The 943,003-nt window shown below is 43.3% G+C and overlaps 2 protein-coding genes across 7 annotated transcripts; both read left to right on the top strand.

The window, feature by feature from the left end:
• Positions 1 to 70,241: 70,241 nt before the first annotated feature.
• On the top strand, positions 70,242 to 652,934 carry LOC137380600 (adhesion G protein-coupled receptor A3). Of its 6 annotated transcripts, XM_068052666.1 has the most exons (19): positions 70,242 to 71,114; positions 142,938 to 143,009; positions 308,030 to 308,101; positions 324,036 to 324,107; positions 329,652 to 329,723; positions 342,748 to 342,911; positions 354,592 to 354,805; positions 413,379 to 413,543; positions 423,485 to 423,683; positions 439,337 to 439,486; positions 452,876 to 453,037; positions 457,742 to 457,963; positions 550,154 to 550,361; positions 551,243 to 551,451; positions 588,959 to 589,086; positions 596,213 to 596,336; positions 624,414 to 624,559; positions 648,080 to 648,175; positions 650,532 to 652,934. In XM_068052666.1, the coding sequence occupies exons 1-19, from the start codon at positions 70,894 to 70,896 to the stop codon at positions 651,766 to 651,768; spliced, it is 3,933 nt and encodes a 1,310-aa protein (XP_067908767.1). In that variant the 5' UTR covers positions 70,242 to 70,893; the 3' UTR covers positions 651,769 to 652,934. The 6 variants fall into 6 exon arrangements, with proteins under 6 accessions (XP_067908767.1, XP_067908768.1, XP_067908769.1 ...); XM_068052667.1 differs by lacking the exon at positions 142,938 to 143,009; XM_068052668.1 differs by lacking the exons at positions 70,242 to 71,114; positions 142,938 to 143,009 and adding an exon at positions 237,310 to 237,542.
• Positions 652,935 to 695,138: 42,204 nt separating this feature from the next.
• LOC137380927 (kinase non-catalytic C-lobe domain-containing protein 1) lies at positions 695,139 to 942,056 on the top strand. Its single transcript, XM_068053335.1, has 30 exons — positions 695,139 to 695,818; positions 759,899 to 760,097; positions 775,379 to 775,437; positions 797,329 to 797,475; positions 801,767 to 801,884; positions 803,591 to 804,744; positions 813,893 to 814,007; positions 816,750 to 816,821; positions 816,950 to 817,011; positions 817,098 to 817,256; positions 819,196 to 819,273; positions 842,829 to 842,943; positions 843,037 to 843,202; positions 844,183 to 845,111; positions 847,639 to 847,786; positions 859,785 to 860,014; positions 862,513 to 862,940; positions 867,749 to 867,842; positions 873,066 to 873,163; positions 879,930 to 880,144; positions 889,294 to 889,410; positions 890,478 to 890,625; positions 891,523 to 891,705; positions 892,383 to 892,598; positions 916,896 to 916,978; positions 922,638 to 922,773; positions 928,819 to 928,941; positions 933,626 to 933,685; positions 939,698 to 939,855; positions 941,765 to 942,056. The coding sequence occupies exons 1-30, from the start codon at positions 695,741 to 695,743 to the stop codon at positions 941,994 to 941,996; spliced, it is 6,120 nt and encodes a 2,039-aa protein (XP_067909436.1). The 5' UTR covers positions 695,139 to 695,740; the 3' UTR covers positions 941,997 to 942,056.
• Positions 942,057 to 943,003: the final 947 nt, after the last annotated feature.

Raw genomic sequence — 943,003 nt, 5'->3', positions numbered from 1 at the left:
TAACTGAAATTACTGGTCAAGTTAAGAGGCAAGTTAAGTTTCTTACAGTTTTAAACAGGGGCATTCAAGCTCTCTTAATTAGGTAGCGAGCTTAAACTGGTTTCTGAGCTCTAGCAAAGCAGACACATCATTCTTTTCAGAGAGTATAAATTCAGGGGACTCTCAGTGCTGCTTCTCTGGACTGAGGGGCTGCTGGAGGGCACAGAAGGTGAAGAAGCGAGTTTGGTACATGAGGGAAGGGAACCATAAATTAATGAAGAAAAAACAAATTAAATTAACACAACAAAGATGGTAGAACAGGTAATGTGTTAAGGCTGCAGTATGTGGGAGCTGGATGCCACAGCAATCCATGGCAACCACATCTGTAGTAAGTGTCTGCAGTTTGAGGAGCTTCGGCTCAGAGTCATTGAGCTGGAGGCTGAGCTGCATACACTGCAATGCATCAGGGAGGGGGAAAATTACATGGACAACTTTGTTCCAGAAGGCAGTCACACCCCTTAGGATAGGGTTGTCTGGTTTGGGTAGTGGTCAGGGACAGGAGGGTGTGACTGCGAATCAGACAGGTAAGGGGATCAAGAAGGTGGGAGTGGAGGAGCCTCAGCCCTTGCAAATGAGAAACAAGTCTGAGGTTCTTGCAGCTTGTATGGACAAGAGTGAGGTCTGTAGTGTGGATGAGCAGACTGACCATGGCACCAAGGTACAGGAAGCCGTTTAAGCAGGGAGAGCAAAAAGGAAAGTAGTGGTAGTAGGGGACAGTATAGTGAGGGGGATTGACACTGTTCTCTGCAGCAAAGAGCAAGAGTCCAGAAGGCTGTGTTGCCTGCCTGGTGCCGGAGTTCAGGACATCTGCTCAGGGCTGAAGAAGAATTTGCAGTGGGAGGGAGGGGATGCAGTCGTCGTGGTCCATGTAGGTACCAACGACATAGGCAGGACAAGGAACGAGGTTCTGCATAGTCAGTATTAGGAGTTCGGCACCAAATTAAGAAAGAACCTCAAAGGTAATAATCGTTGAGCCATGTGAAAATTAGAGTAGGGCAAATAAGATTAGAGAAATGAACGCATGGCTCAAAGACTGGTGTGGTAGACGTGGAATTCAATCCAGAGAAGTGGGAGGTATTGCATTTGGGGAGGGCAAATAAAGCAAGGGAATACACAATAAACGGGAGGAAATTGAGAGGGGTAGAAGAAGTGAGAGACCTTGGAGTGCATGTCCACAGGTCCCTGAAGGTGGCAGGACAGGTGGATAGAATGGTGAAGAAGGCATAGGGATTGCTTTCCTTGATTGGCTGAGGTATAGAATACAAAAGCGGGGATCTGATGCTGAAACTGTATTTTTTTTTATTCATTCATGGGATGTGGGTGACGCTGGCCAGGCCAGCATTTATTGCCCATCCCTAATTGCCGTTGAGAAGGTGGTGGTTAGCTGCCTTCTTGAATCGCTGCAGTCCATTTGGGGTAGGTATACCCACAGTGCTGTTAGGAAGGGAGTTCCAGGATTTTGACCCAGCGACAGTGAAGGAACGGAGATATAGTTCCAAATCAGGATGCTGTGTGACTTGGAAGGGAACGTGCAGGTGGTGGTGTTCCCATGTATTTGCTGCCCTTGTCCTTCCAGCTGGTAGAGGTCGCGGGTTTGGAAGGTGCTGTCTAAGGAGCCTTGGTGCATTGCTGCAGTGCATCTTGTTGATGGTACACACTGCTGCCACTGTGCGTCAGTGGTGGAGGGAGTGAATGTTTGTAGATGGGGTGCCAATCAAGCAGGCTGCTTTGTCCTTGATGGTGTCGAGCTTCTTGAGTGTTGTTGGAGCTGCACCCATCCAGGCAAGTGGAGAGTATTCCATCACACTCCTGACGTGTGCCTTGTAGATGGTAGACAGGCTTTGGGGAGTCAGGTAGTGAGTTACTCGCCTCAGGATTCCTAGCCTCTGATCTGCTCTTGTAGCCACAGTATTTATATGGCTACACCGGTTCAGTTTCTCGTCAATGGTAGCCCCTAGGATGTTGATAGTGGGGGCTTCAGCGATGGTAATGCTGTTGAATGTCAAGGGGAGATGGTTAGATTCTCTCTTGTTGGAGATGGTCATTGCCTGGCACTTGTGTGGCGCAAATGTTAATTACCACTTATCAGCCCAAGCCTGGATATTGTCCAGGTCTTGCTGCATTTCTACACAGACTACTTCAGTATCTGAGGAGTCACGAATGGTGCTGAACATTGTGCAATCGTCAGCGAACATCCCTACTTCTGACCTTATGATTGAAGGAAGGTCATTGATGAAGCAGCTGAAGATGGTTGGGCCTAGGACACTACCCTGAGGAACTCCTGCAGTGATGTCCTGGAGCTCAGATGATTGACCTCCAACAACCAGGTTCAATTCTGGGTACTAAAATAAAAGCAAAATACTGCGGATGCTGGAAATCTGAAACAAAAACAAGAAATGCTGGATTCACTCAGCAGGTCTGGCAGCATCTGTGGAAAGAGAAGCAGAGTTAACATTTCGGGTCAGTGACCCTTCTTCGGAACTGACAAATATTAGAAAACGCACAGATTATAAACAAGTGAGGTGGGTCCCGCTCAGTCCGCAAGCAGGACCCTGAGCTTCCGGTTGCTTGCCATTTCAACACTCCCCCCTGCTCTCATGCTCACATCTCTGTCCTGGGATTGCTGCAGTGTTCCAGTGAACATCAACGCAAGCCCGAGGAACAGCATCTCATCTACCGATTAGGCACACTACAGCCTGCCGGACTGAACATTGAGTTCAATAATTTCAGAGCATGACAGCCCCCCACTTTACTTTCATTTTTAGTTATTTTTTCTTCCTTTTTTTTTTACATTCCTTTTTACATTTTTTACAATCTTTTTTTGCATTTATTTCATTTCATCTTAGTTTGTTCAGTTTGCTTACCCACTGTTTTTTTCAGGTTGTTTTTCTTCAGGTTTGCACTTGCTGCTGTTCAATATTCAGTATATTCACACCTAATCTGTACTAATGCTTTGTCTTTCAACACACCATTAACATATTGTTTGCCTTTGCTCCGTGACCTTTTGGTCAGCTATGTGGCCTGGTCCAATCTGCACCTTCTCCTTTGCCCAACCCCCACCTCACTTGTTTATAATCTGTGACTTTTCTAATATTTGTCAGTTCCGAAGAAGGGTCACTGACCCGAAACGTTAACTCTGCTTCTCTTTCCACAGATGCTGCCAGACCTGCTGAGTGAATCCAGCATTTCTTGTTTTTGTTTCAATTCTGGGTACTGCCTGTGTGGAGTTTGCAAGTTCTCCCTGTGTCTGCGTGGGTTTCCTCCGGTTGCTCCGGTTTCCTCTCACATGCCAAAGACTTGCAGGTTGATAGGTTAATTGGCCATTATAAATTGCCCCTAGTATAGGTAGGTGGTAGGGAAATATAGGGACAGGTGGGGATGTGGTAGGAATATGGGATTAGTGTAGGATTAGTATAAAATGGGTGGTTGATGGTCGGCACAGACTCGGTGGGCCAAAGGGCCTGTTTCAGTGCTGTATCTCTAAACTAAACTAAACTAAAACCACAACCATCTTCCTTTGCGCTAGGTATGACTCCAGCCAGCGGAGGGTTTTCCCCCTGATTCCCATTGACTTCAGTTTTGCTCAGGCTCCTTGATGCCATCCTTGGTCAAATGCTGCCTTGATGTCAAGGGCAGTCACTGTCACCTCACCTCTTGAGTTCAGCTCTTTTGTCCATGTTTGAACCAAGGCTGTAATGAGGTCAGGAGCTGAGTGACCCTGGCGGATCCCAAACTGAGCGTCACTGAGCAGGTTATTGCTAAGCAAGTGCCGCTTGATGGCACTGTTGATGACAGCTCCCATCACTTTACTGATGATTGAGAGTAGACTGATGGGGTGGTAATTGGCCGGGTTGGACTTGTCCTGCTTTTTGTGTACAGGACATACCTGGGCAATTTTCCACATTGCAGGGTAGATGCCAGTGTTGTAGCTGTACTGGAACAGCTTGGCTTGGGGCGCGGCAAGTTCTGGAGCACAGGTCTTCAGTACTTCTTTCTTTTGGGCCTCCTTATCTCGAGAGACAATGGATACGCGCCTGGAGGTGGTCAGTGGTTTGTGAAGCAGCGCCTGGAGTGGCTATAAAGGCCAATTCTGGAGTGACAGGCTCTTCCACAGGTGCTGCAGAGAAATTTGTTTGTTGGGGCTGTTGCACAGTTGGCTCTCCCCTTGCGCCTCTGTCTTTTTTCCTGCCAACTACTAAGTCTCTTCGACTCGCCACAATTTAGCCCTGTCTTTATGGCTGCCCGCCAGCTCTGGCGAATGCTGGCAACTGACTCCCACGACTTGTGATCAATGTCACACGATTTCATGTCGCGTTTGCAGACGTCTTTATAACGGAGACATGGACGGCCGGTGGGTCTGATACCAGTGGCGAGCTCGCTGTACAATGTGTCTTTGGGGATCCTGCCATCTTCCATGCGGCTCACATGGCCAAGCCATCTCAAGCGCCGCTGACTCAGTAGTGTGTATAAGCTGGGGATGTTGGCCGCTTCAAGGACTCCTGTGTTGGAGATATAGTCCTGCCACCTGATGCCAAGTATTCTCCGAAGGCAGCGAAGATGGAATGAATTGAGACGTCGCTCTTGGCTGGCATACGTTGTCCAGGCCTCGCTGCCGTAGAGCAAGGTACTGAGGACACAGGCCTGATACACTCGGACTTTTGTGTTCCGTGTCAGTGCGCCATTTTCCCACACTCTCTTGGCCAGTCTGGACATAGCAGTGGAAGCCTTACCCATGCGCTTGTTGATTTCTGCATCTAGAGACAGGTTACTGGTGATAGTTGAGCCTAGGTAGGTGAACTCTTGAACCACTTCCAGTGCGTGGTCGCCAATATTGATGGATGGAGCATTTCTGACATCCTGCCCCATGATGTTCGTTTTCTTGAGGCTGATGGTTAGGCCAAATTCATTGCAAGCAGACGCAAACCTGTCGATGAGACTCTGCAGCCATTCTTCAGTGTGAGATGTTAAAGCAGCATCGTCAGCAAAGAGGAGTTCTCTGATGAGGACTTTCCGTACTTTGGACTTCGCTCTTAGACGGGCAAGGTTGAACAACCTGCCCCCTGATCTTGTGTGGAGGAAAATTCCTTCTTCAGAGGATTTGAACGCATGTGAAAGCAGCAGGGAGAAGAAAATCCCAAAAAGTGTGGGTGCGAGAACACAGCCCTGTTTCACACCACTCAGGATAGGAAAGGGCTCTGATGAGGAGCCACCATGTTGAATTGTGCCTTTCATATTGTCATGGAATGAGGTGATGATACTTAGTAGCTTTGGTGGACATCCGATCTTTTCTAGTAGTCTGAAGAGACCACGTCTGCTGACGAGGTCAAAGGCTTTGGTGAGATCAATGAAAGCAATGTAGAGGGGCATCTGTTGTTCACGGCATTTCTCCTGTATCTGACGAAGGGAGAACAGCATGTCAATAGTCGATCTCTCTGCACGAAAGCCACACTGTGCCTCAGGGTAGACGCGCTCGGCCAGCTTCTGGAGCCTGTTCAGAGCGACTTCAGTACTATTGCCGGAATATTGTCAGGGCCCATAGCTTTTGCTGTATCCAGTGCCTTCAGTCGTTTCTTGATATCACGCAGAATGAATCGAATTGGCTAAAATTCTGGTTAGGCCGCAGCTGGAGTATTGGGTGCAGTTTTGGTCACCACATTGCAGAAAGGACATAATTGCTCTGGAGAGAGTACAGGGGAGATTTACGAGAATGTTGCCAGGGCGTGAGGGTTGCAGCTATGAGGAAAGGTTGGATGGGCTAGGGTTGTTTTTCCTGGAACTGAGGAAGCTGGGGGATGACTTGATTGAGGCATACAAAATTATGAGGGGCCTAGATAGAGTGGACATGAAGGCAGAGAGGTCAGTTACCAGGGGACACAGATTTAAGGTGATTGGTGGAAGGATTAGGGGGCACATGAGGGGAAACCTTTTCACCCAGAGGAAGGTGGGTGTCTGGAATTCACTGCCAGGAATAGTGGCGGAGGCAGAGACCCTCAATTCTTTTAAAAGGTACCTGGACATGTACCTGAAATGCTGTAACCTGCAGGGCTATGGACCAGGTGCTGGAAGGTGGGATTAGTTTGGGCGGCTAGTTTTTATTTCGGCCGGTGTGGACACAATGGGTTGAATAACTATTAAAGATTCTGAGTATAAAGATCTTGGCCTCAGAGCTTGGGTGAATTGCAATTGGAGTTCAATTTTCGGCTCCACGGTTTAGGAAGGACATAAAGGGAAAGGGCACAGAAGAGAGTTCTAGAATGGTTCCAGGAATGAAGGATTACAGTTACATAGATAGACTGGAGAAACTGAGATTGTTCACCTCAGAGGTAAAAAGGCTAAGAGGAGATTTGATAAAAGTTTTGAAAACCATGAAGGGATTTGATAGAATAAGTAAAGAGAAACTCTTTCCAATGGGTGGATATCCAGAGGGCACAGATTTAAAGTGGTTGGCAAAAGAACCAGCGGCGACACGAGGAAGAAAACATTTTTACATAATGAATGGTTAGGATTTGGAATGCATTGCCTGACAGGATGGTGAATACAGATTCAATAGGTGCCTTCAAAATGGAATTGGAGCAATATTTCAAGGGGAAATAAATTGCCAGGATATGGGGGAGTGCAACTAACTGGATTGTTCTTGGAAAGAGCTGGTGCTGACCCGATGGGCTGAATTGCCTCCTTCTGTGCTGTACCATTCTATGATTCTATCTTATATATATTGGGAAGCTTTTTTTCAGAAATATTTTGATGAATTTCAAGTCCTATTCGGATACAGGAAATAAATGGTGATGTTCATTCAAATGGTCTCTCTCTCACACACACACATAAAGGGCTAAATTTTACTAGCTCGCCGCCAATCCCAGCAATGAGCTTCTAAGATGGCGGCGCACATGCACGGCTTTTACACTGCGGAGCCGCCACGATATTAGACGCGGCAACTCATTTACATGGACGGGACAGACCGCTCCACCCCACTCCCCCCCCCCCCCGCCCCACAATGGCGTAGAGAATGTGAGCACACCACCCCAGCAATGGCATCTGGCGCCACTGCGCAGATGCCAGAACCATTTTTCAAGGGCTTAGAGCCCTTACTGACAGTTTCAATTTTTAAACTTTAAAAATTGAAACTATCAAGAATAATTGGAGAAAATCTCTCCAGCACCTCTACCAACCTCCCAATAGCCTTACATAGCATGCCTGCCCTCCCCCACCCCCGCCCCACCTGGCCGGGTTCATTACCCAGTACCAAATCCAATGTGGCATCGCCCCTGGTTGGCCTGTCTACATACTGTGTCAGAAAACCCTCCTGCACACACTGGACAAAAACTGACCCATCTAAAGTACTCGAACTATAGTATTTCCAGTCAATATTTGGAAAGTTAAAGTCCCCCATAACAACTACCCTGTTACTCTCGCCCCTCTCGAAAATCATCTTCGCTATCCTTTCCTCTACATCTCTGGAACTATTCGGAGGTCTATAGAAGACTCCCAACAGGGTGACCTCTCCTCTCCTGTTTCTAACCTCGGCCCATACTACCTCAGTAGACAAGTCCTCAAACGTCCTTTCTGCTGCTGTAATACTCTCCTTGATTAACAATGCCACACCCCCCCCCCCTCTTTTACCATCTTCTCTGTTCTTACTGAAACATCTAAATCCCGGAACCTGCAACATCCATTCCTGCCCCTGCTCTACCCATGTCTCCGAAATGGCCACTACATCGAGATCCCAGGTACCAACCCATGCTGCAAGCTCACCCACCTTATTCCGGATGCTCCTGGCGTTGAAGTAGACACACTTTAAACCAAGTTCTTGCTTTCCAGTGCCCTCTTGCGTCCTTGTAACCTTATCCCTGACCTCACTACTCTCAACATCCTGTACACTGGAACTACAATTTAGGTTCCCATTCCCCTGCTGAATTAGTTTAAACCCCCCCCGAAGAGCACTAGCAAATCTCCCCCCCAGGATATTGGTACCCTTCTGGTTCAGGTGAAGACCATCCTGTTTGTAGAGGTCCCACCTACCCCAGAAAGAGCCCCAATTATCCAGGAAACCAAAACCCTCCCTCCTACACCATCCCTTATGTGGAACATAAACATTGGCATAGATCAGTTGGTTTGAATGATCTGTTTCTGTGCTGCAAATTCTATGTAAACTCATTCTTTTATTTTTTTCAGGGATCAGAATGTTTCCAGAGACTGTATGTGCTAAAAAATATATAGAGCATGTTCAAAATCTGGATTCAGTGTAATCACTCCACAAATGCATTATGGCCAATATCATAAGTTGAAATAATTCTGTGAATGGAAAGGAACTTAGCATTTTATTGATATATTTTGTAGAATTTTGAGGGTTTTATAAATTCATTATTTTACAGATCTATCCAGATAATTAAAAGTTCTGAATGTGTGGTCAAGGAGATTGCAAACCTCAAAATGTCATAAGTCTATCGAGCAAAAATTGGTGATTGGCTGAAAGCAATTATCTGCTAAGTTACCAATCAAATATCTGATTGACTAATAAACATCAACAAAGCAAACAGCTTGCGGCTAAAATGTTAGGACACAGGGAACCTGAGTGTGATTCAGATATGCATTGCTGAACTGTGGCACAAGAACAAAATTACTGAAGTGCCTAAATTTGCAGGCTGACTTTAAATTAACACAGCTATCAAAACACAGCATGGTTATAACTAACATCTAGTTTTTATGGGGGCAGCTTGCGCCTGGCCTGCAATTAGTGAAAATGGAACAGCATGGGTCACAGACACGGATTGCGCCATTTGACATCCATTTAAATCAAATTTAAATAATAAGGCCATTTTGAGGTGCATTGTAATACAAACTACTCAAACCCCAAGAGGAGGTCAGCACAAGGAAAAGGCCTATCATAACAGGTGTTTACTGATTTTATTCTAAAATAGGTGCGACTGGGGCACACATCAGAGGAAAATCCAACCATCTTATGAAATGTCATAGCTGCAATGAGGAAGCACTTTCTATGAAAGGCAACTGAACAGTGTTAACCCAATATTAAAGCAAAATATTGTGGATGCTGGAAATCTGAAATAAAAATAGAAAATGCTGAAAATACTTAACAGATCAGGCAGCACCTGTAGAGAAAGAAACAGAGTTAACATTTCAAGTCAATAAGCTTTCATCATCATCAGCCGACTGGAAGCTGGACCTCATGCAAACAAGAGGTGTTCCACAAAGCAGTTACCCAATCTGTCTTTGGTCTCCCCTGTGTACAGGAGACCACATCATTAGCAGTGACTACTGTATACTAAATTGAAAGAAATACAAGTAAATCACAATTTTGCCTGGGCCTGGAAGGACTGTTTGGGGCCTTGGATCATGGGAGGAAAGGAGGTAAAAGGATAGGTGTTGCATCTCCTGTGCATGCATGGAAAGGTGATGTGAGAAGAGGATGGGCTGTTGGGGGTAATTGAGCAGTTATCCGTGGTGTTGCAGAGGGAATGGTCCCCTTGGAATGCTGAAAGACGAGAGGCGGGGAAGATGTGTTTGCTTCTGGCATCATGCTGGAGGAGGCAGAAATGGCTGATAAGGATTCGTTAAATGTGGAGGCTGCTGGGATGGAAGGTGCGAACAAGGGGAACCCTATCATGGTTCTGGGAAGAAGTGGAAGGGTGAGAGCAGAAATGCGGAAAATGAAACAGGCATGGTCAAAGGCCCAGTCAACCACAGTTGAGAGGAATCTTAAAGGGATAGGCTAACAGTTTTTCTCTTATCCTAAAATTTCCTATGCATTTTCCTGCCTTTTAGACACATTTTCTTAAGAAATTCCAGATGGAGTGTCTATTTTTGCATCTTCCCCCATTTTCCATGATACAAGAGTAGATTAATGCATGATCTTACAGAGCCGGTAATGAGGAACTTCTTCCAAATGTGGGAACCCTGTGGCTACCATCCAATGGAGGCACAGTCAACATCATATGCATCTACGCACCACCTCTGAACGCCAGCATCACAGATAGAGAGTATTTCTATGATGCTCTAGGTGATGTTCTAAGGAACATCCCAAATGGCGATGGGCGACTTCAACGCACATGTTGGGGCAGACAGTGATTCCTGGCCAACGTGCCTCAGTCGTCATGGGGTGGGCAAGATCAACGATAATGGACAACATCTTCTTGAGTTTTGTGCCCTGAATGAAATCTGCATTACCAACACCACCTTCCAGGCAGACATCACACCCAGCAAGAACGGGATCCCAGCCAAACTGTTCAAGCACAGAAATTCCCAACTATTGCCATACCTTTATCACCTTCTCTGCTGGAAAGCAGGCTCTCTTCCACAGGAGATGCATGATGCCAAAATCAGCACAAAACAAAGGTGACAGAGGAGATTGCAACAACTGCAGGGGAATCTCATTCCTTAGCGTCATAGGGAAGGCCTTTGCTCAGGCCATACTTAAAAGACTCCATTTACTTGCAGACCGTGTGTACCTGGAAGCACAGTGTGGTTTCTGTGCCAGCAGATTTACTGGGGATATGATCTTCTCCATTCACCAGCTACAACAGAATTGTAGGAAACAGAGTATACCCTTTTACCTTACTATCATAGATCTCACTAAGGCATTCAACACCGTCAGCAGAGCAGGGCTCTACAAGATCATGGCAAAAATTGGCTGTCCACCGAAGCTCTTCAGTCTCATCTGCTCCTTCCATGACAACATGCACTGCACTGTACAATTTCATGGCTCTACTATTGACAGTTCCAGGATGAAGAATGGAGTGAAACAGGGTTGTGTCCTAGCTCCCAATTTGTTTGGCATATTCTTTTCCATGCTCCTGACTTTCGCCTTCCCTGCAGATATGGAAGGAGTCTACTTGCACACTAGGTCAGACAGCAAGCTCTACAGTCTATCAAGGCTGAAAGTAAAGATAAAAACAAATCCTGATCAGAGAACTCCTCCATGCTTATGATGTTGAGCTAGTCACTCACACGGAAACTCAGTTACAAATACTCGTGGACTGTCTCTCCCATGCCTGTACCTTGTTCTCCTTGACTATAAGCGTCAAGAAGACCTTGGTCATGGGTCAAGATGTTGCATCTCCTCCCCGATCGTACTAAATAACACCCCACTGGAAGTGATTTGTAAATTCTGCCTCCTTAGGTCCACTAACACACAATCTGTCCCTTGATGCAGAGCTCGATACACTCATACGGGAAGCAAATGCTACCTTTGGCCAACTTGCGAAACGGGCATGGAATAACACCAAGCTGACCCTTAGGACCAAGCTGATGGTTTATAAGGCCTGGTTCTCAGCACTTTGCTGTATGGCTGTGAAACATGGGCAACTTACAGCTACCAGGAAAAGAAGCTCAATAATTTCCATCTTTGGTGTCTGTGGCGAATTATGCATATATGCTGGCAGGACAAAATCACAAATGCAGCAGTCCTCTCAAAGGGAGAGGTCATAAGCACGAATCAAACAAAGGCGGCTTTGGTGGATCGGACATGCCCGCAGGATGGAAGACAGTCACATACCCAAGGACATTTTGTATGGTATGGTAGCCGGGGCCAGACAACCAGTAGGGTGCCCAAAGGTTTGGTTCAAGGATGCTTGCAAGCGTGACATGAAGGCCCTAAATGTCGACTATCACACCCAGGAGTCACTAGCTGGCGAAAGAGAGCAATGACGACATATCCTATGGACTGGTGTGCACTACAGTCAGTTGCTACAACAACTTGGCAACAGGTGCCAACATCAAAAATAACTCACAGCATCACTTGGCAACTTCATGTGGAGCACTTGTAACAGAACCTGCCTCTCAAGGATTAGCCTTCAAAGCCATCAGCACAGGTATACCAAGAGAAGACACCCCACCTAAATGGATTGTTTACTGCGTGTCCATCATCTTTCATAGATAAAAGGGTGTCAACCCCAGTAAAACTTACCACAATGCAGAAAAACTGCATACTACTTTTGGATCAGTTCCATTTAAGCCTAGTATATTGTGATATGTTTTTCTCTATTACTAATACAGTGTGTAAATATTCTTGATGTATTTTACAATATGATTGTGTTTTCATGTGAGTCGAACAAATCAACATTCCCCTTAACATAGTGGGCATTATTTTCTAATGGACATTTAACAAGGCCATGCTAAACAAGATATTTTCTTATAACTAGATCAACACATCTTTATTTACAGTATCCAATTCTTCAGTATTTTTGCATTGTTTTATGACTGCTGGACTTTGTAACATGATTATGTTTTAAAAACTGTTATTTTTGAAAATTTAAGATGGAGTCTGAGAAGTAAGTTGACCTCACATCCACTCTGTAAGGACAAGACAGAAATCCTGGTTACCAGGACAACAGAGAACACATATTAAAGACTTTTTTTTGAAAATTAGAGACTGCAGGGTATAAACCTGAAGAACAATAGGTTTCACCCTCCCAGACTTCCAGATCATAAACAAGGTGTCAGTGATTCTGAGGATGTAAATCTCCATGGCAGCTGTTAACACCTGGAAACAATGGAAGGCCCAGGTGGCTCTGCTGAAACCAGACTTCTGGACTTTGCATATTGGAAAAGGACAATGAGCTATTGACTTTTGAGTCCAGATAAATTTAACAGATTTTCTGAAGGCAGACAGGCTGTAAGACAGAAAACCAGCAGTGGCAGCCTCAGAGCAGGTTGAAAGAAAGGAAGACAACCAGCAGTGACAGCTGAGAGAGAGAGAGAGAGAGGGAACACCTGCTCTCTGACATCTGACACAATGAAAGGCTGTGAAGACTTGAACCTGTTCTGAAAGTTGATGTGTGCGGAGAAGTATAAGCCCACTAGGATCACCAGGAAACGCCTTGTTTATGACGTCCAGGTCAAAAGTGCTCAGAGAAGTGAGTGAAGAGGACATTGACTTTGAGAAATATGTGGGAGATCCAACCCATTGGAATTAGGAGGAGGTTACAACTTTTAACCACAAAGGATTTGACCATCAAAAAGAACTGTAACTTATAAGTGTGGTGTGAAATTTTCAAGTATTCCGATAAGTAAAGAAAATAACCTTTCTTTGCTATTTGGGGTATCAGCTACTTACAAAGAACTATTTAGTTAATTGGGGATTTCTTTTAGTTTAGTTATAATAAAAGTCTTAAAATGTGAAATCTTCTCGTAATTCTTTAAATTGGTCTGGGGGTTCATTTCCCATATGCTGAATGTCAACAGTTTCATTGAGGTAGTAACAACTACATTTGCGAGCAATGAATTCTTTGATTTGCAATGTTCTCATTTCTGTTAATGGAGATTGAATTTACCTACTCGGTGAATGGAGTGAAGATGAAGAGATTTGAAAAAGTGCATAAATCAGCACCAAAGATCAAGCAATGTAGCTGCCCAAGAGAAGTAAATGGGATAAGTCAGTGATTCCTTCATCCAGTAAAGTAAAACTATGGTATCATTAAAATTAACTTGTGGAGATTAAGCACTGAGTTAATACTCAGAGGATTTAACTATTCACATCTAGTTTTGAGTGTGCATTTCTGAGTTAGAAATCCTTTGGCAGTGTCTCTGGAGTGTTGTCACTAAGTGCAGAAGAAATGCACACAGATACAATGAGACAGAGTAATAGAATATGAAAAAAAAACTACTTACTAAGAGAAAAAGTTTAAGCAAATAACTACTTATTTTCAGAAGGTCTGGCAGCATCCATGGACAGAGAAACAAAGTTAACAGTCGGGATGTTCTCAGGGCTTTGAGAAGTGGGAGAGGTGGTAAAAAGGTGGTGAAAGGCATCGGGAGGAAAGCCTGAAGTGTTTCTGTCATGAGGGGATATTTCCAGCGGCAGGAACAGTAGCAGCATGGTGGCCCGCCTACTGGATACGGACATCCAATTAATTGGGCTAATGGCAGCTATTTTACCAGGTGGCTGGCATTTTGCCAGTGTCAGAATGGACCCCCGCCACATGAGGCCGCCAGCTGCATGGAGGGTGTTAGAGAAATCTCCAAGCCTATTTGTGAAAAGACATTAGGACTAGGATGCTTTGGTGTAGATTGTTTATTGTTTGTCACAGAGCTTACGTCTGGTCTCCAAACAACACCACTAGCCAGTGCTGGCTGGCTCTTCTTTATATACACTTAAAAATACAATTAACTAATTAACACCCAACACCTGTTCACCCCATTATCTTGAACTACCAAGTATTTATCATCCATTCACAGAACTTCAGACCCTAACAGAAGGGACCTCCCAGTGGCTTCCTGGGTGATGCCTTGGTTTCCTAAGGCACCATGCCCTGAAGAGGGGGTCCCCAGTGGCAAAGCCTGCCCCTTTGGTCCTGACGCCACCGCTGAAGGGGTTACCCCTCTAATCACTGGGGCCTGCCTTCCGAGCCCAGACACAGAAATAAATCTCTCGCCGGCCCATCAAGAGTACCCTAAGATGGAAGTACCCTCCTCGTCTCCTTGCAGCCTCAGCAGCAGCCATCTCTATTAGTGGCACTGCCAAGGCTGCAGATCTGCTGACCCTCTGATTGGGCTGGCAGCTCAGAGAGGCAGGCTGCCATCCTAAATTGAATGTCTGTCCCAGCAGCGGCCTCTTAATTGGCCACTGCCAGTAAAATTGCCACCACAATCCTGCTGCCCTCCAGCACGGGCTCAGGACCCACATTAGGTCCCAAGGTTGGGACTTCCATCATGAAGGCAAAATCTCAGCCAACATTTCAAGTCGATGACCTTTCATCAGAACGGTTCTAATGAAAGGTCGGTGACCTGACGTGTTAACTCTGTTTCTCGCTCCATAGATGCTGCCAGACCTGCTGAACATTTCCAACATTTTCTGTTTTTAATTCTGATTTCTAGCTTTTGCTTTTGTAACTCTATATTTCCTGTCGATTTTCGTATGAAATATTACTCTGATCCACTACTAATAATTGCATGATGCTCTGAAGAAAATTATATTTCTTTAACACACGAATACCACATTATTTATTAAATGCCTCAGTACAATGAGTGTATTTTCTGTTTACCCTGACCAAAATTCTCAGCATGTCATGAACAGCAACTGGCTGAATGGAGAAATGGAGACGTGGGTGGAATTTGTATCATCTGCCAGCTAATATCAGATTTCTGCTTCTTATACAAGGTCTGTTAGCTCCAGCTGCTGTGTGAAGCTGGAAACAGTTGTGGATTTCATAACATAAACAAATCTTCCGTACTTTTCCAAATAAAGTTTCTGGCATTCTGTTATCAAAAAGAAAACTACAGTTAATTACAATGGTCTGACACATGTTTAAGGCTATTTTACTCTGTTTTCATTTAAATTTCCTCTGCATTTCTGATCTGCACTTTTCTTTCATCTTTCTTTTTGCCTTTTGTACAAAGTACAAAAAGAACAACAGTAGTAAAAAGGAGGCACACTTATCTCATGCTAGACCCCCACCTGCCAAGAATGAGGCATATTAATTTCGCCACATGGACATTAAATTTCAAATTGTTGCTGGGAAGAAGAGAAGGCCTGTTACAAGGGCTGACAGATGCTTGGTTGGAAGACATTTCATACCAACAGGGACAAGAAAGGTTACTCCCCTTATCCATTTAACCTACAATGGACTTTGAGCACCAGACATTGAAGGCAAGGAAGCACATTCCAGTCCCTGCTAAGATGATACAATCCACAGAGTCAAGACATGGTCAGGCCAGTTAGTCACCCGACTAGCCTACTTGGCAACCTGGGTTTTTCTGAATGGTACAAACTTTTTGAACTGAGAGTGAAAAAACCTCTCCTGGTGGGCTCGCCACAGCCTCTCCTGTCTGCTCCCATCTCTCTCTCACAAGCCTCTGAATCCACTGAAGACATATGAACCCCGAGAGAGAAAAGTCTCCTAAAGTGAACAAGGTTTAAGAAGAATACTGGGCCTCAACGAAAACCAAGATCTACCTACAATCAAGGACTGTATAGTGAGCTCGAAGAACCGTAACAATAACCTTCTTCAGATATTGCCTCAAACTTTTCCATTTTATTTCTTCTGCTCTGTTCTGTCTCTATTTGCATGTATGTATCATGTATGCATGCTAGCATGGGTGCATCGTGTATCCGTAGGCGTTAACTGAATTAGTGTTTAAGTTTAATAAATTTCAACGTTTCTTCTTTAAACCTCAGAAAGCCTGTTTGTGCTGGTTTCTTTGCCTTATAACTAGAAAGTGGTGAACAAAGATTTACCAAGGGGGGAGCTAAAAACACAGAGTGTTTAAAAATACAATCCTGTTACAGTAAGACCAGGTGAAGATTGAAAGGGAACCCTGGACCCCTTTCTCACCTGGTCGTAACACTTACAAACAATGCATAAAAGCATCTTAAATACCAATTATTTGAGTCCATCATTTTCTTTCAACATCAGTTTATAAATGAAAGAAAAATCTAAGTGGAAATTTGGAGTGTAAATTAATATTTCATTTCCAGGGACGAACAAGAAAAACAAATCTTAAAAAAGCAAAATACTGACATATTTGCTCATCTGGGGCCATGAACCCTGTTGAGTTATGGTAATGTGAAGTGTCATGCTAGGTCTCCACCTGCCAAGAATGAGACACATTCATTTTGAAATGAACATTGATTTTAAACTGTTACTAGAGTGAAGAAAGGACTTGCTTTTGAAAAAAAGTTGCCAGATCTTGGCTGGAAAGACATTTACATATTAACAGACAGTGTTTGGAAGGACAAAGCAGCCATTCCCTGACACATTCAACCCACAATGAACCCCTGGCTGGGAAGGCATTTGCATATTAACAGACAGGGCTTGGAAAGGACAAAGGACCATTCCCTGACACATTCAACCCACAATGGACTTTGGATCACCAGACGTTGAAGGTGGGTGGGGGAGCTCGCATTCCAGGTTGACTGCTAAGATGGTTGAATACACAAACGGACATAATCAAACCAGCTAGTCACATGACCAACCTGCCAGGCAACCTGAGTTTTTTGAATTTGTACAAACTGTTTGGACAGAATGCTCCTGGACTGAGAAGATCTCTTCTGGCTGGCTTGCCACAGCCTCTCCTGTCTGCCTGCTCCCATCTCCTTCTCACAAGCCTCTGAATCCACTGAAGACACATGAACCCCAAGAGAGAAAAGTCTCCAACAGTGAACAAGATTTAAGAAGAATACTGGGCCCCAACAAAAAGCAAGATCTCCCTACAATCAAGGAATCTACAATGAGCACGAAGACCCGTAACAAAAACTCTTCAGATATTGCCTCAAACTTTTCCAATTTATTTCTTCTGCTCTTTTTGGTCTCTATTTGCATGTATGTATCGCGTATGCATGCTAGCGTGGGTGCATCGTGTATCCGTAGGCATTAACCGAATTAGAGTTTAAGTTCAAGTTTAATAAACTTCAACTTTTCTTCTTTAAACCTCAGAAAGTCTGTTTGTGCTGGTTTCTTTGCCTTATAATTGGAAAGCGGTGAACAAGGATTCACCAAAGGGGATCTAAAAACACAGCGTGTTTAAAATTAAACCCTGTTACAGTAAGACCAGGTGAAAGCTGAAAGGGAACCTTAGACCTCTTTCTCACGTGGTCGTAACAAAAGTTAAAGGACTAAGGGGCTATTTATCCATATTTAGTGTTGCTCTGAAAATGGCTTTAATGCAAAAATGGACCTCTGAACATTAGTAAAGATGAGAGACAATTGTGAGTGTTCAGTTGGGAGATTTACGGTGGGAACCATCCATGCCCCTTTTCACCTGTGCTTAACAGGGGCTTTACAATATATCCGTCAAAATGCACATAATGACATTGCTACACTGCAATACTGAACCAAGTTCTTCATCCTGGACTTAAATGATGAGCCACTGAGAGCTACTGAAGAACCAGAGGAAGAAAGTGTTCAGCATCCATCAACAGCAGACCTTTTGCTACAGTGTATGAGGATCTCATTGCTCAAATATTCTGCAGTTGGTCAGGTGGCTTTTACTTTCTATTGGACTTATTTACAATGATGAGCCTGCTCAGTTTTACTTGTATATTTATTGCACATATTAGGGTGTTTCTCCTGGGTCTGTACCTGTGGACACTGGACTGAAATTTATGTTGCTGCTGCTGTAATCGGTAGCCGTCGTAAACAATGGTGGCCCGCATGTGTGGGCTATGCTTTGCAGAGCCGCCACGATATTAAACGCAGCGGCTCATTTAAATGGCTGGGGCAGACTGCCCCCTCCCAATGACCTGGAGGGGGCGGGCGGTCCATCCCCGGAAATGGTGTCAGGTGCCGACTCATTTTTAAAGGGCTTTGATCCTTTCCAATTAATCTAAATGTTTACAGAGATAGAGAGTTAAAATTTCTTGAAAAAAATTAATGTTTCTAACTCCTCTCACAACCCCCAAGAACCATACAATTCATTCCTTACCCTCTCCCCTACCAAAATACCTTGTATACCTGACCTTTCCCCCGCCCCCCACAGTTCATAAAATATGCACTTTACCCCTTCCCACCATCCCCTTATAAGATTTGATAAGATAAGGGTGTTTTCGAAGGTAGGAACAGACTTGGCAGCACAACAGTTTGTTGTAAATCGAGTTTATTGAGATAAAAGTAAGGACAAGTTTGTTAAGTTTTCAGATAAACCATAGTCACAAACTCAGGCGGTAATTAACAGTCTAACACAAATACTACCCGTATTAGAGACTGGACGGCAGAGCGCAGAACTCTTTCTCTTGCAGCTTTTGGTCTTCAAGTTTTCAGTTGGTCTCTGTCTCTCTTGGCTCTTGTTGTTGTTCAAAGTTCTCTGCTGCACAATAGCAAGGACAGGACTTCATTTATTCTGGCAGCTTTTCAGTTAACCCTCTCCTCTCCCAATCAGTGATTAGTCTTGTATTAAAGGACGCCTTTCTCAACCAACCAAGGATCATTTTGTGATGGTTGCTAACGTTTCGGATTTGCGCGAGTAGTACCCCTTTGTGTTGACTACATTATCTCAATGCTTTTACATTTTGAGGGTGCCTTTCTCACAGTGAGACAAATCTATGCAGAAGCTGTTTTCACTCTCTGTTCTCAAGGTGTCACCCTTTTGCTGCAAGTAAACATTCTAAAACTTGACATAATCCCTCTGCCTTGACATCTTGTCCATACTGTGCCTTATGTCCTAAGTTTATCCACTTTAACCATACTACAAAGAAGGGTTCTAATAAAGGTAAATGTTAGTTTATGATAAATTAGTTGTTAGTTTATAATAGCTGGATTTTAATAATTAGTATGCTGGTGAGTAACTTTTAGATTAGAGATACAGCACTGAAACAGGCCCTTCGGCCCACCGAGTCTGTGCCGAACATCAACCACCCATTTATACTAATCCTACACTAATCCCATATTCCTACCAAACATCCCCACCTGTCCCTATATTTCCCTACCACCTACCTATACTAGTGATAATTTATAATGGCCAATTTACCTATCAACCTGCAAGTCTTTTGGCTTGTGGGAGGAAACCGGAGCACCCGGAGAAAACCCACGCAGACACAGGGAGAACTTGCAAACTCTACACAGGCAGTACCCGGAATCGAACCCGGGTCCCTGGAGCTGTGAGGCTGCGGTGCTAACCACTGCGCCACTGTGCCGCCTTTTAGTAATCTAATAATCTTACACCCTACACAAATCGAATGGGTTTGACCCTGCTCCCCACCCTTCCACACTGAAATACTTATCTGCTGCCCCCTCCCCACTAGTGTCCCACATCGGAAACCCGGACAGGTATCTGAAGGTGCCGGAGTGCCGGCACCAATATCGTCCCGGAACGGACAACGGGAGTGGGTAATTTATGGATTAGTTTATTTAAATAAATTTACGTTTGTAAATTTTGGTCCCACTGCCAGCAATATTGGGCCAGGCCTTCCTGGCATCAAGGCCCATGGCGCCCTCTCCCAGAGGCATTTTCCTGCCCCCCACCGCCATGACCCATGACATGGGCTGGGGGGGGTGGGGAGGTGCTGTAAAATCCATCCCACTAGATTGCCTGGGTATAGAAAATTTCAGAGTCATTTATGGCAGAGAAGGAGGCCATTTGGCCCAATAAGTCCATGCCAGCTCTCCATGGAGCTGTGCAGTCAGTCCCACACTCCACCACAAACCCTGTAGCCCTGCAAGTCCATTTCTCTCAGGTGGCCATCCAACTTCCTTGAAGTCATTGATTTTCTCCACTTCCACCACCCTTGTGGGCAGCAAGTTCTAGGTCATTACCACCAGTTGCGTAAAAAAGTGCCTCCTCATATTCCCCCTGCATCTTTTGCCCAAAGGGAACAGTTTTTCCTTATCTAACTCTGTCATAATCTTATACACTTCTATTAAATCTCCCTTCAATCTCCTTTATCCTAAGGAGAACAAACCCAGTTTTTTCCAACCTGACCTTGTAACGGAAATTCACCAAGCCTGAAACCATTCTGGTAAATCTCCTCTGCACCCTCTCAAGGACTCTCACACCCTTCCTGCAGTGTGGTGACCAGAACTGGATACATTACTTCAGCTGGGGCCTAAGCAGAGCTTTATAAAGGTTCAACATAACTTCCCTGCTTTTGAACTCAATGCCTCTATTTATAAAGCCCAAGATCCCATATGCTTTACTAACCACTCTCAATATGTCCTGGTACCTTCAAAAATTGATGCACATTCACCCCCAGGTCCCTTTGTTCCTGCACATTCTTTAGAACTGTGTATAAGTATATATTGCCTCTCCCTATTCCATCTGCCGAAATGCATCACCTCAACTTACTATCGGTGAGGTTATGACCACTATTGGCAATGTTTCAGCACTGACAGGGTACATCAACAGTGGCAAGAATATTGGAATGAATAAACATGGAGGAAAATCGGGTCAATTCCTTTATAGACATACATTGAGCCCCACTCGATTTTCTGCTATTTGTGACACCCAGGCAATCCAATGCACTTAGGAATAGACTAGGTAATCCATAATGTCGGGTGGGGGGTGGGGGTAGACCCAGGAAATCTCCCCGATTCTGTTAGGTTTACATTTGGATACTGAAATTATAATTTCTACATAGTGAGAGGATGACAGACTGCTAAGGATACTAAAAATGAGTACATCAGTCTGGATTTTATGGTCAATGCTGAAGTGACAACATTTACTGTTGACCTGGAAGAGAGCTGCGCCCAAAGATCTAGCGATTTTTGTGGTGTGGATTTCATCTTTTCCGATGTTAAGATCATAAAATCACAAGAAATAAGAGCAGGAGGTGCAAAAATTATAGGGTAGTTATAATGGGGGACTTGAATTACCCCAGTGTAGACTGGGATAGTAGTAGTGTAAAGGGTGGTTAGGAGCAAGAGTTCCTCGAGTGTGTTCAGGAAAATTTTCTGCAGCAGGATGTTGCTAGTCCAACGAGAAAGTAGGCACTGCTAGATCTGGTTCTTGGGAATGAGGTGGGCCAAGTCGATCAAGTATCAGTAGGAGAGCATTTAGGGGATAGTGATCATTGTATCATAAGGCTTAGGCTGACTATGGAAAAGGACAAAGAACAATCCAGAATAAGAACCATTAACTGGGGGAAGGCCAACTTCAAAGGGTCAGAATGGAGCTGAGGCAAATAAATTGGAGTTATAAGTTGGCATGAAAACCAGTAGCTGAACAATGGGCTACCTTCAAAGAGATAGTTCGGGCACAGTCAAGGTATGTTCCCGCGAAGGGGAAAGGTAGGGCAAACAAATCCAGAGCTCTCTGGATGACAAAAGAGGGAGTGATTAAGATAAAGAAGTAAAAGTGTGCTTATGACAGATGCCAGGTCGAAAATATTATTGAGAACCAGGCTGAAGATAGAAGGTCCAGAGGGGAAGCTAAAAAGCTCAAATAAGAGAAGCAAAGAGAAAGCATGACAAGAGACTGGCAGCTAGCATTAAAGGAAATCCCAAAGTTTTCTGTAGACATATAAATTGTAAAAGGGTGATAAAAGGAGGAGTAGAGCTGATTAGGGACCAGAAAGGGGATTTACACATGGAGGCAAAGGGGATAGCTGAGGTATTAAATGAATATTTTGCATCTGTCTTTACCAAAGAAGAGGATGCAACCCAGGAAATGGTGAAAGAGGAGGTAATACAGACACTAGAAGGGTTTAAAATTGATAAAGAGGACTTATTAGATAGGCTGTCCGTTTCATCTTAATGTTGTTTCTGACTCCCAGATGTTGGAAAGGATCACACTTTAAACTTCGAAAAGGCTGGAGTCAGTCTTGTTTATTACAGCACTATGCTCTGTGCCGTGGAGCCTGATTCAACTGGTTCTTGTGTTACATATAAAATGACTCCCCAGTGCAGCCATGAATGTGGCCCCCCCAACTGGAACACTTACACATAACAACTAGTTCCTAGCTAATTAGTTCCTAACACTTTACGCATAGTATAACAATATATAACATATATAACATCCCTCTTTCTTTAAAACATAATGCCCCTATATCAATATAACTGTCAATATAAATAAAGATTATCATCCGACTTGTGGAAATAATCTGAACCCCTTTTTAGAGTCTTTTATAGCATGTATTCTTTTTTTAATATTATTCACGGTATCGCTTGGGTGGTAAGATGTTGTGCCTCCATCTTGCAAATTTGGCATTTGTTGCTCTCGGTGGTGAATTGGCACACTGTACAGGTGATGTTGTGTCACTTGCTGGTGATGTTGTTAATGTTGTCTCGCTGGATAGTAATGTTTCCAGTGTTGTTGATGGTCTTTTCTGTTGTTCCAGCTCGGGTGTAGGTCGAATATGGATTCTGTTCCTTCTCATTTGGTTATCAGTTTCAGTCTCAATGATATATGACCTCAGAGTCTCAGCTTCACGAACAACTTTTGCTGGGCTCCAGGTTTTCATGATTGGATCCTGTACATGTACAGTTTGTCCTTTCAACAGCTCAGGTAGGGATTTAGCATATTTGTTGAAGTGTTGCTCCCCTCTTACCTGTGCTGCAGTGAGTTGTTGTCTCACTTCCTCCTGGTCACCTGAAGGGTGTATTTTGGTTGGCAGAGTTGTCTTATATTTTCTTCCATTTAGCAGCTCTGCAGGTGATTTCATGTCAGCCTTGAGAGGTGTGGATTGGTGTGACGATAAGGCCAGGTTTGGGTCTTTCTTCATCTCTTAGCATTTCACAAGTGTTCTTTTGACTATCTGGACGTGTCTTTCTATAAATCCGTGACCCCGTGGATAGTGTGGTGATGAGGTGATGGTGTTGAACCCATACCGGTCAGCGAATTCCTTAAATTCTCGATGTAAATTGGGTGCCATTGTCACATATTAACCTTTCAGGAATCCCTTGCTCAGAAAATAGAACTCGTACTGCTGAGATTATTGTTGTGGCTCTCAAGTCTTTCATCTTACAGATGAAAGGGAATTTTGAGTAGTAGTCTGCGACTATGAAATACCATTCTTGGTTATGTTTGAATAAATCGACTCCTACAGTATGCCATGGTCTGGATGGTACTTCAGTAGCTATCATCTCCTCTTTCTGTTGTGAATTTCTGTACTTCTGGCATACATTGCATGTAGACACCATATTTTCGATATCTTTGTATATGCCTATCCAGTACACAGCTGATTTGGCTCTGAGCTTACACTTCTCCATTCCCATTTGGCCTTCGTGTATCTTTTGAAGAAGTTCTTCCTGCATTGTTTTGGATACGATTATCAGCTTCCCAATTCATGATGGGCTGTAGCTATGCATTCATTCCTCTCCCGGCTGACATTTAGTTTTTTTTAAGAGTTTACACACGAGTAACTCAGTTTGTCTTTCTCTCTCTCTGGCACTAATTTGGGTCACTTTTCTCAATCTGATGCTTTTAAAAATGTTCTAGGTTTACTCACAGATACTCGCTGTCACCATGTTTCATCTTTATGTTGTTTCAGGTTCCCAGATGTTGGAAAGAATCGCACTTTAAACTTGGAAAAGTCTGGAGTCAGTCTTGTTTATTACAGCACCATGCTCTGTGCCATAGAGCCTGATTCAACTGGTTCTTGTGTTACATATAACATGACTCTCCAGTGCAGCCGTGAATGTGGCCTCCCACTGGAACACTTACACATAACAACTAGTTCCTGGCTAATTCGTTCCTAACACTTTACAGATAGTATAACAATATATAACATATATAACACTGTCTATGTTTAAAGTGGATAAATCACCAGGACCGGATGAAATGCATCCAAGGATACTTAGGGAAGTGAGGGTGGAAATCGCAGAGGCAACGGCCATAATTTTTCAGAGTCCTTAGACTCGGGGATGATGCCAGAGGATTGGAGAATTGCAAATGTCACACCCTTGTTCAAAAAAGGGTGTAAAGGTAAGCCCAGCAACTACAGGCCAGTCAGTTTAACTTCGGTGGTGGGGAAACTGCTAGAAAAAGTAATTCAGGACAAAATTAATAGCCTCATGGACAAATGCGGGTTAATTAAGGAAAGCCCGCATGGATTTCTTAAGGGAAAATCATGTTTAACTAACTTGCTGGAGTTTTTTGAGGAGGTAACAGAGACGGTTGATGAGGACAATGCTGTTGATGTGGTGTACTCAGTATTGTAACTGTGCAGAAGGAGGCCATTCAGTCTATCATGTCTGTACCGGCTCTCTGAAAGAGCAATTCACTCAGTTCCATTGCCCTGCCTTCTCCCCGTAACCTTGCACATTCATTTGTTTCATATAACAGTCTAATTTCCTTTTGAATGCTTCAATTGAACCTGTCTCTACCACATTCTCAGGCAGTGCATTCTAGATCCTAACCATTCTTTGCGTAAAAGGCGCTTGTGCCACAAAACAGACTTGTGAGCAAACTTATAGCTCATAGAATAAAAGGGATGGTAACAACATGGATACAGAATTGGCTGAGTGACAGGAAACAAAGAGTAGTGGTCAATGGATGTTTTTTGGGCTTGAGGAAGGTTTGTAGTGAAGTTCCCCAGGGGTCAGTGTTGGGACTCTTGCTTTTCCTGATATATATTAATGATCTAGACTTTGGTGTACAGGACACAATTTCAAAGTCTGTAGGTGATATGAAATTTGGCAGCATTGTGAACTGTGAGAAGAATAGTGTAGAACTTCAAAAGGACAGATAAGTTGGTGGAATGACCAGATAGGTGACCGATGAAGTTCAATGCAGAGAAATGTGAAGTGATTCATTTTTGGTAGCAAGAACATGGAGAGACAATATAAAATAAAAGGTACAATTCTAAAGGGGGTGCAGATGCAGAGGGACCTGGGTGCATATGTGCATAAGTCATTGAATGTGGCAGGAGAGGTTGAGAGAGTGGTTGATGAAGCATACAGTATCCGGTGCTTTATTAATAGGGGCAATGAGTACAAGAGGAAGGAAGTTATGTAGAACTTGTGTAAGACACCAGTTCAGCCTCAGCTGGAGTATTGCATCCAGTTCTGCGCGCCGCACTTTAGGAAAGACGCAAGGGCATTGGAGAGAATACAGAAAAGATTTATGAGAATGGTTCCAGGGATTAAGGAACTTCAGTTATGAAGATAGATTGGAGAAGTTAGGACTGTTTTCCTTGGAAAAGAGAAGGCTGAGACATGATTTGATAGAGATATTCAAAATCATGAGGAGTCTGGACAGAGTGGATAGAGAGAAACTGTTCCCATTCGTGAAACGATCGAGAATGACAGGGAACAGATGGGAAGTATTTGGTAAGAGAAGCAAAAGTGACATGAAGAAAAACGTTTTTACGCAAAGAATGGTTAGGATCTGGAATGCACTGCCTGAGAATGTGGTGGAGACAGGTTCAATTGAAGCATTCAAAAGGAAATTAGACTGTTTTATGAAACAAACGAATGTGTACGTTTACGGAGAGAAGGCAGGGAAATGGAACTAAGTGAATTGCTCTTTCAGAGAGCCGGTATGGACATGATGGGCCAAATGGCCTCCTTCTGCACAGTTACAATTCTGAGTAGGCTATTCAACCCCTCAAGTCTGCTCTGCCATTCAGTAAGGTCAGAGCTGATCTGATTGTGGCCTTAAATTCACTTTCTTGCCTGCCCCCCATAACACATGACTCCTTTGTCAATCAAAAATCTGTCAGCGTTGAATATATTCAATAAATCATCCTCCACTGCTTTCTGGGGAAGAGAATTCCAATGATTAATGACCCCCTGAGAGAGGAAATTCCTCCTCATCTCTATTTTGAAAGGGGTCCCCTTATTTTGAAATGGTGCCCTCTAGTTCTAGATTCCCCCATGAGGAGAAACATCCTCTCAGCAACTACCCTGTCAATCCCCTTAGAATGTTATATGTTTCAATAAGATTATCGCTCATTCTAGTTGATCCTGGCACCAACATCTGGCATTCAGCAACAGGTATGTCATCAAGCAAGCTGAGCAGTCAATCACACTGAAGATTTCTCAGAGATGACAAACCAGGAAGTAAAATGCATTAATTATCCTTCACTTATTAATAATTTTTACAAGTGTGAAATAAAGATTGGGACATACACATTAGATTAAAGAAGAAGCTGAACTAACAAAAACAAACTTTAAAAAAGTATATTAAAAAAATCTATGGAATATTTGTCATAATAGAGAAATTTAGCATTAACAAATATAAAATTAGTTTTTCAGGGCCAAAGAGGTTGTTCAACAGTAATTATGACTTTGTACGCTGTTACAAGTACAATTACACCTCATTGAACAAGTCATAACTTTTTCAAGGGTTGTTAGAGCAAATTAGAGCATTAAAAAGTGGAAGTTCAATTCATGTGATTTCTAAATTTTCATCTGCAGAGACTTCAACATACATCCTGTGGCAGAGCAGTGAATCACTGAAAGCAGCTTTTGGATTTCCACACTTAACTGCACACGTGCAGGTGTCAAGAATTGCTGGCAGTTTCACAATTGTAAAGATGGCAAAGGCTAACAGTTTTACACTCCTTACAACTGCAAAATCAGGGCCATTATATTTTGTGTTTCAGTACTGATGGTGTATATGTAAATGTATTTCACGGGATATTTGCCGTGAACTAATGTGATTTGATTGCTGATGGGCTTTGCTACTATCTGCTGTTTTAGTCTAATGAATGTACCTAATGAGTCAAGGTACCTGATGTGCCTGGTTTAGTGCCAGTGATCCCTTTATGTTTTCCCCATTGCTGTAGTCTGCTTCTTCAAATGGACATAAAAGATCAATGAAGAGCAGGGGAATTTTTCTTGAGTCTTCACCAATGCTCTGTCCTCATCCAAGACAACCAAAACAGATTAACTGATTGCTTATCTTAGTTGCTGTTTGTGACACCTTGCAGTATATGAATTAGCTGCCACACTTGCCTACATAACAGTGAAGGCACTTCAAAACGTAATCCATTGGTAGTTCACTTAAGCACTTTGTGGCAATTTGAAGATATGAAAAGCACTATATGTGCTAGTTTCTTTTTCTTTTATTTATAGCCTACATTGCTGTAATCACCACCACTGTTTCCATAACACCTTTATTGCGATGGATATGGAGGCAAGTTGCTGCTAAACATGAAAAATAGTTTCTGACTTCCTCGATTGGAAAGGAGACCTAGGAAACATGCAACATAGGAGGAGCACTTAGCACGCTGGATCTCTGGGGTCTACGAGCATTCTCGCCTGTCAACCCCACCACATCATCATGAATGCTTAATGTGATATGTCCTACAGCAATTCTCTCTCCCATCATTGTATTCATAATGTAAATTGCAGATCTCTGTAATATCCACTGGTAGACATGCATTGCTGTATCCATACTAACACGTACCTGCGCAAGCACAACATTTTTGCAGATAATTTTAATAACTACATCCTGTGCTACTACTTTTGTTTCATTTTATAACTTTGTCTGTACCCTGCCTGTAAGGCCTTCACATCTTACACAGGCAGTTGGTGGGGGGGGGTGGGGGAGGGGTTTGCGATTTGTGACCTGCCCACAACGTTTCTGTTGGAAATAGACAGCACACAAATTTGGTGCTGCCACCTGAATTCATCTGACTGTAGATTAGGACTGAGGGTCTGCATGCTGCTGGCTGCCTCGGCACTCTGCAGGGAGCTGAACAGAGTGTGGAAATAGCCCACGGCGCATCCAGTCTTCTTTCCTAAAGGAAGTCTGTCCTTCTTAAAGGGAAGTTGCACTGAATTACAGGTGGCAGCTGCTGAAAACTATTGCTGCAATTCTAAACTCGGAAAATGGAACACCAGAGCAGACAGGGGGCTCCAGGATCATAGATGCAGCACTGGTAGCCTTTGTGGTGGGAGTGTACAGGAGAGACATGCCATGCTTTCACAGGGGTGGGGGTGGGGGGGGGGGAGCGAGTGGTCAGGAGGCCCTCAAGGATGACCATCGAAAGGGACAAGTGGCCATGGAGGTCAATTCCCAGCATCTGAACCTGAGGATCTGGCAGCAGTACCACAAGAAATCTAATCACCTCACATGGGTAGTCAAGGTCAGTGATTGAATCTTCACATGTCATCTCCTGCCCACCACATCACCAAGCTCTCACGCTGTTCAATGCACCACACCCCGCTATCACCACTCCCTGGCACTCAGGACTCACGCATAACATCCAGATATTCCACATCACCCTAAAACACCTACCAATGCAGCCTGCCTCATACAAACCTTTCGCTGCTTCCACATACCTCCAGCTATTCAGCTATGGCAGGTACATCACCCAAACACAGTGCTACACAGCCACCTACATTCTGCCCTCACCCTTGCAAGACAGTGTTACATACAATAGAGGGCAGCAGAGCAGAGATGGCAGGGGACAAGATCGCCTGCATCTCCTGAGCCCTGTGGAGGAAATGGTTCTCTGCATCATGCAGCCAGCTGTGACGCAACCTGTGGCATCAGACTTTGCTGAGAACACGGAGGATGATGCTATGCTTATACCCCTTCTTAACTCCCAGCTCCCGCTTGTCCTGCTATCTGGCATGTAAGCAAGCTGCAGGTGGTCATAGAATTATAGAAAATCATTGAAATTTGCAATCCGGAAGGAGGCCATTTGGCCTATCGTGTCCAAGCCAACCAGCAAGTAACCAACTAGCCTAATCCCAATATCCAGCCCTTGATCCGTAGCCTTGTAGGCTACTGCATTTCAAGTGCATATCCAAGAACTTTTTAAATGTTTTGAGGGTTTCTTCCTCTACCACTCTTTCAGGCAGTGAGTTCCAGATCGCCACCATCCTCTGGGTGAAAGAATTCTCCCTTGAATCCCCTCCAAACCACCTACCTCTTACCCTAAATCTATGCCCCCTGGTTATGGACTCCTCAACCAAGGGAATGGGGCCTACCCATACACTATATCTGGACCTCTCATAATTTTTTATACTTCAATCTTCCCTCAGCCTCCTCTGTTCCAAAGAAAACTATCCTAGCCTATCCAATCTTTCCCCATAACTAAAATTCTCCAGTCCAGACAACATCTTCATAAATCTCCTCTGTACCATCTCTAGTGCAATCATATCTTTCCTATTGTGCGGTGACCAGAACTGCACGCAGTACTCCGGTTGTGACCTAACCAGTGTTTTGTAAAGCTCCAGCATAATGTCCCAGCTGTTATATTCTATGCCATGTCTAAAAAAGGCAAGTATCCAGTATGCTTTCTTGACCACCTTATTTACATGTCCAGCCACCTTCAGGGATCTGTGGACATGTACTCCAAGGTCCCCCTGTTCCTCTACACTTCTCAGTATCCTAAAATTTATTGTATATTCCCTTGCCTTATTTGTACTCCCCTAAATGCATGACATCACACTTCTCTGGACTGAACTCCATTTGCCACTATTCTACCTACCTGACTAGTCCATTGATATCTTCCTGCAATCTTCTTCTTCATTATCAACCACACAGCCAATTTTTGCATCATCTGCAAACTTCTTAATCATACCCCCGACATTCAAGTCCAAATCACTGATATATACCACAAAAAGCAATGGACCTACTTCTGAGCCCTGCAGGGCCCCACTGGGAACAGCCTTCTAGTCACAAAAAAAACCCATCGACCATTACCCTTTGCTTCCTTCCTCTGAGCCAATTTTGAATCCAACATGCCCCTTGCCTTGGATCACATGGGCTTTTACTTTCATGATCAGTCTGCCATGTGGAACCTTATCAAAAGCCTTGCTAAAATTCCTATAGACCACACCACCACCTTCTCAAGGGCAATTAGGGATAGGCAATAAATGCTGGCCTCGCCAGTGACACCCACATCCCATGAATGAATTAAAAAAAAATGCAATACCCTCATTGACCCTCCTTGTTAACCTCCTCAAAAAATTCAATCATGGTAGTCAGACCTGACCTTCCTTTAACAAATCCATGCTGACTGTCTGATTAATTTGTGTCTATCTAAATGAAGATATATCCTGTCCCTCAGAATATTTTCCTGTAATCTTCCCACCACTGAGATTAGGCTGACAGGCCTGTAATTACTTGGTCTACCTCTTTCTCCCTTTTTAAATGATGGTACAACATTAACTGATTTGCAATCTTTTAAAGAAAACTGAGCAACCATCTGCTGAGCGTTCCCGTTCTCTGCAACTGTCAGAGAGAGGGGGGACAGAAAGAGAGAGGGGGACAGAGAGAGAGAGGGGCAGAGAGAAAGGGGGACAGAGAGGCAGAGAAAGGGGAGCACAGAGAGAAAGAGAATGGGGAACAGAGACAGAGAGAAAGGGAGAGAGATCCCTTTTGCAGCAGAACGCTTGTTGTTTAGTGAGCGACAAGCAAATTTACCCAATGGTCCTCCCTGGTCCAAATTTAGCATTTGGGCATTACATTAGCCATAGGGCTTGGAGACCTCATGATAGGATGATTTCAGAAGCTTCCTGCACATGCAGGGGACATTCACCCTTCTTAAGATCACGGGCTGTGCCAAAAGCAGCTGGTAATGCAGCACACAGCTGCCAGAAGGGCAATTGGCTTCCATACTGCCATCTCCAGCAGCTTTGCAAATCTAAATTTCGCACTCTCTTTCTTTAGTGTTTTGGAAATCATCCCATTGCAAAACAACCAGACATTTCTGCATGATGTAGTTGATGTGGGGATTGCAGGGTATTGTTGGAAAATAAAAGGCTTTTACAAACCTTTAGCACAGCCAATTTACGTAAGTGTATTCTTCTCTATCACTGGATTTTTAAAAATAATTTCATGGGATGTGAGCATCACTGGCAAGGCCAGAATTTGTTGCCCACCCCAAATGCCCTTGAGAAGTTGGCGGGGAGCTGCCTGTCTTCCTTTTTAAATACTTATAAAATGTCTTACAATCTGTTTTCATATTATGGGCTAGTTTACTCTCATGTTCTATTTTTTCCTTTTTTTATTAACATTTTGATGGCGCGTTGCTGGTTTCTTAAACACTCTCAATCCTCAGAATTGCTATTCTTTTTTGGAATGTTGTAGGCCTCTTCTTTTAATCTAATACTGTCTTTAACGTCCTGAGTGAGCCAATGCAAGTTTTAAAAAAATTCATTCATGGGATGTGGGCATCGCTGGCTAGGCCAGTATTTATTGCCCATCCCTAATTGCCCTTGAAAAGTTGGTGGTGAGCTTCCTTCTTGAACCACTGCTGTCCATGTGAGGTAGGTACACCCACAGTGCTTTTAGGAAGGGATTTCCAGGATTTTGACCCAGCAACGGTGAAGGAACGGTGATATCGGTCCAAATCAGGATGGAGAGAGACTTGGAGGGGAACTTGCAGGTGGTGGTGTTCCCATGCATTTGCTGCCCTTGTCCTTCCAGTTGGTAGAGGTCGCAGGTTTGGAAGGTGCTGCCTGAGTAGCCTTGGTGCGTTGCTGCAGTGCATCTTGCAGATAGTACACACTGCAGCCACTGAGTGTCGGTGTTGGAGGGAGTGAATGTTTGTAGACGGGGTGCCAATCAAGCAGCTGGTATCGAGCTTCTTGAGTGTTTTTGGAGCTGCACCCATCCAGGCAAGTGGAGAGTATTCCATCACACTCCTGACTTGTGCCTTGTAAATGGTGGACAGGCTTTGGGGAGTCAGGAGGTGAGTTACTCACCTCAGGATTCCTAGCCTCTGACCTGCTCTTGTAGCCATGTATTTATATAGCTACTCCAGTTCAGTTTCTGGTCAATGGTAGCCCCTAGGATGTTGATGGTCGGGGATTCAGCGATGGTAATGCCGTTGAATGTCAAGGGGAGATGGTTGGATTCTCTCTTGTTGAAGATGGTCATTGCCCGGTACTTGTGTGGCGCTAATGTTACTTGCCACTTATCAGCCCAAGCCTGGATATTGTCCAGGTCTTGCTGCATTTCTGCACGGACTGCTTCAGTATTTGAGGAGTCACGCATGGTGCAGAACATTGTGTAATCATCAGCGAACATCTCCACTTCTGACCTTATGATTGAAGGAAGGTCATTGATGAAGCAGCTTAAGATGGTTGGGCCTTGGACACTACCCTGAGGAACTCCTGCAGTGATGTCCTGGAGCTCAGATCATTGACCTCCAACAACCACAACCATCTTCCTTTGTGCTAGGTATGACTCCAACCAGCGAAGAGTTTTTCCCCTGATTCCCATTGACTTCAGTTTTTCTAGGGCTCCTTGATGCCATACTTGGTCACGTGCTGCCTTAATATCAAGGGCAGTCACTTTCACCTCACCTCTTGATCTCAGCTCTTTTGTCCATGTTTGAACCAAGGCTGTAATGAGGTCAGGAGCTGAGTGGCCCTGGTGGAACCAAAACTGAGCATCACTGAACAGGGGTTATTGCTATCCACAACACTCTATTCTTGAACCACTGTTGTCCATGTGAGGTAGGTACACCCACAACGCTTTTAGGAAGGGATTTCCAGGATTTTGACCCAGCGACGGTGAAGGAACGGTGATATCGGTCCAAATCAGGATGGAGAGAGACTTGGAGGGGAACTTGCAGGTGGTGGTGTTCCCATGCATTTGTTGCCCTTGTCCTTCTAGTTGGTAGAGGTTGCAGGTTTGGAAGGTGCTGCCTGAGTAGCCTTGGTGCGTTGCTGCAGTGCATCTTGCAGATGGTACACACTGCAACCACTGTGCGTCAGTGTTGGAGGGAGTGAATGTTTGTAGACGGGGTGCCAATCAAGCTGCTGGTGTCGATGCCTTGACCTTTCTCTTTGGATTTCTAAATCTCCCTTCACCCGAACCCTCCACCCCACAACCTCTATCCTTATCTGCTGGCACACTCTTAAGTTTGTATGCTCTGTCCCTTCCTGCTACTCTCTGATTATCATTACCCTTATTGCTATCTTGCTCACTTGACTTCTCCTCTCTCTTTAAATTATCACATCTTCCCTCACTTGATCCCTTGCCCTCAATATTTAGTTTAAAGCCCTCTCTACTGTCCTAGTGATATGACTCACCAGAACTCTGGTCCCAGCACGGTTTAGGTGACGACTGTCCCAATGGTACAGCTCCCACTTTCCCCAGTACTGGTACCAGGGTCCCGTGAATTGAAACCCATTTCGCTTACACCAATCTTTGAGCCACACATTTAATTCTCTAATCTTATTTACCTTTAGTTGCTCATGACTCAGGTAATAACGCAGAGATTGGTGGGCTGAAATTTATACTCCCGCTGCCAATTTGATGAAAACAATGGCGGCTCGCCCATGCGGGCCGCACATCGTGGAGCTGTCGTGATATTAAGCGCGGTGGCTCATTTAAATAGCTGACGCCATTTTTAAAGGGCTTCGAGCCCTACCTTTCCATTTAAATATTTCAAGAGACATTTACTAAAAAAAAATTAAAAACATGACCACACTCTTTGCCTTTGTCCCATGACCTCCTGTCAGTTAATCTCTCTGGCTCCTATCAATACCTCCCCTTTTATTCTCTTTTCCCCCACCCCTGCTTTATTCGCTTAAAACCTGTGACATTTCATACCTTTGCCAGTTCTGATGAAAGGACACTGACCTGAAACGTTAACTCTGCTTCACTCTCCACAGATGCTGCCAGACCTGCTGAGTATTTTCAGCACTTTCTGTTTTTATTTCAGATTTCCAGCACCTGCAGTAATTTGCTTTTATTGTAGTGTCAAATAAAGTTGTGCTTTATTAAAAGTGGCTTGTTATCAAAGTGCATATTATAGGGTGGATTTTTATGAATGTGCACTCCTAACAAGGGGCCTCAACAATCAGGATGCATATTGAAAACCACAGGTACACTTCCCACAATTTTAATGAACAGAACATTGTGGGGAACACTGCTGGTAGTGCAGGCAACCGACCACAATGCACAATGGTAGCATTGGTCCGTGTATGTTCAGTATGCTTACCTGTGGTGTACTTTATAAAAATAATTACAGTAAACTGATACCACATGTATCGTGAGGCAGAGCGCCTAATCCTCGTGAGATCCTCTACATTTTGAAATGTGATTTATTTTATTTTATCAGTTGTCCTAGAGTGGTACTGATGGCAAACATAAAGTAGCATTTACGTGTTTATGTATAGTGATAAATAAAATATTAACCTGAAATTTTATTTCCAAAGTGATCTATTTAAAAATAAGAAAAAGTATTGATGTAATCTTCAAAATTAAAATGCACAGAAATGTTTCACAAATGAAATGAATATTTCATTAGTGAAGGTGCAGCTTAATTTAAATTTTCAGCCAAAGTATGTTGCAGAAGGGCAGATTGAAAAGTGCTGCGAGTGTGGACAGCGTGTGCTCACAAAAGCATGAAATTGTCAGATGTTCTGCCATCAGTGCTCTGATGTACTAAGAAATCATTCCTTTTAATTTGATAGAGCACTGCACAGCCTTTCTGAATAATTTATTATTTTTCTGCAGTGGAAAAACGTTAAGCAGAAACATCATTAAAGAAGAATAACTTTTCTCAGCTCCTAACTTAATGAATCCTTTATATCCAGTCCATAAATATCTTCATGCTAGTTTTATAAATTAAATTATTTCTTTTCCTTGCCAAATATAAAATATACGATTAAATGTCAGTAATATGGATATAGACCGTGGGCAATCAACAAATCTCTTGTTTGTCTCCGTCAGTGAAAAACAGGAATACAAAGCACAAAGAGCAGGAATAAAAGAGAGCAATACAAAAGCATAGGAGAAAAAATATTTTTTAAAAAGCAGGAAAAACAGGATCAAGTACAGCTAAAACTTAGTATTCCCCCGTCCATTTACTGTTGAGTTTAGAATCAAAGAGCAGTACTGATGATATCAACCAGACTGGGAAGGGAGTCTTGACCACATGATTGAAATCCAGGTATTGCCCCTGCTATTACATATTAAATAATAGCAATGCAGACATTATAGAACTAAGCTAATAAATGAAATATCCTACTAAAATTAAGTGTATGCATTTTCCTTGTCAATCTACCTTATTCCTTAATTTTCATAATAAGACAGCAGTTTAATAAAATTTATCTGAATCTATCAAAGGGTTGTTAATATGTATTTCGAGATGTGCTCTGCTTAGGATATTTAAAGCATTACGAGACCACGGATATGCTGCCATCAATGAAATTGGAACTGGATATTTTGAAGATCTCATTGGCTTGAATAAGATATACTGCTTAAAAAGCCACTTAATGTACCATCTCAGTTGGAGCATTGTCACATCTAAGTCAGAAGGTTGTGGGTTCAAGGCCCACTCCAGGAACTTGAGCACATAATCTAGATTGCTACCTCAGTGCCCTACTGTCAGAGGTGCAATCGTTCAGACTGGATCAAATATCAGATAGGAACTATGATGTTAATTTAATAATATAAATTATAACTATGATTTTAAATTAGTCACAGTTAATTACCTCACTGCATTCTACATAGAATATTTATATTACAAAGTTACCAAAGTAATGCTTACAGTGTTTTCAAACAGCCCAGATATCTGAAAAATGAATGGAATTGGGTTGAAGCTAGCTGTCTTTTCTTAATCTGTGCCTTTCATACATGGCTTGAGGTCATAATTTTAAGACAATAGCTTCACATAAACGTGCAACATAATTTTCAAGAAAGCAAATCCTCTCCAGCAATGTACCTTAACTTCAACCTGAAAAGAACACTCTTAATTGCATCATTGGGATCTTTTCCACACTAACCAATCCTATGATTGAGGTTGCAACATATTATGGGCTGTTCTATGCATTGGATCCTTGCCATCCATAACTAGATTGAGACTCATTTCAGATAGGACTGCCAGCCATGAGAAAGGATTGAGTGTTGTAACAGGGATCTGGGTTGAATCTAAACTAGTCCCTTGGGTGAAAGGGCATGCTGTTAACATCATTTTGTCACTGATAGCATTCACTTTTAACTTATTTGTTTTTGGAGATTTAGAACTTTCACCTGCTCCCTAAACTTTTTAGTTTCACCTGATGACATTTTGTAACAAAATCCTATTCTTGAAGGGAAAGACATGACCCAAACCTGTGTGCCTTGGAACTGGGAATTGAAAAACATTTTGCACCTGTGAACATAACTAGGAACAGGAGTAGGCCATACAGCCACTCAAGCCTGCTCTGCCACTCAATAAGATCATGGCTGATCTTTGATCTCAACCCCACTTTCTCACCTGATCCACATATCCTTTAATTCCCTTAGAGTTCAAAAATCTATCGAACTGAGCCTTGAATATACTCAATGATTGTGCATCCACAGTATCTAGGGTCGAGGATTCCAAAGATTCACAAACCTCTGAGTGATGAAATTTCTCCTCAACTCAGTCCTAAAATTAGGGAAACATGTTTATTCATCATGGAGAAGGAGCATTGAGGCCACTTAATGTGACTGGGAACATAGGTATATGAGGCGCAATGTAAAATGTCTGTTTAGCATGAGTAAATGTCCTAAATGGAGTGTAAGCACCAATATTTCTAAATTTGTTGTCTCCACAAAGTAATCTATTGCATTTTCAATAGAAAGTGACTCATCTAATTCATGTTTAGCTTAAATCTAACCAATATGAATGCAGTCACAAATATTAAAACTATCTGAGAACAAACTTCTCCACATTATATTAAGGTCAATGTCAGTGAAAGATTCTGTCATTTTAATTAGAAGCCTTTGATTCAATATTATCCCAACTAAGTGCTTTCTCAGGAAATAAAAAAATGCAGGCAAGGACTTGCCAAGTCTCATTTCATAAAAATTTCAGCTTTCAATGGCTTTGCAGATGAATACCTGTGCTATGAAACATACTAAGTGGCAAGTGGAAGAAATACAAATTCATAAGTGTCAACAAAAAAGTAGCAGGCTGTCATGATGTACCACAACAATATCTTTGTTATGCTTCTGAAGCAGCCAAAGAGCCACTTAACCACTATAAATTGTGAAAAGTGCAAGAATCCAGCAATGGAGTTCAGAATAGCTATGTTGATCAGCTGAATAACAGCCAAACAAAGCCAGTTTCAGCAAGGAGGCTCTGCAACCATATTTTTGGTTGACGATAGAACGCGAACAGTCAAAGAAGATGCCAAGTATGACAATATGTCAAGTGGCATCAATATTGTCTTCTACCCTGAATAGATCTATCAGGAGGCATGATAGTATAAAAAAAACAACAAAGACAAGACATGAACACCACTATTAGATAGGAGCACAGGATAATCTATACACATTAAGGAAAACTGTAGTTGCAAAGGATCTCATGGTTAAACAACCATGTCTCAAACCCACTGCTATTAAAGTTAAAGGTCAGATTAGGATAGTTAGGCAAAGAGTGAAACAGGTGGTTCAAGAAGCTTGCATCATACAAGTAAAATTGTGAATTTGTTTGGGAGTAACGTCTGGAAGAGTTTGTGTCGTGGAGATTGCAATAAAGCGAAAGCAAACGGCAGTACAATATTATTCAGGCATTGTGGTCGGATTTTAACTGTGCAAGTGGATGAGTTTTGAGTGAGTTAAAATCTTGCCCACATGATTCACACAAAGAATTAATTAACCACGTCCATGCACACTGATTCTGAGCAAGCAAATAACATAATGACCAGGAAACCTAAATGGATAAGTGTGCATTCATAAAGACAGTTCCACCTCTGTTACATTTCTGCCTCAGTACCAACTCAGCCTATCTGCTGAAATCCTCATTCACACCTATGCCACCTCGAGACACAACCAATCTAATGCTGTCCTAGTTCACCTCCTATCCTTCACTCTCCCTACATTTCATACAAACATACGAATTAGGAGCAGGAGTAAACCACTCAGCCCTCAAGCCTGCTCCATCATTCACTAAGATCATGGCTGATCTGATTGTAACCTCAACTCCACATTCCCACCTATCCCCAATAACCTTTCACCTTCTTGATTGTCAAGAATCTATCTAACTCTGCCTTAAAAAATATTTAAAGACTCTGCTTCCACCACCTTTTGAGGAAGAGAGTTCCAAAGCCTCAGAACCCTCTGAGAGAAAAAATTTCTCCTCCTCTCTGTCTTAAATGGGTGACCTCTTATTTTTAAACAGTGACCCCCTAGTTCCCCCACAAGGGAAAACATCCTTTACACATCCACCATTAAGACCCCTCAGAATCTTATATGAATGAATCAAGTTGCCTCTTACTCTTCTAAACTCCAGCAGATACAAGCCTAGCCTGTCCAACCTTTCCTCATAAATCAACCCGCCCATTCCAGGTCTAGTAAACCTTCTCTGAACTGCTTCCAATGCATTTACATCCTTCCTCAAATAAGGAGACCAATACTGTAAAAAGTACTCCAGATGTGGTCTCACCAGTGCCCTGTATAGCTGAAGCATAACCTCTCTACTTTTGGATTCAATTCCTCTAGCAATAAATGATGGGCTGAATTTTACAGCCCCCCTGACATTGGGGGCCTTGGTGGGGTGGGGTGGGGTGGGGGGCCGGAAAATGCATCCGGCAGAGGCCCACCATGGGCCTCGAAACCGGGAAGGCCAAGCCCGATATTGCCGGTGGCGGTGAGGCCCATGGCGGCCCCCCACCCCCACCCACTGCTCCGTAACGGGAGCAACATTTGAAGATGTTAATTTATTAAAATAAATGAATTGATTACTTACCCGCTCCTGCCGCCCATCCTGGCATGATATTGGTGCCGGTGGCCATCACTCTCGCGCCTACGGTTCCCCGTCTGGGAATGTGAGCCGGAACACTGGTGGGGAGGGGGAAGCAGTTATGTTGTCAGTGCAGGATGTGGGGAGCAGAGTCAAACTAATCTGATTGGTGTAGCGGATGATGAGATGGTGGGAAGGGGTGCAGTTAAAAGTTTATGAACTTTGGGGGCGAAGGTCAGGTGAGTAGGGGAGGTATTTTGGGGGGGGAGAGGGCAAGTAATGCAGCGCATGGTTAATGGGGGAGGTGGGGCAGGAGAGGCGCTAATTAAATTATTTTTTATTCTTCTTTGGCCTCCTTATCTCGAGAGACAATGGGTAAGCACCTGGAGGTGGTCAGTGGTATGTGGAGCAGCGCCTGGAGTGGCTATAAAGGCCAATTCGAGAGTGACAGGCTCTTCCACAGGTGCTGCATAAAAATTTGTTTGTCGGAGTTGTTACACAGTTGGCTCTCCCCTTGCGCCTCTGTCTTTTTTCCTGCCAACTGCTAAGTCTTTTCGACTCGCCACACTTTAGCCCCGCCTTTATGGCTGCCTGCCAGCTCTGGCGAACACTAGCAACTGACTCCCACGACTTGTGATCAATGTCACAGGACTTCATGTCACATTTGCAGACGTCTTTAAAGTGGAGACATGGACGGCCGGTGGGTCTGATACCAGTGGCGAGCTCGCTGTACAATGTGTCTTTGGGGATCCTGCCATTATTCCATGCGGCTCACAGGCCAAGCCATCTCAAGCGCCACTGACTCAGTAGTGGGTATAAGCTGGGGATGTTGGCCGCCTAGAGGACTTCTGTGTTGGAGATACGGTCCTGCCACCTGATGCCAAGTATTCTCCGGAGGTAGCGAAGATGGAATGAATTGAGACGTCACTCTTGGCTGACATATGTTGTCCAGGCCTCGCTGCCATAGAGCAAGGTACTGAGGACACAGGCTTGATACACTTGGACTTTTGTGTTCCGTGTCAGTGCGCCATTTTCCCACACTCTCTAGGCCAGTCTGGACATAGCAGTGGAAGACTTTTCCATGCGCTTGTTGATTTCTGCATCGAGATACAGGTTACTGGTGATAGTTGAGCCTAGGTAGGTGAATTCTTGAACCACTTCCAGAGCGTGTCTCCGATATTGATGGATGGAGCATTTCTGACGTCCTGCCCCATGATGTTCGTTTTCTTGAGGCTGATGGTTAGGCCAAATTCATTGCAGGCAGCCGCAAACCTGTCGATGAGACTCTGCAGCCACTCTTCAGTGTGAGATGTTAAAGCAGCATTCTTACTGCCAAAATAGACAATTTCACATTTTCCCACATTATACTCCATTTGCCAGGTCTTTGTCCACTGGCTTAAACTATCTATCTCCCTTGTAGTCTCCTTATGTCCTCTTCACAACTTACTTTCCTACCTATCTTTGTGTCATCAGCAAATTTAGCAACAATACCTTCGGTCCCTTCATCCAAGTCATTTATATCAATAGTGAAAAGTTGAGGCCCCAGCACTGATCCCAGTGGCACAGCACTCGTTACATCTTGCCAACTAGAAGATTACCAATTTATGCCCACTCACTATTTCCTGTTAGCTAGCTAATCTTCTATCCATGCCAAAATGTTACCCCCCTACACCAAGAGCTTTTATTTTCCACAGTAACCATTAATGTGGCACCTTATCAAATGCCTTTTGGAAATGCAAGTACAGTACATCCACCAGTTCCCCTTTATCCACAGCACATTTTAGTTCTTCAAAGAACTCCAATCAATTAGTTAAACATGATTTCCCTTTCACAAAACCATGTTGACTCTGCCTGATTACCTTGAATTTTTCTAAGTGGTCTGTGTCATGCAGGCCCCCACCGGCCAAGGATGAGGCATTATTAATTTCACCACATGGACATTAAATTTCAAATTGTTGCTGGGAAGAAGACAAGGCCTGTTACAAGGACTGCCAGACCTCGACTGGAAAAAAAACAAATGCATATTAACAAACAGTACTCGGAAAGGATAAAGGACCATTCCCTGACATACACTACACAGAGCCAAGACATGGTCAGACCAGTTAGTCACATGACTAACCTGCTTGGCAACCTGGGGGTTTCTGAATTGTACAGTTTGAACTGAGAGCCTGCAAAAAGCTCTTGGCTCCTAGATTCAAAAGACCTCTCCTGGCTAGCTGGCCATAGCATCTCCTGTCTGCTCCCATCTCTTTAGACAGAACTCCAAAACCCACTGAAGGCACATGAACCCCAAGAGAGTAATGTCTCCTACAGTGAACAAGGTTTAAGAAGAATACTGGGCCCCAACAAAAAGCAAGATCTACCCTCAATCATGGACTCTACAGCAAGCTTGAAGCATAGTAACAACAAACCCTCTTCAGAGATTGCCTCAAACCTTTCCACTTTATTTTTCTCCTGCTCTTTCTGTACCTATCTGCATGTGTGTATCGCATATGCATGCTAGTGTGGGCACATCGTGTATCTGTAGGCATTAACCTAGAGTTAGAGTTTAAGTTTAATAAATTTCACCTTTACAGTCATACAGCACTGAAACAGGCCCTTCGGCCCACCGAGTCTGTGCCGACCATCAACCACCCATTTATACTAATCCTATATTAATCCCATATTCCATACCACATCCCCACCTTCTCTCAATTCTCCTACCACCTACCTACACTAGGGGCAATTTACAATGGCCAATTTACCTATCAACCTGCAAGTCTTTGGCTGTGGGAGGAAACCGGAGCACCCGGCGGAAACCCACGCAGTCACAGGGAGAACTTGCAAACTCCACACAGGCAGTACCCAGAACCAAACCCGGGTCGCTGGAGCTGTGACGCTGCGGTGCTAACCACTGTGCTGCCCTTCTTTGCCGTTTTCTACTTTAAACCTGAGAAAACCTGTTGTGCTGCCTTATAATTGGAAAGCAATGAACAAAGATTTACCAAGGGGGAGCTAAAAACAGTGTGTTTAAAATTAAACCCCGTTACAGTAAGACCAGGTGAACACTGAAAGGGAACCCTGGACCTCTTTCTCATCTGCTTGTAACACCCTGCTATAACATCTTTAAGAATAGCTTCTAACATTTTCCCTATGACAGTTGTAAAGCTAACTGGCCTGTAGTTTCTTGCTTTCTGTCTCCCTCCCTTTTTGATAAAAGGAATTACCTTGGCTATTTTCCAACCTCACGGAACTTTCCCTTAACCTAGGGAATTTTGGAAAATTAAAACCAACGCATCAACTATTTAATTAGCCATTTCTTTTAAGATGCTAGGATGAAGTCCATCAGGAACTGGGGATTTGTCAGCCCGCAGCTCCAACAATTTGCTCAGTACCACTTTCCTGGTGATTGTAATTTTCTTGAGTTTCTCCCTCCCTTCCATTTCCTAATTTACAGCTATTTCTGGGATGTTACTGGTATCCTCTATAGTGAAAACCAATGTAAAATACCTGTTCAATTCATCTGCCATTTCTTTAGTTTCCTTTATTAATTCCCCAGACTCACTTTCTGTAGGACCAACGCTCACTTTGCTAACTCTTTCCTTTTTTAAGTATCTGTAAAAACTCTCACTATCTGTTTTTATATTTCTAGCTAGCTTTCTCTTGTACTCTAATTTTTCCCTCCTTATTAATCTCTTACTTATTATTTGCTGTTTTTATATTCTGTCCAATCTTCTGACCTGCCACTCATCTTTGTGCTATTTTATGCTTTTTCTTTAAGTTTGATACTATCTTTAACTTTTTTAGTTAACCACGGATGGTGGATTCTCCCCTTGGAATTTTTTTTTCTCGTTGGAATGTATCTATTCTGTGTATTCTGAAATATCCCCTTAAATATCTGCCACTGCATCTCTATTGACCTATCCCTTAACCTAATTTACCTGTTCACTTTAGCTCGCTCTGCTTTCATGCCCTCATAATTGCCCTTATTTAAGTTTAAAATAGTACTCTTAGACCCACTCTTCTCTCCCTCAAACTGAATGTAAAATTCAATCATATTATGATCGCTGCTGCCTGGGGGCGCCTTCACAATGAGGTCATTAATTAATCCTATCTCATTGCGCAATACCAGGTTTCCTTATACAACCTCAAGAATGAGCATCAGCAACCTGAGATTGTAACTATGATGCATAAAACACACCACTCTGAGAAAAACTGACACTTGGCTGTTGCAGAAAATCTCCAGATCTAAACAAGAATCTCTCAGCATATCTGTAACTAATTAAATTTGTTTCTAGCATAATATGATTATTAGTGCACCTAATCTCTGCAATTATTAGTAAATATAAATTAAATTTCAGTCCATACAATGCTCTATCTGTGATCTCCACTGACCCCAATGTAACCCAATGATTCTGTGAAGGGAGAAATAAAAGAGTGAATAAATCAGGAAGACGTGTTGAGCAAATGTAAACATGTAATGGTATAGATGTTATGAATTCATTGAACATAACAGTCTTTAATTAAACAATTTAATTTATTAAAGGAGCTTTATCACATGTAAAATTGGCCCAAAAACCCAATTATGTGACAGAACTGTCTCTTTGTTTGCTCGAGAATAGGACAGCAGACAATAATAACCTAAAATAAAAGCAAAATACTGCAGATGCTGAAAATCTGACATAAAAACAAGAAATGCTGGAAATACTCAGCAGGTCTGGCAGCATCTGTGGAGAGAGAAGCAGAGTTAACACTTCAGGTCAGTGACTCTTCTTCAGAACTCAACTCCTTCTCACTCCCTGGCAATTGTCTGAGACTGAACCAGACTGTTTTCCACCTTGGTATATTTGACCCCAAGATGAGCTTCCGATCACATATCCCATGCCATCACTAAGGCCACCTATTTACATCTCCATAACATAGCCTGACTCCATCCCTGCCTCAGCTCATCTGCTGGTGAAATACTCATCCATGGGCCGAAATTTATGGTCCTGCCACCGAAATTGGCAGTGGCGAAAACAATAGCAGCCCGCCCATGCGGGCCGCACGTCGCGGAACTGCCGCCATTAAGTGTGGCGGCTCATTTTAATAGCCAGGACGCTGACGTGGAGGGGGCAGGCTGCCCATCCCTGGTAATGGCATCAGCTGCCTGTGTACAGGTGCTGATGCCATTTTTAAAGTGTTTTGAGCCCTACCATTACATTTAAATATTTAAAGAAACATTGATTTTTAAAAATTAAATAAATTTATCTTGCCCCTCTCCCAACCCCCCAATAACCATAGAATTAATTACTTGCCTTATCCCCCTCCAAAACACTTACCTTGTCCACCTGACCTTTGCCCCCCAAAATTCCATAAACATTACACTATAACCCTTCCCACTATCCTCTACACAAATGAGATGACTTTGACCCCGCCCCCTCCCCCACACTGAGAAACTTACCTGCTCCCCCCTCCCCACCAGTGTTCCGCCTCCGTTCTTCGGACGGGGTCCGAAGGCACGGGAGTGCCGGCCACCGGCAAAAAGATCGCACCAGGACAGACGGCGGGAGTGTAAAGGTAATCAATTTGTTTACTTAAATATTTAAATAGAGCTCCCGTTGCCGAGCAGTAGGGGGACGCCACGATGCCTTGCCGCCACCAGCAATATTGGGCCAGGCCTTCCCAGCATCAGGGTGCGTGACGGCCCTCTCCCGGAGACATTTTCGGGTGACCCCGTCGCCATGAACCCCGATGTCGGGGGTCTGTAAGCTTCAGCCCCATGTCTTTGTTATCACTAGACTTGATTATTCCAATGCACTTCTGGCTGGCCTCCCACCTCCTACCCTCCGTAAACATGAGGTCATCCAAAACTCCGCTGCTCATGTCCTAACTCGCACCAAGTCCCTTTCAGTCATTATCCCCGTGCTTGCTGACCTACATTGACTCCCCGTTAAGCAGTGCCTTGATTTTAAAATTGTCATCCTTGTTTTCAAATCTCTCCATGACCTCACCCCTCCCTATCTCTGTAATCCCTTCTGGCCCTACAACCCTCTGAGATATCTGGCAGTTTTTAATTGTTCCACTATTGATGGCCGTGCCTTCAGCTGCCAAGGCCCTAAGCTCTGGAATTCCCTCCCCAACCCTTTCCTCCTCTCTACCTCACTTTCCTCCTTTAAGATGTTCCTTAAAAGCTACCTCTTTAACCATGTTTTTGTTCATCTGCTCTAATATGTCATTACATAGCTCAGTGTCAAATTTTGCTTGTTAATGCTCCTGTGAAGCACCTTGGGAGATTTTACTATGTTAAAGGCACTATATAATTGGAATTTGCAGTTGTTGTTGTTGATTGCATTTTTGTGAACAACATTTTTGGCCAAAATTTTAAGTAAAAACAAAAAAGTGTTGTTCATTACCAATAGGAATTTAATTGGAACACACGTGTTCCTGAATTCAGAGGCAAATCTCTCATTTTACCATTGCCAAAACTATATTTTTTTAATTCACAAAGGCAATTCCTGAAGTAATTGTCTTTTCTTTGTGGCCATTTGACCATTTTCATGGGTATTTGGTCGGGTTGTGTTATATTTGCATTTGCAAAATGAAACCAACACCAAATTACATGTGCATTTAAATGTTTAGTATATTTCATGTTGAAAACATTCCAAAGTGCTTCATGGGAGCAAGATGAACACTGAGCATCAGTCGCAAAGATGACCGGATGCAAGATAGGAAAATGGGTTTTGAGGAGATTTTTATAGATGCCAAGAGAATATCAACATTTTTGACACTTAACCAACTTTGCTTGTTATTTAACTGAATTAACTGGCCTTGGTGAACACCTTCATGAGATTTATTTTCAATTGTAATAGATGCATGCATGATTCATCGAGTAATGCAAATAAAAAAGCTATTGATTTTGATTTTACTTTTTGTTTTTCAAAATCCTAACCAAAAGAAAATGTTCAGAGTACCAGGATTTCTGTTTGTGAAATGAAAAGTAAGCTAAGGCCTATTTATGGAATGACCTGGAATGGTCACCAAATTGAAACATTGAAAAAGGAAATAACACATTCTGAATTTAATCGGATGCAAAAGGGTGAAAGGAAGAAGAAACTGGTCCAAATGGTGATTTATTATTTCTATCACATGATGTGCTTAGAAAACTTGATAAAAACATACCAAAACCAGGTTTTTCTATGAAATAGAACCTGCTGAAATGGTTATTACTAAATAACTACTTAATTAGGCATACTGAATTTGATAGGATATTGAGAATTAAGGGTGCCAGAATTTAAATCTATTCTTGAAATGAAGCTTCATTGCAGTTTCTTTGAATTGATTCAAAAGTTCAATGCATAATGGCAAGCAATACAATAAGAGACGAGAATAAAGAATAGCTAACATCATGGATTCTGTTGAACTCACAGCGGAATAAAACATTTGTTCTCAGATAAGATCATCCCTAAAGTTCCTGGAGAAATTAAGTTACTGCTGGGAAAGCACTAGATAAGCACATCCACTTGGCAAGGTGACTCCGCAATGACTCACGTAATTTTCCTCGAGTCCTTAATGAAATCATTAATCTGGCTCCCATGACCGTGCATCTTCTATTGCGAGCTCCCCTCTAAAGTGAGTCTGGTATCGTTGCAGTAGTTAAAGTGGCTGCTGCAGAAATAAGGAACTGGAAGCCATTTTGTGAATTCAGCTACAGGAAACAGAAGATTAACATTTGAGGCTGGTCTCCAAATTTGCAGTCTTGGTTGTTGAGGTGTTACTTCATGAAATTGGACAAAGAAAGCCAAACATCGCTGGGACCGAGGGAAAGACAGCCACTAAGGCAATATGGTCCAGGTTAAGAAGAAGAATGTGACAACGCAGTGCTACCTTCAGCAACCCTTGGAGAACAACTAAATATAGGAAGAACTACAATGGCTTCAGCTGGTCAGCCAAGGTAAGAGGTGGTTGTGGGCCTGAGGGGCCTTATAAAAATTATTTTTATAACCATATGGCCTGTCATGGCATTTGGACATTCAGCCAACCATGTACAGAATGATTAGAGACACATGACTTGGTGGTGATAGCAAGAACCTTTCATTGAAGGACATTTGTGAATAGGCTGGGTTTTTACAACAACCTGGCTGATTTCATGATCAATTGTTTTCTGCTATTAGCCCACAAGCGACCAAATTTATTGAATTCAATTTCAAAATTCGGCATGATGGGATTTGAACTCATAACTTCTGGATTGCTAGTTCAGTACCATAACCAATACACGACTGCCCCATAAAAATTACTGAGTTACAATTGAAAAGAGAAATCATGAAAGCAGTGGTGAATACAGCAATGATTTGACTGAAAATGTCCCTTATAGGTTCTGCCTGCATCTGTCAAAGGTTCCACCTGTTCAATGCTTCATCCCCAGCAAAGCCTCAGCTGCTTGCTAGCCTTGCTTACCTTTTTCATCCTCTCAATAACAGAGTAAAGCGCATTGCCCATTAGAAAGTCGATAGTCTCTTGGAGGAAATAGTTGCAGAGATACAATTCCAGGAGCAATGCTGAAACTGTCAGACAGGTAGAAGTGCAAAAATCAATAAAAGGAACAAGGGGCCAGATCTTGTTGGAAAAATAATGGTGTGTTAACAAGTCACACCATTATTTATGTGCAATCAGCCGGAAGATTCTGGGGATTAAGAGATACGTTGCAAGTTGCAAATCTCCAACATTTGCTGGTCAATTTACACTGCTCTGCCATTTACTTTGCACAAATGACATTGCAGCCTTAGTGTTACTGTTATTTTTAAAAACACCCTGGATTTGCACATTAATTACCCATTGAACTCATCACAGCAAGTTAGGTCTGGTAAATTTACTACTGTTAATGATGGGCCACCCCACCAACCTCCACATCAGAGGATCATCCTCCGCCATTTCGGCCACCTCCAGCGTGATGCCACCACAAAACTTCCCCTCCCCTCCCGTCAGCGTTCCGAAGGGATCGTTCCCTCCGCGACACCCTGGTCCACACCTCCATTATTACACCCGACACCTCGTCCCTTTCCCACGACACCTTCCCCTGCAATCGCAGGAGGTGTAATACCTGCCCTTTTACCTCCTCTCTCCTCACTATCTAAGGCCCCAAACACTCCTTTCAGATGAAGCAGCGACTTACTTGTACTCCTTTCAATTTCATACACTGTATTCGCTGCTCAGGGTAGACACGCTCGGCCAGCTTCTGGCTGAGCGTGTCTACCCTGAGGCACAGTGTGGCTTTCGTGCAGAGAGATCGACCATTGACATGCTGTTCTCCCTTTGTCAGCTACAGGAGAAAGGCCGCGAACAACAGATGCCCCTCTACGTTGCTTTCATTGATCTCACCAAAGCCTTTGACCTCGTCAGCAGACATGGTCTCTTCAGACTACTAGAAAAGATCGGATGTCCACCAAAGCTACTAAGTATCGTCACCACATTCCATGACAATATGAAAGGCACAATTCTGCATAGCGGCGCCTCATCGGACCCCTTTCCTATCCTGAGTGGCGTGAAACAGGGCTGTGTTCTCGCACCCACACTGTTTGGGATTTTCTTCTCCCTGCTGCTCTCACATGCGTTCAAGTCTTCAGAAGAAGGAATTTTCCTCCACGCAAGATCAGGTGGCAGGTTGTTCAAACTTGCCCGTCTAAGAGCGAAGACCAAAGTACGGAAAGTCCTCATCAGGGAGCTCCTCTTTGCTGACGATGCTGCATTAACATCTCACACTGAAGAGTGTCTGCAGAGTCTCAGCGACAGGTTTGCGGCTGCCTGCAACGAATTTGGCCTAACCATCAGCCTCAAAAAAACGAACATCATGGGACAGGATGTCAGAAATGCTCCATCCATCAATATGGCTAATTAAATAGTTGATGCGTTGGTTTTAATTTTCCAAAATTCCCTAGGTTAAGGGAAAGTTCCATTAGGTTGGAAAATAGCCAAGGTAATTCCTTTTATCAAAAAGGGAGGGAGACAGAAAGCAAGAAACTACAGGCCAGTTAGCTTAACAACTGTCATAGGGAAAATGTTAGAAGCTATTCTTAAAGATGTTATAGCAGGGTGTTACAAGCAGATGAGAAAGAGGTCCAGGGTTCCCTTTCAGTCTTCACCTGGTCTTACTGTAACGGGGTTTAATTTTAAACACACTGTGTTTTTAGCTCCCCCTTGGTAACTCTTTGTTCATTGCTTTCCAATTATAAGGCAGCACAACAGGTTTTCTCAGGTTTAAAGTAGAAAACGGCAAAGAAGGGCAGCACAGTGGTTAGCACCGCTGCATCACAGCTCCAGCGACCCGGGTTTGGTTCTGGGTACTGCCTGTGTGGAGTTTGCAAGTTCTCCCTGTGACTGCGTGGGTTTCCGCCGGGTGCTCCGGTTTCCTCCCACAGCCAAAGACTTGCAGGTTGATAGGTAAGTTGGCCATTGTAAATTGCCCCTAGTGTAGGTAGGTGGTAGGAGAATTGAGAGAAGGTGGGGATGTGGTAGGGAATATGGGATTAATATAGGATTAGTATAAATGGGTGGTTGATGGTCGGCACAGACTCGGTGGGCTGAAGGGCCTGTTTCAGTGCTGTATGACTGTAAAGGTGAAATTTATTAAACTTAAACTCTAATTCGGTTAATGCCTACAGATACACGATGTGCCCACACTAGCATGCATATGCAATACACACATGCAGATAGGTACAGAAAGAGCAGGAGAAAAATAAAGTGGAAAGGTTTGAGGCAATCTCTGAAGAGGGTTTGTTGTTACTATGCTTCAAGCTTGCTGTAGAGTCCATGATTCCAGGTAGATCTTGCTTTTCGTTGGGGCCCAGTATTCTTCTTAAACCTTGTTCACTGTAGGAGACATTACTCTCTTGGGGTTCATGTGTCTTCATTGGGTTTTGGAGTTCTGTCCAAAGAGATGGGAGCAGACAGAAGATGCTATGGCCAGCTAGCCAGGAGAGGTCTTTTGAATCCAGGAGCCAAGAGCTTTTTGCAGGCTCTCAGTTCAAACTGTACAATTCAGAAACCCCCAGGTTGCCAAGCAGGTTAGTCATGTGACTAACTGGTCTGACCATGTCTTGGCTCTGTGTAGTGTATGTCAGGGAATGGTCCTTTATCCTTTCCGAGTACTGTTTGTTAATATGCACTTGTTTTTTTTCCAGTCGAGGTCTGGCAGTCCTTGTAACAGGCCTTGTCTTCTTCCCAGCAACAATTTGAAATTTAATGTCCATGTGGTGAAATTAATAATGCCTCATCCTTGGCCGGTGGGGGCCTGCATGACACAGGCCACTTAGAAAAATTCAAGGTAATCAGGCAGAGTCAACATGGTTTTGTGAAAGGGAAATCATGTTTAACTAATTGATTGGAGTTCTTTGAAGAACTAAAATGTGTTGTGGATAAAGGGGAACTGGTGGATGTACTGTACTTACATTTCCAAAAGGCATTTGATAAGGTGCCACATTAATGGTTACTGTGGAAATAAAAGCTCTTGGTGTAGGGGGGTAACATTTTGGCATGGATAGAAGATTAGCTAGCTAACAGGAAATAGTGAGTGGGCATAAATTGGTAATCTTCTAGTTGGCAAGATGTAACGAGTGCTGTGCCACAGGGATCAGTGCTGGGGCCTCAACTTTTCACTATTGATATAAATGACTTGGATGAAGGAACCGAAGGTATTGTTGCTAAATTTGCTGATGACACAAAGATAGGTAGGAAAGTAAGTTGTGAAGAGGACATAAGGAGACTACAAGGGAGATAGATAGTTTACGCCAGTGGACAAAGACCTGGCAAATGGAGTATAATGTGGGAAAATGTGAAATTGTCCATTTTGGCAGTAAGAATGCTGCTTTAACATCTCACACTGAAGAGTGGCTGCAGAGTCTCATCGACAGGTTTGCGGCTGCCTGCAATGAATTTGGCCTAACCATCAGCCTCAAGAAAACGAACATCACGGGGCAGGACGTCAGAAATGCTCCATCCATCAATATCGGAGACCACGCTCTGGAAGTGGTTCAAGAATTCACCTACCTAGGCTCAACTATCACCAGTAACCTGTATCTCGATGCAGAAATCAACAAGCGCATGGGAAAGTCTTCCACTGCTATGTCCAGACTGGCCTAGAGAGTGTGGGAAAATGGCGCACTGACACGGAACACAAAAGTCCAAGTGTATCAAGCCTGTGTCCTCAGTACCTTGCTCTATGGCAGCGAGGCCTGGACAACGTATGTCAGCCAAGAGCGACGTCTCAATTCATTCCATCTTCGCTACCTCCGGAGAATCCTTGGCATCAGGTGGCAGGAGCATATCTCCAACACAGAAGTCCTCTTGGCGGCCAACATCCCCAGCTTATACGCCCTACTGAGCCAGTGGCACTTGTGATGGCTTGGCCATGTGAGCCGCATGGATGATGGCAGGATCCCCAAAGGCACATTGTACAGCGAGCTCGCCACTGGTATCAGACCCACCGGCCGTCCATGTCTCCACTTTAAAGACGTCTGCAAACGCAACATGAAGTCCTGTGACATTGATCGCAAGTCGTGGGAGTCAGGTGCCAGTGATCGCCAGAGCTGGCGGGCAGCCGTAAAGGCTGGGCTAAAGTGTGGCGAGTCGAAAAGACTTAGCAGTTGGCAGGAAAAAAGACAGAAGCACAAGCGGAGAGCCAACTGTGTAACAGCCCTGACAACCAATTTTATCTGTAGCACCTGTGAAAGAGTCTGTCACTCTAGTATTGGCCTTTATAGCCACTCCAGGCGCTGCTCCACAAACCACTGACCACCTCCAGGCGCTTACCCATTGTCTCCCGAGACAAGGAGGCCAAAGAAGAAGATTCGCTGCTCACAATGCAGTCTCCTCTACAGTGGGGCGACCAAACACAGATTGGGTGCACGTTTTGCTGAACACTGCTGCTCAGTTCAAAAGCATGACCCCGAGCTTCCGGTTGCTGACCATTTCAACACCCCCCCCTGCTCTCATGTCAACATTTCTGTCGTTGGCCTGCTCCAGTGTTCCAGTGAACATCAACACAAGCTTGAGGAGCAGCACCTGATCTTTCGATTAGGCACGCTCCAGCCTTGCGGAGTGAACACTGAGTTCATTAATTTCAGTGCTCTTGGCCTGCAAAGGAACCTTGGCATCTCTCCTCTTGTCCACCTCCACCGGTAAGGCATTTTTAATACTTTATTTTTAAATATGTGCCTGCTTTTCATGCAGTCCAAGCTGCTCATTATTCCACTCTTAACACTCTCTCTGGACTGATACTTTGTCTTTCACCACAAGCATTAACATACACTTTGCCTTTGACCCAGGACAGCTTTGTTATTTAATCTCCCTCTGCCCTATCAAACACCTTCCCCTTTGTTCTCTCCCCCACCTCCCTCCCCTTCACTTGATTAAAACCTAATTCTTTTCTAACCTTTGCCAGTTCTGATGAAAGGTCACAGACCTTTGCTTCTCTCTCCACAGATGCTGCCAGTCCTGCTGAGTATTTCCAGCACTTTTGTTTTGTTTTTGGAGACAAACCTGATTGACTCGGCCTAACCAGAACAATGGGGTGCTCTCTGATTCAATTATCTGAGATAACCTTGTCAATATGTGGTCGTCAAAAGCCATTGACGCCCGTTGACTTTGAAAGAGCGAGCACCAATTTCAACTAAAGGCACTGAGACTACTGAACTGTATTTCAGTTCCATTTATTACAGACTCTATTCCAACCTCTCACCTCTGTTTTAGCCTCTGTAAACTATTTGCACGTGTGCGTGGCTCTTGTGTGCATGTGGGCGAGGATACATAGCGTATTTTAGTAATTTTAACCAGTTTAGAGTGCTCAGGATAATAACATCTTTCTTGTTAAAACTCAAGAAAAGCTGTCTGATTGGTTCATTTGCAATTATGTTAGAGGAACAGGAGCAAGAGCTCATTGAGGTGTTAAGTTAAATCACTGTGTTAAAAAAAGATAAATCCCGTTGTGGTCAAACTAGAGAAGGGGCGAAAGGTAAGCCTGAGACCCCTTCCTCACCTGGTTGTTATAAGTGCCACAAGAAGTCTAATGATCTCTTGTGAGTGCTCAAGATAATGCATCTGCACATGAAATCTCCTATCCACCAAACCACCAGCTTCTCATACTGTTGAAAGCACCACACCCCCGTCACTCATCCAGCAGTACTCCCTGGCACTCAGGACTTACACGAACAACCAGATATTCCACCTTACCCACAGCATTCCAATGCTGCTAGACTCACATGCAGCTCCTGCTGCCTCCACATACCTCCAACTATTCAGCTATGGCAGGCACATCACACAAACATAGTGCAACACAATCACTGACATTCTTCCCTCTCTCTTGCAGTACAAGATGGCACACAATAGAAGAGAGTAGAGCAGAACCAGGAAGGGACAAGGATGCCTGCATCTCCTGAGGCTCTAAGGAGGAGATGGTTCACTGCATCATGGGGCTGGCTATGACAGAGCCTGTGACATCAAGCATTGATGAGAATATTGAGGATGATGGCATATTTCTACCAGTTTCCCCTTCTCAATTCCCAGCTTACCTTCATCCTGCTATTTGGCATGATAAGCAAGCTGTAGATGGTATGAACTTGGACCTCTTGCTTTCACCCCACACCCCTTGCCTCACCCCAACTTCCTCCATCTGATTTTTTGTTTTTAGGCACCCTAGATCTGCCGTCTGCCCAGCCAGAAAGAGAGCAACACCACACCACTGATGAAGAAGCAATCTTACTTAATCAGACACTCGCAGCCACCTGCTCAGATATTGGCACTGCACATACCTTATAGGTTGGTATCGAGTTAGGATCAGCACGTGGTGAGTCACTGGACATGAGTGGGCAGCAGCCAGGCCAGGGGTAAAGGATGGTTTGTGTGCCAGCTCACTGGCGGGAAAGGTCACAGACGAGTTCTGCTGCAGGGGACTCAGATGAGAACCTTGATGGGGCAGCATACAGAAGAATGTTAATAGGCATGCACACTGAGATACAAGGTCCATTGGCTGCCTGCCAGACAACCTTGTCACTGTCCTTTGCCAAGTTGGCAGAGTGTATTGTGCAGAACATTCCCTCTCTGCAGCCTCTGTTCCATCTCGCTGTCATTCTTCAGACCCAGAGACACTGCAAGTGCAGCCCCCAATCCCTTGTGTCGACAGGTCACCTACTCTCTGCCCTCCAACTGAGGATTCAGAAACACTCCCCACTAAATCTAAGAACTCACCACAAGACTTCCAAAAACACTTCAGAGTACTTCCAGACAATTTGCAATAGCAGAAGTTCTTCGACAATATCTTACCTGCAAGTTGGGTGCCTGGCATTTTAAGTAATCCTAGTGCAGGGCCCATCGAGCAGCTGAATGCTTGTTCTTCGGTGAGAACCATACAGGATCTGTATCATCCAAATTTGGTAAATGTGCGTCACATCAGCTTGTGTGATGTCACACAAGGGACACCTGCATGAGTAGCCTTCTCAAGGTGCAGATGCGATTGGCAGTGCAGTGCACACCCTCAGTTGGGTGATCAGCATCAGTAATGCCACATCCATCAGTGCTGCTAATCTGAAGTTCATGCCCTTAAAATTTAATATTTACATTTTTTCTGACTTTCCTCTCTGTCTCTCAATCTAATCTTTCTTTCCCTCTCTTAAATTCTCTTTCTGTACCTGATTAGACTCCAATTCACCCTCCTTCTCTGTCCTTTTTTAAATTTTGCAATCTTAAATGTCAGTGGTTAAGGAGATATACTGTTTTGTCCTGTTGTTCACTACAGTCCCAGATGTCCTCGCCATGCCGTTATCAGATTGCACTGCCTGTAATTTACCACACAAAAAATTTATTGAGCTGAAGGGTGCAGGAATAATTCTAACTATCAGTGTGCATCACAAGATGCCCCGCTCCAGCTAGATCCAACCCCTTAAGGTTTCAAGAAACAAGTGAAAAGAAAGTTTTATTAAAACCGTATTTTTGACATCAGAGGGCTTGTAGAATATTGTCATAGCTGAGCATTTTGCGATACTTCCCTCTCTGCTGCCCTCTCTATTGGGGCGATGTAATTGCTGCTGCCTTCTCTGGGGAGGTGTAAATAAATTTTGTTCAATAATGGCTGCTTGCTGTGAGTCCACATGTTAGCCGAACACAGTGCAATACACAACAGAAAGATGACGACACGAAGGGATTTAATTGTTTTTTTAGAGATGCATTGAGCTGAAGCTAATGACACAAACCTGGAAGCACAGGTGAGGCAGAGGTGCACTTCAGGTGTGCTCTGTCTGATTAGCCCCCAAGCATGGGACCGCAAGAAAATTTCAGTTACTGAGATAGAAATGGCAAGCAAAACAATTATTTCAAAATCTTATTTGATGGATTCAGTTGGCACAACAACAATATGTGGTGGTGAAATGTTGACAAGTTGACAGAGGGTTTTTCTATTTTACATAGCTTTATCCCTTTTGGCATGTCGAGATCAGGCAGTTGAATTATATAAGCATGCAACAGAAATAATGCTAATGTGGACTGGGCGTGAAAGCAGCTGCAAGACTTTTAAGGAAAAGATTTAGAAAAAGGTATGCACAAACTATTACCTTTTTAATTTTATGAACAGAAGTAAGCACTATTGAGAGCATGTGTATTGATAATCGGCAATTGTTTTAATTGTGCCTAAGAACTAATGTGTTTAATCTTTTATACAGTAGGTTTTCAGTGAAAGTTAAAAGAGTGCAAAATGGTCTCGCTTGAATGCCACATAACTAGGATTAATGTATTTCAGTACAAAGAGATTATGAAAGGTCTATCCAAAGACTCAAGCTATCTTTGTTTTATTTGATTTTTCAAAGCTAAGCAATGCTCATTGCAGACAATGATTTGATTAACATAAGTTTTTTTATCATTTATTCTTGGGATGTAGGAGCCATTTAGCAAGGCTGACATTTAAAACCTATCCCTATTTCCTCGAGAAGATGGTAGTGGGTCACTTTCTTGAGCTGCTGCATTCCATGTGGTGAAGGTGGCACCATATTGTTTTTAGGGACAGAATTCCAGGACTTTGGAACAGCAATGGTGAAAGAATGCTGATATATGTCCATGTAAGAATTGTAAGAATATAAGAACATAAGAAATAAATGGGTGGGAATCAGAAAGTTTCCCGATCCAATCTGGAGTCAGACAGGGCTGTCCTCTCAACACTGTCTTGTTTGTTTCCTATATCGAACCTTTTGCTGAGTCCATTAGGAAGGATGTAGGCAAAAGAGGGGTGACAATCCCAGGCAGTGGAGACACTCAGGTAAAAACCTCCCTGTACATGGACGACGTCACTGTCTTCTGCTTGGATCCGTTGTCTCTTCACAGACTGATGAGCATCTGCGACCAGTTCTAACTGGCCTCGGGAGCCAAAATTAACCAAGGCAAGAGTGAGGCCATGTTCTTTGGGAACTGGGCTGACCGATCCTTTGTCCCCTTCACCGTCAGGTCAGACTACCTGAAGGTGCTGGGGATATGGTTCGGAAGGGCTGGGGCGTGCACCAAAACCTGGAAGGAGTGAGTAGCCAGGGTACACCATAAACTGAGCATGTGGGAGCAGCGATCTCTCTCCATTGTGGGTAAGAACCTGGTCATCAGGTGCGAGGCGTTCATGTTGTTGCTGTATGTGGCGCAGGTCTGGCCCATACCCCACTCCTGCGATGTGGCGGTCACCCGAGCCATTTTCCGCTTTATCTGGAGATCCAAAATGGACTGAGTCCGGAGGGACACGATGTTCAAACTTCTGGATAAGGGCGGAAAAATGTACCCAACGTCGCCCTCAGCCTGATGACCACCTCTGTGTGTGGCTGCATCAAGCTGTGCGTAGAGCCCCAGTATGCAAACACCAAGTGTCACTACGTGCTAAGGTTCTCTGTCCCCGGTGTTGCGAAGGATGGGTCTGGTTACATTGCCGCGGAACTCTCCATCCAGTTGGACTGTGCAGTACCACATATCCTTCGTGGGAAAGTTTCTGCGGGAAAACACCTTTGTCAACCAATCCATCAGGCAGTGGTCTGCAAGGAATGTCCTCAGGGTCCTACAGGAATAGGAGATGGTGGATCCTGTTGGATGGTTCCCCGAGCAGACTGCCAAAGTCATTTGGCAGAATGCCTCATCACCAGAACTTTCAAACAAGCACTAAGACATAGCTTGGCTGGTGGTAAGAAGGGCCCTCCCCGTCAGATCCTTCCTGCACACCCGGGGTCTCGCGCCCTCCACACGCTGCCCTCGAGGTGGTTGCAGTGCGGAAGAGACAGTTGCCCACATCCTTTTGGAATGTGTCTTTGCAAAGCAGGTGTGGAAAGAGATGCAGTGATTTTTGTCGAGGTTCATCCCAAGCAGCTCTGCAACACAGGTGCTCTATGGGCTGTTCCCAGGGCTGCACACAGAGATAAACATCAACTGCTGCTGGAGGACCATTAATTCGGTGAAAGACACTCTTTTGGTCTGCCCGAAACTTGCTGGTCTTCCAGCGCAAAGAGTTGTCCACGACCGAGTGTTGCAGACTGGCACATTCCAAGGTCCAGGACTACGTGCTGAGGGATGCACTAAAGCTTAGGGCAGCTGCTGCAAAGGCTCAATGGGGAAAGACCACTGTGTAAGGTCCTCCCACCATAGTGAACTGAGGGGCTGGACCCATGGGAAACCCCTCGGGCTGTATACACAAAATATGTTTTTGCTGTAAAATGTACATGGGAGGTAAAATGGAATGGAAGGGTTGTGAGGCAACTTACTCCTGTATTGAAGAAAACTGATTTCCTTTGCACTTTTTGGAATGTCAACTTGGTGCTGTTTTGAACTGTTTTGTAATGTATTTTTTTTTTACAGATTTTTATGAATAAAGTATATTTTGGGAAAATAAGAACATGAGAAATAGAAGCAGGAGTAGGCTATATGGCCGATTGCGCCTGCTCCATCATTCAATAAGATCATGGGTGATCTTTGATCTCAACTCCACTTTCCTGCACGATCCACGCATCCCTTGAGTTCCTTTAGAGTCCAAAAATCTATTGATCTCAGCCTCGAATGTCCCTCTGAGGTAGAAAATTCCAATGATTCACAAACCTCAGAGTGAAGAAATTTCTCCTCATCTCACTCCTAAATTATCCTGAGATTATGAACCCGAGTTCTGGACTCTCCAGCCAGGGGAAATAACAGGGGAAATTTTCCCAGGCTGGTGGAGGCCAGTGGGAGGGGCCATGAAAATTGAAAAATATTCTGTTGGCTGAAATCCTGACATGCTCCCTCCTCCTTCCATCTTGCCCTGGGACAGGTAGGGAGTGAAGTCGGGAACCCTCGCGGATAAGGCGGGAAGGCAATTAAAGTTGTTAAGGAGGCAATTAAGAGAAAGTTTGCACATCGATTCTCTCTTTCACAACAGAGGAGCAGTCCCATGCTGTGTCTCCTACCCAGCAGGTTCGAGAAGGTGAGAGCACAATAGGATGAACTGCCTCAATGAAAATGACAAGCTGCGAAGGCTTTGATCAGTTACATTGAAGGCTCCAAACATAGTCAGGTGAGAGGCTGCTGTTCAAAGCGCTCCTTCTGAAAGAGAGTGCATCACTGTGTGAGAGGTAATTGCTAGCTCCTTGGAAGGCACTTCACTGACCAGCACCTCACCCACCTTCAGCTGCACTTTACTGCAGCCAGCCTTCAGAGCAACAAGGAGCAGCTTATGCACTTCCACCATCTACTTCTGCTGAGAGTTAGAACAGGGGAATTACTGTTGCTACATGATCCAGCTGCAGCAGGAATAACAGCAGCAGCTGCTTTCTCCTGAGCCACATGCCCCTCCACAGGGCAGAAGAGATGGCCACTGACATCTATCTGGATGGAGGCCAGACCTCCACCTGAGAATCTCCAGGTTGTTCTTTTTCACCTTGCTGCAACCCCTCAGCTGGACCTCCAGTTAAGAGTGAGATACCCATGGAGCAGCCTTCCCAGATCTCCTCTCCATTCCTGTGGTTGCTGCAGCCTAAAAAAAACTTCTAGTGAGCTTCTCTGAAAGATGACATAGTGCCTTTTTAAGCAGAAATCACTCCTCTGACAAAATGGTTCCATCATCCTGCGCACCCTCCCTAATTGGTTGAGGAGTTCCGAGGCAGGCTCGAAATTTGTCACCTTCTGGAAAGAGCAACTGGAAGGCTCACTATTCTTAGTTCAGGCTCCCTACCTGAAAATGGTCTGCTCCACCAAAAACTATGGCAGCAATGTAATGAGTTCTTTATGTTGTCTGATGCAACATAAATGAGATGCATGAAATCCAGTTTGCTGAAGATCTTAAACAGGTTTATTAACAGCTAACAAGTATAAACAGTATAGAGCAAACTATTTACAGAACCTTCATCAGGGTGTTACAGTTGCAAAGTGACTCTGGCTTGTAGTAACAAGACTATATCCTGGTGCTTAACTCATTAGCACACTGATATCTTAAAGGGGCATCACTCTTAAGGAGAATATACAACAGTAAGGTTCCGCCCAGCCTCTCAGCATCCACCCTGTCATGCCCTGTCAGAATGTTATATGTTTAAGTGAGATCAACCCTCATTTTTCTAAATTCCAGGGAATTTACTCTACTCAATCTCTTCTCATAGGATAATCCTCTCATTTCAGGAACATCTAGTGAACCGTCATTGCACCACTTCTCAGGCAAGTGTATCCTTTCTCTGGTATGGAGACTAAAATAGTATTCCCAGTACAGTCTCCCCAAAGCCCAATACAATTGCATAAAGACTTCCTTACTCTTGTACTCCAAGCCCCTTGCAATAAAGGCCAATATACCATTTGTCTTCCTAATTGTTTGCTGTACTGCGTGTTAATTTTCGTGCTTCTTGCACAAGGACACCCAAGTCCCTCTTAACACCAACATTTCATAGTTTTTTACCATATATAAAATATTCTATTCTTCCTACCAAAGTGAAAAACCTCACATTTCCTCACATTATACTCCATCTGACACCTTCTAGTTCATTCACTTAATCTGTCTATATCCCTTTACAGATGCTTTGTGTCCTCCTCACAGCTAACATTTCCACCTAGCTTTGTATCATCAGCAAACTTGGATACATTACACTTGGACCCTTCTTCTAAGTCATTAATATAGATTGTAAGTTGCTCAGGCCCCAGCAGCAATGCAGTGATCCTTGTGGCACACCACTTGTTACAGCCTGTCAACCTGAAACTGATCTATTTATTCCAACCCTCTGTTTTCTGTCCTTTAACCAATCCTCTATCCATGCTAATATATTACCCCCCAACCTCCATGAGCTCTATCTTGTGCAACAACCTTTGGTTTGGCACCTTGTTGAATGCCTTTGACAATCCAAATATACTACATCCATCGGTTCCCCTTTATCTATCCTGCTCATGACATCCTCAAAAGACTCTATTAGAATTGTCAAACATGATTTCCCTTTCATAAAACCCTGGTGTGTGATTTTGAGGGAAATTTGGAGATGATGGTGTTCCCATGCACCTGCTGCCCTTGTCCTTCTAGGTGGTAGAGGTCACAGGTTTGAGACGTGTTCTCGAAGAAGCCATGTGAATTTCTGAAGTGCTTCCTGTAGACAGTATACATGGCAGCCATGATGATGGCTAGCACTGTATGCTGCAAAAGTTACTTTCCACTTACAAGCCCAAGCCTGGATTTTGGCAAGGTCTTGCTGCAAAAGTGCATAGACTGCTTCATTATCTGCAAAATTGTGACTGGAGCTGGACACTGCAATCATTAGCAAATAGCCCAATTTATAACTGGTTATTTTGTTTAAATTGTTTACAACTGAATGGTGTTGAACAGTTAAGTATGATATCACTTCACGTGATATCAAGAAACAATCGAAGGCACTGGATACTGCAAAGGCTACAGGCCCTGACAACATTCCGGCAATAGTACTGAAGACCTGTGCTCCAGAACTTGCCGCGCCCCTAGTCATGCTGTTCCAGTACAGCTACAACACTGGCAATGTGGAAAATTGCCCAGGTATGTCCTGTACACAAAAATCAGGACAAATCCAACTCGGCCAATTACCACCCCATCAGGCTACTCTCGATCATCAGTAAAGTGATGGAAGGTGTCATCAACAGTGCCATCAAGTGGCACTTGCTTTGCAATAACCTGCTCAGTGACTCTCAGTTTGGGTTCCGCCAGGGCCACTCAGCTCCTGACCTCATTACAGACTTGGTTCAAACATGGACAAAAGAGCTGAACTCAAGAGGTGAGGTGACAGTGACTGCCCTTGACATCAAGGCAGCATTTGACCAAGTATGGCATCAAAGAGCCCTAGTAAAACTGGAGTCAGTGGGAATCAGGGGAAAAACTCTCCACTGGTTGGAATCATACTTAGTGCAAAGGAAGATGGTTATGATTGTTGGAGGTCAATCACCTGAGCTCCAGGACATCACTGCAGGCGTTCCTCAGGGTAGTGTCCTAGGCCCAACCATCTTCAGCTGCTTCATCAATGACCTTCAATCAATCATAAGGTCAGGAGTGGGGATGTTCGCTGATGATTGCACAATGTTCAGCACCATTCAAAACTCCTCAGATACTGAAGCAGTCCGGACAGAAATGCAACAAGAGCTGGACAATATCCAGGATTGGGCTGGTAAGTGGCAAGTAACAAGTAACATTCACGCCACACAAGTGCCAGGCAATGACCATCGCCAACAAGAGAGAATCTAACCATCTCCCCTTGACATTCAACGGCATTACGATCGCTGAAGCCCCCACTATCAACATCCTGGGGGTTACCATTGACCAGAAACTGAACTGGAGTAGCCATATAAATACCATGGCTACAAGAGCAGGTCAGAGGCTAGGAATCCTGAGGTGAGTAACTCACCTCCTGACTCCCAAAAGCCTGTCCACCATCTACGAGGCACAAGTCAGGAGTGTGATGGAATACTCTCCACTTGCCTGGATGGGTGCAGCTCCAACAACACTCAAGAAGTTCGACACCATCCAGGACAAAGCAGCCCGCTTGATTGGCACCCCATCTACAAAGATTCACTTCCTCCACCACCGACGCACAGTGGCAACAGTGTGTACCATCTGCAAGATGCACTGCAGCAACGCACCAAGGCTACCTTCCAAACCCGTGACCTCTACCACCTAGAAAGCCAAGGGCAGCGGATGTGTGGGAACACCACCACCTGCAAGTTCCCCTCCAAGTCACACACCATCCTGACTTGGAACTATATCGCCATTCCTTCACTATCGCTGGTTCAACATTCTGGAACTCCCTTCATAACAGTACTGTGGGTGTACCTACCCCACATGGACTGCAGTAGTTCAAGAAAGCAGCTCACCATCGCCTTCTCATGGGCAATTTGGGATGGGCAATAAATGCTGGCCTGGCCAGCGAAGTCCACATCCCATGAAACAAATAAAAACGAAATCCAGTGAACCTGTTAATCTGGCCATGGATACATAACTGTTTATTGGCTGTTACCTAAACCCCATCTTAACTTCATCTATAAAGTGAGAGTACTTTCATGTAACGACTGAACCTATGTCCAAGAAAGCATTCCCTTGCATTAAACATGATCACTAATAAAGTGTCTACTGGCTAAATTAGGGAAGAGCTATCTTTAAATTTGTGAACAAACAAACTAAGTGAAAACTCCCCTTTTCCCAGAATGCAAACACTTCTGTACGTGATATTACATATTCTGTATGTAATTTTTAAAATTTTAAAGATACAGCACAAGAGTTCCACAGAACTGTATCCATCTATCTGCAGCTGCTCAGAGCTTTCTCATGTCACTGACATGGATCCCTTTCTTGTCTTGTCTCTTGCCCTTCCGAGTGTTTGAATTATAGCTACAGCTGCTGTTAGTTATTATTACTGTTTCAGCCATCTTTATATCCTTACACCCGTTTCCCTGCTCTGAATCAATAAAAGTGATTTATTCAAAGTTCCAGGATGCTTTCCTTTGTTTTAGTCTCAGTGAGAACTAAGCTTTAAAGGTGCAAGAAATAAAGTCTATCTGTTTTACTGAAGGTTGAAAGGGGCTATTTTGATTCTGATTTGCCAATTATAAAATTAACAAATTCAGAGGCATGTGAACATTAGGCTCAATTTTTTCACTTGAAACGTGGATTTGTCCAAGTTGTCTTAAAGAGGTTCACAAGTTCAATTCAAAGTGTCTTGTGTTTTTGGAACTATGCATAACCATTGTTCATAGTGAGTCTCCCAGAACAGTTAGAATCATCCACAGTGATGAAAAATGCTTTGAGTTGGCTGCAATCCCTTTAAGCAAAATCCATTAGTATTTTTCAGCCTGACGGATAATATGTTTATATCCTATAGACCAGATAGTTCCTTCCCCAATATAAATACTTGAAATATTGAATAAGTTGAATGAAAGTCTCTCCAATATAAATTTATGGTGTAATATTTAAATTTGATTCAATTTTTTTAAATGTTGTTAGTTGCCCAACACTGCTTTGCTCTTGCAGCATCTGTGAAGACAGAAACAGATTTAAATTTTCAGGTCAGTGACCTTTCAGCAGAACTGACAAATAGTCATTGACCTGAAACGTTAACTCTTTCTCTCTCTCTCCACAGTTGCTGCCAGACTTGCTGAGAATTTCCAGAATTTCTGTCTTGACTTCAGATTTCCAGCATCCACAGTGTTTTGCTCTTGTATTATTGCTTTGCACTATATTGTACAACATAGGTGGATTTTGGAAAAGATTTGTTTCAAATTGCTAATATCTTTGATTTTTAAAATTCTTATCTGGTACCTTTTGCCAGCATCAACGTAATTGGATTTTTAGCACAGAAAAGTCAATTTACATATCATGTTCCTCAAGTTGTTGAACACCAGGTGGCGATAACACTCTTAACTGTTGTGGCAGTGAACTGCACAACTGCTCATGTAGAATGACTTAACAAAAAGTGAACTTAGAAAATACAAGAAACCATTTAATATAGAAAAAACAGCAATATGTCGTTGTAAATTACATAATGCAAAATACTTACAATAAAAAGAAATTAGAATGGCATATTTTTCAACAAACCACTACTCATAGCAGCGAACAAATTGAAACAGCAGCAATATAGTTGCATGTACAATTTAGTTGTGCCAGTTACCATTAATAAATATTTCACCTGATGAAATTAGATAATTTTGCATCATAAATCCTTTTAATTTGATTTGAAACAGATATGGAAAGAAATGCTTAAAAGGCAGGTAAAAAATGTTGAGATTTGTGTTATACTACAACATGCTCAAAAGGATGTGATGAAATTCTTCCCTAACCCCTTGTTTCCTCACCTCCTTCCCTGAGATTGGCAACTCATACTGGGGTGTAGTTCCATTGGCACCGACTGCTTTCTGGAACTTAAATAATTATTCTTCATTCTGCACAGTGGTGCAGTGGTTAGCACCGCAGCCTCACAGCTCCAGCGACCCAGGTTCGATTCTGGGTACTGCCTGTGCGGAGTTTGCAAGTTCTCCCTGTGACCGTGTGGGTTTTCGCCGGGTGCTCCGGTTTCCTCCCACAACCAAAGACTTGCAGGTTGATAGGTAAATTGGCCATTCTAAATTGCCCCTAGTATTGGTAGGGGAATTGTGGGGATGTGAGAGGGTAATGGGACTAATGTAGGATTAGTATAAATGGGTGGTTGATGGTCGGCACAGACTCGGTGGGCCGAAGGGCCTGTTTCAGTGCTGTATCTCAAAATAAAAATAAATTATGAGTCTGCACAGAAAGCCTAAATCTGTTCTCATTTAGTATCCACAGAAGTCATGAGATAACAGATATGAACTGAAACCCTTGCAGATGTTATTCCTGTCAGTCTAGGGACATGGAGGCTAGTTGTAGTGTTCCACACTTTCCCTATCTGTGATCAGCTTACTCAAACTTGAGGATCAAACTTGATACTAGGCTCAAAATCATACAATGCTGTGAACTTACCAATTAAGCCATTTAGAGAATCGAGATACATTTTTGACAAAAATTAGATTATCACATTGCAAGTTACACAGCATTGGAAAAAATGCTGCTTAATTTCAGTGCAAGCTGTCACAAACTGGGTATACTTGATGTGTAGTTAAAGAGCAGAAAACAGAGTTGAAACAAATGGGTCATTTTCAAGTTGGCATGCTGTAATTCGCGGGTTACGCCAAGGATAAGGCCATGTGCCTCAGCTATTTACAATCTATACCAATCAGTTAGATGAGGGGACTGAGTGTAATGTATCCAAGTTTGCTGAAAATACAAAGTTGGGGGGAAATAAGCTGTGAGGAGGACACAAAGAGGCTACAATCATATATAGATAGTTTAAGTGAATATAATGTAGGGAAGTATGAAGTTGTCCACTTTGGAAAGAAAAATAGAAAATATATCAAGAAAAAATAGAAAAGCAGGATTTTTTTTAAATGATAAAAAATTGGAAAATTTTGTGCTTCGGCAGGACCCAGGACAGGGGTGGGGGACGGGATCCTTATACACAAATCATAAAAAGTTAACATACAGGTACAGCAAGCAATGAGGAAAGCAAATGATATGTTAACCTTTATTACCAAGGGTTTGAAGTACAAGAGTGAAGAAGTCTTACTGCAATTCTATAGAGCCATAGTGAGGCCACCGATGGAGTACCGTGTACAGTTTTGGTCTCTTGACCTCAGGAAAGATACACTTGACTTAGAGGGAGTGTAACAAAGGTTCAATAGACTCATTCCTGGGGTGGAGGGATTGTCCTGTAAGAAGAGATTGAGTAGAATTTAGAAGAATAAGAGGTGATTGCATTGAAACATATAGCATTCGTAGGGGCTTGACAGGGTAGATGCTGAGAAGATGTATCTCCGGGCTGGACAGCCTAGAACCAGGGGTCACAGTGTCAGAATAAGGGTTCGGCCATTTAGAATTGACACAAGAAGAAATTTCTTCACTCAAAGAGTTGTGAATGTTTGGACTTTTCTACCCCCGAAGGTTATGGATGAATATATTTAAGTATTTGACTATATTTAAGACACAGAATGATAGATTTTTGGATGCTAAGGGGATTGAAGATTATGGGGATACTAAGGGAAGTGCTCTGGGTTGAAGATCAGCCATGATTGCATCAAAATGGGGAACAGGCTCGAAGGGCTGAATGGCCTACCCCTGCTCCTATTTCTTATGTTCTTATGAAAGAGACTGAAAGAGTCTGGATAGTATACTAAATAGTTATCATGTCCTGTCACTGAAGCATAGCAATTGACAAAGCAAAAAGGATACAGAGCTATATTGCAAAATCAGTAGAGTTTAAGTCTAAGACTATCATGCTGAAATGACATAGTGCTCTAGTCAATTTATGTATGGCTGCAGAACCATAGAATATAAGTAAAATCTGGTAATAGGCAAGTTCATAACAAATGTCAGAGAGCGCTTCAATATGCAGAGTTAATGGAGCACCAAAAAGGGTAGTGGAGACAACGACTCTGGAATCATGGGAAACCCCATGTTTTTATGGAAGGATAAACTGGATGGGCTAAACTTTGTGGCAATTATGTACCCTTTAAGATACCAAAAATGATGTAAATTACTATTATTTAAACTCACTGAGCAATTATTTTGATTGCATTCAAAATACAAATGTGTACTGTGATCATTACTTGGCAATACTCCAATACATTGTACCCAAGGCATTTTAATGAGGGGGATAGCAGATCATTGCTAAAATAATTACCAGTAATTCTTCAACTATGCTTTTTAAATCATACTCAATGTAGTGCTATTAATTTGGAACCGTTTATAAAGAAGTAGTTTAGTTGTGATATTATTAGAATGATGCAGCATCAGTAAGACGACAATAAGGTCATAGTTTTCTTTTATTCTATTCTGCCAACGTCATCTTGTCATGTCATCAAGTAATCAATCTAAACAGTGTTGATGAAGAAACACAAAAAACATGAATATTTGAGAGGGAAGATGAATTATGAATTGCCTGTTTTTTTTTTTAGGTGGGTCACTTAAGGCAAGTAGAAAACTGGTAACAGGTCCCCTCTCCTCCCAGTCATGTGCAATTCCCAGTGGGTGAAAAAGAACTTGCCTTGACATCAGTCACAAAGAAGTCTTCAGGCTAACTTATGCTGCCTTCCTGATATGGAGCGAGTTTTCAAAATGGAAGGGAAATGGGAAAAGATTACAAAAAACACGGAACCTATTAATAAAAGTATTATTTGTAAGATTGGGGAATTTTTTGTTTTAGATTTTAGTTGCTATCACCATTATAGCATAAATATTATTTGTATGTTGGAGAGTATTCCAATCTTCCACTGTCATTAGTAAATTAGTTTATGTCCTTTTAGGACTGACTCAAAGCAATCCCACAAAACACTTTAAAAAAAAAAGTTCAAGGCTTTTTTCTGGCAATTCACTCTGCACATGATATATAACTTATCCTTTCTTTCTCCTTTTATAGTAGTTGACATGACTTGCTTTTTTTTAAAAAAAGGTCATTGCAACAAAAGTAATTGAGTAGTAATATACATGTAGGAATGTAATAGGTTATAATGAAAGACAGACAGTTTAGTTGATATACATACTACACTCAGAAGCTTACTATAGTGCTTTTATTTGACAAAAAATGATAAAATATTCTGAAAAGACTTACATTTATAAAGCACTGCATCGCATAAAACTATCTTGAGACATTTCACATCCAATGAATTGAAGTGCACTAACTACTGTTATGTTGGCAAACCTAGTAGATATTTTGTATATAGCAAACGGTGATGAGGCGAGTGACCAGTTCACCTGCCTTTTTTTGTGGTATTGGTTAAGGGGGTAATGTTGGCTGAGGGGGGGAATGCTGGCCAGGACATGGGGAGAATTCATTGTTCTTCTTCAGATAATTCCTTGTGATCTTTTACATCCACTTGAGCAGTGAAACAGGGGGCGGAAACTTCCCACACCCGAGGAGGTGGGACCGAGAACAAAATTTGAGAATTGCCTTGGCATGTTCCTGCCTCTGAGCACTCTAGCTGGAGGCGGACTCAACGCGGCAGCAGCTACCCACTTAGACTAATTAAGGGACCAATTAGGGGCTAGTTGCTGATGCTGCCAGGATCTTCCCGACATTGGACCAGACCCCGGTGAGTTGGAGATGGCAGGCAGGAGGACCATTGTGGTCTCACGACACTGGCCCCATGAATGCATCACAAATGTACAAAACCCAAAGCCTCAGCCATAACCCTTCTGTGAAGGGGTTTCTTCTCTACTCTGATGGCTCTACAATCTGTGGACCACCTGTTTTTTGAATTATTCTTCAGACTTCAGAGGGCACCTCCCACTAGCTATCCAGTGCTGCGGTCCCTCCTATTGGGTCTCCCACCTCAGGAACCTGCCCACCATCCTTAATTGGACAGTGATTGCGGAGATGGCCAATCCCCACGAGATTCCAACTGTTGCCACACCACTGACTTGTGTGGGGTTGGGACCTGGAAACTGTTCTGATACCTGAAATTTTTCAAAGGGCATAAGATTTCATCCACTCAGAAGCTTACTATAGTGCTTTTATTTGACAAAAAATGATAAAATATTCTGAAAAGACTTACATTTATAAAGCCTTATCCAAAACATGGACTTCTGCATTGCTACAGGTTCCCTCAATACTAGATTCAAGTCATAGCCTAGATTCTGGAAATAAACAGCAAGTCAGGCAACATTTGTGGGACAGAAACAGAGGCAATGTTTCAGGTTGATGAAAGTACAGTTCTGATGAAAGGTCATTGCCCTGAAACATTAACACTATTTCTCACTCTACAGATGCTGCCAGACCTGCTGAGTATTTCCAGCATTTTCTGTTTTTATTTCAGACTTCCAGCATCCACATTATTTTGCTTTTGTGTTGTTGCAGCCTAGATTCTATTGGATATTTCTAAGTAAAAAAAAAACATTTTTCTTTCAAAGGAAAAAAGAAATACTTGCATTGAAATAGCATCTTTCACAACCTCAGGATGTCCCATTGCATTTTAGAGCCAATGAAGTACTTTTGAAGTGTTGTTAGTTGTAATGTCGGAAACATTGCAGCCAATTTGAGCACAGCACAAATTGAGAGCAGTTTGTAAAGGGTGTTTGGCTTCATAAAGAGAGATATTGTGTACAAAACCAGGGAGTTATGCTGAACCTTTAATTGTTATGCAGCGGGTAGTAATGACTTGGAACTTGCTGGCCACAAGGGTGGTGGAACAGGAGACAATCAATGATTTCAAAAGGAAATTGGATGGGCTGTTGAGGGAAATAAACTTGCAGGACTATAGAGATAAAGCAGGGGAATGGAACTGACTTTGCTCTACAGAGAACTGGCATGGACTCGATGGGCTGAATGGCCTCCTTCAGTGCCTTCATGGCTGACTCTCTGACAGCGAGGACCAAATGAAATAATGACCAGATCATCTATTTTAATGATGCTGGTTGAGGGATAAATGTCTGTTAGTTGCTCCTGTGACTGAATTATTCAACAGGATCGATTCCAAGCCCAGGAAAGAATAAATGGTTGTCTGCAAAATTCCAGTACACAGAAAACACAAAGTATTCTGCAGATTGCGTTAAGATGGAATTTAGAGGGTCCTTGGGCAATGTGTTAAAATGCTTGCATTTTTATGACCAGAATGTAATCACAAAATAATCGGTTAATGTCAAAAGCTGTTAAAGATAATGAGAGTTGTCACTCGTATTAGTGCAATTCAAATTTCATGGACCTTTGCTGCATCAGATCCAACTGCATAGCAGTGAATGAAGCCCAAGGAGGAAAGGCGCATACCTGGTGGAATGGAATATAAAAAGAGGCTATCTATATTATGAAAATACTAGGCATCATTATAAGCACAGAAAATTTCAAGCCTGTTTAAACATGTGGAGCTATATTTTTAAACACGAATAAGCGAGCGCCACTCCCAGTGAATTAGATTTGACAGATCGATAAAGTAACGGTGCAAACACAAACGGACACAAGTCATTTAAACTTGGGTTGTATCCTTTCTCATTTAGTCACGTGAATCACAGCAGATCACCCGGCGTACACACACAAAAGTTTTCTTTTGTACACTGGGCGCTTTCTGTTCTAGTTGCTGAACTATGCTGGCTGAGCATTACTGAAGTCAAATCTAAACAACACCGAAGGATACGTGGTCCCCTCAGTGAAGCAGAACAAACTCCAGCCCAGTTGCCTTCCTTTCCCCCACAAGTAGCGGCAGAAAGGTGCCCTGTAACTTTAAGGCTGGGTGATTGGGGGCTGGGCCAGTGGGGAAGACTGACGGCCACTGCTCTCACACTGCCTCCACTGACAGCTCCACTCATGGGAAGGGCTGAGCGCATCTGGATCCGCTGCATCGCGGAGCTCCTAGGACCTGTTGAGCTGCAAACTCCGGGTGTATTGGCGAGCTTCTATCGTGCAGGCAGTGAGCCGTGTCTCCACACCGGCCGTCAGGAATAAACATAGCGCCGTCTCTAAGATCAATCGGCCTGCAGTGATTGGAGAAATGTAAAACGTGTGGCGTGAAGCAAACCCATTTCAGGGAGAAGCTGCGGCTAGCCAGCGGCGCGCCAGCTGGAAGAAGCCGGGCATAGACTTGAAGGCAAATGCAGTTCTGTCATTTCTGGTCCGCGGCTGTGCGTGAACCGTATGACATTCTATCAATCGAGTGACACACAGCAAACGACATCAGCGCCAATAATGTGAGCCGCATTGCATTTCCAGAGACAATTGCCAGCAATTGGGAATCAACAGTTGGCAAGAAACAAAATGCTGGCAAAGAAAAGTCATTAGATGAGATTCGTCACTTTTGGAAGTTTTGTAGACTGTCAGAGAGATAGGCTGCACTGGTCACTAACCTGTTAGTCTCAGGAATACTTGTGAAATGAGCAGTTCACAAAACGTTAGACTAGGAATAAAGAAATCAATCGGAAGGTTTGGTTCACGATGAAACTCTTGTATTTGGTGCATTTAGTCGCCGGATTAATTGGAGGCATAGCCGGGAATAGAAGTTGTCCTGACTTGATCATAGATAGTTGCAGCTGTACCAGTGAGCGCTCAAAGGGACCCAGCAGGCAGATTAAAATCCGAATCAAAGTGACATGCAGTCATGGAGAGTTGTTAGAAACTTTGCAATCCAGCCTCCTGCCTAACCAAACTGTAACGCTGTAAGTATTTCAATTTCGTTTCTGCATGAGCATCGCATCGACATGGATGCCGTTTATGTCATAGACACCTAGAAAACACAATCGAGAACTCTTAAAACTGAATTAGCTGAACAGCACGCTGTAATTGCAAATGTCCTGTCGGCGCAATGTATAATGTATCAATTGGGACTTTCGACACTACTACCTTCGGACTATCAGCAAGTACCTCGTGAATAGAAGTGGTTAAACCATTCTATAAATTTGGTATGTTGTCGATATAAATTAGGATTTATTTAACCAAATTATCGCAATCTCTGTGGCAAGAAATGCATTGTGCCAACAGTGCTGCCATATCCTGGTCACATTATCCGATTGATAACCTTTCCCCATCGCTTTCCATTGTCGATATATACACAGTACTATCAATCCACCAAAAACGTTGAGTTCTTTCCATACTTCGTGTTTTCACGAGGTATTTTAACAACTAAAATTATCCTATAATGTTTATGAATTATTTACAGCTTATTACTGCTTTCCTGGCTGGTATTTACATTCGTTTGTCTGCAACAAAGTCCCTGAACGTTATCCGTAGAATGCAATGTTGGCAGACCGAAGTTATCACGACTCTGTGGCACTGAGGCCGGCGATGAAGTAGCTCTACACGGGTGTGCTTAAATACAGCTGAAGAGCTCCAGTCCCCAGGCAGCTGGTGGACTTTTCACTAATATCAAAAATAAGTTTTTGAAATAGTCACGTGATTCAACCAGGAGCATCTTGAAATATAACTTCATACTAGCTGGAGTTAACATTTACTGGGTGCAAACAGGTGTGAGATGACCTCCTGGTAAGGGTCTTAAACCACTTTGCTTTCGTGCTTAAAAGTGATTCATTATACTATAATAAAACGGTTTTTTACTGACACAGTAGTATTGTTATTGCAGCATTTTTATGTTTTCTGTTTTTTTAAAAAACTTTCTTTGCTTCTTCCAATTCGGACTCTCTGCTGCCCTGAACCTCCAGACACTCCTTTGGTCGGGGTGTTATTACCTCTTACTCAATAATTATGATGCTAAATGTTTCTTGCCTCTTGTTCCCTTTATGATCCTCACATGGCTCTTATATTCCTCTTAACTGCTAGATTTGCCTCCGACGTATTGCCTAATCAAACTGCTGTTAATTTTGGAGTAGATTCTAGCTGGCAAGTCAGAGCAACTTCTTGTGACACTTGTGGATAATGTTTCCTTTAAGGTGAAATTAACTTTAATAGAAGCACCTGCTGCTTTAATCTGTGTTAAATAATTAACCCTGGAATTCTCTTCCTAAACCTCTCTGCCTCTCTCTCGTTTAAGGTACCCCTTAAAACATATCTTTATGACCGAGCTTTTGGTCACCTGTTCCAATACCTCTTTAATGGTGCTCGGGGTCAAATTTTGTCTGATAGCGCTTTCTTGAAACAGTTTAGGATGTTCTATTATGTTAAAGGCATTGGATAAATGCTAGTTATTATATTATAAGAACAAGTTGCACTTTGAAGGAACAGAAGCAAGGGTTCCATCCTGAATAACAACTTAACACAATAGCATTGGTTTATAAATAAAACCAAAAACAGCAAGATTGTTCAGTTTGAAATTGAGTGGTGGTGCTGCATCCTTGGTCTTCCAGAACAGGATAGTAATAGTTAACATTACAAGTAAAATAACAAACTGAAAATCATGATTTTCAAATTATTGAAGGCCTTTCTGCACTGTGAATTTATATAACAAATGTCTCTATTTCATTCAAATACATTAGTGGGTTTTGCATGTTCTGCATGTTTTATTTAAAAGTTAGATTTTTGCACCTTTTAATAAAATTCTCCTAGTTTCTCCCGCTCCACCACCCCCAGCAAATACACTGAGAGGATGGGCAATGACTGAATACCATGTGTCTGCTTATGTTACTCAGTCGTTAGTCACTGGGAGATTTGTTTGTGATCCAGGGCAACTGGCATGTTGATCTTTTCTTCTCTTGCTATGTAAATGTGAATAGCTTTAACCTAGTGCTTATCCCAGTAGCACAGTGATCAGGAACCCATCCTGTGGTGAATGCTTGTATCCTTTCATTCCATGATGCCATATATAAGAGAACCATCATTTCATTGAAGTATCATCCCCCATTGTGTACTCTTTAATGCTTTCATATTTTGGAACAAATGTCTACATTTTTTGAAGAGTAATTTGCCTATTAAAGCAATGCTAGCTCCTGCTTCTTGTACTTTGAGGAACACGTATGAAGCATTAAGAATGACTATGGGAAACCCAAGTATTTCTTCTAACTGTAACAGGCTTTCTGTAAAGTTGTCTTTGGCATCTTAATGGGAGTGTGTTTCTTACAGTATGTACTGTCTATTATTCCCTAGTAATCTGCTGAAGAAACTAATCTTACTGTACCATGAGGTCCTTTACCTGTTTATTTATTTAGAGATACAGCACTGAAACAGGCCCTTCAGCCCACCGAGTCTGTGCCGACCAACAACCACCCATTTATACTAATCCTACATTAATCCCATATTCTCTACCACATCCCCACCATTCTCCTACCACCTACCTACACTAGGGGCAATTTACAATGGCCAATTTACCTATCAACCTGCAAGTCTTTGGCTGTGGGAGGAAACCGGAGCACCCGGCGGAAACCCACGCGGTCACAGGGACAACTTGCAAACTCCGCACAGATAGTACCCAGATCTGAACCCGGGTCGCTGGAGCTGTGAGGCTGCATCTACGTTATTTGTAAAATTGTTCATGCCACACAATTTGCTTGCAGACTCTAATAGATATTTTGTTTCCATTTCTAAATCATTATTTTCCCAAATGCATGAACAAGCAGCAAAAATTATTGAGATTTGTCCTTACACTGAAATCTCTTCCAGCCCCAAGTAGCAACATACTCATACACGAGAAATAAATAAAATTTGGTTAAGTATTGCATACTACATATAAAGTATAGAAAACAGTACATACACTATATAGATATTAAAATATCATTTGTGATGGATTTCAGAGCTGTAATTCTGAGTCAGTCTGCATGATCATACACTGCTTCCATTGTTCATGGTCAGCTGAACAACTTGACCAAAAATTTGTCTTCTAACGCATACCAAAGCATCTACTCTTCTATATAATAAGAGTGTTTTGTATGGCCTATCTGTGAGGGAATTATGAACATTGGACTTAATTAAGGGTTGTGATATATGTGATTATACCAGCAATGATTCATTACAGTTGTGTGTGTGCCATGAGTTACTGGTAGTCACTGTTTTGTTAGTCGTTTCTGGTTTCCTTCTCAGGTTCAGGGCCAACACTTTGTCCCGATTACTCATCTTTATGTCTTCTTTTTACATACTGCATTGATATATCTCTCTTACCAAACTCCCCAGAACTTCTTTATTTGTTCCAGTATTTTTGCCTCTCCTACTTGTGCTGTTGCTCTCTCTTCCTTCTCGCTATTTATATATAATGTTAGATCTAGTACACGTTTGGTCTGTTGCTCTCCAACCAATTAATTTAGAATAAAAGCTTGGCATCTGGACTCTGGGCAGTCAATGCTGTAAAACCATCTCAATTTTCAGTTTATTGCAAAAGTACTGGGAAAAATATTCCAAAAAGTGGTACAAAATACTTTATCTGTTTGATGCAAGATGATATAATAATAATAACAATAATCACTGTTATGCAGTTATCTATTTTGAATTAACATTAAAAAGATTAATTAAAAATTCACTGTTTTCTGGACTACATTATACTTTGTATGTCAACTCCTATGGAAAAGTAGATGTGTAGGCATAACGAAGTAATGTAATACTCAGATTTTTTATGGTTATGCTGAATAGTGCTCCCCTCCTAAATGGTTTTACATAATAAGGAGAAAAAAATTTACTCAGAAGGTCAGTCGTGAGAAATGGTTAGTATTATGCAGGTCTGGAAAGAGGTAATAATGAAAAGTAGTTGTCGTGCTACAGGTCAGTCAGTGGTGTGGCTGTTGCAGTATTTCTCCTTGTAGAAGAGGCCAAACAGGATATATGCAGTTCATGAAACTAAATTGTTAACTCAATTAGTAATTGTCTAATTGTAAATATGTGTCCATTTTTTCTTTCATTTTTGTGCTTATGAATTTGAGGAATAGTAGTGCACTTTAGGTCCACATGTACAGTAACTACACCCCAGCTCTAACTCGCCACCACCTCTCTCGATCTCACCACTGTCTCTAATTTATTATATTAGTAATCTCAGGATTGCTACCAGTGCCACGTGATAGTCAGAGTAGAAATGAAAGAATAGTCAGGATGAATGCGTGGCTTGAGAGATGATGCAGGAGGGAGGGGTTCAGATTTTTGGGACATTGGGACCGGTTCTGGGGGAGGTGGGATTATTACAAATTGGACGGTCTACACCTGGGCCGGACTGGAACCAATGTCCTTGGGGGTGCTTTTGCTAACGCTGTTGGGGAGGGTTTAAACTAATGTGGCAGGGGGTTGGGAACCAAATGAGGAGGTCAGTGGACAGTAAGGAGGTAGTAACTAAAGCCTGTAAGGAACTAGATAATGAAGTCAGCGTGACTAAGGTAAAGAGTAGGCAGGGAGCAGATGATGAAAGCAAAGGGACTGGTGGTCTGAGGTGCATTTGTTTTAATGCAAGAAGTGTAGTAGGTAAGGCAGATGAACTTAGGGCTTGGATTAGTACCTGGGAGTATGATGTTATTGCTATTACTGAGACTTGGTTAAGGGAAGGGCATGATTGGCAACTAAATATCCCAGGATATCGATGCTTCAGGCGGGATAGAGAGGGAGGTAAAAGGGGTGGAGGAGTTGCATTACTGGTCAAAGAGGATATCACAGCTGTGCTGAAGGAAGGCACTTTGGAGGACTCGAGCTGTGAGGCAATATGGGCAGAACTCAGAAATAGGAAGGGTGCGGTAACAATGTTGGGGCTGTACTACAGGCCTCCCAACAGCGAGCGTGAGATAGAGGTACAAATATGTAAACAGATTATGGAAAGATGTAGGAGCAACAGGGTGGTGGTGATAGGAGATTTTAATTTTCCCAACATTGACTGGGATTCACTTAGTGTTAGAGGTCTAGATGGAGCAGAATTTGTAAGGAGCATCCAGGAGGGTTTTCAAGAGCAGTATGTAAATAGTCCAACTCGGGAAGGGGCCATACTGGACCTGGTGTTGGGGAATGAGCCCGGCCAGGTGGTTGAAGTTTCAGTAGGGGACTACTTTGGGAATAGTGATCACAATTCCGTAAGTTTTAGAATACTCATGGACAAAGACGAGAGTGGTCCTAAAGGAAGAGTGCTAAATTGGGGGAAGGCCAACTATACCAAAATTCGGCAGGAGCTGGGGAATGTAGATTGGGAGCAACTGTTTGAAGGTAAATCCACATTTGATATGTGGGAGGCTTTTAAAGAGAGGTTGATTAGCATGCAGGAGAGACATGTTCCTGTGAAAATGAGGGATAGAAATGGCAAGATTAGGGAACCATGGATGACAGGTGAAATTGTGAGACTAGCTAAGAGGAAAAAGGAAGCATACACAAGGTCTAGGCGGCTGAAGAAAGACGAAGCTTTGGAAGAATATCGGGAATGTAGGACCAATCTGAAACGAGGAATTAAGAGGGCTAAAAGGGGTCATGAAATATCTTGAGCAAACAGGGTTAAGGAAAATCCCAAAGCCTTTTATTCATATATAAGGAGCAAGAGGGTAACTAGAGAAAGGATTGGCCCACTCAAGGACAAAGGAGGAAAGTTATCCGTGGAGTCAGAGAAAATGGGTGAGATTCTAAACGAGTACTTTGCATCGGTATTCACCGAGGAGAGGGACATGACGGATGTTGAGGTTAGGGACAGATGTTTGATTACTCTAGGTCAAGTCAGCATAAGGAGGGAGGAAGTGTTGGGTATTCTAAAAGGCATTAAGGTGGACAAGTCCCCAGGTCCGGATGGGATCTATCCCAGGTTACTGAGGGAAGCGAGAGAGGAAATAGCTGGGGCCTTAACAGATATCTTTGCAGCATCCTTAAACACGGGTGAGGTCCCGGAGGACTGGAGAATTGCTAATGTTGTCCCCTTGTTTAAGAAGGGTAGCAGGGATAATCCAGGTAATTATAGACCGGTGAGCCTGACGTCAGTGGTAGGGAAGCTGCTGGAGAAGATACTGAGGGATAGGATCTATTCCCATTTGGATGAAAATGGGCTTATCAGTGATAGGCAACATGGTTTTGTGCAGGGAAGGTCATGTCTTACCAACTTAATAGAATTCTTTGAGGAAGTGACAAAGTTGATTGATGAGGGAAGGGCTGTAGATGTCGTATACATGGACTTCAGTAAGGCGTTTGATAAGGTTCCCCATGGTAGGCTGATGGAGAAAGTGAAGGCGCATGGGGTCCAAGGTGTACTAGCTAGATGGATAAAGAACTGGCTGGGCAACAGGAGACAGAGAGTAGCAGTGGAAGGGAGTTTCTCAAAATGGAGACGTGTGACCAGTGGTGTTCCACAGGGATCCGTGCTGGGACCACTGTTGTTTGTGATATACATAAATGATTTGGAGGAAAGTATAGGTGGTCTGGTTAGCAGGTTTGCAGACGACAATAAGATTGGTGGAGTAGCAGATAGTGAAGGAGACTGTCAGAGAATACAGCAGAATATAGATAGATTGGAGAGTTGGGCAGAGAAATGGCAGATGGAGTTCAATCAGGGTAAATGCGAGGTGATGCATTTTGGAAGGTCCAACTCAAGAGTGAACTATACAGTAAATGGAAAAGTCCTGGGGAAAATTGATGTACAGAGAGATTTGGGTGTTCAGGTCCATTGTTCCCTGAAGGTGGCAACGCAGGTCAATAGAGTGGTCAAGAAGGCATACGGCATGCTTTCCTTCATTGGACGGGGTATTGAGTACAAGAGTTGGCAGGTCATGTTATAGTTGTATAGGACTTTGGTTCGGCCACATTTGGAATACTGCGTGCAGTTCTGGTCGCCACATTACCATAAGGATGTGGATGCTTTGGAGAGGGTGCAGAGGAGGTTCACCAGGATGTTGCCTGGTATGGAGGGTGCTAGCTATGAAGAGAGGTTGAGTAGATTAGGATTATTTTCATTAGAAAGGCGGAGGTTGAGGGGGGACCTGATTGAGGTGTATAAAATCATGAGAGGTATAGACAGGGTGGATAGCAAGAAGCTTTTTCCCAGAGTGGGGGATTCAAATACTAGGGGTCACGAGTTCAAAGTGAGAGGGGAAAAGTTTAGGGGGGATATGCGTGGAAAGTTCTTTACGCAGAGGGTGGTGGGTGCCTGGAACGCGTTGCCAGCGGAGGTGGTAGATGCGAACACGATAGCGTCTTTTAAGATGTATCTAGACAGATACATGAATGGGCAGGAAGCAAAGAGATACAGACCCTTAGAAAATAGGCGACATGTTTAGGTAGAGGATCTGGATCGGCGCAGGCTTGGAGGGCCGAAGGGCCTGTTCCTGTGCTGTAATTTTCTTTGTTATTCTTTGTTATATCTTTGTTATATTGCTTGTCCAACATCCAGTACTGGATGAGCAGAAATTTCCTCCAACTAAATATTGGGAAGAAGGAAGTCATCATCTTCAGTCTTTACCACAAATTCCATTCCCTAGCCAGTGACTCCATCCCTCTCCCTGGCACTCCCTGAGGCTGAACCAGAATGTTTGCAACCATGGTGTCATCCTCGGACTTCCGACTATATATCCGCTTCATCACCAAGACCGCCGATTACAACCTCCATACTATCGCATGACTGTGCCCTGCCTCAAGTTCATCTGCTGCTGAAACTCTCATTTATGTCTTTGTTAGCTCTTTATCTGACTATTCCAATGGACTCCTGGCCACCCGCCCATCTTCCATTCTCCATAAACTTCAGCTTATCCAAACCCTGCTGCCCATATCCAAACTTGCACCAAGTCCTGTTCACCCATCATCACTGTGCTTGCTGATCTACAATGGCTCTCGGTTGAGTAATGCCTCGATCTTAAAATTATCATCCTCATTTTCAAATCTCTCCATGGCTTTGTCTCTCCCTATCTCTGTAACCTCCTCCAGCCCTACAATGTTCTGAGATCTATCTGTTTCTTCAAATCTGGCCTGTTGTGCATCCCTGATTTTAATTGTTCCACTATTGCCAGCTATGCCTTCAGCTGCCTCTGGAATTCCTTCCTTAAACCTTTTCACCTTTCTACTTCTCTATCCTCCTTTTAGATGCTGTTCAAAACCTACCTCTTTGACCAAGCTTTTTGGTCATCTGCCCTAATATCTCTTTCTGTGTCAAATTTTGTTTGATAATCACTTCTGTGAAGCACTTTGAGATTCTTTGCTTCATTAAAACCACTATATAAATGTAAGGTGGTTTTGTTGCTGGAGAATGGATCTCTTCCTATTTCAGGCACCAGCATCAAGCATACAGGCAGGATAGCTCAGTGAGATGCAGAGGAAAGTGCCTTCTCCCCTGTCCCACTAATATGCTGCAGCTCAATATTAGAAGAGTGCCCTCCGCTATAGCAGTGTGACATTTTTTCCATTTCTCACACCTGCCATTCTTTGACCTGTTTGAGTGACATTACCAATTAAGGACAGTTTTATGCTGAAGAACTGGATTGCGATTGAAACTTGTTTCATGTAACAATTTTATCATTGGTCTAAGTTGGGTATGAATTCAAATCCTCGCCCATTGTCTAATCCACTTCACCACACAATTTCTCAAAAGTGTCTAAGATAATTATGGTTAATTGGAGAACTTACTGGAAGAACCAGGCAAGAATATCCTTGTGCACCTGTCTCCTCGTGAAGCAAAAAGTTATTCCCTTTCTTTATTATACAGTCCACAGAGATCTGCAAGCTCTTGTCAGTAAAATAACTCTTATAAATTTGCTGAAAGTACTGCATACCCCACTACTAGATTGATGAATGTTTTGCTTCCCCCCCACCTCGCGTTAAGTAGCTTGTTAGCTGTTTGAAATACTCAGGATAACTATTAGAGGTTCAATCAATTTGGTGTTTCATTGTTGTTCTCACCAGTGAAATCATGTATGAATTATGAACTGCAAAATTATGCTCAGAAACTATTTTGTTTGTAGGTCAAAAACATTTATTAAAGAAGAAAATTTGACAATTATAAAAAAGACATTTAGAAAAAAGCATAAAATATGGTCCTATGATTTTTTTTTAATGCTCTGTGCACCATATTTGAAGAAAATTTTACTACTAACTGGGCTTGCAGTCACCTTTGGAAGGTTAATATTGTGGTAGGAACTAGCATATGGCCAGCAAATTAAACGTGGTAGACTTTGACAAGTTATCACATTCTTTTATTTTTATCATACTAGTGGCTGATTTTGAGTCCAAACATTTATTTCTTTTGGTGGGATAGTTTTCTCCTCTGTTGGCAAGCTGCATCCTCTGCAGTTTATGCAACATTTAACAAATTCCTGATGTGATTCATGTAAAACAAAATACCCTCTAGATCCATTTGCATCAAGCTTTCATTTGAAAAATTAGGTGCCTGTATTGTAATCATACAGTTCACGGATAGCGGAGTACCATTCTTTCCATCCTTATTACCAAAACGATGGCGAGATCACTACTTAAATTAGGCTTCCTTATTTGAGTACATAACTATACAACAGAAGGAGAGTCAATTGGATCATAATTAAAATGCAGTATTTCAATATTTTACAGGGGCATTCTTAAAGATTTTAGAATGCGGATCATATACAGTGGTGCAAGCAGTGCTATGAAGTGTAGCATTAACTGTAGGGATGACAGTGTAGTGGTACTGGACTAGTAACAAGAGGCCCAGACTAATGCTCCAGAGACCCGAGTTCAAATCCTACCATGGAAGCTGGTGGTATTTAAATTCCATTAATGAATAATTCTGGAATAAAAAGCACATCTCAGGAATGGTGACCATGAAACTACCAGCTTGTCATAAAAACCCATCTGGTTCACTATTGTCCTTTTAGGGAGAGGAATCTGCCGTCCTTACCTGTTCTGGTCTACATGTGACCCACTCACTAACACCTGGGAACTTGTGCCAAAATTGGAAGCGCTGGCCCACAGACTAGTCAAGCAACAGCCAAACCATACATTACAGCCAATGCCCCAAATTCCTCCATCACCATCCCTGGGTATGTCCTACCCCACCAACAAGACAGACCCAGCAGAGGTGATGACACAATGGTGTACAGTCAGGAGGGAGTGACCTTGGGAGTCCTCAATATTGACTCTGGACCCCATGAAGTCTCATGACATCAGGTCAAACATTAGCAAGGAAACCTCCTGCAGATTACCACCTTATGCCCTCCCTCAGCTGATGGATTTGTGCTCCTTCATGTTGAACACCACTTGGAAGAAGCACTGAGGGTAGAAAGGGCACAGAATGGACTCTGGGTGAGGGACTTCAATGTCAGCAAGAGTGGCTCAGTAGCACCACAACTGACTGAGCTGACAGAGTCCTGAAGGACAGAGCTGCCAATCTGGGCCCATGACAGATGGCGAGAGAACCAACAAGAGGGAAAAACCTACTTGACCTCACCCTCACCAATCTACCTTTCGCAGCTGCCTCTGTCCATGACAACATTGGTAGGAGTGACCACCGCACAGTCCTTGTGGAAATGAAGTCCCATCTTCACGCTGAGCATACCCTTCATTGTGTTGTGTGGCACTACCACTGTGCTAAATGGGATATATTCAGAAGAGATGTAGCAGCTCAAAACTGGGCATCCATGAGGTGCTGTGGACCATCAGCAGCAGCAGAATTGTATTCAACCACCATCTGTAACCTCATGGCCCAGTATATCCCTCACTCTACCATTACCTTCAAGTCAGGGAATCAAACCTGGTTCAATGAGGAATTCAGGAGAGCATGCTGGAAGCAGCACCAAGCATACCTACAAATGAGGTGCCAACCTGCTGAAGCTACACACAGGACTAAGTGCATACTAAAGGAATCCCATAACCAACAGATCAGATCAAAGTTCTGCAGTCCTGCCCACATCCAGTCATGAATGGTGGTGGACAATTAAAGAACTAATAGGAGGAGAAAGCTCCATAGACATCCCCATCCTCAATGATGGGGGAGCCCAGCATGCCAGTGCAAAAGACAAAGCTGAAGCATTTGCAACCATATTCAGCCAGAAGTGTCAAGTGGATGATCCATCGCGGCTTCCTCCTGACGACCCCAGCATCACAGATGCCAGTCTTCAGCCAATTCGATTCACTCATGTAATATCAAAAAACGGCTGAAAGCACTGGATACTGCAAACTCTATGGGCTCTGACAACATCCTGGCTGTAGTACTGAAGATTTATGCTCCAAAACTAGGTGCGCCCTAGCCAAGCAGTTCCATCCAGTACAGTTACAACACTGGCCTCTACCCGACAATATGGAAAATTGCCCAGGTATGTCCTGTGCACAAGCAGCAGTACAAATCCATTCTGACCAATTACTGCCACATCAGTCTACTCTCAATCATCAGCAAAGTGATGGAAGGTGTTGTTGACAGTGCTTTCAAGTGGCACATGTTGACCAATAACCTGCTTAGCAATGCCCAGTTTGGGCTATGCCGGGGCACTCTGCACCTGACCTCTTTAGCGACTTGGTCCAAATATGGACAAAAGAGCTGAACTCCAGAGGTGAAGTGAGAATGACTGCCCTTGACATCAAGGCAGCATTTGACCAAGTATGGCATCAAGGAATCCTTGCAAAGTTGAAGTCATGGGACTCAGTGGGAAAACTCTTCACTGGTTGGAGTCATTCCAACCGCAAAGGAATATGGTTGTGGCTGTTTGAGGTCAATCATCTCAGTCCCAGGACATCACTGCAGGAGTTCCTCAGGGTAGTGTCCGAGGCCCAACAATCTTCCACTACTTCATCAATGACCTTCCTTTAATCATAAGATCAGAAATGGGAAGTTTGCTGAATATTGTACGATGTGCAGTACCATTCGTGACTCCACAGCTACTGAAGCAGTCATTGCCTGCATGCAGCAAGACCTGGACAACATTCAGGCTTGGGCTGATAAGTAACATTTGCGCCACACAAGTGCCAGGCAATGACCCTCTGCAACAAGCGAGAATCTAACCATCTCCCTTTGACGTTCACCGGCATTACTGTCGCTGAATTTTCCACCATCAACATCCTGGGGGTTACCATTGACCAGAAAGTTAACAAGATAAGCAATATAAATACTGTGGCTACAAGAGCAGTAACTCACCTCCTGATTCCCCAAAGTGCAGCTTCAATAACACCCAAGAAGCTCGACAGCATCCAGGACAAAGCCACCCATTTGATTGGCACTCCATCCAACACCTTAAACATTCACTCCCTCCAGCACTGACTCACAGTGGTAGCAGTGTGTACCATCTACAATTTGCACTGCAGAAACTTGCCAAGCCTCCTTCAACAGCACCTTCCAAACCCATGACCTGAACCACCTGGAAGAACAAGGGCAGCAGGCACATGGGAGCACCACCACCTGCAAGTTCCCCTCCAAGTCACACACCATCCTGACTTAACTCTATCACCATTCCTTTACTGTCACTGGGTCAAAATCCTGGAAGTCCCTCCTTAACTGCACTGTGGGTGTACTTACACCTCATGGACTGCAGCGGTTCAAGAAGGCAGCTCATTACCAACTTCTCAAGGGCAGTTAGGTATGGGCAATAAATGCCGCCCTTGCTAGCAATACTCACATTCCATGAAAGAATATAAAAAAACTATCTCCCAAAACTGTTCTCACCAATGATATTTTAATTTAAAACATACATAACACAATAGTCTTTAAGCATCATCAGTATTTTCATTATCTTAATTCAGCATGGGCCAGGAGAAATGATATGGACATTTAATGAAGCTGATTTGCAAGAATGTTAGCCTAGAATACAACACTTCAACATTTTTATGATGGAAAAGACTATCTTGCCAGCTATTTTCAATCTTACAAATCACCATAGCTTTATAAAGGAAATCACGCATGTTTTTAGAAAATCTACAGGTAATCATTACGTTAGTACTTCACAAAGTGATATATTTTTGGTATATTTAAAATTAAATGGAAATGGAAATCAGGAAAATGGACAAGAGTGAGGAAGGAGTAAAAAGAAAGAGATAAAAAAGCAATAAAAGCATTAATGCTGTGTATCCTGTCTATTTCATAGCAGTACAAGTGGTAGACATATTTTCGTTTCCTGCTCACATTGTGAATGTGAAAAAAACTGAGTACCGTTCATATACTTGAGCATACACGAGATGCTCACTGCAGTGTATCAATGGAAAATAAGTTCTTTTGAGAAAATTAAAAAGTATGAATAATGGCACAACAGGCTTCACTGTCAGAGATGTTGAGAAATTCCAAATCTTAGTGCAGAATGGAATATTCCTGATTTATTTGAATGTATACAGCTTGCCTTTTCTGGCAGAGATTTGCATCAGCTAATTTTACACTGCGGAGAATGTTCACACTTCCCAGTGAGAGACCACGTTCCCAATTTTAACTTTATTCAATTGGATGGGTTTTGAGTGAGTTAAAATCTACCCCACCTCTCTGATGGTAATTGGTTGAAAATGCTTGTCCACGTTAACAACAGAATATGACTTGGTTACTCAAATAATAACTGGAAAAAAAAATCAGCGACCTAAAATATATGCTTAAATAGTCATAGGATAGTGAACTTGAATTAAAGTATCTGACCAAGATGATAGAAAATGTAAACTGCATCCAACATTATATATATATATATATATTTGATGCAGATAAAATTTTAACTATGCTGTTGACTCATAGCTGAAGGTCTCAAATTTCAGCATTTCTTAAATATAGACAGATCTTTTCATAGTGGTAGAATGAAGGGAGGACCAATGGAGGGCAGCTTTTTGCCAAGATCATCAAAATTCAAGTAAGATAAACAAAAGCATAAAAAGATCATCTTTCTCTTTAGTAGTGCTACAAACTGAACCATTAGAACAGCAGAAGAATGGAACAGAGAACTCACAGAATTATTTGAAAGGTCGTTTAGACAATGAACCAGAAGGAATGGCTGCTGCAAGGGGACTAAGACAGCAATTGACACTTGCAATAAAGCTGTGTTTAGAAGCTCTATTTGTCACCTTAAGGACATTGTGGGAAGATATAAAGTTGGGATGCTTTGGACTATTAAAATGCCAGGTGCAAATAGCAGAATTTCTAAGCATAATTGAACTAAAATGTTGTACGTGGTGCACTTCTCAATACAAAATGGGAGTTTCTTCATGTTTTCAGTATATTTTCAGAAATTAACTTAACGCAAAATTGCTTCTGGTCGCGTCTGACTATAATGAAGTTGAAACATCCATCAATAAATTTATAGAATAACTTCTGCACCTTAAAAGAAAAATAATCGGTTTGAATTTGGACGTTGAAATGTGCTTTTTTTTTAAAAATAGCGTACATTGCCGCCATACATTGCAAACTACATTCGGGAATTTGTCTTTTGCTGATCTTCACAAGTTGGTGATATGTAAAAGAAAAACAAACTGTAAATGTCTGCCATTCAGTGACTGTCAGAGTTTCTGAAACCATCCAAAAGAATAATTATTTTTGTTTTTCAATTTTCTTACTCTTATTTTCTCCCCCTACTCCCCCCTGCCATAAATGTGCTAATTCCTATTGGGTATGATTATATGGCACTGGCAACTCTTGCAGCAAGAGCTTATTATGCATGTGTGGGCAAGGCAGTGAGTGCAAGCATGCATTTCTATCATGAAAGGCAACTTAGGAAGTTTAATCCTGTCCACAACTGATTGCCACAAACATACACTTCCCAGTAGGGATCACTGGATCATGATCAGGAGCCCTGCTTGAGTTCTTTTGATATCCTTAGACCTGGGATGTTTAGACCAACTGTCGTACTGCCATTGTCTTCTTGCACAATCAGCCAACTCTGTGGAGATTGCACCCAAGACGAAACTGTCCTGCATGACGCAGTGCCACAAGATTTACCTGCTAAAAATATGGAATTCTGTGGAAAGTTATTTCTAATTTTGTACGAGAAGTGCATAACTTGGTAACACTTCAAAGTAACGGTTTCCTGGATGCAGTATTTCATTATTTGCAGCAACAGTGCCAGGTATTATTACTGAGGTGCTCAGTTTGATAAAGCAGCTGGCATAAAGAATTCAGTCTTATCCTCTTTACTGCACATACAAAAGAGACATTTATTATTTTGAAACAGCGATGGTATATAAGTAAAATCTGTAATACGTTTTGCTCTTGCTCCTGTTCAGTCTTACTTTTAATAAACTTGATTTGCAGTTGTTGTCTGAGATGTACAATCTGTCACAATGTTATTTGCCCATCGTTTGGAGAGTGTACAGTGGTAGTCTATACAGTGTGTACTTCATTGGTAAAAGGGTTCTTTGTTCACTCTGCTGTACCAGATTACTTTGCACGTAGAGTGATGTTTCAACTCATAGCAAGTGAGAGCTTGCCTGTGGATGCGGATCTTTTGTATTTGGCATGAGAAGAAGCATCTGGAACCAGTTTAAATCCTAACAGCATCCTTAAAGTGTGCCTGTTCCTTCAAATAGCCCACAAGAGAAGATTATCTTAAAATTAAGGCATCATAATTGCTGTTTAGGATGTTGGCTTTAATTTGTATGATGCTGTGTTGGTTATCACTGACAACCTGCACATTGGGACTGACCCAGTAAATACTTGACCTATAAACAGAGACAAAAGATCGAATTCAATGCATTTACAGTAATGATTAATGTAAGTAGAGCTGCCTGTGGGATATGAGGTTTATTATAACGCCACAGCGCTAAAGTGGAATGGAAAGGCTCCAGCAAGGGACATCGCAGTTGCTCATGTTATTTTTGGTGCTGTATTATTCTAGGTTTTATTGTAGTACCATGTATCTGATCACATTATGTTGACATAATTATGTGAGATATAATTGTAACTAAGAATGGCTAAGAAATGTGTGTTCTAATTCTTGACATTTGATGTATTTTAAAACTTGCTCTTGCAATAGATGGACTCTAATGTGTGGATTTTAGACTAACTACAAAGAATTTTTTGGCCATTTACTTTTTCGTATTTTTAAAAATAACGAAAAATGAATTTGCATTGTAGTGCCTTCCAGAGCAGTTCACAGCCAAATAGTTGTTTCTGAAATACAATTAATGTTGTTTTGTAGACAAACGCAACAGACAATTTGTGCACAACAAGATCCCATGACATTAAGTGAGAAATGACTAGTTAATCTTTTTCTATTTATTATTTAGAACATATCTAAAATTATGAATAGATTTGTTCTTTCTATAAAAAGAGTTCATACTAACTCTCTTATTTTCATATCTCTTAAAACAAGAGGATTGTTTTCAGATTGTGAGGTGTGAATGTATTTCAGATGGTTATATGATAGAAAGTATAAGTGCCCATTTTTCAATCTACATGACTTCAATAACACTAGTCGTAAGGTATCCTCAGTTATCCTCATTCATATTCAGTGTTGTAGTACAAGGATGTAAAGGGTAAATACCAAAGACAGTTAGAGACCCCTCCCACTGTACAAGCGATGATGTAACAGTCACATGAGATACATATGAGATAGGTTTGAGAAGAAGAAGGGATAGCAGCACGAAGGATGCTAGCTTAGCTGGCTTGCGGACAGCATATATAGTAACTGTAAATAATAAAGAGTTAGTTAACTGTTACCGGAATCTAAGACTTTCTTTAGAACTCCTCACAATGCTACAAATACAAACCCAAAAATAAAACATGGTGGCAATGGTGAAAGTGACCAGGAAAATTTGAAGGTCTTACCTTTGGAAGAAACACCAGGGGAACTTCAGAGACGTTTAAAGATAAATACAGTAAGGAAACAACTTACCAGCAGAAGAGGCTGTGAAGAGCTGTGCAGCCTCTCAGACCACAGCAGCATGGAGCTCTGCATTGGTACTTCCAGCACATCCAGTGGTCGGGTCCAAGTCTTCATGCCAAACAAGACCCAGGATGAGTGAGACAGTGAAACTGGCCATTCATTTATACGGTGCACTGGGGAAAAAAAAATTGGGTGTAGAGCATGACCTCGGTCGAGTTGGCGACTAGGGAGGTGAGTACAGTTGGTAGCCATTGCTCAGTCTAGCCCGGGAGAAAAAGCACAGTAATCGTTGGAAAGCATGGGAAAAGTTGGGAAGCGTGGGAAAGCCCTGACCAGAATGAGAACACTTCAAGCCAAGCCTGAAAAATTTAAAATTAAAGCAAAGCCTAGCAAACAAAAGGAAGCAATATGGATCCAAAATTGGGAATGCCGGAGAGTTTCCAGAATCAAGATGGTTAGGTCCAAATTAGGTCCAAAATTGGCTTGTATGGAGAAAAAAGTTCTTAAGGTTCAGAATTGCTTCTCAACTCCAGACCAAATCTGAAATGGAGCAGGTGAACACACTCCTGTATTCAGTCGGAGCGATAGTAGAGGATGTAATTGTCTGACAAGGGCTCAATGAGGCTACCGATAAATCCAAAGAGGTATTCCAAATCTTTGATAAATATTCTATTCCCCGTACTAATAAAATCATGAAAAGAGCCAAATTGAATAAGGGGGTGCAGATGTTTGGCGAATCTGTAGACTCTGATATTAATTACCTCTATAGATCGGCAGAAAGTTGCGAATATGGCGAATTAAAGGCAGAACTAATGAGAGACAGGATAGTTGTCGGCCAAGCGGATGAATCCTTGTCAGGCCTGTTGCAATCCAAGGAAGACCTTACACAGGAAAAGGCCATTCAAATTGTAAGACAGGCTAAAGTTCGCAAACAGAATCGAGACATCCTATGAGCTGAAGACAAGCCGTGGATGAGAAGGAATCCAATGCCCATCCAACTGGTTAAGCCAAAGCCAGGGAAACAATTTGAGGACCAGAAAAGACATACAGATGAGAAGGTGCGTGACGTAGGAAAACCTTGCCAATGTTGTGGAGCCAAGAAGACCCACAGACGAGAGCACTACCCAGCAAGTAAAGCCGAGTGTTTTAAGTGTGGAAAAGCTGGACACTATGGGAAGATGTAACACAGCAAAATTTTTGCGCTGTACAAAGCAGAAGACCTTCACAAAATGAGCAGTGAATCAAATACAGCAGTATCCACAAGAGAAAGAACCAGGAGATTTCTTGGGAGAAATCAGTAATCCAGACTAAGCTATCTGGACAGCAAACTAAAGGTCTGCTACCCGACCTGAACCCGATGGGACCCGACGACAAACGTTTGGTTTGGGTCGGGTCGGGTTGCACTTCCGGGTCTGGCATTCGAGTTCAGGTCGGGCCGGGTCAGACACGTTCTATCACAGTGGCTTCAATGTTAATTTAATTTTTGGACGAGAAAGGTGGTGTTGTTACAGTTATTTTAAGCTTGTGCGGATCAGCAACAAAGTGAAAAATGGAAGGTAAGTTAATTGATGTCAGGTCGGGCACGGGAAAAAAATGGAAGGACTCTGGCTGGGTCGGGCTCGGGTCGAATGTGGTTCTGTCGGGCTCGGGATGGGTTTTTTATTTTTTGCAGACCCAAGCAGGCCTTTACAGCAGACATCTACGTGAATGGACATCTCACAAATTTTAAGCTTGACACTGAGGGTAGTGTCACAGTATTGTCTGACCTTGGGTGAAGACACGTTACCTGCAACCAACATATATGCAGTTGCGTGGTCCGGGGGGACACAACAGCGAGTAAAAGGCAAACTCCAAGCAACTCTTCAGCATAGAGGCAGAAAACTGGTAGAGACCTTATATGTCTTCAATAATTAAGAATTTCTTTACTGAGCAGGAATGCATGCTTGGAACCGCAGTTGATTAAAAAGGTAGACAAAGTCGAGCAAACAAAGGTAAACAATTCCTTCCAATCATCAACCGATGCAGTATTGAGGGCAACCATGGATCATCCATCACATGAAGACCTGAATTTCGTAGGTGACATAGAGTCATACTCACGACACGCAACACACAGTTGGCCAGCAAGCACAAAGAAGTTGCGAGAAATACAACCAGCACAGAAGAATGACAAAGAGTGCATTCACTGTAGACAATATTGTACACATGGGTGGCCACAAGAAAGTCCAGGAGGGAGAGCAATGGAGATATTCCATGAGTAGAGTAGAGTAGGGGAAAAGTTTAGGGGGGATATGCGTGGAAAGTTCTTTACGCAGAGGGTGGTGGGTGCCTGGAACGCGTTGCCAGTGGAGGTGGTAGATGCGAACACGATAGCGCCTTTTAAGATGTATCTAGACAGATACATGAATGGGCAGGAAGCAAAGAGATACAGACCCTTAGAAAATAGGCGACATGTTTAGGTAGAGGATCTGAATCGGCGCAGGCTTGGAGGGCCGAAGGGCCTGTTCCTGTGCTGTAATTTTCTTTGTTCTTTGTTCATAATTGATGACTTATTAGCATCGTACGAGCTCACCAAGGTATCCACAGTCCAATGGCGTGGCTGAACGAGGTGGGAGTCAAATAAAATCTTTACTCAAGAAAAATGAGATCTTCCTATCTCACTCCTAGCTTATCATTCGACGCCAGTACTATGAGGATTATCACCAGCTTCATTACTAATGGGAAGAAAATTAAGAACACAGTTTCCAGTATTGCCTCAATAATTCATGCCAGGATTGCAGACTCAAGACTACGATAGTTTGAGAAAGAGAAACAAACCAGGGATTATAATAGGAGATTTCAAGCAAGAAGCTTACCCAAATTAAACAATGGCCAAAAAGTTTGGATACGTGCCGTAGATCGGGAAGGTACTATAATCCATAAACATGAGGACTATCAGCAATCGTATGTTATACGAACGAATGAAGGGAACATACGAAGGAATCGGAGGAATATCTTTCCTATTCCGCAAAAGCAACAACCAATAATGCATCTGCAAGATCCAGATGAAGATGAACAAACCCAAACTGAATGGAATACTACTACCTGTGGAAATGAAAAACCAAGTCAGCAACCCAGATTTCCTCCAAAGAATAGTGATCATCCAGACGGATTACAGCCAGATCAGGGAGAGTTGTCAAACCTCCGATGACACTGAGGCCGGAATTTTACACCCCCTGCGGGAGCAGGTTGGTGCCGGGGAGGGAGGGGGGGGGGGTGGTGTAAAATGGAGTTGGAGGTGGGGTGTACCGTTCCTGTCGCCTTTCCGACCCGCATCGATGGCGGTGACAGGTGACCTGCCCGCCCCAGGAAAATTAGGGCCCTTAAATGGCCAGTTAATTGCTATTTAAGGGCCATCTCCCACTGCCACTGGTATATTACCAACAGCAGGCTCGGCACCTCAGGAGGCTGTATGTAAAATCTAACAGCCTGCTTGTGGGCTGGGGGTCCCTCCTGCTCAGGCACCCTGTGCCCCATGGAGGGTCCCCTCTATGGCACAAGCCACCCCAATTGCAGCACATTTCCCGCTCCCCCCTCCCCCACTCCCCCATCTTGCCTCGCCGGGGCCTGGCCGATTATCCCCGAAGAGGCCCCATAGACTTACTTCTATTCCAGGTCTCCCCCCATTGTTGCTCCTCATGCTGGTTGCAGTCCCAGCAGTGACCACCGCTCCCAGTGGCATTGCTGAGACTGAGAGCTGCCGGCCCGCTGATTGGCCAGCAGCTCTTGGAGGTGGGGACTTCTTGCCTCAGAGGGACGGAAGACCCACCCGAGGCCGATTAATGGCCTGGGCCACATAAAATCGCCACGTGGCTTCCAGGCCCGGCTCACACCTGACTTTTTGGCCAGTGGGTGGGGCCTCTGCTACCACGTAAAATTCCGGCCTAAATTTAAAGTCAGAGACTTGGGGAGAGAGAGATAGTTGAGAAGTTATAAATGTATATATGTTTGGAAAAATGTTGGTACAGACTTGAGGGGGGATTATAGTATAAGGATGTATAGGGTTAATACCGGTCAGTGAGACTCATCATCACTGTACGAGCTTAGGTGGCTTGCAGAGAGTGTATATAGTACTATAAATAATAAAGAGTTGTAGTTAACCTTTACCAGCATCTAAGACTTTCTCTAGAACGCCCTACACTGCTACTAATACAAACCCAACAAAGCAACAAGTGTCTCAATTTGGGTGCAGAGATGATAGTTGATTTATGTTGTTTGTCAAATTAAAAGCTGGAAAATTGAAAGAAAAGTTAATGATTTCAAGTCAGGATTTATATCAAAGTATAAATATTCAGAAAGGGTTGTCAAAAATGGAAATTAGTCATGACAAAGAACACTCCATATTGCAACAAAAAGGTCATCAAGATTAAAAAATAAGACTTAATTGGACTGAGCAAAACATTTCTGCATTCTGGACAAAGTAGACAGCATATTCTCACAATCAGTACTGTGCGATGTGTTAATTGTTTTCTTTAAAAATATATTTTATTTATTTCATGCAGTAGAATTAATGTGAATGCACAGTTCATATTGTCATTCATAATCTGCATATGAAATAGACATCTTGGTGGATTGGGAAAATACCCTAAAAGATTTGACTGTAGACAGGCAATGGCGAGTATTGAAAGAAGTATTACGTGGTCTACAACAAATATACATTCCTCTAAGACACAAACAGTCAACAGGAAAGATGAATCAACCGTGGCTAACAAAGGAAGTTAAAGATTACATTAGAGCAAAGGAAGTGGTTTATAAGGTTGCCAGAAAAAGTGGGAAGCCTGAGGATTGGGAGCAATTTAGAATCCAGCAAAGGATGACCAAGAAACTGATAAAGGGAAAAAAGAATATGAATGCAAGCTTGCGAGAAATATAAAGGCGGACTGTAAAAGCTTCTTTAGGTATGTGAAAAGGAAAAGGTTAACAAGGACAAATGTGGGTCCATTACAGGCAGAGACAGGAGAATTTATGGTGGAAAACAGGGAAATGGTGGAGAAACTAAACAATTACTTGGTATCTGTCTTCACGGAGGAAAATACAGAAAATCTCCCAGAAATACTAGGAAACCAAGGGACTTGTGAAAATGAGGAACTGAAAGAAATTAATATTAATAAAGAGGTAGTACTTCAAAAATTCACTGGATTGCAGGTTGATAAATCTCCTGGACCAGATGAGCTACATCCCAGAATGTTGAAGGAAGTGGCAAAAGAGATCGTGGATGCATTGGTGGTTATCTTTCAAAATTCTCTAGATTCTGGAAAGGTTCCTGTAGCCTGGAAAGTAGCAAATGTAACCCCACTATTTAAGAAAGGAGGGAGAGAGAAAATGGGGAACTACAGACCTGTTAGTTTGATGTCAGTGGTAGGGAAAATGTTAGAATCTGTTATAAAGGATGTAATAACTAGACACTTAGAATTTATGAAAGGGAAATCATGTTTGACAAACCTGTTGGAGTTTTTTGAGGATGTTGCCTGTAACATAGATAAAGGAGAACCAGTGGAATGTGGTGTATTTGGATTTTCAGAAGGCTATTGATAAGGTCACACATGGGAGGTTAGTAAGCAAAAATTAGAGCACATGGGATTGGGGGTAATATACTGGTGTGGATTGAGAATTGGTTAACAGACAGAAAACACAGAGTAGGAATAAATGGGTCATGCTCAGGATGGCAGGTTGTTACTAATGGGGTACTGCAAGGATCAGTGCTCGGGCTATAGCTGTTCACAATCTATATAAATGATTTGTATGTGAGGACCAAATGTAATATTTCCACATTTGCTGATGACACAAATCTAGGTGGGAATGTAAGTTGTGAGGAGGATGCAAGGAGTCTTCAAGAGGACTTGGACAGGCTAAGTGAATGGGCAAGAACATGGCAGAACGAGAGGGGGCGCAATTCTAGATTTAGTCTTTGGTAAGGAAGCTGGTCAAGTGGATGAAGTAACAGTGGGTGACCATTTTGGAGATAGTGACGATAATACAGTTAGTTTTAGTATAATCATAGAAAAGGACAAAGATAAAATAGGAGCAAAGGTTCTAAATTGGGGGAAGGCAAATTTTATGAAACTGAGAAGTGACCTGGTGAAACTGAATACAGCTACTTGAAGGAAAATCAGTGGCAAGCCAGTGGGAGGCATTCAAAAGTTAGATTCTACAGGCGCAGTGTAGGCATGTCCCCACAAAGGTTAAAGGTGATACTGCCAAGTCTAGAGCCCTCTGGTTATCTAGAAGCTTACAGGGTAAGTTAAAGCAGAAAAAGAAATCTTAAAACAATCACAAATATCTTTAGAAAGCCTAGAGGAGTACAGAAAGTGCAGGGGTGAAGTAAAAAAGGAAATTAGAAAAGCAAAGAGAGAACACGAAAAATTATTGGCAAGTAAAATCAAATAAAACCCAAAGATGTTTTATCTGTACATTAAGAGCAAGAGGATAACTAAGGAAAGGGTAGGGCCTATCAAAGATGTACAAGGGAAAATTTGTGCGTGGATGCAGTAGATGTGGGCAGGGTTCTTAATGAGTTTTTTGTCTCTGTCTTCACAAAGGAGAGGGTTGATGTAGACTGTCGACATTGTAGTTAAAGAGGAGGAGTGTGAAATATTAGATACGATAAGCATAATGAGAGAGGAAGTACTAGAGGGTCTGACATCCTTGAAAGTGGATAAATCGCCAGGACCAGATGGATTGCATCCCAGCTTGTTAAAGGAAGCCAGGGAGAAAATAGAGGATGTGCTGAGGATCATCTTCAAATCCTCACTAGATACAGGCGAGGTACCAGACAATTGGAAGTCTGTGAATGTTGTACCATTGTTTAAAAAGGGTGTGAGGGATAGGCCAAATAATTATAGGCCAGTCAGTCTGACCTTGGTGGTGGGTAAATTGTTAGAATCAGTTCTGAGGGACAGGATAAACTGCCACTTAGAAAGGCATGGATTAATCAGGGATAGTCAGCATGGATTTGTTAGGGGAAGGTCGTGTCTTGCTAACTTAATTGAGTTTTTTTGAGGAAGTGACAGGGAGGATTGATGAGGGCAGTGCAGTGGATGTGGTCTACATGGATTTTAGTAAGGCATTTGACAAAGTCCCACATGGCAGACTGGTCAGTAAAATGAAAGCCCATGGGATACAGGGGAATGTGGCAGTTTGGATCCAGAATTGGCCCACGGACAGGAAACAAAGGGTAGTAGTCGACAGATGTTTGTGTGGATGGAAAGCTGTTTCCAGTGGCGTTCCACAGGGCTCAGTGTTGGGTCCCTTGCTGTTTGTGGGATATATTAATGATTTGGACTTAAATGTGGGAGGCATGATTGGGAAATTTGCAGGTGACACAAAAATTGGCCGTCTAGTTAATAGTGAAGAGGATAGCTGTAGACTTCAGAAAGATATCAATGGTTTGGTTGAGTGGGCAGGAAAATGGTAAATGGAATTCAATCCAGATTAAGTGTGAGGTAATGCATTTGGGGAGGGCAAATAAAGTGAGGGAATACACAATAGACGGGAGGATATTGAGACGGGTAGAAGAAGTGAGAGACCTTGGAGTGCATGTCCACAGGTTTCTGAAGGTGGCAGGACAGGTAGATAGAGTGGTGAAGAAGGCATGTGGATTGCTTTCCTTTATTGGCCGAGGTATAGCATACAAAAGCAGGGATGTGATGCTGGAACTGTATAAAACGCTGGTTAGGCCACAGTTGGAGTGTTGCAGACAGTTCTGGTCACCACATTACTGGACGTAATTGCTCTGGAGAGAGTACAGAGGAGATTTACAAGAATGTTGCCAGGCCTTGGAAGTTGCAGCTATGAGGAAAGGTTGGATAGACTAGGGTTGTTTTCCCTGGAACAGAGGAGGCTGAGGGGAGACTTAATTGAGGTGTACAAAATTATGAGGGGCCGAGATAGAGTGGACAGGCAGGACCTGTTTTCCCTGGCAGGGAGGTCAGTTACCAGTGGACACAGATTTAAGGTGATTGGTAGAAGGATTAGAGGGGACATGAGGAAAAACTTTTTCACCCAAAGGGTGGTGGGTGTCTGGAATTTGCTGCCAGGAATGGTGGTGGAGGCAGAAACCCTCAATTCTTTCTAAAGGTACCTGGACATGTACATTAAGTGCTGAACCTGCAAGGCTATGGGTCAGGTGCTGGAAGGTGGGATTAAACTGGGCAGCAAGTTTTTTCAGCCGGCATGGGCTGAATGGCCTCCTTCTGTGCCATAATTGTTCGATGATTCTATGGCAGATAGAATATAATGTGAATAAGTGTGAAGTTATCACTTTGGTAGAAAAAACAGAAAGACAGAGTCTTTCTTAACTGGTGAGAGGTTTGGATGTGTTGATGTCCAAAGGGACCTGGGTGTCCTTGTTCATGAGTCAGTAAAAGGTGCATCAAGCAATTAGGAAGGTAAATGGTATGTTGGCCTTCATTGCAAGGGGTTTTGAGTACAGGAGCAAAGAAGTCTTGCTGCAATTGCATAGAGTCTTGGTGAGACTGCACCTGGAATGTTGTGTACAGTTGTGGTCTCCTCACCTAAGGAAGGATATACTTGCCATAAAGGGAGTGCAATGGAGGTTCACTAGATTAATCCCTGGTATGGCGGGATTGTCATATGAGGAGAGATTGAGGAAACTGGGCCTGTATTCTCTAGAGTTTCGAAGAATGAGAGGTGATCTCATTGAAACTTACAAAATTCTTACCGGGCATGACAAGGTGGATGTAGATAGGATGTTTCCCCTGGCTGGTGAGTCTAGAACCAGGGGATATAGTCACAGAATAAGAGGGAGGCCATTTAAGACTGAGATGAGGAGGAATTTCTTCACTCAGAGGGTGGTGAATCTTTGGAATTCTCTACCCCAGAGGGCTGTGGAAGCTCAATCATTGAGCATGTTCAAGACAGAAATCATTGGATACCTAGATAATAATGACATCAAGGGATCTGGGAATGGTGCGGGAAAGTTGTGTTGAGGTAGATGATCAGCCATGATCTAGTTGAATGGCGGAGCAGACTTGATGGGCTGAATGGCCTACTTCTGCTCCTATGTTCCTAGGGCTGCATAACTCCTTGTGCTTCTCTCATATCAACAGTATTTCTTCTTCATTTCTATCAGGTATAATGTAAAAAAATTAAAAGGAGAACATCTTTCTCATCTTCAAAAGTTTTATGTAGATCTACTAATTCCTAAACACAGGCATTGTTCCAGGTCACTGTGGAAGCATACAGAATGCTGAACTTAATAGCAAGAAGTAATCAATGTTATAACCCAGTAGGCAGAGCTCACATTGTGCTTCGAAGCAGCAAGAAGACCCCTCACCTGTTGCATTTTCTTTAGAGCATTGTACAAGTCATAGAGTTTGCAACAACAGGCCAACCACAGAAAATGGATTCTTGCCCTACAAACCACCACCAGCAACCCATTTAGTTGGGCCGTTACAAGTGACCATGCTAATGTGCCATCTAGATGTATACTGATGTGGTTATAGTGTCCAGTATTATACAGCTGCTGTGGTCCAGCTAGTGGAGCATATTGCCTCTCCAATTAATCTGCTCATCATCTTTGTATGAAACGAGAGATTATTTCTCATCATTTTCCAGGATCTTTACTTGCAGTCCCAGTAGTAACTGTAACTACTGCATGAGTGCAAATGTTGCATTAAAATCATATTTTCTTAGATTAATAAATATTTCAATTCTAATGAAAGCAAGTATACTGATAAGTATATTGATCTAAAAGTATCGATGAAATTTACTTCATTTTTATTATTTACCTGATTTTTGAAGTAAAGAGCTTTTATTCTCCTCATTTCCATTGTATATCATTTTCCATCACCCGTGCTCTTTTTTCAATTTCATTTCACCCTGCACACTCCTAACTAACCCTTCTGACACATGTGGTGTTCTTTTATTTTGTGAACCCTGTTCTCATTAATACATACAATAAAAGTATGTTTTAATTTGTGCCAGTGGCAACAAAGAAGACCTTGCTTGTAAATATTGCATGTGTTTTCATTTCCAAGATGTTCATTCAGAAAAGTACACTATGATGGCTTGTTGTACACCTAGCATTTAACAGGCGGATAGTTGAGCATTTCCTTGGAGCTGCTGCCACCCTAACTTAGCCTGAAGTGCGGTGGAAATCCCATTGTTGAGAATGGGCCTGAATGTAACTTCTAGTGGTGTGCCATGTAGTTCATTTGGATATTAACTTGAGTTACTTACAGGGTGGCACTCCTTCCAATTGATTTATTTGTGTGTTCAGTCCACCAACACAAAATAGTTGCTGCTCTGTTAAAACTGCATCAATGTTTGTGAATAAAAGCAAATCTGTTCCTTGTGAATTTGTTTTGATACTGCTCAAAGTCACCTAAATGCTTGGAAAATCATTTTCCATAAAGTAAGAAATGGGCATAACAATAACTGGCAGTCTGAGTTTAGGGCTGCTATTGTTAATATATGCATTCTAGAACCAATTATTTTGGAATAGCTGCAGGAAAAGCACATTCACCCTAAATTATTTTTGTTTTCTAATAATTTTTAGGTCTGCTGCACATGTTGTTATCTTACATTTTTCCTTCTGTGTACTTCCATTGTTTCCGGAACTATTGTTCCCTGCAAACTAAATTTTAGATATTTTCTCAGGAAATAAGATGATTATATCCAGAATAGCTGAGTTGTGAATCTTGTGATGCTCAGTTGCAAAGGTGTCTCTTTTGTGTAACATTATTCATTGCTAAAATGTAAAAATCTGTTAGTTACTTTATTTTCTGTTATTTTCCTTACTCGTTGCTTTCATGCAATTTTGCATCAGATTCCAAATAATATAAATGTTTCATTAGTTTTAAACCTTTTACATTCAACATACAACAGCAGTCTGTTGTAGTATTGCATTTTGCATTAATTGGGAATATGTTTAAGTAAATGAAAGGTGCATTTGAAAGTATTAGCAATTTGAGCAGAAGGACGCTGCCAAGTGAGCAATTCTGAATTTATTCTTACATTCACAAATCTTTGCTGAGAAAAAATGCATCAAATTAAAAAGACATTAACTGCTGCTTTATGAATAATGTAATTATGTGGATAAAAGCACAAGTTCATAATACTCTGAGTAATATGACTGGCAAAGTGTCCTTCAGGTCTATATCAGGTACTACCTGGTGTTGCAATTAAGAAAAATGTACCGGATACAAATATAAGAGAGGTCCAAAGGACTTGTCAGAAGAAGAAGAATTATCATTTAAAAGTGGGGATTGTTTTCAGTGAATGAAAAATAGGCACAAATAAATTGTCATGCAGTACAAATATTCTGTTTTGTACGCTCCTGTGAAATGCCTTGAGAGATTTTACTACATCTGAAGGTGCTATATAAATGCAAATTGTTCTTGTTTTAATATAATTTTCATGTATTTAATTAGCAATATTTATAAAATTATGGAAGAAAATGTAGTGACTGGTCTAGAAGAAGAAAAAATAGTAAATGCCGAGAGTGGAATAAAATACATTCTTTACAAGATACTTGAAATAAGGCCACTACTTAGAAATAATCAGAAATATTTGGTGGAATAGGTGCCAAACTCGTTGCCTTGGGGGGTGGTACAAACTGGGCACTGTCGGATCGGCTGCATGTTATACACAGTGCCTGATATTCAGTTCCATTGCAGTCAATGGACTTAATTATCAGGCACTTTGTAAAATGGGCTACCAATCTAATAACCCAGTTTGCTAAGGGAAGTGTCATGGAGATAGTGGAGGGGCTTGCCATAATCTTCCAAATTTCCCTAGGTACAGAGAGGTGCCAGAGGATTGGAAAGTGGTGTGACAGCGGCACAGTGGCGCAGTGGTTAGCACCGCAGCCTCACAGCTCCAGCGACCCGGGTTCAATTCTGGGTACTGCCTGTGTGGAGTTTGCAAGTTCTCCCTGTGTCTGCGTGGGTTTCCACCGGGTGCTCCGGTTTCCTCCCACATGCCAAAGACTTGCCGGTTGATAGGTTAATTGGCCATTATAAATCGCCCCTAGTATAGGTAGTTGGTAGAGAAATATAGGGACAGGTGGGGATGTGGTAGGAATATGGGATTAGTGTAGGATTAGTATAAATGGGTGGTTGATGGTCGGCACAGACTCGGTGGGCCGAAGGGCCTGTTTCAGTGCTGTATCTCTAAACTAAACTAAACTAAACTAAACCTTTGTTGGAGAAAGGGTGTAAGGACATCCTAATAACTACAGACTGGTCCATTTAACATCTGTGTTGGATAAGGTTTTAGAAACAATAATCAAGGAAAGAATTAACAGGCACTTGGAAAGGCTTAAGTTAATGAAGACTGCATAACAAATTTGAGGGCCATGAAATAGGAAGGCAGTGTCATCTTGGATTTAAAACATTGGCTTAGGGGCAGAAAACACTGAATCATGGTAAATGGCTGTTATTCAGCCTGGAGAATGGTAGCTAGTGTATTCCGCAAGGGTCAGTGCTAGGATGATATATATAAATGACTTGGATGTTGGAATACAGAGTAAAATTTCAAAATTTGCTGATGAGACCAAACTTGGAGGTGTGGCAAACAGGGATGAGGAATTTTAGTTACAAGGCTAGGTTGGAGCAGCTGGGGTTGTCTTTGGAGCAAAGGAGGTTGAGGGGAGATTTGATAGAGGTGTGGAAGATTTGACAGGTTTAAGTATGGTGGACAAAGAAAAGCTGCTGCCATTAGCTGATGATACAAAGACTAGGGGCACAGATTTAAGGTTTTGGGCAAGAGATAAAGGGGGGTGGAGTGAGGTAGAACTTTTTGATACAGCAATTGGTAATGACCTGGAACGCTGCCTATGAGTGTGGTCAAAGTGGAGATGATCAATGAGGGAAATTGGATGGGCATTTGCGGGAAATAAACATGCAGGACTATGGGGATAGAGTGGGGAATGTGACTAACTGAATTTCTCAGAGAGCTGGAATGGACTCGATGGACTGAATGGTTTCCCTCTGTACCGTTATGACTCTATGACCTCTGTAACCTCACCTGCCTCCATTACTGCCTCACTCCATTTACCATTCAAATCCTCATTCATGCCTTTTTCTTAAGCTCAAAGCTCAATTACTCCAATGCCTTACCAACTAGTCTCCCATCCTCCATACGCTTCAGTTCATTCAAAACATCGCTGTCCATATCCCAAGAGGCATACAAGACAGTTAAGGAAAGGGGAAAAGGCAAATCAGAAATATTACTTTAAGTTAAATAGTGAGATAGCATAAGGGAACATTGATTCAAACTAGTTAAAGATAAAGTTAGGACTGATGTCAGGAAGTTCATCTTTATACAAAGAGTGATCGCAGTGGAATAGACTTCCAGGAAGAGCAGTGAAAGCAAAATCCTATCATCTTTTAAGAGACAACTGGAACACTGAAAGGGATTCTTTAGGATCTCACTGGTTGAATGAACTAAGATGGGCCAAATGGCCTCCTCATCCATGACCTTGTGAATGGTGGGGGAGTGGGATTAGCCGGCAGGTGGCACAGACATGATGGGCTGAATGGCCTCTTGTGCTGTAACCATTCTATGATTCTTTGAAAAGTTTGGATAGAGTGGATACAGAGTGAATGTTTCCTCTCATGGGGAAAAGCATAACTGGAAACCATCAATATAAGTTAGTCATTAAGAAATCCAATAGGGAATTCAGAAGAAACTTCTTTACCCAAAGAGTGGCGAGAATATGGAACTTGCTACCACAGGGAGTGATTGAAGCGATTAATATAGGTATATTTAAGGGGAGGCTCAATAAGCATATGAGTGAGAAGGGAATATATGATTAGGCTGATAGATTTTGATGAGGAAAGACAGGAGAAGGCTCGGGTGGAACACAAATGCCAGCATAGCCTGGTTGGGCCGAATGACCTGTTTCTGTGCTGTATATCCTCTGTAATCTTATAAAACACATTTGGAACCATCTCATTAAAGTTGAGACATCTAAGATCAGTTTGGATTCAGATAGCACCTCAAAGCTCAACCCCGATCAGGCCCAGATCACAAGTTACTCTTTAGGTAGATAGCGACAATTTACATCTGACCATGTACAAAAATACATTGAAAATGTGATTAACTGAACATCTAAACTCTATTTTGTATGAAATACTACTAAAACCACAGTTAATTATTTTCACATCGGAGGTATATCCAAGATGGTTATGGTTAATGTGTTTTACCTGCAGGTCAGGAAACAATAAACAGAATAAAAGCAGTATCCACACCCCATTAACCAGCCTTTCATTCTGATGAAAGGGCATCTGGTATTTTACTTCATACCTAAGGAGGAACAGGACTGTTGAGAAGATAAAACATTTCTTTGGAGAACCTGCATGAAAAGATATGTACATTGATAATGTCCTGAAGGAGTGCTCTAATTTAGTGCAAAGTGCAATTCTGAGTGCAGCGTTTATTTACAAATGCCTGCAGCTCTGAAAGGATTGAAAAATGTGCCATAACCTATCGGCTGGTTTCTGCTCTTGAGAATTTTGAGGTTGTCTTTAGTCCTGGCTGCTGCAAAGGGTGCTACGTATAACCAAACATGAAATATAATAGGTACTAAATAAACATGAAAGACTAAATAATTCTTATGAGGGCAGACATCATTACGATTTATAGGTTAGGAACGGCTTGCAACTTTAAGCATCAGACAAAACGTTCCATTTTTCTATGATTCATCACTGTTGGGCCATGATTTTACTTTTATGATTGATCTCCAGAGGAATGGCACTTTGGCATCTCACCAAAAAAAAAATCTTTTAAAAGTAACTGTCATGCTTTAATTCAAGTTCATATCTATTGCTGGAAATTGTGCAATATTTCACGGCTGCATTGCAAACACATTTATACTTTCTTATGAGTGCAGTGCATGGTATTTTAAACTCTCAGCAGTCGACACAGTACTGAACTGATCTAATGTGACAATTCCAGCCATTGCAAATTCACAGGTCCAGTCAGTATTGCACTGCTGCCAAGTAAAGTGTAGATTTTCCAAATTGACATTTCGAGCAAAGGCACAAAGCCAAATCAAATATATACAGGTTGGGTTAAAAGTGTGAATCCTGATGCAAAGTGCTTTTGTGCCACTGAAAAGGTGGGAAATCCAGTTTAGCTGCAGTAGTTAAAAGTATGCAGGATTAAACGGATTATAATGGTCGGTCCAATTTAAAATTCTTTAAAGTGTTCATCTTAATATGTTTGGTTCTTAAAATATTAAAGTGTTGCAGTTAATTATTTTAAAGGATTACAGTGCTAGTTTAAACTCATGCTATGCATGCTACTTTTTCAAAAATCACATCAGGGCATTGTTACCTGCACATCACTTTAATTCATTCCAAAATAACCACCACATTGCCGAAGTCCCTGATATATATCCATTATCTCTTTCCCGATTGAAGTATTGGGCTCTGGAACCTTAGCATAAATTTTGGGGCCTCACAAAATTTATCATCATATCTGAAAATACAAAACAAAATGTTGTAAATTGGGATGTTTAGCTGGGTTAAATTACGATACTTATTAAAGTGAGTGTGCTAATAGGGAATATCAAGAAGTCATCAGTAAAATAAAAGGATTGTACCTGTGAGAATCATGCAATGTAAAATCAAGTCTACATAGTATGTAGTTATCTAAAGATACACCACTTTGTTTCATTAATTTGGAATAATTACACAAAAGGTGCAATCTCAGAACAATAAGAGGAACAGTTTTTCTACAAAATGGCCAGAGAATAGATCCATTTTACTGATTAGGTTTAGTCAATCAGTCGGTATTGGCAATAAATCTTCGGCATAATCTGACAATGCATTGCAGTATCTTTGGTTATAAAGTTTGAAGTGTAAAACAAATCCCACCTATTCAATAGCGTGTATCATGTATTCATTAATTTCCTAGCACATAATGTTAATTGGTCATGATATATTTTGATGGTACCTGTTGAGGTCGGCACTGTCAGGCCTCACTTCGCAGCAGCAGCTATCCACTGCGCAGATATACAGAATATGCAACAGGAACACTGCTAAGGGAATGCATTAAGAAATCATCACATCATCATCTGTGTCTCATTTTTGTTCACTTGCTCTCCAAAAGAACAAGTTTTAGAAAGGAAAAAATAGTCCTACAGCACATCTCTCAGAAACATCTCAAAGCTCTTCACATGAATGTTTTTTGGTAGGCAAATATAGTAAACATTTGGTAAGTAGAAAGATCCCAGAAACAACATTGAGAAAAATCATCAATTAATCTGTTTTTGCTGGAGTTGGTTGAGGGGATTGTTGACCAGTGCACCAGGCTGCTGTTCTTAATTCGTACTTCAGTTTAAAATCTCATCCATGGGATATTACCACAAACAATGTCGCTCTCTCCATTCAGGGTTTATGAAAAACTGGAGGCTTTGATGATTATTTGCCTGGGGACTGGCCCAGAAATTACCAGGTTTGACTAGTAACCTAGAGGTTGAGGGAACTCGGTTGAATACTCTTTAAAAAAAAAACTACACTACTGTACTATATGAAAACAGAAAGTGCTGGAAAAACTGAGCAGATCTGGCAGCATCTGTGGAGAGAGAAGCAGAGCTAATGCTTCAGGTCAGTGACCTTTCATCAGAACTACTGTACTATATGTTACTGTATCCACTCTATAGTTTCAGTGCAAAGACTGAACCTATTTTTCTTTCTGGATGCTGACAGACTGTATTTCCAGCATTATTTGCTTTTCTTTCAAATCTTTGGTATTAGCCATTTTTCCCCGTTTAAACTATATATTACATTCCCTATATATGACAGTGTAATTTTTTTTGTTCCCAACATTTACACTCTTGAGACCAGTTATAAGGTTTCATGTGCACAAGTTTGAAAAATTAGTGTAATTGTTTCATGATTTGAGGCATATATATTTTTTGCTGGGGATAAGTCAGAAGAAAATAGTTCCATCACCACAAATAATTGTTTCAACAAATCTTTCAAATTTTTATTGTTAAAAAGCAGAATGGGTGCCATGATTACTATGAGTCATTGCAGGGACTTCCTGATACTTACATGACTGAGTTTAAATAAAAAGCACGAGAGGCATGCATTCTATACAGGATGATCAACTAACTTCGCCAGGTTCTATCTGTTTAAATGCATAGTTAGAAACTAAACAAGTTGCTTACCAATGCATGCATGTTTTGATTGGCTCTTCAGATGTTTACCAGCTTCAAAATAAAGGTGGAAGAACCAGTGAACATATCTTTTTCAAAAGAAGGTGAGACAAGGTTGCCCACTGAATTCAATGTCTTCCTCAGTGATGCATTGGGCAACATTGTAAGGAATTATCTCAGAGTGTCTGGTCAGTCACCGAGCATCCTGGAGAGGAAGTCAGCCCCACTGTGGTTCCATCGCTTTGCCAAAGGCCCTCACGTTAGCACCTGTCATTGATGACAAGTAAGCCTGTCATTCATCACTGCTACATCGACTTGGCCAGCTTGGTCAGTAGTGGTGCTACCGAGACACTGTTGCTGATGGACATTGAAGTCCCCCACCCAGAGTACATTTTCTGCCCTTGCAGTCCTTGGTGTTTCTTCCAATTGGTTTTCAACATGGTGAAGCACTGATTCATCAGCTGAGGTGGGCAGCGGGGTGCTGTAGGTGGTGTATATCAAAGGTTGATAGCGTGGAATGATCTAACTGAAGTAGTTTTGAAAAAGGAAGTGAATTATTACTTTAAAATGAATATTTAAAAGGAATAGGAAACAGGTAGGAGAATGAGAGTAAGTGGACAATTCTTTCAGATCACTCTCTCAGGCTCAATGACCCAAATGGCCACCTACCGTGTTGTAAAATCCTATGATTCTTGTGATGACATTGAGCAAATGGGAAGCTATAGGTCTTCAAGGTTTTCATGTGGAAAGCTCCTTAACAAACCATTATTCCAGTGTACAGGCTGTTGAGAGTAGTGAGGTAGGGGATAAGGTTACAGGGACGCAAGAGGGCACTGGCAAGCAAGAACTTGGTTTAAAGTGTGTCTACTTCAACGCCAGGAGCATCCGGAATAAGGTGGGTGAGCTTGCAGCATGGGTTGGTACCTGGGATCCTGATGTTGTGGCCATTTCGGAGACATGGGTAGAGCAGGGGCAGGAATGGATGTTGCAGGTTCCGGGATTTAGATGTTTCAGAAAGAACAGAGAAGAGGGTAAAAGAGGGGGGGGTGTGGCATTGTTAATCAAGGAAAGTATTACAGCGGCAGAAAGGACGTTTGAGGACTCGTCTACTGAGGTAGTATGGGCCGAGGTTAGAAACAGGAGAGGAGAGGTCACCCTGTTGGGAGTTTTCTATAGACCTCCGAATAGTTCCAGAGATGTAGAGGAAAGGATAGCGAAGATGATTCTCGACAGGAGCAAGAGTAACAGGGTAGTGGTTATGGGGGACTTTAACTTTCCAAATATTGACTGGAAATACTATAGTTCGAGTACTTTAGATGGGTCTGTTTTTGTCCAGTGTGTGCAGGAGGGTTTTCTGACACAGTATGTGGACAGGCCAACCAGGGGCGATGCCACATTGGATTTGGTACTGGGTAATGAACCCGGCCAGGTGTTCGATTTAGATGTAGGTGAGCACTTTGGCGATAGTGATCACAATTCGGTTAGGTTTACCTTAGCGATGGGCAGGGACAGGTATATACCGCAGGGCAAGAATTATAGCTGGGGGAAAGGAAATTATGACGCGATTAGGCAAGATTTAGGATGTGTAGGATGGGGAAGGAAACTGCAGGGGATGGGCACAAACGAAATGTGGAGCTTATTCAAGGAGCAGCTAATGCGTGTCCTTGATAAGTATGTACCTGTCAGGCAGGGAGGAAGTTGTCGAGCGAGGGAGCCGTGGTTTACTCAAGAAGTTGAAGCGCTTGTCAAGAGGAAGAGGGCGGCTTATGTTAGGATGAGACGTGAAGGCTCAGTTAGGGCGCTTGAGAGTTACAAGCTAGCCAGGAAGGATCTAAAGGGAGGGCTAAGAAGAGCAAGGAGAGGACACGAGAAGTCATTGGCGGATAGGATCAAAGAAAACCCTAAGGCTTTCTATAGGTATATCAGGAATAAACGAATGATAAGAGTTAGAACAGGGCCAATCAAGGATAGTAGTGGAAAGTTGTGTGCGGAATCAGAGGAGATAGGGGAAGCGTTAAATGAATATTTTTCGTCAGTATTTACAGTAGAGAAAGAAAATGTTGTCGAGGAGAATACTGAGATACAGACTACTAGGCTAGATGGGATTGAGGTTCACAAGGAGGAGGTGTTAGCAATTTTGGAAAGAGTGAAAATAGATAAGTCCCCTGGGCCAGATGGGATTTATCCTAGGATTCTCTGGGAAGCCAGGGAGGAGATTGCAGAGCCGTTGTTGTTGATCTTTAAGTCGTCATTGTCGACAGGAGTAGTGCCGGAGGACTGGAGGATAGCAAATGTTGTCCCCTTGTTCAAGAAGGGGAGTAGAGACAGCCCTGGTAATTATAGACCTGTGAGCCTTACTTCGGTTGTGGGTAAAATGTTGGAAAAGGTTATAAGAGACAGGATTTATAATCATCTTGAAAAGAATAAGTTCATTTGCGATAGTCAGCACGGTTTTGTGAAAGGTAGGTCGTGCCTCACAAACCTTATTGAGTTTTTCTAGAAGGTGACCAAACAGGTGGATGAGGGTAAAGCCGTGGATGTGGTGTATATGGATTTCAGTAAGGCGTTTGATAAGGTTCCCCACGGTAGGCTATTGCAGAAAATACGGAAGTATGGGGTTGAAGGTGATTTAGAGCTTTGGATCAGAAATTGGCTAGCTGAAAGAAGACAGAGGGTGGTGGTTGATGGCAAATGTTCATCCTGGAGTTTAGTTACTAGTGGTGTACCGCAAGGTTCTGTTTTGGGGCCACTGCTGTTTGTCATTTTTATAAACGACCTGGATGAGGGTGTAGAAGGGTGGGTTAGTAAATTTGCGGATGACACGAAGGTCGGTGGAGTTGTGGATAGTGTCGAAGGGTGTTGTAGGGTACAGAGGGACATAGATAGGCTGCAGAGCTGGGCTGAGAGATGGCAAATGGAGTTTAATGCGGAGAAGTGTGAGGTGATTCACTTTGGAAGGAGTAACAGCAATGCAGAGTACTGGGCTAATGGGAAGATTCTTGGTAGTGTAGATGAGCAGAGAGATCTTGGTATCCAGGTACATAAATCCCTGAAAGTTAAGAAGGCATATGGTGTGTTAGCCTTTATTAGTAGGGGGATCGAGTTTCAGAGCCACGGGGTCATGATGCAGCTGTACAAAACTCTGGTGAGGCCGCACCTGGAGTATTGCGTGCAGTTCTGGTCACCGCATTATAGGAAGGATGTCGAAGCTTTGGAAAGGGTGCAGAGGAGATTTACTAGGATGTTGCCTGGTATGGAAGGAAGGTCTTACGAGGAAAGGCTGAGGGACTTGGGGTTGTTTTCGTTAGAGAGAAGGAGGAGGAGAGGTGACTTAATAGAGACATACAAGATAATCAGAGGGTTAGATAGGGTGGATAGTGAGAGTCTTTTTCCTCGGATGAGGATGGCAAACACGAGGGGACATAGCTTTAAGTTGAGGGGTGAAAGATATAGGACAGATGTCAGAGGTAGTTTCTTTACGCAGAGAGTAGTAGGGGCGTGGAACGCCCTGCCTGCAACAGTAGTAGACTCGCCAACTTTAAGGGCATTTAAGTGGTCATTGGATAGACATATGGATGAAAATGGAATAGTGTAGGTCAGATGATCGGCGCAACATCGAGGGCCGAAGGGCCTGTACTGCGCTGTAATATTCTAATTCTAATTCTAATTCTTTCATCAGGGCTGTGTCATGGCAGCTTATCTTCCATATCATTAGCAAACATGAGTCCTGGGGGTGTTGTCTAGGTTGCTCCCATATAGGAGGGAGATAGGAAAGCACTCATTCTTACCCACTCACAATTCAAAATAACACAGCTATCATGCTGTACACCAGACAAGTCCCACCATTTCCAGTCATAGATCGGAGCTGAAATTTGTAGGGGCACACTGATGCATATATTCTGGTCTTGCTGATGTTGTTAGTCCTTCTACATGGAGATTCTACTATGTAGAATTTACAGCACAGAAACATATCAGTCAGCCCATGTGATCTATGCCAGTATTTATGCTTCATATTTTTTGTGATCCTAGAAGCCAAAAAGGTCATGCAGATCTAATTTAACCAGGATTCTGCCCCCTATCTATTCAGGCTCCTAACCAGGGACTCAGGATCTGCTGCAGAACAGAGGCTAGAAAAATTGCTGTTACTTGCAGTAAAAAGTACAAACATGAACAAGGGGCATGATTACTTGTGTACATGCTAATCTATAAAAGGAAGCCTCAAAGGAAAAACTCAACCTGCCCCTAATATAGGCCTCTGCAATTACTCTGAAAGGAACACCCAACAATTAATCAAGCATTTGTAAATCTTTAGTTGTGACAGAGATTTCTAGTGGCAAGATTGTATTCTTTGTTGGATATGTATTGGTTGTCTCTGTAACTAAATCTGATTGTTGAGTTATTTTAACATTTAGATATAATTGTGACACAGAGGTAATCATCTTCTTCACCCCCACCCTCCCAGTTCATACTGTCACTGATCACCCCTTTTCCCTCAGTTCATACTGGCAGTCTTCATTCATTTCTCTCCAAATTCACAGCACCATTCTTTACCCTTTAGTTATCATTTGTGCTACTCAACCATAACACTAAAACCTATATTATAGATTCTTAAAATCATGCAGCACAGAAAGAGGCCATTCAGTCTATCGTACCTGGCCTGACTCTTTGAAAGAGTTATCCAATTAGTCCCATTCCCCTGCTCTTTTCTCATTGACTGACATTTTTTTCTTTTTCAAGTATATAACTAATTCCTTTTTGAAAGTAATTTTCTTCCACCACCCTTTCAAGCAGTGCATTCCAGGCCAGGACAACTCACTGCATAAAAAAAATTCTTTTCACATCATGTCTGGGTGTTTTGCTAGTTAACTTAAATCTGTGCCCTCAAACTATTGACCCTCCTGCCAATGGAAGCAGTTTCCTTTTATTTCTCAAAATTTCTCAAAATTTTGAACGTCTCTATTAAATTTCCCCTTACCCTTTTCTGCTCGTAAGAGTACAATCCCAGCTTCTCTAGTCTCTCCACTAATCTGAAGTCCCTCATCCCTTGTACCATTTGAGTAAATTTTGTCTGAATTCATGACATACTACCTTCCTTCCCGATCAGAGTTAGCTTTCAAACCAAGATTTAAAAATCTAATTAAATCATGAGTAAAAATGGAGCCTCGGGTAGCAATGAACTTGTGTTAATTTATTTTAAATTCAGCATGGTAAAGTACCTGCTGATCTTCAATATTGGAAATTGAAGATAGAAAAGTTGACTGGAAAATGAAGCCAATAAATCTTTGCCTTTCGATTGTGGTTCCTGTTCTCTTTTTACAGTATAGAAAACATCCATGTATGGATTCTGTTTGATCACACCTTGGGTACACTGGGAAAACATTTGAGGAGGAGTATTTGACTATCCTTTTTTGAAGCAATATCAAAGCTACAACATGGCATCTTTGTGAAGAAGTTCTGATTGGTATCAAGATATTTTAGTTAAGAATAAACTTGAATGCAGAATTTGTTTAGTAATATAGTGTGCAACAATAACATTGGCAGCAGAGTGGAGTGAATTTTTGTGTTCATGAAAATGAGAGAGTGCATTTTATGGGAAAGCACTGTTTTGCAATTTGCGCACCCAATATCATCCTTAAGTACAAATCGATCAGCTCATAGATTAAACATAGGAATAAGAAGCTTCCATACTGCCTCTTAACTCCAGCCTCTGAAGGCTGCTCCTACATTGGTTGTGCTTGTAGCCATTATTCAGCAAGTTTACCGATTTAGTGCTGAATTATTGGTGGTATATGCCATGGACTAATGCTTGCCTGGCACTGAATCAAGACTGCTTTAACTTATTTCACTTGAAAGCTTTACAGTCATCAGAGATGATTTTCACACAGTGGTAAAAGGACAGAGCTGTAACAGTCCATGGCACCATATAAGAGCACTTTCTTTGTAAACAAACAGTAAGTCTTTTCACTGTGTCATTTGATGGTTGGTAGTAATGAATCAATTGTGGAGAAAAACAAAATCCCAATGGCTGTAAGTGTACATATAAAAGATATAACAATATATTAGTTTATTTTTGTGTCTGGACTTTAATTCTTGGATACCGAGTCAGGACTCTCAGTTTCAGTAAAGGACAACAAAAGATAATGTTCTCAGTACGCAACTAATTGCCTGCTTTCCATTTTAGCTGAAAGCAACTGTCTTACTAATAAATGTTACTATGATGGAGAGGAGGATTTCTTTCTACCTCTGTTTGCACCACTTCAGGCAGGTCAAGTTTCCATTTTGTTGCATCAACACTGCTTTAGGGTGCAGTGAATGCATAATAAATCAGAACCACAAAAGCAAAATAAAAAGGACAAATCAACTAATCATATCTATGAATTTGTCTTACATTTAAGATCCCTGTATGATTATTTATCCAGGATGTTATGGATAATGATGACTAGATTGTCATATTTCATGGAAAAGAATGGAGAGGCATCTCTTCTCACAGTGCGTGATTGTTTATGGAATTGTTATAGACGCCAGAGCTGTGCAGCCGTTTACTATGGGCATCTGTGTTTTCAGTTTGGAATGTCCCCTAACTTTTAACATTGTGACAATAGCATTGGATTTGGAAACAGACATTCATTTTACTAAGTTTAATACAATTTCTAAAATTTGTCAGAATGAGGTTTTGTCACTGGGTGCAAACTTTATCTTTAACAGCTGATTAGACTAATAATGTTTTATATTGGGTAGGTAGACAAAAACTTTAGTAAACTAAACAAAATGTTAAAGCATGAAATAAAGGTGAGTTAACACAAATATTTTTGTTAAAGTTTCAAACCTAAATGCAGTGTGCCACTATATAGGCATTATTAGTTAATGATAAATTAGATTAAGTCAAATGACAATATTAATATTTCATGCTTGCTTTGACACAGCAAGCAGCATTGTTTAATTTTCAGCAGGATTTTCACAGGAAATGTTTTGGATTTAGTTTATGTTAAGTCCAAAAGAACTTCAATTTGTTTGAGTTTACTATCCGTTGTAAGAATCAACATCAGGGCTCTTGTAACTTGAAAAAAATAAGGTCACTCAGTTTACCTAAATACTCCTTACATTTTCAAGTCAGTAGCAAGTATTCTGTTCAGGGTAGGAGCTCAGCCATATTATTAAGCAAGTAGTAAACAGTATTTCCAAATCATCCAAACCATGGTGCATGGCAGGGATATGACTGTAATTTATCAGTAGACAATTTAAGTGCCTTTTTGGTAGCCTGAGGCAAGTGTGAATTTGAACAGCAAACTCAAATTTGCTGTTATATACTTATAATCACCATAGAAGTGTGAATGTCCTCTAAACTGCTTTGAGTACTTCATTGGACTACATCTCTGTAATGTGATGTGAAACAAAGCCTCTTTGGTTTAAATGACATGCTTCTAGTGTGGGAGCTTGAATTTAGTGTTGAGTGATATTACACACATATAGCTATAAAAAGCATTAATTTGAATTTACATATACCAATTTTTCATAGTGTTTCAATGGGCAAATCTGTTGTACGGTGTGGTATTGAGTCATACATATCATGAAAATTCCTGCTGCTGAGTTTGCAAGTCTTGATTGGGCTGGTGGTGAGAGTACCACAATTGGTCTCAGCGTCACTCTCAGTTCCAGTCCTGATTGTTGTCTAGTGATCTCTGCTTGGAAGTATGTATAGGTGATAATTATGTTCCATTGTATTCGACTTGGCTGCAATGACTTTCACAGTTGCATTGCCTGATAAAACTTGAGGTCTGAAGGTTGCTGGGATACCCCAGAATGGAACATTATCTTCAGGAGGATAAGAGAGAAAATGGGAAATTGAAAACAAATATTGTGAGCAAGAAGCTAACTTTATAAGTGTTCAATAAGTCAAGTGAGACAGAGCTAAATATCCTGCAGGTCTGAATAAGTACCATCATTTTTCATAGCTGTGACAATGAAGAAAAAAATTAATTGCTCATCTTTACGTGGGCCTGGAGTTTGCAGTCAGCAGTGAAGTGACAGCGCTCCCCATTCATTACCCTTACTGCAGCCCAGATGCTCTGTGGGCTTTTGAGCAGCAACTTACAGTTTTTAAAGATCCTTTTCGGCAAGACACCCTCTTAAGGGGATGTGTGGTATGTGTGAGCAGGGCAAATAACAGTGTGTCTCTTCAACCAGTCAAATTGAAGAATCCTCACTGAGACACACAGGATACTAGGTTCAGATGTGTAGCACCTGCATTTTCAGCACTATAAGTGCTGTTACAGGATCAAAATGACATTGGCAGCATGTGCACACACTTCTGGTGTGGCTGTGCCGCATACTATTTTGGGTAGTTTGGTAGCGCGGGTGCTGGGAGCCTGCACCAGAAGAATGCAGAGTTGACAGATCATAATGTCAGTCAGCCTGTAATGTTGATTTGACTGTAGTGTTGCAATTTTCAACCTCAATGCTCCAGTTAATGCCCTCTCTTAACCTCACACAGCTGAACATGCATTCAGCAGCAGGAAGACCCCCCCCACCCCCACCACACTGCTATTTAAAGGGATCATCAACAACTTACAGCTTAGTAACTGATTGATTTCTACTGGCTGTTGCAAAGTTAATAGAAGCGTTTGATAGTTTGAACTGTTTTTAAGTTCGTGAAGTCTAAACGTTCTGCTCAGATCACTTGCTCCCATTCATGGGTGCTATAGTTGCTATTCCCCCTTGGCCTGCAGCATGACGAGGAGAATGAGCAGAGGTGACACAGAGGAGGACAAGCTGCTAGAAGAAGGAGGAAGAGGCAGAGAGGAAGGATTCTCAGCAGAAAGCCTTGTCACCCACGGTCTTCAGGGAGCAATTCTCCTATCTCAACTGAAGCGAGGAACAGTGTGTGCAATGCCTCTGCTTCACGTAAAGAGGTGCTCACAGAAATCTGCCACCTCTTGCAGGAAAACCTACATCTTCTGAGCAGGGTGGCATTGCCAGTGGCCAAGAGCTTCTTCATGTCGTGCCTCAGAGCAGGGTGAGAATGGCATTGCCAGTGGCCATGAACTTTTTCGAGTTGAGCTGCTTCCAGGCTGGAACAGGGGACAGTTACAATATTTTGCTGTTCGCCATCCATTATTGAATAAGGGAAGTGACTGACGTGGTGTATATGAAGAGAGGGGAATATATTGCATTCTCTCTTTCCAGAGAAAAGCAAGTGAAGCGAGCATGTATAGCTGAGTTGTCCATGTTGTCGGGTGCCATTTACTGCACACATGGTTTTGCAGGCACTGTAAATCAGAGATGTACTGCAACTGGAAAGGGTTCCACTCTCAATGTGCAACTGGTGTGCAGACTGACTCAATGCATCATGCAGGTTAATACCCGCTGTCCTGGCAGCAAAACTGAGTTCTGATGAAGGGTCATTGACCTGAAATGTTAACTCTCTTTCTCTCTCCATAGGTGCTGTCAGACCTGCTGAGTATTTACTGTTTTTATTTCAGATTTCCAATATCCACAATACTTAGCTCTTGTTGTAATGGTATTTATTTGCTATTTATAAAAAATAATGCAACACTTTAATAGATTTCTTGATGAGTTTTCATTTTGATGGACGCACACCATTAAAGAAATACAGATAAAACTATATGGGATAACAGCCAGGAAAAGTGATTTTGCAGCACTAGAAATACTGACTGGCAACAACGTACATATCAAAAATAATGTGAGATCCAAGGACAGCTTTATACATTAAAGAATCCAAAGGATATGCCCCAGTTTCTCATACAGCATAAATTGCTAAATAAAATGCACTAAAATCAGCCAGTGACTTAATATCTTAATGGGCTGCCCCTGCAGTGATAAGAACGTGGATTTGCATCCTTAGTTTCATACATGGCAAACTCCTGATTTCACTTGTGCTGTCTGTGAAAGTATGCTGGAGAAAAATCATTATATGGCACTCCTGTGGTCCTCCTGGCAGCTGGGTTACATTTGCAGGGCCTATCCTCTGAACCAACTGGTGTGGAGAAGCAGAAAATAATTACAATTTTGACGTAGAATAGCTTATTTTAGCATCAGCTAATTGCTTTCTTGCACTCTCATCCAACATTCTATTCACTTCCATTTAGAATGAGAGGAGTATGTTTTGATTTTGAACGAAAATCTATAAAAACATAAGGATGAGATTTCCTTTGAGCAGTGTGTGTATTGTAATCATAAATATGTTCTTTGTAAATGGGTTTACAGTTCTGTTACAAATAGCATACAGAATAAATCATCCCCGTAGTTTCTAACTCTTGCTGACCAAATATTAGACCTTAACTGCTGGTGTCAAGTGAGAATGATTACATCTTGATTGGTCAAAAGAATGCCAATTGTTCTCTTTAGGTTAATCGACTGTAAAATAGAGTACAGTGTTCTTTTAACAACACTTGTAGATTTTTGATCTGCTGCTGCTGTCAATTGAAGGAGTTCTCTTAGCTGTCTTAAAATTCAATGATGAAGTGATCTTTTAAGCTTACTTCATATACTACGGCTGGAAGTTTACGTTGAGCTGGAGGCCCCGCCCACCAACCATAAAGTTGGTGTTGAGCCCGCCTCTGCCGGGCCTGGAAGCCACGCAGTCATTTTATGTAGTCCAGGCCCTTAGTTGGCCTCGGGCAGGACTTCCACCCCTCTGAGGCAAAAAGCCCCACCTCCAAGAGCTGCCGGCCAATCAACAGCCAGCAGCTCTTCAGTTCCAGCAGTGCCACTGGGAACCACTGCTGGGACTGCACCCAGCAAGAGGAGCAGCAATGGTGGAGGCCCTGGATTTAAGGTAAGTGTGTGAGGCCTCACTGGGGACAATTGGCCAGGCCCCCACGAGGTGGGGGTTGGGAGTGGGGAATTTTGCTGCAGTGGGGATGGCTTGTGCCCTGGGGGTGCCCTCTATATGGCACAGGGTGCCTGATCTGGAGGGCACCCCCTCCCCCCAACCAGCCTGCAAGGAGGCTGCCAGGTTTTACTGGGCAGCATCCTGAGGTGCTGGTAATATAGCAGCAGCAGCGGGAGGAGGCCCTTAACTAGCAATTAATTGGTCACTGAAGGGCCTTAATTGGGCTGGGGCAAGCGGGCCGTTTTTCACTGCTTGTAAAATCGCAGTGGGGATAGGAAGGTGACTGGAAAGGCACCCACTGCCTCCCACTCAATATCCCCCCAGCCTGCTTCTGCGGGATGCGTAAAATTCCCGCCGATGTTGAACTGGCAAGTTAATCCTGAAGGGCTTAGTAATATTTCTTGCAAGTGATGGAAAATGTTGATTTCTTCTAATCAGTTAACCTCCTCAATAACAAGGCTCAGAATGGAACAGCACGTAAATTTAGTGCTGCCATTGAACTCTGAATAGTTCAATCTCTAATGCATTTTTCCTTACAATCAGTCTGTTTTATTACAAATAAAAGCATTATATTACGATTCAATTGACTGACGTATATGTAGAAGAATAATAAATAATTGGCAGCGAATCATAAGGTTGTAATTCAATCAAGGCATACTGATGATCTAAATTGTGAAGCGTGAGCAGATCATAAATTTCAGCAGGCCATGAGACTGATTTCTGGCTGTAAACTCACTGCCAGTGATTTGCTCTTAACATTAAAGCTGATTTTAAAATCTATTTTCAGTTACTGGAATTTATTGAGTTTGATTGACACAATATGACACATCCAAAAAAATAATAAAATAATAGTGAATGCAGGAAAGTGTAGAATTCTTCAGTGCTGCTGTTTTCTAGTATTGATTCCTTACAAATAATGCATGAAATAATCCTGGTTAATATGGTATAGAATAACAGGTAGGGGTGTAATCTTTCAGTAAACAGTATTACATGCTTATTTACATTGTGGGCATCTAACAGTGGTATACAGATACATGTGTTCCAACTCAGCAAGCCACATACAGACCAATAGTTATTTCAGTGCCTTAAGTGATGTGGACATTGACTGCTATCATCTCAAACAATCTGCTGGAAATCCTTGCATTCTTGAAATGTGCATACTGCTCTTTCAAATTTCGGCAGAAATGTTTGAGATGAAGATTCCAGGATACTTTACTATTTTAGTTTACTATTTCTTGCAAGTTTTTTCTTTCTTATTTACTCCCAGGTCATTTATCACCCCCAGTTTGAAAGGTTGGGTAGATGCCTTGGATTCTGCCATTGCTGCCTTACTGCTGGCAACTAAAAACCTCAGCGTGAGGTCCAGGACATTAACTCCCAGGCCTGATCTGCATGGAAGCCATCAGTTCCCCAACCAGGGGAGAAGCATTAGCTGGTTGGTGGGCAGAAGAGGGATTTCAGTCAGCAGGACGCCAGTGCTGGGGACTGAATGGAATGGTCTCCGACCAGTCAGACAAGTGGTTAACCTGGTGGGGGGTTTGTGAGGGGCGCTTTGTGGTTAGGGGAGGATGAGAGGAGGGGAGTTCCAAGAATTTCTTGTGGGGTCTGGAGCACTCCTACTCCTCCTGGCTCACAAGGAAACAACAACAAATGAAAATTAACCTAGCTGGGCCTCTTCTGGTCACAATTCCACGTGCTGCCAGGGCCTGATGGGAAAGCAACAGTAGCTCCCCACGCTGGCTTTGGGCTATAATTTCAGTTCTTGAAAAGGCTTAGGTAACCCATTTGAATTAATTTATTGCTAACAATTTAACTATTTTGCAGTCAACAGTGAAAATGATTTATAAATTAATAGAATTTCAACTTAAAAATTATGCAGATCCTACTGTGCATTTTTACCAATCGGTCCTGATGCGGGTTCCTTATGTTCAGATTGTTAACACTGAAAGAAATCTGAACTAATGAAATGTGAGGGCTAGGGAATATCATAGATTCTTTACGGTATAGAATGAGGACATTTGGCCCATCGAGTCCATGCCGGCTCTCTGTAGAGCAATCCAGTCAGTCCCATTTCCTCTCACTATCCCTATAGCCCTGCAAGTTTATTTCCCTCAAGCGCTCATCCAATTTTCTTTTGAAATCCTTGATCGTCTCCGCTTCCACCACCCCAACCTTGTGGACAGCGGGTACTACGTCATTACCATTCACTGTGCAAAAAGGCTCTTCCTCACATCCCTCCTGCATCTCTTGCCTCAAACCATAAATCTGTGAGCCCTGGTCCTTGTACCATCAGCTAATGGAAACAGCTTTTCTTTTTCTACCTTATTTAAACCCATTTCCACCTCTGTAATATCACCTGACTTTGCCCTCCTGTTGAAACCCTCATTCGTGCCTTTGTTACAGCTAGACTTGACTATTCCAATTCACTCCTGGCCTGTCTCCCACATTCTATCCTCTGTAAACTTAAGGTCATCCAAAACTCTGCTACCCATGTCTTAACTCACACCAAGTCCCATTCACCTATTATCCCTGTGCTCGCTGACCTACATTGCCTCCTGGTCAAGCAATGCATTGATTTTAAAATTTTCATCCTTGTTTTCAAATCCCTCTATGGCCTTGGCCCTTCTTATCTCTGTAATCTCCTCCAGCCCCCCTCCAAGATAGCTGCTCTCCTTGAATTCTGGCATCTTGAGCATCCCCCGAGTTTTAATCGTTCCACCATTGGTGGCTGCTCCTTCAGTTGCCTAGGCCCTGAACATCTAGAATAGCCTCCCTAAACTTCTGTGCCTCTCTCCCTTGCTTTCCTCCTTTAAGACGCTCTTTGAAATCTACCTCTTTGACCAAGCTTTTGGTCATTTGACCTTATATCTCCTTGTGTGGCTCGGTGTCATACTTTGTTTTATAATTATGTTACAGGTGCTATATAATATAAGTTGTTGTTGTCATAATCTTGTACACCTTTATCAAATCTCCCTGAATCTCCTTTATTCCAAAGAGAACAGCCCCATCTTTACCAACCTAACTTTGTAGCTAAAATCCCTCATCCCTGGAACCATTCTGGTAAATCTCCTCAGCATCCCCTCAAGGGCCTTCACATCCTTCTGAAAGTATGGTGACCAGAATTGGGTGCAATATTCCTAGTTGTGGCCTAACCAGAGCTTTATAAAGATTCAGAATAACTCTTCTGCATTTGTACTCAATACCTCTATTTATGAAGCTCAAGATCCCATATGATTTGTTAATTGCTCTCTCAATATGTCTTGCCACCTTCAAAGATCGATGCACATGACCCCCAGGTCCCTCTGTTCCTGCACACTCTTTAGAACTGTGCCATTAAGTATATATTGCCTCTCCCTATCCCTTCTTGCTAAAAATGCATCAACTCACACTTCTCGGTATTAAATTCCATCTGCAATTTGGCTGCCCATTCTGCTACCCAGTCGATGTCCTGTTGCAGTAAATTGGTATCATTCTCGTTGTCAGCCACACTTCCAAGTTTGGTATCATCAGCAAGTTTTGAAATGTTATTCCGTATTCCAATATCCAAGTCATTTACATATATCTACAAAAGTAGTGGTCCCAGCACTGAACACCGCAGTCCACCATCCTCCAGTCTGAATAACAACCATTTACCACAACTCTGTTTTCTGGCCTTAAGTCAATTTTTATCCAAGCTGACACTGACTCACCTATTCCACGAGCCTCAATTTTAGTAAACAGCCTTTTGTGTGGTACTTTGTACTTATCAGCTGGATTTTATTGCAGATTAATGTAATGTCATACATTTAACATCTGTACACAAACAGCTGGAAGTCAGTTGGGTGAAATGGGCTTTTTGTCATTGATGCTTTCGGATGACCTTTTGGAAAAAACCTGTGCACAATTGCAGAGTAGGATCTTGTATCCCATTGATGTTATTAAAACAAACTGCATACATGCCAACCACTGTATTTTTGTTGCACATCTTCCAAGAGCTGTGGCAATAACATAATACTAGAACAAGTTTAAGTTTAAAAACTACTGAAAAAGCAGTACCAGATGAGTGGCATGATTTGGGGCAGATGGCACATGTGGCATCTCCAGCTTTCAGAAACCCAGGGGAGTTTAGAAGAATGAAAGGGGATCTCATTGAAATATACAAGATTCTGAAGGGGCTGGATAGGGTAGAGACAGAGAGATTGTTTCCACTGGTCGGGGAATCTAAAACATGGGGGCACAGCCTCAGGATAAGGAGCCAATCATTTAGGACTGAGATGAGGAGAAATTACTTCACTCAAAGGGTTGTGAATCTTTGGAATTCTCTACTCCAGAGGGTTGTGGATGCTCCATCGTTGAATACATTTAAGGCTAGGATAGACAGATTTTTAGTCTCTCAGGGAATCTAGGGATATGGTAAGCAGGTGGGAACGTGGAGTTGAAGCCTAAGATCAGCCATGATCATATTGAATGGCGGAGTAGGCTTGATGGGCCATATGTCTACTGCTCCTATTTCTTGTGTTCTTGTTGAATTTTTACAAATCACCAGACTTGCAGTGGTATCAGAGCTATTCAATTAAATGCTGTCATGTAGACCCTGCCAGTATTTTATTAGCCCATATCTGTAATTACTTACAGAATGTTACTTTGATCGGGCCAACTAAAACAACACATATATTTATCCCCTCATGTGTTTTAAAGGGTGAAAAGAGAATTGCATGCCTAGAATATGAATGGAACATTTATATTAAACAATTCTACATTCTGTAACTTGCTGGCAGACATTTTCTTTGCACAGAAGAATTGTTGTTTTGGAAAGTTAGTCCATGAGAATGTCATTAAACTGTACATAATAGTATTGTCGAGAAATGGCATCAGATGATGTGAGGCTTGAGCAAGGAAAAAATACAAAATGCTTTTCAAAAATCAGTTTAGTTTCAGCTGGTGCTAATCGGAAAGTGTCATTGTTTCTACATGTCTTGCTAAATGTATTATTGTAATTTGAATATTGTTGGTTAACTGCTGGAAGACAACATCAGCACTTGTACATCAAGACGAAATAACATTTAGTCATTCTGTGTGGTTGATTTGATCATTTGTAAGCCCACAGAAATGATATTCCAAATGTACGAAAACCAAAAAAGATAATTCACACATTTTGGTCATTAGTTCCAGCTGTGTAATAGTCCACATTAATTTGCAGAAGTGCTTAATGCTTCACCAGGAGTCATGTTCCTGTAAACATTGCACTTGTGATGAAGTTCTATGGCTGTGTGGATTTCTGGAATTCTATTCAGCATTAATGGATAGATTATTGAAATGTAATTGGATGTTGAGCAGAAATTAATCTGTTGAATCTTAGAGTTTAAAAATAGTAAAATTTTCAGAAAATATTAGGGGTTTTAAAAACAGGTTCTGCAGCTGGTTAGTTAGAAATGTTTCTAGTGTGAATGTGCACTTTCTATTGGGTATTAAAAATCCTAGACTACTTAATTGTAATACTTTGCTATTCGATGTTTGATTTGTTCAATCCCCTATTATGGCATAAATCCCTATCCATTGATGCATTGCAACTACATTAAAAATTATAGAATATAATTTTTGTTGAAATTAACTGACATAAAACACACTTTTAATCAGAACTGCAGAGAATGGTATTCTTGAATAATAAAGTATCACTTTATAAAGGCACTCTTTATGCATAGATTCCTTTTATTTTACATTTAATTTTGAAAAATGACATTACCTTGTTGTTTTCACTCACCACATGTTTATCCAGCTCACCCCAGCTCCCCTGGAATGGCTACACCTTTTACAGCCCCTTTTTTTCTCTCCCCTTTTCCTACAGCACCATTGCCCTGTCACCTTCCCTCTCCCACCTTCACCCGGCCCCATTATTAACAATTGGTTCAGCAAAAACAAAATGAGGAGTTTGTTTCAGTTTCTCTTTGATACTGCAGGCAGCATTGCTATATATCAGATCAAGCACAATGTTGGGGACTACATATGAGATTTAGTTTTATAGACTAAAGCAATGGGCTGAATTTTGCGGCTAGGCCCCAGGTCCTGCTGGCAGGACTGGAAGCGGGCACCCCTGAGATTTTCTGGCAACAGCCAACTAAGAGTCAGCAGGCACGGGGATCAACCACTAAAGCAGTGGAAGTGGGCAGAGAGGCAGCGCGAGGTCACGTCGCAGCAGTTGCTGGTGCCATATTTAAAGGGCTATCAGTACTCAGTATCATGGGCACTACCAGGACATCTGCAGAAGGAAAGAAAATTGGCAGAGACAATGGCAGAAGGAAGACCTTGGGTGGGCCCATTGGTTCAGTGATGCCTCTCTGCAGGCTCTCCTCCAAGCACCAAGGGCGAGGTAGGAGGTCCTCTTAGTAAGGGTCGGGAGGAGGAGACCAGCCCAACAAACCTAGATGGAGGTCAGCAGTCGCAGGGTCACCTCCAGAACCTGGATCCAGTGCCGCAAGGGCGTCAGTGACCTTATTCGTTCTGCCAAGGTGAGTACTACATGACTCTTTTTCCTTTTGGGGATTGATTAGGCAACATGCGAGGGTGAGTTTGGTGGAGGGGGAGTGACCAACCAGTTGGTGGCAATGGGGTCAGGAAGCAGCATATCCTGTCAAAGGCATAGCTGCATCTCGGTGAGAGGCCCCCATCTGTGATTGCTGACTGCATCAAGGTCCCTCGTGAGTGACCACATGCAGGAGGCATTTGTGTGCCCCCCTCATGGACAGCTGTGCTGCCACCAGCATAAGCCTTGTGCTTGTCTTCGTGGGGCATCTAATAGTGTTGATCTTTGTGCTTGCAGGAAAGGACAGCCTATAATATTAAGGAACAGGCCAAGACTGGTGGAAGGGTTCCATACATGGCCATCCAAACTCCGACGGAGGAGGACGCATTGGAATTGACAAGGCAGCATAGGGACCGCTCCATTGCAGATAGCGAGACAGGAGTGCAGGAACAAGAGAGTGAGTGGCCGTGCATAGGCACAAGGGAGCCTTTGGCATATGTGAGGCATAGTGTTCATGTGTCCACCACTGGACACATGGAGCTCCACTCTAGGAGTATTTGGAAGGAAGTAATGGGAGGCACATAACCCCTTAATCTATCTTTTCTCTCATGCAGGTCAGGCAGGAGAACAGTACACTGTATTGACCGGGAGACAGCAGCCATCTCTGAGGCAGAGAAGGGGACCTCAGAGGATGCATCGTCATATTATTCCCCTGCACCCTTCACTAGTTCAGATACTTGAATGTCGGCGGGTGTCACGGTTACAGCCTGGTGAACACATCACAGATGCGCCCAAGCAGCTGATGGAGGCTGTGGCATCCACTTGGAAGAGTGTCGGAGGCCAGTGTGATGCTGAGCCCCAGGCTAATGATGTGCCTCTGCGGTCGTCGCAAGGTAGCAAATGTTGAGGTGGCAATGTGAGGTAAGGGAACATCTGGCGGATCTTCCAGAGGGTATGTGGACCCTGGCATGGACAGTGGAGGAGTCCATCCAGGCCTTGAGTGCTGCTTCCAACAGGTGCACACGGCTTCCTTGATCAAGCAGGGGGAATGTGAGGAAGAGCTTTTTTTACGCAGCGATTGGTGATGACCTAGAACTTGCTGCCCACAAGGTGGAAGCAGAAACAATCAATGATTTCAAAAGGAAATTGGATGATCACTTGAAGCAAATAAACGTGCAGGGCTGTGGGGATTGAGTGGGAGGACTGGGAATGACTGGATTGCTTTGCAGAGAGCTGGCATGGACTCGATGCACCGAATGGCCTCCTATGCCGTAAATGACTCTATGACTCTCTGAGAGATTGGCAACCCTCATAGAGAGCCAGATCCAGCAGACCACTCAGTGGATGCTGGAGATGCTTGTGGACCTGCAATGCCATCAGCTCATCCATAAGCTCTATGCAGCAGCGGCAAGGCAAGCGGAGGACGCACACCAGGTCTTCATACTTCTCAGGTTAGCAGGGAGGCACGTGTGTTTTCCAAGGGAGGAGGAGTAGCTAATCTCTGCATTTGGGGGCTCCTCTCAGGACTTTTCTGGTGTTGGTAGCTGCACCTCAAATAGTTACGACGACAGAGGAGGGTCCTGTATCCATCCAGGAACCGCTCAGCATGCCAGGGACTCTCCTGCCCTCAGGCAGCCAGAGGATGGCCGTCAATGTCATCCCAAGCCAGGGGCAGCAAGATCAGCAGCCTGCCTCCACCTCAGCTGATAGCGCAGGAGGAGCACCACATTGGAGCACATGTAAGAGATTTAAGAAGAGCACCAAGCTGCACTTGAGGTTCCCAGGTGAAGAACGTGTTAAAGTGTGAATCCTCATCTTTCTTGTTCTGTTTAAAAAAAGGTTTACTGTGATTGCGCAACATCTCCTTCCATGCTTTGCAGGCCTCTGGGACTTCTAATATGCCCTGGCTCCCTCAAGGGGCTGGATGCAAGGGACTATGCCATGTGCAGTTGATGCTTCACTATTACCACTGTGCGATCTGCAAGTGGGTGCAAGGCAATGGAATGGTAAATGAAGGAGGTGACAGCAGGGCTCCAAAATATGTGGATTTATTGGTGTGGATCCAACAGATAATAAGGGTCATCTGAAACATCTGTGTAGGAGTACGTCTTGAGCCTTTCTTACAAGTATCTCATTGCGCTTTGCCTGTAGCCTCTGGGGTCCTTCATTTTGCATCGCCTAGTCTGGAGCCTCCTCCACATATTCATTGTTGGAGGAGGCATCACGATCTATGAGATCCTCACTATTCAACAGCTCCCCGCTCTGCAGCACCAGGTTGTGCAGAGCACAACAGACTATGACGAAACGAGACCCTTGTCGGGGCATATTAGAGATACAGCACTGAAACAGGCCCTTCGGCCCACCGAGTCTGTGCCGAACATCAACCACCCATTTATACTAATCCTACACTAATCCCATATTCCTACCAAACATCCCCACCTGTCCCTATATTGCCCTACCACCTACCTATACTAGTGACAATTTATAATGGCCAATTTACCTATCAACCTGCAAGTCTTTTGGCTTGTGGGAGGAAACCGGAGCACCCGGAGAAAACCCACGCAGACACAGGGAGAACTTGCAAACTCCACACAGGCAGTACCCGGAATCGAACCCGGGTCCCTGGAGCTGTGAGGCTGCGGTGCTAACCACTGCGCCACTGTGCCACTGTGGAAGGACTCTACCAGATCAACCTGAATCGTATCTTCAAGTCACTTGTGTTGACCTGTGGCAGCTGTTGCATCTCTCCTCTGCATCTATGCATGGGTTCCCCACAGGCGTTTGTGCCTGAGGCCTGGAGGATAGCCCTTGTCAGCCAGTATCCATCCCTGAAGGCCTGCAGAGGGACCAGAAAAGCTGTGGCACCTGGGACTGCCGAAGCATGTATGCATTGTGGCTGCTTCCCGGAAACCGTGCACACACCTGAAGGATTCGTTTGCGGTGATTGCAGACCAGTCATACATTAAGCAAGTGGAAGCTATTCAAAAAAATGTTATAACAGAGCACTTAGTAAAATTCAAGGTAATTAGCTAGAGTCAACATGGTTTTTTGAAAGGGAAATCATGTTTAACCAATTTATTGGAGTTCTTTGAAGAAGTAACCTGTGCTGTGGATAAAGAGGAACCGATGGATGTACTGTACTTAGATTTCCAGGAGGCATTTGATAATGTGCCAAATTAAAGATTATTGTGAAAAATAAAAGCTCATGATGTAGGGAATGACATATTGGATCAGTGCTAAGACCCCAGCTATTCACAATATACATTAATGATTAGATGAGGGAACTAAATGTAATATCTCCAAATTTGCAGATGACACAAAACTGGGTGGGAGGGTGAGTTGTGAGGAGGATGCAGAGAGGCTTCAGGGTGATTTGGACAAGTTGAGTGAGTGGGCTAATGCACAGCAGATGCAGTATAATGTGGATAAATGTGAGGTTATCCACTTTGGTAGCAAAAACAAGAAGGTAGATTATTATCTGAATGGCTATAAATTGAGAGAGGGGAATATGCAGCGAGACCTGGGTGTTGTCGTACACCAGTCGCTGAAGGTAAGCATGCAGGTGCAACAGGCGGTAAAAAAGGCAAATGGTATGTTGGCCTTCATAGTGAGAAGATTCGAGTACAGGAGCAGGAATGTCTTACTGTAATTATACAGGGCCTTGGTGAGGCCACACCTGGAATATTGTGTGCAGTTTTGGTCTCCTTATCTGAGGAAGGATGTTCTTGCTATAGAGGGAGTGCAGCAAAGGTTTACCAGACTGATTCCTGGGATGGCGGGACTGGCGTATGAGGAGAGATCGAGTCGGTTGGCATTATATTCGCTGGAGTTCAGAAGAGTGAGGGGGGGATCTGATAGAAACCTATAAAATTCTAACAGGACTTGACATGGTCAATGCAGGAAGGATGTTCCCGATGATGGGGGAGTCCAGAACCAGGGGTCATAGTCTAAGGACACGGGGTAAACCTTTCAGGACAGAGATGAAGAGAAATTTCTTCACCCAGAGAGTGGTGAGCCTGTGGAATTCGCTACCACAGAAAGCAGTTGAAGCCAAAACATTGTTTTCAAGAAGGAGTTAGATATAGCTCTTGGGTCCAAAAGGATCAAAGGGTATGGGGCGAAAGCGGGAACAGGCTACTGAGTTAGATGATCAGCCATGATCATAATGAATGGCGGAGCATGCTCAAAGGGCCGAATGGCCTACTCCCACTCCTTTTTTCTATGTTTCTATTGGCATCGATAGAAGATTGGCTAGCTAACAGGAAACAGAGAGTTGGCATAAAGGGGCCATTTTCTGGTTGGCAAGATGTAATGAGTGGTGTGCCGCAGGGATCAGTGCTGGACCCTCATCTTTTTACAATTTATATAAATGACTTGGATGAAGGGACTGAAGGTGTGGTTGCTAAATTTTCTGATAAAACAAAGATAGATAGGAAAGTAAGTTGTGAAGAGGACATAAGGAGACTACAGAGGGATATAGATTGGTTAAGTGAGTTGGCAAAGATCTGGCAAATGGAGTATAATATGGGAAAATGTGAAATTGTCCATTTTGGCAGGAAGAATAAAAAATAAGCCCTTCCTGTTGATGAAGGCTTGGTTTGTGGGAGCCTTGATGGCCACATACGTGCATTCGATGACACCCTGCACCTGGGGGAATCCAGCAATGGCCCCAAACCCAATGGCTTTTGCAGCCTGACTGTCCAGATCGGTGCGAAAATGCACATATTCACTGATCCTCTTGAACAGGGCACCGGTCACCACCGTGATGCAGCGTTGAGCCGCAGACAGCGAAATCCCACACACCTTTCCAGTGGATCCCTGGAAAGATCCAGAGGTGTAGAAGTTCAATGCCTCGGTGACCTTCAGTGCCACTGGCATTGGGTGACCACCACCTCCCATGGGGCTCAGCTCATCTCCATCACGGCACACAGATCAGTGACAGCCTCCCTGGAGAGGGGCAATCTTCAGGGATGCTGCTGCTCAGACATTTGAAGATACTTGAGCCTCTGACAGTACACCCTCTCTGGAAGGTACTCTCTTCTGCGCGCAGGAGGATGGTTGCTTGTCCCTCTGCCCCCTACCCCCTCCCCCCCCATGCCTGCGATTGCCAATGCCCATGCTGCTCCACCCTGTCTTGCACACCACACTGACTCTCAAGTCATCTACCAGATGAAGCCAGCACTGAGCTCCCGTTTGCTTGCCACCTCCCTTATACCAGGGGAGGCTCTGCAGCCCTATGTTTCCCGTGCACCCTTTGCAAAATCCAAAACCCCTGTAAAATTGTTGTCAATTGGCTAATTAATTGGCTTAGTTATCTTCCTGCCATATTCAGGTGCGGTGTCCTCCCGCCATGCCTGCTGTCGTTCTCCATATCCAGTTATGAAGTGAAGACGTTGGGCTTTCATCCCAATATCTTCCATCAAAATAATCGCCCCCTCCCGCCTTTGAGCCCATCCCCAAAGGGCCTGGGAAATTCAGTGCAACAAGTCAATAAGAAACTGTCTCTTATTTTGCTATTAGAACTCACTATAGTACTTCAAGATTTCTGTTGTATATTTCTCTGTTTTGCCTTAATTTTATGTGCAAAGGACAATGCTGAAGCACCTAATTAAAGGAATTCTATTGATATTGTATATGTTTTGAATGTATTGATCTAAAAATCTATTCAAGACAGAAATAAGTGTTCAAGGCCTTGGCTTCTGTGGGTCTGAATTGTAGCTTCAGAAAATCAGACTTGTTAAGAATCCTGGAAATTTGGTTCAGACCAGCTAAATTTGGTAAAATCAAATTTGAATGTTTCTTCCCTGTTATAGTGGCAGATACAGCTGGATAAATGATATACATTTTTATTTTAAGATTGCCTAATAATTATTTATTTTACATTGAGTTCTGCTCTTCAGTATTGTTCCCAGATTGTCACAAGATCAAAATGCTACTTTCAATCAGAAATGTTGACCTTTCCAAGAGCCAAAGCTAATAAAAATACATAAATGCACTCAGCAGCTTTCTCTTCCAGTGTGCTCTCTTTCTGAACAATTCTTTTTTGGATTTTACCAATGGAAGAATTTACACAATTTGCTTCAGGTCTTCAGCATGAATTCAACCTTAAATCTTTTAGGTCCATGCATCTGTTTCAGAGCAGGTTGTCGCGTTTGTGTAACCTTCTGCAGTTGTCTTTTGGTAGCCAAGAACTATTAAATTGATAGGTATTTTTGTTTAAATTGAGCATCCAGTGACTTAATTTCTGTTTTTTAGTCTTCTCACCAGATGATCAAAGATATTTTATGTCAAGGATGTGTCACACTGGTGTAAGCCTCAAAGGAAATATATGAATGGAAGGGTATGAATGGAAAAGAATGTTCAATGAAATGCAAAAGCTTCAAATAAGTGCAACTTATGTTTTTGGGTTTGTCATTTCAGAAAGAAGGGTTGTAAGATGGCACATTGCATATGGTCTAAGTGGTTTTCTTTTACTTCACGTCAGTTGAATATCCACCATCCATTTCATGCCTGAATGAAAAAACCCTTTTGCTTAGTACTACAGTTCCTTCCATTATGATGCTCAAGCCAGAGGAACTCAGTGACCAAACTGCACCGTACTCTGGCCAGACTACACTTGTACCGTGTCCCGTTCCAGTTGTTTAGAAACAAGGGAGGCACTCAGGTATTGGAGGCAGTGCAGAAAAGAGCCATAATATTGATTTCTAGTATCAAGAATCTGAAGTAAGAGAAAAAAATGAGATTTGGGCTATTCAGCCTGGTAAAAGAAGCGTCTAACAGGTTACGTAGTGTGAGTGGAACAGGGGATGCAGGTTAAAACTAGTAAAAGGTAAATTTAGGACTGATGTTGGGAGGTTCTGCACAGAGTGATCAACATGTACAATGGTGGAGGCATAAACCCTGGAGTCCTATAAGAAAGAATTATATGGCAGCAATGGAAGAAGTATAGGATTGCTCTTGATGGATGTATTAAGATGGGTTGAATGTCCTTCCTGATCCTTAATTATCTTGTTATCATAGATGTGACAAGACGAATCTCAGATATGATTTAAACCTTCAAATAGAGGTTGACGGTTGCAAGTTGAATAATCTGATCTGCAGCACTGACATGCCATCTCAGCTGGATGAGTTAACTTATTTATGGAGCAGGAATAGACATTCATCTTTTGCTACCTTCAACAAAACTGTAAGGTCTACTTTAGCAAAGCAGTGCCAACTAATTATTTCTTGTTATTTTCTTTTCCATCGATCACCTACCATTTTGTTACCAGCGACCACCCTTTTTTTGGTGAATTCTTGTCTGTAGCCTTTTTTTATTCGTTCATGAGATGTGGGCATCACTGGCAAGGCCAGCATTTATTGTCCATTCCTAATTGCCCTTTAGAAGGTGGTGAGCTACCTTCTGGAACAGCTGCAGTCCATGTGGGGTAGGTACACCCACTGTGCTGTTAGGTAGCGAGTTCCAGGTTTCTGACCCTGTGACAGTTCCAAGTCAGGATGCTGTGTGACTTGGAGAGGAACTTGCAGGTGGTGTTCGCATGTGCCTGCTACCCTTGTTCTTTTAGGTGGTAGAGGTCGCGGGTTTTGAATGTGCTGTCAAAGATGCCTTCTTGAGTTGCTGCAGTGCATCTTGTAGATGGTACACACTGCTGCCACTGTGCAACAATGGTGGTGGTTGATAAGTGTTTGACAAGTGTTTGATGTTTCTGTTCATGAGTCACACATACTTACTTGTAAATGGTCACTTGGCAACTTTGGAAAAGTGTCGCAAGACCTACTACATAAAGTCACTAGCTTATTTTTATTATGGCTGCAGCTACAGGATTAATGGTATCATCACAAGCTTTCATAATCCTGCTTTCCTGTTCCAAAATAGACTACACAGGGAAAGTGGAACAGGACTGTGTTATGTCAATTGTATTAGTACCCACCAAAGAATTTTATAATACTGGTTTCTTATTAAATATTACAAATGAAGAATGATTCAAGTGACTGATTTTCTAAGAAATGAATAAGACACTAACACCGAACTAAACATTGCCAACCCATAGCATTTCTTTTGAGCCAGAAAACAAAATGAGGAAAGCAGAAATCTGCTATACTAGTTATGTGAAAGTGCTAAAAGGTAGGATTGAAGAACAATCAGTTAAGATATCCAGCTTGCACCATCAGTTAAATCCATTTTTAGAACTCATTAACTATCTATCTTTGTCCTGCCTTACACAAAGGTTTTATACGTTAGCCCATTGAGCAAAATTTGCATTCACTGTAGTATATGGCACTATTCAACAAATTGAATCCGATTAGAAGTGCTCCACTATTTATTTTCCCTTCTTGTCCTATTTGTTCTGTGAGTGTTGGCAGGCTGTTTGACTGTGGAGAGCATGATTCTATTTAGAAAAGTGCACTTTCTAGCAGTGGTCACTGAATAATGAGAATAGTTTCCCAAATCCTAAAGGCACTGAGACCAATTATATCACTCCGCCTGCCATCTACTGAGATCAACTAACCATGTACAGTCTGGACACTGAACTGAGCAATAGGAGTTATTACTAAGTTTTAAACCACTGCATTGCAGAAGTGTTCCAATCTAATTAGAAGATAAGAACATAAGAATTAGGAGCAGGAGTAGGCAATTCAGCCCCTCAAGCCTGCTCCGCCATTCAATACGATCATGGCTGATCTCATCTCGGCCTCAACTCCACTTTCCTGCCCATTCTCCATAACCCTTCATCCCATTACTAATTAAAAATCTGTCTATCTCCACCTTAAATTTACTCAATGTCGCGGCATCCACCGCACTCTGGGGTAGTGAATTCCACAGACTCACGACCCTTTGAGAGAAGTAATTTCTCCTCATCTCTGTTTTAAATCTGCTACCCCTTATCCTAAAACTACGACTTCTCATTCTAGATTGCCCCACCAGAGGAAACATCCTCTCTCCGTCTACTTTGTCAATCCCCTTAATCATCTTATATACCTTAATTAGATCTCCTCTCATTCTTCTAAACTTTAGAGAGTAAAGGCCTAAACTGCTAAATCTCTCTTCATAAGACAAACCCCTCAACTCTGGAATCAATCTAGTAAACCTCCTCTGAACTGCCTCCAATGCAACTACATCCCTCCTCAAGTAAGGGGACCAAAACTGTACGTAATACTCCAGGTGCGGTCTCACTAATGCCTTGTACAGTTGCAGCAACACTTCTCAACTTTTATACTCTATTACTTTAGCAATAAATGCCAAAATACCATTTGCCTTCCTTATTACCTGCTGCACCTGCATACTAATTTTCTGTGATTCATGCACGAGGACACCCAGATCCCTCTGCACTGAAGCACTCTGAAGTTTTTCTCCATTTCGATAATAATTTGCCTTTCTATTCTTCCGACCAAAATGGATAACCTCACACTTATCCACGTTAAACTCCATCTGCCAAATTTTGTCCCATTCACCTAACCTATCCATATCCATTTGTAAATTTCTTATTTCTTATCCCACCTATTTTAGCGTCATCTGCAAATTTTGCTATGGTACCTTCTATCCCTGCATCCAAGTCATTAATATAGATTGTAAATAGTTGGGGCCCGAGGACCGAACCCTGTGGCACTCCACCAGTTACATCCTGCCAACGAGAAAAGGACCCATTTATCCCGACTCTCTGTTTTCTGTTCGTTAGCCAATCCTCCATCCAAGCTAATAAATTGCCCCTCACCCCTGTCATCTTACCTTGTATATTAACCTTTTATGTAGCACCTTATCAAATGCCTTCTGGAAGTCTAGATATACTACATCTACAGGATCCCCATTATTCACATTACTTGTTACTCCTTCGAAGAATTCTAGCAAATTAGTCAAACACGATTTACCCCTCATAATACCATGCTGACTCTGATGGATTGCGTTTGACTTTCTAAATGTCCTGTTATTACTTCCTTAATAATAGATTCTAACAATTTCCCAATGACAGATGTTAAACTAACTGGTCTGTCGTTTCCTACTTTCTGCCCCCCTCCTGTTTTGAATAAGGGCGTTATATTAGTATTTTTCAAATCCGCTGGAACATTTCCCGCATCCAGGGAATTTTGGAATATTATAACCAATGGATCCATTATCTCTGCTGCCACTTCCTTTAAGACCCTAGGATGTAGGTCATCAGGCCATGGGGACTTGTCTGCCTTCAATTACTTACCTACTGCTAACAGATGTCCTATAATTAAATGTTTCACATTTGCTATTGAAACCCATCTCAGAAAGGCTACTTGACAATGCTATATATACTGCCTGCACAATAGAAAACCTGCATGGTATAGAAATAAAGACTCCTTCATTGGTGCTGCCAGTTTATTTTAACTGCTACCTGGAAAAATAAGCAAGAAACTTTGTTTTTAATATGACGAGACCCTTTTGGTAAGGGAATAAAGGGAACAAAAATTGTGGCATCATTCACTACTGGCTATGTGACTTTAAATAATTTATGCATGATGACTATAATTTTTAGTGATGTCAGTAACCTTTTGGCTATTTACTTTTGTTGGTGCTCAATACCTGAAGGGTGATTAGTTTCTCCAATATATCCAATTGAAATGTTATCATCTATGTAAATTTTCCATATTTAATTTACTTCAAAAAAAAGTGTTGTCCATCACGCATTGTCTTGTTCTCCACAGAAATCCATTAAACTAAAATATGTTTTCTGTATACTTTTCATTCTAAATATTGAGCTAGATTACACAAAATGTACATTTAGTCACTGTAAAAGTAGAAGAAAATATTACGGAAATGATGACTGTTTTGTGTATTCCATTTGGTACTGAATTGCTGCTGTATTTAGCCCATGTTGGATGGTGGAAGATTGAATAACTGGGACATTGCTGTTATTTGTCTTAGACCAGGTCACATCAAGATATATATTTTCCCACGCATGTCCTAAATAAACACATGTAACACCTTACAGTGAAGAACAAACAGATTTCGTAAAGCTACCTAATTCAAAGATCTGGAGATTCAAAGCAATGCGCATAACATAGTGCAGTGTTGCAACTTCTTTATTTCAGTTATGCAAGTAACATTTTTTTGAATGGGAAATTCGACTGTCAGCAGCCATTCTTTGGGCAGTACAAGTGCTATTTGGTGTTCAAAATGTCATCCACACTGCGCATGCACTCTTCTGTGGTGAGTCACATGGCTGCCATATTGGTGAGGACATTAGCACACTGCAGTGAATGGCCACTGGAAGTTTGAAGAGCAAGCAGATCATAACATCAGTCAGCTTGCAATGCTGATTTGATGCCAGCAGTGTCAATCTGGAGCTAAGCACTCCAACTATCACCCTCTCTTAACCTTACACAACTGAACATGCATTCAGCGCAGGAAGCTATTTAAAGAGATCATCAGCTACTTTGAGTACAGTTGCTGGTTGATTTCTTCTGGCTGCTTCAATTGTACAAGTGTTTGGTGCTTTCGATCATTATATCAGGTTGTCAAAGTCTAAAGGGAATTGTGTGGCAGGTACAGATGAAGTGTTTGCTGACTTCAAGAATTCTGCACAAACCATTTTCTCAATGACATGAGTGCATGAGCGGCCTTTCCCCCAGAAGACAAGATGACTTGGAGAATGAACAGAGACAATGGAGAGCAGGACAAGCAGCTAGAAGAGGGAGGAGGAGGAGGAGGATGGAGGGAAGAGCTCTCAGCAGGAAGCCATACCCACCCAGGGTGTTAAGGAAGCAATTCTGCAACCTGAACCTCAGTGAGGAACAATGTGTGTGATGTCTGTTCTTCAGTAAGAATGTCCCCACTGAAACCTGCCACCAGTTGCAGCTACAACTGCAACCTCTGAGCAGGGCAAGGGCTGCACTGCTAGTGGCTGTAAGGTGAATGTGGCTATGAACTTTTATGTGTCTGGCTCCTTCCAGGCCAGAGCTGGAGATATTTGCAGCATCTCAGTTTGCCATCCACTGTTGCCTGTGGGATGTCAATGTTGCTCTCTATTCATTGAGAGTTAACTGCATTACATTCCCCTTTGCCAGAGAGAAACAGGTTGATCAAGCACATGACTTCGCTGGGATTGCAAACCGTCCCATTTTGTAGGATGTCATTGACTGCACACATGTTGCTTTGCAGACTCCACATGTAAACTTTGTCCAATGCTGCAAATGAAAGGGATTCCGCTCCCTAAATGTCTGACTGGTGTGCGACCATAGGCAAAGAATCATGCAGGTTAATGTCAGGTATCCTGGCAACAGTCAGAATGCTTTCATCCTGTGGCAGTCACTATGCCAGCTGCATTTGAGCTGCCATAGCAAAACAAATGGGTGGCTACTGGGCGGCAGGGGCTATCTGCTGACCACTTGGCTGATGACTCCAGTACGCAATTCATGCACACTTGCGCAGCATGCATACAATGAAAGCTATGCTGCCACATGAAATGTGATGGAGCAGACCATTGACATGCTGAAATAATGCTTCCGCTGCCTGGACCACTCTGGACAAGCCCTGAGCTGGAACATGAGGAAGAGAAACAGGAACAGAAGCAAGAGAGGAGGCAACCTGGACAGTCCCTTTACGGACAGGCTGTCTGTGAGGAATTCAACTGAGTGCGATACCAGTAACTGTAACCCCAATTCCCATTCATCACACCTTACAAAAGCAAAATACTGCAGAGCTAGAAATCTGAAATAAAAACAGAAAATGCTGCAAATACTTAGCAAATCAGGCAGCATCTATGGAGAAAGATGCAGAGTTCATATTTCAGGTCAATGACCTTTCATCAGAGCTGGGTAAAGTCAGAGATGTAACAAGTTTTAAGCAAATACAGAGACAGGGAAAGGATGGGGGAAGAACAAAAGAGAAGAGAACTCAAAAGAGATTGGGTGGAAAGCAGGATAAATTAAATGACAAAAGGAATGATGGCACAAGGCAAAAGGAGATGTTAATGGGACAAGTGTGCTGATGGAGTTGGCCACCACTCCCATACTTGAAAGGATGGGCTCCAAGCTCTGCTAAAAGCCCTGTACCAAGTTGGTGCTGGACGCTTCCATGCTCCTTGACAATGGCCACACGCTTTCTCACAGGCCTGCCAATGCAACAAAGATTTTGTTGTGCTTATTCAGCAGCCTTCTTCTGGTGGCTACCCTATTGAAATTCTCAGCTGAATTCTCTGCAGCAGAATTCATGTGCAACCTCGCTCTTCGCTGAGCTAGCACCTGCGTTGTCCTTGCCCCTTGGTCTGCCTGAAGGCCAGTTGTGCTGGGTGTCTCACCACATGCAGACCCCACTTCTATGGTATCCTCTAAATTATGTGCAGTGTCAGTATCTCAGTCTATGCTGTGAGTGTGAAATCAAGTGACAGTGCTGTGTCTTCATCATCACTCACTTCTTGCTCCTCCACTACCTGTCCAGGTTGTACCTCTTGGGTATCTGAAAGGAGAAAGGCTCAAGGGTAATGTCGTGGTGCAGGAAGTGGAGGGAAGCATGAGGTGCACACTTACACCATCTGCAGCTTGTAAATCAGAAGAGAGTGTGGGATAAGAGAGAGGTAGGATGTGAGAAGGAGAATTAGGTATGAGAATGCAGTCATCTTTGATGGTTTCAGCCCTTCCACTGGCCATGACTCAGGATTGGATGTCCCTATAATGACGGGCACTGTCTCCTCCATGGGGGTCAGGACATGCAAGCACACCTGTCCCCCTCTGGTTAGCTGCCTCTGGTTGGGCTCTACCTCATCTTGCCAGAGAGAGGGAAGTATGTCAGTGTCCTGCAACAGCGTATCAAGGAACAGAACTTCATCTTTTGACTGGGCACTTTACAGCATTCTGAATTCAACATTGAGCACAATCATTTTGGATAGATATCACCACCCCCATTTTCTTTCATTTTTCTTAGATTTTTTTTCTCTCTCGTTTCTCTCTTATTTCCTTGACTTTGCTTTCACACGGCAGCTATGCAAGATCGTGCTAGTCACACCTCATCTAGACTTGTCCCATTACCACTGCCTTTGACCTTGCACCATGTAACCTTTGGTCATTTAATCTCTCCTGCCTTCCACCCTATCCGAGCTCTTCCCTTTTGTTCTTCTTGCCACCCTCCCCCCTTTTACTTGCTCAACTTTACCCAGTTCTGCTGAAAGGTCATCAACCTGCAACATTAACTTTGTTTCTGTCTCCACGGATTCAGTCAGACATGCTCAGTATGACCAGATTTTCAGATTTCCAGCATCCACAGTATTTTGCTTTTTGCTTTTGTATTAGTGTTGTGCAATCTGTTTGGGTGATGTGGCTGTCTTGGATGAATAGCTGGCAGTGTGTTTGAGCTGTGAGATGTGGGTGTGAGGCTTACAGCAGTGCTAAGTGTGGAGCATATGAATGTCAGATATTAATCCCGACTGATAGAGATTGTTGGTAGGTGCATTGAACAAAGACAGAGGTTACTGGTGAAGTTGGTGGGATATAGCACTTGAAGATGAATTCACTGACTCAACCGTGCGAGGTCATTGAACTTCTTTCAGCACAGCGTCCAGCTCCTTGTGCTTGACTCCTGGTATTGACCTCTGTGACCGCATGGAGGTCATGTGGCCACAAATGAGACTCCAGGATGGTATGTTGCCTCCCTGGTGCTAGGGTGAAGGATGTTTCGGAGTGGCTGCAGGACATTCTGAAGGGGGAGGGTGAACAGCCAGTGGTCGTGGTACATGTCGGTACCAACGACATAGGTAGAAAAATGGATGAGGTCCTCCAAGATGAATTTAAGGAGTTAGGAGCTAAATTAAAAAGCAGGACCTCAAAGGTAGTAATCTAAGGATTACTTCCTGTGCCACATGTTAGTGAGGATAGGAACAGGAGAATAGACCAGATGAATGCGTGGCTGGAGAAATGGTGCAGGAGCGAGGGATTTAGAGTCCTGGGACATTGGGACTGGTTCTGGGGAAGGTGGGACCTGTACAGGCAGGACTGGAACCTATGTCCTCGTGGGGGCGTTTGCGAGTGCTGTTGGGGAGGATTTAAACTAGAATGGCAGGGGGATGGGAACCTGAGCAGGGAGACTGAGGAGGAGGAAACAATGATAGAAATGAAAGACAGGAAACAAAAAGGCAAGAGTGGAAGGCATAGAAATCAAGGGCAAGAAACAAATATGGCCATAGTGCGCAATAATGCTAAAATGACTAAGAATGTTAAAAAGACAAGCCTAAAGGCATTGTGTCTCAACGCACAGAGTATTCGCAATAAGGTAGGCGAATTAACCGCACAAATAGATATAAATGGATATGATATAGTTGCGATTATGGAGACATGGCTGTAGGGTGACCAAGGATGGGAACTGAACATCCAAAGGTATTCAATATATAGGAAGGACAGGCAAAAAGGGAAAGGAGGTGGAGTAGCATTGTTAGTAACAGAGGAAATCAATACAATAGTGAGGAAGGATATTAGCACAGAGCATCCTGATGTGGAATCTGTATGGGTGGAGCTAAGAAACAGCAAGGGGCAAAAAAAGTTGCTGGTGGTTATATATAGACCCCCAAACAGCAGTGTTGATGTAGAGGATGGCATTAAACAGGAATTAGAGATGCATGCAATAAGGGTGCAACTGTAATTATGGGTGAGTTTAATCTATATGTAGATTAGGCAAACCAAATTAGCAATAATACTATAGAGAAGGAATTCCTGGAGTGCATACGTGATGGTTCTTTGGATCAATACATTGAGGAACCAACTAGAGAACAGGCCATTCTAGAGTGGGTAGTGTGTAATGAGAAAGGATTAGTTAACAATCTTGTTGTGTGGGGTCCCTTGGGGAAGAGCGACCATAATATGATAGAATTCTTCATTAAGATGGAGAGTGAGAGAGTTGATTCCGAGACTAGGGTCCTGAATCTGAATAAAAGAAACTATGAAGGTATGAGGTGCGAGTTGGCCATAATAGATTGGGGAACATTACTTAAAGGGTTGACAGTGGGTAGGCAATGGCTAGCATTTAAAGAGTGCATGGATGAATTACAACAATTGTTCATTCCTGTCCGGTGCAAAAATAAAACGGGAAGGGTGGCTCAACCGTGGCTTACAAAAGAAATTAGGGATAGTATTCGATCCAAGGAGGAGAAATATGAAATGGCCAGAACAAGCAGCAAACCTGAGGATTGGGAGTAGTTTAGAATTCAGCAAAGGAGGACAAAGGGATTGATTAAGAAGGGGAAAATAGAGTACGAGAGTAAACTTGCAGAGAACATAAAAACTGATTGTAAAAGCTTCTATAGATATGTGAAGAGAAAAAGATGAGTGAAGACAAATGTGGGTCACTTACAGTCAGAAACGGGGGAATTTATGGGGAACGAAGAAATGGCAGACCAATTAAATACATACTCTGGTTCTGTCTTCACAAAGAAGGACACAAATTACCTCCCACAAATGTTGGGGAACATAGGGTCTAGTGAGAAGGAGGAACTGTATGAAATCAGTATTAGTAGGGAAATGATGTTAGGGAAATTGATGGGATTGAAGGCCGATAAATCCCTAGGGCCTGATAATCTACATCCCAGAGCCCTAGAAATAGTAGATGCATTGCTGGTCATTTTGCAAAATTCTATAGACTCTGGAACAGTTCCAACGGATTGGAGGGTAGCTGATGTAATCCTGCTATTTAAAAAAGGAGGTAGAGAGAAAACAGGGAATTATAGACCTGTTAACCTGACATCAGTGGTGGGGAAAATGCTAGAGTCCATTATAAAAGATGTAACAGCAGAGCACTTGGAAAACAAGGATTGGACAAAGTCAACATGGATTTACGAAAGGGAAATCATGCTTGACAAATCTACTGGAATTTTTTGAGAAGTTAACTGGTAGAATAGATAAGGGAGAACCAGTGGATGTGGTGTATTTGGACTTTCAGAAGGCTTATGACAAGATCCCACATAAGAGATTAGTGTGCAAAATTAAAGCACATGGGATTGGGGGTAAGGTACTGACATGGATAGAGAACTGGTTGGCAGACAGGAAACAAAGAGTAGGAATAAATGGGTCTTTTTCCGAGTGGCAGGCAGTGACTAGTGGGGTACCGCAGGGATCAGTGCTAGGACCCCAGCTATTCACAATATATGTATATAAATGATATAGATGAGGGAATTAAATGGTTATCTCCGAGTCTGCAGATGACACAAAGCTGTGTGGAAGTGTGAGCTGTGAGGAGGATGCAGAGAAGCTCCAGTGTGATTTGGATAGGTTGAGTGAGTGGGCGAATACATGACAGATGCAGTATAATGTGGATAAATGCAAGCTTATCCACTTTGGTGGCAAAAACAGAAAGGTAGATTATTATCTGAACGGCAATAGATTGGGAAAGAGGTAGGTGCAGCAAGACCTGGGTTTACTTGTGCACCAGTGGATGAAAGTAAGCATGCAGGTGCAGCTGGCAGTTAAGAAGGCAAATGATACGTTGGCCTTCATAGCGAGAGGATTCGAGTACAGGAGCAAGGATGTATTGCTGCAATTAAAAAAGGCCTTGGTGAGACCACATCTGGAGTATTGTGTGCTGTTTTAGTCTCCTTATCTGAGGAAGGACATTCTTGCTATGGAGGGAGTGCAGTGAAGGTTCACCAGACTGATTCCTGGGATGGCAGGACTGATGTATGAAGAGAGGTTGGGTTGATTAGGCTTGTATGCACTGGAGTTTAGAAGAATGAGAGGGGATCTCATAGAAACCTACAAAATTCTAACAGGACTGGACAGACTAGATGCAGGAAGGATGTTCCCGATGGCAGGGGAGTCCAGGACCAGCGGTCACAGTCTAAGGATAAGGGGTAAGCCATTTAGGACTGAGATGAGGAGAGATTTCTTCACCCAGAGAGTGGTGAACCTGTGGAATTCTCTACCACGGAAAGCAGTTGAGGCCAAATCATTAAATATATTCAAGAAAGAGTTCGATATTGTTCTTGGGGCTAATGGGATCAAGGGATACGGAGAGAAAGCGGGACCAGGTTACTGAGTTTGGATAATCTGCCATGATCGTATTGAATGGTGGAGCAGGCTTGAAGGGCTGAATGGCCTACTCCTGCCTCTATTTTTCTATGTTTCTATGACTATCTGCTCTCTCTGCTTTCTAAGCATGTGTCTGGAGGGCCCCCTACAAATACGGGACATCTCTCTTCCTTTCCACTTTCTCCACCAAGGCCTCCAGAGCAGCATCTGAAAATGTTGGAATCTGCTCTCTCCAATGTTGTGACACTATTCAGTGTTTCCCAGGTCAGATTCAACTCACAAAGAACTCCTAGCACCTGCTCCAGCCAAAATGCCTCGCACCTTTAAGAGGTGCAGGTTAGTTTTAAGTAGCACAGGCAAGCTTTAAGTGGCACAAGCCACACATGATCTTCCACCCCTGCTCAGGCATCTTGGCAATCAACAGCATGCTTAGTGTTGGTTGGATACTGAAATCATTTCAAACAGCAGGTGGCATGAAGTTGGCATGCTGCCTGCATTGCCGTCAATGGGCGCAGGTTAATCAAGCAGTGTGATCACTGCGCTCGGTTTCAGGGGCTATCAATTTCGCCCCCGATTCTTTTCCAAAATTAAGGCAGTTGTGGGTCTTATTATATGCTCATCGTTATAAATAAGGAAGGAATTTTAATGTGATAGTGGAAAATCAATAACTGAAGCAAAAGGAGAACTTTTCCTATCCAGGACCGATTTATATGTTGGAGAGAACTGAGCAGCATCAATAAACTCTGCAGAAAACTTGTACATAGGCAAAAACTTAATGCACTTTCTTGTCCTGCCACAATATGTTGCTGAAAAATTTGGACAACTTCATCACAACCATCTGTGGAAGGTTCAAAGATTGAAACAAATGGACCATTTAGCAAATCTAGAAGTGAATCAGTGGGCTGGACTTTTTTCTATCTTGCATATTTTACAGGGTGATATATTACATAATAAGTCCCAGTCTACAGCCTTCACTCTATTGTTGGTAACTATGTTCCTTGGAACTCTCTCAAACCATTTCAGCTTATCATCTCTCCTTTCTTTAAAAATCTCTTTAAAACCCATCTCTTGAATCGCTTTTTCTTGATGTTATCCTGTACTCATTGCAGCATGTGCTGCATCATTCTTCCACATGAGTAGTGCTACATAACTGTACGTTTTTAGACTTGTAGAGTCATTACTGCACAAAAGGAAGCCATTCAGCCCATCAAATCCATGCCCGTTCTCCATCGAGCAATCCAGTCAATTCCACTCCCCCACTCTATCCCTGTAGCCCTACAAGTTTATTTCCCTCAAGTGCATATTCAATTTTCTTTTGAAATCATTGGTCATCTCCACTTCCAACACCCTCGCAGGCAGCAAGTTCCAGGCCATTACCACTCGCAGCGTAAGAATCACATCCCCTGTGTCTCCTGCCCAAAATATTAAATCTATGTCCCCTAGTCCTTGTACCATCAGCTAATAGGAACAACTTTTCTTTGTCTACCTTGTCTAAACCTGTCATAATCTTGTACACTTCTGTCAAATCACCCCTCAATCTCCTTTTTTTATATCCTCAGTCCGTCTCAAATTACTTTTTTTAATTCATTAATGAGATATGGGTGGCACTGGCAAGGCTAACATTTATTGTCCATCCTATTTGCCCTTGAGAAGGTGGTGAGTCACCTTCTTGAACCGCTGCAGTACTCCACAATGCTGTTCAGTAGGGAGTTACAGGATTTTAACCCAGCAATGATGAAGGAACAGTGATATGTTTTCAAGTCAGGATGGTGTTTGACGTGGAGAAGACCTGGGAGGTAGTGGTGTTCCCATGTCCCTACTATCCTTTACTTTTAGGTGGTAGAAGTCGCGGGTTTGAGGGGTGCTGTTGATGAGCTTTAGCGAGTTGCTGCAGTGCATCTTGTAGATGGTACGCACTGCCGCCCTGTTGCACCAATGGTGGAGGGAGTGAATGGTTAAGCCTTTGTGGCCAATGAACTCTTCTGAAGTATAGTCACTGTTACTATGCAGGCAACTTCATGCACAGTATAGTACCACAAACAGAAAATGGTATAAATGACCAGTTAAATTATTTTAATGGTTTGGTTAAACAATTATGTCCCAAAAATGTTACATATTTATTTCTACATTGAAGATTAATACAATAGTTCCTGTTCCTACATCTGATTGAACCAAATCAAGTATTCAAACTGAAGCTGATTTCTTTATTATTATAAAGTACAGTTAAATGTAGTATATAAAGTTTATATTGTGTAACCACGTAAAACTTCGTGCTATTATGTGCAACCCAATGCGCATTCAATAGATTTTTGGACTCTAAATCTTGCATTTAGTAAAAGCTCAACTTAATCATTCTAATAGTGACACAGAAAACAATCTTCAGTGCAGCAGCTCATTTATCATTCTGCACTAACTATATCCTCTACTGACTTTTCACAGGATTCTGAGTAACAACAAGATCTCCCTGTTGAAGAATGGCTCATTCTTTGGCCTGCGTTCTTTAGAGAGACTGTGAGTAACTGATCACCATACCTTGTTCTGTTACACTTAATGGGTGCAACTTTTTTTAAGCTGTCTAATGATTGATAAGCAATCAAAATGAAGACATTTTAAAAGTTGTTTTTCTTTGTGTGCGAGGGAGCATGACTGGCAACTGGCCAACGAATAGCATGGCAAGTGATTGGTGGATAGAGTCTTCAAGAAAAATACGCAGGAAATTACTGGTAATTTTAAGCAAAATAAACTCCAATTCATGAGGTGAATAGATGTCGTGCACTCTACTGTTTTTCTTTCAAAAGTGAAATTCTATTGGTATTTTAACTCTTCAGGGATTAATGTTTGTATGTTTGTTCTCAGTGCCATTGCCATAAGGCATTGTTAAGATATAAGTGGGTGTAAATTTGATAGCCCCTGAAAACAGGCTTGGGAATCATGAAGCATTATTAACCCATGCCGTTCAATGTAGCACAGGCAGCATGCCAACTACGTGCTGCCTGCTAATTGACATAATTTCAGCATGCAACCAGCACTAACTGCACTGTTAAGTGGCTACATACCACAGCGGGGGGCCCAAAATCATGAGAGGCTAGCACCGGTTAAAGTAGCCTGCACTCTTAAAGCCAGCCTGCGCCTCTGAAAGGGGAGGTGCAGTGTGCCTGGGGTAGGTGCTATAAGTGGTTCCTACCAACTGCACCACTAGCCTCAGCGACTGCTCAATTCACCAGACTCACATCACTCACTTAACATCAATCGCCATCAATCAAGATTCATACCTAACATTCATCTGCTCCACTGCACCGTCACAAACGTAGCACTGCTGCAAGCCTCACATGCGTATTTCGCAGCTTGAATCTAACCTGGCAAGGCAGAAGAATGGCATAACATGGGAGAGAGCAGGCTCTAAGATTCTCAGATACTGTACTGGAGACCTTGATGGAGGAGATGGAAAAGCGGAGAGATGTCCTGTATCAGCAGCAACTCAGGAGGCTCTGCAGGCACATGCTCACAAGGCAGTGGGAGCAGATAACGATGGAGGTTAATGCCAGGAGTCAAACCCCAAGCACTTGATGGAATGTCACAAGAAGTTTGTTGACTGCACATAAGTGGTCAAGGTCAGAACTTAAAAACATACGAAATAGGAGCAGAAGGCCATTCGGCCTCTCAAGCCTGCTCCACCATTCAATAAGAACTTGGCTGATTTGATTGTGTCCTCAACTCCACTTTCCTGCCTGCCCCCATAACTCTTGAATGTATCTGCAAATGCCATACCCTAACAACTGCACCAGTATCCTCAGCCACTGCTCAATTCACCACACACATCAATCAGGATTTATATCTAACATTCATATGTCCCAACACACCATCACAAACTGTTGCAAACCTCACAGCCACATTTCACAGCTTTCACACACTATCAGCTATTCAACTATGACAGCCATATCAGCCAAACATATTGCATGACACTCACTGACACACTCCCTTCTCCCTTGCAGGACAAGATGGCACACAACCAAAGGCAGCAGGAGCTAACCAGAGGGGGACAGGCATGCCTGCATGTTCTGAATCCCACGGAGGAGACAGTGCTGGCCATTATTGGGATGACCATTGTTGAGGTCGTGACCAGCAAAGGCACTGAAATGAACGAAGGTGATATATCCTCATATCGAATCCTCCTCCTCACATTCCACCTCCCCCTCATGCCACAATATCTTCTGATTGCAAGCTGCAGATGATGTAACCACACACCTCTTACTTTTCCTCCCTCGTTTCACCACAACCCTACTCTTGTGTCTTTCTTCTTTCAGATACCCACTTCCTGGGTATCTGTATTCTCAGATCAATTTCTACCTGTCTCACAGCATGCTGATGCCCTGGTCCAAGTCGGGAGATCACATGGTTTTGGGCAGAGAGTCTATATATTGTGCTACAGAAGATATCACAATTGTGTGGGACAGGCTGGAAGGACCCAAACAGTCTTAACCTGTCTGTCATTGTTCATATGTTTGTAAAGTCAGGAACACCATTCTCTGTGATGTTGACCACATTGCAGTATCACTCCTCAATCTCTTAGTCCTCAATGATCAACCATAATATCCCCCTCCAACAGCTCTCCTCTATTTTCCTGTTGGTGGGACTGCCCTTGCTTGATTCCATTCTTCTCTATCTTAACCTTTCTTCCCATGACTTTTCACTCCCATAACATAACCTTGGGAGTCCGTCCCCCCCCCCCCCCCCCACCCCACCCCACCATCCCGGATCTATCCTCAGCCCCCTTATCTGCCACATCTGTATGATGCCCTTTGTAAACATTGCCCACATAGGGTGAGCTTCCACATGTATGCTGATGCCACCCAGCTCAACCTTTCCATCACCTCACTCAATCGTTCCATTTTCTTTGCGCTGTCCGACTGCTTGTCCCATAGTCAATCTTGGATGGGCTGCAATTTCCTCCAGCTAAGCATTAAGAGGACCAAAGCCATAGTCTTTGGCTCCAACACAAATTTCATACCCTTGCTACGTTCTCTGTTGCCTTCCATGGCTACAATTTTGGGTTGAACCAGACTGTTTGCTGTTTGTATCTTAGCACCCTTTTTGATGCTAAGCTGAGCTTCTGACTCCATATCCTCTCCATCACAAAGACTACCTACTTCCACCTTCGTGTCATTTCATGCTTCCACCCGACTTCCACTGAAACCTTCATCTGTGCCTTGGTCACCATAAACTGTGCCATTGCAATGCTCTCTTGTCTAGCCTCCCATTCTTCACGCTGCAAGCTTCAGCTCTTCCAAAGCTCTGCTTCCTGGATCTTATTCTGTACAGTTCCATTCGCCAATGACCCCTGTCCTGAGTGACCTGCCCCAGTCATCCAACATCTCAAATTTAAAATGGTCATCCAATTTAAACTCCATCCATAGCCTCATCCTTCTCTACTTCTGTTCTCTCCACCAGTCCTACAATCCCTCTCAAATGGTGTGCCTTGAACCATCTAGGCACTTTGGAATTCCCTCCCTAAACTCTCACACCTCTCTTTTTAAAGACCCTCCTTAAAACTCACATCTTTGATAGTTTTTTTTTTTAGTTTGCCCGTCCTAATATCTGCTTCTTTAGCTCAGCATCTATATTTTTCCTTACATCTCTGTGAAATATCTTGGATTTTCTTTTTAACGTTAAAAGCATTTATACAAGTGTAAGTTGTTGATGTCATCATTCCCATGACCTAATATGCTGTCTGGATGTTAGGCTTTTCAAAGTGCTTGGTAAGTTGTGGAAGATACACCTGACTGATATCAAGAAGTTACATTTCTAAGTGTCTTAATGACTCGCTGGATACAACAGAAAGAAATCCTCCCAGAGCTAGACTCTCAGGCTGACAGCACACCAGCACCCTTGCCAAGCTCTCAATCATGTTGATATAAAACAGCCAGGTGGGACAGATAGCCTGGACTAAAGCTGAGTTCCAATAATCTGCAGCTGGATCCCTCAGCCAGAACTCTTAGAAGTTGCCTGTCACAGTCACCTCAAGTACTCTCAGTGGAATTTCAGTAGCTTTCCACTTCCCAAGCTCTAGCCATTAGGGAACCATCCCATGGGAGCATTAGAATAGATGAGCAAGCACATAAGACAGGTGGTAGGGTTTTCCACAATGGTGGTGTTTAGTTCTGTCTGTTCTATATAAGTATTTGTCAGATGAAGAATACTAAAGTATGATGGAGTAGTAAACCTTATTTTGGAATACTGTTGGTCTTATTATTCACAGTGAAGCAAGCGCAACACCCATAAAGTTGTACCAATTGAAGAAATTCAGATGGTGACTGTAAAGACTGGGTGAGATGATGGGACTACTGGTGTATTGGGGGGAGATTCTTCAAGAGAAGCTCTTTTCAATATTTGCTACCTAAGAGCTCTGGATGCACTGCTGGGCCTTCCTCTTCCTTTGGAGCTTCTCCCTCCTCGTCTCCTTCTTCTTGTCCCTATTCAAATTCCTCCTCCCCTGGTGGCTTCAAGGCTTCCCTCTTTTGTAGTGTGAAGTTGTGCAACAATCAACAGACAAACACAGAGGATGAACCTCACTCTGGGCTGTAATGAAGGAGTGCTTCAGAGCTTTTATTTTAAGAGCCTTATGGTCTGCTTTATCAGGACTCTGGTTGTTGTGTGGCTGTCATTGCAGCGATGCTACATATCTGTTCTCTGGTTCCTCACTGGAGTCATGAAGCAGCTGTTGAGGGGATTACCTTGTTTCCAAGCACCCAGCCTCTGTCCTGACAGTCTGAGTGGAATAGAGGTGATATTGAGGACTGGCGCAGTAGGAAAGCATCATGACTATTGCAAGGCAACAGGACACAGAGCTACATTATTTTCTGCCTTTGATCACAGCCTTTGGAAATTCAACAAATGGAAGCTCTTCCTGTTATAAAAAAAATCCTAGTTCATGGCTAGGAGCACAAAGGGCTATGTGGGTACAATCTACTGCTCCTTGCACCTTTTAGAAATCCAACAATTCTGAAAAACCCCAAAGCAGTTTCCTGTTGCCAGCCTTCATGTGCATGGCAAAATTACTAATGTTATTCATGTCCCCTGATGGAGTGTGGAATGATCCAGAAGCATAAAAGATTAGAGCTACAGTTACCTTCACCATTCCAGTAAATGTTCTACATTGTCCTGGTACTGGGTTCCAATTCTTTCAGTAGCATGTGACACAGCTGTTTGCCACACTGCTCCTCTTGTCATGTGTAGGTATGATGGTCCCTTCCTGCAGACCTGCATCTTGTAACACATCCTGAAATGGGCCTCCTGCACCTTCCAACTCTATGCTGCTTTCCTTGCTGCTGCTGTCCATCTCATTTTGTAGTCGCAAAGGCAGCATGTACATATTGAATGATTGCGCTGCGGCCAAAGCTGAAAAGGACTGTAGCACTTCCCAGAAAAACAAATGGAAAGTCAAACAACAGTCAAGATAGCCAAAAGAACCTTAGCAGCCTATAATGCCTAAACAGAGATTTACCTTAATGGAGCTGAGGAAACCTTGAAATAATTACTTTTCCCAACTGTCAGTCCTGTTTTGTGGGCGGGGTCAGAAACAGACTCCGTAAGGTACCAATTTCACAAAAGGATCCTGATTTAGGTGCAGGGAATTATTAGCATATTTTAATGCACCAAATGTTTATTTTGGGCAGCTGCAAGGAAGTCCAAGGAAAGCTGGAAGCAATGTGGTGTTGGGTATACTACCAATGGTGTTCAAGTGTGGAAATGTGGGACATTGTGCTGCCAAATTGGCCACTTTTGCCCCCATTTTTGCATAAAAAACAGCAAAATAGGATCAAAATTGTCCCGCCTACCCCATTACATGTAATAAAGTTTAAGTGTAATTGAATATGAATATGTGAAACCCATGTTTGAGGATATCAGTTCCGTTCATTGAAGCAGAATGATCTAATATGGTAGTTTATGTGAGGAGTATGTGATCTTAATATCATTACTTACCTATGGCTGTTAAGCAAGAAAAAGTACAGCGAGGCCTGGACAACATATGTCAGCCAAGAGCGACATCTCAATTCATTCCATCTTCGTTGCCTCTGGAGAATCTTTGGCATCAGGTGGCAGGACCGTATCTCCAACACAGAAGTCCTCAAGATGGCCAACATCCCCAGCATATACACCCTACTGAGTCAGCGGCGCTTGAGAGGGCTTGGCCATGTGAGCCGCATGGAAGATGGCAGGATCCCCAAGGACATATTGTACAGCGAGCTCGCCACTGGTATCAGACCCACCGGCATCCATGCCTCCGCTTTAAGGATGTCTGCAAACGCGACATGAAGTCCTGCGACATTGATCACAAGTCGTGGGAGTCAGTTGCCAGCGATTCCCAGAGCTGGCGGGCAGCCATAAAGGCGGGACTAAAGAGTGGCGAGTCGAAGAGACTTAGCAGTTGGCAGGAAAAAAGACAGAAGCGCAAGGGGAGAGCCAACTGTGTAACAGCCCAGACAACCAATTTTATCTGTAGCACCTGTGGAAGAGTCTGTCACTCTAGAATTGGCCTTTATAGCCACTCCAGGCATTGCTTCGCAAACCACTGGCCACCTCCAGGTGCTTACCCATTGTCTCTCGTGACAGGGAGGCCAAAGAATGTGATCTTAATATCATTACTTACCTATGGCTCTTAAGCAAGAAAATGTACCTCACCTAAATAAGAAAGCACAGGTTGCTTGACTTAGAGATAGTTAAGAGCTTGAATCTGTTTTCTGGTAGTCTGCTACTAATGAGAAAAGTATTCATCGGAGTCCTGCTAGTCTCTTGATATGTTATGTCCCCTGATGGTCTAATGATTTAATTCGGAAAATCCAGCTGAACCTGTTTGAGTTCTGTATTGGGAGAGGGAGATTCCTGACTGGAGCGCATCTTTTGCTTCACATAGAGTTACATTTCCACTCCAAACCTGCTCTCAAATAAAAATATTGATTGCCAGCACTACTATAGATTTCCAAAACATCATTTGAGTTGGTTGAACCAGTAGTTTCCTTATTCTCAGCATATGCAGTGAGATGCCTTTCTCTCATAGTTCATTTTTAAAATCAAAAGGCACAATAGAGTCTACATGCATTTTCTCATAACAGATTTATGAAGAATAAATAAAGGCAGCTGGCGACAAACTGATAAAATGGCACGCAAAAACTAGTGATCCATTCTCCTCCTCGCTGCAGAGATCCGAGTCCACCTTTTAGTTGATCCTTTACAGAACTAATTGCTTACAGGTTTAAAGAAATTCAAGAGCCTAATTAAGGAGGAAAGAGCTGACATTTTTCATCATTAAATCCCCTTTCTGTCTGTTATTGTGTCTGTGCAATTAATGTTTATTGGAATATTACTTCTTTTCATATTTGAATCCTCGAGGGATGTTTTATCAGAGGGTTTCACAGAAACTTTTGTGTCCAGCTAAAGATTTCTTTGGTTGCTACATTTTAACACAATTATTGATTTCCAGCACTGTTATGACATATTGCCCTTCCTAAATCTTGTTGTTTAAAATCCATCCTAATGTCAAAAGTGTATGGAGGAAATTCTCATATTGAATTGGTGTATGGATTTTTTTCTTTAGTAATTACAAAATCTGGTTGTCATTGGCAAAAGCATTAGCTCAGAGGAGGCATTATAAAAGGGAGGAGTGTATCAACACTTTAAAAGCACCTCAGGGAAGGAAGCAAGCAGAAAACCAATATAAATGCAAAGGTCACACTGAATGAATAATTAGTTTGTGTGACCTTGAATTCGAATATCTTGTATTATTTGTAGAATTTCAGTTATATTGAATTTAATGAATGGAGAGGGTTATTTATACTGTTAAAAAAAATCTGCTATGCACCTTTACAACTATAGTAGACTATTAAACTGAATTGACTGCTGTATTTGTCATAATTAGTCAAAAGCTGTGTGAATAGATTTAGTCTGCCACAAGAACTGAAAAGTTTGATTGTACCAATACAGTTTCTATTTAATTCTTGATTGAGTTTTTAATACACAACTGTATCTTGAAATCTAAGTTTTCTTGAGGGATCAGCTGTAGATTTTAAACTTGTGTTCAGGCAATTGTTTACTCAAGTGGATTATGCTATGTATCCTGCCCTGGGATTCCAGTGAATTAGACTGTGTCAGGAGGGCAAGAAATTGTTGGAAAAATGTCATGCTTTCCAAAACTAGACTCGTGAACATGCCCTAACACATGTAACAAAATGTGATTTTATTTTAAAATGTGAGTGTAATACATGGTTCAAAGTTTAAAGTGTGGAATTTTAAAGCACTATATTTTGCATGTTACTTCTTACACTTTTTGAATAGCTTTCTTGGAAATAAAATGTTGATTTTGTTTAAATTTGTGTAAATATTTAGAAACCAATATTGTTTACTTAATCCTGAATATTTTGGCTTTCGAAGTTTTACTGCAGACATGCATTATTCATAATTCTGTTTTAAAAACAGTTTTCAACAATACCAACTTTATTTCTATAGCTCATTTCTTTAACAGAATAAAACTTGCGATGGCACTCCACAAGTGCCAAGGGCCTTATTAAAGAAAATATGACACCGAGCTACAAAAGGAAATAATAGGGCAGATGACCAAAAGCTTGGTCACAGAGGTAGGTCTTAAGGAGTGTCTTGAAGGAGGAAAGGTAGAGAGGTGCAGGGAGGCACTCCCAGAGCTACGGGCCCAGGTAGCAGAAGGCACAACTACCAATGGTGGAGCAATTAAAATTGGAGACGCTCAAGAACAGCACAGTTATCTCAGAGCATTGTGAGGCTAGGAAGATAGGAAGGAGCGACGCCATGGAGCGATCTGGCAACAAGGAACAGAATTTCAAAATCAAGGCATTGCTTAACCAGGAGCCACTGTAGGTTAGCGAGCCCAGGGGTGATGGGCGAACCATGTTTGGTGCGAGTTAGGCCACGTGCAACAGAGTTTTGGACGACCTCAAGTTTACGAAGGGTAGAACATGAGAGACCAGCCTGGAGAGCATTGGAATAGTCAAGTCTCGAGGTACCAAAGGCATGGATGAGGGTTTCAGCAGCAGATGAGCTGAGGCAGGGCTGGGGTTGGGCCATATTACAGAGGTGGTCTTAGTGATGGCGTGGATGTGCTGTTGGAAGCTCATCTCAGGGTCAAAACTGGCACCAATGTTGTAAGCAGTCTGGCTCAGCCTCAGACAGTTGCCCCAGAGAGGGGTGGAGTCAGTGATTTAGGAGCAGAGTTTGTGGAGGGGGCCGAAGACAAAGGTTTCAGTCTTCCCAATAATTAATTGGAGGAAATTTCTGTTCATCCAGTGCTGGATGTCAGACAAACAGTTCGATATGTTAGGGACAGGGGAGGGGTCAAGCGAGGTGGTGGTGAGGTAGAGCTGGGTGTCGTCAGCGAACATGTGGAAACTGATGTGATTTTGGATGATGTTGCCAAGGAGCAGCATGTAGATGAGAAATAGGAGGGGGCCAAGGATAGATCCTTGTGGGAACACCAGAGATAACAGTGTGGGAGCAGATAGAGAAGGTTTTGAAAGTGCTACTCTAGATATTATTAGATGGATCACAATGGAACCAGGTGACTGCAGTCCAACCCAGCTGGATGACGACGGAAGCATTGGAGGAGGATGGCGTGGTTAACTGTGTCAAAGGCTGCAGACAGCTTGAGAAGTACGAGGAGGGATAGTTTACCTTTGTCACAGTCACATTGGATGTCATTTGTGACTTTGATAAGAGTCACTTCAGTACTTTGACAAGGGCAGAAACCTAATGGAGGGATTCAATTATGGAGTTCCGGGAAAGATGGGCATGAATTTGGGAGGCGTCAACACACTCAAGGACTTTGGAGAGGATAAATTTGTAACTAGCTGGTTATATCTGAATTTGAAAAATTAGCGAATTTAATGACTACTTCATAAATTATATTCAAACACAAAAGCCCTATAAAGTTGCAGATCCTGTGTAAATTTGCACAAGCGTGAAAAATTGCTTAGATTTTCCCTCGTGTTTGTGACCAACAAGGTAGAAATCATCGACAATAAGCAGATTGAACCTCACAACAAGACTTCCAAAAGTGCAATTCTTTCATACCACTGCCTCAGGATGCTAAATGCAACTTGCCGGCCTTAGGCTATGCTCAAAACTAAAATGAGTAAGCTGAAAGCTCTGCCAACTAAATCTTAGTAACAGACAAAATGTGTACAACAGGATTAAAGTAAACAGTTTTGTTTGGTGAACCTGTAAGTGGAGGTTGTCTGGAAGCATGTATTACAAACACAAGACTTTCTGTCTTTATTTTGTATGCTTTTTTAAAACTAGCTAAGATCAAAATGGAAGTTGCATTCTTCACTATGTTTCAATATTTAACATAGGCGATCGTCAGGATGTCACATAGAACAAATACATAAGAACAAAAAAACCTATTGTAATACATCTGGTTTGCCCCAAATTTCTAAGTACCATATCCTGTGGCACTCATCACATTCCTTTATCAAATTTTCTCCACATAACTATTCAGTTGAATTTTCTGATCCGATCAGTCTCTGTCACCTCCTTTGGCAGTCCGTTCCATATATTCACCACCATTAGTTAAATCTAAACTGCCTTTTCACCCTCCCTTTTTTACATCTAATGCTATGCCCTCTAGTTGTGGAATCTATGATTATGTTAAACATTGAGATGTTTATCTTGTCCATTTCATTTACGATCTTGGCGAGTTTTATAACGATCACTCCTAAGCCTTCTCTTTTCCAGGTTACACATTGCCAGCACCTGCAGTCTTTATTCATAACTCAGGTGCCTAATCCCAGCAATCAACAGTTGTCCTTTGCTGCACTCTCACATATGCCGAGATGTCTGTCTTGTAGGAAAGTGACCATAAAATATGTTAATGTATACAGGTTGACAGATAGAGATGTAATTTCTGTGCTACTTCAGTCCTTGTGAGTTAACTGCCGAATGCAGATGACTGCTAAGCAATTAGAAAGCCAGCCTACAGTATAGTTTAGGATCAAAGTCATTGTTACAAGGCAAGACACAACTGCTGCTTTGATTACTAGTTCAATCATTGCTGACAAGTGATGCTGTTCTCAATTTGTGCTTGATCTTCAAAGGAAAGGCACCTTGGGAACTTAAGGATCCCTTCAAATTTTAGTTTTGTATTTGCTTCTATACATAACCATAGCCAAACATGTTTGACAAGTTTGATTTTTGGACTGAATTGCACGCTGTCTTCTTTTAAATGTAACTTTATCCATAAGTAAATGGAGGTAAGTAAATTTAGCCTACATACAGTGGTCTATAGTGCAATATTTTTCTGCCCTCTGAAGTCATAGAGTCAAAGAGAGATACAGTACTCAAATAGGCCCTTCGGCCCACCGAGTCTGTGCCGACACATTGGATATCCCATTTATTTTCAGTAAGTCATTATTTCATGGTTAATAGTTAGGCCTGGCCGATTTCTCCCAGTAATCAATTGTGTGACCCATTTGTCCTTACTACCATATTTTCAGCTCCACCTTGTTTTTGTCACCAAATATTAAAAAGCCAATCATAATGCTCTTGTACATCTTCAAGAGGTGAGATTAAGAAGAGCACTAAATGGTGTGTGATGGAAAACGGCCTAAAAATGTGAATATAGAATATGAATTAATTATTACAAACTGTGATGAAAGTAGAGCTTCTTCCAAGTCCGAGGTTCTGGAATTAGGGGAGCTGTCCCACAGACTAGTAAAGCAAGAGCCTGATATAGTCATATTCACAGAATCATACCTTTCAGTCAATGTCACAGACTCCTCCAACCACTATCCCTGGGAATGTCATGTCCCACTGGCAGGGCAGACCCACTGGAGGTGGTGACACAATGGTATACAGTTGGGAGGAAGTGGCCCAGCTAGTCCTCAACATTGACTGCAGACCCCATGAACTCTCATAGTATCAAGTCAAGCATGGGCAAGGAAACCTGCTGATTACCGCCTACCGTCTTCCCTCAGCTGATGAATTAGTACTGTTTTGTATTAAACATAACTTGGAAGAAGCACTGAGGGTAGCAAGGGCACAGAATATATTCTAGGTGGGGAACTTCAATGTCTATCACCAAGAGTGTCTCGGTAGAATCACTACTGACTAAGCTGGCCGAATTCTGAAGGACATAATCTGTCAGACTGGGTCTGTGACAGATGATGAGAGAAACAACATGAGGGAAAAACCTACTTGTCCTCATCATCATCAATCTACCTGTTGTAGATGCATCTATCCATGACAGTATTGGTAGGAACGACCACCGCAAAGTCCTGTGGAGATGAAGTCCAGTCTTCACATTGAGGATACCCACCATCGTGTTGTGTGGTGCTACCACTGTGCTAAATGGGATAGATTGAACAGATGCAGCAGATCAAAACTGGGCATCCATGAGGTGTCATGGGCCATTAGCAACAGCAGCAGAATTATATTCCACCACATGGCCCAGCATATCCTTCATTCTACAATTACCATCAATCCACAATATCAACCCTGGTTCAATGAGGAGTATAGGAGAGTATACCAGGAGCAACACGAAGCATACCTAAAAATGAGGTGCCAATCTGGTGAAGCTACAACACAGGACTACAAGCTGTGGAAGCAGCATGCGATAGACAGGGTTAAGAAATTGGATCAGATCAAAGTTCTGCAGTCCTGCCACATATCAGTCATGAATAGTGATGGACAATTAAACAACTCATAGTGGAGGAGACTCCATGAATACCCCCATACTCAGTATTGGGGAGGCCCACCACATGAGTGCAAAAGACAAGGCTGAAGCATTTGCAATCATCTTCATCCAGAAGTGCCAAGTAGACAATCCATCTCTGCTTCCGCCAGACGTATTCACATTACAGAAGCCAGTCTTCAGTCAATTCAGTTCATTCCATGTGATATCAAAAAACAGCTGAAGACACTGGATACAGCAAAGGCTTTGATAACATCCTGATTGCTGTGTTGAAGATTTGTGCTCCAGAACTAGTCACACCCCTAGCCAAGCTGTTTCAGTACATTTACAACACTGGCATCTACCCAACAATGTGGAAAATTGCCCAAGTATGTCCTGTCCACAAAGCGCAGGACAAATCCAATCTGACCAATTACCACCCCAGTGGTCTACTCTCAATTATCAGCAAAGTGATGGAAGATGTCATTGACAGTGCTCTCAAGCGGCAATTACTCAGCAATACCCTGCTCACCGATACTCAGTTTGGGTCTACCAGGGCCACTCAGCATGACCTCATTACAGCCTTGGTCCAAACATGGACAAAAGAGCTGAATTCCAGAGGTGAGATGAGAGTGACTGCCCTTGACATCAAAGCGGCATTTGACCGAGTGTGGCATCAAGGAGCTCTAATAAAATTGAAGTCAATGGGAACAGGGGAAAACTGTCCAATGGCTGAAGTCATATCGAGCGCAAAGGAAGATGGTTGTAGTTGTGGAGGCCAATCTTCTCAGCCCCAGGACATCGCTGCAGGAGTTCCTCAGCATAGTGTCGGAGACCCGTCATCCTCAGCTGCTTCAACATGCAGCAAGATCGAGACAACATTCAGGCTTGGTCTGGTAAGTGGCAAGTAACATTTGTGCCACAGAAGTGCCAGGCAATGATCATCTCCAACAAGAAGGAATCTAACCACCTCCCCAGGACATTCAATGGCATTACCATTGCTGAATCCTGCGCCATGAACTTCCTGGGGTGGGGTCACCATTGACTAGAAACTTAATTAGACCAGCCACATAAATGCTATGGCTACAAGAACAGGTCAGAGTCTCAGTATTCTGCAATGAGTTACTCACCTCCTGACTTCCCAAAGACTTTCCACCATTTACAAGGTACAAGTCAGGAGTGTGATGGAACAGTGTTCACTTGCCCGGATGAGTGCGGCTCCAACAACACTCAAGAAGCTCGACACCATCGAGGAAAATGCAGCCTGCTTAATTGGCACCCCACCCACCATCTTAAACATTCACTCCCTGCACCACTGGCATACTGTGGCTGCAATGTGCACCATCTACAAAATGCACTGCAGCAACTCACCGTGCCTTGTTCGACAGCATCTTCCAAATCTGCGACCTCTACCACCTAGAAAAACAAGGACAGCAGGCACATGGGAACACCACCGCCTGCAAGTTGCCCTCCAAATCACACACCATCCTGACTTGGAACTATATCACCATTCTTTCACTGTGGTTGGGTCAAAATCCTGGAACTCTCTTCCTAACAGCACTGTGGGTGTACCAACACCACATGAACTGTAGCGGTTCAAGAAGACAGCATACTACCGTCTTCTCGAGGACAATTAGGGATGGGCAGCAATACTCATTCCAAGAATGAATTAGAAAGACACTGCTTTCTGTTAAGAAAGGAGTTGGTCTGCTAATGCCAACCACTGTCTAGAATCATAGAATCACAGAAAGTTTATGGTACAGAAAGAGGCCACTTGGCCCATCATGTCTGTGCCGGCCAAAAAATTGACCCTCCTATTCTAATCCCACCTTCCAACATTTCGTCCATAGCCCTGTAGATTACGGCACTTGAGGTGCATTTCCAGACTCCTTTGAATGAGTTGAGGGTTTCTACCTCAACTACCCTTTCAGGCAATGGGTTCCAGACCCCCACCACCCTCTGGGTGAAAAGGTTTTTCCTCATCTGCCCTCTAATATTTCTCCCAATCACTTTAAATCTATGCCCCCTCGTCACTCTGCTAAGGTGAACAGGCCCTTCATCCCCACTCTATCCAGGCACCTCAAAATTTTGTACATTTCAATCAGATCTCCACTCAGCCTTTTCTGTTCCAAGGAGAACAGCCCCAGTCTATCCAAACTTGCTTCATAGCCGCATTTTTCCAGTCCTGGCAACATCCTCAAAAATCTCCTCTGTACCCTCTCTAGTGCAATTACATCCTTTCTGTAATGAGGTGACCAGAACTGCATACAGTATTCAAATTGTGGCCTAACCAATGAGTTATACTGTTCCAGCATAAACTTCCTGCTCTGCCCAGCTGACCACACCATCAATATCTTCCTGCAGCCTACAGCTATCCTCCTCACTATCTACCACACGGCGAATCTTTGTGTCATCTACAAATCTCTTGATCATGCCCCCAGCATTTGCATCCAAATCGTTAATACATACCACAAAAAGCAGGGGACCCAGTAGTGAGCCCTGCAGAATGTTACTGGAAACAGCCCTTCAATTGCAAAAACACCTGTCAACAATTACACTTTTGTTTCCTGTCACTGAGCCAATTTTGCATCCACCTTCATGTATTTCCCTGGATCCCATAGAATTTTATTTTTTTAAACCGTCTGCCATGTGGGACCTTGTCAAAAGCCTTTCTAAAATCTAAGTCGACCATATCAACTGCACTACCCTCATCTATCTTCCTTGTTACTTCTTCAAAAAATTCAATAAACTTGGTTACACAAGATCTTCCCTTAACAAATCCATGCTGACTATCCTTGATTAACCTTTGCCTTTCTAAGTGACAGTTTATCCTGTCTCTCAGAATAGATTCCAATAATACTGAGGTTGGACTAACTGGCCTGTATTTATTCGGTCTATCCTTTGCCCCCTTCTTAAACACAGATACAACATTAGCAGTTCTCCAGTCCTCTGGCACCACACCCGTATCCAGGGAGGACTGGAAAATGATGGTCAGACCTCCTGCTATTTCCTCTCTTGCTTCTTTTAACAGCCAAGGGTATATTCATCCGGCCCTGGTGATTTATCAACTTTCAAGGATTGTAATCCCATTAATACTTACACTCTTCCTATGTTTATCATATCCAATACTTCACACTCCTCCTGTTTAACTACAATATCTGCATCATCCCCCTCTTTTGTGAAGACAGACGCAAAGTATTCGTTAAGAACCATACCAACATCTTCCGCCCCTACACATAAGTTACCTTTTTGGTCTTCTGTGGGCCCTACTGTCTCCTTCGTTATCCTCTTACTCTTAATGTATTGATAAAACATCTTTGGGTTCACCTTGATTTTGCTTGCCAATATTCTTTCATGCCCTCTCTTTGCTTTCCTTATTTCCTTTTTGATTTCACCCCTCCACTTTCTATACTCCTCTCGGCTTTCTGTAGTATTGAGTTCTCGGTGTTGGACATAAGCTTTCCTTTTCTGCCTTATCCTACCCTGTAGGATCCTTGACATCCATGGGGCTCTAGATTTGGCCATCTCACCCTTTTTCTTTGTGGGAACATGTTTATTCTGAACACCTTTGAATGACTCCCACTGCTCTGACACTGATTTACCTTCAAGTAGCTGTTTACAGTCTACTTTTGTTAAATCACTCCTCAGTTTAGTCAAATTGGCCTTTTCCCAATTGAAAACTCTCACTCCTGTTCTATCTCTGTCCTTTTCCATAATTATGTTAAAACTAACTGAATTATGATCACTACCACCACAATGCTCTCCCACTGCCACTCCTTCCACTTGCCCATCGCCATTTCCTAAAATAAGTCCAGAACTGCACTGTTAGCGGGAATGAATCGAGAAGAATCACTCGACACTCAGGTCTGCTCCAATGTCAAACAGTTTATTTAGTTACGCCAGCGGGGAGCAGGTCACTGGGCTGTCCAGATGCCTCTCCACCGAACAAAGGAAAATCATCAATACTTATACATTTTCAAACAGTTACTCAGCCCATCCTGGCTGGACATGGTCCAATCACAACGATTATAGATCATATAGATTGATTATTAGAGCCAATAGAAGTGTTTACTAGGCATGGAGGGACTGCACAACCGGCCCATAGACAGATAGGGGATTACTCATGATGTTTTCCATTCCCTCTTATCTATTATCCTTGGTTCTCATGTACGCGTACCATCTTATCTTGACCTCGTTACAGGCTGGTACCTTTGTCAGCATTCCACAAGGACATCTGCTTTCCATTTAATGAGTCTTTCTTTGAATTTATGTTACTCAGCTCCTGTGTGGAATGTGGTCAAGTTGGCTAAGCCCCATGATGCCTTGCAACCTCTTCATTGTTCACTAAGATTATACGTTACTGGTTACTCAAATAACATTTAAACAGTATGATATTTACTGCAGGTGCCTCTGCGCTTGGTAATACCCTACAACAATCCCCCCTTTCGGTAGGGAGACTAACCCCAGTCTCCTTAACCGACACCATTTATTGTTTTTTTTTAACCCTTTAAACTCGCCCGGTATTCCCTGTCTCGGACATGCTGGCCAGTCACGTGATTTCAGGAATTCCGGTCGTACTATAGCACATTAATGTGATTCAAATGACTTATTCCCCTAGATAGACGAATTGTCTCCCTTGCCTTTACTCTAGGTTTTATCTTCCTTCGCTGCACATATCGCCTGCATGATCGGCAGGCCAGTATGCCCCACGTTATAGCCAGTATCAGCTGTACCCCACCTAGCACATGAGAAATTATCCGAATCCAGGGGTGGATGTTCACATTCATTCCCCAATCCCAAATCTTCTTCCACCAGCTCTGGTTCTGCAGTTCTGTGTCCATATCGTTCTCTAGCTATTTGATTTTTGTCTGTAGTTGGTGGTAGAGTTTTACGGATTGGCCCACCCTGAGCCTTAATTCCCTTAGTACCTCGGCCAGGTGTGGGATGGGGACTGGTTCTGGTTCCTCATAATCCTGTAGGTGGTCATGGAGGTAATCAGTGACGTTGATGGTTTCGGTACCTCTACGCCGAACTTGAATGATTCGGGCGTTGCCCTATCGTGACAGGTCGTAGAGGCATAAAACAGAAATTAGGATATTGTAGAGGTAGGAACTTTCTGTAGTGGAGACGCAATATTTCCCTTTACCTCCGTATCCTGTTCTTGCGAAATGCATGGGGGCAGGTATGATTTCTATGACACAACCGTTCGATTAAACTCACATTCATCCAATTCTCCCTGTCCCAGTGGGTGTGGACATACTGTAATGTCTCCCCTCTGCTTGCGTCCCGTAAGGGAAATTCCATATAGTGTATTGTTCCTGAGTATGGCAGAGGTTTCAGTTAAATAGTAACGGAGGGAGGTGTTACCCCGTACGACCCCAATATTTTCCAATTGGTAGTGGGGAAATGGCCCTGAGTCCCATGTTACTGTGGGGATCATCAGAACTACCCCCACTCCGGTGTCTTTGCCCAATTCGCAGTCTGGGATCACTGGATATACTCTGGTGAGTCCTTTCAGTGTACAATTGTCCAGTGTCCCTTTCCTCTCTGCTAATCGAGCTAAATGTGGGCTGTCGATCCAATCGGGCACCTCCCCCCTTTGGATCTGATTGAGATTGTGTTGTATCTGTCCCACCATCCATAAGCCATAAGCGTGGCAGAATTGTCCCTGCCTTAGCTTTCCTGTATCTTCCTTTTCTCTATCTATGAGGTGATTGAAGGTCTTGGCATGGGCTTCTAATATCGTAATTCCATCTAATTGTATTCCCATGCCCTCTTCTCCTAGATTGGCCTGATCGGCCTGATTTTCCTCGGCTCTCTCTAAGAGTTCCTTCATTACTCCTTTAAGTCGTTCTACCTTTTCATTTAGACCTTGTACGTCCAGTGAGTTTATGACGGAAGTACCAGTATTGAATCCGGTAGCAACATCGTTAACTACCCCCCTTTTTGTTCTATAAAGCTGATCCTGGCCTCGAAATCTAATGGCACCCATGGCATCGGCAGCCTGCTGCATTACAACCTTACTTAATACACTATACATATTTCTCACCTGTTCTGTACAATATTCCGGCATCTGTATTCCTGAGATATTGATCAGGACAGGCACAATTTCATGTTTAACATTATCATGTAATATTTCACCTTCGTTAAAAAGCACAATTCCATTCTCTGGTCCTTTAGTGATTGTAGGACATGGCAATTTCTCGGGTTGGGTGGTGGTTAATACGGGGCGTGGTGTCGGATGGAGAGGAAAACATCACCCACCTCCTCATAATACCCTCATAATCCCACCCCCTTTCTATAGATAGTCATGGGCTGAGGTCCGACAGGTGGTGCACACAATATTCCAAACGTGCACCCATCAAGTTTTTTTTTGTTTCACTTCGTCGGATGCAGCTGACTCTTGTTGCATCAGTGGAGCACTGTATGCATACTTTATCTTTTCCCGAGTGGACTTGTAACCATGCATTAAAATAAGCTTTATCTCTACTCCAGTCCTTGGCTGTTGGGATACATATACCATCAGTGAAATAATACAAAGCCCCATAGTTCATGTAGTTATGTTCCTCCTGTGTTTGTTGTAGCTCCAGTGGTGCATTAGCATTCACTTGTGCTTGTATTAATCTCAGAGTTCCCAGTATCACGAGTTCCCAGAGTCGAAGTGCCCCCTGTGGTTTCAACACTTCAGGTGTTTTAATCTGGGGATTTAAACAAAATGACCTGGTCGTCACCAGGTGTTAGTTCCTGGTCTACTCATTTCCTCACCTGTGTGGGCTGAAAACGTTCTATTGTTTATGGGCTAATAGCTGTGTCTTTTATAATCGTACCATTTCTATCTCATCAAGTCCATGTCTGTACTGCTGTCGGATTTGCATCTGAGCACGCTGCGCTCGTGCCTGAGTGTTGATCCATTTTAATACCACCCAGACTCCGGTTAACATCATCACCACTCCCAGTCCCCCGATCAATCCATTCTCTAATGTGTTTCGCCACTCCTGGTATCATATGGCATACCAGGTGGTCTCCATGATAGGCACTATCTCAGGCTCAGCCATCATTCCCTTGATTATATATTTTTTTCAGTTGGGACCATGTATTTCCATCGGCCCTTCCCTTTACCATTAGTCTCCCACAACAGGCACCTTTGTCTGTTCCTCTTTCATGTTTCTAGAGAACCTCCTGCCTCACCTTGTGCAGTTGTCTGCACAACTCCTTCAAAAATCTTTTAACCCTTTCTCTTGCGGGTCCTATTTCCTCACTACCTGCTACCTGCCCTTCCTGTCATTATTAAGGTGTTTAATTTATCCTGATTATTATAAAGTCATTTTCTCTGTGAGTTGTCTCACTGCACTGGCTGCATTAAACATTTCATGCCATGTTGTTTCTCAAGTCAGTAAACATGTTTGAGACCCGTTCAAAAAGATCAAAAATGGCCAGACTTTCAAATGTAGCCCTCTTAAAAATTCATATCTCCAAGAGAAAACTATCAATTGCCAGTCTTATCTATACTTTCCTGACTTTCACTGGAAAATTCTAGACTTCTTGGAAATTTCACATGATATTAATTTAGCTGTTTGAATTCTAATTTCATCATTTGTTTATCCCCAGAATTCCTTTATTGGCTCTTGCATCAGCCAGATCTAATTGCCAATTCCTATTAATTATAATTCTATTTCAATCAATATTCATAATTCCTTAAAACAGAAATCAAACATTTCCATTTGATTCCAGGCATTACTATATATTGTTTTTTTTTCCTTAGATGACATTATAATTCCTTAAATAACTTGCCAAATTAAACCTGAATAACTTGCCAAATTAAACCTGGATTTTCGACATCTCAGATTATTCCAAATTCAAATAATAGTAAATTTCCCTTTGAATACTTTAAATAGCCACGCATATCAATTTAATTTTGTTTATCGATTCCAATTTCTTATGCCCAGACTTGGTGATATTGCATTTTTTTTTATTAAAGACAGAAGTGCTTGCAACTATCTCTCCTTCTCAAGCACTTTGTCTCATTGATAAAGATAGCTGCAGCAAGGTTAATTTCTTTGCTTGTCTCCAAGGGGGCGGAGCAAAGCATTCTCAGCTGTGTCGCTTTACGTGACCTTTTTTTCCTTTTTGAAAAGAACTAAACTCCATTTTAAAACTTTTGTTTGGTATCCTTAGGATTTTTAAACAACAAAATCTTTAGTAACATTATCAACTTCATTGGAAACCATCTCCATCAGGAAAGACAGCATTTTAGATTAAACTCCAATTGTTTCCAAACTTTTAGCATCTTTTGTAAGAGGTTTCTAATCCAAGGATTTTTTTTATATAACAAAGATGATTCCAAATTCCAATTCATCGCAATAAATGTTTAAAAATCAAAACTGCCGATGTTATATGAGTGAGTCCTATGTCCGGAATTTAAGACTCCCCCAAAACTCGACATGCTAAACTTGAAAGTTCATTGTGGTTGCATATGACATTTCCAGTTTTTTTTTCCAACTTAACAGGTCAATTAACCTTAACAGTATTAATTTAATTCAGACTTATTAACTTATAATACTTATTAACTACACACAGAACAGAATAGCACGTGCTTTTTTTTAAAGTTAGGTAAATTACGTCATTTTTCTTGTTCTTTCTTCAGGCGCCTTTTCAAATGACTGCAATAAAAACAAAAACTAAAGAAAAAGTTATTTAACATTCTTATAACAAAAGATTTAACACCAGCTTTTTAAACAGACAGAATCTTTCCTATATCTCATTTGTTTATCTATCGCTCTCTTAAACCAATATCCAATTCCTGATATTTGCTACTTAAAACAGTCAGTAAAACATGTCTTTAATTTAGACTCCAAAAAACTCGAACAGATTTTAAACTGGAACTCCAATTAAAGCAGGAGTTATAAACTTCAAATTGAATTTCTGCCAAACATCTTCAGACCTTCAAGGCTGAAGCTTATCTCTTAGAAAATTGATCATTGCCTTTTCACAGTTGCAAAACCAACTTTTAAAATCAAAATAAAATTTTAACTTAAAATATAATTCAATTTTATATCCCATTCCTGGGTGCACAATCTTAAATCGAAATGAACACACTCAACAATCACTTTTCACACTCATTCAATTCCAAACAACTTAATAGACTCATGCTGTCAACATTAAAGCCAGACAACAAAGAGTTAACGACAGTCAGTTCTACAGAACACAAGCTGTACATCCCAGGGACATACAATTCATTCGTGGACACTTCCAACGTTCACACATTCGAATCAAAGACACAGTAACTTGTTTTTACTCTAAAACATCGTCTCTTATGTCACTCTGCCATAAACTTAGTAAATGCTTTTCTTCTTTTTGTCACCACTCCCTTTGTTTTGCGGCAGGGTCGTGAGGATTCCAAACTGAGTCAATCATCTTTCCTATTAACTTTTGTGTTTCTCTGCCAGTTGGCAGATAATGGACCCCTCCGGTCCCCGCTCGAGCTCTATCTTTTCACTGGCCATACTTGGGTAGGATTAGAACCGTTAGAATCTACTCTGAGGTCCGCTTTTAACCTAATGCAACTTGTAGTAGACCGTCTCCTGGCTAACTGTCGGGTCACAAGTCTGTCCGTATTTCATACAACAAGCTTATGATATATATACGCATACATATATTCCAAACCCTCCTTGACAGTGCCTACGTCTCTTAACGAACTACCTTCCACCGTTTGACCATTGTTCAGATCCTGTTCACAAACTTGGCATTCGTTGGTCGCGAAACACCACCCGGCCCCGGGATAAGCTTTAAAGATACTCACCCAGTATTCCTGATGGCATTAACGACCGCCGAATCCTGTTCTCAAGTTCGGGATCAGGCTGCAGCCAACTCCCCCTTGGCCCCTTCGGGGTTACAGGAGAGCTGACTTATACCTGATCCTGCTGACTACGCCAATTGTTAGCGGGAATGAATCTAGAAGAATCACTCGACACTCAGGTCTGCTCCAATGTCAAACAGTTTATTTAGTTACGCCAGCGGGGAGCAGGTCACTGGGCTGTCCAGATGCCTCTCCACCGAACAAAGGAAAATCATCAATACTTATACATTTTCAAACAGTTATTCAGCCCATCCTGGCTGGACATGGTCCAATCACAACAATTATAGATCATATAGATTGATTATTAGAGCCAATAGAAGTGTTTACTAGGCATGGAGGGACTGCACAACCGGCCCATAGACAGATAGGGGATTACTCATGATGTTTTCCATTCCCTCTTATCTATTATCCTTGGTTCTCATGTACGCGTACCATCTTATCTTGACCTCGTTACAGGCTGGTACCTTTGTCAGCATTCCACAAGGACATCTGCTTTCCATTTAATGAGTCTTTCTTTGAATTTATGTTACTCAGCTCCTGTGTGGAATGTGGTCAAGTTGGCTAAGCCCCATGATGCCTTGCAACCTCTTCATTGTTCACTAAGATTATACGTTACTGGTTACTCAAATAACATTTAAACAGTATGATATTTACTGCATGTGCCTCTGCGCTTGGGAATACCCTACAACATGCACCCTCTCTTGTTGGACTTGCTCCATACTGGGCAAAACAGTTCTCCTGAATGCACCTCAAGAATTCTGCTCCCTCAATTCCTTTCACACTAAAACTATCCTAATTAACATTGGGGTAGTTAAAATCCCCTACTATTACTTCCCTAATGTTCTTGCACTTCTCAGAGATTTCCCCACATATCTGCTCTTCTATTTCCCTCTGACTGTTTGGGGGTCTATAGTACAGTCCCAGCAGTGTGATTTCCCCTTTTTTGTTCCTTAGCTCAATCCATATGGCTTCATTTGATGAACCTTGCAACATATCATCCCTCCTCACAGCTGTAATAGTTCCCTTGACCAAAATTGCCACTCCCCCTCCTTTCATATCCCTGTCCCTATCGTGTCTGAAAACCTTGTAACCAGGAATATTGAACTGCCATTCCTGTCTCTCCTTAAGCCATGTTTCTGTATTGGCTATGATATCATACTGCCACATGTCTATCTGTGCCCTCAGCTCAAAGAAACATGGAAACATCGAAATTAGGAGCAGGAGTAAGCCATTCGGCGCTTCGGCCTGTTCCACCATTCAAAAAGATCATGACTAATTGTCTAATTCAGTACCCTGTTCCCGCTTTCATCCCCTTACCCCAATATCCCTTTGGCATTCAGAAATATATATGTCTCCTTCTTGAATATATTTAATAACTTGGCCTCCATTTCCTTCTGTGGGAGAGAATTCCACAGGTTCACCACCCTCTGAGTGAGGAAATTTCTCCTCAGCTCAGTTCTAAATGGCATACCCCGTATCCTGAGACTGTGACCTCTGGTTCTGGACTCTCCAGCCATTGGGAACATCCTCCTTGCATCTAGCCTGTCTAGTCCTGTTAGAATTTTATTGGTTTCTATGAGATCCCATCTTATTCTTCTAAACTCTAGTGAATATAGGCCTAGTTGACCCAATATCTCCTCATGCGTCAATCCTGCCATCCCAGGAATTAGCCTAGGAAATCTTCTTTGCACTCCCTCCATGGCAAGAACATCCTTCTTCAGATAAGGAGACCAAAACTGCACACAATACGCCAGATGTGGTCTCACCAAGGCCCTGTATAACTGCAGTAAGACATCCTTGCTCCTGTACTCAAATTCTCTTGCAATGAAGGCCAACATACCATTCGTCTTCCTAACTGCCTGCTGCACCTGACTGCTTGCTTTCAGTCACTGGTGTATACGGGCACCCAAGTCTCGTTGCACCTCCCCCTTTCCCCCTATCACCATTCGGATAATCTGCCTTTCTGTTTTTACAACCAAAGTGGATAAACTCACATTTATCCATGTTATACTGCATCTGCTGTGCATTTGCCCACTCACCCAACTTGTCCAAATCAAATTGGAGCCTCTTTGCATCCTCCTCACAGCTCACATTCCCCCCCAGCTTTGTGTCGTCTGCAAACTTGGAAATGTTACTTTTAGTTCCCTCACCCAAGTCATTAATTGTGAATATATATATATTGTGAATAGCTGGGGCCCATGCACTGATCCCTGCGGTACCCCACTAGTCACTGCCTGCCACCCGGAAAAAGACCCATCTATTCCTACTCTCTTTTCTGTCTGTCAAACAATTCTCAATCCATGCCGGTATATTACCCCCAATCCCATGTGCTGTATTTTTGCACACTAACCTCTTATGTGGAACCTTTTCAAAAGCCTTCTGAAAATCCAAATACACCACATCCACTGGTTCTCCCTTATCTATTCTATTAGTTACATCCTCAAGAAACTCCAGTAGATTTGTTAAGCATGATTTCCCTTTCGTAAACCCATGCTGACTTTGTCCAATCCCATTTATGCTTTCCAGGTGTTCTGCTATCACATCCTTTATAATAGACTCTAGCATCTTCCCCACTACTGATGTAAGGCTAACTAGTCTGTAATTCCCTGTTTTTTCTCTTCCTCCTTTTTTAAATAGTGGGGTTACATTTACTGCCCTCCAATCTGTAGGAACTGCTTCAGAGACTATAGAATTTTGAAAGATGAACACCTATTTCCAGTACTTCCTTTAGTACTCTGGGATGTAGATTATAAGGCCCTGGGGATTTGTCAGCCTTTAACCCCATTAATTTCCTTAGCAGTATTTTTTTTACTGATACTGATTTCCTTCAGTCCCTCCCACTCATTAGACCTTTGGTTCCCTAACATTTCTGTGAGGTTATTTGTGTCCTCCTTTGTGAAGACAGAACCAAAGTATGTGCTTAATTGTTCTGCCATTTCTTTGTTCCTCATTATAATTTCCCCCATTTCTTACTGTAAGGGACCTACATATGTCTTCACTAATCTTTTCATCTTCACATATTTATAGAAGCTTTTACAGTCAGTTTTTATGCTCCCTGCACTCTCATACTCTATTTTCCCCCGCTTAATCAACCTCTTTCTCCTCCTTTGCTGAATTATAAACTGCTGCCAATCCTCAGACTTGCGACTTTTTCTGGCAATTTTCCAGGGTTTCTGTTTTTATTTCAGATTTCCAGCATCTGCAGCATTTCGCTTTTGTATTCCTTCTGTCCATTGATCTTTTACCTTGAGTTCTGGTCCTTTGCAACTTAAATGTAATCTTCCTCCCCTCCACCACCCCATACTCATGTTTAATTCCCTATCTCTACCAAAGATGTACTTTATGTCTTGGGATTAATGTTTTCAAGTTTCAGTTAGAAAACAAAACCTAGTTCGGTGAGCAGATGGAGCTTTCCACCAGTTTAGAAAAACGGAAAAGGAGCATTTGAGTCTCTGAAGAATGACTGACAAACCTTCTCACTGAGCTTTATAACCATATGGCAACTGCAGTGAGACTGTTTCCTTTGCTGGGCATGTTTCTGCAAAAAATAAAACGGTATTTTTAAAAGAATTTTTAACCAAGAATTCTCTACAAAACTACGTAGCAGAAGATCATTCTGTGGCTACAGTACTGGCAGCCAATGTAACCAGTTGAAACTACTGCTTGAAAGGTGGACATATTTAGCCTCTGCAGGATCTGAGCATGCTCAGAGATCTCTGAGAATATTTCACTTTTTAAAAGAAAAAGCTTTGTTTCTGAAAGGTTGTTTGATTTCAGTGCTTGCATAGCCAGGGACCCAGTTATTCTAGTGCTCCCTTCCTCCTTAAAGTGTATGGTGCATTTCCAGGCAACAGGTAGAAAAAGACAATGATGTGACAATGTCACTTCACTAACATCCTTGCCCACTTTAGACATTCTTGTGATGTTTGATTAGTTTCTTTATTTGCTTTGTCTGCAAAGAACCTAGACCCAGCAGAGAAAATACACTTGGCGGAACTCACTTGCTTTATTCAAAAGGGTTTCTTTCTGACATTTATTTTTGTAACCAGTTCCCTAAATGATTAGGCTGTGATGACAATTTAGGAATAATAATGTTTAATTTTTGGATTTTTACAGCAACCTTTATAATTGTCCGATAAAATAGATCTTTGACGGTTGGTGGATGTGTTATAACTGCACTTTTTAAAATTTCATATTCCCCAGTCATGATTTGCGCCAAAGTATTTTCATAAATATTTCCGCAAGTTCCTTTCTTAAAATATTGAAGGATCATTACATTTTCCAATTTGTGTCATAATGGAACTCTATTACTTACCAGTGGAGATTAGCATTTCATGGAAATAGACTGTACATTTCATCTGGAAAATCAGTTTAACTGGAACAGGCTTTGCATGTGTGCATCCTCTGACTGTGGTAAAGATCAGCGTGACACCACATTATAATGTACTATACCAGTTGGAGTTGTTGGCAGACAAGTTAATCCAGCCATCAAACTGAGATAGTGGTGAACAGTGGCAGCAACAGCAGCATTGAATTATGCAGCTGTTGCTGACTAAGCCTTGTTACAATGTTTGTCTGCCACCTCTATGTTAAAGTGATATAATTTTTTTGTTGTTTGCTTCAATAGCATAATTTTTATGTTTGCAATATATTGAGGAATCTGAGAGAATATATATACTTGATCCAAACTCTGACCCAGGCACAGAATTCCATTCCTATCCTTTCCTATTATATTCTATATATAAAAGTCATAATCCAAGCATAACATTTCTAGATAAATTCCGGATTCAACTGTTCAGAAGACCTTGTCTGATAATGTTTTATCCTGCATCTACATTTTGTGTGTTGGGGTATCGCATTCATACAGACACAGTGGGGTAGAGCTTCTGCTGATTTCTCCAGTGCTATTTGCTCATAATTGGCCAAGTCAGCACAAAAGGTCGAGGAACTTCAAATGCAAGTTTCATTCACTGCAAGTCCAGTTTCCGTGAACTTTTGTGCTGGTTTGAAAAACACCATACTGGAAGCCCCACAAAACTGGCCACGCCCCACATCAAATTAATCAGCAATCACTAATTGCCCCTGTTTATGGGCCTTCAAGGAGACTCGACCTTTTTTTTTGGTGAAAGGCCATTTGGTGCAAGGCCACCACCCTCCCCCACCCCAATCCCTCCAGTCCGGGTATCTTGGTTTTTGGGCTCTCCTTGCCTTCAGCTATTTTCCTACTCCACCAAGCCTCCCCCACCCTGCTGCCGCTGCCACCAACCAACCCTCCCATGCCATTCCACCACCCCCGCCCCCCCCACCACACCCCCAATCTTTCTAACCAGGGTAACTCTGTTGTTTGGCTGCCCTTAAACTCTGTTCTTTTTCTCCACCAATCCCTCCAGCCCACTACTGCCACCCCCAACACTTACAGCCACATGTGCATCACATGCTCTAGTCTTCTGCATGCCCCATGTGCCCCAGCCCACCAACTCAACCCACCAGCCAATCAGAATAGTGCGGACAGGCAAAAACTGCATATTATTATTGTAGATGCTTATTTGTTGCGATAAACCCATTTTCATCTGTATTAATGAAACTGCTCTTAAATATTTCAAAGAATACTTTTTAATGCAAGAAACAAAAGTAAACAATTACTTCCGAAAACGCTGCCCAACTATGCTGGTTCATGAAAGATTTTATATTCCGCAATATACAAATGAGTTTGAGCAGAAGCTTAAGCAAAAATTCAATGTGGACAACTAACGCAATTTGTGTCCGGATCTCTGATTGTGCCCAACATGGAAACTCTACCCCAGTATCTGTAGGCAAACCAAAGGAAAACCCTGCAGTGTTAAATGTTTACAAGAAGCTTGTGAATTTGGTGTGTAACTACTTTATAATGAAAATATTTATTGTTTGTAAAAGCTGTGAGACTCCGGTTGTAAAATGTAGATGTTAACAGATGTGTTGTCTATTTGATTTGAGTCTCCAAATGTGGTGTAATTGTCATGACAGTATGTAACCATTTTGTCTTTTCAAAGGCTACACAACATAGGTAGTAAGATAGAAGTAGGAACACTTCCAATTTTATATACATTTTGTTAATAACAATGGTCTGGAATTTTCTTTTGTGCAATATTGGCGACAGCAGCTCTAAGTTATACTGTTGGGCTCCTCAATCCTCCACTGGCAAATTCACACCATATTTGCTGAATAAATAATTAGAATATGTTGAAGCTTGTCTGATACACATCCAAGGTACTGGATCCTGATGCAATAGCAACTTGTAATTATATAGCACCTTTAATGCAGTAAATGTCCCAAGGTGTTTCATAGGAGTGTTATCAAGCAAATTTCACATTGAGCCATAGGGAATATGAAGGAGGTTTTAAGGAGCGTGTTACAGGTGGAAAGTGAAGTAGAGAGGCAGAGAGGTTGATTTAGAGAGTGAATCCCAGAGCTTAGAGCCTCAACAGCTGAAGGCACGGGCTGCCGATAGTGGAGCACTTAAAATCGGGGACTTGCAAGAGACCAGAATTGGAGGAGCACAGAAATCTTGGAGGGTTGTAGGGCTGGAGGAGGTCACAGAGATAAGGAGTGGCAAGGCCATGGAAGGATTTGTAAACAAGGGTGAGAATTATAAAATTGAGGCATTGCTTAACCTGGAGACACTATAGGTTAGCGAGAACAGATGTGATGGGTGAAATAGGTTTGGTGCAAGTTAGGACATGGGCAGCAAAGTTTTGGATGATCTCAGGTTTACAGAGGCCAGCCAGGATTGTGTTGGAATAGTCAATTCTAGAGGTAACAAATGTTTGGATGGGAGTTTCAGCAGCAGATGAGCTGAGGTGGGGGCAATGTCATGCATGATATGGAGGTGGCAATAAGTGGCCTTAATGATGGCATGGGTATATGGTTGGAAGCTCGTCTCAGGGTCAAATACAACATCAAGGTTATGAACAGACTGGTAAGTTACCAGGGAGAGGGATGGAGTCAGTGACTAGGGAATGAATGAGTTTGTGGCAGGGACTGAAGACAATATTTAGTTGGAGAAAATTTCTGCTCATCCAATACTGGATGTCGGAAAAGCATACTGACAAGTCAGGGATCAAGACATGTGGTGGTGAGGTACAGCTGGGCGTTGTCAGCATGCATATGGAAACTGATACTGCATTTTCAAATGATGTCGCTGCAGGTGAGAGATAGGAGGGGGCCAAGGATAGATACTTGGGGGACACCAGAGGTAACCGTGCAGGAGTGGAAAGAGAAGCCGTTGAATGTGATTTTCTGACTACGACTGATAGATAAGAATGGAACCAGTTAAGTGCAGTCCCACCCAGCTGAATGAAGCTGGAGTGGTGTGGAGAAACAGAACAACAGGATCAGGATATTTATCAGGGATGCATTCAAGAGCTCTGATTTTGATGTCCAGCATGGATTTAATCTGATTGACAAGTTTGTTTTGACGCCATAGTATAAATATATGAAATAATGTGCAAATATAGGCATTAAGAAGAGTCCCATGTGCATGGGATTGCCCCCTGAACTGCAAGCGATCCCGAGCCATGTGCCATTATTAATTGCAATCCATGCTGAGTACACAAGCTCAATAAATATTAATTTATTTTGATACTTACTTGAAGTTTAAGATTTAAATGAAGTTCCCAGAACAAGTACTACAAGTGTTATCATGAGGTAACCTGCTGTGCAATTCAATACTTACTTCACTGATTCTAAGCGTTTCAATGCCAATCTGTAATGGTCTAAGTGGCTGTGATGATTACAGTCGCGCTAATTCTGCAAACTCAATTTCCCCATCGATTTCAATAGGGGAAGGAGCTATGATGATAAGCTGTTCAATATTTTCGCTGAGGGTCTTTGTGGAGCAGCGCAAAAATCCTAGGAAACTACGACACTGCATAAGTAATGGCATAAGCCAGTCAGTAAATTTCCTGGAGTTTTTGCACCATAACAATGGCATTCACTGTAGAAGCACCATTACTATGGCGCAAGCCTTCAGCCAATTTAGGCCCAATTATTTTACAGATGAAGTAAAAAAAAAAGGACTTTATTTACTCTAATCTAGGCATACTGCCAAAAGTGGGTATGCTACTGACTGTTGAATTATGTGAGAGCACTCAAAAACTGACTGCAAAAGGAGTTCATAATTTCCTTTGAAAAACAAAATTCTGCTTGTGATTTGTGTGCTGTGAGCTTGTAATTCTGAACAGGCATTCGGTGTGCTGCTGTTACTTTCTTCAGTGGAAAACAAGCTAAAAAAATTGTTGACCTTTTTCAGAAATAGAATTGAAAAGTTGTCATTTTAAAAACGACATGTAAATCTATTCTTACATTAAACAGGTTTATTGCAGTGTTTCTTATTTTATTGGAACATGGCATTCTTTGTTGTCTTCTATAGCTGGGTGTTCATGATTCACATTTCATTTGTGTGATGCCAAGGAAAATCAATCTGCTATTTGAGCAGCCTCCATTCTAGGTTATATTGCTTTGTAAAGCCCATATTCAAGCTACCTGATGTGTCATATTTAATATATCCTCTCTTGCAGAAATTCAATTATAGGTGAATAGACTGTTAACCCATAATTAAATTTTCATCAGGAAAGTTTTGAATAATATTTGAGATGTGAGTGGACTATGTTAATTGGCTAAAATATATGTGGTGACCTAAACTAGTCACCAAGGTAATACCAATGTGACCAGATGCTGTTAATCTAAGCACAATAAATAAGATTACTCAGCCAAAAAAAGCATCCCCCACTAATTGTTAGCTAGTAATTATAATATATACAAATTATACAGTGGCAGCAAAAGAAAAATTGACAGTTTATAAAAGTTGTGTCATAATATTCATCGAAGGTTTGGCTACTTTTTTTTAAAAAGATCTCCTTGGACTTCCAATATGTAGAGAAATTGACTTATTTTGAGATGTTTTGAAATTGTACCATATTGGAATTGTATTATAACAGAAGCTTGCATCTCGCATTATTTACAGTAAATATTTTGCCCAGTTTTGTTATCACCTTGAAGATTTTGGTGTCAAAAAAGTCTCAAAAGGAAGCTTTTAAGAAAATCTTATGCTTTTTACACACTTTTGAAGAAGTTATCGACTTAGTGCCATTAAGCACCACAGGAATAGATTTAAATTGGCTCCTCAACATTTGTTTGACAATGACAAATAGAATGTACAAAGTAATGGGTCCACCTTCTCGAAGGCAAAATACAATGCATGTGGGTCTGGAATCGATTTCAAGCTAATAATTTCTGACTGTAGCTTTGCACAGTTTTACAGGTCCATGTAAACATTAATCATTTCATTTTGTGCAAAAGATATCAAGATACTAAACAAGCACAAGCAAACCACTTCACCACAGGTATGGAGGGAGAGCCAACCCAGTCAGCCATTGCACATGAAAACAGAAAATGCTGGAAATACTCAACAGGTTGGGCAGCATCTGTGGAGAGAGAAACAGAGTTAACATTTTATGTTAATCACACATCCTTTTGCACAGCCCTAGCAATTTGTGGTTTGTTTGCCTTTTCAATCAGGAAATAACACATCGTGCAAAAAGTTCTGAAGTGAATTTTTTTTCAAAATTCAGAAGTGATAAATTGAAGATTTCTGCAGCTTGGTGATGAGGTGTAAGCTCCATGCAGGTAGTAATTATGATGTACACTTTAAAGTTTAGGTAATTCCATACAGATGTTAAAAAAACGTGTTTTACAACAGAGAACTTGCAAAAATTGCAAGTAGGCTTTGAAAATAATACTGTTGTAGATTTCCATTGGAATGAACCCAAGAGAATGTTCCACTTGCATATGTTTCAAAATCTGACATATTGAAAGCCTGTCATATCCATTTGTTAGCAAAGTGAAAGTCTATGGGATTAATGGGATAGTGGCAACATGTTACAAAATTTGCTAAGGGATAGAAAGCTTATAGTAGTAGTGAACAGTTGTTTTTCAGACTGGAGAGAAGTATAGAGTGGTTTTCCCCAGGGGTCGGTGTTCAGATTGCTGCTATTTTTGATAGCTATTAACCTGGACTTGGATGCGCAAGGCATAATTTCAAAGTTTGCAGATGATACCAAACTCGGAAATGTAGCAAACATTGAGCAGTATAATCGCTGACATCAGGAAAATATAGAGAGACTGGTAAAATGGGTGGAAATTATACATTTTTATAGGAAGAATGAGATTGAATATAAACTATGTGGTACAATTTTGAAGGGTGTTCAGGAACAGAGATCTGGGGGCATATGTGCACAAGTATTTGAAGGTAGGAGGACAAGTTGAAAAGGTTGTTAAAAAAGCAGATGAGATCCTTGACTTTATTATTAGAGGCAGAGAGTACAAAAGCAACAAAGTCATGCTAAACCTTTTATAGAACACTGGTTAGGCCTCAGCTGGAGTATTGTGTTCAATTCTGGACACCACACTTTAGGAAGGATGTCAAGGCATTGGAGGGGTTGCAGAAGAGATTTATTAGAATGGTGCCAGGGATGAGGGACTTCACTTATGTGGACAGACTAGAAAAACCAGGGTGTTTTCCTCATAGTAGAGAAGGTTAAGAGGGGATTTGATAGAGATGTTCAAAATCATGAAGGGTTTTGATAGAGCAAATAAGGCAAAACTGTTTCCAGTGGCAGAAAGGTCAGTAACCAAGGGACATAAATTTGTGATTGGCAAATGAACCAGAGGCGACATGAGGAAACTTTTTTTCAACACATTTAGTTGTTTTGAACTGGAGGGCACTGCCTAGATGGGTGGTGGAAGCAGTTTCAATAGTACATTCAAAAGAGATTTGAATAAATACTTGGAGAGAAAAAGTTTACAAGGCAATGGAGAAAGAGCAGGGGAGTGGGATTAATTAGAGCCTGCACAGGCATGATGGGCCAAATGGCTGACTTCTGCACTATTATTCTATGATACCTATGCTGTTAAAGACTATATTTTGTTGTTATTGTCACTGTTTTCTTCTTTGGCTTTAGGATGACATTAGGACTGCAAGTTTAAGCTTCACTTGTGAACTTGACTCAGTCGTATTATTCTTACCTGTAAATCAAAAGATTGTGAGTTTAAACTGCACTCTGTGACTTGAGGATATAACACATTTAGGACGGAAGGGGAAGGAAGGAAAGGAAGTGGAGTATTTGTGCTAGTTTTTTTTTATTCACTCATGGGATGTGTGCGACGCTGGCCAGGCCAGAATTTATTGCCCATCCCTAATTGCCCTTGAGAAGGTGGTGGTGAGCAGCCTTCTTGACCCACTGCAGTCCATGTGGGGTAGGTACACCCATAGTGCTGTTAGGAAGGGAGTTCCAGGACGTTGACCCAGCGACAGTGAAGGAACGGCGATATAGTTTCAAGTCAGGATGGTGTGTGACTTGAAGAGGAACTTGCAGGTGGTGGTGTTCCCATGCATTTGCTGCCCTTGTCCTTCTAGTTGGTAAAGGTCAAGGGTTTGGAAGGTGCTGTCTAAGGAGCCTTGGTGCATTACTGCAGTGCATCTTGGTGCATTACTGAAGAAGGAATTTTCCTCCACACAAGATCAGGGGGCAGGTTGTTCAACCTTGCCCGTCTAAGAACGAAGTCCAAAGTACGGAAAGTCCTCATCAGAGAACTCCTCTTTGCTGACGATGCTGCTTTAACATCTCACACTGAAGAATGCCTGCAGAGTCTCATCGACAGGTTTGCGTCTGCCTGCAATGAATTTGGCCTAACCATCAGCCTCAAGAAAACGAACATCATGGGGCAGGATGTCAGAAATGCTCCATCCATCAATATTGGCGACCACGCTCTGGAAGTGGTTCAAGAGTTCACCTACCTAGGCTCAACTATCACCAGTAACCTGTCTCTAGATGCAGAAATCAACAAGCGCATGGGTAAGGCTTCCACTGCTATGTCCAGACTGGCCAAGAGAGTGTGGGAAAATGGCGCACTGACACGGAACACAAAAGTCCGAGTGTATCAGGCCTGTGTCCTCAGTACCTTGCTCTACGGCAGCGAGGCCTGGACAACGTATGCCAGCCAAGAGCGACGTCTCAATTCATTCCATCTTCGCTGCCTTCGGAGAATACTTGGCATCAGGTGGCAGGACTATATCTCCAACACAGAAGTCCTTGAAGCGGCCAACACCCCCAGCTTATACACACTACTGAGTCAGCGGCGCTTGAGATGGCTCGGCCATGTGAGCCGCATGGAAGATGGCGGGATCCCCAAAGACACATTGTACAGCGAGCTCGCCACTGGTATCAGACCCACCGGCCGTCCATGTCTCCGTTATAAAGACGTCTGCAAACGCGACATGAAATCGTGTGACATTGATCACAAGTCGTGGGAGTCAGTTGCCAGCATTCGCCAGAGCTGGCGGGCAGCCATAAAGACAGGGCTAAATTGTGGCGAGTCGAAGAGACTTAGTAGTTGGCAGGAAAAAAGACAGAGGCGCAAGGGGAGAGCCAACTGTGCAACAGCCCCGACAAACAAATTTCTCTGCAGCACCTGTGGAAGAGCCTGTCACTCCAGAATTGGCCTTTATAGCCACTCCAGGCGCTGCTTCACAAACCACTGACCACCTCCAGGCGCGTATCCATTGTCTCTCGAGATAAGGAGGCCCAAAAGAAAAGAATCTTGTAGATGGTACACGCTGCTGCCACTGTGCGTCGGTGGTGAAGGGAGTGAATGTTTGTAGATGGGGTGTCAATCAAGTGGGCTGCTTTGTCCTGGATGGTGTCGAGCTTCTTGAGTATTGTTGGAGCTGCACCCATCCAGTCAAGTGGAGAGTATTCCATCACACTCCTGACTTGTGCCTTGTGGACAGGCTTTGGGGAGTCAGGAGGTGAGTTACTCGTCGCAGGATTCCTAGCCTCTGACCTGCTCTTGTAGCCAAGGTATTTATATGGCTACTCCAGTTCAGTTTCTGGTCAATGGTAGCCCCTAGGATGTTGATGGTGGGGGATTCAGCGATGGCAATGCCATTGAATGTCAAGGGGAGATGGTTAGATTCTCTCTTGTTGGAGATGGTCATTGCCTGGCACTTGTGTGGCGCAAATGTTACTTGCCACTTATCAGCCCAAGCCTGGATATTATCCAGGTCTTGCTGCAATTCTACACGGACTGCTTCAGTATCTGAGGAGTCACGAATGGTGCTGAACATTGTGCAATCATCAGCAAACATTCCCACTTCTGACCTTATGGTTGAAGGAAGGTCATTGATGAAGCAGCTGAAGATGGTTGAGCCCAGGACAGTACCCTTAGGAACTCCTGCAATAATGTCCTGGAGCTCAGGTGATTGAGTTCCAACAACCACAACAATCTTCCTTTGCGCTAGGTATGACTCCAGCCAGCGGACGGTTTTCCCCCTGATTCCCATTGACCTCAATTTTGTGAGGGATCCTTGATGCCATACTCGGTCAAATGCTGCCTTGATGTCAAGGGCAGTCACTCTCACCTCATCTCTTGAGTTCAGCTCTTTTGTCCATATTTGAATCAAGGCTGTAATGAGGTCAGGAGCTGAGTGGCCCTGGCGGAACCCAAACTGAGCATCACTGAGCAGGTTATTGCTAAGCAAGTGCTGCTTGATAGCATTACCAATGACACCTTCTATCACTTTACTGATGATGGAGAGTAGACTGATGGCCGGGTTGGATTTGTCCTGCTTTCTGTGTACAGGATATACCTGGGGAATTTTCCATATTTCCAGGTAGATGCCAGATTTGTAGCTGTACTGGAACAGCTTGGCTAGGGGAGCGACAAGTTCTGGAGTCTAGGTCTTCAGTACTATTGCCGGAATATTGTCAGAGCCCATAGCCTTTGCAGTATCCAGTGCCTTCAGTTGTTTCTTGATATCACGCAGAGTGAATTGGCTGAAGTCTGGCATCTGTAATGCTGGGGACTTCAGGAGGAGGCCGAGATGGATTATCAACTCGGCACTTCTGGCTGAAGATTGTTGCAAATGTTTCAGCTTTATCTTTTGCTCTGGTGTGCTGGGCTCCCCCATCATTGAGGATGAGGATATTTGTGGAGCACCCTCCTCCAGTTAGTTGTTTCATTGTCCACCACCATTCACAGCTGGATGTGGCAGGACTGCAGAGCTTAGATCTGATCCGTTGGTTATGGGATCGCTTAGCTCAATCTATCGCATGCTGCTTATGCAGTTTGGCACGCAGATAGTCCTGTGTTGTAGCTTCACCAGGTTGGCACCTCATTTTGAGGTATGCCTGGTGCTGCTCCTGGCATGCCCTCCTGCACTCTTCATTGAACCAGGGTTGGTTTCCTGGCTTGATGATAATGGTAGAGTGGGGGATATGCCGGTCCATGAGGTTACAGATTGTGTTTGAGTACAATTCTGCTGCTGCTGATGGCCCACAGTGCCTCATGGATGCCCAGTTTTGCATTGCTAGATCTGTTCGAAATCTATCCCATTTCGCACGGTGGTAGTGCCACACAACACAAAAGAGGGTATCCTCAATGTGAAGGCGGGATTTCGTCTCTACAACGACTGTGCGGTGGTCACTCCTACCAATGCTTTTTTTTTAGAGATACAGCCCTGAAACAGGCCCTTCGGCCCACCGAGTCTGTGCCGACCATGTACCACCCATTTATACTAATGCTACACTAATCCCATATTCCTACCACATCCCCACCTGTCCCTATATTTCCCTACCACCTACCTACACTAGGGGCAATTGCTAATGGCCAATTTACCTATCAACCTGCAAGTCTTTGGCATGTGGGAGGAAACCGGAGCACCCGGAGGAAACCCACGCAAACACAGGGAGAACTTGCAAACTCCACACAGGCAGTACCCAGAATTGAACCTGAGTCGCTGGAGCTGTGAGGCTGCAGTGCTAACCACTGCGCCACTGTGCCGCCCACTGTCATGGACAGATGCATCTGCGGCAGGCAGATTGGTGAGGATGAGGTCAAGTAAGTTTTCCCCTCTTGTTGGGTCCCTCACCACCTGCCGCATACCCAGTCTAGCACCTATGTCCTTTAGGACTCGGCCAGTAGTGGTGCTACCGAGCCACTCTTGGTGATGGACATTGAAGTCCCCCACCCAGAGTACATTCTGTGCCCTTGCCACCCTCAGTGCTTTCTCCAAGTCGTGTTCAACATGGAGGAGTACTGACTCATCAGCTGAGGGAGGGCAGTCGGTGGTAATCAGCAGGAGGTTTCCTTGTCCATGTTTGATCTGTTGCCATGAGACTTCATGGGGTCCAAAGTCGATGTTGAGGACTCCCAGGGCAACTCCCTCCCTCCTGTATACCACTGTGCTGCCACCTCTGTTGGGTCTGTCCTGCCGGTGGGACAGGACATACCCGGGGATGGTGATAGCAGTGTCTGGGACATTGTCAGATATGATTCCGTGAGTATGACTATGTCAGGCTGTTGCTTGACTAGTCTGTGGAACAGCTCTCCCAACTTTTGCACAAGCCCCCAGATGCTTGGAAGGAGGACTTTGCAGGGTCGACAGGGCTGGGTTTGCCGTTGTCGTTTCCGGTGCCTAGGTCGATGCCGGGTGGTCCGTCCGGCTTCATTCCTTTTTATTGACTTCATAGCGGTTAGATAGATTTGAGTGGCTTGCTAGGCCATTTCAGAGGGCATGTAAGACTCAACCACATTGCTGTGGGTCTGGAGTCCCATGTAGGCCAGACCAGGTAAGGACAGCAGATTTCCTTCTCTAAAGGACATTCGTGAACCAGATGGGTTTTTACAACAATCGACAATGGTTTCATGGCCATCATTAGACTAGCTTTTAATTCCAGATTTATTAATTGAATTCAAATTCCACCTTCTGCTGTGGTGGGATTTGAACCCATGTCCCCAGAGGAATACCCTGGGTCTCTGGGTCACTAGTCCAGTGACAATACCACTACGCCACTGCCTCCCCAATACCACTACGCCACTGCCTCCCCAAAGTTAACATAATGGCAGTAGAAACAGGGGTAAAACTAGCAGCAAGATCGAAACAGAATCCATATGGATTGAGTTAAAAGATAAAAAGGGATCTATAAGTGAATACTATAGGCCACCAGATAGTGGAAGGGAATTGAAGGAAGAAATATCCACCAAATTTGAGCTGAGTAGGAGACATAAAATAATAATCATGGGAGATTTCAACCACCCCCAAATAAACTTGGAGGAAGAAGTAGTGAAAGTAGAAAAGGAAATCAAGTTTTTAAAGTGTATACAGGACTACTTTCTCATTCAGTACATAAAAGTCCAACAAGAAAAGAATCATTGCTGGATCTTGTACTGGATAATGGACCAGAATAGACAGGAGAAGTAAATGTAGGAGAATATCTTAGAAGCAGTGATCACAACATAATAAGTTTCAAGATTAGGATCGAGAGTGAATAAACAGGACAAAGACTAAGGTAATAGATTGGACAAGAGAAAATTGTGAGGAAATGAGGTGCAAAGGCAAAGACAGAAGAACACTGGGAAATCTTTAAAAGAGCAATTAATAGAGTTCAAGAGAAATGTATTCCACTCAAAGCCAAAAACCAGCAAGTAAATTATGGAACACCATGGATGAATAAAGAACAAAAGGGAAAATTGAATCTAATTAAAAGATATGTAAGAAGTGCTTAGATACCAAAGGAAAGGGCAAAGAACTTGGGAGAGGAGTTTTAAAAAATTCCGGATGGCAAAGAGAAATTACAAAAATCAGTTTGTCAAGGAATATGAGAAGAAATAATTGTGTTCTATAGACACATAAAAAACAAAAGGAAAATTGAAGTTATTATAAAAGGATGAGCAAGGTTAACTCGCAGGTAATGAAAGGAAAATGACAGTAATATTGAATAACTGCTTCGCCTCAGTTTTTGCTGGACTGGATTTTACATCAGGCGGACGGGAGCTGGCTACCGCCCTAAAATTCAGTGGCGAACCCACATCCGCCTAGCCTGGGGATCCGTCCCATATTTTACGTTCCCAGGCTTTAATTGTTCCAAGGCAGGACTCCTACCCGCTTGAAGGAGGAAGCCCTGCCTCATTGAGCTGCTGGCCAATCATCGGAACAGCAGCTCTTAGTCCCAGCAGCGTCACTGGGAGCGGTGGCCACTGCTGGGACTGCAACCCAGTCGAGAACATTGAGCCAAGACTGCAGGTAAGTTTGGGTCGCCTCGCCGAGGGTAATCGGTCATGCCCTGGCGAGGCAAGGGTGGTCGTTTGGGGGGAAGGGAGTGGTTAGGGAAGTGGGGGCGACTGTCAATCGGGCACCCTATGCCTGATTGTCAGAGCAGCCCCCCCCCCCCCCGTCTCACCTCCTGGATGCGGAGAGGACGACAGCTTTCACTGGGCGGCCTTTCCTGGCTCTAGGATGCCTTTTGCCAAGGGTAAAATACCCGTGGAGGTGGGTGAAGGCTCTTAAGTGGCCATTAATTGGCAATTGATGGGCCTTGATTGGCCTGGGGTGGGCAGCCCGTTTTCTGCCCCCCCCCCCCCAACCCTCCGTAACGTGAGGCGGAGGCAGGAGCGGGTCGGAAAGGCATCCTGGAGCCTCCCGCTCCATATTACGCCACCCCCGCCCAACCCTCGCCACCATCCGGCTCACTGGGGTGGTGTAAAATTCCAGCCAATGTATGGTGTGAATGCACCATTATTGGCCCACTTTTTCTTCCACTATAGGAGCTTCCCTGGCAGTTTTTTTCTGAAACTCCTTTTCAGAACTGGTATGGAGGTTGGAAATACTCAATTCTTCAGCAGTGAAGTTGGTGCTATGATTTTTAAAAGGTTAAGTATCAGAAATCGACTCACGCCCAAAGACTCCCTTTGGTTTCACTCCTATTATTGAACAATTTATTTTATAATTTTTTATGGTTTTAATAGAATCCTTGAAATTTTTTTAAAATAATTGTCATGCTAGGCCCCCACCTGCCAAGAATGAGGCACATTAATTTTGTCATGAACATTGATTTTAAACTGTTACTGGAGTGAAGAAAGGACTTGTTAAACAGATCAGCCGTGGCTGGAAAAGACATTTGCATATTAACAGACAGTATTTGGAAGGACAAAGCAGTCATTCCCTGACACATTCAACCCACAATGGACTTTTGATTACAAGATGTTGAAGGTGGGGGAGCTCGCATTCCAGGTTGACTGCTAAGATGGCCGAATACACAAACGGACATGCTCAAACCAGCTAGTCACATGAGTAACCCGCTTGGCGACCTGAGTTTTTTGCATTTGTACAAACAGTTTTGAACAAAATGCCTGTTTGTTCCTGGACTTCTCCTGTCTGCTCCCATCTCTTTCTCACAAGCCTCTGAATCCACTGAAGACACATGAACCCCAAGAGAGAAAAGTCTCCTACAGTGAACAAGGTTTAACAAGAATACTGGGCCCCAATGAAAAACAATATCTACCTACAATCAAGGACTCTACAGTCAGCTTGAAGACCCCTAACAAAAACTCTTCAGATATTGCCTCAAACCTTTCTTTATTTCTTCTGCTCTTTGCTGTCTCTATTTGCACATGTGTATCGTGTATGCATGCTAGCATGGGGCGCGTTGTGTATCTGAATTAGAGTTTAAGTTTAATAAATTTCAACTTTTCTTCTTTAAACCTAAGAAAGTCTGTTTGTGCTATTTTCTTTGCCTTCTAATTGGAAAGTGGTGAACAAGGATTCACCAAGGGGGAGCTAAAAACAGTGTGTTTAAAATTAAATCCTGTTAAGATAAGACCAGGTGAAGGCTGAAAGGGACCCCGAGACACCTTTCTCACCTGGTCGTAACATAACCAACTTTTACCAGAATGACTTAAACTGGAACTAGGTTAATGTTGAACAAATGTGGAGCTGAGCATACAGCGGTATCATTAAGCATGCAGTGATGTTAAATATACTGCATCTACTGATGCAGCAAGTTGTCTCGACAGATCTGTTTAGAGTTTCGAACAGACTGCATTGTGTGCTCCATAAGGTAGGTCATGTTTCTGCTATAATTTTAATTTTCTAGATCTTGTTCTGATTTAATTTAATGCTGAAAATTTTCTTTTTTTTCTCTCTAGGCTATGAAATCCACTAAGCTTTATTTCAATCCCTCTTGCTTTTTGTAATATTATTCTTACGTCACTAAGAAAACAACTGTATCTTATGTGTCAGATCCATGAAGCCAACAGTTAGTCTCACTGATGAAGGTTCACTGTGTGTTCTGATGAAGGGTCACTGATTTGAAACGTTAACTCTGCTTCTCTCTCCACAGATGCTGCCAGACCTGTCGAGTATTTCCAGCATTTCATGTTTTTATTTCAGATTTCTAGCATCTGCAGTATTTTGCTTTTAATTAAGGTAGCTCACTGCTTGTAATTCAAACACGGTACAATATAGCTTTAGCTTAATGTGATTCTAAGTTGTAAAAGTCCTACAGCAGTTTTTAGCATTTGTATTTTTATTACTAGTGGAGAAATGATGCTCCATTTGGCTATATCCTAATATTAACAGGCTAGCATTCACAAAAGCAGAGTTCACTGTCCAGCAAACAGCAGGAAAATTCAAGTCTGCCAATGGCACATTGTGCTTTGCAGGTATTCATGATAGTTCAGTATCTGTGGTATAATATCACCCATGGTCTGGCTGTCAAGCACATCATGATACTGGCTAGAAGGGCAGGTGACAGACTTGGTCCTAGGTCCTTGCCAATGCTGCCTTTCTCAGTTGGGTATGAAGAAGCATGCACACAAGTTGTGGAGACAATTCTCTCTCTGATGCTTTCTGCCTCTTTGCAAGGCTGAAATTGGAGTCTAGTAAAGTCTGAAAGACTTTTTTTTAAAAGTTATTTCATTGGTTTACTTGTACATTCAGCAGCATTATAGTTGATTTAAAAAAGATCTGTTTTACACTAAAGTTCATTGGAAAGTTGTGAAGAACAAGTACTTTATGGACAGAATACACTGTAGGAAGAAGGAATAGCATCAAGCTGGTTTATGAAAAATTAAATGGTGGGCTGGAATTTGCTGCAAATATTAGGCATAACCATGGCATGAGAGATGCATTATGCATTTTTTCATAAATGGCACTTAATAGATTTTTGCTGGTTTAAGTTGAAACATTGAATTTCCTCGAACATTAGTGCCACTTTTGAGATATGTCTGTGAAAAACTCTGCCACTCATTGGCATAACTCGGCCCCATGTAAAAGACCAGCTCACACGGGTTTTCTGAATTCACATCAATATTTTGGTTTGGATTCATGGCCAATTTGTGGCAGCACATTCGATAGCCATCTTGATATTGGGTATAACTAACACTTAAGGAGCTGGGTAACAATTCTCTCCAGTTTTTTTTTAATTCTTACTGAAAGCTACACTTCATCAAAGCACTTTTACTATCAGTGCACCCGAAATTTTATGGACAGTGCCTCCACGTGTTCGGAAGACGTAAGCAGCTGGAATGGCCTTCCCATTGGCTATACCTCTATTCTATAATACTGTGAACAATCATGAGCTCAAACGCAGATTTAATGTAGAGACGTTCACTTATTATGCAAGCTTTGGTGGTTATTGTCAGATCCTGAATGATGCAGCACTGCTGCACTAAAGCATACTGCTCTATTTCACATGCCACACATGCAAGTTTCCTGATTTTACAGAAGAACTCCACTACACAACGACATAGATAGAGGCAATCTTTAATTTCTAAAGGCAATGCACCAGTTTAATAATAGTTCATCATGTTGCAACACAGATGGGGAGCAATTGACAGTGCATTTGTATATGTTTTATGTTGGTTTTTCCACTTCGGAATAGACAGGTAAGTTCTGCAAAGTTTGGTATAAGTTCCCAGCTACGTGATCTGTACATAAACTGGCGTAGATTTTGGTGTGATTTCTGCATAAGTGCTATCCTGGAAATTCGGAGCAATTATGAGCAATGTTCCCTCAAAGCCGCAAGGGTGCGCGGCCAGGTAACAATCGAGAATGTGCCACATAGGGAACAAACGGGCCGTGCACAAGCAGCGGCCTTCTTAAGATGCGTGTGCATGCATGGCCACACATCAATCTTAAAGGGACTGTGCAGTGCAACAAATGGACTGCACAGAGTGAAGAGAAATTAGAGGGAAGATTGGTTATGAGCTGGATTTTTCAGCTCTCAGCAGTGCTTTATTCAGGATACTTAGCAGAGGAGTGTGTTTGTAAGTTTGTTACCATTTTAATTAGGGTATGGTTCTCTTTAAGATGAGAATGTATTCAAAGTTGCTGCTGGTACTAATGTTTACAAAAAATGGAAAGTGGTGTTAAATGTCATCTGGTTGTATTTATTATTTTAGTGCACTGAATTTCTTGGCAGCCAGCCAATTCTCTGCTTCTGTTTATAGCTTGTATTTTCTCTGTAACTTTCACTTTACTGTGACTTTCTGGCTTCATCTTTAAATTCTTGCACTTTGCTGTTTTCTTTCTGAAATGGGGTACAGTTCTTTGCTTACAGCATGAGATCAGTGCACGTACAATAAGAGTGACCAGTTCCAAATGAATCAGGATGATATTTTATCATGAGAATTTTTGAAGCAAATCCATGGGACAATCAGAGGCCAAGTTGTAAAATTCCATGGGTGGACTCATCCTGTGGCCAATCATCAAGATTGTGCTCCACAGTATACTCCCAGTAGTGTCTGGAGAAAGTTTCAGCCAAAGCATAAATAATCTAAGGCAAACATTAGGATGTTTGGGATTTCATCCAATTAGATGGTTTGTGGGGATGCAGAACTGGTGCTAGTTTGATATCAGAAAAATGCCACCTGAAGAAGTTCCTATCCATGTCTCAATGGGAAAGGTAGCAAATCACAATGGAATTTATTGCCAACAGTAAGCTAGACCATCCAATGGAAAATTAGCTAATCATGTAAATGAAACAGTTTAACAACAGGAAATGAACCACTTGACCTTGAGTAATGAGTTAGATTTTACTTCTGCTGGTGGTAACAGAAACACAATCGTGCATACAAACATTTCGGGAGTTTTAGTTGTAACTTCTTGAAAACACAAAGCAAATGAGATTGACATCCTTTAAAATGTCTGGACAAAAGTTACCCCAAATAAATAAATACATTTATTGGCAAAGGGAAGGTGGCCACAAAACATAAGTTGTTACACAAAGCCAAAGACGAGCTGCAACAATCAAAAATAACTTTAACTAATAGTAAGAAAAATGACGCTACTGTTTCATCTATGGAATAAACACCCATTTAGTCTCTTAAATCAGGTAACTTTAAAGTAAATACACTGCAAACCTATTTCCAGCAACACTGCTTGCTGAAGGCGCCACACGAGATAAAAGTAAACCTTGGGCTGGATTTTATGTCGGGCAGACAGAAGCCGGCCACCAACATAAAATTCGATGACGAACCCGCTTTCGCCTAGCCTGAGGATCCGTCCCGTATTTTACGTGTCCCCAGGCTTTAATTGTTCTGAGGCGGACTTCCATCCCCTTGAGGGAGGAAGTCCTGTCACGTTGAGCTGCCGGCCTATCGTTGGCCCAGCAGCTGTTAAGTCCCAGCTGTGCCATCGGGAGCGGTGGCCACTGATGGGACTACAGCCCAGCTGAGGACATGGAACCAGGACTGTAGGTAAGTTTGGGTTGCCTCGCCGGGGGTAATTGGTCATGCCCCGGCGAGGCAAGGGTTGTCTTTTGGGGGGAAGGGGGGCGTCTTGGGTCCTGGGGGTTGTTGGGTAAGTGGGGGCGGCCCTCAATCGGGCACCCGATTGTCAGAGCCTCCCCCCACCGCACCCCCCCCCAGGGCGGAGAGGCCGCCAACTTTCACCGGGTGTCCTTTCCGTGCTCCGCAGACGCGGGAGTGGGTCGGGAAGGCCTCCTGGAGCCTCCCGCTCCATTTTACACCACTACCACCACCACCTCCACCCACCACCATCCGGCTCACTGGTGTGGCGTAAAATTCCAGCCCTTGTGTTATAATACAAACTGGGATTTAAAAATAAGTAAAAAGGGCTTACCTGCTCCACTACTTCCTGTCCTAATAAAAAACCGTACGGCCCAAAATTTTGAAATGAATTACGAACTAATATATTTCAAAGCTTCATCAAAACTACATTTTGGAAGATCTCAAATGCGTCATGCAGGTGCTGTGCAGACACTCAGGTGTAGTTGGCTGTAAGCTTCCTGCTCCAGTCTGAAGGAATGTATGTGCACAGCACCCTTTAGCCCTGAAGGATGCACAGCACCCCTTAACCCTGGAGGAATGCAAGTGCACACGGCCCCTGGTTGGAAAGTTGCACATGTGCAATTTGGAGGCCGTTGACTCCACAGTTCAAAATGAGGATGATCGGATGGACAGGGTGGGAAAGATGCTTTAATAGAGGGAGAAACTGAACCCAAAGATCTTAATAGACAACCAGGCTTCTGGTATAACAAGCATGAAAAAAGCCAGCCAAGAGCAAAAGAAAAAGTGAATTCTCTAGGTAAGTTAGAATCATAGAATGGTTCCAGCCTCGAAGGAGGACATTCAGCCCATCATGTCCATGCTGTCTCTTCATAACAGCTACTTAGCTAATCCCACTCCCCCACCTTTTACCCATAGTCCAGCAAATTTTCTCTCTTTAGATAAATATCAAATTCCCTTTTGAAAGCCAAGTTTGAATCTGCCTCCACCATTCTATCAGGCAGTGCATTCCAAATCCTAACCACTTTCTGTTGTCAGGCTAGGCCCCTATCTGCCAAGAATGAGGCACATTAATTTTGTCATGAACATTGATTTTTAAACTGTTACTGGAGTTAAGAGAGGAGTAGTTGAACAGATCAGCCGTGGCTGGAAAAGACATTTGCATATTAACAGACTGTGTTTGGAAGGACAAAGCAGCCATTCCCTGACATTCAACCCACAATGGACTTTTGATCACCAGACGTTGAAGGTGGGGGCGCTCGCATTCTGGGTTGAATGCTAAGATGGCCGAATACGCAGATGGACATGGTCAAACCAACTAGTCACATGACTAACCTGCTGGGCAACCTGCATTTTTGAATTTGTACAAACAGTTTGGGCAGAAAGTCTGTTTGCTCCTGGACTAAGTAGATCTCTCTCCTGTCTGCTCCCATCTCTTTCTCACAAGCCTCTGAATCCACTGAAGACACATGAACCCCAAGAGAGAAAAGTCTCCTACAGTGGACAAGGTTTAAGAAGAATACTGGGCCCCAACGAAAAGCAAGTCTACCTACAATCAAGGACTCTACAGTCAGTTCGAAGAATCATAACAACAACTTTTCAGATATTGCCTCAAACCTTTCCACTTTATATTTCTTCTGTTGTTTTCTGTCTCTATTTGCATATGTCTATCACATATGCATGCTAGCGTGGGGTGCATCGTGTATCCATAGGTGTCAACCAAATTAGAGTTTAAGTTTAAGAAAATTTCAATCTTCTTTAAATCTAAGAAAGCCTGTTTGTGCTGGTTTCTTTCCCTGACAATTGGAAAGCGGTGAACAAGGATTCACCAAGGGGGAGCTAAAAACACGGTGTGTTTAAAATTAAACCCTGTTACAGTAAGGTGAAGGCTAAAAGGGAACTCTAGACCTCTTTATCACCTGTTCGTAACACTGTGTAACAAAAAAACATTTTTCATCATGTCGTCTCTGGTTCTTTTGCCAGTCACCTCAAATTGGTGTCCTCTGGTTCTGTTTCCATTGAGATGGGTCAAGTTTCTCTCTAGCTACTCTGTCCAGACCCCTCATGATTTTGAACACATCTATAAAATCTCCTCGAAACCTTCTCCTCTAAAGAGAACAGCCTCAACTTTGCCAGGCTATCCTCGCAACTGAAGTCTCTCATCCTCAGAGCCTTTCTTGTAAATGTTTACTGCACCCTCTCTAATGCCTTCACATCCTTCCTAAAGTTTGGTGCCCAGAATTGGACACAATAATCCAGTTGAAGTTGAACCAATGATTTATAAAGGTGTACCCTAACTTCTTTGCTTTTGAACTCTGTGCCTCTGTTTAGAAAGCTCAGAATCCTGCATACCCTATAATTGCTTTCTCAACCTGCCCTGTCGTCTTCAACATTTTGTGCTTGTTTGCCATTCTGAAGAATGTCATTTTGTTTAATGCTTTTATTCCATTTAAAATCTTATTTTGGACTGAAGATAGTGATGGAAAAAAATTAGCTGAAAGGGTTTGATTTTTTTTTGGATAACTTGGTTCAGTTGGCAAACCTGCTCTTATTATGAGAGAATTTTGATTGAAAAGTTTACCTGTCACCTAATCAGCTGTAGGAAATTTATGCATTTGTATATCATATACTGTCAGCTGCAAGGTATACATAAAGCCATTACAGAGAAATGTGTTCTGGCATGAGCTTCATGCAATTTTTTAACATGATATCCAGATAGCTATGATGTCATTCCCTGTTTTGAAATTGTAACCATATGTATGGTTATGTAAACATGATGTAAATGAGGAAAACACATTACAGAGCACACCAAAGCACACATGATAGCCATTGTCCACTTTTATCTGTATTACATATAGATTCACGTGTTACAGTAGTCTTTCAGAAAACCTTCCACAGATTGTTGAAAAACTCATGTTATAAATCATGTTTTTATATCTACACAGATCATTCACCCATATTGAAAACCACATATGATTTTTATTAAAAAACCACCATCACATGGTTGGAAGAAGCAGATGAAAATAAGCACTGTGGAATATTCTCCAGTATCTGGATGCATAAAACATCAGACAAAAGGAAAATTCTGGAGGGCTCAAACCTAATTTATAGGGTTCCCCACAGAGCCACTTCACAAATGGGTCAGATTACATCCACTTGAAAGAGGTGGAGGGACATAGCAGCCACAAGGATCATGGCTTCTCAACCCTCCACACCCTCCACTTCATAACTTATAACCATAGAAGATAGGGAGGGCCATGACTTGCAAGGACACTAAAAAAAAAATTAATGCTGTGCAGACTGAGTTCAGCCAACGGCAGAGGATATCATAAGATTGCTTGTTCTACAGTATAGACCAGCATGATCCCTGCCAAGAAAGTTTGCACTCTTGTCATCAGTCTTCTGACAACATGATGTGCTGTATTATTCCATGCAGCTTGGAGATGCCACTATGTCACTGAACTCTTAGAGTCAACGTATCTGCATTTTTAGACAGCCTGAATTGCCAATGTGCCGAATGTGTCAATTGAGGATATTGCACTGATGGCTTTTACCGGAGCTCTGTCTCAATGAATATGAAAACTTAGTCAGGAATACTGTTAGCTATTAAACTTTTTTTTGTAAATAAGTAATGCCTTTGACACTGGTAATGTGGTTTCAGTGAAAGTAACAAGTGCTACAAGGTGGGCCTGTGGCCTACACTCTCAGGGCTAGATTTTATGGGCCCCTCTGAGGTGAAGTCGGAGGAGGTGGGGGTCCATAGAATCGTGGCAGGGGGCGGAGGGCCCGTTGGTAAGTGATCTTGCCGGGGGCAGGATAGGCCAGTGATGACCTTCCGGCCCGGAGGTCAATTGAGGCCGTTAAGTGGCCTATTAACAGTCACTTAAGGATCTCTTCCCGCAAACTCTGGGATTTAACCAGCGGCGGGGGTTGCCTCTGCCACTTGGGGAGGACGCCTAATTTTACAAGGCTTGTGGGCAATCTATGGCGCATAGAGGGCCCTGGCTGGGAAACAATGCACCTCCCAGGAGCCCCCTCCCCCTGGGCTTTACGACCACACCCTCCCCCCCCTCCACCTCGCCAGGGCCTTCCAGACTAGCCCCAGTGGCCTCGCCTCAATTCCCTGAGATGCAGGGTTCCGGCGCTGGGCCTGGATCCAAGGCCTCCGCAATACTGGCAGTGACCACCACTCGCCGTGGTGCTGCCGATACTACAGAGCTGTCAGTCCTGTGATTGGCTGGCATCTCTTGGAGGCGGGATCCCCCTCTTTAAGGGGATGGGGATACCAGCACGGGAAACACTGGAAGATCACTCTATGGTGGGGAAGCCGGGGGGGCGGGGCTTCCCCACCATTTCGGCCTGGTGCCAGGAACCCCACCTCCTCCACAAAATCCAGCCCTCAGTATATGGATTATTTTTGCTTAAATGCCACCCTTTATCTGCTTTCTCATTTGCACAATGCAAGCATGCATGTTGAAAATGCTATCCTTGTGCCAGGTAATTCAGTCAGAACTGCTCAAATACCAACTCTTAAAATTCTAAATCCTAAAAATTATAGCCTTTGTTAATAAATGCCAAGAGTTCTATAAATCATTTGTGTATCATAGACGGTGTGCAGCAGAATTATGTACATATTGGGAAGGCTGAAGCTGCTTCAAATTTCTCTTAATTACACATATGCTAATACTCACAAAAGTGCTGCAAGATCATTTCCTGGATTTACTTAACTGCATTCCATTCCTTAGCTAGTAGTTTATTTTGGTGATTATTTACTTGGTTGATAATCCAATGATGAATTCAGAGCATAAACTGCAGTTTTTAAGTAATATTGCTCAAAGTAGACTTAATGGCCACCAAATCAATTTTCTGTTGCATGCAAATAGTACAGAAATAATACCACAGATAAATTAATTTCATTTATTGTTTCCCGGCATCTCGGGTAGGATTTTCACTGCAGGCTTCTGGACCCCACCGTCAGGCTCAAGTGGGGGGCTGAAGCCCGTACTGAGATTTTCGCCGAATTGGCCAATTAGGGACCAGAGGGCAGGCTCGCCATCCAATTAAGGATGGTGGGTGGGCTGTCGAAGTTGGAGGGCAATAGGAGACCCTCCAGCTCAGAAGCAGCAGTAGGATGCCATTCATTGTAATTGAGCGAGAGGGTGCCCCAACATGGAGGCGCCCTCTGCATTTTTCAATTTCAAATTTTAAAAAAGGCCTTTGCAGCTGGGCCACCATTGTGAGGTGGTGGGGGGGTTTGGCGAGGAGTGGGGGGGGGGGTGGTGACTGTGGGGAAGGTGAACCCCTCCACAGGACGGCCTGCGGCTGCAGCTGAACCCAAGCAGGCAGGGAGGGCCTCCAAGCCTGTCTGGAGTTTTGGACCCTTGGTCTGCCACCAGGAGGCCGCCTCCATCCAGCTGCACAATCCCTTGCTGTCTGCGATGACTCAGAGACTGACTGGAAAATCCCAGTCAGCCTCCAGCAACAAGCTTAATAGGCCTTTAAGCCCCCCACCCCCATCCTGTTTCCGGGAAGGTGGCCGGGGGGCGGGATGGAGCCGGGGAACTGGCATGCCAACTAGTGACGCAAAATTCCACACCCACCTTCCTCTGTGGCTGCCTTCATTGGGGGCTAATAATTCAGCCCCTAGTGTCCATTTAGAACTTTTTTCTCATATTATTCTCTGGTTTCTTGTTCATCAGTAAATATGGCAGCAAACTGCACTGATCATGTGTATATACAATGCACTGGGTAAGTACATGCTACTGATGCCAGTAGTACATTTCTTTTGCTTTGCTCCTGTCGTTCACAGAACTATGTGAATTACTTGACTAGATTATCACCTCCTAACTTGCTGAAATGGCCACCATTTACTCTTTTAATTCAAGTCTGTTACAGTTGCTTTTAAATGAATTATAGCACAGAATACAGTCTGCAGAAGACAAAGTAACAAATTGCTCAGTCAACCTGGGAAATACAATGGTGTCATTTTGTAACTTCTGTCACTTTATAAAATTGAATTTATGGAGAACACTTAACAGTCCCGCAATGTTGCAATTTTACATAAATTTCAACTTCATCATTAATCCTCTAATGCTGTCAAACAATATTTTGGACTTTCTAAATGTTTTGCTTCCTTTTAAAAGAAAAATGTTTTCGAATTGATATTTACATATATACTGAAATATGAAATATGTTTTGCTGTGTTATTTTTCCATTCCACATCTGCAGCAGTAATTTCTATCAGTTTAGCCCTGAGGGAAAAACCCCCCCAAAAAAATACAATTTATGGGAACTGTGATATTCCTCAAGACCCCTGTGATCTGTGACAGAATTGCATTCTTTCTTACTTGCTATAATGAAGGTCATTACTGTATGTTCCACTAACTTATGTAGGGTTTTTTTTAAGGCTCTAATTTTTTTGAATTTCAGAAGCTGAACGAATAAATCAATTACTCAGGATGGACTTTTTTGATTCATTATGTAATAAAAGGATTATTTCCCCTGGGTGTTAAGTTTAACCAAAATGTACTCCTGAGAAAACAGATGAGCAATAATGGCAGAAAAAGGTAGCAGACTTTCTGTCTGTTTTTGAGTCTTGTTCCCATCATAAAGCGCACGACAGAAATTAAAGGAAAACACTTCACATTAAGGCCTTGTTAAATGGTGATCAAGAGAAGCTTGGAAATTTGGAGACCAGGAGTTGAGAAGGGCCAAGGTGATATAAATTTTCCTGAACTTCAGCTCAGACCTATTATTATATACAGAAAGGAATGTCAGAATTTAGAAGCATCAGCACAGCTGGCACTTACATTGTTTAACATAATCTAAATATTCTTTCTTTTCTTTCTTTTGGGCCTCCTTATCTCGAGAGACAATGGATACGCGCCTGGAGGTGGTCAGTGGTTTGTGAAGCAGTGCCTGGAGTGGCTATAAAGGCCAATCTAAATATAGTACTGTCCAATACCAATACAACTCTGTAGCTGATTCACATGTATTGCAGAACATTGTCCTTATATTATTAACAACAACAAATTATGTTTATATAGCAACATTAACGCAATAAAAAGTCCCATGGTGTTTCACAGGAGCATTATTTAAAAAAATGACACCGACCCACAGTTGGAGATATTAGGTGAAATGCTTGGTCAAAGAGGTAGGTCTTAAGGAGTGTTAAAGGAGGAAAGTGAGATAGAGAGGTGTAGAGAGGGTATTCCAGAGCTTAGGACCGAGGCAACTGAAGGCACAGCCACCAAAAGTGGAGCGATTAAAATGAGGATGCTCAAGAGGCCAGAATCAAAGGATTACAGATATCTCCGAGTGGTGTGGTGGTGGTTGTGGGGGTGCAAGGCCATGGAGGGATTTGAAAGCAAAAATGAGAATTTTTAAATCAAGATGTTGCTTGACCGGGAGCCAGTGTAAGTTAGCGAGCACAGGAGTGATAGGTGAATGGGACTTGGTGCAAGTTAAGACATGGGCAGAAAAGTTTTGGATGACCTCAAGTTTACAGAGCCTCTAAAATTTGGGAGACGGTCAGGAGTGCATTGGAATAGTCAAGTATAGTGTTAATGAAGGCATGAATGAGGGTTTCAACAGCAGTTGAGGTGAGATGGGCGAAGTCGGGTGATGTTGCCGAGGTGGAAATAGGGGGTCTTAGTGATGGCATGAATATGAGGTTGGGAGCTTATCTCAGATTCAAATGTGACACCAATGTTGCAAACAGACTGGTTTAATCTCAGACTGTTGCCAGGGAGAGGGTTGGAATCAGTAGCTGGGGAATGGAGCTTGGAGCAGGCACTGAAACAATGGTTCTATCTTCCCAATATTTAATTGGAGGAAATTTCTGAAATTTAGCAACAGAGGCAGACTCGAGAGGTGGTGGTGAGGTAGAGCTGAGTGGCATCAGCGTACGTGTGAAAATTAATGCTGTGCGTTTGGATGATGTTACTGAGGGGCAGCATGTAGATGAGAAATAGGAGGGGGTCATGGATAGATACCTGAAGGCCACCAGAGGTAACAGTGCGGGAGTGGGAAGAGAAGCCATTGTAAGTGATTCTCTGGCCATGATTAGATAGGTAAGAATGAAACCAGGTGAGAGTAGTCCCACCCAGCTGAACGACAGTGAAGAGGCTTTGGCGGAGGTTGGTGTGATCAACCGTGTCAAAGGCTGCAGATAGGTTGAGAAAGATGAAGAGGGAAAATTTATCTTTATCAAAGTCACATAGGATGTAATTTGTGACTTTGATAAGAGCTGTTTCGGTACTCTGGCAGGGACAGAAACCTGATTGGAGGGATTCAAACATGGAGTTCCAGGAAAGATAGGAACGTATTTTGGAGGCGCCAGCATGTTCAGGGACTTTGGAGAGGAAAGGGAGCTTGGAGATGGGATGGTAGTTTGCAAGGACAGTGGGGTCAAAGATTGGTTTTTGAGGAGAGGGGTGATGGCGACAGATTTAAAGGAGAGAGGGACAACATCTGAAGAGAGGGAACTGTTTACAATATTGGCTGATAAAATAACCCAATGGCACTATCTTATTAAGCATGTATGACAGTTCATTTATGAGCCTAATACATTGTAAAACTTCAGTTATACTTTCTTTGAAGAAAATATATAAATGAATCAAATGCACTAATGTATCACACTGATAACAAAATCTTGTAATATGCACTAGACTGAGTATGCCAAATATGATGGAAGCTTTAAACATTTCAAAACCATTTTTTTCCACAATGTGAAGACAGCCACCATAATTGAAGAAATTGTAAGTGCTTCACTAAGATCTATTATAAGGTCTTGCAAAGGAAACAAACTAGTGATTCACAGTTATGGAAAATACATATTGGACTTTTTGTGCACCTTTCAGTGTTACAAATATAGTATGCATGTTGTTATTCATGCTTTTCTTAATACATTTTTAGAAGCCAACTCCCCTCGAAAACCCTCATTTCCCATGGACTGAAGTGAGACCTTGTATGCAAAGTAATTTGGGATAGCATGCCCTGGGAAACAATAAACCCATTTATTTTCCAGATTGTATTAAGGATTCCTCTATATGTCCATGTCACTTTAGAAAATAATTAACATTAATCACCTCAGAAACTTTGTACTAGACAACCAAATAGTTTCATTCATAGATAGTCATTTACAGAAACAGGTAGTAACAGGGAGTTAATGAAGTCAGTCGAAGCTAATGCAATAGCTTGGAAAGAAGTCATGGAAGAGTTAAATGAGTATACCCATCAGTTGAGTTCTTTTGATTGACATTCTTCAATGAAGATTGGAGAAATGCTTTTTAAAGAGTTTATTCCCAAATTTACCCATTGTTCTCCTTTTCTGGAAGGCAGTAACTCACTGCTGAGGTTACAGAATTTGTGAAATTCTTTTCATGTCACATCCAAATGGACATTCTTCATGTGTGAGTATACCATTTGACAATGGAGGGCATGATTCTATCCTTATACCACACTATCCTCACAGTTACAACTGTCTTAGCTATTCTGTTGGGTTCATCGATATTGGTCACCTCTGTACAGTGTCTCCATTGTGCTTGTACTGCCCAATATCTAATCACATAATAGTGTGACACAAAAGTACCCTCGAATTCAATGTCATGTCTTTCACATGTGTTGTTCTCCATTCCTTAAGTAGGCAGAATGAAAATATTTTATTAAGCTAGGCCAGATACAAATTGTTAAATAATTGCATTTTAGGTACAGAAAATGAATATACAGCATAACAGTTGTAATGAAAACTCACCATTTCACTTAACTTCAAATCATTCCTTATGAATGAGAAAAATAATAAACCATGCAGCCTTGTCCCGGTTTAGTGGGCTGGCATGCACACTTTCAATTAAAATGTCAAAAAATAAACAGACCTACAATCTGATATAGTTTAATGCTTAAACCATTGTTGTGATTAAATAAATGGAAACTGTATACAGTTGAGATAAGAAATGCTTTATGAGTTAATCAGCAATGGCATAATTTTGTTCACCCTTTATTGTCACCAATGCCCTGAGTTGTTCCTGAAAGAATGTGGTGAGCATCACAGGGCTGTTAATAACAATGACTCCTTTTTCTACTTCCGTGTCTGACATTTGTAAGTTGTCAAACTCCTCCATGGGAGTGAATGGCGTTTTACTGGGCTTGGTCCATGCCTTGCATGTAGGGCTCTCATTAGCTAAATATGAGTATGTGATGTCCTTTGAATAAATTATTAATTATGGAATTATTGCTGTTTATGCCTGGGCCAAACCTTCATTCAACAATCTAGATTAATGATAATTTATTAATTCTATGAACTTTGTACTAATATTTGGCATGGAAATGAAAGGCTTTTTTTGGTTTTCTCTGAAACTGTTTTACTTTTTTTGAGAATTGCAAACATCTGGTACAAATATTTAGTTTAGACAGTTAATGTTTACATATTGTGATTTACTGGCAAACTCTGGGCATTTATGATTCATTTTTGGGATGAATGTTCTATTTAAAATGTCCAGTGTTTAAATCAGTTAAAATAATGAAATGGTACAGAGCACTGATAATTTACAGTTTTTAATCAGAGTAGCAAATCATTTCCAAGTTCTGCTTCAAAAGAAGAAAATAAATTTGCTTTATGGACTTTGTGTGGCATTGTGGCATATCATAAGATGATACCAGTATCTCACTGCACCTCTAGTGCTAGACTTTTTCGACAGCACCTCTCAAGGACAAGGGCAGCAGGCGCATGGGAACACCTTACAAGTAACACAGCATCCTGACTTGGAACTATATTGCTGTTCCTTCATTGTTGCTGGGTCAAAATCCTAGAACTCCCTACCTAACAGCACTGTGGGAGTACCTTCACCACAAGGACTGAAGCAGTCAAGAAAGCTGACGCACCACCTTCTCAAGGGCAATTAGAGATGGGCAATAAGTGCTGGCCTTGCCAGCGACGCCCACATCCCATGAATAAATTAAAAACAACGATTGGTAGAACTGAAACTACTGCCTAATTACTATGGAATAGATGAATAAGGTTCATGTCGCACGTTTGACTTGAGTCTCAAAACTGTAAATAATATCCAATTGAGAGACCTGCAATAGGAAGTAATATTGTCTGATGCCTAAAAACAACTGTAAGGACAGTTACACCCTTTTCCTGTCTCATTTGCATGGTTGTCCCTTCTTAAAATGCAATTCATCTGCTCCCAGCCTCCTCCACTTCTGTGGATTCACCAGGAAATTTCTAGGGTTGTAAAAAGGGCAGACCTGGCATAACAGGCAGCCCCTTTTCCCTCTGCTTTTCATCCCGAAGCTGAATACTCTGTACGCAAAGGAGAATATAGAATTACATTAACAGGCCATTTGGCCCATCTGGTCTGTACCAATGTATATGCTGCACACCCGACTTCATCTGACATATTCTTCTATTCATTTTCCCTCATTTACTTAACTAGCTTCCCTAGCATCTAAACAAAATTGGTCTTCATATTAATTTGAAAGTGGGGTCAATGATTGTTCAGTGCTGTCAATACAACTTGGCCTGAACACAGCTGTGAACCAAAATAATAATTTATTCCAGGTCAAGAGAATTTCCCTTCAAAAGCTGCTGTTGTGTAACGACTACTAGAAGAGAACAAGCAGAGTTCTGCAGTGATGTTGAGAAAAGCACTAGTTTTAGATTCTTTAGGAAACAAGTACTCCTCTCTCAGAAATGATTTGAGAGGGAAGATTTGGTAACTCCAATAATTGATCTCAGGGTGGAAATCCCCACAAGTCATTTAAAGCTTTCATTCTGTAATGATGTTGCTAAATAAATTTAGCACACGTTGTATCTGTTTTCTTTTTGCTTGGTGTATATGCACCAATACTCCTTATAGTTGCATTTTGTACTAATAAATTCTTGTGTATTTAACACTGATACCATAGATTCCCATCTTCATTTTGTTTAATCTGTGTGACAGCATACTCTGTTATTAGCAGTAGTCAGTTGCCTCCAGCATAAGGAATCTTTTTATAGTAAAGCAGTTGCCGTCCGTGTCACTGGCAATCCTTTCACTATGTTACTTGCTATCCAAAACTACCTCCTCATGCTGGGTTACTATGCCTCCTTGGCTTTGTATTCAAAAGGTTGTACATTAATTCTGACTCTCTTAATTGTTTTTGTTGTAGAAAATGTTTACACAGTTCAGTGAACTGGATTTAAGATCATTGAATGCATAAACTTAGTTTATTGATTGGCAAGCAAAAATATATGCAACTTAAGATTTGTATGAATAATTGGAAGCTGATTTGGTCTTATAGAAAAGGAATATGTATTTGAATAATTTTTTGTTCAATGCTGTGCGTCAGCCATAAACTTTCCACTTATGTCAGCTGGATTTTGTTCTGGCCAAGGCATCGGAAAAAAAACTAATAACATTCTGAGAACTTAGGGAAATACATTTTCAGGGCCATACAAGGCCATAGCAAAAACAGCGTGGCTAAAATATTCAAGGGTTTTGCTTCCAATTTTGCATTAAGTGAACCATTCTTTGCCCTTGTCTGTTTATTCAGTTGTCTAGCAATGCTAATGAGCTATGTCAGTACAAATGGAACAAACAAGCAGTGGCAATTACAAACCTAAATACAAAAGTTGTATTAAGAGCAATTAACAAAATTGTACATGTTACTCCACTTTCATTCTTGTTAAGTGTACAAATTTCCTTTTAGCAATGGGTGGCTGGAGTTCATTTTATAACAGGAAAAGAAAATGCTCGACTAAAATATTGATGCTTAAGACATTTTGACCATTTTTACTTCACTATTAAAACCATGAGCACAAACTAATTAGAAAATAAGGTGCAGGAGAAAAGCAGATTTATAATTGTGCTGTACACCAGTTCAGCCAGCTAATATTAACAAAGAAGTTATCACAATTATTTTGAATATTGTTTACAGTTGACCACTTTTTACTGTTTATTTCTTTTTGTAAAAGACTGCCTGAATATATTTATTTTGTAATTGTAGACAGTTATGAAATATTTCTGAAGAAGTGTGTTCCATGTGCTGACTGCTGTTGATCATTTTGGGTTGTAAAGTCACAAAATAACAATATTACAGGCTTCCAGCTAAACAGTAGAAGGGTAATTCTGAACTTTGCCCAATGGATAGAAAATCAGGAAGGTTTATAAAGGAAAAGTGATTCACTCCACCATTTTACTGCCCGAGCAACAAGTTGCAAATTCTCTTTCCCCACCACCACCAAACCACGCCCCCCACCCCCCCACCACAACAACTCCTACACTGATGTCAGGGCTGATAAGATGGGCGGAGCAGTGGCAAATGGAATTTAATCCTGAGAAGTGTGAGGTGATGCATTTTGGAAGGACTAACAAGACAAGGGAATATACAATGGATGGTAGGACCCTAGGCAGTACAGAGGGTCAGAGGGGCCTTGGTGTACTCGTCCTTAGATCACTGAAGGCAGTAGCATAGATAGATAAAGTGGTTAGGAAGGCATATGGGATCCTTGCCTTTATTAGCCGAGGCATAGAATATAAGAGCAGGGAGGTTATGATGGAGCTGTATAAAACACTAGTTAGGCCGCAGCTGGAGTACTGTGTACAGTTCTGGTCACCACACTAGGAAGGATGTGATTGCACTGGAGAGGGTGCTGAGGAGATTCACCAGGATGTTGCCTGGGCTGGAGCATTTCAGCTATGAAGAGAGACTGAAAAGCCTAGGGTTGTTTTCCTTAGAGCAGAGAAGACTGAGGGGGGGCCTTAATTGAGGTATACAAAATTATGAGGGGCATTGATAGGATAGATAGGAAGAAACTTTTTCCCTTAGCGAAGAGGTCAATAAGCAGGAAGCATAGATTTAAGATAAGGGGCAGGAGGTGTGGAGGGGATTTGAGGAAAAAAGTTTTCACCCAGAGGGTGGTTGGAATCTGGAACACATTGCCTGAAGAGGTGGTAGAGGCAGGAACCCGCATAACATTTAAGAAATATTTAGATGAGCACTTGAAACGTCATAGCATACAAGGCTATGGGTCAAGTGCTGGAAAATGGGATTAGAATAGGTTGGTGCTTGATGGTCAGCACAGACATGATGGGCCGAAGGGCCTGTTACTGTGCTGTATGAATCTATGACCCATGTCCACAACATAGAGCAAAACTGGTGGATGAGCTAGATGGGATGAAAGGCCTTTTTTAACTCTTGTGTTCTGTTGCTTCTTTCCCCAGTCCTCTACCCATTCCTTTCTGTGCCCCTACTGCACAATAGATTTTTGAGCCCTCACACATGATGAAGTACCCTGTATGCTACAATTGGAAAATTGCAGGCTTGTGATTTTCCATTGTGTGCTCACAACAATGTTCAAAATATATATCCTTTGATATCTGCAAAATATTTCAAGAGACAAACAGATGATCCTAACCTAATTGGAGGCTGTTTTTCTGTGATGAAAAATCATGAGCAGTATTATTTCTCTGATATTGGACCAAGTGATAACAATACATAGGACATGATTACTGAATTTGAGGCTCCTCCATTACACCAGAAATGCATCACAGGGATAAAACTTCAATCTTCTTCATGAGCCAGTTGACTCTGCGCCGTATGTCAAAAGTTAGACCTTTTTATTTTTATTCTGGTGCATCATAGTCATCTCGGGTGACCTTGTCTCCTTTTTTCCAGCTGTCTACACAATTAGCCACCCATTAATCACCCATTGTCCCATAATAAAAGTTGTTGAAAGAATGTGTAAGCTGATGGTCCATCTTATTTAAGTAATACACAGAGGCATGCCTTAGATTACTCCTTATTTGGTTTTAAATAAGTGAGGAAAGAAAGAACTTGCATTTATATAATAAAAGCAATTTTTGATTTTTTTTTTAAAGTACTTTCTATAAAGTTTCAGTTTATATTTAAGGGGAATTACTTTGGATGAATTGTCATCCATGTACTAGGTTTGGCTTCAATTAGCTATAGTGGAAAGGTGAATTCCTTAAGATAGTATATGGGGAAGAGCACTATTCTTATTTGAAAAGCCTGCTTTCTGTAGCGAGCAACCGATTATTTTAATTAATTCGTACACAATAATGTAGACAATTATTGACATATAATTTTATATTCAATGATCAGTTTACTGCCGTATGTGTCTTAGAAAATGCTAACACCTGTGAAATTATTTATTTTGATATATGAAAGGGGAAGGATCTGTTGCAGTTATTCAGTCGTCTTATAACAGTTTGTATAGGCATAGGTGCATTCAAGTGCTGTTGTACCTAAACAACAGAGGGAACCATTAAGTTTCAATATCTGTGGTTAAATGTATTCTAAGTACATAACCAAAATTCAAAATATCATTTAAAAGTTGACACAGTAATTGCTTTCTTTGTTCTGGATGAGATGTTAATATGTGACCCCATCTGTTCACTGAGGTGCACATGAAAGATCCAATGGCGCTATTCAAACAAAGGTAAGGTAGTTCCTGGTGTCTTGACCAATATGTATCCTTCAACCATCATCACTACAGCAAACTATCTGGTTGTTATCTTATTGTTGTTGTGGGACCTTGCTGTGCATAAATTATAACAGTAACATTTGAAAAGTACTCAATTGGTTGTAAAGTGCTTTGAGATATGTTGAGGTCAAGAAAAATGCTACATAAAAACAAGTCTTTCTTAGGCTTTTTGTCTTTTAAGATTGAAAGGCTCAATTGCACTGGATGTTCAGGATATAAAGCTGAATCATTAATATCAATGCTCATTGATGCAGGCCCACCTTTCACTGTAATGGTGGCAGCGACAGTTAACAAAGAGTAAATCAATTAAACAGTGTCCACTAACTGATTTTGTTTAGTTGACAAATGTTAGAGAAGAGGAATGCTAGCAAAATGAATCCACTGAAAGAATCTACTGTTGTGAATTTTGTAAGGTAAAAGGTGGAATAACTAGGAATGGAAAGCCAGAAGAAGCAAAGGTTAATCTGAAAGACAGGAGAAGCAAAGGTTTAAAATGTGTGCAGCACAGGAATTTGGCAGTGTTAAAGGATATTTATTTAAATGCAAGGAGTATAGTAAGTAAAGCCGATGAGCTGAGGGCACAGATAGCTACATGGCAACATGTTATTGTTGTTATAATGGAAACATGGCTTAAGGAGGGGCAAGAATGGCAACTCAACATCCTTGGATATAGAGTTTTCAGGCAGGATAGAGAGGGAGATAAAAAAGGAGGGGGTGTAGCATTATTAGTTAAGGAATCAACAACAGTTTTGAGGAGGGATGATATGCTAAATGAATTATCAAATGAGGCCAAATGGGTGGAGCTCAGAAATAAAAAAAGGGCAGCCACACTACTAGGAGTGTACTATAGACGCCCAAATAGTGAGAGGGAGGTAGAAGAACAAATATGTAGGCAAATTTCTGAGTGCAAAAACTATAGGTCAATAATAGTTGGAGATTTCAACTACCCCATTATGAACTGGGATACAGTGTGAAGGGCACTTAGGGGACAAAATTCTTGAACTGTGTTCAAGCCAGCACATAACAAGCCCAACGAGAGGGGGCACAATTCTAGATTTAGTCTTCTGTAATGAAGCTGGGCGAGTGGAGGAAGTAACAGTGGGTGACCATTTGGAGATAGTGACCATTATACACAGTTTTAGCATAATCATGGAAAAGGACAAAGATAAAACAGGAGTAAAAGTTCTAAATTGGGGGAAGGCAGATTTTAAGAAACTGAGAGGTGACCTGGCGAAAGTGGACTGGATACAGCTACTTGAAGGAAAATCAGTTGCAAACCAGTGGGAGGCATTCAAAAGCGAGATTCTACAGGCACAGTGGTAGGCATCTCCCCACAAAGATACATGGTGGTTCTGCCAAATCTAGAGCACCCTGGTTATCTAGAAACTTACAGGGTAAGTTAAAGCAGAAAAAGAAAGCTTATGATGATCACAAAAATTTTAATACTTTAGAAAGCCTAGAGGGGTATAGGAAGTGCAGGGATGAAGTAAAAAAGGAAATTAGAAAAGTAAAGAAAGGACATGAAAAATTATTGGCTGGTAAAATCAAGGAAAACCCAAAGATGTTTTATCTGTACATTAAGAGCAAGAGGATAACTAAGGAAAGGGTAGGGACTATCAAAGATGTCCAAGGGAATTTATGCGTGGATGCAGAAGATGTGGGAAGGGTTCTTAATGCGTTTTTTGTCTCTGTCTTCACAAAGGAGAGGGTTGATGTAGACATTGTAGTTAAAGAGGAGGAGTGTGAAATATTAGATACGATAAGCATAATGAGAGAGGAAGTACTAGAGGGTCTGACATTCTTGAAAGTGGATAAATTGCCAGGGCCGAATAGATTGCATCCCAGGTTGTTAAAGGAAGCCAAGGAGGAAATAGTGGATGCGCTGAGGATCATCTTCAAATTCTCACTAGATACAGGAGAGGTACCAGATGATTGGAGGTCTGCGAACATTGTACCATTGTTTAAAAAGGGTGTGAGGGATAGGCTAAATAATTATAGGCCAGTCAGTCTGACCTCGGTGGTGGGTAAATTGTTAGAATCAATTCTGCGGGACAGGATAAACTGCCACTTAGAAAGGCATGGATTAATCAGGGATAGTCTCATGGATTTGTTAAGGGAAGGTCATGTGTTACTAACTTAATTAAGCTTTTTGAGGAAGTAACAAGAAGGATGGATGAGGGTAGTGCAGTGGATGTGATCTTCATGGATTTTAGTAAGGCATCTAACAAGGTCCTACATGGCAGACTGGTCAGTAAAATGAAAGCCCATGGGATACAGGGGAATGTGGCAGGTTGGATCCAGAATTGGCTCAGGGCCAGGAAACAAAGTGTGGTAGTCGGTCGATGTTTTTGTGAATGGAAAACTGTTTCCAGTGGTGTTCCACAGGGGTCAGTGTTGGGTCCCTTGATGTTTGTGGTATATATTAATGATTTGGATTTTATTCTGGGAGGCATGATTGGGAAATATGCTGATGACACAAAAATTGGCCGTCTAGTTAATAGTGAAGAGGATAGCCGTAAACTCCAGAAAGATATCAATGGTTTGGTTGAGTGGGCGGGAAAGTGGCAAATGGAATTCAATCCAGATAAGTGTGAGGTATTGCATTTGGAGAGGGCAAATAAGGTGAGGGAATACACAATAAACGGGAGGATATCGAGAGGGGTAGAAGAAGTGAGAGACCTTGGAGTGCATGACCACAGGCCCTTGAAGGTGGCAGGACAGGTAGATAGAGTGGTGAAGAAGGCATATGGAATGCTTTCCTTTATTGGCTGAGGTATAGAATTCAAAAGCAGTGATGTAATGCTGGTTGGGTCACAGCTGGAGTATTGCGTACAGTTCTGGTCACCACATTACAGAAAGGACATAATTGCTCTGGAGAGAGTACAGAGGAAATTGACAAGAATGCTGCCAGGGCTTGAAAGTTGCAGCTATGAGGAAAGATTGAATAGGCCAGGGTTGTTTTCCTTAGAACAGAGGAGGCTGAGGGGTGACTTAATGGAGTTGTACAAAACGATGAGGGGCCTAGATAGAGTAGACAGGAAGGACCTGTTTCCCCTAGCGGAGAGGTTAATTACCAGGGGGCACAGATTTAAGGTGATTGGTAGAAGGATTAGAGGGGACATGAGGAAAAGCTTTTTCACCCAAAGGGTGGTGGGTGTCTGGAAGTCACTGCCAGGAATGGTGGTAGAGGCAGAAACCCTCAATTCTTTTAAAAGGTATCTGGACATGCACTTGAAATGCTTTAACTGGCAAGGCTATGGACCAGATGATGGAACGTGGGATTATATTGGGCAGCTAGTTTTTCAGCTCGCACAGACAAGATGAGCTGAATGGCCTCCTTCTGTGCCATAATTTTTCTATGGGTCTATGGAAATATGCCAAAGATGAATCTACTCATAATATTTATGATAATACAAAAGTTAGCAACATATGTGCTTAGAAAAGCCTTGTGAAGGATAAACATTTTTAGTCAATTACAGCTCATCTTTAAATCAGGCAAAAAACATTTAAATATGGCATCTCAATAACCTGAAAATAAAAGACAAAAACAGCCTCTTTCGTTCACACAATTACTGTATTAAAGCAAATTTGTTGAAGCGATGCATCACCTTTCAGACAGAAAGTAAAAATATGACATGATTCTGATAGAAGGCCTCACAGGTATAATGGGCTGGATATTATGCCAGGCAGACGGGAGCTGGCTACCAACAGGTGGCGAACCCACTTCCGCCCAGCCCGGGGATCCGACCTGCATTTTATGGATTCCGGGCTTTAATTGTTCCGAGGTGGGACTTCCACCCACTTGAGGGAGAAAGTTCTGCCTCATTGAGCTGCCGGCCAATCATCGGGCCAGCAGCTCTTAGTTCCAGCAGCGCCACCGGGAGTGTTGGCCACTACTGGGACTGTGGCCCAGCTGTGGACATGGAGCCAGGAGTCCAGGTAAGTTAGGGTTGCCTCTTGCCAGGCTAATCGGTCGGTCCCCAGAGAGGCAAGGATGATCTTTTGGGGGGAAGGGATGCGTCTCGGGTCCTGGGGTGGTTGGGGAAGCGAGGGTGGCCCTCAATTGGCACTCTGTGCCATTTGTCAGGGCTGCCCCCCCCCCCCCAAGTGCGTTGATTGGCCGCCAAGTATCATCACGTCTCCCAGATGCCTGCTTACCATGGGTAAAGTACCCGTGGAGGCGGGCGAAGGCCCTTAAGTGGCCGTTAAGTGGCCACTTAAGGGCCTTGATTGGCCTGGGATGGGTGGCCTGTTTCTCGCCCTCCCCGGCCCATGTAAAGTGGGGCAGAGGCGGGAGCTGGTTGGGAAGGTCTCCCGGAGCCTCCTGCTCAATTTTATGCCCCCCCACCGCCACCATCAACTCGCTGGGGTGGCGTAAAATTCTGACCAATGTTTACTTCCTTATTTCCCTTCTTGCTGTAGCTAATAACATTAAATGACTAATTATTTTGGTAAGTTCGATTCTTTTGTTGGTTCCAAATTGTTGCATTTTGAAAGAAAAATTTGTGGTTTTGTGGTGCATGTATATTTCTAATTGGATGTTCGATTTTACCTGTTGTGTGAATGTTAGTTGATTTTGATTGGTTAGACAATAGGATATTTCAGCAAGCAATAATATTAAATATTTATTTCAAACAATCACAATTGATTTCCCAGTTGAATATTTTGAGGTGTGGCACCCTTTAGATATGTGCTACTTACAAGGCTTTTTATGCATTGCTTAGTTTCAAAGTAACAGCTATCCAAGAATATATTGGAAGATATTAATTTGGTTTAATTGGAAATTACTTTTCTAGTCTCCCAATTTCTATAAATCGCAGTCATTGTTTGACGTTAAAGACATTTACTTCTGAAAGCAATTGGGGTCGTTTTGGCATGGTGTGTTAATTGAGTGGTTGGTGGGCAGAGCATACACAATAACCACCCACAGGAGTGAAAGTGGTAGAGTGGTCTTGGACACTCCATTATAATATGAGCAGCAAACTACCAATGGAAAGCACACTACCCAATAGTGGAGACCAAAACTGCACACACGACTCCAGATGTAGTCTCACCAAAATCCTGTACAACTGAAGTAATACTTCCTTATTCCTGTGCTCCAATCCCCTTGCAATAAAGGCCAACATGCCATTTGCCTTCCTAATTGCTTGCTGTACCTGCCTGCTAACTTTCTGTGTTCCTTGTACAAGCACCCACAAATCTCTCTAAACATCTACACTTACAAGTTGCACACCTTTTAAAAAAAATATTCTGCTTTTCTATTATGACCGAAGTGCATAACTTCACATTTCCTCACGTTATACTCCATCTGCCATCTTGTTGCCCACTCACTTAATCTGTCCATATCTCTTTGCAGCCTTTCTGTGTCCTCCCCACAGCTTGCTTTTCCACCTACCTTTGTATTATCAGCAAACTTAGATAGTTTACTCTCTGTCACTTCATGTAAGTCATTAATATAGATTGTAAATAGCTGAAGCCCCAGCACTGATCCTTGTGGCCCTCCACTATTCACTACCTGCCAACTTGAAAATGCCCTGTTTATGCCCACTCTTTGCTTCCTGTCCATTAAGCAATCTTCTATCCATGCTAAAATGTTATCCCCAACTCCATGAGCCCTTATCTTGCCTATTAACCTTTTGTGTAGCACCTTATTGAATGCCTTTTGGAAATCCAGGTATTCTACATTTACTGTTTCCCCTTTATCTACCCTACTATTTACATCCTCAAAACACTCTAATAAATTTGTCAAACAGGATTTCTCTTTCGTAAACCATGTTGACTTGTTCTAATCTATTGTGCTTTTCTAAGTGCATTGTTAAGACTTCCTTAATAGTAGATTCCAGCATTTTCCCACCTGCTGATGTTAGGCGAACTGGCCTGTAGTTCCCTGTTTTCTCTCTCCCTCCTTTCTTGAAAAGTGGCGTAACATTTGCCAACTTCCAATCTGGTAGGACTGTTGCTAAATCTAAGGAATTTTGGAAAATCAGAGGTAGCGCGTCCACTATCTCTGCAGCTGTCTCTTTTAGAGCCCTAGCTGTAGGTCATCAGGTCCCAGGGATTTATTGGATTTTAGTCACTTAAGTTTCTCTAATACTTTTTCTCTGCTGATATTCATTTCCTTAATTTTCTCATTGTTTTAGCCCCTAGGTTACATTCTATTTCTGGTATGAAACTTGTGGCTTCTACTGTGAAGACAGACACAAAATATTTGTTCAATGCCTCTGCCATTTCCTCATTCCCCATGATAATTTCTCCTGTCTCTGCTTCTATGTAAACAACAGTTACTTTAGCTACTGTTCTCCTTGTAATATACCTATAAAGCTCTTGCAATCTGTTTTTATATTACTGGCTAGTTTACTCTCATATTCTATGTTTTCCTTTTTTTAATCAACTTTTTGGTGGCCCTTTGCTGGTTTCTTAAACACTCCCAATCCTCAGACTTACTACTCTTTTTTCCAACATTGTAAGCCTCTTCTTTTAATCTAATGCTATCTGTAACTTCCTGAGTGAGCCAGGGATCGGCCTTTACTGCTGAGTTTTTGTTTTTCAATGGCATGTATTTTTATTGAACATTTTGAATTGTTTCTTTAAACGTTTCTCACTGTTCATTTACCACCATGCCTTTTAGTCTTGTTATGCCAATGTGCTTTGTTGAATGATAAATTTCTTTAAGCCACTGACTGAAGATCTGAATTTATATATATATTTTTAAGACATTTAAAAAAGTAAAGCTACAAGGATGACTTTGCTGGCAGCTTAAGATGGTTACCTAATTTTCAACATTGTATCCTACACTGCAATGCTATGAGGAAGGAGACAAAATGTCTGCTCATATCCCAGCAAGAACTAAGATCCACGAAGTTTAAGGGAACTGCTTCTTGTTCTTTTTAGCAAGAGAGAAATACTTCTAACTGCTATGCTTGAATAACTGAGTGACAGTCATGTGTTAAGCCACTCCCCATCTGTAGTTTTAAGCTGTGTCTTTCTGCAGCAGAGAGAGGAGAAGCAACTAGGCTCTAACATGTGCAGACCCAAGTGGGGGTCTCTCTCGCTCTTTCTCTCTCCCTCTCCTCTATCTCTCTCTCTCTCTCTGTGCTTGTAAACCTCTAGTGTGTGTGTGTATGAGTGAAAGTTGGCACATTGTCTGTTATTTTTATTAGTTTGGTTTAGGTACAATAAAGTTAATCTCTTTCTTTGTTAACTCAAGAAAACCTCTCCGATTGGATCTTGTTATGATCGTGGCAAGTAAATAATCAAACACCTACTGAATTGGCCAGTACATCCACTTTAAGAAAGAATTAAACCCGTTGTAGTCAAACAAGGAGAGGGAAAAGAGGGAAGCCCTTCGACCCCTCCTCATTTGACTGTAACAGTCTATTTACCCAATTAACCTCAGCCAGTTTTCCCCTCATAATTGGCATTGTTTAAGATTCCTATTTGTGATTGTAGTATGACACTTTCAAACTTAACATGGAATTCAATGGTATTATGACCACTATTTCCCAGTGGATCTTTTACTATGACATTACTAGTTAACCTGCTTCATTACACAATACTAGATCTAAGATAGCTTTATCCCTAGTTGATTCCACAACATATTGCTCCACTAAACTATTCTGAAAACATTCTACAAACTCATCTTCTAGACTACTCTTTCCAATTTCATTTGTCCCAGTCTATATGAAGATTAAAGTATCCTACAATTATTGCATTGCCTTTGTTGCAAGCAGTAATAATTTCTTGTTTAAAGCCCTCTCCATTGGTATAACTAATGTTAGGGGATTTGTAAACTACTCCCACCAGTGTTTTCTGATTCTTGCTATTCCTAATTTCCACCCATACTGATTCTATTTCATGATCTTCTGAGGCCATATCCTTTCTCACTAATGTCCTTATGTCATCCTTCACTATCAGGTCTACCCCTCCTCCTTGGCCATTTTGTCTGTCTTTCCAAAATATTGTGTATCCCGGAATATTTATTTCCCAACCTTAATCACCATGTAACCATGTCTCTGTAATGACGATTGGATCTATATCATTTATCTCTATAGTTCATCTATATTATTGTAGATGCTGCACACATTCAGATAAAGAACCTTTAATTTAATTTTTTACTTCTAGTCCCTGCAATTAGTGTTGAGAATGAAAAGAAGCAGGACTTTAGAGCAGCAGGCACCATGTTTGCGGAACCTACAGTGGCAGCTATATTAAATTTGAGTGCATTTATGGTACAAAACCCACAAGGGACTGCCATAAAAATGTCTCCCAAAGGTCCATCTAGTGTTCTCATTACAGTTGTATCCCTGGATATTTTTATGGAAAAGGCTGCCTTCTGACTTGTGCTGTACATGGCAAATTAACAAATACTTATTCGCTTCCCACCTGTTCCCTATGGAAGCTCCAGGCACCAGGGTGGAGGTCTGCTCAAAGGTTAGGACAGATGCTAAGTTGCTAACTCCACCAGTTGTGTAATTATAGTGAATACACGGCAAGGGGTCAGATCAGAAGGGGTGGGGTCAGAGGGAAGTGAAGCGGAAGGAGGATCTGGAGGGGCATTAGACCCCATCAGCTGCTGGAGCTTGCGTTCCTTAACACCTGAAAGGAAGAAAAAAAGTTTTTTGTTAATGCGTCGGATGAGACGTAAGATGAGATGAAACTGCGGAGTAGAACAGATTTGAGATAAGGTGAGACGGTGCTGCTGGAGAGAGAGGTCCAGTGTGTGCATATGGCGGCGCACAGCACTGAGTGTAGATCTCAGGATGCGGCGAGAGTAGCAGTCCGAGGAACGTTGTATTTCTCGGAGATACCTGTGATCCTGGGTGGTTTCAAAGCATGATGGGTGAAACTGCAGTTGGAATCCACGTGGAATCAGTCGGAGCCGGAGACAGTCACTGAGGAAGGAGATGTGGCTGTGAAACTTCCCTTCCCTTCCTCGACTTCTCTGTCTCCATCTCTGGGGATAGGTTGTCTACCAATATCCATTATAAGCCCACTGACTCCCACAGCTACCTCGACTACACTTCTTCACACCCTACCTCCTGTAAAGACTCCATTCCATTCTCCCAGTTTCTCCGTCTCCGACGCATCTGCTCTGATGATGCTACCTTCCATGACGGTGCTTCTGATATGACCTCCTTTTTCCTCAACCGAGGATTTCCCCCCACTGTGGTTGACAGGGCCCTCAACCGTGTCCGACCCATTCCCCGCACCTCTACCCTCACCCCTTCCCCTCCCTCCCAGAACCGTGACAGGGTTCCCCTTGTCCTCACTTTTCATCCCACCAGCCTCCATATCCAAAGGATCATCCTCCGCCATTTTCGCCACCTCCAGCGTGATGCCACTACCAGTCGCATCTTCCCCTCCCTTCCCCTGTCAGCATTCCGAAGGGATCGTTCCCTCCGCGACACCCTGGTCCACTCCTCCATTACCCCCACCACCTCGTCCCCGTCCCAGGGCACCTTCCCTTGCAATCGCAGGAGGTGTAATACCTGCCCATTTACCTCCTCTCTCCTCACTATCCCAGGCCCCAAACACTCCTTTCAGGTGAAGCAGCGATTTACTTGTACTTCTTTCAATGTAGTATACTGTATTCGCTGCTCACAGTGTGGTCTCCTCTACATTGGGGAGACCAAGCGCAGACTGGGTGACCGCTTTGCGGAACATCTCCGCTCAATCCGCAAGCAGGACCCTGAGCTTCCGGTTGCTTGCCATTTCAACACTCCCCCCTGCTCTCATGCTCACATCTCTGTCCTGGGATTGCTGCAGTGTTCCAGTGAACATCAACGCAAGCTCGAGGAACAGCATCTCATCTACCGATTAGGCACACTACAGCCTGCCGGACTGAACATTGAGTTCAATAATTTCAGAGCATGACAGCCCCCCACTTTACTTTCATTTTTAGTCATTTTTAGTTATTTTTTCTTCCTTTTTTTTGCATTCCTTTTTACATTTTTTGCATTTATTTCATTTCATCTTAGTTTGTTCAGTTTGCTTACCCACTGTTTTTTTCAGGTTGTTTTTCTTCAGGTTTGCACTTGCTGATGTTCTATATTCAGTATATTCACACCTAATCTGTACTAATGCTTTGTCTTTCAAAACACCATTAACATATTGTTTGCCTTTGCTCTGTGACCTTTTGGTCAGCTATGTGGCCTGGTCCAATCTGCACCTTCTCCTTTGTTATCTCTTGCCCAACCCCCACCTCACTTGTTTATAATCTGTGACTTTTCTAATATTTGTCAGTTCCGAAGAAGGGTCACTGACCCGAAACGTTAACTCTGCTTCTCTTTCTACAGATGCTGCCAGACCTGCTGAGTGAATCCAGCATTTCTTGTTTTTGTTTCAGATTTCCAGCATCCGCAGTATTTTGCTTTTATTTTAGGGTCTACCAGGACAGTCCTGTTGTGGATTTTGGGAAGGAGGTAGGAGCGGGTCTATGAGGTAGAAAGCTGCAGAGGGAAGACCTCCAGAGGAGATGAGGTCAGTGACAGCACTGGAGACAGTGGTGGGGTCATGGTCCAGGGGGAGGTAGGAAGAAGTGTCTGTGAGTTGGCGCTCAGCCTTTGCAAGATAGAGGTCGGTACGCCTGACAGCATTGGCACCACCCTTGTCAGCAGGTTTGATCACAATGTCGGGGTTAGACCTGAGAGAACAGAGTGCAGCAAGTTCAGAGGGAGACAGGTTAGAGTGAGTGCAGGGAGCAGAGAAATTGAGATGGTTGATGTCACGCCGACAGTTCTCAATGAAAAGATCAGGAGTGGATTAGAGGCCAGAGGTCCAGATGGAGGGAGAATACTGGAGACGGGTGAATGGTTGGAGGACTCCTGGCCAAAGAAGTGAGCCCAGAGGCGAAAGCGATGGAAGAAGAGCTGAACGTCATGCCAACCACGAAATTCATTGAGGTGTGGGTGTAAGGAGATGAAGCTGAGACCTTTGTTAGGTACAGATCGTTAAGATCAGAGAGGAGAGCTTTTTGATCCTTCGATGTCGGCTCTTCCTATCATTGTGAAGCAGAATTCACCAAGCGTTGGATTGTTCACCCACGAATAGGGAACGTGAACTGGGTTTAGACAGTCGTGAGACAGGCTAGTTTTACCCTACTGATGATGTGTTTTTGCAATAGTAATCCTGCTCAGTACGAGAGGGACCGCAGGTTCAGACATTTGGTATATGCCCTTGGCTGAGGAGCCAATGGTGCAAAGCTACCATCAGTGGGATTATGACTGAATGCCTGTAAGTCGGAATCCCCCCTCAACTTAACTTTAAATTGCTTCACTGAAGTTTTCACTTCAAGGCTTTGCCTATCCTATCTCCTCAACCTCTCAGCCCCCTTCCCCTCCACTGATCCCCCCTCCCCACCCCATCCTCTGGTTCCTTATTCACCCTTTCCCTTATTGGTAGCTGTGAATACACGGCAAGGGGTGAGATTAGAAGATCTGGAGGGGCGTTGGTACCCATGAGTTGTTAGAGCTTGCATTCCTTAATACCTGAAAGGAAGGGGAAAAGTTTCTTGTTAAATAAACTATCTTCCCCTTTGTTTTGAAAATCATCTCCTGTATTTTTTAAATCGGTATATGTGAACACAAGTCAGTCTTTCCTTAACTGGAATAGAGATTGTCAAAACTGATACTAACTATGAACAGTCAGTTCATAATGGTAAGAGAAGAAATGAGATACAAGAAAATGCAATTCATGCAAATAAATGTAATTCTCTTATCCTAATACGAACTTGTGCTTCAAATATGACAGAACTTTTATCATATGCCAATTTGCTCCGCCAGTCAGCAGACATATCAGAGAATTTCCCATAAAGATGAAGATTTAGTTTAAACACAAATCCAAAGCAGCTCAGAATGCGTGAATGGAAAAGGGACACTGATCCAGGAAAGGAAACACTAAAAAGGGTAACCAAAAGCTTTGTTGAAGAGTTGAATATTGAGCAACTGCTTTTTAAAGGAGGGGCAGCAGCTTAAACCGGGACTTTCAGAGACTAGGACCCAGATGGCCAACACCATGCTACCAATAAGGGAAAGGGTGAAGCAATTAAAAGACATAAAGTTCAATGGATTAATTTAATCATGTTATTTTAAATGCAATTTTTAAATTAAAGATATGTTAAATCTTATTTTGGGTGTTGGAAATTCCAGTTTCTAAGGAATGGCAGACAAGAATTGTTACGGAAAGTATTTGGAATAATTTGATTGGTTCATCAATAAATGGCGGCAGTAAAATGTTAATATATAGTTCTGATTGTAGGATGTTGCTATGCTTAGATTAGATTTTTCCATTCTAAGTGTTGACTTTGGCAGCTTCCATTGAAAATTTTGACATAAAAAGCATTTCAGGAAGTATAGTCCATTTTTCTGTAATGTAATAAAGAAAAGGTATAGCCTTCTGGTAAAGCACTTTGAGGATTGGGAATAAATGGATCGGGTTGCACAGATGCAGATCAGTCCTTGCAAAATTATACATTCTGTGTTTATTTTTATATTTTCATTATAATTCCCAATCAATATTTACAGTGGAAACTATGCATACTTGCCATACTGTAATTACACTCTTCTGCTGGTTGTGCTCCTGGCGCTCTAAAACTGCTGGGAAGGTGCAGTCACAATGTGACAAGTTTACATAAACAATTTTCATTATAAATGTGGACAGAGGATTTTATAATGGAAAGAAATGATGAACATTATGCACAGATTTTTAAACTATTACTTCTGGTGAGTCAGAGGTTTGGCAATTTGATAACAATAGCAGCATTTATGCCATATAAGGGACAACATCAGAGCTATTGATTTATAGTGACTGAATAAGGCAGATTCAGTCTGTGATTAAATGTATTCTAGGATATTAACTGGTACATTGGGGATTGAATTCCACAATTCTGTTATTCTGTGAAAATGCTAAATGAATAGCTTTCATTTTTTTTACTTGTGTCTATATCTTCATTTAACTACATCATTTTAAATGTAGAAGTACTGTGAGCAGTGACTCGCAATTGAATTTGGAACTTGTTGGGTGTAAAATGGGATTGATTGCGGTTATTTTTGTTGCTATGTGTACCTTTGAGTTCCAAACAGGCATCTACAGTGGCACGCACACTTTTGGGGTGAATCATGCTAGATGCCATACTGGTGAGGGCATTAGCACATGCACAGTAAACAGCTGCTGGAAGTATGCAGAGCATTCAGATCATGATGTTGCATGCTGATTTGATGCCCGTGGTGCCATTCTGAAGCTCAACACTCCAGCTAATGCCCTCTCTTAATCTCGCACAGCTGGACATGGGTTCAGCTGCAGGAAGAACCCCCACCAGTGCTACTTAAAGGGATCATCAACTACTTTACAGGTTAGTTGCTACTTGATTTCTTCTGGCTGTTGCTTTGATTGTACAAGTTTTTGGTGCTTTGTACAGTTGTTTACAGTTGGAAAAATCTACAAGGTGTAGTGTGACAGGTGCTGAAAGAGAGTTTGCTGACCTTCGAGGCTTCTGCACAAACCAGTTGTTCCCAAACATGGGTGCACTAATAGACATTCCCGTTGCAACACAGCATGACTGGGAAAATGAGCAGATGGCATGCAGAGCTGCTGGAAGAAGCAGGAGAAGGATCGAGAGAATGGTACTCAGCAGCAAGCCATATCCGTTCAGGGTGTTCAAGGAGCAATTCTCCTACTTGAACCTCAGTGAGAAATAGTGTGTTAGATGTCATGGAGGAGCCCTACAGAATTCAGTAGAATGCATGTCAAGATTTTTTGTGATCATCTGCATGCTGCATGATCTGGCCATCAGGAGGGGACAGTCCTTCTCATTTATATGGTGAGCAGCTCAGGAGCAGGGGTAGAAGGAGGAGGAGCAGGAACACGATGAAGAGGAAGGAAGGAGGTAACTATGACAGTTCGTTTCTAGCCGGTCTGTCTGTGAACACCGGTGCAATGCTAGTAACTGCAACACCAATTTCCCCATTCAGCAACAGTCCAACAACTTATCTTCCCTCTGTCGCTGACCACAATGTCTGCTTGGCCCCAATACAGAAATAAAAGCCACCACAAAGTAAACATTCCAAACCAAACTTATAAATCAAACATGGCACGTTGCATACAAAAGTCAACTAATCAGCTTTGTGCATTTCCATAGTGCCGGTTGTCCATGTGCCTTTGCGTGTCCTAGTCCTCCTATGCAGTGCTAACCCAGTGACTACTGCAGGACAGGTGGAAGGCTGCTGACTTTCTACAGAGGAGACTGCAGGTGGCCTATCAGGATGACTTTGAGCAGCTCTGGATCTAGAAGACCAGACTGTGGACGGCACCATCTTGGCTTGGATGGTAGCAATTTGGGCTGGTTGACAGGCACTAGCAAGGGCACTGGGGGTGGACTGGCAGGAGGATGAATGTTGCCAAACATCCTGAGAAAGGACAGCAGTTTTGTCCTCCATAGCACCACTACCACAGCCCTGTGGAGGCACATCAGCAATCTTAGTAATCTGTTGGAGGACAGATTGCTCAACTGCTGTGATACCCTGCAAGGCCTTTTGCACAATGTAATCCACAGCCATAATGACATCAGTCTGAGCTTCCACTGCAGCACTCAAATGTTAGATGGTAGGTGAGTAATAGGAATGTGATGAATTGAGTACTGTCTGAGGCTAATAGTGCAATTGGTAGGATATGGCAGTTGAAGAAGCATTCACTGACCTTGATCACTCATGTGAGGTCATTGAACACCTTGCAGCATTGCATCCAGGTCCTTGGGGCTTGGCTCCTGGAATTGACCTCCACAGCTGTTTGCTTCCAATGCCTTCAGAGCATGTGTCTGGAGAGCCTCCTGGTCCCCTGCAGATACAGGACATCTCTCCTCCTTTCCACCTCCATAACCAAGACCTCTAGTGCCATATCTATAAACCTTGGAGCCTGCTATCTCCCATGTTGTGCCATTTTTCCACATTTCCCAAGTCAGAATTGCTTCCTGAATGACTGCCAGCACCTTCTGTACCCACAGTGCCTCTCACCTTTAAGAGGTTCAGGCTAGCTTTAAGTGATGCTAGCCAGTCACGATATTGGCCCCTACTGATGCATCCAGCCGATCAACAGCACAGTTAGCACTGGCTGGAAACTGAAATCATTAAAATGAGCAGACAGGCATGCTGTTTGCATCACTGTCAATGGGCACAAGTTAATCATGCATCTTTTCAGATATTATCAAATGATCAGACAAAGTCACATGGTTTTACGAAAGGAAAATCATGTTTGACAAATTTATTAAGAGTTTTTTGAGATGTAACTCGTAGGATAGATAAAAGGGAACCAGTAGATGTAGTATACTTTATTAGATATAGTATAAAGGCATTTGACACGAAAGGTTAATACACAAGATAAGGGTGCATGGAGTTGGGGGTAATATATTAGCATAGATGGAGGATTGGTTGATGGACAGGAAGCAAAGAATAAGGATAAACGGGGCATTTTCAAGTTGACAGGCTGTAACTAGTGGAGTGTCGCAAGGATCAGTGCTGAGGCCTCAACTATTTACAATCTTTCTTAATGACTTAGATGAAGAGAGCGAGAGTGATGTAGTTATGTTTACTGATGATACAAAGCTAGGTGGGATAGTAAGCTGTGTGGAGGACACAAAGAGGTTGCAAAGAGATATAGACATGGTAAGTGAGTGGGCAACATGATGGCAGATGGAGTATAATATGGGCAAGTGTGAAGTTATTCACTTCAGTAGTAAGAATAGAAAAGCAGAATATTTTTTAAAATGCGTGAAACTTGTAAATGTTGATGTTCAGAGGGAACTCGTACGAGGAACATCGAAAGTTAGCATACAGGCACGGCAAACAATTAGGAAGGCAAATGGTATGTTGGCTTTTATTGCAAGTTGACTAGAGTACAAAAATAAGAAAGTCTTGCTACAGTTGTACAGAGCCTTGGTGAGACCACACCTGGAGTATTGTGTGCAGTTTTGGTCTCCATAGCTAAGGAAGGGTATATTTGCCTTGGAGGTGGTACGATAAAGGTTCACTAGATTGGTTCCTGGGATGAGAGGGTTGCCCTATGATCAGAGGCTGAGTAAATTGGGCCTAAACTCTCTGGGGTTTAGAAGAATGAGAGAGAGTCTCAATGAAACATATAAGATTCTGAAGGGGCTTGACAGTATAGACATTGAAAGGTTGATTTCCCCGGCTGGGAAATCCAGAACATGGGGGCATAGTCTCAGCATATGGGGTCGATCATTTAGGACTGAGATGAGGAGACATTTCTTCATTCAGAGGGTTGTGAATCTTTGGAATTATCTACCCCAGAGGGTTGTGGATGTTCCATCATTGAATCCATTTAAGGCTGGGATAGACAGATTTTTGGTCATTCAGTGAATCAAGGGTTATGAGGAGAGGATGGGAAATGGAGTTGAGGCAGAAGATCAGTCTTAAGCATATTGAATGGTGGAACAGACTCAATGGGCCGTATAGTCTACTCCTGCTCTTATTTCTTATGTTCTAATGTTCTGATGAATTTAGCCCCTGTAGTCAAATGAGTAAAAGGATTTTGGAAGCTCACCGTTGACCTAGTTCAGACCATACTAGGTTCAAATGTGCTTTTTCCTTCAGGGTGGCACAGTGGCACAGTGGTTAGCACCGCAGCCTCACAGCTCCAGCGACCCGGGTTCAATTCTGGGTACTGCCTGTGTGGAGTTTGCAAGTTCTCCCTGTGTCTGCGTGGGTTTCCTCCGGGTGCTCCGGTTTCCTCCCACATGCCAAAGACTTGCAGGTTGCTAGGTTAATTGGCCATTATAAATTGCCCCTAGTATAGGTAGGTGGTAGGGAAATATAGGGACAGGTGGGGATGTGGTAGGAATATGGGATTAGTGTAGGATTAGTATAGATGGGTAGTTGATGGTCGGCACAGACTCGGTGGGCCGAAGGGCCTGTTTCAGTGCTGTATCTCTAAAAAAAAAATGATGTGCAAATATATCTTGTGTACCTCTGCATCAGCAGCTTTCTGGAGTTTCATCAAAAGTTACCCATTGTTTGGTGGCTAATGGCTGGAAACTTTGGCTACAGATGCAGAACCAAATGTATATTGCTGTACATCTGTTTTAAATTCTGGTAGCCCCAAGACAGCAAATGCTGTATATGTTGCCGGTAGTGTATGATCTCAGTTTTGTAAAAGACAGAATCATGGATTTCCTAAATCCTGAATTAACTTATCTGTTAATCCCTACTAACTCAAATGTCATAAAAAGCCAATTAATCATGAAGATTGTTCCCATTAAAGCACATTGAGTTCCAACATTGGCCAGGAGCGTGTTTGTACATTGGGTGGGCTATTTCATCTCCAATGACATTGGCCATCTCAGTATGCTGCACTGAAATAAAAATTGGTGTTGAAATTATGAAGGAGCCTGCGAAACACATGCTTCTGCCTTCCTTACTGGTTCAATTGAATATATACGGAAAGTGGATTATTTCAGGAAGAGGAAATGTAGTCAATACAAACTTTTTAAAGAAAAAAACAAGTTTGGTTTGGTGTGCAGAATTGATATTTTTGATGTGATTTTGCCTGAATAAGTGAACAAAAATATAATGGAATCTCTTTTTAAGCTGTTTATCATAATTTATACAGTAGTAGTAGTACAAAACCCAGATAACAAAAGATCCTTTTACCATGAGGGAACAATCAACTGAGAAAGCCTGTAGGCAATAGACAAGCTATTTTTCCAAAATAGAGAATGGTGGTTTCCTTATTCCTTATAATTCGTGACCCACCCTCATAATGAATAGTGGTTTTAGAATTTAAGTACTCAAGTGACCCTGGACAATGTAAGATAAAATGTCTGCAATAACAAATCGCAGCACTTTACCTTGACAGTTTGACCAGAATTCATTTCTGAAAGTTTGTCTAACACAGCTTGGGTTGATTTTTGCTTTCCACATGGGAATTGTGATTAGAAGGCATTGTCTTTTTTACTTCAGTTGTGCTTGAATTTGGCAGAATGTGCTGCTTTTAGTTTAAATTTGGAAGACTGCCTGTCTGAATTGCTGACATGTTTGTAATTGTGGATTGTAGAAAGGCTTCTGTTTCAGGTTTCAGTCCATAAAATTGCACTTTATGGATAAATGGGCATAGAGAAATTGTAAGCAAAACATGAGAAGAACAGTGCACCTTAAAATAAATAAAACCACAGGAAAGAGAATGTAAAAGTTACAACATGATTTTAATTTGAAGAATGTGGAGTAGCCAATTCATGTCACTTGGAAAAATGTATGATTTATTAACCATACTTTATATCCTGTACTGGATGTACACTGTGACAAATGGATCTTCATGCTGTTGCTAATGTGTCACAGCAGGGTGCTACGCCTTGCCTCTGCTCTTATTTTTCAAAGATTCCTTGCCTTTTTCAACACACCCTGCTTTGAACACAACATGAAGCGCTAATTTGTCTTGCTGTTTCAACTATTTGCAGCTGTTGTGCAGCGGGGATTGCAGGTGCCAAATCTTGTACTTGCCCACCTCCCGGCCACCACCCTGCTCTTTACAGTTGCTGCAAGAACACTTTGAAAGGCACCCTTCAGGACACACTGTCGTGCAGCCAAATCACAGGTTCCAGAGGCATGATCCATTATACAGGCTTACTGCAGCTGTTTGGTAGGCAGGGTTAAAACCTGGCATGTCTTAATAAACAAAACATTGTGATTACATAAACAAAACATTGTGATTCCCAAAACAACATGGGTCAGATGTTAGATTTCAGCCAGTTTTAAGAATGCTGCAAATTGAACCTGGTGCAAAAAGCTCTAGGGAGATATGAATTGGAAATTTCCTTCAAATAAGTTTAAGATTCTTTTTTTTAAAATTAATTTGTAAAAGGAAATGTTTTGGGCTTCTGCAGTAATAGTATAGCAGTCCTGTTGGTGCTCCAACTCCTGCAAGTCTTAGCATGAGGCCACTCTGATAATTATGAATGGGCCCAGTTTCATTAGAATTTGACACTAATGAGTTTTTAACATTGTGTGATGTGTGAATTTCTTTTAATAGCACAATATCTTTTGAATAGTACTTATTTGCATTGTGATAAAAATAGAGAAAAATACCATTCTGGGTTATACATAAAACTGATTTATTGGTAACCTTTAGGGTCTTTTGAGGGTTGGGACTGTACTGTCTAGACACATTTCCCAAATGTGATGAGGTAAATCCACAGCAATGATTTTGTTTTCAGTTAATCATACATATTTTGAAGGCAGTTTTCCTTGCTTGTTTCCTGTGAGAGACTTGTGTATTGGTATGAGTTTGGTACTTCATGTTGAGAGGATCCTGCTTTGATGATTAGGAAAGATAAAAATACTTCTCTGCAGAATGCTTGCAATTAAATAAACTGAAGTAGAGAAAACTCTTGGTGCTAAATGCAAATGTTTTCAAAATAAATTTCTATGATTGCAAAAGTTTTGCTACAGTATCATTTCAATCATTTTTACAGAAGATAAAAATTAGGTAGAAAAATAACTATTGATAGACCGCTTAGTGTAAATATGTCCAAAGATTCTAAGAGTGAACAATTACAGTGCTAAAACTTTTAGACAGAGTGGGCAAAATTGGATAGCCCCCAAAGACGGGCATGGGAATTGTGATGTGCAATTAACCTGTGCCCATTCATTCTGATGCGGGCAACACAGAAGCTTGCTCATTTACATGATTGCAGTGTGCAGCTGGCGCTCAGCCTGCTGTTGAGTGACTGCACGCCTCATCAAAGGGGCTCAAAATCACGAGGCGAGCACAGGATCAAGTTAGCCTGCACTACTAAAACTAGCCTGCAGCTCTTAAAGGGGATGTGCATTTTGATTGGAGCAGGTTTTTGAAGTCACTCTAAGGGCTGGATTTAATGCCCCCCCCCCCCCCCGTCCCCCCGGTGATGGGCTAGGAGGCAGGGGACCCATAGAATTGCAGTGGGAGGCAGGGGCAGAAGGCCTGATGCCTTCCCATCACACGGCAATTAAGCAGGGGACAGGATAGGCCAACGACAGCCTTCCTGCCCAGAGGCCAATTGAAGCCCTTAAGGGGCCTATTATCAGCCACTTAAGGGCCTCATCTCTTGGGTGGGGAGGTTTTGTGGGGGTGGGCCTCAGCCATTCAGGGGGTGGTCGCCCAGTAAAACAGTGACCTCCCTGCAGACTTGGTGGGGTTGTGCTTCTCCCATGGGCAATCCGTGATTCACAGAGGGCCCCCAGCAGAAAACAACTCAGCTCCCTGAACCCCCGCTCCTATTGCACTTAACGCCCACCCTCTGTTCCCCTATCTTGGGTCTTGGTCTCCAGAGCTGGACCTGTTTCCAAGGCCTCCTGCAGTACCGGTAGTGGCCACTGCTCCTGGAGGCACTGCCGATACTACAGAGCTGCAGGTCCTCTGATTGGCCGGCAGCTCTTGTAGGTAGGATCTTTAAAGGGATGTTAATTGCCTGAGCGCCATTAAATGGAGTCGTGGGGCAGGAGGGAGGGTGTGGCTCTGAATAGCTGAGCAGGTTTCCCACCGCCTTTTCGGCCTAGTGCCGGGAGCCCCACCAGTTCCACTAAATCCAGCTCCAAGAGTGCATTTACCCTGGAAAAAACAGAAGAGTGCACAACATGGCAGAGAATGAGCTTCAAGGTTTCCTGACATGGCAGTGAGACCTTGGTACAAGAGGACAGGGGTCATTTGCCACTATTGAACCAGTAGGTTATCCAGCCAGACACTGCAAAAGCAGCAAATAGTCATCATGGTCAATGCCAGCAGTGTAGCTCAGAGGACCTGGATGTAGTGCTGCAAGAGGTTCAATGTCCTCGCACGAGTGGCCAAAGTTAGTGAATGCATCTTCAAATGCCATGTCCTTACAAATGAACCACGAGCCTCACACACTGCTCAATTCACCACATCCCCCTTGCTCACCTATCAATAATCTCTAACAACCACAACTCTTACTTCTCATTTATAGGTTCACCTCCTCCTCACAGACTTTGCACTTCTGTGACCCTCACATTCACATTTCACAGTTTTCACACATTGCCAGCTATTCAACCATGGCAGTCACATCAGCCAAAGACATTGTACCACACTCACTGACACACTTCCCTCTCTCTTGCAGGATAAGGTAGTGCATAACCGGAAGCAGCAGGAGCTAACTGGTGGGGGACAGACACAGATGCAACTGTGTGAAGCTAAACTAGACCATTTGCAATCTTGGTGTTATGTTTGACCCCAAGATGAGCTTCTGACCGCCTATCCGCTCCATCATCAAGAAATCCTACTTCCAAAACTCTGCTGCCCATATCTTAACTCACACCAACTCTTGTTCATCTATCATCCCTGTGCTTGCAAGCTGTCTGACAACACCTCAATTTTGAAATCCTCATCCTTGTTTACAAATCCCTTCATGGCGTCTCCTGTCCCTACCTCTGTAACCTCTTCCAGCCCTATAAACCATCGAAATCACTGGACTTCTCCAATTCTGGCATCTTACACATCCCCAATTTTAATTGCTGCACCCATTAGTCGCCATTCTTTAAGCAGACTTGGTCTAAGCTCTGAAATTCCCTCCTTAAAACTCTCTCCCTTTTAAAATGCTGCTCAAAACCTACTTCTTTGATCAAGCTTTCAATCATCCATTCTGATATCTCCTTCTGTGGCTCAGTGTCATTTTTTTTTTCATTAATAGCGCTCTTGTTAAGCACTTTGAGCTATTTTGCTACGCTAAAGATATTTTACAAGTGCAAGTTGTTGTTTTTGTGATGTATTTATGTGACAATTGGATATAATTCATTTAACAAATCTTGGTCTCAAAAACTCAGGAGGAATAATTTTATCTTAACCCACCTTGCGTGACACCAATGGGATCAGGTTGATCATGGTTTTGCACTCAGCCCCATTTTACTCTCCATTGACTTCAGTTTCCCACCAGACAGGTTAAGTTAAAATGCCCCCAATAGAAGAAAAATATTTTCCTGTTGGCTAAATATAGACAAGCATCACCTGAAAATTTATATGTGAACTTTGGAATGTCTGATTTCACTCAAAATATGTGATGGTTGATGGTTTCTGTCTGCTGCTATTTAGTAATGACACAGAAATTGTTCTGCCAATATTTGCCTGAAATTAGACATCCCACATCTGTACTCAAGTTTCTTTCAAGCAGCTGATATTCACTGAATGCATGGGAAAGGGGAATGGAGGGCAAAAAAAAGAGCAATTAAGTTTAAGAGATGAACAGAGTTTAAAAGGTCATAGTAGAGTCCCTTGGAATAAAGGTTGGAATATTTGCCAATGTCATTGTGATAGTTGTTACTCTGATGATAGTAGGTACTAACTTCAAAGTACAGATGGAACTAAGACAAACTACTCATTGCAACCTTTTGGACAATTCACTTGATCCAGTTAATATCAAGAGTTGAAAGTACTTCAGTACTCCTACACAATGAATTCTGTCATCCTGTAAAAATAGATACCAGAGATCACAGCAGTGCTACTTGATTGCATATAGCAGGCCACACTAATGACTTTTAATATTTGTAGGTTCAGGCCCTATCCCTTGGCTTGAGCATATAATCTAGGCTGCTATTGTGCATCACTGACTGAAAGTTACTATCCTTATAATGAAATATTAAAATGAACCCTTGCTGTTCAGTTTCCCTTTTTCAGATGAACGTTAAGATAGAGTGGCATGCTTCAGGAGAAGAATCTAGGGCTGAATTTTGTTGAGCTCCTGACGTCGGGCTCTCTGGCTGGGGTGGGAGTGGGGGCCGGAAGATCGTACCGGCAGCAGCTCGCCACAGAGCCCGACACCGGAATTGCCAGACCCGATCTTCCTGGCGGTGGCCAGGCTTTCTGGCGGCCCACTCCCGCTCAGCAACAGAACCCAACTTTAAATATTTAAATAAAGGACATGAATACATTAACATATCTTTCACTGCGATCTTGCTGGCTGTCCGTGATCTTGTGTGCGGTGGCCGGCACTCACACACCTTCACTTTCCCGTCAAGGGAAAGCTGGTGCCACTGAAGTGGGGAAGGGGGGATCTTAGGATTTTTAGTGTAGTCGTGGGGATGGCGGTGGGGGGGGGCGAGGAATGATGTCAAATCTGAATGTGTGGTATAGGGGAGGGGGGGTGGGGAAGAGGTGACCTCTGCACTTTGTGCAGTTGGGGTGGGGGGGGGGGGAAAGGTCGCATATTAAATACGTGTTTTTGAAAGGCAGGACGGGCAGCCATTTATTTTCTTTGCATTGCGCCAGGTGTGAGGGTGGGGGGTGTTCCTGGGTACAAGCCAAAAATCAATTCATTGTTTTTTTGGCAGGGGGGGCGCGGGGTATGGGCCTCAACAGTGCAGGTCTGGCAGTGCTTTAAAAATAGCACCACCGCCCGCGCAGAGGCAGCTACCGCCATTGTCGGCGTTACAGCATCTGCCCCCGCCACATGATTGGGGGGTGTGGACCGTCCAGCCTATGCAGACGAGCTGCTATGTGCTAGCTTGCGGCAGGATGGCAGCACAAGGGCCACCGTTTTTTTCACCCACCGCTGTTCCTGGCGGCGGGAGAATAAAATTCAGCCCATTAGAGTGCTGCTGTTATTTTTGCCAAAATTCTTCTTTCACCCAACACCACCAAATATCGACTAATTGATCGAACATTTCTTTGTGAGGTCTTGCTGTGTGCAAGATGGCTGCCATATTTGCTGCATTTGAAAAAGTAGTTAAGTGCACAGGTGGTGCTGTGGGATGTTTCTATGGGACTTGGTGAGGCAGCATAAAAATGCAAGACTTTATTCAATGTATTATTGAATGATGTATTTCACTTGGCTCCACATCATTACATCATAAAACATAAGGCAAATCTAAGTAACATCATTGAACATGATCTCACACCTCTTTTCCAGTGGGGTGTCTGCTATTTTCTTTTATATGCATCACCTGAACCTCTTATCGAGTTCAACCCCTTTTGAACATTCACATGTGCTCGGAAGAGCTTGAAGTAAATCAAACAGGAAAACATTTTAGTGCATTCCCTTTATCCCTATTCTATCTCATACCTCCCAACCAATTACCAACTCATGTCACAAGGTTACCTCCAATTCCATGCACTTTTATTTGCTAATAATCTCTTGTGCACAGAACCTTGTCAGGTGCATTCTGGAAGTTCATCCTGACAACATCCATAGACACTCCCATGTATACCATGCCAGTGACCTCAAAAATTCAATTTGGTTGGTCAGACATGACCTACCATTCACAAATTGGAGTACGACTGACTGAAAAGAGAACTTTATATGTCTTCAGGTTGATGGAGATGAATTAGTAGATTTCATGTGGTGAACTATGAGGTGGTACATTTTGGGAGGATACATAAGGAGATGAAATATTTACTAATTCATAAAACTTTTACAGGATTAGAGGAGAAAAGAATCTTAGGGGTTCAGATATGCAAATCTTTAAAAATAAGGGGACAAGGTAACAAACCTGAGGTAGGGGGAGTGCCTATAAGATTTAGGTTTTATAAATTGGAGCATTCAGTGCAAAAGCAAAGAGGTAATGTTAAACCTATAGAAATCATTGATTAGAACACGGTTAGAATACTGTGTACGATTTTGGCTGCCTTAATTTGGGAAAGATGTCAAGGCCGTGGCAAGAGAGCAGAAAAGATTCATTAAATATGTTCAAACAGAAAGCGATGGATACTAATGACATCAAGGGAAAGTGGCTTTGAGGTACATGATCAGCCATGAACTAATTGAATGATGGAGACAGCTTGATGGGCTGAATGGCCTACTCCTGCTCCTGTGCTCCATGAATGAGAGGCTTTACTTAACACAGAACATCTGGGACACTTTTTATTAGAACAAACAAGGGGAAATATGATAGAAGTGTTCAAAGTTTTAATGGTATAAGGTATATTTAATCATATAAATTTATAAGGAATATGGGAGGATCTATTTGCACTGTTTCATAATTAGAGGAAATGCATTTAAGAAGAACAAAAGGAGAGATTAGGAGAAATAAAAACAGAAAGTGTTAGAAATACTCAGCAGGTCTGATAGCATCTGTGGAGAAAGAAGCAGAGTTAACATTTCAGGTCATTGACCTTTCATCAGAACTGATTTTATTTCAGATTTTCAGCATCTGCAGTATTTTGCTTTTATATGAGAGGTTCGGATATTTCATTTTTGCACAGAAGGTTGTTAAGACAGGGCATGCTGTACCAGAAGGAGAGTCCACAATATTAGCTTTTAAAAAAGTTGATAAATATTTGAAAAAGGATACATGGAAAGGGCAGAGGAATAACACTGCAAGTGGCTCTTTCAAACAACAACCACTTGTATTTGTATACTGCCTTTAAAATAATAAAATGACCCAATGCACTTCAACAGAACATTATCAAACAAAATTTAACATTGAGCCACATAAGGAGATACTGGGACAAAAAAGGTAGGTTTTACGATGCATCTTAAAAGAGAGGAAACGAGGCAAATAGATTTAGGGAGGGAATTCCAGAGTTTAGGGCTTAGGCCACTGAAGGCATGGCTGCCAATGGTGGAGCGATTAAAATCGGAAATGTGCAAAAGACCAGAATTGGAGAAGCACAGATATCTCAGACGGCTGGAAGAGATTACAGAGATAGGGAGGGGCAAGACCAAGGAGGGATTTGAAAACAAGGCTGAGAATTTTAAAATCGAGGCGTTGCTTAACTGGGAGCTAACGTAGGTCAGTGAGCACAGGGGTGATGGGTGAATGAGATTTGGTGCATGTTAGAACACACGCAGCAGAGTTTTGAATGATCTCAAGTTTATAGAGGGTAGAATGTAGGAGGCTGATTAGGAATGCATGGAGTCTAGAGCTAACAAAGACATAAATGAGGGTTTTAGAAGTGTTGAGCTGAGGCAAAGGTGGAATCAGGTAATATGCAGAGGTGGAAATAGGTGGTCTTATGAATGGTACGGATATGCAGTCAGAAGCTCATCTCTGGGTCAAATATGACATGAAGGCTGTGAACAGTCTGGTTCAGCCTCAGACGTTTGCCAAGTAAAGGGAGTGTCTTTGGCAAGGGGATGAAATTTATGGCAGGGACCAAAGGTAATCGGCTGCATATTACAAGCTAACCGCCGATCTTGGCGTGAGCTTCCAAGATGGCAGTGCACACGTACGGGATTTACTCCGCGGGGCCGCCGCGATATTAAATGCGGCAACTTATTTGCATGGCCGGGCGGACTGTCCCTCCCTCCACCCCCGATGACGTGGGAGGGGCTGGGCGGTCCGTCCCTGGCAATGGTGTCCGGCGCCATTGTGCAGTCGCCGACGTCATTTTTACAGGGCTTCCAGCACTTACATTTAATTTAAATTTTTAAAGTTACATGAGTGGTAAAAATTAAATAATTATCCCCACCCTCTCCCACCTATCCCCAATTACCATCAAATTTATTACTTGCCCTCTTACCCCCGCAAAAAAAACTTATCTTGTTCTCCCCACCTCCCCCACAACGTTAATAAACTATGACCTTTACCCCTTCCCACCACCCCCAGACCAATTGAAAACATTTAATCCCGCTCTGTCCCCCTGCCCTGAAAACATACCTGCTCCCCCCTTTTGACCAGTATTCCACCTTGGATCTCTGAATGGAGATCCAAAGGCATGGGAGTACTGGCTGCCGTCACAATTTTGGCACTGGGACCGATGGCGGGAGTATAGATACATTAGCCTATTCAAATTGTGATGTAGCCATTGGGCAGCGGGGTGGGGGGGCGAGGGGGGGGGGGTTATGCCACGAAGACTCGCTGCTGCGGCAATATGGGCGGGGCCTTCCTGCCGTAGAGGCCCGGGACGGGCCTCTCCCGGAGGCATTTTACGGGCCCCCTGCCATGAACCCCGATGTTGGGGGGCTGGTAAAATCGAGCCCAATGGCTTTGATCTTCCCAATATTTGGTTGGAGGAAATTTCTGCTCATCCAGTGCTGGATGTCAGACAAGTCGTCTGGCAATTTAGAAATGGGAGGGGCGGAGACAGTTGGTGGTGAGCTAGAGTTGCTGTCTTCAGCATACATGTGGAAACTCTCTGTTTTTGAACAAAGAACAGTACAGCACAGGAACAGGCCATTCGGCCCTCCAAGCCTGCGCCGATCTTGATGCCTGCCTAAACTAAAACCTTCTGCACTTCCGGGGTTTATATCCCTCTATTCCCATCCTATTCATGTATTTGTCAAGATGCCTCTTAAATGTCTCTATGGTACCTGCTTCCACCACCTTCCCCGGCAACAGGTTCCATGCACTCACCACCCTCTTTGTAAAGAACTTGCCTCGTACATCCCCTCTAAACTTTGCCCCTCTCACCTTAAACCTATGTCCCCTAGTAACTGACTCTTCCACCCTGGGAAAAAGCTTCTGACTATCCACTCTGTCCATGCCACTCATAACTTTGTAAACCTTTATCATGTCGCCCCTCCACCTCCGTCTTTCCAGTGAAAACAATCCGAGTTTATTCAACCTCTCCTCATAGCTAATGCCCTCCAGACCATGCAATATCCTGGTAAACCTCCTCTGTACCCTCTCCAAAGCCTCCACGTCCTTCTGGTAGTGTGGCGACTAGAATTGCACGCAATATTCTAAGTGTGGCCTAACTAAAGTTCTGTACAGCTGCAGCATAACTTGCCTATTTTTATACTCTATGCCCCGACCAATGAAGGCAAGCATGCCGTATGCCTTCTTGACTACCTTATCCACCTGCGTTGCCACTTTCAGTGACCTGTGGACCTGTACGCCCAGATCTCTCTGCCTGTCAATACTCCTAAGGGTTCTGCCATTTACTATATACTTCCCACCTGCATTAGACCTTCCAAAATGCATTACCTCACATTTGTCCGAATTAAACTCCATCTGCCATTTCTCCGCCCAAGTCTCCAACCGATCTATATCCTGCTGTATCCTCTGACAATCCTCATCACTCTCCGTAACTCCACCAACCTTGAATGATGTCACAGAGGAGCAGCATGTAATTGAGAAATAGTAGAGGGCCAAGGTTAAATTCTTTAGGGACACCTGAGGTAACGGTGCGGAACAGGAAGAAAAGTCGTTGCAGGTAATTCTCTGGCTACGATTAGATCGATAAGAATGGAATCAGGTGAGTGCATTCTCACTCAGCTGGCAGATGGTGGAGAGGTGCTTGAGGAGAATGGTGTGGTCAATCATGTCAAAGGCTTCAGATGGGTCAAGAAGGACAAGGAGGGCTAGTTTACTTTGTCACAGCCGCAAAGGATGTAATTTGTGACTTTGAAAGAGGTATTTCAGTACTGTTGTAGGGGTGGAAACCTGATTAGAGGGATTCAAGCATGAAGTGTTGGAAAAGAGGGGCACGGATTTGGGAGGTGACAGCATGGTCAAGGACTTTGGAGAGGAAAGGGAGGATGGAGATGGGCGGTAGTTTGCAAGAATGGAGGGGCAAAGGGTTTTTTTTTTTGAGGAGAGCGCAGGTGCAATGAGCCCCAAATGGCTTTCTTCTGTCCTGTAAAGTTCTATCGGTAAAGAATGATACCAACTGACAGAAGACGTTGATGGACTACCTATCAAGTGTTTAGTGCCGCTGTAAGGAGTGTTTCAGCTGAAATTCGGATTTTCAAAAATGCATGAAAAATTCAGTCTCTGCTAACTGAAAGTCTCAATTACCAAGTGCTCAGCTGCATAAACATGACCATCAGCCACCAATGGCAGCAGAGGTAGCAGCTGTTTCACTAAATTGGTCACTTCACCAAGCATGGTATGCATATAATATTCATGCACCCACTTTCCGCTAAATCGGAAGACCTGTTATTCCATCAATGTGCATGTGTTGTGTCCTAACAAAAAATATATCATACATGGTTCCTAGTGGTTATGCATGATGCATTCATTCTGAAGCAGTTGAGAATGCTGCAACTTTTTGATGGAGACAGAAAGATGTCTCTAAAGAGATCTTGTAAAAGCTGTAACTGTTGTTGAAGACATTACCCTACAGCACTCAAACCCCAGCTACAATGGGTCACACGAGGACTCTTTTTGAGCAGAAAAACAGCACATAACATTCATTGTGCAAGATGACTGGGAAGCTTACAACATTCTCAGGGAAGATTTGGAAAATTATAGCAATATGCTGCTGATTGCAAAATACTGCTGCTGACAAAGTTTTCATTCTGGACAGCAGCTGACCAGCCACTCCATGCAAGCAGGCAGGTACATCGAGAGCTGTTTGCTCATTTGTACCAGCATGCTCTGTGACTGAACACTATTGCCTATTGAATATATTTATATTGACCCAACTGCCATTTGATTTACATGCTTTATTTCTTGTAAGGAACAGGTATATGTTCAATTAGATTTAGTTATGGATACTAGCACGATATTTTTCTGTCTAACGAAATAACAGTCTGCAAGGTGTATTTTAAAAAAAGACATGTCCCAGCTTAAACTCAATACAAATGTTACAAATACAGTATTGCCTAGTTTTCTAACTGAAAAGTTGGAGTGAGGAGCCAAGCTACATTCCAAGGAACATGTACTGCTTTAGTCAGTTGCATGTATGGCTTTCAATTACTTTTTGATGTATCTGACACTTATTCAAATCCATGAAGCCCCCACAACTTTTAAGCTTTATTTAATGAGGTAATGAAATTCAAAAGCTGAGTTGCGTTTTATCTAGTCATTTGGCACTTCGAGTTAGACCAGCTAGCTACTGGGGCGGCACAGTGGCGCAGTGGTTAGCATTGCGGCCTCACAGCTCCAGGAACCCGGGTTCAACTCTGGGTACTGCCTGTGCGGAGTTTGCAAGTTTTCCCTGTGACCGTGTGGGTTTTTGCCGGGTGCTCCGGTATCCTCCCACAGCCGAAGACTTGCAGGTGATAGGTACGTTGGCCATTGTAAATTGCCCCTAGTGGTGGTAGGGAATATGGGATTACTGTAGGGTTAGTATAAATGGGTGGTTGTTGTTCGGCACAGACTCGGTGGGCCGAAGGGCCTGTTTCAGTGCTGTATCTCTAAATAAATAAAAATCAAAGACCAGGGACAAAAGGTTTTTATGCAAAACTTGTTTACGAAAGAATAACTTCGGGCTGGACTTTCTGCAGGTAGCTGGGCTCCCAGCACTGGGCTGAAAAGTCAGGGGGAACCCTGCCTCAGATCCCAGAGCGATCCTCTGATCTTTTTAGGTCATAATTTAAGGAGGTGGGATCCCCATCCCTTTAAGGACATTATTATGACAGTGATCCTGCCTCCAAGAGTTGCTGGCCAATCAGAGGGCTGGCAGCTCAGCAGTATCGGCAGCACCACCAGGAGTGGTGGCCACTGCCAGTACTGCAGGGGCTTCGAACCCAGGCCCAGTGCTGGAACCCAGGACAAGAGGTAGGTGAGGCGGGGTCATCAGGGCCAGTCCGGAAGGCCCGGAGAGGGGTAGTGGGGTGGGGGGGGGGGATGGGGTGCGGCAGTGGGGTGGATGTTCGGTCCAGGGGGAGGGGGTCCCGGAGGGTACAATGGTTCCTGGTGGGGTCCTCCCCCCACAAAGCCCACAGGGAGGGCACCTCATTTCCCAAGGCATCCTCCCCGCACAGTAGAGGTTCCACCCCACCACTGGTAACATCCCAGCAGAGGCGGGAAGAGGCCCTTTTTTGGCCTCTGGGCAGGAAAGTCGTCGTCGGCCTATCTCGCCCTCGGGAGAATTGGAACCGGGATTCCTGGCGTCCGGTTCCATTGCGGGTGATTCTGCCCCGATTCTCCACCCCACGCCCCCATCACTGCCATGAAACCCGCCATCTTGATGGAAACCAAATCTGGCCCTTACTGTGTAAATTGTGCCTTTTCATTGTTCCTTTTTGTTTGAGGAGTTGGTTATTATATCTACTGTCAGCATATGTGAATTATATTACTTTGTATATTCATATTTCAATAAATTCGTTGATAGTTAAAAAAGCCATGAATGAAGTCTAATGTTGGAAACTTCTGATTTTCAAAGACAGAAGCAAATTCTTGTGGAGCAGGGGGTAAATTCAGTGGCTCAAGGAATTAATGGACAGGTTTTCTGTTTGTTGTTCTGGACGTGCATTCAGAAAGTTTTGTAGATATCTGGGGCAGTGAAGATATTCTCAAGATCGTAGAGAGCTTAGGCTCAACTTTACGAAAATCTAAATATACAGAAGTCAGATGACTAGAGTAAACACATTAATAGGGAGTGCTTATGTTTCCAGTCACTGAATACTGACATATTAACCAGAAACCTTGGAGGAGTAACAAGAAACATGACAACTTCTAGTCATACAGCTTTTAAAAGATAGCCACTGCCTACTGGATTAGTGTTAGTTCTTTCCTCCCTTTTTCTCATTTTGATATGAAAGTGAGTTCATAGCAAAAGACTAGTAACATGTCTCTGTCCAAGCAAAAATCCCAATTTTCTGAATTTTATAATCAAAATGGAGTATATAAACTGACTAAAGGAAACACAACAAACCCACCTTTACCATATTTGAATTCACATTCTTTAAGTGTCAGATTAAGCAGAGATTTATGACTGCATGGCATCAGATGGGCAGTCTTGTCTAACCTGGGCATTGCTGACAGGCCCAACACTAGAAGTAGTGTGTTATCCTCCATGAAATTAAAATTGGAATTAAAGGTACCGTTGATATAATGCATGAGACATTTGCGTAAACATATCAAAAATATGTTCTGCATCATTTTACTTTACTGTCTAATTAGGGCTTTAGTATTGCTATCGGCCAAACATGAATGGGGTCCATAAAAGCATACCTGAGGTATTTATATTCAACAGCATATGTTATCTTAAATACTTACTTGGAAATATAACATTGTGGATCAGATTGGTTAGGCCTGCTGCATTATTTTATAGTTCTAAGACTTTATAGAGACACAGTCTGAAGCTGTAAGAGTAGCATTTGAAGTTTATCACAGATTTAACATTTGTTAACGAAATAAAGTTAATTTAGTATCTCTTTTTCTATTTAACGAGAAACACATTTAAAAAATTTGCCTTTTAAAACAGAATGTCAGTAACAGCAAGGCGATCACTCCCGTATGGCCTAATTCTGTGCCGTGGGCTCACAGTTGCTAACAACAGTACATACAGTGTTTAAGTTGGAAAAACATTTTCCACATAGCTCTGTTCTCATCCTCCAACTGCATTTAATGAGCTACATTTTAGGAGCTCTGAGAGAACAGGGAGAATGGTGCTAGTGTGTGTGGAGCTGGAGCCAGCCTTGGAAGGACATTGTTTCTGGGCTGCCCTTTCCCACCACTTAGCAGCAGAGGAGGGGTTGGGAGGAATCTTTATAGTACACACTGGACAGCTGGAGAACACTGAGACCTGAAACTGTACTGTAAAACAAAAAGCTCCCAAAGGCTTTAAGAAAGCTATCCCTTCATTAAGCTTAATTGTTAAGGATTAATGAATGTTAGTAATAGAGTAGGTATACTTTGAATAGGTTTATGATTAGTATCTCTATTAAAAGACAGTGAGATTCTAGGACAAAAGTAATGACTCATTGAGATGAAAATAAAGGAAAATATGGTTAATAGAAGGGCTCCAATTTAAATTCCAGGCCCGTTTTCAACAGGTGAGCGGTGGTGTAAGTTAGAGACTCAATCTGCTGTTCAAGATATATGAGCTCCCACGTCTCATTTAAATCTTGCCGGCTGACATCCTGAGATGGGTGAACTAAGCTTTAATAATAAACGATAAAAGAAATGCTGGAAATACTCAACACCTGTTGCTGTTCTGTTTCTCTCTTCACAGATGCTGCCTGAGCTGTTGAGTATTTGCAGCATTTTCTGTTTTTATTTCAGATTTCCAGCATCTGCAGTATTTTGCTTTTGTGACCTAAGCTTTCCTTGTGTGGCCTGGAGGAGCTGCTGCTCCTCTTAGCCCCAGAAGCAAATTAAAAAAAAAAAAATTACAGATGTTTTGGGGCTTGATCAGGTCCTGATGCTTTTCACTATTGGATTGGCCTGTCGAGATTCTTATTGCCATTTTTCGTTCAGGCTGCCTAGTAAAAATGATAATAATTGGATCCCAATATGCACATGTCAAAAATGACCCACTGGCTTTAGGTGGGTATCCTTGCCTAGGAGCAGGTTAAAATCCCGAAAGATCGCTCCTGGTGGCTCCAGGGCTAGTGAATGATCTGATTATAACTGTCCACTTTAGGGTTAAAATCACCCCCAATGTGTGCTTTTCAGATGCAATAATTGTTAAATATGTTACTTCAAATAATTAGGCTCTATTTTCTTGGGGCTGATGGCTGTCAATTTTCTGTAACAAATTTAATGCAGATGGCTAAGAACATTCCAAATACTCTAATTCCTTGAATTGTATTGCGGTATAATTATTTAATTAGTGATAATTTGAATGTTTTTCAGAAATGAGATAATGTGTATGCAGATTATCACAATGCTCATATTTCTGCTTGATTGCACACATCATTGGCATGAAAGAAGAAAAGTGCAACAGAAGCATTTTATTTAAAAATGTGAAATGTGCACGCTTATTGCAAAGTGGAAGGTGGCATTTCAGTAAACTGCTCTATGAATTGGAGATAAATAAACATTTTGCAATGCTATGCTTTTTTCTTTAATGCTTTTAGTTCAAAACAGTACACCTCCGGCTGAGAGAAATAGCAACACTGGTAGTTTGAATATAATGAAATCCCTTTGAGTATTCTTTTCATTTTATCACATTCATTTTTTTTTTAAGGTTATAATATTTGAAAGGTTTACAAAAGTGCATTACTGTGCTTTGTGCAAGAGCTGCAAAGCATTAATTAGATTTTCAGAGAAACCTCATGTTTTAATTGAAAATAATTCTATAATATCAATTTCATTTGGGGCATTTAACTAAAGTAGTATTGCATCATTTAATATTTCTTATTATTTTATCTTGCCAGTGTTCTGCATGAGGTTTCTCCTTACAATTCTGTGTGGACATGTTTGAAAGATTTGTGATGCTGCTTTTTCATGGCTTGTCTAAGGATCAATGCACTTACTAACCATCCTGAACAAAGGTCTAACCAGTGAGGTGTGGTGGTGCGTGCTCCAAAGTGCTGTATTAATGCGCAGCTGAAGAGCATTCTGAAGTTGTTGGTTGTAGATGCAAGGCTAACCTGTCAATTCATATGAGTATCTTGAGGCCCAGGTGGATGCCAGCTTTAGCCTAAATACAGTCCTTTGGGAAAATGCTGTGAAGAAGGAAAACATGCTGGATCTTTCTCCTCTTCAACGACAGCAAAGTCCCAACATAGGTTAGGTTTGTTACATGTAAGATGTGCCCAAACAGTTCTCTGTTTTACTTTAGAATGGCTAGGGATGCAGCAGAAAAGCTTTGTTTGACGCATGTACAAGACCAAGCTGTGAGGTGAGTTTGTGACAAAGAAGGAAAATTGTTACAAGAAGGGCTCCAGTTCTGAGCAATCTGGAAAGAGATTCAGCCTCACAGTGGGCATCTTTTGGGACCAAAGCCTGCTGCATGAGAATCTGATTTATGCAGTTGACAATGACCAAATCTGCTACATAACATTGGACCTTAAATATTCAGAACATCAAGATGGGTGACATAATGCACACGATCCTGCATAGGTTTATCCACCATGTTGAAAATGGGTGTCCATCATAGAACTAATGAACAAACTCATATGTCTTGGAACTACAGCTGCTAAAAGAATTCACCTACAGGTTGGTTATAGAATATATCCAGTGCTCAGTGCCTACTGTGATTGGAATTTCGAGAAATGCTTTTGAAATTCCACATCTCCAACTGGTGGACTATGCGGTAGTGAAGATGTGGGTCGCAATAAACTCACATTGTACAGGGACTGATGTTACTTACAAAGTTGTTTAAGAGGAGTGTATGCTACCTATTATCTGTGTAGTGAAAGCTCAAACCTGCACTTCAGGTGCCTAATAACCAAGTAGTGACTATTCTTCTTGGTGATGATAGGTGGGGTTAGAGTTAAGTGGGGTAAAGTTAGCTCTGGAAAATTGGAACTTGGTCAGTTCTATATGGCAGTGTCGGTAATTTCTTATGTGATTCAGGCTACTCTTTAATAATCTACTGCTGCTGCTAATTAATAAACAGCTAGATTTGCTTATTATTTGGATGTACAGGGATAGATCCATCATTGGGTTTGGAATTCTTCTCAACTCCATATGACTTGGCCAACTAATATCCTAGTTGATAGGGTAGTCTTGGCAGTTCAAAGAGCAAGAGGCTTACCGTTGCCCTGTGCATAAGCTGCATGGCTTTGTTTGGTTAAACTCCAGCATTACCTCAATGCATATTTAGGATCCTAAATCAACCTAAACTCTCGGAATGTAGGTATGTGGGGTGCGTTTTGATGTAAAACAATGGACTGGATTTTCCTGGTCCCAAGGAGATGGGGGTGGAGGCAAGGCATGCTGGGAAAATAAGGGGGAGCTGGATCGGGATGGCTCCCTGATGTATTCCCGCCACAGGGGAATTTTCCCAGAGGTGGGCTGCGATTAGGATCAGCTGCCTGCACCATGGAGGCAGGTAGCCAATTAAGATGATTAGGTCCCAATTAGGGATGGTTTGCCAGCGGTGGAGTGACCCCCCACGCCCACCACCGCCACTGCATGTGGAGGCTGCCAGCTCAATTGAGTCAGCCTTCCAGCGGCAGGCTGAGGATCCATTGGAGTCAGAGGCCCAAACAATTTGTCCGGAGGGGTTTCCTCTCCGTTCCAAAGGGCCTACCGGCTTCATCCCTCACCACTTTTGAACTTCACAAATGCTTCCGAGGGCACCTCTATGTTGAGGTGCCCTCATAGTCCCCGACCTGCCTCAGCAGAGTCCACCTGCCCTGGTGAAACTGCTGATGCTCCAGAGCTACCAGCCCTCTGGGCCTAAGGCATTGGAAGTCCACAATTAGGAAGGTGCCTCCAGGAAGATTGTGCCACTGGGCACACAGCTGACAAGTGCGGGTTTGAGACCCCCCCATTTGGTCCAAACATCAAGGTCCTAAAGACCGCAGGAAAATCCAGCCCATTACGTTCTTCATATTGGACAAATAGAAGTTCTTCACCTGTGTTGATTTTAAGAAAGCTTGGTTTGGACGATTTGAACATGGTGAAGGGCAAAAATCTGGCTAACCAGAAAAGAAAATGTTTTCCCTCCCACAAATCATTCAAATTGCAAGAAAACTGCAGTAAAGACTCTGATTAAATCTTTAAACATTCCCAAGTGCTAGTGTTCTACGTGGTTATTCAGCATTCTGCAATGCCAGTGATTGAGAAAGAGATACATTGATTTCCATGAATCTACCAGGCTTTTTTAAATATAGTTCAGAATATTATGCTGCACTACGAGGGGAGGAAGGGATATATTCCAGAATCATTGCTAGCTCTTTCATGTGTGCCTTGCAACCACTGGCTCTGAGCAGCTTTGGCAGAGGCTGCGGAGTAGATTGGTTGCAGGTGCTGTTTTTTAGCAACCAAGCTCAGACCAGCAGAAATGGGGAGAACTGAGATTTCATTGCCTCTCAAAAATTATAAAAGAAAACTGACCATAGTAACTTAAGTGTCTTCTATTGTTTGTGGCACTCCATATTTGTATCATTCATTAATAAGGTTGTGCGCATTTCAAATTGTCAGGCCAAACTCACAATGTGAAATATGGTTTCTTCCCCTTCTCGAGGTCATTACATTTGCCTAGTACATAAATGTGCATTCTGTTCTTGTTACTGTGCAATAAAGGTTCTTCACTTTCCCAGTCATCACCACGTAAATGGCTGAATAATTTGGACTTTTTTTGATTCTAATGAACTGCCGTGGGACTTTGAGCTGTGCACATAAAGGAGCGCTTGTTATCACATCACTGTGGACTGTGCTCCCCCATTGTGACAGTATAGTTTGAGCTTCAACCACCTGTGAAGCGTACCACGTGCCACTGTCCTTGCTGGACAGCACTGAGAATGCTTTAATGAGACTACTACTGCGAATTGCAAACTGCCAGTAAATGTTCGTTCAGTCATGCCCCAAGCAAGTCGTAGGACAAAGGTCCTTGTTGATATGAATGTGGCATTCAATTAAGATTGGCAGTTAATGAAGTGAGTGCTGATTTTGTTCTTTTTATTATGATGTCATGAATTACTGATTTGAGTTTATGCCTTTTATTCGGTTGATTTATAAAGTACTGTGAAGGGTATGGTCAATTGCTGCTCACTTGACAGAGAACATTTTTGTTCTTTCATGGCTTGATGTTCGAGCTCTTCAGAGACCTGGCTGTTTAACACACTGTGCCCTTTATGTTGGACTGGTCACAGAAGAGAGTGGTGCTTTCATTTACATTTAAGATTTATTCAACATGTCATCATAGAGCTCCAGTTCTTCAATCTGAGGGACACATGTTCAGAACTGTAGTAAGAAAATGCCACAAGTCTGTCAAATCCCTATTCAAAAATGTACTGTTCATTGTTTGTATGGTAATTGTGACATTATTTTTTGACAACATATTGGATAGATAGGTGATAAGTCCTTAAAAGAAGGGTTGCTATTGAAGAAAAATGAATGGCTCCGTTTCTGCATATGAATACATTTTATAGTACGCAGGAACAGCTTTTAAAAGCCCTTCCACTTTCCATTATTTATTTATATTTTTTATTGGTGGAATTTTAAAATAAAGTATTTATCAAAATGCACCTGAATACAAGTTTCAAATAAAAATGATTGAGGGGAATCAATCTTCTCTACTTTTCCAGCACTCGATTGTAGCCTGTGCCTGCTTTTGAGTAAACTCATGCTTTTTTTTTAAGAGAGATAACAAAAACACTGCAAGTCAGTTTGAATTAGAAATAAATATCTTTTAGGCACAGTGTTGATCCCTATTTCCTCGACCACATAGCAGGACTTTGTAGACAAGTATTGCAAAAATCTCGTAAACAAAATGCATGCTCTCCTGCTTTCTTCTCATAGTCTAAGATATGGTACTCCTTGTATCCACCCAAGAATGGAAAGCATTTTGCTCTACTCCACAAGTGGAAACTCTCTCTCTCTGTTTCTGCTCTGTCAAAACCTTTCATAATTTTAAACGCCTCTATTCAGTCACCCCTTGGCCTTCTCTTCAAGAGAAAAGAGACCCAGCCTATTCATTCTTCCCTGATGGGTATAATCTCGTGGGTCTGGTATCATCTTTGAAAATCTTTTTTGAGTCCTCTGCGGTGCCTGTCCATCCATTTTATCATATGGAGACCAGAACTGTACACAAGGCTACTCGTGTGGTCTAAACAAGCTTTGATACAAGTATAGCATAACTTCTACTTTTCAATTCTGTCTCTCTACAAATAAACCTGAATGCTTGGTTTGCTTTTACTAAAATGTCCTTATTAACCTGCCTTGGTACTTTTATTGGTTTGTGTATTTTTACTCCCAGATCACTTTGTTTTCCTACCCCATTGAGATTCTTATTTTCCAAGTAGTACGTGACCTCCTTATTTTTCTTACCAAAATGTAATACTTCACACTTATCTATGTTGAAATTCATTTGCCTATTATATTCCCATTCTGCAAGTTTATTAATGTCTTGTAATTTTTTACAGTCCTCCCCACCACCCCCCCAAATTTGATATCATCTGCAAATTTAGCAATTGTGGTATTAATTCTAAAGTCTAAAGCATTAATATAAATTGTAAACAGCCGTAGTTCCAGCATTGATCCTTGTGGGACCTCACTTTCTGTTGCTCTGAATAGCTACCCTTCTACCCCTCCTCTCTACTTTCGGTCTCGCAAACAGCTAGCCATCCATCCTGCTACCTGTCCCCTGACTGCATTTTCTGACCTTATTCCTTTGTCTATTATGTGACACCTTTACAAAGGCCTTTTGGAAATCTAGGTAAGCTACATCTACTACATTACCCATGTCTACTCTCTCTCTTACCTATTCAAAGAATTTAATAAGGTTGGTCAAGCAAGACTTTTCCTTTTGAAATCCATCCTGATTATTCATTACTATATTGTTTGTTTCTAGATGTTTTTCTTTTTTTTCCTTTAGTTGGGATTCCATTTTTTTTTCCAGTTCTGATATTAAGATGTTTGGTCTATACTTCCCTGGTTATATCCTATCTCTCTCCTTAAATATAGGTATAATGTTAGCAATCTGGTAGTCCTCTGGCCCTGCACCTTTTTCTGATAAATTATTAAATGTGTGTAATGGTGCCTCTACCATCTCTTCTCTAGATTATTTTAAAATACATGGACACAATCCATCTGGACTAGGGATTTTATCCTGTTTGAGTTTGATTAGTTTATTTAATATTTTTCCTCATTTTATTTTATATGTGGTTATATCATTTCTAATCTCACCTTTCAATGTTATGTCCACCTGTCTGCCATTTCTTTATACTGCCTGTGATTTTATCCTGCCCATCCTTAAAGGTCCTATGCCCATCCCAACTTTCCTTTTTTTGTTTATGTGCCTGTAGAATATTTTACTGCTTTCCCAAAGTTACTGTCTTTGATCATAAATTCTGTTCCCTGGCCAACAGCAGCTGTCTCGCCGACAACTGTCTGAGGCTGAACCAGACTCTTCACAACCTTGGTGCCATATTTCACCCTGAGGAAGGCTTCCAACTACATATACACACCATCACTAAGGCTGCCATAGCATTGCCTGACTCATCTCTTGCCTCTCCAAACTGCTACTAAAACCTTCAACCATGCCTTTGTTACCTCTAGACTTGACTATTCCAATGCTCTCCCAGATGACCTCCTACCTTCTACCCTCCGCAAACTTGAGGTTATCCAAAACTCAGCTACCCATGTCCTAACTTGCACCAAGTCTCATTCCCCCATTATCTCTGTCTCCACATTGGCTCCTTGTTAAGAAACGCCTCAATTTTTTAAATTCTCGTCCTTGTTTTCAAATCCCTCCATGTCCTCACTCCTCCCTATCTCTGAGAGGTCCTTCTGCTCCAGAACCCTCCTTGAGACCTGCGCTCCTCTTATTCTGGTCTCTTGAGCATCCCTAATTTTAATCACTCTACCATTGGTGGCCATGACTTCTGTTTCCAAGACCCTAAGCTCTGGCATTCCCTCCCTTAAGCTCACTGCCTCTCTACCTCCCTTCCCTCCTTTAAGACCTCCTTAAAACCTACCTCTTTGACTAAGCTTTTAGTCATCTGGTCATCAGTTAGAGGGGAGATGAGGAAAAACTTTTTCACTCAGAGGGTGGTGGGGGTCTGGAACTCACTGCCTGAAAGGGTAGTTGAGGCAGAGACCCTCAACTCATTCAAAAGGAGTCTGGATATGCACCTCAAGTGCCGTAATCTGCAGGGCTGCGGACCAAATGCTGGAAGGTGGGATTAGAATAGGTGGATCGTTTTTCGGTCGGCACAGACACGATGGGCCAAGTGGCCTCTTTCTGTGCCTTAAGCTGTCTATGATTCCATGATTCTATCTGCCTTGATATCTCCTCACATGGCTCAGTGTCAGATTTTGTTTTATAATGCCCCTGTGAAGCACCTGGGCCTCATTTGTATCCCCAACTCTGCCTCCTACCAGAAGCCAATGGGAATGACGTCACTGGCAGTAGACAGTAGTCAAAATTGGTGAGGGGTCAGGCTGCCACTACGCACAGATGGAAACCATTGCCTGCAGAGTAAACTGATTGGTGGGGGATCAATACGTCCACAATCTGGGGAAGGGGTGCCCTAGCCAGGGGAAGCCCAGTGGTACCCCTTTAGAACAAAGAGGAGCACTCCTGCTTCTCCTAGCCCATAAGGAATCTTTTGAAAAATGTTTCATGAAACCATTGGGCCTGAACCCTTGTTGCAGTCCATAGACTGTGGGAGCAGTAGTCAAGCTCGTGACTCAAATAGTGTGTACGTGCAGATGACATCTTCCAAAATGCTATTTAGATTAGGTTCTAGTTCCTTTGAGGCAGGAAGCCTTCCCAGGCCTGAAATCAGGCAAGTAAAATGTTGGCGAACAGACTCACCATCTTACACCCCACCCAGCCACACAGTGTGGTGTGTTCAAATTAGACTTTCAGTTCCAGTTTATTAATTATGCGTTTTTCCTGTTTTTCTCTGTGTTTGTGGCTCAAGTTGAGTGATCTGCTCATATATACATTATATATCCTTTACGGTTCCTGTGCTTTTCCTTAAAAACAGCTGTTTGTCACTTTATGTAATTTTCATGGGTCCTAGTTCACTATCAGATGCTGTGCAAGTGCTGTATTATCTTTCGGGACAGTGAGATGGCAGACACGATTCAACAATGGCACCACCAATGTGAATTCATTTCCATAAAGCCGCAGATTGCTATGTTCTCGACCATCTTGCTGTAGAAAGCTATGAATAGAATGATAGTGTCCTGCAGGCTACTGTCATTTATTTGTGAGTGACCAGTTTCAAAGATGGAGGCCAGGTAGCACACCATCTTCTCAGTTACAAGGGTTGGGGAGACAAAGCCAATGAAAGGGAAAAAAATTTTTTTGAATAAATATTAAAACAAATTTATATTAAAAAATGACTGAGTCCTCTAACTAAACAAATCCTGTCTGTCTTCAGCTTATCTCTAAGTTAACGAACAGACTAAACTAACATATTGGCACACTAGTTTAGATTAGAGATACAGCACTGAAACAGGCCCTTCGGCCCACCGAGTCTGTGCCGAACATCAACCACCCATTTATACTAATCCTACACTAATCCCATATTCCTACCAAACATCCCCACCTGTCCCTATATTTCCCTACCACCTACCTATACTAGTGACAATTTATAATGGCCAATTTACCTATCAACCTGCAAGTCTTTTGGCTTGTGGGAGGAAACCGGAGCACCCGGAGAAAACCCACGCAGACACAGGGAGAACTTGCAAACTCCACACAGGCAGTACCCGGAATCGAACCCGGGTCCCTGGAGCTGTAAGACAAAAATTGTAATCTGGCCCCCAACACAGGTTGGACACCCCTGCTCCAAGCCTTTAACTTGGGTTTTAAAATAACTTAGCAGCTAGGTTATTCTCCTGATTTGGAGATCATGCCCTTTTGTTGGCCGCCCTGTCTTCAGACACATATTACAAGTGTTATGACCGACTGCTCCAGTCAAAGTCCCCAAACAAAATATACACACTGTTAATTCAATCTGTCCCTCCACAGATCGCCTAACATATCATTTTAAATATCCCAAATTATAGAAAGACCCAGCCAAATTGTACCATCTATTAACCCCCAAATGAGGCTAACCAAACCAGGTGTTTTTAAATCATCAAATTAACTGTTTAATTTTAAAAAAATTCTTAAACACTATGAAGATATAAACAACATTTAAAATAGAAAAAAATTAGAGCCTTGCAAATTTACAATCCAATGTTGCTTGAAGTCCTCACAGGGAAAAATGGTTCTTCCACAGTAGAACAGTCCTTAGTCTAATTCCAGCAGTAAGTGATGCTTTCGTTCCTTCAGTGAATTTCAACAATTAACGACTTGCAAACACTTTTTAAATGAATCAATTTGACTTTAGAGTTTTTGAGGGATGAAAGATTGTCACAGTCTAACTTCCCTTCCCTCAGTTTAAATTACCAAAGATCTCTGTTTTGGTTTTACTTTTTTTTTAGAATTTTGAGCGATAATAATAATTAAACAGACTAAAATTCTCTTCCTTTAGTTTAAATGGCTGAGAGCTCTTTTTTCAGGTGCTAACACCAGCTGTCTATCTATGTTCTCTGTTAGAACAGACTGTCTTCAACTAAAAGCCAGTTCAAAATTAAATTGTAACATATGCATGGCATGATGCTCAATCCAAGTGGCCGTATCCATGGTAACGAGAATGCGCCCTTTGAATTGCAGCCTTTGAATGGCCGTATCCAAGGCAATGAAAATGCACCTTCTCAGTAACTCTGGAGACCTTCTGGTTCTTAAAGCAGTACTGATCCTTTGCAAGCCTTAAAGGTATACCGCATATTCCCGGAAAAAAATACTACAGGACCATAACACAAGCAGGTGGAGAAGTTGCACAAATATTGACCAGGTTACATTGCCTTGTGGCAACAGCAGTGTGAGAAATGGTCCATCTTCTTATTGCTGATTTTTCTATTGCCACACCTCAATAACCACAATAACAGTCCTCTCCTTGAGTTTTATGGTTTATTGGATGAATTTGCACTCCTATAACACACTGTGGATCCATAGAGGTCATCCGATAAGTGTCATCTACCACCCTGTGACATGGTGCAGCTCGCTCTATTAATTCAACAATTCGCATTGGCATTGCATACTATTTTGCTTGCTAGCTAGCTAATACAGTTGTGCTACTCTCCATTGATGTTTGTAAGCTCAGCTATTTTATTTATAGGGTGAAATGTGTTTTAAATCGGACTGTGTTTTGTCATGATGCTGCTTTTTTGGCGAAATATGCGGTGTATCTTTAAGACAGCAAAGGATCAGTACTGCTTTAAGAAAAAGCAAGCCTCAGGAGTTACCAAGAAGGTACATTTGGGTTGCCATACAGAGAGGGAAGCAACCAGTTTCAGAAGGTGCATCCTGGTTGCCTTGGATACAGCCACTCAGAGACTCCGGATCGATATACAATGTTGCGATTAACTTTTAAACTGGCTTTTTATCTGAGACAGACTGTGCTAACAGACAGACAGCTGGGCCAGCATGAACTGAACAGAGATCTCTGTTGATTTAAACTGAAGGAACCAAATTTAAGTTGACATTTTCTAAATTATCCCTCAAAATTCTAAAATCAGATTGATTCTATTGAAAGTGGTTGCGAATTTTTGATCTGCTGTGGTCATCGCTGGAAAAAAGAGAAGTTTGAAGCTTCAGATGTCAGACTGTTTTCTTCATCGGAGCTTGGAAGATTGCGAGTGGACTTCAATCAGAGGATTGTTCTTCGGGAAGTGTAAATCTGCAAGGACACTAATATTTCGATTTTCAAAGTTGTTTTTATTTTAGTAGTGTTTAAGAATTTAGTTTTTTTGAATAAACAGTTAATTTGTTAATCTAAAGACACCTGGTTTGGTTCCCCTGATTCGGGGTTTAATAGATGGTTCACTTCGGCTGTGGTTTTCTTTAATTTGGAAAGTTTAAAGTGATATGTTAGGCGATCTGTGGAGTGATGAGACTGAATTGACTGCGTTGCTCCCACCGCAATCAGAATCATATATTTTAATTGGGGGCTTTGTCCTGAGTGGTTATGTTGTAACATATTAATTGGGGGCTCATCTGGGATTGAATCAATTGCAGCAGTGTTTTTGGGAAAGCAGAATTTTATCCTGAGTGACTTGATAACTTTAACTAAGAACAAATTAAAAGAATTGGCAATGAAATTGGGGTTAGAATTGATATTAGATGTCAAAAAAGCAGAGATAATTAACATCGTAGCTGAACATCTGGAATTAGTAGAAGATGATGCTGATGATGATGAAGGGGAATACGAGGAACAAGAAAGTAGTAGGTCTGAGAGTGATGCAGTGCTATTGGCTAGGATTCAGTTAGAAACAAAAAAAAACTTGAAGCAGTAAAAGAATTAAGAAAACTTAAATTGGAAAAAGAGGAAAGGGAAAAAGAAAAAGCAATAACAATAAGAAAGCTTGAACTTCAGAGAGAAAGTGAAAGAGAAGAGATGGAATTTAAGTTTAAAGAGATGAAACTAAGAAAAAAGGGAAAATTCAAGTCAGGAAAAATCTGAATTCAGCTCAGGACCCAGAGAAAAGTTATTTAAGTTTATGCAGGCTCTTTCTAAGTTCGAGGAAAGGGATGTAGAGCCATTTTTCATATCTTTTGAAAAAATAGCCAAACAGATGAAATGGCCGAAAGAAAGCCAGACACAGCTTATGCAGGGCAGGTTGGTAGGCAGAGCTCTTGAAGCTTATGTCATGCTTCCCGAAGAGGCTTCTGCAGATTGAGATGGCAAAAAAAGGTATTCTCACTGCATACGAGTTAGTCCCTGAAGCTTACCATCAGATATTTAGGCATTTATGGAGATTGGCTGGGCAAACATATTTAGAATTTGAGAGGGTGAAGCAAATTACTTTTGACCGTTGGATATGGGCATTAAAGATAGAAACCACATATGAGAACCTTCGAGAATTGATTCGCTTAGAAGAGTTTAAAAACTCCATTCCTTCAGTAGTGAGAACTCATATAGATAATCTGAAAGTTTTGAAATCTAGGCAAGCAGCGGAAATTGCTGATGATTCTCTGGTGAATAAGCCAACCTATTTTGTCCGTCATTCCCATAAACCTGAGAAGGATAGAAAGTGGCAGAGTGAAAAGAAGGCAAGTAACCAGGGACAAGAAGGAACAGCTGGGAATGTCCCAGGATCACCTCCTCAGGTCAGAAAGAAAGGTGCTGTGGGTAGAAGTGAGGTTCGCAAGCCAAAGTGTTATCATTGCCACAAAACGGGTCATCTGCATTCAGAGTGCTGGAAATTGCGAGGTAAACCCATAGGACTTGTTGAGGTATGTAAAGCTGGTGCAGAGGAAAAGATTCTGACTGAGAGTATAGCAGATCAGGCTATAGCTTTAACGACAGCTCTGAAACCAGATATTAAAACTGAAAGGAGTGTAAAGGTTAAGAATAAAATACCTGAGAGTTATAATGAATTTCTGTCAAAGGGGAGAGTAACTCCCTATCCTGTAAGTGAGGCAGGAAAACCTATCATTATACTCCAGGACACAGTAGCAACCCAAACACTCTTGCTGGGGAAAGATGTAAGGTTTCCACCAGAGAGCACCTTGAATGCTAAAGTTTTAGTTAATAGAATTGGTGGGGAGTATATACCTGTACCTTTGTATAAAGTATGCCGAGAGAGTGACTTAATATCTGGGATAGTAACTGTAGGTGTTGTCCACAGTTTACCAGTAGAGGGAATTGATCTACTCCTAGGAAATGATTTGGCTGGATCAAAAGTATCAGTTTCATCTATAATTACAGAGGAACCAAGTAAAATTGTGGAAATGGAGCAATTACAGGAACAAGTTCCCGGAATATTTCCTGCATGTGTAATTACCTGAGCAATGGCGAAACAGGATCCATTATCGGAGGTAAAAGGGGCACCATGAACAGATAGCCAAGGATCTGAAACTTTATTTGGAGATTTAGATAATCCAAATGAAATGTTTAACAAATCATCTATCATTGCAACACAGCAAGCTGATCCAGAGATCCACCAAATAGCACAGTCAGCTGTGTCAGAAGCTGAGGCGAAAGGAGTGCCGACAGGCTATTATATGGCAAATGGGATTTGAGGACGAAATGGAGACTGCCTTATAGCCCTGCCGATGAAGACTGGACAGTTGTTGAACAGATAGTGGTACCTCCTAAATATTGCCAAGGATTATTACGGTTAGCACATTCCTTTTGCAGGACATTGGGGAATTCGGACGACCAAATCACACATAAGCCAACATTATTACTGGCCAGGTCTTACAAAGGATGTGAGACAATTTTGGTGTCAAATGGTGGCAAAACCACAACCTACCATAAAACCAGAATATGAAGTATTAGAGTTGTTACGATTACAGGGAGAACCATTAAAAGCACGGTTCAGTGGCCCATATAGAGTGATCAAAAGAGTGGGTAAGGTAGATTACCTGACTGACACCCTTGATTGCCAGAAGAAGAACTGGTTGTGTCAAATCAATATGCTAAAGCAATATTACGGCAGGGAGGAGGATAAGCCAGTACAGGTATGTCAGGTAGAGTCAGAGAGTGATAAAGCACTGAAACCGGCCCTTCGGCCCATCATGTCTGTGCCGACCAACAACCACCCATTTATACTAATCCTACATAAATCCAATATTCCCTACCACATCCCCACAATTCTCTTACCACCTACCTACACTAGGGGCAATTTACCATGGCCAATTTACCTATCAACCTGCAAGGGGGGTGTGGCATTGTTAATCAAGGAGAGTATTACAGCGACAGAAAGGACCTTTGAGGACTCGTCTACTGAGGTAGTATGGGCCGAGGTTAGAAACAGGAGAGGAGAGGTCACCCTGTTGGGAGTCTTTTATAGACCTCCGAATAGTTCCAGAGATGTAGAGGAAAGGATAGCGAAGATGATTCTCGACAAGGGCGAGAGTAACAGGGTAGTTGTTATGGGGGACTTTAACTTTCCAAATATTGACTGGAAATACTATAGTTCGAGTACTTTAGATGGGTCAGTTTTTGTCCAGTGTGTGCAGGAGGGTTTTCTGACACAGTATGTAGACAGACCAACCAGGGGCGATGCCACATTGGATTTGGTACTGGGAAATGAACCCGGCCAGGTGTTAGATTTAGATGTAGGTGAGCACTTTGGTGATAGTGATCACAATTCGGTTAGGTTTACCTTAGCGATGGGCAGGGACAGGTATATACCGCAGGGCAAGAATTATAACTGGGGGAAAGGAAATTATGATGCGATTAGGCAAGATTTAGGATGCGTAGGATGGGGAAGGAAACTGCAGGGGATGGGCACAATCAAAATGTGGAGCTTATTCAAGGAGCAGCTACTGCGTGTCCTTGATAAGTATGTACCTGTCAGGCAGGGAGGAAGTTGTCGAGCGAGGGAGCCGTGGTTTACTAAAGAAGTTGAAGCGCTTGTCAAGAGGAAGAAGAAGGCTTATGTTAGGATGAGACGTGAAGGCTCAGTTAGGGCGCTTGAGAGTTACAAGCTAGCCAGGAAGGATCTAAAGGGAGAGCTAAGAAGAGCAAGGAGAGGACACGAGAAGTCATTGGCGGATAGGATCAGGGAAAACCCTAAGGCTTTCTATAGGTATGTCAGGAATAAAAGAATGACTAGAGTTAGATTAGGGCCAATCAAGAATAGTAGTGGGAAGTTGTGTGTGGAATCAGAGGAGATAGGGGAAGCGTTAAATGAATATTTTTCGTCAGTATTTACAGTAGAGAAAGAAAATGTTGTCGAGGAGAATACTGAGATTCAGGCTACTAGGCTAGATGGGATTGAGGTTCACAAGGAGGAAGTGTTAGCAATTTTGGAAAGTGTGAAAATAGATAAGTCCCCTGGGCCAGATGGGATTTATCCTAGGATTCTCTGGGAAGCAAGGGAGGAGATTGCAGAGCCTCTGTCCTTGATCTTTATGTCGTCATTGTCGACCGGAATAGTGCCAGAAGACTGGAGGATAGCAAATGTTGTCCCCTTGTTCAAGGAGGGGAGTAGAGACAGCCCTGGTAATTATAGACCTGTGAGCCTTACTTCGGTTGTGGGTAAAATGTTGGAAAAGGTTATAAGAGACAGGATTTATAATCATCTGGAGAAGAATAAGTTCATTAGCGATAGTCAGCACGGTTTTGTGAAGGGTAGGTCGTGCCTCACAAACCTTATTGAGTTTTTCGAGAAGGTGACCAAACAGATGGATGAGGGTAAAGCAGTGGATGTGGTGTATATGGATTTCAGTAAGGCGTTTGATAAGGTTCCCCACGGTAGGCTATTGCAGAAAATACGGAAGTATGGGGTTGAAGGTGATTTAGAGCTTTGGATCAGAAATTGGCTAGCTGAAAGAAGACAGAGGGTGGTGATTGATGGCAAATGTTCATCCTGGAGTTTAGTTACTAGTGGTGTACCGCAAGGATCTGTTTTGGGGCCACTGCTGTTTGTCATTTTTATAAATGACCTGGAAGAGGGTGTAGAAGGGTGGGTTAGTAAATTTGCGGATGACACGAAGGTCGGTGGAGTTGTGGATAGTGCCGAAGGATGTTGTAGGGTACAGAGGGACATAGATAGGCTGCAGAGCTGGGCTGAGAGATGGCAAATGGAGTTTAATGCGGAGAAGTGTGAGGTGATTCACTTTGGAAGGAGTAACAGGAATGCAGAGTACTGGGCTAATGGGAAGATTCTTGGTAGTGTAGATGAACAGAGAGATCTTGGTGTCCAGGTACATAAATCCCTGAAGGTTGCTACCCAGGTTAATAGGGCTGTTAAGAAGGCATATGGTGTGTTAGCTTTTATTAGTAGGGGGATCGAGTTTCGGAGCCACGAGGTCATGCTGCAGCTGTACAAAACTCTGGTGAGACCGCACCTGGAGTATTGCGTGCAGTTCTGGTCACCGCATTATAGGAAGGATGTGGAAGCTTTGGAAAGGGTGCAGAGGAAATTTACTAGGATGTTGCCTGGTATGGAGGGAAGGTCTTACGAGGAAAGGCTGAGGGACTTGAGGTTGTTTTCGTTGGAGAGAAGGAGGAGGAGGAGAGGTGACTTAATAGAGACATATAAGATAATCAGAGGGTTAGGTAGGGTGGATAGTAAGAGTCTTTTTCCTCGGATGGTGATGGCAAACACGAGGGAACATAGCTTTAAGTTGAGGGGTGAAAGATATAGAACAGATGTCAGAGGTAGTTTCTTTACTCAGAGAGTAGTAGGGGCGTGGAACGCCCTTCCTGCAGCAGTAGTAGACTTGCCAACTTTAAGGGCATTTAAGTGGTCATTGGATAGACATATGGATGAAAATGGAATAGTGTAGGTCAGATGGTTTCACAGGTCGGCGCAACATCAAGGGCCGAAGGGCCTGTACTGCGCTGTAATATTCTAATTCTAATTCTAAGTCTTTGGCAGTGGGAGGAAGCTGGAGCACCCAGTGGAAACCCACGCAGTCACAGGGAGAACTTGCAAACTCCGCACAGGCAGTACCCAGAACTGAAGCCGGGTCGCTGGAACTGTGAGGCTGCGGTGCTAACCATTGCGCCGCCCATTCCTTAGTCGGGTAATCAGGGACATTTGAGAAGGAAAATGATAGTGAGAATGAGGCAGAAGCAGGCCTAGGAAATTCTCAGATTGAACCTCCAATTATCAGATTAGCAAATACAGAATGGCTTGGAAAATTAGACAATATGCTTTTGCACTTAGAGGCAAAACAGCATGAAGACCTAAGCAGGCTTTGAAACGTTGTTAAAAGAGTTTGTAGGGATAAATTGAGATGTACAACCTTAGCCACACATGATATGGATATAGGGGGAACCATTCCTTTAAAACAACATCTTTACTGCTTAGGTCCAGACAGACAGGCCCAAGTGGAAGTAAAAGTACAATGCATGCTGAAGGGCAGCTTAGTTGAACCTAGTCAGGATAGCTGAAATTTGCAGATGGTCTTGATGCCTAAACCTGGTGGGTCGGCTCAAACTGGCATAGACTATAGAAAAGTCACTGCGGTAAAGAAGGCAGACTCCTACCCAGATTCTCCTTTCGAAAACTGTAAGTGGGCAACACCATGTGTCTTAAAGAGACAAATGTGTTGGAGGGATACTGTCAAGTACCTTGGACCCCTCAGGACAAGATAAAGTCAGTTTCTGTTACACCGGACAGGGTTTTCCAGTATCATGTGATGCCACATCGGCTAAGGGGTACTCAAGAAACTTCTCTGAGAATAATGAACCCAGCAGTGGTCAGTGCTCCTAGCTGTGCAGTTCATCTGGCTGAGGTGATGGACAATAGGGACACTTGGAAGGAAAACACGAAACAATTGGAAGACTATCCTTCGAAATTTAAAATTGGTTAATTGGGATAACCTTTTGAAAATTTAAAGCTGAAAATGTTCTGGTGGACCTTGTTGCTAACATTTTTGAAAATTGTATATCTGTAAATGAGGGAAAAAATGTGAGTGTTTTTTCAATTACAATTTTTTGCATTGTAATGAACCGCATTTCGGGAATGGCATTTCATTCCATCAGGGGAGGACGTGTCATGATGCTGTTTTTTGGGGGAGAATATGCAGTGTGTCTTTAAGACAGCAAAGGATCAGTACTGCTTTAAGGACTAGCAGGCCTCAGGAGTTACCGCAAACGTGCATTTGGGTTGCCGTTGGATACAACCATACAGAGAGGGAGGAAACCAGTTTCAGAAGGTGCATCCTGGTTGCCTTGGATACAGCCACTCAGAGACTCAGGATCAATATACAATGTTGCGATTAATTTTTAAACTGGCTATTTTTAATCTGTGTTACAACCCAGTGAGAAAGTGGTCCAGGGTTCCCTTTCAGCCTTCACCTGGTCTTACTGTTTAATTTTCAACACACAGTGTTTTTAGCTCCCCCTTGCTGAATCCTTGTTCACTGCTTTCCAATTATAATGCAAAGAAACCAGCACTAACAGGCTTTCTTAGGTTTAAAGAAGAATAGTTGAAATTTATGAAACTTGAACATAAACTCTAATTCAGTTAATGCCTACTGATACACGGCATGCCCACACTAGCATGCATATGCGATACACACATGCAAATAGTGACAGAAAAGAGCAGAAGAAAAAAATAAAGTGGAAAACTTTGAGGCAATATCTGAAGAGTGTTTGTTATGGTTCTTCGAGCTCACTGTAGAGTCATTGATTGTAGGTAGTTCTTGCTTTTCGTTGGGGCCCAATATTCTTTTTAAACTTTGTTCGCTGTAGGAGATTTTTCTCTCTTGGGGTTCATATGTCTTCAGTGGATTCAGAGGCTTGTGCGAAAGAGATGGGAGCAGACAGGAGAGATCTTCTCAGTCCAGGAGCAAACAGTCTTTCTCAGTTCAAGTTCTGTGTGGCTAGTTCAAAAGACCCTGGAATAGCCAGTTAGTCATGTGACCAGCTGGTCCAACCAGTTCGGGTCCCTGTGCATTGCAGCACCCCAGCAGGCCCTGGAATGCGCTTCCCCACCCCCTTACTGTCTGGTGATCAATATCCATTGTGAGTTGAATGTGCCAGGAAATGGACCTTTGTCGACACAAGCACATTCTGTTAATATGCAGATGTTTTCCTTCCAAGTCTGGCAACCCTTATAACAGGCCTTCTCTTCCCAGCAGCAATTTGAAATTTAATGTCCATAGGGCAAAATTAACATGCCTCATTCTTGGCAGGTGAAGGCCCAGGATGACACTGAGACAGACTGTTCTAACAAACAGACAGCTGGGCCAGCATGAACTGACCAGAGATCTCTGTTAATTTAAACTGAAGGAAGAGAAATTAAACTGTGAAATTTTTTTAATTATCCCTCAAAATTCTAAAGCCAGATTGATTCTATTGAAAGTGGTTGTGAGTTGTGGCTCTGCTGCGGTCATCGCTGGAAGAAAGAGAAGTTTCCTTTCCTCATCAGACCCTGGAAGATTGCGAGTGGACTTTAATCAGAGGATTGTTCTTTGGGAAGTGTAAATCTGCAACGACACTACTTTACTATTTTAAATGTTGTTTTTAACTTAGTAATGCTTAAGAATTTAGTTTTTTCTAATAAACAGTTAACTTGTTGATCTAAAAGACACCTGGTTTGGTTCGCCTCATTTGGTGTTTAATAGTTTAGTTTGGCTATGGTTTTCTTTAATTTGGAAAGTTTAAAATTATGTTTTAGGCGATCTGTGGAATGACGGGACTGAATTGACAGTGTGTTGCTCCCACCGCAATCAGAATCATATATTTTGATTGGGGGCTTTGTCTTGAGCAGTCGTGTCATAACAGTTTTGATGGCATTGGATTGGCTGTACACTTTATACTTAGATTAATTGCCCCCATGTCCATGGCCGAGTCAATAATTTTGTCAGATGTCTGTGGAGCAACATTTTTTTTATTCATTTGTGGGATATGGGCGTTGCTGACAAGGTGAGCATTTATTGCCCATCCCTAATTGCCCTTGGGATATTGGTGGTTAGCTGCCTGCTTGAACCGCTGCAGTCCATATGAGGTAGGTACACCCACAGTGCTGTTAGAAAGGGATTTCCAGGATTTTGACCCAGTGACATCGAAGAAACGGAGATGTAGTTCCAAGTCAGGATGGTGTGTGGTTTGGAGGGGAACTTGCAGGTGGTGGTGTTCCCATGCAACTGCTGCCCTTTGTCCTTCTAGTTGGTGGAGGCCGCAGGTTTGGAAGGTGCTGTCGAAGGAACCTTGATGCGTTGCTGCAGTGTATCTTGTAGGTGGTGCACACAGTTGCCACCATGCGTCGGTGGTGAAGGGAGTGAATGTTTGTGGATGGGGTGCCAATCAAGCAGGCTGCTTTGTCCTGGATGGTGTTGAGCTTCTTGAGTGTTGTTGGAGCCTCACCCATCTAGGCAAGTGGAGAGTATTCCATCACACTCGTGACTTGTGCCTTGTAGATGGTGGACAGACTTTGGGGAGTCAGAAGGTGAGTTACTCGCCTCAGGATTCCTAGCCTCTGACCTGCTCTTGTAGCCATGGTATTTATATGGCTACTCCAGTTCAGTTTCTGGTCAATGGCAACCCCCAGGATGTTGACATGTCAATGCCTAGGCCTCCAAGTGACCCTGGCAGAACTCAAACTGAGCATCGGTGAGCAGGTTGTATCTGAGTAAGTGCTGCTTGATAGCATCCTTGACGACAACTTCAAGCACTTTGCTGATGATTGAGAGTATTCCAAAAGATTTGCAGCCCTTACATTCTGAAGCAATGCTTTGTTGCTGCCTGTTAAGATCATCTGACTTTATCTGTCATAGGGTTAATTTGGGCTCCAACTAATAACACTTAGGAATTTCCCAAATCTTAATAGTCTATGAAAGAATATTTCCAAATTTCTAATCAATTTCATGGGTATTCTCAACAAGGTTGACTGCAGAACTGTCCAAGCAAACAGAGAAGCATTCACTTAATGAAATTTGTGTCTGAATTCGGTCAGTAGTTTGAGATACTGATGTAGAATAGTGAGTTGGGTTGTGTTCTCACTAACACTGCTCTCACATGTTTTTATAACCAATTCCATTTACACATACAGCATTATGTGCAATACTGCTTTCTCCAAAGCTGGATTGGAAACAAAGGTTTTCAAAATGGCTTATCAAGTATTTATTTGAGTTCTATGTGACATCAAATGGGCTAAGAAACATTATAACTGAAACAATTGCTTACAATCCTTATAGCTCACATGTTCCAGCAGTAGATCGGGGTTTTTAGCAATTTTGCAGATCATATTTTAAAGAATTAAATTTGAAATTGGCCACACAAAAATGCATAGCCTGGCCGCTTGGAGCCCTGATTCCAACCAGACATAGTGATGATGTTAAGCAGTGTAGACATACCTAACTGCCTTTTAAAAGCAGGGTCCAGACATCAAATTAGTACAATTTTAAAGGAAGTAGGTTTGCAATTTGTTGTAATTCAGGATCAGCAGCTTGATTGAATCAATGAACGTAGCCTTCTTTGGTTATAACCTACTGTACCCTTGCATGTCCATTATTGGTTAAATGTGTCAGAGTTAGTGAAGTATTCAGCAATATTGATTTAATTTTCTGCATCTCCTCTTACTGTAGATATATTGTGCCAAAATGAATTTCACTGGGTGGTTGGGTTCCCTCTGTTGCAGTTGAGCATGTGGTTGCATGTGTTTTGGCTTGGGATTATGCCACCCAACCAGTGAAGCAGTTGCAGGATCACTTTCATTCAATCCATCCTCAGGCAGTGTGTGATGCCAGAGCCACAATTATCAATGTGGTGGCTAAATTCCACACACAGCTGCTGTGGTTGAATTGCTTTTACCAATCGTGCCATTGGTGAACAATTCAAGCAAATAGTTCACAATTCAGTTCAGATCACATGATATTTACAGATGAGAAAGGGCATTTGGCCCCTTTTAGTTCATGCACCCTGAAAGTCAACTATTGTTTCTTGAATTAATCTAATAGGATGTTTGTCTCCACTATGCTATGTGGAAGTCTATTTCATGTATTAATCAATGAATAACTGCGCGATATCAGTCTTGATTTTTCATTTACTAAGTTGAACCTATAGCCCCTTCTTCTACTCTTGCAATTTAAAGTAATTTGCTTCTTCATACCATTTACTAACATATATACCTCTATAAGAACACCTATCAGTGCCTCCTATTAAGGTTGAAAAGCTCAAGATCCTCTAATCATTTCATAATTCAATATTGACACTGGGAATTATCCATATGGCTCTGCTCTACACTGTCTTCTTGGCTTGAATGTCTCCTCCGTTGTGTTTTGGTGACCACAACAGGACACAAAGCACTTGAGTTTGATTATGAATTTGTTTGATTTGTATTCTACTACAAAGTTCAACTTTCTTATTGGCTCTGTTGATTGCTGCTCCACATTACGTGTATATATTGAACATGGAGTATACCAAGATGCATTGATCTCTTACAGCTTCAACCCTGGCTATTTCAACACCATTCATGGAGCACCTGAGTTACCCATTTTGTCTTCCTATGTGCAGTACTTTACACTTGTCCATCATAAATTTCACTTTCTATTGTTCTGCCCACTTACATACATGGTCCAACCCATTTTGGAATTTCTGAGGTGCTCCTTTAGCAACCACTGCCTTTACTAGTTTGGTGCTATCTGCAATTTTGAGGAATTTGCATTAAGTTTTGGAATCCAAGTCCAATTAAATGCACATTCCCAGTAATGCCAGGAACAGAATCGCCTCAGTGACAACTATATGCTGCTGCAATTCTTACACTCCAACTGCTCTGCCTTGGCTGGATATTTCCAGCAAGAATTTTTTTTGTAGTTATGTGGTTTATCACAATGTTTTTTAGTATTATATATTATTGTTTACTTTCAGCCACACATTGACCTTTTTCACCTTCCTGGTCATACTGGCTATGGATGATAGAATAGAGTTGCTTAATTGTACTATTATTCAAATATGCTGATGTTTATGGTTAGTAATTGTTGGATCACCAGCTGATTTGTTTTGACCCATTGTCATTAGCAAATTGTTGAAACATGGTTAATGTTGACATTCGCTCTGTTCTGTGCTGGATTCTGAGCTATGGTTGAGCATGCATTTTACTGTGACTTACACATCAATGCACGGATTTCCAGGAGACAGCCCATCACCTTCTATTACTTACTTAGACCAAACTTAATGGCACAATTTTGTTTTCTTTGGAACTCCATGTATCTCCTTCAGCATGGAGGAGCCCTGTATATTTTTTCTTCTGATATTATGCTCAGTCTTCTGGCCGGGCAGAGAGCATTTGTTTTGGATGGTCTGAGAAGATCAGTTATTCTATTTGATGAGCATCCCCAGGTGGATTTTATCTGCTTTGTTGCATTGCTTTCTGGTATAATTTTGATAGCCACAAACCACAAGGGATTGTATGTGTTTGCATTCAATTTTACTTTCAAGGCTAAACCAATACATTTGGATATAGATTGTGACCAGCTATGCAATTTGTACAAGCGTACACTCACTGAAATACAAAATCTAATATGGACTCCCTGCAGCAGAATGTACCACAAGCATTCAAAAAAATAATTTTGCAAAACAGAACCAAAATGACCTCCTTTTGTGCTGTTGAGCTGGCATCCTTCCATCTACGAAAGATGATGGACATGCAGCAAACAATTCATTTAGGTGGGGTGTCGTCTCTTGGTGCATCTTTGCTAATGGCGGTGAAGGCCAATCCTCGAGAGACAGGTTTTGCCACAAGTGCTGCACATGAAGCTGCCAAGTGATGCTGTGAATTGTTGTTTTTGACGTTGGCACCTGCTGCCAAGCTACTGTAGCAACTGGTCGTCATGTGGTGCACACTAGTCCACAGGATGTGCCGCCATTTTCCTTTTTCACCAGCTAGTGACTCCCAGGTGCGACAGTCGACACTTAGGGACTTCAGGTCATGCTTGCAAGCATTCTTGAAGTGGAGGTTTGGGCACCCCACTGGTCATCTTGCCTCGTCTACCTCACCATACAGAAGGTCCTTACGTATGTGACCGTCTTCCATCCTGTGAATGTGTCCGATCCACCAAAGCTACTTCTGTTTGATTAGTGCCGACACTCTTGGGAGCTCTGCCTTTGAGAGGACTGCCACATCTGTGATTTTGTCCTGCCAGGATATACCCATAATGTGCCACAGACAGTTCAGAGTAAAAGAGTAAATTTGGGGAAAACCTAATAAGGATTTGCAGTAGAATTCAAAGGGAATGGTTAAAGGAGGTTTGTCCCAACTGTTGCTAAATTGATTGAGCAGTCTGAGCATATGAAATATATAAAATTTTTCAGGATGCATCAGTCCAGTTTAGACATCTGTACTGATGGAATATTTTCCAAAGTTTCAGGCAGTTTGTACTCAGTTGTTTTTCAAAATTACTGTTGTTCTGCTTCCATACATATCAGCAGGATTGACTGCAGCTGATTAGAAAAATAAGGACAACAATTTAAAAGTTAAAGCTACTTGTGCTCAAGATTACTTAATTTTTGCCTTGCTTCTATGCTGAAACTTCTTATCTTAAATGTAATTATATATCTGTTTGCACAGCGGCATCTTAGCAGTTGAAAAATTTCATATGTAAAGTTTTTCATCAAATTTAAATAGCAGAAAGTCTTGTCACGAATGAAAATTAGAAGATACCTCTTGAAGAAATTATAGGGTGCTGTCACTGAGATGAAGCTTGAGTACCAGTGCTGTAAACATATGGGCACAACACATAGGAGGCCTGGGAACTGCTTTGGACCATTGAAACGACAGGATATTTACGGAAAATGTAGGCCAGGCTTAGCATTTTTTGGATGCAGTGCCAAGCAAAATAACTAAACTGAATTACTGGTGAAAGTAATTCAACATTTCAAAGTTATATGACCCACATACTTTTTGTATGGTCTTATGTCAGGTAATCAATATTTCATGAAATATCTGTCAGTACATATTTTTTGTTGTCTTTTTCCATTAAAAGTTCCTATTTTCACAATAACATAGAAATTTTATATATAAATTAATCGCCTTGGAACTGTAAAATGAAGCTACAGATAGCTCAGAACATGTTCTAAAATGTTTCATCTGCTAGTTCCCCCCCCTCCCCCCTCCCAAGTAAGTGAAGATTTCAATGTTCAAATTAAGAGTTTAAACAAAATATGAAAACAAAAAAATTACACACTTCAAAGTAACATCATTGCATTCATCCGTTGAATGATCTTTTGTGTGTTTTCATTAAAGTTTTTACCTGATGGCCTCAGCCTGTGACAAAAGTCTGAGCTTAGACTTGATATTTTTGCCGAGAGCTAAATTGATTGAACAGTCTGAGCATATGAAATATATCCAGTTTGTCAGGATGCATCAGTCCGATTTAGACATCTGTACTGATGGAATATTTTCCAAAGTTTCAGGCAGTTTGTACTCAGTTGTTTTTCAAAATTACTTGACGAAAAGTTAGAGGACAAATTTCAAAAACTTTTACTTTTTAAAAGTTCAGGAAAAAAAGACTGACTACTAATTACACAACTTAGACATTTTTGTTTTGTGTACCATAACCTTCAGAAAGTGCATTCCACTAAGAGAGAGATTGTTTTCCTTATCTTAATTTTATTTTTTTTTAAATTAAATGCATATTTTTCAGCAACACCCAATTATCCCTGATTATCACCTGTGCGATGTAGACTGAACAACAACAACCTCTGATTATCATCTAATTATCTACTGAATGTTGAATACTCTAACTATAACCTGTGTTTGTTCTTTGGTGATTAGAATGGTTCCACTCTCTCCCAACTGTGAGGCAGAAAGAGACTGACTTAGAAAAACATGGAGCTGCACATCCAGAAGCCAAAAACCAATCATCAAATACCAAATTTGAGGTTCACTGAGATCCCTTAGAAAATTACAAACTGCAGCTTTCAGACATGGAATCTGCCCCACCCAGTGCCATCAGATTCATGCCCTATTCCTCCCTTCACTCCTGACAGTCATCAGCAGTCCACTAGAGAGCCAAATATTACATTTCCACCCCTAGTTATACCAAACCCCAGTATCTCCTTTTGTAGCAGTGCCATAATCAAAACCCCCCTTCCCTTCCCACCAACAGCACCTCACCATGCTGCCACACCTCAGGACTATTCCCCAGTTACCAAAGCCGAGTACTGCTCTCAAGTGCATCTAAACTTTACTCACTCTCCCTTGTAGTGCCAGATATCACATATCTGTCTCCAACTGATGCATCTACCCTGCTCTTGAGCTGTGAATTCTCCAAAACTGGCATGGTATAAATATTAAATACTGGTAACTTATGGCATTCAATCCCCAAATCACCAGCAAAAATCCTAGAATGCCAGTTTATAAAAACAGAATCTAACTTGTGCTGTTGCTGTAAATCAGTGGCCACTATTCTTGTTATGAAACAGCAAACCCTTTCTCTTGCTGTGAGCAAAACCATGGGTGATCTACGATGTGATTAGTTTCTTATGGAACAGTTTACTTTTAAAAAATATGTTCCTGCTTTTTGTGCCTCATTCCCCAGCTGCACGAATGGGAACTCACTCTGCTTCTTAGTCTTTGCCAATGCTGGCTGCTAATTTGCAGTTTGATGGTGTGTAGGAGCTGCCAGGAATGTCTCACTTTAGAACTTGCCCATCCTCTGTGGCAATGCACATGGCCTCTTCCTAACACCTTGGCCTGACTGACCAAACTTATGGAATTAAAGATGCAAAATCAGTTCACAGTCACTGAAAGTTGATGTTTGCAGATGGTTCTGATTTGGTAAATATCTCATTGCACTGCCAAACGTTTCTACCTTAAAAAAACCTATGGTTAACTTGATCAAAACATACTGAAGGATATCGCTGCAGTAGATCTGTCATCTGCTCAGTTGCCAACATGGCAAGCATTTAGTTATGCTTTCAGAACTGGATGTTGAAGAATTTAAAGATGCGTGAACAATTCTCTGGTATGGCTGTATCCGCAGAGCTTCGGTTTAATCTTGGTGACATATGTGCATTTAAAACTGGGGCTCAATTACAGTCATGGCATCGTGATCATCATTCTGGCACAATATTATTTGGCTGCACCTGGTACTGTAAGTAATTTAATCCACTGAACACTTTAATGTTATACTGTTTGGAAAAAGTTGTTTATCCTTGAAACAGATACACTGGCCTCAATCCTCAGTCATCTGGTTTCCTCTAAATCATTGTTGCTGCCAACCCAAAAAAGGATTTGCCATGTTGTCAAAAATGCTACTAAATATGGTATAGTTTTGTGATTTTATTTTGTAGAATCTCTCAAGAAGTATTTAATATTGTTTTAAAACTCACATGAACACTGTATATATTGGCCCCAAGTAGACTGGTGATTTATTTAACTCTAATTTTTGATGGACCAAATCACATCTTTGTTTTGTGAAACTCTTGATCCAAACATAACAATTGAATAGAAATTCCTGATCCAAGCATAAAATGATCCTCAGTTCCTGGGTTTTAATGTTCGTCACAAGAAATTCAGTCCAACCACTGCCAAGGTGTAATCACATTTGTGTTTCTGTTCTTTTGTGTAAGTTAATTTGCTGACTGAATCATTAAATGGGCTGTGGTACAATAATGATTAAATTAGCTATTTTTATCCAGTTTACAGAGATCTTGATCCAAGCATAACATTTCTTGGCAAACCGGTAATGCATTTATCAAGATTCAACTATGCATAATCACTTCAATTTATGGGAAGACCTGCCCACACTTACAGCATATGTAGTAATTCAACCTTTACATAGTGGGCTGCATTGATCAGCCTATGAGATAAAGCTATCACCAATGATTTTCACAAAACTATTTTCATTATTTTTATGACATCAAAGAAGACATCAGTTTTTAAACCACGAGCAGCTGTTTCCCTTTTTAACCGCACGTCACTGCAAATCATGCAGACATAATATACGCTTAGCAACTACACCAAACCCATTAAAGAGGAGAACCAAACCTAATCAATAAAAGCAGTCTCTGCTTTCAACCATTGACAACTGCATGATGTCACCATTCACTACCTCACCTAGTAAACCCTCTTTCAGTTTGACTAATTTTTCCTCCTAAGATAGAATCAGTGGTTTCTGTTTATGGTGAGAATTTGAAATACATCAGGATCCATTGAATATGGTATTGATTCATTTGGCAAACACAGCATTAAATCAAAGATCAGACTGTGCATGATTGTAGTAAGTGTGCTGAAAATAATATAATAAAAATGAGCTAAGTGAATTCTTCATGCTGATGCATAGGATAGGATTATTGGTAGCCCAGTCGAGGGGATGTGGAATCTGTCCTCACTCTTTTGTGGCCTACTAATGTCCATGCATCGTTTCCTTGGTGTTCTGATCCCTTGTAGTCCGGTGACAGTTGAGGCCTTATCTCAGTTTTAGGTTTTCTAACTACCTTGTTGAAGCCAAAATGCAGACATTCATGATAATTACAAAGTGCTTAGTTACTCTATTTTTTTCTATGAAGTTTATAAATCAAAATTGGAAGCTTCATGATGGTGCAACATATTGGGAATATTCAAGTGCTGTGATGTGGGATTAAGTTTGAATCTAAAATATGCTGATGGATGTAAGCACCAGACAGAAGCTAATCGCTTCCCTAAGGGAGGGAGGGAGGGTGCATCATTCCTGGGCTGTCCTCTTGCTTTAACTTGCAGCAAGTTTCAGACTGGCATTGGCAAACTCTTGGGAATTGGCCAGTCATCTACCCTCTCTCCAGCGAATAGTGAATGATAGCAGACATAAGAGGCAAAAGAGAAGATATGTTCATAAAAACATGCCATTTATATAGCATATCTCTGGAAAGATCTCAAAGCACTTCACCCAAAAGTACTTTTTGAACCACAGTCATTTTCATGTAGCTCAATAGGCCAATTTGCACATAGCAAGATCCCACTGTCAGAGATGAATGATCAATTAATCTGTTTTTGATCGTTGGACAGTGGAACAGTGCTCCATTCATCTTTGAAAAGTCATGGACTGGGATTTTACGGGCCACCCACCCCCCCAAGGTGGGATCAGAGGCAGGGTGCATGGAGTATTGCGACAGGTGGCAGGAGCGAGGCAAGGAGGAGGGCCCATCGCCCAGCAATTTTCCCGGGCGCGGGATAGGCCAACTTAAGCCTTTAAGTGGCCTATGAACAGTCAATTAAGGGTCTCGCTGCTGCCACTGGGATCTTACCAGTGATGGGGATACCTCCGCCATGTGGGGAGGATGCCTTGAAAAATGACCTGCCCTCCCTGTGGGCTTGCGGGGTGTCCCTCCTCCGTGGGCAATCTGTGGATCACGGAGGACCCCCACTGAGAACTACTTGAGCTCCCTCCCCCCGCTCCCCCCCCCCACCTCCCCCTGGCCAGGAACCCCATCCCCTGGCCCAGGAACCCCACACCCCCACCCCCTTGCCGGGGCCTTCCGGACTGGCCCCGGCGATACTGCCTCATCTACCTCTGTTGCGGTGTTCAACTGCTGGGCCTGGATCCAAGGCCTTTGCAGTACCGGCAGTGGCTACTGCTTCCGGTGGTGCTGCCGATACTGCTGAGCTGCCTGCCCTCTGACTGGTCGGCAGCTGTTGGAGGGAGGATCCCCATCCCTTTAACGTCTTTAAAGGAACGGGGATCCTGCCTCCTAAAATTTTGAATCAAAAAGATGGAGGATCACTCTGGGGTGGGGTGGAGGGGGGATGTTGGTGGGGGGGGTTTGTGGGGGGCTCACGAAAAGGCTGAGGCAGCATTCCCCCTGCTTTTTTGGCCCAGCATCAGGAGCCCCACCTCCAGCACAAAATCCAGCCCATGGTCTTGGCTTTCTAATGCAGGTATAGAAGTTTACCAACTGAGTCGAACTGCTACCTCAAGACAAAAATAATTTAAACTGTGTTGATGTATGATTTGGGTTTGAAATACTCAATTCTAATATTCTGTTAGATATTGTTAGGTACAGGACCCCAATGAGATGCTCTCTTCTGTTGGGCCTGCTGTGCATTTCTATCATTATCTGTTTTTATTTGGAGTTCATTAACATGGACTATCATGTTAAGGTAAAACACAGGGGTCTGAATCTTTGGGCCACTCTAAGGTAGGGAACGGAGGCGGGGGTGGTGGGGGTCTCGGCAGCATGTCAGTTTCAAGACGCCATTCCTGTAGCCAGCAATGTCCACCAGGGCGGGAGAAGGGAGGGCAGCGATCCCACTTGCCTCCCCATTGAGGCCAATCAAAGTACTTAAAAATCTTGTAAAGAGCTTGTTGGAGGGGGAGGGTGGATTTTTGAAAGGTGCGCATGGGTTTCAGGGGCTCTCCATCTCTGATCAGCTGAAGAGAGGTGGGAAACCAGTCATGGCTACCCCAGAGCATCACCCCAGCCCCATAAGAGGGACAGTGGGACAGAATGGGACTCAGCATTTGCAAAGGAGGTGCCCTTGGCACTGCGCAGGTGGTGGGAAGAGTGGACACTCACCATTGGGCATTGAACAGGGTTGTCACCCCCACCCCCCGACATCGCAGGGGCAGAAGAGCAGGGAGCAAGGCTGCCGATCACAATAGGGTGGCCACCTGTCCAAAGGGAAGGCTGCAGCTGGCAATGGGGGCACAACTGTCAGATTTTGGGCCCAATGGCAATGAGGGGCAACACCCTCCGTAGGAAGGACGGAATCCCGAGCAGCAGGAGGCCACAGGAGAGGAAAGAGAGGCAGGAAGGACAGTGACCATACCCTCCACACAGGATCTGCCCCCCAAAGATGGAGCTACCTGGAGATGACCGAGGCCCGGTGCCACAGAAGACTGCTACTGTCCAGGCAGATGATCACTAATATCTCTGCCCTTGTCGCCAAAGACTTCATACTTCACAGCATTGATAGTCATGCCCTGCCAGTAGTCGTCAAAAGTCACTGTGGCCTTGATCTTCTTCGCTTCTGGCTCTTTCCAAGGATCAGATGCGGACCTTAGTGGCATCTTGTTAAATGCCGCACACTACTGCATTTCGCTGGTCACTGATACCCTCTTTGCCAGAGCTGGATAGTACATTAATTTCACGACTGATGTGGCCTCGCAGGGACAGAGCTCTTTGGGTTTCACTGCCATCACTGGATTCCCCCAGGTGCAGAACATCATTGGTTGCACTCATGTGGCCATCAAGGCTCCAAGGCAGGAAGGGCTTCCACTGCCTCAACATCCAACTGGTCTGCGACTACAACAAGAGCTTCTTCCATGTATGTGCTCACTTTCCTGGCAGTTGTCATGACTCCTTCATCCTGTGGCAGTCCAGGCTCCCTCAGATCTTTACTCCAACTCTCAAAGTGTGTGGATGGATACTAGGAGACAAGGGATATCCCTTGAAGACATGGCTACACACCCATCTATAGGAATCCCAGACAGAGGCACTGAGGCGACACAACCAATGCCAGTTGGACAACCATTGAACAGGCCATCGGACTTCTGAAGATGCGATTCCGGTGCCTGGACCAGTCAGGTGGTACTCTCCAATACCCTTCTGCAAGGGTCTCTGTCATTGTGGTGGTCTCCTGTGCTCTCCATAACTTCCAAAGAAGTATTGACCTTGAGGAAAGTGCGACCCTGGAAGGAGACAGCTCACTGGGGGAAGAGGAGTAACAGGAGGTGAGAGAGGAGGAGGAAGTGGATGTGGAGGGAGATGACGCTGAACATAGAGGTGCCCTGGCTGCACAACGAGGTGGCTGGGCACAGTTCATGCACAAAGAGCTTGTGAGGATGCTGTGAATGTCAGGGATCTCCTGATTCAAGAACATTTCACCTGAATGTTGTGTTGTGCTGTGTTCTTAAGTTTTCTTTAAATGACAATCGCAAGCTTTAAATTCAGATTCAACACAAACAGTATTTATTGTCTTTCTTATTTACACAGCATGATTTTAGGTGCAGGTCTTTTCCTCGCTGGTATGTGTCTTCTCTGTAAAGCCATGTGCTGAATGAGTGTCTCAAAATGGTGTTTCCTCCTTGTATATGCCTGGTGATGTCATCAGTTGCATCAGTGGCCTGATCTCTTAAAGGTATGGTTTCTTAAAGGCAAAGTCACCACTGCAGTAGAATACACTGAGTCCGTCTGACCCAGGTTGATGGGCAGGGCATTGAAATGAGTCTGAGGTACCTGTGCTAACACATCCACGGAAGATGCAGCCTGGGACATCTAATCACTTACCACCAATGAAGGAAACACATCTGCCCAGAGGCTTTGCCCTCACTGTGGAGGATCCTGTGATCTCTTTCACCACCTCATACCCTTATCCTTTCACAGCAGCAGTAAAAGGAGTCCCAGGCATGTGGCTTAAAGTGTCATCATTTATACAGTCCAAATAGAGCAAAGCAGTAGACGGAAACAGTAAGAAGACACCCCAGTGACCTACTTAGTGCTCCATGCGACACAGTGTTCACCTCCTGCTGCCCCCCAGGAAGAAAACCTCCCTTCTCTCCCTCAAGGCTTCCAATATTAGTTCGAGGTCGGCATCAATGAAGCAAGGGGCAGCGCAGGTGCCAGACCTCCAGCTCTCCTGTGACATCTCATTTCCCTTTGGTGCTGTGGAAGGCTTTGGCACAATCAGCAGATTCCTCCCTTAAGACATCCAGCAGCCTCAGTGATGGCTGCTGTCGGGGATCTGAATCTGACCCTCCTCTGTTCTCACCCCCACTGGCTCAAATTGGACAGGAAATCTGTCTCTCTATCAATTAAGGGCTCACTCACTTAAAAATCTTAACTTTAATCTGTTTCCCACTGGAGGTGGGTTTCTGACCCAAAAAACAAACATGGCTCCTGTTTCCTGTCCTGGGAGTTCTTGCTTGATACATTTAGTCAACAGTTAGGAATTTCAGCCTCTCATCTTCTGGGAGTTTTACCTGTTTGAGTCACATCTCAGGAACGGTTAAATAACTTGAGGAAATTCTATGACTGTGCAAGTTATATATCTTCTTCTTTGGCCTCCTTATCTCGAGAGACAATGGGTAAGCACCTGGAGGTGGTCAGTGTGTGTGGAGCAGCGCCTGGAGTGGCTATAAAGGCCAATTCTAGAGTGACAGGCTCTTCCACAGGTGCTGCAGAAAAATTTGTTTGTCAGGGCTGTTACACAGTTGGCTCTCCCCTTGCGCCTCTGTCTTTTTTCCTGCCAACTGCTAAGTCTCTTCGACTCGCCACACTTTAGCCCCGCCTTTATGGCTGCCCGCCAGCTCTGGCAAACGCTGGCAACTGACTCCCACGACTTGTGATCAATGTCACAACACTTCATGTCACGTTTACAGACGTCTTTAAAGTAGAGACATGGACGGCCGGTGGGTCTGATACCAGTGGCGAGCTCGCTGTACAATGAGTCTTTGGGGATTCTGCCATCTTCCATGCAGCTCACATGTCCAAGCCATCTCAAGCGCCGCTGACTCAGTAGTGCGTATAAGCTGGGGATGCTGGCCGCCTCGAGGACTTCTGTGTTGGAGATACGGTCCTGCCACCTGATGCCAAGTATTCTCCGGAGGCAGCGAAGATGGAATGAATTGAGACGTCGCTCTTGACTGACATACGTTGTCCAGGCCTCGCTGCCATAGAGCAAGGTACTGAGGACACAGGCTTGATACACTCGGACTTTTGTGTTCCGTGTCAGTGCGCCATTTTCCCACACTCTCTTGGCCAGTCTGGACATAGCAGTGGAAGCCTTTCCCATGAGCTTGTTGATTTCTGCATAGAGAGACAGGTTACTGGTGATAGTTGAGCCTAGGTAGGTGAACTCTTGAACCACTTCCAGAGCGTGGTCGCCAATATTGATGGATGGAGCATTTCTGACGTCCTGCCCCATGATGTTCGTTTTCTTGAGGCTGATGGTTAGGCCAAATTCATTGCAGGCAGCCGCAAACCTGTCTGAGACTCTGCAGGCACTCTTCAGTGTGAGGTGTTAAAGCAGCATCGTCTGCATAGAGGAGTTCCCTGATGAGGACTTTCCGTACTTTGGACTTTGCTCTTAGACGGGCAAGGTTGAACAACCTGCCCCCTGATCTTGTGTGGAGGAAAATTCCTTCTTCAGAGGATTTGAACGCATGTGAAAGCAGCAGGGAGAAGAAAATCCCAAAAAGTGTGGGTGCGAGAACACAGCCCTGTTTCACACCACTCAGGATAGAAAAGGGGTCTGATGAGGAGCCACCATGTTGAATTGTGCCTTTCATATTGTCATGGAATGAGGTGATGATACTTAGTAGCTTTGGTGGACATCCAATCTTTTCTAGTAGTCTGAAGAGACCACGTCTGCTGACGAGGTCAAAGGCTTTGGTGAGATCAATGAAAGCAATGTAGAGGGGCATCTGTTGTTCACGGCATTTCTCCTGTATCTGACGAAGGGAGAACAGCATGTCAACGGTCGAACTCTCTGCACGAAAGCCACACTGTGCCTCAGGGTAGACGCGCTCGGGCAGCTTCTGGAGCCTGTTTAGAGCGACTCGAGCAAAGACTTTCCCCACTATGCTGAGCAGGGAGATTCCACGGTAGTTGTTGCAGTCACCGCGGTCACCTTTGTTTTTATAGAGGGTGATGATATTGGCATCGCGCATGTCCTGAGGTACTGCTCCCTCTTCCCAGCACAGGCATAGCAGTTCATGTAGTGCTGAGAGTATAGCAGGCTTGGCACTCTTGATTATTTCAGGGGTAATGCTGTCCTTCCCAGCGGCTTTTCCGCTGACTAGAGAATCAATGGCATCACTGAGTTCCGATTTGGTTGGCTGTACGTCCAGCTCATCCATGACTGGTAGAGGCTGGGCTGCATTGAGGGCAGTCTCAGTGACAACATTCTCCCTGGAGTACAGTTCTAGGTAGTGCTCAACCCAGCGGTCCATTTGTTTGCGTTGGTCAGTGATTATGTCCCCCGATTTAGATTTGAGGGGGGCGATCTTCTTGATGGTTGGCCCAAGAGCTCTCTTAATACCATCATACATTCCTCTGATGTTTCCGGTGTCTGAGGCCAGCTGAATATGACTGCATAGGTGTTGCCAGTAGTCGTTTGCGCAGCGCCTGGCTGTTCTTTGTGCAGTGCTTCTGGCTGCTTTAAGTGCTACCGATGTTAACTCGCTGGGGGCTTTCTTGTAGTTCAACAGTGCAATGCGCTTAGCAGCTATGACAGGTTCCAGCTCTTCATTATGAGATTGAAACCAGTCTGCATTTCTCTTCGCACTTTTGCCATGGGTGGTCAAAGCTGACTCATAGATGGCATCTCTGATGTGGGCCCACTTGGTCTCAGCATCCCCTGTCGGAGTGTTTTGAAGGGCTGTTGCAAGTGAATTTAGAAATTTTTGTAACAGCTGTGGGTGAGAAATTCTATTCGTGTTGATGCGCGGGTGGCCCTTTTGCTTGGAATGATGCAACTTCTTTGGTCTGAGACTAACCTTGCTGCACAGTCTACCTGCTTCAATGGGTGCTTGGAGCTCAGGGTCATTGCCCGAAAGGTGGACTGAAACACCGCACCAAACAACACGAAAAAAGGAAAGAAGGTACCAGCCCTTTGCTTTGCAAGCTGGAACGTCAGAACTATGTGTCCTGGCCTGTCGGAAGACCTTACACAAATCAACGATTCTCGGAAGACCGCCATCATTAACAACGTGCTCACGAGACTCAATGTAGACATTGCAGCACTTCAGGAGACACGCCTCCCCGCGAGTGGATCTCTAGCAGAGCAAGACTACACCTTCTTCTGGCAGGGCAGGGATCCTGAAGAACCAAGACAGCATGGAGTGGGCTTCGCCATCAGAAACTCCTTGCTCAGCATGATAGAGCCTCCCTCAAATGGCTCGGAACGCATACTGTCCATCTGACTGCTCACCACCTCTGGTCCAGTACACCTACTCAGCATCTATGCTCCAACACTCTGCTCCCCACCTGAAGCTAAAGATCAGTTCTACGAGGAACTCCATAACATTATTAGCAGCATCCCCAACACCGAACACCTATTCCTGCTGGGGGACTTTAATGCCAGGGTTGGGGCCGACCATGACTCGTGGCCCTCCTGCCTTGGGCGCTATGGCGTTGGAAGGATGAATGAGAACGGGCAGAGACTGCTTGAGTTGTGTACCTATCATAACCTCTGCATCACCAACTCGTTCTTTCACACTAAACCCTGTCACCAGGTTTCATGGAGGCACCCAAGATCGCGTCGTTGGCACCAGCTAGACCTCATTGTCACAAGGCGAGCCGCCTTAAACAGTGTTCAAATCACACGCAGCTTCCACAGTGCGGACTGCGACACCGACCACTCCCTGGTGTAAGTTATATATGGAACTCCAGAAAGGAGAAGTTTAATTGACTGACTCCTTTTTGCAGATCTAAACAGCCAGATTTTTTTAGCATTGGTTCTAGCTAAGGGGATTGTTGAAATTTGCTGCTGTGCTGAAGCTTCTTTCCAGCCTCTAAAAACACAATGTGAAGAATTTAATAATCTCACTACTGCAGTTGCTACTGTACCTGATCTTGGATGAGCACAGAGATTCTTAGAACCAGCTGAATTGAGGGTGAGCTGCTGTACTCTATGTTAATAAATTAATTGCATTTAAAACAGCTTTTCAGAGGAACGAGGTTTAATATTATGTTTATGTTTCAAAGAAAGTTGGAAAGAGCTCCTCTTAAATAAACCAAAGCAATGAGATTTGAATAAGGTTTACTGTTTCTGGAGTCCTGGAAAAAGCAGTTTGAAGATTAGAGACTATTATGCATAGTGAACGATTGCCACATAGACTCCATGGAGTCTGCATATAAATCACCCTGAAAGGGGAGAGATATTGTATGGTTCAAAAGGAATTTTGATTGAAAAAACTTTAATAATGAAAATTGTGGAGCATTTTCTGCCAAGTTCATATCATGGAAAATTCTGGCTCCAATCCTGTAGTCCAGAGTCACTCCCTAAACTAAAATCAAGTCTAAAGAACAAGATGGAACTGTTTGGATTTAGAAAAGGGCGTTCAGTCCATTTACTCCTGCTCTATCCTGTAGTCCCTTGTATTATTTACACTGATGTAAGAGTTCCCCCAATTTATTTAACAAATGTGACTAAAACAAGTAAGACTTCCAATCGGTGGATATATGAAATTTCTCACTGACCACCGAATCCATCAAGCAAAACCCCCCCAGAACTTCCATTTAACACAACGATCCATGTTAATGAGTCCCAATGGTAAAAATTCACAGCTAGCCCACCAGAAGTGACCTCCTCATTGGATTCAGATATCTGACAACCTCTACACAAAATAATAATCATTTTTCTTTCAGGTGTTGCATTTTTGTATATGCATTTTGTGTTTTATTTTCAGACTTTCAGCATTTGCAGTTTATTTTTCCTCATTCAATCCTAATAGTTACATTCCATAAATAACATTCTAGTGCTCCCAACAGGACTGAAACCATACTATTCCATGATGAACTTGGCAGAGGAGTAGGAAATGCTTCACAACTTTCATTATTAAAAGTTTTTTCCCTTGTTGCAAATTAAAAGTAAATGATCCCACACTTCATAAAATCCAAATAACTTCCCAAATGGAAGTTGCTCCTTTATATTCAGCTGGCTGGAGCAAATCTGCTACCATTAACACATTATCTATGTAAGACCAGTTATTGTGTAAGGTACACAACTTAAGCTGATACCCTTTGCATATGGACATCATCACAATGCTGCACTACAGAATGGTCTGGGCCTCAAGTTCTATTTTTGTATTTCTGCACCATCCTATCCTAGTGGTTAAAAAGACTGAGAATGGATTTCTTATCTTGCTTTTGATTGAAAGTTTTCCGAATTGATAAAACTGAGGGATCTTGAAGTTTTATTTGTTGTTACCAAGAGGACCCAGTTGAAAGAACTCCTTTAATTTTGTGGAAAACCAATGTGTGAAACAAAATGAAGTGTAGGTTAGAAATGTGAAAGGAAATGCAATCATTACTTCTGTTCCGTTTCTTTGTGTTTTGAATTCCCAATTGCAACTCTGTTCAGGAGCAACTCATTCTGTTGATTGGGGGAGGGAGTGAGTGGAATAAAGGTGTGAGCTGCAATTATGACTTCATGAGCCATAAATTTCAAAGCAGATTTCATCCGTTGGCAAATAAAGGAGTGAACCCCTCTCAGAATGAGCCTGGTCACTAATTCGGCTTAGGCACACATGCATTTGAACTGATCATGAAAAGGATCAATTGTGTCTTTTTACTTACAGATCCAGCTTTAGACAATGAATTGAACTGGAGAGAAAGTACCACTGATGTCTAAAACAGTAACTTACACTATACAGCTGTAGCATGTTTAGGATCAAGTCTTTGCAGTTTATAATTCCTGTTTTAGCTAACATATTGGGCAGAATTTTACCAGCCGCTGGGTGGCATGAACAGAGGTTTGGGGGGGGTGGGGGGCGCGGGTAGGGGTTGGTGCCAGTAAAATGCCAGGGAGCTGCGTTGGGAGGGCTCCCGCACAATCCCGCTGTCAGCAAAATTTCCCAGAGGTGGTAACGTTAGAGGCATGACTACCTCCCGAATGGAGGTGGGCAGCCAATTTGAATGATTAATGACCCAATTCAGGGTGATTTTTCAGGACTGCTGGCATTTTGCCAGTGACAGAGCGGCCCCTGTCAGCGTGGGAAGGCCACCGGCTGCATGGAGGCCTCCTCGCAGTGGCTTCCTGGAGGGACCATTGGAAGCAGAAGCACTATGGCACAGGAAGGGGACGTCCAGCAGCAAATGAAGCCCTTATGGCCCCATGTCTGCCGCTGAAGGGGTTCCCATCCGTTCTTCAGGCCCTACCAGCTTGGTCTACGTAAAAACTTATTTAATTCTCACCCTTCCTAGGCCTCCTCAAATTGGAGGCGCTCTTGCATTCTCCTTGTTGCCTCAGCAGTGGTTACCTCTCTCGGTGGCACTGCTGAGGCTGAAGATCTGCCAGCCCTCTGATTGGGCTGGCAATGTGGAAAGCCTACCCGTCTTCCTTAATTGGCTGCCTTCATGCCTGCCGGCTCTTAATTGTCTCCTTCTGGCAGTATCGTGGGGCAAGTCCCACCTCCCACCTGAGCATGCTGGGACGACAGGACCTCCAAAATCTCACCCATTGTTTTTGAGTTTAAGAAAGAGGCTGCAAATCTGTGCTGAAGACTATGGGTTTAGTTAAAGGCAAGACATTTAGACATCTCACATTTTTGTTATATAAACAGTTTTGAACAGCAGCTACCCAGACTCCTCTTTAACACATTCAGTTCAGTTTGTGTACATGTTGCAGTTGTACTCTAATGATTGGCTTCATATGATCTCATGCATGTGTGATTTGGGGACGTTGAAATGTATTTCAGACAGGCTGTTGGCTTGACAAGAGTTCACAGTTCTGTTTTCCATTAAAACTTTGCAAGTGGCCAAGTCTCTGGCATTATTCCAATTAAGATATCTGCTTACAAATTGTCTTTTACTTATTTTTCTTTTTTAAAAAAACAATGATGTCATTGAATATATTTGTATATTTTGGGCCAATTGCCATTAATTCTCACAAAGGGTCTTGTTTGCACAGTTAGAAACAGAAATTGTGTATGCTGTCTATATTTACCATTGGGATCTGAATGTTCGGTCCAGCACTGGTTTAGTTGGGTTAAACCATGATATGTTTCAGTCGTCAACTCGGATTTGTGCACACCCCGAGTTGGATCATTCACAGCCAAAAACAATCCTAATTCTATATCACTGAAATGCAGTGACTGTTGCAATAGAACTTGAGGGCAGAACCTTTTTATGATCCTCAGTGCTTAGAGTTTGTCCAGCTGTAGTCTCATTGCCCTAGGGCCATGAGATTTCTCTATTAAACAAGATGAGGAACTGATTTATATTTCCAGCTAGTTCTGCCTAAACTCAGAAACAAAGTAATTGTAATCAGGAAATCAGGAGACAAATATTCTCTCCTATAAACAAATTGCCATTCCTTGAGAACTTCCAGATTATTTTTGGAGTTTAACTGATTGCATCCTGTTAGGAAATTGATAATCTGGATTCATGTGAACTGAGGCACTTACAAACTGGTGATTTCTTTTTTTGATGCTACAGGTTTGTAGAGATTTTTCTCCTGAACCTCAAGATTTTGACACTGGTAAAAATTGCGAGAACAATAATAATTTTATTTGTTGGTCGACTGAATTATTCATAAATGTTAAGCTTTCACATGGTAACAGTTTAGTGCTAAATAAAATCTTTTAAAACCTATCCTATAGGCAAAATAAATCTTAAAACATTTTCTAATAGAATTGATACACATAAGGTTCCATTGAGTATCTTCATGTGTGTAGAATTGGTAGTCAATTTTCAAAAGAATCGTAGCCCAGCAGGGACATTTGTGTATTCTATTTGTTCTGCAAGTACTTTAGGAGGAGCATTTCTAAATGCTGTCAGAAATGTCTGTAAATTGGGAGGAGGTATGATGCAATGGAATTGTCCAATCAGCTCAAGAGAGAGAAGTGAACTGACCATGGTCTCTGTGAAAAGCCCATTCTGTTCTCGTAATTAATGTAAGAAATTCTGGGCTGATACAGTTCAAAAAATTTAAAAAAGGATCCAGGTGCTGAAGAATGTCAAATATCTGAATGATCAGTAAAGGGCCACAAGTTAAAATATGCCTCATTATAGAAGTCTAAGGAGACAGACCAGGGTTGAAGAGCTGCAAGCCAAATAAAAAGTGGCTTAAAGTAACAAAATAGTTTGGTCCCTTTTGTGTTTATAAACGTTTACATTAAAAATGTTAAGTTTACATTGATACAGTTGATTCATCCTTATCCAGAAGCATGGTTTAGTCTTTAAAAGAGGAATTTATTTTCATACTGCGGAAGTAAAGGAATTCATTGTTATCCTCTTCTTCCTCAGTATGATTGGAATATTTGGAAGGAGAGGAGAGATCAGAAACTTAAAGCATCAGGGATTCAACATTCAAATGATGTAGACAGCTGGGAAACATAACTGTAAGGATATCTTACTAAATTGCAGAATCCTCCACAACCACCTCATAAAAGATTAACAACATATGAAAAGGCATCTAATTCACTATTGTGAAAATTTCTCTTACCAACTTCCCATTACACACCTTGAGCCAATAGGTCATTTGGGAATTTTATGCTGTCCCTTGCGGCAGGTTTGGAGACGGGAGAGTATAAAATTGGGTGAAATGGTGGTGGTGGGGTTATCACCACCATCCCGCCTCCACCCAAATTTAGTAAACGGCCTTCCTGCCCCGTTGCCAATTGAGGCCTTTAGCTGGGCAATTAACCCCAATTAAGGGCCTTTTCCTGTCACAGCTGCAATTAGGCATGCAGTGGGCAGCCCTGTTGCCACATGGGATTGGGGGGTGTGAAAGGTGGTGGCCTTCGTTAAAAGACACAGTGCCTGAACGAGGGACCCGGCATCAGGACGGGGGAACACTGATGAGAGCCACCCACCTGCCCTTGCTACCGACCCCCACCTTGCAAGACCTCTTCCACCCTGATCTACCTGTGGCCTGGGTCCAGCGACGCTCCTGAGCTTCCGGTAGGTGCTCCTCCAGCAGCAGCCACCACCTCCATGACAACAGGGTCCTTGATCCTGTGGAGGGCCTGCCACTGTCCACTTAAGTGCCTGTGTGGCACTAGATTCGGCAGGCCTTCCATGGAAGAGGCGACGCTGAGACCCCCACCGCCAGAATAAAATCCCGGCCAGGGAATGCCACAAGGCCTCAGAACGCTGAAAATTATATAGATGCTGCATAGTGTGCCTTTCAGACTTCAATGATATTACAAGCTTGTATTTTTTTAGAAAGAGATTGTTCAGCTACAGCTCTTCTTTAATGGAAAACTTTGAAAGGTGTGCTGACGGCTCATAATAAATGTGTAGTACAGGGAACACAGCTGCAGTGTTTGACCTAATTGATTTCTTATTCCACGTACTACCTGAAAGTCCTTCTTTGTAATATTCACCCAGATTGGTCAGGATGCTGCTATTAGACCTTTGAAAACAATAGTGCCCATTGATTGCCTTCCTTCATTTCCATTTTTGTATCGCACCAGGAAGTAAATAGGAAAATAATCTATCTCAAAATAAATTTGCTGAGCACTGCTTAAAAGACAGGATGATTGTTTAGTGATTTCAGTCTGTAAATGCGTATTCGGTTATATTGTGCAATTGGGACTGTCTGCAGTAGGCACTTCATTCTTAGTTGAACTTCGGAGGGAAAGCTTTGCTATTTTCCACTCCTACCCCCTTACTGCTGGTTAAGGTCCTTGAATGATTCCAAATAAAAACAAAGTACCAATTTCACATTTTTACTATTTATGCACTTTGCAAGAACTGCCAACTATATTTGGAGCTGATGTGCAGACTCCAGTCCCTGAGATTGTTTTTTCTGGATGCCTTATTGTAATGCAAAACTATTAGACCATTTCACAGACTAATCGTCAATATAACCCAATATTTCTTTTTAATTTGGTAAATTTGCTAAGTAGCCATAAATCTATAATAACTTGGGAAACTCAATAAACATTATGGTCTGAAAATCACCACAATATTCTTCGAGTTGTTAATGCCAGAAATAATTGTGCAAATGGAGTGTAATTCAAGAGATTCATTAATGCATGACTTATGTCAGGATTTGCATTTCCATGGGCTCATAGACTTGCTTATCCAGAAGAGTAGCATTCAGGGACTCAATTATTGATAACAAGGAATGCTGGAAATACTCAGCAGGTCTGGCAGCATCTGTGGAGAGAGAAGCAGAGTTAACGTTAACTCTGCTTCTCACTCCACAGATGCTGCCAGACCTGCAGAGTATTTCCAGCATGTGTTGTTTTTATTTCAGATTTCCAGCATCTGCAGTATTTTGCTTTTACTCAATTATTGATGTGATCCACGAAAACACTATCATGCCCAGAGTGGTCATTCAGGAGATTCAATAGCTGACTTGGTTTGTCTGGGATATAGTATTCAAGTAGGAGACTCAGGAAGTGACTGATATCCTGTATGTTTCCTTATAGGCTATGCTCACTGACTCAGAGGCAAGAGTACTACTGCTGAGCTACAGCTGACACCTTATAGCTGCTTTAAAACTTGTATCATCTTGTTTATTTGTTGCTCTGTATCTTTTTGTAAGTATGGTGGCCATAACTGTATAGAACAGTTATGCTTGGTCACACTAATGGTGAGTGTTCAATCACTTTCTGATCATATATACCCCAACACTGTACTTGCCTTTGTAAGTGCTGCAGTGTTTGGTCAGCTATTCCACTTTTTCCTATCTTGGAGAACTTAACACAATATCTATACCTTTTTAATTTGTGTCATTTTGCTACTTTCAGTAGCAACAAAGGCTTACACTTTGCCATATTACATTAAATTTGCTGTCTACCAACTTGCAAAGTTGCTAGATCTCTTTGAATGGTATTTCTTTCTACTTTTATTATCTTCACCTTTATTACTAAAAGCAACAAAAATCCTACAACTGATCCTTTTAGAATTCTTACCATTGATCTCTATCCTCTGGTTCTGGTTATTTATCCAATTTATAAGCCGGTTTAGAACAGTTTATTCCAAATGTTTCCATCTTAGCCAGACTTCTATTGTGAGGTACCTTGCAAAATATCTAAAGGCCCAAAAATATAGCATCTATCACACAAATTCTGAGTATTCTGATGAATTTGCTTTGTGTGACCTACCTTTCATAAGTCCAAATTTGTTTGGAATTATTGCTTGTGTTCTTGTTAATTCTGCTTTATGATATAGCTTTTAGCTATTGACAGACTTACAGGCCTCAAAATTGGGCTTCATAGCATCGCTTCTGGCCACTTCTGACACAGCACACACAGCACCTCATGCTTGTAAGGGCACTAATGCGGGTGTGCTGTGCGTGCACTGGAAGCATGCAGAGTGAGCCGATCAAATAGCCTCTCAGGTTCATTTGATACACGTGCTGCAAATTTGGACTGCGCAGGTTCAGGTAACGCCTTCTCATAATCACAGGAGGAACCCCCCAACTAGTGTTATTTCAATGGCCAGCCATTCAACTCACCAATGAGGTGTTTTTGACTTACATTTGCTGTTGCAAAGTTTGTGGAAGTACTGTATTGTGTTCTTGAAGGAGTTTTGGTGACTTGCTGGATTTCGAAGGAAGTGTTGCTGCATCCTGACTGAGAGGTCAGAGGAGATTTCTGCCCTGTCGGCAGAAAGTCTGCTAGAGCTATGGGGTTATAGTTGCAGTCCCTCTTAGGCTGTAACACAACAGGAACATCAACACAACAGGAACATGAACACAGGCAGCAGAGAAGGGAAGCTGTGTGCAGAGGGACAAGGAGTAAGGCTCACAACAGAAGGCCATACCCAGCAAGCACTTCTCCTACTTCCTCCTCAGCCAGGAGCAGTGTCTGAGGCACCTAAGATTCAGCAAGGAGGTGGTCACTGAACTGTGCCACCTCCTTCAACAGGACCTACAGACGCACAGCAGGGTGAGGATGGCGCTGCAAGTGGCTGTCAAGTTCCCCATCTGCCTCAATTTCTACACATGTGAATCCTTCCATTTCACAGTTTGCTACCCATCACTGCATCAGGAAGGTGACAGAGGCCCAGTACAACAGGAGAGGGGACTTCATCATCATCTCTCTTACCAAAGAGAAACAGGAGGAGTGAGCATGTGGCTTTGTCAGGCTAGCCAGATTCCCAATGGTAAAGGGAGCCATCAACTGAATGCACGTGGTTCTGTGGACGCCACATGCGGAAAAAAAAAGCTTGTACTGGAACTGCAAGGGCTACCACTTGATCAATGTGCACCTGGTGTGAGAATATAAACACGACATCATGTCGGTGAATGGCCCCTGTCCTGGCAGGAGCCAGGATGCCTTCATCCTGAGGCAGTCAACTGTACTCTCCATCTTTGGTCCCCACGACAAACCAGAGGCTTGCTGCTTTCCAGCATTTTCTGCTTTTAATTTGATCACTACTTCCTCTGACATGTATTCTACTGCTTTGTGTATACAGTTCAACATTCTATCAGCAATGTTAATTGCTGTCCTATATTTGTTTCATGGGATGTGGACATCACTGGCAAGGACAGCATTTGTTGCCCATCCCTAATTGCCCTTGGCAATTGAAAATACACCAACCAGGTTTCTTCAATAAACAACAAAACTATCAGTTTATTATAAGACAAGACTTCACCAGTAACAAAGCAAAGCATCAACACACAGATTGAACTATGAAAATTCCCTTTTTAAATACACCCTCACACACACACACACACACACACACGTTAACTGAAAAATAAAGAGACTTTCCCTGTCGAGCTCTTTTACAAAAAAGCAACAGAAAAAGGAATACTTTAGCCAAATACTTGATAATTTGTGAAGACACGATGACCTAAACGGCTTCCTTCTGTGCTAAGGCGTGGCACAATAGCGCAGTGGTTAGCACCGCAGCCTCACAGCTCTAGGGACCCGGGTTCGATTCTGGGTACTGCCTGTGCGGAGTTTGCAAGTTCTCCCTGTGACCGCGTGGGTTTTCACCGGGTGCTCCGGTTTCCTCCCACAGCCAAAGACTTGCCCGTGATAGGTAAATTGGCCGTTGTAAATTGCCCCTAGTGTAGGTAGGTGATAGGGAATATGGGATTACTGCAGGGTTAGTATAAATGGGTGGTTGTTGGTCGGCACAGACTCGGTGGGCTGAAGGGCCTGTTTCAGTGCTAAATCTCTTTAAAAAAAAATTAAAAAAAAAAACAATGAGCAGGGCAGGCAGCATCCATGAAGAGCAAAATCTCTGTTCTTTCTCTGCACAGGTGTTGCTTGACCTGCTGATGTCTCCAGCATTTCCTGTTTTTATTGCAGATTTCCAACATCCACAATATTTTGCTTATGTTTTAGTGATCAAACTATATAGTACTCTGGTCACGGAGACATAAGGGAGGCATTCTGGTGCTGTGAGCTGTACAAGGGAGAGCCACAAGGCTGATCCCTGGTATCAATGATCTGAATTATGAGGAAAGGCAGGAGAGACATGGCTTTTCACCTTTCAAAGGAGGTGTGCAAGAGGTGATCTTGCAGAGTATATAACATAATAAGCTCTATGGGAAAGATTAATCTGGAAAATTCCTTGAAACTAAATTGTGATACTAGGGCAAGTACACAGGGTTAAGCCGATCATAGTAAAATATGAGACTTTTATTAGTAAGTTCTTCACACAAACTATGATCAATACATAGAATGGATGGTGGAAAAGAATTCCAGGAAGAGTAGTAGAGGTCAGAACCATGGAATCATTTACAAAATAATTGGATGCTACAGTGGGGGATCTGAGGGATCCTCTGGATGGTGATGCTAAAATGGTCCAAATATTTTTTTCTCATCTGTAATTATCTTGTGATTTCCTCACCACACAGCATCCTTTAATCAGGAAGAAGGAATGGTCTGGCCACAGACGCCTGTCAGTGCTGCTCATATATAACTATATATTATATAAAAGAGGAAACATATGCGTTCATTGCACTGAGTTATCAGTTTTTCCTTTTTCCTAAAATGTTGTATCCACCCACACGGGGGTGTTCTAAGAACTGATGTAATTTGGTTTTAATTGTCATTGCTAGGGTCTGATGTCAGGAAGCTCCAAGATTCAAACCTGCTTCCTTCTGTTTTGGGGACAAATGTCTCTAAATTATCAGACGGCTGGTCCAGTAGTGGATGAGCAGAAATTTCCTTCAAATATTAGGAAGACCGAAGCTATTGTCTTTGGTCCCTGCCACAAACTCCGTTTCCTGGTCAGAAGCTCCATCCCACTTTGTGGCAATTGTCTGAGGTTGAGCCAGATGATTTGCAGTCTTGGTGTCGTATTTGAGCTTGAGATGAGCTTCTGACCACATACCCGTGCCATCACTAAGACTGCCTACTTCTACCTCCGCCCCTGACTCAGTTCCTTTGGCTATTCCAATGCACACCTGGCTGACTTCCCATCGTATATTCTCCATACACTTGAGCTCATCCAGACCTTGGTTGACCGTATCTTAACTTGCATCAAGTCCCTCACCCTTGTACTTTGTTATGAAAGTGCTTCTATTTTTAAAAATCTTTTTAGAATTGTAGGCATTGGTTTAGTTGAGAAAACTGAAAAGACTCCATGGATGTTTTTTACAACGATCACCGAGAGGTCTTGTTTGAAAACAACCTCTACTGCAAATCATATACCTTAAGCTCAATAAACAACAGAAATCTTGGTGACTTGGGGAGATGTTTATGGAGAAGTGACATGTCGATTTATGAAGGTCAGGAGTTGGTTTTGCTTCTGAGATATTGTTTTGGTTCAGATGGGATGTGGACTGTGTTTAAAGGCAGTTGGAGTTCAACCTGCCAAGGGAAAAACATCCAGCTCATCATTCCTGCACCTCTCTAAGCAACCCAGAGAAATCCAGTGTGTCAGCTCCTCTTTCCCAACCTCTTTGAAAAACCTGTGAATCCAGAGTGGGATAACTGAAACCCTGATGCCACATTTCTCTTGGAAAGCCTGCCAGACTATTTCTCGACATCTCCAGAACGAACTGCTCCAGAAAAGATCCCAGTGATCCATCACCATATACCCGGACGCCAGACCAAAAAGGACAACTGACATCCTTCCATATCTTCTCTTTTTTTCTTCACAAATTATCAAGTATTTGGCTAGAGTGTTCCTTTTTTTGTTGCTTTTTTGTAAAAGAGCTCTCCAGGGAAAGTCTCTTTATTTTTCAGTTAACGCGTGTGTGTGGTGTGTGTGGTGTGTGTGGTGTGTGTGTGTGTGTGTGTGTGTGTGTGTGTGTATTTGAAAAGGGAATTTTCATAGTTCAATCTGTGTGTTGATGCTTTGCTTTGTTACTGGAGAAGTCTTGTCTTGTGATAAACTGACAGTTTTGTTGTTTATTGAAGAAACCTGGTTGGTGTATTTTATTCTGGAATAAAGAGTAGAATATATGATTGACCCTTTCGGTAACTTGGTAAACACTTAACTATATGTTGTGATCTGTGGAGAAATGGAACTGGAAAAGACAGTGCACTCCTCACACCTCGATTGTAACAGCTTGCTGACCTGTACTGGCTCCTGGTTGAGCAACATCTCAATTTTAAAATTCTTATCCTCGTTTTCAAATCACTCTATGGTCTCTCCCCTCCCAATCCCCAATCTTTTGAGTGTCCTCCAGCCCTACAACCCTCTGAAATATCTGCACTCCTCCAATTCTGGCCTCTTGCGCATCCCTATTTTAATTGCTTCAGTATTGGTGGTTGTGCCTTCAGATGTCTAGGCACTAGGCTCTGGAATTTCCTCCCTTAATCTCTCCACCTCTGTAGCTCTCTTTCCTCCTTTAAGATGCTCCTGATAACCTCAAGCTTTTGGTCATCTTCCCTCATAACTCCTTATGAGGCTCAGTGTCAAATCTTGTTTGATTACTGCCCTGTGAAGTGCCTTGTGCATTTTAATATATTAAAGGTGCAATATAAATACGGGGGGGGGGGGATTTTTATGCTGTTGCCCACAGCGGGTTTGGTGGTGGGGTGACCCTACCACCATCCTGCCTCTGCTGAAATTAAGTCTGGGGTGGGAAGGCCTGTGAACAGCTTTCCCACCCCATTGCTAATCGAGGCCCTCAATTAGATGTGCAGCGGGCAGGCCTGTTGCTGCCTGGGAAGTGCAGCACGCAGGTCCTTGTGGGCTGCTTGTCAGCTCCGGTGAGGTTGGAGTCCCTCGTTTACAGGCACTGAACAAGGGACCAGGCATTGAGAAGGGGGGCCCACTGACAGCTATCCATTACTCTTGCTGCTGATCCCCCTACACACTCTACCCCCACGACCCCCACCCCACGAGATTCCTCCAGCCCTGGCCTACCTGTGGCCTGGTCACATGTCAAAATTAATTTGCATTTTAAGCATCTCATTTTGCCTGTCTTGCATTTTAGTCCAAGAAATCCTTTACAGAAACACCTGTCTCAGTCTATCACACAATTACAAAACGCTTATAAAGATGAGTAAAAATAGGTGAATAGACTACAGGTCTATTCCTGATTGGCTGGCAGCTCTCAGAGGGTGGGACTTCCGTCGCCGGGGTCCTTGATCCTCTGGAAGGTCTGCAGCTGTCCACTTAAATGCCTAATTAGCACTAGATTAGGAGGGCCTCCTGTAGAAGAGGCGACGCGGGGTTCTCAGTGTCACTTTTTCCAGACATCAGTTGAGACCCCAGTCGCCAGGATCAAATCCCGGCCAAGGTGCGCTTTATGTTGTTGACAGGCATTCTCCTATCAGAGTGGTTGGGTCATTTTCTAACAGATTTCTTAACCTGTGAACCGCTAGCATTTGGGGCATAAAATTTACTTAATTTTTTCTGTTACTCGACAAATAATAAGGATTTCGTTAATGTGATTATTGAAAAATTATAAAGTTTACAGGAGGGACAGGGAAAATGGCAGAGGGGGTGGAGTAGCCTTACTGATTAGAAATAATATCACCTCATTGGTGAGGGAGGATATAATGAGGGGAAAGCATCCAGTGGAGAGCTTATGGGTGGAATTGAGGAACAGAAAAGGATCTAAAACTGTAATAGGTGTTGTGTATAGACACCCTGGGACCAGTTCTGAGGTGTTAAATTGTATAAATGCACAAATTAGGCAACTGTGTAACAAAGGCAGAGTAGTATTAATGGGGGATTTTAACTTACACATAGATTGGGAGAGGCAAACTAGCACCTGTCAGAAAGGTAGTGAATTTCTAGAATGTGTCCGGGATAGTTTCTTACAGCAATATGTCCTAGATGTAACAAGGGGACAGGCAATATTAGATTTAATTATGAGTAACGAGCCAAATTTAATTAGTAGCCTAACTTTGCATGAACATTTATCAAATAATGATCATAACATGATCGAATTCAAGGTAGTGTTTGAAAGTGAAAAGCACGAATCAGCTACTAGAATTTTAGACTTGGGCAAGGCTGACTTTACCAGGATGAGACAGAGACTGTCCACGGTAAACTGGGTAGATCTGTTAATGGGTCAAACGACTGAAGAACAATGGAAAATATTTAAAGAAACATTTAACGAAATATAGAGCAAGTACTGAGAGGAAAAAGCTCCATGTCACAGAAAAAAACAGCCATGGACAACTTAAGAGATTAGGGATAGCATAAAACAAAAAAAAAAGGGCTTACAAAAATGCAAAACGCAGCACAGATCCGGCCAAATGGGATCGATACAAAGACCAGCAAAGGGTCACAAAGCAGCTTATAAGAGCTACTAAAAGAGATTATGAAAGGAAACTTGCAAGGGACATCAAAATCAATAAGAAGAAATGTTATAGTTACATAAAGAGAAAACAGGTGGTCAAGAGCAATGTAGGCCCACTAAAAGCTGAAACTGGAGATATTGTCATTGATAATGGGGAATTGGCAGACATGTTGACAATTACTTTGCCTCAGTATTTACAGTTGAAAAGGAGAATAACTTGCTGGAAGTCCCGAAAAAATTAATAGCCGATAGGGGACAGGGGCTTAATACAACTAACGTAAGTAAAACATCATAACAAGGAAATTAATGGAACTAAAGAGTGAGAATTCCGCAGGACCTGACTGTTTCCATCCGAGGGTGTGAAAGGAAGTAGGGGAGCACATTGTAGATGCCCTAACTATAGTCTTTCAGAGTTCCCTAGATTTAGGAGTGGTCCGTCTGGATTGGAAAGTTACGCATGTCACTCCACTTTTTAAGAAGGGTGAAAGGGGAACCAAGGAAATTACAGACCAGTTAACCTGACATCTGTGGTGGGCAAGTTGCTGGAGTCGATAGTCAAGGATAGGGTGACTGAATACCTCGAAAAATTTCAGTTAATCAGGGACAGCCAGCATGGATTCATGACGGGAAGGTCATGCTTGACAAATCTCATTGAATGTTTTAAAGCGGTGCCTAAGGTAGTGGACAGGGGAGTGTCCATGGATGTTATTTATATGGACTTCCAGAAGGCATTTGATAAGGTCCCACATAAGAGACTGTTAACTAAGGTAGAAGCCCATGGAGTTGAGGGCAATTATTGACATGGTTAGGAAGTTGATTGAGTGGTAGGTGACAGAGATAATGAGTAAGTACTCCGATTGGCAGGATGTAACTAGTGGTGTCCTGCAGGGATCTGTGTTGGGGCCTCAATTATTCACATTATTCATTAACGACTTGGATGATGGCATAGTAAGTCATCTATCCAAATTTGCTGATGATACAAAGTTAGGTGGCATTGTAGACAGTCTAGATGATAGCATAAAATTGCAAAGAGATATTGACAGACTAGGTGAGTGGGCAAAACTGTGGCAGATGGATTTCAATGCGGGCAAGTGTGAGGTTATCCATTTTGGACCAAAAAAGGGTACTTTCTAAATGGGAAGAGGTTAAGTACAGTGGATGTCCAAAGAGACTTGGGGGTTCAGATGCATAGTTCTTTAAAATGCCACGAGCAAGTGCAGAAAATAATCAAAAAGGCTAATGGAATACTCGCCTTTATATCTAGAGGATTGGAGTATATAAACATAGAGGTTATACTGCAACTGTACAAAACCCTGGTTAGACCCCACTTGGAGTACTGTGAGTAGTTCTGGGCACCACACCTTAGGAAGGATATATTGGCCTTGGAGGGAGTGCAACGTAGGTTTACAAGAATGATACCTGGACTACAGGGGTTAAGTTACGAGGAGAGATTACACAAATTAGGCCTGGTTTCACTAGAATTTAGAAGGTTAAGGGGTGATCTGATCGAAGTCTTCAAGATATTAACAGGAAAAGACAGGCTAGATAAAGATCAACTATTTCCATTGGTTGGAGATTCTAAAACTAGGGGGCATAGTCTAAAAATTAGGACCAGACTGTTCAGGAGAGATGTTAGGAAACACTTCTTCACGCAAAGGGTGGTAGAGGTTTGGAACTCTCTCCCACGAACAGCAGTTGAAGCTAGAACAGTTGTTAATTTTAAATCTGAGATAACTAGATTATTGTTAAGCAAAGATATAAAAGGATATGGGCCAAAGGCAGGTATATGGAGTTAGGCTGTGGATCAGCCATGATCTCATTGAATGGCGGGACGGGCTCAAGGGGCTGAATGGCCTACTCCTGTTCCTATCTTCCTATGTTTCATATGAAAAAGTGATCAAATTAAAAGCAATCAAATTCAACAAGCTTCATAATATTCCCTCTTCATATTTCAGTGTTATAGTTAAAGTGAAAAATATGCCACAACTTTAATGATTTTACATGTATGTTAAATTATAGTTCAATAGATGACTGGGTGAATTATGGACAATATGCACAAGAATCTGCCTCCTATATTTTTCATAAAGAAGACACATATAACTATATGATGTGATCCCCTGTTGCACAGATCACTGCACCAGTTTCGCCATTGGCAACAAAAGTGAATTTATTTAGATCAAAAGTCTTGACAATTTGTTGACCACATGAACGTTATTATTGTATTTGAGCTAGCGCAATTTGATTCTGCCTCACTCAAAGCCAAGATTAAGGATAAAGGGGACCTGTAGTCTATTCACTTCTTTTTACTGATCTTTATAACCATTTTGCAATTGTGTGATAGACTGAGGCAGGTGCTTCTGTAAAAGATTTCATGGACTAAAATGCAAGAGAGGCAAAATGAGATGCTTAAAATGCAAATTAATTTTGACAGGTGACCTGTGAAATACTTATCCCTTTATATAGCTATGAACAACAATGACTGCCTGACAAGAGACCAGTTGTTGTTTCAAAGACTGAAGTTCAAAAAGGTGCTTAAAATGGACAAAATATCTCAATTGCGATAATTTAGTCCTTTTTTTCTTTTATGTAAACTTTGTTGTGCCTTAGTGGAATATTGCAAGCAACTATTAATATACAGGCTATCTGTGTAAGCAACTAAACTATGAATGCTGAATGGAAACAGGAACAATTCCTCCTTTCATTGCTACAGACCTGTTTAAATTTGAGAAACTCTTCAGTCTGGGAGAAACGATATCTGACTACTTTTGTGTGTTTCGTGAAATGCAAAACAATAGCCTTTAAAGGGGAACTCAACTATGTTTAAAATAATGGTTATTTCAGTAGCTTGTTTGCAGATATTCTCGCCAGTGTTCTGTGTCACAAACTTATCCTGGGAAGGAATTAATTTTCTAACATTGCATATTTTCACCACTAGGGACCACCACTGCTTCTCCTTTCTAGAGTGCAGTTTATGTTATGACTTAAGTCACTGTGGTTTAGTCTATAAGCCGTGCGATATATGTTTAGCAGAAACTTGGCTCATTAGTAAAATACATGTTTGGAATCTTGATAGGTTAAATTGCTTGTGCTATGTAACCCAAAATATACTGTAGGACGGAAAAGGAACAGACTGTACCAGTGATTAAAATATGTTGTTGTACACCAGTTTTCTGATAACATAGTAACATGATTTAAATATCTGATAAAGGGGTATATTCGTAAGCAAAATGAAATACATATTTTTTTAAATAGTAGAGAGTAGAACTTTCACAAGGTTATAAACAGTTATGGAAAACCTCCTAACAATTAAAGAAAGTTGTTTTGGGGGCACGGGGTTCTTAGCTATTTATAATTTCAAACCTCTGACATAACACAGCAAGGCAGAAGAATAACTGGATTAACAAGTATAAGCCTCCACATCCGTACATGGATGTTCCAGATTTTATGCAACCTGCAGCAAGATTGTGAAAGATTTCTCGGACAGAATGCGAGAGGAGCAAAATGAGAAGATTAAAATGCAAACTAATTTTGACATATGACTTATGACATACTTATCACTTTATATAGCTCAGAACAACAATGATTGCCTGACAAGAAACCAGTTGTTGTTTTGCAGACTGAAGTTCAAAAAGGTGCTTAAAATGAACAAAATCTCAACTGTGATAATTTAGTCCTTTTTTTCTTTCACATGAACTTTGTTGCAACTTAGTGGAATATTGCAAGCATGAATTACTCTTTCATATTTTAACAAAGCCATTAACTCCCTTATTTTAATTTAGTGAAGTCCTTTGTTAAAATGCAGAGAGTTACATTGGATATGTGCACATTAAGCATTTGTACAATAGTACTGCCAACAGTAACTTCTGGCTTATTAGTCCCAAAATTTTCGAACAAAATGCTATTTAACTTGTACACCTTATCAAACCTCTGCTAACAGTGTTCAAATTCTAAATTAGTAGGGAGGTCATCTATTTTAAGTGACTAAGATACATAAGTGCCTCTCTTCCTTGTTTATGTTAGGTGCGCAAAGCACTATATAGTGATTAAGGAGCAGATGAATTGCAGGTCCCCAAACTTCTTGTATATTTCTGCATCGATGTAAATGCTGGGAAATGAACCTGAAATGCTGATATGGGAAGGATACAATGGGTATAGAATGATAGCAATGCGGCTCTAAATATTTACCAGGCAGGTCAAAAATCTGCAGCGAGAGATAGGGAAATTTAGAATTTGAACTCTGTTAGCAGAGGTTTGATAAGGTGCGCAAGTTAAATAGCATTTTGTTCGAAAATTTTGGGACTAATAAGCCAGAAGTTACTGTTGGCAGTACTATTGTACAAATGCTGAATGTGCACATATCCAATGTATCTCTCTGCATTTTAACGAAGGACTTAACTAAGTTAAAACAAGGGAGTTAATGGCTTTGTTAAAATATGAGAGAGTAATTCATGTGATGTCGTTGTCGTCAATGATTTCCAGGCCATGGCTGTACCATTTATTTCTTTCCAAATTTTCATAGAGATTTTCACAGAGATTTATGTGTGGTTAATATAAGAAAATTAAAATCCAAATCCACCCACTCATGTGTGATGTCTTCTTTTTGTAAAGCTGGGGTTCTTTTCACTGGACCATTAGAACATAAGAAATAGGAGAATAGGATGCATAGGGTCCCTTTAGCCTGCTCCACCATTCAGTAGGATCATGGCTGTTCTTCAACTTCAAATTCACTTTCTTGTCTGAACCTGATATCCCTTGATTTCCTTAGAGTTCAAAAATCTATCAATCTTAGACCAAGGCTATTTTAAGTTTTAAAAATTCTTTCAGGAGATGTGGGCATCACTGGCAAGGCCAGAATTTGTTGCCTATCCCTATTTGCCCTTGAGAAGGTAGTGGTGAGCCATGTTCTTGAACCACTGCAGGCCATCTGGTATAGATTCACCCGCAGCGCTGTTATGAAGAGAGTTCCAGGTTTTTGACCCAGCGACAGTGAAGGATCGGTGATGTAGTTCCAAGTCAGGATGGTTTGTGGCTTGGAGGGGAACTTGCAGGTGGTGGTTTTTCCCATGCGTCTGCTGCCCTTGGTCTTCTAGGTGGTAGAGGTTGCAGGTTTTGAAGGTGCTGTTGAAGGAGACTTGGCGTGTTGCTGCAGTGCATCTTGTATATGGTTGAAAATGCTTCAGCCATGTCTTTTGCACTGATGTGCTTGGCTCCCCCATCAATGAGGATGGGGATATTTGTGGAGCCTCTTCTTCCTGTTAGTTGTTTAATTGTCCACCAGCATTCACGATTGGATGTGGCAGGACTACAGAGCTTTGACCTGATCCGTTGGTATTGAGATTGCTTATCTCTATCGCGTGTTGCTTCCACGGGTTAGCATGCATGTAATTCTGTGCTGTAGCTTCACCAGGGTGGCACCTTATTTTTGGGTATGCCTGGTGCTGCTCCTGGCATGCTCTCCTGCACTCCTCAATCAGCCAGGGTTGATCCCCTGGCTTGATGGCAATGGCAGAGTGTGGGATATGCCCAGTCATGAGTTTACAGATTGTGGTTGAATACAATTCTGCTGCTGCTGATGGCCAGTTGTGCCTCTTGGATACCCAGTTTTGAGCTGCTAGATCTGTTCTGAATCTATCCCATTTAGCACAGTGGTAGTGCCACACAACACAATGGACAGTATCCTCAGTGTGGAGATGGGACTTCGTCTCCATAAGGACTGGTGGAGGACTGGAATATGATTTGGTAGCCATTACGGAGACATGGTTACAGGTTGGTCACGACTGGGAGTTACATATCCAGGGGTACCAGACTATTCGGAAGGACAGACAGGAAGGTAAGGGAGGTGGTGTAGCTCTGATATTCAAGGACGACATCAGGGTGGTGCTGAGAGATGATATAGGTTCTATGGAGAATGAGGTTGAATCCATTTGGGTGGAAATTAGAAACTCTAAGAAGAAAAAGTCATTGATAGGCGTAGTCTATAGGCCACCAAATAATAACATCACATTGGGGCGGGCAATAAACAAAGAAATAACTAATGCCTGTAAAAATGGTACGGCAATTATCATGGGGGATTTTAATCTACATGTAGATTGGTTGAACCAGCTCAGTCAGGGTAGCCTTGAGGAGGACTTCGTTGAGTGTATCCGTGATAGTTTTCTTGAACAGTCTGTAATGGAACTGACGAGGGAGCAAGCTATCCTTGATCTAGTCCTGTGTAATGTGACAGGAATAATTAATGACCTCATGGTTAGGGATCCTCTTGGAAGGAGTGATCACAGTATGGTTGAATTTAGAATACAGATGGAGAGTGTGAAGATAAAATCCAATACCAGGGTCCTGCGCTTGAACAAGGGGGACTACAATAGAATGAGGGAGGACTTGGCTAAAGTAGACTGGAAACAAAGATTTTATGGTGGGACAGTTGACGAGCAGTGGAGGACTTTCAAAGCAATTTTTCAAAGTGCTCAGCAAAAGTATATTCCAGTGAAAAGGAAGGACTGGAAGAAAAGGGGTAATCTGCCAAGGGTGTCTAAGGAAATAAGGGAGGCTATCAAATTGAAAGAGAAGGCATACAAAGTGGCCAAAAACAGCATAAAACTGTAAGATTGGGAAAACTTTAAAGGGCAACAGAAAGCCACAAAAAGAGTTATAAAGAAAAGTAAGATAGAACATGAGAAGAAACTAGCACGGAATATAAAAACAGATAGCAAAAGTTTCTATAAATATATAAAACGAAAAAGAGTGGCTAAAGTAAACGTTGGTCCTTTAGAGGATGAGAAGGGGAATTTAGTTATAGGATATGATGAAATGGCCGAGGCATTGAACAGGTATTTTGTATCGGTCTTCACAGTGGAGGACATTAATAACATGCCAGTAATTGACAAAGAGACGAACGTAGGTGAGGACCTGGAAACAATCATTATTACGGAAGAGGTAGTGTTGGGCAAGCTAATGGAGCTAAGGATTGATAAGTCTCCTGGCCCTGATGGAATGCATCCCAGGGTACTAAAAGAGATGGCGGGAGAAATAGCAGGTGCACTGGCGGTAATTTTCCAAAATTCACTAGACTCTGGGGTAGTCCCAGCAGATTGTAAAACAGCAGATGTGACGCCACTGCTTAAAAAGGGAGGTAGACAAAAGATGTGGAATTATAGACCGGTTAGCTTAACCTCTGTAGTGGGGAAGATGCTTGAGTCTATTATCAAGGAAGAAATAGCAGGGCATCTCGATAGAAATTGTCCCATTGGGCAGACGCAGCATGGGTTAATGAAGGGCAGGTCATGCTTGACAAATCTTTTGGAATTCTATGATGACATTACGAGCAAGGTGGACAATGGGGACCCAGTGGATGTGGTGTACCTAGATTTCCAAAAGGCCTTCGACAAGGTGCCGCACAAGAGGCTGCTGCATAAGATAAGGATGCATGGCGTCAGGGGCAAAGTATTAGTATGGATAGAGGATTGGTTGACGAACAGGAAGCAGAGAGTGGGGATAAATGAGTGCTATTCTGGTTGGCAATCAGTCACTAGTGGTGTGCCTCAGGGATCAGTGTTGGGACCGCAATTATTTACAATTTATATGGATGATTTGGAGTTAGGTTGTCAAAGTTTGCAGATGACTCTAAGATGAGTGGCAGAGCAAAGTGTGCAGATGACTGTGAAACTTTGCAGAGGAACATAGATACATTGAGTGAGTGGGCAAAGGTCTGGCAGATGGAATACAATGTTAGTAAATGTGAAGTCATTCATTTCGGTAGGAGTAACAGTAAAAAGGATTATTACTTGAATGGTAAAAAGTTGCAGCATGCTGCTATGCAGAGGGACCTGGGTGTCCTTGTGCATGAATCGCAGAAGGTTGGTCTGCAGGTACAGCAAGTAATTAGGAAGGCAAATGGAATTTTTTCCTTCATTGCTAAAGGGATTGAGTTTAAAAGCAGAGAGGTTATGTTGCAGCTGTATAAGGTACTGGTGAGGCCGCACCTGGAGTACTGTGGGCAGTTTTGGTCTCCTTACTTGAGAAAGGATATACTGGCACTGGAGAGGGTGCAGAGGAGGTTCACTAGGTTGATTCCGGAGTTGAGGGGGTCGGCTTATGAGGAGAGACTGAGTAGATTGGGATTATATTCATTGGAATTCAGAAGAATGAGGGGGGATCTTATAGAAACATATAAAATCATGAAGGGAATAGATAAGATACAAGTAGAGAGGATGTTTCCACTGGCAGGTGAAGCTAGGACAAGAGGGCATAGCCTCAAGACTAGAGGGAGCAGATTTAGGACTGAATTAAGAAGGAACTTCTTCACCCAGAGGGTTGTTAATCTATGGAATTCCTTGCCCGGTGAAGTAGTTGACGCTTCTTCAGTAAACGTTTTTAAAGCTAAGGTAGATATCTTTTTGAACAATAAAGGAATTAAGGGATACGGTGAGAGTCCACGAAAAGATCAGCCATGATCTTATTGAATGGCGGAGCAGGCTCGAGGGGCCGGACGGCCTACTCCTGCTCCTAGTTCTTATGATCTTATGATCCTACCAATACTGTATTGACAGAAGCATCTGCAACAGGTCCGGTAGTTTCATGGTCACCATTTCTGTGACTAGCTTTTAATTCCAGATTTTCATTAATTAATTTAATTTAAATTCCAACAGCAGCCATGGTGAGATTTGAACTCGTGTCCCTGGAGCATTAGTCGGGGCATCTGGTTTACTCGACCAGTAACATTACCACCGTTTCCCCATGATGATCTGATAACAGATGTTCAAAATTGTGGACGGTCTTGACTCAGTGAATAGGGAAAAGCTATTCCCACTAGTCAGTGAGTTAGTAACTGGAGGCATACATCTAAGATCATCATCAAATGAGCAAAGGAGAGGTTAGTTTTTTTTCATCAAATAGTGGTGCAAGCAGAATGCACAAAATATTTTAAAAGGCAAATGGATAAATATTTGAAAATGAATAGGAGTGAAAGGGTATGGGGGAAGAGAAGGAGAATAGAGACAACACAAATATGATGGTCTGAATAGCCTCCATCAAGGGTTTAACAGAGTGGAGATGAAGCTTAAAATTTATATAAGAGTCTATTTGACTGTTATAGGAAGATAAGACTTTTATTTTGGGTGTATAAACTAAGAAGCGCCAAATGATCTCTTTAATTTTAATCCATCTTGTAAGTTTTATACCTCATAAGATAGCTTCTGAAATGTCTCTTTTTGATATTGAACTAACACCGCTTGGTCTCTTTCAGATTTTCACTTGGTATCTTCTATCTGACCCATGGTGTACATGTGTCTCTTATTTTTATTTCCAATATGCATCTGTCCATATTGAACTCTGTTAGTCACTGATCAACCAAGGTCGCTCTCAGTGTGCAGATTTTAAACTTCCCTATCTTTCTGTGGAGATTTTTGACCTGCTTGATAAATATTCAAAACTGCATTGCTATCATTCTATACCCATTATATCCTTCACATCACACCATTTCCCATAAATTACACTGAGCACTTTGTGAAATCTTGTCTGTCCCTTCTGAATCTGCAATTCTCTCCAGCTGAAATCAGCTCCATATTAAACTACTTTGAATTGAGATGGTGATTCCAGGTAACCGGTACATATTGGGAACAGGAGGACTTCCTGCATGGAATTCTGAGGCTTCCTACAGAACACCTCATCCACACCTACCACCCTGTACCCCTACCACCAATTGAAATCTTCTTAGGGCTGTCTCTTTCTTCTTTTCCTTTCACCAGTTATGAATCAATGTTCATGTCTTACTCTTTGTACTCACTAATTGTAACTTGTAACAGATCTTTATCAATAACCTATTGGAAGTCAAGGTTGTGATGAAACCACACCTGCCAAATGGAAACATATCAATTTCGTCATATTGAACACTATTTGAACTTTTACTGGACATTGAATATAACTTGTTTAAAAAGACCACAGAGCTGAATGGCTGAAAACATGGCTGTAAATTTGCATGCTGAGAGACAGTTGAATAAAGAGACAGTGGAAGTGCTCCCTGATTCAATTAGCAAGATTGGGCTGAGCAACAGTGATCAAAAGACATTGAGAGCCATTGTCTGTGTAAGAGCCAGAGCTGAACCTCTCCCCCCCCCACCCCCCCGTCCCCCTGCAACTGAGTGTGTCTAGTAAGCTTTGAAGAATCAACAACACTCGCAGGCGATACTGTTTCAAACAAAGAGCTGGTCACATGACTAACCTGCTGGCCAACCTGGGAATTGATTGAATTGTGCCTCACAGAAAGGTTTGGGGCAGACTGCAATTGAACTGCAAGAAGAAAGCACTCCTCTCTGTCTCTCCAGCAAAATTCCAGGGACCCACAAAAGCAGCTTAAGAGGACTACTTCAGCCTTCTGGTACCTGCAAAACAGGTTTGAAAGAGTGCACTGGGCCCCAACGAGAACTGCAAGACTTAACTCCAATCAAGGCATTTACTTCCAAACCAAAGACAGTAACTGAATATTCCATTTACTACTCCAAATCCTCCCCTTTAATTCTTTCTCCTCCTCTGCATCTATTTGTGTGTGTGTTTATTGCATGTATGCTAGCATGGTTGTGTTGTGTATTTTTAGTAACTTTAACTGAGTTAGAGTGTTAGGTTTAAACAGGAAAGATGTAAGTTTATTAACCTTAAGAAAGCCTGTCTGATTGCTTCGTTTACAATTACAATTAGAAAGCAGTGAGCAAAGATTCACTGAGGTGAAGCTAAAGACACTGTGTTTTAAAAAGTTAAACCCTGTTACGGCCAAGCCAGGACAGGGGTAAGAGGGGAGCCTGAGACCCCTTCCTCACCCGGTCGTAACAAGGTGCACTACATCATATGTCTTCCAGCTGTTAGTTTGGGATGTCACCTTCTCTAAAAATGGTCTGAGGTTGGCCAAGACTAGATTGACCTTTTCCAGAGCTGTGTTGAGTTATTTTTATTGGGTTACTTTCATATAGATCCTTTTGCATTTTATTATTGATGCTATTAATTTTCTGATTATTGAAGTCAGGCTAATTTTTTTAATGTGTTAACGTTTGTCACCCTTTATGAATATGGAAACCATATTTGCCTATTTCTGGTCCATTGGCATATTCCTGGTGTATATTGATTCCCTGAAAATGACAATCAGTGCTTTACAAATCTCCCCAAGTTCCTTGTGGCATAATTACATCCATTTCAGGGGATTTATTGCTTTTAAGCCCATTAGGCCCATTTAGAATTTATACTTCACCAATGTTTAAGTCCCAGAGCATACACAATGTGGGCTGGATTTCATGCTCTCCCCCATGGTGGGTTTGAAGGCAGGGCACTCAATCGGTGGAAAGGTGGCAGGTGGGAACCCCACCACATTCCCACCTGCACCCAGATTAAGTCCGTGGTGGGGAGTCCCTCGTCCAAAGGCACTCAGTGCCTGAACGAGGAACCTAGCACTGGAAAGGGGTGGGGGGGTGGGTGCTGCTGAGAGTCACCCACCTGCCTTTGTTGCCAACCCTCCTACACCTCCCCCTCCCCCGTGACCCCCACCCCGCGAAACACCTCCCGTCATGACTCACAGATGGCCTGGGTTCCTTGACGATCCTAGGCCTTGGGTGGATGCTTTACCGGCAGCATAGTGTCATAGAGTTATACAGCACGGAAACAGGCCCTTCGGCCAATCGGGTCTGTGCCGGCCATCAAGCACCTATCTATTCTAATCCCATTTTCCAGCACTTGGCCCGTAGCCTTGTATGCTATAGCGTTTCAAGTGCTCATCTAAATACTTCTTAAATGTTGTGAGGATTCCTGCCTCTACCACCCCTTCAGGTTGTGTGTTCCAGATTCCAAACACCCTCTGGGTGAAAATTGTTTTCCTCAAATCCCCTCTAAACCTCCTGCCCCATTACCTTAAATCTATGCCCCCTGGTTATTGACCCCCATTAAGGGAAAATATTTCTGCCTATCTATCCTATCATTGCCCCTCATAATTTTGTATACCTCAATCATGTCCCCCCCTTAGCCGTCTCTGTTCTAAGGAAAACAACCCTAGCCTATCCAGTCTCTCTTCATAGCTGAAATGCTCCAGCCCAGGCAACATCCTGGTGAATCTCCTCTGCACCCTCTCCAGTGCAATCACATCCTTCCTATACTGTGGTACCCAGAACTGTACACAGTACTCCAGCAGTGGCCTAACTAGCGTTTTATACAGCTCCATCATAACCTCCCTGCTCTTATATTCTGTACCTCAGCTAATAAAGGCAAGTATCCCATATGCCTTCCTAACCACCTTATCTACCTGTGCTGCTGCCTTCAGTGATCTATGGACAAGTACACCAAGGTCCCTCTACCCTCTGTAGTTCCTAGGGTGCTACCATCCATTATATATTCCCTTGCCTTGTTAGCCCTCCCAAAATGCACCACCTCACACTTCTCAGGATTAAATGCCATTTGCCACTGCTCCACCCATCTTACTAGCCCATCTATATTGTCCTGTAATCGAAAGCTTTCCTCCTCACTATTTACGACACCACCAATTTTCGTGTCATCTGCGAACTTACTGATCATATCTGCTATATTCACGTCTAAATCATTAATGTACACTACAAACAGCAAGGGTTCCAGCACCAATCCCTGCAGTATACCACTGGTCACAGGCTTCCAATCGCAAAAATAACCCTCGACCATCCTCTCTGCCTCCTGCCACTAAGCCAATTTTCAATCCAATTTGCCAAACTGCCCTGGTTCCTATGGGCTCTTACCTTCTTAACCAATCTCCCATGCGGGACATTATCAAAAGCCTTACTGAAGTCCAAGACTACATTAACTGCATTACCCTCATCTACACATCTAGTCACATCCTCGTAAAATTCAATCAAGTTTCTTAGACACGATCTCCCCCTGACAAAGCCATGCTGACTAGCCCTGATTAATCCCTGCCTCTCCAAGTGGACATTAATCCTGTCCCTCAGAATTTTTTCCAATAGTTTCCCTATCACTAATGTTAAACTCACTGGCCTGTAATTACCTGGTTTGTCCCTGCTACCCTTCTTGAATAATGGTGCCACATTCGCTGTCCTCCAGTCCTCTGGTACCTCTCCTGTGGCCAGAGAGGATTTGAAAATTTGTGTCAGAGCCCCTGCTATCTCCTCCCTTGCCTCACATAGCAGCCTGGGATACATCTCATCTGGCCTGGGGATTTATCCACTTTTAAGCCCACTAAAACAGCCATTACTTCCTCCCTTTCAATGCTAATTTGTTCAAGTACATCACAATCCCCCTCCTCTGCCTCTGCGGTGGCACTGCTCAGTATAAGAGTTGCCGGCCTCTGATTGGGTCACCGGGGTCCTTAATGCCGGGGAAGGCCCACTGCTGCCCAGTTAAGTGTCTGATTGGCCCGTGATGCAGTGGGCCTTCCCGAAAAGAGGCAACACAGGGCTCTTGCTGGCTCTTCCAGTGGCTGATGTAGTATAAAGGTATCAAAGGGTTAATCTTGAGAGAATGTGAAGATTACCACCCACCATGATGAGATAAGAGATGATGTGGGAGAGATTCGAGAACAGTTACAGCGTGGCTTTTGAAGGAGAGACGCAGGCTAGTGTGGAGTATATACAGTTACTATACAATAAACATTAATGTTTAACCAATACTGTCTAAGAACCTCTCTGGCTAGACTCTATACGGTGGTAGCATAAAGAACCAAATATATAATATAGTGAACAGCACTGGGATCGATGTCCATTGCCCAGAAGAGAAAATTTGAAGCAACAATCAACCTTCAGCCAGAAGAGAAGAAACTTTCAAAACAAGTAGATGAAGAGATAAACACAAACTACATACTGTAGAAGGTGGAGAAAAGCTCCATAGAACAGAAGCGTAGCTGAAAAGTAAGTGATCGGGTGAGTCATTGTGCCAACGATTGAGAAATTCCAGTTTAAAATAAAGCCTTTGAAGAGCTTAAGAAAATTAATTTTCTAAAGGCTCTGTGTGAGCAAGCGAGAGAGCATAAAAGGGAAAACCCTGAAAAGTGCACGAGCTGAAAAAAAGTCTGATAGTGAAGAGAAAAAAAAAGTGCGAGAAACCTTTGAACACAGCAGAGTCTCCATTAATTGAGCAAAGCTGAAGAAAAAGAAATTATTAAAGCAGTCAAGCTTGAAGGTAAATAAATAATCTCTTACTCTCAAAAAGCAAAGGGGGAAAACCCTTGAACCATCTATCGAACAGCTCCGTCAATTCCAATAGGCAGCTCTTTAAACATTTCAATGAACTACTTAAGCAAAGGGAAAACCCCCAGAGAACCTATAAAAACAGGGAACACTCTCCAGCACCTGCTACACTCCATCAAAACAAGCTAGCCTGAAAAAAATAATTTCTTAAAGGGGAACATTCTAAAAGTCTTTAAATTTTTAAAAAATGGATCAAAATTTGCGAGTGCCAGGGAGTTTCAAAAGTCACGAGAGATTCAATCAGACTCAAAACTGGGTACTATGGAGGGAAAGGTTCCTCGGATACAGAATTGCATTAAAATTGGACAGCAAGTCCGAACCAGGGCAAGTGAATACATTATTATATTTAATTGGTGCTGTTGCTGATGATATCAAGACAATGTATTGACAAAACATCAGCCAAGTTCGACAAAGTCTTAAACGCTTGCGATTCCGACTTCAATTTGCACAGTAATGACAGACCAATCCTGCGAGGTGAAAAAAGACCTTGGTTCAGGAAACCTCCTGTAACTGTTCAGTTCCTTTACCAGAGGGCTGAACAAGAGGCACCTGGTAAAATGGTACACTGTGTGTGTTGTGGGGGGTGGGTGGGGGAGAGCGAAAGATGCCTTGAAACCCTGCCAGTGATGTGGTGCAAAAATTTCCCATGGGTGTGAACAATGTCCTGCCAATATAGCAGAATGCTTTAATTGCAGAAAAATAAGGCATTTCAGTAAGATGTGCAGAAATAAAATCTTGACTACCTCAACCTCTAAAGGAAAAGTACTAAAGAATAGAGAGGTAAATGAAGTTAAGCAACCTCCTGCAGCAGACCAATCAAAATATTTTCTGGGCAAAATCAATGATCCGAAACAAGCATATTGGTCAGCAGATGTATATGTCAGCGGATGTATCACTAATTTCAAACTCAACACCGGAGCATGTGTGACGGTCTTGTAAGATAAAGAGCCATGGCTATCCACACACGTTCTACAATCAAAAGAAACACAGTTACATGGCCCAGGAGATGTTGTAATTGAAGTAAAGGGGAAGTTACAAGTGATGCTTCAATATAAGTGAAAGCAGACATTAGAAACACTGTATGTCCTAAGCAATCTGGAGTTCTCACTCTTAAGTAGAAGAGCTTGTATTGACCTTCGTCTTACAAAGAAAGTTGAAGAACATAAACAAGAAGAATCCAGGAGTGAGCACAGAGGGAGAGCCCCCCAATCTGACCTGAACACTGCAGAGAGTCTGGATTCTGCCAGAGAGCCCCACACAATGCAGAGAACCCGCACAACACAGCAGAGCCCACCATGCCGCTCAAAAACTACAAGAGCGTGAAAGAGAAATGCAGCAAGTTCCTACAGGAGCGCTACCTGGACAGAAAACTTGGGAAGAAGCAAGCTCAACAAAATTGTCAGGTACACAGACAAGATCAAAGAGAACCACTAATTGCGACCCAATTCCCAACTAGACTCTGAGAATGGTTGGTGATGGAAATATTCTTCTTTGAGGGAAGATCCTATCTAATTTTAGTTGATTACTTCTCAAGATGGATTGAAGTTAAGCAAATGCACACAACAACTGAAGCAGTCATCGGAGTTTTAGAAGAAGTTTTTGCCACACATGGTATACCTGATCAGATAGTATTTGATAATGGTTCACAATTTGCAAGTCATTGCTTCATGCACTTTGCAGAAGATTGTGGATTTGTTCACCTAACAAGCTTTCCGAAGTATCCACAATCAAATGGAGAAGCTGAGTGAGCAGTCAGAACCATTAAAGCTATGTTGATGAAATATCAAGATTTCCAATTAGCACTATTATCATACAGAACTACTCCATTATTGTGTGGATTAGCGCCATTAGAACTCTTAATGGGAAGAAAACTTCAAACGCAACTTCCAATTCTACCCAAGAAATCATTTTCAGGACTGCAAAGCAAGGATTATCAGAAAGTACCAGACAAAGTAAAGTCGTATCAAAACAAACAGACCCATAATTATACCAGAAGATACAGTACAAAGTTGTCAGAAGACCAAAATAGAGAAGGGGTAATTCTCCAGAATGAGGAGAATCAACAGCAATCTTATCTAATACGAACTCAAGAAGGTTCTATACGGAGAAATAGAAGGAATCTTATTCCTTTACATCAAACACGCCAATTGGTCATACATTTGGACAACTCAGATGATGAACTGAAAATTAAAAAGCACTGAATACTACAAACCTCAACAATGTCTGTCCCAGTCAAGAAACAAGGGATCAGAGAAAGACTACCAATCTTCCACATCTGATAACAACAAGATCAGGGAGAGTTGTGAAGCCTCCTGATAGGTTGAATCTATGAAGTCAGAGACTGGCCAGGGGTGGGGGTGGGGGGGGAGGTGGTGGTGGCAGGAAGATGGGGTAGCATGTAAATAAAAAACTGAATGTATGGAAATATATATTGGGATAAAGACTTGGGGCGGTGGGGGGGGGGGGGGGGGGGGGTGGTGCTGGTGGAGATGTAGTATAAAGGTATCAAAGGGTTAATCTTGAGAGAAATTAAAGATTACCCTCCACCATGATGAGGTAAGAGATCATGTGGGAGAGACTCGAGAACAGTTACAGCATGGCTTTTGAAGGAAACACACAGGCTAGTGTAGAGTGTATATAGTTATTATACAATAAAGATTAATGTTTAAACAATACAGTCTAAGAACCTCTCTGGCTGGACTCCATACGGCGGCAGCATAAAGAACCAAATTTATAATAGCTGAGACCCCCATCGCCTAAATAAAATATCACCCTGTGTGTTTGATATTGCTAGGTATGTTGGTAGTATCCAGCCTGGTTTCAAAAAACCCTCCAAGAAATATTTATTTAGCACATTAACTTTTTCCTGTTCATCCATAAGATCAATTTTATTTGGATTCTTTAGATTTTTAATTTCCTCCCCAGCTACCCTCTTGTAATATTAGAAAACGTTTTGGTCGTTATGTGTCTCCTGCTGAATTTCTTTCCAGTTTTCTCTTGGCATTGTGTGCTGATAGCCTAGTCTTAGAACTACCAATGGAATGATATCATCTTACTTCAGTAACCTGCATGCTTTTTGTAGGTGCATTTGCAGCTGTATAAAAGTTCTTTTTTTAGTGCTATACTCAGTTTTGCAGCTTACATGTGCAACAAACCTCAAATCAATTTAGTGCTCCAGATTGAGTTTGGATCAATTATCAAAAGTGGAAGGGTGGTTTCCTGTTGAGAATTTTCAGTCAGTATTTGGGTGCAAAAGACACAACATGTATTGGATACGAGTTCCAAAGCGTAAACTTTTCTTTCTTTCTGTTTTTTTATCCTCTCAACAATTTTTTCTTCCTATTTCTCCTCTCCTCTCCTGAATGTTGACTCTTGGCTAGAGTATAGTTCATGGACTGATTCCTAGCCCATGTGGCCATTATTTGATGTTGTTTGTTGGCGGGCCATTTGATATCATGCAGCCTTACGGACAAGCTTAATCTCGTGCTCACCCAAAATCCATATACATGCACTTCCCTCCAGAGAGCAAACAGGAGCAGCAGCTCCAACCAGAGGTTGTGTGACCAGTTATAGCACTTCTACCATCACTCCAAGATAAGCTAACTCACTTCAGATTGGGGATTGACCTGACCTTCCTGATCATTATGGTTCTGCCACTTACTAAATTAATTCACAGAGTCATTTAGCAGTTTTTAAATGCTTGATAAACACCACCCATCTCCAAAAGATCAGATAATTTGCAAATGGACATTTTAAAATGGGAAATAATTTAGTTCCATTTGCAGTAAAGAAAGCTTGCTTGTGCTAAAGCATGTTTTGATGCTGTGGTTGCCCTTTCACTGAAAACGTACCCAGCTGTAAAGGATCAAGTCTTTCAAAGATAAACAGAGTCTACAATTACAGGTAAACAAAGGCTAACTCCATGATTCAAATTTAATTTCAAATGGATTATTCTCATTTTATTGCTTTAGTTGTGAAAATCCTAGCTACTGAGTTTCAGTTCATATCCCCAATACAAAACCCCAAGGGCAGGTTCTTCATTTGAAGAACTTCAGACTTGATTGCACATTTAACTCCTTTTTAAGGTTGTAATACTAATACAAAACTGCACCTTTGCACATATATTACTAAGACAGGCAAATGTATTGAAGAAAAACTACAAAGGGAAATGTTATGTGTACTATTTATAATGCAGTACAAGCATTTCTTGAGTATCAATTATTCATCTTGATATACACAGTTGAAAACAGATGTAGTTTATTCAATATTTTGTGTTTTCCTAATTATTTTACTCAATTTTATAACCACATAAAATGTTATTTCAGATCAGTTTTCTGAAAAAAATTAAATTAATAGTCAGAACACCTTAAATAAATATAGCACCAAAACCGTTTGCTTTAGTTGCCGAGTCTGTGATTGGGGTTTCAAGGCTGCAATTCTACTGATTGGAATCCAAAAACATCATAAACTACAGGAGCACAGCTCCCAAGGGTTATAAATGTTAGCACAACTCCAACATAAAATTACAACCTTCAACTCAATCCACAGTCCTTTTTAGTTAATATAATACCTAACAAGATTTTAAATAGAAAAAAATGTAATTGGTAACTCATGCCATCAGAGGTTACACTGCTGTACTTACTAAGGAGATGAGCATTGTTGGAATATTAGTGACTGAGGCAGTGATACAAAGTCAGTCATAAAGAGTATAAGCAAGTTTTTTAAAGATAGTTGTTCACACTGATCAGTATGCATTATATTGTCATGTGACTATTCCTCAGATAAATAGGGCAAAGCGTTTTTTAATGCAGCGATCCACTGTACGCTTTTGATGTTCTATGACCTTCAAAGAAGTGTTTCATTTGATGCTACAAAACATTGTTCTGCACTGATAAATAAAATTGCATCATTTCAGTGGTATGCAAGTTCACGGTTCTTGCTTTGTATATTGGAGTTTCACTCAGGAGTTGGGAGATAAATGGCTCTTATAGCACAGGAGCTACTTTCCTCCTTCCATTAGTAAAGCAGTAGCTTAAAAATCCACAAACACACAAATGCCACTAAAACCTTGACTGATTTCAATTGGCCTGTGTAAGTGGAATTTTTAAATTTAAGATAAATTGTACAGCAATATGGTGCGAAAAGTATTGGGAAGAATCTCTCAAATGTATCCAAATTCCAGTGGCACCAACTCGGGCATTGCATTGATAATTTCCCTACCCTGTTGTTAGCAATAAACTGCGCATATTGCATGGCACTACTTAAGGGAAAGAAGAGGGACAACCTTTGGGGTCTTTGAGAGTTTCATAGTTGCATCTGTGTCATGAAGTGTGATGTACAAAATTGAGTGATTTCATGAACCAGGATTGGTTACAGTCAAACAAAATGTCAAAAGTAGCCATTTTTTTAAAAGGACAAAACGTGCCACATGGTATTTAACTGAGAGAAATTGGCTACATTGCAGTAATGTCTGCTTGTGTCAATGGAATGACAAAATATATCACATGGCAATCATACACTGCACTAGCTGAACTTGCAGAAGAGCTCATTTCTTCATTTGTTAATTAATTAAACTGTTCTATCCAATTGTACAGATGGAACAAACTGCTGGAATTTCTTGATTCTAAACGAGAAGTCCTGTGCGGTCTTTTTTTTTTATTCATTCATGGGATGTAGGCATCGCTGGCAAACCCAGTGTGGTGTGAGCACAATCACAGTGCTGTTAGGTAGGGATTTCCATGATTTTGACCCAGCGACAGTGAAGGATCAGCAATATATTTCTAATTCTCAAAAAGTTGTTTCAGATGTTACAGACAAGTTTGTCAGAGAAGTGGGACACGTAAGATAATAATATGCATATGAAGGTATACAGATATACAAATTACCACATTACATAGATGGCTTAAAATTAAGGAATCAAGGTTACACTGTGGAATAATAGGTGCCAACAACTCATATCTTATTTTATATCCTTCTCTGTTATTTTAGTGGAAGTATTAACTATTTCAAAGTAAGTGGATTATCAGTTCTGTTAAAATAGCAGAGAGCAATTTAAATTGAATTAATTGTTCATACATATTATTTTACAATATAATTTCATGGCTATTGAGTACTTCAATTATTAAAATGCATATTTTCCATTTGCAAAATACACTTTATAATCTTTTTAATGTGTTGTCATCAAACAGGCCATCCAACAAATATGAATCCTTTTAAAAGTTAATAGCTTTTTTTGTAAGGAAATCCAGTGGAGTTGATATGTAATAAATGGCGTAGAATGGGGGAAGTGGAGAGAGTTTATTTGTGAATAGGGAAACTTTCATCAATGATAACCGACAAAAACATGAGTACATTGTAAAAGTGATCCTTAAGAGTGGAGTAAACTATCAGGCAATTTTGAAGGTGTATCATTACCCCTGTAAAATTTTAAGCAAATGTCTGGTTTACAAACATGCAATGTAGTGATGTCATAAGTAGAATCACAAAATTCTTATTAGAGTTATAAAAAAAAGTCACCTTTGTGTGCCACCATGACACCAATAACTGAAATGATACGTAGCTGTTTCAAAACCAAATGATTTAATCCCCCTCCCCAAAGGAACAAGTTATTTTGTGTGATTTATTTTTCCAGTTTTCAGAGTTAAACATTGTGAAGCTTGTTGGGCTGTTTCATGATGCTGTGAGGAAGCATCACACTTAAGTGGCATACTTCCAATCTCTGAGTGTCTAGTGACAGATGGACTTGCCACTCCTCAGTGAAGAGGATGTGCCTGATTCAAAACAGCCTACTGTGCTGCATGGTAACAACAAATTACATTTATATAGCGCCTTTAGTGTTTGAAACTGCCCCTGGGTGCGTTAATCCATCCAAACTCCACATATAGTTTGTGGCGGTCTGGACGTGAGCCCCATTCAATCCCAGCTTGGCCAGCATTATTATTCCATATTAGGTGATTGAATACTGGTGTTGCCATGGCTTTGATATTATTGCATTGCCTTTGGTCTTAATTCTTTGCCTGCCGTAGCTGAATCCCAAACTCAAATGCATTTCAGCTATGAAGAGAGACTGGATAGGCTAGGGTTGTTTTCCTTAGAGCTGAGAAAGCTGAGTGGGGACCTGATTGAGGTATACAAAATTATGAGGGGCATAGATAGGAAGAAACGTTTTCCCTTAGCGGAGGTGTCAATAACTAGGGGGCATAGATTTAACGTAAGGGGCAGGAGGTTTAGAGGGGATTTGAGGAAAGAATTTTTCACCCTGAGGGTGGTTAGAAACTGGAACACACTGCCTGAAGGGTTGGTAGAGGCAGGAACCCTCACAACAGTTAGGAAGTATTTAGATGAGCACTTGAAATGCCATAGCACACAAGACGACAGGCCAAGTGACGGAAAAAGGGATTAGAATAGATGGGTGCTTGTAGTCAATCCTAGGGATAGAGTCATAGAGTTAAACAGCACAAAAACACAATAGGCCGAAGGGCCTGTTTCTGTGCTGTTTAACTCCATGACTGTATCCCTAGGATTGACTACACTGCATCAAACTGGCTGCTGCACTGTAAATTTATAATACAAGATACATTGAAGACTTTTAAATTGTCTAAGAAAGCATTTTTTTTCTTCGCTCTCTGAATTTGTAAGGATAGCACAAAACAAATTCTTTGTTGCTACTGTGAAAACAAACACACAGCATTTAATTTAAACCACCATATTTCACTCATTAGTTTAAGAAAACAGCTCATCAACGTATAATTAATTTTTCATTCTCCTTTGGTTTCTCTAGGGATTTGAAGAATAACTTGATTAGCAACATTGAACCTGGGGCTCTCTATGGGCTTCCAGAACTGAAGCGACTGTGAGTATTCATTCTATTTGAATTGCCTAGGCCCTGTCACATTAGTTAATTTTCAACCTTGTCCTGTTCGGGGACATAAGGTAAAGCATTAAGAAAATACTGAGTTACTGAGAAGGAATATTGCATTATTACTCTTAAAATAATTGTTATGTTTTGACACCGTTCACTGCAAAAATGTCCAGTGTTATTTTTATTTGGTGTATTCACAGTGAACCAGGCAAAACAAAATGTTCTCTTTCATATCAAAAAATGTCTGACAGTGTTTCGAGATCAAATCTGAAAGAACACACATCTTTCAGTTTTATAAGGTTCATATTAAATTTTCCAGAGCAAATGAAATATTTTAGTTTGCTAACATATTGGGGAAAGAAGCCATTAATGTGGAATCTTCAGATGTTCCTATCCTTGTTGCAGCAAATAACCTGCTGGTGGTGGGTATTGAAAGCAATCCCGAGTGTGAAAGCATAAAAACTGTCTTCAGTTTCACAGCTTAAGAGATTCAATTCTTTTTCTTTTTTTAGTTGAAAGGCTGTAGCACCTGTTTAGAAATCTGTTTTCTTTTTGTATCTTTTAAAATGAATTTCATCTGAGGGATTTAGGCTTCAAGGTCAGAAGTAATTTTGTAAGTTTGACTTGGACATGTTTCAACAGTTAGACTTTACGAAGAGTTCCCTTCAGCAATATGGACTGAGAATGGGCAAAGGAAGAGAGCAAAAGAGAAAAAAAATCTTGCAACAGTCTGAAATTTCAGTTTGCTTTCTTCTGCTGTGCAGTCTTCTAAACGTTTCTGACATTGAGTGATTGCATGCTGCAAAGATTACCTATGTGAGACGTTTTTACACCTATTTACTTTCTAATACATTCTTGTAGCGAGAGGACTGACTAAACCATAGAGTAGGTGGTCTTCTGCTGTGTATGTGAAAGTCAGAATGTAAATTGTGTATGCATTCTTCCTGCACTGTGGTTGTGTGTTCACCCTTCTCGGTGAGTAAAATGTTTTAGTTGTACCATTTGTTACACATTAAAAAAAAAACTTTTCAAAGCCTTATTGGCCTGAAAGTTAATTTCTTATTAATTTTTGTTATACCTTAAAGAGAATTTTCTATATCTTATGGTAACAGTGCTATCAGACTCAAACTGACTCAGGCATACATGGATACACAAATGGACAGACATAGCACCAACTCTTTTTATGGTCACTATAAGAAGAAGAAATGGAGAGAAGAAAGCCAAATATTTTCATTGAGCCTTTCTTAAAAGTTATTGCACACTAACCTGTCTGCAGTGACCTATCTATAGAATTAAAAGAAGTTGTATTCATACTGCACAGAATTTCAGGATTTTAAAAATAATCGGGACATTCCCCATAGACTACTTGTAGTTCCAAGAACAGAACATGTGTGATGGTAATGTGGGGGTTGTACTGTCAGCAACTTGGCAACAGCTACTAGCAACAGGAGAATTGGTACAAATTCCTGCATTGTGCAGCTTGGTGAATTTGAATCCTACTGAGTGATGTTTGCATCAAGATTTGCCCTGGGGTCCAGTTTGCTCAACTCATCAAGCTTGTTTGCAGGAATGAAGAAAACTGTCTGGGAATGGATTACATTCTGCATTGTTCAACTAACATTCCCAGTGGATCAGTCAAGAAGTGTCATTAATGCAATGTGTGGAGCTGTCCGTGGCACATTTCAAGTATTCAAGTATTGGGCGGCACAGTGGCGCAGTGGTTAGCACCGCAGCCTCACAGCTCCAGCGACCCGGGTTCAATTCTGGGAACTGCCTGTGTGGAGTTTGCAAGTTCTCCCTGTGTCTGCGTGGGTTTTCTCCGGGTACTCCGGTTTCCTCCCACAAGCCAAAAGACTTGCAGGTTGGTAGGTAAATTGGCCATTATAAATTGTCCCTAGTATAGGTAGGTGGTAGGGAAATATAGGGACAGGTGGGGATGTGGTAGGAATATGGGATTAGTGTAGGATTAGTATAAATGGGTGGTTGATGGTCAGCACAGACTCGGTGGGCCGAAGGGCCTGTTTCAGTGCTGTATCTCTAAAACTAAAACTAAAAACTAAAACTATTCAAAGTAATAGTCTTCCCATCCTGTTGCCTCTTTCACTGTCCTGATCCTTGATCCCACTGGTGAATCATAGACAGCATCATACACTGTGGCTGGAATTTTACCTTCTCAAATCGGCGGCGTCGGAGGTGGCTGCAATGAAAAATGGCAGGCGATGATGTCGGAACGGGTCCTCAATGTCATGATGCCAGATTGCCATTTTATGTTTGTCGGACAGCAGGCGAGATGGGGACGCTGCTTGCCATCTGACTTAAGGCACTTGACGGCCAACTGAAGTGATTAAAAAGCCAATTGATGGCCATTTTACGTCCCCTGTGCCATTTTACGTTCTGCGCACGGGAGGGCGGGGGATTAGTGGTCACAGACCCGGCAGCTTTACTTGAGCGACAATAGCTCTCTCACTAAAGGAGTTTGAGTTACTGGAGTTTTCTGTTTTGTGTGTTTTATTCAGCAGCAAGTTCCAAAGTCGGGGCTGATATTGCTGGCTCACCAGGGCTCTCTTGAGTGAGTAATACCCCTGGTAGGGTCACAGCTTCTGTGATTTATCCCGGCTATGGGAGGGAGGTTGTTAGTGTCTCACCTTGCAGCAGGCAGCAAACAGCTGTCCCCAGTACATCTTTGGGAAGCTGCTGCCATGGGCGTTGTCCATTCTGGAGGCAGGTCCTCCTGTGAGGAAGAGAATGGCACAGGAGGGACAGGGGACCAAGTGGCTAAGGAAATCAGTGACCTTCTGGCCAGCTGCAGCTTGGTAATGGGGCAGGGGCAGAAGGCCATAGAGTGTGGCAGGAGCAAACACCTGTGAGGAGACAAGTCTACCCAGTAGGCGGGGTGCACTAGCAGCAGTTGAGCTTCTTGCAGTTGTCAACGCACCAGTGCCTTAGAAGACTGCGCTTGTCCTGAGAGACTGTGACATCTCTGTGTGAGATGATGGCAGCAGAGGTCAGTTCCAACTGTGTGGGTGGCCATCCAATGCTGGTGGCAGTAAAGGTCACAGTCGCTCTGAACTTCTATGTATCAGACTCATTCCAGGCTTCTAAAAGAGCCATGTGCAGAATCGCACAGTCATCTGCATAGCGCTGCATAAGGGTGGTAACTGATGCCATATTCAGACGGGCCAACCAGTTCATCAAGTTCTAGACTGATTCTGCCAGTCAGGCCGAGAGAGCCAGAGGCTTCAGTGTCATCACTGGGCTCCCCATGGTCCAAGGAGTGATTGACTGTACACATGTGACCATCAGAGCTCCTGCAGGTCAGCCAGGGGCCCTCATTAATGGAAAGGGATTTCACTCGATGAATGTGCAACTTGTCTGTGATCACTATAAAAGTATATTGCAGCTGTGTGCTTGTTATCCAGGAAGCAGTCACGACGTATTCATTCTCTGGAACACTCAGGTGCCAATGCTTTTCAACCCCCGAGTGCCTACAAGGATGGATAGTTGGTAACAGGGATTACCTGCTGAAGATATGGCTGATGACACCTGTGAAGACCCAGAATGAAGCAGAGGAACGGTACAATGCGAGCCATGTGACGATCGTAGTCACCATTGAACAGACTATCAGCCTTCTGAAGATGAGATTTAGGTACCTGGATCGCTCAGGTAGTGCCCTTCAATATTTGCCAGCAAAGGTATTTCACATTGTGATTGTCTGCTGCACCTCACATAACCTGGCACTGCAGAGGGAGGAGGCCTGGATGCTAAGGAAATTGTTCAGCACGAGGCATCCTCAGATGAGGAGGGTGAAGCGTTTGAGTAGGAGGAGGGGGCGCAGCCACCTGGACATCTGGGGGAAGCAGTTGGAGGTTTGTGGGTGCTGGGGAGACTATAATACTCAGGCATTTCTCCTGACCAGAGGTTCATGCACCATGCAATCTGCCAGCGACTGACATGTCAATCTAACTTCAGGCATTCACATCTGCTGGAACCCCAAAAGCACTCACCTGCAAGTGCTAATCGCAGCTGATATGGTCCACCTTTCCCTCTAACACACCATGGTCCATTGGTGCACCTTCCCCAAATCTCCATCTCATGCAGAAGAAAAAGTCCACCTCATACATCATCAGTTACTTGAGATATAAGTAAGCAAAAGGAGAACTTGAATAAAGTTTGCAGAAAGTTGCACAAAAATTAACATGTATCAAAATCACACCAATGAAACCTAAGTGTAGTTACTGTGATTTCTTAAATCGTTTCCGAGTGCTCACGCATGTCGATCCCCCTTTGCTGCCAGCTACGGCAGAGGCAGGTGGCTGATCAGGCTGCCCATAGCTTGGGATGACCTTGGCGGACGTCCTGTGGCAGCCTGAGGCCATGAGGGCCCCGGCATGTTGAGGTGATCCTGAGCAGTCTCAGGACCATCCTCTGTCACCCTGGCATTCTGAAGTGCTCGTGTCACTGGCAGAGGGGCTAAGAAGCTGCTGTCCACATCAGAAGCGCCCTGAGATAAGCCCCCAAATGCAGACTCCTGCTGCTCCTCTGTCATCACGTGGTTCATTTGGGCCTCCCTGCTGACCTGAGGGGGATGGTCACCTGGAGGAGACCCCTCTCGCATTGCCATTGATACATTGAGTTCACTGACACTGCGATGGTGTACAAGTCTCTGTGCATCTCTGGCAGGAACCGGGTGGCCATGGAGGAAGCCAGTCGCTCAGATAACAGGGACTGTACAGAGCTCCTGGCCTGGAAGGACTCCTCCAAAGGCCGAGCCAGAGCACGCATAGTCTCGGGTAACTCCACCAGATCTTCATGCATTTCACACTGCACCTGCAGCATTTGCCGCCGAATGGATGACCTCAGAGGCTCATCATCAGCATGGTCCTCAGCACTGGCCTGGCCTCCCACAGTCCTCTGAGTGTCAGAGGCATTGGCCAAAACTGCTTATGGAAGCTGGTCCGGCACTTGTGCGGTGCGAGCACCAGGTTATGACCACGAATCTGAATGCGCTATTAGCCCAACTGAGGTGACTGTATTTGAGCTGGTGCTTGATGCGGAGAAAGGATGTGTCGCTGCACCCTCTGAGGTCCCCTCCTCCTCCTCAGAGATGGTCGGATGTCCCCTGGATACATCGCCTGACAGCAGTTGTGATTCATCTGCAGTAGAAAATGGAATGATCAGGTTTGTGCGACACTCTAGATTGAAGGACCTACGAACATACGAATTAGGAGCAGAAGTAGGCCACTCAGCCCCTCAAACCTGCTCCGCCATTCAATAAGATCATGGCTGATCTGTTTGTGGTTCAAATTCCACACTCCCATCTACCCTCGATAACTTTTGATTCCCTTGCCTAACAAGAATCTATCTACCTCCACCTTAAAAATATTCAATGACCCTGCCTCCACCACTTCTGAGGCAGAGAGTTCCAAAGTCGCACAACACTCAGAGAAAAAAATTCTCCTCATCTCATTTCTATCCTTAAAGGGCGACCCCTAATTTTAAAACAGTGCCCCTTAGTTCTGGACTGACCCCCACAACAGGAAACATCCTTTCCACATCCACCTTGTCAAGACCGTTCAGGATCTTATATACTTCAACAACAAAAACAAGAAATGCTGGATTCACTCAGCAGGTCTGGCAGCATCTGTGGAAAGAGAAGCAGAGTTAACGTTTCGGGTCAGCAACCCTTCTTCGGAACTGACAAATATTTGAAAAGTCACAGATTAAAAAAGAGACAAACGAAAATCCCGTCAGAGAGAAGAGCAGAACTTCTTCAAGGTAGGCATTCCTGGAAGAGAAGTGGCAGTGAATTAAACACTAAAATAAAAGCAAAATACTGCGGATGCTGGAAATCTGAAACAAAAACAAGAAATGCTGGATTCACTCAGCAGGTCTGGCAGCATCTGTGGAAAGAGAAGCAGAATTAACGTTTCGGGTCAGTGACCCTTCTTCGGAACTGACAAATATTAGAAAAGTCACAGATTATAAAAGAGACAAACGAAAATCCCGTCGGAGAGAAGAGCAGAACTTCTTCAAGGTAGGCATTCCTGGAAGAGAAGTGGCAGTGAATTAAACACTAAAATAAAAGCAAAATACTGCGGATGCAGTATACTTCAATCAAGTTTCCCCTCACTCTTCTAAACCCCAGTGAAAACAAGTCCAGTCTGTCCAACCTTTCCTCATAAGACAACCCGCTCATTCCTGGTATCAATCTAGTAAACCTGCTCTGAACTGCCTCCAATGCATTCACATCCTTCCTTAAATAAGGAAACCAAAACTGCACATAGTATTCAAGATGTGGTCTCACCAATGCCCTGTATAACTGAAGCATAACATCCTTTCTTTTATTTTCAATTCCTCTCGTAATAAAGGATAGCATTCCATTAGCCTTCTTTATTACTTGCTGTACCTGCATACTAACTTTTTGTGACTCCTGCACTAGAACACCTAGATCCCTCTGCACCTCAGTGTTCTGCAGTCATTCTCCGTTTAAGTAACACTCTGCTATTTTATTCTTCCTGCCAAAGTGAACAACTTCACATTTTCCCACATTATACTCCATCTGTCAGATCTTTGCCCACTCACTCAACCTATCTATAATAGTCTGCAAGCTCCTTATGTCCTCTTCACAACATACTTTCCTACCTACCTTTGTGCCATCTGCAAATTTAGCTACCATGCCATCGCTCTCTTCATCTAAGTCATTGCTATAAATTGTAAAAAGTTGAGGCTCCAGCACAGACCGCTACAAACCTGCTCTGAACTGCCTCCAATGCATTCACATCCTTTCTTAAATAAGGAAACCAAAACTGCACACAGTATTCGAGATGTTGTCTCACTAATACCCTTTATAACTGAAGTCTCAAATCCTTACTTTTATTTTCAATACCTCTCGTAATAAAGGATAGCATTCCATTAGCCTTCTTTATTACCTGCTGTACCTGCATACTAACTTTTTGTGACTCCTGCACGAGAATACCTAGATCCATCTGCACTTCAGAATTCTGCAGTCATTCTCCGTTTAAGTAATACTCTTTTTAATTCTTCCTGCCAAAGTGAACAACTTCACATTTTCCCACATTGTACTCCATCTGCCAGATTTTTGCCCACTCACCCTATCTATATTGGTCTGCAACCTCCTTATGCCCTCTTCACAACTCACTTTCCTACCTATCTTTGTGTCATCTGCAAATTTAGCTACCATGCCATTGCTCTCCTCATCTAAGTCATTGATATAAATTTTAAAAAGTTGAGGTCCCAGCTTAGACCCCTGTGGGACGCCTCATATCCTGCCAATCAGAAAAGGATCCATTTATGCATACTTTCTGCTTTTTGCCAAACAATCTTCTATACATGCTAATATGTTACCCCCTACACAAAGAGCTCCAACTTTGCGCAATAACCCTTTTATGTGGCACCTTGTCAAATGCCTTTTGGAAATCCAAGTACAGTACGTCAACGGGCTCCCCTTTATCTACAGCACATGTCACTCCTTCAAAGAACTCGAACAAACTGGTTAAACATGATCTCCCTTTCACACAATCATGTTGATTATTCCCAATACCTTGAGTTTTTTGAAGTCCCCAGCTACAACCTCCTTAATGATCGATTCAAACACCTTCCCCATGATAGAAGTCAAGCTAAATAGCCTATTGTTACCTATTTACTGAGTCCACCACCCCCCCCATCCCCCCGCCCCCATTCTTGAATAGAGAGGTTATAGTTATTACTTTCCAGTCTGATGGAACTTTACCAGAATCTAGTGAATTTTGAAAAATTAACACCAATGCATCTACTACCTCATTAGTCACCTCTTTTAAGACCCTAGGATGAGGTCCATCAGGACCCGGGGACTTGTCAGCCCACAGTTCCATCAGTTTGCTCAGTACCACTTCCCTGGTGATTGTAATTTCACCAAGTTCCTCTCTTCCTTTCACCTCCTGATTTACAGCTATTACTGGAATGTTTTTTGTATCCTCTGTAGTGAAGACAGAAGCAAAATATTTGTTAATTGCATCTGCCATTTCCTTATTATCTACTATTAACTCCCCATTTTCACTCTCTAGAGGACCAACACTCACTTTACATACTCTTTTCCTTTTTAAATACCTGTAGAAACTTTTGCTATCCATTTTTACATTTCTAGCTAGCTTCCTCTCATACTCTAATTTCTTTCTCCTGATTAACCTTTTAGTCAGTCTCTGCCATTCTTTATATTCTGACCAATCATTGAACTGCCACTCATCTTTGCGCAATTATATGCCTTTTCCTTAAGATGGATGCTTTCCTTAACTTATTTAGTTAACCACGGATGGTGGGCCCTCCCCTTAGAATTGTTCTTTATAGTAGGAATATACTTATTCTGAGTATCCTGAAATAGCCCCTTGAATGTTTGCAACTGCTTCTCTATTGATCTATCTCCTAGCCTAGTGATCGAGTTCACTTCAGCTAGCTCAGCTTTCATGTCCACGTAGATGCCCTTATTCGAGTTTAAAATACTAGTTTTAGACTCACTCTTTGCTCTTTCAAACTGGATGTAAAATTCAATCATGTTGTGGTCGCTGCTACCTAGAGGTGCCTTTACTGTGAGGTCATTAATTAATCCTGTCACATTACACAATACCAAGTCTTATATAACTTGCTTTCTGGCAGGTTCCAGAATGTGCTGCTGTAAGAAATTATCTTGAAAGCATCCTATGAACTCCTCATTTAGGCTACTATTGCCAATCTGATTTTTCCAGTCTCTGTAGATTAAAATTACCCATGATTATTGCCATCCCTTTATCACAAGCACCCAATATTTCTTCTTGTATACTTCGTCCTACATTGTGATTACTGTTTGGGGGCTTGTAGACCACTTTCACTAGTCACTTCTTTCCCCTACTATTCCTCATCTCCACCCAAACAGATTCTACATCCTGATCTCCTGAACCAAGGTCATCTCTAACTATTGCATCAATGCCATCTTTGCTTAACAGTGCTACCCCTCCTCCTTTACCTAGCTTCCTATTCTTCTTGAATGTCATATGCCCATCAATATTCAGGACCCAATCCTTGTCGTTCTGGAGCCACGTCCCCGTAATGGCTATCAGATCATATTTATTTACTTCAATCTGCGCTATCAGTTCGTCTACATTGTTATGAATGCAGACTGCAGTCTGGCCACATGTCTGTGAATTTGAACGCGCAAACAACCTTCATTGTTTGAAGTCCCCCACCCCCCTGCCCTGTGTCCGCACTCTGGGGAACTCACCCTCCTGGCCAGATGCTCCAGCCTCTCCATCAGCAACTGACTTGCCTCCTTCCTCACCAGCAAGTAGCAATGCCTCCTCCTTCACAGTAGTGAGAAGGACAATGGTTGGCACACTGCCACCGGCATTCTGGGCCTTCTTCTCCTGTGGAGACACATGACAATCATTTCAGTTACTTGACTTGAAGGAGCACCCACTCATCCCTCTTGCTGAATGCTGCCTGTGGGACCATGGCCATTCAAATGTAAGGTTGGTACGCTTCTGGACCCTCGTGCGGGTCAGATGTGCCCAGCATATGCCCTGTGACAGAGCTGCAGCCATTCGCTCCAGATGGAGGGCTTCCACTTAGCAGCATCAAAACCTGCTACTCACCCATCTGTGTACAAAGCAGCGAGGACTGAGACATGCCACTCACCTTGACAGAGCGGAGATGGTCATTGACCCACTTGCGGCTCTGGATCTATGTCCTCCTCATAATCTCATGGCTGCTGACCTCCTCTGCAACTCCAGGCCTTCCTGCTGATCTGGGGAGGTCTCCTCCTGCTGTCTGGTGGGAAGAGGATCTCCTGCCTTGCCTCAGCCACCTGGAGGTGGACATACAGGGAGTCATCAGTGAACTGTAGGGCCATCCGATTGGTTCTCTCTGTCATTGCCGCAAGCAGGTACTGGTCCTCCAAGGTCTCAGGTTGGTATCTGTGAAGGTCTGGTGGGTCACCCTTTACGGTCAGAGGACAGCTCCTGTTCCCCTCAGCCTGCTATATATGTCAGCAATGTCTTTCCTGCTCCTCTCACTGTACTCTGAGAAGCATGCAGCATTCTCAGAGCCACTAAAGGTGCTGACAGCCCTTTTAAATGACTGTCAGCACCTTCTTCCGGCTCTTGTCTCACTACCGCCAACGCAGACCTTCCTGCCCACGTGCGCCTTTTCTGTTCAAAGGTCCGCCAGCGAGACGCTAATTGGATACCTAGCACTCGATCATGGTGGCAGTTGAACCCAGAACAGGAGTGCCTTCAGCACTGCTTCCGATTCCTGGACCATGTCCCTGCCTTGTCATGTTAAATTCTGGCCTGGGAGTCCCCACCTGCCGTGGGTATCGTCCACTCAAAGGCTTGGCCCTCCAGCAGGCCTGCACTGTTGACTGCATCTTCAGGAAAGGCTGGCTTCACTCAAGGAGGGCCTTAGCTGTATTCCAGTGCTGTATTCCTTCAAAGATGGTACCAGCACATCCATCAGTGTCAGCTGACGCCACAGCCGCTGTAAAAATGCCCACCTCCAACCCCAGAATGGTTCCCTCCTTTTTCTTCTAGGTGGTAGAGGTCGCGGGTTTGGAAGGTACTGTCGAAGGAGCCTTGGTGAGTTGCTGCAGCGCCTCTTTGTAAATGGTTTACACTGCTGCCACTGTGCGTCGGTGGTGGAGGGCGTGAATGTTGAAAGTGGTGGATGGGGTGCCAATCAAGCGGGCTGCTTTTTCCTGGATGGTGTTGAGTTTCTTGAGTGCTGTTGGACCTGCAACCATCCAGGCAAGTGGAGAGTAGTCCATCACACTCCTGACCTGTGCCTTATAGATGGTGGACAGGCATTGGGGAGACAGGAGATGAGTTACTCGCTGCAGAATTCCCAGCCTTTGACCTGCTCTTGTAATCACAGCATTTATGTGGCTGGTCCAGTTCAGTTTCTGGTCAATGGTAACCCCCAGGATGTTTAATGTGGGGGATTCAGCGAAGGTAATGCCATTGAACGTCAAGGGGAGATGGTTAGATTCTCTCTTGTGTGGCGTGAATGTTACTGCAGCAATAACCTGACCTGCCGCCTCGTTGCTGCCCTGATATACCTGCAAAGGCTTTGACACCCCATGGCCCCGTGCACTTTATGGAAAATTAGAATGGGCCTGGAAAGTATCGGTTAATTGCTACTTTAATTGCCTTAAGTACCTTTATTTCGGAACTGCGCACTATTCCCACTAGATTTACCATCCACCCCTCATAGAATCTGGATCTGGCATGATGATGTCAGAACCCATGTGATTTTACCCACCAACAACATCCCCCCCCCCACTTCGACCCACCCCGCCTCCAAGGCCATCCGCAAAGGGGCTAGAAAATCCCAGCCCATAGAAGTTATGTTCAACTTGTATGGAACTTTGGTTAGCCCACATTTGGAATACTGTGAATAGTTCTGGTCTCCATATTATTTCAAGGATATCGAGGCACTGGAGATAAAACTCTGATAATGCCAGAACTGAGAGTTTATACCCACCAGAAAAGATTCAACAGGCTGGGCTCTTTTCTCCAGAAGACTGAGGAGGGATCTGGTGGAGGTCTTCAAGATTATTAATGGGTTTGATATGATAGATGTAAAGAAGATGACCACAAAACTGGGGTCCATATTTCCTGTAGCTTTGGTGCTATGGGTTATGTTTTGGTATCAAACTGGTGTCCACATGGCATGCACACACTTTTCGTGCGACTTGTGCAGAACACCATCATGGTGAAGGTATTGGTGTGTGCGTTAGAAGCGTGCACTGGAATTATGCAGAGTCAGTCAGCGTGTGACACTGATTTGACACCAGTGCTGCCGTTTTCACCCTCGTCGCTCCAGCTAATGCATTCTCTTAACCTCACACAGCTGAACATGCGTTCAACAGCAGGAAGAACCCTCCATGAATGCTATTTAAAGGGGTCATCAACAACTTGCAGGTTAATTGCTGATTAATTTTTACTGGCTCTGCCTGAGTTTGTGGAAGTGCTTGGCAGTTTTGAAGAGTTGGTTAAGTTGGTGAAGTCTGTTGGGAGGTCATTCCATGACCCCTTTAAATAGCATTCATGGAGGGTTCTTCCTGCTGTTGAACGCATGTTCAGCTGTGTGAGGTTAAGAGAATGCTGCTTCAAGTGGAGTCAGTTGTGGTTGTGATTGCAGGGGCTCTGGTCAGACCACTTGCTCCCAGTCATGGGTGCTATAGTTGCAATTCCCCATGGGCTGCAGCATGAGAGGGTGATGGAACAGAGGCAGAAAAGAAGAAGACAAGCTGCTCACAGAAGGAGGAGGGGGAGAAGGGCTCTCAGCTGGAGGCTTTATCCACCTAGGGCATTCTGGGAGCACTTCTCTTACCTCAAGCTAAGCCAAAAACAGTCTATGCTTCATCTGTGCTTTACCTATCTCTCTGTTACAGGTCATCACAGTGTCCTCTTGACTATAATATTGAGGAAAAAGCTACCATAAAACAACCATTCCATACCAACTTATCCAACATGCCATGGAAAAGTCAACAATTCACACCTGTGCATTCCCTTAGTGCCTGTCTTGTGGATGTCTTAGTGCTCCTATGCAGTGCTACCCCAGTGGCTGCAGCATGGCTGGAGGAGGGCTGCTGACTTTCAGTGGGGAGACTGCAGATGGCCTTGAAGGATACCCTGAAGCAGCTCTGGTCGTCAAAGGCTTGGCTTTGGACTGCACCAACTTGGCATGGGCGGCAGTAGTCTGGACTGGCTGGCTGAGAATGCAACAGTAGGGGCACTGGCAGAGTGGCAGTGGTGGTAGCACAAATTCTGTCATCTTGAGAGAGGACAGCAGGTTGGCGCTCCACTGTGTCATTGCCACTCCACTGGGGTAGTGCATCAGCTAATGTAGTCATCTGCTGGAGCACAGATTGCTGGACTACTGGGAGACCATGAAAGCCCCTTTGAGCACTGGTATCCGCAGCCATGATGGCAGCAGTCTGAACCTGGCACGGCACCAAGCTAAGATTTCATGCCCTTAGTCTGAGCTTCCATTGCATCACTCAGACATTGGGTGGTTTCTGCGTGTGCTGCAATGGAAGTCGAGATATTGATCATCTGGTGCTGCATCATGGTTGGATCCGTAAGTGTTCTCTTGGATTGGCTACCATTTGCATGCTGTAAAGGATGGGCTCCAAGTTCTGTGCAAAGCCCTGTGCCAAGTTTGCGCCGGACTGCTCCACGTTCCTTGACAGTGACATCAGGCTTTCTAGCAGGCCTCCCAATGCTCTGAGTACTTCTGTATGCATGTCCATCAGTCTTTTTCTGTATGTCACCCCATCAAAGTCCACATCTGAGGCCTCCATAGCAGAACTCGTGTGCAAGCTCGACCTCGGGAGCAGGTACATACTCTGTCCTGTCCCTCTTGCCTGATTGCAGCCCACTCAAGCTCGGTGACTCACCACTTGCAAACCCCATCTCTGTGCTACCCTCCAAAGTTTGTCCAATGCCAGTATCTGAGTTGGCGGCTGCAAGCGTGAGATTGAGTGACTGTTTCTTCTTCAGTCGCTTGTTCCTTTTGCACTTCAGGCTCCTGCACCCGTTCTTGACCAGGTGGCTGTTCTTGCGTATCTGAAAGGATAAAGGGTTGAAGGGTAGGGTTAGGGTCAGAGAAGGGGCGCAAGAGGCGCATGATTAGATCATCTGCAGCTTATAAATCACAAGAGATTGGAGGATGAGGGAAGGTGGGCTGTGAGAAGGTGGAGTAGTAAAATTAGGAGAAAAATAACAACATAAATAAATCCCTACTCATCATTGCATGAAGAACAGAAACTGTCCCAATGGTTTTGTGCATGTGTCCTAGTTCAATGTTGTGTCACTACACTACTGATTAAATATGTGTATGAGTGCATATGTGCACCTAAACTGATCGAGTGCCCTAACTTTGTTCATTTTTTGTAAATCCATCTCTTTATCTTTTTCATGTTACCTCTTCTAAGACACCTTTGCCTTTTTCTCCACCAACCCTGCACCTTGTTACCATTTAATTTTGGTTCCCGTCATGGTGGCAGCTGATAGCTCAAACTTGCTCCACACGGCCCCCTCTAGTTTCCAGAGCGGCAGATTGCAAAATTGGCTTCAGCTACTTGTGGTCAGGATTGACTCAACCATCCCTGGTGTTGGTTGTTGAGGGCATACACTCCACAACTGGCCACTGAAAAATGCTGAGGGATATAATCCTTGGCTGACTTTCCACTTTGCTTAGCCAGGGACACAGAAGCGAGGTATTGTACCTTCATTACAAACTGTCTGAAATCAAACAAATTGGATTAGACCAAGGATGTTGCCTCAGATCTTCCTGATTTATAATGCTCAGTATCACATCATTTGTTTCATTCAGCCTCTGACTCATTTCAGCCCATAGTTAAATTTTACAATGGAATTATTTTGCATTCTCTGGGAAGCCAGGGAGGAGATTGCAGAGCCGTTGTTGTTGATCTTTATGTCGTCATTGTCGACAGGAGTAGTGCCGGAGGACTGGAGGATAGCAAATGTTGTCCCCTTGTTCAAGAAGGGGAGTAGAGACAGCCCTGGTAATTATAGACCTGTGAGCCTTACTTCGGTTGTGGGTAAAATGTTGGAAAGGGTTATAAGAGATAGGATTTATAATCATCTTGAAAAGAATAAGTTCATTTGCGATAGTCAGCACGGTTTTGTGAAAGGTAGGTCGTGCCTCACAAACCTTATTGAGTTTTACGAGAAGGTGACCAAACAGGTGGATGAGGGTAAAGCCGTGGATGTGGTGTATATGGATTTCAGTAAGGCGTTTGATAAGGTTCCCCACGGTAGGCTATTGCTGAAAATACGGAAGTATGGGGTTGAAGGTGATTTAGAGCTTTGGATCAGAAATTGGCTAGCTGAAAGAAGACAGAGGGTGGTGGTTGATGGCAAATGTTCATCCTGGAGTTTAGTTACTAGTGGTGTACCGCAAGGTTCTGTTTTGGGGCCACTGCTGTTTGTCATTTTTATAAATGACCTGGATGAGGGTGTAGAAGGGTGGGTTAGTAAATTTGCGGATGACACGAAGGTCGGTGGAGTTGTGGATAGTGTCGAAGGGTGTTGTAGGGTACAGAGGGACATAGATAGGCTGCAGAGCTGGGCTGTGAGATGGCAAATGGAGTTTAATGCGGAGAAGTGTGAGGTGATTCACTTTGGAAGGAGTAACAGCAATGCAGAGTACTGGGCTAATGGGAAGATTCTTGGTAGTGTAGATGAGCAGAGAGATCTTGGTGTCCAGGTACATAAATCCCTGAAAGTTGCTACCCAGGTTAATAGGGCTGTTAAGAAGGCATATGGTGTGCTAGCTTTTATTAGTAGGGGGATCGAGTTTCGGAGCCACGAGGTCATGATGCAGCTGTACAAAACTCTGGTGAGGCCGCACCTTGAGTATTGCGTGCAGTTCTGGTCACCGCATTATAGGAAGGATGTGGAAGCTTTGGAAAGGGTGCAGAGGAGATTTACTAGGATGTTGCCTGGTATGGAAGGAAGGTCTTACGAGGAAAGGCTGAGGGACTTGGGGTTGTTTTCGTTAGAGAGAAGGAGGAGGAGAGGTGACTTAATAGAGACATACAAGATAATCAGAGGGTTAGATAGGGTGGATAGTGAGAGTCTTTTTCCTCGGATGATGATGGCAAACACGAGGGGACATAGCTTTAAGTTGAGGGGTGAAAGATATAGGACAGATGTCAGAGGTAGTTTCTTTACGCAGAGAGTAGTAGGGGCGTGGAACGCCCTGCCTGCAACAGTAGTAGACTCGCCAACTTTAAGGGCATTTAAGTGGTCATTGGATAGACATATGGATGAAAATGGAATAGTGTAGGTCAGATGGTCGGCGCAACATCGAGGGCCGAAGGGCCTGTACTGCGCTGTAATGTTCTAATGTTCTAAAATTCTATTTATAGGGATCTGTCAAACAACAGGATTGGATGTCTGAGTCCTGAGATATTTGTGGGCCTCACCAGTTTGGCTAAGCTGTAAGTACATAACCTTTAGTTGCTTTTAGTCACCTAATTCGGATACTCTTAATAATATATTTTTTTGAATTTGTATTATCAGCCTCGTGAGAATTTAAAGGCAGGCTTCGTTTTAAACAATAATGCTAATAAAAATTATAAGAGAACAGTAGAGAATTGGAAATGATTGGAAATCCTGGGTGGTTTGTAATTATTGACAACACTCCAAGATGTGATTAGTGAATTGTAATAACTTGTGTCACACTCATGCAAGGAGAAATTATGAACTATAAAATGAACGGATGAATTGAACTCAAAACGGACACCTTTTGTTGCAAAACAAGATGGAGTAGGAGGTCAGGTGACCTCTCCTGTACTGCAAATACACATGGTAACTGCTGGAACCCTGAACCAATTGTCATGTCTGGTCAAGTGTTGAAGAAAGCATTGGAAATGTAAATGGCCCATTCAATGTTCAACAAGTTCGGCTAACAATGACTTTACAGACATGCAGTCTCCAGACCCAAACTCAGAATAAAGGGTGTGAAAAAACACCACTTTATCAAGATGGCATAGAGATGGGCAACATCCAAACCAATTGTCTAACAATGGCCACACCATCAAACACCATTTATGAAAACACAATGGGAAAGAAACTTGCGGCACCTGACAAGTTTCTGATAAGGAGTTTTTAATAAGAGACATTTTCTATGCAGAAAGCCAAAAAAGCCAGAAGGAAGAGAGATCTATCTCAGCAAGAAGGACCCTGCCAGGATATCATCTTTAAACTACCTAGAGACAGAGACAAAAGGTGACCTTGAAACTCCCTACCTGAGAAATGATAACAGGATTTTTTGCCATTGAACTGTGACTGAGATTTAACTAAAGAAGTCTGCAGCAAAGCATTTGTCCACCTGAAACCTTCCAAAGTCTGACTTCAGTGAACCAGAATAAAGGAAAAACGGGCCTATGCTGCTTTTAAATCTTCTTCCTGGGGAAACAAGCAAGCTTTCACAATGAACTGTTTTTAAAACCATCAAACCTAAGAGCATGTTATCTTTTAATTTTTATCTTTTCTTGTGTGTGCGTGTGTGTGTGAGAGAGAGTGGGTAATGTTGCAAACATTTCCGTGTTTTGTTTCATAAACATTTATCTATCTTTAAACCTACAAGAAAATCTATCATTTTTCTGTTTATTGACTATTAAAATGCTCAACGGTTAAAAAACAAATCTAATTCAAATACTCTGGGTGGAATTTTGTGCTGGTGGCAGGGGTCTCGATGTCAGGGGAAACTGATTCTGAGTCGGCCAAACTTAGTGACATTCAGGCACTGACCTGGACAGTGGTGGGCCTTCCGTACGATTTAGGACCCCGCCGCTATAAGTCCCAGCCTTGCAGAGCTGCCGGCCAATCAGAGGCCGGCAGCTGCAGCGCCACCGCGGAGGCAGTGGCTGCTGCTGTAGCTGCAGCCACCAGTCACAGAGGAGTGGCGTTGGAATCGGGCACAAGGTAGGCCAGGGCGGGAGGGGTCTGTGGTGGTGGCGGGGGAGGGGGGTGTCAGCAGCAAGAGCAGGGGTGGGGTAGCTCTCAGCGGGCCCCCCATTCCCGATGTCAGGTCCCTCATTCAGGCACTAAGTGCCTTTGAATGAGGGACCGCCAGCCCCACCCACTTCTCCTCCTCCCCCCGCAGCCGGGAAGCAGCCCACACAGTTTTCATGCTGTGCTTCCCGTGCAACGACTGGGCCGCTGCCACACGGGTAATTGTGGCTGCGGTGGGAAGAAGCCCTTAATTAGGGGTTAATTACCCAGATAAGTGCCTCAATTGATGGCAGGGCAGGGGGCCTTCCTGCCCTGGACTAAATTTTGGTGGTGGTGGGGTCCCACCCGATTTCATGCTGTCCCTGGCTCCAAACACAATGCAGGAGAGAGCATAAAATTCTACCCACTGTCTTCAGTCAGTTGAGAGGTAAAAAGTGGAAATCATCCCTGCCATTTCCTACCTGTCCATAACATTTGGAAGTAACTTTATTATCTATATGCTACTTAAAGTTGGAAATACATATGTCATTAATACACGATGATTTGATGATGACAATGAAAGATTAATAGTGTCTCATCAGGCTCCGCTTCCCATGCGAAAAATCCCCAAATCACTCTTGCTCCACATTTCCCCACCTTATCATCCTTCCATCACAGACCATCACAATGTCCTCTTGGCCACAATCCTGAAATAAAAGACACCACAAATCAACCATTCCATACCAACTTTATCCAATAACACCTCCATTAATCCATACAATGCTCAGATAATCACGGTTTTGCTTTCCCTTAGTGACTGTCTTGCAGGTGCCTTTGCCTGTCCTCGTGCTCCGACACAGTGCTACCCTAGTTGCTGCAGAATGGCTGGTGGAAGGCTGCTAATTTTCACCAGGGGAGACTATAAATGACCTTGGAGGATACCCTTGAGCAGAACTGGGTCTTTAGGGCCCGGCTTCCGACTACACCACCTCAGCATGAGCGACAGCAATCTGAGTTGGTTCACTGAGAGGCAGCAGCAAGGGCACTGGCATATTGGCAGTGGTGGGAGCATGGTTGCCATCCTGAGAGAGGCTAGCAGGCTCTTTCTCCACAAAGCCACTGCCCTACACTGGGGTGGTGCCTCAGCAAACTTAGTAATCTGCTGGAGCACAGATTGCAGGACTATTGTGACACCCTGAAAGCCTCTTTGAGGCTGGTAGCCACAGCCATGATGGCAACAGTCTGAGCCTGCTTGTCACCAAGCTGTGCTTGCACGGCAATAGATCTCATAACCTTGGAGCTTTCACTGAGCAGTCAGACATTCAGTGGCATCTGCTTGTTCTGCAATGGAAGCTGAGATAGCAGCCATCAGATGCTGATTCACAGTTGGGCCTGCAAGTGTTGTCAATGAGTTGACCACCATTTCCATTCTGGAAATGATAGACTCCAAGCTCTGCACAAAGTCCTAAGCCAAATTGGAACTGGACTCCTCCATGCTCCTTGACATTGACAATGGCAGGCCTGCCAGGCAGCCCAATGCACCAAGCATCTCTTTGTGCATGCCCATCAGCGTTTTTCTGTAGGCTACCCAATCTAAGTCCTCATCTGAGTCCTCCGCAGCAGAACCCATGTGTGATCACGCCGTCCAAGGAACTGGCACCTGCGCTATCCTTTCTCCCTACTCTGACTGTAGCCCATTCATGTGTGGTGACTCACCACATGCAGATTTCGCCCCTATACTGCAATTAAAACTATGCATGGTGCCAGTATCTGAGCTGGCAGTTGTGAATGTCAGGTCAAGTGACGTGCTTCTTCCTCAGACATGTACTCTTCTGTTGTTTTCTGTCGTCAGGCTGCACTGGCTGGCCAGGAGACAGTTCTTGGGTATCTGAAAGCATAAATGCAGAAGGGGATGGTTGGGGTGAAGGAAGTGCGGGGTGTGGAGTAGAAAGCAAGAGGGGCATGTTTACGCCATCTGCAGACTGCAGGATGAGGGTGAAGTAGGATTTGAGAAATTACATAAGGCAAGAACAGATCATCATCCTGGATGGTTTCAGCAATGCCAGTTGCAAAGGCCTCAGTGACTGCCATGCCAATAATTCAGAGCACCCCTCTCCTCCAAGGTGGTGAGGACATGCAGCCATGCCAGTCCCCAGCCAATTCTTCGCTGCTTCCTCCTGTTATATGCCACCTTGACCTGCAAGAAAGAGGAAAGAGTGTCAGTGAGTGTGCCTGTCATGGTTGAATAGCTGGAAGTATGTGGAAGCTGCAAGATGTGCCTGATTGCGAGGCTTGCAGCAATGGTAAGTGCGTGAGGATGAGTTGGAGCATATGAATGCTAGGCATGAGTCCTAATTGCTAGAGACTGTTGATGAGTAAGTGTTGAAAGTGTGGTGCTTTGAGCAGTGTGTGAGATTTGTTGTGCAGTGGGTACAATATAGCATTTGAAGATACATTCACTGACCTCTGACTACACACGATGATAGTTTCATGGCACCATGACTGAGACTACCTTTCAATTCCAGATTTAAAAAAATAAATTAATTGAATTTAAATTCCACCAGCTGCCGTGGTGGGATTTGAACCTATGTTTCCATGGTATTATCATGGACCTCTGGACTACTAGTCCAGTGATATTGCCACAATCTCACTGTCTCCCCGTCTCCTGGCCGCCTGTGGAAATATGACCTCTCTCCTTCTTTCCACCTCCTGCACGAAGGCCACCAGCGCTGCATCAGCGAACCTCTCTCTGGCCTGTGGATCCATTTCTTCTCTCTCTTCCTTCTGAGAAATTCTTTCACAGCCACTTCCAGTACCTGCTACAGCCAGTATGCACCTCCCCTTTAAGAGGTGTAGTCTGGCTTTAAGAACTGCAGGCTAGCTTTGATTAATGCTAGCCTCACATGAACCTGAGACCCCTGCTAAGCAGTGCATTTATTGTTAGTCTGCATGCCACAAGCAATGCAGCTGAGCAGGTAGCACAACGTTTTCTTGCTGCCTGCATTACTTCAATTGGGTGGAGGTAATTGCGCATCACAATCGCTGCCCACTAATGGGCCTTATCCAATTTTTTGCTCATAGATTCCAATTCATTGTTAGCAAGTTCTAATACCTGTGCATTATACTAAAAAAAATCGATAAATTGGGAGAAGTAAAATGGGATTTTGTAGATGACTCTTTTTGTATAACATCAGCCTGTCCTGCAGCATTAGAGTATAAAAAATATAGAATGATCAGCATGATTTATTCCATTAAAATTGCCTATTGTATTGACATCACCATTGTACTTGACTTGCAATGATTAAATAATTTAATAATATAGAATTGTATGTACTCTTATGCTACAAACCAAGTTGCTTAATTTAAACCTAGTTTAGTTTAGTTTAGAGATACAGCACTGAAACAGGCCCTCCGGCCCACCGAGTCTGTGCCGACCATCAACCACCCATTTATACTAATCCTACACTGATCCCATATTCCTACCACATCCTCACCTGTCCCTATATTCCCCTACCACCCAATTTATAATGGCCAATTTACCTATCAACCTGCAAGTCTTTTGGCTGTGGGAGGAAACCGGAGCACCCGGAGGAAACCCACGCAGACACAGGGAGAACTTGCAAACTCCACACAGGCAGTACCCAGAATTGAACCCGGGTCGCTGGAGCTGTGAGGCTGCGGTGCTAACCACTGCGCCACTGTGCCGCCCATATATACCTAGTGGGCATAGAAACACTTTGAGAAGCCTTCCTGATCAATAGATTGGTTGGAGTCCACAGTGGAGTAGATTCCTCATCCCCTGCAGAAGTTAGAGGTTTAATGAGCTGAATCTCCCTGTTTCATTCCATAAGTCATCTTCTTTCTCCCATGGAACAATAATGAGCAGCAAAATTCCAATGTTCACATTGAATGATATTAATTATACAAATTTATTACCATTTCTGCCCGTGCTCGCTCCCCCCCCCCCCCATCTTTGCCTTTTCACTCCCCATTCCCAATGTTTTGCAACACCAGTGTTGATCAGTAAATGTTGTTTTGTTTTGTAGGAATTTGTCGGGGAACATCTTTTCAACACTTCCTCTCGGGCTATTTGTTGAGCTTGGTGCATTGAAGGTCTTGTGAGTATACCATAGCATCTGGAACTCGAGGTTACTAGGGGTCAATTCTGTTGTACTGGACCAAGTTGCTTTTTTGTACTGCTCAAGATTATTGAGATATCAATTTTTTGATTATTACAATGAATTAATCTATCCCACCAAGGCTATGTTCCAAAAGGCTCAACCTCAGCCTTCCAACCACATGGAATATTACTGTCATGAATCACAACTGCCCCATTAACACCTAGGTGCAATTTTTAGGTGGGTCCATAAAAGGGTGGAAGGATGCTTAAATATGCAAATCAGGATCCCACAATGGTTGTAATACCTTGCTTACAATTTTCATATAGAAATAGCTGAGTGTGAACTGCTCACTCTCCATTCAACCATATCAGGTGTTGAGCAGTGTTATGACCCAGTGAGAAAGAGGTCCAGGGTTTCCTTTCAGCCTTTACCAGGTCTTACTGTAACAGGGTTTAATTTTAAACACATCGTATTTTTAGCTCCCCCTTGGTGAATTCTTGTTCACCGCTTTCCAATTATACTGCAAAGAAACCAGCACAAACAGGCTTTCTTAAGTTTAAAGAAGAAAATTGAAATTTATTAAACTTAAACTCTAATTCGGTTAACACCTATGGATACATGACGTGCCCACGCTAGCATGCATACACAATGCACACATGCAAATAGAGACAGAAAAGAGCAGAAGAAAAATAAAGTGGAAAGGTTTGAGGCAATATCTGAAGAGTTTTTGTTATGGTTCTTCGAGCTGACTGTAGAGTCCTTGATTGTAGGTAGATCTTGCTTTTTGTTGGGGCCCAGTATTCGTCTTAAACCTTGTTCACTGTAGGAGACTTTTCTTTCTTGGGATTCATGTGTCTTCTGTGGATTTGGAGTTCCGTGAGAAAAAGATGGGAGTAGACAGGAGAGATCTTCTCAGTCCAGGAGCAAACAGACGTTCTCAGTTCAAACTGTTTGTACAATTCAGAAAACACCAGGTTGCCAAGCAGGTTAGTTATGTGACGAACTGGTCTGACCATATCTTGGATTGTATCACCTTAGCAGTCTCTGGAATTCTCCTCTTACACACAATACCTGGTGATCAAGGTCCATTGTGGGTTGAATGTGTCAAGGGAATGGTCCTTTGTCCTTCCAATCACCATCTGTTTATATGCAAATGTATTTTCCAGCCACGGTTGATCTGTTTAACAAGTCCTTTCTTCACTCCAGTAACAGTTTAAAATCAATGTTCATGAACAAATTAATGTGCCTAATTTTGGCAGGCGGTGGCCTAGCATGACAGTAGCCTAACCAGCTTCAACTGTTGGCGGGAAGTGGGGAGTGGGGGAGGGTGGGTGTTCAGAAAAATGGTCCAGGAGTATTTTCATTTTTTTTTTAAATGGGATCATGAGGAGTGTGCAACTCACGGAATTTAGGGACTCCTTATTTTAATATATTATAATGAGCTCCCAGCAACATTTTTGAGTGTATGCATGGAAAGTTCCACGTCGTGATGGAAACTATGGCACTATCATTACAGAACAGAAAAGATCCCAAACCAGAATCCATCTCCAAAAGTGCTGGTATGTTCATTATATGTGTCAAAAGAAATGAATAATTTCAGAGCCCGTATGCTATTTGATGTACATTGTTTGGTGGGTTGTATGGTTTGTAATGTGAAGTACCTATTTTCCATCACAGAATAAACATAACTGAACAATTAAAAATAACACTCTCTAATAACACATCGCCTGTCAGGTTGTCTTCCAGCCCCCGGAGGATCCCTTGACCATCTGTTGTACAAAATACATTCAATATGAGAAAGTAGAATCATGTAAATAAGAGCTCTGTTGAAGTATAAAAATGAGAAAAACAAAGTATTGGGCTCACTGACATTTTCTGCTTGGTGAACAGATGCTGTTGGTTCTGGTGTGTGTCCAAACTCTGCTTTCACTACATAGAGAGAAGCTCTCTCAATAAATAGCTGGGTCACTTAAAATTTTGGATAATTAGAAACAGCTTTTTTTTTTAAAAAATCTATTAATTTAGACATATTTAGATGTCAGGTAGAAGATGGATGGGCTGTCTGAGTAAATGATGATTTCTTCCTGAAAATTTGTGTAATGTTATGTTCTGATAGAGTCAAAAATCCAAGTTGAAAATATTGTTTTGACCTGATATTGTTTAGGGTTCAAAATTTAACAATCACTGATGCAAAAGCCTCGCTTTTTCTATTGTTTTTTTCTGCTACCACATATAGCCTTTGCACTCCGCAACTTGGAAAGTTATATTTTAAAAGCTACGTGTTGCAAGAATAGTTTGTTCGATCTTACAAATGTGCTGTTAAATCTAGTTAAAAATAACAAAGCTTTATGACAGATGACTATTAATACAAAAACATTGACTTGTGTGATGCAGCACTTTTTAAAAAAAACACTTTATAAAAAACACACTAAAGAAACATAAATCCAAAAACTGTAGACCCTTAAAATAATAAATCCTTCATTACATTTTAAAACAATGCAGAATGATTTGTAAGGAATTGTGATTTTAAGTCTATGAATAAACAAAACTGCTAACTGAGAAGCAGATTCTTCCCAGGCTGTACGTTTCACAGTTGTGATTTTTCTAGTCGTTTGCGGTCTTGGAACATTGACCACGTATATAAATTGAATTTATACGCATCTTGAACCTTTATATTCTAATTTCTCGACCATTAATGATCCAGAATCCATTTTTTTTAAAGTTATCTTCTGAGGGTCATGGGCTGAGGTATCCAACTCTACAAGAAGGATTGATCTATTCTATATTGGAGGATATCATAACCTTAGAAGCTGCAGGTAGCACCTCACAAACTGATTGGATTTACTCTAAGGCAGGAACTAGATGTGGAATATGCAGTGCTTATGGTAAATAGGGATTTTCAGAACATTTTTGATAAGATTCCGCATCTGGTATTTTTAAAGATGATGAAAACTCATAAATTTAATAGGAATTGGTAAGCTGGATTGAAAGTTTTTTTTTATTCATTCACAGGATGTGGACGTCGCTGGCTAGGCCAGCATTTATTGCCCATCCCTAATTGCCCTTGAGAAGGTGGTGGTGAGCTGCCTTCTTGAACCAGTGCAGTACATGTGGGGTAAGTACACCCACAGTGCTGTTAGGAAGGGAGTACCAGGATTTTGACCCAGCGACAGTGAAGGAACGGCAATATAGTTCCAAGTCAGGATGATGTGTGGCTTGGAGGGGAACTTGCAGGTGGTGGTGTTTCCATGCATTTGCTGCCCTTGTCCTTCTAGGTGGTAGAAGTCATGGGTTTGAAAGGTGCTGTCTAAAGAGCCTTGGTGCATTGCTGCTGTGCATTTTGTAAATAGTACACACTGCTGCCACTGTGTGACAGTGGTGGAGGGAGTGAATGTTTATGGATGGGGTGACAAATCAAGTGGGCTGCTTTGTCCTGAATGATGTCGAGCTTCTTGAGTGTTGTTGGAGCTGCACCCATCCAGGCATGTGGAGAGTATTCCATCACACTCCTGACTTGTGGCGTGTAGATGGTGGACAGGCTTTGGGGAGTCAGGAGGTGAGTTACTCGTCGCAGGATTCCTAGCCTCTGACCTGCTCTTGGAGCCACGGTATTTATATGGCTACACCAGTTCAGTTTCTGGTCAATGGTAACCCCTAGGATGTTGATGGTGGGGGATTCAGCAATGTTAATGCCATTGAATGTCAAGGACAGATGGTTAGATTCTCTCTTTTTGGAGATGGTCATTGCCTGGCACTTGTGTGGCACAAATGTTACTTGCCACTTATCAGCCAAGCCTGGGTATTGTCCAGGTCTTGCTTCATTTCTGCACGGACTGCTTCACTATCTGAGGAGTCACGAATTGTGCTGAACATTGTGCAGTCATCAGCAAACATCCCCACTTCTGACCTTATAATTGACGGAATGTCATTAATGAAGCAGCTGAAGATGGTTCGGCCTCGGACACTACCCTGAGGAACTCCTGCAGTGATGTCCTGGAGCTCAAATGACTGACCTCCAGCAACGACAACCATCTTCCTTTGTGCTAGGTATGACTCCAACCAGCGAAGAGTTTTCCCCCTGATTCCCATTGACTTCAGTTTTGCTCGGGCTCCTTGATGCCATACTCGGTCAAATGCTGCCTTGATGTCAAGGGCAGTCACTCTCACCTCATCTCTTGAGTTCAGCTCTTTTGTCCATATTTGAATCAAGGCTGTAATGAGGTCAGGAGCTGAGTGGCCCTGGCGGAAACCAAACTGAGCGTCACTGAGCAGGTTATTGCTAAGCAAGTGTCACTTGATGGCACTGTTGATGACACCTTTCATCACTTTACTGATGATTGAGAGTACAAAGAACAAAGAACAGTACAGCACAGGAACAGGCCATTCGGCCCTCCAAGCCTGCACCGATCTTGATGCCTGCCTAAACTAAAACCTTCTGCACTTCCGGGGACAGTATCCCTCTATTCCCATCTTATTCATGTATTTGTCAAGATGCCGCTTAAACGTCGCTATCGTACCTGCTTCCACCACCTCCCCCGGCAGCAGGTTCCAGGCACTCACCACCCTCTGTGTAAAGAACTTGCCTCGCACATCCCCTCTAAACTTTGCCCCTCTCACCTTCAACCTATGTCCCCTAGTAACTGACTCTTCCACCCTGGGAAAAAGCTTCTGACTATTCACTCTGTCCATGCCGCTCATAACTTTGTAAACCTCTATCATGTCGCCACTCCACCTCCGTCGTTCCAGTGAAAACAATCCGAGTTTATCCAACCTCTCCTTATAGCTATTGCCCTCCAGACCAGGCAACATCCTGGTAAACCTCCTCTGTACCCTCTCCAAAGCCTCCACTTCCTTCTGGTAGTGTGGCGACCAGAATTGCACGCAATATTCTAAGTGTGGCCTAACTAAAGTAGACTGATGGGGCGGTAATTGGCCAGATTGGACTTGTCCTGCTTCTTGTGTACAGGACATACCTGGGCAATTTTCCACATTGCCGGTTAGATGCCAGTGTTGTAGCTGTACTGGAACAGCTTGGCTAGGGGCATAGCAAGTTCTGGAGCACAGTTCTTCAGCACTATTGCCGGAATATTGTCAGGACCCATAGACTTTGCAGTATCCAGTGCCTTCAGTCATTTCTTGATATCATGTGGAGTGAATTGAATTGGCTGAAGTCTGGCATCTGTGATGCTGGGGACTTCAGGAGGAGGCCGAAATGGATCATAAACTTGGCATTTCTGGCTGAAGATTGTTAGAAATGCTTCAGCCTTATCTTTCGCACTGATGTGCTGGGCTCCCCCATCATTGAGGATGAGGATATTTGTGGAGCCATCTCCTCCAGTTAGTTGTTTAATTGTCCACCACCATTCACGGCTGGATGTGGCAGGACTTGCAGAGCTTAGATCTGATCCGTTGCTTATGGAATCGCTTAGCTCTGTCTATCGTATTCTGCTTATGCAGTTTAGCACGCATGTAGTCCTCTGTTGTAGCTTCACCAGGTTGACACCTCATTTTGAGGTATGCCTGGTGCTGCTCCTGGCATGCCCTCCTGCACTCTTCATTGAACCAGGGTTGGTCTCCTGGCTTGATGGTAATGGTAGAGTGGGGAATGTGCCGGGCCATGAGGTTACAGATTATGGTTGAATACAATTCTGCTGCTGCTGCTGATGGCCTGCAGCGCCTCATGGATGCTCAGTTTTGCATTGCTAGATCTGTTCGAAATTTATTCTATTTAGCACGGTGGTAGTGCCACACAATATGATGGAGGGTATCCTCAATGTGAGGACGGGACTTCGTCTCCACAAGGACTGTGCGGTGGTCACTCCCACCAATACTGTCATGGACAGAAGCATCTGTGGCAGGCAGATTGCTGAGGACGAGGTGAAGTATGTTTTTCCCTCACCACCTGCTGCAGACCCAGTCTAGCAGCTATGTTCTTTAGGACACGGCCAGTAGTGGTGCTACCAAGCCACTCTTGGTGATGGACATTGAAGTCCCCCACCCAGAGTACATTCTGTGCCCTTGCCACCCTCAGTGCTTCCTCCAAGTGGTGTTCAACATGGAGGAGTACTGATTCATCAGCTGAGGGAGGGCAGTAGGTGGTGATCAGCAAGAGGTTTCCTTGTCCATGTTTGACCTGATGCCATGAGACTTCATGGGGTCCGGTGTCGATGTTGAGGACTCCCAAGGCAACTCCCTCCTGACTGTATACTACTGTGCTGCCACCTCTGCTGGGTCTGCCCTGCCAGTGGAACAGGCCATACTCAGGGATGGAGATGGCAGTGTTTGGGACATTGTCTGTAAGGTATGATTCCTTGAGTATGACTATGTCAGCCTGTTGCTTGACTAGTCTGTGGGACAGCTCTCCCAACTTTGGCACAAGTCCCCAGATGTTAGTAAGGAGGGCTTTGCAGGGTCGACAGGGCTGGGTTTGCCATTGTCGTTTCCAGTGCCCAGGTCGATGCTGCTTGGTCTGTCCGGTTTCATTCTTTTTTACGGACTTCATAGCAGTTAGATACAACTGAGTGGCTTGCTAGGACATTTCAGAGGGTATTTAAGAATCAACCACATTGCTATGGGTCTGGAGTCACATGACAGCAGATTTCCTTCCCTAAAGGACATTAGTGAACCATTACAACAGTTTTTACAACAGTGGTTTCATGGCTATCATTAGACTAGCTTTTTTAATTCCAGATGTGTTAATTGAATTCAAATTCCACCATCTGCCACAGTGGGATTTAAACCCATGTCCCTACAGCAATATTCTGGGTTTTTGGGTTATTCGTCCAGTGACAGTACCACTACGCCACCATCTCCCCCAAGTTGACTTAGTACCAGAAAGCTGCAGGTAAAGAAAAATGATGTGTGTGGACGTTTCTAACCAGCGAGGTTTCATCAGAGTATGTTCGGCTTACACTGGTTTTAAATCCATTATGTAGAACAATGATCAATATAAAATTTGCAGATGCTGTGGCTGTACCAGCTTATTTTCTTGTTCTGTTTTGTTGCACTCTGACTCGATGCCTGATCTGGCTGGCCAAGTTATGGGAGATTGATAGCATTCAGAGGGATTTAGATAAAGTAAGTGGATTATCTTAAAGAATAATTAGGAAAATGTACGATAATGTATGTGAAATATAAAGTATATCCAAATTGATGGGTGTGATTTAAACAAAATTGAAAACAGAAAAAGATCTGAAATAAAAACAGAATGCTGGAAATACTCACCAGATCTGGCAGCATCTGTAGAGATAGAAACAGAGTTAACGGGCTTGATTTTCAGATGCTGTGGGGACAAGGTTGGTTGCATTGCACTTTGTAAATAACGCTCCCAGAGAGTTGATCTGTCTTCCAAAGCTTCCAGAACGCACTGCTATTTTCAAAGCGAGGGAGGTGGGGTTGTGGGAAGACAGCAACCCACTTGCCTGCAATTAATGGCCTCTTAGGCTCTTTGAAGAGCTCGTTAATGGGCTGGGGAGGGCTAGAAGGAGATTTTCAAAGTGGAGACCGGGAAAAGCAAATGATGTGGTGCATGTAAGTGCTCAGCTGTCAGGAGCAATATGGGGAGCTGTTATGTAATGTAGTCAATGAATAAAAGTAGTGGAAAAATAGGGCTGTTTAAACTGAGCGGGTCAAGGACCTTCCAGTTGACTGTTTGGCCACATACTTGCACCATGATGCTGCTTGCTGTCTGGTCTCCTGCCTCCTCCATTCTGCAAGGCAACAGCAAGCCCTGTCATTGTTGCCGTCTGCCTTTGAGCAATATGGAGCCGGTTCCCATCTCCATGCGGCACCCTCCGCGACTAACTGGGCACCAAACCTGATTAGTGACCTTCCATTTCAAAATAGTGTCGCGTTAGCGATGCAGACGTAGCGCAGGATCAGGACCCAGAAATGATCCGGGCATCGGGTTCCCAATCCCAGATTGTAAATCAGGTCCAACATTTCAGCTTGACAATCTTTGAGTCTAGTTATCAATTATCAATTAAAAATGTTAACTTGGGCTTTTCTAATGGATCAGCTGGTTAAAACAATGAGTAGCTGAGACATATTCCCCATGAAGGATTTCCCCCTAAGCTGAATGAGCTGATCTCATCTCCGGTGGTGATATCGCCTCCAATACTGGTCACAACATAAATTGGACCTAGCTGACACAGCATTCAGAAATCCAATAGGGAATTCAGAAGAAGCTTCTTTGCACAAAGAGTGGTGAGAATATGGAACTTGCTACCACAGGGAGTGGTTGAAGCAAATAGTATAGATGCATTTAAGGGGAAGCTAAACAAGCATATGAGGGAGAAGGGAATAGAGGGTTACGATGATAGATTTAGATGAGGAAGGAGGAGGCTCGAGTGGAGTTTAAATGCTGGCATGGATTGGTTGGGCCAAATGACTGGTTTCTGTGCCACATATCCAATGCAATCCTATGTAGCTGTGATCTTTCTATGGTTAAATAGGTTGCTAACCCACCCTTGTTAGGCTTCCCATGTGAACAATGGCCATTTGATACGTACTGAAGGCTGACCAGTGCTCCCCGCTCCGACCTGTGATTTTTGGTAAAGGAAATGGGCGGATAAAAATCTAAATGTTGCAAGCTTTTTGCTAAAACTGCAAAATAATTCTTGAAATTCACATTATTAGCACATAATGACTATTTTAACTCGATGTAAAGGCAACTTGGCAGAGGCATTTGTTTAGTTTGATTGTAGGAGAGTGTTCACGATCTGCTGACCTCAAACTTGCATTGTTAAATTACATTCCCATATCCCAACAGAAATTTCTTTTTAAATTAGTCTCTGTGCAGCCAACACAAGTGATCTGGTTGTTTCAATATAAACATGTGGAGCCGACATACTGACGATGCCCTCTGAAAACTAAACTACACAAGTGTTTATTAAAAACAACACAACTCTGGCCATTATTAATGTTTATAATCATAAGAAACTGATTACAGCTAGATCTATGATTAAATCTACAAAGCTTGCTCTATGGAGAATATCTGAACAACTAACATGAAGCTTTTCAGGCACTAGGCCAAAATGTTTTCTTTACTATTGTAATGCAATGTATAGAAATCCTGGCTCAGAAATTCCTCAGGGCGCAAGTTACACTGGGATTACACCTGCAGGTGACCTCTGCCACTGATTGCATTGGAGTATGCAGGGCCAATGAGAGGTCACTTGATTTAAATATGGGCGGCAGGCAGCTGACTGCATAGCCTAGGATGCCGCAAAATGTGGCCTTTATGCCCAGCCTTGGGGAGGGGTTCATGAAACAAAGATCGGCAACTTTGTAAGTAAGCAGTGTAGATGGAAACGTAAAATTACAACAAGATATTGATATATTAAGTGAATGGGCAAAACTGTGGAAAATGTATTTCAATGTTGGCAATTGTGATGTCATCCACTTTGAAACTAAAAAGGATAGAACGGCTACTTTCTAAATCATGAAAAGCCAGAAACAGTGGAAGTTCAAAGAGACTTCGGGGTCCAGGTATATAGGTCATTAAAATGTCATGAACAGCTCAAGAAAGTAGTTTAAAAAGCTAATGGAATGCTGGCCTTTATATCTAGAGGACTAGAATACAAGGGTGTAGAGGTCATGCTTCAGCTGTAGAAAGCCCTAGTTAGACCACACCTGGAGTACTGTGAGCAGTTCTAAGAATCATACTTTAAGAAGGATATATTGGCCTTGGAGAGAGTGCAGCATAGATTTCCCAGAATGATACCTAGACGCCAAGGTTTAAATTACAAGAAGAGATTACACAAACTAGGGCTGTATGCCCTGGAATTTAGAAGGTTAAGGGGTGATTTGATCGAAGTTTTCAAGCTCTTTAGGGATAACGATAGAATAGATGGGGAAAAACTATTTCTGCTGACTGTGGAGTCTAGGACTAGGGGGCATACAATAAAAATTAGAGCCTAACCTTTTAGGAGTGAAATTAGGAAACATGAGAAGTGTGCTAAAGTTTGTGGAAGAGAGTTGCAAACAGCAATTGGTGTTAGATCAGTTGTTCAATTTAAAATTGAGATTGATAGATTTTCGTTAGCCAAAGGTATTAAGGGATATGGGGAAAAGGCGGGTGTGTGGAGTTAGATCACAGATCAGCCATGATCTCATTGGGGCTAAATGGCCTACTCCTGTTCCTATGTTTGCTCCACCCAACCACCTGACCTCTCTTTGGGAAACAGTCAGAATTGGCGCCCTAGTGACTTCGTTTGTAAAGGGGTTGTATTAAATAGTTTTTGTTAAATTACTAACATCAGATGTTTAGGGGTCCTAGGACACAACACCAACCTCAAGCCCCAAATTGAGGCCCAAAACCATAACTGAGGTCACACCTCTCCTCGCTGGGCACATCAAACCACCAAAGATGCGGCATTCTTCTGCATGACCAAGATCATGGGGAATCCTGGCCTTGTAAGAAGAAAGTGGATTCTACCAGTATAGAGCCAAACTCCTTCCACTAGATTGCACTGGAAAGGCAGTGTCAGGCAAACACCCACCTGCCAAGATCGAGGCATACATTATTTGGCCACATGAACATTAAAACTTTAAAAATTGCAATCGCTGACTGGAAGGAAATTTCTATGGTAACAGACAATGTTGAAACAATGGGGATCCAGCAGTATTCCTCCAATCCACAGTAGTCAGACCTGTTTAAGTCACATGGCCGACTGCCTGTGACAGAGAAATTTGAACCTCCAAGCAAGGATATGAAGAGGCTGTTCCACATAAGGAACTAGTCACATGACTAACCTGCAGGGCAACCTGGGAATTTTTTTTAAAATTTGAACTCTGAAACAAAGGAATTGCCAGACAGAATGCTGTGTGCTCCTGAGACTGAAGCAAGAACATCTGCCTACCTGCCTGTTCATCTCTCAGGGAACTGAAACCATTGAAAACACGTGAAACTCAAAGAGAGAAGGATTTGTCACGTGAACAAAGTTTTAAGAAGTTTACTGGGCCCCAACAAATCGCAAGACCATATCTTCAATCAAGGACAACAGCGAGCTCGAGAAACAGTAACAAGATATTGCCTCAAACTGTTCTACTTATCTTTTCTTCTGCTCTTTTCTGTCCCTATTTTGCATGTTTATATCGCATGTTCATGCTAGTGTGAGCACATCATATAAATGTAGGCATGCACCGTATTAAAGTTTGAGTTTAAATTTTTAAGGTTTTAATAAATTTCCCCTTTCTGCTTTAAACCAAAGAAAGCCTGTTTGTGCTCAGTTATTTGCCTGATAATTGGAATCTGCGAACACGAATTCACAAAAAAGGGAGCTCAAAACACAGTGTGTTTAAAATCAAACCCTGTTACAATTAGACCAGATGAAGACAGCAAGAGACCCCTAGACACATTGCTCACCTGGTCGTAACAACAGGAATTGTTTTTTTAGCACTGAGATCGTCAGTTAAAAGAATGCAGCAGTTAACGGGTAGAATCTTAGCTAAAGATCTTGGAAATGTAAAAATAGGAAAATTAGGTTCAATAAGGGAAAATAGCACTGGTGTGGTATTGTGCAGGTGAAAATATCTTCTGACGTGATGTATTTTAGAGTGTCCTTTACAGCAAATTACACAAAGCTAAATGTCTTTCTGTTAGAGGAACAAACTTTGATCACTGTCTTATTCTATCTGGCTCCATCAATACTAATCAAAAATTAAATAATTTTATTTGTTGAAATTCACACTTCTGTATTTCATAAAGAACACTTTCAGTTGAACAGGGTTGAAGAACTATTTCTACATTAATTCTGAAAGTGCACATAGTGTAGCACTACAACTAACCCAAATTGTAAATGTTACATGGCATGAAACAAAGTCCTTGACCTCAACTTATGCATGAGTCTTAATATATATAATGCAATCGCACATTCTCCAATCCACACTCTGCAATATTGACCAGGGACTGTGAGCACTGTCAAGATTTCTGCATTGCAATTTCAAGAGCATGATTAACTAAATATTTTCAAACTGATATAATGGTCTAGACTTTGGCTGGGGCAGTGTGCTCCTTTAAAGGGCAACAGCAATATGTGCATAATTTGATATTTTTGTTGGAATTCATGAAACCAAATATATTTATTATTGTAATCAGGCAGCATTGTTCTTTGATGTTGGGCAAAACTTTTCTGTGTGAAGATAGCTAGCTCCCAATAAAGAAAAAGGGCAGGGGTAAAGTCATTTATCTTTTTTGCTGTTTGTGAAACCTTGCTGTCGACAAGCATTTGCCTATGCTTCAAAAAGTAATTTGTTGCCTTTGAAGTACTTTGGTGTATCCTGGAGACTGAAAGATGCATTTTAATCTTTTTTTCTTTTCTTAGTTTAACTTTTTTTCTCAACTTTACTTTCATTGGTCAAATTGCTTAGACAGGAATCTGATCTTATTATGATTAATGGATTAGCATACGTTTTAAAGTTATTTTAATTTAATGTGAAATGATCTCTAAACTCTCTGGAAGTTGTGTTAGTTTTATTTTTGAAGTTACTCTAGTGTATTCCTAACATACCAGTCCTGCTTTTTTCCAGATCAATTTTTGCTTTGGAAACAAGGTCAAACTGCTAGTGGACTGACTGGTCACATTAACTCCATATAACTAATTCCCCTGGGATATTCCTTATTTCAGTTAGGTCTTTTCTGTTTAATATCTAGCAATGCTTGAGACTGCTGTATGTGTAATCTATGTAATAATGATTTTATATTTCACTTACTTGGATGCCACATAGAGCATCAGAAGCCATTTATGAATTATTAAATTAGCTACATGAGCAAAACATAAATTATTACTATACAAATCGGCATTGCAATACCTTCTATATTTTCAAATAAGAATAGTGTTAGTTTGCCACAAAAAGTAGCTGGAAAATCAAGAACTAAGACAGTATTATCAAAACATTACTGTTACTGAGACATTGTGATGAGAGTCGTATGTGTGTGCTTTTTATCTTTACTATTTGTACCTCATATCTGTTATTAAAAAAAAATCCTGATGCGCAAATTCATTTATGCTTCTTACAGGCACTTTAGCACTGAATCGCTAATGTGTGACTGCAACCTTAGATGGGTCTTGCAATGGGCCAAAAACTCTTCAGTTCGAATAGCAGATGAAACTTTGTGTGCCTACCCAAGTGCTTTGCAGGGACGGCCATTCAAAACTTTGAAAGAGAACCAGTTGTCATGTGGTGAGTGGAACTTGCATTTTAAAATTGTCATGATTGTGCAGCTTATGCTGGAAAAGTATCAGCTGCTTTAAAATACACTCAGAATGAATGACTTGTCAGTTGATTGGGTTAGAAATTTTTTAGTTTAAATATAATAGAATGATTTCATTTTTTTTGTATTGTGCAATACGACACTAAGAATATGGATGTTTAGCTGAGAATTCTCCCATTTCTGCTGGCCTTTAAGTTGGATTGCACAGAATAAAATCATAGAATGGTTACAGCACAGAAGGAGGGGCCATTCAGCTCATTGCGTCCATGCTGGCTCTCTGCAAGAGCAACTCACCTCGTCCCACTCCTCCGCCTTTTCCCCGCAGGCCTACAAATTTTTTCTCTTCAGATAATTATCCATTTCTCTTTTGAAAGCATCGATTGAAGCTGCCTCCGCCACACTCTCAGGCAATGCATTGCAGATCCTGATCACTTGCTGCGTAAAAAAGTTTGTCATGTTACCGTTGCTTCTTTTGTCAAACATCTTAAATCGGTGTCCTCTGGTTCTGGATACTTTGGCCAATGGGAACAGTTTCTCCCTGTCTATTCTGTCCAGACCCCCTCATGATTTTGGACACCTCAACAAATCTCCTCTTAATCTTCTCTTCTGCAAGGAGAACAGACCCAGCTTCTCCAATCTATCCACGTAACTAAAGTTCCTCAATCTTGGAACCATTCTCGTGAATTTTTTCTGCATCCTCTCTAATGCCTTAACATCCTTCCGAAAGTGTGGTGCCCAGAACAGGACACAATACTCCAGTTGAGGCCGAACCAGTGTTTTATATAGGTTGATTCTAACTTCCTTGTTTTTGTATTCTGTGCCCTTATTTATAAAGCTTGGTGAAGCCTAAATTTTTGTCTGCAGGGCTCTGTGATAGTGTGGCTTTTTTTTGATCAAAATGGAAGTGTAAGGAATTTAGATTATACCAGGTCAAATGAATTGTTTTTGGGGATTGACAATAATTAATCAATCTCACCTCTGGACCTTGAGGGTATTTGAAGCCTGAATCCATGCGGTGTCCTCGATCTGAATCATCTTTCTCTCCCTGACTGAGAAGGAATTAATTAAGATTAAAAAATGATCCACTGCTCCTTTCACAAACTGTACCAACTCATTTCCCAACGACTCTATCTGTGGCCATCCTGAACAACAGTCAGGGAGATGTTCATTTCCTTGAAAATTCTGACCACAAAGAAATTTTTATGGATATGTTTGGCTAACTGAAAGGAGCTTTGACACCATTGAGTCTTGACCTTAGCAGGAGAAAATATTAAGATCTCTGGAGCCTTCATAAGCTTCATCTGTCATAATCCTCAGGATACCTTTCTGTGCATACAGAATTTCAAAATGGCATTCCGTCCCAAATCCTTAACATTGCTCAGAAAGTCTATCTTTATTGTGTGGAGCTGCTGCACTTTTACCCACAAATGTTTGCTTTCATTTCCCACATACTTTAACTGTTAGGATATGTGTCATATTTCACTCATTAAGTTGCAAAGTTAATGTGGCTACTCAAAGCTGAAGTCCAGGAATATATTTTTAAACAGTCATTTATTCAATTATTAATGAGCAGTAGCTCATTTTACACTTTTGTTTTCTCTGCCTCAACATGTCATTACATTCACACATGATTCTGCCTCATTCATATTGGCAAAATTGACAGTTATGCAGAGTTGATATATTAGCTGAGAACTTACTGCTGGTATTAGCAAATAGATGCTTAACATATTCATATGACATTCCTTTAACTGTCAATAAGACAGAGAAGGTAATGCATTAAAAAATGGGTTATGTTGCATGAGCATACTAAATATTTATCTGCTATTTTGTTCTTGGCTATTGTTCTGCAAAGTTCTGAAACTGAAGCTATTCTGTCAATTTGCAAAATATAGATCCAAAATAAAGCTGTGAGGCCCGATTTTAACCTGGGTTGTTAAAACTAGGGTAGTGACTTACTCCCTTCAATCTTGTTGCCTCCATGCGGAGTGTAACTTTAACCTGCTGTTTTTAACAGGCAAGCAGGACACCCACCAGAAGGCAGCAGGGTCCTTCTTCAAATATGCAGATCTAGTCCCAATTATGTAATCGAGGCCTGACTGCAATTTAAATCCCAGGCCTGGAAACCATCCTGGCTTCTCTGCCAGGAAAACCTGGTGGTGTGGGCCCAGAACCAGAAGAGGCCCACAACTGCATGCTACATACATTTTTCTTCATTTCCTTCTGTGCCAAGAGAAGCAGCCCTGCTCCTCTGGGCCCTACAAGTAAACCCCTTCTTCCTATTGCAATTCCCTCCTGCCGTTCCCACCCCCCTCCCCCCAACCCTACACAACTGCTTATCTAACTGCGAGGCATTGTTCCTGCTGCCCACCAACCAACTTCTACTTCCTGTGGGAGACTGAAGGCTGGCATGCAGGTGAGGACTGGGAGTTAAAATCTTCCATGCCTCATGGTGCACAGAGTTTCACTGCTTACCATGTATCTCAGCCCTCACCTACATGCCTCACACTGGGAGGTAAAATTTTGCAGGTAACTTCTGAAGAAAATATCTTATTGCACATAACTTACATCCTCTGGAGGTTAGCTTTCATTAACTTGCAGTGTTTTATGCTTGGAAGCAGTAGATCTGTGTGAAAGAAACCAAAAGAATGCAAAACAGATATAGATTTGATCAGATGTGAACTAAAAGTCGTGTTGCTGACTCTGTGGTTTGTTGTCATGCATATATCATTAAGTGGCTTTTGGATAAATACAGAGTTTGGTGGACTATTGTTTACTTGGCCAGAATATTGAAATCTTTCACATTGGGGTGGCAAGGGAGGGAATTTTCTATACTGTAACTATGTTGTGCACACATACTGGATAAATCATAAAGCTATGAATGATTAAATGCTGCTGTATAGTAAGATTCAGTCCAGCATATTTCCTAATAATTGGAAAATACTTTTTGGCCGGAATTTTATGCCCCCCACAGGAGCGGGCTGGAAGTGAGAGGGGAGTGGGGGGCCGCGGGGGCGTAAAATTGAATGGGAGGCGGGGGTTGCCCTACCTGCGTGGCGGCGGCAAGGAGCCACCAGCCTGCCCCAGGCCAATTAAGGCTCTGAAGTGGCCAATTAACTGCCACAAAGGCCTCCTCCTGCCACTGTTGATATATTACCAGCAGCCGGCAGCTCAGGACCCCCAGGAGGCCACCCAGTAAAACCTGGCGGCTTCCTTACGGGCTGGGGCAGCGCCCTCCTGATCGGGCACCCTGTTTGATGCAACATAAATGAAATGCATGGAGTCCAGTTTGTTGAAGATCTCAAGAAGGTTTTTTAACAGCTAACAAATATATACAGTACAGAACTTAACTATTTACAGAACTTTACTCTGGGTGTTATAGTTGCTGAGTGACTCTGGTTCTGAGTCACATGACTGCATCCTGGTACTTAGCTCATTATCATACTCAGATCTGAAAGGGAAATCACTCTTAAAGGCAATCATACAACACCCCCCTTTTTTCCAAAGATAAGTCTTGTATGTTAAAAGTAAAAAAACACATAAAATTAGATAGCATCAGAATTAGTTATACAGGATATAGACTAAAACATTTACAGGAATAATGATAGGAATTGTGAAATTTACAAGTATAGAGGCTCTAAAGTCCATATATCGTCTTAGTGGTTTGACAGCTCTTGCTCGGGGAGTTTGTGTCTCATCTGTTGCTGTTCTTTCTGAAGTTTCTCACTCTGCATTCAGTTTCTGTTGCTCTGCCTTCTGCCTGCTAACATACTCTGTTGCTTTTCTCAGGATGACCACTTTTGAGGCCTTGTCGTTGTTGGAAGATTCTGGCACCTCATCTCAAAAATCCAACTGACAATGCTTCAACAGATTCCTTCTCTGCCTCTTCCAGACACGATGTGTCCTATGCCTCTCCTCATCCTCTACGTCTGAAGGCTTGGGGCTCAAGGTCGAGAACTTGTTGGGGGAAGAGTACTTGGCCTCATTGAGATACCTGTCCATTCTGGTTCGTTGTGGTGTTGGCAGTTCTCTGGAGAGCAGAAGTGAAGGTGCAGAATAGTTGTGCTGTTGCTGGATTTCCAGACTGCACCCTTTGATGCTGGTCAGAGTCTGCGAGCAAATTCCGGTCTTTGGAGATTTCCCCTTGGCAATGCTCTCGTGGATAGTTATGATGTTGAGGTCCTTAAATGCTGGTAGTCCTGCCACTGTTGCTCCGCTCGTGTCTACTAGGTAGAACATTTGCGGTTTCCATGCTGACTTGCCATAGCTGCATTGCATTGTCAGTGTGTCACTGCACGGAATGGGTGACCCATTGTCTGCAGATAACTTGGCACTTGTCGGTTCTATCATTGATTTCCAACGATTCCGGTACATATCCTTCGGGATTCAGACTGGTAGGATATTTGCACTAGCCCCAGTGTCAGTCTTAACCCTGAGTGTGTGTTTGCCAGCTTTCATTGGGCACGTGATATTAATTGTGGCGAAAGCTTCCAGTTGTTTGATTGTCAGATTCACAATGTGGAATGCCTATTCATCTTCTAGCTGAGAAGTACTCCTCATTGAGTCTTGTCTTAGGTCTATTTCGCTGTGGACTTTGTGTATCGGATTGCGTTTACGCTTGTCTCTGGCGCTTTCCTGGCTATTGTTGCCCTGTTGCTGCGCCTGTCTTCTGTTTGTTTGTGTCCTGTGGCGGCTCTGGCTGTGTCTTTGGAGCAAGACTTCTTGCACAGGTGGGCCCAGTGTCCTTTTGCACCGCATGCCTTGCATAGGTCACAAAATGCAGGGCAAGTTCGCCGTGCATGGGACAGATCGCACTTACCACACAGCTTGCTTGCTCTTTTCGACCTGGTTACGGTGCCAATACAGTTGGTTGCACCTAGTGCTTGCAGGTGCTGTTGTCCAACTACAGTGGCTTTATACTTCCTACCATCTGCCAGCAGCGCATCAATGCTGTGACCTTTCATTTTCCCCAAGAGGTCTTTCTGAAAATGGATGTCGATACAATCACTAGCTCCAATATTCGGTCAGACAGCACAGTTTCTGAGAAGTCGCATTCATTGCCCTTAATAAGGCATCTACTAACAAACTGGTCTATTGATTCCTGTGGCTGTTGACTGTAGGACATCACTTCCAGGTGGTGAATTCTGAAATTCATTCCTAATCGGAGTTGACCTTTTAACAATTTCTGTATCTTTGTGGGATCTTTCTGGTCCTTGTCAGATAGTCCAGAGGTGTTGGTTCTGTGTAATCCCTCATTTCCAACTGCTATTATTTTTACAGCCTGTTTTTCTGGTTCTACAATTATTTGTTATGTGAAGAATAACTCCATTCTTTGTTTGAACAGCTGGAACTCGAATAGGATATCCAAGGTCTTCCAGTTCATGCTGGGTAATTTGGTATCCATATTTCTGCTGTTCGTTTATGTTAAAACTTGCTTTAAGACTTGTTCTATGACTCTGCACTGTTTCCCCTTTAAAATACTTCCTGTTATTTAGACTAGCTGCTTTGATTGACAGGTGCAGATGTTTTGCTAGTGCTATGTGTTTATCTTGCTTCCAGCACTTAATCCTGTTCTGTTTACACAGCTGTTCAATAGGCAGTTCAATGGTTTTTTTTTAAGTTTTTTTATGTTCTTCACACTCGAGTGGTTTTAATGTTTTTTTGACTGTGGCTTTGTAAATGGAAGCTCTTATTCATGCTCAAGTAGTTTAATTTTTTTTCTTAAACTTTGGCTGTGTGGATGAAGGCTCTGCAGTGATCTGGGTTTTCCCATGTTTTTTCTAATGGATGCCTCCTGTAATGGTGCCAACCTCGATCAGCTCGGGAAAGGAATTGGGTCTTTCCTTTTTGTTTTAGATGGAGCTTTTGGAGAAAAAAATTATCTTTTGAAGGACCTCAAAACTTTTTTTTTTAAAACAGTATCCCTCACCCATTGGCACAATTACTCACCTGATTTACTTGCAGCCTGTCATTCTGTGCTCTTCTACAGGTTGAGGTAAGTTTTTCTTTTTTCACTGTTTGAGCCAATATTTTTCTTGCGTTTTCTCTCCAGTGGCTGCAGGAAAGATCATTTTCAGAGCTGTTTTAACTGTGGTCTTCAATGCCAGACTTTGTCTTCTCACCACAGCTGCCACCATATAATGAGTTGTTTTTGTTGTCTGATGCAACATAAATGAGAGGCGTGGAGTCCAGTTTGTTGAAGATCTCGAACAGATTTATTAACAGCTAACAAGTATATACAGTACAGAGCTAATTATTTACAGCACCTTACTCTGCGTGTTACAGTTACAGAGTGACTCTGGTTTCGAGTCACATGACTACATCCTGGTACTTGGCTCATTAGCATACTAAGATCTAAAAGGAACATCACTCTTAAAGGCAATCATACAACATCCCTCTGCGGCACAAGCCACCCCCACTGCACTACATTCCACCCCACAACTGACCACCCCACCCCTTGCCTCAGTGGGGCCTGGCAGATTGTCCCCGGTGAGGCCACACACACTTACCTTCATTCCAAGGCCAGCATCCCTCTTGCTCTTCTGGTTGGCTGCCGTCCCAGCAGTGGCCACCGCTCCTGGTGACACTGCTGAGACTGAAGAGCTGCTGGCCCGCTGATTGGCCTGCAGCTCTTGGAGGCGGGACCTCTTGCCTCAGAGGGGTGGAAGTCCCGCCTGAGGCCAATTAAGGGCCTGGGCCATATAAAATCATAGCATGGCTTCCAGGCCCAGTGGAGGCGGGCTCACTCCTGACTTTTTGGTAAAAGTCTGGCCTTTGTGTGTCTCACTATCTTTTTATAGAGGCCATGCTTGCAAAAGCCTTTTCCAAGTAATGTTATTATTGCTGAAATAATAATTGAAAGTGTCAGAAAATTTAACATGAAGAAATCTAAACTACAATGCTGAAAAGTTGATTGCATGTAATTCACATGTGCACATTGGTAATTTGAAACCATGCATCCGGCTGTACTGTGACAAAATACAATTGTACTAGTCTAAAGTATCATGCCTGGAAACAGCAAAGTACAGATTAAAAAAAACATTTTGCAAATGTGTTATTGTAATGAAGCAGTTACTGGCTGCATGACAAGAGGGTCTGTTGATCGCAGAGTATTCTACAGCTTGCAGTATGTTGACAGGTTTCGGTTGGTACGTAAGTTTATCTTCAGCTGTGCTGTAAATAATTTTCGGCTTAGATTTTTTAATCAGTGCAATTCGGCAGGCAAGAGCTAGGAAATGACTCGTTGCAATATTATAGCTTCTCCCGAAGGCAGTAGTACATTGTGCCTTTTCCTGTGGAATTTCCTGCTGGAGGATAGTAATCTCATACAGAATATCCTCCTCAGAATGTGTGCGAACTTCATTAATGTATACAATTTTGTGCAAGTGAAGTCTCTGGCAATATTCCCTTCTCAGTGCCAGATATGCACAATAGCCTGCTCATATAACATGGTCTTTAAAGACCATAAAGTATTCTGTTAAAGGTTGCTTGCTACAATTGAGAGTGCTGCTGCCAACCTTGACAAAATGTATAGATCCTCTTCTCTTTTTGAGGCATATGAAAAGGCTGGACATAGGGAAATCAAGGAGGTTTGTGTGCACTGGAGGCGCATTCATTCCACATTCATTCTCATCCATTGACTTCTGCATGCAGGTCCAAACCCATTTGGAGGTTCTGTTGCCATGCAGAGGTTCACCTGGGAGGCAATGATGAAGCTGTGCTATCTGCTGTGAACTAACCTTTGAAAAACCTCAACTCCAGGAACTGTGAATAGTAGGGATGGTGACTAATGTCATCAGTGTCTATGCATCTGGCTCCTTCCAGACTTCCACAATCTGTAACAGTCAACGCACAAATGCATCAGGCATGTCACTGATGTTTTCTTCAGCAGGACAAACAACTTCATCAGTTTTTCTCACTATTCCCTGTGCACGCAACCATAGAATGAAAGAACACGGAAATGATTTTAGCTCAAAGGATTCTCCATGGTCCAGGAGATAGCTGAAGGCACCATGTGGCTCAGGCAACATATTGCTGCTCATCCTCTGGTATCACTGTATGCTGCTTCTGACCTTTGCACCCTGACTGATTCAATGCAACTTCATAGAATCATCAAATGACACAGAACAGTAGGAGGCCATTTGGTATATCATGCCTTAGCTGACTCTTTGGTAGATTATCCAATTAATCTGACTCCCCTGCCCTTGCCCCATAGCCCTGTAGTTTTTGTTTTCCCTTCGGGTATTTATTCCATTATCTTTTGAATGTTACTGTTGAATCAGCTCTCTCCATCTTTTCAGGCAATACATTCCAGATCACGACAACTCTCTCTGTGAAAAATCCCATTTGCTTTTTTAACAGCCTTCTCAACTTGTCCTGCCACCTTCAAAGATTCATGTACATACACCCCATGGTCTGTCTGCTCCTGGTTTAAAATTGTACCCTTTATTTTATATTGCCTCTCCTCATTCTTTCTACCAAAATGTATCACTTCACACTCCTCTGCATTAAATAGCATCTGCTATATGTCCACCCATTTCACCATCTTTCCTGAGTCCTCCTGACGTCTGTTATTATCCTCCTCATTATTTATTACATTTCTGAGTTTCGTAGCATGCAAAAATATACTATATATATATATATATATATATCTCTAGGTCCTGGTTTTAAATATATATCAAAAAGAGCAATGGTCCTAACACCGACCCCTGGGAGCACCACTGTATACTTCCCTCTCGTCTGCAAAAACTACCATTCACCACTACTGTCTGCTTTCTGCCCTTAGCTTTGTATCCACATGCTGCCACCATCCCTTTAATCCCATGGGCTTTAATTTTGCAAAAAATACTTCCTAAAACACTCTAACTGCATCCACCAGGTTGTATGTGTAATTGTGCTGGTGCTTGCAAATTTTGAAGAGACATGTACAATGATATCAGGGGCTGTTTTACCCTGAGCACCTAGCAATGCTGGTAGGCTACTAGAACACCACTTGGAAGAAGCACTGAGGGGAGCACAATGTACTCTGGAAGGGAGACTTCATTGCCCGTCACCAGGAGTGATTTGGTAGTCTGATTACTGACCAAACTGGCCGTGCGCTTAAGGACGCAGATGTGAAACTGGGCCTGCGGCAGGTGGTGAGGGAACCAACACGAGGGAAAAAACTACCAGACTTTGTCCACACCAATCTACCTGTCACAGGTGCATCTGTCCACCTCTCCTACCTATAATGTTGTGGACAGTGGCACATGTGATAGGTAGATTGGTGTGGACAAGTTCTAGTAGATTTTCCCCCTCTTGTTAATTCTCTCACCACCTGCTACAGGCCCAGTTTCACATACCTAAAAATGAAGTGCCAACCTGGTGAAGCTACAACACAGGACTACATGCACAGTAAATAGTGGAAGCAGCATGCAATAGACAAAGCTAAGCGATCTTGCAACCAACAGATCAGATCAAAGCTCTGCAGTCCTGCCACATCCAGTTGTGACTAGTGGTGGACAATTAAATAACTAGCAGGAGGAGGAGGCTGCATGAACATCCCCAATCTCAACGACTGGGAGCTCAGCACATGAGTGCACATGACAAGGCTGAAGCATTCGCAACCATCTTCAGCAAAAGTGCTAGGTGGATAATCCTTTTTTGTCTGTTGCTAAGGTCCCCACCTTTACAGATGCCAGTCTTCAGCCAAATCGATTCATTTCAGATGATATCAAGAAATGGCTGAGTATACTGCAAACAGCAAAGACTATGGGCGCTGACAACATCTTGGCTGTAGTGCTAAAGACTTAGGCTCCAATACTAGCTGTACCTCCAGCCAAGCTGTTCCAGTACAGATGTAACACTGGCATCTACCTGACAAAGTGAAAAATTGCCCTGGTACTTCCTATCTCCGAAAGCAGGACATTCGATCTAGCCAGTTATCACCTCATTACCTGCTCACAATCATCATCCAAGAGATGGAAATTGTCGTCAACAGTGCCATTAAAAGACACTTACTCAGAAAAATCCTGCTCATCTATGCTCAGTTTGGGTTCTGCCAGGACTATTCTGCTCCAGACTTCAGTATAGCTTTGGTCCAAACATGGACAAAAGAGCTGAATTTCAGAGGTGAGGTGAGAGTGACTGCCCTTGACTGAGTGTGGCACCAAGGAGCCCTAATAAAGTTGAAGTCAATGGGAATCAAGTGGAAACTCTGCACAGGCTGACAGCATACCTTGCACAGAGAAAGAAGTTTGTGGCTGTTGGAAGCCAGTCATCCCATTTCAGGACATGGCTGCATGAGTTCCTCAGAGTAGTGTCGTAGGCCTAACCATCTTCAGTTGCTTCATCAATGACCTTCCCTTCATCATAAGGTCAGAAGTCATGACTGCACAGTGTTCAGTTCAATTCGCAATTCCTCAAATAATGAAGTAGTCTGTGTCCGAATGCAGCAAGACCTGGGCAACCTTCAGGCTTGGGCTGATTAGTGGCAAGTTACATTCACGCCACACATGTGCCAGGCAATGGCCATCTCCAGCAAGAAAGAGTCTAATCATCTCCCTTTGACATTCAATGGCATTACTATCATCAAATTCCCCACCATCAGCATCCTGGGAGTCACCATTGACCAGAAACTGAACTGCACCCACCACATAAATACTGTTGCTATAAGAACAGGACGGGGGCTGGGAATTCTGTGACGAGTAACTCACCTCCTGACTCCCCAAAACCTTTCCACGATCTACAAGGCACAAGTCAGGAGTGTGATGGAATACTCTCCACTTGCCTGGATGTGTGCAACTTCAACAATACTCAAGAAGTTCAATATCATCCAGGACAAAGCAGCCCGATTGATTGGCACCCCATCTACAAACTTAAACATTCACTCCATTCAGCACCAGTGCACAGTGGCAGCAGTGTTTACCATCTACAAGATGCACTGCTGCAACTCTCCAAGGTTACTTCGGCAGCACCTTCCAAATCCGCGACCTCTCCCACTTAGAAGAAGAAGGGCAGCAGGTGCATGGGAACACCACCACCTGCAAGTTCCTTCCAAGTAACACAGCATCCTGACTTGGAACTATATCGCCGTTCCTTCATCACTGCTGGGTCAAAATCCTGGAACACCCTCTCTAGCAGCACTGTGGGGGACCTACATCCCAAGGACTGCAGCGGTTCACGAAGGCAGCTCACCACCCACTTCTCAAGGGCAATTAGGAATGAGGAATAAATGCTGCCCTCGCCAGCAACATCTAACATCCCATGCAATAATAAATTTTACAGAGCAAAACAGTAATTGATGAGATTAAACAAGAATTTTTAGCGTATCTGATGAGAAAATGTATATGATATAAGGCGCTGTTGCTTAAGCAATGATCAAAAGGTTTTGTGATTGGGAGATAGCAGCACAGGAAATATGATAAGTATGCATAGAAAAACTCAATCCAATTGGAATTAGGAAATGACATACTTAACATACTGTAACTTAGTTTAGGACTAACAATTGTGAAATAATTCCTATGAATATTATGAAGAAACATTAATATAAGGAAGTATACAATGATTTCGACAGAAATTAATATTTTTTGTGCTGATATTGTTTATCTGAAACCTATTTTGTTCTTATGAAAAAGTTTGTCAATGTGTTTATTTACAATTGTTAATTTTCAGATGGTCCTCTGGAGCTTCCTTTGTTTCAGATGATTCCATCTCGCCGACAAATAGTATTCGATGGTGATCGTTTGCCTTTTCTGTGCACTGCAACATATGTGGATAAAACAACACAAATCCAATGGCGCCATGTTGGGAAAATAATGGTGACGGATGAAGATAATGAAATATTTGTAGAACCAGTTATCATTCATGACTGTTGTTTAATATCCAGGTATGAACTTCCTTTTCACTTGCTGTGGAAGTTTAATTCAAATGTTTGTTATTTAATCATTCTAGCTTGCTGGTTTCTTTTTTTGTTATATTGTAGCTCAGAATATATATTTTTCACAGCAGATAAACTCTAGATCGCTCTGCATTGTTGTATACTACCAATGATATGTTGCAGAGTGTCTAGCACTGGCATGGAATATATATTAATGGCTGCAGTCGAAGGAATATTACACAACATTGCATTGTCCTCAGTAGTGAGTGCCACCTTCTGGAGTGAAAAATAATTACAGATACTTTCAGCTTTTTAGCATCATTTGGTGCACTCTGGCCGGAAGTTTACGCCTCCCATGGGAACGGACTGGAGGCGGGGGAGTGGGTGCATAAAGTTGAGTGGGAGGCGGTGAATGTCGTTCCCGTTGCCTTCCCGCCCCGCACCAGGCCATTTAAGGCCCTTAAGTGGCCAATTAACGGCCACTTAAGGACCTTCTCCCGCCGCTGCTGGTATATTACCAGTGGTGGGTGGGCGGCTCAAGACCTCAGGAGACCACTCAGTAAAACCTGGCGGCTTTCTTGCGGGCTGGGGAGGCTCCTGCTGATCGGGCACCCTGTGCCCCATGGAGGACCCCCCACCATGGCACAAGTCACCCTCATTACACTCCATTCTCCTACCCCCCAACTGTTTGTCCCCGGCGAGGCCCCACACATTTACCGTCATCCCAGGCCGACATCTCTCTCGCTCCTCTCCCTGGCTGCAGTCCCAGCAATGACCACCACTCCCTGTGGCGCTGCTGGGACTGAGAGCTATCAGCCTGCTGATTGGCTGGCAGCTCTTGGAGGCGGGACTTCCTGCCTCAGAAGGGTGGAAGTCTCGCCCAAGGCCAATTCAGGACCTGGGCCACGTAAAATCATTGCGTGGCTCCCAGGCCCGGCAGAGGTGGGCTCGCCACCGACTTTTTTGGCCAGTGGGCGAGGCCTCCAGCCCAATGTAAAATTCCGGCTTCTGTATTGCATATTAGGTTAGCCAAAGAATTTAGGACCCAAATTTCAATATCATGAGTAACTTGCAAAGATGATACAAATGAGCTTTTCAAATGATTTTTTGTAACTCTTGTTTGTTTTAATATTAAGTTTGAAGACTTATTCATTGGCACAAAGCAAAAAATGAATACCTGATAAATTTATGCAACAAGCACCAATCTATAGGATGGCCATCATGATCCAAGCCAGGTGTATTGTGCTAATATGCTAATTCTGTTACAAGTGTTTGCTACATCTGGCATTACAAGTGATCAAGAATTAGTTATTAATGCTTTGGACATTGAATGATGCAGATATCCAAATTCCCAAGCCAAATTCACTCTTACCACTTAGCTGGATTATTTAATGCTTTATATGGAAAGCTTAGTTTTGTAGTTTTAAAATTAAATAGCACAGTAATGATGGCCTGAATCTACCAGAATGTCAGGAAAATCCTGGAATCTATTATTAAAGAAGTTTTAAATGCACTTGGAAAATCATAGTATGATCAGTCAAAGTCAAAATAGTTTTACGAAAGGGAAATTGTATTTGACAAATTTATTTGAGTTTTTGAGGATGTAACTAGGAGAGTAGATAAAGGGGAACCAGTAGATGTAGTATACTTTGATTTCCAAAAGGCATTTTATAAGGTGCCACACAAATGGCGTATCGATTTGGGGGTAATATATTAGAGCATGGATAAAGGATTGGTTAACGAACAGGAAGCAGAGAGTAGGGATATTTTCAAGTTGGCAGGCTGTAACTAGTGCTGCAAGGATCAGTGCTGGGTCCTCAGCTATTTACAATCAATAGCAATGACTTAGACAAAGAGACTGAGAATAATGTATCTAAGTTTGCTGACAATAGAAAGCTAAGTGGGAATATAAGCTGTGAGGCTGCAAAGAGATATAGACAGGTTAAGTGAATGGGCAGATAGAATATAATGCGGGAAGTGTGAGGATATTCACTTTGGTAGTAAGAACAGAAAAGCAGAATATTTGTTAAAAGGCGTGAAACTTCTACATGTTGATGTTCAGAGAGACTTGGGTGTACTCATACAAGCACCGCAGAAAGTTAACATGTAGGTACAGCAAACAATTAGGAAGGCAAATGGAATGTTGGTCTTTAATGCAAGGGGATTGGAGTACAAGAATCAGGAAGGCTTGCTACAATTGTACAGGGCTTTGGTGAGACCACACCTGAAGTACTGTGTGCAGTTTGGGTCTTCATATTTGAGGAAGGATATATTTGCATTAGAGGTGGTACAGCGAAGGTTCAATAGATTAGTTCCTGGAATGAGAGGGCTGTCCTATGATGAGAGGCTGACTAAATTGGGACTATTTGCTCTGGAGTTTAGAAGAATGAGAGGTGATCTCATTGAAACATTCAGGATTCTGAAGGAGCTGGACAGGGTGGACACTGAGATGTTGTTTCCCCTGGCTGAGGAATCTAGAGCACAGGGGCCACAGTCTCAAGATAAGGCGTCAATCATTTAGGACTGAGATGAAGAGAAACTTCTTCACTCATAGAGTTGTGAATCTTTGGAATTCTCTACTTAGAGGGTTGTGGATGCTGCAGCGTTGAGTATATTTACAGCTGAGAAAGATCTTTGGTCTCTCAGGGAAACAAGGGATATGGGAAACGGGCAGGAAAGTGGGGTTGAGGCAGAAGATCTACCATGATCATATTGAAAGGCATATTGAGGGGCCATATAGTCTACTGCTGCTTCTATTTCTTATTTTCTTTTGTCTCTTCCTGAGACCAAATTTTCAAGTGTGTACTTGGTTATTTGGAGAGGAAATGATATTGTCAACTATAAAGGTGGCAGCACATCAAATTATCCAAGACTTTGTACCAAAGAAAAATTTCTAAAAGACAGCAAATTAAATTGAAATCAAGCACTTGCCAGTCCTCTGATCTTTAAAAAAAATTCCATGTTTCAAATGACAATCATAGTGGAAGTGCTAGATATAAATTTCCCAATCTCTCTCCTTGAATTACTATGAGTTTATTATTTTATGAGTAATGGCATCTCCTAGTGAAGTATTTCAGGTGGGCATTTGTGCTCTTGGCTCCAACTTAATGTCAGCAATAGCAACAGTATAGTTTGTTTGAAATAACCTTGCTTTAATTCACAGTTGGAGTGGGAAATTAGTGATAATTCATGCTTTTTATGAAATGTTTGAGCTGCCCAGAGTATCAAACAGGAGAAAAGAGCAGTTTAGCATGGATACCTCTTTGGCACCACAGTAATTGTAGGCTGTAGCCCTGCTGCTAATCGACACTTTAACCCACCACTCATGCATGCAGGGAGTTTTAACACAGTCAGTGTCAGACTGGTTGATAAAACTAATTTTTTTCCCGGCAAGAAGGACACTGTCTGGATCAGCATGGAGCAGTATTTCTGCCAGGCTTTGTGAAATTCAGTAGTCTAATTCTTCCCTCTTACAGTAGCTGAGCTATATCATGTACAAATGGCCATATTGGGTTAAGGTAAATGGGGGGAAAATTAGGTAATATAAATTTATGGAGAAAGGTATGAAGCATGCAGTGTTTTAAAATGATAAATGCAATAAAATGCATAGCGAACATATGTGGGTCTAGAACTATTATAAATGTTTTATGAGTATCTCCAACAAAACCTCAGATGTGCATTTTACTCATTGACAGCTGCCTGATAGATTCAAAGCTTCTGCTATTAATTTTTCCCAGCTATTTATAGTACTGTCATAATTCTGTCTTACCTTAAAAGTGAATGCTTGCATGCTTGCAAATTTTTATAACGAATTCAAGCAAAAATCTTGGCAGTGAGCTACAAAAAGTGCGCGGCACACACGCGAGATGTACACTGCGGAACCGCCGTGATATTTCGCATGGCGGCTCATTAGTATGGAGGGGGCGGACCACCCACCCCCAATGACGTGGGTGGGGCTGGCGCACCAACCCCGGCAACAGCATTCGGCGCCACTGCACAGGCATTGGTGCCATTTTTAAAAGGCTTCAAGCCCTTCAGGGCCATTTAAATGTTTAAAGGGATGGGTCTATCAAAAGATTGAAATAAAATTTTATTAACATTTCCAATCCCCTCTCCCACTCCCACCCCAAAGAATAATCCGTTTATTATTTGTCCTATCCCCCCAAAGGAAGTAAGTTTTTGAACATGACCTTTCCCCCTGAACTTTCTTTCCTTTAACCTTCTACTCCTTCTCGCCATTCCCTTAACCAATTGCATTCGTTTTTGCTGCTCCACCCATCCCCACCCTGAAAAATTCACTCCTCCCCTTTCCCCACCAGTGTCACACCTCAGATCTCCAAATGGAGATCCGAAGGCATGGGAGTTCCAGCCACCAGCTGGAATATCGGCATTGGACAGCTGTCGGGACAAGGTAAGTGTTTATGCATTGTTTTACCTTTATTTAAATATTTAAATGAAAGCTCCGCTGCCAGTGGCAGGGGTTTGCGGGGGGTGGGGGGTGCCCCAAGGTCTGGCCGTCACCAGTAAAATGGGGTGGGACCTTCTTGGCATCGAGGCCCACGGCGGGCCTCTCCCAGAAGAATTTTCCCGGCCTCCCCCCAGCCCCCGCCAAAGGCCCCGACATCGGGGGGGTTTATAAAATTCAGCCCATATGTAGCTTGTAGGTGTGCACAGATACTGGCATTTCAAAGCTGATGTCTTCGGCCTTTTTAAATTTAATTTTGTAGAATTTAAAGTTAAGCTGTAGCAAAGCATTGTGACTCAAAGGCTCATCCTTGTGGGACAGTGAAGCTTTGAGGTTTTAGACATTTTAGATCAAAAATTGCATTTTAGAATCATGAATTGAGGTTATAGAGGGTAAACGGTGTATCACGTGATTGACAGATGTAGGGTGGGAGGTTTGGGCATCAGTACCAAGGCAAATAGAACTGGATTGAATGGAGCTTTAAAGCTGTGACTAAGCTGCAAGGTCAGTGAAACATTAAATATTGCAGGCTTGAGGTAGTCAGGGTTTGCTTCAGTGTTGATTTGTTTTTTTTGATTCTAAGTTTTTAAAAAAGCAAATATTTTGTATGTTTACTATCACAGTCAAATTACAAACTGTTAGTTAATTGCCAGAAATAATTTTGTCCAAACCTCGAAGTTTTTATTGAAACAAACCGGCAGCTGTTTGTCATTGTTTGTGTAGCTTTGCTTGAGAGGTGTATCAACCGTGCGATTTGTGAATTAATTTGTCCTTCACAGTTAGTGTTATCATCTTCATCTCACACAGCATGTTGTTGCTTCAGGAGACTTTCCATTAATATTTACCGAGGAAGGCTTTACAAAATCTACACTCTATTTAAAGGAACATTGTTGGCATGCTTGAACACGGCAGTGTAGAAAATAAAGTGATGGATAACACAATGTTGTGTTTGCTTTTATCAAAATTAAAGAGTCCAGCTCAAAACTTGATGCTGCAATGGGTATAGCATCTGCTATAGTGAGAATTTTCAGTGGCCAGTTTGGTGGCATAGCAATGGCGCATGCTTATAACATACTGCTTCAACAACATACCTTAAGTAAATACTCTTCAATAGTGCCCCTTATACGTGCAGAATTTCAGAACAATTGAGAACTTGTGCATGTTGTATAAATGTCAAGGTCACATTCCAAGGCAATTAATTAGAGTGAGCAAGTCAGTTTTTCCTGTGACCTTTACTTTAGCTCTTATGGTATTTAAACATAGAATAATGTGATTCTGTTTTAAACATCTGCATCCTAGACTACTTCTAGCAAAGGCACAAAATCTCTTACTCTCCCCTCATCCCACCAAATAAATACACGTTGCAGACAATACCAGAAGCGATCCACATCAGGTAACAGATGTGTGGCTGAAAAGCAGCACAGTATGGCTGTCAATGTATTATTAAAACACAGTTGCTGTCTGTTTCCTGCTATGAATTTGTTGAACTAATGCAACAAAATAAACTGATATGATCTCATTACAAAATGAATAAATAAAGCAATTATTGTGCAGGAAAAGGGTTAGCATACAGATTCATTTGAATGTCTGAGCTACAGTAGTTAAAAGCTACAAAGCATAAATGCCATCTGCCTGTGCTTTTTGGTTTCTGCTTTGTGCTTGTTGATAATCTGAGAGTAAGATCCCACTTTTCCCGGTTTAAATTACAAGTAACTGTGTGAGCAGAAATATATTTTGTGCAATCAATATTTAGAAAGTCTATTCACACGAGAAGAAACAAATATCCACAATGAATTATCTTTAATAGTGCTAAAACACTTTGCTAGCTCAGTGAAGAGTGACATGTTTACTTGGTAGATGATTTCATCATTTGACAGTCAGTTTGCTTTTTATTTGTATTCATTTATGACGCAGTGGATTCTCCAGTTTGTGTTGAATTCTATCAAATATCTTGTTCATATCAATATATATTTTATATAAAATGCCAAGTAATGTTCTTATTGTAGACACAAAACAATAATTTTATAGATTCATCCTTCTGATGTGAAGCCTCTCCTACCAGTAGTGTATGTGAGAAATTTGGACATGAAACCAAAAGGTCTGAAAATCATGGGAATATTGACATTTCCAATATGTGCTGCTGGAGGATAAAGCTTGTTGCTGAAAGTGCAAATGTTGATCATATGAAGATTCATAGCTTGATGGGCTGTCCCATCACTGTACTAACCTGTCACTGAAACAAAGCCATTCACCTGCGATCTTCATGAAGCAATTTTGTGACTTTTATCTATCAAAAATGGAAATTCAAACATCGACCCACTGGTGCAAGAGCAGGAAACTCTAGGATCTGAGAAGAGCAGGCTACTTAAGGGTGATTTTCTATTTTTAATCTGACATTTTAATTAATATGCTTGATTTAGCTCATTTCACACTAACTCTGCCTGTCTCCCCATTTTCATTTTCGACTTGGAAACTAATGATATAATTCTAGAAACTATTGACTCTACAGAACACTGGGACTTCCATTTGGGATGCACGGATCTTGGAATGACAGAGTCCCGTTACCAGACTTTGGCAACAGCTGCTGCTTCCCAACAAGAGAAACAACTGCCTGTGTGGAGTTTGCAAGTTCTCCCTGTGTCTGCGTGGGTTTCCTCCGGGTGCTCCGGTTTCCTCCCACAGCCAAAAGACTTGCAGGTTGATAGGTAAATTGGCCATTATAAATTGCCCCTAGTATAGGTAGGTGGTAGGGGAATATAAGGACGGGTGAGGATGTGGTAGAAATATGGGATTTGTGTAGGATTAGTATAAATGGGTGGTTAATGGTCGGCACAGACTCGGTGGGCCGAAGGGCCTGTTTCAGTGCTGTATATCTAAATCCAAATCAAAAAAATCTAAAGTTCTAAAATAAAAGCAATAAAAATTTTAAAAATTATCATATGCCCTTAAAGTTCATTTGTTTATTTTGGCAAGACCAAATAACACTTGTTTTCCTTCCTATGTTTTCCAGGGTTTACAAAATTGTTTATAACTGTTAAGAATTAACAGTTATTCAGTAAGATTAGATTGTTTCTTAAAGGCAAGATCAGTCTTAAGATTTCTTCATTTAAGGAAGGCCTTTTAGGCAATTAAATTCTATTAAGTACTATATTATTGAGGGGCATTTATGTTTGTGTTTCTATAGATGGTAAATTAGTTTACCGGGTATGTTTCTATTTCCTTTGGAGCAGCATATTCCTCACCTACCATTGTCTTGGCATCAGCTGTACATATTCATAACTCAGACCAGTTCCTCTGACAGCTATACCCCTTCCTGGCAGGGTGCCCCTTGCTTGGAACAGAACATCCTCACAAAAGACACAAGAGCAGCAAGAACTTTAGCTGTCCCAACATAGGGAATAACAAGTGGTAGATGATGGAGCAACAGCAGAAAATCCTGCAGTAGAGAAGCTTTACAGCCTTGCTATTGCTCACTGGACATTAGGCACTGCTGAAGCAGTTTGGGAAACTTTGTCATACCTTCTACTGATGTTCTGTTATATATCTCATCCCATGGAATCTATAGATCAGAGGTTCATGAAAACTAACAGGTGCAAGAAAGAGCTCTATAACCCCATGACGTCTCAAGGCATCAGGTCAAACATGAACAAGGAAACCTCCTGCTGATTACCACCTACCACCCTCCCTGAGCTGATGAATCACTACTCCTCCATGCACTTAAACAAATCGGCTGTACACTACAAAAATATATTAGAGAGTACATTGATAGCAAGGCCACAGGATGTACTCTGCATGGAGGACTTGAATGTCCATCACTAAAAGTGCCTTGGGAGCATCCTTACTGACTGAGCTAGCCAAGTCCTGAAGTTGCTTAGCTGCCAGACTAGCACTGCAGCAGGTGGTGAGAGAACCAACATGAGGATAAAACCTATTTGACCTCGTCCACACCAATCTAGCTGCATCTTTCCATGACAGTATTGATACAAGTCATGGAGAGACCACATCCAACCAACCCAGATCAAAACTCTGCAGTTCTACCACATCCAGTTGTGAATGGTGGTGGACATTTAAACAATGAGTGGGAAGAGCAGGGTCCATGAGCATCCCCATCTTCAGTGATGGGGAGCCCAGCAAGTCAGTACGGATGATAAGGCTGAAACGTTTGCAACCACTTCAGCCAGAAGTACCGAGTGGCTGATCCATCTCGGCCTCCTCCTGAGGTCTTCATCACAAATGCCAGTCTTCAGCCAATTCAATTCACTCCACATGAATGGCTGAGCACACTGGACACAGTAAAGGCTATGGGCACTGACAATATCCCAGCCGTAATGCTGAAAATCTGTGCTTCAGAACTATCCACACCTCTAGCCAAGCTCTTCCAGAACAGCTACGATACTGGCATCTACCTGACAGAGGAAAGTTGCCCATGTAGGTCCTGTCCACAACAAGGACAAATACAATCCAACCGATTACCATCCTGTCAGTCTTAATCATCAGCAAAGTGATGGAAGGTGTTGCCAACCGTGCAATCGAGCAGTTACCAGTAACCTGCTCACCAATGCTCATTTTGGGTTCTGCCAGGACCAGTCAGCTCCAGACCTTATTAAATATGGACAAGAGGGCTGAATTCTAGAGGTGAGATGAGAATGATAGCTCTTGACATCAAGGAAGCATTTGACCAAGTGTGGCATCAAGTAGCCCTAGTAAAATTGAAGTCAATGAGAATCAGGGGGAAAACCCTCCTTTGGCTGGAGACATACCTAGCATAAAGGAAGGTTGTGGTTGTTGGAGACCAACTAGGACATTGTTGCAGGAGTTCCTCAGGGTTGTGTCTTAGGCCCAACCTTCTTCAGCTGCTTCATCAATGACCTTCATTCCATCATAAGGTCAGTAGAGGGGATGTTCGCTGATTGCACAGTGTTCAGTGTCCGTGAACACATGTAGTACGACCTGGACAACATTCAAGTTTGGGCTGATGAGTGGCAAGTAACATTCATGCCACACAAGTGCCAGGCAATGATCATCTCCAACAAAAGAGTCTAAATATAATAAAAACAAAAAATGCTGGAAATACTCAGCAGGTCTGGCAGCATCTGTGGAGAGAGAAGCAAAGTTAACGTTTCAGGTCTGTGAGCTTTCATCAGAACTGACAAAGGTTAGAAATGTAATAGGTTTTAAGCAAATAAAGTGAGGGTGGGGCAAGAGGTAACAAAAGGGAAGGTGTTGATAGGACAGAGAGTCACAGAGAATAACTGACAAGAAGGTCATGGAGCAAAGGCAAAGGGTGTGTTAATGGTATGCTGAAAGTCAAAGCGTTAGTGCAGAGAGGGTGTTAATGGACAGAAAAATGAAGAGCCCTGGCCAAAAGCACAAACATGAAAAAAAAAGTGGGCAGGCACATGGTAAAAAAAAACTACCAACTTTTATTATTCTCTGTGACCCTCTGTCCTAGCAACACCTTCCCTTTTGTTATTGCCCCACCCCGTTGGGGGGACGGGACCTGGATTAACATATGGTAATTAATTAAATGCATACATTTAAATACACTTACCTGCGATCTAACGGTCGGGCCGCGATCTGTTGAGCAGCAGCCAGCATTCCTGCACTTTCACTTGCCCCTCTGGGGAAAGCAGGTGCCGCAGTGGTGGGGGAGGCGGGGGGATGTGAGATGTTTAGTGTGGGGGCAGGGTTACTATCCACACTTCACACAGACTTTTATTTTTCACTTCAAATCAAATCAAACTCAAAGGGCTGAATTTTATTAGTGTGCCGCAAGTCGCGGTGGTGCACTTTGAACATGGCGGACTACCGACACGGAAGCGCCGCCGCTGAGGCCCCACAATATTTCGCGCTGGCGTTCATTTAAATGGAGGGGTCAGAGCGGGCGACCCAATGACGTAGAGGGGGCGGCCGCAGCATCCCCGGCAATGGCGTCCGGAGCCACTGTGCTGGCGCCATTCTTAAAGGTCTTCAAGCCCTTAGAAGCAATTTAAATGTTTATAGGGACAGACTCATTCAAAAATTGAAATAAAAATCTGCTTACACCTGCAATCCCTTCTCCCACCCACACCCCCGCCAATGAATAAACAGTTAATTTCTTGCCCTTACTGCCCCAAAAAAGTGAGTTCTCACTTCCCCCAGAACTTTATTCCCTTTGACCCTAAACCCCTTCCCACCATCCCCGCAACCAATCAGAATGGTTTTCACTGCTTCCGCACCCCTCCAGCCCTGATGATATCAGTCCTTCCCCCTCCTCACCAGTGTCTCGCCTCAGAGCTCCATATGGAGCTCCGAAGGCGCGCGATTTGGGGCCGACACCCATAATATTGCCGTGGAACGGCCGCCTGGTCCATTTAAGTTCATTAACATTTATTTGCATGAATTTTAGTAGGGAAATTAAGGTCCCGCCGCTTGATGGCGGGGGCCGCACTGAGACCTCACCGGCGCTGGTAATATGTCAGCATCATGGGTCGTGGCAGTCCTCACCCTCAAACATTTTACAGGCCCCCCCCGCCATGACCCACAATATTGAGGGGCTGGTAAAATCCAGCCCAAAGCATCAATTTATGTAGTCAGTGTATACTGAGACACAAGATTAAATTCTCTAATCTCATAGCCCCAGTGAAGAATTGAGGTTAAATGGAACATGGGTTAGAGAATTGGCCTTTTGGTGTTACAGCCATATTATGATGCACTGCTACCCTTTGGAACTGTGGGATCCGTGAACTTACTCTGCAATACTATAATCCAGTGATGGTGGCATAGTGGTAACGTCAGTGAATTAGTAATTGAGGGACCCAGGCTAATGCCCTGGGGACAGGAGTTCAAATCCCAGTGCAAGTGGTGGAATTTAAATTTAATTACTTAATTAAAAAAAACCTGGAATTGAAAGCTAGTCTCAATAATGGTGCCATGAAACTGTCATTGATTGTTGTAAAAACCCATCTGGTTCACTAATGTCCTTTAGGGAAGGAAATCTTCTGTCCTTTCCTTATATGGCCTACATGTGACGCCAGACCCACAGCTATGAGATTGACTCTGCCCTCTGAAATGGCCTAGCAAGCCACTCAGTTGTCAAGGGCAATTAGGGATGGGCAACAAATGCTGGCCTTGCCAGCAATGCCCACATACCGTGAAAGAATAAAAAAAAGCTATTTGAAATAGTTTAGAGGAATACTGTGGAGAGATTTTTCATTCAGTTCCACACTTTTTCTAGCCTGAAGTTTTTTTAAAAATGGTGCTTATACAAATTTGGTGGTGGCCATAGATTTCAATAAAACAGCAACAGGAATAGAGAAAACAGCAACTGGTGTGGTTTTCGGAAAAGTTAATTTAGTTTTGAGAATCCATTCTGTTGAGGGACCCAATCAGCATCTACAATATAAATGATCTATATTGCTAAATGGAAGTTGGGTTTAGGAATAGGGCATTACTAAGTTTTTTTTTTCATGTTATAAACGAGGTATGATGCTCTAACCTCAATATGTAACTGTATTGGGTGAGAGGCTGGCCAACAAGAGAAAACTGTAGTAGCATAACTCTTACTCTAACTACTATAAGTATTGGCAATACTTTGGAGGACAACAACATCAATATGCATTTAGAAGTATTTTACAATGGGGAGGGATGACATGAATGGGGAGAAGAGGGGGAAGAATCAGCTGCAGGAAACCAAAGGTGCAGATGAAGGGATAGCAAGGCAAAGTAATTTGAAGAAAAATGAAGGATCATTTCAAATACATTTCAATTTGGATTGTGTTGCTGTCCTGGCAATAGAATTTCCTTACAGTCAGCTGTAGGTTATTTCTGGCTAAACTTACAGGAATTACTTCAGAAGTAAATTGTATAACAATAAACTGGAAACACAAAACTAGATTCTTTCCCAAAAGCACACCAGTTGGAATCCAATAAAACAGTAAAATTACAAAAGTAGTTTAATGATGGAGAAACCTCATATCAATATTCAAATCTCAAGGTGCCTGTCACATTTATAAACTGCCTGCAGTTTGTTTGATCAGAATCACAGACCCCTACCCCTTTTTTTATAATTTATTCCATGCTGTTATTCAGTACTAAGGTGATACTTTTTCCCCGCGGGTTTCATGGCCCCAAAGTCAGAGTAAAATGGGGGTCAGAGGCCCGCACTGTGATTTTCCCCGAATTGGCCAATATGTGGCCAGAGGCTGTCTCCCTGTCCAGGTAGGAGAGAGCAAGGGTGCTTCAAGATAAAAGGCACCCATTCTCCAAATATTTAAAGGCTTAAATAAAAAATAGACTGAGTGGCTGGGCCGCCATTGTGGAGGGGGGAATCGCAGCTGTGGGCAGGCAGGTAGGGGTGGGGTGGTAGTGGTAGGTAGTGTGGGGTTGGGGTGACTGCCTCAAAGCCTGTTTGGAGCACTGGTGCCCCAGTCTGCCACTGGGAGGCCACCTCAGGTACTGGCCTAAAATAAAAACAGAGAGTGCTGGAAATACTCAGCAGGTCTGGCAGCATCTGTGGAGAGAGAAGCAGAGTTAACATTTCAGGTCTGTGACCTTTCATCAGAACTGGCAAAGGTTAGAAATGTAATAGGTTTTAAGCAAGTGAAGTGGGGGTGGGGGGGTGGTGTACAAGAGAACAAAAGGGAAGGTGTGTGATATGCAGAGGGCAGGAGAGATTAACTGTCAAGGAGGTCATGGGGCCAAGGCAAAGGGAGGGTGCTAATGGTGTGGTGAAAGACAAAGCATTAATGCAGGGAGAGTGTTAATGACAGAACGAACAGCTCTGTCCAAAAGCATAAACATGAAAACCCAAGTTAAAGGCAGGCACAGGGTAAAAAAAATGCTCAAAGAAAATAAAATAAACGAAGAATAAAAAAGGGCCAGTCATGCTCGGAAATTGTTGAACTCAAATGTTCAGTCCGGAAGGCTTTAGAGTGCCTAATCGGAAAATGAGGTGCTGTTACTTGAGCTTGCGTTGATGTTCACTGGAACTCTACAGCAGGCTAAGGACAGAAATGTGAGCATGGAAGTAGGGTGATGAATTGAAATGACAAGCAAATGGCAGCGCCTTGGGAGGCCTGGAGGAAAACTGGAACATTCCAGTCAGCCTCTGACAAAGGCCTGTATTGGCCTTTAAATACCCTGAATACCGCCTTCGGGAAAATAGCCCGGGAAATCAATGGAGCTGACAAACAGGCACGCTGGTCAGCAGCGCAAATTTTTTTCCCTGCCCACTTCCGTACTCGCCCCGATGGGGGGCTAAAAATCCTGCCCCTTGATGTGAATTTTAGAAACAGCAAATTCAGTGGAGGAAAAATTAGTTCTTGTAGTGCTGCTTCAAGTGGCGTTTCACACACTGTCAATTCCCCAGAGCCAGTCAACACCATGATATCGGTGATATGATATCATCGGAAAAACCTGCACAGGCTGGGCAGGTAACAGCCGGTAGTACTGTGTGCCCCTAGGGAATTGAGCTAGTCTGCACAGCACTACACAAACAAACTTTTCCTACAGTGTCTTTACTGTTTAACAAAAGACTACAAAAATAAAACCGGCAACTCTCATTCTAAAACCAAGCACAGTAAGTTTTGAGCTTTCAAAGTAAACATAGATGCTGATGTCAGTGGTAACAGCACTCACCAACAAATGTGTGAAATGTTATCATCTCCTTTGAAAGAGAAAAAACTCATTCATATTGAGCCATCCATGTCCTCAGGATGTCTCTCAAAATGCTTTTTGAAGTGTACTCACTGTTGTACTGCAGGAAAATATGACAGCCAAGTTACAAACAGCAGATTTCCACAATGAGATAAATGGCCAGATAAACTGTTTTAGTAATCTTAGTTGAGAGATAAATGTTGGCCAGAACATCAGACGACGTCAGTAAAATCTGCCACAAGAAACCATAAATCTAATTTTATGACTGCAGCCAATCACCTTATTTATGTGTACCAAAAGCAAAATACTAGAAATCTGAAACAAAAACAGAAAATGTTGATGATGTTCAGTAATTCCAGGAGCATGTGTTGAGAGAACAAAAATAAGCTGATGTTTTAGGCATTGAAGCCTTCCTTAGAACTGTTTCCCAATAGTATCTGTGTTTAACAATAGTAGAGTTCCAAATTATCCGTAATCCAGATTTTGGCAGACAAAACAGGACCAGAGCTCCCCTATGCTGCCTTGTGAAACTAAAAAGTCTACAGCTTAAAAATATTATCCACCCAACAATAAACAAATATATTGAGCAACACCCCCACTGCTCAGGAAAAGGTGAATGCTTCTGGTGATATTAGCTGGGAGTGGGAAGACTTAAACAGTGCAGAGACTAGGTTATCTGCACAAATTCGATGCCTGGAAGCAGTGCAGATGATGAGACTTAATACTGCAAGCACAGATTGTATTTAGTATGGTGCCAGGGTATGAGGGAAATGTGCTTTTTATTCACCTAAATAAGTACAGTAAGGAGTTTCTTCTCATGCTATCTTGTGTCCTTGCTTGCCTATTTTGAAAGCTAGTAAGTTATCAGTCAATTTGATCTGCCTCTGCATGTGATTATTTACAGGGCGCAAACACAGGTAACACTTTGGTTTCCCTTATAATGAACTTGAAGTTATAGAGATTGCCTTTTACACAGGAATTGCTATTTATTAGCAGATAGGTTCCAATTGGCCAGGTTCACATATGAATATTTAGTGTGCACCTGTGTGCACTATTTTTACACCAGTTTGAAAGTTCTACCCTATGATATTGGACATTGCTAATTTGAAGTATCTGATCAAAACAGGAAAACACCATGGGCCGGATTTTTAAAGCCTGCTGGGTGCGGGAGCAGGTGCGAGCGTGATTTGATGATTGCGTTCTCAGCAGTTGGCATGAGGTCCCTCTGCCTCTGGAACACAACACCATTTTTTAAGGGACGCCAGGAGGGAGAGAACACCTCCAATTAACTGCCTGTTGAGCTCATTGCGGAGCTCATTAACAGGTCCAGCAGCAGTTTAAAATTTTTAAAGGAAGGGAATGGGGCAAATTCCATGTCTGGAACACGCCAGGGTGTACAACTCCTGAACACTGGTGGGGGGGGGGGGGGGCCATGAGGGCTATGGGAAAGGCTGATTAAAATAACGCAGAAGCACAAAATAAAGCTCAGCTACTCCAAAAGTGCCATAGTGTGGCCATTGCTGAAGCTGTAAGACTTGCTTTTCTTAGTGAATGGCAGAGAAGGCTCGTAGGGCTGAATGGCCTATTCCTGCTCCTATTTTCTATGTTTCTATGTTTCCAGTGAGTGGCAGGAATCCAGAGAGGGACATGAGGCCACTGGCATCATTGGGGCAGTTGGGGTTGGCAGGGGAAGGCCTGGCGAATGCACAAAGCCCAGCTGAAGTGGGTCGAATGGGAACAGGCTACTCTGACATTGGACAGAGCAGCCAGGATGAGCTGTGGCAGATGCAACCTCCTGGACAGCAGGAGGCCAGAGGAGCACCACAGGGGGAGCTGCAAGGGGAGGAAGGTGCTACCCAAGACATCAGGTATATCACCCAAGAGTCAGCTACCTGCAAATGACAGAGCATCAATGCCATAGGAGGCTATGCCTATCCAGGCAGGTGATCTCCAATATGTGTGCTCTGATCCACAATGACCTGAGGCCTTGTAGCCCCCATGCAGTCCCATACCTGCAACTGTTAAGGTCACCATCATCCTAAACTTCTTGGAAGCTGGGTTGTTCCAGGAATCAGCTGCAGACCTAGGCAGTAGTTCATCAGGCCATCAGACAGGTCATGGATGCCATATTCCGGAGGGCAGCTGACCACATCCACTTTGACACAGATGGGCCTGTGCAGGCACAGAGGGCTTTGGGCTTTGCTGCCATCAATAGATTTCCTCAGGTCCAAGGGTCATCGATTGCACCCATGTAGTTGCCGACAGACCAACCAGCCAGTTTCCTAACAGAAAGGGCTACCGCTCATTGAATGTCCTGCTAATTTGTGACCACAGGAAGCGAATCTTACAGGTATGTCCCAGGCAGCTGTCATGACTCCTTCATCTTGCAAGAGTCCCAGATGCTGCACCTCTTCAGGCCCACATCCAGACTCCATGGGTGGCTGATGGGGGATAAGGATCATCTTCTAAGGAGGTGACTCCTGATGTCCATTTGAAACCTAGACACAGATGGGGAGAGGCATGACAACCAGAGCCATCTTCTAACATGGACCTGCATTGAACAGACCATTGGCCTCTTGAAGATGTGGTTCCATTTCCTTGACTAGGCTCGTGGTGCCCTCCAGTACGAGCCAGCCAGAGTCTCCCATATTGTGGTCATCTACTGTGCCCTGCACAATATGACACTGGGAAGATGCCTGGAGAGGAGGAGCTGAAATGCCACTCCAACTCGAATGAGGACTGGAAGAGGAGAAGAAAGGGATCACTCCAGAGGTGACTGGCGCTAAGGCAGCAGAGGATGCCCAGCCATGCCGTTCCAGACATCCGAGTGAACTGCATGCTGGTATGGCAGTCAGGGCTACGCTAATTCACCAGCACTTCACCTGATCTCCCCATAGCCCTTGAGGCTGATAATCCCACAATTCACCTCCATCCTCGTCTTGGAGGTTCCCGTGGGTCTTTTCCACAGGCTGACGCGCCTGCGTCATGGCAGGGGCTGCCTCTGTCACAGGGCCCTGGCACACAGATGGTTCCTGATTCGGAGGGGGAGAGGGGCCAAAGGGCCGAAGGGTGATGCTGGTGCCCCCTGAGGGGTGGTCATTTCATCTGCAGTTAGGACCATCTCACCCCTTTCCTGACACCAATTGGGACACAGCTAGCTGGAAATAACCACCGACTGGCACACAGCTAACATTCACTCTGAGCACCTTTGTGCCATTAGTGACACTGAGCAGCCAATGCTACAGAAAGTTTCATTGCTTTGGCTGGTTGCGCTCCTGACACCAGGCAGAAAAGGCAAGGGAAACTCTGCCTCTGCCCTTTGGAGTCCCCCCCCCCCCCACCCCCCGGTGTGATTTACTGGCATTCAGGCACTTACATGCCCATGCCAGCATCCAGGAAAACAGCACGTGTGAAGCTAATAAAGAGAAATTACTAGACTAAATCCTCCAGCAATGTTCCTAGTTTCGGGTTCCCGACCCCATAATGAAAATTCAGCTCTATGTATTTGTACCTTGCCTAACTAATCATCTTGGGATACCGTGACTCCTGCTTTAAATTAGAACGTGCATATCTTGCTCATTTATTTAATATCTAAAAGGGTAAACATGTAAATATTGTAAGTATTCAATGGCATAGCTACTTAGCTTGCTCAATGCACTTTCAATATATTCATCCCCGTTTGTATTGATTGTTAAGATCTAATTGGTACAGATACATTTACAGGATTAATGTTGTATCATCTACTAAGTTTATACTTTGAATGCCAGGCTTTTGGATCTCATTAGGTGAGGCAGTTTCTGTGGATATGCCTGTATAGGTAATGAATCTGTGAAAAAGACTAATGGAGCCAGAACAAAAATGCAGTGAATAGAGCGACACATTGAAATGTAATGCAAATAAAAGATTCAGTCTAGTAATTTTTCCCTATTAGCTTCACACGTGCTGCTTTCTTTGCACAAGAAAAAGGCATAATAATGTTCACCTAGCATGTTCTTGCATGCACCAAATCACTGTTAACAAAACAAGATAATCTGGAATTAAAAACAGAAAGTGTTGGAAATACTCAACATGTCAGACAGCATCAGTGGGGAGAGAAGCAGAGTTAATGTTTCAGGTCAGTGACCTTTTGTCAGAACTGGAAAAGGTTAGAAAAGAATTGTTTCCAGCAAGTGAAGAGTGGGTGGGGGCGGGGGGGAGAAAGAGAACAAAAGGGAAGTTATGTGGTCGGGCAGAGGACAGGAGAGATTAAGTAACAAAGCCGTCATGGGATAAAGGCAAAGAGCGTGTTGATGCTTCTGGTGAAAGACAAAGCATTCGTCCAGAGAGAGTGTTAATGGCAGAATAATGAGCAGCTCTGTCCACATGAGAAACAGGCGCATGGTTCAAAAATAAACAAATAAAATATTTGAAAAAAATTGATAGACAAGCTCGATTTGAAAGCGCAGCGCCGAGGACCGCGGCGTGCAATTAAAATTCTGCCCATAGAGTTGTTTGCAGCATAGAGGAGGCCATTTTTGCCCATCAAGTCCATGTCAGCTCTCCATGGAGCAATCCAGTCAGTCCCACACCCCAGCTCTGTCCCTGTAGCCCTACAAGTTTATTTCCTTCAAGTGTCTATCCAATTTCCTTTTTCAGTCATTGATTGTCTCTGCTTTCACCACCCTCATTGGCAGCAAGTTCCAGGTCATTACCACTTGCTGTGTAAAAAAGTTCTTCCTCACATTCGCCCTGGATCTCTTGCCTTAAACCTTATATCTGTGACCCCTACTCCTGGTACCATCAGTTAATGGGAACAGTTTTTCCTTATCCAATTTATCTAAGCCTGGCATAGTCTTGTACACTTCGATTAAATCTTCCCTCAATCTCCTTTGCTTTAAGTAAATTAACCCCAGCTTTTCCAACCTAACCTTGTAACTAAAATCCCCCATTCCTGGAACCATTCTGGTAAATCTCCTCTGCACCCACTCAAGGACCCTCACATCCCTGCTAAAGTGTGGTGACCAAAACTGGATGCAATACTCAAGTTGGGGCCTCACCAGAGCTTTGTAAAGGTTCAGCATAACTTTCCTGCTTTTGTACTCTATGCCTTTATTTATGAAGCCCAAGATCCCATATGCTTAGCTAACCACTTTTGCAATATGTCCTGTTGCTTTCCAAGATCCATCCACATGAACCCCCAGGTCCTTCTGTTCCTGTACACTCTTTAGAACTGTGCCATCTTGTCTATATTGCCTCTCCCTATCTCTTCTACCAAAATGCATCACCTCACACTTGTCTGTATTAAATTCCCAGCCTGCCCATTCTGCTAGCCTATCTACATCCTGTTGCAAGCGGTTTGTATCATCCTCACTGTTTGCCACTCCTCCACCTTTGGTATCATCGGCAAATTTTGAAATTCTACTCTATATTCCAAGATCCAAGTCATTTATATACAGCAAAAAAAGCAGTGACCCCAGCACTAACCCTTGGGGAACACCACTGTCTACCATCCTGCAGTCTCAAAAACAACTATTTACCATGACTCGCTGTTTTTTGTCCTTGATCCATTTTTAAAAAAAATCAAATTGGACAGTGACCCTCCGACTCCATGTGTCTCATTTTTGTTAACCAGCCTCTTATGTGGTACTTTGTCAAACACTTTCTTAAAATCCATTTGGACAACATCCACCACTTTCCCTTCATTAACCTTCTCCGTTACTTCATCAATAAAATCAATTAGATTAGTTGAGCATTATCTGCCTTTTACAAATCCACGCTGGCTATCGTAATTAACTCAGACCTCTCCAAGCGTCTGTTGATTTTTTTTTCCCTGATTGTTTCTACAACCTTACCCACCACTGATTTTAAACTAACTGGCCTGTAGTTGCTAGGACTATCCTTACACCCTTTTTTGAATAAGGGTGTCACATTTGTCACTCTCCAATCCTCTGGCACCTCCCCCATCTCTGGGGAAAATTGGAAGATTGTGGCAAGCCCTTCCATTATCTCCACCCCCACTTCCTTCAGCAACTTGGGATGCAAGCCATCTGGACCAAGAGACTTATCAACTCTAAGCACAGCCAGCCTTTTCACTAGCTCCTCACTCAATTTTTACCCTATCCATTGCCTTTACTCTCTCCGCTTCTATCATTATTTTGTCATTCTTTTTTCTTAGCAAACACCGAGACAAAGTACTCATTAAGTATTCTAGCCTTGCTCTGCACCTCTAAGCATATATTACCCTCTTTGTCCCTAATAGGCCTCACTCCACCTCTTACTACCTGTTTACTATTTACATACCAGATGATGATTTTTGGGTTCCCTTTTATGTTTGCTGCCATTCGATTTTCATATTTTCTCTTTGCCAGTCATATTTTCCTCTTCACCACCCCTCTCAACTTCTTGTATTTGGCCTGGTTCTCACTTGAGGAATTCACCTGGCATGCATCATACACCCTCTTTTTATTTCATCATAATTTATATCTCCCTGGTCAACTAAGGAGGCCTGTTTTTGGTTCTCCTACCTTCCATCCTTGTTGGAATGTACCTAACCTGTACCTGAAGCATCTTCTCCTGAAAGATAACCCATTGTTCCATTGCAGTTTTGCCTGTCAGGTCATGGACCTGAAACGTTAACTCTGTTTCTCTCTCCACAGATGCTGCCAGATCTGCTGACTATTTCCAGTATTTCCTGTTTTTATTTCAGATTTCCAGCATCTGCAGTATTTTGCTTTTATTTTGGTTCCATTTTATCCTGGCTAGACCCTTCTCATCACATTGAAATTACCCCTCTTCCAATCTAGCCATTGTACCTTATATCATTCCTTGCTTTTCTGCATTATGTGTCTAAACCTTGTGATGTGGTGATCACTCTTACCCAAGTGCTCCCCCACAGTCACTTGGTCCACTTGGCCCACCTTATTTCTGAGCACCAGATCCAGAAATGCCTCCTCTCTAGTTGAAAACATACTGATCAAGGACGTTCTTCTGAACACAATCCAGAAATTCCTCCCCATCCTTTCCCTTTCCTCTAAAGTTATCCCAATATATTTGGGTAACTAAAGTCCCCCAATATCACCACTCGATAGTTCTTACACATCTGATTTCCCTGAAGATTTGCTCCTCCATCTCACTATTTAGAGGCTGACTGAATACCCCTAGGCTTTTTGCTTCTCAACTCTAACCAAATGGATTCTGTCCTCCCTGTCCCCACGCCCCCCACCCCCGCCTTTAAGGACATCCTTTCTTTCCAACACTACAATATTTTCCCTAATCAGTACTGCCATCTCACTTCCCTTTTTTCCTTCTCTATCTTTTCTGATAACTTTAGATCCCAGTATATTAAGCACCCAGCCCTCACCATTTTAAGCCATATTTCTGTTCTGGCCATGACATCATACTCCCAAAATGCTCTTTGTGCTTGTAGCTCACCAACCTTATTCATGACACATTGTGTGTTTACATACATGTACTGTAATCCTGTCTTTGCATTCCTCGTAGTCCTTCTCAGTCTGATCCTATCTTATATGGAATTACTTCCTTCTCTAGTACTGTCCAACACTCACATTATGCACCTTATTCCTATTTTCTACTTCTATATGCTGGTGTCCATCCCCCTGTCAATTTAGTTTAAACCCACCCTAACCACACCAGTGAACCTCCTCACAAGGACATTGGTCCCAATCCTGTTGAGGTCCCTTTTGAATAGGTGCCTTTTGCCCCAGAACTGCTCCCAATGCCCCAGGAATCTGAAGCCCTCCCTCCTGTACCATTCTTCAAGCCACACATTGACCCTTCCTATCTTCCTATTTCTACTTATTCCATTGGCTTAGTGGCAGGAGGCAGAGGGTGATGGTCGAGGGTTGTTTTTGCGAGTGGAAGCCTGTGACCAGTGGTGTACTGCAGGGATCGGTGCTGGGACCCTTGCTGTTTGTCGTGTACATTAATGATTTAGACATGAATATAGGAGGTATGATCAGTAAGTTCGCAGAGGACATGAAAATTGGTGGTGTCATAAATAATGAGGTGAAAATCCTTAGATTGCAGGATGATATAGATGGGCTAGTAAGATGGGCGGAGCAGTGGCAAATGGAATTTAATCCTGAGAAGTATGAGGTGATGCATTTTGGGAGGACTAACAAGGCAAGGGAATATACAATGGATGGTAGGACCCGAGGAAGTACAGAGGGTCAGAGGGACCTTAGTGTACTTGTCCATAGATCACTGAAGGCAGCAGCACAGATAGATAAGGTGGTTCGGAAGGCATATGGGATACTTACCTTTATTAGCCGAGGCATAGAATATAAGAGCAGGGAGGTTATGATGGAGGTGTATAAAATGCCAGTTAGGCCACAGCTGGAGTACTGTGTACAGTTCTGGTCACCACACTATAGGAAGAATGTGGTTGCACTGGAGAGGGTGCAGAGGAGATTCATCAAGATGTTGCCTGGGCTGAAGCATTTCAGCTATGAAGAGAGACTGGATAGGCTAGGGTTGTTTTCCTTAGAGCAGAGAAGGCTGAGGGGGGACCTGACTGAGGTATATAAAATTATGAGGGGCATTGATAGGATAGATAGGAAGAAACTTTTTTCCCTTAGCGCAGGGGTCAATAACCAGGGGGCATAGATTTAAGGTAAGGGGTAGGAGATTTAGAGGGGATTTGAGGAAAAAAAATTTCACCCAGAGGTTGTTTGGAATCTGGAACACACTGCCTGAAAGGATGGTAGAGGCAGGAACCCTCACAACATTTAAGAAGTATTTAGATGAGCACCTGAAAAACCATAGCATACAAGGCTACGGGCCAAGTGCTGGAAAATAGGATTAGAATAGATAGGTGCTTGATGGCCAGCACAGACATGATGGGCCGAAGGGCCTCTTTCTGTGCTGTATAACTATGACTCTATAACTCTCCTCTTGCTCCTCTGGAAGTGATGCAGAGATTAGTACTTTCGAGGTCCTACTCTTTAACTTCCTTCCTAGCTCCTGGAAATCTGACTGTAGGAACTCGATACCTGCCCTCTTTATGTCGTTGGTACCAACATGTACCACAATTTCTGGCTCACTCCCTTTACCCTGCAGAATATTCTGCACCCTTTCCATGATGTCCTTTACCCTGGCACCAGGGAGGCAACACACTATCCGGGACTCACAATGACTATTACAGAAATGCCTGTCTGTCCCATGGAATCTCCGATAACAATTGCATTTCTACACTTTGCTACTCTCTCCTGTACAGTCCCTTGCCCATTGGTGCCAGGGTCTGGCCTACTCTCCTTCAGGGTATCATTCCCAGCAGCCCCAATGCTGTGTACCTGTTTGAGAGTGGCACACTCCCCAAAGACTCCTGCACCTCCTGCCTCTTCCTAGATTTCCGGATGGCTACCCACCTCGTATCCTGAACTCAAACTGCCTATGGGGTGACCGCTCCTGGAAAGTATGATCCAGGAAATTCTCCTGCTCCCTGATGCACCATAGTAACTGCAGCTGCTTGGAAATCCTGCGCTCGAGCTAAAGCAGCTGGAGACTCTTCCTACACACGTGGTCACCCAAGACATGTGGGATGTCTTGGAGTTCTCACATGGCACAGGCATTACCAGCTACAGGTCACAACTGCTCATCCATGATCTAAAAAAACTCTATTCCCTCTTAGAATCTATTTGGTATCTTGGTTAAACTATTAATTTTTAATTAATGCCTCTAGACCTGCTCTGTGCTACTCTTATTAATTCACTCACACAAATACTCACCTTGCTTTCCCAGCTCCTAATTTGAAAAACTGCCCTAGTTTAGAGAGAAAAAGAGAAATACTCACCAACCACTTACCGCTTTCCTATGATGCCACTCCTTATTTTTTTCTTGGTTTCCTCTTGCAGTGCTCTCTCTCCCCCTTCCGCTGTTCCCACAGTGCTCTCACTCTGCTGCTGATTTATTCCTGCTCTGTTCTCGAACCATCCACTGTTCTTGCGGTGCTCTCCCACTCTCTCAGCCGCTGCTTTATCCTCGCTCACTGATCCATGCTCTGCTTTGATTTTCTTTCATCAAAAGCAATAGGAATAGTGTGTAAAGGTAAATAAAAGATGTATAAACTGTCGGCATAGTTGTCAATAGTATTGAACTATCGTTTAAAGAATGGGATAGAGTAATTATTTCAGGGGTTTGTGGTAAGGAGTGATGAATTGTTGATCAAAATAAGCCAATTTTTTGATGATGCACGAACAGTGCACCCACTTGCATTGGTCACAGTATATGCAACGATTGTAATGTTTCTCTAGCTGGATTGATTTTAATATATAAATGAATAGCACATTTAAAAATCATTTCAAAATATTCTAAAACAGCTGTTATTTTAATCTAGAATGTTCTAGAATTAGTTATTTTAAAGTTGGTTAAAAACTAGGCTATTCCACAAAAGTCATGCTTGAAGCAAAAAAAAACCTGGAGAGTTTTTTGTTTACAGTCAAGATCCTCGAATGAGTGCTTTGTTTATAAATTGTACTGACATCCAGTCTGTCCAACCAGTTCCTAAAAATTACTGAGCCAAGAACTAGAAACAGTATGGATGTCAATTGAATTTGTAAACATGTTGCATTTAAGGATTTCAATCACATTTAGAAAAACTAAGCTGCCCAATACAGATCGATAGAGTTGAAATATTGCTTCAAAAAACAAATTTAATTTGTGGGAGTGTTAACTTATTAAAGTTCCAATTTTATATTTTTGTCTTGTTTTTGTTTGAAGATACTATATGGGTTAATATTTCCGCATCATTATTGTGCATTTGAAGGGATACACTGTCCTGACACTGAAAGTGCTAAAAAAATAACCATAGGAAAGAAATGTTTGCAATTTAGATCAACAAAGATACAGATAGTATCTCACTTCTTCTCTGCTCAACAGTTTTATAAAGTATTTGACCAAAAAAATCATGAACTCTACTAAAGCTTCTATGAGAAAGAGCATTCTCCACTCAGCTGTGTTCTGGGAAGGTCCTAGATTTAATTTCTGGTGAGTTAAGATGATTTCAGTTGGCACAGCAGTGGGGCATATTCGGTGGCCTTGGCAAAGAAGGAGCTATATTACACTTTTATTCTATATTTCATTTATATGCATGATATTTATAATGGTTTTCAGGCAGGGACTATATCCAAATAGATATGATAGCCTAGTAGTTATGGTACTGGACTAGCAACCTAGAGGTCGGAGAGTTTAAACCCCAACATTGCAGATTGTGAGCTGACAGTAGGAAAAATTACCATGAAAACTGTAGGATTGTCATGGAAACCTAACTGGGTCACTAATGTCCTTCAGGGAAGGAAACTTGCCACTTTTATCTGATCATGTAACACTGGTCTTAGTGTCTTCAGGACAGCTATGGATAGGTAATTGTTGGTGTTGCCAAAGGTTTACAAACCACATGAAACTAGAGACAGATTAGAGGAAAACTACACTGGCATCTTGAGACTTTAAGCATTTGCTAAATCTAAAAATTCAATGCAAATATTCAGGAACCTATTTTTTGCCTCATTTATCTGATTGTCAGGAAACCAGCATTTATATAACCTGTGAAAGAGAATATAGTGATAAAACCCAGAGCATTGCGTGTTCTTGTACTTGTGTAAAAACAAGTGTAACTACTAATAGAGTGCTGCATGTTTGGCGCTGCCTTCTTTCAGATGAGGTGTTAAACTGAGACTCCTACTGCTGCATAAACAGAAAAATACACCAATTTTACATCAGATGATGTGAATATTCCATGTAGCGACTTACAATATCACAGTGAAGCAACAGCTTGGGATTATGTGCTCAACTCTCTGAAGTGGCGTTTCAAAACATGACTTTGTTACTAAGATGAGACCGTAACTCCAAGCCAAGGAGGACAGCTACAGGAGGAGAGGCCTTTGATATCTAAAAAAAGAAAGGCTTGATATACTCATTCTCAGAATGTGGACGATGCTGATAAGGCTGCATTTATTGTCCATCCATAGTTGCCCTGAGAAGGTGGTGATGGGCATTTTTTCTTGAACTTCTTCAGTCCTTGTTGTGATAGTGGTGCAGCAACAATAGTTTGGGTAAACAATTCCAGGGTAATGATCTCGTGATGAACGAATCATGATGTGTTCAGTTCAGGATTGTGTGTGATTTGGAGGGGAATTTTGAAGTAAAAGTGTTCTGCAAAAGTGTTGTTCTTTGTCCTGCACTGGTAGAGTTCACAGAGGAGGGCGATGCTTTTGACCTAACCTTGGTGCATTGGTACACTATTTTGTAGATTGTACATACTAGTGCCCTGGTGACGGAAGTTGGGAATATTGAGTCCATTAGCAGATGTGCAAATCAAACAAGCTGCTCTGTCCCAGATGTTGCCAAGCTTCTAGAGCATGGTTGTTAGTAGTGAGTATTCTTGACTACTTTTATCTATTTTAGAGGGCCTATAAAGCCTGCTGTTCTTCAATATAATTGAAGATGCTGTTAAATCTAGGATTGAATTATCCAATTCTGTTAGTCTTATGTTGCTGCGAATGTAATCTTGCTTAAATCTGTGAATGGAAGCTTTTAGTGATGGTCAAAATATAGAACGCCTCCTGATGTGGTTATCAGCTTTCCACTGTTTTATACAGGACATAGTTTACACATTTATCAGGTAACTGGGTTGACCAATGTGTATGGAACTGGTTTTAAATAGATTGAAGAGCAATACAACAGCAATCACTCCTTTTTATAAGATGTCCGTGTGTGTGTGTCTGTCTGTCTTTATTCAACACAGAAACATTCATCTTGCAGAAGCAATTGCTCTTCAATATTTAAGCCTAGTCTATACTCACAACATTGGCAATGAATGAGGATTACAAAAAACAGATGAGAAAAAGGAAGTATCGGAGCAGGGAGAAAAGAAATCTGTATTTGCATGTGGTCTGTGAGTTTATCATCAAAGTTGCCACGACATTGCTTAGCTTGCCTGTATTTGATACATATTCTGACGCATCCTCAGGTAAAAATTCCCTGCCTGGAATTTCAGGAGTCAGTTATTGGATTTAAGGTTACTGCATATGAGTAGAAAGGGGTACTAATAAAGGGGACAGTGATGATTACACCAGCACCAAACACCACAAATGAATACTTTTACACCTGAGAAATAACCGGTTTTGCATCACATTGCGGGTAAGAACCTGGTCATCAGGTGCGAGGCACTCACATTGTTACTGTACATGGCGCAAGTCTGGCTCATACCCCCACCTGCACTGTGGCGGTCACCCGAGCCATCTTCCGCTTTATCTGGAGGTTGAAAATTAACCATGTCTGCAGGGACACGATGTTTAAACCTCTGGATAAAGGAGGAAAAACATACCGCCCTCATCCTGATGGCCACCTTTGTATACGGCTGCATCAAGCTGTGCATAGAATCCCAGTACGCAAACACCAAGTGTCACTGCATGCTGAGGTTCTATATGTCCCTAGTGTTGCGAAGGATGGGTTTGGCCACATTGCCGTGGAATGCCCCATTCAGTTGGACTGTGCCGTACCACCTATCATTCGTGGAAAAATTTGTGCAGAAAAACACCTTTGACCACAAATCCATCAAGCAGTGGTCTGCACGGAATGTCCTCAGGGCCCTACAGGAAAAGGAGATGGTGGATCCTGTCGGATGGTTGCCAGAGCAGACTGCCTCATCGCCAGAACTTTCAAACAAGCACCAAGGCGTAGTTTGGCTGGTAGTGAGAAAGGCCCTCCCCATCAGATCCTTCCTGCGTGCCCGGAGTCTCACTGCCTCAACATACTGCCTTCGAGGTGGCTGCAGTGGGGAAGAGACCATCGTCCACCTTCTTCTGGAATGTACCTTTGCAAAGCAGGTGTGGAAAGAGATGGAGTGGTTTTTGTCGAGGTTCATCCTGAGCAGCTCTGTAACACAGGATCTGTGCTCCATGGGCTGTTACCAGGGACACACAGAGATAAACATCAACTGCTGCTGGAGGACCATCGACTCAGTGAAAGACGCTCTTTGTTCTGCCCAAAACCTGATGGTCTGCCAGTGCAAAGAGTTGTCCACGACCGAGTGTTGCAGACTGGCACAATCCAAGGTCCAGGACTACGTGCTGTGCGACGCACTAAAGCTTGGGGCAGCCGCCGCAAAGGCTCAATGGGGAAAGACCACTGTGTAAGGTCCTCCCGCCATATTATACCGAGGGGCTGGAACCCGTGCAAAACCCCTCGGGCTGTATGCACCAAATATGTTTTTGTTGTGTAATGCAAATGTACATTGCATATAAAATGGAATGGAAAGAGTTGAGGAAACTCGCATTCTGTTTCGAAGGAATCTGATCTCTATTGCACTTTCTAAAATGTCAAATTTGAACTGTTCTGTAATTTTTTTTTTACAGATTTTTATGAATAAAGTATATATTTGGAAAAAAAAAGTTTTGCATCACAGAAGAACTTGGGAAACCTTAGATGTATTCCCTTAAGTAATTACTCTCTCTAGTAATTGTTGCTTTTGAATAAGTAGCAGTTTCCCAAAGTGAGGTCTACCCTGATAATATGTGAGAAAGTCTGTGAGTTAATTGAAGTCCAAGTATTTCAATCATTCAGCTCTATGCTAATAGGAACTTCTGCAGATCCAAAGTACAGTACTTTCTGTAGTTGGGCTCAAGCTTGTGTGCTATTTCTGTGGTGGTAAATATTTGCATGAGCATGAGTCTTTAGTCAAAGGAAAATTATGTCAATTTTGTGAGAAATTAACCATTCTTCACACTTATTGCTTGCAAACAAAATGTGTGGCAGAGGCAATTAAACAGTTTAGAACATGACCAAGTAATGAAATGGGTTTCAAAGTGTAGATCATGAGCTCCATACACAGATCATTGATACTAGTATTTTTCTTAAATATGTTGACATGCTTTAGAGAACGGATGTAATTTGAATAACCTGTGAAAACTAGTGCATTCAATTAAGCAATCAGAAAAGCAGAGATGTGCAAGTGAATCAAAGGTCAGAGTCATGAAGTTAAACATTAAGCATGGAAAGCCAAAACAAAAAGGCATATAAAGCTCAAGGCAAGAATGGTATTTCTGTAATGGTGCACATTCAAATGAGCATGAGTGTCAAGTAAAAAGAAAACTGTGTCAGTGTTGTGGGAAAATCACTTTTTTTTTTGCATATTCTTGTCACTCAAAAAAATATGACACAAACTTGAAAGCTGATATGAAACAAGAAAAGCAGAATGGCATCTTTGGTAAACATGACATAGCTGATTGTCTCCTGAATTACAGTATTGGGCTGGATTCGGCGATGGCCGTAAACAATGGCGGAGCCACCGCGATATTAAACGCAGCGGCTCATTTAAATGGCTGGGGCGGATCACCCACCCCCCCCCCCCCCGCCCCCCCCACAATGACGTGGAGGGGGCGAGCAATCCAACCCCAGCAATGGTGTCAGGTGCCATTGCGCAGGCGCTGACTTTTTTTAAAGGGCTTTGAGCCCTTCCATTTAATTAACATTTTTAAACAGATAGTGAGTTAAAATTTATTGAAAAAAATTAATGTTTCTAGCTCCTCTCCCGACCACCCCCCCCACAAAAAACAAACCATACAATTCATTCTTTGCCCTCTTCCCCCACAAAATACTTACTTTGTGCACCTGACCTCACCCCTCCCCCCCCCTCCCCCACAGTTTATAAAATATGCACTTTACCCCTTCCCACCATACCCTACGGATGACTTTGACCCTGCGCCCCCCTTCCCGCACTGAAATACTTATCTGCTGCACCCTCCACACCAGTGTCCTGCATCAGATCCCTGGACGGGTATCTGAAGGCGCGGGACTGCCGGCCACCAGCACCAATATCGCCCCGGAATGGATGGCGGGGAGCAGTTAAGTCATGAATTCATTTATTTAAATAGATCTGTGTATGTAAATTGTGGTCCTGTCGCTGAATGGTGGGGGTGGGGGGGGGCGGGTTGTGGCCATGAGGCCTCGTCACCGCTGGCAATATCAGGTCGGGCCTTCCTGGCGCTGAGACCCGTGGCGGGCCTCTTCTAGAGGCATTTTCCGCATACACCCCCCACTCCACCATGACCACCGTCGGTGGGGGGGTGGCTATAAAATCCAGCCCATTGATTATGCGTAAAAGTGAAAACAGGAGAAAGGCTGAACTCTAGGTCAAATAAAGGTGTTTGAAGATGTACTGGTGAAAGTAGTGGCTAAATCTTGATGTATTAGAAAAATTATGATCTACACAGCTTTGAGGAAATTGAATATGTGCTCAAAGCTGAGACTATGAAATGCATCAGCACAGTTGTTTCTGCATAGTTCTGACACCAGTATCAGTGCTCAGTAAATTCAATGCAAAGAGGAAAGGCTAAAAAGAGAGTCATAATTGGTGACAGAAATTTCAGGTCTCTTCTAGAACATAAGAACATAAGAACTAGGAGCAGGAGTAGGCAATTCAGCCCCTCGAGCCTGCTCTGCCATTTAATACAATCATGGCTGATCTCATCTCGGCCTCAACTCCACTTTCCTGCCAGTTCTGCACAACCCTTCAACCCGTTACTAATTAAAAATCTGTCAATTTCCTCCTTAAATTTACTCAATGTCGCAGCATCCACCACATTCTGGGGTAGTGCATTCCATAGACTCATGACCCTTTGAGAGAAGCAATTTCTCCTCATTTCTGTTTTAAATCTGTTACCCCTTATCCTGAAATTACGACCTCTCATTCCCGATTGCCCCACAAGAGGAAACATCCTCTCTACGTCTATTTTGTCAATCCCCTTAATCGAGACTCAGCCCACCGAGTCTGTGCCGACCATCAACCACCCATTTATGCTAATCCTACATTAATCCCATTACCCTCTCACATCCCCACCTTCTCTCAATTCCCCTACCACCTACCTATACAAGGGGCAATTTATAATGGCCAATTTACCTATCAACCTGCAAGTCTTTGGCTGTGGGAGGAAACTGGAGCACCCAGCGAAAACCTACGCGGTCACAGGGAGAACTTGCAAACTCCACACAGGCAGTACCCTTGTACAGTTGCAGCAACACTTCCCTACTTTTATACTCTATTCCTTTAGTAATAAATGCCAAAATTTCATTTGCCTTCCTTATTACCTGCTGCACCTGCACACGCATACTAGTTTTCTGCGATTCGTGCACAAGGGCATCCAGATCCCTCTGCACCGAAGCACTCTGAAGTTTCTCTCCATTTAGATAATAATTTGCCTTTCTATTCTTCCGACCAAAATGGATAATCTCACACTTATCCACATTAAACTCCATCTGCCAAATTTTGGCCCATTCACCTAACCTAACCTATCCATATCCATTTGTAAATTTCTTATTTCTTTATTGCAACTTACCATCCCACCTATTTTAGCGTCATCTGCAAATTTTGCTATAGTACCTTCTATCCCTGCATCCAAGTCATTAATATAGATTGTAAATATTTGGGGCCCAAGGACAGAACCCTGTGGCACCCCACTAGTTACATCTTGCCAACCAGAAAAGGACCCATTTATCCTGACCTTGTTGTGTTGGTTAGCCAATCCTCTATCCAAGCTAATAAATTGCCCTTAACCCCATATGATTTTACCTTGTGTATTAACCTTTTGTGCAGCACCTTATCAAATGCCTTCTGGATGTCCAGATATACTACATCTACAGGATCCCCATTATCCACTTTACTTGTTACAGCTTCAAAGAACTCTCGCAAATTAATCAAACATGATTTACCCTTCATAAAACCATGCTGACTCTGATGGATTGCGTTTTGACTTTCTAAATGTCCTGTTATTACTTCCTTAATAATGGATTCTAACAATTTCCCAATGACAGATGTTAAACTAACTGGCCTGTAGTTTCTTACTTTCTGCCTCCCTCCCTTTTTGAATAAGGGCGTTGTATTAGCATTTTTCTAATCTACTGGAACCTTTCCTGCATCCAGGGAATTTTGGAATATTATAACCAATGGATCCACTATCTCCACTGCCACTTCCTTTAAGACCCTAGGATGTAGGCCATCAGGCCCTGGGGACTTGTCTGCGTTCAATCCCAATAGTTTGCTCAGTACTTTCCCCCCTAGTGATGATGATTGTTCTAAGTTTCTCCCTTTCTATAACCTCTGTATAAAGCAGAGGAAATTAGCATTGTTGAAGTATGGAAGCAATTTCCAAAAGTCTTCAAAAGCCTCAGTAAATTAAAGGAAGCAGAAGCAAACAAAAAAAGCACACATTGATAAATCCATGCCGCTTGTTGCATAATATCATAGGAAATCCATTAACATTTTTTTTTTAAATGAGATAAATGATCTAATGGAAAATGGTAACTTAAGTCACAGATGACCCTCTTGGGTTGATAAAGATATAAAACCTAGAAATCCTCAATGTTTGATTTTCTGTGGACATAGATTGCTGTAAATAAAGTAACATGGTCCACTGCATGAGATGAATTATTTTCTAAAATCAAGAAATCTTCAGATCGAAATCTTTCCAAAGAACTGGGCCTTATGCTTACTTATGGAAAGTGTAAATTCAGTAAGTTTTTTTTAATGTTACTAAGTCCAAGGAAAGCAGAAACTATCCAGAAGACAGTAATACTGGAAAATGGTGCTGAAATGGAAAGTTTAATAAAGATGTCTAAACACAACTCATATTACATTTGTAACCTGGCAACTTTAACTGAAAGTTAAAGGTGCAAAATCCATGTGGGAAGTTAAACATGACAGAAGATTACAATTGGAAGACTTGCTTTCTAGTGATACTGTTATGTTTATCTCAACACTGAGAAAATTACAAAACTGAGTAGCTGCAAGGTCAGTTGAAATTTAAAGAATAAAAAATAACTTGCCGTTATATAGCTCCTTTCATGTCCACCAGACATCCCAAAGCGTTTTACAACCAATGAAGTATTTTTGAAGCATAGTCATGGTTATAATGTAGGAAATGCTGCAGCTTGTTTGCTCACAGCAAACTCCCACAAACAGCAATGTGATAATGACTAGATAATCTGTTTATTTTGTGATGTTGCTTGAGGGATAAATATTAGCCTGGGCATCAGGGACAACTCCCCTGCTCTTCTTTGAAATGGTGCCATGGGATCATTTACGTCCACCTGAGCGCGCAGACTGGGCCTCGGTTTAATGTCTCACTTAAAAGGTGACACCTCTGACAGTGCAGCGCTCCCTCAGTTCTGCAGTGGAATGGCAGCCTAGATTGTTATGCTCACGTCCTGGAGTGGGACTTGAACCTACAACCTTCTGACTCCAAGGCAAGCAGTGCTAATTTCAATTGATTAGGCTGAGAAGAAAACGGCCATGCTAATTATTTGCTGTCACTGTCCAATCATGTAAATTGACTGTAGGAATAGAAAACCTGGAAGATTATGGGATGCTTTGCCTTTTGATCACTGGAAGTGTGGCAGGACAGGACTTCCACTTGTTCATTGATACTGCTGGAAACCTATAGCATTTTGGGTTGCTTTTCTATGCGCATGGAAAAGCTTTATTTGATATGCATGGTGATTTTTAACAGTTTTCCTGCTTGTGAATGATTTACTGCCAATGAGAGGGAGGGAAATGCAATGTCACTGGCACGTTTAAGAGGCTGCAGCTAGCTGAAGGACCAGAAGAAGTTGAAATTAAGGAAGACTGAAAATACACCATTCAACATTACAATAATATGAGTTTTGTCATAGAGGATAGGAGGCTAACATCGTATTTGCTACAAGTCAATGGAGAATCCTACCCCGCCCCCCCCAAAAAATCGTGTCACCTAAAAAGACAGTCCGCATAGCCCAGGTTGAAAGAAATTCATCAGAAATGGCTATGCCACTCCTTACTGAAACACCGATGAAACACCTTCTACAACCTTATCCAGGCATTAAATGAAAATCACTTTACAACATAAAAGCTAAGCAAAGCAGAATGATCTCATCAAAAAGGAAGACAGTCAAAGAGCAGGATAAAGAAAAAGCACATACTGCAGATTGGAAATATGAAATAAAAAGAGAAAATGCTGGAATTACGCAGGTCAGGCAGCATCTGTGGAGAGCGAAACAGAGTTAATAGCAGACTTGGGACGGACTCAGACTGGAAAGCTGGCAAAATGGCATGGGAAGGAATTAGGCGGTGTGCCTTCCAGCCACATGCCATTTTGCCAACAGCAGGAAAAGTGGCACACTGTCCACCCACCTGGAGCCCAATTGAGCCACTTTAATGGCTAATTAAGGGCCTCTTCCCACCTCAACTGGCATTTTATCAGCAGCGGGAATGCTCGCCGGCACGTGTGGAGACTGCCAGGTAAACGCTGGTGGCCTCCCAGCGGGCTCCTGAGGAGGGGCTTCACTTTCAAACACTTTGGCCTACGAAGCCCCCTCCCCCACCCCCACCTCTGCAGCAAAGGCTGCCCCCGCAGCATCAGCGCCGCCTGCCCTCAGCAACCCACACCCCCACCATGCTGGGGTCTGCCTGACCCCACTTACCTTACTTTGAGGGTGCATGTCTATTGATGTGCAGCCCCAGCAGTGGGCACCAGTCCCGGTGGTGCTGCTAAGCTGCCAGCCCTCTAATCGGGCCGGCAGTTCCAAGAAGTGGGCCGCCATCCTGGTGGCAGCCACTTAATTGGCTGCCGGCTGTAAAATGCAGTCCCGGGTCCTGTTGCCCGCCAAAGCAGAGTCATCCCCAGCTTTCGGCCCCGGCGGCAGGACACCCGCCACCTTTGAAAAACCATTGCCAATGTTTTAGATAGATAAAGAAATAGACTGGTGAGCGAAAGAAGATGCCAAGGAATGAGACACATTCCTGGTAGCAAAAAGAATTGGGAAAACTCTTCTACCCCGCAGCCCTGAAGACACACGCACACTGATGTTCAAAATGGAGTGATTTCTCCTCAGAATTATTTGCATCTGGGTCCACCAACACAATAGTTATTCGGTTATAGTTCAGTGAAAATGCTATGTGCTGTTATGCCCATGGGATTATACAGAGGTAGTTTCACTCTGTTGTGCCTGATTTAAATAGTGAAAGTGTATAGAAATGTCACTTTGTTTGGGTAAATATTTATTTGTGTCTACATTCTGTTGGTTATATTAATAAAGATTTGTGTTGGTTCTTGCTTCTACAGAGGTTGCTATGCTATGTTGCTAAGGTTGGCCATTATACAAGAGACAAGTTGTCACATCTGGGAATGATCAAGCTCTGGGAGCCACAATAAGATACTAATCTGCCAGAAGCCATTCCTCCTTTAACATTCTTTCGACCATCATAGAATGTTTGTGTAAAATGTATTATGTAATTAAGAAAATCATGGTACATTTGATTAGCCTTTTGAGCTCATTTTCAACTAATAACAGAACAATTGTTTTAGAATGTGTTGTCACTATGCAAAATTTATGGTAAGAATCAGAGGAAGAAGAAAATGGTAAAAAGTATTTTAAAAAGCATTTTTCTCAAGGATAAAAGAAAATAGGTTACAATGAGTGAGTGCACAAGGTGCACAAATAATTGGGAGAGACAGATAGCCCTAAAGGAAGAAATAGTAAGGTATTAGCTGGGGTCGGAGTAAGAGGGAGTGCATGTATATGAATGCATGGAATGTGGGAAATAAGGTTGATGAACTGCAGGCACAGGTAGCCACATGGGAATATGATGTCGTGGCGATAACAGAAAAATGGGCAGGACTGGGTATTAAGTATTCCTGGAAACAAGGTGTTCAGGAAAGATATGGAAGGAAGGAAAGGAGGAGGGTTGGCAGCATTGATTAAGAATAATATACAGTGCTGTAGAGAGAGGATGTCCTAAAGCAGTCAAGGACAGAATCTATTTGATTAGAGCTAAGAAACAATAGAGGTACCGTTACATTACTGGGTGTATTACTGGGATAGAGAGGAACAAATTTGCAAGGAAATTGCAGAGAGGTGTTAAAGCTGTAGAATAGCTATAATGGGGGACATTAATTATCCTGATATAAACTGGAAAAGTAATAGTGTAAAGGGCAGGGGGGTGGTGGGGAGTGGTTCGGAAGTGTGTTCAGGAGAATTTTCTAGATCAGTATGTTTCTGGTCCAATGAGGATGGAGGCTTTGCTGGATATGGGTCTGGGAAATGAGGTTGATCATGAACGAAAAGCAATCCAGAGTAACAATAATTAATTGGGGAAGGGCCAATTTGTGGGATGACAACAGATCTGACCCAGATAATTGGAATCAAAGATTGGCAGGAAAAACTGTAATTGAACAATGGGCTGCCTTTCAAGAGGAGATAATTCAGGTACAGTCGACGGACATTCCCACAAGGGTAAAAGGTAGGACAAACAATGCCGGAGCTCCCTGCATGATAGAGATAGGGAGTAAGATAAAGCAGCAAAAGGGGGAATATGACAGATATCAGGTGGATAATACGAGTGCGAACCAGGCTAAATATAGAATGTGCACAGTGGAAGAGAAAAAGGAAATAACAGCAACAGAGAGAAAGTATAACGGACTGGCAGCTAATATAAAAGGGAATCCAAAAATCTTCTATCGTCATCTCAATAGTAAAAGGGTGGTAAAAGGACGAGTAGGGCTGATTAGGGACAAAAAAAAGGATTTATGCATTGAGGCAAAGGGCATGGCTGAGGTACTAATTGAGTACTTTGCATTTGTCTTTACCAAGGAAGGTGATGCTGCCAAAGTTGTAGTGAAAGAGGAGGTAGTGGAGACACTAGATGGGCTGAAAATTGATAAAGAGGAGGTATTAGAAAGGTTGGCTATATTTAAAATGGATAAGTCATCAGGACTGGATGCATCCGAGGATACTGAGGGAAGCAAGGGTGGAAATTGCGGAAGCTCTGGCTATAATCTTCCAATCCTCCTTAGATTGGGTGGTGCCAGAGGACTGGAGAATTGCAAATATCCCACCCTTGTTCAAAAAAAGGGTGTAAGGATAAACCCAGAAACTACAGGGCAGTTTAACCTCAGTGATGGGAAATGTTTGAGAAACGATGTTTCAGGACAAAGTTAACAGTCACTTGGACAAATGTGGATTAATTAAGAAAAGCCAGCACGGATATTTTAAGGGCAAGTCATGTTTAACTAATTTGATTGTTTTTTGATGAGGGAAAGGCAGTTGATGCAGTGCATGTCAAAAATTGTCTGATAACATGCCACATAACAGGCTGGTCAGCAAAATTGAAGCTCATTGAATAAAAGGGTCAGTTGCAGCATGGATTTGAAGTTGGCTGAGTGACAGGAAGCAGAGAGTATTGGGGAACAGTTGTTTTTTTGGACTGGAGAATGGTATATAGTTGTGTTCCCCAGGGGTCAGTATTAGGATCACTGCTTTTCTTGATCTATATGAATGACCTAGACTTGGTTGTGCAGGGCCACAGTTTCAAAATTTGCACATGTTACACAACTTGGAAGTATTGTTAACTGTGAGGAGGATCGTAATAGACATCAGGAGGACATAGACAGGCTGGTGGAATGGGTGGACAGGTGGCAAATGAAATTTAATGCAGAGAAATATGAAGTGAAACATTTTGGTAGTAAGAACAAGGGAAGGCAATATAAAATAAAGGGTACAATTTCAAAGGGGTTGCAGGAGCAGAGGGACCTGGGAGTTTCCATGCACAGATCGTTGAAGGTGGCAGGGCAGATTGAAAAAGCAGTTAATAGGCATACAGATTGTCCTGGGGTTTATAAATAGAGGCACAGAGTACAAAAGCAAGGAAGTTAAGGTGAATCTTTAGAAAACACTGGTTTGGTCTCAACTGGAGTATTGAATCCAATTCTGGGTGCTGCGTTTTAGGAAGGCATTGGAAAGGGTCCAGAAAAGATTTATGCGAATGCTTCTGGTGATAAGGGGCTTCAGATAAGTGGATAGATTGGAGATGTTGGGGTTGTACTCCTTAGAGAAAAGAAATTTAGAGGAGATTTGATAGAGATGTTCAAAATTATGAAAGGTCTGGACAGAGTAGATAGGGAGAAACTGTTCCCATTGCTGGAATGATGAAGAACCAGAGGACACCAATTTAAAGTGATTGGCAAAGGAACCAGAGGTGACTTGAGGAACAACCTTTTTATGCAGCGAGTGGTTAGGACCTGGAATGCACTGCCTGAGAGTGGAGGCAGATGCAATTGTGGCTTCCAAAATGGAATTGGATAATTATCTGAAGAGAAAAAGTTTGCAGGGCTATGGGGGAAAAGATAGGGGAGTGGGATAGCTGAATTGTTCTCGCAGAGAGCTGGCATGGACACGATGGGCCAAATGGTCTCCTTCTGTGCTGTAACCATTCTATGATTCTAAATTATATAAAGGAAAAATTATAAAAGGATTTGGAGTGCAAGTATAATATTACATTAAATATGTTCCCCTTTACAACTAAAGAGCTTTATTACTGTGTCATGGAACCATATTTATTTTCTCCTCTGATTAAAATAGTGTGCCTTTAAGACTCTTAAAAACAGTGCACCTTTAAGACAAAGAGAGAAGCTTCTGGATTTCTGAGGCACAGTGTGCCAGCTGCATTTGTTACCTAGACAATAGCAGGAGAGAGAGGTCACATGGTATAATGTTTCGATTTGACGGTGTGTAAAACTGGCAAAAACCAGTCTGAACCAGTTTGGAGAAATTCTCCAGCAAAACGTGTTACTAAAGAAAATAGCTGTCTATTCTCTCAGCAGAAATTCTACAAGGAGCTACAGGCCAAAATTAATTGTCTAAGGAGAAAAAAAGCCTTTTGTTTTTAAGAGACCATTTGTATTGCTGAAGGTAGCAAAACTCCTTTTCTTTACCCAGGAAGCCAGGAAGTATTTGCTTCAAGATTGAATCTCTCTTGACTGATTCTATTTTCTGGAATTCGCTGGAGGTCTTGATGCCTGCTGCAGCCGAAATGTTTTGAATGCCTATCTATTGAAGGACTATTCATCAAATCCATGTGAAGACTTCGAGAGGCATTTATTATTTTCACATTAGAATACCTCACCCATTAGGAACTTAACCCACAAAGACTGACTTATTTATTCTTAAGAAACAGCCAATTTTTAAAAACGCTACTTTTAAAACCAGTTAACTACTGTTAGTTTTGAGTGTATGTATGTGAATGGGGAAGTTAAATTAAAATAAGAATTTAAGGTCTTTAGACATAGGTTTATCTTAGTGTTTAAGATCCAGTTTTTTAAATAAATAGTTAATTTGTTGTTGTCTAAAGATACCTGGTTTGGTCTGTTTTATTCTGGGAGTTACTAGAGTGTTTAATTTGGCTGTTTTCCAGTTGGGTGGGAAAACTTTAATAATATGCTGCGACCTGTGGAGTCATGGGACTGAATTGACGGTGTGTTGCTACTGCCTCGGTCGTAACAACTGTAACATTCAGCTTCACATTGTGTGTGCTGAAATTTTTTTTTAAATGACCAGCCCAGGGCATCTGTAATTGCTTAGGACCTGTGGTTAATTGTGGCCTCATGATGTGTATCATGGTGGCAGGGAAACTTTCTACAGCGCATAATTTATTATCCTTAAAATATGCCCCTCCTAAACAAAAAAGCTTTAGTTGTTATTTTGAAATTGACATGTACACCATGAGCAGATAGAATGCCATGTGGGATGGTGTAAGGCACAGACATTGAAAAAGCTTATGTATGTTCTTGCTGCCAACACAATTAGCAGCACTGGAAATAAAAGCTGTGCAGTCGCTGAAAACCACTTTGAATTTAAAGCTTAGAATTTGTGTACATTTGCTGCAATGTGTACTTTGATCTTAACCCAGTGAGGGAGGTTTTTATTGTATACTGTGTGGGTTAATAATTGGTAAAGTGAAGTCTATATCTTCCTTAACTCAACTGATGCAACGAATAATTTAATATTTGTGAAACAAAAATTGTATGGCTCGGATTTGTGGTAAGTATAACAGTGAGGCTATCAGCACTAGAGTAAATCAGAGAGCAAATTCCGTCAAATGCACATGCGCAGTTAAATGGGGAAATCAGGAAGTTTACTCTGAGTTCCCCTGTTGCTGCAGAAGCTTTGCTAGAACAGTATCTTGCTGAGATTCGACATTAAAATACATGGAAGGGTGGGAAGTTGGGGTGCTTATGTGATAAATATCTACGATACGTGCCAGGAGAGGTTAGGGCTTGTCCATTTATTTGTGAGTGAATTTTTAATGGTGTGATTAATCTTCGTTGCTGCCCAAAAAAAACTCACTGAAAATTAACTGAAGTCTCATTCCTTCAGATTTTAATTATTGTTACAGATTTAATTTTTTAAAATGTTTTCTTTGTCTCTTTCTTTCTTAATCCCATCTGTCTTTCCCTCACTTTATTTTGCTTTGTATACCTGATTTTACATTGAATTAAATATTATAATTGACACTTTTTGGTTCAGACTCTGTGGGGGCTAATTTGGGTGTGGGGATTGCAACTCACAGACTCTAATATTTTTTGGAGTGTGTGGTCCCTTTAAGTGTTTTTGTGGGGCCACATATGCTCAGTATCATAAAGGGGCTGACTTGTGTGGGAACTTTTGGGTGGCCACACAGCTTAGCGGAAACATTGAGTGCAATGTGCCCTGCGCCCGATCAAGGTGATACAGCCAGGACGCAAACATTATGCTGCCTGCTCATTTTCCATGATTGTGGTGTGCAACCCTGCACTGAATGCGTTTGAGTGGCTGCACACCTCAGCAGGAAGCCCAAATTTGTACAAGTGTAGCACCACATAAAGCCAAACTGCACCTCTTAAAGGCTGCAGCAGGGCTGGAATCGCTTGGAGAACATTTTGAAGAGCTGGAGGAAGGACCTAAAACAGGCAGGAGAGTGTGTCCCAGGTTTTCAGATGCCATGCTGCAACCACTAGTGCATGAGGTGGATCAGAGAATAGAGGTTCTCTTCCCTCAGAGGGTCAGGAGGCCTTCCGGATAAATGCTGAGAAGGCAGAGAGAGCAGGTGACCGTGGCAGTCAATGTAACCAGTCTGACAACAAGGATCTGGATGCAGTGCCACAAGAAGTTTAGTGACCTCGCATGAGTGATCACAGTCAGTGAATGTATCCTTAGATGCTAAATCCTATCAACTGCACCACTAGCCTCTCTGACTGTTCCGTTCACCACAGCCCCTTCTCTCATCTACCAATCTTTATCAATCACTCAGAACTCACATTCAAATGCTTCACCTCACCCTCATACACTTAACACTGCTTCAAGCCGCATACTCACATCTCACAGCTTGCACCTACTGCCGCTGTTCAACTCTGACAAGCACATCAACCAAAGGCATTGCAACACACTCACTGACACACCACCCTCTCTTTTGCAGGACAAAGTGGCCCATTGTAGATGGCAGCAGCAGCAAACCAGCAGGGGGCAGACCACGGATGCATGTGCTTACTCCAATGGAGGAGATAATGCTGAGGATAATTGGAGTTGCCGTCACTGTGTCCATGGCCAGCAATGTCACTGAAGCCATCGAGGATGATGGTATGTTCCTACCTAATGCACCTCCTCAAATCCTGCTTCACCCTTATCCCACGATCTGCTATAATGTAAAAGCTGCAGATGGTGTAACCATGCACCTCCTGCTTGCCCTCCCACCACCCCACCCTTCCCTCACCCCAACCTTCCCCTTGTGCCTTTATGCTTTCAAATGCCCAGGAACTGCCGCCTGCCCAGATAGTGCTGCCTGATACTGAAGGCCTAGAGGGAGAGTAGACAGAGCAGGAAGAAACACCGTCACTCAATTTCACACTGGCAGCTCATTTACTGGCACTGCACATACTTTAGAGGGTAGTATATAGAGGCAGGATCTGCATGCGGTGAGTTACCGAGCACGAGTTGGTCTGCAGCCAGGGCAGGCTGAAAGGGTAGCGCAAGTGTCAGCTTGATGGAGTGAGGTCATACATGAGCTCTGCTGCAGGTGAGGACATTGATGGGGGCAGTATATAGATAAAGGCTGATGGACATGCACATTGAAATGCCTGGTGCACTGGTAAGCCTGTCAGAAAGCAGTCACTGTCAAGGATCATGGAGGAGTCCAGCAACAGCTTTGCACAGGGGTTTACAGAGCTTAGACACCCACTCTGGCAAGTACTGGAGGACTCTTCCTGAGTGGTCCAGGCAGCAGAACAGTTATGTCTGTTCGATGAGGTTTCTCATGGCAGCAGGGCTCCCATTATATGGGTGCTGGCCACGAATAATGGGGTTGCAGAGGAGAGGCAGCAGCCAGATGTAGAACAGATAGTTCTTGCCCTCGGGTTCAATGTGGTGGCTGGAAGAGTGCTGGCACAGCAGACTGGCACAGGATGAACGAATCCTGACTGTTGCCAGGATAGCAGGCATTTACCATGATGCGTGGTCTCATACTAACTGCACATAAGTGAGTTAGTACCCTTTGCAGTTTCAATACTTCTACTTCTCACCATTGAGATGCAGCATCCACAAAGCCACATGTGTGCAGTCAATGGTACTCTACACCTTGGGGAAGCCCCTATCTTAGTGAAGCCATGTGTGCACCTTCTGCTTCTCTGTTTCGAGGGAAGCCAATGCAGTCCTGGTGTTCAGAGACTGTGACCTCCCAGATGCAGCGATGGAAGGTGAAATGCAAGACATTTGCCATGTCACCTGTTCCAGCCTGGAAGGATCGGATGGTGAAAACACAGGGCCACGATCACTTTGAAGGCCATTGGCAGTGCCGTCCTAGCCTTGTTCCAAGACTGCAGGTCTAGTACCAAGAGGTGGCACAGTTTAGTGACCGCCTTCTTGAAGTGCAGCTGCAAAACACACTGCTCCTGGCTTAGGTGCAGCTAGGAGAAATGCTTCCTGAAGATCCTATGTGGGTAAGGCCTCCTACAGAGATCCCCCTTCCTCCTCCCTCTGCAAACAGCTTGTCTTCTTTGCTGCCTCTGTTCCATATCCCTCTGATCCTGCAGCACAAGTGGGACTGGGAGAAAGTGGTATACTCCGAGGCCTTCCAGTAGCAGCCAACACCTTCCCAAAGGGAAGCCCAGTCCCGCAGGCTTTAACAACTTTCAGACCTCATCCAACAATCCAGTACTCTGCAAGAGCCAGTACATAGTAACAAGCAACTAACCTGCAAGTTGGATGGATGCCTTTAAATAGCACTAGTGAGGGGCTCCTTCAGTCTGCTGCTCATATTTAAGAGAGGATGTTAACTTGAACGATGAGGTCAAAAATGGCAGGTGATGTGTCATTAGTCAGCGTCCAAAGCTGATTTGTTACGATCTTCCTATTTTGCATACTTTCAGTGCACGTAATTAACGCCCTCGTACTCAATGACATGGTGATCAGTGTGGGCTATGCCGGAAGTGATTGAGAGCGGAACACCACCCCCGTCATTTTTCACCTCAATCAGCACTGGTAGCACTGAACTTCCAATGCTAGCTTGTCGAATATTGTGGTCCACATTCCTCAGTAAGGATTCTTCACTCTGATTGGGGGGGTTATGGAGTACACAGTTCCTTGCCCTGTGCGCATAGTTCTCAGATCCCCTGTAGAAGATTTCTAATCACTGCAAATTCCAGTGCAGAAGCTCATAGAACATCTGAGCAAGTGTTACTTTGTGCCTTACACTTGCCACTGACTGCAAAATCTTGGCCCAACTTAAAATACCTTTCAATACTTTAGCTGCAGCTTGTTATGTCACCTAATGTACAAAAAAGCTTGAGTATGGGCAGTTCTGAAGAAGGGTCACTGACCTGAAACATTAACTCTGCTTCTCTCTCCACAGATGCTGCCAGACCTGCTGAGTATTTCCAGCATTTCTTGTTTTTATTTGAGTATGGGGAACTGCCTTACAGTGCTTGCACATTATTGTTTTCAGTAAACACTCAATAATTTATCACAAGGCATCTAGTGGATCAAAAGATGCCTGGAGCAAGGGAATCTTGATTTTATGCATAGTTAAATCAACTGGGCTCAGGAAGAAAAATTTAAATACTCAAGTTTATTTTGTCTGTTTTATACAAAATGTCATTGTGTAAGGTGTGTACATAAGATCTAAGCTGGTTTCTAGGGGAAGTTGGACTGGAGAACCATTTCAACACCATATCTTGTTGTAGCATTTTATCCAATTTTTATATTATAACCAGATTAGGTTCTATAACAAATAGCATTTTAGATTTCATAAGAACTTTACTAAAATTCTGTAACTAGCAGTTTGTGCTAGGAACATTGTTTTCGATTTCATAATTGTTTATTGGCATTTGAGTATCATAAGGTAACATATTTGAGGTATATACTAGAATATTTAGTATGATCTTTGGGACATAACATGAGGTTTGCAATTTCTCAGCCTTACTTAGAGTGTTGGATTATAGTTAATAATAAAACTCATAGAATTCAAGAAATTTGACTCTTTTTAGTGGCAGCCCTGAAATAAAAGAATGTGACTGAACAATTTATGTAAACTTTAGGAGACACAGCAAGCCAGCTCTGCTCAATGTCAGGTTGAAAACAAATCAATCATTTGACATAGACGGGAAATGAGGCATGGAAAATAGTTCGACAGGTGCTGCTACATACACACAACATTCAAAGGTTAGAAGAGAGAATTATGCGGAACTTGTCAATTGTTTTGGAAAGGAAAAATTACTGGTTATAACCATTTCCAATGAAACAATCAGCTTGGCTGTTTATTTTGTGACACAATTTAAGTTGTAAGATGATTACGTGTAAGCTTGTTTCAGGAAATTTTTGTTTAGTCTGGTGTTCCAGCCTAGTATAGCATTTAGTGACTATTCAGTTAGAGGTAAAGAGTTTCCTTCAGCTTTAAAAAGGGCTATTAAATGAATTAACTAAATGATTTAACTGTTCAGTTTAGCATGAAAACATCACCATTTTGGAGTCCAGCAACTTCCACTAAAAGCACCCAGGTCTGTCAATCAGGTGGTGGAAGATCCCAAGGTTGTATGACAGTACATCAGTTTGAATGATTTGTGTTGAGTTGGCAGAGGACTTATCTGTGGTGATGCTGCCAAATTCCACAGGCTCATTGGAAGTGCTCTTTAAGTTGTCATCTTGTGAAACGAATAAACAGCTGGAGCTTTTGTGCTGTCATCAAAAGGGCTGAAGACATTCACCAGTGGAGTTTCTTTTATATTTTGACAACGTTTCTATGAGTTGAAAGATTGACTCAATATTAGTATCAATAAAAAGGATAACCATCAATACTTCCAGAATATGATGCCATACCCATCAAGCTGGTCACGATACTGATGATATGAGTTCAACCTATTAAAGCCACAGCTAGGATTTTACGGGTCCTGAGGCAGGGTTGTGGGCAGGGGGTGCATGGAGGATCACGACGGGTGGCAGTGGGCCCAGCGATCTTCCTGGGGTCGAGATAGGGCAATGACCACCTTCCCGCACAGAGTCCAATTGAGGCATTTAAGTGGCCTATTAAGGGCCTCTTCCTGCCGCTGTTGGGATACCAGTGGGGGGCCTCCACCGCATGGGGAGGTCGCCTTGTAAAATCATCTGCCCTCTCTGTGGGCTTGCAGCAGGGGTGGGAGCGGGGGCTCCCTCCTTTGTGAGCAATTTATGGCTCACAGAAGACCCCCACTGAGGACCAATGCACCCCCCCCCCCCCGAGAACCCCCCCCAACTGGAATAAACGACCACCTTCTAGATTGGCCCCAGCGACCCCACCTCACCTACCTCTGTTCTGGGGTTCTATCGCTGCTCCTGGGTCCAAGTCCTCTGCAGTACCGGCAGTGGCTACCGCTCCCTTGGCCCTGCCGATACTGTTGAGCTGCCGGCCAAGATCGGAGGATCGCTGAGGGGGCACAAAGGGGCGGAAACGGGATTCCCCCTGCCTTTTCAGTCCAGCGCTGGGAACCTCACATCCAGCACAAAATCCAGCCCCACATTACCGAAACAATAATCATACTGAAAAATCAAAAGTTTGTTCCAAGAATAGGCAGTAAATATGATCAGTTCAGTGAATATTTTTAGTTTTACTTGATTATATTCATTATAAGTGCTGTCATGCAGGCCCCTACTTGCCAAGCATGAGGCATATTAATTTTGCCACATGGACATTGAATTTCAAATTGTTGTTGAAGTGAAGAAAGGGCTTGCTTTAAAAAATTGCCAGATCTTGGCTGGAAAGACATTTGCATATTAACAGACAGTGTTTGGAAAGGACAAAGGATCATTCCCTGACACATTCAACCCACAAAGGACTTTTGATCACTGGATGTTGAAGGTGGGGGAGCTCGCATTCCAGGCTGACTGCTAAGATGGCTGAATACACAAATGGACATAGTCAAGCCAGCTAGTCACATGAATAAACTGCTGGGCAACCTGAGTTTTTTGAATTAATACCAACAATTTGGGCAGAAAGCAAAATTCTCCTGGACTGAGAAGATCTCTCCTGGCTGGCTCACTGCAGCCTCTCCTGTCTGCCTGTCTGCTCCCATCGCCTTCTCACGGAGCTCCAAATCCACTGAAGACACATGAACCCCAAGAGAGAAAAGTCTCCTACAGCGAACAAGGTTTAAGAAGAATACTGGGGCCTAACGAAAAGCAAGATCTACCTACAATAAAGAACACTTCAGTGAGCTTGAAGAACCATAACAGAAAAAACCTCCTCAGATATTGCCTCAAACTTTTCCACTTTATTTTTCTTCTGCTCTTTTCTGTCTCTATTTGCATGTGTGTATTGCATATGCATGCTAGCATAGGCACGTTGTGTATCCGTAGGCTTTAACCGAATTAGAGTTTAAGTTTAATAAATTTCAACTTTTCATCTAAACCTAAGAAAGCCTATTTGTGCTGGTTTCTTTGCCTTATAATTGGAAAGTGGTGAACAAGTGTGTTTAAAATTAAACCCTGTTACAGTAAAGCCAGATGAAGGCTGAAAGGGAACCCTAGACCTCTTTCTCACCTCATCATAACAGTGCACAAAATTAATTTTTAATTCCCTATGTAGCTATTTTTCTGTGTGCTTTAACTTGCCCCAATCATAACACAAAATGTTTATTTAGGTTTTAACCACACTTTATCTTCTCTTTAAATACTGAATAACTTTTAAAAATGAGGAGCATATACATGTATGATTTATGCTTCTCTAAGAATCAGCATGTGACCTCACAATTTTAATCATCTTGCATATTTGTCTTAGGTCCTCTTGAAAATATGGCCACTTGGAACTGACTCTATGATGTCTCAATAGCTTTAAAAAAAAACTCATTTGAAAAGTCACTCAGATTGCTTAACCGCTGATCACAGATTGATATCTGGGTTGGCTGTGAAGAGTTCAGCAACTTGGACTACTGAATCCTTCGGGCTGAAGCAGGCTCTGCGAGTGAAGCCACATAAAAAAGACTGCATTTCACATTATGGTTCGAAAGTCATTTACATGTGATCTGTAAGACAAAATTTTAAGTGCCTATGACTCCAATTACCTCCTTCCATTGATTATATTTTACGTAGTTCTCAGCTAGTATCCAAAATAGCTTGCTTGTGGAGGAAGGGTCTGGTGAGTAGAGTCCTCTAAGTCAAGGGAATATATCATGACAACTTTAGAAACAATAAAAACTTTTAATATAGGTAACCGTAAAATACAAAATGCATAGGAAAGACCAAAGTACTAAGAGTTGGAAAATAAGAGTATTTATTAAACGATGCAATCTAGGGTTGTGGCCACTTGTAAAGTTCTGAAGGTTTACATTTAAGCTCTGGTATTATGAGGCTTAGTTGGCATATATTTGGATGTCCTTGCCCAAGCTGGATCTTATATTTACTCAGTTTCACATTTATTGTGCAGAGTAAAAAGGATTACAAACATGTAGTCCTCACTCAAACACTCCACCAGTCTGTGTGTCTGCTTATAAAAGTGTTCAGCTAACCTGCATATAATCAAACCCTAGACACAATTAACAGATTCCCATCTTTCTTTTATAAGAGAACTTGGATTAACATGCTGAAACAACATTTCTAAATAAATTCCATACTATGCGCAAAGTATTAACATGCTCAAAGAACATTTAAAAATCAAAATAAAATTTGATATCAGGTACAAAGTATTACATTGTGTGACACTCCTCCTCTAGCACCTCTAACAATTTCTTTGTTCTAGCTTTTCAATGTGTATCCGATCTTCAGGATGTCCCTTGTTCAGAATTTCACCCAAAATAATTGACAAATAGAACCCCATTTCCACTGCCTCCACAAGACCCAGTGTTTCCACAGCTAACATGCTTTTACCAGCCAGTTTTATTTTCTTAGCCTCCCAAGCTAAAGGACAACATTTCCCATTTTCACCCATCAGAAATATTATGAAGCCAGCTGCACCTGAATACCCATCAGCAATATTAGTATGTGAAGCATCAATAAAAATTAGCTTCATGTTTTTTGGGTCACCCAAGGATGGGAACTTCAGAACTCTCCAGATTTAGTTTTTTCAACTTTCTATTTGCCCTTAAAAAAACATTTTCAACTTATGGATGTTTCATCATTGTGCTTAACTCCAGCACAGCAAAACTAACATCAGGCCTAGCCTGAGAGTCCAACCAGTTTAATTGACCCACCAGGCAATTGCTCAATCTCTGCTTTAGATAGATCATCTTTGTGATGACCCAAAATGACTAACAGGGATGGGAGTAACACTCTCTAAAGAGGATTGTTGATTTAAAGTTATTCCAGACTTAGTCTGCTTAATATCTAAACCAATAGATTTAAAGGCCCTACAAGCCTTACTCCCAATCTTAACTTCTTCCCAATTTTATTCATAACATATTTCTCAAAATCTGAAGTACCATCCAAAAGAAATCATCAACATGTATCATGAAGATGCCTGAAAGTTTCTCTTTATGATACCAATAAAACATTGCAGGATCTGCTTTTAGTTGAACACAACCAATTTTCAGCAAAACAGATCTCACCAAGAAATACCACACCCTGGAAGCATCATTAAGGCCATAGATGCATTTGTTCAGTTTCCATAACTTTCCTTCTGCATCTGCTGCCTCTTTAGGTGGTTTCAGATACTTTTCAGAGAGAAGTGTATCACCATGCAGAAATGCAGCTCTTATATCAATGGATCTACACTCCCATGAATATGTGACCAAAAGAATGCAAAACGTTTTCAAGATTACTTTTCCAACTGTGGGAGAGTCCACTCTCATCAGTATCAACCAGTCGCTCTTCAAAACCCCTCGCCACTAGCCTCGCTTTAGCCTTATAAGTTCTGTCGGGAAGGACCTTTTCAGTACAAATCCATCTATGTGACAAGGCTGGCCGTCCCCTATCTGGTACCTCAGAACAAACTCCAAACTCTAATTCCTTATGTTTTGCTTCTCTTATGAGTTTATCTTCAAGTTTATTGGCAGCCACTGAAACTTCACGATTCTAGTTCTATTCCGAGACTGCTCACTAGCTGTCGTTTCATTGTGGAATCTGTTCCAATTATGGCCTCTATCAGCTCGTTGATGTCTTTTGGAACCACTGCTAGAAGTTCTCCCTCGCACTTTATCAGAGGCTCTTTCTCCAGTACATGATCACTTCCTTACACAAGAGTCACTTCCAGACCCACTATCAAAACTTGCACTGCGCTTTCTTACCCTACACTCTTTCATCCCATTTTGCCAGTCCATGGACCTTGCTTCTTTGCCATCATCTTGAACATTTAATCAATATTTAAACTTGCTTGTAGATTTTCGTGCACGCCCCTCAATTGTCACATCCCTCCATTTATTAGACCCCTGTGGAATATAGGTCACCTGAGTACTGACTCGGGGCAATTGGCCTTTGGATGCAATAGCTCTTTCCTGAGCATCATGATCGGTTACATTACTATCCAACTCCTGATCTACCTGTGCCTCAGGACCTTCATCACAAAACACATGAGTATTTGAGGTACAACGTGACTTTTCCCTCTAGCAGCTGCTCAGATTATGAGATTTTGTAATCTACCCCAATTAATCGTGAGGAATTAACCTTAACAGTTTGATTACTACTGTCTTACCATCATGACCGATTACCTTACCAGGGCCCTTCCATTCCTTATGGCCCTCTCTTTTATAATAGACCAATTTTTTGGACCAAATTCCACCTCAGATGGCCATATATGATGCCATGGAGCTCTGTGGATTTTCTGAGACCTCAGCCTTGATGAAAGCCTATCTCCCTGCATGTAAAGCATTGAAACGTGTAGAAAAAAAATGGAACTAATTGTAGTACCTTCTAGAGCAGGAGTGTCACACAGTACAGAAGGCAATTTGGGAATCTGCCCATAGACCAATTAATAGGGACTATATCCTCCAACCATCTGGAGTGAATTCTTTGCATGAACTGCCCATGCCAGGGCAGTTGCCAACTTGCAATTTGGCTGGTCAGCGAAGATTTTATTGAACATTTCATCAACCACTGTGATTCCTTTCACAAAGCCCATTGTTGAAAGGACTTTCAGCTGCAGTATTCACAACTGTAATGTTCATGTTTACACACATCCCTGAACTCATCATTGGCAAATTCCCCATCATTATCAGTCAGAAACTTAGCTGGAGCCCCAAGCTTAGTCCCTATCCATTTCTCCATAATTTTGTCTATCACCCTTTTGTCCTTACTATTTATTATTGTAGAAAGACTAAATCTAGTTGCTAGATCTATAAAATGTAGAATAGAAATATTCCTGACGTTAACAAGGTAGTTGCCATGGATTTAAAAGTATGGAACAAAGACATGCGCCAACGGAAGACTGACAATAGGACGTGATGGTGTCCTCCGATACTTTTTCCAGATTTCACACATCTCTTCTATTATCCTCATATACTCTTCATCAATCAGACCTGCATCTTTTAGTTGGGTTTTTCATCTCTGACAAGAAGGGTGAGCAAATTGTTTGTGTAACATTAGGACAATTTGCCTTTTATCTCTGATTTGTTACACCTGATGCCATCAATACTTCTCTAACACTGACTAGAAATATCAGGTTTTGTTAAGGGGTTACAATAATGCCCTGACAGGGTAAATTGCAAATTCACTGGCTTCCCAAAAACAAATTGCCTGATCATACTCGATTTTATATTTCATCTGTGCCTTTTTCATTGAAGACTTACTCAACAGTAAAGGTATCTCAATGGAGACTACATCAGTACTGATCAAGTGGCTTACCCCAGCTACTTTACATGGGATTACTACTCTCTTCTGTGACTTCAATGTGTTGTCATCACCAGACCTAAAGCTGGTGGTACTTTTATACTCCTAAACCTTGCATCGATCCTCATTACTGAGTGAATCCAGATAACACTGTAACCAATCAGAGTTCTGATGAAGGATCACTGACCTGAAACGTTAACTCTGCTTCTCTCTCCACAGATGCTGGCAGGCCTGCTGAGTATTTCCAGCATTTCTTGTTTTTATTTCTGATTTCCAGCATCTGCAGTATTTTGCTTTTATTATATTACTGTAACCAATCAGTTCCACATACTGTCGACATACAAGCACTATCCAGTACTGCACAGTTGAACAAATCCGCAACTAACAGGACTAAAACTCCTTGTGACGAGTACAATTCGTTCACATCCATCAGTATCTTCCTCTTCTGCCTCAGAATTCTCTGCATCTGGTGTTATTTCAAAGACTGTGCCCCTCCACTTAGGGCCGTTCATTGCATAAATGATACTTTGAGTCACATCTAAAGCACCTATTAACTGTTCCTTGGGCATTCCTGGAATTCATTCACCTATGATTGCTGTTTCAATTCTGTCTTCCACTGTAATTTTCAGACCTGCTAAAGGTGCTTTCATAGTCATTCCTCCTATCTTTAACTCTTCCATTGTGCTTAGGTCTGCTTCCAGTATCTGGATTATTTCTAAATCGAGTAAACATTGAGTCCTCCATTCTTTGTGTCAACGCAGAATTCTCTGCTTGTTCTACCAGGACTGCAGGAAATGACTGTTTCCCTAGGAATTTTTTTTTAAGGCTGCAGACATTTGGTCCAACAGGGAGTCTTTGTCCAAGAACCGTACCCCAGTTAGAACCAGGAGCCTGTCCATATGTGACACCCTAGCACAATCTAGCAATTTAAAAGCTAGCACTGAACCAGGGATCTCCAAGTTGAATTTCCTCAATCTTTTATACAATCTGTTGAAGTCCATGATATATTCCTCCATTGAATAACCATCTGTTTTCCAAAATCTATCCAAGTCTGACCATGCCTCATACACATTCAATAGGTCATCTTTCTTGTAAATTTCATTCAAGAATTCTAACAGAAGATCCAACCTTTCATCAGTATCCAATTGACAAGCATCCAGTTCAGAAAACACTTTACTTCTGATTTTACTTTTGGTAGAAAGTGACAACACCAAAGCCATACCTTGCTTCCTCTTGAGTAGAAATGTATCCCGTGTCCACTTCATTCTTCCACTGGTCATATTGTAAGCACATATTCCAAGCACATTGGAGGGTATTCACATGTTAACAATTTGCACTTTCAGCAAACAATATGCTTTCTGCCATATTTTCCACTATAGCCATTGAGATTTTAGTTTCCTATCCAAAAAAAATCAAAAATTCTTATTTTCCAACCTTTAGGCAACCTTTGCTACCATGTTAAGTTCCAGAAAGCTTGTTATGGAAGGATAATGCTGGAGCCTATATTTACTCAGTTTCACATTTATTGTGCAGGAAAAAAAGGATTACAAGCATGTAGCTTCTCACTCAAACCCACCACCAGTCTCAGTGCGTATCTTCTTATAAATGCTCAACTAATTAATACCCTTCACCTGCATGCAATCAAACCATTGACATACAATTAACAGATTAACAATCCATGTGAGATATTCTGGAGGTAGCCATGATGCGTTCATTTTGCACAAGTGTGCCATTCCTAGATTCTTTGAAGATGTAAAGAGTCTAGATGATAACTGCTAAGAAATCAGGGTTACCTTCTTCAGCTCCGAGTGATGATTTACCCACAGAAACCTCAGAGCAGCAGCTGACAGGAAATATGCAGTACATGCCTCAAATAGTGCTATAATGCTCATGTGCAGATTCTGCTGCATGGATCAACAGAGAATGGGTCCTGCTGTATGCGTGAGCTAAGGTATCCAGAATAACCACATCTGCAATGTGTTATACAATGTTTGTGTTCAAAGAGGAGTAAGGGTGTAAAGGATCTTAATGTGGCCATTCTTAAAAAAGCTGTTTGGACCAAGGTGAAATCAAGTGCACCAAATTAATTTACCTACAAATGAAATGTGATTGTGTCACAAATGATAATGATATTGCTTCCCTTTGGTAATCCTATATTAAGTATGTTTAGTATTTACTAGCCTTTTGCTGCATTACAGTCTTACCTTAGAGGGAGAAGCACAATGTTGCTGTTTAATGGAGCCTCAAAAATGGAAGTGAGCCATGAGATGGCCTTGCAATAGCTGATACTATGTTGAAGTATGCAGTGACTGCTGTGACTGCCTGGCACTACTACAATCCTTTAAGCAGGGGATTGTACAAATGTGCTGTCATACCGAGAGGAGCTGCCTTCTCTTCCCTCCGTTTATAAAAAATCTTTGGTGTGAAATAGCTCAATAACTATTTCCATTCAGGGCACGCATAAAGCTGCAGGCTCTGGATCATAACACTGATAGTGACTATGAACACAGAATTCAGCTGTGACCATGAGTGAAGAGGGTTTGGAGAAAGTCTGATTGTAACAATGGCTTTTGTGTAAAGATAAGCCTTCACCATCTTCATTTAATGATAATATCGCAATGAAAACTAAAATAGAAATATTGTGAACAGTGGGTAGTTTGTGGGGACTGAGGAGTGTAGTGTTTGCCAGGGAGTTGTGAATGCTCATCTGAAGGGAGGCAGCTGTTGTGTACATGGAAATGCAATGCCGTTGGATTTTTCCAATTTAGTGCAAAATTGTGCATTCCACAGGGTTCTGTCCATGAGGAACATTAAAGGATAATTATTATAAATTCATCGTGATTTTTTATATTCATTCATGGGGATGTGGGGGTCACAGGCTAGGCAGCATTTATTGCCCATCCCAAATTGCCCTTGAGAAGCTGCCTTCTTGAACTGCAGCAGCCCATGTAGGGTAGGTACACCCACAGTGCTGTTAGGAAGGGACTTCCAGGATTTTGACTCAGCGACAGTGAAGGAACGATGATATAGTTCCATGTCAGGATGGTGTGTGGCTTGGAGGGGAACTTGCAGGTGGTGGTGTTCCCATGCATTTGCTGCCCTTGTCTTCTTATTGGTAGAGGTCGCGGGTTTGAAAGGTGCTGTTTAAGGAGCCTTGGTGCGTTGCTGCAGTGCATCTTCTAGATGGTACACAATGCTGCCAGTGTGTGTCGGTGGCGGAGGGAGTGAATGTTTGTCAATGGGGTGCCAATCAAGCAGGTTGCTTTGTCCTGGATGGTGTCGAGCTTCTTGAGTGTTGTTGGATCTGCACCTATCCAGGCAAGTGGAGAATATTCCATCACGCTCCTGACTTGTGCCTTGCAGGTGGTGGACAGGCTTTGGGGAGTCAGGAGGTGAGTTGCTTGCCGCAGGATTCCTAGCCTCTGACCTGCTCTTGTAGCCATGGTAATTGTATGGCTACTCCAGTTCAGTTTCTGGTCAATGGTAACCACCAGGATGTTGATTGTGGGGGCTTCAGTGATGGTAATGCCATTGAATGTCAAGAGGAGATGGTTAGATTCTCTCTTGTTGGAGATGGTCATTGCCTGGCATTTGTGTGGTGTGAATGTTACTTGCCACTTATCAGCCCAGTGTTGTAGCCAGTGTTGTAGCTGTGCTGGAACAGCTTGGCTAGGGGCGCGGCAAGTTCTGGAGCACAAGTCTTCAGTACTATTGGCGGAATATTGACAGAGCCCATAGTCTTTGCAGTATCCAGTGCCTTCAGTCGTTTCTTGATATCACGCGGAGTGAATTGAATTGGCTGAAGACTGGCATCTGTGTTGCTGGGGACTTCAGGAGGAGGCCGAGATAGATCATCAACTCGACACTTCTGGCTGAAGATTGTTGCAAATGCTTCAGCTTTATCTTTCGCACTGATGTGCTGGGTTCCCCCATCATTGAGGATGGGGATATTTGTGGAGCCACCTCCTCCAGTTAGTTGTTTAATTGTCCACCACCATTCACAGCTGGATGTGGCAGGACTGCAGAGCTTAGATCTGATCCATTGGTTATGGGATCGCTTAACTCTGTTTATGGCATGCTGCTTATGCAGTTTGGCACGCAAATAGTCCTGTGTTGTAGCTTCACCAGGTGGACAGCTCATTTTGAGGTATGTCTGGTGCTGCTCCTGGCATGCCCTCTGGCACTCTTCATTGAACCAGGGTTGGTCTCCTGGCTTGGTGGTATTGGTAGAGTGGGGGATATGCCAGGCCGTGAGGTTACAGATTGTGTTTGAGTACAATTCTACTGCTGCTGATGGCCCACAGCGCCTCATGGATGCCCAGTTTTGCATTGCGAGATCTATTCGAAATCTGATCCATTTAGCACAGTGTTAGTGCCACACAACATGGTGGAGGGTATCCTCAATTTGAAGGCAGGACTTCGTCTCCACATGGACTGTGCGGTGGTCACTCCTACCAATACTGTCGTGGACAGATGCATCTGCGGCAGGCAGATTGGTGAGGATGAGGTCAAATATGTTTTTCCCTCTTGTTGGTTCCCTCACCATCTGCCGCATACCCTGTCTAGCAGCGATGTCCTTTAGGACTCTGCCAGCTCTGTCAGTAGTGGTGTTACCGAGCCACTCTTGGTGATGGACATTGAAATCCCCTACCCAGAGTAATTCTGCACCCTTGCCTCCCTCAGTGCTTCCTCCAAGTGATCTTCAACATGGAGGAGGACTGATTCATCAGCTGAGGGAGAGCAGTAGGTGGTAATCAGCAGGAGGTTTCCTTGCCCATGTTTGACCTGATGCCATGAGACTTCATAGGGTTCCGAGTCAATGTTGAGGACTCCCAGGACAACTCCTTCCTGACTGTATACCACCATACCACCACCTCTGGTGGGTCGGTGCTGCCGGTGGGACAGGATATACCCGGGGATGGTGATGACGGTGTTTGGGACATTGTCTGTAAGATTATGTTTCCGTGACCATGACTATGTCAGGCTGTTGCTTGACTAGTCTGTGGGACGGCTCTCCCAATTTTGGTACAAGCCCCAAGATGTTAGTATGGAGGACTTTGCAGGGTCGACAGGGCTGGGCTTACCGTTGTCGTTTCCGGTGCCTAGGTCGATGCTGCGTGGTCCGTCCAGTTTCATTATTGACTTTGTAGCGGTTAGATACAGCTGAGTGGCTTGTTAGGCCACTTCAGCGGGCGTGTAAGAGTCAACCACATTGCTGTGGGTCTGGAGTCACATGTAGGCCAGATCAGGTAAGGACAGCAGATTTCCTTCTCCAAAGGACATTCGTAAACCAGATGGGTTTTTACAACAATCGACAATGGTTTCAGGGACATCATTAGACTAGCTTTTAATTCTAGATTGTTTTTTAAATTGAACTCAAATTCCACCTTCTGCTGTGGTGGGGTTTGAACCCATGTCCCCAGAACAGTACACTGGGTCTCTGGGTTACTAGTCCAGTGATAATACCACTACACCACTGCCTTGACTATTTAATTGATTGACTATTTAAAAAGGAAATAATTATCAACGAAACTGAATTCTCAAAGAAATCAATTCAAAATGGCATGTTCTCTTAATTTTGTCCCCAACTTTTCATTGCTTCATTTAGACAAACTTTTTTTCTAATTTGTTTTCCTTGGTGGTAATATTGAGTAGTTAAGAGGATCCTCCTCTTAGACACAAGACAAAATTTTATCACCAGACTTGCCTCACTGAGGCTTTATTCTTGTTGGCACTCTGAGCTTTTCTTGTCCAGACTGACCCACATTGGTATTTGGCCATGATTTTAATAGTCTCATCCTTAGGAAGATGGTTGTGGTTGTTGGAGGTCAATCATCTCAGTCCCAGGACATCATTGCAGGAGTTCCTGGCTACAAGAGCAGGTCAGAAGCTAGGAATCCTGAGGAACTCACCTGCTCACTCCCTCATGCCTGCCTACCAGCTACAAGGCAAAAGCCAGGAGTGTGATGGAATACTCTCCACTTGCCTGGACGAATGTAGATCCAACAACACGCAAGAAGCTCAATACCATCCAGGATAAAGCAGCCCACTTGATTGGCACACCATCCACCACCTCAACATTCACTCCCTCCATCACTGACGCACAGTGACAGCAGTATGTACCATCTACAAGATGCACGCAGCAACTCATCAAGGCTTCTTCAACAGCACCTTCCAAATCCTCGACCTCTACCACCTAGAAGGACAAGAGCAGCAGTTGTATGGGAACACCACCACTGGCAAGCTCCCCTCCAAGCCACACACCATCCTGACTTGGAACTATATCGTCATTCCTTCACTGTCGCTGGGTCAAATTCCTGGAACTCCCTTCCTAACAGCACTGTGGGTATACCTACACCACATGGACTGCAGCGGTTCAAGGAGGTGGCTCACCACCACCTTCTCAAGGGCAATAAATGCTGGCCTAGCCTGCGACACCCACGTCCTATGAAGGAATAAAAAAAAAAATGTCTTTGTTCCACAGTTCACGGTTGTGCCTTCACCTGCCAAGGCCCTAAGCTCTGGAATTCCCTCTTTAAACTTCTTCATCTCTCTCCTCTTTTAAGATGCTGCTTAAAACCTAGCTCTTTGATCACGCTTTTGGTCATGTGTCCTAATATCTTCTTATATGACTCAGTGTCAAAGTTTGTTTGATAATTGCTCCTGAGAAGTGCCTTTGGGCATTTTACTATGTTAAAGTTACTATATAAATGCAAGTAGTTGTTGGCTAATTATGTACACACACTCAAGAAAGTTGTGAAGTAATAGATTCTCTAACTGAATATGGTGTGGAAGGAAACAAATTGTGGGAGGAATTTAGGGTGCTGCTGTATTCCATAAGATGCAGTCAAATAAATATATTGAATTATACTTCTTTCTATGTCATCCTATCTAGATGATGAAAATTTAGTCCAAAAAATTATATGCCATATTTTGAAATGATAATGTTATCGTAAATCTGTTTTGTGGTAGCTGGAGTGAAATAGCGCCAGAATTATTCCTCAATCTGAATTTGATTCATAGGTATGTTTAAATGGTGCTTCTGTATATAGTTCCAGTTTAACTTAGCCCCTAATGCAGTCTTTAAAAATTGCAGTGGCATTTCTTCACCAGACTAAAAACAGCAAGACTGTGGTGTATAATGCACAACAGCATGACATAAATAAAGCAGTGCTCAATGATTCTATGCATTTATCTGTGTTTACTTTATAAACTAAACATTGAGAAGGCACAGAAAATATTTGAAGTTCTGATATGATGGATAGCACATGTGTTTTAAAAGCTCTGAGGACACTAAAGTGAATGCTAATGGTTAATATACATTCCAAAAAGCACATAGGCGCCCCCCACCCGAATTGTCAAAAGCAACCTAAAATCTCCAAATGAGCAGTACATCAAGATATCTTATCTTTTTTATATGCACAGTGAGTTGATCCTATCCAACATCGATGTTGATGCAACAGGAGAGTGGGAGTGCCTAATCACGACCTCCCGTGGAAACAGCAGCAAGAAGGTAGAGATTACGGTGCTAGAAACTGCTGCACCATACTGTTCTGCAGAGCGGATCACCAACAATAAAGGGGACTTCAGGTATGTAATACATATAACCATAAGTGTGCAACAGTTATAATATGGAATGGTGTCCAGCTTTGGGAATGAAACCTACTTTACTTTCCAAAAATGGAAACAAAAATGCCCAGCTAGATTGCCACAAAATAACGTTCTCAATTGAAAGTTGTGGTTATAAAATATTGTGTTCCAAAAATATTGCTCATTGCTTATTGAATTCAGTGGTTATGGGGTCTAGTGATGTAGTGGGTTCAGCACTTCAGGACTTGGGATCACAGCCACCCTGGTGGGATGAAAGTCTCTTCTATCTACTTAATATATGATGCAATAAGTTTGGAAAGTGTCAAAAGCAAAATACTGGGATGCTGGAAATCTGAAGTAAAAGCAGAAAATGCTGGGTCTGGCAGCACCTGTGGAGAGAGAAACAAAGTTAATGGGATAGATTTTTAACCCCGCCTGGGGCAGGAACAGAGGTGGGCGGGCACAGAATTTCACGCTGCCAGCAACCATGCCTGTTCCCCAGCTACCCAAACGGTGGGTAGCCAATTAAGCTGTTCAGGGTCTATTAAGGCCTGTTGTCGGAGGCCAACTGGGATTTTCCAGTCAGCCTCCAGGTCCCTGGAGGTGTCAGAGAATAGGCCAGTTGCCTGGAGATAGTGTCCCAGCGGCAGACCAGGAAACAAGTGCTCCAGGCAGGCTAAGAGGCCCTCCCTGCCTGCCAAGGTTCAGCAGCAGCTGAAGGCCGCCCTGTGGAGGGCCCTCCCTCCCTCTCCAACCATGGTAGACTGGCTGCAAAGGCCTTTTTTTATTTTAAATTTGCAAAAGTTGGAGAGAGGGCACCTCCATTTTGGGGTGCCCGCTCCCTCACTCACCTAGCGTGGCATCCTGCTACTGCTTTCAAGAGCACAGACAGCAAGCCCACTCTCAGGCCATTGATTGGCCAATTCATGGAAAATCACATTTCAGTGACAGTTTTCTACACAGTGCGGGCTTCTGACTCACATTTGAGGTTCCTGATGCCGCAGGGAAGATCCTGCCCAATATTTCAGGTCGATGACCCTTCGTCAGAACTCAAAAATCAAAAACAGTGTTGGAAAGACATAGAGTAATTTATGGCATAGAAGGAGGCCATTCTGCCCATCGAGTCCATACCTTTCTCCACGGAACTATGCAGTCAGTCTCACTCCCTGACTCAATCCCCATAGCCCGGCAAGTCTATTTCTCTCAGGTGACCATGCAACCTCCTTTTGAAGTCATTGATTGTCTTCACTTCCACCATCCTTGTGGGCAGTGAGTTCCAGGTCATTACCACCCACTGCATATAAAAGTTCTTCCTCATATTCCCCCTGCATCTTTTGCCCAAAACCTTCAATATGTGTTCCCTAGTCCTCGTACCGTTTGATAATGGGAACAGATTTTCCTTGTGTAACTTACCAAAGCCTGATGTCAAGTGTCAACCCTCTTCTTAGTGGGTGTGATCTCACAGCATAAAACTAATCCTAATATGACACAGAATTGGTGATGTTGCAAAGAGTGGTCAAACTCTAGCACTAATCTTTTAACCTGTGCTCCTTTGGAACATGGCTCCCTGATGGCATCATGGGATTGGTTAAATGTTACCTTTGGGTACCTGAAGTGGAAGATGTTCCATTTCCCACCACTAACCCTGCCCACCTTTAAATTAAAGACTGGAAGTCAAAGCAAATTAAGTTATATTGATTTTTGCCAGCTCTTCAAAGAAGGAATTCAGGAACAACATCACTGCGTATGCTCATATGTCATGTGCGAAGAAGCCATGTGCTCTCCTTCACTGTAAATGTCTGTGTTCAGCACAGTAATATATGGCAAGTACCCTTTCTGTATACATTATGGTTGTGATGATGAGATAAAGATACAAATGAGGAATGTTATAGGCCCATCTTACCTCATCTATCCGGAAAGATATTACAGTTGTCCCCTCCTCCACCATTATGATATCCAACTGTTTCTCCAAATAGAGCATGGAATCTTTTGTAGGAACATAGGAAGATAGGAACAGGAGTAGGCCATTCAGCCTCTTGAGCTTGTCCCGCCATTCAATGAGATCATGGCTGATCCGCGGCCTAACTCCATATACCTTGTCTTTGGCCCGTATCCCTTTATATCTTTTCTTAACAATAATCTATCTCAGATTTAAAATTAACAACTGTTCTAGCTTCAACTGCTATTTGTGGGAGAGAGTTCCAAACCTCTACCACCCTTTGCGTGAAGAAGTGCTTCCTAACATCTCTCCTGAACGGTCTGGTCCTAATTTTTAGACTATGCACCCTAGTTTTAGAATCTCCAACCAGTGGAAATAGTTTATCTTTTTCTAGCCTGTCTTTTCCAGTTAATATCGTGAAGACTTCGATCAGATCAACCCTTAGCCTTCTAAATTCCAGCAAAAACAGGCCTAATTTGTGTAATCTCTCCTCGTAACTTAACCCCTGTAGTCCAGGTATCATTCTTGTGAACCTACGTTGCACTCCCTCCAAGGCCAATATATCCTTCCTAAGATGTGGTGCCCAGAACTGCTCACAGTACTCCAAGTGGGGTCCAACCAGGGTTTTCTACAGCTGCAGCATAACCTCTCTGTCTTTATACTCCAATCCTCCAGATATTAAGGCTAGCATTCCATTAGCCTTTTTGAATATTTTCTGCACTTGCTCGTGGCATTTTAAAGATCTATGCACCTGAAACCCCAAGTCTCTTTGGACATCCACTGTATTTAACCTCTTCCCATTTAGAAAGTATCCTGCTCTATCCTTTCTTGGTCCAAAATGGATAATCTCACACTTGCCTGCATTGAAATCCATCTGCCACAGTTTTGCCCACTCAGCTAGTCTGTCAATATCTCTTTGCAATTTTATGCTATCATCTAGACTGTCTACAATGCTGCCTTTGTATCATCAGCAAATTTGGATATATAACTTACTATGCCATCATCCAAGTTGTTAATGAATAATTGAGGCCCCAACACAGATCCCTGCAGGACACCACTAGTCACATCCTGCCAATCGGAGTACTTACCCATTATCCCCACTCTCTGTTGCTTACCACTCAACCAACTTCCTAACCATGTCAATAATTTGCCCTCAACTCCATGGGGTTCTGCCTTAGTTAACAGTCTCTTATGTGGGACTTTATCAAATGCCTTCTGGAAGTCCATATAAATAACATCCATAGACATTCCCCTGTCTACTACCTCAGTCACCTCTTCAAAAAATTCAGTGAGATTTGTTAGGCATGACCTTCCCTTCATGAATCCATGCTGGCTGTCCCTGATTAACTGAAATTTTTCTAGATGTTCAGTCACCCTATCCTTGATTATAGACTCCAACAACTTGCCCACCACAGATGTCAGGCTAACTAGTCTGTAATTTCCTTGGTTCTCCCTTTCACCCTTCTTAAAAAGTGGAGTGACATATGCAACTTTCCAATCCAGAGGGACCACTCTTGAATCTAGGGAACTCTGAAAGACTATAGTTAGGACATCTACAATGTGCTCCCCTGCTTCCTTTAACACCCTCGGATGGAAACCATCAGGTCTTGGGGATTTCTCACTCTTTAGTTCCATTAATTTCCTTGTTACTGATGTTTTACTTACGTTAATTGTATTAAGTCCCTGTCCCCTATCGGCTATTAATTTTTTTGGGACTTCCAGCAAGTTATCCTCCTTTTCAACTGTAAATACTGAGGCAAAGTAATTGTTCAACATGTTTGCCATTTCCCCATTATCAATGACAATTTCTCCAGTTTCAGCTTTTAGTGGGCCTACATTGCTCTTGACCACCCGTTTTCCCTTTATGTAACTATAACATTTCTTCTTATTGATTTTGATGTCCCTTGCAAGTTTCCTTTCATAATCTCTTTTAGTAGCTCTTATAAGCTGCTTTGTGACCCTTTGCTGGTCTTTGTATCGATCCCATTCGGCCAGATCTGTGCTGCGTTTTGCATTTTTGTAAGCCCTTTTTGTTTTATGCTATTCCTAATCTCTTTAGTTGTCCATGGCTGTTTTTTCTGTGATGTGGAGCTTTTTCCTCTCTGGTATATACTCGCTCTGTATTTTGTTCAATGTTTCTTTAAATATTCTCCACTGTTCTTCAGTCGTTTGACCCATTAACAGATCTACCTAGTTTACCATGGACAGTCTCTGTCTCATCCCGGTAAAGTCAGCCTTGCCCAAGTCTAAAATTCTAGTAGCTGATTCGTGCTTTTCACTTTCAAACGCTACCTTGAATTCGATCATGTGATCACTATTTGATAAATGTTCACGCACAGTTAGGTTACTAATTAAATTTGGCTCATTACTCATAACTAAATCTAATATTGCCTGTCCCCTTATTACATCTAGGACATATTGCTGTGGGAAACTATCTCGGACACATTCCTGAAATTCACTACCTTTCTGACAGGTGCTAGTTTACCTCTCCCAATCTATGTGTAAGTTAAAATCCCCCATTAATACTACTCTGCCTTTGTTACACACTTGCCTAATTTGTGCATTTATACAATCTAACACCTCAGAACTACTACCAGGGTGTCTATACACAACACCCATTACAGTTTTAGATCCTTTTCTGTTCCTCAATTCCACCCATTAGCTCTCCACTGGATGCTTTCCCTTCATTATATCCTCCCTCACCAATGAGGTGATATTATTTCTAATCAGTAAGGCTACTCCACCCCCTCTGCCATTTTCCCTGTCCCTCCTATAAACTTTATAACCAGGTATATTTAGTTCCCAGTCCCGACCATCCTGCAGCCACGTCTCCGCAATGGCCACATCATAATCTTCCATTTGAATTTCCGCCTGCAGCTTATCTAGTTTATTCCTTACACTCCGTGCATTTATATATAGAACTCTAATTTGGGCTATACCCCCTAACCTGTCCCTCAGCACTGATGCTTTATTCGCCTGTTTATTATTTCTCTCTTCTGGTTTAACCAGTATACTTCTTGCAGTTTGGTAATAATCAGCCTCACCACTAACCTGCACTCCTACCTTCTCCTTTAACTTCCTGTTTTTCCATGCAACTGAACCCTACCCCCACTATTTAGTTTAAAGCCCTGTGCAGCCCTAGTTATGTGATTCTCCAGGACTCTAGCCCCAGCATGATTCAGGTGGAGCCTGTCCCATCGGAACAGCTCCCTCCTTCTCCAGTACTGGTGCCAATATCCCATGAATTCGAACCTATTTCTTCCACACCAATCTTTGAGCCACACATTTACCTCTTTAATCTTATTGACCCTTTGCCAATTTGCTTGTGGCTCAGGTAGTAATCCAGAGATTATTACCTTTTTGGTTCTGCTTTTTAATTTAGCCCCTAGCTGCTCATATTCCCTCAGCAGAACCTCTAACTTCATTCTGCCTATATCGTTGGTACCTACGTGGACCACGACAACTGGATCTTTCCCCTCCCACTCCAGCTTCCTCTGCAGCCCAGATGAGATATCCCAAACCCTGGCACCAGGTAGGCAACAGAGCCTTCGGGACTCTCGATCCTGGCCACAGAGAACAGTGTCTATGCCCCTAACTGTACTATCCCCAATTACGACTACATTTCCCCACTTGAATGGCTCCCTGTACCACGGTTCTGTGGTCAGTTTGCTCATCCTCCCTACAGTCTCTGCTCTCGTCCACACAGGGAGCAAGAATCTCAAACCTGTTGGACAAAGAGAATGGCTGAGACTCCTGCAGCACTACCTCCTGGATCCCTCTACCTGCCTCACTCATAGTCACACCCTCCTGTCCCTGCCCACTGGCCGAATTCAAGGTAGTTAATCTAAGGGGTGTGACTGTCTCCTGAAACACAATGTCCAGGTAACTCTCCCATTCCCTGATGTGCCGCAGTGTCTGAAGCTCAGACTCCAGCTCAACAACTCTGAGCCGGAGTTCCTCGAGCAGCCAACACTTGCTACAGATGTGTTCACCAGGAACCACGATGAGGTCCACCAGCTCCCACATCATGCAATACAACAACACATCACCTGGCCCTGCATCCCTATTTTATATAATTACATTTTAATGTGTTATTTAAATTTCCGACTGGTCTTTAGTTATTTTTTAAACTGCTTTAGTCTTTAGTTTATATATTTATGAATTAATCAAGTCTTACTCTATGTTGATTCAATTAAATTAAATTAAAAACTTACCTGAAGACTGACCCCAACTGCTCTCTGTTTTCCTGCTCTCACTGTTCAATGTGACATCACTCTGATGTCACTTTTCCATTCTTTTTTTTCCCTGCTCCTCAAGCTCCACTCCTCTCTGTCTCTCTCCCACACAAACCTCTGGTCCTGCTGCTCCTCAAGCTCCACTCCTCTCTGTCTCTCTCCCACACAAACCTCTGGTCCTGCTGCTCCTCAAGCTCCACTCCTCTCTGTCTCTCTCCCACACAAACCTCTGGTCCTGATGCTCCTCAGGCTCCACTCCTCTCTGTCTCTCTGTCCCACACAAACCTCTGGTCCTGCTGCTCCTCGGGCTTCGCTCCTCTCTGCCTCTCTCCCACACAGGTTTTTGGCACGCATTTTTATACCTCCGGTCCTGCTGCTCCTCGGGCTCCGCTCCTCCCTGCCTCCATATGAAAGAGCAGATGGGGCTTCATGTTAATGTGCCTCACCAAAAAGACAGCACTTCCAACAATACAGCACTCCTTCAGTACTGAATTGAAGTGTAAGCCTAGATTATGTGTTCGTTTCTGGAGTGGGACTTGAAGCAATGAGCTTCTGAATAAGAGGTGAGGCTGCTACCACTGAGCCAAGGCTGCTGCCTAAACATGTGCTTTCTTGTCCTACTGAGTTCAGTTTGGGGACATATTGTGGATCCACATTTTCTATGTTGTTTACTCTCTTTTCTAGCTGTAAAAGATTACTTCACAGTTGCCTCCTCTCAAAGCTGAAAAGGCCAAGTTTCTGTCGTCTCCTGTAGATTAGTGTCCTGGCTTTTTTGTGAAGTGCTTCCAAGGAGTGTTTCGCCTTACGCCGTACTGACTAGAACTGGACACAGTATTCAAGATGTGGTCTGACTAGCGCACTGCTCTTAAAAGAATGCCCATAGTGCAGAACTGTAGATTGTCAGCTATAGCATCATAGATGTTGACCCATTCTGTTTATTTTAACCCAGATCACTCCTCTGCTCCACAGCCTTGACTTTTCTATTACTGCTTTTTAATTTATCCTTTCCCGAATCCTCCCACCCACCTTCATTAGTTTAAAGCCCCATCTACTGGCTTAGTTATTTGATTCACCAGGACACTGATCCTATCCTGGTTCAAGTGGAGCCTGTCTCAGTGGAAGAATTCCCTGTTTCCCCAGTACAAGTGCCAGTGCCCCATCAATTGAAACTCCTGCCTCCCACACCACTCGTTCAGCTACACATTTAACCATCTATTCAGTTTGTCCCTATGCCAATTTGCTTGTGGCTCAGTTAACAATCCAGAGGTTATTACCTGTGAAGTCCTGCCTTTTAATTTGGACACTAGCTTCTCAGACTCTCTCAGCAGAACCTCATTCCTATTTCTACCTATGTCATTGGTTCCTTCATGGACCACAACAACTGGATCCTCCCCCTCCCACACCAAGTTGTTCTCCAGCCGCATGGAGATGTCCTTCACCCTGGCATTGGGCAGGCAACACAACCTTCGGAGCTCCATCATGACTGCAGAAAACAGTATCCATCCCCTGACTATACTCTCCCTTAATAGCACACTTCTTCCCCCCTTGCCCCACCACTTGAATAATCTCCTGTATCACAGTGCCATGTTCAGTTTGTTCATCCATTGCCCTCTTCCATACAGGCAGCAAAAACCTCGTACATGTAGGATAAGGAAAAAGCCAAGGCACCTCTAGCTCTGCACCTGGGGTACCCTTACCTGCCTGACTTGCAATCATGCCCTCCCGTACCTGACCATTAACCAGCCCTGGACCACTACTTCACCACTCTCAGCCCCTGTCTTTTATCTCCCACTCCAGTCTCATCCTTTATCCTTTTTCTCCTGCTCCGCTCTCATCCCCTGTCCTTTTTCTCCTGCTCCGCTCTCATCCCCTGTCTTCTTTCTCCCGCTCCGCTCTCGTCCCCTGTCCTTTTTCTCCTGCTCCGCTCTCACCCCCTGTCCTTTCTCTCCCGCTCCGCTCTCGTCCCCTGTCCTTTTACTCCTGCTTCGTTCTTATCCCCTGTCCTTTTTCTCCCGCTCCGCTCTCGTCCCCTGTCCTTTTTCTCCCACTCCGCTCTCGTCCCCTGCCCTTTTTCTCCCGCTCCGCTCTCGTCCCCTGTCTTTTTTCTCCCGCTCCGCTCTCATCCACTGCCCTTTTTCTCCTGCTCCGCTCTCGTCCCCTGTCCTTTTTCTCCCGCTCCGCTCTCATCCCCTGTCCTTTTTCTCCCGATCCACTCTCATCCCCTGTCCTTTTTCTCCTGTTCCGCTCTCATCCCCTGTCCTTTTTCTCCCGCTCTGCTTTCGTCCCCTGTCCTTTTTCTCCTGCTCCGCTCTCATTCCCTGTCCTTTTTCTCCCACTCTGCTCTCATTCCCTGTCCTTTTTCTCCTGATCCGTTCTCGTCCCCTGTCCTTTTTCTCCCGCTCCGCTCTCATCCACTGTCCGTTTACTCCCACTCCGCTCTCATCCCCTGTCCTTTTTCTCCCGCTCCGCTCTCATCCCCTGTCCTTTTTCTCCTGCTCTGCTTTCGTCCCCTGTTCTTTTTCTCCCGCTCCGCTCTCGTCCCCTGTCATTTTTCTCCCGCTCCGCTCTCGTCCCCTGTCATTTTTCTCCCACTCCGCTCTCATCCCCTGTCCTTCCTTTCCCGCTCCGCTCTCGTCCCCTGTCCTTTTTCTCCCGCTCCGCTCTCGTGCCCTGTCCTTTTTCTCCCACTCTGTTCTCGGCCTCGCCTTTTGTCCCTCTCTGCTCCTGACCTCACCCTGTTCTAGTGCTTCCCTCTCGGACTCGCTCTTTTCTCCTGCTCCACTTTTGATCTTGCACTTTTCTATCAAGGTCACCTGTTCTGACTTTCAGTTGTGAAGCTGAAACTGAGCGAGAGTGAAAGACCAAAATTCTCTGGATTCTTAACAGATCTGATGTGAGGTGAGGGTGGGGGAGGAAGTGGCTTTAGGCCATGGCTTTGTCAATCTGCTGACCCCATCTGCAATCAAACTGAGAAACCTGTTGCTGTGATCGGGAATCAAAATCCTAGAAGTGGCTGAAGAAAAATGGCAGACATATTTTTAGGAACCTTCCTTAGGTAGCAAAGGGACAACTTTTTGAAGGTAATCAATCATTCTGGGTTGATTACCATCCTTTCTGCAATTGACTACCATTCTTTCATGTATTCTTGCAACTGCCTTAAAGCCCAGTATAGGATCTCTACCTGCCCTCAACAGGTGTAGATTTTCCTGGGACTACAAGGTATTGATCTGAGTGGAATTCCTGGAGTAGTCTGGAAATACCTTCAGACAAGCTTAAATTGCAGACCTTCCTTCTGAGATATCCTGTTTCACCTTCATAGCTCTGACAAACCCCAGGTATTCATTTCATGGTCACCTGTCACTTCTCTCTCCACAGATGCTGCCAGACCTGCTGAGTATTTCCAGCATTTCTTGTTTTTATTTCAGATTTCCAGCATCCGCAGCATTTTGTTTTTATTCATTTCATGAAGCTGCCTGATCAAAGGACAAACCCCCTTCCCGCCATGTTGCCAAATGTGACCGGCCTCATCAATGTGTTGCCAAACACCAGGACCAACTCCCAGTGCTGTTCGAACCTTATACCATAGTTATAATAGGAATTGTTAATACTTTCAAATTTGAAAACATAGAAAGGATAAAGTAAAAACTGCTATCTTATAAAGCCTATCCTACAGTTATTTTGAAAGTCTTCTCTGTAACATCTATCTAAGTATTAGTTTTTAAAAAGCACATTTTCTTATTTACCTTAATACCTTCACTTTTCTATAGATGGCCTAGAACACTGGCTGGTATCACAGCATACTATGCCTGTACACGGTATCCATTTGGATCTGTACCTTATTATGGAGACCATCAGCAGAGAAAAGCTTGGCGTAAATGTGATAGAACTGGACACTGGACAGAAGGGAATTACACTGAGTGCGCCTATGCCAATGAAGTTACAAGAGTCCTTCATGCATTCAGCCAGGTATTTATCACTATAACCAAGTACCACTGAGCTCGTAACAGACATTCAGAAATATGATTGTTGGTTGATTAGATGGTAAATTATGTTAAAACCTTCTTTTGCCTCTGGGACCCATATTTGAGACCCCAATGATCAACATTCGTCTGCACTAGCTGCAAGAGTTCTGAGTAAAATGAATTTATTTCACACTTTCAATTCAGGTCCGGGTTTACAGGGGGATATCAGCTATTAGATAAAGTCATGTTATTGCTCACGTGGATGCAAAGAAATGTACCCTGGAATCTATATGTAATAGAAAAAAATCTACAACTTATCCATTATACATTGATAATTTGGCATTGATTAGCAGTAGGTTAGGAGCCAATCATTTGAGTGACTTGCATAGGATGCAGAAAATTGACACTAACCCAGTAGGGAGTACTGTTGTGAAACTCAGCTTAAAGTTTGACAAAGCAGGAAGCACCTCACTGTAATATCTAAACTGAGAATCCACCGTTAGAGTGGAAAAACAGTTCGTTCCTAACATACTTAAACCTGAAAATGCAAAAGTCCACACGTTAGGCAGGAATTCTTGAAAACATCATGCTAATTATTTACCTTTTGAAGGATTGATTCATTTTCAAATAATGCATGTCCTTCCTGTGAACATGTGAGGGCATGATTCATTAGAATGTTACAAAGTCTTAATCGGGTTTTGTGCAGGACTTGGAATATTTCTTAATAGTATTGCAACGGTAAACCAAATAATTGTAAACTAGTTCTGGTTTTGTTTGAATGCCGAAATACGATTGTTGTCTTGAAAAGTTTTATCTGAAGTTGACTTAAGTATATCATATGACAGTGGCTGACGTCCCACCATTGGGACCAAAATCGATAGGTGAACCCGCTTCAGCCGGCAGCTGGACCCAGGGAGGCATATTCCCGGTGGTGGCCAATTAACTGACCGCCGTCGTCCCTATTAAGGATAGTGGCCTGTCCCCTAGTCCTGCTGACCTAATCAGCAGGCCAGCAGCTCAGCAGCTCCACTGCTGGTGGTGGCCATTGCTGGGGCTGCACCTATAGGATGAGGCCACATCGATGATTGGGCACACTCGAAGACAAGTAAGTGGGGTCTGGGACACCAGAGCTAGGCAGGCAGGCCCTGGAAATGGAGGGGTGGGGTAGGAGGTGCGTCGCCAAAGGTAGGCAGCGCCATTGCTGACGGGGCGGCCGCTGCTGCCTGAAGCCTGCTGGGAGGTCACCAGGTTTCACTGGACAGTCTCCCAACATGGTGGCAGGCTCCCCCCCTGCCACCGTGCCGTGCCACTGGCAATATGAGGGAAGAGGCCCTTAATTGGCCACTTAAGTGGCTCAATTGGGCTCCCATCTGCAACCTTTCCCACTGCTATCAAAATGGCATGGCAGCAGGAAGATGTTAATCTCACCCTCGGATGCTTCCCTTGCCATTTTGCCACCCTTTCTGCCTCCCAGCCCGTCGCCAAACAGCTGGTAAGATTCCAGCCACTGTTGCATTAACCATTTTAATGCTATTAAGCAGATAAACAAAAATTATGTTTCCATATCTGTTATGTTCTTGATCATTTTAATTTAAGCGTGGGGTCTGATTATGTCCATGCCAGTTCCCTAATGGTATTATTAGGCTTGCTTTGTTCCTCAATGATTGCAAGTTTTGTTTTGAAACTTGCTCATAATTTGTCAAGTTCATTGCTCAAGTGCTTGGGTTATCTGCATGGAGAATGCAGGGCCTTGTGCAAGTGACATTTTTGTAGCTTTGGACATAGCTTGCCACCTGAGTCAAACTGTGTTTTATCTGAGATTGAGAAGTGTTCCAGTCCATGAAAAGTAAGAGGCAATCTCATCTTTAAGAAAGTGAATCTTCTTCCCAATAACTAAGAATAAATAAAGACTAGTACTTTTGTGATGATTGCTGCCCTTTAGTGCTTGGGAACACAGCAGGATGATTGAAAGAAAGATGCAAAAAACTAAAACTGAGAAAAATGTAGACCTTTATATTTTAAAGCTTTCAATGCTCCCAACCTTATCATTCAGCTATATAACAAAACAACCCTCTGAAAGGTCTTGGCCATGATATAGCATTTGATCCATACCCATACTCTTTGTTATTCCTTCACGTTTTCTTCCTGATTAATACAATGCATAATTTACTTAACAATTCAATATAAATTATTAAAAATTAGAGTTTACCATTTGGGTATACAATCACATTTTTTATAAGCACTGGGTATTATGTTCCCCCTATTGGAAAAACAATTGTCTTTATCTTGCCAGAAAATTCATTCATGTGAAGAATTTTTCCAAATTGTAAAATGGACAGAATTGCAGAATACAATCCCAAGTGTACAAGTGAAAATACCGTAACTCCCGTAACAAAAATGAAATTTAACTTAGTTTAAAATAATGAATCTGCCCGTCGGTTTTAACACTCAAATTGAAATGATAGGTGTATATTATTTTGCTGTGGATGACCTCCTGCAATCCAAATTTATATGGCAATGAAAGACATGACGTGTAGTACACCAGTACCTTTTGTAAGCAGCTAAGTTAACACTTAGCCAATATAACTAAAATGTCTGTAGTATTGCTGAGAAAAGAGACATGCTGTCGAAGCTTTTCATCTTGCACTCATCAGGACTGATGCAAGAATGCCAAATTTCAAAGGGAGCAACAGTTTATACCACATGAGAAAATGTGGCTGATTGGTTGGCAAGTCAATTCTGGTTGAGGTGTTGCCATGGAGAACGCACCAAGGAACTATTGTCCCCCATGCTTTTGGATATGTTAATTTTGCCTGCAGAGGACAGGTGCCTGCGTATGCTACATATTCACCACATATATTGGAGAACGTTCAGCCTCAGGCGGTAGACTATCTCCTGGGGATGGGTTCTTCTGTGTGCACATGGCTGTTGGCATGCCCCTCTGTGCCATGCCCACCCCAAGGCTGGCCCTCACTGCTCGTGAGGTTGTTGATGTTCCCCTGGACCTCTGTCCCTCTGACATGCTTCTGCTCCTCAACCAGTGCCATGAGGCTAGCATGTCTTCTATCGGAATTCTAGACCTTCTACTAGGATGTACCCCCCACCCCCCAAACCTGTCCCTGAGTCCTCTCCTTGGGGCAAGTGCCACTGCCCTTTGTGACCATGGCCACACTCCCCACACTCCTGGGACCTTCTTCCCCCCTGCTGCCAACATCTGGCAGTTCCCTGTGCGCATCACCCTTCATACCACCACAAGCTGACTCTCCCAATGGCTTTGTTAGAGAGTCAGCACTTATCCCCCGCTTCCTTGCTGCCTTGTTCCACCAAGCGGAGCTTTGTTAAACCTTATGCACTGGTCAGAATGCACCCCGTAGTGTTCTAATTTTTGCAGTCACAAGTTATTTGTTTCAAACGTCATGACACTTTCTCCAGCATAAAAACTTACGTTTACCGTCTTGAGGCTGCATTCTAAGTCCATTGCCTTCTAACCTTTCTCTCCATACAATCAACTGTTGCTTCCTCTTCTAGACTGAGTTTTGTAAGTTCATAGATCCACTGCCTGGATCCTCATCTTAGATATTGGTTTTGCCTTTCAAGAAAGTAATGAGCGGAATGCTTCCCATTGGTACATCACCTGGAAATTGCTTCTTTATTATATTTTCTTTCTTATCATGCCATTTTCCCTTTGAATACATCACAAGCTACACCATCACGAATATTTCTTTGGCTGAGTGCAGAGTTTATTTCTGTACATCTTTTTCAAATATTTTCTTTCATGTGGATATCTATCCTGGCTTTGACTTTACCTTTGTGCTCGTCCTTAATTTCTGCGCCTTCTTCCACACCGTAAGCCATATCACCCTAATGATGATGACAAGGTTGTCCCTGTCTATTACAAAACAAAAGCAAAATACTACAGATGCAGGAAATCTGAAATAAAAACAGAAACTTCTGGAAATACTCAGCAGGTAAGGCAGCATCTGTGCTGGGAAGAACAGAGTTAATATTCCAAACCCACGACCTCTACCAACTAGAAGGACAAGGGCAGCAAATGCATGGGAACACCACCACCTGCAAGTTCCCCTCCAAGCCACACACCATCCTGACTTGGAACTGTTTCGCCGTTCCTTCGCCGTCACTGGGTCAAAATCCTGGAACTCCCTTCCTAACAGCACTGTGGGTATACCTACTCAAATGGACTGCAGCCGTTCAAGAAGGCAGCTCACCACCACCTTCTCAAGGGCAATTAGGGATGGGCAATAAATGCTGGCCTGGCCAGCATCGCCCACATCCCATGAATGAATTTTTTAAAAAATGGGCTGGATTTATGAGTGGCAAGCTCAAATAATGGTGGCCCGCAAGTGCGGGCCGCACACCAAACAGCCGCCGCAATCTCAAGCACGGCAGCTCATTTAATAAATGGGGCAGCTGGCCCACCCTGCCCCCACCAATCTCATGGAGGGGGCAGGCTGTCCATCCCCGGCAATAGCGTCCAATACCAATTATAATAACTATTTGCCTTCCCCCCCCAAAACACTTACCTTTTAAATGTGACCTTCCTCCCCAAAGACTGCACAAAGTTTGAAGTTCAACCCTTCCCATCATCCCCTACACCCATTACTTGTATTTGACCCCATTCCCCCCCCCCCCACACTGAAAGTCTTACCTCCTTCCCCCTCCCCTCTGTTGTCATGCCACCTTTCCCTAGATGGGGAATGGAAGACGCGGGAGTGCTGGCCGCCACATCGAAGATCACGGCGGGCCTTCAAGATTGCAGGTGAGTGTATTTTAATTTATTCATTCCTTTGATTAACATATGTTAGGTAAGGTCGCGTAACCCAGCGGCAGGGGGCTGCCACAGAACCTCACCATCGCCCAGATGTTCGGGCCAGGTCCTCCTAGTGTCGAGGTCCATGGCGGGCCTCTTCCGGACCCATACTCCAGCTCCCACCAGTCCCCCACCACCACCACGGAGCCCGACGTCGAGGGTGTGGTAAAATCCAGCCCAGTGTCTCTGATGTTCTGGTAAGAGGTCATCAACCTGAAAAATTAACTCTCTTTGTCTCTTTACAGATGCTACCAGACCTGCGGAATATTTCTAGCATTTCTGGTTTTGACCCCATCATGTTCTGTCGTGCTTCACACATTTTTCTTGCATTGTAGGGTACCTTTCTCCCTCATCAAAAAGGTGCTTGTGTTAATCCATTGCTGTTCCAAGCAGCACTTGCCAGCCCTCATAACAAATCAACTCGGCTTTTGCCATTCAGGCCTCTTCTGCAACAACTGCAGACCCACAACCAGATGAACAAATGTTATTATTTATAACCACTTGTTTGCTGTTACACAAGTATTGGAGGATTAATACTGCACATATTTTGACTTGCTGTTGCTTTTTCATGTCACTAGCTGTACTCCATTTGAAAGTAGTGTGCTTCCATGATTTTGTACAAATGTAGACTTTTGAATTGCTGTTTAAGCCAGTTAATGGCTGCTCAGCCACATAATCACTGTGAATGATCTATTGGCTAGTTCATTGTATGGCGGGAACGCATATGATTTGCACATATTTGTCAAAACAGCAATATTGGGGGTTCATGGGCAAGCATGAAACTGCTCAAAAACCTTTAATGACTCACCATTAATTTCCAAACGGTGAAGCAACAGCAATTTTCAGGTGCAAATCTTGTACCGTGACTTGTATTTGATGCTGCATCATGATTTCAGTCATCGAGGCAAAAATAAACATTTGTGTCAAGTGGCTAAATTTATATGTTTGCGATGAGACCCATTGGATTTGGCTATAAAGTGAAGTATAAATATGTTTTAGGGCTGTTGAAAGAAAGGTTGAAATTCATCTGGAGAGGTAATGCAAGCAGGCAGTATCAAATTGACCATCTGCTATATGCCCCCCCCCGCAACATTAGGCTCCATTAATGTCAATTGAACTGAGTATCGGGAGTGACATATAACAAGGCGCCAATGTAATTCCACCCGTTTTGCATTACCACCCAATATAAATTTCTATCGCAAAGGCTTTTCAGATAATGCAAGCATTTTGGGCTATACTATTTTGCAGGAGTTGAGACCATTCAAATCTTACTCATTGTGGCATTGCAAACATCAACCTTTTCTTTTAATTTGACAATGACACAATGCTTAAAGTGTAGTATTAAACGAACAGTGATTAACTGGGATGCACGGTATAAAAATCAATTGGAAGTGGTTTGGGATTTTATAATTTGTGGATTATGGTAAAAATCATTTAGTTACTAGGCATGTTTCACTTCTTATTAACTGGAGATAGAATCTAATAGTCCTAGTTATATTGCTTTCCCACTGAGGTCAGATCAGCTCTCACATTAACCAGAATATGACTTTCAGTGTCTTATAATCCAATAAAATCAGTAAAATCATTTATGTAAATCATTATTAGGAATTGTTTTCCCTGAAATCAAATGCCTGTCAGGGACCTGGCTAGTGAGATCTTCCACATTCAGCCTGCTTTTTTTATCTGGTGTGCATGCTAATACTTTAGGACTAAGAATTTCCTCAGAGCTACTGTAAATTTGCAAGAAGAGTGCTGGAAACCCTGTTTATAATATTCAGCCACACTTCCAGTGAAGTTATCGTGGCAGATCAGATGTGGCTCTCAGGAGTTCAGCCCTCGCACAGTACTGAGGGATTGATGCATTGCCAGAAGTGCCATCCTTCAGAGGAGACATAATACAAGACCCTGTCTGCCTTTTCTGGGGTTTCGGATGCATGTTAAAAATCCAAAGTCACGGTTCAAAGAGTAGAAGTTCTGCAGATGTTCAGGCCAGCATTCCTAACTCAAAAAAAGATGAACTGGTTATTCATCTCATTGCTGTTTGAAGACTCTTGCTAGGCATAAAATGACTTCTGCGTTTGATAATATCTTCATGATCTCTGAAGCAATACAGTAGTGCCAGCTGTGAAATTCACAGTTTATATCTCCCTATTCCCACCTCCTCCAACATCCTCCCGCCCCACCCCTTCCACATCAGTAATCTGACTTTGCTCAGGTGAAGAGCACCGATACTAGTGGATGGAACAATTTTAAACTTAATGCAGAGATCATACCTAAGTCAGCTATAGCAATGTGAAGTGCTTTGAGACTTTACTGAGAGACACTATAAGGTGCTATATAAATACAAGTCCTTGTAGTCTTTCATGCACATTAATTCAGTGTTTAGCTGTTATACTGGAAGTAGCCACTAAACTACTACAGTGTTGCTGTTTTTATAAGTGGATTCAACATATTAAACACAGATTATATCCCAAATTTTATGGTTGTAATGACAAAACCATGAGCGGTCACTTTCATTACAACAGTGAAACTGACAGCAACCACTGGCATCTGCACATGTACAGTTAAATGTGGAAATCTAGAAGTTGCTGTCAGTGATTCCCTGCTCATCCTCACGATGCATGATTGAAGTTCCCACTGGTGGAAATCTGAGAAATCACTTGAATTACTGTGAACTTCTGCTTTTTATGCTATTAGTTTGTTGAATCCATTTATGAAAACAGCAACACTGTAGTACTTTAGTGGATACTTCCAGCATTACAGCTAAACACGGAATTAATGTGCATGAAAGACTACAAGGACTTGTATTTATATTAGTCTCACTGTAAAAACCTTTGAAAAAGTTATGCCTTATTGAATGAGTTGTAACTGGGTTTTTAATGGCATATGAAGTTCATAATTACTGCTGAACAACCTCTGGCCCTGAAAAACTAATTTTATATTTGTGGACTGTCAAATTTCTCCATTATGATTTTAAAAAAACATAGCTTTTTAAAATAAAAAAATTAAATAAGTTTTCTTAAGATATTTCAGCTCTACCTTAATCCCATGTGTGTGTCCCAATCTGTATTTCTCTCTCTGTAAAATGACTACATTAAAGGTCACATTAGGTTGATACAAAACCAACACTATATTCAGCTGGTTTACTGTTTGTGAGAATTCTTCACTGTGATTGGCTATTTGGCCTGCTTCATCACTGTTGCTGGGTGCCAGCGATCCCCATAGCTGACACTGAAATTAAATTAACATTGGAAAAGATGAAATCCACACCACCAAGACCGCTATTTGTTGGCAGCTTTCTTCAAGGTCAGCAGGGAGCAAAATCTGTGCCTGTGGCAATAGGCCTCAGTATGTCTGTAGCATAATAAGTTTTTAGGTTGGCTCAATGAATTAAAATATTGTGAACCATTACTTCACTTTAGTTGTTGTGTTTCGACAGAAGATTAGCCCCATTTGCTCAGAACTCTGTTTTATAAACAGCATCTGACGGTTTATCTGACTGGCTCTTTGTTACTGCAGTTGTGCTACATTTATTTAAAATGCCACAAAAAAGATAAAGGAAATTATAGCTTTTAATCATATAATTTGCCTGGTTTTGGTACAATAATAGATTGAAATCTTTCTGTTCAGTGTGTGTGATGCTTCAGATAGCAGGACTGACTCCATTTGCTTAGTTGAAGGAGCATTCTATTTTGTTTGTATATGTGCTCAGCGAGGTTAGGGATAGAAGTGCTCAACAACAGACCTTCTTCAACTTTCACCTCAGTGACTACATTGATACAAAACCAACACTATATTCAGCTCAAATACTAACCAATAGGAAGGAACCCTCCGCCGCATCTTTGTCCTTATAGATTCTCAGGGAAATAGGAGTGTTAAATGTGGCAATTTCAATATGAGCCCTAGAATGTATATCGCCCCGACCTCCTTCCCCATCAGTTTACTTCATCAAGGTAAGGAGCACCAGTGATGTTGAATAGTTTCTGCAGCATCCATACCTGAGCCAGCTGTAACAAGGGTAAGGTGGAAATGGAAGCTGCCTGCATTGTTCCAATCATGCGTCTTAATCCCAGCATCAAAAGAGAGACTTCAGAACCACATAATTGGGAGATCTCTGTTTCTGTGGTGAGAATGTGGAATTATGTCCAACAAACTGTCATTGAAGCAGAGGCCATTAATTCTTTTAAAAGAGAATTAGATAGTTTGTAGAAGAGAAACTTTAAAGGAATGTGGAGTGAGCAGGAGAGTATGATTAGACCATGCGGCTCACGTGGGAAAAAAGTAGCAAAACTGGGCTGTCTAAATGGTCTGTTATTGAACTGTAACAGTCTATCATTCTGTCGGTATTCACACTGCAAGCTTAGCGTCAGCGCAAAGTGGATTTAGCTTTGCATGGACATTAAACTTGTGCTGTGTATATTTGAGTGGGAAGGCCCAAACTGACTGCAAAGCAAAATGGAGCGAGATTCCTTCCAGAGCATTCAAATTGGACCCTGACTCCAGATTTAGACTGCATTTACATTGTAATTACTGCAGTAAGATAACTTTTTCTTCAAGTTGCAAACACAGACCCTGTACTCTTGGGGTTATCTTGGGTGTTTCATAATTATTTTGAGCTCTGGAACTTGGCAGTACTGGCACTAATACAGTCCTGCACCCATTTTACTTTCACTCCACATCCTATCCAGCATATCTATATTTCAGTCAGTATAGCTATCATCAATATAGATTACCGAAAACAATAGTAAACTGTGATCTATGGTGTCAGGATGGATTCTAGCTTTGCACAATGGGTCTGTGTTTCCTGAACAGACTGAGAGTATTGTTCCGATGAAGGGTCACTGACCCGAAACGTTAACTCTGCTTCTCTTTCCACAGATGCTGCCAGACCTGCTGAGTGGTTCCAGCATTTCTTGTTTTTATTATCTGAGAGTATTGAGACTTGTTCCAGTTGGAATTCTTAATAGACATCATTGAGATAAGACTTTATTTTCCATCTAGTAGGGCTAAGTATCCAGGGCTGGGAATCCAGGTCACAACAGTGTTGTCGCACTCCATCCATTCCTACTCCACTAAGTGATGGCTTAAACTTCAATCATTGAATTACATTTATATTAGCTGCTATAGGGAAGAAGTCTTCCAAGCAGTTATCCCAGGCTGTGTAGTAGATACTGTTTATAATTACACATTTATTGCATTCAGTTTTCTCTGCATTTAAAATTAACTAACACCTGTTGTGTAGGGTTTTATACCATGACGTAGTCCATTATTATTTCTAATTAATGTCATCCCACCCCTCTCGCATAGCCTGCTTTTAGAGTTAATAGTATGGATGGCATTGTCCTTGGTTGTCTTTATGACTGCTGCTGAAGTCACTTTGTGATCACTTGAGAGGTTGTTATGTTGGATAATAGATATGGAGACTGTAATAGACCAATATGGAGACTGTAATAGACCAACATGGAGACAGTAATAGACTAGTATAGAAACGGTTAGTCACGGTAGAAATCATGTGGCTGATGTAATTGATGCTAGTTTAGCCTAGCAATGTTTTGATTTATGTAAGTGTAGATTTTAACTTTTTATTTGTTTAGTATGATGTGATCCTTGAGCAACAATGTCATAAAGTAACTAATCGGCACCTATTTACTGTTTTGCAGTTGTGATGTTTTTTGAGTGGGTAAATGAATATGGAAGTAGAATCTGTGATTGGAAGAAGAAGACTATCAAAGTTTGAAAAACAAGTAGTGTATGTCTTTGCAATAAAATATCCCATTATCGGGTGAGTCAGGCATACTTGGAAGATTGCTAAGAATGAATAGTGACTCAATTTATGGTTAGCAAGTCCACATGTTTGAACAACAATTGACTGAAGGCAGAATATGCTGTGTGATCGGGTAACTGGTACTTATACAAATTGCAAGGATACCAGAATGTTAATTCAGTACATGGAAACCATTGTCTCAACATGACAATGTTTTTCAAGTAATAAAGTTTCTGTAATGTCAGGGGGACTAAGGGAAGGAGCTGTTGAACAGAATGCTGAGTGTCATGAACAATAAATAAGAAAGGCTAGAAAAAGAGAGGGTCTGCACTTAGGCAGGGGAATGCAGTGAATCTTCCACAGAAGAAAGACATCGACTGGCTGTGCTCCCAGAATGAAGAGAACTATTGTATCCTGTAAATTGAGGCTGCCTCATTGTGCAATGTAGAGTAATGTCCTCTTAATGCAATGAAATGTTGTGAGCTTTGCAGATATACACAAAATCTGTCATAGATAAAGGTTAAATTGATTTTTAAAATACGTATATATGTAATTGAGTCTGATTTGACAGGCCTGAACCAGAATTATATTTAAAGGCACAGTGCATGATGATCCAGCAGTGTAGTGCTGTCAGGTTTTCTTTCAGTAAATTAGTGTAGAGTTGGTAAAATACAATAAAACTGTGGTATTGGATGTTTCTGAAAAGGAAATCATGGAAATCATTCTATGGAGAATGAGGTTGAATCCATTTGGGTGGAAATTAGAAACTCTAAGAAGAAAAAGTCACTGATCGGCGTAGTCAATAGGCCACCAAATAATAACATCACATTGGGGCGGGCAATAAACAAAGAAATAACTAATGCCTGTAAAAATGGTACGGCAATTATCATGGGGGATTTTAATCTACATGTAGATTGGTCGAACCAGCTCAGTCAGGGTAGCCTTGAGGAGGAATTCGTTGAGTGTATAGTTTTCTTGAACAGTATGTAATGGAACCGACGAGGGAGCAAGCTATCCTAGATCTAGTACTGTGTAATGAGACAGGAATAATTAATGACCTCATGGTTAGGGATCTTCTTGGAAGGAGTGATCACAGTATGGTTGAATTTAGAATACAGGTGGAGAGTGTGAAGATAAAATCCAATACCGGGGTCCTGCGCTTGAACAAGGGGGACTACAATAGAATGAGGGAGGACTTGGCTAAAGTGGACTGGAAACAAAGATTTTACGGTGGGACAGTTGACGAGCAGTGGAGAACTTTCAAAGCAATTTTTCAAAGTGCTCAGCAAAAGTATATTCCAGTGAAAAGGAAGGACTGGAAGAAAAGGGGTAATCTGCCATGGGTGTCTAAGGAAATAAGGGAGGCTATCAAATTGAAAAAGAAGGCATACAAAGTGGCCAAAAGCAGCATGAAACTAGAAGATTGGGAAAACTTTAAAGGTCAGCAGAAAGCTACAAAAAGAGCTATAAAGAAAAGTAAGATGGAACATGAGAAAAAGCTAGCACAGAATATAAAGACAGATAGCAAAAGTTTCTATAAATATATAAAACGAAAAAGAGTGGCTAAAGTAAACGTTGGTCCTTTAGAGGATGAGAAGGGGAATTTAGTTATGGGATATGATGAAATGGCCGAGGCATTGAACAGGTATTTTGTATCGGTCTTCACAGTGGAGGACATTAATAACATGCCAGTAATTAACAAAGAGACGAACGTAGGTGAGGACCTGGGAACAATCATTATTACGGAAGAGGTAGTGTTGGGCAAGCTAATAGAGCTAAGGATTGATAAGTCTCCTGGCCCTGATGGAATGCATCCCAGGGTTCTAAAAGAGATGGCGGGAGAAATAGCAGGTGCACTAACAGTGATTTTCCAAAATTCGCTGGACTCTGGGGTAGTCCCAGCAGATTGGAAAACAGCAGATGTGACGCCACTGTTTAAAAAGGGAGGTAGACAAAAGATGCGGAATTATAGACCGATTAGCTTAACCTCTGTAGTGGGGAAGATGCTTGAGTCTATCATCAAGGAAGAAATAGCAGGGCATCTCGATAGAAATTGTCCCGTTGGGCAGACACAGCATGGGTTCATGAAGGGCAGGTCATGCTTGACAAATCTTTTGGAATTCTATGATGACATTACGAGCAAGGTGGACAATGGGGACCCAGTGGATGTGGTGTACCTAGATTTCCAAAAGGCCTTCGACTAGGTGCCGCACAAGAGGCTGCTGCATAAGATAAGGATGCATGGCTTCAGGGGTAAAGTATTAGCATGGATAGAGGATTGGTTGACGAACAGGAAGCAGAGACTGGGGATAAATGAGTGCTATTCTGGTTGGCAATCAGTCACTAGTGGTGTGCCTCAGGGATCAGTGTTGGGACCGCAATTATTTACAATTTATATAGATGATTTGGAGTTGGGGACCACGTGTAGGTTGTCAAAGTTTGCAGATGACTCTAAGATGAGTGGCAGAGCAAAGTGTGCAGATGATTGTGAAACTTTGCAGAGGAACATAGATACATTGAGTGAGTGGGCAAAGGTCTGGCAGATGGAATACAATGTTAGTAAATGTGAAGTCATTCATTTCGGTAGGAGTAACAGTAAAAAGGATTATTTCTTGAATGGTAAAAAGTTGCAGCATGCTGCTATGCAGAGGGACCTATGTGTCCTTGTGCATGAATCGCAGAAGGTTGGTCTGCAGGTACAGCAAGTAATTAGGAAGGCAAATGGAATTTTGTCCTTCATTGCTAAAGGGATTGAGTTTAAAAGCAGAGAGGTTATGTTGCAGCTGTATAAGGTACTGGTGAGGTCGCACCTGGAGTACTGTGTGCAGTTTTGGTCTCCTCACTTGAGAAGGGATATACTGGCACTGGAGAGGGTGCAGAGGAGTTTCACTAGGTTGATTCCGGAGTTGAGGGGGTTGGCTTATGAGGAGAGACTAAGTAGATTGGGATTATATTCATTGGAGTTCAGAAGAATAAGGGGGGATCTTATAGAAACATATAAAATCATGAAGGGAATAGATAAGATACAAGTAGAGAGGATGTTTCCACTGGCAGGTGAAGCTAGGACAAGAGGGCATAGCCTCAAGACTAGAGGGAGCAGATTTAGGACTGAATTAAGAAGGAACTTCTTCACCCAGAGGGTTGTTAATCTATGGAATTCCTTGCCCAGTGAAGTCGTTGACGCTTCTTCAGTAAACGTCTTTAAAGCTAAGGTAGATATCTTTTTGAACAATAAAGGAATTAAGGGATATGGTGGGAGCGCGGGTAAGTGGATCTGAGTCCACGAAAAGATCAGCCATGATCTTATTGAATGGCGGAGCAGGCTCGAGGGGCCGGACGGCCTACTCCTGCTCCTAGTTCTTATGATCTTATGAATCATTGTAATATTTTATTAGCAGAGATTGTTTAAATTGAAAACTGTTGTAAGTTGGATAAAAAAAGAATCCATTTGTGACAGTTTAAAATGTAATCAAAAATATAACTTTAAGAGAAGTGTAAGCAAATTGTAAAACAAAAATAACCATTTTATGCCACTAAATGACATATATAGCACAACATTCATAAAGCATGCTAAACGTCTAACGATACTGTATGAGTGTATGACAGTTCATGAATTAATGCAAATAGGTTAAGGATATTAATGTAAATAGGTTAAGGATAAAGGAAGTGGCATCATAATAGCAATTAGGTGAATTAATTAAAGCACTACTATAATTTATTTGTCTGATAATTTTAGGAAGGATGTGAAGACATTGGAGAGGGTGCAGAAAAATTTACGAAGATGGTTCCAGAGATGAGAGACTTCAATTACATGGATAGATTAGAAAAGCTGGGACTGCTCTCCTTTGAGAAGAGAAGGTTGAGAGGAGATTTTATAGAGGTGTTCAAAATCATAAGGGGTTTGGACAGTGTAGATAGGGAGACACTGTTCCATTGGTGGAAGGGCCGAGAACCAGAGGACACTGATTGAAGGTGATCGGCAAAAGAACCAGAGGCGGCAGGATTAAAATCTTTTTTAACGCAGCGAGTGGTTAGGATCTGGAATGCACTGCCTCAGGGTGTGGAGGAGGCAGGTTCAATTGTGGCTTTCAACAGGGAATTGGATAATTATCTGAACAGAAAAGATTTGCAGGGCTACGGAGAAACAGTGGGGGAGTGGAACTAGCTGAGTTGTTCTCGCAGAGAGCCGTCATGAGCACAATAGATCAATTGGCCTCCTGTGCTGTAACCATTCCATGATTCTATTGATTCTAATTCCCGTTGCTAAGGTCCAGTGCACTTTTCTCAGCTTTCTTACTTTGTGTTCATCGTCCATGTCTACTTCGTGTACAAACGACCTTGTCTGTTCGGTTGTTTATTTTACCTGATACCTTTTTTTTGATTTTGATTAGTCACCTTGGCTGAAAATTGAATAAGCTTTTATTATTGAAAGGCAGACAGATAAAAATTGTAAATGATTTACATGAGTTACTAAACTTGAACAAATGTGGCTGTAAAAATGTGACTGTGATTTTAGTGCAGACATAACAAAGTAATTATTTAATGTAGTTTATAGTAAGTGATTGTGACCAACCTGTCACTTTTAGACATGAGTCAGCTGAGTTATATATCTCAATTATTATTATATTGTGTATTCTAATGCATGAAAGCATTTACCACTCAGAGGAGATGTAGACCCAAAATGTACAAAATAATGACAATGACTACTCTGTGTGGAAACTGAATATGCAAGTCTTCCATTTGTCATCTAAGTGTCTCTTTTATTTAGAGCCCAACTTGGTTACAAAATCTAATTTTGTAGCGAATGACATATCCAGGGAGTGCCTATATTGAACATAAGGATTTGTCTGTTCCATCTGAATGTTCTCCCACAAAATGGCTATTGGATAATGTGCGAGGCTCTTACAGCCACCTCTCTACAGCAAAAGAGGGTCTTACATGAGTGGAAATCCAATTGCAGCCTGCACTCTACTTCTAATTTATGCGTTAATTGATCATGAACACAGGTGGTTTACCATTTTTGAGAGTGCTATTTTGACTAATTAAAAGTAATATGTGATTTCAGATTCCAGTGAATGCCACCAATGCTCTTGCTTTTGCTCACCAACTGATGGCCTACACAGGAGACGCAGCTAACTTCGCTGACATGATGGATGTTATTTTTGTGGCTCGCATGATTCAGAAGTTAATCGTCTTTGCGGATCGAGTCAAAGATGTAAAGTATCAAAATCTAGATGTGGATCCCATACTCGAGTCACTTTGTGTACCCACATTTCCTCATTCTGGGCTGAAACCTATTGGCTTAATAATTAACGTTTTAGTAATATGGAAGGAATTATGCATTTTCTTCAGTGCTCTTATAGTTTTCAGCATGTTGGATATCATTTTTTCTATTTCATCCATCGTTACAATATCTACTGTTAATTAAATTGAACTAGAAGATCATGGAAACGAAGGCTATTTGAGAACTAAGGATAGATTGTTCATTTAGCACCCTGCATAAAATTGGCATTGTGAATCGGACAACTGTATCGAAACTACCCGATTCTCCTCTCCATTGAAATCAATGGAAAAGAGCATCAGACAGCTTCTATACTGCACAGCCAGTTCTGAACCCCAAGGGGCAGCAAGGTGAAAATCTGCCCATAAAGTGATGACAAAGTCATTGGTTGAGTTAATTTTATGAGGTAATATTATTGCAGATGAGGAAATCCACTCGCCCACCGTAGTTCATTCATTCAGAAGGAATGTGCATTTTTCTACCACAGTATCTGGAAGTTTCTTAAATGTTTCAGCTCCATTTCATATCTCAACACTATCACTTTTTTGTGTGAAGATGTACTTCCTATCAGCAGTCCTAAATTTATCTTTTTTGTTGTCTTGCCCTGGTTTTATAGTTTACTTCTGTTGGATCCCATCAGTTACAAAGAGAGACGAAGTCCGACTGTAACTTTTAGAAACTTTATTGCAGTATATGGTTGTTACATTGCAAGGTTACAAAAAGAACAAAAAGCAAAACAAAGAACATGCAAAAGAGCAAAACAAAAAGAAAGAAACAAAAGAACATGTGCTCACCACAGCAAGCCTAGTTATTCAAACAAAACTAGTAACGCCCCCCACCCCTTGTTTCTGAGTGGTTTGCAGACTTCTATTACCAGTGCATGATTGGTTCATTCGACTCAGCATTTTATACTTGCATTTTATTTCAGGAGTTTCACATCCCCCCTCCTTGAACTGTTAGGCTGATTATTAAACAACAGGCTACTATTAAGCTATCTGCAGCTGTCCTGTTAGCTTCTGCTTGTTATTTTTTATAAATTGGCTCCACAGCTTCACAGTTAGTCTGTTAGCTGATTAGCTTACTTTTGATCTGTCCCCACACTTCTAAATAGTGTTCACAATTACTTTTTCTCTGCAATTTTCTATCCTACGTGCCTCTTTGGAGGTTAAGGAATAGTCTTATTATTTGTATGTACACTGTCTCCACTGTCCCTCCCATGTGACAATAATGTTCAAGATGCAGTCTGATGAGAACACTGTACAGTTTAGGGATGAGTGACCGTAATATGATAGAAGTTTACATTATGTTTAAAAATGAGGTAGTTCAATCTGAAGCCGGGGTGTTAAATTTAAACAAAGGAAATTATGAAGGTATGAGGAGCAAATTGGCTGAGGTGGATTGGGAAAATATATTAAAAGGTATGACAGTACATTGGCAATGGAGAGTCTTTAAAGAAATAATACATAGTTTACAGCAACTATACATTCTTTCAAGGCACAAATAGCCCAAAAGTAAAGGCAGTCAACCATGGATAACAAAGGAAGTTAAGGATTGTATAAGATTAAAAGAAAAGGCCTATAAAGTTGCCAGAAATAGTAATAAACCTGAGGATTGGGAGGATTTTAGAATACAGCAAAGGAGGACGAAGAAACTGATGAAGGGAGAATAGAATATGAATGTAAGCTAACAAAAAATATAAAAATGGACCGTAAAAGATTCTATAGGTACATAAAAAGGAAATGTTTGGCTAAGAAAAATGTGGGTCCATTACAGGCAGAGTCAGGAGAATTTATAATGGGGAATAGAGAAATAGCAGAGAAGCTAACTGATTACTTTGTGGCTGTCTTCACTGAGGAAGATACAAGAAATCTCCCAGAATTAGAGATCCAAGTGATTCGGGGAAATGAGAAATTAAAGGAAATTAATATTAGTAAGAAGGTTGTATTGGAGAAATTAATGGGGCTGAAGGTTGATAAGTCCCCAGGACCTGATATTCCACATCCCAGAGTGTTGAAAGAGGTAGCTATGGAGATAATGGTTGCATTGGTGATCATTTTCCAAAATTCGATAGATTCTGGAGCAGTTCCTGCAGATTGGAAGGTCGCAAATGTCACCCCACTATTTAAGAAGGGAAGGAGAGAGAAAACAGAGAATTTCAGACCTGTTAGAACTTACATCAGTCATTGGGAAAATGCTAGAATCTATTCTAAAGGATATGATAAATGGACACTTGGATAATAATCTGATTGGGCATAATCAACATGAATTTATGAATGGGAAGTCATGTTTGATGAACCTGTTGGAGTTTTTTGAGGATGTTATTAACAGAATTGATAAAGGGGACGTGGTATACTTGGATTTTCAGAATGCTTCTGATAAAGTCCCCCACAGGAGGTTGGTTAGCAAAATTAAAGCACATAGGATAGGAAGTAATATACTGGCATGGATTAAGGATTGGTTAACAGGCTAAAAGCAGACAGTAGGAATAAACAGGTCATTCTCGGGTTGGAAGGCTGTGACTTGTGGGGTACCGCAGCGTTCAGTGCTGTTAACAATGTATATCAATGTATATCAATGATTTGGATGTGGGGACCAAATGTAATATTTCCAAGCTCACGGATGACACAAAACTAGGCAGGAATGTGTGTTGTGAGGAAGATGCAAAGCAGCTTCAAGGGGATTTGGACAGACTTAGTGGCCAGAATTTAACACCACCCTAGCGAGTGGTACGATGGTGCGGGGGGGCGGTGGCATTAAATGGAGTGGGAGGCTCCGGGAGGCCTACCCGATCCAAACTCACCTCCACCGCCACTTTACGTAGAGTGGCAGGAGCGAAAAACGGGCCGCCCATCCCAGGCCACCACATGGATTTTACACATGGCAAGTGGGCGGTCAAGGACCCTGAAAAGTCACCTGGAAATACCAGGCGGCTGCCGATCGCTGCAGGGGTGGGCTCTGTTCATCGGGCACAGGGTGCCCAAAGGGGGACCGCCTGCACCACCCCAACCACCACCAACACGCCCCCCACCCCCCCTCCCTTCTCCCCATCCGATCACCCTTGCCTCGCTGGGGCCCGACCAAGTATCCCCGGCGAGGCAAACAAACTTACCTGGACTCCCAGATCCATGTCTTCGACTGGTCTGCAGTCACAGCAGTAGCCACCGCTCCCGGTGGTGCTGCTGGGAGTAAGAGCTGCCGAAAGTCAAGGAGGCAGGACTTCCTCCCTCAAGCGGGTGAAAGTCCCGTCTCGGAACAATTAAAGCCTGAGGACCTGTAAAATGTGAGGGTGATGGGGTCAGTTCCCCAGGCGAGGCGGAAGCGGGTTCGCCTCCAACTTTTCAGTCGTTAGCCGGTTCCCGTCCGCCCAACGTGAAATCCGAGCCAGTGAGTGGGCAAGAGCGTGGTAGATGGAATATAATGTGGAAAAATGCAAGGATATCCACTTTGGTAGGAGGAAGAGATGTTCCGAGTATTTCTTAAATGGTAAGAGATTACTAAGATTAGATGTACAAAGGGACATGGGTGTCCTTGTCAATAAGTCACTGAAAGCTAACAAGCAGGTGCAGCAAGCACTTAAGAAGGCTAATGGTATGTTATCCTTTATCGCAAGAGGATTTGAGTACAGGAGTAGTGAAGTCTTGCATCAACTGTATAGAACCTTGGTTAGCCTGTACCTGGAGTTTGTGTGCAGTTTTGGTCCCCTTACCTTAGGGAAGGATATTATTGCCATAGAGGGAGTGCAACAAAGGTTCACCAGACTTGTTCCCAGGATGGCAGGACTGTCCTATGAAGAGACATTGGGGAAACTGGAAAAGGCATTGAAGTGGAAGATCAGCCATGATCGTATTGAATGGCAGGGCAGGCTTGATGGGCTGAATGGCCTACTCCTGTTCCTATGTTCCTTAAGATCGATTTCCTTGGATTTGTACTCTATCATATACATTAGCATCAACACTATCTCTGTGAATTATAATTATGCTTTACCTCAAATTGGAACAGTGGGTTTGTCTGTTTTTCTAAGCATCTCAAGTGGTGTCAAGGAAACCATGAAGCACTTCAAAAAAATGGTGAATGTCTACAGCATATTAATCAAGGGAATCATATGTAATTCCGCAGTTGCCGCACATTACTCTTATAATAATAATCAGCTTGTAACATTCCAAATTGGGCTCAAAACACCACACATAAAAATTACAGGCAGCATTTTGGAACCAGATTTCAGCAAGTATTGCAATAAGATTTTTATTAAGACAAACTTTCCCCTGTTGCTAGATGTTACCTATACGGACCCTGTTATTTATTAATGTCTGAATGATGATATTAAATCTCAGTAAGATGGAGTCTTTTGGTCACTGCAAATGGTTTCCAATAACAAAGTGACTCCTGACAACGCATCCGGTGTGCCGACATCATCAGAGCGCTCCCAGCTGTGCACATGCGCAGAACCGTCTCTTGCTGTCAATAAGGTGCTGCGCATGTGCAACCTACGTTCTTGCCAGTACTAATTGGTGCATGGACGTGAAAACGTCATTGCGCAGGCATACTGGAATGTCATCCAGCCCCACCGCCTGGCGAGAACCCAACACCCCTCCCCCCCCCGGACCTCCACCAGTCTCTCGCTTGCAGTCTCCCTCCCGTCCCCTGCCTATCCCTATCTTGCCACCCTCTCTCACTTCCCCTGTGGGAAGCAGGAGCAGGGCAGGTGGTGGCGGGAGAAGTGGGAGGGAGTGGAGTGGGGTGGGGGAGAAGAAGCGATGGGAGTGGGGAGGTGGCAGCGAAGAGGCGGGAGCGAGCGGCAGATGGGGATGAAGCGACGAGGCCTGGAGCGAGTGGCCGATGATGGTGGTGGGGGGGGGGGGGGGGGTGGTGGGGGTTGTTGTGGTTTGAAGCGGTGAGCGGAGCGAGCGGCTGATGGGGTGAAACGGCGAGCTGGAGCGAGTGGACAACGGGGGTGGGGTTTGAAGGGATGAAGTGGCTGAGGGCAGGCAGCAGCAAGGCCAGGAGTGAGCAGCAAGCAGACGGGCGTGGGAGGCAGCGCCGGGGAAGAGAAGTGGGATATTGTTTGGGGTGGGATTGCACCGTTTGAATTTAATTTGTTTTTTGTGATAACTTGAGCAGTGCTATCTTTAATCCTGGCAGCTGCCTAAAACATCGCAGGCAATGATGTTTCAGTGCATGAGGCTGCATTTGCGCATGTGCAAGTACTGCGCCACCTAGTGGTTGCGTTGTCAGCAAACGCAGCCTTCCAATAAATAGGTTTGACTGCACTGTTTTGCATCTCATCTGAGGGCTGAATTTCCATTCAGGTTCTCCTGATTGTCCATCATTAATTCAACAGAAAATCTATGGATACTCTGGAGAAATGGCGTAAATGGCATGTTTGGGGTTTCTCTGGCAATCAAAAGAAACACCATGCAAATTCAACCCTTAGAATCTTCACAATGAGAAACCTGTCCATTACTGAACAAGATATTTTTTCCCACTGACAGCGCCATATCAGAGTTCCGTTGTAATGTTTACAAATGGATTCCTCAGAATAGTTTGGGCAGGGCACTGGGTCAGAGAATTGTGAAGAAACTGTTTTAATACTTTCCAAAGCTTTATTTCTCCTTCAATACCTAGAAAATCTACTTTTGATGTGTGAATGAGGTAAAGTTGTTTTTATAACTTGTGTGTTTTAATTTATATTCATTTCTCCACTAATGTCGAGCTTTGTATATTTGCTCTTAGAGTTCACTAATGCAAACAAAAGAGGAAATTGACTTAAAACTCAGTGCAGGATGTTTGGTTTGGCTTGTTCTGAACAAGCCACTAGGCTCTGCTTGCACAAAGGCTAAAAAAGGGCACATTGACATTGGGGCACGGAAAGGCAGGCTATTCTGGCTTGAAACCAAATCATAGGTTGGCATTATTTTTGGAAGAAGAAATGGTATTCGAAAAGAAAACATTATCTGAGGTTTCACTTGCAGCTAGTATTTGGCAAACTACCAAATATTTCTCCACGTTTACTTACTAATGCAACAGCTTTACCGATAGGACTGGTTTTAAAAAGTCAAATAGTTACAAAGAATAGTAAAGGTGAGCATTCTTTTATTGAGTCTTTCTCTGTACCTGGTTTGATATTTTTGTTCATCACTGTTCGACATTGTCTGTAGCACTGGCATGAAGAAGATTTGATTGTGTGAGGAAGCCAAACTACCCATCAGCAAGATTCAATCTGAACGAAACGTAGGGTTTTAAACTTTGCATCTGTTTGATGTTGAAGGATTCCCAGGAACTCAAACTCCCTCTTTTAAGGTCTTTATATAACATAAACGCAGTACTTCAAGTGGACCAAAGCCATTATCTCCAGTCCTTGCCACAATCTCCATTCCTTAGCCATTGATTCCGTCCCCTTCACTGTCTGAGGCTGACCCAGACTGTTCACAACCTTGTCATCTTATCCAACCCTGAGCTGAGCTTCTGACCCCATGTCCTCTCCATCACCAAGGCCGCCAACTTCCGCTTATGTTATGTAGCCCGTCTCCACCCCTAACCCAGTCCATCTTCTGCTGAAAGCCTCATCCATGCTTTTCCCTCCAGACCTGACTATTTCAATACTCTCCTGGCAGACCTCCCATCTTCCACCCTCTGTAAACTTGAGCTCATCCAAATTTGCTATCTATATCCCAATTTGCATTAAGTCCCATTTCTGGATGTTCCTGGATACAAGGTGTTCAGGAAAGATAGGGAAGGAAAGAAAGGAGGAGGGGTGGCAGTATTGATTAAGGGGAATATCAGAGTGCTGGAGAGAGAGGATGTCCTGGAGCGGTCATGGACAGAATCTATTTGGTTAGAGTTAAGAAGTAATAGAGGCACCATTGCACTACTGGGTATTTTCTATACATCATCAACTAGTGGGAAAGATATAGGGGAGCAAATTTGTAGTGAAATTACAGAGAGGTGCAAGAACTATAGTGTAGTGATAATGGGGGACTTTAATTATCCTAAAATGGGCTGGAATAGTAATAATGTAAAGGGCAAAGAGGAAGAAGAGTTTCTGAAGTGTGTTCAGGAGAATTTTCTTGATCAGTACATTTTTGGTCCAACAAGGAAGGAGATGTTGCTGGATCTGGTTCTGGGGAATGAAGTGGGTCAAGTGGATCAGGTGTCAGAAGGGGAACATTTAAGGAACAGTGACATTACATTTAGGTTAGTTATGGAAAAGAACAAGGAACAATCAGGAGTAGAATTACTTAATTGGGGGAGGGGCAATTTCAGTGAGTTGAGAACAGAACTGTTCCGAGTAAAGTGGAATCAAAGATTGGCAGGCAAAAGTGTAATGAAACAATGGGCTGCCTTTAAAGAGGAGATGGTTCAGGTACAGTCAAGGTTGGAACTTAGGAACATCGGAGCAGGATAAGACCATTCAGCCCATCGAGCCTGCTCCGCCATTCAATTAGATCATGGCTGATCATCTACCTCAAAGCCATTTTCCCGCACTATCCCCTTATCCCTTGATGTCATTAGTATATAGATATCTATCGATTTCTGTCTTGAACATGCTCAGTAATTGAGCTTCCGCAGCCCTCTGAGTAGAGAATTCCAAAGATTCACCACCCCCTGAATGGAGAAATTCCTCCTCGTCTCAGTCTTAAATAGCCTATTCTGAGACTTTGTCCCCTGGTTCTCGACTCACCAGACTCTACATTCATCCTGTAACACCCTGTAAAAATTTTGTAAGTTTCAATGAGATCCCTTCTCCTTCGAAACTCGAGAGAATACAGGCCCAGTTTCCTCAATCTCTCCTCATAATACCATCCCGCCATCCCAGGGATTAGTCGGGTGATCCTCCATTGCATTCCCTCTATGGCAAGGATATCCATCCTTATATGAGGAGACTAAAACTGTACCCAATACTCTAGGTGTGGTCTCACCAAGGCTCTGTACAATTGAAGCAAGACTTCTTTACTCCTATACTCAAAACCCCTTGCAATGAAGGCCAACATACCATTTGCCTTCCTAATTGCTTGCTGCACCGGCAAGCTAGCTTTTAGCGACTTATGAACAAGGGCACCCAGGTCCCTTTGGACATCAACACTTCCCAACCTCTCACCATTTCCCACATTCCATATGTTCCCACAAGGGGCAAAGGTTGGGCAACCAAAGCCAGAGCGAGAGGAGAAGTGAAAAATGAAATGAAAGGGACTAAGCAAGAGTATGAGAATAGACTGGCAGCTAACATAAAAGGGAATCTCAAAGTCTTCTATTGGGGTTGAATTTTTGTGCGCAAAATGACGGTGGTCCCACTGCCACTGCAATTACGAGGCAGGTGGCCATTTAACTTGATGACTGCGGCTGTTCCCCCAATCACTTGGCGGGAGTGGAAATGGAGATGCCATTTACAGCATCATCTGATGCTGAAGCAGGTGCTGGCATTATCTTTAAAAGGCTGCCAGGCCTGCATTTGCACTAGTGCTTTCATCAATATCTCCCTGAAACTTCACTTCTGTGTTGTTTACATTTTATTGTTCTCTGCAAGAAGCCCGCCCTGGGCATTCTCATGATGGCAGATGTCCGAGCAAGGTGACCCCACACTTCGGTGTTCTCCCCACCATGACCCCAGAAACAATCCACTTGTAGAGTTCTCCCCCCACCCATAAACAATCCACTTGCTCCGTTCTCCACCATCACCCACCGCCCCCCTCACACCTTCACAGACAAATGACTTGCAGAGTTCTCCCTTCCATCCACTTCCCCTACATAACACCCAGTAAAGTTAATTATCTTTTTGAGGCACCGAGGACTCTCGCCTCGGTGGTGCCAGATTTTTAAAGATGCGGAACTGAAGGCACGTGAGTGTGCACGACCAGCAAATGCCTGGTAAGATCGCAATTAATGACATTCAAATGTATGCTAAATAGTATTTAACAGATGTAAATGAACATGGTGTTGCGTCAGGGCAAAAGTGCTGCCATGGCACTTCGCCACCTCCGACAAGTTCCATGGCACATGTCTCCATGCAGATTCTCTGGCCCCCTGCCTCAAATGTCACCTTCCAGAGGACCATAAAATCCAGTCCGAAGAGTAGGTTGGGGCTGATTTGGCAGAGTGGATGGCTAAGATATTAAATGAATACTTCAAATCTGATTTTACCAAGGAAGAAGATGCTGCCAAAGTCATAGTAAAAGAGGAGTGAGTTGAGCTACTGAGTGGGCTAAAAATTGATAAATAAGAGGTATTAAAAAGGCTGGCAGAACTTAAAGTTAACAAGGCACCAGGATTAGATGGGATGCATAGAGGACACTGAGGAAAGTAAGGGTAGAAATTGCGGATGTACTGGCCATAATCTTCCAATCCTTCTTAGATATTTGGTCAGTGGACTGGAGAATTGAAAATGCTATACCCTTGCTCAGAAAAGGGTGTAAGGATAAACCCAGCAAGTATAGCCCAGTCAGTTTAATGTCGGTGGAGGGAAATCTTTCAGAAAGATAACGATAAGCTGAGACAAAATTAACAATCACTTGGACAACTGTGGATTAATTAAGGAAAGCCATCATGGATTTGTTAAAGGCAAATTTTGCTTAACAAAGTTGCTTGAGTTTCTTGATGAGGTACAGCGAGGGTTGATGATGATGGTAATGCAGTTGATGTGGTGTACATAAACTTCCAAAAGGCGTTTGGCAAAGTGTCACATAATAGGCTTGCCAGCAATTTTGAAGCCCATGGAATAAAAGGAACAGTGGCAGCATGGATACGAAATTAGCTGTATGACAAGAAACAAAGAGTAGAGATGAACGGTTGTTTTTTTGGACTGGAGGAAGGTATACAGTGGGTTTTCCCGGGCGTCGGTGTTAGGACCACTGCCTTTCTTGATATATATTAATGACTTGGACTTGGATGTACAGGGCACAATTTCAAAATTTGCAGCTGACACAAATCTTGGAAGTTTAGTGATAGACTTCAAGAGGGCATAGACAGGCTGATGGAATGGGAGGATATGTGACAGATGAAACTTAACACAGAGAAATGTGAAGTAATACATTTTGATGCAGGAGCAGATGGACCTGGAGGTATGGGTGCACAAATCATTGAAGATGGCAGGGCAGGTTGAAAATGCAGTTAAAAAGACATACAGAATCCTGGGTTTTCAAAATAGAGGCAAAGAGTACAAAAGCAAGGAATTCATGATAAACCTCTATAAAACACAAGATTGGCATCAATGAGAGTGTTGTGCCTAATTCTGGGCACCACACTTTAAGAAGAATATGAAGGCTTTAGAGAGGGAGTAGAAAAGATTTACGAGAGTAGTTACAGGGGTAGTTATGTGGATAGTTAGGCGAACTGAGGTTCTCCTTAGAGAAGAGAAGGTTAAGAGGAGTTTGGATGGAGGTGTTCAAAATCATGAGTGCTCTAGACAAAGTCAATAGAGAGAGACTGTTCCTATTGGTGGAAGGTTGAGAAACAGAGGATGCAGATTAAAGGTGATTGGCAAAAGAACCAGAGGCAACATGAGGAAAAACTTTTTTACGCGGCGAGTGGTTAGGATCTGGAATGCACTGCCTAAGAGTGTGGTGGAGGTAGATTTAATCATGGATTTCAACAGGGAATTGGATCAGCACCTGAGAGGAAAAATTTGTAGGGCTACGGGAAAGGGCGGGGAAGTGGGGCTACAGGGAAGTGGGGCTACCCAAATTGCTCTTGCAGAGTGTCTGCACAGGTTCAGTGGGCCAAATGGCCTCCTTATGTGCTGTATCCATTGTATGATTCTAGATATCACTCCTGTACTTAGTGATCTACATTGACTCTTGGTCTAGCAAAGCCTTGAATTTAAAATTCTCATCCTTTTATTCAAATTCCTCCATGGCTTCACCTCTCCCTATCTCTTTAACCTCCTCTATCGAAACAGCCCTCCGAGAACTATATAATTCCCCAATTCTGGTCTCTTCTGCATCCCTGATTTATTTTGCCCTGCCATTGGCAGCTGTGCTTTCAGCTGTGTAGGCCCGAAACTCTGGATTTCCCTCCCTAAACCTCTCTGCATTTCCAACTCTCACTTCTGCTTTAAAACGCTGCTTAAAATCTACCTCTTTGACTAAGCTTTTAGTCACACCAAATATCACCTTATGTAGTTCAGTGTCAAATTTTTGTCTGATGATGCTCCTGTGAAGTGCATTGGGATGCTTTATTATGTTAAAGATGCTATATAAATGCAAGTTGCTGTTTTGCTTCATAGAAAATATTGGTATTTGCTAACTGTGAAATGATTATTTTTGAGATGACAATGCTAAAGTATTGTTTATTATGCTTTATCCACATGGTGCAGATTTTCCTCAGATTTAGTCACATTAAGAATATGCACAGTGCAAACCATTTTTCAGTTCTGAAGATAATTCTTCACTACTTCAACAGTAAAAGAAGTATGTTTTTCCCTTTCCTTTTAAAAATGTTAAGTGTTAAGTCAGAAAAGTGATGGGATTCTCATTATTTGAATGCTACAGTCGCAACACTACTCAAGACATTTAAGATCAAGTTATATTGATTTCTTTATTCACTACTTGCATCTTTTGAAATGGGGAAATACATTTATTTGTTTGTACAGCAAGGCAGGTTGAATAAAACCATTCCCACTGCAGATGGCGATTTTAAGAAATGCATCCTCAATTCAGTCACTTAAATTGATTGGGTCACATGCTTCCAAAAGCAACAACAGTTAAATTTGCAAGACATCTGCCCTTGTTACATTTGTTTGTAGCTTTGGATAGTTGGCAATGATGACGTTATACAGCAGCCAAAATGGTTTGTGGGTTTTCCATTAGTTTCTAGGAAGAACACTCTCACCACTTTTTATTATTGCAAATACTACAAGGTCAAATTTTTAACTTTAAAATTTAAACTTAAAAATTTGAAGAGCATGTATTAACTTCTGGACCACACCTGCTTGAGTTTTTGTAATTTGTTCTCTGGATGTGGGCAATGCTGGCAAGGCTTCACTTATTGCCCATCCTTATTGCCCTGAAAAGGTGTAGGTGGGCCGCCTTCTTGAACTACTGCTGTCCTGTGGTGGTGATGAATACCAGGATAATGACCCAGTGATGCTGAATGGACACTGATATGTGTCCAAGGCAGGATGGTGTGTGACTTGGAGGTGATAGTGTTCCAACAACATTCCTACTGTTGTCTTTCTTGGTCATAGAAGTCGCAGGGGAGAGAGTGCTGTTGAAGTAACCTTGGTGAGTTGCTGCAATGCACCCTGATATCATATATACTGCAGCAACAGTATACTGGAGGGGGTGAATCTAAAGTCTGATGGCACAGACATATATCAATCAAACTCTGTCTTGGATGGTATCGAGCTTCTTGAGTGTTGTTGTGACTGCACTCAATCAGGCAAGTAGTGAATATTTCATTGTATTCCTGACTTGACGCTTGTCAATGATGGATAGTGCTTGAGGAGTCAGGAGATGAGCCAGTCATCGCAGAGTACCTAGCCTCTTCCCTGCTCTTGTAGTCTCGGTATTGATATAGTGAGTCCATTTTCAGCTTCTAATCAGTATTACCTTTAGGATGTTGATGGGTGGGCACTTGATAGTGGTGTAACTGAAAATCGAGGGGAGCTGGCTGGGCATTCTCTTGTTCAAGATGGTCATTACCAGGTATTTATATGATGCAAATGTTATATGCCACTTGTCAGCCCAAGACTAGATGTTGTCCAGATCATGCTGTATTTTGGCAGCGGCTGTTTGATTATCACAAGTTGTGAATGAAGCTGAACACTCTGGAACTGTCATTCTAACCTTATGACAAGGGAGAGGCATTTGATGAAGCAGCTATAGGCAGTTTGGCCTAGGACACTGCCCTGAAGAGCCCTTGCCGTGATGTCCTGGAATTGTGATGACTGGTCTGTCACAAACACAACCATCCTCATTTCTATGTTTGAATGTGCAGAGCTCTACATTTCCCCAATCTAGGGAAAATGCATGTGAGGCACCATAATACTGAGATATTGCCAGTTCACAATGCTCTCAAAATTGTATCAGTGTAAAATTGGTATCAGTTGTATAACTGCACCATTTATATCCAAACAAAAGAAAATCAAGCTCTGAAGCTCTATATTAGGTCTGAACATTAACTATAACTAACTTGACTGCTTCATGTGATTTCCTACTTTTGGTTTGATTATCTTTGGTTTGATATTTGAACAGACACCTGTGGTCATCTTTAACTTCAGCTTTTTATTGAATGCTAATATAATAGTTTTAAAAAAAGACATTTATGTTTGTAGTGCAAAGCGGCATCTGGAAATGAATCATTCATAAATAATTGTGCATATTTGTTCCACAGCTAGGAGAATCCATCACAGAAATAGCCAGTAACATTATACTAGTGGATGAACACATACTGTGGATGGCTCAGAATGAAGAGAAGGCTTGTACCCGAATCGTGCAGTGTGTGGAATTTATTGCAAGTCTTGTATTGACCAGCAATACACAGGGTATTTCAAAGGTATTTATCTCAATCCTGTATTTTCTGAATTGAACATAAAAGATAAAGAGGTTCTCTAAGTTTTCAAAAATTGTGCAGATATAAACATAATACTTCTTCAGCTAGCAGCTGTTCTGTTCATTAGTGAACATTTATGGTACTACAAATGAGTTAATGGAGCATTGTCTGTAAGGAAAAATTTATTTGGCAAACCTTTATTCGGTGAAGTGAGCCAGGAACGTGTTTCTCATTTTAATTTATCTTTTACTGATTTCAATAGAATTAACACGTTGGGTGGAATTTTACCACCCACCCACCACCCCCCACCCCAACTAGGAGTCCCACCAACGGGCCATTTTACCAGCTGCGGGACCGGAGGCAGCCAGTTAATTTAAACAATTATGGGACACTTAAGGGGCCATTTTGAGGGGCTGCGGGCATTTTGCTGGCAGCGGAGCAGCCTCCCCTCACACCCCACTGCTGCGTAGGGAGGCTGGCAACTGCCAGGAGGTGGTCTGCCTGTGGGTTTCTGGCTCCATGGCCCAGGGAAGGGGCCCTCAGTGGCAAAGGCTGCTCCCGCACCCCTGGTGTCACTGCTGGAGGGGTTATTCCTCCAGTCGCCAGGGCCTGCTTGCCTGGCTCCAGAAGAGAAAAAGAAATTTCTGACTCCCTTGCAAAGGCGCCTCAAAATGGAGATGTCTTCTTGTTCTCCTTGCAACCTCGGCTGCAGCCACGTCCTCGGTGACGCTGCCAAGGCTGCAGAGCTGCCAGCCCTCTGATTGCGCCAGCAGTATTGAGAACCAGCCCGCCATCCTTAGTTGGATGGCAAGCCTGGCAGTGACCAATTAAGAGGCTGCCTCCAGAAACATTGCCGCTGCGATCCCACTGTCCACCCATGCAGGCTCAGGGCCTGCATAATCCCAACATCAGAATTTACCCTCTTCTGAGAAAATCCCCACCACTTCCTTGGTTATGGCCAACTATATGAGATTGTATTTGCAATCACATAAAGTGAGGGTTTTGCACAGTTCTCTGCATTTTGTTCACAGTAGATCCGAAGAGTTGACATATTCAAGGTCTTTTCTCTAATAGAAGAGGCTTGGGACAAATGTAAAGTATAGGTGCCAAACTAGGGCAAGTGATTGGGCAGTGCACAATCTATTAAGTGACTGATGTGAGCAGTGGGCCTGGGGTCTTTTTCATCATCCATTGGTCCTTCGACTGAGAGTAATTCAGGGGCTCTAATATGAGGATGGACCTACAGAAAGAGGGCCACACCTCCTCAGTTCATACAACACTCACTAGGAATGTCAAATTGCTTTGTTCACGTATTTGCTGTGAAGTGTTATATTGCACCACAGAGACAGGTTGCACTTTCTCACAATGAGAAAAAAAATTACTTTTTTGTGAAGGTGGTTCATCTTTAAAAAAAATTCTAACTTATTAAGGTAAAGTCTTTATAATGGATGTAGGATTGAAGCATCAATCTATTATTTTGGGAAAAAAAATTATTTTGGGCCTTTTCTAACTTTTTTTTACCCTTAAATTATTTTGGCTGTTGTATCTTAGATGAACCTCACTGATGAGTACCAACTGCCTGTACCTTTGAGAGTGTCTATTCTTGATGTGAGATGTAGGTAAATTTTCAGTAATGCACTTGGGAAATGAACAACAAACCTTGTCTGGTAATTGCATTTCAGTACTAGGTTTATCTTATGCCTTCTCACTTGGGACTCACATCAGCTCTCGTTTTATGTTTGAAATATCGAGCAAATTTATTTTCCAAAAGATGAATAGGCACACATAAATAACAGTAATCCAGTAATATAGAGGTATCTCTAAATTTACCATAGCTAACCTTCCACGTAATTGTTCATATAGACAAAATAATAGAAAGATTGATGTTCCAAAAACTAAGTTAATCCTTGTAAATATATTTTTTAGAACACATAGGAGTGAATTTTGTGTTCCCCAAATGGGTGTCAAAAGTTGCCAAGGAAGCGTGCAAAGCAGAAGATCTGTGAAATGGTTCACATGGCAGTGACAGAAGCTGCCCGATTTCATTTCCGTGTAAATGAATGGAAGGAGAATCAGCCTGATTCGGTAATGGGTGTGCCCTCCGACCCATCCCACTTTCCTATCTGCAATCCATCCAGGCGATGCTTAACAGCCAGATGTGAAGGATGCAAGTCGATCCCCCAGTGCTCCTCCTTTGTTTTTGTGAATATTAAACTATCAGTCCTTTACTATCTGGCTTCTAGTTATTGCACTTGAGATTTCAAACTGCCCTCATGATTGAAACAGAATGAGGCATGTTACATCTTTAAAGAAAAAAGTTGTTGGAACTTCTTGGATTTTGAGTATTTGGCCCCTTAGGTTTAAAAGCAACGAAGCTGTCAATAAAACCAAAATCAATCAGATTGCAGTGTTTAAGTTTCAATTATTCTTCACTCCAATCTAAAACCGGCAAAAAAGCTCCTAATGACCAAAAATCGTCAGGAGTTGATCCCAGCGGCATGACAACCTTTCAACATGAATGCCATCAGAGTTTGTAGGATCACTGGGAAGGCACGTATTTATCATGCGGCAGGAAGGCACAAGTGTCACTTCAGGCACACCCCTAACATCGCCTGTTCCATGTGTCCTGAAACTTTGGCATCTGCCCGCTTTCGGTGTGAGTTTCCAGGCCCCCATCTCCCCATCTCCCTAACTCTGCTCAGAGACCTTGTGACCCCCTCGGCAGGGAAACTAATTAGTTTAAAAAGAAAAATAAAATTAGTTTTATTCGAAATTCTGGCTACTTGCCTGGTATGTACCCCACTGGTGGGGTCCACAGCCATTCTTGTAGAGACAGGTATCCCTCACCTTATTTTTTTTTTAAGAGATACAGCACTGAAACAGGCCCTTCGGCCCACCGAGTCTGTGCCGATCAACAACCACCCATTTATACTAACCCTACAGTAATCCCATATTCCCTACCACCTACCTACACTAGGGGCAATTTACAACAGCCAATTTACCTATCACCTGCAAGTCTTTGGTGGTGGGAGGAAACCGGAGCACCCGGCGAAAACCCACGCGGTCACAGGGAGAACTTGCAAACTCCACACAGGCAGTAGCCAGAATCGAACCCGGGTCCCTGGAGCTGTGAGGCTGCGGTGCTAACCACTGCGCCACTGTGCCGCCCCAACCACTGCGCCACTGTGCCGTCCCAACCACTGCGCCGCCCCAACCACTGCTCCACTGTGCCGCCCCTTACTCACTCTGGGACCCAGTCAAACCTTAGGAGCAGGATTTCCCACAGTAGGGAGTCCCTGCTCCATGCTCTAACCCTTTTCTGCCATGTGCATGTAAAGGATGGGTGGGTGTGTTCCTACATTATAGAGCAACCAAGAAACTCCTGGAAACAAAGGATACCTGGTGCAACCTGATTTCTACTGTTTTCCTAGGTTTTCTGCTGGAGGTTATGACAGGACCCCAAGAAATGATAAAGGGGCATCCACCAAATCTTGGTTTTAAAACATTATCAGAATTGTAAACTCATCAAATATTTAATCACTATTGAAAAGGTATGAATTCATAAAATGGTGACATTAAGAGTGGCCATTGAATGGTTACTCCAGCATTTCAGCAAAAGAACAGTGAGACCTTCAACTTTCTTATTAGCCTTTTAGCCCACATTTAAATGCATCGATGACCTAGATCATTGTCCACTATGGAGATTGTGTTAAACAATCAGTTAAATCATATTATCACCCTAATACTGAACATGAATTTCTGAGCGACATCTGAAAATTATATCGTCATCAGCATTTGCTACCAGCTGTTTTAAGGATTCAAAGTAGTGAATGTAAAGCTATTTTGTAACATACAGTTGAAGCCTTCAGGCAAGAAAATGTTAAGTTTGTGTTTAAAGCCAATGAGAGGTTCTGTAATATATTCTTGCCAGAATGGTTTTAATTATTAAAATGTTCACAAGAATATACACTTAAAATCGCACTTTTTCTGTTGAACCAATGCAAGATGTAACCTATAACCTCTTATGTTCTCACTAAAGGGGAGCAATTTGCATTCTACAGGTAGGATTCTGTTCAATATTTCAGGCTCCTCAACCATGTTTCTTGTTTGTTAATTCACATCAGCCTGTGACTACATTTTTCTGTCAAAGCAGGCTGGGTATTAAAATGCACTTTGCATGTTAATGTCATTTTATTATGCAAGCTACAATCATGCTAACTTCAATTTTATTGATTGAGGTCCAAGTTCTGTAGGCAAACTCTGCTGTTTAGTCATTCATACAATAATTACAACTCTGTTTTGTGTAACTTACATTCAGACGTGTGACTTTGACCTTTTTTAATTTGTCTTAATGAACCTTTTCTGTCTTGTGTCCATTAAAGCTGAAATGAATAAGGTTTAACACTGACTGTAAACAAAATAAAGCAGTGTTTCTACTACAGTGTCAAGCAATGCTGAACAATTTCTGTTCGTCTTGGATGACTGCCAGTGAGCAATTAATGATACAGAATTGGCTCACTGAGATTGCATGGTTTTCCCTGAGACTGAAAAATAATAAAAACAGCAAAAGATGGCAGTAGAAAAGGCAAAATTACCGCAATAAAAAGTAACCATATCAAGTAACCTATATTCTGGTATGTGTGCTATGTGCCATCTATCATCTAGTTTCATTGCAATTCCTTTTTTTTTCTACTGTGTGCTCACCAGGTTTCCATGAATATAGCACTGGAGGCCTTCATGATCAAGCCAGCTAGTTTCACAGGCATGACGTGCACTGTCTTCCAGAAAATGGGTCCAAATCCAGGGAGATCATTGATCCGTGACGTGGCTAGACTGGATTGGGAGGCTGAGTATCGTCAAGACCAACATCTGAATTTCAAATGCAATACAGGCAATCTCGCCAGTTCTCTGGAGAATTTCCCAGTTAAGGTAAGGATGCTTTGTGGTGGGCAAGTGAAGGCAGGCATTTGATTTAACTGCCTCTCAAAATGCCAGGCTGATTACTTTCTTGATTAACCTCATGGTCCTAAAGATATATTCTTTGCCCAAATCACTAACTCCAACAAAGGACATTCACAGATGTTTTTGATGTATGATGTTTTTAATTATAATGTGATATGTACAACATATACAGTACTATGTATCAATTACATTCATTAAGAAGACAATCTCCAAAATTCAAACAGTAAGAGAATGATCTGCCTTATTGTTCTGTCAGGTAGAAACATCATCTAATTCTTCACATTATCACTTCACAGTAAGGTGAACAGCAGTTTAATTTGAAATGGATAAAATAGCATTTCTGTATATTGTAACATGGCCATTTTGCGTAATGAAGGTTGAGGCAATTAATGTTCAAGATTTTGAAAGAAAAAAGGAAGACATTTATATATGATGGCACACAGAAATGTCACTAACAACTTATTGCACAGTGAATTACTTTAAGATGCAGTGACTATCAATATGTAAGTAAATGATAGGACAAACAAAAAAAAAAATTTTCTCCATCCAATGAAGCAGCTTGATCAGGTCAGCACTGTATGTTTGAACTCAGTTAAGGATATTGTCAGACGTTTAACATATGATTAATGTCAATCAATTATCAATTAGTTATATGCAGAATGGAAAATCAGGATTGATGAGTTATTAAATGACTGTGCTGTCTATTTACTGTCTTCTAGCAGTTACCAATTATTACTTGGAATCATCAAATGATACAGCACAGCAACAGGCCATTCGACCCGTCATGCCTGTGCCAGTGCTGACTCTCCAATCCTCATAGCCCTGTAAATTCTTTCTTTACAAGTATTTATTCAATTCTCTTTTGAAAGTTACTGCTGAATCTGCTTCCACCTTACTTTCAGGCAACGCATTCCAGATCATAACAACGTGCTTTGTAAAAAAATGTTTCTTCATGTCGCCTCTGGTTCCTTTGGAATCTCATTGGAATCAGTTTCCCCTAATTAACTCTGTCAAAACCATTCATGATGTTGAACACCTCCATCAAATCTCCTCTTAACTTTCTGTTCTAAGTAAAACAACCCCAGCATCCCTAGTCAATCCACATAACTGAAGTTCCTCATCACTGGCACAATTCTCATAAATCTCTTCTGCACCCTCTCGATAGCCTTGACATCCTTCCTAAAGTGTGATGCCTAGAATTGAACACATTACTCCAGCTGAGACTGAACCAGTGTTTTAGAAAGGTTTTGCACAGCGTCCTTTGATATTGTACTCCTTGCCTCTATTTGTAAAGCCAAGGATCCTATTCAGTTCATGCACTCTCTTTAAAATGGTATCATTTAGTTTATATTCCCATCAAAATGTATCATTTTACACTCCTCTACATTAAATTTCATCTGCCATGTGTCTGCACATTTCACGAGCCTGTCTATGTCTTCCTGAAGCTTGTTACCATCTGACTCATTGTTTACTACATTTGCGAATTTCATGTCATTTGCAAACTTCGAAATTATTCCCTGTGCACCTAATTCCAGGTCATGAATATATATCAAAGAGATCAGTGATCCTAATACTGACCCCTGGGGAGCACCACCGTATACTACCTTCCAGTCTGAAAAACAACCGTTCACCAGTACTCTCTGCTTTCCGTCCCTCAGTCAAATTCAGATCCACATTGCCATTGTTCTTTGAATTCCATGGGCTTCAATTTTGTTCAGTTGGCCTCCTCAATAATGTCATATAGTTTGATTTTTTTTATTCAACATTTATTAGAACCTATCAGAGTGTATTTACTCTCTCATTTTGTTCCCTCTTTTGTCTGTCTGTGCCAAGATTCCCTGCAGGCAAAAGGTTAGTGATTGATTGCACCTGGCCTCTGCCAATTACAATATGAGAATGATTTATGGGTAAATTAACACTAATTTTTAGCTCCTCCTTATGAATCGTTTAACTCTTCTCTACATCATGTTAATTTAACATGCTGTGCCACTATCCCAACTTGTAACATGTGTTTTGGGATGGAGTGCGCTTCACACAGCAGTAAAATCAAACCAATTCTGCACGTGATATCATGCCTAACTATACCACTCCATCTGAGTATCTGCCGTATACTGGCACTTTATGGCAATAATATTGCACTTGTAGGGCTAAATTTAGTGCGGCCATTGCGGGTCCTGGCAACGGATTTGGAAATGTGCACCATTCCCACCAGTCACGTGGGTAGCCGGCCCACTGTGATCACAATAATCACATTGCAGAATGGAGGCATGGAGCCCAGCCAATCACACAGCGGGGCCGGGGTGCGAGATGTCGAATAAGACATCAGATGACTCCGGAGCAGGTGCTGGTGCCATATTTACAGCCCTGCCAGCCATGTTTACATTGCTGCCTTGGATTAATTTTCTGCTTGCTAGTCACGGCTGAGACTGGTGTTGGAGTGACTCCTGGAGCCCCCCCAGCCCCGCCTCCCCTGGAGAAGGGCACTGCAGAGACAAGGCGCAGGGAGGCCCCATGGTTTAGCGATGCCTTCTCCAGGCTGCAAGGCCAAGGCAGGAGGTCCTGTTCCGCAGCGATGGCAAGAAGAGGTCTTCTCGCCTGACCACGTTGAGGATGTCAGCAGACATGGCCACAACCCCTCCCCACCCCGGACCTGGGTACAGTACCAAAAGAGGGTCAATGTCCTCCTTCATTCTGCCAAGGTGACTGCTCCATTTAGGGATTGCAAGTGGCAACGCAGGAGGAAGCGGGACATCGGGAGGGAGGCACTACAATTGCGCAGGCAGAGGGACTTAGGCATCACCTCATCCTGACAGATATATAGCTGCATCTCGGCCCCATTACCTCCTCTGAGAGCGGACAGGAGCATGAGCTGTATGTGATACCAAAGTGGGGGACGAGGGGCTGCCACTAGCAGAACTGTCATGTTGATTTCTGTGCGACGTATGACTATCTCCCGCTTTCCACTTTCAGGACAAGAGGGTCATAACAGCAGAGAGACATCCAGGACTGGTAGTGGCATCACAGACATCAGGCCTCTCTCCACAGCTGAGGAGGAGGCAGTAGAATTAGCGTGGACCCAGGGTGTCCACACCATATCTGATGGAGAGACTGGAGTCTCCACGCAAGAGAGTGAAGATTATCTTTCATCGAGATACAGTTCACTCCTAGAGATCCATATCTTGCATGGTTGACATGACAAGATCTGCAGAGCCTAACACATGGGGACAGCCGTCAACCTCTGAGGAGAAACCACAGTCAGATTGCACGATCCCATGACTTTTCTACACCTTCCACCAGGGCAGATGCTTTCACCTTGGTCAGTCTTCGCACGGCTTTAGAATCAAGGTCAGAGGCTGGTGAGAGCACCGCACATGTGCCCAAGCAGCTGGCTGAGGCTGAAACAGCCGAGGCCTCTCACGGTTGGAGGACTGTGGGTGGCCAGGCCCATGCTGAACCCCAGGCTGATGGCGAGCCTCTGGTGTCGACAGCACAGGGCCTGCTGGAATTGCAGAGAGGGGTAAGGCCACATCTGGCAGAGATGCCAGAGGCAATACGCAGCCATGAGCAGATGATGGAGGAGTCCATCCATGCTGTGAGTGCTGCCATGTCTCAGGCATGTGAGTGCATGGCTTCCTTCATCAAGAGTTTGGTGACCCTCATGGAGAGCCAAATCTCACAAATACGCACAGACCTGCACACCATCACATTGGCCACGTGCTCGACGCAGCAGTGACAAGGCGAGAGAAGGACGAGGTGGCTGGAGTCTTCTCCAGATCCTTGTCCTTCTCTGGTTAGAAAGTAGATTCAAGTGAACCTTGAAAAGGAGGAGGAGAGGCTGACCTCCACAGCTGGGAGCTCCCCTCAGGGTGCAACAAGTGTGGACAGCGGTTCCTCAGCCCCTCTGCCAGTGAGCCCAGCTCCAGTCCCCATGACACCTGAGGCCACAGGCAGCTAGCGGACAACCGCCAAAGTCATTAGTGGCCAAGAGGCAGCTTGATCAGCTTGGGGTCACACCTCATAGAAGCACTCAAAAACATATAAAGAAACCCACCAATACACACTCTTGGGGCTTCACAGGTGTTTGAAATTTGACATTGGCTTCATCATATAAAGGATTAACCTTTATTGTGTCAAAGTGATTATTCCATCATGCATTAATTGTGAGCTGCTGACTTCACCATTCCCCCTTAGTGGATGCCAATGTCGGCACAACCCTCATTTTCATAGGATGTTCCATGAGCCACAGTGCATGGTTAAGCTGGGTGCTAGGCATGGAACACAAATATAAAGGAGGCGACAGACTGCATGTGTTGAGGTGAGTCTTTATTGCTTTTACTCTGAGAGGCCATCAGGGTGGCTGGAAGAGGGTAGGTAAGAGATTGTCTCTTGCCTCCTTGGTCCGTCACTCAATCTGCCTGGCCTCCAGGGCAAGGGCTTCGTCATCCAATGCTGCTTACTCCTCTCCCGCCTCTGCATTCTCCTCATCGGTGGAGGATTGTCATTCAATCATGTCCGCGTCATGCAAGGCCTCCCCGCTCTGCGGTGCTAGATTGTGCAGAGCACAGCAGACCACCACGATACGTGATACCCTCACTGGGGCATACTGCAGGGCCCCACAAGATCGATCCATCTCATCTCATATTCAGCAGCCCAATGGGTGCTCAGGTAGAGCCGTGGCAAGTGTGCCTCTCCTCTGCTGCATTGCAAGGCTTCCTCTTAGGGTAAGTAGCCATGATTTCAGTGGGTAGCCTTTGTCCCTGAGAATCCATCCCTGAAGGCCTTGACATTTGGGACTGCCAAAATATGTAAGCATTGTGGCTGCTTCCTGGGAAGTGGGCACACAGCTACAGGAAATGCTTCGGTGGTCTCAGACCGGTTAATGTTGATGGAATGGAAGTCCTTCCTGTTGATGAAGGTGGCTGGCTGCTCCGTTGGAGCCTTGGTGGCTACATGATTGCAACCTGTAGCACTGGGGAAATCCAACAATGGTCCCGAATCCGATGGCCCTCTCCACCTGGCTGTCAGGGTTGGAGCAGTATCACGCTTAATGGCTGGCCCTCTTGAACAGGGCATTGGTTACCTCCTTGATGCAGTGGTGGGCTGCTGCCTGGGAGACCCCACACATGTCCCTGGTGAATTCTAGGAATAATCCTAAAAATAAAAATAAAAATCCAAATGCATAATAGTTGAGTGCCGCTGTGATTTTCAGGGCCACTGGCATTGGGTGACCACCAAATCCCATAGGTCTTAACTCGTCCTGCAGCAAGTGCATAAGTCACTGTCGGCCTCCCTGGAGAACTGTAATCTTCCCTGACATTGCCACTTGGACATTTGGAGGTAGCTGATTCAAGTCCAGTACACTCTGTCGCACGTGGGCCCTTTGTGGCATGGCTGGCTGCTGCTGCTCTCGCCTAGGGGCTTAACGGCAGGTGCAGCTGCCTCCTGACCCTCCCTCCGTCGGAGGCACTGCATCACACCATGGGGGTCCAAAAAGACTGGGTGTACGAGACCCATGCCAGGTGATCAGCATAGCTCCAGAGCACTGTCCTTGCAGAGACGACCCTCCCTTGGCAGCTTCCCCTTTGCTATTTCTCCCGGGAGAATCCCTGATGGCCCTCAGTGCCCACCCTTGCTGATACCTCACCCTAACACTCAGCAATATGGGCACCCGAACCCCCCACCCAACAGCTTGGATACCCGATACAGCCACCCAAAACCAAGCCCCCCACCTCCCCACCACAGCCCTTGCAGACCAACCAAGACCCTGTTCAGCCAGCGCTCCCACCTGAGACACTGTTAACCCGGCACTCCCTGCCGAGACCCTGCTCAACCGGCACTCCCACCCGAGACCCTGTTCAGCCAGTACTCCCACCCAAGACACTGTTAACCCGGCACTCACACCCGAGACCCTGCTCATCTGGCACTCCCACCCGAGACCCTGCTCACCCCACACTCCCACCCGAGACCCTGTTCACTCGGCATCCCCACCCGAGACCCTGCTCATCCGGCACTCCCTCCCGAGACTCTGTTAATCCGGCACTCCCTCCCGAGACCCTGTTCACCCCGCACTCCCACCCGAGACCCTGCTCACCCAGCACTCCCACCCGAGACCCTGTTCACCCGGCATCCCCACCCGAGATCCTGCTCACCCGGCACTCCCACCCGAGACCCTGTTCAGCCAGCGCTCCCACCTGAGACACTGTTAACCCGGCACTCCCTGCCGAGACCCTGCTCAACCGGCACTCCCACCCGAGACCTTGTTCACCCGGCGCTCCTACCCGAGACCCTGCTCACCCCGCACTCCCACCCGAGATCCTGCTCACCCAGCGCTCCCACCCGAGATCCTGCTCACCCCGCGCTCCCACCCGAGACCATGCTCAGCGGATACTCCCATCCGAGACCCGGCTCAGCCAGTACTCCCACCTGACCCCCTTACAGACTTCCCAAAACGAAGCCTCTCTTTTGCAAACATCCAGAGACACGACCCCCCACCAGCCCTTACTGAGCACACAGCACTGTAGGCTGGCAATGGCCTCTGCTCCCCCCTCTTCCCCTATGCAGTGCTGTTCATGGCTACCTACCCATTACGGCGCTGAGGCTTTGCCTCAGTGACACCAGCTCTCAATGGCCAGGAATCCAAAGGCACATGAGGGCTGCCCATCATCCACTTAATTCCAAGCCCCCCTATTGAATCATGATGAATTAGATGCAAATGTATTAAACCTAAGTGTTCAGCAAATAAATAGCATTCCTGTCACATTGGGGTGGCACTGCCACCTTGGTGCTTTCCCGTTGCTGACTAAACCTGAAACCGACGTCATCAAATTTCCGGGTGGATACGTCCAGCCCCCACACCACCATTCCCGCTCCAAACTGCTGCACTAAATTCAGCCCACAATCTGCTGTGGATTTGATCCACTAATAGATTTTTGTGTTTCAGTACACTAGACTAATGATTATTTAAAAGGTGTTTTTATGTTAATGAATCTCCACTTTGTATTTTCAAAATGGCAAATAGTTCCATTTGATGAGACAGCTAACACAACCTAATTAGAACTTTTAATAACATCCTGTCTGCTTAAAGAAAGACACCACTGAAATAAAGCAGTCGAGAGAAGCTTCTTTACCCAGGAAGTGGTTAGAATATGGAACTCTACCACAAAGAGTCCTTGAGGCAAATAGTATAGAATATCAGTGTTACGGCCAGGTGAGGAGGGGATCACATGCTCCCCTCTTGCCCTTCCTCTTGTTTGACTGCAACAGGGTTTATTCCTTTTTTAAACAGTGGTTGTGCTTCGCACCTCAGTGAGTGTTTTACATTTTACCATTAATGCAATCGTGAAAGAACCAATTGGACAGGTTTTCTTGAGCTTAAACAAGAAAGGGGTGAAATTATTATACTTAATAATCTAAACCTGATCTAAAAAAAAAATACGCTACACATTCATGCACATGAGAATCACACATGCACAAATAGATTACAGAGTGAAAAGAAAATGTTGTGGTTGGATTAGTATCCAAAACAAATGGAAATTAAACACACAGTCTGTGAGGTTGGACGATTTGGCTGAAGTTGTATTCTTGAAGTCTTTGGTTGGTCAAAGTGCACTTTGTGGCTAGTCCACCTGGTTCAGGGTTTTCTTGGAGGCAGACTCGGAGGTGGCTCTTTCCCTGGTCTCTGTCTGTAGCCATCTGTAGGCTTGGAGGGTCCACAGTTGCAGATGGTTTTCAAACTTGTGGTGTTATCTAGGGGAAGAGAGAGAGAGAGAGAGGGAGGCACATACCCTTTCCATTGCTGCACAGTCTGAGTTACTGGCTTGACTCCCCTTTGTTCAAGGAAACTCCCAGCTTTCACAGAGATAAAAAGACGGTCACATGACTGTCTCGGTGCATTCTCTGGAACTTTCTAATGAGATTCAAGGTTTGGAATTGGCTCCCCAGGCCCCAGGATGCCAATATTTATAATTGGAGGGGTTTGCTCTTTCAAAGTCAAGGTGTTAGGATTGCCTTGAATGTTGAGCTAATGAAACAGTCTTAGGTATTTCAATCATTTAGAGCAAACTATTGTTCTGGGTCCATGCTCCTCAGACCTCTGTCTCCTCTGGAATGTGAAAAGGTGTTTCAGATGCAAATTGTGGTGGCCAACTTGGCTGCCAGTTTTTATAAAGTTAACTGCAGGATTTTTTCCATTCAAAGTTTAATGTAAATTTCCAACCGATTAATTAATATTCCAGTCCTGATGAAAGGTCACTGACCTGAAACATTAACTCTGCTTCTCTCTCCACAGATGCTGCCAGACCTGCTGAGCATTTCCAACATTTCTTGTTTTTATTTCAGATTTCCAGCATCTGCAGTATTTTGCTCTTAAATTAATATTCCTTATTAGGCATATTGTTTTTCTTGACATCAGGCTTAACATTTGCAAGTATTGCTCTCACATAAGATGCAGGAGCTTGAAAAGCATTTGCCCTGCATGAAAATGAGGGCCTGGAGCAAAATCGATGGATTTCCTTAGCTGAGTCCAGCCCATTCTTAATTTTGACAATTCACAATGGGTGTTCATGAATGCTCTTAAAAGAAAGATTTTTTCATCATATCATTAAAGCATGTAAAATGTTCATGATAAAATAGGGAGCCTTGTTAGCTGGCTAGAGGACAGTAAGTGGCTTCAGGAGAACAGAGATAAGTTTAAAAAAAATTGGGTAGTTAGACGCCAAATGAAATCTAATATGAAGAAATGTAAGGTGGTACATCTAAAGAGGAAGAATAAGGAGAGAGGAGGAGCAGAGAGACTGGGGCTGCAAAGTTGACAGGGTCCTCAACCGTGTCCGGCCCATTTCCCGCACCTCTACCCTCACCCCTTCCCCTCCCTCCCAGAACCGTGACAGGGTTCCCCTTGTCCTCACTTTCCGTCACATCAGCCTCCATATCCAAAGGATCATCCTCCGCCATTTCCGCCACCTTCAGCGTGATGCCACTACCAAATGCATCTTCCCCTCCCTGCATTCCGAAGGGATCGTTCCCTCCGCGACACCCTGGTCCACTCCTCCATTACCCCCACCACCTCGTCCCCGTCCCATGGCACCTTCCCCTGCAATTGCAGGAGGTGTAATACCTGCCCATTTACCTCCTGTCTCCTCACTATCCCAGGCCCCAAACATTCCTTTCAGGTGAAGCAGCGATTTACTTGTACTTCTTTCAATGTAGTGTACTGTATTCGCTGCTCACAATATGGTCTCCTCCACATTGGGGAGACCAAACGTAGACTGGGTAATCGCTTTGCCGAACACCTCCATTCAGTCCGCAAGCAGGACCCTGAGCTTCCAGTTGCTTGCCATTTCAACACTTCCCCCTGCTCTCATGCTCACATCTCTGTCCTGGGCTTGCTGCAGTCTTCCAGTGAACATCAACGCAAGCTCGAGGAAGAGCATCTTATTTACCGATTAGGCACACTACAGCCTGCTGGACTGAACACTGAGTTCAATAATTTCAGAGCATGACGGAGCCCCCATTTTACTTTCATCTTTAGTTATTTTTTCTTTTTTACATTTTTTTGCTTTTTTTTTGTATGTTTATTTTATTTCATCTTAGTTTGTTCAATTTGCTTACCCACTGTTTATTTTCATGTTTGTACTTGCTGCTGTTCAATCTTCAGTCCGTTAACACCCTATCTGTACTAATGCTTTGTCTTTCAACACACCATTAACATATTATCTGCGTTTGCTCCATGACCTCCTGGTCAGCTATTCTGTGGCCTTGTCCAATCTACACCTTCTCCTTTGTTATCTCTTGCCCCACCCCCGCTTTACTTGCTTATAACCTTTGACATTTCTTATATTTGCCAGTTCCGAAGAAGGGTCACTGACCCGAAACTTTAACTCTGTTTCTCTCTCCACAGATGCTGCCAGATCTGCTGAGTATTTCCAGCATTTCTTGTGTTCATTCCATTCACATACTTGTGGTTCTAACCTCTGTTGGCCGATGTTGCAACTTCTATTGCAGCACTAGCAGCAGCCACCCACCGTCTGAGTGTTGCAGTGTAATCTCAGATGAAGCTATCCAAGGTCAGCTAGGGATTACAGTGTGAAAAAGGTCTCTCAGCAGTCTAGCAATCTGACCTCCAACAGATTACTAGGATTGCTCAGGTGCTGCCTTGGGTGAGTGGTAATATCTCCATGGAGCAGAAACCTGCTGTCCTCTTTCTGTAAGGCAGCATTCTTCCTCCGAGCTCTGCCAGTCTGCTAACCAACCTAGACTACTTCGCCCATGCGATATTATGGGAATGCGCAAGAATGATTCGTTGACTTTTTTATGCAATATGGCATGGTTTCATTGATAAATTTGGTTTGAAATGTTTATTTTGTGGTGGCTTTCATTTTTTACATTGTGGCCAAGCAGAAGCTGTGATGGTCAGTGAAAGAGGGGGGTCAGGTGTGGGACTGTTGGTGATTGGGAAACTGGGATTACAGTTACTGGTATCGCAGATGAATTCTTCATGGACAGCCTGGACAGAGAGGGGCTTTGTAGGTTGCCTCCTCCTTTCCTCTTCCTCCTCCTCCTCATGCTTTTGCTCCTGAGCTGCTTCATATAGCTGGTAGCAAGGGCTATGCCCTCGTGATGGCAAGGTTGTGCAGTATGCAGTAGACCACCATGAATCTTAACCCCCACTCTGCTGAGTATTGCAGAGCTCCTCCAGAGTGGTCCAGAGAGCAGAAGCATATGAACGCTTTGTGCATTTATATGCAATTTGTTTATCCGATTAACTGTTCAGTAATTCATCTGCTTGATGACTATGAAATAAGCATGTTAAGATCAAGTCACTCTGTCTCTCCAGTACAAATAACTATCCAACTGACTGACTATTTCTGGTCGCCTGGACAGTTGATCATCTAGATCCACATTGTCATGTGGCATACAATATTACGATATTCGATACTTTCAACTAGCAACAGCAATTCAATTGACTGTTTCACTTTATCCTTCCAAACTCTGTATTTATAGATGATGATGGCTCTTGGAGTCAACACTTATTTGCATGAAGCTTTGAGGTCATGATGCACACGTTATACATGCACCAACTTGCAATTTGGCAAATTTTCTCATTTGGGAGTTTTGTGAGTTGTGGGATTTGAACTGTTTTAACAACCTTTTGCAAATTTAATTTCCCACTGTGTATTCTATCTTCATTAAATATAGATGCAAAGAACTAGAGAAAGCAGAAATGTTGAACATTCTGAAATGTGCAATGTGGAAAATAGAGCAGGCAGAGCAGCCTGAACTTCTAAATAGCTGCTGGTAAATTTCAGGAACCAGAATACCTGGAAACATATTGAAAATGTAACGGAATTTGTTGCCACCCACCCCCACGTTTGATCGGTCTCCACGCGCTGCCCGAAGAAGCAAGGGGTGACGGGGTGACGTAGAAACAAGTGGCCGAGAGGAGGGAAGCGGCATGGCCCAGAGCCAGTGGCCGGAAGGGGAGAGCGGGAAAGCGGGGAGCAAGCAGCCAGAGAGTGGGGTGTTGCGAAACGAGGAGAGGGTAACAATCGGCCAGGGGAGGGGAGCAGCGAGGCCAGGAGCGAATGGCTGAGGGGAGGAAATGTCAAGGCCTGGAGTGAGTTGCCGAGGGGGGAGAGCTCCAGCCTCAAAATCTCCCATTCAGCCACTTGCTCCAGCTGAGTGGGGGGCCGGATACCCGATGACGCTGTATCGCGCATGCACAAAGATGGACCAGGCGCAGATACGCAATGACATTGGCGCTGCACGGTGACTTCATCCCGTGCATGTGCCATTTAGTCCTGGCAAGATGTAGCAGCACATGTGCGCACATTGGCACACTCTGATGACGTCAACGGGCCGCTGTGTTGTCAGGAATCACTTTGTTACATATAACATGACTTCCCAGTGCAGCCGTGAATGTGGCCCCCTACTAGAACACTTACACATAACAACTAGTTCCTAGCTAATTAGTTCCTAACACTTTACAGATAGTATAACAATATATACATATATAACATCCCTCTTTCTTTAAAACATAATGCCCCTATATCAATATAACTGTCAATATAAATCTAGGTTTACTCACAGACACTCACTACCACCATGTTTCATCTTTATGTTGTTTCTGGTTCCCAGATGTTTAAACTTGGAAAAGACTGGAGTCAGTCTTGTTTATTACAGTACCATGCTTTGTGCTGGAGAGCCTGATTCTTGTGTTACATATAACATGACTCCCCAGTGCAGCCATGAATGTGCCCCCCTACTGGAATACTTACACATAACAACTAGTTCTTAGCTAATTAGTTCCTAACACTTTACAGATAGTATAACAATATATACATATATAACACTGCCGTTAGTTAGATTTACTCTTGCACATTGAGATTTTTTTTTTTTAATTACATGACAAGTTGCTTTAAGTATAAACTGTTACCAGTGCAACAAGGGAAATGGCATCTGTGACATGAGTGAACAGAGCAAGCAACTGTATATCTCCTTAACCAATCAGATTGCAGGATTGGGAAATTATCAGCACAAGGACTGAGAACGAAGTATAAATTAGAGTGGGTGAATTTAATGTCAAATCATGAACAGAAATAGAAATAAAGAGAGTGAAAGAAAGCTGAGATTAAGGGATAAACAGAAAAGAGACAGACAGGAAAAGGAAAAAAAAGTAAAATTTCAAATTTGGCATCTTTAAAATTTCCCAACATTACCTGAAGGAATGGACTCCACATTTGTAATAGTTAATTATCAGCGCCAGAGGGTTTGTTTGGCAGTAATTAACTATTATCGTATGGTTAAGAGGGTACTTAGAAAGAGTGTACTGAAATGAACAAGACTTTGGTGAGCTTAGTTCATATCTACTATGCAAATGCAGCAACTTTATGCCATTCAATACATTCCAAAGCTGAGGTAGATATCAAGATGGTGTTTTTGTGGTGCTAATGGCAGAGTGGATCACTTTGGACAGCAGTTTTTGGATTTCAGTATTTAATCATGCACCTGCCCTCGCCTGAAGTTGCTGTAGCATTGCACATAAATAACAGTGAGCATCATTAGCCTCACCATTCTCTTGACAGCAAATTATGAGCTATTAATACTCAGCTGCTTGCTCAAAAGATGTGCCAAATGGAAACAAATGCTACTGCTACAAACTCTGATCTGCCTCTGCCATGCATGCTGAAATTGTGATATGTCGTCTTATGCCATTCTATACCTGTAACAATTCATCAGGGAATGCTTTTTTAGCGCTGCATCTAAGCTAATGATTAGCTTTTCTAATTTAGCCATTGCTGCTTGGACAATTTCACTGTTTATAATAATTTGAAAGTTAGTGAAGCTTAAATAAAGAGCAAACCTAGAGGTGCTACAAGCCATTTGAGAAAAATTGTAGATAAACAAACCAAAATGAAGTAGAAAGACAGAAACTTATCTCTGGAAAGATTGAATACATGGTAACGTCACTAAAAATTACAGTGTAGAAACCCCAGATGTAACACGATTAATTTGATTACATTGCTCACTTCCCTTCCTTTGATTAATACATAATGTATTTATTTAGCTGTTTCTTAGTTCTCTAGTCAGGAAGCGGTTTGCTTGTCCCACGTGGGATGCCCTGACAGACAGTGACGCTTGTTTTTAACTGCAAATTACGTTAAATTATATCATTCATAATAACTGTGTAAACTGTGCCCCAATAACATCATTTAATCTGTTTGCAATAAGGGCCAATGGCAGACTTACACAGTAAGAATGAAGAATGAATGTTATTTACCCACTAATCTTAATCTAAAAATGTCATGGTAACTCAAGTTCAATAGTGGATCACAGAGAAACCAAATCAATAAGAAAAGGTAAGAATAGGTTTGCCACAATCACAAAGGTCCAAGATGGGACTAGTTCAGAAATCATGTCTCTGTGCATCTATGAGGACTCTCTATCTGTTTAGAATATGTTAAGTCTTGTGTATGGTATATTCTTCCTTTACACATTAGCCTTGGTCCCTGCATCCCAGCTATTGAATCATGCTTTGGATGACAGTATTTGTAATGGGAAAACCCTATTTCACATTTGCTGATTTGGAGATATGGCTAATGCAGATTCAACAGCTTGGCGACCGGAAGTAGGAGATATGATACCACCATCTACTGGAAGGAGACTTGCTGATACATTGTGACAGCGATGTGACATAGGAAATTATCATTATAAATGTTTACATACCAATTTAACATTATTAACCTAGCAATGCTACATAAACTTTGTGACAACAGGAAGTGAGATTCTGGAACAGGAAGTACTATGCAAGATATTTAATAACACACAGATTTTGGGACTCAAATTTCCTGAGCAATAACATTGGGATTGTGCATGTTGCTGCCCTCCAGTGTTGACCCTGCTGGACTTGTGTGGTAAATGGGAGGGTACCTAATACATGAGGCAGGTTGGTGCAATCATCAGTATGGGCTCATTGCCAGCATCTACCTGACTTGTGTGGCTGGAATCTCTACATCCACTTGCCATTTACACTGCGGAGAGGTTGTTTAGGTTTCACCCCAATACCATGACCTTGGCCATGATCTCCTCTGGCCCTTCAGTGGGGCCAGCCTTCATGTATCAGGAGATCAGTAGATTTTGAGAGATATGCCAGGGCCTAATTGAGCCAAGCAAGCAGCACTCCCAGTATAGGGAGGCACCACCCAGGGCTCTGTCCCATGGCAATATTAGCCCTGCAAATGCCATGTGGAGGCTCCTCACAAGGTAAGGTACAACTGGATATCCATCATTTTCTTGGGGGGGGGGGGGGGGGGTGAGGGGCGGGGGGCAGTGCCAGACTTGCAGCAGGAGACTGGCAGAACCCCCAAGAAATTTTGACCCCATATTCTTTATGTATCTTAACAGACTAAGACTGTTAAGATGGTTTTCATCCCAGTGCTCTCAAATAGCTTTTTAATTTTTTTACAACTTACCTTTCACATTGGTACAAGTAATGCCATGAAATCTGCCACAGGGGGGACTTTTTGGTCTCAGTACAGGGATGACAGAACATTGCATCCTCTGACTCACCATGAGCAATATTATGGGAAAACTGTGAGTAATGTTATAAAAATGGTACAAGAACATAGCCTTTGTTTTTAATGGAGCCCTGTCTCAGACCCTCATTCCCACAACTGGGAATATGTAACAACTCCCTCCATTTCTGGCAGATCCATGAATCGCTCAATAAGCCAAACTCGTATCCCTGAGTGCCACCAAACACCAGGTTTTCCCTCCATAGTGCTGCTATACCTCAGGATCAGTGTCCATGAAAGCCCAATATTCCCCAGTTACTGCTGTTAAACTCCACAGCCCTGCTCCCCACCACTGTTAAACACCGTGTACCTACCTTGAATCCAGCATGTTACTTGCCATCTTGCTCTCTATCCTAAACTTTAAGAGATCTGTGATTAAAATTTATCTATAATGTTAAAGGAACATAACATAAATGGTCAAAATAGAGGTAATGTTTACATGGGACCTGAAATAGCTGAATATTGCCTGCCAATTCATTGGAAAGCAGTTTGTAATTCAAGTCTTTACAAGATTTCAGATGAATGAAAACAGCTGAAAAAAGAGGGCATGTGGAAAGGCAGCTCTTGCAATACAAACTCTCATGGTAGCTCCAGGATTACAAGGCATCTAAGTGAAAGCCATGTTAAAATTAGTGATGGAGATAGGCATTGAAGCACTCCAACTGCAGTATTTTATGGTTGACTTCATACAAGATAAAAGAAGGGATGTTCATGAGTTTAGCATGTACCAGAGCAAAGCTTCCTACTCTTGCATTAATACCATCAAGTATATCTGCAGGTCCTGGCACCTGAAAATGATCATAGAGAATTACTATGGAGTCAGTTGCAGATGTGAACCATTTACAACTGCAAGGATACCTGCAGCTAAATTTCACCAAGAGGACCATGCTGCCAGAGGCAGCCTAGGTCACTTCCTCTCTCAATTCTTTTGCTTCCTTCCAGACCAGCAAAGAGATCATCAGCAGTACCAGCCAATATGCTGCTCACACATGTATTGATCAGGTGACTGATGCATGGTTCAATATGGCCAGTGGTTTTATCTCTTTCGCCACTGAATGGCAAAGCACTGTGACATAGCTGTTCAACCTCGCCGCACTGCTGCATATTCAGGAATTGGAGATGTCGTGGATGGCACCAATGTGACCAATCTTGTATTTCAGAAAGTGACCAAGTATCAGGCAGCTCGACTGTTTTAATGATTTTGTTTGAAGCCCTCTGAGAAGCTGAGTGTGCCAAAGATACCAGTTTTAAGTTGCCCTACTGCAGTTTGTATATATAATAAACAGAATATCACAGAATTGTTACAGTGCAAAAGGAGGCCATTCAGCCCATTGTCTCCACACTGGCTCTCTGAAAGAGCAATTCCATCAGTTCCATTCCCCTGCCTTCTCCCCGTAACCCTGCACATCCTTCCTTTTCATATAACTGTCTAATTCTCTTTTGAATGCTTCAGTTGAACCTGCCTCCAACCACATTCTCAGGCTGTGCATTCCAGACCTCAACTACTCGCTGCATGAAAAAGTTTTTCCTCATGTCACTTTTGCTTCTCTTACCAAATACTTTAAATCTGTGCCCTCTCATTCTCGATTCAACAATAAAAGAGCTATAAAATGATGTGAGGGCTTGGCAAAGGCGAACAATAAATGTGAAACACATTAACAGGCAGGAATTTGTGGCATGAAGTCCTGTAAAAGGAGGCTTGCCAGCTTCCATAGGTATTAAGTCTTTCTCTGTGTCTATTCCTAGGTCCAACGGATAGTGTATCCAGCATTGAACTTGGTCACTACCTCCAGTCAGATACACTGCACCATTGTCCCCTGTGCCAGTGCCCTAATATAGCAGGAGCACCACTTCTACAGCTATCAAATAGAGGGCTCAGGTATTACGGCACCCCAACACTTGATCATGGACATTGTTCCTTGTCTCCATATTTGACCATTCACTGCTTTTCGCCAGTGACTTTTATTGTCGGCTGATGCAGCTTTTGAAAAGGCAGATATATAATCAAATATTTGCAGTCTTTGTAAAGACTGCCGCAATTTTTATTCTTATATGTGGTTACCTATATTTTAGCTGTAGCCCCTTAAATTTTGCACATGTACACGATTTCCTATGCCTCTTTAGCTAACGTCTGGCTGAATATGAGCTGGGAGCTCATTATGAATAATTCATTAGGTCAACCAGAGAAAATTCTGGAACTTTGGCCCCTTAGAAAGTTAATCATTAGAATCACTACACTCAGTTAATCTGTAACCAGATTATATACAAAAGTAAAAACATGATCTTACTAGCAGGAGTATGGGGAAGTGACATAAGGGGTGACAAAGGGTAGGGTTTGAGGAGGTTTTTGAAAGATGGAGAGTTACAGCAAAGCAAATGGATTAAAGAAGAGAATTGCAGAGTGTAGACCGATGAGGTTTTGTAACCAACAATAAAACAGAAGAAAGGAGCAATGAACAGTAGTCCGGATTTAAAAGAGCAGAGGTGCATGTTAGGATAGAGTGCTGCAAAAGGCTGCAGAGGTAGGGTGGAGTGAAGCCATAGAGTTTATTTGTAAATGAGAATGTCGATTTTGAACAAAAGCAAAATATTGCTGATGCTGAAAATCTGAAATAAAAGCAGAAAATGCTGGAAATACTCAGCAGGTCTGGCAGCATCTGTAGAGAGAGAAACAGAGTTAATGGGCTGAATTTTCCCAGAACCATGGACACGAGGTTAGAGGTGGGGGGCGGGGGTGCCAGGAAAATAGGAAGGGTGCCTGATGCATTCCCACCTCGGGGAACTTTCCCAGGGGCAGGCGGGGAACCTGGTCAGCTGCCCACCCCATGGAGGCAGACAGCCAGTTGGTCCAATTAAAGCCCCACATAGGACTCCGCTCCTGTTTTCCTGGCACCTCCCCACCACTCCCCCATCTCCATGGGTCTGCGAAAATTCAGCCATTAACTCTATTTCTCTCTCCACTGATGCTGCCAGATCCCATCTATTTTACCGATGTCAGTATTTTACCGAAGCTGGAATGGTTCCCGCCATGCAGAGGCCGCCAGCTCAATCAAGGCGGCGTCCCAGTGGCAGGCCTGGGGGCGATCAGAGCTGAAGGCTCAGTGCCCCAATGACAGGGCTGTGGGGATGGAAGGCCACAGCCCTGAAAGTGTCTAGGCCTGTGAAGGGTTTCCCCTACTACCCAATGGTCCTACCGGCTTCGTGCCTCTTTAATTTGTAACATCAATGCAGGTACCCTCATGCTCGCCTGCCTGCCTGCCTGCCTGTGCAGTGCCCGCCTTTCCTGTCGGGGCTGCTGGCCTGACATCACTGCAGGCCTTCTGAATGGGCCTACAACATTGGGAGCCCGTCCACCCCCTTTAATCGTACGGGGAATGTGAAAGTGGCCAATTGGGAGGCCGCTTCCCGGAAGAGTGCATCAGCGGGCGCATTGACGACATGGGTGGAAAATCCAGACCAATGTTTTAGATCAATGACCTTGTATCAGGAATGTTCTGATGACACGTCAGGAACCTAAAATGTTGACTGTGTTTCTCTCACCACAGATGCTGCCAGACCTGCTTAGTATTTCCAGTATTTTCTGTTTTTATGTAGATTTTGTGGTTGATTTCCAGGGGAATGGGGAGGCAATGAAATATAGGGTTACAGTTGATCAGAAAAGATAGATAATAAGAAACAGCACCAGAGCATAAGATGCCTATTTGATAGCGAAAAAAAATATTTTACAAATACTTACAAATATATCAACTAACAGCTAAGGTTAAAGAACTTGAATTGGCCGAATGATTTCAGGAACTGTCAGAATTCAATACATAGAGCACAAAAAGATTGTGAAGGTGGAAGCAAGAGTGGCAGATGCACAGTGTTTTTAAAATTAAGGTACACTGTGTGATTCATCTATGTGGATTGATAGGGAAGTTAATTCACAATTATGTAAACAAAGCTGAGAACTAATAATGCACCAGCTTTTCATTAATGCATATTATGATATTGGCAGTTGGAAAGCATAATTTAAAGATCTTCTGAAAATCACGAATATGACAACATATTGATAAGAGCACCAACTAACAAGGTTCAATATACCATGGAAACAAAAGGGCACATAATTTTTTTACAAGAAAAATCTTAGCATCATATAGCGCTGTTCATCATTAATTGTTTTCTCTGCACCCTGGGAATTAGTGTCCAGTTTTACATCTTAGCTTCATTCAGGTATTTGAATTTCACAAATTATTTGCTCAGCCAATAAATGTTTTCCCATGAATGAGAATGATTTCAGAACGTGTGATAGAAGAAAGCTTTTGCCAGGAATGTCCTCAGTGCTTCTCCTTCTCTGCCGCCGTAACTTTGGCGGAAACCTTTGCAGGTGCAAAAAGGTTTCCACTGAACTTCCACCAAAGTTACACTGGTGGAGAGCAAGAACCTCCAAGGAAATTTCCAGTATATGCATGAAGGTGACTAACCATCAATGTCAGTGGTGGGAATCCAAAATAAAAACAGAAAATGCTGGAAATACTCAGCAGGTTAGGCAGGATCTGTGGAGAGAGAAATAGAGTTAACGGCCAGAATTTTATCAAAAAGTAATTAGTCCTGCTTCCGGGACTGGAAGTGGGACCCGACCCCACATAGACAGGCAGTATACCCTGGGCGGCATTTTACCAAGAGTGGCCAATTAAGAGGCCAGGTCATCAAGGTGGGCCCCTTTCCCCCACCAGAAACCTACTAGCAGGCCACCAGAGTTTACCTGGCAGTCTCCAACATGGCAGCAGCCCCTCCTGATGCCTGTAAAATGGTAAAATGCCAGCAGGGGCGTGAAGTGTTCAATAATAGGCCACTTAATTGGCACTGCGCAGCTGTGGCTCCTGCCACTGGTAATATCCCATAGCAGAAGGAAGACATCGGTCTCCCCTCCCTGACGCTTCAGCTGCCATTTTACGAGGCCTCCTGCCTCCCAGCCCATCGCCAGAGGGCTGGTAAAATTCAGCCCAACGTTTCAGGTCCATGATCTTTCATCAGAACTGGTAAAATTTAGAGATATAACAGGTTTTAAACAAATACAGAGACAGGGAAAGGGATGAGGAGAGAACAAAAGGAAAGATCTGTGATAGGGTGGAGAGCACTAGAGATTAAATGAAAAAAGGAATCATGGTGCAAGGTAAAAGGGGATAGGAATGGGAGAAGTAAACAAAAGATGGGCCTAGAGAAGGTGTAAATAGGAAAAATCATTATTAGCTGCCATTCAACCACATTCAACAGATCATCTTCCATCACTTCCCAGGTGATGTCACTACCAAATGTATCTTCCCCTCCCCTCCCCTTTCAGCATTCCAAAGGGACCGTTCCCTCCATGACACCCTGGTCAACTCTGCAATCACCCCCAATACACCCTCCAGCACCTGCAGCATTTTTCTTTTGTATCAGCAGTGGGAATGCATGGCTACTGATGCCTGGCAGCAGTGAAGGAAGCATAATGTACAAATTCAATAGAATATTTATTCTAGGGTTAGAATACTTTTCATTTTCTTTCCAGTTAATATCTTGCACTCAAGAAAATAAAAATCTACATATTTATGTGTAGTAAACAAAAATCCAGCAGCTATTTGCAAAATATAAAATCGATATAAATGTATCAGGCATACAGTAAATTAGTGATGTTGCAGAAACATTTATATTTTACTTTCTCCTCATTTTCTCCCCTTTTAAAATGTATATACTTTGCAACAATTTAAAAATAATGCCCATAGAATCTGAAACTCATTGGAATAATATGTTTATTGAAGCTTCATAGTACACTTGCATGATAGTATTTAGAAAACAAGTTATGTTGAGCTGCCAGTATGTTTTTACAATCCCATATTTGACAACATTTGATGAATAAATGGGTGGGTGTGGGTGGAAGAGCAGCCTAGGTAAGGTCATGACAGGGGATAGGTAGGGTTGGACTCAATAGTAAAGTATTGCCATGCCACTGAGTTTGAGCAGATAATTCTTATAGGAGGGGAGACTGTATAGATAGGCAAGTATGAGAGAAGTACATTCGAATAATTGTAGCAATTGTAAGCATTAGATCCAAATTTATAGAGGGAAAGGTAGCTCAAATTACTGTGAATTTTTTTTTGAGGGGGCAGAACCAAACAGAAAAAGCAATTACTGCCTACAGTGCTTTGAAAATAGGGAACAGTCACTGTAGGGTATTTTCCATCTTTACATTTAATTCAGAATCATACAATGTTACAGCACAGAAAGAGGTTATTTGGTCTATCGTGCCTGTGCTAAGTCTTGAAAGAATTGTCTTATTAGTCCCACATCCGTTGGTCTTTCCCCATAGCACTAAAAATTTTTATTTTTCAAGTATTTATCCAGTTTCCCTTTGAAGGTTACTATTGAATCCATTGAAAGTTAAATGGTTACTCTGAAAACATGAAACTGCAACATATACATGTAATGCACATGAGGTTGTCAATTCAGACAAATGCTTCGACCAGTGCAACACTGATTCCAGGGTGCAGAATGCTCCTTCAGACATGATCCAAGAAGGGGAGACACTAGCCGGAACTTTATGGCCCCCCCAATGAGTGGGCTGATGGCGGGCGGTGGGGGAAGGGGGGGGAAATTGAGTGGGAGGCGGGGGTCTGTTCCTGACACCTTCCCGCCTCCACTGCAATTTTACACAGGGCCCCGGTGGTGAGAAAGGGCTCGCCCGCACCAGGCCAATCAAGGCCCTTAGGTCGCCAATTAACTGCCACCTAAGGGCTTCCTCCTACTGCCACTAGTATTTTACCCACAGTGACCAGACAGCAAAGGCCCCAAGAACCCCACCTGGTAAAACCAGGCAACCTTCTTGCGGGCTGGGAGGGAGGGGCCCTCCTGATCGGGCACCCTGTGCCCCATGGAGGGACGCCCCCAAAGCCCCAACCACCCCCAAAACCCCAACCACCCCCAAAACACAACACTCCCTGCGCGTCCCCCCCCCACCGTGCCATCTGACCTCCCCTCCACCTTGCCTTGCCAGAGCCCGGCCGACTGTCCCCAGCGAGGCCCTAAAAACCTACCTGAGGTCCAGCGCCATCCTTCCTCTTGTTTCCAATGGCTAGGTATAGGCCCAGCAGTGGTCACCACTCCCAGTGGCGTGGCTGGGACTAAGAGCTGCCACCCTACTGATTGGCCGGCAGCTCGATTAGGTGGGACGTCCTGCCTCAAGGAGGTGGAAGTCCCATCCTAAACCAATTAAGGGCATGGGGAGCAACAAATCCCGGCAACATAAAATTCCGGCCAGAATCTAATTATATGTTCAAATAAACAGATTGACATTTCACACATGCTGTTACGCTACTGAAAGGCTATTGTCAGCACTGCTACATATTTTAAATAGACCATAACATATGCAGTATTTAAGCTAGCCGTAGAGCAGGTAAATTAAGAACTGGGGTTTATTTCTGGAGGGATAGAAGTGAAAAGTAAAGAAGCTAAACTTGTACGGAACCTTGGTTAAACCACATTTGGAGTACTATCTACAGTTCTGATCGTCACATTATAAAAAGAATATAGAAGCATTGGAGAGTGGGCAAAAAAGATTTACTTCCAGTAAGGTTGTTTTTTAAAAAATGTCTGTGTCCTTTCAATGAACTGTCAACAACAAAGCAAAGTCCAGCTTCTCTGAAATCTTCAGCCTTCTAACGAATCCATCTCCACAATTTAAATATAAGTCCTCAAAAACATATACTTAAAACATAGAAGCACTTTCATAACATAGAGTAGACACAGGGAGAGTGTTTCCACTTGTGGGGAAGAGCATAACATATAAGATAGTCACCAAGAAATCAAATATGGAATTCAGAAGAAACTTCTTTCCTCAGAGAGTGGTGAGAATATGGAACTCATGGAATGATAGAATAGTTACCGTGTAGTATGAGGCCATTCAGCCCATCAAGCCCAGACTGGCTCTCTGCAGCAGCAATTTAGCTATTTCCATTCCCCACCTTTATAGGTAGGCCTGCAATTTTTTTCCCTTCAGGTGCTTATCCAATTCCCTTTGAAAGCCGTGATTGAATCTGCCTGCACCACACTGTCAGGCTGTGCATTCCACATTGTAACCACTTGCTGCATAAGAAAGTTTTTCCTCATACCACCTCTGGTTCTTTTGCCAATCACCTTGAATTAGTCTTTTTTTGGTTCTCGATCCTTCCGCCAATGGGAACAGTTTTCTCTATCTACTCTATCCAGACCCCTCATGATTTTGAACACCTCCATCAAATTTCCTTTTTTTCTTCTCTAAGGAGAAGAACCCCGGCTTCTCCAATCTATCCACGTAACTGAAGTCTCTTATCCCTGTAAATCTTTTCTGCACCCTCACTTCCCATCCTTCCTAAAGTGTAGTGCCAAGAATTGGTCACAGTACTCCAGTGGAGGCTGAAACAGAGTTTTATAAAGGTATGTTATAACTTCCTTGCTTTTTGTGCTCTTTACCTCTATTTATAAAGCCCAGGATCCCATATGCCGTTTTAGTTGCCTTCGCAACCTGCCTGCCACCTTCAATGATTTATGTACATATACCCCCAGGTGTCTCTGTTCCTGCAGCCCCTTCTTTAGAATTGCATCCTTTAGTGTATATTTTCTTACATTTTGTTAGAAGGAACAAGTTATCAGTTTGCACTTCTCTGCATTAAATTTCAGCTGGTACATGTTCACCCATTCCATCAGCCTCTCTATGTCATATTGAAGTCCATCTCTGTCCTCCTCACAGTTCACAATACTTCCAAGTTTTGTGTCATCTGCAAATGTTGAAATAGCACCTGTACACTAAAGTCTCGGTCATTAACGTAGATCAAGAAAAGCGGTGGTCCTAGTCCCAACCCCTGGGGAACCCCACTGTATACCTTCCTCCAATCCGAACCCAACTGTTCACCACTATGCTCTGTTTCCTGTCACTCAGGCAACTTCATATCCATGCTGCCACTTCTCCTTGTATTCCATGGTCTTCAACTTTGCTGGAAAACCAATTATGTGGCATTTTATCAAAGGTGTTTTGGAAGTCCATATCCACCACATCAATTGCATTCTCCTCATCAACCCTCTCTGTTACCTCATTACCACAGGCAGTAGTCGAGGTGAATAATACATATGCATTTAAGGGGAAGCGAGATAAGCATATGAGGGAGAAGGAAATAAAAGGTTATGCTGATGGTTAGATGAGGAAGGATGGAAGGAGGCTCGAGTGAGGCATAAATGCTTGCATGGACTGGTTGGGCTGAATGGCCTGTTTCTGTGCTGTATATTCTATATAATTCTATGAATCTGTTTCTACCACCATTTCAAGCAGTGCATTCAGTTTTCCTATTGACATAAGAGAGACTAATACAGATTTAGTAAGCAAACTACATTATTTCAAGTATACTGAAATAATTCAATGGAACTATAAATAAGAGCTACCAGCAATTTTTATTCATATGATAAAAAAAAATGTTGGTAGTATTTCTTCATAGAAAATTCAACACTTCTCAAACCCAAATCATACCAAGGGCTATAAATTATGGATAAGAAAAATAGAAGCAGTGAATCAGGCTTTTTACTAAATATAGGTTGTATTCATTCAAACTAAATGTTTGATCAACCAGAAGGGAGGAGACCAGCTTATGTAACATTTGCAGGTCATATATTGGAGTAACAGATGTTTAGTTAATGCTTCAAAGCACTGCATATGCTACTGTTTTGGAAGGAATTTGCAGGGATAAGCTTGGAAATTTGTATTAGAACACCTTGCCAGTTAGTGGCATAGTCGGAAAAGTAAATCAACAGGTTAACTACTGAGAATAGTTTAATAATGTGGTCAAGACACAATTCTGGTGAAACATTTTTGATTATATGTTGAGACAATAGTACATTTAAAATGCAGTTTTAATGGCTTTGTACTTAAAGTTGAAGTCCAATCACTTTTGGTAATGATAAATTTAATCTTGATAACTCATTTGCAGTAAATAGACTTAAATAACCAAGATATCGAGCTAATTGTCTCAGTGATGAGTGATGTAGTTGTGTTGGGAAAGAAAGATATTTCTATTTATTGATTTTTATAACCCTTGCTGGTTTTATTTTGTTTCTGGGTAAAGGTTAAACTGTCCTACCTATAATACTAACATTTTGGTGCAAGGCAGTATCTATAGAACTGATAAAAAAATAATTTTAAAGTGGAGATAGCATGTCCTTGTGCTTGTGGGAGCTTCTGTAAAACAATCACACAGTCAATCATCTGTCAGTTGTGTCTTCATTGGCCATGATCAGGAAGTACTGGGAAATGTAGTACTTAATGAATTTTATTATATATAGTAGGTTCATTGCCATTGAACCCTAGTTCACTCCAATGCGTGGGAGTGAATTAGCTGATTTTTCATCTCTAGGACCTGTACTTCAATCAAGACCAAACTGATGGGATAAAAATTGCCGATGAAAATCAAGCTGAACTTAGAATCAGTATGGACAGTTGGAATTGACATTGCCTGTCCCTTTCAATCAAAAAAATGCCCATTCACAGTGGGTCAAAATATTTCTTTTAGTGTTGGTGCTCACATGCTTATAGTCAAATTACACTTCTGACATTAATTTGCAGGGGACAGGTCAGCAGCTGTCCTAGCCATTGACATTGTGGAAGCAGAACTCAGGCTTAATGAAATGTTACTTTAATAGGATCAAATTCCCTCTGTTCTGGGTGGTCGCCAGTCTGACAGCTTCTCGTATTCCACTCATTGAATCATGTTTTTGTTGTGTTCTAAGTGCTGAAAATTGCTAAGTTCTCCTGCCTATCTGTGAATTTAGAATAGGTCCTGCATCATCAATCTCATTGCCAGGATCAAGCTGAAGGGAGGATTCGCCAGAGCTCCAGTCGGAAATGCTACAATTGCCAGTTATTGGGGAAGGACCTGCTGATTCTGACCTGAACTAGAGGAACAACAGTTGTGTGCTATCAATGAAATAAGCAGTAGCAGCAGACTGCCATATATTAAATTATGGGGAGAATTGGTAAAGATCTGCAGATTAGAAGAGACAGAGGCAGTTTCTAGTATTTAGTGGAGGAAACTAAGCTTCCTTTTCTGCTGCTGTTTGTATTCAATCGATATGGAGTGAAAATGTCACCATTTCTTACCTGATGTCCTTAATGTTTGGTTTCTTCTGCTGTAAGTATTGTGTAAGTACTGCTATCATATGTACTTGAATAGCATAGTGTCAAAGCTATGAAGCAAAGGAGAGAGTGCAAAGAAGATTTACTAGGTTGATTCCTGGGATGGCAGGATTGATGTATGAGGAGAGATTGGGTCGACTAGGCCTATATTCACTAGAGTTTAGAAGAATGAGAGGGGATCTCATAGAAACCTGTAAAATTCTAACAGGGCTAGACTGGCTAGATGCAGGGAGAATGTTCCCGATGACTGGGGAGTCCAGAACTTGGGGTCACAGTCTCAGGATATGGGATCTGCCATTTAGAACCGAGATGAGGAGAAATTTCTTCACTCAGAGGCTGGTGAACCTGTGGAATTCTTTACCGCAGAAGGCAGTGAAGGCCAAGTCATTAAATATATTCAAGAAGGAGATAGATATATTTCTTAATGCCAAAAGGATCAAGGGATATGGGGAGAAAGCTGGAACAGGGTACTGAATTAGATGATCAGCCATGATCTTTTTTGAATGGCGGAGCAGGCCTGAAGGGCCGAATGGCCTACTTCTTCTCCTACTATCTATGTTTCTATCCTAGTCAACATTAGAACTTAGCTCTCAAGGACCAAAAGGATCCTCCAAACTGAAACTTGAAAACTGAGGCATACCAAATCCTTGCAGCAATCAAACATCCCCTCCTACTAACCTAATTTATTTTAATCATTCTTGGGATGTGGGCATTGCTGGCAAGATCAACATCTATTGCCCACCCTAACTGCCCTTGAGAAGGTGGTGGTGAGCCACACTTTAGGAAAGATGTGAGGGCATTGGAGAGAATACAGAAAATAATCATGAGAATGGTTCCAGGGATGAGGAACTTCAGTTATGAAGATAGATTGGAGAAGTTACGACTGTTTTCCTTAGAGAAGAGAAGGCTGGGAACTGATTTGATAGAGGTATTCAAAATCATGAGGAATCTGTGCAGAGTAGATAGGGAGAAACTGTTCCCACTCGTGAAAGGATCGAGAAGTAGAGGGCACAGATTTAAAGTAATTGGTAAAAGAAGAAAAAGTGACATGAGGAAAACCTTTTTCACGCAGTGAGTGGTTAAGGTCTGGAATGCACTGCCTGAGAACATGGTGGAGGCAAGTTCAATTGAAGCATTCAAAAACGAATTAGACTGTTATGTGAAAAGGAAGAATGTGCAGGGTTATGAGGAGAAGGCGGGGAATGGCACTAAGTGAATTGCCCTTTCGGAGAGCCGGTGTGGACACGATGGGCCAAATGGCCTCATTCTGCGCTGTAACAGTTCTGTGATTCTGTGATTCTTGAACCGCTGCAGTCCATGTGGTGTTAGGGAGGGAGTTCCAGGATTTTGACCCGGTGACAGTGAAGGAACGACAATATCGATCCAAGTCAGGATGGTGAGTGACTTGGAGCTGCCCTTGTTCTTCCAGCTGGTAGAGGTCATGAGTTTTGATGGTGCTATTGAGGGAGCCTTGGAGATCATGCAGTTTCATCACTGGTACATGTCACAAGCACAAAACTGCCCATAATTTTGTGCAATGAGGAATTGTTTTGGATTGAGAGTAAAGATACACTGTTGGGTACTGTTGTACTATTCCCTAATATTGGTAGATTTTCTTAGTCCGTGCACATAGCAAGATACCTTGCCTGTTGCAAATCATGCATTGGTAAATTACAGGCATGAAAGCACATTTATATTCAAGGTTTAGAAAATCTATGCTATCCTGCTATCTTCTTGATGATCACAAGCCTCTGAGCAAATAAAATAATTACAGTAAATATCAGTTATATTCTCACAGTTGCAATAGTCCATTTGATAAATGTAGAAAATATGAGAATTTCATCTTCTGATACTGTAATTGGCTCATCAGTTGCATCAGAGGAAAATATAGAAGCATACATTTCAAGTACTATTTTAAAAATATACTTCAATGTGCTGAGTATGTTTAACTAGTAAATGTGCAAATAGAGGACCAGAACATAAGCAGTTTGTTTAATTTTTGAATGCTCTTCCCTTCCTGAACCAGAACACAATAACATGCTAAATATGATGCAGATGTAGAGTTTTATTGGCCAAGGCCTATATCAATAAACATATCATTCCTTAGTTCTAATCTGTTGGTGGCTTTTTCCATTAAAATCACGAACAATGCAACGGATGTGCCTCAAGCAACAGGACTGATTACTTCTAGGCTACAGAAACCATATTAGCTGGTATACTTGGACTTATGGTAGAGTAACCAGTCAGTTAGGCTAAACAAAGAGGAGAAGGTCAATAGGCACCGTGCAAACCCAAGCATGTTTCCCACCTGTAGCCTGCTATCGTACTCAGCCTACAGTATCTTATCCAGATAAATGAAATTATTGCATCATATTTTTCACCGCTGCATAGCACAACAATGGATCCTGAACTTCAACGCAAGAATTTCTACTCCCACTGACCGAATCCTGAGAGACATAGCTGCCAGAATGGACTTGCAGCAGGTCGTGAGAAAGCCAAGGCGAGGGAAAAACCTATTTGACCTTGTCCTCGCTGTTATGTACTCACCAGTTTGCTGGATATTTTATATATCTGATTTATCTCAGAGCAATGCAGATATGACACTTGTTCTAAATCAACAACATATTTATTTACAGTACTTTAAAATATCTCAGCACTTACAAGATTTCAGTACAATGTCTTTCAGAACACGGTTTCTGTTTACTAGAGATAGGAATGTCACTTAGGTCTGCGATTAGATTTACAAATTTGAGGTTGCAGATCTGTTTAACCAGCTTGATGAAGTGGATGATTAACATCACTCATGGGAAAAGGAAATGTATCCACATAACCATGATCCTCAAAATATTCTGGTCTGCTCACTTTCAAACATCCCGCATTCCACTTGGTGTTGTCATCCAACAGATAAGCACCGATACCTAGAAAACACTTGATTTGCATTGGACCTGATGCTGATGAAGCAAGTTTGTGGTCAGGATTTGGCCATTTGATTCGAACCCATTCTCCAACTTTAAATTGTGGTTCCCTAGCACCTGTGCATTTATCAAAGTGTGCTTTTCTATCACTAACACGGTCTGCGATAGTATTACGGCTAAGCATATCAGCTACTCATTTGCGTGAACCTGCAAGATACTCGACCTCAAAATTACACTGATGTAGACGAAGTGACCATCTGTAGATGCATAGAGATCAATGACCTGATCCTGACATAGCTAACAATGTAGTCAACGCTTGGTGATTGTTGCAGTGGGTAAACTTTCTACCGTAAAGATACATGTGCCAATGTTCACATGCATAGATGCGCTCTCCAGTAATTTACGCTCAGTTTCTGACAACAGGTGTGGTGCAAAAGGTATTGGTCATTTGCATCCTTCAATGGACTGTGAGAGTATAGCTCATGATGCATTTGTTGTAACATACGTTACCGCTTGTGGGCTGAAATGCACGAGGACTGGCAGAGGTGCTATCTGCGCCTTTAACATTTCAAACGCAGTTTGCTGTGATTGTCAGTAGTTTGAGCATCCCCTCAACATCCAACAAGACTGAAGAAATTATTTTCTGTGTTGCGCTAGGTGCTGAATTTAGTCGATAGGGCATTCTCCGGTACTGAAGCACACCTTCATGAGTAACAAAAGCTGTAAGATATCAGCTTTGTTCTTCGAGAAGTATCTAAAGATAGCTCTGTGGCATATCAAGATTTGTGAAGACTGTGGAGTCCTGAAATGATGAATTGATTCAATGATACCGTCTGCTTCTAGTCGTTTCAGATCCTGTGACACTTCAGCACGGATTGCAAAGGGCAGCCATCTCAAATTTTGTGAAGCTGGTTGAATTGCTGTGACAACGTGAGGAGCATGACAGTACCCTTTGATCTCCCCAAATCCAGTAAATAAGGAAGGATACTGGTGTGTATAATCTACATTATCAATCGCATTAATGTGTGCTCCAGTGGGGTCAGCAAGTTTGAATCCACGCCTATCAAAAAGATTTACCCCTATAAGGCTTCGGCCTTTAGCTACATAGAAAGTGAAGCTGCCTAGGCTGATATTTTCGTAGTGTACTGGAACTGTGATCATCACCGAATCAGGAATGATAGTGTTGTCCTAAGCTTGAAGAAAAATGCAAATGATAGAGTTTGTCACTCAAAATAGATACTTTTGTGCCAACATTGATGAGAAGTGACACTGAGACACCTGCGATCTCAACTGAGCACTCCATAAAATGGCCTGGTGCTTTGCTTTTTGTGATGGTATATACATGTTGTACCTCACTCTCACAAAGAGACATCAAACCGCTGAAGTCTTTTTCTTCGACGACCTGCACATTGTTGCAGAATGGTTCCACTTCAAACATGATTTACACGTTTTTCCTCAAGCTGGACATGGCGTTGTGACTTGATGAGCATTTCCACAATTTGGGCACAGTTTTGAAGGTATCTGACCATGATGGGGCATGTTTTGATGAGGTTGCTGAGGTCTCATTGTCCATAACCCTTACACTGAAGCTGACTGGGCATGCTGTGTCTGCAACCCTGAGTCTAAAGGTGCATGTATGTGTAACCTCTTTGAATCTAACTTGGCAGGTTCAGTTTATACTGCCAAGGTCGTGGCTTTTTCTAAGGTTAAATCATCATCCTCTGTGAGGAGATGTTCCCTAATTCGTGGAATTGAGGTTTTTTTCAATTAATTGGTCATGAATTAGTTCATTGGTTAGTGTACCAAATTTACATGTAGATGCCAATTATTGCAATGCTGCTGCATATTGTTTAATGAACTCGCCATGTCCATGGAATCTCTCGTGGATGTGTATCTTTCGATCATCACACTTTTCTTTGGGCCTAAGTATTTCTCAAGAGCACTTATTGCCGTATCAAACTTGGACGTATTTTCTGTGAGCTGCTCGAATATTCACTGGCCTTCTGTTGCGAGACAATGTACAAGTATCACTTTCCTGTGGATCACTACTCTATCCGGACTGTCCATCCCCAAAGCAAGAAAGTAGGTCTTGAAACCCGAAATCCATTGTTTCCAGAATATGGGAGGATCTCCCGCTTTGACAGAAATGTTTCTGGAGCTGATGAAGTTAAACATTGCTCAACCATCCTCGTAGCCACTTTTTGTTTTGTACATGCTGGTTTGCTGGATATTTTATGTATCTGATTTATCTCAGTGCAATGCAGAAATGACTCTAGTTCTAAATGAACAACAGGTTTATTTACAGTACTTTGAAATATCTCAGCACTTACAAAATTTCAGTACAATGACTTTCAGAACACAGTTTCTGTTTACTAGAAACTTCCAGCATCTCTATAGTTTCAGTTTCAACAATTCCAAGCTTAAGCAAGTGAGCACAGTGAATACTGATCAATGAACAGACTAATACAATCAAACACAGATCAGTTAACTTGTTGAACACTACACTCCCCAATCTATCTGTTGCAAGTGACAGTATTGGTAGGAGTGACCACTGCACAATCCTTAAGGAAACAAAGTCCTGTCTTCGAACTGAGAAGACACTCCACTATGCTAGTGGGATACATTCAGCACAGATCCAGTAGCTCAAAACTGGGCATCCATGAGGCATTGTGGGCCATCAGCAGCTGCAAAATTGTATTCAACCTCAAACTGTAACCACATGGACCGCCATATCCCTCAATCTACCATTACTATTGAGCAAGGAAATCAAACTTGGTTCAATGAGGAAAGCAGAAGAGCATGGTGGAAGCAGCATCAGGCAAATCTAAAACTGAGATGTCAACCTGGTGAAGCTGCAAGACAGGACAACATGCATGATAAACAATAGAAACAGCATGCTATAGATAGAGCTAAGTAACCCCGCAATCAACAAATCAGATCAACGCTCTGCAGTCTTGTCACATCTAATTGTGAATGGTGGAGGACCATTAAGCAATAAACTGCTCCATGGACATCCTATATTCGATGATGGCAGAGTCCAACACGTCAGTGCAAAAGACAAGGCTGAAGCATTTGCAACCATCTTCAGCCAGAAGTGCTGAGCGGATAATCCATCATGGCCTCCTTCTGACATCCCCACCATCACAAATGCCAGTCTTCAGCCAATTTGGTTAACTCCGCACGATATCAAGAAATAGCTGTGCACACAGGAACGGCTGAAGGCACTGGTTATGGCCGAGGCTTTGGGTGCTGACAACATCCCTGCTATAGTACTGAAGACTTGTGCTGCAGAACGAGCCACGCCCCTAGCCAAGATATTCCAGTACAACTACAACACTGGCATATATCCAACAAAGTAGAAAATTGCCCAGATATGTCCAGTCCACAAGAAACAGGACAAGTCCAAGCAGCCCAATTATCACTCCATCATTCTACTTTCAATCACCTGGAAAGTAATGGAAGGTATCATTGCCGGTGCTATCAATTGGTATTTACTGATCAATAACCTTCTCATGGATGCTCAGCTTGGATTTTCGCCAGGACTACTCAGCTCCAGGCCCCATTGCAGCCTTGGTCCAAACATGAACAAAAGAGCTGAATTCCAGAGGTGAGGTGAGAGTGACAGCTCTTGACATCTAGGCAGCATTTGACCGAGTGTTGCATCAAGGAGTCCTAACAAAATCAAAGTCAACGGGAATCAGGGGGAAACTCTCCACTGGTTGGAGTCATACCTATCACAAAGGAAGATAGTTGTTGAAGGCCAATCATCTCAGCCCCCGGACATTGCTGCAGGAGTATATCAGGGTAGTGTCCTAGGCCCAACCATCTTCAGCTGCTTCATCAATGACCTTCCCTTCATCATAAGATCAGAAGTAGGAATGTTCACTGATGATTGCACAATGTTCAGTACAATTCACAACTCCTCAGATACTGAAGCAGTTTGTCCCCTCAGGCAACAAGATCTGGACAACATTCAGGCTTGAGTTGATAATGGCAAATGACATTCATGCCAGGCAATGACCATCTCCAACAAGAGAGAATCTAACCATCTCCCCTTGACATTCAATAGCAATACCATTGCTGAATCCCCCACCATCAATATCCTGGGAGTTACCATTGACCAAAAACTGAACTGGACCATCCATATAAATACTGTGACTACAAGAGTGGGTCAGAGGCCAATTCTGCAGTGAGTAACTCATCCCTGACTCTCCAAAGTCTGACCACCATCTACAAGGCACAGGTCAGGAGTGTGATGGAGTACTCTCCACTTGCCTGGATGAGTGCATCTCCAACAACACTCGAGAAGCATCTAGGACAAAACAACCTACTTTATTAGCAACCCATCCACCACCTCAATCTACAAGATGTATTGCAGCAACTCACCAAGGCTTCTTCAACAGCATCTTCCAAACCTGCAATCTCTAGTGCTTAGAAGAACAAGGGCAAAAGGCTCAAAGTAACACTGCCACCTGCAAGTTCTCCTCCGATATATTGCTGTTCCTTCATCATCGCTGGGTCAAAATCCTGGAACTCCCTACCTATCAGCACTGTGGGTGTACTTACACAACACGGACTGCAGCAGTTTAGAAAGTGGCTCAGCACCACCTTCTCAAGGGCAGTTAGGATGAGCAATAAATGCTGGCCTTGCCAGCAATCCCTTGAACAAACAAAAAACATCTCGAACATCTAAAGGGATGTGGCATATACTTATTCATTGGCAGGTCTTCTGCGGCATTGCCCATGGGGCTAGAGGGTATGCAATTTTATAACAGCAGTAATAAAAACAAGAAATGCTGGAAATACTCAGCAGGTCTGGCAGCATCTGTGGAGAGAGAAGGAGTTAATGTTTCAGGTCAGTCCCCTCATCAGTATTGGCAAAGGTTAGAAATGTAATAGGTTTTAAGCAAATAAAGTGAGGGTGGAGCAAGAGAGAACAAAAGGGAAGGTGCTGATAGGACAGGGTCACAGAGAATAACTGAACAGAAGGTCATGGAGCACAGGCAAACGGAATGTTAATGGTGTGTTGAAAGACAAAGCGTTATTGCAGAGAGGGTGTTAATGGACAGAAAAATTAACAGTCCTGGCCCAAAGCACAAACATGAAAAAACAGTGGGCAGGCACATGGTAAGAAAAATGAATGATGAAACAAACTAAAATAAAAAAAAATTGAAAATAAAAAGGGGGGACGTCATGCTCTGAAATTATTGAACTCAGTGTTCAGTCCGGCAGGCTGTAGCATGTCTAATTGATAAATGACATGCTGTTCCTCGAGCTTGCATTGATGTTAATATAATATAATAATTATAATATAATTATTATAATTATAATATAATTTCAGAGCATGACGGGCCCCCCTTGTTATTTTCAGTTATTTTTTTCTTCCTTTTTCTTATTTTATTTTAGTTTGTTTCATTATTCATTTTTCTTACCATGTGTCTGCCCACTGTTTTTTCCATGTTTGTACTTTGGGCCAAGGCTGTTAATTTTTCTATCCATTAACACCCTCTCTGCACTAACACTTGGTCTTTCAACACACCATTAACATACCGTTTGCCTTTCCTCCATGACCTTCTGGTCAGTTATTCTCTGTGATCCTGTCCTATCAACACCTTTACTTTTGTTATCTCTTGCCCCACCCCCGCTTTATTTGCTTAAAACCTATTACATTTTTAACCTTTGCCAGTTCTGATGAAGGGTCACTGACCTGAAACGTTATCTCGGCTTCTCTCTCCACAGATGCTGCCAGACCTGCTGAGTGTTTCCAGCATTTCTTGTTTTTATTTCAGATTTCCAGCATCTGCAGTATTTTGCTTTTATTTATGACAGCAGTGTTTAGTTGGTGCCATTGATATTTGATGATAGAATAAGTCCAATTACATTTTTATTGTGTGGCGCGCTTGAGGTTTACTGGTATTCTGGGATTGAAACTCCTGGATTTTGTCCAATTTAATATAAAAACTTTATCATTGGCTGTGCTTATTATTATACAATATATTCCTTTATATGTTGTTGAAATTACTCTCTTTATAAAGCCATAGTTCCACAGCAAAACATTAGGCAATATGTGCAGGTGGGAGAGTAGGTATCTGGTATTTGGCAGCACTGGAGAGAGTGAGGACTGAGAGAGTGGTGGTTTAGTAGAAATGGGATTGAGTTTTGCATTTTGTGTGAGGTCAATAATAGTTTTTATCTGAAACAATCTGCCACATAGAGTTCCAAAATACCCACACAATTAGAATGTTCCTGATCTGAAATTATAAAGTGTAAATGGTCATAAACTGAACTTTGTCTTTATAAAGCATCAACTTTTCACATTGAATTGAAAGCTTTTAGGTTTAACAAAGCGTAGCTGTCCATGATTAATTTGTTGAAAAACATTTATCTGAAAGCTTTCAGAATTTGATTCCAGTTTGTTTTTCATAGGTGGAGGGCAGAATTCAGAATTAATTTTCCAAAACAAGACAGAAAAACAGAAGAAAGTATTTGTGCTTACTCTTACAACTTTCAATCCTTTTATTTACCAAATATTTGTGCAGCTGTTTTTGAAAAGAGATAATTGACACAGCATTAACTGCTTTTGCTCGTAGCCTCTTTCTAATTTTCTACAGTAAACATAATTTATTCCATCTCTGGACTTGTGCAAAACTTCCTAATGTTGTGCTTCTTCTACAATCCTAATAGACCAGTTTTGTGGTTGTTGTTCTAACATGCATTACCTTGAATTTATCTGTATTACATAGATTAGTTTCAGCACAGAAAACTAGTCTGTGCTGGTGTTTATACTGCATAAGAATCTCCTTCCATTACCTCTATCCCATCCCAGCCTTTCAGAATATTTTTCTATTCACTTTTCATCTCATGTACTTGTCTAGTTTCTTTTAGAAAACTACGAAAGTATTTGCCTCAACTACTTCCTCTGGTACTGAATTCCATGTTCTAACCACTTTGTGAATAAAGACTTTTCTCCTTATTTCCCTATTGGATTTATTAGTAACTATCTTATATTTATGGTCCCTAGTTTTGGATTCTCCCACAAGTGGAAACAATTTCCACATCTACCCTTTCCAACCCATTCTGAAAGACCTCTGTCAGGTCGCCTCTATGTCTTCTCTTTTCTAAAGAAAAAAGCCACAACCTGTTCAATCTTTCCCCATAGCTGTAACTATTAAGTTATGATACCAGCCTTGTAAATCTTTTTTGCACTTTCTCCAATATTTCTATGTCCTTATAGTATGAAGACCAGAACTGTGCATAATACTCTATCTGCAGCCTGACCAGGGTCCCATACAAGTTTAACATAACTTTACTACTTTTGAGTTCTATAACCCTAGAAATAAAGCACAGTGCTTTGTTAACCTTTTTAATTGCTTTGCTGACCTGCGAAGCTGCTTTTAATGATTCTTTCACCTCTATCCCTATATCCCTTTGTTCTTCTGCCCCATTCAGTTTCTTATTTTCAATGGTGAAGGTGATGTTTCTGTTTATCCTACCAATGTGCATACATTTATCTATGTTAAAGTTAATTTACCACTTAACTGTCCATTGTGCAGATTTTCAGTCTAGTATTATGCTGCATTCTTCCTCAGTGTTAGCTATATTCCAGTTTGCTATCATCTGCAAATTTTGATATTGAGTTACTTATTCCTGAGTCCCAAATCATTAATGTAAATTATGACTATAATTATAAATATAATTATGAAATTGATCATTGTAGAACATCACTTCCTGCTTTCCTCCAATCTGAGTAACTGCCCTTTACCCCAACTCTCTGCTTTCTATCTTGACCGCAATTGTTGACAACGCGATCGGTAGGTGGCGCTGTTTTGGCACATGCGCAGATGCAGCATGTGCCACGAAAACGTCACAGCCTGCGACTGTTGCAGCTGCCAGGACTAAAGATGGCGCTGCTCAAAAAATCACAGAGATGAAACCTAACAAACACGTGGCAGAATACAATGGCCGGAGTGAGAGAGTGGAGCGGGCCGGGGAGAGCAGCGCGGGGGCCGGGGAGAGCAGCGCGGGGGCCGGGGCGATCAGCGCGGGGGCCGGGGACAGCAGCGCGGGGGCCGGGGAGAGCAGCGCGGGGATACCAGCGGTAGCGGGGGAGGGGAGGGAGAAAGAGGGAGAGGGAGGGGGGGAGAGAAAGAGGGAGAGGGAGGGGGGGAGAGAAAGAGGGAGAGGGAGGGGGGGAGAGAAAGAGGGAGAGGGAGGGGGGGAGAGAAAGAGGGAGAGGGAGAGAAAGAGGGAGAGGGAGGGGGGGAGAAAGAGGGAGAGGGAGGGGGGGAGAAAGAGGGAGAGGGAGGGGGGGAGAAAGAGGGAGAGGGAGGGGGGGAGAAAGAGGGAGAGGGAGGGGGGGGAGAAAGAGGGAGGGGGGGAGAAAGAGGGAGGGGGAGAAAGAGGGAGAGGGAGGGGGGGAGAAAGAGGGAGAGGGAGGGGGGGAGAAAGAGGGAGGGGGGAGAAAGAGGGAGAGGTAAGGAAGGGGGGAGGGGGAGAAAGAGGGAGAGGGAGGGAGGGGGGAGAAAGAGGGAGAAAGAGGGAGAGGGAGGAGGGGGAGAAAGAGGGAGAGGGAGGAGGGGGAGAAAGAGGGAGAGGGAGGAGGGGGAGAAAGAGGGAGAGGGAGGAGGGGGAGAAAGAGGGAGAGGGAGGAGGGGGAGAAAGAGGGAGAGGGAGGGAGAGGGAGAGGGAGGGGGGGAGAAAGAGGGAGAGGGAGGGGGGGAGAAAGAGGGAGGGGGGGAGAAAGAAGGAGAGGTAAGGAAGGGGGGAGGGGGAGAACGAGGGAGAGGGAGGGGGGAGAAAAAGGGAGGGGGAGGGGGGAGGGAGTGGGGAGAGAGGGGGAGAAAGAGGGAGAGGGGGAGAAAGAGGGAGAGGGTAGAAAGAGGGAGAGAAAGGGGGAGGGGGGTGAAAGAGGGAGGGGTAAGGAAGGGGGAGGGGGAGAGGGAGGAAGGGGAGAGAGTGGGGGGATGGACGAGAACGGAAGAGGAGTGCCTTTTTCTGTGCATGCGCCATAAACACAACAGCAAAAGACTTACTGGCCAGTCCCTGGACCCGGTGACACCAAGGTCTTCGCACGCTCACTCCCCACGGCTCTCTACGGCCTCTCGCTTCCGGCACTCTCCATTCAGCCGTTCCCTCCAGCTGCGGATGCCCAATCCAGTTGCTTTCTCCCCTACTTCTCCACAGTACTTCAGGCATTGCAACTGTTTGGTCCCTGCATTTTGCATGCTCCCTCTCCCCACCCCTCCCCGCACTCCCCACCCCTGCCCCTCTTCACCCACCCCTCCCTCTACCCCCCCCCCACCATAGTTGAATATCTGAAGTGCAGTTGCAAAGTCGGGGAAATAGCATGCAAAACAAAACCTCAACAATTCTGGGTTTAATTATTGAAAAGTTTTATTAAGTTCATTAAGTATCCGAGGAACTGCTGTGCATGGATACATGAGTGTTGTGTCCAGCATTCCCGTTAGACAGACAGGCCGAGTCTCTGCTATGCACAGCTAAAGAGATTGTTCCTGGAGAGCCATGTGGTGAATGAACGCTTGGCTCTCTATTCCACTACTGTATTGTCCATGTGAAGAAGGCAAAGTCACAAGAGTCTGAGCTCAGTCTATTCTTGGTGAATGTTCCCCAAACGCATCCCAATGTGCATTCCCAATTCATCCATAAATGCAATGTTCCTTTCCACATCGTGATGAGCTCCGCAGCATGATCTAGTTGCCTTCGTTGCTTGAATGCTGACCTTAAGTCTCAAGGATTGTTTTCTCCACGGCATGTTTTACATGAAAAGAAATAAAGCAAATCAGAGTCAGAGCTTGCCTCCCTCCATCCACTGAAATTACTGTTGTGCACACCTTTTTAAGTTCTGCAGTGAAGGCACCAATTGATAACGTCGCCAATGAAGCACTTATTACCCACCTCAGATGCAGGAATCAGCACATCCTTGCGTCCTCTCCCGCACTGCCTCGTTTGCTTGAATGCCGTCCTTAAGTGTCAAGGATGGTTTTCTCAACGGCACGTTTTACATGAAAGACAATAAGGAAAGAACATCAGTGTCAGAGCTTCCCTCCCTCCAATGGAATTACTGTTGAGCATGCTTTGTGTTCTGCGGCAAAGGCATGTACTGATAACATCGCCAATGAATCAATTAGTACCCACCTCAGCTGTAGGAGGCAGGATGATGTTATTGCCCCTATCTCGTGATGGTTCATTGCTGCTCTCAGGGAACACATGAATGATGTGAGGGTGCTGGAAAAGAAGCACATTTCTTTTGGGCTATGAACCTAAAGCTGTCCATTTAGTCCAGCAGTTCCCTGCTAGTGGTTATGTTACTCGTGCATCTTCCCATCCATTCCCATTTAATCCTGCCTACTATCACCAGTTGTGCTCACAGCAAGAGCATTCACATTTCTGCTACCACTGGACACGGCATGCTTGTTTCTTTTAGTGCTCAGTCTCGTCTTGCTGAATGTTCCCCAAGTGCTTGACCCCTTTGGACGCCCTCTCTGCTTGACAGGCAGCAACTGGCAAGTGCGGAGTCTCACAAGGCTCTGCATGGTTGTTTCAACGTCGGATGTGGAAACAGGTGGCTGTGTGTCCATGAGCACTGCCCTGATGGATGTAGGAACAGGTAACTGTGTGTCCATGTGCACTGCCTTGATGGGTGTAGGAGCAGGCAACTGTGTGCCCATGTGCACTGCCCTGATGGGTGTAGGAGCAGGTAACTGTGTGTCCATGTGCACTGCCCTGATGGGTGTAGGAGCAGGCAACTGTGTGCCCATGTGCACTGCCCTGATGGATGTAGGAGCAGGTAACTGTGTGTCCATGTGCACTGCCCTGATGGGTGTAGGAGCAGGCAACTGTGTGCCCATGTGCACTGCCCTGATGGATGTAGGAGCAGGTAACTGTGTGTCCATGAGCACTGCTCTGATGGGTGTAGGAACAGGTGACTGTGTAACGGAGCAGCAAGGAGAGGGTACCGCAGGTAGGGGAAGAGGAGATTTGAACAGGCAGGCATATGTATGGTCCATCAGATCATTAGGCCAGGGAGTGAGACGCTCAGGATCCAGGGTTTGTGACACGTGACTGATGTCCAGCGCGCGGCCACCTCCATCCGAAGGTGCTTCCGGGCAATTGTTGGGCATAGTAAATGGCTCCATCTCATCAGCCAGTCCTTGCTGCCAGCGGAGAGTCTGTCGCCGCAGCTAGTCCAGTCTCCTCATGAATGCTGCCGTTCCACTCTGCAGAACGGCCTGTTGTAGCTGGTACAATTGATCTGAAAGCAAGCGGTATTTTTCATTGTGGCTGAGGGGCCTTGGCTGTTCCTCTGTAATCACAATGGCAGCAGCCATGCATTTCGGCGTTGGTGTCTGAGATGCACGCCAGCGACAATTGGGGGCGAGCCTGTCCAAAGGCAGCCCCAGATGCCTCTGCACAACAACAGCATGTTTGCAGGGCAACAAAGTCTGAATGGAGAAGATGCAGCTGCAGGTAGCCTGGCCATCATGTATCTGCAGTGTGTACTGTTTGGTGCCAGAAATCACAGTCACTGTGCCTTCATCCTGCTCCTTGACATGTACTCGCTGAATGTGGCTATGATCCTGATGCATCAGCTTCATAGCATGACCGGTGAATCCCGTGTAAAATGATTGCAGATCTGCTGGCGCCTCTGCGATGCGCTTGAAAGAGGCTCCCTGCAGGAATGTGTAATAGGCACGCTCCCGATCCAGGACACTATTGTGGAAGATCAGCGCTGAGATGCATTCCTTCATGGATGAGGAGGAGTGGAGCAGGTGCTTTATCTTGCCATTCTCTGACTCAATGCGATTGTTGGTGTTGTTCCCAAACGTTAGGACTTTACTGCGTGAACATGCTGCCCACATCTCCTTCTGTGGAATACAGTTTGTAAGCAGGTAGTCCTGCAGGGGTGGGTAGAGGTGTCCAATCCTTTCTACACAACTAGTGAGCTTCTCCTCCAAAGGTGCATGAACCATTTCCTTGCAGATCATAAACAACTGATCCCTCAGTTCACCATTCAGTGGGGAGCTGCTGATCTTCCTCCTCATGCTCTGCATCACATGGAACTGACAGAGGAGAACCGTTGCAGCTGGGAGATACTTTCTGATCGCATTGATCTCATTGATGTCTTTATCCACAATGGCTGATTTCACGCGGCAGGCGCTGGATCCCATGAAATCAACAAAAACACCCACAATCTCGTCTAGCATCTGAGCCGTCTCATTCCTCACCGTGACATAGAACACAGCCCTGCCCCTACCAACATTGTCCTGCACCATCACTTGGTACAGAGGGTAGCCGCATTTGTTCACCTTGTACGTTCCATCCATGAACAGCAGTTCAGGAAAGGCCTGCATGTGGGCCTTCATGGCTGGTGTCATGAAGGCAATATAGAGGATGCTGCTTCCCTGCAGGCCAACCCGCACCATGGCCCCGTCCTGCTGAATCTTCTCCAGCGTATCACACAGCGCCCCCATGCTGTCATCCCCTGTCTTGAGCCGGGATTTTACATTTCTAATGTCACTAAGGGTCACGGTCTTATTGAATGAACGCTCGATATAATCCTTCAGCTGTTTGTTCCCAGCCTGCAGCTTGACCAACTCTTCTACCTTCTGCCTTTCATCGTGGTTCAGTTGTCGTCTCCTTGCATAGAAGCGTAAACATTCTGGATGCAAAACATGACCGGTATGCACAAGATGGTAGGAGCTGACACACAGTTTGTTCTTGCTCGGATTGAATTTCACACTGATGAAGACCTCACAGCCCAGGGCGAGATACCTGAAAAATAACAGACATTCAATGAGCACGCCCCACGTGCCTCGTGCCCTCACGAAAACGCCAGCCATCCCCAGGTGTGTTGCTGGCAGCAGTTAACATTTGCACCATGACAAGGTCCCAACATCTGGTGCGCACCTGTTTCGCAGTCCAGAGGAGGTTGCGCTGAGGTGGTTGCCCAGCCATTGGTCTATCCAGGAAATCACAACAAAGGCAGTCCGTAGACACGGGGGCGATATGCGCGTGGCTTTGTGGGCACAGGATCTCACTGACGAGATGTATTGATACTGCAAATCGAATCTTGGTTCAATGCACATCAAGGAACAGCTTTACAGGACTGACAAGCTACACAAGTGGAAATGTAGTGACCGCAGCACCTACCTCTGATTCGGTCTCACTCCAGTGGAACGGATGCGTGGCTGCCCATAGTGTACACAGCACAGCCTCACTGAGGCATACTTAAAGCGGATGGGAATTTCGACTCGCCGTCTCTTGTTTTCCCTCTCAAGCGTATGGGTGCTCACTTTTTTAAATAGACTCCCCGTTGCCTGTAAGCACAACAGCAAAGCGCATTTAAATAGCATTGTTAACATAGTGAAACATAACAAGGCACATCACAGGATGTGCCTGCAGACTATGCTACCTGTTGAAACATCTCAAGTTTACTGCTGAAGTCGTCGTAACTCTCGAACTCCTGGGTTGTGAAGGTGGCAAGGAACTGCTCTGTGGAATCTACTGACGTTGCCATGACCAAAGTTTGAGGTTCAGGAAGGCTATTAAGGGACCACACGGGAAACATGAGATGAGATAAGAAATACAGAATGCACTCCATTAAAACGTTACAAAAACGAAAGTGCCTGCAGACACCAACTCGCAACAGGGACTGGAGAGCATGCGGTGGCCCAGACAATGGAAATGTTTTCAGAGCAACTCACAACAGGGACTGGAGAACATGCGGTGGCCCAGACAATGGAAATGTTTTCAGAGCAACTTACAACAGGGACTGGAGAACATGCGGTGGCCCAGACAATGGAAATGTTTTCAGAGCAACTCACAACAGGGACTGGAGAACATGCGGTGGCCCAGACAATGGAAATGTTTTCAGAGCAACTTACAACAGGGACTGGAGAACATGCGGTGGCCCAGACAATGGAAATGTTTTCAGAGCAACTTACAACAGGGACTGGAGAACATGCGGTGGCCCAGACAATGGAAATGTTTTCAGAGCAACTCACAACAGGGACTGGAGAGCATGCGGTGGCCCAGACAATGGAAATGTTTTCAGAGCAATTCACAACAGGGACTGGAGAACATGCGGTGGCCCAGACAATGGAAATGTTTTCAGAGCAACTTACAAAGGCAAAGCAACTTACCTTGGAACAATCTCTTGTGTCAAATAAAAATGAAGCAAGTCTCCAAAACGAATAAATAATTCAGATAAAATGCGAGAAAATGCCCGACGAAACCTCTCCTCCTTCCACTTTCAAAAAGTCGCGCCGAAGCTTTGACGCATGCGCAGAGGCCAACCGGGCGCGTTGCCCGAGGAAGACGACGTAACGCGATGACGTCATCTGCGCACGCGCACAACGGTCCTGGCATGTCGGACCACAGCGCATGCGCAGGGATGAGGAGAATGTGTGCGTATGCGCGTGCCGAGTCATCTGCGCATGCGCAAAGCAGTCCTGGCAAGTCGTACCGCAGCGCATGCGCAGTGGGCATGAGACCGTCTGCGCATGTGCGCACCGCGGCGCATCCTGATGACGTATGCCAGAACGGAGCGTTGTCATGAATTACTTTGTTCTATCTTTTAGGCAATTTGATATCCATTCAGCTATTTGTCCCCAACTCCACATGCTGTAACCTTTGCCATGAGCCTACTGTGTGGTACCTTGGCTGGAATTAATTGCCACTTAAGGGCCTCCTCTTGCACCGCTGCTATCAGTGTTAGACATCAAGGCCTGGATTTTCCAAATTAAGCTACTCAATTTTCAGGTGATATTCTGATAAAGGGACAAGTTCTGATAAACAGGGGTAGAAAATAAACAGGAAGCTAACACGTTGGATCCTAGCCTGTTTTGCACTTTGATGCTCCTTCTAGGTGGAACTTAAGAGGCAGGAGTGAATGAGATAGCGAGCTGCTGCGTGTCTTTTGAGTATTTTGGGACTAAGGTTTCCCTGGTCTCATGGTACCTGAGTCCTGAGATAAACCTGCTGCAAGCTTCACCTCTTTTACGACTGCATGGAATACTTTGGATGGCTTCCTTTCCACTACATGTAGACATCTGATGGGTGGACACGTGGTGCTATTAGAAACAATGAGTTCACTGTAGGACTACAATGTCATACCACATTTTCAAACTACGGACAACAGCAGTAATGAAACTTTATTTCTTGCACACACTTACAGCCCTATATTGCATTTACATTGAAGAAAAAGAAAAAAGATTTATTTTTATGTTTAGTACCTTTCATGACCTTAGGGCATCTCAAAGTGCATTACAGCCAATTAAGTAATTTTTAAGTGTGGTCATTGTTGTAATATAGGAAACATTGAAGCCAATTTTTGCACAGCAAAGAATACTGTGACCCTTCATTCTGAAAGTGGCATGTCATGATTATGACTGACAGGCCTTCTCAGTCTATGTGATGAAAATGTGACATCATCTGGGTGTTGCTGCTCATTCTTTGGATTGTACAGATTGAAGATGATTCTAGCATGTCCTCATCTTTTGTTGCATTGTCATCCCACATTCCTCACTCCTTTTTTGATGTGGAATTCTACAGTATTTTCTAATCATTCAGATCACTAGAACAAGGCAGTTCTGTACCCATCACAATGTAGTCATGATCTCTATAGCTGTCATACCAACTGGTGTGTGGAGTATCATCAGCACCTACATTCATTCTGTCTTTTCCAAAGACATATTGACCAATTGGTCATCAATGCTGACAGTGAGGGCAACTTTCTTGACACAATTCTTAATGCTTGATTCAGAAATGTTTTATAAGGTGCAAGAAATCCAGGCATGGCAGCATTTTGATGATTGGTGTTGATGTGAATCTCCTGCAGTTGTCACCATTTATTTTAGCAGCAATTTTACCTAAGAAGAGCCATTTTGCAAGAGCTTTAAAGATCCGGATCAGACAGTTTATAGTTCAGATCTGTTGGGCAAACAAAGCCTATCCATCTTTAATCTGAAAGCTATGTTTGTCATTTTTATCACGAAATGCTGTTTTTATTCCAATTTGTTTGTAAAATCTGAGTAGCAGTCTACAATTTCCATCCATATTATAGAATATATATATAGACATTGTTCAATAAATAGTCCAATCAAAATTTTAGATAGGATACTTTTAGTCCATAAATCTACAGCTTTTATATACACATCTTTTTTTCATTTTGCATCTTTTTATGTTCCAACTTATGTCTCTTTTTCAATTATGAAATCCATTCATTGTTGGTTCAGTCAACAGCCACAGAAATTGTTACAAAGGCTTGAACTTTTTCAGTTATATCAACCTATTACTGCCAGAATACAAAATAACTCATAAATTACAACCAAATTTGAAATCTCACAATGGCTTTATGTAGAGCTGGAGCTTTCCTAATCTTTCCTCAAAACTCAACTCCTTTATATATGGGACCAAATTGCACAGAATTCAGTTGCACAGAATTTAAGATTGTACTCCGAGCATGCTCTGACTAGTTTATTGTAAAGCCTTATCATCAGTTTCATAAGTTTGTATTTCACTGTTATGGATTTATATTCTAGCACTCTGTTAACTTTTCGAATTGCTTTGACACATTGGGGCCACTTTGTAAGGGCCTTGGTCTGACAGGACTAAGGCGGTAGCGGCCTGCAAGTGTTATCAGGTCACATACCACCCTGCTAATGCAGGAAGAGTCCTTTGAAAGGTCGAATACCACCTGCTCCAGGTGGGAGGCCACTTGCAATATGAAAATTGGGGTCCAATGACACTGTGTGCTGTGCCCATTTGTACTGGCATTGAGTGGAGTAACCAGCAGCAACCGTTGGAGGCTGCTCAAAAAAAGGCCAAAGATAGTTTTAACTTGTTTTATGTGGGGCCAGAGCAGCAAGAAGCTCTTCTTGGGCCCACAAGAAAACTCCATCCTGCATAGGAGCCAGCCAGTGTGCCGCTTTGGAGCACCAGTTTTTTGCCAGAACATGAAAATTATGTCCCAGCCTCAAAATGGCTCAGGCCTCATGCTGGTATCAATGGATTGGGGCCAGGTATGTTCTAACCGCTGTTGTGAGCTTGAAATTAAGATCAGCCTCATTGGACATAATTTTCCAGGTACGTAGCAGTGTTGGCAGTAGCTCTGAATTCTGCAGAACTCCATTCAGCATCTAACCCAAGTTTGACATTACGAGTCACATAGTTACCCTCGATTTTCTATTGTTTTTGAATAGTCACTGAGTATCATAATCAACTAAAAATTCTTCCTTGCCTCACACTTATCCCATGGCAAAGCCATAGCTGATGCTAGAGGAGCATTATCAAGCAAAATTTGACACTGAGCCACATAAGGAAATATTAGAGCAGATGGCCAAAATCTTGGTCAAAGAGGTAGATTTTAATGAGCGCTTGAAAGGAGGAAAGCGAGGTAGCAAGGTGGAGAGATTTAGGGAGGGAATTCCAAAGTTTAGGGCCTTGGTAGCTGAAGGCATGGCCACCAATAGTGGAACAATTAAAATTAGAGATGCTCAAGGGAATAAAATCAGTAGAGTGCGGATATCTCGGAGGGTTGTGGGGCTTCAGAAAATTACTTCAGAGATAGGAAGAGGAGAGGCCATGGAGGGATTTGAAAACAGAGGAGAATTTTAAAATTGAGACACTGCTTAACCAGGAACCGAGTAGGTCAGTAAGCACAGGTGTGAGGGGTGAAGGGGACTTGGTACCAGTTAGGACATGGGCAGCAGAGTTTTGGATGATCACAAGTTTAGAAAAGGTAGAACATGGGAGGCCGGCCAGGAATGCAATGGAATAGTCAAGTCTAGAAGTAAATAAAAGGCACGGATGAGGGTTTCAGCAGCAAATGAGTTGAGGCAAGGAGAGATTTGGGCAACGACATTGAGATGGAAATAGGGGGCCTTTAATGATGGAGTTGATATGAGGTCAGATATGACATCACAGTTGCAAACAGTCTGATTCAGCCTAAGATAGTTGCCAGGGACAGGGATGGAGACAGTGGCAAGAGAACAGAGTTTGTAGGAGGGATTAAAGGCAATGGCTTCAGTCTTCCCATTATTTAATTAGAGGAATTTCTGTTCATACAGTACCCGATGGCAGACAAGGAGTCTGACAATTTCGAGACAATGGAAGGATCAAGAGAGGTGGTGGTGAGGTAGAAATGGGTGTTCTCAGCAGATATGTGGAAACTGACACTGTGTTTAAGGATGATGTCGCCGAGGGGCAGCATGGAAATGAGAAATAGGAGGGGACCAAGGACAGGTCCTTGGGGGTCACCAGAGATAAATGAGCAGGAACAGAAATCATTGCAGGTGATTCTGTGGCTACGATTAGATAAGGATGGAACCAGGCGAGTGCAGTCCCATCCAGCTACGGTGGAGAGGCATTGGAGGTGGATGGTGTGGTCATCCATGTCAATTTATAAGGCAGAGGTAGATAGATTCTTGATAAGCAAGGGGTGAAAGGTTATCAGGGTAGGTGGAAATGTGGAGTAATCAGTTCAGCCATGAACTATTATTGAATGGCGGAGCAGGCTCGAGGGGCCAAGCGGTCTACTGCTGCTCCGAATTGTTATGTTTGTTTGTATACAAAGGTTGCAGACAGATCATGAAGAACAAGGAGGTGTTGTTTACATTTATCCCAGAGGCAAAGCCAGAGCTGATCTATGACTTCATTGGGTAGATATAATGGGTGGAGAAATCTCGAGTGGATATAATTATTATTAGTTGGGTACCAAAATAAGGGTTGAAATATTAGTTTGTATATGTATGGAGAACAATATCATAAGATGTGAGCTACAAACTATGCATCAGCAGCATTTCTGACCATTGCAAACACATTTCTGAGGCTGTGTATTCCTTCTATTATATTGGATACCAAAAGATATGCAATTTTATTGTTTGGAGGTTAAAGCACCTGCTTATGCCAAAGATTTAAATATTTATCACACTTGCTTTAGATATGTAACCCCCCTTTCACTAATTTGTGAAGTTCTGCTGAGAATGAGAATTTTGTAGATGATTAGATTTGATTTTATTTGAACTGATTTTTTAATTAAAGTAAATATTCCAATAAACATTGATGCACTGAAGCTTAAATGTAAATTTAATTGTTTTTTTCTAAGCTATCCTTTGATAGGTATTTCAAAAGCCTTGCCTTTGTGAGATGTGGGAAAATAAATCCTTTTGCTTTCCATCGAGAGGAAAGGAACAGGGAAGCCTGTTCTGTCATTCAATGAGATCTTAGCTGATCTGCGACCAAACTCCATAAACCCAGCAGTGTCTCATATCCCTCAATACCTTCAGTTAACAGAAATCTATCAACTACAGATTTAAAATTAGCAACTGTCCCAGCATCAAGTGCCACTTGTGGAAGAGACTTCCAAACATCTACCACCCTTTGAGCTGGATTTTGTTCTCCCCCAGACGTCGGGTTCTGTGACGGGGCCGGTGCCTGAAGATGGCCCCAGATGCGGCCATGGACATCCGCAATTTAAATATTCAAATGAATAAAATTATTACATTTAAATAGACTTACTTGTGATCTTGAGGGCCCATTGCAATCTTCGGCACGGCAGCCAGCACTTCTGCGTCTTCAGATCCCCATCCGGGGAAATGCGGCGCCACACTGGTGGGGAGGGGGAGTAGGTAAGTTTAGCAGTGCGGTGGGGTGGGCAGGGGAGGGGTTGAGGTGGAACAGGGTCAAATACACATATCGGGTGTAGGGGATGATGGGAAGGGTTGAACTTTAAACTTTGTGCAGTTTTGGGTGGGGTGGTGAGGGGCAAGGTCAGATGTAAAAGGTAAGTGTTTTGTGGGAGGGAAAGGGCAAATAGTTATTGTAATTGTTATTGGGGGGTGGGAAAGGGTCGTTAGAAATTTATTTATTTAATTTTTGGTGGGTAGGACTTTAAAAATTTAAATTGGGCAGCAGGGCTGACTGCCCTTTAACTTTGGAAGATAACAGGATGGGATCTTGTGCTGATTGAATATTTTCAGCAGTAAACAAAAATTGTGTAAATATTGAAGTGAAAGCTAGAATCTGTAGAAAAGTTTGCTAAAATCAGCAAAAGAAATGCTCTTAGTACTGTCTTCCATAAAACCTGTATAAATTGGTGTAAAGTTTTTGCTGACACACATAAGAAGGTACCTTCATCAAGCTCAGGATAAATGATTAATAAATTGATATATATGGGCTTGACAGCCATTTAACTGATGCTGCAGCTTTACCCACGAGGTTTTGCTCATGTAATATATTTGAAATCAATGCATTAGTTCCCCACTGATGAAACATAACTCAGGGCTAATAAGCTTAATTAACAAACATTTAAAAATGTAATGATTGGATATATTGCCTGAGTTTGTAGTTCCGACAGCTCTGTCTGACCTGCTCGAAGCAATTCCTTAATGCAACCTTAAAGTTAGGGAGGAGAAATTTGTTTGCATAGTGCCACTTTAAGCAGCGCCAGGCAGACTTATGTTGATTCCCCAGGGGCAGACCGCACCGCAGGCCGCTACCTGCATAACCTGCACTCGCTTCCTCATTGATGTAATTGAAGAAACCCCACAAGCCATGCAAATAGCGGCCAGTAGTGCTGTTTGCCCCCGGGGAATCAAATTAGTTTTCCCCAGGGCGTGTATTTGGAAGCCATTTTTAAGTTTGGTGTACCATGCCTATAAATGAAAGAAAACAAGATAACATTTCAAGAGTAACTCTGATCTTAATTCTTTTGTTGGACGACTGAAACTAATCAGAAATGTACAGAAAACGAAAGTGTTTTTTTGTTACATGCCGAATCTGGAGCATACAGCAAGCACATGTAAATCTTGTTCCACTGGCCTTGCTAGTAATGTTACAGTAACGTGTCAGGTGAGAATGGAGAAGGAATTTCAAGGAGAAATTTTTAACTGTTCTGTAACATTTTCAAAGTTATTTTTATTGAAGTTCTTTTAGGTCTCTCATTTTGATGTGACCCCATGTGTAATGCCTTTGATGTGTAATGCCTTTAGATACTTTGCAATGCTAAAGCTATTACATAAATGAAGTTCAGTTCAATACTGGTTGAGCGCTCCTCTGTCGGAAATGCTCGGGCTGAATTATGTTATGGCGACAAGGGTCCCGGCTGCAGGCCCTCAGTCAGACCCCCATTGCAATTCCACATTGGGCAGGCACTTAACTGCCCATCGTCGAGGACTCTGTCCCTTTAAGGGACACGATCCCACCTCCAGCACTATCGGCCAATTGGAGATCTGGCAGCTTTGATGTACTGGCAGCGCCACTGGGAGCAGAGGCCACTCCCGTTACTGTTGGAGGCCCTGCAGTACCAAAGAGTTAAGTGGGGTTGGGGTCGCCATTCAGGCAAGCCCCGACGACGGGGTGGGGGGTACGGTTGATGATGGTGAGGGGATGTCTTCCCGGGAGGTGAGGCGTGAATGCCACTGGTGGGGGGAAGGGGTCTCAGGGCCCTGGATTGTCCCCAAAGGAGGGACCCACCCCCCAACCCTACTATGGGACTTCCAGGTTTTACCTGCCAGCATATCCCCGTAGTGAAGACCCCTCTGCCTCCTATTAAATTGAGGCAGAGGCAGGAAGCGGTCCTTAAGTGGCCATTAATTGGAAGGCATCGGGAAGGCGACAGGCACACTACCCCCTCCCCCCCCCCCCAACACTCACCCTGGCCTTCCGACACAAATTTATGGGCCCCTCCACCTCCATTTCCGCCCCTAGGAGGCCCATAAAATTCAGCCTAACCATTGTCTTTTAGATGTGATGCTAAATCGAGGCCAAGCTTTCCCTCTCAGGTGATGTAAAGAATTCTATGGCACTAACTGAAGATGATTAGGGGAATTCTCCTGGTGTCTTGGACAATGTTTATCTCTTGATCAACACTACTGAAACAGATTATCTGATATTTAACTCATTGCTGCTTATGAGACCATGCTCTGCACAAATTGGGAGCCACTTTTACTTGCTTTGCAACAATAACTACACTTCAAATGTTCTTCATTGGCTGTGGAGCACTTTGGAATGCGCTGTGAAACATAGAAACATTGAAATTAGGAGCAGGAGTAGGCCATTCAGCCCTTCAGGCCTGCTCTACCATTCAAAAAAGATCATGGCTGATCATCTAATTCAGTCCCCTGTTCCCGCTTTCTCCCCATATCCCTTGATCCCTTTGGCATTAAAAAATATATCTATCTCCTTCTTGAATATATTTAATGACTTGGCCTCCACTGCCTTCTGCGGTAGAGAATTCCACAGGTTCACCACCCTCTGAGTGAAGAAATTTCTCCTCATCTTGGTTCTAATTGGCATACCCCATATCCTGAGACTGTGATCCCTGGTTCTGGACTCCTCAGCCATCGGAAATGTTCTCCCTACATCTAGCCTGTCTATTTCTGTTAGAACATTTTAGGTTTCTATGAGATCCCCTCTCATTCTTCTAAACTCTAGTGAATATAGGCCTAGTCGACCCAATCTCGCCTCATACCTCAATCCTGCCATCCCAGGAATCAGCCTCGTAAATCTTCTTTGCACTCCCTCCATGGCAAGCTCATCCATCCTCAGATAAGGAGACCAAAACTGCACACAATATTCCAGATGTGGTCTCACCAAGGCCCTTTATAACTGCAGTAAGACATCCTTGCTCCTGTACTCAAATCCTCTTGCAATGAAGGCCAACATACCATTCGCCTTCCTAATGGCTTGCTGCACCTGAATGCTAGCTTTCAGCGACTGGTGTACAAGGACACCCAGGTCTCGTTGCACCTCCCCCTTTCCTCCCCGCGATATTCGGCATGGGGGCTCATTTAAATGGAGGGGGCAGAGTAGACACCCAGGTCTCGTTGCACCTCCCCCTTTCCTCCCCGCGATATTCGGCATGGGGGCTCATTTAAATGGAGGGGGCAGAGTAGCCACCCCCGATGACGTGTAGGGGACGGCCGCCGGGTCCCCAGCAACGGCGTCCGGCGTCCGGCGCCATTTTTAAAGGGCTTTAAGCCCTTAGAATTAATTTTAATTTTTACAGGAATATAAATCAAAATTTTTTATTAACAATCAGTAAAGATGTGGAGGCCGTTCCCCAGCCTCCCCCAATGTCAAAAAGTGCTTTATTCCATTCCCGAACTTCCCCCGCCCCCCCACCCCCCAACCTTCTAACATTTGGACTTGAACCCCCTCTCACCATTCACACAACTAATTAAAATTATTTTTCCCGCTCCCCCACCCCTCCCGCCCTGAAAATATTATTTCTCCCACCTCCCCACCAGGTTCTCGCCTCAGAACTCCATATGGAGTTCTGAAGGTGTGCAAAGCATGAATGGCAGCCCTAAATTTGGCCTGGGACGGCCGCCGCCTGCAGGTTAGTACATTTACATATTATTAATGTTAATTTAAATATGCAGCTGAAGGGCCCGCCCGAGGTTCCCCCGCCACCGGTAATATGCCCTTCTCGACATCGTGAGTCAAGGTGGGTCTCTCCCCGCAGAATTTTACTGGCCCCTGCACCGTGACCCGCAGCATTGAGGGGCTACTAAAATTCAGCCCTATGTTTGTAAATTTTGCTACAATGAATTTTCGTTGTGTTTAAATATGCATTGTTGTGCAGCATAAGAAGTTGGTGTAACAATTTTGAAATGTCCAGAGCCTCACTCTGGAAAGGGAGCGGCATTGTGTTTCTCCAGGTTTGGAGTTTGTGTGATTAAAATGGTGGAGTTATGGAGCTGCTAATAATGCATAATGTTTGAGTGGTGACTAATACTTGTGTTGTCATGAAGGTGCTTCTTTCTTTGTTTTCAGTTAGGCAAAACAATACCTCCATCAATAGGGAGCACACTGTCTCTGGAAGTTTCCCTGAGGTTTACAGACATAAATGGGGTTTCCACTGAACTTCTGGCAACGTTACAACGGTAAAGTGGGAAAATCCCTGGTGAAATTCTTCACAATTATATTTTTGCAGTACATTTTATGAGTTAGAGAGGAAGAGAAAGTAAGCAGAGCTGCAGAGGAACTGAAGAAGAATAAAAACGGGAAAAAATATTACTGCTAAGAAAAGTAAAATCATGCAGGGCAAAGAATAACCAATAGTAGAGACTATCTCAAACAGCAGAGACACGGATAAATGAGGTGTGACTCTTAACAGCTGGAGGTTGAAGTAGCCCAACATCTACTTATAAATAGCTTCTGCTAGCAGTGTAGATAGCAGTGCACTTTTAATTAGCTCTGGCATGTAAACGAACAGCTGATCTGTCACCGAGATTACTTATGCTGCCATTGTCATCAGCATGCACAATATTCTCATGTAGCATTGTCATTTCCATTTGCTCAGAATTAAGGAAACAGTTTTAGCCTTGGAGCTAGGACGTTTTTGCAGACTGGAAAATTCTGCAGGTGGTGGAAGGTAATAGACATAACTCTGTTCAGTCTGAGAAAACTGATCATATTTCCATGAAGTCAGACTTCTGGCCAAAGTTTGTGTTCATCCTTACAGCGTAATCATCATGTGAAATTAAGCTGAAACTATCAAGCTGATGATGCAACAAATAGAAAAGCTACCTCAATAATAAACATTCCAAACTCCAGTGGTTGTGAAAATTACATTTGTGAACTGGAGGCATTCATGCTTCATCTTCAGAATATTTTCCTTGCTATTGCACTGTGGTAAAATTTCATGCAGATGACATTTATATGTCAGAGAATCCTTTTTTGCAGAGTATCTTAGATATTTGAAAATGGATGAACACACAGTCAGAATTTGAATATGAGTGAGATTTTAATTCATTCAAAACTCATCCACTTGCACAATGTTAAAATCGGGCCCTATATAGAAAGTACAACATGGAAATGTTACCTTCTGATCAACCAACTCATGCCAGTGTTTACCCTCCACGCAAGCAAATAATTCCAATCATATTGACCCACCTATTCCCATATCCCTTCATCCTACTTTCCTTCATCCACATATCCAATCTAATCTTGAATGTTGACATTGTTTCTGCCTCAACCATTAACTCCAGAAGTGAATTCCACAATTTCACAACTCTCCATATAAAGAATTTTCGCCTGTCCGCTGTTCTAAATCTCCTACTTGTATTTATGGCCTGTCATTCTCGACCCTTCAACTACTAGAAACAATGATTCTATAATTTTTTTAATACTTCTGTCATATGGCCCTGTCTCGTTGGCCTCCTTGTCTCGAGAGACAATGGGTAAGCACCTAGAGGTAGTCAGTGGTTTGTGGAGCAGTGCCTGGAGTGGCTATAAAGGCCAATTCTAGAGTGATAGACTCTTCCACAGGTGCTGCAGATAAAATTGGTTGTCGGGGCTGTTACACAGTTGGCTCTCTCCTTATACTTCTGTCTCTTTTCCTGCCAACTGCTAAGTCTCTTTAACTCGCCACTCTTTAGCCCTGCCTTTATGGCTGTCCGCCAGCTCTGGCGATCGCTGGCAACTGACTCCCATGAATTGTGGTCAATGTCACAGGACTTCATGTCGCGTTTGCAAACGTCTTTAAAGCGGAGACATGGACGGCCGGTGATACCAGTGACGAGCTCGCTGCACAATGCATCCTTGGGGATCTTGCCATCTTCCATGCAGCTCACATGGCCAAGCCATCTCAGGCGCCGCTGGCTCAGCAGGGCGTATATGCTGGGGATGTTGGCCGCCTCGAGGACTTCTGCGTTGGAGATACGGTCCTGCCACCTGATGCCAAGGATTCTCCAGAGACAGCGAAGATGGAATGAGTTGAGACATCGCTCTTGGCTGGTATACATTGTCCAGGCCTCACTGCCGTAGAGCAAGGTACTGAGGACACAGGCTTGAAACACTCGGACTTTTGTGTTCCGTGTCAGTGCACCATTTTCCCACACCTTCTTGGCCAGTCTGGACATAGCAGCAGATGCCTTTCCCACGTACTTGTTGATTTCTGCATCGAGAGACAGGTTACTGGTGATAGTTGAGCCTAGGTAGGTGAACTCTTGAAGCACTTCCAGAGCGTGGTCACCGATATTGATGGATGGAGCATTTCTGATGTCCTGTCCCATGATGTTCGTTTTCTTGAGGCTGATGGTTAGGCCAAATTCGTTGCGGGCAGCTGCAATCCTGTCGATGAGTCTCTGCAGCCACTCTTCCATGTGGGATGTTAATGCAGCATTGTCAGCAAAGAGGAGTTCCCTGATGAGGACTTTCTGTACTTTGGTCTTCGCTCTAAGACGGGCAAGGTTGAACAACCTGCCTTCTGATCTTGTGTGGAGGAAAATTCCTTCTTCTGAAGACTTAAACGCATGTGAGAGCAGCAGTGAGAAGAAGATCCCAAACAGTGTAGGTGTGAGAACACAACCCTGTTTCACGCCACTCAGGATAGGAAAGGGGTCTGATGAGGCACCTTCGTGCTAAATTGTGCCTTTCATATTGTCATGGAATGAGGTGATGATACTTAGTAGCTTTGGTGGACATCCGATCTTTGTTAGTAGTCTGAAGAGACCACATCTGCTGACGAGGTCAAAGGCTTTGGTGAGATCTATGATGACAACGTAGAGGGGCATCTGTTGCTCGTGGCATTTCTCCTGTATCTGGTGAAGGGAGAACAGCATGTTAATGGTGGATCTCTCTGCTCAAAGGCCGCACTGTGCCTCAGGGTAGACATGCTCAGCCAGCTTCGGGAATCTGTTTAGAACGACTCGAGCGAAGGCTGAGCAGGGAGATTCCACGGTAGTTGTTGCAGTCACCACGGTCACCCTTGTTCTTATAGAGGGTGATGATATTGGCAACGCGCATGTCCTGTGGTACTGCGCCCTCGTCCCAGCACAGGCAAAGCAGGATCGCTCTGTAATATAATGAAAAAGACCCATTTTTTTCAAGTTCTTGATACTTCATGCATCTAGCTGATATTAAGCTACATGGAAGGATCTTAACCATAAAATAGTCACACACAAATCAACAACACAAGTTGAAACACTACTGGCAGGTAAGGGCTGGTTCTGCATGAACTGAAGTTAGGGATGATAGCATTCTTGGCAGCAAATTTATAGTCATCCTAAAAGGGCTAGAGGATTGAACTCTAGCTCTTACCATCAAGGGATAGTCAAAAGTGAAACCCTACTCAAAACCAAAATGTTCCCAAGCATTGATAGCAAGGGAGAAGAAACTATTGAGAGATGGCTGAGCTATCAAATGACAGCTGTTGAGCACAAGATCTTACTGCTTACCATGTCAGATCTACCTGATTATCCGTAGCAGAATTGGTGTTTATGGATTGGACTCAGAGGAAGCTAGGCAATAATTTATTGTGCAGAAATAATTTTTGAATTGTTGTTGCATTTTTATATTTGCGAAGGCATATTGGACTGTCATGCCGAATGTTTTGAGTTCATGGGAAGTTTAATCTATGTCTAATACTAGCAAGAATTTCTGAGGAACTTATTGTGTTTGTTGTACCAAATGTGGCTTAAAACAAGTTTTTTATGTTCAAATCTAGTCTGTTTTCAGATATTTCATGAAATAAACCCTTCTGTGTGTGTGTTTGAAGATAAGTATAAATTCTTAAATAAAAACAAGAAATGCTGGAATCACTCAGCAGGTCTGGCAGCATCTGTGGAAAGAGAAGCAGAATTAACATTTCGGGTCAGTGACCCTTCATCGGAACTGACAAATATTAGAAAAGTCACAGGTTATAAGCAAGTGAGGTGGGGGTGGGGCAAGAGATAACAAAGGAGGTCTAGATTGGACCAGGCCACATCGCTGACCAAAAGGTCACGGAGCAAAGGCAAACAATATGTTAATGGTGTGTTGAAAGAAAAAGCATTAGTACAGATTAGGTGTAAATACACTGAATATTGAACAGCAGCAAGTGCAAACCTGAAAAAAACAGTGGGTAAGCAAACTGAACAAACAAAGATGAAATGAAATAAATGCAAAAATAAGATTGTAAAAAATGTAAAAGAGAATGTTAAAAAAAGGAAGAAAAAATAACTAAAAATGAAAGTAAAATGGGGGGCTGTCATGCTCTGAAATGATTGAACTCAATGTTCAGTCCGGCAGGCTGTAGTGTGCCTAATCGGTAAATGAGATGCTGTTCCTCGAGCTTGCGTTGATGTTCACTGGAACACTGCAGCAATCCCAGGACAGAGATGTGAGCATGAGAGCAGGGGGGAGTGTTGAAATGGCAAGCAACCGGAAGCTCAGGGACCTGCTTGCGGACTGAGCGGAGATGTTCCGCAAAGCGGTCACCCAGTCTGCGCTTGGTCTCCCCAATGTAGAGGAGACCACACTGTGAGCAGCGAATACAGTATACTACATTGAAAGAAGTACAAGTAAATCGCTGCTTCACCTGAAAGGAGTGTTTGGGGCCTGGGATAGTGAGGAGAGAGGAGGTAAATGGGCAGGTATTACACCTCCTGCGATTGCAGGGGAAGGTGCCATGGGACGGGGACGAAGTGGTGGGGGTAATGGAGGAGTGGACCAGGGTGTCGCGGAGGGAACGATCCCTTCGGAATGCTGACGGGAAGGGAGGGGAAGGTGCGACTGGTAGTGGCATCACGCTGGAGGTGGCGGAAATGGCGAAGGATGATCCTTTGGATATGGAGGCTGGTGGGGTGAAAAGTGAGGACAAGGGGAACCCTGTCACGGTTCTGGGAGGGAGGGGAAAGGGTGAGGGTAGAGGTGCGGGGAATGGGTTGGACACGGTTGAGGGCCCTGTCAACCACAGTGGGGGGAAATCCTCGGTTGAGGAAAAAGGAGGTCATATCAGAAGCACCGTCATGGAAGGTAGCATCATCAGAGCAGATGCGTCGGAGACGGAGAAACTGGGAGAATGGAATGGAGTCCTTACAGGAGGTAGGGTGTGAAGAAGTGTAGTCGAGATAGCTGTGGGAGTCAGTGGGCTTATAATGGATATTGGTAGACAACCTATCCCCAGAGATTGAGACAGAGAAGTCGAGGAAGGGAAGGGAAGTGTCAGAGATGGACCATGTAAAGGTGAGAGAAGGGTGGAAATTGGAAGCAAAGTTGATAAAGTTTTCCAGTTCGGGGCGGGAGCAGGAAACGGCACCGATACAGTCATCAATGTACCGGAAAAAGAGTTGGGGGAGAGGGCCTGAGTAGGACTGGAACAAAGAATGCTCGACATATCCCACAAAAAGACAGGCATAACTCAGACCCATGCGGGTACCCATAGCAACACCTTTTACTTGAAGGAAGTGCGTGGAGTTGAAGGAGAAGTTGTTCAATGTGAGAACAAGTTCAGCCAGGTGGAGGTGGATGGGGACTGGTTGGGCCTCTGTTGCAAGAAGAAGCGGAGAGCCCTCAAACCATCCTGGTGGGGGATGGAGGTGTAGAGCGATTGGACGTCCATAGTGAAGAGGAGGCGGTTGAGACCAGGAAACTGGAAATTGTCAAAATGACGTAGGGCGTCAGAAGAGTTACGGATGTAGGTGGGAAGAGACTGGACCAGCGGAGAAAAGATAGAGTCTAGATAGGAAGAAATAAGTTCAGTGGGGCAGGAGCAGGCTGACACAATGGGTCTGCCGGGACAGTCCCGTTTGCGGATTTTGGGAAGGAGGTAGAAGCGGGCTGTCCGGGGTTGTGGGACTATGAGGTTGGAAGCTGTAGAGGGAAGATCTCCAGAGGAGATGAGGTCAGTGACAGTCCTTTGGACGGTGGCTTGATGTTCGGCGGTGGGGTCATGGTCCAAAGGGAGGTAGGAAGAAGTGTCTGTGAGTCGGCGTTGAGCTTCTGCAAGGTAGAGGTCGGTACGCCATACGACAACAGCACCACCCTTGTCTGCAGGTTTGATGACCATGTCGGGGTTAGACCTGAGAGAACGGAGTGCCTCATGTTCAGAGGGGGACAGGTTAGGGTGAGTGAAGGGGGCAGAGAAATTGAGATGACCAATGTCTCGCCGACAGTTTTCAATGAAGAGATCAAGAGCGGGTAAGAGGCCAGGGGGAGGGGTCCAGGTAGAGGGAGAAGGGTGGAGGCGGGTGAAAGGGTCTGCTGGTCGGAGGGAGGACTCCTGGTCAAAGAAGTGAGCCCGGAGGCAGAGGCGATGGAAGAAGAGCTCAACGTCATGCCGAGCACGAAATTCATTGAGGTGGGGACGTAAGGGGATAAAACTGAGACCTTTGCTGAATACAGAACGTTCAGCATCAGAGAGGGGGAGAAACTTGAATTATTGGCAATTTGAGCCATGCATGCAGATTTCCCTTTGGGACAAAGATATTCATTGCCTGCTTCACTTCTAGTTCACTGCTGTACTCACTGAGGCATGTTCAAATGAATTTGCCATCAAATTTTGATGTAAATTCTGCACTGGAGGAACAGGGAGCAGAACGGACTAACTTATGCCTTTCTGGGCCAGATTCACCATTACCAAATATTCGGGACCTGTTTAACATTTTTGGATTGTTATTAACAATGTTTTTGGCAAGATTTCTCTTTGTTGCTGAAGAAGAAAGTATACTTGTGGATTATAGTAATGTGGAAACAGTTGGGTACAGGGAATTAAGTGATACTATTAAGTAAAGAGTGTGCTTTCAGATCTTACAAAACTGATATCGGTGGCGACAGACATTCATATCATGTAATTTTTGAAGTGGCTATTTATTTACCAACTCAAACTTCTTTCTGGTAAGCAAGCATGCAAAAGGTAGCGAGAGAATTTTGAAACTTTGTTGAAACAATCATCTAAAAGCAAAACCTCATTTAATATCATTTACAGATGTTTGCCATTTGCTTTCTGAATTATTGGTTTATTGGAATTATTGGCACCTAGTTCCTCATACTGACTATGCAGAACCTCTTTCCTTGTCCTGCCTATATCATTGGTACCTACATGAACCACGACGACTGGATACTTCCCCTCCCACTGTCTGTTCCTCTCCAGCCCTGAGCAGATGTCCCGAACCCTAGCACCGGGCAGGCAACACAGCCGTCTGGACTCGCTCTTTGCTGCAGAGAACAGTGTCAATCACCCTAACTATACTGTCCCCTACTACCACTACATTCCTTTTTTCTCCCTTCACTTGAATGGCTTCCTGTACCATGGTGCCATGGTCAGGTAGCTCATCCACCCTGCAACCCCCACTCTCATCCAAACAAGCTGAAAGAACCTCAAACCTGTTGGACAATCACAAAGGCTGAGGCTCATGCACTCCTGCCCTCCGGGTCCCCTTACCTGCCTCAGCTGCAGCTACATTCTCCGGTCCCTGACCACTGACCAAATCAGAAGACACTATCCTAAGGGGTGTGATCACCTCCTGGGACAAAATGTCCAGGTAACCTTCCCCCTCCCTGAGATGCCACAGTGTCAGCAGCTCGGCCTCCAGTTCAATGACTCTGAGCCGAAGCTTTTCGAGCTGCAAACACTTACTGCAGACGTACTGGCATCCAGGAGCTCCCACATGCTGCAGCCATGACACATCATCTGTCCTGCCATCCTTAATGTGTTTTAATTAACTACTTAATTATTTTATTCAATTATTTATTTTATTTTCCTTTTTTTATATATTTTATTAAGTTTACCACTGGCTCCTTTACTATTTAAACGTTAGGATTAGAAACGAACTTAATCACCTAACAGATACTTACCAAACAGGTAGCTTATTCCCAAACCAATCACCTACCTGCTTGCCTGTGAAGTTTGATGCTATGTTTGATTTAAATTAAATTAAAAGCTTACCTGTATACACGCCCCGGCGGCTCTCTGTTTCCCAGCTCTCACCGTTGACTGTGACGTCACTCTGATGTCACTTTTCGATTTATTTTTTTCCCTTCTCCTGCTGCTCCAGCCGTGCTCCTCTCTCTCTCTTTCTGTCTCTGTCTCCGAATCTGGGCTTTTGGCACGCTTTTTAAACCTCCACTCCTGCCGTGCTCCTCTCTCTCTCTCTGGGCTGGATTTTACGTCGGGTGGACAGGAACTGGCCACCGACCTGAAGTTCGGTGGCGAACCCGACCTGGGGATCCACCCGGCATGGGGATCTGTCCTGCATTTTACAGATCCCCGGGCCTTAATTGTTCCGAGGTGGGGCTTCCACCCGCTCGAGGTAGGAGGTCCTGCCTCATGGAGCTGCAGGCCAATCATCGGGCCGGCAGCTCTTAGTCCCAGCAGTGCCACTAGGAGCGTTGGCCACTGCTGGGACTGCAGCTTAGCCAAGGACATGGAGCCAGGATGACAGGTAAGTTAGGGTTGCTTTGCCGGGGTAATCGGTCGTGCCCTGGCGAGGCAAGGGTGGTCGTGTGGGAGGAAGGGGGGGCGTCTCAGGTCCTGGGGGTGGTTGGGGAAGCAGGGGTGGGCCTCAATCGGGCACCTTGTGCCCATTTGCCAGGACCCATCCATGGGGTGCTGAGAGGCCACCAGCTTTCACTGGGTGGCCTTTCACGTCTCTTGGACACCTGCTTGCCACGTGTAAAATCCTCGTGGATTTAACATCTTTCTGAGGGAAAATGTTAGAAGCTATTATTAAAGACGTAATAGCAAAGACATTTAGAAAAATTCAAGGTAATCAGGCAGAATCAACATGGTTTCAGAGTCATAGAGTCATAGAGTTATACAGCACAGAAACAGGCCCTTTGGCCCATCGTGTCCGTGATGGCCATCAAGCACCTCTCTATTCTAATCCCATTTTCCAGCACTTGGCCTGTAGCCTTGTATGCTATGGCATTTCAAGTGCTCATCTAGATACTTCTTAAGTGTTGTGAGGGTTCCTGCCTCTACCACCCCTTCAGGCAGTGTGTTCCAGATTCCAACCATGCTCTGGGTGAAAAAATTTTCCTCAAATCCCCTCCAAATCTCCTGCCCCTTACCTTAAATCTATGCCCCCTGGTCATTTACACCTCTGCTAAGGGAAAAAGTTTCTTCCTATCTACCCTATCTATGCACCTCATTAATTTTGTATACCTCAATCAGGTCCCCCCTCAGCCTTCTCTGCTGAAGGAAAACAACCCTTGCCTTACCAGTCTCTCTTCATAGCGGAAATGCTCCAGCCCAGGCATCATCCTGGTGAATCTCCTCTGCACCCTCTCCTGTGCAATCACATCCTTCCTATAGCGTAGCGACCAAAACTGTATACAGCACTTCAGCTGTGGCCTAACTAGCATTTTATACAGGTCCAGCATAACCTCCCTGCTCTTATATTCTATGCCTCGGCTAATAAAGGCAAGTATCCCATATGCCTTCCTAACCACCTTATCTACCTGTGCTGCCGCATGGACAAGTACACCAATGTCCCTCTGACCCTCTGTACTTCCCAGGGTCCTACCACCCACTGTATATTCCCTTGCCTTGTTAGTCCTCCCAAAATGCATCACCTCACACTTCAGGATTAAATTCCATTTGCCACTGCTCTGCCCATCTTAGCAGCCCATCTATATTGTCCTGTAATCTAAGGCTTTCCTCTCACTATTTATGACACCACCAATTTTCGTGTCATCTGCGAACGTACTTATCATACCTCCTATATTCAAGTCTAAATCATTAATGTACACTACAAACAGCAAGGGTCCCAGGACCGATCCCTGTGGTACACCACTGGTCACAGGCTTCCAATCGCAAAAACAACCCTCGACCATCACCCTCCGCCTCCTGCCACTAAGCCAATTTTGGATCCAATTTGCTAAATTGCCCTGGATCCCATGGGTTCTTACCTTTTTAACCAATCTCCCATGCAGGACCTTATCAAAAGCCTTACTGAAGTCCATGTAGACTACATCAACTGCTTTACCCTCATCTACACATCTAGTCACTCCTTGCAAAATTTAATCAGGTTAGTTAGACATGATCTCCCCCTGACAAGGCCATGCTGACTATTCTTGATGAATCCCTCCCTCGCCAAGTGGAGATTAATCCTGTCCCTCAGAATTTTTTCCAACAGTTTCCCTACCACTGATGTTAGATTCACTGGCCTGTAATTACCTGGTTTATCCCTTCTGCCCTTCTTGAATAATAGTACCCCATTCACTGTCCTCCAGTCTTCTGGCACCTCTCCTGTGGCCAGAAAGGATTTGTAAATTTGTGTTTGTGTTTGTGAAAGGGAAATTATATTTAACCAATTTATTGGAGTTGAGGGAGTTACATGTGCTGTGGATAAAGGGGAACTGGTGGATGTATTGTACTTAGATTTCCAGAAGACATTTGATAAGGTGTCACATCAAAGGTTATTGCAGAAAATAAAAGCTCATGGTGTAGGGGGTAACATATTAACAAGGATAGAAGATTGGCCAGCTAACAGGAAACAGAGAATAGGCATAAATGGGTAATTTTCTGGTTGGCAAGATGTAACGAGTGGTGTGCCACAGGGATCTGTGCTGGGGCCTCAAGTTATTACAATTTATATCAATGACTTGGATGAAGGGACCAAAGGTATGGTTGCTAAATTTGCTGATGACACAAAAGATAGGTCGGAAAGTAACTTGTGAAGAGGACTTAAGGAGGCTACAAAGGGATATGGATAGGTTAAGTGAGTGGGCAAAGATCTGGCAAATGGCGTATAATGTGGGAAAGTGTGAAATTATCCACTTTGGCAGGAAGAATTAAAAAGAAGTATATTATCTAAATGGTGAGAGATTGCAGAGTTCTACAATGTGGAGGGATCTGGGTGACCCAGTGCATGAATCACAAAAGTTCAATATGGAAGTACAGCATGTAATTAGGAAAGCTAATAGAACGTTATTGTTTATCGCGAAGGGAATTGAATACAAAAGTAGGGAGGCTATGCTTCAGCTATACAGGTCATTGGTGAAACCACATCTGGAGTACTGTGTACAGTACTGGTCTCCTTATTTATGGAAGGATGTAAATGCATTGGAGGCAGTACAGAGAAGGTTTACTAGACTAATACCAGGAATGGGCAGGCTCTCTTAAGGGGAAAGATTGGACAGACTAGGCTTGTAACCGCTGGAATTTAGAAGAATAAAAGGCGACTTGATTGAAACATAAGATCCTGAGGGGTCTTGACAGGGTGGATGTGGAAAGGATGTTTCTCCTTTTGGAAGAATCTTGAACTAGGGATCACTGTTTAAAAATAAGGGGTCACCCATTTAAGACAGCGGTGAGGAGAATTTTTTCTCTCAAAGGGTCCTGAGTCTTTGGAACTCTCTTCCTCAAAACACGGTGGAAGCAGAGTCTTTGAATATTTTTAAGGCAGAGCTCGATCGATTCTTGATAAGCAAGGGGGTGGAAGGTTATCGGGGGTAGGTGGAAATGTGGAGTAATCAGTTCAGCCATGAACTTATTGAATGGTGGAGCAGGCTTGAAGGGCCAAGTGGCCTGCTCCTGCTCCTAATTCGCATGCTCGTATGGTTCCTTCATGTCTGTAAATGGTTGTCAGATCCACTTGCACCTCATTCTTCCAAGTGTTGTGCTGATTAATCCGATTGTTATCTCTGCTTTAAAGTTCCTGAACAGAGAGCTGGCTGATAACACAGCAGTTAAATATCTATTGTAATATTATTTGTTCATTTGGTATGTGAACTATTGTCAGATTCATATGGCTCCAGGAAACATCCAAAGAAAGGGTTTTTATCATAACACAACTAGAACATGTAAATACATACAGCTACTGCAGGAGCACACCAATACACAGCTTATTCTGTCAAACTACACCAACAACTCCCTGGTCATGTGTGAGTTTCACACTCTCTAAAACGGAGAGGGGGTTTGCTTATTCATCCCGATCTTATCGTAGACCTCTTCCCAGAGCTGAGCTCATCTTGACAACTCCTCTGAGACTCTGGTGACTTAGAATTCTGGTTATCATGTTCTTCCTCTGCGTTTGTAACCTCTGTATGTTCATCTTCAGACTTTGTCTTTGAACGTGTCCATGATGCCACAGGGTTGTCACATGTAGTGTTGTTGTACAGCTCTCTGAGTTGACTTTGGTTCTGTCTGAGAATTGCACCATTTGGTGTCTCGACCTTGTACGATCTGGGCTGGTCACATATCCTCACAACTTCTGCAGGATACAAAACTCCCCATGCACAATTGAGGACTCTGACCTTCTATCCTACTCACAACTGAGCTAATTCTGGTCCTGCTTGTCTGACATACGATGCCTTCATCTTCCCTTGTTTGCAAAGAAGTGTATCCTTTACTGTGGAAAATTTGGAAAAATGATGACTGGCAACATCACCAATCATCAGCAATCCCTCTAGCCTCCAGGTACTTGCTGCGATGAATTGAAGCCTAAGGAGAGACTCCCAGTCATATTGCCTCTTTGTGTCAAGACTCCCAGCCTTTGTGTCATCCTTTACATGGACCGACTAGATGTGTCATCCTTTTGCATGGACTGACTAGATACGCTCGACCTGGGTATTTGCCACCATCTTCAGTGCATTACTGACTTGATTGCTTGTGACAATTCGTAAATCTTGAAATACAGGAAGTCCTGCGACAGCTGGTCCAGTTGTGTTTACAATATAAAACATTTGTGGTAGTCATTTGGAGCTCCCATAGCTGCACTGTGAGGTTATCATTCCAATGCACTTGATTGGAGAACCATTGTAAGCAGTCAGCCTAGCCGTGTTGGGTCATACCGTAGATTCCCATTTCTTTAAGTACATGTCCTTCAGTATATGCATGGGCAGAATATTTGCACTTGTTCTGGTGTCAATTTTTACTCTGAGCTTCTGCTTGCCAGTCTTCTGCAGAAATATAATCCCAATCATGGAGAAAGCCTTAGATTGCAGAATAGCATTGACATATTGATCCAAGTTAACTATGTGGAATGCATGCTCCCTGTTCATATGAGTGCATTCTTCACCCGTGTCCTCCTGGCAATCTGTCTCTCTGCTGACCTGAAGTACTTGTTTGGGTTTTTGTTTTGTGTTGGCATACCTTTTGTTGCATTTGCTATCCTGTTCTGCAGACCTCCTGTCTGCATGTGATTTGCCACACTCCTGTATGCAGTATCTGAGCTCAGCCTTCTGCACTACCTTGCCTATTGTCCTCGAATGTTACAAGCTTTGCACTGGTCCCGGTACACGGGACAACTGTGAATTGGGTGAATCAGGCTACATTTGCCACAAGGCTTAGCAGACTTCTGAACCTTAGTTACCATACCAATTGATGTAGCCACCCTCAATGCTTGTAACTGTTAGTGGCCGGTCATGATGGCTTTAAATTTCCTTTTATCATTGAGGAGTGGATCTTTGGTGGGCCCTTCTTTTCTAGCAGGTCTTTTTGAAAGGCCTCTATTGGGGTAGACATGATTACTCGCTCTATAATCCATTCTGGCAATTCAATATCTGCGAAGTCACATTCTTGAGCTTTGTCTCAGCACCTTGCAACAAACTGGTCAATCTTGCCTTTGCCGGTTGGCCACAAGCTCAAGCCTATGTACTCGGAGATTGACCTGTACCTTGAGTTGTTCCTCCAGGAATGTCCATAGCTTGCTAGGGTCCTTGTGACCCTCAGCTGACAATCCTGATGTGTTGATCCATTGCAGGCTCTCGCTGCCCAGTGCGCTTTTGATTTTGATAGCTTATTTCTCTTGTTCGCTCACTTCTTGATCCAGGAAACACCGTTCCAACCGTTGTCAAAACAGTTTAAATTCAGATGCTATGTCCGATACCTTCCAGGTTTTCTTTTGCACAGGTACAGCTTTCTGTTTCTTTTTTTAGACAGGTTCGTTGTAGCAGGTTCTCTTAAGGTCATCCACAACATCTAAATAACCATATTGCCAGGTTAACTGCAAAGTTTATTTAGGTGTTTCATTAATTAAGTTTGTGTTGACTTTTCTTTGCATGCATATATTGTAGTGTAAGGGTTTGAAAGGGTTAATGTCTGGGGCATTGTGAGTAACACCTCCCACTATGATGATGTAAGAGATCACAGGAGAGAGAGACTTGAAGATGCAGCAGCGTGGCATCCGTGGAGTTAGACATAGTTAAGTAAAGCTGTATATAGTTCTTTAATGTGTAATAAACTAGTTATTGTTAAAACTTACTGAAAACTCAGTAATCTCTCCTAGCTAGACAAACCAAACAGACAACAAATATCACAGAAGTTGGCTTTGGGCACATTTTGTAAACAAAAGTAGCTCTCTTGGCCAAGCTCTTATGAGGAGGCGGTGGCCCCACCCACCAGCTGAAAAGTCGGGGCCAACCCTCCCTCTGCCAGCCCTGGAAACCACATCCGTATTTTACGATCCTCGGGCAATTAATTGCCTGCAGTTGTGGTTTCTGCCCCTCTAAGGCAGGACATCCACCTCCAAGATCTGCCAGCTAATCAGAGGGCTGGCAGCTCTACAGTCCCAGCAGCACCACTATGATGAAGACCGAAGAATAAGGTTCGTGGGGTCGGGGCTTGCCGGAGCCAATCAGCCAGGCCCTGGTGAGGGGTGGGGTGGGTTGCAGGGTCGGGTGGGTATTGATCGCGAGGGCAGAGGTGGGAGCTCGAGCAGAGGTGGCACGTCACTGGGGTGGGGGCCTTCTGCGGGGCACAGGGTACTGGATCAGGAGGGCCCCCTCACACAGCCGGCAAGGAGGCTGCCAGGTTTAACTGAGTGGTCCCCCCGGGTGGTGAAGAGCCCAAATACCAGCGGGGGCAGGAAGAGGCCATTAATTGGGACACTTCAGGGCCTCAATTGGCCTAAAGGCAGACAAGCCGGCTGCCATCTGCCCGTGGCTGGTAAAATACCAGCGGGTGAGGGTAGGCGACAGGCATGGCACCACCCCCCCCCCCCCACCCCCCCACCTCCCAGCCCGCTCCCAGGGGGAGCTGGGGACAAAAAATTCTGGCTCTTGAGTCAGACTTTCCACTGTGGCAATGGAGGATGATGGTGTGTGGAATTGGTGACCGTCTGACACCTATCAAAAAGGAGGTGATTCTGGTGCAGATTCTCACATGGGATAACTGACGAGCAGTAGCAAAATTAAAATGAAACTTAACACAAGAGGCTTACGACAAATCTAGGGATAATAATGCAAAGGAAAATCAAATGAGAGTATAGAAAATATCAAGAGAAAACAAAAAGGATTGGAAAGGCTAAGAGATCATATGAAGAAAGACTTACATTTTGCCTCTATAGCTATAGATTTTTTCTCCTGGGTCTCTTGTTGCCTCGCTATCATCCTTTTAGTCATCTAAAAATTCCATCTCCTGGGAATCAGGAAACCAGTGCAACCCCTAGTCCAACACCTTGGGACATTCCTGAGCCACCTTGGGAATACTGATAGAAGCGCCTCTCGTGAGCCTTTTGCTGAGAACAGTCATGGGTCCAGTTCTGAGCCTGACGTTGTCGAGGCAAACAGTCAATCACAGGATTAATTGTGGCTAAACATAATTGCAAGAAAGATCTTAAAGTATTTATCTCCTTTTTAATGTTTGGCAGTTCTTATTTATTTACTACAGGAGCTAAATTACTCCCTTCAATAATTTTAACAAAGGAGTCATGAGTACGCAACAGGATTTCCTCAAGGCTGGACTTATTCTGTTTCATGCTCTGAGTTGTTTTTTACTGTGCATTACTTGGATGCAAAAATGTTCAAAATCGGAGCACATGTTTCTGAAAAGAAAATTAATTTCTCATCTGTCACAGTGCATTAACGCTGACTTGAAATAACTTTTTCTAAAAATTACGAGCAGCCTCTTGCTGTTTATTATTCATGCTCAAACCACGCAACCACATGATCAAACTGTCCTGGAGTTGCTGTGCACAGATGTCTGCATAACCAATTCACTCATGATTATTGCCAAAAGGTGGTCACAGAATGTGTTCCAAAATCTCACCCCAAAATCACCTGAGCTCGGGCATAGAGACATTACCAAAAGCCAATCACCTCCGGCTGGGAATCAGTCATTACAGGGTGTGACATTCTACTGTTTTGGAGCTGCTTTCATGAAAATAATAATATGGTAGAAATGTGAAGGGATTTGAATAAAAAGGAATGTATACCAGAAACTGGAAAGTTGCAAAATAATACAAATTGCTATTGAAAGTTGTAGAATGGGTAAAATTCAATACCATTTCTAAGATCATTATAGGTCAGACATAAAGTAAATCACTAATCTGCGGCATGCCAAAATACTATGCAGCTCCAGTGTTTTCACTGCTGTGTGCTGCAGAGTTATGGGGCACTGTGAGCAATTACTGCTGTTAGAAGGAGATGGAAAGAGGTCAAGCATTTTCCACTGAAAGGAAAGGAAAACAGAGGAGTTATCAGCTTGAACATTCTTGGGTTGCTCCTCTGTCGCATTTTACAGTAGCATGGGTGAGGGCCTTCTTTCAAGGCAATAGTGCTTGGTCTGCGGAGACTTTACCGGAGAACAGGATTGGTCAAGTTACATGCAGATATGATGGTTCTTAAGCTGTTGGGACCACAGTGATGTACTGCTAAAGGCAGCTGGTCAAGGACACAGAATGTGAAATTAGACAGGTATTCTGGAGTATTCACGAAAGAGAGACAGCGGACAGGCTCTGGAGATTAAATGAGTTAGAATCTTTTCTGTGTTCTTCAATGCCAAGTAAAAATTCAGTTTGAGATGTTCTTTAAAAATTCTATTTAGCCACATTGATTCGACTCTTATATCAGAATCAAATAATTTTTTTAAAACTTGTGAATATATCTGAGCAAATGAGATTAAAAAAACTTTTAATAATTCATTGAACTGAAAAGGCTAAATTGCCTTTCTAGCTCTTACATTCTTAAGTACTTGTATGCCATTCATTATATTGTACAGACCAGTAGATCATTACATTTACCAAGTTTTCTGCAGTACTAATCGCCTAAGTCTGCACTCCATGGGCTGGAACTTGTGCAGCCGCTGAGGGTGGGAATGCTGGTGAGGGTGGGAGCACGGGAGGGCCAGAGAATCACAACGCAGCTGCCCGCCAGTAAATCCAGCATTGTGACGTTGGTTCCGGATTTTGTCAGTGGCAGGAAAGCATAATGGCGGCAATCCTGCTGCAACGTGACGGGAATCTATTTTAAATTGCTGAGATGTTGATTTAAATGTATTTAAATATCATTAAAAGTGATTTTATATCCAATGGCCGATTCTGTGAATGGCAGGTGACACTGACGTGCCTCTGGTTTCCAGTACAAAGGTGAGAGGACACATTGACGTGATGGGTAGGCAGTCTTGAGCACTGCAGCCTAGGGGAAGATGGGGGTTTGGAGGCCATTGTGGGAGCACATTGCCGGAGGCTCTGCAAAGGGGTCTCGGGTAGTGCGGGGCTCTGCAAAGGGGCCCATGGTTACTGGAGGGCTTTGCAAAGGGATCCAGGGTTGGTGAAGGGCTCTGCAAAGGGGTCCCAGGTTGCTGGAGGGCTTTGCAATGGGGTCCCTGGGTATCAGTGACTCTGTAAAGGGGTCCCAGGTTGCTGGAGGGCTTTGCAATGGGGTCCCTGGGTAGCAGGGACTCTGCAAAGGGGTCCCGGGTTGCTGGAGGGCTCTGCAAAGGGGTCCAGGGTTGCTGGAAGGCTCTGCAAAGGAATCCGAGATAGCACGGGCTCTGCAAAGGTGTCCAGGATTGTGGGGGCTCTGCAAAGGGGTCCCGCATTGCTGGAGGGCTCTGCAAAGGGGTCCTGGATTGCTGGAAGGCTCTGCAAAGGAATTCGGAGTAGCAGGGGCTCTGGAAAGGATCCCAGGATAGTGGGGGCTCTGCAAACAGGTGAAATGTACCTTTGGGGGGCTGGTTGTTCGGGTCACTATGGGGTAGGTAAACAGCTGTGTGATGGGTCTGTGTGATCACATGGCTGGAACAGAGGTTGGGCCTTCATTTAGACAGGGATCTGAGGTCCACGAGTGACCACACTGACAGAATTTGCAAATCCTCTTGTACCAAGGCAGGAGGTCAAACGGGTTGAGGAACGTGCAAAGGAGGCAACAGGGAACCTCATCACAAATTGTTTGCAGCCATCTTGGTGTCCACTCATAGAGAGTGAAATAATTCTCACCTTAATGCCTGATCTTTGTCACATCCTTTCCATTTGTGATCCCTATCTTGTGTGCGGATGGGCAATGTGCGCTAGTGCCCATGGGAGAGCATTTGTTAACTGGGGTGCTCATCACATTGACATGTTAATGAGGGCTGTGTTCACATTGGCATTGCACTAAGGGGGAAGGCTGAGATCCACATCTCACAATTAAGGAATAATGGCGCAGGGCTGTCAAACAATGAAGCCTAAAGATTTCAACAAAGCATCTTTTAATTAGTTAACACAAAACATATAATCTACACCAGTGAAACCCAAAGTGTTGCTATGTGCTCTTTTTAATCTATTTGCAGGTGTTCCTACACGGTGTAATCCCTGTGACAGCAGCTGGGCTGGAAGCAGGCTGCTGAACAGGCTGCCCCTTGGCCTGCAATGACTTTGGCGGACGTCCTTTGACTGCCTGAGGCCTGGAAGGCCCCTGCTGCCTGGGGGTGTCCTGGACTGGTGCAGGACACTCCTCGGGCTTTGCAGTTACTGAAGATGGGCTCATTGGCAACGGGGCTGAGGAGCCAGGTTTCACAGAGCACTCTGAGGGGAGCCCCAGATGTGGCTGTCCTCTGCTCATTGAAGGCTCTCTTGAGCCTCTCTGTTCACCAGATAAGGACCAAGAGCTGCAGAATCATCTAGGTTCCTGTTCCTTCTCTCACCTTGCCATTGCTGCATCAAGCTCATGGCCCGCGTGATGGTGTGCAGGTCCACACAGATCTGTGGGATCTGGCTCTCCATTAGGGTCGGCAACTTCTCGATGGAGGAAGCCATGCGCTCATAGGCCTGAGACATGGCAGCACTCATGGTATCGATGTACTCCTCCATTGTCCACTCATGGCTGCACATGGCCTCTGGTATCTGCAGCAGATATTGCCTTACCTCTCCCTGCAACTCCAAAATGCCCTGTGATGTCGACACCATCATTCTGGGGCTCAGCATGGGCCTGGCCACCCACAGTCCCCCAACTGTTGAAGGCCTCAGTTGTCTCAGCTGCCGCCAGCTGATTGCATGTGAAGCTCTCACCAGCTTGTGACCCAGATTTTAAAGTTGAGTGTGTACCCACTGAGGTGAAAGCATCTTCACTGGTGGAGGGTGCAAGAGTGTCATGGGACAGTGCATCCTCTCAGTCTCCTTCATCCTCAGAGGTGAATGTCTATCCCCCAGTGGTTGCAACACCTTGCGAATGGTCACCTGCATGAGAGAACACAAACATTTGTGGGTTAGGCTGTGCAGTTCTCCTGATTCCTACTAAGCGTGATGTGGGTCTCCAACATTGATGCACATGTCAATGGGAGACAATCCTCACTCTCTTGCACAGGGACTCCAATCTCCCTAACGTCTATGATTGCCCGCCCTAGGTGCCCACCAGCTCCAAGGCCTCTTCCTCGGTAGAGGTGAGTGGACATACGTCTAGGATTCCTCTGCCTGTCCGGCACATCTGCCTCCTATTATGGGCCCTCTTGCCCTGCAAGAGGATGGACGTGGTAGATAATGGCACACAGATCAACACGACAGTTCAGCTCTTTTCAGCCCCTCAACGCCCTACTGGGGAATCTGATGTCTCTCATGCCAACACTCACTGTCATGGGAGTTAAAGGGGGGGTGAGCTATGAAGGAAGGTGGCCTGTAGCCACGAGACATCCATGCATCTGCCAGGAAGACACAGACCCCGAGGCACTCAGGCAACTCCTCATCGCTGCCACCCTCCCCATGTCACGCAACCTCCTGCGTAGTCAGATGCAAGCCTCAAGAAGGTTATGGAGCACTCACTTCTGCAAAACGCAGGAGGTTGTCGACCCTCTTCCTGCACTGGACTCAGTTGTGCTGGATGACCCCACGACTGCTGGCCTCCTCTCCGATCTCCGCCCAGGCTTGCTTGGTCAGGTGGGAAGACCTCTTCTTGCCATCATGGGGGACGAGGACCTCCCGCCTTTCCCTTGCAGGCTGAAGGAGAATCTGCAGGAAGGCATCACTGAAACATGGGGCCACCTTGTGTCTTTGCTTCAACATTGTCATCTGCCTTCCTCGGGGGGGGACGGGGGGTGGGGGGGGGGGTGCGCGGTGTGGTTAGGGGATACAGGGCCCAGTAGGACAGAGTTGTCTGCTGCACCATTTCCATGACAGTAGTGAATGCAGGGCTGGCAGGCCTTGAAATATGGTGCCAGCACCTGCTCCAGACTCATCTGATGCCAAAATCAATGAATCGCTTCCCACCCCCGCTGTGTGTTTGGGGGGACCCGTGCATTCAAAATGGGCACCTTCTGCATAATCGTAGTGGGGCGGGTGCCCATGTGACAAATGGGAACGGCACCATTTACCAGGTACACGGCCGGAATCAGAGTCAGGCTCATTAAATTCAGCCCCATCTCTTATAGTCATATAGTTCTACCTTTACTATGTGCAAGTTGGATCTTAATATCCACACACCATTGAGATAAAAATTACTCTGCTGTGCAAATGTGTTTGTAGATCATTAATAGTCCAAGTTTTATCTAAAGAGATGCTAAGTATTACAGTACTGCACAAAAAAAAGGAACTAAAATGTCAGTATGCAGTTCAGACTGCTAGAGCTAAGAATATGTGGTTATCAGAAATGGTTACTGATTGATTAAATGAAGTTGCCAAGGTCCGCAAGCTTTATGTATTAAAATCAGCAGTCAGGATATATACATTTATTGATATAATATTAATATTGGTGTAAATTTATTCTTCCTGAAGTATATTGTCGCAACCAAAGTTTAATAATGTCAGTATTATAAGTTATAGGTTATCGGGGGTAGGTGGAAATGTGGAGGATTCAGTTCAACCATGAACTTATTGAATGGCGGAGCAGGCTCGAGGGGTCGAGTGGCCTACTCCTGCTCCTAATTCATATGTTCGTATTTTTTCCGGGTGTTTTATTAACAGTTCAGAAAATAAAAGACAAAAATGTCGCAGACTATCACATTTCCCTCAAATTGGCTGGCAAATGATACTCAAATGAGTCTTAGTCTTGGTACTTCCTGAATGTTTAATATAATTGAAAAATTGCTCAGTTGAACCATCTGTCTTTTTGACAAGTTCAGTGAATACCATCTTGCCAGGTTTGCAGGTCTTCCTCTTCAGTGGGGTGAACAGCAATGAAATAGGGTGGCATCACACATTGCAATTTTAGCACACAAGCACGATTGTATGAAATCTCTCCTGCTTTTGTTTTGACTTGGGCATTAACCCATTTATAGTGAATGGGTTAACTCTTTAATTACAGCTATAGCCAGAGGAATTCCATACATAGCACAATTTCACCCAATTTGACACCTTGAATTATTTGCTACCATTCACACCACAGATCCCTTCCAGTTAGCGTGTGGAAAGATTTTAACATTTCACTACTTTGGGCAGCCCCCGGTCAATAAGGTTCTGTCCCGCCACAGTCTGCCTGCTTCAATGGGTGCTTGGAGCTCAGGGTCATTGCCCGAAAGGTGGACTGATACACCGCACCAAACAACATGAAAAAAGGAAAGAAGGTACCAGCCCTTCGCTTTGCAAGCTGGAACGTCAGAACTATGTGTCCTGGCCTGTCGGAAGACCTTACACAAATCAACGATTCTCGGAAGACCGCCATCATTAACAACGAGCTCAGTAGACTCAATGTGGACATTGCAGCACTTCAGGAGACTCGCCTCCCCGCGAGTGGCTCTCTAGCAGAGCAAGACTACACCTTCTTCTGGCAGGGCAGGGATCCTGAAGAACCAAGACAGCATGGAGTGGGCTTCGCCATCAGAAACTCCTTGCTCAGCATGATAGAGCCTCCCTCAAATGGCTCGGAACGCATACTGTCCATCCGACTGCTCACCACCTCTGGTCCAGTACACCTACTCAGCATCTATGCTCCAACACTCTGTTCCGCACCTGAAGCTAAAGACCAGTTCTATGAACAACTCCATAACATCATTAGCAGCATCCCCAACACCGAACACCTATTCCTGCTGGGGGACTTTAATGCCAGGGTTGGGGCCGACCATGACTCATGGCCCTCCTGCCTTGGGTGCTATGGCGTTGGAAGGATGAATGAGAACGGGCAGAGACTGCTTGAGTTGTGTACCTATCATAACCTCTGCATCACCAACTCGTTCTTTCACACTAAACCCTGTCACCAGGTTTCATGGAGGCACCCAAGATCACGTCGTTGGCACCAGCTAAACCTCATTGTCACAAGGCGAGCCGCCTTAAACAGTGTTCAAATCACACGCAGCTTCCACAGTGCGGACTGCGACACCGACCACTCCCTGGTGTGCAGCAAGGTTAGACTCAGACCAAAGAAGTTGCATCATTCCAAGCAGAAGGGCCACCCGCGCATCAACACGAGCAGAATTTCTCACCCACAGCTGTTACAAAAATTTCTAAATTCACTTGTAACAGCCCTTCAAAACACTCCCACAGGGGATGCTGAGACCAAGTGGGCCCACATCAGAGACGCCATCTATGAGTCAGCTTTGACCACCTACGGCAAAAGTGCGAAGAGAAATGCAGACTGGTTTCAATCTCATAATGAAGAGCTGGAACCTGTCATAGCCGCTAAGCGCATTGCACTTTTGAACTACAAGAAAGCCCCCAGCGATTTAACATCCGCAGCACTTAAAGCAGCCAGAAGTACTGCACAAAGAACAGCTAGGCGTTGCGCAAACGACTACTGGCAACACCTATGCAGTCATATTCAGCTGGCCTCAGACACCGGAAACATCAGAGGAATGTATGATGGCATGAAGAGAGCTCTTGGGCCAACCATCAAGAAGATCACCCCCCTCAAATCTAAATCGGGGGACATAATCACTGACCAACGCAAACAGATGGACCGCTGGGTTGAGCACTACCTAGAACTGTACTCCAGGGAGAATGCTGTCACTGAGACTGCCCTCAATGCAGCCCAGCCTCTACCAGTCATGGATGAGCTGGACATACAGCCAACCAAATCGGAACTCAGTCATGCCATTGATTCCCTAGCCAGCGGAAAAGCCCCTGGGAAGGACAGCATTACCCCTGAAATAATCAAGAGTGCCAAGCCTGCTATACTCTCAGCACTACATGAACTGCTATGCCTGTGCTGGGACGAGGGAGCAGTACCCCAGGACATGCGCGATGCCAGCATCATCACCCTCTATAAAAACAAAGGTGACCGCGGTGACTGCAACAACTACCGTGGAATCTCCCTGCTCAGCATAGTGGGGAAAGTCTTTGCTCGAGTCGCTCTGAACAGGCTCCAGAAGCTGGCCGAGCGCGTCTACCCTGAGGCACAGTGTGGCTTTCGTGCAGAGAGATCGACTATTGACATGCTGTTCTCCCTTCGTCAGATACAGGAGAAATGCCGTGAACAACAGATGCCCCTCTACATTGCTTTCATTGATCTCACCAAAGCCTTTGACCTCGTCAGCAGACGTGGTCTCTTCAGACTACTAGAAAAGATCGGATGTCCACCAAAGCTACTAAGTATCATCACCTCATTCCATGACAATATGAAAGGCACAATTCAACATGGTGGCTCCTCATCAGAGCCCTTTCCTATCCTGAGTGGTGTGAAACAGGGCTGTGTTCTCGCACCCACACTTTTTGGGATTTTCTTCTCCCTGCTGCTTTCACATGCGTTCAAATCCTCTGAAGAAGGAATTTTCCTCCACACAAGATCAGGGGGCAGGTTGTTCAACCTTGCCCGTCTAAGAGCGAAGTCCAAAGTACGGAAAGTCCTCATCAGAGAACTCCTCTTTGCTGACGATGCTGCTTTAACATCTCACACTGAAGAATGCCTGCAGAGTCTCATCGACAGGTTTGCGTCTGCCTGCAATGAATTTGGCCTAACCATCAGCCTCAAGAAAACGAACATCATGGGGCAGGATGTCAGAAATGCTCCATCCATCAATATTGGCGACCACGCTCTGGAAGTGGTTCAAGAGTTCACCTACCTAGGCTCAACTATCACCAGTAACCTGTCTCTAGATGCAGAAATCAACAAGCGCATGGGTAAGGCTTCCACTGCTCTGTCCAGACTGGCCAAGAGAGTGTGGGAAAATGGCGCACTGACACGGAACACAAAAGTCCGAGTGTATCAGGCCTGTGTCCTCAGTACCTTGCTCTACGGCAGCGAGGCCTGGACAACGTATGCCAGCCAAGAGCGACGTCTCAATTCATTCCATCTTCACTGCCTTCGGAGAATACTTGGCATCAGGTGGCAGGACTATATCTCCAACACAGAAGTCCTTGAAGCGGCCAACACCCCCAGCTTATACACACTACTGAGTCAGCGGCGCTTGAGATGGCTTGGCCATGTGAGCCGCATGGAAGATGGCAGGATCCCCAAAGACACATTGTACAGCGAGCTCGCCACTGGTATCAGACCCACCGGCCGTCCATGTCTCCGTTATAAAGACGTCTGCAAACACGACATGAAATCGTGTGACATTGATCACAAGTCGTGGGAGTCAGTTGCCAGCATTCGCCAGAGCTGGCGGGCAGCCAGAAAGACAGGGCTAAATTGTGGCGAGTCGAAGAGACTTAGTAGTTGGCAGGAAAAAAGACAGAGGCGCAAGGGGAGAGCCAACTGTGCAACAGCCCCAACAAACAAATTTCTCTGCAGCACCTGTGGAAGAGCCTGTCACTCCAGAATTGGCCTTTATAGCCACTCCAGGCGCTGCTTCACAAACCACTGACCACCTCCAGGCGCGTATCCATTGTCTCTCGAGATAAGGAGGCCCAAAGAATAGAAGAATAATCACTCCACCTTCTGATGGGACGGTGATAACAGTGAATGGAAAACAGTAGTATTTACTCAAAGCTGAAGTGTTTAGTGTTCAAGTGTTAGTCAGAACACATTTCATACTATGGCATATCTTGTTTAGTTTGATAAAGCTCCTGTGAAGCATCTTAGGACATTTTATTACATTAGCGGCACTATATAAATGCAAGTTTTTACGTAGTCTGATAATTATGAAATAATTTTAAAATTTGCACACCTATGAAGTAAAAATTACTCTGCTTGGAAATGCAGTTTCTTTTCTCTTAATCCCTCAATTAAAACCCATCCTCCCCTTCCCACCAATCACACTTCCATCTTACAGTAGTTTTATAATATTTGTGTCTTATTGTGTGGAATTATAGTACACAACTTCTGATAGTGAATATCAACAGGTTTCTGTGTATTTGTCAAATCACAGATCAATATTATCTTACTAGTTCATTGATTGAGTAGTAAATGAATTTTTAACTTGGACCAAGTTAGGCCTGCATACTAATTAATTCTTCACTTAGGAGGTTTTCAAGATGACAATCAGTCATCACTGAAGAGAGATGAGAATGCAACAGGTCAAACTTCTTTACATTCCTCACTTAAATGATAAAATACTTAAGAAGTCCAAGCGACTTTAAAAATATTTTAGACGTGTGTTAAGATTGCATTACTCTGATAATTCATCAAAAATCAAGGCATATCCAGCATATCACTGCCTTGGATCACACTCTGCTCTGCTGTTTTTAATAATACATATATGTTTAAGGATTTCTTATCATTTACCATGTTTGTCAGTGGTTAGTGTTGGTGGCAGATGGCTGACTCCCACTGTGAAGTCATTTTACTTGTCAAGAAGTGATGTCCCAGTTTATTGAACTGAATAATAAAATGCAACATCATGCTTTTAAATATTGTGGTTTCTACTCAGTTACATTTCGATAAATATCAAACTTACTAATGACTAACCATTATTTTTATTTCGAACTGTCTTTAAATGTATTTATAATTTGTGAGGAATTTTGTGCTCATTAAGATGATGAGCATCAGTGCAAAGGAATAGAATACTTTTTCATTTTTGGCATGGAAGCCTAGTTTTGCAAGACAGTAAAAATGAATTTGCACTGGCCCAATGTGCAGACATATCTATACCCCTAATACGAAGGGTTGGCAATGCCTAAGCTACAGACACAAGAAAAACTTAGTCAGAGAGCTTGGTCTGCAGGACAGTTGGTTGCAGAAGACAAATTCTGGTTACAGCTCACCATTAAAGGGGAAATTATAGTGGGAAAAGAAGTGGAGTAATTAATTACAATAGCACACCATACTGGTAAAGGCAGACAAAGAAGTATCCAGGGTCCATGACTGAAATAGGTGTTAAGTCCTTTGCATATACAAATAGGGGTACTAATGACAGTTTGAAGGCCCCTTTGCAAAGTAATGCAGCCAGTGCCAGTATTGCAGCCAGCCATGTGTATTACCCACTGGCATACTTAACCTGGCAACACTAGCTAATGTCATTTAATTTGGATTTATCCCAACAATCTAAAATTGTGAGAGGGCGGGAAGGCAGAAAAAAATTATAGAAATTTTTATTTCTGTCATACAATTCCTTTCCTTTTCCACTGTGACAAATATAACCAAATATGTTAAATAAAAGTTGAACAGTCCCAATAATGGATATTTTCAGATGAAAATGCTTTTATGACTATTCCTCTGATTCAACTGGCTTATTAAAAAATCTGCACAGTGTCTTTCTTATTTTGCAAGTGAGAAATTCCTGACTTTAAAGATCAGAATACTGTTTCACACTGTAAACCAATCTTTGATAAACTTCGAGCAAGCTCCTTCATCTAACTTTCTCCCAGATCACATATTGTCTTCAGATTAATCAACATCAAAAATAACTTGTCTGTAGTGAAAGTAGAATGTTTTTTCTCTCTTCCCAATGGAACAGACGAATTGATTTATTAGTTATCTCTCTGTAGTGTTACCATGAGAATTCTATTTGCAAAACTACTGACAAAAAGTTATGCGTCAGAAAATGAAAAATCTTTGGCAGCACAATTATTTGAAGTAATAATTTGATACAGCATCAAAAGCTATCAATTTGCAAACTGCTTAATATGTGCTGTTCCTGAGACTTTGTTTGTCAGAACCCACTTTTTACTTCTTCTCTGTTACCCTGCCTAGCAATTATTACTTTTTTTTTAGAATTAGAACATTACAGCGCAGTACAGGCCCTTCGGCCCTCGATGTTGCGCCGACCTGTGAAACCATCTGACCTACACTATTCCATTTTCATCCATATGTCTATCCAATGACCACTTAAATGCCCTTAAAGTTGGCGAATCTACTACTGCTGCAGGCAGGGCGTTCCACGCCCTTACTACTCTCTGAGTAAAGAAACTACCTCTCACATCTGTCCTATATCTATCACCCCTCAACTTGAAGCTGAACTAACTTAACTAACTGAACTTAACTGAACTAACTCAAAGCAGAGTTTTCTGAAGCTCCAGTGATACATTCTGGTTCTTGGAAGTTTTCACATCCCAAATACCACAAGCAACCACTTAAACTTTCTGCTCCTCATCTTCCAATGCAAACAAAACAAACATGCATCATATTTAACTCAAGGCAAATGTGTTGTGTGAATCAGGTATGAAAAGAAGGCTCAAAAAATCAGCATGCAAATTCAGGTAAATTTAGACTCCAGATTTGGGCTTCACCCTTTCCACCCACACATGAATAGTAAAATTGAATTATTCCAATCCAGTATGCACTGCTATTTTCTCAAAGCAGAACTATCTGTCATTTCCATTAATGTTTGCACCATTTCCCTAACTCTCCAGTCTTCTGTTGTATCATTTTTGCTATTTGCTGCATAATGCTGTAATTTAATAATCTCCTGCTGTGCAACAACATCTTTTAGTCTTGCCACATAAAATTGTTGTTTGATTATTTACTCGTGGACTGTGTTTTACTTGAATTATCAGCTTTTTATTTTGTAAAGCAAATGGCAAGGTAATCTGAATATAGGCTGTCTTTTTCTCATTGTACTATTCTGTACACTGGACTAGTCTGTTGGAAAAGCCAAGTGACAGGGATGCTGCTAATTCCAAATTACTAGCGCCTTGCCAAGAGTCATTTCTTGTTGGTAGCAAAATGATTTTTAAAAAAAGACGTACTCTGCTAACTGCTGAGACAATATGCAACAAATCCAACCCAAACTTTTATGTAGTCAAATTTATTCTGAAACTACATTCCTGCTCTGCCATAACCCCAGGAATATTAATGGACTGTTTGATGGGAATCTGCATCAAGGTATAAAGAGTTTGAGAACTAAATAGAATCATAGAATCTTAGAGAACAGAAGGAGGCCATTCAGCCTATTGGAAGTGTCAGTCGTGATTACGTTGCAGTGCTCTTGCCTTTGAGTCAGAAGGTTGTGGGTTCAAGTCCCCACTCCAGGACTCTTCAGCACAAAATCTAGGTTGACACTCCAGTGCAGTACTGATGGAATGCTGCAATGTTGGATATGCCACCTTCCAGCTGAGACATTAAGCCAAGGCACCATTCTGCCCTCAGATCCCATGGCACTATTTGGAGGAGTTCTCCCCAGTGTGCTGGCAAATATTTATCCCTCAACCAACACCTAAAAAGAGTTTATCTGGTCATTGTCGCATTGCTGTTTGTGGGAATTTGCTGTATGAAAATTGCCTGCCGTGTTTCCTCCATGACAGCGGTTGACTACACTTCAAAAAGTTCTTAATTGGCTTTAGGACATCCTGAGGTTGTAAATTGTTGTAGCCATAGTCCCAAAGGACCATAGGCATCTCTCTTCATTAGAGAGAGACAGTTGGTGATGAATAGCTTGAGGGTCACCAGTCCTCAAGCATGGGGCAAGATGAGGAGGCAGGCCTCCACGAACTGCCACAGCCAGTATGCGGATTGAACCCATGCTGTCGGTGTTTTTCTGCATCACTCCCTAGCCATCTATCCAAATTAAAGGGACTACGCATTTAAACAAATCACCCGCGCATTCCAAGAAAAAGTTAGCAGGTACATTGGTTAGGGCATCTGCAATATTCTCACCTACTTTCTTTAAAACCCTGGAATGGAAACTATCTGATCTTGGGAGTTTGTCACTGTTTAGTGCCATTATTTTCTTCACTACTATTCCTTGGCTTACATTAATTTTGGTGAGTCACTGTCCCTGATTAATTATAAGTTTCCAGTGGATGTTCAGCATGATGACCTTCTCTACTGTAAATACTGATGTAGTTATGTCCACCATTTCCTTATTTTCCTTGAAAATATCACCATCATCAGTTTTCAAGGAGCCTACATTGCTCCTGACCGCCCTCTTTTTCCTAATATTATTGTTGCGTTGCTTTTGATATCCCTTACAATGAAAATAATTTAAAATTAATAAACTATTCATGAAGAAATTGAGGCTGATTTTCATCCTCTCCGATGGACGTGAGCAGGTCAGTGGCACCATGACCCAGCGGCACAGCACATACTGCCCCATAACCACCATCACCCGCACCTCCACCATTTTGGTGGGATCTCTGAAATGGGCAACACAGGCACCAACATGGAAATGGGTGGGAGCCTCATTAGTACATTTCAAGTCAGGAATTAGGTCCTATGACATCAAAGATAGCCCAATACAGGTTTAGGATATAAATGGGTGGAATGTGCGCCACGCTGCTGACCACTCAAAGAAAGTTTTTTTTAAAAAAATGTTTCATAAATTATATTTCGTGAAGTCAGGAGGAGGATCAATTCATGCTTCTCCTAGACCAAAAAAATCAATCTTGTCCCCACCCAATTTCACCCCAGGATCACCAACAGAATGCTAACCAGGCTGACTAAGGAAAATGTGTGTAAGACCCCTCCCATCGGGCTCAGTCCACCCACCTCTCCCAGATGGAAAGGGTCACATGAAGATCTACTCCATTATATTAAACTGATACAGCAGATTGTGCATTGTTGTTATGACAGAAATTCTATAGAGGCAACCTTTGATCTGATGTAAAAGGAAAGGATGGATAGATATGAGTCACTTTGAATTATGTCACAAAGTGTGTAGATCCCAATCTCACTGCACTCTAAAAAAGAAAATAAATAGCTGAAAACCGTAGGTGTATTTACCCAGATGCTGCCAAAAACAATATTGTTGATGGTTTTCAAAGTACAGGGCTATATCTTAAATTTCAGTAAAACAGGATAAATGTTGATTTTTTTTATTGATGGCTTATATTTTATTAATTCATTCATGGGATGTGGGCGTCGCTGGCCAGGCCAGCATTTATTGCCCATCCCTAATTGCCCTTCAGAAGGTGGTGGTGAGCTGCCTTCTTGAACCGCTGCAGTCCATTTGGGGTAGGTATACCCACAGTGCTGTTAGGAAGGGAGTTCCAGGATTTTGACCCAGCGACGGTGAAGGAACGGCGATATAGTTCAAAGTCAGGATGGTGTGTGACTTGGAGGGGAACTTGCAGGTGGTGGTGTTCCAATGTATTTGCTGCCCTTGTCCTTCTAGTTGGTAGAGGTTGCGGGTTTGGAAGGTGCTGTCTAAGGAGCCTTGGTGCATTGCTGCAGTGCATCTTGTAGATGGTACACACTGCTGCCACTGTGTGTCGGTGGTGGAGGGAGTGAATGTTTGTAGATGGGGTGCCAATCAAGCGGGCTGCTTTGTCCTGGATGGTGTCGAGCTTCTTGAGTATTGTTGGAGCTGCACCCATCCAGTCAAGTGGAGAGTATTCCATCACACTCCTGACTTGTGCCTTGTAGATGGTGGACAGGCTTTGGGAAATCAGGAGGTGAGTTACTCACCTCAGGATTCCTAGCATCTGACCTGCTCTTGTAGCCACGGTATTTATATAGCTACTCCAGTTCAGTTACTGGTCAATGGTAGCCCCTAGGATGTTGATAGTAGGGCGATTCAGCGATGGTAATGCTGTTGAATGTCAAGGGGAGATGGTTAGATTCTCTCTTGTTGGAGATGGTCATTGCCTGGCACTTGTGTGGCGCAAATGTTACTTGCCACTTATCAGCCCAAGCCTGGATATTGTCCAGGTCTTGCTGCATTTCTACACGGACTGCTTCAGTATCTGAGGAGTCACGAATGGTGCTGAACATTGTGCAATCATCAGCTAACATCCCCACTTCTGACCTTATGATTGAAGGAAGGTCATTGATGAAGCAGCTGAAGATGTTTGGGCCTAGTACACTACCCTGAGGAACTCCTGCAGTGATGTCCTGGAGTTCAGATGATTGACCTCCAACAACCACAACCATCTTCCTTTGCGTTCGGTATGATTCCAGCCAGTGGAGGGTTTTCCCCCTGATTCCCATTGACCTCAGTTTTGCTAGGGCTCCTTGATGCCATACTCGGTCAAATGCTGCCTTGATGTCACGGGCAGTCACTCTCACCTCACCTCTTGAGTTCAGCTCTTTTGTCCATGTTTGAACCAAGGCTGTGATGAGGTCAGGAGCTGAGTGGCCCTGGCGGAACCCAAACTGAGCGTCACTGAGCAGGTTATTGCTAAGCAAGTGCCGCTTGATGGCACTGTTGATGACACCTTCCATCACTTTACTGATGATTGAGAGTAGGCGGATGGGGCGGTAATTGGCCGGGTTGGACTTGTCCTGCTTTTTGTGTACAGGACATACCTGGGCAATTCTAATCTTGTTAATAGAAAGCAAAAGTCTTCTTTTTTGCTCAATCTCAGTGTAAAACAGATGACAGGGTTTGTTCAATATAGTTTTGGGTTTCATTCGACCTGTCATTGGATGTTTTAGCAGCATAAGCTGCTGCCATAACATTTTCCACATAATTATTCTTAATATGAAATATTAATATGAAATATTATTAATATGAAAGTTGACAATCACGTGACATCCATAACAGGTATCTACAAGACAAATCAGATGATTAATAACTAGTACTGGATTTAGTTGATAGATATATTTCCTATTATTAATACCACTTTGAACTTGAAATATTTGCTCATGTAATGTCCCATTGGTTGATAGCTTCATATGATAATAAAGGATGAAACTGAGATAATATTTGCCAGACTCATTCAGGAATCAGGTGGTAAAATTTGGCCTGTGCAGTAACTCAAAACGGGAATTGGCAGTTTATTTTGCACTCTGCTCAATTTTCTTTTCCATCGTTTTGCTATTGCCCATTTTGTGCTCCTGCTAGTGACAAGTTTCATCCCGATTCCTGCATTAAATCAGTTGATCTGAAATGGTTTTTTGTTTGCTTGAAGCCACCCTTATTGTTACAGCTCCCATTTTATTGATGAAGCAATATAGAATGACAGTTTTGAACAACCCAAGGTATTACTATGATGCATTTTGTCACCTCATTTGATCACTGTTAAAAAATTACAAATTTGATGAGAAAGCAGTAAGTAAACAAGAGGTTTCAGCTTTGTCAGACAAATCCCATCTGATTATTAGTTATTTTCTTTGAAGAGCAGCATTTTGAGCTTTAGTTTGATTTATTAGAATACTTAACATGTTTGTCAAATAGCAGCATAAATTTGTACTGCAGCAATTGATGGAGAAACTGAATTTAGCTAAAAATGGTCAGTTTACAGCAAGGACTTGCTGTGAGGGAAAATTAAACCAATATGAGCACATTTTTACAATGTTGAAAGAGACTGCTTTATTTTAATACAAGAAATGATATAATATATGCTTCCAAATCAAACTTCAACTTAACAATCATAGAAAATATATTTGACATTTCTGTACATCATTTTTTGAAAAGAAGGTGTTAAAATTCTTTTATTACAAATGGCAGTTCTAATCTTGTTAATAGAAAGCAAAAGTCTTCTTTTTTGCTCAATCTCAGTGTAAAACAGAAGACAGGGTTTGTTCAATATAGTTTTGGGTTTCATTCGACCTATCATTGGATGTTTTAGCAGCATAAGCTGCTGCCATAGCATTGTAAAATTTAAGGAGTAGGACAGCACAGTAGAAATTATATTCTCTCCTTGAAGGATATCACATCAATTTGAGGCAGCAATGATGGGTATCTAGTGTTTCATGCAAAATTATTTTATTATTTTTATATATTATTTCCAACCAGTTTGCTTTGTTCCATACTGGAGTTTGATATAATTCTGTATAAGAAAACATTATAAAAATATTATTTATTAGCGAGACAATCCTTTACTTATGAACTAAGAACAGTTTAGATACATTTTGCTGCTTGATATTGATTTGCCATTGAAACTAGGGCATGGGCAATAAATGCCCATATCCCATGAATGAAAAAAAACTAACCTGTTACTGATTTAGTATTCTAAGGCCTACTTGTTCTAAAGTAATTTATTTAAAAAGAGCTTACTTTAGAATGAATGTAGACAACATGGGACCATGTCACAGTGGAACTTTGCTTGCACTAGCTAGTGGTAGGATCTGAGTTTTGACTGGTGGACGCATATACAGTCAATTCTTAATTCCAACTATCAGGATAAGTACCAAATTCAAAAGGCACCGAATTTGCTGCTGTCCTGCAACAACTATTAACCGGTCATTTGCCTGCTTTTTTGAACAGACTATGGTGTATGATATAGGGACATGTAAATAAATGAAAGGGAAGAAAATATAAATGCTTTTTTGAAATGATTTTTTTTCTGTTTGGTAGTAGGTTAACATATTAATGTTTCTGTTTTCACTAAGCTTTGTGGACTGATGTACTTGCTCTTTGCAAGGCTGCAGTGAATGTTTATAATGGAAAGAAGAAGGCTCAGTGAGGAGCTTGTCACATTTTTCAAATCTCTAGTGGGTATAGATGAACTGAACTCTGTAACCAGGGGGCTTGGATTTAGCCTCCGAATTCTGCTAGAAGGTGATCTAACAGTTCAGACAGAAGGTGTTGCATGCATGGAATAGAATACTCAAAGAGATAGTGGAAGTGGAAACAAATTAAAAAGGGAGCAAGGTAGGTTTTTAGTGAAAGATGTAATTGAGGGCAAGAGATATACTAGAGCGCTTTCTAAACTTTGGGACTGATCAGATGTATGAAAGTGGCCTTTTACAATCCTGCAAATTCCTATGTTCCTTTATAAACAGTCAATGGTTACAGGTTTGGTGCCTCTGTGCTGTACTGGTAGAGGCATGTGGAAATCAGTTTGGACTTTATTCCATTCTTTCCACAAAAAAAAAATCCAAACTGCTGTGGCTAATTTTTTTACGGGAACAAAATTGCCCAGAAGCTGATTCCGATCAATACAAATTGGTTTTATACAGTCTGAGAGAAAAATGCACCAACATTTCTGCCTGAAGTTATACAGTAATTCACTGTTGTTCCAAGCGAGGCGGAAGGAGTGCACTGTTCATTCCAGTTCCACTTCTCCACCGGTCACTACATATATTTAAATTTTTCCCCACTTACCGATATGGTCAATCATAGACTCTGTTTTTATCCCAGAATAAAACACACCAAACAGGTTTCTTCAATAAACAACAAAATTATCAGTTTATTATCAAACAAGTCTTAACCAGTAATGAAGTAAAGCTTAAACACACAGATTGAAATATGAAAGTTCCCTTTTTACCTTAGCCCCTCACACACACACACCTGTTAACTGGAAAGTAAAGAGATTTTTTAGAGCTCTATTACAAACAAAAAAAACTTGAGCTGAATACTTGCTCATTCGTGAAGAAACAGCAGATGAATATGTTGTATTCCAAAACTGGCATACAGTTTGGCCTCCAAGTACACGCAGATGGGTCACTGGGATCTTTTAGAACAGTTCTTTTCAGGCGGTATTGAGAATTAATTTAGCAGGCTTTTCTTCAAAGACAGGAGACGAGATGAGTTGGCACAGTGCACTTCTCAGGGTCTTTCAGAGAGGTGCTGGAAAGCTGAACTGGGTTGTGGTCTTCTCTTCTTCCTTGGGAATTCTCTTCTCTCCTTGGAAGTTGTCTTCTCTCCTTGGAAGTTCTCTCCCATTTTATACAGTTCAATCCCAACTCAAAACAATTCAAAAATGAAACTGAGAACAGGAGGTCAACCTTTTGACTCCATCAATCTTGACCTGTCACTTCTTTGTAAACAATTTCTCCAGGCGCCCTAAGTCCTCTGTTTTTTTATTGAGCTGCAAATCAGGTGGTTTCCCAGAAAGATTTGTTTTCCTCACAAGATCTCTCTGCCCCTTTTAAAAAAAATTTCCAGGAACTGTTTTTCAAAGTCAAGTGGCTTTTACATGACCCCCTTTGAAAACCCCAAAGTTTAACATTTCTTCAATCTTTCAAAAATGAATCCTCAAAAAATATATTTAACAAAACACAGAGGCACTTTCACAACACTGTGTAGACTGACAATGATGTCACTGCCATTCTAATCATTATTTTTCATTTAATAGCATCTCAGAGACCTCAAATAATGGCAGTTTTCAGCAGATCCTTGATTACATTGACAAGATGATACTTGGGATATATTTGACTTTTAATGATTGTAATTATTTTAAGTTATTTTAAATTCTTCAAAGAATCGCTTTTAAATATAATTAACTCTCTTTTATGAGCTGATTATTTTGAACTTATTCTCACCTTGTTCAGTTGCTGCATTTGCCTTAAACTGATCTGTAGTACTTAACATTTTATTACAACAGGTTATGAGGCCTAAAGAGGTACAATTTTTGACATGACATATTATTATTGACCTGTAATAGTACTTGGCAATAGAAAGGCACAGGTCAAACAATATGATATAGTTGCATGATGAAGGAATTAATACATACAGGATCAACAGACAGCAAACCATGGACTAGGAATCCACATTTATGTTTCTGTTACATTAATATATTTCCTTTAATTGTTTTGTTATAACTGTGATACAAACTAAACAAGTATGTAAAGCAGAATGCATTGAAAACAAAGGAAAACAACAGTTACTATTTTCTAAAAAGCTACTGAATTATAAATTGTACATTTAAATCCTTTGCTTTGCATCTTGGTTTTAGACAGCTACATAGTGAGGATTATTCTCTTACTTCAAGATGCGCTATATTTTTTTCTGGCTGAATGGCGTATTGGAAATAGCCTGCACAAATTCAAATTGATACTGTATATAGGAGGCAGCTGGTTGTCATGGGAGCAGTACTGCAGATTCTAATTTCTACTTTGGAGTAACACTAACGGAAAAATGATGCTGAAGACATTATGGGTGAACAAATATTATCTGCTTACATTCTCAATGTCATTTTGCTTTATACACAGCACACCTGAACATTGATGCGTGTATGAGTACTGATATACATCTAATCACAAAACCAAATATGGTTAACACATATCTGTTCCACATAAAGCAAATATCTTGTTTCGTTAATTTAATAAAATAGTAAATCTCTCTGAATTGTCAGTTTGAAAATATCTCAGGAAAAATTTACAGACGTCCATCCAAATATAATCAGGATTGGCTCAATGACGTCATCGTGATTATGACTTAAGCATAAAATAATGGTCAACCAGAAAATAATGGAGAACTCAATCACTATGTACATAAATATATTTCAAAGACTATTGTGTCAAATTGAAAACCTTATTTCAGAATTTATATTTTTGAAACAACAATCAGTGTGTGATCTAATAACTGCAGCACTCCATACTAGAATATTTATTTAGATGGTTTAACTTGTGTGCTGAAACACCCAAGCGCGTTAGTGAATCAGCATTCCCTGGGGTGCATGCACAGTCAAAACAAGGCATCAGTGAGTTTCTGCCTCCAAATTCATTTTCACAGGTTTGGTTATGCACTCTGTGAAGATTGTGTACATGTTCATCATTTGCTGTGGACATGTGACTACACCAAAAGATATATATACAGCCAGGAGTGGTTGGGTTCCACTGGCCATCTGATAAGGCCACTCTGAACAAAAGTGACATTTTGTGGACTTCATTCACCATGGATGGATCTAATTGCCGACTGTCCCATTACAGAATTTGAATCCACGTTTATTGGAGGACTGACTGGTTTCTGTGTGGAGGCATCTCTACTGAGGAACAAGTGCCAATGTTAACATTGCTGACTGTAATCCTGTGATCTGTTGCTCATCAGGGAGCAGAGTTGTTGCTTGTTCTGCATCAAATTTTTAAATCCAAGAACAAGAAGGGACCTGGAAAAGTTGCCTTTTCAAGTTGGCACCTCTCTAGTGCAGTTGAGTTTGGTACTCTGGGAGAGGTTACTAGATATGCTAACCTAACTGTCACGATTCATCTCATATCAGGAAACAGCTTTCCTTCCAAGATATTAAAACCTGAATTTCTGGCAAATAACTGCTTAACCATAATCTTTCATGGTGTTGGCTTCGCCACTGTTAGTTGAGTTGCCTTTCTGCAGAATGGGGCACACCTGTCCCCTTTCTGTTTTCATTTGATAGGTCTGTGGTGGGGGCAGCACCAGGGGCTGGATTTTTAGGCCCGATGGAGGCAGGCGTGGGTGTGGGCATGGGAGGAATTTCACGCCGCTGGCTGGCTTGCTGGCATCATCCTGTCCCCGAGCCATTTTCCCAGAGGCAGATGGGGTGGGTGGCAGGGCTACCCGCCCACGTGACATGTAGCTAACTAAGGCTCTTTAAAGGCCTTTTAAGGCTATTGTCAGAGGCTGACTGGAGAATTCCATTCAGCCTCCAGGCCCCCAGAGGCAGCAGCAAACAGCCTAGCTGCTTGGAGACCCTCCCTCCCTGCCTGCCTGGCTTCAACTGCAGCTGGAGGCTGCCCTGTGAAAGGGCTACTCCCTCCACAATGTGGCCCAGCTGCTCAGGGCATTTTATATTTAAGAGTTTGGTATCTTGAGGTGCCCTCTCTCTCTCTTACCTGAAAAGACAGCCTGCTGCTTCTTCAGGGCTGGAGGGCCTCTTATTGGCTCTCCAGCTTTGAGAGCCTACCCACCATCCTTAATTAGACAGCAAACCCACCCTCTGTTCATTAACTGGTCAATTCGTGGAAAATCAAGACTGGGTGACTGTTGCCCACACAGTGCAAGCTTCGGACCCTTATTTGACCCTGGCGTCGGGATCGCAAACCTGCAGCGAAAATCCTGCCTCTGGAGTTGACAAGGTCAGTTGCACAGTGTGTAGTCTGCAATTTAGGATTCCTGCTCTTTGGATTACCATGGTGAATCATCTCTGAGCTATCATTTATTTATTTATATTTAAAGTGAAAGATTGCACACTTGCTTCATATTTGCATTACTTTGCTGGTTTCTGACTTCATAGCTAGAGACAAATGAGGAGAGGGGTTGGTTGGCTTTTGACAGACACGTGAGTGGGATAGGAATGGGACACAGTACATCCTGTGTTCAATATAATTGATGTGCAGCATCGCACCTGCTGGACCATGTATGTGTTGACATAATAGAGTCAATGGCTATTTCCGGTCTTAGCTTCTATTTTTCTCTTTTGGCATTTGCTGCACAATGTGCCTCCACCTCTACCTGACCTTAGGCAATGTTTCGTCTCCAAATATTACATCTGCTGCAGAGGTTTTATGAAATTACCATTCTGATTTTTAATTGCACATACAGTAAATGTCACAGAAGCTGCTAGTGTTAATGACTCTATTGTATAAAATCGTAGGAAAAGGTTTCAATGAAACTTTAGTTTGGAGCTTATTTCCAAGTGTTTTACCAATCAGCAAAGGAAAAAGAAAATCACTGAGTTTTGGGCAGTGTAAATATTACATTAGTTTCCTGATGAGGGTATGCTGAGAGTTCCTGACAGCTTTTAGTTCTGATGTGTGATTAATGTGGCAGATGACAAACCCAAATGAATGGCTATTATTTAAGAGGAATAAAAGAATGTAGTGCTGCCTATATGAAGAAAATCTAGAATAAAATACTTAAATATGTTTTTCTCTGTGCTTACTTTGATGAGGCACTTTATTTCACTGTCATTTCATATTAATAGAGAACAAACACTTCTATGCAACCTTTTAGAAATGCATTCTGTATGTGAGTTGTCTGATTCTGTTGCAACTGAAGGGTAAAAACCGGGTAGGTTGTCTCTTTAAATAAGATCTGCAGTGTTGATGTAACCCTCTAGCATGGATGGTAGGAACCATTCTCACCTCTGCAGCAGGGAGCTTGACCAGAGAGGCTCTCTCAGGCAATGGAAATGTGCTGTTTGTTAAAATGCATTGAATTATAGCTATTCCCCTGGTTATGACTCCTTTTTTTGGTAGCTTCCAATCTGTCGGTAAAAGAGACAGTTCATATGCCTTGCTGTAAAGGAAAATATTGAAAACAACAATGTTGTGACTCACATCCTTTCCTCTTTCTTTAATTCTACAGAACACCATAGCAGTGGCATCAGTTCACTTGCCACCAGCAATTTTCACTCATTTCCTCGCCTTGCACACTGTTGACAACTCATCTTGCAAGCTGCAATTTATTGTATTCCGGAATGGAAAACTCTTTCCTAGTACAGGTAACTCATCAAACCTTGCTGACGATGGGAAGCGCAAGTGTGTTTCGACTCCAGTTGTCTTTATCAAAATAGGTAAGGTTCTATTCAAATTTGAAAATCTAAATTCCTAATGATGTGCATGAGATAAATATAATGTCTATTAACACCTGATGTATTTTACTTTGAGAGACAATGAAAAGGAGCAGATTCATGAACAGTTCACAGTAGGTTGCTTTTCAAACCATTTGCAAAATGTAGCATTTAACTAAAATAATACTGGTTGCATTGCTGACCTTCAATTTGTTGCTACATAAGGATGTAAAAGGGAGATCTGTGTCTAATAACTGCATCATAATCTTTAATGTCAGTTTCTATAGTTCTCCATAATTGCTCCATCTAATTTGTAGCTTATTCAAAAAAAGTCCATTCATTCTGAAAATATATCCAGTTTACGCCAATCATTCAGGCTGTGTTCCAATATAGAATGCAATGTATGGCATGTAATCATGCATTTCTAAAAATGATTTTTGTACTGCAGATTATTCTATATTTAATCTTACCCATTTTCAGAAAGAATTTTATTATGTGGGGGAACAGAAACACTCAGTACACGCTTGACTTTAATCTGCATAGAGCAATAAATACATATATTGAGAGTAATGTAAACAGGGGTTAAAGACAAAATGCCAATGTCTGTCTTGCTGAAATCCTAGTATGGCTTTATTTTAATTCATTATAATAAGTTTTTAGTTCTTTGTAATATATTCTAACAGAATGCCTTGCAAAAGACAGAAGTTTCATGTTGTTTAATTACATTACAATTCATAATTTGTGCTCAAAGATTTTATATTTAAGCATAGAAGTAATTGTTTTAATCCTTCGATTCTTGCAGTGAAAACCTTCCAGATCTGTGTACATAGTATTCAGCTATAAACCTTTCCACTCCATTTACCTCATTCAATTTGCTTCTGCAGATGGGTGCAGCTTCGGGAACCTCACTAAACCCATTACTGTTGTTCTGAGGCACTTTGCACTGGGTGCAGATCCCACTGCCGCATATTGGGATTTTGACCTTTTGGATGGGCACGGTGGTTGGCACGCTAAAGGGTGCCATATAACAGGCTCTGCAAGCAATATTACCACCATTCAATGTATGCACTTCGGTAACTTAGCAGTACTAATGGTGAGTACATGTCTGAACATTGAATAGAAAGTTAAGCTTGGCAACAAACCATCACATTCCCTTTAACTCATCATTAATAAAAAGGAAAATATTTTACACACTGTCTCACAAAGCGACATCTGAGAATAAGGCAGCAACATTTTATAGACAGCATTAAATATAAATAATTCAACATCATTTTTTGCAGACTGCAGTGCTTCAGTATATTGCAGATGAACATTTAAGTCTGGCATCATAAATTGTAGTTGAAGAAATTATACTAGTGAAAATAATTGGATAACTTGATTTATTTGTAGGCTAAATCCTGCCTGGTATATATTGATGTTGGGTATTCAATGTTGTATTCCTGAAAGGGTTTCTGTTTCTGCATTTAAATTGTGTTGTATAGACTATTCCAATCAGGCATGAGACAGATGCACAGTTAAATAGATCTTTTTTTAAAGACCAGAGAAGAAACAAGGGCATTCAGTCCTAATTTCCCACAGCAGTAGTTGCCATTTTATTGTAATATCCATGCATGGGTTTATAATTTGTTTACTGATGCCACTGCCTGTAATATATATTTGACATTCTTTCCCACAATAAACCCTGCATGTTGTTAAAGATGGGATCATTAGCTACTCGAGAGCGCTACGAGATGTGTTTTAAAATCTTGCCAAAATGTCACCAACATACTCTAATTCATTTCAGTGTCTTTGTGTCTCCTGTGGCATACTCTTTCATTTCTGTTCAGACTCGCATTTAACATCACAAGCAATATACAATATGCATATAAATTGAGCATCATCCTGTCAAAGAAAGAATGGGTGTGACAAATCTGTGAAATAGAGTACATGGTGCGATCATCAACACATACTAAACATCCTTTTCCAGTAGGAACAATTTGGGAATATTGGATTTAAAAGTGCTTTATCATTCTGAACAGGAATTTTCCAAGAGGTGAATTGAAGCATTAATTCTACTCTCGCATGCCGAAATCAAATATATTGCATTTATAAATGAATTATTTCAGCAGAATTATACCGAGATAAATAGGTTCAGTTTGTTTACATTTTGAAAGGTTTGTAATTGTGTAAATGTCAAGGTATTGGTATGTATTTGTAAAAGGCAGCTGTACTAACGACTGTGGAACAGAGGATAAGTGTGTGCAGAATACTAATCTGCTGTCAGATGGAGCACAGATGTTGGCCAATCATAGCATGGGTTTGTGACAGTCTGTAGTGTAATGTGATTATTATCACTCACCAAGGCATAAATCATTACACTTTGAAAATATTTTGAGTTTCTTCTAAAACTCTTGGACAGCATCCAAAATGGAAATATTTAGTTGAATGCCATATTAATAGTTTAACTACATTGCCCCCTCCCAACCAGAATTAAGGTATTTTTTAAAAATGCCTTCAAAAGCTCATCATGGATATTATATTATTCCAAACATGAATTAAAATTATTGTTAAATAGTCACACAATTCAAAGTTAGATAGTTGTCAGTATTGCACATTAAGTTACCTGCTTAACTCAAACATCCAAGAAGAGTGCAGTTTCTATTTAACCTAGCAGGCCCTGTTGTTAATTAAGAAGTGTTAAAGCATGGTTATGTATTTGTGAGGGAGTTCTACATCTAACCTTGGATGAATTTTACAAGGCTATAGAATCTTAGAATGGTCACAGCATAGGAGGAGTCCATTCGGCCCATGTGTCCGTGCCAGTTCTCTGCAAGAGCAATTCACCAAGTCCCACTCCGCTGCCCTTTCCCTGTAGCTCTGTGAATTTTTTCTCTTCAAATAATTATCCAGTTTTCTTTTGAAGGACTCAATTGAATCTGCCTCCACCACACTCTCAAGCAGTGCATTCCAGATCCAAACCACTCACTGCATAAAAAAGCTTTTCCTTATATTGCCATTGCTTCTTTTGCCAATCATTATGTTTACACTATTGTACTGAGAAGCTCCTTTCATAACATCTGTGATTGACACTATGCCAGTGTGTTTATTGATTGTGAAAATTCCGACAAAATATTAATAAAGGCAAAAAGGAAACAGCAAGCTGATCAGTGTGATGATAAAATATTCTAATTAAATTTGTTACATCGGAGCACATATTCGTACTTTAATCTTCTGCTTTCTCAGTAATTCAGGAGCATCCAAAATAGTAATATGAGTGTTTACATTGGCAACCGCAGCAAAAATGGTAATAATCTGCTGTAGGTAACTTGTAGAAATCTGAGTCACCTTATTTACACTCACCTTCTCAGCAAGGGATTCAGGTAGGGAAGAGAATGCTAGCAAGAGTATTTCTGATTGCAGTAAAATATAGAAAGTAAGGTCTGTATTGTGACACATATTATGTAGAGATGTGTTGTTCTATTGTATTTGGAGTTGAGAGTTTGTATTGCAGTTATTGTGGTGGGAAACCAGCATTGAATCCCTTTCTTCCCATGTGAGGTTTTATATCAATTCTTCACCAGGTTTAAATTTTTGTCAGGAATCTAAACATTTGTACAGGGTTTACACAGAGTAAAGCCTCTGTGTAAATGGGATTATAAAACTATTGTGCCTGCTGCATGGTAAGAACATTTCTGTTTCCAATAGCTTCGAACAAAATCATCAAGAACGTAAGGTTTGTGGAATGATAGGATTGATCACATGTTCATGCATTGTTTGTAACACTCATGTTTTCACATTTGTTGGATCACGTATGATCTGCATTTTCTTTTGTAGTGTTGAGATTGCAGGTAGGCTGAGTGACATTCCGAAATAGCAACTTTGAAACCATATTAATTACCTAGTAACCACTGAGGCTCTGTACAGTATCACCCATGGCTCAGTGGTATCTCTGGTCCATATGGTTGTGGGTTCAAGCCCCACTCTGGCATTTAAGTACGTAATCTATGCTGGTGCCTCAGTGCAATAGTGATGGAGTGCTGCACTGTCAGAGGTGCTATATTTTGGATGAGGCATTAAACGAAGGTCTTGTCTGCCCTCTTGCTAATGTTTTAAGATGTATGAAATCATTCAAACAAGGCCAGGAGAGTTCCCTCAGTATCTTGTCTACGTTCATCCTTCAATCATCATCACTAAAACAGATAGTCTAGTCATTTATCCCATTGCTGCTTGTTTGACCTTGCTATACTGCCACGTGCCCTTGCATTACAGTAGCGAGTACACGTCAAAAGCACATCATTGTGTTACGACTAAGTTGGGAGGAGTACACATTTTATTCTAGTTCCACTTCTCCATGGGTCACAACATATATTTAAATCTTTTCCCACTTACTGATACGATCAATCATAGACTCTATTTTTATCCCAGAATAAAACACACCAACCAGGTTTCTTTAATAAACAACAAAATTATCAGTTTATTATAAAACAAGTACTAACCAGTAATGAAGTAAAGCATAAACATACAGATCGAAATCTAAAAGTTCCCTTTTTACCTAAGCCACACACACACACACACACACACACCAGTTAACTGGAAAAATAAAGGGATTTTTGTTTTTAGAGCTATATTACAGAGAAAAAACATTTGGACTGAATACTTTTTCATTCTTGAAGAAACAGTAGATGAGATATGTTGTGTTCCAAAACTGGCATACAGTCTGGCCTCCGAGTACGCGTAAATGGGTCCTTTTAGCTATGCAGTCCTGCCACATCCAGTCATGAATGATGGTGGACAGCTAAATAACTAACAGCAGGAAGAGGAGGTTCCACAAACATCCCCATCCTCCAGTGATGGCAGAGCCCAGCACGTGACTGCAAAAGACAAGGCTGAAGCATTTGCAACCATCTACAGCCAAAAGTGCCGGGTGGATGATCCATCTCGGCCTCCTACAAAGTTCCCCAGCGTAACAGATGCTAGTCTTCAGCCAATTCGATTCACTTCATGTGACATCAAGAAACAACTGAGTGCACTAGATACAGCAAAGGCTATATAGGTCCTGACAACAGTAGTAGATGGCAGTAGTGCTGAAGACTTGTGCTCCAGAATGAACTGCACCTGTAGCCAAGTTGTTCCAGTACAGCTACAACACTGGCATCTACCCAGAAAAGTAGAAAGTTGCCCAGGTACATCCTGTCCACAAAAAGTAAGACGAATCCAATCATAGCCCCATCAGTCATCGTCGACAGTGCTATCAAGCGGCACTTACTGACTGATAACCTGCGCATCAATGCTCAGTTTGGATTCCGCTAGGGACGTTCGACTCCAGACCTCATTACGGCCTTGGTACAAACTTGGACAAAAAGACTGAATTCCAGAGATGAGGTGAGAGTGACTGCCCTCAACATCATTGACCAAATGTGGCATCAAGAAGCCCTGGTAAAATTGAAGTCAGTGAAAACTCTCCACTGGCTGGCACAAAGAAAGATGGTTGTGGTTGCTGAAGACCAGTCATCTCAGCCCCAGGACATCCCTGCAGGAGTTCCTTGGGGTCGTGTCCTAGGCCCAACCATCTTCAGTTGCTTCATCGATGACCTTTCCCCCATAATAAGGTCAGAAGTGGGAAAATTCACTGATGATTCGCAATCCCTCAGATAATGAACCAGACTGTGCGTTCATGCAGCAAGACCTGGGCAACATTCAGGCCTGTGCTGATAAGTGGCAAGTAACATTTGCACCACACAAGTGCCACCTCCCCTTGACAATCAACAACATTACAATCTTCAAATCTCCCACCATCAACTTCCTGAAGGTCATCATTGACCATCAACCTAAGTGGACCAGCCACATAAATAGTGTGGCTAAAAAAGCAGTTAAGAGGCTGGGTTTTCTGAAGTGAGTAACTCACCTCCTGACTCCCCAAAACCTGTCCACCATCTACAACGCACAAGTCAGGAGTGTGATGGAATACTCTCTATGGATGAGTGCTTTAACAATCAAGAAGCTCACCTGCATCCAAGACAAAGCAGCCCCTTGATTGGCACATCATACACATGCTTAATTGTTCACTCCCTTCACCACCGGTGCACCATGTCTGCTGTGTGTACTGTCTACATGATGTACTACAGCAACTTGCCAAAGCTTCTTCGACAGCACCTTCCAAATCTGCGACCTCTATCACCAAAAGAACAAAGGCAGCAGGTGCATGGGAACACCACCAGCTGCAAATTTCCCTCCAAGCCACACACCTTCCTGGCTTGGGAATATGTTGTCGTTCCTTCATCGTTGCTGGATCAATATCCAGAAAATTGCAACCGAACAGCACTGTGGGAGCATCTTTACCACATGGACTGCAATGGGTCAAGTAGGCAGTTCACCACCACCTTCTCAAGGGCAATTAGGGATGGGCAATAAACACAAGCCTTGTCAGTGATGCCCACATGAACACATTTTTAAAAAAAAGACTTGTAGTGGAAAGGACTATAGGAGCCTTTTGCTGCCAGGACAGTTCTGGTGGAGTCCCAAAGGTGCTCAAAGATTCCTGATTACATGCTGTACCCTACACAAGCAGGCAGTCCAGAAAGCCCTACAGTTCAACATGAATGCTGAGGAGAGAGTGGCACCTATGGAAAGGGAGGTGACATTCCCAGCTCATCGAGAGAATGACCACTCAGAGAAATGAACCCTCAGAGTTGCAAAGGCCATCTGAAGTCATATACTATGGGAGGCATTTACAAAGTGACAAACTGTAGCAGCATACTGCACCCTTAGCTCCCTCGTCAGTTGCTCAGAAAGTGATCTTCCTTGAAACCACTATCAATTTTACCACATGGCTGCTGAGCAGCCCTTGCTGCCCAAACTGGACTCTGCCTTCACCTGAGTATTGGACTCCATGCCAAATGAGTGTTCGCATTTCTGAATAACGTCAATGTCCATGAATAACAAAGCACATGATACATTCATATTGTACTTCAATAAAAACAATTTTTTGAGTTCAGATAAATAAAACTTCCAGTCTATTATGTTTTACACCCTGACTCTTGATGACGAGATGTGTTGTCCTTTCCCCTCATCTAAACCTCCTTCTGATAGCCAAGCTGGTACTGTTTAGAAGTGTGCTGAGACTCAGGTGACGCTCAACACCTGACAGGCTCCTGACAGGCAGCCACTACTGGCTTCCTCTCTGAAGGCAGCATATAGGCTGCCTGGAGTTGCTTGCCACAATCTGCAGGCAGGGCACTTTGAGAGGCAATGCTGGAATGATTGTGTGAGTGCAGCAAATTATGAGCCTTACGGTAAAATGCCTTTATGTGTATGCTCTATATAAATCTCTGCGGGTGAATTAAAAAGGTATGCATTGTGCCTAGCATCAGTGCTTGAAACAGGGTCATGAAACCTTTGTGAAAGGTAAAGCTCATGCTCTAGCACTTAAAAGTAGTCAAGAGTGAGGAAATATTCATTTAATGCCCTGTCTTTATTTGTCAATTCACTAAAGTTTATTATTCTAACCAGATTGTCCAAATGCAAACACAAGCAAAAATTGAGACTGGTACCTCAATTTAGTTTCAGTTCAGTTCAAGCTTACCATAAGCAGTAACATTTTAAAGGCCCCAGTGGCCTAATGAGTAAAGGTACTAAAAATGGAATCCAGAAACTCCAAGATACAATTCCCAGCCTCAGCTGAGAGAGCTAAACTCAGCCATAGCCATAGTTGAAGTCATTGTCTCTGGAGTAGGGCTGGAAAAACTGGCTATGGTTTCTGCTCTGGATAGATATTTAATAAAGCCTGCTGGAAAGTGCGCAATCAAGGACAACAGGCGACAACACACTCAACTGTGCCTGGAAAATGTTTGAAACTATTATTAAAGAAATTATAGCAGGGCACTTGGAAAAATTCAAGGTAATCAGGCAGAGTCAACATGGTTTTCTGAAAGGGAAATTATGTTTAACCAATTTATTGGAGTTCTTTGAAGGAGTAACGTGCTGTGGATAAAGGGGAACTGGTGGATATACTGTACTTTGATTTCCAGAAGGCATTTGATAAGGTGCCACATCAAAGGTAATTGTGGAAAATAAAAGCTCATGGTGTAGGGGGTAACATTTTGGGATGGATAAAAGATTGGCTAGCGAACAGGAAACAGAGAGCTGGCATAAATGAGTCATTTTCTGGTTGGCAAGATGTAACGAGTGGTGTGCCACAGGAATCAGTGCTGGGGCCTCAACTTTTTACAATTGATATAAATGACTTGGATGAAGGGATTGAACGTATGTTTGCTAAATTTGCCGATGAGACAAAGATGGGTAGGAAAGTCAGTTGTGAAGAGAACTTAAGGAGGTTAGAAAGGGATATAGATAGGTTAAGTGAGTGGGCAAAGATCTGGCAAATAGAGTAGAGTATACTGTGGGAAAATGTGAAATTGACCATTTTGGCAGGAAAAATAAAAAAGAAGCATGTTATCTAAATGGTGAGAGATTGCAGAGCTCTGAGATGCAGAGGGATCTGGGTGTCCTAGTGCATGAATCACTAAAGGTTAGTATGCAGGTACAGCAAGTAATTAGGAAAGCTAATAGAATGTTATTGTTTATTGCGAGGGGAATTGAATACAAAAGTGGGGAGGTTATGTTTCAGGGCATTGGTGAGACCACATCTGGAGTACTGTGTACAGTGTTGGTCTCCTTATTTAAGGAAGAATGTAAATGCATTGGAAGCAGTTCAGAGAAGGTTTACTAGACTAATAACTGGAATGGGTGGGTTGTCTTATGAGGAAAAGCAGCACAGGCAAGGCTTGTATCCGCTGGAGTTTGGAAGAGTAAGAGGCGACTTGATTGAAACCTAAGATTTTGAGGGGTCTTGACAGGCTGGATGTGGAAAGGATGTTTCCCCTTGTGGGAGAATCTAGAACTAGGGGGTCACTGTTTAAAAATAAGGGATCGCCCATTTAAGGCAGAGATGAGGAGAAATCTTTCAGAGGGTCATGAGTCTTTGGAACTTTGTTCCTCAAAAGGCAATGGAAGCAGAGTCTTAGAATATTTTTAAGGCAGATGCAGCTAGATTCTTGATAAGCAAGGGGAAGAAAGGTTATTGGGGGTAGGGGGGAATGTGGAGTTGAGGTTACGATCCGATCAGCCATGATCTTGTTGAATGGCGGGGCAAGCACGAGGGGCCGAGTGGCCTACTCCTGCTCCTAAATCGTATGTTCATATGAACATCTATTTACACTGGCTGCCTGTGCTCACTCGGGAACTGTGTACACTTGGTCAATCTCCCACAGAGCTGCCAGCACTTGAACTCTATCTCAGTAAATCAGGTCTGGCAGGAGAGGGGGAAAGTAAGGAAAACACTTTTATTTATACAGCATTTTTTCATGAGCCTGAGAGATGTTTCAAAATGCTTAACATAATTAATTTGAGATGGACTGACTGTTATGAAAGCAAACATCCAAGCCATTTGCCACGCAGCAGGATCCCACAAATTGCAGTGAGATTCGTCTGCTTTTGGTAGTGGTTGAGAGAGAAAATTGACCAAAACATCAGGAGCTAACGGGGAGGAGACTGGGGGAAAATATCAATGTTTTAGTAAATATAAAGCATGTACATAAAGGTTTATGTGGAATTTATACAAAACGTACAAGCCCAGAAATTAGTGTGTATGATATTAGTGTATGAGCGCTTAATGCAGTTGTATTGCACTGCAGAATTTGCCTTTAGATAAGGACTGTCAATGGGAGAATTTAAAGCCAGGGAGCGTAAATATTCGCTGTTAACAAATCCAATAAGGAATTCTGGAGAAACTTCTTCAGTGGTGAGAATGTGGAACTCACTACCACTTGGAATGGTTGAAGTGAATATCATAATATACATTTAAGAGGAAGCTAGAAAAGTACATGAAGGAGAAAGGAATAGTAGGATATGTTGATATGTTGAGATAAAGTAAGGTAGGAGGAGACTCATGTGGAACATAAACACCAGCACAGACTGGTTGCACCAGATGGCCTGTTACTGTATTTGATATTCTGGTATTTGATAGAAGTTTGTCTCGGGGTGAGGACAGTGAAATTGGTCAATGAAAGTGAAGATAATGGAAAAGAAAATCAGGCATGATATAAAACGGGCTGCTGATTATCTATCAGCCAATTTGCACAACTGCCATTAGTCAATTTCATTGACATTAATAGAATGAAACTAGCAGGTTCTGTAATGAAGGAGCAAATCCCTCTGTAAGATTACTGCCCTGGCAGTGAAGGCAAAAATCTACCCCGATATATCTATTGCCCCTATCTAAATGCAAATAAATACTGGCTTCTTTCTCAACAAGATGATTTAACATGAGAGTGGTTTGTCACATTGTCAAATGCTAGCTTTTCCACTTTCATGCACTTTCGAGAGCACATACACTATACATTAGGAGACAACAGTGAAGTATAAACCTTAGTGCTTTTCACACGTTATAACCAAGTACTTCACACTTCTTCTCAGAACTCCCTTTTAAGATCATGACCAATCGCACACATGTGTAACAGCCTCAGTATACAAGTCAGTGTTATGAGGACCATGGAGGAGACTTCACATGATAACGGTGATGTGCCTGCTCGAGGCAGCAGGTGTGAGATCTGAAATCTTTTCAGTTGCAGGTCTAATATAATTTTTTATGTTGTGTTGTGGACAGATTACAGACACATAATTGCAAGTTGCCAGTTTCGTTGCTATATAGATCCTGGGCGGTGGGTAGGGGGTGCGGTGTGGGAGTTGCAGTGATGAGAACGAGCTGGCAGAGATCGGAAAATTTTAAGGGCCTCGAGGTCCTTCTTACCTTACAAAAATATATTTTTAAAAATCTGCCTGTTTGGCAAGGCCCTCAGCGATTCAATCGAAGCATCGAAGATTAGGCCTCTCAATGTTTGGAGCAAGTGGGATTACCATGTGCCGTGGACGCTCCAACTGTTTCTCCATGAAAATTGCAAACAGGGTTTTATAACATGTGTAGGACCTGGATTTGCATAAGTAAACAGCCTTCTGTTTTGAGTGGGAGTGCTGGCTGCCAATTTGCCTAAAAATTGATTCAGGCAGGCAAAGTGGTGTAACAAGGTCCATACCAGACTTTACCCACCCGTTTACATTTTTTCAGATGACAAACAGGCTAACGGCAATTTAAAGTCTCTCCCGATCCTCCTCCTGCCTTTCCCAGCACCAGTTATCAAAGCATGTCAGGACAAGAATATCATTGCATGTTCCAACCTTACTTGTACTGTCAATTCTGTATTCACATTGAAGCATAACATGAAAATGCTCATGACAAGATCATATGGTCAGCACAGGATGCAACATGATGTTATGCTTCATTTAGCATTGCTTATTGCAGGAAGTTCAGCATGATGAAATAGAACTTTTATATTTATGATGACACACGATATTAACTGATATAATCTTAAAATTTTGTATATGTATATTTGATCTGATTGTTTTATTCCAGTTATCAGATTCTGTTTATTTTAAAAATGTTACACTGGCACATTCAGCTCCTTACTTTCCACATAGCTTCATTCATCATAATACTGTTTCTTTCATATTTGGCTTTATTCAAAAGTAATTATTTACCAAAAAGTTAACATTCCTAATCTTTATCATTATTATAGTAGATAGATTCAGTGGCTGAGTAGGATATTTTTACAGTATGGGCAGAGTCCTGACTGATTTTAGTTTTTTAAACTTAGGCAAACTCTCTGAATTATAGTTTGTTTGGTAATTTAACCACAGTTTTAACATAATTGAAAGGATAATTTGTACACTCTTTATCGAACATGCCATTTTACATGAAATAATTTATGGATTGTTACAGAAAGTATCATAAGTGATGGACTTCAAATAATTATAGGATAGATGTTGAAATGCGTCTATAAATAATTTGTTACTTTAATTATTCCTCTGAGTCCTTAATGACCACACTGTGACTATAGTTTAAAATCAGTTCTTTAGCTTTCTGCTGCTAATGGGACAGTTTCCATTTCCAGTGTGATCTGCTTAGTGATACTAATAGCAATATGGCAATCACAAACACCATTAAAGATTCCAGCAAGATATTTTGTAATGGATACTTAAATACATTAAAACAAGCAAAAAAAAACTTGAAGATTTTAATGACTAATATATTTTCAGAGTCTCCCTCAGTAAAATTGTAGTCGCATCCAACTTTAATGATTTAGAGTACCAGACAATTTGTAATCTGTGTGATTAAAATACAGTTGGAGTACTTTTTTCTAGATATTTCATCCTTACTCTCATTTTTGTCCATTTTCCCTATCTTGAATATTTTGCTCATCCAAGTTTTTCACCTTTATACATGTTTCTTCATTTGCAATTCTGAGGACACTAGGGCCACAAAATTCAGTCACGTAGCACCCATAATTTTAGCATTACAGGTGCTGATTTGGGTCTGCACATACACAGTTCTGGTGGTAGACACGTGGAACCATTTTGGTAATGGCATTAACGCAGGTGCAGGGAGCATGCACTGGAAGTATGAAACAAAAGCAGAAAATGCTGGAAATGCTCAACAGGTCAGGCAGCATATATGGAGAGAAAAGCAGCGTTAACGTTACAGGTCGATGCCCTTTCTAATGAAAGGTTAAAAATGTAATAGGTTCTGAGCAAGTGAAAGGGGGGACGGGGGGAAGAAGAACAAAAGGGAAGGTCTGTGATAGGGTGGAGGGCAGGAGACATTAAACAACAAAAGGTTTCATGCTACAAAGTCAAGTAAGAAAGCAAAAGATGTGTCCGGATGAGGTGTAGATGGCAGTATAGCAGCCATATGAACACAAGAGATTAAGAAAGAAACAAGTGGGGTGGAGGGGGGAAATGAGCAAAAAGAAAATGAGAAAATGAAAAAAATGGGGGCAGAGGTTATGATCTAAAATTATTGAATTCAATGTTGAGTCCAGAAGGCTGTAAAGTGCTCAGTTGAAAGATGAGGTGCTGTTCCTCGAGCTTGCATTGAGCATCATTGAAACATTGCAGCAGGCCAAGGACAGAAAGGTCAGAGTGGGAGCAAGGTGGAGAATTAAAATGTCAAGCAACAGGAAGCTTGGGGTCACGCTTGTGGACTGAATGAAGGTGTTCCGCAAAGCGGTCACTCAGTCTGCATTTAGTCTCCCCAGTGTAGAGGAGATCACATTGCGAGCAGCCAATACAGTGTACTAAATTGAAAGAAGTACAAGTAAATTGCTGTTTCACTTGGAAGGAGTGTTAGGGCCCTGGACGGTGGGAAGAGAGGAAGTAAAAGGGCAAGTGTTGCACCCCCTGTGCTTGCATGGAAAAGTGCCGTCGGAAAGTGGGGAGGTGTTGGGGGTGACTGTGGAGTGGACCAGGGTGTGGAGGAGGGAACAGTCCCTTCGGAATTCTGAAAGGGGAGGGGAGGGGAAGATGTATTTAGTGGTGGCATCATGCTGGAGGTGGTGGAAATGGCAGAGGAAAGCATGATACTAGCACCAAACACATCTTACCCTCCCCTTCCCTTTCGGCATTCCAAAGGAACCATTCTTTCCAGGACACCCTGGTCCACTCCACACTCACTCCGAGCACCTCCCCACTTTCCTACAGCACCTTTCCATGCAAGCGCAGGAGATGCAACACCTGCTCTTTTACCTCCTCCCTTCTCACTGTCCAGGGCCCTAAACACTCCTTCCAATTGAAACAGTGATTTTACTTGTGTAATGAGTTCTTTATGTTGTCTGATGCAACATAAATGAGATGCATGGAGTCCAGTTCGTTGAAGATCTCAAACAGGTTTATTAACAGCTATACAGGTATATCCAGTATTATAGTTGCAGAGTGACATGGGCATGTAGTCACATGACTACATCCTGGTACTCAGCTCACTAGCATACTGAGATCTTAAAGGGACATCACTCTTAAAAGCAATCATACAACATCCCCTTTCTTTCCAAAGATAAGTCTCGTATGCTACAAGTAAAAGTACATAAAATTAGATAACATCAAATTTAGTTATGGGGTAGAGAGTATAAAATATAATGCTCATTAGCATACTGAGATCTTAAAGGGACATCACTCTTAAAGGTAATCATACAATGACTTGTACTTCTTTCAATTTAGTACACTGTATTCTTTGCTCATAAGGTGGTCTCCTCTACACTGGGGAGACTAAATGCAGGCTGTGTGACCACTTTGCGGAACACCTCTGTTCAGTCCACCAGCGCGACCCCCAAGCTTCCTGTTACTTGACATTTTAATTTTCCATCTTGCTCCTCCTCTGACCTTTCTGACCTCGGCCTGCTAAAGTGTTCCAATGCAACTCAATGCAAGCTGGTGGAACAGCACCTCATCTTTCGACTGGGCACTTTACAGCCTTCTGGACTCAACATTGAGTTCAATAATTTTCGATCATTACCTCTGCCCCCATTTTTTTCCTTTTCTCTTTTTTTTTTGCTTGTTTCGCCCCCTCCACCCCTCCCCGTTTCTTTCTTAATCCCTTTACTTTGTGTTCATATGGCTGCTATAATGCCATCTACACCTCATCCAAACACATTTTGTTTCCTTACTTGGCTTTGTAGCATGAAACCTTTTGTCATTTAATGTCTCCTGCCCTTCACCCTATCACAAACCTTCCCTTTTGTTCTTCTTACTCACCAACCACCACCCCCGCTCCCCCCCCCACCCCACCCCTTTCACTTGCTCAGAACCTATTACGTTTCTAACCTTTGCCTGTTCTGATGAAATATCATCCACCTGAAACGTTAACTCTGTTTTTCTCTCCACAGATGCTGCCTGACCTGCTGAGTACTTCCAGCACTTTCTGCTTTTGTTTCTGATTTACAGCATCCGTAGTATTTTGCTTTTATGCACCAGTCGAATACAGAGTAGGCAGATTGTGACGTCAGTCAGCATGTAATGGTGGTTTGACACCAGCACTGCCATTTTTGATCAGAATGCTCCAATCCGCTCTTAACCTTGCACAGCTGAACATGCATTCAGTAGCAGGAAGGACCCTCCACCAGTACAATTTTAAGGGATCATCAACTACTATCAAGTTAGTTGCTGATTAATTTCTACTGGCTGCCGCTGAGATAGAAGTAGTACTTGGAGGTTTGTGCCGCTATTTAAAGTTGCTGAAATCTACAGTGAATTTTGTGGCATGTGTTGAAGGCCCTGGTTCTGACTTCAAGGTTTGTGCTCAGACCACTTGCTCCCAGACAGGGGTATAGTAGTTTCTCTCCTCCATGGCCTGCAGCATGACAGGCAGAATGAGCAGAGGTGACCTAGAGCAAGACAAGCTGCTTGAAGAGGGAGCAGGAGGAGGAGAAGGCCTCTCTGCAGGATACCACATCCACTCAGAGATTTTAGGGAACAATTGTCCAATCTCAACTTCAATGAAGAACAGTGTGCGAGATTCCTCCACTTCACCAAGAAGCTGCTCATTGAAATCTGCCACCTGTTGCAGCCCGCACTGCAGCCTCAGAGCAGGGCATGATGGAATTGTCAGTGGCTATGAAGGTGACTGTAGTTTTAAACTTATATGGACCAGACATCTTCCAGGCTGGAGCAGGCAAATTTGTAACTTCTCTCAGGTTCTCGTCCACTGTTGTATAAGGGAGGTCACTGAGGCTCTGTATACAAAGCGAGCTGACTATATTTCATTCTGTCTTGTCAGAGAAAAGCAGGTGGAGCAAGCACATGGCGTCACCAGGATTGCAGGCTTCCCCTGACTGGGTGCCACTGACTGTGTGACTTTGGCCAAAATGCTCAAATAAAAGCCACCACAAAACAAACATTCCAAATCAACTTTATCGATCAAACCATCCAATATTCCACACAAGAGTCATTCCCTTAGTGCTTACCATCCATGTGCTTTTTCCTGTCCTAGTGCTCCTCTGCAGTGCTATCCCAAAGGCTGCAGCATGGCTGGTGGAAAGCTGCTTTCAGTGGAGGAGTCGGCAGATGGCCTTGCAGAATGACCTTGCACAGCTCTGGCCCAAGAAGGCCCGGCTTTGGACTGCACCCCCTCGGCATGGGTGGCATCAGTCTGGGATGGCTGGCTGACAGGCAATAGCAAGGTCACTGGCGGAGTGGCAGTGGTGGGAGTATGAATGCTGTCCGGGGAGAGGCAGGAGATTCGTGCTCCATAGTACTACTGCCACAGCCTTGGGGCAGCAGCTCACCAATCCTACAAACCTAATAACGTGCTGGAGGACAGATTGCTGGACTGGTCTGACACCCTGAAAGCCCCATTGCACACTGTTATCCATAGCTATGATGGCAACTGTCTGAGCTTCCACTATAGCACTCAGACACTGTTACATGTACAGCAATGGAAGCTGTGATATCGACCATCAGATGCTGCATCATGGTGGGTCTGCATGTGCTAATGGATTTGCCCACCACTTTCTTTTTGGAAAAGATAGACTCCAAGCTCTGTGCAAAGCCCTGTGCCAAGTTGGTGCCAGACTCCTCCACACTCCTTGAAGATGATAGCAAGCTTTCTGGCAAGTCTGCCAATGCACTTTTTGTGCATGCCAATGATTCTTTTTCTGTGGGCTGCCCCAGGGAAGTTCTCATCTGAGTCTTCAGCAGCAGAACTCGTGTGCGACCTTCCTCCTCCAGTGAACAAGCACCTAGGCTACCCTTGACCTCTGCCCTGGCTGCTGGTCACTCATGCCCAGTGTCTCAACATGTGCAGATCCTGCCTCCAAGCTATTCTTTAAAGTATGTGCATTGTCAGTATCTGAGCTGGTGGCTGTGAGTGTGAGAGCAAGTGATGCTATTTTTTTTCTTCATCAGTGCCTTCCTGCTCTTCCACCTCCTTCTCTTTCATCACTGCCTGGCCAGGTTGCAGTTCTTGGGTATGTGAAAGGAAAAAGACAGAAGGGTATGGTTGTGATAAGGGTATGCAGAGTGAAAGCAAGAGGTGCATGCTGACACCATCAGTAGCTTGTAAATCAGAGAGATTGTGGCATGAGGGGGAAGTGGGATGTGTGAAGGAAGATTAAGTATGAGGATACTGGTATCTTCAATGGCTTCAGCCCCACCATTGGCCACAGCCTTAGCCATGGTTGGTCCAATGATGGTGGGCACAATCTTCTCTCTGTGTGTAAGAACATGCAGTCATGCCAGCCCGCTGCTGGTTAGCTCCTTCTGCCTCCGGTTATTTGCCACCTTGTCCTGTAAGAGAAAGGGAAATGTATCATTGACTGAGGTGAACTCTGGATGATGTGAATGTCATGATTGAATAGCTGGCTGAGAGAGGTAGCTTTGAGGCTTGCAGCAGTGCTAAGTATGTGAGGGTGAGGTAAAGCTATGACTGTCAGGTTTGACCCGTGATTGATAGAGATTGTTGGTGTGTGAATGATGGAGGTGTGGTGCATTGAGCAGTGTATGAGGCTAGCGGTGCACTTGGTAGGATATGTCAGTTGAAGGTGCATTTCTTGACCTTGGCCACTTGTGTGAAGTAATTTAAATAAGCAGGCAGCACAAAGTTTGCATGCTCCCTGCAGCAGAAGCAACGGGCATGGGTTAATTGTGCATCGCTATCCTCACACCCATTTTCGGGCCTTATCAAATTTCATGACCAAAAAGCAGATCTCCCTGAGTCAAAGCACCAATGCTGCCTATAGGTACAGCCATGAATTTATATCTATGATCACCAGTATCATTACTGATCCATACGCATAGCTGTGCAGTCCCAATCTGCTTCAGACTGTCTCTCAACACAGATGAGTGCTCAATACCCATGAATCCAAAGGAAAGGGGAGGGAATTGCAGGACTTTGGGAAAGAGCAGGGCAATGGGGACTAACTGAACAGCTCTTTCAAAGAGCCGAATGGCCTCCTGCAGTGTACAATTCTATGAAATACCAAAATATATCCATACTTACCAGTGCCATTCCATTCCCATTATTATTAACACCAGTACTACTGTGTATACCAATATTACCAATAGCTCAATAACTTGGCATCTATTACTATCAATATCAATGTTATTCAGATTAAGTAGGACAATTTATGGTTTACTCCATGTAACGAGCAGTTGTTTTCTTGAAAGAAGAGTTCTTAGAAGAACTCTTAGGACTAGACATTTTGGGCAGCATACTCTGCCCACCTTCTGGAGAAAAGACGGGACCAGAATTTTACGCACCCCACCCCCCACCGGTGGGGTGTAAAATTGAATGGGGGCAGGGGATGCTGTTCCTGTCACCTACCTGTACCCACTGCTGTTTTACCAGCAGTGGGGGAGATGGCAAATGGCCTACCCAGCCCAGGCTAACTAAGGCCCATAACTGGCCAATTAATTGCCACTTAAGGGACTCTTCCCATCGCCACTGGTATATTAATAGCAGCAGATGGGCACTTCAGCACCTGAGGAGGCCACCCAGTAATACCTGGCGGCTTCCTTACGGACTGTGGGGGACCCTACTGTCCCCGATGGAGGGCACTCCACCCCGCGTAGCATGGGCTGTTCCCCCTAAAACTACCCCCCTGCCCTACATTCCAACCCTTATCCCCCTCACCGGTGCCCAATTTATTGTCCCCGGCGAGGCCCAACCTCCATTCACCTGTTTTATACTAGCATCCATGCTGACTCTGCTTGCTGGGTGCAATCCCAGCAGTGGCCACTGCTCCTGGTGATGCTGCTGGGGCTGAGGAGCTGCCAGCCTTCTGATTGGCTGGCAGTTCTTGGAGGCAGAAATTCCTGCCTCAGAGGGCGGAAGTCCCAACCTAGGCCAATTAAGGGCCTGGGCCACATAATATGACAATGTGGCTTCCAGGCCCGGTGGAGGCAGGCTTGCCCCTGACATTTTTGCCAGTGGACAGGGCCACTGCTATAAGGTAAAATTCCAGCCTGAATCTGTGGAAGAGGTGGGTTTATATGCAGTGGAGGAAGGGAGTTTGGGTGGGATCTTGCTGTTGATTGGTCAGGCTTAGTGTGTCTGTAATAGATCAGTACTCAAACAGCATTTGATGTTATTCAGAGCCAATATTGTCAACACTAATGTTGTTCTGCACTCTCTTTACCACCATTATATTCAAACTTCCAATACTAACTCAACCTGTGATATCCTACATCAAAATCACACCGTACCCATACTTTCCACTATTAATGACACTGCATACTCAACTGACACTACCTTGGTTTGTTATGGAAAGAGCAAGAGAAAGTCTATTTTACCAATCCACCCAAAAGATGAGAGGCTTGGGTCTCAAAATGCCCCATTAACTGTTTAGCTATTAGTGAGGAAACATTATGGCCTAGAAGTTCAATGGCATCGTGCCTGCTTTTCAGGCCTAAAACAGGCGCTTAAGCATCTAATATGATAGGCAGAAAGTGCACGTTTATTATGCGCCAGAAGTATGCCTCCCATCATGTTGTGGAAACAAAAAAGGCATCTAGGGCCACACTTGAAACAGGTGCAAATAAGGATCATAATGCCTGAGTGAGGCCCTCTCTGCACTATTAGATTGACCTGAATATGGAGGCAAGAGTGCTCCTCTTGACCTCATATTAAAACTGTGGGTCATTGCCAGTCACAATTTCACCACCCTTGCCAATCTTGGCCGCCACCACCGTCCTTTCCAGTTGCCACCACTCTGCCACTTGATCAGCAATATCCTCCCTCCAAATTTCCCCCTTTTTCCAGTCAACTCCCTCTCTCAGTCACCTTTAAGGCCAACAGAGGGTGACTGACAACGATGCAGTGACCCAATCTTCATAGCCTCTACTCAGACAAGCTAGCGATGCCACTTTGATGTTTGTAGTTTTCCAATTCAATGTTTCTGCTTTTTGGGTGCAAATTTTCACTCCACAGCCGGGATTCAAACCTATGAACACAGTAGTGTGAAATGAGCATCTTAACTCCCAGTTATTTTGCTACAGCTACTAATGAAGTTAAAGACATTGCCTGTAATATAAACTATTTGTATTTCAGAGCTGATGTATTGTGTTGGCTGCAATGTAACTTATTTAAAGAAACAGAAGTGCTCAGGGGGTACTACCTTGTCGGCTTCATGATTGTATTCCTGAAAGTCATATGGCTTATTCTTCCATATGAGCTCTCAAGCATGAACTGATTAGGTAGAACTCAAATCTATTTCAATGTCATAGAATATTATAAATTATTAGATGGATTCCAGCAGTATCTTAACTTATTGTGCTATGTTTGAAATTGAAAAAGCTCAAATGAAAATATCATCCATATGATTTTTTGTTAATATTATATGCTACTGCATTTATTAAAATTAATAGGATAAAAGAATTTTAAATATGTATAATTACCACATAGATGTACGACCTTGTCTAAAATTTATTTTCTCATGCTGAACTATACAGTAATTTCTGGTAAATTTAATTGAATTAGAATCAATACAAATTAGAGAGGATTCTGTTCATTATATGTGGTATTATTATAACTGTAGCATATCAATTTTGTCTTGGAATGAAACCTTTGCTGTAGTAGCTAAAGGTGTTCCTAGATTAAGCACCAGGTGAATAAAACAAAACACTCTTTCGAACCAAGTTGCTCTTCATTTCAGAGTCCAAGTCATCCATTTACAATCTAGCTCTTTGTGTATTCAAAAATAAAGGATGGTTAACACTGTAAATTACAAATGGTGTATAACTTCACACTGCTGTAAGTAGTGCCATAATTTGGTATATTGTTTATTACATTTTGTGAGAAATACTGAAAATAGCTGTTCATTTTTCAAAAATCTAAGATGCCATTTAGAAAATGCTTCAGCGTTTACTTTGACCATGATAACACATGACTATAATTTATTAGAACATCTATAACTGAAAAATAACCAGCCCTTGTTTCACCACAACAGCCATTAATATTTCACAAATTACAGCAAACAAGATACCCACAAAATTCAATTTATTAAAGGTAGGAATCAAATCCTTATTTCCAATCACCACTGTCTATGGCAGCCATCACTAGGACAACACATTTAAAGAGTTATTTTTATTTAAATACATGTGGTTTAATATTATTAATAGAAAAGAGATACTATTCTATTACTATTGGTATTATTATTAGTCGTATGAATAATGAATGAATTATTCAACGAACCTAGGAGGGTGATAATATAGGATGGGATACAGAGTGCAGGTACAGTAGGGGGTGAGGCACAGCCAAATATGGAAGAGAAACTGAGCCAGTCTGGAAGGCAGAGCAAATATAGACCTGTTAAGGCACAAGTGAAAAATGCAAGGCTGGATTGCATACACTTTAAGGCAAGGAGTCTTACGAATAAGGCAGATGAATTGAGGGCGATGATTAGCACATGGGATTATGATATTATTGCTATCACAGAGACATGGCTGAGGGAGGGGCAGGACTGGCAACTCAATATTCCAGGGTATAGAATCTTCAGGCATGATAGGGGAGGGGGATAAAAGAGGAGGTGGTATTACACTGTTGATCAAGGAGTCAATTACTGTGTAAGGAAGAATGATATCTTAGAAGGTTCCTCAAATGAGGCCATATGGGTAGAACATAAGAACAAAAGGGGAGCAATCACTTGGCTGGGCATGTACTACAGGCCTCCGAACAGTCAGGGAGAGATAGAAGAACAGATATGTAGGCAAATCTCAGAGAGGTGTAAAAATAATAGGGTAATAATAGTAGGGGATTTCAACTTACCTAATATCAACTGGGATAGTCTTAGTGCAAAAGGCTTAAAGGGGAGGAATTCTTAAAATGCATACAGGAGAGCTTTTTGAGCCAGTACATAGAAAGTCCTACAAGAGAAGGGGCAGTACTGGACCTAATCCTAGGGAATGAAGCTGGACAAGTGGTGGAAGTATCAGTGGGACAGCATTTCGTGGATGGTGACCATAACTCTAAGATTTAAGGTAGTTATGGAAAAGGAGAAAGACGGGCCAGAAATAAATGGTGCTGAATTGGGGGAAGGCCGATTTCAATTTGATAAAACAGGATCTGGCCAATGTGGACTGGGAGCAGCTACTTGCAGGAAAGTCTACATCAGGCTAGTGGGAGGCATTCAAAGAGGAAATAGTGAGAGTTCAGAGCCAACATGTACCCTTTAAGTTGAAGGGTAAGACCAATAAGTCCAGGGAACCCTGGATGTCAAGGGATATAGAGATTTGGATCAGAAAAAAATGGAGCCTTATGGCAGATTCAGAGCACTGAAAATAGTGGAGGCACCAGAAGAGTATAAAAAGTGTAGGAGGTACTAAAAAAGTAATTAGGACAGCGAAGAGGGGACATGAAAAAACATTGGCGGTCAATATAAAGGAAAATCCTAAGGCGTTTTATAAGTATATTAAGGGTAAGAGGATAACCAGGGAAAGAGTAGGGCCCATTAGGGATCAAAGTGGCAATCTGTGTGTGGAGCCAGAGGACATAGGTGAGGTTTTAAATGATTACTTTTCATCTGTTTTCACTACGGAGAATGACGATGTAGGTGTAGAGATCAGGGAGGGGAATTGCGATATACTTGAACATATTAACATTGAAAGGGAGGAAGTATTAGAAGCTTTAGAAGGTTAAAAGTTGATAAACCCCCAGGCATAGAAGAAATGTATCCCAGGTTGTCGTGTGAGGCAAGGGAGGTGATATCAGGGGCACTGACACAAATCTTCAGATCCCCTCTGGTCACGGGAGAGGTACCAGAGGATTGGAGGACAGCGAATGTGGTATCATTATTCAAGAAGGGTAGCAAGGATAGACCAGGTAATTACAGGCCGGTGAGACTAACATCAGTGGTTGGGAAACTATTGAAAAAATTCTGAGAGACAGGATTAATCTCCACTTGGAGAGGCAGGGAATAATCAGGGATAGTCAGTACGGCTTTGTCAGGGGGAGATCGTGTCTAATTAACTTGATTGAATTTTTTGAGGAGGTGGCGAGATGTGTAGATGAGGGTAAAGCAGTTGATGTAGTCTACACGGACTTCAGAAAGGCTTTTGATAAGGTCCCGCATGGGAGATTGGTTAAGAAGGTAAGAGCTCATGGGATCCAGGGCAATATGGCAAATTGGATCCAAAATTGGCATTAGTGGCAGGAAACAGAGGGTAATGGTCAAGGGTTGTTTTTGTGAGTGGAAGCCTATGACCAGTGGTGTACCACAGGGATCGGTCCTGGGACCCGTGCTGTTTGTAGTGTACATTAATGATTTAGACATGAATATAGGAGGTATGATAAGTAAGTTCGCAGATAACACAAAAATTGGTGGTTTCGTAAATAGTGAGGAGGAAAGCCTTAAACTACAGGACGATATAGATGGACTGGTAAAATGGGCGGAGCAGTGACAAATGGAATTTAATCCTAAGAAGTGTGAGGTGATGCATTTTGGGAGGACTAACAAGGCAAGGGAATATACAATGGCTAGTAGGACCGTAGGAAGTACAGAGTGTCAGAGGGACCTTGGTGTACTTGTCCATAAATCACTGAAGGCAGCAGCACAGGTAGATAAGGTGATTAGGAAGGCATATGGGATACTTTATTAGCTGAGGCATAGAATATAAGAGCAGGGAGGTTATGATGGGGCTGTATAAAATGCTAGTTAGGCCACAGCTGGAATACTGTGTACAGTTCTGGTCACCACACTATAGGAAGGATGTGATTGCACTGGAGAGGGTGCAGAGGAGATTCACCAGGATGTTGCCTGGGCTGGAGCATTTCAGCTGTGAAGAGAGACTGAAAAGGCTAGTGTTATTTTCCTTAGAGCAGAGAAGGATGAGGGGGGACATCATTGAGGTATACAAAATTATGAGGATCATTGATAGGGTAGATAGGAAGAGACCTTTTCGCTTAGAGGAAGGTTCAATAACCAGAGGGCATAGATTTAAGGTAAGGAGTAGGAGGTTTAGATGGGATTTGAGGAAAACAATTTTCACCCAGAGGGTGGTTGGAATCTGGAATACACTGCCTGAAGATGTGGTCGATGCAGGAACCCTCACAACATTTAAGAAGTATTTAGATGAGCACTTGAAATGCCATAGCATACAAGGCTACAGGCCAAGTGCTGGAAAATGGGACTAGAATAATTAGGTGCTTGATGGCCGACGCAGACACGATGGGCCGAAGGGCCTGTTTCTGTGCTGTATGACTCTATCACTATAATAAAGTAGTGAAAATCAAAGTAATAACTAACTGAAATTTAGATGTGACATTTTCAGTAATACGTTCAAAAGTGAACGCATAGAACGAACCATCATGTCACTTCGGATGCATTCCTGAACTTCTGCCATTCATACACAAGATAATCAAAATCCAGATGGTTTGCTTTTGAATTATAAGCCACGCTCAATCTAGGAACACTTTAGCTGCTAGAGCAAAGAAGGTTTCATTCCAAGACAAAATTGATGTACTACAGTCATAATAATATCAAATACAACCAAATTCCTTGGGACTGCCAAGTGGCAATGGGAGCATAACAGTAATCAATCTATCTCAGTCTTGAAAATTTCAATTGACCCAACATCTGCATCCTTTTGGAGGAGAGAATTCCAGAGTTCAACTACCCTTTCTGTGAAAGGGTGCTTTCTGATTTTACTCCTAAATGGCCTAGCTCTAATTTTAACATTATACAGCCTAGTTCTGGATTCCCCCACCAGAAGAAATAGTTTAAAAGCAAAATACTGCAGATGCTGGAAATCTGAAATAAAAACAAGAAATGCTGGAAATACTCAGCAGGTCTGGCAGCATCTGTGGAGAGATAAGAGAGTTAATGTTTCAGGTCAGTGACCCTTCTTCAGAACTAGCAGATATTAGAAATGTGAAAGGTTTTAAGCATGTAAAGCGGGGGTGGGGCAAGAGATAACAAACGAGAAGGTGTAGATAGGACAAGGTCACAGAGAATAACCGACCAGAAGGTCAAGGAGCAAATGCAAACAATATGTTAATGGTGTGTTGAAAGACAAAGCATTAGTACAGATAGAATGTTAATGGACTGCAAACTGAACAGCCACAAGCACAAACATGAAAAAAACTGTGGGTAGGAAAACTGAACAAACTAAGATAAAAAATAAAACAAAATAAACACAAAAAAAATTTTTTTAAATAAAAAATAATTAAAAGTAAAATGGGGGGGGGCCGTCATGCTCTTAAATTATTGAACTCAATGTTCAGTCCGGCAGGCTGTAGTGTGCCTAATCGGTAAACGAGATGCTGTTCCTCGAGCTTGCGTTGATGTTCACTGGAACACTGCAGCAATCCCAGGACAGAGATGTGAGCATGAGAGCAGGGGGGTGTGTTGAAATGGCAAGCAACCGGAAACTCGGGGTCATGCTTTCGGACTGAGTAGAGGTGTTCTGCAAAGCGGTCACCCAGTCTGCGTTTGGTCTCCCCAGTGTAGAGCAAACCACATTGTGAGCAGCGAATACAGTATACTACATTGAAAGAAGTACAAGTAAATTGCTGCTTCACCTGAAAAGAGTGTTTGGGGCCTGGGATAGCGAGGAGAGTGGAGATAAATGGGCAGGTATTACACCTCCTGCGATTGCAGGGGAAGGTGCTGTGGGAAGGGGATGAGGTGGTGGGAGTTATGGAGGAGTGGACCAGGGTGTCACGGAGGGAACGATCCTTTCGGAATGCTGACAGGGGAAGGGAGGGGAAGATGCGTTTAGTAGTGGCATCACACTGGAGGTGGCAGAAATTGCGGAGGATGATCCTTTGGATATGGGGGCTGATGGGGTGGAAAGTGAGGACAAGGGGAACCCTGTCGCGGTTCTGGAAGGGAGGGGAAGGGGTGAGGGTAGAGGTGCGGGAAATGGGCCAGACACGGTCGAGGGCCCTGTCACCCACAGTGGGGGGGAATCCTCGGTTGAGGAAGAAGGAAGACATATCAGAAGTGCTGTCAGGGAAGGTAGCATCATCAGAGCAGATGCGTCGGAGACAGAGAAACTGGGAGAATGGAATGGAGTCCTTACAGGAGGCAGTGTGTGAAGAAGTGTAGTCGAGGTAGCTGTGGGAGTCGGTGGGCTTAGAATGGATATTAGTAGACAGCCTATCTCCAGAGATGGAGACAGAGAAGTTGAGGAAGGGAAGGGAAGGGAAGTGTCAGAGATGGACCATGTAAAGGTGAGAGAAGGGTGGAAATTAGAAGCAAAGTTGTTAAAGTTATCCAGTTCAGGGCGGGAGCAGGAAACGGCACCAATACAGTCAACAATGTACCGGAAGAAGAGTTGGGGGAGGGGGCCTGAGTAGGACTGGAACAAGGAATGTTTGACATATCCCACAAAAAGACAGGTATAACTCAGACCCATGCAGGTACCCATAGCAACACCTTTTACTTGAAGGAAGTGAGTGGAGTTGAAGGAGAAGTTGTTCAATGTGAGAACAAGTTCAGCCAGGCAGAGGAGGGTGGTGGTGGATGGGGACTGGTTGGGCCTCTGTTCAAGTAAGAAGCGGAGAGCCCTTAAACCGTCCTGGTGGGGGATGGAGGTGCAGAGAGATTGGATGTCCATAGTGAAGAGGAGGCGGTTGGAGCCAGGAAACTGGAAATGTTCAAAATGACGTAGGGCGTCAGAAAAGTCACGGATGTAGGTGGGAACAGAGTGGACCAGCGGAGGAAAGATAGAGTCAAGATAGGAAGAATTAAGTTCAGTGGGGCAGGAGCAGGCTGAAATAGTTTCTCGGGTAGAGATTCCTCTTTTGGCGCAATCGGTGAAACGGATGCAGATTGCGCCCAAAATTGCACCCATTTTGAGAAGTGCTTTTTTTGGTTTCGTTTTGGCTCCCTCACTTTCGGCATATCACCAAAAGCAAAATTTCGTTTAGAGATACAGCACTGAAACAGGCCCTTCGGCCCACCGAGTCTGTGCCGACCATCAACCACCCATTTATACTAATCCTACACTAATTCCATATTCCTAACACATCTCCACCTGTCCCTATATTTCTCTACCACCTACCTATACTAGGGGCAATTTATAATGGCCAACTTACCTATCAACCTGCAAGTCTTTGGCAGTGGGAGGAAACCGGAGCACCCGGAGGAAACCCACGCAGACACAGGGAGAACTTGTAAACTCCACACAGGCAGTACCCAGAATTGAACCCAGGTCACTGGAGCTGTGAGACTGCGGTGCTAACCACTGCGCCACTGTGCCGCCATGAACTAGTGCAATCACACAGCGTTTTTAAAATGTAATTTTCCAAACAAAAATTTTTCTTTAAAAAAAACAGTAACTAGATGCAATGTGATTAATACAGGTCAAACTGGGCTTATCGCACGAAAGATAAACAATTATGACCACAGTGTCAGTCTGCCACCTGTGAGTAACCTGATTTTAAATGACAGAAAATGCATTTTAAAAAATATACAGAACAATTCCTAGTTATTTTCAGGCACAGTAGTCACTTTCTAAGTAAATTAAAATTATTATGTTCAAAAGTTTTTAAAATATTCCTATTGGTGGCCTTGTGCCCAAAAGAACCAACCTAATTTTTGGAGCCTCCTTGAAGTTCTTCAAATGTGCACAATTAGTTGAAACTCCCAATGGTGATTAATGCGTCCAGTTTTGAGGGTGGGGCTGACTTCTACCACAATGTTTTTTAAACTAGTGCAAAACATCACGGAAGCTCGATTTGCACTGAATGTAATCTGCATTAAATTTTCCATGATCATTTGCACCAGTTATGCCCATTTCAGGCAAATTGCACTGGGAATAACCAGTGCAGCCAAGTGGAAACTCTATGCATCTGCATCTACTTATCGCATCCCTAAAGACCTAAGTCTTTAACCTTCTATACTCAAGGAAATACAAGTTTATGCAACCTATCCTCATAATTTAACCCTTTAAGCCCTAATATCATTTTGGTGAATATTTGCTGCACATCCTCCAAGGCCAATAGATTTTTCAGAGGATCAGTGTCCAAAGCTGAACACATTACTCCTGATGGGGTCTGACTAAGGCTCTGTACAACTCAAGCAACACATTCTCACTTCTGTATTCCAACCCCCTTCAGATTTCATTTGCCATTTTGATTACTTATTATACCCGCCAAATCCTTTTGTTCCTCCACAGCTCCTAGTGTCTGACCATTCAGAAAATATTCTGGTTTGTCAGCTTTGCCCACTCACTCAGTCTGCCTATGTCCCTTTGTAACTCTGCTGAATTTTCTATAACATATGCAGACACAGAGAAATAATTGAAAATGTTCGAACCAATTATAATACATTCCCAATTATAGAAACATTGAACATAATTCTGAGATGCAATATTTCACTTCTGGAGACATGGGAACTATCAAAGGAAATAGCTGAGTTGAAGGAAGCCCCATAAAAGGAGCAAAACTCAATCCGCAGCATCTGAGAGAAGGTGGCAGGGCAAGAGAACTCGACTCGTGCATGCATAGTGGTCCAAAAATACTGGGAGATGAAGCTTAGCTATACAATGCAAAATATAAGTCTGACTCATGAGACTGGGTAGGTCTGGTGGCCTATCCTATTGGAAGAATTCCTAAGTGGTCATGAACAATTATATGGGTAGATTTAAAGATTGTTTGTGAATTATTTCAGTTTTTGTTCTGATACAAACATTGTTTTCTATATAATCCTCAAATTACTGACAAAACAAGAAGGCAACCAAAGGCATATCCTACTTGCAAGTTATTTATTGGTAGTTGTTTGCTGACTCATGAGTACTTTTCCTACCTGCTTATTGTCTGCTTGTTAGTAGCTTTCCAAATTATTCAGTGATATTTCAGGCAATCAGTAGCATTTAGCCAAGTGATTTGTGCTTTTTGGATCTGACACTTGAGCCAATAAGGTACTGGTGTGGCCGTACTAAAATTAGCATGCACTGAGCAGACGTAACATTTCCAATCGTAACATGTGATGTACATTGCCATGTGTTATGGATTTGCATTAGATGAAAAATGTCTAAATTTATAGATTAAGTTCCCTTGTTATTATGGTTTGAGTATTGAAAGACATCTATTAATTATAAAACCTATGAAGAAGAGAACACTAAACATTTAGTTCAATAAATACCACAATACTCTGGGACTCTGGGTGATATTTTAATTCCCTTTGCCCATCAGACGTGGGGAAGTAGTGGAGTTAAAATGGAGATGGTGGATTTGCTGCAGCATTACCACTCTGCCGCCATTTTTTCTGGGGCTATAATTAGCAACCCCAAAGTACTACCCCAATTGATCAATCATTACTTGTTACTGATGCTATGACACAGTAGTGTTCTATAATAGCATGATTTTTATTTTTAAGAATTTAAAAAAAAATCACACTTCACGTTTAAAGGAAGATTTTTAAAGATTTCCAGTAATGCTGTTTCATCTCCACTAAGATAACACATTGTCAGGAAAAAAAGTGTATTTTACTGCAGAAATCTTGCCTGATATGATATGGACCGTTGTGATAGGCTGTTCGTATGAAGTACAATGATTGTGATGATGTTATGATTGACTGTTCCATACTAAGTAAAATGGGTCTGATTGCAAAGCAATGTGAAAGACAGCTCTACATTCAATTACCTAATCACAAAATGTTCAATATACTCTGCTTGCCAGATCTCATGATAGACTCCATTCATTGCAACTGTAGAACATTGGGGTGCCAAGCTGTTAGTGCCAATGAATGACTTATGTAAATAATTTGGAGGTGGACATTCATCCTGTTTCTAATGTTCTCTCAGATCGTAAAATAATTGACCTTTAGTTTAATCTGATCAAGGTCTCTGGCTCTCCCCACCACCACCACCCTGCACTCCGAGATTGCAGTGCCAATTTGGGATGGCTGTTTCCATTGTGCAGCAACTGGCATGGGCACATGCCTTGATTATTTACAAGACCCTGTCCTGGGGATCTGGGATGGGGTCACTGCCAGCTGAAATCAGCAGGCAAAGGATCTGAAGTTCCAGCAGTGTAAGAGTGGCATGGGGTTTCACCCCATTTGTTGTGTTTCAAAGATCTAAGACGGTCTAAGTGAACACTCCAGATTCATGTGTTGCAAGTAATATATAATATTTGTATTGCTGTAAATTATTTTGTGTAAATAAATTTTAATAGTGGCTTTAGCCTGTACAAAATTAATCTAGCATGTGATATATTCTGCTACTGAAGACACAGTGGAAATGCTATGTAAATTTTACTTGGCACTGTCAGGATTAATCATTAAGTCCTGGCTGTTAGCCTGCAAGGCAAGAAACCAAAGACACAGATTGTGGGCTGGATTTGCCTTTTTCTGTTCCTGCAAGATTAGGCAGGACTTGCCTCAGTGCCCAACACCATCATGACCCCGGGCCATTGTCATGGGTCAGTAGTCAGCAGATATTCATGGCATGCTGCTAGCGGATGCATGCCACTGGCCCTCAAGATAACCAAGATGGTGCTGCAGTGGGACTCGCACTGCAGCACTCAAAGATGTGATAGGGCACTTAAAAGGGCCACAGGGCACCAAAGAGGCAAGTGGCTTAAACCTTGTAACTCTTGGCCAAAGGCTACAGAAGTAAGTGTCTGAGACTGATTGAAGAGAGAGCAGACATCTATAAGACCCTCTTCCTCCATTTTCACAGTTTGGGAATGCCTTCCTACCATAATGCAGGGATTATTGCCAGGCTTCACCTGGCAGCCCTTGGAGATGGCAGTAAGAGTGGTGAATGGGAAGAAGTTGAACAGGAACCTAGGCTCCATCTCCCTGCCAGTACTTGCATGCAGTAGACAGGAAATGGAAAATCAAGGGTAGGGCGGGGAGCTGGCTGTAGGTCTTGCTACCCGATTCTCCCCATTGTTTCTCAAACTAAAAGCCCAAGTGATATATCCAATGAACAAAGACCAGGAGGTAACCATAAATATATGTTTGTGCCAACCAAGAACATTACAACAACATCTGCTTCTTTGATATCTCTGAAGGCACGAAAAGAAATAGACCTATCCCTTTCATCCAAGAATCTCTGAAATCTCTCCTTAAGGTCTTGACAACAGATTTGAGTTAACCTTGAGTACAGCTCACAGGATGCTTATCCTCATACTCACTGATCCAAAATGCCCGACTACTTCTGCAATTATGAAACAAAAGAAGCCTGCTGTGTTAGAGCCAAAAAGCATCTGCACATCAATGACTTCTAGATTTCGGCTTTCTGCTGAGATCTTCCCTGACCTACTTTCAGTAGTATGACAACAACTATCAAAGGCAAAAGCATTGAATTTAGGTTGGTTTACTCCTCCAGCTAAAAATCAACTTCCTTCAACATCACCAAAATTGTTGTTTGTTTCCCCACAGCTAAAAATATAAGGTCCACAATGTTCAGGGAACACTTTTCTTATTCCACCTCAAACTGTCAACAACAAACCCAGAGGTCGAGGCCTGGAAGAGAAACAGGAGATTCCAATCCAACGCCCAAGGAGAAAATCAGATATGCCATGATTCCCTTATGACCACTACAATGTAAAAGACTCCATAGACTGACGGGACTGCCCTATTGAAAAGAAAGACTTGCATTTATATAGCGCTTTTCACAATCTCCAGATGTCCAAAATGCTTTACATTGAAGAGCCCTACCAAGTTTTAACAACCAGCACCATATTTCAGCCAAGCCTACCTGCCTAAGGACAGTCTCCTGGGACTCTTGATGAATGCAGGACAGAATTGCATCCTCGGCTGGAATTTTATGCCCCCTCGCCCCGTCACAGAAGCGGGCTGGTGGGGGGGAAGAGAGCTTGTAAAATTGAGTGGGAGGTGGGGGTTGCCGTTCCTGAAGCCTTCCCACCCCTGCCGCAATTTTACAAGGGGCGGCAGCGGCAAGAAATGGCCTGCCCGCCCCAGGCCAATCAAGGTCCTTAAGTGGCCAATTAACTCACCCTGTCCCCCATGGAAGGCCCTCCTCTAAAGCCCCAACCTCCCCCACTGAAATAAAGTCTCCCCCCCACCCCACCTCCCAACCGACCCCCCAGTGCCTCCCCAGGGCCCAGCTGATTTTCCCCGGTGAGACCCCAAATAATTACCTTGTTTCCGGGGCTGTCATCCCTCTTGCTGCTGTGGCTGTGTGCAGTCTCAGCAGTGGCCACTGCTCCTGGTGGTGCTGCTTGGACTGAGAGCTGCTGGCCCGCTGATTGGCTGACAGCTCCATTAGGTGGGACTTCCTGTCTCAGAGAGGAGGAAGTCCCGCCCAAGGTGAACTAAGGGCCTGGGGAGCGTAAAATCCCGGCGTGGCTTCCCAGGCCCAGGGGAGATGGGCTCGCCCCCGACTTTTTGGCCAGGGCCTCCCGCCCAACATAAAATTCCAACCCTCATCTCTTAAATGCCAAGTGCCTGCAATCTTTGAATAACCTGAACATTGTCTTCAGACATGAAAGGCTGGGATACAACCACAGGTTGTGTCTCATACCATGGCCGAATATATACTGTTTGTACAAAACAGTGCATCCTAACTGTCTCACTTCCCAGCTAACCACTTGAAGAACTTCATGCGTGTCTCAGCTCTCCAGTTGAAACAGGCCGTGCAGCAGGGAGAGAGTCAAGTTAACTTTTATTACACCTATCATCAAAAAAGGATTCTCCTACAATCCTATGACCCCATAGTACTTGAGGGATAGATTAGGAACATTTAACATATACCTGTTATCTTAAGATGAGTCAGCATATATTTGCACTTGCTGAGGCCACTCTAGTAAGTCAGCAACATGTAGGTTAGAGAGAAATATGGGGCTAGCAGGAAAGAGAGCCCATTGCCCAAGAGAGCCCGAAACAAAGCTAGACACTGTGCCATAATCCAGGGCATGCCTTAGATGCCTGGAACCTGACTATTCCATGATGCCTTCTAAAGCCAGACCAATCACAATAAGTCAGACAAACAGGTAGATGTTGCCTTTATTCAACAAACAACTGGGGGGAATTTTAACTCAGAAAAGGGTGGGTTTGGCTCGTATGGGAGATTAAAGTGTTTAAAATCTGAATCCCACCCTCAACCCTCCTCCAGTGTGCCCACTTCCAGTTTTGGGTGGGAGTCAAGTGGCCAACGTGCTCCCAGGAGGCAAGTTGGCCATTTAAATATTATTATAAGGCTGCAGCCATTAAGGCCGGGCTAAAGTGTGGCGAGTCGAAGAGACTTAGCAGTTGGCAGGAAAAAAGACAAAAGCGCAAGGGGAGAGCCAACCGTGTAACAGCCCCGACAAACAAATTTTTCTGCAGCACCTGTGGAAGAGCCTGTCACTCTAGAATTGGCCTTTATAGCCACTCCAGGCGCTGCTCCACACACCACTGACCACCTCCAGGCGCTTACCCATTGTCTCTCGAGATAAGGAGGCCAAAGAATAAGGCTGCGTACCTCAAAATTATCCACCATTTCAAATAACTCTAGCTGGCCAGAGGTTTCACAGGCCTTGAAAAACCCTTTGGCTAAAGGAAAATGAAGATTGTTGGATTCAGGAGGTAAGTGCATTTTCACTTAACTGCGGGATCCAGTATATCTGCCTCGCCAATTGATCTGACCTCTCCCAAAAGCCTCTGACCTCCCCACCCCGAGGCCTCCGAACTTCTCCATGAGGCCTCCGGCCACCCCTCCGCCTCTGATCCCTCAGGCCTCCAGCTCCCAACCCCCCACCTCCAATCCCTCGGGCTCCTGATCTCCGACGCTCCTCCACCACCCACTCCCCAAGTCAGGGCTTGAACTTACCTATCCTGCAGCCTCTTCTTCAGCATTCCCTGCTCAACTGGAAGCCAAGCCTGAAATCAGGCTATTTTCCATGCAGGGAACCTGCCAGTGACGTCACACATACACGGTGGAGTTAAAACTCGACAGCATGCGAGGAAACCACGACTTCCAGGTTCCCTATGCATTACTATCCCTCCCATCCAGCTCCCGGTGGGCCAGAAAGTTAAAACTCCTTGTTGTTTCTATTTAAGTAGACTCTGCTAGGGAAATATGGTCACATCGTGCTGATCAAGATTAATGATGAAGCTGGTTACATGATTAAATATCTACCCCACAATGAATTCCCTCAAATTTCTAACAATGGTATTATAGCACTTGCACCTTATGTGTACAGTGCAATGATAGTGGTAGGTGACCCAAATTGTGCTCCCCATTTATTCAAAACACCCTGGACACATACTTCCTGAACAATGCAGTGACTTAGGCTCCACAGATACAAGATGCACCATCCATCAGACAGGAAAGAAATTCATCTTTTACTCCAATTGGATTACTTCTTACTGAAACTCCCACTGCTGGTGCTTGTTCAAAGAACCAACACTGGTATCATTGATACAAGAGAGAGTCTAACCACCAAACCTTGACATTGTCTTCATTGAATCTCCGTCATCAACATCCTGGGGGTCACCTTTGACTAGAAGTTTAACTGGACCAACCTGTAAATACTATGGTGACAGGGGCAGGGCAGAAGCTGGGAATTCTGCAGCAAATAACTTACCTCCTGATTCCCCAAAGCCTGTCCACCATTGACAAGGCATAAGTCAGCAGTGTAATGGAATACTGTCCACTTGCCTGGATGAGTGTAGCTCCAAAAACACTTAAGAAGCTCAACACCATCCAGGACAAAGCAGCCTGCTTGATTGGCACCCTATCCACCACCTTAAACATTCACTCCCTCCACCACTGGCGCACCATCTACAAGGTATGTTACAGCAATTCGCGAAGGATTCTTCGACAGTACCTTCCAAACCCACAACCTCTACCACCTGGGAGAACAAGGACAGCAGATGCATGAGAACACCACCACCTCCAGGTTCTCCTTCGAGTCACACACCATCCTGACTTGGAACTATATCACCATTTCTTCACTGTCACTGGATCAAAATCCTGGAACTCCCTACCTAGCAGCATTGTGGGTGTACCTACCCCACATGGACTGCAGTGGTTCAAGAAGGCAGCTCACTACCACCTTATGAGGGGCAATTAGGGATGGGAATACATGCTGGCCTGGCCAGCAATGCCCACATCCCATGAACGAATTTTTTAAAAAATCACCATTTCTGACCGTTAAACTTTCCATCTTCAGCTTCCCGCCCCGTAATGCTAGCATGTTAACGTGTCCCTCCACCACTCATTTAGTATCTGATGTTTCCCTCATACATTCTTGGATTTTTCCAAGTTGGAAGGTTGGAGAAAGATGATAGACAGTTCTTTCATATTAAGCCGGGTATTTAATGAATCTCTATGCTTCAACTAACCTTCATAAAACTAAATAAATGAATTATTTTATTCATAATAGAATTATCTACAGAATATGTAATGACGAGCTGGAGATTATCAGTAACTAGACTGTCATTGCGCAGTGTTTTATTGCTGCATCTTTGGATGCAGTTATTCTTAATGATCTGCAATTTATTTTGTATGGATGACAATAAACTATTATCAGCGGTCTGCAGAAAGGGCACACTTAAAGGGGACACTTGCACATTAGCCAAAAGCAACAGGTACAACAAACTAAATGAGACCTGGGGCTGTATTTTCAAAGGGCCGTGAGGTCAGAAGCCAGAGTGGATGCAATTTGAAGATCACAGTCCCAGAGGTTGTTTCAGGAACCCGATACCACCGGACAGTCCGCAATTTTGAATGTCATGGCGGGGTCCAAAGCAAATGGGGAAGCCTCTCACCTCCAATTAAGGGACCATTAGGTTGGGACCTGGAGATTATCTGGGCGTTGGCTTCTCAACCCTGGATTGAAAATCAAGCCCCTGGAATCAGAGATTTTGGTTTATGGCACTGTAGAATTGACTGCACCTCCCCTACCCACCACTCACCATCCATCACCATCTCTGGACCTAATTCCCTCTTCCCAATTGTTCCCTTTCCACACTTTGCTGAGGGCAGCTGTGATGGCTGCAGTGACCTTTGGCTTGATTTCCAATCTGGTGTTGGGAATCCAATTCCTGGATAATATCTAGGTCCTGACTGCACACCCCGACTGCGTTGTTCACGTGACGCTATTTTTAAATGCTGATGGTCTGATTGGGCAGGAGGCGAACTCGATGCCCAATTAGAAGCACCAAACGCCAGAGGCAAAGGCAAGGTGCAGCGATGGTGGGACCTGATGCTGCCTTGTCGAGGAGAGCAGGTAGCTCCTGAGAGGGACAGCACCAAATATTAAATGGTATGGAATCAAAATGGCCAAAATAAATATATTGTGCCTGCAGTATCCGTGCAGGATAACAGGGCTACTGAAACATTTTTTTAAAAATGCTTTCTCTTTGCCCTGAAGTGAACCTGACTGCTGAGCACTAACATGCACCAGACTGTTTGGGTTCGCCGAAATCCCCTTCCAAAATTACGGTGCTGATCTCCCTGATCCGTTAACAAGCATCTAAAGGAGCTTAATGGGCCCTTAATTGGAGGCAAGTGGCTTCTCTGTTCCCTCCCCACCGCCCTGACATTGAAAATTGTGGACGGTCCTGGAGGCCGGTTCCAGGGACAACATCTGGAAGCATAATGGGCGGCATAGTGGCGCAGTGGTTAGCACCGCAGCCTCACAGCTCCAGGGACCCGGGTTCGATTCTGGGTACTGCCTGTGCGGAGTTTGCAAGTTCTCCCAGTGTCTGCGTGCGTTTCCTCCCACATCCAAAGACTTGCGGGTTGATAGGTAAATTGGCTGTTGTAAATTGCCCCTAGTGTAGGGAGGTGATAGGGAATATGGGATTACTGTAGGGTTAGAGTAAATGGGTGGTTGTTGGTCGGCACAGACTCGGTGGGCCGAAGGGCCTGTTTCAGTGCTGTATCTCTAAATAAAAAAAATAAAATAAAAAATAATCTTCAAATTGTATCCGCTCCAGCTTCCAACCCCACGGCCCTTTGAAAATCCAGCCCCGATCTTCAATCACGTTCTGCTGGCTCAATGGAAATGAGGCACAGGCCCCAATATCATGGGTGCCCCGGGCCTCTGCAGGGATTTGTCACACCCCCAATCTTGGGCATGCCTGAATTTCTCAGGTTGTGGGTTGAGCCATAGAAATTGCTTCTAATATATTAGTCTCTTTCCCATCATAGTGTGTATTATGTAATTTGAGCAATTTACTATTTTCACTTCTAAAAATTTATTTGCCGCAATCATGTATTAGTACAGTTTATTTGCACATACCTTTAGATGATTGCTGCTTTTATGTCCATGGTGGCATGGAGTGGAGATAGTGCCGTAGCAGTAATGTCACTGAGCTAGTAATCCAGAGGTCCAGATTAATGCCTTGGGGACATGGGATCAATTCCACTACAGCAGCTGGTGGAATTTAAATTCAACAAATTGATAAAAATCTGGAATTGAAAGCTAGTCTCACTAATGGTGCCATGAAACTATCATCCATTGTTGTAAAAATCCATCTGGTTCACTAACATCCTTTGGGGAAGGAAATCTGCCATCCTTACCTGCTCTGGCCTACATGTGACTTCAGACCCAAAGCAATGTGGTTCACTCTTAACTGCCCTCTGAAATGACCTAGCAAGTCACTCTGTTGTCAAGGGCAATTAGGGATAGGCAACAAATGCTGGCCTTGACAACATCCCATGAAAGAATTAAAAAAATGTGTGGCTACTTACCAATAAAACTCATACAATATCTTTGCGTTCTTCTTTAAGTCACACAACCTTTTTTAGACTTCCAGCTAGATCTTCCAAGCAGCTCTGATAGAATTTGCTCTGTCAGAGACATACTGCCATTTTGACACTTCCTTTTCATATTCAGGGTCTTTTTTTTCCTAACAAAAGAAATGCTTGAAATACTCAGTCACAGAGGCTATCAGCATTTGCAATTGTCATTGCAATAGGATTTTCTCACTTAACATTCAGCCATTTTCAACAAAAAATGCCCTTTTCACAGCTGGATTCATGAGTTTTTCAATATTTATGTTGGTTATGTGACTCATTAGATGCTTGAGAAGCATTAAAGGATCATTATTGCAACTGCGTCATGATCGGGCAATGTTTAATTGGTGCTAATGAAGCTGAATTCTCAGAAATCATGCTTTTCAGAGCTGAGATTTCATTAGCAATTTAATAATTACAAATATAGAAAATTTGTGGCAAAGAAGGACACCATTCTGCCCATTGTGCCTGTGCTGGCCAACAAGGAGCTATACTGCCAAATCCCACTTTCCAGCTCTTGGTCCATAGCTCTGTAGCTTATAGCACTGTCCAAGTATTTCTTTAATGCGATGAGATGCTGAATCAAGGCATTTCTCCCAGTTCTTGTTAGATGAAGACTATTGAGCTCCAGATTCCATAAAGGTAAGGAATCAAAATAACCCAAAGCCACTTGTCTGTGCTATGCAAACATATTCCTGTCCAAACCATTGATCTCTGTATAAATGCAAGTTCTTCCTGTCTTTCTTTCTCTCTCTTTCTTTCTCAAAATGGCTGCAGAAGTTACAAAGACTATTGCAGAGATCATCATAATCTCTTAAGAATGATTTAGCTGGAAATAAATCTGTTGTGAAATAGTTATAGCTTGTATCATGTCAGCTGTATCTAGGTGAAATAAACAAAATAGCTGATGACTTGTCATAAGATTACATTAATGCTTTCTGAGCGACAAATGTGCTTTTCGAATTAGTTTTTCCCCATCGTGATTTTCTAATCCTTGCTAGTTGTAAGATATATGTAAAGCTTAATGAAATAAATTCACTTTTCTACTGTGTGGGAAAGAAGCAGTAAATGTTAATGATTATTTTTGGATTGCTTTCCAGGATTTGAAGACAGTGCTTTCCTTCAATCAGTATCCAGGGGAGTTCCTGCACCCTGTGGTATATGCATGCACTGCAGTCCTTTTGCTGTGCCTCTTTGCATCCATTATCACCTACATTGTGCATCACAGGTATGAACTGCAAAAACACTTAATTATTGATTTGTTCCTCTATGAGCCATATTAGAAGTATACAATGGTTTTTCAAAAAGATTGGATTTTCTAAAAATTTCATGCCTTTTCAAGACGAAAGAAAAATGAACTATACAAATTCTTTACTGAAGAAAATGAGGCAAACATTGGGAAGAATATAAGGATAAAGCAGGATTCAGAAACACATTAATAGGATGGCCTGAGGGGCAAAGCGAAAGCCGGAAATCAGCATAGATGCAGATATAAAACAGAACAGTAAGAAATTCTTTCAGTATGAAGAGGGCAGTCGGAAAAGAAATAAGAATCCTAAAATATGCTAATGGAGCCAAACCTGAAGATGACCATAAATTTATTAATACTGTAAATGATTACTATTTCCAAGTATGGAAGATACAAATAACGTGCCTTTCATTATCAATGAAATTAAAAGAAATCTTAAAGATATGAATGGAGTTGACATTTAAGATATTCAGTCACTGTGGATCAACAATCAAAACTAGAATGCTTAAATATTTAGCCAAGTGGTAGAATATGAATCAACTGAACAATCATCTTGTCAAACCGTACCTTGGGTATCACTGTGTCCAGTGCTGTTCACTAAGATGCAGTGGGGCAATTTTCCCTGGATACCTTGGGTGTTAAAACGCTTCTGGGGTGACCAGGATGGGATCTTGAACTGCAATGCCAGTTTAGCCCAAGTTTAGCTCAAGCCACCATCTTTACAGATGAGTTGAAGTCCATGCTAGTAAAGGCCACCCGGAGGATTGTTAGGGCTCTGAGTGACAATAATTTCCTCCTCGTGTCAGAAAAAAGTCTACACAACATTTTGGTGGCTAGTGCTCCTCTCCTAACAGTGACCATAAATGGGAGCAAACAAGTCATTGCTGAGGATTTTTTGTGCTACTTAAAGCCATGCTCAGATTTCACTGTTCACTTACTGCTGGAGATTGACTGACCAGACTGCGCTTGAAGAGGATTTGCGAAACACATGAGGAGACTTTCTGGGACACTTTGTCCAAACTTCATCAACATTTATTCTGGAATTCTTTGAGGACTTCACCTAAAAAGAGTGAGTGCCATGCTACTCTATCTTACTGGGTGCCTTATAGGAGTCACCAGGCGAAAGTCTAGGGGTCTTGCTAAGGGTTCCCCTTACTCTGGAGGAGGAAATGAGACCAGGCAGAGCAGCATCAGCTGCTGGAAGAGACAGCGAGAGAGAGAGAACGAGAGAGAGAGAGAAGGGACAGGATGTCAAGGTGGGCTGCAGTCTCATTCTAACTTGCTACATGCTCCACAATCTGTCGATCAAGAGACACTAGCCATTGCCATCAGCAATCGTGCCGAGGGCCATGTTTGGCAACCATGAGAGGAGGAAGAGTAGAAAGACGAGGAGATTGAGGAGGAATTGGAAGAGGAGGAGGACCAGAGGGAGCACCAGAGGGTTCGAGGTAGATGACCCATACCTAGGAGGAACGATCACCACCATCTCATTGAATACCGCTTTTCAGATACCTGCTCTACCATCTGACTTAGGGGAACTGGTGCCAAATGCCTCACTTTCCATGACAGAGGATCCATCAAGAAGTCCACCATCTGCATTCAATCCTTTCAACCCCTTCCCCATGAAGATCACATTGAAAAAGACCACCAATTCCTCACTACCCAATTACCATCATCACTCTTTATGTACAGCAAAAACAAACAATGAAAACATGGCATAACCAACAGCACTTACAAGTCTTAAGCTATTCACCCTGGTGTTAAGCCTTATTGGCTATCCTACAAGTGTTCTTGCCAACTCTGGTTCTTCTACAAAATTCAACCCCAGTAGCAGCAGCATGTGAGGTGGATGGCTGCTGAGAATCTGAAGAGAGTAGTTCAGGTGTCCTCGTGGGGCACCCTTGAGAGGCTGTGGGCCGTAGTGGCCCTGCTCACACTGCAACATCTCAGCATGGGCTAGAGAGTCTGGGCCACCTGGCTTGACAGGCAATACAAGGCAATGGTGGAGTGGTGGGGGAGGCAGCAGAAATGCTGGCATCCAAAGAGAGGCCAGTAGATTCCTGCTCCATAATTTCCACGCCACTGCTTCAGGGCCTCTGTTCAGCCAGTGCAATGACCTGCTGGAGGACAGATCTCTGGCCATCAGAGACACCCTGCCCGCCCCTTTCAACCGAATGCCCAGAGCCGCCATGTCAGCTGCCTGAGTTTCCATTGCAGCACCCTGTCATTTCATGCAAGATGTAAGCAATGTAGTGGATGCTCTTTAGGGCTTCCATTGCAGCACTTTGGTGTTCCATGCTAGCTGTTTTGCATTGCTTGAAAGCTGCAAAGACTACAGTGGAAGTAACGATCTCGGGTGCTGTGTGATGCCAGGCTCTGCAGATCTCTGGATGGAATTGGCCATCCTCTCCATGCTGGAGAGAATGAGTTCCAGGCTCTGCTTCAAGCCATAGGCCAAGCTGGAGGTGGACTCTTCCTTCACCCCAGCCATGATCCGTAAACATTCAGGCTGTCCAATGCACCAAACGTTTGGTTTGTCAGACCCATTAGCCTTCATCTGAAGCTTGGCCCTGTGAGGTCCTCATCTGATTCCTTGACAGCAGAACTAGTATGCAACCCTTCCCCTGTATGACTACTTCCCACTACTGCCCAGTCCATCCTAATGTAAGGATTGATATTCCACACTAGTCTCTAAGGTAAGTGTGGTGCCAGTCTCTGAGCTGGTGCCTGCAAAAGTGGCAGCGATTGATGCAGTCCAATCCTGCTCGCTCTGCTCCTCCTCCTCCTCCTCCTCCTCCTCCCTCATCTTGGGAGTGGTGACTCTTCCTCCTCTTCCATTTCCTCCGCAATGGGTAGGTGGATCTAGCTGCTGGGAGCCTGCAATGATAAAGTTACAAGGGTTAGGGTGCAGTGTGTGTGGCCACTATAGGAGTATGTGTGTGATGAGATGATATGGAGATTATCAGTAAGGATAGTTTTAGAGGATTAAGGATCAGTAATAGCTGTGGTTATGCAAGGAAGCTGGAGTGGCCACGTACCTCTAGGCGATCTACCCCTGCTCTGCCTGTAGTCACAGCATCTGCAATTACGTCCTGATCACTGTCAGCACTGTCTTTTCAAGAGAATTAGTAGCAAACAGTCTTGCTCCCCCTCCCCCAGTCAATTTCTGTTGGCACCTGTTATGTGCTATCTTGTCCTGGAAGAGAAAAACTGGTGATTGTGAATGAGTGTATTGGTAGATGTGTTTGTGTTTATGATACCTCATATGGTTGAAGAGCTGTCAGATGTGATTCAGTTATGAATACACCTGTGAAGGATGCAATATTTTGAGCTGTTTGAATGTCAGAGTATAGTTACATTGTGGGCGGAGTGTGTCGAGGTTGTGATGCTGGTGGTGCAGCTATTGAGCAGTGTATTTGTGAGTTGGGATCTTACTTTGACCACTTGTGTCAAGTCACTAAATTTCTTGCAGCATGGAAACCATGTCCTGGGGTAAGGCTCCTGGCTGTCACCTCTTCAGTGGCCTCCTCCCATATCCATTGCATAATCTGCCTCGTCGGGTATAGGACATCCCTCCTCCACCAGGACCTCCAGTATTGCGTTTGTAAACTTGTGAGCCCTCTCCTTCACTTCCTGAGCCATCCTCAAATGTTCCATTACATAAAGCCAGCACACTCCCCACCTTCAGTGGGACTGTGTGCATGGAGGCTACAGCTACCACTCCAGGAAAATTGCTCCTAATCTGTGCTTGAGTGCTCAATGTGTAGGTGTCTGTCTTAGTGCCTTCAGGCATGTTTAAATCATCAAATAGCCCCACAATTGTGGGCTAAAACCAAACTTTTAAACAGGCATGTCTCATTAGCACAGCACCCATTTAGCGCCTGTTTTCATCCTTTCACCTAAATAACGCCCAGTGGATACGTTCAAGTCCTTCAAATGCAAAGCAGAGTCAGAGAACTGAATTGAATAAAAGTGGGTAAACCTGACCTTGAAAACAGGTGAATAAGAGGGTCATCATAAAGGTATATTACAGTGTATCACAGCAAATTGAGGGTGAATTATTCCTGAGTATACTTCTTCAGGTTTGAAGAGCTAAATTATATTGTCTTTCCCAAAACCAGATTTTACTTCTTGAGTTCTGTGCATGTTCGCATTATTGCATCATAATGTCACGTTGCATGTTCACAGTTAGTTTAATTTACGAGCAATTAAAAAGATTTTCTTCCATAATCCCTAGGATGAGATATCCAATTCTTCAAAGACTTTTTTTAATTCAACTTCTTTTTCTTCTATCTTGCTAGCAAAATCCTAGCCCTCACTCGACTCTACCCTTTGTAAACACCATTATTCTGCAGTTGAGATTACAGTATGGTCTGAGGTCTGTAGGTCAGTCGTGGAACCCCTAGCTCCGGGGATTTCATTTGAACATCTCCAAAGATTCTGTTTACACACCAGCCTTACCATCACAGCACAACAGAAACTACTACAATGCTGGAGCTGGTGTGTGAATGTTGTGACGGAAACCACACTGGCCGAATGGAAACACATTACTTTTGTCATATGGAACACAACTTGGACTTTTTACTGGACATTGAACATAACTTTTTTGAAAGGACCACAGAGCTGAACAGCTAAAACATGGTTGCACATTTGCATTCCAAGAGACAGTTGCATAGCGAGACAATGGGAGTGCTCACTGATTCAATTAGCGAGATGGGATTTGTCAAAAGTGGCGATCAAAAGACATTGAGAGCCGAGCCACTGACTTGGTCACATGACTTTCCTGCTGGCCAGACTGGGAATTGATTGAATTGTGTCTCACAGAAAGGTTTGGGGTAGACTGCAATTTGAAGACAACAGAGAAGGAAGCTATCTCCCGGTCTCTCTCTCTCAAGCAAAGTCCCAGGGACCCACGGAGCAACTTAAGCCTCAAGACAGAGGACCTCTTCAGCATTTAGGTACCAGAGAAACAATTTTGAAAGTGTGCACTGGGCACCAGCGAGAACTGCAAGACTTCAACTCCAATCAAGGACTTTACAGCAAAACTAAAGACAGTAACTGAATTCCATTTACTACTCCAAGCCCTCCCCCCTTTAATTCTTTCTCCTCCTCTGTATCTATTTGTGTGTGTGTTTATCTCATATGCATGCTAGCGTGGTTGTGTCACATATTTTAGTAATTTTAACTGAGTTAGAGTGTTAACGCTAATAGACTTACAACTTTCTTGTTTAAACCTAAGGAAACCTGTCTGGTTGGTTCATTTACAATTACAGTTAGAGAGCAGTCAGCAAGGACTCACTGAGGTGAAGCTAAAAACACTGTGTTTTAAAAGTTAAACCCTGTTACGGCCAAATCAGGAAAGGGGTGAGACGGGGGAGCCTGAGACCCCCCTTCCTCACCCAGTCGTAACAATGTAGACTCAGTCAGATAGTGCATGGTATAGAAATGTTCAATGGAAGAAAGGAAGCATTTATATAATGCCTTTCATGACCTCAGGACATCCCGATGTGCTTTATAGCCAATGAAATACTTTTGTAGTGTCGTCAATGTTGTAATGTAGGAAACGTGGCAGCCAACTTGCGCACAGCAGGATCCCAAATCTAGAAGTTTTCTTAATTTGTGACAAAACAAGTGGCACAATTTCAAACTTGTGAAAGGCAGATTTAGGAATCATTAAAGAATCATAGGGCCTGATTTTAACTCACTGAAAATCCATTCACTTACACCGAGTTAAAGTCGGGCCTATAGTCCTAATGCAGAAGGATAGTGCCGACTGCACCTATTTCCTCTTCCATGTCAGCCTCCTTACGGTTGTTTAAAGGAGCAACAGTGCTGTGACTCTCCACCATGTCTGCATTATGGGTTCATATTAATTTTGTGATGTTGACCCGGGTTGAAGCTTCATAAAATATGTTCACTGAAACCCTTTGAGCAGGTAGGGAGAGGAATTTTCCATTCCTTCATTCTGAGCTGTTTCATACTTGTGGTTCCAAAGACATAAGGATAGATAATCCACTCTACCACTTAGTTCCTACAGTATACTGATATTTTGGTCATAATAATATGTGTATGATATATGTAACAATACTTCGACTGGAATTCTTCCAAATTCAAATTCATCTTCCAATCCTTAGATACAGACAGAGGAGTGGAAAATTGTAAATAATACACCCCTATTCAAAAAAAAGGGAAAAGGATAGGCCTCGCAACTGCAAGTCAATCAGTTTTGGGGAAGCTTTTTGAAACAACAATCCAGGAGAAGATTCTTTATAGTAGCCTTCAAAAGGGAATTGGATAAATACTTAAAGGAGAAAAAATTGCAGGGATGTGGGGAAGTACCAGGATGTGGGACTAACTGGATTACTTTTCAAAAGAACCAGCGTGGAATCGATGGATCGAATGGCCTCCTTCTGTGCTGTACTATTCTATGATTCTACAAACACACACTGATTTCAATCTGTCACATTCATCCATTTCATTTTCATTCTGAGTTGCTGCATGGAATGGAAGTCCTAAAAAGATATTTTCGTTCACACAACAATCAGCGGTAAATGAAAAACTTTTTTAACATAATCATCGATGACATAATTAAATAATCATACTAGTTCACCAAGTAATTGGTGAAATAAGTAGTATTCCAAGCTCAGCTGATGTGTACTGAATATAAAATTCAATGATTAGTTATAGCTTTTTCAAGTTGGAAGCCTTTGGAGAAATGTGATAGACCGCTCTTTCATATTAAGCAGTGTATTTAACGATTTTCCATGCTTCGAATAACCCTCATAAAACTAAACAAATTAGTTTATTCATAATAGAATTATCCACAGAATATGTAACGACAAGTTGGAGATTATCAGTAACTAGACTGTTTCTCATTGTGCAGTATTATATTGCAGCATCTTTGGAACAATAGTTATTCTTAATGATCTGCAGTCTTTTTTGTTTGGATGATAATGAACCAGATCATTTGTTTCTGATTAAAGATAGTAATATTATCAGCAGTCTGGGAATCTAGCTGTAAAACACCTATCATATTTCTCTCTTATTTATGAACAGACATGAAAAGGTATAGATAAAATTTCGCCACAAATGTTTTTTTTTACAGTACCATCCGCATTAGCAGGAAAGGCTGGCACATGCTGCTGAATTTCTGTTTCCATACTGCCCTCACATGCGCTGTATTTGCTGGAGGCATCAATCGCACAAAATACCCAATCATCTGTCAAGCTGTGAGTATTGTACTTTACCTAGTAGTTTGGTGAGTCACTAAATTGGAAAATGTATGGTAGAACCGACAGAAATAACTGACTATTGTACATTCAAAACTTAATTTGAAAAATAAGATTGCGATTGGAGGCAAGCCAGGCTCTATTTTACTGTTCCACATTTCCTGCTTTTAATAAATTGTTTCATCATATATTGTGCACAAAATAGCATTAAGGGGACATTAAGCTTGTTTGTCTGCCTAATGGCATTTTATTGTTTTTTGCTTGAGGTTACAAGATGGTCTTTCAGAATCTGCTCACTGATTTCTGTCATATAACCGCAGTTTGTGCAAGATTGTGTGGTAATGTTACAATGAATAATTAATGAATTTGAAAGGACAAAGATAAAATAGGAGTAAAGGTTTTAGATTAGGGGAAGGCCAATTTTACCTGGCTGAGAAGTGATTTAGAAAAGGAGACTGGAAACAGCTACTTGAAGGTAAATCAGTGTCAGAGCCAAGGGAGGCATTCATGAAGGAGATTTAAGGTGTTCAGGGCAAACATGTTTTCACAAAAAAAGGGTGAGGCAAACAAATCTAGAGCCCCCTGGATGACAAGGTACATGGAGATAAGATGAGGCAAAAAAAGGAAGCTTATGTCAGCCATCGAGAACTTAATACTGCAGAAAGTCTATAAGAGTACAGAAAGTGTAGGGGTGAAACTAAAGGGAAAATTAGGAAAGCAAAGAGAGGGCATGAAAAAATATAGCAAATAACATCAAGGAAAATCCAAAGCTGTTTTGTAAGTACATAAAAAGCAGGATAATTAAGAAAAGAGTAGGACCTACGATGGACAAAAGAGTAACCTATGCATGCAGGCAGACGATGTGGGAAAGGTTCTTAATGGATGCTTTGCAGCTATGTTCACAAATGAGGGGACCAATGATGATGTCGTAGTTAAGGAGGAAGTGTGTGAAATATTGTATGGGATAAACATTGTAAGAGGGCGGCACAGTGGCGCAGTGGTTAGCACTGCAGCCTCACGGCTCCAGGGACCCGGGTTCAATTCTGGGTACTGCCTGTGCGGAGTTTGCAAGTTCTCCCTGTGACCGTGTGGGTTTTCGCCGGGTGCTCTGGTTTCCTCCCACCGCCAAAGACTTGCAGGTTGATAGGTAAATTGGCCGTTGTAAATTGCCCCTAGTGTAGGTAGGTGGTAGGGAATATGGGATTACTGTAGGGTTAGTATAAATGGGTGGTTGTTGGTCGGCACAGACTCGGTGGGCTGAAGGGCCTGTTTCAGTGCTGTATCACTTTAAAAAAAGAGGCAGTATCAAAGGGTTTGATGTCTTTGAAAGTAGATAAATCACCAGGCCTAGATGAAATATATCCCAGGTTCTTAAAAGAGACAAGGAAGGAAATTGCAGAGGCTCTGACTGTTATATTTCAATCCTCCCTGGCTACAGAAGTGGTGGACTGCCAACATTGAACCATTGTTTAAAAAGGGACAAAGGAATAATCCAAGTAATTATTGTTGTGGTACACATTTAAGAGGGTGTGGTTATGGTTTCATTGTACCATGTGACTTCTACTCAGGGGAAGAGTCTGCAGAGAGTAGGCGTCCAGACCAGACCTGTGTAAGATTGTTCCCAGTTACACACCTACAGTACAGGTATAAATAAAGAATCTCGTTACCTGTTAACCGATCCCTTATGTTTGGTTGGTTTTGTGTATAGTTAATACTAACACAAAGAGAAGCAAACACATCAATTATAGACCAATAAGCTTAACTTCAGTTGAGTACAAATTATTGGAATCAATTCTGAGAGACAGTATCAACCTTCATTTAGAAAAGGCCTAGATTAATCAAGGAAAGTCAACATGGATTCGTTAAGGGAAGGTCATGTCTGACTACAAAAGCAAAATATTGTGGATGCTGGAAATCTGAAACACAAACAGAAGATGCTGGAAATATTCAACAGATCAGGTAGCATCTGTGGAGAGAAAAGCAGAGTTAACATTTCAGGTCGATGACCTTTCATCAGAACTGCAAGGGCTGGATTTTATGGTGGGTGGGGGAGACCCGTCCACCGGCCAAAAAGTCAGTGGCAATCTCACTTCCACTGGGCCTGGGGATCCAGATCGGATTTTACCGTCCCCAGGCCCTTAATTGGTCTTGGGCGGGACTTCCATCTCATTGAGGCAGGACGGAGGCAATCGGTCATGCCCCGGTGAGGCATGGGGGAGGTCAGTTGGGGGGGGTGGGGGGGGGGGGTTGGCAGTTGGGGCTTCGGGGGTGGCCCTCTGTGGGGCACAGGGTGCCCAATCAGGAGTGCCCCCCCACTAGCCCACCAGAGGGCCATCTAGTTTTATCAGGCAGCTTTTCGGAAACTCAGCCACCCACCTGCCAAACGTAAAACCCCATGGTGGCAGGCAGAGGCCCTTAAGTGGCCCTTAATTAGCCACTTAAGGGCCTTGATCGGCCTGGGGCAGGTGGGCTGTATCTCGACGCCACCACCCCATGTAAATTGGCAGCGGAGGCGGGAGCAGCTCAGTGGCAGGAATTCATCGATGGGTGTTTTTGTGGCTGGAAGGCATTCTGCAGGTCTCAGTACTCGGTTCCTTGCTTTTTGTAGCTTATATTAATGATTTAGACTCAAATGTAGGGGACATGATAAAGAAATTTGCAGATGAAACAAAAATTGGCCATGTGTTTGACAATGAAGAGGAAAGCTTTATGTAGATGGTCTGGTCAGTTGAGCAGAAAAGTGGAAAATGGAATTCAATCTGGAGAATTGTGAGGTTATGCATTTTGGGAGGTACAACAAGGCAAGGGAATACACAATAAATGAAAGGATACAGGGTAGTATAGAGGAACAGAGGAAACTTGGAGTGTATGTCCACAGTTCAAGGTAGCAGGACAGGTCAATAAAGTGGTTAAGCAGGCATATGGCATGCTTTCCCTTGTTAGTCAAGGCACAAAATATAAGAGCAGGGAGGTTATGCTAGAACTTTATACAACAGTGGTTAGTTGGAGTACTGCATGCAGTTCTGGTCACCACATTACACGAAAGATACAATTGCACTGGAGAGTGCAAAGGAAATTTACAAGGATGTAGCAGGACTGGAAAATTTTAGCTATGAGGAAAGATTGGACAGGCTGGGTTGCTTTCCTTGGAACAGAGGAGGCTGAGACTTAATTGAGGTGTATAAAATTATGAGGGGCCTAATAGGGATGACCTATTTACCTTAGCAAAGGAATTAAAAACCAGGTGGCATAGATTCAAAAGTAATTGGTAGAAGGATTAGAGGGGAGATGAGGAAATCTTTTTTCATCCAGAGGGTGGTAGGGTCCTGGAACTCACTGCCTGAGAGGGTGGTAGAGACAGAAACTCTCACACATTTAAAAAGTACTTGGATGGCTACATGAAGAGCCATGACCTGCAGGGCTACAGACCTGGTGCAGGAAGGTGGGGTAGCTCTTTGTCGACTGGCACGGACACGATGGGCCAAATAGCCTCCTTCTGAGTGGTAAATTTTCTAGGACTTCTGTGAATATGGACATTTCCTATTCAGAGTTTCCTACATAAAGCAACAGAAATGGTCATTTGTAAAACTTTTTATACAAAAATGTCACAATTCTTAAAAAGTTAAAATGAATTAGAATGAACCAAATCTTTTATGAATTACAGGTCGAACAATAGCGTAATTGTATCTCATTTTAGTTCCAATCTAAATTAACACAGTGCAATGATTCCATTTAATTAAAATTGGCATTTCCTTGTATTTTCCAAGGGCTTTATCGATAACTACAAGGAGTAAGTTGGCAGCAATTTGCATGTTTAATCATCAAATAGACGCACATCCTCACTACAGCCGAGTTGACCTGATAAGGACAGCAGAGCTGCATCTAAACAGATCTTCCAGGGAATGTGGTTTGGAATCTGAAGGATTCAAACCAGCAGTTTAATAAAGTCAAAAATGGGCCAGATAAATTTGGGATAAAATCAGTGCAGAGGTGTGTAGGCATATTTGTTCCAGTTTTAGGAATTATTGCGATCTGATTGAGACATACAAGATTTGGAAAGGGCTTTATAGGGTAGCAGCTGAGCGATTGTTCCCAGTGGTCAGGGAATCTAGAACACGGAGACACAGTCTCAGGATAAGGGGTCAATCATTCAGGACTGAGATGAGGAGAAATTACTACACTCAAAGGGTTGTGATTCTTTGGAATTCTCTACCTCAGAAGGTTGTGGATACTCCATCATTGAATACATTTAAGGCTGGGATAGATAGATTTTTGGTGTCGCAGGGAATCATGGGATAAGGGGAGCGGGCACGAAAGTGGAATTGAAGCCCAAGATCAGCTACGATCGTACTGAATGTCGGAGCAGCCTCAATGGGACACATGGTCTACTTCTGCTCCTATTTCTTGTGTTCTTATTCACAATTTATAAGTAAATTGACTCCAAGAGACCACTAAGGTGGCTCATGTGAGAAGTAAAAAAACAAACCGATGCAATAGTGGTACTGTGTTAAGGTTCAGTTAAAGCACCATTTTTCGTAAAATAATTATGGAAGAGGAAGAGCATTCAGTCTATCTTAGCTCCTCCATTCAGAGAGATAAAGATCTCTCCCAATTTCAGCATTCAGTTGTTTCTTAGAAGATTTCAGGGTTTGCGCTGCCACAACTTTCCCTGGTACTCTATTCTTTGTTTTGATCACTGTGTGAAGAAGAATTTTCTAATGTCCTTTTACTAACTTGAAATTATGTCCCTTGTCCTACACTAACAATTTATGTATTTCATTCCCATAACTATCTTTCATAAATCTATAATATCACCCCTCAGAAAATCTTGGATGAGTAGTCCAGGTCCCTCCAGTCTTTAGTAATAACTCAGCTCTTTAATGTTAGTAATTAAATTTGTAGCTCTTCTCTGCACTATCTCTAGAACTTAAATGTCACCCATGTGTCTGTACAACCGCAGCTGAACACAGTACTCAAGATACAGTAAGACTAAAGCCGTTTGATCACAATTTCCTCTAATATATACTCTACTGTTTTAGTCATACATTTAGCCATTGGCTTTGTTGATTGCTGCAATGGTTCGACATGTTGAACTACTCAGGCTCATAGGGTCATAGAATTATACAGCAAAGAAACAGGCCCTTCAGCCCATCGTGTCCGTGCCAGCCATCAAGCACCTATCTATTCTAATCTCATTTTCCAGCACTTGGCCAGTAGCCTTGTATGCTATGGCGTTTCAAGTGCTCATCTAAATACTTCTTAAATGCTGTGAGGGTTCCTGCCTCTACCACCCCTTCAGGCAGTGTATTCCAGATTCTAACCAGATTTCACCCTATGGGTGAAAAAATCTTTCCTCAAATCCCCTCTAAACCTCCTGCCCCTTACCTTAAATCTATGCCCCTGGTTATTGACCTCTGCTAAGGGAAACAGTTTCTTCCTATCTGCCCTATTTATGCCCCTCATAATTTTGTATACCTCAGTCAGGTCCTCCTTCAGCCTTCTGTGCTCTAAGGAAAACAACCCTAGCCTATCCAGTCTCTCTTCATAGCTGAAATGCTCCAGCCCAGGCAACATCCTGGTGAATCTCCTCTGCACCCTCTTTAGTGCAATCATATCCTTCCGATAGTGTGGTGATCATAACTGGACACAGTACTCCAGCAGTGGCCTGACTAGCATTTTATACAACTCCATTATAACCTCCCTGCTCTTATATTCTATGCCTTGGCTAATAAAGGCAAGTATCTCATATGCCTTCCTAACCACCTTATCTACCCATTCTGCTGCCTTCAGTGATCTATGGACAAGTACACCAAGGTCCCTCTGATCCTCTGTATTTCCTAGGGTCCTACCATCCATTGTATATTCCCTTGCCTTGTTAGTCCTCCCAAAATGCATCACCTCACACTTCTCAGGATTAAATTCCATTTGCCACTGCTCTGCCCATTTTACCATCCCATCTACATCATCCTGTAATCTAAGGCTTTCCTCATTATTTACAACACCACCAATTTTCGTGTTACCTGTGATTTTACTGATTATACCTCCTATATTCACATCTAAATCATTATTGTACACTGCAAACAGCAAGGGTCCCAGCACTGATCCCTACGGTACACCACTGGTCACAGGCTTCCAATCACAAAAACAACCCTTGACCATCACCCTCTGCCTCCTGCCACTAAGCCAATTTTGGATCCACTTTGCCAAATTGCCCTGGATCCCATGGGCTCTTACCTTCTTGACCAATCTCCCATGCGAGACCTTATCAAATGCCTTACTGAAGTCCATGTAGACTACATGAACTGCTTTACCCTCATCTACACACCTAGTCACCTCCTCGAAAAATTCAATCAAATTAGTTTGACATGATCTCCCCCTGGCAAAGCCATGCTGACTATCCTTGATTAATCCCTGCTTCTCAAGTGGAGATTAATCCTGTCCCTCAGAATTGTTTCCAATACTTTCCCTACCACTGATGTTAGACTCACTGGCCTGTAATTACCTGGTTTATCCCTACTACTTTTCTTTAATAATGGTACCACATTTGCTGTCCTCCAGTCCTCTGGCACATCTTCCGTGGCCAGAGAGGATTTGAGAATTTGTGTCAGAGCCCCTGCTATTTCCTCCCCTGCCTCACATAACAGTCTGGGATACATCTCATCTGGGCCAGGGGATTTATCCACTTTTAAGCCCGCTAAAACATCTAATACTTCCTCCCTAATTTGTTCAAGTATATCACAATCCCCCTCCCTGATCTCTACATCTACATTGTCCTTCTCCATAGTGAACACAGATGAAAAGTAATCATTTAAAACTTCACCTATTTCCTCCCTCCACACACACATTGCCACTTTGGTCCCTAATGGGCCCTACTCTTTCCCTGGTTATCCTCTTGCCCTTAATATACATATAAAACACCTTAGGATTTTCCTTTATCTTGCCCGTCAGTGTTTTTTCATGTTCCCTGTTCGCTCTCCTAATTACTTTTTTACACTTTCTATACTCCTCTAGGGCCTCCGTTGTTTTCAGCCCTCTGAATCTGCCATACGCCTCCATTTTTTCTTTATCCAATCCTCTATATCCCTTGACATCCAGGGTTCCCTGGACTTGTTGGTCCTACCCTTCACCTTTACAGGAACATGTTGGCCCTGAACTCTTACTATTTCCTTTTTGAATGACTCCCATTGGTCTGATGTAGTCTTTCCTACAAGTAGCTGCTCCCAGTCCACTTTGGCCAGATCCTGTTTTATCATATTGAAATTGGCCTTCCCCCAATTCAGTTCCTTTATATCTGGTCCACCTTTGTCCTTTTCCATAACTACCTTAAATCTTAGAGTTATGGTCACTATCCCCGAAATGCTTCCCCACTGACACTTCTACCACTTGTCTGGTTTCATTCACTAAGATTAGGTCCAGTACTGCCCCTTCTCTTGTAGGACCTTCTACGTGCTGGCTCAAAAAGCTCTCCTGGATTCACTTTAAGAATTCTGCCCCCTTTAAGCCTTTTGCACTAAGACTATCCCAGTTAATATTGGGGAAGTTGAAATCCCCTATTATTATTACCCTATTATTTTTACACCTCTATGAAATTTGCCTACATATCTGCTCCTCTATCTCTCCCTGACTGTTTGGAAGCCTGTAGTACACTCCCAGCAAAGTGATTGGCCCCACAGTCTTTACCTGTGGCGTTTTTAAGTTCTACCCATATGGCCTCATTTGAGGAACCTTCTAAGATATCATCCCTCCTTACTGCAGTAATTGACTCCTTGATCAACAGTGCAATGCCACCTCCTCTTTTACACCTGCACTCCCCCCCCCCCCACCCCCCGCACCACCCCCCACCCCCCCCCCCCCCCCACCGTCACGCCTGAAGATTCTATACCCAGGAATATTGAGCTGCCAGGCCTGCTCTTCCCTCAACCATGTCTCTGTGATAACAATAATATCATAATCCCATGTGTTAATTAACGCCCTCAATTCATCTGCCTTACTTGTAAGATTCCTTGCGTTAAAATAGATGCAATCCAGCCTTGCATTATTTGCTTGTGCCTTAACAGGTCTATATTTGCTCTGCCTTCCAGACTGACTTAGTTTCTCTTCTATATTTGGCTGTGCATCTCCCCCCCCCCCCCCACTGTACCTCCACTCTGTATCCAATCCCCCTGCCAAATTAGTTTATCCCCCCCCCCCCCAACAGCACTAGCAAACCTCCCAGCAAGGATGTTGGTCCCATTCCGGTTCAGGTGCAACCCGTCTAACTTGTACAGGTCCCACCTTCGCCAGACATAGACCCAGTGATCCAGGAAACTAAAGCCCTCCCTCCTGCATCATCTCTTCAGCCAGACATTCAACTGCTCTAGCCTTCTAGTCCTATATTCACTAGCACATGGCACCGGGAGTAATCCAGAGATTACAACCTTTGAGGTCCTGCTTTTTCATCTGCTAACTAGCTCCCTAAATTCTTGTTGGAGGTCCTCATCCCTCTTCCTACCTATGTTGTTGGTACCAATGTGAACCACAACCTCTGATGTTCACCCTCCCCCTTCAGAATGTCCTGCAGCCACTCTGTAACATCCTTGACCCTAGCACCAGGGAGGCAACATATCATCCTGGAGTCACGTTTGCGGCCACAGACATGCCTATCTGTACCCCTTACAATAGAATCCCCTATCACTTTAGCTCTCCCAATTTTTTTCCTTCCCTTCTGTGCAGCTGAGCCACCCGTGGTGCCACAGACATGGCTCTTGCTGCATTCCCCTGAGAGGCTATCTCCCCCAACAGTATCCAAAGCGTAAAATCTGTTAGATAGGGCGATGGACCCAGGGGACTCCTGCACTACCTGCCTAATTCTTCTACTCTGCCTGGTGGTTACCCATTCCTTTTCTGCCTGAGCAGTCTTTACCTGTGGTGTGACCACCTCCCTGGACGTGCTATCCACAATGATCTCAGACTCGAGGATGCTCCACAGTGTCCCCAACTGCCGCTCCAGATCCGAAACGCGGATTTCGAGTAGCTGCAGCTGGAGACACTTTCTGCACACGTGTTCATCCTGGACACTGGAAGTGTCCCTGACTTCTTACATTGCACAGGAGGAGCACTCCACACTGCCGAGCTGCCCTGCCATGACTTACCCTTAATTTACTCCCTTAAATTACTCAAAAATTAGAGATTATCCTTGGTCTCTTTCAGTTTCTTCTTTGACTATTTCAACACCTCATGGAATGCTTTTGTGGTAAAGAGCAAAGTGATTTTTACTCTACACTTATGCTGGTATGTAATGCCTGATACTGACATACGGGTGGGTGGAAGAAGTTCTCCTCCTATACTCCATCCTAAACCAGGCGATGTTGCAGCAGAGAATGAGAGTAACTTCAGGCAGTAAGACCTACCAGTATCTTACACCACCAAAATGAGATTTCCATTCCTCTATCCCTGCTTGGATTGCCACTGGCCACTCCTTCTCCACCCGTTGCATACAAATGGCAGCGAGGCCAAGGGCCCTGGAAATTTTCCCTCCCATCTGCCCCACTTACTGCCACTTCCTGGGACCACCATGGGGAAGATGATGGTAATGGTCCTGGCTTCCCCTCAGTCTGGCCCTCAATGACTTACCTGTGTAGGAATCAGGCTCTACCAAGGCTTACTTCCCTGGAAGTCCATCACTGTTCGGAGCTCTTCTGTCCCTTTAATTGCATTCCTACCTGTTTGGATGCTGCAACAGTGGTTGCACTACAGTAACTCTGGCATTTCCCTTGGAGCTGATGGTGGATGGTGAGCATACCACCAGGAGCCCAACATGCATATTCAATGAGCTGCCCAGAATCAGATGGGCAGGTGGGAAATCTGATACTGCCAGAACTCCACTCTAAAGAGGATAATCCAGGTCTTGGTGTCAAAAATGGGAAATGTTCCATTTTGAGATACTAAGATCCCATTAATTGTTATTGCCCCCCTGGAAAAAAAACATGTATTTTGCAAAAAACAGAACTCATTTCCATCTGCGCTCGTGTACCTATATATGTTTATTTTTAGAACCATATAAAGTTATTTAAAGCACCATACTACTTCCTTAAAAGAATGTTATTGTAATTCTCTGAAATGAACATTCGGAAACACAGGTTCACAAAAATTGATCAGATATCAGTAAGAATTTCAGTGTCAGTTATTGCTCATCAAATATCATTCATTGAACACTCGGAAAAATAAACTACTAATATAAATAGGTGAGTCTTAGAAAAACATAACTGGCCATTGGCTGGTTTGTTGGATATGCTGTAACATGAGACAGTCCCTGATTGCATTCAATCTTTATCACCAGGTTGCTGATTAACATCCTTTGTGGTCTCACAGGAATGTATGGAGAGAGAAAAACATATTTTTTCATTTTCCCCTTATGCTGCCAAAGTATGGGTGATATATATTTCATATCTGTATTTGTCACGTTAGTGGAGAGTTTCTCTCAATCCGTAAATATATTTCATCAGTGTTAACAATTCCTTACATGATAAGTTTGAGGAAGTGCAAAGTGAAATCTCTATGCATTTTCCACATTGAGAGAAATAAATAGCCACCTCATCTTTTCTTACCAGTAGTTCATAACAAAGTAGCATTGACAGAAGTTTGGTAAGAGCTCATTTCCTTATCCTCCTGACAAAGGATAGGTAGGGAAAATTAAAGAAGCAAAAAAAAACTAGAAATGAGATCTAAGACTAAATAAAATAAATAAGTAATAAAATTTAACTGAGGTCGAAAAACGTTTTTCTAAGGAGTTCTTGTTTCCTTGTAAAAATCAACATCCTGCAAATTATAAATACCTTTGGCAAAAAATGAATAGTCTCTTGCTGCAGGAAATGTTTAAAAAGCTTTAAACCTCTCGGATCTTGTGTGTAATGCCAATAGGCAGTGCATTCCAGATCACAACAACTCACTGTGTAAAAAAGATTTCCTCATGTTGCCCCTGGTTCTTTTGCCAATTACTTCAAAACTGTGTCCTTTTTTTGTATGGACTTGCTTTGTAAATATTGTAGAAATAAATGGGGTTTCTGTCAACAAAAGTAGTGAAGAATATAGGCTAAATTAATTGTACCCAAATCGGTGATCGATTTAAGCTACCATCAGATCCAAATTGCTCTTAGAAACAGAAAGAAAATCATCATGTTTCTTTTAATTTGGTGCGTAAGTCCTTCTCTGATATTTTAATTAAACCACAATGAAGTCTGAGCTCTGTTCATGTACATTCCACTGCTGTCCTTGAAATCATCATTGTCATTCTGTAATTGCTGTTTTCTACTGAAACTAAACATGTTCCTATTGTATGAATATTTTAAACAGTTAAACATCCAATTTTAAAAACATTCTGATATCCGACCTTGTTCATTAATTTTCATCACTCTGTAGTTTTAACATACTTGAATATGATTCCATTCACAGTAACAACTATTTTAAATCAATACGTTAAGCTCAATGTCAAATCTTAGCACCTCCGTCCACACTGCCTCATATAAAATGATGGTGAGTTGTTAACATTTCATCATTTTGCTATTTTACTATGGCATTGTTATTGTAAACCTCTCTGAGCAATGTGGATCAGAGTTAAGGATAGAAGTTACTATTCATAAATGGTCAAATTTAAATTCTTCAATCATTTTTCTTAAAATATTTCAGAATATTTCAGTGTCCAAGATGCAGTCTGGGAATTAAATATGGCCATCGTAGCCCCCGTCAGTTCCATATACCATGCAGGCTCAATTCAGTTTTCGGTCATCCTCTAGACCTTCTGGATCTAGAAGACTGGAAAAGGCTGCTCATTGCTTGTTGGATTTAACCTTTTAGCATCAATCAAACTTTGCTAATCCTCCAGACACAGGAATGTTAAAGAGCTCAAGTTGAAGTTTTCCATTTTACAAGCTTCAGGGGAGGGGAAGGAAGTTTAGGGAGGGGAGGACTTGGAGTTTTGGATATGAGGGTGCACATTTTTTGCATCTCTGTGTAATTAAATTTGGCCCATTTACTGGTTTTGACGTGTATAACAGCCCTCAATTTCAGAAGGTTGGCTATTCCTGGCATATGACTTAGCCCCATAACTTTTGGGGTGAAATTAACTCTACAAAGCTTAAAATAAAAAACAACAGCTAACATTGCTGCCATGATTCTGTAAAATATAGAATCATAGAATTATATTGTATTGCAGGAGGTCTTTTGGCCCATTATGCTTGTTCAGGCTCTTGGGCGAGCTATCCAATTAGTCCTATTCCCCTGATCTTTCCCACTAGCCCTGTAAATTCTTCCCTTCAAGTATTTATCCAGTTCTCTTCTAAATGTTACCATTAAACCTGTTCCCACCACCCTTTCAGGCAGTGCATTCCAGATGACAACAACTCACTGTGTAAAAATATTTCCTCATGTTGCCTCTGGTTCTTTTGCCAATCACCTCAAAACTGTGTCCTTTGGTTGCTGACCCTCTGCCACTAGGAACAGTTTCTGTTTATTCAATCAAAACCATTTGTGATTTTGAGCATCCTCTTACCCTTCTCTGCTCTAAGCAGAATACCAGTTTCTCCACTCTCGCCACATATTTTCTGATACATCTACAGAGGAGCAAGGAAATCCACCTGCAGATTATAGATATTAAAAAAAGGAGTAGAGACAATGGGCAGAATATTGTGCTGCCCTTGGAGATGGACACGGATGCTGGGGGGCAAACAAATGGCAGGAGGTGCTGTTCTCGACATTGCTCAGACCCCCTGCCTTTATGTCCAGGCAGGGAAAGCTGTGGACAGCCTTCCAACCCCAGGCTAATTGAGGCCCATAATGGCCACTTAAGGGCCTCTTCCCACCTCCACCTCAATTTTGTGGTGGCCTCCTTATGGGGTCGGGGTGGTCCCACCTTTGGGGGCATTCCAGGGCCCCCCAGCAGCAATCTTGCCACCGCCCACCCCCACCCCCTCAACCATCGGAGTTAATTGCCTGCCTGCCTGCCATGGAATTCTAACGGGCGCCTGACAGAGGGCTAAGACGGGTTCTCTCCCCACCTTCCGGCCCACCACTGGGATCCCCATCACTGGAATAAACTCTGGCCCAATAAGACTGAAATCAGATATGGATGAATTTAATCATAAAATATTAAATTATTACTAATTTCTTCGAAACAATTATTTTATTAATAGAGTCCATGATCTATAACTGAGATTATCAAATACTGGCAATTGAGGCAGGCCTTTTTCCATTCATGCCAATCTCTTCTCAAACATTCCTAGAATGTATGCACAAATATCAGAAGAATGCTTTAGGAAATTCAGATACATGTGGCTGATTGTGTTTATTTTAAAGATCTTGGTGCCAAAAATCCAACCCTCCTGGACCACTCTTGTGATAACTCTGGTGAGAGTCCAGCAGAAGGGCTATAAATTTAGTCAGGGCCTTGTTAGGGGCAAAGCCTCAGCCTAACCCGAAGAAGACCTGAGGTGTAAGAGTGGTGAGGACTCCCCGGCCAGGAGTTTCATCTTTCCCCATCCTGGCTGGCAGGTGTAACAGGCTGCTGAACAACAGATGTAATGCCTGTCTTGGTGGCCAAGGGCAGGAATCCCCAAAAATGTTGACATTTTCAATGGCCCAATGGCACTGCAGAGAGATTTATCTGGTGGTTGGGATGAAGGTGTGGGTTGACAGAGGAAACACCCCAGGACCACTGCATTTTGCTGCCGTTGTGGCCCCGGTGGTGCAGGTGCCTGGCTGGATCATGCAAATTAAGTGACCTCCCTGACCCTGCAAATTATAGTAGACCCCAACATTTTTTTGTCTTCTCAATGAAGCAAATAACCTGAGTTTCCTACACATTGAAACATAGAAAAATAGGAGCAGGAGTAGGCCATTCAGCCCTTCGAGCCTGCACTGCCATTCAATACGATCATGGTTGACCATCCAAGCTCAGTACCCTTTTCCTGCTTTCTCCCCATATCCCTTGATCCCTTTAGCCCTAAGAACTATATCTAACTCTCTCTTGAATATATTTAATGATTTGGCCTCAACTGCTTTCCGTGGTAGAGAATTCCACAGGTTCACCACTCTCTGGGTGAAGAAATCCCTCCTCATCTCAGTCCTAAATGGTTCACCCCTTAACCTTAGACTGTGACCCCTGGTCCTGGACTCCCCCGCCATCAGGAACATCCTTCCTGCATCTAGTCTGTCCAGTCCTGTTAGAATTTTGTAGGTTTCTTTGAGATCCCCTCTCATTCTTCTAAACTCTAGCAAATACAAACCTAATCGACCCAATATCTCTTCACACGTCAGTCCTGCCATCCCAGGAATCAGTCTGGTGAACCTACAGTGCACTCCCTCCATAGCAAGAATATTCTTCCTCAGATAAGGAAACCAAAACTTCACACAGTACTCCAGATGTGGTCTCACCAAGGCCCTGCAAGACATCCTTGCTCCTGTACTCGAATCCTCTCGCTATGAAGGCCAACATACCATTTGCCTTCTTAACTGCCTACTGCACCTGTATGCTGACTTTCAGCGACTGGTGCAGAAGGACACTCAGGTCTTGCTGCACCTCCCCCTTTCCCAATCTATCGCAGATGATAATCTGCCTTTCTGTTTTTGCCACCAAAGTGGATAACCTCACATTTATCCACATTATACTGCATCCGCCATGTATTTGCCCATTCACTCAAACTGTCCAAATCACACTGGAGCTTCTCTGCATCCTCCTCATAGCTCACACTCCCACTCAGCTTTGAGTCATCTGCAAACTTGGATATATTATATTTAATTCCATCATCTATATCATTAATATATTTTGTGAATAGCTGGGGTCCTAGCACTGATCCCTGCAGCACCCCACTAGTCACTGCCTGCCGCTTGGAAAAAGACCGGTTTATTCCTACTCTTTGTTTCCTGTCTGCCAAGTTCTCTATCCATATCAGTACCTTACCCCCAATCCCATGTGCTTTAATTTTGCACGCTAATCTCTTATGTGGGACCTTATCGAAAGCCTTCTGAAAGTCCAAACACACCACATCCACTGGTTCTCCCTTATCTATTCTACTAATTACATCCTCAAAAAATTCCAGTAGATCTGTCAAGCATGATTTCCCTTTCATAAATCTATGTTGACTTTGTCCGATCCGGTCATTGTTTTCCAAGTGCTCTGCTGTTACATCTTTTATAATGGACTCTAGCACTTTCCCCACTACTGATGTAGGCTAACTGGTCTATAATTCCCTTTTTTCTCTCTACCTTTTTTAAGTATTGGGGTTACATTAGCTACCCTCCAATCCATTGGAACTGTTCCAGAGTCTATAGAATTTTGAAAAATGACCAGCAATGCATCTACTATTTCTAAGGTCATGTCTTTAAGTATTCTGAGATGTAGATTATCAGGCCCTGGGGATTTATCAGCCTTCAATCCTGTCAATTTCCCTAACACCATTTCCCTACTAATACTGATTCATACAGTTCCTCCTTCTCACGAGACCCTATGTTCCCCAACATTTCTGGGAGGTAATTTGTCATAGAGTCATAAAGTCATAGAATTACACAGCACAGAAACAGGCCCTTTGGCCCATCGTGTCCGTGCCGGTCATTTAGCACCTAACTATTCTAATCCAATTTTCCAGCACTTGGCCCGTAGCCTTGTATGCTATGGCGTTTCAAGTGCTCATTCAAAATACTTCTTAAATGTTGTGAGGGTTCCTGCCACTACCACCTCTTCAGGCAGTGCGTTCCAGATTCCAACCACCCTCTGAGTGAAACTTTTTCTCCTCAAATCCCCTCTAAACCTCCTACCCCTTACCTTAAATCTATGCCCCCTGGTTATTGACCCCTTCACTAAGGGAAAACGTTTCTTCCTATCTAACCTACCAATGCCCCTCATGATTTTGTATACCTCAATCATGTCCCCTCTCAGCCTTCTCTGCTCTAAGGAAAACAACCCTAGCCTATCCAGTCTCTCTTCGTAGCGGAAATGCTCCAGCCCAGGCAACATCCTGGTGAATCTCCTCTGCACCCTCTCCAATCAATCACATCCTTCCTATAGTGTGGTGCCCAAAACTGTACACAGTACTCCAGCTGTGGCCTAACTAGCCTTTTCTGCAGCTCCAGCATAACCTCCCTGCTCTATATTCTATGCCTCGGTTAATAAAGGCAAGTATCCCATATGCCTTCCTAACCACCTTATCTACCTGTGCTGCTCCCTTCAATGATTTATGGACAAGTACACCAAGGTCCCTCTGACCTTCTGTACTTCCTAGGGTCCTACCATCCATTGTAAATTCCCTTGCCTTGTTAGTCCTCCCAAAATGCATCACCTCACACTTCTCAGGATTAAGTTCCATTTGCCACTGCTCCACCCATCTTACCAGCCCATCTATATCGTCCTGTAATCTAAGGCTTTCCTCCTCACTATTTACAACACCACCAATTTTCATGTCATCTGCGAACTTACTTATCATGCTCCTATATTCACATCTAAATCATTAATGTACACTACACAGCAAAGGTCCCAGCACCAGTCCCTGCGGTACACCACTGGTCACAGGCTTCCACTCGCAAAAACAACCCTCGACCATCTCCCTTTGCCTCCTGCCATTAAGCCAATTTTGGATCCAATTTGCCAAATTGCCCTGGATCCCATGGGCTCTTACCTTCTTAACCAATCTCCCATGCAGTACCTTATCAAAAGCCTTACTGAAGTCCATGTAGACTACATCAACTGCTTTACCCTCATCGACACATCTAGTCACCACCTTGAAAAATTCAATCAAGTTAATTAGACACGATCTCCCCATGACAAAGCCATGCTGATTATCCCTGATTAATCCCTGCCTCTCCAAGTGGAGACTAATCCTGTCACTCAGAATTTTTTCCAATATTTTCCCAACCACTATTGTTAGACTCATTGGCCTGTAATTACCTGGTTTATCCCTGCTACCCTTCTTGAATAATGGCACCACATTCGCAGTCCTCCAGTCCTCTGGTACCTCTCCTGTGGCCAGAGAGGATTTGAAAATTTGTGTCAGAGCCCCTGCTATTTCCTCCTTTGCCTCACATAATGGCCTGGGATACATCTCATCTGGGCCTGGGGATTTATTCACTTTTAAGCATGCTAAAACAGCTAACACTACCTCCCTTTCAATGCTAATATATTCAAGTATATCACAATCCCCTCCCTGATCTCTACACCTACATTGTCCTTCTCCATAGTGAACACAGATGCAAAGTAATCATTTAAAACCTCACCTATGTCCTCTGGCTCCACACACAGATTGCCACTTTGGCCGCTCATGGGCCCTACTCTTTCCCTGGTTCTCCTCTTGCCCTTAATATACATATCAAACACCTTGGGATTTTCCTTTATCTTGCCCACCAGTGTTTTTTCATGTCCCCTGTTCGCTCGCCTAATTACTTTTTTAGTACCCCCTCCATTTTCTATACTCCTCTAGTGCCTCCGCTGTTTTCAGCGCTCCAAATCTGCCATAAACCTCCTTTTTTTTCCTGATCCAATCCTCTACATCCCTTGACATCCAAGGTTCCCTGGACTTGTTTGTCCTACCCTTCACCTTAACAGGTACATGTTGGCTCTGAACCCTCACTATTTCCTCTTTGAATAACTCCAACTGGTCTGATGTAGACTTTCCTACAGGTAGCTGCTCCCAGTCCACTTTGGCCAGATCCTGTTTTATCATATTGAAATCGGCCTTCCCCCAATTCAGTACCTTTATTTCCCGCCTGTCTTTGTCCTTTTCCATAACTACCTTAAATCTTACAGAGTTATGGTCACTATCCCTGAAATGCTCCCCCACTGACACTTCTACCACTTGTCCAGCTTCATTCCCTAGGATTAGGTCCAGTACCACCCCTTCTCTTGTAGGACTTTCTACGTACTGGCTCAAAAAGCTCTCATGTATGCATTTTAAGAATTCCGCCTCCTTTAAGTTTTTACACTAAGACTATTCCAGTTGCTATTAGGTAAGTTGAAATCCCCTACTATTATTACCCTATTATTTTTACACCTATCTGAGATTAGCCTACATATCTGCTCCTCTATCTCTCCCTGACTGGAGGCCTATAGTACACTCCCAGCCAAGTGATTGTCCCTTTTTGTTTTTAAGTTCTACCCATATGGCCTCATTTGGGGAACCTTCTAAGATATCATCCCTCCTTACTGCAGTAATTGACTCCTTGATCAACAGTGCAATGCCACCTCCTCTTTTATGCCCTCCCCTGTCACGCCTGAAGATTCTATACCCTGGAATATTGAGCTGCCAGTCCTGCCCCTCCCTCAACCATGTCTCTGTGATAGCAACAATATCATAATTCCATGTGCTGATCAACGCCCTCAATTCATCTGTCTTAATAGAAGAACTCCTTGCATTAAAATAGATGCAATCCAGCCTTGCATTTTTTACTTGTGCCTTAACAGGTCTATATTTGCTCTGCCTTCCAGACTGACTCAGCTTCTCTTCTATATTTGAGTTTTCACCAATGCTGTAGTTGTAGCGCAAATAAATAAAGACTTGCATTTATATAGCACCTTTCATGACAATGCGACGTCTCAAGATGCTTTACAACCATGTTAAGTGCAATCACTGTTGTAATGTAGGAAACACGGCAGCCAATTTGCACACAGCAAACTCCCACAATTATCAATGTGATAATGACCCGATAATCTGTTATTGTGATTTTGACTGAGGGCTAAATATTGGCCAGGACACTGGGGATAACTCCCTTGCTCTTCTTCAAAATACTGCCATGGGAGCTCATTTCAGGTGTTCGTACTCCCAGAGAGAGTCAGTGCCAAGGGAACTATTCACCCAGTGAGAGTCAGTGCCAAGGGAACTATTCACCCAGTGAGATTCAGTGCCAGAGGACCGTATTCCCAGTGAGAGTCAGTGCCAGAGGACCGTACTCCCAGTGAGAATCAGTGCCAGAGGACCATACTCCCAGTGAGAGTCAGTGTCAGAGGACCAGACAGCCAGTGAGAGTCAGTGCCGGAAGAATTTTACCATTGTATCAAATTGACTGGCATCATCTGGGTGATTATTATATCGGTCAGGGGGAGTTCTCCATAAATTTACGCCTACCTGAGAGGGCAGATGGGGCCTTGGTTTAACATCTCATCTGGGAAACAGCAGCTCTGAAAGTGCAGCACCCCCTCAATACTGCACTGGAATGTCTGTCTAGATTTGTGTGCTCAAGTCCTGGACTTGAACCCACAACCTTCTGACTCAGAGGCGAGAGTGCTACCAAATGAGCCACAAATGACGTACTAAATGCAGAGTAAAAGTTGGCGAATTTCCACCGGGGGTTCTCCCACTTGCTCATTGTAACTTCAGTGTTTGTGCCAAATTTCCTGGTGTTTCCAGGGCTGCATGGGAGAACCCAATGTCTCAAAGGAGCTAAAAAATACTCAAAGGCATGTACACTCCCTCCCCTTAAAGAACTTACCTCATCTACCTAAGTCTAGAGAGTTTAAGTGCACCCTTGCCGAGTCAAGGCTTAGGGACCCAAGAGCATATGCAAGGGTACCACTGGAGTTAAACAGTTATAACTTACCAGCACGGAGTGTTGCTAAGCTTTCGAAATGCCAGGATCACCCAACCTATTTCAGCATGTGCCTACAGTTTTATCTGGAAGTGAGTGGGATGAATCACAGTCCCCAGTGACAAACATATCCTTCCGCCCCCCAGGTCCCAAAAATGAACCAGCCTGGCTGGTCAATCACCAACCATGCCCTGGTGTAATTTTTTTTATTCATTCACGGGGTGTGGGTGTTGCTGGCTAGGCCAGCATTTATTGGCCATCCCTAATTGCCCTTGAGAAAGTGGTGGTGAGCTGCCTTCTTGAACTGTTGCAGTCCATGTGGGGTGGGGACACCCACAGTGCTATTAGGAAGGGACTTCCAGGATTTTGACCCAGCGACAGTGAAGGAACGGTGATATAATTCCAAGTCAGGATGGTGTGTGGCTTGGAGGAGAACTTGCAGGTGGTGGTGTTCCCAAGCATTTGCTGCCCTTGTCCTTCTAGGTGGTAGAGGTTGTGGATTTGGAAGGTGCTGTCTGAGGAGCCTTGGTGCATTGCTGCAGTGCATCTTGTAGATGGTACACACTGCTGCCACTGTGCGTCAGTGGTGGAGGGAGTGAATGTAGATGGGGTGCCAATCAAGCGAGCTGCTTTGTCCTGTATGGTGTCAAGCTTCTTGAGTGTTGTTGGAGCTGCACCCATCCAGGCAAGTGGAGAGTATTCCATCACACTCCTGACTTAAGTCTTGTAGATGGTGGACAGGCTTTGGGGAGTCAGGAGCTGAGTTACTCGCCTCAGGATTCCTCATCTCTAACCTGCTTTTATAGCCACGGTATTTGTATGGCTACTTCAGTTCAGTTTCTGGTCAATGGTAATCCCCAGGATGTTGATAGTGGGGGTTTCAGCGGTGGTAATGCCATTGAATGTCAAGGGGCAATGGCTAGATTCTCTCTTGTTGGAGATGGTCATTGCCTGGCACTTGAATGGCGCAAATGTTACTTGCCATTTATCAGCCCAAGGCTGGATATTGTCCAGGTCTTGCTGCATTTCTACACAGACTGCTTCAGTATCTGAGGAGTCACAAATGGTGCTGAACATTGTGCAATCATCAGCGAACATCCCCACTTCTGACTTTATTATTGAAGGAAAGCCATTGATGAAGCAGCTTAAGATGGTTGGACCTGGGACACTAACCTGAGGAACGCCTGCAGTGATGCCCTGGAGCTGAGATGATTGACCTCCAACAACCACAACCATCTTCCTTTGCGCGAGGTATGACTCCAACCAGCAGAGGGTTTTCCCCCTAATTCCCATTAACTTCAGTTTTGCTAGGGCTCCTTGATGCCATACTCGGTCAAATGCTGCCTTGATGTCAAGGGCAGTCACTCTCACCTCACCTCTTGAGTTCAGCTCTTTTGTCCATGTTTGAACCAAGGCTGTAATGATGTTAGGAGCTGAGTGGCCCTGGCGGAACCCAAACTGAGCATCACTGAGCAGGTTATTGCTAAGCAAGTGCCGCTTGATAGCACTGCCGACGACATCTTCCATCACTTTACTGATGATTGTGAGTAGACTGATGGGGCGGTAATTGACCGGGTTGTACTTGTCCTGCTTTTTGTGTACAGGACATACCTGGACAATTTTCCACATTGCCGGGTAGATGCCAGTGTTGTAGCTGTACCAGAACAGCTTGGCTAGGGGTGCTGGAAGTTCTGGAGCACAAATCTTCAGTACTATTGCCAGAATGGTGTCAGGGCCCATAGCCTTTGCAGTATCCTGTGCCTTCAGTCATTTCTTGATATCACGCAGGGTAAATCGAATTGGCTGAAGACTGGCATCTGCGATGCTGGGGACTTCAGCAGGAGGCCGAGATGGATCATCAATTCGGCACTTCTGGCTGAAGATTGTTGCAAATGCTTCAGCCTTATCTTTTGCACTGATGTGCTGGGTTCCCCCGTCATTGAGGATGGGGATATTTATGGAGCCACCTCCTCCAGTTAGTTGTTTAATTGTTCACCACCATTCACAACTGGGTTTGGCAGGACTGCAGAGCTTAGATCTGATCCGTTGGTTATGGGATCGCTTAGCTCTGTCAATCACATGCTGCTTACGCAGTTTGGCATGCAAGTAGTCCTGGCTTGTAGCTTCACCAGGTTGACAGCTCATTTTGAGGTATGCCTGGTGCTGCACCTGGCATGCCCGCCTGCACTCTTCATTGAACCAGGGTTAGTTCCCAGCTTGATGGTAATGGTAGAGTGGGGGATATGCTGGGCCATGAGGTTACAGATTGTGGTTGAGTACAATTCTGCTGCTGCTGATGGCCCACAACACCTCATGGATGCCCAGTTTTGCATTGCTAGATCTATTCAAAATTTATCCCATTTAGCACAGTGGTAGTGCCACACAACACGATGGAGGGTATCCTAAATGTGAACGCAGGACTTCGTCTCCACAAGGACTGTGTGGTGGTCACTCCTACCAATACTGTCATGGACAGATGCATCTGCAGCAGGCAGATTGGTGAGGACAAGGGCAAGTATGTTTTTCCCTCGTTGGTTCCCTTACTGCCTGCCGCAGACCCACTCTAGCAGCCATGTCAGTAGTGGTGCTACCAGGCCACTCAAGGTGATGGACATTCCCCCACCCAGAGTACATTCTGCACCTTTGCCACCTTCAGTGCTTACTCCAAGTGGTGTTCAACATGGAGGAGTACTGACTCATCAGCTGAGCAAGAGGTTTCCTTGACCATGCTTGACCTGATGCCATGAGACTTCATGAGGTCCAGAGTCAATGTTGATGACTCCCATGGCAACTCCCTCCCGACTGTGCTGCCACATCTGCTGGGTCTGTCCTGCCGGTGGGACAGGACATACCTGGGGATTGTGATGGTGGTGTCTGGGACCTTGTCTGTAAGGTATGATTCCGTGAGTATGATTATGTGAGGCTGTTACTTGGATAGGTACATGGATGATAGTAGAATGAAGGGTAGGTAGTTAGTTTGATCTTAGAGTAGGTTAAAGGTTCGGCACAACATCGTGGGCCGAAGGGCTTGTACTGTGCTGTACTGTTCTATGTTCTATGTTCTATGTTACTTGACTAGTCTGTGGAACGGCTCTCCCAACATTGGGGTAAGCCCCCAGATGTTAGCATGGAGGACTTTGCAGGGTTTGCTGTTGTCGTTTCCAGTGCCTCGGTTGATGCTGGATGGTCCATCCAGTTTAATTCTTTACTAATTTTGTAGCAGTTAGATACAACTGAGTGGCTTGCTAGACCATTTTAGAGGGCATTTAAGAGTCAACCACATTGCTGTGGGTCTGGAATCACATGTAGGCCAGACCAGGTAAGGACAGCAGATTTCCTTCCCTAAAGGAACATTAGTGAACCAGATGGATTTTTACAACAATTGACAATGATTTCTTGGGCATCATTAGACTGGGTTTTAATTCCAGATTTATTAACAGAATTCAAATTTCACCTTCTGCAGTGGTGGGATTTGAACCCATGTCCCCAAAGCAATACCCTGCATCTCTGGATTACTAGTCCAGTGACAATACCACTTTGGCACTTATTCTTCACATGTGGACCTCCTTGGCACTGGTATCCTTTTATCAAATCTACTACAGCACCCTCCTGTGCTGCCACCTGCCAAGTTGCCTTTAGCTCCATTCCCCTTTTTTTCTTCATGCCACCCCTTGATATTGGCATCTGCTGTACTCCTTTGAACCTTGCTTCTCAGCTTCTTCAAACTCTCCAGTCCAAGCCCTACCCTTTTCCCTACCACCACATTTCCTTCAGCTCTTTTCCTCCAGTTTCTTTAGCATTTCAGGTCTGGGCACCTTCCATGCATTCTTCAGACCTGTCACTCAGTTTTCTTCAGGTCCAGGCACTGGGCATGTTTTGTGTATATATACAATAAAAAAACAGTCATTGGCACTTTCCATTGAATTAAGAACCAAGTCTTGGAATGTGATCCCCAAAGAACCAGTAAACACCCCAGAACACCATTTGATAAAACTAGAGCTTGACTTATCCAGTCTTAGTAAAACAGTAGTTGTGGTGTTATCTCTATATAGTATGGAGAACCTAGTGTAAAAAGCATAGCCCCTAACCCATTATGAGCAACACCTTGAAACATTGTTTTATTTGCACCAGGTGATCAACAGCTGAGATGCGTTCTCAGGAATTGTGGTTGGACAGTAACTAGACTCATTGAAGATGTGTAATGGGGTGGTGGTAAAGGAAGAAATCAAATTGGACAAAGGGTCTTTCTTCAGTAAAATCTGTCTTTTTATTATTTACGCCAGCTAAGTGGCCTGTTTGTTCAGACATTTAAATAAGATCAGTGTTGCATAGTGATTGGCTGCAGTTTTCCATTACTGTTAACAAAATAAAATTCTCAAGAATCATATATTTCAAAATCCATTTTTACAATTTAATTTGGGTTTCCTTCATTTCAACAAAACAAAATTGAGTGTGCCATAGAGAGCTTCTTGGGTTCAGTGGTGTCAGCCGCACCAATAAGAAATTCCCATGCCCCTTACTTGCCAGTTGGCTCGCACTGTCCATTATCTACTTTTATGTTAGCGTAATCTCGGGTATGTGACAATGCATCCCCCTTGACATATGAACTGGATTTATTGTTTCCAAATATGCCTCCATGTAATCTTCTTTGGAGGCAGACCAAAATTTATAATACATAATTGACATAGATTAATATGATCCAGATGGAACCAAATCACTATGTATAGTAATTCAGTTGTTACTTTCATCGAACTAAGAACAAAATGTTTTTTGCATGTGTTCTCATTTTAGAACTCTTGTTTGCTTTGAGCATTACTTTTACTTTGGGAACATTCTGACTGATCTTTGTCAACTGTCAAGAGATAACAAGGAAACGATTGACCTGGATGGTGCTGAGTGACTTTTCTTTGCCAAGTTTCTTTGGATAATATGCTATTCATTATCTGTCTGTGATAGTAACATAACACAATTTCAGGCACAGGTAGACAATTGGTCCATCTAGCTGAACCATCCAATTCCCTCAAGATTTCCTTAAAGCATTTATAAATCTAATAGCTCAGAATCATGTTTCCCGACAGTAACTATCGAGAGCCATTTTTGAACTTGTGCATAGCTTCTTGTCCCACCACTCTGATTGCTAATCTGTCCCTCCACTGATTTTTTTCTGAGTTTCCTATTTACTTTCACCATCCATAATTTGTCTGCTTTATTTAAAATCTTGTATCTGTAACATGGTCATAAGTCTGACATTGTCAGTTGATCTAAGCTAACCTTGTGATACTATGGATCAATCAGATTTCAACATTAGAACAGAGTAACTACATAACACAATGCACCTATCATATTGTTGGAAAAATGTCAATCTGTTTTCAGCCAGCATGGTAAATTTCCATTCTCCCCTTCGTTAATCTTCTACTCTGAGCATTTTACCCATCCTGATCAGCTTTGGTCCCTGCCAAACCCTTTAGTTCTGCTCCCTTTCCTCCCTGCTTCTCTTGGCCACACGGAGTACTCCCTTCCTGACTCAGAGTAGCTTTAGGAGCAGGAACCAGGTCTCACTCTGCCCACACTTTCCATGGAGCACATCTCTCCTCATGCCATTCCCCTGGGACTTAGCTGTGCTCTGCAAGTCAGGTGCAAGGCGCGGGGGAGCAGGGGAGGTTGGATGCAAATCTTAAAAGGAAGAAAGCAGCAGGATCAGTGTCCAGGAAATCATCTGAACTGCCAATTCCAATGCCCTTTTCAAATTTGCAGTTGCTGGTCTACAACAACGCTCTAGAGCTGGCAATGCTTACCAGCAACCTACCCTACAGTTTTTTTCGTAGTGCGTGGCTGATTCATTTAAGTGCGCAGGTCCTTTAAATTTTTTTGAATTGCCACGCTCGCGCATTAACTTAAAGGAACTGACTTGTGCACGACCTGTGCAGGAACTATTGGGTGACTGCACAGCTTAGAGGGAACATTGCTTACCAGCCCCTAAAAATAAGAAGGCCAGCAACAAAGAACTTGCCAAATTTCTCACCTACCTTTGGCTGTCAAATCCCAATCTGTTCACTCCCCACCCAGACCCCACCTGCATCCAGAACTCATTGCAGTCCTTCCCTTTCCAGCATTAGATCTCAGTCCCTATGGTGCTCCCTCCTGTTCCAGCTTTGGACCTGAAGCCTTGCTTCTTCCCCTCCCAATCTTAAGTTCTTATCCCTCTCCATTACAGATATGGATTGTGTGATCTCACTGCTCTAGGCCCTAGCCCCTGAACGTACCCAATCCAAGTCCTCTTTTTCAATCTCGTCAACCTATGTTGGAGTAGTTGCTGAATGCATTGCTAGTGATAAGGTCATGCCATCAGATCCACTGCCATTTTCTGGCCAGACCCTGACAAATTTTATTTTGGGTCAGACCTAGCTCCTACTTGGTCAGGCCCCAATCTCCAATTTGTGTTATACTGGTGTATGTTTCAGCAACAACGTGATGGCCTCTATTATGGCCATCCCTGCCAGACTCAGAACCCCACATCAGATGAGTTGAATTTGGCTCCCATGAGATGTGAACTCTCATCTTTTATACAAAAAAATGCAAAGGACACAAGTACAGTAGATCAATAGAAGGAACATGTGAGACTGATACTAACACTGAAAGTTACTGAGGGAGACAGTACGGACAAGAACTTGCAGAAAGAGAGAAACAGAATAACAGCAAAGAATTGGTGAAGCCAAGGAACATGGGTGTATAAGAGTCATAAAAAGAGTGGAAGAAATACAAACATACAGAAAATGACTTGTGAATTAGACATTAGGCAAAAAAACTGATACCCAAGGGACACGCGATCTTTATTTTTATATTCATTTGTTCGTGAACAATGCTAGAGGAGATCAACAAGTTTGTAATATAATGAATTCAAAAGTTCCTCCAAAATACGATGATATTAACACACTCATCAACCTTTATCTGGATGCCTCTAAGACAGAAGGTTGGCCATGCATTTTTAGCAGTAAAGTTGACAGGTGTACAAGAGCTATTAAAAAGAACAAATCTGTTTCTTCTGGTCGCTAATTGAGGGTAGCCTGGAGGAATACATGCACCACTTTCAAGGTCACTAATATCAAAGTGATTTAGCTGAAAATGATACACTACGCATATCAACTTCTGCTGCAATACATTGACTACAAATGATAATGACAGGAACTGTTGTGATGCAAATCACAGATGCAGACTTTTATACACACAGCTCCCTTCCCCACACTGTGTTCATCTTGTATATTGCTATCTTGGAACATAATGGCATATTTGTTAAACTCCCAAAATGTCAACCTATAAATTCTGGTATTTATTTGTGCATTTTGGCTGTGGAAAGACTTCTTAAATCCCAGTAATTCCAGTTTTTCCATTATGTTAACAAGATTCTGTAAATACAATTGAAACAATCTTGTAGCAAAATGAGAAGACTTTAAATACTAATGCCCCAGCAAAATACATACCTATAAATGCTTGTACAGACATCAAACATTGGTTATAATGCTACATACCTCATAAAGGACTTAATGACTCTCTCCCACACACTGGCTCTGAAAATGCTCAGGATATCCAAGCAGTTATGCTGGGAACATGCTTGGCAGTGTCCTCCAACACTGACCCTGCTGGAGTTTCTGGGATCAGTGGGAGGGCCTCTCATTTGCATGGAGATGGCACTCTACTGGAAACTCCAACAACTGGCTGCTATCTGTGAGTAGTGCTTGTTCCCTCTCTAGAGAAACCTCTTTTGTGCCCCCTTCAGTACCCTTAACCAGGACACCAATAATAGAATTTGTTTTTAATTAGTTCACTTGTGGCTGTCTGGAGGCTAGTACACTTCATCTAACTGGGTGTTCTGACTTCCAGATATAGGCTGAAGAAGAGGGGACTCTCCATATCATTGGCCTTGTAAGGGATAGGTAGAAGCTCTATCTCTTTAAAAAGCAGAGTGGGAAATCCCAAGTTAGAGCAGGACCCAGCATATCCAGATCCCAGCCTTCGTCTCAGCTATCCCATCAGATCCCACCCATGATCCGGCAGGTGTATGGAGGAACAGCCATGCAAATTTAGCCCCTACTATGTTAAAGATCCACTGTGAATTTTTCATGAATATGTTAAAAACCATAAAATAAATGTATTCTGGAATGAAACAGAATCATGCATGGCAGAGATGGTGAGAAGCTGATGTATTCAATATGTGATTCTTTTGAATTATAAGACAATCTTATAAACAGAATCCAATATTTGCCAATTTGAATTATACGTGGAGATTCATTCATATTGTACCCTCTGTACAATGTTCATTCAATCTCTTCCCATAAGACTTCTTAAAAATAAAAGCCAGAGGGATGAGCTTCTCATTCTGATATCCTCTAATCACCAAGAGAATTTTATAATATGCAATGACACCACAGAGGTTTTTTATATAACAAAGTCATTCGTATTCGTTGCACTAAACCATAAATACTTATATTGACTTTCTCTCTTTCTGCTTATATAATGTAAATATCTTTTATGTTTTAGGTTGGGATTGTTTTACACTATTCCACCCTGTCTACAATCTTCTGGATTTGTGTCACTGCCAGGAATATTTACAACCAAGTCACAAGAAAGGTCCCTCAGTATCATGACACTGACCAGCCACCACACTCCCAGCAACCGATGTTGCGGTAAGTATTAAGCACATCAGATCCTTCTAAGAAACAACAGCATGTCATCTGTATTGATACAACAACGACAACAACTGGGTGGGACTACTGTCACCCGGTTCCATTCTTATCTATCTATTCTTGGCCAGAGAATCACTTGCAATGGCTTCTCTTCCCACTCCTGCAGGGTTATGTCTGGTGTCCCCCAAGGATCTATCCTTGGTCCCTTCCATTTCTGATCTACATTCTGCCTCTAGGTGACGTAATCCAAAAGAACAGCCTTAATTTTCACATGTACCGTGATGACACCCAGCTCTACCTCAGCACCACCTCTCTCGACTCCTCCACTTTTGCTAAACTGTCAGACTTCTGTTCCGACATCCAGCACTGGATGAGCAAACATTTCCTCCAATATTGGGAAGACAGAAGCCATCGTTTTTGGTCCCTGCTCCAAACTCCGTTCCCTACCTACTGACTCCATCTCTTTCCCTGGCAACAGTCTGAAATTACACAAGTCTGTTTGCAACCTTGGTGTCATATTTGACCCTGAGGTGAGCTTCCAACCTCATGCTCGTGCCATCACTAAGATCGCCTATTTCCACCTTAGTTACCGCTAGACCTGACTATCCCAATGCACTCCCGGCTGGTCTTCCACATTTCACCCTCTGTAAACTTGAGGTCATCCAAATCTCTGCTGTCCATGTCTTAAGGATTGTTTTAAAGGAAGAAAGTGAGATAGAGAGGCAGAGAGGTGTCGAGAGGGTATTCCAGAGTTTAGGGCCTAGGCAACTGAAGGCACGGCCACCAAGTCCCATTCACCTATCGCCCCTGTGCGTGTTGGCCTCCATTGGCTCCTGGTCAAGTAAAGTCTTAATTTTAAAATTCTCATCTTTGTTTTCAAATCCCTCCATGGCCTCACTATTCTCAGTATCTGTAATTTCTTCCAGCCCCAAAACCTTCTGAGATATCTGCACTCTTCTAATTCTGCCCTCTTGAGCATTCCTAATTTTAATCGCTCCACCATCGCTGCGCCTTCAGTTGCCTAGGCCCTAAGCTCTGGAATACCCTCCCTACACCTCTCTGCCTCTCTACCTCACTTTCCTCCTTTAAGACAATCCTAAAAACCTACTTCTTTGACTAAATCTTTGGGTCTCTGCCCTAATACGTGTCTCGGTCTAGTATTTTGTTTTATAATGGTCCTGTGAAGCACCTTGGGACATTTTATTGTGTTAACGGTGCTATATAAATATAAGTTGTTGTTATTTGTATTGATGAATAGCAGAATATAAATGCAGTTATCAGAGAACTTGAGGTCTAAGAAACATTTGCTGATAAGGATTTTGTTCCATTTGTTTTTGTATTTTTTATCTCTGCTTCTTCTATGTGTTCCCCTCCATATCATGCACCAAGACAAACAGAGAGGGTGCAATATCATCAGACTGTTGTGACTACTCACCATTTTTAATACAGTGTTGCACATGGGACATCAAGATGAAGGGCACTATTAATTTCAATCGGGGTTAGTGAGCAAGGGATAATTGGACTAGTGGATGGAAGAGGAGCTACTGGAGGTAGAGGTGAAGGAATACTTGGGGAGACGGGAGGATGTGTGAGAAAGAGGGAATTGAGGGGGTAGGGTAGGAAGGAAAGGAGGAGGAGGGGGAGGAAGGGGAAAAAGGGTGATGAAGGACAGAGAAGCAAGAATGGAGGAAGGAAAGTGAGAGGGACAATAGAAATTGAGAAGGGAGGTTGATGATTCTGACCCAGTGAGAGGGGAGAGTGGAGGCAGGGAAAGGGAGGTCAAAGAAGTTACGCAGGTTAAGAGTAGTCTATGAGGGGAACTGCAGCCAGTGGGGTTGGGGTGGGTGGGTGGTGTTCATGGGGCACAGAATTGACAATGAGTAGGTTGGTTGGAAGAGGAATTGTAGCCAGTGAGGAGATGCACAGCAATGGAACTTCAGCTGAATGAGTTAAGCAAAATGTACGACTTAATGCTCAAAATTAGGATGATCACTTTTCCTGTTCATGTGGAAATGGGAGGGCTTCTATTTCAAAGGAAGAGGTTGTGGTAATTACTTATCAGATGGTGGTAGGAAATTTTTGGTTTTGTTTCTCATATTTCTTTGCCACTGGTTTTGCTCAGTCACATTGCTTCTTCAGGAATTCTACATCTAGCATTATTGAAGGTTGTTCTTCATTTTTTTCCGTGGGGTGTGCAAAAACTTGTTCACCTCGTCTGCTCTTTCTGATGCAGTGTCTGCTGCTATCGAGTTGCAAACATTAATGCTTATTATTTTTGAAGATCCTTCAGTGTTCACTTTTTGAGGTCTTTTGGTACAACTCTGCTTGCACCCCTCTCCAACTGAAATGCCTGTTTGCTCTACTATTTTCCAATTTTACCTGTCCCAGTGGGATTCACTCGCACATGCTTATTGATTCATTGTTTTACTTTTTGTTTCAGTTTTAAAAGTGTCAGTGGATTACAATCACTAAAGCTGATTTATAGTCCTACCAGTTTCTGCTGAAGTTTCCTGCGCTGCCGCAAATGCTATTTTGTTTCAGGGATGCATATGTGGATTTGTTCACGTTACCAGCTGTGCTAACATGAGGTGCAGCCCCATTGTTTTCAGTTTGTCACGTAACAGCAGAACTACTGATGCAATTCCTTTGGAATTCTGTGACCACTCATCATTTTTAAGATATTATAGATGCAACATTAAATTCCATAAGATCCAGACTTTGTCTTAGATATAATACAGACATTTCTGGTAAATTTACTGCAATGTGCAATGCAAAAGTTATGCCATTATAATAGTTAGATAGCTGCCATATAGCTGTGTGTATACTTTCTATATTCTTGGGCCAATGCACTTGATTTTATGGTAAGGCAAACAATGCAAAATATTGTAATATTAAACTCACTTTGATAGACTTCAGTTTTAAGGCATCGTTATTCCCCTTTTTGTCTAATTTCACATTTTTTTAATTCATTTTATACTTTTTAATTTTCTCATCTTCAGTGTTATAGGGGAATCTTTTATCTGTTCTTCTTGGTGTTAAAACAAAATGGTTCCCAGTGGAGGAGCTTCGGGAAAATATATAGTTACCCACTAACACTCAGATAATGCATTAGAATTTTGCTGTTGCCATGGTATTTGCTTAGCTATTTCTCACTTGAGAAAAATACTATTTGGCAATTAAAATCTTTAGAGAAGAAGGAAATTTATGTAAAATAGTTCATTAAAAATCATAGCTAACAAAAGTACTGACTTACAACAAAGTGTAACAAATATTGATTTTTAGACTCAATTCATGTATTGGTCTAAATTGATATTCATATAGCACAGGAAGTAGAGATTGTATGTAGGAAGTGATTATTGAAAAGTAGACACTCATACGTATTCTTCATTCAGTCTTCTGCACACACCATCAGTATTTCCTAAAACCAACATGTTGTGGGTTTTTTCAGGTACATTAAATTGACCAACACGAAAGCTCCCTTCCTGTACTCCATGAAGCAATGGCATGTTGTTTCTTCCTCTGTTCTTTTTCTTTTACTTTTGGCATCAATTGTAATTTCTCACTTGCTCCCATATGTGTGAGAGAGAGAAGCTGTTGTACTCATAACATGCCAGAATTTTAGTCTGTAGGCACAAAATTCAGTTCCTAGCTTTTTAAACATTATTGCAATATTTTCAGTAAAAGCATCAGACATATGCCATCTTGCTATTTAAATTTGTAAGTTGCTGGAAGTGATTTCCTACTGCCAATATTCATGGCTGATGCCTCTGATTCCTTTTCATGCACCAACCTTGTGAATATTACATTTTGCAGTTGCTTTCAGAGAAGGTCAAAGAAGCCGTCAAATAGAATAGAACCTATCAGAGCATGAATGGCTGAGATCATCATATCTTTAAATGTCTGAGCTCATGAAGCACTTTTTACTTTCTCAACTGCTCTTCTTATTATCATTCACACACAAGAAAATCCTCAAAGAGCATCCTCAGAGCATGAATGGCTGAGATCATCATATCTTTAAATGTCTGAGCTCATGAAGCACTCTGTGACTTTTTACTTTCTCAACTGCTCTTATTATCATTCACACACAAGAAAATCCTCAAAGAAACATTGAAGGCATTTGTTACAGAAAGCAAACAAAAATTGAAAAAGACAGAAATGCTTGACCCATTTCTTAAGCAATTCGAGTTCTCCAGGTGGGCCAGATTGTTGAAAGTGCTCTGGTCATCTCTGGGTATCAGAATTTGCACTCTTTGAGCTCAAATACTGATATAGGGGAACTAAGTAATCAGAAAAGCTACATGCCATTCACTACCTCCATATAGAGCTTGAGTTTACCAAATCGCTCTTTGAGTAAAGGGAATCAAGTTCATTTGTACATGATTCCCTCTCTTCAGGAACTACTCCCCACTTCCCTTCAAAACAAAAACACACCCAATTCTTCTGCCCTCACTAACTACTGTCCCATTGCCAATCTCTTTTTCCTCTCCATAGTCTCTAAGCACATTGTTGCCTCTCAGATCCATGTCCATCTTTACTGCAACTCCCTGTTTGAATCTCTCCAATTAGGCTTTTGCCCTTCCCACAGCACCAAAATGGCACTAGCCAAAGTCACTAATGACATTCTCTGTGACTCTGACCATGGTACATTATCTTGTCTTGTCTTCTTTGGCCTCTTAGAAACTTTGAAAAAGTAGATGATCATCCCCCAAAACACCTCTGCTCAGTTTTCAAGTCTGTGGATTGGCTTTGGGTTCAAGTGTCAAACCTTTATATTATCAGAAGAATCCACAGAATACTTCACCTAGTCCAGGGCAAAGTCCCTCCCTTGTATTAGGTGCAAAGGCATCTTTTCGAAACTCAAAATGGTGAAAAATTTGCTTGTGTTCCACATAATTTGTTACAAAACCAATTCTTCTCCGACTCTCATCAAAAATGTTTCCCTGTATGGAAAGGACTGGAACATGTGGGAGATGTGAGTGCAGGGAATATGTGCACCTCTGGAGGAAATTCTGGAACTCAAAGAAACCCAATAAATAATGGCTGATTTTTAAAAATGCTTTTTCTTCCAAATTAATCCTGACATGGGTCCTAAATCTAATTTTGCTTGAGTTTATATGGTAATTCCTAACACAGAAAATAGCCACACTTATGCTCGGTTGAAAAGTCAGTTTTTCTCTCCACAGATGCTGCTTGACCTGCTGAGTATTTCCAGCATTTTCAGCTTTTGTTTCAGATTTCCAGCATCCGCAGTATTTTGCTTTTGCACATTTATGCACACAGACTCAGAGATCTTCATGGAAGTTAACCTTTTACAAGTTTTGCATTCCCAAGTTTTGAGGACTGCAGTTTGTGAAAATGTAAATGCGTTATTCTACGAGTGGCAAAATGAAGCACGTGTCATGGTATTGACTATCTGTTTCTGTCATGGTATTTCCTGAAGTTAACAACCATGTTCACTTAGAGCTTGCTTTGATGCATTAGTCCCAGAATATAGACATTGACCAAGTTGTTCTGACTAGAATGCTGATAGTAATCCAACTCTTTTAAATGAGTTACCATCGGCATTACAATCAGAAAATCTAGGTCATTATCTAGGCCAGTTGTCTGAGGGGGAAAAAATCAAGCCATTCAGCTGAAATATATGTGTTAAGGCCAGACAGGTTGCACCCAAACAGAGCTAGGACCAATGTCCTCGTGGGACGTTTTGCTAGTGTGGTTGCACTGTTGACCTGGCTCAAAAAGGGCAGATTGGGTACTAAATATTCCTTGATAGGGAAGGAAAGAAAGGAGGAGGAGTGGCTGTAATCATTAAGGAGAATGTTATATCCTGGAGAACGAGTATGCCTTAGAGAGGTCATTTGGTTAGAGTTAAGAAACCATAGAGGTACCATTACACCAGAGGGTATATTCTATAGGCCGACAACCAGGGGGAAAAATATAGCAGAGTAAATTTGCATAGAAGTGCAGAAACTATAGTGATAATGGGGGACTTCAATTATCCTGATATAGACTGGGATCGTAATATTGTAAAGGGCATAGAGAGGGAAGAGTTTCTGAAGTGTGTTCGGGAGAATATTCTTGATCACTATGTTTCTGGCCCAATGAGGAAGGAGATACTGCTGGATCTGGTTCTGGAGAATGAGATGGGTCAAGTGGATCAAGTGTCAGTCAGGGAACTTTAAGAGAATGGTGATCATAAGGTTGACCATAAGGTTTAGGTTAGCTATGGAAAAGAACAAGGAGCAATCAACAGTAAAAATACTTAATTGGAGGAGGGCCAATTTCAGTGGGGTGAGAACAGTTCTGTCCCAGGTAAATTGGAATCAAAGATTGGCAGTCAAAACTGTCACTGAAAATGGGCTGCCTTTAAAGAGGAGATGGTTCAGGTACAGTCGAGATAAATTCCCATGAGAGGGAAAGGTAGAGCAACCAAAGCCAGAGCTCCCTGGATGACAAGAGCGATAGAGAGTAAGATGAAGCAGAAAAAGGGTGCGTATGACAGATATCAGTGATCGGGTTGATAATGCAAGTGAGAACCAGGTTGAGTATGTAAAGTTCAGAGGGGAAGTGAAAAAGGAAATAAGATAGGCAAAGAGAGAGCATGAAAAGAGACTGGTAGCTAACATAAAAGGAAATCCAAAAATATTCTATAAGCATATAAATAGGCCCATTAGGTACCAAAAAGAGGATTTATGTACAGAGGCAGAAAGCATGGCTGAGATACTAAATGAGTACTTTGCATCTGTCTTTACCAAGGAAGAAGATGCTGCCAAAGTCATAGTGAAAGAGGAGGTAGTTGAGATGCTGAATGAGCTAAAAATTGATAAAAAAGGAGGTATTAGAAAGGCTGGCTGTACTAATTCACCGGGACCAGATGGGATGCATCCAAGAATGCAGAGGGAAGTAAGGGTGGAAATTGCGGAGGCACTAGCCATAATCTTCCAATCCTCCTTAAATACAGGGGTAATGCTAGAAGACTGGAGAATTGCAAATGTTATACCCTTGTTCAAAAAAGGGTGTAAGGATAAACCCAGCAACTACAGGTCAGTCAGTTTAACCTCAATAGTGGGAAAGGTTTTAGGGGCGATAATCCAGGACAAGTGTGGAATAATTAGAGAAAGCCTGAATGGATTTCTTAAAGGCAAATTGTGTTTAACTAACTTGATTGAGTTTTTTTGATGAGATATCAGGGATGGTTTATGAGGGTAATGCGGTCGATGCAGTGTACATGGACTTCCAAAAGATGTTTGATAAACTGCCACATAATAGATTTGCCAGCAAAGTTAAAGCTCATGGAAAAAAAGAGTCAGTGGAAGCATGGATACAAAGTTGGCTGAGTAACAGGAAACAGAGAGTAGGGGTGAACAGTTGCTTTTCAGACTGGAGGAAGGTATACAGTGGGGTTCCTCCAGGGTTTGTACTAGGACCACTGCTTTTCTTAATATGTATTAATGACCGAGACTTGGGTATATCGGGCACAATTTCAAAATTTGCAAAACGTGGAAGTATTGTGAACTGTGAGAAGGATAGTGATAGACTTCAAGAGGACATAGACAGGCTGGTGGAATGAGCAATGTAATGCCATGCAGTGGTGACTTCACCTTTGAGAAACTGTACCTTTCAGAGATCAGGTCACTGATGCAACTGATGGCATCGTCAGGCATGTATAAGGAGACGCAATTTTTGAGACACTCACTCTGCATATGGCTTTACAGAGAACAGACACACACCAGCAAGGGAATGACCTGTACCTGAAATCATGCAATGTAAATAGTAAGACAATAAATAGTGTTTGTGTTGAATTCAAATATAAAGCCTGTAGTTTTCATTTAAAGAAGATTTAAGAACAAAGTGCAACACTACAATTTCTGGCGATGAGGAGAAAACAAAAGAAAAGACAAAGCACAGAAGGTTACAAGGTTAGAAAGCAAACACAGAAAAAAAAAGTCTAGAGAAAATCAGGACTGGAACAGAGAGAAAACTTGGGCTGGAACAGAAAAAAATATTTTGCAGCTACACAGAAATAAGGAAATCAAATATGATGCAGCCTTAAATTAATTATTCAAAGGGGTGCAAACCTGAACACACCAGCTATTTTAAGGAAAAAAAAGGCTTTACGAGAAGGCAAACCATGCAGACATACTCAGGAACAGATGGAAGACTTGCACTGACAACTCTAAATTTAAGCAAAGAAAAAGGAATCAGAATGTGTGTACAACAATTGCCAGTCTTTCCAGCCATTATAGAGATGGACAGCAACCCAGGGCCATACTGGAGCAAATGGCTAGCAAGATTAGAACTCCTACTGGTGGCACTCAATATCAATACACCCTGAAGAAAGAGAGCATTACTCCTACACTACACTGGTCCTAAAGCCGATGATATCTTTGATACACTCACCATCCGATGATGGTTATGACGCAGTGAAGAATGCTCCTACAAGATATTTTCAACTGAGAGCAGATCCTCACTACAAAATTTATGTATTGAGGCAAGCAAAACAAGACAAGTGCGAGACCCTTGACCACTACGTGACGAGACTCAAAAGTCTGAGCCAGACTTGCAACTTCACAGACATGGTCAAAGAAATCAACTCACAGATCATTACAGCCTACCAATCACCAAGGGCGGCACAGTGGCGTAGTGGTTAGCACCGCAGCCTCACAGCTCCAGTGACCCGGGTTCAATTCTGGGTACTGCCTGTGTGGAGTTTGCAAGTTCTCCCTGTGTCTGCGTGGGTTTCCTCCGGGTGCTCCGGTTTCCTCCCACAAGCCAAAAGACTTGCAGGTTGGTAGGTAAATTGGCCATTATATAAAAATTGCCACTAGTATAGGTAGGTGGTAGGGAAATATAGGGACAGGTGGGGATGTTTGGTAGGAATATGGGATTAGTGTAGGATTAGAATAATTGGGTGGTTGATGGTCGACACAGACTCGCTGTTTCAGTGCTGTATCTCTAAACTAAACTAAACTAAAAACTAAACTAAGACTAAGAAATCAAGCTCTTCGAGAGGGCGAATCGTCAAACTTGCAAAGGCTACTTGATATTGGCAGAACGCTGGAAGAAATGAGAAACAAGCCAAAGTCTTAGAAGGTAAAGAGGCAAATACTATAAGACGAGAATCTCCCGACGCCAGGTAAGGATCGTCAACAGAATCGTGAATGCCACAAAAGGAAAGTTTCACCAGAGAAACACAACAAACACAATGGCACAAAGGAAAAACAGAGAAAGGCCAATGCCAACACTAGATGAGATAACTGAAGACATGAATGGGTCAAAAACTTTCAGTATCCTAGATTTGACTGCTGGATATCACCAGTTTAAGTTTAAATCCAGTCGATACATAACTATCTTCACTACCCACGTTGGATTAAGAAGGTACAAGCACATAATGTGCAGAGTAAACGCAGCCTCTGAAATTTTTCAATCGGCACTAGCAGAACTACTTACAGGCCTGAATGGAGCCAAGAACATCTCAGATGACATTATTGTATATGGGAGAACACAAGCAGAACATGACAAGCACTTACAAGCCGTGTTGGATCAACGCCAAGTGTACAATTTGCGATTGAATAGAGACAAGTGCATTTTTTGCAGCTATGTAAGTGAAGTTCCATGGGCACATATTTAATGAAAAAGGTCTATCTCCAGATTCTAAGAAGTTGAAGGCAATCTTGAACACAGATCCTCCCGCAAATACAAAACAAGTCAAATCTCTCCGAGGATTAGCATCATAAGATTTATCCAGAGTATGCCTCCATCAGAGCCCCACTTTGACAGCTCCCTTGACAAGTTGTCAATTGGAAATGGGATGAAGCAGAAGCACAGGCATTTCATAACTTAAATAAAGCTCTGACAAACACACAAACAATGCCTTATTTCGATTCCAGAGGCAACACTGAGTTGTCAGTAGATGCAAGTCCAGTTGGTCTTGGAGCCATAAATAAAAACAGAAAGTGCTGGAAATACTCAGCACATCTGGTAGCATCTGTGGAGAGAGAAGAAGAGTTAACGTTTCAGGTCTGTTTTATCATTTTTTTACCATACGCCTGCCTTAAACTTGGTTTTTCATGTTTGTGCTTTTGGACAGAGCTGTTCATTATTCTATCATTAACACTCTCTGCATGAATGCTCTGTCTTTCACCACACCATTAGCACACTCCTTTGCCTTGGCCCCATGACCTCCTTGTTAGTTAATCTCTTCTGCCCTCTGCCAATCACACACCTTCCCTTTTGTTCTCTCACCACCACCACCCCCCCTACCCCCACTTGACTTGCTTAAAACCTGTTACATTTCTAATCTTTGCCAGTTCTGATGAAAGGTCACAGACCTGAAATGTTAATCTGCTTCTCTCTCCACAGATGCTGCCAGATCTGCTGAATATTTTCAGCACTTTCTGTTTTTATTTCCGATTTCCAACATCTGCAGTATTTTGCTTTTATTATGGTCTTGGAGCCATGCTCTGGCAAAACAACAAACCAATTTCATATGCAAGCAGACCATTGATGGACACAGAAACTTTAAATTTAAAAGCAGGGGATAATGTAAAGTAATGTAGTGGTGACCTCACTCTGAGAAATGGTACCAGTAAGAGATCAGCCACTGATGCAACTGATGACATCATCAGACATATATAAGGAGACACCATTTTGAGACACTCACTCTGCACATGGCTTTACAGACACTAGCAAGAGAAAGACCTGTGCCTGAAATCATGCAATGTAAATAAGACAAAAGTGTTTGTGTTGAATTTGAATATAAAGCCTGCAGTTGTCATTTAAAGAAATCTTAAATACAAAAGCAAGTAAGTTATGCTGAACCTTGATAAAACTCTAGATCAACCTCAACTGTAGTATTGTGTCCAGTTCTAGGCACTGCACTTTAGGAAGGATGTGAATGTTTTAGAGAGGGTGCAGAAAAGATTCACCAGGATGTTGCCTGGTCTGGAGCATTTCAGCTATGAAGAGTGACTAGATAGGCTAGGATTGTTTTCCTTAGAGCGGAGAAGGCTGAGGAGGGACCTGATTGAGGTATACAAAATTATGAGGGACATTGATAGGGTAGATAAGAGGAAACATTTTCCCTTAGCGGAGGGATCTATAACCAGGGGGCATAGATTTAAGGTAAGGGGCAGGAGGTTTAGAGGCGATTTGAGGAAAAAAACTTTCACCCAGAGGGTGGTTGGAATCTGGAACACACTACCTGAAGGGGTTGTAGAGGCAGGAACCCTCACAACATTTAAGAAGTATTTAGATATGCACTTGAAATGCCATAGCATACAAGGCTATGGGCCAAGTGCTGGAAAATTGGATTAGAATAGATAGGTGCTTGATGGCCAGCACAGACACGATGGATCAAAGGGCCTGTTTCTGTGCTGTATAACTCTATGACTCTATGAGGGACTTCAGTCATGTGGATAGATTGGAGAAGCTGGGGTTGTTCTCCTTGAAGAGAAGGTTGCGAGGAGATTTGAGAGAGGTATCATGAGGGGGCTACAAAGAGTAGATAAGGAGAAAATGTTCCCATTGGTGGAAGGATCGAGAACCAGAGGACACCAATTTAAGATGATTAGCAAAAGAACCAGAGGCAACATGAGGAAAAACTTTTTTAAACAGCAAGTGGTTAGGATCTGGAATGCACTACTGAGATTGTGGTGGAGGCATAAACAGTCATAGCTTTCAAAAGGGAATTGGATAATTATCTGAAGGGAGAAAAATCTACAGGGCTATGGAGAATAGACAGGGGAGTGGGACTAGCTGAGTTACCCTTGCAGAGAGCCAGCACAGACACAACTGGCTGAATGACCTCCTTCTGTGCTGTAACCATTCTATGATTCTATGAAATGCAACCTAAACTCCAAAAATGTTTGCCAAAAGCCAAGGGTTATGATGCAAGCTCAGTTAGGAATATTGGAATATCCAGCAAATTATTTATTCTGCATGAATAAATTGACTAAGGGGTTACAGAGCAAAGAATGGATTATTACCAGATGTGATTTACTAATTGGCAGGGAGGGAGATGCTGGTCAAGGTAAAAGGCTGGTCAAAATAAACTATAACCATTATGGTGTACATTTTCCTCAATTTGCTACTGTCGATAAATGAAGGTTGGTGTGAGTGTAAAGCAGGTTTCACTGCTTTATTGTTGTGCTGAAATTTTGTTAAGATTAGAAAACAGAGGAAAATATTCTTCAAAGTGAATTGCCTTAGAGGAGATCTTGATGGTGACCACATGGATCGAGATGCAGTAGAGAACACCCATGAGTATATGGGTAAAAGAAAAAAATTAAGATGATGGAAGAGAATCCTTTCTGTTCATTTTCGTAAAGGAAAGTCAAAAATTAGTTTTTGTCAGAACAAATATACAGTACAGGACATGACGAGGGGCAGGGGCTATGTATAATGTGATGCATTCTTAAAGGAATTCATGTTGACCCAACAACCTCACAAAAGCTGCTTACTTGAGAAAGTCCTGATTTATAAGCTTATATGAAATCATGTTATTGCTTGGACTTCTAACTTAATCAATGCCCAACATTGCTTGAATCATATTAGTAGGGAAAACATAAATAAATAAATACCTGTGGGACTTTATTCACTCCATTTTCTGGTATTTGCTGTTTGTGAGGTCTTGCTATGCACAAATTGGCTGCCATGTTTACTTATATAACAGTGACTACATTTCAATTTTTGCCAAGTAATTCATTGGATATGAATTTTTTTTGTTTGGTGATGGGATCTAAACGTCACTGGCAAGGCCAGCATTTATTGCCCATCCCTAAAGGTGATGGTGAGCCATCTTCTTGAACTGCTGCAGTTTGTGTAGTATAGGTACACCCACAGTGCTGTTAGGAAGGGAGTTCCAGGATATTGACCCAGCGACAGTAAAGGAACGGTGATATAGTTCCAAGTCAGGATGTGTGGCTTGGAGGGGAACTTGCAGGTGGTAGTGTTCCCATGAGTCTGTTGCCCTTGTCCTTCTAGGTGGTAGAGGTTGTGGGTTTGGAGACTTGGCAAGTTGCTGCAGTGCATCTTGTAGATGGTGCACACTGCTGCCACTGTGGGCCAGTGGTGGAGGGAGTGAATATATAAAGTAGTGGAAGAGGTGCCAATCAAGCTGGTTGCTTTGTCCTGGTGCTTTGAAATATCCTGAGGATGTTAAAGGCATGTGAGCAATGCACTTAGGAAGGGATATTGGTAAAAGTTTTATGGAAAACTATTTTCTATTTATCATCTTAAAATGAATTAATGTCTTTATATTTTAAAACTCCTGTTCCCAGTAGCAGAAAATAATCTTTTATAGGGGAGAGATTAATTCATTTTCATTTTAAGAAAATTTGCCTAATAAGAAATATGGAGTTTGAATGCTGTCTTATTGACATATGGATCACTATTGCCTGGCTGCACGCTCAATTCTAAATGGTGGTGCCCTCCCATGTGCACACCAGTGGGTGGTGCATTATTAATTTTTACACTCAATATTTTTGCATTCCTGCTAATATTAAACACCTTTATACTATAATAGTTTTCTTGCAGAGACATTTTTATTGTCAACAACCCAGCCAGATGATCAGTTCTCTAAATGGGGACCCCGTCACCATTCCACCTCCACCGAACTTTAATCCTCTTCCCACCTCGCCACCAATTGAGGCCCTTAACTTGGTAATTCAATCCCAATTAAGGGCCTCGTCCCACCGCAGCCACAATTGCCCATGTGGCAGGTGGCCCTTGGTGCCTGAACGAGGGACCTGGCATCGGGAAGTGCGTGAGGCCCTTGCTGCCGACGTTCCTCCTCTGTGACCCCCCCCCCCACCCCGCAAGACCCCTCCTACCCTGACCTACTTTAACCTGGTTCCAGTGCCGCTCCTCAGTGTCTGGTCACTGCAGCTACAGCAGCAGCCACCTCCCTCTGATTGGCCGGAAGCACTGCAAGGCTGGAACCTCTGGCGACGGGTTCCTAAATCCAATGGAGGGCCCGCCGCTGTTCAGTTAAGTACCTGATTGGCACTAAATTTGGCGGGCCTTCTGGAAAAGTGGCAGGATTTACCCCAATGTCGAGACCCCCACCGCCAGCATAAAATCCCCCTTCACGGCGTATCCTTTCCAATGGCCCATGTGTTCACAGACACTTTGTAGCCCTTCCAATGGCCCACCCTATTCAGAGACACTGTGTACCCCTTCCAATGGCCCACCCTATTCAGACACTCCTTGAAACTCCCAGTTCACACTCTTTCGTCCCACTCTAATTTCAAGCTGACATTTTTATTCCAGACCTCCCTCCCTGCAATTCATATGCCACTCTTCTCCCTTACTCCATGAACTCTTCTTCCTCTTCAACATAGTTCCTCCTTCAATTTAGCCCATGCTGGGGCTCATCCTCCTCCCTCACCCCATTCAAACAAAAAGGCAAGCCCCCACCATGTCTGTTCATGCTGGCATTCTCCATTCCGTCCCAACCACCACCTTCACAGTTCATACTGGCACCCACACTCTGTTAATTAATACTGACACTAATTTTTCCCAATCCACTCCCTTAGTTAATGTTTGCACTCACTCTATTTCTCCTCCGCTTAAAAGTGGCATTAGCTTAATGTTGGGAAACATGATCCATCAATGATCTGATTGACATATTGCAGTAAACTGCTGAGATGGCCAGTCTCTACTTAATCCTTGGTGTTTCAGTGCCATAATTTACATGGTGCAAACTGCAACCAGAAGAATGTGGTTGTGGAGACTGTTCACAGTGTGCATCAGTCAGTGTAAACACAACAGGCCTGTGACTGTTACTGGCAATGACTTGTTTTTTTTATATATTCTGCTTTTTCAAAAATAAGTGAATTATGTTAATGCACCTAAGTGCTCCAAGGCACATCAGCTGCAAGTACATCTGCACAGCATATTCCCAGCTCACACAGTTTGCCACCTGACCCAATCCTTATCTGGGACCCTTCAGGGTGGTCCAGGCTCTGTCCTCTCAGTGTGGTCCAGGCTCTGTCCCCTCAGGGTGGTCCAGGCTCTGTCCTCTCAGGGTGGATCAGGCACTGTCCCCTCAGCGTGGATCAGGCACTGTCCCCTCAGCGTGGAACAAGCTCTGTCCTCTCAGGGTGGAACAAGCACGGCCCTCTCAGGGTGGATCAGGCACGGTCCTCTCAGGGTGGATCAGGCTCTGTCCTCTCAGGGTGGATCAGGCACTGTCCCCTCAGGGTGGATCAGGCACTGTCCTCTCAGGGTGGATCAGGCACTGTCCCCTCAGGGTGGATAGGCTCTGTCCTCTCAGGGTGGACCAGGCACTGTCCCCTCAGGATGGATCAGGCACTGTCCCCTCAGGATGGATCAGGCATTGTCCTCTCAGGGTGGATAAGGCATTGTCCTCAGGGTGGACCAGGCACTGTCCTCTCAGGGAGGGCCAGGCTCTGTCCCCTCAGGGTGGATCAGGCTCTGTCTCCTCGGGGTGGATCAGGCACTGTCCTCTCAGGGTGGACCAGGCTCTGTCCTCTCAGGGTGGACGAGGCACTGTCCCCTCAGGGTGGATCAGGCACTGTCCTCTCAGGGTGGATCAGGCACTGTCCCCTCAGGGTGGATAGGCTCTGTCCTCTCAGGGTGGACCAGGCACTGTCCCCTCAGGATGGATCAGGCATTGTCCTCTCAGGGTGGATAAGGCATTGTCCTCAGGGTGGACCAGGCACTGTCCTCTCAGGGAGGGCCAGGCTCTGTCCCCTCGGGGTGGATCAGGCTCTGTCCCCTCGGGGTGGATTGAGGCACTGTCCTCTCAGGGTGGACCAGACACTGTCCTCTCAGGGTGGACCAGGCTCTGTCCCCTCGGGGTGGATCAGGCATTGTCCTCTCAGGGTGGACCAGGCACTGTCCTCTCAGGGTGGATCAGGCACTGTCCCCTCAGGGTGGATCAGGCACTGTCCTCTCAGGGTGGACCAGGCTCTGTCCCCTCGGGGTGGACCAGGCTCTGTCCCCTCAGGGTGGATCAGGCACTGTCCTCTCAGGGTGGTCCAGGCACTGTCCTCTCAGGGTGGACCAGGCTCTGTCCCCTCGGGGTGGATCAGGCATTGTCCTCTCAGGGTGGTCCAGGCACTGTCCTCTCAGGGTGGACCAGGCTCTGTCCTCTCAGGGTGGAACAAGCTCTGTCCTCTCAGGCTGAACCAGGCTCTGTCCTCTCAGGGTGGATCAGGCACTGTCCCCTCAGGGTGGACCAGGCTCTGTCCTCTCAGGGTGGACCAGGCTCTGTCCCCTAAGGGTGGACCAGGCTCTGTCCCCTCTGGGTGGATAAGGCATTGTCCTCTCAGGGTGGACCTGGCACTGTCCCCTCTGGGTGGATCAGGCATTGTCCTCAGGATGGATCAGGCACTGTCCTCTCAGGGTGGATCAAGCTCTGTCGCCTCAAGGTGGATCAGGCACTGTCCTCTCAGGATGGATCAGGCATTGTCCTCTCAGGGTGGATCAGGCATTGTCCCCTCAGGGTGGATCAGGCACTGTCCTCTCAGGATGGATCAGGCACTGTCCTCTCAGAGTGGATCAAGCTCTGTCCCCTCAGGGTGGTCCAGGCATTGTTGCTCCAGGATGGATCAAGCTCTGTCACCTCAGAGTGAATCAAGCTCTGTCCCCTCAGGGTGGACAAGGCACTGTTGCTTCAGGATGGATCAAGCTCTGTCACTTCAGGGTGGATCAAGCTCTGTCCCCTCAGAGTGGTCCAGGCACTGTTGCTTCAGGATGGATCAAGCTCTGTCACCTCAGAGTGAATCAAGCTCTGTCCCCTCAGGGTGGACAAGGCACTGTTGCTTCAGGATGGATCAAGCTCTGTCACTTCAGGATGGATCAAACTCTGTCCCCTCAGGGTGGTCCAGGCACTGTTCTCCTCAGGGTGGATCAAGCTCTGTCCCCTCAGTGTGGATCAAGCACCGTCCTCTCAGGGTGATCCAGGCACTGTCCTCTCTGGGTGATCCAGGCACTGTCCTCTCTGGGTGATCCAGGCACTATCCTCTCTGGGTGGTCCAGGCACTGTCCTCTCTGGGTGATCCAGGCACTGTCCTCTCTGGGTGGTCCAGGCACTGTCCTCTCAGGGTGATCCAGGCACTGTCCTCTCTGGGTGGTCCAGGCACTGTCCTCTCAGGGTGATCCAGGCACTGTCCTCTCTGGGTGGTCCAGGCACTGTTCTCCTCAGGATGGATCAAGCTCTGTCCCCTCAGTGTGGATCAAGCACTATCCTCTCAGGGTGATCCAGGCACTGACCTCTCAGGGTGATCCAGGCAGTATCCTCTCTGGGTGGTCCAGCCACTGTCCTCTCTGGGTGGTCCAGCCACTGTCCTCTCTGGGTGGTCCAGGCACTGTCCTGTCAGGATGGACCTAACACTGAATTCACAGTGCTTCTTATCCAGCCCTTTTACTAATAGATGTGATCGTGGCAGTTGCCTAATCTAAGTAGGAAATCCTGTGAGAAGAGGTATTGCAATTGTATGCTGCAATCAGAATCACTTCCATGAGGCACAGACCCAACGTGATACTATACAGAAAGGAAAGTGGGGTGGGGGGGGGGGGGGGGGGGGGAAATGGAGGCAGAGAAGGGTCGTGGAGGAAGAAAGTGGAAAAATGAAGGAGAGGGGAAGGGATAGAAATGAATGGCAATGAAAGGAAGAGAGCAGTGAAGGGGAGGGTGAATGAGGCCAAGCTGGGAGGAATGCTGTTGTGAAGAAGAAAGGAGAAGCTGGGAACTGAGCTTGAGAATGGGAGTTGGAGGAGAGTGTCAGCATTAACTGATAGGGATTGGAGGGGTGGGGTGTGGAGGTGGGTTAAGTGTGCCAGTATGAACCATATGAGATGAGAAATAGTGTGAGCTTTAACTGAGGAGCAGGGGAAAGGATACCTGCATAAATGGATGTATGCAAGAGATTAATAATATTTCTTTAAATGCACCCAGATGTATCCTTCATTTTTAGAATAAATAAAGGTTTCCGAGAAGGATTGCTGAACTGAAAATAAATTAGATACATAGCTGTGTTGACAGCTGTGGTACATTGCGTTCTGATATTTGTGGACATAAGCTTTGACCTATGTCAGGCAAGCCCCCAACCTGCCAAGACTGAGGCACACATTATTTCACGACATGAACATTAAAACTTAAAATTGCAAGCCCCTGACTGGAAAGACATTTGCATAGTAACAGACAGTGTTGGAACAGGGACACAGGACTATGCCCTGATACATTTAACCAACAATGGACTTTTGATTACCAGACATTGAAGGTGGGGGAGCTAGTATTCCAGGTTTACTGCTAAGATAGCAGAATCCACAAACACAGACATGGTCAGACCAGTGTTTAGTCACACGACTATCTGGCTGTTGCAGAGTTTTGAACTGAGAGTTTTAAATGGGAGAAAACAGTGTTTGAAGGCAGAAGGCACTTTTCTCCTGGACTGAGAACACCTCTCTCCTGTCTGCTCTCATCTCGCTCTCACCAGCTTCAGAAACTATCGAAGACATATGAACCTCAAATGAGAAAAGTCTCCTGCAGTGAACAAGGTTTAAGAAGAATACTAGGCCCCAACGGAAAGTAAGAGCTGTCTACAATCAAGGACTCTATGGCGAGCTGGAAACACAGAAATGCTAACAAGAAACCCCCTTTAGAGACTGCCTCAAACTTCTCCATTTTATTTTTCTTCTATTTTCTGTCCCTATTTGCATGTGTGTATCACGTGTGCATGATAGCGTGGGCGCATCGTATATTCATAGGCATGAACTGTATTAGAGTTTAAGTTTAAGGTTAATTAATTTCACTTTCTTTCTTTAAACCTAAGGAAGCCTGTTTATGCTCATTTCTTTGCCTTATAATTGGAAAGCTGTGAACAAGGATTCACAAAGAGGTAGCTCAAAACACAGTGTGTTTAAAAGTTAAACCCTGTTACAATAAGGCCAGATGAAGGCAGTAAAAGACCCCTAGACACCTTTTTCACCTGGTCGTAACACTTATTTTTACATAGTTTCACCTAAAATTGGCTTTCAATAGAGAAAATACGTCATTTGCTAGTCGCACAACATTAAACATCTCAAACCTGTGGTGTTGGTGTGAAATTTGAACCACTTGTTGCTCATTCTTAAGTATGCCTTCTTCAATAGCAATAAATGTTCCAGTAGCATGTCTTGGTCTAACTGTGTCCAGCTGGAATCCAATCTCCCAGTCACAGACAGGCAGATACAGTGTAAATGCACCCCTAGACAATAAGCTGACATTCTTATGATGTGATTCAAATATACAACCTCCTGGCCCAGATGTGAGATTGCTCCTAACCAAGCAGAACTGGCACGGCACTGCTTTGGTATTGTGGGCGACAAGTTTAGGATGCAGGCTAATCTCTGTTTTCCTCATTTTAATCTTTTGAAATTCCCTGTTGAATTAAAATATTGATCATATAAAAGGCTCTAATTCCAAACAGGAGAAACAAATAAACAAATAATTATTTTTGAAAACTATGATTAATATGTTTTCTATGTGGATGATTTTATTGTTTTTGCCTTCCCTCACCAGTAAGGAGAGGGATTCACTGCTCTTGCAGAGTTGTGAATGCAGAGTAATAATTTCTGTTCAGTCAAGGATTATCAACTCTTAAGTCCAACTGGATGTCAAATATAACCTGCTTGAATTGGGTGACTCCCAAAGGTACAAAAGGTTATTGATTTATTAACTGAAAAATTCAAACTAGCTATCACTAAATGTTGCACATGTACTGATCTGTCAATTCATCAATACTCCATCGCTCGATTCAGTGAACTTTTGTAAAATCTTACTTAATCAACAGTAACATCACCATTTGGCATCATTCTCTTTTGCAGCTGTGCAGAATGAACTTGGGCTGCAGCAAGTAGCATCAGGATTGCGGTGGGGGAGTGAGTGAATTGATATTTCCATAAATATGTATGTAAAGGCAAGGGTAAAAAGATCAATTGTTATCCAGAGGGTGGGGGAGTGGGGGGGGGGGGTTCTGATCCCAGGGTTGGAGTTGGAGGAGGGTCCAATTCCTGACACTGGGTTTGTATAGTGCAGTTGGAGGGGTGATGTTGTGGGGGGGTGGGGGGGGGGGAGCATTCTGATTTTTGGGAGACTGGGCGGAAGCACTCCACCTCCTCCTGGCCCACAAGAAGTGCTACCTGAGGCTGTTCTCGCCTTGCTGCAGTTGTCAGGTTACCCAGGAAACCTGTCCAGCCTTGATTAAAAGCAAGTTAAATCTGAGGCTTTCAACATTGTTAGTCGACTTAAAATGCCAACCTGCCTCCTCGGAGCGGGTTGGCTGCCCGCCTGAGTAGAAGCCAGAAGTCGACAGGTTGGAGCCAACTTTCCGACACTCATCCATTTTTGAGGAATTTAAATCCCCATCTGCACCCAATCCCATCCACTCCCCCACATTAAAACTCCCCCCCCCACTGTTTTCGATACGTAAGCATTTTCCATGTCTTTTCATTTTCAGTTACGATAACTGAAGTTATACTTAATTTCATAGTCATTTTTGTATTCTGTACCTCACTTTTTTTTAACCTATATGTTGCAAATATTCCAAAATGTCATCTTCATAAAAACACAGTTATCTGAAACTGTTATCCTGATTACTGGTGAGAGATAAATAGTGGTTGCCTTTTTGCGAAAGGGAGAAGGACATCTTGATCGTAATTGACTTTCAAACAGTGCTCTAGAATGTCTGGTAATTCATTTAGGTTTGATTCTATGGTGCACAACAGCAATACAATTTCAGATAACATTTTAAATTGATTGAATCACATGCTTTATGAAAGAAATGTATTTAATTGCTTGGGGACCTGCTTGTCCATTTATTCATAGCCGCAATTAATTAACATCTTGAAATGAGAATTTTGTAGTGTTATTGAATAAAAATTATGGGGAATTAAAATCAATTCAAAGAGTTTGAATTTCTAAATGTTACTGTTTACTTTTTGGCATCATAAAGCCTTTGAAAATTTAATTCTAACGGCCAAAGTAATAAAGCTGAGGGCACTTTGTGTTAATAACTGGCAATGAAGTAATATAAAGAAAACATATGGAGCACTAAGAAGGTTGGCTGCCATCTTCCCTGCTCATATGTATACAATCTGAAGATCACTCACTGCAGCTACAACACAGTGTCACTTACATGGGGCAGGGGAGAGAATATGTGCCAACATACTGTTGTTTGACTAAATGGTCCTCCTTCCTTCCTTTCTTTAACACTTTATCAACCAATTCAGAATCCTATTGCTGAATAGCTTAATAGGGCTCTGAGAAGTCTAGAGACCTGCATCTTCAAGAAAGCGCTGTGCCAATTTAGCCAATAAATCCTCTTTCAAATATGTTCAGTTCTAGCTACATTAATGAAGAATTTGCAGGGCGATACAGGCTATAATTATAGTATCATGTGATAATCAGAGTCTCATTTTGCAGGGATCTGCTTTGGGTGAATTTCCACTATCATAATGTGATGTTTAATATAATTTTGTAATTGCCAATTATCTGCAGGAATACAGGATTCATTTTACTTTAAATTCTGAAATAATCTGAAATAAAAACAGAAAATGCTGGAAATACCCAGCAGGTCTGGCAGCATCTGTGGGGAGAGAAGCAGAATTAATGTTTCAGGTCTCTGACCTTTCATCAGAATTGGCAAAGGTTAGAAATGTGATAGGTTTTAAGCAAATGAAGTGGGAGTGGGGGGAGGGGTGAGAGAACAAAAGGGAAGGTGTGTGATAGGCAGAGGGCAGGAGAGTTTAACTGACAAGGAGGTCATGGGGCGAAGGCAAAGGGAGTGTTATTGATGTGGTAAAAGACAAAGCATTAGTGCAGAATTACAGTGACAGAGTAATGAACAGCTCTGTCCAAAAGCACAAACATGAAAAACTAAGTTTAAGGTAGACATATGGTTAAAAAAATATATATAATAATAATAGAAAAAGGGCCAGTCATGCTCTGAAATTATTAAACTCAATGTTCAGTCTGGAAGACTGTAGCATGCCTCATCAGAAAATGAGGTGCTGTTCCTCGAACTTGCATTGATGTTCACTAGAGCACTGTAGCAGGCAGTGGGGTGAATTTTACAGACCCCCTGACATCGGGGGTCATGACGGGGAGGGCCAGAAAATGCCTCCGGGAGAGGATCGCGAGAGGACCTCGGCACCGGGAAGGCCCAGCCCGATATTGTCGGCGGTGGCGAGGCTTTGTGGAGGCCCCCCTGCCACTCAGTGATGGGAGCCCAATATAAATATTTAAATTAATTTAAATAAATGAATCAATTACCTTCACACTCCCGCCGTCCATCCCGGTGCGGTATTCATGCCAGTGGCCCGCAATCCCCCACCTTCGGATCCCCGTCCAGGGGACCCAGGTGGAACACTGGTGGGGAGGGGCGGGGAGGCAGGTAAGTTTTTCAGTGGGGGGAGCAGGGTCAAAGTCATCTCATTGGTGTAGGAGATGGTGGGAAGGGTTACAACATAAAGTTTATGCACTTTGGGGGGGGGGGGGGGGTGGGGCAGGAAAGTCAGCAGGACAGGTTAAGTGTTCTGGGAGGGTTGGAGAGGGCAAGTAATTAATTGATTGGTTATTGGGGGTGGGAGATGGGCAGGATAAATTTATTTAATTTTTAAAAATCCATTCTTTAAATATTTAAATGTAACGGTAGGATTGAAAGCCCTTTAAAAATGGTGTCACGCCTGCACAAAGGCAGGTGATGTCATTGCCAGGGATGGACTGCCCGTCCACCACGTCATCAAGGTGGGCGGTCCGCCCCAGCTATTTAAATGAGCCCCCACGCTCAATATCGCGGTGGCTTCGCCATTGTTTACGTTCGCTGACATTTTCGGCAGTGAAAGTATAAATTTCAGCCTGGCGTTTCTGTAGTCAGTCACAAGCAGAAATTGGGTTCAAACTACATTAAATAAACTAAAGTATATCTCAGTATCATTACAGTTGGAAGATCATATAAATACTTCAAATTGATTAAAATTACTTATCAATCTTTATCTGGAATATGTTTAAAATTATCTAAACAATAGACATGGTGCCCTCTATTCTAACAACGCTGCAGTTTCCACAGTTAGTGAAAAGCCACCTCATTAGCATGGATCAAATGGGCACAATTGCCACTTTGGACCCATCTCTTGCACCCATCTGTCCATGCCTATTAAAAATTCCAACGCACATATACTGCTGGAGTAGTGGTTGCCAGTTCCTATCCCTGTATCCTTAGCAATAGTCCAATCAACCCCCTTAACAAGGGCTAAAAAAAATTAACTTCTTTGGAAATTCAGGACATTTGCAATGTAGGCCTAACTAAAGCCCTCTGGGGTCCAGTATAGTTCCACCAACTTTATGTGCCAGCTGTCATCATTTGTTATTTTATTATATTGTGCCAGGTTTAATGCAAATATGTGCCTTGTATTTCTTGTTATCTGTCAGTATACTTTATTAATCTGCAATTTTTCTACCTATTCACTTTGCTTTTATGTCATTTTAATACTGCTGTCAATCTTGTACAGATTTTATTTGATTGGAGGAGGTATTCCTTTCATCATTTGTGGAATCACAGCTGCAACAAATATCAACAATTATGGAAGTGAAGCCAATGCACCATAGTAAGTAGCTTTCCTATGTTCGGAGATCTCACTTCTCTGTGTTTGAAATCTCACTTTTCTGTGTTTGTTGAATCTCACTTTTCTATGTTGGATCTCACTTTTCAGTGTTTGTATCTCACTCTTCTTTGTTCAATGAATCTTACTTTTCTCTGTTTGGAGAGTTCATTTACCGACTGCCAGCAAATTGGCTTGTGTATAATTCCTTAGTTTTTCAATTATCATTTCCTCAGTGCAACCACATTTTAAAAAGGAAAATGCACATTATAAGAGTGGTTTATTTGCCATTAAATACTTTATCCTACACTTTGAAACTAGCTCCAGGTCCTGGTGGATGCTATGTGCTAACCACAATGAAACCAGGAACTTCTTGAAGTTAGGCCAACTCTAACTTTGCTTTTCCTGATAAATAGTAATAGAGTCATAAAGAGAGATACAGCACTGAAACAGGCCCTTCGGCCCACTGAGTCTGTACAGGGAACAATTTCAAAGTTTTCAAATGATACAAAACTGTTGGAGAATTTTGTTGAGCTTTGCTAATTATTACTTAACTTTGTAGAAGCAGAAAAACAGGACACAGCTTGTAGCTAATCTAACCACAACCAACGGTCATAAATTGTAGACAGAGCAGCTAACCACAATCAGACGTTATGGCCAGATTGATGTCTGGAGTGGGCATTGAAATAAGGAACTATAGTTTGTTATTGTCGAAACTAACGCTTTAGACATAACGGACTCTGCATGGTGCACCGTCACGTAGGCGGTCTTGTGATTGTCTTGAGGGTGTTTATCTAATTGTGAAACTGTTAGCTCTGCCTCTTTTATACTATATAAGTCCACGGCGATCTGTAGCTCTTTGGAGTAGCACTGGACCGCCTTTAGGTAAGGTGTGAACCCCATGATATCATGCAATAAAGTGTTTGATTCTCAACGTCTGAGTCCGGAGAATTTGTTCAACAATTGGGCATAATCTGGATTTTCTCCAACAAAAACTTAGAAGCATTGTGAACTGTGAGGAGGATGGTGTAGAACTTCAAAAGGACATAGAGAAATTGGTGGAATGGGCAGACAGATGGCAGATGAAGTTCAATGTAGAGAAATGTGACGTGATTCATTTTGGTAGGAAGAACATGGAGAGACAATACAGAATAAAGGGTATAATTCTAAAGGGGCTGCAGGAGCAGAGGACCTAGGTGTACAAGTGCATAAGTCATTGAAGGTGGCAGGACCAGGTTGAGAGAGTGGTTAATAAAACATACAGTATCCTGGGCTTTATTAATAGGGGCAAGGAGTACAAGACCTAGGAAGTTATGTTGAACTTGTAGAAGGCACTAGTTCAGCCTCAGCTAGAGGATTGCATCCAGTTCTGGGCACCGCACTTTAGGAAAGACATGAGGGCATTGGTGAGAACACAGTAAAGATTCACGAGAATGGTCCCAAGGATGAGGAATTTCAATTATGAAGATAGATTGGAGAAGTTAAGACTGTTTTCCTTGGAGAAGAGAAGGCTGAGAAGGGATTTGATAGAGGTTTTCAAAATCATGAGTGGTCTGGACAGAGTAGATAGGGAGAAACTGTTCCCACTCATGAGAGGATCAAGAATGAGAGGGCACAGATTTAAAGTATTTGGTAAGAGAAGAAAAAGTGACATGAGGAAAAACATTTTCATGCAGCGAGTGGTTCAGATCTGGAATGCGCTGCCTGAGAACATGATGGCGGGAGGTTCAATTGAAGCATTCAAAAGGGAATTAGACTGTTATATGAAAGGAAGAATGTGCAGGGTTACAGGGAGAAGGCGGGGGAATGGAACTGAGGGAATTGCTCTTTGAGAGCCAGTGCGGAGACAATGGGCCAAATGGCCACCTTCGGCACTGTAACGATTCTGTGATTCTTTAACTGTATTGCCTAATATTGTTGGGTACCAAACCTATCTTCAGAGATATGAGTACCTCATAAGCTTTCCTGGAAGTTTCCTCTTTAATTGTCCAATTTGCAGATATTCTTAGGTCAGTCTTGGTTTAACAATAACGGGTTTGTTATTCTTCTTGGGCAGTATTGTAAAGCGGCTTGTGGTGAATCGGCAGCCCATCTTGTACTCGCCCAATTTTTGAATGGAGTGTAAAACCAATTCACCATCACCAACTACCTCCCGTGATGAATTTCACCTCCAAGATATGAGTGAGGAGAATCTTTCACATTGTAGCCTGATTATTGTCAGTCATGACTGTTTCTTCTAGGTTGTACTTTTAAGTCAAATTAGTTGATGGATTATTTTCTGGGTTCAATGTCCCACTTGCTCTTTTTCAGTCTATTATTTGGTCATTTTCCAGTTTTGATGTGTGTTTCTTTTTATCCACAGTTGCTGGATGGCCTGGGAGCCTAGTCTTGGTGCGTTTTATGGGCCTGCTGCTTTCATTGTGCTTGTTAGTTGTGTCTATTTTCTGTGTACATTAGTGCAACTGAAGCGTCACCCAGGGAAGAAATATGAGCTAAAGGAGATGACAGAAGAGCAACAGCGATTGGCCAGCACAGAGGTAGGCCCCAGTCATGTAACGGACTCCAGCTCTGTGTCACACACATGTTCAATGATTTCTTCCTCAATGCTAGAGAATGAGCATTCATTTAAGGCTCAGCTTCGTGCTTCCGTGTTCACTCTCTTTCTGTTTATTGCTATGTGGACCTTTGGAGCCCTTGCAGTCTCACAAGGACACTTTCTAGATATGATCTTTAGTTGCCTATATGGAGCAGTCTCAGTGACCCTAGGACTTTTTATTCTGGTCCACCACTGTGCAAAACGTGATGATGTCTGGCATTGTTGGTGGTCCTGCTGCAAATCAAATAGGAATACATATGCTGTTCAAATGAATGTTCGACCCCAGGTAACTATGAATGGTGATGCTCAGCTTCATGTCCCTTGCCTCCTGGATTCTCCATGTCCTAGTAAGTCATCATCCAGCTGCAATCATTCAGTCTCTGGACTCTGTAAGCTAACTAATCTACAGGCCGTTCAGAATCATGTAAATTGCCTTTCACCAGTTACACCTTGTTGTGCCAAGCTGCACAATGAACAAATTATTGATGATGGTGGGGATATTCATCTGCATGCAGATGGTACATGTAGATCAGCAATGCATATCCACAGATGTCAGAAAAGCCGAACTAAACCACGACACTTCATTCGGCATAGCAGGTCCGCAGCCCAGAGAGAATATGCCTATCATATTCCTTCCAGCATAGATGGAAGTGTCCACAGCTCGCATACAGAAAGTCATCACAGTATCCAGGATAGCCAGTCCATCCAAAGGCAAGTTGTCTGTGCAAAAAGTGATCAGTGCCCTAATGTCTGCCAGCCTGAAAGCAGTGATGCCAGCACAGTGCTGTATGGGTGTAATAAAGCTGTAGACAGTGGGGTCAGTACAGAGGCTTTGCACCAAGGAGTCACTTTTGAAATGCAGTCACGGAGACAATCATGTCCTCTCAGTGGAACCAACCAAAATGGAATACTGAAGGGAAACCTGCATGAAGCCATGATTTATACTTCAGACAGTACAGGAAACATAAGGACTGGTCCTTGGAAAAATGAAACTACTGTGTAGTTTTTGAGTTTCATGACTACAAATTTAAATCATTGCAGTGACAAAAAGTTGTATATAAATTTTGTATAATGCTTATGTGTTTGTTTGCATAATTCATTGTGCAGATTTCAAGTTACATTTGCATATTTGTATGTATGCATCTATATTTGTACAGCACATACAAAGTATCACAAGAGCAGTATTATATTATGTATTTGTATTTCAAGCTACAAAGGATGCATTTGTGTTACCACAATGTGGACATTGTTGAAAAATTAGTCTGTAGATATATCATAATTAAGTTGAAACTTTGGATTATTTTTCTATCAATGTAAGTGGTTTCTTCTAAGTAAACAGCCAAAAATTAAGGTAAGCATTACTGTTCTATTAAAGAGACAGTAGCCCTTTGGATGGCTAACACAAGTACCATCTTAATGTCTGTTAAAGATCCCCTAGTCATCAGTAAAGACAATATTATGTGCAATTTCTTCAGAGGACAAATCTATCATTTGTAATTATTTTTATGAGATTGCTAGTTATTCGTTGAAATATATCGGATTAATAAATTTTTAAAAGAATCCTGCATAATGTAAGATAACTGTGGACCTTCTCTCTCAATTGGCACATGAGGAGATGATTTCCCGAGTGTGCTAGGTGTAAATCGTAAGCCTATTCAATATAGATGGGTTCCGGTTTATTACACAAAGCATACAGAAGAAATCTTTCCTACTATGTTGAATGAAAAAGGGTATTGGCTCTTTAACTTTGTAGGAAGAAATTGTGTATTAAGTCTATATTTAGGCATACAGTACATACTGCTGTAACGTGCATGATTTTTGTTGAGTTGTTGAGTTGAGAACCATCAATACTCATTCATTTGCTGTTATATGTAAAAACTAATCATTTTGGTAATGTAAAGACCAATAGCATCTTATTCTTTTTTAATCCATGCAAATGATACTGTAATGCAGAAACAGTCATTGGACTACTTCACTAGTTAAAGTGCCACAGCACATGTGTAAGATTAATGCTATAACTGTGCTCGGGATGACAGTTTTCAGTTGTCTGTGCAGAGCATGCAGTGCCTGTTGTATGTCACAGTGTACACTGTATATGAATTGTTGTTTTCAGTAAATGCAGATATCACCATGTCTATTAGTAAAAAAAAGTGGAAAAAAAATCTTCAACCCAGTTTGTCATCTATTTTAATATGACTGCTTTTAAGAATTTGTTCAGTCATCTTCATTATAAAATGTGAAATCATGTAAAACCTGTTGCATTTGTTCCATCTAGTTTCTCAGCTAAGGCAATGCATCTAGCAGAAATGTAATATGCATAATTCTACAGTAACTGCATTCCATCACAGCAATCACAGTTTATCCTATTGTAGACTAAATTTGTTTGACTCACTCAGGTATATTTAGAGGTATGGTAGCACTGTCTTTATGTTGCTGGACTAGTAATCCAGAGGACAAGTGTTCAAAACCCAGTATGGCAGTTTTTTAAAAATCTGGGAATATAAAGGATTGTATCAGTAAACGTGACCATGAAGCTGACAGATTGTCATAAAATCTCAACTGGTTCACTAATGTCCTTTAGGAAAGGAAACCTGAGGACCTTACCTGGTCTGGCCTCTGTGTGACTCCAGTCCCACAATGTGGTTGACAGTTAACTGCCCTCGGAAGTGGCCTAGCAAGCTACTCAGTACAAGGATTCGTAATAACTGCTGGTCTTGTCAATGACACCTACATCTTGAGCATGAATTTAAAAATCCTCAACTTTTCTCACTCACATTATTGTTTGCGTGCAGTATAACAAAAATAATCTGTGATTAACAGATTTCCTTCAACTACCTTAACTAACTTTTATCTTTCAACTGCTGTCATATGATCTTTATATCATACAACTATGAATGATTTAACATAGCTCACTAAACAGTGATTTGGCAATTCAACAGCATATTTTTGTTCTTGGTAATTATCACTATTTATGGGATTTATTACCTGCTTACAATAACATAAAATTACTTGGAGTCTACAGCACAGAAACAGGCCATTTGGCCCAATTGGTTGAGGTTGGCTATGCTCCACCTCGTCCCACCCCTCTTTATCCAACTCCATCACCATATCCTCCTATACCTTTCTCCGTCATGTGCTCATTTTGCTTCCTCTTAAATGCAAACAGGTGTTTATACCCTGTATTTCTTGAACCATATAATTCCTGCACAAGGTATTTTATTCCCTCTAAATTCTCTACATAATTTGTGAAATTTATCTGAGTAAGCTGCAATGCATACGTTTCAGAACATGGGGTGGGCTGGGAGAAGAATTTCTTTGTAGCACATTCTTAGTGAGTGTTTTGATAATGTCCTTACACATAGTGACCACAGTAAATCTTTCCACTCTGATGGGGATTGTTTGCTGTCATTTTGAGCTGCTGTGACACTGTCAGCAATGATCTTCATTGCAATTATTCTGTGAATGAATCATGAGGGGGCAGTACTTTATATTGGATGGTCAGGAGCTGAAATAGTTTTGTCCATGAATGATATCTGTGCATGGGAATCCCAAATTGATTCATGACTGACACATTCCAAACCTGACTTGGGACTGGGTACCATTTATGATTAGGCTCCTGAACTTAAAATACAGCAACAACTTGCATTTATATAGCACCTTTCATGTAGTAAAATATCCTAAGGTGCTTAACAAGAGCTCTAACAATAAATATTTTTGATACCGAGCTACAGAAAGAGATATCAGGACAGATGACCAAAAGCTTGGTTACCGAGGTAGGTTTTAGGGAGCATCTTAAAGGAGGAGAAGGAGGTAGAGAGGTGGAAAGGTTTATAAAGGGAATTCAAAAGCTTAAAGCCAAGGCAGCTGAAAGAAGGGCCACCAATGGTGGAGTGATAAAAATCAAGGATGCACAAGATGCCAGAATTGGAGGAATGCAGATATCTCAAAGGCTTGTAGGTTTGGAGGAGATTACAGAGATATTGAGGGGCAAGGCCATAGAGGGACTTAAAAATAAGGATGAGGAGTTTAAATGAGTTGTTGTTGGACCGTGAGCCAATGTAGGTCAGCAAGCACCGGAGTGACGGGTGAACAAGACTTGGTGTGAGTTAAGATAAGGGCAACATAGTTTGATGAACACAAATTTATGTAGGGTGGAAGATGGGAGGCCAGCCAGGAGAGCATTGGAGTCGTCAAGTCTAGAAGTAACAAAGACATGGATGAGAGTTTCAGCAGCAGATGAGCTGAGGAAGGGATGGAGTTGGATGATGTTACGGACGTGGAAGTAGGCAATCTTAGTGATGGAGCAGATATGTGCTCGGAAGCTCATCTCGAAGTCAATCACAAAACTAAGGTTGCAAACCACTGGCTGAACTTCAGAGATTTGCCAGGGAGAATGATGGAAACGATGATCAGAGAACGGAGTTTGTGGCAGGGACCAAAGACAGTGGCCCCGATCTTCCCAAAATTTAGTTGGAGAAAATTTCTGGTCATCCAATCCAGGATGTTGGACATGTAGTATGACAAATCAGAGACTGTGGAGGGGTCTGTAGGGATGGCAGTAATGTAGAGCTGAGTGTCATCAGTAAACATACGCAACATGATATTGTAAGTTTAAGTTCTACCATGGCAAGTTGTGAAATTAATTCAATAAATCTTGTAATTAATGGGCTGAGCCTAGGGAACAAAAATGATTATGAAAGTTGCCAGATTATTGTAAAAACCCAACTGGTTCACTAATATCCTTCAGGGAAAGGAACTTGCCACCCATAACTGGTTTGGCCTACATGTGACACTCGTTCACACCGTGTGGTTGACTTCTAGCATCAAGCAACTCAGCTCTATCAATGCCTTGTTGTTTGTAGACTATCAGCAATAACCCAGGCAGCTTACCACGACAAGTCAGGCAATCACTGCCCAATCGATCCTGCAAAAAGTTCTTCAATAATATCTGGGGAATGGTGCCCAAGTTAGGAGAGCTGTCCCACTGATTGGTCAACAACTTGACAAAGTCATATGCATAGTCTCATATCTATCAGCCTCTATTGCAAGTTCCTCCATTAACATCCCTGGTATTTCCTGACCCACCAGCTGGCTAGCCCACAAAATGAATACATTATCAACAACTGTATTTGTATAGCACCTTTAACATACAAAAACGTCCCAAGGTGCTTTGCAAAGACATAAATGGACAAAAGTGAACGTTAAGCCAAAGAAGGAGATATTGGGAGAGATAGCTGAGTTTTAAGGAGGGTCCTACAGGACATTGAGAGGCAGAGAGATTTCAGGGAGGACATTCCAAAGTGTAAGACATAGATGCCTGAAGTCACATCCACCAATTGTGGTGTAGGGAGAGGAAGGAGACAGAAAGGAGCAGAGTTGGAGAAACATGTAGGGCTGGTGAGGGATGAATCCAAGAAAGGACTTAAACACGAGGATATGTATTTGTAATTGGAGGTGTGGGTGGGCGTGAACATGGAAATCCTCAACACTGACTGCAGGCCTTATGAGCTGCATTTTTCCTGCTGGCTTTGGGACCCCGACCAGATGGGGGTTCTGAGCCCATATGCTGGCAGCGTGCCCAGTGGCACAATCTTCTCAGCAACACCACCCAACTGGCTTCCTCTACCTTTCCTGTTCTATTAAGGACAGCAGGTGAGATGTTGCCAGCCCAATCAGAGGGCCAGCAGCTCTGGAGCCTCGGTAACCCCACCGGGAGAGCTGTACACTGCTGTGTTAGGTCAGGAACTGCGAGGCCACCTTAACATGGAGGCGTGGATACAAATGTAAAATTAAGAGGGCTGAAGCAGTTAGCCTCTTAGAATGGAGAGGAAGCCCCTCCAGATAAATCATTTGGGCCATGGCCCTGTCAATGGTGCATGGAGCCTCCGGCTCCGATGGCTCCCACGCCTACCACAGGGAGGCTGGCTCCATTGAGATGGCGGCCTCTGCACGTGGTGGGAGGCTGCTCCGCTGTTGACAAAATGCCATCGGGGCTGCAAAATTGCCCCTAATGGGGGCCTTAATGATGTTAATTCCAGCGGGCAGCCGAACCTAATCCTAGCCCACCCCAGGAAGGTTCCCTATGGCAGGAAGCCATCTCGACATGGCTCCCCCCTATTTTCATGCCCCCACCCTCCCCCCACCAAGTCTGCCATCATGGGGCCGGGAAAATTCAGCCCTGACTCAGGTCAAACAAGATCAATGAAACCTTTTGGAGTTAGGGATGGGCAATAAATGTAGCCAGCGATGACCACATCCCATGAATGAATAAGAAAAAAAGTTCTCAAGCTGCCAATAATCCCCAGCTGATGAATCCATACTCCTCAATGTCAAACACCACTTAAAGGAACCACTGAGGGAAGCAACAGCACAGAATCTACACTTGCGGGGTGGGGGGAGTAGGGTTTAAATGTCAGGGCATGACTGCTAGAATGGGCTTGCATCAGATAGTGAGGGAATGAATAAAGGGAAGTAATTTCCTTGGACTTCTTCTCACAAGCCTATCTTTTCAAGGCACAAGGGCGGCACAGTGGTGCAGTGGTTAGCACCGCAGCCTCACAGCTCCAGCGACCCGGGTTCAATTCTGGGTACTGCCTGTGTGGAGTTTGCAAGTTCTCCCTGTGTCTGCGTGGGTTTCCTCCGGGTGCTCCGGTTTCCTCCCACAGCCAAAAGACTTGCAGGTTGATAGGTAAATTGGCCATTATAAATTGCCCCTATTATAGGTAGGTGGTCAGGGAATATAGGGACAGATGAGGATGTGGTAGGAATATGGGATTAGTGTAGTATTAGTATAAATGGGTGGTTAATGGTCGGCACAGACTCGGTGGGCTGAAGGGCCTGTTTCAGGGCTGTATCTCTAAATCTAAATCTAAAATCTAAAATCTGTCCATGATAGTAGTTGTAGCAGGTTACCATAGTACAGTCCTTGTAAAGACAAAATCTCACCTCCCTGTTAAAAAAAAAAAATACCCTCCATATGTACTTTGTCACTGCCCCTTTGCTAAAGACATTAAAGGCAGATAGAACAGCCCAAAGCTGAACATCCATGAGGTGCTGTGGTCTATCAGCAGAATTGTATGCAATGTAAATTTATTATCTTATTTCTCAACAAATTCCTTACTTTTCCATGAAGCTGGGAGACCAACCCTGCTTCAGTGAGAAGTGTAAAACAGCGTGCCAGGAGCAGCAAAATGCATTACATATAGAGGTGTCAACCTAATCATGCTACAACACAGAATTACCTGTATGGTAAACTTCAAGGGCTGCATACTAATTAGCCCATGGCAAAGCAAAACTTCATTGTCCCTACATACAAGTCAAGAAAGTTGGGGGACAATTGGGCAAATAATGGGAGGAATGAGCAAAGCCCAGCACCTAAGTGCAAGAGACAGGCTGAAGTGTTTGCAAACATCTTGAATCAAAACTGCTGAATGGGCAATTCTACCTGACCTCTTCACAAGGTCTATCTAGATACCTGTGTCCAGGCATTTTGGTTCACTCCATGCTAAATGAAGCAGATGTGAGTACACTGGTCATAGTAAAGGCTCTAGGCCCTGACAACATCCCAATTGAAGATGTAAAGATCAGTACTAGCTATCCAAGCTCAGAGATGGTTCAATGCACCTACTCAACAGTGTGGAAAATTGCCCAGATATGTTATAAACCTAAAACAAAAGACAAACCTAACTCAGCCAATTACAACCTTGTCAGTCAGCCTCCTTGAATGACCAGCAAAGTTATGGAAGAGGTCACCGATCATGCCCTCAAGTTTTACCTACTCACCAATAAGCTGCTTACCAATGCTCAGTTTGGATTCTGCCAAAACCATTCAGCTCCAACTCCATTACATCTTGATCCAATAGTGGATGGAAAAACTAAAATCAGAGGAGACTTGAGACTAACCTTTCTTGGCCACCTCAGTCTAGGCTTACATATAAACAATGATCAATTGAATGATCAATGGAGGACTTCTTGACATCAAGGCAGCATTTGACTGAGTATGCCATTAAAGAGCCCTAGCAAACCTGAGGTCAGTGGGGGTTGAGGGGAAAACCTTCCAGTGGCTGGAGTCATATCTGATAAAGGCTTGCTCGGGCCTGGGGAAAAAAAAACCCAACAGAACCACTCGGACTCGAGTCCGACCAGGCTCGGGTCCTTCCATTTTTTCCCGCGGCCGACCCAACCTGTGTCCGACCCGACCCGACCCGAGCCCAACCCGACAACCGGAATGTTCACTTTCTCCAGTTGACAGCATTCGTTATGCATCTATAGTGCACTCACTGTATTTACCACTTTTGGATGGATGGAATGGGAGGAAGTGTTGGATATTCTAAAGGGCATTAAGGTGGACAAGTCCCCAGGTCCGGATGGGATCTATCCCAGGTTACTGAGGGAAGCGAGAGAGGAAATAGCTGGGGCCTTAACAGATATCTTTGCAGCATCCTTAAACACGGGTGAGGTCCCGGAGGACTGGAGAATTGCTAATGTTGTCCCCTTGTTTAAGAAGGGTAGCAGGGAAAATCCAGGTAATTATAGACCGGTGAGCCTGACGTCAGTGGTAGGGAAGCTGCTGGAGAAGATACTGAGGGATAGGATCTATTCCCATTTGGAAGAAAATGGGCTTATCAGTGATAGGCAACATGGTTTTGTGCAGAGAAGGTCATATCTTACCAACTTAATAGAATTCTTTGAGGAAGTGACAAAGTTGATTGATGAGGGAAGGGCTGTCGATGTCATATACATGGACTTCAGTAAGACGTTTGATAAGGTTCCCCATGGCAGGCTGATGGAGAAAGTGAAGGCGCATGGGGTCCAAGGTGTACTAGCTAGATGGATAAAGAACTGGCTGGGCAACAGGAGACAGAGAGTAGCAGTGGAAGGGAGTTTCTCAAAATGGAGACGTGTGACCAGTGGTGTTCCACAGGGATCCGTGCTGGGACCACTGTTGTTTGTGATATACATTAATGATTTGGAGGAAAGTATAGGTGGACTGATTAGCAAGTTTGCAGACGACACTAAGATTGGTGGAGTAGCAGATAGTGAAAGGGACTGTCAGAGAATACAGCAAAATATAGATAGATTGGAGAGTTGGGCAGAGAAATGGCAGATGGAGTTCAATCAGGGCAAATGCGAGGTGATGCATTTTGGAAGATCCAATTCAAGAGTGAACTATACAGTAAATGGAAAAGTCCTGGGGAAAATTGATGTCCAGAGAGATTTGGGTGTTCAGGTCCACTGTTCCCTGAAGGTGGCAACGCAGGTAAATAGAGTGGTCAAGAAGGCATACGGCATGCTTTCCTTCATCGGACGGGGTATTGAGTACAAGAGTTGGTAGGTCATGTTACAGTTGTATAGGACTTTGGTTCGGCCACATTTGGAATACTGCGTGCAGTTCTGGTCGCCACATTACCAAAAGGATGTGGATGCTTTGGAGAGGGTGCAGAGGAGGTTCACCAGGATGTTGCCTGGTATGGAGGGCGCTAGCTAAGAAGAGAGGTTGAGTAGATTAGGATTATTTTCATTAGAAAGACGGAGGTTGAGGGGGGACCTGATTGAGGTGTACAAAATCATGAGAGGTATAGACAGGGTGGATAGCAAGAGGCTTTTTCCCAGAGTGGGGGATTCAATTCCTAGAGGACACGAGTTCAAAGTGAAAGGGAAAAAGTTTAGGGTGGATATGCGTGGAAAGTTCTTTACGCAGAGGGTGGTGGGTGCCTGGAATGCGTTGCCAGCGGAGGTGGTAGATGCGGGCACGATGGCGTCTTTTAAGATGTATCTAGACAGATGCATGAATGGGCAGGAAGAAAAGAGATACAGACCCTTAGAAAATAGGCGACATGTTTAGATAGAGGATCTGGATCGGCGCAGGCTTGGAGGGCCGAAGGGCCTGTTCCTGTGCTGTAATTTTCTTTGTTCTTTGTTCTTTGTTTGAGTTCTTCAGAGCAATGTCCTTTGTCCAACCATCTTCTGCTGCTTCATCAATGAAATTTCCTCTGTCATTGGGTCAGGATTGGTCCTGTGTGCTGACCCAATTCAACAGTATTCAACTCCATTCACAATAATGAAATGGGCCATTCTGACTTAGTTGATCTTGATAGTGGGGACACTACAAATGATTTCCCTGTCTCTGCTTCATGGAGTGGTTAAAATCAACCAGAATTTTCATTCCTGAGTGATCCCATCCGGAAAGTGTACATGTGCGGATGTCAAGTGAAGGTAGAATTGGGCTTGCTGTGATTATGTGCCATAGTCAAACAGCCTGCCAACAATCTCAGTCTAGGCTTACATATAAACAATGATCAATTGTTTGAGCAATGGAGGTCTTCTGAAACACACAGAACCCTGCTCAGCACAAGTAATCATCCTCAGAAAAAGGAGGCAAATTTTTCAAATGTAATATTTTTCTTAATTTCACCCACAAAAGTTTTGAAAATGAATTCACCCATTGTTTCCTGTGCTACATTGACTGCATGGGTTCTCAATCCAAGTGCTGTGAGTGATATTCAGATGATTAAATTCAACCCAACTACATCTCAGATTTGAGAGGAACACATCCAACCTGGAAATCCAGGTCAGTGGGCCTTTGAATCAGGCTGTCACATGAGACAATCTGTATCTAAATTGACAAAAATTGGCAAAATGAATACAATTTTGCTTGTATTATTGGCGTCAACAAAAATAAGAGATATTTAAATCTGGCTCCAGGTCTGATGGGACGGGTTGATTCAGATTGAACTGAAACAAAAGCAGTTTGCTTATTCTTTTTATTATAAAGCTGAATGTCATGTGTTTATGATTTATTCTTTTGGGTGACAACTGTTGATATTCATTGGCATTTGTGGATTTTTATTGGGAAGAATGAACTTTTTCCAGCAACAGACTAAAAGACAAATATTTCAAATATTTTAGCCTGAAGAACTTCATGATGGCTCTCAGCATTATAACAAACCTTTGTTGAATGAGCAAAGGAGGATAGTTTGGGTTGTGCCCTGTCAATACTTACCCTGATGTAACTTATGTCTTATTGATACTATTCCTGTTATTAGAAACTAGGAAGAAAGTGAAGCAATTTCATCACAAACATTTTACAGGAATTACCTCAATGGCTATATGCATCATGGTCACCGTTGCACAGTGCTTTCCAGTACTGGGTTACATTAAAGCACAAAGATGCAAACACCATTTAGTCATGCCTTGCAGTGTTAATATTAGCACACATTAACATATTTTTGTGAAACTCCTTTACCTAATTTCTTAATATAACTATTAACTGATTTATCTTAAACAAGTTAGAGCCTCTATTAAAAAGAGACAAAAGAACTTCGTAAAAATTATTTACTGCATTTCAATGCTAATATTTTCTGGCATGATTTCACCCCAGTGAACACACACACACATCACTTGCAATATTCTTGCCTGAAGCCAAGGATCAACTATCAAGATGACAGAAAGCATAATGAGAATGGGGAAACTTCAAATGTTGGCTCCTTTACTGTTTTCTTTTCTTCTTGCCACTTGAATTTTATTTTTCTTCACTTCTCTTTAGATCCCCCCTCCCCATTCACCACCTGAGAGAGGATGGCAACCTGCACCCAGGCCTCTACTGGTTACACTGCACCAGGCAACAAGTGATTCAGGTGGACTTGCCTTTCAGTTTCTACCCATCTGTCTGGAAAAGCATCTATGTTATCTTCAAGCTGGTCTTTGATCAATCTAAACAAGACTGGGAATTTGCTATGAAAACCCATATCTAATCAATCTGTGCTGAACTGCATTTGAGTGTCAAATTGCATCAATCTAAGAAATAACTTTGTACATCATCCCTACCTACAGTTGCAGACCTATTGGGCTAGAATTTTGTTTTGGGGTTGGGACCTTTTATATCAGGATCACATCCAGGGTCCGACCCCACACCATACTGGAAATAGTCACCTGACACGATTTGCGAAGGAATGGCCAATTAATGGCTGGAGGGTCAGCTCATAATTGAATTAAGGAAGGTGGGTTGGCTCCAGAAGCTGGAGAACCAATAGGAGGCCCTCCAGCACTGAAGGAGCTGCAGCTTGCCAATGCAGGTAAGGGAGAGAGAGGGCCTCAAGATGGAGGCGCCCTCTCAGCATGTGTTACAAACTTTTTAAAAAGAAATGGCCACAGCAGCCAGACCACAATTGTGGAGCGGGAACCCATCCACAGAGTGGCCTGTGGCCGCAGCCATAACCATGTAGGCATGGCAGCTTGTGGGGGGACCTCAGATTGATCCTGGAGTCCTGGCCTCCTGGTCTGCCCACATGAGGTCACCTCCAGGCATCTCCTGGGGTCAGAATGTCATGGGGGGTCCACAGGCACAACTGGAAAATTCTAGTCGGCCTCTGATCATTGGCCATAATAGGCCTTTTAATTATGTTAACCAGCTAGTAGCCTGACCTGCCTCCCTAAAAATGGCCCAAGGTGGGAAGATGCCAGCAAACTGGCACGCAGGCCACTGTCAGGAAATTCATGGCCCGCTGCCTCAATTCCCACCTCTGGCGGGCTTCCAAAATCCAGCCCATTATAATAACCCAGCCCAGCCTATTGTAATTGTATTTGACGGTATAAGCAGTGTTTTTATGAAGTGATTTTATTCTCTTGAGCCATTGGATAGCCGTCAACAGGTACAATTTTCTTCATGCTGGATGACTTCTACCATTTGGAAGAAATTGTTTCTTATAAGATAAGTATGTCTGTGCTAGGCTATGGGGCCAGATGGCAAGCATGCAAAGGCATCCAAACCAATTAAACAATGAGCTAAGGCATGTTAGATCGATTTTAATGTAATATAAAATATATTGTAAAGACAGGTACACAAAATGGAAAGGAAAAAAGATTTGGACGTGATTATTGATAGTTCCTGTGTTCTGTGAAAAAGTACATTTTATGTCTATCAGCTTTGCGCATGATTTCTTTGTTTTCATATTATACAAGATATCAAAGAATACATGCAGTATAAGACAAACAGTACAGAAATATAATAACTGCATGATTCTGACTCATGGTCAATGGTTACTCAGTTGGCTCTGCTAGTTTAAATGTATGGGTAAGTAACACTAAGAGGGAATGTAATAAGGTCTATATTAGGTTTACAGTGCACGTATGTTGTCATGAATACATGCTATGCCAATGATTTTTTCTTAATCCATCAGTTGGAAACTTGAATTAAACTTTAAAAAGAAAGCAGGAGACAAAGAACTTGAATTAAGCTTGAAAAAGAAAGCACCAAAACGGTCACTGCAATTTGCATCAAAATACCTCACATACCAAAGTATCGAGGTGGTGACGAATGTCTGGTTAATCTCCCACCAGAACAATGGCTTGCAAGTTTTGAATGAGCTACCTGCCTTACCTCCAATAACAAGACAGTCAAAGCCATCTTGGAACATTAACATTGGTGGAGACGAACCTCAAATGGTAAACACTTAAACAATGGAACCCTAACAAATTAGAATTCAGACATGAACTAATTAAATTGCAAAAGTGAGAATACACTGGACAATCATGTGACAGTCTGTCCATCTGTGTGAAAACTTGCAGTTTCTTTTCACTACAGCAGACAAGCACCTGAGTTTGACCAATGCAGGACCCAAATGGAGGTCTCTATCTCTCTCTCTTTCTCAGACTCTCTCCAGGCAGCGCTCTAAGTTTGAACCCTGCCTGATGGCTGCAAACCATCCCAGTCTATCATTGCTGCAGACAGAGATCCCAGGATGAAAACTATCTGCATCGCTGTCTCCAAGAAAACCCTGAACCAGGTGGTCACCTCCACCAGCCAGGACCTTCAGGACCACGAATTCAGCCAGAAGACAACTGAATTACCAGACTCCATAGACTGTATATTCTTTAATTTTTCTGGACTCTAATCCAACCAATCTATTCTTCTTCACTCTGTAACCTACTTGTTTGTATGCGTGCGTGTGTGTGTGTGTGTGTGTGTGTGAAAGTTGGAGTGTAGTTTATTATTTTACTCAGATTGGGTTCTGGTTTTATGTTCAATAAACTAACCTCTTTCTTGGTTTAAACTCAAGAAAACCTGTCAAATTGGTTCTTTTATGATCATAGCACATAAAAGAGTTAAACACTCATTGAATTGGTAAGCATAACCTTTGTTTAAAAGAAATTGTTGTGGTCAAACAAGGACAGGGACAACAGGGGAACCGTTTGACCCCTCCTCACCTGATCGTAACAATGTAAAAGCACGAAGCATGGTAAATAATGTTGGTGAACTGCAGGCGCAGATAGCCACATGGGAACATGATGTTGTGGTGATAATGGAGACCTGGCTAGCAAAAGGGCAGGACTGAGTACGAAATATTCCTGCATACAAGGTTTTCAGGCCACTCGGGGAAGGAAAGAAAGGAGGATGGGTGGCTGTATTGATTAAGGAGAATATTACACTGCTGGAGAGAGAAGATGCCCAGGAGGGGTCAAGGATAGAATCAATTTGGTTAGAGTTAACAAACAATAGAGATACCATTACACTACTGGGTGTAGCAGAGGGAAAGTGAAGTGAAAAAGGAAATACAAGAAACAAAGAGATAGTATAAGAAGAGACTGGCAGCCAATATAAAAAGGAATCCAAAAGTCTTCTATACGCATTTAACGAGAAAAGGGATTGCAAGAGGAGCGGTGGGGCTGATTAGGGACTTATTGATAGAACACAAATGCATAAAAGATATTGGTACTATTTTGGAAGCATTGAGCTATGCTTCTCAAAGCTGTGAGAACTCATGACAGAAGTAACTGAATCAGGGGACTAAGGTTATCCAATGGATACAATTTTGTTTGATTTTCAGAAGGTAGTAGATGAAGCATTACATCTGAATTTGTTAAAGACCAAGATGCTTGGAAATATTGACAAGTTCGTTAGCTAAATTGAAAATTGGCTTGTCAACAGAAAGCAGAAGCTGACAAATGGAAAAGGCTCTAACTCGGGAGTAGCATCGAGCAGTGTACCACAAGGATCTATTCTTAGTCACCTGTTATTGGAATATTCAAAAATTATATGCAGAACAGTACTTTTAGTATAGTACTATAAAATTGTCTTATGACACAAACCTGGGTGATCAAGTAATTAATGTCTAGGCAATGGTCGCATTAAAGGGTCTTGGATAAATTAGGATTCTTAGCTACCGAATTATAGATAGATTTTCATGTTGATAAATCTAAGAAAATATGTGTTGGCACATGAAATGTGGGTACATAATAAATGGATGTTCAATGACAAAGGTGAATATAGATTTGATTTTGAAAATGTTAACAAAGAAAATCAAGGGCATTTAGTTAAAAAACAATATAAATTATTCAAATTTTGTTCAGCATGAAGAAAGCTATATGTTGGGCACCTTAACATCAAAAGGATGTTGATAGACTGAAGAGAATTCAAAGGACAGAAATGGAGAATAGGGAAATGACAGAGAAATTAAGCAATTACTTTGGCTGGGAATTTACAGGCCCGCCGAGGTGGAATAGGAGGTGGGGGTATCACAGAGCATCATGGTGGGTGGGGGGAGGGCCCATTGCCTCCCTGTCACCCAGCGATCTTCCCGGGGGTGGGATAGGCTTACTATGGCCTTCCCGCCCAGAGGCCATTTGAGGCCCTTAAGTGGCCTAGTAAAAGGTCTCTTCCCACTGCCGCTGGCATCTTACCAGCGTCGAGGGGCCTCTGCCACTAGGGAGGACACTATGTAAAATGACGTGCCCTCACTGCAAGGCTTGGGTGGGGGGGGGGGGGGGGTCCTTCATCTGTGGGCCCATGGAGGACCCCCACTGGGAACAACTTAACCCCTGAGATCCCACCTCCCCTTGGACTGAACGACCACCCCCCCAAACCCCTCCCTGGATCCTTCCGAACTGGTCCCAGCAACCCCGCCTCACCTACCTCTGTTCCATGATTCCAGTGCTGGGCCTGGGTCTCAGGCCTCTGCAGTACTGGTAGTGGCCACCACTCCCGATGGCGCTGCCAATACTGCTGAGCTGCTGGCCCTCTGATTGGCCAGCAGCTCTTGGAGGTGGGATCCCTGTCCCTTTAAAGACTTTAAAGGCATGGGGATCTCTAAAGTCTTTCAAGGAACGGTAATCCCGCCCCCTAAAACTTTGAATCAAAAGGACCAAAGGATACCTCCAGGGGGCATGAAAAGGCAGAGGCAGGGTTCCCCCCACCTTTTTGGCCCAGCACTGGGAGTCCTGCCTCCAGCACAAAATCCAGCCCTTTCTGCCTGTCTTCACAGAGGAAGAGACAGAAAATCTCCCAGATATACTAGGGAATCAAGGGACTTGTGAAAATAAGGACCTGAAAGAAATTAGTATTAATAAAGAGTTAGTACTCAAAAAATTAACTGGATTGAAGATTGATAAATCCCCTGGATCAGATGAGCTACATCCTAGAGTGTTGAAGGAGATGACTATACAGATAATGGATGCATTGGTGGTCATCTGTCAATCATAGATTCTGGAAAGGTTCCTGCAGACTGGAAAATAGCAACTGTAACCCCACTATTTAAGAAAAGAGGGAAAGAGAAAACGGAGAACTACAGGCCAGTTAGTTTTACGTCAGTAGTAGGGTAAATGTTGGAATCTATTATAAGGATATGATGACTAGATACTTAGAAAATAATGATATGATTGAGCAGAGTCAATATGGATTTATGAAAGGGAAATCATGTTAAACAAACTTGTTGGAATTTTTTGAGGATGTCACTTGTAGCATAGATAAATGAGAATCAGTGGGTGTACTGTATTTGGATTTTCAGAAGGCTTTTGATAAGGTCCCACACAGGAGGTTAATAAACAAAATTAGAAGATATTGGGATTGGGGGCTAATATACTGGCATGGATTGAGAATTGGTTAATAGACAGAAAGCAGAGAGGAGGAATAAATGGGTCATTCTCAGGATGGCAGGCTGTTACTTTTTTTTATTAATTTCATGGGATGTGGGCGCTGCTGGCCAGGCCAGCATTTATTGCCCATCCCTAAAGGTCCATGAGAAGGTGGTGGTGAGCTGCCTTCTTGAACCGCTGCAGTCCATGTGGGGTAGGTACACCCATAGTACTATTAGGAAAGGAGTTCCAGGATTTTGACCCAGCAACAGTGAGGGAACGGCAATATAATTCCAAGTCAGAATGGTGTGTGGCTTGGAGGGGAACTTGCAGGTGGTGGTGTTACCATGTATTTGCTGCCCTTGTCCTTCTAGGAGGTAAACGTCGCGGGTCCGGAAGGTGCTCCCTGAGTAGCCTTGGTGCGTTGCTGCAGTGCATCTTGTAGATGGTACACACTGCTGCCACTGTGCGTTGGTGGTGGAGGGAGTGAATGTTTGTGGACAGGGTACAAATCAAGCGGGCAGCTTTGTCCTGGATGGTGTCAAGCTTCGTGAGTGTTGTTGGCTGCACCCATCCAGGCAAGTGGAGGGTATTCCATCACACTCCTGACTTGTGCCTTGTAGACGGTGGACAAGCTTTGAGGAGCCAGGAGGTGAGTTACTCGCCACAGTAACCCCTAGGATGTTGAGAGTGGAGGATTCAGCGATCGTAATGTCGTTGAATGTCAAGGGGAGATGGTCAGATTCTCTCTTGTTGGAGATAGTCATTGCCTGGCACTTGTGTGGCGCAAATGTTACTTGCCACTTATCAGCCCAAGCCTGGATATTGTCCAGGTCTTGCTGCATTGCTACACGGACGGCTTCAGTATCTGAGGAGTCACGAATGGTGCTGAACATTGTGCAATCATCAGCTAACATCCCCACTTCTGACCTTATGATTGAAGGAAGGTCATTGATGAAGCAGCTGAAGATGGTTGGGCATAGGACACTACCCTGAGGAACTCCTGCAGTGATGTCCTGGAGCTCAGATGATTGACCTCCAACAACCACAACCACCTTCCTTTGCTCTAGATATGATTCCAATCAGCGGAGACTTTTCCCCGATTCCCATTGACTCCAGTTTTGCTCGGGCTTCTTGATGCCATACTCGGTCAAATGCTGCCTTGTTGACAAGGGCATTCACTCTCACCTCACCTCACCTCGAGTTCAGCTCTTTTGTCCATGTTTGAACCAAGGCTGTAATGAGGTCAGGAGCTGAGTGGCCCTGGCGGAACCCAGACTGAGCATCACTAAGCAGTTTATTGCTAAGCAAGTGCTGCTTGATAGAACTATCAATGACTCCTTGCATCACTTTACTGATGATCGAGAGTAGACTGATGGGGTGGTAATTGGCCAGGTTGCATTTGTCCTGCTTTTTGTGTACAGGACATACCTGGGCAATTTTCCACATTGCCGGGTAGATGCCAGTGTTGTAGCCGTACTGGAACAGCTTGGCTAGGGGTGTGGCAGGTTCTGGAGCACGGGTCTTCAGTACTATTGCCAGAATGTTGTCAGGGCCCATACTATAGAACTATAGAGCCATAGAAAAATTATGACACAGAAGGAGGCCATTCAGCCCGTCATGTCTGTGCCAGCTGAGAAAACTAGCCGCCCAATCTAATCCCACCTTCCAGCAACAGGTCCATAGCCTTGCCGGTTACAGCACTTCAGGTACATGTCCAGGTATCTTATAAAAGAATTGAGAGTTTTTGCCTCCACCACCATTCCTGGCCATGAATTCCAGACACCCACCACCCTCTGGGTAAAAAGTTTTTCCTCATGTCACCTCTAATCCTTCTACCAATCACCTTAAATCTGTGCCCTCTGGTAATTGACCTCTCCGCTAGGAGAAACATTTCCTTCCTGTCTACTCTATCTAGGCCCCTCATAATTTTGTACACCTCTATTAAGTCACCCCTCAGCCACCTCTGTTCTAAGGAAAACAACCTTAGCCTATCTAATCTTTCCTCATAGCTGCAACTTTCAAGCCCTGGCAACATTCTTGTAAATCTCCTCTGTACTCTCTCCAGAGCAATGATGTCCTTTCTGTAATGTGGTGACCAGAACTGTATGCAATACTCCAACTGCGGCCGAACCAGCGTTTTATACAATTCCAGCATTACATACCTGCTTTTGTATTCTATACCTCGGCCAATAAAGGAAAGCATTCCATATGCCTTCTTCACCACTTTACCTACCTGTCCTGCCACTTTCAGGGACCTGTGGACATGCGCTCCAAGGTCGCTCACTTCTTCTACACCTCTCAATATCCTCCTGTTTATTGTATATTCCCTCACTTTATTTGCCCTCCCCAAATGCATTACCTCACACTTATCTGGATTGAATTTCATTTGCCATTTTTCCGCCCACTCAACCAAACCATTGATATCTTTCTGGAGTCTATGGCTATCCTCTCATTATCAACTACTCGGCCAATTTTTGTGTCATCAGCAAATTTCTCAATTATGCCTCCCACATTTAAGTCCAAATCATTACTTTATACCACAAACAGCAAGGGACCCAACACTGAGCCCTGTGGAATGCCACTGGAAACAGCTTTCCATTCACAAAAACATCCGTCGACCACTACCCTTTGTTTCCTGTGCCTAGGTCAATGCCGGGTGGTCCGTCCAGGGAACTACAAGGATCACTGCTGGGGCCACAGCTATTCGCAATCTATATAAATTATTTGGATGTGGGGACCAAATGTATATTTCCAAATTTGCTGATACCACAAAACTAGGTGGAAATGTGAGTTGTAAGGAGGATGCAAGGAGGCTTCAAGAGGACTTGGGCAGGCTAAGTGAATAGACAAGACCATGACAGATGGTAGAAAAAACAGAAAGACTGAGTATTTCTTAAATGGTGAGAAGTTATGAAGTGTTGATGTCCAAAGGGACCTGGGTGTTCTTGTTCATGAGTCACTAAAAGCTGGCATGCTGTGCATCAAGCAGTCTGGAAGACAAATGGCCTTCATCGCAAGGGGTTTTGAGTGCAGGAGTAAAGATGTCTTTCTGCAATTTTATAGAGTCTTGGTGAGACCACACCTGGAGTATTGTGTACAGTTTTGGTCTCCTCATCTAAGAAAGGATGTACTTGCCATAGAGGGAGGACAATGGAGGTTCACCAGACTAATCCCTGGGATGGCAGGATTGTCTTATGAGGAGAGATTGCGGAAACTGAGCCTCTATTCTCTAGAGGTGTGAAGAATGAGAGGTGATCTCGCTGAAACTTGTAAAATGCTTACAGGATGTGACAGAGTGGATGTAGATAGATTGTTTGGGGATAGGCGCCAACATGTTGCACCATGGACATTTGACAAAATTATTGACTCAGTCACGGACATGGGGGCAATTAATCTGTGTACAAAGTGTACAGCCAACCTAATGCCATCAAAACACAGTCCGATTTAAAATGCATTTTGCCCTATTTAGTGGTTTGCCCTATTTTGCCCTGGCATTCCTTTTGCTTGCATAAGTAGCCAATGTCTGCCTGCACACTTGATGTAGCGATGCAGAGAATCTGGATTTATATCCATCTGTCAGGAGTGATCTTGATCTCTTTCTCTCCCCTCTCAGTCTCTCTCTCCCGCTCTGTGTCAATCTCTACCCCCTCTCTGTGTCCATCTCCCTCCTCTCTCTCTCTCCCCTCTCTCTCCTCCCTCCGAATCCTTCCCTCTTCCCCTCTCTCCCCCCCCCCTCTCCCCCTCTTTCTCTCTCCCCACCTCTCTCTCCCATTTCTCTCACCCCCTCTATTTCTCCCCCCCTTCTCTCTTCCCCCTCTCTCCACCCTTTCTCATCTGTGTGTGTGTGTCTCTTTCCCTTCTCGGTCTCACCCACCCCCCCCCCCCTCCCCGGTCTCTCTCTCTCTCTTTCCCCCTCTCACCTCTCTGTCTTCCCCCTCTCTCCCCCCTCTCTCTCCCCCACGCTCTCTCTTTCCGCATCTCTCTCTTCCCCTCTCTATCTCTTCCCCCTCCCTCTCTCTAACAGTTGCAGAGAACGGGAACTCTCAGCTTTGTGGTTGGTCAGTTTTTTAAAAAATCACTACCCTAGCGGTCAGGTGCTGGGATCGAGAACAGTGTTTTCTGAACGTCGGACAAGTTTGTGGTTTGCTGGTGGGTTCCGATTTTTTTTTAAAAGCCCACCAGAAAGTTCGGAAATTACTGACTGCTGCATTTTTTTTAAAGCTGATCTGGTTTGGAAGAAGTAGCCAATGGGAAATTACCAGTCATGGACCTCAAAGTTTTTACCATGTTGCCAACCCCTAAGTTAATTTCCCCTGCCTGGTAAGCCTAGAACCAAGGGACACAGTCTCAGAATAAGCAGTAGGCCATTTAAGACTGAGATGAGGAGGAATTTCTTCACTCAGAGGATGGTGAATCTTTGGAATTCCCTACCCAGAGGGCTAAGAAAGCTCAATCATTGACAGAATGATCATAAAGACAGAAATTGATAGATATCTGGATACTAAAGACATCAAGGGATATGACGGTAGTGTGGAAAAGTGGCATTGAGGTAGATGATCAGCCATGATCTAACTGAAGGCTCGATGGGCTGAATGGCCTACTCCTGCTCATATGTTCTTAACTATGATGATGCTGGGTCATAGGGCTTAGATGAGAGATTCAAGAGTCTGTATTTGTTTTCATTGAAGAAAATAAGACTAAAGGAAATATGACTTTGGGTTTCAAATTGTGAATGACATGGATAATGTGAATTTATACAGATTAGTGAATTATGACCAGGATCCTATAATGAGAAAATGTGAGCACAAAACAGGCAAAAACTGTAGAGTACTACATTTCCCCATGGAGCAGTCTACATTTGGTAGATTCCCAGCAAAAACAATTTATATGTTGGACTGGATTTTACCAAGCCCCCGACATCGGGCTCCATAGCAGGGGGTGGGGCTGGAAGATTGTTCCGGCAGAGGCCTGCCTTGCAGGTCAAATCCAGGAGGGCCCGACCCGATCCTCCCAGCGGTGGTGAGCCTCCTTGGTGGCCCCACCGCCACTGGGCAACAGGACCTGCATCTACATAGTCGAATCAATAAAATGAATAAACTTACCTTTAAGCTTCCAGGCCTGCCATGATCCTCAGTGCTGCGGCTGGCACTCCCGCGCCTTCAACTCCCTGTTTGGGGAAAGCTGGTGTGACACTGGTGGGGAGGGAGGAGGAGTTAAGACTTTCAGTGCGGAGAGGGTGGGGAATGGGGTGAAATAAATGCAATGGGTGTCGGGTATGGTAAGGGGTGAACTTTAAACTTAGGTCAGATTTGAAAGGTTAGTATTTTGGGGGGAATGGGCAAATAGTTAATGTAATTGTGATTGGATGGGTGGGGAAGGGGCATTAGAATTTTATTTTATAAATTTTGGGGGATACTGCATAAAAATTCAAATTGACCGGCATGGCTGGCTGCCCTTTAAAAATGGCACCAGTGTCTGCACACAGGCAGCTGACGCCTTTGCCGGGGATGGACAGCCCACCACCTCCCTCCCACCCCCTGTGATTGGGTGGGGTTGGCTGTCCCGGCTATTTAAATGAGCTGCCACGTGGGAGACTGTGGTGGCTCTTTGGCATGCAGCCCGCCATTTTTTGAGCTCAGCGGTGGGCTCTTAAAATTCAGCCCAATATGTTGATTAAGTCCTTTCAATAAAGTTTGTTTGAAAGTACAAAGTAAGCATTTGTTTAAGAATGCAATTGACAGATTTTGTGCAGTCTTAATCCAATTCCTGGTTAGCATGGGGCCCATAGCAAAAAAACTACCTCTAATTTAACAGCAAATAAGGAATCTCCATTGTAGATACCACAGCTGGTGTGAGAAATAGAAAATGTTGCACTGGTGCAGTCGGGCTGGGAAGATTTAGCCTTCATCTAACCATGCTATACTTGACATGAGGAGGTTTGATGCTGGCACTGGCTGCCCAAAATTGAAAGTATTATATTCCTCAGCACTAATATCACTCAACTTGATTAACATAAAAATTCACATACAAATAAAAGTATTTTAAAGATTTATGGTAATAAATCTAGATGATCAAATATTCTGCAGAGCATGGTGCATTGCTGGGATCATGTACAAGCCATCTGTAGAATGCAACTCATCAGAGTTGTAAGTGGGGTGGCTGTTAGACTGGATTATTATTTTGGCATCTATGCCTTTGCTACCTCGCGACTTGACTATTACAATGCGGTCCTGGCCGGCCACTCATCATCCACCCTCCATAAACCTGACCTTTTCCAAAGTTCTGCTACATAAATGCAAGTTGTTGACGTGTTATTACTCATGGTGTTCAGGAAGAGACTTCTCAGAGCTTTATCTTCTTGGAGGTTATGTGTAGCTTGTTCCCTCGCTGAGTCAGTCTGGGTTAAGCAATCTGTAATGGAGAAAATGGCTTGTTGGACCTTTACTTGTTTCATGCTTACTTCTGTTCTGATATCACCATCACTCTTTACTGATCTACTGTCAATGAAACAAAATACATCAACTTCTAGTGTCTTCTCCATCATTTAGATGATCAGAATATAACCATTTGTCTTGAACACATCAGGTAAAAGTATTTAACAAAAATGTATTCAAACCAATTTCTTCATTTAAAATTGAATCAAGAGCAATTCGTATATGTCAGATAAACATCACTCCATTGTATGTAAAACATAAACTCAAATTGTCTGGTTGGGGTAGCGGGGGTTTAATAAACAAATCTTAATAAAGACTATACTTTGCTGTTAAATGTCCTGGGCTGGATTTTAAAGCCCCTCCACCGTCGCGCCCATTGGCGGGGAGGGCGGGCAATGAAGATCGGTGCAACGGAGGCGCGCCACTGTCTTCGATAGCGGTATGTCCCGTGCCGATCTCGGTGGCAGCGGCAAGGCAGCCGCACCATTGTTGCCCCAATCCCCCCTTTCCTCACACAGAAAAAAGTCCTCCTCCCCCTCACCACAGGTGTTGCGCCACATTTCCCCGAAGAGATTCAAAGGCGCGGAATTGTCGGCTGCCCGAATGAAGATGGGTGCGGCAATTAAAGCGGTGACGGGACCCTCATTACAGCAGGTATGTAAATTAGTTTACATATTGAAATGGGGGTCCTGTTGCCAAGCGGCAAGTTGCCGCTTGGCAACAGGACCCCCATTTCAATATGTAAACTAATTTACATACCTGCTGTAATGAGGGTCCCGTCACCGCTTTAATTGCCGCACCCATCTTCATTCGGGCAGCCGACAATTCCGCGCCTTTGAATCTCTTCGGGGAAATGTGGCGCAACACCTGTGGTGAGGGGGAGGAGGACTTTTTTCTGTGTGAGGAAAGGGGGGATTGGGGCAACAATGGTGCGGATTGGTTGGGGGGGGGGGGGGGGGCTAATGGGCAAAGTTGCCAAATTTTGGGCAGAGGGCAAGGTCAAATTGTTAATAAATAAACTTGGGGGGGGGATAAGGGCAGGAGAGTGTTGAGATGCCATGGGGGGAATGAATTTAAAAGTAATTTATTTCTGCTTTTTGGTTATTCAAATGACCTGGCCCTTTAATTTTTAAATCTCCATTAAGGGCTCCAAGACCTTTAAAAATGGCGCTGGACATGCAAATGAGCCGTTGTGTTTGAAGTGCGGGCGGGCCGTATTTTATTACTTCGGTGGCGAACTCTTAAAATGCAGCCCAGTGTGTTTTTAAAATACACTAATGACATCTATTGGCACCTTAAATGTACTGCATCAACTTTATGAAACTTTTAATTATAGCATTAAGGCTACTCCTGATGTTAATAGCTACCAGGAAAAATACTTTTCTTGATTACAGTATTGGTAGTAATAATTTATTACTGCGGGAATTGATCGAGGAAAGTGCAGATACAGCTTCCAATGTTTACTTTTTTGTAAATATAGGTGGAGGTAAGGCTCGAAATTGCCCTGAATTCCACCAAATCATTTTCTAAAACAGGAAAAAGGAACCATTCTGCTGATTTGCCTGGAGTCTTGAGCTTTGCAAGTCAGATGTTCAGCGATGTGGTCATTGTTGTTGTTCCTTAAATGTTTTCAATTATTCCGCCTTGTTCAAACATCTTTCTTTCCAAGCTGCTCAGAGGGAAGTCATTCAGGGCCAGTGGTGACTGTACTTCCGGCCTAAATAGTGGACCACCACATGTTAATTTGTACTATTCTAATCTGGCAGTATTGCTGTATATATTAGCATTGCACCTTGCAAACTTTGGCCGCCGACAATCAGGTGAATAATGTCCATGGGCTCAATTTTGCAAGTCGCGCCGATCACCGAAATTCCACATCATCAGCGGAAGCTCGGTCAAATCTTAGCTCGGATATTTACGCTATTCCTATTCCCACTTGCTATCTGTCTGCAATTGTACAGTTCCAAAATTTGACAATATTGGAATTTCATTCATGAATGGCCCACAAATGACAAAAAAATACCAAAATGCTTGCTAGATATTACGTATGGGTATATCACAGTAGATCGCAGTCTCCGTAAACATATCGTAAATTTAAAAATGTGATTAGTTTCATACTTCATATAAAAAGGAAAATAAATATCTTTCTGCTCTTATTGTTCTTAAAAACAAATGTAACCATACTGTGTAGCCAATCCCAATCGAAAGCCAATCAATAAATAACGCGTAAGGAAGTTTGGCAAACTAGAGGTTCGAAATTCAACCACTTTTAATAGACAAAAAAATCAAGGACACCATTAAAAAGATATGTTATTTGTTCTTCATTTGGTTCATATCAATCATCTCAAAATAAGAATGCAGACCCTATTCTTTCTGAAAATGGAATTTAACATGGGCAATAACATTCAGGTGCGATGTAACTGCCGCACATTTCCACCATCGAGAAGATTCATTAAAATATCTTGGAAGGGTAGAAATAGAGAAACTGCCACCAAAGGAAGGTGCTGATGCAATTACACTGTAATCTGATGTATACGGCATTTTGTACATCACATAAAAAAATTCAATTTGTTATCTGAGATGCTCCTTTATTTATTGGTCTTTTTGTAGATTGTTTCTCGACCCAACTGACAAAATAAATTGATTGATAAGTGATAAACTGCATAGCTCGCAACAAATTGAACCATTTTTGACATGTATTTCCATTGACTGATGCATTGAAGCTTACTTACTTTTATAACTTTACTGACATTTACAAAACACTTCAGGTATTGTGCAACTAATTACAGCTTGAGAAGAAAATGAATGATATGGATAGAAAGCTCACCCAAAGCAGGATGATGGTTTTTGTGCTGCAGATAGCATAGTTTGCAAAAGACAATTTTGCTCAGACTCAGTAATAATCAAAGCAAGATCATAAACAAAGCCATCTACAGGTCTCGACAATTCTATGTAGTTTCTGTTACATGTTAGTGTGAGTTGAATTGCGTAAAACAGCAACTAATTTTAAAAGTAATACAATTTTTGATCATCATTTTCCAAACCTCTCTGGCTACAGGTGTCATGCCAGAGGACTGGAGGACAGCTAACATTGTACTATTATTTAAAAACGGAAAACTGGGTGGACCAAGTACTCACAGTCCAGTCAACCTCTTCAGGGTGGGAAAATTAGTGGAAAAAATTCTCAAGGACAGGATAAATCTTCATTTAGAAAGACACAGATTAATCAGATAGTCAGCACAGATTTGTTAAGGAAAGATTGCGTAACAAGGAGGGCCAATGGATAGTGCATTTGATGTAGTCTATATAGATTTTTGCAAGGCTTTTGATGAGGCCCCACATGGCAGACTGGTCACAAAAGTAAAAGCCCATGGGATCCAAAGCAAAGTGGCTAGTTAGATCCAAAAGTTCCTCAGAGGCAGGAAGCAAATGGTAATGGTCGATGGTGTTTTTGTGACTGGAATGTTGTTTCCAGTGGGGTTCCGCATGGCTCAGTACCAGGTCCCTTGCTTTTTTGTGGTATATATATCAATGACTTGGACTTGACTGTAGGGGGTATGATTAAGAAGTTTTCTGACAATACAAAAATTGGTTGTGTGAATGACAAGAAAGGTGTAGACTGCAGGAAGATATCAATAGACCAGTCATGTGGGTGGAACAGTGACAAATTGAGTTCAATACAGAGAAGTGTGAGGTAATGCATTTGGGGAAAGCTTACAAGGCAAGGGAATACACAGTAAATGGTAGGATACTGTCTTGCAGGCCGCCACCTGCCAACACTGCGGCACATCAATTTAGCCACATGGACATTAAACTTCAAACTGTTGCTGGGAAGAAGAGAAGGCCTGTTAGAAGGAATTGCCAGGCGCACCCCCCCCCCCCCCCCCCCCCCCACCCTCCTCAGCCAGAAAGACATTTTTGCATATTAGCAGACAGTGTTGGAACAAAGGAGCTATCCCCTGCTCCCATGCAATGCACGAAAGAGACCTGGGCAAACCAGTTGGTCATGTGACCACCTGCTGGCCAACTTGGGGAGTTTTAAATTGTAGAGTCAGTGTCTGAAGAGAAAGTTCCTGGCTCCTGGATTGAAAACGTCTCTCTTCTGTTTGCTCCCATCTCTTTCTCACCAGCTTTGGAATCCATTGAAGACACATGAATCCCAAGAGAGAAAAGTCTCCTACAGTGAACAAGGTTTAAGAAGAATACTGGGCCCCAATGAAAAGCAAGAATTACCTACAAGCAAGGACTCTACAGTGAGCTCAAAGAACTGTAACAACTCTTCAGATATTGCCTCAAGCCTTTCCACTTTATTTTTTCTTCTGCTCTTTTCTGTCCCTATGTGCATGTGCATATCATGTATGCATGCTAGCATGGGGTGCGGCATGTATCTGTAGGCATTAACTGAATTAGAGTTTTATGTTTAAGTTTAATAAGTTTCACTTTTCTTCTTTAAGCCTAAGAAAGCCTGTTTGTATTCATATCTTTGTCTTATAATTGGAAAGGGGTGTACAAGGATTCACCAAGGGGGAGCTCAAAACACAGTGTGTTTAAAAATAAACCCTGTTACAGTAAGAACAGATGAAAGTTGAGAGGGACCCCTAGACAGCTTTCTCACCTGGTCGTAACAATACTGAGAAATTTGGGTGCTCGGGTCCAAAATCTTACCCACAAACGATAGAAATTGGAAGTGAGAAGCCAAATTTTTCCCAATCAAAAAAAGAGCACGATTAATACAGGTTTTCTTGTGGTTGCGCGTGATTGTACATTAACATGTCTGCAACTGAAGAAAGTAGCTCTCCAAGCCAGGGTGAAGTAACTTGGGATAGTTAAAAGCACTATGGAGGAGTTGAGGAAAATGGCCGAGCAGTGTGGGATCACTATACGTGGCAAGGCTAAGAAGTCTGAACTCCTAAGGCTGGTGGCCAACCAATTTTCCCTTGAATCTGAAGAAGTAGGAGCAGTTAGAAGTAGACCCAGACAGAGTACTGTTGGCAATGATACAATTGGAACAAAGGAAACTTGAATTAGAGGAAAGAGAAAGAGTGAGGCAGGAGAGGGAGAAAGAGAGCCTTCCAGAAGGAACATGTAGAAAAAGAATGACAGGAGATAGAAAGAGAGAGGCAGGAGAGAGAGAGAAAGAAGCTTCCAGAAAGAATGCGAAGAAAGAGAGTTGAAGCGGCTTGAGTTAACTAGGGGCGACAGAGTAACCCCAGTGAAAGCATGGCCAATATAAGGATATAAGAACATAAGAACTAGGAGCAGGAGTGGGCAATTCAACCCCTCAAGCCTGCTCCGCCATTCAATACAATCGTGGCTGATCTCATCTTGGCCTCAACTCCACTTTCCTGCCCATTCTCCATAACCCTTCATCCCATTACTAATTAAAAATCTGTCTATCTCCTCCTTAAATTTACTCAATGTCGCGGCATCCACCGCACTCTGGGGTAGTGAATTCCACAGACTCACGACCCTTTGAGAGAAGTAATTTTTCCTCATCTCTGTTTTAAATCTGCTATCCCTTATCCTAAAACTATGACCTCTCATTCTAGATTGTCCCACCAAAGGAAACATCCTCTCTACGTCTACTTTGTCAATCCCCTTAATCATCTTAAATACCTCAATTAGATCTCCTCTCATTCTTCTAAACTCTAAAGACTAAAGGCCTAAACTGCTTAATCTCTCTTCATAAGACAAACCTCTCAGCTCTGGAATCAATCTAGTGAACCTCCTCTGAACTGCCTCCAATGCAACTACATTCCTCCTCAAGTAAGGGGACCAAAACGATATGCAATACTCCAGGTGCAGTCTCACTAATGCCTTGTACAGTTGCAGCAACACTTCCCTACCTTTATACTCTATTCCTTTAGTAATAAATGCCAAAATTCCATTTGCCTTCCTTTTTACCTGCTGCACCTGCATACTAGTTTTCTGCAATTCATGCACGAGAACACCCAGATCCTTCTGCACCGAAGCACTCTGAAGTTTCTCTCCATTTAGATAATAATTTGCTTGCTTTTCTATTCTTACATCCAAAATGGATAATCTCACACTTATCCACGTTAAACTCCATCTGCCAAATTTTGGCCCATTCACCTAACCTATCCATATCCATTTGTAAATTTCTTATTTCTTTATTGCAACTTACTATCCCACCTATTTTAGCATCATCTGCAAATTTGGCTATAGTACCTTCTATCCCTGCATCCAAGTCATTAATATAGATTGTAAATAGTTGGGGCCCGAGGACCGAACCCTCTGGCACCCCACTAGTTACATCTTGCCAACCAGAAAAGGAACCATTTATCCTGACTCTCTGTTTTCTGTTGGTTAGCCAATTCTCTATCCAAGCTAATAAATTGCCCCTTACCCCATGTGATCTTACCTTGTATATTAACCTTATCAAATGCCTTCTGGAAGTCCAGATATACTACATCTATAGGATCCCCATTATCCACTTTACTTGTTACATCTTCGAAGAACTCTAGCAAATTAGTCAAACACGACTTACCTTTACTAAAACCATGCTGACACTGATGGATTGCGTTTGGACTTTCTAAATGTCCTGTTATTACTTCCTTAATAATGGATTCTAACAATTTCCCAACAACAGATGTTAAACTAACTAGTCTATAGTTTCCTACTTTCTGCCTCCCTCCCTTTTTGAATAAGGGTGTTATATTAGCATTTTCCAATCCACTGGAACCTTCCCACATCCAGGGAATTTTGGAATATTATAACCAATGGATCCACTATCTCCGCTGCCACTTCCTTTAAGACCCTAGGATATAGGCCATCAGGCCCTGGGGACTTGTCTGCCTTTAATCCCAATAGTTTGCTCAGTACTTTTTCCCTAGTGATGATGATGATTGTTCTAAGTTCCTCCCTTTCTATAACTGGTGTCCTCCACCGTGAAAACTGAGGTAAAATACTGATTTCGTGTCTCTGCCATTTCTGTGTTCCCTTCTATTAACTCCCCAGTCGCATCCTCCAATGGACCAACATTCACTTTAGCTACTCTCTTCCCTTTGATATACTTATAGAAGCTTTTACTATCCATTTTTATATTTTGCGCTAGTTTTCTTTCATAATTTACCTTTGCTCTTTTTATTACTTATTTAGCAACCCTTTGTTGATCTTTAAAAATTTCCAAATCTTCCAGCCTGCCACTGGCCTTTGCAACATGGTATGTCTTCGTTTTTGTCTTTATGTTGTCCTTAACTTCCTTGCTTAGCCATGGATGATTTTTCCCCCTCCTAGAATCTTTCTTCCTCTCTGGAATATAGTTTAGTTGGGAGGAATTGAATATAGAAGAGTTTTTTTGTGTCTTTTGAGAAACTGGCAAGGCTGCTAAATTGGCCAGCTGAGTCCTGGCCTCTTTTACTGCAACGCAAGCTAACCGGTTTATTCGCTGTTGCCAGATGAGAGTTCAAGTTATAAACTGACCAAAAATGCTATCCTCGGGGCATATGAATTAGTGCCCAAAGCCTATTGCCAAATGTTTAGAACCCTCAAAAAGCAAGCAAATCAATCCAATCTGGAGTTTGCAAGAAGTGAGCAGCTGGCTTTTGACCAATGACTGTGGGCTCTTAAAGTACAGCTCAACTATGAGAATCTCAGGAAAGTAGTTCTGTTGGAGGAATTTAAAAACACTCTCCCACTCTCAATAAAAATAGAAACATAGAAGTGCCACAGGAGAGTGCAGTTGAATCTGCACACTTACAGGCTGGGGTGTCCTGGAGACCAAATGGGAGATTAACCAAGAATCCTCCCCCACAGTCAGAGGAAAAGGGAACCATCCATCCCCTGAAGTCAAAAGCCTGTGCATGACTCAGTAAAGCACTGCAAGAGAGTTCAGGATAGACCCACCCACTACTTAGTCTCCTGAGAAAAATGACCTCAACAGGAACCAAGACCCTAGACAGTCAAGGCAATGGGAAAACTGAAGAAAAGCTTCCCCAAAGAACCATGTGTTTACTGGGATGCCAAAAAGGGGAAATTAAAGCAGCACTGGCACCCAGAAAAGACAATTTTAATAAGCTTTAGGATTCATGAATGAATGGAAATAAATGAGAGAAATTCATAGTTTTCTGTATATTTCCCTCATTCCTCTTAATGAAATGTGCCTTTTTTTTTACAAATCCCATTTTATTCCCTTGGGTGTAGAGGTTTCATGCATGCCCCCACCTGCCAAGAATGAGGTACATTGATTTCGCCACACGGACATTAAATTTCAAATTGTTGCTGGGAAGAAAAGAAGGCCGGTTAGAAGGAATTGCCAGGCCCCCACCCCGGCCAAAAAGACATTTTGTATATTAGCAGACGGTGTTGGAACAAAGAAGCTATCCCCTGTTCTCATACAATACAGAGAGACCTGGTCAAACCAGTCGGTCATGTGACCACCTGCTGGCCAACTTGGGGAGTTTTAAATTGTAGAGTCAGTGTCTGAAGAGAAAGTTCCTGGCTCCTGGATTGAGAACATCTCTCTCCTTTTTGCTCCCATCTCTTTCTCACCAGCTTTGGAATCCATTGAAGAGAAATGAACCCCAAGAGAGAAAAGTCTCCTACAGTAAACAAGGTTTAGGAAGAAAACTGGGCCCCATCGAGAAGCAAGAATTACCTTCAAGCAAGGACTCTACAGTGAACTCGAAGTACCTTAACAACTCTTCAGCTATTGCCTCAAACCTTTCCACTTTATTTTTTCTTCTGCTCTTTTCTGTCCCTATGTGCATGTGCATATCGCGTATGCATGCTAGCGTGGGACGCAGCATGTATCCGTAGGCGCTAACCGAATTAGAGTTTTAAATTTAAGTTTAATAAATTTCACTTTTCTTCTTTAAACCTAAGAAAGCCTGTTTGTGCTCATTTATTTGTCTTATAATTGGAAAGCAGTGAATAAGGATTCACCAAGGAGGAGCTCAAAACACGGTGTGTTTAAAATTAAACTCTGTTACAGTAAGACCAGGTGAAGGCTGAGAGGGACCCCTAGACAGCTTTCCCACCTGGTTGTAACAATACTGAGAAGTGTAGAGGAACAGAGGGACCTTGGAGTCCATGTTCACAGATCCCTGAAGGTAGCAGGGCATGTAGATAAGCTCGGCAAGGAGGAATACTGGTTACTTTCCTTTATTAGCCAAGGCATAGATTATAAGAGCTGAAACATTATGCTAGAACTGTACAAAATACTGGTTAGGCCACTGCCTGAGTACTGTGTGCAGTTCTGGTCACCACACTATAGAAAAGACGTGACTATACTCGAGATAGTATGGAGGAGATTTACGAAGATGTTGCCTGGACTGGAGAATTTTAGTTATGAAGAAAGATTGGATAGGCTAGGGTTGTTTTTTTTGGAACAGTGGAGGCTGAGGGGAGACCTAATTCAAATGCATAAAATTATGAGGGATAAGGTTGGAGTGGATGGAAAGGCCCTGTTCCCCTGATTGAGGGGTCCATACATGGAGGCACAGATTTAGGGAAAGAGGTAGGAGGTTTAGAGGGGATTTGAGGCAAAATAGTTTCACCAGAGGGTGGTGGGGATCTGGAACCCACTGCCTGAAAGGGTGGTAGAGGCTGAAATCCTCATAACTTTTAAAAAGAGTACGTGGATATACTCTTGAAGTGCCGTAACCTACAAGACTATGGACCAAGAGCTGGAAAGTGGAATTATGTTGGATGGCTATCTGTCAGCCAGCACAGACACAATGGGCCAAATGGTATCCTTCAGTACTGTAAATTTCTATGATTTTATTCTTTGATTCTATGAAGACACACAGAGGCTGCAAAGAGATACATACAGATTAAATGAGTCTAGAACATGGGGACACAGTCTCAGGTTAAAAGGTTGATCATTTAGGACTGCGATGAGCAGAAATTTCATAACTCAGAGGGTTGTAAATCTTTGAAATTCTCTACCCCAGAGGGTCGTGGATGCTCCATCATTGAGTATACTTAAGGCTGAGATAGATAGATTTTTGGCCTGTTAGGGAATCAAGGAATATGGAAAGCAGGCAGGAAAGTGGGGTTGAGGCAAAAGATCAGCCATGATTGTATTGAATGGGCAGACTCAAGGGGCCATGTGGTCTACTCCTGCTTTTGTTTATGTTCTTAAGGATAAATGCTTGGGGAACACTAGAGGTATTGGTGCAGGAGCAGGAAGAGAAGACGTTGCAAGTGATACTTTGGTTACGATTAGATAGATAAGAATGAAACCAGGCGAGTGCAGTCCTACCCAGCTGGACAACAATGGAAAGGCATTGGAGGAGGATGGTGTGGTCAACCATGTCAAAGGCTACAGACAGGTCAAGAAGGATGAGGAGGGATAGTTTGCCTTTGTCACAGTCATATAGAATATCATTTGTGACTTTGGTAAGAGCCATTTCGGTACTGTGGCAGAGCCAGAACCCAAATTAGAGGGCCTCAAACATGGAGTTCCCGAAATATTGGCACGGATTTGGGAGGCAACAACACATTCAAGGACTTTGGAGAGAAAAGAGAGATTGGAGAAGGAACAGAGGGCAGTAGAGTTGCATATTGGTGTGGGAATGGAGTCACATATAGGCCAACCAGGTAAGGACCATGGCTTTCCCTCACTAAAAGACATTAACCAATCAGTTGGGTTTTTAACAATGATCCAAAAGCTTCATAGTCACTTTTACTGAAGCTAATTTTTTTATTTCCAGATTTTTAAAACTAAACTCAAATTCTCAAACTGCCATGGTGGGATTTAAACTCATGTTCATAACCATTAAACCACCTTACCTCACTTAAATGAATACGTGTGAAATCTCTCATGGTAAAGACGAATATAGTTTCTCAAAATCTGAAGAAGCTTGCATTAACTTTACAAAAAAAACATTTTCAGACAAAATAGATCTCTGGATGCTTATTCTAGCTGTTAATTACTCGATTAACCTACCATGAATATTATTTATTTAGAGATACAGCACTGAAACAGGCCCTTCGGCCCACCGAGTCTGTGCCGACCAACAACCACCCATTTATACTAACCCTGCAGTAATCTCATATTCCCTACCACCTGCCTACACTAGGGGCAATTTACAATGGGCAATTTACCTATCAACCTGCAAGTCTTTGGCTGTGGGAGGAAACTGGAGCACCCGGCGAAAACCCACGCGGTCACAGGGAGAACTTGCAAAGTCCACACAGGCAGTACCCAGAATCGAACCCGGGTCCTTGGAGTTGTGAGGCTGCAGTGCTAACCACTGTGCCGCCCTAACAATTGTGAGACTGCAATTTTTTTTCAATCTGAACGGAATTTTACCAACAGAACTATGTGTAGACAGATTCAAGTTTAAAAAGATGGAATTAATGTGACATTAAATTGTATAATTTGTGAGTGGTGATATGGAAAGCACAAAATAAGAAAATTAGATATAACAATAGATTGGAGCTAACTGGAAGACCCATTCCGTCAAACTCTGTTTCGCAGCCAGGGGGCATCTCTGTACCACATTTATCCCTCGTCCATGTATCATCAGCAAAAGAGACTTACTTATGGGTTGTTTCAGATTCTTTTCCTATGTGGCTTTGATGAATTGGTGGGCAGAGTGCAAAAGACTGACGACTCTACCGGTCTCACAGACTTAGCAGTTTGCAAGTTCAGAGGTGCATTTACATTTGAGCAAACCTCCTGAGGGAGAGGCACTTAAAATGGAGACCTGTAGCCTTCATGCCTTGTTCACAACTATTCACCTTTCTTTGCAGTTAATCCAAGACAGAATTTATTTGGAGGCTGGCATCTTTTAATTGATAATTGAAAAGAATTGCAATGCTATTCCTTTAGAGATATTTGCAGCCCTGTTACAATTTGCGAGAATGCACAAAAGATGGGTCTCTGCTGCAATTTGGTCTCCAGAGGTCCTTGATTAAATTACAACATATACTTCTTTTTTTTTTAGAGATACAGCACTGAAACAGGCCCTTCGGCCCACCAAGTCTGTGCCAACCAACAACCACCCATTTATACTAACCCTGCAGTAATCCCATATTCCCTACCACCTACCTACACTAGGGAAAATTTACAATGGCCAATTTACCTATGCAACCTGCAAGTCTTTGGCTGTGGGAGGAAACCGGAGCACCCGGTGAAAACCCACGCGGTCACAGGGAGAACTTGCAAACTCCGCACAGGCAGTACCCAGAATTGAACCTGGGTCGTTGGAGCTCTGAGGCTGCGGTGCTAACCAATGAGCCACTGTGCCGCCCATTCAATATAAAAATCTCTTAAGAGGCATAGTACCAGTAAGGTTCTCTTTGACCCCTTGGCTTTAGTCAGCTGTCTCAGTTGGGTCCCTGGAAGTTTTCCATGCTCAGTGGATAGGTCAAAACCATAAGTGTAGTGAAAACCACCCTCTTTCTATTTTTTTTCTTTTGTCGTTGTTTTCTTCTTTGCCAGTTCAGGTTATGAATTTATTTTTGTGGTGCTTCTCTTTAAAGGGGAGCACTTTACAGGTGGACAATAGGAAATCCCACTTAGAATTGAGTATATAACCCGCCCTCTCACTAGGCTGAATGACCTATTCTCATTCCACAGTTATAACCAGTGTCACGTTGTGGCTCAGCTGGTAGCACTCTTGCCTCTAAGACCAGAAGGTTGTGGATTGAAAGCCTGCTCCAGAGACTTGAGCATAAAAATTCAAGCTGATACTCCACCGAGGAAGTGCAGTTTTTTGGATGCAATCTTCAACTGAGTCCCGTCTGCTCTCCAAGATGGACATAATAGATTCCATGGCACTATTTTGAAGAAGAGCAGGGGAGTTAATCCCCGTTTTCCTAGCCAATATTTAACCCTCAATCAACATCACTGAAAAAAGGTTTATCTGGTCATTATCACCTTGCTGTTTGTGGGAGCTTGCTGTGTGTAAATTGGCTGCCATGTTTCTTACGTTGCAACAGTGACTACACTTCAAAAATATTTCATTGGCTGTAAAGTGCTTTGCGACGTCCTGAGGTCGTCAAAAGTGCAATAAAATGCAAATCTTTCTTTCTCTGCATCTAGCACTTGTTCAGAGCAACATTAGCCAATAACATATTGACAGATGCTTTGTAAAATGTAAACTGTAGCTCATTCACTTTTGCAATTGTCTTGGTGTAAAAAGGCCAGCAAATCAAACAGAGGCTTTAGAAGATGTCAAAGTAAACAAATCCATAAGGACAGCAGGTGTTTCTTTTCGAACATTGAGAAAGGCAAGAGATGAGATTCATAAAGTGGTAAGCATTGTAATTTCCAGGGACATCCTACTGGATTAGAGTGATGGGCATCAGAGGGACTGGAGTGCACTGCAGACACAAAAAATAATACTCTCATGTAACTGATGAGTTTTTTAAAATATAATTTTGGTGTTTATTGTTTGTTCCCTTTAAAAAGAGGGCACTTTGTTCAATTATTTTTGATTTGAGTTAATGACACCTGGGGTGTCATCCTAATTGACCAATAAGAGTAGAAACAAGCTATAGTAACATCCCAAATTTATAAACTAGTAACTAGAGGTTAACCTGGCTTTAGAAGAGGAAAACCCTGCCTGACCAACCTCATTCACTTTATTGAGGACATGACATTCCAAGTGAATTGTGATAAATCTTGACATGTATCAGGACTACCTTGAACAAAGTTCTTCCCTCCTGGGCACATTGTATGGCTTAATAGTAGTACTTTCACCTTTGACTTAGATAGCTGTGGGTTCCAGTCCTATTCTAGGCTTTCAGCACACTATCTAGCTAACACTTCTGTGAACTACTGAGATAGTGCTACATTATTAGTGATGTTGAAATGTTAAACAGAGGTTCTTTCCACTTGCTCAAGTGAATGTACAAGATCCTATGGCACTTTTTGAAGAGAGATCTCCTAGTGCCCTTGCTAATATTCATCCCTTAACCATCACCATCAAAATAGATTAACTGGTCATTAATCTTATTACTTATTTCAAAATGGCTACCTATAAATAACAGAGACAGCACCTCAAAATAATGCATTAGCAGTGAAGCACTTTGAAATGTCCTGAGGAAATGAAAGAGGCAAGTCTTTGTTTCTTTCCAATCAGACAGGAACTAAGCAATGCACACAACATACTGTCTGGCTGGAACCTAAACTGCATACTTGGGGTATATTTCCACTACAGCTGTAGTATTGGTATAATGCAACTTTTTTTAAAGCAATGCTGCAGTTCTGGTGTAAATGCAGATGAATCCAAAGTCAGGGTCCAACCTGATATAAGAATGAAGAGGTGGTCTCGCTTTGCTTTGGAGCCAGTTTGGTTTTAACACTTCTTCCTCGAGATTTCTCAGGTAATTGTTAGGGTGTATACCTGTTGGATTGATTGGGGGGCAGGGGGAGCACTTAAGGTCGGGGTGGGGGGGGAAGGAGAGAGGTTTTAGGCTTGACTTAAGTTCTCACTAGATTCTGCTGGAGGTGTGAGCTATGTCTGCTCTAGCAAGAAGGCTGCCATCGTGCAAATGATGAGTTTAGGCCAGGATGACAGCCTCTGTCCTAAATTCTATCATGTTAACCAATCTAAGTTATGCCACTCGAAAATAGCGGTAGCTTGAGTTGCGGAAATCTTGAATGTGAATTACTGTGTTTCATTGTCTTATTACATAGAATAGCCTTACTGGAAGCCCTTCCTGGAAAAATGTTTGCACATTACATTTAGAATCTCATAACTTAATTTAGAAGTTGACCTTGAGACTGATTCTTGTTTGGGGATTGTCCTAAGATAAAAGGGAAAGCAGCAAAATGTTTTTCCCCTGGGAATTCCCCTTTATGATTTATTTGTTGGAGAAGGAAGAGGAGATGACCCTGGAATCTAAGCTTATTAGACACTGTAAGAGATGGCAAACCTCTTAGAGATATCCGTCCGCCTGGGTGTATACCCCAGAAGATCATTCCTTGATTTATCTGTGGAGTAATGTGTCAAGGGCCCGTCTGATCTGTGGGATATGTACAGAAGTTCCTGCAGCTGCCACTCTAGCATGCTGTGCAAGGCGGAGGCACTGTCTTTTACAGTGCTGTAAAGGATAACATCAGAATCCACCTCTATTTCTGTTATCCAGAGAGTACCTTGGTATGGTTCTGATATCTGCAAGCATTCACCTTTTCATGACAGAAGCCCTGAGCTCATAATCTGAATGCTCAACAGTCAGGGTCTGGCACATCTCTTTAGCCTGTGCTCAGGTGGAAACCTCATCCTGCATTGGCAAGGGGTCCTGGGGGATAGGGAGTTGCTGCTTGCTATTGTGCTACATCTTCTACATGATTCTAGTGCTTTGTTGCAGCTCCCTGTCCCTTATCATTCTCTGAGACGTTTTCTGCTTGTTTCTGTTGGAGCCATGCATGTTGGTTTTGCTTAAAAAAATAGTCCAGTATTAAATGCTGCAGTGCACTCTCTGAACTATTTCCTCCCACCCACTTCCCACATATTTTTGTTCCTCCCAGGGGCATTGCAGCAATTCATTGTGTGCTTCATGCCTGTGTCCAGAGCAGCAATATTCTAGTAAGCTGACTCCGCAAATTCCTGGCAGGATCAGCATTGGGGACATACAGCAGGTAAAATCCCACCCTGCGGCTAAAAATTTTCAGAGCCCTGCTCTACATTGCATGAGACAAATTAAATGCCCCTCCTGACATAAACGAGATGTTAGCAACCTGAAAATGCCATCAGGCCACTGACTGCAATGTCTATGCTGGCTATGTTATCTTTGGAATTGTCTCCCCAAACCTCTTTGCCTCTCCATCTCTCTCCTCCTTTAAGATGCTCCTTAAAACCTACCTGTTTGACCAAGCTTTTGATCACCTGGCCTAATATGTGAGTCAGTGTCAAATCTTGTTTGATAGCTTCTCCTCGGAAGTGCCTTGGGATGTTTTACAACATTGAACAAATGCAAGTTGTTGTTGAGCAGAACCTTGATATGGGTGGCCAAAATGCATCCCTATTTCCCCTGGCAGCCACTTGTAATCTGCTATTTAAAAAAAAAATATTCCTTCACTAGCAAGGCCAGCATTTATTGTCGATCCCAAGTTGCTGCTAAGATGATAGTGAGTCACCTTCTTGAATCGCTGCAATGTGCATGGTGAAAGAGATACCACAGTACTGTTGGGGAGGGAGTTCCTGGATTTTGATCCAGCGAAGATGAAGAAATGGTGCTTATTTTTTGAAATCAGGATTGTGTGTGACTTGGAAGGGAACATGCAGGTAGTGGTGTTCCCCATGGGCCTGCTGCCTTTGAACTTCCAGATGGCAGGTGGCATCATTTGGGAGGTACTGTCGAAGAAGCCTTGGCGAATTGCTGCAGTACATCTTATACATGGTACGCAATGCAGCCACATTGTACCAGGGTGGACGCAGTGAATATTTAAATTGGTGACTGAGTGCCAATCAAGTGGACTGCTTTTCCCTCGATGATCCGAAGCTTCTTGAATGTTGGTGGAACTGCTCCCAACATACTCCTGACTTCTCCCTTGTAGATGGTGGGAAGGCTTTGGGGAATTAGGAAATGAGTCACTCAACACAAAATACATGGCCTCTGACCTGCTCTTTTAGCCACAGTATTTATATGGCTGGTCCAGTTGAGTTTCTGGTCAATAGCAATGCCCTAGGATGTTGATGGTGGGGGGGTTCAACAATGGTAATGCTAGTGAATGACAAGGGGGGGTGGTTAGACTTTCTCGGTGGAGATGGCCATTACCTGGTACTTGTGTGGCACAAATGTTACTTGTCATTTATCAGCCCAAGCCAGAATGCTGTCCAAGTCTTGCTGCATGTGGATACAGACTGCTTCATGATCTGAAGATTTCCAAATGAAACTGAACACTGATCATCAGCAAACGTCCCTAGGGTGGTATATGGTCCGATTGGATTTGACCTGCTTTTTGTGTACAGAACATACCTAGACAATATTCCACATTGTCAATTAGATACAGTGTTGTAGCTGTACTGAAACAGCTTGGCCAGCAGTGCAGCTAGTTCTGGAACACAAGTCTTCAGTACTGCAGCTGGGTTGTTGTCAAGGCCCTTTGCCTTTGCTGTATCCTGTGCACTTGGTGATTTCTTGATATCACGTGGAGTAAATTGAATTGGCTAAAGACTATCTGTGATATTGGAGACCTCAGGAAGTGGTCAAGCTGGATTATCCACTTGGCACTTCTGGCTAATGATGGCTAAGAATACTTCGGCCTTGTTTTGTGCACTCATGTGCTGGGCTCTGCCATCATTGAGGATGGAAATGCTCATGGAGCCTCCTCCTCAGTTACTTGTTCAATTGTCCAGGACCAATCACGACTGGATATAACAGGACTTCACAGTTTTGATCTGATCCATTGGTTGTGGGATTGCTCAGCTCTGTGTATAGCATGCTACTTCTGCTGTTTAGCATGCATGTGGTCCTGTGTTGTAGCTTTAGCAGGTTGGCACTTCATTTTTAGGTACAGTCAGTATACCCAGCTGTTCCTGTCATACATTCTACACATGTACATAGGACGCCATTTAATTTTCAGGCATCCTTACCTGAACCTGGAACAGCATGTGTGTCGTCTTTGTTTTACGGAAGAGGTGGTCACGGAAATCTGTCACCTTTTGCAGGCAAGCCTGCAGTCTCAGAGCAGGACAAGGATGGGGCTGCCAGTGACTGTGGCCATGAATTTCTTCGCATCAGACTCTTCCAGGCTGCAGCAGGTGACATCTCCAATGTCTCTGAATTCACCTTTCACTGCAGCATAAAGGAGGTGACTGATGCTCTGAGCGCCAGGGAAGGGGAATACATTGTGTTCGCTCTGATCAAAGAGAAGTAAGCAGAGTGTGCACATGGCTTCACGGGGATGGTGGGTGCCCCCATAGTGCAGGATACTATTGACTGCACACACAAGGCTTTGCAGACATTGCATCTAAATGCAGAGATTTACTGCAACCACAAAGGATTCCACTTGTTGAATGCGCAGTAGATGTGTGACCGTGCTCAGTACATCATGCAGATGAATGCCGAGTAGCCTGGCAGGAGTCATGTTGTCTTTATTTTGTGTCAGTCTGCTGCTCCCTCAGTAATTGAGCCACTACATCAAATAAGAGGGTAGCTGCTGTGTGACAAGGGCTATCTGCTAACTATTTGGCTCATGATTCCGGTGCACAACCCAACCACACATGATCAGCATGCCTGTAATGAGAGGCATGCTACTAATGAAGCATCATCAAGCAAACCATTGGGGTGCTCAAGCAACGATTCTGCTGCATGGATCACTCTGGAGGAGCAGTAAATGCCAAAGCGTGTGTTACAGTTCGTCGTAGTCTGCTGTACACTGCACAACCTCACCATCTTGAGGTCACAGACCTTGCCACCAGGGTATAGCAACCAGCTGATAAGGAGGAAGCAGGAGGAATGGACGAGGTAACCAACACATCCCCTTTCTGGCCGGGCTATGCCTGATCACCTCATCCAACTGCGGTATTAGTGGACACAGCCCCAATTCCCCATTCTCAACAGCCACACTCCTTCCCTTCTCTTTGTCACTGATCATCACAGCATTATCTAGGCCACAATGCAGAAATAAAAGCCACCACAAAACAAGCATTGCAAACCAACTTTTTCAAATAGATCAACCAAGGTTCCATATGAAAGTCAACTAATCACCCTTATGCATTGCCTTAGTGCCTATCAGTGGTTGGAACATAACTATTGTCCTCCTGAGAGAGGACAGCAGGTTTGTGCTCCATGGAGCTGCTGCCACTCCCCCACAGCAAACCTACTAATCTGTTGATTGATGGCAGTAGTCCAAGCCTGCATGGCAGCAAGCTGAAACTGCATGACCTCAGACCAGGTTTCTGCTGCAGCACCCAAACACTGGGTGGCTTTCACTTATACTGCAATGGAAGCTGAGATATCAGATGCAGTAGCATGATTGGGTCTGCTAGTGTTCTCATGGAGTTGGCCACCACTTCCACTCTGGAAAGAATGGGCTCCAAGGTCTGCACAAAGCTGTGTGCCAAGTTGGTGCCAGACTCTTCCATGTTCCTTGAGAGTGACAGCAGGCTTTCTGCCAGACCAGCCAATGCACCAAGCATTTCCCTGTGCACGCCCATCAGCCTTTTTCTGTTCACCGCTCCATCAACATCCTCATCTGAGTCCTCTGCAGCAGAACTCATGTGAGACCTTGCCCTCCAGGGAGCTGCACCCGCACCACCCTATCCCCCTGCCCTGGATACAGGCCACTTGTACGAAGTGTGTCACCACATACAGGTCCTATCTTTAAGTTACCCTCTAAAGAATGCGCAGTTCAGTATCTGAGCTGGTGGCTGCGAGTGTGAGATTGAGTGATGGTGCTTCATTATCATGAGTCTCCTGCTCCACATGGACTTCACGCCCCCCACCCCCCCATGCCACCACCTGACCAGGTTGTAGTTCTTAGGTATCTAAAAGGAGGAAGGCAGGGTTGTGGTGAGGAAAGGAAGGGGGAAGTAAGAGGTGCATGCTGACACTATTTGCAGCTTGTAAATCAGAAGAGATTGTGAGATGAGGGTTAAGTGGGATGTGAGAAGGTGGATTAGATAGGAACATTGCATCATTTTCAATACTTTCAGCCCTGCCACTGGTCACGGTCTTTGTCATGGCCCCTCCAGTAACAGCCAGCACCTTCGCCTCCATAGGGGGTGAAGACATGCAGCCACGCCTGCTTCCCACCAGTTAGGCGTTGCTGCTTCCAGTTTTGCGCTACCTTGTCTTGCAAGAGAGAGGGAAGTGTGGTGCATGTATTTGGGTGATGTGCCTGTCATGATTGAATAGCTGGCAGTGTGTGGAAGCTGAGAGATGTGGGTGTGAGGCTCATGGCATTGCTATGTGAGTGAGGGTGTGGCCAGGTATAAATGATGCTTGATGAAGAATGTTGATGGATGAGTGAAATGGGGTTGGTGAATGGCGCAGTGAGCGAGGTTACTGGTTCATCTGCAAGAATATGGTATTTGAAGATGCATTCACTGCCATTGACCACTCATGTGAGGTCATTAAACTTCTTCCTGCACAGCATCCAGGTTTTCGAGGTGAGACTGCTGGAATTGGCTTCCACTGCCTTTTCAGCATCTGTCTAGAGTGCCTCCTCTCCCCCAGTGTGTAGAGAACTTTTCTTCTCCAATCCACCTCCTGCACCAAGGCTGTCAGCACTGCATCTGAAAACCTTGGAGCATGCTTGCTGCCTTGCTGTGTCTTTTCACTCTTCTTCCTACTCACAATATCTTTCCCAGCCACTTACCACACATGCAGAATATGCCTCCCCTTCAGGCAGTGCTGACCTGGTCGAAACTTGTGCTCTCTACTGAGGCATGCAGCCACTCAGCAGTGTAGTGAGCACAGGGTTGCAAACCCTCAATGGGGGGAGGGTAGCATAGTGGTAATATTACTAGACTAGTAATCCTGGACTAGTACTCGACGACATGTGTTTAAGTCCCACCATAACAGCTGGAGGAATTTAAGTTCAATTAATAAATCTGGAATAAAATGCAATCTCGTTAATAATGATCATGAAACTACTAATTGTTAAAAATCTGGTTCACTAATGTTCTACAGGGGAGGATAGGTGATGTCCTTACCTGATCTGGCCTACATGTGTCTCCAGATCCACACCAATGGGTCAACCACACCACCAATGCGGTCAATGCTTTACTGCCCTCTGAAATGCCCGGGCAACCCAATCAGTTGCCAGCTTGAGGGGCAATAAATGCTGGCCTTGCCAGTGAGGCTGACATTCCGAGTACTAATTTTAAAAACTATTAATTAAATTAGCAGACAGCATCGCAACAGGAGTGGGTGAATCGAACATCATGAGGCCTGGGGCAATTCCCCCGCCCCCCAGCTTTATCTTTCTGGACTGCTGAGGTAACAAGTGGCGAATGGTCCGTATCTGGCGATGCCTCCCCTGGTCCAATAACAGAACCACCTCAGCCTCCAAGCGTCAATCATAGACTGTGGGCTCTGCCCTGCTCGAAACCAAGGTTGAGGAGAAGGAGGAGGAAGTGGTTGCGTTTCAGTGCAGCGAGGGCGCAAAATCTAAGTTTGTTCAGAAACTTGGGTTGGGTTGGAAGCGGCAAGACGGGAAGGCCGCCGCAATGTCGGCGGAGGTGGAGTTTGTTCCGCTGTGAATCCGGCTCTCATTCACTCTGCCTCCGCCAGGAAAGAGGGAGGTGCTGCTGCTGACTGCATAATCCGGCTTGCTGGTGTGTCGAGGTGTTGCTATGGTAGCGAGCATTTAGCAAACTGACCGAGAGCCGACTGGCCAGGGAGTAAAGAAATTCATATTTTTTTGTGTTTTGGGGGAAACAAAAAAAAAATGTTTAAACTACCACAATCTCAGCTGGCTCGCGGGACAAGAAAGAATTCGTGACCCAAAGTATTTTTCATGACTGTGAAGAGGGAGTTCCGCAGCGGGAGGGGAAAAAAACGGATCACGAACATGACATGAATTCGTGTTTTTTTTTTGTTTTTGAGAAGTGTCTCAGTTGAATATTCTTCCTTCGGCGATGCGTGTGATCGGTTTTGAAGAGGCACGGCTGCACTAGTAGTGGCTGCATACTAAATAAAATAGGTTGCAATCGGCAAGGGGCGCAGATCTGTGCTCAGTTTTGTTTTCTACTCGTTTTTTGTGTATCGCCAAAGTAAATTATTTACTGTCAGATTCCAATTAAAATCACTGGCGAGGCGATGGCTCTGTATTATGATGAAGATGATGAAAGGGAGTATTATGAATTTGAACCACTTCCTACGCTTTTAGAAGATGAGGTAGGTCTGGATTGATATTCGTGCGGTATTTGAAGTGTTTTGAAGAAGTCACACAAGGTTTGGGCCATTTCGCCAGTTGCTGGTATGAAGTCTGTATCTAAATTCTCTCTTTCATTCGAATCCATCTAAGTAATCATTCTGACAGATAGCTCAAATATGGCAACGCACTACATTTGCGCGAGTCTCTTCCCTCCAGCCACTTGTAACCCGCAATGTAACTTTAATTGATTAGGCAAAGTTGCAGAAGCGCTAGAATAATTTTATCTGGAAAATAATCTCGTGATTTTCTTTTACCACAAAAAAGTTTGATTCGATAAGGTGCACAGCGAGCTGCCTTGCTTGTCAAATTAAATATAGCAATTTTGAAAAATGTATTAATCTGCCAATTAGTACACTGTTTTCAGTCATCGTTACAGCACCAGTGATCAAGTCAAACAATTATACTGAATCTTATCTAGTTTATAACTTATGTACACAGTTCATACAGTAACCATAGTTAATCTGAGATAATAGGTAGTAAATGTTGCAATTGATGCAGTGCAAGCATTTGGTTCAAAAGAACACTGCAGAACGATGATGCTATTCATTTTGAGATAGGTTATTGCAAAATTATTAAATATGCATTGCAAGTATTAATAACTGGAGAGATATGATATCGTAATGGTTTGGACGGGATTTGTAATTTGCTGGTTTTAACGTTTTCACGACCAATGAGGGGAGAAGAGGATAGGGGCAGTGCTATTAATAGATTTTTATTACTGAGCTACAATAGAAGAATGTTCTAGAGAATTAGATTACGACAAACTCCATATCATAGAATGGTTACAGCAGAGAAGGAAGCCATTCAGCCTGTCGTGTCTGTGCCTGTTCTCTCCAGGAGCAATTTACCTAGTCTCACTCCCCTGCCTTTTCCCCATAGCCTTGTAGTTTTTTTTCTCTTCAGATGATCATCCAATTCTCCTTTTGAAGGCCTTGGTTGAATCTGCCTCCATCACACTCTCGGGCAGTGCAGTCCAGATCCTAACCACTCGCTTCGTAAAAAAGATTTTCCTTATGTCGCCATTGTTTCTTTTGCCAATCACCTTCAATCAGTGTCCTCTGGATCCTTCTGTCAATGGGACCAGTTTCTCCCTGTCTGCTTTGTCCAGACCCCTCATGATTTTGAACAGCTCTATCAAATCTGCTCTTCATCTTCTCTTCTCCAAGGAGAACAGCCCCAACTTCTCCAACCAATCCACGTAACTGAAGTTCCTTATCCCTGGAACCATTCTTGTGAATCTTTTATGCTCTCTCTCTAATGCCTTAATGCCCTTCCAAAAGTGTGGTGCCCAGTTCTGGACACAATATGCTCGATGAGGCTGAACCAGTGTTTTATATAGGTTTATCATAACTTATCATATCTATGCCCTTATTTATGAAGCCCAGGATCCTGTGTGCTTTGTTAACTGCTTCCCCAACCTGCCCTGCCACCTTCAATGATTTGTGTACATTTCCTCACAGGTCCTGCACCCCCTTTAGAATTGTACACTGTAATTTATTTAATTTATTTCATTTATTTAATTCTTCGACCAAAATGTATCACTTCACACTTTTCTGTATTAAATTTCATCTATCACTTGTCTGCCCATTCCACAAGCCTGTCTATGTCCTCTTGAAGTTTATCACTATCCTCCTCACAGTTCACAGTACTTCCAAGTTTTGTGTCATCTACAAATGTCGGAATTGTGCCCTGCTCACCCAAGCCTAGGCCTTTAATATATATCAAGAAAAGCAGGTGTCCTGACAGCAACCCCTGAAATGGGCGGACAAGTGGCACCTCCTTTTCCTTTTTGCCTGTCCTTCCTAAATGTCGAATATCGTTTAATATTCAGTTCCTAGTCTTGGTCACCCTGGTGCCACGTCTCTGTAATGGCAATTAAATCATACCTGTTTACTTCTACTTGCGCCATCAACTCACCTATCTTGTTGCGAATGCTGCGTGAATTCAGAGAAGAGTGCCTTTAGTTCTGCCTTTTTAACACTATTCTGTATTTTGACGCTGGTTGGTTCTAGTATTTGTTTCTGCTGCTTTCCACTTTCAGTCACAGATTTTCTACTTCCCATAACCAGCTTTGTTTTTCTCCTATCTGATTTCCTTTGCAGGTTCCCAACCCCCTGACACGCTAGTCTAAACCTTCCACAACAATATCAGCAAATCTCCCTGCGAGGATGTTAGTCCCAGTCCTGTTACGGTGTAACCTGTCCATCTTGTACAGGTCCCACCTGCCCCAGACCCGGTCCCAATGCCCCAGGAATCTAAAGCACTCCCTCCTGCACCATTTGTCCAGCTCCATGTTCATGCACTCAATCTTCCTATTTCTATACTCACTAGAGCATGGTACTGGGAGTAATCCTAAGATTGCTGCCTTCGATGTCCCACTTTTCAATCTCCTTCCTAGCTCCCTAAATTCTGCTTTCAGTTCCCTTTTTCTACCTGTGTCATTGGTGTCAATGTGGACCATGACTTCTGGCTGTTCACCCTTCCCCGAAAGAATGTCCTGCAACCATTCCGTGACATCCTTGACCCTGGCACCAGGGAGGTAACATACCATCCTGGAGTCACGTCTACGGCCACAGGAACGTCTGTCCCCCATTCCGTGAATATGACCACGTCAGGCTGTTGCTTGACTGATCTGTGGGACAGCTCTCCAAATTTTGGCACAAGCCCCCAGATGTTAGTAAGGAGGACTTTGTCGGGTCGACAGGGCTTGCTGTTGTCATTTCCGTTGCCTAAGTCGATGCCAGGTGGTCCATCCAGTTTCATTCCTTTTCTTACACTTTGTAGCAGTTTGATACAACTGAATAGCTTGCTAGATCATTCAGAGGGCATGTAGGAGTCAACCACACTGTTGTGGATCCAGAGTCACATGTAGGCCAGACCAAATAAGGACAGCAGATTTCCTTCCCGAAAGGACATTAGTGAACCAGATGGGTTTTTACAACAATCGACAATGGACTAGATTTTAATTCCAGATTTATTAATTGAATTCAAATTTCACCATCTGCCATGATTCGAACCCATGTCCCCAGTGCATTAGCCTGGGGCTCTGGGCTGCTAGTCCAGTGACATTACTACTATGCCATCACCTCCCCAATCCCAAATTTGCCTTCATGGTTTGATGTTCTTCAAATATACTGGAGCCATATTTTTGGACTGGAATGATGGACCTTATGGAACTTCAATTGGATTGGAACAATAAGCACTGCCATTAAGAGGGAAGCCGAAGGGAGTGTAGTTTGTTCGAAGAACTCCCTGACTCGAGAAGAAAAATATTAACCTTGCTCTGCTTCGTTTGAAGCTTTAAAGGCAATGTTAATTTTTATTGCTCTGTGGCGATCTTCAAGTCAGTACTCAGATGCCAGAAAGAACACATGAGAAAGAATGCCTCCCAGGTGCCAGGGTACGTGATGTCTCCGATCGTGTTTTTGGGATCCTTAAGGGGGAGGGGGAGCACCCCCAAGTCGTGGTCCACATAGGCACCAACGACATAGGTAGGAAGAGAGATGGGGATTTAAGGCAGAAATTCAGGGAGCTAGGGTGGAAGCTTAGAGCGAGAACAACCAGAGTTGTTATCTCTGGGTTGTTGCCTGTGCCACGTGCTAGCGAAGAGAGGAATAGGGAGAGAGAGGAGTTGAACACGTGGCTGCAGGGATGGTGTAGGAGGGAGGGTTTTGGTTTCCTGGATAATTGGGGCTCTTTCTGGGGTAGGTGGGACCTCTACAAACAGGATGGTCTTCACCTGAACCAGAGGGGTACCAATATCCTGGGGGGGAGATTTGTTAGTGCTCTTCGGGGGGGTTTAAACTAAATCAGCAGGGGAATGGGAACCTAAATTGCAGTGCCAGTGTACAGGCTGTTGAGAGTAGTGAGGTAGGGGATAAGGTTACAGGGACGCAAGAGGGCACTGGCAAGCAAGAACTTGGTTTAAAGTGTGTCTACTTCAACGCCAGGAGCATCCGGAATAAGGTGGGTGAGCTTGCAGCATGGGTTGGTACCTGGGATCCTGATGTTGTGGCCATTTCGGAGACATGGGTAGAGCAGGGGCAGGAATGGATGTTGCAGGTTCCGGGATTTAGATGTTTCAGAAAGAACAGAGAAGAGGGTAAAAGAGGGGGGGGTGTGGCATTGTTAATCAAGGAAAGTATTACAGCGGCAGAAAGGACGTTTGAGGACTCGTCTACTGAGGTAGTATGGGCCGAGGTTAGAAACAGGAGAGGAGAGGTCACCCTGTTGGGAGTTTTCTATAGACCTCCGAATAGTTCCAGAGATGTAGAGGAAAGGATAGCGAAGATGATTTTCGACAGGAGCGAGAGTAACAGGGTAGTGGTTATGGGGGACTTTAACTTTCCAAATATTGACTGGAAATACTATAGTTCGAGTACTTTAGATGGGTCTGTTTTTGTCCAGTGTGTGCAGGAGGGTTTTCTGACACAGTATGTGGACAGGCCAACCAGGGGCGATGCCACATTGGATTTGGTACTGGGTAATGAACCCGGCCAGGTGTTCGATTTAGATGTAGGTGAGCACTTTGGCGATAGTGATCACAATTCGGTTAGGTTTACCTTAGCGATGGGCAGGGACAGGTATATACCGCAGGGCAAGAATTATAGCTGGGGGAAAGGAAATTATGACGCGATTAGGCAAGATTTAGGATGTGTAGGATGGGGAAGGAAACTGCAGGGGATGGGCACAAACGAAATGTGGAGCTTATTCAAGGAGCAGCTAATGCGTGTCCTTGATAAGTATGTACCTGTCAGGCAGGGAGGAAGTTGTCGAGCAAGGGAGCCGTGGTTTACTCAAGAAGTTGAAGCGCTTGTCAAGAGGAAGAGGGCGGCTTATGTTAGGATGAGACGTGAAGGCTCAGTTAGGGCGCTTGAGAGTTACAAGCTAGCCAGGAAGGATCTAAAGGGAGGGCTAAGAAGAGCAAGGAGAGGACACGAGAAGTCATTGGCGGATAGGATCAAAGAAAACCCTAAGGCTTTCTATAGGTATATCAGGAATAAACGAATGATAAGAGTTAGAACAGGGCCAATCAAGGATAGTAGTGGGAAGTTGTGTGCGGAATCAGAGGAGATAGGGGAAGCGTTAAATGAATATTTTTCGTCAGTATTTACAGTAGAGAAAGAAAATGTTGCCGAGGAGATTACTGAGATACAGCCTACTAGGCTAGATGGGATTGAGATTCACAAGGAGGAGGTGTTAGCAATTTTGGAAAGAGTGAAAATAGATAAGTCCCCTGGGCCAGATGGGATTTATCCTAGGATTCTCTGGGAAGCCAGGGAGGAGATTGCAGAGCCGTTGTTGTTGATCTTTAAGTCGTCATTGTCGACAGGAGTAGTGCCGGAGGACTGGAGGATAGCAAATGTTGTCCCCTTGTTCAAGAAGGGGAGTAGAGACAGCCCTGGTAATTATAGACCTGTGAGCCTTACTTCGGTTGTGGGTAAAATGTTGGAAAAGGTTATAAGAGACAGGATTTATAATCATCTTGAAAAGAATAAGTTCATTTGCGATAGTCAGCACGGTTTTGTGAAAGGTAGGTCGTGCCTCACAAACCTTATTGAGTTTTTCGAGAAGGTGACCAAACAGGTGGATGAGGGTAAAGCCGTGGATGTGGTGTATATGGATTTCAGTAAGGCGTTTGATAAGGTTCCCCACGGTAGGCTATTGCAGAAAATACGCAAGTATGGGGTTGAAGGTGATTTAGAGCTTTGGATCAGAAATTGGCTAGCTGAAAGAAGACAGAGGGTGGTGGTTGATGGCAAATGTTCATCCTGGAGTTTAGTTACTAGTGGTGTACCGCAAGGTTCTGTTTTGGGGCCACTGCTGTTTGTCATTTTTATAAACGACCTGGATGAGGGTGTAGAAGGGTGGGTTAGTAAATTTGCGGATGACACGAAGGTCGGTGGAGTTGTGGATAGTGTCGAAGGGTGTTGTAGGGTACAGAGGGACATAGATAGGCTGCAGAGCTGGGCTGAGAGATGGCAAATGGAGTTTAATGCGGAGAAGTGTGAGGTGATTCACTTTGGAAGGAGTAACAGCAATGCAGAGTACTGGGCTAATGGGAAGATTCTTGGTAGTGTAGATGAGCAGAGAGATCTTGGTATCCAGGTACATAAATCCCTGAAAGTTGCTACCCAGGTTAATAGGGCTGTTAAGAAGGCATATGGTGTGTTAGCCTTTATTAGTAGGGGGATCGAGTTTCAGAGCCACGGGGTCATGATGCAGCTGTACAAAACTCTGGTGAGGCCGCACCTGGAGTATTGCGTGCAGTTCTGGTCACCGCATTATAGGAAGGATGTCGAAGCTTTGGAAAGGGTGCAGAGGAGATTTACTAGGATGTTGCCTGGTATGGAAGGAAGGTCTTACGAGGAAAGGCTGAGGGACTTGGGGTTGTTTTCGTTAGAGAGAAGGAGGAGGAGAGGTGACTTACTAGAGACATACAAGATAATCAGAGGGTTAGATAGGGTGGATAGTGAGAGTCTTTTTCCTCGGATGAGGATGGCAAACACGAGGGGACATAGCTTTAAGTTGAGGGGTGAAAGATATAGGACAGATGTCAGAGGTAGTTTCTTTACGCAGAGAGTAGTAGGGGCGTGGAACGCCCTGCCTGCAACAGTAGTAGACTCGCCAACTTTAAGGGCATTTAAGTGGTCATTGGATAGACATATGGATGTAAATGGAATAGTGTAGGTCAGATGATCGGCGCAACATCGAGGGCCGAAGGGCCTGTACTGCGCTGTAATATTCTAATATTCTAAAAAAAAAAATGGTTCAGAAATTAAGAACATTGCAGTAACAGAAGATTATTTCCGGTGCTGTTTGTCAAATGCAAAGCTTTGTATGACAATTTCCATTTTAGTTGGTCTGAGCTGGATTAATGAATGGCTGGAGTGCAATTCACCGTGGTGGAAATGACATCTGACATGCTGGCTGTGTAGAAACATCATCTACTCTTGATAATTTGGTCATTTTTGTGTTTAAAATCATTTGAATTATACAATAATTATAATTAGACAAAGTAAGTAGCAGTGCCATGGCATCATTCCTTCTTGGTGGATTAATTTGTGAGATGTGCAACAAATTACAAAGAATTATTGCACACAATGTATTGATGTGCTGAACTGTAAAAGGCCTTCCAAATGATCCTGACATCTAAATCACTGTTTGAAAACACTGAAAGAGTTATTTTAACTTTCTGTTGTGGCAGAAATCAGATAGTAGTGGATTAGCTGGCCATTATACACCTATTAAAATCGGACAGGTTGAAAAATGGGCCACTCCAGCCTATTCTCCGAATGGAGGTGAAGGTTATTACCTCCTTAAAACCTGGGATCTCGATGTAGTGGCCATTTCGGAGACATGGGTAGAGCAGGGGCAGGAATGGATGTTGCAGGTTCCGGGATTTCGATGTTTCAGTAAGAACAGAGAAGATGGTAAAAGAGTGGGGGGGGGGGCGGTGTGGCATTGTTAATCAAGGAGAGTATTACAGCGGCAGAAAGGACGTTTGAGGACTCGTCTACTGAGGTAGTATGGGCCGAGGTTAGAAACAGGAGAGGAGAGGTCACCCTGTTGGGAGTCTTCTATAGACCTCCGAATAGTCCCAGAGATGTAGAGGAAAGGATAGCGAAGATGATTCTTGACAGGGGCGAGAGTAACAGGGTAGTTGTTATGGGGGACTTTAACTTTCCAAATATTGACTGGAAATACTATAGTTCGAGTACTTTAGATGGGTCAGTTTTTGTCCAGTGTGTGCAGGAGGGTTTTCTGACACAGTATGTAGACTGACCAACCAGGGGCGATGCCACATTGGATTTGGTACTGGGTAATGAACCCGGCCAGGTGTTAGATTTAGATGTAGGTGAGCACTTTGGTGATAGTGATCACAATTCGGTTAGGTTTACCTTAGCGATGGGTAGGGACAGGTATATACCGCAGGGCAAGAATTATAGCTGGGGGAAAGGACATTATGATGTGATTAGGCAAGATTTAGGATGCGTAGGATGGGGAAGGAAACTGCAGGGGATGGGCACAATAGAAATGTGGAGCTTATTCAAGGAGCAGCTACTGCGTGTCCTTGATAAGTATGTACCTGTGAGGCAGGGAGGAAGTTGTCGAGCGAGGGAGCCGTGGTTTACTAAAGAAGTTGAAGCGCTTGTCAAGAGGAAGAAGAAGGCTTATGTTAGGATGAGACGTGAAGGCTCAGTTAGGGCGCTTGAGAGTTACAAGCTAGCCAGGAAGGATCTAAAGGGAGAGCTAAGAAGAGCAAGGAGAGGACACGAGAAGTCATTGGCGGATAGGATCAAGGAAAACCCTAAGGCTTTCTATAGGTATGTCAGGAATAAAAGAATGACTAGAGTTAGATTAGGGCCAATCAAGGATAGTAGTGGGAAGTTGTGTGTGGAATCAGAGGAGATAGGGGAAGCGTTAAATGAATATTTTTCGTCAGTATTTACAGTAGAGAAAGAAAATGTTGTCGAAGAGAATACTGAGATTCAGACTACTAGACTAGATGGGATTGAGGTTCACAAGGAGGAGGTGTTAGCAATTTTGGAAAGTGTGAAAATAGATAAGTCCCCTGGGCCAGATGGGATTTATCCTAGGATTCTCTGGGAAGCCAGGGAGGAGATTGCAGAGCCTTTGTCCTTGATTTTTATGTCGTCATTGTCGACAGGAATAGTGCCGGAAGACTGGAGGATAGCAAATGTTGTCCCCTTGTTCAAGAAGGGGAGTAGAGACAGCCCTAGTAATTATAGACCTGTGAGCCTTACTTCGGTTGTGGGTAAAATGTTGGAAAAGGTTATAAGAGACAGGATTTATAATCATCTTGAAAAGAATAAGTTAATTAGCGATAGTCAGCACGGTTTTGTGAAGGGTAGGTCGTGCCTCACAAACCTTATTGAGTTTTTCGAGAAGGTGATCAAATAGGTGGATGAGGGTAAAGCAGTGGATGTGGTGTATATGGATTTCAGTAAGGCGTTTGATAAGGTTCCCCAGGGTAGGCTATTCCAGAAAATACGGAAGTATGGGGTTGAAGGTGATTTAGAGCTTTGGATCAGAAATTGGCTAGCTGAAAGAAGACAGAGGGTGGTGGTTGATGGCAAATGTTCATCCTGGAGTTTAGTTACTAGTGGTGTACCGCAAGGATCTGTTTTGGGGCCACTGCTGTTTGTCATTTTTATAAAAGACCTGGAAGAGGGTGTAGAAGGGTGGGTTAGTAAATTTGCGGATGACACGAAGGTCGGTGGAGTTGTGGATCGTGCCGAAGGATGTTGTAGGGTACAGAGGGACATAGATAGGCTGCAGAGCTGGGCTGAGAGATGGCAAATGGAGTTTAATGCGGAAAAGTGTGAGGTGATTCACTTTGGAAGGAGTAACAGGAATGCAGAGTACTGGGCTAATGGGAAGATTCTTGGTAGTGTAGATGAACAGAGAGATCTTGGTGTCCAGGTACATAAATCCCTGAAAGTTGCTACCCAGGTTAATAGGGCTGTTAAGAAGGCATATGGTGTGTTAGCTTTTATTAGTAGGGGGATCGAGTTTCGGAGCCACGAGGTCATGCTGCAGCTGTACAAAACTCTGGTGAGGCCGCACCTGGAGTATTGCGTGCAGTTCTGGTCACCGCATTATAGGAAGGATGTGGAAGCTTTGGAAAGGGTGCAGAGGAGATTTACTAGGATGTTGCGTGGTAAGGAGGGAAGGTCTTACGAGGAAAGGCTGAGGGACTTGAGGTTGTTTTCGTTGGAGAGAAGGAGGAGGAGAGGTGACTTAATAGAGACATACAAGATAATCAGAGGGTTAGATAGGGTGGATAGTGAGAGTCTTTTTCCTCGGATGGTGATGGCAAACACGAGGGCACATAGCTTTAAGTTGAGGGGTGATAGATATAGGACAGATGTTAGAGGTAGTTTCTTTACTCAGAGAGTAGTAGGGGCGTGGAACGCCCTGCCTGCAACAGTAGTAGACTCGTCAACTTTAAGGGCATTTAAGTGGTCATTGGATAGACAAATGGATGAAAATGGAATAGTGTAGGTCAGATGGTTTCACAGGTCGGCGCAACATCGAGGGCCGAAGGGCCTGTACTGCGCTGTAATGTTCTAATGTAAAACTTCGCCATATAAATAATCACATCACTTCCTGTGTTTGGTTACACTGTGTTCTGCCACGAATAACTTATGCACTGGTGTTTTCAGCAAAACTTATAGCCAAGACCTCCAGAAGTCAGTCGTGCAATTCATTATCCAACTTCAACAAATTCTGACGGATAAGGAGAAAGGAGTCAAATGCTGAGCTTGAGTATTACGCATTCAACTGGAAGAATTACTTGTCGTTATAGACTATCTAGATTTTGAGGGAATTCGAGTCTTTATGACTTGACTACACACTCCACTATATTCTGAAAGTCAAAAGTAGCATGTATTTTTGCTGTCTGTTCAGTTACTTATTTGCATTCTTGTGGAACCAGTGAGCCTCCAAAACATTTTATCTACCAAAACTTGACTGGATGTGGGTACTGGTCCTTATCTGAAAATTTACCACATGGTTTCTGGGAAGATCCAGCAGCCAAAGGAAAATTAATGCAACAGTTGTTTTCACGCATATCGGCAAAGCAGTTGGAGTTGGTGATGAAAATTTTAAGTCCATTTCAGGCATTAGATATAGTTCAGCCTATAGTTGATTTAAAAAATCTGAATTGCGACATGCGCTGCATACCCAATTCAGTTAAGCATGACATGCAAGAGTTAAAACAATCACTGCATGAGGCAGGTTCTTCTCCTACTCTCATATGTGCTCCCATCTCCCCAATTTGCACCTCTAATTTTGTTATAGCTCCTATGAGTAGTACAAATACCATTTTCTCAATCAGCAATTTGATTTGCATTGTTAAAGCCTGGTTTGCATATGACTTAAAGCACTCCAGTGTATGCCATTTCAAAGCTCAGCATAGGCAGCATGACTAAACTTAACATCTCCAACCCACTATTGCTCAATTGGTATTACCAGTTTATCAATATTAGTTATTTACTAACAAGCTGTACAATAATACAAGTCACACAAACACTGAAAACAATTCCAGAAGGTGACATGTGACTCCGAAGCCCCCTGTATAACCCACATCCATGACCAGATATATTTCATGACTGTTGCTGTCCATTTGTCACTTGTTGCTAGTTGACATTTCTATGGCAATGCTTTTCTGTTGTTATTGACACAAAATTGGCTTTAAATTGTGAGGTGCCATCTTTGACTACATTTCCCTGCATTATTGGATGAATGCCACATGCCTTAGTTCTTTGCTTTAGACTATCTTTGAAATGTTTGCTCTGACCCTGTACTATTCTACTTCCTGTCATCAGCTGGTTATTGGACATGGCTTTAGGAAGTTGAGCTACTGACATGTAAAAAAAATGTAGCTGTGGCTTTGAAACTAATCTTGTTGGCACACTGCATCATTAAACATTTACTACTGCCATAAGCCAACAGCAGCATATACAAACTGGTGCCCAAAGTATCCTAATGCATAGATTTTCAGCTTCCATGTCATTAAATGGGTGCAAAATATATCAACATCTGGAATACTGTGTCCTATTTTGGCCCCCTCACATGGTAGATGATACAAGGTTCAGTGGAGGACCACTAATCTAATACCAAGCTTAAAGGCCCTCAGTTACAATGATAGGCATAGAAAGCTGAGTGTTTTTGCTATAGGAAACTGAAGACTAGGAGGAGATTTGATTGAGATCTTTAAATTATGAAGGGATCTGACTGTGTTCATATGGATAGACTATTTCAATTAGATAGGTTAGGTAGGACCAGGGAGATGCATATAAGTTACGTAAGCACAGACCAGGTTAGATGCCAGGAGGTTTTACTTTTCGCAGAGGGTCATCAACATCTGGAAAGAGTTGGTAAATTCATTGCAAGTGATAGGGAGCTGCATAAGTCTCTAGTTATGATCAATATTGCAGTTTATAAAAAGTAGTTGGGACAGTGGGCATTGTGCTTGGTCATGTTCTTTCGTGTCAGAGAGGAAATTCCCAGACTTTTTCATTCCCTGAATTGGCCTATGTTTTTTTTTCCTCTGGGATGTTGAATCGCCTAAATCATTGTGTGGGTGAAGGCAGGGGGGAGGGGCGGTGGGGGGGGGGAGATGGATGGGATGGGGTTGGTGATTGGGGTCACGTTGCTCAGTTGATGTACCAGCTGGCCTTTACTTCTCCACCATTTTTATACATTCAGATTTCACTCCCATTCTTACTTCCCCCTCCCAGATTTTGCATTGTGCTTAATTGTGAAACTTGAACTCAAGCCAGCAACAAGGTATCGGAGCATCTATACTGAAGAATGTGTTGTAATCTGACCTAGTCTGTGGCATGATTGTCATTAGTTGATTGTTGAGAAACAATAGAATATATGCTAAATTTTGCTAAATCATTAAATTTTTATAATGCAATTTCTTTTAAGGATGCTTTTGGTACTAATTTTTCAATGTGTCCTTTTCACAACCTGTTAACTGTTTCTGTGACATTGGTACATCTTTTGAGTTCTTTGTCAACATGTCAAATTGATTTGCTTGCATATATAAGCAGTAGCCAGGCCTGTTCCCATATAAATTTATAAATAAACCATATTTTCACTGGAATAACCAGTACAGCAGCTTAATGTGTCTGAGAAAAGATGAGAGCAGTTCCTGGGAAAATACTGATGCAAAATTAATGAAGCTACTAAGTTAAAGGGATGTTTGAGAGTCATACTAAGAGTGACAGTGGCATGATTTTGCTTCATCAATGTAGCGGAATGCCAAACTGTTAGAGCAAAGTCCTGTGTCATATTTTCACACCTCTGGGTATCTATCTGTTTTGGGATATTTTATCCTGTGCAGTAGTAAAGTAATCTAAAAAAATATATATAGACAGTGTATGTCATGAACCAGAGACCAGATCTGACAAACACTAAAAATACACGTTCTGCATAGGCCCTAAGCTTTGGAATTCCCTTCCTAAATCTCTCTACATCTCTCTCAATGCTCCTTAAAATCTGCCTCTGTCCTAATATTCTGTGTGGCTTGGTGTCAAATTTTGGTTGATAACAACACTGTTGTGAAGCACCTTGGGACTTTTTAACTATGCTAATGGTGCTATATAAATGCAAATGGTTGTTAATGAATTCTAAGTTGAAACTACACAGTTTTATATTTTCAGCTTAGGACAATACGTTGCAATGTGTTGCAGCACAAACCTATTTTTGGATATATATGCAAGTGGTTGTGTTTTTCTGCCTTGTTATTTTACAATTAATTTTAGAATTCTTATCCTTGTTTTCAAATCCCTCCATGGTCTTGCTCCTCCCTTTCTCTGTAATCTCCTCCAGCCCCAAAACCTTCCAAGATATTTGTACTCGTCTAATTCTGGCCTCTTCTCCACCCCTGATTTTAATCATTCGACCATTGGTGGCCGTGCCTTCAGTTGTCTCGGTCCCAAGCTCTGGAATACTCTCCCTTGCCCTCTCCGCCTCTTCACCTTGCTTTCTTCCCTTAAAGTGCTCCTTAAAACCTACCTCTTTGACCAAGTGTTTGGTCATCTGACTAGTATATCCTTACATGGCTCAGTGTCATGCATTGTTTTATAATTCTCCTGTGAAGTGCCTTGGGACATTTTATTACGTTAATGGTGCTATATAAATATAATTTTGCCCATAAGTTGAAGCTTTAAATCACATTTTAGGCCAAGAAATAATTCCCAGTGCTCACGTACTTGTAGCTGCATCCTGTTTTGGATGTTGCACTTGCAATGTAGTTTGGTTGTGTTACCAGTCACACATTGTGGTGTATATCTGGCTGCAGTGAGCTTCCCTAACTAACTAATGAAGAAATTATCAGACATTTAACCTGTGCTTAAGGGTGAAAGTTCTTTCAACAAGTGAAAAATGAGAAATACCATTGGTTTGAATGGTAGAGTATAGAGACGTGGCTTTTCTGTGCATCAGTGACTTGGCAGTGAACTTGGAGGTGGTGATGTTCACATGCACCCACACTGACCTTGTCATTCTAAGTAGTAGTGGTCGTGGGTTTGGAGGAGCTATTGAAGAAACCTTGCAGAGTTGCTGAATGCCTCTTGTAAATGGGAAACACTGCAACCACGCAGTGCAGATGGTGGAGGGATTGAATGTTTAAGGTGTTGCATGGGGTGGGGATCAAGTGGGCTGCTTTGTCCTGGATGCTGCTGAGCTTCTTGAATGTTGTTAGATCTGTACCCATCTAGCCAAGTGGAGAATATTCCATCACTCTTCTGGCTTGTGTCTTGTAGCTGACTTGATTGAAACATATAAGATCCTGAGGGGTCTTGACAGGGTGGATGCGGAAAGGATGTTTCCCCTTGTGGGAGAATTTAGAACTAGGGGTCAACTGTTCAAAAATAAGGAGTCACCAATTTAAGACAGAGATGAGGAGAAATTTTTTCTCTCAGAGGGTCGTGCGTCTTTGGAATTCTCTTCCTCAAAAGGCGGTGGAGGCAGTCTTTGAATATTATTAAGGTAGAGGTAGATAGATTCTTGATAAGCAAGGGGGTGAAAGGTTATCGGGGGTAGGTGAAAATGTGGAGTAATCAGTTCAGCCATGAACTTATTGAATGGCGGAGCAGGCTCGAAGGGCCAAGTGGCGTACTCCTGCTCCTATTTCGTTTGTTCGTAAGGCTATTCACTCACGACAGAGTATCCAGTCTCTGACCCTGTCAAATACAGTCTCTCACTTTTAGGTATACCTAGTGCTGTTTGACACTCCTCATTGAACCAGGGTTGGCTGCCTGGTTTGATGGAATGGTAGATCAAGGGATATGTTGGGCCAAGAGGTTACAGATTGTGATAGAATACAATTCTGCTTCCACTGCTGGCCCACAGTGCCTCACAAATGCCCATTTTTGAGTTGCTGCATCTGTTCTGAATCTATCCCATTTAGCACGGTCGTAGTACAAGAGAGAGAGAGGACTAGAGAGAGAGGGAGAAAGAGAGCATGGCGGGAGCAGAGCTTTAAAAAGTGCACCAAAAGGAGAGGCAGAGATTGGAGAGAGAAAGAGAGCAAGCTGGGAGCAGAGCTTTAAAAAGCATGGCAAAAGGAGAGTCGGAGACCAGAGAGAGAAACAGAGAGAGCGAGCACAGCGGGAGCAGAGCCGGGGGGGGGGGGGGAAATCAATAAGTGACATCAGAGTGATGTCACAGTCGACAGAGAGAGCAGAGAAACAGAAAGCAGCCAGGATGAGTATACTGGTAAGCTTTTAATTTATCTTAATCTAAATCAATCAAATATAAAATAAGATCGATTCAGTATTATCTAAACTAAAGTGGATTTTATAATTTATAATACAGAGTGAAAGAGAGAGACCAGCAGGGAGTGTATTTGCTCAAATTTGGACAACTTAATACATCAGCTGTATTCAGTATTATTAGAGTTTATCAGTATTTGTAAGGTTTACAAGTAGTCGTAAGTTTATTAGAATTGGCAAAGCTTAATTAGCATTGGTAAGGTACCAGTAGGAAGGTCTACATATCTGTGTAATAAAGAAAAGTATAACTTCAGAACAAGTGAGCAGCTGGTGAGTATTGTTTTTTGAGTAAAGTTTATTTTAACTAGTGAAGTGTATTGACTTTTAGTCGGATTTATCAGTACTAGTGAGATTTTATTAATAATTCTAATGTGTTGTAGTATTGGTATGGTTTTTTTTAGCAGTAACAAAGGGTCAGCTAATAAATAAAGGAATGGCAGGGGTGCTTCAACCTTGAGAGTGCACCTCCTGTGCTTTGTGGGAGCTCAGGATACTTCCCATATCCTGGAGAATCATTTGTGCAGGAAGTGTTGTCAATTGCAGCAGCTTGAGCTCCGGGTTTTGGAACTTGAGCGGCAGCTGGCGACACTGCGATGCATTCATGAGGATGAGAGCTACGTGGATGGCACGTTTATAGATGTGGTCACCCCACAGCTTAAGTGTATGCAGGGAGAGAGGGAATGGGTGACCATCAGGCAGTCAAAAAGAATCAGACAGGTAGTGTAGGCGATCCCTGAGTGCATCTCACTCTCCAACAGGTATTCAGTTCTGAATACTGAGGCAAATGATGCTTCACCTGGGGAGTGCAGCCAGAGCCAAGTCCATGGCACCACGGGTGGTTCAGCTGCACATGGGGGTACAGGGAAGACTGGAAGAGCCAATAATAGGTGATTCAATAGTCAGGGGAACAGACAGGTATTTCTGTGGCTGCAGACATGAATCCAGGATGATGTGTTGCCTCCCTGGTGCCAGGGTCAAGGATGTCATCGAGCAGTATCCTGAAGGGGGAGGGCGAACAGCCAGCAATCGTGGTCCGCATCAGAACCAACAACATAGGTAGAAAGAGGGATGTGGTCCTGCAGTCAGAATTTAGGGAGCTAGGTAAGAAGTTTGCAAGCAGGACCTCAAAAGTAGTAATCTCTGGATTACTTCCAGTGCCATGCGCAAGTGAGTATAGAAATAGAAGGATAAGACAGATGAATGTGTGGCTGGAAAGATGGTGCAGGAGGGAGGGCTTTAGATTCCTGGGACATTGGGACCAGCTCTGGGAGAGATGGGATGTGTACAGGGAGGACGGGTTGCACATGAACAGAGCTGGGACTGAGTTCCTTGCGGGATGTTTTGCTAGTGCTGCTGGGGAGGGTTTAACCTAGTTTGGGAGGGGGAGGGAGACCAGTGGGTAGAATCAGTTGGGACAAAATCAGAAATGAAAATGGAAGGCAGAAAGTGAATGGATGAATCTGGAAGACAGAGGAAACAAAGGTTAGAAAATAAATAAGAGTTTGGTAGTGCTCAAGGGTATCTATTTCAATAGCAAATAAAGGAGATGAGCTGAGGGCACAGATAGATATGATATCATAGCTATTACAGAAACATGGCTTAAGGAGGGACAGCTGTGGCAGCTCAACATTCCTGGTTTCAGGGTTTTCAGATGCAATAGTGAGAGGGATAAAAAAGGTAGGGGAGTGTCAGTTTTGGCCAAGCAAACTATTACAGCTGTGAGGAGGGATGATATGTTGGAAGGTTCATCAAATGAGGCCATATTGATTAAGGCCTCATTAAGGCCTCAAAAAAAGGGCAATCACATTGAGGGGAGCGTCTATAGACCCCCAGTCAGAGGGAGATAGGAGCAGGTATGTAGGCAAATCTCTGAGAAGTGCAAGAACAATAGGGCAGTAATAGGGGATTTTAACTACCCCAATATTAACTGGGTTAGTTTTAGTGTGAAAGGAATTGAGGGAGCAGAATTCTTGAGGTGCATTCAGGAGAACTTTTTAGCCCAGTATGTAGCAAATCCAACAAGAGAGGGCACAGTTTTAGACTTAGTTTTAGGAAATGAAGATGGGGTGGCAGTGGGAGAGCATTTTGGTGGGAGTGATCATAATTCAGTCAGTTTTAACATAATTATAGAAAAGGACAGAGATAGAACAGGAGTTAGAGTTCTCAATTGGGGCAAGGCCAATTTTACTAAACTGAGGAGTGATTTAGTGAAAGTGGACTGGAAACAGCTACTTGGAAGTTAAATCAGTGTCAAAACAGTGGGAGGCATTCAAAGGGGAGTTTCAAGGGTTCAGAGTAAACCTGTTCCCACAAACAAAAAGGGTGAGACAGCCAAATCGAGAGCCCTGTGGATGTCAAGGAGCCTACAGGGTAAGATAAGGCAGAAAAGGAAAGCTTATGTCCAACTCCGAGAACTCAGTACGACAGAAAGCTGAGGGGCGGAATCAAAAAGGAAATTAGGAAAGCAAAGAGAGGGCATGAAAGAATATTGGCAAGTAAAATCAAGGTGAACCCAAAGATGTTTTATCAATACATTTAAGAGTAAGAGGATAACTAAGGAGAGAGTAGGGCCCGTAAAAGACCAAAAAGGTAACCTATGTGTAGGGGCAGAAGATGTTGGTATGGTTCTTAATGAATACTGTGCGTCTGTCTTCACAAAAGAGGGGGATGATGCAGATATTGTAGTTAAGGAAGAGCAGTGTGAAGTATTGGATGTGATAAACATAGAGAGAGAGGAAATATTAATGGGAATAGCATCCTTGAAAGTTTATAAATCACCAGGGCCAGATGAAATGTACCCTAGCCTGTTAAAAGAAGCAAGAGAGGAAATAGCAGAAGGTCTGACCATCATTTTCCAGTCCTCACTGGATACAGGTGTGGTGCCAGAGGATTGGAGAACTGCTAACGTTATACCTCTTTTTAAAAAGGGAGCGAAGGATAGCCCGAATAATTACAGGCCAGTCAGTCTAACCTCAGTAGTGGGCAAATTGTTGGAATCTATTCTGAGAGATAGGATAAACTATCACTTAGAAAGGCACAGGCTAATCAAGGGTAGTCAGCAAGGATTTGTTAAGGGAAAATCTTGTTTGGCCAACTTGATCGAATTTTTTGAAGAAGTAACAAGGAAGATAGATGAGGGTAGTGTAGTTGATGTGGTCTACATGGATTTTATCCAGGCTTTTGACAAGGTCCCACATGGCAGACTGGTTAAAAAATAAAATCCCGTGGGATCCAGGGAAATGCAGCAAGGTGGATACAAAACTGGCTCAGTGGCAGGAAACAAAGGTACTTGTTGACGGGTATTTTAGCAACTGGAGGGCTGTTTCCAGTGGCGTTCCGCAGGGCTCAGTACTGCATCCCCTGATTTTTATGGTATATATTAATGATTTGGACATAAATGTAGGGGGCATGATCAAAAAGTTTGCAGATGACACAAAGATTGGCCGTGTGGCAGATAGCGAGGAGGATAGCTGTAGGCTGCAGGAAGATATTGATGGTCTGGTCAGATGGGCAGAAACGTGGAAAATGGAATTCAACCTGGAGAAGTGTAATGTGATGTATTTGGGGAGGTCAAACAAGGCAAAGGAATACACGATAAATGCTGAGAAGTGTAGAGGAAGTGAGGGACTTTGGAGTGAATGTCCACAGATCCCTGAAGGTAGCAGATGGTTAAGAAGGAATATGGAATTCTTTCCTTTATTAGCTGAGGTATAGAATATAAGAGCAGGGAGGTTATGCTGGAACTGTATAACTCATTGGTTAGGCCACAACTTGAGTACTGTGTGAAGTTCTGGTCACCTCATTACAGAAAGGATGTAATTGCACTAGAGAAGGTACAGAGGAGATTTACGAGGATGTTGCTCGGACAGGAAAAATTCAGCTATGAGGAAAGATTGGATAGGCTGGGGTTGTTCTCCTTGGAACAGAGAAGGCTGAGGGGAGACTTGATTGAGATGTTCAAAATTGTGAGGGGCCTGGATAGAGTGGAGGTGAAGGGTCTATTCACCTTAGCAGAGAGGTCAGTGACAAGGGGGCATAGATTTAAAGTGATTGCTAGAAAGATTAGAGGGGAGATGAGGAAAACCTTTTTCACCCAGAGGGTGGTGGGGGTCTGGAACTCTCTGCCTGAAAGGGTAGTTGAGGCTGAAACTCCCAAACTCATTCAAAAGGAGTCTGGATATGCACCTCAAGTGCTGTAATTTGTAGGGTTACAGACCAAATGCTGGAAGGTGGGATTAGAATAGGTGGATTGTTTTTCGGCTGGCACAGACATGATGGGCCAAGTGGCCTTTTTCTGTGCCTTAAACTTTCATGATTCTATGATTCTACCAAGCAATATGATGGAGGGTTCCCTCAGTGTGAAGATGAGATTTTGTCTCCACAAGAACTGTGTGCAGTAGTCAATCCTACCAATACTGTCATAGACAGATGTATCTGTGATAGTTGCTGTGATCAGCTAGTTCATGGTTTGTATGCATATTTTAGAGGTCACTTTTAGTTTTGGGGAAATTAAATGTGTAGATGTAAGGTAATTGAAATTCTGGAATTTCCAAGTGATTTTATTTCAAAGATCTTTCCATGTGTACTTACAGAGATAGAGTTAGAGAGGTGAGAGCCATAAAACAACAGGTGGGGTGAACTCATGTAGTTGGGGAACTGAAGCCAAATTGTTAGCAGTATTATTCGCGTGGGTATCCGAAATCAGAGATGTTTTGGAGTTGGAGGTAATTAGCCTAAATTGCGATCTGGGACATCCCAAATAAACCTTGTTGCTTTGGAGATAGATGATGCAGGAAGAGGCCTGTTGATCAGGTGTTTTATCTCTGTATTTTGATCACAGAAAGGCTGTTGGCTTTGGGAGCAGCTGGACTCAGGAGCAGGGGTGTTTCTGATTTGAGTGGGGCCCATGCTTAGGTTGGGGAAATCCAGACTCCTGAAGTGTTGAAGGTGAACTGGAGGAAATGCCTAGCCAAATGCTAGAGGGAGAATCCCCAGGAAATCTTATATCTTGGAAGATAGCTGAGAAACTAAGGAAAATTGACGTGAATCCTTAAGAGCTGTGGTACACTTTGGATTGGTCCCAGGAGAAGTGAATGAACCACCAAGATCCTGTAAAGTATAAGGGAACTCCTAGAGTGGAAGTAAAAGTCAAGCAGGGGTGTTTTGATGAGATTTAACATTTTAATGTATACATGTGTTCAGATTTTAAGTCTAAAAAATAAGTGATTTCAAATTGTAGTGTTAAGTTAGTAGTGCTTACTTTATTTAACTTTTGTAAAGTTTTTTGTTTTTAAAAAAAAAATGAAATCTTGTAGTGTAATTCTTTCACTGATAACTGGCAGTTCAAATTCCTTTCAAAAAAGGTTACTGGTCTCTAACAGGATCGTAACAAGGTGGATTGGTGAGAATGAGGTCAAGTAAATTTTTCCCTCATGTTGGTTCTCTGACCACCTGTCCAAGTGCAGTCTGGCATCTATGTCCTTTATATCTTGGAGTAAAGATTCCACTAACTCTCCTACCACCGATGCTAAGCTACCTGTTCTACAGTTTTCAGGACTCGTTCTATCTCCTTTTTCAAATATAGGCATAGGATTAGCTGTCTGCCAGTCCTCTGGTAGTATTCCCTTTTCAAATGATTTTTTATATATAGATACCTCTGCTATCCCTTCCCTATGTTACGATCAGGTGAGGAGGAGTTGCAAGGCTCCCCTCTTGTCCTTCTCCTTGTTTGACCTCAGCAAGGGTTATTCCTTTTAAAACATGTGCTTACCACTTCACTGAGTGTTTTTACCTTTTACCTTTGTTGTGATCATAAAAGAACCAATCGGACAGGTTTTCTTGAGTTTAAACAAGAAAGAGGTGAGTTTATTGTACTTAAAAAAAAAATCTAAACCCGATCTAGATAAAATAATAAAACTATACTACGCTTACACTCACACATACGAGAAGCACATCCACAAACAGATTACTGAATGATGAGGGATAGTTGGGTTGGATAAGAGTCCAGAACAAATAAAAATAATACCAAGAAATGCTGGATTCACTCAGCAGGTCTGGCAGCATCTGTGGAAAGAGAAGCAGAGTTAACGTTTCGGGTCAGTGACCCTTCTTCGGAACCAATTTTCCCACACTCTCTTGGCCAGTCTGGACATAGCAGAGGAAGCCTTTCCCATGCGCTTGTTGAATTCTGCATCGAGAGACAGGTTACTGGTGATAGTTGAGCCTAGGTAGGTGAACTGTTGAACTACTTCCAGAGTGTGGTCGCCGATATTTATGGATGGGGCATTTCTGACATCCAGACCCACGATGTTCGTTCTCTTGAGGCTGATGGTTAGGCCAAATTCGGTGCAGGCAGCCGCAATCCTGTCGATGAGTCTCTGCAGACACTCTTCAGTGTGAGATGTTAATGCAGCATCGTCAGCAAAGAGGAGTTCCCTGATGAGGACTTTCCGTACTTTGGTCTTCGCTTTTAGACGGGCACGGTTGAATAACCTGCCACCTGATCTTGTGTGGAGTAAAATTCCTTCTTCTGAAGACCTTGAACGCATGTGAAAGCAGCAGGGAGAAGAAAATCCCAAACAGTGTAGGTGCGAGAACACAGCCCTGTTTCACGCCACTCAGGATATGAAAGGGGTCTGATGAGGCGCTGCTATGCTGAATTGTGCCTTTCATATTGTCATGGAATGAGGTGATGATACTGAGTAGCTTTGGTGGGCATCCAATTTTTTCTAGTAGTCTGAAGCGACCACGTCTGCTGACGAGCTCAAAGGCTTTGGTGAGATCAATGAAAGCAATGTAGAGGGGCATCTGTTGTTCGTGGCATTTCTCCTGTAGCTGGCGAAGGGAGAACAGCATGTCAATGGTCGATCTCTCTGCTCGAAAGCTGCACTGTGCCTCAGGGTAGACACGCTCAGCCAACTTCTGGATCCTGTTTAAAGCGACTCGAGCGAAGACTTTCCCCACTATGCTGAGCAGGGAGATTCCACGGTAGTTGTTGCAGTCACCGTGATCACCCTTGTTCTTATAGAGGGTGATGATATTGGCATCGCGCATGTCCTGTGGTACTGCTTCCTTGTCCCAGCACAGGCAAAGCAGTTTGTGCAGTGCTGAAAGTATAGCAGCATGGCACTCTTGATGATTTCAGGGGTAATGCCTCCTTCCCAGGGGCTTTTCCGCTGGCTAGAGAATCAATGGCATTACTGAGTTCCCATTTTGTTGGCTTTACGTCCAGCTCATCCATGACTGGCAGAGACTGGGCTGCATTGAGGGCGGTCTCAGTGACAACACTTTCCCTGGAGTACAGTTCTCGGTAGTGTTTCACCCAGCAGTCCATTTGCTTGCGTTGGTCAGTGATTGTGCCCCCTGATTTAGATTTGAGGGGGGCAATCTTCTTGATGGTTGGCCCAAAAGCTCTCTTAATGCCATCATACATTCCTCTGATATTTCCAGTGTCAGAGGCCAGCTGAATATGACTGCATAGGTGTTGCCAGTAGTCATTTGTGCAGAGCTTCTGGCTGCTTTAAGTGCTACGGATGTTAACTCGCTGGGGGCTTTTTTGTAGCTCAGCGGTGCAATGCGCTTAGCGGCTATGACAGTTTCCAGCTCTTCAATGTGAGATTGAAACCAGTCTGCATTCCGCTTCACATGTTTGCCATAGGTGGTCATTGCTGAGTCATAGATGGCGTCTCTGATGTGGGCCCACTTGGTCTCTGCATCCCCAGTGGGAATGTTTTGAAGGGCTTTTTCAAGTCAATTTAGAAACTTACATAACAGCTGTGGATGAGAAATTCTGCGAGTGTTGATGCGTGGGTGGCCCTTCTGCTAGGAGTGATGCAGCTTCTTTGGTTTGAGTCTAACCTTGCTGCACACCAGGAAGTGGTCGGTGTCGCAGTCTGCTCTGTGGAAGCTGCGTGTGATTTGAACGCTGTTTAAAGAAGCTCGCCTTGTGACGATGAGGTCCAGCTGGTGCCAACGACGTGATCTTGGGTGCCTCCAAGAAACCTGGTGACAGGGTTTAGTATGAAAGAACGAGTTGGTGTTGCAGAGGTTATGATAGGTACACAACTCAAGCAGTCTCTGTCCATTCTCATTCATCCTACCAATGCCATAGCACCCAAGGCAGGAGGGCCATGAGTCATAGTTGGCACCAACCCTGGCATTAAAGTCCCCCAGCAGGAACAGGTGTTCGGTGTTGGGGATGCTACTAATGATATTATGGAGTTCCTCGTGGAACTGGTCTTTAGCTTCATGTGGGGAGCAGAGTGTTGGAGCATAGATGCTGAGTAGGTGTACTAGACCAGAGGCAGTGAGCAGTCGGATGGACAGTATGCGTTCCGAGCCATTTGAGGATTTAATTTAAATGCAGAGGAGTCTCAAGTGATACATTTTGGTAGGAAGAACAAGGGGAGACGATATAAAATAAAGGATACAATTCTAAAGGTGGTGCAGATGCAGGCCTGTGGGGAAATGTGCACAAATCATTGAAGATGGCAGGGCAGGTTGAGAAAGCAGTTGGTAAAGCATGTGGGCTGCTGGGTTTTAAAAATAGATGCATAGGGTATATAAAAGGCAAGGAGGTTATGATGAACCTTTTGTCATGCAGGCCCCAACCTGCTAAGAATGAGGAACATTAATTTCGCCACATAGACATTAAATTTCAAATTGTTGCTGGGAAGAAGAGAAGGCCTGTGACAAGGGGTTGCCAGGCCCCTGTTTAGAAAGACATTTTTGCATATTAACAGACAGTGTTTGGAACAAAGGAATTATCCCTGCTCCAATACAATCCACAAACAGACTAACCTGCTTATTAGTCTGGGTTTTTTCCTGAATTGTAGAGTTTGAACTGAGAGCCTGCAGAAAGCAGAATGCTCCTGGACTGAACAAGACCTCCTGTCTGTCTGCTCCCATCTCTTTCTCACGGGACTCCAAAACCCACTGAAGACACATGAAACGCAAGAGAGAAAAGTCTGCTGCAGTGAACAATGTTTAAGAAGAATACTAGTCCCTAACGAAAAGCAAGATCTACCTACAATCAAGGAATCTACAGGGAGCTCAAAGCACAGTAAGAAAAAACCCTCTTCAGAGATTGCCTCAAAATTTTCCACTTTTTTTCTTCTGCTCTTTCTGTCCCTATCTGCATATGTGTATTGCGTACACATGCTAGCATGGGTCCGTCGTGTATCCGTAGGCATTAACCAAATTAGTGTTTAAGTTTAATAAATTTCAATCTTCTATGAACGTAAGAAAGCTTGTGTGTGCTGGTTTCTTTGTCTTATAATTGGAAGGCGGTGAACAAGGATTCACCAAGGGGAGCTAAAAACACAGTGTGTTTAAAATTAAACCCTGTTACAGTAAGACCAGGTGAAGGCTGAAAGAGAACCTGAGACAGCTTTCTCACCTGTTCGTAACAGAAATTTGGGTGCTAGCATCCGGGTTTGACCCATAGACAAACGAGAGAAATTGGGAACAATTTGGCTTCCCACTTCCAATCAAAAAAGAGCAAGTTTTCAATACAGGATTTCTAGTGGTTGTGTGTGCTTGAATACTAACATGTCAGCAACTGAAGCCAGTAGCTCTCCAAGCCAGGGTGAAGTAAGTTGGGATAAGTTAAAAGCACTGTCTATGGAGGAGTTGAGGAAAATAGCTGAGCAATGTGGGTTCACTGTAAGTGGCAAGGCTAGGAAGTCTGAACACCTAAGGCGAGTGGCCAACCATTTTTCCCTTGAATCTGAAGAAGAAAGGTATTGTTAGCAAAGATACAATTGGAACAGAGGAAACTTGAATTTGAGGGAAGGGAAAGGGCGAAAGAGAGAACCTTCCAGATGGAACGTCAAGAAAAACAAAGACAGGAGAAGGAACGAGAGAGAGAGGAGAGGAAGAGAGAAAGAATATTCCGGAAGGAATGCAAAGAGAGAGAGTTGAAGCGGCTTCAGCTAACTAGGGGCGACAGAGTAACCCCAGGGAAAGCATGGCCAATATGAGCAGCATAATTCAGGGCTGGGTACAAAATTGTTAAAACTAGCTCAACTAAAATTCAATGAGCAAGATGTGGAGGCATTTTTGTGTCCTTTGGGAAACTGGCAATGCAGCTAAAATGGTCAGCTAAGACCTGGTCTCTTTTATTGCAAAGCAAACTAACTGGAAAAGCCCATGAGGTTTATTCCCTGTTGCCAGATGCGAGTTCATCAAATTATGAACTGACAAAAAATGCTATCCTCGGGGCATATCAATTAGTACCCAAAGCCTGTCGCCAAAAGTTTTTAGAACCCTCAAGAAGCAAGCTAATCAAACTTATCTGGAGTTTGAAAGAAGTAAGCAGCTGGCTTTTGACCAGTGCTGAGAGCTCTTAAAGTACAGCTCAGCTACGAGAATCTCAGGGAAGTAGTTCTGTTAGAGGAATTTAAAAACTCTCTCCCATTGTCCATAAAGACCCGAGTAGAGGAGCAGCAGGTTCAGAGAGCCCAGCAAGCAGCCGTTCTAGCTGATGATAAAAACAAAATACTGCAGATGCTGGAAATGTGAAAGAAAAACAAGAAATGCTGGAACCACTCAGCAGGTCTAGCAGCATCTGTGGAAAGAGAAGCAGAGTTAACGTTTCGGGTCAGTGACCCTTCTTCGGAACTGACAAATATTAGAAATGTCAAAGGTTATAAGCAAGTGAGGCGGGGGTGGGCAAGAGATAACAAAGGAGAAGGTGTAGATTGGACAAGGCCACATAGCTGACCAAAAGGTCATGGAACAAAGGCAAACAATATGTTAATGGTGTGTTGAAAGACAAAGCATTAGTGCAAATAGGGTGTTAACGGACTGAAGGTTGAACAGCCGCAAGTACAAACAGGTCTCTTCACAATGGATGTCCAATCGCTCTACACCTCCATCCCCCACCAGGATGGTTTAAGGGCTGTCCGCTTCTTCCTTGAACAGAGGCCCAACCAGTCCCCATCCACCACCACCCTCCTCCGCCTGGCTGAACTTGTTCTCACATTGAACAACTTCTCCTTCAACTCCACTCACTTCCTTCAAGTAAAAGGTGTTGCTATGGGTACTCGCATGGGTCCTAGTTATGCCTGTCTTTTTGTGGGATATGTCGAGCATTCTTTGTTCCAGTCCTACTCAGGCCCCCTCCCCCAACTCTTTTTCCGGTACATTGATGACTGTATCGGTGCCATTTCCTGCTCCTGCCCCGAACTGGGAAACTTTATCAACTTTGTTTCCAATTTCCACCCTTCTCTCACCTTTACATGGTCCATCTCTGACACTTCCCTTCCCTTCCTCGACTTCTCTGTCTCCATCTCTGGGGATAGGTTATCTACTAATATCCATTATAAGCCCACTGACTCCCACAGCTACCTCGACTACACTTCTTCACATTCTACCTCCTGTAAGGACTCCATTCCATTCTCCCAGTTTCTCCGTCTCCGACGCATCTTCTCTGATGATGCTACCTTCCATGACGGTGCTTCTGATATGACCTCCTTTGCCCTCAACCGTGTCCGGCCCATTTCCTGCACCTCTACCCTCACCCCTTCCCCCGCCCCCCCCCCCCCCCCCCAGAACCGTGACATGGTTCCCCTTGCCCTCACTTTCCATCCCATCAGCCTCCATATCCAAAGGATCATCCTCCGCCATTTTCGCCACCTCCAGCGTGATGCCACTACCAAACGCATCTTCCTCTCCCTTCCCCTGTCAGCATTCCGAAGGGATCGTTCCCTCCGCGACACCCTGGTCCTGTCCTCCATTACCCCCACCACCTCGTCCCCGTCCCATGGCATCTTCCCCTGCAATCGCAGGAGGTGTAATACCTGCCCATTTACCTCCTCTCTCCTCACTATCCCAGGCCCCAAACACTCCTTTCAGGTGAAGCAGCGATTTACTTGTACTCGTTAACACCCTATTTGCACTAATGCTTTGTCTTTCAACACACCATTAACATATTGTTTGCCTTTGTTCCATGACCTTTTGGTCAGCTATGTGGCCTTGTCCAATCTACACCTTCTCCTTTGTTATCTCTTGCCTCACCCCCGCCTCACTTGCTTATAACCTTTTGACATTTCTAATATTTGTCAGTTCCGAAGAAGGGTCACTGACCCGAAATGTTAACTCTGCTTCTCTTTCCACAGATGCTGCCAGACCTGCTGAGTGGTTCCAGCATTTCTTCTTCTTGCTGATGAGTTTGCTTTAATTTATAAGTCAGTTTCCCAGGGGAGAACCTAGTCACCCCCACAAATCCGAAAAGGACAAAGGGTGGAAGGTGATAGCAGCGCAAGCAGTCCCAGGAGAGAAAGGAAAGCAGGAGACACAGGGGGCCCTCCTCTAGGCAAAAAGGAAGGTGCTGTGAGCAGGAGTGAGACCCGGAGACCTCTGTGTTTCCATTGTAATAAAGCAGGTCATCTAAAAGCTCACTGCAGGAAACTAAAGGGAAAACCAATAGGGTTAACCAATAGGGCACACCCGCTCAGTGAAGTAGTGAACCTGATGGAAAACACAGCAGAACAAGCTGTGGCTTTAACTGCAGTAAAAGTGATACCCAGGAAGGTTACGGCTGCAAGTGCAGGAAAATGTAATAGGATTCCTGAAGGTTATCAGGGTTTTGTGTCTGAAGGGAAAGTAACCCCATACCCCTCAAGTGGGCCAAGCAAGCCCATAGTAATTCTCAGGGAGACAGGCACCACTAGATCCCTTTTACTCGGAAAAGGCCTGACCTTTCCCTCCAGAGAGCGCAGTGAACACCAGAATGGTGGTGAACGGTATTGGACGGCAATGTATGCCTGTACCTGAACACCGGGTGCACCTGGAGTGTGACCTAGTTTCGGGACCAGTGACCGTCGGGATTGTCCCTAGTTTGCCTGTGGACGGGGTTGACCTGCTCCTAGGTAATGATCTGGTGGCGTGAAAGTGGTAGCCCCCCCCCACCCCCAGTAGTGAAAGTGAGATCACTGGATGTCAGAGACAGGGCAGTGATAGGAGACAGACCCCTGCAATTTCCCTGAATGTGTAGTGGATCAGGCCATGATCAAACCTGCTTCCCCAGAGGAGACTGCTTTGGCACTGTAGGCAGATGACCATGATGTCTGCCTTACCGAGACTTTCTTTGAAAGTTAGGAGACCCAGGGAATGAATTAAATGGATTTTCCCTCACTGAGGCTCAGTGAGCCGACCCAGTATCGCGAGAGATAGCACAGGCTGCCCAGTCTGAATGTGAAGCAGAGGGAGTTCCTGATTGCTACTATTTAAAGAATGAGGAAATGGAGTTCTCCTCACAGACCTGAGAGCAGGGAGTGGACAGTGGTTCACCAGTTAGTGGTGCCATGTAGGTACCAGCAAGAAATATTAAGAAGGGCCCACGAGACTACAGTGGCTGTACATGCTGGTATACGAAAGACAGCAGTTTGACTGTCCAAAACTCCACAAAGATGTGGTGGAGTACTGCAGGAGTGGCCACATGCACCAAGTTGAGGGGAAACCCCATCCTACAGTGAAACCTGCACCCCTAAGTCCTGTACCAGTGTTAGAAGGACCCTCCAGCAGAGGGCTGGTGACCTGTAAGGGAACCCTGCTGAGAACAAAAGGGGTCAGGCAGGCACATGGCTGGCAAAAGTTTAGAAAGGGAGGGGGACAAAGTGACCAAGAGGACAGGTTAAAGGAAGTCCGGGAGGAATCCTGGATGAAAACCCCAACTGTCCGGTCAGCCAACCCCGAAAAATGTGAAAAGTTAGACTGCACATCCTCCTATGTAAATGCAGACATGAGAAGCACCCCACCAGAGTTGCTAACAGCATTTACAGGAACCTGCAGAGACAAAGAAAGACTTCTAGGGGGGCACAGGAACCGCGAGGGTGATGCCACACCTTGTCTAAGTGCCACAGGAGAGTGTAGCAGAGTCTGCACAAATTAGCAAAGAATCCTCCCCCGCATTCAGAAAATAGGGAACCACCTATCCCCCTAAAGTTAAAAGCCTTTGCATGACTCAGCAAAGCACTGAAAGAGAGTTCAGGATAGACCTGTCCACCACTGACTTTCTTGGGGGAAAAACTCAAACTTTGGGCTAATTAAATCTAACCCCTCCACCCCACCTTAGCAGAACTCAATGGGAATAAAAACTCTAGACAGTCACAGCAATGGGCAAACTGAAGAAAAACTTCCCCAAAGAACTACTTGTTTACTGGGATGCCAAAGAGGGGGCAATTAAAGCAGCAATGGCACCAAGAAAAGACAGGCAATTTTAATAAGCTTTAGGATTTATGAATGAATGGAAATGAATGAGAGAAATGCATGATTTTTTCCTGTATCTTATATATTTTCTCTTGACCCTTTTAATGAAATGTGCTTTTCTAAAATCGCATTTCATTCCCCTGGGTGTGGAGGTGTCATGCATGCCCTCACCTCCAAGAATCAGGCACATTAATTTCACCACCTGGACATTAAATTTCAAATTGTTGCTGGGAAGAAGTGAAAGGATTGCCAGGCCCCTAGCTGGAAAGATATTTTTGTATATTAACAGACAGTGTTTAGAACAAAGGAGCTATCCCCTGCTCCAATACAATCCACAAACAGACGTGGTCAAACCAGTTAGTTATGTTATGGGTTTTTTCTTGAATTTTAGTGTTTGAACTGAGAGCCTGCATAAAGTATAAGGATATTAAGGGCAAGAGGATAACCAGGGAAAGAGTAGGGCCCATTAGGGACCAAAGTGGCAATTTGTGTGTGGAGCCGGAGGACAGAGGTGAGGTTTTAAATGATTACTTTTCATCTGTTTTCACTGTGGTGAATGACGATGTAGGTGTAGAGATCAGGGAGGGGGATTGCGATATACTTGAACATATTAACATTGAAAGGGAGGAAGTATTAGATATTTTTAGCGGGCTTAAAAGTGGATAAATCCCCAGGCCCAGATAAGATGTATCCCAGGCTGTTAGGTGAGGCAAGGGAGGTGATAGCAGGGGCTCTAACACAAATTTTCAGATCCTCTCTGGCCACAGGAGAGGTGCCAGAGGAGCGGAGGATAGTGAATGTGGTACCATTATTCAAGAAGGGTAGCAGGGATAAACCAGGTAATTACAGGCCAGTGAGTCTAACATCAGTGGTTGGGAAAATATTGGAAAAAATTCTGAGGGACAGGATTAATCTCCACTTGGAGAGGCAGGGAATATTCAGGGATAGTCAGCATAGCTTTGTCATGGGGAGATCGTGTCTAATTAACTTGATTGAATTTTTCGAGGAGGTGACTAGATGTGTAGATGAGAGTAAAGCAGTTGATGTAGTCTCCATGGACTTCAGTAAGGCTTTTGATAAGGTCCCACATGGGAGATTGGTTAAGAAGGTAAGAGCCCATGGGATCCAGGGCAATTTGGCAAATTGGATCCAAAATTGGCTTACTGGCAGGAAACAGAGGGTAATGGTCAAGGGTTTTTGCGAGTGGAAGCCTGTGACCAGTGGTGTACCACAGGGATCGGTGCTGGGACCCTTGCTGTTTGTAGTGTACATCAATGATTTAGATGTGAATATAGGAGGTATGATCAGTAAGTTCGCAGATGACACAAAAATTGGTGGTGTTGCAAATAGTGAGGAGGAAATCCTTAGAGTACATGATGATATAGATGGGCTGGTAAGATAGGTGGAGCAATGGCAAATGGAATTTAATCCTGAGAAGTGTGAGGTAATGCATTTTGGAAGGACTGACAAGGCAAGAGAATATACAATGGATGGTAGGACCCTAGGAAGTACAGAAGTTAAGAGGGACCTTGGTGTACTTGTCCATATATCACTGAAGGCAGCAGCACAGGTAGATAAGGCAGTTAGGAAGGCATATGGAATACTTGCCTTTATCAGCTGAAGCATAAAATATAAGAGCAGGGAGGTTATGATGGAGCGGTATAAAACCCTAGTTAGGCCACAGCTGGAGTACTGTGTACAGTTCTGGGCACCACAGTATAGGAAGGATGTGATTGCACTGGAGAGGGTGCAGAGGAGATTCACCAGGATGTTTCCTGGGCTGGAGCATTTCAGCTATGAAGAGAGACTGAAAAGGCTAGGATTGTTTTCCTTAGAACAGAGAAGGCTGAGGGGGGACATGATTGAGGTATACAAAATTATGAGGGGTATTGATAGGTTAGATAGGAAGAGACTTTTTCCCTTAGCGGAGCGGTCAATAACCAGGGGGCATAGATTTAAGGTAAGGTGCAGGAGGTTTAGAGGGGATTTGAGGAAACATTTTTTCACCCAGAGGGTGGTTGGAATCTGGAATACACTGCCTGAAGAGGTGGCAGAGGCAGGAACCCTCACAACATTTAAGAAGCATTTAGATGAGCACTTGAAATGCCATAGCATACAAGGCTACGGGCCAAGTGCTGGAAAAGGGGAACAGAATAGTTAGCTGCGTGATGGCTGGTACAGACACAATGGGGCAAAGGGCCTGTTTCTGTGCTGTTTTCCTCTATGACTGTAAAGCAGAATGCTCCTGGACTGAAGAAGACCTCCTATCTGCCCCCATCTCTTTCTCGTGGAACTCCAAAACCCACTGAAGACACATGAACTCCAAGACAGAAAAGTCTCCTACAGTGAACAAGGTTTAAGAAGAATACTGGGCCCCAATGAAAAGCAAGATCTACCTACAATCAAGGACTCTACAGTGAACTCGAAGGACAGCAATAAAAAGCCCTCTTCAGAGATTGCCTCAAATTTTTCCACTTTTTTTCTTCTCTTTCTGTCCCTATCGACATGTGTGTATTGCGTATGCATGCTTGCCTGAGCACATCATGTATCCGTAGGCGTTAACTGAATTAGAGGTTTAAGTTTAATAAATTTCAATCTTTCTTCTTGAAACCTAAGAAAGCTGGTGTGTGCTGGTTTCTTTGCCTTATAATTGGAAAGCAGTGAACAAGGATTCACCAAGGGGGAGCTAAAAACACAGCATGTTTAAAATTAAACCCTGTTACAGTAAGACCAGGTGAAGGCTGACGGCAAACCCTAGACTCTTTTTCGCCTCGTCGTAACACTTCATAAAACACTTGTTGTTACACAACTGGAGTATTGTGTCCAATTCTAGGCACCACACTTCAGGGGGGATGTGAAGACATTAGAGAGGGTGCAGAAAAGATTTACAAGAATGGTTCCAGGAATGGGGAACTTCAGTAAAGTGGATGGATATATTGGAAAATCTGGGGCTGTTCTGCTTAGAGGAGATTTGATCACAGTGTTCAAAATCATGAGGGACCTGGACAGAGTCGATAAGGAGAAACTATTCCTGTTGGCTAAAGAAGCAACGGTGACATAAGGAAAAGCTTTTTTATGCAGTGAGTGGTTTTGATCTGGAATACACAGCCTGAGAGTCTGGTGAAGGAAGATGCAATCGTGGCTTTCAAAGGAGAATTAGATAATTATCTGAAGAAAAAAAATTGCAGGGCTACGGGGAAGTGGCGGGGGAGTGAGACTAGGTGTGTTGCTCTTTCAGGGAGCTGGCATGGACATGACAGGCTGAATGGCCTCCTTCTGTGCTGTAACCGTTCTATGATTCTGAGACTCTGCACACGTATCGCACAGGACATTTCTGGCACATCTGCTGGTGATAGCACCAGAAGCAGATGTCATATGAATTCCAATGCCATACATAGGATACCTTGCAGGTAGCTTCAACACTTGCCCTTTAGTCATTTGATAATACAGAACTTGAGTATTGCTGAAAGGCTGCATTTGCTGACAACGCAGCCACTAGGTGGCGCAGCAGATGCGCAAATGCAGGCTCTTCAACTGGAACATAAGAACTAGGAGCAGGAGTAGGCCATTCAGCCCCTCAAGCCTGCCCCGCCATTCAATAAGATCATGGCTGATCTGTCCCAGGCCTCAACTCCTCTTTCGGGCCTGCCCTGCATAACCCTTGACTCCCCGTGATTTCAAAAATCTATCTAGCTCCTCCTTAAATACATTTTGTGACCTAGCCGTCGCAACTCTTTGAGGAAGAGAATTCCAGAGATTCACCACCCTCTGAGAGAAGAAATTCCTTCGCATCTCAGTTTTAAATGTGTGGCCCCCCTTATTCTGTAACTATGTCCCCTAGTTCGAGATTCCCCCACCAGTGGAAACGTATTCTCAACATAGATTCCCTTAGAATCTTATATGTTTCAATAAGATCACCCCTCATTCTTCTAAACTCCAATGAATAAAGGCAATGAATAAATGGAACATCAGTGTCTGTGACATTCAGGCAGCTGCTAGGATTAAAGATGGCGCTGCTCAATTTATCACAGGAAATGTTTATGGCTAGATTATTCTAGCAAACTAACCTTACATTAAGTTGGATGGAAGCCCAGTAATATGCTACTATGTAGTTATAGGATACTAACTATAATCCTCAGATACATTGAATATTCCAGTAATCCTATTAAATACAAAAGGAATTTCATGATTGAATTTCCATTGGAAGATAATGAATTGTCAACCCGATCGAAAATTGGGCAGAGTATAAAATGTGCTGCCAATTAGTTATTGTGATTCGTTTATATGATTGACCAGGACACTGATTTCATTCAAACACAGCTACTAGCTCCCGTCTCACTGACCATTCTTCGCCACCTCCCCCCTCCCCCGGCAACTCGCTTTCTCCTCTTCCTCCCTACCGTCCGCTTTCCCCCCCTCCCCCCCCCACCCCCCCCGCAACCCCCCAGCCACTTGCTCCAATCCTTGCTGCACCCCCCCCACTTCCCTGGCTGATTGTTCCCCGCTCTCGCCACCCTGCTCTCCGGGCGCTCGCTCCCCACACCCCACCTCTCCCTTCCAGCTGTTAGCTCTAGGCCGCGCCGCTTCCCTCCTCTCGTCCACTCGCTCCCACATTTGATCAGTCTCCATGCGCTGCCCGAAGAAGCAAGGCGGGCTGCAAGGGGTGACGTAGGAGTGAGTGGCCGAGAGGAAGGAAGCGGCGCGGCCTAAAACGGGTGGCTGGAGGGTCGGGGAAAGCGGGGAATGAGCAGCCGGAGAGCAGGGTGGCATGAAACGAGCTACAATCAGCCTGGGCAGTGGAGGGGGAGCAGTGAGGTCTGGAGAGAGCGGCTGAGAGGAGGAAGCGTCGAGGCCTGGAGCAAGTTGCCGTGGGGGAGAGCTCCAGCCTCAAAGTCTCCCATTCAGCCACTTTCTCCAATCGAGTGGGAGGCTGGATACCCGATGACGCTTTATCGCGCATGCGCGAAGATGGACCAGGCACTAATATGCAATGACGTTGGCGCTGCACGATATAGTCATCCCGCGCACGCGCCACTTAGACTTGGCAAGATGTAGCTGCGCAGGTGCGCAGCTTGGCGCACTCTGATGACGTCAGCGGGTTGCTGCGTTGTCAGGAATCACTTTGTTGCTGAAAATAGAGACATTTTGTCAAAGCTTTTCGCCTTGCACTCATCAGGACAAGTCACAAGAATACCAATGTAAGGGAAGCAACAAATGTATACTGTATGAGAAGAGAGTGCTGATTGGTCTGTGATTGGTAGAGGTGTTGCCATGGAGAATGCACCAGTTTGTGGTGACTGACATTTAACTGCCAAGCCTTTTTGTAATTTAAACCAGGCAGCTTGACTGTGATTGGTCAAGGCATTACCCTGAGGAATGAACCAGCGAATGGCTGTCACTTATTGTGTTTAGCTCTCCTCTTTATGCCAGAATAAAATACATCAACCAGGTTTCTTTAATAAACAGCAAAATTATCAGTTTATTATCAAACAATGGGCGGCACAGTGGCGCAGTGGTTAGCACCGCAGCCTCATAGCTCCAGGGACCCGGGTTCGATTCCGGGTACTGCCTGTGTGGAGTTTGCAAGTTCTCCCTGTGTCTGCGTGGGTTTTCTCCGGGTGCTCCGGTTTCCTCCCACAAGCCAAAAGACTTGCAGGTTGATAGGTAAATTGGCCATTATAAATTGTCACTAGTATAGGTAGGTGGTAGGGAAATATAGGGATAGGTGGGGATGTTTGGTAGGAATATGGGATTAGTGTAGGATTAGTATAAATGGGTGGTGGATGTTCGGCACAGACTCGGTGGGCCGAAGGGCCTGTTTCAGTGCTGTATCTCTAATCTAATCTAAAAAAAAAGACTTATCCAGCAACAAAGCAAAGCATTTACACACAGATTGAAATATGAAAGTTCCCTTTTTAAATTCCCCTCACACACTCACACTGAAAAAAATACAGAAATTCCCTCTGTAGAGGTCTGTTTAAAAAAAGACAAAAAAAAGTACTTTGGCCAAATACTTGTTAATTCTTGAAGAAAAAAAGAAGATATGGAAGGATAAAAGCAAAATACTGCAGATGCTGGAAATCTGAAATAAAAACAAGAAATGCTGGAAATACTCAGCAGGTCTGGCAGTATCTGTGGAGAGAGAAGCAGAGTTAACGTTTCAGGTCAGTTCCGAAGAAGGGTCACTGACCTGAAACGTTAACTCTGCTTCTCTCTCCACAGATGCTGCCAGACCTGCTGAAGATATGGAAGGAAGTCAGTTGTCCCTTTTGGTCTGGCATCCGGGTGTACACAGAGAGGTCACTGGGATCTTTGCTAAAGCAGTTCTTTTCAGGCAGCGTTGAGAATTAATCTGGCAGGTTTTTCCAGCTTCTCAGGAGAGATACAGCACCAGGGATTTTAGTTCTCCCACACTGGATCTTTGCAGGATTTCATCAAAGAGGTAGAAAAAGAGGTGAGCTGGATGGTTTTTCTTGGCAAGTCGATCTCCAACTGTCTTCAAAACAATTCACATCCTAACTGAACTGAAAACAATATCCAAACTGCAAACAGAAAGTCAGCCTCCTGATCTCCATAAACCTTGACATGTGGCTTCTCTGTAAACATCTTCCCCTTGTCTCCAAGGTTTCTGTTGTTTATTGAGCTTAAAGCACATGATTTCCAGCACAGGCTGTTTCCAAACAACATTTCAAATGTCCTTTCAGTGAACTTGGTTTAAAAAAAACACATCCATGGAATCTTTTCAGTTTTAACACACGTCCTCAAAAAATACAATTTTTAAAAAAGGAAGCACTTTCGTAACACCTACATCCTTAGAGGAATGAAACACCATTTTTAAATGTGTTTCATTACAAAGTGTGAAAAAAACGATGAAAAATATTAAAACATATTTACACACTCATTCCCATTCAGTCTTTTCCTGTAGCTAATACAGTTCTACATTGTTCCATCTTTGCATTCAGATACTCAAAGCGAAGATAGATTCTAGACAAAGCATTTGCAATTACATTATTTTTTCCCACAATGTGGATAATCTAAGTGAAAAGGTTGCAATAGTAAACTCCATCAGAATAGCCTGGCATTCTGGTTTTTAAATTTTTCCACAAATGTTAGGGGGTTATGATCAGTATATACCAATGTCTCTCTGTAGTCATGGCGGACATAGACTTCAAAATGCTTAAGAGCTAGTAATAAACCCAGAGGTTTCTTTTTCCACTGTTGAATATCTTTTTTGGTGTCAATTTAGCTTTTTGGAAAAGTATCCCTCTGGCTTTTCTGTGCCTGATTCATCATCTTGTAACTGGACTCCCCCAGGCCACTAGCATCAATTGCTACCTTCACTAAGGGCTTAGTGAAATTTGGAGCAGCCAACACCGGTTCATTAATCAAAATGGCTTTCAGCCTCTCAAAAGCTTGGAACTCCCCTGACTAAAAAAAACCTTGATTTTCTTTTTTGTAGCTAATCTGTCAGTGGAGCAGCTATAGTACTAAATTTAGGTGCAAACTTGAGGTGAAAACCATACACCCCCAAAAACCTCATGATTTCTCGCTTAGTCTTAGGGCTAGGGAATTCCACCAATGCTTGTACTTTTACTGTTCTTGACAACACATGTCCTTGCCCTATTTTATGCTCGAGGTAGGTTATTCTCACTTTTGCAAATTCACTTTTGGCAAGGTTTGTCACTAAATCAGCCGATTGTAATTTTCTAAACAGAGCTTCTATTTGTTCCAAGTGGTCCTTCCAAGTGTCACCGTATACCATCACATCATCAAGATAAACCACACAGTTAGGAACACTGGCTACCACTTGGTTCCTTAGTCTCTGAAAAGTGGCTGGGGCATTTTTTAGTTTGAATGGCATCACTTGGCATTGGTGTGACAAATGCCGATATTTCTTTAGCTCGGGTATAAAAGGAACTTACCAGTAGCCCTTTAACAAACCTATTTTAGTAAGAAACATGGCACTGCCCACACTGTCAATACAGTCTTCCAAGTCAGGAATTGGGCAGGAGTTTGTCTTTGTTACTGCATTAACCTTTCTGTAGTCTATGCAGAATCTGGTTGAACTGTCAGTTTGAGGCACTACATGACTGGGGAACTCCAGCTGCTTTGACTGGGTTCAATTAGGTGTTTTCCCAGCATGTATTGGATTCCTGCTTTTACCTGAGCCAATTTCTCTGGGTTTACGTGATAAGGATGCTGTTTTATAATAAAGGTTTCCCCTACATCCACATCATGTGTGGCTGAGGTTGTACATCCTGGCTTGTCCCTACAGACTCCTTTAAATGCTATGAGTAGCCTTGTTAGGTCTTCTCATTGTTCTGCATCTAAATGTGAAAGCATAGGGCTGAATTTTACCAGCCCCTCGATGTCAGGGGTTGTGGCGGGGGGCCCATATAATTCTGCCAGTAGAGGCATGCCTTGATCCCTGACGCCGAGAAGACCCCGCTGCATTTTACCGGCAGCAGCGGGACCTCCATGTGGCCCCCTGCCCCTCGGCGGCAGCACCGCAATTACCATATGTAAAGCGCTACTTACCTTTCCCAATTATGCATCCCACCGCCTGTTGCTCCACAGTTCCGCAGTTTTTGCTAAACAGGTGGCTGTCGTGCTGTCCCGTTCACGAATATGAAAAGCTGATGGGACATCAGAAATAGGAGTATTCACTCACAGTGCAGGTAAGTCTGGATATACTGGGGCCTCCACTCTGCATACTGGAAGGAAGGTCGGAGGGAGGATGGGATTATCAGGATCTCAACTCTGCTTACTGAAAGGGAGGTGGGAGGGGAATGGGATTATCGGTGTCTCAACTCTGCATACTGGAAGGGAAGTGAGAGGAGTGTGGGATTACAGGGGGCACAAGTCTGCAGGCTTGTAGGGAGCCATCGCATTTCCGCCCTCTGTAAAGTTTGTCAGCTCTGCGCCATTGATTGCCTCTGTCAGTGAAGGAGCTATGGCACTCGAGTCACCCTGTATGTTGGAAGAGTGCCAGAAACGGTGTGAAGCTTATATGTCTCGTGGGCCGATCGATGCAGCTTGTACAATCTTTATGTGGTCATGCGGTGTCACTCTTGGAGGGAGCTAAGATGGGCAATGCCATACCATGCCACATAGTTGATGCATGAAAGCACCTGATGTACGAGTCAACATCAATGTCCTGTTAGGTACCTTTGAAGAAGTGAAGGAACTGAGTTTAATAGCAACTTTGTGATGGAGATGTTCACCCTATATGCATTTTCCCATTCCTCGTGAGGATCCATAAGCACCGCAGACAAAACCAACAGGCGGGTGCAGACCACGTAGAGGCCTCCCGGTCATGAGCAGCAGCACCCAAGGAGAGCTCACCACTACAAATCGCCGCGCATCCACAGGTCCCACATGACATATCTGCAGATGTCAGAGCGCCAGTGTCAGAGACGAATGCGGATGTAAAGAGAGGCGATGACACATCTCTGTGCCCTGCCCAACGAAGCCCAGGGGCTTCAGGGGACATCCTATGCCTGTGGCCCTCAAAGTGACAACAGCTCTTAATTTTTATGCCTCTGCATCATTTCTGGGGCCAACCGGAGATCTTTGTAGGGTCACGCAGTCAGAAGTGCATCGCTGCATCGGGGAGGTCACCGATGCCCTAAAGCGGAGGGCCGGTGACTATATCCGCTTCACGACGGACCCTGAAAGCCAGGACCAGAGGGCCATGGGTTTTGGCTCCATCGCGGAATTCCCACAGGTGCGAGGTCATAGATTGCACCCATGTGGCCATCAAGGCTCCTGCCGGATGACCAGCTGAATACGTAAACCGTAAGGGCTTCCACTCAATCAATGTGCAGCTTGTATGTAATCACTGGAAACGCTTCATGCAAATTTGTGTTGCTTTCCAGGCAGCTGCCATGATGCCTTCATCCTGCGCCAGTCCCAGCTGCCGTTGATGTTCACTGAACTGGCTCAGATGGAGGAGTGGCTTGGAGACAAGGGCTACCCCTTGCAGACATGGCTCCTGACACCAGTGAGACACCCCATCACTGCTGCAGAGGAGAGATACAACACCAGTCATAGAACTACAAGAGCCACCATTGAGCAGGAAAATGCGCTTCTGCTGCCTGAATAGATCAGGTGGTGCCCTGCAGTATGAGCAGGAAAGGGTAGCTTGCACCATTGATGTCTGCTGTGCTCTGCACAACTACGCACACAATAGGGGGGAGGCCTTGCAGGATGAGGACAGACGTGAGCAGGACTCATCCTCGAATGATGAGGACTTACAGCAGGAAATGCGTATGGGAAGACAAAGGGCATCCAAGTACTGCATGCAGGGCAAGGAGCGAGCTAGGGATGCACGGTAGCGCCTCATTGATCAAAGATTCTCCACGCCATAGGAACTACTCTGAGCTCTGCAAGCCACACAGCACCCTTGTTCACCTGTTGTGCAGCAGTCCTCATCTGCAACATCTTTGCATCCACGATTACTGTCAGCAGCATACTGAGCCATTGTCCATGTTTCTGCAGCCATGGAGACGCACATGAGTTATACTGACATGGCAATGATGTTATTCGATACATTGGCACTTCTGAAAGGCCAATAATGTAATGGGAAGAGACACAATCAGTACATGCTGGCACACTTCATTCACACAGTAAAAGCAGTACACGTTAGTGAAGAAGATTTTTATTTCAATCTTTCTACATTGTTGTGTCACCCTTTCAGACGCAATTGTGTCACGGTGTTTTTTGGAAATGCTTTCGGATTCTCCTTTGTAGTGCCACTTCTGCACGAGCAGGCTGACTGGAGGAAGGTGGCTGATCACATTGCCCTTTGGCTGTGGATGAGTTTGGCAGTCGTCCTCTGTGCGCACAGGACCTGGAGAGCCCCGGCTAGCTGGGGGACTCCTGCATCAGTGCAGAACTCTCCGCAAACTTTGTGGCTGCTGGAGCGTGACTCACCTGTGGAGGGTCGGAGGGGCCGGTGGCCACAATGGATACACCTTGAGGGTGGGCCCCAGATATGGCGCTCGGGCTCGCCTCCTCCAGCGCAAGGTTTGTTTGAACCTCTCTGCTGTCCCGGGAAGGACCAGGGGCAGGGCAAGTCTGAAAGTTAACTCCACTTCTCTCTTCACAGATGCCACCTGAACTGCTGAGTTTCTCCAGCACTTCCTGTTTTTCTGCCAGATTGCCAGCATCCCCACTCTTCAATAGTGAGGTAGGTATTTCTTTGGCAGCTGTCAGGAAGCAGGTGCTGGGGCGCTTTTTATAGGGCCCCAGCACCTGCTACACAGCTGAGCCAACCTCCATATAGTGCCGGATGTCCTGCCTCCAGTCACTTAATAAAATTCATCCCGTAGTGTCCAATCTCCTTAATAATTCAGTATTAGCTAACCGGATAGTAGGAGGTTCAATTTGAGAACTGTCTAGGCCTCCTTCTGCCTCATCCTCCCTCTCCCTTTCATCCTTCACTGTCCCTACTACCTGAAATACCTGTACTTGCTTATCCTCCTCCCTGCGATGATATTGTTTCAACATATTGATATGACACAGCCGATTCATTTTACGACAATCTGGGATGTCAAACAAATAATTTACTTTACCTATTCTTTTGACCACTTTATATGGACCACTGAAATGTGCTTTCAGCAATTCCCCCTGTAAAGCCAGTAATACTAATCCCTCCTCCCCTCATTAAAATGTTTGGGTCTTGGCATGCTTGTATCCCCATTTCTTCATGGTTGTTTGGGAAGCTTTAAGGTGTTCCTGAGCCACTTTGCAGGCTCTCGTGAGCTGCTGCCAGAACATGGATACGTAGTCTAGCACAGAAGATTCATCCCTCTGTTCTAAAAACCTGCCTTTAATTAGTTTTAGAGGATCTCTTATCTCATGTCCATAAACTAATTCAAAAGGACTAAACCGGTAGACTCATTAGGTGAATCCCTTGTGGCAAACAAAAGAAATTCTAGCCCTTTATCCCAATCATGGGGATATTCATGACTGTCACGACCAGGTGAGGAAGGGGTCTCAGGCTCCCCCTTTCGCCCCTTCTCTGGTTTGACCACAACAGGGTTTATCCTGAACTTATCAGCTCAGTGAGCGCTTGCTCCTGTTCCTCTCATATATAATTGCCAAAGAACCAATCTGGCAGATTTGCTTGAATTTAAACAAGAAAGATATAAGTTTATTCTCCTGAACACTCTTAGCCCGTTAAAATTACTGAAATACGCTACACATCCAGGCGCACATTCACACAAGAGTCACACACACAGAAATAGATTACAGAGGGCAAAACAGAGTTGTGTGGTTGGAGTAGAATCTGTAATAAATTGAATTTAAATACTGAACATCAGTCCCAGGGTCCTTAGTTGAAATTGTAGTCCTGAAGTCCTCACTGGGCTATGTGCACAGTTGCAGGCTTGCTTCTCCAGGTTCTGGAATGCAGAAGAGGGGGATTAGATCCTTGTCCCCTAGTTACTGGCTGTGCTGGTCTGTAGGATTGAAGCTTTAGCAGTTGTAACAATCTTTGCTGGAGAGAGAGAGAGTGATCTGCCTCCTTAATGGCTTTCAGTTACTCCTCTGCTTTCTGCCTGACAAAGCTTATCCTCTCCAGCTGCACAGGAATCACATGATATTCCCAAACCTCTTTTTGTTGGTTTAATGAGGCCCTTCTGGAATCTTCTCTGAGATGCAAGGTGCCACACGTTAAACTGTACAGTCACACTTGGAGGGGTTGCCTCTTTCAAAGTCAATGGGTGTCGATGGCGCTTGACGACCATGTTGATAAAGCCATTTCAGGTAATTTAATCAGAAAGCACCCCATTGTTCTGGCTAGATTGAATCGGTCATGTTGTCTCCTGTCTAATCCTTTGCTGTTTCAAGTTGAAATTTCAGTGTCCATCCTGGCTGCCAGGTTACTCTTTTAAAAAGAAGTTATTTGTAAGAATTTCCAGTAAAAGTCACATGTTTTCAAACAACATCTCAAGTGTCCTTTCAGTGAACTTAGTAAGAAAAAAAATCCATGGAATCTTTTCAGTTTTAACACAAGTCCTCAAAAAAAATTTTAAAATGGAAGCACTTTCGTAACATGTTTCATCTTTATAAAGGTATTAAATATTTATCAGAATTTGCCAAAATTGGCAGACGGGAAGTAAGAAAGGCCAAGCAAAAACAGAGTGAAAGGAAACTGAGTGCAGAGGCATGAAATGGAATCTATGGGCAAGTGACAGAGTGACGCAAAACCTAACTCCATTTAGATAGCTGCTAAAGTAGGTGTGCAGCTGAATGAGGTGAATGCAAGGAGCATGCTCCATTTTATACTATAAGAATTACATCCAGAAAGCACTGATGTGGCTTGCTTGTCCAGGACAGCAGCTAGTCTTGGTAGTCCATACAATGCATAGATCCCATCTCTAATTCTCTCCTGTGTCCGGAACCCTGCCACACAATCAAGTTGATACTTCCTTGATGTAGGAACAATGTTGCTCCTTACACCCAAAGCCTCTGTTACTTGATCGTTGCATTTGTGGACAGCCAACTAGCTGGTTCAGCATATGTAGCCTGTGAAGGTTTGGAAGAATCAGGTGACGTGAAAATGTTGCTGTAGTAATTATGGCACCGAGAACAGCTATGGAGCCAGAAAGAGCAGGAGGACGCAGAGGACAAACTACTCTGTGGCTTGGTATAAAGGTGGTTGCAAACATGGAAGTAGCATTTACTTCATGGCCTGTCAGACTATTAATCAGCCTGTGAATCCTTTCATGACTTCACACTATTCCCCGAAGGAAGAGAATGAAGAAATGAATACAACAAAGAACAGTACAGCACAGGAACAGGCCATTTGGCCCTCCAAGCCTGCTCCGATCTTGATGCCTGCCTAAACTAAAACCTTCTGCACTTCAACATTGGAACATTTAAAGGCATCTCTATCCTGCCCACTTTGATTGCTCCAAGTGAAATCGCATCTGGAAGAAAACTTGTAAGGAAGAGATTTTTGAAAAGTCTTGTAATATAAAACACTCAAGAGCAAAAAAATTAACATGTTGGTGAAAATGCAGATGAAGTAACTAAATAAAGAAGAAACAATTAATAGTAGAATCTTACCTTTTTCTAGAAACTTGATTTCTAAAGGTAATGAGAAAATTTACAGCAATTAGGGCTGCAAATCATAAGGAATAAAAACAGAAAATGCTGAAATATTCAGGTTGAGCAGCATCAGTGGAGAGAGAAATAGGGTTGGATTTTACAAAGAGGTAGGTAGTCTCACTGCTGGTACTGAAAACAGGTCCTGAGCCTATATGGGCAGACAGCGGTAGCCAGGGGGAATTTACCGGCGATGGCAAGTTAAGAGGCCACTGCTGGGATCACCATCCAATGAAGGATAGCAGCTGCTGGCCCAATCAGAGGGCTGGCAGCTCGGCACCGCCACCAATATAGGTGGCTACTGCTGAGGCTACAGGGAGAAGGAGAGGACGCCACCATGTTGAGACACCCTTGATGGGAAGAGAAGAATGTGCCAGGGCCAGGCAGACAGGACCCAGCGATCAGAGGGGTGTACCCTCCAGTGGCAGCTATTCCTGGCAGGATACCCCTCCATGGGCCATGGGGGGGGCACCTGCTGGAAGGCCGCCTCAATATACCTGGTGGTCCCCTCACGTAGCAGGAGCCTGTCCCAATGCTGGTAAAATGCTGGGAGGTGTGGAAAATGGCTGTTAATTGGCCACTTAATTGAAATAATTGACCACCTGCCTCTGGTCAGCAGGCAGCGCACTGCTGCCATTCCCACTTCTGGGAATATGCCGTGGTGGCGGGAAATCATCAAGCTTCCCTTCTTCCATCACTGAAACGTGGATAGGTGAGGGGGAGGAATGGTTCTTGGAGGTACCTGGTTATAGATGTTTTCATAAGATTAGGAATGGTGGTAAAAGAGGTGGGGGGGTGGCATTGTTAGTTAGAAATAGTGTAACAACTGCTGAAAGAATTTTCGAGGAGGATCTGCCGACTGAGGCACTGTGGGTTGAGGTCAGGAACAGGAAAGGAGCAGTCACCTTGATGGGAGTTTTCTATCGGCCCCCCAATAGCAGCAGGGAGGTGGAAGAGCAGATTGGGAAACAGATTTTGGAAAGGAGCAGAAGTCACAGGGTAGTAATTATGGGGGATTTCAACTTCCCAAATATTGATTGGCAACTCTTTAGATCGAATAGTTTGGATGGGGTAGTGTTTGTGCAGTATGTCCAGGAAGCTTTTCTGACTCAGTATGTAGACTGCCCGACCAGAGGGGAGGCAATATTGGATTTGGTACTAGGTAATGAACCAGGGCAAGTGATAGAGCTGTTGGTGGGCGAGCACTTTGGAGATAGTGATCACAATTCTGTAGCATTCACTGTGGTAATGGAGAGGGATAGGTATGTGCAACAGGGCAAGGTTTACAATTGGGGGAAGGGTAGATATGATGCTGTCAGGCAGGAACTGAGGAGCATAAGTTGGGAGCATATGCTGGCAGGGAAGGGCACGGTCGAAATGTGGAACTTTTTCAAGGAGCAGATAGTAGGGGCCATTGATAAGCATGTCCCTGTCAGACAGGGAAGGGATGGTCATGTGAGGGAACCGTGGTTGACAAGAGAGGTTGAGAGTCTTGTTAGGAAGAAGAAGGATGCGTATATAAGGTTGAGGAAAAAGGGCACAGGCATAGCTCTGGAGGGATACAAGATGGCCAGGAAGGATCTGAAGAAAGGGATTAGGAGAGCTAAGAGAGGGCATGAAAAATGCTTGGCGGGTAGGATAAAAGAAAACCCCAAGGCCTTTTACGCGTATGTCAGAAATATGAAGATGACTAGGGGGACCGTAGGTCCGGTCAAGGACAATAGCGGGAGACTGTGTGTTGAGCCGGAAGAGATAAGTGAGGTTTTGAATGAGTACTTCTCTTCGGTATTTACGAATGAGAAGGGGTGTATTACTGAAGAGGACGTTGTGAAACAGACTGGTAAGCTCGAGGAAGTGCTCGTTAGGAGGGAAGATGTGTTGGGGTTTTTGAATAACTTGAAGATAGACAAGTCTCCCGGGCCTGACGGGGTATATCCAAGGATGTTATGGGAAGCAAGGGATGAAATTGCAGAGCCGCTGGCAATGATCTTTTCATCTTCTCTGTTGACGGGGGTGGTACCAGGTGATTGGAGGGTGGCAAATGTTGTGCCCCTGTTCAAGAAAGGGAATAGGAACAACCCTGGGAATTACAGGCCAGTTAGTCTTACTTCGGTGGTAGGCAAGTTGATGGAAAAGGTGCTGAGGGATAGGATTTCTGAGCATCTGGAAAGACACTGCTTGATTCGGGACAGTCAGCACGGTTTTGTGAGGGGTAGGTCTTGCCTCACAAGCCTGATTGAATTCTTTGAGCAGGTGACCAAGCAAGTGGATGAGGGTAAACCAGTGGATGTGATGTACATGGATTTTAGTAAGGCATTTGATAAGGTCCCCCATGGTAGACTTATGGAGAAAGTCAGGAGGCATGGGATAGTGGGGAATGTGGCCATTTGGATTAAGAATTGGCTAACTGATAGAAGGCAGAGAGTGGTCTTAGATGGTAAATACTCAGCCTGGAGCCCAGTTACCAGTGGCGTGCCACAGGGATCAGTTCTGGGTCCTCTCCTGTTTGTGATTTTTATTAACGACTTGGATGAGGAAGTCGAAGGGTGGGTCAGTAAATTTGCAGATGATACAAAGGTTGGTGGAGTTGTGGATACCGAGGAGGGCTATTGTCGTCTGCAAAGGGACTTGGATAGGTTGCAGTGCTGGGCTGAAAAGTGGCAGATGGAGTTTAACCCTGAAAAGTGTGAGGTCGTCCAGTTTGGAAGGACAAACACAAATGCAAAATACTGGGTTAACGGTAGGGTTCTTGGGCATGTGGAGGAGCAGAGAGACCTTGGGGTCTATGTGCATAGATCGTTGAAAGTTGCAACTCAGGTGGATAGGGCTGTGAAGAAGGCATATGGGGTGTTAGCGTTCATTAGCAGAGGGATTGAATTTAAGAGCCGTGAGGTGATGATGCAGCTGTACAGGACCTTGGTAAGGCCTCATTTGGAGTACTGTGTGCAGTTCTGGTCGCCTCATTTTAGGAAGGATGTGGAAGCCTTGGAGAGGGTGCAGAGGAGATTTACCAGGATGTTGCCTGGAATGGAGAATAAGTCTTACGAGGAAAGGCTGAACATTCTAGGCCTCTTCTCATTAGAACGGAGAAGGATGAGGGGTGACATGATAGAGGTTTATAAGATGATCAGGGGAATAGATAGGGTAGACAGTCAGAAACTTTTTCCCCGGGTGGAGCAAAGCGTTACAAGGGGTCATAAATTTAAGGTGAAGGGTGGGAGATATAAGGGGGATGTCAGGGGAAGGTTCTTTACCCAGAGAGTGGTCGGGGCATGGAATGCCTTGCCTGGGGAAGTTGTTGAGTCAGAAACTTTAGGGACTTTCAAACGGCTTTTAGATAGGTATATGGATAAAGGAGAATGATGGGGTATAGATTAAATTGTCCTTGACAGAGGACAAAGGATCGGCACAACATCGTGGGCCGAAGGGCCTGTTCTGTGCTGTATTTTTCTATGTTCTATGTTCTATGTTCCACTGCCATTTTACTTGCCCATCTCCAGAGGGCTGGTACAATTCTGGCCACAGAGGTAACGTTTCAGATCAATAACCTTTCATCAGAAGTTCTATTTCTGTTTTAATTTCAGATTTCCAGCATCTGCAGTACTTTACTTTTGCAAATAATAAGGCTTCTTGCGTGCTCGATTCTCTGACCTGCATTCATCCCACTGAAGCTCTGCATTTTTAACAGAGCAATGTAACATTGGGCACGTGTGTTCATACATACAATTTTCATCTGTGGGTCAGATACTATCTGAGCATTCATGAAACAATTTCTGTTTATGTATGCTATCAATGGTTCACAGCTACATAGAGAGTCACATGGTTAAGCTAAGGCCATCCCATACTTCAGAATTTTCGCCATTATGGAAAGCTATTGACCGGGATTTAACCCTGAGCGGATGGGAGCTGGCCATCGACTGAAAATTCGCTGGCACACCCGCTTGCACCTCTCCTGGGGATCGGACCTGTATTTTGCGGGTCGCCAGGCTTCAATTGGTGTGAGGCGGGACATCCACCGCTTGAGGTAGGAAGTCCCGCCTAATAAGCTGCCGGCCAATCAGCGGGCCAGCAGCTAACTGTCCTAGCCACTTCTGGGACTACAGCGCAGCTTGAAGAAGAGGATGTCAGGGAGTCCGGAACAAAGGTAAGTTTTGGTTGCCTCGCCAGGGTGATCGGGTGGGCCCTGGTAAGGCAAGGGTGGTCGACGGGGGACATGTTGGGGGGGGGGTTAGGGCAGCGGGTGCCACCCTCCGTCGGGCACAGGGTACCCAATCATGAGAGCTGCCTGCTTCTGTCAGGTGGCGTCTCTCGGGCCTCAGCCGCCCAACTCGCCACGCGTAAAATTTGCGTGAAGGCGGGCGAAGGCCCTTAAGTGGCCGTCCTGCATAAAGTGGTGGCGGAGGTGGGAGCAGTTTGGGAATGGCTCCCGGAGCCCCCCGCTCCATTTTACGCCACGCCCCCACTCTCCACCCCACCCCCCCCCCCCCCCCCCCACCCCACCACCATCCCACTCTTTGGGGGGGCATAAAATTCAGCCCATTGTCTTACTTGCTGCTGTTCAATGAATTGTATGTCGGCTGCTGTGTGTTTAAGCAGAGTAACTGTCACATCTCTAATGGCACAGTGGACTGCAGTTTGGTTGAGTCTGGGTCTATCCCTTGATGGGCACTGGAAAAATTCCTATCAGGTTCCAGGGTGTGATAACTTTAACTGCCATCAAAACTACAGTTCTAATTGCTGATTGTGTTTGCAGGTAATAAGTGGCATATGATAGCAATAACTCCCTTACTTAACCCGAGCCTCCTTGGGCACTGGTCTTCTGAGAGCCTGTGATAGCTGGCCCTGGAGTGGATACACTTTGTGGCTGGCACCATACCATTGAGCTTTGTTCTGTCTGTCCTTTGTGATGGCTTCTGCACTCCCAGGCTGTCAGCTTCTCTCCCTGTAAGAGCACTTATTAGAGGTTGGCACTGACTGCTCCGTGCATGCTAATGATGTCCAAGCCAAACAAACAGTGACTGACTGAAACTGAATTGTGTTCAGTTTTTCTGTTCTATTGAATAACCACCCTGCATAGATCTGTTGCCAGCTCTTATGTATAAGCATGGAACAAACACCTGACTGCTGAATTTAGCTCCATGCCTTTTGATTTGCATGCAGAAAAGGAGTTGCATAGGGAGACAATAATGTTACTCCCCAGAACTAAGGAAAAAGAACTGCAGTAATTTTTAAGTATGGAGTAAGAACAAATGCACTTCACATTTTCAGCAGGGTCATAAATTATGCACCTGGCACACATGTAATCTTTGTCGCTTGGCCATAATATTAAGAGCAAATGCTAGACTTTGGGTTGAATTTTATGAGGCCTCCGGCATCGGGGTCATGGCGGGGGGGCCTGGAAAATTCTTCTGGGAGAAGCCCGCCACGACCCCCGATGCTAAGGTGGCCCCGCTGCATTTTACTAGTGGCGGCGAGGCATCGGTGCGGGCCCCCCCCCCCTACCACCACTGCTCGGCGTCAGGGCCTTCATTTCAATATAGTTATGAAAGTTAATGCATGCAAGTTAATTTACCTTGTCCCTGCAGCCATCCCACACCGATATTCTGGCCGACTGCCGCAAATTCCGCACCTTTGGAATTCTGTTCGGAGTTACCCCCTACACAATGAACTTATATTATCCGCAATAACGTTTGATATGGCACCTTATCAAATACCATCTGGAAATCTAAGTACAGTACATCCACCACACATGTTACTTCTTCAAAGAACACCTGTTTTATACTTCACCCAATTTTATTCTCCATTGACTTTAAATCAGGGCTTAAGAGTAAGAAAGCTGTGACGCAGTAAGAACCGTTTTGATCTTATCTTTTTTTTCTCAATGGCTGTCACTTGCTCCTGATGCTTGAGCCAAAGTAAAATGAAGCAATAAATGCTTGGACTGCATTTCACTCTGTCAAGGCCCGCAGGGTTTTAGAGACAGTGGGCTGAAATTTATGAGCACACTGCAATTCGCGATGGCGCGTTCTGCTGTCGGAGGTCTTCAGGTGCGAATTCACCATCGCTGAGCCCCCGCGATATTTCATGCAGAAACTCATTTAAATGGAGAGGGCGGAGCGGCTGCCCCCAATGACGTAGAGGGGATGGCCACTGCATCCCCGGCAACAGCGTCCGGCACCACCGCGCAGGCGCCGGCACCATTTTTAAAGAGCTTCAAGTCCTGACAGATGATTTCAAATTTTAAAGGACACATCACATTTTATGTCAATAAAAACAGCTAATTAAACATCAAAGCCCCTCCTCCAACCCCCCCCCCCCCCAATGATCAAACAGTATATTTAGTTCTCCCTCCCCCCCGAAAAATGATTTTTGCCGGTCCCGACATTTCACCCCCAAACATTTTAATCTTTGCCTTTCAACTCCTTCTCACCATCTCCTCAGCCAATTGAAACAGTTTTAACTGCTCCCACCCCCCGCCCTGAGAATTTAACTCTTTCACCCCCCTCCCCACCAGTGTCACGCCTTGGAACTCCGTTCGGAGAGAGAGAGAAAGAATATTCCAGAAGGAATGTGAAGAAAGAGAGCCGAAGTGGCTTGAGTTAACGCGGGGGCCACATAGTAACCCCAGTGAAAGCATAGCCAATATGGAGGAGCATAATTCAGGGCTGGGTACAGAATTGTTAAAACTAGCTCAACTAATTCCAAGATTCAATGAGGAGGATATAGAAGTGTTTATTTGTGTCCTTTTAGAAACTGGCAAGGCAGCTAAAATGGCCAGCTGAGACCTGGTCTCTTACTACAAAGCAAGCTAACTGGAAAAGCCCATGAGGTTTATTCCCTGTTGCCAGATGTGAGTTCATCAAATTATGAGCTGACAAAAAATGCTATCCTCAGGGCATATCAATTAGTACCCGAAGCCTATCACCAAATGTTTAGAACCCTCGAGAAGCAAGCTAGTCAAACTTATCTGTAGTTTAAAAGAAGTAAGCAGCTGGCTTTTGACCAGTGGTTGAGGGCTCTTAAAGTACAGCTCTAAAGTACACTCTCTCCAACTCTCCATAAAGACAAATGTAGAGGAGCAGTGGGTTCAGAGAGCCCAGCAATCGGCTGTTCTTGCTGATGAGTTTACTTTAATTTATAAGTCAATTTCCCAGGGGAGAACCTTTCCTAGTCACCCCCACAAATCTGAAAAGGACAAAGGGTGGGAAGGTGACAGAAGCCCAAGCAGTCTGGGAGAGAAAGAAAATCAGGAGACACAGGGGGTCCTCCTCTAGCCAAAAAAGAAGGTGCGGTGAGCAGGAGTGAGACCCAGAGACTGTGTGCTTCCATTGTAATAAGGCAGGCCATCTAAAAGCTGACTGCTGGAAACTAAAGGGAAAATCTGTAGGGTTAATCAGGCACACCCGCTCAGTGAAGAAGAGAACCTGATGGAAAGCACAGCAGAACAAGCTGTGGCTTTAACTGCAGTGAGAGTGACACCCAGGAAGCTTACGGCTGCAAGTGCAGGAAACTTTAATGAGATTCCTGAGGATTATCAAGGTTTTGTGTCTGAGGGGAAAGTAATCCCATACCCCTCGAGTGGGCAAGCAAGCCCATAGTAATCTTCAGGGACACAGGGGCCACTAGATCCCTTTTACTGGGAAACGGCCTGACCTTTCCCCCAGAGAGTGCACTGAACACCAGAATGGTGGTGAATGTTATTGGAGGGTAGTGTATGCATGTACCTATACACCGGGCGCACCTGGACTGCGACCTAGTTTCGGGACCGATGACCGTAAGGGTTGTCCCTAGTTTGCCTGTGGACAGGATTGACCTGCCTCTAGGTAATGATCTGGCACAGGTAAAGGTGGTAGCCCCCCCAGTGGTGAAGGAAAGACCGAAGGAAAGGACAGAGAGACAAGAGACGGACCCCTGCAGTTTCCCTGAATGTGTAATGGATCAGGCCGTGATCAAACCAGCTCCCCCAGAGGAGACTGAATTGGCACTGCAGGCAGATGACCAGATCTGTCTGTCTGAGACTTTCTTTGGAAAGTTAGGAGACCCAGGGAATGAATTAAATGGATTTTCCCTAGCTGAGGCTCTGCGAGCCAACCCAGTATTGCGAGAGTTAGCACAGGCTGCCCAGTCTGAAAGTGAAGCAGAGGGAGTCCCTGATTGCTACTATTTAAAGAATGAGGAAATGGAGTTCTCCTCACAGACCTGAGAGCAAGGAGTGGACAGTAGTTCACCAGTTAGTAGTGCCGCAGAGGTACAGTTGAGAAATATTGAGAAGGGCCCACGAGACAGCAGTGGCTGCACATGCTGGTATACGAAAGACCAAAGCCTGCATAAGACAGCAGTTTGACTGGCCAAAACTCCACAAAGATGTGGTGGAGTAGTGCAGGAGTTGCCACATGAGCCAGGTTGAGGGGAAACCCCAACCTACAGTGAGATCTGCATCCCTAAGTCCTGTAGTGGTGTCCGGAGGACCCTCCAGCAGAGGGCTGGTGAAAGGTAACGGACCCCTGCCAGGAGCAAAAAGGGACTGGCGGGTACAAGGCTGGCAAAAGGTTAGACAGGGAAGGGGAAAAAGTGACCAAGAGGGCAGGTTAAAGGAAGTCTGGGAGGAATCCCGGATGAAAACCCCTGCTGTCGGTCAGACAACCCCGAAAATGTGAAAAGTTAAACCGCACATCCTCCTATGTAAATGCAGACACTAGAAGCACCCCACCAGAGTTGCTAACAGCAATTACAGGAACCTGCAGAGACAGAGAAAGACATCAAGGAGGCAGAGAAACTGTGAGGGTTATGCCTTACCTAGTTGAAGTGCCACGGGAGTGCAGTAGAGTCTGCACAAATACCTGCAGGCAGGAGTGTCCAGAGGACAAAGGGGAGATGAGCCGCCCCCCCCCCCACCCCCACCCCCCGCAGTCAGAAAGAAAAGTGAACCACCCATCTGCTGAAGTCAAAAGCCTTTGCATGACTCAGTAAAGCACTGATGGAGAGTTCAGGATAGACCCACCCACTACTGACACTCCTGAAAAGAAAATTCCAACTTAAGGCTAATTAAACCTAACCATCTCAAACACCCTAGGCAGCCATGGAAATGGGCAAACTGAAGAAAAACTTCCCCAAAGAATCACCTGTTTACTGGGATGCCAAAAAGGGGGCAATTAAAGCAGTACTGGCACCAAGAAAAGACAGGCTGTAATAGGTTTTAAGATTTATGGATGAATGGGAATGAATGAGAGAAATGCATGTTTTTTTTCTGTATCTTATATTTTCTCTCAACCCGTTTAATGAAATGTGCTTTTCTCAAATCGTATTCCATTCTGCTGGATGTGGAGGTGTCATGCAAGCCCCCACCTGCCAAGAATGAGGCACATTGGTTTTGTAATGAACATTGATTTTTAACTGTTGTTGGAGCGACGAAATGACTTGTTAAAAAGATCGGCCGTGGCTGGAAAAAAAAATTTACATACCAACAGACATTGAAGGTGACGAAGTGCATTCCAGGGCCTGCTAAGCACGATACAATCCACAAGAGCCAGGACTGGTTAGACCAGCTGGTCACATGACTAGCTGGCTGTTCAAGAGTTTTCTTTTGAACTGGCCACAGAGAGTTCGAACTGTTTGCTCCTGGACTGAGAAGATCTCTCTTGTCTGTTCCCATCTCTTTCTTACAAGCCTCTGAATCCACTGAAGAGACATGACCCCCAAGAGAGAAAAGGTTCTTGCAGCAAACAAGGTTCAAGAAGAATACTGGGCCCCAACAAAAAGCAAGAACTACCTACAATCAAGGACTCGACAGTGAGCTCGAAGAACCGTAACAAAAACTCTTCAGAAATTGCCTCAAATTTTTCCACTTTATTTTCCTTCTGCTCTTTTCTGTCTCTATTTGCATGTGTGTACCACAGATGCATGCTAGCGTGGGTGCATCGTGTATCCATAGGCGTCAACCGAATTAAAGTTTAAGTTCAAGTTTAATAAATTTAAATTTTTCTTCTTTAAGAAGAAAACCTGTTTGTGCTGGTTTCTTTGTCTTATAATTGGAAAGCGAACAAGGATTCACCAAGTCAGAGCTAAAAACACTGTGTGTTTAAAATTAAACACTGTTAGAGTAAAACCAGGTGAAGGCTGAAAGGGAACCATAGACACCTTTCTCACCTGGTCATAACAGTGTGGATAGAAGATTGGCTAGCTAACAGGAAACAGAGAGTAGGCATAAATGGGTCATTTTCTGGTTGGCAACGTGTAAAGATTGGTGTGACACAGGGATCAGTGCTGGGGCCTCACTTTTTTCAACTTTTTACAATTTATATAAATGACTTGGATGAAGGGACCGAAGGTATGATTGCCAAATTTGCTGATGACACAGAGATAGGTAGGAAAGTAAGTTGTGAAGAGGACATAAGGAGGCTATGAAGGGATATAGATAGGTTAAGTGAGTGTACAAAGATCTGGCAAATGGAGTATAATGTGAGAAAATGTGAAATTGTCCATTTTGGCAGAAAGAGTAAAAAAGCATATTATCTAAATGATGAGAGATTGCAGAGCTCTGAGATGCAGAGGGTTCTGGGTGTCATAGTGCAGGAATCGCAGAAGGTTAGTATGTAGGTTCAGTGAGTAATTAGGAAAGCTAATAGAATGTTATTGTTTATTGCGAGGGGAATTGAATACAAAAGTAGGGAGGTTATGCTTCAGTTATTCAGGGCATTGGTGAGACCACATCTGCAGTACTGTGTACAGTACTGGTCTCCTTATTTAAGGAAGGATGGAACTACATTGGAAGCAGTACAGAGAAGGTTTACAAGACTAATATCTGGAATGGGCGGATTGTCTTATGAGGAAAGGTTGGACAGGCTAGGCTTGTATCTGCTGGAGTTTAGAAGTGTAAGAGGCGACTTGATTGAAACATATAAGATCTTGAGGGGTCTTGACGGGTGAATGTGGAAAGGATGTTTCCCCTGGTGGGAGAATCTAGAACTAGGGGTCACTATTAAAACTAAGGGGTCGCCCATTTAAGACAGAGTTGAGGAGAAATTTTTTCTCTGAGGGTCGTGAATCCTTGGAACTCTCTTCCTCAAAAAGCAGTGGAAGCAGAGCCTTTAAATATTTTTAAGGCAGAGGTAGATAGATTCTTGATAAGCAAGGGGATGAAGGGTTATCGGGATTAGGCGGGAATGTGGAGTCGAGGTTACAATCAGATCAGCCATGATTTTATTGAATGGCGGAGCAGACTTGAGGGGCCGAGTGGCCTACGCCTGCTCCTAATTCGTATGTTCATATGAATGTCCGACTTGAACCTGCCTCATTCCCGCTGGGCAGATTAAGTTAGCTTCAGGGCAGAAGAAGGAATTTTCCTCCACACAAGATCAGATAGCAGGTTGTTCAAACTTGCCTGTCTAAGAGCGAAGACCAAAGTACGGAAGGTCCTCATCAGGGAACTCCTCTTTGCTGACAATGCTGCATTAACATCCCACACAGAAGAGTGTCTGCTGAGACTCATCGACAGGATTGTGGCTGCCTGCAGCGAATTTGGCCTAACCATCAGCCTCAAGAAAACGAACATCATGGGATAGGACGTCGGAAATGCTCCATCCATCAATATCGGCGACCACACTCTGGAAGTGGTTCAAGAGTTCACCTACCTAGGCTCAACTATCACCAGTAACCTGTCTCTCGATGCAGAAATCAACAAACACATGGGAAAGGTGTCTGCTGCTATGTCCAGACTGGCCAAGAGAGTGTGGGAAAATGGCGCACTGACACGGAACACAAAAGTCCGAGTGTATCAAGCCTGTGTCCTCAGTACCTTGCTCTACGGCAGCGAGGCCTAGACAACGTATGTCAGTCAAGGAAGACGTCTCAATTCATTCCATCTTCGCTGCCTCCGGAGAATCCTTGGCATCAGGTGGCAGGACTGTATCTCTAACACAGAAGTCCTCGAGGCAGCCAACATCCCCAGTATATACACCCTACTGAGCCAGCAGCGCTTGAGATGGCTTGGCCATATGAGCCGCATGGAAGATGGCAGGATCCCCAAGGACACATTGTACAGCGAGCTCGTCACTGGTATCAGACCCACCAGCTGTCCATGTCTCAGCTTTGAAGACGTTTGCAAATGTGACACGAAGTCCTGTGACATTGACCACAAGTCGTGGGAGTCAGTTGCCAGTGATCACCAGAGCTGGCGGACAGCCATAAAGGCGGGGTTAAAGAGTGGCGAGTCCAAGAGACTTAACTGTTGGCAGGAAAAAGACAGAAGCGCAAGGAGAGAGCCAACTGTGTAACAGCCCCGACAACCAATTTTATCTGCAGCGCCTGTGGAAGAGTCTGTCACTCTAGAATTGGCCTTTATAGCCACTCCAGGCGCTGCTTCACAAACCACTGACCACCTCCAGGCGCTTACCCATCGTCTGACGAGACAAGGAGGCCAAAGACTAAGAGGGCTTTACACTGGAACTTTGATTAACCAATTGGTGTTAATGGAATGTCAGCATTAACTCATTGAAAATAAAATGGGTTACCACTGCAATTAAAATAATTGACCAGAAAATCGAGGCTTATAAATTTTTTTCTTTTGATGGTTTAATACGTGAAGTGAGACTAGGTACACACAACAACCTTAATGATCTAGAGGATGCCTTCAAGTTTTTTTAAATTTGGTGGTTGATGTAAAATATGCATGCAATTAGTCACCTAGAACAAATTTCTACATTGTAGTTCAATTTAAATAAGTTTGGTGAATAGGTGTGCAAACAATATAAGGTGGTTACAGGGACATTAAATAGGGTTTCAGGTTAGATTGCTAGATTTGTTAGATTTATACTGAGTATAAAACAGTAAGTGTTATATATTTAAGCTAAGTAAGGCTCAACTATATTTACATTGGAGAAAAGGAGGCTCAAAAAAGATATGATTAAAGCTTTTAAAATAATGAAGTGATTGGATATGTTGCAGTTGAATATATTTTCTGAAATGGGTAGGACTGGATGTTGTTAAAATCTGTAGGCAAAGTTAGATTAGATACCAGGAAGTATTTATTTTCCAGTGAATCATAGGGCAGAATTTTCATCCCAAGGCAGCGACACGTATGCCAGTTTGTCATCATGTTCCCCCCTCTGGCCTATTTGCAGGGAGGCAGCAGCTGCAGGTAGCCAGTTAGACCAGTTGAAGTGTCAGTTGAGTTGACTCTTCAGAGGTTGTCTGGATTTTCCATACGGGGGATGGGCTCCCAATGTGGCTGGAGCCCGTAGGTGAAATAGTGGCGGCCTCCTAGCAGCAGACTGTGGGGGGGGTGGCGGGGAGCGGGGGGTGCCTGAGGCCCATCCTGCAACACAGCACAGTACAGATCCGCTGGACTGCGAGGATTCCACCCCCCCCCATTCCCCCCGGCATTGTTGGCCTGGGAGCTGTGGCCACAGTGGGCTGAATTTTACTGGCCCTTCGATGCCGTGGCTTGCGGCGCAAGGGCCGGTAAAATTCTGCAGGGAGAGGCCCGCCTCGACCCGCAATGCCGAGAAGGGCCCGCCGCATATTACTGGCAGCGGGGAACCACTGCCTGGTTGTGGGCCCTTCATCTCCATATGTAGATTGCTGTTAAATATATTCAAATTGACTTACCTGCCATCCCATTCTGATTTTACAGCCTCCATTCGGCCTTTGCATGCCTTCGGAACTCTGCATGGAGTTCTGAGGTGAGAAACTGGTGGGGAGGTGTGAGTAATAAATATTTCAGGGTGGTAAGGCTGGAGGATGTGGGGATGGTGGGAAGGGGTTGAAGGGAAAAAGATTGAAGGTTGGGGGGAAAGTTCGGGTATTTGAAATATCAATTGATGGTCATTTCGGCAATGAAATGACCATTGGGGGGTTGGGGAAGGGCCTCCGTCAAGTAATTTTATATTTACTAAAGATCAGTAATGTTTTCCATTTAAAAATTTAAATTAATCCTAAGGGCTTAAAGCCCTTTAAAAATGGTGGCGGCGACTGCGCGGTGGCGCCAGACGCTGTTGCCGGGGATGTGGCGTCTGCTCCTACACATCATCGGGTGCGGGCGCTCCACCGCCACTATTAAAATGAATGCGGGCACCCTACCGTGTTCAAAGGGTGTCGCTGCGGAGCCCAAATAAAATTCAGCCCAATATATTTTGTGTCATTTACAAGTCTGCAGAGGGTACCTCCATCTTGAGGTGCCATCATGGTCTCCCACCTACAGCGGCTGCGTCCACCTCTCCCTATGGGGCTGCCAGTCGTCCAAAGTCTTGGGCACTTCCATTGGCCCTCCTGGCTGCAGAGCCTGCCCATCTTTAATTGGATGGGGCTCCTGGAGGCAGCCTCTTAATTGCCCACCTTCTCAAAAATCTCCTCCAGTGTCCCGCCACCAGGTTCCTGACCCAGAATTCAGGCCCGTGTCAGGATCGTGACCTTGGAACTAAATTTCAGCCAATGACGTGGTGAGTGTGGAGTTACGACAGCCCTTTGAAAGTGATCTTAAGTTGCTGAGGGAAGCGGACATCCCAGTTTATTGGGATGAGTTGCTCGTTAGTTAATACTTTTTATTCTTTCATGGTGATGTGGGCATTGCTGGTAAGGCCAGCATTTGTTGCCCATCCATAAATGCCCTTGGGAAGGTGGTGGTGAGCCCCCTTCTTGAACTGCTGCAGTCCATGTGGTGTAGGTACATCCACAGTACTGTTAGGAAGGGAGTTCCTGGTTTTTGACCCAGTGCCAGTGAAGGGACAGTGATATCGTTCCAAATCAGGATGGTGTGTGGCTTGGAGAAAACTTGTAGGTGTCTGTTGCCCTTTTACTTCTGGGTGGTAGAGGTCATGGGTTTGGAATGTGCTATCGAAGGAAATTTGGTGAGTTTTTGCAGTGCATCTTGTAGATGGTACACACTGCTGCCACTGTGCGCTTGTGGTAGAAGGAGAGAATGTTTGTTTAAAGTGCTGGACGGGGTGCCAATCAAGTGGGCTGCTTTGTCCTGCATGATATTGAGCTTCTTGAGTGTTGTTGGAGCTGCACCCATCCAGGCAAGTGGAGAGTATTCCATCACACTCCTGACTTGCGCCTTGTAGATGGTGGACAGGCTTTGGGGAGATAGGAGGTGAGTTACTCACTGCAGAATTCCCAGCCTCTGACCTGCTCTTGTAGCCACAGTATTTATATGGCTACTCCACTTAAGTTTCTGGTCATTTTAACCCCCAGGATGTTGATGGTAGCGGTTTCAGCAATGGTAATGCTGTTGAATGCCATGGGGAGATGGTTAGGTTCTCTCTTATTGGAGATAGTCACTGCCTGACACTTCTATGACTTGAATGTTAACTTGTCGCTAATCAGCCCAAGCCTGACTGTTGTCCAGGTCTTGCTGCATGTGGGCACAGAGTGCTTCAGTATCTGAGGGGCCTCAAATGGTACTGAACACTGTGCAATCATCAGCAAACATCCCCACTTCTGACCTTACGATGGAGGGAAGGTTATTGATGAAGCAGCTAAAGATGGTTGAGCCTAGGACAGTAACCTGAGGAACTCCTGCAGCAATGTCCTGGGGCTGAGATTATTGGCCTTCAACAACCACAACTATCTTCCTTTGTGCTAACTATGACTCCAACCACTGGAAAATTTTCCCCCTGATTCCTATTAACTTTTGAGTTTGTTAGGGCTCCTTGATTCCACACTCAGACAAATGCTGCCTTGATGTCAAGGGCAGTCATGCTCACCTCAGGTTGTGATGAGCCATAGGCAACTGTGGTCTTCTGGAGCTTGCTTGATTGCTTTAGGGAATCGATGAGTGATCTCACTTTTCTTTGAATTGGCCAGAAGCTTTTTTCAATCTTTTCTGACAAATGGCTTTGTTCAAGGGTAAATGTACTGTGCAAGGTTGCATAAGTGAATTATTGGGGTGCGATTGAAGGGCATGTTGATCTTTTTTCATCCTTTTTCATAATGTTTGTATTAATTATATTAATTATTTGAAGGATATGATTCCTTGGCCTGAGCTACATTTCAGCTGTTTGTGCTGGGCTGGATTGAAAAATTATTATTGGCCCAGAATTTGCAGTAGTAATGCGATGAGGCTGTTGGTGCTCACTTTTAATGATGGGTAAAACTGACAGCAACGTCTGGCACCTGCATACACAGTTAAATGTGGAAATCCAGAAGTTGCTGTCAGAGGTATCATGCTCCTCCTCTTGGTGCTCTGTTGTAGTCTGTGCCAATGGAATCAACATAGAAATCAGATTTGGAATGAACTTGAACTAATAACCCATTATTCTCACTGTGAAGACCAATGAAGCAATTCAGCCTATTCAGACAGGAGTAACAGTTTTTAATGCCATACTTATTCATAATTACTAATGAACAGCTTTTCTGGCCCTGAATAAAATAATTTTACAAATGTGGGGTTTCATTCCATCAGGAGAAAATTACAATGTTGCAGTTTTTTTTTAAACATTACATCTTTTTAAAGTTTGTGTTTTGCTAATTAAGTTTCTCCCTTAATCTCAAGTGTATGTCTCAATCATTATTTTGCCTTCTGTACAATGATTGATTTAAATGTAATTTATATTTTGTGCTATGCACTATGAGAATTCTTCAATCTGATTATAGATTACACTGCCTGCCTTGTTCACAGACCCAAAAAATCCCCTGTAGAGGGCGCCAATTTCAAACTGACATCAGAAAAGAGGAAGTCTGCGCTCTAGAGCCTGCTGAACCTTTGTGGGCAGCTTTTATTGAGGTGAATGGCAAATGTTGTTCCTTCACCAGTGACCAGAAAATCCATTATGTTGGTGAAACCACAAGGATTTTGCATTGCATTTGTGACATTTGGCTCCTAAATTCACCCACTATCTGCAAGTTATTTCTGATTAGTACCTAGAGTTAAACATAATACATGAGAAACATGCCATTATTTTGTTTAGCAAAGGCCTGGTGTTACTGTAATTGATGTATTTGTAATTGCCCAAGTTTGGATTCAGAACTGCAAACTCCAGCAGTATTTAATATAGGTGGATCAAGCCACGAAGCTTTCAATAGGTTGTAAAGACATTTTGCTTGCATGTAGTTTTAACTAGCTTATGTAAACCAGCATGATTGTGGAACTTTATATAGGCCCATTAACTATATGTCCTGTATCCCTTTCAAACTAAGCAAGTAGGAGCGAAATAGTTCATTTCTTTTAAAATACTGGAAAAATAACAATGATATAGTGCATTTGAGAACTAAAAGATCAGCCACGGAGGGATGGTGTATACATTTGATTTCCCCAAACTGCAGAGCTTCTGATTTCACTTACATCAGTGTGGAGAGGTGCCCTGGGGTTAGCGAAGCATTCCTTAACTGGGAAGAAAATAAGAGCGGTCAACCCGAGGCCATTCTTGCACATCTCCCAGCTGCTGTTTTGGAGTGATATTGGATGAGATTCTAACAGCAGGTTATCTCCTCCCCTGGACAGTTCAAATATTTCAATGTATGGCTCAAGAAAACTAGTGTTTGGGAAGAAAAGTTTATTCTTAAATTTTTTAAAAAGCAGCTGGTGGTGAGAAATTTCTAAAGAGCAAAGATGAGTCACTTTTATCAGCACAGTAAACCTTTCTGGTTGAAAAGATTTAATAAAATGTGGTATAAAGAATGCACCAGATATGGTACATTCATTTTGTACTGCTTATAATCATTAGCAAAAAAACAGCAATTGATTTGCTTATGTGGTTAATGTCATTTTACTGGTTGTAAATATCTGACTTCACACCTAGTAGCCATGCATAATCTTATAAATATGAGATGCTAATCTGAGTTGAAACTAATGGCTTTCTTTTAGCAATAGGATAGTAAAATGTCACATTTAATAGGATGTAAAAATTATTTGAACTGAGGCATGGACAGAATTTGAAAGAACCACTCACTTAAACTTTTAATCTAATCTTATGATTCTATGTTAATATCAAAAATAGCACAATTCCACCAGTTGAAAATTTGTGATAGGTGGGCATTCAAGCTGATTCCTAGTTATAACTACTGTTGTCAACCAGCATATGTCAAATGACTAAGTAACAATTGCATTTAATTTATGCACGGTACTTTCAGTTCTCAACAGGAAATGAGTTGGAACTGTGTTACTATGGTAACAGTTTTTTTGTCTTTTTCTGTTGCTTTAGAACACTTTCCTATTTTAAAATATTTTCAGTGTGCATTGGGGAATTATTTCTTTACTACTTTTTGGGCATGTGGAATCACAGTGATTATGTGCTTAATTTTGTGGCTAGCCATCTAGCTGGAGATATGTATCACTTTTTCCCTTTACAAATTAATTTTTAATGAAAATGTATAAGATCTACTCTAAAGCAGAAAATCTCAAAAATATGTTTAAGTTTTGTGTAAAATAGAAATGGCCCCAGGCGACAGGAGCTGATATTTTTATCACTGGTCTGTATATTGATTTGGAAAAAGGGCATAAATCTGATTTTGTTAGCCACCTTCTACCACCAGGGATCCACATGTGTGTCTGCATCACCTAAGGCCTCACGCCAGTGATGCAGTAGATAGTCCTCTCTCATTTGGCACCCAAGTAGGAGGCTGCCCCCAGCTGTAGAGAAAAGCACCACTATGGATGCCTATTCCCATGCATTGCAAATCGATTCATACTTCTCCACAGGCCTTGTAGAGGGAGAGATTCGGGATAAGGGCATTTTCAGTTTAGATGGTTCAAATCAAAAAGAACTGATATACTAGCAGAGTTCTGGGGGCGTATGTTGATGCAGCAACAAGAAGTAAGCTCTCCTATTTGTATAAAAATGTTATACCCAATTTTATCCCAATTTCTAGCTTTCCCAGACCCCATCTCCTGTTGTATGTATGGGATTATCATTTGAAGAATGAGGAAGTGTAGGAAATCTGTCTTACTTTTCATGATTAGGGTGAGGAAAAGTAACTTTGAAAATGGATTACAGATATAGTATTAAACACCACTATATACATGGCAGTATAGATCTGAAGATATGGGTATGACGCACGGTCTGTGCTGAATTAGTTAATTTTAGCTGCACTGTTAGATGGGGTGCTGCAGCTGTCCTCACTGGGAGCTAACAAGCGATCTTGGATTGCAGGCCAATCTTGCCGGTCAATATGTTCTTCCAGGACCTGAAATGCATCCAAAATGCTTCATTTAAGGGGCTGAAGTTTATTAAACTTCAATTAATTTGAATTCTCAACCCTGATATGTTCCACCTGCTGAAAACTGGTTCAAGCTAGATAATCTTCCTGAGCTAGCTCATGCTTGGTGGAAAAACAGAATGAATTCACTGAGGAATTTGGAACCAACCTTTTTTCCACATCAGAGGCTGTCAGCACTTGCCGTTATTACAGGGTAAAACTGATGGCAGTTTCTGGCATCCATACATGAGCAGTTAAACACAGAAATCCAGAAGTTGCTGTCGGAGATACCATAGTCCTCCATAGAATGTGCTGTTGCATTCTTCACCAATGGAATCCCAAAAAAATTACTGTTAAGAGGAGAACTTAGGCTTATTACCCATTATAATCGCGCTGAAGACCAATGAAAAACTTAAGCCTTGTTCAGTCAGGAGTACGTGAGTTTTTAGTAGTGTAGTAATTCATAATTACTGCTAAACAACCTCTCTGGGCCCTGAAAAAAATAATTTTACAAGTGTGGAGTCATGTTTCCTTAGAAGAAAATTAATATTACAGATATTTTTAAAAATTATATAGTTTGTGTCTTTCTCTTTAATATCTTTCCATTAACCCTGTGTGTATATATTAATCTTTGTTTTGCTTCCTGTATAATGCTTTAAATTTAGTTTATATTTCCTGCATTTTACTTGCTCTTTTTGGTCGAACAGCTTCCCTGGTGCTTGCCTTGTTCACCGACACCATAGGACCATTGTAGAGGGTGCCAAATTCAAATAGATATTGGTAGAGTAGAAATCTCTGCTGACAAGCCCGCTAAAAGCTTGTGGGCAACTGTACATGGGGTGAACGACGAAAGCCATCCCTTCTCTGCTCACAGCAAAATCTGGGCCATTGGCTTTAAAATGATTGTTGCCTGGAATGAACTTATTTTATACAGTGCATATCAACAGTGATGACTCAAAGTACAATTACATCTTTTAGAGTAATCTGTATTTAATCTGCCTGTTAAATTTCTTCTTTGGCCTCCTTGTCTTGAGAGACAATGGGTAAGTGCCTGGAGGTGGTCAGTGGTTTGTGAAGCAGTGCCTGGAGTGGCTATAAAGGCCAATTCTAGAGTGACAGACTTTATGCCCTTTTTAAATACCTACAGGGAAGCTATGAAAAGTCAGTAATGTTGATAGGCTGTACCTGTACACAAATGAAATTTTAAAAAATCTGTTTCACATGCTGCCAATGGTAGTTTCTTGTTTAATTTATGTATTTATTTGGCAGGAGAATGTGTCCCTTGCTGACATTCTGTCATTACGAGATAGCTGCCTCAGTGAACAGGATATCTGGGCAGCCTGCCTAGAATGTTGCCTTTCAATGAAGAGCATCTCCCACACTCCACTCTTTCATACTCTCTGTATCACCCCAGATACGTTGGCTTTCAATGCTAATGGGAATGTTTGCTTCATGGAGCAGCTGAGTGGTAAGTACTATGTTCTCTTCAAAAACATTTCTTATACAAATAGCAAGGGCTTCCGTGAACATCACATGATCCAGTGTATAACTTATACTACCAATGTTTCTTTAAACACTATTTATTTTCATTTTCTAATTTCAAAAAAACTCATTTGGGAGGAAAAATCTAAATCTCAGTAATCAACTAATTACAATTTTAGTTCTCAAAAAATCTCTTTAAATTGAAAGTCTAGCAGATAATAAAACTTCTTAAATCTTGAGAATATAGACCAGGTTATAGTATTTGAAATAAGTAATTTCTTTTGCGCATCGGACCTGAACCATTCCTCAAATGAAAGAACTTAGCTTTAACAATATAATATCACTAAGTCAAAAATGGTAACTAGAAGCAAGAATGATTTTCATGGCTTCATTTTATTTCCCTTCTACCTACTATATAAATCATTAGCAATGAATATACAGTATTTTACTAATGTAGACATTCATTTTGTATAGGTGTTGACTAAGTGAACACAAGTCATAACTATGTTTAGTTTTGAACTAAAACATATTAGGCTCTTCTCATCACATTCTGTACAGTTGGGGTGTCCATACTTGGGTCCTGTGGCCCATGAAGCTCAGCACATATGTTTTGTACTCACTAGATTATTCTGTTTGAAAAATGAGGGCCTGGAAAGGGCTGTTCATAAGGCCTCTTTCCTTAAATCAGAATGTTAAAAATCTGTTAGCATCCACAGTTTGAGATAGATGCCAGTTAATGGATGTGGCTCGTGTGGCTTCATTGTATGAACCTAAGTGGCTCAAAATGACAAAAACCATGGATACCACCTTCATATAGCACATTTACAAGTTTACTTTACATTCTGAACAATACTTGGCACTAATTTGAACTGTATATGGGTTATATTATGTATCAACAGACATTCATAGTCATACCTGCAGCTTACAGGTTTTATTTATAATCTTCAGGCTTCCATTTCACTTGAAAGTGAAATATTGAGAATCCTCCACTAATTTTAATAATGCCTTTAATCATGCTTTTTTTTTAAAAAAGCACAGTGGATGCATTAATACCATATGGATCAGAAGGTGGAACATTGATAATTGGATAGGGCGAGTCTCATTCTAGTTGGGCTGTTTGGAGATGGGTGGAGTAAGGGGAGAAAATAAAAAGTGTGGGTATTGTTTGGTTACATTTTACTGTACTCAGTAAAGTACCTCGTTTGATAATACATTTGAATAGGTTTACTACAGAAAACTTAACACTTACCTTCAGTTTTTTCTTCAATTTATATAACATACATGTTTTCAAATAATCACCAAAAGTTGTTTGGTCTCCCATCATCCAAAGTGAAAAGCTGCAGAAAGAAGAATGACTGACTTGCGTTCAGGTCCTCAATGGCACAATGTGCACTGTTGGAGAACTGCCTTTCAGTCAAAATGCATTCTTGTTCTTCATTGAAATCAGTCTTCTGTTAATGGAACGGGACTGTCTTGTTGTTAGTATTTTGGAATTGTCCATCCAGTTTGAGCCTTCTCATTGCTTTGGCTGTAATGGCTAGGTTTTGCCCAGTGACTCTCAGATATCCAAAGCTACTTCTTCAGTGCACTAACAAGGCCTTTAAAATACTAAACATGACAATCACTATTTGGGACTCAAAACAGTTTTTGTTATTGGAACTTTTATAGTGAGATTTGGGGTTAACATCTCAATGGACTGTTGGCTTCAATGTTAACTTATGTTCGACAAACAATGTTTTACAAAAGTAAAAGTGTACTGCAAGTTGTTTGCAGCTTGGTGAAGGTTACTGATATAAGCAGCTTCCGGTGTTGTTTGGGCAAGGGAGGTTATCCATCTAAATTGCCATCTTTGCACCAGTTTCCTCCCAGAAATCGACACAAAATTCCATTTCCCCACTTACCTTGATTGTGCAATCCCCCAATGGGTTTCCACAAATCACTCAAAATTCTTTCTGATAAATGGCAGAAGTGCATGTTTTTTCTTCATAACTGAAATTTCTAATGCCCAAAATTAATAAACTCAAACATCTAGCATATTTCAGAAGAGTATTCATTTGAGTATATATTTTTTTTTAAACTGCTTTTAGCCTGCTTGCACTTGCAGGCTAAGGGAATGGCAGCTGGGAACAGACTTCTATAATGAATCGGACATCATTTTTTTCTTCTCATGTCCCCAGTAGTAAATTCATTTTTTAATTATATTTTATCATTTAAAATTGTAGACATTTGTTTATTTTAGGTTTTCCTTTAACAACTTACTACTTAACCTCTGCTGTTGTACTACTGCCAATTTCCATCTTCAGCTCTTCTGTTAGGCTTAGACTTCCCTCTGTTGCATGTGCAACCTGTTGTCAGCTGATGTTACAGTACAGTACAGCACAGCACCCTACCCCACCCCACCCCACCCTACCCTACCCTACCCCCCGTTTCCTCTCCTCTCTCACTCCATTCACACCCATCCCACTGTTATACACCTGATGACTCCCCGCTCCCCTCAGCTGGGAGCCAATTGCAAGCCACCATCCCTGCTTGCCCCCACTAGTTGGATGCTTTACTTTTCCCCCTTTTTGCTTCTCTGCAACCACTTGAACCACCTTCACTGATTGGCTGTTCTGCCCACAGCTCGTAACTGTTTCTATGCCTGCCACCTGCTCCACCACCATTACTGATCTGGCTTCCTGCTGGTGGCCTTAACATTCTGACGCTTCCTCCTCCCAAATGGCCACTTCATGTTGATCACTGCTCCCAAACAGTTTTAAGTTAAGAATACACTAATTTATTGTATGTGAGCACCACATATGTTGCTCATAGAGATTGGGGTGAATGTTGATTTTTGCCACCAGAAGTAAAACAAATAGTAGTGGATTTTACAACCTGCCCAATTTTTCTTTCTATTGAAGTTCAAGGAACCAACAATGGCACTGTGTGTAAAACAGACAGCTGCTTCCCTGCCACCTTTTTTACTACTTTCACCTTGTACTACCTCAAACTTGAATATTGTGTTTGAGGTTCTTTAGAAACATCAGGGACAGTTTTAACGTGGATGAGCACATGGGTTTGGGTGCACGTGGTGGTGGGGGGGAAGGTTAAGTGATGGAAAAATGTGAGCATGTTGAGAACCTGGCTCCTACTTGCCAACTTCCACATTTAACTTTAGTGCATTTGACCAGTGTGAACAGTCCCCTCTGGAGAGGTAGGTTTCAATGTTAATTACTGAACTACAATGATGATAATATTATGGCTTTTGCTATTTAACTATGGGTCTACAGATTTCCTGGTCTTCCTGGAACTCACCTGTGAAAGCAAGGCAAGAGCACAGTGGCAATTGAGGGGGCTGAAGGCATGACAGGGAAATATTCCAATAAATACTCACAACTCACAGCTGCTTTCTTGCCTGTTGATGTGAAAGGCTTTGTTGATGGTAAATATGCTGGAGGATACTAGTACAACCCTATAGGTGTCATCTACATGTTGCAGGTTTGTACATTTGATCTGCACTTTGGAGCTCTGACCTATCAGATCAGCATGGGTGCCACTTATGCTGTGGTACTTGGAATTTCAGATGAAGACCAAGATAACCAGCAGCAACAGGAGTAGTAGGAGCAGCAGACAGCCTGCTGCTCATAGACCTGTAGCTCCATAGGAGAAAAGGGATCAGCAGAGAGGTCTACAGGCATAGGATAAGCTTTATCGACATGTCGGAACAACAACATCTCGGCAACCTTGGGACTCCCTTCAGGTGGTGGCATTCAGCTGTAGCCTTCTGGAACTGGACCTGCTGCCAAGGGGACCTGGTGGCCACGCTTTACCAGTGGCTGTCAACGTCACCACTGCCCTCAATTTCTTTGCCTCTGGGTCCTTACAAGGTTTTGCGAGAGACATTTGCAGGATGTCATCATCAGCGGCACAGAAATGCATAAGACAGGGAACTGAAGGCCTTTTTTGCCTGGCCCAGCAATTATGTACACTTTCCTGCGATGATGCCAGTCAGAATAAGTGGTCACTCAGGTTTGTGGCTCTGACTGGCTTCCTGTATATGCAGGGTGTCATCGACTGCACATGGGGCAATTAAGGCACCCATAGATTACCCAGGGGTATTCATCACCTACATGGGTTTCCACCCCATCAATGTACAGCTAGCGTACAACCACAAAAAGATGCTAATGCTAATGCAGGTGTGCACAAGATTCCTCCTGCAGCAGTCCACCCTGCCTCCCTGATCTCTTCACAACTCAAAGCAGCGTTCCTGGCTGGCTGCTCAGTGACAAAGGATACCCAACTAAAACATAGTTGATGACACTCACGAGGAACCCATTCAATGAGGCCCCGGAGCAATACACTGAAAGCCATATGACAACAGATGTGTCATCAGACAAACCATTGGCAAGCTGAAGGTGCACATCTGGTACCTGGACAAATCTGGAAGCACCCTTCTGAATGCAGCAGCAAGGATTTTCAAAATGATCGTGGTGTGCTGGGCTCTCCACAACATCGCACAGCAGTGAGGTTTGGTCTTACAGGAGGAATAAGGTGCAGAGCACAGATCACCTTCAGACAGTTTTGAGGAGGAGGTGGAATGTGATCCAGCCAATGCATCAGCAGCAACGCTCATTGCTGCCCAGGATGCCCTCATTATCAAGAAATGCTGGAATCACTCAGCAGGTCTGGCAGCATCTGTGGAAAGAGAAGCAGAGTTAACGTTTCGGGTCAGTGACTCTTCTTCGGAACTGACAAATATTAGAAAAGTCACAGATTATAAGCAAGTGAGGTGGGGGTGGGGCAAGAGATAACAAAGGAGAAGGTGCAGATTGGACCAGGCCACACAGCTGACCAAAAGGTCACGGAGCAAAGGCAAACAATATGTTAATGGTGTGTTGAAAGACAAAGCATTAGTACAGATTAGGTGTGAATACACTGAATATTGAACAGCAGCAAGTGCAAACCTGAAAAAAAACCTGAAAAAAAACAGTGGGTAAGCAAACTGAACAAACTAAGATGAAATGAAATAAATGCAAAAAAAGATAGTAAAAAATGTAAAAAAGAATGTAAAAAAAAGGAAGAAAAAATAACTAAAAATGAAAGTAAAATGGGGGGCTGTCATGCTCTGAAATGATTGAACTCAATGTTCAGTCCGGCAGGCTGTAGTGTGCCTAATCGGTAGATGAGATGCTGTTCCTCGAGCTTGCGTTGATGTTCACTGGAACACTGCAGCAATCCCAGGACAGAGATGTGAGCATGAGAGCAGGGGGGAGTGTTGAAATGGCAAGCAACCCGAAGCTCAGGGTCCTGCTTGCGGACTGAGCGGAGATGTTCCACAAAGCGGTCACCCAGTCTGCACTTGGTCTCCCCAATGTAGAGGAGACCACACTGTGAGCAGCGAATACAGTATACTACATTGAAAGAAGTACAAGTAAATCGCTGCTTCACCTGAAAGGAGTGTTTGGGGCCTGGGATAGTGAGGAGAGGGGAGGTAAATGGGCAGGTATTACACCTCCTGCGATTGCAGGGGAAGGTGCCCTGGGATGGGGACGAGGTGGTGGGGGTAATGGAGGAGTGGACCAGGGTGTTGCGGAGGGAACGATCCCTTCGGAATGCTGACAGGGGAAGGGAGGGGAAGATGCGACTGGTAGTGGCATCACGCTGGAGGTGGCGAAAATGGCAGAGGATGATCCTTTGGATATGGAGGCTGGTGGGATGAAAAGTGAGGACAAGGGGAACCCTGTCACGGTTCTGGGAGGGAGGGGAAGGGGTGAGGGTAGAGGTGCGGGGAATGGGTCGGACACGGTTGAGGGCCCTGTCAACAACAGTGGGGGGAAATCCTCGGTTGAGGAAAAAGGAGGTCATATCAGAAGCACCGTCATGGAAGGTAGCATTATCAGAGCAGATGCATCAGAGACGGAGAAACTGGGAGAATGGAATGGAGTCCTTACAGGAGGTAGGGTGTGAAGAAGTGTAGTCGAGGTAGCTGTGGGAGTCGGTGGGCTTATAATGGATATTGGTAGACAACCTATCCCCAGAGATGGAGACAGAGAAGTCGAGGAAGGGAAGGGAAGTGTCAGAGATGGACCATGTAAAGGTGAGAGAAGGGTGGAAATTGGAAGCAAAGTTAATAAAGTTTTCTAGTTCGGGGCGGGAGCAGGAAACGGCACCGATACAGTCATCAATGTACCGGAAAAAGAGTTGGGGGAGGGGGCCTGAGTAGGACTGGAACAAAGAATGCTCGACATATCCCACAAAAAGACAGGCATAACTAGGACCCATGTGGGTACCCATAGCGACACCTTTTACTTGAAGGAAGTGCGTGGAGTTGAAGGAGAAGTTGTTCAATGGGAGAACAAGTTCAGCCAGGCGGAGGAGGGTGGTGGTGGATGGGGACTGGTTGGGCCTCTGTTCCAGGAAGAAGCGGAGAGCCCTCAAACCATCCTGGTGGGGGATGGAGGTGTAGAGCGATTGGACGTCCATAGTGAAGAGGAGGCGGTTGGGACCAGGAAACTGGAAATTGTCAAAATGACGTAGGGCGTCAGAAGAGTCACGGATGTAGGTGGGAAGAGACTGGACCAGCGGAGAAAAGATAGAGTCTAGATCGGAAGAAATAAGTTCAGTGGGGCAGGAGCAGGCTGACACAATGGGTCTGCCGGGACAGTCCCGTTTGTGGATTTTGGGAAGGAGGTAGAAGCGGGCTGTCCGGGGTTGTGGGACTATGAGGTTGGAAGCCGTAGAGGGAAGATCTCCAGAGGAGATGAGGTCAGTGACAGTCCTTTGGACGGTGGCTTGATGTTCACACCATTAACATATTGTTTGCCTTTGCTCCGTGACCTTTTGGTCAGCTATGTGGCCTGGTCCAATCTGCACCTTCTCCTTTGTTATCTCTTGCCCCACCCCCACCTCACTTGCTTATAATCTGTGACTTTTCTAATATTTGTCAGTTCCGAAGAAGGGTCACTGACCCGAAACGTTAACTCTGCTTCTCTTTCCACAGATGCTGTCAGACCTGCTGAGTGATTCCAGCATTTCTTGTTTTTGTTTCAGATTTCCAGCATCCGCAGTATTTTGCTTTTATGCCCTCATTATCACTTCGGTTCCACTGATAACCACATGCAAAGGCCATTTTCCTGCCCCCTCTCCCAATGACACTAACGCAAAGCAGTCCTGCAAACAACCAAGCATTCCTTTCAAAGCCCCACATTGCTTGGCGCCAACTCATGTCTTCCCATTCATTACAATTGATAAGGCCACTTTCCAGGCAGCAACCAAAAATGGGTAAGATGGGAAATTGGTGAAGGAAATAATATTTATGTGGCTCAAAAATAAAACAGAAACTTAACAATCTAACATCATTAACATGTCTCTGTGCATACCCTGGTGCAACTACAAATCTTGACAACTCTTCTTCCGATCACTTTTATGTGGTGCAACTCCTGTGGCTTCAGCAGAGGTAAAGGCAAACTGCTCAGATCTCTGCTCTGACTGCTGAAGTGCTCTTGGCTGATGTCATCTGGGTTTTCGAGCCTGTGAAGTCTTGCCAAAGACTGCTTCACCCTGACGCTGGGATACGAGGCAGCATGGGGGTTACTGACTGGGAAGTTGTTGGCGGGGGGGACTGGGTCGTGTGGGCAACAGGTGAAGAGTGGAAACATTTTGAGCTGAGTCCCTACTTCAAAAAATGTCCCCTTTCACCATCATCCCTCATATGACCCATCAGCTGGCAATGAGCTGGACATCAATTTGCTGCAAATCAGTGGGGTGCTGAATGACCAAGGCTGAGGTATCACTCTTAGTATTTAAGGAGTTATTAAGAATGTGCAAGCCATTAGTGAAGGCCTGCATTTGATTCTCCATGCAGGTGAACACTTTTTAAAAAATCAACAAAGGCCTGCAACATGATGCCACTCATGCTTGAGACAAACTCTTCCAACCTCTCTGCAAGCATGCACAATACATCAGCCAGTTCTTAATGCTCCAGAAGTAGCCTCTTTATTGACAGCCTGCATGGTGCAGCATCTGCATCCAGCTGAGCAGAGCTTGGAGCATCCTACTGCCTCCAATGTGTACTCTTCATTGCTGTCCCCATCTACGCCATCTGCTCTTGTTCAGCACCATCAGGTGCTTAAAAATAAGGTGCCAAGCTAGTAAAGCTAAAGCACAGAACTATATGCATGCTAAACAGCAGAAGCAATATGCTGTTGACAGAGCCAAGTGATTCATAGTGCCAGGCAATGACCATCTCCAACAAGAGAGAATCTATCCACCTCCCCTTGATATTCAGTGTTAACCCCCACTATCGACATGCTGAGGGCCACCATTGACCAGAAACTTAACTGGATCAACCATCCAAATACTGTGGCTACAAAAGTAGGTCAGAGACTAGGAATTCTGTGGCAAGTAACTCACCTCCTGACTCCCTAAAACCTTTCCACCACCTACAAGACACAAGTCAAAAGTGTGATGGAATATTCTCCACTTGCTGGATGGGTGCAGCTCCAACAACACTATTGGTGTTCAACACATCCAGGACAAAGCAGCCCACTTGATAGGAACCCCATCTACTACCTTAAAAAAAACATTCACTTCCTCCACCACTGGTGCAATGTGGCTGCAGTGTTCACCATCTACAAGATGCATTGCAGCAACTTGGCAAGGCTCCCACAACAGCACCTTTCAAACCCATGACCTCTACCACTAGAAGAACAAGGACAGCAGGCACATAGGAACAACATCACCTGCAAGTTCCTTTCCAAGTCGCACAACATCCTGGTGTCGAAATTTATTGCCATTCCTTCATCGTCATTGGGTCAAAATCCTGGAACTCCCTACCTAACAGCACTATGGGAGTACCTACCAGCACAATGGGAGTACCTACACCACACAGACTTCAGCAGTTCAAGAAGGTGGCTCACCACCATCTTCTCGAGGTCAATTAGAGTTGGGAAATAAATGCTGGCCTTCCCAGCGATGCCCACATCCCATGAACGAATAAAAAAAGGTGATGCGTCACCAGGTGAAAACCCAACTATCTGTCTTACTGGTCCTGCTGAAGTGTGAGCTGGTGCATGGTCTGCATGAATCCTGTGATGGTGCACTTTAGAGGGAGTGACATTTTTGAGCAGTCGATGTCATCCTCCTGAACCACCTCTTGTGGGATGTTTGGAAGCCCTGTGGGAGATTAAAGACATGAATTAGAACTGTGAAGGTATGAATGTTTTAACTGAATATCATGCACATGATCATATTTCACTAACTGTTGACATCAACTGCTGGGAGGTCCTCAACTCCCATGACCAGGCACATCGAGACTCCACTAATGTCCATCTTCTCCTCTGCAGCTGTCAATTGCAAAATGACTGGAAGGCCACCTCCTGTTCACTGCCTCTTCCTCATGTTCTATGCTCTCTTCTGCAAGGAGGGAAAGGAGAGACCCATGAGTGAAAGGAATGGCATGTGTTGAATGGATGGATGGAGAGTTTTTGTTGAGGTGACTATGAAGGTTAGGCATAACATTGCATAAGGATGAGGGTGAATGTCATTTGTGGATGGACAGATGGGGATGTGAGGAAGTGCATAGACAGAGAGAGATGTGCGCACTTGCAAGGTAAGTTGTGAGGAGTAATGTACTGGACTAGGCTTGAGAAGGCAAATGAAGGGGTTGGGGTGATACGCACATTAGGATGTAGATGAATGTGCCACTATACTTACCTTTCCTGTCCTCCTTAGTCCATTAAACTACTTTTGGCATGGAATCCACGAGCATGGCACCACAGTCCTGCTGCTGACCTCATGAGCAATCCACAGCCAAACCTTCTCTGTTTCACCTGCAGGCTTCTTGCTCCCGTCAGTATAGAAGAATATCTCCCTGTGAACACTTTACCGTCCCCCGCAGCACATCCAGGGAAGTGTCACTAAATAAGTCACCATTGTACTAATTACTCCTGTTGTGTTCCCAACTCCAAACTCCATCAAACTTCATGTTTGGAGTGTCCCTTTAAATACTGGAGTTGAAATTCTCTCATGCAGGTTGCCATCATGCCTGCTCACGCTAATTGATTGGGAACCTGGAAATGAAATGATAATGCAGCAGCACTAACGTCTGGTTTCTCGTATACGATTGCATGCCGTCGCCCCACTCCCAGCATGTCACAAAGTTAAAATCCAGCCCATTACCTTCAAGAGTGTACATATGAAGCCCAATTTTTTTTTAAATGAATATATAAATGATTTCAGAAATATAGTAAATATGTATCAAAAACACTGCTCTAATAATTATTAAAAAATCGGAAGTCTGTTTATAAGCTCTTGTGCCAGTGGATCGTCCCTTGGTTCCATTTCAAATGGAGGTGCAAGGCAGAAAAAAAAACCCTGCACAAATACTGCTGAATTGAGCCAGTTACGCATTTAAATATTTTTGCATTCAATCTGGAGCTTTAATGAGTTTTCTGAGGAATTGGCCACAAACACTTGAGCTCAATAAAGATAACAGAGCATAAAATTTTAGTTGCTCTGCACCTGCTATCCAAGCACACATGTCTTTGGAATCATCATTTATGTATTCATCCAGAGGGTGTCTTGTTGGAGGCAGTTGGAATAGAGAAATTATTTATATGTGTAATTGTTGCACTTGCATCCATTTCTGCTATGTTGATCGCAATGCAGTATATTATTTTCAAAGAATCGTATGAAATTATATTACCTCGAGTCATTTGGACAGGCTAATGCCTAACACAAATGTAACTTAGAATCCGAAAATGGATTACAGGAAAGGTGGCGTTTGACAAAGTTGATTATGAAAGTACTGAAATATGATAAAGACAAAAGATACAACTTTCTGATCCAACTTCTGTTATAGAATTGTATTGGTTATTTCAGGGATGTCTAAATTCTAGCCCATTACCACATATAGCCTTTGTGCCTTTTCAATTCAACCTTCAATGACCAGACAACTAAGGGCATGAAAATCAGTCGTGTAGTGCCTCTTCTAGTGGAGTTACGCAGACATACTATTATTGTACAAATGTGGGAGGTGCCACTGACAATTTCCCACATGGGCCCTCCAGCTTCAGGTGACTGGATCTGCGTATCAATGCACAAATACTGAAACTGGCCAATGAATTTGCAGGTAACACCTTCCTTATTCACTCCTGAAATAATAAGTGTTAGCAAGCAGGATGGGCCCTGTTCTGGTGCTATTTAAAGGACCACTCAACAAGTTGCAGCCAAGGTCCTTTTGAATTATTTGTGCTTGGGTAAAGTTTGTGGAAGCACTGTGGTGAGTTGTTGGAGCTGTTTGAACGTTTCTGGTGACCACAGAAATGCTGAGAATTACATTGCTTTTCGTTGGTATGGGGGCAGTAGCTGCAGTGTCACTTGCTCTGCCATATGAGCAGGACAGGCAGAGAGGGGAACCTCTGTGAGGAGGGAGGAGAAGGAAGGCTGATCTTGAAAGGTCCTACCTTGAGAGGGTTTTCCGGGAGCACCAGTTCTACATTGGGATGCGCAAGGAGCAATGCCTCTGGAGCCTTCACTTTACTAAAGAAGTGGTGACAGAGTTGTATCAACTCCTTCACAAAGACTTGGAGCCTCATACCAGGGCAAAGCCGGCCCTTCCAGTGGCTGTGAAGATCACTGTTGACCTTACCTTCGTCGCAACTGGTTCCTTCCAGGAGGGGACTGACAGCATTAGCAACGTGTCAGTTGCTGTCCACAGAAGCATCAGGGAGGTGACAGAGGAGCTCTACAGGAGGAGAAGGGATTTCATTTTCTTCTTCCAAAAGAGGGAAGACCAGGGCAAGACAGCATGTGGGTTCGCCAGCATAGCGGTCTTTCCAATGGTGCAGGGCACCTTTGTCTACAAGCACGTGGCTCTGCGGGGCGTCCACATTAATGGGGAGTGATATCACTCCACTCAGTCAGTATGCAGTTGGTGAGACCACACCAAGAAGTTTTTTATTGGTGAATGCCCGATATCTTCGAACACCCATGATGTTTCCAGCCTACGACAGTCTGCAATACTGACCATCTTCAGGCCGCCAAGACAGACAACAGGATGGCTGCTTGGAGAGAAGAGATACCCTCTCCACACATGGCTCATGACTGCCTTCTACCACCTGATGTCAGGGGGTCTTCAATGAGAGCCATGGAGCCACACGAAACACCTTGGAGCAAGCCATCAATCTGCTAAAGCAGAAATTTCACTGCCTAGATTTCTTGGGGTGGGTGGAGAGCTCTGCAGTACACACCCAAGAGGGTCTCCATGTTTGTCGTAGTGTGCTGTGTGCTCCACAGCTTCGCAATTATAAGGTCCAGCCATTCCTCCTGGAATCCAGGGCCACCTTGGCGGGGGATGGGGAGGAGGAGGAGGAGATGTAGGAAGAACAGAAAGAGGTGGAGGAAGGGAGGAGACCACATGCACTAGGTGCAATTACACGGAGCGAGAGGGATCGCATAGTGAGGATGCGCTATAGTTGAAAGGAACTACCCCACCCCAGCGTGGAGCTACCATCCCCTTACAATACATCCATTTCAGACTTCCCAAGACAAAGTCCCCTTGGCCTTTATCATAGAATAAAAGCCAAAAGCAATTGCCTTCACAACAACAACTTTATCCAGCAATATATCAATAATACAAAAAAAAAACTAACCACACTGAGCATTCCCTTAGTACCTGTCTTTGGGTGCCCTTGCCTGACCTAGTGCTCCTACACAGTGCTACTCCAGTGACTGCAGCATTGCTGGTGGAAGCCTGCTGACTTACGTTGGTGGAGACTGCAGGTAGCCGTGGAGGAGTAACTGTGAGCCTATAGACTAAACCACCTCAGCACGGGTGGCAGTAGTCTGGGCTGGCTGGCTGAGAGGCAACAGCAATGGCTCTGGGACCATGAATGCTGTCATCCTGAGAGAGGAAACAGGTTCATGCTCCACAGAGCCACTACCATTCCCACAGGGCAGCACCTCAGCAGTGCTCATCTTCTGCTGGAGCACAGATTGCTGGACACTACTATGACAGCCTGCATGTCCCGTTGAGCACTGGGATCCATACGCATGATGGCACTATCTGTGTCTGGATGGCACCAGCCTGAGCCTGCATGCCAGGAGCCAGGGATCTCATGACCTTTGTTTGAACTTCTACTGCAGCATTGGTACTTCAGCAGGAGTCTGCCTGTGCAGCAGTGGAAGCTGAGACAGTGGCCAGCAGACACTCCATCGTGGGTTGGGCTGGCAGTGCTGCCATGGAGGTGCCCTCCACTTACACGGTGGAAAGGATGGGCTCCAAGCTCTGCTCAATGTCCTGTGGCAACGGTGGAGCCAATTCCTGCATGCTCCTAGCCAGTGACTGGAGACTATCTGGCAGGCCTGCCAATGCACCAAGTCTCTTGATATGCATGTTCATCAGCATTTTCCTACAGTCAGACCCAACGTGGTCTTCATCTGAGTCCCCTGCAACAAACTGGTGTGCAACCTCACCCTCTGAGGAGTTTGCACAAGAGCTGGCCTATTCCCCTGTCCTGGCTGCAGCCCACTTGTGCCTGGTTACTCTCCATGTGCATTTCCTAACTCTAAACTAGCCTCTAATGTTCATGCCATGCCAATATCTGAGCTGGTGGCTGAGAGTGTTAGGTTGAGTGACAGTTTTGAAGATGAAGCACTATCTTCCTCCTCTTGCCCTTCCACTTGCTTCTGGAGGGGCTGAGCAGCTTGCAGTTCTTGTCTATCTGAAAGCACAAATGAATAAGGGGAGGAAATCAGGAGGTCCAGTGTCGCTCCATCTGCAGGTTCCATTTCATTACACCTTTCAGAATGAGGTGAGTAGCTGAGAAGGTGCATAAGTCAGCAACTTGTCGTCAGCCTGAATGATCTCCATTGCAACAGATGGCACTGGATCTGTAGCACTGCTGCCCATGATCCAAAGGACCATCTCCTCCAGAGGTTTGAGGGAATGTATTTGGCATGTTCCTCCTCCAGTCCTCTGGCTTTCCCACCTGTTGTGTGCCACCTTGTCCTGCAGGAGAGAGGCCAGAATGTCAGAGATTGTGGGTCGGATTTTAGAAGGGCTATGGAGGCAGGAACGAAGGCAGGCAGGCCTGCAATTTCCCATTGCTGGCCAGTGTGTCAGTTTACCGGCATGTTCCTGTCTCAGGGTCATTTTTAAAGAAGCTGGTTGAAGGGGGTTGGGGGCATGGTGACAGCTCACCCCCGCCCTCCCCCTTACAAATGGCAGGTAGCCAATTAAGCCCCTTAATTGGCCTATTAAGGCCAAAGTGCAGACACCAATAGGAATTCTCCCGTTGGCATTTGGGCCCCCCTGCAGAGGCTGAATCCCGGCTTATAAATGGAGGTGGCTTGCGGGCGGCAGACCTGGGGGGGTGGTGGACCAATGGTCCATCTAGCATTTTTAGCCCCCATCGTGGTCACAATTGCGAGATGGTCACAGCTGTGGCTGCAGGCTGCCTGTGGCAGGGTTTCACCTCCACAATAACAGCCTGGCAGCTGTGGCCTCTTTTTATTTTAACTTTGTAAAAAGTTTTCAGAGGGTGCTTCCATCTTGAGATGCCCTCTCTTTCTTCAACCTCTCTTTCGCCTCCTGTTGGCCCTCCCGCCATCCTTAATTGAATGGCACTCCCAGAGGCAGCCACTTAATTGGCTGCCTCCTCGAAAATTGCACCTTTGTTGGGATCGGAACCCTGGAACAAAACTCTATCATGACCAATCTTAATGTTAGAGTTTCAACCTCTCAGGAAGGTCCAAGTTCAATCCCTACTCTCTGCTAAGTTAACTGGAGCAGCAAAGGGGATACCACAATTGGCCTTTGTGCTCCAGGACTAGGAAAAGTGAAATATCAGCCAGGATTCCTGCTCCACATTGCTATCCGGTGACTTGTGCTGCAAGTGTTTATGTAGATGTTGATTAAGGTCAAGGTGAGACTTGGTGTGATGCCACCGAGAATCAAATAGTTTGTCAATACTCACTGTCTCGCACACAAAGATTTCAACATGGCATCATCGAATTTTCCAACCGAGAAACAGACCGTCATGTCTGCATGGGTGTTTTCTCCACCTAATCTAATTGCTTCCTGTGGGAATTGCCAGAGGCCTTTCTTTATACCAGTAAGAGAATAAAACCCTCAGGAAATGGAGGGGGGAAAAATTATAAGAAAAAGGTGAGGGGAAAAACTGTGTTAAACACCTTAAACAAGGTGTTTAAATGCACATGCCACCATGAAGCCGTATTGCTGCATTTTCTACTTTGTGATTGATTTTTCTTATTATTTCTTTACAGATGATCCAGAAGGTGCCTTTGTACCCCCTGAATTTGACATTACTGGCAATACCTTTGAGGTGGGTAGAAATAACTTGTGAACATAAGGCAAGCAGGAAATATTTTCCCTACTGTTTTTCCTATGAAAATAGGAAATTCAATGAGAAAACTCCTATGTGTAGGAAACCTTCAAGTGAAATGTCTGCTATGATTGGATCAATTTCAGAGTGCTTTTTAAGAATAGCTATTAATTAAGGCCAATTATTTGAAACTGCTTTTCATTGTCTGAAGTGCTGTAGAACTTCCCTCCTTGCCAAAAATCTGTTTATTTTTATCCAGTACAGATCTGCTGTAGCTTGCAAGCTTGGGATTATGCTTTGTGACGTTATAGCATGGAATTGAAGGTTAACGTTTGTATTTCCTTTTTCCATTATTTTACTGGAAGAGCAAAAGGCCTAGAAATTAGATTGGGCTCATCAACCTACCTTTTAAATTTTGAGTGGTATTGGTGGTACTCGGGGGCACACAGAGTGGTGGCCAGCTGTAGCCCATGTGCTTTGAATGTGAGGTTAAAGACGACCTTAGTCTATATGTTGGCTTGCTTTTCCTGAGGGCAACCGACGCCAACTACCTCAGGGCAAATCAGTCTTGCAGAGGGATCCTCAAGCAGTAATTTGGCCCCTTATTTGCATATGCATTGACTTTATTCAGGCAGGGGCACTGATGCCGAATTCTTTTTGGCCTTTCCCAATACAGCGGGCAGCGTAGTTTCAACTCGTAAATGAGCAAGTGCCCACTAGATTGAAGGCTTTGGGAGGCTGTTTAGCACCTGGTAAATGGGCGTTGCATGGTCAAATTTCCAACCCAAACTGTTTGAAATAAATGGGCTAAAGCCTGAACTGAAGTAGCAGACAAAGTCATTCCATGCAAACATTTGGGGGTAGGTTTTTTTTTAAATCAGTCGTATGAAGAGATGTTTGACAATAGAGATGTTTGGGTGGATCATTTTGCATGTGGAGTATGTGTTTAGGTTCTAATTAATTGCATTATAGTTCAAAAAGTGCAAATCCTACAAAAAAATCTTTAGTTGACCATAGAAATCATGCAGTCATGGTCCAGGAAATGGATGAGTGCAGAACTACAGATTGAAGCCTAGTTGTGCCCTGCTAACGAAACCTAGTCATGAAATTTTATTTGAGGTGATTTTCCTGTTTGATTTGTATTTACTTGTAATACTTTGGCATCTCTAAGTTTGCAGTTGTCTCTATCATAAGAGTAGAAGTAAAAAAGCTGAACTCAAAACAATTCAATAGGGATGTCTGGAGAGGTGAAACTATTCTGTGCACCTGCTGCAGTGGAAATCTCTCATGTATTCATAATTTAATTCTCATTTGCTGTTTGCTAATAAAGTAATAAATTTGTTGAAAATTTATGATTTATTGAAATTAGTCTACTGATTTAAAAACATAAAGCTTTCCAGCCAATTGTAGAAAAACATTTTGTTATTGACTCACAGGTCTAATATACGAGAGAGAAAATGTTGTGCTTAACCAGTGCACTGTGAACTCTGGGGCTGAATTTTATTCGGGTGCCGCGCTCTGTGGCGGCACCCTTTCAACTCAGTGCGGCGCCCGTATACAGCGGCCACCAAGCAGTCCCGCAATATTACATGCGGGGGGCTCATTTAAATAGCGGGGGCAGCCGCCGCGTCCCCAGCAACGGCGTCTGGCGACATCCTGCAGGCGCAGCGCCATTTTTAAAGGGCTGTAAGCCCTTAGGAGAATCTAAAATTTTTTAAGGTAAATTATGAAGAATGATTGCATAAAAATTACAGAAATAATGGAGGCCATTTCCCCCCCCCCCCAATGTTTTTTAAGGGACATTAGCACAAAATGAAACTATTACCAACCTGCACTTTCCCCCGCCCCCAACTCTTTACATTTGCCATTCAACCCCTTCCCACAATCCCCACATCCACTTAAAATTGATTTCCCCGCTCCTCCACCCCACTTGCCCTGAAAATTTTATTCCATATGGCGTTCCGAAGGCAGGCGAAGCACGAATGGCGGCTGTAATATCGGAGTGGGATGGCCGGCGCCTGCAGTTTAGTTAAATATTTTAAATGTTCATTTGCATATTTAGATGAAGGGCCCAATGCCATGCGGTGGGAGGGCCATATCGAGGGCCTGCTGCTGGCGGTAACATGCAGCGGGCCCTTCTTGACGTCGCGGGTCAAGGCAGGCCTCTCCCCGCAGAATTTTACCAGCCCCCACGCTGCAACCGTTGGCAACGAGGGGCCGGTACAATTCAGCCCCTGTTGTGGCCTAACAGTGTGACTGTGGCCGGAATTTTACACCACCCCAGCAAGCCAGATGGTGGCTGGCGGTGGGGGGGTGGGGGTGGGTGGGTGGGGAGGTGGTGAGTGGCGTAAAATGGAGCAGAAGGCTCCAGGAGGCCTTCCTGACCTGCTCGCGCCTCAGCCCCACTTTACATGGGCCCCTGGGGAGGCGAGAAACGCGCCGCTCCATCCAGGCCAATCAAGGCCCTTAAGTGGCCACTTAACGGGCACTTAAGGGCCTTCGCCTGCCTACACGGGTATTTTACCCGTGGCAAGTGGGCGTCCGGTAGACGTGAAAGGCCGCCCAGTGATACCTAGCGGCCTTCTAGCGCATCGGTGGGGAGGCCTGACAATTGGACACTGGGTGTCTGATTGAGGGCCGCCCCCACTTCCCCAACCACCCCCAGGACCCAAGATGCCCCCCCCCCCCAAATGACCACCCTTGCCTCGCCGGGCTGCGACTGATGTGCCCGGTGGCGCTGCTGGGACTAAGAGCTGCCGGCCCGATGATTGGCCGGCAGCTCAGTGAGGCGTGACTTCCTCCCTCAAGTGGGTGGAAGTCCCGCCTCTGAACACTTAAAGTTGGGGACCCGTAAAATGAGGGTCGGATCCCTGGGCTGGGCGGATGCAAGTTCGCCACTGACTTTTACGTCAGTGGCCAGCTCCCGTCCGCCCGTCGTAAAATCCAGCCCTGTGTTTATTTTGATTTTAGTGTTTTTCCACATGTTGATAATGAATATGGATGGACATTCAGAGAGAATGGAATACTTTTTTTAAAAAAAAATTGGTTTGGAAAGAAAACCAAGATACTAAGTGCTTATCATTAGTCATTTTCCTTGTCGAATTTACTTCCTTGTAATCCTGCTGGAGTTGTGTACCTATCACAACACTGCATCACCAACTTGTTCTTTCATACTAAACCCTGTCACCAGGTTTCATGGAGGCACCCAAGAACATTTCGTTAGCACCAGCTGGACCTCATCGTCACAAGGCGAGCCTCTATAAACAGTGTCCAAATCACACGCAGCTTCCACAGTGTGGACTGTGACACCGACCACTCCCTGGTGTGCAGCAAAGTTAGATTCAAACCAAAGAAGCTACATCACTCCAAGCAGAAGGGTCACCTGCGCATCAACACTAACAGAGTTTCTTATCCACAGCTGTTACATAAGTTTCTAAATTCACTTGAAAAAGCCCTTCAAAGCACTCCTACCAGGGATGCAGAGACCAAGTGGGCCCACATCAGAGCTGCCATCTATGAGTCAGCAATGACCACCTATTGCAAACGTGAGAAACAGAATGCAGACTGGTTTCAATCTCACTTTGAAGAGCTGGAACCTGTCATAGCCGCTATGCGCATTGCACTGTTGAACTACAAGAAAGCCCCCAGTGAATTAACATCCGTAGCATTTATAGTGCTGCACAAAGAACAGCCAGGCGCTGTGCAAATGACTACTGGCAACACCTATGCAGTCGTATTCAGCTGGCCTCCGACACCGGAAACATCAGAGGAATGTATGATGGCATTAAGAGAGATTTTGGGCCAACCATCAAGAAGATCGCCCCCCTCAAGTCTAAATCAGGGGACATGATCACTGACCATCGCAAGCAAATGGACCAATGGGTGGAGCACTACCTAGAACTGTACTCCAGGGAAAATGTTGGTCACTGAGACCGCCCTCAATGCAGCCCAGTCTCTGCCAGTCATGGATGAGCTGGACAAACAGCCAACAAAATCAGAACTCAGTGATGCTATTGATTCTCTAGCCAGTGGAAAAACCCCCGGGAAGGACAGCATTACCCCTGAAATAATCAAGAGTGCCAAGCCTGCTATACTCTCTATACCATGAAGTGCTTTGCCTGTGCTGGGATGAGGGAGCAGTACCACAGGACATGCGCGATGCCAATACCATCACCCTCTATAAGAACAAGGGTGACCACAGCAACTACCGTGGAATCTCCCTGCTCAGCATAGTGGGGAAAGTCTTCGCTCGAGTCATTTTAAACAGGCTCCAGAAGCTGGCTGAGCGTGTCTACCCTGAGGCACAGTGTGGCTTTCGAGCAGAGTGATCCACCATTAACATGCTGTTCTCCCTTCGCCAGCTACAGGAGAAATGCCGCGAACAACAGATGCCCCTCTACGTTGCTTTCATAGATCTCACCTAAGCCTTTGACCTCATCAGCAGACGTGGTCTCTTCAGACTACTAGCAAAGATCGGATGTCCACCAAAGCTACTAAGTATCATCCCCTCATTCCGTGGCAATATGAAAGGCACAATTCAGCATAGCAGTGCCTCATCAGACCCCTTTTCTATCCTGAGTGGCGTGAAACAGGGCTATGTTCTCGCACCTACACTGTTTGGGATCTTCTTCTCACTGCTGCTCTCACATGCGTTCAAGTCTTCAGAAGAAGGAATTTTCCTCCACACAAGATCAGATGGCAGGTTGTTCAACCTTGCCCGCCTAAGAGCGAAGACCAAAGTACAGAAGGTCCTCATCAGGAAACTCCTCTTTGCTGACGATGCTGCATTAACATCCCACACAGGAGAGTGTATGCAGAGACTCATCGACAGGATTGTGGCTGCCTGCAGCGAATTTGGCCTAACCATCAGCCTCAAGAAAACGAACATCATGTGACAGGACGTCAGAAATGCTCCATCCATCAATATCGGCGACCACGCTCTGGAATTGGTTCAAAAGGTCATCTACCTAGGTTCAACTATCACCAGTCTCTCGATGCAGAAATTAACAAGCGCCTGGGAAAGGCGTCCGCTGCTATGTCCAGACTGACCAAGAGGGTGTGGGAAAATGGCGCACTGAAACGGAACACAAAAGTCCGAGTATATCAAGCCTGTGTCCTCAGTATCTTGCTCTACGGCAGTGAGGCCTGGACAACGTATGTCAGCCAAGAGCGATGTCTCAATTCATTCCATCTTCGCTGCCTCTGGAGAATCCTTGGCATCAGGTGACAGGACCGTATCTCCAATGCAGAAGTCCTCGAGGCAGCCAACATCCCCAGCATATACAATCTACTGAGCCAGCGGCACTTGAGATGGCTTGGCCATGTGAGCCGCATGGAAGATGGCAGGATACCCAAGGACACATTGTACAGCAAGCTCGTCACTGGTATCAGACCCACCGGCCGTCCATGGCTCTGTTTTAAAGACGTCTGCAAACATGACATGAAGTCCTGTGACATTGACCACAAGTCGTGGGAGTTAGTTGCCAGTGATCGCCAGAGCTGGAGGACAGCCATAAAGGCAGGGCTAAATAATGGCGAGTCGAAGAGACTTAGCAGTCGGCAGGAAAAAAGACAGAAGGGCAAGGAGACAGCCAACTGTGTAACAGCCCCGACAACCAATTTTATCTGCAGCACCTGTGGAAGAGTCTGTCACTCTAGAATTGGCCTTTATAGCCACTCCAGGCGCTGCTTCGCAAACCACTGACCACCTCCAGGCGCTTACCCTTTGTCTGTCGAGCCAAGGAGGCAAAAGAAAAAAAAAGAATCCTGACTTCTGTTTCTCCACATGACTAACAAGCAAATATTATAAATGTCAAATGTATACAATGCAAAGTGTTTCCTCATGCTTCTTGGACACACAAAATGCATTTTTTAAAGTCTCCTGCTTTGTGGGAGAAATTTGATTGCTGCTGTTATTCTCACATCCTCGTGGATGAGCTGTTATTTTAATTTCACACTTGGAGATCTTTGTGCGATATCAGCAACAAGCCTAGTCAGCAAAGAGTTCTTTAAGGTTGGGAAAAGACTGCCATCCGTTGTAGTCCTAAAGGTCAATTGAGAGTTGTCTGGCCGTAGAACTTATTTTAATCTACGACACCTCTCAATACACTTTATTGTTCAAATGGCTCTAACGTTTACCCTACCTCAGCTTCAGATTTGTTGCTATTACTTTGTGAGTGTTCTCTGGATTCTCCTAGGTTCTGCTACTTGATCATTTTTTGTATTTTGCTCTTCCAATCAATTGGAGAATTTAGTTTAGCTCCTATATACCCCTGTCAATTTTGGATTATTACACTAGATAATCTGTTGGGTTCAGCATCATTTCTACAAGCAGACTAAACCTGTCCTACCATCTGAAGTGCATTTTTTTCTGCCCAATGTCTAAGTAAGCAATAGATAAACCCACAGATCATAAAGCAGAACTTTTATTTTGTACGACAACGAGAAATTTTTATTTACCATTATCCTGCCAACTTACATATTTTATCCAACTGATTCTGTGATTTCTGAGCTGTCTGCTCCAATTCCACTGCTCTTCCTAGTGTAGAATTATATTCAAATGTGGCCAAGTTATATTTCTGATTAAATTAAAAATTAAAAATGTTATTTGTCCCAACCCTATTCTCTGGGCACCCTCGCTTTGACTTAACTCCACTTATAAGCAACATTGTTCTCCCTTTCTGAATCCATGTTAATTACGGTTTACTAAATTATTATGTAGAACTGATTGCTCTCAATCTCTTCAATTCTGCATACAAGAGACTCGGCCTATCCTTGAATGTTGTCAAAACAAAACTCGTATATCAACCCACACCTGGTCAACCAAATATTCCACCTCCCATATATGTTGAAGGAGAAATTTTGGAATATGTTGAGCACTTCCCATATCTTGGCAGCCACCTCTCTCAAGAGGCCACCATTGACAAGGAGATCCAACACTGGATCAGCTGCACCAGCACAGCCTTCTACAACCTACAGCAGCGAGCATTTGACAACAAAGACTACTGCTAGTCAACAAAAGTCCTAGTGTACAGAGCAGTTGTTGTCACCACATTCCTGCACTGCAGTGAGACCTGGACTGTGTATCAGTGACACATGCAGCACTAGAGAAATTCCATCAGCAATGTGTCTGCCGCATCCTCCGGATTCAATGAGAGAACCGTCGAGCAAACGCTAGTCTGCTTCCTGAAGCCAGCTTCACAAGCATTCAGGCAAAACTCCTGCAAAGCTAACTTTGTTAGACTGGACATTGTGTTTGGATGGTTGAAAACTGTCTCCCCTGCCAGCTCCTGTTTTCTCAACTCTCAGATGGCCAGCATTCCAGAGTAAGACAAAGAAAACACTTCAAAGACACTCTGAAGCTCTCTTTGACACATGGCAGCAATGACATTGATGACTGGGAGGAGCTTGCTATCAATCATTCAAAATGGCGACAACTTGACCATCAAACTGCATCATGTTTTGAGTCCAAACTCCTTAATGATGAGGCAGAGCGGCAGCAGAGAAGGAAAGAAAAGGGAACAAATCCTGGACTCATGGCACATCCTGCCCTATGTGCCCAAAGATCTGCGGGTCGAGAATTGGCCTGTTCAGTCACCTGAAGACCCCTGGCAGAAACTCCCGACCTTGTGTAGATGTCATCCTCAAATTGAGGGACAGCCAACGAAGACTAAATTATTATATTACAGATAAACTTCAAACTTAATGCAGATCTTGAATTTCATTATTTTACATGGGATTGAGATAAAGCTGAGGGGTTTGTAATTGCAGTGGAGTAAGCTAATAGGAAAGGTTATTTAAGCTAGAAGTTCAAATGGATTCAAGACACAACTAATTGTGCTTCTTGGGAGAGCAGATTGAGGTGAGAATATGGATATGTAGGATGATGATCAATCAAAAATGTTATTAGTCTAATGGGTTTTTTCCAGCTCCTCCAATGTCTTGCATTCATATCCATCAAGATGGTCTTAAAACTCTCATTGTCTATTTTTTTCTCGTTCCAAGATGTAACAGAAACAGATATCTGTGATGTCTCAAAAGGAAACAAAAATAGATTTCAGGAGCAATTTTACAAATTTGCACTCCCAATATGATGCTGTGCCCCCATTGAAACACATATCAGCAAATTAGACACCAGCTCCCATGTGTCTCTATCCAGTAAAATGAATGCATGGAAAACGAGGGGGAGCACATGCCCGAATTCTCGACATGCACTTCTGCTCAACACATTGCTTTGGAAGTGAAAATTCAATAAATTATCCCTTATGTCTTTTATATAGACTTTTAGTTGGCCCAAAAAGCTTGAATTTAAACTGGTTTTTATTCACTGCACTTTTTACTGGTAGTAATTAATTTGTCATAATGTGAGAATACACAACTGACTGTAATCTGAATCTCAGTGTTTTCCTATTTATTTTGTAGAAGTGGACTCATTAGTGCCATGAGGAAATAATTAGGAAGCAGTTAGGAAGGCGAATGGTATGTTGGCCTTCGTTGCAAGAGAATTTGAGTACAGGAGCAAGAATGTCTTACTGCAGTTATACAGTGCCTTGGTGAGACCACATCTGGAGTGCTGTATGCAGTTTTGGTCTCCTTATCTGAGGAAGGATGTTCTTGCCCTGGAGGGAGTGCAAAGAAGATTTACTAGGCTGATTCCTGGGATGGTAGGATTGACATATGATTAGAGATTGGGTCAACTAGGCCTATATTCACTAGAGTTTAGAAGAATGAGAGGGGATCTCATAGAAACCTATAAAATTCTAACAGGATTAGACAGGCTAGATGCAGGGAGGATGTTCCTGATGGCTGGGGAGTCCAGAACCAGGGGTCACAGTCTCAGGATACGGGGTATGCCATTTAGAACAGAGATGAGGAGAAATTTCTTCACGCGGAGGGTGGTGAACCTATGGAATTCTCAGCAGTGGAGGCCAAGTCATTAAATATATTCAAGAAGGAGATAGATATATTTCTTAATGCCAGAGGGATCAAAGGATGTGGGGAGAAAGCGGGAACAGGGTACAGAATTAGACGATCAGCCATGATTGTTTTTGAATGGCGGAGCAGGTCCTAAGGACCTACTCCTGCTCCTATTTTCTATATTTCTATGTAAATATGCTGCATAATTAATAAATGTGTAGAATTCATGGGCTTGAAATTTGTCTCAGGCTGTGACACAAAACAGGCAATATTGCTTTGACTGCCTATTATGCACAGAGCCTGATATTTACTTCCATTGACTGCAATAAACCTAAGGACACCCACCTCCACATCCATGCTAATATAACCCAGGAGCTCCACATAACTATAGAAAAACATTGAGACTTCCATCCCAAAGTGTGTAAAATAAGAGGACTATCCCCCATATGTTTCCCCCACTCCCCGAGTTTTCAGTACTAAACATCAGATCGCTTTCTCTATCATAATTCTTGTGACCTTCTTTCTGTGTATCCTCAACTTTTTTTTTTAAAAAAGATTCTTTATTGAGAATGGATCTCTTTAGATACTCATTTGTTTATTAATGTTGGAAATAGAATTTTAAAAAGAAGCCCTGTTCTGAATTATTTTTGAGGTTTACTCAGAAATGTCCATCACACAAAATGTCCTCTCAGGAATCAATCAAAAAATACTTCACTGTCTCTGACCGCATCTCTCACAAACATCTTTCCAAATACTTTCAACAGTCCTCTTCCAACCCAGCAGTCTACTTTGCATCACATAACCTTTGACTCACTTGAGCAACACCACTGGAAACTTGCTAGTCTTTGCAATTATAAAACAACAACAAAATTGCCTTTATAAAGCACTGGTTTTCATTCTTAAGTTGTCCCAGTGTGTTTTTAACCAGTGGATTTTGAATTGCAGTCATTTTTGTAAGGTGGGTAAATGTGGAACCAACTTGCATACAACAAATTCACACATAAAGCAAAGGGATCGATGACCACATAGTCATGTTGGTTGAAGGAAGCCTGGAGAATCACCTGCTCTTCTTAAAATAGAATATTTTATGCCCAACTGAGCAAGCTATTTTACATCTCATCTGAAAGATGACATTCCAACAGCTCAGGCCTCCCTCAGTACTGCATTGAAGTGTCAGCTGAGACGTTTTACATAACTCTATAGCGTAGCTTGAGAAAGAAAATTGAAGGGTTGTTTGCTCGATTTTCTGATAGTTACTTTATTGGAACTTTTTAGTTCAGATATTTGATTAATGACAACAGATATGTCGTGAATTAAGCCAATCACATTTTTTCACTTTAAACATCTGTGATGCTTTTGGAGGGTGGGGGAGGGGTGGGTGAGATTACATATTTAGGTGCACCAACATTAAAAAAGTGCAACAGATTCAAACTAGATGCAAAAGTTTAACATGAACAACCTGACTTGCACAAAAGTCCATTCAAAATTGTAAATGCATCCAAAAGTGAAGCTACAAAAATTGACAGAATCGGGTGACGTATGATTTCCATTTCTTCTCTTGACCTAAAAACTTAACGTCCTAGTTTTTCTGTCAGTCTCTTAGGAATGCATGCACAGGTGTTTCCTCTATGATGAATGATCTAGCAAAAGACCAGGAGCACACAGGAGATTTGAAAAATAAACAATGGGTGCAAAGTTATAAAAACTGACTATTAAAACTTTAGCTTACTATTAAATATGCAAGCAATATTCAACAGAACCACTTTGTAAGGATGTTGGTTGACAAAAAGAGTTTTGGAAATCATTCCAAAACTGCTCTATATATGCTGAGAAGAACTGAACTTTCAAGTATGTATGTCTGCATTGGGTTTCTTTCTTGGGCCAAAAACTGCAATGAATTGTTGAAAGCTGTAATGAAAAATAAAATGTTCCTATTCGTGGCAACTGAACTCTAATGATGTCAACATCAAGCTCCTCAGAAGGGAACTGTCTCAAACTGTCTATTTTGCATGTTTTCTAGGAATGGGATTAAAACATGTTCCATTAAATACCTACTAATTTGTCTTTTGAATATCTGTATCAAGCGTATAGTGTGATATCCTGATTGCAAATCTGCAAAATTGCCGATTTAACTGAGTGGGGAGAGGACTGAGCTGGCAATGTTCTCCCTGACATCCCAAAGGGATTTTCATTTTAAATAGACCAGGCCTGACTCCCACCCAAACCTGAAGTCAATGACCTCCAGCAGGTAGTGTGGCAGGAAGCTGTGGCCGGGGACCAACTGGATTAGTACCTGGAAGAGCAAGTGAAGGGGAGGGTCTGATGCAATCATGGAATGCCTGAAGCAGGGGAGGCTCAAAGATTTTTTTTTCTCCTTGCTCCAAAGGGAACCTTTATTTTAAAAAAAAGAAATAGCTAACCAATTGGCCCGCTTCTGGCCTGCTGATCATCGACGGTGGATTATGCTGGAGAGACCAGCACCAGGTTTTGACCTCACTGCTACCAGTTACAATGTGGTCAAGTCTGTATCACATCATCACATTCCGATTTTTGAATCTCAACAAAGCCTTTAGCTTTCTGGGGCAAGGGCCTCAAATACTTCCTGAAATGCATCTGTTAAAATGACAAGGGTTTTTGGCTCTATTGAATGCCACACTGCTGATATATTAGTCCCTGTTCTTGCCTGGTGCACAGAGTTAAAATTGGGGTTAATATGTCAGCAGGTATTCATTGAACAATAAAATTAATGTGCACTACATCAGAAACTACAGATGGAAAATTTAGTCTTTGTTCAAGGACAAAACTCTTTAATATTATTTGCTGAGCTTGCATTGCTTCTGTAGTTCATATTTTAGATGTGTATGGCTGATGCCTCTTTCAACCGACTATTACCATGCTTTCTATTTGTTTGATGTTCTTAGAAAATCAACAGCCTTTTTAAAATTCTGATGTTTGAAGTTCTTGGCTGCGATAAACTTACCACAGCTCCTAGTTTGTATTCCACCTTCAGCTTGGTATTTATTCTCTAAATTAATTGATATCATCCCTTACACTAGTTTTAAAGCCTATTTTTAACTTTTTAGTGCTTTTTCTCCCTTCATCCGAATATATTGTTATGATCAGCTGAGGAGGAGCTGAAAGGCTCCCCTGTTGTCCCTCTCCTTGTTTGACTACAAGAAGGTTTATTTCTTTTAAATAATGGATATGCTTATCAATTCATTGAGTATGTAACCCTTTTATGTGCTTGGATCACAAAAGAACCAATCGGACAGGTTTTCTTGAGTGTAAACAAGAAAGATTAGTTTATTGTACTTAAAACCAAAACCTGATCTAAGTAAAATAATAAACTATGCTCCAACTTTCACACACACACACACACACACATGAGAATCATACACACACGCAAGTAGGTTACAGAGTGAAGAAGAATAGATTGGTTGGATTAGAGTCCAGAACAAATAAAATAATATACTGTCTGTGGAGTCTGCTCATTCAATTGTCTTCTGGCTGAACTCATAGTCCTGAAGTTTCTGGCTGGTCGAGGTTTTCTTGAAGACAGTGATGCACATGGTTTTCTTCCTGGGGTCTTTGGCTGTAGCAATGATAGACTTGGATGTTTTGTAGCCGGCAGGCAGGGTTTGAAACTAACAAGGTTGCCTGGAGAGAGAGACAGACAGACAGACCCCCACTTGGGTCCTACATTGGTCAAACTCAGGTACTTGTCTGTTGTAGAGGGAAGAAACTGCAAGTTTTCACACAGATAGAGAGTCTGTCACGTGATGGCCCAGTGTATTCTTGTTTTCACATTTTAATTAGTTCAAGTCTCAGAATTTCCATCTCTCTCGGGTCCCATCGTTTCAGTGTTTACCCTTTGAGGTTCATCTCTGCCAGTGTTAATATTCCAAGGTGGCCTTCAATGTATTGTTAATGGAGGTAAGCCAGGTAGCTCATTCGCAAGCCATTGTTCTGGTGGAAGATTAACCAGACAATCATGTCCACCTTGATACCTTGGTATGTGAGGTATTTAGATGCAAATGTGGTGGCCATTTTAGTTGCTAACAGAGATCCATTTATCATGTTTTTTTGTCTCTTGCTTTCTTTTTAAAGTTTAATTCAGCTTTCCAACCGATGAATTTGAAAAAATATCATTCAGCATAGTACATGTTGATGCCAATCGATTCCTTAAACTTCTGATACCACACGAAAGTATTTGTGTTTCATATTTGAGCCTGGTTGGTGAATGTTGACAGGCTATTTGATTATTGTTAGCATTACAGTTGAGCCTGATCCATTCCTCAGCTGTGGTCCACACTTTGTATAGTGATCAGGAACATTGCTAGCTCCGCTCTCAGGCTGATCCCTCTGTCCAAAACACAGGAGCAACCTTGGCACACACCAGGAATTGAAGCTGACACCTCCTGGTCTATGTGGTTCTGCAGCAAACAATTACCGTTAGTTTTTATTTACTAGTTAATAATTCATATTTTTTTCTGTTAAAATAAATGAGAACATGCACCATTTTGAGGGTATGGATTGTGTTACTCATTTGATGGTGTCCCTTTGTAGATGTAACTACAGGAAGTGCTCCGCAGAATTTTTTACATGTTTAATTCTCCAAATGATTATAGAAATGAAAGTGTGCCATGCTAGTACCTTTTCATGCATGGACAGTTTAACAAAATGTTAACAAATTATTTATCACAGTAGAGTGCCAGAAAAACAAGTTTACATAATGTTATTCTGCACTATCTGTAAGAATCAAGGGCTCTTATTGGTTTCTGGGGATTACACCATGACTCACAAATAAAAAATCACAATGTCATCTGTACTCGTGCTGACACAGGACCTACTCATTACAAATGTTGACATTGTCGTAAATCAGTTCATTCTTCCCTAGCTCCAACATTTGAATTTGTTGTTCTTAGTGTTGTTCACAACTTCTGATGTTGAACAGAGTATTCTGCTTTACTCATATGAAGCAAAATAAGCCATAAAAATATGAAAAGCAGCAGGACAAATGAGCCCTGCAAAGAAAGGACTACAGACTCTAATCTGAGGTTTTGTGGTACCGGGTTCTTATCGGCACTGACGACAATTTACTTTCCAAGACTGTTGAGGGCCAATTAGGAGACAAGTACAAATGGCACAACCTAGTACCAGTCTTAAAACTAGTGTCATTGGTGACAGTGGGTACTGGAGGGTCATTGGCATCAACTGGCACTGAAGACATATTGGCACTTTGTACACATTATTTAGTGAATTCTTATTTGAAGCCTAGGTCAAAATGAAGTAATGTGCAGTCACATTGCCTGCCTTTAGAAGAAGGAAGAACAACTGGTCACATGTCGGCACCAATGCATGCTGATGATATGTTTCCTAAGAATCAATCAGAAGAGGGTTAGAATTCTTGGTTTCTGGAGATGCTTTTACTCACCAAAATGAAAAATACTCTACCAACACAAGTAATCTGTCTTTTCCATTGTGTCAGAATTGATTCTAGTGCATGTAGTATTGTTATTTTTTATAGTTGGTAGCTTTTAGAACAAAATCTTGTTGATTCATGATCTTTCCCATTTTATTAGTATTTGAGTCAATGGAGTATTCTTACATTTTCCCTCCAGATTGTAAGAGCTTTTACAAGTATATAAAAAGGAGAAAAAGAGCTAAAATAAACATTTGTTCCTTAGAGGCACAGACAGGAGAAATTGTCATGGGAAACAAGGAGACGGCAGAGACATTGAACAAATATTTTGTGCCTGTCTTCACAATAGAATACACAAATTACATACCAGAAATAGGGGCTAACAAGAATGAGGAACTTGATGTAATTAATATCAGTGGAGAAAAAATATCGTAGAAATTTAAGGGACTAAAAGCTGACAAATCCCTTGAACCTGATGGCCGACATCCTAGTGTTCTAAAAGAGGTAGGTGCAGAGCTAGTGGATGTACTGATTATGATTTACCAAAATTCCCTAGCTTCTAGCATGGTCCCAGTGGATTGGAAGTTAGCAAATGTAACACCGCTACTCAGGAAAGGAGCCAGAGAGAAAATGAGGAACTACAGGCCAGTTAACCATCCAAGACCAACTGGCCAGGTATCAAGCACAAATCTAGCAAAATGGAAAGCATTATTACAGAAGAAAAATAAGCCAACTGTGAGGAATGCTTTCCAGCAGGAAGAGTTTGCCATCTAATGGAAGAAGGCAAGAAAAAAAAATTGCTTCTGCGTGTCTGAAATAAACAAGTAATTGAAAATTGGTCACTTTTTTACGATTCTGTGGGGTTTTTTAAATTTCTGGGAGTTTTACATTTAAAAAAAATTAAAATGAGGAACATGGAATGCTGCATTTTCTAAATGGGGAGAAGGAGTGGAAATTCATTTTTTTGTTCTACTGAGGAAGAGATAAGAGGTGAGAGGAACTTATATTTGCACAGTTGGTTGGTGGGGAGGTTGTTGATGACGCACGAGGATATTTTGCATCTCGATGGCGTGGACTGAACAGATCAGATACTTCTTTCCCCATCTTTCTTCCCAGTAACTGACTTCAACAAAAGTGGCCTATGATTCTCAGGATCTGACTTCCCCATATTTAAACCACACGCGCCTTCTTTCAGTCCATAGGAACAATTTATTTATTTATTTATTTAGAGATACAGCACTGAAACAGGCCCTTCGGCCCACCGAGTCTGTGCCGACCAACAACCATCCATTTATACTAACCCTACAGTAATCCCATATTCCCTACCACCTACCTACACTAGGGGCAATTTACAATGGCCAACTTACCTATCACCTGCAAGTCTTTGGCGGTGGGAGGAAACCGGAGCACCCAGCGAAAACCCACGCAGTCACAGGGAGAACTTGCAAACTCCGCACAGGCAGTACCCAGAATTGAACCCGGGTCCCTGGAGCTGTGAGGCTGCGGTGCTAACCACTGTTCCGCCCTAATTCCGGGTTTCAGAGTGGTTACAAATAAATTAGCTATTATTTATGCAAAACTTTTCAATTTCTATCAGCACTCTGGGGTTAGTATCGTTAGGTCCAGCAGCCTGATCCACTTTGCCAGCCTCAATCCTAGCCACTTAGAGCCAGTGGGAGCAGGAACGGAGGTGGGTCAGATGAAGTGTGGGATTCGTTTACACTCCCACGGCAGCCATCACTGAGGTTGCTAGTTGTCCTGAGGGAGAAATCTACAGTTTTTGCCAAGGCCTTATCCTGCACCAGAGGGAAGTGAGATGTTACAAGGGAGCTGGAGGCCTGCCACCTGGGGCAGGGCAGACCCTCGCTTCATCAATGCTGATCTGGATCTAATGCTGGAGGCCATGAGGGAGCAGAGGCAGGCCCTCTTACCCGAGGGTGGCAGGAGGAGGCTACCTTGTCATGCAACAGGGGCACCTCTCTGTTCTGCCTCCTCTTCCTCCTCCTCTCAGCTTGTGCTCCTCCCCCTGATGAGTGTCACCTTCCAGGGTTTCATTATTCTAAAGGTCCATACTTCTCTGGAAGGCTATGTATTGGAGAATGTAGCAGACCACCACAATGACAGAGACCCTTGCAGGAGGGTATGGGAGGGTACCACCCAACCGGTCCAGGCACCGGAATTCCAACTTCAGAAGCCTGATGGCCTGCTGAATGTGTATCCTATTGAGCAGCTGGCATTGGTTGTATGGCCTCTCTCTGGGGCTCCATAGAGGTGTGTAGCCAAATCTTCAAGGGATATCCCTTGTCCCTGAGGAGCCATCTATGCACGTTAAGGGCTGAATTGAAGCTCTGAGGCAACCTGGACTGCCAGAGGATGAAGGAGCATGGCAGCTGCCAGGAAAGCAAACACACACATGGTGGAATGACTGTATCGGTGCCGTTTCCTGCTCCCGCCCCGAACTGGAAAACTTTATCAACTTTGCTTCCAATTTCCTTCTCTCACCTTTACATGGTCCATCTCTGACACTTCCCTTCCCTTCCTCGACTTCTCTGTCTCCATCTCTGGGGATAGGTTATCTACTAATATCCATTATAAGCCCACTGACTCCCACAGCTACCTCGACTACACTTCTTCACACCCTGCCTCCTGTAAGGACTCCATTCCATTCTCCCAGTTTCTCCATCTCCGACGCATCCGCTCTGATGATGCTACCTTCTATGATGGCGCTTCTGATATGACTTCCTTTTTCCTCAACCGAGGATTCCCCCCCACTGTTGTTGACAGGGCCCTCAACCGTGTCCGGCCCATTTCCCGCACCTCTGCCCTCAACCCTTCCCCTCCCTCCCAGAACCATGACAGGGTTCCCCCTGTCCTCACTTTCCACCCCATCAGCCTCCATATCCAAAGGATCATCCGCCGCCATTTCTGCCACCTCCAGCGTGATGCCACTACCAAACGCATCTTCTCCTCCCTTGCCCTGTCAGCATTCCGAAGGGATTGTTCCCTCCGCGACACCCTGGTCCACTCCTCCATTACCCCCACCACTTCGTCCCCGTCCCATGGCACCTTCCCCTGCAATCGCAGGAGGTGTAATACCTGCCCATTTACCTCCTCTCTCCTCACTATCCCAGACCCCAAACACTCCTTTCAGGTGAAGCAGCGATTTACTTGTACTTCTTTCAATGTAGTATACTGTATTCGCTGCTCACAATGTGGTCTCCTCTACATTGGGGAGACCAAGCGCAGACTGGGTGACCGCTTTGCGGAACACCTCCACTCAGTCCACAAGCAGGACCCTGAGCTTCGGGTTGCTTGCCATTTCAATACTCCCCCCTGCTCTCATGCTCACATCTCTGTCCTGGGATTGCTGCAGTGTTCCAGTGAACATCAACGCAAGCTCGAGGAACAGCATCTCATCTACCGATTAGGCACACTACAGCCTGCCGGACTGAACATTGAGTTCAATCATTTCAGAGCATGACAGCCCCCCATTTTACTTTCATTTTTAGTTATTTTTTCTTTTTTTCTTTTTTACATTTTTTACAATCTTTTTATTTTGCATTTATTTCATTTCATCTTTGTTTGTTCAGTTTGCTTACCCACTGTTTTTTTTCATGTTTGCACTTGCTGCTGTTCAATATTCAGTCCGTTAATACCTTATCTGTACTAATGCTTTGTCTTTCAACACACCATTAACATATTGTTTGCCTTTGCTCCATGACCTTTTGGTCAGCTATGTGGCCTGGTCCAATCTACACCTTCTCCTTTGTTATCTCTTGCCCCACCCCCACCTCACTTGCTTATAACCTGTGACATTTCTAATATTTGTCAGTTCCGAAGACTGGTCACTGACCTGAAACGTTAACTCTGCTTCTCTTTCCACAGATGCTGCCAGACCTGCTGAGTGGTTCCAGCATTTCTTGTTTTTATTTCAGATTTCCAGCATCCGCAGTATTTTGCTTTTATTATATTGGTGGAAGCTCTTGTGGTCTCAGCCCAGTTGGGCATTGGGATAGTGGAAGCCCTTCCTGTGGATCTCACTGGCCGGTCCCTGAGTACCTTTAATGGCCACATGGGTGCAATCAACGATGCCCGGCACCTAGGTGAATCCAGTGATCAAGGCAGAACCCAATGCCCTCTAACCCTGTGAGGCCAGGTCCATTGTCAAATGAATGTGCTGCACATCTATGGCAAAGAGGGTATCATTGTGCAGCCATTTGTGAAATGCCACCAAGGTCCACAGCTGATCAGAAGCAAAGAAGTTCAAGGCCACAGTGACTTTGACGGCTACTGGCAGGGCATGGTGACCAGTGCTGTGAGGTACTAGGTCTGTGTCAATGAGGGTGCAGATGTCAGTGACCGTCTACCTGGAGAGCTACAGTCTCCTGTGGCACTGGGTCTGAGTCATCTCCAGGTAGCCCCGTCTTCAGCGGTAGATCCTGTGTTGAGTTTAGAGTCTCTGTTGCCTCCTGTGCCCTCCTGATGTCCGTGGTTCTGCCCTTCCTGTGGAGGATGTTGCCCTTCATCGCCACTGGGCCCAAATTCTGGCAGTCGTGCTCCCAATGCTCGCTGCAGCCTTGCTTTTAGACAGGAAGATTGGCAGCCTTGACCTGCTCTTCTGCCCCCACATGATGTCGGGGGCAGTGATGACCCCGTTCGATTCCTGGGCATTGAGTGCCCACTTTCCCTGCCATCTGCACAGCGCCAAGAGCACCGACTTACCAAGTGCCGAGTCCCCCTTTATACAGCTAACCCTCTTATGGGGCTGGGTGATGCCCTGGGATACCATTGGCTGGTTCCCCACTGTGTGCCCAATTCCCTTTTGGTGTTCAGAAACTGACAGCTTCTCAAACATGTTTTTCCCTTTTAAACATTCTACCTGCACCTACCTGCACCCCCCTCCCCCCCCACTCCTCCTTGCTAACAGCTCTTATTGAGCTTTTTAACTACTCTCAGTTGGGAGGAGAGTTGGATTTCTGATTAGTCATAAAAAATTAAGAAGTTTGTTCATGCAGCACCATGAATGATGAACGTTGTTATCTTTGGATCAGTTCAATTAATAGATTAACAATCTCTAAATCACCCAGCCTTCACTTACATTCCTGCAAGGTGCAATGACATCAGCCCCAAGTTATTTAACTAACAGATCTCCTGAGGTATTGCTCATGATGAGTCAGAAGCTATAGGATTCTATATAGGGATATTTAGGCAATGTAAGGAATAACATCAGGGCCACTGATTTACAATAACTGAGTAAAATTCGGTTTTTATTACATGAAATTTTAGTATTTATCATCACTTTAATTGTAAAAGGGTAAATTGAGACCAGGAGGGAGGTCAGTTGAAATGATGCGTGGGATTTACCTCCAATTATCCCGCTGTGTCCCAGTGGATTATGATGTTAACCTGTTCTGTAGAGCAGGCAAAAGGGACATGCTCCAAAGGCCAGCAAGTCCTTCTTTAAACATGCAGATTGGGCTCCAATGACACCATTGGGACACGACTGCAATCTTAACTGAAGGCGTGCCTGGGCCTTCACTTTCCAGACCAACTCAGTGAGAAAAGGATCTGACGCCAAAATAGCCCAAAAAGGATGCGGATCTTTTTTTTTGAGACTTTTGTTTTGGGACCAGGTAGAGCAACAATGCTCTTCAGGGCTCCATAAGTAAAGTTTAGATGTTCCTTTCCTGGTGTTAACTCCTCCCCAACCACAACGTGCTCCTGAACCCCCTCCCAACCACTTACCTGAGTGCTGGGGGCTGTTCCTTCAGGTCTTTGGCAACATTCCACTCATGCCAGTGGTCACTTCCTTGTTTAACTGGTGTTTGAATAAATGCAAGCTGCTACTATTTTTGGCTTTGAGTGGCTTTTGTTGCATTTAGTTTGCTGCATTGTTATTTTATTACATTTTGCTCTCAGATTTCACATTTTTGTTTGTTTTTTCATTTTTCTCTTCCTATTCTACCATTGAAGTTTGTTTTACACCTAATTTAAACAATCTACATTGGTAGGATGACCATTCCTCTGAGAACACCTATCCCTTGGGGAGTTGGATAAGCATTTCAATGGAATACACAAGCAGATATCTTACCCAAGGTGGCAGGCCTGCAGGCTACACCAGAATTATTTGTGCATGTCCTAGGCAGTCTGTCTTTGTTGCTTGCATTTCACTAAGGAGGCAGTATCAACACTTTGCCAGCTCTTTCAGTCAGTGAGTATCAGCCAGGGCTGGGATGTTTTTGCTTGTGCTATACCATGCATGAATTTGGGCTGCCTTGTGATTGTATGAGAAATGTAAAAGGTTCCCAAACAAACATTATTTGCATCCCAATTAAAGATGAAGCTTGTTAAGTGAAAATGTATGTTGCAGCAATGTTATACTATTAAGCTTGAAGCAGCAACATTCAGGGTAGACTAGCAAGCTTCCTCAATGTGTTAAATTGTTTCCTGTGCACCGATAAACTATTCACAGTGTTCACCTACTGTCAGGTCTTCCCAACATGTATAACAACAGCCTTTTGAGAAAAGTGCCCCTTTAATTTCAAGGATGGTAACTCTCCTTTCCTACACTTGCTACAGCATCAGGTCCAGTTCTCACTGAAAGATCATTTCCAGCTCTCTCAATCTCCTTCAATCCACAGAATCAGATTCCTGTAGCAGATTTCAAATCACCTCGACCTGGTGAGTGCTTTGTTAAGGCACAGCAGCTACTCTTTAAATCTGTTGCTATCTCAGATATCCCATCCAAAGCATCTGTTCACACCCAGCGTATGGCTCAATCCACATTGAAATTTGCTTGTGCAATTCTAGATACCCTGCTGTTCTGCCCCATTGGGAAATTGCCCCTAACAAGCCAAGCAGCTTTCACAGTTCATTTGTCATCTTTTGTAACAGTTTGATTTCTCAAAGGCATGCTGATGGTAGAGTCTAATAACTTCAATAGCTGCCCTATTCCCATACCCTCCACCCCCAGATTTTACAGATTTTGGGACTTCGATGCAAATTAGTTCTGTAACTATTTTTTGTACAGTCATGCAAAGCATTTTTATTCCATATTAATCAGACCTAAAGTTTTAGAAAGCTGCTATAAGGTAACAACAATAATAGGCCATTGTGAATTCATGGGTGTCATGATGGTTATTTATAGGTGGAGGTAACGGGAAGGTATTTAGATTTTGTACTCATGGAATAATTATTAAATACATTATTAGAGTTTATTACTCTGGCTAGCTTTGATAATTATTATAGTTCTTAAATAAACTGTGTTCTTTTTCAACAAAACGATATTTCTGTTTAAGATGATTATCATATCAAATGTTACTTAATTTCTAATGAAATGCCTTTTTTACTTTCTGTTACTGTACTTCAGTAAAACATTTTGTTCAGCAATGAATGTAACATTAACCTGAAACAATGTCATTTCTTTTTTGCTGATATAACAGCTTGGAATGTTGTGAGTGTTACATTAAAACTGGGGAAAATAATGTATTTTAATGTACCAGAATATCCAACAGATATTGTAACACTGTAACTTCTATACATATTATTTTCAGGCTCATGTCTATTCTTTGGGGGCTACACTAGCTGCTGCTGCTGAATATGTGATAGAGCCAGAGTTAGAACCAATCCTCAGCCAAGAATTAAGAAGCCTTCTCGATCAAATGCAGCAGGAGAAACCTGAAGACAGGCCAGATATTGAGGTACAAATGTGAGATTCCTGGTGGAATTTATGCATGTTTTTTTCACCATACATGTAGACTAATAGCATAATAACTTTTTATATAAATTTGTTTAAGGACCTCTTCAAAATGCAAATTCCAAAAAATATATATTTTGATCAGCTGGATGTCTGAAGCAGTTGGAAATTTATCAGCCATGCTTGAGAGTTTCCAAAGCCTAACGACAGAGAAATCCACATGGATGTTGGGGGGGGGGGGGTGGGGGCGGTGGTGGATGCAGGAGGGGGGGGACGGCGGGAATGGTTGAGGGGCGTGATGCAGGGAGTTTTAACCTAAAATATAAAGGCAAGTTTGGATGGGGTGGAGGTTAAAGTCTGAAAAATCTGTTCCCTGAGCCAAAAACCCCTCCAATCCACCCACTTCTGGCTTTATCTGAGACCAAAAGGTGGGCGGGTGACCAACCCACTCCAAATATGATAATGAGGAAGCCTCACAGTAATTCAGTTTTTCAACTATGGTCGGCCAGGTTTCCCATCGGGACTCCCAGCAGCTTCACGAGGCAAGGACTTGCCGGATTCAGGAGACGAGTGCCTTTACACCAACTTCCTGCATCCAGGTATTTGCCTGTGGAACCTCCAAAGTCCCCCTGGGATCAGCAGCCCACCCAATCAACAAACCAAAAATATCAACAAAGGTTTTACCACTTTCTTTTGCATTCTTTAATATATTTTGTAGTCTTGAAAAGGCATTGCTCCACCTTGGCAGAATAATACATGTTTTAACATTCAAGTTCTTAAAAAATTAACTTATCATCTGACCTAACATGGGAAATGCAAGGGGTATAAGTATATAAATGAAACACTTTATATTTACAAACATCTAACAGCTCTTCAGAAACCTTATTGATAAAAGTATTTTTTTTTTAAATGAAGAAAGAAAGACATTTAATGCTGGTTTCGTCTGCCTTGGTGGTGGAACCTCCAAATCTGTAAATCTCCCTCAGCAAGAGTAATTAGCCTCTAACTGACCTCAGTCTCAAGGCAATTAGCCTTGTGACATTAAAGGAACCTTGCAATTTAAATGCAGATTCATCTGAACAGCACAATAATGGGCTGGATTTTATAAGCTCGCCGCCAAAAATGGCAGTCCACCCACGTGGACCAGGCGTCGTGGAGCCGCGGCAATATTAAACGCGGCGGCTCATTTAAGTGGTTGGAGCACTTGATCCTCTCTCCCCCCCCCCCCCCCCCCCCCCAGTAACCAGAGAATTAAGTACCTGCCTTCTCCCCCCACCAAAACTCATACCTGGTGCACCTGACCTTCCCACCCCCAAAGCTCATAAATTCTAAATTTAACCCCTTCCCACCATTCCCTAGACCAATTAAATTAATCTGACGTTGCTCCCCCCCCCGCCCCCCTGCCACCACACACACACACAGAAATGTACCTGCTCCCTCCTCCCACCAGTGTTATGTATCGGATCTCCGGACAGAGATCCAAAGGCCCCGGCACTATTATCATAGCGGAATGGATGATGGGAGCAGGTAAGTAATTCATTCCTTCATTTGCATTTTTGAAATATGTAAATTTGGTTCCCGTCGCCAAGCAGCAGTAGTGCTGCCACAAGGCCTCGCCACTGCTGGAAATATTGGGCTGGGCCCTTCTGGCATTTTCTGCCCCTCCCGCCATGATCCCCAACATCGGCGGGGGTGGGGGGGGGGGGCGAAGGGAGGCTGGCGGCTGTAAACTCCAGCCTAGTGTATTGTGCATTACATCCTGACTCTCTAAAGCCTGTCCACTGTCCACAAGGCACAAGTCAGGGGTGTGAGGGAATACTGCCCAGTTGCCTGGGTGAGTGAAGCTCCAATAACACTCAAAAGCTTAACACTATCTAAGGCAAAGCAGCCTACCTGATCTGCACCCCATCCACCACCTTAAACATTCACTGCCTTCACCCCCGGCACACAGTGGCAGCAGTGCACACCATCTACAACAGGGGTATATGAGGGGCCACATTACAATTTTTATCTTACATAGCGGGGCAGGTGAGCAAAGTTCAGAAAGATAAAGGCATTAGAAATTTATCTTAATAATCAAAACAACACAAAATGTGCATTTTTGTGGACAAGCTTTAAATGGGAAGACTAATTTATTAACTTACTTTCTTCTCAATATGTTGATTACTGGTTTAGTGAGCTACCTGACATTGAGTTTGTTTGCAGAAGTAGTTGATGTCTGCCCACATACTTGATGCAGCGATGTGGATAGATGTCCATCTGTCAGGAGTGATCTTGATCTTGCTTGGACGCTTTTCATTCTTGATCAAAGCTGTTTGCAGCAATATGTGCTGCCAAACGGTGCAATGAATCAAAGGGCATGTCTTGATAGATTTGGATAAGACACTGAGAGAACATATTGACTATAAAATGTCAGAAGATCGTACTCTGTGAAAGCTCTTTTCGTGTCAAATTAGTTCCAGTTGTAACATGTCATACACATCGGTGGCATCAGCTCCAAATGGATCTGCAAACAACTTCACCAGGATGATGGTGGATGTGAATCGATAGTTATCAGCAAAGATTTAGGATACTGGAACTGTTTCCACTGAAGCAGAAGAGATTTAATAGAGATGTGTATAAAATTATGATGTGTTTTTTGTAAGATGAATAAGGAAATGCTATATTCTCTAGCTGAGGAGTCAGTGATGAGGGATTGCCAATTTTAAATTGTCACATAGAGGTTAGGAGAGGGTTTGAAGAAATGTTATTATGTAGAGTTGTTGGAGCATGTCATGTTTTGCCACAGGGAGTATATCGGTTAAAAGAAATTTCTGAAGTCGAAGTGATGCAGACAGATCTGTAGCAGAGAGATCAGAGCAGTGGCTGGTGCAAACACCATTGCCGAAAACCCCTCTGTGCTGTGGACCTCTCTAGTTCTGTAGCACTAGAGCAAAACTGAGGAGGAGGCGGGAGGTTGCATTAAAAATGTTCGCTCACTGACAGCTTGTGACGAACCAGTTATAAACTAAAGTAAACTGAGAAAATGGAAATTCCTGGAGCTCATGGGTTCTCATGTGATAAAGGTGATGAGAAAAATTCTTACTGACTTTCCCAAGTTACATCCCACCGCTTTTTAGTGGACAGCTTGATAGAGAGACATTATCGACAGGAGGTGGTCCACAACTCAACCACACCACAGAAGAGTCTCAGGCATCACTCCCACATACTTTCTCCAGGAATTCAATTTATTCACCCTTCTATATATTCCACTTCAGTGAACACGAGTAACAGAAACCAGCCAATAAACCGAGTGGACTAGGGATCAGAATATGGAAATATCTTAAAATATAAACAACAAAATATAACACACCATTCCAGAGAAATGGAGCAAAGAGTTACATACTCAATTTGCTCATTGTATTTTACATTCTAGGTGTTAGGTTCGTCAATCTCACCCCATTCCCCATATCATCATTTGAAATGAATATAAATAATACTTAAATGTGCAGTGCTGTTGGAGCTGCAAACTGAATGTAGTGCATTTTACTAAAACAGTTCAGTTACAGGTGGCCCTGACTGCAACTGTAAAGTGCCTTTCTCCACCTTGTGTCTGCAACCTTCTCCAGTTCTGTGTTTCAGCATGTACCCTTCCCTTTTCTAATGGTGGTTTTCTGTGAGCCCTCTCCACTCCACCACTGATGGCAGAGTCTTGAAGTTGTTTGCTAAATCTCTTTACCTTGTTAACTCCCACTCCACTTTCAAAAACCTCACAAGATCTCATTGGTTCCCCCCACTCCATCCAACTTCCTACTTAATATCCAGGCCGCACCCTTAGTACCATCAAAGGTAGTATATAAATATTAAATTTCTGTATTTTATCAATGTAAACCATATTAATACTGAACAATGAAACTTTAAGTAGAAGTGCCATCTAAGGTCAGCATAGTTTTGGCCAATTGCAGGATCAGACATTTCTACTCTTTCTCAATGATGTGATTTGACACACTACTCCTTATGTTCTCATTTGTTAAGATTGGCAGTTTTTAGGCAGTACTCAGTTTCAGATCTGATTGTAACTGAGTTGCATCTGTCCAAGTTAATTTCACTTTGGACTATTACAATTGAAGAAGAGAGGAGGCTTTTATGTTATCAGTCTGGATGTCAAAACCAGGAACTGCTGGTGACAGGACAGTATGCTTAACCCATTGTACCACCCAGTCTCTTCCAGCAAAACATTTTGCAAAGTAGGCTGATAATGTGGATTATTGAGATAGAGGTTTTAATAATGTTGTCCATTTATTTGTATTCTGCAGAGTATCCTCAGCACATGTGAAGAAAAACTAAAATGTTTATCCTCAGACATTATTTGCCGTAATCTCTCTGCCACAGGTCGAAGGGTACTTTCAATTGAATCTGTTGGTGCTTTCCAAGGTAGGTGACAGATAATTATTTTCATGGTCACAAGAAACGTCAAATGTTCTAGAAGGCATAACTATCGCATGTTCATATTTCACTGAGAACTGCAAAATAGAAACAGTAATTCAAATTAATTGGACACAACTGCAAGATATAGGGTGCTGTACGAAATGAACACAAAGATGTGGGCCCCAAAATTCTTTGGCCTGAGAAGCAGGACAAAGACCCGAGGCCCAAAATTTGGTGTGAGATCTGCTTCCAAGAGTTTCTGCTCCATCTTTTTTGTGTCCTGAAAATCCAATGGAATTGGAGTAGGTGCTTCTTGCAACTGTCCTTCTTCCTTTGTGATGTTATTCAAAGAATCATGACTGCTGGGATGATATTCCTCCACTGGTTCTGCCTTTCCTGCAGCTCAGATAAAAGTAAGGCTGCATAAAGCAGGCGTAACCACTACACCAATATGAAACAGCAGTTTCTCAAAGGCAGTCGATCACAGAGGGTTCAGTTACCATTAGGAAAGTGGCTATAAAGAAATTGGTGCCATTACTTTTAATAAATTCAACTTTGCAGTTGAAATAGCAAATCGCCCAACCTCGATGAGTGGCAAGCTGCCCCTCTGACTTACCTGGCTCCTGCAGGGCGGACAACCAAGTAGTGTTGTAAATGGAACATGCGTTACACCCCCTCGGGGTAAATAATGCAATTCTCAGGATTTAGGATGGATTAACTCCAGGCATGTTGGTGACTGGATATCTTGCTTTGTCACACTTGCAGTGGCAAGACAGAGCTGGAAGAATTTGGGCCCCATGATATTGAATTACTACTTCTATTTTCATTTTACTTAAACACCCTGTAATGTCAGCAAGTCCTAAATCTTGGTAAACAGACATTTTTAGTTTTTTCTTCTTGCTAATTGGCCAGAAAAAGGAATGGAGTGTTTTCAACATTGGCTATACCTTTGATTATACTGCATTTTTTCTAATTTATTTTGTTTCTGTGTCATTCAGTTCTTTATTACATTGGTCTGAATTCTTTGAAGCTGTCTTTTACCCCAAGTAGTTCAATATTTCTTACTTCATGGAAACACTGTATTTTTTTGAATAGAATTTAGTTCTTATTGGTCAGATTAATAGATCATTTCCTTGACACTGATGTTGACATTGATAGAAGGCCAGGACTAACTAATTAATAATTGGTAAGAAAATTCTAGCCAGATGTTTTGCAGAGTTTGAATCAGCAGATATATTTTGATATTTTTGTTGAATTGTAAATAAATATAAGGGGGTGAAATTGGTCTACACCAGCAGCGCAAAATAGGCTTGTATCGATTCGGCAGCCGATTTTTCATCGCACCGGTTTTTAATTTCCATTGACATGTTGCCAAGATTTTTTATTTCAAACCAAGTAAAAGTGACAGTGAGAATAGGAAAAGAGTCTCCAAAAAGAGTTTGAACTATCATTCTGTGAACATCAATGGAAAAAAGATTGGGAGTGGTGAACACTGGATTACTGATTCGCTACGAACCTGTTTTGTGCTGCTGGCAGAGATCAATTTCACCCCCAAGCTGATTCATTCAGTGAGACTGAATTAGTATTACAGATTTATTCCTTCATCCATTGTGGAGCGTACTTTTGTTAACCGTGCATTTATGTATGTCTTCTATATATTTTCATTGGAACTTGATATCCTATTGATCTACATTTTCAAAATCTTTACATAGATGGTTGTGAAGAGACCTGTAAAGAGAAAAAGCGCCAGGAAGGTGTAGGTCATGAACTGCAAACAAGTGAACGAAATCCAGCAGATGGCTCATCAAGCACTGAAGACCTGCCGTATGACTTAAGCATGTTAAACAATGGAACAACAGAGGTCATTTGTAAGGCTGAGAAGTGTGCACATGATGAAGATCCAAATTCAACTGTTGAAGTTAATAAGGTTTTCCAGCAAGGTTCAGAGGAGATGAGTTCAGTAGAAATATGTGAGAGAAAGGAGGAGGTACTGACCATAGATCCTGCGGAGACGGCTGATATGAAAAGCAAAGGTCGTGAGGCAGGCAGGATTTTATCTGTTCCTCAGAAACGATCATCTGCTAGGAAGAGACTGTTGCCAAAACTACCAACAGAAATGGTGGACAATGCCCAGCATCATCTTTGTTCTAAAATGGAGCTTGGCAGATCTGTCACATCCACTGTGTCACCAGTTTCATTTTCTGACATTGCTGCAGATTCTTTGTCTTCATCAGACTCCGTCAACATATTGAGTGTTACAGACTGTCCTCAGATGTTTAGAACTAAGAATAATGATGTTTCGTTCATTCCAAAGAATAGTCTTCCATCAGAAAGATTAAATGTGAACAATTCAAGTGACTGGGCAGAGAATGTCTCCAGTGTAGCAGAGGTAAATAAAAACTTGCCCAACAGTCATAACTTCATTTCTGATGAGAGCAAAGAACGATCACTAAAATCTCCCTTCACATTAGGAAAAAAGTCTTCCATTAAAAAGTTCAAAGCTAAGATCTCAGCAATATCAGTTACTTCAGCAGACATGAAGAGTGAAATGGATTCTCTTGCTTCCAGTGGAATATTATTAGAAACAAGTGCTGCAGTTGGAGATTGCAGTAACGGTGCTCCAGGAGCAAAAAGAAATGATTTGCCTTGCATGGAGAGTAATTTTTCAGATGCAGAAAGAACTGTTGGCAGAAAGCAGACAAATGATTTCAAACAAAACCATTCCCCAAATGGAAATGACTTATCAACAAGTAATGCTGTGCTGTTTAGAAATTTCACACAACACTGTCAAGATGATGATTGGGAGCAAATGTCTCCCATCAGAGCTATTGAAAATGACCCTGCAGAATTTCCTTTTGATAGACAGGTATGTGTAAGTGCGATAGGTTCTATGGGACATTCCTGTTAATGTCATTCTTAAGTACGATGTTCTGTACACATGCATTGCAGAATAGGATTATAGCACTTTGCTTCTTGACGTCCATCTCGATGGAGCCATGGCTTTCACTGCCATTATTTCATGCCATGACAATGGGGGGAATTTTATGCTGTCCTTGTGGCTGTTTTGTCTGGGGCAGGAAGGCCTGTGAACAGCCTTCCCACCCAGCTGCCAATTGGGGCCCATAAGTGGGCAATTATTGCCCAATTTATGGCCTCATCCCGCCGCCGCAATTACCCTTATGGCGGGCAGCCCTGTTGCCGCACAGGAAGCACGGCACGAAAAACTGTGCGGGCTGCTTCCCGGCTCTGATGGAGGTAGGGAGTGGTCCCTCGTCAAAAGGCATCGGGTGCCTGAACGAGGGACCCAGCATTTGGAAGGGGGCCCTGCTGAGACAAACACTCCTGCCCTTGTTACCAACCCCCCTGCACCACCTCCCCTGTGACCCACACTCTGCGAGACCCCTCCTGCCCTGATCGACCTGTGGCCTCACATGAGGCGCCTGGCCTCAGGTGGGTGCTCCACCCGCAGCAGCTACTACCTTCGTTAGTTAAAGCCAGAAGCCCTGGCAGGGGAGAGACCATGATTAGTGGCCTTTTATCCAGTTCCAGGTAAGTTTTAAGCAAAATGGCTGTAACCAATTCTGGAGCTTCAAGGTGCGTAACACCATCAGGGGTGAAAGATAATGAAGGAGGTGCACCTGTTGACCTTACCTTCTTCATTAAGAAAATCCTTCTTGATTGCTGTGGATTCCAAGCTGCGGACATCTTCTGCCTGCAGGACTTCCCCAGCAGTGGATATTTCGACGTGACATTCAAGAATGTGGTGGGATGCATCAAGTTCTTGAAAGTGTTCAAGGAGAGAGCAAACCTGGCACTGCTGTCGATCCTCACAGTGGAGCCGCTCTTCAAGCTGCCATCGCAATGCGACCGGGTGATAACAATCCACCTGTACAACCCCCATGTTTCTGTTGTGGATGTACTCACCTTCCTCGCCAGGTACGTCGAGGTGGCCGGGAGCAGCACTGATGTCAAGGACCCCTCTGGGATTTGGACCAGCAAGCGGCAGGTCAAGGTGACCTTGAAGGTCAATGCCAACAGAGCCATCCTCCCTCCAGCTTCGCTATCAGGGGAAGTCGGGGCTTCTTAGTCTATGCGGGGCAGCCCAGAGTTTTTCGTACCTGTGGCAAATCTGGTCATGTGGTGGCCAACTGCAGCACAATCGTCTGCAAGAACTGCAAGAAGGAAGGCCATCAGATCAAGGACTGTAAATAGAGTAAGTGCTGCAACCTATGCGGTGGGGCAGGCCACCTCTACAAAACCTGCCGCAAATGCTGCCTCAGTTATGCTTAGGTGGCAAGGTTCAAGATAAAGCCGGGAGAAGGAACGGTGAATGCGTCTGCTGCTGGGAAGGAGACAAGCAATCCTCTCTGCAGCGAGGAAAGTCTATCTGAGAAGGAGAAAAAAGGGGAGGCAGCTGCAACCAGTGATCCAACACCTACCCTGTGCCTTGAAACTCCTCCTCTACAGACAGAATCAATGGAGGAGGAGGCAGCAGATGGACAAACTGGTCAGTGGCAAGTGGTACAAAGGAAAACCACAAAAAAGAAGCCCCCAAAAAATGAACAGGTCACCACCCAAATCAGTGGCAAGAGGAGACGACCGTCTGAGACAGACTACAGCAACTCTTCCTCATTGGACAAGGAAGGGCTCGAACGACGGCACCTGCAAAAGAAGTGGCAGAACTCAAAGGAGCTGTAAGAGAAAGCCCCCCAGCTCCGGGGCACTGGAAACTGTGACTGGCCCAGCGCGCCCCAACCCCAAAACAAACCAAGCACACCCCAGCTCCGGGAGACCGAGAGCAGCGAAGCATCTGGCGCACTCCAGCTCCAGGAAGCCGGGAACAGTGATGTCTTCGAGGAGGAACAGAGGGGAAAGACACCAACAGCAGAGGACAGCCCAAGCTATGCTGCCGACAAGACCCCCCCCCCGCCCCGATGTCACCCCAGCAGAACAAACCCCCATGAGTAACCAGGAGGGGTTTCTGAGCCCAATAAATGTGAAACAGCTTGTGTACACTATGGGTATGCAGGAACATACCCAAGGACTGGGACTAGCAAGGACACCTGGTGTGGGAAGTGACTCCCAAAGTTAAAATGGGTATAAGGATTGCTTCGATTAACGTGCGTAGCGTTAAATCCACTACGCGATGTGTTTCGACCTCGGACTACCTCGCCAAGGTCAAAGCCGCCTGCTGTTTCTGCAGGAGTGTGGAATACCACACCTCAGCACCTACAGGCAATGGTTGAGATAGTGGTCCCAGGGACCATCGTTCTGGTCAGGGGGAAATGATTCCGCTTCCTCCGGCCTGGGTATTCTGCTGCGAGGAAGCAACCTCACCATCTCCAAAGTTAAGGAGGTGGTGGGCGGTGGCCTCCTCGTAGCAGATGTAATGTACAACAATGCTCTGCTCCGGTTAATCAACGTGTACGCCCCGGTTCAGTGCTGCGAGCGGCTGACCATCTTCCAGCAGCTCCCACTGCTGCTGGCAACATCCAGACCGGTCATTCTTGGCGGTGACTTCAGCTGCATCATCGATGTAGCTGGACGATCCGGCAGTGATGACAGCAAACTGGACGCTACGTCCAGATTCTTTATGGAAACAGTAAAAGCTGCCAAGCTGCACGACGTCTTCAGCAAACCTGCAGATGGAGCGCAGTGTAGATACACATGGTCAAGATCGGACGGGTCTTCCCGTTCCAGGATTGACTTCCTATTTGTGTCTCATGCTTTCACGGTCAGATCCACTGACATCAAGCCAGTGTTCTTCTCTGACCACTGCCTCTTACTGGCCGACTGCCACTTACAGGACAACCAGCAGGTTGGCAGGGGGACATGGAAGCTCAATGCTACACTGCTAACCCCAGAGAACGTTGAGGAACTCAAAAGGAATTACAAAGGTTGGAGGACCGTGAAACCCCTCTTTGAGCCTCTGGTGCACTGGTAGGAAGCGATCAAGATGAACGTCAAAAGGTTCTTCATCCTCAAAGACGTTCAGAGGCCGAGAGAGAGAGAGAGAGACAGAGGGAAATGTCCCGACTCCAGAAAAGAATGCCAAATCAGCTCCGGCTGCAGTCGATGGGAGTCGAGGTCAAAGAGGATCTCCAAGAGGTGAAGAGCCAGCAGGCCTCACTCTTTGCCACGGAGGCCTCCAAGATCATCTTCCGGTCCAGAGTCCGCTCCGTTGAGCAGGATGTGGTATGCTCATATTTCTTCTTCCAAAGGGTACACACAGAGAGCGCTGTGATCAGCAGCCTGAAGGAAGAAGATGGCTCGGTAATGTCTTCGCAGTGTGATATACTAAGGATTAGCAAATCTTCTTATGTTGGGCGATACGATGTGAAGCCCATGAACAGCACTGCCTCCCAGTCCTCCTGTCATCTATCATGGAGGTCTTAGATGACAGCATGCGGGAGAGTCTGGACAAATTGCTAACTCTGGATGAGCTGACAAAGGCCGTCAGGTCCTTCTTGACGAGTAAAACTCCCAGAAGCGACGACTTACCGGTTGAGTTGTATTCGACTCTGTGGGACTGGATCGGCCCAGACCTGCTGGAAGTGTACGAGAGTATGCTTCTGGCCGACAGCATGTCAGAATCCATGAGGAAAGGGATCATCACCCTCATCTACAAGCGGAAGGGGGAGAGGGCAGAAATCAGAAATTGACAGCCCGTCTCACTGCTTAATGTAGACTGCAAGATTCTGTCCAAAGTCATGCCAGTCGGGTCAAGTCTGCTCTGGAGTTGGTGATTCACCCTGACCAGACCTGTATTGTACCCGGCAGGAAGATCTCTGATAGTCTCGCGCTACTCAGGGATACGATCACCTATGTACGAGACACGGGGGTGGACACCTGCCTCATCAGCTCGGACCAGGAGAAGGCTTTTGACAGGATATCACACACATATATGATGGATGTGCTCTCCAAAATGGGGTTTGGGGAGGGAATCCGCAATTGGATCAAACTGCTCTATACAAACATCAGTAGCACAGTCTCAATCAATGGGTGGGAATCAGAAAGTTTCCTGATCAAATCTGGAGTCAGACAGGGTTGTCCTCTCTCCCCTGTCTTGTTTGTTTGCTGTATTGAACCATTAGCTGAGTCCATTAGGGAGGATGCAGGCATCAGAGGAGTGACAATCCCAGGCAGGGGAGACACTCAGAGCCTCCCTGTACATGGACGATGTCGCTGTCTTCCACTCGGATCTGCTGTCCGTTCGCAGACTGATGAGCATCTGCGACCAACTCGAACTGGCCTTGGGAGCCAAAATAAATTGCAGCAAGAGCGAGGCCATGTTCTTTGGGAACTGGGCAGACCGATCTTTTGTCCCCTTCACCATCAGGTCAGACTACCTGAAGATGCTGGGGATATGGTTCGGAAGGGCCGGGGCGTGCGCCAAAACCTGGAAGGAGCAAGTAGCCATGGTACACCATAAACTGAGCATGTGGGAGCAGCATTGTCTCTCCATTGTGGGTAAGAACCTGGTCATCAGGTGCGAAGCACTCACGTCGTTCCCCCTCCTGTGCCATGGCGGTCTCCCGAGCTATTTTCCGCTTTATCTGGAGATGCAACATGGACCAGGTCCGGAGGAACATGATGTTCAAACCTCTGGATAAAGATGGAAAAAATGTACCCAATGTCGCCCTCATCCTAATGACCACCTTTGTGTACGGCTGCATCAAGCCATGTCTGGAGCCCCAGTACGAAAACACTTGGTGTCGCTACCTGCTGAGGTTCTGTCTGTCCCTGGTGTTGCGAAGGAGGGGCCTGGTCACATTGCCACGCACTGCTCCATCCAGTTGGACCATGCCGTACCACCTATCCTTCATGGAAAAGTTTGTGCAGAAAAACACCTCTGACAACCAATCCATCAGGCAGTGGTCTGCACAGAATATCCTCAAGGCCCTACGGGAAAAGGAGATGGTGTATCCTGTTGGATGGTTCCCCGAGCAGACTGCCAAGGTCATTTTCCGGAATGCCTCATCACCAGAACTTTCAAACAAGCACCAAGACGTAGCTTAGCTGGTGGTGAGAAGCGCCCTCCCCGTCAGATCCTCCCTGCATGCCCGGAATCTCACCGCCTCCAAATGCTGCCCTCGAGGTGACTGTGGTGGGGAAGAGACTAATGCCCACCTCGTTCTGGAATGTGTTTTTGCAAAGCAGGTGTGGAAAGAGATGCAATGGTTTTTGTCGAGGTTCATCCCAAGCAGCTCTGTAACACAGGAGTCTGTGCTCTATGGGCTGTTCCCAGGGACGCACACCGAGATAAACATCAACTGCTGCTGGAGGACCATTAATTCGGTGAAAGACGCTCTTTGGCCTTCCCAAAACTTGCTGATCTTCCAGTGCAAAGAGTTGTCATCGACCAAGTGTTGCAGACTGGCACATTCCAAGGTCCAGGACTATGTGCTGAGGGAAGCACTAAAGCTTGGGGCGGCTGTCGCAAAGGCTCAATGGGGAAAGACTATTGTGTAAGGTCCTCCCGCCATAGTGAACCGAGGGGTTGGACCCATTGAAAACCCTTCGGGCTGTATACACCAAATATGGGTTTGCTGTAAAATGTATATTGCATGTAAAATTAAATGGAAGGGTTGTGAGGCAACTTCTGCATTGAAGAAGACTGATTTCCTTTGCACTTTCTGGAATGTAAACGGTGCTGTTTTGAACTGTTTGGTAATGTATTTTTTGCAGATTTTTATGAATAAAGTATATTTTGGGGGGAATAAAGCCAGCAGCTCTGAAGGTGGGGACTTCTGTCACCAGGGTCCTTGATCCTGTGGAAGGCCCGTTGCTTTACTTATGTGCCTAATTGGCACTAGATTCAGCAGGCCTACCACAGAGGAGGCAACACAGGGTTCTCAGTGTCACTTTTTCCAGATGTTGAGACCCCTGTCGCCAGGCAATAAAATCCCTGCCCTTGTCTTCCTCTCAGCACTGTATTTCAGTGAGAATCCCTCTCTTTTAAATGTGATTCTCCGTTGGGGTCTTCCTGTACCATTTATCATCTCCAGGTGAAAGGGGGATGCCAGGCCAGTTAACTTCCAGGCCTCTACTAATGCCACGTTGGAAATGGCCACTAAGAATTGCACGACAGCAATCTGTGATTTCCATGATTTCACCTCTTATTTTGAGGAAGCACCTGGCTTGCACTCACTGCTTATTCATAGAAGTATAGCTGAGCTTGGAGACTCTCCAAGTAACTGATTGTGGGCGCAAACCTGCATCCTGCCCTTGTGTGGTATTCTTTGCGAAGCTTCCAATTTACTGTTTCATCTACTTATAAAATCCTTCCCTTTGGATTTTCTTTCACTGTTGGAAGTGAAATTTGTGTTGAGCTAATGTTTGCAATTGAATTTATCACAAGGACAAACATTTTGCATCATTTTGTACCCTGCACATACCATCACTAGATCAAGTAATCCCACAGAGGAAATTGCTAAGAATATTTATTCTTTCAGGAGATTATTATCCTGTTCCAAATGACTTCTCTCCCCTGTGCTCTATTCGTGATGCTGCCACGTGGTCTGATTTCAGTTATTTTCTGCAGATGACTGCATTAGCTCTGTACCCCCAAGTGTCAACTATCCTTTAACAGCACCACATTTGATCTCAGATTCTATGATCATGTGTGTTCAGTTCCAAGATGAAAAGTGTCATCAGCATGTTATTTCTCTCCAACAAGAGAGGATCTAACCATCTCCTCTTGACATTCAACAGCATTACCATTGCTGAGTTCCCCTGCCATCAACATCTGGGGGTTACACAAGAACACAAGAAATAGGAGCAGGAGTAGACCATATGGCCCATTGAGCCTGCTCCACATTCAATACAATCATGGCTGATCTTGGGCTTCAATTCCACTTTCTTGCCCGCTCCCCATATCCCCTTAATTCCTGCGAGATTAAAAATCTGTCCATCCCAGCCTTAAATGTATTCAATGATGGAACATCCACAACCCTCTGGGGGAGAGAATTCCAAAGATTCACAACCCTTTGAGTGTAGTAATTTCTCCTCATCTCAGTCCTGAATGGTCTTCCCCTTATCCTGAGACTGTGTCTCCGTGTTCTAGATTTCCTGACCAGTGGGAACAATCTCTCAGCTTCTACCCTATCAAGCCCTTTCAGAATCTTCTATGTCTCAATTAGATCACTTCTCATTCTTCTAAACTCCAGAGAATATAGGCCCAGTTTACTCAGTCTCTCATCCCAGGGACCAATTTAGTAAATCTTCGCTGCACTGCCTCCAGTGCAAGTATATCCTTTCATAAATGTGGAGACCAAAGCTGCACACAGTATTCTAAGTGTGGTCTCACCAAAGTCCTGTACAATTTTAGTAAGACTTCTTTATTCCTGTACTCCAATCGCCTTGCAATAAAGGCCAACATGCAATTTGCCTTCCTAATAGCCTGCTGCACCTGCATGTTAACTTTGTGCATTCCTTGTATGAGTATCCCCAAGTCTCTCTGAACATCAACACTTACCAGTTTCACACCTTTTAAAAACTATTCTGCTTTTCTATTTTTATGACCAAAGTGAACAACTTCACACTTCCCTACATTGTACTCCATTTGCCATCTTGTTGCCCACTCACTAAACCTGTCTATATCTCTTTGCAGCCTCTCTATGTCCTTCCCGCAGATTACCATTGACCAGAAACTCAACTGGCCCAGATATATAATGTGGCTGCAAGAGATTGTCAGAGGTTGGGAGTTCTATGGTGAGTAAGTCACCTCCTGACTCCCCCAAAGCCTGTCCACCATTTATAAGGCACAAGTCAGGAGTGTGTTGGAATACTCTCCACTTGCCTGGATGAGTGCGGCTCCAACAACACTCAGGAAGCTCACCAGCATCCAGGACAAGGCAGCCTGCTTGATCAGCACCTCATCCACCATCTTAAACATTCAACTTCCTCTGCCTTTGGCGCACAGAGGCAGCAGTGTGCTCCATCTACAAGATGCACTGCCACAACTCACCAAGGCTTCTTCAACAGCACCTTCCAAACCTGTGACCTCTACCATCTAGAGGAAAAAGGGCATCAGGTGCATGGGAACACATCATCTGCAAGTTCCCCTCCAAATCACACACCATCCTGACTTGGAAATGTATTGCCATTCCTTCACTGTCGCTGGGTCAAAATCCTGGAACTCACTCCCTAACAGCACTGTGGGTGTACCTGCACCACATGAACTGCAGCAGTTCAATAAGGTGGCTTGCCACCACCTTCTGAAGGGCAATTAGGGATGGGCAATAAATGCTGGCCTTGCCAGTGATGCCTACATCCCATGAATGAATTTTTAAAAAAGAATTAGAATGAACATCCTGCGGCAAAGAAGCTTTCATAAATATTAATTATCATTGTTCAGAAATACCCTGTTTTGAAATAATCCTAACGTAAAATTAAAATTAATTTTGAAAATCAGAACTTTTGCTGAATAATGCTTAACGTATTTCTGTGGAAATTATAACCTGATGGGAACTGAGAGCTGTCCGGGTAGAAGCACAAAGTTATAACACCTGTTCCTATCCTTCTGTGTGAACGTGCTATCATTGTTGAGAGGTGGTGCAGGATGTTGCATTATTTCTATTTTTCTTGAGGTGAAAAATTCTTAATTTGAATTGGAAATATTATTGAAATATAAAAATATCTAATTGAGCTCTGTACAATCCTACTAGTTATCTATCCCACATTCATCAGAAAACTCCTATGTGAAATTGCCATTTCCTAGCCTCCCTCCTAAAAGAATAAATTTTTCTCCTATATGGATTGTCCTGGCACTCCTTGTGCTTTCATTCACTGGACAGCTTAGCTGACAAGATACAGTAATAGCAGGTTGAAGGCAATCAGCTTATGATTGTCTGTTAGTGGAGGTCAACTTTAGGCTCAGCTTTGGTGGTTTAATTTTTATTTTCACACTTGGTGTTTAACATTAATGTGGTCCTGGCAAGTTGCTTGCTTGCATTGACACAGTTATTATGCCCAGAGTGTTGATTCTCGCTTTTCACCCCTCCCTGTAATAGTACATTTCACTGGAGGAGCTACTCTCTGAGGATGATAGGCCCTTGAAGGATCATGAATTGTGGGCTTTGTGCCGTGAGTGTTTGATCAGTCTGCAACTCTGCAAAGACTATCCAGGTATTGTGCAACAAGGCCTATCAAGGTTTCTTATCAGAATTTTTAAAATTGTGCACAATTGTTTCCTTTTTTGTTTATATTATTGGGGAGCTGCAGAGAACATTTTATGCTTTAAATATTGTTAGTTGATATCTGCTGCATCGTGTAATTTAATTTTTTAAAACACACTGCTTTCCATAAATCTAATTCATTACCTTGGTTACATTTTTAAGAGCCATTGTTACACTGTTAATCTTTGCTGAGACTCAGAGCAGTAAAAATTGTTGATGTCATAAAAGACACTAATTAAAATGTTTTGAAAGTGAAATTGAACGACAAATATATGGTGAAGCTAATTGCAGTTGATTGTTGCAGTGTTAATCATAATGGCCAGACCAATAAAGTCTCAAGTTGGATCCCTGGCCTGTGCTGAGAGTTAGCTGATATCAGGCAAGTCAGCAATAGGGTGCTATTGTTAACCACATTTGCTATGGTTGGGAAGGAGAAAAATCAGCCATTGTTCCCATTCCTGATTTCAGTCCTACAGCCCCTGTAGAAAAGTGCATATGTGTGGATATCAAGTGAAGTCATGAGAAGCTAGCACTTTGATGCCCCCTAAATTTGAACAGTCTGCTGAAATCCATGGGCTCACACATAAAGAAGGTCCCGCTTGTTTGAGATACCAGTAGTCTCCTGGTACCCAGCATAAGTCAACATCTTTGGAATAGGTGGAAAGAAAATTATTTCCAATTCTGTGGTTTTAATATTTTGAAAACTTGCTCTCTGTAAGGCCCCAAAAGTAGGGAAAACTCATACACTTCTGTCCAATAACAGTGACTGTCACCTTAAAATGCTTACAAATTCTTTACCTGATTTATTGTCAGACTTCTAAGACTTCTTTCTTTAAACATGTTTGTAGCAAACTCAAGGCTGATACATTCCAGCTCAAAAATAATTTTGAGATTTCACCAGATTCATGCTCTGAGGTACAGTTCTTCAGTCAGTAACTTAAACATTTTTATGTCACTAAAGATATTGGAAACAGTCCATCATATAAATCTTTTTCTATAATCCCAAGCCTAATTTTTTAGGTTTGGTTTGATTTTAAACAAAGTTAGAAGTAACTTCCTCACAAAACAGTGTGGGATTATTATTTTAAATTTTAGAGTGGGAATTCTTTACACAAGTACTGAGATGGTGCTCCCATATTTTCTCAAAGAATTAAATAGTTCTAAAACACCTTTATGCTGACGATTACAATTTGGGCATTTTCTCTCCTAAGCATTTTTCAGTAAAATGCAATGCTATTGTTACAGAGACATGTTACATATCTGGATAAGTCATGATACATGGAAAGCAGGGGAATTCATTTAATGGCTGCAGGTCGACTGTGGCATTTGGGAGCCTCTATGGCCATCAGACTGGATATAATCCAGTACTGTCATTCCTGCTGCATCAGTGGTCAAAGGGTAAAGTCCAAGTCTGAGGACAATAGAGCTATGCGAGTAGTTGAGGTTAATCTTCCTTTAATTCCTCCCCCCTCCCAATGTACAGAAGTTCCTTACTGAATGTGCATTAGTTTTTCATGCTTTCAGTGGGTTTTTTTCCTTTCATTCCATGTATCAATTTATGCTTTCATGAGCTGTCCAACTGCTCTTGTCCTGGGTTTACAATTCCCATGAGTACTTTTTGCCCATTGTAATAGCATATTGGTGCTATTTTCGGGCTTCTTTGTTGGGAGCTGATGAAACATGATGTTTTGTTATGTCCTTTGGGGAGTTCTACACTGCTTTATTGATTTGTTACGTAGTTAATGGACCCATCCTTTTTTGAGTTGCCATTTAGTAACAGCTCACCACAATTGCTTTTAAACAGTTTCCTGCAATTGATTTAATTCTTTTTTACAGTTCAAGAATCCTACATATGTTTTAAATGTTTCTTTTTGTATTTTTTAACAGAACCTTTAAAAAAAAATTCACCTGTGTTCCAAAATTAGGTTTTTAAATTGGCGTTTTGATGACCTTGACACGTAATGTTATGTAGTTTACATTCATTGCCAACTACAGGTGAAAGATCTTTGGAATATTAAGGTTACTCACTTTTAATATATATATATTACATATGTGTCTTTATGATATTTTCTTTCCTAATCATTTTTTGTTGTTTTGAAATTTGCTCATCCTCTAAATTCTTAGCCGTTCATTTCCCACATCACAACTTCTACATCCCTTATTAAATTTTCCTTTGACGCTGTGTCAAGGCATTCCTCAAGGTAAATGCAAAATACTGCAGATGCTGGTAAACTGAAATAAAAACAGAAAACGCTGGAAATACTCAGCAGGTCTGACAGCATCTGTGGAGAGAGAGACAGTGTTAACGTTTTGGGTCAGTGACCTTTCATCAGAACTCTGATTCTGATGAAAGGTTACAGACTTGAAATGTTAACACTGTTTCTCTCTCCACAGTTGCTGCCATTCCTCAAGATCTTCATTTTGATCTCTCTGCATCTGTACATTTCCTTGCTAGGTGAAAATGTTTTCTACCATGTCATTAATATGGTGTGAATACGATACCACACATATGCCACTTTAGTTGTTATAATTAGACAACCTGCAAGCTGGATGGACAGTAAGCAATTGTGATTTTGTTGTTCTTGTGCGAGATGGTCAGTTAACTCATTTTGTAAATCTTCTAACTCAGTCAGCAATATGAAACAATAGTCTGTTAATAACATTGTGACTATATTTTCTATATATTTTTTAGAGTACTTATGTCTAGAGTCTGCATACATTGACGCTAGTGGAGAAGTCTTGTTTGTATCGCCAATGAGTAACGGTATGGCGGGCTGCATTTTCACCTTCTGTGTTATAAATTTTATGTTCTGAATAAAGTAAATAAAATACTTTTAATAGTTAACAACTGCTATAAAACTTAGTTTATTGATGCCTATTCTATCCTCTTAGGAAATCTGGATTCATTCTACTTTGCACCTGAATTTGAAAAACAAGGAGTTCTTACCGAAAAGGTTTGCTAATTAAATTGAGTGTATTTCCCTATAAAAACCTACAAAGAGTCAATAGATTACTCTGAATGAATGTTTTTTCTCAACAGGCTTGCGTTTACGGAGTTGCAGCCATTTTGTGGGCAGCAGCTAAGTTCAATGCTCCAGTGAATCAAAAGTTACCATTGTCCAAAAATCTCAAGAATTTCCTGTTGGATATGGCAAAGAGGAGCTCCACAGAAAGACCTTCAATTACAGAGGCATTGAAGGTACAAGTTTCAAACCTCACATATTCTAGCCAGCTGTTTCTGCTTCATCATTTTTCTGCAAGTGAAATCAAAGTTACTTCACAATTACCACTGAAAATAAATTCCTCAAAATTAAAGCAATATCTTTTTCTAACAGTTATGTTAACAGCTGGCAGATGGCATTTAATAGTGACAAGAGTGAAGTGATGCATTTTGGCAGAAGAGATAGGGAGAGGCAATATATACCTCATGGCATAGTTCTAAAGAGTGTGCAGGAACAGAGGGACCTGGGGGGGAAAGGGCATCGATCTTTGAAGGTGGCAGGACATGTTGAGAGAGTGGTTAGCAAAGCATATGGGGTCTTGGGCTTCGTAAGTAGAGGCATTGAGTAAAAAAGCAGGGAAGTTACGTTGAACCTTTATAACTCTCTGGTTAGGCCCCAACTGAGTATTGCATTCAGTTCTGGTCACCACACTTTAGGAAGGATGTGAGGGTACTTGAGGTGGTGCAGAGGAGATTTACCAGAATTGTTCCAGGAATGGGGGATTGTAATTACAAGGTTAGGTTGGAAAAGCTGGGGTTGTTCTCCTTAGAGCAAAGGAGATTGAGGTGAAATTTAATAGAGGTGTACAAAATTATGACAGGCATAGATAAATTAGACAAGGAAAAACTATTTTCATTAACTATTGGTACAAGGACTAAGGGACACAGTTATAAGTTTTTGGGCAAGGGATCCAGGGGAATGTAAGGAAGAACTTTTTTATGCAGCGGGTGATAATGACCTGGAACTTGTTGCCCGCAAGGGTGGTGGAAGCGGAAATGGAAATGATTTCAAAAGGAAATTGGATGGCCAATTGAAGGAAATAAACTTACAGGGCTACGAAAATCGAGCAGGGAAGTGGGACTGACTGGATTGTTCCATGGAGAACAGCATGGACTCAATGGGCCGAATGGCCTCCTTCTGTGCCGTAAATGACTCTGTGACTCTATGTGTACATTCTCTGCTTCCAAGCTATGCAGTCTTAATATAACCTCTCAGTTGTAGTCCTGTACCACCATCTATCTGTACTTGCTTGTCATTGACAGTGGTGATAGTAGTAGAATTGCATGTGTATTTTAATAAGATTAGATTAATAGAAAATAAGTATTTAAACTTTGGAAATAATAAAAATAGTGTTACATATTGCTAATAGACCTATAATTAAATCCAAGTCACCTTGCTCTGTTCTAATTCAGTAAAGAATTTGTTATTACAGCAACCCTTTTACAGTAAAATATAACCTTTTATCTTACTGGTTGAGAAAAGTGAATATTTTACAGCATCATTACATAGCAGTAAAAATGGAGTAAGGTGACGTTATCAGTTCAGCAAACTGACTGGCCTTAAAACTGACATCAATCAGTTTATTATATATGATCCAGGTGGAGCAATACTCTCACAAAATAATAATATAATAGCTCAGGGTGATCAAACTATAGCCCATATGTCAGAATGAGGCACCTGAACTTTATCTATCCAGCCTGAAAAGCCCCAATGGCTCACTCTGCTACAATCTATTTCTAAAAGAGAGCACCAAATCCAATTAGTAACCGCAATTTCATGAAGTTTTGTTTATATGTTAGCTTGGGGAGGTTAATGCTTTTATGTGTATTCGTTGAATTTGGTGTTTACTAATGCAGTTCTTCACACATAGCTCATGGGGATCCCTAGTAACTGATGGATAGGTAAATTTGGCAGATGCTGATCTTCATTGCCTTGTCCTCTCATTCTGCTCATTACTGTTTTAATAGATTTATAGAGATTGAAGTAAGCTAGCAAAGGTGAGGAGCAAAAGTTAAATTATAAGAAAACTTATTGTTTTGCTCTGTCCTACAAATCCAGAAAGTTTACATAAACTTAGATCTGAAACAACAAAGGACATCAGCTGTTATGCTCATGCAATTTTTTTTATATTCACAGATTTGTAACGATTACCTTATTAATCGAGGAATTGACAGCAGAGAGATTTTGATTTTGCTGAGGAATTCTGTTATACAGGTAGTTCTACTGGCTTCATTCTCATAAAATAATTCTATCTATAGGACCCTTCACTCTTTCAAAATACTGCAGATGCTGGAAATCTAAAATAAAGATAGAAAATGCTGGAAATACTCAGCAGATCAGGCAGCATCTGTGGAGAGAGAAACAGAATTAACATTTCAGGTCAATGACCTTTCATTGTGCCTGTGGCACAGTGGCGCAGTGGTTAGCACTGCAGCTTCACATTTCCAGGAACCCAGGTTCGATTCTGGGTACTGCCTGTGTGGAGTTTGCAAGTTCTCCCTGTGACCGTGTGGGTTTTCGCCGGGTGCTCCAGTTTCCTCCCACAGCCAAAGACTTACAGGCTGATAGGTAAATTGGCCATTGTAAATTGCCCCTAGTGTAGGTAGATGATGTGGGATTACTGCAGGGTTAGTATAAATGGGTGGTTGTTGGTCGGCACAGACTCGGTGGGCCGAAGGGCCTGTTTGAGTGCTGTATCTCTAAAAAAAAATCAGAACTGGGAAAAGTTAGAAATGTACTAGGTTTTAAGCAGGTGAAATGGGGGAGGGTGGGAAAAAGAACAAAAGGGAAGGTCTGCGATAGGGTGGAAGACAGGAGAGGTTAACTGACAAAAGAGTTAGTCATGCAGGGCCATAGGGTGTGCTAATGGGGCAAGAAAAGAGACAAAAGATGTGCCTAGAGCAGGTGTGAAAGGCAAAGTGATGAACAGCAGCCATCCGAAAGGGAAAGACCAAAACATGCAAAGAACACAAAATGGGGCAGAGATTATGATCTGAAATTGTTAAACTCAATGTTGAGTCCAGAAAGCTATAAAGTGCCTGATCAAAAGATGAGGAGCTGTTCCTTGACCTTACGTTGAGCTCAACATAAGCTGCTGCTAGACGTGCTGAGTATTTCCAGCATTTTCTGCCTTTATTCCCTTATTGTTTGTGGCTGAAATCTCAGTTTAAATTTCTAGTGCACCACTGCCAGAGTTGCAATATTGTTGTCTCCTATTAGAGTAAGCACAAGAACTTTATGGAAAGAGGTACGTAATGTGATGCTTGAAACATCACAACATTGTATTGCTTGTTTTACTCCCCTTCCTCTCAATAGAGCGCAGACTTTGTAGATTATTAAGTTTGAGGCATCGTTTGGTACTATGCTGACATCATCACTTTCCATTAAATAAGCTTTGACTATTTTTCTGACCCTGCCTTGATTGAGTAGCAGTCCCGGAAAGACCCTTGGGTCATTTTTCAAAAGTTGCATTTTTCGTTTCAACCAAATTGAAAATGGCATCTTTACCCCCCCCCCCAGCACCAAGGGCACCACCCACCCCTGTCAACCCCTGGCTCAGCCAAGTTTGGAAATGCAGTGCACCATATCTACTGTTCCATAACAAAGTGAATGAAAGGGACCGACTGAAAGCAGGAGAGCAATGTAATTAAACACGCTCATTTGACAAACTCATCCTCAATATTAAATACCTGGGCTAAAATGATGTCCCACTTTTATGAATAAAATATACTTGTGTTCATTAATGTAGTGTGTAACTTATGTTCACTAGATTTAAATGAACTCACCAGCCTGCATTTTCTGCTGCTTTACACCAGCAGCAGTAGTGTAACGTTGGAGCCAGGAGTATGAGCAGAAGTCATTACCTGCACATTTTGCACTGCGAGTTAAGACACAAGCAGCAGAGTTTTAGGTGACCTCAAGTTTACAGAGAGTAGAATGTGGGAGGCCAGAGAGGAGTGCATTGGAATAGACATGTTTCAGGGTTTCAACAGCACATGAGCTGAGACTGAGGGTGAAGTTGGGCGATGTTATGGAGGTGGAAATAGGCTTAGTCTCAGTGATGGGACGCGTATGAGGTCGGAAGCTCATCTTGGGGTCAAATGTTGCACAAGGGCCAGGATTTTATCTGGTCGACAGGGGTGTTGGCCACTGGCTGAAGCGACAGCAAGAGCCTTCCTCTGGGGAAGGCCGGCCTTATTATCTGACAATTAGGCACTTAAGTGGACAGCGGCGGGCTTTCCCTGGGATTAAAGGCCCCAGTGACAGGAGTTTCCCCTGTTAAGAGCTTTGGCCAGTAAGAGGCTGGCAGCTCTTTAACTGAGCAGTGCCACCACGGAGGCAGTGGTGCTGTCGGTACTGGACTCACTGGAGATGCTGGACCCATGCCATAGGTGAGTCAGGGCAGGTGGGGTTTCATGGATTGGGAGATGAGGGGGAGTGGGTGTAGGGCGGTCGGCTGCAAGGACAGGGGGATAGCTCTCAATGCCCCCACTCCCATCCTGCTGCCGGGTCCCTCCATCAGGTACTAAGTGCCTTTTAACAATGGACCACCCCACCCCCCGCACCACCACCACGGAGCCGGCAAGCAACCCACACAGGTTTGCTTAGCGTGCTTGCCTTGCGTCGACAGGTCTGCCCGCCACTGGGATGATACCAGCAGAGGTGGGATGAGGCCCTTAATTGGACATTAGTTGCCCACTTAAGAGCCTCATTTGGTGCCACCATCCTGCCCACTGATATGCTCTCCCCACCTCCAAAGTCGCCGCGGGGGAGAGCATAAAATTTCCCCCAAGCTGCAAACAGACTGGCTTAATCCCAAACTGTTGCCAGGGAGAGGGATGGAATTGGTAGCTAGGGAACGGAGTTTGGAGCGGGAGCAAAAAACAATGGCTTCAGTCATCCCAATATTTAATTGGAGGAAATTTCTGCTCATCCAGTACTGGATGTCGGATAAATAGTCTGATAATTTAGCAACAGTGGAGGAGTCCAGAGAAGTGGTGGTCAGGTAGAGCTGAGTGTCATCAGCGTACATGTGAAAACTAACGCTGTTAGTACATGTGAAAACTAATGCTGTTGCCAAGGAGCAGCATGTAAATGAGAAATAGGAGGTGGCCAAGGATAGATCCTTGGGGGTTACCACAGGACTAGCTGTAGTGCCCTAAATGGCTGTTGAGAACGGGTACGTTAAAGTGGTGAGTGTGTAGACTTCTGTTAGAACTGCAATTCCCACTATGACAATCCTGAACTTAAAGTGGTATATTAGAGAAAGGAAATAATGGCTGAATCATATGCAAAATGAATTCCATTAGAATTTTCCAGATCATCTTGTGCTCGAGAGCATTCATTGGTGGCATCAAGTAGGTGAGTGAGCGAATAGAGTAAGAATGCTGATGGTGCTAAAAATGGCACTAGCCCTTAGCTTGGTGAAAGCCTCCAAATTCGCTATTCCACATCCCTTGTACACATTTCTATGCCAAGTAGGCCAAGTGCTGCTTCTTCAAAGGAACTGAAGAGCCTCACAAGTCTGTTCTCAGCGTTATACACCACCTGTCGTGTGAAGAAAGAAGCATATGTAGAAGTTCACATTATTGGGAGGAGATACAGGAATAAATCAGAGCCATTGTACAGGCAACAGTTGTAATGATTACATAAATATGCATCATGCAGCTAAGTTGTTAAAGAGTGCAGTTTCCCAGCAAGGTTGTAAGTGATGGCAAAACTGTAGATATTTCAAAGGTACACTGTGGTTAAATGGAGTTGTATGTAAATATTAGCATGAGTGGCAGATAGTGTTGGGGTCCTGAAAGAGGGCAGTTGGTATCAGACTTAAAAGAATGTAATGGTTCTTCACTTACTTCTGCAAGACCTTTCACCTTTTTTCTTACTTTGTGGCAGATCACAAGAAGACTCTCGGGCTGCAAAATTCAGCTCCGTAGTGACGCGAGCACAGGCCTATTGTATGTGCAGTGGGCAGATTGTGACATCAAACAGCCTCTTGGGCTGATTTGACATATGCTGCTCACACTTGGACTGCGCAGGTCAGGTACACACCCTATGTGCACAACTGAACAAGCATTGAGCTGCATGTGGGACCTGCCCCTGCTCCCCACAACTAATCCTATTTAAAGGGCCAGCCAACCAACTTGCAAGTGAGATGATTTTGACTTACATTTGCTCTTGCAAAATTTGTAGAAGTACTGTGGTGTGTTTTGGATGATTAGATTAGAACATTACAGCGCAGTACAGGCCCTTCGGCCCTCGATGTTGCGCCGACCTGTGAAACCATCTGACCTACACTATTCCATTTTCATCCATGTGTCTATCCAATGTCCACTTAAATGCCCTTAAAGTTGGCGAATCTACTACTGCTGCAGGCAGGGCGTTCCACGCCCTTACTACTCTCTGAGTAAAGAAACTACCTCTCACATCTGTCCGATATCTATCACCCCTCAACTTGAAGCTATGTCCCCTCGTGTTTGCCATCACCATCCGAGGAAAAAGACGCTCACTATCCACCCTATCTAACCCTCTGATTATCTTATATGTCTCTATTAAGTCACCTCTCCTCCTCCTTCTCTCCAACGAAAACAACCTCAAGTCCCTCAGCCTTTCCTCGTAAGACCTTCCCTCCATACCAGGCAACATCCTAGTAAATCTCCTCTGCACCCTTTCCATAGCTTCCACATCCTTCCTATAATGCGGTGACCAGAACTGCACGCAATACTCCAGGTGCGGTCTCACCAGAGTTTTGTACAGCTGCAGCATGACCTCGTGGCTCCGAAACTCGACCCCCCTACTAATAAAAGCTAACACACCATATGCCTTCTTAACAGCCCTATTAACCTGGGTAGCAACCTTCAGGGATTTATGTACCTGGACACCAAGATCTCTCTGTTCATCTACAGTACCAAGAATCCTCCCATTAGCCCAGTACTCTGCATTCCTGTTACTCCTTCCAAAGTGAATCACCTCACACTTTTCCGCATTAAACTCCATTTGCCATCTCTCAGCCCAGCTCTGCAGCCTATCTATGTCTCTCTGTACCCGACAACATCCTTCGGCACTATCCACAACTCCACCGACCTTAGTGTCATCTGCAAATTTACTAACCCACCCTTCTACACCCTCTTCCAGGTCATTTATAAAAATGACAAACAGCAGTGGCCCCAAAACAGATCCTTGCGGTACACCACTAGTAACTAAACTCCAGGATGAACATTTGCCATCAACCACCACCCTCTGTCTTCTTTCAGCTAGCCAATTTCTGATCCAAAGCACTAAATCACCTTCAATCCCATACTTCCGTATTTTCTGCAATAGCCTACCGTGGGGAACCTTATCAAACGCCTTACTGAAATCCATATACACCACATCCACTGCTTTACCCTCATCCACCTGTTTGGTCACCTTCTCGAAAAACTCAATAAGGTTTGTGAGGCACGACCTACCCGTCACAAAACCGTGCTGACTATCTCTAATGTACTTATTCTTTTCAAGATGATTATAAATCCTGTCTCTTATAACCTTTTCCAACATTTTACCCACAACCGAAGTAAGGCTCACAGGTCTATAATTACCAGGGCTGTCTCTACTCCCCTTCTTGAACAAGGGGACAACATTTGCAATCCTCCAGTCTTCTGGCACTATTCCTGTCGACAATGACGACATAAAGATCAATGGGTTGTAGTGAGTTGCTAGATTTGGAAGGGAGTGTTGCTGCATTCTGACATGGCAGGGGAGTTTTGTGGCTTGTCTACAGAAAGGCTGCGACAGATATGGGAGCTCCAGTTACAATGCCTCTGGGTCTGCAATGCGACAGGAAATGATGGAGCAGAGGCTACAGAGAGGGGAATAGCTCTGAGCGGAGGAAGGAGGAGGAGGGCTCTCCACAGAAGGCTGTACCCACCAAGGGTTTTCAGGGAGTATTTCTCCTACCTCCACCTCAGTCAAGAGCAGTGCATGAGGTGTCTGAGATTCACCAAGGAGGTGGTCACTGAAATGTGCCGCCTTCTTTAACAGGACTACAGGCTCACAGCAGGGCGAGGCCAGCACTGCCAGTGGCTACGAAAGTCACCATCTCTCAATGTCTATTTGATTGGATCCTTGCAGGTGGGAGCAGGCGACATTGCAGACATATCCCAGTTTGACAGCCATCCATCGCTGCATCCAAAAGGTGACTGAGGCCCTGTATGCAAGGAGAAGAGGGTTCATCATTTTCACTGTAACCAGGAAGAAGTAAGATGAGCAGGCACGTGACTTTGCCAGTGTAGCAGGATTCCTAATGGTGCGGGGAGCCATTGACTGCAGGCACATACTCTGAGGGTCCCAGCTGTAAATGGGGAGAGTTACAGGAATCACAAAGAATTCCACTCCATTAACATGCAGTTGGTGCGCGATCATGTCCAAACCATCATGTCAATGAATGCCCTCTTCCTGGCAACAGCCACGATGTCTTCATCCTGAGGCAATCTGCTGTTCCCACTGTCTCCAGGTCATCATGAAGAACCAGAGGCTGGCTGCTTAGAGACAAGGAATACTCCATGTACGCATAGCTGATAACTCCCTTCTGCCACCTGACCAGGCGAGGACAACAGGCATTCCATTAGAGCCATGCAGCCAGAAGTCTGCAGACACCCTATTTATGAATTTTGTTAGAAAGATTTTTACTGTGTTGTATTTAATCATGAAAGAAAAGATCTCTCCACTTTCCTCATTTCGCACACACATCTTTTGAACAAATAATAAAAATGTGTTGTTGGATAAGCTTGTTATGGAAATGTGTTTTGTTGGTAGCCTTTATTGCAGCATTCTGACCATGAGGACACGTGGCAAGGACCGCTTTGCCAGTGACTGTGAAGGTGACTGTGGTCATGAACATTTATGTATCGGGCTCCTTCCAGTTCACAGATGGATGGGAAGGTGGAGAATTGTGGAGCAATGTTGATGATGAAATGACGTCGTATGGGAACCGGAGTCTCAGTAAGCGCTCATGGACAGCCCATCTGGAGCGAAGAGGTCCTGATTGCTGCCACCTCCTCCTCCTCCTTCTGAAATGATCTTGGTTTGCCTGGTGCCAATGGCTGCACCCTCAAAATAGCAAGGTAGTGGAGGATGCAGCAGACCACCATGAGCTTAGAGATACTGCGACATGTATTGTAGGGCTGCCCCCAAGCGGTCTAGGCAGTGGAACTGTCGCTTGAGGACCCAGATGATCTTCCCTACGATGTTTAGCCAGGCAGCAGTATAGATCCCATTTGGCTGAATGCTACAATCATTCAAATGAGGAGGCAGCACAAAATTTGCATGGGACTGGGGCAAGCTGATTGAAAATCGAGACTCCTGCACCTTAAAACAGGAGCACACCAAATCTTAGCCCAAGTCTTTGAGGAAAATGGAGAGTTCTTTCTGTTGTGATTAAGTACGATAAAAAAGATTTCTCTTTCAAACAGAGTCCATAAATAAATAAACAAACAGGGCGTCTGCAGACTTGCTGGAACCAAGATAGATAACAAGGCAACAGGAACAGGGAGGGACAGCAGTTTCCTGTTCAGACACCAAGGAAAACATTAATTTTGAGGACATAAAGACAGAAAAATGCCGGAAATATTCAGCAGGTCTGGCAGCTCTGTGGAGAGTGAAACAGAGTTAACGTTTCAAGTCGATCGACCTCCTCATCAGAATTCTGAGGAATTCTTTTCAAGTTGTCTTACTACATGCTAGTAGTGATTATAACTTTTGGAATGTTGTGACAGAGGGACACTGTACCACATGCTCTGACTATTTTGGCACCCATCGTACAATCAAAGAACCAATTTTCTGGGGTCTAGGTTATTTGAATAATTCTGGTTTGCTGTCTGGCCACCATTTGTCATCTGACTGGGGAGGTTGCAGAGAATGGCTACGGCAGGCAGCAGAGACCTACTGCAACATTCGCTGCCTGAAGAGTTTTTTAGAAAAAATGTAAATTTATTTTAGGAAGTGCCTTCACCTGTTTAGTCAATTGGCCTGTGATTGATTGATCATATTTTCTGACCTATAATGATTTAATAGCCCCTCCATCGCTAAATGTCAACACTTGTTGCCAGGCACAAACATGCATTCCTTGCACCCAGTATCACTAAGGCACAAATAATAGGAAATTTGTTGCAATATGCATTTACATACATCTTTGGCCTCCTTATCTCGAGAGACAATGGGTAAGCGCCTGGAGGTGGTCAGTGGTGTGTGGAGCAGCGCCTGGAGTGGCTATAAAGGCCAATTCTAGAGTGACAGGCTCTTCTACAGGTGCTGCAGAAAAATTTGATTGTTGGGGCTGTTACACAGTTGGCTCTTCCCTTGCGCCGCTGTCTTTTTTCCTGCCGACTGCTAAGTCTCTTCGACTCGCCACACTTTAGCCCCGCCTTTATGGCTGTCCGCCAGCTCTGGCGATCACTGGCAACTGACTCCCACGACTTGTGATCAATGTCACAGGATTTCATGTCGCGTTTGCAGACGTCTTTAAAGCGGAGACATGGACGGCCGATGGGTCTGATACCAGTGGCGAGCTCGCTGTACAATGTGTCTTTGGGGATCCTGCCATCTTCCATGCAGCTCACATGGCCAAGCCATCTCAAGCGCCGCTGACTCAGTAGTGTGTATAAGCTGGGGATGTTGGCCGCCTCGAGGACTTCTGTGCTGGAGATACGGTCCTGCCACCTGATACCAAGGATTCTTCGGAGGCAGCGAAGATGGAATGAATTGAGACGTCGCTCTTGGCTGACATACGTTGTCCAGGCCTCGCTGCCATAGAGCAAGGTACTGAGGACACAGGCTTGATACAGTCGGACTTTTGTGTTCCGTGTCAGTGCGCCATTTTCCCACACTCTCTTGGCCAGTCTGGACATAGCAGTGGAAGCCTTTCCCATGTAATATGCACTCCTAGCATTTATGCATATCTATGATATTTCGGTCGACAGATTACACACCCACTGTCAATTTTCGCAGAAAATACAAGAACAGGCAGGAACAAAGCAGGGAGCTGGAGGAGTACCTTTAGAATAAATTCTCACACATACCCCTGGAGAAAAGCCAAATGCCCAGCATGACTGTAACAAAACAAAAGATCTGGGCCAGCTCCTCAATGTAACAGCAGGAGAGATTTTCGGATTGCATTTTGAAATTTCACACAATTGAAAGGGGATACTGTCCAAATTGTGCAGTTCCACCATACGCCTGCTGATGGTGCTGTTGAGTTTCTAGAATTTTTTTGTATGCCTTAAACAATATGGACACAAAATTCAGAAGGATATATAGCCCATTTTGCGAGCAGCCTTAGAGGTCCAAAATGATGTCTGTGGCACGTGTGCACATTTCTGGTGCTGGTCGTGCTGGATGAGTGCATAGTGAGTGAATACCAGAAGTATGCAGAGTAGGCAGATCATGATAATCAGATAATGCTGATACCAGTGTTGCCATTTTGGAGCTCAACGCTCAAGTTAATGCCATCTCTTAAATCATGCACGGCTGAACACACCTTCAGCAACAGGAAGGACCCCACCCCCACCAACGCTATTTAAAGGGACCATCAACTGCATTCAGATTAGTTGCTGATTGATTTCTACTGGCTGTTGCGACAATTGTATAAGCATTTGGTGCTTTCCAGAGTTCATTAAAGTTGCTAAAGTTTACAGAAAGTGATGTGGCAGGTGCTTAAGGACTTGGTCCGGACTTCAAGGTTTCTGCACAAACTAGTTGCTCCGTGGCATGGTTGGCATACAACCATTGCATACAGCATGACTGGGAAAATGAGCAAAGGGTGCACAGAGCAGGGAAAGCTGCTAGAAGAGAGAAGAGGAGGAGGAGAAGAGCTCTCTGCACGAGGCTATATCTGTCCAGGGTGTTCAGGGAGCAATTCTCCCACGTGAACCTCTGTGATGGACAAGGTGTGAAACATCTCTGCTTCATTAAGGACGTCCTCATTGAAATCTGCCACCTGCTACAGCCACAAGTGCAGCCTCAGAACAGGGTGAGGATCGCTTTGCCAGTGGCTGTGAAGGTGCCTGTGGTCATGAACATATATGCATCTGGCTCCTTCCAGGTTGGAGCAGGCAATATTTGCAACATCTTGCAGCTTGCCATCCTCTGTTGTATAGGGGAAGTCACTGAGGCTCTATATTCCAAGTGAGCTGAATACATTTCATTCTCTCCCTGCCAGGGAATAGCAGGTGGAGTGAGCACGTGACTTTGTTAGGATTGCAGGCTTCCCCATGATGCAGGGTGCCATTGACTGCATACATATTGCTTTGCGGACAACACATGTCAACTCTTGAGATGTACCACAACTAAAAGGGATTCCACTCCCTCAACATACAGCTAATGTGTGACCATACGAAGCCAAGCATGCAGTTCAATGGCCAGTATTCTGGCAGCAGTCGCAATGCCTCCATTTTGCAGCAGTCCATTGTGCCATCTGCATTTGAGCCACCGCGACAAACCAAAAGGTCGCTACTGGGTGACGAGGGCTATCAGCCGGGGACATAGTTGAAGACTGCAGTGTGGAACCCACACACATGTGGGTAGCACGTGGGCACAATTGGCTTCTGCTGCCTGCACCGCTCTGGAGGAACTCTGCAGTACTCAGTAGAGTGAGTGTCAAAATTTGTGGTGATCTGTTGTATAACAAAACCTTGCCATCACGAGGGCACAACCCTTGCCACCAGCTGTAAGGCAACCAGCTGAGCAGCAGGAGGAGGAAGATGAAGGGAGAAAGCAATCTAGACAGCCCCTTTCTTCCAGGCTGTCCATGAACAATTCATCTGACTGCGATACCAGTAAATGCAAACCCAATTTGCCATTCACCAACAATCCCACAACCTTCCTTTCCCTCTGTTACTGAGCATCACAGTGCCCACTTGACCACAATGCAAAAATAAAAGTCAACACAAAATAAACATTACAAATCAAATTTATAAATGAAAGCCTGCCACATTGCATACAAATGTCAACTATTCATCTGTGTGCATTCCCTTAGCCCCTCTCTTCCATAGACTTTTGCCTGGCCTAGTGCTCCTACACTGTACTACCCCAGTGGCTGCTGGCATTCAGTTGGGGAGACTGCAGATGGGCTTGGAGGATGCCTTTGAGCAACTCTGGATGTGGAAGGCTGGTTTGAGACTGCAAGGGCATGGGCTTCAGCAGTCTGGGCTGGCTGGCTGGCTGACAGGCAACACAAAGTGCATTGTCAGAGTGCAGTGGTGGGAGAACGACTGCTGTCATCCTGAGAGAGAACAGCAGGCTCGTGCTCCATGGAATCACTGCCAGTCCTCCACGGTGGCAGCACCTCAATCATCCTAGTAATATGTGGGAGGACAGATTACATTCCCTGCAAGCCCCTTTGGATACCGGTATCAACAACCATGGTGACAGTAGTTTGAGTTTGCATGGCAGAAGTTTGAGTTTCACTGCAGTACCCAGATGCTGCATGGCTTCTGCTTGTGTTGTAATAGCAGCTGAGACATCGGCCATCATATACTGCACCACGGTTGGGTCCACTAGTGTGCTAATGGAGTTGGCCACCACTTCAAAGCTGAAAAGGATGGAAGCTCCAAGCTCTGCACAAAGCCCTGTGAAAAGTTGGTGCCAGACTCCGCCACGCTCCTTGACATTGCATGCTGGCTTTCTGCCAGGCCCGCCGATGCACCAGTCATTTCATTGTATATATCCATTAGCCGCCTTCTGTAGCCTGCCCCATCGGAGTGCTCACCTGAGGCCTCTGCAGCAGAACTTGTTTGTGACCTCACCCTCTGGGGAGCTGGCAACAGCACTACCCTTGCCTCTGCCCTGGCTGCAGGCCTCTCGTGCCTGGTATCTCACCACGTGCAAATGCCACTTCTGAGCTGTCCTCTAAAGCATGCACTGTGTCAATATCTGAGCTGGTGGCTATGATTGTGAGATCAAGTGATGGTGTTTCTTCATCATCACTCTCTTCCTGTGCTTCCATCTCTTTGTTTTCCACCACTGCCTAACCAGGTGGCAGTTCTTGGGTATCTGAAAGGAGAAAGGCACAAGGGTAAGGTTATGGTGCGGGGAGGCAGGTCGATGGGAAAATAAGAGGTGTGTGCTTACACCATCTGCAGCTTCTAAATCAGAAGACATTGTGGGATGAGTGGAAAGTGAGATGTGAGAAGGAGGATTAGGTATTAGGATACAGTCATTGTCTATTTTTTCAGATCTGCCGCCGGCCACGGCCTCAGCAATAACCACTCCAATGATGGTAAGCACTCGCTCTTCCATTGGGGTTAGATCATGCAGCTGGGTCTGTCACCCACCTGCTGCTTCGGTTGTGCACCACCTTGTCCTGCAAAAGAGAGGGAAGTGTGTCAGTAAGTGTCATGCAATCTGTTTGCATGATATGACTTTCATGGTTGAATAGCTGGCAGTGTGTGCAAACTTTTAATGTGGGTGTGAGGCTTGCAGCAGTGCTGTGTATATGAGGATGAGGTGAAGCTATGAATGTTAAGTATGAGTCCTGATTGACAGAGATTATTGGTAGGTGAATGTTGGGTGTGATGCATTGAGCAGTGTCTGAGGCTCGTGGTGTAGCTGGTGGGATATGGCATTTGGCCTTGATCACATATGAGGTCATTGAACCTTTTGCAGCACTACATCCAGGATATTGGGGCATGACTTCTGGCATCGACCGCCTTGGCTGTCTGGTCCCATTGCCCTCTGAGAGTCTGTCTGGAGGGCTTCCTGGCCCCTTGTGATTAGAGCACATTTCTCCTCCTCTGCATCTCCTCAACCAAGGTTTGCAGTGCAGCGTCGGAAAATGCTCTCACATGTTGTGCCGTTATTATGTCTTTCCTAGGTCATATTGAGTTGCAGAATAACTCCCAGCTCCTGCCACATTGCACCTCCCCTTTAAGAGGTTAGCTTTAAGTAGTGCAGGCTAGCTTTAACTGGTACTAGCCTGTCGCAATTTTAGCCCCCTGCTGAGGCATGTAGCCACTCAACAGCAGGGTTAGCTCTAACTGCACACTGCAATCATGTTAATTAGCAGGCAGCACAAAATTGGCATGCTCCCTGCATTGGAAGCAACAGGCATGGGTTACCCCTGCATTGTGATCCTATTTCCCTCCTGGTGCTTGATAAGGTATCTACCAAAACTCGTTTAATGCTTTGTCTTTCAACACACCATTAACATATTGTTTGCCTTTGCTCCGTGACCTTTTGGTCAGCTATGTGGCCTGGTCCAATCTGCACCTTCTCCTTTGTTATCTCTTGCCCAACCCCCACCTCACTTGTTTATAATCTGTGACTTTTCTAATATTTGTCAGTTCCGAAGAAGGGTCACTGACCCGAAACGTTAACTCTGCTTCTCTTTCCACAGATGCTGCCAGACCTGCTGAGTGAATCCAGCATTTCTTGTTTATGTTTGTGATCCTAGTGCCTGTTTTCAGAGGTTATTGAATTTAGCCCCCAGAATGTCTGAAAAATTATACTATTCAATATTATCATGTGTTAAATGCTGAACACCTCAATTCGAATAGCAGACAAAAGAATTAGATGCAAAGCACATTAAGAATTCATGAGATAATATGCAGTGCCATTTCTAAGCTGCAGTGGCACCGCGGCTCTGACTTTGAACAATTCACTTCATGCCCTTTTTTCTTCTGTGCAACTCGAATCTTGAAGTGTTAATTATTGGAGACAATTCCAATCTGTCATGTGCAGCATGCCAAATGTTGTCATTTATTGTGTTTAGGAAATTATTTTTCTTGGTAGTATGTTGCCTCAGTATTCTTCGTTCAATAAGTAATTTAACCCCGTGGTTCTCAAATTGTTTACTATAACCAGCCAAGGATTCTCATAGCCTCTAATACCGGGCTTCTTTTTAAGGTTTTCACCTTCTGCATTGGAAAATAGTGCTGAAGGCTGGTGGAGTCCAGGAATGAGTCTCCCCACTAAAGATTGGAAGATTTTTCACCTTTTTTATTGATTGTAGAAGTAACCAACTATTGAAATATGGGGCTTGATTTTCAATTCAGGATCGGGAATCCGCACCCGGATAGTTTTCAGGTCCTGATCCCATGCTGCATCTGTGTCCCTCGCGCAACGCTATCTTTAAATGCAAATGCCCTAATTGGGGTGGATGTGAGCTCAGTGCCCAATTAGTGACGGCGGGCATTACCAGGAGGCCGGAGCAGCCTGTGAGAGGCAAAGTCAGATGGCAGCCATGGCAGGCCTGCCACTGCCTTGCAGCGGAGAGCAGGCAGCACCACCAGTAACCGTGCAGGGAGGTGGCCATACTGCCAAATGAAAGATAAAGCACATGATCTGGTGCAAGATCCCTCAGGTCCCAAGATTTTTCACCTTCTTAAAAAACTTAACTGCTGCCGCATTGAATCCAACAGCTTTGCACTAATGTGCCCCAGACTGTTTGAGTTCGCCAACTTCCCCATTGAAAATGGCATTCTTGCCCTTCCCAGCACATTAACCAGCTCCTCAAGGAGCTTAACAGACTATTAATTTATCAGGTTCCTGTCTCCCTTCACCCCTCACCACCCCCCCCACCCCCACCCCCCCCCCCGCACCCTCACTTTGAAAATTGTAGCGCATCCCAGAGACGTCGGGATCTAGAGATGCCTTCTGGGAACGCAATCTTCAATCCGCGCCTGCACCCGTCCTCACCCCCAAAGCACTTTGAAAACCTGGCCAGGGTATTTCAACAAAAACAGTCCCAACTTGCATTTATATAGCGCCTATAAAGTAGGAAATGTTTGAAGGTTGTTCACAAATAGGTGTGTGAAAAATGTGAGCTTTTACAAGTATAGGAAAAGGAGAGTAGCTACAGTAAACGTTGGTTCCTTTTTAAAGAAAGCCAGCATGGATTTCTTACTGGAAAATTGTGTTTAACTAACTTGCTGGAGTTTTTTGAGGAGGTAACAGAGAGGGTTGATGAGGGCAATGCTATTGATGTGGTGTACGTGGACTTTCAAAAGGCATTTGATACTGCCACACAACAGACTTGTGAGCAAAATTATAGCTCGTGGAATAAAAGGGACGGTAGCAACATGGATATGGAACTGACAGTGTGACAGGAAGCAAAGAATAGTGTTTAATGGATGTTTTTCTGGCTGGAGGAAGATTTATAGAGGAGTGCCCCAGGGGTCTGTGTTTGGACCCTTCTTTTCCTGATATATTAATGACCTAGATCTTGGTGTTCAGGGCATAATTTCAAAGTTTACAGATGATACGAAACTTGGAAGCATTGTGAACTGTGAGGAGGATAGTATAGAAGGAGGCCATTCGGCCATCATGTCTGCACCGGCTCTCTGAAAGAGCAATTCATTTACTACCATTCCCCCGCATTTCTTTTCGTAACCTTGCACATCCTTCTCATATAACAGTCTAATTCCCTTTTGAATTCTTTTTGAACCTGCCTCCACCACAGTCTCAGGCAGTGCATTCCAGATTTTACCCTTGGCTGGTGGGTGTCCCAGACCCCAGAAAAGCCGCCTGCTAAAAGGAGGCGGCTTTCTGACAGCCTGTGGGGGGCCCTCCTGATCAGGCACCCTGTGCCCGACAGAGGGTTGTCCCCGATGCCCCAACCACCCCCAACGCCCAACACGCCCCCCTGTCCCCCCAGTCGACCACCCTTGCCTCGCCGGGGCCCGACCGATTGCCCCCGGCAAGGCCCCAAGAGCTTACCGGTTCTCCGGGGCTCCCCAACATCTTCTGTCTTCAGCTGGATTGCAGTCCCAGCAGTGGCCACTGCTCCCAGAGAGCTGCCGGCACGCTGATTGGCCGGCAGCTCCATTAGGATCCACAGGCCAGGCGGAGACGGGATCGCCACCAGCTTTTTGGTCAGTGGACGGCTCCCGTCCGCCAAGGGTAAAATTCTGGCCGTCATATTCTTGGATTTCCAAAAGACATTTGTTAAGGTGCCATACAAAAGGCTGAGACACAAGATAAGGGCTCATGGAGTTGGAGTAATACGTTACCATGGATAGAGGATTGGTTAATAGACAGAAAGCAGACAGTAGGGATAAATGGGGCATTTTCAAGTTGGCAGGTTGTAACTAGTGGAGCGCCGCAATGATCAATGCTGTGGCCTCAGCAACTTATAATCTATATTAATGACTTTGATGAAGAGACCAAAAGTAATGAATCTTCAGCAAACTTAGATACAAAGCAAGGTGGGAATGTAAGCTGTGAGGAGGGCGCAGAGAAGCTGCAAAGAGATATAGACAGGTTAAATGGGTGGGCAACAAGGTGGCAGATGGAGTATAATGTGGGTAAGTGTGAGGTTATTCATTTTGATAGTAAGAATAGAAAAGCAGAATTTTTTTATAAGGTATGAAACTTAAATCTTGAGGTTCATAATGATTTGGCACAAGGAATACAGAAAGTTAGCATGCAGGTACAGCAAGCAATTTGGAAGGCAAATGGCATGTTGGCCTTTATTGCAAGGGGATTGGAGTACAAGAATAAGGAAGTCTTGCTACAATTGTACAGGGTTTTGGTGAGACCATACCTGGGGTACTGTGTGCAGTCTTGGTCTCCATATCTAAGGAAGGATATACATGCCTTGGAGCCGGTACAGCAAAGATTCACTAGATTGGTTCCTGGGATGAGAGGTTGTCCTGTGATGAGAGGCTAAGTAAATTGGGCCGATACTCTCTGAATGAGAGGTGATCTCATTGAAACATAGGAGATTCTAAAGGGTCTTGATATTACTCTGGATTGTATGAACCCGCCACCGATCTCGGCGGCGAGCTCAAAAAATGGCAGCCCACCCTGGCGGCCTGTATGCCAAAGAGCCACTGCGATCCTAAGCGTGGCAGCTCATTTAAATAGCCAAAGCAACCCGCCCCCCACCACCCCCAATCAAGAGGAGGGGGTGGGCTGTCCGTCACTGGCAATGGCGTCAACTGCCTTTGCGCAGGCGCTGGCGTGATTTTTAAAGGGCAGCCAGCCATGCCGGTAGATTTAAATATTTAAAGAAATATATACCAAAATTAAATAAATACATTTCTTTTTCCCCTTTTCCACCCTCCCTATAACAATTACGATAACTATCTGCCCTTTTCTCCCCAAAACACTTACTTTTCACATCTGACCTTTCCCCCTCCCAAACTGCATAAAGTTTAAGGCTCAACTCTTCCCACCATCCCTTACACCCATTATGTGTATTTGACCCTGTCCCCTCCCACCCACCCTCGGCCTCCCCACTGATAAACTTACTTCCTCCCCCCTCCCCACCAGCGTGGCGCCTCGTTTCCCCAGAGGGGAATTTGAAGGCGCAGGAGTGACGGCCACCACACCGAAGATCGCAGCGGACCCTCAAGATCTCAGGTAAGTATATTTAGATTAATTAATTTTGTTGATTTGAATATTTAAAGTGTGGTTCCGTCGCCCAGCGGCGGGAGGGCCCCCACGAAGCCTCGCCGTTGCCGGGAGGATCGGGCTGGGCCCTGCCGTCGTTGAGGTCCATGGCAGGCCTCATCCAGATCCATCTTCAGGCCCTACCCACCACGGACCACCACGTCAAGGACTTCTTAAAATCAGCCCATCGATAGATACTGAGAGGTTGTTTCCCCTGGCTGCGGAATCTAGAACATGGGGGCGCAGTCTCAGGATAAGGGATCGATCATTTAGGACTGAGATGAGGAAAAATTTGTTCACTCTGAGGATTGGAATTGTCTACCCCAAAGGGTTGTCGGTGCTCCATCTTTGAGTAGTTTCAAGATTGCAATCAATAACTTTTTGATCTCTCATGGAATCGAGGGATATAGGGAGTGGGCAAGAAAGTTGAGTTGAGGTAGAAGATCAGCCGTGATCATGTTGACAGAGTAGGCTTGAGGGGCCAAATGGTCTAATCCTGCTCCTATTTCTTATGTTCTTATGTGCTTATGGGCCCCGTCAGTGGTGGGGTAAAGGAAGATTGTACATGAGGCCAAAGTCAGAGAAATAGATTGTTTGGTTGTGATGTAGGACTGGAGGAGCTTACGGAGATAGGGAGGGTTGAAGCTGTTGGAACGATTTAAAGACAAGAACATTGGGCAGGATTTTTAGCCCTTGATAGGGGCATGCACAGATGCGGGTGGGCGCAAAAATTCGCTCCACCGGCTGGCGTGCCCGTTTGCCATTTTCCCAGAGGCGGGATCGGGGGTGGGGGCAGCAGATCTACCCGCCCACAAGTGGTGGGTAGCCAATTGAGCTAGTCAAAGGCCACTTGAGGCATATTGTCAAAGGCCAATGGGAATTTTCCAGTCGGCTTCCAGGCCCCCGGAGGTGTCGGGGTCAAGGCCAGCTGCCTGATGGCAGCCTCCCAGCAGCAGACCAGGGACAGGGGTGGGCAGCACTCCAGGGAGGCTTTGAGGCCCTCCCCGCCTGCCTGGCTTTAGCTGCAGCTGTAGGCTGCCTTGTGCAAGGGTTCCCCTTTCACAGTGATGGGCCGGTTGCTGGGTCTATTTTTCATCTAAAAGTTTGAATGTTGGAGAATGGGCTCCTCCATCTTGAGGCACCCACTCTTTCTCTTACCTGAAAAGGCAGCCTGCTACTTCTTCCGAGCTGGAGGACTTCCTAGTGGCCCTCCATCTTCAAGAGCGTGGTAGCGTCCTTAATTGGATGGTGAGCCCACCCTCTAGCTATTATTTGTTCCCCACACAGTGCTTGGTTGTGACCTGCATTTGACCACAACATCGGGGTCCCAACTCAAAGGGCAAAATCCTGCTCACGGATTTTAAATTTCAAATGCTGGGCGAGAGGTGTCAATTAAATCAACAACAACTTAGTTATATAGCACCTTTAACATAGAAAAACAGCCCATGGTGCTTCATAGGAGCGTTATCAGTCAAAATTGACACCAAGCCAAAGAAGGTGACATTAGGACTGGGGCTGTGTGAGTGGGATTTGGTGCAGGATAGAGTAACATGGGTCTGATTTTAACCCATTAAAAACACATACATTTGCATGGAATTAAATTGGGGCTCATTGAATCTACAGCACAGAAACAAACCATTCAGCCTAACTGGTCTTTATTAGCTTTTTGCTTCTCATGGGACTCCCTCCATCACACTTAATCTAACCCTATCAGCATAATCATACGAACATACATACAAACTTACGAATTAGGAGCAGGAGGAGGCTGCTCGACCCCTCGAGCCTGCTCCGCCATTCAATAAGTTCATGACTGAACTGATTATTCCACATTCCCACCTACCCCCGATAACCTTCCACCCCCTTGCTTATCAAGAATCTATCTACCTCTGCCTTAAAAATATTCAAAGACTCTGCTTCCACTGCCTTTTGAAGAAGAGAATTCCAAAGACTCACGACCCACTGAGAGAAAATATTTCTGCTCATCTCTGTCTTAAATGGGTGACCCCTTATTTCTAAACAGTGACCCCTAGTTCTAGATTCTCCCACAAGGGGAAACATCCTTTCCACATCCACCCTGTCAGGACCCCCTTAGGATCTTGTATGTTTCAATCAAGTTGCCTCTTACTCTTCTAAATTCCAGTGGATACAAGCCTAGCCTGTCCAATCTTTCCTCGTAAGACAGGCCGCCCATTCCAAGTATTCGTCTGGTAAAATTTCCCTGTACGGCCTCCAACGCATTTATATCCTTCTATTCCTTTCTCCCTCACGTACTTATCTAACTTTCCTTTAAATGTATCTGTGCTATTCGTCTCAACTGCTCCTTTTGATAGCATGTTCCACATTCTTATCACTCTTTGGATGAAGAAGTTTCTTCGGAGTTCCTTATATGATTTAATTGGTGGCTACATTTATTTATGATCTCTCATTTTGAATCCCAAAACATTAGGGGTAACTTTAATCCCCCAAAACAGGGTACGTTGAGGTCGGGTGAAATGTAAAAATTTTGAAAATCTCAAACTTGATCCCATCCTGTCCACTTCCGCGTATAATGGGGGCAGGGCAGTCAGCAACTAGCAAAACTGTTCCCAGGAGACATTTACATGTTATAATGAAGGTATGTGCCTCAAATTTAACCTGTCTTCCTGGTTTAACCTTGAACAGCCTTATTTCCCAGGCCTCTGGAAACCTGGAAGGTAAAGGAGGCAAGGACTGCTTCGTGGAAAAGTTAAGTGCCTTTACAGCACTGCTTGTGGGCCAAGAGAAGCAGGAGTGCTTCCTCTCAACCGCCCCAAACTTATCTTCTACCTGGCAATTGGAGCCCCTGCCCCTGGAAACAGGAATCAGACACCTTCCAGGTCCTGCTGTCTGCAGATACAGCATGAACCCTGGTTGTCACATCATGCCAGGCATGTCTCAATGCTGTATCCTGAGACAGTGTTATGCACTGCCAAAGAGCACACCCTCCTTACACACACCTCTTGGAGAAGACCCCCCCCCCCCACCCCCATTTCTATCGGCCATCACTAGAGGATTTAGGTGCTGCACTGTTCCATTAGTTGTCCACACACTCCGGGCTGAATTTTATGAGACCCATGAGATGGGTTTGGAGGCAGGGGGAGGGCCATAGAATTGCAGTGGGGTGGGGGGGGGGCGGAGTGCCCATCGCCTCCTCGTCACAATGCAATTCTGTCAGGGGCGGGTAGGTCATTGCTGGACTTACCGCCCAGAAGCCAATCAAGGCCGTTAAGTGGCCTATTAATTGCTACAGAAGGGACTCTTCCTGCTGCTGCTGGGATTTAACCTGCAGTGGGGAGGGCCTCCATCATGCAGGGAAGCCGCCCAGTAAAATGAGGCGCCCTCCCTGCAGGCTTGAGGGGGGGCCCTCTTCTGTAGGCAATCTGTGGCCCATGGAGGGCACCTGTCGGGAAAAGGTCTAACCCCATAAACCCCTCACCCCCTGCACTAAATGTTTCCTGTCCCCCACCCCTTGCCAGGGCCTGCCAGTTTGGCCTACGTGACCCCGCGACAGCTACCTTGGATCTGGGTTCCAGTGCTGAGCCTGGGTCCAAAGCCACTTGCATTACCAGCAGTGGCCACCGCTCCCAATGGTGCTGCCTAAACTGCTGAACTGCCAGCTCCATGATTGACAGACAGTTTTTGGAGGCAGGGTCCTCGTCTTTAAAGGGACTGGGATCCAGGCATGGTAGAATCGCTCTGGGGTGGGTGGGGGTGCTCTGGCTGGCCGAGGCAGGATTCCTCCTGCCATTTCAGCCTGGTGCTGGGGAGCCCTGCCATGTGAATTAATAATGGATAATAAGGAGATGGCAGATGAATGGAACAGATATTTTGCATCGGTCTTCACTATTGAGGATACAAGTAACATCCCAGTATTAGCTGTAAGTCATGAAATGGAAGGGATGGAGGAACTCAAGAATATTAAAAATCACCAGGGAAGTGGTACTGAACAAACTGTTGGAGCTGTGGGCTGACAAGTCCCCGGGTCTTGATGGATTTCATCCTAGGGTGTTAAAAGAAGTGGCTAGTGAGATCGTTGATGTGTTAGTTTTAATTTTCCAAAATTCTCTAGATTCTGGGAAGGTTCGTTTAGATTGGAAAACAGCGAATGTAATTCCTTTATTCAAAAAGGGAGGGAGACAGAAAGCAGGAAACTACAGGCCAGCTTAACATCTGTCTTCGGGAAAATGTTAGAAGCTATTATTAAAGACATTATAGCAGGGCATTTAGCAAAATTCAAGGTAATGAGGCAGAGTCAACATGGTTTTGTGAAAGGGAAATCATCTTTAATCCAATTTATTGGAGCTCTTTGAGGGAAATAGATGTGCTGTGGATAAAGAGGAACCAGTGGATGTACTGTACTTAGATTTCCAGAAGGCATTTGATAAGGTGCCACATCAAAGGTTATTGCAGAAATTAAAAGCTCATGGTGTAGGGGGTAACATATTGGCATGGATAGAAGTTTGGTTCGCTAACAGGAAACAGAGAGTAGGCATAAATGAGTAATTTTCTGGTTGGCAAGATGGCCACAGGGATCTGTGCTGGGGCCTCAACTTTTTACAATTTATATAAATGACTTAGATGAAGGAACCGAAGGTATCGATGGTAAATTTGCTGATGACACAAAGATAGGTAGGAAAGTAAGTTGTGAAGAGGACATAAGGAGGCTATAAAGGGATATAGATAGGTTAAGTGAGTGGGCAAAGACCTGGCAAATGGAGTATAATGTGGGCAAGTGTGAAATTGTCAACTCTGGCAGCAAGAATAAAAAAGAAGCATATGATCTAAATGGTGAGAGAGTGCAGAGCTCTGAGATACAGAGGGATCTGGCTGTCCTAGTGCATGAATCGCAAAAGGTTAGTATGCAGGTACAGCACGTAACTAGGAAAGCTAATAGAATGTTATCATTTATCATGAGGGGAATTGAATACAAAAATAGGGAGGTTATGCTTCAGCTATACAGGGCATTAGTGAGACCACATCTGGAGTGCTGTGTACAGTACTGGTCTACTTATTTAAGGAAGGATGTAAATGCCTTGGAGGCAGTACAGAGAAGGTTTACTAGACTAATACCTGGAATGGGTGGCCTTGGACAGGCTAGGCTTGTATCTGCTGGAATTTAGAAGAGAAATAGGCAACTTGATTGAAACATATAAGATCTTGAGTGGTCTTGATACGGTAGATATGGAAAGGATGTTTCCCCTTTTGGGAGAATCTCGAATAAGGGGTCACCCATTTAAGACAGAGATGAGCAGAAATTTTTTCTCTCAGAGGGTCGTGAATCTTTGGAATTCTCTTCCTCAAAAGGCAGTGGAAGCAGAGTCTTTTTAAGGCAGGGAGATAGATTCTTGATAAGCAAGGGGATGAAAGGTTATCAGGGGTAGGTGAAAATGTGGAATAATCAGTTCAGCCATGAACTTATTGAATGGCGGAACAGGCTTGAGGGGTCGAGTGGCCTACTCCTGCTTCTAATTCGTATGTTCGTATGGGCACAAAATTCAGCCCTCCATTTCCTGCCTCCACATTTGTTTTGCCTTCCACTGGTTGTTACTGTGCACCTTTGTCTCACACTCCATTTAAGGAACTGGAAACAATTTTAACCCTTATAGCAACTTTGGAAAGGCTAGTGATGCTTATTTTCCCCACATGTGGCCACCAACGTCTAAGCGTCTGCAACCCTTTAAATCTGGCATCTAACCTTTAAGGACTAATGACAGCTGTATTTAAGAACAGAAGAAATAGAAAGAGGAGGAGTCTATTTGAATGCACTGAGATTGCTAGCATCTGCTTAGGTCAATGGTTTTGGTTAGAAGTACAGCCACCATAGACTTTTCTGGCTATGAGGTCCTAGTAGAGTAAGATACTTTTGTGCCACTGGTAATCTGGTGGGGCAGAAGCAGATAGATTCCATGTAGAGTTTGCAATTCACACTGCCAAATTAGCACCCAAATGATGAAGATAAAAATCTAACCCATATCACCCAGAAGGAAACAATCTCCAAGATTTTTCAATCCACAGTTATTTAGATTAAAAGTATTTCCTCCATGATGCTGTTCCCCATTGATCAGATAACAACTGTAAGCATGATTTTAAAAGCACTTGAAAGATATTCAAAGTAAAATATTACAGAAGAAATAAAGAATTCCTTTGCTTTAGTTTGCTCTCGTATCCTGGGAATTTCCAAAATGTATTTCAGTGAAAAACCAGATGAGCAATAACCAGTGTTGCCTTTATGTCTATCTTTGGCACCAGTGATGTATTAGTATTTTTGCTGCTCCGCTTTGTGCATACAGTTTTCCAGAGCCTGTGTTCAATTCGTTTGTAAATTTAGTGCTCACAGATAAAATAGCATGTGGATTCACAACTGTTCTTTTTTTTTCCTTTATTAGAACTACCACAAAAAGGGGATGAATTTCATTGGACTGAATTTCAAAACAGAGAAACTAGAATGTTCTCACTCTCCACCGGCAAATACAGATTCTGCCCAAGAATCACCCAGACCAGGTACTGATCATTATTAGAACAGTACACGTTTTCATATCAACTGGCAAAAGCATTATCATTGAATTTTCTTTCTTTTTCATTCATTATTTATAGGATTTGTACCTCTTGCTAGTGACAGTAAACTGACAGCTGTAAAGGGCCCAATTCCTTGTCAGTATTCTGTAAACAGCAAGTCCCCTTCCAAACTTCCAGAGGCCTTCACTTCCCCAGCCACCCATTTCAAACCTATAATACTCACACAGCACAAAGAGAAAACAAGGTAATGCATTAATGATATAAGAAAGCAAATCCCCTGAGAACATTAGAATTTGTGTTCAGGTCTGCTGTTGGGAACAGATACAATATTTAAAATCAACAAAAATATAATTTTGGACATTATATATATGAAAAAGTAGTTTTTGAATTATCCATTGGTTACATGGCTCTGAAAAACCTTTTTAAAAAGTAGCGATATTTAGATAATCAGGCTAGTGTAAGTACAGTAAAAGTGTGTCTTCTGAATAAAGATGAGTTTATTCAGTCAGTGGGAGGATTCTTTGTGAACTAACTTCACTCCTCCAGTTGAATAAAATGTACAGTTATTAATTTGTGCAGCATGCATGTCAACAGTGTGCTTATTTGGAAATTACTTTTTTCATTATATTCTACATCACTTATTTCTTCATCCTTTGTTGGACAGAATGGTACCATTTATCATGGTTGTTCTCTTGGTTTTTGTAGCATCTAGTTAAAATTTTTGTTTGCTAAATGTACTGTTATAATTTTGTGAAATATTTTAATTTTTGAAGTGGTGTTAAGTGGAAAATGGTAAAATATATATGATTATGGTATTATTTCTGGACACTCCAAAATTATTTTGAGTTTCACAGGTGCATAATTTAATCAACAGACTTCGACAACCATGAGGTATGTGATATTGTTTCCTACAGAAAGAAGCTCTCCTGAATGTCTCCTAAAATCTCTGGCATTTGGGGAGGGGAAATAATTATAACATTCTTTTACACTATTAATCTCCCACTTAGTGGCAGTTTAATTTTTCACATCCCCTTCTGGTATCATTCATGTCAGCATCAATTGAGAAACTAAACATATGGGATAGAAAAAAACGTCTAAGCTAACTAAGTGCTGTGAAATTAGCAATCTACTTGAAGTTATTGTCACCATTTTTGTTGGACATAAGAATTAGGATTTTTTAAAATGTTATTTTTCTAAATTAAATTGCTTTTCTTATTCCAACAGTGCCAAAGTGTCAAGTAAAAACCCAACAGCCAAACAACTTGTTAAAGCTATGAAAGAGAAGAACCAGGGAGCAGTGCCTATTGAAGATATTAAAAATGATGTTGTTGTGGAAGCATCTGCTGTGGACTTTGAGAGTTTTGAGAGCAGCACACGCACATCAGCATCTTTGATATCTTCACCAGACCAAACTAAAAGCAGTTCAATTTCATCTGCCAACCGTACTCCCACAGTTGAAAGCAAAACAAATCTATCACAAACCATTTCTTTGCAGCACCAGAAAGTAATTTGTAATTCTGGTCCTTCGGCTGTTTCTACATTTCCAATAAACGATGTTCGTCTTCATCAGAACTCCAAAACAGGGATACTAACTTCATCACCTGCTCAGTTAACTGTGCCAGAACGAGCATCAGTTCTGCCGTGTACTTCTGGTTATGATTTGAATAGATGCTTCCCAGAATCTACAGTACTTTCAGACAGGGACTCTGGCAGAAACAGTGGGAACTCTTTAAAATGTATAGGATTGCAATTGCAGAACACTTCCAGTTCTACACTTGATAGCTATAAGGATCAAAAACCCAAGATGCACACTGTATCAAAGCCTTCTAACGACAGTTTGAATGAATTTGTAGATTTTGACAGTGTTGCCTCAGAGATACCGTTGTCTGACAGATGTATTTTTGGGCAGGGGTCATTGGCTACTGGAAATGAAACAAAAACATTCATGGCTGCTCCGAATATTACTGCTGAAATTTCAGAAAATGTCCACTTACCTTCTGCCTGCATCTCATCATGTTGCCTTGACAATCGTGAGACAATAAATTTATCAAGCTCAGAACCAGTCAGTCTTTTGCAGAAAGCAGTTCATCTCATAAAAGAAGAGTTTGCATTTGATGGTTACTTAGAGAATGGCGAAGAAGCCCATGCCATGGGTAGATAATCTTTATTTTATTATAGAAATTATTTTCTTAATAATTATATGAAGGAGCAAAATCTTAATTTTCTTTTACAAGAGTTTCAGTTTATTTTGGAATATTTGCTTTATTTTTGTTAAACATCCCAACATGATAACTAAAGCATTGATTATTACTGCCCCGATTTTAAGTCAGCCCAGTCGGCACATATGAGGCACGTACGTAGCTAAAATGGCATATGGAGGGTTTACACTGAATTCCCACCCACTGCCATTTTAACTCGTGATATTTTTGGCACAGGAGTGCTACTCGCCCCAGGCAGATGGGGGTCTACTTAATATGCTGAAGCCTGATCATGTCATTGGCACTGAAATGTGATTTACAAGTAAAAGTTCTGAGATGTCTGTATTGCGCCAAACCAGACCACTAAAACCTGTGAGCAGACAGCAGAATGGCCACGATGAGTATTTAAAAGAAAATAGAGCTGAATTTTATCAGCGCGCCATGCTCCAGGGGCTGATTTAAATGGATGGGGCAGAGCGACCCCCCCCCCCGCCCCCCAATGACTTAGAGGGGGTGACCGCGGCATCCGCGGCAACGGCATCTGGGGCCACTGCACAGGCGCCATTTTTAAAAGGCTTCTAGCCCTTAGCAAAAATTTACATTTTTAAAGGGATATTAGATTTCATTTGCTTTTAATAAATAATTAGAAGATGGAGGCCCTTTCCCAACTGCCCCGACCCCACCCCCCCCCCCCGCAATGGTCTTTTAATTGCTTTATATTTAGAAAACTTATGTTATTCCTGAACATACCCCCCCCCCCCAAACCTTCTCACATTTGCCTTTCAGTACCTTCCCACCATCCCCACAGCCAATAAAAAATGATTTCCCCACTCGCCCTCTGCCCTGATAATTTTATTCCTCCCCCCTCCGCTTCGGAGTTCCGAAGGCACGCAGGTCGCAGCCGGCTGGCTGTAAAATCGGCGTGGGACGACCGCCACCAGCAGGTAGGTTAATTTGAATTTTATTAATGCTCATTTAAATATTTTAATGAAGGCCTTGCCACGGCCCCTAATATCTGGCGGGCCTTCTCAGCATCGAGGGTCGTGGTGGGTTGCTCTCATTTATATTTTACAGGCCTCCCCGCCACGACCCACAGCGTTGAGGGGCTGGTAAAATTCAGCCCATAAAGTGAGATTCCTTGTGGGCTAGGAAGAGGAGGAGTGCTCCTTCCGGCCCTTCAAAGAATTTTTGGCCCTCTCTAGCCACGGCCTCCTTCCTCCCTCCCACCAGTAGCAGCTCCTTAGAGACTCCTCCTCTCAGCACTAATCTTATGCCGTGAACTGTTCCCTTGAGTCTGCGGTGACAGCAGCCTCCCTCCTGATTTCCTGCTGCCATCTGCCAGCTCTTGGTCCTTCCGTCTTTCATGAGGAGACAGTGCTGACTTGTTTACTTGAATGAAGCCTTGGAATTAAAATGGCTCAGGCCTTACACGTGGCAGTCTAGTTGGTGTGAAATTATTGTGTGCGAATGACAGTGCTGTCCTGATGGCTTTCTTTCATTAGAAATAATCCTACATCGAAGTGAAAAATCTTAATCAGAAATTAATTTGTAAAATTTCCTCACTCTAAATATATGGATAATTATCATTAAAACTAATTGCTGTATTTGTGATAGGTGCACACAAGAATCAATAGTTCTGTTTGCGACAGGATATGATTCATTCTTAATTTCAATGATTTTTCTGTATACTTAATGGGGTTTCCCAAAGCATGATTTGCCAGTCTATAAAAGTGAGATATGGCACGTGGTTAAAGTTTTTAAATATTGTTTTACAAATGCTGCTGAACTAATTTTTTAACTGCTAAAAGTCTGCAACACCATAAATGTTGTGCTTCAGACAGTTAAGTGCATTATCTACTCTGCATGTGCTATCCATTCAGTGGTTGGCTCTGGTCTTGTTATTGATTCCTGCTTTTGAAAGCATTGTCCTAGACTGTATCATGTTCACCATCTGGGCAATATTTTGCTGGGACACATTGCCCTATGGTTATAGATCCCCCAAAATTTTGTTCCACTGAAATTTGCTCTATCAACTACCCATGTGGTGAAGACAAAATATCTGTTCCAGTGTCTTTTCTTTCATTGCTAAATTTATTTTTGGTTTACTTAAAAATAATTTGATTAATCCTCTGGGTTTTTTAAAACAAAAAAATTCTATTTCAGAAATAAATGAAAACTGTATTTTGATCAGTGCTGCTCTTGTTTGGAAGGACTTATTTTATCGAGTAATTTTGTTAAAAAAAAACAAAGTAATGTTTGAACAATCAAAATCCATCTGAATTATACATCGTATCATGCATTTCTAGATACTGAAGACAAACCTCAAGGTTGGTTTAGCTAGTTTCAAGTCAGATCTCTTCAAAGAAAACATTATTCAGGACTCATTACAAGCTACAGTATTAATGTTAAGATATTTTAGCTAAATGAAAGATAATATTACATTGTTGTAATTGATGTAAGACTTCTGATTTTTTTTTATAAGGTGAGTACATCTTATCCTTGAAAAGTCTTAAATTCAGTACATTCAGTAGTGCTATATCGGAGAAGTTTTGTGACCTCTACTGGGATGACAAACTACTGGAACAGCTTTATGAGGTAGTTAATGGGAATCCTCCTCATCCTGCACCATTGTAAGTATTCATTTATGTCTACAATTCTGTCTTTAAAAAAAAAACGCTGCACAAATTAAATGTCCCGAATGATTCATGAAGGTATGATCCTGGCAGTTAGACACAGACTTGTGCCTGCTGCAGGACTTAGAAACTGACCCCTCCAGAGTTTGTGGGATCAGGTGAAGGAATCTGCAGGAACAGGCCTTTGGGGGTTGAGGGCACATTGGCTGTGCCTCTCTCCTGCTGGAGAATCCAGAAACACTGTATCTATGTAGTCACAGGGAGGTGTTGGGCTCCCTTCATTCCTCCGCAAGAACAATGAGCCTTCCTCAAGGGTTTCCTTCAACACTTCAGGATCCAGGATCAAATTTGCATGAACTGCAAATGGGCCCCATTTCAACCCCTTTTGGTCAGGTTTGCCTGGTGAAAGCAGGCCTATCTTCACTCATCGCACGCTGGATCCGACTGAGGGCTAGGGCTCAGGAACTCGCAACTTAGGGAATCCTCGCATTCCTTTTTGCAGTGGTCTTGTAGGAGTGTGCAGATGCCCACATTACATACCAGAATTTTGCGCTTAAGGATTGTAGTCATTTCAAGGAACTCCCATTGGAATTATAGTGAGAGTTGACTGGAACATTCACACAATTTCAAGGTCATTTTGTGTGCAGATATAAATTTGGAGATGTCTTAAGACCTAATACGCTCAAAGCTCATTATAAACTCATGGGCTAAGAAATTCAACTCTGCAGTTCCCATTTTTCGGGTGCTAAACATCCTCCTAAGCCTTCAATAAGTGCGCCATCCGCCATAATAGTAAAGCTCAAAAAAATCTGTGTCAGCTTCCATGCCTGAAGCATCGTTAGTCCCTTTGCATATGCAAATAAGGGCATAACTTCTGTTTGAGGCGCCCACTGTAAACGTGGTTTACCTCGAGGTAGCCAGCGTCAGTACTGGCTGCACTTAGTAAAACCAGGTTGACGTGCAGACCAGCAGATGGACGTTAAAGGGACTTTTGTAGGCTGCAAACAACAAGAAGAGTTTTTAAAATATGCTTACCTGAATGTGAACCTGGGAGGAGCATGAAAACCATATGGCATCTAAGTAGAAGTGCTCCTGTTAGAACATATTTTATTGCTGGCATGCCATGATCACCACCGTTCCCAACTGATCACGGCTGCTTTTTCCTGCCATCAATCACCTAATTTCTAGGCCATTGTATCAAAATTCACTGAATATCAAGATATTTTTAGAAGCACTGTCTAATTTTCATTTCAAATTGAGTTACATTTATTAAATTGTGAACAAACATGGTCATTAGAATATTTTTCAGGTGAATGTAAATCAGTGATTTATTTAATATTAAGTTATTCTGGATGAAGTGGTCTTCACTTAGAAGACTGGAGTGCCTGTTGCCCTTGTACGATGTAATGAAGACGTTTCATGTGGTTAATTGAATGGTCATTGACTCTGAAATTGCTTGTGTAATAATCCTCTCGGCCAATGTTTCTACTGTATCTATGAGAAATATGTTTGATTGAAACTTCCTTCAGAGGAAAAACTGTTATATTGTAACTTGTAGTGAGATGGTATAATATTGCAAATAAGGGGTCCTCTTAGGCATTAATGGTACATAAATTTTCAAACCTTAAAAGTGTTGATAATTAGAAATACGTAGCTTTTCAAAAAGAGTTCTTAGAGGATTACTGTCTTCATTGCATCACATTTCCTACATTACAACAGTGACTACACTTCAAATGTACTTAATTGGCTGTAAAGCACTTTGGGATGCCCTGAGGTCACAAAAGGCGCTATGTAAATGCAAGTCTTCCTTTCAAGTCTTCCTTTCGTTAACCCTTGGTTACTGTAGTCAAGCAGTAATAGTATCATTTGATGGCATAAAATCACTTTCAAGATTTGCCATGTGGCATCTAAGATATAATGATATCAGTTTCAGAATTATGAGTGGAAGAAAAAATTACCTCATGAAACCAGCGTTTAGTCAATTAGAGGTCTTTTTTTTGGTATTACTCTGACTTCCAAAGTAGCTGATGGGACCTGGAAGATTCAGAAAGATAAAGCAAAGTTGTTATTAGAGTAGTGAATAAATACCACTCCTTGTACTTCTCCTCACACTGCACTCTGGCACATTCTGCCCAGGATCCTGTTCATCTTACTATCACTTTCTGCTCCTCGGCTGCATTTTAAGGGAATGATGTGGACTGGTATGGAGGTCTGGGGGGGACATAAAATTGGGATGGGACACGTCAGACAGGAAGTCAGACGTCGTGATGTCCCATCCCAATTTTGTCCATGACGGCAAACATGGAGGGCAGGTGACAGAGCAGGCAGGTAATTAAGCTAGTTAAATGGCCAATTGAAAGCGATTTTATTTGTCAGATGCAATTTTATAAAGGGCTCACAGGGTTTCAGAGTAAGCAGCAGATCATGGGTACCTGAAAGGGAAGGCTATTGGAAAGGCAAACATCGAGGGCCTGGAAGTTCCATGAAGGGAGAGCTGAGATTAGCATGTCAGGAGTGAGGGGAAGGTTGGCTGCGCTGCAGGGGGCCAATTCAACAGGGCATCAAGCAAGTGACACCTAGGCAAGGGTCACAAGTGTGGGCATCAAGAGAAGGACACTGGCAGAGGAAGACTGCCTTTAAGGGAGAGATCATTTATCATGGGCCTCATTCACCCAGGCTTCAGGGACCCATTGAAGATGAAGTGCACCTGAGCTGGAGAAAAGGCCAGGCACTGTCAGCGGCACCGCAACAGACTATGAACCTGCAGGAGGGACCTCAGCAGCCTTGGGATGGGACATAGTGGAAGGGAGAAGGGGGAGAACGAGGGAGTTGGCCAGCGCAGAAGGGGGCACCCTCCAGAGAGGGGTACAGGTCGAGGCTCAACTACCTGCAGATGTCCAAGAGGCAGAGCCAATGAGGACTATGGCTCTCCAGGGAGCCTGTCACCGAACTGTATGCAATGATGCATAATGAGCTGTGCCCCAGAGGACTGAGTGGCAATCCAATGCCATAGCGCTGAATTTCTACGCCACTGGATCATTCCAGTGATCCACAGGGGACGTGTGGAATCTCACAGTCTGCAGCACATCAGTGCATCAAAGAAATCAAGGGCCAGAGATTTTGTGCGCTGCCACGTGGATCCCAACTAACAAGCAGAGAGGAGCATTGGTTTCAGGGCCATCGCCGAATTACCCCAGGTGCAGGGGAGCATTGACTGCAGGCATGTGGCCATCAAGGCTCCAGAACACCAGCCAGTGGCCTACATCAACAGCAAGGGTTTCCACTCCGTCAATGTGCAACTGGTCTGGGACCACCGTAAATGGATCCTGCAGGTCTGTACACACTTCCTGGAAAGTTGCCATGATACCTACTTTTTGAGGCAGTCCCAAGCTCCTGAACTTTTCTGTCCATCCTCCAGCCTGCAGCGATGGAACCTTGGAGACGAGGGCTGCCTACTGAGGACATGGCTGCTGACACCTGTGAGGAACCCATGCATGAATGCAGAAGAGAGGCACAATGCCTGCCATGGGACAACACGAGCTGTCATTGAGAAGGCCATTGATCTGCTAAAGATGAGATTCAGGTGTCTAGATCGGTCCGGGGGAGCGAGGGTCTCCCATGTCGCCGTGGTTTGCTGTGCACTGCAAAACCTTGCCCTACAGAGGGAGGAGCCAATGAGCAACAAGGAAAGAGGAGCAGACTGCCTCCACAGATGATGAGGATGTGGAGTGGGAAGATGGGCACATGAAGAACCCCAAGGGCAACATGACATTGGACATAAGAGGTGCAAGGGAGGCTCGCGGTGCCCTTATACATTCGCGTTTCATTTGGTCCTTTATGGCCCTTGTGCCTTATCCAATAAAGACTTTCCTTTATGCAGCCATCTTTCACCATTCCTTCCTGAACAATGCATTGTCTTATTGAACATTCACACATAGCTGATCTGGTGAGGCTCTAGAGTTGAGCCCTCAACGATCACCTCTATCTTCTTACTCGAAGCTGGGATGCAGTGAAGAGTCAAGCCCTTGATGGAGGAGAAAGGGGGGGAGTCCACGCCTAGCAGTAAAGATTTATTTATCGTCATAATGCAGGCAGACAGTGCAATGATAGACAAACGCTCACCTGTGAAAGCGCAGTGATTCTTACTTTGTTCAATGTGAACTCCTACATGGTGCTGCCCCTGTACTGTTAGCTGAGGTGGAGGCTGCCTGCTGGCCTTGATGCCCCATGTTTACAGATGACCTTTGCGGCCGTCCTCGGGATGCTGTGGGCCTCCCGCAAAGAACCAGTACGGCCCCCTTTCAGCTGGGATGTTGGATGACCTGGAGCCACTGGCAGAGGAGCTGCTGCCTGCACCAGGATCACCCTGAGAGGAGCCCCCAACTGCAGGAGGCATACACTCCTCCTCCCTATCAAGGCAGATTTCTGTCTCCCGGCTAACCTGAGAGGACAGAGGACCTACTGCTGACTTGAGGTCTCCTGTTTCCCCCCCCCCCCCCCCACCTTGTCTTGTCACTGCTGCCTTGCGCCCATGGTCACAACGAGGGTATGGAAGTCTGCACGAATATCCAGCAAACACTGAGTGCTCTGCTGGATGTGCCTCTCCATCAGATCTGCCAACTTCTCAATGGAGGAGGCCACCCATGCACCAGTCAGAGACAATATCGAGGTCAAGGCTTGGATGGACTCCATCAACTGTACTTGGGCAGGCATAGCCTCTGGCATCTCTGCCAGATGTTGCTGCACCTCTCGCTGCTGCTGAAACCAGAGGCACATCATGAGCCTAGCCGCCCACAGTCCTCCAACTGTCAGAGGCCTGGACTGTCACTGCCTCTGTCAGCTGCTCGGGTGCGTGTGTGCTGTGCTCACCAGATTCTGTGGCCAGATCTAAATCCGTGTACAAACCCAGTGAGGTGCATGTCTCTGCATTGGTGGAGGGTGGAGAAGCATGAGGTGCCAATGGACCCTCTGAGACACCTTTCTCCCCCTCAGAGATAGAGGATCCGTAGCATTTTCCACTGGTGTCCGATTTGGCACAACTTGACTTGCATGACAGAACAAAGACATGTAAGGGTCAAGGGCCTGCCATCCTTCCATTGCAGACACCCCTACAATGTAAACCCTGTGAGCACCAGATGCCTGATGAGCACCATGGCTCCATCGTTGCAGATACAGTGTTGTGTCCGACATAGGCCTTATTATCTTGGGAATGTGCCCCGTCTCTCCATTCGCAATTCTCCTACAATCCTGCGGTCCGGCAAGTTCCATGGCCTCCTCCTCCATCGGTGAAAGGACATGCAGCAATGCAACCTATCTCCAGTCTTCGCCTGTTCTCGACAATTATGGGTTATCTTTTCCTGCAGACAGAAGAGAGGGAGATGTTGGACCCCTAGCGACTTCAATCCCAGCACATAGGCTGCTGGCAGTGAAGTTGCCACTGATGGAGGCACACAGATGCCCCTTCTGCATGTGTTCCCTTCCCAGGGATGGCACAAGATTCTAATATGACAGGGGACCTGCTTTCAGGACCACTGTGACAGCATGCTGATAGACATGTTCAATACTGTGTCCCTTTGCCTGGGGGGCGGGGTAGATCGCTCTCATCCCAACACAACATGCTACTTCACAGATGTAAGGCTCAAGAGGATGAAGGGATTAAATGATACTCACTTTCGCAGCCCAGTTGAGGTTACTGAGCCGCTTATGGCACTGTATCCATGTGCGTGGGGTTACGTCATGGCTGCTGACTGCCTCAGCAATCTGGAGCCAGGCCTGCTTGGTTTGGCTTGCTGGTCTCCTCCTCCTGTCCCTGACAGCCTGTAGTAGCACCTGGAGGGAGGCATCAGGAAAGCATGCGGCTACACGGGGTCTCCTGTCAGCCATCTCAGCCATCTCTAATCACCAAATGTCACCTCCTCCTCTTCCAGGCTTTCACAATGCAGAGTTCAATGCAGGGCTGGCAGCCCTTTACAAATAGCACCAGACCCTGCTGAAGCATCACCTGACTCCATGCTCCCTGCCTCCGGGCCCGACACACACCATGCAATTTGTTGGAGTTCACAGCTCATTAGTCTTAACTGGTTGGCCACCACTGAATCACTTGCAGCCGTCCGCTCCACCCCCGATGGTCCTTGTGCCCAACTCTGACCCCACTGACCCTTACAATGGGAATTCAGCCCGAAATCTTCAGTCTTACTTTTGGCCACCCCTGCTAATCCTTCAACCTCATTTTTTGGTCTCCAGTTATTTTCTGCCTTTGTGAAGCACCTTGGGCATTTAATTACATTCCTGATGCTCTGAGTGTAAGTTGTTTTAATGTAATGGCAGATTGACAAGCAATTTGATAAGTGCATCTGAAACATTGGACTGGATTTTATGAGCTCACCGCCCAAAAATGGCGGCCCGCCCGTATGGGCTGCACGCCAAAGAGCCACTGCAATCTCAAGCACGGTGGCTCATTTAAATAGTCGGGGCAGGCTCCCCTCAATCACATGGAGGGGGCGGGATCTCCGTCCCTGGCAATGGCGTCAGCTGCCTGTGCCTAGGCACTGACACCATTTTTAAAGGACAGTCAGTCCTACCGGCTTATTTAATTATTTAAAGACATACTGAATAAAATTAAATAAGTACATTTCTTTTGCCCCTCTCCCAACCCGCAATAGCAATTACATTAACTATTTGCCCTTCCCCCCCGCAAAACACTTACCTTTACCATCTGACCCCCCAAACTGCACAAAGTTTAAAGTACAACCCTTCCCACCATCCAAACACCCATGACATTTATTTGACTCCAATTCCCCTCCCCACTCCCGCACTGATAAACTTACCTCCTCTCCCCTCCCCACCAATGTGGCGCCTCGTTTCCCTGGACAGGGATCCGAAGTCGCGGGAGTGCTGGCAGCTGGGCCAAAGATTGTGGCAGGCCCTCAAGGTTAGATGTAGGTATATGTAAATCTATTAATTTTATTAATCTGCATATGCTGATTGTAGTCCCGTCGCCCAGCGGCAGTGAGGCCGCCACAGCGTCTTGCCGTCGCCAGGATGATCGGGCCGGGCCCTGCCAGCGTCAAGGTCCATGGCTGGCCTCATCTGGAGCCATCTTCAGGCCACAGATCCTGACTTCGAGGGCTCCTTAAAATCTCACCCATTATCTCCAGAGTAAATTTGATGAGCCTAAACCGTCATAGTCCAGGGACAAAACACCTTGCCCAGATAAATGTTTCTATAGAATTTCCAAGGAGCATCAATTTAGTATTCATGCAGTTGTGTAATCAAAAGTGCAGCAGCATCCAGTTTAGTTTCCATGAGAACGAAAGTGTATCCTAGGCAACCTGGGCTAAATAAATTGCAAATGAGAAAGAGAACAAGTATATCAATTTGTGTAGCTTTCTGAAGAAAGCATTTAACTATTGGGTTAATATTAATATGATAATGAACCTGATCATTTGCATTTCTTATACTAATTAGGAACCAATTCTCTATTTCATTTAACAAGATTATTTAATATATTATATATATATATTTTAAAACATCAATGAAATGTTACATTATGGACCACAATAATATAAAAGCAAAATACTGCGGATGCTGGAAATCTGAAATATGCAGCTGTTACATAGTTTGATAGATTTTTATTGTAAGCTGGTGTAAAGATTCACTAAAATGTAACAAGTTAAATAGAGGCCTGTCATCTTAAAATTATGTGGTTCTACTTTATGAATTTATTCAGCAGTAGGACGGTTGAACATTTTTAACATTTCCATGTTACATAATATCAAAACTTGATTTATTGTGAAGTAATAGCCCTAATCAGACTATAGATTAAAACATAACAAAACTCTGTCCCCAAACATCAGTTGAAATTGTTACACTGGTAATGATGATTCCAAAGCTATGACCTGGGTGTAGATTTAATGCAGTTGCAGGTGAAATTTGTTCGGTAAAATCATTTTGATGATTACTAATCTTGGTCTGAACAATGATGAATTCAATTTATGCAGATGAGTATAAATACTGAACATCAGAAGGAAAAATTGGTGGCACAGGACACAGATCAGCCGTGATCTCATTGCATGGCGGAAGAAGCTTAAGCAGCTGAATGGCCTATTCCTGTTCCTATGTTCACGCTACTCTGGGACTGATGTTGAAATAGCTAAGATTGAAGTTTAAAGAGATCTAGGAGTGTTACTACTCTGAATGCTCTACTTGTCCAACCAATGTCAAGCAGTAATCAATCAACAGAGTTATTTATAAATAAAAATAAATAAATAATAAAACAGAGTTGATAGAATGTCGAACTGCATAGATGAAACAATAAAGTATAAATTATGAGATATTGTGATCAATCTGTGTCTATCTGAGTGCACTTTTTGGCTACCCATCTGAACCTGAGTCAATTACTTCTGTCTCTTTTTTATTATTTTTCTTGTCCCATCTCAGGCACTTCTGTCCTGTCTCCTCCCCTTCCTGTGATCCATTCATACTCCTTTCTTTCCTTTCTTTTCCTGCTCTCCATTCCAGGCTCGAATCTCCTTGGGCCATCACTCTTTGCCTTTCTTGGCATTCTCTGAAGGGCCTATTAAAGCACCCGTCATTGCCTCTTCATAAGCAGCAACCCCATCTGCCCCAGATTCCTCTCTTGAAAACCTTCTCACCCACCATGCCCACCCACCAACCTGATTCCCTTTGATTCTGCCAGTGATTCACTACCACCTCCTACACATTTCCTTTCAGAAGGTCTATTCATTCATGAAAAAGGCCCTTGCCATCCACAGCCACCTGTTGACGATTACATTGAAATCCTGGCTTTGACTGAAACCTACCTAACATGTACCAACACTTTGCTCCTTATGGAAGCCTTTCTGCCTAGCTTACTTTCCACCATTTGCCCATCCAAACTGCTGCATGTCACCAAATCATACCTTGGTCTTTCCCCCGACTCTTGTGGCACCTTCTCCTCCTTTGAGCACTTCACCTTGTTCCACCTATCTTGCCTCCTTTACAATTCCCCCAGTCCCATCCTGAGATATCCTTACTCCATTACACCCTTATTCCCTCATCTTTGATAAATTCAATCTCCACCTCAGCTGCCCTTCCCTACTCCTCCCAATTCACTATGCCCTGTCTTCCTTAAATCTCTCGCTTTATGTAAACTCTCCTATATATTTTTGTGGCCACCCGCTTGACCATGCCACCTTCAGTCGTCTCTTTACTCCCATGGTCTAGATCATTGAGAAGCCCATCTCTAACCAGGTCCTTCACACTCATCACCAACATCACCCCACTCCTTTCCAACTCAACTTCCTCTGCATCTGCTCTTGGAAAATATTCTATATATGAGAGATTGATAAAAGAAAAGACAGTGGGGGTGAATTGGCCTTCAGCATTAGTGCAAACAGATGATGAAGAATCAGGAGTCCATTTTGCTGTGTGCCAGAAATCAGTTGCTATCTAAAACTGGGTACTGATTCATCAACAGCCATTTTGCCCTTGCCAAAGATAATTTCACCCCATTGTCTTTTTTTGTTACTCTCTCACATTCACAATTATTGACATGTCGTCTTTAAAAAAAAAGTCAATATAGATTTTACTGCTAGCTTTTGACATTTTTCATCTTGCTTTTCAAAGTTATTTGCAGATATGGTACTGCGCAGAAAGTTAAACAAGGTGAAGAAAATATTGGCCAGAATTTTATGCCCCACTGGTTGGGCAGAAGGCCAATTAAGGGGCTGGGCCATGCAAAGTTGCTGCGTGGCTTCCAGGCCCAGTGGACGGGGGTTTGCCCCCGACTTTTCAACTAGTGGGCAGGGCCACTGCCACCACGTAAACTTCCGGCCATTGCCTCAATGCAACTGACAGATGCATTGCTGGAAATACACCACAGAATCCAAATTCAGGTTTAAGATTAAGATGGAGAAGGACATTTGTAAGACAAAGGCCAAAGTAATACATTGGAAAAAGCTGATTTTAAGGGGATATAAGAGGAACTAGGGAAAGTAAACTGGAAAAAATTACTGATAAGCATAGAAGTAACATAAGCCTTTCTGCCTCTCTACCTCTCTCTTCTCTTTTAAGACACTCCTCAAAACCTTCTTCTTCAAAAATGTTGCTTCAAAAATATTGCTTGATATATTTAAGAGTAGTAACTTGGCGCAATTTGATTAATACAGCCGAAAATAGGTTTATCATTAAAAAAAATAGCATTTTTAATCAGCGTGCCTAGTTCCCCACCTGTGAGTAAGTGGATTTTTACATTACTGAAAATGACTGTAAAAAAACCTACGCTGAACCATTTGCTAGTTACATCGGTGTACAGTTTCTTCGTAAAATAAAGTTATATTCATAAGCTTTTAACATGTTCCTATTATTGTCCTTGCATCAAATAAAAAAGCGGCTTAATTTTAAGAGCTTCCTTGAAGGCTTGCAAACAGTTAGCGAAAACCTGCCATGGTGATTAATTCGATCTGGAGGGGCGGGTGCATGACCAATTTTGTGGGCGGGGCCAGCTTCTATCGTAGTGTTTTTTAAACTGGCGCAAAAAATAGCCGAAAATCAATTTACATTGAAGGTAATTTACACTTAAAATTTTGCGATTTTCTGCGAAATAGCCAGTCTTATTGATGACGTGGATATGCAGTTGGAAGCTCAACTCTTGCTTATATATGACAGACACCAATGTTGCAAATAGTCGAGTTCAGCCTCAGACAGCTGCCAGGGAGAGGGATGGAGTTGGTGGCTAGGGAACAGAGTTTGTGGCTTGGACCCGAAGACAATGACTTCAATCTTCCCATTACTTAGTTGGAGGAAATTTCTGCTCATCTCGTACTGAAAGTGGGTCAAGCAGGCTGACAATTTAGAGACAGTGATGGATCGAAAGAGGTGGTGATGGGGTGGAGCTGGGTGTCATCTGTGTACGCGTGGAAACTAATGCTGTGTTCTCAGATGATGTCGCCAAGGGATAGCATGTAGATGAGAAATAGAGTCATAGAGAGTCATAGAGAGATACAGCACTGAAACAGGCCCTTCGGCCCACCAAGTCTGGGCCGACCAACAACCACCCATTTACACTAATCCTACATTAATCCCATATTCCTTACCACATCCCCACCATTTTCCTACCACCTACCTACAATAGGGGCAATTTTATAATGGCCAATTTACCTATCAACCTGCAAGTGTTTGGCTGTGGGCTTGGGGGACACCAGAGGTAACAGTGAAGGAGAAGGAAAAGAAGCCATTGCAAGTAATTCTGTGGCTACGACTGAATGGACAAAAATGGAACCAAGTTGGGCAACATCGGAGAGGTATTGGAGGAGGATGGTGTAGTGAACCATGTCAAAGCCTGTAGACAGGTCAAGAAGAACAATGAGGGATAGTTTACAATAGTGATTCCACTTCAAATAGTGCTTCTTTTGTTATAAAACTCTTTGGGACATTCTGAAGTCATGAAAGGCGCTATAAAAATGTATGTCTATATGCCTGGCCTCGTCCCTCCCTATTTCCTAAACCTCCTCCATCCCTACAACACTTTGAGATTTCTGCACTTCTCTAATTCTGGCCTCTTGCATATCCACGATTTTCTTCACTCCACCATTGATGGCCAGGCCTTCAGTGACCTATGCCTTAAATTCTGGAATTCTCTCCCTAATCTTCTCTGTTTCTCTACCTCTCTCTCTTCTTTTAAGGCACTCCGTAAGAGCTACCTCACCTCTCCAAATGCTTCCTTAAGTTGTTCGATGTCAAATTTTGTTTGAAAATCACTCCTGTGAAGCATCTTGGGATATTTTGCTATATTATATGCACTATATAAATGCAAGTTATTGTTTTATTTGTATTCACATATATAATATATATATATCTTGACATTTACATGAAGAGGAGTAAGAGTTGTGGAACTGAAATACTGAGGTATTACCTTGTCATCTTTACTATTTCCAGTCAAATTTTAATTTGCAAGTTTGTGCTGCTATCATACTATATGTTATTAATGTTTCAGGTCAAAGGCCGCACCAAGGCCAAACTCAGATTATCTGGCAATACAAAACACCATGAAGAAAAAGAAAACAGATCCTGTACATGGAAAACAAAGAAGTAGTAAAGACACTAGGGAGAAAGCAGTTGATGTAGAAACCAGTGAAATCTCCAGAAGAACCCAATTATCATCAACAACATTACCTGAATGCATTATTTTGAAAGTGAACGACCTTTCTGACAACCCGTATTCAGGTATTGTGCAACATCCAATTGAACTCATTTACAGATTTAAAATTAGTATGGATCGATGTCTCTGCCTTTTGCAAAAGTAATTTGGAATAATAAAAGTTTCAGAAAAATGATCAATAACATCTGTTTATCCACTCTGATGCGCATAGTTCATACAATGTCAAGTAGAAACAGCTGCACTATGTATACCTGCACAGCATGTTCATTTAACCTTTAGTTACTGAGAAATAATTACTCAAATAATGTTTAAATCAGGATGCCTGTTCCCCAGTAGACACAGGATATTCCATCTTAAATATTATGATAGTTTATGAACAACAGTAAATAACAGAGAGCACACACTTCAGATGGATCTTTTATCTGTGCAGCCATCCAGGTCTAGGACGTTATTTGCAAACATCATGCCATGTGAAGCACTCGGTGGTGGCAAATTTCAACCTTGGCAGTTCAGGAAACAAGTTGGAGGAAGGAGAGGTAGTGGATCGGCTGTCCATCATACACCTGCACAATTTTCCTTTCTGCAGTGGAAAGGGTGGTGGAAGCAGATTCAGTTGTAATTCTAAAAAGCGAATTACATATATACATGAAAAGGAAAAATTCACAAGGCTATGGGAAAGAGCAAGGAAGGGAACTAATTGGATAGCTCTTTCAATGAGCCATCACAGGCACAGACACAATGGGCTGCACAGTGGCGCAGTGGTTAGCACCGCAGCCTCACAGCTCCAGCGACCCGGGTTCAATTCTGGGTACTGCCTGTGTGGAGTTTGCAAGTTCTCCCTGTGTCTGCGTGGGTTTTCTCCGGGTGCTCCAGTTTCTTCCCACAAGCCAAAAGACTTGCAGGTTGGTAGGTAAATTGGCCATTACAAATTGTTCCTAGTATAGGTAGGTGGTAGGGAAATATAGGGACAGGTGGGGATGTGGTAAGAATATGGGATTAGTGTAGGATTAGTATAAATGGGTGGTTGATGGTCGGCACAGACTCGGTGGGCCGAAGGGCCTGTTTCAGTGCTGTATCACTAAACTAAACTAAACAATGATCTCCTTCAATGCTGCATGATTCTATGATTCTATTCTATAATTTATAGTTTAAAATATATGCCCTACTCTCTGGGCCTGTGGTTGCCTATTGGGAGAAATATGCATTTGTTGGCACATGCAAAAAGAGATGAGTCACTTCTGATGAGGTGGATTTTTAACACATATCACAGATGACTGCCATTAAGGGGCTGGTCAGCCCATCTGGGCTCGTAGCTGACTAGCAGAGTTGCCTTTTTTTGCATTTGTGAACGTAGTCTGGATATCATGCTTGGCTGTTAAGGCTACAGAGGGGTAGGTGAAGCAATGAACTTGCCTCAAGAATCTGGTCCTAACTTTGTGCAATTATTCCAGCCTGAAGGCCATTTATATGGTTTCGGCAGGCCATCTGCCCCTGTCAGGGAATCCATGTGAAAAAGGTTTGGAGATTGGCTGTACCAGAACTCAGAGGCCTGCTACACCATAATCTGGGTGGCAACCTCAATGAATCCAGTTTAAGTGGGGGGAGAGAAAGTAAATTAAAAACAGAACTGTAGAGTTAATTACTTTTTGACCCTTTAAATTTTAAAGTTCCATTCTACTGCCCATCACAATGCCAGGTCCTAGGATCAAACATACTTCTCTTGTATCCAGTGTTGCTATGGCAGAAAATACATTAGATAGTGACATCAGTTATTTAACATTTTAATTCAGTAGTCACTCCTGATGTAACTCCAGGGGATTATCTAGATTTATATCGGGCAGTTACTTTTGATTAACTTTATTTTATTTTGCTTCATTTTATTTTATTTTACTGTGAATTACATTTGTAATACAGTAAAATTTGTAATTACATTCCTTTGAGATTAAAATTTTACTTTGGTGGGGGTACAAAACAGCAGTAGTGGTTCAACCACCTCACCCAATTTTCGTTTCCATTGGTGCCCCTGGAATCCGTCCTCACACTTGCCAGAGTGTCAGCAGGCTGTCAAGGGCTGCTTAATTTTCCTCAGATTAACAGCAAGGTGTTAATGAGGCACAAGCGGACAGGAAATTAACTCTTGCTGAAACCTGCTGCAAGTTCAGATCCACCCCTTGATTTTCCAACCAGTGATCATTGTGAGTACTGCTCCTTGCTGAGAGGAGCTATGAGGGACACTGCTCTATTATCTATTGTTCGATTATCCTTGAGAATTATAATTGACAATGTGTAGGATAAATATATAATTTATTGAACCTATACAGTATTGAAAGCTGAGCTATATAATAAATGACCTAAGACCAATGCTGATAGGGGTTTGATGTATATCTCAGCTGGTGCCGGTTGTCCTGGTAACTGACATTTGAATCAAACTTAAAGTACTGTATCTCACACAGAGCTCACTTGTCATGCTGTTAAGCATGGTCGAGCTGATGGTTTATAAAGAAGTTGGCTGGCTGAACTGCATAACCTGTTAATGCAAATAACCTTGTTATGTATTATACAGCTAAAGATGAGGAAGACCAGCTACACAGCAATGTTGAAGTGATCCTTGGACAAGGTATCACTAATATGATACCTGATGAAATCCACTTTAAGAAGCCTAAATCAGGTAATTGTGAGGAAGAAGAAAATGTGACAAAACATTTACGTCAAATGGAAAATAACTGTTGGACTCCACATCAAGATTTAAAGCTTAGCCACTGCCATGAAGAGAGGAAAGAAAATACTGGTCATACAACAGAACCGTTTGAATCCCGAGTTTCTGTGCCTCGGTGGCACACAGAGTCAAACATAGGGAAAAAGAGATGCAACCCAGGGTGGAACAGTGCATTTTTTGAAATTGAATATTTTAACCAGCAAGTGAAGGCCTGTGTAAAGCAACTGGGTCAACATAACTTCAGTGAAGAAGGAAAGATAGAAGCCAAATTGTTGGTAAGTGTTGTATTAGTCACTGTGCTTCAATGGACTTCAAAAAGAATTTTAAATAGACTGTTTGCCTCTGAATGAATCATGGATTTTGTTTAAAGAAAAACATTCAAAAACATACCTTTGTTTTTGTGTTTCCTCTGAATTTACTTTAAGTAAAACATTTTGTAAGTTTTCATTTTGATTCAACTGACCATTTTTATATGTATATTAAAATGTTTTAGTGTGTTGGTTTCTAAGGAAATGTCTTTATCATCTAGCAAGAAAATTAATTTTTATAGCCAATATAGAAAAATGTATCAAAACTAACAGTAACAATTAAATTACCAAAGCCATTCAGTTATAATTTTCCTTGCCATGTCTCCTATATAACACAAACATCACAGGTAAAACCTAATGAGCACTTAAATTCTTAATGGCATTGTGCACTTCCTCATTTGAAGAGCAGATTTTAAAAATCATCATCGCAGAGTATTGCATAACTGCCACATAATAAACATTACAAATGCATATTAAACAATGCTTTGAGACCTCAGCTTCTCAAAATACTGGTATTGACAGAGGAAAATCACACTTATGTTTAAAGTAAGATATTTTTCTTAGTATTCTTTTCTGAAATCGATTATCTTTGCAGTGGATCTTATCTTTGGTAATCCTTATCGAGAAAACCAGTGAATGCTATGGTAATGTTCTTTATTAGCATTTACAACATTTATGCAAAAAGAAATCATTACTTTTCTTTCCAAAACAAATAAAAAATGTTATTTGTTGCTGCAATATAAAATGCCATAAAAATTAGCAGCCTAAAATCAGTTTATCGATGGGGGAGTACATGAGTTATCTATTTCAATCGCCTTGCAAATTATTCAAAGAGCATCATTTCAAAGAAATGTTTGTTAAACCCATCTTCTTCCTTAGCTTCATCGTGATATTGCATTCAGGTCATGTAGGTATCCGTTTGCTAGTAAATGCTAAGCATGTTTCTGGGCTATTTGAGAGTGAAATTGGGAGGCACTTTTTCACATGGGGTGAGTGGAGATCTGGAATTCTCTTCCACATGGAGCTGTGGATGCTGGGAGATAATTAGAGCTTTCAAGACTGGGAGCGGTGGATTTTTGTTGGGTAGGGGTGTCGAGAGATGTGGAGTAGGGTTGGTGGGTTGAGTTGGGCTGCAGATCAGCCATGATCTGGTTGAGGTTGAAAATAGCCACTAAATAATATAAATTGCGATAGTTCCAATGAACTATTTGTTAATTGCCACATCAAAAAGAAAATCTGGCTATTAATCTACACGGTTTGTTTTTTAAAAGATATAGGTCGGAATTTTTTGCCCCCCCCCCCCCAAAACGAGCAAGATGGTGGGGGGGGTGTAAAATTGAGTGGGAGGTGGGGGTGGGTGGCCATTCCCAACCCCCTCCCGCCCCTGTTGCCAATTTACTCGGGGCAGCAGCAACGCGAAACAGCATGCACACCCCAGGCCAATCAAGGCAGTTAAGTGGCCAATTAACTGGCACTTAGGTGCCTCCACCCACTGCCATGGGTATTTTACACTTGGCAGGCAGACAGCTGAAGCCTCTGAAAGACTGCCTGATGAAACTAGGCAGCCTTCTGCAGGCTCTGGGGGGGCCCTCCTGATTGGGCACCCTGTGCTCCACGGAGGGCCGCCCCCGAAGCCCTAACCATCCCCAACGTACAACACTCCTCCCGCCCCCGAACCGACACATCTTGCCTCACAGGGGCCTAACCGATTGTTCCTGGTGAGGCCCTAAAAACTTACCTTTTTTCTGGTTATTGGCTGGCAGCTCCATTAGTCAAGACTTTCTGCCTCAATGAGGTGGAACACAAGAAATAGGAGCAGAAGTAGACCATATCGCCCATTGAGCTTGCTCCACAGGTCAAAGTCCTGCCCAAGACCAATTAAGGGCTCAGGTAGCATAAAATCTGATCTGGCTCCCCAGGCCTGACGGAGGCAGGCTCGCCACTGACTTTTTGGTCAGTGGACGGGGCCCCCCCACCCAATGAAAAATTCTGTCCATATTTTCAATATACAGTAATTTATACATAAAGTAGTTTGCCAATTAAAGGGGCATTGTTCTCATAAGGTGCCTCTATAAGAATGAGGATGCATTGATATTGCAATGCCAGACCACCTGCTGCTATCAATTAACAGGGAAGTAACTAGAATCTGTTATTATGTATAGAGTGACTTGAACTGATCAGAGAGAAACAGAATGGATTTGTAAAGGGCAAGTCATATCTACCGAACGTAATTAACATTTTGAAAATTTAACTAGCATGGTAGATCAGGGAGGTTACAGATTGAATACAATTCTGCTGCTGCTGATGGCCCACAGCTTCAGGGATACCCAGTTTTGAGCTGCTCGATGTGATCCGAATCTGACCCATTTAGCACGATGTTAGTGCCACAAATGGAGGGTGTCCTCAGTATGAAGATGGGACTCCGTCTCCACAAGGACTGTGCAGTGGTCAGTCCTACCAATACTGTCATGGGCAGATGCATCAGTGACAGGTAGATTGGTAAGGATGAGGTCAAGTAAGTTTTTCTCTCGTGTTGGTTTTCTCACTATCTGTCACAGACCCAATCTGACAGATATGTTCTTCTGGCCAGCTCGATCAATAGCAGTGCTACCGAGCCACTCGATGCACATTGAAGTCCCCCACCCAGAGTACATTCTGTGCCCTTACTACCTCAGTGCCTCTTCCAAGTGGTGTTCCACATAGAAGAGTACTGATTCTTCAGTTCAGGAAGGGTGGTATGTGGTAATCAGCAGGAGGATTCCTTGTCCATTCCTGGCATTACCAGAACCTGAAGCCATGAGAATTCATGGGGTCTGGAGTCAATGTAGAGGACTCTCAAGGCCATTCCCTCCCAACTGTACACCACTGTGATGCCATCTCTGGTTGATCTGTCCTGCCGGTGGGACAGGACATAAGCAGGGATGGTGATGGAACAGTCTGGGACATTGATTGAAAGGTATGATTCTGACTAAAATAAAAACCGAAAGTGCTGGAAATATTCCACAGGTCTGGCAGCATCTGTGGAGAGAGAAGCAAAGGTAACGTTTCAGGTCTGTAACCTTTCCTCAGAACTGACTATGTCAGGCTGTTGTTTGACTAGTCTGTGGAACTGCTCTCCCATTTTTCGGCACAACATGTTGGTGAGGAGGACTTTGCATGGTCGACTGGACTGGGTGTGCCATTGTTCTATCTGATACCTAGGTTGTATTCTTCTTTGACTTTTCCAGAGTGGTTTTGAGTGGCTTGCTAGGCTGGGTGCCTGCAACCTGTGGCTTCGGAGCCGCGTGCAGCTCTTTAACATCTCATTTGTGGCTCCCAACCTTTTCCAGTTGGATCACATTATCAAAAACCCTAAAAAAAAAATTAAGTCAGGAAAAGTAAGGGTTGTGTTTTTATTGTGGAGAATAGAAAGCTAATCAATATGCTGCACTTTATGGTTTCAAATTATTATTTTAACAAAAAACATCATTGTGCTCTAAATAAACCTGTTCAAAAGATAGAGCTATACCATGGTTATAGATAATGCTTTTGATTCAAGGAACAGATTTTATGGTTGCAACCATTATTGTTTCAAATATAGCTGAGATGATAAATTATTCTGAATGTGCTATTAGAAGTTTTTTTTAATCAGGAGAATCAATAGCTGAAAAAATTGTCATAGTTCTACACATCTTAAGTTATATAATAAAAGCAAAATACTGCAGATGCTGGAAATCTGAAATAAAAACAAGAAAAGGTGGAAATACTCAGCAGGTCTGGCAGCATCTGTGGAGAGAGAAGCAGAGTTAACATTTCAGGTCAGTAACCTTTCATCAGAACTGGCAAAGGTTAGAAATATAATAGGTTTTAAGCAAATAAAGCGGGGGTGAGGCAAGAGATAACAAAAGTGAAGGTGTTGAAAGGACAGGGTCACAGAGAATAACTGACCAGAAGGTCATGGAGCAAAGGCAAACGGTATGTTAATGGTGTACTGAAAAACAAAGCGTTAGTGCAGAGAGGGTGTTAATTGACAAAAAAATGAACAGCCCTTGGCCCAAAGCACAAACATGAAAAAAAGTGGTTAAAAAAAAATGATGAAACAAACTAAAATGAAATCAACAAATAAAAAAGAAAAAATAACTAAAAATAAAAAGGGGGCCCGTCTTAAGTTAGTTTGTTTTAAAGATAACTTTACTGACAAAATTATAGTTTAAAAAAGTTTTTAAAAATGCAGTAATTCAGAGTTAGGTCTGTTTGAATTTCACATTTTTTTTCTATTGATCACAATTCAATACATGTATTTTATTTATTAAATATGCAAATTTGCATTCTACCAGAGACACTTGACAATTTGCCAAGTATTTGGTTTAGAAATGCCAAAGTTTTATCTTGTGGCTCCCAAAAGTTTTTATTTTTGGCAATTTGTTTTTGAAAAGGCTCGCTGGGTAAAAAATGTTGCTAACCCCTGTGCTAGGCCATTTCAAAGGGCAGTTGTCTGAAGTCACATTTAGGCCAGAGCAGATAAGGATGGCAGAATACGTCTCCGAAAGGGCATTAGTGAACCAGATCTGTTGGTTTCATGGTAATTATTATTAAGACTAACTTTTAAATTTCTGATTTATTTAATTTTATTTAAATGCCATGGTGGGATTGTAAACTCATGTCTCTGGAGCATTAGTCTAGATTTTTGCCTTACTAATCCAGTAACATTACAACCATGCTACTGTTCCCAATATGGAGAATGTAAGTTTTTTTTTACTTTCTGCATATACATTGATTATGTTTTGGTTTCACAGGAACTCGAGCAACAACTGATGATGGAGACCAAGAATTTTAGAAAAACTAAAGTATTCTACCAGAAACTCCAACAACAGGAAAAAAGAAACAAAGGTTAACAAGTACATTCATGCATAAAATCCTGTGTGTTTCCCTTTTGATTAAAGCACACAAGAATAAGTGCATAACGATAATCAGACTGGCCAATCGAAATTCAAACATTCCGATCAAAATGATGGTGCATATTAGCCAGAAATTAGCTTTAGTGGAAAAAAGGAAAGAAAGAAGAACTTGCATTTACATAGTGCTTTTTCACGACCACTGGACGGCTCAAAATGCTTTACAGCCAATGAAGTAATTCTGCACTGTTATAATGTAGGAAATGCAGCAGATAATTTGCTCACAGCAAACTTCCACAAACAACAATGTGATAATGACCAGATAATCTGTTTTTGCAATGTTGATTGAGGGATAAATATTGGCCAGGACACCAGGAATAATTCCACTGCTCTTCTTCAAAATAGTGCCATAGGATCTTTTATATCCACTGAGTAGCCACATGGGGTCTCAGTTTGTCTCACCCAAAAGGCAGCACCACTGACAGTGCAACAACTCCTCAATACTGCACTGAAGTGTTAGCCTTGATTTTTGTGTTCAAGCCACTTGAACTCAGAACCTTGTGACTCACAGGTGAGAGTGCTACCAACTGAGCCACAACTGACATGCAAATACTCGATGGGTCTACTGTTTAACCCCCTCTACCCTTGTGCCTGGTCTCTACTCCACATATGATGCACATTTCCATTTGAGGGCAGTTAAAATTTAACTTGTGTTTAAAACACAGGAAGTGACATCCAGATGATCTCTGGATCAATTTCTTCCCTAACAGTGGTGGCAGGTCATATACTAATACCTATATAAAACTAGGCATACTCAATTGATAGCCACTTAACCTGCCTTTCAAAAAGAAATCCCTAGGGATGGGTAACAGGAGCATCCACAACCCTCTAGGGTAGAGAATTCCAAAGATTCACAACCCTTTGAGTGCAGTAATTTCTCCTCATCTCAGTCCTGAATGATTGGCCCTTTATCCTGAGACTGTGCCCCACGTTCTAGATCTCCCGACAAGCGGAAACAATCTCTCAGCTTCTACCTAATCAGCCCTTTCAGAATCTTGTATGTCTCAATTAGATCGCCCCTCATTCTTCTAAACCCCAGAGAATATAGGCCCAATTTACTCAGCCTCTCATCATAGGACAACCCCTTCATCCCAGGCACAAATTTAGTAAATCTTTGCTGCACTGCAGTCCAGTGCAAGTATATCCTTTCTTAAATGTGGAAACCAAAACTGCACACAGTATTCCAGGTCTGGTCACATAAAGCCCTGTACAGTTTTAGTAAGACTCCTTTATTCCTGCACTCCAATCCCCTTGCAATAAAGGCCAACATGCCATTTGCCTTCCCAATAGCCTGCTGAAGTGCATGTTAACTTTGTGCGTTCCTTGTACGAGTACCCCCAAGACCAAAGTGAACAACTTCACACTTCCCTACATTATACTCCATTTGCCATCTTGTTGTCCACTCAGTTAGCCTGTCTATATCTCTTTGCAGCCTCTCTATGTCCTCCCCACAGCTTACCTTTCCACTGAGCTTTGTATCATCAGCAAACTTAGATGCATTACTCTCTGTCTCTTCATCCAAGTCATTAATATAGAGTGTAAATGGCTGAGGCCCCAGCACTGATCCTTGCGGCACCCCACTATTCACTTCCTGCCAACTTGAAAATGCCCCATTTATGCCCACTCTCTACTTCCTGACTGTTCACCAATCCTCTATCCGCGCTAATATATTACCCCCAACACCATGAGCACTTATTTTGCCTATTGATCTTTTATGTGGCACCTTATCAAATGCCTTTTGGAAATCCAGGTATACTACATCTACAGGTTCCCCTTTACCTACTCTACTAGTTATATCCTCAAAAAATTCTAATAAATTTGTCAAACAGGATCTCCCTTTAATAAAACCATGCTAACTTTTTCTAATCGTACTATACTTTTCCAAGTGCAATGTTAAGACTTCTTTAATAATAGTTTCATCTTCCCAATGACTGATGTTAGGCTAACTGGCCTGTAGTTCCCTGTTTTCTCTCTACCTCCTTTCTTGAAAAGCGGTGTAACATTTGCCAATTTCCAATCTGACAGGACTATTGCTGAATCTAAGGAGTTCTGGAAAATCATAACCAGCGCATCCACTATGTCTTCAGCTATTTCTTTTAGAACTATAGGATGTAGGCCATCTGGTCCCGGGGACACGTCAGATTTTAGTCTCTCACATTTTTCCAATACTTTTTCTCGGCTGATATCAATATCCTTAATTTCCTCCCTTGTAAATCTTGTGGACTGTCTCTCATTCCATTCTTGATGACAAAAATAACCCCATTCAATAATTTTCCATTCTCCCTTTGCCATGGTTACACAGACTGATGCTACCAAACAACATCTGGAGTGTACGATGGTTTTTCATTGCCTCTCAAGGGGTTGTAGGCTTCCGGACAATCTGCATCACACTTAGCAAATTTGGTCAACTTTCCCAGAATGCCCACTTGAACAGTTAGTTTAACAGTTCTTTTAACCAAACTCTGCTCCTTTAGCAGGTAATTCATCCACATAAAGGCCAAAAATCCTTCACAGTGTCATCTCAGAAAGTTTGAGATGATCTCAGCGTCTTGCATTCCAGAGTCAGATTGGGACCTGACTATAGTTATTCTGTCACTGTTCTGTACCTGCCAGCTGGAAACCACTTCATGTTGATGTAAACGTCGCAGTATAATAGCATCCTAAACTAGAGCTTGAGCTTGCTGAAGAAGGAAAGGGTTTTGCTGCTAAGGCTTCAATTGGTAATTAAATCATCTGAAAGCATGGCATTAGTTTTCACGTGTATGCTGATAATACTCAGCTCTACCTCACCACCACTTCTCTTAACTCCTCCACTGTTGCTAATTTATCAGACTGCTTATCCGACATCCAGTACTGGGCAGAAATTTCCTCCAATTAAATATTGGGAAGACTGAAGCATTGTTTTCATTGTCCACTCCAAACTCTGTTCCTTAGCTGCCGACTCCATTCCTCTCCCTGGTAACAATCTGAGATTAAGCCAATCTGTTCACAAACTTGGTGTCACATTTGACCATGGGATGAGCTTCCAACCTCGTATTCATGCCATCACTCAGACCACCTATTTCCACCTCTACAACATCGCCCGACTTCGCCCCTGCCTCAGCTCAATTGCTGCTGAAACCTTCGTTCTTGCCTTCGTTACCTCTAGACTTGACAAGCAGTATTTTATGCTCTCCCTGTGGTGGGTTTGGAGGCGGGGAGGGCAGTTAGTCAGGCAGAATGGTGGTGAAAAGGCCCATGGACAGCCTTCCCATCCCGCCGCCATTTGAGGCCCTGAAGGGGCAATTAATGCCCAACAAGGCCCCAACCACTCATGCTGGTATTAACCCAGTGGCAGGTGAGCCTGTCACCATGTGGGGAGCACGACATGCAAATGCTTGTGGTCTCCCAGGGCGTCCCTCATCCCAAGGCACAGTGCCTGATCGAGGGACCCAGCATCTGGAGGGGGGTGGGGTGGGGCCACTGAGAGCCAACCCCCTGACCTTGCGGCCGACCGCCCCTACAGCCCCCTCTCCTGCTTACCTCTGGCTCTGGCCTGGGTCACTCCACGATCCTGGGACTCCATTGGGTGTCAATCCAGCAGGAGCCGCCATCTCCACGGTGATACTGCCAAGCAAAAGGGCTGCCAGCTTCTGATTGACTGGCAGCTCCCAGTGAGCAAGATCTTCCGCCCCTGGGGTCCTGATCCTGGGGAAGGCCTGCCGGTGATCTCTCAAGTGCCTGATTACTCGTCGCACAGCGGTCTATCCCCAAAGAAGACAACACAGATCTCTTGCCAGTTTCCAGCCTGCGGCCGAGACCCCCATCGTCTCCATAAAATGCCCCCCGACTATTCAGTGCATCCTGTCTGCCACCCCCACATCCTATTCTCCATAAACTTGAGGTAATTCAAAACTCTGCTGCCTATGTCCCAACTTCAACTGAGTCCTGTTCCCATGTCACCCCTGTGCTCTCTGGCTCCCGGTCAAGCAATGTCTTGATTTTAAAATTCTCATCCATGTTTTCAAATCCCTCCATGGCCTCACTCCTCCCTATCTCTGTAATCTCCTCCAGCCCCACAACCCTCCAGGATATCTGCACTCCTCTAATTCTGGCCTCTAGTGCATCCTGTTTTTACTCGCTGTGTCATTGGTGGTCATGCCTTCAGTTGCCTAGGCCCCAAGCTTTGGAATGTCCTCCCAAGCCTCTCCACCTCGCTTTCCTCCTTTAAGACACTCCTTAAAACCTTCCTTTTTGACCAAGCTTTTGGTCATTTGACCAAATGTCTCGATATCTACGCCCCCACCCACCCAGAAGCAGGCTGGAGGCGGGGTGGGAGAGTGTAAAACTGAGTGGGAGGCAGGGAGTGCTATTCCCATCACCTTCCTGGCCCTGCTGCAATTTTACAAGCGGCAGCAAAGCTCGTCCGACCCAGGCCAATTAAGGCCCTGAAGTGAAAATTGCCACTTAAGGGCCGCCTTCTGCTGCCGCTGGAATATTACCAGCGACCGGCGGGCAGTTCTGTGGTTCAGAAGGCCACCCAGTAAAACCTAGCTGCCTCCTTGCAAGCTGTGGGGGGCTCTCCTCATTGGGCACCCTGTGCCTGACAGAGGGTCTGCCCCCCCATGACACAAGCCATCCCCAATGGAGCACCTCCCCACCCCCTCAAGCGCCACCACCTGCATGGCCAGGACCCAGCTGATTGTCCCCGGTAAAGCCTCACACAATTACCTGTATTCCAGGGCCTCGTCCGCGTTGCCAGTCTTAGCTGGGTGCAGTCCCAGCAGTGGCCACTGCTCCCGGTGGCACTGCTGGGACTGAAAAGCTGCCGGCCGCTGATTGGCTGGCGACTTGAAGGCAGGACTTCTTGCCTCAGAGGGGCAGAAGTCCCCCTTGAGGGTAATTAAAGCCTGGGCCACGTAACAACACGGCGTGGCTTCCAGACCTGGTGGATGCGGCTCGCCATCGACTTTTTCTGCCAGTAGGTGGGGCCCCCGGCCTGATGTAAAATTCCAGCCAATGTCTCCTTTTGTGGTTCAGTGTCCTACTTTATAATGCTCCTATAAAGTGCCTTGGGACATTTTATTGCATTAAAGGTGCTATATAAATATAAGTTCTTGTTGTATACTTGGCTTATTAGCTGTACATTCAGAATGTAATGTTGCATCTTAATTTAAAGGAGTTGATGCGAAGGTGGTGTTACCCAAACTGAAGCAACAGCTTGAGGAAATGAAGCTGAAGGTGGAATTCCTTGAGCTGGCAAAGAAATATCTTGAGGTATTTTCAATGATAAAACTGCTATGAAAGAATGACTGTTATATCAATGGGAACTACATTTGTTAAGCTTTTCATGAAGTAAGTATTTTTAATCATTATTGCTTAAAAACAAAACTAATATAGATTGTATATATGTAGCTTAGCCAAAGGATAACTATTTTACGACTGAACCCACACATCTCTGCTCATTCCTTAACTAAGCATTTGCACTTGACAATTATGAAGTCATCATGTAAAGGGGGAATTAGGAAAGAAAATACTAATTTAAGTCATTTAGTTGAATAATGTTATTTCAGAAAAAAATTGACATCTGCTATTAGACTTTTGTCCTTTAATGAAAAATGGGAGAAATTCCTGGTCTTTAATGTAATTAATGACTTGTTAACAACATTGCAGGAATCTGATTTTGAAATATGATTTCATTAGCAACACCAAACAGTTAGTGGTTAGCACCGCAGCCTCACAGATCCAGCGCCCCGGGTTCAATTCTGGGTACTGCCTGTGTGGAGTTTGCAAGTTCTCCCTGTGTCTGCGTGGGTTTCCTCCGGGTGCTCCGGTTTCCTCCCACATGCCAAAGACTTGCAGGTTGATAGGTAAATTGGCCATTAGCAATTGCCCCTAGTATAGGTAGGTGGTAGGGAAATATAGGGACAGGTGGGGATGTGGTAGGAATATGGAATTAGTGTAGGATTAGTATAAATGGGTGGTTGATGGTCGGCACAGACTCGGTGGGCCGAAGGGCCTGTTTCAGTGCTGTATCTCTAATCTAATCTAATCATGCTGAACCTACAATAATTGGGCTGATTCCTTAACCAAAACTCCATGCTACATTGTATACTGCCTCTCCCTCACAAACCAGCTTCACCACTATATTCTTGAACCTTTCCTGTGGTGCCTGCACCTAAGTATGATGCATTGCAAGTATCCTTATTTTAGAAGCAGGACCCCTGAGATAAGGAACTACAGTTCTTCAGGTATGGCTGACATATCCTGACTTTTCACTCAGAAACATGAAGCTACTCAAATTTTCTTCATATTCCTCCTGCCCACTCATGCTTCATGTATCACCCTCTGCTCACTATCACTCCTGACCACCCTATTTCCCTTCCTGGCCCCCAGCCTAGCTGATTGTAATTCCCCTCTCCTCAGACACTGTCCCCCGCCTTTCAAAACTACCGTCATTATCTCCTCCTCAAAAAAACTCACACTTGACCCATTTTTCCTCACTAACTTGGCCCATTTGCAACCTCTCTTTCCTCCTTGAACGTCCCAGATCCATACATATCTCTCCGACAACTCTCAGTTTGACCCTTCAGATTTCTACTTGTCACACAGCACAAAAATGGCCCGAACCAAAGTTACAAATGAATTTCCCTAAGATCTTAGTACATTATCTCTCCATGACCTCTCTGTAATCTTCAATATGATCAACCATACCATTCTGATCTAGTGTCTTCCCTTCATTATCCAGCTTAATGGGACTACCAAGTGCAGGGGTGAAGTAAAAAAGGAAATTAGAAAAGCAAAGAGAGGGCATGAAAACTATTGGCAGGTAAAATCAAGGAAAACCCGAAGATGTTTTATCGGTAACATTAAGAGTAAGAGGATAACTAAGGAAAGGGTAGGGCCTATCAGAGATGTACAAGGGAACATATGCGTGGATGCAAAAGATGTGGGCAGGGTTCTTAATGGCTTTTTTGTCTCTGTCTTCACAAAGGAGAGGGTTGATGTAGACATTGTAGTTAAAGAGAAGTGTGAAATATTAGATATGATAAGCAGAATGAGAGGAAGTACTAGAAGGTCTGACATCCTTGAAAGTGGATAAATCACCAGGGCTGGATGGATTGCATCCCAAGTTGTTAAAGGAAGCCAGGGAGGAAATAGCGGCCGCACTGAGGGGTAACTTAATTGAGATGTACAAAATTATGACTGGCCTAGATAGAGTAGACAGGAAGGACCTGTTTCCCCTAGCGGAGAGGTCAATTTGGGGCGGCACAGTGGCGCAGTGGTTAGCACTGCAGCCTCACAGCTCCAGCGACCCGGGTTCAATTCTGGGTACAGCCTGTGTGGAGTTTGCAAGTTCTCCCTGTGTCTGCGTGGGTTTCCTCCGGGTACTCCGGTTTCCTCCCACAGGCCAAAAGACTTGCAGGTTGGTAGGTAAATTGGCCATTATAAATTGCCCCTAGTATAGGTAGGTGGTAGGGAAATATAGGGACAGGTGGGGATGTGGTAGGAATATGGGATTAGTGTAGGATTAGTATAAATGGGTGGTTGATGGTCGGCACAGACTCGGTGGGCCGAAGGGCCTGTTTCAGTGCTGTATCTCTAAACTAAACTAAACTAAATTACCGGGGGCACAGAACTAAGACGATTGGTAGAAGGATTAGAGGGGACATGAGGAAAAACTTTTCACCCAGAAGGTGGTGGGTGTCTAGAATTCACTGCCAGGAATGCTGGTGGAGGCAGCAACCCTGGACATGCATCTGAAGTGCTGTAATCTGCAAAGCTATGGACCAGGTGCTGGAAGGTGGGATTAGATTGGGCAGCTAGTTTTTTTGGCTGGTATGGACAAGGCGAGCCTCTTTCTGTGCTGTAGTTTTTCTGTAGTTCTCTGGTACCCTTGCATTTTTACCTATCCAGTCATAGCTAGAATATCTCTCTTCTCATGCCCACACCATCATCTCAGGAATGTCCCAAGGATCCATCTGTCTCCCCCTCCTCTTCCTCTTCTACATGCTACTCATCGGCAACATCAATGCAGACATGGGGTTAGCTTTCACAGCTATACTGATGACTCACAGGTCGATCTCTCCACCACCACCCTCGACTCCTACACTGCCTCTGTGCTACCAGACTGTTTGTCCAACATCCTGTCTTAGACAAGCTATAATTTCCTCAAGCTAAACATAGGGAAGACCAAAGTAATTGTTTTTGGACTGTGGAAAAACTTTGTAACTTCAGGACTGACTCTGTTCCCACTCCCCAGCCACTGTCTCAGTTTAGACCAGAATGTTTGCAAATTCAGTATCCTATTCAAGTCCAAGCTGAACTTCCAATCCAATATCCTTTCCACCACAAAAACTGGCAACTTCCACCTTTGTAGTCGCTGTTCTTGAGAATCTGCTGCTATGAATGCCAAATAAGTCATACATCTCTGCCTATTCTCCTGTGAGGCGCCACCAACTTACTGCCTGTCAAGTTGGCAGCACGGTATCCTAAAGGTGGCCTTGCTGTCCTTAACGTTTACCTTTTCCGATGTTTGCCTGTATAAATACTGCAGCAACACAAGTTTTTTACATAGACTTCATGCAAAGCACATTTCCAGTTAGCACCCAGTTGGGACCTCATGCCCCCTCATTTAAATGAGCTAGGATCAATATGTGCATGTGGAAGTCCTGCCAACACACACACATATACACACACTGGTGTGGTGGCCAAGTGGGAGATTTCAGCCACTAAATACAGCTCTCCACCTGGAATAAAATGTTAAATCAATTGAACTGTACATTTCAGATAATTGCACAAATTCACAATAGTGACTTTTGTAAATAAAGGCTGGGAAACTAATGGCGGTTGGTTTCCCCCCTTCCCCCCCCCCCCCCCCCCCCCCACAAAAAAAAGTACCCCAGAGCTTTTCCTGGGTTTTTTTTTGTTGCATTTTGATAAAAATTCACAGGGTGATGGTAAACATGAATGAACAGTCTATCGCCATTAGCTCCTGACAGTGAGCTGAAACAGTCTGTGGTTTGTTTATATGATGTAAATTTAAGTTACAGAAAACTTCATGTTTTTCGAAAAAGCTTACAGAGGATACAAATATTTTGGCACTTTTTTCCCAGTTGCTATCTCACTCATCCACCTGTCATTTTAAGCCAAAGATTGGACATGTCATTGCATCTTATACTTGGTTAGCTTGTTCTTATGTTTTAGTGGAATATATTTTTCCCAAGTCCTATTGATTTCTCCTATAAATATTGCTCACTATTGTTCTGTCTATTGGTCTGCCAATATTTTTCTCCAGTTTGCCTTCTATGGCACCATCCTCAATCCTCCTAGTTTGCTTTTTATCTAATCTGTTCCTGTGGTATTTGTACTACCTATCATTAGCTTAAACCTTATTATATTTGATTCACTACGGCCCACATGTTCTCCCATGCTTATTTTCTTACCTGCTTCAATTCATTTCCCATTACTAGGTCTAGCAGTGCTTTCTCTTTTGTTGGGCTTCCTACCTAATGGTTATGAAAGGAGTCTTTGTACCGTCATGCACAGAAGGAGCTGAGATGAAATAAACAATTAGATGGAAGAAATGTAAATTTAAAAAGTCAACTGCTAGACAAAACCACAAGAACGTGGGCAATTATCCAACTGACAAGATGGAGTAGTGGTCACGTGGCCCCTCCTGTACTGTAAATAAATAAACTTGTAGGCCATTATGGAACTCATTCACCTCATCTGAAATAGCTCTGGGGAGAACCTCTATGAAATTGAAAGGAGGACTATTGCATATTAATGACTCTTAATAACATGAATGGATTAACAAAGGATGCTGGAGACAGTCTGACTCACAGCCAAAACCAGAATGAATAGGAGTGAAGTTGCCACATCATAACAGAATGATACCCATTCAGACATCAATAAATAGCCATGGAGTCCACATCCTGGTCCATTGTGTGGTCACACCAGGAGAGGCCATGTGTCTCCTAAGAGAAACTTTAATGTGATGGATTTTTACCTTAAAAGGTAGCCCTTTGGAGAGAGAGAGAGGTTAAATCAATCCAACACCTTCAGAAAGCAGTCGACCCAGAGGCTGTGGAAAGAGATCCAGCCAAGAAAGAAGAAGGCCTGCTGCTAATTCTACACTTCAACTTGCTACAGCAGAAAACTGAAAGTGACCGCCATCTCAAGTCTGAAGTCTTAACCGCCACAAATCTGCAATACCTCAACAAGTTCAAGATTACAAACACCCAGGCCTGCACCTTTAAAAGAGACTATCCTCCTGAGAAGATTCGTAAACCATGAACACCTACTCACTTTGAACTACATCCTACCCTTTTCTCTTTTTCTATCTAGTCTTTGTGTGTGTGAGTGAATGTGTGTGTGAGAGCAAGATTGCAAACATTTTGGGAATTGTGTAAAAATAAATAGCTAGGTTTTCTCATAGGTTTAAAAAACAGATATAATTTGTCTGTTTATTTGACCCTAAAGACACTCGGGCTGACGCATCAACTGAACAAAATACAATTGCAGTCAGTTGGGAGGTGAACAGTAGGAACCACCTACACCCCTTACCACCTGTCCGTAACAATACACACTGTAAAAACAACACACCTTACTCCCCTTTCACAATTTCTCCCTGCTTAATTTGATTATGATTCCTTTTATTCATTTAATTGATTTGCCTCCATATTTTTCCTCCACTTTTCACAATTTGAGGATACCCCTATTAGTGTGACCAATCCCTTCCTATTCTTTAACTTGATCCAGGTGGATTCTGTTTCAATATCTCGCTACTGTCATTATGTTATTTCTGATTAACACAGTTCCCCCAACACTACTTCTTCCGGCATTATCATTTCTAAATACAATATAGTCTGCAATATTTAATTGCAATCCTATCCTATCTGCATCCATGTTTCCATTATCCCTATTACTTATTTATTTAAAGATACAGCACTGAAACAGGCCCTTCGGCCCACCTTACAGTAATCCCTTATTCCCTACCTACACTAGGGGCAATTTACAATAGCCAATTTACCTATCACCTGCAAGTCTTTGGCAGTGGGAGGAAACCAGAGCACCCAGCGAAAACCCACACGGTCACAGGGAGAACTTGCAAAGTCCGCACAGGCAGTACCCAGAATTGAACCCGGGTCCCTGGAGCTGTGAGTGCTAACCACTGCGCCACCCTTTCTTCACTTCTGTTGATTGCCTTCTGTTCTTTGGTGTTGTGCCAATGCTCAGTACATTGCAATACAGGCAATTTAATATGCTATTATTTTTAAGTACTCCTTTATTTTTGTCAGGTATTTTATTATTACACTTTTTCTATTTCCTGAGTACTTATGTTATTTGTATTTGTATTTCTTTTTGTACTCTGAATCTTTTTCTTATCTATAGATTACTATTATATCTACACAAGCCATCACTCCCCATCTCACCCCTGTTTACTAGCTTGAATTCTCTGAGGATGGGGACAGGTATAACATTAATTTCAAGGCTTGCACTTGGGCAAGGTGCGAGCAGGCTGCCGATTCCTATCGAAGTGTGTGTGCGTGTGTGCGCGCGCGCGTGTGCCTACTTTTCATGGCTGGGCCTCTAGTTAACATGTCGCTGGTTGACTGCCCAACCACAATGGCCAGGCACCAAGTGGAAAGTGACTGCCCAGCCACTAAAAGTGGCTGGCCAGGCCCCAGGTAAGTGCACAGATGGGATGTTGGGCATGGCAATTCTCAGATTGTCAGCGATTTGGGAAGGAGGGGGAGTCTAGGGGAGGAGAAGCATATACTTTCCTTGTGGGACCCACTGTAGCATTCCTATTCTTCCAGGCCCAATTAAGAAAATAAATACATTTTTTATTGAGGGTTCTCTTCAGGTAAGTTTCTTGTTTTTTATTAACTGTCCTGTTTCCCCTAAGCAAGTTAGATTTACCCTCACTAAGCTTTGCTTTCTGGAACATACTGTTTCCTCTTCATATTACTTACTTCCAGTTAAAATAGTCTCAGAAAATATTGTTGTATGTTAATATTATTTTTGGTCTCTCTAGATTTTGCAAATGGAGCAATGGGGCCTGAACTCCTCCGTGCTTCTTTCACTGGTCAGCTCATCATTGCAGTCGGAGACATTAAACCTCAAATCTACTGACAGCAATTCTCTCCTCACTTTCCACTCTTTAAAAGATGATCAGAGCCATAGCAAGAACAGAAAACAAGTACTTCAGGCTGGCACAGAAATGGGTTTGATGGCTTACCTTTACAGCAGGTGAATGGCATATAACAAGGAATGTTAAATATTATATTAAATATAAGTATTAAATAAAGAAAAGGAAGAACTTGCATTTATATGTCACCTTCTCTGACTTCAGGACATCCCAAAGTGCTTCAAGGGCAACAAAGTACTTTTAGTTTATATCAACAATAATGCTTGGCCTGCAACTGTAGTTTCTCTGTTCCCCCGGTTGAAACAGAGGGATCGGCTGCCCCAACAAAAAACTGGACTTGCTGAGACCTGTGTGTATTCTGTAGCTGAGAGACTTAAAGAGATCTTTAATGCCTGCGACAGCACCTGAACTTCTTCCTCAGCAGTGCTCTGCAGGCACCTGGTGTAGTCCACTGTCTGATAATGACTCCTCACCAGAGCTGGCTTGTGCTTAAATCCAGATGGAGTGCATTTCTGGTGAACTCTGCTTGCTGTGTGCTTGGGTGCAGACCTGAGAGGAATTTTTGCCCTTATAAACATATGCCACCCAGTTTTCTAAAAACTTCCCACTGCCTGTAACATATCTTGCATTTATATAAGACTTTTCAAGGTGCTCCATTGAGGAGAAACAAATACCAAGCAATAATAGAAGAGTTTGGGGAGACAATCAGAAGCATGTTTGAGGAGATGTGAAGAAGTTTCAGAAGTGGCAAGATGAAGGGGTTCAGGGAAAGAATTCCATTGCATAGGGTTGAGGTGGCTGATGCTAGATGCACAGAAGGGCCAAAGTCTGAAGACCAAATGAAAGACGCAGACTGGAACACAAAGCAGAAGAGGTTGCAGATGTAGGTTGGAGTGAGGCCAGGGAGAGATTTGTAAACAAGGATGAGGAATTGAGTTCAAAACCATGGAAGTGGGGAGCAAGTATAGATTGGTGATGACAGGATTAGGTGGTGCAGGACAGGATGTAGAGGGTGAAGTATTTTGAGAAATTTAAGTTTAATTAGGGTGGAGTTTGGGAAGCTGACAAAGATTGCATTGAAGAAATTAAACCTCTGTAGCAGTGTAATGAGGTAAAAATTGAGGCAGGCAATGTTGTCGTCTTCTTCTTTGGCCTCCTTGTCTCGAGAGACAAGGGGTAAGCGCCTGGAAGTGGTCAGTGGTTTGTGAAGCAGCGCCTGGAGTGGCTATAAAGGCCAATTCTAGAGTGACACACTCTTCCACAGGCGCTGCAGATAAAATTGGTTGTCGGGGCTGTTACACAGTTGGCTCTCTCCTTGCACTTCTGTCTTTTTTCCTGCCGACTGCTAAGTCTCTTGGACTCACCACTCTTTAGCCCCACCTTTATGGCTGTCCACCAGCTCTGGTGATCACTGGCAACTGACTCCCACGACTTGTGATCAATGTCACAAGACTTCATGTCGCATTTGCAGATGTCTTTAAAGCGGAGACATGGACAGCGGGTGGGTCTGATACCAGTGGCGAGCTCGCTGTACGATGCGTCCTTGGGGATTCTGCCATCTTCCATGCAGCTCACATGGCCAAGCCATCTCAAGCACCGCTGGCTCAGTAGGGTGTATATGCTGGGGATGTTGGCCGCCTCGAGGACTTCTGCGTTGGAGATAAGGTCCTGCCACCTGATGCCAAGGATTCTCCGGAGGCAGCGAAGATGGATTGAGTGGAGACGTCAATCTTAGCTGACATACGTTGTCCAGGCCTAGCTGCCGTAGAGCAAGATCCTGAGAACACAGGTCTGATACACTCGGACTTTTGTGTTCTGTATCAGTGCGCCATTTTCCCACACCCTCTTGGCCAGAATGGCCATAGCAGCGGACGCCTTTCCCATCCGCTTGTTAATTTCTGCATTGAGAGACAGGTTACTGGTGATAGTTGAACCTAGGTAGGTGAACTCTTGAACCACTTCCAGAGTGTGGTCGCCGATATTGATGGATGAAACATTTCTAACGCCCTGTCCTATGATGTTCATTTTCTTGAGGTTTTCTTGCCAAATTTGTTGCAGGCAGCCGCAATCCTGTTGATGAGTCTCTGCAGACATTCTTCAGTGTGAGATGTTAATGCAGCATCATCAGCAAAGAGGAGTTCCCTGATGAGGACCTTCCGTACTTTGGTCTTCGCTCTAAGACGGGCAAGGTTGAACAACCTGCCATCTGATCGTGTGTGGAGGAAAATTCCTTCTTCTGAAGACTTGAATGCAAGTGAGAGCAGCAGTGAGAAGAAGATCCCAAACAGTGTAGGCGCGAGAACACAGCCCTGTTTCACGCCACTCAGGATAGGAAAGGGGTCTGATGAGGCTCTGCTGTGCTGAATTGTGCCTTTCATATTGTCATGTTGTAGATGCACTGAAACACAGCTGCAAATGAATATTGGATCCATCTTTTTACTTTTTTGCCAAACCAAACTTACTTCTTTTGCTTAAAACTCTTTGTGACTTAGCTCATGACAGACTGTCACATCAGCATACTTTTGGGATGTAACTGAGATCTACTGAGTTTCTGTCATATTCTTTCTTATAAATTTGGGCACTGTTTCTTAATTTGGACAATTGAGGATCATTTGAAAAAATTTTTCGGAGGGCAAAATTTTATCCTGCTATTAGAGACGGGCACACAAAATGACAAGGTGTGGCATGCCCGACGTTGTCCTGGCACCCTGCCAGTTTGTCCAGGGTGGGGAAGGCTGCGGACAGCCTTCCAACCCCAGGCCAATTTGAGGCCATTAAGTGATCAGTTAATGGCTACTTAAGGGCAACCTCCCACCTCCACTCTGATTTTTTCAAAGATGGGAGAGGGGATCTGCCGCCTCATGGAAATGCCACCAGGTGAGACCTGGCAGCCTCCTAGTGGGTTCGGGGGGAGGGGTCCCTCCTTTGGGGGCAGTCCAGAGCCTCTGGAAGGCCCCACTCTGGCAGTGATAGCAGCCCCCCCACCAGCAAGGTTCCCCCCCACCCCGTCACCGGGGCCTGTGACCCCGACCCCACTTCCCCACATCCCAGGGTCTCCTCCATCTTCGGCACTGCAGGCCACCTGCAATATTGGCAGTGGCCCCTGCCCCGGTGGCGCTGTCGGTACTGCAGACCTGCTGGCCATCCAGCAGGCGGGCAGTTAATTGACTGCCCGTCATGAAATTGCAGCGGGAGTCCGACAGAGGGCTGGAGTAGGGTCTCTCCCTGCATTCCAGCCCACCACTGGGACCTCTCATTTCCAGTATAAAATCCCAGCCATAGTCAGCCAGCCCAATTTAGTTCTTGATTTTAATAAATTCTAAATTAAGATAATCTCAATTAATTCCATAACAGCTGAACAGAATAGATGAACATTATATATACTTGTACAATAAATAATATCAAAATTCCACTTGCAGCTATTTTTGGATGATGCAGAATTGTTACATCTTTGAAAAACCAGTTTAAATAGAAATGTAATTTTCCTTTTTGACATTACAATTTAATGAGAAGTGAACATATAATGGTGCCTTTACAGAGCCGGCCATTACCTGTGCAGCCTGCGTGGGTTTCTTCAGTTATCAACGCAGTCATAAATGTCTGCTGACAGTGAAGCGAACCACTTCTAATTCTCACCAAAGGTGAGCTGGCTGCTCAGCTCACTAATGCAGACCAATATTGTGCTTTTATAGAGGGATAGTTCATGACCAAAAAAATTAAAGTCATGATTGTGACTTTTCCAGGACTGTGCATGCAGAAATTTTGCATGTGCAATTGTGCATTTGTTATTGCTGGGGCTATAAACTCCATTCTACAATGTAAGTGGGTGGATTCCAGAGCACTGACATCTAAAACAAACTGGACCATTTCTATCTAAATCAATTCCTTCTAATATAAATGCACTGTAGGACAAAGACTGAGATCTAACTTTGCACATGCAAAGTCAGTATAGAATTAAGTCGTGGGGAACTAGGTGGCACAGGTGGTTAGGTGCTGTCCTTTCCCCTTTGTCTGCTGATTGCATTTGCTTTATGTATGCAAGTCAGAATTGTGAAGCTTATTAAAATAACATTTCAAAATAGGTGGTCATACAAGGCAGTAACTTTATTTAGATCAATCTCTAAGCAGTCTTGTGTGCATCCAGTAACGAGCTTACTGCTTCATTATTACATAGTATTACATAGTATTTACAGCACAGAAACATGGTATTCAACTTAACAGGTTTGTGCCAGTGATTGTGCTGCACAGGAGTCTCCTCCTGCCCTGCCTCATCTAACCCCATCAATGGTATTTATGACCTCGAGTTTACCAGGGACACAAACTTCTATCTAAAATTAATTATTTTTAGAAGTTTGCACAGTATTCAATTTTGACAACTTTACTGTTTATTTTATTTGACTTCATATAATAATGAATACCTGGAGAAATGAGATTGCTCAACTAATCTACCTTTGTTTGTAGGAAAACATTAATTGATAAGGTTACAGATATCTGAGTATTTTTCAGTAGTGAGTTGGAAACATATTGGAGCGCAATTTATTCAAACCTTTGCTGAATGTGATTGTTGCGATTTCAGGATTTTTAACCTGATACTCCAACTAAACTTCAGCATTGTCAAACTGGCTCAACACTAAAGATGGTACAGTCAGTTGCCAAGATTGCCTTTTTATGAAGAAACCCACACTCTAAAGGTTTGACTGACAGAAATTGACCAAAATAATTTAAGTACTGTTTGAGTGAACAGGTTCCAAGATAGTTTCCACTTGCACAATTTTATAGTAATCTAAAGTCTATTGAGACAAAGGGCACGAAATGGAAATTGAGACTGTTTCCGGGCCCAGAACCTGTACCTGGGGGAACAGAATTGAGTCGCAATTTTCACAGGGACATCCCTTTAATTGGAGACGGGTTTGGCGGCCAATTGAGGCCGACCAGCTGAAGTGCAGACCTGATTTAAACTCCCCACAGCAGCCTTTAATCTGGCTGCTGTTCTACTACTGAAACAGGACAGAGAAGATTCTCATTGAGCTTTGAGTTGGATTGCTGTTTTCCATCATGTCTCAGGAGAGTCGGATGCCTGGCACCCGGGGTAGGACAGCCCTTCATTATTTGGACAGTGACCTGGAGGTTATACTGGAGGCCGTGAAAGAGAGGAGGGAGGTCCTCTTCCCAGAGGGTGGTAGGAGGAGACCGCCTATTCTAGGGCAATTAGGGATGGGCAACAAATGCTGGCCTAACCAGCGATGCCCACATCCCATGAATGAATTTTTAAAAAATCACGCCAAACAGGCATGGGTCGAAATCACAGGCACTGTCAGTGGCAGAAGTATTGTAATACAAACCTGGATCCAGTGTAGGAAAACGTTCAATGACCTCATAGGCTATGGCATGGTGAGTGCAACCACCAAATGTCAAGGCAGCCCTCAGTGTATTCACCCTCTAGCAGACACACCAGCTGAGGAGTCTAAGGGTGCATGCTGCTCCTGAACATGGGAGGGGTGTGTGCCCAGGGTACTTACTGAGCCCTCAAAGTTACTCAGAGCCATAGTGCTGCTGAGCCCTGCCAACACTGAAACATGGAGCTTCTACTGAATAGGGGCAAATGCCATTGGCCACAGAGGGCTACAGCTCCTTATCCCCTCTCTCTTGCCCTTGCAGGATAAATGGCGCATAATGCCCGCTTTGAGGCACACACAGACAGAGAGGTACCATACTTTCAAATCATTATGGCCATGGAGGATAAAGCGATGGAGATGGACAGGATTGTGGACCAGGAGGACATTGGACCTGGTGAACTGGGCACTCATGGTGGAGATGGTGATTACAGAGGGCAAAATGCTCACTAAGGGGATGCATAGCACTCCATCCCATCCGACAGCATTCTGAACACTGAGTTGCATTGGGAAACCTCAGCACTGCACAGGCTTTAGATCTCCAAGCCTGACTCTCATGATCACTTCTTGTGTCTCCCACAGGTGCAGACGTTCAACTCATGAGACCTTCTTCTTCTCCCTCAGCGGCCCCAGATGGCCACCAAGGAACCGAAGATGGACCATCCACCAGCGCAGATACACTCACCTCAGTGGGTCCTCACCCATGTTTAGATTTGGTGGCAGTGGGTGAGGAACACAGGACTAGGGTGCAGGAGGAGGTGCCAGAGGCAGCTGAGGGTAGTTCCCCACGGAGGAGCAAGGACAGACACAGTCCTGTTGAGCTCAGCACAGATGCAGGGCCGCAGGAGTAACAGGAGAAGGCTGTACCTGGGCCAGCAGCAGGAGATGTGCTCCGTCATGTCAGCAGTCCCTGAGGCAGTACCGGGTCATGGGCAGAGAATGGAGGAGTCCATCCAGCTAATGCACGCCACAATGGCTCAGAGCTATGCTCAGGATGTATGCCACACCACCTTGCCTGGACTGGTCAGTAGCACTGCTGGTGCAGAGATGTTTGGAGTGGATGACGGTTGCAGCCAAGCTGGTGCTTCCCTCCAGCCATCCGCCCACCAAGGGCTGACGATGTCACCGAGGAGGAAGAGGGTGCCACCCCTCACAGGGCGCCTTCATCATCCTCGGCCTCCTCGGTTTTTCTGACAATGGGAGCCTCAGTGCAGCAAGCCAAGTGACGGAGGCTGCCCCAGCAATGATGCAGGTGTAGCAGCCTTTGGAGATACCCCACGGGCACCTCCACAACGAGGACGACTGCCTCGCGCATCTCAGCTAGAAGCTGAGGCAAGTGAGCAGCTTGCCTACACCTCCTCCGAGGCCACAGGGAAAGCACTGCATAGAAATGGCCAAGCACGGAGGCCACTGCGTTGTGTGGAGCACTGAGTGAGTCACTGCGGTGTCCTCTTGCTGTATCAGTCTACTGTTTGTCTTTCCTGGCACTATTAATAATGACACCTGAAGTCACGCATGTGAGTCTCCTTTTATTGATGTCAGGACAAGAAAAGAGGTATGAGATGGTAAAGGAGATCAAGGGTACCTCAACAGTGATAGAAAAGCCTCTGGGCAGATGTGATACCTTCATCGGTGGGAAGAGTTTAGATGTTCCAGGCTGCGTCTTTAATGGAAATGTTCGCACAGGTACCTAGGAGTGACTTGCATACTATACCCTTTATCCTGGGTCAGAGGAGCTCAGTTGAAGCTTTGCTGAATAAGATGATCCCTGACATTCATGGGATGCTGACGAGACTTTCACACCCCGCATGATGTCCGGCCACCTCACTGTGTAGTCGCTGCACCTCAGTGTTCTGCATCATCCCCCTCTGCCTCCTCATCCTCCTCCTCTCCCACCTCCTGCCCTTCCACTTCCTCCAATGAGCTGTTTCCTTCCAGGAAGGTGTCATCCAACCTGTCCATGCACCAGAAACGCGTCATCAGAAGCCAGTTGGCATGCTGAATGGTTGTCCTGATAGCAGGTAGCATTGGTTGTATTGCCTCTGTGTCTCTGTCTGGGGCCCTCCTAGAGGAGTGAGTAGCCGTCTCTTCAAGGGATATAAAAGCAAAATACCGCAGATGCTGAAAATCTGAAACAAAAACAGAAAATACTGGAAGTATTCAGCAGGTTAGGCAGCATTTGTGGGAAGAGAAACAGAGTTGGCACTTAAGGTCTTGACCTTTCATTAGTACTGACCCTTGAGATGCAGTGGTGTGCAGCCGTTTGTGAGATGCCAGCAAAGTCTGCAGCTGATCCTAGGAAGGAGCCAGAAGCAAAGAATTTCAAGGCCACAGTAACTTTGATGACTACTGGCAGGGCATGGCCACCTGAGCTGCAAGGTGCGAGATCTCCGGCGGTGAGGGCACGGATGTCTGTGACCATCTGTCTGGAGAGCCACAGTCTCCTGCGGCACTGGTTCTTGGTCATGTCAAGATAGCTCCATCTTCATCGCTAGATCCGATGTTGAGGGTATGGCCTCCGTGTCCTTCCTTCCCTCATTCTTCTCCCCTGATGCCCTTCTTGCAGAGAGTGTTGCTCCTCGTCGCCGCTGGGTTAAAAATCTGAAAGACATGCCCCCATAGCCAGCTGCAGCCTTTCTTGTGGTCAGCTGGCCACCCAGTTGTCCTTGCCTCCTGCTTTTATGCCCCTGCAATGCCAGGAGAGCGATGACCCCCTGCACTGCCTGTGCACTGACTTATTGCCCACCCTCCCCGCCAGCTGCACTGCACCAAGGGTACCTGTTTGTCAATGGCCGAGTCTTCCTCTGCACCATTCACCCTTTTATGGGCCTGAGGTAATTCTCTCGGGCGTCCATGACTGACCGTTCTTCACCTGGTCTGCCCCAGACAATTCTTGCCGCCTTTGCGCTCCTGTGAAAATCTCAACACCTCTGTTAACAAGCTCTTAATGAGCTCCTCAACCACCTTAATTGGCTTTAATCAGGGATCCCGACTCCGGGAACAGCATCGGGAAACCAGCACGCTGACCGGTGTCAATATTTTCAGGCCCCGTCTACCTCCGTTCCCGAATATTCAGTCCAAAGTTACTTATATATTTTGACAACAATTGGATGTGGTGTTACAAGAACTATCCATTTTACAGAGGATATCTGGTGTAGTCTCCATCTTGAGATGAATTGTAAATCCATACCATTCTTGATACCTCCATGGTACAGCTTTGTACAGCTGTTTACAGGTTTCTGAATAATGGTCTACATTTGGGATCCAGAGTGCTGTTATCAGCTATATCATCAGCAATGCCAGTTGACCATCAAGTGCACTAGTAACGTTTTTGCTACTCTTCATGTTTAAGAAAATAGCTTTGATGAGAGAAATTTACTTCGTGTGCTATGTGTAGCAAAATCGTAAAAACTTTGTTAAGGAATAGGTTTTCGGATTTGCAGCACATAAATCACAGGAAATCTTCCCCAGGTATGAGTTATCTATTTGCAGGAGAATACCTGAAGTTGAAATAAGAAAGCTCAACTATTTGTTGTGCAATCCTCATTCTTCCATTAGAAATTTCTATTGGCTTTAATCCCATTCACATTTCTTTATAAACTAATTATATTGTGGAAATTGTTTAGAATTGGTCCCAACTGCAGAACCACAAGCTCAATAGCTCAGTAAGAATGTAATTTAAGCATATAAGGCAGGTCAGAAAGATTTGTTTTGACTTCTAACCAGGAGAAGACAGCAAATATTCATTTGTGTGGGAAAGGCACTTTTCATCTGTACTGTGAAACAGTGACTTTTCCATGTGCTAAAATCTTTTGCTTAATGTTATGGTATATTAATAGATGTTATTATTTTTACAGTAATGCAGTAATAGAAGGCTATGTTCAGCAGTTTTTTTATACCTTTCGTTATTTCACATTGCCCTGTGAATTCCTCCAGTTTCTGGAAGATAGATTCACCAGTGTCATTGATGCCAGGTATTGTATAAATTACAATGTAGCATTCTAATTCAGGACTACTCTGTTTAATGGTACCATTTATGTCTTCATGCTATATTGGGTGTGTCGAACCTAACCAGATTAAATGATTATGATTGCGGTTATCGTTAACACTGACCCCAAATTTAAATACGTCATCAAAGTATCTCAGAAAATGATTATTACTTTTTTTAATTTTTGGTACAGGGATGATAATTGCATTCTAATTAAGGTGCTAGTTAATACCTGTTGGATGGAACTGCAGGGAGAAGAATGTTCAGAAGTTCATGTTTTCAATGCTAGTTTGCACTATATTGAGATGAGATTGGAGAAAGTTTTTTTTTTACATTATACATATTTTTAACTAAGTTGTGTTGGTTCAGAAAATTAAAGCTGTAAAATGATACCTGTCACTGTTCTAAGACAGCTCAGTCTGACTTTTTACACTATTGTTGTCTTGAGGACAAATCAGGCACAGCTACAATGTCACAGGAGGCTGTAAGTAAAAGAACAAGTCATCAAAGAGGAGGAATTTGTCCATAACTAAGGTTGTGTCTGTGCTCTCACTGCTGTTTTGCTGTGAAATAGAACAATGTCAAAAATGACATTGTAAGTCTGGATCTAAGACCAGGTCTGGTTCCCAAATGAAGCCGTGTGGTACCTTGTCAGCTTAGTACCAGACTGCTGTTATATTGGGTGTTTGGACTTGAGATCACATGGAGTGCAGCACCAGTGTGGCATCAAGCCAAATTTTAAAAGTACTTTGGAAGTCAGCAAACTGAAACATCCTTTTTTAAAAGAAATTGTGAGAAAATTGACACTTGGCACACCTTCAAAACATTCAAAATTTATCAGCCTACAGCACAGCTCTCTTGGCATCCAGTGTGATTTAAGTCAGGGACAAGCATATAAAACATGTATCAAATGATTGTTGACTGACACCTTTAATGAGCTCTTATCCTTATAGCCTGTTGTAAATGTAGTAATGTAATGACATCACCATTACTAATTTTAATCTAACATTTTTACATATAAAAAAGTAAACTAAATTATTTTTACAATTGTAGTAAAAACGATAAAAGGTCAGCTGATTGCATCAAGGTGTACAACCGAAGTTTAGATCTACTACAGGCCTGGATTGAAGAGTGCTACAATGTAGATTTTGCACAGGACGCTGAGATTTTACACAAGCTAGAAACTTTTATTTCCTCAAAGGTATTTCTGATCCTATATGGATATAATTATGCCACTGCTTAAAGGAATTCATTAACAAATACGCACTAATGCAAGATAATTTCTGAGAGGCTGGGTTTAGTGAATGATAATATTGAAACATTCAGTAATCATGGCAGAATTCACGATGCCTTGAGTAGAACCCCCGTAAGTCCTGACGCCAGTATACTGAGTGAGATGAGGTGTACAAAACTTCTGAAGGGCGCAAGTGAACCCCACCAAGGGGGGAGTTCAGGGCAGGATCTGGTCCTGGATCCTCAAAGATTGGGTGTGGAGGGATTTTTGTTAATTTTTTTTAAGCTGACACAAGGGTCCACTTGGGGCCTCAGTTCACTAGTTTTCAGGAGTTGGGGGAGACCTGACGTCCCTCCAGAACAGGGAATTTCCACCAGTGTTGCCAGCCTGTGGAGCAAGGTGAGAGCCTGGAATGCACTCCTTGTGATACAACCACCAACTGGATCTATTTGGATTATGTGCCCCCAGCTCCCCACCCTCTCAAACTCTGGTGGGGTCATTGCTGGAGGGCACTGGTGGGTGCGGTCCGAACATAGTTGTCAGGATCATGGCTTATGCAGATTTGGGGCCATTAACTTTTTGCTCATAATAAACTTAACAATTATTATTGTACATCTTTCATCTGGACAATGCCATGGAAATGCAAAATATCATTGATAAAATATGAGCAAGGAAACTGTAGTGCAAGTCATGTTACAAATTCATATACTCAATAATATTAACTAATGGATTGTACTGGAACAAAGATTGAATGTGAATCTAATTAGAGACAGAAATCGGTATAGTTATATATTATGAAACTCTGAAGAGTAGAGTAATAGCCCACAGTATTACATTTGCTTAACGTGATCTTTCTTTTAAAAGGTTATTCCATCTGACAGTCGGGGTCAATATTTAATAAATTTGCTTCAAAACTTCTCTGAGGGGAAGATGGCCCATAAACTGCATTACTTCAGCTTTAGTTTAGAAGACATGAAGAATGAAGAGGACAACCAGTCAGTTCACTCAATGTCCAAAAAAGCTTTGGATGAAGATATTTCTAGAAAGGTATGCCACTTCTTTTTTAACTAAAGATTAAAAATTTAGTGGTAGCTGAACCTATTTGTTGTGCCCAGGAAACAATCAGTTCCAAGGCACAGCAAAGAAGAATAACTAGGCTGCTCCAGTACTTTTCCAACTATGTTAACTGGGCCTGGGGCTGTTGTGGACCGGGGGTCTGTGGGAGTTCTAGGGGTCGCTCTAAGATTTAAGGTGCCTATAAGTTAACATATTGGCACAGTGCACCTCATTTACACTGCACCTGTAAGAGTTCCCAGCATTGACCTTGGAAGGAAAATATACAATTTCTATAAAATATTGGTAATGTCTATATATTTAAATTAATAATACTAGTATGATTGTTTTAGAGATTTGTTCACCAAATACTTAAATATCAATTGATCTGTAGAGAACATGAATAACGTATACTTAAATTTATACTGTTGCCTGGTAAGTTGATGATTCGATGTATCCAGTTTATCAGCGCTTTTCATTTCCACACTACTGTGTGTTCATATTCTACTTTCAATTCACATTTGTGTATTGTGTAAAATAAAATAATATGAGGTGAACAAATCTTCGAAAATAAAATACTACCCCTTTAAATTGAGCTTCATTGGTGTATCTTATAGATGTTATGCAATACTGCTGCATGTTACATTGTCAATCTCTTATTGTTAAAATAGAGCTTTAAATGGAAGATTAGTAAAGGTACTGAGTCTTCAAGCCCTCATCAGAAGGAAAAATATTACAATATAGCAACTGCACTACCAAGGCCCTGCTATAACAGCTTTGCAACAGAACTGTCGGGGACTTACCAGAAAATTGATGAGAAAGGACTTTTCATGTTGACTGACTACAGCCCACAGCATATAGCCCAACAACTGACATTGCTACAACAGGTACTGTTGAAATTCACCTCATAAATACATTTTATAATATAACAAAGTAATATTTTTCTACTGTCTCACGCATTTCCCCTGCCCAATTTCTCTCCTGTTTTCCTCTTCCAACGGTGTTGACTGCACACTGAGTTCAGTTTCCTGAATGCTGACTAGTATTTCATCCAGTGACCATTATTCATAATCAAACATTGACAATGAGTATTGCACTCTATTCAACACAGCTGAGCCTGATTCTATTTTCACTTAGAATATCATGATTTGAATGGGTGTCTCTCCCTAACCTAGGGATGTTGAGGCTAATTGTAGTACTGTTACCACAGCTGCTTTTGAGAGCTACCTCTATAGGAACAGAGGAATTGCTAGACAACAAAAGCCCAAAGTTCATCGAGTTTGCCTTCTACTATCCTTGTAGTTACATGATACAGCAATAATGGACTTGATGACCCATCATGGCAACCAATGTCTATCAATTAGTCTACAACAGACCCAGATATGAGGCAAAGAAAACCCCAATGTTGCAGAGCTTTGGGAACCATAGGTCCAAAATCACCTGTTCCTCCCAAGCATGCTACAGGAATGTCATGTCTTAAGTTACTCAAACTCTATATCCCAAAATATTGTTTCCTGAGAGAAATCTGTCACATTTGCATTTGAATAAATTTGTGCTATCTGCTTCCAGCATCTTCCTATGGAGTTTGTTCCATAGATTTACCAATCGCTCACTGAATAACTTTTATGCAGCTCAGCTTTGAATTTACTCCCCATTCAAGCCCAGGTCGGGTCCCTTGGTACTACTGTTCTAGAAAAGATGAAACAGCTTGTCATGGTCTACATTATCAAATCCTTTATCTCCATTACCTCCACACCAACCAGAACCCAGTTCCATTCTCTGGAATTACACTGCCCCTTTTACATTGATGAGCACCCTAAACCTTTTCACAACAAACCAATAGTGGTAGATCAGTCAAAGACTGATACAACTCAGACAAAACCTTCTTGCTAGAAATGTAAAATACATTTCCAGAGTGGACTTCCTCCTTTGGCCAGTGCCATTCCTAAAATAATTTTTTACATGTAGTCGCTACTTAATGCAAATTTCTCTGCATAATCATTTATAAATATTACTCAATAATAAGAGATGGAATGGAAGGAAGTTTAACCACCAAAAATGGTGGGCTTGATTTGGATGAGATTTTACAATGAAAAACATCTCAAACCCAAATCCAACCCACTTTGAACCTTACCACTTCCAGTTTTAACGGAGGCAGATGGGAGCAGGCGACCAACCCACTCCCAGGAGGCGGGTCCCACATTTCAATATTTTAATGAAGCTACATGCCTTGGATTTGATCTCTCTCCCAGCTTTAAAACTGGCGAGCTAGGTTTTACAGGCCTCGGGAAACTCTGAAGGTGAGGACTGCTGCATGGAACAGTGCTTGTCCAGGACTGTTTGTGGACCTGGAGGAGCAGAAGTGCTTTCCCTCAGCCCATCAAAGCAAACATGTTTTCCATTTCAGGCGATCAGCCCCCATGATCACCGACTCTTTTCCCCTCTGTCCCCTCCCCAAACAACAACAGCACCTTGCATTTATGTATGCCTTTAACATCCCAAGGCACTTCACAGGAGTGTTATCAAACAAAATTTGACACTGAAGCACATAAGGAGATATTAAGGCAGAAGGTGCAGTTGCCAATGGTGGAGTGATTCAAATCGGGATGCACAAGAGGCCAGATTTAGAGGATCGTGAATAACTCAAAGGGTTGTAGATCTGGAGGAGGTTACAGAAATTCCATGATAATTAACCCCACCTCTATGATCACTGCCCGCCCCCCACCAATCTGCCATCTGTGCCATAATCTCTCTCCAGTCCCCTGCGATCACCTCCCCCTCAACCCTCCAAACCATTTGTATCCATTCCCCCCGACTACCACCTCCCACATCTTGCGATCACTACCTTGAGCAGCAGGAAACCGCCCCCACCCTCCCCCTCCGCTCCTCGGCTGCAACCACTTATGAGGCATTTTCCACCTAAAAGGGAACTAAATCTGTTTTAAACTGTTTTACTGTCGGTTTTGGAACTGTTTTAAAAAAACATAGATCCTTTGAAGATAAAGGTCCGCGATGCCTGAGGGGCTCCTGCATCGCTCTGGCTTGGAAATCCCACCTCAGTAACAATCAGTTCACCTGAAATCTGGGGATTTCTTGCCATGTTTATATTGTGCAATCACTTGCCTTAAAGGCATGGCGATATTTAAAGATGCGCTAAAATTGAGTATATAGGCTGGATTTTGCACGGGGGTTGATGGAAAACTGTCAGTGTTCATTACCCCTCTAAAACTGACCGCAATGTCAGGATATCGGGCATGGGCAGATTCACACGGAAATCCCACCAGAACCGGCAATCACTGAAATCAGTGGGAATTTCAGCTTTCCCGCTCCCAGGTCACCATTTGAAACCTGATTAAAAAGTTACCCTTGTTCAATCAAATGTAGCTGGGTTTTTAACGGTGATGTGAATAATAAAACTTGATGAACAACGGAACTGGCCCTGAAAAAGTAATTTTATCATTGTAAAGTGCGATTAAATGCTTAATTAGTAGATTTTAAGCTAAATTTTAATATTTTTTAAAAGTTTTTTTCAGAACATCTTAGCTCCTACCTTCATCCCACGTGTATGTCCCAATCTTTAATTTGCTCTATATAAAAAATATTTTTAAAGTGATTTTATTTTACTGCTTTTTGTTGCCTGTTTGGTCGTGGGGGGGTGGAGCATTGTCTGTGAAAATCCTTTCATGTGATTGGCTGCTTAGACAGCCTGATGACATCACTGGGAATGTCCAATAAAGAACCCTGCAATATGCAGTACCAATGTATCACGATAAAGCTGAAATTCTGTCCAGGGAGATCACTAGATCTCTCAGCGAGACATAATTTGTGCTCTTCGCCGCTGACCGCAAAATCCAGCACATAATTTTGGATTGCCAGCTTTCAAAATCAGAAATGGTAAGTGATCCTCTTTAATTCGCAAATTTGTTCACAATTTCAAGTCCTCTCCTGTGCAATCTGCTTAATCTTTTCAGTAGTGACTTTATTTGCAGCTTTCAATTGGTTAACATCTGAAAAATGATTTTTCTATTGATAATGCACATTTCTATTCCTAAAATCCTTGAACATGTTGTCGCCTCCCAAATCCATTCCTATCTTTCTGGAAACTCCATGTTTGAATCCCTCCAATCAGGTTTCCACCCTTATCACAGTACCGAAACAGCTCTTATCAAAGTCACAAATGACATCCTATGTGACTGTGACAAAGGTAAACTATCCCTCCTCGTCCTTCTCGACCTGTCTGCAGCCTTTGACATGTTTGACCACACCATCTTCCTCCAGCACCTCTCCATTGTCATCCAACTGGGTGGGACTGCTCTCATCTGGTTACATTCTTATCTAATCGTATCCAGAGTATCACTTGCAATGGCTTCTCTTCCTGTTTCCACACTGGTATCCTCATTCATGTCTTTGTTATCTCTAGACTTGACTATTCCAATGCACTCCTGGCTGGTCATCCACATTTCCTCCATAATCTTGTTGCCATTTAAAACTCAGCTGCCCATGTCCATAGTCACACCAAGTCCCCTTCACCTATCGCTCCTGTGCACGCTAACTATATTGGTTCTGGGTTAAGCAATGCTTTGATTTTAAAATCCTCATCCTTGTTTACAAATCACCCATGGCCTTGGCCCTCCCTACCTCTGTAATCTCCTCCAGCCACACAACACTCCTGGATATCTTTGCTCCTCTAATTGTGGCCTCTTGCGCATCCCCAATTTTAGTCGCTGCACCATTAGTGGCTCTACCTTATGTTACCTCGGCCCTAAGCTCTGGAATTCCCTCCCTACACCTCTCTACCTCGCTTTCCTTCTTGAAGACACTCCCTAAAATCTACCTCTTTGGTTATCTGACCTAATATCCCCTTATGTAGCTCGGTGTCATATTTTGTTTTAAGAGTGTCTCCTGACAACGCAGAGCATGCGCAGAGCGATCACCAATGTCATCAGTCCATCCAAACATTTGCCAGCTTGCCAGTATGGGTCCGCACATGCACCACATAATGATGGCAGATGTAATGACGTCCGAGTGTTGCTTCACCCCTCAATGGCCACAATCGCCGTCTCCATTCCCCACCCCCCCTCCCCAACAGTACTGCGCTCCCTCCTGCAATCGCCACCTCAATCACCGCTTCTGGTCCCCACTCCGTCCCACCATTCTCGCCTGCTCTCGGCTGCTCGCCACTCCCAACTCTTCACTGCTCCATCCCGCCACTCCCAACTGTTCGCCACTCCTTCTCGCCACTCGCTTCCCGTTTCACTGCCAGCATTCCGCTCACTCTGACCCGCGCGCCGCTTCTCTGGGCAGTGAGATGGGGAGCGAGCGAAGGGATGGTGCGGCAAAGAGTCATGACCGACAAGCAGGAGGGAGCAGCGGGAGGGAGCGGCTAGAAGGCCAATGCGGTAGGGCGCGGGAAACTGGCGATTGAAGTGGCGATCGTGGGAGGGAGCGAGGCACAGAAGCGGTGATCAGGAGAGGGAGCAGGATACTGTTGGCGGGGGTGTGGAGGCGGCGATCGTGGCCATTGAGGGGTGAGGGGATTTAGGTTCAACTCATTTTTTGTGTCAAATTGAGCAGTGCCATTTTTATTACTGGCAGCTGCCTGAGACGACGTAGTGAAGTTTCTTTCAATGAGGCTGCATTTGTGCATGTGCCAGTAGTACGCCATCTTGTGGTTGTGTTATCAGCAAACACAGCCTTTTGTTTTAGATCACTCCTGTGGAGCAACTTGGGACATTTTATTATAATAAAGGCATTATATAAATATAAGTGTCGTTGTAAAAAAATTAAGAATTAGAAAAAATATTTAAATCCAGAACATATTTTATTTCATGATTCTAGCCAGATAAATTAATTTTATTTTTAGTTTTGGTGCTGGAACCCTTTTTACAGTTTTCACACACATTGGGATAGATCTTGACTTTGTGTGATAATGTAAAACAGATTATAGCTATTTGGTAGCCCATTTTACATTTCTTCTGATTGTTATTTCCATTGACGTCACCAGTCTGTCTATGTCCTCCTGAAGTCTGTTATTATCCGCCTCATTGTTTGCTAAGTAAAGTGAAAGAAATAATTTTCATTTACATGAAACCTTTACTGACTGCAGGACGCCCCAAAGCAACTCATATCCAATTACATTGATATTGTCGGCACTGTTAAAGGCCTGCTCGGGTCTGCAAATGAGACCCGACTCGAGCCTGACAGAACCCCATCCGACCCCGAGCCCGACCCAAGTCCTTCCATTTTTTCCAGCGCCCAACCCAACCCGACCCAAGCATCAGTTAACCTACCTTCCATTTTTCACTTTGTTCCTTACCTGCACAAACTTAAAATAACTGTAGCAAAACCATCTTTAAATTCCTAAAAGTAAATTAACATTAAAGTCACTTACCTGAGGTGGTGTTAGAGCTGTTCCAATCTGGCCTGACCCGACCCGAGCCCGAATGCCGGGCCCGGAAGTGCGACCCGACCCGAACCCGACACGTGTCGTCGAGTCCCGTCAGTTTGAGTCGGGTAGCAGGCCTTTAGGCACTGTTGCTTTGTGGGTAATTCAACAATTTTTTTAGTATCTCATCATAGCTTAAGCTGCTTTGTTATGACCTTGTGCTGTAATGCAGGATACTGAGTAGCCAACTCCTACATAGAAAGATCCTATTAACAGTAATGAGATATATGGCCAGATGATCAGTTTTGATTGGCATCCTTGTATCTGCAAGAGATGATGGGAATGCAGCCGCAGAACGTTGGTGAGGTCAGATGAGATCCTCTGCTGCACTTCTTTTGATGGCTGAACAAGCTGATTCCGGCAAGGCAAAGTCTGCCATGTGCCACACATTTAGTTGTCCCTTGCCGGAGGTGCAGGATGATCTCTGCTGGCACCTTCTTTTCAGGGCTAGCGTCTGCTTTGGACCTTCTGAAAGCACATGTCGTCATGGTGGCAAATTCCTGCCCACAGCTGGTGTCAACATTTGTATCGATCATCAGCTAGAGTTTCCCACTTGTCGTGATTGATGTTGAGGGCTTTCATGTCTCTTTTGACAACATCCTTGAATTGGAGCTTTGGGCAGCCCGATGGTCTCGTGGCATGGGCTACCTCCCCATAAAGCATATCCTTGGGGATGCGGCCATCTTCCATCCTGTGCACATGCCTAAGCCAGCGAAGTCGTCTTTTCTTGATTAGCGCTAGCACGTTTGGCATGTTTGCCCGAGAAAGGGCAGCTTCATTGGTGACTTTGTCTTTTCATGTGATGCCGAGGATGCATCATAGATACCAGAAATTGAAATCATTGAGCCTTTTTTCTTGGTAGGTGTAAGTTGTCCAGGTTTCACTGCCATTTTTTAAAATTTAAGATGATCTGTTTTAGTGAAATAAAAACAGAAAGTGCTGGAAATACTCAGCAGGTCTGGCAGCATCTGTGAGGAGAGCTAATGGCCAGGATTTTACTGGTCCCTGGGAGGGGCATTTTACTGACAGCAGTTCTGGAACCGGAGAGCCTGCATGCTCCAAGGAAGTGGGAAACCAATTTCCATAAATAAAGGCCCAATTAAGGGCCATTTTACAGTGCCGTCAGCGTTTTGCTAACAGCAGGGCGACACCCCCATCCTAGCCATCTGGGGAGGCCGCTAACTAAACACTACCATGTTGGTACCAATGACATAGGTAGAAAGAGGGATGAGGTCTTGCATCAAGAATTCAGGGAGTTAGGCAGCAGACTAAAAAGCAGGACCTCTCGGGTTGTAATCTCTGGATCACTCCCAGTGCCATGTGCTAGCAAGTATAGAAATAGGAGAATAGCACAGATGAATGCATGGCTTAAGAGTTGGTGCAGGAGGGAGGGTTTTAGATTCCTGGACCACTGGGACCTGTAGAAGCGGGACGGTCTACATCTGAACCAGAGGGGGACTAACATTCTTGCTGGCGGGTTTGCTAGTGCTGTTGGGAGGAGTTTAAACTAATTTGGCAGGGGGAGGGGACGCAGACTCCTAGCAGAATAGGGACACAGCTAAACACAGGAAAGCAAACAAGTCAGAGGGAATACAGCGGAAGTAAGTTTCAAGGGAGTAAGACCAGGATGGACGGCCTCTAGTTTAATGCCAGGAGTATTACAGGTAAAACGGATGAGTTAAGGGCAAAGATTGACATGTGGAATTGTGATATAGTAGCCATCACGGAGACTTGGTTGAGGGAGGGGCAGGATTGGCAGCTCAATATCCCAGGATATAGAAACTTCAGGCGACACAGAGGAGGGGGCATTGCAATATTAGTTAAGGAGTCAGTTACTGCAGTAAGGAGAGATGATATCTTGGAGGGGGCATCAAATGAAGCTTTATGTGTAGTGGTTAGGAATAAAAAAGGGACAGCCACATTGTTAGGTGTTTATTATAGACCCCCAGATAGTCAGCGGGAAATTGAGGAGCAAATATGTGCGCAATTCGCAGAGGTGTGTAAAAATAATAATAGGGTAATTATAGTAGGTGATTTCAACTTTCCCAACATTAATTGGGATAGTCATCGTGTTAAGGGCATAGATGGAGTGGAGTTCTTAAAATGTATACAGGAGAACTTTTTAGCTCAATATGTAGAGGATCCAACAAGGGAGGGCGCAGTGCTGGACCTAATTCTGGGGAATGAAGCCGGACAGGTGGTTGATGTGTTGGTGGGGGTGCATTTTGGTGATAGCGACCACAACATGGTACAATTTAAGCTTGTTATGGAGAAAGAAATAGACAAGTTGCAAAAAAAGGTTTTGGATTGGGGGAGAGCGAATTTTAGTAAAATAAGGCAGGATCTGGCCAAGGTAGACTGGAAAGAGTTACTTGTCGGGAAATCTGCAGAAGAGCAGTGGGGGGCATTCAAAAAGGAAATGGGGAGGGTACAGGCCCAACATGTTCCCTCCAGGTTAATAGGTAGGAACAACAAGCCCAGAGAACCATGAATGACCAGACTCATTCAGGGTACGATGAGAAGGAAAAGAGAAGCTTTTAGCAAATACAAGGAGAGCAAATCAGCGGAAGCATTAGTGGAATACAAAAAGTGTAGGATGGAGCTTAAGAACATCCTGGGGTCATGAAACTGAACTGGACCAGCCATATAAATACTGTGGCTACAAGAGCAGGTCAAAGGCTAGGAATCCTGCGGTGAGTAACTCACCTCCTGACTCCCCAAAGCCTGTCCACCATCTACAAGGCACAAGTCAGGAGTGTGATGGAATACTCTCCACTTGCCTGGATGGGTGCAGCTCCAAAAACACTCAGGAAGCTCGACACCATCCAGGACAAAGCAGCCCACTTGATTGGCACCCCATCCACCACCAATGCACAGTGGCAGCAGTGTGTACCATCTGCAAGATGCACTGCAGCAACGCACCAAGGCTACTCAGGCAGCACCTTCCAAACCTGCGACCTCTACCACCTAGAAGAACAAGGGCAGCAGATGCGTGGGGACACCACCACCTGCAAGTTCCCGTCCAAGCCACACACCATCCTGACTTGGAACTATATCGCCATTCCTTCACTGTCGCCGGGTCAAAATCCTGGAACTCCTGTCCTAATAGCACAGTGGGTGTACCTACCCCACATGGACTGCAGTGGTTCAAGAAGGCACCTCACCACCATCTTCTTATGGGCAATGAAGGGATGAGCAATAAATGCTGGCCTAGCCAGTGACGCCCACATCCCATGAAACAAATTAAAAAAAAGAAGTTTTTATAAATGCAGGTCATTTCTTATTTCTTATCTGCATTTGACTGAGGAGCAATGACTGCTCAATTTTGTTGCTCTCCATATGAGCTTATGTTGCTACATGCCAAGGGTAGCCACTTCCTCTGCTTGACCTCATACAAAAAGACTCATACACTTTCTTCAGTAAACCTTGAGACTCTGGATTCTCTTGCAGACCTTGCCAGCAACATAGACAACATTTTTAAGCTGCTACAGGCCTTTACCTTCTGAAGTAACACACAAGGTTCCAGCTCCAAATGGCGAGTCACCACTTGAAGGTACTGCATGGTGACATCAGAAACAAATAAATGACATGATGTTCAAGGTATACCACAAGGGCGTATATATGCTGACATAATAATGTTAGATCATGACATTCATATGGGAAACTCACTGCTGTCAGAGCAGTGCATTTGCTGTGATCAATTGGACCATTGACAGGCAAGAAAAACCAGTAAGTAAAACTGAGTATTTCTGGTCATTGGTCTGATAAAATCTGGGAGGTCTCACTTGATTTTTCCATTGGCTGTTCAAGACCTGTGCATTGGGAGCCAACAGCACAAGGTCAGTATAAATATAAAAAAGAGAAACACAAAGAAAATATTGGATTGCCCACAGAACAACTTCAAAAGTAATGAATTAACTGTAAAGGGCACCTTGAGGGAGTGAAGTGCGCTGTATAAATCAAAGTTTTTTCTTCACTATTGTCATTTCTCATTCTTACATTAAAGAAAAACAACAAAGAAAGTGCCCAGTTAGCTATTCTTGAATTAAGGAACCAACGTGTAGGTCAAACACAAAGTTTCTTTGTCTCTAAAGACAGAGATCTTCAAAGTAGGCAACATTAAAAGGGAGAGAAATAAGGAAAGCCAGACCGGCAAAGCCGCAAATGTAACTTTTTGCACCAACTATTTGCAGCTGTACTGCTTTAAAGTCACATTTGTAGCTGTGGAGTAACTGTGGTTGTGGAAATCTGACAAATATTTCACAGCTTCCACATTGCGGACTGCGACACCGACCACTCCCTGGTGTGCAGCAAGGTTAGACTCAAACCAAAGAAGCTGCATCACTCCAAGCAGAAGGGCCACCCGCGCATCAACATGAGCAGAATTTCTTATCCACAGCTGTTACAAAAATTACTAAATTCATTTGAAAAAGCCCTTCAAAATACTCCCACAGGGGATGCAGATACCAAGTGGGCCCATATCAGAGACGCCATCTATGAGTCAGCCATGACCACCAATGGCAAACTTGTGAAGCGGAATGCAGACTGGTTTCACTCTCATTTTGAAGAGCTGGAACCTGTCATAGCCGCTAAGCGCATTGCACTGCTGAACTACAAAAAAGCCCCCAGCAAGTTAACATCCGTAGCACTTAAAACAGCCAGAAGCGCTGCACAAAGAACAGCCAGGCGCTGCGCAAATGACTACTGGCAACACCGATGCAGTCATATTCAGCTGGCCTCCGACACCGGAAACATCAGAGGAATGTATGATGGCATTAAGAGAGCTTTTGTGCCAACCATCAAGAAGATCGCCCCCCTCAAATCTTAAATCAGGGGACACAATCATTGACCAACGCAAGCAAATGGACCGCTGGGTTGAGCACTACCTAGAACTGTACTCCAGGGAGAATGTTGTCACTGAGACCGCCCTCAATGCAGCCCAGCCTCTTCCAGTCATGGATGAGCTGGACATACAGCCAATAAAATCGGAACTCAGTGATGCCATTGATTCTATAGCCAGCGGAAAAGCCCCTGGGAAGGACGGCATTACCCCTGAAATAATCAAGAGTGTTAAACCTGCTATACTCTCAGCACTTTTCGAACTGCTTTGCCTATGCTGGGAAGAGGGAGCAGTACCACAGGACATGCGCGATGCCAATATCATCACCCTCTATAAAAACAAAGGTGACCGTGGTGACTGCAAAAACTACCGTTGAATCTCCCTGCTCAGCATAGTGGGGAAAGTCTTTGCTCGAGTCGTTTTAAACAGGCTTCAGAAGCTGGCCGAGCGTGTCTAACCTGAGGCACAGTGTGGCTTTCGAGCAGAGAAATCGACCATTGACATGCTGTTCTCCCTTCGTCAGCTACAGGAGAAATGCCGTGAACAACAGATGCCCCTCTCCGTTGCTTTCATTGATCTCACCTAAGCCTTTGACCTCGTCAGCAGACGTGGTCTCTTCAGACTACTAGCAAAGATCGGATGTCCACCAAAGCTACTAAGTATCATCACCTCATTCCATGACAATATGAAAGGCACAAGTCAGCAAAGCGGCGCCTCATCAGACCCCTTTACTATCCTGAGTGGGGTGAAACAGGGCTGTGTTCTCGCACCCACACTGTTTGGGATTTTCTTCTCCCTGCTGCTCTCACATGCGTTCAAGTCTTCAGAAGAAGGAATTTTCCTCCACACAAGATCAGGTGGCAGGTTGTTCAACCTTGCCCGCCTAAGAGCGAAGACCAAAGTACAGAAAGTCCTCATCAGGGAACTCCTCTTTGCTGACGATGCTGCATTAACATCTCACACTGAAGAGTGTCTGCAGAGTCTCATCGACAGGTTTGCGGCTGCCTGCAACGAATTTGGCCTAACCATCAGCCTCAAGACAATGTACATCATGGGATAGGACCTCAGAAATGCTCCATCCATCAATATCGGCGACCACGCTTTGGAAGTGGTTCAAGAGTTCACCTACCTAGACTCAACTATCACCAGTAACCTGTCTCTCTATGCAGAAATCAACAAGTGCATGGGAAAGGCTTCCACTGCTATGTCCAGACTGGCCAAGTGAGCGTGGGAAGATGGCGCACTGACATGGAACACAAAAGTCCGAGTGTATCAAGCCTGTGTCCTCAGTACCTTGCTCTACGGCAGCGAGGCCTGGACAACGTATGTCAGCCAAGAGCGACGTCTCAATTTATTCCATCTTCGCTGCCTCCGGAGAATACTTGGCATCAGGTGGCAGGACCGCATCTCCAACACAGAAGTCCTCAAGGCGGCCAACATCCCCAGCTTATACACACTACTGAGTCAGCGGCGCTTGAGATGGCTTGGCCATGTGAGCCGCATGGAAGATGGCAGGATCCCCAAGGACACATTGTACAGCGAGCTCGCCACTGTTATCAGACCCACCGGCCGTCCATGTCTCCGCTTTAAAGACGTCTGCAAACGCGACATGAAGTCGTGTGACATTGATCACAAGTTCTGGGAGTCAGTTGCCAGTGATCGCCAGAGCTGGCGGGCAGCCATAAAGGTGGGGCTAAAGTGTGGCGAGTTGAAGAGACTTGGCAGTTGGCAGGAAAAAAGACAGAAGCGCATGGGGAGAGCCAACTGTGTAACAGCCCCGACAACCAATTTTTTTCTGCAGCACCTGTGGAAGAGTCTGTCACTCTAGTATTGACCTTTATAGCCACTCCAGGCGCTGCTCCACAAACCACTGACCACCTCCAGGCGCTTACCCCTTGCCTCTCGAGACAAGGAGGCCAAAGATTTCTTATTGCTGAATCCAGCCTGTCGTGTAAATGGGTTAAGGCCTGCAACAAATGAACTGGGGCATTCTGCAGAATCTCTGTTCGTGGAAGTAATTCTGTAATATAAATCAGTTAAATGAGTCTCAATGGTGCTCTCAATCGAGCCCAGCCGCCTCTTCTTTGATTGTGCTCATTAACCTCCCATGAAATCCTTCTGTTGCAATCGCTCCTTGATTATTTGTATCCCATTAGTTGCAACCTCTTCCAACTCTGATGCATTCTTTAGCATTGTGAAGTAGCAGTAGCTTTTGCTCTGTAGTGTGGGTCTTCATTACCCTGAACGGAGAGCAAATCTTCTAAGCATTTTTCATTTTCTGATTGTACTGACTTATCTTTGATCAAACTTGCCTGTTGGAATCACTCATCAAGTAATTAGTCTAATTATTCCTACTTGTAATCATTCATCATCGAGTCATTAAAGCACAGAAGAAGGCCATTCAGCCCATTGAGTCTATGTCAGCACTCTGTAGAACAATCCAATCAGTCCCATTCCCCAGCTGTATCCCCATAGCCCTGCAGTTTATTTCCCTCAAGTGTCCATCCAATTTCCTTCTGAAATCTTTCATCGTCTCTGCTTCCAGCACCCTGGTAGAGAGCGAGTATAAAAAAATAGTTCTTCCTCACATGCTCCTTGCGTCTTTTGCCCAAAACCATAAATCTGTGTCCCCTGGTCCTTGTACCATCAGCTAATGGGAACAGCATTTCTTTGTCTACCTTAACTAAACCTGTCATAATCTTGTACACCTCAATCAAATCTCCCCACAACCTCCTTTGCTCCAAGGATAACAAGCCACCTTCTCCAACCTAACCTTGTAGCTAAAACCCCTCACCCTGGAACCATTCTGGTAAATCTGCTCTGCACCCTATCACGGACCTTCTGATCCTGCCTAAAGTGCAGTGACCAGAACTGGATGCAATACTCTAGTTGTGGCGTAACAAGAGCTGTATAAATGTTCAGCGTAATTTCCCTGCTTTTGTACTCAATAGCTCTATTTATGAATCCCAAGATCCAATATGCTTTGATAGCTACGTTCTCAATATGTCCTGCACATACCGATGCACACAAACCCCCAGGTCTCTCTGTCCTTCTTCACTCTTTAGACCTGTGCCATTTAGTCTATGTTGCCTCTCCCTATATCTTCTGCCAAAATGCATCACCTCACTTCTCTGCATTAAATTCCCTTTGCCACTTGTCAGCCCATTCTGCTAGCCTATCTGTGTCCTGTTGCAGTCGATTGGTATCATCCTCACTGTCTGCTGCACCATTTAGTGGTCCACGTGGGACATAAAAGAAGTTCTTCATTGGCTTCAATTGATTAAATATTATATTTAATTAATTGAAATTCCCCTCCTCCCTCAGAGTTTTCTAAATGCCTACAGTTTGCATTGAAGTGAAACATAAAAATATCATTGCATAGGAACATAGGAGCAGGAGTAGGCCAATCAGCCCATCAAGCCTGCTCCGCCATTCAATACGAACGTGGCTGATCATCCACTTCAATGCCTTTTTCCCACACTATCCCCATATCCCTTTATGTCATTGGTATTCAGAAATCTGTCAATCTCTACTTTAAACATACTCAATGACTGAGCTTCCACAGCCCTCTGGGATAGACAATTCCATAGATTCACAACCCTCTGAGTAAAGAAATTTCTCCTCATCTCGATTATAAGTGGCTTTCCCCTTATTTTGAAATGGTGTCCCCTGGTTCTAGACTCCGCTACCAGGGGAAACATCTTACTTGTATCTACCCTGTCTATCCCTTTAAGTATTCTGTAGGTTTCAATGAGATCACCTCTCATTCTAGAGAAACTCTAGAGAATACAGGCCCAGTTTCCCTCATCTCTTTTCATGGGACAGTCCCACCATCCCGACAACAAGTCTAGTGAACCTTTGGTGTATTCCTTTTATGGCAATAGAATCCTTCCTAAGGTCAGGGGACCAAAAATGCACATTGTTCTCCAGGTGCAGTTTAACCAAGGTTCTATACAAATGAAGCAAGACTTCACCACTGCTGTACTCAAATGCTCTTTTGATAAAGGCTAACATATCATTAGCCTTCCTAATTGCTTGCTGCACCTGCATGTTAGCTTTCAGTGACTTATTGATGTGGACACCCAGCTCCCTTTGTACATCTACACTTTCTAATCTCTTACCATTTAAGAAATAGTCTAAGAAATACACATCTATTCCTCCTACCAAAATGTATAACCTCACATTTTTCCACATTATATTCCATCTTCCACTTTCTTGCCCATTCACTAAGTCTGTCCAAATCCCCTGGAAGCCGCTTTGCATCTTCCTCACAACACATTCTCACCTAGTTTTGTGTCATCTGCGAACTTGGAAATATTACATTTGGTCCCCACATCCAAATCATTGATATATATTGTGAACAGCTGGGGCCCAAGTACTGGTCCTTGCAGTACCCCACTACTCAGCTTGCCAAGGCAAGAATGTCCCGTTTATTCCTACTCTCTGCTTTCTGCCTGTTAACCAATCCTTAATCCATGCCAGTATATTACCTCCTATCCCATGTGCTTTAATTTTGCTAACCAACCTCCTGTGGGGGACTTTATCAAAAGCCTTCTGAAAATCCAAGTATACTACGTCCAGGATGTTCGGAACATCCACAAAAAACTTCAGCAGGTTCGTCAAGCATGATTTCCCATTCATAAATCCATGTTGACTATGCCCAATCAGATCATTATTATCCAAGTGTCCATTTATCACATCCTTTAGAATAGATTTGAATATTTTCCACACTACTGATGTAATGCTAACAGGTCTGTAGTTCCCTGTGTCTTTCTCCCTCCCTTCTTAAATAGTGGGGTGACATTTGCTACCTTCCAATCTGCAGGAACCATTCCAGAATCTGTAGAATTTTGGAAGATAATCACCAATGCATCCACTATCTCCAGAGCTACCTCTTTCAACACTCTGGGATGTATAATATCAGGTCCTGGGGACTTATCAACCTTCAGCCCCATTGATTTCTCCAATACAACCTTCTTACTCATACTAATTTCCATCAATTCCTCATTCTGCCTAGTCCCTTGGATCTCTAATTCTGGGAGATTTCTTGCATCTTCCTCAGTGAAGACAGACACAAAGTAATCATTTAGCTTCTGTGCCATTTCTCTATTCTGCATTATAAATTTTCCTGACTCTACCTGTAATGGACCCACATTTGCCTTAGCCAAACATTTCCTTTTTATGTACCTATAAAAGCTTCTACAGTCCGTTTTTATGTTTTTTGCTTGTTTACATTCATATTCTATTCTCCTTTTATCAGTTTCTTGGTCCGCCTTTGCTGTATTCTAAAATCATCCCAATCCCCAGGTTTATTACTATTTCTGGCAACTTTATAGGCCTTTTCTTTCAATCTTAAACAATTCTTAACTTCCTTCATTAGCCATGGTTGACTGCCTTTACTTTTGGGGGTTTTGTGCCTTGTTAACTATGTAATAATTCTTTGAAGACTATCCATTGCCTATGCACTGTCATACCTTTTAATGTATTTTCCCAATCTACTTCAGCCAATTTGCCCCTCATACCTTCATAATTTCCTTTGTTCAAATTTAACACCCTGGCTTCATATTGAACTCCCTCACTTTCAAACATAATGTAAAATTCTATCATATTACGGTCACTCATCCCTAAAGGTTCTTTTACAACAAGATTATTAATTAGCCCTTTCTCATTACATAATACTAGATCTAAAATAGCCTGTTCTCTAGTCGGTTCCTCAACATACTACTCTAGAAAACCATCCCTAACACACTCCAGAAACTCACCCTCCACAGCATTAGTGCTCATTAGGTTTACCCAGTCTATATGCAGATTGAATTCACCCATAATTACTGTATTACCCATGCTACATGCTTCTCTAATCTCCTGATTAATACCATGCCCCACACTACCACTACTGTTTGGTGGCCTATAAGCAACTCCTATCAATGTTTGCTGCTCCTTGCTGTTTCTTAGCTCCACCCAAACAGATTCCACATTTTGTTCTTCCGATCTGAAATCCTCCCTTGCTAATGTACTGATCCCATCCCTTATTATCAGTGCACCACCATCTCCTTTTCCTTTTTTCCTGTCCTTCCTAAATGTCGAATATCCTTTAATATTCCGTTCCCAGTCTTGGTCACCCTGTAGCTACATTTTTGTAATGGCAATTAGATCATATCCATTTACCTCTATTTGTGCTTTTAAATCATCTACCTTGTTGCAAATGCTGCGTGCATTCAGACAGAGTGCCCTTAACCTTGTCTTCTTGGCATTATTCTGTATTCTAAACCTAGTTGATGCTTGCCTTTGTTTCGCCTGCTTTCTAATTTCGCTTGCTACTTTTCTACCTCCTTTTACCAGCTTTACTTCCTTCCAATTTGAGCTACTCCTCAGGTTCCCATCCCCCTGACAAGCTAGTTTAAACCCTCCCCAACAGCACTAACAAATCTCCTTGCAGGGTTATTAGTTTTGGTCCTGTTAAGGTGTAGTCCGTCCATCTTGTATAGGTCCCACCTGCCCCAGAACCGGTCTCAATGCCTCAGAAATCTGATGCCCTCCTTCCTACACCAATTCACCAGCCATGTGTTCAATCGATCAATCCTCCTATTCCTATTCTCACTAGCACATGGCACTGGGAATAATCCTGAGATTACTGCTCTTGAGGTCCTGCTTTTTAATTTCCTTCCTAACTCCCTAAAATCTGCTTTCAGGATCTCATCCCTCTTCCTATCTATGTCATTGGCATGAATGTGGACCATGACTTCTGGCTGTTCACTCTCCCCCAGAAGGATGTGCTGCAGCCGCTCCATGACATCCTTGACCCTGGCCTCAGGGAGACAGCATATCATCTTGGACTCACATTTACTGCCACAGAAACGCCTGTCTGATCCCCTATCGAATCCCCTATCACTATTGCTCTTCCACTCTTCTCCCTCCCCTCCTGTGCAGTTGAGCCACCAGTGGTGCCACGGACTTTGCTGTGGCTGCACTCCCATGAGGAACTATCACCCTCACCAGTTGCCAAAATGTAAAACTGATTAGGAAGTAAGATAGACTCAGGGGACTCCTGCACTGCCTGCCTGGTTCTCCTAGACTGTCTGGCGGTCACCCATTCCCTCTCTGCCTGCATGCTCCTAACATGCGTTGTGCCCACCTCCCTGAATGTGCTATCCAGGTAGTCCTCTGCCTCGCGGATGCACAACAGTGACTCCAGCCGCCACTCAAGTGCTGAAACCCAGACCTCAAGCTTCTGTAGCCGGTGACACTTCCTGCAGATGTGCTCATCTAGGACATGTGGTGCATCCATGACTTCCCACATGCTGCAGGATGTACATTCCACTTGGCCGAGCTGACCTGCCATACCGTAACTTTAAAAACTATTTATTACAATTAGAAATAGACCACTTAGCAGTTACTCACCAATCAGGTTCTTCCCCTGTCCCGAAGAGAGAGGCAGCTAGGGGAGGCTGAAAAAAAGTAGAAAAGAAAGAAAGGAGCCCCTCCCTCACTGAATTCCCTCGTGCACCAACTCCCACTTTACACTCTGTGCACTCAAAGTATCACTCAGTGTAGACAAGTTTATTTTCTCTTAGTTTATTATTCCCCTCCTTATCAAACTCCCTCACTTACCAAACTCTCCTCTACGCACTGTGCCCTCCAGCAGCACTCAATGCAGACAAGCAGCACTGAGAGTCCGCTGAATTTATGCTCCCTGTAAACAACGCTGTGCCAGCTCTGCTAGAGCTCAGAAAACAGTTTAAGCTAGCTACCTAATTAACTAGCTAAAGGTACTCCCAGAGAGCTTGTATATCCATGTTTAAAACTGTAAGAAACCTAACTTTCCTCTTAAACAGTAAATTCAATTAATTGCTAAATGTAAATAAAACAAAAACTAGACTTCAGAGAGATTAACCCTTAAAATCTGCTCACTTACCAATCGCCCTTCTTCACACTCTGAGCCCTCCAGCAAGCAGCACTCAGTGCAGATTTGTACTTGTCATTTGTGTATTTCCATCATGGCAGAGACTTAAAACAAAAAGGCATCTACCTACTTGACCTTGTCATCACCAATCTCTGATGCAGATGCATCTATCCATGACAGCATTGGTAGGAGTGACCACCCCATTGTCCTTGCGGGGATGAAGGCCCATCTTCACATCGAGGGCACACTCTATCATGTTGTGTGGCACCAACACTGTGCTAAATGGGATAGATTCAGAACATATCTAGCAGCTCAAAACTGGGCATTTATGAGGCACTGTGCAGTAGCAGAATTGTATTCAACCACCATCTGTAACCTCAAGGCCTGGCATATTTCTCATTCTACCATTACCATCAAGCCAGGAGATCAACTTTGGTTCAATGAGGAGTGCAGGAGAGCATGCCAGGAGCAACTTACCTAAAAATGAGCTGCCAACCTGGTGAAGGTAAAATCGAGGATTGCATACATGCTAAACATTGGAAGCAATATGCTATAGACAGAGCTAAGTGATCCCACAATCAACAGATCAGATCAATGCTTTGCAGTCCTGTCACATCCAGTCGTGAATGGTGGTGGACAGTTAAACAAATGACAAGAGGAGGAGGCTCCATGATGGCAGAGCCCAGGATGTCAGTGCAAAAGACAAGGCTGAAGATTTTGCAACCATCTTCAGCCTGAATGCTGAGTGAATGATCCATCTCAGTCTCCTCCTGAGGTCCTCATCATCACAAATGCCAGTCTTCAACCAATTCAATTCACTCCATGTGATACCAAGAAACACTGGATACAAAGACTATGAGCCCCAACAACACCCCAACTATAGTACTGAGACTTGTGCTCCAGAACTATCCGCACCTCAGGTCAAGCTGTTCCAGTACAGCTAGAATACTGGCATCTACTTGACAAAGTAGAAAATTGTCCAGGTATGTCCTGTCCACATAAAGCAGGACAAATCTATTCTGGCCAATTACCATTCCATCAGTCTACTTTCAAGCATCAGCAAAGTGATGGAAGGAATCATTGGTAATGCTATCAAGCGGCACTTACCAATAACCTACTCACCGATGCTCAGTTTGGGTTCTGCCAGGATCACAGCTCCAGACCTCAATACAGCCTTGGTCAATGCATGAACAAAAGAGCTGTATACATCAAGGCAGCATTTGACTGAGTGTGGCATCAAGGTGCCCTAGCAAAATTAGCCTTCCACTGGCTGGTGTCATGCCTAACACAATGGAAGTCAATTGTGGTGGTTGGAGGCCAACCGCAGGAAATCACTACAGGAGTTCCTCAGGAGTATTCTAGGCCTAACCATCTTCAGATACTTCTTCAATTACCTTCCGCCCAGTCATTAGATTGTTTTATGTATGTGAGCCAAATCGTGATGAATGAAGCTGGACACCGATACTTTTCTTGATGGTCAGTTTATTCACAGAATGCAGTATTACATAACTCTGCCTCCTCCTCCATGTCCCAGCAGGTTCCCTTTATTTCCACTCTAAGTCCTTAATAAAACAATGCCCTTCACCTGTGTATCTTTAACAACATTATTAACCTACCATTAACATAGATCAGAAGTGGGAATGTTCACTGATGATTGCACAGTGTTCAGTTCCATTCATAACTCCTCAACAAATGAAGCAGTCCGTGCCTGCATGCAGCATGACCTGCACAACATTCAGGCTTGAGCTTGATAAGTGGCAAGTAACTTTCAAGCCACAAAAGTACCAGGCAATGACCATCACCAACAAGAGAGAATCTAACCACCTCCCCATCGCTGAATACCCCATCATTAACATCCTGGGGGACACCTTTGAGCAGAAACTTAACTGGTGCAGCCATATAGTTACTGTGGCTACAAGAGCACGTCAGAGGCTGGATATTCTGTGGCGGGTAATTCACCTCCCAAGTCCCAAAAACCTTTCCACCTTCTACAAGACACAAGTCAGGAGTGTGATGGAATAATCTCCAGTTGCCTGGATGAGTGTAGCTCCAACAACACTCAAGCTTGACACCATCCAGGACAAAGCAACCCACTTAATTGGCACCCCTTCCCCACATTAATCATTCAGTCCCTCCACCACCGGCGCACCGTGGTTGCAGTGTGCACCATGTACAAGGTGCACTCCAGCAACTTGCCATGGCTTTTTCAATAGCATTTTTTGAACCCACGGCCTCTACCACCTAAGAATGTCAAGGGAGGCAGGCAATTAGGAACACCATCACTTGTAAGTTTGCCTCCAAGTCACACACCATCCTGGTTTGGAAATATATCGCTGTTTCGTCATTGTTGCTGAGTCAGGATGCTGGAGACCTCCCTACCTAACAACACTGTGGGAGTACCTAAACCACACAGACCACAGTGGTACCTTCTCAAAGGCAATTAGTGATGGCCAGCAATGCCACATCCCATGAAAGAATAAAAATAAAAAAAGAATAGCCTTTTGGTTGATCTCCCTGTTGAACGATTAAGTCAATGCCTTAAGATGAAAGTTAAAAACAACAGCACCTTTAACATAGAAAAGTGGTACTTCCCAGATGTGTGAGGAATACAGAAATCAATCTTGAGAAAAAGATATTAAGAAAGGTGATCAAAAGTGTGGCCAAATAGGTGAGTTTTAAGGAAGATCTTAAAGAAGAAAGATGGAGGGTTTAGGGGATATTCTAGGGAGTTGGACTCAGGTGGTTGAACATATGGATGCCCATGTTGGGCAAAGGGACAGAGAATGTACAAGAAGTTGGAGTTAGAGGAATGGTGAATTTAGGTTGGGGTTATGGAGTTGGAGGAGGTTATGAAGGTGGGGGGGGGGGGGGTGGTGGGGGTGGGCAGGGCAGATGGCAAGACATGGAGAGGTTTAAGCAAGACAAGAATTTTGTATTTAAGGCACTGGAGGATTGGGATTCAATGTAAATCAGCAAGAACATGAGAAATGGACATATTTTTGGATGATTTGAAGGTTACAGATTGTGGAGTATGGGAAACCAGCAAGGAGTCATTGGAGTAATAAAGTCTGGAGGTGACAAAGGCATGTATGAAGCTTTCAACACCTGACAAGCTGAGGTAGGGGCAAAAGCAGGTGATCTATGGAGTTGAAAGTAGGCAGTCTTTATGATGGTGAAAATGTGGGAACCTTAGCTCAGCTCAGGGTCAAACAGAATGCCAATGTCGTGAACATGGTTCTGCTTGTAACAGTAGCTAGGGAGTAGGTTACAGTCAGCAAGGAAATAGAGTTTGTGGTGGGAGTCAGAAGTGACATGTAGATTGATCCAAAACTGGATGACGGATAAGTATTGTGATAGTACAGAGGTAGAGAATGGTCAAGAGAAATGGTTGAGATGAAAAGTTGGGTGTCATCAGAGTACCTGTGAAAACTGACCCCATGTCTGTAGATGATGTCGTCAAGGGGCAGTATGTTGATGAGGAAGAGGAGGCCGAGTACGGATCCTTGGACGATACTGGAGGTCACGGTGCCAGCGTGGGAAAAGAAGCAATTGCTGAAAATGCTCAGCTATGATTGGATAAGTAAGAGTGGAAATAAGCAAAGGCAGCCCCATGGAGTTGGACAATGGAGAAGAGGCATTGGCGGAGGCTGCTGTGATCAACTATTGAAGGCTGCAGAGAAGCTGAGGAAGACAAAGAGGATTAATGCATCGCAGTCACAGAATTTCATTTGTGACTTTGATTAAGAATATTTCAGTGGCATGTGTGGGACAGATGGAGTGATTCAAATAAGGTTAGGGGAGAAACTACAGCCAACAACAAAGGAAAAGGAGTTTGATAATGGGATCAAAATGTTTCTTTCGAGGTGAAGGGTGAAGGGAGCAGGACGGTGCTTCAGGAATATAAGCCATTTACAATGTCAGCTAGCATTGGAGCTAAGGAAGTAAGTTGCGCGGTCAGGAATTCTGTGGGCGTACGGTCGATTGAGCAGAACATGGATTTGAGCGATGAAATGAACTTAGAGAGGACAAGGAAGAAGATATGAGAGAAGCTGGAGAGACTTTCAAGCCTTTTCACATTTAAAAACTTTCTTTCTTTCTTTCTTTGTCCTCCTTGTCTCGAGAGACAATGGGTAAGCGCCTGGAGGTGGTCAGTGGTTTGTGAAGCAGCACCTGGAGTGGCTATAAAGGCCAATTCTAGAGTGACAGGCTCTTCCACAGGCGCTGCAGATAAAATTGGTTGTCAGGGCTGTTACACAGTTGGCTCTCCCCTTGCACTTCTGTCTTTTGTCCTGCCAGCAGCTAAGTCTCTTCAACTCGCCACTCTTTAGCCCCGCCTTTATAGCTGTCTGCCAGCTCTGGCGATCACTGGCAACTGACTCCCATGACTTGTGGTCAGTGTCATAGGACCTCATGTCACATTTGCAGACATCTTTAAAGCAGAGACATGGACGGCTGGTGGGTCTGATACCAGTGACAAGCTTGCTGTACAATGTGTCCTTTGGGATCCTGCCATCTTCCATGCTGCTCACTTGGCCATGCCATCTCAAGCGCCGCTGGCTCAGTAGGGTGTATATGCTGGGGATGTTGGCCCCCTTGAGAACTTCTGTGTTGGAGATACGCACCTGCCACCCGATGCCAAGAATTCTCCGGAGGCGGCGAAGATGGAATGAATTGAGATATCACTCTTGGCTGACATACGTTGTCCAGGCCTCACTGCCGTAGAGCAAGGTACTGAGGACACAGGCTTGATACACTCGGACTTTTGTGTTCCGTGTCAGTGCGCCATTTTCCCACACTCTCTTGGTCAGTCTGGACATAGCAGCAGATGCTTTTCCCATGCGCTTGTTGATTTCTGCATGGAGAGACAGGTTACTGGTAATAGTTGAACCTAGGTAGGTGAACTCTTGAACCGCTTCCAGAGCGTGGTCGCCAATATTGATGGATGGAGCATTTCTGATGATTTAAAAACTACAGCTGATGTAAACTGCTCCACTTCCCCTGTTGTGGTGGCAAAACTACTCAGTTATTCATGGCTTTTTCAAGCCACAGCCTTTTTCATGGGCTCCACTATTGCCCAACACCTCTTTCAGAATGGTGCCAAGTATAGATGGGAGACTGCTGCACTCCTGAAACCTAGAATGTAAAAGTGTCGTTACTTAAACACAAATGATTCCCCACTCCATCATCTTATTTTGTCCAAAATCCTATCTAAAGAAAATAGAGTTAACTGTCCAATGTTGATTCCAAGATAGCTCTAAGTACTTCATGCATATAACAAACATATTACCCATTTATAATTAATGATTTAGTCCCATTAACTTGTATAACTTACAGCCTGTTCACCCCTCTACAGTTTGCTTTGTTATTTAGCACTGGGCCAATACAGTTTTTTTTAGTGTTAAAAGTGCTGTAAACCTTTATATAAAACTCTCACCGATTTGAGTTGTTGCATTCTATTGTATTAAACTACAGTTATAATCAGCAACAAAACTGAGAACTGTACTCTTCTTTACTCAAAAACCAAAGACTTTTGAAGCATGAGTCACTCGACAAAGAATGAGGGACATTGCTAAAGAATTAGGCGAGCTCCATCCACAACCTGAATCATCACTCGTAAAAATAAGGAAAAGAGCTGTGGCGCAAAAGTACTGGAACCAGGATGACAAGACTCAAGAGCTTAACTGTTACTGAACTATTGAAAAATTAAACTTAAAAAGAATGTTTATTTTTCCTGATGGTGTTTTCTCCTGCCTTATGACATTTAGCAATTGTATTACATGTTCTGACATAATCCCAAGTGCTACACCCACTCATTTAATAGATGGTTAGCGAGACATGATCGTGTTCATCATATGTGCAGCTGGCTGGGCTGAGAAAACCTTGTATTCTCTGTGCAATGTTGTTTTAATGCTTTTTGGATGCAAATGCCATAATCAATATTTGAATGCTTATCAATACGATTGAAATCCTTGGTTCATCAGCATATCTTTTAATTTCAGGAACTCTTTCAAGAATGTCACCCAGTCCATTTTCTGAACTCAAGAGCATTTGGTGTTAAGGACAAAGCCACAACAGTCCTAAAGTGGGTACCTTTAGATTCCTAATTTTGTAAGATTATTATTAAGTTATAATTATGAATTTCTTTACTAATATCCAATTTAATAGAAATAATGGTGTAAACAAAACATAACTATATTATGTAAACTTACAGAAAATCATAAATTTCTGGTGTGGAAATGATTGCAAGAAAATATTCTCATTAACCAGGAGCCCTGGGCAGAATTTTGTTCTGCCCTTGGAGATTGACACGGAGGCAGGGGGAGGGGGCAAACAAAATGGCAGGGTGTACCATTCCCAACATTGCCCAGGCCCCCTGCTATTTTGTCCGGAACGGGGACGTCAGGGACAGTCTTCCTGCCCGAGGCCAATTGAGGTCTTTAAGTGGCCAATTAATGGACCTCTTCCTGCCTCCACTTCCACCGCCTGGAGGCCTCCTAGTTGGCTGGGGGGCCGGTGCCTCCTTTGGGAGCAATCCAGGGCCCCAAGAAGGCCCGTCCCTGGGAAGAATACACACCCCGTTGCCAGGGCCTGCCAAGGTCTCCTGCATTCCAGAGTACTACAGAGCCTCCTGCAGTACTGGCAATGGCCACTGCTCTTTCTGATTAGCCGGCAGCTCTCGAGGCAGGCACTCGTCCCTTAAAGGGATGACATCCCCAATGGCGGACATTAAATTGCTTGCCCACTGTTAAATAGCTTCGGGGGGTCTGACAGAGGTCCGCCACCGAGACCCCCATTGCCATAATAAAATGCAGTCACCTGAGTGATGTTCAGCAGTTTACTGTTATCTGAACACTGTGGGAGATTATTTTTGATTTTGTTCAACTTTTTCACACTCCTTTCCTGACTCATGCTGGAGTCTGGTTCCCCTTTGAATACCTACAGCTCCCACTACATCATTCATATTGTCATTTTTTATTTGTAGGTGTAACAGTGAGTGCTGTCAAACTGTTTAACAATGGGAGTTGTCACGCCTGTAATCCATGTCCAAGCATGTTTGCTTCCCATTAGGGAAGTTGGAAACTACTAGATAATGATTGAAAGTGAGAATACTGATTACTTTCCCACCTCTGTAACTCAGAATATTGAGCTGAATTATAGTTGCCGCACCTCCACCTGGGCTAAGATCACTAATTCAGGGTTCGAGGATCTGGCAGCACTGTGATGGGGTCCTGGGTCTGACAGCATTGTATGTGGCCTCACAGTTATGTTTTGGGTTCTTTAATCTTTTTTATTCTATTTTTAGCTTTTGTGTTTTAGACAATTCATGTAGGTGAGCCCGTGCTCCATATATCCTTGAGTATTTTCACCTGCCCTAATATTTAAGTATTTTATCATTGAATACCTGTGATAAAGAATAGATTTTTCAGATTACTGCAGCCACCAGGTCTATCCCATACTTCCTTGTTTTCGATCGGTGACAGAATTATTATTTTTTAAATAAAATTAATATTACCTTACTGTATTCATGTTGAGGGGAATTTCATTCCAATTGGAAGTTTAAAAGAATTTTCCGGCAAAGGCTTACAAAACTCAGGCTTATGAACCTTAGCCTGCTATCTGCCAGTTCCTTAGATGTAAAAAATAGTCTTAGCTGCACGTGCTGTTAAACTTAAATCCACAAGAATCTGTCCCATATATCAAGATGTGTGTGGCCATCTAGACTGTTACTATACTGATTTTATAGACCCTTAAAAGTTATAATATGGGAGGGAACGCTAACCACCAAGTTCAACATCAACACTGAGTTAAGCATCAATCTGAAGTAAAATTTTATTACAACAGTATATTACCTTCCCAGTGAGTGGGCTGTTTCCAATTTTCATGAGATGAAAGCTATAAAGAACTGTTGGCAAGAAAATATATGTTCTCATAAAATCTTATTATAGCTGAGCACTTAAACTAGGAAAGCACAAACTTGCACTCAAGACTCTTGGTAATCCTACAACTTTTATGAATGTTAGAGCACTTTCAAAACTGAATGTGGACAGTGTAATGGCTGCAAAGATTCTGCTGCACAGGATCGAATTTTGTCAATTTAAAAGCAAAAATAACACAAAGGTAATTTCAAACTTATTTAAGAAACTGACAGACAAGATCATAAAGCTCACAAATATGATTGTAATGATTTGTTTCTAAAATATTTATTCAAACTTGCACAGTGAACAGAGATTTATTAAGTGCAACCAACTTACTGAAATACAAACTTTCTTATTTCAAAATGGCTGCACATTTGGATGCACTTGAAACATTAATGGTAACCTAAGACCAGTACGGAGATTCTTCAAAGCTTCCATGTTCTGTCCAAGCCATAGGCTAGTATCAGGATTTCTACATATATGCATACACACATGTTACAATCAGGTGAGGCAAGGGTCTAGGGCTCCCCTGTCAGCCTTTGCCTGGTTTGGCAGTAACAGGGTTTAATTTTTAAAACACTTCCCCTCAGTGACTCCTTGTTCACTGCTCTCTAATTGTAATGGCAAAGAAATCAATCAGATAGGTTTTCTTAGATTTAAACAAGAAAGATGTAAGTTTTGGGGCGGCACAGTGGCGCAGTGGTTAGCACCGCAGCCTCACAGCTCCAGCGACCCGGGTTCAATTCTGGGTACTGCCTGTGTGGAGTTTGCAAGTTCTCCCTGTGTCTGCGTGGGTTTCCTCTGGGTGCTCCGGTTTCCTCCCACAAGCCAAAAGACTTGCAAGTTGGTAGGTAAATTAGCCATTATAAATTGCCACCAGTATAGGTAGGTGGTAGGGAAATATATGGACAGGTGGGAATGTGGTAGGAATATGGGATTAGTGTAGGATTAGTATAGATGGGTGGTTGATGGTCGGCACAGACCCGGTGGGCTGAAGGGCCTGTTTCAGTGCTGTATCACTAAAACCTTATTAACCTTAAAACTCTAATTCAGTTTAAACGCTAATTCGGTTAAAACTACTCGAAATACGTGATAAACACACACACAAATAGAGACAGAGGAGGAGAAAAAAGGGGAAAGGTTTAAAGTAATAGCTGGAGTTCAGTTACTGGCTTTTGGGTTTGATATAAAATCTTTGGTTGTAGTTGGCTTGTAGTTCTCGTTGGGGCCCAGTGCACACTTTCAAACATATTTAGCTGCAGGAGTCTTCTCTCTTGAGGTTTGAGTGGCTTCCGTGGATCGCTGGAATATCGTGAGAGAGAGAGAGGGACAGACCTTCCTTCTCTGGTGTCTTCAAATTGTAATCTCGTTTCCAACTGTTCTGTGAGCACAATTCAAAACTCCAATTTGGCCAGCAAGTTAGTCATGTGACTAACCCCTTATTTGGAACAACCGCTTCTGCGGTTTGTGGATTTCAGGGCTCTTGGTGGGGGTGTAGTGCTGTAGCACAGACAAGATGTGGCTCACTATTGCCCAGACCAATCTCTGTTAATTGAATCAGTGAGCAGTTCCCATTGTCTCTTTTTTTTCAACTGTCTTTTGGAATGCAAAATGAGCTGTCATGTTTCCAGCCACTGTCCTTTTAAACCAAGCTTTTTTTTCAGTCCAGTAACAGTTTAAAATTAATGTTCCATATCACGAAATTAATATTTTGGCAGGTATGGTTTTCATGACACAAGTGTTTATATGGCCTTTTAGAGAATCTTCACTAAAACATACCTTACACATCCAGATGAATGCAATATTAAACGCCCCAAACTGATTCAGAATTACTTGAAATTCCTGATGGCATCAAAAACTACGTTCTTGGCTTTTTGTGGAGCAGCTTACTAAGCAATCACAGCAGGTGTGGGGGCGTTTCCATGAGATCTGGGACCTCAAGTGTTGAAAGTGTTCAACATTAAAACTGCATACACCTGCATTCAGTAAAGATGTTAATTTTGTTCTGGTCTCAATCCATTTGCTGTACTCATTTCTATTATTAAAAAGGTAAGAGCTTAAATTCTCAATTATTTTTCAGTAGTAACCTCATTCCAGGCCTCTAGCAACAAGCCACAAATTCCTGACAATATCGAGCCTTTAGTCGGTTTGTGACAGAATCTATTAGGTGAAACTCACCCAGTGCAGGCCCAGGTCTGCCTATTTGAGGATCCCCAAGAAATTCCAGAATACTAGCCCATATTCCTGGGTTCAGGTTGTTTAGCAGAATAACAGAATTTGATCTTCAAATCACAGAATACCATTTAACAAAAACAGAATTTGATTTATTCAATCTTCATAAGTCAGTGGCCTTGATAGTACCTATTTTGTTACATGGCATTATATTATCCCTATTGTTATCCAACAGCAGAACTTCCAAATATTTTTGAGCAAACCATGGAAGATCCACTATTATTGTAATAAGTACATCAGTACATGACCTACTTCAAGCTCCAAAATCACACTTTGTTGCAGGTGCAAAATAATTTTCTATAAAGACAGTTAATGTGTGCTGTGTGCTTCTGAGCCGGAGAGAAAGCTGACGGACACTTTGCACTTGGTAGAGTTCTCTGCCCAAACAATTAAATGTGGAGTAACCTGAACTTGTGTTTACTTAACAGGCCTTTTGCCTTAAAGGGACACACCTTAGAATAATAGTATATTGTCCATTACATGAAACAAATCTCCTGTCCTAATAAAACTGTATATCATCTGACTTACTGTGAGCAAGCTGAAAAAAAAATTGGGAATTGACCAGTTGCTGGAAATTTCTAAGCACTTTGCAATCTCCAATTAAACTTTGATTTCACCCTCTGTTTATTTAACAGCAATTGGATTTAGTGGCCTTAACAACAAAAAAAGACATTTAACATTACGTCATATATCACTTGTCCTTATAAACATCTGGCTTAATGGGCTGAAATTTATTTTGCTGCGGCCGATGACGTAAACAATGGCCGCACTTCGCGGAGCCGCCATGGTATTAAACGCGGCAGCTCATTTAAATGGCTGGGGTGGACTGCCCCCCCCCTCACCTCTCCCGATGGCGTGGAGGGGGCAGGCGGTCTGTCCCCGGCAATGGCACCAGCGGTCTTTGCGCAGGCGCTGAGGCCATTTTTAAAGGGCTTCGAGCTCTTCCATTTAATTTAAATTTTTAAAGAGAGATGTTGGAAAAAAATTAGAAAAACATTTAATTTGCCCCCTCCCACCCCCCAATAACCATGTAATTAACTACTTTCCCTCTCCCCCCCCCCCCAAAACATGTTCCCTGCCTACCTGACCTTCCCCCCACCAAAGTTTATAAACTTCAATCTTTACCCCTTCCCACCATCCCCTAAAATCAATGATATTAGTTTTACCCAGCTCCCCACTCCCGCACTGAAAAACTTAGCTACTCCTGGACTGGGACCCGAAGGCATGTGAGTGCCGGACACCAACACCAATATCACTCGGGAACAGACGGCGGGAGCGGGCGGGTCATTTATTTGTTAATTTAAATATTTAAATTTGGCTGCTGTCGCCAAGTGGTGGCTGGAGGTGGGGGGGGTTGGTGGGTTGCCGTCACAAGGCCTCGCCGCCACCAGCAATATCGGGCCAGGCCTTCCCGGCGTCGAGGCCCGTGGCGGCATTTTCCGGCCGTCACCCCACCCCACCGCCACGACCCCCGACGTCGGGGGGTCTGTAAAATTCAGCCCAATATTATGAGTAGGCAGGAGATCCACAAATATAATTTTACACACATATGGAACAGTTTTAATGTATTTATTCTGCCACTTTTATTCATAGATCAGTTTCTTCAGAGGGCTGCAGTTTATTTGTGCCAGAATACAAACAACACCAATACCTTCTACACCTGATTAGATATGCAGACAACGTTAGCCACTGGGTCTCTGCGAAAATTGTCACATGTGACACACCGAAGGTGAGCATTCCCAATTTATTGAAGATACATCTTTACGACAGGAATTAATTTATAATTTGTAACCTAACTGTAATATGTTTATGGATTGTAATGTTCTGTACTTTTTAACCCTGTGGAATGATTAAAAATTCTCCATCTTCCAGCAAAATTATCATTGTTTGCAATTTCGAAATCAATTTATATTCAGTCAGAACTTATTCAGACAAAACTTATTTTGTTAAAATGAAAAATCTGATTCAATGCGATCCATTTAATGATCATTTGAGTACTCCAAAGTTTCATTCTTGACCCCTTTTTCCTCCTATACATGCTGTCTAGGAGATAGTGATCCTGAAATTACATGGGGGTTCTCCCTGTCTACTCTTGTGCCTTTGGCTGTTATTTCCCTTTAAATTGATCTCAATGCCTTCTCTTTCCCATCATTGGCCTGAATTTTACGAGGGCTTTGATGTTGGCGGTCTGCCTGCGTGAATCGGCCGTCTCTGAGTCCCCACTATATTATGCTTGGGGGCTCATTAACATAACGGCAACGTGCCATCCTACCACCCCTCCCCCAATATGACATGGTGGGAGGCAGGACATCTTACATCGAGGAGTATGATGATGGCGGCACAGCTGATGGTCATGTGCTGGGGCCCTATTTAAAGGGCAGCCAGCACATCAGCTAGGCCTGCACCTACACAGAACATTGAAACAAACGACTGTTGGACTGCAGAGTCAGAATCATCCGAGGGAAGAAAAACTTACCCATATGGAGACAGAGGGGCATGCCAGGGTGGCCCATGGTTCAGTGATGCCTCCCTGCTCACTCTCCATAGGCTGTGCGAGCAAGGCAGGAGGTCCTCTTCCCCAGTGATGGCAAGACAAGACCCTCCTGCTAGACCCTCCTGGCTGGAGGTGGCAGAGGAGGTTAGTCGCCGTGGGGCCACCCGCCGAGACTGGGTCCAGTGTCACAAAAGGATGAATGGCCTGCTGCGAATCGTAAAAGTAAGTGCAACTTTACATCAGGGCTCCACTGAAACTGTGTGTCACTGCCATGCCAATGAAAGGGAGGTTGGGCAGGGAGGAAAGGCATGACATGAATGGAGAAAGGCATGATAGAACTTACCCTTGTCTGCTGCTCAGAGAATGGCATCTACATGAGTGGTGCACTCCGTAATGCGCACCGAGCATCCTCACCTTTGTGCCCACTAACCCTCTTGTGACATGTGTCGTGCTGATGAAATGCCATCCATAATAGCTGCCTCTTTGCTCCTCCAGACGAAGAGGACCCACAATGCAAGGGAGGCCGTCCATACTGGTGGAGGTGCTGCTGATGTAAGATGGCTGACAGACACTGAGGAGGAGGGCCTGGAGATATCAGCAGCCAAGCTGACCTGCTCCTTTGGTGAAGTTGACATTGGGGTCCATGGTGAACATACTTCCGACAAATATAAACACTGATTGATGTGGAATTGTAGTTCTGTGATGCAATGCTGTTGTAATTGTGGAATGTGCTACATCAGGACTGACACTGTGTCTTCCAGTCGGACGTTCTGAGCCGACCCCAGCCGCGCAGGACCCCTCCCACACTTCAGAGGAACAGTCACCCTCCAAGGACGCAACGTTCCATGACACCAACGCACCTTCCACCAGCGCAGATACAGTCACCTCGGTGGGTATTCGTTCGGCTTTAGAGTCTGGGTCACAAGCTGGTGAGAGCACTGCACACGTGCCCGAGCAGCTGGCTGAGGCTGAGACAGCCGAGGCCACTGACAGTTGGAGGACTGTGAGTGGCCAGGCCCATGCTGAGCCCCCAGGATACTGATGACCCTCTGATGTCGGCAGCACATGGCATGGTGGAGCTGATGCAGAAGTACTGCCAACAGCAGGTGGAGATGCCACATGCCATGCGCAACTTTAAGCAGACGGTGGGGGAGTCCATCCAGGCCATGACAGCTGCCATGTCCCAGGCCTGTGAGCGCCTGGCTTCATCCATTGAGGCGGCGGTGGCCCTCTTGGTGAGCCAGAATCAATTAATGTGCACTGACCGACAATCCCTCGCCACGTCCAAGACAGTGACTCGGTGAGAGAGGGACCGGGGTATGGATACTGTCCCTGCCCATGGTCCTTCCCAGGAGAGCAGAGGGGTTCCAAGGAACCCTGAGATGGAGGAGGCGAGCCAGTGCGACACATCTGGAGGCCCCCTCAAGGTGATCCCAATGTGGACACGAGCCCCTCCACTCCTCCGCCTGTGATTCAAGCTCCAGGAGCTGCGACAGCTGAGGTTCTCCGCGGCTGCAGGATTCCCCCAGCCAGCTGGGGCCCTCCAGGCCTCGTGCGTGCAGAGGACGACCGCCAAAGTCATCCACAGCCAAGGAGCAATCAGATCAGCAGCCTTCCTCCAGTCAGGATGCTGGTGCAGAGGTTGCACCGAGCAGGGGCACTCACAAGCATTTAAAGAAAACACACTGACACAAATGGGAATGCACGGGTGTCACTACAATCTAAATATGTTTGTCACTAAATGTTCTTCACTAACATGTGTGTCCTTTTTTCTGTGTGAATGATGTGTGCCAGCATGTACCATTCATGTCTCATCCCTTTTCATCGTTGGCCTTTCAGGAGTGTCAATGTACGGAATAACATCATGGTTATGCCGGCCTTACTCATGTGTGTCTCCACGCATGCAGGGACATGGACAATGGCTCAGTCTGCTGCTCCTTCTAATGGTTTAGACAAAGCTGTTACAGATATGGACTGCTGCACAGCAGGTGAGCGAGGGTGCTGTGTGGCTTGCAGGGCCCACGGTGGTTCATATGGAGTGGAGACCCTTTGTCTGATAAGCCACTGCCTAGCTCACTGCTCGCCCTGAAAGCAGAGCCTGGGTGCCCTCTGCCCTCCCATGTGCTTTTCCTGTTGTAAGTCCTCAGCGTCCTCCTAGTCCGAGGAGGATTCCTGCTGACGCCTCTCCTCATCATGCCAGTCCTGCCCCCTATTGGGTGTGTTGTTGTGCAGAGCACAGCGGGCAGCAAAGAAAGGAGCTGCCCTTTGCGGCTCCTAGTACAGGACACCACCCGATCCATCCATGAAGTGGGAGTGCATTTTCAGCATGCCGATCATCAGCTCAATGGTGGCTCTTGTAGCACCGTGGCTGGCGTTGCATCTCCCCTCTGTAGCCATGGTTGGGTCTCTCACTGGTTTTAGGAGCCATGTCTGCAAGGGGTATCCCTTATCTCCAAGAAGCCACCCTTCCATCTGAGCCAGTTCAGTGAAGAGCAGCGACAGCTGGGGCTGGCGCAGGATGGAGGCGTCATGGCAGCTGCCTGAGAAGCGGGCACAGATTTGCGTGAAGCGCCTCCGGTGATTACATACCAGCTGTACCTAGATTGAGAGGGATCCCTTAATAATAAAGTTTGCAGCTGGTAGCCTGGGGGGAGGCCTGACGGCCACATGGGTGCAGTCTGTGATCCCTTGCACCTTTGATTATCCGATGATGTTGCCGAAACAGATGGCCCCTCTGGGCCTGGCTGTTAAGGTCTGTCATGAAACGGACATACCCACTGCCCCTCCGGTGCAGGGCATCGGTGACCTCCCTGATGCAGCGCTGCACTGCTGACTGTGTGACCCCGCAAAGGTCTTCGGTTGGTCCCTGGAATACTGCATTGGTGTGAAGGTTAAGAGCCATTGTCACTATGAGGGCCATGGGCATAGGCTGTCCATTGAAGCCTATGGTCTGTAGGTCATCGTTGAGCAGGGCACAGAGATGTGTCACCACCTCTCTCAACATCCGCAGTCACCTCTGACACTGGTGTTCTAACGCCTGCAGGTATGTCATGTAGGACCTGGAGATGCTTGGCGTTCTATAGTGGCGAGCTCCCCTTGGGGGCTGCTGTTCACAACCGGGGGCCTATCCGTGGGCTGCACCTGCCTGTTGGTTCAGACTGCGGCACATATGGATCCTCAGGAGAAGCAGATCAGACAATCTAGGATGAGCCATACCCATCTCCACATGCCAAATAAAGCTGTATCCTTTGTTTTTTCAGAGGTTCCTAACAGGACAGGCATTGGTGTTGATGGGTACATCAGGTGTTTTCATGGATCAACTATGTGGCCTGGCATGGCATTGACCATCTTAGCTCACAGTCAGAGTGGCACAGCATGACCCCATAAAGATTCTGCCAGCTGCATCGATTGCCCCCACCAGCCAGATAACCTTTACACGACTACCGTTTCTGGCAGCTTCCCCACACACAGGGTGACTGGAGTGCCATTGCTCCTTCACACACACAAACACACAGAGCGGTCACCATTTACGGAGGGGGATACATGGTACCTCCCTTGATGCCTGCAGAGCTGTGCCCCCATTAATCCCAACCCACCTCCCTTCCAGTATGCAGAGTTGAGGCCCCGTTCAACCCATCCCCCCTCCCACCTCTCTTCCAGTATGCAGAGTGGACCCCGGTTTACAGAGACTTACCTGCACTGTCTCCGATTGCTCCCTCTTCTGCTGTCCCATCAGCTTTTCGCATTTGTGAATGAGACGGCACGTGACAGCCACCTGTTCAGCGAATAATGTGGAACTGAGGAGCTACGAGCAGCGGGATGCATAATCAGGCGGGCTAAGTAGCGCTTAACATATTTAAATTGGGGTGCTGCCACCAAGCGGCGGGGCCCGCACCGAAGTCCCGCTGCTTCCAGTAAAATGGGGTGGACCATTCACACCATCAGGGGTCGTGGCGGGCCTCCTCTGCTAGAATATTGTGGGCCCCCCTGCCACGACCCCTGACATTGGAGGGCTGGTAAAATTCAGCCCATTATGTGTATAATGTATTTTAATCCTCCTGCTTTTTTCACTATTGTTATGTCATTTGCAACAATTTTTCTGTTAGAACAGCATTTTTAGCATAAACATGTCAAAAATTTCTCATATACCTTCATATCTTGCGCCAGTACGTCAAAGTAGTATTCATGCCTAATGTTCCTGCATACCTTTGTAGACCACCTGCCAAACTCTAAGTCTGTGACAAATGTTCATACTTGGTACCTTATTTATGCAGATAAGAGCTACCCTGCCTCACCAAAAATATGTTCACATTTCTCCACTACAGTAGTGACAGGTGCCTCGAAACCTTGGTCTGAAAATTATCCTTCTTGAAATTGGTGTGGAGGCATTGTACAAAAATTGTCAATGCTTAAACTCATTTATTAGATACTTGAGAAGTCTTGAAACAATTTTATTATCATGCGTTATGAATGGAAGATAGTTTTTTGTTCCTACTAGCAAAATCATACTCTTGGAAATCACACACATCGGGCTGGATTTTACCAAGCCCGCGGCATAGGGCTCTGTGGTGGGGGAGGCCGGAATATGGGCCCGCAGCGGCCTGCCAGGGTGGCTTTCACTGGGAGGACCCAGCCTGTTCCTCCCAGTGGCAGTGAGGCTCCATGGCGGCACGCCTGATGGGAATAGCATTTCAATATCTAAATGAATTACATGAATAAATTTAAATAAACTTACCTGACATCTTCCAGCACTCCCAGGCCTTCAATTCCCCATCCGGGGAAAGCCGGCATGACACTGGTGGGAGGGAAGAGGAGTTAAGATTTTCACTGCAGGGGTGTGGTCAAATAACGTAATGGGTGTAGGGAATAGTGGGGGGGGGGTGAACTTTAAACTTCGTGCAGTCTGGTGGGGGAAGGTCAGATTTAAAAGGTAAATGTTTTGGGAGGGAAAGGGCAAATTGGGGGCTGGGTAAGGGGCATTAGAAATTTATTTGATAGATTTTGGAGGTGTGCAGCTTTAAAAATTTAAATATGCGGCAGGGCTGGCTGCCCTTAAAAATGGTGCCATTGCCGGCAACGACAACCAGCCCCCTCCACATGATTGGTCCTCCATGTGCATGCAGGCTGCCATTTTTTGAGCTCTGCTCTTAAAATCCAGCCCATAGTAACTTTGTTGGCAGGTCATAAATTATGTCGAAAAATGTGCATATCTACAGTTCTTTACTCTAAAAGAAAAAAATAGTAATCCTTGAGATGTGTTTATCTTTTTGTCCTTTGCAGGCACAAAATGCACTACTATCAAAATTTCTATCTATTGCAAAGTTTTGTTATGAATTGAGAAATTTTGCCACAGCCATGCAGATTCTAAGTAGCCTGGAAAACCTGATAGTGCGCCAATTACCTGTAAGTAAATACTGTGGTTGGAAAAGAACCCATACTACTTCGATCAGTCTGTCATATGTGCAAGCTTAACCAAAATGTTCCTCTCCATGCTACACTTCATGCTGGATTTAGCCATTACATATCACACAACTTCAACCCTAGCCAGATCTCTACTGACTTCTAATTGAAGCAAGACCAATCAGTGTCACAGGTTATCAACAACTCTTTTTACTTGAAGTGTAAAAACAAAACTGTCCTATGTTAGTCTGATTAGTGATCCATGCAATGTTGTGGTCCTTTAATGTATATTTCCAACCTTGTGCTGTCAGCATCACCACTGATGCATTCTCTGTAATTGACATTCTCCTGAACAAAATACTGGACTCTTCATAGAGTTTAAACCAATTACATTGATGTTTTTATATTGACCTCAGCAGCCCTGCGCTTGACAAAGAAAAATCAGCCAGGATTCATATTTCTAATTTCTATCCACTGACTTCTACTGGAAAACTATGCCACTTAGGTGAGGACATCATTTTATTCTACTGTAATATTCCCAAAAGCCAAATAGTCTGCTGATGAGATCAAAACTCACACATGATGCATTGCCACATGGTTGAAGTAGTGGAGGCCAGTAATCCTGTGGCAACAGTACCCCAGTACACATCAGATTCCGGAGATGTGGAAATATTAGAAATGGAAAAAAAAAATTAATTTTAAATACTTAAGTGCACCTGATACAAAGCTGAGGATATCTAAAGGAAATTCAGTTGTGACATTTTAGTAACTAGTATTGTCTCCTATGTCTGGACTGGATTCAAAAGTGAAACTTCCTGTGGAAAAAAATGAAGGTCTCTGCGAGATGGATTACAAGCTTCGAGCAAAGTTAGAAATAGAAGAACACTTTTTTTCTTCTCCTGAACATAGTGGATGTATGAAATAGACTCCCAGAGAAAGTAGGTGATTAAGGATCCGGTTGCACCATTAAAAGTGAACGAGATTGTTACCTGCAGATTAGGAGAGCTTAGAGTAAAGAGATATTAACAGTTCTGCTTATCCATTTTCTAAGGAGGAGGAGAAGGAAGTGGGGTGGGGGCAGTCATTGATGGAATAACTGTAAATGGACTCTAAATGGAGCAGGTATATTTGACCAAAAGACTTTTTCTCACTCTGGGCTTCCTTACTTTTGAACTTTAAGAATGTTTTTTTTAAATACGTTCAGGGGATGTGGGTGTTGCTGGCTGGCCAGCATTTATTGCGCATCCCTAATTGTCCTTGAGAAGGTGGTGGTGAGCTGCCTTCTTGAACCACTGCCTTCTTGAACCACTGCAGCACCAACAGTGCTGTTAGGAAGGGAGTTCCAGGATCTTGATCCAGCAACAGTGAAGGAACGGCGATATAGTTCCAAGTCAGGATAGTGTGTGGCTTGGAGGGGAACATGCATCTGCTGCCCTTGTCCTTCTAGGTGGTAGAAGTCGCGGGTTTGGAAGGTGCTGTCGAAGGCGCCTTGCTGAGTTGCTGCAGTGCATCTTGTAGATGGTACACACTGCTGCCACTGTGCGCGGTGGCGGAGGGAGTGAATGCTGAATATGGTGAATGGAGTGCCAATCAAGCGGGCAATTTGTCTTGGATGGTGTCAAGCTTCTTGAGTGTTATTGGAGCTGCACTCATCCAGGCAAGTGGAGAGTATTCCATCGCACTCCGGACTTGTGCCTTGTAGATAGTGGACAGGCATTGGGGAGACAGGAGGTGAGTTACTCGCCGCAGAATTCCCAGCCTCTGACCTGCTGATATAGCCACAGCATTTATGTGGCTGGTCCAGTTCAGTTTCTGGTCAATGGTGACCCCGAATATGACAGTTGAGGTTTCAGCAATGGTAATGCCATTGAAAGTCAAGGGGAAATGGTTAGATTCTATCTTGTTTGAGATGGTCATTGTATGGCACTTGTGTGGCACAGATGTTGCTTGCCACTTATCAGCCCAAGCCTGGATGTTGTCCAGGTCTTGCTGCATATGGACATGGGCTGCTTCAGTATCTGAGGAGTCATGAATGGTGCAGAACATTGTGCAATTATCAGCAAACATCCCCACTTCTGACCTGATGGTGGAGGGAAGGTCGATGATGAAGCAGCTGATGATGGTTAGGCCTCAGACACTACGCTGAGGAAATCCTGCAGTGATGTCCTGGGACTGAGATGATTGACCTCAAACAACCACAACCATCTTCCTTTGTGCTAAGTGTGACTCCAGCCAGCGGAGAGTTTTCCCCCTGATTCCCATTGATTCCCATTAACATATTGTTTGCCTTTGCTCCGTGATCTTTTGGTCAGCTATGTGGCCTGGTCCAATCTAGACCTCCTTTGTTATCTCTTGCCCCACCCCCACCTCACTTGCTTATAACCTGTGACTTTTCTAATATTTGTCAGTTCCGAAGAAGGGTCACTGACCCGAAACGTTAACTCTGCTTCTCTTTTCACAGATGCTGCCAGACCTGCTGAGTGGTTCCAGCATTTCTTGTTTTTATCCCATTGATTCCTGTTTTGCTCAGGCTTATTGATGCCATACTCAGTCAAATGCTGCCTTGATGTCAAGGGCAGTCACTCTTAACTCACCTTTTGAGTTCATCTCTTTTGTCAATGTTTGGACCAAGACTGTAATGAGGTTAGGAGCTGAGTGGCCCTGGTAGAACTGAAACTGAGCATCAGTGAGCAGGTTATTGCTGAGCAAGTCCCACTTTATAGCACTATTGACAACCCCTTCCATCACTTTACTGATGATTGAGAGTAGATTGATAGGCCGGTAGTTGGCCAGGTTGGATTTGTCCTGATTTTTGTACACAGGACATAGCTGGGCAATTTTCCACATTGCCGGGTAGATGCCAGTGTTGTAGCTGTACTAGAACAGCTTGGCTAGGGGTGCAGCTAGTTCTGGGGCACAAGTCTTCAGTACTATTGCCAGAATGTTGACAGGGCCTATAGCCTTTGCAATGTCCATTGCCTTCAGCTGTTTCTTGATATCACATGCAGTGAATCGAATTGGCTGAAAACTGGCATCCGTGATGCTGGGGACCTCAGGATGAGGCCGAGATGGATCATTCACTAGGCACTTCTGGCTGAAGATGGATGCAAATGCTTCAGCCTTGTCTTTTGCACTGATGTGCTGGCCTCCCCCATCATTGAGGATGGGGATGTTTGTGGTGCCACCTCCTCCTGTCAGTTGTTTAATTGTCCACCACCACTCACGACTGGATGTGGCAGGACTGCAGAGCTTAGATCTGATGCGTTGGTTGTGGGATCGCTTAGCCATGTCAATTGCATGCCTGATTCCACTGTTTGGCATGCAAGTAGTCCTGTGTTGTAGCTTCACCAGAGTGACACCTCATTTTTAGGTTTGCCTGGTGCTGCTCCTGGCATGCCCTCCTGCACTCTTCATTGAAGCAGGTTTGGTCCCCCGGCTTGATGGTAATGGTAGAGTGGGGGATATGCCGGGCCATGAGGTTACAGATTATGGTTGAATACAATTCTGCTGCTGCTGATGGCCCACAGTGCCTCATGGATGCCCAGTTTTGAGTTGCTAGATCTGTTCAAAATTTATCCCTTTTAGCATGGTGGTAGTACCACACAACACGATGGTGGGTACCATCAGTGTGAAGGCAAGACGTTGTCCCCACAAGGACTGTGAGGTGGTGACTTCTACTAATACTGTAGACAGATAGATTGGTGAGGACGAGGTCAAGTCAGTTTTTCCCTCTTGTTAGTTCCCTCACCACCTGACGCAGACCCAGTATAGCAGCTAGTAGTCGGGAGGTGGTGGCATAATGGTAATGTCACTGAACTAGCAATGCAGAGGCCCAGGCCAGTGCTTTGGGAACATGGTAGTTAGTGAAATTCGAATTCAATTAATAAAAAATTTCCGCAATTATAAAGCTAGTCCAATGGTGACCATGAAACCATTGTCAATTGTTATAAAAAGCCATTTAAGAGGGCATATAAGAGTCAACCACATTGCTGTGGGTCTGGAGTCACATATAGGCCAGACCAGGTAAGGACGGCAGATTTCCTTCCCTAAAGGATATTAGTGAACCAGATGGTTTCAGGATCACCACTAGATTAGCTTTTTAATTCTAAATTTATGAATTAAATTTAAATTCCACCATTGGCCGTGGTGGGGCTCTGTGTTATTATTCTAGTGACATTACCACTACGCCACTGCCTCCCTTGTATATAGCTGTATATAGTTTTATTCTTTTTAATTTCTAATTGCACTTCCCTTATTTCCCACATCATACATTCACACCACACAACCTCTTTTAGTCATAAGGTCATCACAGAGTAATTATCTGAATGGCAGACTACCTGTGAAGACCACAATTTCAGCTCTGTGACTGGGTGAATGGAACTGGCCTTACAACAAAGTGAACTGCTGTTGGTTTGCTTCCACAACATGGCCTTGAATTACAAGCAGCCCAAAATCTCCAATCCACTAATAATCCATTAGTTGTGCTATAGGCAGTTCTCTTAAGTATTTCTTGTATCTATGTATAAATATTCATATTGTTAGTCACAATAAACTGTTAAAATTTTTGACAGATGTCGAGAAACTGCTAAAATAAACTTTTTATCTTTCACTAACAAAAAATTACTTTGCTTCTGCTGTTTGTGTCTAAAACTTGTTGCAGTATTCTGAAATTTTCTTTTATTTTCAGTCGTGGAAAAGCTTGTCCTCAAAGGCATTGGAAATTACAGAGGAACTGACTGCTGTACAGGTACTGAAAAAAGTGCCTAAAATTCCTCTATCTGCACAATTTAGGTGTTTAGGTATCATATTGTTGGAGAGACATGTGCCAGTGAGACAGTGAACTGACTGCCCTGAAATGTTCACCAGTGTATTTGAATAATTATTACCCGTGTAGCTTTGCACTTGTGCAACGAGTCAAGCCCAATGAGCCAAACATAAATTTTGTTCATTCAAGTCCAAATTAAGGAAATATATGCACTTAAAACTTGTCAGCATTTGGGACAGATATTAATTTCAACCTTCATCAAGCTTCGAGATCATTTTCAAAGATTTGTCAAGCTTGGCCAAGACTGGAAGTGGGAGAATTCACAGACATAAATTAAGTGAAAGGAAAACCAATATAGAGGCAAAAAATAAATTCCGTCAGCCGATGATAGAATGGTATAACACCCTACCCTCTGTTCAATGGGTAAACTAACTAATCATGTAACTGTATGAGACGGGCATGAAGAGCTTTGTCCAATTCAGAACTTAAGGGCCCTTCTTCAGAAGTCATGAATATACCATTCATGACAGCAGATGCTAAGCAGGTTCTGTTACGACCGCTCAGGACAAAGCCCCCAATAAAAATATATGATTCTGATCGCGGTGGGAGCAACAATTCAGTCCCGTCACTCCACAGGTCGCATCATATTTCTTTAAGATTTCCAAATCGGGGGAAAAAACAGCCAAATTGAACAATCTAGTAATCCCTGAATGAAGTGAACCAAACCAGGTATCTTTAGGTATCAACAAATTAACTATTTATTTAAAAAACTAAAATCTTAAACACTATTGAGATACACCAATATCTAAAGACCTTATAACTTCTTATTTAAAAATCTAACTCCCGCATTTGCATACATATACTCAAACTGACAGTTGTTTGGTTTTTAATTAGCTGACTGAAAAATAAAGCTTTGCAAATTAAATTTATTAAACCTTAAACATAAACTCTAATATGGTTAACGCCTACAGATATAGGACACGCCCACACTAGCATGCACACGCGATACACACATGCAAATAGGGACAGAAAAGAGAAGAAGAAATTATAAAGCGAAAGGTTTGAGGCAATCTCGAACAGGGTTTTTTTTATTGTGCTTCAAGCTCACTTGATTGTCGGTAGTCTTGCTGTTCCTTGGGGCCCAGTGTTCTTCTTAAACCTTGTTCACGTAGGGAACATTTCTTTCTTTGAGGTGCACGTGTTTTCACAAGATTCAGTTCCATGGGAAAGAGATGGAGGCAGGCAGGACTGGAGAGGAGGTTCTGTCCCAACCGGGAGCACACAGCTTTTCTGAGTTCAAATTCTGTTTTTCCAATTTAAAACTCCCCTAGTTGGCCAGCAGGTGGTCAGGTGACCAGCTGGTTTGACCAGGTCTCTTCTGTGTATTGGGGCAGGGACTGGTTCCTCATTGTTCCAACACTGTCTGTTACTATGCAAATATCTTTCCAGTCAGGGGCTTGCAATTTTAAGTTTTACTGTTCATGTGGCCAAATAATGTGTGCCTCAGTCTTGGTAGTTGGGGAGGCTTGCCTGACAATGTCTACGCATCAGGAGTCCAGATCAGCAAGATGCAATGTAGAATCAAAAATCTTGCACAGTCCCATCTTTCAAGGCCCTAACCTGCATCTGGGGTCAAGCCTAAGTGCTAAAAGCATACCCGCACAGACATGCTCAAGGAGTTCAAGCAGCGTCTGTGGGCTCGCTTACTGGCACATTAGTGTCTCTGCTTAAGGTAAAGGCAGTCCTCCCTTCAGGTAATCCTCCACAATCCCCATTTTAGTCTAGTTCCCAGAGACAAAGAGGAATTTTAAAACAAGAATATCCATTGTGCAAGTGGGGAGCTATGGAAAATTACAGTGAAACTCTTTTTACTGGTAGATACTGGTACGTGAGAAAAACTTTAAAAGTCCAAACTAAAGTGTTGTATATATGAAAATTCAACAAAAGGCACTAAAACATTTGCAGATATGAAGCAAGTTAGTGAAACCTTTAAAGATGTGAATGGTGAAAGGGTACATTTCATACTTCCTCATCCACAGAACAAGTGTTTTAAACTCTCTGTCCCTCACAAGAACATGCCTAAATTCAGCCAAGTTTCAAATCATCTCTTCCACTTTCCAACCTTTTAATCTATGCTTACTGTTACTAATGAGGCCTATTCATGAAAACTACATTATTAGCACTACAGAGCATTACTGATATCTTTATTTTGAAACATTTATTACATTCTACAATTGATAGAGGTTAAAATAGCATTGCATATCAAAACTAAGTTTGTGGTCCTCCACAATTGCCAATAGTTTGGAAAATAGTTGGCTCAAGAAAAAAAAATCAAGTTAAGCTCAAATCAGCACATTTGCAAGTTCATTTTGTGGTCATTCTTTTGTTGATCGTTTTATTCTGCACTGCCATGGCATTCTGTACCTTTGACTTCTTAATATTTCTTGAACTTTATTGATGCTCCAACAGTCATCAGGGTCAGTTTCATGAGACTTGTGTACTCATCACTGTTGCCCATTCTTATGTTACTTGACCACAGAATGTATTTTTGTGGATTACAGATGCAACCAACAGTCAATGATCTTTCTTTTGGGCCTCCTTATCTCGAGAGACAATGGATACGCGCCTGGAGGTGGTCAGTGGTTTGTGAAGCAGCGCCTGGAGTGGCTATAAAGGCCAATTCTGGAGTGACAGGCTCTTCCACAGGTGCTGCAGAGAAATTTGTTTGTTGGGGCTGTTGCACAGTTGGCTCTCCCCTTGCGCCTCTGTCTTTTTTCCTGCCAACTACTAAGTCTCTTCGACTCGCCACAATTTAGCCCTGTCTTTATGGCTGCCCGCCAGCTCTGGCGAATGCTGGCAACTGACTCCCACGACTTGTGATCAATGTCACACGATTTCATGTCACGTTTGCAGACGTCTTTATAACGGAGACATGGACGGCCGGTGGGTCTGATACCAGTGGCGAGCTCGCTGTACAATGTGTCTTTGGGGATCCTGCCATCTTCCATGCGGCTCACATGGCCAAGCCATCTCAAGCGCCGCTGACTCAGTAGTGTGTATAAGCTGGGGGTGTTGGCCGCTTCAAGGACTTCTGTGTTGGAGATATAGTCCTGCCACCTGATGCCAAGTATTCTCCGAAGGCAGCGAAGATGGAATGAATTGAGACGTCGCTCTTGGCTGGCATACGTTGTCCAGGCCTCGCTGCCGTAGAGCAAGGTACTGAGGACACAGGCCTGATACACTCGGACTTTTGTGTTCCGTGTCAGTGCGCCATTTTCCCACACTCTCTTGGCCAGTCTGGACATAGCAGTGGAAGCCTTACCCATGCGCTTGTTGATTTCTGCATCTAGAGACAGGTTACTGGTGATAGTTGAGCCTAGGTAGGTGAACTCTTGAACCACTTCCAGAGCGTGGTCGCCAATATTGATGGATGGAGCATTTCTGACATCCTGCCCCATGATGTTCGTTTTCTTGAGGCTGATGGTTAGGCCAAATTCATTGCAGGCAGACGCAAACCTGTCGATGAGACTCTGCAGGCATTCTTCAGTGTGAGATGTTAAAGCAGCATCGTCAGCAAAGAGGAGTTCTCTGATGAGGACTTTCCGTACTTTGGACTGCGCTCTTGGACGGGCAAGGTTGAACAACCTGCCCCCTGATCTTGTGAGGAGGAAAATTCCTTCTTCAGAGGATTTGAACGCATGTGAAAGCAGCAGGGAGAAGAAAATCCCAAAAAGTGTGGGTGCGAGAACACAGCCCTGTTTCACACCACTCAGGATAGGAAAGGGCTCTGATGAGGAGCCACCATGTTGAATTGTGCCTTTCATATTGTCATGGAATGAGGTGATGATACTTAGTAGCTTTGGTGGACATCCGATCTTTTCTAGTAGTCTGAAGAGACCACGTCTGCTGACGAGGTCAAAGGCTTTGGTGAGATCAATGAAAGCAATGTAGAGGGGCATCTGTTGTTCACGGCATTTCTCCTGTATCTGACGAAGGGAGAACAGCATGTCAATAGTCGATCTCTCTGCACGAAAGCCACACTGTGCCTCAGGGTAGACGCGCTCGGCCAGCTTCTGGAGCCTGTTCAGAGCGACTCGAGCAAAGACTTTCCCCACTATGCTGAGCAGGGAGATTCCACGGTAGTTGTTGCAGTCACCGCGGTCACCTTTGTTTTTATAGAGGGTGATGATGTTGGTATCGCGCATGTCCTGGGGTACTGCTCCCTCGTCCCAGCACAGGCATAGCAGTTCATGTAGTGCTGAGAGTATAGCAGGCTTGGCACTCTTGATTATTTCAGGGGTAATGCTGTCCTTCCCAGGGGCTTTTCCGCTGGCTAGGGAATCAATGGCATCACTGAGTTCCGATTTGGTTGGCTGTATGTCCAGCTCATCCATGATAGGCCCTTGTTAAAGTCAGTTGATTATCTACAGTGTAAAATACCAGGAAAATGTATCTGGTTTTCTAGGTCTGCTGTAACCTTATTAAATAACCGTTGACTTTTTAAAAAAATTTCTGTAGATTCACTCGCCTTTCAGTGTATCGCTCTGCAGTTAAAAATTGCTCCTGTAAAATACTATCTAGCAGGTCATCTCATCTAGCAAGTGAAAAAAATACAAAATATGTCGCCGATATATAACTCTAGATAAATACTTTTACCATAAAATCAGCAATGAAAAAGGCAAATGCGCACATTTGTGAACTGAATCAGAAGTATTTATATTGAAATGTAAAGATACAATACCCCCAGCTGCCTTTTTTTGCAAATAAGTAGAATCTCATAAAACACCTTTGGTGCTTATCAATGGTGGCCTTTATATATAATTAAGTTTTGCAGCAGAGAGCAATTTCAGTAATTCCCAATTCATCATCCGCTGCTTTCGTATGCTTTTACCACAAGTTTTTGGGTGAAATTTTATGCTGTCCCCCGCGGTGGGTTTGGAAGCAGAGAGAGCATAAAATCGGGTGGGATGGTGGCAGGGGGTTTGCTGCCACTATCCCGTCTCTGCCGAAATTTAGTCCGTGGCAGGAAGGCATGTGAATGGCCTTCCCACCCCACTTCCAACTGAGGCCCTTAACTGGACAATTAACCCCCAGTTAAGGGCCTCTTCCCACCGTATCCACAATTACCTGTGCAGCAGGCGGCCTGTCACTGCACAGGAAGCACGGCACAAAAAACCGTGCGGGCTGACTCCCAGGGGTTGGGGGGAGTGTCCCTCGTTCAAAGGCACACTGCCAAGACCCCTCCCGCCCTGACCAACCTTAAGCCTAGTTTCAGCACTGCTCCTCAGTGTCTAATCGCTGCAGTGGAGACACAAACAGAGGCACATTAAGCATCAGCTGAACATGAGTTCACTCACTTTCCTTTGGGCTGCACATATGGCTGCAAGACTGAAGATGACACTTCCTTACGCCTTGAGGATCCTACCTTGTCATCTGCGATTACTCTTCCTCCCTTCTCTCTCGCTGTTTCTGCTACCACCTCCTCAGCCGGTGTCAGGACCCTGATGTATGAGACACTTCCTCCTGTCTTTGCCTGCTTATGTTGGTTCTGGGTGCATTTATCCTGCAGGAAACTGCAGATTTAATGACATGTCAAAAGACGCATCACACCCATTGTATACATGCATTCACATCACTCATTCTGGACTGACTTTTGCATGACACATCCAAGCACATAAAAAATGGCAATCGTCAACTTTGTGCACAATCATGGTACCATGCATTCCACTGCATGCCTTGTCTTCTCTCCAACTTCCAGTCCTGCTTTCGGGAATGCCGCGGGACTCAAAATCCCAGCCCATATGTGTAAAAGTGCTACTCAAAATTGGCTGATAATTTTTCCTATCTGTTTAAGTCAGCACCACATACACCTCTTTCTAGTATGCAAAATAATTGAATTCCAAGAAACGTACATAAATTAAACATGATCTGAATTTGAGTAAGTATATGATGTGTATTTTCTAATTATTGAACACTTTTGATATGGTTTATCAGGTTTTCCTGAAGAGTGACAGCCTTTGTCTGATGGAGGGAGATAGTTTCAGGAAACAACCAACAATACCTTGTGCTCGCATTCTGGCAATGCATGTCCAACAACTAGAAATTGGTGCTTTTACCATGGCTAATGGCACTTACAAATGGCCAAAACTAAGGTGAGTACGGCAAACTTAGAAAAGTCATTAACATTTTCAGAAATACTGGGTTGTTCTTGCCCAGGAAGTAGTTTAGCTGGTCCAAATAGTTATATTTATGTTGTAAAATGAATGATAATTGAATTTTGCACTACGATGTTTCTGTTCTCTTAAATTCTGTATTAAACATCGACAGCTGAAAGGCAAGAGTTCAGCTTTCAACCTATCCATGAAAAAATTGCCACTATAATAATTTGACTATAATAATTCAAAGTTAAATTTTAAGGCCACCAGAGCCCATCAGTGTTTTATTTCTATTGGGAATATTCGACCAAGCTCTTCATAAGAGTATAAAAATTCTTAGGGCTGGATTTTGTTCCCAGCCCAACATCGGGTGCCGTAGCGGGGAGGGGTGGGCGCAGCTGGGAGAATCGGAGTGGCAGCGGCCCGCCATGGAACCCGACGTTGGGATTGCTGGGCCCGATCTTCCCAGCGGCGGGGAAGCTCCATGGCGGCCCCTCTGCTGCTCTGCAATGGGAACCAAGGTTGCACATTTAAATTACATTTTTGCACTAATTAAAATGTAATCTGCAGCATTCTTACCTTCCGTTCCCAATCTTCAGCACGATGTGCAGCACTCATGCGCCTTCACTTTCCCGTCCAGGGAAAGCTGGCGTCACCGAGGTGGGGAAAGAGTCAACTCTGCATTCTGTTATGTTTGGGGGGAAGAAAGGGTCAACTCTGCACTATGTTATGGGGTTTGCAGAGCTGGCAGCCTTTTAGAAAGAGTGCCAGTACCTGCTACTTCATCAGGTGACACCGTGAACGCATCGCCAAGGCTGCCCCCGACATGTAATTGGGGAGAGGGGATGCGAGGTGGGCGGCCGGCGCGCATATGCTAAGTAGGTGCCGGACGCAAAATCACGGCGGCGTGGGAAATGTGCGTGCTGGCCGCCATTTTCTTCACCAATTGCCGCTCCCGGCGATGGGAGAACAAGAATCAGCCCTTAATATTTTCCCCTAATCTGCCAGTATGCTATATTACACACCCTTCCTTTACCATACATTCCCTCCCTCTATAATCCTGAGACTCTTTGGCAAGAATTTTACATTGTGCTGGAGGCCCCGCCCACCAGCTAAAAGTCGGGGGTAAGCACACCACCACCGGGCCTGGAAGACACGCTGTAAATTTACATGGCCCAGGCCCTTAATTGGCCTCAGTTGGGACTTCCGCCCCGCTGAGGCAGGAAGTCCTGCCTCGAAGAGCCTCTGGCAAATCAGAGGACCGGCAGCTCCTCAGTCCCAGCAGTGCCACCAGGAACGGTGGCCACTGCTGGAACCGCACCCAGCGAGAGGAGCAGCATGGATGCTGGCCCCAATAAAGGTGAGTGGGGTTTCAGGCCTCGCTGGAGACAATCGGCTGGGTCCCAGAGGGCGGGGGGATGTATTCCAGCAAGGGCGGCTTGTCCTGCTGTGGGGACTCTGCGTGGGACACAGAGTGCCCAGCCAGGAGGGCCCGCACCCCCCACGTCCCCCACTCCCCCAGCCTGCAAGGAGGCTGCCAGGTTTAAGTGGGCGGCCACCACCAGTGGTGAAGTGCCCGGCCACTGCTGGTATTATACCACCCCGCCTCCCAGCCCACTCCTGGGGTAGGGGGGTAAAATTCCAGCCTGAATACCCAAATTGGTGAATCTGGTAAAGCAGGACCTCAGACCAAAGCAGCAATTAAGTAACACTATTCTCTCCTGTTAATGATGCTGCTCACTTCTCATAACAGAAATTTTCAATAGTTAGCTGTTCCTTTACTGTGAGGTTATGGTGTTAGGACAGTGGTCTGTAATAATAATGGTTCTGTATCAGTGTCTGGTATCCAATCTGCCATATTTGTAATAAGTGATACTTACACATTTCTTATATTTTTGATTTTAAGGAAAATAGCAAAGGTGGTTAGTCAGATTCGTGCATTCCAAGAGAAACTGTATGTGTTCACCCCTGATCTGGAGCTGCAAACTCATCTGAGGCAACAAATATATAATTTCAGCGGAGCGGACATCCAAGTTCTTGCTGCGGAAAATAAAACTAATTTTTACCAGTCGTCAACTGAATGGCACTCACGCAAGATTCAAGATACACTTCGCAAGGTGAAAGCAACATTTCAGTAACACTTTAAACCTATACATCTGTTCTTCAAAATAAACTTCCATTTCTTTTATTAGGGAGATTAACCAGTAGCGTCTTCCTGAATGTTACAGTTACCTGTATAATTAGTAGAAAGATTAATTTATTCTATTATAAAACAGATGCTCCTTTTGAAGATTTCTATTATGTTTCATAATAATGAGTGATTTATATGATATTGCACTTTTATTGTACAGTAAAATGATATCTAACTACAAGCATCAATACATCAGAAGTTAAATCATTCTTTACGTTTACTAGGGAACAGCAGGCTCCAAACAACTTAAATTTAGCACACAAATGCTTCCCTGTTGTTAGTCTCTAAGAACTCATTTTTATAATTTAATCTACTCAGGAAATGTGTCCTAAATATCTTCTTCAGTGTGGGCATTGATTTTAAAATTAATTGAAGTATCCAACATCATATTCCCTGCCAACAAATTAAACTATTCTGCCAAGCTTGACTGGAGAAATAACATTGGCATAGACTGTTTGGGCCAAATGGACTGTTTCTGTGCTGTATATTCTATGTAAAGTTTGCCCATTGTACCCTTTGTAAAGTTTTCTTTATGTTTCTTTTACTTTCTCTACTTTCAGTTCAAAAGGAGCAATCTGAATTTGTTTGGGTAGTGTATGTGGTGAGTCATGAGCTGTTGAATCAAAACTGGAAATCCATAATTTTGTGGTTCATTTAAGGGCACTGTTTGGCAAATGCATTTTAATTTGTTTGCCAAACACTTATTGTTAGGAATTAGATAATGAAGGGAAGTGATGTGTTTTAAGTGTTGTTTGGAACCTACAATTCCTTTTCACATATCAGCTTATTAATTTATTTGCTACATAATGAGGGGATCTGTTACGTTGAACATATTTTCTTTGATAATGTGCAAATACTTACTAAAACAATTACATTTTCTGTAGCCTTTGCAACACAGTAAACTATCTCACAGGAATGTTTCCCCACAATCTCCACTGCTCCCAGCTGAGAGAT

This window comes from Heterodontus francisci, chromosome 20 (assembly GCF_036365525.1).
Source record: "Heterodontus francisci isolate sHetFra1 chromosome 20, sHetFra1.hap1, whole genome shotgun sequence".
NCBI lineage: Eukaryota > Metazoa > Chordata > Chondrichthyes > Heterodontiformes > Heterodontidae > Heterodontus > Heterodontus francisci.
Note: the sequence above shows the minus strand (reverse complement) of the source record. Positions and strands in the feature narration are given on the sequence as shown.

What these genes read in the sequence shown, in the direction of transcription:
- LOC137380927 (XM_068053335.1), top strand. Translation starts at nt 695,741, where the DNA reads ATGGCTCTGTATTATGATGAAGATGATGAAAGGGAGTATTATGAATTT. An exon ending in TGGCAAAGAAATATCTTGAG is followed by an intron (nt 873,164 to 879,929) that starts GTATTTTCAATG and finishes TGGTCTCTCTAG; the next exon opens with ATTTTGCAAATGGAGCAATG. An exon ending in AAACTTTTATTTCCTCAAAG is followed by an intron (nt 890,626 to 891,522) that starts GTATTTCTGATC and finishes TTCTTTTAAAAG; the next exon opens with GTTATTCCATCTGACAGTCG.
- LOC137380600 (XM_068052666.1), top strand. Translation starts at nt 70,894, where the DNA reads ATGAAACTCTTGTATTTGGTGCATTTAGTCGCCGGATTAATTGGAGGC. An exon ending in GACTGTTGTTTAATATCCAG is followed by an intron (nt 354,806 to 413,378) that starts GTATGAACTTCC and finishes TTATATGCACAG; the next exon opens with TGAGTTGATCCTATCCAACA. An exon ending in AGTGAAGCCAATGCACCATA is followed by an intron (nt 648,176 to 650,531) that starts GTAAGTAGCTTT and finishes TTTTATCCACAG; the next exon opens with TTGCTGGATGGCCTGGGAGC.